Source organism: Rhodnius prolixus, unplaced genomic scaffold, assembly GCF_049639745.1.
Source record: "Rhodnius prolixus isolate KJV_2025 unplaced genomic scaffold, Rpr scaffold_10, whole genome shotgun sequence".
In the NCBI taxonomy this organism is placed as follows: domain Eukaryota; kingdom Metazoa; phylum Arthropoda; class Insecta; order Hemiptera; family Reduviidae; genus Rhodnius; species Rhodnius prolixus.
In genome coordinates, this window is record NW_027411615.1 from 4,382,664 (window position 1) to 5,364,654 (window position 981,991).

Consider the following 981,991-nt stretch of genomic DNA (forward strand, 5'->3'; position numbering starts at 1 on the left):
ACTAAAGTCAAATATAATAAATATTCCTTATTTCTAAACTCCTAACAACAAACATCACCACAATCTGTCTTTTAGCTAACAATATCCATAATTCACTTTCTTTTTTTTTAACAAAACATCTTGAACACCTCGTATCTGAGATGACACAGGACTGGCTGCAGTCCAGCTTCTGCAGTTACCTCGATACAGGTCTTTTGTTTTGTTCACAGATGAAAAAAGTGATATTGGATTTTTATAGCCTAGACTATAATTTGTGATGCTTGCTGTTTCAGTTAAGTTAAAGAAATTTCTTATTAAGTAACATGAAATAAAGAAGTCCAATTGAGTGAAGAAGTTAAAATTCTATGTCCTGATTGTTCTAAAATATACAAAGGTCACAAATAATATCTATTTAAAATTAGAATATTTAGTAGCAAAATTTTACTTAAAAATCAATAAATAAACCTGTGAAAGCCACAACTTACTTTCCCTAAAATCACTACCTTGATGAACTCAAAACTAGAATATATTTAGATAACAAAGCAATGGTGAACAATAACCAAACAGATACACAAAATGTTTTCATCTCAGCAGAATGTTTTCATCGACTATTTCCCATTTAAATAATACAAAACATACACCCACACATTCAAATTTATATAATCTCTCGTTGCTCGAGTTTTTGCTCAAGTAAAGATTAAGCAAAAATATTTACCTAAAACCCATTTCTCCTCTTTACCATGTAATTTTTGTAATTTTAATTTAGCATTTGTACTTTTTCCCCATTTTAAATGAACTCTTTTTTTCAATTTTATTTTATTAAAATTTATTTTTGTTGTTGCGTCATTTACTTCAATGTCATTTGGTAATTCAACTATATTATCTCAAAACATTTTTACAAATATATTATCTCAATTTTTCGCAGCATATTTTTCTTTCATGCTAAATATATTAATTTATTGAATGTAAATAAATATCTACTTGACATAAATATAAGGTTATCTAATTTTAATCTACTGCCAAGTCAGAAGAACTGACAGTCTGTACTTGAAAGTCTATAGCTGTGAAGTTCAAAGCAATAATAATCTGAAGTAATAAACTTTTACGTTTAAAAAAAGTTGTGTTTAAGTTAACAACGTTGACAAAAATTATTTTAATTTCAAAAGAAATCATTCAAACAATTTATCATTGTCTCAGCATTCACTGTATCGTCGAATAAAGTACTAAATAATGTATAAAGTAATATAACGGAAACTAGACCATTAGTGAAATTAATCAAAGGCGTATTCTAAATTAATCAAATATAGGATAGGAATAGAATAACGCTAGAAAACTAATAGTAATACGCAGTGTATCAGCTGAAAACCATGCATTATTTTATAATCAGTATTATTTGGAAATTTCTGGCAAGCTTAACTATGGAAACCAAATTCTAATCATTTGGGCAAAAATAGGAATTGAAAGTGCCGCTTTTTGTTCAAGAAATACTATTTTGTATCAATAAAACTAGTGAATATAAAGCTGTTTGTTACGTTTTGCAGCAAACTAAATGCAAAGCTCTAAATGTGAAATGTTGAGAGACGAAATTATTCATCTCACTTCACTGAGATGGTTTCAAAATTGTTGGACCACTAATAGGGCCTCTATGTCATAGATATGAGTTTATGAATTGAGAAAATATATTATACACTTCAAATACCGTAGAAATGGAAACGACTAAACTAAGATAATAAATTTAATCTTCAAGTCTGGATGAAAAACAAAGAGATAAACCCCCACAAATAATCTGATTTCCCGTTCTGTTAGATCACGTAAGTCTGTGAACCTTTCTACGATTAAAAATATAGTGAAATTAAGATTTCTTCCTGCAACTTAAGAAGACAAATAGAAATTCTGTTAAGTTTATTATTTACAACTGATGTTTCAGTCACTAAACGATTTTAAAGTTTGGTTTATTGCTGAAAAAGATCACATACTAAATATGCAGTAAGGCCTACTCACAACTTAGAAATTTTGACACATAAAAATAGGAAATCTCATGCAAAACAAAACCAGCTGATTTAGATAGTAGTAACGGAACTCTAACTGACAAGTGGAACCGATTGTTTGTTACAATACACTTTTACTTTATATGTAAGAACATAAGCGCAAGGTTTGAAATTTTAGTCAGTATATGTTCAACTTTTGTGTATTCCTTTGAAGCCATTTAGTTATTTATTATGTAAGTTTGTTAAAAATCCTGTTCAAAGGAAATAATTTTGTTCAAATCAGAGAATGAAGGTTGCATTCCTAACTGGTTAAATATAAATTTAAAACTTACCCCAGTTTTGGAATAATCCTTTAAAATTTACCAATTTGCCACTCGTACTAAAGAAAACATCACTTGAAACTTGTTGATTCGGGGGTCCAAAAATGGCATTAAAATTGATTGGAGAAGTTGGCTTAAGGAAGAATGAATCTTCTGCGGACGTTGTTAATGATAGAGGCAAGTTGTGGTACAGCCATTTGGATCTTGCTTTCTTGATCACTTCCAATTTGGTAAGGAAGATTATGGCCTCAAAATTAATCCTCGCTGATTGAAGAAGTAGGCTTGAAGATAGTTGGATCGTGTACGGATGTTGTTAATGAACTGAGAAAGGTTGCAGTACAGTCATTTGAATATTGCTTTCTTGAATTCTTCAAAATTGGTAAGAAAGATTACTGCTAAAAAATGAAAGTTCTCTGAGAGAGGAAATAAGATTAAAAAAAGATGAATCTTGACGGGATGACCTTAATTTGTTGAGTGGCGAGCGGATAAATAATAGAATAAAATAACATGAAAAAAGTGTTTCTCAGAAATCTGTTTTAAAAAGTGTCGAACAATTAGAAAGAATTCAGTTCCGACAAGAGCTGAGCTCAAAAGAAAGCAAAGATATCAACTCGAAATGGAGTAAAAGTACTTTTTTGTACTACGTCGAACAAATGTTAGTCTAAACGATTATTACCATCCCATCTAATCCAGCAAATCTATCCCATTTAATTCAGTAAATCTATCTCATCTCATCCAGAACATCTATCCCACTTAATCCAGTACATGTATCCCATCTAATCCAGTTTATTTCTTCTATCTTACCCAACTCATCTATCCCATCTTGCCCAATTCAGCTGTCCTATCTTATCCAATTCATCTATTCCATCTTATCCAATTCAGCTATCCCATCTTGTCCAAGTCAGCTATTCCATCTTATCCAATTCAGCTATCCCATCTTATCCAATTCAGCTATCCCATCTTGTCCAATTCATCTATCCTTTCTACATCACTTCGTGAACTCCAGTTCACCTATCCCATCAATCCTGTAACTATCCCTGTCTTATCCAATTCGTCTTTCCCATCTTGTCCAATTCATCTATCCTTTGTACTCCTGTTCTTCTTTCCCATCTTATCCAATTCATCTGTCCCTTGTCCTTTTGTTCGTCTATCCCATCTTATCCAATTCCTCTACCCCTTGTATTCCTGTTCGTCTTTCCCATCATATCCAATTCATCTATCCCTCGTACTCCTGTTCGTCTTTCCCATCATATCCAATTCATCTATCCCTCGTACTCCTGTTCTTCTTTCCCATCTTATCCAATTCATCTATCCCTTGTACTTCTGTTCGTCTTTCCCATCATATCCAATTCACCTATCCCTTGTACTCTTGTTCTTCTTTCCCATCTTGTCCAATTCATCTATCCTGTGTACCCCTTTTCGTCTTTCCCATCTTGTCCCATTCATATATCCTTTGTATTCCTGTTCGTCTTTCCCATCATATCCAATTCATCTATCCCTCGTACTCCTGTTCGTCTTTCCCATCATATCCAATTCATCTATCCCTCGTACTCCTGTTCTTCTTTCCCATCTTGTCCAATTCATCTATCCTTCCTTCTTTCCCATCTTATCCAATTCATCTATCCCTTGTACACCTCTTCTTCTTTCCCATCTTATCCAATTCATCTATCCTTGTACTTCTGTTCGTCTATCCCATCTTATTCAATTCATCTATCGCTTGTACACCAGTTCGTCTGTCCCATCTTATCCAATTCATCTATCCCATCTTATTCAATTCTGCTATCCCATCTTGTCCAATTCATCTGTCCTTTCTACATCAGTTCGTATACCCCATCTAATCCAGTTCATCTATTCCATTTAATCCAGTACATCTATCCTATCAGTCCAGTATAACTACCCCGTCTTATCCAATTCATCTATCCCTCGTACTCCTGTTCGTCTATCCCATCTTATCCTGTTCTTCTAACCCATCCTAATCCAGTTCATCTAACCCATCTTATCCAATTCATCCGTCTCAAGTAATCCTGTTCATCAATACCCTCTAACCTAACATCTAATCATTATGTACTACAAAAAAGAATTTACCATTTAAATAAGATACAATTCCCAAAATTAAATAATTTGTACAAAGCTCCTTTGTACAAAAGAAAGCATGAACTTTAACTACTGATTCTTACTGCAATAAAGTAATAAAGATAGAATTCAAAGAACTCAAATTCCAAACTAGAACTCATATTCTTAAATCATGTGAAGTTCAGAGAAACCTAAATGCTACTACATTACTACAGTTAGTCTGGGGTGTTTGGGGCATTTCTGTCCGAATGTCTAAAATTTTCTACTGACTGAAAATTTAGGGCAATGTTCACATAAATATTTGACGTGATCTTCATATTTAAACCAATGTTTATGATTACTATCAGACTGAAACATCTTAAGTATAAACTTTATAGAATTTTTCTTATATGCCTTCTTATTAGGCCGGGTCTATAAAAACACGAACTAACACGAACAATTGAGAACAGAACGGACGATCACCGAACAGCGTATAACGGTAGCATGCTACCTTAGATCAATTACGAGTCGAACAAAGCGACTGTTTCGCGTAAATCGACCGCCCCCTTTACCGCGAGCGACGCGCTTTACTTCGATGTAATAAAAGCCGACGCGAATTAAATTCGTCGTTGTTTTGAAGGTGTCGCCACCCGCCGCAAATCACAAAACACGCGCAGTATCTCGTCGAACGATAGACCCAGCTATAAGTTTACAGAGATCTCTCAATTTCATGATCTTTCAATTGTTACTTAGAAATCAAGATTCTCTGAGTCTTATTAGAACTTATAAAACAGTTAAATCAGATCATATGTGAAGATTTAAGTCTTGGTTTTTCTAAACTTATTACTGTTCATGATTTAGTGATGTCCAACCCACCTTTAAGAGAAACCTAGCTGAATAATACCTTTCTCAATTCGAAACATTTTCAAAGTAACTTAGTTTAGGATCAACATGATGAAAGCACAACTTTATCTCTCACCGATTTTCCCATTTAGAGCTTGAACAAATTATTCATTTATCGTTTATCGCAACCTGGAGTAACAAACAGCTCGCGAGTAAATACAAATCTGTTTCTGGAGAAAACTGAATTGATTTCTCGGATAGAAAACTCTTTACTGACATTAAGACAATAAAGTGTTCTTGTATCTATTTAAAAGTAGTATACAAATGAATGCAAATTGATAAAAAAAAATGAAATTTAGCATCAATGAGGACAAATTTCTTATAAACAAATAAAGATAATATATTAATATTTTGAGATAAAAATTAAGCTGAAATTAATAAAGTTTAACAACAAAAACGCAGAACTATAAGACTGGACTTAATGGCGACGGCACTAACAATAAATAAATTTTAGTAAAATAAACTGAGTTCATTTCATTGACATAAAACTAAAATACAACATTTAGTCAATAATTGCATTTTTTTAAGGCAAGTTTTGCTTGAAGTAAGTGATTATAGGTCATTAACTTTACTGAGGAATGGATATCAGTTAGAAAAAGCGAAGGTGCAAGCCTGGAGCGATCTTGTGCAGGTAAATTTAAATGTTTGGCTTTCTGTTGTGTATTATTTTTTATTAAGTTGAGTAAATTCTGCTGAATAAGTCCAGTGACTTGATTTCTGTTAAGTATCTTCTATTTGGGTTAAATGTTGGCCATTGTTCTATTGCACAGTCTTGAATTCATTGAGAATTGTTGATTTATCGGAAGTAAAATTGCGTGCCCAAAAAGTTATTTTAAATCTCAAATTTCGTGTTTAAATATTCTAATTTTTAAATGTTATTACATCTGACCAACGTATACTGTGAATAATAATCAGAACATGTATTCAAGAATCATTCTCAGCTCAGTGGTACTGTTTAGATTTCATGTTACTAAAGAACAAAGTAATACATATTCCTTATTTCTAAACTCCTAACAACAAACATCATCACAATCTGTCTTTTAGCTAGCAATATCCATAATTCACTTTCTTTCTAACAACTTTAGCACCTCGTATCTGAGGTGACTCAGGGCTGGCTGCAGTCCAGCTTCTGCAGTTACCTCGATACAGGTCTGTAGATTTGTTAGTTGATGTAAAAAGCGAGATTAGATTTTTGCAGCGAAGACTATGATTGTGATGCTTGTTGTTTAGTTTAGTTGAAGAAATTAAACGTTAGGTAACATGAAATAATAAAGTCCAAATGAGTGAGAAAGTTAAGATATTAAGTTCTGATTGTTCTTCTAAAATATACAGCGGTCACACATAGTGTTTAAACATAGAATATGTAATCACAAAATTTGATGTTAAAATAAATAAACCTTTTGTGAAAACCACAATTTTACTTTCCCCATTTAATGAACTCAAAACTACACGCGAAATACAGAACAAAGCAATGGTGAACAATAACCAAACAGAAACACAAGACAAAACAAAGTCACTTGATCATCTGAGCAGATTTTCCCTTCAACGATTTGCCATTTAAATAATACATAACATACATCCACACATTTACATTTATATAATCTCTTGTTACTTGCACATTCCTTTTTCAAATACCCAAAATACCCATTTTTAATTATGCTCTTGTAAAGAGAGATTAAACCAAAACCTTTACCTCAAACTCAGTTCTCCCCCCCAAAAATGTAATTTGTAATTTTAATATTGTACCTACAGCTTTTACCTAACTAAATAAACTCTATTTTTTTCCAATTTTATACTGTTCAAATTTATTTTTGTTATTGCGGCCTTCAGTTCACTGGTTAGAGTTTAATATGATTTTGTAATTTAACTATATTATTTTATCTCAAAGTATTTTTATATATTATCTTAATTTTTCGCAGCGGTAATTTTAAAATTAGTATTGCGATTGGAACCTAGAAATAATTCAAACAAATTTTCTAAAAACAAATTACAAGGGAGCTGTTTGTTACATTTAGAAAAGCGATTATACACTTTAGTTTCTCCCTAACATCGAGCAGATGGAATCGACTAAACTAAGAACAGAAATGAATTTGTCTTAAGCCTCGATAAAAAACGAAGAATTAAACTTCACATATTTATACGATTTCCCGTTTTGTTAGTTCAAGTAGATCATTGAACCATTCTTCGAATGAAAGTATAATGAACTTAAGATTTCTTCCTCCAACTTAAGATGACAAATAGAAATTCTTTAATGTTTATTATTTACAACTGAGTTTCAGTCTGTAAACAATTTTAAAGTTTGATTTATCACTAAAAAAGATCACATACTATATATTGCAATAAGGACTACTCAGAACTTAGAAATTTAAACAAATCCAAGACGAACATCCTCTGGAAACAAGATTAGCTGACTCAGTCATAGCAACGGAACTCTAACTGAGAAGATTCTATAAATTGTTCACAAAGTTGTAAGTCCATGAGAACAGGATTTGGAATTTTGGACAATATAAGTTCCTACGTAGCCATTTGGTCATTTGAGTAAGTTCGTTAAATGTTTCCCAGGGTAAAGTTTGTCTTCCAGTCTACAATATTTAGCCCACTCCAGAGTTTTGGATTACTCATTTATAATTTAAAAATTTACCACCAACACACAGGAAACTTGATTCGAAATTTGTTGATTGGGAGTCAAAAAATTGAAATTGAAACTGATTGAAGAAGTAGACTTGAGAAAAGTTGGATCTGGTACGGATGTTGGTTATGAGCTGAGGCGAGCTGTGGTACGGTCATTTAATTGTTGCATTATTGATCTCTTCAGAGTTTGTATCGAAGGTTATTGAGTTGAAACGAATCCTCCCTGATTGAAGAAGTAGACTTGAGAAAAGTTGGATCTGGTACGGATGTTGGTTATGAGCTGAGGCGAGCTGTGGTACGGTCATTTAATTGTTGCATTATTGATCTCTTCAGAGTTTGTATCGAAGGTTATTGAGTTGAAACGAATCCTCCCTGATTGAAGAAGTAGACTTGAGAAAAGTTGGATCTGGTTCGGATGTCGGTTATGAGCTGAGGCGAGCTGTGGTACGGTCATTTAATTGTTGCATTATTGATCTCTTCAGAGTTTGTATCGAAGGTTATTGAGTTGAAACGAATCCTCCCTGATTGAAGAAGTAGACTTGAGAAAAGTTGGATCTGGTTCGGATGTCGGTTATGAGCTGAGGCGAGCTGTGGTACGGTCATTTAATTGTTGCATTATTGATCTCTTCAGAGTTTGTATCGAAGGTTATTGAGTTGAAACGAATCCTCCCTGATTGAAGAAGTAGACTTGAGAAAAGTTTGATCTGGTACGGATGTTGGTTATGAGTTGAGGTGAGCTGTGGTACGGTCATTCGATTGTTGCTTTATTGATCTCTTCAGAGTTTGTATCGAAGGTTATTGAGTTGAAATGAATCCTCCCTGATTGAAGAAGTAGACTTGAGAAAAGTTGGATCTGGTTCGGATGTCGGTTATGAGCTGAGGCGAGCTGTGGTACGGTCATTTATTTGTTGCATTATTGATCTCTTCAGAGTTTGTATCGAAGGTTATTGAGTTGAAACGAATCCTCCCTGATTGAAGAAGTAGACTTGAGAAAAGTTGGATCTGGTACGGATGTTGGTTATGAGCTGAGGCGAGCTGTGGTACGGTCATTTAATTGTTGCATTATTGATCTCTTCAGAGTTTGTATCGAAGGTTATTGAGTTGAAACGAATCCTCCCTGATTGAAGAAGTAGACTTGAGAAAAGTTGGATCTGGTACGGATGTTGGTTATGAGCTGAGGCGAGCTGTGGTACGGTCATTTAATTGTTGCATTATTGATCTCTTCAGAGTTTGTATCGAAGGTTATTGAGTTGAAACGAATCCTCCCTGATTGAAGAAGTAGACTTGAGAAAAGTTGGATCTGGTTCGGATGTCGGTTATGAGCTGAGGCGAGCTGTGGTACGGTCATTTAATTGTTGCATTATTGATCTCTTCAGAGTTTGAGTCGAAGATTATTGAATTGAAATGAATTCTCCCTGATTGAAGAAGTAGACTTGAGAAAAATTGGTTCTTGTACGGATGTTGTTAATTTGGTGAGAGCGGTACAGATAATTTTTGCGACGTAATATATGTATATATGTATACAAGATTTGGGGAAAATATAATAGAAAGACTGAAGAATATGGTGGAAATCCGCTGCAGTATGGCTTGATGAAGCGTCATTGGCGATGTAAGTGATTTTTATGAAGAAGCAAGAAAACCATTGTTGGTTTATGAAGTGTGCGCCATGTATTGGTATTTGAGAGCAGGAATTGAACTAAAATCCTTGGATCTCAAAATAACTACTGCATAGATTAAAGAGAAACACTTGTTGAAAATATTACTTTATCGCAACTTTATGTTGGCAAGATTCATTATTATCAAAGTTTTTAGACCAATTTCAAACTATGAGTAAACAACGAACACCTAAAACCTATTTCATTTCGATTTGTTACCTAAATTTGCCAGAATTTAATCTACAATTTATAAAGCATTAATAAATAAATAAAAATACGTAAATAACTTTCCTTCCTTTTTATTTTTTAAATATTCCATTTTGAAAGTAGTGATATTAACAAATGTTACTAATTTCAATGTCTGAGTATGCAGTAAAGAAATGTTACGTCAGTTCTCAAGTTTCAAAGAAATCTCCTGAACTTCTCAAAAAAGAATTTGTGTTTCCTTGTATTGAATTGCTACGTCGTTCTCCGATTAAGAATCAGCTGATGGGATATAAAAGAAACCATTTTCAATACAGTGTGAAGGATCGACATTCAACCCCGAACTAAACTGATGAGTATGTAAAATGAATCGTTGATCGTGGATTAGTTCTTCTGAAAACTAGAGCCCTGTGTTTGCTTGCATATTGTAGACAACATCTTGCTTAGGCAGAGTAATAATTCATCGAGAACATCATCCTATCGTATTACGGTACTGGCATAGAATTTTTTCTCCCTCTAATACTTACAAAAAGTATTTTGTCTCAAACCAACTTTGCAACGATTTAGAAAAAACTAGTCTTATCACAAAGAAACTAATAAAATCCAAATGCTAAATCAATCAAGAATCGGTAAAAACATTATTCAGTAGTCCCTTGACTAAATGGTACATAATACTATTTCGTGTAAAACTTGTAAACCTCAAAAGTACTAGTATTTTAAATAGTTTTATAAACAACGCGCGCCCCAAAAAAAATGGTTGCAGCTAAGAATCAAACTAAATAAAGAATGAATCGATTTAATATTTTCTGTGTTTCAAAAATTTTACAGTTTTCTAGTTATCAAAATATTGTCGAAGATAAAAATTCTGGGCGACGTATCTACTTCTGGATTTCTCCAGATGTTATCTGTTTTTATATTGCAGTGTTGTTAAGTGTAATGTTGTAATACTGTGTGATGGTTGATATGGTGTCAGTTTGAGTGTAGTTTGTGTAAAACACCAAAAACCTTAGTACCTGAAAACCCTAACTAAAAAACAAATTCTAAACTTTAATTTTGAAATCACTTTAAATATCTAACTAATATATTCTGTTGGTCCACCTGAAAACCCTAACTAAAAAGCAAATATTAAACATTAATTTTGAAATTACTTTAAATATCTAACTAATATATTGTTCATATCCATAGTAGTTGGTGATGTGTACCTGAAAACCCTAACTAAAAAGCAAGCACTAAACTTAAATTTTGAAATTACTTTAATTATCTAACTAATATATTGTCTTGGTCCACCTGAAAACCCTAACTCAAAAGCAAGCACTAAACTTAAATTTTGATAAAAAGCAAACTCTAAACTTAAATTTTGAATTGACTTTAAAAATCTAATATATATCCTGTAAATATAAAAATAATCATGCAGAAAAAGTAAACATGCTTAGTAACATGCAGAATGGACTTACCCCTCTGCTCTACTTGGACTTGAAGTTCCGAAGAAGGATATTAGTAGTGGTCATATAAATGAATAATTATGATTCCATTTATTTATAAAATGACTAGTGTCATTTTGTCATGCACTAAATATGTATCATGCACTAGGGTGGCTGGCTGGTTGATGTGTAGCTGAAAACCTTAACTAAAAAGCAAATTCTAAACTTTAATTTTGAAATTATTTAATCTAACTAATTGATTGTATTGGTCCACCTGAAAACCCTAACTAAAAAGCAAATCCTAAACTTTAATTTTGAAATTACTTTAACTATCTAATGAGTTGTTCCTTTCCAAAAAAGCTGGTTGATGTGTAGCTGAAATCCCTAACTAAAAAGCAATCTCTAAACTTTAATTTTGAAATTATTTAGTCTAACTAATATATTGTACTGGTCCACCTGAAAACCCTAACTAAAAAGCAAATTCTAAACTTTAATTTTGAAATTACTTTAACTATCTAATGTGTTATGTCATCCTTCTTCTTGAAGTTCCTAACATGCCCTAATAAATGGAATCATAATTATAAATAAATCCGAAGTATTTATCGTTGACAGAAAAGATAGTCAACACAGAATAGAAATTACTAAGTAAAATTTGGCCAAATATAAAAAACAAATTTTGATAACGAGATTATAGAGTGCCACTCGCTGTAGGCGAACCTAGAGCTAGTGGCACGCTACTATCGCGCCCAAACGTCATCAATATAACCACTATAATTCCCCAGTCTACCTTTTTTTGCTGTAGGTTGGGATATGTAACAATATCTTACAGTTACATATCCATCGATGTAGTCCGTTTCGTCTTCGTCTTGGCGGAGGGTGAAGAGCAGGAGTCCTCGTCAATCGTCAATTGGCACTGGACACTTGACACTATTTAAAAATATATCGCAAACAAATACTTCGCAGGCTTTACTTTATCGGAATTTGGAAGAACCCGATGCTATTACTTTTCAGTACGCACTGGTTAAATATAAATGATATTTAATAAAGGGTAAAAAAAAGTTCCGAAACAAGCACTCCCGGTGATTTTAACATACCCGAGCTCGGTTCCTGTAACAAAAGAAAAACAAAGATTAGCGAACATAGATTTCGTAAAAGAAAATAAATGAAGTTACATAAAAACTATGTAATAAACTAAAGACATAACAGGAGTTAAGAGGTTAAAATGCATTGCTGCAAAAGTTTAGCTCCAGCAATACATGTTAACCTCTATATTGTAAGATCTAATCAAAAAGGTCCTATTCGCAAAGTAAGGAGAAGATTTTTTTGCATAAAAAACCAAACTAAATTCAAAACAAATTCGTTTAATCACTTCAATTGAATTAAAGAAATTTAATGACCATTCATGGTTTCTTTAAATCGAAAAAGTTAAATTTAAATTTACTTTAAATTAAAAAAGTAAACGATAACTTTGTCCACATGCATTGTAACAAATAAATAAATGATTTAAAGTTTGTGAAAAAAACACTTATTAAAAAAATTTCCATCAAGTTCTTATTGCTAAGACTAAAATATTTTTAAAAAGTCATCAATAGATTTAAAATATTAAACATTAAAAACCTATATGCATATAAATCCTTAAAAGTAAGAATTCATGCCTGTTGAGACATGTGTACCTATATTAGTGTCAATTCTATTTTTCCTTAATTTTGTTAAATCGTATAAAACTATAATTTTTAATGTTCTAACTAATTCTCTATAAATAATTATAAAAATTTGATGGAATATTTCAATTTAAATTAAGAAAATGTACTTACTGCGCAGAAGTGATGTTACCTCTACCAGAACACGAGCTGGACTGCTCGTGAGAACAGCTGAGAGAAGGTAATAATGGCCGCTACTGACCATGGCCTACTGCATAGTAGATACATATGTTTTTATTATTATTATTATTAAATGTAGATTGATTTCTTCTTTAATTTCTTGTAAATTTTAACTTGGTGTTCTACGCTTGGAATATTGTTTAAATAATTTTAATGACTATTCCATTTGGGGCTATTTGATATTTTGAGAATGAAAATGATCCATATAATTTTTAAATCATTTCATAGCATTTTTTTTTTTTCTACTTTAAATACAAACTTATTGTTTATAAATGATTTCTTTTAAAATATTCAACAGCTGATTTTCACGCCTTTTTTTTTTACATTTTGTTTATTTTGCACGATAGATTGGTTTGCTTTAAAATTGAAAAATTGTCAATAATAAACTATCATTAATATTTTTTTTTAATTTTTTTTTCTTTTTTTGGCGCATCAACAGCTGAGGTCATTAGCGCCCGGAGCTTTTTCCAGTGCACTGCCGGCTTCCGGACAGTGTTCTCTTGTTACAGACAACACTGTCCATCACCGGACAGTGAGCTGTATGAAGCTCCTAGGAAGAGAAAATCTAAGGGTCAGCTGCTGGATTCGAACCCGGGACTTCCGCGTGGGGGTCCAGTATGCTAACCTCATAGCTAATCCCTTCCCTACTATCATTAATATTATATTTATAATTAGTTAAACAGTAAATTGGTACAGTAATTTAAGTTTAAAGGCCTACCGAGATGATAGATTTACAAATAGAATGTCCCCATAAATCCTTTAGAAATAAAGTCACAGGATTTTCAATAAAAGTAAAAGAATAGAAATTCCATATTTTCCGTTTTCTAACAGGTTATCCATCAGCCAACAGTACATTGGGAACAACTGGTCCGCCAGATTTAGAAGTAGTGGTTCAAAAATAAGAAAAAAATGTAATAGCTACATTAGTTTTAGTGGAAATTCCTTTCTATTTTCTGTTTCAAACACTGATACACTCTACACAAAAAAGAAAACAGGAAAATGTGATAAGTCTTTACTAGATTTTTCTTCAATTTTTTTGAGTCTAACATTCAGTTTCTAAGCCAGGCGTGCTTTGTAGAAATTAGTTCGGCAAGATTTGGAAACAGAGGTTCCAGAAAAATGGAATAGCTACATTAGTTTATATTTAATACTTTTATTCCTAATACTTGTATTAGTTAATACTTATATCAGTCATTAAGCATGAATGAGTGTAACATTACTACGTTTATGATGTAATTGTAAATATTAAGACAGTCAAGTTTCGATTGAAATGATAGTAAATTAATTAGTAGTTCCTCTCTGCTAATAGTGGCTAGAATAGATAATTGAGGTAGATATTTTATTCTCATACATTCATAAAGCGGACAGGTTATAAATAAAGGAATAAATATTCATTTTCATGGAGGTTATAAAGAGCATAGAGCAGATAAATCAAGCATTAAGTAGGCTATTGCTTTGTGAATGATTTTATTAAAGAAATTATTGGAAGTTCCAAGTAGGAACAATATGCTAGTTACAGTATAAGATAGTTTTGAACATTCTAGATATTTAAAGGAATATTTCTAAAATAAATACTATCATTTGAGAAGTATAGTCTGGCTATGTCAGTGTTGTGTACACTGGCTTCATACGATGACAAAACTGTATTTAGATTTTTACGAATTATGTAAGGGTCCTGCATTTCCCAAAGATGGTTGTTACCAACATTTAAAAAGAGTTCCTTCATTTTAATGTATATTTACATCAGCTACGCATACATTATACACATTAGGTCTGCTAGATTTGGAAGTAGAAATTCAAAAATAAGAAAAAAATAAGAATGACTGAAAATTCCCCTATATTCTGATTGTAACGTTGTATTCCCCAGCGAGACGTACATTGGTCTACACATTAGGTCTCCTAAAGTTGGAAGTAGAGGTTCAAAAATAAGAAAAAAAATACATTAACTACATCAGTCATACTGGGAATTTCGTATATTCGGATTCCTACTTTGTATATAACCGCCAGGCGTACATTATAAACATTAGGTCAGCTATATTTGTAAATAGAGATGCACGAAAAGAGAAATAAAGATACAGGTTCGTTAGTTTTACAGGAAATTCTATTTCTAACACAGTAATTATCTCCCAGCCATAAATTGTACACATTAGGTCACCTAGATTTAGAATTAGAGGTTCAAAAGTAAGAAAAAATGGAATAGTTACTTTAGTTTTTCTGGAAATACCTTATTTTCTGTTTCTAGCATTGTATTTATTAGCCACGCCTGCATTGTACAAGTTAAGTCGGTTTGTTTTCGAAGTAGAGGTTGTAATAGAAGAGAAAAATAGAGAAACCTTCCTTAGTTTTACTGGAATTTCCATCTTTCCTGTTGCTATCATTCTATTTTCAAGCCAGGCCTGCGGTCGGCTGGTATCGGAAGTAGAGGTTGTAACAGAAGAGAAAAATAGAGAAATCTTCCTTAGTTTTACTGGAATTTCCATCTTTCCTGTTGCTATCATTCTATTTTCAAGCCAGGCCTGCGGTCGGCTGGTATCGGAAGTAGAGGTTGTAATAGAAGAGAAAAATAGAGAAATCTTCCTTAGTTTTACTGGAATTTCCATCTTTCCTGTTGCTATCATTCTATTTTCAAGCCAGGCCTGCGGTCGGCTGGTATCGGAAGTAGAGGTTGTAACAGAAGAGAAAAATAGAGAAATCTTCCTTAGTTTTACTGGAATTTCAATCTTTCCTGTTGCTATCATTCTATTTTCAAGCCAGGCCTGCGGTCGGCTGGTATCGGAAGTAGAGGTTGTAACAGAAGAGAAAAATAGAGAAATCTTCCTTAGTTTTACTGGAATTTCCATCTTTCCTGTTGCTATCATTCTATTTTCAAGCCAGGCCTGCGGTCGGCTGGTATCGGAAGTAGAGGTTGTAACAGAAGAGAAAAATAGAGAAATCTTCCTTAGTTTTACTGGAATTTCCATCTTTCCTGTTGCTATCATTCTATTTTCAAGCCAGGCCTGCGGTCGGCTGGTATCGGAAGTAGAGGTTGTAATAGAAGAGAAAAATAGAGAAATCTTCCTTAGTTTTACTGGAATTTCCATCTTTCCTGTTGCTATCATTCTATTTTCAAGCCAGGCCTGCGGTCGGCTGGTATCGGAAGTAGAGGTTGTAACAGAAGAGAAAAATAGAGAAATCTTCCTTAGTTTTACTGGAATTTCAATCTTTCCTGTTGCAATCATTCTATTTTCAAGCCAGGCCTGCATTGTACACGTTAGGTCGGCTGGTATTGGAAGCAGAGCTTGTAATAGAAGAGAAAAATAGAGAAATCTTCCTTAGTTTTACTGGAATTTCCATCTTTCCTGTTACTATCATTCTATTTTCAAGCCAGGCCTGCATTGTACACGTTAGGTCGGCTGGTATTGGAAGTAGAGGATGTAATAGAAGAGAAAAATAGAGAAATCTTCCTTAGTTTTACTGGAATTTCCATCTTTCCTGTTGCTATCATTCTATTTTCAAGCCAGGCCGGCATTGTACACGCTAGGTCGGCTTGCTTTAGAAGTAGAGGTTGTAATAGAAGAGAAAAATAGAGAAATCTTCCTTAGTTTTACTGGAATTTCCATCTTTCCTGTTGCTATCATTCTATTTTCAAGCCAGGCCTTCATTGTACACGCCAGGTAGGCTTCTTTTGGAAGTAGAGCTTGTAATAGAAGAGAAAAATAGAGAAATCTTCCTTAGTTTTACTGGAATTTCCATCTTTCCTGTTGCTATCATTCTATTGTCAAGCCAGGCCTGCATTGTACACGCTAGGTCGGATGGTATTGGAAGTAGAGGTTAAAATAGAAGAGAAAAATAGAGAAATCTTCCTTAGTTTTACTAAAATTTCCATCTTTCCTGTTGCTATCATTCTATTTTCAAGCCAGGCCTGCATTGTACACGCTAGGTCGGCTTGTTTTGGAAGTAGAGCTTGTAATAGAAGAGAAAAATAGAGAAATCTTCCTTAGTTTTACTGGAATTTCCATCTTTCCTGTTGCTATCATTCCATTTTCAAGCCAGGCCTGCATTGTACACGCTAGGTCGGCTTGTTTTGGAAGTAGAGCTTGTAATAGAAGAGAAAAATAGTGAAATCTTCCTTAGTTTTACTGGAATTTCCATCTTTCCTGTTGCTATCATTCCATTTTCAAGCCAGGCCTGCATTGTACACGCTAGGTCGGCTTGTTTTGGAAGTAGAGCTTGTAATAGAAGAGAAAAATAGAGAAATCTTCCTTAGTTTTACTGGAATTTCCATCTTTCCTGTTGCTATCATTCCATTTTCAAGCCAGGCCTGCATTGTACACGCTAGGTCGGCTTGTTTTGGAAGTAGAGCTTGTAATAGAAGAGAAAAATAGTGAAATCTTCCTTAGTTTTACTGGAATTTCCATCTTTCCTGTTGCTATCATTCTATTTTCAAGCCAGGCCTGCATTGTACACGCTAGGTCGGCTTGTTTTGGAAGTAGAGCTTGTAATAGAAGAGAAAAGTAAAGAAATCTTCCTTAGTTTTACTGGAATTTCCATCTTTTTTGTTGCTATCATTCCATTTTCAAGCCAGGCCTGCATTGTACACGCTAGGTCGGATGGCATTGGAAGTAGAGGTTGTAATAGAAGAGAAAAATAGAGAAATCTTCCTTAGTTTTACTGGAATTTCCATCTTTCCTGTTGCTATCAATCTATTTTCAAGCCAGGCCTGCATTGTACACGTTTGGTCGGCTGGTATTGGAAGTAGGGGTTGTAATAGAAGAGAAAAATAGAGAAATCTTCCTTAGTTTTACTGGAATTTCCATCTTTCCTGTTGCTATCATTCTATTTTCAAGCGAGGCATGCATTGTACACGCTAGGTCGGTTTGTATTGGAAGTAGAGGTTGTAACAGAAGAGTAAAATAGAGAAATCTTCCTTAGTTTTACAGGAATTTCCATCTTTTCTGTTGCTATCATTCTATTTTCAAGCCAGGCCTGCATTGTACACGCTAGGTCGGATGGTATTGGAAGTAGGGGTTGTAATAGAAGAGAAAAATAGAGAAATCTTCCTTAGTTTTACTGGAATTTCCATCTTTCCTGTTGCTATCATTCTATTTTCAAGCCAGGCCTGCATTGTACTCGCTAGGTCGGTTTGTATTGGAAGTAGAGGTTGTAATAGAAGAGAAAAATAGAGAAATCTTCCTTAGTTTTACTGGAATTTCCATCTTTCCTGTTGCTATCATTCTATTTTCAAGCCAGGCCTGCATTGTACACGCTAGGTCGGCTTGTTTTGGAAGTAGAGCTTGTAATAGAAGAGAAAAATAGAGAAATCTTCCTTAGTTTTACTGGAATTTCCATCTTTCCTGTTGCTATCAATCTATTTTCAAGCCAGGCCTGCATTGTACACGTTTGGTCGGCTGGTATTGGAAGTAGGGGTTGTAATAGAAGAGAAAAATAGAGAAATCTTCCTTAGTTTTACTGGAATTTCCATCTTTCCTGTTGCTATCATTCTATTTTCAAGCCAGGCCTGCATTGTACACGCTAGGTCGGCTTGCTTTGGAAGTAGAGGTTGTAATAGAAGAGAAAAATAGAGAAATCTTCCTTAGTTTTACTGGGATTTCCATCTTTCCTGTTGCTATCATTCTATTTTCAAGCCAGGCCTGCATTGTACACGCTAGGTCGGCTTATTTTGGAAGTAGAGCTTGTAATAGAAGAGAAAAATAGAGAAATCTTCCTTAGTTTTACTGGAATTTCCATCTTTCCTGTTGCTATCATTCTATTTTCAAGCCAGGCCTGCATTGTACACGCTAGGTCGGATGGTATTGGAAGTAGAGGTTAAAATAGAAGAGAAAAATAGAGAAATCTTCCTTAGTTTTACTGGAATTTCCATCTTTCCTGTTGCTATCATTCTATTTTCAAGCCAGGCCTGCATTGTACACGCTAGGTCGAATGGTATTGGAAGTAGAGGTTAAAATAGAAGAGAAAAATAGAGAAATCTTCCTTAGTTTTACTGGAATTTCCATCTTTCCTGTTGCTATCATTCTATTTTCAAGCCAGGCCTGCATTGTACACGCTAGGTCGGCTTGATTTGGAAGTAGAGCTTGTAATAGAAGAGAAAAATAGTGAAATCTTCCTTAGTTTTACTGGAATTTCCATCTTTCCTGTTGCTATCATTCTATTTTCAAGCCAGGCCTGCATTGTACACGCTAGGTCGGATGGTATTGGAAGTAGAGGTTGTAATAGAAGAGAAAAATAGAGAAATCTTCCTTAGTTTTACTGGAATTTCCATCTTTCCTGTTGCTATCATTCTATTTTCAAGCCAGGCCTGCATTGTACACGCTAGGTCGGCTTGTTTTGGAAGTAGAGCTTGTAATAGAAGAGAAAAGTAGAGAAATCTTCCTTAGTTTTACTGGAATTTCCATCTTTCCTGTTGCTATCAATCTATTTTCAAGCCAGGCCTGCATTGTACACGTTTGGTCGGCTGGTATTGGAAGTAGGGGATGTAATAGAAGAGAAAAATAGAGAAATCTTCCTTAGTTTTACTGGAATTTCCATCTTTCCTGTTGCTATCATTCTATTTTCAAGCCAGGCATGCATTGTACACGCTAGGTCGGTTTGTATTGGAAGTAGAGGTTGTAACAGAAGAGAAAAATAGAGAAATCTTCCTTAGTTTTACAGGAATTTCCATCTTTCCTGTTGCTATCATTCTATTTTCAAGCCAGGCCTGCATTGTACACGCTAGGTCGGATGGTATTAGAAGTAGAGTTAGTAATAGAAGAGAAAAATAGAGAAATCTTCCTTAGGTTTACTGGAATTTCCATCTTTTCTGTTGCTATCATTCTATTTTCAAGCCAGGCCTGCATTGTACACGCTAGGTCGAATGGTATTGGAAGTAGGGGTTGTAATAGAAGAGAAAAATAGAGAAATCTTCCTTAGTTTTACTGGAATTTCCATCTTTCCTGTTGCTATCATTCTATTTTCAAGCCAGGCCTGCATTGTACTCGCTAGGTCGGTTTGTATTGGAAGTAGAGGTTGTAATAGAAGAGAAAAATAGAGAAATCTTCCTTAGTTTTACTGGAATTTCCATCTTTCCTGTTGCTATCATTCTATTTTCAAGCCAGGCCTGCATTGTACACGCTAGGTCGGTTTGTATTGGAAGTAGAGGTTGTAATAGAAGAGAAAAATACAGAAATCTTCCTTAGTTTTACTGGAGATTCCATCTTTCCTGTTGCTATCAATCTATTTTCAAGCCAGGCCTGCATTGTACACGTTTGGTCGGCTGGTATTGGAAGTAGGGGTTGTAATAGAAGAGAAAAATAGAGAAATCTTCCTTAGTTTTACTGGAATTTCCATCATTCCTGTGGCTATCATTCTATTTTCAAGCCAGGCCTGCATTGTACACGCTAGGTCGGTTTGTATTGGAAGTAGAGGTTGTAATAGAAGAGAAAAATACAGAAATCTTCCTTAGTTTTACTGGAGATTCCATCTTTCCTGTTGCTATCAATCTATTTTCAAGCCAGGCCTGCATTGTACACGTTTGGTCGGCTGGTATTGGAAGTAGGGGTTGTAATAGAAGAGAAAAATAGAGAAATCTTCCTTAGTTTTACTGGAATTTCCATCTTTCCTGTTGCTATCATTCTATTTTCAAGCCAGGCCTGCATTGTACTCGCTAGGTCGGTTTGTATTGGAAGTAGAGGTTGTAATAGAAGAGAAAAATAGAGAAATCTTCCTTAGTTTTACTGGAATTTCCATCTTTCCTGTTGCTATCATTCTATTTTCAAGCCAGGCCTGCATTGTACACGCTAGGTCGGCTTGTTTTGGAAGTAGAGCTTGTAATAGAAGAGAAAAATAGAGAAATCTTCCTTAGTTTTACTGGAATTTCCATCTTTCCTGTTGCTATCAATCTATTTTCAAGCCAGGCCTGCATTGTACACGTTTGGTCGGCTGGTATTGGAAGTAGGGGTTGTAATAGAAGAGAAAAATAGAGAAATCTTCCTTAGTTTTACTGGAATTTCCATCTTTCCTGTTGCTATCATTCTATTTTCAAGCCAGGCCTGCATTGTACACGCTAGGTCGGTTTGTATTGGAAGTAGAGCTTGTAATAGAAGAGAAAAATAGTGAAATCTTCCTTAGTTTTACTGGAATTTCCATCTTTCCTGTTGCTATCATTCTATTTTCAAGCCAGGCCGGCATTGTACACGCTAGGTCGGCTTGCTTTGGAAGTAGAGGTTGTAATAGAAGAGAAAAATAGAGAAATCTTCCTTAGTTTTACTGGAATTTCCATCTTTCCTGTTGCTATCATTCTATTTTCAAGCCAGGCCTTCATTGTACACGCTAGGTCGGATGGTATTAGAAGTAGAGTTAGTAATAGAAGAGACAAATAGAGAAATCTTCCTTAGTTTTACTGGAATTTCCATCTTTCCTGTTGCTATCATTCTATTTTCAAGCCAGGCCTTCATTGTACACGCTAGGTCGGATGGTATTAGAAGTAGAGTTAGTAATAGAAGAGACAAATAGAGAAATCTTCCTTAGTTTTACTGGAATTTCCATCTTTCCTGTTGCTATCATTCTATTTTCAAGCCAGGCCTTCATTGTACACGCTAGGTCGGATGGTATTAGAAGTAGAGTTAGTAATAAAAGAGACAAATAGAGAAATCTTCCTTAGTTTTACTGGAATTTCCATCTTTCCTGTTGCTATCATTCTATTTTCAAGCCAGGCCTTCATTGTACACGCTAGGTCGGATGGTATTAGAAGTAGAGTTAGTAATAGAAGAGACAAATAGAGAAATCTTCCTTAGGTTTACTGGAATTTCCATCTTTTCTGTTGCTATCATTCTATTTTCAAGCCAGGCCTGCATTGTACACGCTAGGTCGGATGGTATTGGATGTAGGGGTTGTAATAGAAGAGAAAAATAGAGAAATCTTCCTTAGTTTTACTGGAATTTCCATCTTTCCTGTTGCTATCATTCTATTTTCAAGCCAGGCCTGCATTGTACACGCTAGGTCGGCTTGTTTTGGAAGTAGAGCTTGTATTAGAAGAGAAAAATAGAGAAATTTTCCTTAGTTTACTGGAATTTCCATCTTTCCTGTTGCTATCATTCTATTTTCAAGCCAGGCCTGCATTGTACACGCTAGGTCGGTTTGTATTGGAAGTGGAGGTTGTAACAGCAGAGAAAAATAGAGAAATCTTCCTTAGTTTTACAGGAATTTCCATCTTTCCTGTTGCTATCATTCTATTTTCAAGCCAGGCCTGCATTGTACACGCTAGGTCGGTTTGTATTGGAAGTAGGGGTTGTAATAGAAGAGAAAAATAGAGAAATCTTCCTTAGTTTTACTGGAGATTCCATCTTTCCTGTTGCTATCAATCTATTTTCAAGCCAGGCCTGCATTGTACACGTTTGGTCGGCTGGTATTGGAAGTAGGGGTTGTAATAGAAGAGAAAAATAGAGAAATCTTCCTTAGTTTTACTGGAATTTCCATCATTCCTGTTGCTATCATTCTATTTTCAAGCCAGGCCTGCATTGTACACGCTAGGTCGGTTTGTATTGGAAGTAGAGGTTGTAACAGAAGAGAAAAATAGAGAAATCTTCCTTAGTTTTACAGGAATTTCCATCTTTCCTGTTGCTATCATTCTATTTTCAAGCCAGGCCGGCATTGTACACGCTAGGTCGGCTTGCTTTGGAAGTAGAGGTTGTAATAGAAGAGAAAAATAGAGAAATCTTCCTTAGTTTTACTGGAATTTCCATCTTTCCTGTTGCTATCATTCTATTTTCAAGCCAGGCCTTCATTGTACACGCTAGGTCGGCTTGTTTTGGAAGTAGAGCTTGTAATAGAAGAGAAAAATAGAGAAACCTTCCTTAGTTTTACTGGAATTTCCATCTTTCCTGTTGCTATCATTCTATTTTCAAGCCAGGCCTGCATTGTACACGCTAGGTCGGCTTGTTTTGGAAGTAGAGCTTGTAATAGAAGAGAAAAATAGAGAAATCTTCCTTAGTTTTACTGGAATTTCCATCTTTTCTGTTGCTATCAATCTATTTTCAAGCCAAGCCTGCATTGTACACGTTTGGTCGGCTGGTATTGGAAGTAGGGGTTGTAATAGAAGAGAAAAATAGAGAAATCTTCCTTAGTTTTACTGGAATTTCCATCTTTCCTGTTGCTATCATTCTATTTTCAAGCCAGGCCTTCATTGTACACGCTAGGTCGGATGGTATTAGAAGTAGAGTTAGTAATAGAAGAGACAAATAGAGAAATCTTCCTTAGGTTTACTGGAATTTCCATCTTTTCTGTTGCTATCATTCTATTTTCAAGCCAGGCCTGCATTGTACACGCTAGGTCGGATGGTATTGGATGTAGGGGTTGTAATAGAAGAGAAAAATAGAGAAATCTTCCTTAGTTTTACTGGAATTTCCATCTTTCCTGTTGCTATCATTCTATTTTCAAGCCAGGCCTGCATTGTACTCGCTAGGTCGGTTTGTATTGGAAGTAGAGGTTGTAATAGAAGAGAAAAATAGAGAAATCTTCCTTAGTTTTACTGGAATTTCCATCTTTCCTGTTGCTATCATTCTATTTTCAATCCAGGCCTGCATTTTACACGCTAGGTCGGCTTGTTTTGGAAGTAGAGCTTGTAATAGAAGAGAAAAATAGAGAAATTTTCCTTAGTTTACTGGAATTTCCATCTTTCCTGTTGCTATCATTCTATTTTCAAGCCAGGCCTGCATTGTACACGCTAGGTCGGTTTGTATTGGAAGTAGAGGTTGTAACAGCAGAGAAAAATAGAGAAATCTTCCTTAGTTTTACAGGAATTTCCATCTTTCCTGTTGCTATCATTCTATTTTCAAGCCAGGCCTGCATTGTACACGTTTGGTCGGCTGGTATTGGAAGTAGGGGTTGTAATAGAAGAGAAAAATAGAGAAATCTTCCTTAGTTTTACTGGAGATTCCATCTTTCCTGTTGCTATCATTCTATTTTCAAGCCAGGCCTGCATTGTACACGCTAGGTCGGCTTGTTTTGGAAGTAGAGCTTGTAATAGAAGAGAAAAATAGTGAAATCTTCCTTAGTTTTACTGGAATTTCCATCTTTCCTGTTGCTATCATTCTATTTTCAAGCCAGGCCTGCATTGTACACGCTAGGTCGGATGGTATTGGAAGTAGAGGTTGTAATAGAAGAGAAAAATAGAGAAATCTTCCTTAGTTTTACTGGAATTTCCATCTTTTCTGTTGCTATCAATCTATTTTCAAGCCAAGCCTGCATTGTACACGTTTGGTCGGCTGGTATTGGAAGTAGGGGTTGTAATAGAAGAGAAAAATAGAGAAATCTTCCTTAGTTTTACTGGAATTTCCATCTTTCCTGTTGCTATCATTCTATTTTCAAGCCAGGCATGCATTGTACACGCTAGGTCGGTTTGTATTGGAAGTAGAGGTTGTAACACAAGAGAAAAATAGAGAAATCTTCCTTAGTTTTACAGGAATTTCCATCTTTCCTGTTGCTATCATTCTATTTTCAAGCCAGGCCTTCATTGTACACGCTAGGTCGGATGGTATTAGAAGTAGAGTTAGTAATAGAAGAGACAAATAGAGAAATCTTCCTTAGGTTTACTGGAATTTCCATCTTTTCTGTTGCTATCATTCTATTTTCAAGCCAGGCCTGCATTGTACACGCTAGGTCGGATGGTATTGGAAGTAGGGGTTGTAATAGAAGAGAAAAATAGAGAAATCTTCCTTAGTTTTACTGGAATTTCCATCTTTCCTGTTGCTATCATTCTATTTTCAAGCCAGGCCTGCATTGTACTCGCTAGGTCGGTTTGTATTGGAAGTAGAGCTTGTAATAGAAGAGAAAAATAGAGAAATCTTCCTTAGTTTACTGGAATTTCCATCTTTCCTGTTGCTATCATTCTATTTTCAAGCCAGGCCTGCATTGTACACGCTAGGTCGGTTTGTATTGGAAGTAGAGGTTGTAATAGAAGAGAAAAATAGAGAAATCTTCCTTAGTTTTACTGGAATTTCCATCTTTCCTGTTGCTATCATTCTATTTTCAAGCCAGGCCTGCATTGTACACGCTAGGTCGGCTTGCTTTGGAAGTAGAGGTTGTAATAGAAGAGAAAAATAGAGAAATCTTCCTTAGTTTTACTGGAATTTCCATCTTTCCTGCAGGAATAGTAGCAAAAAATAGTTTGGACGTATTCGTAAAAAGTTGGAAGCAGAAAATAAAAAACGAGGTAACAGCGAAAACGATCGAGGAAAGGGCTCCTTTACGAGCTAGACTGGAGAAGCTTGGATTCTCCAATTCTGAAATGGACCTGTCCGCTTAATGAGTGAAAGGAGAATGCAGAAAAAGAAAAAATTATTACGTTATTAGGGTTCTTTAAACACAATTCAACAATGTCTAATTCATTAATATTATATTTATACATTATTTTACAAATTAATATTCATATAGGCACTTAAAAATTATAACGCAAAAATAATTATTAGAATCTTATTAAAATATACCATCAGAGTTCATCTAGCTCTTTTAAAAATTTATTGAGTCGTTTGCCAAGTTTTTTAGGATATGTTTTAGTTTTAAGCTTAAATTCGGTGCTGTGATGTATAACAGCACCATGGCTGATCTGATAATCACAAAGTGCTTTCAACGGACGCAACAGCTCGTCACGATAGTTGATCTCTTCTAGAATCGAAAGTGCTTCAGCGGCTGTTTCAAGCGTTGAAAGACATCCGTCTGTTGGCTGGGTGCGTATTACATATTCACTACGGGGATGATGCAGTAATTTAACCTGAAAAATAAATTGTATTTGTTTTTTACTTTATTATTTTAATTACTTTAGATTTATGGACAAGCTTTTCAACAAAAAACTTGTATTTTCTCCCCTCCGTATAATTCCTTCTTAGATCAGAATTTTCCACGATCCTCATTGCACCTGATGAGGCCTGATACTTACACGACTCTAGACACCGAAATTAATCCATCAGAAAATTCAATAACTTGATGGAATTAAGCCGTTACCTCTTACTGCTTACAGCCCTAATCTGGTATTCCCATATTATCACTCTTTTAATGGCCCATTTTATTCGATTCTACAATTTATAAGATGTCACAGCAATTACCGAAATTGCTAGTTTCTTAATCACACAAATGGTCAACATGAAATCCAACAGCTTAACGAAATATGGTTAACCATTATTGTGTATGATGAACTGTATTTCATTATTTATAATATTTGTACATCTTTAGTAAAACAACTAAATTTAATTTTAAAAGAAAAAAAAAACTTTTAGTTTTACTAGCCCATTTATTAAGAAGAATTTTTGTTCAGAGAATTTAACTGAAGTTAAACCAATTTTTCACTAAAAAAAACTGCGCGACACTCGCAATTAACTTTTGAAAGCAACTATTTCCTTAAATTAATCAAAAGTAAACTAGATTCCGTTACCTGTGTAATTTTGTGAAGGCTAGGTGCATTATTATAGATTCCTTTAGCTTGAGGCCACGTACCATCGATTAATATCAAATTATAAGGCAGAATTGTATTTGAAACTTTAGGTAAGGTAGTCAAATCAACAGATTCTTTAGATGGATATAACAGAATGGTATTTGGCATGCTTATTATTTCCATTAAGCCGGTATGCCTGAAACAACAAAGTTAAGATTTGTTAGGAATATCAAAGGACTTACTTATCACTAACACCAAACATTTAACTTAACACTAAACATTTCAACTTAAACTGCTCTTCTTGTATGAAAAAGATTTAAAAGCTTTGATTTGACCTGTCTCACAAATTGATAAATCAGAAGCTTACGATTTTTTCTTTAGATTTCAAAATATAATTCTATTATACTAACTTATATTGTGGAAACTTTTTTCCTTTGAAAATAAGGCATTTTCCTTCTGATAATCCTCTCATTAACATTGGTGCTGTCCTAAGACATCTTTTCTCTTCAGCTGGATGTTGTAAAATTATCACCCTTGATTTTGGTTTTAACGGGGGAATTGGTAAACTTTTACACCAACATACCACTTCTGGCCGTCTAAAATACAAACAATAGATCCAAATTATGAAAAGAGCATAAAGATGTGTAAAAACACATTCAGGTACAAATAACTAGTGTTTTCAATTTAATGTAAAGCTAGAGATGCTTTTAAATTGCTTTAAGACTATCTCAACACTTTGTCAAAGTACATTTGAATTCATAAATAAATGAATTGTACGAAGAAGATAAAATGAAACTCGTTTGTTAACAATGGCAAACTCAAGCTATACTGCTCAGCGCTGATAATACAAGTAACCTAAGTGAATTACATTAAATCAATTGCAGAACAAAAAAAAAAAAAAAATCAAATTTTACAGGAAATTTACCCACAGCCGTTGCATATATCCCTCATTTCTGGTGGTTCAGCTGGTAGTCCAACGAGATCATTCCACGCCTCATTTTCATCATCCATGATGAAAATTTGTCTTTAAAGTTATCACAGAAAGAAGTTGTAGAGGAAGAAAATTAAATATTGAAATCTGACATTGCACAAATTATCAGCACATTCAAGCCCGATCATTTTTTAGTTTTAATTTTTAACCGCTTAACTTGGAACTAGGCCAGTCACCATCATAACCTTTTCAGTGTAAGATATGTTAGGCTTTCCTAGCCCGGTCGCTGCTGCTACCTAGTGACGCTTTAGTCAAAGTGGAACGAGTTCCTATTTCTCCCATCCAAATTATAAAGTAAGCTACTATTTTCATTTAAACTGTATTACTTTTTAATTCATCACTTAAACAGAATAAAATGAAGGTTTTAACTAACGTTAAATGAAAACCGCCAGAAGTTGGAGAAATAACTATGCAAATGCAGAGTCAAGAGAAGACAGTAATTGATTTTGGTGAGTTTTATTTTATTTTAATCAAAAACCAAATCCAATGAACATTCTCCCAAATACAGTTTTAAAAATGAGGTAATAAATCTCTTTACAATTTATAAATATTCAGAAAAGGGAAAAGAATAAAATAACAATTCCATTATCAACAAATGATCATTTATAATAATTATTGATAAATGATAGAATGTGCTCTAAATGCTCACTATAACGTAATTAATAATGGTAATTGAATTAATTCTAGAGTACAATCTACGTTTAATCTTATTTACAAATTATTTAACTTTCCAAGTAAAATCTAGCTTCTATATCCATTCGAAAAATAGAGTTTTGGAAGTCATATTTACTAACTGTAAAGAAAATGGTATTTATAAAGGTTTTTTAAAAGTACAAGGAATACTTCGTGTTTCTGAAATTGAATAAAAGAAAATTACATCGATTTGAAACTGTGATACAACTACTATACGTTAGAATATTGGAGGATACTAAGGAATGTATTATAAAATACATTAAAAGTGATCAAGAAACTAAAAATGTATTTTATATCTATCGTGCATTTATAGTTTCATTTAATCACAAAATAAAAACTAAATAATCAATTTAATTTGTATTAAACTCCGAAATCAATAAATTTAATGTAAAATAGATGCTAAAGATTATTCATAAATTTCAAGATTATTTGGTCCAATGAAGGCACCAAAATGTCACCATAATTTTTTTTATTTTTTTGACTTTAGTCTCTAGTAAAGTGAATTCTAAAGTCCCTTACTATTTAAAATCAGAATAGAATCTCTTACTGTATAAGTGACCAATTAAACACTTAAAAATAAATAAGTAAATAAAAAATTCCATTTAATTGAGGCGCCATTAACTTCATAAGATGATTTAGGTGGCATGGGCGCCATTATTGGATTCAGTTCAATTTGTTATTCGAGCATTTGTACTACCAATTCTTTTTAAGTGATTTGACATCTTTAACTATTAATCATTGCACATAATTGTGAGTATATTTAAAATGAAATTTAATCTACCTAGATTTAGGATATCTAAAAAGAAATTTGAACTATAACTCATAAAGTATACTTTAACCAGATCTAGATCTAAAATGGTTTGCTTAGCTAGTTTTTGTAGTTCCTTAAGATAAGTTTCAGTAACTTTCTGAGTTAAATAAAGAATTTAGATTTTCAAAATAAGTATTTCTTAGTCCAGAAGATTTACTTCAATTTTATTTGATTGGAATTCATGAGATTCCATTCAGCTCAAAAGCTTTCAATAGTTTAACACACAAGATTCAAATTTCATATATTTAAAGCAGTGTTATTTCTGTAGAAATTGTTGATTTGAATAGAACGTGTTTTCTTTTCTGCCTAAAGTCTTACATTAATTTAACTAGATTTTGAAAAGGTACTTTTAAAATAAATATATTTAAATATTAAATATATGGGTTACAATAACATGTAATAGATAGCGCCAAAGTCATTTACATCGTTTTAAATTTTGATTTATTGTTCTTGTTTTAGTTAATAAAGTTTTTGTAAATGTGTTCAACTTCTATTTTTCATTCTACACCAGTTGCTCTCATATTTTACAATAAATAACCAACTTAAGTTTGTTAATTAACTTTCTACCCATGTTAAAATAAAGTTTTACTTAATCTTTCAGTCTTTTGAAGGTATGTAGTTTGAAACAACTCATTTTATATGTACTTTTTATTTTTTGAATATGATTTGGTCTTATTATTTTTTCAAGCAAATTAAGCTATATTTAAGCAAACGTTTCGATTTAGAACTTGGCTAAAGTTGCCTTTAGACTACCTTGCTTCTGCTCGTGAAATTTATATTGATTGGAGTCTCATCAGTTTACCTTGGATCTTTCTTCTAAAGGAAAAACTAAGTGCATTCCCACTACTAAATTTTGGATATTTGTGATTAATGAAGAAATCCTAGATTTTTTTTTAATAATCATCATTTAATATTATTAACAAATCTTTACTTTATGTAGAACTTACAATAACTTGTTCTGCTTATATTTGCAGGTTAATGTGGGAGTGTTAAAATTACGGGAGTGATTGCTACGGTAGTGTCTTCTATCCTTTATTAAATGAGAAAAGTTTTCTTTTAAACTGTGCGTAAACAAAAAATGACTCGGGTTTTCCAAATTCCGTCAGTGGAATATTACGTTAATATTTTCTTTACGAAAGATCATTTTTAAAGCTGTGCCCAGTGTCCTGTGAAAGGAAGACCTCGATGGACGACCAACCCCTACAGCCAACAGGTAGGCAATTACAAATTTGTGTGTAACGAATTTTAAAATATTTATGTGTAATGTATTTTGCAAGTGGAGTGTCGCATGCTTAAACTCTGCTTGCAAAGTATGCATGCTTTATATCAACTTTGCACTTAATTTGCTATTTTCTTTCTTTAAAATTTCACTCCAAAACATCCAGCCATTTAATGTATCTCCTACGCTATCCCTGTATTTCTATAGTTGCATAAGAAAAATAATGACTAAAATTATTCTGCAATAATTAAAAAATCGTAATAATATCAACATTTCTCAAACAATGCAATTCTATTCCTACATCTGGGTAGTATCTCCTCAATATTTGTAGTCACATCTTGAATAGTGAATTTTCATTCTTATCAAGTAATTATTCTAAACAATGCAATTCTATTCCTACATCTGGGTAGTATCTCCTTCTCAATATTTGTAGTCACATCTTGAATAGTGAATTTTCATTCTTATCAAGGCATTTCTTATCAAGTAATTATTCTAAACAATGCAATTCTATTCCTACATCTGGGTAGCTTCTTCTCAATATTTGTTGTCACATTTATAACAGTGTATTTTTATTCTTATCAGGGCATTTCTTATCAAGTAATTATTCTAAACAATGCAATTCTATTCCTACATCTGGGTAGCTTCTTCTCAATATTTGTTGTCACATTTATAACAGTGTATTTTTATTCTTATCAGGGCATTTTTTGTCAAGTAATTATTCGAAACAATACATTTCTAATCTTACATTTAGGTAGCTTCTTCTCAATATTTGTTGTCACATTTATAACAGTGTATTTTTATTCTTATCAGGGCATTTTTTGTCAAGTAATTACTCTAAACAATGCAATTCTATTCCTACATCTGGGTAGCTTCTTCTCAATATTTGTAGTCACATTTTTAACACGATTATTTGAATCTGAAAACTTCTTAATGAGTAATTCTAATTCTCAACATTGTATTTCCATTCCTACATCGGGATTTTTTGAAATGATTATAATTATGTTTCTTTTTCAATGGTTTTTTATTGCTACATCTGTTATCTTCTTACGAAAAAAATTTTCAAATACGATATTTTCAATGCTTTATGCCTACTTTCAGGCAAATACTACCACATTTCTGAAACAATGTAATTTTTGTTCTATAAGTAATTATATTTACATTTCTCAAACACTTGATTTCAGCGCTATTTCTAGGAGCCACTTTTCAAATAATTATTGTAATATTTCTTAAACTTTGCATACCCTAAATCTGGTTACCATGCATTTTTAAACTCAATTCTTAAACATTAGCAATTTAACAATTCTTAGCACATTGATTGATGTATTGGGGACCTTCTTACAAGTGATTAATTACTTTTCTAAAACTCTGAATTTGCAAATGCTTTATTTTGGTACCTCCTTAAATATTATTGTAACCATTCTTATTGAATTCTTATTTTATTCTTTAAAATTACATAATTATTTTCTAGAAGAATGATCCAATTAGAAGTTATTGTAATTATTTATAAATAAATGTGGGAAGGAAGCTTCTTTTAATTTATAAAGTTGTATGCAAAGAAAATGTCAAAAAAAATTAATAAATACATACGTTCAGTCAAGGCGTGGCCCTTTTGGTTGAAAATCTTCATTGAAAGGGCGATTTTTTAATTAAAAAAAAAAAAAAAAATTAGGCCTGTTTAGTTGTATGGCATTTATTCCACTTAATGAAGTATTAACTGAGCAAAGTTGTACGAGGGTCGTTTGAAAAGTCCGTGCAAAAATAAAAACTACTTAATTTTTTGGGGTAAACCCTTTTTATTTTTCAACATAGTCTCCTTTTAGGCTTATACACTTCGTCCAACGCTGCTCTAGTTTGTTGATCCCTTCCGAATAATAGGATTTGTCCAAGTCTGAAAAATAGCCATTCGTTTCTGCAATCATCTCCTCGTTTGAATAAAATCTTCATATTGGGGAACAAATAGTAGTTCGAGGGAGCAAAGTCTGGTGAATAGGGGGGATGTGAAACGACTTGGCACCCTATTTCCATTAATTTTGCGACCACAACTGCTGAGGTGTGAGCTGGTGCGTTGTCGTGATGGAAAAGGACTTTTTTGTGGGCCAATCGTGGGCGTTATTCTTGCAGCTCGGTTTTCAAACGGTCCAATAACGATGAATAATATGCACCTGTAATAGTTTTACCCTTTTCCAGATAGTCGATGAGGATTATTCCTTGCGAATCCCAAAAGACAGTCGCCATAATCTTTCCGGCCGAAGGAACGGTCTTCGCCTTTTTTTGGCGCAGATTCCCCCTTGGTAACCCATTATTTAGATTGTTCTTTGGTCTCAGGAGTGTAGTGATGTATCCATGTTTCATCCACAGTGACGAAACGACGCTTAAAATCTTGCGGATTCTTCTGGAACAGCTGCAAACCGTCCTTGCAACACTTCACACGATTTCGTTTTTGGTCAAGCGTGAGCAATCGCGGCACCCATCTTGCGGATAGCTTTGTCATGTCCAAATGTTGATGCAAAATATTATGTACCCGTTCATTCGAGATGCCCACAGCACTAGCAATCTCACGCACCTTCACTCTTCTGTCATCCATCACCATATCATGGATTTTATCAATGATTTCTGGAGTAGTAACCTCAACAGGGCGTCCAGAACGTTCAGCGTCACTTGTGCCCATATGGCCACTCCGAAAATTTTGAAACCACTTATAAACTGTTCTAATCGAAGGTGCAGAGTCACCATAATGTTTATCAAGCTTCTCTTTAGTCTCCTGAGGCGTTTTGCCTTTCATAAAGTAGTGTTTAATCAACACACGAAATTCTTTTTCGTCCATTTTTTGAAAATCACTCGACTTCCTCGATTCAAACGAATGCCAAACACAAAGAAATAGACCGATCTGGCTGAAACTTGGTGTGTGTTCTTCCAAGAGATGCTACTAACTAAACATAACTTCGATACGCGCCAGTGGTGCTATCTCTCTGACCTTGCACGGACTTTTCAAACGACCCTCGTATTATGAAACTGGTTTCGATTCCCAGGTCTAGGCCTTGGATTTTATTTAATGGTTAATATGAGAAATTTATAGTAAAGTTCGTTTGCTAGTCGCCTCCGTCCACGACACCTAATTGGGTAGCTGGGAGTAAAGCCCGTCTGAAAAAAATGATAGGTATTATTTATTTATTCTGGGCACCTGTTGTAACGAATAGAATTTCAATTTCAATTTTCAACAATTTTATAGTTTATTTTTAAATTTTACAATTTTTTAATTCCAAAGTTAGAATGCATTAAGACTAGAGAACCAATCTAAATTAATTAATTTTTACTTTTAACAATTAAAACTATAAGAAATGAAAATGAAATCTGTTATCATTGGAGTTATTTATTTAGTGAGTAAAATTCGATTGAATTCATTAATTGATTTAAACTTTAATTTTCAATTAATTTTAATTTTAATTAACAGTTTCCAAGGTATATTGCGTCTTAGATGATTTTTGTTCATGTTCGGTTCATACTCTGGCCAAAAATTGTGAAAGTTTTTTGGTTCTATAATTTAAAGTACTGAATGTTAGGTACTGAATATAAGGTACTGAATGTAAGGTAAATAATTTAAAAGTACTGAATGTAAGGTATATAATTTTTACAAAGTTCAAAGATTAGTAGAAGGGCGGTTTTTATTGGCATAGATCAGCGTTTCCCAACCTTTCTTTTGTCTCGCGTACCACTTGGTAGTACATCATGCTAAATTGTACCACTTCGTAAAAATTAGTGTATTTCGTGAAATTTGTTATTCCGAGTGTCACTTTATCATCTTTATTTGTATAGAGATACAGTGTATCTGTTACAAAGGAGTTCAAGTTCATGTTCACTTTATAAACTTTGTAAAGTGTAAGATCTTAGTTTTAAAACTTTTTTAAATAATTAAAAATTACGTACATATTCTTCTCTTCAAGATTATTAATTAATTTACAAAGTTTTTCTTTAAGGATTATTATATTTGTGCCCAAATCTTCTAAATTAATTTCTTTTAAGCATTCCAACTACCTGTAAGTACCAATTAAATTTAATGTTGCTTGGATAGAGCTTACTCATTATTATAAAGTCTCTTTAAGCAGATCTTTACATAGTTATCATTTAAGTTCTGTCACATGATAGTACTGATGTAGCTTTTCCTAAATTTTCTTTATAGAAGGAGGTTTGAAATTCAATTATTATTTGTGTTTTCGGGTTTTGGGAAATACTCCATGAAAGACAATTTTAATCCTGTTAAATGTGCTATCGTATATTTTTTCGTATATCTTGAGACAGACCAACCTTATTACTGTACTTATCAACTTTACAGTATAATATTATTAATTAAAATAATTTTTATCTATTATAGGAAAAAAACGTTTCTATGATATTTCTATGCTTTATTTTTTGTTTTAATTGTTTATGTCCTCCATTACTGATTATTTTTCGAATACCACCAACCAGCAACTCGCGTACCACAGGTTGGGAAACGCTGGCATAGATGAATTCTCTAGTGAATTACGGTGAATTTTTTTTGTAAAAGATGAATTTAAATTTCACCTTAAAGAGTAGGTAATGTTTTGACTTGATTTGCCAAATTTAATCATAAAGGCGCTAATAATCCTGGCAGTTAATGCGCCGAAAATAATTTTTTTCAAAAACAAAGGTTGTGATTTCGTGAAGTTGTTTTATCCTAATTTCTTGTTTTTGGTTTTTTAATAAGTAGTTAACACTTTAAATTTAAATCTCCTAATTTACAAAATAACTTGAGAAATTCAGAAAACGGGATATCAAGAAGGAGATGTCGCCTTCGCTACTCTGCTGTTCAATGGATTATATCATTGCCCACCCTAATAATGCTGACTAATCTCAATGACTCGAGAACAATATGATTGACATTGTTCGAACAATACATTCTGTTCTGCTGAACTGTTTTCGTCCTTGGCATTCACCTGTTCTATACGCTCGTTTAGTCATTGATTTTTCTTGAACTTTGTTTCCATTCTTTATTTGTGCAGAATGCGTTTATTTACTTTTTTATTTTTATTATGACTATGATGATAATGTTTTTTTATATTTAGTCAACTAGAATGTTTCAGGCTGATCAATTCTGCCATCTTATCTTTCCCCTACTTTATTATATTTTATTATTTTATTATTACCCGCTGTAATTATTTATTATTAGACAGTATCCTCATCTGCTCAACTTGTTTTATGATCAAGGCATAAAAAGTGGGTTCTTTTAAAGTTGCACAAATTTAATTTGGTCCTAAGAAAGTTTCTGGTTTTCTTTTTGGTTAAGTAACAATTTAGTTTTTAGTATTTGCATTCGTTCAGCTGAAATTGCATTAAATATATTTTTAACTTGTGTAATCCTAATTCTTGTGCATCCTTAGTGCAAGTTAGGACCGAGCAAATATTATACATTTTTCTCCTTACAAAAAATATTTTAATTGACTTTTCCCATTTTAGGTTTGTTTGTTCATTCAACCTGATTCTGATTTACTAATGTTTGGGTTCCTTTGAGGAAGGACTGTCCACTAATGATTATAAAGGTCATGCTATTTATCTAAATGAGTTTCCTTTTGAATATTTAATCAACTATTAGCCAGAGAATGAAAATATATAGATATATATTCTTGCATAAATTATTTTTTTTAATTACATAGAAGATTAATTACATTTTTTCTCTTAAGACCCATATTTTTCTCATTTTATAAGTGATAAATATTAATTTCTCTTACATTATTAGAAAGAAGAGGTAGTTGAGATCATGCAATTTCTTTTAGTTTTTTTATTTTTTTTGTATTTTACTGGAAATATTAATTTGTAGCTCTCTGATTGGAAAAGTGGTTTTTCTTTTTTACAAAGTCATTCTGTGTGTGTGTGTGTGAAAATTTTTTTTTCTGTTTTTCCGACTAAGTTTTGTCGAAGAATTCATGGAGAATTCCAATATCGGTGGAAATCAGGATAAAATTTTCCAATTTTTTTTTTACTTGAATATATTTTCCTATCTCGAAAAACAACTTATTTTATGTATTTCCTTATTTATTTTTTTTAAAACTTTATTTTCAAAAGTACTATTTAGGTTGACATATTTTTCACTTTAAATTCCACTTCCTCTCCGCCGCATCACTCTTCCTCCGATCTTCTATGACTCAGTTCCAATTCCTCCTGCCAATGTTGTCCGTTATCTTGGGCTTTATTTAGACAAAAGACTGACTTGGAACCCGCACACACTGCTTAGACGAACTGAAGTTAACAGGCGTTATCGACTACTTAAAAGACAACTAGACCAACGTTCAAAACTTTCACTTAATAACAAACGACTGATTTACAATTCCATACTAAAACCCGCCTGGACGTACGGTATTGAATTGTGGGGTTCAACGAAACGCTCCAATCTTCAACGAATTCAATCTCTTCAGTCTAAAATTCTCCGCACTATCGTTAACGCTCCATTTTACGTTTCAAATCTAACCATCCACACAGACCTGGAAATTCCGTTTGTTGGTCAGGTTGCACGAACTCGCTACAAAAGTTTTCATCAGAACTTGCTCTCTCATTCCAATCCTCTTAACCGCCACTTATCATCTCATCACCATCCAGATCATCCTCCCAGACGACTAAAACGCCAGTGGCCTCGCGATTTTCTCTCTTCTGACTAGAGTAGCTAATCCTAGAGATGACTTAGGGAGTGTTATCACGGGGTTACTTCTCCCCTCAATTAATGAGTTTGTAGTGGTATCAGCTGTTGTCACTGTTACTAACAGCTGTATCTAGCGCTGGTCTAACTTAACAAATAAATTAAAAAAAAAAAAAAAAAAATCCACTTTATAAATCTATTTATTTAAATTGCTTCTTTTTTGGTGATTTGTTTGAAATACGACTCCTACAATTCTCCTTAGACTTGATCCCCCTGATTATCAATTCTCTAGAGCCTTAACACTTCTATTCAAAAAAAATAAAATATATAGATTATAGAGTGTATTCTATTCTTAGAAAATGATCTCATTCTATATCAGCAATCTGCATTTACTTTTTTAAAAGGATAATTTTAACTTTATTTTTCCTGACTAGTTTGTCTGCCTTTCACTTTGCCTGAAAATCTTTGGAAAATAGAGCCTAAATTAAGGGAAATGTTGTTAGTAAAAAAGTGGAAATGTTTGTTAAACTAACTTTTGTATCTGTTGAAAATATATGACTCCATTTTAATCCCTACTAGTTGTAATGGACTTCTCTTTTAATTAGATTCAAATAGACGGACTTTTACTTTAATTAGATTCCTACTTTAATAATAGTTTGTTAAAGTCATACTATTAATACCCTTTTAACAATATAAATATAATATAAATAATTATCATTAATAATAATTATAATAATCGCATGCTAGCTGGCAGAAAAATAAAATAAAACAAAATAAATGATCTAAAATTAATAATAAAGAACTAGCTGACGTTCATAGTCATACTTTCAGTTTGAAAAGATAAATGTTTTGAACACTCTCATGACATTCTCTTTCTCTTTCTCCTTGGTATCCTTTCTCTTATTTAACCCGGAACCTCTCTGTGTGAGGAAGGATATGTAACAATTTCTCATATCCTGTTTGACTGCTTAGCAATGGGCAAGGGTATGATATTTAGCATTTTGCATCCAAAGCTGACGGCCCTTAAAAATTTTCTCTGGAGGGTTTTTTACAGCTCACTGTCCAGGCGATGGACAGTGTTGTCTGTAAAGAGAGAACACTGTCCAGAGAGAGGCTGAGAAAGGCTCTACTCGCCAATGATCTCATATTTTTACTTCTTTTTTTAAATTAAAAAAAAAAATTTCTTACCGGATTTAAATTAATAAGATTACATTCTTGTAAAATTAAAATTGAATTGTATAAAAGCAAAGTGACTCAGTTTTACTCAACTAGAACCAATTTAAGGTATATATATCCACTCCTACCGTGTTGATCGATTTCGCTCCACTCTGTCCCATAACCTGCCAACTGGACCATCCACATCGTCCATCCATCTTACTTTTAGGGCTGTCACTTCCTCTTCTTTGATATATTGGACACCAATCTGTAATTTGTTTTGCCTCATTCTATTTGGCTCCATTCTACGCAAGATGTCCAACACTCTCATTTTAGCTGGAGTTCAATGTTTTTAACATCCTTCACTCCTGTTCTTACTCTTATCTTATTTTATCTTGCTTGTTTCCAGTCTGGTGGTTATTTTCTTCAATATTGGCCAAGTTAGTGCATCCTCTATTAAAATCTTAGGCGATAGTATGGCTGGACATAAATTTTAATTACCAAAACTTTTTCTAATTTAGAAGAGTTTTTCTTATAATTTCACCTTGTTTTCTTCTTTAAGTGAAATAACTTGTCCGAGGGAAATTGTTTATGACACTTTTCCGTCTATTATTGTTTTTCTTTTTTTTGTTGTTGTTGTCGTTGATTACAATTTCCTCGGCATGTACTATACTACTTCCTTTCTAGTAACATTGAATTTCAGTACAGTCCGTCTGTAAGTCTGAGCACCAAAATTGCGATATCATCAGGGGCGTGTCTTCCCTTTTTAGCTTCAAAGCCTGCACAAAATATTTCTCTTTTTTGCTGAAAAATATTTGTTTTATTAGTCTTTTTTACCTGCCTACATATCAACATACAGTTGCAGCTTTGATGAAATATACGTTTTAGATTACGTCCTCTTGGAATAAACGAAAAATCTTAACGTTCAAGAAATTAACCAAAAGCTGGCACTTTTCGCAGCCTACTGCACTTGCGCAGTTGTTCACCCCCCCCCATTTTTTTTAGTGCTTTAGGGTCCGAACGCTAGTAAAAATAACGCTTAAGAATCAAATTGAAATATTTAATCTAAATCTCCCTTCAAAAATGATTGACGAGAAACGGAACACTGAACAAATTTCTCAGACTTGCGGCCGACTTTCCTCGACGTCCTAAAATTGGTCTCACTTCTCAGACTGTATCCATAATCCCTGGTACACTCCTTTATCTAAAACCCAATCTGCTGCAACTCCTTTCCGCTCTAGATTGTCAATCCTAACTCTGCCGTGACGTAACTCCTACGATCCTTCCATTCCTTGCTGTAAGAAGTAAACATGTCCATCCCTAAGTTTCTTCTCCAGCTGCAGGTATTTCTCCCTGTAAATGCTATTCTTGTCCCATCCTAAGCGATCCTTAAACTAAGAATTGAAGGTTGTAAATTAAATTACGTGGGTATTTCATTATTTTTGTAAGTAATAAACATATTTTGGCCAGAAAACTATTAAATTTTATTTGGATTTTTCTGATTAATTAGAATATAACTGGGCGTTCCTTTCCAATTAGACATCACCTAGTTTTTTCTCTGATCTATTTTTCATTGTCATGGTACGAAGTAAGTCCGATATTTGGAGAAGTTCCTATAGAAAAGTTTCGACTGTAAAGTAAAGTAATCGCCTATTTTTTCAAGCGGCGCTTAACGTCCAACTACCTGTGATACCAATTAGGTGTCATGGACGGAGGCGACTAACAAACATACTTTACTGTAAATTTCTTTTATTAACCATTAAATAAAATCCAAGGCCTAGAGACAGGGGAATCGAACCCAGTACCACAATACATATTAGCTTCGCAGGTCTCGCCTCTAACCGCTCGCCTACCGTGGCGCCTAAAAGTTTCGACTGTCGTAAATTTGCAAATTTACTGCCACCTACAGCCTACCCAGATAAAATTGACACGCTAAGTTATTCCTTAGTATCATTCACATTTTACGCCAAAATCGTCGCTAAAAAAAAAAAATCTGTGAAAACCTGGTAATTATGCCTGAAAAAAATATGGAGTTTGAAAAACAAATTTCTAGAATGGAGGAGTTTTAAAAATAAATAAGCCATTTATTGAGCTTTACAAAAATTTAAAGTTTTTAACAAATAATACAGCTTTAATTTATTAGCTCAAATCAGCCGGTAAGACTGAGGCCTCTTCTTAATGAAGGTTAACGGATACACCTCTTGCAAACTAAACATATTAACATATCGTACATTAACAAACAACAATATAACGCAATACAAAACTTAATATATTGATGTTACACTCATTTTAAATAATATATACGAGCATTATATATTGTTATTACAATTATTAACTGATTATTACCTAGATACTATTAGTTAATTTTTCTTATTGTTCAAGAGGTTACTCTAAGAGTTGTCATTTCTATCAATTACTAAGTTCTTCCACTCTTGTCTATTCCTAGCACATCTCATCCAATTTGCTGAGCCACACATCATCTTAAATTCTGAGTCCCATCGAAGTTTTAGTCTACCCACTTTCCTTAATCTGTCTCTTGGATACCAGCTGATTATTTCTATGGACCATCTTGCATCTTCTCTTCTGCTAATGTGGCCTGCCCAATTTGATTTCAGTTTCCATACCGTTTCACCAATATCTGAAATGCCTGATTGTGCTCTTATCCAGCTGTTCCTCTTTTTATCTTTCAAGGAAATATTCAGCACTATTTCCTCTCCATTTTTTTACGGCGACCCTTAATTTTTCTACAATTTCTTTTCTTTTTTTGTTTTCCAAGTTTCACAACCGTAAGTTATGGACGGGAAAAACACACTTCATGAGTACTTTTCATTTTACGAGGGTCGTTTGAAAAGTCCGTGCAAAGTCAGAGAGATAGCACTACTGGCGCGTATCGAGGTTATGTTTAGTTAGTAGCATCTCTTGGAAGAACACACACCAAGTTTCAGCCAGATCGGTCTATTTCTTTGTGTTTGGCATTCGTTTGAATCGAGGAAGTCGAGTGATTTTCAAAAAATGGACGAAAAAGAATTTCGTGTGTTGATTAAACACTACTTTATGAAAGGCAAAACGCCTCAGGAGACTAAAGAGAAGCTTGATAAACATTATGGTGACTCTGCAACTTCGATTAGAACAGTTTATAAGTGGTTTCAAAATTTTCGGACGCTGAACGTTCTGGACGCCCTGTTGAGCTTACTACTCCAGAAATCATTGATAAAATCCATGATATGGTGATGGATGACAGAAGAGTGAAGGTGCGTGAGATTGCTAGTGCTGTGGGCATCTCGAATGAACGGGTACATAATATTTTGCATCAACATTTGGACATGACAAAGCTATCCGCAAGATGGGTGCCGCGATTGCTCACGCTTGACCAAAAACGAAATCGTGTGAAGTGTTGCAAGGACGGTTTGCAGCTGTTCCAGAAGAATCCGCAGGACTTTAAGCGTCGTTTCGTCACTGTGTATGAAACATGGATACATCACTACACTCCTGAGACCAAAGAACAATCTAAACAATGGGTTACCAAGGGGGAATCTGCGCCAAAAAAGGCGAAGACCGTTCCTTCGGCCGGAAAGATTATGGCGACTGTTTTTTGGGATTCGCAAGGAATAATCCTCATCGACTATCTGGAAAAGGGTAAAACTATTACAGGTGTATATTATTCATCGTTATTGGACCGTTTGAAAACCGAGCTGCAAGAAAAACGCCCACGATTAGCCCACAAAAAAGTCCTTTTCCATCACGACAACGCACCAGCTCACACCTCAGCAGTTGTGGTCGCAAAATTAATGGAAATAGGGTTCCAACTCGTTTCACATCCCCCCTATACGCCAGACTTGGCTCCCTCGGACTACTATTTGTTCTCCAATATGAAGAAATGGCTGGCGGGAAAAAGATTTTATTCAAACGAGGAGGTGATTGCAGAAACGAATGGCTATTTTTCAGACTTGGACAAATCCTATTATTCGGAAGGGATCAACAAACTAGAGCAGCGTTGGACGAAGTGTATAAGCCTAAAAGGAGACTATGTTGAAAATAAAAAAGGTTTACCCCAAAAAATTAAGTAGTTTTTATTTTTGCACGGACTTTTCAAACGACCCTCGTATTTCAATTGGGATATTTTTGCTTTTGGAGGATCTCAAAATCATTTTTAAAAAAGGAACTTAAAAACAAAATAAAAAATCAAAGTTTTGAAGAAGAACTTGCAACTTTTAGCGAGAGATTTTTATTTATTCATTATTATAAATATTAATTGACACTTAGCGGTCAGCTGTCGGAGAGAATTGGATCATTTGTAGTGTTGGACTTAAAGGGAAGAAGATGATTCTCTTTTTGTATTTTCTCCTGGATGTTTCTATAAAGAAAGACGTGGCCGAAGAAACAAGAGTGAAGCGTGTGCGACCCCCATTGGCGAGCTATAAGGAGTACCAAAGCTGTACACCGCCTTGGATGAGAGTTTAGACTGGCTTGGTTGTATAGCAGCCCGAAGATAGAAAGAGAAAGGTGGAAAAGAGAGAGGGTAAGGAGTGACTGAGAAAGAAAGTAATAAAGGGAGAGAAAATGCTGCAGAATAACAAGAGACAGAGCTTGAGTTGTCTGGCGAGCCAGCGGAGAGAGTGAGAGAGAAGTGTATTCTCGCTTTCGCGTCTCCCACTCTTACTACGCTAGAAACATGGTGGGGATTCTGAGCTTCAATCTGGCACCAGCCTCAGTTGACGCCGGACACTGCACGAGTACGGGTGTGAATTTAAATATTTTTTTTTTTGGTTCACCTTTTTTTTGGGGGAATTTTTTTGGGGACGGTCCAAAAATATAAAAAAAATAAAACTATCACCGCGTATTGTAGTTTTTTTCTTTTTCTTTTTTTTTTGTAATAAGTTTGTTTTTAATTTTTCAGTTTTGAAATTTGTTTTTCCGTGTGAAAAACTGTTTTATAAAAGTTGTTTAGTTTTTTGACCTTGCCTAAGCGTTGCAAAATTTTTCCATACGCTTTAGTTCGGCATTTTTTTTTTTTTTAAAAAAATTTAGTTTCCTTTAAAAAATAATCTATAAAAAATCCTGAAGTTTCTGTTTTTATGTGCTTAAAATTAATAAACAGTTTCATAAAATATCCATGTACCGGATAGTACGACTATCTATTCGCAATCCGTCCTCAAGGCGAACTATCGCATCGGTAAGTACTTTAAAACTATAAAAAAAATACATTTCGCTTTTTTTTTTCTTTTTTAACAGTAAATGTAGTGTCTCCTGCCAGCTAGGTTATTTTGACCTTAGACCATCCACACATTATTACCTGCCTTTAATATAACCCTATTGCGAACGAAGTATTTACTAGTTCATTATTTATTTATTTTTTTTTTGTTATTGTAACCTTCCTATTGTTTTCTGCTATGCCTCTATTGTAGAAATTTCTATAAAATAAATAAAACAAAAGAAATACAACAATTTTTTCTTGAATTTCTTAAACTTTATTACAAAAGACTTGATATAAAATTAAAATTTCGTTAACTAAAGTTTATTTTTTTGGTAATTTTCTGTTTTTAAATTTTAATACATTTTTGGGATAATAATTTTATTGTTTTCTGTAAAAGTTCTATTTTAGTAAATATCTTCTGAACCTTATAATAATCTATTGTAATTGGTCAATATTTATTATTTATATTTTTTTCCCCCATTTTAAAGAGTAAATTCTAATATTTTTTAACTAATTCATAAATAATTTTAAAAATGTGTAAAGTTACTTTTTTTTTGCTCATTAGTAATTAATCTAATCCGGTTTCTTAAAAACTATTTTTCTTCAAGGTTAAAACCTTAACTGATTGTGTTTTTGTTTAAATAAAGAACCTGTAGATTACCTTCCTCCTGAGTTAAGTTTTTTTTTTTTTAACCGGCTTTTAACCGCCAGTAGTACCATCTCTACTTCTAGGAGGGACTTTTAAAAATAAATTGTGCTTTTTTTTTCTTTTTTATTCTATTTACAGCCTAATCTAAAAATAAATTTCCACGCTGTATTCTATCTGAGATTTGTCTTTGATTTTTTGTTTTGTTTTTGCGATTATAATTATAAAAATACGGTGACACTTAAATGCTTTTCTCTAAAGTAAATTTCAATAAAATTTAAAATTTATACTAAAAACATATTTGACTTAATTATACAGGGTGATCCATTTAAAACGCACCAATCGCTAATAACTTTTTAGGGAAGCGGAATTTCGAAGTAAACTATATGTTTTTTTTTGGTTTAGTTTTCAAATTTTCCACCCCCGATGCTGAATCTTCATTTTTGGCGGAGTTTATTTGCGAAGCAAAGAACAAAAATGATAATAATTGATGATTTTAAAACATGTAGTGTAATGTTTATGGTTGTGGATGAATCAGGATAAATTTGTTTTATCATCAAATAAAAGCAATCATCACTTCATTTTATTGTACCCTGTATGCAAGACTTCTTGACCTACTATGATTACGGTAAGAATCTCTTGCCAGGGATGGGCGGGTGTTGGTTTAGTGGTCAATAGCGTGGCTTTGTAAGTGGGAGATCCCCAGTTCGAATCCCGTGTATGCAGTCATTCTTATTACTTAGTAAATCATAATACTTTGTTTTAATAAAGTATAGTAATACGCGGGATTCGAACTGGGGATCTCCCACTTACAAAACCACGCTCTTGACCACTAGACCAACAGCCTGGCAAGACATTCTTACCGTAATCATAGGTCAAGAAGTCTAGCATAAGGCGTACGTTGAAAATGATTAGATGATTGCTATTATTTGATGATAAAACCAAATCCTGACACCCACAACCATAAACATTACACTTCAATTATTATTATGTTTTGTTCTTTGCGTCACAAAAAAAAACATTTTTTGCAGTCAGAGGACCTCCCCAAAACGTGTATTTCTGGTGGGAAAATTAATACTAAAAACCGTTCACGAATAGAAAAAATTGTAACTTTGATCTTGAATATCTCAACAAATATTAGGGATATCGAAACGGGGTTAACGTCATTTTTCACAGTTTTTAATGTAGTTTACATAATCATTGTCAAAACCAGTGGTCCTTATGAAACCTCAATCAGGGTTTTAGCCCGTAACTCCGCCAAAAATAAAGATACAGCATCGGGGGTGGAAAATTTGAAAACTAGACAAAAAAAAAACATATAGTTTACTTCGTGGGTTTTTTCGAAATTCCGCTTTTCTAAAAAGTTATTGGCGATTGGTGCGTTTTAAATGGATCACCCTGTATATTATACATGTTCACTTTAAAGATATCATTTTTTGGCGTACTGTTTTCGAAAAATCTTAAATAATAATTAAAAAGGAATAATCGATTCAGTAAAGTGGCCAACTTCCGTTTAAGTTATTAGCTAAATACTTATTTCCGGACACGAAGGTTGCAGCTGAATCAGATACTATAAACTTTGAACTTTTTACGATGTTTTTTCTGTTTTTGTTTTTGACTTAAGTTGATGACGTATACTTCTCCCTCTAACAGATACATATCTAAATCTATTTCCAAAAACATACCCATTGGGTGAGTTACAAAAAAACCCTTTTTTTTAAAAAATTCAGGGGCTTCAAAATAAAAATTAGAATAGAAAATTTGGTACCAAATGGTACCTACCTCTTTCTTTGCACCTTGCTAAATATACTTGTAAATAGTAAAAGGGATGAAAACAATTTGGTAAAATGCAGTCTTTGGTTCTTAGATCTTTGTTATCTTGTACAATTTTATCTTTTGAATGAACTTTGCCCCCATATTATGAAAATAATATTTTTATTACGTTAATTGGGCATCATTAATTGAGTCTTGTTTTTGCTTTTTCTCTGTAGTGATAATTGACGTGTTTTTTTTTTTTTAAATTTAGTTCTACGTTGGATTTGTCGGTCTGTCTGTATTTCATTATACTGCGTAGCTTATAAACATTACTCTAAAGTTAAAAGATTGTACATCCATTCCGAACAACCTTAAATTGGATTTTCAAATAGAAAAATTATAGTTACGTTACAAATAAAAAATTATAGAACTAATTGTCTGCAATGAGTGTACCTAGTTGCAGTCTTCTCTGGTCTGAGACAGGCGAAAAACTATTTTTGGGATTCATAACCTAACATGAAAAGGCATATTTCCTGTTATAATTCAAAGTTGAAAATCTGCACGATTGTGTTACTTCCTCCCTTATGAATATTCGGAATTTAAGGACGGTTTTTCCGTGGAAAATCATTTCTTTGGGGGAGGCTAGAAGGGAGGCTCGCCATTAAAATGGACGATATTTCGTATTTCATGTGTCCCAACGTTTTTTTTTCATGAAGATTGGTTAGTAAACAATGGTATGTTAGGCAAACGTTTATACCGGACATGTTCTTGTTGTGAATGAAATTTACTTGACCGGAAATGTCACTGAATTTATTTTATTTATTTTTTTTTTCAAATTTTCGGCGTTTTTTCGCGTCTAAGAAGTTACCGTGTCTCTTTTGGTGTAACTAAATGGGCTAATTTTTATTCAAACTAAAAGAAAACAATTATTTAGAATTTATCAGCGCTGGTTGGGCGAATATCATTTTAAGCGAACGAACCTGTAATAAAAGAAGAATTTTTATTGGCTTATCTTATCTCAAAAATGAGATTATCTTTCAATGAAAACATTCAAAATAATTTTTTAGTGCAAGGTTTACTCTTCAGATTATAAATATCTTCGTCTAAATTAACGTTGCAATACTTACTAAATTAAAATCTGGTGTCCTCACCTGGCTCTCTTACATAAGAAAAATTTAACTTCATTGGCTACCAGGTTGTACAAGCAATTATAAACGCCTTAGTTATCGTAGGATGCAGGTTTACATCAATATTTATTGAAGTTACTGATGTAGCAGCAAAAATAAATGACAGAATGTACATAATGTGGTAGAAATTTAGGTGTCAGCTATGAATGGCTCAACCTTTCAGATTGCTAGCTAGAAAAAACAAAAAAGAGTCAGTTCATAAACTGGGGTTCATTTCATTAATAAAGCTTTAAAACCATGGTTTTTAGAGCTCATAAATAAGTTGTTACTTATTTTTTTATGCTTTCTTTTCGTGCATTCACGTTCTTTGTAAAGTAATTTGTGCTTTTATCACTCCATACCGTGTTTACCCAAATTATGGCTGCAATCACCCCCGCAAAAACCTTGCACTACACTGAAGTCTTTTTTTAGTGGGATTGGCGATAGTTTTTTTTTTTTTGGTATTGTGAGAAGTTGAAGAAGAAGGAAGATATCCGGCAGAGATGAAAATTTGGACCATTTTTTTCTGGTCTGAGACAGCCGAAGAACTGTTTAGAGATTTATAATCTAAAGACATTTTCAAGGCATATGACCCGGTCTGAATGAAGATATATTTTGCAAAAACTGATTGGGTTCCCAATCGTCAACTCAGCGTAGCATCTGAAGAGAAGTTGGGGGTTCTAGAACGCGTTGGTGCTTGCAGATTCTGTGGAGAGATACTGGAAATCCTTCCAATACACTTGTTCGTGGAAAAATTCAACCTCCTGGGTAATTAACAAATGCTGAAGGTGAACATACTCTCCTTAGAACTTTGTCTAAAGATTTATTCATCATGTGGAGCTGGAGGCGGCAGTACTGTATGGAATCGCTTGGCTCCAAAAAAAAAAGAGGAGGAGCGCAACAGATCTTTGAGTTCATACGAGGGTCGTTTGAAAAGTCCGTGCAAAAATAAAAACTACTTAATTTTTTGGGGTAAACCTTTTTTATTTTTCAACATAGTCTCCTTTTAGGCTTATACACTTCGTCCAACGCTGCTCTAGTTTGTTGATCCCTTCCGAATAATAGGATTTGTCCAAGTCTGAAAAATAGCCATTCGTTTTTGCAATCACCTCCTCGTTTGAATAAAATCTTTTTCCCGCCAGCCATTTCTTCATATTGGGGAACAAATAGTAGTCCGAGGGAGCCAAGTCTGGAGAATAGGGGGGATGTGAAACGAGTTGGAACCCTATTTCCAGTAATTTTGCGACCACAACTGCTGAGGTGTGAGCTGGTGCGTTGTCGTGATGGAAAAAGACTTTTTTGTGGGCCAATCGTGGGCGTTTTTCTTGCAGCTCGGTTTTCAACGGTCCAATAACGATGAATAATATGCACCTGTAATAGTTTTACCCTTTTCCAGATAGTCGATGAGGATTATTCCTTGCGAATCCCAAAAGACAGTCGCCATAATCTTTCCGGCCGAAGGAACGGTCTTCGCCTTTTTTGGCGCAGATTCCCCCTTGGTAACCCATTGTTTAGATTGTTCTTTGGTATCAGGAGTGTAGTGATGTATCCATGTTTCATCCACAGTGACGCTTAAAGTCCTGCGGATTCTTCTGGAACAGCTGCAAACCGTCCTTGCAACACTTCATGTCCAAATGTTGATGCAAAATATTATGTATCCGTTCATTCGAGATGCCCACAGCACTAGCAATCTCAGCCACCTTCACTCTTCTGTCATCCATCACCATATCATGGATTTTATCAGTGATTACTGGAGTAGTAACCTCAACAGGGCGTCCAGAACGTTCTGCGTCACTTGTGCCCATATGGCCACTCCGAAAATTTTGAAACCACTTATAAACTGTTCTAATCGAAGGTGCAGAGTCACCATAATGTTTATCAAGCTTCTCTTTAGTCTCCTGAGGCGTTTTGCCTTTCATAAAGTAGTGTTTAATCAACACACGAAATTCTTTTTCGTCCATTTTTTGAAAATCACTCGACTTCCTCGATTCAAACGAATGCCAAACACAAAGAAATAGACCGATCTGGCTGAAACTTGGTGTGTGTTCTTCCAAGAGATGCTACTAACTAAACATAACCACGATACGCGCCAGTAGTGCTATCTCTCTGACTTTGCACTGACTTTTCAAACGACCCTTGTAGTGCACAATCGTGGCTCTCTCTCCCGTCAAAAACCCATGGGTTTACAATTAGTTTAATTTAACGGACCCCCTAACTGCATTCCAAACTCGAGTATAAACTAGCTCTATTTTACTCTCTTGTCAAACTATTATTAATACTTTACATTCGGGAAACGGATTGGTTCCAAAGCATTTTAAACACTTTTAACGCATTACAATTAATGTTTTACCTAACTAAAGTGCACTAAACTGTAATTCTTGAGAAACCATAAAATTGTCTTGGAATGACTTTCTATAGCCGTCACTGAATGTTTTTGAATTTAATATCTCATTACTTACAAACTAATAAAAATCATTTTCTTTTTTAATGAACCCCTAATTATCATTCTTAATTAATTTGCTGTATTATTACCTATTTTTCCCCTTATTGATTCATTGATCAATCAATGGCAAAACCAAATAAATTTTGCACACCTTTGACCCAAAAAACTTTTGAGAGAAAAATATTTGACATCAATGAAATTAAGTTAAATGTTAAAACTGTGGTCAAATGTAATTATAAAGTTTCAGTGACAAGTTTAGCTTCAAACTTCTTTATAGCATTATCAAATGTCGTTCCCTTGTGGTATTTTGTAGTTTGATAAATTATTATTATTAACCATTTAAAATATTTAAATTAAATTCTGGTTTATCCAATTTATTTTTATTTTTTAAACTTTGTATCAAATGATATTTTAAAGTTCTAGTTTTTAACTAATTGTCTTGCTAACGACTTCTTTTAACGAGCGTTCGTCTGTAATCAACAAAGTTCTAGAATTCAGCCTTTTTTCTTAAATGTTTTATTTTGTGGTTCATTTGTTAAATTTCACTATTAGAGAGCTCTACTAGAGGATTTCTTACTCTGTTCGAAATGACTAAATTACTACGAGCGTTGCGAATTATAATTGGGTGAATTGAAACCTCGTTTTGCTTTATAAAAAATCAGTAGATATATACAATTTTTAGGATTTTATTGTTTGTTTTTTGAAAATATAATTATACAAATTAAGTGTTCCTCTTCCCTAATTGGAGGAAGTAGTGCAATCTTGCCAAATTTTTTGATATCGCGATTTCAGGGGTTGAAGTTCTTTCAGTCCCCCCCCAAAAAGCCATGACTCTCTTGAATCCAAGTCTCAAATTTCTTTGTGATTGAAGATTTTTGAAAACTGTACCAAATTTTACCCTCAAGCAATGTACAGGGGTACCTCAAGCGAGTAATAGCCCTTATAGGCTATACAGCTTCTCATTTAGGCTTCAGAGAGTGCAGGAGTAGGGATAGTAAAGTTTGAGGACTTGAATTTGAGTGAAGTAGAGTGAGAAACAAAAGAAAAGTAAGGCCTATCCTTTTTAAGGCAGGATTTGTGCGTATAACTACCAAATTGTCGTCGCTGGAACGGCTAACAAACGTACTTTACTATAAATTTCTCATATTAACCATTAAATAAAATCTAAGGCCTAGACCCCAGCAATTGAATCCACTAACCAACAATACATCTTAGCATTGCTGGTCTAGCCTCTAACCGCCTAATATACTTTACTATAAATTTCTCTTATTAACCATTAAATAAAATCCAAGGACTAGATCGAATCGATCCTAGATAACTACTGCCTCTCATTAAAATGAGAAGCTATTTAGGAATTGGATTTTAGGTAGCAAGATTTGGCTAAGGCGGATGATAAGGGAATTTTAGGACAGGGATTAGTTGTTGATAAAGTAAATGAGAGCATTAATTACGGTGCAAAGGATTTTGAATTGGATTTTCAATTGCCCTAACTTAAAACCCTAAGTCCATGAGGATGTTAGTATTGTATTTGTATCCTAAGTTGTGCTTTACTTGTGCAATTCAAGTTTTTAAGCATTTGTGTAAAAAGTATTTTCAAATTTTTGAAACGGTAACGGTAATTAATTCAGTTCGTTTAAGTCAAGGATGAGGATTTTAAATTATAAATCGTTTGCCTTGATGGGTGTCCTAGACAAAGGACTTGAGTGACTGTCAAGAAGGAAATGAGGTTGAATATATATCGGGGAAGGTTTTTTTTTTGGAGTTTAAAGTGAAGACCAGGTTGTTGCAGTTGGATAGGTTGATCTTTATTCATTTCCGAAGCCACGGTAAAAATCCTATAATCTAATTCTCGAAATTTAGACCAACAGTGAGCTTTACTGTTGTAATAGTGTTTGAGGAGATGTTGGTTGTAGATGTTGATGGATAAATAACACTTTTAGTATCGGTATAAGACTTTGTATATTTATATGACTGACTGCCAAGGACTGTATACTTTACTCTACAAGAACAGAACAGACTGACTGACGTGGCTAAACGATGTGTACAACTCAAGTGTAAGACTTTGAACAGAATATCAGAATCTCCGAATCACAGAATCTCCTTTTTGACTTTCCTCTCGTTCTTATATACATTCGCCGAGCCTCCCTTCTCTGTGTGCCGAGGGGGCTGTCTCTTTCTCTCTGGCTAGAGTGGTTGAGAACGATGTGTACAACTCAAGTGTAAGACTTTGAACAGAATATCAGAATCTCCGAATCACAGAATCTCCTTTTTGACTTTCCTCTCGTTCTTATATACATTCGCCGTGCCTCCCTTCTCTGTGTGCCGAGGGGGCTGTCTCTTTCTCTCTGGCTAGAGTGGGTGAGTGGTGGGGTTTCACTACCCCTACGCTAGAGTGGATGAGTGGTGGGGTTTCACTACCCTTACACTGTTGTATCACTAAAGTGGTAGAACTGTTAAAGGAAGTATGTTATCCAAGAATTTAATTTAAATAATTTTTTAAGTTGAGAAAAACATTTTCAAAAGAAAGAAATATCGTGAGTTGATGATATACTTAAGCTTAAGTTCATGAAATTCACAGTTCTGGGTTATCAATTTTTCACAAATTTTGTGTTTTTAGCAATACATTAAATTCTCACTATTTCCAACAGTAGTAACGTACAGTTCAATAAAATAGCACTTTAAAACAGTTATCCTGCTCCCTCAAAGCGGCCCTAAAATGAATTTTAAATCAAATTAACCCTAAAATAAAAAATGAATAAAAATTGGAATCATTTTGTAAATTAAAGTAAAGTAAAGTAATTACCTATGTTTCAAGCGAGCTTTACATCCAACTACCAAATTAGGTGTCGTGGACGGAGGCAAACATACTTTACTGTTGATTTCTTATTTTTTAACCATTAAATAAAATCCAAGGCCTGAGACCGGGAATCGAACCCACTAACCAACAATACATCTTAGCTTTGCGGGTCTAGTCTATAACAGCCTAACATATTTTACTATAGATTTCTCATATTAACCATTAAATAAAATCCAAGGCCTGAGACCGGGAATCTAACCCACTAACCAACAATACATCTTAGCTTTGCGGCTCTAGTCTATAACAGCCTAACATATTTTACTATAGATTTCTCATATTAACCATTAAATAAAATCCAAGGCCTGAGACCGGGAATCGAACCCACTAACCAACAATACATCTTAGCTTTGCGGGTCTAGTCTATAACAGCCTAACATATTTTACTATAGATTTCTCATATTAACCATTAAATAAAATCCAAGGCCTGAGACCGGGAATCGAACCCACTAACCAACAATACATCTTAGCTTTGCGGGTCCAGTCTATAACCGCCTAACATACTTTACTACAAAATTTCTCATATTAACCATTAAATAAAATACAAGGCCTAGACCCCAGCAATCGAACCTGCAAACCAACAATACATCTTAGCTTTGCGGGTCCAGTCTATAACCGCCTAACATACTTTACTACAAAATTTCTCATATTAAACATTAAATAAAATTCAAGGCCTAGAGGCCGGGAATCGAACCCACTAAACCAACAATACAGCTTAGCGTTGCGGGCATTGCCTATAACAGCCTAACATACTTTACTATAAATTTCTCATATTAACCATTAAATAAAATCCAAGGCCTAGAGGCCGGGAATCGAACCCACTAAACCAACAATACATCTTAGCGTTGCGGGCTTTGCCTATAACAGCCTAACATACTTTACTATAAATTTCTCATATTAACCATTAAATAAAATCCAAGGCCTAGAGACCGGGAATCGAACCCACTAAACCAACAAGACTAGCCTATAACCGCTCGGCTACCGTGGCGCCACAGGAATCATTTTGTAGAAACTATAAATCACCAGCACTAAATTGATACTTCAGTTTAAACGATTTAATCGCTGTTATTGTCCTAGTGTCATAGTGGCGGGAAAGTTTGAAAACAAAACTATAAAGTTTAAGCTTCATGCAATTGTCGAAGTAAAAATTTTCATTACTTTTTTTTGGGACATTTACTCAGATTAGCGATTGCGAATCGTGTTTATTTCCTGCCGGCGGAAACTCGATATTAAAACTTTGACAAGATCGCGTCACTTCCCTTTTCCTGTGGCCCTAGAAGTTAAATATCCTTAAGAGCTAACAAGGATTTGAGAAAATTCAAGCAATCAGGTTTCTGCAGAGATTTTCAGAAAATTAAAAATATGTATAAAATATTTTGGTACTTCTTTTTGTCCATGAATACGCCGCAGGTACAGAAAAAAAAAAAAAAAAAAAAAATCCAAAGCGACGCACTTTGGTGTTACTCCTCATGTTCGGTGGTCAAGGTCGCCGAATAGAATGCACCTGGGACTGACTACCTGAGTATTGGATACTCTGCCATCTTTTGCCTCCCCTCCACAGTGCTAAGTGTTCAAGTAAAGAAAGAAACTTGATGAAGGTAAATGGAAAAGGCTGCCTAGTTTTTCTGTATTCTTGCTGCTACACTTTTAAGTACAAATCTTGTGCATAATATTTTACGATAATACGCAATAGAGATACGAAATGCTCATTTATTGTATATTTTAATAATCTCGGTTTTTCGTGATACATGAAAAGAATAAAATTTTCTTGAAAAGGCCATTTTTCCCCCACTTAAACTTGGATGTTGCCCGGAATTTAGATTTCCAGGGATGTTGATCTAGGCCTAGGTTCATAAATTTTGAGAATGTTCTAACACATCAGCACAGCTTCCTCTCTCTTTCAATAGGAAAACAAAATTTTAATTAGAATATTCCAGAAAATTAAATTTTTCTCAAACAACCTTTTATTTTAAACCCTATTTTTCCTTAATTTTTTTTATAAAGAAATGAAGCATTAAAAAAACAAAAATACTTAAATTTTGGTCTGCTCTTCCCTCCTTTACAGATAATTTTTCGCGTAAAATTAGCGAATGATGTCATTTTCAATTTTCACATTTGGTTTAGTGGAAAATTTTAACTTAAATAACCATTCTCCTTCATTAACATTTACAACCTTGTTATTATTTATTCATCCTTGCTTTTAAAATATAAATAAAAATAATAATAATTTCTTTGTTTAGTTAAATGGTGTTAATTTTTATTTAAACATTCTATTGTCTTTAAAATGTTATTGCCATCCAGATTTATTACCACCATAGAATTGGTTAAAGGTGATGACTTAAGTAATTTTCTTTTAGTTTAATGGCCAGTAAAAATGTTTTGTTTTCATCGGTTTTTCAAATAGCAGCCATATTGGAATTAAATAATAATTATTATTATCTAAAAGAATAATTTGTTTTATTATATAAAATTTTATTAAAAATAAAAAACCTTGTGCCGTTATTATTTTATGGTAACATAAAATTTTTCATTTTTTTATGATTATGTATAAACTGAATGAATTGAAAGATACCTATAAATACGAGGGGGTACCCAAAAAAAACCGGAATTATTTTTTAAAAGCTATTTATTTACAAATTTTTTACAGAACAACCTTATCCCCTTCAAAATACTCTCCATTACAACTAATACATTTGTCCCACCGGTGCTTCCACTGTTCGAAACATTTTTTGTAGTCATCTTTAGAAATGGCTGACAGCTCCTTCTTCGTTTTTTTCTTGACCTCTTCAATGTTGTCAAATCGGTGACCTTTCATGCCCTTTTTCATGCGTGGAAATAAGAAAAAGTCGCACGGAGCCAGGTCAGGCGAGTAAGGTGCGTGGGGCAGCGGAACCATGCCATTTTTAGCCAAAAACTGTGTAACAGAGATGGCTGTGTGTGCAGGTGCATTGTCGTGGTGGAAGAACCAGTCTCCTGTTTGCCACAAATCGGGTCTTTTTTGGCGAACACTATTGCGCAATCTTTTCAAAACTTCCAAATACAAGGTTTGATTGACGGTCTGACCTGGGGGGGACAAACTCTGAATGGACTACGCCTTTGGCATCAAAAAAGCAAATCAGCATTGTTTTGATGTTTGACTTGACTTGACGACATTTTTTTGGTCGGGGTGAAGATGACGTCTTCCATTGGCTCGACTGTTGCTTTGTTTCTGGGTCATAACCATAGCACCATGACTCATCACCAGTAATGACCTTTGACAGAAAGTCTGGATCAGTTTCAAGCTGTTGTTTCAAAGCACGACATGTTTCAACTCGATGTTCTTTTTGATTGTCAGTCAGAACTCGAGGAACAAACTTGGCAGCAACCCTTTTCATCCCCAAATCTTCCGTTAAAATTCGCTGAACCGAGCTCCAAGATAACCCACTACTCTCTGACAGTTGATCAATTGTCTGTCGACGGTCTGTGAACATCAGCTCTCGAATTTTTTCAACATTTTCGTCGATTCGGGCAGTTGATGGACGTCCAGAACGAGGTTTGTCATCAATCGACATGTCGCCATTTTTAAACCGAGTAAACCACTCGTATACTTGAGTTTTTCCCATAGCGTCATCTTTGTAAGCTGTTTTCAACATTAAAACACTTTCAGCAGCATTTTTGCCGAGTAGAAAACAAAATTTCAGAGCTGCACGTTGTTCACTTAAACTTGCCATCATAAAAAACGAAAAAAGAACAAAACAGCGCTGGTAAAAACAATCACTGCAGATGAACAGAACGAGCCAGGCAGACAACACAGGCAGGACTGAACTGGCAAGGAATTGCGCTATACACGTCTAGCGGCAGAAATGCGTACTACATAAGCTCCATGCGCGGCAACGCAATTCCGGTTATTTTCGGGTACCCCCTCGTAAAATAAGTTGAAAGAAGATCATCCAATCACGAGTTGATTTACATAAGATACGATAAAGTGAATTCGAAGGTAGTCCTTTTCTATCGTGCGATCAAGCAGGCTTCGAGAAAAGGGTAATTTGGGAGAGGTTGCGTGTTTTGAAAGGATTGAAATGTTTGGAATAAAATCTGGTGTAACGGGATTTGAAAAGATTAAGAAAACCAAAAAGGGATTTTTAGCTCAATGTGAATGGTTATATCGCTGAATTGTGGGTAAGGGGTCATTGTGGTATAAAAGAGAATGAAATTGTTGATACACTTGCAAAGGAAGCCACCAATAGTGGGGAAATGGCTAATTATAAATTACCACACACCGATATCAAGGGTATAATTGCAAAAACAGCACTACAAAAATGGTAGACAGATTACAATAATGGTGATAAAGGTAGATTCTATAAAACTATGGCAGATCAGTTACCTAGACAACCATGGTTTAAGGGAACTGTCACTAATAAATGGGTTGTTACGACAATAAGCAGAATTGAGAGCGAACCACGCGGTGTGCGGATCGTATCTACACAGGATCAACAAAAAGGTCCTCTCTCCTCTTTGCGTAGATTGCAATGAAGAGGAGGATTTCAAACATGTAATAATGATATGTCCACGTTATGTGGTAGAAAGGAAACGAATGTTTGACGATATATACAGGTATTTAGATGCACCATTTCGCTACGAAGACATTATATTCTCCACCAACATTTATGTACTTAAGTCGATAGCAGAGCTAGCAATGAAATATGAATGTATTTAAAAGCTATAGCCGAATTAGAATGAATGGAAGAAAATGCTTAGAGAAGGATTACGTGATTTTTAATTTTGGTTAAGCTATAAGGATGGCAGGAGCACAGAGTGCTGCTCCATCATTAGCAGTAGTTTATGTAAATAGCAGTATATAGTAGAATGATGAATGTGTGAAGCGAATGTATTTGTAGGTAAGAATGGAGAGTGAGTGATATTCTAGTGATAAGCCCCTAGACGATGCTCTGGCTGTATGGCGAAAGCCAATGCCAAAAAAAAAATAAAAAATATCGCTGACGTAAAACCATGATGCCTAGGATTTTCTATTGGAGTGGTTTAGCTGTACCGTACAGTTCCAAGTCCGCTAGTCCCAATTTTGGGCATCAGAGGCTGTGTACAATTTCTTTTTAGTTCAGCAGAATCAATTTGGATCGTTTGTCTTGTAGTTTTTTCTTTAATTTAATATTATAACCGTTTTAGTTCATGTCGCTTGAGTGAGGTATTGGGGGGGGGGGGGTATTCAGGTGAGGCTTTAGTCAATGAAGAATCCGAGATATCGCCGGAGATATTTGCCAGTTAGGGATAGAAATATAGTTTAAATAGATTGGAGGGAGAACTTTGTGATTGAGAGTTTGTGTAAGTGGCATTTTAGCCAAACTTACAAATTTTAATTCACAAATTTGCTTTAAACGTTAATTAAGAGTTATCCTTGTAAATTTAAGAGGGTTATGGCGCCACGGTAGCCGAGCAATTAGAGGCGAGACCCGCAAAGCTAAGATGTATTGTTGGTTTAGTGGGTTCGATTCCCCGGTCTAGAGGGCTTGGATTTTATTTAATGGTTAATAAAAGAAATTTACAGTAAAGTAAGTTTGCTAGTCGCCTCCGTCCACGATACCTAATTGGTAGTTGGTCCGAAAGCCTACCTGAAAGAAATAGGCATTACTTTACTTTTAAAGTGGATTGGCTTCATTTTAGTCTTCTGAAGCCAAAAAACAATCTGTTTTGGATCTCTTAAAGGTTAATCAGTGTATGTGGTGTAAAACTAGAGTTTGCCAGTGAGTTTTGCTAGACTAACAAATCACTTACATTACTTCTAAACTCACCAAGAGAACCTGATGTGGATTGTAAGTGTCAATGTTGTGAACAGTTTGTTGGGCTGTGGGTCTCGCAAGAAGGCCAACAAAAATCTGAAGAAGAGGCTAGTTCTCCTTACGGTGGCTGAATTAGATCTGAAGTGTCCGATTCCCCTTAAATACTTGTCGCTTCATTTAAGGGGTTATAGGCAGTCAGAGGCGCCAAAAAAGTCATTTTTTCAATTTTTTGGGGGGAAAAACGTGTTTACTTTTTTATTCGGGAACTTTTTGCATCATATCAGTCCATGTTTAAAGAACTTATTGTAATTTTTTCGTTACAAATTAATAATAATTGTACTAATGGCGAATATTTTAATGCAACCCTCTCGTGGACATGATATCTTGAGACAGGATCATCTGAAATCAAAATTTTGAAAAGATTTCGTTAGTTGATGACTTTATCTCGTACTTGACCGAAGGATTTAGAAAAAAATTGAATTTTTAATTTTTGGGACAACTTTAAAGTTTGATTCACGATTTTCACTAAAAAGAATTGACCATTTTATGTTTGTAAAACAAGTTCTATTCATTGAAAAAAAAAAAATCCTTCGTCCAAGTACGATTTTAATATGTGTAAAAGAAATACGTAAAATTTCAAAAAGATCGGTGCAGTAGATTTTGAGATATCGTGTCCACCGTCTTTGAAAACGTAGTTTTGAGAAAAACGCGTTTAAAGTTTTCAGGGGGTTAAAGGTTTGCGAATAAAACCTGGATAATCTTTTTTTCAACTTACACAGTGTCATCGATTCCAGGCCCATAAAATAAGTCCTCCATGTATTCCAAAATGTCGTAAGTTTTACGATTTCTGCTGTCTGCGTAGGATTCTTGCCTCCCGCGTAGCAAGTTGAGCTCTGTGCTCAGCGATGGTAATTCGAACGGTCGGGGCTTGTAAACACTTTCACTCTTACAATTTTGCTCGGATCGACCTGAAATTTTAGGACAACATTCCTGAGATACTTTAATATAAAAAATTTTTAAAAAAAATCGATTTTTTCAAATTTCTGTCTGCCAATAACCCCTTAAAGTCAACTTTCGTTTCGTTTGTGCCTAGAAAAATTCTCCATTTTGAATTTGGTTTTTCGTAAATCCCACAAAAATTCGTCACAATGAACACTAAAAAATTTAATTGCTAATTTTTCAAATCTAGATTTGAAATTTGTACATAATCCTGTTATCTCATGTTTGTCTAGTTATTTTTATATATTTATTTGATCTATGTACATTTCAATTATAATATATCTTTGATCATTCTTTACAAATGACGTGTACTTGTCTGGACGGTCTAAAAAAATCATAGAGATAAAACTGCTTGCACCGTCCTTTCATGGTTTACTGCTGGCATCCACATTTGCGATAGCAGTTGAAACACTAATAAAACATATGTAAATTTATTTTTATTGCCATAAAAATAATTGATTATTTGCATTTATTCAGCATAGATTTATTATTTACTTATTTTAAATTTAATTTTTCTATTTCATTCACATGAATTTTTACGTATCGTTTATAAAGGAAATGTTACAATCGTGCGGATTTTCCATGTTTTACTTTTTGCCTGAGATAACCAGTTGTGAGGTTCTTTGAGTTCCAAAAAAGTAGTTTTTACAAATAACATAGATTAATAGAAGAATAGTATAAATCTTTATTACAATACATATGTACAATAAAGTAAATATGCGAAGTATCAATGTACAAAACATTGTAACCTAGATAACAAGTGAGAAGATAACAAGAAAGGTTAAGGTGTAGGATAAGAATGCAGGGAAAAAGGTGAGAAAAAACCTGCAGCTAGTGTGGAGAGTGTAGAGGAGTATCTGTAGGGAATAGAAGGATCTGTAGGAGGCTATGTCGTGGCAGAGTGGATTAAGATGACAATCTAGAATGGAAAGGAGTTTGAGCAGACGATTTTGGATGTAGGAGTGTACCAGAGGATAATGGATGCAGTCTTCGTGGAGTGAGTCAATTTTAGTGCGTCGTGGAGAGTCTCAGAAATTTGTGTCTATGTTGTCCTGAAGTTTCTTGATGTTACTTCTTACTACGGGTCCAGGCTCCAGGCGGAGCAGGCGTAGAACAACATCGGCCTAATGACTACTTTGTAGAGGAGTAGTTTGTTAGTCACAATCATTTTGGAGTCACGTGAGAGTAGAGGAAATAGCAGTCGTGTAGTCCAGTTTGCCTCTGAGTTTACTTTGTCCTGAACGTGTGTAGTGAAAGTCAGTTTGTTGTCCAAAGTTAGGCCTAGGTACTTAACGTGGGTGGACCACGGGATCAGAGAATTATTATGTCTAATTTGTCGGACTGCGTTTGGTGAAGAGTATAGCGTTAGTCTTATCGTATTTTTGCAGAATTTAATTAGTCTGGCGGTAGCAAGGAGTAAGTCTGTTGATGATGGAGTAAATTCCAAGTCATCAGTGTACAAGGTTGAATAACATAGATTTGTGTGTCAATGTTTATATATTCATCCTAAATAAATTCAAATCTGATGATCCGTTTATGGAGGATGCTGCAATGAGCATTAGGAGGGAAGACATTAGCACAGTGGTTTAGCTAGCGGAGATACCAGGTTCGAATCCAGCTGCTGGTCCTTAGATTTTCTCTTTCTAGAAAATATTTTTTATATATTATATTTTACGCACTACAAATTTATAGTTTATACGCAATCAAGCCACAGCTGCCATTACAATCAATCACCTGGTTGTAATTGTAACAGAGAATAACCTCCCCTGAAATTATAACTCCTCCACAGGTCAGGCCATCAGATCGTGCCGTTTTCAAATAGAGAAAGACGAGTTTTTAAAGCCTATAACTTAACCAACCATATTTAAAAATAGGTAAAAGAAATAGAAAATGCCAACCAGTAAGCAACCCAATTGGTTGCGCATGTTATTCTTTAATTTTCACCTGTTAACCCACAATGGCCACCTGAATTCGATAAAGAGTTTTCCTCATTTTGAAACGATAACATTCTCTAGTTATGAACTTATTGTATGATAAGGATGGTTTCAATATGAACGCTAAAATAAACTTTCACTGTTGATTAGATAACGAAGTTCATTAACATGAAAAGTAAAAGGTAGTTAACAGTTTTGGAAAATTGAATTTAATTTACTGTAACTTCCTCTTTGAATATTCGTTCTTCTTCAAGTGAAACAGACGCGGATAGCAGACCACTTGCCTTCTCAACCAATTGCACGCTATTTTCTCTTCCACAGCTTGTTTACAATATTCTCAGATGGCTATTCTATTAGAAGTTCGTAATTGTGAGGCTGAAACAAGCAAGATGTGTGATTTGCTTTAGAAAATATGGAGCACTTTTGATGTCGACTTTGAATCCGGGGGAATCCTTTAAGTACACTAGAGTTAGCTAAATCTTTCAGGTTTATAACCTGTACTTGGACAAAAGCATAGATCGACTCTTTTTGTAATACTGTACGTACCTCGGAGGGAAAAGCCACCATGTCCATTTTTTTGATTTTCAGATTTTGGCATCATTTTACAAATTTTTTGTTGCTCTTTCTACAGGTGTAAAGCACTATGTCCTATGTTTACTATTAAGCGATTTATGTATTTTTAAAAAGCACTATGATACTTCATTGCTTAAGGGTAAAAGGCACTACATGGGCATAAATGTTTTTCACAATGGAGATCAAAATAAAATATTTTAAAATATGGGAGGTTAAGTGGCCATACCTAATGTAATAATTACGGTGAGAAGTACAGGAAAGAGTATAACCGGAAAAGTGGAACAAAAAATGAATTTGGAAAAATATATTTATTTGGCTCCCCTGTAAAATTTACTTTTTGTGACATGGTGCCTTTTCCCTCCGAGGTACGGAAAGTTATTATAGTATTATAGAAAAGTTAATTGCAATGAATTGCATACGATCAGCAGACCGGATCAGTAGTTAGCATTTTCAGACTAACGGTTTTCATAGACAACTGTGAGCTTGTATAGCTTATGTGTTCAACTATTAGAGTAGTTCAAAGTTACAGACTAAAAATCTTTATTTTTGTGAAAATGTCAACTGTATTTTCTTAATTGATAAAATGAATCAAGGAGGATTTTGTTGTAGGATAAAGGATAGAAAAGTTACGGCCGTTTTTTATGGTGGAAAACGTGATTAAACGATGGAAAAGGTTAAAAATGCAAATATCTTGGACACTATTGAGAATCGGGTCAAAGTGAAGAGAATATTTTTTGCTGCATTTGTGCTGCTGAATCCACCTCTCGAAGTTGCGACCTCTCCTCCGTGTAAATCCTGTGTAATAATATTAATAAAAATTAAATGTGAGACTGAATTTCTAAATGTTTGAAAGATCAGTACCGTATTTTTAATATTATTATTATTTTTAGTTTCCTTCCGTTTTTTCGTGCTTTTAAAATGACGGAAATCAACAGACCGGTAGTGCCACCTTCTGTATTTTATCATTTTCTCTTACGATCTTATTTAAACCAATTGATTGAAAAAAACGTATCTTTACAAACTTCACTGAAAAAAAATTCCAGGCATCTCGATTAAAGGTATTTCTGAATTTAGCCGGAAACCGGAAATACAAATTTTTGGATCTACTATACACGAAAAAGAATAAATTTGAATTTTCTCTTACTCCAGACATGAGGAAGTATGGTGATTAAATCATAAATGCTTTTTTTCAATGGTAATATCGGTTTTGGGGACATAGTCCAAAATAAGTGGTATTTAGAAAAAATAATTTATTATCTGAATGTGTGTTAACATAATATTCCAAAAACGAAAAATGTTAAGAAGCTAAAAATTGGTTTTGATGGTCAAAATCATACTAGCGGAAATACCAAGTTACTGAATGCATTTTTCAATCCGTTGCATTATTTTTTTAACGATAAGATTTACCTTGATTGTCTCCAAAATTCGTATATTCATTTTTCTTTTTAATTATTATGATTTAAGACGCGTCACCATCTAAGGTTATTGGCACCAGGAGCTTTTCTCGGTGCACTGCTGGCCTCCGGACAGTGTTCTCTCGTAATACAGACAACACTGTCCATCTCCAGGACAGTGAGCTGTAAGGAAGCTCCTTAGAAGAGAAAATCTAGGGGCCATCAGCTCGAACTCGGGACCTCCGCGTGTGAGTCCAATACGCTAACCGCATAGTCTTATATTCATTATATTTATTTAGATTAACTATATTTATATAAAGATTTAGATTCACTATATTTATTTAGATTAATAATGTACGAGGGTCGTTTAAAAAGTCGTACAAAGTCAGAGAGATAGCACCACTGGCGCGTATCGAGGTTATGTTTAGTTAGTAGCATCTCTTGGAAGAACATACACCAAGTTTCAGCCAGATCGGTCTATTTCTTTGTGTTTGGCATTCGTTTGAATCGAGGAAGTCGAGTGATTTTCAAAAAATGGACGAAAAAGAATTTCGTGTGTTGATTAAACACTACTTTATGAAAGGCAAAACGCCTCAGGAGACTAAAGAGAAGCTTGATAAACATTATGGTGACTCTGCACCTTCGATTAGAACAGTTTATAAGTGGTTTCAAAATTTTCGGAGTGGCCATATGGGCACAAGTGACGCTGAACGTTCTGAACGCCCTGTTCAGGTTACTACACCAGAAATCATTGATAAAATCCATGATATGGTGATGGATGACAGAAGAGTGAAGGTGCGTGAGATTGCTAGTGCTGTGGGCATCTCGAATGAACGGGTACATAATATTTTGCATCAACATTTGGACATGACAAAGCTATCCGCAAGATGGGTGCCGCGATTGCTCACGCTTGACCAAAAACGAAATCGTGTGAAGTGTTGCAAGGACGGTTTGCAGCTGTTCCAGAAGAATCCGCAGGACTTTAAGCGTCGTTTCGTCACTGTGGATGAAACATGGTTACATCACTACACTCCTGAGACCAAAGAACAATCTAAACAATGGGTTACCAAGGGGGAATCTGCGCCAAAAAAGGCGAAGACCGTTCCTTCGGCCGGAAAGATTATGGCGACTGTCTTTTGGGATTCGCAAAGAATAATCCTCATCGACTATCTGGAAAAGGGTAAAACTATTACAGGTGCATATTATTCATCGTTATTGGACCGTTTGAAAACCGAGCTGCAAGAAAAACGCCCACGATTGGCCCACAAAAAAGTCCTTTTCCATCACGACAACGCACCAGCTCACACCTCAGCAGTTGTGGTCGCAAAATTAGGGTTCCAACTCGTTTCACATCCCCCCTATTCTCCAGACTTGGCTCCCTCGGACTACTATTTGTTCCCCAATATGAAGAAATGGCTGGCGGGAAAAATATTTTATTCAAACGAGGAGGTGATTGCAGAAACGAATGGCTATTTTTCAGACTTGGACAAATCCTATTATTCGGAAGGGATCAACAAACTAGAGCAGCGTTGGACGAAGTGTATAAGCCTAAAAGGAGACTATGTTGAAAAATAAAAAAGGTTTACCCCAAAAAATTAAGTAGTTTTTATTTTTGCACGGACTTTTCAAACGACCCTCGTAAACGAAGGAAGATTCTTGTCAATTTCTTCCAATAATTTCTGTTGGCTACCTTTCGCTTGTTCATCCTCAGGGCTACTAAGAGTACAATTTACATAGATTGAGTGTACAAAAATTATTTACCTAACTCAAATTAACAATTATAATTGGGTTTTACACTGTTCATATCATACGTTCGTGTTACTTCTGTCCTTGCTGTTTAGATACAGGTCGCTTTTAAATTGTTCTTGTTCGCTATAATAGGCCACAGTGTTGCCAATAGACAAACAAAAACAATTAAAAATCAACCACATTTTGTACCTAAACAGTCAGATCCAGAATACATCGTAACTTTTTTGATGCTACAAATTTTTTTAATAAGCAAAATGTACATAATTTTTGTTTTGATAAAATAATTGTTAATTGTAACCTAAATTAATGAAAAGCCAATGAGAATTCTCTTTTCAAGTTTTTACCAGAAATATTTCCAATTAGCGACGTTACTGTTAACATTAAAATTTAGTGATAGGGATTAATTAAAACAAACCTCTTTAGGCAAGGGATGTAGTATCCACTTCAGGTTCTTTAAAAGGGAATGAATCTTAGCGTCGCTGCGGAAATCCCAGCCTAGTGTAAACGAAAAAACACTTATAACTTCAACACTCATTAAAATACACTGATAATTGGAAGAGTTGTTGTAATTAGTTTGGTATTTTTCCATTAAAAAAAAAGGGAATTCTCCGTTACAGTCGATTACAAACGGTTTTCTCTACTTTATTGAATTAGCTTTTAAAAATCTGTCGCTTTCTTCAGTGGCTCTGTTTCTTTAAGATGGAGCTTAGACTCTCGTAAAGTTAAAATAAGATGACGTTTGTTAAAAAATGAAAACAATCGTCAATCACCATGTTTTTTCACTCGTATCTCTCAGACTCCCCTCTTAGATCTCTACTGGGATTATCTTTTAAGAGGAGACCTCGTAATGATGGTATTCATCCCAGAACCTCTAATAGAAAACGCACATTCTTCTTACGAAGGATTGTTTGAGGGTGTTGTAGATAAGATTCAGTTTCCTAGGTTGGAACTTGGTGACGGTGGAACAGCTTAAAGTAGTGATGACGAACCTATGACCCGCGCAAGCTTTTTCATTCGCCCACAATTGCTAGGCAACCATTTGTTTGTTTACGCGGGTTGATTTAGATTTTCTAATTGTGTGGATAATTTATATTCTATCTGTATTTTTTTTCAATCACGCATTGACACAAAAACAATTTAAATACTATTTAGAACCTGTAGTTTGATCATTACAGTTCTAAAACGCAAATTTTAAAAAAATCGACAAACCAAAGCAAATAACCATATTTAGATTTTTCTTTAGATAAAACACACTTTTTTAAGGTTTTGGTACAGTTATGTTTGTAAAAAGAGACTTCCATAGCACTTTATTTCGTCCCGTTTTACCCGTTAAGCCAACTGAATTTTAAAGATGTTATTAGTTTTGAAAATATTCAGTTTAAAATTTTTAAACTTAACTCTTGTGCAAATGGGCATTAGTGACCCAAGAGCTAGCTTTATTTCCAGATATCTTGATATCCTTACGGTTATTCCAGCCCAACAAAACCCTTGCAATACACATGGATGTCTATTGAGTTGAATAATCCATTAAGTGTATAACTATTTTGGATTTAAGTAATGCAAACTTTTGCTATTTGTAACAAATACTGACACTTAATTGGATTATCTTTTAAGTTGCAATGAATTTGGCCACTCTTAGCACTTAGAAACGAATACAGCCGAAATCCATGTTTTTCGAAGATAACAGCTTCATCTGGAAAGGTAGTATTTTTGTTTTTTCTGAATGCTGCTTTCTTAAAGACCTTTCTGGACCTTCTTTTGAAATCCTTTCATTTTATTTGTTGTTTAAATGTTTATTGGCATCACTTTCAATTGATGCCAATTTCTTAGTCACAAATACGACCTTGGAGAATATCTTGCTCCTATTTACATCATCTTTTTATCTTTTTGGGTATCGCTTAAACGTAACTGTAATAATATTTGTCCTTGTAAAGAAGCTTTTGCAAGTGATTATTAAAATTTTGTTTAGTCTGTTTGACATATTTTACTTTGGTTAAATTATCCATGCCCCATTACATTTTTCTATAGATCATTTAATGTAAAAATCATTTTTAATTTTTCCTTAATTCGTCAAATTATGTGCAAAAAAAAAAAGGATATGAATCTATTTAGAACATACTATGTCGTAAATGAATGCATCATACTTTTTAATGTAAACCTAATTTAATTTAATTCAAAAATAAAAGCTGTATCGTAGAATTTTACCAAAATGCTGCGTTGTTTTGTAAATGAGCCTTCACTCATTTAGGCTTTATATAATTCAACGAATTGACCTGTTAGTAGGCGGGAAGTCACCGGGAGAAAGTTAATTTGTTAAAAAAAAGCGAATTGTGTGACCTCGACTCTATTTCCCCTATTTCGTAAGTCGATTGTTATCTATGAGCTTGCAGTAACCATTAAACACAGTTTAATATGGGGGGGACACATAAAACCGTAATCTCTATTAAATGATTTGGTTAATCGAATCATTTGAGAAAGAGGCTGTTCTATGGTCTGAACGAACAACTCTTGTATTTAAGTTACATTTTTATTAGATTCACTTTCATTTACTGTAATTAATTCAGTGCTAATTTTTAACTAATTGGGAATATTAAATTTTGTATTAACCATTTAATATATATCCTTGTTTAACCAAATTGTGGGTGCGAACCGATTGCCATAAAGTTAAAAAACGAGTTTTAGTGACGTAACTCTGTATGTGACCTGTTCTCCCCCACCACATTGTACGTCACAGAATTTTGTCAGCGTGGTTATTTTATTTGTATAGACTGAGTCGTAGTGATTCATCTCCCAGCATCACGTCCTATTGCTAACTCCTAATCTAAGAGCCAACAGTTTCAAATTATGGGAGCCACAATAGATCTTTTAGGCCGTCGATGTCTAGGGGTTTGTTGTAACTATTAATGCAGTTAAGATCTGATTAGGCCTGGATAATATCTTTGATTTTATCCCTATTAGTGTATTGGATCATTGAATGGTTTCGAAGTTACATCCACCAGAGGTACATTATTCAATGGGGTCATCAGGTGTAGTGCGATATAGAAACATAATTCAAACATAAGTCGAAATCTGTACACCAAACTAATTGTTCTACCTCTGAAGCTGGGTGAAAGATCCGGTCTGGAATACAATACGAGGTGTGGCTATTAAATAACGAGACTATTGCTGTAAAACATTTTATTTTAAATTTATACATATTTAGTTATCACCTTCGGTATACACCCCTCCACCCCTCCCATATCCCTGCAACGCTCCATGCGAATTTACCATTGTTCGAAAAAGTGCTGGAAGTCTCAACGGACTGAAATCGTGTTCCTTTTAAGCAGATTCGACTTTGGGGAAAAGATAAAAGTCACAAGGGGGCCAGGTCAGGCGAATAAGGCGGATGACCTAAAATGGGATGTTGCACTTGGCTAGAAACATCGTCTTGACGGACAATGCAGTGTTGTCTTGATGGAGAAAACCCCGTGACTTGTTCTTTGTCCAGAAATCGGGTCCGTTTTTTTCCTTACTCTTTCACGGAGTTGAGCAAGCACCCCTCACCGGTAGTAATGTTGATTAATTATAATCGATATTTTCATCCATTTTGGACGTGTAAGGGCGACTCGGGCGGTCATCATCTCCGACGTCTTCTCGGCCATCTTGGAAACGCTTGAACACTCAGTAAACTTGCGCACGTGATAAAAATTCATCGCCATAAACTTCTTTTAATAAAAGATAAGTTTCAGTAGCGGTTTTACCCAGTTTCATATGAAATTTCACGACAATTCGTTGCTCTACTACATGTGTAGTAGTATCATGTTTTCGGCAAAACGAAACTAACCCCTCTTGCACAAACGACGGTTCCGGTCAGACAGATTTCTCTCTACAAACACGTGAGACGCTGTGCAATCGAAAGAGAAGGCTTTACGCTGCACAGCTGACAGGTCGTTAGGATTTGGCGCATGCATAGTTCTTCATGTAGCAGCATCATTCTCGTTATTTAATAGCCACACCTCCTAAAATGCATGCTAGCATGTATAACATAATACTCTTCTTGTAAATACGCATCTCTGGATGAAGAATTTAAATAGGTGATGATTTAATGCTCGGTCCAAACAAAGAATGAGCTTGGTGGCTTTAAAGAAGGTTTTTTTCTCTCTTACTACGTTATAATAGTAAAGTGGGTACTTGGAAACGAGTGCTACGAGCCCTGTCCGGCCATTTAACTGTAGGATTTCCGGTTGGTGAACCACTCCAGTGGCCGGCCTTGGACTAAGAAAGACTCGTATTCTCTCCACAACACTACGTATTGTCGCCGGTCAAACATTCCTCTTACTGGCCACTAGTCGCGCGCTAGTAATTGTTTTATTTTAAAGCTATTGTTGTTGATTGTTTCAAATTAGATGGAATTTGTTGTGTGTGCCTAGTTTTTAGATTGGGGGAACCAGGTAATTGATTGGGAATTTTTTAATCGATTTTTAATCAATGATAATTTGTAAATTGATCTCAGAGAACATTTATTTTTGTCAACCTTTTACAATTAAGGAAGCGGACAGTGGAGGACTTTTCCCCGTTCAATAATACTTACGCAATCTCTCAAATCGTTGGTTGTTTGATTTTCTTTTTTTAATCTTGAAAGATGTGAAGTCAATCAAGAAATAGCTCCATTAATTTCTTAAAAACGTACTCATCGGGCGGCCAGTGTCCACCATAATGCTTTTTTGTGTCCGTTTTTTTCTCTTTCTTTTTGTAGAACTTATTGAACCAGATATTGCATTGTACAGATTGGAAAAGGGCACTGGTCCACTTTCATTAGTAGAAGTGATGTCTGCTGTTTGTGTTCCACCTTCAAGAGTGATCCTGAAGTACCATTAACTTCTTTTGTCGCTTCTCTTGAATTCTTTTAGATTTTCACTTGACAAGTTACTACCAATGGATTTTCATCATTTTCATCATTTTTTTTTTGGCAGCTAATCTTTTTGTGCAAATCAATTGCAACTCTTTATCACTTAAACGGAAGTATGAGCTAAAATCTTGTGGATTTTTCGAAACTGAATGTTCGATTTTACCGGAAATATACTTTGATGTCCCCCTAAACACGAAGAAAAGTTTCTTTTTTAGCGCATGCTCTGTGACAACAACTGGTGCTTAAAAGCAAAAAAAACTTATTTCCTTATTTTGGCCTTTCTCTTCAAATATTAAGATTTTGGCGGAAATCCTTTAACCGGATACAGGTCAATTCTTACTGATACGGTTGGCTTTTTGCGATTTTTGACCCCCCAAAAAATGGCTCCAATTCTCAGAGGTGGTGCAAACAAAGACTCCTCTTCTAAAGAGCCTCATCAGAACAATCTACCATTTTAAGATCAAAATTTATATCTCCTCTGCAGCATTGGCTATTCAACCACAAACTTGAACTTAGTAATTAATTTAATCTAAAACTCACAAAAAATCATCATTGCAGTGAACCTATTTTATCAAATTAATTATAAACAGGGCCCAAGTTAATGAATTTCATATTTAAGTTCAGAATACTCCAAAAAACACGGCTCAGAAAAGTGATTCGCTCTAATTACCATAAACTTTCCATATACGTTCTGTCTCTAAAACATCGCTCTCTCCATCAATACGAAAACAACCGGTTTAGAGACCAACTACGAACATGATTATCAATGCTAACAGAAGGAAAGTTACTGGAAAAAAGAAAATAAGTAAGTAAAGTAATCGCCTAATTTTTCAGGCGAGCTTTACGTCCATCTACCAAATTAGGTATCGTGGACGGAGGCGACTAGCAAATATACTTTACCAAAAATTTCTCATATTAACCATTAAATAAAATCCAAGGCCTAAGCCCGGGAATCGAACCCCCTGAACCAACAATACACCTTGGCTTTGCGGGTCTAGCCTATAACCGCCTAACATACTTTACTATAAATTTCTCATATTAACCATTAAATAAAATCCAAGGCCTAAGCCCGGGAATCGAACCCCCTAAACCAACAATACACCTTGGCTTTGCGGGTCTAGCCTATAACCGCCTAACATACTTTACTATAAATTTCTCATATTAACCATTAAATAAAATCCAAGGCCTAAGCCCGGGAATCGAACCCCCTGAACCAACAATACACCTTGGCTTTGCGGGTCTAGCCTATAACCTCCTAACTTACTTTACTATAAATTTCTCATATTAACCATTAAATAAAATCCAAGGCCTAAGACCGGGAATCGAACCCACTAAACCAACAATACATCTTAGCTTTGCGGGTCTAGCCTATAACCGCCTAACATACTTTACTATAAATTTCTCATATTAACCATTAAATAAAATCCAAGGCCTAAGACCGTGCCTAGTTTTGTCACTCACTAGGCAATTATTATGTTTTGCGAAGCGCTGAATGAAAGTATCTTTAATGGTGCTTGCGTTATAAAAATAGAGCGAACCTATTTAGCATTTTCAGTATCAGGCCCCAAGCTTTAGTTAAGTTGATATTTTCAACGCTGACCTTGTTTTTCCTAAACTTTCTTGAAGTTAGGAGTAATTTTTGGAAGTGTCATATTTAATAATTGGGGATACCCACAGCCTTCTAGCTTTTGAATATCGAGTTCTGAAGTCAACGCTGATGATATCCGGGGACCTAAGTATCTTAATTGCTCGTATAAGGGTCCAATAATCCATAATCAAGGTCGGAGAAGATCCTCCTTGTACCATTCCAAACTCCACTGCTTGGACTTTACACTAAGCCCCTATTCTGAGTGGAGTGTACGAGGAGCTTTCTCATCAAGACCGCTTGGGTTCTCCAGTAATAATACTTGGGTCTTCCGCAAACTGTAGCCAATCTAATCTCATTTCAGAACATTCTCTCCTCCGAGTAAAGAGCTCTCTTTTAATTAAAATTTCTCATTCAATTTAATAAATAATTACTAAAGTCATATTAAATCGATTTATTTTTAATATAACTAAACTCTATTTTAGTTAGAATTTTAATGGTAAAAGCTCAAGTGATGTTTGCAAACTTTGGCTATAAAATTTCAAGATCGATTGAAAGCTTTATTGCTGCATACCAGTCTGCACAAGCTTTCCTATTTCTGGATTTATCGTTCTAAATCTATAAATCTAGGCTTGTCTACTTTACTGCCATTAAATAAAGGTTATTTTTTTTTAAAGTTAGTTTTAAGAACTTTTTTTAATATTGGAAATTCTTTGGCCCACTATTTGAAGACATAAATCTTGGCAGTTCCATAAATCTGTAAACCATAAAATTGGGTAAAAAATTGACGTTTCTGTGGTTTAATTTTTCTTAATAGATTAGTAAAAAAGTTTCGAGATAATGTCAAATTTTCCAAGGAAATATCTGTTATTCGAGCTTACCTGTTTCAGAAAATTGCCTGTATGCGGTTCGAACTGAATCTCTTAAAAAAAAAAAAAAAACGAAAAATAGTTTTGAGCTGTTTATTTTTTGGCCATAACTTTGCCATCATAATCGTTGTACCGGATGTACCGCATAACTTTTCTCGTGAAAATTACTACAACAATTTTCAGTGCATATTATGCTCATGTTGCTCTTGGACTTTTTATTTAAAAGAAAATCATTTTCCAGGGAAATTCGATTAATGGCGCTTCTGGTGAGAGTGGGGATGGAGGTAGATTTATCTCTAAAGTGCCAATTTAGTACAATGCACAGTCTTGATTTTATTAATTGTAAAAGAGCGGCAAATTTGTTTCTAATGTATCGTATTTGAGGGAAATTTTACAAGTGGATGTAACTCTTTACTAGATAATTTTTCATAACTTAGCATTCTCTCATTGTAATGAGTTTATTTATGGGATTTCCCAATATTGAGGTCGGTGGATTTTTTCGAACAGAACTCCTTCCATTTGCAAAAAATGCGGCACTTATCTTGCATAAAGCTTTCTTATTTTTTATTTCTCTATCTAATATTTACACTTATTCTTTTTCTTGTACATGTCTACAATGTCACCCATCTTACACCCCTTCAATCAACCATCAACCAATACCGTTTTATTTTGCTCGATTTTTCAACCAAAGTTAAAAATTTTAGCCTCATTGTTTTAATTTTTGCCAGCCATTTCTTTCTTTTAGATAATGAAAGGAACATACTCTTCATGCCCTTTCAGTTCGTAGGCTCCTTATATTCTTCATCTTTGAATGAATTTCTGTTTTTATGATAGACCAGCGTTTCCCAAAGTGTGGGTCGCGACCCGGCACCGGGTCGCAGAAAAATTCAGCTGGGTCGTGGCAAAAATTGTAAAAACACAAAAAAAATCTATAACATTTTGCTCTAAATTTAATATTTTTCGAAACTTTTTCAAGTACCGCAGGTGGCAAGCCTTTACAGGCTTTGGTTTAATTATTTTCAAAGTATCGGAAAAAGTCGCTGCAATAATTAAAAAAAATTTACTCTGTGGAAACAACGACTTTCAAAAGGAAATTTTAAATCTTTTGAAACATTGCATAAATTTATTGAAACCCATTCAAACTTTTTTTTTTTTTTTTTTTAATCTTTTATTGCAATTTACCACTGCAACAGTTGTTGCAACAAGCAAATACGGTGAAAGGGAAAAGAAATAACGGGAAATCATGATTGGAGAAGGCACCCAGTGGTGCCACTCCAGTAACGTGCTTAAGATAAGAGAAGATCACGAGGCCATCTTCTCTTCAATCTCCTTAGAGGATTACCCTGGTAATGTGGAGGAAGATAGGTGTTCTATGAGAGAGTTAGGATGGAGCTGCTGTAGAGGAATGAAATTTGAAGAAACGAGTGTTAGCAAGATCTGTAATGAAAGGGATTTTGAGGTCATTATGGATAGTGAGGTTAGATACATAGAACGGAGCGTTAAGAAGTTTTCGAAGTATTTTTGACTATAATGTCTGGAGGCGTAGTGAGTTGGAACGCTTAGTCGATCCCCATACTTCGATGCCGTATGACCAAATGGGTCGCAGTAACATTAGATAAAAGAGTCTTTTGTTATGTAGGTTAAGTTTCGAACGTTTGTCAAGTAGTCTGGCGAGAAGTTTGTAGCGTTGGTTAGCTTCTTGTCTTTTCAGTCTAGTATGGGGATTCCATGTCAACCGTTTGTCTAGGTGCAGTCCAAGGTAACGTACTTTGTCCACAGCTGGTATAGGAGTTTGGTTCAAGATGACAGGAGGTAGGATTTTCCGTTCAAACTACGATGAATAAGTTTTATATCTTGAAACACTATCAGTTTCAATTCAAAAACATCTTTCGGAGCAAATAAATAGTTTTAAAGACTACTTTCCGGATATTCCTTCAAATAATATGTGGATTAAAGATCCTTTATCTGTCGATATTGAAAAGGAAGAAATGCTTAATCTTAGTGAACAAGAAGTTGATAATTTAATTGAAATTTCATGCGACACCGATCTTAAAAAAGTGTTTGAAACTGTACCACTAATTAATTTTTGGTTGCGCTGTCAAAAGGAAGCGAAAAATCCAAGCGCAAGCGATACAATTTTTAATGCCTTTTGTCACCACTTATACGTGTGAAACTGCGTTCTCAGCCTTGGTGTACTTAAAAAATAAGTATCGAAACAGATTGGATGTCGAACCTAATTTGAGAATAAAATTAACATCATTAAGTCCTAATTTGAAATTACTATGTGATGAAAAACACCATCATCCTTCGCACTAAGGTCAAAATATGTAAAACAAAATTTACTTAAAGTTTTAAATGAAGATAATGGATTGTCTTTAATTACTTATGTTTTTGTTATATAATTATTTTGCAATTTTTGTGTATGAAATAAACAAACAAATAACTTGAATTTTGATTTTTATTAAAAAATAAAATTTGTTTTGTAAATAAATGTTTTTTTATAAGGTGGGTCGCGAAAAAATTTAAAATCTCGTACCGGGCCGCGGTCAAAAAAGTTTGGGAAACGCTGCGATAGGCCATTCAAGACAGAGTTTTTTTTTAAAGAAACGATGACCCGTTTAATAACTTTTAAAGAAAAACATCTGCCTTAAAACGTGAAATAAAGAAAGCCTTTCGACAAATTAAAGTCGGCCATTGACGGATATTATCCGCAATAAGTATAGTACCCAAATTTCATTGACAGCAACGCCATCTTTTGGGCTTGGTGGAGGATTTTTCAACTTGCCCTGGTAGTTCACTTATTACTCTAATGAGTTTTACGTATTTTACTTTGTGTACTTTAATTAACTTCTTTATCTACTTCTTTCTAACCATGAACAAATCTATTCGACAACCATTACACCTGGCTTAACTACAATTGTTAGATTGTAGAGCGGTAAAAAACTGATGTGTATAGCCGTCGCTTTGCTGTAGCGAATAGATTGGGACTATATTTCCGTTCAACAAACCATTTTCTACTGCAGACAGACAAACTACTAAACAATTAGTGAATTGGACGCTCTGCTGTAGCTTTGGTGCTAACGTTGCAATCGATTAGCTGATTGGTTTTATCCCGCCCAGTTTGGATGAAATGAAAAATTTAATAAATCAGAGTAATTATTATTTTTTCCTTTCCTCCTATTGGTAGCGGCCATTGGAAAAGTAAAAAGCAAACAACAACACAGAATAGGAAATAAAACGGACTTACAAAGAAGAGTAGATTGCGATGGCATTGATTTTTTTTTTTTTTTTTTTTGAATCGTCAAGAGTATGAAAGTGGATTTTGTCAATATTTAAGTGGAAACAGCGGATTGATGTTCCAGCAAAAGCAGTGACAGCAGGGAGACGGTGGTCTAATTGTGTATTGAGGAGTTACTTAAATGAACTTTAAGATTTACGTACATTAACCATTTGTCCATCACCTTTTTTTTCCCCATTCATATTGGAGTCGTCTGGATTTTGCAAAATCAATTATTCTACCTTGGCTATCTCTTAGTAGACGTTTCACCCTTGCCCTTTGATATTGTTTCGACATTAAAGCACAAAAAGCTTCTCCCCACTGAGGATTTAGATTTTCTTAGTCTATTATAAAATATTTACAATTAAAGTAAACTTAAATCACACTTTATGTGAACGTAACCCTCTTCTTGTATTACTCCTCAGGGCTCAAACTCCACACCGATCTCCTACCCAAAGCCCCCTGTCGCCCCCATCTCGAAGCTAGTCTCTTTCTGGTCACAGTGTATATTTAGGCCCAACGATCTTCGTTCGGTCTAGCCACATGGTCGCTCCATTTCTAATATGTCCTTCCTTGGTGGTTTCCAGTTCTGATTATTGTACAAACGATTTGCTCGTTTAAATGGTTAAAATAGTTGAAGACTTTTCTCTACAATTCAGTGAAGAATTCATTAAAATCCAAAAATTGCAAAAAAAAGATATAGAATATAGAGATTTGAAATTTTAACGATTTACAAAAGCACTAAAATTTAACCTTCTATATCTCAATAACTATTATTATTAAAACATTGCTATTTGTACCAGTTACAGAACAGACTTTTCTCTACAATTGGGTAAAGAATCTATTAAAATCTAAACAATACTAAAAGAGATTTAATGGTTTGAAATTTTAATGATTTGCAAAACCTCCAAAATTTAACCTTCTACATCTCAATAACTATTGTCACTAAAACATTGCTATTCATACCAGTTATAGAGCAGACTTTTCATTAGAAGTAATCGCCTATTTTTTCAGGCGGGCCTTCACGTCCAACTACCAAATTAGGTGTCGTGGACGGAGGCGACTAGCAAACATACTTTACTGTAAATTTCTTTTATTAACCATTAAATAAAATCCAAGATAGGGGAATTGAACCCACTAAACCAACAATACACCTTAGCTTTGCGGGTCTAGCCTATAACCGCCTAACGTACTGTACTGTTTTCTCCATATTAACCATTAAATAAAATCCAAGGCCTAGAGCCCAGGAATCGAACCCACGAACCAACAATACACCTTAGCTTTGCGGGTCTCGCCTCTAACCACTCGGCTACAATTCTGTAAAGAATCCATTAAAATCTAAACAATAAGAAAAGAGATATAGAGATTTGAAATTTGAAAAAAAATGGTACACAGTTTTCTAAGTACTATCCTTAATCGAAACTGTTCTGATTTGTCAGATTTAACTTGACTGGGGTTGCTCATGTTAATACTTACATTAATACTCTGCTTTTCCTTCGCACAAATTGTATAGAGAGGGGGTAAGAACCCATTTAGTGTCTCCTTTTTATTTTGCGCCAGTCCTGGCTAAAAATATCTTATCCAGGAAAATTCCAGCTAGTTTTCTCTGAGAGAAATGAAGAGAAGTGATTGGCTAGGGGTTTTGGTTGGCTCCTTATTGGCTACGCTGTTCAGCTGCTGTCTTCTGATTAGTGTTCTTGTTGCTACAATACGCGTGAATCTTATTTTATGTGTCAGCTTGTATACGTTGATCATGTTTAAGAGACGTCTGAGCTCCCATGAACACCGGAAAGACATAAAAGGAAATGACTTTTGCCTTAAAATCGTTTGCAAAATTTTTTTCTAATCAGTCAGCCATTTTTTTTTTTTTTTTTTGCATGCTGCTGAAATGGATATACTTGACCTAAGTACAATGTTGCACTTAGTAATTTACCTAAGTCCCTTAGCCTTCCAATGAGGTTTTAGCTGTACTAAATGCTTATTTATTTATTATTTATTTATGTATTTATTTACATCCATGCTCCCTTTCCCATTAAGTTCTCTAGTTCCCCTTCAAGAAAACATCCTTTCTTGAAGAAAATTTTCACGTAATTTTCCAATTTTTAAAATTTTAGCTCTTTTAAAACTTTTAAACAAATCTAAAAAATTAATTAAATATTCCAAAGCTGTGTAACTTGAATTTTAGAAGCATAAAAATACATCATATGATAAATGCTCTATCTGATATATTGGCTACTCTAATTGGAAAGTATTGATTGGTGTCCTTTTTTCTGTAATTGAAGTGGTTAAAAACTTATTAAACAATGTTCGATTGCATCAAGTTAGGAAAAATTACTGTTTTTCTTTTGTATTTGTTTTATTTTTCCATTAAAAATGTTATCGTTTTTAATGGTTTTATTATTTTTACTAATATTTATTTGTCTTTCCATTGTTCTTTAATTTTTGTTTCGAATAATTATTGGTTTTTTATTCTTGAGTTCTTTGATGACTTCATTCTACTGACTCGGTCCAAATCTAGGACTTGGAATTGTAATAAAGTTCCTGGTTCTAAGTAAAGTGCAAAAAATAAGAAGTTTTTTGGGCGAGCTTCTTGCCCCAAATTGAAATGGTTTTCCTCATTTGCTTTTTGAGCCCTTATATACTTTGTTGATTTGGTCCTTCGAATGGAATAGGTTATTTTTTGTCGGCCCTTTGCATTCTTCTTCATTTTAAGTTCATATTTTCTCCATATCGGAACAGACAGGATCCATCAGATTGTGCTGAGTTTAAGTCATACTTTTAGTTTTAATACGTTTTTAACTGAGTCAACAGTAATTACAAATAGGCTCATTTCCTATTTCTAGTTTTTTTAAATTTTTTTTTGAACTAAAATATTTTTAATTTTTTACTTAATTTCTGTACGAATGGTTTTACAACGATAACCTGATTGTGGTTTCCTTAATTATTTTTAGTGGCAATAATTGTATTTTCTTATCAATATAACCTTGGCTTCAGGAAATTTACATAAGAGCCATAGACTAGTCACATACGGTATAGTAACTACTTTCCTGTTGTTTTGTGCGGATTATTTTGTGATCAAATATTACGTAAATTTAGTGTTACGAGTTTTTTTGCGAAATTTCGTGTAACTGGTTTGCAATAATTAGTAACAGTATTAGTAATTAGGGGTAAGTGTTCCTGTTTTAGAATTAATTGTTGTTAATTATTTTCTGATTAATTGAAGAATACTTCATTTTGATCAGAAGAGTGCATATCCAATTTATAATTTGTTGTCTGTGCTTTTGTGCAAAGGAGACCTTTCGGGCCTTACTAGGGAGTTGTTTATCCTTTCCTGAGAAATTCTGATCTAGGATGGTTTCTGCGGAAGATAATGTCTTCTGCTACTTACTCGTGGTTAGAGGCATTGCTGCCATAGAGCAAGGTTGATTTTACCCATCCCCTTGAAAAGCATTTCCGGTTTAAAAAAGATCAAGATTCAATCCATTAGTTGTTTTCGCAAAATGATCACCTCTGGTCCGCAACGTACCACTGTATTGTAGCCTAGCTTTTACAATATTGTTAATAGTTTTCTCTCTAGTAAGTTTTAGAGGTCGTATCCACTGGTCTCCATTGCCAGTGGGGTGGGGGGGTCTTTTATCGCTTAATATCGTCCGCTGTGCAATCTATAATGGTTTTGAAATTCTTCTGTATAGGCCTCACGTACAGCGTTACCTGCAGAGATGTTTTCTGATATAACCTTAATATGGGCTTATTTATAAACTCAAGAAGAACGCGAAGATGATCTACGGTGCTTTCACGAACAGGGAAGCAGTGACTAGGTTTCTGGGACTCGATGAATCAGTCAGATAATTTTTTTTTTTCTGCGTAGATTCTTTGATCTCCTAACATTGATCCAGTTAGCGATAACTTTGTAGCTGTTCCAATAGGATACTTCAGTCCAAAAAGAGTCGGCCGCTCTTTTAGGCGTAGAGCCTGGAGTAGGATAACCTTCCAAGTTATAATCTAATCTTGTATTTGGCACAGTGTTGGCAGGATTCCTAGCCATCCATTACAGTGTAATTATCCAATAGTTACACATTACTAAAGGCGGTTAAATATTTCCTAAGATTCCAATATTGCTAATTAATCCAAAAATTCGTAATTAAATAAACTAGAGAAATATGGCAGTGTATAAAAACCATTTGGATATACATGTATATATACAATACTTCACTTATAATTCCACATTAATTAAAGATAGTGTTGTACTTGGAACGAAAAAGTTCCTTTGTTTTATAAAACATACTTACAAAGCATGAAAAGCAAAAGGAGCATGTTATGTACGAGCATATATTATGCTCATAGAGAGAGAGAGAGAGTGAGAGAGAGCATCAAGCTGTGCATGACTTTATATAATAATACTGGAGTATTCAGTTTTGGTGGTTCCAAAGGGGAAGGGGAGGGAACATTGCTGACATTTTGTAACATACCATCTCATGCCTCTGACATCTTTAGCAAATGATTTTTGGCATTTCTTTGCGCTTAAACTTCTGCATTATAGATTAATAAGTTTAAATAATATGTAAATAAAGAAATAAGCTTAAAGACATTGAAATTTAGTGAATGATTACATCAATATTGAACACATATCTTGTATTTGTAATAGTTTGGTCGAATTTGGTAACGAACAAAGAGGTCTTTTATGTCGAAGAGCCTCAAATCTCAGGGTCTCAAAAAATTTTTTTGACAATAACGCCTCACTCGACTTTCTCTAATTTCAATCCCAACGTTCTAACTTTATAAATTTCCTTCAAATAGCAAATTTCGTAACATAATTATCTCTTACCCATCATAAACCTTTGCCAAAATTGCTTAAAACAAAGTATTTTCCTTAAAATAAAATAAAATTTATAGATTTTACGAAATTTTCACACAGAAAATCTAAAAAAAAAAAAAGAAAAAAAAATGAAATATCCTGTCCTTAATATATTACTTTTGGTTTAGAAATTATCTTTAAACGCCACGTTAAAGCCACGGTAGCGGTTATAGGCTAGACCCGCAATGCTATGATGTATTGTTGGTTAGTTGGTTCGATTCCCGATATTAGACCTTCGATTTTATTTGATGGTTAATATGAGAAATTTACAGTAAAGTATGTTAGGCGGTTATAGGCTAGACCCGCAATGCTATGATGTATTGTTGGTTAGTTGGTTCGATTCCCGATATTAGACCTTCGATTTTATTTGATGGTTAATATGAGAAATTTACAGTAAAGTATGTTAGGCGGTTATAGGCTAGACCCGCAATGCTATGATGTATTGTTGGTTAGTTGGTTCGATTCCCGATCTTAGACCTTCGATTTTATTTGATGGTTAATATGAGAAATTTACAGTAAAGTATGTTAGGCGGTTATAGGCTAGACCCGCAATGCTATGATGTATTGTTGGTTAGTTGGTTCGATTCCCGATCTTAGACCTTCGATTTTATTTGATGGTTAATATGAGAAATTTACAGTAAAGTATGTTAGGCGGTTATAGGCTAGACCCGCAATGCTATGATGTATTGTTGGTTAGTTGGTTCGATTCCCGATCTTAGACCTTCGATTTTATTTGATGGTTAATATGAGAAATTTACAGTAAAGTATGTTAGGCGGTTATAGGCTAGACCCGCAATGCTATGATGTATTGTTGGTTAGTTGGTTCGATTCCCGATCTTAGACCTTCGATTTTATTTGATGGTTAATATGAGAAATTTACAGTAAAGTATGTTAGGCGGTTATAGGCTAGACCCGCAATGCTATGATGTATTGTTGGTTAGTTGGTTCGATTCCCGATCTTAGACCTTCGATTTTATTTGATGGTTAATATGAGAAATTTACAGTAAAGTATGTTAGGCGGTTATAGGCTAGACCCGCAATGCTATGATGTATTGTTGGTTAGTTGGTTCGATTCCCGATCTTAGACCTTCGATTTTATTTGATGGTTAATATGAGAAATTTACAGTAAAGTATGTTAGGAGGTTATAGGCTAGACCCGCATTGCTATGATGTATTGTTCATTAGTTGGTTCGATTCCCGATCTTAGACCTTCGATTTTATTTGATGGTTAATATGAGAAATGTACAGTAAAGTATGTTAGGCGGTTATAGGCTAGACCCGCAATGCTATGATGTATTGTTGATTAGTTGGTTCGATTCCCGATCTTAGACCTTCGATTTTATTTGATGGTTAATATGAGAAATTTACAGTAAAGTATGTTAGGAGGTTATAGGCTAGACCCGCATTGCTAAGATGTATTGTTGGTTTAGTGGGTTCGACTCCCCCTGCCTCTAGACCTTGGATTTTATTTAATGGTTAATAAAAGAAATTTATAGTAAAGTATGTTAGGCGGTTATAGGCTAGACCCGCAATGCTATGATGTATTGTTGATTAGTTGGTTCGATTCCCGATCTTAGACCTTCGATTTTATTTGATGGTTAATATGAGAAATTTACAGTAAAGTATGTTAGGAGGTTATAGGCTAGACCCGCATTGCTAAGATGTATTGTTGGTTTAGTGGGTTCGACTCCCCCTGCCTCTAGACCTTGGATTTTATTTAATGGTTAATAAAAGAAATTTACAGTAAAGTATGTTAGGCGGTTATAGGCTAGACCCGCATTGCTAAGATGTATTGTTGGTTTAGTGGGTTCGACTCCCCCTGCCTCTAGACCTTGGATTTTATTTAATGGTTAATAAAAGAAATTTACAGTAAAGTATGTTAGGAGGTTATAGGCTAGACCCGCATTGCTAAGATGTATTGTTGGTTTAGTGGGTTCGACTCCCCCTGCCTCTAGACCTTGGATTTTATTTAATGGTTAATAAAAGAAATTTACAGTAAAGTATGTTTGCTAGTCGCCTCCGTCCAAGACATCAATTGGTAGTTGGACGTTAAGCCCCGCCTGAAAAAATAGGCGATTACTTTACTTGACTTTACTTACTAAACAAAACTATAATTTAATGTAAGATATTTTTTATTTTTATGGGAATGTGCCTGCATAATATACGTCCTTGCAAATTAAGTGAATTTAAAGTATAATGCTTCATTGAAGAGTTCATCGTTCATTTTGTTTCCGGTTTCCGATTCATTAATCCGAATGGAAGAAAGAATATTGCCCAATTTAAGTCCATAATTGTTTTTATTCTTTGCCAAGCATTCGACCTATGAACTTAGAGTATCTTCAGGGCTGTGGTATATATTTTCAAGATTATATTAATTTTTTATAGTGCTTCAAGTTTGTTTTGTTTTTTTAAGCGAGTGAAGAAGTTTGTGACGCTCAGTTATTGCTGAGGAAACGATATTTGATTGGTTCTTGAAGGCTATTAAAAAAGCAAACGCTATAAATTCGGCACCGATTAACCCTGGAAAAGTTTACTTAGTAATCTACTTTTACTTAGTAATGTAAAATAATTAATAACTTTTGTTTTGTGTCATCAATTTTGGTAATACTTTAGGGTGAACATCTTCATTTTGTGTTTAATTGCTTCTTAAGCTGTTAAAGTGCTACGTTGCTGATTGAATCGCATTGATGGTCGTTTTATGATTGGTTAAAAAAAGTGGAAGATTATTTAACTTGTAGGCAATTAAGTTTTTATTCTATTCATTTTTATCGCTTAATGAAGTAAAACAAATTAATCCAAACTAAGTTCTAAGTTCATCACTTTGATTATGAAAGCTTACTCTTAAAATATTTCACCCACCATCTCGCATTATTTACAAAAAGCTTCGAACTTGCTTGTCCAAGGAGTTCTTGTTAATTTCTTAAAAAAGTTAGAAGCATTTTTTTGTGGAACTACGAGGGTCGTTTGAAAAGTGCGTGCAAGAATAAAAACTACTTAATTTTTTGGGGTAAACCTTTTTTATTTTTCAACATAGTCTCCTTTTAGGCTTATACACTTCGAACAACGCTGCTCTAGTTTGTTGATCCCTTCCGAATAATAGGATTTGTCCAAGTCTGAAAAATAGCCATTCGTTTCTGCAATCACCTCCTCGTTTGAATAAAATCTTTTTCCCGCCAGCCATTTCTTCATATTGGGGAACAAATAGTAGTCCGAGGGAGCCAAGTCTGGAGAATAGGGGGGATGTGAAACGAGTTGGAACCCTATTTTCATTAATTTTGCGACCACAACTGCTGAGGTGTGAGCTGGTGCGTTGTCGTGATGGAAAAGGACTTTTTTGTGGGCCAATCGTGGGCGTTTTTCTTGCAGCTCGGTTTTCAAACGGTCCAATAACGATGAATAATATGCACCTGTAATAGTTTTACCCTTTTCCAGATAGTCGATGAGGATTATTCCTTGCGAATCCCAAAAGACAGTCGCTATAATCTTTCCGGCCGAAGGAACGGTCTTCGCCTTTTTTGGCGCAGATTCCCCCTTGGTAACCCATTGTTTAGATTGTTCTTTGGTCTCAGGAGTGTAGTGATGTATCCATGTTTCATCCACAGTGACGAAACGACGCTTAAAGTCCTGCGGATTCTTCTGGAACAGCTGCAAACCGTCCTTGCAACACTTCACACGATTTCGTTTTTGGTCAAGCGAATCCCTTCATTCTTCTGTCATCCATCACCATATCATGGATTTTATCAATGATTTCTGGAGTAGTAAGCTCAACAGGGCGTCCAGAACGTTCAGCGTCACTTGTGCCCATATGGCCACTCCGAAAATTTTGAAACCACTTATAAACTGTTCTAATCGAAGGTGCAGAGTCACCATAATGTTTATCAAGCTTCTCTTTAGTCTCCTCAGGCGTTTTGCCTTTCATAAAGTAGTGTTTAATCAACACACGAAATTCTTTTTCGTCCATTTTTTGAAAATCACTCGACTTCCTCGATTCAAACGAATGCCAAACACAAAGAAATAGACCGATCTGGCTGAAACTTGGTGTGTGTTCTTCCAAGAGATGCTACTAACTAAACATAACCTCGATACGCGCCAGTAGTGCTATCTCTCTGACTTTGCACGGACTTTTCAAACGACCCTCGTATGTTCAGGTTCTGCAGTGATTGAAAACGTCTAACAGTTCGTGGAGATTTTGTGACTGGGGATTGTAGGGCAGGCAGGAGAAAATAGTAAAGAAGTGTGTGTGTGTGTGTGTGTGACATTAGGAAGATGAGAATTGGATTTATTGGGAAATCTGTAAAAAATTTTGGTTTTTCCGGGATTTGTTCTAAAAACTTTGCTGATTTCTTCACGCTTAGCTGCGATTGGGCGATAGCCAGATTTAAAGTTGCTATAAAAGTCTGTATTCTTTTTTTCTTCAACAACCATTTTAGTTTGAGGAGACATTCCACCACCCAAACACCACGGTTGCCTAATAATTAGAGACGAGGCCCGCTAAGATAAAATGTATTGTGATACTGGGTCCGATTTCCGGTCTAGGCTTTGGTTTTTATTTAACGGTTAATGCGAGAATTTTTATAATGTAGTATATTGGCTAGTCTATCCTCCGTCCAGGACACCTAATTTGGTTGTTGGAAGTAATGCCTGCCTGAAAATGTAGGCATTGTTTTATTTTTTTTTACAAAAAATACCTAAACCCATGCCATGTGAAGCTTTCGGGCTGATCCTAACGACGGCTTACTAGAATTCCGTAGGACAAGCCAAATAGCACTTCTAACTCCCAGCAATTCGTTCGTCTCGATCTAAACCAGATCTAGAGCCGATGCCTTTTATCATGAAGTATGATAACCCTATTTAAACACACTTAAATCATTCCCACGTAGTAGGACAAAATGTTCTCAAAACGAAATGAATGAATCGAAACGAACTGAATGAGGCTTATAAAATGAATGAAGTATCTCGCTCAGTATTGATGCATTAATTTTATAAATTCTCCGCACAATGAATTACATATCTCCATTAATAATTTACATTGTTATTACAAAATATTATCGGCCATTCTGACCATAGTCAGCGAATTATATCTATTAATGAGATCTTGTCAACACCATAAACAATGTGTAATAAATCATTCTGCATTTATTATTTATTGTTGTGCGGTTCGCCCACAAAATCCCCACACTTTTCGCAGTTTTACAACTAATTACCTTTTATTACACCAACAGAATTTTTAGGTTTAGACGCAAATTTAAGTTAAACACTTTTAAAAGCAAATTCATATAAACATATAAATCCAATTCATGTTTAGAGTTGCATGAAATTTTGCACACTCCCTTATCTTTATTTATAATACAGACTTCTGATCCTCCCAAAGTGAAAAATCCCCTCAAAAATATATAGGATTAATAAATTTAATTTTCATAGAAACGCCCCGGATTGCTTACGTATTTATCCCTTACAAATCTGGCTGCGACTTATGGAATCCTTATATTTGGGGGGTTTAAGAAGGATTAAGACCTTTCTACAACTATTTTGCCTCTCTTACAGATGCCCACTCCTTTGGAGGGAAGTGGAGTAGCCTATTCTTGAGTTATCTTGGCCTCTCTGCGGGTATATGCCAGTTGTAACAACATGATCTATATACAAAACGGATATCCTCATTTTTTTTTTTTTTGCAAAGGATCTGCAGAATAGTTAATTGTACGACTATTTAGATTAAGCGAATAATAATTTTTTAGTTATTTATTTACAACCTGCACATATATACATACATTATGTAGGTAAATGTGGTTTATATCAAGTTAGGCATAGATTGGTTGCTGAATCCTAGTGGTTCCAACGCCACAATCTGGAAGGCATGTTGAGAGGGGCCATCCAATGCTGGAACTCTCTGGAGGTTGTGATGAAGGTCGCGGTGCCAACGTCGTTTCTGGCGTCGTGGAGGACTGTCGGGATGGGTTATTGTGTATAAGGCTTGTGCTGTTGGGATCAGGATGTATGGTTAGCCTATTATGGAAATTAAGGAAACAAGCACGTATTACGTTATTGACAAAAGAGATATTGAGGTCTTTACGGAGGATTAAATTGGATACGTAATAAGGAGCGTTGACGATATGCCGAAGGACTTTAAATTGAAAAGATTGGATTCTTTGGATGTTGGATGGTTTCGCAGAGCCCCACAGCTCAGCTCCGTAGGTCCAGATGAGTCTTACTGGTGTCTTGTATAGGGTCAGTTTATACCGTACATTCATCGCTTATCTTCGCCCTAGCAGTCTTCCCAATTGTCCGAGGGAATAATAATAACAAAAAAAAAGCTTATAATAATCGTGACTCTTTACCACCACTTGCACAATGAACTTAAAGGTAACAGTAGATTTCAGTTATAACCTCTACCTTTACAATCTCATTGTTTTGGAACCAGATTATGCCCTACAGTGCTCTTTCAAACTAAAATTATCCGGGAAATCACAGAATATCGACGGATTCTAGGATTAATCTATTGATCTATTACTATAATCTAGGTAATATTTATTCAGGTAAAGTTCCTTTTTAGGGCACTTTTGGTCATTAAGTTTGACGAGGTTAAGCTTTCCTCTGAAATTCCATTTGGCGTGCTTCCCGCCATTGAGCTATGTATTGGAGAGATTGAATACCTCATTAGAACGTATCAGTTTGGATTTAGCAAATTTTATGAATGGTTTTCTTTAGTTTTCACAATTTTCTCTAAATATTTGAGCAAATTTCTTTGAACTTGACATTTATACTCACAACAAAAGTTTTGAAACTATTTTTCGTCTGGATTTTCAGCTAGAAAACTGAAGAATGTGTGTCACAAAAAACTAGAATCATATTAAGAGTAGTTGTGTTCGTATGTTCTTCACCAATTTCGTATTTTATTTCCTTACTTCACTTATGGAGTAATTTCAGTAGAAATTAAGGATAATAGTATCAAAAATGTTTTAATTAAACCTGTGGCACGTAAAGCCTTATGTAATTCAGCTCGCTGCTATTATCGCTAGCTCTTTTAGGGATAATAAATACCTGAGCCATATTTATATAAATTTTCATTTAACAAACATGGCGTTGCAGTTAAGATAAACCATCACCCTAACTACCATTGCTAATCCTATTCTATCACTCATTCTGCAGCCAGCCCAGTTCCGACATTATAATTGTTATAGTAATCTTGATAAAACCCAGTGCGTGGTTTTGTATTAGGTTGGTAGGAATGTATATGTTCACCGCGAGAGAGAGAATTTGTCTGTATGTGCGCCAGTATACTCTCGCAAACTTTATATACAGTGCCTGGGTGGAGTTTATATACGATGTAGAACGCTCTATGGGATAGCCAAAGTGTGGTACGTGGGTTTATGTTACAAGCCTTCTCTTGCTCGTTGAGGCCATCATTTGTGTACTCGAGAGTTTTCCTTGCTTCGTAGCAACACACACTGCAGTAATGAAACCACTTCTGAATAATACCGTGGTACCAGTGAAATAGCGTTTCTACTTTAAGTTTATGCAACCATTCTCTCTTTACCACAATAGGAAATCAATTAGCAGGTAAAGCGAATAATTAGGCCATTGCACTCACGTACCTTAATTTCTTATGGCTAGTAAACCTATTATCCCTGAATATGTTAGATTCTCTCAGCTACTACGATTTGTAAGAGTTGTTTGTTGAAGAGTGGATTTGTGCTCTTGTGAGATTGATGCCACCGAGATACTCCAGCATCCGCTCGGAATAGTAAATAGCCTTTCCTGGCTAAAGCGAGCTGGCGGGTGCATGAACTGGCCAAGAAAGTTCTAATCGTTGTAGGGGAGTTATAACCATTCCTAGAAGGCTCCGGAAAATGGATATCCAAATCTGTTGAATCCCCTCTGCTCTTAAGGCTATTCTGAATCGATAGTTTACACTTTTTAGAATTTTCTCTATTCGATTTCCTGTTCATAGTTACTCTGGAAAATGTTGGTTAGGTTGGCAGTGCTGGATAACCTCTTTGATTTTATCCGTTGTAGCAAATCTAGCTTGTACCTTTGGCTGATTTCACACATTCATCCATCATTAGAGGTGAAATCGATTGTTGAAATCGAAATCTCTACACTGATTCTCTAGTAAACTGATCTCTAGCCCGAAACTGATCAGAAATAAGATTTAAATTAAAAAACTTGTTACTGTCTTTGCACACTTTATAAATCAGTACCACACTATGTCCAATTTTAAATTTTTTACAAGAGAGCATATGGAAAGAGTTTTTCCTTACTTATAAGCCTATGAGAGTTATTTTGCTTAAATCTTTGGTCGATAATAAGTAAAATAGATGCGCCATAATGGTGATGGTTGGGTAATAAAAACAGAAATATTCTATTAGAAACATTTAAAAAAATAAATTTTGAAAAAATGGACTTAATGTTGTGTACCTTCGGGGTACTGATTTGAAACATAATCCTAGAAAAATTGATTAAGCAGTTAATATTATGAAGTGTTCATTATTTTGCTAGAATTTCTTAAAAACTGCTTTTACGATATTCCTTTAAATATCTTTAAGTTACACCCACGTATCGTTTCAAATGTTTCCTCTATAAGAACCATTTGTTCTAAGATAGTTCATTTTTTACGGTAGTCCTGGTGAAGCGGCGGTGGTTTCTTTCCCGCTAATGTCTTTTTCACTTTAATCTACGATATTTACAGATTTTGTTGAGTAATACTTGAATACCCAATAAGGGAAAGTGGACCTAACCACTTCTACAGGGATTTGGCGTCCCTAGCGAGTATCCCTAGTCTAAGAGCTCACACAGTGCATACAGGACCTGCAGAGATAGTTGAGGTGTGCAACTATTAGGGTTTAGCGAACCCACAGGCAAACTCGAACTCATCATTACACACACATACACTCATTCATATTTAACTCATGCCTATATTCTTGCAAAAAAAAATCTGGGAAACTCAATAGAATTGTTAGGATGCAGTGGATTTAGCTTATACTCGTAGCCCTCCATTTTATAACCTTCGATCTTCAAGAGATATGTAGGCTGCTGAAAATCTGTTAGTTAGACTGAAGCGCCTGGGAAATCTTTTGGAAAATTAATTATTTCAAGATAAACCATATATTTCTTGTTCTGAAACCGACATTGTTTGACATTTCATTTGTTCAAAGAAAAGTAATCATTGAATATTCTCGTCTGCAATAGAAATAGCAATATCAAAACTGTCAGGTTTCAAGATTCATGCTATGATCATTTTCTCTTTCTTTAGCTAGCATTTGTAACTGTGCAAAGTACCAGAACAAGGTGCAAGGTGCAGATATACATAGCATGCTAACCATAAAGCTAGCTCTCTCAGTAGAGATATTGATTTTGTAAAATCTAGTTAATAGTCCATTTCTATATAAATGGAAGAGAAATAGCAAATTGTTAATATAGGAAACTGAAGTGCATTTAAGTTACATCGCTATGTGCAACAGGGCTATTGCAACTTCCCCCCCTCTTTCTACTCATCATCAATATGCACTTCCATATCAATCCTTCCTTTGTATACTATACTGGTGACAAAATCAATTTCATATTCTCTACGCTTTCACAAATAATAATCGATATCATCGCAATCTACTCTTCTTTGTCTGTCTATCTGTCACTGGCCGTTTTAGTTCCGCTTGCTTTACTAAGTAAAGGAAAGAATTGTACTTGGGCAAATTTTGAATTTTCGCTGGTAGCATCTGTTTTGGGGGTTCCCTTGGAAACGGAAAGTGGTGTATTTGTTAACGAAAACATCCATAATAAACTTCTTCTTTTTTATTTTATTTATCCTCTTATTGAGATTTACACCTGTACCTACAGGGTACAATAATTAATTGCGATAAGTGTAAATAAATAGCGTGGCAGACGTGAATGACGGTCATCCAGTGATGGCCGCCATTAGTCACCCAGTTGGACATGGGGCAAACGGCACCTCAGCCGTCTTCGAGGATTGGAGGGTAGCGTAATTGAAGATATGTTTGCAGCTAAAGGGTTGGGATGAAGTGAGAGTTTTTGGTGAAAATTTGTATATCGAATTTTGGCAAGTTCGGAGATGAATGGTATTTGGAGATCTGTATGTATTGTGTGGTTGCTAACATAGAATGGAGCGTCTACTATGCGGCAGAATATTTTGGATTGGAGTATTTGCAGTCTATTGATGTTGGATTTTTATAGCTGTTCCGTAAAGTTCCGAGTCCGTAAGTCCCATATTGGTGGTGAGAAGAGCTGTATAGAGTCGTCGTTTGTTCTGTAGTTAGAGTTTTGAGCGTTTGTCGAGTAGTCTGGCCAGAAGTTTTGTATCGTTTGTTTAGTTCGGTACATTTAAGTCTCGTATGGGGGTTCCAGGTAAGTCTCTTGTCTAGGTACATTGCAAGGTACCGCACATGGTCGGCTGGTAGGATAGGTGTATGATGTAAGAAGACAGGTGGTGGAGTTTGACGTTTGAGTGTGAAGACTGTGTATTTAGACTTAGTTGGGTTAATTTTTATACGCCAGTTTTCTAACCAAGGTTCTATTGAGTGAAGTTGGGACTGTAGTGAGCGTACTGCCCTAATAAACTAAAACATAAAAATAAATAAATAAATAAATATGAGTTATTTGATATGTCTTTGAAAGATTCCCCTATTTATTTTAAATTCTTCAGCCTCCCCTCCATAACGCCAGAGGAGGAAACGGAAACAATCGCCTTAGACCAGTTATTTAAGAAAAGTGACTAAAGTCTTTTCTTACTGCCATTTCCTTGTGTACTTTCCTACCGAAATAATATGGCCAAAATTTTCCATCGCCCGCAATGATAAAGAAAACTTCTAAAAGGTCTAAATATTCGGCTCTCATATCGCGATTTGAAGATATATTTTTTAATTGAAAATATGCTTTCCAGTATTTTAAGTTTTTCCAGTTGGCTCCAATATAAATAATAATTCTCCAGTAGGGTAATCTTGCTTAAACATATCCACAAACCATATCTGTTTTGCTCCCTGAGCCAATATTTGCACTCTTTGTCACATATGCCTCGGTCAGAAGTTAAAGATAATCTCTACATTAGACCCTTCGCCCTTTATTTATTCTCCTGTTTAAATAAAATCCATTAAACTAATTCTAAGTTTAGTAATTACTTCATAATAAGTAACTAATTCCGTTTCTCTGTTACAGGTGAGTGAGCAGTTCTATTTCATTTTCAATGCTTGTTAATTACAGGTAACTGCTTTAGTTTATTTAATCTACTAATTTAATTATATGTTATTTTTTGTTAATTCAACATTTACTACAATTTTTCAAGAATTTATACAAATTTTTTGTTAGTTTTGATTAAAAAAACAACTATTGGAGGGAATTTAAGGGTTAATTTCACTGAAGATTTAAAAAAAAATTAAGAAATAACTGTAAACAAAACTTAATTCGAATACAAGACTTCTACCTTATCTTAGTTTATGTAATGAAATCCTCTTTACACGATTTATGTGAAAAAAACTCTCTAAACTTTGCAAAATGGGCACTTCCGGCAGGTGGAGTTTGGTTAAAAGTGAATCTTATTGCAAAAAACTAAGGTTTCGAAATATTAATTTGAAACTTTCTTTAATTTTTTTTCCTGCATTTTTCTGCCCCCCTATTTTTCAAAATTACTTTTTCAGGACTCAGGGACGTATTTAAGGACGTGTATTTCCGGTACCAAAACTTTGCAAGACCACAATACTTGCTCTTACTTTAATTTTGAGGGTTATTATTTTATTTTTTTAATGTTCCGTTTGACTTTGCGAAATTTTAATATTATAATCAATTTTTGCGTGTTAGCGAGCAATTAGTAGAATGGCAACAAATATTCGTTCGATAATTCTGATAGCAATTACTGTTGTATATTATTTTAAAGATGTGGTTTTATTAGCTTGTTCTTAGATACAAATAAACTTACAAAAATCATCCTTCATTTTAATGCTTCATTTAAGGCGAGTTGTTTGTACGAATGGAGGAGGATGATGAGGTCGTTGTGAACAGTGTGGTTAGTGACGTAGAAAGGAGCGTCAACTATCTGTCGGCAGTAGTTTTGATTGAAATGACTTGTACAGTCCATAGGTTTTGTAGGATTGGCTGAATCTCTACAGCTCTTGTAGTCCACATAGGTTTGAGGATAGTGTTGTATATTAAGCGTTTTGAGTTCTATGGGCATATTTGGAGCGTCGTCCAAAGTAGTCTGTAAAGCTATTTCGCACATACTGTCATTGTTTTGTCTTTTAAGTCTAACGTTCTGGGTTCAACGTGAGTCGCTTGTCTATGTAGAGCCCAAGGTAGTTAGCACCAGTACTGTACAAGGAAGAGGATTTGCTGTTGAAGAGGACAGGTGGAGCCTCGCCAAAGGGTAAACGTGGCATACTCTGGCATTTCTGTGGGTTCATACAAATTACAAATACATCTACATAAAATAGAATCCTGGGCGAAGAAGTGACGTATTAAAATGAAGAGAATATCAATTTATTTTCCATGTATTATATTTCAATTTAAAATAACAGAGAAAAACCGACATAAAATGGTAGAATATTTAATAAAATTAGGTTATTACGCGCACATTGTGGATAAGATAAGTGCATTAACTGGTAGTGCACTAAGCGACGCAGGTGTAAAAAAATCATAACTGTTGTTAGAATATTAAAATATGCAACATCATGAATATATTTACGGAGGTTACATTTTGTTGCACACAAAATATCATCTAAAAAATGCATAAAAATAAACAAGTTTTATAGGAAAAAAAGCAACAATATTAAAATGCAATATTTATTTAAAATAACATTTAACTTTTTTGTTTTTCTTTTGTTAAAAGAATATTTTAGTTTTATGGAATTCTTAATGTGCAATATTTGAACATTTGCGAGCTTTTTTTTTTTTTATATATTTGTAGAATGGTCACGTTTCTCCTTTTTAAAATTCTTTTTGGAGCTCGGCACAGTCGTCAAACATTCTTAAAATAAATATTCTTGTGGATCTCTGATTCCTGGGGATTTGGGTGGGGAATATTGACAAATGATCAATGAAGGAATAGATTTCATGGGTGGAGGCCATTTAGGCCATTTATCTACTTGTTGAAAACTGTTGATTCTAAGCCAAAATCTGTTGAGTCCAAAAAAGCTGTAAGTAAAGAAATGCCTTGGGTTTTTCAGACGGGCTTTACGGCCAACTACCGGAGCAGCAAATCCACTTTACTATTAAATTCTCATCGTAGAACATTACATCAAGTTTTAACGCCTAGAGACCCGAGAATTGAACCCAGCAACACAATACATCTTAGCTGTGCAGGCCACGTCTCCTACTAGAAACTCTATTGTGATTCCCTTAAGAGTTAATGATCATCGTAGAATGTTGTTGTCTGTAACGAGTATAGCGTTAGTGAGTGATTTAGATGAGCTACCATTCGCTGAACCCAAATGTATCCAGGTTTCTCCATATTGGTGGTATTATTGCTATGTTTTGTTCGTGTTTGCCTCGGACTTCTTATCCGCGTAGCTGTCCAACTTCTTTTCTCGTATTTAACGTATAGTATCCTGTATAGCCCATCACTGTATCGAATTAAGAAGATACAAAGCAATTCAATGGTCATGATCAGCCATTTCTCCAAATATTATTACAAAAATATTATAATCAATAGTTGTAGCGATCTTCCGTTTTTTGTTGCGTGTCAGTGTAGTTTGTTGATTCATTGAAGGTCAACCCTGAACTCTCGTCACGATGGTTTAATCGTTTTTTTGGGCTTTTTTTGTGCATCAATTCACTTGTGATGCAGTTAAGAGTAAAATGTTGCAACTATTTAGTGATTGACAACAATCGTGTGAAGCTTCTTCGCATCTTTCTTCTTAGTTCACGAGGGAAAGATGAAAGTCAGTCTGAATAACTTTTTTCATTTAATGCAAAGTTAAGTATTTTTTTTTTTTATGCAGTTTGTTTTTTTTTTAAGATCATTGCACTTTGTATTATGTTTTTCCTATGAATAGATTCCTCCCCGGAAGTGTAGTATTTCCTTACATCTGTTCTCACCTCTTTAGTTCACATAAAATGTTTTTCTATTAAACAGTGTTTTTCTTTTAAGTCGTAGGTAATTCTATATTAAAAGTCACCAATCAGACAATTTTTTATACGTATTGATCGTCAAAAATTTGTGAAAAAGCGTAGTGTTGGAAAACCCCCCAACTTTGACAATTTTTTTTTTTTTTTTCATAAAAGAAACAATTTTCTTTGAAACATTTGTCCTCTTTTCCAGCTTGGCAGATCAAATAGGGCTCGAAAAATAGGGAGGATATCCGTAACTGTTCTTACTTTAAGTTCAACAGTTTTTCTGTGGTTAAAACATCTTTGTGGGTTGGTTGGCTTCATTGTTATGGTTTTTTTGGTTTCCTTTCACTTAGCCTTTCCTCACTTTTCATCTAATTGGTCCAGATGATTGCTCATTACTAGCCTCAAATTATTGTTTGACCCTTAGTTAGTAATCAATGAAATTTGCCTCCCAGAAAAACACGGCAGATGAAATAGATTCCTGCCTTTTTACTGCATCCGGTAACCACTCTGTTGCTTTGAATGCTGTTAGGTTTTTGGCATTCAATGTCACACTTCTTCCTTATTAAAACTGGTGCTCAAAAATCGAGATACTTTTTTTAAAAATGGTCGAAAAATTGACGTCAAAATTAATTTTCTCATTAGTTTTTGGTCTAAATTTAACCAAGTTTTCCAATATTTTAATTTTGGGAGAAAAAAAATTTACCTTTTTCTTTTTGAGCTTCCTTTTGTCACCTTCTTAAGCACATATGCACCTTTAATCGTCGACCATTCTTCACCAAATTATGCACCTCATCAAAATCTTTGGATGCAATTTCGAGTCGTCCTTCTTGTATAACGCCCTTAAATGAAGAGCAAGAATTAACAGAAGACTCCTCATAAATCTTCTAAAAATTTAAGATAAAGTTTCGTTGGCCAATATTCCAGTTTTTTTGTCCATTTCAGCGAAATGCACACAACTTGCCTGCTTTTAAAAAAGACGTACTATAAATATTAATGAAGCTAATCTACAGATCAAGTTAACCATATTTGTGAAAAGCCCAAGAACTTTCCATGAAAATTGATTGAACATAAAGATAACCTTTATTAATAAAGGAAACGGCAATAAATTTGGCATTAATTGAAACAGTAAGCGCCAAATAAAAATTATTTGAAGAAATGAATGAAATTTTCAATTATATTTTGAATTGAAATAATTCTCTTTCAAATATGAATATCGTTAATTAAATGAAAAATATGCTATAAAAATTCTGTTCTACTTTGAAAATAGATAAATAGGTTGAACACTAACCGATTCAGCAACTTTAAATATTTGTAGTTGTTATCGTTTATAAATAACTTTGTGAATTTTCTTTGTTTTCTTTCATTGATAACTGTGTTTGTACATTTCACTGTCTATTAGTAGACAATGAAAAGTATTTTCAGTAGTTTTATCACAATCTCGGCTGTGACCTTTCAAAGGGCACTGATTGTAGGGGTTAAAAAAAAAGGGTGGTTTTTCACGGAAAAAAAGAAGCTGTCAAAAGGTCCCTTGTTCAACTGCCTCGCCTCAAAATAGGTACGTATTTGGGATAGGGCGACTGATAGTGGTGTTCTTCTATTCTACAGGCTCGTGCCCTTTATGGGGTTGTCTAGACCGTAGGTGGGCCTCCATCGTGTGGCCTTTTATTCAGCTCAATGCAGTTAATGGTGTTACCTGGATTGGATGAAAAAACAATTTTTCTTTAGATTCTCAGTTCTGTGATTGGATTTCCGTTCAAAGTTAGTCGCAATTTCGGATGTGGTTTCTTCCGGGACTAAGAAAAGAACAATTTGATCCCTTCAGAGTGTACTTTTGGTGAATAGGTCGGCTGGCTTTTCCGTTCTAATGTGCTATTTCAGTTTAACATGTACAAATTACCATACTATCGATAGTAATGCAATTTTGTAAGTAAAAATGAACATAATCTTAATTTAACAATTATATTATTTTTTAGATTTTAGATATTCTTTCAAAAAACGGTTCCAATTACCTTACATTTAAATTTGTGAAGCGCTTTTGCTTCATGCGAGTTTATAGCTACACTTTGTAACATTTTTGCATTTAACCTTATTTTAACGAAGTTCATTAGCAAGGAGTGCAGTTAAGCTTTCCTTTTATACAAAGTGCCATTTTGCTTGTAATTGTGAGCATTAATGCCTAAGGAAAATTATGAATTACCAGTAACGGTAAACTCTGAACTTAGACAATCGTACTTCAGGCTAACTGTCTCTTTGATTTTGAATCTTTTCTTGGAATTTTCTAGTTAATTTCTGTGGGGCATCTTTCCGCTGCCTTGAAGAGTTTCTTTTAGTGATGATTGATCTCCTAAGCATGGCTGTCCTTCAGGATGTAGGGCCCTCCATCTCCCTAGAGAATCTACAGGTGTTGTCAGATTATATTTAGCTTTTTCAAGTGTCCACCTTGTTCGTAGCTGTCCCGTTAGAAAAACCCATTAAGCATACATGGTCTATTTTTTTTTTTTTTTTTTTTGCTCCTACTTAGAGGATAACTTCTTCAGATATCCTCCGTGTTTTTGTCAGTATTCCGCAAGATAACCTGATATCATATTTGGTCTGTTTTTGGCTCGTGCTTAGGCAAGTTTCACACTTCTTACAGTTAGTTGCAAAAAAAATTACAGTCATAAAGAAGGATTTGTCCTATAATTTAAAGAAAATTTGAGAATTTTATAGAAAAAGAGAAAAAAAATTGTCAAAGTTGGGTGTTTTTCAACGTTACGCTTTTTTTCGTGCAGTTTTTGATGATCAACCCTTATACAACTGTCCTACAGGGCAGTTTTAATAATAGCCCAGACAGATTTTCGTCTTAAGTTCTGGGAGAAAAATGCTTCTTTAAGAGGTTGAACTGTCCTAAAGCCGAACTTTGGCTAATGCATATATTGTTTGTTTGTTTTACTTTGTGAGTCCAATAAAAGCCAATGTTTCAAACTAGGAAGTTCTCTGAGGCCGGAAATAAAATCTCGCTGACATCCTTTCGAAACCAGCTGTAAAGAAAAAAGAGGGAAATTAAATAATTTCATTTGTAAATAAAAAAGAAAAGGAATATTCTGTTCTCATTAAAGATACGAACCTAACCTCCAACGTATTAAATATATTTTAATTTACTACTGACCAGTTATTGCTGCAAGGTCTTTTCCAATTTAGAGGACAGCTGGTCTACCGCGCCCATATTTTTATATTTTTTAACTTTAATTTTACCGGAACACACAGATATTTTATTTATTTAATTCTTTATAAAACTTCATGTGAACTAAGTTTTATTAAATTCTCTTTCACTCGCTGGCGTAAGTATTGCGACTTTTTACAATTCTATTTCTGAACCCCTTAACTGAACCTCGGCCATTTCCTTTCTGAACTACCTCCAGGATCCAAATCCAAGGTATTGTTTCATCCTCCACTCCGCAGAAACCACTTTCAGTCTTCCACTTTCGACTAGCTCATTTGTGTTCTACTTTTATCCACTGTTCTCTTATTGAATAATATCCCAACCTTTCTAGGGCTTCTAACTTTCTGGCTGCCATGGTTAGAATTCCAATCTTGTTATATGTAACATCTTGTTGCATTCCATCGGTCCTTTCCTTGCATTCAAACAACTCGATTCCACTTTAATTGCACATTACTTCTCCATAAAAATAAGTTTTAACCTTACTTTAACCTCCATATACTTAATCATTCTATTTTATAATTTTCTTCCTTCCTCTTCGGCGCTACAGTCCTACAGGGAACAGGGCCTCCTCAATCAAGGCTCTCCACTGAGCTGCAATCAAGAGCCTTTAGCTTTTAGTCTCCACCTTCGCACACCCTTTTTCCTAAAATACCCCTCGACGTCATTAAGCCATCTCATTCTTGGCCTACCTCTTATTCTGACGCCTCCGTTGGCCTTCCATATAAAAGGCATTTAGGTTATCCACCATCCTCTCCACTTGTTCTAACCAACGTAATTTTCTTACCTAAGTAAAAAAGAAACATGCTAGGTCTGACCAAAACTATTTCCATCTGTAGACTGTATTGAATCCCATCATGAGATCGACATTCCATCAATGTATTTTTTATTAAATATTTTAAATTACTTCAAATTTCCCACCTTCATGTAAAACTATATTAGAACAGTTTTTCCAGTCAAAGTCAGACTTGGTAAAGCTGTTGAACTTAAATTTTATTACTTTCTACATTTAAATTCGATTCTTGTCTGAGATTAAGTTCACTACTTTCACAAAGTCTATTTAAAGTTGGCCAATTTATTCACCCATATTACCTTGACATTTGTCCATATTTCTGCATTTCTAGTACTTGAACTAATTTTTCATTAAAATATTCTGAGTCAGAATTAGAATTAATTAGTTTTAAAAATTATTGTCTCTGATAATTGATTGTATCTATATTTATACGGGTGACCCAGTGAAAATGACCACATTTCTTTTTTGAATAACTGTGGTGGTAACACTGCTACAGGGACGAACGCGCGCTCTATGGTTAGTAGAAACCTGGGAGATTCCTGTTATCAACATTTTAGTAATCATGGAACGTTACACTGCAAAAGAACGAGCATTTTGTGTAGAAGCGTATTTTCGAGATAAATCGGTTGTGAAAGTTCATAGAGCGTTTCGTAAACAGTTCAAAGTTAAAAGTAATGAATCTGTTCCTACGCGAAAATCGATCCTCAGGTGGGTTGAAAACTTCCGTGAAAGTAGCAAGACGACTGATAAGATTCATCCAGGTGCCAAAAGAACAGTTCGTACACAGGAAAACATCAGCAATAAAAATTAGTCCAACTCGTTCCGCTCGCCGTCACGCAGCTTCTTTAAAGTTATCAAGGGAATCTGTGCGTCGAATTCTAACTTCAGACTTGAACCACCATCCATATAAAGTTGATGATCACTCAAGAGTTGAAAGAAACTGATTACCGACAGAGATTACTTTTCGCCGAAAACATGTTAAAGAAATTGGACGATGGTGAGATTGATTTAAATAATCTTTTAATGAGCGATGAAGCTCATTTCGAACTCTCTGGATCGGTAAATAAACAAAACTTTCGGTACTGGGCAAGTGGTAATCCCCAATTCATTCCAGAAAAACCATTACATAGCCAACGATTTACAGTATGGGCCGGTGTAGCGTCGTGGGGAATTATCGGACCGTATTTTTTTAAAGGAACCGTCAATGGAGAGAGGTACAGGGAGATGTTAAACTCGTTCCTCATCCCCCAACTCCGCCGCAAACGTCGTTTGAATCGAACCTGGTTCCAGCAAGACGGGGCAACTTGTCACACCGCCGCTCTTACACTTGCGTTGTTGAAAGAAACGTTTGGAATTCGTTTATTGTCACGTTCTTCAGATTTCGCTTGGCCGCCTCGCTCGCCAGATTGGACGGTTCCAGATTTTTTTTCTGTGGGGGTATTTGAAAAGTCGTGTTTATGAAACCAAGCCCCGTGATCTAGAGGATTTAAAATCGAGGATTAGAGCCGAATTCGCAAAAATTTCGGCTTCCATGCTGAAGAAAGTATTCAAAAACTTGGTTAAACGATTGGAAGAATGTAAAGCCCAGAACGGTCATCATTTGAAGGATGTAATATTCCACAAATAATCTCCCATGTTTCTACTTTTCAAAGATTTTTTTGTTACTTTTATATCTATAATACTTTTGTTGTTATTAAAGAAATAAATGTGGTCATTTTCACTGGGTCACCCTTTATTTATTTATGTCTATCTATATCTATATTTTCTTAACGTTTTAGTTACAACGTTCGCTAAAAAATAGCGTCATCTTGATAGATTACTCACACGGTTTATTCTATCTATTTAGTGAAAGAATTTCTATCGTGTTCAGTATTGAGTTGTTCCCACCGGAAGGAAGTACCTGCTTTGGGGTCCCCTGATTTAGTAAACTGATTGTACGGTGTATGTGTGAACACATGCTCAAAAAAAAACAAGAAGTTTAAACTTTCTCGTGATCTCTTGTGAGATCTGACGGAAAGCTAATGAACTTCCTTTTTCACTTCACAGCCTTAGCTAATTTTTTTTTTTTTTATTCAATTTTGGTTTGTAAGTGGGGACAATTTTGAAATTTCTGAAACTCCTGATCTCTCACCCATCCGCCAGTTCTCCTGAGAACCAACATCTGGTGCCCACAAAAGCTCTCTGAGGAGCCGACAGATTAGGATGACCTTAACACCCCTCTCTCCCGCAAGAGAAGGTATGTCCTTCTTCATTATCCAACGGTGACGAAACCAGCGAAGTCAATTGCGCTCCAAAGCCCACTTTAAATGGAAAGATTATCTTGCTCTTTCTTACCTGAGGTGTTCCTCAGGGATATCCGTTTTTCGAAACAGTCATCCCTGAACCTTCTAAGCTTCTAAGTTAGTGCTGTGAAGTGGGAAAAGCAGTTGTTCAGGAATATATCCGCTCCCTAGCCCCATAAACTTTACCGCCTCCCTGTAAAGAAGGAAACTCCCGAAGATGTACTGAAGATTACTCCTTTACCCAGAAGTCAGTACAACAGAAAGGTGTGATATTAAAAATAACCTATTCCTGCAACAAATATACCTCTTTTTTTTTTAAAAAAAAAAAAATGATTTAAGGCGCGTCAACATCTAAGGTTATTGGCGCCCGGAGCTTTGTTCTCTCGTTACAGACAACACCGAACAGTGAGCTGTAAGAAGCTCCTAGGAAGAGAAAATCTAAGGGTCAGCAGCTGGATTCGAACCCGGGACCTCCGCGTGGGAATCCAATACACTAACCGCATACCTAATCCCTTCCCTTATACCACTTACTGTTGCTAGTATCAGCTTCCCATTCAGCAATTCGACCAGATGGAGATTGGATCCTCGTCTTTTGATAGACTTTAACCACTTATTGTTCAAGTTGCCACCACTTCAGCCATTAGTGGCCAAAAAATTCTGTTTAAAATGTTCCTCACTTAGCGGAACTGTTCGGTTTCCTTTATATCTCTATTTTAAGCTAAAGCTCTTATGAAATGTAATCATTAGCTGTACTCGTGCATACATTACGAAATTAATGACCTTAAATATGAAATATTAAGCAATCTTACCTGTATTTATTGTCATATCTCTAATCTAATGTAGGTACAGTGTTTAACGAATGTGACGTTACTTTTTATCACTAAATAATACAAAGAATTTAGATAAAATAATAATTACATTGTTTTTTTTTAATTAAAAAATAATTACGCAATAGTTCTTTAACCGTGTTAAAAAATTTAAATTGGGAACGTGTGTTTAAATAATTTAAGTTGAATTAGTGTTCTAAATTTGGCCATTTTAAATTAGCTGGATTGAATTGTTAATTTTTTAATAATCAATCGTTCTAATTAATCGATTTCGGATTTTGTCACTATCTTTGATGATTTACGGGCAAGATAAGGGGACATTTATCCCTGAAATCTTCAAAAAATTTTGTAAGTCCTCTTGGTGTAAACTAGAAAAAAAGGGCTTAGTTTTTCTGGAGTTCCTGTTTGGGTTATTATATTCAGGATGTGCCCAAATCGTGTACCCAAACTTTCCATTCACCACTCTCTCTCAATCTCCTCGTTGGCCTTCCTCTTTTCCAGAGCTCTCTTCTGTTCTGGACATCGTCTTTAGGATATTCTTCTGAACGTTATTTTTCTGGATCACAGTCTCCTCGTTGGCCTTCCTCTTTTCCAGCTCTCTTCTGTTCTGGACATCGTCTTAGGGATATTCTTCTGAACGTTATTTTTCTGGATCACAGTCTCCTCGTTGGCCTTCCTCTTTTCCAGCTCTCTTCTGTCCTGGGCATCGTCTTTGGGATATTCTTCTGAACGTTAGTTTTCTGGATCACAGTCTCCTAGTTGGCCTACCTCTTTTCCAGAGCTCTCTTCAATTCTGGACATCGTCTTTGGGATATTCTTCTGAACGTTATTTTTCTGGATCACAGTCTCTTAATTGGCTTACCTCTTTTTCAGCTCTCTTCTGTTCTGGGCATCGTCTTTGGAATATTCTTTTGAACGTTAGTTTTCTGGATCACAGTCTCCTAGTTGGCCTACCTCTTTTCCAGAGCTCTCTTCAATTCTGGACATCGTCTTTGGGATATTCTTCTGAACGTTAGTTTCTTCGTTTTCTCCATTGTTACTTTTACGTCCATCTCCCTTTTTACATTAATCCATTTCCATTACCTTTTATATATCTCAATGAAATTTCTAGTGCTCCTTCATGTTTCAACCCCAAATCCAAGCAATTCTTCGATGATTGAATAGTACATCATTCTTTTACCCTTTATTTTACTTACTTTGTAATCGAATCCAAATAATTGTTTTATTTCTACTTAGTTTATTTAACAAATGAATAACAGACGTGTTTGTGTTTTTTATTCCAATTGTTTGCCGCCTCATTTATTCCTTCGTTGAGCTCCTTTTTTTAAAAAATAGGTTATGAATAGAACATTTGTGGTCACAAAATATCACCTAACATTCTCTTGGCAGAGCTCGCCCTTTACCACTTTCACTACTTAAACCCTTTTATCTAAATTAACCTCAAAACTTTACGATACCTTTTTTTGTATAAGGGCTAAAATGCCATTACTATTATCACCTTTTAAATAATGTTCTACACTTTTTTTAACAAATATTATTTTAATTTCTTCATCACAACTTTTTAAATGGTGGATTTATTTTTAATGAAAATGGCGGAGGTGTGAAGGACTATTTTGATTAAAGAACAAATAAGGAGAATGTGGTGATTTTGACGTATGATATCTCAATAGGATGAAAAAATAGATGCTAATATCAGTCATGATATTCATTTATTGTGTCGAGCTTTCGACATAGGGGCTAGACCATCTTCAGGGCTTATTGTTTATATAATATTTTTACATTGTTAAGGTTAAGTTGATGTATCCTCCTTTCTTGTCGGCTTATAAAATCTAGAACACCAGCTTACCAATAACCTTGTAAAAATATCATATAGACAGTAAACCCTGAAGGTGTCCCTAGTCCCTAGGTCGAAATATCGGCACTATAAATAAATACACTGCCGCTCAAAAGTTTAAGACCACCTGTTATTTATATTAATTAATAAGTTTTTATCACTCAAAACCCTAATTACACTTACGGTAGGCGTACGTACAATGGCGGTGCTTCAAAAGACATGTATAAGATTGTAACAGGTGACGACGAATCATGGATATATGCGTATGAGCCGGAAACTAGACAGCAGTATGGGTGTTTCAAGATGAACCAAATCCAACAAAAGTTGTTCGCGCTCGAAGCACTTCGAAACAAACGGTCGCCTGTTTTTTCGGAAAAACTGGTCATGTGGAAACAGTGCCTTTAGAGCAGCGGTTCTCAACCTGTCGGTCGCGACCCCGGCGGGGGTCGAACGACCAAAACACAGGGGTCGTCTAAAGCCATCGGAAAATACATATTTCCGATGGCTTTAGCCGCTGAGAAGCCGCGCTACCGTCTGCAGCAGCGCTATTCAGCTTTTATGGCCGTTAATGTTATTTATTGGAATTAGTAATAAATATTTCTCAATATAAAATTAAATATTGTTTTTGTGATTAATCACTATGTTTAAATTATGTTTGATTTGTAGCAATGAGAATAGATAATGCATATCAGGTATTTAAATTCCGAATCGTAACTGTAGCAAAATTACAGTTATGAAGTAGCCACCAAAATTATTCTTTGGTTTGGGGTCACCCAAAAGCAAAGGTTGAGAACCACTGCTTTAGAGAAACGTAGAACGGTCAATTCTGAATGGTACACAACCATTTGTTTGCCGGAAGTCTTCGATGAAATAAGGAAAACAAACAAGCGCCGTCGGATCATTCTTCATCAAGACAATGCCAGCTGTCACACATCTCGTCTAACAACCGACTATTTGAGCACTCAAAAAATCGAAAAAATGGGTCATCCGCCGTTCAGTCCTGATTTGGCTCCAAATGACTTCTTTTATTTTCCGAACGTCAAGAATAAATTACGTGGACAACGATTTTCGTCGGCAGAAGAAGCCGTTGATGCATTCAAAAACCATGTTTTGGAGGTGTCTCAAGCGGAATGGAAAAAATGCTTTGTCAAGTGGTTCGAACGCATGCAGAAGAGTATAGATCATGAAGGAGAATATTTTGAAAAACAATAAAGTCATTTTCAATGACAAATTACTGTTTTTTTATTATTAGGCTCAAAATATAAATAGTGCCCCTCGTATAATGAACTGTGCACTTCTGTTAACATATAATAAAGCTTCATTGTTGAAAAACAATGTTAGTTTGTGTTATTTATTCCAAAATATATCGAATATTCTCAAAAAATTGAGGTGGTCCTAAACTTTTGACCGGCAGTGTAGATATGAAGATGTGATATGAAATTGGCATTTATTTCTTCATTTTATTGAAGTCAAGAATCAGTCACCCAAAATAATGAACAGACTTTCGATATTTTATAGATTTTGATGGTTGTTACGTTTTCCTTTATTGAGTAGTTAACTGAGGTTATCCCAGCCTAACAAGGCAATACCTTCATTAATACTGGCACTTCAAAAACAGCTGTACAATTGTAATTAGTGAACCCACTGTAAACTCTAGTTCCTCCTCCTCCTCCTCATCATCATCATCATCAGGTACAAACACTGACATACATTTTACAACTAACAGACACCTACATTCCAGGAGGAACAGACATACTCTTAAGTAACCCTATAATAGAATTTTTGGGTTGTAAAAATCAAAATTTATTACTGCCAGTAAATTGTTTGTGTTAAGCTAATTTCAACAGTGTAAAAACATGTATTCACGATATAAGCATCTTAATTCCATGGATTCAGTATCCAAGAATAACTATTTCATTGAGATGGCACTTCCAGGTGACGATATCTTTCTAGCCGGAAGCAACAATCCCATTCAGACTGGAGTTTCTGTGATTGTTTTTCTTTAATAATTTGAACTGTTTTCTTTATTGAACTGATATCATTTTCGTTTCCTAATATTTGATGTTTGTTTTACCCCACCAACGACGAGGGAGTATTTCGGAAAATGGGACCTTGACACGGATATTATTATTTCAGCAGCCAGATGGCTGAAAAAAAAAGAAGAAAAATAATCAAGACCAAGTCATCATATTTTCTTGTAACAAAAATGAAACTCTACCATCAATTCAATAATATTTAATACCATCATTTCAATTGGGGTATAACTTAGTAATTGATGGCAACAGAACGTTCTCTTTGCACAAGTGAATGGGGAAATTCACTTAATGTGACATCTGTCGCTTTTCCCTAAACTTTCCACCGTTCTTTGTCCTTCGTTCCATTTCCGTTCAGTATTATGTCAATCACATTCATAGTCCCAAGAACTTTAAAAGACAGACTCTCTATTTTTTCTCCATTTTTTTTTGTTTTTTTTTTTGTTTTCTCATGTACGATCTTTATGATAGAATAAATTAAAAGATCATTAATTTAAATAAATTTTCTCTTTAACCAATTTTTCTTATTTAAATTTATGTTTTTTTTTCTCGGGGCTCCTGCTCACCTGTCCTGTTCAACAGCAATCCTCTTCCTTGCGCTACCTTGGACTCTACATAGAGAAAAGACTCACGTGGAACCCACACACTAGACTTAAAAGATAAGCTATGACAAAACGTGCGAAACTGCTCTACAGACTACTTGGACGACGCTCTAAATTGCCCATTGAACTCAAACGTTTAATATAAAGTACTATTCTAAAACCTATGTGGACTTACGGACTAGAGCTGTGGGGTTCAGCCAAACCTACAAACATACGGAGACTGTACAAGACATTTCAGTCAAAACTACTGCCGACAGATAGCTGGACGTTCCTTTCTACGGTGACTAACCTCACTCTTCCAAAACGACCCTCAACATTCCCTTTATAGACCAACTCGCCAAGACTAAATACTAAAAATTCCATACTACTCTCTCGACTAGCTCTAATCCTCTTGTACTGTCTCTCGCTTCCTCTGACATCCCTAATACTCCTCGCCGACTGAATCGCCAATGGCCCCGCGACTTCCTTGCAGTCTAAAGACCTAACCGCCATTATTCTCTTATCTCTCCTCTCTCCTCCTCGTATTCTCCTTCTCCAATTCTCCTCTCTCCTATAGAGAGTGCTACCGCTGGGTAGTTTCTCTCCTCCTGCACCAGTTCATCATACTCTCCATATTTACTGATTGTATAAAGTTTCTACAGATTGTAAATTACAAAATACATTAAAAAAAAAAAAAATGTTTTCATTAGTAGAATCATTGCAATACTCTTGAGGTATGGATAGAAGATGGTGTCCTAAAATGATACACGAGTTGAGAGATGATCAGATGTGAATTAATTATTAGTACAATATAAAATAGAGATCATTTTCTTTATTTAATTATTAATCGCCTATTTCTTCAGTCTGGGCTTATCGTCCAACTACCAATTAGGTGTCGTCGTCGGGGGCGGAAGCTCATACTTTACTATAAACAATTTTTTTTCTTACAAATAAAAAGTAGTCACACGCGGAATTCGAACTGGGGATCTCCCACTTTCTAACCAACACCTGTCCAAACAAAAAACGGATAATGTGATCTGGTGTATAATAGACTGACCGTTGGATGCTAGCGTTTCAAGACGGGTTGGTGGTCTATCCTGTACTTTAGTCAGGAACAATGATTGTGAGAGATGTAGACTGTGAAGATTCTGTTCCTTCTGTCAGCGTGGTGTCTGTACATCTCCTTCTTGGTGGCGGAAACGGAAAAGGCGGTCCTTTTCAAAAGCAAAAGTTGAGGTTCCTTCCTCTTCTACAATTTTCTCCATCTGTTTCTTTATTGCCAGCTTTTCTTTGTTGCCACTTGCCACTGCCTCATTAATATTTTAGGTTACTATAAAGAGACCTTGGCCATCTTAATCACTCTTGTCCTGTACATCATTCACCTAAGTCTTCCTTAACCAATTTGTTACTCCAATTTCTTTCAAAAATATTTTCTTGAATCTGCATCCCATCTTAAGCGAGTTTTTCTTCTCTGTGAGAATCTTATGATTATCCAGTTTTGGATTTACTTATTTGAGAATTTTCCTTCTTTATTATTTGTATCAGAGTTTCAATATAAGTTTTACGAGCTGCTAAATGGACATCCAGTTCTTCTTTCTGATGGAGAAATAACTTATCAATTCATCATGACTATTTTAAGGACATTACAATCTACAAAAACGCAATTTTGAAGTAATAGATAATAGTTACATGTGTCACATATTGCAACACATCAGAAGAGATAACGAAATTGATAAGGATATAAAATCTTATAAAGAAAGAATTCAATCTTGGCACTAGCCAACTTGTTGATATCTTGGCCTCTCTATCATTGAACTCTTCAAGAATTTGATTGTCTACTTTAGCTGCTGTCAAGTCACTTGATAATCAATTCCCTGACTTTTTATCTTTTACATTTTATTCTTTCTTTTTTTTTCAATGAAAATATTTTCAAAGTTTTCCTTTTGTTTCACTAAAGTGAAGTTTACTGGTTGCAGTTTTATGGAAAATTTTTAAAATCATTAAATAAATAGAAGTAGAATTTTAATCGATCTTCAAATGCAAAAGAAAAACTAATCGGTCAATTATGACAATTAACTTTGTGAATTGTGAATAGGATTGGAAAAACTTTGGAAAAGTATTTATAGAAACTTTCCTTAAAGATAAGCTTTTCCGTTTGTTACAATGATGTTACTACGAGCATCCATCTTCTTAGAAATTATTTACTTTTTTTGTTGTCTTATTCGTTGTAATTGGTTCAATGTGTGTGTAAACTACCAGCTTTGTCTTATTTAAAGGTTTCACTTTAACAGGTCTTCTTGAAATTTGGAAATCTTGACTGTATCTCTTAATGTTAAGTAGATCAAAGGTTCTCTAGGTGGTGGTTGATAGGGCTCAAAGAACGGTTGATAAGGCTCAGTCTGTGAAATTTCAGTAAAATGAAGGTCTGGCGGAAGAATTTGAAAAAAATCTTTAAAACAATGAAATTGTAAACTTAATAGTGGCAAACAAAAAATTCTTAGCGAACACCTTAGCAGTTCATTAATGGGTCAACAAAATCGTAAACATTTTCGTCCAATTATCAAATTCAATAGTTTCTCCGCTGTTTCTCATTGAAGTTAGTTCGTTGTCCAAAATAAAACCTGCTTTAAAAATTATTTCATTTTGGGCTAGAGTTTTTAGAAAACAGAAACGATGCTTTTGAGAACTTATTTGATAAACTCAAAAAATGATGTAGCTTATTTGACAGACAAATACAACAAATTAAAAAAAAAAATTGAATCTACAGCTTCAGATTGATAAAATTGAATTAATTAAATCCGAAAATGTTATTTCCGGTTTTATATCAAAACTTTTTCAGTGCAAAAAACGTTTTCAGAAGAGAGTTTAGCCAGATTTCACATTTATTAAAGATACAAAAACGTGATGATTTCATCGCTTATTGATTTCGGATACTTTCTATTCTTCAGATTTCAAAGATATTTATTTATTTATTTTTTTTAATGAACAGTCCTAATTACAATCTAAATCCTTGTTTGGAGTTAAAAGTGAAGCAAAATCCCTAAAATTACGTACGGGGAAATTTATAGAATTAACAACACAAATAAGGAGCTTAAATTTAAATTTTAATCCGGGTATTAACATTTATGGTTAAATTAGAAGATAACTAAAGTCTATTCTGAATAAAGGATTTGTATTATAAAAGTTATTTAAAGCTTTCCATTCACTTTTCTCCAGATAAAAGAAAGGATTTAATGCAGCCGAAACTCTGTTTATTGAACCTTCCCAAAAAAAGAAAAGCAGATTGCAAAAATTTCCACGCGGTTAGTTTACTGCATGCCAAGGTAGAGTCAGATATTAGCAGCAAAAAATATATCACTGCACTAAGTCCATTCTATCCCACTAAAGTATACGGTCCTATTTTGAAATACAGTACATTTACGAGGGTCGTTTGAAAAGTCCGTGCAAAAATAAAAACTACTTAATTTTTTGGGGTAAACCTTTTTTATTTTTCAACATAGCCTCCTTTTAGGCTTATACACTTCGTCCAACGCTGCTCTAGTTTGTTGATCCCTTCCGAATAATAGGATTTGTCCAAGTCTGAAAAATAGCCTTTCGTTTCTGCAATCACCTCTTCGTTTGAATAAAATCTTTTTCCCGCCAGCCATTTCTTCATATTGGGGAAGAAATAGTAGTCCGAGGGAGCCAAGTCTGGAGAATAGGGGGGATGTGAAACGAGTTGGAACCCTATTTCCATTAATTTTGCGACCACAACTGCTGAGGTGTGAGCTGGTGCGTTGTCGTGAAGGAAAAGGACTTTTTTGTGGGCCAATCGTGGGCGTTTTTCTTGCAGCTCGGTTTTCAAACGGTCCAATAACGATGAATAATATGCATCTGTAATAGTTTTACCCTTTTCCAGATAGTCGATGAGGATTATTCCTTGCGAATCCCAAAAGACAGTCGCCATAATCTTTCCGGCCGAAGGAACGGTCTTCGCCTTTTTTGGCGCAGATTCCCCCTTGCTAACCCATTGTTTAGATTGTTCTTTGGTCTCAGGAGTGTAGCGATGTATCCATGTTTCATCCACAGTGACGAAACGACGCTTAAAGTCCTGCGGATTCTTCTGGAACAGCTGCAAACCGTCCTTGCAACACTTCACACGATTTCGTTTTTGGTCAAGCGTGAGCAATCGCGGCACCCATCTTGCGGATAGCTTTGTCATGTCCAAAATGTTGATGCAAAATATTATGTACCCGTTCATTCGAGATACCCACAGCACTAGCAATCTCACGCACCTTCACTCTTCTGTCATCCATCACCATATCATGGATTTTATCAATGATTTCTGGAGTAGTAACCTCAACAGGGCGTCCAGAACGTTCAGCTTCTTGTGCCCATATGGCCACTCCGAAAATTTTGAAACCACTTATAAACTGTTCTAATCGAAGGTGCAGAGTCACCATAATGTTTATCAAGCTTCTCTTTAGTCTCCTGAGGCGTTTTGCCTTTCCTAAAGTAGTGTTTAATCAACACACGAAATTCTTTTTCGTCCATTTTTTGAAAATCACTCGACTTCCTCGATTCAAACGAATGCCAAACACAAAGAAATAGACCGATCTGGCTGAAACTTGGTGTGTGTTCTTCCAAGAGATGCTACTAACTAAACATAACCTCGATACGCGCCAGTGGTGCTATCTCTCTGACTTTGCACGGACTTTTCAAACGACCCTCGTAAATGACATATCTGGGAAACAGATGTGGAATGGCTGAATCAACAGCGATAATTTTATTGCGCTGCTGTGAAACTCGAACTTTGACCTAAGTTGTATTGAATTTTTCATCATAATTGAAAACAAACAGGTTTTTTAAAAAAAGTTCATGCTAGCGTTTTCAACTCAAAACTTTTTAATAACGTATCCAGTTAAAGAGTAACTTCTTTTTTTAAGAAGGAAAATAACATTAATTTTTTTAGGTAATTTCTTTCTGTCTTTCAAAATACACTTAATACAATGCAAAGAAGGAAGTTTACATTTAAATTTATCGCTGGCTATTCTTTAAGGTTGGAAGTACTTGGTTTAGGTGTAAGTTTAGGTTCAGGTAATATGAGTTATTTAGGTATTTAGGTACATCGGTCTGTTTTCTCAGCTTTGGTCCAGCTTCTGTGGTACACAGGATCTTTAGAAATATATGTGTTATCGTATCCATAAAGCCTTTTACTTTTAGGTACTTCAGGCTAGCTCCCATTGGATATTTTCATTCCTCATTCCATTTATGGTGGCTTCCAAAGCGTTACGCAGCTCTTCATTTCATTTTTGTTTTGAAAACTCACAGCTTATTTATTTTAGCCTCCGCTAGTGGCTGTCTTTACGCGACAAGAGTGCCTCAGTAAAAATTAAGAGTATGAGATCTAGTGGTCCGTCGTTAATCAATAAATTGAATGAGAGTTAGGTCTGTATTAATTTCTGGGTAATGTATGAAGCCCAAATTTGTCTCTTGCCTCGTATTGTCAATTTTGAATATATATATATTTTTTTTACAACAAAAATATATATTGAAATACTTCAAAAAATTATTTCGAGGCTTTAAAACTATTTAAGGCTTTTAGAACTTATGATTTTAAGTGTTAAAGGCCTGACCGCAAGGCTAAGTGGTTGGATCTGTAAGGGTTTATCCTGTAAAGGATTATCTGAATCCCCTCGAAGTCCGTATTTATTTGGACGAAGAATATTGTTCATTTATATGCAATATTGTTGTAAATAGGATTTTGAGTGAATACATATTAAATCTATATTAGTTAATGGCATAATCTGGTTGTTCTACTACAGTCTCTGTTTTGTACTTTAGTTTCTTTTTGATATTTAGTATTTTCGCCTTTCTTTTAAACTAGAACTACTATTCTTAGATAATCATTACTTCAGCCCTGGTGTAATACAAAGTAATTGTCATAGTTTCAGTGAAATTAAAGTATCGCACATGTATTTTTCTTTAAATGTGTTTGCTTAACTCTAAATAAGATTATAGCCGAGAGAATGCTACTTCGCTAGGGTAAGTTTAGGATTACATTAAGTAAACGTGCCACAGCTGTTGTTGTAGAATTACATTGTTATTTATTGGTAGTGTGGCGTTAAGATGGTTATACGTGTTAGCAAGTATTTTACTGTTTGCAAGTCCTGCAAGTAAAGAATAGCTGTTATATGGTTCTGTTATATCTAAAAATATATTCTAGGTTTTCTTCGTCCTTAAGGGTTATACCTTATAGTTTTTAATTTCTTTTACTCTCTTCTATGGCAACAGGAGGTCATGTAATCGCGTAAATTTTGGATTAGGATTTTTTTGTCAGAAATATCCGCTTTGAGACCTCTTTATTGCGGAAATTTTGGTTTTTACAAATTGACCTGTGTCTCCGAGGAAAAACTGACCTGAAGAAAATTGTTAAACTTTTCGAGGAAATGTCTTTTAGAAAATGGAAGAGGCTTCTAATGTAATAGCTGCTAGATTTTTAAGAGATAGTTTAGTGGGGATTTAAGAGCCTGGTTATTTATCTCCATCGAAGGCCGAGAAATCTTCTGTGGTGAGATCCTTGGATTTCTTAGGGATTTAGGCATTTTTTTTTCACTGAATGTCCGGATTATATTAGGCACATCTTCCTTAATATTGGCAGGGTTTAGTTCGAGCGGCTCTCAGAGATTGGATTTGGTGAGAACATGAAAAGAACTGGGTGATGCTTCCTTGAGGGTAAACACGGCAAGAGTATTATGCCCTAGCTGGGTAAACAAAGAACCAAAGAGATTTCGGTTTGGACAGAAATCAGATTACTCTAATTACAGGCCTATTCAGAAAGTACCTGCACAAGATAGGGCTTATCAGCTCGGAACCGTTGTGTGCAGATTGTGTCAGTAAGAGGAGGAAACGGCCTCTCATTTGTTATTCGATTACGTTGCAATCGAGCGGCTCCGCTACGATATCTTTGGAACTTTGTGGCCAAAGGAGATTGTAGCGCAGAAGGTACTGGTAGGGAAAGTCCTCAACCTTTTTTAGAAGGGGTCTTGTGGCTGCGGTGCCGTAGGGTGTATAGATCCCGTCCCTTTTCTAATCTTTCTTTCTAATATTGGCAGTCTAACAGTACGTTCATAACTTAAAATTGGCATTATTATTATTATTATTATTATTATTATTTATTTGCTTGAGACCGTGGTCTATACAAAGAGGTTTGTACATTATTATTATTAAAAAACTTAAATCAGACAGAGATACAAAGAAAAAAAAAAAAAAAAAACAACACACATAAAAAGAAGTACAAAATAAATAAAGCACTTAATAGCAAATAATTAAGAATGAAATTATAATGAGCCTAGTAATTTGAACTGGAAAAAGATTCTTAACGGAAACATAATATATTCTAGGTTCTAAATATAACTAAACAAAAATTATTATTTTTCTTTTATATATATATTAATAAATGTGTGTGAATACTAACAGATGTGCTCCTTGTTAATCTAAAACTAAATTTCTCACTTTAAATGCTCCATCCACGAAACAATAAATATCGTTTAATTGCTTTAAACTCGATACTTGTAGCAAATCCACAAGAGGTTCGCTACAGTTTTGGATATAATCCCGCAGAAATCTTTCTCTCAGGTTTGCCAACAAGGGACAACCTATAAAGAAGTGATTTAAGTCGTCACTTTCACCTGAATTACATATCGGGCAACTTTTTGAGCTATCCAGCACATAACTAATCCCTTTGTGAAATAATCTTATTAATTTAATACAGGAAATTCGCAACTGACATATAATTCTTGTTTTGAAGATAGAGCATTTAAAGTTGCTATAGGGCTCAACAAAGTCCAGAGAAGATATTTTCCTGTAAAAAGGGTTATAGTTGGAATTCAATATCCGAACAACATCCTGTGAGAAAGAGTGGTTGGTTAACTTAGAAACTAAATCCGTTTTCAGTTTCTTGAATTCATAGTTATTTTGGTTTTCCCATATATTCTGTTCTCCTATCACTATAAAAAGCTGTTTTACCTGAGAGGCCCAATTAAGTTCTACGGAATTATGAGGAGAACAATCTAATTCCAGCAATTTTTCAAAGCAAATTTTGGGAAGACGATCTGGTGACATTTTCTGTATCTTGTCTAACCAATTAATTATTCTGGAAAATATTTTAATCTTTAACTCTCTTATACTCAACTCAGTTCGGAGTAGATAATTTGGGGTATTTCGAGGGAGTAGAAAGATGGATTTCAAAAATTTGGATTGACATTGCTCAACCACATCAAAATATCTGAGAGCCCAAACCTCCGATAAATATAATAAGGTAGCTTCGGCTATTGCTGAGAACAGTTTTAAGCGACCCTCATTGGATTCCACTCTGCCCTTTCTAAGTATTCCCTTAATCTTACTGAAAGCCATTAAGCCCTTATTTTTGAAGTGATTGGCAGCTATTAAAAACCTACCAGACGTAGAAAGGGGGACACCCAAGTAAGTATAGTTTTGAACTATTACAATCTTTTGTTCTTCATAATATAAATCCCTCATTACCTTTCGTTTTCCTCTTTTTTGGAAGCACATCATCTTAGTCTTAGATATGTTCAACTGAAGACAATGACATTTACAGTATTCTGCCAAAAGTCTAATTTTCTTTTGCATATCTGACCAACAATCCCCTAGTATTACAAGATCGTCTGCGTATAATAACATTAACAGATCAATGTTATTATTAATTTTAATACCAGAAACTCCATGATCTCTGAAATATTCCTCTACATTAGAAATAAATAGATTGAAGAGGAGAGGACTCAAGGATTCACCTTGCAATACTCCCTTGTTAATCGCTATTTCCTCACTTACAGCTCCATTTACATCCAGTTTTATTTTGGCTTCATTGTAAAAGTTGATCATTATGCGTAAAAATTTGGCGCTCACCCCCAAGGTCCTTAGCTTGTCCCACAATTTAACATGACTCAAAGAGTCAAAAGCTTTTTGAAAATCAATAAAAAGACCCAACACAGGAGTTTTTTTCATGATCAAATTGGAATTAATTGTGGAAATCAACACAAACACATTATCCAAACAACTGCGCGTCTTTCTAAACCCACTTTGTATTTCGGGGATTTTACTATATGTTTCTGCCCAATTTGAAAGTCTTAACCTTAATATATTAGTAAATAATTTAGAGATTGTATTGAAGAGTGCTATGCCTCTATAATTTCCGGGATCAGTATCATTTCCTTTTTTAAATAATAATTTAATGATAGCTAAAGACCAAATTTTAGGAGGCTCTTCACTATCTAAAATTTTGTTCAGCAGCCGAAGCAAATATTCCATCAAACAGGGGGTTAAATTTTTATACATCTCATAAGGAATATTGTCCGTCCCCGTAGCTTTATTACGCTTGGACAATAAAATTACTTGTTTAAGTTCATTTAGCGTTATTTTGTCATCAAGGATTGGGACTGTTGTTTCGAAAACTATAGATGAAGGACTAATATGCGAGGTACAATCATGTAATTTATTATAATATTCAGTCCATCTTTCAATACTAATAGGGTTTATCTTACGCGGTGCATATCCTATCGCTTTAACTGTTTTCCAAAAGTCACCAGAATTAGTTACATTGGACAATATTTCAGTTATTTGATTCAAATATTCTTTTTTACTCTTTTTAATAAGCCTTCTATAATCGGTCCTTTCAGACAAAAACAGCCGTACAATTTGTTCATCAGAATAATTTCCCTTAATTTTCATCTTTAGTTTCCTTAACTCTTTTTTCTTTTGCCTACATAGATCATTAAACCATGGTTTCATTGAATTTGCACACAATCCAGAATTATCATTTTTATGAAAAAACTCTTTAACCATTTGACAATTTCCCGCTACCACATGTAATATACTAATAAAATTATCATATTGAGAAGTTACACAGTTATTATCATCAAAAACTAAACATTCATAGCTACTAAGTTCTTTTTGAAAAAGCTCAACCTTATTATCATCCCACTTTATTGCGGTTCTTTTCTCCACTTTAGCAGAATTAATATTACTTGTTATATAAAGACGTGATTTATTACCATACATAGTTAGTTTACAGAACAGGTGATCACATAAGTCACTTAGACAAACTATCTCCATATCATAAAGGTTAACCGCAGCATCATGGTTGACAATAATTAAATCAATTATACTCTGACCAATAGTAGATTGAAAAGTATAATTAGCTGGAGAATCAGAATAACTTCGACCATTAACCACGATTAAACCAAATGACTCTAAGATGTCAAGTAACAAGTTTCCCCTTACATTAACGACTTTGTCGTACGATTTTCTATAACATTTGAGATTACAATTTTCGAAAATGTAGTCATCGAAGTTGTTATTGAGTAAGCCAACACGGGCGTTCCAGTCACCTCCGCACACTAGTCTTGCATCGGTATACAATTCTGTTATTTTGTTTAGAATTTCCTCAAAATCCACTAACTGCAGTTTATAACTTTCGGTATAAGGCTTGAAATAAACTAGGCCTACTATATAAACACAGTTTTCATAGTGAAGTTTAATAAAAATCCATGAATGAGTTACATTAAAAATAGTTGCATTTAAATCTTTACTGATGGCCAATATTAACCCACCACTAGGTCTACCATATACTTGAGTTTTTGTAGCCTGACTAGAGAAAATAGAATATTTCGTAAAATATGAAGGCAAGTTAGGAACTGAACTAGTGTGCCAGGTTTCACTGAAGCCCAAAATTTGAAATTTACTCAGATAGGAGCACAAATCTACATCTAGATTAAATAGCTTATAAATACCTTCAACATTCCAAAAACCCATTAAAAGATGTGAAACATTTTGTAGTTTTGAGTGAGACGATTGGCTGACTGGACTGGGACACACGAGCGAGTTGATATCCATTTGTTGTCATAGTTTATCACCTTCCTGTTCTCCTCTGCGTTCCTCCTTTCCGGAATCGCTTCCTAGGGCCGCTCCAGACTGAGAAGGTGTTGTAGAATTAAGTTTCTTAATAGAGGGTGAGGCGCATTCTCGACCTTTTCTTTTCTGAGAAAATCTAATTTTTTCAGAACCCCCATCGGAATCAGATTTGCCTTCTTTCCGACTAATTTTATTTCTAGTCGGGTTTTCTTTTTCGAGTTCGCTAACTGTGTAATCACGACCATCTATAGATAATACATCATTCTTCATAAAAACTTTACAATCCTCTTTTCTTGCTCGAATTAAATATGGGAGTAATTTTTTCCTAATAACTCTAACTTCTTGAGGGTAGTCGTTAGATATAGCGTAATTAGTTCCTTTCAAAATTTTACTTGCTTTTATTACCTCAAGTTTGCGCCAAAAAGAAACGAATCTTATTAGAATTGGTCTTTTACCAACAACTTTTCCTAGACGGAAAGCAAAATCGATATCTCTCGACTCCAGTAATATTCCCAAATTAATTGATATAAAATCTATAACAGTATTTATTAACTCAATTTGGGCCATTCCGGGCTGTTCTTCAACATTATAAATAATTATATTATTTTTTCTACGGTTGGTTTCTTCTACATTCGCTCTTCCTCTGGCATTTTCAATCTCTTTTAGTATTTTGGCATTTTCTTGCTCTAGTTTATGAACTCTTGCTTTAGTTTCCTCAAGTTCTTTTTTATAAATTTTTGCTTCTTCTGTTCCTGCTTTAATTAACTCAGCGATTTGTTCTAAAGTCACTGGTGAACCCATGACTATTTTAAATTGAATAACTTTTAAATTAATTTAATTTCTTCAATAATAATTATTATTAAATAATTATTTAATTATTAGCTAACATTCCCTTGAATTTCTACGGGAAGTAATATTTTCGTTGAGTTTTAACGCATTTATTGTTACATTTATTAGAAATAGTTTATTATTGATACTCTATTTATAGAATATATATATATATAGGTATATAAAGGAAGAGTGACAGTAGTAGTGTAGTAGCTGTGTATGTATACTGATGATATAAACAACTGAAGTCCACAGTCCCTTAGTTATGGAGAAATAAAAAGTTTTACCTGTTCGTTTAGGTGAATAAAAAGTGTAGATTTCTTTTACTTTTTTTAAAACAGTCACTGCACAGAAAATCACAAAATTTTGCAGTATTAATTTACCGCAAAAAAGGCACAAAATAAGATGTCTCTGAAGAAAATTGATCGACTTTAACCAACCTAACTAATCACTTTTTACGGAGCACGATGTGAACGTATCAAATACTTGTACAACACTCAAAATTGGCATTTAAACCACAAAATAGTTCTAAGGAGCTAGGTATGCCATATTGGGTTAGCGAACACACTCGCAATCTCTTCAATAAACTACAGTACGTACCCACACAATCACAAAGACTGGAGAAATTAGCTCAGTGATTAAAACGTCTGGGACTGCTAAGCGGTGACTCCCTCTTCGTTCCATCTGCCAGCTCTTTTTGTTACTTTTCTTAAGAACCTCTCTCTTATAGCTCATATTCCGGAGATGGTCAATGTTATCTACAAAGAGGAAACACAGCTTGAAGGCTGTTCACTGTACAATTACATCAGAGGTTAATGATCTAATAGTATCGTATTTCACTTTTTTATTTGAATTCGTTTATTCATTTTTACTACGCCGCAGACTCACAGTTTACAGCAAATCGTGAGAACTGAATTCCAATTGAATCTATTTAAGAAATGGCGTTCTATGAGTGAATCCAATTGCTGATGCAATCACTTTAATATCGCTCCATTAGACCTCATTCAAATGCATCAATTATAGGCTTGCAACTATAATTTTATTCCAATAGTCTCTTAAAACCTCTTATTTCTTCGCATAACAACCACCTCCGATCGTAACAATGCCTAAAGATAAAATATCCAAATAGACTAGTTTGGCAATTTCTTTTTTAATATTTCTTTCTTCTTTCTCCAGGAGTACTTAAATTCCTTATATTGTTGATCTACAATAAATATACCGCTTTTATTTTTAGTACCTTTTTTTTCTGAAATTTAAATTTCCATTTAAAACGATTTTTCAACTTTAATTACGATTGGTGAAGGGCTTGTAAGATTACTTTCAAAGGCAGCCAAGGCAAGCAAGGTACTCCGCTTTAGATGTGTGATACTTTACTCTAGATAGAATATTTTTTGAAATTTAATTTTTGAAATATTCATCTCTTCTCCTGCACCCAAATGTACAAAGTCAATTCTCCGACTACACAGCATCTCAAACCGCGCATATTTCTGTTGATAAAATATTTCCCCGTAATATTAGTGCGTAATATTTCCGCTAATGGTAGGAAGAGAGAATCAAATAACTCATTAATATCCTATCCCCCGAATTGCCACCAATGGATACGTTACTAACAGTTAGTAAGGCTAATGAAGCAATTACAAAAAAAGTATTACTGTTATAAATGCATTATTCCCAGTAATTCCAATGCCAATATTAATGCAACCTTTATCCTCTATTTACGAGTATCTGTCCATAATGCGTAGTAAAAATAATTTACTTTTATCAATTGGTTTAAACATGAGGTAAATATGAGGCATAAATATGAGGTTATCAGTTTTAACATTGATAACCGTTGAAAGGTGTCCTTATATTGCATAATAAAATAAAATGCAAAGCAATTTTAAATTTAATATCAGCAAGTACTTTTGATTTTCCTAAATCATATTTTATATCTTTTGACTTTATTAAGTCGTAGTAGGCATGTTTATTGTATGGCTGACCGTTTTTTGGACTTCTATTCATCATCAGAAGTAGATTATGGAGTATTTAGTTGGGTGTTGAGATTTGGATTTCACTTAATGTTTTCATTTCGCCCTACAATTGGCTGACTGCTTAAGTTCAATTTGAAATTTAGCTTTCTGGTAAATGCTGCTCTGAGTAGTTGCATATCCGGTGGTCTGATATTCTACCAGTTCGTAATTTTTATTAGATAGGAGCAAGGAAATGCTAAATTGCCAGTGGCTTCGAGACCTCCCCAAATTACAATAGTAAAGTAGGTACAATATTGGATGGTTCACTTAATTCTTGATAACATTATGGATTATAGAATCACACATGACACGAGAATGGAACTTTAGAGGTTAGCCCGGTTCTACCCTGCTCTCCCAAAATTGTTCTTTAGGGGGATTTTCATGGAACATGGTTTCGTAAGTGCACAATGATAAGAGTGTATGGGTTTGAGGTAGATCGCTTGAACTAGTATTCGAGAACTTTTAAGAAAAATATTTAATGATATCCTATAACCTTGGAAGTGTAAGGAATCTTGGTTATAGAGCGGTTACTTACCCTAAGACTTTTGTCACCAGGGATACAGGCGAAGGAGTTCATTAGGGGCTATTCGCCAAGGCTGACTGCAGAATTAATCCGTCAAGGCCGCGTGGGGCTATAAGGTTAATTGTAGGCCTATTAACTGGCCACTGCAGGCTCAGAAAACACTTGCATTGCATGAGCCTGGCAGATGATAGCCTTTATATGTAGGTTATGTCAGGAGGAGTAGGAAACGGCACTCAAGTTGTGTCAGTGTAGGGGCTCGTGTGGCTAAGGATTCTACTTCTCGGGGAGGAAAAACCAAAGCCTGAGGAGTTTTACCCAGGGAGCCCGCTCTCCCAGAATTAAGAGTCTGATTAAACGGACGGGTCTGGAGGGCGAGCTCTAGTGTGGGGGAGCCACAATAGATCCAAGGGGTCGTAGTGGCGTAGGCGTTGGGCTGCCCTACTAGAATCTTATCTTACCCTGAGACTTGTCCTTAAGACCCTTAAGTTCACGTCTAAAAAAGGTTTGGGTTTATTGTAGACACTGGCAAATTCTAGCTCAACAAATACTTACACACAATCAATGTGTACAATTTGCAAAACAGCTTAGCTATAACAAGTCTTTCAGTTTCCCCATTTGATTTGGTGTTGATCAGTAATTTTGACCAATGATTCTAGCCGGTCATCTTTACTGGTAGAGTTCAGTGAAAAAGCTTTAACAACTGTTTTATTTGACTTTTAGCGAGTTACTTTCGGAAAAGTCAACAACTGTTGAGAGGAAAAACTTTGTAAATTTACTTAATGAAGTTTGCAGCATAATTTAACAGTTTTCCCCAGCTGATTATTTTTCTTTTCTTTAAAAAAATGTTTAGTATAAGATAACAAGAATATTCTCCAAGGTTTTGTTTGGTTCAGTCAAGGGGAAAAACAATCTGAAATTTTCCACTTAATTTTCGGATAATTTTAGTTTTTAAATTAAGGCGCAGATTAACATCTGAGGTTATTGGCGCCAGGTGCTTTTGCTTAGTGCACTGCCAGCTGCAGGAGAGTGTTCATTCGTTACAGACAACACTGTCCGATGTTAAGAAAAGCTCCTAGGAAAAATCTGACCTTCTATATCTATTGTTCAAATTTTATTGAGTTTCACGGGAATATTGTCGTAGAACTGTTTACTGATGTCCACCTTCCAAAACTATCTGTGACTAACAAAACGTGATCTTTTTGGCCTTCAACCTTTCTCCAGTGGGTGTACTCTAGTAGAAGGTGATGCGCAGGCAATTCTGGAGTTTGATCGGAATTCTTTTAGCATATTCTCAAGTTTACAAGTGAGATTTTAGTTAAATGATTTTTTGTTAACTTTGTTTTTACATTCTCTGACTGTAACACATCGCGTTCATGTCAAACGTTTTATTGACATTAAGTTTTTCACAGAAATATCGCTTTCTAGGCTAACCAAAGCTAAGAATGAATAGTAGCATGCTGTTGATGCTTTTCTTTAGAGAATTGTGGCTCCCTTCCTTTCAAAGAAAAACTAGAAAAGAGATTAGCTTATTGAGTCTGTAATCTCGAGTCCCAGTTCAGCCAATCTGTCCGTAATTTCTTTCTGTCTAGGTTTGTCTGTCCAGTGATGGACAATGATGTTGGTACACCTTCAATTAAAGAGAGAGAGAGAGAGAGATAGAAATAGAGAAGAAGAATAAATATTTATTATAATAAATATATACATATAATAAATATAGAAGTATAAATGTATAATACATTTCAACCTTCTTAACTGAGTGAAGAAAGAGAAAAGTTAGGTGAGGAGGATTGGAATGCAGGGAAAAAAGGAGAGGAAAAACATGCAGCTAGTGTAGAAAGTTAGAGTAGGATATGTTTTAGTCTTCTTGCTACTACAAGTCAGGGTCCAGGCAGAGCAGGTGTAGGAGCAACATCGGCCTAATGACTACTTTGTGAAGGAGTAGTTTGTTAGTCACAGTCATTTTGGAGTCACGTGAGAGAAAAGGAAATAGCAGTCTTGTAGTCCAGTTTGCCTGAGTTTACTTTGTCCTGAACTGAACGTGCGTCGTGAAAGGTAGTTTGTTGTCTAAAGTTAGGCCTAGGTACTTAACGTGGGTAGGACCACGGAATGAGAGTGTTATTGTGTCTGATTTGTCGGTTATGAGTGGGTCTGCATTTGGTGAAAAGTATAGCGTTTGTCTATTGTCGTGGTTAATTTTAATTTTCCATTTGCTGCAGAATTTTGTAAGTCGGTTCCTATTGCAAGAGTAAGTCTGTTGGTGATGGTGTCCATTCTCCAAGATGACGTGTATAAAGGCCCAGTCATCAGCGTACAAGGCGAGGTTGCCATGAGGAGGTTTGGGTAGAGGATTTATAGAGATAGAAATAGAAAACATACCAAAAATTATGGAATTTTGTACATGTTATTTAGACTGGTCTAGTATTTATTTTTGTTTCTGATTGGGGGAACGTAGTATCCAATTTTCTTTTTAAAAAAATCTTGTAATTATTCTAAATTAACTGTAATTACCCGAAAATTATCAAATTTTTGCAGAAACAGGTTAATAGGCGTGTTTATTTTTTATTTACTAGGGAAATAGTTCCAAACAAAGTTTCTTTATTAACATTTTTGGTTTTAGTTTTTTACAACTATTACTATCCACTCTATTTTGGATTAGAAAGCTCCTGGAAGGAATTACTTATTAATACTACTCTGAACTGGAGAGAGTATGAGACATTTAAATAAAAACTTGGAAATGGTATCAATTTTTAGTAAATTTATCTGTCTTTCTAACCGTGTCATCAGAATCGAATTCGGACTAAAACTTTCTGAGTAATAACATTTTTATTGCAAAGAAGTAATGATTTTAGGAAAAAAAGTGACGTCATTCAAGAACAGTGGAATATATGAAGTTGGCCAATATGTCATTGAACTCAACTTTAGATGTACTACACACGTAGGCCTATGGACAATACTTACTGGTTCACCCTGTATATTGAGCAATTTTTTTAGATTTTTACCAAATAACCGGGACGTCTGGAATATCCCTTTAAAACAGGACAGTTTCGGTGAATACGGGGAGCCTAGAAATACGACTTACTCGAATACAATACGTACGATTATATGTACGTACGAGGGTCGTTTGAAAAGTCCGTGCAAAAATAAAAACTACTTAATTTTTTGGGGTAAACCTTTTTTATTTTTCAACATAGTCTCCTTTTAGGCTTATACACTTCGTCCAACGCTGCTCTAGTTTGTTGATCCCTTCCGAATAATAGGATTTGTCCAAGTCTGAAAAATAGCCATTCGTTTCTGCAATCACCTCCTCGTTTGAATAAAATCTTTTTCCCGCCAGCCATTTCTTCATATTGGGGAAGAAATAGTAGTCCGAGGGAGCCAAGTCTGGAGAATAGGGGGGATGTGAAACGAGTTGGAACCCTATTTCCATTAATTTTGCGACCATAACTGCTGAGGTGTGAGCTGGTGCGTTGTCGTGATGGAAAAGGACTTTTTTGTGGGCCAATCGTGGGCGTTTTTCTTGCAGCTCGGTTTTCAAACGGTCCAATAACGATGAATAATATGCACCTGTAATAGTTTTACCCTTTTCCAGATAGTCGATGAGGATTATTCCTTGCGAATCCCAAAAGACAGTCGCCATAATCTTTCCGGCCGAAGGAACGGTCTTCGCCTTTTTTGGCGCAGATTCCCCCTTGCTAACCCCTTGTTTAGATTGTTCTTTGGTCTCAGGAGTGTAGTGATGTATCCATGTTTCATCCACAGTGACGAAACGACGCTTAAAGTCCTGCGGATTCTTCTGGAACAGCTGCAAACCGTCCATGCAACACTTCCCACGATTTCGTTTTTGGTCAAGCGTGAGCAATCGCGGCACCCATCTTGCGGATAGCTTTGTCATGTCCAAAATGTTGATGCAAAATATTATGTACCCGTTCATTCGAGATACCCACAGCACTAGCAATCTCACGCACCTTCACTCTTCTGTCATCCATCACCATATCATGGATTTTATCAATGATTTCTGGAGTAGTAACCTCAACAGGGCGTCCAGAACGTTCAGCGTCACTTGTGCCCATATGGCCACTCCGAAAATTTTGAAACCACTTATAAACTGTTCTAATCGAAGGTGCAGAGTCACCATAATGTTTATCAAGCTTCTCTTTAGTCTCCTGAGGCGTTTTGCTTTTCATAAAGTAGTGTTTAATCAACACACGAAATTCTTTTTCGTCCATTTTTTGAAAATCACTCGACTTCCTCGATTCAAACGAATGCCAAACACAAAGAAATAGACCGATCTGGCTGAAACTTGGTGTGTGTTCTTCCAAGAGATGCTACTAACTAAACATAACCTCGATACGCGCCAGTGGTGCTATCTCTCTGACTTTGCACGGACTTTTCAAACGACCCTCGTATATATAGAATTCTAAATTATTAATTTATTTTGCCCATACAATGCCTGCAATAGGATCTTGTTGCCTAGAAACAATATTAACTTTAGTCAGGCAATGAGCTCGAGATGGCTTTAGATGGATTCAAACACTCTTGTTCAACAAAGCCATGCCACTTGGGATTTTTAGATAATGTGGGCCATTCCAACGAGGTTCATCCATATGGAGCAGGTTAATAAAATGTTGCCGGCAATTTAAATTGTTGATTAGAACAATCCCTAAAGTGGTTATATTTACTCAAGCCCCCTAATTAAGTATTATCATAAGAAGTGGGTGTTTATAGTCTTATCCTTTGCGTGATGGAAGAAAAATTTCCCTCTAGGGAAAACTCAATGGTAACCCCTTTTTTCTTTTAAAGGAACCATTTCAGTACAGTATCCTTTGTCTAATATATTATTAAGAAATTTTGTCTTAAATTGTTACATTTTATAGTTTGAAGGAAATGCCAAACCGGAAGTACCCATTTTAATGATTAAATTTACACTTTTCCGCTACTTTTTTCTTTTTCTTTTTTGAAAATGCGTACACACAAGTAGATCCTTTATTTTGAATAATTGTACTAAGAAAATTCAGGGACCTAGTTACTAATAAAAATATTTTGTTCTTATTCTTATTAATTATTTTTAATTTTAATCTTCTATTTTAGTGTTAGTTATTTTATTTACTCGTATTTTAAGTTTATTTTCAAGCTAATTCTTTTGTTTTTTTAAAGGTTTCTTTTAATTAATTTTTTAAAGGCATCTTTGAATTTAATTTTGAGTTTTATTATACATATTAGTACCTCAGAGGTACACAACACTATGTCACATTTTTAATTCTTTTACAGAAGAGCAAATGAAAGATTTTTTCGCGGTTTTTTCTTACTTTTAAGCCCATAAGGGAGTTATTTCGCTGAAATCTTTGAAGGATAATAAGTAACGTAGATGCACCATAAGTGATGGTTGTGTTATAAAAGAAACAAAATTTTGTATGAGAAATCATTTAAAAAAGCAATTTTGATAAAAGCGTTGCCTACCTCCGAGGTACTGATATAATATACAGGGTGAACAGTAAGTATTGTCAATAGGCCTACTGCGTGCAGTACATCTAAAGTGGAGTTCAATGACCTATTGGCCAACTTCATATTTTCCACTGTTCTTGAGTGACGTCAATTTTAAGTTTTTTTTCTAAAATCATTACTTTTTTCCAATAAAAATGTTATTACTCAGAAAGTTTTAGTCCGCATTCGATTCTGATGACACGGTTAGAAAGACAGATAAATTTCCTAAAAATTGACACCATTTTGAAGCATAAATTATTCTCCAAACTGCCTTAATCTTCCACCGGAACATAGGAAAATAAAAGTAATCGAAATTTTTAAGAAAACTCATTAGGCTCTTATGTGATCATTTTCAGACCTAGGTGCTGACCACTTTTTTACAAAAGTTTCCTTGTTTAATGGGCTTTCAAACGGTATATCATTTTCCAGGATTGCTTTTATCTTCGTATGAGAAATTGCGTTTGTTTTGCAAGAAAACGTGTTCACGAGCATACAGCAGTGATATTGTATTGTGTTGTTTAATTCATTAAACTCTTGTGGATGGAGCTGTAGTCAATTTTTTAAAGTAGAATGTCTTAAAATAAGGTAGTCTAAGGTTACTTATTGCACATAAAAATAATAATAATAATAATAATAAAAATCGCTATGTGGTTAGCATACTGGACTCCCACGCGGATGTCCCGGGTTCGAATCCAGCAGCTGACCCTTAGATTTTCTCTTCCTAGGAGCTTCTTACAGCTCACTGTCCGGTGATGGACAGTGTTGTCTGTAACGAGAGAACACTGTCCGGAGGCCGGCAGTGCACTGAAAAAAGCTCCGGGCGCTAATGACCTCAGCTGTTGATGCGCCAAAAAAAAAAAAAATAAATAAAATAAAAATCTAAACTGAAATATTTGACAAAATGTTAGAAAATATTTTAAACAAGTGCTATTTTTATAATCGAAGGCTAATTTGCTTAGTTTCAAAATCTAACATTTTGTCAAATATTTCAGTTTAGATTTTTTTTTTTTTTTTAATGTGCAATAAGTAACCTTAGACTACCTTATTTTAAGACAATCTACTTTAAAAATTGACTACTGGCCCATCTAAAAGAGTTTTCAATGAATTAAACAACTTGATAACTTACACTCTTGAGTGCTCGTGAACACGTTTTCTTGCAAAACAAACGTAATTTCTCATACGAAGATAAAAGGAATCCTGGAAAATGATATACCGTTATAAAGCCCATTAGACAAGGAAACTTTTGTAAAAAGTGGTCAGCACCTAGGTCTGATAATGTTCACGTAAGGGCTTAATGAGTTTTCTTAAAAATTTCGATTAATTTTATTTTCCCAGTTTCCGGAGGAAGATTGAGGCTGTTTGGAGAATAATTTATGCTTCCAAATGGTGTCAATTTTTAGGAAATTTATCTGCCTTTCTAAACGTGTCATCAGAATCGAATTCGGGCTAAAACTTTCTGAGTAATAACATTTTTATTGGAAAAAAAGTAATGATTTTAGAAAAAAAATTAAAATTGACGTCACTCAAGAACAGAGGAAAATATGAAGTTGGCCAATACGTCATTGAACTCCACTTTAGATGTACTACACGCAGTAGGCCTATTGACAATACTTACTGGTTCACCCTGTATAAATTACATCTAAAATTAAATACTTGTGTACATTTATTTAGTAACAAAGGCTATTATTATTTATTTCTTTAAATTATTTAAGGCGCGTCAACATCTAAGGTTATTGGCGCCCGAAGCTTTTTTCAGTGCACTGCCGGCCTCCTGACAGTATTCTCTCGTTACAGACAACACTGTCCATCACCGGATGAGCTGTAAGAAGCTCCTAGGAAGAGAAAATTGAAGGGTCAGTAGCTGGATTCGAACCCGGGTACTCCGCGTGGGAGTCCAGTACGCTAACCGCATAGCTAATCTCTTCCCTTAATATTATTATTAGGAAACTTCTAGGAGGGGGGATATAGGCTCCCTCTAAAGTGCCGCTTCCGTGCAGTTATCAGTTTTACAATCTAGATAGTATGCATTGAAAATGTCGCTGATTTTTTCCATCGATGACGCTTTTTTTTTGAGTGTGTATGTGTTCCTGAGCTGTTTTAGACTTGTCCATCATCAGTTCCATCATCAGAGGTTGGAGAAGATGAATTTGACGTCAATGATTTCTTTACTATTATAATTCTAGCGCCCCTTTAAGGCCAGATGGTTACTTTTAATAAATACCAATATTTTCCAAATTTGTCCAAATTTAGGACCCACCTTTTTCCGATCGTATTAGTTCTCGATAATATTTGTATTTCTCTTAAAAGGGAGGATAATTGGCGGGAACAATGTCGTCTATTTCATTTTAACCATTATTCTCTAACCTACAGGAAATTAGCCTGTAAACGCTTTACGCAAACTCTTTTAAGTAAGAAGTAAAAGGAGAAGTCCGGAGGAGGATAACTCCCAAATCCTCTTAGAAACCACTCCAAAAATCATTACTTGCCTCCATAAAATTGTTTTATTTATACTAATGTTAGTATTTAGAGTTGGGTATTCAAAGACATAGATCCTGGGCCTCAAATTGGAGCTACCCAATAGAAAACCTACTTCTCGTCCTACTATTTCATTCATTTTTTTCTTTTTAACTGTTATCTTTCATATAATTTAAAAAGTAAAGTAAAGTAATCGCCTATTTTTTCAGGCGGGGCTTAAAGTCCAACTACCAATTAGGTGTCGTGGACGGAGGCTAATATACTTTACTGTAAATTTCTTTTATTAACCATTAAATAAAATTCAAGGCCTAAGACCTGGAATCGAACCCAGTACCACAATACATATTAGCTTCGCAGGTCTCTCTCTAACCGCTCGGCTACCGTGGCGCCTCTTTCATATAATTATTATTGTTTACACTTTCGATTTTAGATATTTATCTTTGAATCTTTCGATTAAAAACCATCCAGCCTCGTAAACAGTATCTTCAAATCCATTAAAATCAAGGCCTCTCTGTACTGAATCACATTCACTCTAATGATTCTCAATCTGTAGTAAATTGCAGTGCGACCATTCTTCCGACTAATTAGCTGCAATGTGGGCTCCTCAATCTTGTTATTAACAATGTGGCTGAAGAATATTTAACAAGAAAGTGACGAGAATTTACTCTCGTAAAATTGTTGTAAGACAATGAAAGAGGTTGTAATAGCTATTTAAACAATTAATAATTGCCTTTTATCGATATTATGATTATAGCTTTTAAAATTATAGCTTGATTGTACAACTAAAATGGGAAGAGGGAAATTTATGTGGAAATCTGGGATATAATAATATTACGCAGGTTGCAGCTTTATTACATTGACAATGATGAATATGCAATTTATTATTTACGCATATATTTATTTATGTATTAGTGTTAAAGCAGCGTTAATGACGCGTTTTAAAGCATTTTCTCACCTGCACTGCCTATTGGATCGCGTAGGTGCGCGTTTACTTATTGTTATGTATATATTCACCGTAATTTGAAAGAGAGAAATTTCTGTAGTTGTTTTGTAGCTGAGTATGGGTTATGTGTACCTATACATTCCAGTGGGTTCACCCAGGTAGCCCGCCCCACAGACCTCTATACAAAATTAGTCCTTGCTTGGGGTTAGGGGGCTCTCGATAATGGTAACACTTAACAATAGACGTAGAGTGTGGGTGGAAATTTTGTAGGAGAGTGTTTGTTAGTGTGTGGATTGTGTAAATACAGGAGCGAAGTGTGTGACGCTTCACTACGTCACCAGATATAGTGTTGTGAGAGCGAAATGCCACACTATGGCAAAGAGAGAGAGAGAGAGTGAGAGAGAGAGAGAGAGAACGATTCCAGTCGTCCAGTCTGAAACTTCTCTCTCTGCAGTCGGCCCAAACTATTGTTCATTTCGGCCGGCCATGCCACGCTTATTGTGTTTACCATCGTGCCATAAACTCAGATGCCCTACTCAACTCGGCCATAGCCAATTTTGCCCAGTTAGTTGTATTAATATACCATTTCAACTCACTCCTACTCTCCTCATTTATAGATGTTAGATTAGATTAGTTTACCTTCTCTGTCTACAAAACTCTGTGTCGTCATCAATTTCAGTGTCGAAAATCACATAAAATTATTTTACTGGAATGTTAAAGGAATGTATCATATAATTATTATTGATTACACAGAGCTAAGGGGCTAGCTCTTGCAATTTTCGATATTTATCTTTAAATCTCTCGATGATGTACGGCGTATACATCTAGAGAAGGGGTTCCCAACCTGGGGGTGCGACACGATATTCCAGGGGGTGCGAGAAAAGTGCAGGTAAATAATAGGATGTTATTATTATTATTCAAATATTTCTCATTATTATATTATCATGCGCATATTTCAAGAAAATTATTATATTTTGTAAAGAATACTTACTTTGTTATACACTCCACGTGTTTGATTTTTCTTTTTTTTATTTGTTATATTTATCCTTGAGCAAAATATAAATTTCAGGGAGTGTGAGGTTCAGGTGACATTTCTTTAGGGGTACGGGCCGAAAAAAAGGTTGGAACCTCTGGTCTAGAGCGTATGAAGCTGAGCTGTTAACAGATTGTACTCATTGTTTGTGTGTGAGTACGTATTTGTTGAGCTAGAGTTTGCCAGTGTGCGCGGCAGGTAATAGAAGCTTCTGGTCTTTACAGAAAGTGTTTCGCTTTAGAATCCTATCGAGAGAAGTCAAATTGCACGCTTATAAGACGATTTTGAAGACCTATTGAGATGTACGTGAGCGAAACGTGGGCTCTTACTGAGGAGGATTGTTAAGAAGAATATATGGCCCTATTCTGGAAGGGGATAGATGGAGGATAAGGACGAACAAGGAAATCAGAGATCTTTATGCTGATCAGGACCTAGTTGGCCTTATCAAGCAAGGAAGAATTAGGATGGTTAGGTCACTTGGAATGAATGGGGGAGAGGAAAGAATAGCAAAGAAACTCTTTCTTGGACATCCAGGAAGGGCTAGAAGGAGAGGGAAGCCCGGGGTGAGATGGCTGGACAGTGTTGAGCAGAATTTGAGAGATTTGGGCGTTTGTTTCTTCTCTCTTCCTGGGTCCTCTTCTTTCTTTTCACTTCCTGGGTCCTCTTCTTTTTTCTCTCTTCCTGGGACCTCTTTTTATTCTCTCTTCTTAGGTCCTCTTCCTTCTTCTTGGGGCCTCTTTTTATTCTCTCTTCTTAGGTCCTCCTCCTTCTTCCTGGGTCCTCTTCTTTCTTCTCTCTTCCTGGGTCCTTATCTTTCTTTTCTCTTCCTGGGTCCTCTTCTTTCTTCACTCTTCCTGGGTCCTCTCCTTTCTTCTCTCTTCCTGGGTCCTCTTAAGAGAGAAGATTGAGAAGAGCGGCCCAAGAGAGAGAGAGAGAGAGAGAGAGAGACGAATTGCACAAGATTATTGAGGCTGCCAAGGTCCTACTTGCACTGTAGTGCCAAGCAAGAAGAAGATCATTGAATCTCTCGATAATGTACATCTACGAGTCGACTGAACAAACTTCAGTTCAGTTAATTGTATGGAAAACAATAGAAGTTTTGCTTCTGTACTGAAACAGGAGTTATTATCCTTCTAAGAAATCGTTACCTAAATCAGGATCTGTAAATTTCAATTCCAAATACTGCCCTTGACTTTGTGCTAAATTTTGGTTTTACTGGAATTCCCTTCTTTCGGCTAGCTTCAAGTTCCCGATAGTCCAGCGAGTACATTGTAGTTCTATGCAGAGAGGCGGAAATAAATTTTTCTTATTTTTTCATATCAGCTTTATCTTTTCCCTTTACTCGTGAACTCTTAGAAAGAATTTAAAGTGGATTTAAAAAAGAAAACAAGTTTTTGTAGACAAAATCTTTATTTATTTACATGGACAAGTTCATTCAGTTAGCGTCGTCAGCAATGTGTTGTTGCTAGGGTGAACTCCCAGTTGGGTGTATTGTAAGGCTTGATTTGTGCAAATGAGTTGAGGTAGTTTTGGCTTGGAATGTTTTCTTTGGCCGTATAGCATGTTGCTTTTCTAAACTGGGCGAAATTTACATGTAAAGTTTAGAATGAATTCTATTAATCAATATGTACGCTAACCAAGAATACATCGTAGAAAATGAACACTCATACAACTTTTTTGTATAACTCTTATTTGCACGATTTTATCCAAATATGGAGTTTTTAATCAATCCTAGTTACTTAAATGTAGTTTTCCTACAAAAACTATGATTTTTTCAGTGAAAAGTTATAAAGAATCTCAATAAACGGTACTCTCTAAAATTAATATTTAAGCAAGGTCATACATTGCCGTGGAAATCTCTCAGCGAGCGCCAAGTTGTCGAATGTAATTGCCAAGAAAAGGAGGGGATGAAAGCTTTTGAAGTAACGGGTTAAGATGTTCAATTATATAGATGAGTTGGAATTTTTAATACAGAAATTTAAGTAGTTGATGAACGGGTTGGTTAAGGTCAATATCAATTCAAAGTAAAATAGATTGGAACATTGATTATTCCGCAAAGTTAGAGTGACAAAAATATTGGAGATTGTAGCTCTGAGCGGTTATAGACTAGATCAGCGTTTCCCAACCTTTTTTGGCTGGTGTACCACTTGATAGTACACCATGCTAAATTGTACCACTTCGTAAAAATGTTTGCATTTCATGAAATTTTATTATTCCCAGTGTGTTATTTTACTATTATCATCTTTATAGATGTAAAGAGATACCAATGTATCTGTTACAAAGGAGTTCAAGTTCATCTTCACTTTATAAACTTTGTAAAGTGCAAGATCTCTTAGTTTTAAAACTTTTTTTTAAATAATTAAAAATTGCGTACATATTTTTCTCCTCAAGATTATTAATTAATTTACAAAGTTCTTCCTTAGGATTATTATAGTAGTGCCCAAAATCTTCTAAATTAATTTCTTTTAAGCATCCAACTACCTGTTAGTACCAATTAAATTTAATGTTACTTAGATAGAGCTTACTCGTTACAATCAAGTCTCTTTAAGCAGATTTTTACATAGTTATCATTTAAGTTCTGTCACATGATAGTAATGATGTAGCTTTTACTAAATTTTCTTTATCTTTTATTGATAATGATCTAGCTTTTCCTAAATTTTCTTTTTAGAAGGGATTTAAAATCCAATTATCATTTGCGTTTTCGGGTTTTGGGAAATACTCCATGAAAGACAATTTTAATCCAGTAAATATGCTATTATATTTTCTCCTATATCTTGAGACAGACTAACGTTATTACTGTACATATTAACAACTTTACTGTATATTTTTTTTTTTTGCGCATTAATAACAGCTGAGGTTATTAGCGCCCGGAGCTTTTTTCCAGTGCACTGCCGGCCTCCGGACAGTGTTCTCTCGTTACAGACAACACTGTCCATCACCGGACAGTGAGCTGTAAGAAGCTCCTAGGAAGAGAAAAACTAAGGGTCAGCTGCTGGATTCGAACCCGGGACCTCCGTGTGGAAGTCCAGTATGCTAACCTCATAGCTAATCCCTTCCCTTATTGTATAATATTATTAATTAAAATAATTTTTATGTATTATAGGAAAAAACGTTTCTATGATATTTTTATGCTTTCATTTTTTTTAAAATTCTTTATGTCCTCCATTATTAATTATTTTTCGGGTACCACCAACCAGCAACTCGCGTACCACAGGTTGGGAAACGCTGGACTAGACCCGCAAGGCTATGATGTATTGCGGTACTAGTCTAGGCCTTTCATTTTTATTTAATGGTTAATATGAGAAATTTATAGTAAAGTATGTCAGGCGGTTATAGGCTAGACCAGCAATGCTAAGCTGTATTGCGGTACTAGTCTAGCCCTTGGATTTTATTTAATGGGTTAATATGAGAAATTTATTGTGAAGTATGTTAGGCGGTTATAGACTAGACCCGCAATGCTAAGTTGTATTGTTGGTTTAGTGGGTTCGATTCCCTGTCTCTAGGCTTTGGATATTATTTAATGGTAATAGTCAAGTTATGGCTAGTCGCCTCCGATCTCGAATTTGATAGACGTAAAGTCTGCCAAAAAAAAAATAATAGGCATTCACTTTACTTTTTATTGCTTTATTAGAGAAGTCCGATGTTCTAATACTTGGCTCTCTCCATATACTTGGCGATGGCCAGTGTTCCTTTTTAACGTGTCAAGTAGTCGCATAAATAAGTATATTGCTCTTGTGTTTTGAGTCTTATGTGCGGGGATTCTATGTTAGTCATATATGTAAAGTTTGCCAAATTTGGTTAGGCTTATGGCAAAGGAAGTGCGTCCTAATTTCAATTAATTTGAGTGAAACTACTAAACTACTGTTTCATAAAATTTAAATGTTGCTGCAAGTTGGTTGTGCTGCATCAGTGAGGAGAGAGAGCATGGTATCCGCTTAAGAGAAGTTTGTTGGCTGAGGTGGTAGTTGCGAAGTGTTGAGACGGATGTATAGCGCATTAAAGTACGTCTGCCAATCGCCTGCAAGAAATAAATCAAATAAAATAAAAAAACTGGCCAGATCATGCTCACATTAACTCAAAAATATTTTAAACTTGTTTTCTGTTAGTAAAAATTAAGAAAGACATTGTTTTCAAAACAAACCGGAAGCCAGTAGCGATAAAAATATTTGTTCGATAGCTTCTCACTAGACTTACTTCCGGCAAAATTTCATAAATTTTGTCACGATCGCAATACTTCTTTGTCAAGCAATAAGAGAAAGTGAGATGAGTTCTTTGGATTTTTTTTTTTTTTTTTACGTAGCCATGGATACAATGGTAATTCTCTATTGAGGCACACTTATGAAAGGCCTATTCTTGCCGTCAATAGAACTTTCTAAAAGGGAAACAGAACAGAGAATAGAGGCAACTGGAATTTTATTCTGACAGGACCACAAATAACGTCTATTCTGTACTTTCGAAGAAGAAGGTACTGTAGTACTTCCGTTATATATAAATTTGAAAATGTGGTTAGATCTATTGTGCTCGATAATATCTTAGATTTTATCCTGTCGTAACATGCATGTTTATTGTATCCTTGACCGGTTTTGGACTTTCATCCATTATCAGAGGTAGATTTACCACTTTGGTGTAGAGATTTCGATTTCACTTACGTTTCCGTCCCCCACTTTTATTTCTACGCCAAACTGAATAGTCTACCTCTGATGATGAGTGAAAATGATGAAAAAACTTTATAATGTAAGTTCAGTTAAAAAAAAAGTGCCCGAAAACGTGCTTCTCACTTTGTGTAACTTATTTCCGTTCTTGGTCTTCCATATCAAATTTTCTGGATAATTTTATGCTACCATAGTCCTCTCTTTCTGGTAAAGAGAGGATTCCCCTCTCGGGCACTTTTAGATAATCCCCTAGAACTCAAAAACTATAATGAGACTTATACTCGTATATAGTGGTATTAACTTGCTAGATTCCCACGCGTCAAAGCGTTCCAATCCTGCTGCTGGCCCTTAAATTCATTCTAAGGAGCTACTTACAGCTCAATGTCCGGAGGCTGAAAATGCAGTGAAAAAAAGCTCTGGGTTCCAAAGAGCAGTGTTAATGATACAGAGAGCAGTTGATAACCTCCTGGCTAACCTGGCTTGCAAGCCAGAGGAGGCACCGTTGAAGGCACAGTACATGATGCTGCACAAGTTGGTTAAAGTGCATTATTTGATAAATTAAGGAATAAGTTTGATCCTTTACATGAAAGATATTGATCACTTAAATATGTGGCAGGAGGTTTCCAATTTTTTTTTGGTAATTAAACGCAACTCTCCCAAAATTACCAAATAATTATAAAAACTTTTTTGTTTGTAACAGATGTAAAATTAATTTTATCCATTTTGTGTATGTTTGAGAACATCTAAAGCTCTTAACATGAAAAAATCACTCGGAAAACGACTTATTTCCCGATATTAAGAAAAATACTAGCTTTACGGCCTTGGCAATATTTTTAGTAGAAAGGGGATGAAAAAATACATAAAAATGACCTATCGCGTGCTCTTCTTTCTCTTTGATAACAAGTTAAAAAAATTGAAATACAATATGATTAATAAATACCAGATTTTTGAAATGGCCTAGCACCTTTAATTTTGAAGATATCGAATTGCGGTTTCCGGTTTCTTTCATAACTTTTTATACTCTTTAAAGTTGTGTATATGAAAATGGGGGTCAACTGCGAACCCTCACTTTTGGTCGCGCGTCAGCCGCGTATGCGGCCAGGAATCTAAAATCAAATCACACATTCTGAAACTAGAGGCAACGGGCAACAAATTTTTCCTCTACCATTTTTTACTCAGATCAACCCTTTTAAGCATGAAATGCATTTGAGCCGTCTTAAAATGAACACCCTGTATTTATTACAGTAAATGAGTAACAAATCATTTACATAATTTGAGTAACCTTTCTAAATGTCATTCTTCATGTCGTCATTAAACCCCCAGGCAAACTTGACATCTAAACAATGGACATTCACTACATCTCTGTCAATGGAAGCCATCTTAAGATCGAGTCATTCACTGATCCAAATCGTGACCGTCCACTTTCTCAAGCTTGTCAAAATTTCTGTCTCCTCCAAATGTTAAATCATTTTCTTCCATTTCAATCGACCCAACCAAGGCCAGTTCTCTATTAATCGCCCAATCACTGTGGGGGCGGAGACTTCCCATTGCTTGATTTTATGGATAGCTATTCCTTAATCAGTGTAGTTCGGTTGTCTTACCATGATGATGTTGGAGGCAAGATTTTGATTAAAGCATGAATGACTTGTTTTATATTTCTCTCTTGTTCACTTTGCTGTCTTGTTCTCTCTCTTGTCAGTTTTCCATCGAGTGGTTATCAACAACTTCTACTAAGGATTCTGGTTTCTGTTAAATCATAGGATTGAAATCTCACCAATCAATTTTGCTTTTCATTACGATATAACTAAATGAACTTACAGTTCTATTAAAATCCTTTACATAGAACAAAATTCTGTTCTATTCGAGGCGAACATAGTAACTGCAAATAATAAGCCAACAGCCTCTACATCAAAACTAACGGTATTCTCAATATTTTGCCCAAAAAAGTTGAAAAATAAAAAGAAATGAACCTCATTGTACAATATTTTGTACAAACTAGGTACTCTTCAGTTGCGATTTGCAATCGTAAGCCCCAGCATCTCCGTTTCTCGCCATCAATTCGTCTCTCCAATTAACGGGTGTCTCCTAAAGTCTTTTTAACTTGTCTTGGGTTATTCTTATATCAGCTCTTTTTAAAACTTGCAACATACATTATTATTTTTATTATTATTATTATTATACAGGGTGAACCAGTAAGTATTGTCAATAGGCCCACTGCGTGTAGTACATCTAAAGTGGAGTTCAATGACGTATTGGCCAACTTCATATTTTCCTCTGTTCTTGAGTGACGTCACTTTTAAGTTTTTTTTCTAAAATCATTACTTTTTTTTCCAATAAAAATGTTATTACTCAGAAAGTTTTAGTCCGAATTCGATTCTAATGACACCATTAGAAAGACAGATAAATTTCCTAAAAATTGACACCATTTGGAAGCATAAATTATTCTCCAAACTGCCTTAATCTTCCACCGGAACCTAGGAAAATAAAAGTAATCGAAATTTTTAAGAAAACTCATTAGGCTCTTATGTGATCATTTTCAGACCTAGGTGCTGGCACTTTTTACAAAAGTATCCTTGTCTAATGGGCTTTTTAGCGGTATATCATTTTCCAGGATTCCTTTTATCTTCGTATGAGAAATTGCGTTTGTTTTGCAAGAAAACGTGTTCACGAGCATACAGCAGTGATATTGTATTGTGTTGTTTAATTCATTAAACTCTTGTGGATGGAGCTGTAGTCAATTTTTAAAGTAAATTGTCTTAAAATAAGGTAGTCTAAGGTTACTTATTGCACATTAAATAATAATAATAATAATAATAATAAAAAATGTTAGAAAATATTTTAAACAAGTGCTATTTTTATAATCGAAGGCTAATTTGCTTAGTTTCAAAATCTAACATTTTGTCAAATATTTCAGTTAAGATTTTTTTTTTTTATGTGCAATAAGTAACCTTAGACTACCTTATTTTAAGACAATCTACTTTAAAAATTGACAAACGTAATTTCTCATACGAAGATAAAACGAATTCTGGAAAATGATATACCGTTTGAAAGCCCATTAAACAAGGAAACTTTTATAAAAAGTGCCAGCACCTAGGTCTGAAAATGATCACATAAGAGCCTAATGAGTTTTCTTAAAACTTTCGATTAATTTTATTTTTCCAGTTTCCGGAGGAAGATTGAGGCTGTTTGGAGAATAATTTATGCTTCCAAATGGTGTCAATTTTTAGGAAATTTATCTGCCTTTCTAAACTTGTTATCAGAATTGAATTCGGACTAAAACTTTCTGAGTAATAACATTTTTATTGGAAAAAAAGTAATGATTTTAGAAAAAAACTTAAAAGTGACGTCACTCAAGAACAGAGGAAAATATGAAATTGGCCAATACGTCATTGAACTCCACTTTAGATGTACTACACGCAGTAGGCCTATTGACAATACTTGCTGGTTCACCCTGTATACGCAAAGGTTTTATTGGTCTCTTTTATTTTATTATCATTTCTTTTTAACGTCACTTGAGTCCCAGAGCACACATTAAAACATTCATCAGCTGGTTTCCTTTTATTGATTGATCTACGAAATCTGAAATTACAGTTTTTCACCAATTTGTATATATTGAAAAGAGTTATTTATTTATCGTTTTTTAATTATTAAAGAAATCGGCATGACAATGGGTGCTGACAAGGCGAGTTTAACATTTACACAAACCTCGAATACTCTCAAAGTACATACCTGCTTCGTAGAACCTGCAGAGTTAGATGTATGACCACTGCTGAGTTTAGCGGAACCACAGGAAACTACTACTCTATCTAACGCACAAACACACACGCACACACTACTTCCACCAACTCCTTCCGGTTCTTTCAAACACCATTTACAAAATCCAGACAGACTCAATGTATTTGTATGTAATGCTGTGCTGAGTAGTTCTAAAACGGCAAACCGCAGCTAGTTCAAATTTTAATTTATGTCCAGTTATAAAACAGGAAATAAGGACCTTTTTTAAAACTTTCGTAAAAAGTTTGTTAATAATTTATTGTACCCCAAAGTGATTAAGGTAATAGAAACTTCGAAACAAAATTCCAGCCAGGACTACAGGGATAGCGCATGCGTGCTAAATGGAACATAAATGTTTTAGATGACGAATTCTCTACACCTAATCTAATGAATCAACCTTTGATATTGGAAGAAGAATAAATATTTATTTTAATAAATATATACAATACATAAAATAAATAAAGAAGTATAAATATATAAAAACATTTCAACCTTCTTAACTAAGTGAAGTAAGAGAAAAATTAGGTGAGGACGATTGGAATGCAGGGAAAAAGGAGGAAAAACCTGCAGCTAGTGTAGAAAGTTAGTGTAGGATATGTTTTAGTCTTCTGTGTCTGTATGTTGTAGAAGGATCTGTAGGAGGCTATGTCGCGGCATAGTGGATTGGGATGGCAGTCTAGGATGGGAAGGAGTTTGAGCAGACGATTTTGGATAAAGGAGTGTTCGGGAGTAATGGACGTAGTCTCGTGGAGTGAGTCAATTCTAGTGCGTCATGGAGAGTCTATTGCGAGTCTGAGAAATTTGTTCAGGGTTGTCTTGGAGTTACTAGATGTTGCTACTACAAGCCTAGGCTCCAGGCGGAGTAAGCGTAGAGCAACATCGGCCTAATGACTACTTTGTAGAGGAGTAGTTTGTTGGTCACAGTCATTTTGGAGTCACGTGAGAGAAGAGGAAAGTCCTGTAGTCCATTTTACCTGAGTTTACTTTGTCCTGAACGTGCGTAGTGAAAGTCAGTTTGTTGTCTAAAGTTAGCCCTAGGTACTTCACGTGGGTAGAATTGCGAGAATGGATCGAGGATTAGAACTTAAAGAGTTGGGAAAATATCAGTTGGTCTTTGAGATTGGATAACTTGGAAAAGGAATGAAGTACGGTGTGAGCGAATGTAGAGATCAGAAGAACGAGGTCTACGAGGGTCGTTTGAAAAGTCCGTGCAAAAATAAAAACTACTTAATTTTTTGGGGTAAACCTTTTTTATTTTTCAACATAGTCTCCTTTTAGGCTTATACACTTCGTCCAACGCTGCTCTAGTTTGTTGATCCCTTCCGAATAATAGGATTTGTCCAAGTCTGAAAAATAGCCATTCGTTTCTGCAATCACCTCCTCGTTTGAATAAAATCTTTTTCCCGCCAGCCATTTCTTCATATTGGGGAACAAATAGTAGTCCGAGGGAGCCAAGTCTGGAGAATAGGGGGGGATGTGAAACGAGTTGGAACCCTATTTCCATTAATTTTGCGACCACAACTGCTGAGGTGTGAGCTGGTGCGTTGTCGTGATGGAAAAGGACTTTTTTGTGGGCCAATCGTGGGCGTTTTTCTTGCAGCTCGGTTTTCAAACGGTCCAATAACGATGAATAATATGCACCTGTAATAGTTTTACCCTTTTCCAGATAGTTGATGAGGATTATTCCTTGCGAATCCCAAAAGACCGCCATAATCTTTCCGGCCGAAGGAACGGTCTTCGCCTTTTTTGGCGCAGATTCCCCCTTGGTAACCCATTGTTTAGATTGTTCTTTGGTCTCAGGAGTGTAGTGATGTATCCATGTTTCATCCACAGTGACGAAACGTCGCTTAAAGTCCTGCGGATTCTTCTGAAACAGCTGCAAACCGTCCTTGCAACACTTCACACGATTTCGTTTTTGGTCAAGCGTGAGCAATCGCGGCACCCATCTTGCGGATAGCTTTGTCATGTCCAAATGTTGATGCAAAATATTATGTACCCGTTCATTCGAGATGCCCACAGCACTAGCAATCTCACGCACCTTCACTCTTCTGTCATCCATCACCATATCATGGATTTTATCAATGATTTCTGGAGTAGTAACCTCAACAGGGCGTCCAGAACGTTCAGCGTCACTTGTGCGCCCATATGGCCACTCCGAAAATTTTGAAACCACTTATAAACTGTTCTAATCGAAGGTGCAGAGTCACCATAATGTTTATCAAGCTTCTCTATAGTCTCTTGAGGCGTTTTGCCTTTCATAAAGTAGTGTTTAATCAACACACGAAATTCTTTTTCGTCCATTTTTTGAAAATCACTCGACTTCCTCGATTCAAATGAATGCCAAACACAAAGAAATAGACCGATCTGGCTGAAACTTGGTGTGTGTTCTTCCAAGAGATGCTACTAACTAAACATAACCTCGATACGCGCCAGTGGTGCTATCTCTCTGACTTTGCACGGACTTTTCAAACGACCCTCGTATGTATTGCGAGAATGGATCGAGTATTAGAACTTGAAGAGTTGGAAAATATAATATGGTTTTTGAGATTGGATAACTTGGATATTGGATATTACTGTATTTTCTATGTATTTAATGCTAAACTTATTTCTTTTGAATGGAAAAGAACACAAAAGCAAATGCAACGATATTTATTCTAATAGTAAAAAATGTGTTGCAATAATGTAAATATTTGTTGAATGCAATGCAAGTTATTTGAGAGCGACCTTGTCTAAGGCCACACCTACTCCTGCATTCCCTCTTCTTCCACTAGCTTGCCTTCTTTTCCTCTCCAGACAAACTGGGGAGAGAGAGAGAGAGATCAACCTTCGATCTTTACCGACCCGTTATTCAATGTCCAGTTACCCGCCTAAACTCCCGGTTTAATAATCATAAATTTTACATAACAACTTCACGGTCATGCATGCCCGTCTTTCTTCTACTATATTGCACACCTGGCCAATATCTCTAGCCGTCTGTATTTACCTTGAACCGAGTAACTTTCTTCTTTTTTTTTTAACCTTTGCCCTTTTAAGATCTTTCATTCTTTTCTTTGTTCTTCCTCGTATAGCTGAAAAGATATTTTCTTTTTTTAGAGAAATTGGAACAAAAAAGCTATCGCATTTTCCTCCTATCAACATATTAAATGTTATTAAATGCAGGGCTAATAAAAATCATTTTCAGTTCATTTAAAAAAGAATTTCCTAATATTTTTCACTGTAGTTCATCTATTCTTATTTCTCTCTTTGCAGTTTCTCAAACTATTTTTGTTTTTTTAACATCAGCGGATGTCTGCATCATTTTGGTGTGATAAAATGAAAATACTGGTTTGATTTAGTATGAATACAGTAATTTCGTATTGTGATAGCAGTTTTGGTAGCTGCAGTGTGTTGCTAGAGCTGTAGATGAGGTTGATGTCGATGAGTACAGCCACGAAAAGGAGATTTAAGTAGCTATTAATTAATAGGCACGAGCGGAATATTGGGATTAGATTAGGAAGGCTGAAGGGCTGAAATAGAATAAAAGATAATATTACTGGCCAAGAGTAGAATGGCTAGCATTAACACTAACTTAGGAACGAGCGGAATATTGGGATTAGATTAGGAAGGCTGAAGAGCTGAAATAGAATAAAAGATAATATTACTGACCAAGAGTAGAATGGCTAGCATTAACACTAACTTAGGAACGAGCGGAATATTAGGATTAGATTAGGAAGGCTGAAGGGCTGAAATAGAATAAAAGATAATATTACTGACCAAGAGTAGAATGGCTAGCATTAACAGTAACTTAGGAACGAGCGGAATATTAGGATTAGATTAGGAAGGCTGAAGGATTGAAATAGAATAAAAGATAATATTACTGACCAAGAGTAGAATGGCTAGCATTAACAGTAACTTAGGAACGAGCGGAATATTAGGATTAGATTAGGAAGGCTGAAGGATTGAAATAGAATAAAAGATAATATTACTGACCAAGAGTAGAATGGCTAGCATTAACACTAACTTAGGAACGAGCAGAATATTGGGATTAGATTAGGAAGGCTGAAGGGCTGAAATAGAATAAAAGATAATATTACTGACCAAGAGTAGAATGGCTAGCATTAACAGTAACTTAGGAACGAGCGGAATATTAGGATTAGATTAGGAAGGCTGAAGGGCTGAAATAGAATAAAAGATAATATTACTGGCTAAGTGTAGAATGGCTAGCATTAACACTAACGTAGGAACGAGCGTAAATTGCAATAACTAACTGGGGTAAACTAAATATAAACTATTTCTAAAAGAACTGGCTAAACTGAATGACGAGTAGAGTGACGTCATGAAGAGAGTGTAAGAATGAATCCTCAGCGAGTGAATGCAATGTCTGGATGCAATTGGGTGTCCCGAGCGTTGGTCTGGAGACCTTTAAGAGGAGCAAATGATCTATTTATCCTCTAATCATAAGCTGACTTTCCTTGCAACCCTAATCGATGTCTATTCTATCCTTGAATAGAATCAATTATTGGGAATCACTGAAGCCTTCCTTTCAATTGCGTCACAGACACTTCTCATTAACAGCTGATAGATTAATTGATGATAAATAAAATAGAACGCAGTAATATTAATACAAAATCTTGCGTGAACCCAAATGACTTTCTTTTTTAAGATAATTTTCAATTTAAGACAAAATAAGACAATTTCTCTTTCTCTAGCCTAATTTTTCTCCAAAAGCTCTGAAATTTTAAACACATTTATTTCCTACTCTGTACACATTATAGAACTGCACTTTCATTAAAAGAAATTGAAAATTTAACTCGAAAAGTCGATTTAGTAAAGCGACACTTTCAACAATAGGATGAATAGGTTCAGTTCATGAACAGACAAGACAGAAGACACACCAACCCTGTAATGTAAAAATATTACTTATTAAACTAGCCCTGAAGATGACCTAGTCCCTAGGTCGAAAGCTCGGCAGAATAAATGTATCACGACTGAAATGGCACTTGAAACTATGAATCAGTCACCAAAAAGAATGAAGAACAATTATTATTATTGTTATTATTAATCCACGTAACTCTTATTTGTAATTTATAAGGCACTGTACCATGCTGAAATGATACTTTGAAGGGAAACCCAATCAGCATCCTCTCCCAGAAATGGGTTCATTGAATAATAAATCTATTTAGAAAAAAAAAATAAACAATTTATATTTACATTAGATCATCCCTTGTGCAGAGTACGTTATATACTAAATGTGAAAGATTTACTCTTTGTAAACCTACATCATTTACCGTGTGCGCGGAAATGGATGCGCAGCAAGCAATCCACAAAGGTGAACTCGCATTGCATTTCCACCACGTGAGGGTGGTATCTATACCATTGCTTGACACGTGTATAAGGTCAACTCTAAAATCGTTTTACAGCGTTCAGATGTTGAAAACTGTATTTAAAGCTATAGTTTCAATCTATATATCTGTACCTCGGAGAGAAAAGGCACCATGTCCATTTTTTTCAATTTTCAGATTTTGGCATCATTTTACAAATTTTTTGTTGCTCTTTCTACAGGTGTAAAGCACTATGTCCTATGTTTACTATTAAGCGATTTATGTATTTTTAAAAAGCGCTATGATACTTCATTACTTAAGGGTAAAAGGCACTACATGGGCATAAATTTTTTCACAATGGAGATCAAAATAAAATATTTTAAAATATGGGAGTTAAAGTGGCCATACCAACTATAATAATCATGGTGAGAAGTACAGGAAAGAGTACAACCGGAAAAGTGGAACAAAAAATGAATTTGGAAAAATATCTTTATTTGGCTCCCCTGGAAAATTTACTTTCTGTGACATGGTGCCTTTTCCCTCCGAGGTACAGATATATAAAAATGAATGTGTGTCTGTTTGTACTCGATAGATTCAAAAACCATACATCCAATCGCCGTGAAAATTTGGGAAATTATTAGGTATATCCCCAGGAAGGTTTTTGCAAATTTTTTTTAAAATCAGAGTTGGGGTTCTAGGTGCTCCCGAATAAATATCCCAAAAATATCAAAATAACATTTAATTAGTAATATTTGTTGAAAGTGTAACCATGAAAACCATGAAAAACAGTTTTTTTGCAATTATTAATACGAGAATAAATTATACCGAGGATGGTGGAAAATCCATTAAACTAAAAGAACTCAACAATACTATTGATGTTGATAATCGTAGGGTAGTACCATATTCTCCATTACTACTAAAAACGTATTACGCACACATAAATGTTGGGTACTGCAATTCAGTGAAAGCTAGAAAATATATTTGCAAATATGTGAACAAAGGAAGCGATACGGCAGTGTTTGGAGTGGAAAATACAACTGCATCTAACGATGAAGTCACCCAATATCAACTGGGACGCTACATAAGTAGCAATTAGGCTGTATGGCGTATTACCTGTATATCATTTTCCATTCATGAACGATATTCAACGGTTGTTCATTTAGCAGTACATCTTGAAAATGGACAGCGTGTGTATTTTACATCAGAAAATGTACGTGCAAGAGCAATGTCACCACCGCCAACAACATTAACTGAATTTTTCACATTATGTAGAAATGATACCTTTGCAAGGACACTACTGTACTCTGAAGTAGGGATAATTTTATTGTTAATTTTCATTTCGATGTATTGTATACATTTGGTCATTAATAAATTATGTTTGAGGTATCAAAACTGCCTTTTTGTTCAAACACAGCAACGTGTGAACGGGTACAGCTAGTTTAATATAAAATGAAATTTATTTTGAAAAATAATTTAAATAAAACTCTGGTATTTAATTATCGGCGGAATTTACACTTGGAAAAATCCAGGCACGACGTAATTTTAATTTCATCCTTTAAATATTTATTTTACCATTATAGTATGCACTCTATGTTTCTATGTACGAGTTTTTTACTGCGCATCAATTTAATTACTAAATTCTTTCATAAATGTATTAATTAATGGCCTAAGTCAAAAAAATAATACCCTGACTTCCTATTTAAATGTTAATACACGAAAACATCAAATCTCTCTAGACTAAATTGTTAAAATGGTTAAATTGTATACGTACTTCTTGTACTTCTTGATACCACTGGTTCTGCTAGCGTGCAGAATAGAAGGTGTAACATTAGATAAGTTTGCATAGAAATCTCTGCCTGCAGCAAGTTGAGGTGCATTTTTTTTTCTTTTTTATTAAAAAGGACATAACTTGGTGTAAACTTCTTTAAGAGCACTTGCCATATAAAATTTGTGCGGGCAGCAACTTCGTAATTGTTTTAAGAAATAAAATGCAACTAGACTACTTGGACGCAGATCGAAACTCGACTTAAATCACAAACTGACAATTTACAAGACACTGTTAAGATGTTAAGACCCATATGGACATACGGAGCAGAAATGTGGGGCTCAACCAAACCCTCTAACTCCAAAACGCCTGCAGACACTACAATCTAAAATCCTACAGGAAAATCCTGAATGCTCCATACTACATCTCTAACCATACCATACACACTGACCTTCACATCCCTATTGTTACCGATCTAATAAAGTCTCGCTAGCTCTCCACCCTAATCCTCTTGTCCAACAACTCTCCTCTCCTCACCTTCCAGACAATCCGCCTCGTCGTTTGAAGCGGAAGTGGCCTAGAGATCTGTTGTGATTAAATCATTGTGAAAAGAGTTTCACCAGTGGCTCTAACCATGTCATTACAAGTGAACTGAACCAGTATGATCAAATTTACTTGATGCAACAATTGTTGCATTTGTAAATATACAAATAAAGTGAAGAAAAAAAAAAAAAAATGCAACGGTTATATTTCAGTATACCTAATATATAATAATAGCTTTAATAGTGATTATAGCGATTTTAAATAATCACTGAAACTAGTTTAATGATTTTCAAATAGTTGGGTATAGTTTTGAACTGAGGAAACTTGAAATCTTTACGCCAAAGTTTCGTACTATATTTAGTTCATCTTCAGGGCTCTTGTTCCAACTTAAATGGTCGTTAGATCCTAGATCATTCTTAGTAATTCTTCCATAGCTATAACAAAAGCCCTGATCTAAATATAATTCAATCGTTAGTGTAAAGATTTTTGGTTTAATTACAACATCAAAATTCAAGATTCGCTGATCAAGGTATGATCAAGAACTATTATGATCTTAAGTTTGATATCGTTTCTTGCGTATCAATTTTGCGAGGTTTTCTCTTCCGCAAAAAATTACCTTATATTAGGAAAACCTGAATATTCTTTTATTTTCTTTGTTAAATCAATAAAAGTGACAGTTGCAGAATAATACTTCAAACAAATTCTGGCAACAAAATATTGCAGAATCTACGCTAACAGTTCAATACACACTTCTTTATTGTAATAGAGCTGTCGCCCATCTTTTTTCTTTTATATTCACCTACCGCCCACTTTTGTATCTCTTAGTTGGTTCTGAAATTTTCTTACCACCCTTCACTAAAGTTCCGCAGTAACTTAATTTAGCACAACTGCAAAGTACTCGTAATTTTTTTTTTTTTTTTTGGAGAGGAAGTCTTAATAGAAATATTTAATTAATTTTATCCTTTTATTTTATTTTGCGTGAGTAACATTTTGATGCTGCAGTTCCAATGATGCAGCGCCTACTATGCGGAAGCTGCGTAAGTTTAGGGGTGTGGGAATTAAATATTTTAAAAAATCTGTTTTAAGTTCACTTTCAACCAATGCAAATCTCTCTCTTTACACATACATCTGTTTTAATTGTATCGTTATCTTGAAGTGAAGTGGTAAAATACTTCAATAAATTAATTAGATCCTTTAGTCTGATGACCTGAAATTGCAACGGAGGTCTTTCTTTTTAGAAATAACCAGACGGTTTTTCCGTTTAGTGGAATTTTAATGAACTAAAGCGTGAAATATGAGCTACTGAAAATTTTCAATAAATTCAATAAAATTTTCCATATTTTTGAATAGAAAAGTTGGCATTTTTTTGATTCAACCATTGCTTTTTAAGTCCACAACCGTTTGAAATTGGACAGACAATCCTTAGCGCCAACCATGAAAGCTAGAATCTCTCCTCACTAGAGAGCGTTACAAACCAGATTGACTGTCTTTCCTTTACCCTTTTTTGTGGATTTAAATAGTTATCTCTTTCTACATCGTATGCTGAAATATTATTGGAGAAGAGAGTGTCCTCTTACTGAAAGGGTGTCTCTGAACATTTTTGTCAAGTATAGAGCACTTCTTTTCTTTCTCTTCTGTAAGGAGGGCATGTTACAGATCTTCTTCTTCATTTTGCTCTTCACATAGCGGTGTAGATCTTAGCCACAAACTGTGTGTTGAGATCTTAACTTACTTATTGTCGTAACAACTCCTTCACTCACCTGTCCTTTCAACCATTTTGGGAAGCACAGAATTCAGGGCATCGTGGTCTTATAAAATTCAACACTTGTTACCGATATTCTAATCTGCCATTTCTGCAAGACTTGTTTTGAAATCTTAGATCTTATATTGGTAACTGATACTCTTATTTTTGCGGTCTTCCATTCAGACTAGTCTCTACCACAATCTGAAAAGGATTTGGTCCTAGGGGGTCTTCCAGATTGGATAAGGGTTCTATTGCTACTCACTTATCATGCACTCAATAGCCAGATAAATGCCCCACGAAGAAAAGCTATCAATAATTCCAAACATCAATTAATTTCCCAAAGTAATTTAAAGAGAAAAGGTCCTTATTATTAAATCAATATTTCACTATCACAATCAATTGAATTTGACCATCCACAAGTTTAGTAGACATTTATGTCAGTTAAGTTTCTGATTACTTGTCCGTAATTATGTGCGTGCGTGCCAACATTTTCTCTTGGAAACATGGCGTTACTAGAATTAGAGTCCACTGTTAAATTTTGACACCTTGTTATGGTTTCTAGTCTGGCTGTGACACTTAATTCAAGTCCTATATAATCAGAACTTTGATACCACAGAATCATTTCATAGTAAGTAACCAAATATGGTTAGCCCAAAAATTAACTAAAACTTGATAGTTTAGTTTATAGAAATTATTTAAATTGTGACAAATTAATTTGGAACTTTGGTACTGAAAATTGTCATTAAAACTTTACGATAGAACTGTTGTACGAGGGTCGTTTGAAAAGTCCGTGCAAAAATAAAAACTACTTAATTTTTTGGGGTAAACCTTTTTTATTTTTCAACTAGTCTCCTTTTAGGCTTATACACTTCGTCCAACGCTGCTCTAGTTTGTTGATCCCTTCCAAATAATAGGATTTGTCCAAGTCTGAAAAATAGCCATTCGTTTCTGCAATCACCTCCTCGTTTGAATAAAATCTTTTTCCCGCCAGCCATTTCTTCATATTGGGGAACAAATAGTAGTCCGAGGGAGCCAAGTCTGGAGAATAGGGGGGATGTGAAACGAGTTGGAACCCTATTTCCATTAATTTTGCAACCACAACTGCTGAGGTGTGAGCTGGTGCGTTGTCGTGATGGAAAAGGACTTTTTTGTGGGCCAATCGTGGGCGTTTTTCTTGCAGCTCGGTTTTCAAACGGTCCAATAACGATGAATAATATGCACCTGTAATAGTTTTACCCTTTTCCAGATAGTCGATAAGGATTATTCCTTGCGAATCCCAAAAGACAGTCGCCATAATCTTTCCGGCCGAAGGAACGGTCTTCGCCTTTTTTGGCGCAGATTCCCCCTTGGTAACCCATTGTTTAGATTGTTCTTTGGTCTCAGGAGTGTAGTGACGTATCCATGTTTCATCCACAGTGACGGAACGACGCTTAAAGTCCTGCGGATTCTTCTGGAACAGCTGCAAACCGTCCTTGCAACACTTCACACGATTTCGTTTTTGGTCAAGCGTGAGCAATCGCGGCACCCATCTTGCGGATAGCTTTGTCATGTCCAAATGTTGATGCAAAATATTATGTACCTGTTCATTCGAGATGCTCACAGCACTAGCAATCTCACGCACCTTCACTCTTCTGTCATCCATCACCATATCATGGATTTTATCAATGATTTCTGGAGTAGTAACCTCAACAGGGCGTCCAGAACGTCCAGCGTTACTTGTGCCCATATGGCCACTCCGAAAATTTTGAAACCACTTATAAACTGTTCTAATCGAAGGTGCAGAGTCACCATAATGTTTATCAAGCTTCTCTTTAGTCTCCTGAGGCGTTTTGCCTTTCATAAAGTAGTGTTTAATCAACACACGAAATTCTTTTTCGTCCATTTTTTGAAAATCACTCGGCTTCCTCGATTCAAACGAATGCCAAACACAAAGAAATAGACCGATCTGGCTGAAACTTGGTGTGTGTACTTCCAAGAGATGCTACTAACTAAACATAACCTCGATACGCGCCAGTAGTGCTATCTCTCTGACTTTGCACGGACTTTTCAAACGACCCTCGTATATACGAGTATAAAGGTTGATCTTCGTGTAAAAGTGTAATGTTGAAAAGTGCCAAACTTCTACATTTTGTTTTCCTTTTCACTTATAAAAGATAAAATTCCCAAATTTTCTAAAAATAGAACATACCCAGAATATATGTTTTTTGGGCAACAAAGCAGATTTAAGAAAATGTATTGTACATTTTGAAAATGGGATTAAGACCACAGTACTGTATCATATCGTTGACTTTATCCGCAGTAGCAGGCATGTTTAGTGTATCCTTAACTTGTTTAAGACTTCCATCCTTCATCAGTGGTATATTAATGAGTTTGATGTAGAGATTTCGACTTCCATGTTGATGAATGAGAGCCCAAAACCGGTCAGGGATACCAACTTCAAGGTATTCCCTATTAACCCCACTTATATCATTCTCTTAGAACCATTTTTGTTTTTTTTTCTCGAATTGAATAAGTCCTCTGAACAAGGTTTTTTTCCACGAAAATTCAATTTTCCAACTTCAAAACCCTTATCTCAAAACATGCCCTTCATGAACATAGTTTTCCGATGTTAACATTATCATTCTCTCACCACCAAATCGTTACAATAAATTGGGACGTGGTGTGCAATAATGATTGAGTAAAATTTGGTCTAGGTAATTTCATGCTTGTCCTTTTTAGGGATAAACTACCAAAAGGGACACCAAGGTTCAGTTGTAGTTGTCGGCTCTACTCAGTGTACTCGTAATTAGTCCTTTTAAGCTCAGCTTTAATCCTTCTAAAGCAGATCGATTTGGTATTTACGTTTTATAAAGGAACGTTTAAAGAACGGTAGAATATTCGTCTTGGCTAAAAACGATTGCAGTAAGTTATTGATGAAATTCTATGCTTAATTTTTATTTTTGAAGTTCCCTAAACTCAAAATCATTTTGTTGCACAGTAAAATTTATAATGTCGGACAAGTTTACCAATCTTGTAATTTTTAGAAATATTTTAGTAGTTGGATGAAGTTTTAATTCTGGGAGATTGAATCTGAGATATTGTTGTTAAATGAACAATATTAAAAACTGTCCGTTAGGATAGTTGTACGAATAGTCGTACTCGTATAAGAGTTGATCGTCAGAAACTGCACGAAAAAGCGTAACGTTGAAAAACACACAACTTTGACAATTTTTTTCTCTTTTTCTATAAAAGATAAAATTCCCAAATTTTCTTTAAATTGTAGGACAAACCCTCCTTTATAACTGTAATTTTTTTGCAACTACCCAGATCTAATAGATTTTGTGAAAAAAGTTGCTGTAAAAGAGCAAAAACGGTATTTTCAAAAATTGTTCTTCTTCTTCTTGTTACCTCTTTTTGTAAACAATGTAGCGCCTACCTAAATGCGCGAACCGATTTTCATGAATTTGTTTAGTATTGTTCTTGATGGGCTTGATAGAGAGACGGTATTCTAATGGTTCTTATTAGAGTCTGATCAGGGCTGATAATGATGATCATTCAAGCTTTATACTGGGTATTTGGGGGGGGGGGCGCATCGACTGCTACAGTCATTAGCGCCTAATAATGGGGGACTTTTAATGTCAAACCAACCGAGCAAAGTGGAGGTGTTTGGATAAATATGCTCTGACTGATTCCAGAAACGATCTTCTACTGACAGTCTACTGCATAGGAGTTGGGCGAAATTTGCGACCTCTCCTTCTTAATGGTTGAGAATGAGAATGAGAAGGAATGTGAGCGAGAGAGAGATAGTTGGAATTTATTCCGACGTTTCTTTTAATTCCTCAAGTTTCTTCTTCAGATATTGTCATTATTATTTTTATCCCTCTCCATTCTTCCAAGCTTAATCATCATATCCAACTTCTGATCTAATATTCTGAAATATGTCAAAGAGTTCAGCGGACATCATTTCCTCAGAATGCAAGAAACATAATGAACTTTAACATTGGTTCGGTGTAAATCTCTCTGCGTTAGAAATACCTCAGCATCCTTAAGAGTCCTACAAATCTTGATAGTTTTTTTCTTAAGGCTTCCAAACACCAGTATTTCGCTTTACGTATTGTTGTGGGTTTCCAGCTACCATATATTGGAACCTTCACGGATTTCTTCCTTTTTTTAGACTTCTCCTCGTATTTCCGAATTCCACCATACCAAAGAAGCCATATTGTCGCTCACACAGATCAATAGTTGTATTTACGAGTTTAAGCGACATTTAGAATCCCCAAAGTTTTTCACATAATTTCAGAATTTACACAAACGCTAATTTGATGAATGAATTAACTGAAAGTAACAAACTAAAATCAATAGGATGAAAAAAAATAAATGCCAATTTCAGCCATGATATTAATTTTTTTCATCCTATTGAAATACTGAATCAGCCACCAAGAACAAAACAAAAAAAATTGCAAATAGAGTTGCAAAATTTCAGCTATTGTTATTTTGTATATCTCACGCCATTTTTGGCGTGAAGAAAAATTAACTGAAACCATAAATTGATGAAAACAGTTAATAAAAAAATGCAAAAAAAAGGGACGATATGAAAGCTGTTTAGCTTTATTCACTTATATTAGAGATTTATTCCAGAATAACTGGATAAGACAAAAATAAAATAACTGGTTCTCTATTGTTCTTTTGGCTAAATAATATTGTTCCAGATTTTGCACCCAACTAATTCGTTTAATCTGATTTTTTTTTACTCATTCGTGCCGAACAGGAAATTGTAACGATCAGCTGAGTTAACGCCGTATCCGTTCCACTGGTGACAGAATTGTCCTCTTTTCTTCCATTTTTTTTTTTATTATTGTACCTTGTTCCTCTTTTTCTGTTTCATTTTATTTCCGTTTTATGATATTCTTTCTGCAATGTGCAATAGCATTTATGCAAACTTTGTGGGGAATGCATAGAGATTACATCATTGAGGCTGCTGCGAATATTCGCTTCGAAAAGGTTTTTTTTTTTATTTCAGGAAAGCGCCTTTAAGCTCACTTATAATGAAAACTTGAATCAAATTAAGCTTTTAACAAATCCCTATAAACTGGTTTTCACATTGAACAAAAACATTTTATCCTATAGAAACAAAACCACGTCATAGTTTTAAATTAACTTCTCCTTCAACAAACTTTTCCGACTACTTGCTAATCTCCTTGACTTAAAAGTTAGTCAAGTCCAAGCGTAGAAAAGTACTACCATCGGTAGGGCATAGAACTTTACCAAAATACTAACCATAATAGCGTTTGACCGCTAACTATAAACTATACTACAAAATGTACACGCCCTGTAAATCTATCTGAAGTCTCTAAATTGTTCAATCGATAGACGATTATTGTTCATGACATTAGCGAAATCTCGTTGCAACTAATTTAGCATCAAAATCTTTCTCTAAAACCCAATCTCTCTCTGCCTTCCAAGTGAAATATTGGTGTATAACTATCGCCTTGGGAAACGAACGACGTGCAGATACTTTATTTTGCATATTAATACTTTCAGTACTATCGATTTACGACATTAATGTGAGAGATGTTCTCTTTTGGCCAAATGGGTTTACCAAGCACCACGCAATTGAAAGCCTTTCCAAGGTCACAAAACAATAATAGAACATGATCCAAATCAAAGACAAATGCCCAAACTCTGTAGAATTCTATCCAATACTCCCAGTAGTCAAACAAATCGGTTACTAAATTTGGTGAAATCGTGAAGTTTCGCAGTCATCCCATCGGAAAGAATTTGGGTACTATAAACTGGGGATACCTTACAATGTTTCCTTTAATCATATTATAAACTGTTCTTAACACGTTAAAGACTTGCTACAGAATTTTCTAGAAAGATTTAAAAAATTAAAAGAGTTATTAAGCCCCAAAATTTGGTCTCGTCAAACTTGTATAAAGTGAAAGGCGAATAAGTAAGTTCTGGCATCAGGTTTTTCTCTTTTAATCTGGGAAACCGTAAGGTATTTTTCCCTTCATTGGTGCTAAATAAAATTCTACAGCATCCTTCAATTTGTGAGATCTGAGAATTTTAGATGGATCTAGAAAGAGTGAGGTGTCCTCCTTCAGTTACTGGTAACTTTCCTTGGCGTCATTTCTCGTCTATAACGTCACAGTTAGTTAGGAGATTTTTCCCAGCTCCGCCTGCAGTCGTTATCTCACTCCACAGTAATGTTAGTCAAGTTCTCTGTGATTCGACAATCTTGTTAGGTGCTACGGAAACCGAGGGGTTACAGGTGAAGCTCTCAAAGCTAAGAAGTACTGCAGGGGTACTGGGTTCGATTCCCGGTCTCTAGGCCTTGGATATTATTTAATGGTTAATATGAGAAATTTATAGTAAAGTACGTTCGCGTATGGCTACCGTCCATGACACCTAATTTGTGGTAGTTGGTCATAAAGCGCTCTGGGACAAAAAAAAAATAGCCATTACTTTACTTTAAGGAATCCTCATAATATGCGGAAGTTCTTTTTAATCACTTCCGGTAATGACATCAGATAATGAGTGTCGTATAGGGTTACTCCCACCATGTTCAAATAGTGCTGATGTCTTCAGTGAAGATAAGAAGCACCTATTAGAATTGCAGCCTTAAGACTTAAGTATCTGCTTGCGACGTTGATGGCCTCAACACCAATTAAGTTCTTTCACTAGATCATTTTTTTTTTTTTTTAAAAAAACGCTTAGAGTATTTTGAGCGAAAGACATGTCTAAACATGAACAAAAAAAATGACTTCTAGTTGAATTTGAAAAAATTACAACAGGAGAAGTTCCGTGAACTGTTTTTAAAACAATTTTACAGCAATTTTTCAGAATCTAAAACTACATAAATTTCACTTTCAACTATTGCTTAACAAGAAATGTTAAGAGTTACTATCGCACTATAAATGGCAGTGTTTTTCCTTTCGTACAGATAAAAATTGGAAACAATGGACTTCCTATAATGGTATTGCAAGCCATGCGCACAAGGGTGGAACATGAAATTGTTATGTTCTAGTGAAAGCATTACAACATTACAGTAAGAAATTGAAAATCATTTGTCCTTTGTCTGCTTAATTTGGTTTCTTGTCTTCTTATTTTGTGGAAATAGAAAACTGATTATTTTGAATTGTTCATTTCATTTGGGCTTGATTTCAAAAAAGTTGGGTTGAGGTGACCCAGCGTTTCTATTTTGGCACCTACTAGATATAGTAATTCCTTCCGGTTTTAAAAATGTCGTAAAACTAAACGACCTCGTATCCTGTTCACTGTTTTTGTAAAATACCTGCAGCATCCTCTTTCATTATTCTAATATTTAACTTGCTGTTGTTAACAAGGTGAACAAAATGAATAGGAATAGAGATTCAATTAGAGCTCATTATACCGCTTCATTGAATGCGACTTGTTGACCTATATTTATTAGGAGACACCTTCTACAATGGCGTCCTTGACTCCTAAAGATATTGTTCCTATAAAACATACCGACTCAACGTCGCTGTGTTCCTACTCTCTACTCTCCTAGAATCTAGACCATGTGGGCGTACGGCCAACTTAAGTTGGCAAAAACTTTATTTGGTTTATCTTTGTGTAGGTTCCTCGCACGCCGGGCCGTGTATTTCATCGCATTTTGTATGTTTCTCTTGTGATTTGTGCTGTTTCTTTTTATTTTCTTTTTGATACAAAAAAATCCATTGGAGAAGAAATTTTTCTCACGTAATTGTGAAAACAAGATTTGTACTTGTAAAATTCAGATTGAGATTACGAAAATGAATACTTTTTCCGGGTTAAAACAAGTTTACTGATTGTAATAATGTGTAATTCAATATATGGTTCCCTACTTAGGGTTTTCCAATTAAATAATTGCGAGAATAGTCTCCCTTCAAAATTTGTTTAGTTTCAAATAATCGATTTCCTGCCCCATCTAGCCAACAATTCTTCCACATCGGTGATGCTCTTTGAATCTTAAGGATTCAATTTGCGAGGAATCGGTCCATAACTAAAAACAAAAACAATACCGTCTTTTAGGGAAGTGATTAGCTATGCGGTCAGCGTATTGGATTCCTACGCGGAGGTCCCGGGTTCAAATCCAGCTGCTGACCCCTAGATGTTTCTCTTCCTAGGAGCTTCTTACAGACAACACTGTCCGGTGATGGACAGCGTTGTCTGTAACGAGAGAACGCTGTCCGGAGGCCGGCAGTGCACTGAAAAAAGCTCCGGGCGCCAATAACCTTAGATGTTGATTGTTGACGTGCCTTAATCATTAAAAGCAACAATAATAATAATAATAATAATAAAATAAAAATACCGTCTTTTGCCAACATGTGGTTGGTTGGTTGAGTTACAGAAAACGATCTTCTTTCTTCCCTCTTGAGACATCCGTTCAAACACCCTTTTAAGTCATCTTCCTCGCGATAATCCTCTACATGCCTATAACAACGCACAGATCTTTGACGCTTACCACTCAAATAACGTCACCCTCTTTCATGGACACTATCAAACTGATACTTCCGAGTTGTGAACGGATGTGAAAACGTTTGCATTAAAATGGTATTTTTGGAAACCGTAGGATTGTGTTTATAAGTTTTGGCAACGACCTAAAGAGGTAGCAGCTCCTGTTCATCTTCATGGAAATTTAACCATTGGCAGGATTCGAAGTTATTTTATCTATTTTATAGAATTATTACATCAATTTGTTGCAAAAATGTATAGTAAACTTTCTTTATTATTGCCTTTGGTTGATTGGGCTCTTTATGTTACAATATTGATGATTTATAGGCATCTATAATGAACAGCCATCCAATAAGTGATCAATCATATTGGTAACACAATCAGCAGAGACAGCGGATTATCCAAGAGGTTAATGCTGCCTCATCAGAGGCGGCGTGGATTTCTAATTAAGTCTTAAAATTTACTACAAACATGTTCATACATGTTTAAATAAAACGTTTACAATTTTATACATTTTGAAATCTACATTATAAACTAATTTTTTGAGTTCCAGGCATCTCAAAATAGTTATTTTACCGGATGAAACTCAATTTTTATTTTCCTTATACAGTAAAAGGAAGCAAAAATACATTGCTTATTTATTTTGATGTAATAATTTCGGGCAGGCGAATCTCTCAAAGTGGCTTGATTATTTTATTGCCTAATAAGGCACCTACGTAATATTTATAATTTTTTGGGTTTTATTTGGCTTTAAGAAAAGGGTTTTTTGATTAAAGCTGAGCGCCCTCCTTGCAATTTGCCTCAGTGATTTGCTAACTGTGAAAGATTACTTATTTAATTCAGTTTAAATTCATACTGAAGTCTTTAAATTGTAGTTTTATGTAGAATCGGACAACAGCATTAAATAACAAGGCTTTAAACTAGGTGACAATGCGAGTTCAATTAAATCTATTAGTTAATTGAATTAAAATAAAAAGCTGTAGAAGAGCTAAAAGTCCAATTAGAGTAAAAATCAGACAAAGCAAAACAAATTTCTGAGACTATCAACTGACTCTCAACGACGCACTAGAATTGATTCACTCCACGGAGACTGCGTCCATTATCCTCTGGTACCCTCCTATATCCAAAATCGTCTCCTCAAACTCCTTTCCATCCTAGACTGTCATCCTAATCCACTCTGCCACGACATACGAGTAGCCTCCTACAGATCCTTCTATTTCCTACAGACACAAAGGACTGAAACACTTCCTTCTCTAACTCTCTACACTAGCTGCAGGTTTTTCCTTTCTCTTTTCCCTGCATTCTTATCCTGCGCATCTTAACCTTTCTAATTAGCACTGTTATGAAGGTTACAATGTTTTGTACATTATACTTCATTTATTTATTTATTTATTTTTTTGCTTTTTTTTTTTTTTGGCATTGGCTTTCGCCATACAGCCAGCATCGTCTAGGTGCTTATCACTAGAATATCACTCACTCTCCTTTCTTACTTATAAATACATTCGCTTCACACATTCATCCCTCTACTATATACAACTATTTACATACAAACTTACCAACTAATGGTTGGATCAGTACTCTACATTCCTGCCATCCTTATAGCTTAACCAAAATTAAAATCACCGTAATCCTTCTCTAATCATTTTCTTGCTTTCATTCTACAACTTTTAAATACATTCATATTTCTTAGCTAGCTCTGCTACAAATTTAAGCACATAGATGTTGGTGGAGAATATTATGTCTTCGTAGCGAAATGGTGCATCTAAATACCTGTATAAGTCGTCAAACATTCGTTTCCTTTCTACCACATAACGTGGACATATCATTATTATATGTTTGAAATCCTCCTCCTCATTGCAATCTACGCAAAGAGGAGAGGACCTTTTGTTGATCCTGTGTAGATACGATCCGCACACACCGCGTGGTTCGCTCCTCTCAGCCTGCTTGTTGTCGTAACAACCCATTTATTCGTGACAGTTCCCTTAAACCATGGTTGTCTAGAGGTAACTGATGTGCTTCATTTATTTATTTTTTGTATATATTTTAATTGAAATTAACATTTATTCTATTCTATCGATCAGTTGATAATTTTTTTAAACTATAAAACTGGATTTCACAGTCTTCGGTGCTCAGAAAAAAACACATTACCCAGAAGCTCCTTAGTTATTCGATCGATTTCTTCCCAGTTATTCCCTTTCTTTTTCAGCAGGGAATAACCGAAGCTGTTATTTTGGCGTCTTGAAGTGTGACTGTTAGTAGTTGATTAATATTTAATTCTAGTTGTTTACTGTTGACAGTGATATGGAATGGTGAGAGGTGAGATGATCCGAGTATGGACGGTGTTGCTGTTGGCTGTAGAGGTCTGTTGCCACTATACATCCCAATGGGCGGCGCACATCGAAGGCGGCTACTCAGTTGCCTCCAATATAGCTCACGCTCACGACTTCACCATATTAGCTGAGGTAAGTTCTCTCTTTCTTTCTTTTTAATTAATTATCAACTATTTCTTTCATTTGGACTAATTATAAAACATTTTTAGAGAAATAATTCCACGGGATTATGATCGATTAAATTCTGGGTTGAATTTCCATTTTGTTAAATCGATTTCTTGAGAAATATTTAGGAATTATTCAGAAGAGATTCACAATTATTAATGCTAGTTAAAGGGATAAAAACACATCCTGTTTCTTAGGGATAGCCAACAAAAAACTTCGACAAAAAACACATCGTCTGAATACTCAACATCTTCTTTTTAATCGCTTTGCCTCCCCCCGAAATTTTAAAAAGACAAATGTTAGAACGATTAATTGAATTACATGTTGATTAAAATTTGTCTAAGAAGTGGCTATAAAATCACATTTTCAACTCTTCAAGTTCCAAATCCTTGATCCATTCTCGCAATACTAGATCTCGTTCCTCTGATCTCTATATTCCGTCACACCGTACTTCATTCCCTTTCCAAGTTATCCAATCTCAAAGACAATCTTATATTTTACAACTCTTCAAGTTCCAAATCCTCGATCCATTCTCGCAATACTAGATCTCGTTCCTCTGATCTCTATATTCCGTCACACCGTACTTCATTCCTTTTCCAAGTTATCCACTCTCAAAGACAATCTTATATTTTCCAACTCTTCAAGTTCAAATCCTCGATCCATTCTCGCAGTTCTAGATCTCGTCCCTCTGATCTCTATATTCCCGTCACACCGTACTTCATACTTTGACAAATCTTTTCTAATCCGCGCTACCTCTTTCCGTAACTCCATACCTTCAACTGTCCGCCATGCTCTTACCTCTCCATCTTTAAACCCCTTCTGTTCAATTACCTCCTTTCTACTCAGCATCCTCCGAAATAATAATTGAATTTCATTTATTTCCCTAATTTTAATTCTTATTTTTGTAAATACTTGCTTATTTTTTTTTTGTATATAAATTAGGGGGCAAAAGTCAGTCTCAGGCAAATAAATTAATTTTCTTCTTCTTCTTCTTATACTGTGTCCTAAAAGATCAATTTCAGCTTCCTTAACCTATTGCTGAAAGTGACAGATTTGAATTTCTAAGTAACAAGTACCTACCTGAACATTTTATAGAAAATTATACCTCACTTTTCCTTGGCAACGCTTAGGGCTCTAACTACACTGAATACCAACACCTCCCCTTAGCACCTCAAAGAACACAGAAGGGACCTAAACTATAAACTGTTCAGCGAATCCACAGGCCAACTGTAGTCTATGGTTTACAGACCATGGTTTTAATTTTGTCGGAAATTAATTAAGCATGGTTTCAGTAATTGCACACCTGTAGATCTGCTTCTTTTATTTGATACTTTTTCTTTTTTTTCTACTTTTTCATGGAAATTCAGTACTATTGGGGAAAGGGTTATTAAGGTAGACATTCCTCTAAAGGGCCAATTCAATGCTATGTACGGCCCTAATGTATTATTAGAGATGGTTACATTCATTTCAAAACTTCGAGGAAATTCCACGAAAACAAATATTACTTTTCTGATTGTTCTTTTTCCATTTTCTTGAATTTTCCTAGAAAATAGTCTCTACGATTTTCACTAAAATTGATATAAAATTACGCTTTCTTTTATTCTGAACACTCTTTCTTGGAAAACCCGCATTAAAGCAGTTTTAAAAGAATGAGGTCAGCGTAGTGACCAGTCAGAAATATTTGAAAAATTTCAGTATTGTCAAGCATCTAAACAAATTCTAGAAATTGCAGTAAAAGTGCAATTTCGACTATGGTTGCTTAGTGGTATGCCGGTCTTTCTGCTGATATTGAAGCTAAGCTCAAGCGCCTCTCATGAACTGTTTCATACGATTTGTTTTCAGCATTTCCCAGAGACACAAAGCATTTTTGCACTACTACGATGAGTTGAACTGGCTTTTTCCTGCCTGTCGCCGCCAGTATTTTTTGGCTTCATTTCTTTTTCAAGTCATCCAGTCTCAAAGGCCTTCCTATATTTTCCAACTCCGTTTAAATCCTCCATCCATTCCCGTAATACTAGATCTCGCTCATCTGATCTCTATATTACCTCAGACCGTACCTCATCCTTTGACAAATCCTTCCTTATACGTGCTACCTCTCTCTGGAACTCCTTGCCATCATCTGTCCGCCATGCTCCTACCTTTTCTATCTTCAAAATCCCGTCTATTCAGTTATCTCCTTTCTATTCAGCTTCCTCCGAAATTCTAATTGTTTTAATTTATTTCCTTAATTTCTGCTGTTATTTTTATTTTCACTTTTTGTAAACACTTATTTATTTATTTATTTTCTGTATAATCACAGACCAAACTGTTAAGGCCTCTAATTGTACCTGTATTTATTCTTAGGGGACAATTGTCCCAGAATAATAAATTTCTTTTCTATTCTATTTTAAAGGCAAAAGAAAAAAAATTGGGGTTGCGAATTTAGGATTTTCACGTATCCTAAATAAAAAACTATGAACATATTTTCCGAACTTGTCCATGACTTCTCCTCTACATTCTGAAACGTAGAAAATTAAGTTTTTAAAGTTTAGAACTAAATAGTATAACTAAGTTACTTCAGTTTGTTAAACTCAGTCTATCTTCATGTTTTTTTTTTAAACGATCTCCTCGCGTTTAGAACAACTCCATGTTTAATTTTGATTGTTTAATTTGACTCTATTTCACTTTTATTGTTGTCACGTAAAAATTCCTTTTTATTACCATAACAGTCTACTAAATGTAGTTGGAAGCTGTTTAAATGATCTCCAGCACTATACACCAGAGACAGAAAGGAGAATTGAGATCATTATCTGTTAATGATTACAGCTGCCGCCTTTTCCACAAGCGCTTCATATTCAGTACACCACAGTAATTTCAATGTTTAATAGTTGTTAAAGTTAATGAGTCTGTCTCTAGTTTTGGAATTGTTGCTGTTAGTGTACAATATGTTTCGGTTTATGGCCATGTAATAATTGTTAATTTTCGTTGGCCTAATCATTTAAAGTGGTTTGATAATGTGCTTCGCTATTCAAGTATTCGAATATTCAAGTTTTTTTTTACAATATAAGTGAAATTCTTTTTTCTCCCTTCTAGTGCTAAAGTAAGGGAAATTCTTATTAGAGGGAGAAGTGATTCTTGGGATTCGAGAATGACCTTGTTCGACTCCATGGTTGTTTCTACACTTCTTTACGGTTCTGAAGTCTGGAGTTTGAGGTACTTTGAACCCTTGGAAGTGGTCCAGACGAAATTTTTAAAAAACTTATTCTTATGGCCAAAATTTACCCCTAATTATATAGTACGACTAGAGTCCGGTAGGAAACCTTTGTCAGTCCTAGTTTACGGTAGGGTAATAAATTTTTGGATTAAATTGCTCCAACTCCCACTTGAGAGTCTCCCAAGACAATGCTTTGTACGATTGTGCCAACTGGATCAATGCCCCAGCAATAATATTGACTATAATTGGGTATCACAAGTCAGAAATATAGCCATTCAACTAGGGGATCCCTTGGTGATGAATTCAGAGAATGCTAATATGGTTATTGAGAATAAGAGTGGCCTGTTACAGAAGATGAAAAATAATCTCCTGAGTCTAGATATTGATAGAGCCCTGAATTCTGGTTATTCCTCAATTTACAGAAGTATTTGTGACTTTGCTGACTTGGAACCCCAATACTACTTCACGTTAATAGTTAATATTAATAAATTAAGGGTTATTAGCCAATTAAGAATGGCAAATAATAAGGTAGTTAGGCTATTGATAAATGGTGAAGTATATTACTTATATAAGGAAGAGGTTTGCAAATTGTGCAAGCATTTAATATTGAATTCTGTTGAACACCTCTTATTGGAGTGCCCTATTTATTCCAGCGTTCGATCTAAGTTCCTGAAACAGTATATTGTATCTCATGACAGCACATCAAATTTGGTTAATATCTTAACTTTTGATACTGTTGAAAAAATGAATAATGTCTATTTTTACATATTAGAGATCTGCGGACTGTCGGCAGAATTAAAATAAAAACCAACAGCATATTCAATATAAATAATTATTATTTTGTAAAGTTGAGGAACTTAGTTTCCATTAATTAGGAGCTTTGTTTTGTTTCCTATCCTTTTTTATGCAACATGCGAAATTTTGAGAGCTAAATTTTAATTTATTTTTCTATTACGTACCTTATTATTTTGTAAGTACATTGTTAAATTATTTTTATTTTGCAAAAGTCATTATTTTAATTGTAATAGAGAATGTCAACTCCATGCTAACAGGTGTTTGTTCCTTTATAGCAATAAATATATTGTAAAGTTTTTCCCCAAAAAAAACTTTCCTTACACAACTAATGCCTGCCACTAGTTATTTTATTAATATGTGGGTTTGATTAAATGATAAAACTCGCTAAAGTTGTAAGTAATAACCTGATTTATTCACAAATTAACATTAACTAACATTAACATTTACTAGCAACTAACGCTATTCATTACAGTCACCATTTACAACAGTCACAACAGTTTACTGTTACTTACTCACTTCGTAACGCCACAAAACTGTTCCCCGACTGACCACTGGTCCGCACTGCACCGAATTGCACTAGTCTCAGCTGCACTAACACAGCTCTACTCATCAACTGACTAATTGCCCAACTAGCTACCACTGAAGCACTCCACAACACTGACTCTCTCAAACTGCCACTTCCAAAGTGTCTCTCCAAACTAACGTCTCTCCAAGACTCACTCAAAACTAACTGATTAACAACTCGTTAAGAACTCCTTAAAACTGCTTAAAAACTCGATTAACACTATGATTGAAACTGACTTCTCCAGCTGTGTCGGCCTCCTTTTAACTGCGTGCCTCCCTCCAACTGGGACTGCCCTCCTCCAACTCTCTGAGCATAAGTTTCCACGCCCTCCTGACGTTCATTGGCTGGAGAAAACATACTGCCACCACCTCAGCTGTGAGACGCCTCCTCCCATTCTCCGTCTCTCTCCAACTCCATCTGTCTCACTCTCACCTGTCAATCACTGGCTGGGAAACACATATGCCACCACCCCAACTGCGGCCTTTCTCTTAGCTGGCTTTTACACAGGTCACTAACTCCTTGAACAATCTAGCCCTTTCCTTTCTAGTTCAAGTAAAGACCGGCCCTTTTGTCTACAAAGTGGTGGCCTGTTACCGGCTTTAGTCGCTTAACCCCTAGAACAATCTAGGCCTTTCTTCTCCGCCCAGGTCAACTTCGTTACAATATATATATATAATGTGTTGTATAAAAGAATCAGCTTTGGTAAAAACAATATAAAATTCGTTCTTTTTTCTCCCTTCTAGCCCTACGTCGCTGGAAAAGCCCTTATCTCCACTCGCTCCTGTCCACAGTCTTAGAACTCCAAACTCTTCAACGAGTCTTCTTCAAAACGCCTAGTAGCCATTTTGGGTCTTGGTCTTGTGCCCCTTTTTTGCTGACACCTCTTTTCCACCAGGATCACTTTGTTTTTTTTACATTTTCCCGAGTAACCTCCTTAATTCTGGCCTCAAAATCTCCAACCAATTTTTATTTGTACAGTGCAGCTGGTGAAGGCATTTTTTCTTCTTTATTCTTCCAATGCTCTCTCAAATCTTCAATTTTTTTCTCTCCAACTCTCCAATTTTAGCCATAATAAGAGGAGAATCCCGGAAGGGAGTTACGGAATATGCTACGTCTACTCCCGCCTAGCCAGATTCAACCATAGTTGGTCTAATTGTTTGTATTTCGTTTTTGGCATTGGCTTTCGCCATACAGCCAGGCGCTTATCACTAGAACATCACTCACTTTTCATTCTTACTTATAAATACATTCGCCTCACACATTCATCCCTCTACTATATACAACTATTTACATACAAACTTACAACTAATGAATGGATCAGTACTCTACATTCCTGCCATCCTTATAGCTTAATCGAAATTAAAATCACCGTAATCCTTCTCTAATCATTTTCTTCCATTCATTCTAATCGGCTTATAACTTTTAAATACATTCATATTTCATTGCTAGCTCTGCTATAAATTTAAGCAGATAGATGTTGGGTGGAGAATATTATGTCTTCGTAGCGAAATGGTGCATCTAAATACCTGTATATGTCGTCAAACATTCGTTTCCTTTCTACCACATAACGTGGATTATATGTTTGAAATCCTCCTCCTCATCAGCAATCTACGCAAAGAGGAGAGAGGACCTTTTTGTTGATCCTGTGAAGATACGATCCACACACACCGCGTGGTTCGCTCTCTCAGCCTGCTTGTTGTCGTAACAACCCATTTATTAGTGACAATTCCCCTTAAACCATGGTTGTCTAGGTAACTGATCTGCCATAGTTTTATAGAATCCTCCCGTTATTACCATTTACTGTTAATCTGTCTGGCCATTTTTGTTGTGCTGTTTTTTAGCAAATTGTATATACTTGATATCGGTGTTTGGTGATTTGTAATTAGCCATTTCCCCCCACTATTGGTGGGCTTCCTTTGCAACTTTATCAACAATTTCATTTTATTTTATACCACAATGCCCCTTTACCCACAAAAAATTTAATGCAGACCCCCTATTCTCTTTAAAAAGGGCTATAATTTGTACAATCTCTACGATAATATGATTCATTCCTGTAGACTTCACTGTAAAAAGTTTTTTACAGTAATTTTAAAATTTTTTTACGATTTAATTATGTTATAATAAAAGGATATCAGATGGGACGCATTGTCTCCTTAATTTCCGTCGCTGATCGACCCAATAGAGAAGTTTATCGCAAACTCTAGATCGAGTCCTTTTTTTAATCACTTTTTCTCTAATTATTTCGTTAGTTAATTCCTTGAGGACTTTTTATCCTGGTTTATTGTTGAGGGAATTCCTTCTGCCTTTCTCGGCTGGCTAGTTGAATATTCCCTCGGCTCTGAATAGTTCCTGTGGATGAAAATAAAATAATAGATTATTTAGGCAAAGTGTGCTCCCTTATATCTCAATAATTTTAATTACAGTTGCACCATCCATATTTATAATACTTTAGTTTTTTACATTGTGATTAATTATTCTGTTCCTTTAGAACTGGAATTGTCAATAATTCTGTTCCATCTTTTTTTGGACCACCTAAACAACGCATCTTCACGAGCGGGATTAGTTCCCCTTAATTGGACCTACGCTTAAAAAAAAAATGATAATAAATAAATAAATAAAGTAAATAAAAATAAAAGACAGCGCGTAAATTATCTGATAAACAGTGCTGCATAAAGCGCGAAATGGCGAAAACAGCTGATTAAATGCAGGCTTTCTTTGGTTTAAAAAAATAATAAAAATAAAGGGACTTGATTTCCAATAAATGCGTCACAACATCAAAATAAATCTACCGAATAGAATAACTTCATTTACGTGCTAAAGATTACCAGTAGCTATAATAATAATAATTGTAAAGCCAAGCAGAATTTCAGAATGAAAAATGTGAATTTAATATATTACAGTATAACTATTACACGTTGCACATGTACAATGGGTTCCTCCAGTATGTTCATGGTTCCATTGTTCGTATAGCTTCGGGCCTTTGGGCCATTCGCTCACGATTAGTGGAAAAAAAATAGATACGCTCAGTGGGCCAATAGGGTAGCATTCTATTGCAGCTGCTGTATCTAGTGCGGGACAATAAAACACATTTAAGGAGGCTGTGCACAATAAATTATTGTCAATTTATAAAAAAGAGCAAAATAGTGCTGACTAATAGAACATTTTGTTTGATTTAGAATTCATAATAATTTTATTCACTTTTTATTTATTTATTCTCGAATAAAGGATTGGAATTTGGTTTTTATTTTTCTGTATAATAATAAAATTATTCAATCAAAATTTGTATTCTAAATTTCGAGCGACAGAAAATATAGACAGATTTTAGTTACTTGATTTATCTGTAGTAAAGTTCAAAGGGAAATTTAAATTTTAGGCAAAATTATTATTTACACTAACTAGAAAACATTTTGAAGGGGGTGTAACTAAGGGCTTTTCTTCCACAATTAAAGGAACGTACTTACATACACATAGCTTTGACATCTTACTTAGAACTATAATTAATACTGTCTAGTTGAACGCGTCACGGATAGCCGAGCGGTTATGATACTAGACCCGCAAAGCTGAGATGTATTGTTGGTTTAGTGGGTTCGATTCCCAGGTCTAGTCTTTGGATTTTATTTAATGGTCAATATGAGAAATTTACAGTAAAGTATGGTAGGCGGTTATAGGCTAGACCCGCAAAGCAAAGATGTATTGTTGGTTTAGTGGGTTCGATTTCCCCGGTCTAGGCCTTTGATTTTATTTTAATAGTTAATATGAGAACTTTATAGTAAAGAATGTTAGGCGGTTATAGGCTAGACCAGCAAAGCTTAAGATGTATTGTTGGTTAGTGGATTCGATTCCCTGTTCTCTAAATCTTGGATTTAATTTTATTAACGTGAAAATTTAGTAGTCAAGTATGTTTGATAGTAGCCTACACCTAATTTGGTGCTTGGACGCCTAAAAAAATAGGCTTTACTTATACTTTTTTTTTACTGATTGCTTGACACTCACTTCTTAATTCGTAGGAAATATAAATCGAGTTTGAATAAATTATATTATTTAAGAAGATATATAATTATTGAATCAGAATTTGAAATTCAAGCGATATTGGAGCATTATATAACAAAAATGCTTTACAGGATTTAGTTAAGCTGCTACTCTAGAAATTTATTAAGTTTAGAGTTCCTTGGTCAGCTCGACATTGGTTTATAAAAAGGTGAGCCTTGTAAAAAAAAAGGCACGGTCAGGGTGTCCACGGTCTTTTGATCTATCTATATTAAGGGAAACTGTAGATGGGGATTCTGGAAGGAGCTTAGAGCCGGTTTTGGAGTCTCTTATTCAACCATTTTTATCCTTCGTAGATTTGAAGGGAATCCTGATATCCATTTATAAAGCGATATATCCTTTGGAATGAAAAGTGGGTTAACCTTAACAAATCAAACTTTTAAAAAACACCGAGGTTCAGACTGAACTTCCTGCGCCTCGAAGGATAAGGTTTCCTGCGAAGAAAATGTTTTTCTACGAGATGGAATTCATCCTTATAAATTCGTGAATCTTAATTTAAACAAATAATTTCATTAATGGTGAGCTCTTTACATTTATCCAATAGATTTCCCCAAGACTTGAGCTAGTTTCTTGTAATCATAATTACGTCTTGATTGGACAAGCTATTACATTGATGACAAACCAATGAGCTCTTTCATCTAGTTTTTTGCACGACTGACTTGATTATGTGGTATTCTGTCTTTAGTCTGTCCTAATCATCATCTACGTTCACGCATGACCAAACTTGAGAGCACATGTGTGACCAGCTTTTAGATTAAATCCACGTTCAAAGTCCTCTCATGTTAACCTTTAACTGTTAAATTTTCTCAGAATTTCTGCTGGCTCCAACAAGAGGGAGTTAATTCAGTGTGATTAGAGGGGGAAGATCATTATGTTCAACTCTGTATCTCTGTGTGACCTATAAGCGGGTTGTGTGCATGATTGGAGTAATAGTATAAGTGTTGTTCTAGTTATTAGGCTGGGATACCCACAGGGACGCTAGAGGCTCAAAAAGAACTATTAAAAAAAACAACACTTTTTTGGACTCAAGAGACAAAAAAACTGTTTTTTTCAGCTAAAATTCTGTGTACAGGGAATTAGACAAGTTCACAATACTTACTAGTAGAAGTAATAGGGTGTAATCGCCTATTTTTTGTCCAGGCGCGGCTTAAAGTTCAACGACCAGTTGGCGGGCGGAAATACAAACTTTACTATTAACGTTTTTTCTTTTTCTAACTAATAATAAGTAACGAGGGATTCGAACTGTAGATCTCCCACTTACCACGCGTCGCCACAAAACTTACTACAGTAACAGAAAGTGAAAAAGCTTATAAATTATTTTCAATCTACTATGAGAACAACCGTCACTTGAAGTCGGCTAGAGCACAGTGTAATGCATCCAATTCCCCGCTAAACACTGCATTAACATCTAATTAGCATCGTATTCACTCCCTTGATTTTAATTCAGCTCATTATGATGCCTGTAAATAGGGTTCCCAGTTCAGTGGCTGGTGGCTGTATTCATTAAGGAGCAGTTTGCTGAAATGTGAGCCAGAAGTACCTTCAACTTCTGGCTAGTACTTTAGGAACCTTGACTTATTGTTCGTGGATTAAAACATGTGAAAGTTAGTGGAGCGTATTATTCAGTTTGCCACAGAGGGGAATCCAAAGTTGTGCCCACTCTAATCGCTAGCTCTGGGTACTTGATCATTCATTGTCTGCCGATCATATGAATCATGCAGTTGTTGGTTCGTTTTTTTTCTTTTTGCTTCTTCCTCTTCGTACAGGAAGTACTGCGATCACTGTCCGTGGTTCTCGCGTGAAAGACCAGTGGTACCTTCACTTTCAGTAATTAAATGTTCTTGTTACTTAGTATTAGTGCTGTAAAAGTTAACTGGTATCAATATCATAACTTTTTTTCTGTATTTTGGAACCTGTATAATATAGATAATTAGTAGATATGATTATGATCTATCATTTTCTAGAACATATATAAAGGAGCAGCCAGCCATCCAATGATGGACTCTCCTCTGTAACTAGAAAACGGTAACTGAGGATGTCACTGTCGCTTCAGCCGAAGTGTACGATTTGCTAGGAGTTGAGAGGCGGAAGTTTAGCTGCACAATAAGATTATTTGGGTGAATTGTGATTTAAGGGAATGTTTGTAACGAGAATAGCCTAGACCAGGGATGGGCGAACCTTTTTGAGACGTGGGTCAAATTTTGGGTCACTAATGTCCATTTGCACTACGAGTTAAGTTTAAACAATTTTAAACTGAATATTTTCAAAATCAAAAAACATCTTTAAAATTCAATTGGCTTAACGGGTAAAACGGGGACGAAACAAGTGGCTATGGAAGTCTCTTTTTTACAAACATAACTGAACAAAACCTTACAAAAGTGTGTTTTATCTGAAGAAAAATCTAAATATGGTTATTTGCTTTGGGTTGTCGATTTTTTTAACAAACAAAATATGAGTAAAAATTATACATTTTATTTAAAATTTTGTAAACACTTTTGCTTTATTTCAAATATACTACAAAAGCATTTGTCGTCATTTGCGTTTTAGAACTGTAATGATCAAACTAAAGGTTATAAGATAGCATTTAAATTGCTTTTGTGTCAGTGCGTGATTGAAAAAAAATACAGATAGAATATAAATTATCCACACAATTAGAAAAACTAAATCAACCCGCGTAAACAAACAAATGGTTGCCTGCTGGTCATAGGTTCGCCTTTGATGTAGGAAATTATTCTAGGTCAGTGTGGAGGGTTAAGTTTGATATAACCCAGGGCACTACCCAGGGTATGCTCCCAAGTTACCGCAGCAGCCAGGGTTTCAGTTACCAACTAATGTCTAGTATGAAAATCCTCCTCTCCTTACTAGAACCCGAATCATTTCAACTTTGAATCCTTGTTAGGATATGATTTCCTCTGGACCGCTGAAGACAAATATCTCACAATCAATCAGGTCATAGGAGAAACCGTTTCCTATCTCACCGGACAGGACCTGCCGAGAGTTTTAAAGAACCCCATGCCGAATTAATTTAATTTTAATTCCACTTTTAGTTTTCCACTTCAGTCAGGGGACTTCACTTTTCTGGGAAGATTACCTCCTCTAGTTTTTGGAGATCTTTATTTTCCAAATGCTGTTTCTGTTTTCTATCTTTAGAATCAGCTTCCAAGAGTACGAGGGTCGTTTGAAAAGTCCGTGCAAAAATGAAAACTACTTAATTTCTTGGGGTAAACCTTTCTTATTTTTCAACATAGTCTCCTTTTAGGCTTATACACTTCGTCCAACGCTGCTCTAGTTTGTTGATCCCTTCCGAATAATAGGATTTGTCCAAGTCTGAAAAATAGCCATTCGTTTCTGCAATCACCTCCTCGTTTGAATAAAATCTTTTTCCCGCCAGCCATTTCTTCATATTGGGGAACAAATAGTAGTCCGAGGGAGCCAAGTCTGGAGAATAGGGGGGATGTGAAACGAGTTGGAACCCTATTTCCATTAATTTTGCGACCACAACTGCTGAGGTGTGAGCTGGTGCGTTGTCGTGATGGAAAAGGACTTTTTTGTGGGCCAATCGTGGGCGTTTTTCTTGCAGCTCGGTTTTCAAACGGTCCAATAACGATGAATAATATGCACCTGTAATAGTTTTACCCTTTTCCAGATAGTCGATGAGGATTATTCCTTGCGAATCCCAAAAGACAGTCGCCATAATCTTTCCGGCCGAAGGAACGGTCTTCGCCTTTTTTGGCGCAGATTCCCCCTTGGTAACCCATTGTTTAGATTGTTCTTTGGTCTCAGGAGTGTAGTGATGTATCCATGTTTCATCCACAGTGACGAAACGACGCTTAAATTCCTGCGGATTCTTCTGGAACAGCTGCAAACCGTCCTTGCAACACTTCACACGATTTCGTTTTTGGTCAAGCGTGAGCAATCGCGGCACCCATCTTGCGGATAGCTTTGTCATGTCCAAATGTTGATGCAAAATATTATGTACCCGTTCATTCGAGATGCCCACAGCACTAGCAATCTCACGCACCTTCACTCTTCTGTCATCCATCACCATATCATGGATTTTATCAATGATTTCTGGAGTAGTAACCTCAACAGGGCGTCCAGAACGTTCAGCGTCACTTGTGCCCATATGGCCACTCCGAAAATTTTGAAACCACTTATAAACTGTTCTAATCGAAGGTGCAGAGTCACCATAATGTTTATCAAGCTTCTCTTTAGTCTCCTGAGGCGTTTTGCCTTTCATAAAGTAGTGTTTAATCAACACACGAAATTCTTTTTCGTCCATTTTTTGAAAATCACTCGACTTCCTCGATTCAAACGAATGCCAGACACAAAGAAATAGACCGATCTGGCTGAAACTTGGTGTGTGTTCTTCCAAGAGATGCTACTAACTAAACATAACCTCGATACGCGCCAGTAGTGCTATCTCTCTGACTTTGCACGGACTTTTCAAACGACCCTCGTACACTACTGCAAACAGAATTAGTAATTGCTCTTAAGTTGCGACTATAATCTCGTAATTTTTTTTAAAAAAATAGTCTAATTTTTATTAAAAATGCAAAAGCTTAAAATGTGCTTTTTATTCAGGCAAGTCTTTGACTGTTTCTATCATTTTAGGTCACAAATATTTGTAAGTTGCCAACTTTTCAAAGTTTTCTAGCACTTACACCCACACATTTTAAAAAAGGAAATTACCTTTAATTTTTTACTTGGAAAATTTGTTGAAAAACAAAAACAAAAAGTCCATTTCTTTTTTCAGGAACTACGTTTTAAAAAACATGGAATTTGTAACTTTAACTGAGATAAGGGAAATCCTGTTTTCTACCGTGACTGTGTGTATACTTCTCTGGATTTTACACTTTAGGAGGATTTTTGTGTGTGTGTGTGGAAAATTAAAGAAAACACCGCTGCCGTTCGTCCGCGTGGGAGTTCCATTAGACTTAACTAATGGAAAGCTAATCCGTTAACAAGTTGGACTTTCAGAAAGAAGATGAAAACTTTCACCACAGACTCTTTCTCCTATTTCTACTTTTCAAAAATCCTTTATATAAAGATATTATAAGATAAATCTTTTAAAAACTTCATTAATATGGGCTTGGGTCGGTTTCTTTTGTAGTAAATAGTTTTTTTTTTTTTCTTTTATCTCAAAGTTCTAAACCAATCGCTGTGCAGGTATTAGTTACTCAATCTGTCGAGAATCATCATTAAATAACCAGATTCGCGAGGCCAACAATTGTTACAAGTATCTTGATGGTTTTTTTTTTGGAGAATTTGAAGGATTAGTATGGAGTTTATGGAAGAATTATGTCGAAGGCCTTGGTCGAATGTAATATTGAGGTCAAAATGGATTTTTCTTCATTGAAGAAAGTTTTATCGTTGTGATAGTGATGCTGAACTAGTTTCAAATATGTGGAGAAATGGATTTTCTGCTTGAAGAAAAAAATACCCTCGTGAGAGATGGCCAGAAATGGTCAGGAAGTATGAATAGGAAAAGAGGTAGACTATCCACGAGATAGGATCCAAGAAAAAATGACAAGGTTAACTGATATGGGAGGTTAGATACGTCGAGACAATATTTTGAGGTGAGGCTTTTACATTGTGTAGCATTTTCTCCTTCATTGTGTAAGGATGGAAATGTATTTCCGATATTACCTCACTTAGTTTGACACAGCATCTTCTTCTGCACTTACAGAGAGATTAAGTGAGAGAAAAGAAAGAAGCTTTAAGTTAGGTTAAGCCCTCCCTGCCTTGTAGTGAGAAATTGAGTATCCCAGATAATCTGGGCTATGGCAAAGACCGAAGGGATGAGAGGTTTATGAATTCCCATAACATAACGACTATGTGCACGTCCCCGTGTTTTGTAACAGGTGCACAACACCAAAATGTCGATGAATCTTAAACAGCTACCCAGGAGAGAGAGAGAGAGAGAGAGAGAGAGAACCTCTGAGACTGTTTTAAGTTTGGGCAAGGATAAACGGCCGCCTGTACCAGGGGTCTTCTGTTTCACAAAACGACCATAAACTACTAAAATACAAGACATGCAGAGGACGATATTCTCTCGCCAATATTTGGAAACCTCTCTCTGGTGGTGGGTATTTAAACTACATCGCTACTAGGGCTGCCAACCCTATTCCTGCTAGCCACTAGGGTTGCCAACCCTATTCTCTGCAAAGCCACTAGGGCCAGCGGAGAAAAAAAACTTTTTTAATCAAGCAACAACGTAAGACGACAAAGAATAGTCTGCTTCCCCTACCCACCGAGCTTTTTACAATCTCCCCCTTGGCCTGCGTAAAAAACTCAATTACAATTTTGTTATAAAGTTTATTTCCCTAACATTATCTTTTTAAATATATCGTCGGAGAAGATTAATAAAAATGCCCAAACCAATTTATAGTACGTGTGGTTATATTGGCTGGCATATAATTTTTTTCACTTAAAAGAACGCTAACAAACTAAATTAATGTAAAAGGATGACGGTCCCTTAAAAGCATCTCTTCTGAGATGATCTTGATGTGGACCACTCCTAGGCTATCATAGATCTGTCGATTTTTCGGCTTTTGTAAAAACGTTTTTTGGAGATACAGCTATTCTGGCGGATCACTGGCTGAAAGAGGCTCCTACTTGAAGCTAGAAGTTCTTCAGTCATCTTCACACTTGAGCGATTTCAGCTTCACATGCTCTCCATTACCAGACTGTGCAGCTGCTTCCACTTCTCTACAGAAATCCATTAGGAGGGCTACATCCTACTGAATGCTTGCACACCTTTTTTAAGTGTACATGTTCTGAACACTTATTATACTGTGATGAGGTGAGAACATGTACCTCAAGGAGCTTTTGGCTCTAGCTCTAGTGGTAGCCTAAAGTCGGAGATGACCATTTCCTGGTGTCTAAATAAATTTCTCCTTCTCTGAAAGAGGACATCCACCCAATAATTGTGCAAACTTTTCTGTTAACAATGCCTTCCACAGTTCATGAGAATCATAGAAAGTGTATTTACTCTTAGGAGCATGAGCTATCGTTTTCGACATAGTCAGCCCTGTACATCCAAAGTTGCTTGACTCCTTGGATTAGATGCACTATGAATGAATGAATGAATGAATGATTGATGTATATTTACAAAATATATGAAAATACATGCACTAATTGTTAAGAGTCTGTGGGTTTGCTAAACCCAAATACGTGTGCCCATATCAACATATCTTCGAAAGCATATTGGTGGGAGTGTTAACAGTAAAAGTGTGGTTTTTGTGTTTAGGCTGGAATGCCAACAGGGTTGCCAAGATCTAAGAAGAAATGGAAAATTTTCTTTGTGGGAGGATTTATTTGATGTTTAAAATGGTCATTCCTTTTCTTCCTTCAAAGTGATTAATTTTATGATTTAAGACGCGTCAACATCTCAGGTTGTTGGCGCCCGGAGCTTTTTTTTCTCTCGTTACAGACAACTCAGTCCAATCACCGGACAGTGAGCTGTAAGGAAGCTCCTAGGAAGAAAAAATCTAAGGGTCAGCAGCTCGAACTCGGGACCTCCGCGTGGGAATCCAATACGCTAACCGCATAGCTTAATCCCTTCCCTAGACGCTTCCATTCGGCGGTACATATACCAAAATTGAAATAATACAGAGTAAATAAATATATTTCTAAATCAAGAAATAGATTTATTATCTGAAAACTAGATTTGTAAAATTTTGAAAAATAGTGAAAGTTCTTCCGTCTGTATTCTATTACTATGGGAACAGGTAGCTTCTAAATTCGGTGATGATCAGTTTTGGAGGTACTATCAACGGAAGAAGAGTTTAAAATAATGAATGAGGAAATAATTTTAGAGGAAACATCGTGGCCATTGGTGTCATTAATTTCATGCCCGACATGCGGAAGAACAACTTTGAACTTGCTGGGATTTTTTTTTTTTTGGGAGGATATTTGGTTTAAAAGCAGCGGGGATATAATATCGATAATATCGAAAATTATTTAAATCGATAGAAAGACAAGAAATGAGAATACCAACCTTGTTAATTAAGGAATACGTAATTCATACTTAGGTACCTAATAATTAGTTTAATATTCTATGAAGTTTTAGTGCAGTGTTTAATTTTTTATATTCTAAAATTTTTGTTGCGTAGGGCATTCTTTGGTTATTATGTCCTTAATCCAGCTCAGCTTTAACCATTTCGCTACTTTTAAGCTGGCTCATTTCCATGTATGCACGCTTCGTTACCATTTCCTTTTTTTGAAGTTTAAGCTCCAAGCTTAATCTTACTTTGAGAATTAATATAAATTTTGTTTTTTTCTCCTCGTCTAAACGGTCCATAGTTCCCTTGTCCTTCATTTAGAAGTGAACTCTCTCGGGTTTATTCATTTCTCCCAAAGCTCTCCCAAAGAGAGGCAGCTTCTCAATCTTTCAGGCTAATCGCTGAATTAATTTTTAACTTTCAGCTCCAAGTGGTTAATATTGAAAGAATTGTTTTTAAAATATAGTTGGCACTGTCGGCAGAAACGGTATCTTCTTTAAATTGTACTTATTTATTTCACCAAAATTGTAGTCACAGAAACACATGTGAGTGATTCATTTGTTGGATTTAGTTCTGCATTTATGGTGACTCAAAATCATTTAGACTAGAGCAAAATGCCCTTCCTTCAAAAATCTATTTAAATGGTTATCATAAAAGTAGTAGAATTGAACTGCAATCTTCAGAGAATATCTCCTCTTAGTCACTTCTAGCCACTTCTTTAAAGATAAATGTTGGCATCCCTGTGGATATCCCAGCCCAGCAAGAAGAACAACTCTTCTGACACACTTAAACACACACCACAAATACACAGAGCCTGTACTGAGATAGTTGATTGTAACTATTTGGGTATCAGCAAACCCACAGGAATCTCTAGCCTTAACCCACAGCACACATTCACTCTCAATGATACCTACAACGAATTCACGTACCCACTTTATGCTAGCAAAGCTGGTCTTTGGGTCCATTAAGGTTTGGGCAACATAGGATTTGGTCCTTTCCCTTTACACGTTTATTTAATTAATTAAGTCTTTTTTTACATTGACAATATTAAACGTTAGTCCAAGTAGCGTTGTAAATTCATGTACCCATAGAAAGCGATTACTTTGATCCGATATCACTAGCCTTATGAGCAGCTGTGTTGGCTGCAAACAGCTGATCAAAAGAAAGTGGTTGTACAATTACTTTCTGACCTACTTAATTATCAAGTAGTAGCTTTACAGTAAAGTAAATTTTGCTGTAAATGTAATTTGAGGTATACCACTTTAAACGTAGACATTGTCGCCTCTTATTGTGGACATTGTTATTGCATTTAGACTTTCTCTAAACACTTGTTTGTGTTTTCACTTGAAGGTGTGCTGCATTTCAAAGAAAATGCTCTCAAATGTCCATAAATTTCCATAATGGAAAACTTTACTGCTGACATTTCAAACTTAATATTCTGAAAGTGATCCTAACTTTCACTTTACTTCAGTTTCGGGTTTAATTTTTGTTTTGAATTTCTGCCGGAAATACTTATAATGGGATCTCTTGAATGCGGAAACAAGTTTAAGTTGAATGCTTTTCTCTTTTCTCAAAAACGAGTCGCAGAAGACTCGTTATTTATTTTTTAAGTTATTTCGTTTTTTTAATATTTATACAGGGTGTTCAGCATAAGACTACTGTAACTTCGGGAGGCGATTCTGGGCATCATTTGCAACAAAAAAATCCATATAAACTATGGCTCGATTCGGCTTCGTTTTATAGATATTTTTAATTTTATGTTTTTTTAAGGTGTTACTACTTTTTAGCAAAAAGTTGCCTATATTTCTCAAACTATTAAAGCTACAGCAATTTTAATAAGCTCATTGGAAAGAAGGTTAAATTTCCTTTTAAATAAGCTAATTTGTATTCCAAAATAATAATATTAAGTATTTCACTTTGCGGCCCAAACATAAGGAATAGCAAGTTTCTAATTTTTTCCAAAAACTTTGACTTCATTTTTCTCAAAATATTATACATGTAAAAAACGTGCACTATTCAGGAAAAACATCTACATACAATCACCTTTCGAAAGGTGTACAATACATTGGGATTACTTTAAAAATTGGTACAGAAATCTATGATTAATTGCAAAAAAGTAGGCCTCAAAACAGCGTCGGCATCATGAAAGGAATTCACCTACCATAAGAATATAACTGATCAGAATCATCAAATCCAGTACGATTTTTTGCAAACGTGTAATTTAATAATTAATTAATTTAAGAACTATATTCAAAAATATAAAATTTACATTATAAATAATAAAATAAAATAAAAAGAAGAAAATGGTGTATGAGTTTAAAAAATGAGTGTTAGGTACCAATTTCGAAAGAGAGGATTTTCGTTTAAACGAGTTTAGGTCTGTTATTCTTTAGTTAGTTAAAGAAATCTGCCAAATATGTGAATATAATGGGGATTGGCTTATTCAATAGCTCTTCACAATCTGTTAATTCCAAAAGTTTATTGTGTAGATCAAGAAAATCTGTGTTTTATTCACTTATTTAGCATATTTTTCCAATTAACAAAAAGAATAACACACAGATCTTAGTCAGAATCGAGCCATAGTTTATATGGAATTTTTTGTTGCAAATGATGCCCAGAATCGCCTCCCGAAGTTACGGTAGTCTTATGCTGAACACCCTGTATATTCATATAATAATGTTTTTAACGTAACCCATCATCCGCATGTGTCAATTTTAATGAAGCGATAGGGTTATTTTATTATCCCTTAGAGCATTTGTGTCCTACAAGTCCAAGATCTTCCCTTCTAGTCTCTTTTTTTTTTGCGATATGATCCCCCTCAGGCCGCAGTATATCACATACCTCCTCCTTGCCGATCAAACAGGACATAAGAAGCCGCTTCTTCCTATTCCAGGCAATGTCCACATAAGTTCTGGGTTGAAATAAACCTTCGCAGTGGAGATGTTTTACCCTGAATCTTCTGTACTTTATAAGGAGGCCAGTTCACAAGATATATGCCCTTTTCCGTCTTTGATTCCTAGAATAGAATTACAGAATTTAACGTATTCCCTCCTAAGATATTGCTTAACAGGTTCTGGACTTGCCTAGGTGATCAGCAATTACATTTTTCGTGAGTCCCGGAAGCTAATCAAGTGACCACACATGAAAAATCTTTTCTTTTTTTTTTATATACATTAAAATTCACCACAGAGATACCCTAAATTCCCGAGCGTCGATGATAAAAGCTGCAAGCACTCTTAGCGCTTTCAAACACTTATCTCAAATTCTCCAGTACCAATCTTTTATAAGGACTTTTCCAGCCCGCTGAAACTTGGTGACGGTACCAAGAGAGATGTTTCAATGAATATTTCTCTTTCTCCTAAAGAACCCGGCTCCAGAGCCACACTAGCCCATCTTAAACAAAATGGATCCTTATGATTCCTTGTGATGTGAATAGTTCATGCTTTAGCGCTATCAATCCTGCTCCAATTATAAAAAGGTGTTCTACGAGGGGGTACCCAAAAAAAACCGGAATTATTTTTTAAAAGCTATTTATTTACAAATTTTTTACAGAACAACCTTATCCCCTTCAAAATACTCTCCATTACAACTAATACATTTGTCCCACCGGTGCTTCCACTGTTCGAAACATTTTTTGTAGTCATCTTTAGTAATGGCTGACAGCTCCTTCTTCGTTTTTTTCTTGACCTCTTCAATGTTGTCAAATCGGTGACCTTTCATGCCCTTTTTCATGCGTGGTAATAAGAAAAAGTCGCACGGAGCCAGGTCAGGCGAGTAAGGTGCGTGGGGCAGCGGAACCATGCCATTTTTAGCCAAAAACTGTGTAACAGAGATGGCTGTGTGTGCAGGTGCATTGTCGTGGTGGAAGAACCAGTCTCCTGTTTGCCACAAATCGGGTCTTTTTTGGCGAACACTATTGCGCAATCTTTTCAAAACTTCCAAATACAAGGTTTGATTGACGGTCTGACCTGGGGGGACAAACTCTGAATGGACTACGCCTTTGGCATCAAAAAAGCAAATCAGCATTGTTTTGATGTTTGACTTGACTTGACGACATTTTTTTGGTCGGGGTGAAGATGACGTCTTCCATTGGCTCGACTGTTGCTTTGTTTCTGGGTCATAACCATAGCACCATGACTCATCACCAGTAATGACCTTTGACAGAAAGTCTGGATCAGTTTCAAGCTGTTGTTTCAAAGCACGACATGTTTCAACTCGATGTTCTTTTTGATTGTCAGTCAGAACTCGAGGAACAAACTTGGCAGCAACCCTTTTCATCCCCAAATCTTCCGTTAAAATTCGCTGAACCGAGCTCCAAGATAACCCACTACTCTCTGACAGTTGATCAATTGTCTGTCGACGGTCTGTGAACACCAGCTCTCGAATTTTTTCAACATTTTCGTCGATTCGGGCAGTTGATGGACGTCCAGAACGAGGTTTGTCATCAATCGACATGTCGCCATTTTTAAACCGAGTAAACCACTCGTATACTTGAGTTTTTCCCATAGCGTCATCTTTGTAAGCTGTTTTCAACTTTAAAACACTTTCAGCAGCATTTTTGCCGAGTAGAAAACAAAATTTCAGAGCTGCACGTTGTTCACTTAAACTTGCCATCATAAAAAACGAAAAAAGAACAAAACAGCGCTGGTAAAAACAATCACTGCAGATGAACAGAACAAGCCAGGCAGACAACACAGGCAGGACTGAACTGGCAAGGAATTGCGCTATACACGTCTAGCGGCAGAAATGCGTACTACATAAGCTCCATGCGCGGCAACGCAATTCCGGTTATTTTTGGGTACCCCCTCGTATATCTTGCGAGGATTTGGTCATCACATTTTGTTTTTGTTCTATCGTATTTTTGTGGTCATTTTTCTTCTTCACAGTTTTTTGCTTTCATCCTTAATTTAAATTACGTCAGTAAAATGAAAGTTGAAGCATTAAAATAAGTAATCAAGTATTAACCGTCATACTGCAGAATCTAGTGATCTAAAAGATGTTAGATTTACTAATATAATTGAAATTAGCTCCTTTTTAAACGCGTTTCTGGTTCCCAAATGATTCTATACCATTGGGACGATTGTTATTGCTTAGGATACTTGGCTGTAGTGAAAAGCTCTAGGAAACTGGTTTGCCGAGGATATTAAAGTTAGTGGTTTAAAATGGTACACAAGGGAATTTAAATTGACCCTGTTTTACAATCTAATTTACCTGTGGCTTTATGTATTTGTAACCTTGAGAGAGCGTCTACTAACAAATAAAGCTTCTTTAAACTGTACCTTTACCCGCACTTACATCGAGCCCACATGTACCCGCATTCTGATAAGTTATTTGCCCCTTTATATATAAGTATATTTTCTAAATTACAGTATTTAGATTAAATGTCTTTTCCCTCTTGACAAAATAAAGAAAAGTATCTTGTAAAGGGTGGGGGGAATATCTCCATTATCTTACCCAATTCCAGCTTAAAAGTTATCTTATTAACGTGTGCTTAGATAAGAGCTTTAATGTTCCTCCGATGCTGCAGAGCATGAAATTGCCTTCATGAAATGTTGAAGAAACAATTAGTTTTCCCAAAACAATGCTCAAATCAAGATTCGATATTTTCTTTGATCAGGTTAATCAGAAAACGAGATGTAAACGTTTTTTGTCATTTTTTTCCGCTATATTTTTTCATTTCAACAACATTTCTGTGTTAGTATCTTCCAGTCCAGAACGTTTTGTAACCATTTTCCAGCGCACAATTACACAATTCTTTTTAAGAATAAGCAAAATCTAAACATTCACGAGTACAACCCGCAGGCAGTGTAGTGTTTCGTCCTCCTACACATACGCAGCAATCGTGTTAGATGATTTTTGGGCTAGCTGAAAGGGAAATGTAGAGCTACAAATGTCAACAAAAGGTTAGCCTAGATTTCGGCTGTCTTCGTCGAAATAAGGTGTTGTTCCAAAAGGCTTTCTTTGTGCTCTGTTAATTTCGTTGATCATATTTGAAGGATTTTGTGGCTTTCTTGCTGAATCAACGCGTAATTTTTTATTTCTTTTAATTTGTACACTTAAAAGTGGGTTTTCTTTTAAATATAGTCTGCTTTTTCTTTATTTGGACTCACGAGCTACCGCCGGAAATAAACATTACAGATCTGCATGGGTATCTTAGGAGGGTGTAATAAATACAGGAGGAGAGGGCTCACTGTTACTGCGCCCAAACGGATATATCGTAACTTTACCGCAAGTAACCAATGTCTCAGAGTACACGCAAACCTAAGCTAGCTTTTGAGGCGCTACCGTTTAGTTCAACGCTGTGGGCGTTTGAGGAACCTTGCTCCTGCAACATCCTCGCAAGAGCGAGTGGTATCTCTTTCCTCATTCAAGCGAAACCTGCAATGGACAGCCATCGATCAGACCAAGCTTGCACTTATTTGCAATGTCCAGTTAGCGGATACTTACCTTCAGAGCCACCCTGCTTAAGTAGACACCTCCTTTGTATGCCCCTAAGATACCCCAAATTTATTAAAAATGTGTGTGACCTTCAAACCTAAATTAAAGGTGAAATAAACTCTGCCAATCAAAGCGCAAGAATGTGTTCAGCAATGATTGTAGCAATCAATGAGTAAGAGTCTAAAGAACAAAATCTATTAGATCTGGATTGTTGAAAAGTTATAAACGAGGAATTTCCCCATAATTTAACGGAAGTTTGAGAATTTTATATTTTACTTCCCCTGTACAGATCCTCTCTAGCGTATTTTAAAAGTACATTAATCACTGAGATGATGGTGAGACCTGAGAGTCAACAAGTCGAGTCAGCAAGTGCAGTACAAGACGGAAACATAAGCGACGTCAAAAATCTGACGTAGAGAATGTGACACCTGTCAGGAATAAAATATCATGCATGCTACATCGGATAAAATCAACGTTATGAAGGAAAATTAGCCCTTTACTTTAAAGGGAAATTTGGGAATTTTATAGAGAAAGAGAAAAAAAAAAATGTCGAAGTTGGGAGTTTTCTTGCAGGTTTTGGACGATCAACCCTTATACAACTGTCCTACCGGAACAGTTTTAATCATCATACTTCCGGTCTGATCTGCGATTCATAAAAATGCAAATTCTGGGCGAAAATGATGCGCAAAAGCTTTTAAGATTCTTGTCGTGAAGTTATCAATGATTTCCTTTGGGGTTATTTTCGATCACACAACAGAAATTTAGGCAGATAAATGTGCCTAAACGAACCAACTGTGAGAAACCCTGTAAAACTTCCTCTTCTTGAACCTTCTGTTCGAAGACAGGACATCTCTTCTCTTTTCTTATGAATTTTAATGGAAAGAAACTTGATTTCAATCTCTCATCTCTTGTTTTGAACTTATTCATTTTCCACTAGAATAAAAAGGTTGCCATTATTTCCAAAGTTAAACGAGGAAGGAACTTATTTTTAATAACAAGAAGTAGCTACCCTCCTTGTCGTAGGTAACGAAGAAAGAAGTGATCGTAAAGGTAGAAGTGACATCCGCATTTGTCTTACATGTAAAACATTGTGAGGATAAAAGTACATTAACTTTTGCGTAATAATGTTTCTTTGTTTGTTTATCTGTGTGTATAGACACTGTGGTTATATTTTGTTGTCAAGATTAATTCTTGAATAGATCCTGACTCCAGGCAGTGACTATTGGTAGAGCCAGAACAGGTCGTCTCAACTAATTACATTTATTGTTACTCTCTTTAATTAAGCATAAATATGAGACAACAGAAATGAAGTATTGATTTCAATTGTTGTAATAATTAAGATTGCCATTTGAACTCTGAATCCTTTTGTTAAGCCCTTGGCCGAGTAGAAGTTCGAAGTATTAGATCGCAATTTAATTAAAAAAATAATTTATTAGCATTAGAATTTATTAATTATCGGGCTCTTGTGCCCATCTCGTGTAGATCTCGTAGGAGAAACCTCCTGCTGTTTCACAAGGTGCTGGGTTTTCCTACCAGTTATGGTGTGGTGGCAAATTTTGAACTGCTCTGATCTCCAAATGTCAGAGGTCCCATCTTGATCCACTTTTCCTGCCTAGGATAAAAAACAAAAAATAAATGGCCCTTCCCACTCTTAGCCAATAATGCCTTTGTGGCTGTATTAAGTAATCATGAGTCTCAGACCCTGGATCCAGGTACATTTACCTCGGGACTGATTTTCCAGGCGTCTAGAACCAGCAGAAGCTAGTTAGTAAAGTGCTATGAACGTGATCCACCTGGAACAGCTTGGGTCTTCGCTTTGGGTATTCGAAACCCAAAAAACTTCACCACATAAATCTCGTTATCAGGTTACACAGACTAGAAACTAGGACCTTCCAGTTCGTGGCACCACTTCTCGTCGTTTTAAGGGTATTTAAAATAAGAAAAACTGTTCATAATTGGTACTCTATCTACTCTCAGATCATATTTTTCAATTTCCCATTCTGTCTATCTTCTTCTTGACTGGCGCTACAACTCGCTTGCGCGAATCTTGGCCTCCTCTATCAAAGTTTGCCAGTTGTCCCGGTCCAATGTCGGCCACCGTCCAGTTTCGGACACCAAGGAAAGTTCTTGCATCCTTCGAAACACCATCACTCCATCGCGACCTCGGTCTGCCCACTCGGTCGCGTAACGTATATATTTTCATTTATTATCTTGTGTGGTATTTCCTCGGGATTCATTCTGCCAGCCAGTGTCCTGCCCAACGAAGGTGTCCAAGCTTCCACCTCACTCACCACGTCGACTTCCCTGTACAAACTCCCTAGTTCTGCATTATTTCTCCGTCTCCATGTTTCGCTATCCAAAATATGGCTCCATAGATCTTTCGAAGAATTTTTCTTTCGAACCTAAGGAGAACAAGCTCGTCATTTTTGGTGGTGACCCAGCACTCTGAGGCGTACGTTAAGACGGGTCGGATAAGGGTCTTATAAAGCCTTATCTTAGTCGACCTGGAGAGTAACTGACTTCTAAAATGATGTTGCAAACCAAAGTATGTCCTATTAGCCAGCAGTATTCTTCTATTAATTTTACTGTGCACGTTGTTGTCGGAATTCACCTGCGTGCCTAGATAAATATTTATCTATATTTAAATTTAAAATAAGAAAAACTGTTCATAATTGGTACTCTACCTACTCTCAGATCATATTTTTCAATTTCCCATTCTGTCTATCTTCCTAATTCGTATTTTATATTCGTTGAGATAATTTAAAAATCACTTTGTCAAATCGATTTTTATCTTCCTTACATTTATTTTTTTTAAACTTTCTCCATCTATTACAATGATATCTTCCATTTATAATCATATAGATCATTAAAGCCAATCTTCTTTCGATTTATTACCTCTTTACTTTTCAATAAATCATTTTTTCTTTGTGTACTTAAAGGAAAAGGAATTGAAAAATGGGAAGATATCTTATTTAGAGGGGAAAGAAAAACGCGGGTTTTGATTTATATTTCCCAAATAATTGCTTTAAAATGGATTTTCTTTCCTTATTTTCTTTTATTTTTTGTCCCAATTGAAGTTTAGAATATGTTTTTCTTTGTTAATTTATAATGGAAATAATTTATTAAAGAAAAGCTGATTTTTCATTCAGCGTCCATTCTATCCAGAAAAATTTCTATTTAGTAAGTTTTCCGCGTGATGTTTAAAAAAAAAAAAATATTTAAAAGAAATGTTTATCATTTCTCGTAAGGTTTATTTTGCAGAGAGGATTATTAAGGATAGATACGTGATGCTGTTTATTTGATGATGATGATGATGAAGTGTGAGTTTCTAGTTCAGCATTAATAAATAATGTATATTTGCCTTGGTATTTGTGAGGAAGGATGTGAGCAAATGAGAGGAATTCAAACTGTTATGATAGGACACAGAAAACATAACATTAGTCGACTCGCTTAGTAAGCAATCCAGGATATAGTTTATGTAAATTACCATGGCCGAGCGAAACCAAAATGGATGTTTTGTAGCGAGATAATATGTTGTAGGATGAAGGTCTATTTCTTGAAGATATCGCGAATGGTTTGATGGCGTAATTTAACGCGAAAACTAGCTGATGCTGGGAGTTACTCTGTAGACAACACATTCTGGGGGCTACTGTTGGCGGCTAGCTGTTTGCTGTTCGGCGGGTTGTGTTAAGCTGGTGATTCCCATTTCCTGTATAGTGTAGAGAATTGTTTGCTCTTTCTCTTTCAATTGCTTTTATATTTCTCTTGAGCGTATGTCTTCCTTCTGACATTAAACTAATTTAAAGAGAAATAGAATGCGCTCAAAGGAAGATTTGGTTATTTAGCAATACTATTTAGTTACGACTAGATAATATCAAGACGTGGTATATCCTATGTCTTTCAGAGTGTACTAGAATTTAGTTTTTCTCAAAGTTAGCTCTTCATTTAGCTTCTCCCAGTAGACCAGCATAAGATTTGTGGCTGCAAAATAGATTCTGTGTTTCTCCCATTAAGTAAATGAAGAGCAATATGATCTTCTGGAAGTCCAGGTTAGGCTATTCATTCGCTTATTATGCCAGTCTTAACGTATACTTCTAAAAATTCTGGACCATGATGGAAACAATTGAAAAGAACCATTTTTCTGTTTGAAAGGACAATTCGCCCGAAATTTCTTGAGGTTAACTCTCTTATGGTGCATGTTTCGTTTTTTTCTAATTAGAGAGCCGAATATCTGATACCGCAACCAAAGCGATAACTTAGTAATCAAACAGGATAATAAGACGTTTTCTTTTTTTTCTGGCAGTTTGTCTGCAGTTTCCAGGTTTTCTGAACCTACCTGATAAAGAAGTAATTCAGCAGAGTAATAGGTTGCTAACTTCAGGTTTTTTTCTTCGGTTCTGATCGGGTCTAAGCCTTTTACTGGGTACTATAACTGGAAAAACCTTTCAGGCGTCCTTGTCAAAGCCATTGAATTAATGTAAGGGCCGTTCGCTCGGTGCCCTTAGAATTGTCAACGACAGAAATTCGTCCAAATTATGAAGTACATGCTCCTATCCAGGCCAACTCCTTCACCTCTGATGCCAGCTTGACCAGGTGTCCAATCCAATGGCGACTTTGATTCGCCGGGATTATTTGCATTTCCAAACAAGTGATGAGGTTGTATTTGCTCATTTATCACTGCCTTATTATTGAGCTTTCTTCAGTACAATCTTAAATAGCAAAATCCAGTAAGAGATCTTTCAATAAAGGTTTCGTGCCTTCATTCCAAAAGATACTGGCTTCTGAGGCACCATCCGAGAATTCTAAAACTATTCAGAATAGCAGTACAGTCATCAAATCAATAGATTTCAATTTTTACTCACTTTAAATATTACTTCCACAGGTTATTCAAACTCTAAATCCTCGAATCATTTCTCTTTGTCAATAAATTGTGGTCCACAAGATTGAAATGGCCAATAAAATGTATTAATAATACCAACTGTTTAAATCAAAATTGAACGGAAATAGTTTTGTCTGTTAGAAGGTTGAAACCATAACTGTTTGGTTTGTGGTCTATAAGTTAATATGCTGTTACTAGAAATGTCGGAGTTATAACCTTGCAGTTACCTCATCGTATGTGACATGCATGATCCCGGGGTATCACTAACACATATGTTTGTAATACGTATCCCTTTCACTTCTACATCAAACATTGTTATTTTTAAATAAACCTTCTAGATAATAAAACTTTAAGCCTTGATCAACTTACAGGACTTTGTCTTGCAATTTTCTCGTTGATTTTCTCAACAGAAAGTACAGAAAAGAAAATTTTTTTCGATGATACTTGCGTTAAAAGGAAGTATTTGCACAAGATTTTGACTTTTTGTTGGCAATCTCTACTAACTTCTTGTCTAGATATACGTAAAAGAAAAATCACTTGCCTTCCATTTTTCTTTCTATATCATTCTTCACTTTGTTCACAAAGAGTTTTCCATCTCTTCCTGTAGAAGCATTTTCTTACTAATCTTTTATTTTATTTTTTCTGGGTTGTTAATAATTTTCCTAATGTGAACATCGCAAGCGAAAAATACAAACTCTTAGTATTATAAAAGTAAGCAATAATCTGGAATACTGTTTATAAGAAATAAAGTATATTGCCTTTATTTAAATTTATTTTTATTTAATTTTTTATTAAGGAAGGGCTCATGATGTAATTTTATTTTTTACATTGTATTAGGATAATAATTTCTATAAAATCCAGCTCAGTTTGGACAAAATCCCATGTTCATCTCCCTTCCTCGGGCCTTATTTATTCTGCAAGTTGTTTGATAGGGTTTCTTTGTTTTAGGGAACAATTTTTCAATACAGCTTAACCCCAGCTTTAGCTCCTTAATGGATCAATATATATATATATATTGGAATAACATTTATTGTTTGCCCTAGCTAAGGGCAGTTTGGCTGTTCCTTTAGACCAATTTCTTTTTGTTCCCACTCTTCCCAGTCTATGTCTAAGAGCTTACTTTAGGGTTTCGCTAGTACCTCTTACTAAGTAGATATTAAGGGAGTGTAGAGTCCTGGAGAGGAGGAGGAATTGTAAATTATACTAGTTTATTCAATCACATAATATTTGATAATACTAGGATTTGGTTTGATCGAATGTTTACGGCCTTTTCACAGATCTAAGGGAGTCTTGGAGCTTGATTTGCTCGGCGGCTAAACTAGTTGTAGGGAGGGTCCAAAAACAGGTGTTTAAAAAAAGGTGTATTCTATTTTAAGAAACAAACCCTTCGATCAGGTTTGGCACCCGGGCTTGCTCTGGAAACTCAAGGGCATTCTTCCGTTCACTCACTTCCTCATTTTGAAGTCCTATTTGTCTGATCGTCATTTTCAAATTCAAATCGGAACATCGTATTCAGCTAAACATCGTATTGAAGCGGGGTGTTCCTCAAGGAAGCATCTTAGGACCTATCCTATATATTATATACACGGATGGCATACCAATCCATCCTGAAACTGTCCTCCTAACTTACGCAGATGACACAGCTATACTTTCTCCTTCCACATTGATCCAGTAACTTCACACAGAAACCTTCAAACACATCTCTTTTCTCTTGAGGAATGGTTTAAAAAAAAAATGGAAAATCAAGTTAAATGAAACAAAATCTCAAAATATTACTTTTACTCTCCGTCGCATCACTCTTCCTCTGGATCTTCTATGACTCAATTCCTGTTCCTCCTGGCAATGTTGTCCGTTATCTTGGGCTTTATTTAGACAAAAGACTGACTTGGAACCCGCACACATGACTTAAACGAATTGAAGTTAACAGACGTTATCGACTACTTAAAAGACTGCTAGACCAACGTTCAAAACTTTCACTTAATAACAAACGACTAATTTACAATTCCATACTAAAACCCGCCTGGACGTACGGTATTGAACTGTGGGGTTCAACGAAACGCTCCAATCTTCACAGAATTCAATCACTTCAGTCTAAAATTCTCCGCACTATCGTTAACGCTCCATTTTACGTTTCAAATCTTAACTATCCACACAGACCTGGAAATTCCGTTTGTAGGTCCAGGTTGTCTGAACTCGTTATAAAAATTTTCATCAGAACTTGCACTCTCAATCCACAATTCTTTTGTCCACCTTTTATCATCTCATCACCATCCAGATCATCCTCCCAGACGACTAAAACGCCAGTGGCCTCGCGATTTTCTCTCTTCTGAGGAGAGTAGCTAATGCTAGAGACGACTTAGAGAGTGTTATCACTGGGTAACTTCTCCCCTCAGTTAGTGGAGTTTGTAGTGGTGTCAGCTATTGTCATTGTTACTAATAGTGCATCTAGCGCTGGTCTAACTTAACTAATAAATTAAAAAAGTAGTAATAATAAAAAGAAACAAACCCACAAAAAACAACCATTATGTATAAAATTGACCAACTATAATTGTGGATAATGTCCTTCTTAAGAAAAATTAGAAAGAAGAGATTTTAAAGGTCGTTCCAAAATTATTGGCAATTTCAAAGGATACATTCCTTTCGCTTACATTAGAATTGATTGTCATTCGATCCTATCTCTTCCCTACTGCTATAGCTCTCAATAGTCCCCCGTAATAGATGGCGGTGGGAGCGATATTTCTGATATCTCTGGCTGCCTTATTTCCCCGGGGAGTTTAGTTCTTGCAAACGCGACCATCTTTAGATAGACTTTCATATATATTATATATCAATATTTGCATTAATATCTTTTTCCTTTATGTATTTATTTTTAAGATCCACCATTTGGATATAGAAAAAAAAAAAATAGGGGGTCTATTCTTGTTGTTATTAATAATATGTCTTCTTTTTTTTTAATTAATAATTTCAGTCCTTCAAAGAAGGATGTAATTAAAAATAAAAGATTGGGTCTTACAAAAAATAATTGGACTATGTCAACTTTAGGGTGGAAAAAAAATTCAATTACTATTGTAATCATTATAAGGCGCCACGATAGCGGTTAGTGGTGACCCGCAAAACTGAGAATTGCGGGACTAGACCTTGATCATTTTATTTTGTGGTATACAAGGAAGTTTATTAGTTATTCTCTTTCAGATTCTCATTTATTACTTTATTCTCTCTAATTATACAATCAAATTATTCGAGAGTCGTGTCTCTCTTGGCTCGAGCCAATTCATTAAATATCTGCATTTCCTGGGCACCTTAACATCTATTGGCTAATAAATTAAGCAAAAAAAACAATAAAGTGATACGTGATTTGTGATTTGAAACTTTTAAAGGTCTAAAAAAAATTTCTGATAGTTCTAAATTGTAAAAATTTGGCTGTTAACGGAAAATAGTCGCCAATTTTCTTTCATTTTATTTTCACCTCTTAAAATGAAGAAGAGAGGAGGCAAAATAACAGTTTAATTATAAAACTATTAAAGTAGTTTAAGAACTAGTTTAGTCAGGTTATAATATTTTGATTTCACAGAGTTGCAATATCGTACAATCGTATTGTGGCTAGCATTTAATCTAATTTTATTTCCTTGAATAGTTTGCGATACAGAAGGCATGTAAAGATCAACAGCTGTTTATTTTATTATTATTATTTTTTTGGTTGCTAAATTGAAAAAATCTGTTGCTGATGAAAAGTTTAACTTCCTTTTTACAACTTTAAGAGAAGTCTAAAAGGCGGAAGTGTTGGGTTCGCGTTCAGCTGGGCTCCCTTTGATTTTCTCATCCTATGAGTTACTAAACGTAACATATTATGAGGAGGATCAAAATGTTTTTCTAGAGAAAGATAAACGAATTTGAAAACAAAACAAAAAAATCGGTTGCCGGAAGTGATTTTTTGTTTTTGAGGGAAGTAAGTTTCTTCGTACAATAATGTTTTAGTATTGAAATGCCTGTACTGTGTTTATGTTCCTCAGTATGGCGAAGCCCCATAATTGTAGAACCCACATGGGTTTTGTCTGCCTACAGTGTTGTATATATTGGTCGATTTAGTTGCGTCTTTAGTTTAGATCTTCATCGTAAAGAAGTTCACCACGTTTTGTGCGTGTTAGTTGTTTGAATAATTTATTTGGAGAATAATATTGATAATGTTATCAGTTTGTATAAAAAAAATTATATAGGTGATTATTATGATAATAGTTTGGACACGAGCAATAAAAATGGACTCGTTAGCAAAAAAAAACTATCGTATTTATTTATAAGCATCCATTAACAGTCTTAGATAATTTTTAATTATACGGCGAGATAACGGCTTCTTAATTTGATGGCTCTGCTGCAAAGCATTATGTTATTTAATAACAGTGACGTGGCTTCTCCTTAGGCTCCACTACAAACTGGTTTTATTTCCTTTAAAAACGAAAGAAGTGTTTTGAAAGCAATAGGTCTTCAGTAATGGATAATTAAAACTGTCCGGGTAGGATAGTTGTACGAATAAGGGTTGATCGACAAAAAGTGCACAAAAAAAGTGTAACGTTGAAAAACACACAACTTTGACAGTTTTTTTTCTCTTTTTCTATAAAAGATAAATTTCCCAAATTTTCTTTTAAAGTAAAGGGCTAATCTTTCTTCATAACGTTGATTTTATCCGATGTAGCGTGCATGATCTTATTGTATCCCTGACGGGTGTCACATTCTCTAGGTCAGATTTTTGACGTCACTTATGTTTCCGTCTTCTCGCACTGCACTTGCTGACTCGACTTGTTGACTCCTCAGGTTCCACGATCATCTCAGTGATTGAAGTACTTTGAAGTACTCGAGAGGATCTAGAGGTAGTAACTCCCGCCTTGTCACTCACGCATTATTGCCTTCGCTTCAGCTTATTTACTGGTTATTTATATACCTAATAACAGATTTCTAAAACAATAAAAGATCTGTTGAGGTGGAGGGTTGGCCCAGTCAGTCGTAAGCTGCACTTACGTAAAACTGTTTAGCGTTTTTAGTTATTCGGTGCGTTATGTATATAATCTGAATGATGGCTATACAACAATGATGGCTACTGCACTAAGAAGAAAAGTCCTAATGGAGGATACAAAGTACTAAGGGATAGCGGAAGTAAAGTGTGAGGGATGCTGTGTCATTTCCTGGTGCTGGCCTGACTTGGAGCCAGCCGACTGTAAAGTATGTGAGGCGACTATTACTGCTGCTCCAGAGGATGGTGGGCGGAGGATGCTCTCCTACAATAGTACAGAACGAGATGGTGCCGTTGGACCGTATTACTGGCTGGCTCTAGGGTACGGAGTCCCTTGCTTGCCGCCACACTCACTGCTCGCTCTTCCCGTGCCAAACTCCTCTCTCTCTCTCTTGCGCTCTCTCTTTCTGCTACCTTCTCAGGACATCTTCTCTTTCCTGTATTATAAGGACACCATCCACCATCCTCTTGCTAGCAGTATGTCATTTCTTGCTCAACTACTCTTGCTAGTGCTAGTCAATGAGGACACACACTGCGCCTACAGACATGTTCACGTCATGTGCACGCATACCAAGGTAGAACAATGGGCACTTGCTGCATTCACTCCTATAACTTGCTACTAGATTGCATCCTGACCCTACGACCTAACCTTCAATGTCACTTCATACTGACACACTAGCAATTTTTTTGTTGTTACTCTTTTTTTGTTCTGTCTGCAGAAATGTTTTATGATTTCTCTTCCTCTGCTTACAAAGAAGTTTTGTGATAGTTTCATTTCTTGAAATTGAACTCTCTTTTGAAATATGTATTTTTTTCTTTCTGCAATCCATAAATAATAGAACCAATGCTTAATTGATGGAGGTTCAAATTTCAATTCTATCTTGCAATTCTATTCGAGCGCTATTGCTGTGTGTGTTTAATTAATAAATTCTCATTTTTAAATTAGTCAATAACTCATAATTTTGAATTATTGTTAAATACAGTATTAATAAGTACAATTTTTTTTTTTTTTTGGCGTTTATTTATGCTACAATCAGCGCGTTAGCGCTATAAGTAACGATGATAACAGAGTAACAAATGATAAGGTAACGAGCGGAGAAGATACCCAGTGGTAACACTCCAAAACATTATATGGTTAGTCACTCTCTTCACTTGAAAGGAGATCACGAGGTCACTGTCTCTTAAGGCGTCTTGTCGGGTTATTAGGAAGAGTTCTAGAAGAAAGATTTTGAGCTAGAGGATTTATATGAGATTGCAGGTTGAAGTGGAGTTTTCTGTATCTTGTTTTAGCAACTTGTGTGACAAAAGGAAAGTTAAGATCAGTGTGTATAGCCCAGGTTGGAGACATAAAATGGAGCGTTCGAAGTATTTTAGATTGTAGCGATTGAATCCTTTGGAGATTGGAGCGTTTGATTGGAACTTCACAGCTCTATTCCATACGCCCAGATGGGTTTTAATAAATAGTAGTATAAATTAGTCTTTTGTTGTCCAGAGAAGATCGAAGACTTTGTTGGAAGTACAATTTTAAAGTTGACATAAGTTAGCAATGTTCTTGAAATATGAGACAGTGAGCGTTGGATATGTCACTGGGAGTGTTGTAAGGCTGGGATACCGAGACCCCTGAGGCAGCGGCTAATCAAGTGTCCAGTACAGAGATCGGGAGATTTAAATTAAAATATAGCATTTGTACTTTCTGTCATATTTCCTTTAGGATTTTGGCGTTCCCAAATATATATTTGTAGACAAATTAACTTGTGAAGATCACTTAGTTTCCGGTGAGAACTTAAAATCTCCAATCTCCACGGTCTCAATATTTCCTTTTCGAGAGATAAGAGGAACTAGACAATAAATCCAATCTGAGTGTTTGTATTTGTTCATGAGAAATGAGAAAACTCTACACCCGCTCCTGTTGACATCGAATTTCGGTACATATTTGTTTATCCAAGAGATTTGTACATCCATAGATTGGTGAAAGTGGAAATACGATAGTGTAATCACCAGGAAGGTTTTTTTTGGATGGTTCCAATTTCATTGGACATTTGAGCTGTACACCGTTTTACTCTCCATATGTAGAAGGTTTTTCACGTATCTTTTTACATTCAAAGACATTTGATTCCAGCCAATAATTCTCCTACCAAAATAAACTTATTTCTGTGTTTTTCTTTTTTTTTAGCCCTCTGTCTCTTTTGATGTCACGTTCACTTGCCTTCTATTTCTTTATTCTGTTTGTGTCCTGGTTATTCCGTTTGTACAGTTATCTGTTGTTCTCGTTTATTCTCAATGGTGATACGTATTTATTTGGAAATTTCATGAATTTTGTTTATTTTTATATTGTTTACTCTCCATTTTGAAACTGAACAGATTATCTATTCTAGATTTTCATTGGGAATATCCGATTTGAGGCTTGAAAAAGTCTTCTTTTTTTAAATAATCTTTGGGTACATCCACCTTAAACTCAAAAACTCTGCTCAAGAGCCATTACAGGACGCGAAAATAAAGTTTTGGACACAACTGGTCAATAATTTAAGTTTTTTTTTTTTTGAGATTTTCTTGAAAACTGCAAATGGAAATGTTTTCCCTCGGAAAATTCTAAAAAGGGATGTTTTTTTGCCGCGTAACGAGCGGTATGCTTTCGATAGAGCTTGTTTTTGATGCTCCACCAGCTCGGTACTTCTATTTATTTTGGTTTTTCGTTTAAAATTAAATTATTCTTTTTCACTCTGTTCTGATCCTTGGAGTCCTGATTAATCAGGTTTTCAGGCTTGTTGTTTTCCAAGTTTTTTTAGGGACTGCAACATAGTAATTTGATTACATTTTTCATTCAAAATTAGCTTTCCTGTCGGCTTCAAGCTTCTAACTTATTTTTTATGGACAAACTTTCATCAAATGGCCTTTTAATATTCTTTTAACTTCATTTTAAATTTTAGTTCTTGAAGAAAAGCAGAATGCGATAGGTGATTCAATAGATAAACTTATTTTTTGCTTCAAAAACTACGAATATAAGCGACTAAAGTTGCATCATGCAACAAAGTGCAACTTTTTTTCTTTTTTTTCTGGACGATTGCAATGAACTCTGGCCAATCAAATGCTTCAAGCTTCAATACATTTAATTGATATTCACTAGTAATTGTTTGTCCTTCCAGTTAGAGCAAATTCTTTGCAGATGTTACCCTTATTGTCGGAGAAAGTGTCTGTCTTAAAAGATTCTTACTTCTTCTGTATTATAATTAAAATTTTACCGATATAGCGAGCTAATTAATTGATCTAGAATGATTTTTGAATCATATAATCAGATTATAATTTATATATTGCTGTAATATAGTATGAATTCATAAAATGAAATAATCCTAGTATTTCTTAAATCTCATAGATAATTGTCGATTTTTCTAATTACCTATAAATGGGATTTATTAATTTTTGTCGTCTCATCTTAGGCGTGGTTAGTAAGAGAGCTCTGGGAGGGGCCCCTTTTATACTTCCGAAACTTGTTATCGGAAGTTCTTACTAGCGTATGTATTCTCTTCTTATGCTTCCAATAGAAGAGCGTGAAGTTCGAATGTAACTAGTTTTCTTGGCCCTACCTTCCAAATCCTTTGTCACGCGGTGTACCTCAAGGTTCTTCCCTATCTCCCACCCTCTTCTCAATTTACATCAATGACCTTCCTCTTTCCATCTCTCATTCCCAGTATCACCTCTATGCTGATGATTTTCAGATTTACCTATCCTTTTCCCCGTCGGATTTGTTTGAAGCTGTATTTAAACTTCAAGAAGACCTCAATAATATCTCAGCATGGGCCACGAACAATAAGCTTACCCTGAATGTAGAAAAGACCAAAGCTATAGTTATTGGCTCCAACCCACTCCTTAAATCATTGGCTCCTCTTCCTAATCTTTTCCTTTACAATACCCCAATAAAATATTGTTCCTCTGTGAAAAACCTTGGTATCACTTTCGATCAAAACCTATCCTGGAAAAACCATGTTTCCCAAATCTCTCGTCGTTCCATCCATATCCTTAAGCAGTTTAATAGTTCCCGTCACCTTTTTCCAATTAAGACCCGGCAACTCCTAGTTTCCTCTCTTATATTCCCCCATTTCGACTATGGTTGTTTAGTGTATGGCGGTCTTTCTGGTGATATTGAAGCTAAGCTTAAGCGCCTCATGAACTGCTTCATAAGATTTATTTTCAGCATTTCCAGAGACTCTCGCATTTCGCACTGCTACGATGAGTTGAAGTGGCTTTTTCCTGTCTATCGCCGCCAATATTTTTTGGCTTCTTTCCTTTTTCAAGTCATTCAGTCTCAAAGGCCTTCCTATATTTTTCAACTCCTTAAGTTTAAATCCTCCATCCATTCCTGTAACACTAGATCTCGCTCATCTGATCTCTATATTCCCTCTCACCGTACCTCATCCTTTGACAAGTCCTTCCTAATACGTGCTACCTCTCTCTGGAACTCCTTGCCTTCATCTGTCCGCCATGCTCCTACCCTATCCATCTTTAAATCCCGTCTATTCAGTTATCTCCTTTCTATCCAGCTTCCTCCGAAATTCTAATTGTTTTAATTTATTTCCTTAATCTCTGCTGTTTTATTATTTTATTTTTACTTTCATTTTCACTTATTATATTTTCACTTTTGTAAATACTTTTTTATTTATTTAATTTCTGTATAATCACAGGCCAAACTGTTAAGGCCTCTATTTGTTCCTGTATTTATTCTTAGGGGACAATTGTCCCAGAATAATAAATTTCTTTTCTATTTCTATTTCTATTTCTAATATAGTATGAATTCATAAAATGAAATAATCCTAGTATTTCTTGAATCTCATAGATAATTGTCGATTTTTCTAATTACCTATGAATGGGATTTATTAATTTTTGTCGTCTCATCTTAGGCGTGGTTAGTAAGAGAGCTCTGGGAAGGGCCCCTTTTTCTACTTCCGAAACTTGTTATCGGAAGTTCTTACTAGCGTATGTATTCTCTTCTTATGCTTCCAATAGAAGAGCGTGAAGTTCGAATGTAACTAGTTTTCTTGGTCCTACCTTTGGATTTTATTTATTGTGTAATTGAGAGATATACAGCGTAGCCAAAGAATATTTGCTATCCATCTACGTCAATGAATCTTGTTCGGTAGTTGGACGTAAAACTTGGCTGCAATAATAGGTATTACGTTACTTATTTTATTACGTTATCTTGTATTTATTAGTGTTGTTTGAAGTATCAGATAGAATTACGAATATTAGAACAATAAAGTGAGGACATAAGATGACGTACAGAAATAATATCCGTAATTTTATATGAATTAGAAGTGGATTAGAAGCGGTCATTCCATATTTGTTAATAAATGCCGCTTTAAGGTTAACATTGGTTAACCAAACTCTTTGAAAGAAGTTTAAGATGGAAGAAATCAAATGACGATGAAATGCTTAATGTCTTGATTTCTTGAAAACTTACATCAATTATATAAATTAACATGCATGAGTTTCGGTTCTACGGATTATTTTGTAAACTTTGCAGATCTATTGGGCTAAACGCCTCCTACTGGCAAGACCAGTAAGATACAGGTTGTAAAGACTTCAGTAGTCTTATTTACAGATTTGATCTTCTCCTGTTTCAAAATGACAAAATGATTTTTACTTTCTAGCGATTGCAACGTACTCAAGCAGGATATCTTCCTTCTGCTCCTCTAGAAGTTTTTCTTTCGGAGGTGTTGCTTCTTGGAGCTCCTCTATTAGTGAGGCCAGTCCTTAAGTATGGTTCTTAGCTGGTTTAAGAATCTCTTGGGATTTGATTTTGCCCCGTTTTGGTGACCTTTTTGCTATTTTTATTTTTTTTAAAGCTAAGACACGTCCTCAGGTACCTTTAGTTATAATCTAGAACTATTTCTAGATCAATGAAAGGAGTTGTGGTAGGATTCGTAGCCAGTTGTTCATTTCCTCTGATACTGGCTTTATGCTTCCTGAGACAACTGAGGAGGTGATTTCTAAAAGTTTCAATGCTTTTAGTGCATTCTGTCTGATTTTAAAGATGAGAATGCCATTTCTTATATGGTAATTTCTCAGATTTTGTTCAGTAAAGGTTTTAATCCTTTACATTATCCTTAGAGAAGTGTCTAAGAGAAACCTCTGTTTAAACATCCTCTTTTAGGTGCCTACTTAATGTTTCTTTTAAGCCATTTAAGTACTGACCAAAAAGGAACATAAAAAACGGAACAAATTAAGTAAAGGAAGCTCAGCCTTATTAAACAGCTTTCGGTAGAGATTAAACATTTTGGTGAATGTTTTTATGGATGGGTGCTTTATAACCAAGTCCCTTTTATAACCAAACTGGAATGCAATGTACATCTGTGATAAATTACTCTTAGTTGTGTTAACATTTCTAAATGGTCTTCTTTAATAGCCACCTCTAAACTCATGGATACTGTTGCGTAATTAAAAGGAACTAATGCTTGCTTCTTCTTTTTTCTCGTTAGCTTCTTCCTTTAAATACATTTTCGTAGCAGAAGAATTGTTGTGAAACTGGGCACTCATTTGGTAAATTAAGCAACAAGAACTTAAACGAACTTTACAGAATAAAATAATAGTACTTGACACAGCTTGTACTTTGCTATAAAATTTTTTATAGCCGCTTCGTTACTTCTATGGCTCTGCGGATTTCTGGCTTACTCACTTAGGGTCTCGTTCTGGAACTGTCTGGTGGGTCTATCTATCGGTAAGGCCGTTGCTATCATTCGTCAATTGAGTATGGAGGAAAGTGGATAAGTTTGAACTAGAAGAATGGTAGTGAGTGCTAGTCGTGTGTGTCTTCAAGCCAGGATTCTTTGGATTTATAGAAACTAAACGAATTTTGGAGTAGTGCTGTTCAAGCTCATAGTACATCTCCAGCGATCTTGCTATCCCTTGTCTTGCGGTAGTAATTCTGAACTCCTTATTCAGCTTAGAAACTGAGCATCTTACTTTGCACATCGTACTCTTAATCTGGAGCAATCTGGAGAATGAGATCATAGCCTTTCCATATAATTTAAAATTATACAAAAAAAAGAAATCATGATTAGCCAACTTATCGATTCTCCAAAACCATATTGAACACGTCAATCATAGCCTATTATCTTTTTTTTTAAACAAGCCTATCAGCTAATTTAGTTCGTATACCAGGAAACCAGCTTTGTAACAGCAGTCAAGAATGTTAACATCTGCTGTTAATGCAGATTAGATGAAGTTTAAGCAGGAAGCTGTTGCCTGCACTGATGACACAGTTCTGAACGCACAGTTTTTTTTTGTTTCACGCTAAATAGATTAGCAACAAATGATTTTCAAAGCTTGGTTTAGGGGGTAAATGCATCATAAAAGTTTATTTAGAAAAGAAATTTATTAAAGTTATTTTATGCAACTGTTTCTTAAAGATATTAAATTGAATAGGATGAAAAAATTAATGCCAGTTTCAGTCATTATAAACTTTATTATGCCGAGCTTTCGACCTAGGGTGACTAGGTCATCTTCAGGGCTACTTTACAATATATTGTTCATGAGCAGACAAGACAGAAGACACACCAACCCTCTAATGATGTAAAAGCAGTACATATATTGTAAATTAGCCTTGAAGATGACCTAGTCCCTAGGTCGAAAGCTCGGCATAATAAAGTTTACAATGACTGAAACTGACAGTTGTATCTTTCATCCTATTGTGAAACTATGAATCAGTCACCAAAAATATTGAACCATCTTTAAAGCAATTAAATTGCTTTAAAGGGACGGAAAAAATTGTAATTTTCACTGTGTTGTCATGAGTTTAAAGAAATCAATTATCTAATAAAATATTTCCTTTATAAGAGAAATAACGTTTCTCGGTACATGATCATTTTAAATGAATGATTCATTCAAACTGTCGTGGCAAATCATTCTGAATTTAATAATAACGTTTTAACCATTGAATAGAACGGCCATTATCATTTAACGCTTTTAAAATCGCTTTTCTTTTATTTAATTTTGTCTTTAAAAACTGTCTTATTGGACGAATTGATTTTTTTTTGTCATTGGTTTTCGCCATACAGCCAACATCGTCTAGGAGCTCCATTCTTACTTATAAATACATTCGCTTCACACATTCATCCCTCTACTATATACTACTATTTACATACAAACTTACAACTAATGGATGGATCAGTACTCTATATTCCTGCCATCCTTATAGCTTAACCGAAATTAAAATCACCGTAATCCTTCTCTAATCATTTTCTTCCATTCATTCTAATCGGCTATAACTTTTAAATGCATTCATATTTCATTGCTAGCTCTGCTATAGACTTAAGCACATAGATGTTGTTGGAGAATATTATGTCTTCGTAGCGAAATGGTGCATCTAAATACCTGCAGAAGACGCTTTCTACTACGTAACGTGGACATATCATTATTATATGTTTGAAATACTCCTCCTCATTGCAATCTACGCAAAGAGGAGAGGACCTTTTGTTGCTCCTGTAAAGATACGATCCGCATACAGCGTGGTTCTCTCTCAGCCTGCTTATTGTCCTAACAACCCATTTATTAGTGACAGTTCTCTTATAAACCATGGCTGACTAGGTAACTGATCTGCCATAGTTTTATAGAATCTCCTTTTATTACCAATTCATTCGTAGAACAAATGGTCGTTTTTACTCTTTGCTTTTTTGTTAGATAAGACGGTACTCTTGTGAATATTTCGAATTTTCAAATTATGTTGCACAATTTGATTATCTAAGTATCTTAAAAACAAGAGGAAGCTGAAACATGAAAATTACTTCATCTACCACTTTACAGATTTTTTGATTTATTTTGTTTCTTGTTTTTAAGATTTCCACCTAAACGATTGTTTGTTGTTTATAACAGGAATTTGTAAATTATTTAGAAAAAAAAAAAAAGCACTTACCCAGTAGTACGTAGTTAGTACATTTCATATGATCTCTAAAACAGCATCAATTTAATAGGATGAAAAAATAAATGCCATTTCAGTCGAGTAAAATTTATTTTGCCGAGCTTTCGACTTTAGGGACTAGGTCATCTTCAGGGCTAGTTTAGAAAGTAATACTTTTACATTTCAGGGTTGGTGTGTCTTCTGTCTTGTCTGTTCATGGACAGTGACCACACTCAGTTGAAACTATGAATCAGTCACCAAAAACAATGAACAACAGCATCAATTTAGTTTTCTAGCCAATCTGATGCTGATGCTAATCATCCGGATGTACTAATCTGTAATATTTCTTTCTCTGTTACAGGTAAGTTGGCAGTTATTATTAACAGATGTTTTTTGGAACAGGTAAATAATATATTATAATTTGTTTAAATTTTTTAAACAAACATTATAATAGCTTAATCCCTCCCAAAAAAAACTCGTAACTTTAATTATTCCAATTTTAATTGGCAGAAGTTATCCAATAGAATAATCTAGAAACTGATAATAATCGATTATTTTATCGATAAATGTAGGTCAATTTGTCTGGGGTATTTTTTTATTTTATTTTTATTTTAAAAAGATATTGGAGGGAATCTTTTTTTTTTTTTTTTTTAATGAGAATTGATCGATTTGAAAGCTGATTTCATCAAAGACTGCGTAAATTGAATCAGCATGATTGAATCAGTGTCATTCTCAATATTCCTGGATAGCAGAGATTTAAATATTGTTATATTCATTTTAGGTTGAGAGAAATTGTTGTAGATGATAAGAGAAGCTCTCAACTTAATTCAACTTTTGTAAATTTGGTTAGTACTGGAATTACATCTTTTTGATTTTATCTCTCGTAAAACATATGTTTATTGTATATTCTTCCGGTTTCGGAATTTCAACCATCATCAGAGGTAGAATAATCAGTTTGATGTACCTCCTCATGTCAATCTTGCCTTGTACGCTGATGACGTGGCCTTATACACGTCATCTTGGAGAATGGACACCATCACCAACAGACTTACTCTTGCAATCAGACAGACTTACAAAATTCTGCAGCAAATGGAAAATTAAAATTAATCACGACAAGACTAACGCTATACTCTTCACCAAACGCAGATCCACTCTTAACCGACAAATCAGACACAATAACACTCTCATTCCGTGGTCTACCCACGATAAGTACTTAGGCCTAACTTTAGACAACAAACTGACTTTCACTACTCCACGTTCAAGACAAAGTAAACTCAGGCAAACTGGATTACACGACTGCTATTTCCTCTACTCTCTCATGTGACTCCAAAATGACTGTGACTAACAACTACTCCTTTACAAAGTGGTCATTAGGCCAATGTTGCTCTACGCCTGCTCCGCCTGGAGCCTGACTTGTAGTAGCAACTTCAAGCAACTTCAGATAACCCAGAACAAATTTCTCAGACTCACAACAGACTCTCTACGACGTACTAGAATTGACTCACTCCACGAGACTACGTCCATTACTCTCGAACACTCCTTTATCCAAAATCGTCTGCTCAAACTCCTTTCCATCCTAGACTGCCATCCCAATCCACTATGCCGCGACATAGCCTCCTACAGATCCTTCTACAACATACAGACACAGAAGACTAAAACCTATCCTACTCAAACTCTCTACACTAGCTGCGGGTTTTTCCTCTCCTTTTTCCCTGCATTCCAATCCTCCACACCTACTTTTCCCTTTCTTCACTAGCTAAGAAGGTTGAAATGTTTTTATACATTTATATTTCTTTACTTATTTTATGTATTGTATATATTTATTATAATAAATATTTATTCTTCTTCTTCAGTTTGATGTACGAGGGTCGTTTGAAAAGTCCGTGCAAAAATAAAAACTACTTAATTTTTTGGGGTAAACCTTTTTTATTTTTCAACATAGTCTCCTTTTAGGCTTATACACTTCGTCCAACACTGCTCTAGTTTGTTGATCCCTTCCGAATAATAGGATTTCTCCAAGTCTGAAAAATAGCCATTCGTTTCTGCAATCACCTCTTCGTTTGAATAAAATCTTCTTCATATTGGGGAACAAATAGTAGTCCGAGGGAGCCAAGTCTGGAGAATAGGGGGGATGTGAAACGAGTTGGAACCCTATTTCCATTAATTTTGCGACCACAACTGCTGAGGTGTGAGCTGGTGTGTTGTCGTGATGGAAAAGGACTTTTTTGTGGACCAATCGTGGGCGTTTTTCTTGCAGCTCGGTTTTCAAACGGTCCAATAACGATGAATAATATGCACTGAAATAGTTTTACCCTTTTCCAGATAGTCGATGAGGATTATTCCTTGCGAATCCCAAAAGACAGTCGCCATAATCTTTCCGGCCGAAGGAACGGTCTTCGCCTTTTTTGGCGCAGATTCCCCCTTGGTAACCCATTGTTTAGATTGTTCTTTGGTCTCAGGAGTGTAGTGATGTATCCATGTTTCATCCACAGTGACGAAACGACGCTTAAAGTCCTGCGAATTCTTCTGGAACAGCTGCAAACCGTCCTTGCAACACTTCACACGATTTCGTTTTTGGTCAAGCGTGAGCAATCGCGGCACCCATCTTGCGGATAGCTTTGTCATGTCCAAATATTGATGCAAAATATTATGTACCCGTTCATTCGAGATGCCCACAGCACTAGCAATCTCACGCACCTTCACTCTTCTGTCATCCATCACCATATCAATGATTTCTGGAGTAGTAACCTCAACAGGGCGTCCAGAACGTTCAGCGTCACTTGTGCCCATATGGCGAAGGTGCAGAGTCACCATAATGTTTATCAAGCTTCTCTTTAGTCTCCTGAGGCGTTTTGCCTTTCATAAAGTAGTGTTTAATCAACACACGAAATTCTTTTTCGTCCATTTTTTGAAAATCACTCGACTTCCTCGATTCAAACGAATGCCAAACACAAAGAAATAGACCGATCTGGCTGAAACTTGGTGTGTGTTCTTCCAAGAGATGCTACTAACTAAACATAACTTTTTGATACGCGCCAGTGGTGCTATTTCTCTGACTTTGCACGGACTTTTCAAACGACCCTCCTATAGTACTTGCCTGACTTAGAGCCACTTAATATTGGCTTCCAATACATTTTCTGGTACTTAGTATTTTGTCCCTTGAAATCTTGTTTTCCAAGTGTTACCGTGTTTGTAAAGAGATTTTGTAAACTAGCTGCCAAAATGTTGCAGCTTCTAAGTTAAATTTTTAAAAAGTTTACACGAAACGAAAAAAACGAGTTAATATTGAGCGTTTGGGTTGTTTTTTTTTTACACCTACGCCATCATGTGAGCAATAACTGAAACTCATTTCTGTATGTAAAGCGCACTTTCCTCAATAAGCCAATAAATAAATTCCTTAATAAATAAGGTGTTATTTTTCGCGGGAAGCAGTCTACTATCTAGTCACACACTTAGATTTCGCAAATATTTAATTTAAAAACCTTTTCATCCGTTGGCAAGAATTCTTTATTTAAAACAAAACCAAGAAGTAAACGATTTGAATTAATTTAGGAAATAGTTAATTTCAGGCAATATTTTCACAAGAATAATGTTTTGCTCTATTAAAACTTAGTTCAGAGTTAATTACATTACATATATCAGGTAAATTTCGGGATTGGCAACACTGGACTGCACAGTGATGTTAAAAGTTTTAGAATTATTATTCAACTTAGTTTTAATTTGTAGCCGTTTTCATGGTAATGGCTGCCATTGACGCTTAATCTCTCCGCCTCTCATTTTGTTAATCTTTAATTTATATTATTGCAATTAACTTTAACGCTATAAAATTTGTAGATGCCATGAGTTAATGGGCCCCATATACTCGAGTACAGAATCCAGAAGATGGATGTTCAGGTATAAATGCGAGTTTATTTCCTCTTCTAGGATATTCAAGTGGATTTGTTAAAGTGTTATTTATGGGAAGATGGGTCATTATCTGAGTTTTTGGATTAGATTACAACCCCTATCATCTGTCTATGGACTTTTACGAGCATCATTTCCGGTAAGACTTGTTTAATTAGGCAAGAAGGCTGGTAATAATGACCTTGTGGGGCACACAATTAAAGCAGGAGTTCTTCTTCCTCGAAGAATCGCACTCTGAGCTACACTTCTTATTGTTTCTCTCTTCTTCCTGTTAAATCTACACGAGCTATTCCAGGGTCCATGCAGTAAATATATTTTTCCTCAGACTGCAGAGTCAAGAGGGTCCCTACGATCAACCACCGGATGGCCACCTTTTCTTGTTAATGAAACTTTTGTCGCCTACCATTTGGCCTAGGGGGTTTCCACTGAACATTGCTGAGCGTTACTGAGCGCATTATTTTCTGAGCCATTCACTTCGCAACTCGATTAACTCCCATAAAACTTAAAAAATAGAGAAATGCGATAAAATATTGTACATTGTTCTTTAAAATTCTGTAAAATTCGGCGAGCCAGGCGGTCATCATCTCCGACGTCTTCTCGGCCATCTTGGAAACGCTTGAACCACTCAAAAACTATCGCACGTGATACAACATTCATCGCCATAAACGTCTTTTTTATAAAAGATAAGTTTCAGTAGCGGTTTTATCAAGTTTTGATGTGAAATTTCACGATTCGTTGCTCTACTACATGTGTAGTATCATGTTTTCGGCAAAACGAAACCTCTTACCACAAACGACGGTTCCGGTCAGACAGATTTCTCTATAAACATGTGAGACGCTGTAATCGAAAGAGAAGGCTTTACGCTGCACAGCTGTCGGTCGTTAAGATTTGGCGCATATGCATAGTTCTTCTGTAGCAGCATCAGTCTCGTTATTTAATAGCCTCACCTCGTAATGTGCATTGTTTTTTATAATTCCTGTTTATAATATAAATTCAAATAAATTTACCGTTACTATTCAGTGCCTGATACTTGAATTTGAGTTGAATTATTGTAACGATTTATATTACAGCAAGGAGTTAATCAAAATGGCTTCTGAAATAAAGTATTTATTATTCAATTGTCAGAAAAATTGTTGTCGTTTAATGGTGTGTAATCTTTATTATTTGGGGAAATTTATTATAAATATAAAAAGCTATGACTGGAACCAAGTGCTTTGACACTTAAATTTAAGATATTTCAAAAAAAGTGTAGCTAATAGATTTGTGCAATGAACGGCTCATTTGTGCATTTGCATTTAAGAAACTCATAAAGAATGTACTGCATTCGAGCGGATATTGAATTTTGACTAGAAATTATCTGTTTTAAGCTCACTGAGTTATTTTTTTTTTTTTGATCAAATTGATCTCTCTATTTCTTCGACTCTGTTTGAGTATATTGTGCCCATTTTAACCTTTTAATAAAACGGAAAGTTGATATTACGTGCGATCAGAGGTCACTCCAATATGGTTTTAGCGCCAAAATTTTAGTGTACCGGAACTGCGGGCTAAACTGAATTGATTTCTCTTTTTTATAAGATTTTCTGGTAAATCGCGCCAACGATTTTTATTTATCTGTATTTACAGTATATTAACAATTTTCTGTAATGAGCGATTCCATCTATCGTGAATTGTTAAGAACTCTGAGGTGAGATCGTACTTCATGACTCAATTAATTGTTTTTCCTTTTTTTAAGATTTTCCTTCAAGAATTTTCCGAAAACTTCTTACACATAGATTTATTGTTCTTTATTAATAATTTTCCGAAAACTTCTTTTACACATAGATTTATTGTTCTTTATTAATAATTTTCCGAAAACTTCTTTTACACATAGATTTATTGTTCTTTATTAATAATTTTCCGAAAACTTCTTTTACACATAGATTTATTGTTCTTTATTAATAATTTTCCGAAAACTTCTTTTACACATAGATTTATTGTTCTTTATTAATAATTTTCCGAAAACTTCTTTTACACATAGATTTATTGTTCTTTATTAATAATTTTCCGAAAACTTCTTTTACACATAGATTTATTGTTCTTTATTAATAATTTTCCGAAAACTTCTTTTACACATAGATTTATTGTTCTTTATTAATAATTTTCCGAAAACTTCTTTTACACATAGATTTATTGTTCTTTATTAATAATTTTCCGAAAACTTCTTTTACACATAGATTTATTGTTCTTTATTAATAATTTTCCGAAAACTTCTTTTACACATAGATTTATTGTTCTTTATTAATAATTTTCCGAAAACTTCTTTTACACATAAATTTATTGTTCTTTATTAATAATTTTCCGAAAACTTCTTTTACACATAGATTTATTGTTCTTTATTAATAATTTTCCGAAAACTTCTTTTACACATAGATTTATTGTTCTTTATTAATAATTTTCCGAAAACTTCTTTTACACATAGATTTATTGTTCTTTATTAATAATTTTCCAAAAAAAAAAAAATATATATATATTTTAGAGTTTAGTTAGAGTTGGAAGGTTACTTAACAGAATAATCTTACAATCTGTACTAACTCCGAATATATGAGTTAATTCGGTTATTAAATAAAATTTGTGAGTTATAACTTTCGGAATAGCAGTTAGAGTAAGTCGTGCCACTCCGCATTTTCTCGTTTTACGCCAACGATGTTGGAAATTATTATATTTTTTCTTTGGATATAATATATAATTTATTTCATTGATGCAGTTTGATTGAATAAATCTTTTTATCAAACTTTATTAAAATATAAAAGTGGCATTTACTCTTTGAGTGACTCCATCATTAATTTCGGTTTCTCTTTGATGTTTTAATAAATCTCGATTTTTCTGAAAATTTTGGTAAATATTTTCTTTCAACAAAAGCATTCGTAAATTATATAATAATATTTTTAATGATTAAAGGAGTGCTTGCCGAATAAAAGCATTTTTTTTAGGCTCATGTCAATAAAAATTCATATTTTTGTGTCTTGAATTTTTGTTTTTTTTCAACGCCAAGCAACATTACTTTAATCTGCTTGGATAGAGGAACGTTAATGTCTGTCCATCGTGTGGTACAGGATGTTGAACTGTGTTTCTCAGCCGGATACTGGAGTAAGAAAGAGAAAGTGGGATAGAACGAGTGGTTGTAGGAGAGTGATTATCGATTGCCCGGAAGCCGCTGATTGCTTTAGCTGAACATGGGTACCTAAACCATTCTACACTCTGCTGGGTTTAGCTTCAGAGTATAGGTTTAAATTTTATTCATGGCAGCACGTGTTTAATTATTGCTAAATCTATTGTTTACATTGTTATACTCTTTTTTTTTATTTGTTATTATTCTACACAATGTGTGGAGAGAGCTTTCCTACGGTTCTGGGGTCAGTATTTTCAGGCGGAGCTTAACGTCCAACTACCAATTAGGTGTCCGTGGACGGGGGTGGACTATAAACAATTTTTTTGTAACAAAAATAAAAAGTAGCCAAACGCGGGATTCGAACTGGGGATCTTCCACTCACAAGACCACATTCTTCATCACTAAACCAACACCCACCCGCTCGCAAGCCAGGTAAGCCAGGAGGTTATCATCTGCTCTCTGTATCTGAGGAGGCACCTTTGAAGGCACAGTACATGCTGCACAAGTTGCGTAAAGTGCATTACTTTTTGATAAATTAATGAATAAGTTTGATCCCTTACGTGAAAGATATTGATCACTTAAATATGTGGCAGGAGGTCTCCAATTTTTTTGGGAATTAAACGCAACTCTCCCAAAATTACCAAATAATTATTAAACCTTCTTGTTTATAACAGATGTAAAATTAATTTTTAGCCATTTTGTGTATGCTTGAGAACATCTAAAGCACTTAATATTTGATTTTTCTTAGAATAGTCACTCGGAAAACGACTTATTTACCGATATTAAGAAAAATACTAGCTTTACTGCCTTGGCAATATTTTTAGTAGAAAGGGGATGAAAAAATACATAAAAATGACCTATCACGTGCTCTTCTTTCTCTTTGATAACAAGTTAAAAAATTGAAATATGATTAATAAATATCAGATTTTGAAATGGCCTAGCATCTTTAATTTTAAAGATATCGAATTGCGGTTTCCGGTTTCTTTCATAACTTCTAATTCTCTTTAAAACTATGTATATGAAAATGGGGGTCAACTGCGAACCCTCACTTTTGGTCGCGCGTCAGCCGCGTATGCGGGCAAGAATCTAAAATCAAGTCACATATTCTGAAACTAGATGTGACGGGCAACAAATTTTTCTACTACCATTTTTCGCTCAGATTAACCGTTTAAGCATGAAATGCAATTGAGTGGTCTTAAAATGATCACCGTATATCCTATATCTTCCACCGCCTTGTGGATTAGAACGTTGTATGTTTTCGTCAATAATTTCTGATACGATATGGAAGTCTAGCTACTCATTGAATGCATACTCCTGCGTAAAAATTTAAAGTCATCAGCGCCTGTAGCTTTCTCAGTATATTGCCAGCCTTCAAACTCTGTTTTTTCGTTAAAGGTAACTCTGCCCATCGCCGGGAACTGAGCTTCAGAAGCTTCTAGTAACGGAAAACTTCGAACTTAAAGCTTCCGGGTAGGATTTCGATAATCCATCCACTTAGCAATGCTCTTTTCCAATGATTATTATATTCGTCAGCGGTTAGGGGCTGAACCTAACACATTCATGGCGAACATGGAAACTAACTACCTCCACTGAGCCTCTCTGTACATGTGTTAATGCGCTATTGGGGCTGTTCCTGTAAAGTGTTGTTTACGGAGGAAGCCTGCCACTCTTCTCGAGGGTAAATTTAGTTCCGATTTATGAAATCCCCTCACTTTTTTTTCATCCTGGGAATGTCCTTGTGAATAAGCTAAACCATACCTGGAGATTGGTAAACGAAGTTAATTTCTGTGAAAAAGTGTTGTACTCCAGCCGACATTTAAAGAATCTGAATAAGGTTTAGTTTAAAAGGTTTTACCTACCGGGTTTGAAAGTCTATAACTTAGTACAAATAGAGATAGTTGGAAATGAAGTCCTTGTTTATTCTGTAGAATTAGTTTTAGGCGTATGTTAGGTTGCTTCAGTTTGTAAAGTAATTGTAAAGTTTACATTTAAGTTCCACGAGAGAGTTTCAAATCGTACAGAAGCTTGCGTGAAGTGATACTGAAGGCACAAGTTTTTTAAAAAAGGTAATTGCTTTTATTTTTGTGTTTTTTTTTAATTACAAATTTGTAATCACTATTTGTAATTACTTAGTGATTTTCTTAGTTTTTGAAAGATTAATTGTTTAGAGGACAGCATCTTTGTTAAATTAGTTGCATATTTAATTGCAGAGTATTGTTCACCTTTTTTTGGTGACTGATTCATTAAATCAAAAGGAAGAAAGATTATTGCCAATTTCAGTTCATAATTTTGTATTATTTTTTGCCAAGCTTTCGGCCCTAGGGGCTACGCCATCTTCAGGGCTTACGCTTTTAACAATTATTATTTGTTTAACATTTTAACCTTAAAGATTGGTTAATGGTTATCCTGACTGTTCAGGTAATCCTTTAGACGTACCAATCTTTGAGGTTATGAATGCGCAAAATATTATAATTTGATAAATAAGCATGAGCCCTGAAGATGTTCTAGGTCAAAAGCTTGGTAAGCATATACAGTCGAGCCTCCCATAAAGGACACTCTCACTAGCGACCACCTCCATTTACGGGCCAGGCCAGTTTTTGGATTTCCCCGTTTTACCCCGTATACACTTTCTGTATAAAAGAACCTCCGACTAACGAACACTCTACATAGCGTCCGCGGGCATTGATTTTGGGGAACGGATTAAATGTTTCACCTCCCACCAACGACCACCTTATTCTTAAAAGTTCGTTTGACGCAGTGATAAAAAGTAATTATCCCTTCTCAAGTTTTTGTTTTTTTTTCTGGTTTTCCCTAAAGTTTCCTTTATAAGCTCCATACATCTTGTACCATTTTAATCATTTCTCAATATTGCTTTGGACGAACAATATTACTTTTTCCGATATGTCTCTCAAACGAAATTGGTTAACTTTAGAAGAGAAAATAGTGTTGGAAGATTTTGCAAAAACCAAATCGAGCCATCGTCAACTGGCCGAAAGGTTTGTTCTATTTTTCTAATAATAGATGATAGTATGATGATAATTTTACCATAAATTATTATTGTTATGAATAAATGTGATGATTATTATAAATATTGTTATAAAAATTATTAATTAAGTCAATAATATGTAGTTTTTTGATAAATTTTTTGGATAATTCAGAGAAATGTGATGCATATCATATAGCTGCAATAATTATGCAATATGCAAGTTTTTAAATCTATTAATAATAAACAATTTTTAAATAGATGTTTGGGAAAAAACCCATATTTTTTCATTATGAAACTTGCCTACCTCCTTTTAACGACCACCTCCAAACAGCGGCCACTTTGCTTTCCCTCGCCAGTGTCCGTTATTGAGAGGTTCGACTGAATATACATAAATATTAAATAATAATAGCTTTATTTTCCCTAAGTGCATATAAAATTGATATAAAACGCATATAAAATAATTTTAATATTCATTTATAATTCACTTATTTCATATTCATTCATCCATAATCATTAAAAATATATTTACATATTCTACTTTTTCTTTTATTTATTTTTATATTAAATATTATTTATTTGTTTAAACAAATCAATGAGTTAATAATAAACAAAATTTAAATGAAATAAAATTTAATAAAATGTAATTGGATAAAGAAAATATATATAAATATGTTCTTGATTAAAAGTATTACCATCTTAAAATAAAAATTAAGGAAAATTGGCCAATCTTAGGGCATAAGCCTCGCCCAATCTGCGCCATGTTTGCCTGTCCATTGCTGAACGTTGCCATAGACAACCAACGAGATTTTCGGTGTCATCTTGCCATCTAGAGCTTGGTCTTCCTCTGATTCTTGTCATAAAGATTGGATACCAGTTTGTCGTCCTCTTAGGCCATCTATTTGAATCCATCCTGGCCATGTGGCCAGCCCATTGCCACTTTTTATACTGCCACAGTTTTCAGTAAATCATAAACTCCTGACATCTTCCGTAGTTCTAAGTTTTTAATTTTCTCCTTTCTTCTGAGGAACAGCCGAAACTACGTTCCACGACTCTTTGTGTGGTTTGTAATCTCATCCCTGTGGTTTTATTTAGTGGTCAGGTTTGGCACCCAATATATATATTATATAAATTATTACTGAAATTGGAAATAACCTATCTTCCGTCGAAAATATGGTTATGGCCGCAGAGCTAGATAGTATCTTTGATCACGAGTGTAATGCGAGACGGTAACATAAGTGAAGTCGAATTCTCTGCTGCAAACTGATCTAATCTACCTCTGATGCTGCATAGAGAAGTTTCGAAATCGTTCAAGGATACAATCAATATGCACGCTACGATAGGGAAACATCTAAGATAATTTTCCTACCCTTTCTTACATTTATTAGCTCCTGAATCATCCGATTTAGGTACCACTTCGGATCAGGAAATGAGCTTTTGGAGAAAATCAGCTGAAAAGCGGAAGTGCCACTTTCTAGAATCGATTTTACAGTTTTTGAAGATTTCGCAGATAAGCATATAAGTAGTTCTACATAGTGGATAGGATTTCCTCTACAGTGCCATTTTGGTGTATTGCTTGGGACAGACTTCATCTTCAAAATATTAATTAGATGGCCGGAAACGTTATTTGTAATTTTTAGCTATATTTTTTAAAATTGAACATGTTGAAATGTCGATTACCCTAACTATGATTAGAGGAAGTCATGTGAGCGATGATGCCGGGATTCTTGTTCTCCAAACTATCGATTAATCTCCTCACAAGTTAATTAATATACCACAACACCTGAATTGAATTTCCCCACATCAAGCTGTTCGCCCACATTCAATCGTAAGTTATCCAGTGTTTCATAATAAGGTTGTTACAACTGACTTTCCGGCGTTCTGTGAATTGAATCAATGAATAAGAAATTTAGGCTATTTCTTTTCAGTTCTAACAATTACAAATTATTTATATGTAAATTGGTGTACAGACCTGTTATCATTTAAAAAAGAAGCTTTTCCTTGTGAGTGAGGATGAGGTGGTATTGAGGGGAAAGCGGGGAAGTAATCTCTCTCTCTCTCGGCGCCCCACAAAGGAACTGGCCTTCCAATTTATCGGGCACAAGAAGCAAAGAAGAACCTAAGACGTCCCCTCCACTACCTCCTTTTTACACATTTTCCGTCTCTCTTGTTATTGTATTTACCTCTATATCTCCTCTCTCTTTCTATTCGCTTTCCCAAGCCTTTTTTCATTTTGGAAAACCAGGAGCCAGCCTTCTTTCTGCTTTTCTCAACATTGCTCCCTGACTTCTTCGTACAATTTAAACGACAACATTTACCCTGCTAACAAACTCTTAAGCCCTTCTCTTTTGGGGGGCGGTGGTGATGGGGCAACCAGGACTTTTTCAACAGTTTGGACAACTGTATTTGTTGTATACAATTGTGACTGAATATTTGTTAGACTCAAAATTTCCCCTTTTTTTTCCCTGTCTCTGTCTTCACTGGGTTTGGATATCTTTTAAAATTATGGTATTTTTGTTTGTTTGTCAGTTTATTAAATTTTGTAAAATAATAATTTAAAATTGGCTCTTGTTCATTGGAGAATGAAGACGAAGACAACAAGATGAAGTCCTGATAGATGTATCTTATTTCCGCAGCTTAGAACATATTTATGGCGGTAATAAATGTTTTATGGCCTCCTAGTTTGAGAAAGTGTTTTTCTTTCTTTTGTAAATTGTTGTGTGTGTTTGTACGTCTGTTTTTTGTGTGGTCAGTATAACTGAAAATTCGGGGAAATCGTGGAAGCTCTGATTTGATTGGACGCAGTGTCATCATGATGGGTTTTGAACCAAATCAGCCAACTGAAAGGCGCCATTTTTACTGAATCAATATTTTCACTGGTGAATGGAGGCTCCGAAAGAACGAAGAACTCAAGAAACTATACGGAGAACCCGACATAGTTTCTTGTATCAAAAAATATGAATACATATAGGTTTCTTGACTGTAAATTATTCAATTAAAGATTCAAAATTTGGCGAGGATTCGGTCCAAATTAAGCAACTCGTCTTTTTGCCAAAGTTTCAACAAATATATTGTCCTCTTCAGGGCCTGGTTATTACAAATACAAAAATACGTATTACAATATATTTGTCGAAACGTTGGCAAGAAGGCGAGTTGTTGTTTTTATTTGACCGATTCCTCGCCAAATTTTGAATCCTTAATTGTATCAAAAAAAAAAGGCAGAATGAGGTGGCTCTCGGCCATGTTGCCACGGATGCCCCATCATCGAGTTCCTAAAAAAGTATTATATGGACACCCGGGGGGCGCAAGACGTAGAGGTCGTCCGAGGATAAGATGGTTGGGTGACGCAGAAAGAGATTTGCGAAAGGTGGGTGTTGAAAGATGGCGCCTAAAAGCCGAAGACAGGGAAGAGTGGCACTCTCTCTTAAATGAGGTCCAGGTCCTATTATAGGACTGTAGCACCACGGGATGAAGAAGGATATTTTCACTTCAACGATTTTATTAAAACTTCGATCTCATAAATGCAGATCGCTGAGTGGGCCACTCTTCACTACGACCTCAACATTCCCGCTTCATAGACCAACTCGCCAAGTCGAAATATCATGCTTTCTCTACTTGCTCTAATCCTTTCGTAAAGTCTCTCGGCTCCTCCCCTGACTTATTATCTATTTCTTGAGATAATTAGACTCAAACATGCACATTAAAACTGTCCGGTAGGACAGTTGTATAAGGGTTGATCGTCAAAAACTGCACAAAAAAGCGTAACGTTGAAAAACACCCAACTTTGACAATTTTTTTCTCTTTTTCTATAAAAGATAAAATTCCCAAATTTCCTTCATAACTAAGAATAAATCCTGGTTTATAAGTGCAATTTTTTGCAACAATGCAGATTAAATAGATTTCTATGGGGGGGGGGGGCAGTTGCTAAAAAGGCTTTTCCAGCGTTATTCTTGTTGTTACTTTCTTTTTGTAAAATGTAGCTGCGAGTTAGCGTTGAAAATATCGTTGGGTGATATCGTGTAAAACTAGGCGAAGTCTACTGAATATTTTTTAATTTATTTGTATTTATTTATTTTTTGACGTTCGCTGGACATTAAATGTTGAATTAACTAGTTTCTTTAACAGACGGAGCTTTTATCCGCTTTTCTTTGTTTGACCATTGTGTCCTAGAGAGAGAGAGAGAGAGAGAGAGAGAGAGAGAGAGAGAGAGAGAGAGAGAGAGAATAGTCTTCTAGAATAGAGCTCTGCATTGAGAACGACAATTGGTGACTTCATCTATGCTTGCATTTCTCTAAAGTTAGGTTGGTAGTCCTGTTCCCCCCCTAAGGTGGAAATTGTGCAGAAATTTATGGCGATTAATCCATACGATCCAATTGTTGTTCTCAATGTTTCAGCTTCCAGTGAGTTCCAGATTTTTGTAGGCATTTTGTTCACGCGGATCCACCATTTTCTATAACCCTGTTTCGACTTTTTTCCATTTTGAAAGAGCCTTAAAACAGATACTTCACGGAAATTCTCGAAATTTAAGATTTTAAAACATCCTTACCTGGTATACTCTTAAAGTAAAGTGAAAATATGCAATGAATAGTTCGAATAGTTCTATTAATTTGTAAACATTCAATTCAAGGCCTAGTTGTAATGAATTTTGTAAGAGGTCGCTAGCCTATGCTAGGTCTATACCTATATTGATTTATAGTTAAAACGTTGGCATATTTAAATTATTTATAATTTTAATTCTTAATACCAAGTTCAAATTTTATCAATTAAAATATTTGACAAAACTATCATACTAATTACCCGCACAAAATTAATTAAATGATGTATTAATGTAATTATTAGTTAGCAATAGAGATCGATCATTTCTAGCAAATGTTTCGTGATATTTTAATTATATCGTTTTAAAATTGAACAATATTTGAAAAAGTTGATAACCGTTGATTGCGGGCCCTTTTCCGTTTTTAGAACTTAGTTTCCGCTGGTTGATTTAGTTGTTGGCGTAGGAAACGGCCGGTGTTTGGTCGCTATATGGGAGGTTGATGAATGGGGTCCACATACTATCTGCGGATTCGTAACTCCACCCATTTTGGGCTCAATGTGCACACATACAAACACACACGGACACAGATTTACTCAGTTCTGCACCAGTTTTACTATTGTTTGGTTTGTCCATCTTTTTTAGAGAATACAGAGATCAGAGGAACGAGATCTAGTATTGCGAGAATGGATCGAGGATTTGGAACTTGAAGATTTGAAAAGGATAAGTTGGTCTTTGAGATTGGAAAATCGAATTATTTATCTTATCGATTATCTTAATGGAATTATTAGAGAAAAATGTTTCCCACAAAAGTTGCAGAACTATTTGTGAGCAGTAATTTATATCAAGTTTAAGGAAAATCGAAGAAGCGGTTTTTCTAAAAAACGTGAAAAAAAGTGAAAAATCTATTCAGTAACAACAATAATTACGATATTCCTTTCCAAATGTAAGCGCGTGAGGCTTACACCCGGATGCAGAGAGGGGATGATGACGTAAACGTAATTTAAATCGATACGCTCTCAGGGGGGGATAAATAAATACAAAGAAAATATTTAGTAATGAAAATGGTCAAGAAAACACTTACCTTTAACGCACCGGAAGCGAGCGCACACAGTATCCGCCAGGCGGTGAAGGATCTCTAATTAAGCGGTAGAAGGAAATAGGAACTATTAAAGAGCTTAGGTAAACAAGGTGTAAAGATGTGTGTGTGTAATGTGTAGCTGAGCTCCTAGAAGCGTAAGAAATATTGGGGTTCAAGCCCAAAGAGGCGTATTAGAATTGGAAGTGAGGTAAGCGGAAGAGGGAAGGGTAATAGTGCACCAAGTGATAGATGCGGATGAGGAAGAGGTAATAGTACAATCAATGCACTAGATGCGGATGAAGCGAAGTGCTAGATATCAGCGGAAGTGACTCTTAGCAGGCTGAGATGAAGTAAGAAGTACACCAGCAGGCAGACTCGAGTGACGTAGGGCCGGAAGCAGCCGATGATGAAGCGTTGCGGAAGTACGAAGAGCTGCACTTGAAGCGGTGGTCCAGCGGACGCGTACTATATCTGATGCAGAGCAGGGCCAGACGTCGACTCGTTATAAAGCGGTATGGAATTGAGGAGCACAAACTTGTTTGCACAGAGTCAGCGGCGTACTGAACTACAGCAGACGGAAAAACCCCACGGGTAAGAGAGGATAGAGAAGGGGAAGGTTGAAACCATGGGAACTGAGAAATAAACAAAACTACAAAATAGCAGAAAAATAAGATATTAGCGGCGACAACAAAGGAAACGATTAACGAAAATAACGCGTACTAAGAGAATTGGAATAAGGAGGGAGAGAGAGAAATAGAAAAAGGCGAAATGGAGCACAGTCAAACGGTACCGCCGAGAAAGGACGGTACGCGGCTTAACAGCAAAGTTATAACGAATTATCAATTAAAATCTCTCCACCGGTAAAAATCAATTTAAAAAAATTGTTAAAAGGTATTCCAGTAAAGTTTGTAGATGGTAAATCTTTAATGGAGTGCCTGTAAAGAAAGGCTAAATCCACTGGGAGAGCCTTACAGTTCTGCCCTTAAATGTCGTCATTCTTTGTTGACCGAAAGACATATTGTCTGTATAGTGTATCAACTGTGTATGTGAGCTTAGCGATATGAGTTTAGAGTTTTATCGTTAGGTTCACTAAAACCCATGTAGTTTGCATACATCAACTTCCTGAAAATGGTAGAATCTGAGTTAATCGCTGTATGAACCACTTGAGGGTTGATATTATTCCAGCAGTTTTTGTATTGTTCACAATAATTTTTCCTGAATTGGTGACTTTACCAAATTTTTTCCTTTCCGTGGCTGGAAATACATCAGTGGGAAGAAATATGCTTATCGTTTCCAATACCTGATGAACCAATCCCCGGAAGTTGGTTGAAAATGTGGAACTGCTCATTCATAAACACTGATTACACTTTCTCATATCAGCACTTCCGGAAAACCACTTTTGCATTCCTGTTATAAATATTTAAAATGTACTCACCTTGTTTTTATTATATTATGAAAATAAAGTATATTTTTCTTATAAAATGAAAGACGAGAAAATAAGAAATGAAAAATGATTAAAATGATTAGGTTAATGTGGAGGTAAAACTTGTTTTACCAGGTGATGTAAATAGGAAATTAAATCTTTTCTCTTAACGTTGTTTCGATTAGTAAATCTGGCTGTTAAAATATTAAGGTGTCGCGCTGTTTTTTTTAACAGCACCTCCCATCGACAGCAATTTAAAATAAAATTAATCTATTTCACCTTAAAAATATAAAATTACTCTTATTCTGCAGCCGTAAAAGTGGGCATTGAAATCGTGAAGATTTTCATTTAATGGGTTTTCGCGGGGAGCTTCCGGTTTCAGTTCTTTTGGTTACAGAAAGTGTTTTTTTTTTTCAATTTTCAAACTTAGTCTCCTATTACAATACTACAAATTTTCAACCGACGCAGCGCCCATTTTGACCTAGATTTGGTGACGTACTGAATAAAATTTAAAGACGAGCAGATAATTTTCTTCTATGAATTCACAGGAAGGAATTCTGGGCTTTACTTTTTTTTTTTTTTTCAAGTGTGGACTTCGTACGAGTTGGCCACACCTGGTCTAAATTCACTGATAGCATAGTTTATTCAACTTTTAAGGGCGCCACGATAGCCAAACGGTTAAGAGACTAGACCCGTAAAGCTAAGATGTATTGTTGGTTTAGAGGGTTCGATTACCCCAGTCTTAGGTCTTGGATTTTATTAATGGTTAATATGAGAAATTTACAGTAAAGTATGTTTTGCTAGTCACCTCCGTCCACGACACCATCTTCCATTTCCATATTTCCATCTTTTCCTCTTGAGGCACCCTCATGATTCTGTCTTTAGTATCTTGGCCATACTATCTCGGGCCAAATCTTCAGCAATTGCTCAAGACTGTCCCTGGTTTCTCTTCTGTCTGGAGCAGTTGGTTGTTACTCTGCTTATTAGTATTTATGTAAGGCGTCTTGGTAACCGAGCGGTTAGAGGCGAGACCTGTAAAGCTAATAATATGTATTGTGGTACTGGGTTCGATTCTCTGGTCTATGCTTTGGATTTTATTTAATGATTAATAAAAGAAATTTACAGTAATGTATGTTTTGCTAGTCACCTCCGTCCACGACACCATCTTCCATTTCCATATTTCCATCTTTTCCTCTTGAGGCACCCTCATGATTCTGTCTTTAGTATCTTGGCCATACTATCTCGGGCCAAATCTTCAACAATTGCTCAAGACTGTCCCTGGTTTCTCTTCTGTCTGGAGCAGTTGGTTGTTACTCTGCTTATTAGTATTTATGTAAGACGCCTTGGTAACCGAGCGGTTAGAGGCTGGACCTGTAAAGCTAATCATATGTATTGTGGTACTGGGTTCGATTCTCTGGTCTAGGCTTTGGATTTTATTTAATGGTTAATAAAAGAAATTTACAGTAAAGTATGTTTGCTAGTCGCCTCCGTCCACGACACCTAATTTGGTAGTTGGACGTAAAGCCCGCTTGAAAAAATAGGCAATTACTTTACTTTTATACGTATATATAACAAAATTTCTCTACATTTGTGAGGGATAAGCCAAGGTTTTATCACCATTTTAAAACAAGATATATTTTGTCTAAAGTATTGAGAAAGTTATTATTGAATTTATTATATTTATTCAGCCCTTCCTGGAGCTGTAAGTATCTCTTACGTTAGTAAGAGAATGAGGCAGTTTCTCAGCTTCTATCCATTATAAATCTCATCATATTATCTTATATTCCGCTGCAATAAAATTACCCAAACAGAAAAAAATACAGAAAATAAAAATATATACATAGAAATATTTTTATCGGCAAAGTGAAAGTAATAATTAACTAAGAGAACGTTTTGAACGAACAACGTTTTGAACGAACAACGTTTTGAGCTGTGATTGCGTGATCGTATATAGAAACAAAACACACAAAGTATAGCAACCAAAAAAAAAATGGCGTGCAAAAAATTTCATGCAATCGAGAGTACATTAACACGGTGAGGCAAATTGGTGGGGAGTTGAAAAAAAAATCGAAAGATATTTGATAAACCCTTTTGGAAAATGATCGATAGATAAAATAATCTCAACCAAATACCTGTAATTAAATAATAAAATTTAATATAAAAATATATTAATAATATAATTTAAAGAATAATTTAATTGATCCTTTATTTTGGATCAAAGGACTTCTCCCAAATCTTTTCTTTATTCAGCAGTGGTCATTGATAGATTGTCATTTAGATTTTTACTACTGCCCAGAAATCAATGCAATAAGTAAAACAGAAGGTCGATAATAGATTGTGCTGATAGGCTAGGCCAACAAGTACACACTGGCATGAACGATGGTCATCTAACGATAACAGTAATAAGCCATACATAATAACAGGAGGTTCACGACTGTCACCCTAGATAGCCGAAGCTACATTCGCAGTTGGTCGCAGAGGCCACCGACGCCTCATCCGTCGTGGAGGATTAGTTGGGTGGGTGGAGGTTGCGAGGGCCTTGTATTAAAGGATTCATGTGAGAGGATAGTTGGGAATGGAATTTTAGGGAAACAGGATTAGATGATGACAGAGCCAAAGGGAATTTTAAGGCCATTGTGGATAGTGTGGTTAGAGTCTCAGAAAGGAGCATTGACTAGGGTACTAAGGATTTTGGATGCGATGAAGGTGCAAGTGTTTGGCTGTCCCGTATAGTTGATGACTTAAAATGACAGAATGACTTAAAAAACCAAATTTGACCAAAACATCAAATTAGGTGCCAGCTCGGAACCTAACAATTTCATTTTGGATAAAATTGGCTAATCAGAATTGGTGCTTTTTACTAAATCTTTTCTTTCAAATTTTGGAAAATTCGAAAACTCCAAAATTTGAAGCAATTCGACTGACTGGAGGTGCCACTTTACTAAATAGTTTTTTATTTAAAAAAAATAAAATTTACTTTGCGATTTAAAGTCGTTATAGTAATTTAATTAAACCTTGTTTGTGAACATTCAATATTAAAATCTATTATTATATTATTAATCTTTTTTATTTTTATTTATAATAATTACTGTTTAGTATATATTCCAAGAGAATGAAATTGTTGATACACTTGCAAAGGAAGCCACCAATAGTGGGGAAATGGCTAATTATAAATTACCACACACCGATATCAAGGGTATAATTGCAAAAGCAGCACTACAAAAATGGCAGACAGATTACAATAATGGTGATAAAGGTAGATTCTATAAAACTATTCAGTTACCTAGACCACCATGGTTTAAGGGAACTGTCACTAATAAATGGGTTGTTACGACAATAAGCAGGCTGAGAGCGAACCACGCGGTGTGCGGATCGTATCTACACAGGATCAACAAAAGGTCCTCTCCTCTTTGCGTAGATTGCAATGAGGAGGAGGATTTCAAACATGTAATAATGATATGTCCACGTTATGTGGTAGAAAGGAAACGAATGTTTGACGATATATGCACCATTTCGCTACGAAGACATTATATTCTCCACCAACATTTATGTGCTTAAGTCGATAGCAGAGCTAGCAATGAAATATGAATGTATTTAAAAGCTATAGCCGAATTAGAATGAATGGAAGAAAATGCTTAGAGAAGGATTACGTGATTTTAATTTTGGTTAAGCTATAAGGATGGCAGGAATATAGAGTACTGATCCATCCATTAGCAGTAGTTTATGTAAATAGCGGTATATAGTAGAATGATGAATGTGTGAAGCGAATGTATTAGTAGGTAAGAATGGAGAGTGAGTGATATTCTAGTGATAAGCACCTAGACGATGCTGGCTGTATGGCGGAAGCCAATGCCAAAAAAAAAAAAAAAAAATATATATATATATATATATATTCCAAGTATGGAAATAATTAGTCAAGCAAAAATCGTGTGAGTAGTTTAAACCATTTTTTTATACGAGAAACTGCAATGATTCAATAAAATAAAAGGTAATTGCTAAATATTTAAATTTGATTGGTAGTAAACAATTGTTAATTGGCTCGCTGTAAAAGTTTAAAAGAAATTAGAGAGAAGTGAAGCAGTTGTGCTTGTATTAGTTGTCTTGCTTTTTTTTATATACATATATAATTCAATTATTGAAATTAAGTTGGTCACACTGCTTTAGTAACCTTTATTTACCAGCTGATCTATCTGGCCAGTTGTCGGCGGCCATCTTTTACTCGTTAATGGCTAATTTTTATTAAAGTGATTTGTAGTGTATTTTTTAATCAGTGTTAAAGTGAAAATTTTGTAATTTAAACCGTTTTAAAGTTATTGTTAGTGCGTGGAATTTGGTTTTATTTAGTGCAAATAGTGTGTGACTTTATTTGTGGATTAAGTGCTGTACCTTAGACTGGAGTTCTGTTAAGTACTTGGGTCATCTTTAAACATTGTTTAAACAAAGGTAAGAATTAAGCATGAATTTATGTTTAAATTTCAAATATACTTTTTTGATTCTTGCATGAAATTAATAATTTATCCATTAAATATTTCTTTTGACTGTTCAATGAACTTTTGCTGGGGTCAGGTATCAAAAAGCTTTGCCACTTTCGTTTGTATATAGGTAACTTTAATTAAACATTGGCTTAACTTAAGTTGTCATGTTGATTGTTAACTTATTTATAAACTTTCTTTTATTATTTTTCCGTTCTTTGATCTGGCCTTTTTCTTTGTATAGGTTCGCAATTTTCATAATTAGTATTTTATTTGTATCAAAATTCGTTTAAATTGTAAGTTTCAATTATCGTCATGTCTTTCAAATCGTTCCTACTTTCTCTAATCGTACAGATTTTTCATTTTGAGTTTTTCTTTTTGGTCCCCAGAGTACGATAAAGAAAACTGTTTTTACAAATAGTTGTGTGCCTAACAGTAATTAGCGTGCATATCTTTTAAAACGAAATAGCTCTAAATAAAAAAAAAAATTAAAATTAGAAATTTAGGGGCTGCAGCCATCTTACCTGGACAATTAGCTATTGTTTAGTATCAGCTGTACGGAAGTGAATATTTACTGAATGTAATAAGTGTATAATATCTTGATTATGAAATATCTATCCAAAATTCAGAGTTTAAAAGTTTATTTAGTGCAGCTTTATCGGAAAGTACTTTTTTTAAAAACGTTTTCTTGAATTTTCTCTTGGCAGTTGTGATTAGGATTTCTTTGATCGAACTTAAAACTTATGTTAAAACCCTATGTGGAGTTGATTAGGTTTTAAAACTCATTCTTCAGAGAATATAACCATGGTTCTGGAGGAGTTGTGGTGTAAATTTTCGTTAACAATAATGGTCAAAATAAGACCTGCGAAGCTAATATGCAATTGTGGTACTGGGTTCGATTCCCGCGGACTAGGCCTTGGATTTTATTTAATGGTTAATAAAAGAAATTTACAGTAAAGTATGTTTGCTTGTCACCTCCGTCCACGACACCTAATTTGGTAGTTGGACGTTAAGCCCCGCCTGAAAAACTAGGCAATTGCCTATTTTACTTTACTTTACTTTACTTTAATGGTCAAAATATTAAAGTCATTTTTTTTTTATCTTTGAACGAATTTAGAGTTGCAAGAAAATTGATAGTAGTATCTATAAAATTGTGACAAAAGAGATCGTGTCAGTTTGCTCGCCAAATTGTTGGCTTTGACAAAGTGGTGTTTTATTTTATGTTTATGGACATTACAACATGTTGCTTTTAAAAAATTAGAAGCGCTCTTTTTTTTTTTAAAAAAAAAAAATAAGATTTTGTTGATGGATCTTCTCTGCTTAGTTGTTTTGTGCAAGTGTTATTTTTGTTGAGTTGCGGACATTACAACTACTCCTCCTTTGGGAAGAATGGTTGAAGGTCGTTATTTATAGTGGGAACGAGCCCCTCACCAGTGTGTTTGCTTGTTGTTTTGGTGGTACCCCCCCATAATGGGGCAACTTGCAAACAGTTCAATGGCACTGTTGTGTACGCGACCAACTCCAGTCCAGTTCCCGTCTTCTATATTAGTCCTCCTCTTGTGTTTTAGTGTTAGTCTTTTCTTAGTAGTTCGCCCCATCAACCTCTGCTCTGATGTAGTCCAACCACCAGCTGAAGAATACTATCAAAACATTCCTCTCCTCTATTTACACACAAATTATCTATGATGCATGCGCTCCCACCGGGGGGACCGACTATTATTGTTCTACTTTTATCCGTTCATATTTTTAGTCCTTCCAAACATATTTTCATATAAATTCTCGCTTATTTTGATTTAACCATTAACTACTGACCTTTTCCACTTGTCTTTTGAACAATACATCTTATCAAAGCTGTGTGCTTACAATTTTTATACTTTCATGTAACTATCGGAATAAGCTGAAGCATTAGATTTCAGCGAGAGAGCTTACTGTAAACTTAGCGACCAAAATACCCCCATTTGGAGATTCTCCTTAACACGTTCCTAGCCACGTGTACCACCGGTTGTACATGTGGCAGTCATTTTTATTTAATGCGTTGAAAACATGTATTTTATGACAAATGTAATGTAAAAGATATTTCTATCAAAAAAGTGAGGCATTATACAAAATGGAGTACATATAGAACAAAACACACGTTTATTTAATTGTTCTTATAGACAATAATTAATAATTACATTTAATAATGGGTTTTGTTAAAGCAAGGAAGGTTATAAAGACGGCTATTTCGGGACAATCGCTGCAAAACGTCATCATTCTTATAGTTTGTTTCTCTGGCTACTTCAGTACCGAATTTTTCTAAATATTTTGTCTGGTAGCAAGAAATGCAACGTTGTCTTGTTGTCCTCGCTTTGCTCTCTGTCTTTTTAATTCTGTGGCATCTTTTAGAGTTTGTCGCAGTTTCTGAAGACGAGTTGTTATTTACATACCACAAGTGGTATACGGTTTGTAGCCACTCAAACAAGACTTATCGATTGATGATATAATGAAAGATTGTGTGATAATATGCAATAGTCAAACAAAGTATTCATACACTAAGTTTTTTTACTTTATCAACTGAACTTTTGTTTCTAGGATGACTACTTGTTCAGCACTGAAATCGAAGATAGTAACAATGAATTTAATACTCTCATTTTCTTATATAAACATAAAGAATTGATTAAAAAGCAGAAAAATAATTTATTGTATGCAAAATAAGTATTCATACACTCAGTCTGAATGTTATAATTAAGGAACGGATTTTTATGTATTTAAAAATGCCAAATATTTAATTAAAATATGCATTTATTTTTGTCAATTATGTGGAAAATATGTGATTTTCTTAAAATATTTTCTGGAATATTTAAGTAAAATGGACATTTTTTTTTTATGAAAATGGAATTTTTTTTGGGGGGGGGCAAGTTATAATTATTTATACAAGAAAAGAACATTTTTACTATTTATAATAATTTATTAGGAACAAAATAATTTGTTTTTACAAGTTATAATGATTTATACAACAAAGAACATTTTTACTATTTATAAAAAGATGTGTTACATTTTCAATTTTGAAAACTTCACTCTTCGAAATTGTTTGCAACCACTTGAAATTTCAAATGTTGGAACGTAAAGTGACGACGATCTGGGCGTAAGATGGACTTGTAACGACTAAAAGATCGTTCAACATCTACAGATGTTATAGGTGCCTTGCTGAAAGAAGTTATCTCGTTCGTTGTAAAGGGTACACGATGTTCTGAGGTGACTTCTGTTCCACTGATAATATCAGAAATCTGGCAGATGGTCTCCCACCCTTTGTTCTTGCTCAGTACTTCTACCAGTTTTGATCTGATCAGAATACCTTACTCCCAGGTATTCCTTCTACCTTTTCGATGACTTTTTTAACGTTGGACACGTTTTCTGTCAGTCGAACATTTTGGGACTCAAGTTGGGTAATGCCTTGTGCAAGAAATACGCAATTGTCAGAAATGAATGCAAGGTCGTTCCTTAAATTAGGTTTCTCGAATAAAGACTTGGCTGTATTTATCGCTACTGCTTCGTCTTCGAGATGTGAAAGGACATTCTTGATTTTATTGTAGTTTTCATCGTAATACTGAGCTGTTTACTGTTAATACTGTAATGCTGAGCAACCAGTTGTTTGTTTGAGGCCGATGTTCGTGGCATTTCACCCAAAAAAGAATACACTAAGTGACCGAACGACATGAATTGGACACTTCAACGAACGAGCTGAAAGAACAGACATCGTCAGACAACTTCAAAGAACTAACAAGTGCCCGTCACTGTTTAGCAGCATTCTGTGTAAATTACAATAACCATTGTACCCACTGTGATTCACAGCCCTACAGTCTGTGGTTCACAGTTCCTGTCAACCACCTACCAATTATGAAAATATGCCCAAAATGAAAAATATGTACATATTTTGATTAAATATGTAGAAATATTTATTTATTTTAATCAAATATGTATAAATATGCGATAACATCCAAATATGTGGAAATATGTGAAATAAAAGTAGACTCAAACGGCTTAAAAAGTGTCACTATGAATACTTCTAGTTGAAAAACGTCTGTAAATTGCCTAGAAAAAAATATGTAAATACATACGAATCCGTTCCCTAGTTATAATTAACGCAAAACTAAAGACCTAATATTTTGTAAGCAATCCCTTTGCATTTGTTTGTGCCTGACGCCTCCTTGGCATAGATTCCACCAGGTTTAGTGTCTCTTGAGATGTGATTTCTGCCCATGATTTCTTTAAGTTGGTTATGAGCTCTTTTCTGGAAGAACATTTCAATTTTCGAATTTTCCCTCTCCAAAAATAAATTATTTTTCTGCTTTTTAATCAATTCTTTATGTTTATAAAAGAAAATGAGTGCATTAAATTCATTGTTACTATCTTCGATTTCAGTGCTGAAGAAATAGTCATCCTAGAAACAAAAGTTCAGTAGATAAAGTAAGAAAACTTAGTGTATGAATGCTTTTTTTGACCACTGTATATCAACCTTTAGTCAAAATATCAAATAGCCTGAACGACAAGTCCAGGCAAAAATGGTTTGCCACAGAACGTGTTACACTACAACGTTTATTTGCTAATTTTCCAAGAAAATTCTATTAACTTTAAGTGAAAAATTAGTTAGGTTTTTCCATAAAAGAAACATTTATGTATAATGTACGATTTTGGGTCCATACATTTGTTAAAAATGGTGGAATGTATTGCTGAAATTCCTGGTTTGAAGTGGAAGTATTAGTTTACTGGCTCGGTTATTTTACTTCTTGAAAATAGTTTTAACTACTTTCTTATAACTTTTTCTACTCATTATATTTAGTTGTGTGGATGGTATAAACCTTTATTTGAGACAGCCGTTCATTATTTTTGGTGACTGATTCATAGTTTCAATAGGGTGAAAAAAATAAATGCCAGTTTCAGTCATTATAAACTTTATTCTGCCGAGCTTTCAGGACTAGGTACTAGTCAGGGCTAGTTTACAAAGTAATATTTTACATTACAGGGTTTGTGTGTCATCTGTCTTGTCTATATGTGAACATCACACACAGACCGATCACACTCAGTCCATGAACAGTAGACACACTAACCCTCTAATGGTGTAAAATATTACATTGCCAATTAGCCCTGAAGATGACCTAGTCCCTAGGTCGAAAGCTCGGCATAATAAAAATATATCATGACTGAAACTGGCAGGTATTTTTTATTTGAGACATTTTTTTCCAGAGTAATTTGATTTAGAGTACTCTTAGGGAGATATCTGTGCCTTCTTTTCTCTAAAATATCTTTTTAAGTATAATGTAAGGCTCTCTTTGTTTTATGTAATAAATAAAGGTTAAATATTGTGATAAAATCTTATGTACATAAAAACTTCTAAAACTTATTTTTCTGTTCAAAGATGTTTCCTTTAATTTTCGTATTTAAAACAAAAAGTTATTATTTTTGACTTTTATTTAATTTTTTTGAGAAGATTTGTTTCTGGTTTTTGGGGCTTAAGTTGTGTGGGTCCCCACTTCAGATTGATTGATATAAGGTTAGATTAGAACATAGAGCGGCTCTTGTAGCCAAAAAGAAAGAGGCTTATTATACCAACCTCTTTCAGCAAGCCGATACCCTCTTTATTTTTACAAGGTTCAGGGTTTCTCCCACCAATCGTTTCCGCGTATTATCTCCTCTTGTCTCTTACATTCATCTAGTCTCTGGTTTCATAACCAATCAGTCAGAATATAAGAAATCTTCACCTCTTGTAGTCCTCTCTAAATTGGGGCATCCTAAGCTAGTTCTGCCTTGTAAACTGACTTAATACTCCTTTAGCACTTTGGCATGCTCCAGTAGATGCCAGTGGGTTGTCACGAGGAGTCGCAAGCTGGCCGTTGTCACTTATGTAGGCACGTAGTTTGTGCCAGGAATAGGTACTCTTACCTAGTCGTCTGAACGCCTAAAGAATCAAATTAAAATTTAAATCCACCCAGATTTAGTGACCGGCCATTCCAGACTAAGCTATTACCTGTATTTTGTTTTCGCTATCGTTTTCTAAGCCTTCTAGTTAGTAAATTCGCTCTTGTTTCATTTTCCTAGTTTGATTTTTAGGAAGTTCCTTTGTCTTGAACTTGTAAACCACTTTTGTACTTCTATTTCCTCTTCCTCGTGGCTCTGGCAAACAAGAAGTTCAAACTTTTTGAACTGATTTAACGGAAGAAATTGTTTGTTAGAAATCGGAATCCCGTTTCAGTCCACGTGACACCTCCCCAAACATACCCTTGCATCTTTGGCTTCATGTAATTCAGCAACCCACACGTCGAAGTACAATTTAAACCTTACTAATCATGCCTAGATATACGAGAATAAATGTTGTAGTATCAAAACAATTTGATAAGAACATCATAGTGAACATAAGATTTAAATTGACTTCCGTTTTGAGCAGTGACCGATCAATGCATCTCAGACTCCCTCACTCACAGCTTCCCTTTACCCGATCTTCTTTTTCCATTGTTTTCACTTTCTTTCTACATCGCTCTTATTTATTTTTTATTTTTATTGTTATCCTTCCTCTTTGATCTCTTTGCGGGATTCTGTGCTAAGTTCTCTCTTATCCTTTTGTTTTATGACGTATTGAAGGACTAATACAAAGTGATAGAAGAGCTTGTTAGGCGCCTGTTCTATTGTTCTTGTTCTGTTCTCACAGATTTCTATTTGTTAGCCACGTTTCTTCCTCAGAAGTTTTTTTACTTTTTATTTGTTTCTATTGTAGATTCTTCTAATAAGCTGGCGTTATACATCTTTTTTACTCGTATTTCTTCAGATGCTTAGCAATTAATTTTATACGAGCTACGTAAAATTCAAAGTATCTTATTCGGGGCTATGGAAATGCTGGTCTTATTTATTTCTTGAGTTAATTAGACTCAAACATGCACATCTTATTATTAAATTCGTACTATTTGTTTCTTGCTCTAGTTATTGTGGGCCCATAAAAGTGATGTCGAAAAATTGCAGTCACCTCAACACATTACTTTTGGTTTATACATCTCGTTTCTTATGATAAAAAATAATCGGCACAATTTTTTGTTTGTTTCCTTTTCTGGCATTGGCTTCCGCCATACAGCCAGCATCGTCTAGGTGCTTATCACTAGAATATCACTCACTCTCCATTCTTACTTATAAATACATTCGCTTTACACATTCATCCCTCTACTATATACAAATATTTACATACAAACTTACCTACTAATGGATGGATCAGTACTCTGTGCTCCTGTCATCCTTATAGCTTAACCTGAATTAAAATCACCGTAATCCTTCTCTAATCATTTTCTTCCATTCATTCTAATCGGCTATAACTTTTAAATACATTCATATTTCTTAGCTAGCTCTGCTATAGACTAAGCACATACGAGTATATTTCTCGTATGTTTTGTGGAGAATATGATCTCTTCGTAGCGAAATGGTGCATCTAAATACCTGTATAAGTCGTCAAACATTCGTTTCCTTTCTACCACATAACGTGGACATATCATTATTATATGTTTGAAATCCTCCTCCTCATTGCAATCTACGCAAAGAGGAGAAGACCTATCGGCACAATTAATCTTGTAGAAAAGTGATGATATTTATTTTTAGTTTTCCATCCAGAATTCTGGGATGATTCTTAATCGTTTCAAGTCTTTGCTCTCAAGTATTTTCGATTTTATTTCCACCTTAATGCCTCTTCTCCTCCAAATTTGGGCACCATGCGTGAGAAAGGAATGGCTCCGCTCCATAGATTGTTTTCAGAACGTTGCTGCATACTTATCGATAAAAAAAAATCGGGGTAACGTTTCGATTAATTTTAGGGATTATCCTTGAAATATCATCAGTATGACAAAAAGGCGCCACGGGAGCCGAGCGGTTAGAGGCGAGACCCACAAAGCTAAGGTGTATTGTTGGTTTAGTGGGTTCGATTCCCGGTTTTAGGCCTTGGATTTTAATAGTTAATAAAAGAAATTTACAGTAAAGTGTGTTTGCTAGTCGCCTCCGTCCAAGGCACCTAATTGGGTAGTTGGACGTTAAGCTCCGCCTGAAAAAATAGGCAAATACTTTACTTATTTTTTTTACTTTTTGACGATTCCATTGAATTTTTTAATTCAATCGTTATTGTGCAGATACTTTAGTTATATCCATTATTGAGCAGTGGTATATCTTCTTCCGAAATCCCTCGTAATACTCAGCTCCTCAGATTGAATAGATGACTGGGGACAGTCGTACCCAAGTTAGCTCAATCATCCAACTCAGGAAGTGAATGAAACTTCGCTGTCAGTCTTTCACTGTTGCCTAGATCCTTTTTATAAAACGTTTTAGCCCAGGCTAAGATTTAATCCAGATTCATCCTGGTTTTGTTTTTCCAATCCAATATTCTGTATCCGTTTCTTCTACTTGGTGTTTCTCAAACCAGCGTTGACTTTTTTTTTCTTTTTCAATATCTTTTCTCAGCTCACCATCAAGTGATGTGACAGAGTATTATATATGTAACGGAACAACATTGTCCCAAGGCCGTTATTGAAAGAGTAGGATTCGGTACCAATGAACTTAGAGGTTGGTGCGCCATATCAAATTAATCCTCCAAATTTTTTGTTATTTCAATTTGAGTAATAATATGTTTATGATATTTCAAAAAATACTGTCAAAGAAATGTGATAAACAGTTAAATTAAGAGAGAAAATGATGATAAAGGTTTTTTCTTGCATTGTCAGGGGTAACTTACTATGTACACCAGAACTAAGATGATCGTCTCTTCATATTCCTTGTTAAGTTATTCCAATTACTGGTCGACCTTCAATTAAGATCTTCCAAGCATGATTGTGACAGAGTACGTTGCGACTGTTCGTTAACGTCACAATGCTGGTAACCTGGTTATTACGTAATATCAATTCTCGGCGATATTTATTTTCTATTTTATTTTATTTTTTTTTGAATTGAAAAAAGAAAAAAAGATTTTCTAATCGTTTGTCATTTTCTTAATAATTTTCTATTTAAGAGGTAGATGGCGTTCATGTTTCTCTTTTATGAAAATTGATTTTCCTCCCCTACCGGAAATACAAGGCCAAATGGGATGAAGTGTTTTCCAAAGATTAGCGCAACTAAACCTTCATATGACTTTTATTACAATCATAACCATTGTATTTTTCTCTTTTTTTTTTTTGCAACTTTCTTTTATTTTCCTTGGGAGAAAAAGTATTGTAATCGTGAGAAATTGCGGTTTTGAGATTTAATTAGAGGTAACCGATTTGGGGTCCGCTAAATTTGAAAAAAGGGTGTGTGTGTGAATCTCAAAAAAAGAAAAACCTCATTAAAACTGTCAAGCTTTTCATTTGGAATAAATATTTATGTTAGAAACTATATGTAGAGAACACAATTAGGTTATTTCTTATTATTATTATTATTGTTTTAATATTATTTTCTATTTATTATTATTGTTATTATTATTATTTTTCTTTGATACTGGAATTAGAACTGTTATTTTGGTTATTATGTCAGTTGCAAATTTATTTTAGTTTATGTATTTTATTTACTTTTTAGTATTTAGCACAGAACCCCTGTAATGTGTTAATACACAAAATACAGAATTTTTCTAATTCTAATTCTAAACTGTCCAGGTATGATAGTTGTATAAGGGTTGATCGTCAAAAACTGCACGAAAAAGCGTAACGTTGAAAAACACCCAACTTTGACAATTTTTTTCTCTTTTTCTATAAAAGATAAAATTCCCAAATTTTCTTTAAAATATAGGGCAAACCCTCCTTTATAACTGTAATTTTTTTGCAACCCCTCAGACCTAATAGATTTTGGGGAAAAAAATTACTTGGAAATGCCCCCCCCCAAAAAAAGGCAGTTTCAAAAATTGTTCTTGTTGCTTGTTGTTACTTGCCCACTTCATGAATCAATTTCTGTACATTTTGAGTACTTCTTGAAAATTATTTCCCGTAAACAAAAAATGCTAATGCCATTTTAATTGTACACATGCAGTTCTGAAACCCTATTTGTTTTATTATTCCCCAAAATTTTTGGGGAAATGCACTATTGGGAAACAGGGATAGGTACATTCCCCCGTTTTACTCGGTTTTTCCCCTTCAATCTTTTCACCACCGATCACCCCCCCCCCCTAGTTTGGCTACACTAATCCCATATAACTACATAGAAATTAACAATTTCATATCTAATAGAACACCAATTTATGTAATTGCTCTATTAATAACATCCATACAAAATAATGGCCTACAATTTTAGCCTATAATTATTTACTACTATGTTCATATTACCTTCATTGCTTCATTATCGTACAATGGACCAGCCTGTAGCTAGAACTTCAACTTAATATCCTCTCTACAGAGATAAATAGCCAGTTATTGTTTGCATAATATATTTTATCTGTCTGATTTGTGCATTAAATTGCCGGCAATCATTTTCAATTAAATGACTATATCTATAAGTGGGTGGGGATTCAAAAAAATCTGCATTATTTGCATTTCTAAGTCTTCATTCTCTCTTGATGAAACTATTTACTTACTGATTGGGCTTCTTTTACCGTAGAAGTTTCAGTTATCTTTTTTGGGTACCCCAGATTTCTTTTCTTTTGATCTTCTTCAGTTTGATGATATTAGAAAGCTGTTATTGATGTCCTTCTACCCCTCCCCCCTCAAACAATAATTTCTTTGATGTGACAAAAATTCGAGACGGCTATCGTTGAATAAATTTTCTCATAAAGAACTTCAAATATTTTGTATTTATTCTGAAGCTTAAAGCTGCATCGGCAAGTAGCTTAAAGTTGTTGAACTCTATTTAAACACTTTTTTGTGGGGCAGATTTGTTCGGCGTCCCTCTAAAATGTCATTTAGGTGCTATCTACGGGGTAACTACACGAATTTAATTCCAGAGAATTAAATGACTTGTTACAATTTCTGGATTAGGTGAAATTAGCGTGATCAAAAATGGCAACTCACTCTAAGGTTTATCTTTTCCTTTTGTCAGCTCAAAAGATCTTCCTAATGAACTTCGTACCCTGACTGCTTAACAGATCTACAACTATAATTTGAAACATTAATTCTGGCTTACTGTGTGCTTACACTTTTATGAAAAAATACCATATAATTTTAAACACTAACTAACGCATTTAGCAAAAAATTCTGTATACTACTATAATGTATCATTTTAATTATTTTTTTTATTTATTTATTCCATTTATTGCTTGGAAGTACATTAAGTCTTATAAGCAAGGAGTTGTGTTTTAAAGAAAAATGAAAATACGAGGGGGTACCCAAAAAAAACCGGAATTATTTTTTAAAAGCTATTTATTTACAAATTTTTTACAGAACAACCTTATCCCCTTCAAAATACTCTCCATTACAACTAATACATTTGTCCCACCGGTGCTTCCACTGTTCGAAACATTTTTTGTAGTCATCTTTAGAAATGGCTGACAGCTCCTTCTTCGTTTTTTTCTTGACCTCTTCAATGTTGTCAAATCGGTGACCTTTCATGCCCTTTTTCATGCGTGGAAATAAGAAAAAGTCGCACGGAGCCAGGTCAGGCGAGTAAGGTGCGTGGGGCAACGGAACCATGCCATTTTTAGCCAAAAACTGTGTAACAGAGATGGCTGTGTGTGCAGGTGCATTGTCGTGGTGGAAGAACCAGTCTCCTGTTTGCCACAAATCGGGTCTTTTTTGGCGCAATCTTTTTAAAACTTCAAAGTCGACGGTCTGTGAACACCAGCTCTCGAATTTTTTCAACATTTTCGTCGATTCGGGCAGTTGATGGACGTCCAGAACGAGGTTTGTCATCAATCGACATGTCGCCATTTTTAAACCGAGTAAACCACTCGTATACTTGAGTTTTTCCCATAGCGTCATCTTTGTAAGCTGTTTTCAACATTAAAACACTTTCAGCAGCATTTTTGCCGAGTAGAAAACAAAATTTCAGAGCTGCACGTTGTTCACTTAAACTTGCCATCATAAAAAACGAAAAAAGAACAAAACAGCGCTGGTAAAAACAATCACTGCAGATGAACAGAACAAGCCAGGCAGACAACACAGGCAGGACTGAACTGGCAAGGAATTGCGCTATACACGTCTAGCGGCAGAAATGCGTACTACATAAGCTCCATGCGCGGCAACGCAATTCCGGTTATTTTTGGGTACCCCCTCGTATATACAATACTCAAATTATCTCATAATAAGGCGCCACGGTTGCCGAGCGGTTAGAGGCGAGACCTGTGAAGCTAATATGTATTGTGTTACTGGGTTTGATTCCCGATCTTAGGCCTTGGATTTTATTTAATGGTTAATAAAAGAAATTTACAGTAAAGTATATTTACTAGTTGCCTCCGTCCACGACACCTAATTGGTAGTTGGACGTAAAGCTCTTTAGGCGCCACGGTAGCCGAGCGGGTTAAGAGGCGAGACCTGCAAAGCTAATATTCATTGCGGTACTGGGTTCGATTCCCGGTCTTGGCCTTGGATTTTATTTAAAGGTTAAATGAGAAATAGTAAAGTACGTTTGCTATTCGCCTCCGTCCACGACACCTAGTAAATGGTAGTTGGACGTTAAGCCCCGCCTGAAATAATAGGCGATTACTTTACTTTACTTTACTTTTACTTACGTAAAGCTCGCCTGAAAAATTATCTCATAAAATGAAAAACTAAATAAATATTAAACTTCTAATTAAATAAACCATAAAAACATAAGAGCAAACAAACAATGAATTGGAAGAGTACCAGCTATTCACCATGTTGAGATAACATCTCGGAAGATAAACCAAATAGGAGCTTCCTTGCAGTAATGATACATTAACTTACAACATAATTTTCTTTTATTTAAACATTTAATGGTATTTAGTAACAATGCAAGATTTAGAGAAATATTTATTCAGTTAGGACCTTGAGAATTGTCTTTAGAGAAAATACTAGTGATTCACACTAAATTTTTAATCCAAAAAATTAAATTAATTTATTTCCTTAATTTTAATGCTTATTTTGTAAATATCTGTATATTTTTTTGTGCTTATATAAATATCTAAAATACAAGCCAAACCAATAGGGCCTCCAAATTGTACATATATTTTTTCTAAACGGACTATAGTCCCAGGATAATAAATCTATTTTCATTCTCCTTTTTCTTTAATTATTGAAATTGCCTGCTATAATTCAGTCCATGCTTAAGGTCTTTCTTGATACTTTAAGCTGTGTGCTTACAAGAGATCATGTCAATTTGCAGCAAAACAAAGTCTGATTTTTGTTCATTTTAATAATAATTAGTGCAATTAACTGGCTATGCTGTAACTAAATCTTTTGAAATCTTTGACAGGAATTGTTTTATTAAATGAGCATGATATTTTCTCTTATAACTGTAAGAGAAAGATTCTTGAGGGGGAAAAATGAGTTTTAAATAGTTACTTTTGCCCTTCATACTCTTAAATATTAATATTAAAGAAAGAGATCAGAGAGAGAGAGAGGGAGTTGGTTAATGAGATGGATTCCTTTCAGCGTATAACTAGGCTATATTTAGTCACCGCAGCAGTCGCTCAGAGTAAAGGATGTGCTAACATAGTCGGGATGCTGCACCAGTCGTTTGTATATACTCGTATCTGTGAGAGTTTATCAGATCTTATCACATTCCATGTTATTATAAATTATCAGTCCTCAGTTCTACTCTTGTTCTACTATAATCTCGTTTTCACAAACTTTATCTCCTCTTTGATTACAAAAAAAAAAAGATTATAAGTGAAATGTTTTTCTGATGGTGTTTTTATTTATTTTTTATTATTACCATAAAGTTGAAGTAATTAGTTTTAAAAGTCTCTGTTACTGATTTAACGATATCAGGTTCGCTTGTGTTAAGTTCGCTTACTTAAATTCAGACAAGTTTTGCTTTATTCTTGTTTTTATTACAATTTCTTCTTTATTATACCTTTTTCTTCGTGGGACAAGATGAACAGTTCTTGCACCTTGCACAGAGATGCAGTTTACTAGCAAATTGAAGTTCTGTTTTTGTTATGTTGTTAATCAGAATGCATTCCAAAAAGGTTGATGATCAACCGGATCTATGTAAGGTAGTTTGTCTTTTTTTTTTTAAAGCAGGACTAGTGTTGTCTGTGTACTTCGTTGAAATGGATATGGTACCAGAATATGGTGCCGTCTATACACTAGCTTCTAAGGGGAATGTTTACGTGTAGTTTTCTACCTTCAGCACAGCTACAGTGTCGAACAAAAGTCTACATACACCTCAATATTTCGGGAATTTTCAAAATAAAGAATTATTAGAGTAAAAAATGTGATTTAAACATTTTTAAACGTTTGTAACTATTGTTACTAAATATATATATACATATATATATATATATATATATATATATATACACTGCCGCTCAAAAGTTTAAGACCACCTGTTATTTATATTAATTAATAAGCTTTAATCACTCAAAACCGTAATTACACCCACGGTAGGCATACGTACAATGGCGGTGCTTCAAAAGACGTGTATAAGATTGTAACAGGTGACGACGAATCATGGATATATGCGTATGAGCCGGAAACTAGACAGCAGTCGACTGTATGGGTGTTTCAAGATAAACCAAATCCAACAAAAGTTGTTCGCGCTCGAAGCACTTCGAAACAAACGGTCGCCTGTTTTTTTTTCGGAAAAACTGGTCATGTGGCAACAGTGCCTTTGAAGCAGTGGTTCTCAAACTGTCGGTCGCGACCCCGGCGGGGGTCGAACGACCAAAACACAGGGGTCGCCTAAAGCCATCGGAAAATACATATTTCCGATGGCTTCAGCCGCTGAGAAGCCGCGCTACCGTCTGCAGCAGCGCTATTCAGCTGGAACGCACGCCGTTATGGCCGTTAATGTTATTTTATTGGAATTAGTAATCAATATTTCTCAATATATAATTTAAATATTGTTTTTGTGATTAATCACTATGTTTAAATTATGTTTGATTTGTAGCAATGAGAATACATATCAGGTATTTACATCCGAATCGTAACTGTAGCAAAATTACAGTTATGAAGTAGCCACCAAAATTATTTTTTGGTTTGGGGTCACCGCATCATGAGGAACTGTATTGCGGGGTCACGGCATTAGAAAGGTTGAGAACCACTGCTTTAGTGGAACGTAGAACGGTCAATTCTGAATGGTACACAACCATTTGTTTGCCGGAAGCCTTCGGTGAAATAAGGAAAACAAACAAGCGCCGTCGGATCATTTTTCATCTAGACAATGCCAGCTGTCACACATCTCGTCGAACAACCGACTATTTGAGCACTCAAAAAATCGAATTAATGGGTCATCCGCCGTACAGTCCTGATTTGGCACCAAATGACTTCTTTTTGTTTCCGAACGTCAAGAATAAATTACGTGGACAACGATTTTCGTCGGCAGAAGAAGCCGTTGATGCATTCAAAACCATGTTTTGGAGGTGTCTCAAGCGGAATGGAAAAAAATGCTTTGGCAAGTGGTTCGAACGCATGCAGAAGTGTACGAGTATAGATCATAAAGGAGAATATTTTGAAAAACAATAAAGTCATTTTCAATGACAAATTACTGTTCTTTTATTATTAGGCTCAAAATATAAATAGTGCCCCTCGTATATTGAACTGTGTACTTCTGTTAACATATATTAAAGCTTCATTGTTGAAAAACAATGTTAGTTTGTGTTATTTATTCCAAAATATATCGAATATTCTCAAAAAATTGAGGTGGTCCTAAACTTTTGACCGGCAGTGTAGATATATATATATATATATATATACAGGGTGTCCCAAGCTATATGGATAACGACTTTTTCTCGGAAACTAAGGTAGCTAGAAAAAAAACTAAAAAATACGTGTTCCTTTAGTTTTTTGTTAGGAATCCAAATTTAATTTGTAAATTTTTTTCGGTGCTTTCAGAAGCGAGATACAGGCACCAACTTCATTTTTTCAAATGGAAAGGTGCGGTTTTTACTTCAGGAATAGATTCCTCTATTTTTTTAAAGAAAAATTTACTTGAACGGTTTTTTACTGTGAGCGATATTTTAGAAGTTATGAATGAAAACATGATTCTTATAAGAAATGTCAAAATGATAATATTACAACGGCTTTTTGATTGAATAAGAAGAAAAGTACTATTTTATTATAAATTTTACTCCTCATTAATATTACAGATCATGTTCGAAATGGCCTCAACCACTAGAGATGCATAGACATGCACTTTCCTGCCAATTGCCCCTTACTGCCAAAGAAATAGATTCGGCTTTAACCGACTTACACGTATCTATTATTCTCTGCTTTAGTTCATCTACAATTGCAATTCCGGCTTGATTCTGGTACACCTAGATTTAGAAATGCTTTTAGGTAAGCAGAAATAAGTCTCTTTACATGCCTGATGGTGTTATATCGATACGGAGGGCGATTCAGTGACACCTCTCTTTCTTTCCTTATTTCTGCCCCTGTAATGAGAAAACACTGCCCGGAGACTGACACTACTCTGAAAAAAAAAGCTCCGGGTTGAGGTTTTAACCTCAAGATGTTGACGCATCTCAATTTAAAGAAAAACACAAAATTTCCGAAAGTTAAGTGAAAAATTAAGGATTCAAAATTGGCGAGGAATCCATATATGCCACGCCCTGAAGTGGAAAATATATTTGTCGAAACGTTGGCAAAAAGACGAGTTGTTGTTTTTTATTTGGACCGATTCCTCCTCGCCAATTTTGAATCCTTAATTGAATAATTTACGGTTTCATATGTTAAGTAAAAAATTTCATAATATTTTTCCCCTTTGACTGAACCAAACAAACCTTGGAAAATTTTAATTGTATCTTATATTGAAATTTATAGTAGGGTAAAGAAAAATAAGTAGCCGGGAAAACAGTTAAATTTTCCTACAAAGTTCATTGAGTAAATTTTAAAAGTTTTTACTTGTCTGACTTACTTGCTGACTTTTCTAAAAGTAACTTACTTTGTTAATGTGTACATTTTTGACGCAGCTTTAATTACAATTTCTTTTTATACATATATGTCAGATTTGAATAAATGTTTAATGGTACTGTTGGAATCAGGTCACGGTGTTCCCGCATATGATTATTCCAGATGGCTGTTGCTAAAATTTTATCTTCCTAGAAGCTGATAGATAGTGTTTCTAGTTCTTCGGACGTTGATAGTGCACAGATGAGATTTGTAACGTCAGTGAATGACGCATTTTAAAATGAAATAGCATCTCAGATATTTCATCGGCCTCATTTTGTTTGCTTCTTTCACTTTCGCTGCTTTCAAATGTTCATTTTTTTTATGTAGTTCAACATATTATAAAGTTTTTGTCCTTTTACTAAAAACTTCACAGCTACAACTAGTGCCTGCCACTAGTTAATTTAATAATATGTGGGTTTGATAAATAATAAAACTCGCTAAACTTATAAGTAGTCTGATTTATTAACACATTAACATTACTCACATTAACATTTACTAGCAACTAACGCTATTCATTACAGTTACCATTTACAACAGTCCCAACAGTTTACTGTTACTTACTCACTTCGTAAAGCCACAAAACTGTTCCCCGACTGACCACTGGTCTGCACTGCACCGAATTGCACTAGTCTCAGCTGCACTAACACAGCTCTACTCACTAACAGACTAACCGCCTAACTGGCTAACTCCGAAGCACTCCGCAACACTGACTCTCTCAAAAACTATCACTTCCAAAGTGTTTCTCCAAACTAACTCAAAGACTGACTTTCCAAGACTGACTTCTCCAGCTGTGTCTGCCTCCCTTTAACTGCGACTGCCCCACTCCGTCTGTCTCACGCCCACCTGCCGCTCACTGGCTGAGGAAAACACATACTGCCACCACCCCAACTGGGGCCGCCCTCCTCCAACTCTCTGTCTCACCCCAACTCCGTCTGTCTCACTCCAACCTGCCGCTCATTGGCTGGAAAACACATACTGCCACCACCCCAACTGGGGCCGCCCTCCTCTAACTCTCTGTCTCACTCCAACTTCGTCTGTCTCACTCCCACCTGTCAATCACTGGCTGGGGAAAACACATACTGCCACCACCCCAACTGGGGCCGCTTCCTTAGCTGGCTTTTACGGTCACTAAACTCCTGGAAAAGTCTAGCCCCTTTCTTCTCCGGCGCAGGTAGAGACCGGCCTTTTGTTTACCCAGTGGTGGCCTGTTACCAACTTTGGTCGCTCAACCCCTAGAACAATCTAGGCCTTTCTTCTCTGCCCAGGTCAACTTCGTTACAATATTTTTGTGTTGAAAAAGATTCATTGTTTGTCTGCATTCTTTTTAAGTAAAAAATATAGTTTCTCTACATAAGCTTTATGGACCAATCTCTGATGATGTATTAAAATCTGAAACTGGGTTTCCAATAACCTGGTCGATTACAAACAAAAGTAGAATAAAGTAAAGTAATTGCCTATTTTTTCAGGCGGGCTTTAAGTCCAACTACCAATTAGGTGTCGCGGACGGAGGTGACTAGCAAAACATACTTTACTATAAATTTCTCATATTAACCATTAAATAAAATCCAAGACCTAAGACCGGGGTAATCGAACCCACTAAACCAACAATACATCTTAGCTTTGCGGGTCTAGTATCATAACCGCTCGGCTCCCGTGGCGCCCTTAAAAGTTGAATAAACTATACTATCAGTGGTTTTAGACCAGGTGTGGTCAACTTCTGTATATATGTATAGAGGATCGACTTTTTCTCTGAAAAATTTGTCGCAATCTACTTATTAAAATCTTGATTTGATTTCATACCAACTTGTATTAACTAATAATGGGGGAAAGGGTGTTAAATCAACATAATATCTTATGAATATATGTTTTCGTGACCGCAAATTGTTAAACTTAGGATGGAAGATTTGCGAGGAATCGGTCAAATAAAACAACTCGCCTCTTTGCCAACGTTTTGACAAATATATTGTCCTCTTCAGGGCCTGGATATTACATTTTGTTTTGGAAATTACACGAATTGTTTTGTAATAGTAATATCCAGGCCCTGAAGAGGACAATATATTTGTCGAAACGTTGGCAAAAAGACGAGATGTTTTATTTGACCGATTCCTCGCAAATCTTCCATCCTAAGTTTATAATATCTTATATTAATAATATTAATTAATTGAGAAATAACGACAGGAAAAAATGCAGATTTATATTTCATTTTACTGTCCTGTGTATTAATGAGTAGCCTGTTTCTGTTTGTTTCTTACCAAGTAATCATGATCTTGTGTATATCTAGACAATGATAAGGAATGTTCAGTATCCTTATCGTCTCCTATCGGCTGTGATCGCAACAGTCTTGTTGGTCATTACTGTTCTTTACGAACTTATCTCTAGGAAGAATAAAAATTAAAACAGCCAATCCCCAGTAAGCAAATGTTAGCCAAAACCACAACGATCTAGAAGTTAAATTGTGGCTCCCAAAAACTGTAAGTTTGCGTTTGTAGATGCAATAAAATTATAGGGTGGTGTACAAGGTGTAAATGCGAATCATGTTGATAAGCTAGAGTTCGCCTGTGGCTTCTTCGCTAAACCCTAGTACTTACTAATTTGCATCTAATTCTCTAGATTCCTAAGTGCCTAAAGCGTATGGCTTTGACGCAGTGCGTAATGGCCAATGCTTTGCTTTGATTGATTGGCAAGGGCAATTGTATCTAGTTTCACAAATCTCTGTTGTTGAAGTAAAGAAACTTCGCCTAATGTTGATTCATTCATTTAAATTAAAAGATTGTTTTTTTTCTATTAAATTGTTTAATTATTCAACTTTAAAAACTTGTTTGACAAGATGTCTGCTGATTTAATTCCGAGCTCACAATTAGTGCTCATAATTTTAGTAATTGTGTTATTTACTTGAAGGACATTGTTTTTAAATCACTTCTATTTGAAATAATTTCGAATAAAATTTATATTTTTGGGAAAATTCTCCGGGAAGTCTTGTTGCATCAGCTGTTTAAAATTAAAGTTGATTTATTGCACTAAAACGTTAATACACCAACTTCTGAAGATGTATGAATATCAGAAAAGGTATCAGAAAGCTCAAAAAACTTAATGGTTGATGAAATCATGAGTTAAATTTCACCGCCTTATGAATTATGAATCCTTATTTTTAATTAAATTAAAAATCAGCACTTAAATATAATCCTAAACGAACTAATATGTTGAAAGATTGTTGAAAATAGGCTCTGAAAAGAAGGTAACAAATAGTGACTGACAAAGTGTCTAAATATAAACGTTAAATGTTACGCTAAATGTTCACCCAAAATAGCCAGACATCCAGACCAAATATTTTGAGTATGTTGGCTGGATTTTATATAAATCACCCCTTGTTTTAAAGGATTTTTTTTTTTTTTTGTAAAAGAAAGGAAAAAAAAATGCAAGGGCAGGGCCCCCAGGCCCCCCTCAAATAAGGGAGGCAGGAGAAGTGATACTGGAAGGGCGGTAGAGACAAATGAGATAAGAGTGTAAAAGAGGAGACACAACGAAGTTGTATTGGGTTCCTTCACCAACCCCCGTACCCCAAGGGACACAAGTTGGCTTTTAACTCGGATAATAAATTATAATGGAGACTAAAACTCCTGCTCCCTGCGTAGGTAGCCCAGAAGGGCTGGGGCTAAGCCTCTCTAAGTTCCACCTTTTTCCCCAGGAATGCTGTAGTTGTGCATTACTCACTAAAAAAAAAAAAAACAACTGTCAGCCGAGTAAACCCAGTCGAGCTGAGTAAACACGTCTTTACAGCGACCGAACAATGTTCGCGTCCACTCTAAGTGTGTCTGTTTTAAATGAAAATTAAATTTTGGAGCCGCAGAAGAGAGAGAAATAAAGCAGTTAATCTGTTCTCGGCATTCTAACGTACAAAAGAAAATCAAAAACATACACAAAGGTAAAAAATAAATAAAAATAAAATAAATAGTAAAAAATGGAATAATATATATAAAATAAAAATGCGCATAAATTAAAAAAATAATATATTGTAAGAGTTACGTTGACAAAAAAACAGAAAGAAATACAGTATTATGTCCAGTGTTCTGTTTCCAAATTTACATTTTCATTGTTATTACTGTAAAGAACTGCAAAAATGTCGTCACAAAGGCTAAAAAATGAAAAATAAATAAAAAAAAGGATGAACAAAAAGAATCTGTTTTAAAGTATTCGCAGCTTTTTGCTGTTAATGCCGGCGCTGATATTTTCTCGTCTGGTGAAGATGAACTTGCCACAATTACAGTTTTATTTTTATAATCTCCTCCTCTCTCTCCTTTTTTTGGCGTTTCTGCGGTTATTCTAGTGTAATGAAAGAACCAGATTCGTTTGTAATAGTCGCCATTAGGGAAGGGAATATTAACTGTGTGGTTAGCGTATTGGATACCTACACGGAGATCCCGGGTTTGAATCCAGTTCTTGGCTCTTTAGATTTTTCTTTTCCTAGGAGCTTATTTTTTCTTACAGCTTACTGCCCTGTGATGGGCATTGTTCTCTGTAACGAGAGATCACTGTCCAACACCGGATAGTACACTAAAAAGAAAAAGCTCTGAGAGCCAATAACATCGCTTTCCTTATAGTGCAGACTTAGTGGAACAGGCAAAAAATAGTTTGCGAAGTCTTAAGTCAGAGTAAGTAAGAGGTCAGTAAATTAAGTGTTGAGACTGAATTATTATAACAATTGATATCTCATTTAAGTGATTTACTGCATAAAATTATCATTAATATTTTTTAGAATTTATTAGATGCCACAGACTCTTATGCTGGCCGTTTTCATCTACAAAACATTTGTTCAGTAAAGAGTAGCGCACCATTTAACTTAGATTGACTGATATCTATTAAACTATAATAATTAAACTATTAATCACAGGTTGAAAAGAAAAACGTAATAAAAAAAATCAAAAAAATTATGAGGCTAAAAAATTCAAAAACTTTTTAAAAAAAATGCATTTTGTTTATTTTATTTTTTTAAAAACAAAAATTGTCGATTTAAGTTCATTTTACGATTAATTTGTTACTTTACTTTGTGAAGTAGTCAAGCATTAAAAGTAAGTAACCCAATTTTTCGATCTTTCCCCCCAATGTAAGAGTAAACCAAAGTAAGATAAAAATATGTACCACCTCTTAGACTTAATGTTACGGCCAAAAGGTTGAAAGAACCTTTATGGTGTGCTTTACCTGTCTCTCGCCAACCAGATAGCAGTAAAATTGAGGTTCCTACATAGTGAGCAGGATTAGTTAAGGTTGAACAGGTGAGATTTATCTATAGAGTAAGATAGGAGATGGCGCCTAACAGCTTCTTCTTCTTCTTCTTCATGCAGCCAGCCTATAACACCTGCAGTCGTATCCAAGGCAGGCAGGCAGGCAGGTTTTTACCACAAGAGTATGACGTGACATGACTAAAGGCCGACGTCATCATAACTAATATCTCACGCTTCTGCTGCTTCTTCGTCTGAAATCTCCATGGTTTCGACAGTGTATTAGTAGAAAACGGAAGATGGAGTATGTCTTAAACCTTTATTAGCTTTACTTTCGCCAATCTTGTCTATTACACTTTACTCACCAAACCCCTTTCTACATGACGTAAAAAAAAAAAACTGAACAAGAAATCTGAGTTAAATCTTTAGTATTTTTACGTTTCTTGTTGCAGTAAATAGAAAGTACCATATCGTTACAAGTTTCTGATCGGATAGAGAATAGATAATTGCTCTTCATCTTAGACTTACTATAACATTTACCAACTTTTAGATGTTCTTCCATTGGCGATAAACCTTTTCTAAACGATGAATTTTATGACCACACCTAAGCCATTTCATCCATTTCCACGCAATACGCACAACAGGTCTACTTTTAAAAAGTCATATAATGAAAGTATTCTAAAGATCAAGTTGGCCATCAAGTACGTTATTGCGATACGTGTCCTAATATACGAAAACAAAACTTCATTGATAGCTGCACCATCTCTTTGCAAGGATTTTATCTTGTTCTACAAAAATTTTTTTTTCTAAATTACAGCATTTTTTGTGTCCTCTTTTTATCTTTTTATTCAATTATTTGCACAATCAGTGAGCGTCTAAATGCATGAAAGATCAGTGGAATTGCAATACATTCAGTGATATCTCTCCTGATTCTGTTCATGCAGATCATGTACTGGCGATTGACTTGTAAAAGTATAAGGCTAGACAGAAAATGATGTTCATGAAATGTTAGATTAGATTCCTTCCATTCGTGTTGCCCAATCTGTCTCCGCTACTGCGAGATCTATCTATTGTATCACTGAATTTAGAGCACATCCTCTAGTTCTGACTATTTAATAATCCTGGAGTTAGGTGAGAGGCGGTTGGACAAAGTATAAGATAAGATTCTAATAGGGCGGTCCTTAGGGCCTACGCCACTGCGACCCCTTTGGATCTATTGGGTGGCTCCCCAACTTTAGAGCACGCCCTCCAGACCCGTCCGTTTAATCAGACTTTTTAATTCTGGAGAGCGACTCCTGGGTAAAGTTCACAGGCCTTGGTTTTTCACTCCCCGAGGTGTAACATCCTTAGCCAGACAAGCCCCTCACACTGACACAAACGTGCAGTGCCGTTTCCTCCTCTTCCTGACAGAACCTACAAAGGCTATCATCGGCCCATGCGATACATGTGTTTTCTGAGCCTGAAGTGACCGGTTAATAGGCCTACAATCATCCTTATTGCTCCACGGCCTTGACGGATTAATTCTGCAATCAGCCTTGGCGAATAGCCTCTGATGAACTCCTTGGCCTGTCTCTGCCCTGTAGTGGCAAGCCACCACTCTTGAGAACTAGTCATAAATTAATGGTCGCAGATTTAACACACTTCGGAACCCCAAAACAGGGCTCCGGGCCAACGAAGTGTCCCGCAGAGCCTTCCCTGGCCAATAAATCTGCCGCTTCGTTCCCTTATCCTGAATGACCAGACACCCACACTAGAAAGACCTTATTTTGGTCACTAATTTCTTTCATGGCACCCAGACAGCCCCCATACCAGCCTAGAATTGACCTAGTATGAACCGATAGCTCGCAAAGCCGCCTGGCTTGGACAAAGTATGAACGCTGTGAATTGTTTTTGCTCCGAAGAACCACCTAACCCTGGAGCCATACCAGCACTGTTTCCTCTTACTCCAGACAGAATTTCAGCAAACGGCTCTCGGCTAGGTCGATAACCAAGGTAAAACCAGGGTAATTTCCAGTAAAGTGACCAGTTTTATCACTTTGTAAGTAATAGTAGTTGTTCAGTAATAACGTTATAGTTGACTATAAGTAAGTTATGGTGGTAGTAATTGACGAACAATATTCCACCACCCTCTCTACATCTAAAACACTCTCTTTGAAGAGGAAGTGACGTGTAAGACAAACTATAGATTGTTCGCCGAACTTTACGTTCAACATGCCGCCCAACTTGTTCTATACCTCCTCCTTCACCACACTTTGTAATTGATATTTAATTGACACATATGAGATTTTAACTACAACATTGCCACAAATTAAAGTGAATTAATTACAAGGGATGCTGGAAGAGGCTCTCTGTTCTTCATCTCCTAAGTGATCTATTTCCAGTTAAATCAAATAGATTACAAAATTTTGAAGTACCAAGTGCTTTTTTTTTTGTTACATACTGCTAATAACAATTAAGTTTGACATGTTGATTACTTGTTGATATTTTCGTTTTCTTCTTTCATTTTTTGAACTTCAGTTTGTTCTTGTCATGCAACAGGCAAGCATATGCTCTGTATCAAATCGGAGCCAAAGATCTGAACAAACGTTTATGCGAGTTGTCAAGCGATACGCTCAACAAATCTTTAATAAAAATATTGAATGTAATTTCTAATTGACTTGTTAAAATTACGGTCTAAACTGACTCTGACAAACAAGAAACGACTATAAACAGCCCTACTCGCTCCTATCTGGACTAATGGACTTGAATTGCACGGAACAGCTAAGCGTTCAAACCTAAACAGGATCCAAACCCTCCAGTCAAACATCCTTCGAACGATCACTGATGCACTCTTCTACGTAAGCTACCATACCATCCAAACCGACCTGCGAATCCCATCTTGTTTCTGACCTTGCTCAGTCCCCCGCTACATCAAATTCCACTCCAAACTTTACCAACATCATAATCCCTTAACCTGTCCTGCACTAACCTCTCGTCAAATCCTCCTCGCAGACTGAGGCGCCGATGGCCTCGTGATCACTTGGTGAAGAGATAAACAAGGCTATCCTTCTTATTCAAATCATTCGGTATTTCAGTTTAACCGACTTATGATGGTCATCGTTGGATGGCCTTCATTCATGCCATCCCAGTGATTTTATTTTATTTACTTATTTATTTATTATTTTACTTTGTTTTTACTTTATATATTATTTTATTTTTATTTTTCTATATCACATTTAAGTACTATACGCTATCATATTTGCTTGTTGCGTTTTGTATTACGCAGTTGCGAATTTAAGAATAAAGGGGGGAAAAAACTTGTTAAAATTTACATGAAAATATAAGAACAACATTTATCCCCTTACTTTAGAATTTGCAGAATACTGGCCAGTAGGTACCTTATTGTATAATCGATTTAGACTTATATTTCGATGTATTTTCCATTTATCTAAACGGCTAGTCCTGTGGCATTCTATTGATATTAAAGAGGCCATTATGGAAAGCACATGGCACATAGACTAGATTTTTTTAAAATTAAATTTAGTTCATTATTTTCTTTTAGAAAAAAAGGAAATATTGCAATTGGGATAAATTTTCTGAATTGTTTTTCCACGGAAATACAACTTTTCTAAATAGAAAGAGAGTTACTCTCACTTATCCGGCTTTTCCCTTATCGAGTTGCCGTCAAATCACATCTCACCAGAGCTACCTATTCACCCAGAGTCGGAGCCCTCTTTGCATCATCCAACTCCTCCTTCATTCTCGGCTTCCTGTAAAAAAAAATAGTGCTTTTCTTTCTCCTTAGAAGGGAATCTACTATCTGATCCCTCTTGTTATTTTTTCGAAGCTATGTAGCTAAATGTCTACGTAAATTTCTATCCCCTTCTCTATAACATTTCGTGCTTCGAATCCAGTAAATTCGTGTCTTTCAGATTAACTTTATTTCTAATTCTTAATTTATTCTTTTAATTAACTGAATGTTTTTCTTTTTCAGGTAAGCTGCATGATTCTGCATCAGTAAGGTTTTAAGGTAAACGGTTCAATATCTTGTTTTTTTTATTTACATTCAAAAAAAAAATTTGGGCACTAACGATTAGTAGCGGGATTTATGAACTGTTAGAGGGACTGGGTAGTGAAACGTGGAAAGTAGAGGGGTATAGCAGGGCTTGGCGTCAAACGTGCCTGCAGATGCTGTAGTATTCTCTGTGCAGGGCCACAGTACAGTTCTGAACAATCATTCTAGCGAGATAAAGGAAGCATTATAGGCAGCCTACTCTTCCTACTCCCGAACAAGAAATGGAGTCAGATGCTTCGTTATTAGAATTGTTGCTGAAGCTGTGCTTATCCAGCGTGAAGAAAGGTCCAAGTGTTGTAGTGGAACTGAGATAATGGTTTGGATAGTTTGAGGTCTTATGCTGATAATTTTCAGAATACTAGAAGGATGATGGTCCATTTTAGATTGGTTATTACAAAAATCTTACCATAATTCTTGGCTAGTCTTCCTATTTTTTTTTTTTTTGTATAGGATGAGACTGCCAAATTTTAGGTCTTGCTTGGATTTCAGAAATTATTCTTCACAGGACAACACAACCTCCTTTCTGTACGCTGTCCAAGCACAAACTAGATGGTCAAACACGCTCTTCCGCTGTATACTCCTCACACACACGCACACTGCACTCGCCGCTCCGCTCCGCTCATTCCCTGGACCCTAGAAAGGGTTTGACTTGGGATGTATGCCCAACGCCTTGCCTCCGCCAAGTTGCACGCAGGCTAAAGCTAACTTTGTAAATAAATGTTTGAGAGTTAAACAAATATTTAACCGTTCAAATAAGTCCCAAAGTAAATCTGTTGTGAACAAATAACTAGTTTTCAATAAATGTTTGCCATATTTAGTTAAATATTGGGAATCAGAAGATTCATTTCCTTGCTTCTGGATGTTATAAGGGGGCGGAAGTCTTCTTGATCTTCTACAGCGGCGTGATCTGGTTTGAATTCACTCTGTACTCGTTTTTTAATATCTTTTCCTTGTTGAAATAAAAAAGATCATGGAATGAAGCTGGTTATTTTTAATTTTTTTTATCGTCAGGGCAACTCACGAATGGTAAAAAGCGTTTTTGTTTTTATAAATTGAGTTATGGATGCACCTCTCCGGCAGATAGTTGACGCTCCTTTCTACGTCACAAAACTTTACTCTTCACTGCAGCGACCTCAACATCCCATTCGTACAACTAACCCACCAAGTTCCCCCTACTGCTCTAATCTACTTGCTCCAATCCTTAAGTACAGTCTCACGCCTCTACTGCCATTCCTGGCAATCCTCCCACGCTAACTGTATCGCCAGTGACTCCCAATGCTTCCTTGAGGTCTTATGATCATCGTCATCATCAATATCTTGTAGAGAGTGCTATGACTTCGTTTGCAGCATGTACTGTGCCTTCAAAGGTGCCTCCAATTGGCTTGCAAGCCAGGTTTAGCCAGGAGGTTATCAACTGCTCTCTGTATCTGAGGAGGCATTTTTGAACGCACATTATATGCTGCACTTTGCTGCGTAAAGTGCATTATTTGATAGATTAAGGAATAAGTTTGATACTTTAAATCAAAGATATTGATCACTTAAATATGTGGCAGGAGGTTTCCAATTTTTTTTTGCTAATTAAACGCAACTCTCCCAAAATTACCTAAACCTACCAAGAATCATTCTACCAAGGAAAGCCCTCGTTGAGAAGTTTAGGTAGGTTTTCCCAGTTGGATAACATTTCGATCTTAAAAGAAAAATACTGTATAATGTTAGGAAATGAGAATAGGAAACTCGAGACAGTGGTAAAAGGAAGTCATACGAGTGTCCACTCCTTAATTATGGTGTGTTTTATTAAAGAAATTAACTTTTTATTTCAATTAAAGTTAAAGTAAAGTTCATATATCATGTTTTTTTATTCTACTTTTCACCGAGCTGCTTTAGCCATTAACAATTGCCTGTACACGTGTAGAGCCGGGTGCTAAAGGTTAAATTTCCCACTTGACGATGTTACAAACTAGCCAAGGTTATTCCACCACACATTGTCTACTACTGTCTAGAATGGGTTCTATTTATAGAATTACTTTTTCTATTTTACTAGGTTTTTCTATCTCATTTTTCCTCCCTTATTACTCTACTATTTCCTTCAACGTTCTCCAATTTTGCTTTAAACTTTTTCTATTTATTGAATTGAGTTCGTTATCAATTTGTTTCAATTTGATTTATTGATTTTTTCAATTTTTTGAGCCATCAAACTATTTTACTATTCACTAATTAGGGTCTACTCAGGACCCATGATATTGGGCCATTATATAACAAAATCGGGCCAAGATTTACAGAGTAATTAGTAATAATAATTTTGAAGGGGGCCTTACATAAAGGGGGCTAACTCCTCTCCCATTCGATGTACAGCGTCGAGACCCCCAAAAGGCACATCTACATAAAATTCCGAATCGTTAGATACCTCATTCATAAAAATCGGGTCACGCGTTTAGGCGCTACGTTGTTTACAAAAAAGGTAACAACAACAAGAAGAAGAACAACAACAAGAAGAACAAGAACAACAACAATTTTTGAAAATGCCGTTTTTGCTCATTTTCAACAACTTTTTTCTCGAAACCTATAAGATCTGGGTTGTTGCAAAAAAAATTACAGTTATAAAGGAGGGTTTGCCCTATTTTCTCTGGGCCCCTTACCGCCTCCTTGTAGGTCTCCAGCGTTCCACAAGGGGGCATCACCGCCCACAATGAGAAAGACTATTTTATACCAACGCATTTGGGCTTGAAACTGGTTGAGTAACCGCTAAATTCTTTGATACCTTCCTTGCAAACCTGTTCTTGTGGCTCATTTCTTCTTTCTTTCTTTTGATGTACTGGCCGATCCTAATTGCTCCCTGAAAGAGATAGTCATTCCCCAATTAGCAGCACCATTTTTTTTAAGGAGGTATTTTGTTTAACCATGTTCCTGACGAGTAATGTAATGTAGTCACCCAAAGTGTGGATGCAATTGTGTGTGTTTTTCAAAAAAATTCCTTCACTAAAATTTGCTGAGGAGTTTAGTAATTATCACAGCTTTGTTGATGTACAGTTTAAGAAGAGTCCCGTCTACATGTGTTTGGGATAAATGCCGATTTGGTTGTAGCTTGAGTTCACCCTGGGGCTTCGAATTCTCAGAATAAACTCTTCCATCTACTAGCAAGAGTAGTTAAAGAGAGATATTTGTCTATTTTGATGTTACCTTATCGTAATTACTTCCCCACTAAATCCTACTTTTCTACCACAGAAAAAGAAAAAAAATGTAACAGGTCTTTTCAAACTGTGCTACAAAAAGACAGAAAAAAGTAGATTGGATATACAGGGTGTATGCGGAGGAGTGGTCGAAACATCGGGAGGTGATTCAGCAGTTCAAATGCAACAAAAAATATTCTCTTCACTTTGGCCCGATTCTCAATAGTGTCCAAGATATTTGCATTTTTTAACTTTTCCGAACGATATTCGCGTTTTTCACCATAAAAACGGGCCGTAACTTTTCTATCCTTTATCCTACAAACAAATCTGCTTATTCCAAACGAAAGAGCATTAAATTTCCTATAAATTTGCTCAATACAGAGCCTCAAAACGTTTCTTATTAACAATGAAATTTTGACTTTATTGTCTAAAGAATTCGTTCTCGATGATTTCTGTTCAAATTTTCAACTGTATTTTTTCAATGATTAATGAATCAAGGAGTCATCCAATTACAGGAAAAAGTTGTGCATTTATTGAGCTTCAAGACCATATGGATTTTTTTTGGTTTTTAATAAAACCCTATCCCGAACAGAGGGGTGTAAATGCAGAAAGACTGGGATTTTGCGTAAATCGACTTTTCACTATAAACCTCTCTTTAAATTTTTTTTTTTTTTTTTTTTTTTTGTTATTTGAAAGGTGCACAACATCTAAGGTCCTTCGCACCTGTTTTCTTATTTCTGATGGACACTATACTGATTATGTTAAACTACTAGTTACCTAACGAAGAAAACCGATCGACATCTGTCCTAACATATAAATAAATCGCACCTATATTGTTTCTATATCTACTTGGGGTGGAGTACTTGATATTCCTCGCACCCCTCACGGATCATAGCCTAAGTAAAACTAATATGTACATTTACTCTGGTTTACACTTACGATTTCGCATTCATACAGACAAACATACCAATAAATACTTACATACGTAAATGCGCTCATACTAATAAATATTCCCAAGCAAATAAATACATACACGCATTAAAAATGGACAATCATATTACACATATACGCACTAAACTAAAATTCGGGTGGAGTACTCAATATTCCTCTCACCCTAAACAGAAACTAAACCTAAACTAACATATTTATACTATTTACACTACATTTTTTCGTACCATTCATACCTTGCCGGGGTGCCAATTTTGGGCTTATATCTACCTATCAATAGTTTAAGGTCTTCTAAATTTTTATAAAAACCACGAATATTACACTGCAGAATCATTTTAGATTAAAATAGAAATTATTTTGTAGTCAACTTTTTCTCCCTTCCTTTTTTTCGAAGGTTGTACACATATTTCTCTAGGGTTGCTAAATCCATGAGATCCACATCCTTATCCTCACCACTTACCAAAGAAGAATTTGAGGAAGCATTGCTTCCTATTTCTCTCTTGGTCTCTGTTTGCTGTCCTACTTTTTTGCCCACTCCTCCCAGTATTTTCCTGGGTGGTGAGGCAGTGTAGACAACTTTTGAGGTTGGGGAAATCGGAGTTTGGGGTCGTTTTTTAGGAGCGATGGGTGGTTTCACGGAATCTTCCATGACTACCTCCATCTCTTTTGTTTGATCACTATCACTTTTCCTTTCAACTTCTTCTCTTTTTTCTTTACTTTTTATCTCTTCTGCTTTCTCCTTGCCTTCTATGTCTAGAATCTTAATAATTCTATCATAATTTTCTTCTATTTTGCCTACGCTTTTAACCAGAGTTTCTACCACTGCAGTAAGGCGTGTAACTAGATCTTCCAGATTTTTCTTATCGGCTGGTGTTTCAGAGACACACTGCGCGTACGATATAGGTCTATTAGTTTCGGCATTCACTTTCCTTAATGCTTCTCTATAACTTATACATTCCTTAACCTTTATTTCTTGAGCTCTTTTTTCTTTTTTGTACTTTATACAATCTACTGACACTGAAGAGTGGCAGCCATTGCAATTTATGCATAATGCCGGAGTAACACATTCATTCTAGTGAATTGGCGCAGAGCATAGCTTGCAACGATCACCGATGGTGCAGTTGCCCGCTATATGGCCCAGCGACCAACATTTGAAGCACCTTAAAGGACTTGGAATGTAATGCCTCACGGGCAATGATACAAATCCGGCAGTAATTTTTTCAGGTGGTTGTGAGCCTTCGAAAGTTAAAATAAGCGCTGGAGTAGGCTTACTCTCCCCAAATTGTCTTTTATAAAGACGCTTAACTTCGACAACACCCTGTGATGTTGATTCTCTTTAAATGAACTTGACACGATATTTAAAACAAGCTTTACTTTGAACGAAAAATTTCCATAATTTCTGTTAGTTAATTTGAAAAGTATTATCTAGATTTCTCTGCTAAATTAAAATTTTACAGGAAGTTCTTCTATAATGAGAAAATTTTTCTCATTTCCTGTATTTTCTGACCATTACACATATAACTCCAAATACTCGAAGGAGTTGTTAGAGAAATCGTAGTTTCTCTAAAAATCGATTATTTATTTAGCTGTTTCCTTGAATTGTGACAGTAACAATTGGATGAAATGCATGTTAAAGAAAGAGAGCGTGATAAATAAACGGAAAGAGAAAATAATACAGACATTTCCCATTGATAATTATGGTAATAAAAATAGACTAATTCGATATTACGTAACATTTTTATCGATTGTAATTATTTATATCACCTTCAATGCTCTTTTCTGTCAATCATATCATGGCAAGCGGTCTAGTTTAGCTAGCGGAAGTCATACATGCGGTGACCTCATCATGTCCATAACAGTGTTTCAAGGTTTTTTTTTGGTTTTGATAAACATTTGTCCTGGATATTTTTTCATTGAAATGAAAAATTTATTTTGTCAAAAGAGGAAGATTAAAAAAATAATTTTTTGTGTGTTTGTTGATTTTGAAACGGAAATACGTCGTGGTTTGAGGGAACATTAAATGCTGCAAAATAAAAAAAAGAGAGGAGTTGTTATCGTCATTGCTTCACACATACGCGCACATTTGTGTGAAAGTGTGAGATACTATTTCATAAAATGGTTTTCTACTACGTTGACTTGTTTGGGTGTTTATTTTTAATCTCCGTGAAAATGTACGCTACAAATTTGTAAAGAAAATTTATTGTCTAGGGACTAGAATATAAGGTGAAGGGCCCAGTGGATGTTTTGGAACCTCGATAAGAGGTTTTTTTTATGCCCTAAACCTTATGCATATTCGACGCTAATCGTATTGGAGCTCATACCGCTTACTTCGATTAACTCCAAATCTCTTCCCAAGTAAAACAACAGATACACGAGCTTGAAATAAAATTTTAAAATAATAAAACAACAATTAGCAAATTAAAGAGGAATTTAAAAAGGGTTCGAACTCAACCATAACATGGTTTTCAGAGAAAGGTAGAAAAACATAAGAAATACTCCGAGTTACCATATTTATATCGTCACAAGTTCTGTGAACAGGCTTGAAGGACGAGTAGAGAGGATAATAAAGGGTCCTTGACTCCCTCTTAAAGAGATCTTTAGAATAGTCAAGCTGTATCCACCCTCCAACAGTAGTCATCCTCTCAAACTAGCTTAAGAACTAGTCCTTATTGATTCCTTATTGAAAGTAGACGGAAGTGTATAACTTGACGTACTCTAGGGAAGGACCACGAAAAACGTTGAATCCGAAGAAATGTAGGAAGATAGTCCCTACTGCATTGCTACTCATTTGGACAGCTAGCGCAGTACCAGTTGATTAAATTGGTATCATTGAAGCTGTAATCTCTAACAACGGTATCACCTCGCCATAAGCACACATCTAGCTCGGAATTCACATATATCTGTGAAAATTCAGGGTTTTGAAGTTTAGTTGGCGAGTTCTTCAGCTTACACCCATCAACCTTACTTTGGAATTCAAGTTTGCAAAATTAAGAAGCTAAAAAGTTGGAAAAAGTGACTGAGAAGGTGCCCAAAGCAATCACAGTATTTAAGGACACTAGACCATCGCTCAGGACACTCAATCGCATCGCATTCAGGCATTGCATTCACTCACTAAGGATTCACTCTTTTCACGACGTCACTCTTCTCGTCATTCAGTTTAGGTTAGTTCTTTTAGAAATAGTTTATATTTAGTTTACCCCAGTTAGTTACTGTAATGTACGCTCGTTCCTAAGACAATCGCATCCAGACATTGCATTCACTCGCTGAGGATTCATTCTTACACACTTTTCACGACCTTACTCTACTCGTCATTCAGTTTAGCCCATCTCTCTTAGAAATAGTTTATATTTAGTTTACCCCAGTTAGTTATTGCAATTTACGCTCGTTTCTAAGTCAATCGCATGCAGGCATTGCATTCACTCGCTGAGGATTCATTCTTACACTCTCTTCACGACCTTACTCTACTCGTCATTCAGTTTAGCTAATCCTTTTAGAAATAGTTTATATTTAGTTTACCCCAGTTAGTTATTGCAATTTACGCTCGTTTCTAAGTTAGTGTTAATACTAGCCATTCTACTCTTAGCCAGTAATATTATCTTTTATTCCATTTCAGCCATTCAGCCTTCCTGATCTAATCCCAATATTCCGCTCGTTCCTAAGTTAGTGTTAATGCTAGCCATTCTACTCTTAGCCAGTAATATTATCTTTTATTCTATTTCAGCCCTTCAGCCTTCCTAATCTAATCCCAATATTCCGTTCGTGTCTAAGTTAGTGTTAATGTTAGCCATTCTACTCTTAGCCAGTAATATATCTTTTATTCTATTTCAGCCCTTCAGCCTTCCTAATCTAATCCCAATATTCCGCTCATGTCTGTAAATTAATAGCCACTTAAATCTTCTTTTCGTGGCTGTACTCATCGACATTAACCTCATCTGTTGTAGCTAACCTGAGCGGTTCAGTTCATAAAGCGGATGTAGATAACTGTGCCGGCAGCATAGGTCTGATGTCTGATGTGTAGATGAGCAAAAATAAGGGAAACAAGGGACAAATATAATTTAATTAAAATGAAAGTGCAATACTAAGTTTACATTTTAAATCACAAAAGAGACACTGAATATTTTTTGTAATTTATTGTTGGATCTATTATTCTAGATTATTTTTTGAAAATATCTTGTGAATGATTCATAACTGAGTCAAGGGTGCTGAAGTTAATTGAGTTTTAAAGTTGAGGGTGTTTAGTTAATTTTTGTTTTGTTTAACAATAAAAAAAAATTAATATTTTCTTTTATACTTTTTAATTATTAAAGACAATTTATTCTGACCGTTTTGTTATGCATAATAAAGATATAGAAGGCAGTGGGAGCTGGTCCTAACTATACGCATGGAAAATATATTACTGGCCATCCAATGTATGAGTATGTTACGTGTATAAATGTTGTGCTTTGTGGTAGTGGTGACAAAAAACACATATTCATGAAGTCTAAAATGTAATTTACGTGTATTTAGACTGGTTGATCCCTCCCAGAAAGCTTTCCACTCTTTTTAGCCTCTACCCCCTCCAAACCATTAATTTTATCCCTTTATTTTCGACGTTTTTTTTTTTTTCTTTTTCGATTTGTTTTGTAGACGCATGTTGCTGTCTTCTTCAGCTAGTCATTACTCAGACACTGTGAAAGGTTTGACTGTCTATATTAATTGCTATCGATTAGTTCATTCGATACTCTCTCACTCTCTACGACATCATTTCTTGTCTTATATATACAAACCATTAATTGTTTTGAATTCAATAACGTATTCTTTGATTTATTTAGTTTTGTCTGTGTGGTTGATATTTCGTAATGACTTTATTTATTACTGCTTTTATCGTATTTTTATATTGACCATTTATTTTATCGTCCGAAACTGTGTTAAAGTTCGCCGTTTCCTGTACAGAAGAAGTTAGCTAACTATTTCTTATCTGGTACATCTTTACTAACAGTCAAATCACCCACAACACTTTTAAGACCTGCCGAGATAAGTCGATGTGTCCAACTATTTGGGTTTAGCGTACCCATAGGTAAACTCGAGCTCATCTAACCATAAACACTCATTTATTTTTTTCTGTACCATCTTCCAGTAAGAAATAGAATGATTCAGAAAGAAATAGAATGGTGTCCTTTTGCTTAGGCCAAATAACTCTTGAAAACTTCACAAAACTTCAAGGAAGAAAATGTGCTGGGTATATAATGTAATGATGACCAGTACCCTGATGCTGATCAAGTGGGTAACCTAGTCTTTCAAAACGGTAGGGATATGTGTATCCTTTTCTTGGGTTCATCAAGTTCACCCGAAAACCGACCCTCTTTTTCTTCAATTTATCACTTCCTTAAACGTTTTCCCACTTCTGTAAGACATCATTAGAGACTTACTATTTCAAAAATGATCGTATCCCTTAAACCCCTTCTGATTAAACAGTTGTCTCCCCCAATTTAAGAGGAAGAGAAGGAGTGATATTCAAAACCGTAGATCCACACAATGAGAAACCATCAATATTTTAAAATAAAATTCATGTTAAATGTTTTTGCAAGAATGAAAAATAAGTAAAATGATAAATTTTCTTTAGTATGCAAATTTAGGAGAAGCGTAATTTTTAAGCCCAATTTAAAAGAAATACCAATAAAACAGAATTTTTGGGAAAAAGAAGCTTTTGAGAACAGGAACAAAATAAAAATAAATTAAATTAAAGAAGAATTCGAAATATAATTAACGTGAAAGGTAAAACAGTGACGTCAAACATTTAATTAAAAAATAACCAATAGCACATCAAATTAATTTAATTGAATAAAATTTCTGGAATGATATTTTAGAAAACTCTTGTAAATAAGCAAGTGGTAAACAAGGTATAATTAAAGCAGATGATTGGTTACAACTAGGGAACGAATCTTACGTGTAATTGTCACAGATTACAGCTATAGGTAGTCAATTTTTGAAAGCTCCTTAGTATGAGAATTAGTGGAATTAGTTGGGTCTTTTGTATTAGAACTGAAACATATCTTTTGCCCACTTTAAAAGCCCGACGAGACCAATCAACCTGCAGCAATCGTATGTGATGAAACCCTACAGCCAAATTCTAAGGGTGTACGGGAAGCTGACCGTCTGGGATAAGCTCATCCCTTTAAATCCCTTCCTTAAAGAAATCTTACCCAAATTTAGAATTGGATTATTACAATTCTCCATTTATTTGGACCTGTGCTGGAGAAGGGTGCATGGAGAAGAAGGAATAATAAAAGAGCTGTATGATTTATACGGGACCTGTGATATTGTAGTTTATCCAAGTAAGGAGGATTTGATTGGCTAGGACATGTTGCGAGAATGGTGGAGGATAGAAAGTTATTGGCAGACGTGTTCAGTACGACAAGAAGAGGGCAGACCTAGAAGACGCTGGCTCCAGGATGTTGAAAGGGACCTTAAAGTGCTGAACGTGGAGGGACTGGAAGAGTGAGGCCATGAGCAGAGAGTACTGTTTGGGAAGCCAAGGCCCACTTTAAACTGTAGAGCTGCTTAGTAGTAATAGTACGTAGTTCTCCATTCATTTGATGATTTCGTAGTACACAGTTTTTAATAGTAAATTTTGAAGAATATTTAATTTAATTTTGGGCACAAGTAAAACTGAATTATGGGAAATAAGGAATTGGCTAGAAAGAAAAGCTGCGTTTTAAGTTAAAATAAAGTTGTTACACTTTAATATTCTAGTCGTTTAATTAATTTATTAACAATTACAGATTGTTTAATTTTATCCATCGTAACAGCTGTGATTTGTCAATTACAGCTAGTAACTGGCTTATCACTGTATATTTAGAGCTGAACACGGCGTTGATAAGGGGTAGTTAGAGTGTTGCATTCCCATCATCTGATCGTTAGAGTAGTAATTAAATATCTATTTTAATTTCATTTATTTGTTTTTCCCTTTTCATGAAAAGCTATTATTAAGTTTTCTTTTTTTCTCATCCATCTCTTAATTTCCATTTTCTCTTAACGTGTTAGTTTTCTAAATTGATAAGAAAAATCTTCTGTAAGTTTTTTTTTTTTTTTGGTACTTTGCATATAATTTCCATTTTAAAGTTGATAGAATTGCGAAGAGACAAAACTATAAGTACTTAATGGAAAAATGAGTTTAAAACCATGTTGCTAATATGTAGCAGAGACAATGATCAGTGCAAGGCCTAAGGGCGTTCCAGGAGAGGTTACTAAGCGTGTGAATGTTGCCGACAAAGGCTGTGAACTAATGCAAAGAGAGATACGTACAGAGGTAAAGATGCTGAGTCAGCTGTGGAATGCTTACTACTTCCATCATCGACCATTTCTCCTACCTAATGCTCAAACACACCCTACCTCTAGCCCGATTAAATTTTCTTCGCCTGACCAATAAAACGATCTTTCAGAAGTGAAAGACCACGTCCACTTCTACCTCCGCTACAAGAAGTGGTTGTCGGCGTGTACGCGCCTTTATCTTGCAAAGTTTGTTAGATTCTTTCTTGGCTCCTTTATTTGTTATTTCCTTTTTCCTTTTTATTCTTCTTCTTCCTGTTAAAATTACACATTATTACACCTCTTGTTACTTTTATAACCAATTTTTATTGCATTTCGCTACTTCATTAGATAAAATACTTGGATTCATTTTAACACTTTACTTGTTTGTATCAGTGGGACATTTGCAAATTTTTTGAAATGTTCTTCCAATCCCACCCTCTCTGAAATTGATTTTTAATTTTTTCTGTACCCCCACACTAGACTTAAAAGAACAGAACTAAACAGACGCTATCGACTACTTAAAAGACTCTTAATCGATAGATCTGAAACTCACTCTGGACAACAAAAGACTGATTTATACTAGTATTTTAAAAACCCATCTGGGCGTATGGAGTAGAGCTGTGAGGTTCAACCAAACGCACAAATCTCTAAAGGATTCAATTTCTACAATCTAAAATACTTCGGACTATTGTACACGCTCCATTTTATGTCTCCAACCTGGACTATACACACTGATCTTAACATTCCTTTTGTCGTACAAGTCGCTAAAACACGATACAGAAAACTCCACTTCAACCTGCAATCTCATGAAGGTAAATCCTCTAGCTAAAAATCTTTCTTCAAGAACTCTTCCTGATAACCCGGACAAGACGTCTTAAAAATCAGTGGCCTCGTGATCTCCTCTCAAGTGAAGAGAGTGACTAACAGTCTAATGTTTTGGAGTATTACCTCTGGGTAACTTCTCCACTCGTTACCTTATCAATTGTTACTCTATTGTTATCATTGTTACTTACAGCGCCAACGCGCTGATTGTAGCACAAATAGACGCAAAAAAAAAAATACTATCTACGAACATACGGACAGTACAAACATTTCAATCAAAACTACGGCCGACAGATAGCTGACGCACCTTTCTACGGTGACTTACTTAACTCTTCACAACGACCTCAACATTCCCTTCATAGACCAACTTGCCAAGACTGAATACCAAAAGTTCCATTCTGCTCTCTCTAATTGCTCTAATCCTCTCGTGCTGTCTCTCGCTTCCTCTGACTTTCCTAACAATCGCCGATTGAAACGCCAATGGCCCCGCGACTTCTTCCTTGCAGTCTGAAGACCATTACCACCACTATTATCCAATAGAGAATGCTTCCGCTGGATATATCTGGGCATCTGGAAAAGTTGGTGCTTCATTTGCAAGTTCAGACAAATGTTTTTTTGAGGAGCCTAAAGCTAAGTGATTGCATTTACGCGATTGTACAATCTTACAGCGAGATGGTTCCTGGTTCTCCCTAACTAAATCAGAGGTTCCTCTCGACTTGCTCGTAAGTCGATGGTACGCGACGTTCTTTTGAGAATAAATTTGCTATATTTCAAGCTGAATAAACAAAGAAATTGCTGTATAGCAAATATTGCTAACGTGCTTCTTATATATGCTTTAATTCCAATAAATATTGGTTTATAATAATTTGTGCACTGAACCAGTAAAATCTGCACACGTTTACATATTTTGTCAGCAAAAATTTCGCCTGCCGGTGATTGGTTGGTATAAAAAAAAACGAAGTTTCCCGCCAGGTAAGTGAAAATGCGGGCAGGGTTTAAGTTTAGGGTGAGAAGGGTTAATGTTTACATTAACCAACTACCTCTCTCCCACCGCAAGCAGCTGTTTGCCCAGCTGGATAATATTGTTGTTATTATAGATTGGAAATTGTAATGGCGGCTACTCTGCTGCTGGGGTTTGGGTATTAGAAGTTTGCCAATACACACCTATGTTGTGCTGGGCGTATATCGCCTCAGTCTGTGTGCATGGTCCGGCTCGGCTACTCTAATGCACAACTCCGCCGGCTGCATCCTCAGTTACCCCTGGGGGAAGCATCGACACAGCTAACCTAGGCTTAGTGGTCGTTGCCGTGTGAACTATACGAGACTATAGTGCATTGGGACCGGGAACGACTGTTTAACTAACCAAAACACTCTAGGGACGCCTCGCTAGTATTCCCTTGCTTTATGTTCATATAGTTGGACGTCTTCAACCAGACTCATATCTATATTCACATCTATGTATAATACAAACTTGGCATAAATACCGATTTCTAGCAAAACATACACCAACTAAATAATAATCGCCGGAACAATAAAATATGTTTCTCTTCATTCATGAAGGCTTTAAACCGATCAGGCCTTACGGACTTGGACCTGAGGGGTTCAATGAAACTTAAATTCTCAAAAAAATCCATTCATTTCACCCAAAATACTTCGTCAGATTACAGATGCAGCATTTTATCGTATGTCTCTAATGCTACTCTTCACAACGATTTTAAAATTTCACTTGTAACTGAAGCATCAACAGCCAAAAATTGCAAATTCTTTGATTCTCTTCTTTTCTGCAGAAACCTTCTGGTTCAAAATCCCGCCTCGAGCTCGTTTTCAGATTTTTTTTTTTTAAAATGATTTAAGGCGCGTCAACATCTAAGGTTATTGGCGTCCGGAGCTTTTTTCCGGTACACTGCCGGCCTTCAGCAGACAACACTGTCTATTAGCGGACTAAAAGTGAGCTGTAAGAAGCTCCTCGAAAGAGAAAATCTAAGCGACATCAGCTGGAATCGAATCCATGATCTTTGCCGTCAGAATCTAATACGCTAACCTCATAGCTGATTCCCTTCCTCCAGATTGTGTTCAACACATCTTAAGACACCTCATGGTCTCGTGAACTCCAGCGAGAGTTTTACCGGTTTTTTTATTTTTATTTTATTATTATTATTTTTTTTTTTTTTTGCGAGGGGGGGAAATGCCAAAGGACCTTCCAACGATCTTTCGGGTGTCTGGGGCTCGACCCACTCAAAAAAACCCTCCCCTTCAGGCATAACGTGTCCATCCCGGAACCTCCAAACAGCACTTCGGGATGGCGCCTCGTAAACTTGGCTTCTCTTCTTTTTATTCCTCTTCAATTAAACCCGCAATTATTCCAGGTCCTTTCTTTTTCTTATTAGGATCCTCCTTACCATGGAAGAGACCCTCGCCCAAGCTTCCTCACCTTCCAGCATCCGTCCGACGATGCTGTCCAGAGTTATCGGACCGGTAACCTCCTGTAATCTTCTTCTTTCCTGTACCCAACGTGTACATTCAAAAAATGTGTGCAGGGCGTCATCCGAGTCCGAATCCTCGTAAATGCACGCCCAGACGGCCTTTTCCCGATTTTATGAAGGGAACCTGCGAAATATCCGTAGCCAGTAAGGAATTGTGTGATGTAATAATCCACCTCTCCATGTTTCCTATCTGCCCAGGTCACCGGTTCAACAATCAGCCTTTACCGATGGGCAACAGCTTCTGTCCACCATTTAATCCAGCCAAGAAACCTACTAACAACAGATCCACTGATTATAAACAGTTTTGATAAACAATTTTTTTCTAACAAATAAAAAGTAGCCACACACGGGATTCGAACTGGGGACCTCCCACTCACAAAGCCACGTTCTTGACCACTAGACCAACACACAACCCTGATTCACTAATTATCTATTCTTTAGGTAGCAAATTAGTTATTAGAGAGTCAGAGTGGTAGTAAAAGATCTCAGTCTATATATTTCTGGTAACGAACATTTGACACGATTGCAGTCCTGTCTCCCCTCTCTAGAAGTAAGAAGGAGAGAGTGACAGAGAGATAAAAACGAAAAACCCCTTACCACATCCATCTCGCTCTATATTTTAAGATTCCAACTCAGTTTCTCTCAGTCCAGTGCGTTGGCTCTCCAGTAGGGGAGATAAGCAGAAGACGTTGCCTTTTTCTCCACTATCTTGACGTTTCTCTTATTTTAATTTTTTTTTTCTTTCTCCCAACAAGAAATGACTGTCATCTTACCCTCTTTTAAAATCTAGCTTTATCGTCGCATTTCCTTTTCCTTTTTTTAAGCTACAGCAAAAAAAAACTACTTTTGATAAGATTGGAACATTATTTTAAGCTGAAGTTTATTTTGCCTCGTAATAAATTTTAAAAAAAGATCAGAAATAGGTCAGTTCTGTTCGTAAGGTCATTTAGAACCACCACTTTCACTTACTCGCGATACATTTTCCCTTTCAGATGAATTCATTTAAGGGTATTTCTGTAAAGGAATGGTTAAAACGTCACTTTGAAGTGCCATTTTGATCCTATGTATGATGCTAACATTTACATAACATTAACAAACATTAGAGTGTGAGTAGCTTTGATGCAGATTTTGATGAAAGTAGCTTTGATGCAGATTTTGATGAAAATATCATTTTTTGAGGTTCGTTTTTCCTGAAGGTTATTATTTTATTTTCTTTTTCTTTTTTAGTTTTCCGTGATTTATTGGAAATCAATTGCGCTGAATTTTTTAATACAACACGTACGCAAAAGTTTACTATTTTTGTTGTGACTTTTTTCACCCCTGAAAAACATTTATTTTAAGGAAGTTTCGAAATGGGTGATAATTGGGCATGCCTCTATCGTCCCATTTCTGGGAACTTTACGACTTTACCATCTATTTACTTATAACTATGAGAATATCAAGTAAGAGAACACCTTGCTAGAGAGAGAGCAGTTACAAAATATTGCCTCGAACCTCATATTGGCTCAAAAAGAATCGTTTTGACGTCATCGATTGATTATGATTTAGCCTAGGTAAACCCTATTGGTTTGGCAATGCATATACAGACACTTCCTCACACACACACTGCTTTACTCCACCGACGGCTGCATACAATATGCAAATGTTTGCACTCAAGGGATTTCCGTTTGTAGAACTAGGTCGTAGTGGATTTCGCTTTGAAACTAATTCCTCTCAACCTATATCTGTTCTAACTCCGTTATTAGAAGTGGAGTGTGTATCTTTGGATTTTAAGACAATTTTACTATTGAATGTTTAAAAATTTAAAGAACATTCCTTATTTAAATATAAATGTGTATATAAATTTCTTATTTAAGGTAAAGGTCAATCAATATACATAGTATAATGAAATTTAAAGATTCAATTTGAATCTTTCCTATTTCAATTTGAATCTTTCCAATCTCAATTTGAATCTTTCCAATCTCAATTTGAATCTTTCCAATCTCAATTTGAATGAATATATCATAGATTCTTTTTGTTCTTCATTAAAACAAGAATCAGTTTTTAATCCATCATCACGTTATTATAGATAATTTGATTACCACTTACACATTTTTTCAATATCTCTACCGGCTATTTCTTAAATTATTTTTTACACCCGGATATATTGATGCCCTCAAAGTCTATTTATTGGAGCTAGACCAGTCATGGCGAACCTATGACCCGCGGGTCAGACACTGACCAGCGCAAGCTTTTTCACTGATCCACAATTGCTAGGCAACCATTTCTTTGTTTGCGCGGGTTGATTTAGATTTTCTAATTGTGTGGATAATTTATATTCTATCTGTATTTTTTTTTCAATCACGCATTGACACAAAAGCAATTTAAATGCTATCTATAACCTTTAGTTTGATCATTACAGTTCTAAAAACGCAAATGACGATAAATGCTTTTGTAGTATTTGAAATAAAGCAAAAGTGTTTAGAAAATATCAAATAAAATGTATAATTTTACTCATATTTTGTTTGTTAAAAAAAACCCAAAGCAAATAACCATATTTAGATTTTTCTTCAGATAAAACACACTTTTTGTAAGGTTTTGTTCAGTTATGTTTGTAAAAAGAGACTTCCATAGCCACTTGTTTCGTCCCGTTTTACCCGTTAAGCCAACTGAATTTTAAAGAGGTTTAGTTTTGAAAATATTCAGTTTAAAATTTTTAAACTTAACTCTTGTGCAAATGAGCATTAGTGACCCAAGAGCTAGTACTAAAAGAAAATGAACAAAATTTGACCTACGCCTCAAAAAGGTTCGCCATCCCTGTGCTAGACGAAGCCCTACAGCAATTCCATTTAAGGCCAAGGTTATCTGAGAAACTTGGGAATCTGAAAGAGTGGTTTGTGAGGGAATGTATTCCTCAGTATCTTCGCAAGCATCCTTTGAACGTGGCCATCGAAGTAAGGTGGCAGGGAATGGTCTCTCCCACCGAGCATCTATTAATTTCCCAGGCTTGTGAAATCGCAGTTACTTGGGAGTGACCCTTCACTGATCACTTTCCAGGTCCTGCTGATGGCCTACGCAGCTGATACGTCATAGCGAAAGTTCTTTACTAGAAAAAAAAGTCATTTTTTGGAGTTACTAGCGGGTATCCCCAGTTAACACGAACAAACACTTGTACTGACACAACTGATGCAGGATGTGTGGTACTATTTATGGCTTTAGCGAACCAACTGGTCAACTTTGGCTTACCAACATGTTTGCACATAAACAAATTTAGTAAACGACCACCTTCTATGAACAAAGACGGAAACTTTTGGGAGCCATAATAGATGCAGGAAATTTGATTGATAGTCGCCATCTTTACAGTCTTTAATCTATCACATTGTGTAATTATATGTATGCATTTATGTACTACTAGGGGTGCGTTCCACTAAGCGTGGATCACGCTCACGACCGCGGTTTTGCCCGTTCCACTTGCTTGCGAACGTTACAATCGAAAACTCAAGTGGAATGGACTATGGGGCGTTTCAACCGTTCATGTAAACATTACAAATGGCGGCCTCGAAAATAAATCCAGAAGCTTGAAGAGGTTGTTTTTTAATTCTAACCCTGTTTATAAGCGGTTATAATAAACTTTATAATTATTGGTAAAGTTGACTTATATTAAAAATAAATATACAGGGTGACCAAAGTTATACATATGGAACGGCTGAAGGTATATTTTGATTAGTGCTGCACGAGAAACGAGACAAATCTCGGTCTCGGTCTCGATCTCGGTACCGAGACCGAGACCGAGACGAGACTTGAGCAACCGAGACCGAGACCGAGATCGAGACATGATATATATCTCGTCGAGAAATCTCGGTCTCGTCTCGGTTTTTCAAATATTAATTTTTAGCTACAAAATTATAAAATTGTGTTCTTTATTAATAAATAATCATTACGGGTATTGAATTAATTATTAAAAGATACGATTTTATTATATATGTTCAATATTACTACATCTATTTGACTTCGAATTACATAAGTAAAGTAAGCAAAGTAAAGTAATCGCCTATTTTTTCAGGCCGGGCTTTACGTCCAACTACCAATTAGGTGTCGCGGACGGAGGCGACTAGCAAACATACTTTACTGTAAATTTCTCATATTAACCATTAAATAAAATCCAAGGCCTAAGACCGGGAATCGAATCCAGTACCACAATACACATTAGCTTCGCAGGTCTCGCACCAATCGGCTAGCGTGGCGGCCCCCTTCGAATTACATAATTTTTACATAAATTTACTAAATTTCACTATTCATATCATTCATTCAATTTCATAAATTTCACTATTAATAATCTAATACTTTGAACTTTGATATTATTTGAATTATATTTTAGAATTTTGGAATTAGTGAATTTGAAAAAAAAAATATGCACCTAAAAAATATTGCCACAAATTTTCGTTTTTAAGATACATTTTGCCCAAGCATTGATACATAAAAGAGCTTTTACTGAATCAGAAGTTAGAGATCTTCTATTGGTCATTATCATCGCAGCTCGCGAAAATAATCTTTCTGATGGCACTGAAGTTGCACAGATACTAAAAATATCTTTTGCCATTCTAGACAAATTTTTGAAGGAATCCTCAAGTGTTTTCCACCATTCTAAAATGTCAACGTCTACTGGTGCTTGGTCTAATTTGGTGTAATTAATTATTTCTGTCTTCCATGCTTCGGTGATATTTGCTGATTTTTGAGCAAATGGTGCAAAAATATTGATGCAGTCGTCGTCGTCGTCGTCAAAAGGTGAATCATCAGATTCTTTATCTTCACCAACAGCCATAACTAATGGAGCGGGAAGTTTGTTGGGAGGTGTATTTTTTATTTCACGAATTGACTTGTTATAGCAGGCAGATATGTTATTTGGGTCTTTCATTTGGCGCGTTTTTAACATCTTTTTGAAATTATATAAAGATATATTACAGTAATAGTAACATATGATGCATTGAAGTGTAAGTAGTTGTCTTCTTTTACACACATTTTCATTACCAATATATAAATTAAAATAATTATTAGAAAATAATAACATTTTTTGAAAAGATTATTAATAGCAAACCGCTTTTGATACTTAAACAAAAATTCAAAAAACCGAGACCGAGACCGAGATATCTCGACGAGACCGAGACCGAGACCGAGACTTGAGCGTGACCGAGATCGAGACTGCATAAAGTCTCGCCTCGTCTCGGTCTCTTGCAGCACTAATTTTGATCGTTGTGATCGCTTAGTGGGACGCACCCTGGCTAACCTCTGCATACTTCCACTATACGATAAGTGAATAACACTATATGTGTTTTGTAAAGATAGGAAAATTTAATTAGAAAAGTCAGAAAATTTTACGATCGTTTTTCACACCATATTTGAATATTGCATTCCCTTATTCAGTAGATTACATTCCACAAAATGGTCAGAAAAAAGAATTGGGGTTTTATAGGTCTAATTTTAATTTTTTTTTTTTTAAATTTAATAAATGTATCACTGAGAAAAAAGTATCCCCATCACCGAAAATATGGATACTTTTTTCGTTGTTGTGAACGTTGTTTTTAAATATTCCCAGCGGAGTTTAACATTCCTGTTACTAGTCCTGGTCGTTGTTTTTCCCCATCCCTTTATTCAGGAGGAGAGAGAGAGGAGAGACGCATTCAGTTTCATTTTTCACCTGCATGTTGTCCATACCCCGTGTTTATCTGCATACAGGTATATCATGTAAGCGCCAACATGGCCAGTTTGTTCCAGTGCTACTGTCTGAAATAAGTACGGTAGTTCTTCCTGTGTATCTAGGGTAGCGTGAATTTAATTTCCTCTTTCAGTACAGTCGTGCATGTACGAACATGTAGGCCATTTAACCTGTATGTTTATAATGTAATTATACATAAAGCTCTCTACTAGAGCTGCCCATATTTAATGAAGATATAGACCCAACTTATCTCCTTGACAGATGATTCTTCTCTGCTTCTTCTGAACACCAAACTCTGACAAGATCCATTAAAAAATCACGTCTCTTCTCCACGTAGTTATAAAAATAATTTTCTCCGTTATCAAAAATGATCTTAGTGGTACAAATTTCTTATTTACTGCGTAACAGGAGTGCCTCAACTTACACCATTCTATCTGAAATGATCCCGATTTATGGATGTCTAATCATCCTTGCTCCCACACTGAAAGAACTAAGTGTTCGTACTTGACTCTCTAACCGTACAGTTATGTTTGAACCATATACTCACCAAATAACAGGCTAACTTTTAGCCAAAATATTTAAGTAGACTGGTTGGAAATTGCCTGAAGCTTAGAATTCTAGTCTTTAAATAAAAATTATTGTTCATTAAATCAAATTATTAAACTATCCGCCCACTGTATGATTTAAATTGCATATTACTTTATGACGTACAATATATTCCTCGTATATATTAACATTAAATAATCATTTCTGTCAGTTATGATAATAGATAAAACTGTTTACATGAAGGATTGACGTCATCTGTTCTCCGATCTTTCCAAGCCTATTATTACTCTGATTTCCTGAGAATCGAGAACTGTTTACTACGTAAAAGAAACAAATAACAATAATAATAATCTATTGGCTTAGAAGATATTATTCTCGTTCGAGAATTGAATAATTATGCACTTTAAAAGATTGCAATTCTCTGATAAGGGTTACCGATTTTGATTTTTTTAAAATTGATTTTATATCGATATATCGAAAAAAATTAGACCTGTTTTTCCTAGGCTAGGGGCCTTCTGGACCAGAAATTTAGTTTTATTTGTGGCTGCGGTGCCGTGGGGCGTAGGTCCCGTCCCATCTACTTTCTATTCTATTCTAGGAGCAGCTTACTGTACGGTGATGTACGGTGTTGTCTGCAGATAACTGTCCAGAATGAACTGGAAAAAGTTCCGGGCGCCCCAATGTTGATGCGCCTTACATTAATATATACAGGGTGAACCAGTAAGTAATGTCCATAGGCCTACTGTGTGTAGTACATCTAAAGTGGAGTTCAATGACGTATTGGCCAACTTCATATTTTCCACTGTTCTTGAGTGAGGTCACTTTATTTTTTTTTCTAAAATCATTACTTTTTTCCAATAAAAATGTTATTACTCAGAAAGTTTTAGTCCGAATTCGATTCTGATGACACGGTTAGAAAGACAGATAAATTTTCTAAAAATTGATACCATTTCGAAGCATAAGTCATTCTCCAAACAGCCTTAATCTTCCTCCGAATGCTGGAAAAATAAAAGTAATCGAAATTTTCAAGAAAACTCATTACGCCCTTACGTGATCATTATCAGACCTAGGTGCTGACGCTTTTTATAAAGGTTTCCTTGTTTAATGGGCTTTCAAACGGTATATCATTTTCCAGGATTCCTTTCATCTTCGTATGAGAAATTACTTTTGTTTTGCAAGCATCTTTCTCTAAAAAGAAAAAAAGTTCCTTAAATTTTTCATGAATGCTCGTTGTGGGGGAAGAATTCGTGTGGCTTCGGGTTCGAGTAAATTGGTCTGAAAGTTTCCTCTATGAGGAAAATGCTTTGATGTATTCTGATGAGTTATTGGCCTGGTATTTACCAGACCTTCTACGTGAACAAGACTCCAAAACTGTTCCAAAATATAAGCAGTAACTGGAGTAGACTAATTCACGCTGGTAACTTTTTACTTGAATCCATTTTATTGAATAAATTTAAATGTTGAAGAGTTAAAAAGCCACAAAGGTTTAAGCGGCCCATCGTACTTTGACTCTGAAAGTATTTGATTGGATGGTATTTCTTTTAGTGTAAAGATTTACACTAAAAAGAGGCTGTGTGGGCGGTAATAAAGAGGGGAAATGTTAGCTTGTATAAACTGGACTGAGTATTAGCAACAGAGATGGATTACATTTGGAGAGATGCTGCGAAGTGAGGAAGTGCCATCTCTCAATCTACATGCACCCTCGCCCAACTAATGTCGACCCATTCGCTCTCCCGCAAATCGTACACATGTACCCATGGGTGCGCGCTCATCCCCCATACTGACGCACCCACATAACGACTAAAACCCACCCACTCCGTGGTTACTTGCGTTTACAAAATAGATTCCCATCCCATTTTGTTCCCATTTTGTAACTGTTTTCTCTCCCGATCACAATACTAATTATTCTTTACATTTAACTGGGAACTAGAAATAAATTATAAAGCTTTTCATTTAGTTTTAATCATTTAAATGTTTCCTTAGTTTAGTAAACAAGAATTTATATCACAGAAATTACCCATTGAACTCAAACGCTTGATATACAGTACTATTCTCAAACCTATGTGGACTTACGGATTAGAGCTGTGGGGTTCAGCCAAACCCTACAAACATACGGTCAGTACAAACATTTCAATCAAAACTCCTCCGACAGATAGGTGACGCTCCTTTCTACGGTGGACTAACCTCACTCTTCACACCGACCTCAAAATCGCATTCATACAAACAACTCGCCACTACTAAATATCACAAGTTTCATACTGCTCTCTCTACTTGCTCAAATCCTCTTGTACAGTCTCTCGCCTCCTGTGACATCCCTAACAATCCTTCTCGCCGACTGAATCGCCAGTGACCTCACGACTTCCTTACAGACTGAAGGCCTAAATCTCTTCTCTCTCTCATTCATATTCTCCTCCTCACATTCTTGCTCAAACTGAAATAACGAAGCTAACATTTCCAGTTTCATCAGCAGCTAAAATGAATTCTAATTAAATTGATGAGAGGTAAAGAAGACTACAGTGAAGTTAAAGAGATGATGCAAATGGGAAAAGTCTGAATCCAGTCTCGAATTTAGAACCCTAGCTTTTTATTAGGTTGTTCTATTATATTTACAAAATTCTTTCCATTTTCTTTTTAAATCTTCTCATGACGCTCCTTTCTACAGTGGCTAACCTCACTCTTCACAACGACCTCAACATCCCCTTTATAGACCAACTCACCAAGACTAAATACCAAAAATTCCATACTGCTCTCTCGATTAGCTCTAATCCTCTTGTACTGTCTCTCGCTTCCTCTGGCATCCCTAATACTCCTCGCCGTCTGAATCGCCAATGGCCCCGCGACTTCCTTACAGTCTGAAGGCCTAAATCTCTTCTCTCTCTCATTCATATTCTCCTCCTCACATTCTTGCTCAAACTGAAATAACGAAGCTAACATTTCCAGTTTCATCAGCAGCTAAAATGAATTCTAATTAAATTGATGAGAGGTAAAGAAGACTACAGTGAAGTTAAAGTACTAAGAGATGATGCCAATTGGGAAAGTCTGAATCCAGTCTCGAATTTAGAACCCTCGCTTTTTATTAGGTTGTTCTATTATATTTACAAGATTCTTTCCATTTTCTTTTTAAATCTTCTCATGACGCTCCTTTCTACAGTGGCTAACCTCACTCTTCACAACGATCTCAACATCCCCTTTATAGACCAACTCGCTAAGACTAAATACCAAAAATTCCATACTATTCTCTCTCGACTAGCTCAAATCTTTTTGTACTGTCTCTCGCTTCCTCTGGCATCCCTAATACTCCTCGCCGTCTGAATCGCCAATGGCCCTGCGACTTCCTTACAGTCTGAAGACCTAAACGCCATTATTCTCTTATCTCTCCTCTCTCCTCCTCGTATTCTCCTTCTCCAATTCTCCTCCTCACATTCTCCTCTCTCCTATAGAGAGTGCTACCGCTGGGTAGTTTCTCTCCTCCTGCTCTCCTCCCGAACCAGTTCATCACTCTCTCCATATTTACTGATTGTATACAATCTATACAGATTGTAAATTACAAAATAAATTTAAAATAAAAAAAAAATATTACAGAAATGTGCTAGCGTAAGGTGATTTTAAAAAGTGCAAATATTTTCCCTATGCAGCACGCTTTTAGTTGAATATTCACTTTGCACAATGTTTTCCGCCATACATTGTGAAATTCGTCATCGCAGCATTAACACAGCCGATATTAATCTCTACTCTCAACTCAAGCCCCCACCACTGGAAGCGATCCACTTACTAGCGTATCCTATAATTCCCAGCAAGAAAAATAAGAAAAAGGGTGAAAAGATACCAGCAGGAAATAGGAGGAAATGGAATCACTCAGAAGAGGAAGTGACATTTTCTTCCAATTTCCACCAAATTGTCTAAATCAAACCGATTTCTTAGGGTAGTTTTTCTTTTATATATTAGAGTGTAAACAGTGCATTACGTCTTTGTGTGGAGCTTTATATCTTATTTTATTCGTTCAATTCGATTGATTAAATTGAGAGAGACGATAAGCTAGGAATAAGCCAGTTGGACGGGAATTTAGTTGAACATTATCGATTTTTTTTTTAAATTTATTTCGCGTCAACATCTGAAGTTATTACTTTTTTTTTGCATTGCACTGTCAGCCTCCGCTAAGACCATGAACGGGTAAGGAAGTGTAAATCTAAGAGCCAGTTACTGGATTCGAACCCGGGGTTTCCGCGTGGAACCCAATACGCTATCCATGAGCTAATCCGCTCCCTATTATCGATATTTCATTTAAGGAAGATCTACTACTCCTACGACTTTCTCACATTAGTAGAATATGTTCTGTCGAATATTATATTTTAAAAGAAGATTTAAGGTAGACGAGCTGTGAACATTTCATAGAAATGGATAAATTAGAATAGATTGGATAGATAAATTGCTGTGCATTATTTTTGGAGACTGATTCATAGTTTTCAATAGGGTGAAAAAATAAATGCCAGTTTTCAGTCGTGATATATTTATTCTGCCGAGCTTTCGACCTAGGGACTAGGTCATCTTCAGGGCTAGTTTACAAAGTAATATTTTTACATTACAGGGTTGGTATGTCTTCTGTCTTGTCTGTTCATGGACTGAGTGTCTTTTTTTTTTCTTTTTGTTTTGGTTTTCGTCCAAAGGTGAGTTGCTGATGATGTATTCAGTGTCTTTTATAGAGTCCGTGACAGGAATTTTGTTAGGGGGTAGAGCAAATTTTGGGCCTAGACTCAGTAAGTAACCTACTTCATTGGGTATATTTATGTTTGTAGTGTTGTGTAGCCATTATTGTGTGCATTGGTTGTTCTTAGTTGTCTATTGGTCCTTTTTGTTGTGAAAGTTTAGTAACTGTTTGTATTTCTCATGGACACTCAGTCCATGAACAGACAAGACAGAAGACACTGTTGGATCCTCGCAAGGAGTTGCGGCCCCCCTTGACCAGAGTTTTCTTTGAGCGACAATTGTCCGTTGGCAGCATTGGTTGTTTGGACGTGGTGGGGATGGTGGCCAGTGCAAGGCAGAAGTTCAGTTGCCCTTTGGGCTTCTCAACTGGTCACTCACTGTAAAGGAAGTGTACGTCTTTGTTCTTTTCTGCTGTCCGCCCGCCAAGATGGCGTTCTAAGCGTGGGTCGGCCTGACCTGTGTTGTGTGAATCAACTGTCTATATGTCATTTTATACAGAATCAAGTTGTGCACATACCAAGTGTTATTGCCATGTCAATTAATTGTTAATGTTATGCCAATTAAGTTTGATTAATCTAAGTAAGTCGAAACATTGTCAATTTATTTTAAGTAAGTCATTATGTCCTGGATCATGATCCTCCCAATCTGTCATGCAAGTTCAATATAAAATTTTATTGTATTTGTCTCAATCATTTAAGATATTCTGAGCGTCGGTGGCGTCCCCACCCTTCCCGTTTCTTTAGGAGTTTTATTTTATTTTATTTTATTTGACCTCTTTCAAAGACTTTTCAGACACACCAACCCTCTAATGTAAAATATTACTTTGTAAACTAGCCCTGAAGATGACCTAGTCCCTAGGACGTAAGCTCGGCAGAATAAATGTATCACGACTGAAAACTGACATTTATTTTTTCACCCTATTGTAAATAATAATACATCAAAATTAAAATAATAAAATAAGTAACAGAATTTTTCCCTTTAAAATTAAATTTTTATTTATATAAATTAATCCATCTACCACTTAGTAATTGAATTGGCTAACCAAAAAGGAAGGATAGGCTAGAGCGTCTCTTAAAAAGCCACCCAACACCGCCCAATTTGCACCATTCAAATATACCAACATTTCATCTTCCGACAAGGACCTGTGCACCAAAGAACCTCAATCTTCATCATTTTAAGAGTTCTAACAACGTCCCAAGAAGTGGACATTTAATTGTAAATTAGAATATTATGCTACCATAAAATTCTTTATTGTGGACTGATTATGGCTAATGGAAATTCTTTTACAGTTGGCAAAAAGGTTTTGAAGATGTATTGTCTGCTCCTTTATTTTTTTAACTACGAAGAAATGAGCAGCTGAATTTGAAACGTCGGTAGTTCTTCTCTTGAAACCCAAAACTGTAACTCCTCTATAACATCTAGAAGGTTTGTGCTCAAGCTTTACGGGAAGATCAGGGATAAAGTTAAACCTGGGGTCTTTCCACGCAACTTTTCTACGTGTTCTAAGTGATGATTCTGTGTATAGGTAAACTAGGAGAGATATATATTTTTTATTTATTTTATTTTTACTTTTCTTTTGTTAGCGCTAGAGTTAAGAGAAATGGGCAAGTGAAAAGCCTTGGAATAAACACACCTGTCCATTACAATCTCTCCCCGACAAACAGATCGCCTAAGAATAGCCGTAGAACTGTAGACGTAAACAATTGGGAAACGCTTGCCAAAATGTTTACAAAGTTATTGTATTTTCTTTCTTTTTTTTTTTTTCTATTGAAGATCAGTTCGTGTGTTCGTGTGTGACGCAGAATAGTTTTCTTTTGTACTGACGTACAAAATCTCTAGAATCATGCATGACGACGGACAATTTTGTTTAATAGAAACCAATAAATGGCAGATTGTTCTTTGTGGGAGAAGTTATTTAAGGAAACACAAAGGGATTAACAGGGTTTCCTTTATGGATGGGAAAGCGGCTATTTTCGAACTGAGCAAATTTAGGGTTGTGTGATGATGATTTGCTCAAACTGAAATACTGAAGCAAACATTTCCGGTTTCATGAGCTAATTGAGTATGCTAAAATGAATTCTAATTAAACTGATGAGAGGTAAAGAAGACTATAATGAAGTTAAAATACTAAGAGATGATGTCAATTGGGAAAGTCTGAATCCAGTCTCGAATTTAGAACCCTCGCTTTTTATTAGGTTGTTCTAGTATATTTACAAGATTCTTTCCATTTTCTTTTTAAATCTTCTCATGACGCTCCTTTCTACGGTGGCTAACCTCACTCTTCACAGCGACCTCAACATTCCCTTCATAGACCAACTCGCCAAGACTAAATAACAAAAATTCCATACTGCTCTCTCTACTTGCCCAAATCCTCTTGTACTGTCTCTCGCCTCCTCTGACATCGCTAATACTCCTCGCCGACTGAATCGCCAGTGGCCCCGCGACTTCCTTACAGTGTGAAGAACTAAACGCAATTACTGTCCTATCTCTCCTCTCTCCTCCTCACATTCTCCTCCCTCCTATAGAGAGTGCTACCGCTGGGTAGCTTCTCTCCTCCCGCACCAGTTCATCACTCTCTCCATATTTACTTATTGTATACAACTGTATGCAGATTGTAAATTACAAAATAAATTTAAACAAATAATCTCATTACACTAAAACTGCATTCCTGCACCTTTCTCACTAACCATACTGGGTACATCGAGATTTAGTTGAGGAATTAAGAGATTTTATTAGTAATCGAAAGGCTGAAATGGTAACTGGAGGTAGAATGCTATTTTGAGTGGCGTGGGGGTATATTCGACTTAGGTGTGTGGATAAATTTCGGATGAGGTTTCCAGATTACGTGAACTGTTCATAAGTGAAACCAGGTTACCAGTGCTATCCACTTTTATGTTTTTGCCTCTAAAATTCCCTCTTTTTTTTTGTTGATAAAACATTGTAGTATCTCTTCTCATCAAATTGGATGATCAAATTAAGAATGATGCGGAAGATTAGAGCGTGCATGCTGTCTGAGATAAACTAATTATTTAGTAGAAGCTAGAAAAGAGATGATCACAGAACTAAAGTAAAGGAAGAAAAACAAAGAAAAAAAAGCAGCAAACAACGTCAGTGAGGTTAGGAGTAGACCATAAATTTCGGAGGAAGCCATTTTTATCTGCCTTCCATCTGCATCACGTAATTGAAGATTGCGGTTGTAAGGGCCGCAATTGAATGTTACATCCTTCTATCTTTGCTCCTTTTATTTCTACATTTCTCTTACAGTTTAATGTTATTGCGGTCTCTCCTGCGGGCAACTCTTAAAAATCTTATCTGCTAGTAATAAAGGTACATTTCCTTGGCTTTTCTTTACATTCATAATGATGTTAGACTAATTCTTTACTCAGCTTCCTCCTCTTAACCACATAATTAGCATATTCTCAGGTAATTTTAGAACAAATATCATCTTAATGAATAAATCTTTATTTCAATAAAAATAAATAAATGAAGTGTAATTTACAAAACATTGTAACCTTCACAACAGTCTAATTGAAAGGTTAAGATGAGCAGGATAAGAATGCTGGGAAAAAGGAAAGAAAAACCTGCAGCTAGCGTAGAAGGTTAGAGAAGAATGTGTTTTATTCTTTTGTGCCTGTAGGGAATAGAAGGATTTGTAGGAGGCTATGTCGCGACAGAGAGGATTAGAGTAGCAGTCTAGAATGGAAAGGAGTTTTAGCAGACGATTTTGGATATAGGAGTGTACCCGGGGGATAATGGATGCAGTCTCTGAGGAGTGAGTCAATTCTAGTGCTTCGTGGAGGGTCAGTCGCGAGTCTCAGAAATTTGTTCTATGTTGTCCTGGAGTTTCTTGATGTTGCTACTACAAGTCCAGCCTCCAGGCAGAGCAGGCTTAGAGCAACATCGGCCTAATGACTACTTTGTAAAGGAGTAGTTTGTTAGTCACAGTCATTTTGGAGTCACGTGAGAGTAGAGGAAATAGCAGTCGTGAAGTCCAGTTTGCCTCTGAGTTTACTTTGTCCTGAACGTGTGTAGTGAAAGTCAGTTTGTTGTCCTATAAGTTAGGCTTAGGTACTTAACGTGGGTAGAGCACGGGATCAGAGAATTATTATGTCTAATTTGTCTGTCTACGTTTGGTGAAGAGTATAGCGTTAGTCTTATCGTGGTTTATTTTAATTCTCCCCCTTAGTGCAGAATTTGGTTAGTCTGTCGGTAGCAAGGAGTAAGTCTGTTGGTGATGGAGTCAATTCTCCAAGATGACGTGTTTTGTGGATTTTAAGGCCGCGTATGATACCGTATTTAGGAACGGACTCGTACAAGCTCTGAAAGACATGCTAATCCCGCCAAAACTAATAAGGCTTACTGAAATGACACTGCGAGGTTCTAGAGGACTAGTTATCTCCAGCGGGACTCTTTCGGATGCTTTCGATATCGGAAACGGGCTCAGGCAAGGAGATCCGATGTCGCCCCTCCTGTTTAACTGTCTGCTGCACAAGGTAAGCAAGACTATTGAGATGGACCTCAATGGCACGCTGATTGATCGCACCTCTCAGATCATGGCGTATGCGGATGATGTGGTGATCATTGGTAGATCCCTGGCAGCCGTAAAAAGTATCTTCGTCACGCTGGAGCGAGAAGCCAAGCGCGTCGGGCTCCGCGTTAATGAGGGAAAGACGAAAGTGCTGGTGGCTAGGAGGAAGCCTCAGGTGCATCCCGCGACGTTTTACGTCTTTGGGGATTACGAGTTCGAGGTTGTCTCCAACTTCCCCTACCTGGGCTCTATCATTTCGGACATAGCCGACGAAAAAGAAGAAGTCAGAAGAAGGATAGCAGCGAGAAACAGAGCGTACTACGGTCTATATAAAATAATGAGGAGCAGCCTGGTCAACCGAGGAACAAAGATCCAGATGTATAAGACCTTGATAAGGCCTGTCGTGACCTACGCAAGCGAAACATGGACACTGAATAAGGCAGCTTGTGAGAGGATTGACAGGTTCGAGAGGCGAGTCCTAAGACGGATCTTTGGGCCGAAAAGGGAAAACCAGAGCTGGAAAAGAAGGCCAAATCAAGAGGTGTACGCCCTGTATGGGGAGCCAAGCATCACCGCGTTTGTGAAGGCCCAGCGGCTGAAATGGTATGGGCATGTATGCCGGATGTCCGAGGAAAGGATAGCATCAAAGGTGCTAAAAGGAAAGTGGCACGGCTCTCGCCCCCGGGGACGTCCGAAGACCAGGTGGGTGGACAATGTGAGAGCGGATATGATTATTATTTCTCTTAAGGTGCATCAATGAGTCTCTTCTTACAAACGCTTTCGAATAATGGCTGAGACGTCCCAGAAAAAAAAGCAAAAGATATGAAAACAAATTAAATAAGTGAATTTAAATAAGACCAAGGTAGACAAAAAGGTTTTATTACAATAAATAATAAAATTTCAGTACAATAAACGTCCTCCTTTACCCATACACCCCATTAACAGGAAGTGAATACGTATTTGAATCCAAACAATAATCCGGAAATGGCTCTCTTTGCTCAAGAGATTTTACACCCACTTGGCGTACTTTTATTTTACATAATCGAAAAAGGGAATTCATGTACATAGATATTTACAAAACAGACTATTCATAATATTCAAATGCTATGAATATTCAACACTAAAGCTGAACATCGGAGAACTAGATATTTAAATTTGCTTTTAAACTACTGAAATAATTAATTTGATTTTAGGATTTGGTTGGATGCAGAGGCATGGATTTTTTTTTTTTTTTACAACGGTTTTTAATAAATTACAGAAAAAGAAATTTGGAAGCCATGAGGAGGGGTTAAATTTGATACATAATATATGTATTTAAATAAAATGAAAATTAACAGCGTACTCTAGGAATAAGAATTAAAAATGTGGATATATCCGCAGTGCTATCAAAGATATTATCGGTTGCAGCCCGCTTGTTTATTGTATCCCTGACTGGTTTCGGAGTTTCATTCATTGTCAGAGGTACATTTTTATTTCCAAAATTTTGTACGTTCAATTAAAATTTCGAATAACACACATATACACCATGTAGCCTCGTTCACTCAATCACCAAGTGAAGCGTGAGACGAAATCTTAGTTGAAATCAAAGGCTTTACCCCAATTTGATTAATCAACAACCTTTGATGACGGTTTCAAGTCTGAAATTGGTCAGCGATACCATAAATATGCCTGCAAGACGGTTAAAATAGAAAATACGAGATCGAATACCTATAAAGAAAATGCGGTGGGAATCAGTCGCCTGCTGGATGTGTAAGCCAAAACTTGGAAATTGACGCATTTCCGTTCGGAGGGGTGGAAGTGGACTAGCCACTTCTTCAGGGAATTTGGCGTCCCTACGAGTACACCAGCCTAACAGCACAAACAAAACTCAATACTAACACCTCCAATATTTCACCCAATTCAACTTAGAAGTTGCAGAGGTAGTTTGATGCAAAGCTACTATTAAGCCTTCTGTCATTGATGCAGGCAACTGTCATCATTGCACCACATTGTACTTCAAGGAGGATCAAACTGCTGATGTGGACATGGTAGATTCAAAATCTTATTTGAGTTGTTTTTCAAGATTACCAGCTACTTGTAAAGCTTGGGAAATGTGGAGCATATTCTGCTGTTTTACAATTACCAATGGGACTGTCAGTAATAATGGCGCGGTCTGTATACGTTTGTAATTTATTACTCATAAATGATATCGTTGACGAGTCCCAACATTTCTGACTTAATTACTTAATTACTAACTACATATTTTCTTTTTCAGGTAAGCTGCATAATACTACTGCACAGTAGAGTGAAAGGTAAACATATTTTTTTTTTGCTTATTCTTTCTAATTTACATAAAAAGAAGCAAAGATGCTGCCGTGCATGCTTTTTGGCACTGATGTGATTTTGATGAACTAACAATGGGGGACTAGGTATGTCAACTGATGGTCACGAGTTAGCTTGAGATATCAGCGTAAAATGATACTTTTAGCGAATCTAAAACTTTTTTTCTTTGTCGATTGCTGATAAAAACATTGCTATTATTAAGCCTTAACACAGTTAAGTATTTTAACCATAGAATTTGATTATTCATGATTCGAACCATAATGGTAAAATTGTTGTAAAATAAATTTATCAATAATTTATGTTTCAAAATGTTTTCATCGATAAAAAAAAAGTTGTTTTTAGAACTCAGATTTATTAAAATAAACCACTATTCGCTAAATTTTGCCCACCTGTAAGTGAAATATGCACTTCGGAGATAAGGAATTCCTCTTTCAACTTAAAACTAAAATGTTAAGCAGTAGGAAAAAATTATCAATTTAAAAACATTGTCCAATAAAAATAGATTAACAAAAGGAAAAGAACCAATCAGAATTTCAGTTTATGAAAATTTTTAATATAGTAAATAACAAAATAATGAAGCTAATTTGCATCTATTATATTATATTTTTAGTAAAATATATTTTCAAAAAAGTGATTCGCTCGCTACTCTCGTTGCACTTTCACTGGAGTGGTCGACTGGAAACTGCACTCGTGTTTTGGTAATTGTGTATCTCTATGGTACACCTTTATTGTTATCTTGAATAATGGGAATTGACGCTTTTTATTATAATTCACGTTATGTTACACTATTTAGGATTTAGGAAGTTTAACTCTATTCAGTTTACAACTGCCTATTGGCAACAAGTAAATCAGGTTACAATACTTAAATAAAAATGGCTGGAAAGATTTGAATGAGATTTAAATGATAAAAGTTCTACAAGAGCTTCTGCTCTTTATATGGATGAATGAGAGGTTACCAAAGGAATGGTGTGAGACTATAATTTGCCCTATTCAAAAAAAAGGGGATCAGCTAGATTGCTGCAATTATAGACGCATATCGCTACTCCCGGCAGCCTACAAAATCTTATCGAACATTCTCTTCCAGAGATTGCTTCCTTATGTTGAGGGGATATTAGGTCGATACCAGTGCGGCTTCTGAAAGGGTAAATCGACCATTGACCAGATATTCAACTTGAGGATGATCCTGGAAAAGGGAAGAGAATACCAGCTTAGCACATACCACCTATTCATAGATTTTAAAGCCGCTTACGACAATGTAAATAGGTGCGAGTTGTATAAGGCTATGAGTGAAATGAATATACCGATTAAGTTGGTACGCCTTGTTGCGATGAGTATGTCGAATGTTCACTGCGTCGTGCGGATACAGTCGAACATCTCATCTCAATTCCAAAAAGAGAAACGGATTAAGGCAAGGCGATGCATTAGCCTGCTTGCTTTTTAACCTGGCTCTCGAAAGGGTGATCAGAGAGTCGGAAATCCAAACCACGGAAATCATTTTCCATAAATCTGTGCAGCTCTTAGCCTACGCAGATGACATAGACGTTGTGGGTAGAACAGTCGATGCTGTAAAGGATGCTTTCCTGAGAATTGAAGCCAACGGCAGGAGATTGGGTTTGGAGGTTAATGAGGAAAAAACGAAATTCCTCTCCACCGACCCAACACAAAAAAGAACCACTCCGCATACGGGACTACGCATTTGAAAATGTAGCTGAGTTTGTCTACCTGGGATCTCTTGTGACAGCCGATAATGACGTCTCCCAAGAAATAGAAAGGAGGTTGCTGTCGGCTAACAGATGTTATTACGGCCTAAATAAGCAAAGTAAATTGCTAACAAGTAAAAATAAATTGCTGACAAGAGACACCAAACTTAGGCTTTACAAGACCCTCATTCGGCCTGTCTTGGCATACGCCTCAGAAACCTGGACCATCTCAAAGACAGACGAACACCGTTTGCAGGTGTTCGAGAGAAAGCTACTGCCCAAAATCTACGGCCCAGTACGTAGGAAGAATAGGGAGTTATATGATCTAATGAAGGAACCCCCAGTAGTAGCCTGGATTAAATTAAACCGGTTGAGATGGGCTGGCCATGTGGCGAGGCTGAGTGCCGATGAGATTCCCTCCAAACTGCTGCGCGGGACCCCGGATAGGAGACGGAGGGTAGGTAGACCTAAACTGCGTTGGACTGATGGAGTTGCCCAGGACGCGAAAAATATCCTCGGACTGCGTAACTGGATGGCGGCCGCTAGAGATAGAGACGACTGGCGGAAACATGTTGAGGAGGCCAAGACCCACATCACTGGGTTGTAGAGCCAGGAAAGAAGAAGAAGAAGGAACTTTAACTCTATTCAGTTTACAACTGCCTATTGGCAACAAGTAAATCAGGTTACAATACTTAAATAAAAATGGCTGGAAAGATTTGAATGAGGGCCATTCAATGATAACCATCAAGAGTTGACTAACACAGGATACTGTTGAAGTGATTTTGAAGGACATCCTTTTTCTATTATGCGATCAGGTGATCGCTAGGCCACCAACGCTTAAGTCTTCGGGGAGGATTCGAGGGAAGAGTAGACTGAGACAGGTTGTGGTTGTGGTATGAATGGATTGAAATGTTAGGAAAGTTTGGAATGAAATCGTGTGTAACGGGATTAGGCTAAGTCAAGGACAAAAGGGATTTTTAGGTCAGTGTGGATAGTGTGATTGCTTAAATAAAAAGGGTACGTTAGCGGGTTTTCGATTGAAGGGATTGGATACGGTTAAGATTTTAACGCTTTGCAGTACCGTACAGTTCTAAGTCCTTAAGTCCAGATTGGGGCTAGTAGAGACAATTTGGTGCGTTTGTCGAGGAGTCTTTTGGCCATTCGGTAACGTAAGTAAAGTTCCTGTCGCTTGAGTCGGGTGTAGGGGTTCCATGTGAGGCGTTTGTCGAGGTAAAGTCCGAAGTATTGACCTTTTCTGCCGGAGATATAGGAATACGATTCAGATAAATTGGCGGGAGTACCTTGTGTTTGAGGGTAAGGATATGAAATGAGATTTAGACTCGTTGACCTTTATTCTCCTTTTGCGAAACCAGGGTTCGAGAATATGAAGCTGAGACTAGATAGATCAGATTGCGTTCACTGAATCTGAATTATGGGGTAGGATGGCCGTATCATCGGCATTCGATTAAATTTTTAGTGTTGGTATGGAGCGAAAGATCAGCCGTATACAGGGTATAGAGAAGTGGAGCGAGAATACTTTCTTGAAGGACTCCTGCTAGGATAGGATAAATGGAAGAGGAGGAAGTGCGTTGGATAACTTGAAAGAAGTGGTCTGATAGGTAGAGCTTAAGGATGAGACAGTAGGTGCTGAGAAGGACAGATTTGAGCTTAACTAGAAGACCTTGCTGCCACACTTTGTCGAAGATTCCTCGAAGACAACCAGAAAAACTCCTGGGCAATATTGCTTGAGCTCAAGAGAGATGGCAACGGGGAGCCTGGTGTATAGTTTCAGTGACAGTTTCGAAATCCGAATTGGTGGTTAGGGATAAAGAACGAGGAAGATAGGATGTCTTGCAGACAAATTAGGAGCAGCCTTTCCAGCCCTTTCCAGCGATTTGGGATCATAGGAAGGTTTTTTTTTTTTGTTTCGGGAACATGTAATACCTGCTAATGAAGCTAATTTCCAGAGGATTGAGAACTTTGTGGTTATTTAGACATCCTAATCCAAATTCCCAAAAAAAGCTATAATATTCATTACCACGATTTATGTACTATAACTGTGTCTGTTAGCATTTAATTAATTTAAGGAAATTGTAAATAACAGTTCGTTTTTTTTTGTAAAAATTAAAAAAAAGAGAAATTCCTTATAAAAAATTAATTGACAGAAATCATTAATGGTAATTAAAAACTTCATAGCCGAGCTATTATAGCTTTTAATTACTTCATTAAAAAAAATGTTCTGTTCATAAAAACATTTTTCAATTGAATTTAGATGATATTGGGAACTTTAAAACAAAAGTTTTTAATTTTTGATTTTAGTTTTATTCTTGCAAAATTAATTTGGAATATGAAATATGCTTTTTAATGTTTTATTCTTTTGTTATTTGAAGAAAGAAACCTAATTAAGTGTAATTAGTTGCTTTTTCAATAATGTCTTTTCTTTCTGAAGACAAAAAATTATTAAGGAAACAAAAAAAAAAAAGAAAAGAATGAAAAGATCCTTACAAGAGAACATAATGAGAGAATTGATTAGCATAAATAAGCAGACAGAGAGAGAAGATGGGAGTTTTAGAAGAGAGAAAAAGAGAGAGCGACTTTGGACTTTGTTTTTACACAAAGTAATAATGATCCTGACTTAGCCGCCTTCCCTTTAAAAGTTCGCTCCCTTCATATTCTAATAATTGAACATTATTAAGCAGAATCAGTGGAGCAGTGCTGTTGAAAGAGTCATAAAACTGTTAAATTCTTACTTTGTTTTATTCTTTTTACATTAAAACGGAGAAAACTGTAGTAAGACGAATATGGTTTGCAAGGCATTCGAAGTAGATCTCTATTAAGATACTCCTGATTCAGATAAAATAATTTCTTCCTTTTTTTTTATAAATTAACAAATATATTATACTCGTAGTAATAGTTGTAAAAATTATTTTTGTTAATTGGTAAAATTAGCTTGATGTTCTTGAATTGCTTTTGTCCATGGATAACATTAGGCAGTTTTAAGTAGCTGTAAGTCCAACTACGACATAATCGTCGTTGTGGATCTCGTGGGAACGTATGAGAAGGGGAGTCATTGCTAGTGGGTTATAGTGAGCTTGGAGAAGGATGTGGCTAGTGTGATGAGTAGAAGGAATGTTGAGATCAGTGTTTTAAACTGGAAAGGTTGCATAGATTATATTGACAACCGGTGGTATAGCGGAAGAGGAGGCTTTTTCGATTCAATTCAAGTTCAAGAGCATTTTGCAGTTTTGTTCAGTTCAAGACCGTATGTCCCTTAGTGAAGTTTGTAAATTAATGTACCTAAGTTCTCTGTTAGAGAAAGACAATTTCGTTCCTTAGTCAGTATACAGGGTGTACACCAGGGAGAGTTCCGAAACTTCGGGAGGTGATTCAACAGCACAAATGCAACAAAAAAATATTCTCTTCACTTTGGCCCGATTCTCAATAGTGTCCCAAGATATTTGCATTTTTAACTCTTCCGAACGATATTCACGTTTTCCACCACAAAAAACGGTCGTAATTTTCTATCCTTTATCCTACAACAAATCTGCTTATTCCAAACGAAAGAGCATTAAATTTCCTATAAAACTGCTTAACCCAGAGCTTCAAAACGTTTCTTATAAACAACGAAATATTTACTTTAATGTCTAAACAATTTGTTCTCGATGATTTTAGCTAAAATTTTTAACTGTATTTTTATTAATGATTAATGAATCGAGGAGTCATCCGATTACAGAAAAAGTTGTGCGTTTATTGTGTTACAAGAACATATGGATTTTTTTTTTCTACTCTACCAGGGAAGGAATAGCTATGCGGTTAGCGTACTGGTCCCGGGTTCGAATCCAGCTGCTGACCCTTAGATTTTCTCTTCCTAGGAGCTTCTTACAGCTCACTGTTCGGTGATGGAGGAGGCTCCGGGCGTAGATGTTGACACGCCTTAATCATTAATAAAAATAAATAAATAAAACTCCTCCCCGAACAGAGGGGGAGGCCTGAAAAAAAAAGGCGATTACTTTACTTCTTTATTAGAGAAACACAAATTAGCCTAAACCACTTCACTCGCGATGGCTTAGATCTTTAAGGCTACCCTACTAGAATCTAAACCGCTTCAGCTCCTCCCCCAATTTTCTCTGGGACCCTTACCGCCTCCTTGTAGGCTTCCAGCGTTCCACAAGGGGGCATCACCGCCCACAATGAGAAAGACTATTTTATACCAACGCATTTGGGCTTGAAACTGGTTGAGTAACCGCTAAATTCTTTGATACCTTCCTTGCAAACCTGTTCTTGTGGCTCATTTCTTCTTTCTTTCTTTTGATGTACTGGCCGATCCTAATTGTTCCCTGAAAGAGATAGTCATTCCCCAATTAACAGCACCATTTTTTTTAAGCAGGCATTTTGTTCAACCATGTTCCTGACGAGTAATGTAATGTAGTCACCCAAAGTGTGCATGCAATTGTGTGTGTTTTTTTTAAATTCCTTCACTAAAATTTGCTGAGGAGTTTAGTAATTATCACAGCTTTGTTGATGTACAGTTTAAGAAGAGTCCCGTCTATATGTATTTGGGATAAATGCCGTTTAGGTTGTTGCTTGAGTTCACACTGGGGCTTCGAATTCTCAGAATAAATTCTTCCATCTACTAGCAAGAGTAGTTAAAGAGAGATATTTGTCTATTTTGATGTTACCTATGAATTTATGAGGTACAGGCGTTAGAAACACGGGAATGATTGCGTGGAAGTTGAACAAGATGTATGGAACTCACTGGAATTAGATGGAGCACTAACAAAAAGAAGGGAATAGAGAAAAATGAACGGCTTTGTTCGCTTCTTCTTCTTCTTCTTGCTGACAGAATCACTTCATCATGGCGAGAGACAAGCTAAATCCCTATTATATAACAAAATTCCTTCTAAGGTCCTTTACTCACCGTTTTGCTAGCAAGCATGCATTTTTAACAGTCGGAATTTGTAAGTTGGGTTTAACAGGAGAAGAGATGCTGTTATAAATCTCACTGCTAATTACGTCATCCATTCCACCCCCCCATTCCATATTCTTAACTTCAATTTGTTTAAACAACAAATTTTAAAATGAAACCACTATAAATTAGTTTTACTAGGCGCCACGGTAGCCGAGCGGTTATAGGCTAGACCCGCTATGCTAAGATGTATTGTTGGTTTAGTGGGTTCGATTCCCCGGTCACTAGGTCTTGGATTTTATTTAATGATTAATATGAGAAATTTACAGTAAAGTATGTAAGGCTGTTATAGGCTAGACCCGCTATGCTAAGATGTATTGTTGGTTTAGTGGGTTCGATTCCCCGGTCTCTAGGCCTTGGATTTTATTTAATTACTCTTTAACAAAAACTTACAGTTTAAATTGTTAAGTATAAGGGTTGATTAAACGCCAAAAGGTACACAAATCAGCTAGTACCCAACATTTCATTCATGCTTAGCTGATATAATTTAAGTAATTTTGCTGCATTAACTTTTTCTTCACATTTTTTTAGAAATTATTAGATGTCACAGACCCTTATGCTGGCCCTTTTCATCTACAAAATATTTGTTCAAGTAGCACTGTAGATTGACTGTTATATCTAGTTATTTATAATAATCAAACTATTAATTACAGGTGAAAAAGAAAAACGTTATAAAAAATAAAAAAAAATTATGAGGCTAAAAAATTCAAAACCTTTTTTTAAAAAATGCTTATATCAACATACATCAATGATTTTGTTTATTTTATTTATTTATTTTATTTTATTTATTTTTTTAAATCGTCGGTTTAAGTTCATTCTTCGATTAAAGTAATTGTTATTTTATGTAGTAGTCAAACGTTTATAATAATAGGTAATAATTATCTGGCTTTATCGCAAATAATATAGTTTTCTTCAATTACACTCTCAATGTAGCTGTTCTTCTCACAATGTTGAATATATGTAATATATAATAAATAAGATATGCATATTTTTAGGACAGCTAATTATTCCAGTATTTTACTATAAGTAAAATTAGGGGGCCTAAATTAAATTACAATTGAGAAATGAATAATTATTGTTGAATAATCTACTTGTTATTAACTGTGTGTTATTTGTGCTCACGAATATTTCGGTAAGACGAATTCAAGACTGAAATATTCTGTTAAATCCGTGATTCAAATTTAAACAGTAGCCGACTCTAACTTTGTTTTTCTCTACTTTAACATGAATGTATATGTGACTACTAAGAATAAAGGGCATATTAAAGAGAAATTTGAAGAATAATTTGAAATGGAGTTAAAATAAAGTACCTATTTAAAAACGAAGATATAATATACATTTTATCATAATTATAACAAAATAATATTATGATCTGGCCAGCATAAGGGTCTGTGACATCTAATAATTTCTAAAAAAATGTGAAGAAAAAGTTAATGCAGCAAAATTACTTAAATTATATCAGCTAAGCATGAATGAAATGTTGGGTACTAGCTGATTTGTGTACCTTTTGGCGTTTAATCAACCCTTATACTTAACAATTTAAACTGTAAGTTTTTGTTAAAGAGATTTTTGTACCTTTTGGATAGATTTTCATTTTTGTCTATTTTACAAAGTTACTTATCTGCTTCACAGATTTTTTTAAAATTTAGAATAAGCAATTCTATCATTATAACCTGATAAGGTGTTAAGTCGGAACCGTAACTACCATTGGAGAGATCTTTTTAAAGAATGATTATAGTTGCCATCCTCAATAACAATTTTTTTGAGAAAGCGTTTTGAATAAAATAGGAAGGTATTTGTACGTAAAAAGCAAAATTAAACTGCGATTTCAGTACTTCCTCTTAAGAGGAGTAAGAAAAATAAACTGCGATTACAGTACTTCTTCCTAAAAGGCAAAGATTTTGAATCGAACGACTATTCATTAATGTAAATAGGTTCACCCATTGATAATTTTAACGATTGCAGTACTTCCTCTTAGTAGGTGCAAGAGCATCAGCAACGTAGAGGAGCTTTAACCACTTATTCGTGCTAAATTTTATCAAAATCGGACAAAGCGTTACAGAAATATTGGTAATAATAGTTTTAGAAAGGGCCTTACTTGGGTGGGGCAAACTCCCCTCTTTATGAGGCACAGCGTTCAGACTTTTAAAGTGCAAATCTGTACAAAATTTCAATTCGAATGACACTTCATTCATGACAATCGGTTCTCGTGTCGATAATTTGAAACGATTGCTATACTTTCCCTTAACAAGTGTAAGAGCTGATCGCCGCTTTAATGTTACGTAGGGGAGCCCTAACTCTATCATCCTACCAAATTATTTCAAAATCGGGCTAAGATTTACAGAATAATTAGTAATAATAATTTTGGAGGGGGCCTTACATAAAGGGGGCTAACTCCTCTCCTATGCGATGTACAGCGTCGAGACCCCCAAAAGGCACATCTACATAAAATTCCGAATCGAATGACACCTCATTCATGAAAATCGGTTCCCGCGTTTAGGCGCTACGTAGTTTACAAAAAAGGTAACAAGAAGAAGAAGAAGAAGAAGAAGAAGAAGAAGAAGAAGAAGAAGAACAACAACAACAACAATTTTTGAAAAAGCCGTTTTTGCTCATTTTCGGCAACTTTTTTCTCGAAACCTATTAGATCTGGGTTGTTGCAAAAAAATTGCAGCTATAAAGGAGGGTTTGCCCTATAATTTAAAGAAAATTTGGGAATTTTATCTTTTATAGAAAAAGAGAAAAAAATTGTCAAAGTTGGGTGTTTTTCAACATTACGCTTTTTCGTGCAGTTTTTGACGATCAACCCTTATACAACTGTCCTACCGGACAGTTTTAATTAATATGAGAAATTTACAGTAAAGTATGTTAGGCTGTTATAGGCTAGACCCGCTATGCTAAGATGTATTGTTGGTTTAGTGGGTTCGATTCCCAGGTCTCTAGGCCTTGGATTTTATTTGATGGTTAATATGAAAAATTTACAGTAAAGTATGTTTGCTAGTCGCCTCCGTCCACGACACCTAATTAGGCAGTTTGACGTAAAGCCCGCCTGAAAAAATAGGCAATTACTTAAAAAATTACTTAGTTTTACTTTACTTATTGCAATTCTGATTGGGATTTTTTCTTGTTATCTTTAAATTTATTTACAGTTCATCCCTTTTTCTGAATTATGTCCTAGAATCACTAAATTCCCATGTTTCATAAGTAAAACAAAACATAAAAGAAGACAGCATTGGTTTTTTGTAGAATTTATATATATATATATATATTTCTTTTTTACGGATACATAAAAGCTGGTGAACTGACAGAGAACTGAGGGTGTAAAGTGGGATACCTGGAATTAGACTGCTTGCCGAACAGCTGTCAGCGACCTCATCCTCCGTGTCCTGAATGTCCTGGAGCAGATGACATGTTCGACAACTGTCCCTCCCACCCTTACACAGAGCTTCGTGTTTCTCTTATGTATTCAAGTCAAGTCTCGACGGGTTTTTTTCTCTCGAGTTTCTTCATCTCCTCTTCTACCTGTACTCGTTCTTCTTTCTCTTGCTGTTTCCTTATCATTCACTCTACCCTTCTCATCATTTCACCGTCTTGATACTATTTATTTTAAATTGTTAGATTGTTTTTTGTTTACCTTATTGTGAATCGCTCAGGCGTTTATGATGGAATTCAAGCTTAATATATATATTTGTTTTCTTTTTCTTGTTGCTGGTCTGAGTAATGTTTACAATTTGGTTAAATTTCCAAAATTAAGATTGGACTCTTTTTAAGATCCTCTGAGTACGAAAATATTTTGAAAATTTTATTAATGAAAAACACTTGGTAGACATAACTAATTGATAAACAAAGCCAAATCAAGTCGTAAAAAGTTCGCATTTAAGTTATTTAAATACCTTTTACGATTTTGAGGCACAATTAATTGGGCCTTCACCCAGTTGAGTGCCCATTCAAGTATAATTCACTTGAATGGACCCTTTAAGCCTACCTCCATTACCACGTAATAACTACTCTAAAATACATTTTTCATGGAAAAAAAAGTTTTAGCCTCTTATCAATACTCGAGTTCGAGTGGATGATAACACACCAAGTTTAAAAAATAAAAAAAAATTCTTAAAACTAATTAATTCTCTTCAGAATAAAACACTTCCGGGTCACGCCATTTTTTTTTGTAGTTCCCCTCCATATTTTAATGTTAATAGATTGTAGTGTATGTGTGTAAGGTGAAGTGTAAATGTGTGTGAAGATTTAGTTAAGAGTTTGGCTATATGTAGGCTTAACCGAGGAAATAGGCAATGCCTATCCCAAATATAATACATTACGCTGTAATACCTTCTTCTTCTTACGCTTCTGGGACGGAGAAAAATGCGCAATTAATCCCAGAAAATAATTAGTTTATCTATTTATTTAGCAGAGAAGATGCAAATGGTTCTAGCTGATTGTAGAATAGGTTCCCATTGTTCGCTCACGGCTTCCAATCATTTTAGGGCTGCGAGTTATATTTGGGTATATTTTTATATACCAGATTACTTCAACATGCCTTTAACTTCGATGTTCAAATTAGTAAAGTTCCATACTTCTATGTAATAAAATACAATTCAATATGTTGGAAAATTACATTTATTACATTACTAGTATTCTACTTCCGGACTCCAATAAAATAGCTGTTGGTTTTATTAATTTTTATATTTATTACGTTTCCGTTACAGGACATCTGTGTTTAGCAGGGTTCTCTTTGTTAAAGAATAAACACACGTATTAATCGTACGAACTATCGATACTAATAAAGTAACCAGTAGAAAGGAGAGAGGTAAATGACAATGGTACAAGTCTCGAATTGGGCATAAAACATTGGCGGCAAAGTTAGCGTACCTTTACCTACCAGCTGTCAGAACGTTACCAGGTAGTTCCGATGTACACGCAATAGCCAAAACGGTTGGCAATGTTCGCTATGAAATATAGCATCTACTAACTTTACCAAATTGCTAGTGTACCCTTGCTTGGTTGGTTGCTAAAGTAAGCCGGTAGCGTAGTAACGTCGCTTTTCAATCAAGTGATTTACTCTTTTAGTTGCCTCCCACCTCCAAGCCTTCTCTTTTTGTAGAAAACCAGCCTCCATAACTTGTGCCGCCTTTCAGCGGCCAATACAACTGCCTCTATCGCAGTTACACTAGCTTCTCTTCCCGTTTTCAGAGAAAGTCTGGAAGACTGCAGTAGCTAAACTCCATTTTGTAACTCATATAAATCACTTGCAAATAGAAATAACTTGAAGACATTTAACTAAAGAATACAAGCTAAAGAAAAATTTACAACAATTAAGATTTAACACAGATGAAAATGTGATTGGAAATTCCTACAGCAAATTGAATAATCTATCTCTGATTATGGACGAAGGTCCGAAAACGGTTATGGATACAATAAACATACGTATTACTGCAGCTAAAATCCAACAATATTTAATTCAGATTGCTTTTTAAGTTCGTACAATCGCTTCAACAAAGCGCTTAGCATAGAAAAATCATCATTAAGCTTAACGTTACCTAATCGCTGTGCTTAAGGGCTGAATGTTGTTTCCTTGCTGATGGCCATGATTACTGAAGAGATCAAGTAACCAGAATAGGCTAGCCCAGTTTCCTGCATTGGATTGTACGAATGTATATTCTAATAATTGAACATTATTAAGCAGAACCAGTGGAGCAGTGCTGTTGAAAGAGTCATAAAACTGTTAAATTCTTACTTTATTTCATGTGGTAGGTGTTGGTCTAGAGCTGAGGTTCTCCAAACTTATTTCGTCTATCGCCCCACTTGGAGAAACAAATTATTTTCTAGCGCCCCCTAAAATTTTGTAACTTCTGAGTTCGAACTTACATCTTAAATGAGACTGTTCTAATGAGATCTATAAAAGACAACTTTATAAATAATATTTAAAAAAAACTTTCATTCAAATTAAAGCAAACATTTCAATTTAAATTTTAAAGCTAATCTAATGCGAAGGATGAATCTGATGATTTTTAACCAGTTTGGTTAATATCAGGCTGAAATTTACTCAAAAAACAGCCGTAAGTCACCGTGTTTGGTAACATGTAAACGATTTCTTTTTCTAGTTAGCAGCGTTGCTACAGCACTAAATCCACGTGCACACAAATACTACGATGAGAATGCTATCAAAAATGGTTGAACAATCGACCACAATCTAGGGTATAGTTGCGGGATTGGCTTTTGTAGACCCAAGATTAACGAAACACCGAAATAATCGATGAAGTGTATAGTAAGTCAGGTTTTGATTTTAGTTTAAAGTATTAGAAAAACACAAATCAGTCATCGCCCCCTTAAACCGCTTCATCACACCCCCCAATTCCTCTGGGCCCTTTACCGCCTCCAGCGCGCACAAGACCATGGCTTTGTTAGTGGGAGATCCCCAGTTCGTATTCCCCGTTTAGCTACTGTTTGTTAGAAAAAAAAAATGTTAATAATAAGGAATGTGCTTCCGGCGCTGTCCACGACATCTAATTAGTAATTTGATGTTAAGGCTCGTCTAAGAAACAATTGGTTTTGATTTCAGAATGAAATTCGCGAAACTGTGTGAAGTTGATTAGGTAAATCTTCTTCAAATCGCCTGATCAATAATTCCTTTGTGCTGTTGAAACCAAAATTTCTCTGAAATGGTGAAAAATGTTTTTCAATTCCTCCCTCCTATCTGGCTTTCCAACTTAAATTTATAGTTAATACCATTTTCTCCTCGGCAATTGAACGCTATTAAAAGTTCGATTTTTTTCCCCCTAGAAGGAAAATCTATAAAGTAACCAAATAAAGTGTGGAGAGTTTGGTAAAGTGTAATTATTTTCTAGAGCCACTTAAAAGTTTTAGAATAGTTCCAGCAAGTTAGGGTGACGAACATTCTTTATAAACTTTCAACCTCAAAGAAAATTCTTGGTGGGATTTGTGAGTCAATAAATTGGATGTTCAATTTTGTAGCAGTGAAAAGAAAATTTCCAATTTTTGCATTGATTTTCCGCTGGCCATGCAAACTTGGCTGAATGATCCGTTGAATTCTCTAAAAGTCGAAAGTTTTCCTGAACTATTTATCTTAAAAAAGAAAAGCATCTCCTCTAGTTTTCTGCATTACTCTAAGAGTTCATGTTGTTAGACCGCTATGGATTATAATGAGGAGATGAAGATACAGTTCGCAACATCCCCCAGTGTTATTAAATTATCCTCAGAGAATATCTTTATCTCTTTAGTAACGTTTCGGCACCTTATTTATGCTATGAACAACCAAAATATTTCATCTCTAAAATAAAATCCAATATATTAACCACTTTTATTTACACCCAGAAGCAGGACATAAAATCTAGGTAACCTTTTCAAGAAGTCTAGGCGCCAAAAAACCGAATTTGTGTTCATTAGACCGATTTCGTTACTTATTCTCCTTAATTCCCCGTAGTTGTAGGACGGGTTCCAAACATTCCCGATCCTATCAAGAATATAGTAAAGTACCCATCGTTTTATTATTTTGTTTTAAAACCTAATTTCTAAGGCGTCACTATAGCCGAGCGGTTAAGAGACTAGACCCGCAAAACTAAGATGTATTGGTGGTTTAGTGGGTTCGATTCCCGCGATATAGGCTTTACATTTTATCTAATTCCTAATATGTGAATTTTTTCTGCGGAAAATTCTATTCTAGGTTTTCTTTAAAGTACCATTTCAGTATGACGTACATTACAAAAATTTTAACTACCAAATGTGTATCAAAGACACTAAAGACACTCCTATTGATTTTCGTCCCATCTCTATTTTATCAAATTTCTCCAAACCCTTTGAACGTTTAGTGCAATCCCAGCTTTCTAATTACCTCGAACAAAACAATCTCCTTAATCCACTCCAATCTGGCTTTTGTCCTTCTTATTCCACTCAATCTGCACTCTTGAAAATTACCCATGACTTGCAGACGGCTATTGACGACCAAAAGCTTACCATCCTTATACTCCTAGACTTCTCCAAAGCCTTTGATACCGTTGACCATCATATCCTGCTATCTAAACTACAATCCCTCTCTTTTTCCAATAGCACCCTCCGTTGGTTCCAATCCTTCCTGTCTAATCGTTCCCAATTCGTTGTCACTCCCGATAGTAATCCTTCTTCACTTCTTCCTTTGTCACGCGGTGTACCTCAAGGTTCTTCCCTATCTCCCACCCACTTCTCAATTTACATCAATGACCTTCCTCTTTCCATCTCTCATACCCAGTATCACCTCTATGCTGATGATTTTCAGATTTACCTATCCTTTTCCCCGTCGGATTTGTTTGAAGCTGTATTTAAACTTCAAGAAGACCTCAATAATATCTCAGCATGGGCCACGAAAAATAAGCTTACCCTGAATGTAGAAAAGACCAAAGCTATTGTTATTGGCTCCAACCCACTCCTTAAATCATTGGCTCCTCTTCCAAATCGTTTCCTTTACAATACCCCAATAAAATATTGTTCCTCTGTGAAAAACCTTGGTATCACTTTCGATCAAAACCTATCCTGGAAAAACCATGTTTCCCAAATCTCTCGTCGTTCCATCCATATCCTTAAGCAGTTTAATAGTTCCCGTCACCTTTTTCCAATTAAGACCCGGCAACTCCTAGTTTCCTCTCTTATATTCCCCCATTTCGACTATGGTTGTTTAGTGTATGGCGGTCTTTCTGGTGATATTGAAGCTAAGCTTAAGCGCCTCATGAACTGCTTCATAAGATTTATTTTCAGCATTTCCAGAGACTCTCGCATTTCGCACTGCTACGATGAGTTGAAGTGGCTTTTTCCTGTCTATCGCCGCCAATATTTTTTGGCTTCTTTCCTTTTTCAAGTCATCCAGTCTCAAAGGCCTTCCTATATTTTTCAACTCCTTAAGTTTAAATCCTCCATCCATTCCCGTAACACTAGATCTCGCTCATCTGATCTCTATATTCCCTCTCACCGTACCTCATCCTTTGACAAGTCCTTCCTAATACGTGCTACCTCTCTCTGGAACTCCTTGCCAACATCTGTCCGCCATGCTTCTACCCTATCCATCTTTAAATCCCGTCTATTCAGTTATCTCCTTTCTATTCAGCTTCCTCCGAAATTCTAATTGTTTTAATTTATTTCCTTAATTTCTGCTGTTTTATTATTTTATTTTTACTTTCATTTTCACTTATTATATTTTCACTTTTGTAAATACTTATTTATTTATTTAATTTCTGTATAATCACAGGCCAAACTGTTAAGGCCTCTATTTGTTCCTGTATTTATTCTTAGGGGACAATTGTCCCAGAATAATAAATTTCTTTTCTATTTCTATTTCTAAAGTAGAGAAACATTGGCTAATCAGCAGACCTTTTTACTGAACAAATGTTTATAGTTATTATTTTTGAAAAATGAATTTAATAACATTGACGTGAACATTTGTGACATTGACTACTTTTTAGTTCAAATTTAAAATTTCGGGAAAATTTAATTACTAAACTACGATAAGAAAAAGTCACCAGATTTTCCCTAATTTGAATTTTTAATGTCTACTTCCTTACAAATGTTACAAAATGAGTAATTACTATAATTAACTAATTCGTATTGCGTATTTTTGAGTTTCATTTTTCTGCAAAAAGTGTCTTACAAATAATCGAAATAGAGATAATTAAAATAAACCGAGACATCATTTTAATAATTTTATTTAAAGAAAACTCAGTGAGTCTGTTTGTATGTTAGAAAAGTTTTCCAACCCATAGAAAGTTTTCCTTCAGACGTCACGATCTCACTTTCTCTTGAACTTAGTATGATGGGGAAATAAAGAGAAGAATGATGTACAATCTATATAAGTCACAAATGTGAATACCATCTCCCAGAATCTTATTATTATAAGTAACATTTGAACTTGTATTCTATAATAATGGTTGTGTTTTTCACTACTTATTTGTTTTATACAAATAATTTTTTATTTTAGTTTTAGTTAAGTTAATTTAGTTAAGTTGTTAAAGTTAGACTTGCCCTTACTCAAATTATTGCAGTTATTAATGACCTTTTTTCAATGACTTTCACTAAATTAAATTTGTAATTAACTCAGACTGTTAATTAAAATATAGGTACGTTAGCCCACATATAAGAATCAATCGATTAGAACTCAACCAGAGATATCGGCTGCTGTAGAGACTAACTTGACAAACGATCAAAACTGAGTCTTACAAACAAGAAAAGACTATACTTAGCGTTACTTGCTCCCATCTGGGCTTACGGACTTGGAACTGTACGGAAGAACAAAACACACAAATCTAAACAGGATCCAAACCCTCACAAATAAAAAAAAAAAAAGAACCAATTCTTTACTCTGTTGCACCCTTCTATGTGAGCAACCTTACCATCCACATCGAAGAATAATAATGCAACTGGTAATTCAGTACAACAGAAATTAAGTTTAGGGATAGGGCATGTTTAATCTTAAATAACTCGACAAATATTAGGGATATCAAAACGGGGTCAACGTCAGTTTTCACAATTTTTTTTAAGTAGTTTTCATAATCATTGTCAAAAACCAGTGGTCTAAGGTTTCATAAGTGAAACCACGACCATTTTTTAGGCCGTAAAAACTTGTGTTTAGTTTATCATTTCGAATTGATATTTTATCAGAGAACTAGGTATCTACGAAACCTGATACCAGGGGCACTGGGAACGTATCACGTCACAGTTTTATTGTGCACCCCGCCTAAGAGGAATCGAGCTCAGTTTTTCGTATCACAAAAATAAATTATGATTTTCCCTTGTCTATCTAATTACGAGGGTCGTTTGAAAAGTCCGTGCAAAGTCAGAGAGATAGCACTACGGCGCGTATCGAGGTTATGTTTAGTTAGTAGCATCTCTTGGAAGAACACACACCAAGTTTTAGCCAGATCGGTCTATTTCTTTGTGTTTGGCATTCGTTTGAATCGAGGAAGTCGAGTGATTTTCAAAAAAATGGACGAAAAAGAATTTCGTGTGTTGATTAAACACTACTTTATGAAAGGCAAAACGCCTCAGGAGACTAAAGAGAAGCTTGATAAACATTATGGTGACTCTGCACCTTTGATTAAAGCAGTTTATAAGTGGTTTCAAAATTTTCTGAGTGGCCACTACTCCAGAAATCATTGATAAAATCCATGATATGGTGATGGATGACCAGAAGAGTGAAGGTGCGTGAGATTGCTAGTGCTGTGGGCATCTCGAATGAACGGGTACATAATATTTTGCATCAACATTTGGACATGACAAAGCTATCCGCAAGATGGGTGCCGCGATTGCTCACGCTTGACCAAAAACGAAATCGTGTGAAGTGTTGCAAGGACGGTTTGCAGTTGTTCCAGAAGAATCCGCAGGACTTTAAGCGTCGTTTCGTCACTGTGGATGAAACATGGATACATCACTACACTCCTGAGACCAAAGAACAATCTAAACAATGGGTTACCAAAAGGGAATCTGCGCCAAAAAAGGCGAAGACCGTTCCTTCGGCCGGAAAGATTATGGCGACTGTTTTTTGGGATTCGCAAGGAATAATCCTCATCGACTATCTGGAAAAGGGTAAAACTATTACAGGTGCATATTATTCATCGTTATTGGACCGTTTGAAAACTGAGCTGCAAAAAAAACGCCCACAATTGGCCCACAAAAAAGTCCTTTTCCATCACGACAACGCACCATCTCACACCTCAGCAGTTGTGGTCGTAAAATTAATGGAAATAGGGTTCCAACTCGTTTCACATCCCCCCTATTCTCCAGACTTGGCTCCCTCGGACTACTATTTGTTCCCCAATATGAAGAAATGGCTGGCGGGAAAAAGATTTTATTCAAACGAGGAGGTGATTGCAGAAACGAATGGCTATTTTTCAGACTTGGACAAATCCTATTATTCGGAAGGGATCAACAAACTAGAGCATCGTTGGACGAAGTGTATAAGCCTAAAAGGAGACTATGTTGAAAAATAAAAAAGGTTTACCCCAAAAAATTAAGTAGTTTTTATTTTTGCACGGACTTTTCAAACGACCCTCGTACTAGTTATTTCAATTGAAACAATGTGCAAATTATGCACAAATGAAACTATTTGTAGTAAAATTGCTTTTTATAAGAGTGTACATTAGATTGGTCCTAGTATGTGTGCACGTTTATGAAGAGTAATTTAAATTTTGTCTTTGAAATTTAGTGGTGAATACATTACGCGAAGAGAGGATAGATTCGGGTGGTTGAACAGTTCGTGGCGTCAGGTGTCTCCTGGGAAATCACATATTATGTCATTTAATGCGGCATTCTTGGTCCCCAATGAATACATACTTCTCTCCACGTGGAATCACCACTTCTTCATTATCTCTCCAGTTGAGACTGCCATCCCAAAAACATTCCCGCCCCCACTTCACCACCTAATTTCAACACATACACCCACACAACAAATTGAAAAGCACCTTTATTTTGGTTTGGCATTTCATTACAAAGTAGCTCACATGCAAATTATTCCCAATGTTAGTCTTTGTATATGTAGTTAGTTATTTTAGACTCTTGTATTCCATTTGGAATTAGTTGTGGTCCAGCCAATCCTGGGTGCCATTAACTTAATAGCACTGGAATTCATTCGCCCTCCAGACTCTCTGCTTTTTAGTCGGAACCTTCTTTTGAAAATTATTTGACCAAAGATTGTTCAAAGAAATTCTTGTATCATACTTCCATTAACTTTTATTCTTTTGGGTCCATTGAGCCTGCAATCAGCAGCACCACTTTCACTAATGATTCTAATTAGGTAATTAGATACATTTTGTTTTTACCATCAATTGTACATTAATATTTGGAGCAAATGTGTTTGTGGTACTGGGTTCGATTCCCGATCTAGGCCTTGGATTTTATTTAATGGTTAATAAAAGAAGTTTACAGTAAAGTGGGTTTGCTATTCGCCTCCGTCCACGATGTTTGTGGTAGTTGGACGTAAAGCCTGCCTGAAAAAATAGGCAATTAATTTACTTTACGTTTTTTACTTTAATTATTTGGAAGGAAGAAAGAATAATGCTAATTTCAGTAATGATATTTTATTTCTACCTAGGGACTGGGTCATCTTTAGGGCTTTATGACAATAAAATATTTTTAAATTGATACTGTAAAGTCGTACGTTGTTATTAATGTTGTATGAGCTATCAGTTCATAACCAGACAGAACAGAATACACCCCAACTTTACAATAACAATGTACGAATAATTATATTGTCAATAAGCTCTGAAGATGACCTAGTCCCTAAGGCAGAAAGCTCGCCAAAATAATAACTGAAATTGGCATTATTCTTACTTGTTTCTGGATTATTGTATCTGTCACCAAAAAAACAATGAACAGTATTAATTTGCTTTAGTTGTCCATTGCTTTTAGGATGGTTCGATTAAGTACTTGGTATCAGTCACGAAGTACTTTTTGCTTCCAAATCTTAAATGCTTATTGGTACCTGGGGTCAAACACGGCAAGAGTGTCACATGCCCTTGCTGTGTAAACAAAGAACCAAAGAGACTTTGGGCTTGGTGCAGGAATCCGATTACTCTGATTACAGGCCTATTAACGGGGCACGGCAGGTTCAGAAAGCACCTGCACAAGATAGGGCTTATTAGCTCGGAACCGGTTGTGCAGATTGTGCCCGGAAGAGGAGGAAACGGCCTCTCATTTGTTATTCGATTGCGTTGCAATCGAGCGGCTGCGCTACGATATCTTTGGAACTTTTGTGGCCAAAGGAGATTGTAGCGCAGAAGGAACTGGTAGGGAAAGTCCTCAACCTTTTTTAGAAGGGGAGGTTTCACCTACTAGACTTAAAGGGAAAGGCACAATAAGCCTCTTGTGGCTGCTGGGCCGTGGGGCTTAGGTCCCGTCCCGCTGTTAAGATCTAAAAATCTACTTATATTGGTTTCTCCTTTCTCTTAAGAGTTACCGTTTTAGGTAAGTCACTCCTCCAATTCTCCTTATCCATGCCATTCAGCCAAACCGTGGGGATCAAAACTTCTTCCGGAAGTAGTTCTTTAAGAAGAGGAATTTTCACTTTTTTGAGATAAATGTTTCCCAAGATTTTCTGTGAACTTCTATTTGAAATCTTATCTAAGGAAATTCCAGTGAGGGCACTTTTGGAGGGTGTACTTCAAAGTTAGAAGTCCACCCTCCAAATTAATTGGGAAATAACTTTGTTACTTAAAATTTTAAGTTTAAAGAGAATTTCCCAGCCAAAAGTTCCGGATTTTTCAAATAAACTGTTACACAAAAAAAATCATTCCACTTTTGCTTCCTCCACTTCTGTTGGGAAATTCTTTTTGGTGGCGGTTCTGGTTGGAAAATGGAGATACTCTTAAAGTTCATTTCAATGTAGTGCCTGCCAGCGTTTTATCATTAAGAAGTAATTGTAATTAAAAAATTGATTGTTTGGGGAAAATTGTGGGAATGATAAAAGAAAATCGCGAAAGAGCAAATTGAAGTTTTTCATTTTTAGTGATAAGTAATTATCTTTCATTATTTAACTTGAAATCATTCTTAATAATTTTTCATCTACTGTTTTCATTGTCAAATTTTTTTAATTTAAATTATTTTCAAGTACTCTTCTGTATTCTCAAATATTATCTGTTTTTTGTTAGTACTTTGTATTATTTCTTAATACTGATTTCTATTGGTTGTATATAAGAGTGCACCCCTTTTCTCTACCGCTCGTCGTAGATTTTAATTAAATTTTTATGAATAAAACTCAATTTAAAATTGTAAAACTAGCAATCAATATAATGGTGAAAGAAATAACTCCATAATGGAAAGTCCAAAATTTCTCTTCATGCAGCAGTTTTTAAGGTCTTATACTTAGGATGTAAGCTGTATCTTTACTCCTGTAGGAACTCATTTAGCAGAAGTTTCATTTGTTTGAGAAAGAAATTCAATTTTATTCAGCAAAGTGAAATTGCTCTGTTTTCTTTCTTTTAGCTTTTATTATTAAATTTTGTACATATATTGATCTTCTTATTATACTTACTTTCCTCTTCACTTCCACTAAAATGCTTAGCAATTATGAGAAACTGGAAATAAGCTTTCCGATTAAACGAAAAATTCTTGACAAAAGTAGCTTGGGCAAAGATGCTTTGTTTGGTTCTATTATTACAAAGAGACTGTTTAAATGTTCATATCTTCTCTGTTCTAATTTCGCAAACCAGGATTTTCTCGTCAATTCCATTTTAGGGGCAAACTTATTTTTTTGACGTGAATACGTCTTTAAATTTGCTATCATATGGAGGCAATCCAAAAAAACCTAATGATAACAAAAAAATCGGGGGATACAGTTTGGCATTATAGTTTCGAATCTATCGTCTACATCCAAAATTAAATTAAACCACTGGATAGCTAATGGATCAAAGAATTCATTACGATAAGCGAGGACTGTGACGCATCGCACGCGGTGGAGAGGGAAGCGCCGCCATTTTGAGATCATTTTGCTGCGTATCGAGATTTGTAATTGAGATTGCTACGTTGTTCGTTTAAGTTTTAATCGTCAGCTGTCGTCACAATCTATCGATTGTATATAAAACATTATTGTAAAATAGTGACAGTGGATATAATAAGGTGTTAGAATAAAAAAATATTATCAAAAATATATAATGTCGGCCTATACGCGACGAAAAGCCAAAACCAAATACAGAGATCGTATACGGTTGGAAAGGGCTTCTCAAGAACAATCGAATGGTAATAATAAAACACCATATGACCGAGTCAAGCTGTGCCGGAAATGTAAAAGAATGAATGCGGCCGAGAGGATCAACGACGACGGTGTCAGTACATCTGCAGCTGGGGCTGCAAGTGTATGGTGAAATCGCTTCCACATCGACAACGGTCTGTATGGGGCATAGATTGTGTTCGATCGTCGATTTGTTTCCTTGATTTCATCCTAAATACATAAATAAAAATATTTTATATACAAAAATATAACCCGTTACGTAAACGTATTCACGTACAACACACGGCCGGGTCCATGGCACAGCCACAGTTTTTTTTAAATACTTTTTGGTTTTTTATCTTATTTAAAACAATTTAAAACGTTCACCAGAAGAAGTATGCTGCATAACAGTTGAAGATTACAATCTTATCCATTCATTTAACCTACACAACGCCACTACAAATACTTAGCTCCATTAATTACAAAGATGGTCTTCTATAAAATTATTTTCTAAATTTACTAAATTGCTATACGGAAATATAATTATTATGAAGGATTGCAAAGCTTCCTTGCTTAGAAATTAGAGCACTTGAATGGAGAACTCCATTTCCGTATCTTTTGTGCGTGAAGCAGGTAGTAGAATAATGAAATCTAAACTAAGATTTATGATGTTAATGTATAGGGTTCCTTTTATTAGCTTCTTCCACAGGAGCAGGGTAGTTGCAGTTCAGCCACAAATATAAAAAGAAATTGAAATAGAATGGCTTTGTAGTGAGTCTAAATTAGTTTAATAGAGCTATTCAATTTCTAGTTTTTAATGTTATTTCAGTGAGTTTTACAAATAAATTTCAATAAAATATTTCGTACTTTATGTCTTTGATTTTTCGCTCTTTCTCTTTAAAAGGAAATATTGCTTTTAATGTTAGATTTACAAAATGAATAAATACGAGTAGACAATGGCCTGAATAATACGAAAATTGGTGTGGTTGAACAAAATGTCTCTAAAAAAACATCGAATGTGCATCCGAGATATTCAGAAAGACTTACTTCCGTGGCTTCCTGCAACGTTCGTACATACTTTTAGATGTAAAGTTTTTTTTTTTTTTTTTTAAATATGGTCTTACAATATTCAATTAATTAATTTTATGTAATTAATTATTCGCATCACTGGGTCCTTCTTCAGAGGTATTTCGTGACCTCTGTGTCCTCCACTTCATTGGAGGGAAGGAGAGAGGTGAATTAATTGAAAAAGCATAGTTTTGGAATATATGCACGTATAATGAGGAATAATAATTAATAAACAATATAGCATTTTTTCCAGTGAATAATTTTTATAATTATAATAGGAGGATTTATACGTATCATCTAAAGAAGGCACCACGGTAGCCGAGCGGTTAGAGCCGAGACCTGTAAAGCTAATATGTGTTGTGGTACTGGGTTCGATTCCCGGTCTCTAGGCCGTGGATTTTATTTAATGGTTAATTCGAGAAATTTACAGTAAAGTATGTTTGCTAGTCGTCTCCGTCCACGACACCGAATTTGGTAGTTGGACGTAAAAGCCGCCTGAAAAAATAGGCAATTACTTTACTTATTTTACTTTTACTTTTATTTCATCTAAAGACATAAATTTAGGTCTGAAGGGGGAGGTGCTCTTGGTCAGTATCTTCAGTTAGAAGCGTTACTCTTTAACGGTACTTATATCAGATCTCTGTTCGAGTGGTATAACTTTGCCTTATCTGGGCTACATCACTCCCTTAAACGTAACTAACTTCGATTATCTTCAGACAGCAGAAGACCCTTTACAGTATTTAAACTCGTAACGTTTTTTTTTTTTTCCTTTGGCAAAATTTAGCCTAAGGGATAATAGAACTACTGATGCCACCCTAACGGTAGTCCAAGGCATTTGACCACCAACTAACGGTTTCATTATTCTGCAAAATGTTTCAGAAACACCAAATATTTATTAGCTTAAATTTAAAACGAATAATCTTGAATATTATTTTATAATTATATTTAATGAAATAACCAACAACCGCCACAATAGACGAGCGGTTAAGAGGCTAGACCCGCAATGCTACAATGTATTGCGGTGTAGTAGGTTCGATTCCCGGTCTTGGCAATTGAATGTCTATAAATAATGGTGTTTATATTTTGAAATTTATGGTTAAAGTACGAGGGTCGTTTGAAAAGTCCGTGCAAAAATAAAAACTACTTAATTTTTTGGGGTAAACCTTTTTTATTTTTCAACATAGTCTCCTTTTAGGCTTATACACTTCGTCCAACGCTGCTCTAGTTTGTTGATCCCTTCCGAATAATAGGATTTGTCCAAGTCTGAAAAATAGCCATTCGTTTCTGCAATCACCTCCTCGTTTGAATAAAATCTTTTTCCCACCAGCCATTTCTTCATATTGGGGAAAAAATAGTAGTCCGAGGGAGCCAAGTCTGGAGAATAGGGGGGATGTGAAACGAGTTGGAATCCTATTTCCATTAATTTTGCGAACACAACTGCTGAGGTGTGAGCTGGTGCGTTGTCGTGATGGAAAAGGACTTTTTTGTGGGCCAATCGTGGGCGTTTTTCTTGCAGCTCGGTTTTCAAACGGTCCAATAACGATGAATAATATGCACCTGTAATAGTTTTACCCTTTTCCAGATAGTCGATGAGGATTATTCCTTGCGAATCCCAAAAGACAGTCGCCATAATCTTTCCGGCCGAAGGAACGGTCTTCGCCTTTTTTGGCGCAGATTCCCCTTTGGTAACCCATTGTTTAGATTGTTCTTTGGTCTCAGGAGTGTAGTGATGTATCCATGTTTCATCAACAGTGACGAAACGACGCTTAAAGTCCTGCGGATTCTTCTGGAACAGCTGCAAACCGTCCTTGCAACACTTCACACGATTTCGTTTTTGGTCAAGCGTGAGCAATCGCGGCACCCATCTTGCGGATAGCTTTGTCATGTTTAAATGTTGATGCAAAATATTATGTACCCGTTCATTCGAGATGCCCACAGCACTAGCAATCTCACGCACCTTCACTCTTCTGTCATCCAACACCATATCATGGATTTTATCAATGATTTCTGGAGTAGTAACCTCAACAGGGCGTCCAGAACGTTCAGCGTCACTTGTGCCCATATGGTCACTCCGAAAATTTTGAAACCACTTATAAACTGTTCTAATCGAAGGTGCAGAGTCAGCATAATGTTTATCAAGCTTCTCTTTAGTCTCCTGAGGCGTTTTGCCTTTCATAAAGTAGTGTTTAATCAACACACGAAATTCTTTTTCGTCCATTTTTTTGAAAATCACTCGACTTCCTCGATTCAAACGAATGCCAAACACAAAGAAATAGACCGATCTGGCTGAAACTTGGTGTGTGTTCTTCCAAGAGATGCTACTAACTAAACATAACCTCGATACGCGCCAGTAGTGCTATCTCTCTGACTTTGCACGGACTTTTCAAACGACCCTCGTATGTTTGTTGCTAGTCGCATCCCTAATTTGGTAATTTGGACGTAAAGCCTGCAAGAAAAATAGGTCTATATGTACGGGTATGCATTACAATTGATGACACATCGACCTCATTTCCAACTGGCTTTAGAACACACCTTGTTGAATAATGTGAATAACACAAATTATATAAATAAATGAAAACAATAGCGCTATTTTTAAATAGAATTTATTAAATGAAAAATATCCATTCACACCTCTAATTTATCTGACTCATAGATATGCCATTAATGTGATTGCAATTTCCTGTTAGCGGGATGCTCTGAATTCCAATCAAGAGTCTCTGGAATTATTAGAATCATGACCGTAGAAGCTGTTAACCAGTTTGACGTTGTTGACTATTGGCAGTTTATAAATATGCTACAAATGAATGTGTTAGAATTAAAAACAAAAGCAAAACGAGTGTTGCCAATATTTCTGGTTACAGTTTAAAGTTCTCAAGATTATAACCAAAACATTTTGTACTAACTGCTTTGAAAGTACTTTCGTTATTTCTCACTTAAGGTGAGGTTTGATTAAGTCAACATTTGTGTAGAGGAAAGTGTTCTGCTCGTTTCGAAACCCTTATCTCAAAATTACCCTCTAAAGAATTTTTCTATATATGATTAAAATTGAAGTTGTAAAGGATACAGAGAGAAGTTGATAACCTCCTGGCTAACCTGGCTTGCGAGCCAGAGGAGGCACCTTTGAAGGCACGAACTTTTCAAACGACCCTCTTACTTTTAGATGTAGTTCTTTTTTTTTTTAAATATGGTTTTACAATATTAAATTAATTAATTTTATGTAATTAATTATTCGCATCACTGGGTCCTTCTTCAGAGGAATTTCGTGACCTCTGTGTCCTCCACTTCATTGGAGAGGGAAGGAGAGCTGCACAAGTTGAGTAATGTGCATTATTTGATTAATTAAGGAATAAGTTTGATCCTTTAAGGGAAGGATTTTGATCACTTAAATATGTGGCAGGAGGTTTCCACTATTTTTGGTAATTAAACGCAACTCTCCCAAAATTACCAAATGATTATTAAACCTTCTTGTTTGTAACAGATGTAAAATTAATTTTTAGCCATTTTGTGTATGCTTGAGAACATCTAAAGCTCTTAACATTTGAATTTTCTTAGAAAAATCACTCGGAAAACGACTTATTTCCCGATATTAAGAAAAATACTAGCTTTACTGCCTTGGCAATATTTCTAGTAGAAAGGGGATGAAAGAATACATAAAAATGACCTATCGCGTGCTCTTCTTTCTCTTTGATAACAAGTTAAAAAATTGAAATATGATTAATAAATACCAGATTTTGAAATGACCTAACACCTTTAATTTTGAAGATATCGAATTGCGGTTTCCGGTTTCTTTCATAACTTTTTATACTCTTTAAAACTGTATATATGAAAATGGGGGTCAACCGCGAACCCTTTCTTTTAGACGCGCGTCTGTCGCGCACGCGATCAGGAATCTAAAATCAAGTCAGATATTCTGAAACTAGAGGTGACGGGCAACAAATTTTTACCTCTACCATTTTTTGCTCAGATTAACCGTTTGAGCATGAAATGCATTTGAGCCGTCTTAAAATGAACATTTGCATTAAGAAATTTCGAAAATTCGGAAGATGGCATTTAATATAAAAAAATATCATTTATTAAAGTTCTTTACAAAGATTAATAAACTTAATTATTAAATATATACAATTAATTACATTTCGATCTTCTTAACAGTTTAGGATGGGAATAGGTAATAAAGTACAGGGCGAAAGGAAGGAAAAACCTGCAGCTAGAGGAGGACAGAAATAGAGAAGGACATGATCAATTCTTTTGTGTTTTTAAAGAATGAAAAGATCCGAAGGTGGTGGTTCTGTCGCGACAGGGTGGGTTAAGATGGCTATCTAGAGTGGAAAGGAGTTTCAGCAGGTGATTTTGGATAAAGGAGTGTAACAGGAATTTAAGTGGATGCAGTTTCATGCACCACTTAACAGAAATCCAAACTCTTATTAAACTGCAATATACTGGTTTACGATGCCCTTCCTGTATAACCAACGTACACCAATGTTTTCCTGTCGAATCTTTACTTCACCATCATTGTTATTCATCCAAGACTTCATCTCTGGTCGATACAAAACATCGAAATGTTTCATTCTAACCTTCTCACCCCAGAATCATCCGAATTCTGGTAATTCACCGCCTTTTCACATTTCCCTTATAATCTCCTATTCATTGTCTAAAGCGGCGGTGGCCACATGATTTCCACGAATAAAATACAAGATTATTAGTAAATTCACTATGGCCAGCCTTCATTATAAGCGCTGGCAAAATGGAAGGAAAATCAATTTGAGGTTAAATTAAAGGAAACGTTGACATCCCATTAAATTGTATGCTTCCACTTGTGCAATGATGTTTTAATTACGCAATACTGTGATCAAATCATCAACTACAATTACTTGTTGAAATTACAGTGCTCTTACATAGTGCACAATGTACATTCATTCGTCAGCAATCACTATTAGATCAAAATACAATGGTTTGCTTACATCTACGCGCGTTATTAGTTTCTAGCTGAAATATTTGTTAAACTGTTTTTATTATTTCATGTATTTGAAATTGAAATTTATTGTTATCATGGCCTCGATAGAAATAGTTAAACATATAAATTTATTTAACCTTTCTCTCTCTCTCTGCAAGTGTAATTTCAGTTTCACATAACATTAGATTAGATTAGATTAGACTAGGGCGGCCTCAGGGCCTACGCCACTGCGACCCCTTTGGGTCTATTGTGGCTCCCCTAACTTTAAAGCTCACCCTCCAGACCTGTCCTTTTAATTAGACTCTTAATGCTGGAGAGTGACTTTTGGGTAAAACTCACAGGCCTTGGTTTTTCCTCCCCTAGAAGTAACATCCTTAGCAACACGAGCCCCTCACACTGACACAACACGTGCAGTGCCGTTTCCTCCTCTTCCTGACAGAACCTACAAAGGCTATCATCTGCCAGGCCCATGCGATGCATGTGTTTTCTGAGTCTGCAGTGGCCAGTTAATAGGCCTACAATCATCCTGATAGCCCCACGGGGCCTTGACGGATTAATTCTGCAGTCAGCCTCGGCGAATAGCCTTTAATAAACTCCTTCGCAAGCCACCACTCCTGAGACCTACTCTGCACCCATAAGTTAATGGTCGCAGTCTTAACACACTTCGGAACCCCAAAACAGGGCTCCGGGCCAACGAAGTATCCCGCAGAGCCTTCCCGGGCCAATAAATCTGCCGCTTCGTTACCCTTATGTCCAGAATGACCAGGTACCCAGACCAGAAAGACCTTATTTTGGTCACTAATTTCCTTCAGGGCACCCAGACAGTCCCAAACCAGTTTTGAGTTAACCTGATAGGAACTAATTGCCCGTAGAGCAGCCTGACTATCCGAGAAAATTACGACCTTAGAATTAATAATTCCTCGCCCTTCAATCTCGGTAGCACAGAACCTAATTGCAGCTAGCTCAGCCTGAAAAACTGTAGCTAGTTTCCCTAGGCTAACCGAAAAGCTACATTTCGGCTTCACCCCGTACACTTCCGCTCCCACACCCTCCTCCATCTTGGAGCCATCAGTGTACCTTCACATAACATAAATTTAAAATAATACAGATTCGGCCATTATTTATAGCCTCAATAAATCTTTAACTACACAAACATGTCCTCTGAGAAAAAAATTTATTATTTTTTTATTAAAATAAAAAAAGATATTCTTTTAAAGAGCAGAAAGAACAGTTTTAATGAAACATTCGTGCTTGGGTTCGTTAGCTTTGACAAAAATGATGGATAAAAAATTAATTTAATTAAAAATTAAATTTTAATGGTTTTTATTTATTTAACAATTTAACAAACTTTATTATAAATATTTACAATAAGTAAATATGGAGAGAGTGATGAACTGGTGCGGGAAGAGCAGGAGGAGAGAAACTACCCAGCGGTAGCACTCTCTATAGGAGGGAGGAGAATGTGTGGAGGAGAATAATGACGTTTCCTTCTTCAGCCTACAAGGAAGTCGCGGGGCCACTGGCGATTCAGTCGGCGAGGAGTATTAGGGATGTCAGAGGAAGCGAGAGACTGTACAAGAGGATTAGAGCTAGTCAAGAGAGTACGAGGGTCGTTTGAAAAGTCCGTGCAAAAATAAAAACTACTTAATTTTTTGGGGTAAACCTTTTTTATTTTTCAACATAGTCTCCTTTTAGGCTTATACACTTCGTCCTACGCTGCTCTAGTTTGTTGAGCCCTTCCGAATAATATGATTTGTCCAAGTCTGAAAAATAGCCATTCGTTTCTGCAATCACCTCCTCGTTTGAATAAAATCTTTTTCCCGCCAGCCATTTCTTCATATTGGGGAACAAATAGTAGTCCGAGGGAGCCAAGTCTGGAGAATAGGGGGGATGTGAAACGAGTTGGAACCCTATTTCCATTAATTTTGCGACCACAACTGCTGAGGTGTGAGCTGGTGCGTTGTCGTGATGGAAAAGGACTTTTTTGTGGGCCAATCGTGGGCGTTTTTCTTGCAGCTCGGTTTTCAAACGGTCCAATAACGATGAATAATATGCACCAGTAATAGTTTTACCCTTTTCCAGATAGTCGATGAGGATTATTCCTTACGAATCCCAAAAGACAGTCGCCATAATCTTTCCGGCCGAAGGAACGGTCTTCGCCTTTTTTGGCGCAGATTCCCCCTTGGTAACCCATTGTTTAGATTGTTCTTTGGTCTCAGGAGTGTAGTGATGTATTCATGTTTCATGCACAGTGACGAAACGACGCTTAAAGTCTTGCGGATTCTTCTGGAACAGCTGCAAACCGTCCTTGCAACACTTCACACGATTTCGTTTTTGGTCAAGCGTGTGCAATCGCGGCACCCATCTTGCGGATAGCTTTGTCATGTCCAAATGTTGATGCAAAATATTATGTAACCGTTCATTCGAGATGCCCACAGCACTAGCAATCTCACGCACCTTCACTCTTCTGTCATCCATCACCATATCATGGATTTTATCAATGATTTCTGGAGTAGTAACCTCAACAGGGGCTTCCAGAACGTTCAGCGTCACTAGTGCCCATATGGCCACTCCGAAAATTTTGAAACCACTTATAAACTGTTCTAATCGAAGGTGCAGAGTCATCATAATGTTTATCAAGCTTCTCTTTAGTCTCCTGAGGCGTTTCATAAAGTAGTGTTTAATCAACACACGAAATTCTTTTTCGTCCATTTTTTGAAAATCACTCGACTTCCTCGATTCAAACGAATGCCAAACACCAAGAAATAGACCGATCTGGCTGAAACTTGGTGTGTGTTCTTCCAAGAGATGCTACTAACTAAACATAACCTCGATACGCGCCAGTGGTGCTATCTCTCTGACTTTGCACGGACTTTTCAAACGACCCTCGTAGTATGGAATTTTTGGTATTTAGTCTTGGCGAGTTAGTGTACTAAAGGGATGTTGAGGTCGTTGTGAAGAGTGAGGTTAGTCACCGTAGTTAGGAGCGTCAACTATCTGTTGCAGTAGTTTTTGATTGAAATGTTCTGTACAGTCCGTATGTTTGTAGGTTTGGCTGAACCCCACAGGTCTAGTCCCGTAAGTCCACATAGGTTTGAGGATAGTGTTGTACATTAAGCGTTTCAGTTCAATGAGTAATTTGGAGCGTCGTCCAAGAAGTCTGTAAAGCAGTTGCGCACTTATGTCATTGCTTGCCTTTTAAGTCTACTGTGTGGGTTCCACGTGAAAATTTTAATTGTTAAATTAGTAAAATTGTTTTTAATTCTGCGAGTGAAGTTTGTACTCTCTGTCTTATTTCCTTTAAAATAATTTTTCTTTTAATTGAAATTCAAATTTCAATTTATTGTAATTTTACGGAAGGTCTGAAGGATTTTATTTTGCAGCAATTTTTCTTTTTCAGGCGGGCTTTACGTCCAACTACCCAATTAGGTGTCCTGGACGGAGGCGACTAGCAAACATACTTTAATGTAGATTTCATTTATTAACCATTAAATAAAATCCAAGGCTTAGAGTCAGGGAATCGAACCCACTATACCAACAATACATCTTAGCTTTGCGGGTAACCGCTCGGCCACCGTGGCCCCTATTCTGCAGCATTTATTACTTACATTTATTTACTTACTTAACTTAATTGTTCAATTAACACACGGGGATTGTACCAATAATTCGTATGTAAAAAACTACTCTATTTGAAAACTATTTAAAGTAATTGTTTAAGTAGTTTTTTAGTAATCGTAGTCTTAGAATTGGAGAATTTTATTGATAGTGGCTTTATGCCAAATTCACAGAGACCTAATGCTTTATTGTGGCTCCCCCCTGAAGTCTGTCAAGACTTAGAACGCGTGTAAAAAAACGTTTCGTAAAAAGAGACGATTAGAGAGTTTGTCTGTGGGTTCGTTACATCCAAATAGTTCCTCATAGCAAATACTTTTGCCACGAGTATGAGTGAGTATTTAGCACGTCTGATATACCCATAGGGACGCCAATGTCTCTGAAGAATAGTGCTCTTCTCATCGCGGGGATTTCCATGGTCCAACAAAATTGACTTAATAAATTGGTGACTCTGAGATTTCATCATCTCTATCTCAATTTATATTTTCCCTATATTACTTTTTTCACCCTAAAATTTGACTAAATAAAGATACCAGCTTCTTGTTTGGTATTTAAACAAGATTATTTGGCTTGCATATCTGTTCACAGTTGGGCCAGCAATGCTTGCATCACATAAATACATCCTAACTTGCGAGCGCCATGACGTGACAAGTAGAATTTTGACGTTAGTTTGTCGGTCTGTGATAACGGTCTAGTGGCGTAGTAGCCATGAGCTATCATCCTCTCTTTGTCCGCTGGCTAGAGTGAGATAGTGAGAACGAAATCCCTGTGTGTCTCTCTCTCTCTCTGTGAATACTTGGAACATTGTTTGTGTACTCATTTAACAATATACATGAATGGCGGAGAATGCGATGGGTTGACACTTGGTACTAGTTACTGCGAATAACTGTATCATATTTCTGTTTTAGTATGATAACACTACCTACTCTAATAGATTACTCTAATCTTGTCACCAGTAATACATCATCAACGATACATCATTGTTACTATTATTTACCTGTTATAATAATTCATTGTTTCAGTTGTTCTATCAAAAATTATCACTTTAATTAATAGTTTTTTCATTCCAGTCTAAAACTATTTTGAAAATAAGGAAGGCTTAAACTTGAGCCTGTTCCTATATTTTGAAAGCAGTATTAAGATAGCCGTGAGCTATCTTCAGGATAAATGTTGCCTGAAATGGGATTCAAGAAAAAAAGACTATGTCCTTTATTTAATAATCTCGAGGAATGAGAAAAAATTTATTGAGGTCCATCTTATCAGGCCCTTATCAGACACGAGTCACTTAAAGTCCACCCTTTAGCTACCCTTCTATAGCCTAAAATTGTCCTTCTACTGATACGAATTTTACCTACTATCCATTACTGTTCTATTTTACTATTATTCTGATCGTTTAGAGATGTTACCAAAGCAGGTTACTCGAACTCCATTAAGGGAGTTGTTCTATACCTTTTTTTTCTACCTGTTATTCCTCACTTTCTCTTTTAAGTTTACTTGTATGCACTTAGCTTCTTCAAATAAGCTTTAAAATAAACACTAGAACAAATGTTTAAACCTTAACTTAGATTAAGTAGCCCTTAGCAAAACTTGTTTGTTTCAAGGCTCTCTACACTAGTTCAGTTGTTGCAAAATTAATCCGTAGATGTTGGTTGATGTAGGAGCGGCTTAATAAGGCTAAATCTACTGCCACCTAAAAGTTAACGTGTTAACGTGTAATCTGTTAACGTGGATGGGTGAATGTGAATTATCAGCTAGACAATACTTCGTGTAAATAATTGCACGATTAGGTTATCTACAGTAGTTTGGACAACAGAATCAGCATGAAGGGATCTCTTTTTGTTCATTCAATTGTTTGCCCTTTTTGCCGCAAATGTTACTGCCTAAAAAAAAAGTCCTACTCGAGACCCTTCACCCTTAAATTATTAGCCTATATTAAAAAAAAAAATTCATTAACCGTACATTTCGTATTTAATAATAATGAGTAACTAATTCCGTTTCTCTGTTTCAGGTGAGTGAGCAGTTTAATTTCATTTTCAATGCTTGTTAATTACAGGTAATTGCTTTAGTTTTTTAATATATTAATTAATATACTAATTTACATACCACTGATTACATTAACGCATCTTAATTACAAATACTAATTAAAAGTTAAAGGTTATTTCACTTGGAATATATTAAGTGTTGATCGTCAAAAAGTGCACGAAAAAGCGTAACGTTAAAAAACACCCAACTTTGGCAATTTTTTTCTTTTTTTTCTATAATTGGTAAAATTCCCAATTTTTTTTTATAATATAGGGCAAATCCTTGCTTGAAACTGTAATTTTTTAGCAGCAACCGAGATTTAATAGATTTTGGGGAAAAAGTTGCTGACAATGAGCAAAAATAGTTATTTATTTAACAAGTGTGGAAAGTAGTACTTTTCCTCACGCGAGGCAGGGTTTGCACGCACGAGCGAGCGAAGCGATGCGAGTGCAAGTGCAAATTGCCGAGTGTGACGAAAATACTTTACACTCGAGTTAAATATTATATTTTTTCTGCAACCATTTATTAACTAATAAAATTAAAAATTTCATTTTTACAGTCTACAAAAAGTAATTTATTTATTATAAACATTTATTGTTATATTACAATTATTTACATTACTTACGTATTTACATTACTTATTACATTTTCTGCTGTTTTTTTTATTGATGGAGGAGTGTTTTCTAAACAGGCATCACTAGAATCCATTTTAAATTTCTATAAGGTAACACTATAACCTTTTTAACTGTTATAATTAAAAATATCTAATTATTTATTAAAGTATTATTTTTATTTCTATATTCCTTTCAATTTTTATTTTATTTTTAATATTCGTTTTTTAATTATTTAGTTACGTTAAATAAGCTTATTAAAGTTTTACAGAAAATATTTATGTTAATAACAAAACTTCTTATATCAAGGAAGCACAATAAAGTTTTTCCACTCACTAGTGAGGAAAGTGACACTAATGGGAATTTCCCCCCACTAGTGTGGGAAGTTGGGCATTACACAGCTGATTTTAATTGAGTAATGAGAACTTCCCTACATGGTTGCAGAAAAAAGGTATTTTGAAAAATTGTTCTGGTTTCTGTACTTCTGCTTCTTGTTTTGTAAACAACGTAGCGCCCAAACGCTCGAACCGATTTTCATGAATTAGGCGTCATTCAAATCAAAATTAAAACTGTTAAGGACAGTTGTAAAAGGGTTGATCGTCAAGAAGTGTAACGAAAAAGCATAACGTTGAAAAACACCCAACTTCGACAATTTTTTTCTCTATTTCTATAAAAGATAAAATTCCCAAATTTTCTTTAAAATATAGGGCAAATCCTCGTTTATAAGAGTCATTATTTTACAATAACGTAGATCAAACAAAATTTCGAGAAAAACCTTGCCGAAAATTGACAAAAAACGGCATTTTCAGAAAATGTACTTCATCTTCTTCTTGTTACCTTTTTTTTTTGTAAACAATGTAGCGCCTAAACGCGGGGACCGATTTTCATGGTTAAGGTTTAAATTCGATTGGCAATTACATTTAGATGTATCTTTCTTTTGGGGGTCGCACAGTAGTACATGTAATAGAAGAGGAGTTGGCCCCATCTATGTAAGGCCCTCTTTTAAGCATTTATTTCTAATAACTGTTTAATGGATATGGTTCATCAGCATCTCAGTAGAACACCAGTTCAATAGTGCTTAACTTGTTACACTAATTCACAATACAACTAAAACTCAATACACACTATGTATAACTTAAACACAAATTTATAAGATACAACTTCACTTTAATATGCACTGATATTCACTTTCAAAAATCACGTTAACAAAGAGACAATGGTAACAAGTTTAAAACTGCCGCCATTAACTGGTCCGGGAGATCAGCTGTTAATTGATCATTATCTAAGTAGAATGACCAATTTATTTTCATTCATACAAAAATAAAATGTAATTAGTGAACGTGTAATTAGCGAATTAAATATTTTATTTTATTTGTTAATGAAAAAAATAAGTTGGTCACTCTGCTTAGATAACCTTCACTTACCAGCTGATCAGTCTGGCCAGTTACCTGCGGCCATCTTTAACTCGTTCGTAGAGTCTCTTCATTAACGTGATTTTTTAAGTGAATATTATTGAGTTTAAGTTATACTTAGTGCGTGATATACAGTTTTAGTGTAAATAGTGTTGTGAATTATTTTAAAAAGTGTCAAGTGTTATTGGACTGGTGATCTATAGAGATGCTGATGAACTTGGATATTCCTTAAACAAGGTAAGACTTTACTATCAATTATTAAATTATATTTTTATCATTCTTGCATGAAAACAGCATGTTACCATTTACTTGTTACTTACAAATTAATATTATTGCTTCGTCTTAACTATCTTCAGTGTTGGTTAATTCTTTAATTTTGATCACTACAAAAAGTATTTAAATTGATCTCTAAATCTTTTTGATGAATTCTTCGATCTTTTCTTTTCTATTAGCTATAATACTAATAACTTAAGAAAAATAGAAAAAAATTGTCAAAGTTGGGTGTTTTTAAACGTTACGCTTTTTCGTGCAGTTTTTGATGATCAACCCTTATACAACTGTCCTACCGGACAGTTTTAATTAGTAATAAGTCTTTCTGTTTCCGCAAATGTTTTTTTTTTTTTTTTGGAATGTACTGCTATTCCTTTTTAATGTATTCTTTCATCGATTCTTTTTAATCGACTATAAGTTCTACATTAGCTTATTTGTTTCTCCAAATCGTTTTTAACCCATTATGATATATTCTTTAATATTCTGTTTTTAATTGACTGTTCGGTCGCGATCGGGGAAGTTCGGCCAGTTCGGCTGGCTATGACTTCGCGCTGGTCAACCCATCACCCGCGCGCGTACTGACGTTCGCCTCCGCTGGTTGGACTTTAAGCTTTTCGTGTATATTTAAAACCTTATTCTTATTCTCTGAAGCTTTGTATATATTTTACCTTAGTTTCTATGTTATTCTATGCCATTCTCACGCTGCCCAACTACCCCCTTTACCTTCTCTTATCCTTATCTATTGAGGGAGTCCGCTACTAACCAGCGTCCTGTACGGTGCTTGGTCTGCTGTATGTGCCTTTGAGCCTGCTGGTGTTACTGTGCTTCTTACCGCTTCTCTACGCTGCTACGCTTCGCTTCCGCCTTGGTGGTATACACGTACCATCACTCGATTGACATCAAGGGACATCACCCCAATTATCCTACGCTTCGCGGGCCACTCCGCGGACCCGCTTCCGGTGCAAGGTTCGTCCTCTCCTTAGGCCTTTCCTGAGATTTCCCTCTTCTTCCACGCATTCATTGTTTCCCAAACTTGTATTCTAGAATTAATTCCTAAACCTTTTTGATGAATTCATTAATCTTTTCTAGTTGATGGAATAATAGTATAACATTAGCATTCATTGTTTCCCAAACTTGTATTCTAGAATTAATTCCTAAACCTTTTTGATGAATTCATTAATCTTTTCTAGTTGATGGAATAATAGTATAACATTAGCATTCATTGTTTCCCAAACTTGTATTCTAGAATTAATTCCTAAACCTTTTTGATGAATTCATTAATCTTTTCTAGTTGATGGAATAATAGTATAACATTAGCATTCATTGTTTCCCAAACTTGTATTCTAGAATTAATTCCTAAACCTTTTTGATGAATTCATTAATCTTTTCTAGTTGATGGAATAATAGTATAACATTAGCATTCATTGTTTCCCAAACTTGTATTCTAGAATTAATTCCTAAACCTTTTTGATGAATTCATTAATCTTTTCTAGTTGATGGAATAATAGTATAACATTAGCATTCATTGTTTCCCAAACTTGTATTCTAGAATTAATTCCTAAACCTTTTTGATGAATTCATTAATCTTTTCTAGTTGATGGAATAATAGTGTAACATTAGCATTCATTGTTTCCCAAACTTGTATTCTAGAATTAATTCCTAAACCTTTTTGATGAATTCATTAATCTTTTCTAGTTGATGGAATAATAGTGTAACATTAGCATTCATTGTTTCCCAAACTTGTATTCTAGAATTAATTCCTAAACCTTTTTGATGAATTCATTAATCTTTTCTAGTTGATGGAATAATAGTATAACATTAGCATTCATTGTTTCCCAAACTTGTATTCTAGAATTAATTCCTAAACCTTTTTGATGAATTCATTAATCTTTTCTAGTTGATGGAATAATAGTATAACATTAGCATTCATTGTTTCCCAAACTTGTATTCTAGAATTAATTCCTAAACCTTTTTGATGAATTCATTAATCTTTTCTAGTTGATGGAATAATAGTGTAACATTAGCATTCATTGTTTCCCAAACTTGTATTCTAGAATTAATTCCTAAACCTTTTTGATGAATTCATTAATCTTTTCTAGTTGATGGAATAATAGTATAACATTAGCATTCATTGTTTCCCAAACTTGTATTCTAGAATTAATTCCTAAACCTTTTTGATGAATTCATTAATCTTTTCTAGTTGATGGAATAATAGTGTAACATTAGCATTCATTGTTTCCCAAACTTGTATTCTAGAATTAATTCCTAAACCTTTTTGATGAATTCATTAATCTTTTCTAGTTGATGGAATAATAGTATAACATTAGCATTCATTGTTTCCCAAACTTGTATTCTAGAATTAATTCCTAAACCTTTTTGATGAATTCATTAATCTTTTCTAGTTGATGGAATAATAGTATAACATTAGCATTCATTGTTTCCCAAACTTGTATTCTAGAATTAATTCCTAAACCTTTTTGATGAATTCATTAATCTTTTCTAGTTGATGGAATAATAGTATAACATTAGCATTCATTGTTTCCCAAACTTGTATTCTAGAATTAATTCCTAAACCTTTCTGATGAATTCATTAATCTTTTCTAGTTGATGGAATAATAGTATAACATTAGCATTCATTGTTTCCCAAACTTGTATTCTAGAATTAATTCCTAAACCTTTTTGATGAATTCATTAATCTTTTCTAGTTGATGGAATAATAGTGTAACATTAGCATTCATTGTTTCCCAAACTTGTATTCTAGAATTAATTCCTAAACCTTTTTGATGAATTCATTAATCTTTTCTAGTTGATGGAATAATAGTGTAACATTAGCATTCATTGTTTCCCAAACTTGTATTCTAGAATTAATTCCTAAACCTTTTTGATGAATTCATTAATCTTTTCTAGTTGATGGAATAATAGTGTAACATTAGCATTCATTGTTTCCCAAACTTGTATTCTAGAATTAATTCCTAAACCTTTTTGATGAATTCATTAATCTTTTCTAGTTGATGGAATAATAGTATAACATTAGCATTCATTGTTTCCCAAACTTGTATTCTAGAATTAATTCCTAAACCTTTTTGATGAATTCATTAATCTTTTCTAGTTGATGGAATAATAGTGTAACATTAGCATTCATTGTTTCCCAAACTTGTATTCTAGAATTAATTCCTAAACCTTTTTGATGAATTCATTAATCTTTTCTAGTTGATGGAATAATAGTATAACATTAGCATTCATTGTTTCCCAAACTTGTATTCTAGAATTAATTCCTAAACCTTTTTGATGAATTCATTAATCTGTTCTAGTTGATGGAATAATAGTGTAACATTAGCATTCATTGTTTCCCAAACTTGTATTCTAGAATTAATTCCTAAACCTTTTTGATGAATTCATTAATCTTTTCTAGTTGATGGAATAATAGTATAACATTAGCATTCATTGTTTCCCAAACTTGTATTCTAGAATTAATTCCTAAACCTTTTTGATGAATTCATTAATCTTTTCTAGTTGATGGAATAATAGTATAACATTAGCATTCATTGTTTCCCAAACTTGTATTCTAGAATTAATTCCTAAACCTTTTTGATGAATTCATTAATCTTTTCTAGTTGATGGAATAATAGTATAACATTAGCATTCATTGTTTCCCAAACTTGTATTCTAGAATTAATTCCTAAACCTTTCTGATGAATTCATTAATCTTTTCTAGTTGATGGAATAATAGTATAACATTAGCATTCATTGTTTCCCAAACTTGTATTCTAGAATTAATTCCTAAACCTTTTTGATGAATTCATTAATCTTTTCTAGTTGATGGAATAATAGTATAACATTAGCATTCATTGTTTCCCAAACTTGTATTCTAGAATTAATTCCTAAACCTTTTTGATGAATTCATTAATCTTTTCTAGTTGATGGAATAATAGTATAACATTAGCTGTCATTGTTTCACCAAATAGTTTTTTGAATAGATTCTGAATTTATTCTTTAGTATTTCTTTTTTATTCCACTGTAAGTTCAAAATAAGAATTCTTTGTTTCCCCAAAGTATTTTCTAAAATGTTTTGATTTAATATAATATTTTTCCCCAAATTGTGTTTTGGATAGATATCTATTCCTTTTTAATGGTGTATTCTTTAATCATTCTTTTATATTCGACTTAAATTTTCAAATTACTGAATTTGTCATTCACTGAATCGATATCTAAACCATTTTAAAGTAATCTTTAATCGTTTCTTTTCAATCGATTATAAGTTCTAACTCCTTAACAAAAACTTACAGTTTTAAAAGTTAAGTATAAGGGTTGATTAAACGCCATAAGGTTGCACAAATCAGCGAGTACCCAACATTTCATTCATACTTCTAGTATCATATTTTTTTGAATGCATTAGATGTCACAGACCCTTGTGCTGGCCTTTTATCACCCATAAATATTTTTCTGTTAGAATAATAAAAGATGTATCTCATCATCATAGTTAGTATTAAAAAGGCACTTCATTTTAATTCTATTCCAAATTATTCTTGTGATTTATCTTTTTTCTGTAAAATAATGATCACATTCACTCGCACATTAAGGAAGAAAAAGGGAAAGTTAGAGTTGCTCTATTACTGCCGTGTTTTGAATAACAGTTTTAACAAAATTTCAGTCTTGAATTCGTCTTACGTGAGCAAAAATTACATAATTAATAACAAATAAATAATACTTGTAATTATAATTCATTCATTTTCAAACTTTAATTTAATGTAGCCCTTTAATTGAGTACTTGTTGTAAAGAAGTTTTATAACCAACTATAATATGCATATCTATTTTATATTACAAATATATAACATTGTGGGGACAACACCTAGATTAACATTGTACGAGGTGTGTTCAAAAAGTAACGGGAATTTTTAAATTTCGCGGGTTTGGAGAGTCTGATTGTAAAATTATTTTTTTTATTATGTTGGTACACATGCCCCTGAAGTACGATAAAATTTTCAGTAATATTCATTGTTTACTTCTTAAGTGGCAGCCGTTAAGGTTAGACGTGTTTTTCGAGCTTGGCGATTTTTGTTTGTTAAAAAAAATGGATCAAAGAATTTGTATTAAATTTTGCGTAAAAAATGAAATAAAGTGTGTGAAATGTTAATAAAGGCATATGGTGAGTCTGCTATGAGTAAAACAAGGATTTACGAGTGGTATAAGCGTTTCCAAGATGGCCGCGAAAACGTTGAAGATGACGAACGACCTGGACGTCCAAGCACATCAACAACCGATGAAAACGTGAAAAAAGTGAAAGAAATGGTTATGAACGATCGCCGAATCACAATCAGAGAAGTCGCTGATGATGTTGCCATATCAATTGGCTCATGCCATGAAATTTTTTCGGATGTTTTGGGTATGAAACGTGTGGCAGCAAAATTTGTTCCAAAATTGTTGAATTTCGAACAAAAACAGCGGAGAATGGAAGTTGCTCAAGAGTCACTCAATGAAGTCGACAACGATGCGGATCTACTGAAACGTGTTATAACAGGTGACGAAACATGGGTTTACGGATATGATGTCGAAACTAAGGCTCAATCGTCCCAGTGGAGGCATTCTGGATCGCCAAGACCGAAAAAGGCTCGACAAGTGCGGTTGAATGTGAAGGTTATGCTCACTGTGTTCTTCGATTTTAATGGCATAGTGCATCATGAATTCTTGCCACAAGGTCAAACAATCAATAAGGAGTACTACCTACAAGTTCAACGCCGTTTGCGTGAAGCAATCCGAAAAAAACGCCCGGATTTGTGGCAAAACAATTCATGGATTTTGCACCACGATAATGCACCTGCTCACACTTCATTGCTTGTTCGTGAATTTTTGGCCAAAAACAAAACTTTAACGATGCCCCAGCCTCCATATTCGCCAGACATGGCTCCATGTGACTTTTTTCTATTTCCAAACATAAAGAGAACATTAAAAGGCCGTCGTTTTACAAGCATAGATGACATTAAAAGCGAATCGCTGAAAGAGCTGAAAGCTATCACAAAGATTGAGTTTCAGAAGTGTTTCGAGGATTGGAAAAAGCGCTGGCACAAGTGTATTGTATGCGAAGGGGACTACTTTGAAGGCGACAATATTAATGTAGATGAATAAATAAATATTTTTTTCAAAAAACGAAAATTCCCGTTACTTTTTGAACACACCTCGTATAATTGATGAAAAGTAAAGTTTAATTGAACAACTAACTTAAACCGACGATTTTTACTTCTTTCTGCAGCGCTAAACTTGCATTTAAATCAGATGTCAAAAACAAAATGAAATCGGTATGTGCGTTGGTGTAACAATTTTTAATTTTTAACGTCAAAACAATTCTATTTTTCATGAACTTTCGTTTTGTTTAAACCTGTACATGACTAGTTTAATAGCTCCTGTTACAATCTAAATTAAATGGGTCCTACTCATTACTTAACAAATATTTTAATTAATATTTTATTAATAGTATACAGTTTATGGGTCTGTGACATCTAATAAATTCTAAAAAAATATGATTCTAGAAGTATTAATGAAATGTCGGGTACTTGCTGATTTGTGTACCTTTTGGCGTTTAATCAACCCCTTATAATTGTTGTTCATTCTTTTTGGTGACTGATTCATAGTTACAATGGGATTGAAAAAATAATTGCCATTTCAGTCGAGTAAAATTTATTTTGCCGAGCTTTCGACCTAGGGACTAGGTCATCTTCAGGGCTAGTTTAGAAAGTAATACTATTACATTTCAGGGTTGGTGTGTCTTCTGCCTTGTCTGTTCATGGACTGAGTCCCTAGGTCGAAAGCTCGGCAAAATAAACTTTACTAGACTGAAATGGCAGTTATTTTTTCAATCCTATTCAACCCTTATACTTAACTTTTTAAACTGTAAGTTTTCTTTAAGGAGATTTTATATAGATTTATAGGGATAGAGTTAAAATGAAGTTCCTTTTTAATACTAACTATGTTTATGAGATACATCTTTTATTTATCTAACAGAAAAATATTTATGGGTGATAAAAGGCCACGCTATTAAGGTCTTTTCTAAAACTATTATAACGCTTAATCCGATTTTGATAAAATTTAGCACGAAGAAGCGGTTAAAGCTTCTCTACATGACTCTAAAGTGCCATCATGCTCTTACACCTACTAAGCGGAAGAACTGAGGAATCAAAAAAAAAAACATCGAACGATAAAAGAGAAATAATTTTTCCCGAAGATTTTACAAAAAGTAAAAATAAAAATAAATCTAATTCATATGTCCTAACTTTCCCGTCAGAGAGTTTTTCATTAAACTTTTCCCTTCGTAAAAAAAAATAACCTCCTTAAAGGTTATCCTCCCTAAAGAATATAATTTGTCCTGAAACTCTGGAACCTTCAGAAATATACGTATTTCCTGTCTGGAGAAAAAAGGTTTCACATCCCCGGGGCAGTTTTCCAGCTTAGTTTCATTTCTTCCATCTCTTTACACATATACCTTTTTATAGTGGCGGAAAAACTTGTGATTTTTCCTTCCCATCCTTATTTAACAACCAACCGACGCATTCCCAACATACTTTTTCCGCCTTCTTACATTCTTTCTAGCGGTATTTAGACGGTCTTGTGATTTCCTTAATTTGATTTTCATGAACATTTTTGAAATACTATAGAATATCTTTGTTAGGATGTTTGTATTTTTAATAATGATGATAATTTTGCCCCTCCCCAAAAGAGGAATTTTAAAATTCTCCTAAATTTTATCTTAATAAATTTTTTAAAATTTGTTTTGAAATTGACAACTTCCTCTTAGTGCATTACGAGTAAAAGTTGACGTAATAAACACGTCAAATGTAAATGAGGTGAAAACAACTCGGTAAAGTACTTCTACTATATTCACTGACACTAGGAATCTCATAGATGCGGAAGTAACAGACGTCCAGGCTGGTTATCAGGAAGTAAGGCGACAGACCAAATGGTTGAAGTATGCGTTTTGGTCATCATTTCTGGTTTAGAGGTTTATGTCACGTAGGAAGGGAAATCTTTCGTGGAAGTACCGTTTATCTAGCCTTAATTGCTGCATTGCTTTAGAATGTCAGATTGCGTAAGAACATCGGAGAAACTAACGGTGGCAGCTCGGAGAGGGACTTAGACTTCTTAATAAGCCTTTTTTTTTTATTAGCTTTCTCTTGAAATGTTTTCTAGCACTTTTTCTTAGACCTTCTAAGTCTTTACATCTCAATCTAGGGCCTCACCTACCGATCTAGAACTCCTTTTAAAAACATTTCTGGGCACTAAAGCTCTTCCTTGCCCTTTACCAAGGCCTCCCTCAGTTTATTAAACACGGAACATTTCTTGAAGTAAAATGGGTTAATATGCGATTTTCTCCAACGGTCTCCATTTCTGCAAAATCGTCTGTTTAAAGTGTAAGAGCTCTGGTTCTTCATTACACGTCGTTGAGGGTCCATTTATCCGGGCCATTTAGGCGCCACGGTAGTCGAGCGGTTAGTGGCGAGATCTGTAAAGTTGCTGTTCGTTATTTTTGGTAACTGATTCATAGTTTCAATAGAATGAAATAATAAATGCCAATTTCAGTCGTGATACATTTATTCTGTCGTGCTTTCGACCTAGGGACTAGGTCACCTTCAGGGCTGTGGAACATATTTACAGATTGTTAACTATAATTCTATTAAAATGAATGAAATGATATAAGACAGAAAACAGTTTAAATTTTAAAACACACACGAAAAATTTAAACAACATATACGGCCTACTTACTACAAAATACTTGACAATTGGCAACACTGACTTCCACACAACCTAACACATATCACACTCAGCCCATGAACAGACAAGACAGAAGACACACCAACCCTGTAATGTAAAATATTACTTTATAAACTAGGTAAATAATTTGTGTAAATTTCGTTACATTATACATGTTCATTTTAATAGAATCATTGTTAACAATCTGTAAATATGTTCCACAGCCCTGAAGATGACCTAGTCCCTAGGTCGAAAGCTCGGCAGAATAAATGTATCACGACTGAAACTGGCATTTATTTTTTTTATTGTATTATGGTACTGGGTTCGATTCCCCGGCCTCTAGGCCTTGGATTTTATTTAATGGGTAATATGAGAAATTTACAGTAAAGTATGTTAGGCGGTTATAGGCTAGACCCGCATTGCTAAGATGTATTGTTGGTTTAGGGGGTTCGATTCCCCGGCCTCTAGGCCTTGGATTTTATTTAATGGGTAATATGAGAAATTTACAGTAAAGTATGTTTGGCGGTTATAGGCTAGACCCGCATTGCTAAGATGTATTGTTGGTTTAGGGGGTTCGATTCCCCGGCCTCTAGGCCTTGGATTTTATTTAATGGGTAATATGAGAAATTTACAGTAAAGTATGTTTGGCGGTTATAGGCTAGACCCGCATTGCTAAGATGTATTGTTGGTTTAGTGGGTTCGTTTCCCCGGCCTCTAGGCCTTGGATTTTATTTAATGGGTAATATGAGAAATTTACAGTAAAGTATGTTTGGCGGTTATAGGCTAGACCCGCATTGCTAAGATGTATTGTTGGTTTAGGGGGTTCGATTCCCCGGCCTCTAGGCCTTGGATTTTATTTAATGGGTAATATGAGAAATTTACAGTAAAGTATGTTTGGCGGTTATAGGCTAGACCCGCATTGCTAAGATGTATTGTTGGTTTAGGGGGTTCGATTCCCCGGCCTCTAGGCCTTGGATTTTATTTAATGGGTAATATGAGAAATTTACAGTAAAGTATGTTTGGCGGTTATAGGCTAGACCCGCATTGCTAAGATGTATTGTTGGTTTAGGGGGTTCGATTCCCCGGCCTCTAGGCCTTGGATTTTATTTAATGGGTAATATGAGAAATTTACAGTAAAGTATGTTTGGCGGTTATAGGCTAGACCCGCATTGCTAAGATGTATTGTTGGTTTAGTGGGTTCGTTTCCCCGGCCTCTAGGCCTTGGATTTTATTTAATGGGTAATATGAGAAATTTACAGTAAAGTATGTTTGGCGGTAATAGGCTAGACCCGCAAAGCTAAGATGTGTTGTTGGTTTAGTGAGTTCGATTCCCCGGCCTCTAGGCCTTGGATTTTATTTAATGGGTAATATGAGAAATTTACAGTAAAGTATGTTAGGCGGTTATAGGCTAGACCCGCATTGCTAAGATGTATTGTTGGTTTAGTGGGTTCGATTCCCCGGCCTCTAGGCCTTGGATTTTATTTAATGGGTAACATGAGAAATTTACAGTAAAGTATGTTAGGCGGTAATAGGCTAGACCCGCAAAGCTTAGATGTGTTGTTGGTTTAGTGGGTTCGATTCCCCGGCCTCTAGGCCTTGGATTTTATTTAATGGGTAATATGAGAAATTTACAGTAAAGTATGTTTGCTAGTCGCCTCCGTCCATGACACCTAATTGGGTATTTGGGCGTAAAGCCGGCCTGAAAAAATAGGCATTACTTAACTTTTTTTACTTTTCTGAGCCATTCGCACGGTCTTAACAGGGCCTTGTATAGAACAACAGCAACTTACTTAATTTGTGACGTTTTCAACTGATTTGGTGGTATAAGTGAACAATTATCGATACTTTATTTTTGCACAATTTGTGAGCTTCAATTATGGTTGTAGGGATAAGAAAAAAGAAAGTACCTCGTAGAATAAAGAGGATAATTAGGATTTGAAGCGAAAATAAGGGTCATTAAGTTAATGTACTTTCTGAGCAGAACTAAATTGAAAAAGGTGACCTTTAGAAATTGAGGCGCAAGTGAGAGACCCGCAGACAAGGACAGAAGTTTTCCGGTATCAGAGAGGTGTCTAAAAGAAAACAAACTTAATTGCTTTTAGAAATACACCTCCGTTCTCTGTTACTCATCAGTTCCCTGGACTTTAATCAAAAGACACAAAATCCAGACTTAACGATATTCAGTATTTGAGACAGATGAAACGCCACAACAAGATCCAAGTCTAGAGATACGAGAAGCGGAAGGGAAAATTAAGGAAAAACTAGGAAATTATATGATTCGGACACTCAGCCCTAAACGGCGAGATCAGGTTTAAAAGGATAGGTAGACCGGATACGATGGAAAGAAGAGAAACAGTTTTGAAATTCAGGATATCCTTGGCAGAATACAGGCAGGAAGTGAAAATGTCTATGAGCAAGGAAGCCTCGTTACCATTCCATTTTCCCCAAACTCTGAACATCACATAGCTACAATAGCCGGAACCATATTGAGCTTCTATTTCCCCTGAAACTGTAACTCTACACTTTGACGCGATCTCACAATATTCTCCCCTCCTAATAAAGGAAAAATAGTAGGTTAAAAATAGAAACACCAATTTACAGCAATTCAAGTAAATAAATTCAATTCTGGTAATTGATTGATCATTACCCTTGAATATTGCAATCAATCTACACATTGCATTGGGTGCCCTATTTAGATAACATCGTTATCACTGACTCTCTATTATACGCCGTGTCAATAAGTGATATTGACTGGTAATACCTAACTTGGAAGTTATCTCTATATTAATTTCATGTCTAAAATTTATTGATTTTTAACATGAAATCAATCTAAAAAGTTGTTATACTTATTACACAATGATTTACAATAACAGAGCTGATTACAGTAGTTTAGTGTTGTTGTATCTAAAACGAAAGTAAAAAATGAAGTAGCAATAAAACGCAGTAGTTGACTACAATTGTTTGTGCAACTTATGTTAATGACATAATAGAGTTTTTTTTGATCAAAGTTAATTAATAATAATTCAAAAATAAAATGGTTATTTTCTTTTTGTTCCTTCTCCAAAAATTGATTAGTTTTAAATTATTATTAATTAACTTTGATGAAAAAAACTTCCATTAGGTCGTTAAAATATGTTGCACAAACAATTGTAGTCAAGAAACTAAAAATTTGCCACAATTCTTTCCCGCTTCCTTGTTTGAATAGTTCGAACATTTTTGCAGCAATTTTAGCTAGGCACCTCCTCCCTATAGTACTTTTTTTACTAATGTGTTTTATTGCTATTTAATTTTTTACTTCCGTTTTATTAAATAATGATTGTTTTAAACTAAAATGGTTACCTTTTCTTTTTGTTCCTTCTCCAAGAATTGACATACGAGTAAATTAGTAGTGAAAAGTCGGTTACGCAAAATCCCAGTTTTCCGCATTTACACCCCTCAGTTCCAAAACCAAAAAAATCCATATGATCTTGAAGCTCAATAAATGCGCAACTTTTTCCTGTAATTATGTGACTCCTTGATTCATTAATCATTGAAAAAAAATACAGTTTAAAATTTTAACAAAAATCATCAGGAACGAATTCTTTAGACATTAAAGTAAAAATTTCATTATTATAAGAAACGTTTTGAGGCTCTGTATTAAGCAGATTTATAGGAAATTTAATGCTCTTTCGTTTGGAATAAGACAGATTTGTTTGTAGGATAAAGGTTAGAAAAGTTACGGCCGTTTTTATGGTGGAAAACGCGAATATCGGCGGTAAAGTTAAAAAATGCAAATATCTTGGACACTATTAAAAATCGGGCCAAAGTGAAGAGAATATTTTTTGTTGCATTTGAGCTGCTGAATCGCCTCCCGATGTTTCGACCACTCCTCCGTATACACCCTGTATATCCAATCTACTTTTTTCTGTCTTTTTGTAGCACAGTTTGAAAAGACTTGTTACATTTTTTTTCTTTTTCTGTGGTAGAAAAATAGGATTTAGTGGGGAAGTAATTACGATATTTTTAAATTCTTTGTTGCCTCATCGACATAAGTTGTACTTGAATACGTATCTGTAAAGTCGATACACGAACACTAGGACAGGCATTATCGGAGCCATTGACGACGAACGTTGGAAGCAATAATTATAAATAATAAGCGGAAGAATAAGAGGTGCCCCGTTAGCCGAGCGGTTAGAGGCATGCCTACAATCTTGTTTTGTTATTGGTTTTAATTACAGATGTCGGCCTTTGATACTTATTAAATGTAATTTCCGTCCAAGACATACCTAATCTAAGATGAAAACAAACCAAAAATATTTTCTTTTAAAACAAAGATAGATGTAGGTAGTCTTTTGTTTGAGAATGGGGGATGAAAGTATAAGGAAAAGTGAGAGTAAAAATGGAAACAGTTTTGGAGTTGAAAGGATTTCGTGGTTTAGAAGTTTTTCCTTTGAGAGCTCCTCTATCTTCTGTACAGAAGACAAAGAGTGACTTTGGCAGCGGTGCGGGCGGAAGGAGATAAATTTATGCTTATTAACTTGTTCCTTCCATCAGTCAGAGGAGATTGTTTCCTGTACTGCCGCTTCCTGGTTAAGACTTCTTTTGCCAGGAGCAGTTTTCTCAACGTTTTTTCCCGTTTTCACACAACTTCATACAATATCCTTATTTTCCTTTTTATGTTTTTTTCACTAGATCTAATACTTTTCTCTTCTCTGTTCAAGCAAATCATCTCTTGTGAATTCTTCAAACCTTCTTGTTCCTTGGCTCTCTCTCTTAGACGCTCACTCCAGACAACCTCTATTAGTGTTTTGTTTATCTTATCTGGAAGAACCCTGCACTAGTAATTGTATTATTGGCATTTACATTTTTTCTTATCTCTTTATTGTTACGTTTCAACTCTTATCTTCAAAGAATCTACATTAGTTTTGTTAGATGTTCGCCTTTGAAAGATAAAAGCCCTTTTTTTTTAAACACGGAATCATCTTATTGTGTGTGTTTTTTTTTAAACCCATTTATTTACTAGGCTGTCTGGGCAACTTCCATTTTAAGAACTGTAATCCGGCTGGATGGGTTGCCCACTCTTTAAAGCCTTATCACCGTTCCTCCAAAGGAGTCTCTCCATTTCTGAGTTATCCTTCTACACTTCAAAGATTTTCTGGCAATTTCCGATGCCTAGGTAGTTCTACGTACTCTGAGAATAGCTTTTAACATAAGTAATACTTGACCAGCCACCTCTGTACCGTCCATTCTTTTGCTCGGCTCGCAGGGCGCCTTGAATTGGACTAGGAAAGAGAAACGGAAGTCTGAGGTATCTACTCTGTAGCGCCGAATACGCACTTCTCTTATTTTCCCACATATTTTCTGAGGATAATTTTCCTGTGCTGAATAGAGACTTATCATTCTAAGTAGTAATAGTTCATCTCTACTTACAGAGATTAGGAATATAGCTTGTCCAGAGGATGTAATGTCTCTGTACAAGTCACTAATCTTTGAATTGAATTTTGGAAGAGTTAGAATGAAGTTAAGATGGGTTGTATTCTGAATTTGGTAAACGTAATTTAAATCGATACGTGCTCGGGGGGGAGATAAATAAATACAAAGAAAATATTTAGTAATGAAAATGGTCAAGAAAACATTTACCTTTAACGCACCGGAAGCGAGCGCACACAGCATCCGCCAGGCGGTGAAGGATCTCTAATTAAGCGGTAGAAGGGAATAGGAACTATTAAGGAGCTTAGGTAAACAAGTGTGTAAAGATGTGTGTGTGTAATGTGTAGCTGAGCTCCTAGAAGCGTAAGAAATATTGGGGTTGAAGACCAAAGAGGCGTATTAGAATTGGAAGTGATGTAAGCGGAAGAGGGAAGGGTAATAGTGCACCAAGTGCACTAGATGCGGATGAGGAAGAGGTAATAGTACAATCAATGCACTAGATGCGGATGAAGGAAGAGGTAATAGTACACTCAATGCACTAGATGCGGATGAAGCGAAGTGCTAGATATCAGCGGAAGTGACTCTTAGCAGGTTGAGGTGCAGTAAGAAGTACACCAGCAGGCAGACTCGAGTGACGTAGGGCCGGAAGCAGCCGTTGATAAAGCGTTGCAGAAGTGCGAAAATCTGTACTTGAAGCGTTGGTCCAGCGGACGCGTACTATATCTGAAGCAGAGCAGGGCCAGACGTCGACTCGTTATGAAGCGGTATGGAATTGAGGAGCACTAACTTATTGGCATAAAGTCAGCGGCGTACTGAACTACAGCAGACGGAAAAACCCCAGGGTAAGAGAGGATAGAGAAGGGGAAGGTTGAAACCATGGGAACTGAGAACTAAACAAAACTACAAAATAGCAGAAAAATAAGATATTGGCGGCGACACCAAAGGAAAAGATTAACGAAAAATATCGCGTACTATGAGAATTGGAATAAGGAGAGAGAGAGAGAGAAATAGAAAAAGGCGAGATGGAGAACTGTCAAACGGTACCGCCGAGAAAGGACGGTACGCGGCTTAACACTTAGTAAAAACTTAAGGGTACCCAAGTCGCGATTAAAGGGCTGAGTTATGAAAATAAATTTAGAAGCCGAAGAATTTTGAGGTGGAAAGTAATGAATGAGATAGCTAACGATGTTAAACAAGTAAGGAGCAAAAAAAAAGACCCTCTTCTAAGGGTCTGAATCTTTCTGCAAAAAAAAAGAGCAGTTCAGGAAGAATGACTAGGATCCTCTGCAAGGGTATAAATGATCGTACGAAGAAACTGAAGCTGCCGAAGATTTGTCTGGTCACTAACCAGATCTAAGCCTCCATTTCATTCTGGTTAAAAATAAGTTATACGTGCTAACGGAGGAGAATTTTCAATTCTGTATAGTACCTGAAGAAGCTGGCCTTTTTCTGTGATGACCTTTGCAGATTCCTTGAGGAAATGGAGGAAAAACTCTATTGATACCCCCTAATTAATGTGTTGTCCTCAGGTCTTTTAAATTGGAGTGTATTCTGTAGGGTTGTCCTGTAAAGCTAATATGTATCATTGGTATAGTGCATGGGTCGGCAACTCGCGGCTCGTGAGCCGCATGCGGCTCTTTTATCCAAATTGTGTGGCTCTTCAGCCTGTCCAAAATATATTGTATATTTCAATTTTATTGAAACGAATGAAAACTCCATTTATTAAAGGTTTTTATTCAAAAATAATCTTAAATGTGACAGGTTCGAAATTGAATAGAATTATACAATATCAAAATAAATTACTTGATTTATATTGTAAGACTGCCGCCTTTTCATTCGTTATTATTTATTTGTTTATTTACTTTGCAATATGTGAAAATAAATATATAAAACATTTAAATTAAATTTAAATGTTATTGAATATCATAAAATAATAGTTTGTGAATACAAATGATCTACAGAGTTTTTTACACCATCATCCTTGCGGCTTTATTAAAATTACGTATTTAAGGAAAAAATGGCTCTCTACTTAAAATAGGTGGCCGACCCCTGGTATAATGGGTTCGATTCCCAGTCCAGGCCTTGGATTTTATATAATGTTTAATATAAGAATTTATCATTGAAGTAATGTTTAGTAATCGCTCGCTTCTGACCGCTACTCGTAAGTCGGTAGATGGACTTAAAACCCGCCTGAAAAAATCTTAAAAGATCTTAACGCGTAAATAGATTATTTATTCTAAGCTAAATTTTATAGCATATATATTTTATTATATTACCAATTAGTTGGTGCATCTGTAAGTTGAACCACTTATGGATTTAAATACGTACCTCTATCTCGTTTTTATAGTATAAATAGACTATTAAACTTGCTTTATTCTGTACAAATCAAGACTACAAAAGCATAGCGGATCCAAACTTACAAAGTGTTTATTAAGCCCACAAACAATCAAACTAATTTGCCATCATAGTCGCTCACTTCTACGCGCTGAGCTTCTAAATTACAACTTCCTCTTCTAAATACCAACTTATCGGCATACACGGTTCTCGACAAACAAGTTTAATGTCTTTTTGATTACTGTGAATACTTGGTATTACTGCGAAATTGGAAAATTTGTGTTAATTTATTTGAATGCCTGAATATAATTTTCCTTCTCAAACTCCTTACCATTAACAGCATCAAAGGAAGTTAGATTACATTCGACTGGCAAGAAAAGTTTTATTAGTAACTATCGCACTTCTTGACAAGACAGCAATAGCTAATTTCAACAGAGAAACTGATTTAGACTGCGACTTAAATTATGAAGGTCAGCCAAGCATTCTAATTCTATCGAATTCGATCTATCGTTTAAGATTTTTTGCCTAATAACCTTATCACTCAAAAAGAAATCTTCAACGATCTTAACACGCCATTAATCAAAGTCTTAAATCAGATTATATTCGAAGAGCCTTTCTCCACTGCAAAAAGGGCCATTCAGTTGATACAGCATCTCTTCCATTCCTCTGTTTTATTAATCTCATTAGCATTGAATGGAATTTCTGGGTAAAGATTGAATGCCCAACTTTTCCTCCCCGAAGATCCGAACTCTCATCCAGAATGGCTGTTACGTTGACCCAATATCTGCTGTACGGTTTGTTCATCTGATGATAGGGCTTTGAAGGGTTCATTACAGATTATGGATCTGGCAAAAGGTAACTTGTGCCAGGATAAAGATTAGACGGCACAATTCACAGTGAGAAGGGCTTAGTGAACATCTCATTGGTGAAGAAAAATTCATGCTTTCATGGTTTAGCCAGGAGTCTATTAACGGACCTCCATAGTCTAATTAAACATTCAGAACTTTGGGAGACTCAATATTCCAATCTTTTGGCCATTCCCTGCAGAATCTCTATCTGGCCATTCAAACCTATTAATTTATCAGTTCTCATCTCTGACTATCCCCACCAAGCTTGGAGGCGGTAATGTCCGCAAGACTTCCTTTTTCCTAGTGCACAGGAAATGGTAGCGCTTTCAGAGATCCTATAGTTATTTATTTACTTGTTGCTTTTTGTCCTCTGGTTGGTACCCAAAGCCAAAAGCGCCCACTATTCGGCAGGCCCTAGGTGAACTATGAGAAAGGTAAGGGAATGAGTAAAATGTTTTATGAATTTAACCAGAGGGCGAAAAATCTCCGGAAAAAAGACTCGGAAATTTTATGAAAAATAAAAATAAAAGGTAAATAATATTCTATTAGGGAAATTAAAGCAAGTTTTATATGAAATTCCGACAAAATTATGAAACATTCAGAGTCTTTCCTTTGAAGATAAATTAGCAATGAAGTCAGTTTTCCGACTGAATTCATTTCCCTTGAATTCAGACTGTAGGAGAATTCAGTTGAGTACAATTTAATTATACTTTTAGATTTTTGTTTGCCTTATGAAGACAATCTCAAGAAATTAGAATCTTTAAACAGTTCTTGTAGAAAATATTTATTAATTACTGATATACTTTTATTAAATGCTAGGTTTTAATACGTCTTCGTAGCAATAGAACCAAAGAATAGAAAAACCCAAGAAGATAGAGGTAACAATAAAGGGAAGAAAGATTGTCGCCAATTTCAGTCATAATGCCAAGCTTTCGATCTAGGGAGCTGGTTAACTTCACGGCTTTAGAACATATTTATAGGAACATTATAATTTGTAGCACAATATTTCAGGATATCAACGATGTTGTTCTTCAGTTGGCAAGTTGAATTTTGCGGATGGTTTGGATAGTAGAGGAGACAGTACGGGAGAATTAGAGCAAATAGAGAGAACAGTATGGAACTTATGGGTTAGTCGTACGAAATGGGATGTTGAGGTCGCTACGAAGAGTAAGATTTGATGCGTCAACTATCTATCTGAGTAGTTTTTGATTGGAATGTCTGTACAGTCTGTATGTTCGTGCCTGAACCCCACAGTTCTAGTCCGTTAGTCCAAAAATGTTTTTAGGATAATTTTATTTAGGTTACTAATTAATTTATTACGTTATTTAGTTTATTATATTATTAATTAAAACTGTCCGGTAGGACAGTTGTATAAGGGTTGATCATCAAAAAGTGCACGAAAAAGCGTAACGTTGAAAAACACACAACTTTGACAATTTTTTTCTCTTTTTCTATAAAAGATAAAATTCCCAAATTTTCTTTAAATTATAGGGCAAACCCTCATTTATAACTGTAATTTTTTTGCAACAACCCAGATCTAATTGGTTTTGAGAAAAAAGTTGCCGAAAATGAGCAAAAACGGCTTTTTCAAAAAATGTTTTTGTTCTTGTTCTTGTTCTTGTTCTTGTTGTTGTTACCTTTTTTGTAAACTGCGTAGCGCCTAAACGCGTGAACCGATTTTCATGAATGAGGTGTCATTCGAGTCGGAATTTTATGTAGATGTGCCTTTTGGGGGTCTCGACGCTGTACATCGAATGGGAGAGCAGTTAGCCCCCTTTATGTAAGGCCCCCTCAAAAATTATTATTTCTAATTTCTCTGTAAATCTTGGCCCGATTTTGATAAAATTTGATAGGATGATAGGGTTAGGGCTTTCCTACATAACATTGAAGCGACGATCTGCTACACACTTGTTAAGAGGAAGTATAGCAATCGTTTCAAATTATCGAGACGTGAACCGATTTTCATGAATGAAGTGTCATTCGAATCGAAAGTTTGTAAAGATTTGCACTTTAAAGGTCTCGACGCTATGCCTCATAAGGAGGGGAGTTTGCTCTTCCCAAATAAGGCCCTTTCTAAAACTATTATTACCAATATTTCTACAAAGCTTAGTTCGATTTTGATAAAATTTAGCACGAAGAAGTGATTAAAGCTCCTCTACATGGCTGTGAAGTGCCATCATGCTCTTACACCTACTAAGAGGAAGTACTGCAATCGTTAAAATTATCAATGAGTGAACCGATTTACATCAATGAATTGTCGTTCGATTCAAAATCTTTGCCTCTTTGCCTTTTAGGGAGAAGTACTGTAATCGCAGTTTATTTTTCTTGCTCCTCTTAAAAGGAAGTACTGATATCGCAGTTTAATTTTTGCTATTTACGCACAAATACCTTCCTATTTTATTCAAAACGCTTTCTCAAAAAAGCAGATATGTAACTTTGCAAAATAGACAAAAAGAAAAATCTATCCAAAAGGTACAAAAATCTCCTTAACAAAAACTTACAGTTTAAAAAGTTAAGTATAAGGGTTGATTAAACACCAAAAGGTACACAAATCAGCAAGTATCCATCATTTCATTTATACTTCATTGATATTATTTAAGTAATTTTACTGCATTAACTTTTCCTTCACATTTTTAGAATTTATTAGATGTCACAGACCCTTATGCTGGCCAGTTATTCATAATATTTTTTCATTATAATTATGATAAAATGAATTATGAATTATTCTGAGTAGTCATATACACATGCATGTTAAAGTAGAAAAAGACAAAGTTAGAGTCGGCCACTTATATTACATATATACAACATTGTGGGAAGAATATCTAGATTGAGAATGTAATTGAAGAAAACTATATTATTTGCGATAAAGTCAGATTATTTATTACTTATTATTACAAACGTTTGACTCCTACATAAAATAACAATTACTTTGATCGAAGAATGAACTTAAACCGACGATTTTTATTTAAAAATAAAAAAAAAATAAAAAAATGAATAAAATAAAATCATTAATGTATGTTGGAGTAAACATTTTTTTAGAAAAGTTTTTGAACTTTTTAGCCTCATACTTTTTTTCTTTTTAACCTGTAATTAATAGTTTGATTATTATAGATAAATAGATACTATTACAATCTAGTCTACAGTCTTGAAAAAATATTTTGTAGATGAAAATGGCCAGCATAAGGGTCTGTGACATCTAATAAATTCTAAAAATGTGAAGGAAAAGTTAATGCAGTAAAATTACTTAAATAATATCAATGAAGTATAAATGAAATGATGGATACTTGCTGATTTGTGTACCTTTTGGTGTTTAATCAACCCTTATACTTAACTTTTTAAACTGTAAGTTTTTGTTAAGGAGATATATAATGCAGTAAACAGCCGTCTACTGCACATATCGATTAACTTTATAAAACAAAAAAAAATTGACAAATACAAAGAAATAATGTGCATAATTTTTTATGATTCCGTTTATAATATAAATTATATATAAATTAGTCATAGCTATGACTGGAACCAAGTGCTTTGACATTTAAATTTAAGATATTTCAAAAAGTTAATCGATTCATGCAGTGAACGGCTCATTTAACTATTGCAATTATTATAATAAATGTTTGAAAATTAATTAAAAGAGTACATTTGAGTTATTTCTGTTAATAACTGTCTAAATTAATTAAGAAAACAACTTAAATTTTGGCAAAGTCTCTTGTACTTGTTCATTGAGCTCGTTCCATTAAAGTAATGGAAAAAAATACTTCCTTAAACAGTAAAGATTTACAGATTACCTTAAGCAATCTCTTTAACCTAACTTAGGGTCCATTTGACATGATGGTCTCTAATCGGTGAAGCATCACAGGGAGACGAAAGCTAGTTGTCTCTTTATTAGACACTACAGCGACACTACACTGTTTACACACTAATTGCTATTAATTTAGATACTAATTACTTTAAGTAGAAGCTGATCGAATGATTAATTGGGTGAAGAAAGTGGAGATTTTGCCTTGCTTGCAGCGCTTCACTCACTAAAGGCCTATTAAACACTAACCGTACTCACCTAACGCAAGGGAACAACCAGTTCTGATATATTTTATTAAAATTAACTCCTTAAACTTATTCGATTTTTTATGGGGGTATTTAATTAATTTTGTAAAGTGCATTTATTATCAAGTGCATCGTCTTACCTACCAAGAGAGTCTGTGGCGTAATTATGTGGTTATTGTGGGATTTAGTTTGGAATACATTATTCTTTTCTAGTCTAACGTTAACTAGACTAACGTTAGACTTAACTTCATTTAACTCCATTTAAATGAAAGCTTTAGCCGAAGCTGTCCCCCCTCTCAATCAAAACAAAGAAATTCGACCTCAAGATCCGTAATGCTTCCTTCTTAAGGGGACTTCCAAAGAGATTCGGTCAGATATTCGGTCATGTTCTTGCGGTGAATGAGAAGGTGGCGCAACTATTTCCGAAGGCTAAACGACCATCCTCCTCCCACACAGTAGACCCAAATGGACTCTGCTTTACCACAACCACCACGAAACCTTTCCTCAACTCTGGTGAACCTGGAGACAGAACTCCAGCGGGCTGTAGCTCACGATCCCGTGGTACCATTTCATGGAGACTCTGTCTCTTACTTTAAGGCCTAGAATGGTCACTGGCCCAGAGCCATGCCCAGCTCATGACTTACAGGTTTCTCTACACCCTCCTGGTGTCAGCTTGGGCTTACTACACCATTCCAGGTGAAGATGGTATTCCGTACACGCCCCCTATTAGTCGCCTCTTACCACAGGCAGGGGATACCGTGGGACTATTCTCACCCAGTCCCACACGGAGGGCAGATGTGGGTCAGTCTATTTAGCCTTAGTGTCGCATGAAACTTCTTTGATTGCCCAATTCTTGCTTTTTACCATTTAGTAACTATCGCTTCTTTGCAGACATCCTGGGCTAACAATTCAAACGACACTTAATTGACAGAATCAACACACCCTGATGTGGCTCACAAAGTTGGCAATATTCATATAGTATTGCCGTAGACAGTTTTCTCTCGTTACAAGATGATCTATAAGGAGCTCCTAGAAATAGTAAATCTATAGGCCAACAGCTGGTTTCGTACCCAGAATCTACAATCTACAATGCGCTAATCTCGGCCCTTTATTTTTTAGTAATTTATCTATTTATTTATTTATTTTAATAAAGATATGAGAATAAACGGATGATGGTCGAAACTTCAACTGAAATTTAAGAGAATAATATAAATTATTACTGACAGTAGAATTGTGAATTATTTAGAGAACTTTTCAAGAATCATTAGAAGAATACAGTCTCCTAAAAGAAAAAAAGGCTTCGAAGGAATAGTTGATGGGTATTAACCACCCGCCAAACGTTCCCACTAAACCACAATTACTCACAAAACAGTCTACAGCGTGTGAATTACACAATTACACCCTGCAACCTTCCAACAATCTACTACATTTGAAAAGTATATAAAAAAAAAAAAAAAAAGAGAAAAGAGAAAATAACAAATCAATGTGTGCATAAATGTCAGTCAGTTTGAAATATTTGTTTTTCCATCATTTGAAAACAGTTTTTCTCTTGATTTTTCCTTTCCAATAGTATAAGCGTGGATGAATTTATCTTTGTATTTTATTTCATTCTTCATTTTCTTTGATTATTCCACATTCTTTGTAAGTTGAAATCTTTTATCTCCTTCCTTTCCGAATGCTGGGCTTCTCTCATCCTATTCTCTTTCACTCTAATGGATTTGCCACTTCTCTAAACTCCAGTCCATCTGAGCGGAGCACTTACTTTACTATTTCATTTTACTTCTTCACATAGAAGTTTCAATTTTTGCAAAAAGCATTTAAAGGTTTTATTTGTAAAATAAAAGAAGATAAAAAGAATTTGATAGAAATTAGTTTCAAATTTAGTTTACATAGTATTTTAATATTTTGGGTACATGATGTTCTTGATATTCTTTGGAATTTACTTAGTTAAATCAGACTGTTTTTATGATGTTCTGAGAAGTTTTGAGCAACATCCAGCTTCTTTTTTTGTGAAAAAATAAATAAAATAATCCCTATTTTTTCTGGCAGGCTTCACGTGCAACTTGCAAATTAGGTGTTGCGGACAGAAATGTCTACTTGCTAAAATACGTAACTATAAAGTTCTCATATTAACCATTAAATAAAATCCAAGACCTAGACCCTGGGAATCGAATCCACAAACCAACAATACATCTTAGCATTGCGGGTCTAGTATCTTAACCGCCTAACATACATTACTACAAAATTTCTCATATTAACCATTAAATAAAATCCAACGCCTAGAGACCAGGAGTAGAACCCACTAACCAACAATACATCTTAGCTTTGCGGGTCTAGTCTATAATCGCCTAACATACTTTACTATAAATTTCTCATATTAATCATTAAATAAAATCCAAGACCTAGTGACGGGGGAATCGAACTCACTAAACCAACAATACATCTTAGCTTTGCGGGTCTAGCCTATAACCTCCTAACATACTTTACTGTAAATTTCTCATATTAACCATTAAATAAAATCCAAGACCTAGACCCTGGGAATCGAATCCACAAACCAACAATACATCTTAGCATTGCGGGTCTAGTATCTTAACCGCCTAACATACATTACTACAAAATTTCTCATATTAACCATTAAATAAAATCCAACGCCTAGAGACCAGAGTAGAACCCACTAAACCAACAATACATCTTAGCTTTGCGGGTCTAGTCTATTAACCGCTCGTCTACCGTGGCGCCTGTTCCTCTTTGTATCATGTGGAATTGTAATGATCAACGTTTTGGCGATATTCCCATCGACTTCATCATGTTAATACACTTCTTGATTTGTTCTTGGTAGCCATTGTTCGTACTTTGTAAATTTCTTTGCGATTAAACCTTTGACTCCTTCATTCTTGGTTGCCAGTTTTTATCTTCACCTAAGATTGCGTTTATATCTTCAGGAAAAAAGAGACATTTATGCCAAATTGTGTCTTGCAGCTTTTGTAAACATTCACTTTAAATTCTGGGTAGCAGCTTCACAATAAAACAATATACTCTTGCATTCGTTTCTTCTATTTCATTACAGAGTAGAACAGAATTGTTTATTGTTGAGATGGAAACAGTCTGCACCCTCTAGTTTCTAGCAAAGCTAGCGGTCTTATCGTTTAAGACTCCAGGACCTCTGCCAGACTTACCACTGACTTAAGATCCTTCTTACTGGCTGTACTTAGCTGCACTGATTTTCGCCAGGCTGTGTGCTTTCTTATTGCCTGGACTAGTGCTTAGCAGATGCTGGTAGTTTGAAAATGCTGACTATTTTTTATTGTATTGGTCTTCAGTTTCTATCAGCTTCTCTTCTATTGATTCTCTAATGATGTAGAAGCAGAAAGAAGACTCAACCAAAAGATTTAAGAATGGAAAGACCAAGATCTTAAGAGAGAGCAAGCATTTCTTTTCATTCTTCTGTGTTTAAAAGAAGTGGTGGCATAAAAGAACCTCCAAATCCAAGTTGAAGAACACCATAAGAGTTCGCTATTTGTTCAAGTTGCTCGAACGACTCGATGCACTTCTACTTCGGTCAGTTTTCTTTTTCAAGAACGTTTCTTTTGTAGTTGTGGTTGTTTTAATTTTCCCCCTGAGTAAAACTTGTTTTATTTTACTTTTAACAATTTCAGATACGGAAACTAGCTTTGAGTGGTTCATAGATATTTATAGTTAACTAATTTTACAGCTAAATAACACTAAAAATAGTGTTCTTTAGATTATATTTACGCTCTTGGAACTAATTATTCTTTTATCTATTGTTAATTTACCTTATAATTGGCCATAACTATTGTTTGCACATATTCTATAAATTTTATTGCACCTAATACCATTTATTGCATTAATATAATCGTTTTTTAACTGAGTATTGGTTGTTAATGGTAGAGTTACTGTCTGAGATGGGGACTTAGGCTTGAAGATAGAAGACATAATAATTCTTGTTGCTATTAACGCTTTTGATTTGTAATTTACTTTGATTTTATACTAATTACTTTTTATTATCTAGGAAGGACCATATTTATTGTAATTATATACAATATAATTATATATACTATAATTATATATTAAGCGGAGATTAGAAACATCTGGTCGTAATCAAGTGGCAACTTTTGCGTTGTTAATTTATGGCGAAAGATGGATTTACACAAGGCTGTAGTCTATATCCTTTTTGATTTAGATTTCGTCATTCGTTCTTATCTCAAAACTCTTACTTCTGCTGAGGATACTCTTATACATTGACGGAATTCTGAAGCCACCAAACATTTATAGTCTTTGCAAGTTGAAAACTTCATTCCACAGCTTCTATCTATGATTTCAGTCAAACTATTAACTAAAAATTTCTTCCGTTACAACAGTCGGAACAAATCCCCGCTGATAATTCCACCTTGATTTAGAATGATGTCCAACTTTACTTAGTATAGGAACTTTCTTCCAGACAATCCAGACAGCTCAACGCTGACGTCTTAAAAGATAGTAGACTTGTCCTCTTTTTGCTTACACAGAAAGTTATTATTATTTTTCGTCAATGCAAAGGGAAATCCTAATGCTGTCCTTTGCTCTCTTACAATTACCCAATAGAAAAGGAACAATAGCCCGAAGCAAATTTAAGAGATGGCCTGAGTTTCAGGAGTTTCAGGCCGGAGCTACCTAAGATTGACATCCAGCAATAATCTTAAAAGAATCTTCCCCTATTGATCTATTCCAACCTAAGTTTCTAAACCTAACTCTCTTTCACCCTAAACAATCCGTCATAAGTTGGATGAATGTTTTATGCTCTTTCTCACCAACTCTACAAAAGGGATCAGAGCTTGAGCGCTATTGGGTGGAGGTGTCTCTCTAAACCGCAAAGCAAGGAAATAACCAGGGGCCTTAGATAATATAGACCCCACTAAAGTCTCTAGGCAAGCCTTAAATCAAAATCCTGCAGTGCGCATCTGCAAGGATGAATGCAGCGAGTCTAATCTCTCCCATTTTATTGAAATATTGAAAGTTTTCTCCACTCTCGAGTATTTTTTTTCCCATACCGTGTTATCCTTAAAAGATTAAAGCGTATTGGTGCGCTAATTGTTACAGGAAAACTAGCAAGCAAAACTATTGGCTAAATCTCGAAAGTTATTCATAGAATATTAATGAATGAGTACAGTTCATTCAGTAGATGAAATGAATACCCACAAGCTGTGCATTTGGCTGATCAAAGTGAAGAGGTCGCTGGGTTTAACTATTTTGTCAAGGTTATTTATCCTGGAATAATCTAAACTTTCATCTTTCATTTACTACTTTTTGCAGCTCATTAACCTTTTGCCTTTTCATCTTATCATTTAATTACTCCTATTCCCTGCGCAGATGAATGGTAACTGGTTTCATCCAGTAGCTGCGTAAAGATCTTTGCAGTCACGCGCTTCATAATCGTAATTTTGTCTCTTCTTGCTTCCGTTTTGTTAAAACGTGTAGTATCAGCATCGTTAGTAAATGGTTTCATCGCTGGGAAGCAGTTATGCGGCGGACATTGTTTTTTAACAGTTGACCTGACATTTTAACATTATTTGACCTTTATATTTGACTTTTTAACGTTTTATCTACTTGGCTTGAACTGCAGTGCTGGGTACCAATTTAGTTTTCTGTTTATTCCATCCAAAACAGAATCAACCTCTTGTTGTTTTCTTGTATAGAAGGTGTTTCTGGTTCATTGGAGACAGTGTTGTGGCAATAATGGGAGTGTGGGGTTTAGCATGAGATTGGAGGGAGAAATTTTCTTTACCGTGAACTACGGAAGGTCGTTTTCAAACCCATGTAATAACCCAAACCCATGCAATAACCCAGACCCTTGCAATAACCCAAACCCATGCAATAACCCAAACCCATGCAATAACCCAGACCCTTGCAATAACCCAAACCCATGCAATAACCCAAACCCATGCAATAACCCAAACCCATGCAATAACCCAAACCCATGCAATAACCCAGACCCTTGCAATAACCCAAACCCATGCAATAACCCAAACCCATGCAATAACCCAAACCCATGCAATAACCCAAACCCTTGCAATAACCCAAACCCATGCAATAACCCAAACCCATGCAATAACCCAGACCCTTGCAATAACCCAAACCCACGTTATGTTAACCACCCCTTGGAATGCAACAAGGTTTTCTTATATTTATTTATTTTCCAGTTTGCCACCCTCCGGACAGAGTTCGTTACAAATAATCCTACAGGACAGTGAGCTGTAAGAAGCTCCTAATAAAAGAAAACTTTCGGGGCCAGCGGCTGGATTCGATCCAGGGATCTCCGCGTTGAAATCCAGTTCACTGAAAATCGTAATTTTTTTTTCCTCCCTTGTGACTTTAATACCAGACATTTCTGGTCTTCTTCCCACAATTATTTGCGGCTCCTCTTTCTTCTTTCACACCATACATAATCTACTTATACTTACTATAATTAATAAATTATTCAAACTTTCAAAAGCTTCTTTTGAACGATTTCCAAAGTTCAGAAGAGCTTTAGAAGCTCTAAGCAGAATTTTATCTTTTCTCTTTCATTAGAGAGAATTCTCATATTTCTCTAAAAGTATTTCTAATTATAATTATATAATTCTGGTATAAATAATAAACTAAAGTGTTTTATTACTTCGCCTATATTATTGTTAAAAACTTGACAAAACTTAATGTGCTTAGTTTTAATCCTATAATTAACAGATGTGATATAAAGTTCAACTTTGTAGAAATGGGTCGTCTTTCTAAATAAACTTTGGTATATAACTTTTAGATATACTTGTTTCAGTACTTTGTGCTTTATTTAAGACTTATTTATGCCTCAAATATGATTAATTCAAAACTGAGCTCTTCGATGATTCCAAGGGAAATTCTGTGATTTTTCATATCCTAAATTTACCTCAATATTTCCATAATTTTGTAATTTACTGTTATCGACTCCCTGTACTGTAAGGATCTGTAACTGGAGCCCTGAGCGCAGGATTGGGAAAAAATGTTTTACTAATGTTCTACGCGTATTGTTTTTGGGGGAAAAAAATTAAATTCATCTAAAAATCTTTTGGGAAAATTCTCACGATTTTTCTCTTGCTATACAAGTTCTAACCTGCACATTTTTCTGGTTTTTCTCTTTTTGGCTAGAAATTACTAACTACGCAGGCCCCGACGTGAATTATGGTAAAATTTTCTCTCCACAAAGTCTCTGGACCTTTTACTTCATAAAAATCTTCTAACTCTTCCCCCCCTCTCCCAAATAGCATTAGTTGAAAATATTTCTCATACATTTTTTCCCAATAAAACCAATATTTTCCTTTTAAACTTTTCCAATAACTGAAAATATTAGTACAGTGTGGTTATCAAAATATTACCGGCCATATTATTTAATAAATTAAGTAACAGCTCCGCCCATTGTCATGAACAACTGCGTCATGTCCGCCATCAATTGGCATTTTCTTAATTTCTTATAACTTGGTACAATACCTACATTTCAGTTTTGTGGTATTTTATTAAGAATCTGGTAGCTACCAATATTATATTGGTAAATCTGGGCTGTGGTAATAACTATTTTCATGGAATGGTAATAAAGGGGATCAAATGTCAAATTTAAGATTTAATGCGTATTTAGGTTTCGTGACCGTCAATTGTTGAAACTTAGGATTCAAAATTGGAGAGGAATCGGTCAAATAAAAAAAACAAACTCGTCTTTTTTGCCAAAGTTTCGACAAATATATTGTCCTCTTCAGGGTCTGGATATTACAAATACCAAACAATTCACAGAGTCAGTAACATAGGAAATAGTAAAAATATTTTACTGTTTATTTTTGTATTACTGATTTTTACTGATTTTAATCCTAAGTTTAAGATTTAATCCTCAGGTTTGAGAAAAGTCTTGGACCGGAATTCCTTTTTTACTCAGTAGATATCTTTTTTATTATATTTGTCTCGAATATGACTAATGATTTAGTGTAGCTACTAATTGTATAACCGCATTTATGTAGCTCTAACTATACCTTATATTTGGAACAGATGGTCGGCATCTTTTTTTTTAGAGGTTAATTTGCATTTACCAGTTATTCAGTGTTTTACCAGTGCACCTGCAATGAGAAGCTAACTAAAAGTAGTGTAATAAATCTTAATATATAATTAATTAGTTAAAGCAAAGCTCGTATATTATTTAGAGTAATTACAGCAAATAAGGACGAGTAACCAGCTTCGTATGTTCATTACGCCCGGGTCTGTGTACGTGTATGTGTTTGTTTAAATGCGAGCATTGTGGTTTTGGGCGTCGACTCACTCACAGCACAAAGTCTGTGAGAAATTTAATAAAGGGAGTATGCGGTCACAAAGTAAGCCAAGCGAACATACTCGTAGTATCTCTTAGTTTTGCATATTGCCTACTCGCAATTAACATAAGAGCAATGCCATTAGCGCTTTAAATAGATTTAAAATAACACAAATGTACGGCCGCCCCCATGGTTGGAGGTGGTGGTGGTGAGAGGCGGTCGAGGTAGAGTTTCCATTTTTTTTGTTTAATTTTCCTCGTTTTTCTTTTTCTGCCTTGGGTTTTTTTCGCCTTCTTGGAATAAATTTTTATTATTCTTTGAAACATCAGCTGATTCGCATAACATGTGACGCAGAGTTTTCTTTCTATTATAAGGGGAGAGTGTTCCAATTTCCTTTTCGTGTAGGTTACTGTAATGGTAATATTATTCTTAGATAGTACCTCATATTTTTTGTTTTGTTTTATTAAAATTCTTGAGTTCCTAAAAATTTAGTTCGATTTAAAATTTCCCAGTCGGAAAATTGCTATCGCTGATCCCCCCTCACTTTAGCCAATTTGTGGAGTTTTGTAGTTCTCTTTTGTGCAGTTGGCACCCGAACTATTAATAATCTAAGCCATTAAAGTCTTCTCCTAAGTTTTGTAAGCGGGTCTTAAAGGTCAACTACCGAATTAGGTGTATCGTGTACTGTGACGGCGGAAGTGCAAACTTAGTTATTAACATTTTTTTCTAATAAATAAAAAAGTAGCCTCTCTCGGTATTTGGACCGGGGATCTCCCCCATTTGCTAATCCTCGCTTCATATCCAATTCTCAGACCAACACAGGCCCCTATTTCTGTTATGTTTGCCCACTAACTTTTAGCTACAGTCTGGCTTGAGCGTCTACACTGTTGTTTGACTATCTCAGAATATCCTCTTTCTTTGTAATCTCCCTATTGTTAATAAAGTTTTCCCAAAATAATGAATGTTGTCATGGTTACTTTGTTCGTAAGGTTTAAGACTGGAACTCAATTATAAAAGATTAATTCACGATTAAACAGGCTCAAGAGAATGGTTTAGTTCCTGATTTAGGCTTTCTCTTTTGTTTAACTCTTCTTCCTGGGTATTAAGAATAGTTCTTACGAAGAGATCATAATTTATAATTTCCTTGCCTTCTTAGACAAAGTGTTCTTATTAAGACCCTGCCCTGAATGCCGACTAAGAGTATTTAATCGTGCAAAATTCCAACGCCAATCGTCTGCATTCGTTGGGTCAGCTAGTCTATTCCCTATCTGGCTGCCCGTTATATCAATATTTCGTTGGAGTATCCTAATATCCTCCATTCATCCTTCAACTCTTCCTATTCAAATTCTTTTTCTAATTCTTATGAACAACAATCCTACAATCCTTAATTTCCAATTAAGACCCGGCAGCTCCTTGTTTCCTCTCTTATATTCCCCCATTTCAACTATGGTTGTATTTCTGGTGATATTGAAGCTAAGCTCAAGCGCCTCATGAACTGCTTCATAAGATTTATTTTCAGCATTTCCAGAGACTCTCGCATTTCGCACTGCTACGATGAGTTGAAGTGGCTTTTTCCTGTCTATCGCCGCCAGTATTTTTTAGCTTCTTTCCTTTTTCAAGTCATCCAGTCTCAAAAGCCTTCCTATATTTTTCAACTCCTTAAGTTTAAATCCTCCATCCATTCCCGTAACACTAGATCTCGCTCATCTGATCTCTACATTCCCTCACACCGTACCTCATCCTTTGACAAGTCCTTCCTAACACGTGCTACCTCTCTCTGGAACTCCTTACCATCGTCTGTCCGCCATGCTCCTACCCTATCTATCTTTAAATCCCGTCTGTTCAGTTATCTCCTTTCTATTCAGCTTCCTCCGAAATTCTAATTGTTTTAATTTATTTCCTTAATTTCTGCTGTTATTTTTATTTTCACTTTTTGTAAATACTTACCTATAGTTTCTGTTTAATCACAGGCCAAACTATTAAGGCCTTATTTGTTCCTGTATTTATTCTTAGGGGACAATTGTCCCAGAATAATAAATTTCTTTTCTATTTCTATTTCTACAAGAACTCAAGCGCACAGTAAGCGTTCTTTGAAACACTTCACTTCTTAAGCTTGAGCTTCTTAAGTATTCATCTTTTCACGTCCTGCTTTTTAAATCTGCTGTAGTTTTTAATCATTTTGTGATTTCTGTTTTTCTTTCATTCTAACTAAAATATGATTTTTATCTACTTTTCAAAAGTTTCGGTTTCGGTTGGCCAACATCTGTGGTTTCCGTCTATACACGATAGAAGGTTATAGTTACTACATAACCTATACCCATTCTATACTCTGTTGGACATTCAGTTGAAAATGAATTTAAAAAGCTGGTTTAAAATTTTAAAGCAAATTGGCCCCAAACTGTGTAGTTGCAGTATTATACTTAATTTACGTCAGAATATCGCCCCCCCCTTTTGTATGTATGATTATTATAAAAATTAGTATAATTATATTCCATGAACCAGCCAATACCTTTTGTGTTCAATAAAATTTAATTACCAGGTAGATACTTCTTCGTTTTTATGAATAATTTATGATCAAATGTTTAATTTTTTATTACTGTTGTAATTAAAAATTCATGAGATTATTTAGCCCTAGAATATTACTGATTAAACAATATTTCATTTTATTATTTTTTAAACCTTTTTTCCTGTAAAGTCATAGATAATGTATACCCGTATTTTGTGATTAGGGATAGAAAAAATTTAATTAAGTTTACAGCCAATAAATATTAATAATTGTGATTAATAATATATAATAAGGAGGGGAGGTTAGTAATTAAAATAATTTTTTTATTTGATTTAACCAGGAATTTTTTTATTAAATTTAAATGCCTGCATTTGCATTGAATCAACTCTATTATTATGGTTTCAAAAATCTTTCGAAGATGTATTCGAACTTATTCGAGTATTATTGAGATTTACCAGCGATTGATCTTCATATGTTTTTGTCTTGATGAGTTATTTTTTGAGCCTTTTTGATCGGAGCAAAGAGAGTACGCCACCGCTCCTTGAATTGGCCATCTATTCAAGGATCTAGATAACTCTACAGGTACGCCGGCCTAGCTGTAAACCTTATTATCTACACTACTAATACTCTTAAATTTTGACGCGACAACCAATTTGGTTTTGGTACCCACTGGTACCAACTCTTAGCACTGGACAATGTGATGTAGCTTCTCATTGCTAGATAATAAGTATATGATTTTTGGTAATGTGGTTAGCTCCGTAGAGCTAAATAATGTGGTCAGCAGCACCGTAAACATGCCTGCTTCGAAGGAAAAATAGGAGATGTTATCGAATTTATCCGTGTGACACTTGCGTTTTCCTTAATTCTGCACGATTTCAGATTTCCAGTTTGATAGAGAGATTTCGTTTTATTTCACTTACAAAGCTTCTTTCCAAACATTTCACTTATTGACTACAAAAACAAATAAGTAGTTTTTTTTTTAAATTAATTTAATGCGTCATCATCTGTGGACATTTTAACGCCTGGAACTTTATCCAGTACACTGCCAGCCTCCAGACAGTGTTCACTTACTTCAGGCAACACTTCAACACTGTCCACATTAGTAGTAAGAAGCTCTTTGTTTATTTTCTTAATGCTCTCCTATTTTGGTTCCATTGCAAATTTGTTTGGGATTAGGCAGAAATCAGATTACACTGATTACTGGCCTATTCACAGGGGCATGGTAGGTTCAAGGTAGGGCTTATCAGCTCGGAACCGGTTGTGCAGGCTTGTGTCAGGAAGGGGAGGAAACGGCCTCTCATTTGTTTATTCGATTGCGTTGCAATCGAGCGGCTGCGCTACGATATCTTTGGAACATTGAGGCAAAAAGGAGATTGTAGCGCAGAAGGAACAGGTAGGGAAAGTCCTCAACCTTGTTAGAAGGGGAGGTTTCATCTATTAGACTTAAAGGGGAAGGCACAATAAGCCTCTTGTGGCACCGATGCCGTGGGGTTTGGGTCCCGTCCCGCTTCTAATCTAATCTAATTTTGGCAAATTCACCACTTCAAGCGCGAGACAGAAACGTTGAAATCTCTTCTCCAAACTGATTTAATCTACCTCTAGAAGCCCAAAACTGATCAGGGATATAAAGATGCGTGCTACGACAGATAAAGTTGTAAAGATATTATCCAGAACTGCGTACCTAACCAAATTTTTAATATCCATTTCAAATTGAATTGAATTGGTGATTACACTGATTGTAGTAGAATGTAGTAAATACTTATCTTCTATTTGGTTGTGAAATTGAAAAAAGAAGAAAAAAAGGATAACGTTCCGCAAGTAAAGAGATTCCTTAATCGATAACGATACTAATGGGGAAGAAAATGCTTTATCAAAAAACGCTTATCAATGATCAGGATTAGAGCTTACTTTTGCACTCTCCTTTTCCTTGATAGCATAAAGGAGTGAGCCCCAAAAAAAGAAGAAGGGTGCGTCTTCACACCATTTGTTGTTAGTACGATGTATATACACAGGGTTGTGTTGGGAAGTTATTCTCTGAATAGGATTTCTATCTGTGATTCCCTTTCATAGAAGACTGTAAGGGACGGTTCTGCCTACCACGCTAAGAACATGTTGGGGTCGTTCTTTAATCCTTTACCCAATCTTATCCAGGTTTATGTTGGCGGATGTTCCTTTACTTTTTGCCACATTTCGTGTTCAATGATGCGTCACCTCTTTCTTCGTTATCTTTTACACTTTTTTCTCTTGTACTTTCCCTACAGTACGCTATCTACCTACCTAGAGAGACCTGGCAGATTTGTTACCTTAAATGTTGTGTACACTTTTCTGTCTGTCTCTCTCTCTCCCTTACTCTATTTCCTGTTTCAGTAAAACCATACTTTGGACATTCCTGCTTTTTCAACAGAATAAATTTTCTTTTCTTTTCCCAAGAGAAAATTTGTAACAACTGTAGTCTTTTATTGCAGGTCTTAAAATACCAAATTAAAGAAATCCGCACGAGTGCTTGTAGAGGAAATTGCGGAAAACTGAGGAAAACATTCAGGAAATTTGTACTTCTGTTTTAGCTAGTTTTTTTTTTTTAATAGTACTTCTTGCAATTAATTTAATGCTTGCTAATTTTGTGTAAGTGATAGGACCGTACATCACCATAATATAGCACTTTAGAGTAAAGCCTAATCATTTTTTTCAATGAGAATTACCATGAAATACAATTCTCTTTAATGTATTTCATTAGACGTAAATGTATGTGAGGTCTCTTTAAAGGAAGATGACAGAAAACTGAAATAAACCTTAAAATTCCGGGATATCATAGACTGCTACGACGTCTTTTCTTAAAGTAAAGACAATTGCAATAACCATCAATGTGGCTGAACTCTTAAGGAGATGGATATGTAAATTCTGGAGTCACTCTCGAGACATCCAGGATACTACTAAGAGATATTGGTGCATACAGCGTGCACGTCCTGGCGGGAATGATAACCAAAATAAGGGTTTTCTTTTCGGATGGATGCATCCTCAGGGAATATAAGGATAATTACGTGGTGATAGATCCTTGGTTGAGAAATCTTTTTTCTTAAAAAGTGCCAGGACTCTTTTGTATTATGACCACCAAATGGTAGGAATTTTGGTGGAATTCTTGGGCTGTGATAAACAGGAAAAATAGTTCTGTAAAAGCTACTCCCCTAGTGGCACTAGGGCTTTATAAGAATCTCACAGATGGGGTGGATCCTGCAAGACCTTACGTTTTTTTTTTTAATTCCCTATTTTTTCAGGCGACTAACAAACATACTTAACTGTAAATTTCTTTTATTAACCATTAAATAAAATCCAAGGCCTAAGGCCGGGAATCGAACCCAGTACCACAATACATATTAGCTTCGCAGTCCTCGCCTCTAACCCCTCGGCTACCGTGGCGCCTTTTACAACCAGTTTTTATAATACTGTAAGATCGCGAATAACGCGCATGGAGCCTTTAGATAAGACACCTTGAGTTCCGGCAGGTTCCTCTCTAGAGTTTAGCTGGGAGTTAATGCTCTAATTGTGTGTGCCACAACGGCAGCTTTTCCCGCTAGCCGGTGCATCGCTGAGGACCAGTTCTCCTTAACTAACTGATTGTAATAGGCATGCCCAATGTACTCCTTCCAATAATACTCTGTAATAAAACTGTTCTTTTACTCTGTTAAGTTCTTTGGGAACTTTATTCAACAAATAGAATTTATAAGTTACCACTCGTTAATATAAAGCTCTGATAAACAAAATAAGTGCCAGTAAACTTTAACCGTAAATAGCGCCAGAACTTCGTTAGTTGCGAATTACATTTATGAATTCATTCCTAAATAACCTTACACAGGAATGTTATGTCTCTCCGCCGTATCTGTCCCGTAATTGCCCTTCACGCCAAGCAATAGTACCTCTACCCTTTATTGAGGTTTTATTGAGCTAAACATGGTCCCAAAACAAGAAGGTTCCAAAATCAACTTTAGAAGTTCAAAAACTTCGCTTCTAGGAGGACTTAATCCAGCAGTTTTTCTTACTTAAGATTGAGCGTGGAAATACAACTACCAGATTGTCCGTCCTCTTTTGGTCCTACTTGGGTCTGTTTCTACTGGAACTGGAATGATGCTAGATCTGGATTTAAGCGTTTAATGCCATAAATACGATAGGAGCCAGAGAGATAAGGGGAAGCTGTTTATTTATTATCTCCTATTTAAGAGACCATATTAATTGCGTTTGAATTAAATATTTATTAACTAAGATTTATCTACAAAGGAGATTTCCGCTCTTCTTTTGTATTTATTTGTCAATTTAAGCCATCTAATTAATTTCTGAGACTTGCATCAGTGAATTCAAATATTCCAGAATTAGTTTAAAATGTATTACCACTCATTTATTCAATTCAGAAGGCACCGTCTTCAAGCAGAAAATTATAAAAACAAAGATAAATTAATTCCAAAGTCGCATTGCAGTATTTAATTAGAACTTAAGGGTTGTAATTGGGTCGTTTTTTCTCTCCGGATTAAAATTGTTAATCCTAGGGATTCTTTTTAAGTTGAAATGCTGCTTTCTTGTTATGGAATATCCAGGAAGTGTTCCTTTAAATAATTTGATGCTACAGTTAAAGATGTTAAAGATGTTGAAAGATTCTCTTGCAACGGAAAATAGAACGCCTTTTTGAGGGTATCCATTTGAGGACAACATAAGTCTGTGGTATCTGCAGATGCCACGAAATCCCGAAGTCCAGTATCCGAGAATGGTTGTAAGTCTGCTTGGCGTCAACTGTTGACTTTTGTCCGTCTTATTGTTCATGTTCCTGACCTGGTTTTGGACATATTTTCTCCCATTGTCAGAGGTTGATTCTTCCCTTTTTTTTTTTTTTTTTTTTTATTAAGAATTTGACTTTCAGTATGTTTTAGTCATTCGCTACACTTGTTAAATCAGTGAGTCATTTTTGCTCACTTCCAGGTTGTGATATACTCATCTTCCCCACCATCTTTGTGGTCCGAGAAAGTCTAATCCCCTCTTCCAGTCCAGCATTATTCAGGAAAGGATACTTATTCAGCAAAAAACGGTTTTGATGCTTTGCCTTGACAATGTCAAACCTATAACATCTTTCGGTGAAGTTCTCTTGACATGCCTGCAACTGGCTGAGCTGGAGATTGCCAAATGATTTAAGTCTAAACTATCTCTACTGGTTCTGGGTTTATTGTGTGAGAGTTAGGGGTTATCGGTTCTAGGCCTTGTTTGGATGAAATATACCCGCAGGTATGCCTAGATCGGTGAAGGGATGGCTACTCCATTAGAAGTCTCCATCCTACAGTCGGATTTGCTCTTGAGGGACCTAAACCATTTATCAATATGAACTATTCACGATTTACAGTTTTTTTTTTTAGTTTCGCTGGATGTACACAGAATTGGTTGAAATAGTTGGAAAAATCTTTGTACTCATGGGACCAGAAAGATTGTTCTTGTGGTTCAAATTAAAAATAGGAAAAATGCACGTAAATGGGAATGTTTCCTATTTACGTAGGTAAGAGAAATTGAAAAAATGCTATAGGAGTGGAGTGCACGTAGTACAGGATGTGGCAGTAGTGTTTGGGACATAGTAATGCATTTAGTGTGGTGGTAATGGGTGTACGAGCTAGAGAGAGAGAGAGAGACAATGAAGCCAATATCAGTTCGCGTTCTGCAGCTGATTCGGTGCAATCACAGCATGCGTGCGAAAGCTAACATAGAGGTATGCGGCGAACATGTGGGCGGTCAAGTAGAGATGGTTAAAGCGTGCAGTTGGTCACTTGCTTCATTAAGCCTGCGGACACAAAAAGCTTTTCACAATGGAAAAACCTCCATTTTCTTTTTTTTTTTTTTTTTTAATAATTTTCATTCTGTTTTGGACTCACCTCTTTACTTCTGATATACAGAATCATTTTCACTCCATCTTCTGCTCTTAGAGGAAGTATTGCGTCATGCTGTAGTTTTTGAATTTGAGTTCACGCCGGAAATAATAAGTTTCGAGCTCCTGTGAATCCTCATTTGAATTTATGAAGAATTTAACTTGAATGTTGCTCTGATATCTTCTTCCGCTGTTTCCTACGTATCAAGAGCCATGAATTCTATCCGATCTGCTCTTCCCTCGACCCCTGTCCCTGTGTCATCTCTTCAGATCTTCTCCATCATGAGTCAATCTTGGGGTGTTTTCCCGGAACTTGATGCAAGGTCCTCCATCTTTCGTATTGCCAGTAAATCTGTCTCCCAGCATCTGTTTAGCCTCATGATCGCTTCTTACAATGAGCCTTATTATCCCAGCTACTGGCTCACAATAATTTGCTGCATTGTATCTGTTTTTCTAAGTGCACATTTCCATATTATCTCTGCAGGGTTTGCCAAGACTCCTCAAGAAATGTCTAATTCATTCGTTACATAGTAACTAAAGTAAAGTAAAGTAATCGCCTGTTTTTTAACCATTAAATAAAATCCAAGGCCTAAAGACCGGGAATCGAACCCAGTACCACAATTAATTATTTGAGATAGAAATTGAAAACAAAAATAATTAAATAATGTAAAATTATTCAATTGGAAATACGTAGCATTATTTTTGATTATTAGAAGCAGTTCTCTCTGTTTTATCATCCAAAACAAAAGCAAAGTTAGAACAAATCAGAATTAAATAGAGAGTTAAAGTTAACTTTAAAATTACCAAAAATGTTTAAAATAAAATTAAAAAAGATCACGATCAAAGGAATCGTCAGAAAACAGTCGGAAACAAACACTCTAAATGCAGAGGTAACAGTATTAGACGGGATAACCTTAACTTTTAAAGGGTAAAAGTTCTCCCCTATTTTTTTGGGCGTATTTTAATTAAAAAGGCATTATTGTTTTTCTATTTGAACTGGAGTGTTCAGGTTAGGCATCCCACATTGGCAAACTTTACCTCATTTACTCCACACACTTAAATTCATCATTGATGCGTAGGTATAATTGTATGGGTTCCCAGGGTACAGGCTACGTTTGAAGCACTCCTTAGACGAAGTTGCTTAACTATGCGAGGTTTTTTTTAGGAGAGGTATGCAGTTTCTAATGCTTTCATATATGTGCATTCCAATGCTCGACTTATTGGGATGTAACATTCCAATGTCTATGTATGCCACATTTAGTCTTGTATTGATGCTGTCTTGTCGATGAGTTGGATCTTTTATCTATTCCTAAACGCCCTTATCTCTGCCAACTATCGTTGATACTTTTTTGTGTAATTGGAGACACTAATGTCCCTGACCTCAACCATAACTGTGTACTATGAACTATAAATAACCCAGGTACGAAGTGAGAATATCTAATTCTCATACTGACTTTACTAACAATTAAGGAGTTAGACAATTTTTCTATTAACAGAATTTAGAGCTCTTACGATTCCACAATTTTAAGGAATGATCCAAATATCGAACTCTAGACAGAAAACATGATCTGAGGTGATTGAATCGAATTCGCGAAAAAACAGAACCTGACCCTGGCCTTCCGGTGTATGACGTAAGACGATCCTTTGGTTAGAATACGTTCTCCTTTCTACATCTTTTTGTCGCTGTACTGCAAGTTCAGCTCGAATTTGCGCTTTAGCCTGTACCCAAAAGCAGTAAAACGAATTCTTTTTGAAATAGTTTCTTACCTTCCATGCTTTAGTCTTTCTTTAATGTCCTTGTTCTTTATTTACCTACTAATTTCCTTAAGAATTCATTAGCTAATTGATTGGTGGTTTGCAGGAGCGTAAGATAATCAACTAGCCTTTATTTCTATTTTGTTTTATAAACGATTGGAATAATTTTTTTGTTTTGAAAATTCAAATCAATGGTTTCAACTTATAATTCGACTTTTAAAACCAATTAATTCAAAACTCCATTTTCGTACCTTTATACTTATTCATGGTGATCCATTTAAAGCGCACCAATTGCTAATAACTTTTTAGGAAAGCGGATTTGGTCTAGTTTACAAATTTTTTACCCCCCATGCTGTATCTTCATTTCTGGCGGAGTTACGGGCAAAAACCTGATCAAGGTTTCATAAGAACCACTGGTTTTGACAAGGTTATGAAAACTACATAAAAAACTGTGCAAAATGACGTTGACCCCGATTCGATATCCCTAATATTAGTTGAGATATTTAAGATCAAAGTCACAATTTTATGTATTCGTGAACTGGTTTAATACTAATTTTCCACCAGAAATACACGTTTTGTGAGGTTCTATGACTGCAAAAAAAATGTTATTTGTGACGCAAAGAACAAAAAAAAAAAATAATTGAAGATTTTAAAACATGTAGTGTAATGTAATGGTTGTGAGAGGATCAGTATATATTTGTTTTATCATCAAATAAAAGCAACCATCACATCTTGTTATTGTGCCCCGTATGCAAGACTTCTTGACCTATGATTACGGTAAGAATATCTTGCCAGGGAGGGGCGGGTGTTCGTCAAATGCGTGGCTTTGAAAGCGGGAGATCCCCAGTTCGAATCCCGTGTATGCAGTCATTCTTATTATTTAAAAAATCATAATAGAAAGAAGAAGAAGAAAGAAAGAAACATACTGTATTTTATGTAAGCTACATGATACAGGGGGTCTGGCCCAACATTTCAAAGTAAACAAAAAACAAAAGCAAAAAGGTATCACTCACATATAAATTGCACCAGAAGTATACATCTAACACTAATAATATTAAACACCAACACAATTAGCACTCAAAACCATTAATCAAGTCTCATACAAGTCCAAAATTAAATTTCTCATTTTAATAGCACACTCAACAAATTTAAATATATTCTTCAACTGATTCCCATCGGTTATATTTAGTAATCTCGCGAGTGAGTCCTCTTCATTGCCGCTACGATCTACATACTGAGCAAGGAATTCCTTCCTGTATGACCTGTAGATTGGACATTTCAGCAAAAAATGTACCAATGTTAAAGGCTCTTTTGTATTGCAGAGATCACATATTGTGCTTGCATTGATGGAAACCCTTTCTCCATTTAGAAATAGTCTTATTAAATTAATATTGGACAATCTCAACTGACATAAGACTCTTTGCTGTTTAATCGGCATTCTTTCCGTGATGTAACGTTCACCATCTCCAAACGCTGTTAATTGTCTAAAAAACGGATTGTATTTGGAGTTCAGTATACGATTAACATCTTGACTTCTCAAATGATTTGTCCACCTTTCAATAATGTCTGCTTTGAAATGAAGCAAAGCCTCGGCACTATTGAAATTATATTGTCCCAAGTGTGTTGTTGAGATGCAGGAACCAATGGTTTTTTGAGTGCGATAGCAGGTTGATGGTTGTTAGATACTTTACCATAACATCAAAGCATTTTTTTAAAGGTTCATTTGGAGACATACGAAGAACTTGTAGCCATAGATTCAATGTTCTCTCTAATACTGTAACCCATATATCTTTATATCATAATACTTTTTTTTAATAATGTGCAGTCATACGCGGGATTCAAACTGGAGTTCTCCCAATTACAAAGCCACGCTCTCGACCACTAGACCAACACCCTGGCAAGATATTCTTACCGTAATCATAGGTCAAAACTAGATAAAAAAAAACATATAGTTTACTTCGTGGGTTTTTTTTCAGAATTCCGCTTTCCTAAAAAGTTATTAGCGATTGGTGCGTTTTAATATACTCCAAATTCTCCAACAATCAAAAGTCTAAATTCTACTGGTTTGCTACACTTCTTCTTAACATAAGATAATGAAAAAAAAAAAAAAAATTGGAAAATGGTACTAAAGAAAACAGAAAATGCTGGAAATTTTTTTTATAAAAGAAGAAAATTGAAGGTAACTGCTTGGAAAAAACTGAGTTAACTAACTCCATTCTTAGATTCACATTTTTTTTCTTAAAATAATATGATAAGCGGAAGTTTTCACTTTTAAAAATATAACAGGCTGTGAACAACTTGGGATTTCCTTTAAGGGAAATGGAAAAGATTATTTGATTTAAGTATAAATAGACCGGAAATATTAAACTTTTCTGTATTCATTATTATCGTTATTTCTTTACGTGGAACGCTGAAGTATTTACGTTGAGAGTTTACACATCAACTTTCTATTCTTGTAAATTTGTTTTATAATTTTCTTTTAATAGTTTTGATAGTTTTTCATCGGAAATTTTCCATTTCTGAAAACTTAGTAGCAAATTTTAAATAACTTGGAAATACTTGGTGATTTTAAATGGCTGTTCTCAGCTTAAAGTCGAAGACTAGGTTGAGCTTTATTGCTGGACTAATGTGTCCCTCAAGACTATCAAGAGAGCTCTTAAAGCTCATCAGTCAAGGAGGAAGTTACCTTTAACTAAAGATCTCATAGACGCTCTCTTTCTTTTGTTGGCTTGAATTTCCCTTAAACAGCTGCTGTATTTCTACGTGCATTAGTTTAATAGTCATAGTTTGTCTGTATAATATTTATAGTTTTGCATTTTTATACCAATATTCATTAATAAATGAAAAAGTCAAAATGAAGAAATGATTCTATTTTTCCTCAATTATTTTTTGAGTTTATTTTGTTCAAAATTTTCAGTAGAATTTAGTTAATAAAATATTGTTTGTTTGGGTGAAAAATTAGTTACAACTTTTCCTCAGCTCTGATTTAATTAAACCCATAACAAAGTTAATTTTTTCTTAATTATAAAATTAAGACAGTTAAGCATCATTTCAGGCATTCAACTTGTCTTTTTCTTCATCCAAATAGAAGCATTTAAATAATTACTTTTTTTTAATTAAATAAAAATAGAAGGTACTCGTGAAGAACTTAATTTTTGTGAAAATGGATCCCATTTTTTTTGCCTTGGGTTTGGGGTTCCTGTTTCCCAACTTCTCACTTTCTCAGTGATAGTGAAGCATTGAGTAATGTATCGCAGCTGTTTTTCTTTCTTAATAATTATATCTGCGTCTGAGTAATGCTTCCATTACTGCTTCAAGGCTTTAAATAAGATTAAAAAGGGTTGGAATAGTTCAACGCAAGGCTAAAATCAAGCAATAGTTCAATGTGGAATTTGAGCCTATCCAATTATTTAAGCGGATGTCTTCTGTTTGAGTTACTGAATTACGTGGTTTTTTTTGAAAAGTTTTGGTGCTTAGAAAGGATTAAGAAACAAAGAACCATCAAATTGATGAGTACGCGTACAACAGGTACGCAAAGACAAAACTACTGTATTTACTGAAACAAAATGGCTGAATAAAAGAAATCGAACATCTAGTTATGATATCTCTGAGGTTAAATCACATCCTTAGAGAAGGTCATCTTGGAGAATGGACACCATCGCCAACAGACTTACTCTTGCAATAGACTGACTAACAAAATTCTGCACTAAGGGGGAGAATTAAAATTAACCACGACAAGACAAACGCTATACTCTTCATCAAACGCAGACCCACTTTTAACCGACAAATCAGACATAAATAACACTCTCATTCCGTGGTCCTACCCACGTTAAGTACTTAGGGCTAACTTTAGACAATAAACTGACTTTCACTGCACACGTTCAGGACAAAGTAAACTCAGAAGCAAACTGGACTACACGACTGCTATTTCCTCTATTCTCTCACGTGACTCTAAAATGACTGTGACCAACAAACTCCTCCTCTACAAAGTAATCATTAGGCTGATGTTGCTCTACGCCTGCTCCGCCTGGAGCCTGGACTTGTTAGTTAGCAACATCAAGAAATTCCAGGACAACGCAAAACAAATTTCTGGAGACTCGCAACAGACTCTCCACGACGCACTAGAATTGACTTACACCACGAGAGACTGCGTCCATTATCCTCTGGTACACTCCTATATCCAAAATCGTCTGCTCAAACTCCTTACCATCCTAGACCTGCCATCCTAATCCACTATGCCGCGACATACGCCTCCTACAGATCCTTCTATTCCCTACAGATAGAATACTCCTCCAACTCTCTACACTAGCTGCAGGTTTTTCCTCTCCTTTTTTCCCTGCATTTCAATCCTCCTCACCTAACTTTTCTCTTTCTTCACTAGTTAAGAAGGTTGAAATGTGTAATACATTAACACTTCTATATTTATTTTATATATATATATATATATATATATATATATTTATTGTAATAAATATTTATTCTATTCTATTCATTCTTAGGTATGCCCATTTACTTATATCTATATCTGCTAAAGAGTCGTTATATCGACTCTAGTATATCGTACATATTCGCCCTCATATGGTTCTACATACATCTGAGTGAAAAAGTACATTGTTTAGACGTAGAACGGGCTTTAATTTTAAGCTGGGATAACCTGAGGATTGTCAATTACCATGAAAGATGTTGGTCCATCTGTAACAGTATTAATTCTGAAAAGATATTTTAGTTGTTAAAATTCATAAAACAATTAATTAATTTGAAATAAATCTCTTACAATCTTTTTTCATTCCTGCAAAGTACCACCTACTGTGCTGCAAAATAGCACCTACTGAACTGCAAAGTACCGCTTACTGAGCTGCAAAGTACAGTGGTTATTTTTTTAGAGATCCATTATCTCAGTAAATATTCTCTTTGTAGTTTTTACAATAAGAAAATTAAAATCTCTTGTGATCTTTTTTGGTTTTAGGCTGGTGTGAGTTTTCCACTTGCTCGTATTTTCTCTCCCACTTTTTACCCATTTTATGCTCTCTTTTTCACAGACATATTTTATGCAAGGAAATTTTTTAATATTTCCAGCTTGATATTATAATGTATTACTCAGCTTTTTAATCTAACTGTATTTTTTTTATTATTGCAATTATTTTATTCCAAAAATTAAATGAATAACCGCTAATCTGTTATTGGCAATATTCTGTAACGTTTGCCACTTTATTTAATTTGTAGTATTTTCTTTTAATTTAATCTGAAAGGTGAACATTTCTTGATACATTCTTCACCTAAGGCGGGATTTACTTTGCCTTTTCTACTTTAATATTCCCTTCCCATTCAATTTATTTAATTACTCGGTACACGTTGAGCAAAATTTGGTGACGAAATCGAAGAATCTGACCTTAAATGGAACCAGTTCCCCCAAGAAATGTATTCTCGCTCAAATTGATTAGCTTCTCAGCTAGCGTTCGATTGCTGACCTAAAGCCTAAACCCACTACGGCCTAAAAGATGAATTGTGGGTCAATATTTGGCCTTGGTGGGTGTTTTGTGTGTGATGATAGAATCAAGTTTTCCTGTGGGTTCGCTAAACCCAAGTGTTGGCTTTCATCGAACTCCTCTGTGAGCAATAATGTGTTTAGTACGAGTATGATTGTTGGAGGTGATTCGTATTGGGTGTAGACCTTGCAAAGATAATCAAGAAATGGCTAATCTACTTCTTCCTACTGGATTATGATAGTATTAATCTCAATAAGAGAGTATTCTCATGCTAAACTTTCTTATGCCCTAGTACTCAACCACAGATCCTAGATTAGATTCCAGTAGGGCCGCGAACTACATGAACCTACTGTGGCTCTCATTACTCTAAAGCTCACCCTTCAGACCCGTCTGTAACCACAGATCCTAGATTAGTTTCTAGTAGGGCGGCCTTAAGACCTACGCTACCGCGACCCATATGGACCTATTGTGGCTCCCATTATTCTAGAGCTCACCCTTCAGACCCATCCATAGCCAAAGATCCTAATACTCTGACATAAAATAATAAATGGGGAACATACTCTTCACATGCCCAAACAAACTCTTACAAGCTAAACTTTGACTCATTTCTTACGATATTACATCTGTTACCTCTTAACTGGCTATTACTTACTAAACTAGTCTTGGCCTTCAACTATAAAAATCACCAGATATCCTTGTTTCCCATTGCCGACTTCCAATTACTACTTTGGAAAAGATGCGACTGTCAACTTTTGCCCACTTTTTTGTGTGTCAACAGCCCGTCTTAACTTTGGTCGGTCCGTGGGAGGGATATCTTTTCTTTTAGTACATTTTCTCCTGGCACATCGAGATCAATTTAATCCATCGAAGATTAGAATTATCTGGTTCAGATCTGCATCTCTTACCTTCTTTTTTTTTCCTGTCTAATCTGGGACATTCTAAAATAGCTGTCGTACATCTTTCGGGGGTAATCTCCAACATTTAGAAGCGTTCGCCAGGAACTGCCCTATTAGTGCATGTGATAAGATTTAGAAAGATTCCTCGTTCTCAAGATATTCCCCCAGCGCCCCTAAAATAAAAAACGAAGCACCACTTGTTGCCTAATATTGTTAGTTTAATGCAAAAACTGTAAAAAAAATAACATTGTGATTATTCTGCTACCGCCAAACAATCTGTCGATACTAATTCCTGGTAGGATCATTAACACAACTCCTTACATATGTGATGTATGTCACTGGAACTCGCGTAATCCTTAGGGTAGAACTTGGGCTTCTGCGTGGTCCAAGAAAGAGCGTCCTTCTGACGTTTACCTTTTATGCCCCACTAACAAATTTAAAGCGACATGTATGTTAGCATAATTGGAAGAGGGCGCGGAAATGATGGGCTTCGAAAGGCGCACCACAAAACGGAAATGATGCCACTTTGTACAATATAATTTATTATCATTATTGCTTCTTTTTATTTCAATTGTCAGATATTTTTTTCTAAATTGACAGGTTTTTAATCCATTATTTTCACTTAATTAATTGAAGTTCATTTCATTAACCCTCTCTTTCTTTCTCCTCCTTCTTTCTCAACTTTTTCCTCATTACAATAATTAAAATTGAAACTGAAAGGACATTTCAATGAATTGTGAGACATTTCTTTAGCATTACTTATTTTAATTCCGCTCATTCAGCAAAATTAAATAACTTTTTCAGTTTATGAGCAAACTAAATTTAAGAGAATTTCTTGGTATAAAACCTTTCTAATTCTATTAAAATTTATATTAAATACTGGCGACATTTAGACCCAGTACAAAATAGAAAGTTTATTGTTTTTAGACTGAAATGCCACAGTCAGTTGGAGTAGAATGGTTCCTAAGATGTCCCCAGGGAGAGTCGCCAAGAACTTCACAATATTCATTAGTATATTTGAATGAGTTCTAAGCACGTGACGTAAACTTTGAAGCATGACGTAATTTCACTTCCTCCTTTCTCAGTTATATTTTCATTTATCAAACATTTCTGTTTTTCAAAATAATTTAATTTTTCAATTTTATTTTCTCTACAAACGGAGTTTTCATTGGAATGATTTGACATTGTTGAGAAAAATTATTGGCTATTCCAAGTTCTAATGTTTGTGTGAATTTAATTATCCACTTTTAATTTTTTTAAATTTATTTATAAATTCGTGACGAACGGTGATCAATTGTGACCACTCCCATCACTTGGTAACCCTTCAGTCCTGGCTTTCAAATCTTCCTTGAAAGATGGCATCGCAAACAGTGAAGTAGATAGATTAAACTAGAGCGGCCTCAAGGCCTACGCCACTGCGACCCCTTTGGATCTATTGTGGCTCCCCTCACTCTAAAGCTCGCCCTCCAGACTTGTCCTTTTGATCACACTCTTGATGCTGGAGAGCGGCTCTTGGGTAAAGCTCACAGGCCTTGGTTTTTTTCATTCCCCGAGAAGTAACATCCTTAGCCATACGAGCCCCTCGCACTGACACAACACATGCAGTGCCGTTTCCTCCTCTTCCTGACAGAACCTGCAAAGCCTATCATCTGCCAGGCCTATGCGATGCATGTGTTTCCTGAGCCTGCATTTGCCAGTTAATAGGCCTACAATCATCCTTATAGCCCCACAGCCTCGGTGAATAGCCTTTAATGAATTCCTTCGCCTGTCTCTGCCCAATGGTGGCAAGCCACCACTCTTGAGACCTACTCTGCACCCATAAGTTAATGGTCGCAGTCTTCACACACCTTCGAAACCCCAAAAGCAGGGCTTCGGGCCAACGAAGTGTCCCGTAGAGCCTTCCCAGACCAATAAATCTGCCGTTGCAGGGTACCTAAACCAGAAAGACCTTATTCTGGTCACTAATTTCCTTCAGGGCACCCAGACAGTCCCAAACCAGTTTTGAGTTGACCTGGTAGGAACTAATAGCTCGTAGAGCAGCCTGACTATCCGAGAAAATTACGACCTTAGAATCAATAATTCCTCGCCCATTAATCTCGGCAGCACAGAACCTAATTGCAGCTAGCTCAGCCTGAAAAACTGTAGCTAGTTTCCCTAGGCTAACCGAAAAGCTACATTTCGGCTTCACCCCGTACACTCCCGCTCCCACACACTGCTCCATCTTGGAGCCATCCGTATACCACTTCGAATCTCGAAGGTGTATTGGAGTCATCACAATACCTCCAGATAGGTGCCCAGCATTCATTGGTTAAGTTGTCCACTGAGAGTTGGCACTTCTTGGTCTTGTTGTCAGCTTGCGAATTCTTCACTTTGCCACAGATCGGGCCCCACTTCGCATCTCTTTCGGTTATAATTTCCCAGATATCATCATCGTATGCCTCAGTACTGGGAGGTAATTGTAGAAAGTATTTTAGTTGCCATACTCACAGCTATCTTATTTTTATTTATTTATTGAAAATATTTACAATTCATTTATGAAAGAAAAAAAAGAACTCTACATAAAAATATTTGTACTGACATAGCAACGGCTGTCTGTCAGGAGTGCTGTTAATACAACAAATAAGAAAATAAAAAGAAAAAGAAAGTTTACCTAAGAAAATAAAACTTTACATTAACACAAAGAAGGAAAACTGTGAATAAATTCTATATAAAAGAAAAAATAATTAACAAATACATTTTTTTTGTTTATTTTACATTTTTTATTTTAGGTTGTATAAATAAAAATTGAAATTTTCAACTAAATATGACCGATAAAGGGTAGCTTCGTTTAGGTATCTGGTCAGAACTGCCCAATCTGCACCATTCAACCATACTATCATTTCGTCTCTCGTTAAGGTGAGGCCACCCAAACACTTTTTCCTTATTCCCGCAAGAACCCTACAGCGACCTAAGAAATGGTACACATCCTCGTCCTCACGAAGGTTACACATAGAGCAGGAGTAGTCTTTTCCCTGGATGAAAGGTTTATAATTTAAATTAATAGGTTCTCCTCTTATTTTGAATATATTACTAATATTGGAGACACGCATACCCAAATTTATATAGTCTACATCCAGGGAAAGTTGCTTGTAAATATTATGAAATACCCCTTTCAAAGCTTTATCTCGGTAATCCGACCGATAACCAACGGTTAGATTACTTTTCAGGGTATTCAGCTCCTTCCTCCATTGCTCTATGGACACGAAAACTTGCCCAAATTCACAATTTCTTTGCACAGCTATCTTAGATACCCCTAACTTGTCGCTCATCCCACAAAAGAGTTCATCCTTCAAGATGTATAAATAAAGCGCGCTGTCTTTCCCAGGTATTGGCCACCTCATCTTAGTTGTACCCTAACATCTCCTGGTAAATAAAGATATATTCTTTATTTTATTTTTTTCTTTCCAAGTCTTTCAGTTACCAAAACGTTCCCATGTAATTTTTTTCTTGCATTTTGATATCATCCTTTTAAAAAAGCCCTTCCGATTCGATATAATTAAATTCTCCAGTTTCCGGCCTTTCCTGTCGTGGAGAAACTAAACACAGCTTACTGTTTCCGGTTTGTAGATTCTAGTTCAAAACACCCCTTTCTGAGACCTCTCAGGATTTACTGGTACTCTCTTCTTCCAGCGTTCAACCCAGATCAATCTAAAAAGAGAGAACTGTGGCCAATTATAAATGGACGAAATAAATCTTGAGATAGAGCTAGGAATTTCTTGGGCTCTATTTATTTTAAAAAAGACATTAAACTGACTGAATGATGCTTATTTTATTAATAAGGTCAAACAAAATAAAAGATAATTATTATTCAGCGATATTACAGTAATAATAATAAAGTAATAAAATAACAGTAATAATGACAGTAAAATATGGCAGTAATTCTGCGCACTGTCGTTAATCTTGTAAGTTTTATAATATTTGGAATTTTCATTTTAAGAGGGGAAAAAAGAGAAATTACCAAGGATATTGCATATAATTATGGGTTACAAATGCCCTTTTTTAGAATACTAAGGCACCTGGAGTTCTCTGAGCCTCTAATAACTGCGTTGCATTCCCTTCGCTCCCGTGGTCCTACATCACCCCCTGACCTTTTTTTAAACTACATCCTTATCCCAGACTACCTTCCTGGTTCCGTCGTATCCTACACTTTTCTACTCCCTTTATTGCCGATCTAATTATTATTTTTTTCCCCTATATTATTATTTCTATCCTTATTTTTTTTTTATTCCAGAAAAATATTTCATTTAATTTAATGTTTTAAAGTGCTTCTTTTTTTTGGCTATTTGATATAATGAAGGATTTGGAGGGAATTTAAGAATGAGTCCGGAGGCTTTATTTTATAAGCAGGAGCTTTATTGCTGCTTAATACTAGATGCTATGCAGCAAAGAATTATGTGACTTCAAGATCCTTCAAGAAATTAACTGTCCCGTTCCTCCTAACGTGTGGTTACGTCCTTGATTGCAAGATAATTTTTTTTGGGCATTGGCTTTCGCCATACAGCCAGCATCGTCTAGGTGCTTATCACTAGAATATCACTCACTCTCCATTCTTACTTATAAATACATTCGCTTCACACATTCATCCCTCTACTATATACAACTATTTACATACAAACTTACAACTAATGGATGCAGCAGTACTCTATATTCCTGCCATCCTTATAGCTTAACCAAAATTAAAATCGCCGTAATCCTTCTCTAATCATTTTCTTGCATTCATTCTAATCGGCTTTTAACTTTTAAATACACTCATATTTCTTAGCTAGTCCTGCTTCAGATGTTGGTGGAGAATATTATGTCTTCGTAGCGAAATGATGCATCTAAGTACCCGTATAAGTCGTCAAACATTCGTTTCCTTTCTACTACATAACGTGGGACATATCATTATTATATGTTTGAAATCCTCCTCCTCATCAGCAATCTACGCAAAAAGAAGAGAGGACCTTTTTGTTGATCCTATGAAGATACGATCTACACACCGCGTGAATTGTAAGATAATAAAATGACCATATTCCTCTCCAATTGTCAGTGATTCTGTTTTAACAGCTGACGTTAAAAGTTGATTTTATTCGGATTTTTTTTTTTTAATGAAATTATATAATAATCCCCTCCTAAAACAGACTAATTTACCTCTGATGCTGGATGAAAATCTGAAATCGGGCAGGAGATATCATAAGCATGCGCGCTACGACGGAAAATCAAAGATATTATCCAGCCACTGCACGGACTTAAACACCACATTGTCAATATTAACACGATGTTATTTTTATCTCAAATGTAGCCTAACTCCGGAAATCAATTAGTTAGTTTTAATCTAAAGAATATCGTTTGTAACGTTTAAGAGAAAATTTTTTAGAATTATACAGAAATATATTTTTTAAATTCGCGCTTCCGTTAGCGGAAATGGTTTTGATGTAACAGATTTGGTTAGTAACAAAACGGAATATCAACTTTGTGACTCTTGTTTTTTTAGAGAGAAAGTGAGAGAGAGAGAGAGATAATATAACTAATTCAAATCTTGTTTAATGTTCGCGGGACTTAGTAACATAAATAACTACCACTTCCTCCTTCTAGGGTTTTGGCCAGCTCGTAAATTCGTTTCATTTTCTGTCGTTAAATGCTTAAAAAAAAGGGCTACCTAGGACGTTGTCCTTGGCTGGTGAACCTCCTTCGTTTAAATAATCCAATAAAAATAAATACTAATTACTACTGAAGAACTGTAGTAATTGCTTACTACCATTTAATTATATTCACTTTATAACTGAATTAAATAGAAAACACGTTCATAGTAATGTAATTAACACATTTTATGGTAATTTACATAAATTTCAATAAAGAACTTAATTTAGAACAATGTGTAAATTTACAACGCCACATTTAAAGCCATAAAATTTGTTTAAACATTAAATAACATGTTCGTTATTTTAGGGTAAGTGTGTTAATTGTCGAATAACAGTAGAACATAAATCAATATTGACTTAAACAATCAGAATTTGGTTGTAGTTTTTGATGTTTTCTATTTTAACATCTGATGAGATCATTGGGCGCCCTGAGCTTTTTCCAGCGCACTGTTGGTGTGTCCCATCACTGGACAGTGAGCTCTAAGAAGCTTCTAGGACCCAGAGATATTGATAATACATATGTATTCAATAAAATATATTGTTATTGTATTACGAAAAGTAATAATACCATTTTTTTGTTACAGGTAAGAACTGTATTCATTCCACTTCACTTATAAAAACATCAAGAAACTGATGTAAGTTTTGTTTGGTAAGTGGTACCATTTTCAAGTGTCTTTCTCGCTTTCTTGGCTCTGTTTGTTTAGATTTTATAGAACGTAGTTAAAAACTATCACTATTAGTTATTGATAACCAGTTAATTGTAGTTGTTGCTAATGGATTGCTTGATCTATATCAGAAAGCAGCACGAGCGGTTCATTTATTTAAAGAATATAAATCATGACGCTGGTCTTAGGACTTAGAGCACCTAATTTATTGGCTGCTATGAAGTACAACTTACCAGCAAAGTACAAAATGTATGGAAATAAAAAGGTAGTAAAGTAAAGTAATCGCCTATTTCTTCAGGCGAGGCTTAACGTCCAACTACCATTTATTAGGTGTCGTGGACGGAGGCGAATAGCAAACGTACTTTACTATTTCTCATTTAACCATTAAATAAAATCCAAGGCCTAAGACCGGGAATCGAACCCAGTACCACAATGCATATTAGCTTTGCAGGTCATATAAAGGTAGTTATAATAGGGCTAGATAAACTTGTGCTGGTAGTTAAGGGATAAAAGTCAACTCTATTTCCGGCAGGCGAAGTCCAGGACTTTGTAACCCTCAACCCTCAAAACAAAACCCTAAGGTTGTTGGGGTAAAATACCTTTTACCTCTATACCTTAAATACCTGCTAGCCGAATAAATTTAGGTTTTTAATTTTCAAATTCCCTTTTTTTAGTGACTAGTTTTTCATTTGAGGTCTGCTGCCATTACACTGTCCTGTGACGTCGGCCTTCCTTTTCAATTATAAAACAATTATAAAAACTCTCTCTATTAGAATAATATTTACAAAATATGAGAACACTACTTGTCGGCTCTTTTTTCAGAGCGTGCTCAGTTCGACTTCCTCTAGAATTCCTTTTTTTAAAACTACGCTATTCAAGTTAGCACCACTCAAAATTCTGAACTGCAACCACTGTACCCAATATTGTCAGTCTTTTCCAAACATATTTCTTTATTTTTTATTTTTAGTGGTGATCCGTTGCACGGTAGACATTTAAAACTTATTGGTTCTATTTTAAAAAGTTTTGGGCAATATTCACATTTACTGTTTTAATGTTCCATCATATTTCAAGGAAGATATTCTCCATCCTTGATAAAGGAGAACGAGATGAATGAAAGAGGTTTTACCCCGCAATACCGCAGCCACCTAAAAAGCTCTATTGTGGCTTCTTTTATGTGTTAAAGCACACTCTCAAGATTGGCCTTCTTAATCAGAGGCTGTACAATCTTGAGAATAGTGGTTTCTTTGTAGAGAGAGCTTAATGCTGTGGGCGAAACTTTGGTCAGCAATTAAAGCGCAGCTCTATTAAAGCTCTTTCTCTTACAATGAAGGCTCCATTAGTAAGGGATTTTGCCAGCTACTTTTAACAAGTACACTTTTTTTTTTCTTTGGTCGGCCATTTCAAAAATGGTCATTAGCGTTTTCTAAAGTTTGTTCTTTATTATTTAGGAGATCCTCCTGTTGGGAAATTGCAGATTGTAGCATACTGTGGTGATTCTGTTTTCCATTCGTTTAATTACCTTATTTCTACCTTATTCTACCTTATTTCTGTTCTTAAACATAACATCCACTGTCAATCATCGCAATAGGAAGCTAATAAGCCTTAGCTCTTATTCAGTTTCATTTCTAAGAGTGGACAGTCATAAGTTAGTTGGATGAAGTTATGGAGAATGGATCCTGCATTCAGATTATCTGTGCAGCAGACTTATATAGGTATTGTTCGGCATTTCTGTGTCTTGTTCTTGCCTAGGTCTGTCGGAAGGTTCAGTTTCTGCCCTTTTTGGGGGGAGGGGGCTTTTTTTGGCATTGGCTTTCGCCATACAGAGCCAGCATCGTCTAGGTGCTTATCATTAGAATATCACTCACTCTCCATTCTTACTTATAAATACATTCGCTTCACTCATTCATCCCTCTACTGCTATATACAACTACATATTTGCATAAACTACAACTAATGGATGGATCAGTACTCTATATTCCTGCCATCCTTATAGCTTAACCGAAATTAAAAATCACCGTAATCCTTCTCTAATCCTTAGTCCTTAGTGGACAAGACTACCTATTTTTTTTTTATTTTTTTTTTTTGTAATGTACGAAAACATTACGAGGTTATTGGTGCCCGGAGTTTTTACTCCTGCCTCCGGACAGTTTCCTCTCGTTAAAGCTAACGCTGTCATTGGACGGTTAGCCGGAAGAAGCTAAATTAGGAGCAAGAGAAAATGTAAAGGCCAGTAACTGGATTTGAACCCGGTATCTCTTCGTGGGAATCCAGTATTCGCTAATCATTGAGCTGATCCTTTCACTACAAGGGACCTAAAATATCTTTTATTATTCAATTTCCCTTTTAGTCCCTATTTTTCAAAGTAATTGCTCTTTAATTAAAACGAATTAATTTGATAACACTTGGGACATCATGATTCTACGAAAGATCTTTGATCCCATAAGAAAAAGCGGGTGATCCCATTAGGAAAAAACAATGAACTGATGAAACTAAATCAGGATAATGATCAAATGTGATAATACAAAGAGCAAATGGTGAAGAAGAAATGATGGGACATTTGAAAAACGAAGATTTCCATGGAATGGAATGATGGTGCTACAAAAAAACAGGAGAAGGATTTCGGTTGTAAGGGAGTAGTGGCGTTGGGTTTAAGAAGGTCTCACAGCCTACGGAAAGCCGAGTAAATAAAAGAAGTTAGTGAAAGAGATACTGAAGGCCGTGTAATTAAGTCACACACGTGATGGTTGATCGAACCTAATTTAACGTTAGTAAGCCTAAAGTAGTATTCAACACGCGTGTCTTCCCTTCAGCCGATCAAAGGCAGAGAAAAGCCGATCAAAGTGCACTCTTGTTCCGGCAGGCCTCTTCAAGTATTTAAAGATTTCTGTTCTTACATCTATACTCACCATAATTTCTATTCACGTCACATTCAGGGCTAAAAATTGTGACAATTGTCTGTCCTTTAACACCAGCTTGGTGTTTGTATTGCAAATGTGTCACTGTTTACATTAACAAACAACAAGCGCATTAAAATCCCAAAGCCAAACAAACCATTCCATTTACAACATATCGAAGCCCTGTTACTTTATCCCAGGCGCTGAACTAGAATATTATAACACTGTGAAATTCCACTCTTTATTAGAAGGTTAAAGTATTTTTTAGAAAGTATGCTGAATACTTTTAGTTAATGCACCACGGGAAGTACTTTTTAGAAATCTAAAAAGGAGCTTTTCAGATTTTTTGGTCGCTAAGTTACGTATTAAGAACTTATAAGTTCAGTTAGAATAATCTCCGTTTTGAACACTGAGAGTTTTTTTCGAAATCTCAAAACATTTCCTTTTCACACTCCGCTGCATCACTTCTCCAATCTTCTCTGACTTATTTCCATTTTCTGCTGCCAATCATGTCCGTAATCTACGGCTAGTATGTAGCCAAAAGATTGACTTGAAATCCGCACTTTCGATTTGAACGAACTGAAGTTACCGGCGTTGTAGGCTACTTAAAAGACCGCTAGAACAACTATCTAATCTTTCAGTTAATAACAGACGGCTGATACACACTTCAATACCAAAACCCAACAGGATTGGACTGTGGGGTTCAAAGAAACGCTTCAATCTTTAAAGAATTCAGTCTCTTCAGTCAAAAATTCTCCGCCTTATCGTTAACGGCTCCATTTTAAGTTTCAAACCTAACCACCTACCACAGACTTAGAAGTAAGATTAAGATTAAGATTGCTTAGACGGGCGGTTCCACCAGAAAGGGAAAGAAACGCAGGCAATCCAAAATGCCCATTGTTCCCCACCCGCCCATCATCTCATGAGAGATACCGCGGCTTTAAAACAACAAATCCGGCTAGAGGTTGCCAGATGCTAATATAATAAACTAATAAAGTAGCAACAGGACACTAGGGAGCATGGCGACTCAATCGCCCAATGCACTGAATAAACCTAGAAAGTTCTGGTAAAGATTACCAGATGCCACAATTTCCGGTAGGGAAACATTTAACCCGAAGACGAGGAATCCTAGTTTTACTATAAACTGGACACTCCTCTACTTAATTTAAAAGTTAACGTTTCTTTACTTATAAAATTTTCATTTCATCGATTAAAAGTAATTAATCTAACTTGATAATGGCAATAATGAAGTTTAAATTTATTCTTTGAAGTACTGAATCCCATTTGGAATAAGTATCATTATGTGTACAGCTCGTAGTGAGTTGGCTCATATTTAATTTGTAAAGATAATACAGAAAATTTATTAATTTTGACCCCATCTAATCACATACTGTTTTTTGTTCGAACAAACAAAATCAGTATTATATCAGAAGTGGTAAATGATATATAATGGAACGTTACTCATAATGTCAGACACACGTTTATTTGAACATATTTTCTAAAAGTAAACATTTTGTGCAATTCCATGATAATTGTTCTCCAAACATTGGTTTATACCAGCACATGGTTGATGTTATGTTGTTGTTGCTGGGTGGTTGGTGTAAACTAACAACATAGAAGTTTGTCTCTATAATGGCCATTTCATGAACAGAAGGAATCGTTGTTACCAAAACTTCTCTCTTTTAAATAAATTTATGCAGTAAATTATTCCCACTACTTACTATACGAGGGTCGTTTGAAAAGTCCGTGCAAAAATAAAAACTACTTAATTTTTTGGGGTAAACCTTTTTTATTTTTCAACATAGTCTCCTTTTAGGCTTATACACTTCGTCCAACACTGCTCTAGTTTGTTGATCCCTTCCGAATAATAGGATTTGTCCAAGTCTGAAAAATAGCCATTCGTTTCTGCAATCACCTCCTCGTTTGAATAAAATCTTTTTCCCACCAGCCATTTCTTCATATTGGGGAACAAATATTAGTCCGAGGGAGCCAAGTCTGGAGAATAGGGGGGATGTGAAACGAGTTGGAACCCTATTTCCATTAATTTTGCGACCACAACTGCTGAGGTGTGAGCTGGTGCGTTGTCGTGATGGAAAAGGACTTTTTTGTGGGCCAATCGTGGGCGTTTTTCTTCCAATAACGATGAATAATATGCACCTGTAATAGTTTTACCCTTTTCCAGATAGTCGATGAGGATTATTCCTTGCGAATCCCAAAAAACAGTCGCCATAATCTTTCCGGCCGAAGGAACGGTCTTCGCCTTTTTTGGCGCAGATTCCCCCTTGGTAACCCTTTGTTTAAATTGTTCTTTGGTCTCAGGAGTGCAGTGATGTATCCATGTTTCATCCACAGTGACGAAACGACGCTTAAAGTCTTGCGGATTCTTCTGGAACAGCTGAAAACCGTCCTTGCAACACTTCACACGATTTCGTTTTTGGTCAAGCGTGAGCAATCGCGGCACCCATCATGCGGATAGCTTTGTCATGTCAAAATGTTGATGCAAAATATTATGTACCCGTTCATTCGAGATGCCCACAGCACTAGCAATCTCACGCACCTTCACTCTTCTGTCATCCATCACCATATCATGGATTTTATCAATGATTTCTGGAGTAGTAACCTCAACAGGGCGTCCAGAACGTTCAGCGTCACTTGTGCCCATATGGCCACTCCGAAAATTTTGAAACCACTTATAAACTGTTCTAATCGAAGGTGCAGAGTCACCATAATGTTTATCAAGCTTCTCTTTAGTCTCCTGAGGCGTTTTGTTTTTCATAAAGTAGTGTTTAATCAACACACGAAATTCTTTTTCGTCCATTTTTTGAAAATCACTCGACTTCCTCGATTCAAACGAATGCCAAACACAAAGAAATAGACCGATCTGGCTGAAACTTGGTGTGTGTTCTTCCAAGAGATGCTACTAACTAAACATAACCTCGATTCGCGCCAGTGGTGCTATCTCTCTGACTTTGCACGGACTTTTCAAACGACCCTCGTACTAAAATGTATCCATTGGCACGTATGAGTAATAAATGGTGCCCCCCAATTCTTCAAGTTCTTTGGGTTTCTAGTACCCAATATATTTCTATATATAAGCGTACCAAGTAATTTTAGAAGCAAACAATTTGGTCAATTTTTAATTATTCAATAGAAAGAAGTACGATTTGACTATTCACACCTTTACAGTAAATCATTAAATGAGCCAAAATGTGAATATTTCAGTTAACTGATAAAACAGATTCCAAAATTGGTTATTATAAATTCAGGAATATGGATGACGACATAATTAGGTAGGATGAAAAGCGAGTGCTAAATTTAAATTAGCTTGCTTTGACCAAATAGGAAAGGCACTTTCAGCAAATGCTGGAGTATTTTGGCGGTTATATTTCCCAAATTATAGTATTTTCATGTTATTTGAATTTACCATAGGTGACATAAAATTATCTACAACAGCATGTCAATGTTTATTGATTATCTTTACAGCATTTTTCATTTTTTATTCTATCTATTGGTGAATTATACTTTTCTGGTATTTTGTTAAAGCATTTTCAACTTTGCCTTTCATTGGGTAAATAATCGTATATAAATATTCAATTGAAAAAAAATTCTACAGTCAAAATTAATTAAAGTCAAAAATAAAGTAACCGAAAATACCGTAGGCGCCACGATAGCTGAGCGGTTAAAAGACTAGACCCGCAAAGCTCAGATGTATTGCTGGTTAGTGGGTTCGATTCCCCGGTCTTAGACCTTGGATTTTATTTAATGCGGTTAATTAGAGAAATGCGTAGTTCAGTATGTTAGCTAGGCTCCTCTGTCCACTACACCTAATTTGGCTGTTTGACTTAAAGCTGCCTGTGAAAAAAATAGGCATTACTTGGTTTACACAGTGACGTACAAAAAATTCAAATTATTAACAACGTGCGCGTGCACATAGCAGCCACTCAATATCCTGTCTAATTGAGCAAGCACCACATTTTTTAGAGCTAAAAAAAAAAAAAATACTACACTTCCTTCAATCTAACCACAAACTTGTCTGAACAGGCACAAGATTGCTTCTAACTAACCACAAATTCTTACAAATCAGTTGGTTTTTTGAAATAAATTCAAATGAGTGTGAGTCTTTTTTAATATTCTTCACTTCTTTGACTTTTTTTACTTTTTAAAAGAAATTTCAAGGCCATTGTGGCGCTGATGAAAGTCCAGCTGTGTAAATGAATGCCAGGATGAAAGATTGAAAAAAATGGGCAACATTAATACTATGTCTACGTCATTCTTTATAATATAGGGATTAAATATTGGGGTATAAAGTGTTGGGGCGGAAGTGCCCAAATTTTTTAGTTTGTAACGATTTTTCCGAGAAAACTCGGTAAGTTTCTAGAAACTCTAAATTGTGATCAGAGAAAATCGTGTGTTTTTGAATTTTCCTTTATTATTATTATTTATTTTATTTTATTTAATGATTTAAGGCGCGTCAACATCTAAGGTTATTGGCGCCCGGAGCATTTTTCAGTGCACTGCCGACCTCTGGGCAGGGTTTTCTCGTTACAGACAACACTGTCCATCACCGGACAGTGAGCTGTAAGGAGCTCCTAGGAAGAGAAAATCGTAAGGGCCAGCAGCCGGATTCGAACCCGGGACCTCCGCGTGGAAATCCAATACGCTAACCGCATAACTAATCTCCTCCAACGCTTAATAATAATAATTATTATTAATAATTTATGATTATTATTATTTGTCGATCACCGCGCGGATAATTCAGGAAAAAGTTGAAATCCATCTATTACTTCCTTCTTCACATGCACTTTTTCAGGTTTTCTTTGTAGAACTTTTTCAATTAAATAAACTTTCTCATGTTTGACAAGTTATGATACTTCTCGTTTATCATTTCTTGAATAACTTGACTATTTTCTTCATCTTCCAAAGTGTAATTGGTTCTGTGTAATTGGGCAAGCCATAAAAATAAAAACTCCTCTCTCTTTTGATCAAGTTATCCCTCTATATTCTTTGGAAAATCTATTTTTAATTTTAGATATCCTGTAAGGATTCAACAATCTGAAGTCACCTATATATTTCATCCTCTCTTTTAAACCATATTTGAATAATCTATCGGTTACAGTTAAAATAGAAGTAAAATTTTAATTATATAATAATTAATTAATAATTATAAAATTATATTTTGCATTCTAACAGAAATGTGCCCGAACTTTTTCATAAAAGTTTTCTAAAGTTTTTCACAAATCATAAGCTGCACTTAACTGTTTAACTGTTAACTGTTTAACTGTTAACTGGTTAACTGTTAACTGTTTAACTGACTTAACTGTTTTGTTCCGTTTATTTCTAATTCAATACAGGCATCATTGAGACTGATCAATCATTTCCATTTTTATCGTAGACATGATGTTAATGACCACAACATGTAATTATACTTGAAAAGATAGAATCTATATTATGTATTTTACTCTAGATTATGTATTTCTGAAGTCCTCCCAAATTTGGCAACATTTCTCTCGCACTGCACTGGTATAACCATCCTATTTCAGTTCATTTTTTTTTCCAGCTTCAATTCAGAAGTAATCTCACTTTATAAACTGTTAATTCCAATCTTTTTTTTAAATGTTTTTTAATGCTAAATATAATTTTAATTATTCCTTCTGTCAATTAGGATCATTGTGATTTTCATAGATTATTTTTTATGAAATCTTGTTCTTTTTTTTGATGCTGCTGGAAAAATAATTTTGATCCGATTAAATTATACGAGGGTCGTTTGAAAAGTCCGTGCAAAGTCACAGAGATAGCACCACTGGCGCGTATCGAGGTTATGTTTAGTTAGTAGCATCTCTTGGAAGAACACACACCAAGTTTCAGCCAGATCGGTCTATTTCTTTGTGTTTGGCATTCGTTTGAATCGAGGAAGTCGAGTGATTTTCAAAAAATGGACGAAAAAGAATTTCGTGTGTTGATTAAACACTACTTTATGAAAGGCAAAACGCCTCAGGAGACTAAAGAGAAGCTTGATAAACATTATGGTGTGAAGTGTTGCAAGGACGGTTTGCAGCTGTTCCAGAAGAATCCGCAGGACTTTAAGCGTCGTTTCGTCACTGTGGATGAAAAATGGATACATCACTACACTCCTGAGACCAAAGAACAATCTAAACAATGGGTTACCAAGGGGGAATCTGCGCCAAAAAAGGCGAAGACCGTTCCTTCGGCCGGAAAGATTATGGCGACTGTCTTTTGGGATTCGCAAGGAATAATCCTCATCGACGATCTGGAAAAGGGTAAAACTATTACAGGTGCATATTATTCATCGTTATTGGACCGTTTGAAAACCGAGCTGCAAGAAAAACGCCCACGATTGGCCCACAAAAAAGTCCTTTTCCATCACGACAACGCACCAGCTCACACCTCAGCAGTTGTGGTCGCAAAATTAATGGAAATAGGGTTCCAACTCGTTTCACATCCCCCCTATTCTCCAGACTTGGCTCCCTCGGACTACTATTTGTTCCCCAATATGAAGAAATGGCTGGCGGGAAAACGATTTTATTCAAACGAGAAGGTGATTGCAGAAACGAATGGCTATTTTTCAGACTTGGACAAATCCTATTATTCGGAAGTGATCAACAAACTAGAGCAGCGTTGGACGAAGTGTATAAGCCTAAAAGGAGACTATGTTGAAAAATAAAAAAGGTTTACCCCAAAAAATTAAGTAGTTTTTATTTTTGCACGGACTTTTCAAACGACCCTCGTACTTTTAATATATACTGATTAATATTATATTTTAATGGACAAAACCGTATTCTTTTTACTCAATAAATAATAATAAAGCAATAAAATAATCATTTATTTAATGCTAACATTATTTAATGTTGATAATGTGTTTAGTTCTGCAGTTTTAGATAATGTAGGCGCTACGGTAGCCGAGCGGTTAAGAGACTAGACCCGCATAGCTAAGATGTATTGTTGGTTTAGTGGGTTCGATTCCTGGTCTACAGGCCTTGAATTTTATTTAATGGTTAATAAAAGAAAATTACAGTAAAATATGTTTGCTAGTCGCCTCTGTCCACGACACCTAATTTGTGGTAGTTTGACATAAAGCCCGCCTGAGGCATTACTTTACTTTAATAGATAAATGTTTGGTTTCGAATCAGTTTTGTATAGGTTATATCTCTAGACATACTGTTAGCTCTGTGCAATTAAAATTAATTGAATAATCAGCGGTATAGTGCAAAATCGCCGAAGTCAAATTCGCTTTAACTGTTTACCAATTTATGATATGTAATCTCAAATTTATGTCTCCCTTTCGTACGTGCTGGTTAATTTTTGGTTGCTGCATTATTAAAAATAATCTATCATTAAAAATCTAGATCGAAGGGCTGGTATTAACTTAGCTATATTATTAAATTACCAGCTATTAAAATTGCGTTTATATTTGAATATAAATGGCAGCTTAATGTTCTTGTCCCACTAACTTGCCACTCCAATTATAATCCTAACAGTTTTAAAGGCTATTAGATAATTGTCACCCCTAAAAGACCATAATTAAAGACGCAAGGCCCTAGCATTGACGTCAACCTTGTTGCTCGCTTGTTATGTTGGTAGGACTATTCAAAGTAGGTGTTAGCCTGGATAAAGGGAATAAGTGGTGCGTGAAAAGAGTCTAAGAGGTTGTGGTCAAGGCCAGGAAGGTCCACAGCTAGCCCGCGGGGTTGTGGGTCAATTGGAAGTTGGAACAACTATTCCGTCTTCTTCTAAACCATTTCTACTCTGACTCTACTGTTACACTCCTGTTCTTGGTTGGAGGTTTTGGTGGCTCTACTTTTGCTTCAGTCCACTAGGGATGGCTTTGTTTGGGAACTTCGGCTCTCTCCCTTTAAGACTCTCTCTCTGTCTCTATAACTCCCATTACTACCGATTCATCACATTTTACACTTCGCTGCTCCCTATAGCTTTATGAGCTTTATTCTCTTCCCCACTTCCTCCTTCATACTTGGCCAATTTGTTCCCCTTTTATTTTGTGTTATTGACACTTATGTTGCTATTGGTCTTCTTCTTCTTCTTCTTCTTCTTCTTTTTACTTCTTCTTTCTTCTAGAAAATCTTATTTATTTCCTTTTATCCCTCTGATTATTTCTGGATAATTTGCATCGCCACTTGATGATTACCCATTCATTCGCTGCCATTCCATAGAACTTGAACGTTCTAGGTACTTCACTCGGATTCATTCTTATGTTTTAAAGTAACATCTCTTCCTTAAAAATGTTAAACACCACTTGTTTATTTCATTTGATTTGGGATTTTGTCATATATCAAAGCATTCCACGTATCAGTTTCAATTTATTGTCCCTCCTTCTTTGAGGGACGTTTTAAATTTATAAAAACAAAACAAAGCAAAAGTAATTCGTATAATTTTTTAAGACTAATTGTGTCTAGAACCCATTTTTGGAGGAGTCAAAGCATGTATGCTACTATAGTCTTCCAAACGGTGGTTGTAGCTAGTACATGCTGCGGAGGAAGTTTTACAGGGTTAACTCTCCAAGAAAGAATAATTACCATTTACAGTTACCATGAGGCATCAGTCTAGCTCTAGTCCAGTCCTTACTTCAGAGATCTTGGCTTCCCTGCTTGTATCCCAGTCTAAGAGCACACGAAAAACATTTATACTGTTACCCAAAACATACTCGTAATACCTGCAGAGATAGTTGATGTGTGCAACTATTTGGGTTTAGCGTACCCACAGGTAAACTCGAGCTCATCACCACACACACACTAAAACTCTTATAACACTTTACGTTCACACACAAACACACCAGTAATGTATCAACAATAGGCAGCCGAAATAGATCATTTAGGTCACAGTGGATTTCTCTTATATCCACTCCATTTTTAATCTAAAATCTACAGCAGGATTCGAACTGAGGATCTCCCTCTCTCAAAGCCACGCTCGACCACTAGACCAACACCCTCCTCTTCTTACTTTCAAGAAAACGCTGATAATTTGGTTAAAGGAAGTCGTGGGAGTATTCAAATTAGATTTAGAAGATATTTTAAAAATGATTTTGGTTCTTAATATCTTTCCAAAAATAAATGTCCACCTTAATTGATAAACTAATCATTAGATAGAAATTATTTGAAAAGTTTTGGTATCAGTTAGTTTTGGTTGTGACAAGGCTGATCTAATAATAGTTGTTGTAGAGTGTGCTGTCCCAAAGCTGAACACTGATTGAAGACGATAAGTGGTGATTACCGGGCATTGTTGTTGGTGACAGGACCCGAGTACTATTGGGAGAGAGACAGAGCGCTCCCGGCTATCCATTATCTTCCCGAGACACTGGGTGTCTCCGTTGGTTCTCATCACTATCCCCTATTTGGATATTAACTCAGAAGTTGGTTCTATGTACCGTGGCCGATATGCACTTCTATTTCTATCTCTGCTGGAACTTGCACGTATTCTATCTCACCACAAGAGTTGTTAGTTAGAGTAGTATTAGTTGTGACGTTATAACTAATTAGTTGAACTTGAGAAAGTTTATCCATTTCCTTTTAAGGAAGTTTCTAAATGATGAGAGAAATTAACTTGTTAATTGTTAAAAAAGGAGTTTTATTACTAAAACAACATCAGAGATATTGAAAACGTGGTTAGGTTTGCATTGCTGGATAAAATCAGAAAGATATTGTTTATCACCTTTTAAAATAGATCTTGAACTTGCTTCCGAGGGGTAGAAAAAGGAATAAGTTTTCTACCTGAATGAGGATGTCCTGTAACTTTTTAACCTGCTTTTATCCAGCTATGAAAGGCCGTTATAACGTTAGGGTGGTGGTTCTTCTACATTGACGAAGTCTAGTAACAACGCCTCAGACTGTTTGGTGGGTTTGAAAGGAGATAGTTTTGATATGGTGTGTTGTGTCACAGAATTAGGAAATCTAAAAGTTAGAATATTGGATGTGAAAGGGTTAAAGCTTCAGAAAGGCTCAGAACAACAGAAGCTGCCCAAACTTCAGAGTATATAAAGACGCCATCGCCCGGGACACTCAAATCGCATCCAGGTATTGCATTCACTCGCTGAGGATTCATTCCTAGTCGAATCTCTTCACGACCTTACTCTGCTCGTCATCCAGTTTAGCCATCTCTCCTAGAAATAGTTTATATTTAGTTTACTCTAGTTAGTTATTGCAATTTACGCTCGTTCCTAAGTTAGTGTTAGTGCTAGCCATTCTACTCTTAGCCAGTAATATTATCTTTTATTCTATTTCAGCCCTTTCAGCCTTCCTAATCTAATCCTAATATTCCGCTCGTTCCTAAGTTAGTGTTAATGCTAGCCATTCCACGCTTAGCCAGTAATATTATCTTTTATTCTATTTCAGCCCTTTCAGCCTTCCTAATCTAATCCCAATATTCCGCTCGTGCCTATAAATTAATAGGTACTTATACCTTTTTTCCGTGGCTGTACTCATCACATCAACCTAAAGACTGGCTCTCCTTCCATACGTTAGTTACAAACCATATCTCACAGGACACCTACCTCGAAAACTCGGGACGTCCAATCAAGACAATCCATTTGCTAACCATTTGCTTTCACATTCCTTGCTGATTTTCTTCCTTCAGTTCCATCAACGAAGTCTCTTCTTCAGCTCCATCCCCAGTCGATATTTAGCCGGCTGTTTGCCTTCAACATTACTTCTTCATTAAAATGGTTGAATTCATGTTAAGAGAAAACAGTAAATTATTCATAATAAAAGAAGCTTTAATGCAAAAGGAAAACAAAACCAACTGATGGCTTTGTCTGCAATTAAAATTAATGATCCTTCAATCTAATGGAAGGAGTATGCAGTAAGAGTATGCAGTAATTCTGGTCTGGAACACGTCTGCCATTATTATTAAAGAGAAAGGTCAAATATCGAGAGGATAATGAAGTCTCATTAGAAATTCTATAACGAGAAAAATGTATAAATAAATAATTCAGGCTAATCTGCTTTTCTGTGGTTGAAATTCTAAATTCTAATAAAAAATGTTTTATTATTAATGAAATGTTTCTAAATTTTTGTAAAATTTGGATTAAGATTAGAAGGTTAGGAACTGGAAAGAAGATAAACGGAAGTTTGAAATTTAAATACGTGCAATTTTAAATTCTGTATGAAATAAAGATCATTATGAAAACTTTTTCATCAATTATCATCAAATTTGAAAGTTGAACAAAAAAAATAAAATGAAAAGATTAAGGCAAAACGTGTAAAAAGAAAAACGTGTTTGATAAAAACTTGGTGTGTATACTCTCATGACTTTCCCCTATAGCGGATTACGTAATTAATTTTTCTTGGATCCTGCAGTTGGTACTAAAAAATAACGTCATCATTTACTTTCGGAAAAACTGAAATAGTACTTTCGGCTTCTAATTAGCCAATTGTCTTCTAATTTGTAATTTTGGTTACATATTTAACCTTTATTATTTAATATATGATGAGTCCGTATTTTTAGATTGAAACGATATTTTAAAGGTTTTCCTAACCACTTCCCTTTCCTTAAATTGTTTTTAATCGATTATCGCTGGAATACTTAAGATATCGATTCATTAAATAGTGGCACTTCCGATTATTGGCTGATTTAGTCATAGAGTGATGGCGTATAATGTATAAACAAAATAATTTGAAAGAAATGAATGATGGCAATCCCAAAGATGACCATCATGAGTTGGCTGGCGCAGAATAACGCTTGAAGTGATGCCCTTTTCTATTAAGTTATCAGGTGATCGCTCTAGGCCATCGACGCTTCAGCCTTCAGGAAGGATTCGAAGGGAACAGATTTTATATGAGCGAATTTAAGCGTTAGGAAATTAAACTTAAATATTAATAATCTTAAGTAAAAGTAACTGAACATTAATTGGTATCATCTTTGTATAGTAGTAGTAGTAATTGCCTATTTTTTCAGGCGGGGCTTAACGTCCAACTACCCAATTAGGTGTCGTGGACTGAGGCGACTAGCAAACATACTTCACTGTATTTCTCATATTAACCATTAAATAAAATCCAAGGCCTCTAGACCAGGAGTAGAACCTACTAACCAACAATACATCTTTGCTTTGCGGGTCTCTCCTCTTAACCGCTCGGCTACCGTGGCGCTTGTCATCTTTGTATAATTGCATTAAATAATTGTACAATTCTGATTTAAATGATGATATCCTACTTTTTATTGATTAATGATGGAGGTTACGGGTTGCAGACCAAAGAGGATTGAATTAAGAAAGAATTTTCGCAAGTAATTGTTCTGAATGGAGAAATATAGAATTGAGTGTTGACTGCTCTGGTGTTAGTGAGACCTAAGTGGGACCTTACCGCTGAACATATCATATAAGGAGGCTGATTGCTGAAGAGCATGAACAAGACGTTGCCAAGGAAACACTTCCTTCTGTAATTAATATTCAGTCAATCAGAGAGAGAGAGAGAGATCTTGATAATTATAATCGTCTTTAGGAACTCAAAGTAAGTTTATTTTCAGTGATAAGTTGCATTCAAAATTTGACACTTTGGGAAAAAAGTTCCTCTTAGCAGTGAGATAAAGTTTCATATTCCAGGACTCTGTCAGGAACGCAAAAAATTGTTATAAACATTCCTTTTTCTTGCCATAACCAGACATTATTTGAATTAATGTTATTTGTTCTCAATAAAATCCCTAAAGGGAAAGGAACAAGTAAGAAATAAAGTACAAGAAAAAGAAAAGTCTTTTATCTTCTTCAAAAGTTGGTGGGTTGGAAAAAGTTTTTAGACACGGCCACTGACACTCGTAGAAAAACGCTGGCGGTGAGTTTTCCTGGCGGGCTTGGACACTAACTAACCAACGGCGGACACACTTTTACCTGTCAAGTTGGTCAAAGAGGAACTGGAAGTTTTGGTGTTGCTTTTTTTTTGTTTTTGTTGTTTAGTTGGGAAAACTGGGCCAGAGTATTGATGCTCATCACCTTGTTTATTGTCCCAGCGACTTGTTAAATCTGGCGGCCATGTTTCAAACACTTGTTGTGGAACAATTCGTCTCCTCTTTTCTTTCGTTTTCCTAGAGTTATATTTAGAGTGAAAGAGTTGCGAAACTTTTTCTGTTTCTTTTTTTAAGTAATTATTTCATAAATAATAGGCTATTACGCAAATTAGAGAGCCGTGCCTATTATCGGCACAGCTTATAATTTAAACTCATTAAGAGATAAAGTTTTCTCATTTATTGGTATTTTTAATTTCTCTCACTTCTAATTTAGGCGAAGAAGTAAAAGAAAAATAATGTAATGCCTATTTTTTCAGGCAAGCAACTACCACAAATTCACTGCCGCTATCGGAAACGACTAGCTAACATACTTCACTATAAATTTCTCATGTTAACCGTTTAATAAAATCCAGCAGCACTGCTGTAACCGAGCGAATTGCTGCTTCCGCTTTCTCTTTTTCGCAGAGCACTCTTCGTGATTTCTCCTTAAAGCTAGACTAATGTTCTCTCGCATCCACACCAGGTACGGGATGTTTAAATAATAAAAGGGGACAATTAATAGATTAAATGAACAAAACTTTATTAAAAGTTTTTATTTATTTATTTGCAACTTTACAAAATATACATCTAGCAAAAGAGTGGTACAAAGAAACATTTGATTGTGCCACAGAGCTGGCTCAGTGCCACAACCAGGATGGCGGGATGAGAGAAACCAGCCAGCGCCGGAACTCTCTAGGAACTTATTGGGGTTTAGAAAGCAATGTGGGGTCACACGCCGTTTTAGACGACATGGAGGATTGTCAGGATGGGACGATGTGGATAGTGGATTGAGCTAGAGGATTTGGGTGATCACAGAGAGTTTGCTGTGGAAATTTAGGGAATCGGGTGTAGATTAATTCATTTACATACTGAATATTGAGATCATGATGGAGGGTGCGGTTGGAGACATAGAATGGTGCGTTAACTATTCGGCGGAGGACTTTAGACTGGAAAGATTGGATAGGTTTGGATATTGGATGGTTTGGCGGAGCCCCACAATTCTGCTCCGTAGGTCCACATTGGTCTTAATAGTGTTTTGTAAAGTGTAAGTTTGTTTTGTACGTTCAATTTCGTGGATTTCGGTCCAAGGAGTCTCCTTAGTAGTCCGTAACGTCTGTTCAGTTCTTGTCTTTTAAGTCTTGTGTGAGGGTTCCAGGTTAGACGGATGTCTAGGTAGAGCCCTAGATAACGAACCTGTGTGGAAATCGGTAGGTCAAAAAGTTTTGTTCTAAAAGAGGATCCTAAAATACAATGTAAACTCTTGATCTCCTCTATTGTCACCCTACCATTACTATTTAAACACTATATCATTAACTCATACATCAGGCTGGAAACATAGTGGAGCAAAGCGGCGATGATAGTTGCTTCAAATCAAAGAGACCAACGAGCAGCGAGCAACGAGTCGATGGCGTATAGTGACGAGTTTAGTCGCGTTTCTCCTTTCGACGAAACATGTTGGTGGGATTATTTATATACGAAAATTATTCCTTGAAAATTAGGTATTTACAGCAACTTATAAGCAGGAGCTGCAGTAAAGTGAAGTAACTGCCTATTTTTTTTCAGGCGGGGCTTAACGTCCAACTAACAATTAGGTGTCGTGGACAGGGGTGGAAACTCATACTTTACTCTAAACAATTATTTACTAACAAATAAAAAGTAGTCATATGCGGGATTCGAACTGGGGATTCCCCACTCACAAAGCCACTCTCTTGACCACTAGACCAACACCCGCCCCAAGGAGCTGCAGTGTACATGATTTAAACATGACTAGACATGAACTTGGTGAATTCCATCCACTTGTACCAACAACTTCGGGGAGCATCCTGGCAATTTTCATGCCTATTTCACATACTAGCCAGAGTTGAAGGTATGTTAATCAAGAAAAGGACGAAGTTCAATGTGAACTCCATTAATCCTGTCCCATTTCTTATCGAACAAAAATCAGTTATGATTAAGAGAAGATCGTTTTGGTCTCACAGAGTTTTCATTAAAAAAAACTACACCAATAAATGCAGCAATAACACCATTTTAACCTTGAAAATTGAGCGCGATGAGAGCGAAGAAATCAAACATGTCACAACACGTTGCTCTACTCTCTCTTATCTACAGATCTTGAATGTATTTATTAAAAACATATGGTTCCATCAAGAGAAAATCACGTTTATGATATCCAAAACAAAGCACTTTTTTTATAGTTTTATTGTTCGCTTTGAAATGAGGAATCTGTATAATTCTTTTTATATTAACGTTGATATCGTTGGAAAGTTTATCTCATGTGACAGGTAAAGTGGGCCCAACGAGCAGCAAGGCTGTCGTTGACGCAGCGACTTTTTTGATTGTTTGTTTTTGTCTCTGCATATAGATCTCATCGTTTGGTTTTATATGACAGGCTATTTAATAAAACGGGCCAATATGTTTGTTGATTTGCTTTCGGTTAGCTCACATTTCAATATCCTGAATTCCACCTTTATTGCTTCTATCTCTTGTCTTTGAACGTCACACATTTTTTGTTCACTTACTTTTAATTTAATCATTGCCCTATTCTTCTTTTTTAATATATTTCGTAAGAACAACGAACGTTTTTAATTGAAAAGTTTATTTAATAAACTTTCATTCGGTGATTTCTGGTTAAATCTAAGTACCTAAATTAGTTCATTTTTAAGATAATATTAAAAGGATGAATTTTACCTTTATTATAAATTTATTTAGAACAGTAAAACTTTAATAATAATTCAAACTCAGTCCCTTTTGTCTGCTTGAATCATTTGAATACACATATCAATATAAAAGAAGTGGATAGAAGTAAATTCAATTCACCAAATTGACTGTTATTCTCTGTTCGTTTAGATTTAGATTTGCAGAAGGATTGGATGTTTCTAAAATCCTGTGCGATCTAATAGGTCTTTTAGGGTTCCTTTATAGGGCAATGTTAGGATCTAGGTATCCGAAATATCTTAATCAATCAATCAATATCATCAATTATCTTATTTAATTGTAATTATTTCTCAGCACGAATGAAATAAGAATAATTCCGTGTTTTCTGCTTAAATACGCAGGCTCCCTCCACCTAAAATACAACTCCAATTTTACATTTCTAAAATATTACACATACACTAAACTGATTCCCTCAAACAAATACTAGGTTTCCTTAATATTATTTATTTTTTTCAAAAAATGTTTTACGATTCATTAACACTTTGAATAAAACACATGTTCACACTATATAACCTTCCTCGCTCAGTCAGCACGTGCTGGGCGAGAAGGTAACACTAGTGAAGTCGTGTTCACTACATCAAACTTGTTTTAATCTACCTCTGATGATGGATAAAGCCCCGAAACAAGTCAGGATACAATACACATGCGCGCTACCACGGATAATACCAACAATGTTATTTATTAGTTGACGGTTTTATTGGTACTACTTAAATGAAACCTACTTGGACATCATGGGTTTGGAACTTAGATACCATGAAAGGCTTAGGTTTTGGCCCTACAAAGTTCAACAGAGAATGTGTAAGTAGGTTTCTATAATTGTAAGTTAAGTAGATCAGTCTATTTGCAGTAAGTAAGGGGTTCTATTCTTTTGTTCAGTTTTTCTCGTTTTAGTGTTTCTGTTCAGATGTATCATTTCATCCGTTAAATTCTATTCAGATAAATCAAAGTTAATGTTAACTGTCTTAGAAGTAACATTCTTTCCAAAATTACCAGTGATAGATAACCTTGCTGAACCCTATTACAATGAAAGTTGTAAAGGTTTTGGCGAGTGGTGATCGACCAAATTAACTTTAACTCTGATATACTTTTTTTCAAGTCATTCTGTACTAAAAACATAAACAAAAAAGCATGAATATACCATAAGCATGAGCAAGTTGCATGTTCTTTACTGCTTTAAAGTCTTCTTTTTTAAGATTTCGCTTATTTACGCATTATTTGGTAAATTATTAGGATCAAATATTCATCAAAATCTAATTTAACAATAATTATATCCCGGTACAAATGAAATAAGTATTGTATAATTCATTTTTTGCCTAATTTAGCCCCTCACATATAAAATACAGCTCCAGCTTTAAATTCTTATGCAGTACACTTGCCCTAAACTTGCTGAACTCTGAAACAAGTACTAGGTTTCATTAATTTTACTTCATTATTTATGAAAACTACTTGGACATCATGGGTTTGTAACTTAGATACCATATCAAGAATTAAGGATGAATTGGGGTTTACCTCAAGGGAACGAAATGTACAAATTACCAAGTAAGTTAAGTATTACTGTGTATTAAATTAAAGAATCTGTATGTTTATGTATCTAATTGAAGCTGCACACTTTTATTTCGCCGAAAAGCTCTTTAAAAATTAAGTTCCTCACGTAACAGAAAAAAATCTCGGCCTCTAAAGTTGAGAAATAGATTATAAAGGAAGTTGCAAAAGTGCTGGCTCATCCAGATCTTCATTAATCACGTTTCAGAGACAGTTATAATGTCGTCTTTTAATCGTTTTCACCTTTAGAAATTAAGATCTTAATGAGCTACGAATTAACTACTACATGTAGCTAGATTTATTATAGCTATAAAAAAAGAGTACGAAGTTTATTGGATAAAACGTTAAATTAAAAGAGAGAAAGAAGATAGAGAAGGCAAGAGGAAGGAGCCAAAAGGAGAGTGAACGATCTGAATGGTTGATAACTCTGCTCCTAGAGTGCAGTAAAATGTTAATGTAAGTCTGGCGAACTACTGAGAGGAGGTTTAGACAGTGCGTACAACTGTTGTACGAGAGAATGTTTACGCAATTACTTCTTCAAGATAACGGGTAATTAAATGAAGGCTCTGTGTACCAACACAGGCACATAATTCTACTTGTTTTTCATTGGAGAAAAAAACGTTTAATCCTGATAAGATTTGGTCGGCCTTTTTTATCTCATTCTTTAACTCCGTCTATCTCTCAAGGTCTTCCTTCTTAAAATGTATTTTGAGTTAGATTATTTTTTATTTACAAAGAAAACTATTTCATTTCAAATTTTGTGTCGCCGTAGAGCACCAAGAATATGGTTTCGAAATCCAGTGCGAAAGTATATGAAGAAATCATTGCTTTCTAATAGCATGCGAATCCAACTGATGTCCAATCATATTTTATTTAAAAATTTAAGTAAGTCAAGATTAAATGAAAGTCCTTTGTTTTTGGCCATTCAGCCGTGCCAATCCCTGCGAGCCAAGACTGTTTTAAGGCTCAAGAGTTGAAGAAAGACTTCTTATTAAATCTCAAAAGCTGTAGTTTGCCAGAGATACAGAGAGCCGAACCCTTCTCACTGATATAGGTACTATCTTGTGAACCGTTTCATCTTATTTCTGACAAGTCTGCAAAGACTAACCGTTTGCACAGCTGTGCGATGGAAGTATATACTCAAAAGTGTGGCCACATATTGTGAACTTTTCGACTACTTCAGCCTCTGTGGTTTTTCATCGACTATTTAAGAGTCCCACACTACGTCATTTCACTGTGACGTAAATTGCTCCACATCTTTTGATGTAACCAAAAGTGAAACCTCCGAGACAGACAGGCAGATGTTTTCATTTGGTTTTTTAATAAGTTTAAGGTAATTATCTAATTATTAGTTCTGAATCTGAAAGAGATTCATATTGCCTGAAATATTTTAATTGAAACTACCTCATTAAGAACGTTTATTTACTTCTCTAATCCACCACTAATTGTGGGTGCGCTACTGTTTTTGTATTTTCATTTTTCTTTATAAAGCATGAAGCATAATTCAGAACGCTCAAATTACTTGACAACAGTGTATTTACTTATCAAAATCGCTTGTAATTCCTGATTATGTGTATCAATTCTTCTAGTCATCTGCGAGGGTTTTTTTGTGTGGAATGTTAGATGAACCAAGCTTTGGGCTACTGGGTTTCTTTGATATTGAAAATAGTGGTTGGGTACTTCTTTTTACTGGATTTTAACCATTTCTGAAAATACAGATGTACCGAAGTCTAGTTTTTTAGGCGAGGTTGGGAGAATTAGCACTTGCTTTCAGTGATTTAAAATTAAAGAGACTATTTATATCTGGAATGAAAGGTTTAGGTTTTGACCCTACAAAGTTCAACAGAGAATTTGTAAGTAGGTTTGTGTATAGTTAAGTAGATCAGTCTGTTTGCAGTGAGTAAGGAGTGATAACAGCTCTAATCTTTTGTTATGGCTATCTGCTTTAGTACAGAAGGCCACAAAAAAAAATCTTTTGTTGAGTTCTTCTCGGTTTAGTCAGTTTCCGTTCAGATATATCATTTCATCCGTTTAATTCTATTCAGATAAATCAAAGTTAATGTTAACATTAATGTTACATTCTTTCCAAAATTACGAGTGATAGGTAACCTTGCTGAACCCTATTTCCTAACGTTCTATTGTAAGTTTTAAAGGTTTTGGTGAATGGTGATCGACCAGATTAACTTTAATTCTGATATACTTGCTTTCAAGTCATTCTGTACTAAAAATTTAAACTAAAAAGCATGAATATTCCAGCATGTTGCATGTTCTTTACGGGTTTAAAGTTTTCTTTTTAAGATTTCACTTATTTACGCATTTTTTGGTAAATTATTAGGATCAAATATTCATCAATATCTTATTTAACAATAATTATTTCCCGGTACAAACGAAATAATTATTGTATAATTCATTTTTTGCTTAATTTAGCCCACCACATGTAAAATACAGCTCCAGATTTAAATTCTTATACAGCACACATGCTGAACCCTGAAACAAATACTAGGTTTCATTAATATTATTTAATTATTTTTTACAAAATGTTTTTCGATTCATTACCATGTTGAATAACACATGTTCACACTATATGTGAACCCTCCGTTGGTTCCAATCCTTCCTGTCTAATCGTTCCCAATTCGTTGTCACTCCCGATAGTAATCCTTCTTCACTTCTTCCTTTGTCATGCGGTGTACCTCAAGGTTCTTCCCTATCTCCCACCCTCTTCTCAATTTACATCAATGACCTTCCTCTTTCCATCTCTCATTACCAGTATCACCTCTATGCTGATGATTTTCAGATTTACATATCCTTTTCCCCGTCGGATTTGTTTGAAGCTGTATTTAAACTTCAAGAAGACCTCAATAACATCTCAGCATGGGCCACGAACAATAAGCTTACCCTGAATGTAGAAAAGACCAAAGCTATAGTTATTGGCTCCAACCCACTCCTTAAATCATTGGCTCCTCTTCCTAATCTTTTCCTTTACAATACCCAATAAAATATTGTTCCTCTGTGAAAAACCTTGGTATCACTTTCGATCAAAACCTATCCTGGAAAAACCATGTTTCCCAAATCTCTCGTCATTCCATCTATATCCTTAAGCAGTTTAATAGTTCCCGTCACCTTTTTCCAATTAAGACCCGGCAACTCCTAGTTTCCTCTCTTATATTCCCCCATTTCGACTATGGTTGTTTAGTGTATGGCGGTCTTTCTGGTGATATTGAAGCTAAGCTTAAGCGCCTCATGAACTGCTTCATAAGATTTATTTTCAGCATTTCCAGAGACTCTCGCATTTCGCACTGCTACGATGAGTTGAAGTGGCTTTTTCCTGTCTATCGCCGCCAATATTTTTTGGCTTCTTTCCTTTTTCAAGTCATCCAGTCTCAAAGGCCTTCCTATATTTTTCAACTCCTTAAGTTTAAATCCTCCATCCATTCCCGTAACACTAGATCTCGCTCATCTGATCTTTATATTCCCTCTCACCGTACCTCATCCTTTGACAAGTCCTTCCTAATACGTGCTACCTCTCTCTGGAACTCCTTGCCTTCATCTGTCCGCCATGCTCCTACACTATCTATCTTTAAATCCCGTCTATTCAGTTATCTACTTTCTATTCAGCTTCCTCCGAAATTCTAATTGTTTTAATTTATTTCCTTAATTTCTGCTGTTTCATTATTTTATTTTTACTTTCATTTTCACTTATTATATTTTCACTTTTGTAAATACTTATTTATTTATTTAATTTCTGTATAATCACAGGCCAAACTGTTAAGGCCTCTATTTGTTCCTGTATTTATTCTTAGGGGACAATTGTCCCAGAATAATAAATTTCTTTTCTATTTCTATTTCTATTTCTATATAACCTTCCTCGCTCAGTAAGCACGTGTTGGGCGAGAAGGTAACACTAGTGAAGTCCTGTTCTCTACACCAAACTATTTAATCTACCTCTGATGGTGGATAAAGCTTCGAAACAAGTCAGGGATACAATATACATGCGCGCTACCGCGGATAGTATCAACGATAACAAGTTATTTATTAGTTGACGGTTTTATTGATATTTCTTAACGATACAGACCTCTATTTGGACATTCACTGTCGAACTCTGCAGGATAACTCCAAGACCTCGTAATTCCAGTCATTAGAAGATTATTGTAAACATGAAAACTTAACTAAGCGCAAGTGGCTGCCTTGCTTAAAAGGGTACTTGAAGCTTTTTTTTTTTTTGTAAGTTGAACTTTCTTCATTTAAATTAAGTACAATAATGAACCTCATTATGTAATGCTTGTAGAAAAGTTATATTTTACCCAGTGTCGTAACATTATATCGTTGTTGTTGATGAAATACGATGCGAGTATACCGAATTACAGATGATGTAGCTGTAGGCAGCTAAAAAGGCTCTAAAAGGCAGTGTATTAAGTTCTAAAAATAAAAACAAAACACAAAAGGTCTGTTTTTTTAAGAAAAATAAGATTGAGTAAATTGAAAAACTAAGTCCTATAACGATAATTTAAATTTGTCTTTCACATTTTTTATATTTTCCTGTCATTTATTTTCGATAGTTTAGTATTTTCCTCTCTTTTCCCTTACTGGTAATTGGATTTCCTCGGGTCGTAAAATAGGAATGGAATGTTAAAGCATAGTTTGGTAGGTCCGATGTAGGTGTCCGATAGTTGTACATAAATACCAAAAGATCTATCGGTTACTGTGCTGAAATGGACCAAAAGTTTTTTTTCTCTCCTTTCTACAACTTCTACGCGTAGATAACAGCTTCCAGCCTCCATTCAAAGGTAACATTCTCCAATAGGACATAACTCTTACTAATCTGTAGTGTAGGAGATCCTTAATTTTCCGCTTGTCAGCAGGAGTTGTATTGTATGAAGTAGTAATGTTTATTGCTTCCTTTTTCATTCCTAGAAAAAAACGGTGTGAACACAGACACAAGATTTTTCTCTTACGTAAGTAATTCCGTTTTCTTGGAACTTACAATTTGTTCTGAAAGAAAGACAGATGCCTTCAATATTATACAAGTTCACTGTAATCAAATATTACTGGAGAAGGAAAAGTAATGACAAAGCATCCTACTTATACAAGTTTTGTCCTCGTTTGACAAAAGCCCTTTTGCATCTCCCTGGAATATCAAGAAAAACACGAAAAAAAGCCTTTAATGACGCACTTCCGGTGAATTATGATATTCTTTCAAGTAGAAATTTTGGGTTGACATTTTATAAAATGTTTTACAGTGGAGAACTGTACATATCCAAAATGTGCTAGACAGATAGGTAAACGTTATTACTAAATATGTTTATTACTTACAAAAATAATGAAGTACTCACGTAATTTAATTTACAACCTTCATTACATAGTTTAGGGAACGCTTAGGATGGGACAAGTATAGCATTTACAGGGGGAAAAAAGGATAGAAATACCTGCAGCTAGGGAAGAAACTTAGGCTGGATATCCTGTCTAATCGTTCCCAATTCGTTGTCACTCCCGATAGTAATCCTTCTTCACTTCTTTCTTTGTCGCGCGGTGTACCTCAAGGTTCTTCCCTATCTCCCACCCTCTTCTCAATTTACATCAATGACCTTCCTCTTTCCATCTCTCATTCCCAGTATCACCTCTATGCTGATGATTTTCAGATTTACCTATCCTTTTCCCCGTCAGATTTGTTTGAAGCTGTATTTAAACTTCAAGAAGACCTCAATAATATCTCAGCATGGGCCACGAACAATAAGCTTACCCTGAATGTAGAAAAGACCAAAGCTATAGTTATTGGCTCCAACCCACTCCTTAAATCATTGGCTCCTATTCCTAATCTTTTCCTTTACAATACCCCAATAAAATATTGTTCCTCTGTGAAAAACCTTGGTATCACTTTCGATCAAAACCTATCCTGGAAAAACCATGTTTCCCAAATCTCTCGTCGTTCCATCTATATCCTTAAGCAGTTTAATAGTTCCCGTCACCTTTTTCAAATTAAGACCCGGCAACTCCTAGTTTCCTCTCTTATATTCCTCCATTTCGACTATGGTTGTTTAGTGTATGGCGGTCTTTCTGGTGATATTGAAGCTAAGCTTAAGCGCCTCATGAACTGCTTCATAAGATTTATTTTCAGCATTTCCCAGAGACTCTCGCATTTCGCACTGCTACGATGAGTTGAAGTGGCTTTTCCCTTGCCTATCGCCGCCAATATTTTTTGGCTTCGTTTCTGCAATCACCTCCTCGTTTGAATAAAATCTTTTTCCCGCCAGCCATTTCTTCATATTCGGGAACAAATAGTAGTCCGAGGGAGCCAACTCTGGAGAATAGGGGGGATGTGAAACGAGTTGGAACCCTATTTCCATTAATTTTGCGACCACAACTGCTGAGGTGTGAGCTGGTGCGTTGTCGTGATGGAAAAGGACTTTTTTGTGGACCAATCTTGGGCGTTTTTCTTGCAGCTCGGTTTTCAAACGGTCCAATAACGATGAATAATATGTACCTGTAATAGTTTTACCTTTTTCCAGATAGTCGATGAGGATTATTCCTTGCGAATCCCAAAAGACAGTCGCCATAATCTTTCCGGCCGAAGGAACGGTCTTCGCATTTTTTGGCGCAGATTCCCCTTTGGTAACCCATTGTTTAGATTGTTCTTTGATCTCAGGAGTGTAGTGATGTATCCATGTTTCATCCACAGTGACGAAACGACGCTTAAAGTCCTGCGGATTCTTCTGGAACAGCTGCAAACCGTCCTTACACGATTTCGTTTTTGGTCAAGCGTGAGCAATCGCGGCACCCATCTTGCGGATAGCTTTGTCATGTCCAAATGTTGATGCAAAATATTATGTACCCGTTCATTCGAGATGCCCACAGCACTAGCAATCTCACGCACCTTCACTCTTCTGTCATCCATCAACATATCATGGATTTTATCAATGATTTCTGGAGTAGTAACCTCAACAGGGCGTCCAGAACGTTCAGCGTCACTTGTGCCCATATGGCCACTCCGAAAATTTTGAAACCACTTATAAACTGTTCTAATCGAAGGTGCAGAGTCTCACCATAATGTTTATCAAGCTTCTCTTTAGTCTCCTGAGGCGTTTTGCCTTTCATAAAGTAGTGTTTAATCAACACACGAATTTCTTTTTCGTCCATTTTTTTGAAAATCACTCGACTTCCTCGATTCAAACGAATGCCAAACACAAAGAAATAGACCGATCTGGCTGAAACTTGGTGTGTGTTCTTCCAAGAGATGCTACTAACTAAACATAACCTCGATACGCGCCAGTGGTGCTATCTCTCTGACTTTGCACGGACTTTTCAAACGACCCTCGTATAGTGGAGCGGCGATGATAGCGAAGAGCGAAGCGGCGAAATCAAACACAAGTTAACATATGGGACCGCGCATAGTGGCGAGCAAAGCGAAGATAGAGCTACGCTATCTATAGTGTTTGTTTTTTAAAGAAACATTTTTTTTTTGTTATTTATCAAAATATGGAAATAAGTACTCTCTTTAAATTAAACTTCGTCCATTTATTTGATGAAATACGATTTTTTTTTAAAATTAATTGTGGTACGAAAAAGGAATAAGTGATATTTTGCGGAAATCCTACATATTTTATCACCTGTTTACAGTAACCATTTTAAATTTAAAACAAGATGTTCTTGTTAGCTGAAATTCTATTTACTGAACCTCTATGTAAAATTAACATAATCATATCTTGGGAGATTTCTACCCTAAGCTGTTTGGCTACCCTTACGTATGCTTGTTTCAGCGAAAATAGCTTATCAGCCCCCCCAACAAGCACTTGTAATAACAATATTTGCATAACGGTTGACAGTGCAGTTTCCTTTTGTTATAAATTGCTCCTTATTGGCTAACCATTTTTGATCGTTTAATTTATTTTATTAGCTTCCGTTAAAGATGTATGTTATATTGTCGTTGATTGTATGGAATGTTTAAAATTTATTTTTGGAATAACGTCACCAGTTAATGTGACTCACTTAACTTTTTTGTTAAGGCCAGAGCTACTAGCTTTAAAGTTCAATATGAATTCCTAACCAATTACAAATATTTTTTGTAACTCATTCACGTATTGTTTTTTTTTGGTTAATAGGTTTCTAATGATAATTTGAAAACAAGCAACAAATTTTAATTTAAAGCAAAAGGTGTTTTAATTTTTCTTCTTTATTTTTTAAATTGAAACAATTAATTTATTTCACATGTGTTCCATCTTGAATGTAAAATAGCCAATTAGTTTTCTCTGTGTGAAATGAGCTCATCGAGTTAGCCTTTTTTTAGAGATAGCTTATTTTGGAAGTTTACTTGGCTTGACATCGAACATTTCGTGAGACATTACTTGAACTTCAAACGTTTTTCTGCCAAACTTGCAATTATTCTTTATGACATTGTTCTCAGTTCGGCTTTACTCCCACCCAAATTTAAGCTCTTTGGTTCTTGAACCTAAAAGATCGTTCGTGGACGTCTAGACTTCATCATTTCATTCAAGAGAGAATAAAGCCAAAGAATTGTAACATTCAATCTCTGTGCAGGAGTCCGGTTCCTGCAAGCAGGAGCATATTTTTCTGGTAGTTGCCTAAGTTTTGCGCAATTCAAGGGCTTATTTCCTGCGTTTGGTTACCTGAAAGTGGGTGGACACGTCCAATGAGATCATTGCCAACGTTTAACTCTTAAATTTTAAAAAACTCTTGTCTTGGTTACGGTGTTCACTGTGTTTCCTTAGCCCTTTAAACTTTAGCCCTTTAATTCGAGAAATTGAAAGAACGAATAAATCACCACCGAAACAGAGATCAGAATCATGCCCACCGAAGGATATTGATCGTCACTGACTAATCCAAATATAGTTAGTGTTACGGCGATTAGTCTTTCATAATAATTTGGTACATTTCTATTTACTAAAAAGTTATAATAAAGTAGTTTTAATATTTGAAGAATTTTAATTTGTTAAAATTGTTGCACTAATATCAAAGTATTAATCCAATTAGTTAATAATTAATTTCATTAAGAATTCATTATTAATTAACTAGGTGCATTTACAGTTTGAGAATAGTGCACTATTTCAACTAAAATTATAAATGCACTATTTTAAATAAATTATCACGTAATTAATTAACTGGGATATTTTTTTTTGTTTTCTTTTTTTTGGCACTGGCTTTCGCCATACAGCCAGCATCGTCTAGGTACTTATCACTAGAATATCACTCACTCTCCATTCTTACTTATAAATACATTCGCTTCACACATTCATCTCTCTACTACATACACAACTATTTACATAAATACAGCTAATGGATGGATCAGTACACCATATTCCTGCCATCCTTATACGATAGCTTAACCGAAATTAAAATCACGAAATCCTTCTCTAATCATTTTCTTGCATTCATTCTATAACTTTTAAATACATTCATATTTCATTGCTAGCTCTGCTACAGATTTAAGCACATGTTGTTGGAGAATATTATGTCTTCGTAGCGAAAGGGTGCATCTAAATACCTGTAAATGACGTCAAACATTCGTTTCCTTTCTACCATATAACTTGGGATATATCATTATTGTATTGTCAAGTTTTTCCTTTTTTTTTACTAAAAACTTCACAACTATAACTAATGCCTGCCACTAGTTAATTTAATATGTGGGTTTAATTAAATAATAAAACTCGCTAAATTTGTAAGTAATAACCTGATTTATTAGCACATTAACATTACTCACATTAACATTTACTAACAACTAACGCTATTCATTACAGTTACCATTTACAACAGTCCCAACAGTTCACTGTTACTTACTCACTACGTAACACCACAAAACTGTTCCACGACTGACCACTGGTCCGCACTGCATCGAATTGCGCTAGACTCAACCGCACTAACAAAGCTCTACTCACTAACTGACTACCTGCCCAACTGGCTAACACTGAAACACTCCGTAACACTGACTCTCTCAAAAACTGTCACTTCCAAAGTGTCTCTCCAAACTAACTTTCCAAGACTGACTTCCACGACTAACTCAAAGCTTACTCAACAGTTCACTAAAAACTCTGTGTAAAAACTCTAATAACTGACTTCTCCAGCCGTGTCTGCCTCCCTTTAACTACGACTGCCCCACTCCGTCTGTCTAACGCCCACCGGCCGCTCATTGGCTGAGGAAAACACATACTGCCACCACCCCAACTGGAGCCTTTCTCTTAGCTGGCTTTTACACAGCGGTGGTCCGTTACAGGCTACGGTCACTAAACTCCTACAACAATCTAGCCCTTTCTCCTCTGGCTCAGGTAGAGACCGGCCTTTTGTTTACACAGTGTCGGCTTGTTACCGACTTTGGTCGCTTAACCCCTAGAACAATCTAGGCCTTTCTTCTCTGCCCAGGTCAACTTCGTTACAATATGTTTGAAATCCTCCTCCTCATTGGAAATCTACGCAAAGGGGAGAGAGGACCTTTTGATCAATTTGTATATAGCACCTTTTTTCGTACTCTGGAAGAACTAAAAACCGTTATTTCTGGAGAAAATGCCAAGTGGAAAATTTTTTATTTCAGTATCTAGTGATAATTTATTATTTTTTCGTTTTATTCATTTATTTTCTATTAACCATCAATGAGAACTTCTTTTAACAATATTCACACGTGTAAATATCACGATAAGTGCACACAAAGTGATTGTAAAACAAAGATGTTCAATGAAGACTACCTATAATTCTCGAGGACAAAAAAATAGCCCGTACTGGAGTAATAATTAATACTGTTTACATCCTATTTTGGTGAAGGGTTAATGTTGAATGTTTGGAAGTGAATGGAGATGGATGAGAGAACGAGCAAGGATGCTGTCTGTAGTTGGAGTGGACCAGGCTTGTTAGGCAGAAGAGAATTCTGGATGTGTCTGTGTGAATAAAAAAGAGAAAGAGAGAGAGATAGGGTGTGATAGAGATGTGTGTTACCTTGGCAACTTGACACAGCCTCTGCATCCCTCTGTTATACCAGCTCAGCAAAATATCGACATCGAGTGTGCTTTTGTATGAAGTATCTTTTTTGAATATACTGTTTTGTTAAAAAAAAAAAAATTCTATTATATTTGTCAAGAAGTAAAATTAAGTCAATATCGTTTGTTTAACAATTAGAACAACTTCATGTTGGAGAGGTTGTTATAACGTTCAGTCACTTACAGCATCCTTGTTAGTTTCGGGAAAATTTCCAATAATTTCTCTTACCAATTTCTCTTGTAAGCGTAAGTGAGACTTTAATCTGGCTGTCTAGTCTTTGAATTAGTCCATCCCTTTTATGCTTCCTGCTTGAAAGCAGGAGATGATTTGAAAAAGCAAAATTAATAAAGTATAGGATTTTTAAAGCATCATTTTTTTGCGATCCATTAATTGTGGATTTTTCTATGAAAAATGAATTCCATTCAGAAAATTAATATCATGAATTTTCATTACTAACATTTGTCTTTATATTTTCCAGGTAAGCTGATTATTGAACTAGACCACACTTAATAAGAAAATTTACATTGACTTTCAACAATATTTATACGTAAGTGTTCATTTAAATTTTAATGAAATTCTATCGTAATTTTTCTTCCACAAAAATTTAAAGCATGTTGAATTGTATAGAACTTTGAATTTGAACTTTATTGAAATATACAAATTACTGTCGTGTAATTCGTGCAACAAGTAAATCGAGTAACTGTTATATTAACATGAGGAGTAGTTACCCTTACCGCTCATTGGTGGCTCTGTAATGAATCAATTATTGACCTTTCACTACCTAGTAAATTATGTGGCCAAGCGGCGACTTAGTCAATGCCTGGCATTTGTCAGGTGGAATTGAAAGATGTAAGCTGCGGAGTGGGGGGAAATTTCTTGTTAAAAAGAGCCTTGGATTAAGTCTTGATTAAAGGGGTACTTTTTAGTGCGGAGTGAATGGCTCTGTTTGAGGCGTAGACTGGTTTGTAAGATGGCGTGTGGGCATCAGCAGCTTAGTTGAACCAATCAGTATTATTTTAAGTCAAAATCAGTTTTAGTAGCGCGGTTATATACATAAGAGACCTGCGAAGCTAATATGTATTGTGGTACTGGGTTCGATTCCCGGTCTTAGACCTTGGATTCTATTTAATGGTTAATAAAAGAAATTTACAGTTAAGTATGTTTGCTAGGCGCCTCCGTCCATGACACCTAATTGGTAGTTGGTCGTAAAGCCCGCCTGAAAAATTATCTCATAAAATGAAAAACTAAATAAATATTAAATTTCTTATTAAATAAACCATCAAAACATAAGAAGAAACAAACAAAGAATGGGAAGAGTACCAGCTATTCACCTTGTTGAGATAACATCTCGGAAGATAAACCAAATAGGGGCTTCCTTGCAGTAATGATACATTAACTTACAACATAATTTTCTTTTATTTAAACATTTGATGGTATTTAGTAACAATGCAAGATTTAGAGAAATATTTATTCAGTTAGGACCTTGAGAATTGTCTTTAGAGAAAATACTAGTGATTCACACTAAATTTTTAATCCAAAAAATTAAATTAATTTATTTCCTTAATTTTAATGCTTATTTTGTAAATATCTGTATATTTTTTTGTGCTTATATAAATATCTAAAATACAAGCCAAACCAATAGGGCCTCCAAATTGTACATATATTTTTTCTAAGGGGACTATAGTCCTAGGACAGGGGTCGGCAACCCGCGGCTCGCGAGCCGCCTAAAAAAATAGGCGTTTACTTTACTTACATAAGTATTTTGAGGTTTAGCTTCAGTTTAGTGGTCTTTGAAGTAGTCTTGCCCGTAGGTCTTTTTTAGTTCTTGTCTTTCAAAGCATATCTATGGAGACCATGTTAAACATTGCTCCATGTATCTTACAATATCATTGCAAAGAAGTGCAGTCTGGCTGAAGTAAACTGGTGTCTTAATTAAGATTTTCTGGTTGCATTCACACGTTCGACGTCAGCAGTGTGCTCAGCTAAGAAGGGCCCATTAGGGCTCTGGGATAGCGTTAGGGCTTTTTCTCTTTCCAATAAACAAATAAAATTTGAAACTCAGTCAGTTCTCCTAAAATTCCATTTTTACAAATTATGGCACCTAGATTCATGATTTTTCCATTCAATATGGGTCAGCTGTATTCTGAAGCTGTACTGAGCCACGAAGTTATTTGTTCTGTTTTTAATGATTTCTTTTAAGGCTACTTTATTTGGAACTTATAATTTTAGCAATCTGTTTCTAATCTTCAAGTGTATTTCGGCAAAAATAAGATATCGTTAAGCATTCAACTGGCATCGAAAACATATCGATTGATATCGTAATGTAGAAGTCAGTTTTCATCTTTTTCTTGAGCGGAAACAATGTTGCGCCACTATTCCAAGTGATTGGCTGTATTTAAATCCTGCTTTTCTAAAGAAACTCATGAGTTACCGTCCATCTACCTGCTATCAAACGCTCCGATCCTAATCGAATTGCAGGTCGATATGGTTAATAAGTTCTCTACTTTTATTCCTGATTACCTGTGTAAAAGCATTGAATTATTTTCGTATCCCCACTTTTATAAATCTCTTACAGATTATAATTAAACCCTATAATTCACTTATGGGCACAGAATATGAGATTTAGCTCTGGCACCCAATTATAGTCCAAATTATCCAATCAATCTTCAATTCTCTGTATAATGTTCCACATATCACAGCATCCCACATAAAGTATTGCACATTATCCTGGTTGTCATAGAAATTGAACAAATCCTATGAGGTATGGAATTCTAAATTTCCCTTTTGCTATCTGTTTTTACAACTTTAATCCACTTATCCGCCCACTGTAATAATCCATCTGGAAAAAATCCTATCTGAAGTTTTAAACGGTATTGTGGCCACATGATTGGCTTATTGCATCATAGTTTAGTGTATTCCACCAAAAATGGAGTTTTCGTCATCACGTAGCTTCCCCTGCCTTACTCGCAATTCTCTAGATTCCATATCCATATACGTGAAAAATGTTAAATCAGGGTACATATTTCCAGAGCGTAATGTACCAAAATACCATCTAATGTACTAAGGGCGAAATTTCTAAATAGGTGTTTGAGATTCATGTGAAGCTAAATCTCAAGAATTAGAAATAGCAGCATACAAAACATGGGATTCCATTTTGATATCGCTTCTGATATTTATGTTAGTTCCGACTCAAATCCGTCCGCCGGAAGTTGCTTCATTACTGATTCACTTTTTCAGTATCTCGCGATTATCACTTGAAACGTTTTTCAGTTTTTTGTTCACGATAGCCGAGCGGTTATTGGCGAGACTTGCCTTAGAAGCTAAAATATATTGTGGTACTGAATCATAATTGTATGCTGAACTGTAATTCTACATAATAATTGATGTAATTGTAAAGATCATTTAAGTACTTATTCTACTTCAATTATGTGCAGCTTTTTTTACAGCTGATTCTTTCGTGAAAGCTTTGCTCAAGGAAGAACTCTTTGTCCTAATCAAGATACATTATTATTCTTTTTTCATTTATTTAAGTAAACAGTGTCCATTTCAAGTCTGTTCTTTGGGTAGTTTATTAAAAGTAGAAGTCTGTGTATATACATACGTGAATGTCCATTTTTTCCCGAAACAATTTGTTGTTAGAGATGATAGTGTACCCCGATAACAAACGCAATACAGATGTAGTGAATGATGTTGACTTGCGGCCGGCACACGTCAGCTTGTCACCAACACGAAACTATAGAGTTGGTTTGGGTGCGTTCCGCCATGATGCCACCATCGCCTATAGAATCGTCAACTAGTACTTAGATAAGTTAACACATTCATCTAATTCACACTTACACAACAACTACACCGCCGTTCTAGCAATCAACTATTCTATCTCTAACTGTACTCTAAAATCTAAATGAAATATCGTAGAATAGGTGGATTTTAACAGCCTATGTTTAGTTCAGATCCATTTATCTGCCTATACACCTATCACTAGCCTATCTTGTGTTCTTTCATTTACTTCATATAGGCGTTGAACAGGCATAAAAGAGGCTATGGACAAGCTCTCCATTTTTGCAGTGAATGAATGCAAGTTTAATGAGTGTAAAGAGAGAGATCTGCATTTCCAATGAAACACTCCGGATGGTCTCTCGCGCTCGCTGGTCCTAAAAAGGCAGATTCGTTATAATTACTTCAAGTATATTAACGTTTTCATGTTATTGCTTGCAGTTCAACCAGAACAAAGTGATGTTTTCATTTCTTTTCAGTTTAAGACAATCCTCACTTAGATCTTTCAACTTTACAACTATCAACCACCTTATTTTACAAAACAGATCTGGATGTAAATCTAGTTCCTAAAGGAGCCAAAAATTCTGTTTCTTCGTTAAATTGAACTAATTATTTAAGGGTGATTATTCTTAATTAGTAAATAAAACCCAAATATCCGCTGCTTCCTCAAATATCTATCGTGGCGATTTCCTGAAGTGTTCGAGTTTGGGCATAGATCGGAGGAGTGTATGTGTAATGACAATTAGACGTAAGAAGAAGCTTACTAATGTAAGAGAAACAGTGCCTTACTCTACAACTTCCTGCTATTCCAAAGATGGCAAACCCAAGTATTATATTTGATTCTACGAGGATTGTCTAGCATTCAATGATGCATAGCAATTTTAAGTTAGCAAGTTTAAGCTTGTCACTTCCTATTTTATGTCTCTTCAACGCCATGTACCAAAATTAAATGAAAGTAAACAATTTAGCAACGTTGACTAGCACTTCAGAGAAAAATGAATCTCTGTAAACTTTTCAGAGGTGACAATGATGCAATAACAATGACGTATTATTTGATAGTTCAACTTGCAGTATTATTTATTCATTTATTTATTTTATTATCAGCTGCAGAGAAATACGAGAACGGAAATATATTTTTGTTTTTAATAAAAATGCAATTATTAAGACCCCTGTGTGGTCCAATACTTGTTGCACCAATTACGGGAAGTTACAAAGAGTCCAAAACAAATGCTTAAGACTAGTTGGGTCATATCCCCGGTGGACACTCATAGATTACATGCACGCAGCACTTGATGTTGCCAGCGTGTCCACATTTATCTACAACGCTACGGAAGACTTTGTAACTTCCTGTACACATAGTCCCTACCCGCATATAAAAAGTATTATGGACTATAACTCTGTACCTCGGAGGGAAAAGGCACCATGTCACAAGAAGTAAATTTTACAGGGGAGCCAAATAAAGATATTTTTCCAAATTCATTTTTTGTTCCACTTTTCCGGTTATACTCTTTCCTGTACTTCTCACCGTAATTATTATAGTTGGTATGGCCACTTAACCTCCCATATTTTAAAATATTTTATTTTGATCTCCATTGTGAAAAACATTTATGCCCATGTAGTGCCTTTTACCCTTAAGTAATGAAGTATCATAGCGCTTTTTAAAAATACATAAATCGCTTAATAGTAAACATAGGACATTGTGCTTTACACCTCTAGAAAGAGCAACAAAAAATCTGTAAAATGATGCCAAAATCTGAAAATCGAAAAAAATGGACATGGTGCCTTTTCCTTCCGAGGTACAGAACTTAAGTTCTCTTAATTATAGAAAATACAAGCACAAAAGGCTAAAGCATATCTTGCTTTAATTAATCTTATGTAGTAAGGTTTTTTTTTTTAAATTTTTTGCCTTAGCATTAAGTTGGACTTGTACCCAATGTAAATGTTGATATGTTGTGGAGAGGATATAGGCATGCAGCCTGAAACCTCCTTTTATATATATTTGTATAAAAAATTTTAAATTGTAATTAAACATTTTCAAATTCAAATATTGGGAATATTTAATATTTTATCTACTCGTTGAATAATTGATACAATTATGACAAAAATAAAAATAGCGATAAGATGATTCTTCAATGCATTAAGTGCATTCTGTCTCTTTCGTTTAGATTTTTGGCCACATCCTTACACTGGATGTCAGAACAACAATTTCTTGCCGAACTTTCGGTCTAAAGACTAGGGTCATCTTCAGGGCTTATACTTACTAAGAATTATAATTGGCTTTATATTGTTAACATTAAAGGTTGGTGTTATCTCTGTCCAGACTGTTCAGGTACTAAATGTGATCGGTTTTCATTTTTTTTTTTTTTAAACCATCCGCTTTTGATGTGCATTTTTTTTGATAAACGACCCTTGCACCGGAAGTTTTATTTTCCTGAAAATATAATGTTTAGAACTGTTAAACTCTAGAACACTTCCTCTTTTTTTGACTATCGTAAACCGTTTATTTTGTTTGAAATGCATACTTTGCATGCAAATTGCTTTTAAGGGAGAGCTCCTGGACTTAACGATTCCCAAAAAAAGTTCTTTTATTCTGAAACTTTGTCAAAGTCAACTATAATATCAAGGAAATTATTGAATTATTATTATTATATTTTATTTTTATTTTTTAATGATTTAAGGCGCGCCAACATCTAAGATTATTGGCGCCCGGAGCTTATTTCAGTGCACTGCCGGCCTCCGGACAGTGTTCTCTCCTTACAGACAACACTGTCCATCACCGGACAGTGAGCTGTAAGGAGCTCCTAGGAAGAGAAAATCTAAGGGTCAGCAGCTGGAATTGAACCAGGGACCTCCGCGTGGGAGTCCAGTATGCTAACCTCATAGCTAATCCCTTCCCTTATTATTATTATTATTATTATTATTATTATTATTATCATCGAAGTTAGGAGGGAGTATTAAGAATTTTAGTTAAGGAAATAGTGAAAGAGGTTTAATCTTTTAATGCTCGTAGTTTTACACTATACTATATAAATCTGAATTATTGTAAAAATTTCAATTATAATCTAAATTTTCTTAACAGAAATAAATAATACCTATTGATGAGCGATCAATAGTTCAGAAATTTCCTTATAAAAATAAGAAATACACAGCGAAAAAACAGTAAGAATTCAGGAAAAGTAAATAACAGGGCAAACTATTGCTCTTGATTGATGAAGAAACGTGCCCTCCTAAAGGTTCTAAAGGGTTTTTGTTTGTAATTTGGATGATTTGTTACTTTATGACACAGTTAAGGGGGTGGGGCCTTAAGTCCTCCTACCTGACAACATTTCGATGAACAGATTACTTTTATTTAACGCCTCTTACCCCTTATCGTCTATCCTCACCGAGGAAATCGAGGATTTTAGGAGTAATAAAGATGTCTTGGCGTGACAGATGTTTTGACACTTAATAATTTGTCAGTCGATCAATAAGTATGCACAAAAACTTCCTTTGATTGGTCAATTCAAATAGCTGTTTATAGAGTCGATTCAAATTATTGTTAATATTTTAAAGTGTTTAATCTATTTAATAGATTTTCAGCTAACAAAAAGCTTTAAAAATAATTTATTTCATAATAGTAGTCACTCAGGATTTAATCTGTTTTTTAAACTCAGTATTATTTAATGGAGAAGTGTCTTGAAAGTTTACAGCGGACAGACTCTAATATGAAGGGACCGTTCGCTTTCTATTTAATGAAGTCGTAAATTATCGGCCGGAAGTCAAGCAAATCTAATTTCTAGTTGAATATTAAAATTTTCTTCCCTTTAAGACTAAATTTCAGCTCCAATCTAAGTAGAGGCTCCATATTTCGCAGACTTTTTTTATTCACTCATTGCTTTGATTTGGCATCTTTAGGAGAGAATACATACGAGGGGCGTTTAAAAAGTCCGTGCAAAAATAAAAACTACTTAATTTTTGGGGGTAAACCTTTTTTATTTTTCAACATAGTCTCCATTTAGGCTTATACACTTCGTCCAACGCTGCTCTAGTTTGTTGATCTCTTCCGAATAATAGGATTTGTCCAAGTCTGAAAAATAGCCATTCGTTTCTGCAATCACCTCCTCGTTTGAATAAAATCTTTTTCCCGCCAGCCATTTCTTCATATTGGGGAACAAATAGTAGTCCGAGGGAGCCAAGTCTGGAGAATAGGGGGGATGTGAAACGAGTTGGAACCCTATTTCCATTAATTTTGCGACCACAACTGCTGAGGTGTGAGCTGGTGCGTTGTCGTGATGGAAAAGGACTTTTTTGTGGACCAATCGTGGGCGTTTTTCTTGCAGCTCGGTTTTCAAACGGTCCAATAACGATGAATAATATGCACCTGTAATAGTTTTACCCTTTTCCAGATAGTCGATGAGGATTATTCCTTGCGAATCCCAAAAGACAGTCGCCATAATCTTTCCGGCAGAAGGAACGGTCTTCGCATTTTTTGGCGCAGATTCCTTCTTGGTAACCCATTGTTAAGATTGTTCTTTGTTCTCAGGAGTGTAGTGATGTATCCATGTTTCATCCACAGTGACGAAACGACGCTTAAAGTCCTGCGGATTCTTCTGGAACAGCTGCAAACCGTCCTTGCAACACTTCACACGATTTCGTTTTTGGTCAAGCGTGAGCAATCGCGGCACCCATCTTGCGGATAGCTTTGTCATGTCCAAATGATGCAAAATATTATGTACCCGTTCATTCGAGATGCCCACAGCACTAGCAATCTCACGCACCTTCACTCTTCTGTCATCCATCGCCATATCATGGATTTTATCAATGATTTCTGGAGTAGTAACCTCAACAGGGCGTCCAGAACGTACAGCGTCACTTGTGCCCATATGGCCACTCCGTAAATTTTGAAACCACTTATAAACTGTTCTAATCGAAGGTGCAGAGTCACCATAATGTTTATCAAGCTTCTCTTTAGTCTCCTGAGGCGTTTTGCCTTTCATAAAGTAGTGTTTAATCAACACACGAAATTCTTTTTCGTCCATTTTTTGAAAATCACTCGACTTCCTCGATTCAAACGAATGCCAAACACAAAGAAATAGACCGATCTGGCTGAAACTTGGTGTGTGTTCTTCCAAGAGATGCTACTAACTAAACATAACCTCGATACGCGCCAGTGGTGCTATCTCTCTGACTTTGCACGGACTTTTCAAACGACCCTCGTAAAAGTAAAATTCTCCAAATAAGCAAAAGTAATAATAATAATAATAATAAAGCTTTATTGACACCCTTTACAGAGAAAAAGCCTCTCCATTGGAGGATTAAGAGAAATAAGAGAAAAAAGAGAAATGCTTGGAGTCTTTAGAATATCAACATAATTTCTTATTGCAATACATTTCTAAGCAAAAGTAAAATACATTAAATTGAAAACTTTTATGCTTATGCAAAAATAAAAAAAAAAATAATAATAATTAAATTAATTAATAAAAGGTAAATAAAAAAAAATAACTAAAATAAATAATAGTATATAATACAAAATAAATTATCATCATCTCTTTTATCTACGTACTAGAGTTTACATTTTGACGTAATCTTGAGGCAATCTTACAGAAATTGACAACTGAATTCCAGCCGCACTCTCCGTTTAAATATTTTATTAAAATATTTTTCGGCAATATCTCTTTATTAAAACATTTTATTCTTATTTCTTTTAATCTGGAACAGACAGTGAAAAGTGTTGGTTGGTGATTTTGAATAGTTTAGGTAATCCTCCAAATGGTGGGCCCACGTTTGGCCTAAGGTTCACATCTTACTTTCTTATGAAGGCCCCCGATTCTAGATTAGGTTAGAAGAATACTTGAGAAAACAGCTAAATTAAGTTCATTTGAGCTTGTTGATCACTCTTTTTAAGATTAAATTTTAGCAATTTAAATTTAAAATGATAACGTTCTTGTTTAAATTCAAAGCTTGGATAGAAAAATCGGAATACATAGTAATAAAAGTTAATGGTATACTGATGCGCACAGTTCAAAAGCATTTCTACGGCCATTCAATTATCGACCCAACAAAAAGGAATAAAAATAAATAGAAGGAATATCCATAGAAGTAGGAGAGAGTTAAAGATAAGTCCTTCTTGTAGGCCTTCTTCCTTTTATAACCCTCTCCTTGGAGGACCTTTATTATGGAATAGTGAGCTTACAATTCTATTTGCTGGGTCTCTGATCAATGGCAAATGGTGTGGGTTGGTAAGCACGCGTATGAATATGTGTCCCGTAAGTGGTGGAGGTTCCTCTCTTTCTCCCCGATCATAGAATCTAGAAGTGGAGAGGTTTCTTCGTTTCTGCTTCTGCTTCTTCTTCTTCATGCATTGGCGTTTAGTATTCTCTCCACTCTCACCCTCTCTTCTCAGAGAGTATCTTTCCGTTTCTCCTTTATGAAACATGTATAATTCCTTGGATGTTCCCCTTGGAAGAGTTTTAAAGAAGCACATCGAAGTTCAAGGATGATAACCAACGGGACAATCTCTCCTTCTTGGAAGAGTATTCAGTTCGAAACCATGTTAGCTGCTCCTTACATACTATGTAGACATTTTATTCTTTCTTCTACTGATTTCTTTTTCTATTTTTATTATCTCTCTTTCCTTTACTTTGTTTACTTCGTTCATTCCCAAAGGGGTTGCTTTTGGGACAAACTTGTGACTGACTCAATAGATTGTAAGAAAATAGGAGTTCAACAAAAAGCCAGACTAGTGACCACAAATCCTTTTTTTTTGCTCGGAACAAGAAGATTACAGTTCTGCTGGTGACTTCTTTCTTCGGCGGTTCTAAGATAGATGTAAGAAAGTCAGTTATATTCTGCTTTATGTACAAATAATATGAAAGACTAGGTATCCCCACCTGTATATCAAACTCCATAATGAAGAAAACCATCTTGAAGTTCTTTATATCTGATTCGCATGCGCAGAAAATAAAAGAGAAGTTTACCCCCTTACTGAAATTAGAGTAGCACGCATATTTATTATAGTATCCCGGACCTTTTTCGGACATTCATCCATTATCAGAGGTACATTAAACAGTTTGGTGTAGAGATTTCGATTTCACTTATGTTACCGTCTTACAGAGAGAAGTTGCAGGTTGTATATGTCTGTATTTTTAATAACACTTTTGGATTAGAATAACCCACATAAACATGATGTAACCACCTTCACTCAATCAACAAGTGTAGTAGGTGACATTAACGTAAATAAATACAAATTCACTACAATAAATTGATTAATTTACCAATGAAGATGGATGTAAGTCCGAAACCGGTTAGAGATACAATTACCATGCGTGCTACATCAGATAAAATCAAAGATATTACCCTGCCCAGCGGAAATAACTATATTGACATACCGAATTTTCGGTGGTACCAGTGTTTGACAGGGGGTGGGACCAGTGATTGACAACAAGTATATTCCCTCTACTTATACTATTAAAGAATCTGCACAACAAAAGAAAATTGTGGAAGGTTGAATTTAGAAAATAAAACATTTAAATGACTTCCTCCCATTTCTAGCAAGAGAAGTATTGTTATCGCATAAATATAGTTATTTCCGCTGGGCAGGGTAATATCTTTGATTTTATCTGATGTAGCACGCATGATAATTGTATCTCTAACTGGTTTCGGACTTACATCCATCTTCATTGGTAAATTAATCAATTTATTGTAGTGAATTTGTATTTATTTACGTTAATGTCACCTACTACACTTGTTGATTGAGTGAAGGTGGTTACATCATGTTTATGTGGGTTATTCTAATCCAAAAGTGTTATTAAAAATACAGACATACACAACCTGCAACCTCTCTCTGTAAGACGGTAACATAAGTGAAATCGAAATCTCTACATGAAACTGTTTAATGTATCTCTGATAATGGATGAATGTCCGAAAAAGGTCCGGGATACTATAATAAATATGCGTGCTACTCTAATTTCAGTAAGGGGGTAAACTTCTCTTTTATTTTCTGCGCATGCGAATCAGATATAAAGAACTTCAAGATGGTTTTCTTCATTATGGAGTTTGATATACAGGTGGGGATACCTAGTCTTTCATATTATCAAATTTTCTTTATCTTTTATTGATAATGATGTAGCTTTTTCTAAATTTTCTTTATAGAAGGGGGTTTGAAATCCAATTATCATTCGTATTTTCGGGATTTTTGAAAATACTCCATGAAAGACAATTTTAATCCTGTTAAATGTGCTGGTATTATATTTTTTCGAATATCTTGAGAAAGACTAACCTTATTACTGTACATATTAACAACTTTACTGTGTAATATTATTATTATTTTTTTGTTTCCGTTTATTTTTGCTACAATCAGCGGGTTGGCGCTATAAGTAACAGTGATAACAGTAACAACAAATAACAGAAGAATACGAGTGGAGAAGTTACCCAGCGGTAACACTCTAAAACATTAGGCTATCTTCACTTGAGAGGAGATCACGAGGCCACTGCCTTTTAAGAGGTCTTGTCCGGGTTATCAGGAAGAGTTCTAGAAGAAAGATTTTGAGCTAGAGGATTTATATGAGATTGCAGGCTGAAGTGGAGTTTTCTGTATCTTGTTTTAGCAACTTGTGTGACAAAAAGAATGTTAAGGTCAGTGTGTATGTCCGCCATTATTGATAATTTGTCGCGTACCACAGGTTGGGAAACGCTGATCTACTGGATATTTTTGCTGTCCCCCAATTTATGTAATTTAAATTTCTTTATTATGACTTCTTGATTACTTAACAATTTTAGAGAAAATATGTTACCGAATTTAGAGTTATAAATCCTATAATCTGGACTGTTGCTGTAATTCTAGTAAAACAAATATATCTTCACATAACTTCAGTGCAAAAAAAAAAATGGAGGTGTTGGATGGATCCGCGGACAATCGGGTTGAAATAAGAGCTCTCCAGTAGTCGGTGATGATAATATTTGTGTTTCCAAGCTTTTGTCTTTTTGTGTTTTGTTAGTGGCTCACACTCAATAACATCGGCTTACCTCGTTGTTCGCTCGTATTTTTCTTTCTATTCCTTCCCCCCCCCTTTTTACCCACCGAATTCAATCAAACAAGACACCATTTTTGGCTTCAATAAAATTTGGGATGTTATTCTTCGGTGAAGTAGAAGGACATCTGACAACAATCATCATTTGATCATCAATTGATTGCTGTATAATATGCTTCGAAGTATTTGTTTCGATAAAAGTAGTTTACAACGTTCTCTTTCTGTGATGATTACAATTGATTATAATTGCAGGAAACTTTGCAGGATGATTCATTAAAAGAAGTAGGAGCTTGTAGTATAGGCAAATGGAATAGATTTTTTCAGATTTCATTGAAATAATCAGCAAAGCCGTTGAAAAAACTGCATCTAAATTCTTCTGCTACAGGATGTTCCATTGACAAATTTCATGTACGAACTTACAAAGGGTGGAAATGTAGTGATGGATAACATTGATTAGGCAGACTATTCATCTCTGGCAACACATCCCCTTGGGGAATTCCTGGCCTTCGTAAGGAACTGTGTTTTTCTATTGATGTACAGCAGTTTCCTTCGAGTACTGGACTCCGTGACATCCAAAAACTATTTATCTAGTAAATATATAGTTAGTTTTCCTTCCTCAACTGAAAAGTCCATTTTTTTAAACTAGATGTCCTGACCAATAAAAGCCTGTCATATGAGTGTATTTGGTGTGTTCGAAGTAGCCATTGCAGGTTTTCCTTGACTGTGAACAGAGACCCCTAATGTGATGAGTTTTCTCTCATAGGTTTTAAAACGCCCCATAGCAATGAGCTGCTTTAAAGCGAGTGCCACTCAGGCGGATTGAGCTTTGCTTACAGCTCTTAGCCATTCCTTAGTACTTCCTGATTGGTGGATATTTTCCAACAGATTCTTATAGGTGATTGGTCAACAATCGCGTTTTCCTTTCCAAATTCGCTTATGGATACTGCATGCTAGCTTATTGCATATTTGTTTCATTATATTTCCAATAACTAGCCACACATCACCAGAGTTAGAATTGACCTCTAATGTCGTAACATCCAAAATTATCTGAAATATTTGTAGGATTTTGACAACGCTTGGTAAAGCATCAACTATTTACGTGGTAGTACTCTGCAATATCACATTTCCTGGTAGAGTTGAGATACAAGATGATTAGGATGTGAGGCAATTGAAGTATAGAATTTAATGCAAAGGGATCTTGCAGCTTCTGATACATAGGGAACAAGGGAATCTCGGTGCAAGGTAGAGTTAGAGACATAGTAAGGATCATTAGCGGATTTGACGGAGTGTTTTTGACTGGAAGGATTTGATTTTGTAGATATTGGAAGCTTTGACTGAGCCCCAAAGTTCCATTCCGTAAGTCCAGGCAGGTTTTCAGTATCATGGTGTAGATAGGTCGTTTATTCTGTAGTGAGAGTTTAGATCATTTATCATAAGTTTGGAGAGAAGTTGAAAATTTTAATTGAACTTACAATTTAAGGTAGAAATACTTAATTATTTAAGTTCAATTTAGACTGAGCGTGGCACATATGGAACAATAAGATGAGTGAGTAATGTAGACCACTTCTCTAAGAGGGCAGAAAGTGGTTCCCTTGAGTAACCCCCAAGGGGCTTACACCTGTACCAAAGAGCAACAAGTCTTTATTCTTCAATTTATTCTCTTCAGTGTAAGTTCCACTCTTAAGATCTGTTAGTTTTGAGCAAATAATTTCGAAAATGATTTTTTAAAAGTGGACATATAAAATATTAACAACAATCTTCGTTTGAACTTATTGTAAGTTGAAAGAAAATAAGCAAAAGATTGTCGTGAGGGTCCACTCCAGATTTTGGTTGCTGTAGTAACCTCGTAAGTCAAAAAATAATAATAATATTTCTTTGTTTGAAATAATTAAATTCCATAAATCATGATCTATGCATGTAGCCTTAGAAAACATTAACATGGCATTTATAATGACCATAAGCAATAACGATAAAATATTTGTAACGTTAACTATGGGGTTTGATGTGTAACGTTTATATTGTTGTCCAAGCCATTATTATGACATAATTTCTAAATAATATGGTTGGCTTGCCGATTGAATTATGTGTTAGCCAGCTCACTACACAATAGGCTATAAAATGTGTAGTTAGTATGTGTGTCTGTGTTAGTACGATACTCCATGTTATGTGTCTTTACACCCTTTTTACACTTGTGACATTGTCCCGTACCCCCCCCCGCAAATCCATTCACTATTTCCATAATTGTTCCTCCATTAATGAGTATGCATCAAATTCAGCGAAGTACTTTGTTAGTGAAGTGCCGCAGATTTCTCTGCATCATGATGCATTATATATTTTTTGTAATTTGTTGTGGTAGTGGTAGATATTTTAATGTTTAAAACTTAGAGAATTAATAATTTACATTGTGATTAATGATGGTAATAAATCTGTCTGAATAGTTTAACTGACAGCCTCTTTGGAGAAGTATAAAACAGTTAATCATATGTACGTTGTAATAGACTTTTTGACAGAGCACTTCTAGGATTGTTTATTTCTGCTGTCTAGGTCAAAATTGACCTGTCAGAGGATGCTAGTTATTCAATTCCAGTCTAGTTTTTTAGTTGGGGGAAACTATTTTATTGGGGTAAAGTTGGCAACCTGTTTCTGCATCACGCGATGCATCCTGAGGCCAAATGAGGAAGAAAACAAAATCTAACCTAACAAATATGCCCTCAAAGCGAATAATTCAATTAAAAGTATAAAGAAGTTAACATCTTACGGTTGTAATGAACTATTCTTCAGATCTAAGTGCTTTAAAGCTGATGTTATCCCGGGTTGCTGAATGAAACTATACGTTCAATTGAGCTAGCCTCCGACACCCAATACCCATCCTAAGTAGCTGGCCGCTGATCTTGTCACAGAACTGACGGAGAACCGACTTAAACCTATTTTAAGCGCAGTATAAATTCAGAAACAAAAACTCTCCTCCCGGAACTTCCGATACAGCATCCGGTTATCCTGTCTGATTTTCTTATAATCGCTACGAGCTTCATAAAACTTTTGGCTTTTTTGGAGCCCAGAGGAGATAATTGAGAAATGATGTCTGGTGGGGGAAAACCAGAGACTTCATCAAATCTCGATTAAGGTTTCCCTTACTAGAACTGAAGGAAGGATTGCCACAATAAGCCTATTTTGGCTACTAGGCTGCGGAACTGGACTTGCCTCAAGCTTTATCAACTACTTATGCAACAGCTGCAGTATATTTCTGCAATAAGTGAAGCTGATACAACATGATACATAGAATAAATAGATGAATAGCATGAGGGCAGAATTCACCCATTGGTGAAACTCCTAAAGAGGTACAGTTCACTATTGTACATTGGCTCTTACTTCATTTAGAAGATCGCGTGGCTAACTGTGCTTCAACCGCCTGGGAGGATATCCGTGGTAGAGTAGTAAGTTGAGATACAAGAGGATTGGGATGTGAGGTAATTGAAGTATAGGAATTTAATGTAACGGGATCTTACAGCTTCTGAAACATAGGGAACGAGGAAATCTCGGTACAAGGTAGAGTTTGATACAAAGTAAGGAGTATTAGCGGATTCAAAGGAGTGTTTTTGACTGGAAGGATTGGATTCTACAGATATTGGAAGCTTTGGTTGAGCCCCAAAGTTCCATTCCATAAGTCCAGGCAGGTTTCAGTATCATGGTGTAGATAAGTCGTTTATTCTGTAGTGAGAGTTTAGATCGTTTGTCATCATAAGTCTAGAGAGAAGTTGAAAATTTTAATTGAACTTACAATTTAAGGTAGAAATACTTAATTATTTAAGTTCAATTTAGACAGAGCGTGGCACATATGGAACAATAAGATGAGTGAGTAACGTAGACCACTTCTCTAAGAGGGCAGAAAGAGGTTCCCTTAAGTAACCCCAAAGGGGCTTACACCTTTACCAAATAGCAACAAGTCTTAGGAAAACAACAAGTAGGTATATCTAAATAATCACTTTACAAAATATTTTAAATAATATACTAGGTAATATTCTAAAAAAAAGTCTACAGTTTTTTTTTAAAGATATAAAGTTACCGGAATACCATAAATGAATAAATAAATCTCTTGTTCTTGTGAAACAAAAATTCTCTAACGTGTCATTTCCGTGTAATGTACTCGTACAATATGAATAATCTTAGTGAGAAATAAATACTTTCAAAAGTTCTTAGTTTAAAAACGTGTATTAATTTTGAACTTTGACAATGAAAAAACGTTGAAAGCCGTTTGTGAGGGGGATGTTCTCTCAGCAGTTATCCTTTTTCGTGAAAATCCTTTCTCGGAAAAGGATCACATTCACTGTGCTTCCGTTACGAAAAAGGAAAGAGTCACGTAGAGAATTGTTATGTTTTTCTAAAAAAAAAAAATCTTTCACGTAAATGACCTAAATTCACCATAATATCAATTTTTCACGTTTTGTGTTACAATATTTTTTTCCTCCCCAAAAATACAAGTGGAGGAAAACTAAGCCAAAAAGAAAATACGAGTATCATATTCTTCCTGCCTACATTTCTGATTCCCAGTAGCAAGAAGAACACGTGTAGAGGCGGCAGAGTTTGGCGAGTAAACAAGATGCTGTATGAATCTATAATTTCGCTCTTGGCGATGTAAGCACACAAAGTTTACATCTCTCTCTCTCTCTCTTTTCCACGGCCACCACCATCTCTCACCATCTCACTCTGTGTCTCAAGCACAACTTTCAGTTTTAACCGTAAAGTGTTGGATTCTGTGCTTAAGTCGCAATGTATGCTCTAAACTTAACATACTTATATACAAGCTCATAATCTTTAAAGTTAATCAATCTAAATTCCATTAAACTAGATATTATTATCAACAAGGAAAATGGTGAATTAATTTTTAATGATTTGGTGATCGCTTTTGCTGTCACCAAAAAAAAAAAACTCACTTAAGTCCACTCTAAAGTCCACAATAACATCGGTAAAGTTGTAGCTTGAGAATGATGCTTACTAAGTAACTTCCCTACGTAATTATTTGGTATATCGCCATCTCTTATTTGGTATATCGACATCATTTCTAACATTTAAAAAATCCTAAATTAAAACAAACAACTTTAGTTTGAATTATTATTACTTTATTTTTATTACTTATTATTATTATTACTTTATTATTATTATTATTATTACTTTTGTAGGATTCAAGATTGGCGAGGAATCGGTCAAATGTCAAATAAAAAACAAACTCGTCTTCTTGCCAACGTTTCGACAAATGTATTGTCCTCTTCAGGGCCTGGATATTACAAATACACAAATACAAACAATTTACAGAATCAGTAACACATGAGCAGTAAAAAAACAGTAATATAAAAATAAAATACAATAAAAAATAAATAAATAAATAAAATAAAAAATAAAATACAATAAATTCTTTATAATTAATTAATAATTAATTCTTTATTAAACTTACGGTCACGAAACCTACATATTCATGATTATTATTGTATTATTATTAATTTTTTGTTTAATTTAATATTTTTTTAATGATTAAAGCGCGTCAACATCTAAGATTATTGGCGCCCGGAGCTTTTTTCAGTGCACTGTCGGCCTCCGGACAGTATTCTCTTGTTACAGACAACACTGTCCATCACCGGACAGTGAGCTGTAAGTGGCTCCTAGGAGAAGAAAACCTTGTATAAAATGACAGTAATTAAAAAAATTATAATTTCCTTTTTCCTTTTGATGTACTTTGTAAAATAATATTTCTTATTTTTTTAAGAACATATTTTTTTAATTATTTAAATTGTGTTTAGTAAATACATAAATCTTTTTTGATTTAGTATTTATTTTTTCTTTAATTTTGTTTGTTCAACTTCAAAAAGGAAAAAAGAAAGAGTAAAATCGTTTGGCAGACTAAATAACTATATCTAAATATTTGGCATACCGCACGCACGTTCGTAAGCAGACGTACTAAGCACATATTTTCATTTTGCGTTAAGAGAGCGGTTAATTCAATAAGCTTGAATGAAGCTTTGCTTACATTTTTTTGGGTTTTCCAAAGAAAACCTTTTTTTTATGATTTTTTTGGTTTAAGAAAAGTTTTTATGTTTGCTGCGAAAAATTAGCATCTAATTATTATTTTTTTCTTTTCTCTTTTCTCCTTTTATGTGTACGGTTTCTTCTTTTTTTTTCTCTCTATCTCAGAGCTTTTAAGAGAAAGATATAGGATACTATAAAGTTTTCTGCTCGTTCAGCACATGTAATGAATGTTTAGGATTCTTGGAGAGTGGTTGGATAAATATCTAAGACATCAAGATTTCGGAGTAAGCACCGACTTGACGGGAATGCAAGGTTGAAATAATAGTTCTTTGAATTTCCTTACCATTTATTTTTTTTTTTTGAAACAGAAAACTAGACAAAAATTACATGATAATAGATTATCAAGCTAGGAGTTTTTTTATTATTAAAACTGTCTGGTTGAACGACAGTTGTATAAGGGTTGATCGTCAAAAACTGCACGAAAAAGCGTAACTTTGGAAAACACACAACTTTGACAATTTTTTTTCTCTTTTTCTATAAAAGATAAAATTCCCAAATTTTCTTTGTAATATAGGGCAAAACCTTCTTTATAAGTGTAATTTTTTGCAACAACCCAGATCTAATAGATTTTGAGAAAAAAAAGTGGCTGAAAATGATCAAAAACGGCATTTTTCAAAAATTGTTCTTGTTATTATTATTATTATTATTATCTTTTTTGTAAACAACGTAACTGAATTCTTTACTGCATTGTAGAGAAACGTTAGCTCTATAATTGGTATGAATTTCAATGTTTTACTGATAATAGGTAATGAGATATAGAAAGAAGGTTGAATTTTGGTGGTTGGTAAATTCGTCCCAATTTCAAACCTTTATATCTCCCTTCCTACTGCTGAGAATTCAATGATTTCTTTACCCAATTGTAGAGAAAAGTTAGCTATATAATTGGTATGAATTTCAGTGTTTTAGTGTTAATAGTAATGTTAATGTTAATAGTGTTAATGAGATATAGAAGGTTGAATTTTGGTGGTTTTCAAATTCGTCCAAATTTCAAACCTTTATATCTCCCTTCCTACTGCTGAGAATTCAATGATTTCTTTACCCAATTGTAGAGAAAAGTTAGCTCTATAATTGGTATGAATTTCAGTGTTTTAGTGTTAATAGTAATGTTAATGTTAATAGTGTTAATGAGATATAGAAGGTTGAATTTTGGTGGTTTTCAAATTCGTCCAAATTTCAAACCTTTTTTATCTCTCTTCGTACTGTTCGTATAATTTGGAATGGAGTTAAAATATAGTACCTATTTATTTATTAAGATGTACTGTACATTTCAGTAGTATAGCTGAAAAATTATTATGAATGAACTAAAAAATATTAATGAAAACTTATTGCAGTAAAATTACTTAAAAGATATCAATGAAGTATTAATGAAATAATGGATACTTGCTGATTGGTGTACCTTTTGGCGTTTAATCAATCCTTATACTTGACTTATTAAACTGTAAGTTTTTGTTAAAGAGTTAAGCTTCACAATAGACTGTTCTAAAGGACGCAGGTTATCTGTAATTCCCAATCATTTTCTAGATGTCCTGTTCCAATATTTCATTAAGGCTAAACATTTTCTCGTACTTTTTCATTATTTAAATTTACCTTTGTATGACGTAAACATAATTAATATTCAAATTTTGTTTTCCAGGTAAACTGACTATTTAATGAATGCATGTCATTAACCAGATTATTCATAACATATAGAAAGTAAGTGATTTAAATTCATTTGGAATATTATAGTAATTTTAATGGTGAAATTTAGAGATAATTAAAGCATGTGAAAATTGTTTAGCCCAGGAATTACGTTATTTAAAAGCCGAGAAGAATTTGGGTTTAAATTAAATATTCTGTCAGAATAACTGGGTACAATTTTAGAAATAACCTGCAGCTAATTCTTTTAATATTTCACTAAAATAAATACAAATTCTTCTAATATTTTAAACAAGTAAGTATCCTGTATTTGGCATTCCCCGCGCGTGTGACTTTTCAGGATAAATAAAATTTATCTTCCTTCTAGATGCTACAAATATTTTAAATAGCAATGTAGCGGGGGGTAGTCAACATAATGTCAAATAGGCTAATTTCTCTACAAGTCTATCGCACATTCACTGCGTTGAAAGTACATTGTAGGGCGTTAAAGAGTTTGATGCAGATTTCACTGATGGATTCATCTCTACTGGCTCTATGTGGAGTGTGTAAATATTGTCGTTGTTGTTAAGCAGGCATACTTGCCTCTGGAGATGCTCCAAAGAAGTGGTTAGAACACTTTATTCTGTGGATGAGCAGATGATATTCACAATTATAAGAATTATTCTTGAATGACAGTCGAACGAAGAGACTTTATCCGTGGTTGATTGGGAGATTGTCGTTTAGTGATGTGACATCTGGAGGCAAAGATCGCTGCGGAAGGCTCATAGTTTCCTGTCATTACAAAGGAATGTTTCCTGTTTCTTCAGATTGTAATGTTATGAAAAGTTTTCTTTTCCTCGAACTAGAGTGATAAATCAATAAATCTTGCTGGTAAAGTTGTGAATCGCAGAATTATATATGCTCCATCTGTTGAGCTATATCTTCTAGGGTAGATGGGGTACAGTTTGACCATTGATCTGGAGTTGCGATAGTTATGCTTCTTTGGTCTTTTATAGACGGTACTTGTCAATGGGTGAAACTGAGCACCTAACAGCAACTGAACTAGATAGATACTTCTGAAATCAAGTGCTGGAAAAATTGACTGGCTTAATTTCGAGATTTAAGGCATCATTCTGAGCAGATTTAGAAGGTTTACCGAATTTCCTCCAAAGGGCCATGATATCGCTGGAATGGGTGATTAAAGAAGATGGCAGAACGTGATAGCTACTGCAGATTTTAACGCTTGACATCCCTTCAGTTCGGAGAAGGCTTAGATTAGGGTTTTCTGCCTTATTTTTGGAGGAAGAAATATCCTTTCTATAAACCTTTCTAGTATCATAGAGACTTTCTTAGAGAGCTAGCGATTGAATGGAGTGTTATGTGAAAAGCTTGAGCTCCACCATCCGTAGGGAGGAAGTGGACTAGCCATTTCTTCAGGGCTCTTAGCGTCCTTGCGGGTATCCCCAGTCTAACAACACGAACATCACTTAGTACATTTTTCATCATACACTTAGGGCCTGCAGTTGATGAACAAAACCCCGTAGGCAAACTGGAGCTTATTACAGCGAACCCACTAACTGCGCGTACACATATGGTACTTTACTATCTGAAGTCAAATACTGCATACTGACACAGTAGTTTTTTGATTTCTCATAAAGAATCTTTCATTCCTTCGCAGAAAATTTAATTTTTAACAAAAGAAGAATAGTGAGTCTTCAAATTGTGTCTAACAAAAACTGCTACATATTTGGTTTGAATATAAAAAACTTTAATTTTGGTTGGATTTCCAAGCAAAAAAAATATAGCAGAAATGGAAAAACCACGGATTCAGTGTGACAAGTTGCTGGAATCAGCTAAAAGCCTTCTCTAGATTCTAGGAGGCTTAGAGATGTCACGGTTGCCGAGAAGTTAAAAACGCAACCCGTAAAACTAAGATGTATTGTAGTACTGGGTTTGATTTTTGGGTTTCTCTTATTTTATTTGATGGGTCAATTGAGATATTTCTTGTTTTTGTTTCTTGTCAATTGAGATACCCGACACCTGGGTAGTTGGACATAAAGTTCTTTTAAAATAATTGGCATTACAATGTTTTTTATTCTTCTAGAACTTAGCAACTAGCAAAAATCAATTCAGCTATAATAATCACATAATAAAGATAAACTGGAGACAGATTTAATTTTATCTAGCAAAACTAATAGCTCTGATAACATCTATACGGTGGGAATTAAAGGTGTAGATATTACTCAAATCTAGAACTCATTCACCCCTCCACCCTCTGGAGGGAGGAACCCATTTACACCAGGAGGTTGTGTTTGGAACACACAAATGCTGGCGGCCGCGCTTTTCTAGTGGGGAACAATTTGGAAGATTGCCCAAGATCGCGGTTAGAATTGGCCGAGTTTCTGTTGAAAGAGAAATGGCGAATCTACTGCCAGTTTCTTGCTCTAGGAGACATTACTTGAAGAACTACCTCTACATATTATCCTGTTACTTTTCAACGCCAAAGTTACAAACTCGTTATTATTTTTACTGCAAATTTGGTATTACAAATGTAGCGTATTCTGTCCAGCGATCCGTATTTTAAAAAAAATAAAATTATATGCTTAAAAAAAAAGCATACCTGATTGGGATGATGATCTCTCTTTTAAACAATTATATTATAAACATTTCCTCTCCCTAATATTGCGTTTAAGAGGCAGTGGCGGTGCCAAACTTTCAAAATCCAAGTAGAAAAAGTCACAGTATAACCCATGTACCTTGAAAGTAATGTCGCAAAAGTTAAAGTAAATAACGGAAATTCTCAACCCAGCGTCTCATTAGCAGCTCACAGACACTTTTTAACCTCTCATCTTCAACCTGTGAACTGTGGTTTTTATAATTAGGTCGTCTTTTTGTATTAATTATGGCCATGGCCATACGATTCTTGTAGCACATTACAAAGTCTCATAACGTAATGAATCTCTAACAAAATACAGATACGGCTGAGAAAACCACACAGAACATGAGAAAAGAATATGAATACACCAGCATGTTGCATGTTCTTTACTGGTTTAAAGTTTTCTTTTTTAAGATTTCACTTATTTACGCATTATTTGGTAAATTATTAGAATCACATTTTCATCAATTATCTTATTTAATTGTAATTATTTCTCAGCACGAATGAAATAAGAATAATTCCGTGTTTTCGACTTAAATACGCAGGCCCCCTCCACCTAAAATACAACTCCAATTTTACATTTCTAAAATATTACACATACACTAAACTGATTCCCTCAAACAAATACTAGGTTTCATTAATATTATTTAATTATTTTTTCAAAAAATGTTTTACGATTCATTAACACTGAATAAAACATATGTTCACACTATATAACCTTCCTCGCTCAGTCAGCACGTGCTAGTGAAGTCGTGTTCACTACATCAAACTTGTTTTAATCTACCTCTGATGATGGATAAAGCCCCGAAACAAGTCAGGGACACAATACACATGCGCACTGCCACGGATAATATCAACGATGTTATTTATTACTTGACAGTTTTATTGGTACCACATAAATGAAACCTACTTGGATATCGTGGGTTTGGAACTTAGATACCATGAAAGGTTTAGGTTTTGGCCCTACAAAGTTCAACAGAGAATGAGTAAGTAGGTTCCTGTATAAGTTAAGTAAATGGTTAATTTAATATTATATAAAGTAAAGAATGATAATAAATCTAATCTTTTGTTCAGTTCTTCTCGTTTTAGTCAGTATCCGTTCAGATGTATCATTTATTCTATATTCTCTATTCAGATAAATCAAAGTTAATGTTAACTCTCTTAAAAGTAACATTCTTTCCAAAATTTCCAGCGATAGATAACTTTGCTGAACCCTATTACAATGAAAGTTGTAAAGGTTTTGGCGAGTGGTGATCGACCAAATTAACTTTAACTCTGATATACTTTTTTTCAAGTCATTCTGTACTTAAAAATATAAACAAATAAGAGCATGAATATACCATAATCATGAGCATGTTGCATGTTCTTTACTGCTTTAAAGTCTTCTTTTTTAAGATTTCACTTATTTACGCATTATTTGGTGAATTATTAGAATCACATATTCATCAAAATCTGATTTAACTGTAATTGTTTCCCAGTACAAATGTATTATTCCGTGTTTTCTACTTAAATACGCGCACCATCAGTACGCAACTCCAACTTTACAATCCTAAAACATTACACATGCCCCAAACGTACTGTAGCCCTGTTTTTTTATTTAATATTATATAAATGTGCTGAATATTATTTTGTAATACAGTATTATATCTTAGCTCTTTTGGCAAGTAGTGTTTTATTCCGTTATTTAATATTTTTTAAAGTCTATATTTCAGTTATATTTATAAGTTTATTTCAATTTATTACTAGATTTGGTATCTCTCAGTAGTTTGGCTTTTTATTTTCGGATTTTTATAATTTTTTAATAGTACTGGTAGTTATTTCTGTTTATTGAAATATTTTCAAACGTAAACTCCTTGCAAAAAAATACATTACTATTATTATTATTATTATTATTTCATTATTTTTACGAAAAATGTTTTACGGTTCAGTAACATTTTTTATAACACTTGTACGCACTATGTAACCTTCCTCATTCAGTCAGTGAATGTAAGTCCATCTTTGATGATGTGCTACGAAGACGCGTGTTTGATAAAATCAAAAAGTATAATCTATAATCTCCGGAAATGCAACTTTGCTAGAAAAACATATTTTTGCAATTTTTACTCTGAACTGGCTGTATTTTCTTTAAAGCGCATACTAATTGATTGCATAAATGCAATAATTCTGTTCATTCAATTTATTTTGGTATACGAAATCATATGACTTGCCAACAAACAGTTGTAAATTAAATGAAGAGGGTTAATAAATAAAATAGTAACCTCTTACAGAATCCCCAAAAATCCGGTTGGAAGATCATCTACGCACTTACACTCGGTTTATAACATATTTCTGTAAAATTAGTGCTGCACGAGACCGAGACGAGGCGAGACTTTATGCAGTCTCGATCTCGGTCTCGGTCGCTCAAGTCTCGGTCTCGGTCTCGGTTTTTTGAATTTTTGTTAAAGCGGTTTGCTATTAATAATCTTTTCAAAAAATGTTATTATTTTCTAATAATTATTTTAATTTATATATTTTATTTATTTATTTATTGTTTTACATCCATGTTCATACAATGAGTACATTATAGATGGAGAGTTGTGTTGTGCCTACCAAACATAAAACTTACTAATTAAATGAAAAGTTATATTAATTAGAAAAATAAAACAGAAATGAATAACTTTTTTTCCAAAAGAAATCTAGAATGAAATAAAATATAGAACTCCTATACAAGTAAACAATACAGAGTGACCAGACAGAAATAAACATATTAACATAAATTGAACTTCATAAGAACAGTGATATATTGACTTTGGAGTTTACAGTTGAAATCTAACGATTATTATTTTACTTCTCTGGCTAACTATTTTGAAGCGGCTATGATTTGTCAAATGCTTCTTCGATTACTAAATCAATTTAAAATAATAAAAATAAACTAATTTATTGAAAAATAGCCGGAAAATATTCCAAAAAATAAAAAATAAAAAATAAAATAGAAATAAATAAGGAACAAAAAGAAAATAGAGCTACGTCTGCAGTATAGATTTTCTTAATTTAAGGCAAGCATTTTAATTTATATATTGGTAATGAAATGTGTGTAAAAGAAGACAACTACTTACACTTCAGTGCATCATATGTTACTATTACTGTTATATATCTTTATATAATTTCAAAAAGATGTTAAAAACGCGCCAAATGAAAGACCCAAATAACATATCTGCCTGCTATAACAAGTCGATTCGTGAAATAAAAAATACACCTCCCAACAAACTTCCCGCTCCATTAGTTATGGCTGTTGGTGAAGATAAAGAATTTGATGATTCACCTTTTGACGACGACGACGACTGCATCAATATTTTTGCACCATTTGCTCAAAAATCAGCAAATATCACCGAAGCATGGAAGACAGAAATAATTAATTACACCAAATTAGACCAAGCACCAGTAGACGTTGACATTTTAGAATGGTGGAAAACACTTGAGAATTCCTTCAAAAATTTGTCTAGAATGGCGAAAGATATTTTTAGTATCTGTGCAACTTCAGTGCCATCGGAAAGATTATTTTCGCAAGCTGCGATGATAATGACCAATAGAAGATCTTCTCTAACTTCTGACTCAGTAAAAGCTCTTTTATGTATCAATGCTTGGGCAAAGTGTATCTTAAAAACAAAAATTTGTGGCAATATTTTTTAGGTGCATAGATAGTCTTTTTTTTCAAATTCACTAATTCCAAAATTCTAAAATATAATTTAAATAATATCTAAGTTCAAAGTATTAGATTATTAATAGTGAAATTTATGAAATTGAATGAATGAGTGATATGAATAGTGAAATTTAGTGAATTTATGTAAAAATTAGGTAATTCGAAGGGGGCCGCCACGGTAGCCGAGCGGTGCGAGACCTGCGAAGCTAATGTGTATTGTGGTACTGCGTTCGATTCCCGGTCTTAGGCCTTGGATTTTATTTAATGGTTAATATGAGAAATTTACAGTAAAGTATGTTTGCTAGTCGCCTCCGTCCGCGACACCTAATTGGTAGTTGGACGTAAAGCCCCGACTGAAAAAATAGGCGATTACTTTACTTTGCTTACTTTACTTATGTAATTCGAAGTCAAATAGATGTATTAATATTGAACATATATAATAAAATCGTATCTTTTAATAATTAATTCAATACCCGTAATGATTATTTATTAATAAAGAACACAATTTTATAATTTTGTAGCTAAAAATTAATATTTGAAAAACCGAGACGAGATCGAGATTTCTCGACGAGATATATATCATGTCTCGATCTCGGTCTCGGTTGCTCAAGTCTCGTCTCGGTCTCGGTCTCGATATCTCGAGATTTGTCTCGTTTCTCGTGCAGCACTATGTAAAATAAACTAGAATTTTAGTAATTTAATCCAATTCACTACTTGTGAATTGTTTACGGTGATGACTAAATGCTATTTGTAGAGGGTGTGTTCTTTTTGTCAATCGTGTGTAAGTCTGGAGCAGAAGTTTTTACCCAGACCAACATGGAGAAAAGCCCATTATCTGGCTCCAATTGCACGAGCTCCGTATGTTGTCCATGAAATAAGGGTCACATTCAGATGAAATGAGCTATATAAAAGGGTCTGACTCAATTGTCCTGTTTATGTCCTTCCCAGCGTTTCTATTCATCCTCCTGCAAATTGTTGCCATTTATTCTTCTTTTTTCCCCCTGTATTGGGCGTTAGACTGGACTTGACACCCCCCCCTCCAAAGTTTAGTATTATTTGATAGCCTTGCGAGTAAAAATCTCTGGGAACAATTTCATGATATATTCAAACTACTGCATCGGAAAACACATCTCTGCAGCTTCTCCTTTTCTTTTTACTTACCATCGGTGGAAGTGTAAAAGTGTTTCATAAATTTAATTGCACCATTGTTCTGAAAGGTTTTTACTCGCTCAGAGATGCATTGTGTTTTCTAATTTCCCATCTTCGGTTGGACCAATCTTCTTCAATTTGGGAATGTTAAGAATGATTTTCCTTCTCTTCATCTTTCTTTGATGTAACAACCCTTGAAAAGCTTCCCGCCTCCACCTTCTTGATCTCAACATCCTGGAGATCTTGTTCATTTTGTAAGCAGCCTTTTTTGATACCCTGTTCTGTTCTTCATTCTGACCCAAACACCTCAATCTTCTACGTTTTTTTTTACCACTCTTTATTTCATTTTTAATATCTTCTTTTTTTAGAACCTTTTTCTTGATCTTTCTTGCTTGTTTAGAGGATGAAGAATTTTATGCTAAAAATGAAATGTCATATGTGTGCATCATATCTGATTTGTCTCTTTTTAATAATAACTCGAGAGTATTTCACTATTATTGAAGCCCTGAAAATAAGATCGTTTATTCTTAATGAATACAGTCGACTCTCGATAATTCGAATTTTTCGATAATTCGAACTCTACAGCTGCTAACTTCGGTAAATCGAAAAAAATTCAGTGTATTTCGATTCGCTCGATAATTCAAAATCCTTTTCTTAGCAACAGGGGGAGAGAAGGCTCTATAATTCGAACGAGGCCGCTTCCCCTCTTTATAATTCGAATTTTCCCTAGTAATGTTTACTTCTCATTTTCCGCTTATTGTTCATTTCGTGCGTAATGTTTCCTCCTGTTTAACTTTCCAATTCTCTTTCTTAGTTTGTCACGATGGGAAGTACGTCTCCCTTACTGTGTCTCACAAAAAAAAATTATCGCGGCCGTGAAAAAAATCGCCAAACTTTCAATATTCCACCATCAACGCTTTCTACAATTCTAAGTCACTTGACTAAGTCAAGCCAGATTGAAACAAAAACCTGTCCTTCATTTTTTAATTAGGCACATATGTATATTACTATTTATTGAAATGTTAATACATATGTAATTTTTTTGTTCTTTTTTGTCGTTTTCATTATTTTTACTTTTTTACTTGAGGCTATATATGTCTAAAACTTAGGTAAGCTCATACGTATTTTCAATATACGTAAGTACATACATATATACATAATAAAAACTCTTAATAATTCGAATTTTTTTTCCCCTTCTTGATAATTCAAACCCCTTGATAATTCGAAATCTCGATAATTCGAATTTTTCTTGTAGTCCCTTGGATTTCGATTTATCGAGAGTCGACTGTAGTAGCTCTACATTATGCTTTGTTTCTATTCTCTTAGAGTCGATTTATTTTCATAAAGAAACAATAATTAAGAGCATAATTAATTTAATTTATATTGAATAAAAATTAATAAAAGAAAAGTTTTGAGTTTATTTAAATTATTCATCATTGTTTCTTAAAATTAGAAAACACTATTAGGTTATTTCTTATTATTATTATTATTGTTTTAATATTATTTTCTATTTATTATTATTATTATTATTATTTTTCTTTGATACTGGAATCAGAACTGTTATTTTGGTTATTACGTCAGTTGCAAATTTATTTTAGTTTATGTATTTTATTTACTTTTTAGTATTTAGCACAGAACCCCTGTAATGTGTTAATACACAAAATACAGAATTTTTCTAATTCTATTCTATAATAACTCGTGAGTTACTAAATCGAAATACTACACATTATTAACTAAACGAAGTTTAGATAATATTGGAAGGGCCTTAACATTAGGTGTTTTTTGGTTCGGCTAACTTGATAAATTATTTCTAAAGCTTAGTGTGACCAAGACAACATGCTTCAAAGCGATTAACACTGCTCCATTTAAACTGAATTGCTCATCAAAGGCTGCCTAGCCTAGTAATAGTTTAACAGGGCAGTATTAGCAGTAGGATCAATGTTAAGTTTGGACGTTTGCCTGCATGACATTTACATACTCCTTAACAAAAACTTACACTTTAAAATGTTAAGTATAAGGGTTGATTAAACGCCAAAAGGTACACAAATCAGCGAGTACCCAACATTTCATTAATACTTCATTAATATTTAAGTAATTCTACTGCATTAATTTTCATTAATAAGTTATTTTTTAGAATTTATTAGATATCACAGACCCTTATGCTGGCCATTTTCGTCTACAAAATATATGTTCAAGTAGCACTGTAGATTGACTGTAATATCTAGTTATCTATAATAATCAAACTATTAATTACAGGTTAAAAAGAAAAACGTTATAAAAAATAAAATAAAAATATGAGGCTAAAAAATTCAAAACCTTGTTTAAAAAAATGCTTATACCAACTTACATCAATGATTTTGTTTATTTTATTTATTTATTTTTATTTCTTAAATAAAAATCGTTGGTTTAAGTTCATTCTTCGATTAAAGTAATTGTTATTTTATGTAGTAGTCAAACGTTTGTAATAATAAGTAATAATTATCTGGCTTTATTACAAATAATATAGTTTTCTTCAATTACACTCTCAATCTAGGTATTCATCCCACAATGTTGTATATACGTAATATAAAGTAAATAAGATATGCATATATTTAGGACAGCTAATTATTCCAGTATTTTACTATAAGTAAAATTAGGGGGACTAAATTAAATTACAATAGAGAAATGAATAATTATTGTTTAATAATCTACTTGTTATTAACTGTGTGTTAATTGTGCTCACGAATATTTCGGTAAGGCGAATTCAAGACAGTAGCCTACTCTAACTTTATCTTTACTTTAACATGCATGTACGTATATGTGATTTATCATAATTATAACAAAAAAATAATATAAATGAAGTGGCCAGCATAAGGGTCTGTGATATCTAATAAATTCTAAAAAATAACTTATTAATGAAAATTAATGCAGTAGAATTACTTAAATATTAATGAAGTATTAATGAAATGTTGGGTACTCGCTGATTTGTGTACCTTTTGGCGTTTAATCAACCCTTATACTTAACATTTTAAACTGTAAGTTTTTGTTAAGGAGATTTTTGTACCTTTTGGATAGATTTTCCTTTTTGTCTATTTTACAAAGTTACATATCGTCGCCTAAGAAGTGATACCTCGTAACTAGAAAATATCAACTTTACAGGAGAAGGAAAAAACAGGATATAAAATTCATTTTAAGGCATACAGTAATTCTTCTTTCAATATTAACTATTAGTGTGACTGTCGTCTTGAAAGTGCATGATTGAAGAGAAATTAAGTTTCTGTTAATAACAAAATACATATACGAGGTCTCACTTTTTCCGTTTTCAAAATCTTATTTAGTTACAAGGTAGCACTTCAAGGAATTGAGTTAAATAAGACGTGTTAATAATAATAATTGTTAGAGGAGGATATTGCAAAAAACATCAAACCAGATGCTAAAATATTTATTATAATTTAAGAAATGAAATAATACAATAAACACAGCCTCATTGTCTTCTCTCAGTCTCATAATTAAAAGTAATAATTTTAGAAGATAAATTGATGATTTTTTTTTGCTGCCAATTTTCCCCCTGAACTTTTGGGCACTTGTTTTCCAACTGGTGCATCATGAGGTAGATTGTCATAAAACATATGGCAATCGGTTGGTATCACAGTCTTAAGTTCCTGCAAATGCTTCCACTTCTGGTACGATATCTTCAGGGGAGCTTTATGTGCTTGGGAGAAGTCACTCAGTTTTGGTATTACCTCTAAAGATTTTCTACCTTTCTTCAAGTCGAGGAAAGCTCCATCAAAGTCCACCTTTACCTGAATCATCCCATCTGGAGTGTATTTAATCACCTTAATATCATTTACACAATAATTAGAGGAAGTTACAGGGCGAATGGACTTATAAACAATAGGCTGAGAATAGTCTTTTGTGAAGTTGAAGCTCAGCTGTTTTACCTCATATGGAGAGTTTCTTGCAGAGGCTGTGTATCTCAAATAGTCACTGGGTAGGTAGATAGGATTGTGTTTTAGCTTTCTCTCTATGGTGGCATGGACAGAATCCACTTCCATTTGAGTGTGTCCCTTGTGTAGGCATTTTTGATACACAACAGCTTTTCTTTCCACACTGTAACTTAAAAGGGCATTTGACAGCACTGCATTCCTATTTTGATACCCACAACCATCACTCCAAATGATGATGTGGAGTTCAGAATTGCAGTTGGTTGTTATTAAATAGTCAATGATACAACTTGCAAATGTATTAGCTGTCAAATTCGATTCTGTCTCTGAAAACCAATAACATCTACAGTGCTTATTGTTGATGTTAAATACAGTGAAGTTGTGGAGACATAACTTTGTTTTGTAATACAGAGCTGAGGCATTTAACATGGGACAAACTTTAACTGCCTGCAAGTCTTGGGTCAACACAATACAGTTTCCTTTGTTACCCTCATCTTTATCATGTTGTTTTTCAGCTCGTGCTGCCTCTTTGTTTTTTATGTGTGCTCTGTATTCGTCTTCACTCACATTTTTTGACTCATAACCTAAACAAGTGTCACACATATCTTTTTTTGGGGTTTGGAAAGCAATGTTTTTTTCTCTGATTGCCTCATCAAATGAATACCGACTCAAAGGCTTCATGTTAGGATTATCTCCTCTTTCACTGGAAAATTTATTCCACTTTGTACAGTACACCTTATAGAGATCATTCATGGAATTGCCGAAAGTTGGTTCCAAATAATGTTTTGATGATGATCTACAATAATGAGATGGAAGTTTTGGCAGCTCATCCAACATAGTATTTAGGAATGCCTTTTTTTCATTCTGGTTCTCACGGCAGCTTCTTTTTTTTCTCTCGTCATTCTTTACTTTTTGTGCAGTACATATCCCATTTTTTTCGTTGCTTCTTCGACCCAGTGATGAACTGACCATTCGCGTAAACCAAAAGTTGAGAGAAACAACATTTCACCAGCTATTACTTGTTCTCACAGCCAGCTCAATCTTGTACTTACAAGTTCACACAAGCAAAGTAATTTACTTTCTAGATACCAGGTGTCACTTAAAGCCACTTTTAGACGACTTTCATTCAATCTACAGTTACAAGTTCTCACCAGCAGATGCAGCGATTTTTTTTCAACATTTATATATAAAAATGTAATTTTCGTTGAAATTGTAGTTACGAGGTATCACTTCTTAGGCGACGATATCTGCTTTACAGATTTTTTTAAAATTTGGAATAAGCAATTCTATCATTATAACCTGATAAGGTGTTAACTACCACTGGAGAGATCTTTTTAAAAAATGATTGTAGTTGCGGCTCCCAAACCATCCTCAATAACAATTTTTTCGAGAAAGCGTTTTGAATAACATAGGAAGGTATTTGTACGTAAATAGCAAAATTAAACTGCGATTTCAGTACTTCCTTTTAAGAGGAGTAAGAAAAATAAACTAGGATTGCAGTACTTCTCCCTAAAAGGCAAAGAGGCAAAGATTTTTTAATCGAACAATTCATTGATTTAAATCGGTTCACTCATTGATAATTTAAACGATTGCAGTACTTCCTCTTAGTAGGAGCAAGAGAATCAGCAACGTAGAGGAGCTTTAACCACTTATTCGAGCTGAATTTTATCAAAATCGGACTAAGCGTTATAGAAATATTGGTAATAATAGTTTTAGAAAGGGCCTTATTTGGGTGGGGCAAACTCCCCTCCTTATGAGGCACGGTGCCGAGACTTTTAAAGTGCAAATCTGTATAAAATTTCGATTCGAATGACACTTCATTCATAAAAATCGGTTCACGTGTCGATAATTTGAAACGATTGCTACACTTCCCCTTAACAAGTGTAAGAGCTGATCGCCGCTTTAATGTTACGTAGGGGAGCCCTAACCCTATCATCCTACCAAATTTTATCAAAATCGGACCAAGATTTACAGAGTAATTAGTAATAATAATTTTGGAGGGGGCCTTACATAAAGGGGGCTAACTCCCCTCCCATTCGATGTACAGCGTCGAGACCCCCAAAAGGCACATCTACATAAAATTCCGAATCGAATGACACCTCATTCATGAAAATCGGTTCACGCGTTTAGGCGCTACGTTGTTTACAAAAAAGGTAACAAGAAGAAGAACAACAACAACAAGAACAAGAACAAGAACATTTTTTGAAAAAGCCGTTTTTGCTCATTTTCGGCAACTTTTTTCTCGAAACCTATTAGATGTGGGTGGTTGCAAAAAAATTACAGTTATAAAGGAGGGTTTGTCCTACAATTTAAAGAAAATTTGGGAATTTTATCTTTTATAGAAAAAGAGAAAAAAATTGTCAAAGTTGGGTGTTTTTCAACGTTACGCTTTTTCGTGTAGTTTTTGATGGTCAACCCTTATACAACTGTCCTACCGGACAGTTTTAATTCTTTTCTAATTGTTTATTGTGAATATTAGAGGTCTCTTTTAATCAGCAAATTTTTTTTGGGGCCAGTATTACAAAATTGGGATTTAAAATAATATTTCAAGAAAAGAAATAAGAAGAAAAAAATATGTTATACTGGAATTGATTCATGAAAATAGGTCCGAACAATCCAAGAAATCGAGTTACTATTTACTCCTGAGTTACCTTCTGGGCAAGTAGGCCTCAAGCTCTTTTACTCAAGAGTTACCAATTCGAAATGCTATCATTATTATAATTTTAGAAGGACTTGACATAAGGTGCTTCTGGTTTGGTTATGTAAATAAGGTAAATAAGTGAGGTAATGTTTATGTAAATATTAATCGAACTGCTGACTTGTAACACTCATCGCGAGGTTTCAATTTCCAGCTAGTAAGTGTCGCCTTCACTAAATATGATTTGATTGTTTAATTTATTGAATGATCCTCGTAATAAATAATATCAGAATTCCTACATCTTACAATGTATCAGTTCAATACAAATCATACAAAAATTATTGAAAATGTTATTAGATCTGCAGTCGATTGTATCCATCTTAGCACGCAGTTTCCCCAGTTTCTGGATCGATTTCGATTGTTTATCGATCATTAGCGTTTTTTTGATTCACCAGTTCGGTGAAGAGAATTTGATAACTATGGTTTACTACGTACCATACAATAAGTACTCTTGCCTTGCTTGATTGGCGGTTAATCAAATCAAGAATAAAGACATCGGCCTGCGAACAAAAACTTGAAGAGCTTGGTGCGAGAAGGAGTAATCTACATCTTTTTCAGAAAATGTGTTTAGTGGCGCCCCCTATTGTATGTTCAATTCTACATCTTTTGGTGCATAAACGAGTCTTTATGCAGACTCGTTTATTATTACTTATTCTCTAATCTAGGTTAGATTTGGAGCAAAAATGAGTTTTCTACTGCAGATAACTTTCTTTTGCTCCAAATCAATTTTTATATTAGGTTTATTTAATGTTTAATATTAGGTAGATATTATTATTTTTCTTTTTGACAGGCATAATAATATATCTAACATTCGCTTCGACAAGACACAAAATGCCACTTAAAAGCTCAAAAACAAGAAATCTGTTGACTAAAGTACTTAATATGTACTCCAAGTTTTACTGAAAATTATGATCTTGGTGCAAAAAAGAGTTAGCTGCAAAATAACTTTTGCTTATAGCAAGCTTAAAAAATGCCCTAGAAAGTTCAAATTGAGCCCCAAATGAATCCCATTACAATATATTAACTAATCCTTACAGCAGGCACAACATAAGGAATACATCTTAAAGCATATTTAGCTTTTTGTCCCTACTAAAAATTAAAAAAAAAACTGTAGATAACTCCTTTTTGCACCAAGCTCTTCAATTGCCAGTTTTCAGTCGTGATACATTTATTCTGCCGAGCTTTCCACCTAGGGACTAGGTCATCTTCAGGGCTAGTTTACAAAGTAATATTTTTACATTACAGGGTTGGTGTGTCTTCTGTCTTGTCTATTCATGCACTGAGTGTGACTCAGTCATGATGACCTAGTCCGTAGGTCGAAAGCTCGGCAGAATAAATGTATCACGACTGAAATGGCAATTATGTTTTCATCCAATTGAAACTATGAATCAATCACCAAAAATAATGAACAACTATTTTTATTTAATTATATGATTATAGAGAAAAACCAAAATTTTGAATTTAACCAATATCATTAAAACTATAAACAATGAGTCGAAATGAAAATTTATGAAAATCGTTTGCAAAGATGCTCGCGTGTGGAACCACAACAAATACAAATACAGAAATAAATTTTACAAAGTAATTTCCTGGTTGAAGTGATTTAGTTTTATGATTTGTCTTTAATATAGATGATCAAAAAAAGATTCTAATAAAAGTTTCTGTACAAATCTAAAATTGTTTAAACAAAATATTAACTTTATGCTCTTTTCTAAAGAATATACTAAACTTAAATATAACATTTGGAAATTTATTGTTTAAAATGTTATAGCAGATTGTTTGATAAAGAGAAATAGAGAAGCGAAGTCTTTTTAGAAACATGAATAGTACTTTATTGTTCACCTAATGATGCTAGAACACGCTAACGCCAGATAATGTGGGCATTTAATTTTTGCTATTTTCTAGCCAGACACAGTTGAATAGAAGTTATATTCTACTCGTAACTAGTTCAGTATAGACAGACAGACATATGTGGAATTTTGTTCAATTTATTTCCATTAAACTTTTGTTTCTTCGTATTATGGGTGGGTACTGGGTACAATAAATGAGTAAAAGAGAAGTTGAATTTCAGTTTTATTTCCATTAAACTTTTGTTTCTTCGTATTATGGGTTGGTACAATAAATGAGTAAAAGAGAAGTTGAATTTCAGTTTTATTTCCATTAAACTTTTGTTTCTTCGTATTATGGGTTGGTACAATAAATGAGTAAAAGAGAAGTTGAATTTCAGTTTTATTTCCATTAAACTTTTGTTTCTTCGTATTATGGGTTGGTACAATAAATGAGTAAAAGAGAAGTTGAATTTCAGTTTTATTTCCATTAAACTTTTGTTTCTTCGTATTATGGGTTGGTACAATAAATGAGTAAAAGAGAAGTTGAATTTCAGTTTTATTTCCATTAAACTTTTGTTTCTTCGTATTATGGGTTGGTACAATAAATGAGTAAAAGAGAAGTTGAATTTCAGTTTTATTTCCATTAAACTTTTGTTTCTTCGTATTATGGGTTGGTACAATAAATGAGTAAAAGAGAAGTTGAATTTCAGTTTTATTTCCATTAAACTTTTGTTTCTTCGTATTATGGGTTGGTACAATAAATGAGTAAAAGAGAAGTTGAATTTCAGTTTTATTTCCATTAAACTTTTGTTTCTTTGTATTATGGGTTGGTACAATAAATGAGTAAAAGAGAAGTTGAATTTCAGTTTTATTTCCATTAAACTTTTGTTTCTTTGTATTATGGGTTGGTACAATAAATGAGTAAAAGAGAAGTTGAATTTCAGTTTTATTTCCATTAAACTTTTGTTTCTTTGTATTATGGGTTGGTACAATAAATGAGTAAAAGAGAAGTTGAATTTCAGTTTTATTTCCATTAAACTTTTGTTTCTTTGTATTATGGGTTGGTACAATAAATGAGTAAAAGAGAAGTTGAATTTCAGTTTTATTTCCATTAAACTTTTGTTTCTTTGTATTATGGGTTGGTACAATAAATGAGTAAAAGAGAAGTTGAATTTCAGTTTTATTTCCATTAAACTTTTGTTTCTTTGTATTATGGGTTGGTACAATAAATGAGTAAAAGAGAAGTTGAATTTCAGTTTTATTTCCATTAAACTTTTGTTTCTTCGTATTATGGGTTGGTACAATAAATGAGTAAAAGAGAAGTTGAATTTCAGTTTTATTTCCATTAAACTTTTGTTTCTTCGTATTATGGGTTGGTACAATAAATGAGTAAAAGAGAAGTTGAATTTCAGTTTTATTTCCATTAAACTTTTGTTTCTTCGTATTATGGGTTGGTACAATAAATGAGTAAAAGAGAAGTTGAATTTCAATTTATTTCCATTAAACTTTTGTTTCTTCGTATTATGGGTTGGTACAATAAATGAGTAAAAGAGAAGTTGAATTTCAATTTATTTTATTTATTTATTTATTTATTTATTTATTTATCTATTTTTTAAGAGGAAGAAAGAATTATGCCAATTTCAGTTACTTTTTTTAAAATTTTTTCCAAACTTTTCGATCTAGTGGCTTTTGCTATTGACAAGTACAATATGTAAGGTGCCTTCTGTTTCTATCTGCTTATTTATTCAATTGTGCTTATTTTTGTTTATTAATTATTTTGAAGAGGATGAAAGTAAATGCCAGTTTTCAGTCGTGTTACATTTATTCTGCCGAGCTTTCGACCTAGGGACTAGGTCATCTTCAGGGCTAGCTTACAAAGTAATATTTTACATTACAGGGTTGGTGAGTTTTCTGTCTTGTCTGTGAAGATGACCTAGTCCCTAGGTCGAAAGCTCGGCAGAATACGTAAATGTATCACGACTGAAAACTGGTTTTCATCCTATTGAATCTATGAATCAGTCACCAAAAAATAATGAACAGCTATTAATTATTTTGGCAATACAGCTTTGCTCTTTAAGCTACCGATATAAGATATTATTTCACAGTGTTTATGCGTGCTGTAATTTCGCTTATCGTATCAAATAGCATTGTGACAAAAGATAAAAAAATGTATAAATATACTGCTGTTATGGGCTTTTAATCGCTACTTTCTGACAATAAGTTAATTTGAACTGATTCTGATTCTTTTAACCTGGTTAAGCTCCTAAATGAACAAAATCTGATATAATTTAGTTAACTCTAAATCCGAATGAAATAAATTGTGGATTTGATGTAATGGTTTTAGCGTGGAATAGTTTGAATTATAGATCCAACAATTCGAGTCCCCACTTACTAATCAGGTGCGACAGACCTCAGACTAGGATCTGCAGCTTCTCAATAGGTTTTTTTTACCACTTTTACGTTCTTATACCAGTCCAGCGAAAGTCTTTCTCCAACTAGGCCGAGGCTGTTCCCGCATCTACTCGAGCCTGCTGATTTTCCATACAAAAGAACGTCTATTCTGAGACAAACTCCTAAGTAACTATATCTGGCTCACTAGATAGCTGCTTTAATTCCAGTTCAAGTCCTGCGTATTGTAGAAATGTTCCAAACTCTCGTAGCATCCATATTGTTAATCCTCCGTAGGATTAAATATTTCCAGAGATTCCTACTGGATACCCATTCTTGTAGATGATCCATTCCGATCATTACTAATCGCTTCCTCCATCCCAGGAATTCCAAAGGGGATCCCTTTCTGGATTCTCTTATACGATTTTAGTGAAGACAATTGACGAAGAAGTACAACTATGTTTTCTTCTGATAAAACGCTGTTCTAAGGTCTCTCATATACCCCATTTCTTTCACATCTATTCTTATAGTTCTTTTATCTTTGGTTTCTACAAAACCATTGGCTCCTTAAATTTTTACAACCTTCGAGGCCACAATGTTTTTTGGTAACTTGGTTGTTAGAACCATTTAAGTTGGAATCTTTTAGGAATGAAAGTGATTTCTATTGATTTATCTATTTTTTTTAAATTAACCATCCTCTGGGACAAAAATAAAGATGTGGACATATCATCATTCGGTGATGCTATAAATCATTTAAAATTTTACAAATATGACCTTGACATTTCCGACCAAATATTTTACAACCATTTAACCTTTTTAGTTTAAATGATAGAAATATTAACCGTATTCATTTAGGACAAACTAGATTTAATATTTTTTTAAGAATTTTGTTCAATTAATGATTACTGGTTTTATAAATATAGATTAGGTCCGTAGTTATGTCAGTTCTTTGCACGCATGTGTGTTGTATCATTGAAAGGTTTTGGATTTTCATTACCATCATCAAAGGTAGGTAAATCAGTTTGGTGTAGAGGTTTGTTCTTCACTTATGATTGCTGACACAATCAGCACACTGTAGTGCGATAAACAAATATAAGTCAAGTCGATTTCACTACACCAAAATAATTAGTCTACCTCTGATTATGGATGTAAGCTCGAAACAAAAAAAAAAAAAAAAATTGAACGTTACAAATTCAACTTATTCACAATACTTTAAAAGATTGCAGTTGATTTGGATGTGCTTGATGCGAGAAAAACATAAAGTTGGTTTATTAATTATATTAATTTACCGTATGAATACTTTGTATTTTCAATTTTAAACTTTCTCATATTTTGTAAGAGAAAATATTCACGATTGTAACAAATTTCTACTTAATTATTTTCTCTTAAGAATTACAAAGTTTTGCGGTATCTATTGTATATGTACATACATATGTTGGCACTTTTATTGTTTATAACTGTAATTTGAAGCCTGTTTATTACTTCTTGTTTCACATTCTGTAAATTACTTTGCTGTCTCACTTTTCAAATGAGTTTAAATTCTAATTAATATTTGTTAAACTCACTAATTAACCTTACTTGATATAATTAAACTTATGCTTTGTTCAAATAACGGAAACTAAAGATGAATTCTGTAAATGTAAAATTAATATAGCCATGGTATAAACGGACTGGATTGTACGTCCATAGTTTGTCTGTAAAGTGTAGCCAGGATCTGATTGGTTATCTAGTTTTTGGGTTTAAACTAGTCTTACCATTGGAAATGATTTAAAAATAAACAAAATTACCATAAATTAGGGTAGGCTCGTTTATTTTTCAGGTTAATTAGATGTTACAGGTAACAGAACACATTCTAGCGTGAGTTTTAGAAAGGATAAGTGGTGCAACCATTGTAAATAAATGGCTAGATTAGATTACAAGTTTAAGGGGATAACCAGAAAGCCTTGGCCATTTGCGACCCCGGAAGGGTCTATAGGTGGCGCCTGCCAGTTCCTCTTCTAGACCTGATTATTTAAATAGACTGAAGAAGTCTGATGCAGGAGGGTCCTAGGTATGAAGGCATCAGTTTTCCTCCTGCGAAAAGCCGATCTTATACTTTTCACACTGGACCCAAACTTGTGTTAGTGCTGTTTCCAGTTCTTGCTGGCCAATCTTTGCCAAGCCGCTTGCAATGAAGGTGTTAAGTGATTGAGTAATAATATCGAGAATTCTTAAACGCTTCACCAGTTGGGAAGCCTTCGGAATTAATCGCGAACGTTCAGGGCTTAATTCATTCTGCACAATTGAGCCTATTTGTTTGCTGAAACAATCTAATGAAAAGACTAATTGAAGCTACCAAATTGTGCTTTTTTGTTTCAAAAAAAATACTGGAGGCTCAGCCATGGAAGTTAGGCTACTGATCAGGATAAGGACTAGGATTTCAATGACGAGAAATTTTGAAAAAGTACAACTAACTTCAGCATACTAATTTTCATGAACTTACTAATTACTGGAATTGGTGTTCTTGTCGTTTAGTTGGACAAATTGCAAATGAAAATGATTTACATTAATTGCTATTGTTAGGCAATTACTCTCTCTCTCTCTCTCTCTCTCTCTCTCTCTCTCTCTTTCGATTGATTGTTAGTTTGTAGGGTTTAAATCAACTAAGTGGGAGACAGTACATCGTTACACACACTGAGCGCGTCGCTGTCTCTGTTGGTTATGTTTTAATGGCTTTGGTCAGTACATTGGTAATTATTTTAGTTCAACTTTAGGAGGTAACTGTTTACAAATAGGGTTTCAACAAAAAAAACTTATCGTTGATTTGTGTTAAAGCTAATAAAATAGATTGAACCATTAAAACATTAACAGCTGTTCCGATTAAAGGCTTATAAAAAGCCTGTCCTTAATGGACCTGAATCCGTTAGGGGAAAAAGTGGACCTAAGCGGACTTCTTTAGGGCTTTCTGTGTTCCTGCAAACAGCCTAGTTTATAAACACATTATGCTGGTAGTCCCTAAATCACACAGAGATGCGCTTAAACCTTAACAGTTTAATGTAAATCCAGAGGACGACAGTTTGCCCTATATTTTAGCGGGTAGTATGTACTTTAGGCTCTCTTTTACGTACTCCGCCTTCCAAGATCACGCAGTCACCGTCTCTGATGCAATACGGCAGAGCTTTTCCTTCCCCAAAAAAAAATCATCCCGAATTTCTTAGAAAATTTAAATTCATTAAAAGCTAGAGCATCAGCTGTGAAACTTGTCCTTTCCGTCTTCCAACAACATTGTCATCTTTCATTGCTGACACCCATCACGTAAGAACCTACCTGGACAAAAAAAACCACCTACAACACTAAAACGCCCAGAACCTACCAATTAGGAGTGTCATAGTCGAGATCGAAAGCTTACAAAATATTTTTTTCTTACAAATAAAAAGTAGCCTAGGTACACCCGGGATTTGAACTGGGAATCTTCCATTCATCAAGCCCATACTCAATTTTAAAGACCATTTTAGACCAACGCCTGCTCCTTTTCGTTGTGGCTTTTAATAGATACACTTTTTTTGTAACTATAATTTCAAAATATTTATTTTTTTAAACCACAAGAATTCTTAATCAATCATTGTCATTAGGGCAAAATACAAATCGCATTCCATTCATTTTCGTAGAGGTAAATTACTAAGTATTAAAATTGTTATAATGAATGGTAGGTAATTCATGTCATTCATTACATGTTAATATGATACCCATTAATAGTATAATAAAGGCCATTCATAATGAAATAATATTAGTAAATTCCTCTGTCTAGAATTAGTTCAGTTTATCATTCAGCATTATGTCAATTTAATATTTCTTTATCCACTAATTATCTCATTATTCTATTATCTATTTCAATTTGTAAATATTAGCATTTAACCCTGTTCTATTGTTTATATTTCTGTGGTTATCGTTTTAGCACCTGGAAACAGTTAGTCTCTAATATTAAGGAGTGGGTTTATTATTGTTTTCGGGTGAGGAAATTGGAGCAAAAAGAGGCGTTTTCCTTTAAGGATAATTTTTCCGTGAAAATTGAAGAGTTGAGATCTATAAGCAAGCTATGGCTTAGCGGTTTTTCTTGTTGAGTGCCGTTTTTGTGAATAGCAATCTTTTAAGTAAACTTACTTAGACAAAATCAGGAGCCACGGTAGCCGTGCGGTTAAAGGCGAGACCTGTAAAGATATATGTATTGCGGCACTGAGTTCGATTCCCGGTCTATTGGCCTTGGATTTTATTTAATGGTTAATAAAAAGAAAACAGTAAAGTATGTTAGGCGGTTAAGAGTCTAGACCCGCAAAGCTAAGATGTATTGTTGGTTTAGTGGGTTCGATTTTCAGTCTCTAGACCTTGGATTTTATTTAATGGTTAATAAAAAGAAAACAGTAAAGTATGTTAGGCGGTTAAGAGACTAGACCCGCAATGCTAAGATGTATTGTTGGTTTAGTGGGTTTGATTCCCCTGGTCTAGACCTTGGATTTTATTTAATGGTTAATATGAGAAATACAGTAAAGTATGTTAGGAGGTTATAGGCTAGACCCGCAATGCTAAGATGTATTGTTGGTTTAGTGGGTTCGATTCCCCCGGTCTAAGCCTTGCATTTTATTTTATGTTTCATATGAGAAATTTACAGTAAAGTATGTTAGGCGGTTATAGGCCAGACCCGCAAAGCTAAGATGTATTGTTGGTTTAGTGGGTTCGATTCTCAGTCTCTAGACCTTGGATTTTATTTAATGGCTAATAAAAGTTTACAGTAAAGTATGTTTGCTAGTTGCCTCCGTCCACGATACCTAATTGGTAGTTGGACGTTAAGGCCGCCTGAAAAAATAGTTATTACTTTACTTAGACAAAATCTCTCATTATAGTTGTTTAAACACTAAACAGTGCTTCTATCATTAGAAGCCTTTTCTTTCATATTCTGTTAAAATAAACTTGGTTCTTAAACCTCAGCTGGATATCTGATAGTTTTCTGTAACTCACAACTAACTCACATAAGTCGTAAGTGCTAACTAATAGTTATTTGATATTTCTTATAGTTTTTTTTAAAAATAAGATGTTACGTATTTTCGTTCCTTTGCTTCAATAGTCTAATAGTTGTGTTATTGATTTGTAATATCCAGGCCCTCTGAGGAAGACAGTAAACTTGTCGAAACGTTGGCCGTAAAGGTGGAGTTCTTGTTTCTTATTTTTGTCCGAATCCTCGCTAATTCAATCCTAAACTCACCCCTATACTTTTTTTTAACATGCTTGAAATTATTTCAAATTTGACTTGAAAAATATTGAAATTTAGAACTCTTTAGATATAAACACTGAAAATTAACAAATTATGTATCTTTAAATCTTTTTTAGGACAATTTATGATTTTGTAATTACCCGTATTATAAAGAAATGAATATTATCGCAGTAAATGGAATTAATATGAACGAAATGAGGCCCAGATGTTTAGGCTAATAGCTCATTTTACTGGAGATTATGAAGGAATGCTTGGCGGCTTGTTGTACTACAGAGATCATACTGGAAACGCTCTGCTAGCACTGTTGGATAAAGGAATCCAAACTCTCTGGAAATTCAATTTGTGCCCCAGTGCGTTTTATAATTAAATCAAAGACGTCAGAAAGGCTACAGCCATTGTGTCTTCATTATATACCCCTCTTCTCACTTCTTGACTTCCACTTCATGTCCTTTTTACAGACTTCCTTCCACCCCCCCCCTTTTTTTAAAGACTTCTTTAAAACTTTGGTCCATTTTATGGCGAAAATTCATTCGTTTATCTCCCCCACGTTTCTGCTTCTACTCTTCCAAGAAGGTATCTTCTTCATCGACTTTGTTTTTAAAGGAAAAATACTCTCGGCTATTCTTTAAAAATAAATTAACTTTTTCTCTTATTAATAAATTAAGTTTTATTATTTTAATTGATTTAATTTTAATTTTTTTAGTTAATAACTTTTTATCATATTATGATTTTAACTTTAGTGTTTTTGGACGATTTTTCAAAGCGAAAATCTTTACTCATTTACAGATTTCTTTGAGTTCAGTTTAATTTTTTACATTTAGAAAGGTAGTTGTCCACAATAATGCATGTTAACTGTAAAATAACCAATTTCGTTAAGCACTAATCTACTTAACAAAAAGACATTTTTGGTAAGATTATTTCTTCAAATTTGGAATTTTGGTTCTTAATTATTTCCCGCAGGGGGTCGCTGTTGCATGCAGCTTCCTTGGGTGTTGCAATTTCACGGGTTCCTAGCACAGTACTCCATGCACTTTCACTGTACAATAGAACAGTGCTTCCCAACCTATGTGCCACGGCTACGGTAGAAGTGTGCCGTGGCAAAAAATACAAAAAATATATAAAATTATAATGGCGTTGCATTAAAATTAATTATAAGTTAATAAAATAGTATAACCTCACATTCCTATAATGAAATATAACACAAAATGTTGCGGAAGTACCATTGGTTTCTACACAAAACAAACCTCACTTCATCAGTTCTGCTTGGCGGTGGCGCTCCATAACAGTTTCAATAGTGATGGGCAGAACGAGTCCGCATTTGGAGTTGGTTGGATTTGAATCAGTTCCAGGGTTGGAATCGATTCCAACAACTCGTTCACTCATTCCAGTTTCTGTACTTACCCACAATGCAATAGTACAAATGTCACGCAATTTATTAAAATATATCATTAAAAGTTAGCTTTCCCAGTTAATAACAAAACTATATTTCTTTAACACACATTAAGTAGTTCCCTAATTTCCAATTGATCTGATAAATATAAAATTAACAACGTAACACAAATATTAACACAAAAATAGGCTAGTCAAATATAAAAATTAAAGCAATGCAGTTTTGTCATTATCTAGCTTGACCACTGGAAGACTGGAGTTAACTTGCTTCAAGAGGATTCAAGATGTCCTCAGCTTTCGTTCTTCTTTATTGACTGTTTAGTTTTGTAACTTTAATCTCATTTAGATGATTGGGTTTGTTATTAATGATACAGCCTGCCACGAAAACTTGTATTTTTGGTAGGATTATAATAGTGTTGTTATTAATGCACTAGTTGAGCATAATACGTCATTTTCAAATGAAATGGGAGCATTTCATTTCCCGTGTGCCGTTTACTGTCTGATATCTGACTAATGTGCCGGGACCAGAAAAAGGTTGGGAAGCACTGCAATAGAGAGACACAATACACTCCAAGACACGTAAACTAGCACTCCAAGGCACATACACTAACATACTTCTCTTGGAGATAGCTTCTGCAAAGAGAGTAATCCCTTTAAATCCAAGGTCCTTCATTAGAGTTTGGCTGTAGGACTAACAACCATGCCCTGCAAAACCTTAATAAAGTCTCGAAATCTCAACAGAAAAATTCACAAAAACAAAAGTTGTAAAACGGGAAAACTAATTCAGTAAAGACGCACATCAGTATGGACTGATATTATTCAGAAGCTTAATTTTCAGTTTCAGACGGTGGCATATAAAGTGGATGTAAATGTTTTTTAATTTCCTGTAATTTCTCGTTTTTGAAGTGAGCGGTCTATATTTTATTTATTGGAAAAAAGAAATCTGTTCTAATCAATACTCTTACGGTAGTAAGAGAAAGCCTTGAAAATAGAAGAGTAAGATAAAGTGAGCTACTATAAAAGAACATTCAGGAGTTTTAATGAAAAATCGAAAAAAGAAAATAAGAATTTTTGAAATCCTAATGTGATAAGTGTTCCTGATAAGTTGAAAAATACTTAAAAATATAGTTGACAATTTGGCCACCTCTCAAGACAATTGAATTTGAAATATAGAAGTCCAAGTTTGTACAAAACTGTGGAAAAGATTTTATCTCAGAATGGTTCAGACAATAGAGAAGTTTTTATAAGAGAGAACTTGCAAAAATAGTTGAAATTAAGTTTACTAGGTGCCTAGTAGTTAGGACAAAAAGCTGTCCTAAAATTGTAAACTTCTGTAACTAGTATTTAGCTTTAGGGCAGTTTCAATTATTTAAAAGAAAAAAATAAGTTTTAATTTACTTTTTCCTCACTGCCTTTTCGATCTTGTCTTCTTCACAGCCTACAGTTCCGCATTTCTTGTCGTCTAACTTCTCGGGCAGTTAAGTTGTTTTATTCGTAAATTATCAACACGATCTAAAAGTTCCTGACATTACGTAATCAGTTCTGTTACTTTGTTGTTCGCATGGTTAACAGTAAGTCCTTACCTTGGGTAGGGCGCTAGAGAAAAGTCCGGCATTTGAGAGGGAAGCTCACTCACCTTACCAATGCTACGGCAGCTTCTTCTTTCAAACCACAGATTGTCTTCAACTTCAAAAGATTTAGTTTCCTTCGAAGGAATCAAAACTATCAATTTAAATGACTTCTTCAGCATAGTCCTAAAAATCCATTATAATTGTGGGAAGAGATAGCATGATTGTAAGGAGCACTTCTATCAGAATGGAAAGGATACATGCGTCCTTATCTGGTTGTCCTTAGCTTTACTCTTACTTGAAACAGCTTCGTCAAGCTCCTGTGACTTGTAACGAGAGGACATTCTTTGTAGAGCCTGAAAAAAAAAACTCCGCATTCCAGCAATATAGAAAATTATTGTGGGACTTGCTTGGATAATGATTATAATTAAGTTGTAAACAAGGATTCCTTTTCGGAGATTCCAGGCTCGAGTCGAGCTGCTGATTTTTCTCTTCCTAGAAGCTCACTGTCCTGGTGATGGTTAGTGTTGTCTATTTCGAGAGAAAGAACTGCTCTCCAGCATCAAGAGGCTGATTAAAAGGACAGGTCTGGAGTGCGAGCTTTAGAGTGAGTGGAGCCACAATAGATCCAAAAGGGTTGCAGTGGCTTAGGCCTTGAGGCCGCCCTAGTTTAATCTATCTACTAATTGCGAGAGATCACTGTCCCGAAGAGGGCAGTGCACCGGGAAAAAGTTCTGGGAGCCAATAATCTCAGATAATGACACGCCTCAAATAAAAAAATAAAAATTATTGTTTGTAAGGCAAATAATAAATCTCTAGATAAAACAGAATGGCCCGGGGGATGCAATTTACCTGTAATGGGCAACGAAAGGAAGAGCAGATTGCATCAACTAGGACCTATCACGAAGATGCATTCTCGACATTTAACCACACTTTCACCAGGTTCAACCAATAGTTCTTGTTATTATGTATTGTGTTGACCTTAACAAAAACTTACAGTTTTAAAAGTTAAGTATAAGGGTTGATTAAACGCCAAAAGGTACACAAATCAGCAGTTCCCAACATTTCATTAATACTTCATTGATATAATTTAAGTAATTTTACTGCATTAACTTTTCCTTCACATTTTTTAGAATTTATTAGATGTCACAAACCCTTATGCTGGCCATTTTCGTCTACAAAATATTTACTCAAGTAGCACACCATTTAACTTAGATTGTCTGTAATATCTATTTATCTATAATAATCAAACTATTAATCACAGGTGAAAAAAAAAACGTTATAAAAAATATAAAAAAAATAAGAGGCTAAAAAATTCATAAACTTTTTTTACATCAATGATTTTATGCATTTATTTTTATTTTTAAATAAAAATCATTGGTTTAAGTTCATTCTTTGATTAAAGTAATTGTTATTTTATGTTGTAGTCAAACGTTTGTAATAATAAGTAATAAATAATCTGGCTTTATCGCAAATAATGTAGTTTTCTTCAATTACATTCTCAATCTAGGTGTTCTTCCCACAATGTTATATATATGTAATATAAAATAAAGAAAATAAAGATATGCATATTTTTAGGACAGCTAATTATTCCAGTATTTTACCATAAGTAAAATTAGGGGGACTAAATTAAATTACAATTGAGAAATGAGTAAATATTGTTGAATAATCTACTTGTTATTAAATGTATGTTATTTGTGCTCACGAATATTTCGGTAAGACGAATTTAAGACTGAAATATTGTTTTGAATCCTCCGTGATTGAAATTTAAAAAGTGGCCGACTCTAACTTTGTTTTTTTCTACTTTAACATGCATGTATATGTGACTACTCAGAATAATTCATCACTCATTTTATCATAATTATAATAAAAAAATATTATGAATGAACTGGCCAGCATAAGGGTCTGTGACATCTAATAAATTCTAAAAAATGTGAAGGAAAAGTTAATGCAGTAAAATTACTTAAATTATATCAATGAAGTATTAATGAAATGTTGGGAACTGCTGATTTGTGTACCTTTTGGCGTTTAATCAACCCTTATACTTAACTTTTAAAACTGTAAGTTTTTGTTAAGGAGATTTTTGTACCTTTTGGATAGATTTTCCTTTTTGTCTATTTGCAAAGTTACGTCTGCTTTACAGATTTTTTAAAATTTGGAATAAGCTATTCTATCATTATAACCTGATAAGGTGTTAAATCGGAACCGTAACTACCACTGGAGAGATCTTTTTAAAGAATGATTATAGTTGCGGTCCCCAAACCATCCTCAATAACCATTTTTTTGAGAAAGCGTTTTGAATAAAATAGGAAGGTATTTGTACGTAAATAGCAAAATTAAACTGCGATTTCAGTACTTCCTTTTAAGAGGAGCAAGAAAAATAAACTGCGATTACAGTACTTCTCCCTAAAAGGCAAAGATTTTGAATCGAACGACAATTCATTGATGTAAATCGGTTCACTCATTGATAATTTTAACGATTGCAGTACTTCCTCTTAGTAGGTGTAAGAGCATGATGGCACTTCACAGCCACGTAGAGGAGCTTTAACCACTTATTTGAGCTAAATTTTATCAAAATCGGACTATGCTTTGTAGAAATATTGGTAATAATAGTTTTAGAAAGGGCCTTATTTGGGTGGGGCGAACTCCCCTCCTTATGAGGCATAGCGTCGAGACTTTTAAAGTACAAATCTGTACAAAATTTCGATTCGAATGACACTTCATTCATGAAAATCGGTTCACGTGTCGATAATTTGAAACGATTGCTATACTTCCCCTTAACAAGTGTAAGAGCAGATCGTCGCTTTATTTTTAGGTAGGGGAGCCCTAACCCTATCATCCTACCAAATTTTATCAAAATCGGGCCAAGATTTACAGAGTAATTAGTAATAATAATTTTGGAGGGGGCCTTACATAAAGGGGGCTAACTCCTCTCCCATTCGATGTACAGGGCCGAGACCCCCAAAAGGCACATCTACATAAAATTCCGAATCGAAAGACACCTCATTCATGAAAATCGGTTCACGCGTTTAGGCGCTACGTTGTTTACAAAAAAGGTAACAAGAACAACAACAAGAAGAAGAAGAACAAGAACAAGAACATTTTTTGAAAAAGCCGTTTTTGCTCATTTTCGGCAACTTTTTTCTCGAAACCTATTAGATCTGGGTGGTTGCAAAAAAATTACAGTTATAAAGGAGGATTTGCCCTATATTATAAAGAAAATTTGGGAATTTTATCTTTTATAGAAAAATAGAAAAAAATTGTCAAAGTTGGGTGTTTTTCAACGTTACACTTTTTCGTGCAGTTTTTGATGGTCCTTATACAACTGTCCTACCGGACAGTTTTAATACATTGTTCAAAATAATATAAGTACTATTTCATTCTGACCGTTGACAATCAACAATTGCTTTCTCTTGAATCTACAATATTTTTCTATAATGTAACAATCAATTATTTTTTATTTAAAATTTCCAACTTTGGAACGGCTTTAATCGATAATTTGCTGAGCAAAACATATTTTATGGTTATTGTAGTTTATAGTTTGGCCACTAGGACGCGACACCTCTCAAGGTAGGGCTAATGCACACTGGGCTTTTATCTGCCGTTTGCGGAGATGTTATTCTTTATTATTAATATAAAAATTATCACTTTGGTTTTGTTTTTTTTTTTGGATTTTCAACCATCATCAGTACAATAACCATTTTTCTGCATTCAACTAGTTTTATCTCCAATAGTTTGTGTGATGTAAAAACTAAAAATAAAGTGTAACAGTTTTTTACATAAGTTCAGATAAACTATTTATACTCAAGACATGTCTGCATTCCTACTTGCATTACCATATTTCCTTCTGTTTTACTCCAAACAGTCTGGGACTTTTCTTTACTGGAAAGTTTTTTTTAGCCTAGAAGTTAACGTGGAATAAGATTTCCATTTGGAAAAATAGAATAAATTCACTCTGTGAATGTGTGGATAACTGTTTTATCGAAGTTTTCCTTTTTCCCGTCTCAATATCTGCAATTCATTTTTCCCCCCCCTTTATGTACGGACACAATATACGTTTTAAATTCCAACAAATTATTATCATAAAAAATATTATTAGACCAGGCCCACTTTTTGTGCACTGAAACAAACGTTTTGATGCAAACTTCTCTCATGATTACTTGAAGCTCAAACCTAAATAACTAAAGACTCATATACCTTACTGTTATTGCGACCTATCTGGTCATAGGGTCTCGAAATAAGGGTATCGACTAATAGTTTCAATTTCTCAAAGCAAATGATCTCAAAATCTCTTTCGTCAATGATTGAAAATTTCCTCCACAGTAGCTAATTCTTAAACTTTAATCGAAACACCCTTTCTTCCTACACATTACTAGGTAATCCTCCAAGAAGATTGAAGAGAAGATAGTCCCACGATCTACTCTCATCATAAGAGCTGTATAGTATAATATTCACGATAATGGAGCGCCACCACTGGGTGCTTTCTCTGCCCAAATATCCCTGACATTGTATTGCAACAATTGTTTCAATAAAAATTGAAACAAATATACTGTAAATCAATTTTTACAGAAGCTTAGGTAATTTCAAATTCCCCTTTTTGTCTAGAACATCTTTCTTTCACAGTAATTCAAAAATATTATTGACGAATTGATTGAAGTAGATTTTTGGTAAAAAGTAGAAATTATACTTGATAAGCTTGACTACTTTTTGAGTATACTTTAAAAGTATAACAATACTCAAATCAAAATGTATTGAGTAGACCTCAATTGGTTTCATGAATTTGTAGTTTAAAGCATAAATAATTTTGCGCCTTAGCATTTAATTTAAACTGAATAAAGATTCGAAGACAGAATAGAATAAAAATGAAAACTTGCCAGCGCTAAGAAAGTTTTTGAGTTTCAACTTTATGGACTTAACACTTAAAAACTTTATATACAGTGATGCTTCTTCATTCATCGTCAGATTAATGTGCTTTTAAATAGAAGCATTTAAACATAAGTCTTTAGTATATTCTCCATTATATACTTGTCAAAAGTTTGGGATGCTGATTATATATGGCAAGCACAACTTCCCTTTCTAATAACAATGGAATCAAGATTTGAAGCTATATCTCCATTATCTTTGCTAATTGAAGTAACTATATAGAAGAGTGACGTTTTTTAAACTTCTATTAGAGTGACGGAAGTTACGATATTTTGTATAATTTGCTTATTCTTAAAATATTTACATCCGTTGAAGGCCAAAAAAAAAATTGACTGAAAGCACAAGGCTTTGTAACTAAATCATTACAAGGGACAAAATTCGACTGCTTTCTTTCCACTTCTCACAGTATTTACAACATCTTCCCCTTTATTTAAAAATTGTAGCTTCTTTGGGATACAAGAGCGGAACATTCACTTAGTTTATCCTTATTTCCTGAAGCTCAGAGCTGAGGCCTTCCAAGATTTGAAGCTTTACCATACCATGGTTTCCATTCAATTGCATGGTGTTAGCATATTCATGGAGTTAGTACAGTCATCCCTCGCTACTTCGCGGTTCATTTATCGCGGCCTCAGTACATCGCGGATTGTTCACAAAATTCTAAAATTGAGGAATTATGGCGCTAAAGTTGCCCTCCGCACGCCAGCAGAAGGCAGGCAGTGCCCACACAATTCAAAATCCACGTCCAAAAAGAGTTCTAAAAACATATTTACAGTATGTACACTTTAGTTACTTCTACGTATGTTATACACAAACGTATCATATTAATATCATTTATACATTATTTTATGTATGTTATTCATACTATTAATATTTTATTTACACGTTTGAAACTATTCTTTAATGTTCTAACGATAACATATGCACTTATATGGTTTCATACACACTTATCGATATTATACATACACTAAAAATGTACGTATTGTAACGAAGTTGACCTGGGCGGAGAAGAAAGGCCTAGATTGTTCTAGAGGTTGAACGACCAAAGTCAGTAACAGGCCGCCACTGCATAAACAAAAGGGGCGGTATCTACGTGTGGCAGAAAAGAAAGGCCTAGATTGTTCTAGGGGTTAAGCGACTAAAGCCGGTAACAGGCCACCACTGGGTAGACAAAAGGGCCGGTCTTTACTTGAACTAGAAAGGAAAGGGCTAGATTGTTCAAGGAGTTAGTGACCTGTGTAAAAGCCAGCTAAGAGAAAGGCCTCAGTTGGGGTGGTGGCATAAGTGTTTCCCAGCCAGTGATTGACAGGTGAGAGTGAGACAGACGGAGTTGGAGAGAGACGGAGAATGGGAGGAGGCGTCTCACAGCTGAGGTGGTGGCAGTATGTTTTCTCCAGCCAATGAACATCAGGAGGGCGTGGAAACTTATGCTCAGAGAGTTGGAGGAGGGCAGTTCCAGTTGGAGGGAGGCACGTAGTTAAAAGGAGGCAGACACAGCTGGAGAAGTCAGTTTTTAATCGAGTTTCAAGCAAGTTTTAAGGAGTTCTTAACGAGTTGTTAATCAGTTAGTTTTGGAGTTAGTCTTGGAGAGTCAGTGTTGTGGAGTGCTTCAGTGGTAGCTAGTTGGGAAATTAGTCAGTTGATGAGTAGAGCTGTTTTAGTGCAGCTGAGACTAGTGCAATTCGGTGCAGTGCGGACCAGTGGTCAGTCGGGGAACAGTTTTGTGGCGTTACGAAGTGAGTAAGTAACAGTAAACTGTTGTGACTGTTGTAAATGGTGACTGTAATGAATAGCGTTAGTTGCTAGTAAATGTTAATGTTAGTTAATGTTAATGTGTGAATAAATCAGGTTATTACTTACAAACTTTAGCGAGTTTTATTATTTAATCAAACCCACATATTAAAATAACTAGTGGCAGGCACTAGTTGTGTAAGTAAAGTTTTTTTGGGAAAAACTTTACAGTATATTAAAAATGAGAGAGTGACACTACTCCGCGGTTTTTTACTTATCGCGGCCACTTTTCTGGTCCCTATTATCCGCGATAACTGAGAAATGACTGTATTTATCTCAATCATGCATTTCTTTCTGCCTGGTACAAGGGTTAATCATTTCTCGAATGTTGTAAGTGAATTTTAGAATTTTATTGGTAGAATAAGAGTTGGCGTTTCCATTAGCGTATAAGATTCGGTCTTCCTTTTTTTTTACTAGATTTCCCATTGGAAAATGCTATTAACAAGTTGCTTTAATTATACGAGAAACGTCACAGCAGGTTATAGTTCAATATAAGATTTAATGAAGAGTTTTCTGGGAGTAGTTCTTCCAATTCACGGCGAGGATTCTGGCGAAATGTTTACAAAATGAGGAGAAGAGTAAAGGTCCCGCGGTGAGCTTGCAGTTCCATTTCCCGTTTCCCAAAACCCATTCTGTGCTCTAAAAGTAAATTTATTGTGTGTTGTTAGTCTGGGATGAGAGAAGCCTAACTTTTTTATTTATTTTTTTTATTTTCTTTCACCGCTACACTGGCACAATGGAGTTACAAACACAGAAGTATCGACTTTGTGAAATATAGTGTGCGAACAATAGAATATAATATGGTTTTTCTAAACTTTAGAGTGTATAACTTGGTTACAATAAGCTCAACTAATACACTGACACTTAAGAGAAAACCATTTTTGGAGGGAGGCGGAGTTTTGTGTCATCCATTATACTGTGTACTTACTGAACTAAACATTGGTGTTATATTTAGTGGAAATAAAATACTAAGTCTAAAATATAGTGAGATAAAATGGAATATATACATATATATATAAATGTATAAAATATGTAATATAAAAATAGAGATTTTGTGGACAAAATTTATCCTCTAGTAGTAGTTTTTATATCTGTCGTCAAAAAAATGTTTCAATAATCCATGGACTGTTGTTTTTTTTTTTTTTTTTTATGGCCACAATGGATTTCCCTGGATTCGTAACAGTTTTTGGCAAAATTCTGGAGCTTAATCATTGATTTTATATCGTAATCCACGGGCCACCAGACTAGACCATGGTACAACAAATAAAACTAAATTGAGTACCACGTACCTTTTATGTATACCTGTTTGTTATTTTCATCTTTTTATTCTGCAGAACTTGTGTTCTTTATGTATTTTTTTACAATAACTTGTTTTTCTCTTTAAGTCTCTTTCTTTTCTTAAAGCTCTTCTTGAATCATAGAATTTTGATGGTATTTTGATTGACACAAGGTTACAAATACTTTGTGGCACGGATAGGACAAAAAGAGGCCATTTATACCTAGCCAGTGAGAACAGTAGAATCGTTAAGAAGTATCCAAAATAGTAACTAAAAAATAAAAAGTAATTTGCATCATAGTTTCTTACTTTACGGTAAATTTGAGACCAAATCGTTAGGTAAGATCAAAGATTCTGCAGAATTGATTATCTCTTCAGCTATTATGTCCCGAATGTTGTTATTTCTTCCATTTGTAGAACTTAATATTGTAAATTTTTTTTTCTTCCTCAATTACTTTACTACAACTAGGGACTGCCACTAGTTATTAAATAATAAGTGTGGGTTCGTAAAGAATAAAACTCGCTAAACTTGTAACAAACCTGATTTATTAACACATTAACATTACTCACATTAACATTTACTAGCAACTAACGCTATTCATTACAGTCACCATTTACAACAGTCACAACAGTTTACTGTTACTTACTCACTACGTAACGCCACAAAACTGTTCCACGACTGACCACTTGGTCCGCACTGCACCGAATTGCACTAGTCTCAGCTGCACTGACGAAACTCTACTCACTAACTGACTAACCGCCTTACTGGGGCTAACTCCACTCACTGGCTAACTGCCCAACTGGCTAACTCTGCAGAACTCCGACTCAACTCTGACTCTCTCCAGCCGAGACTCCAACTGTCTCTGACTCCAACTGCCACTACTCACTCCCATCTGCGACTGTCTTACCCCCACTCCCATTGGGGCCGCTCCCTTGGCTTTTACACAGTGGTGGACCGTTATAGATTAGATTAGATTAGATTAGGGCGGCCTCAAGGCCTACGCCACCGCGACCCCTTTGGATCTATTGTGGCTCCTCGACTTTAGAGCTCGCCCTCCAGACCCGTCCGCCTAATCAGACTCTTAATTCTGGAGAGTGGCTCCTGGGTAAAGCTCACCAAGCCTTGGTTTTCCTCCCCGAGAAGTAACATCCTTAGCCATACGAGCCCCTCGCACTGACACAACACGTGCAGTGCCGTTTCCTCCTCTTCCTGACAGAACCTGCAAAGGCTATCATCTGCCAGGCCCATGCGATGCATGTGTTTCCTGAGCCTGCAGGGGCCAGTTAATAGGCCTACAATCATCCTTATAGCCCCACGGCCTTAACGGATTAATTCTGCGGTCAGCCTCGGCGAATAGCCTTTAATGAACTCCTGAGCCCTACTCTGCACCCATAAGTTAATGGCCGCAGACTTAACACATTTCGAAACCCCAAAACAGGACTCCGGGCCAACGAAGTGTCCAGCAGAGCCTTCCCTGGCCAATAAGTCTACCACTTCGTTTCCCTTATGTCCTGAATGGCCAGGTACCCAAACTAGAAAGACCTTATTCTGGTCACTAATTTCCTTCAGGGCACCCAGACAGTCCTAAACCAGCCTTGAGTTGGCCTAGTAGGAACTAATTGCCCATAGAACAGCCTGAATATCCGAGAAAATCACGATCTTAGAATTAATAATTCCTCGCCCTTTCATCTCGGTAGCACAGAACCTAATTGCAGCTAGCTCAGCCTGAAAAACTGTAGCTAGTTTTCCTAGGCTAACCGAAAAGCTACATTTCGTTATAGACTTCGGTCACTAAACTGCCAGAACAATCTAGGTTTTTCTTCTCCGCCTCAGGTCACTTGATTGAGCGAAATCTCTATGTGATTCGATAATTACTTGGCGATAAATTGAGACCGAAATGATTGGTACGATCAAAGATTCTACAGAATTGAACCATTCAACATTTCTTAGAAATACTGCGTTTCGTTAGGGATGAAAAGTGTTCAGGGTCTATGAAGATGTAGTCATTTCCTGCTTTACAAAAAAAGAGCAACAAAGAAAATATTTAATACAGTTTTAATTACATTTTGACATATTTAAAGTACTGCTTAGCCCTAATTGATTGTCAATACCATTTTACCAACAATAGCTATGAATATTAATATGTTGGTTTTCTTCTCAATTTCTCTCTCAAAATATTGACAAAGGTTAAGCAAACAAAACAAAAAAATTGATTTTTGTAAATAATTATTGTTTGAGTCAAATATAGAATTTTGAAATGGTGGAAGGATTCGTTCAATTGTGTATTCGAATTAAATTTGAAGTACATATTTGTTTAGCAATACTGTTGTTGGTGTAATTGATGCACTTATTTACATCCATTTTGCAAACGTAAACTACATGAAATAATTAATTAAGACCATTTTATAGCTTCTCACTGTTTAATAGTTCGTGAAAAGATGTTTTCATTAATGGAGATATATATAAAGCTTATAATAATTGTTTGTTAAATTATTTTACTCGTAATGCTCTTATTTGTAGAGGCTCACAATAATCTCTTCCTCTTCAACGAATTAATATTCAATTTTAGCGTAAAGCATTTAAATTATCGATTAAATTAATTTATTATTAAAATAATTATTAAATTCGATATAATCTAATCCACAAAATAATTAGGCCTTAACGTGCTCAGCGTTTCGTTGAAATTAATTATTTATTTTTGTAAAACAAATATTATATATCATTCGTTAATAATTTATGAATCATTATGTGTTTCTTTAGCTTATTGGGTCTAAAATACGTATGTTTATTTAGTTGTCCAATGAGCAATGGAGTTAGTATGGTTTAAAGGAATCAATTAAGGACGATGGCCCTTTATTAGCGTTATTACAAGAGTTATTCAGTCAAATTTATTTGAAGGTAATACTTGAATACGTACAGACGAAATAATATTTTTAATGGAATTATTTATTAAAATCTTTTTTAAATTATTGGCGAAAAAAAGACACAAATATTTAAACTACATTCGGTTAGTGTAGGCGCCACGGTAGCCGAGCGGGTTAAGAGGCAAGACCTGTAAAACTAACAATGCATTGTGGTAGTGGGTTCGATTCCCCGGTCTTAGGCCTTGAATTTTATTTAATGGTTAATATTAGAAATTTACAGTATAGTATGATCGCTAGTTGCCTCCGTCCACGACATCTATTTGGTAGTTGGACGTTAAGCCCCGCCTGAAAAAAGAGGCGATTCTGTTAGTGATGTTTATTTCTTCCAAGTTCTCTTACTGATTCCGATGTACCAAGAAGTTAGTTGGTCGCCCCCGATTCTTGTAGATCTTTATTAAAATGTTTATAAACTTTAACCATGAGAAAAAAAGAAAAAAGTAATTAAAATATTTGAGCTTAATACCATATTAGAACGGCAATCTCCTCTTTTTTTTCTCTCGAAATGTTAGTTAATGAAAGCAACTAACTATTTTTGTAATACGTTTCCAATATTTAATTGCTATCAGAAGGGTTTATTACAATTCATCAAAGACTATGAAGTTGAGAGGGAGATCTAAAGCAGTTTCATTACCTAAGAGGAAAGGTTGAAAAAGTCATTAACTTGATTTAGTAAACTTAATGATAGTTCAGATTACCTCGCCCCCCCCCCAAAGCAAATACAGAAATGATTTAAATAGAATTAGATTTATTTGAACCTTCCTTTGATGAATTTAATCTGATCCACACTTAAATTAAGGTGCTAGACACAAACGATATGAGATAGAAAATTAAAAAGGATTTCCTGGTCCACCCCCTTTTTTTTTGGACCAGTGAACTCTCCCACTGTCATATCAGCTGATCTTTCCAATGTCCGTATAACCTTCCTACTGTTATTCTGTCTCCTTCTCATAAGCTCATTTTCTTCTTGCTGAATATTTAGAATTTGTCCAATATCCATTCTCTCTATGTGATTCGTCTAAACACCATTATTATCATCAGCAGACTTGATATTTTCGAAAAAATTTTGCCCATGGTATCCATTCTTAATCGCTGTTATATTTTGGTTGTATGTTATAAAACTATCCGATTGTCATGTCACCGTAAACAGTAGTATGACCTGAACAAAACTTTATTTATGATTATATTGAAGTTTCCCTTCTGTTTCCATAATTATGGTAACATTCACCAAAGTGCATTCTTTATTACCACTTGATAATAAATCACAAGCAATTAGTTATCATTTAATCTATTCCAGCTCTAAAAGTGTAAAGTGTTATGCTATTTACGTGTAGGCTAGTGCTTCTTAAACCCCTCGAGGAGTCGCAGAAATATATTGAGAACTGATAAATTAATTCCCTTATTAACATTTTAGTAACAAGTAAATAGAAAAAACACGTTTTTGGGGGTTTACTTATTCAGTAACACGCGAACGTTCAGCAAGTAGTGGGAATATATGTTGTAGTGATTATATCAAAGATACCATGCAAATGAGGTATAAGTATCTGTAGAATATTGACATGATAACAATGTATATGAAGACTTGCTATTTTGCTGGGCATTGGAAGGTCATACAACAGGGAAAGACATATTCTTAAAAGTGGATGATTTCTTTAAACAAGAGGGATTGGAATGGGGGTAACTACGTTGGTGTTTGTGCTGATGGTGATGCAGCCATGAAAGGAAAAAATGTTGGATTTGTAGAGAGACTTAAAGCAGAAGGTAATAACCATATTATTTATGTCATCAAGAATTAATCAACTAATGCAATAAAAATTAATGTAATTTTTAACTTAACTGTTTTATTCCAACAAAATTCTTCAATCAAATCAAAATTAGGCACATGATAATTGAAAAAAAAAAAAACATATTCTGCAATCATTCATGAACGGTAATTGATGGTGAACAGTAATATAAATCTTCAAAATAATTTATTTTTGTTTTTGTATAATTCTCATTCTTTATTAAATACCTATGGAGGAAAAAATAGTGAAAAAATTCTAGAGTGCATTTTTGATGAGAATTTTTATCCTAAAAAGTCTTAATGGTGGAACTTGGATGAGGTGTGTGGGCGTGTAATAGGGCGTGGTTTAGCACCACCTACCTACGGTTCTATTGGCCAGTATACACGCCCACTAGACCCTTGTTCGATCCGCCATTAGGATTTTAAATATGAATTAATTCTGTTAAAACAATAATTTAGATTTTTTTTACTATTTTTCCCTCCGTAGGTATTTCATAAAGAATCAATTTATGCAATAAAAATTTGTACGGCGAAAATTAATGTAAATTTTAACTAAACTGTTTTATTCCAACAAAATTCGACAATCAAATCAAAATTAGGCATCTCATAATTAAAATGTAACATATTCAGCAATTATTCATAAACCGTCGTTGATGGTGAACCGTAATATGAATATTCAAAATAATTTAATTATTATTACAATTTTTATTAAAGATACCATGCTAATAAGGTATAAATTTGTTGTTCTGTGGTAGTACACTTTTCAATGGAGATTAGGTTTCACCCAAGTGCACAGTTTCCATTAACCTTTCAAATACTTGGTAAATGTTTGTTCTACGTTTCCTACAAATTAAAAACATTCTTACTTATTTAACATTTGTTTTAGTTGAATTTTCACTCTAAATTGGATAAGTGGGTAAATCAAGCTAAGAAATTTAATCCGAAAAAGAAAAATCCAAAGCGTCTTGTGAGTTTTTTTTAAGTGTCTTTTGATAGTTGGCAACACTGACCTGTTACAAACCAAAACATTTTATAACCTACCGCAGTCAGTACCTAAACAGTCAGGATAGAGGACGCAAAAAGTTAATGTTGTTAACGACACATCATTATAATTCGCAAGTACAAGTTAAATAATTTTTGTTAACTATTTTTTATATCAAAGCAAGATACACTGTAAACTGTTTCTGCAAAATATAGGTTCCATAGTCTGTGAACATGACCTAGTCTATTGGTTGAAAAAATTATAACTGGTATCGGTAATAATCTTCCTTTTCTTTGGATTAATGAATCAGTCAAAAAAAAAAAAAAATGAACAAGACAACAAAAATTTAACATACTTGTATGCATTTTCAACCAAATACTTAAGTCTAACTTAGGATTCTTCTGTTACAGGTAAGTGACTCAAATTGAAAGAATGGCAAACTGTAAGTATTCTTAAAATTCAATTATTTTGTCCTAACATTGGAGTTCTATCTAATTTTCCGAATTCACTGTGCTTTTTAAACTTGAACTACTGTGGACCACTAAAGATTGAAATTTTAATTAAAGCATTTCCTCTATCAGTCAGAGAAGTGTTTGATCACTATTTATTCTAATTTATTGAAATTATCAAAGGAGTAAAACCTAATAGTGTCTATCGGAGCTACTCACCTCCTTTCTTTTATTTTTTTGACCATAAACACGTAACATTTATGTCATTTACACGATGAAGTCATTCTTTTACAACCATTCAATAAAACAATTATTTACTGAATGACTGCCTGTCCTCCAATTGTGGTAAATGAAAATCTACTCCCCATATATCTCTTAATTGAAGTAAACAGTTTTATTGACAGTTAATGAATTTGGTAATCTTTTGATTAAATGGCAGTTTAAGAACTAAATGAAGTATAACATTATAGCTTATTTACTACTTCAATTTTTCTCCTTCTTCACACAGGTAAATAAACTAAATTCAACACGATGAACTAATCTTCTTACCTAATTTGGAATCTGAGTTTCCATAAAGGAGTTAAATGTGCTTGTGGGCCCTTGGTGCCCCATCATAGAAAACACAGTCCTGTATCATTAAAAACGCCAGGACATAGCCAGAGAGGAGTTCAGCTAATTTTGTGTAAGCATAATGTGTGCATCTTCCAAGAAGATGGAACGGAGTTTCATTCTCCTGGCCTACACAGCAGTTCCATAGCAGACTCAGCATCAAGAGCCAATGCCCTGTAATTCTAGGGCTATAATCTTACACAGTTCTACTTCAAGAGGAAAATTCTGTCAAACAGGTAAATTGAACAGATCTTTCCAGAAAAATCTCAAGGTGTTAAAGCCCCATAAACTAATCTTAATTAGTGTTTATTGTAATGTAAGATGGACTCATAGTTTCCATTGGTACAATTATACATTATTACTGACAGTACTAAACGTGATTATGATTTTGGAATTAATAACCTAATAACTTAAGATATTAACCAAATAGCTACTTTGCAAAAAAAAAGTAGATCAGATCATGCAGATAACTATCTCCAAAATAGTCAATTTGCAAAATCCGTATTTTTGTTTATCAGAATTTATTTGATTCTTTCAATGACAGAATTTTGCCAAATGTAACTAGTCAGTAATAATCCGTGAGTGTAAATGCTTTATAGTGGTTTATTACAAATGAGAGATTTAATGACATAAATTTATTCGTGCAAAACACGAGACTATTGGCGTGTTGTGATGTCTTGGTAGATTGTCCGATATCGTACGGGAAGAGAGGTGTATTAGGAAAGGAATATTGAGGTTATTACGAATGGTCCGTTTTGATACACGAAATTTTGACGATTGGGTGTAGGATTTGAAAAAGCGTTTAGGATGATCATCACAAGATTAAAAGACAATGAAAATTCAGATGATATTGAACTCAGAAATGACTAGGATTAAGAGTGTTCCTGTAAAGGAATCAACTCCAATGTCCTGGGTATTACAATGGGAAGTCAACTTAATTAAAAGAAATAAAAAGGAAAACGTACAAACGCTGTAGTATAAGCCCTATAAACACACATATTCTTGTATTAAATGTTCTTGAAAATACTTTAACCTTTTATTACTTTAACCATGGCACTGCCATGGTTACTGGATTGTCCTAGAAAGAACTGTAGCACTATTATCAACTTCCATTTTGTAGTTAGCAAAAGTGTAGAAAGTCTAGTAAACGAAGGCCTAAAGAGAGGCAATAACTGCTGATTGCAATGCCACTTTCTTGTTGCCGAAGTCAATAATTAACAATTTCACCTGCTGATCGCATTATTCAGCAGTTTTCAGTTCTTAATTGCTTAGAATTTGGCATAATCACTATTTAACTACATTTACCTTATTTTTCTATAGTTAGAATGAAATTTATGTTTTGAAATAACATTATGCAAATTCATTAAACAAATAAAATACTCAAAAATTGAAGAGGAGCAAATTTCCCATTTATTTTTTCAGGAATTTAAGTTGTTTGGCTTACTACCTTTTGTTTTCATGAAAATGATTTAAATTCAAATAGAAATTAACACAAATTTAAATTCTTGTTTACATTTACAAGAATTGGAAAATTTAATTTGAATAATTGGAAATAAAATCATGTTTTTTTTTTAAATTTCAGATTGTAACGTATAAAAAAAAAAAAATCTGATGTACACTCACCCGACTTACTGTGAGAAGTTAACCTTTAACTAAATTTTTTTGTGACTTACAAATAATTGTTGACTTCAATACTAAACCTGGTCATTTTGAAAAGGTAACATTTACGAATCATTTCTGGCAAAACTATAAAAATCTATTCAAGTAAATGGCATTTTTGGTCTATCAAATTTTTTTAAAATTTAGGATTCTGGTTATAGTTATAGTTATGGTTATAGTTTGTAATTTACCTTTGTTTTGAGAATCCTCTGTTTTGATTCTCCATTATTTTTTAATGGCTTTCAGTCCTATAGGCTCATGGATATTGAGTAATATTTTGGATTCTATGCGATTATGTTCAAAATATATTCCAAAATGAAGTCAACTTAGGTATTGAAATCCCAACTTAAAGATTCTTTCTTAAAATTGGTTATCTTGTAGTGAGCGCTAACAATGATGTCGTTTAGCCCCCAGAGGAATCCGTAAATAGTACTAAGGCACATCGATAGTTAACAGCTATCGATGTCGACCACCTTCCTCTTTGGTGGGGCACAGGAGATAACCAGGGGAGGTTTTTTCAGAGAGGCTCTTGTTTTTTTTGATATTCATAAATACGTTAAGGTCGCAACCTGTGTTGTCAATTGTAATTTAGAGTTCATACTTAGTTTAGTTATTTCATGTGTTTAGCTTTGTATTTTATACTATAAAAACCTAGTTTAATAAATATTTTGTATATTTCAATGAGTTCGTTACCCAGTTACCACTCAATGCTCCAACAATCTCTTTTTACGTTCCCTCTTAGTCTTTTTTATTCTGTTTTATTTTTCTCATAACGCTATAATGATTTACTTTAAATCTGTTTGTAAAGAGCTTTCAAAGAATTCATTTCAGGGAAACATTTTAGTTTGAAAGGAGCTTGTTTTGAAGCATTCTATACCGTGAAAAGATGCTGCTATGTTTAAATGTCTCTCTTTTATTCCATCACATTATAACAATATTTATTTATAAATTTACAAATAAAATTGGTCGAGTGGAATTAGTGAACAGAAATGGGTAAGTCAAGTTGATGTTGCTAATTTAGGAATTATTTTTAGAGAACTCTAACTGAGATTTGAAAATTTGATATATATGTCGATATTTATTTATGTTGTTAACAAACTCGAATTTCCTGCGGATTGTAGGCTATGCGTGAAAGATAGTTATTTCTATATAGGCTAGAAAACAAATTCAAAAAAAAATTTGTAAAACTACAAAATTTTAATTGGCAATTTTCATCATCTGTAAAATTTTGGTTACAAATTTATTACTTATTTTTATTCAGTTGGTGGTAAGGCCATAATTCTCAATGAAATGGTACTTTAGTATAAAACCTCAACCACTTTCTCGCGCCCAGATATACATAAAGCTATCAGTTTTTATGAATGAGGTATAATAATGAACTTAACGTTCCAGGGCAAACTGATAGAAAAGAGTTATATTGTGGAGGAATTATGGGACAAAAGAATGGTCCAGTTTGAGATAAGAGTGTGAGACGGAGATAGACAAAAAAAAAAGGCAGCGTTACCATTTCTATTGTACAGTTGGAAGTGAAATGGCCGTTCAGATAAGGTTTTTCTTATTTCCCTCTAACACTTGGGGGCCTTTTTCCACTAAGTCGGACATCTAAGAAAAGTGGTCTCGGCTATAACTGTTACATGCTTTGTTATAGTTTAGAAAGTTTTCTCAACGAGTCAGGATTTCTCTTTTTTATTGCCTAGGTATTTATCTACACCTAATGTGCTACCGATTTCCACTGCGAAATTTGAAAAATTAAAAATCAATTCAGTAAATTAATTTTTTACATCTTTCTGGTTTCTACACTAACATTGGTTTTAAATCAGAAATCAGAGTTTTGGGGAGGCCTTCTTTTGGGGAGGCCTTCTTTTGGGGAGTCTAGCCTTGTTTTTACCTTCCCTCATTCTTCTTGTACTGAGGAAGTACCCCCCAGTCGTGATTAATCTGTGAAATTATTTCTTCTTTTTACCTGAAATGTGCTTTAAAGCTCTCTGATTTGTTTTTAGCGTGTAAAGCACAAAGTTGCAGAAAGCAAGCTCATAAGGGGCTTTCTGTTTTGAAACTATTGAAGCTTTCATTTCATCAATTGAAGACTATTTTAAAGGGACAGCTTAAAATTTCTCTGCAGCATAGATTACTACCAACTTACTACTTTATCGTGAAAATTTTAATCCATTTTTCTTTCTTATTAATCAACCGTTGAGGGGAAAATTATTCATATTGTTCAAAGTGAGAAAATAGATTGAATTTCTTGAACAATCACAATCGCCTGATATCGCTTACACTTATGGTATATGTATCTACAAAATTATAATTGTTAAACTAGGTGAATAATTTTTGTAAATTTCGTTACATTATACATATTCATTTTAATAGAATCATTGTTAACAATCTGTAAATATGTTCCACAGCCCTGAAGATGACCTAGTCCCTAGGTCGAAAACTCGGCAGAATAAATGTATCACGACTGAAATGGCAATTATTTTTTCATCCTATTGAAACTATGAAACAGTCACCAAAAATAACGAACAATAATTAGTAAAGGAGGAGATTGAGATAAGAAAAGAGAAAAAAAACGGTCGGTAGGATTTAAAATTAAGAGAACACATTGGCTGAAATAAGGTTTAATTTGGTTAAAAAGAGGTTTATTAATAGTAATTAGAGCAAGTTTAAATAGCGTAAAAATGTTTACATTTTGATTGATATTCCAATTAATTTGAGTAATGCTCACCATAAAATAATATCTTACCATAACAGAACAATCAGGTAAAGCATACATCAAAGAAGATACCGAAAATGTCAAGTTTTATAAGTCTAGTAAGTAATATCTGTAAGATTTTACTGTCCTGAATGTTTCATAATAACTGAAGTATTAGTTGAATGTATTGCTGAAAGGGTTGTAATATTTATTGACGTTAATAAAGAACAGAATATTAAATTTTATCAATAAATTTTAAGAGAGGCTGTAAAATTAATCAGTTGTTCTATATTGTTTAGGATCGCTTTCAACAATAAAGCGGTGAACGCAAAATCTTTCTTCCCCTAACAATGTCGGTAGCACTTGTTACTTATTGACTAAAAGCGGATCATTTTCAGTATAGGTAAATTAGAGTTCCCTTTATATCAAATTAAAGGAAGCAAGATGGGGAAAGGGATAGAAGAAGTAAGGAGGGTCCTGTACACCATCCAACTGGGGCCTTGTACTGTTCAGCTGCAGAATTTCTCTTTCAAGTCCCAACCACCACTCAACTTGACAAATTACCGAAGTTTCTTAATTAATTTAAACAATATCATTATTAGATTTAGAGAAAGAAGACCTTTCACTGCCTCAACTAATGTAATTAATAAAGGATCCATTGTAAAGAAGGCGACGCCCTCTACAATACGAGAGGCCATTCGGTTTCCTACAAGGGCCATTGTGGACATAATCTTTGTCATACACTAATATTCTTCTTCTTTTTTTTTATTTTGCTTGTAGTAATAAAGAATGAACGTTGGGCTGGCTTTGACAAGAGTCTGCAAGTTATGATCTTACTGAGAATCAAGAAGTTACTAGTTCAATCATAAATTAAACTGCTTGAATGAGCTGGCCTTCCAATAAATGTTGGCAATGGCAATGGCAATTAGAAGGTGAAAGATGAAGATCGGAATATGAAGGAGCTGAAATATGAAGCAGCAGAAAGAAACCTTTATTATAACCTGTCAGGCTAAAAGTGGTGTTTGGAATGATGGGTTCAAACATCTATTTCATTTACTCCAGGTGAATTACACAATTGCATCTCTTGCACTAAGAATGTATTGAATAATTCCCTATATATTTTCCAATTTTCTACTCTAATTCGATTGTTTTTCCCCGTTTGCTTTCCACAGTTAGTTAGTTTTTCTTTACACGTTCTAAATTAGTAAAAGTTTTTGTTGGGGAGGCCACTAAAAATTGGCTTCATTGTGCGCACCAAGTAGACATCCAGCGCAGTTAACTGGAGAGTTGGGCTTCATATGTTGACGGTGAAAATTTGGCTTTTATCTGGCTAATTGCCAAGGCTACTTCATCCTCCGTTTTTCTTCTTCCAAGCTCCTGTTGTGTTCAATGTTCTGTTGGGAAAATTCACACCCCTAGAAGTTCCGGAAAACAATAAATTTTTATTAAGCTGAATATTTTCCAGCTTTTCATTCTACCTAATTCTGATATCCCGGATTATCTATTTAGTGTGAATCATTTGTTATTGAATTAATTGATATTTTTATCAATTATATAGCCTATTATTTAGCACTGTATGTTTTTAAATGTTTAGTTAGTTCTTCATCGTTTTGGCAATTCTCTGCAGCGCTGCTAGTGCAAGGAAGAAAAAGACGACCACTTCTTCTTGCTCTGCAAAGGAATTAGTTAATATGTATCTAAGATTGTGCTCTGAATACTTCTTGGAAGTGTTCATATAAAGTTGTGTCTGTGGATTAGTGCAGTTGTTGCAGATCTTTATTTCCACTCCAGATTGATTTGTAAGGCGCCGATTTAACCGAGCCACATTTAAAGGTGGTACTGGGTTCGATTCCGGGTTTCATCCAATGGTTAATATGAGAATTTAATAGTGAAGTATCTCCACGACACCTAGTTGGTAGTTGGGAATGTTAAGTCTTTCTGTTTTACTTTATTTACTTTTTCTCTAATACTTTGCTTTTTCCTCTACTTGATTTGTGGAGAAACGTCTGCCTAGCCTACTGATGTGTCAGTCCTAACTAGTCATTCCGGTCTTCTAACTCAAGCCCGAACTGTATTTAGCGGTCGATCTCCTATCGCTCACGAGATAGTCCTCGAGTCAATAGCAAATTGGCCCTTACTGAATCCAAGACGTCCTAAACTGTTTTAGCACGCTGAATTAATTGTGATTATTAAATTTATTCCCTATTCATAACTTAACTTTAACTTATCAAATAGTTTTATTCACGATGAATTGTGTGTTCCATCGTGATTTTAGTGCCATAGTTTATAACCCTATAAATAAAAATTTGGAAAATCAAGTTTGTTACCGTCAAACAGGAGTTTACTTGTCAGTTTGCGTCAGGTTATTTTTTGCAGAAGTTTTTGATTGATTAGAGTTTCATTAGTTCATTCATTAAATTTATTACTCAAAAAACAAAAGAAAAAGTTTTTTAGCGTTTTATTTTTCAATTTCTCTTTCAATTCAACTTGAAAATAAGATTGATGATATAGATGTTATCGAAGATACAATATTTTATGAAAATAAAATCCCAAACTAGGGTAGGGATTAGCTCTCAGGGTATTGGATTACCACGCAGAAATCCCCGAGTTTGTATCCAGGGTTGCCTGCCAATAGATTTTCTCTTTCAGCAAGCCTCCTTTAATGTTTTGTGTGAAACCAGGTCAGGGAACACCAGAGAAATTAATCAGGGATTAATATTTCACTAGAAACGACTCCCAGGTCCAATGATGGGTGTTGACGCGTCTTAAAATAAAAATATATCTATGTGTATGATTCTTCTAAGTCTTATCTGTAAACGTAGGACTTACCATTTTTATTCGGCCACGTTAATACGATAGAAATAGTTGCGATATATCTTGCACTAATTGGGACAAAATATTCTTATCTGTAAGACATTTAAGGAGAGACTTCTGTCTGGATCGTGCCAAAAAAGCAGAAAATATTGCTTTCGAAGTTGCTGATTTTAAGTAATGAATCTAAGTATTATGAGAAAAAACAGATTCAGATGAATGGAAAAATAAAGAATAGCGAATAAACTTTCAAATAATAAAGGAAAATTCAAAATTATTTGTAAATATGTTAGAATGTAAGCATTAAGAAAAGGGTCTACTCATACAAAACCTAAACATTACAAGGTTTATGAGTTATTTGGAATTTTCAATGTGTAGTAAGTTGATCAGCTAGTTTATGCAATTTAGTAAACAGAGTTGTTCAGCTATGGTACTCCGTGAACCTGTAATTTGGCATTGTTGTCGGTGCCAACAAATTACACAGCTCTCTAATTAATGATTTTGCCCTTTACTTCAAAACCTCACTTATACTAAACGCTACTCTGTTCGCTTAATCCAATCTACTGTAGCTTTTCCTTTACTTAGTAAAACCACTTTTCATTCTTTTTGTTTTAAAGAGCAAACAGAATGATTTTTTTTTTTTCCTCCTGTGTTTTCTTCAAACAATCCTTATCATTCAAAGTTTGTAATGTAAATTTTTGGTGTGAATAATGTAATTCATAAACAGTGTTAACAGTAAAATATTTTATTCATATTATTGATTTACATGTTTTATAATATTTGAATAATAACACTTGATAAGACTTTCAAATGTTTACTAAAAATTATATGTCCGTTGTGAAACTGCAGAATATCCTCTTTCCGTCATTTACCATTTTGTGCGAGAAATGTGTTCATTAAAGTGGGACTTTTAATGGCCTAGCATTAACACTAACTTAGGATCAAGCGTAAATTCCAATAATTAACTATATATAAACTATTTCTTGTAACTTTAGCTAAACTGAATGACGAATAGAGTAAGGTCTTCTTGAAGAGAGCCTGTGAATGAATCCTCAGTGAGTGAATGCAATGCCTGAATGCGATTGAGTGTCCCGAGCGACCTTATATCCTCTGATCCTTGGGCAGCTTCCATTATTCTGGCCTTCCTGAAGCTTTAACCCTACTAAAAGAATTGGCTAAACTGGATGACGTGTAGAGTAAGGTCTTGAAGAGAGCCTTAGAATGAATCCTCAGTGAGTGAATGCAATGTCTGGATGCGATTGAGTGTCCTGAGTGGTGGTCTGGTGATCTTATATTCTCAGATTGGCAGCTTCTATTGTTCTGAGCCTATCTGGCTTTAGCCCTTTTAACCTTATACAGACACTTTTTCCAACTTTTGAATTTCTGAAACACTAAAAATTGAAAATTCGATTAATGACACTTCTGGACGAGAGGTACTCTCTAGATAACCATTCCAGTGTAGATTATAGTCTTATCGTCTATTAAGTCTTAATAATTAATACTAAGTATGTAATTATAATTCCAAATTAGAAAGAAAATGGTACCTTTAAAATGAACATATGTAATGTTGAAGACATCAAGAAGATTTAAAGGCTGAATTTAAAAGAAAGCCTGTGAATATTCCCAGCAGATTGTTTTTATTCATTGATGAATAGATACCCAAAATAGTTTTTAAAATATTGAGACAAATAAATGATTTTAGAGAGGTATGTAAACAGGCTATTTTACTTCCATTTTAAGTTATTACTTCGAGGTTTTTTCGTGTCAATGTTGTGGTGCCTGTATGGTTCCATCCGCTGCAAAAATAAAAAAAATTATTATGCCTGTAATACTAAAACAATAAATATAAATATCGAACCTGTCTTGCCTGGTTTTTGAAACCATCATCAGGGCACTGGGTTTCCCTTAAAATTTCTCCTTGCTAGCAAACCAGTTTTTCTACTCATTCATATCAAGTGAGGTGCCATTTTCTCTCTTCATTTCCTGTTATTTTCATTTTATTAAACTGGCCATGAATTGAAGAAAATGATTTATATATATTTTATGAATAAATTAACATTAATAATAGGGACATTAATTATTTAGGGCCCAAAACTTTGTAACGTACATCTATGGAAAGTGAACGCTGTGGTCTGCGTTACAATGAACCGGTAAGAGATATATGTATATATTTGTGTTGAAGAGGATGCTAGGTGCGGTATGTAAGGTGTTTGGTGTGTCTGTGTGTAGACGGAGGCGGCAGGTAGCACTGTGCTTTACAATGCCGCCCCATTTATCATCAGCAAAATGTCGCACTTATGAATGCGTACGACGACTAGCCATGCCAGGACCAGTTTACCTCGTTCGCACGTAACTTCCTCGTAAATTCATATATACATCAAGTTACATTCGCTTCTCTCTTACCCTTTCTGCTTCTTCAAGCTCTCTCCTCTTCGTCGGTTATACACATCACTTTTTCTTCTTCCACCTTTAAACTAAGTACTTACAACGCACTTGTAACATTCTCCATGTCCTGATTTACTACAGCTTTGTTTCTATTCCTCAAAAAACTACGTACGATTTATTCAGGTCCTTTTTGTTTGTAGTAAGTATTTACTTAACTTTGGAGTAATCCTTCATTGATAGGAATCAGGTGATTTTTCTTTTTTGATGTGCACATGACACCTAGAATTACTTTTTAAGGATTTCTCGTTGCAGTTCTGCTTTTTCACATTTGTGTCGCCCGCACAATAACATTTTGATTCGCTTCCAGAGTTCTTTGATGCGTGATTAAATTTTTGGCACTTGTAACAACGAAGCACTGAGATGTATATTCCTCATCACAAGGGCTTATATTCTACAATTTTTTTTTCTCTCTCAAGTTTCTTCTACTGGTATTTCGTTTTTTCCAAATATTATTTGCTGCTATCTCGTCTCCATCCCATACTACGTCAGAATTTGGTTCAGTTACAGTTCCAGAAGCATTTTCAAGATTAATTTCTCCTAGTATATTGAAAACACGTCGTGGGAAATGTTTTTGTACAATAGTAGCTAACATATCGCGACTCATTATTAATTTAATTACATATTTGTTCTATCATAACAACGCTTCACTTCCTCTTTAAACTTATTTTTCTTCACTTTTTTTTTTTTACCTTTATTACAGTCACCATATTTTGAAGAGCAGCAGAAAACTGTCTGCACAAACCGAAACAGGTTGTGTAATTACTTTTTTTTATATAACCCAAAGCGCGGATAGTGGCTACCTTAAAGGTAGTACTAATTCTTATGCTAAAAGAAGAAAAACTGGACAGTCTACGAAGCACATATAATAGAAAAGCCAATGGGTGAATACCAATAAAATAATGTTACTCACACAAGTATTGCAGTTTCAATGCACAGTAAATTTTTATTTGATTTCTTCAGGGGTGTTTTCAGGACCCAGCATTTCTAAAGGTTTCACATTTATTCTTCGAGCTTTTTAATTAAGAGTCACAATATAATGCCTTTTTAAAAACTATAACCTTCCAATTCCACTTCGATACAAGAAAGACACCACCATACGTTGTTTTTTCTAGCCGCTAGGGCGCTGTCTTTTCTCTACACACTTCTGTTGGGCGCTCCACACATTAATTTTACTTTCACCTATACTTTACTTGCTCCATTTTTAATAAAAGACAGACCAGCTCAGCATTGCCATTCATTATATTTTTAATAATTATTACTAATAGGCCATTTACCTTTTATAGAATTTTTTTTTTCATTATTCATTCCGATTCTATTTCTACTTTCCTTTATTTATTTTCTTTGGTTATTGAGCAAACTTGACACTTTGCCCATAGAAGGAGAAACTAGACTGTTTTAATTTTGAAATAGAACTCGCCAACAAACTTCAAAACAGTGTATTTTCACAGATGTACATATGTGAACTCCAAGCTAGATGTGTGCTTATGGCGAGGTGATAGCGTAGTTAGAGATTACAGCATAAATGATACTGGTACTGCTACTTGAAATGTGTGGTAATGCTAATATAACTAGACTATCTACCTGCTCTGTAAGTAACTTTTTTGAATTTACTGAACTGTTGATGTGAATATTTTATTTACTAAATAAAATAATTGAAATGTATAAAATATATATTTTATATTTTGCAAAGGATAGATTATGTAAACATTATCAATTTAATAGGTAAATTTGCCTTACTTCAATTATTTAAGTGTTCGTGAAATTATCCTATTAAATACCATTAGTCAAATTATTTTTCTTCAGTAATATTGAGTAGATTATTAACTCTTTTTACCATTAGATAATTGCACTCATGCACTTAGCTCATTCTTGCAGTTATGTAAACAAGGCAGTCACTTAATCTACTTACAATTATTGGAAAAATTATCAAACACTTATGGTTGAAAATTCAAAAACCTGCGTGATGGCAAAACCGGTGTGACTAACTGGGTAAGAGGTAGTTAAGTTCTTCATGAAGTAATACTTCTTCTTTAAATGATCCTGGCAGTTTTAGAGATCGCAGAATGGTGAGGAAAATTCATTTAAATGTTAGAGACAAATTGACTAAGTTAATTGTATTAAACAAAGAGTGCTTACAGTATGTGTTTAAATCATCTGTGGACCACACATGCTGTCATCTCCACACTAGCATCCTCTCGGGGAATGATGGCAGTTCCCATTGTCTGAGATCTACCTTTTAGGATCCCTTTTTTTTTTTTTTGGCCCGACTGAATATGTTTAATATATGTGTATATTCATGCTAGACCATTTTGCCTTTCTTGTGCAGGTCATTTATTCTTTCACCATCAATCAACAAGCTTCTTGTTGAAGATGTTTTTGTTTGTTTAGCTTGTAAAAGTATTGCTCTTGGGGGGGGGGGGAAGCTTCTTCTATTATTTTATTCTGATCAGAAATCAAGACACAGACAGAATGATATATAGAAACTGACTTAATACGTAGGAATATCCATGAGGCGTTTTAAAAACACATTCAATACTCCTTTATTGCATTACTCACATTTTGAATCAATATATATACTGAAGTGCAAATAGAAGTTTTACTCTAACATGAGTATAATGTGGAACTCCTTAGGAAAGAAAGATTTTTGACAACAGAACATTTTAAAATCGATTATTCAGAATTAGAAATGGGCAGTACAAATCCATATTTGGATTCGTTGGATTTGAATCAGTTTCAATCAGTTGAATAGGGTTGGAATCAATTCCAACAACTATTACTCCATCTCCAGTTTTCCAAATATAAAATTTATACTATCGTATTATTAAATAACTAGATTCACATCAAAATGAAAAATTTTATTTTTTCAAAATAAAAATTAAAAATTATACTTTCGAAAATAATTAAATGATTCATTTGTTGTAGCATTTTTAATTCGTGCTCAAATATATTTATTTACACCTATTATAAAGCTCCAGATTATGGTGCTTGTGGACCAAGGAAGGTACTTTTAGGTTATACAACATATGCTTATCAGTGACTTGTCTTTGCTGTGCGTGAGACGTACATCGATTTGATGCTGATAGAAATAACTAGTTTCTCTTTTTGTATTATATTATGTTAAGTAAATCTAATTCAGAAGTAATGATCTTTTATATTCAAGCTTAATTTTATGGCCCGTTAGATAAGATTATGGATCAACTTGTTTTCTTCATTCACGCTGCCAACAGAAGTCTTGATTGTTGACTTGTAGGTCAACCTTTTTTTTAAGGTCTAGAATTTCCTTTGAAGTTGTTTTCTCTTATATCTATTCCGGTCTCTCTACATGCTAAAGACCTCGTATCTCTAAGCAAAGAATCAAACAGGTTAGTAACGATAGTTCTTCTTTTCTCGTCGCAGTATGATATTATGATTTAAGAAAATTCATTTTAAATACATGGGTTATGGCTACTTCTTAGCATTAGTAATAGCAGTGTACAAGAATAATCTCTTGCTTACTGAATATTCGTTTTCCTAACATCTTTCATTTTATCTCGAATCCTGCTATCTAAAAAAGATTACTTCGATTGAGGTTTAGCTGGATTGTTAGCAATATCAGTCTAAACATTGTAAACATCTATTTTTATAAAATTTATTCTATTATTCAGTAACTAGATTCACTTCAAAATGAAAAAAATATCCTTTCAAAAGTAATTAAATGATTCATTTGTTGAAGCATTTATAATTCGAATTCAAATATTTTAGTTACACCAATTATAAAGCTCCAGATTATGGTGCTTGTGGAACAAGGAAGGTTCTCTTAGGTTATACTACATATGCTTATCAGTGACGTCTTTGCTGTGCGTGAGACGTAGATGAATTTGATGCTGAAAAGAATTGTTATAGCTGCAATATTTGCAGCTATTTTGTACGTTTGGAGATAAGAGTAAGTAAACCAGTACAAGTACGTTAAAATATTATTTCTCTACTTGAAATAGTATAGGTAGTGTACCTAGTACTAGTGTTTCTTATTTCCATATTCCAGGCATTAATTCTCTGTGTTATTGTTAATTATAATTTTAAATTTATTTTATTTTTTAATTTTGTATGATTTCGGGTATATTCTCTTTTCTTTCATTGAGAAATGTGTTCATTTTCAATTACCATAAACAACTTAATAGTAGAATATCCAATGTCTGTTTTAAATGAATTTTCTTGAATCATAATATTATGAACTAAAGAGGCTGTAGAAGTGATCCCAAAACGTAAGTTCTTAAAAGTTTTGAATTTTATTATTTTTCTGAAATTGTTATACTGTTTTTCAAATAGCTAACATCGAGCTATTAGCTAAATAATCTAATTATTAATTTACTGGCGCTGTACTTTTTCTTTCCTTATCATTTATACAGATCCAGTTTGAGGCTTGTTCGTGGTTTTGTAAATAGCGTCAGAAACTTGGAACATTTTCAAAAATGTCAGGATCTTACTGTTGTGTTTTCTTAAGTTCGCTGAAAGCCTCTAAGAGTAGAACTCTATGAAATCTTATTAGTTCATTAAGAAAAGAAAAGTAGTTTCTTTTGTCAAAGCCAAGATTGAACCTTCATCTTTTCAAAGTAAAATCTGGACATCTACAGCAATATTAGATCGGATTTACTTATTTATTTATTAATTTAAATGATTACAAGACAGAAGACACACCAACCCTGAAATGTAAAAGTATTACTTTCTAAACTAGCCCTGAAGATGACCTAGTCCCTAGGTCGAAAGCTCGGCAAAATAAATTTTACTCGACTGAAATGGCAATTATTTTTTCATCCTATTAAATGATTACGGTTGGACAAATTTTTCTGCTAACATCTACCTACTACATAACAAGTCAAGACTGACTCACAAAATACCATCTCACTAATTTGGGTTCAGGTCAAAGTATTTATCAATAACATCAAGTTGAACGAATAACTGAACATATCGTGCATAAAGTAGAAAACAGTAAGTACACAGCAGCTATATTTCTTGATTTATCTGACAATTTTGACACGTTGGACTGCTGTGCAAAATTAGGTAGACTTAGAATTAATTACATTATTCAAATCATACGATCTTCTTTAGAAGACATAACTTTTTTAGGTAAGATTTATAACATTTTAATTTATTAATTACAATTTATTTTAGTAGATTATGAATGAAAATAAAAAAAAAACAGCTGGAATCAGCTGTTCAGATAACCTTCACTTACCAGCTGATCAGTTTGGCCAGTTACCGTCGGCCATCTTTAACTCGGTCGTGGTGTCTCTTTATTTACGTGATTTTTAGGTGAATATTAGTGCGTGGCAAAGTGAAGTTCGATTTTATAAATTGAGTTTAAGTTATACTTAGTGCGTGATATACAGTTTTAGTGTAAATAATGTCGTGAATTATTTTAAAAAGTGTCAAGTGTCAAGTGCTATTGGACTGGTGATCTACTGAGATGCTGATGTTCTTGGATATTCCTTAAACAAGGTAAGACTTTGTTATCAATTATTTAATAATATTTTTATTATTCTTGCATGAAAACAGCATGTTATCATTTACTTGTTACTTAAAAATAAATATTGCTTCGTTTTAACTATCTTCAGTGTTGGTTAATTCTTTTATTTTGAACACTACAAATATTTAAATTGATATCTAAACCTTTTCGATTAATTCTTTGATCTTTTCTTTTTAATCGACTACGAGTTCAAAATTAGTATTCTTGGTTTACTCTGGGCCAAAAAAGTCTGTGAACACTTACCTAAATTTTATTACTTTTATCTTAGTAGAAACTTCTTTTTTCTCAAATAAAATTATACTATTCGGTAGGGAGAAACCAGGGTTGTTTATTTTAGATGTAATCTTTTAATTTTTTTTTTTTTAACTGGAATAGCTTAATGAAACGATAAACAAAAAAGCACCACAAACGAATGCAAAAAAAGTATGTGAACACTATGAACATAATAAATTATTCTTACACATTGTATATGTATTATAAATTTTAAAAACTTGTAGGACCTTCTTTGTTTCTAATCACTTGCAACAAGCGAGCTTTCATCGATCCTTCTAATTTTGTAGTCGTCAACGTTGGAATTTTATCCCACTCTTCTAAAATAGCGTTTTTTAATTGTTCACGGTCACGCTTCCGTATTTTTCGTACTTATTAATTATATTATGCTCCGTTGACGGTTTTTTTTTTAAACTATTTTGCCTATTTCACGAATACTTTTTCTTTCATTTCGCAACTACACAATAAGTTCAAGAATCGGTCTAGGAACTTTCATATTAGTGGTTAAATAATACTAATTGCATTATTTATTCACTAAACTGACTGATATGATCTCTACAAGACCATAGGGTTCTTTGGAACCATATTCAACTGTTTTTCTGTTTGTTATCTATGTAAAAATTTCGATTTGTGCACATTTATACGGTTGTTCACAGACTTTTTTTGCATTCGTGTGTGGTGTTGATTTGTTTAACGTTTCATAATGATATTCCTGTTCAAAAAAAATAAAAGATTTTATATAAAATAGACAACCCTGGTTTCTCTCTGCCGAATAGTATAATTTCATTTGAGAAGAAAAGAAGTTTCTACTAAGATAAAATTAATAAAATTTAGGTAAGTGTTCCCCGACTTTTTTTGGCCCAGTGTACCTGTTGTTTTTTGGAATTGATTTCTAAAAATTCCTTTTCACAATTAGTTCCTTTTATAGAACTCTATGTAGAATATTTAAGTCCAAACAACTCCACATCACAATTCGCCCCTCATTAATTAGATCCTTGGGGTAGATTCAGTAATAAATAATTGATACCTACTTTAACATTCGTTAAGAACGAATGAATTCCCCTTTCGGTGAATGGTCAGACGGTTTTTCTATTTTGTAAAAAAATTCATTTGCTTCATTCATTCACCTAAGAAAATGAACTCGTTTATGAAATTTTTCTACACCCAATGCTTAAAAATTTTGTTGTTAATGTTTTATTAGCAATCTATTCCATTATATAAGGAAACGAACTTGAAAAGCAAATAAATTAGAGTTGACGCGGAAAAAATAATTTGAATGTTATGAGTACCTGAAATATAAATAAATAATAACATGCAAACGTGTAAATATTACTTCATTTAAAAAAAAAAAATGCCAGCTCATGCTTGAAACATCAAGTTTGCCAAGAAAAATGTATTAGTGAAAGGATGGGAGCAATTTATAGAAGTGCTCAAGATTTCAGTTTACTCAATATTTTTTTTTTTTTTTTTAATGAAGTAACTTAATCAGTAGGTGTAGGGAAACAAACAGTAAGAACAAAGTATTAGTTCATTATAGCTTTTATTATAACTTTTTTAACTACAATAAATTACAATTAGATTTAAATTTTCATTTTTCTTATATAATAGTTAATACAATTCAAACTAATTTATTGTTGTTTGATTATTCATAATGTTCCTGAAGACAAGACACCGAACATGGATCAGGGTAGAAACTGATGTAGAACTGGATCCAACTAATTCCTTGAAACAGAAGAGCACAATTGGCCTATTATGCACTGTTACAGGTATGATAAAGTATCTAAAGTAATATGATTGGTTTATCTTTTAATCAGTTAATCTAGCTAACTGTTGCACAGGATAACTTGTTGCACTTGTTATACTGTACTGGTGCACTGATTAAAGAATCTAATCGGTTACACTGGCTGACTGCTTTTACTAGTTAAAACAGTTGCACTAGTGTAACCAGTTAAAACAGTTATGCTCGGTTAACTGGTTAAACTAACTACTTAATCGGTTTTATCGGTTGGCACTGATTAATTGGTTAAACTGGTTTTACTGGTTGACTAGTTAATCACTTAAACTTGTACTAGTGAATCGGTTAAACTAGTTTAATTGGTTACCATTGTCACTTCACTTCGCTTCGCCTAGCAACTTATTTTCTTCTCCTACTAGCTTATTTTCTTCATTTATCCACTGATTCTTTTACCTATCCACTTATATCTCATATAGGTTGGGGAAGGTAGATCAATAAGTGAATAGATGAATACAATAAGTTGATAGTTAAAGAAAATAAATGATGGGTGAAGAGAAATAATTGGATAAATGGCAAAGGTAACCACTTGAACTAGATTAACTAGTAGAACTAGTTAGCCATTTAAACCGTTAAACCGATTAAGTACTTAACCAGATAAACTGGTTAACAAAGTAGCTAGTTTAGCCGATTAGTTGACTTGATAAACTAGTCTGTTACCAGAAAAACCGGTTACCTAGCTAACCAATTTAATTATCTGAACCTTTTAGAAAGGTTTGCCGATACTCTATTTTAACAAGTTTACCCGATTTACTATTTAAACAGTATAACCTATTTAACGTAGTTATCTGGTTTAATCGGCAAACGGGTTAACTAGTCAACCTGGTTAACTAGTTAATTGATCAAACTAGTTTATAGCTAGCTTACTGGTTTTACAAGTTGATCAGTTATGGCTAACTAGTCAAGGGTATAACTCGGTAACTAGTTAATCGGTTAAACTTGTTAACTGTTAATCGGTCAAACTAGCCAACGGGTTGACTGGCTTAACTGGTTAAACTAGTACAATTGGTTACCTTTGTCATTAAATTATTCCTTTTCACATATCAATTTATTTTCTTTACCTGTCAATTGATTCTTTTAACTACCCACTTCTTGATCCTCCGCTTATCCGCCTCTGATAGAGATAAGTGGATTGGTAAGAGAATAAGTGGACAAATGAAGAAAATAAGTTGTAAGGTGAAACGAAATGACAAAGGTAACCATTTGAACTAGTTTAACAAGTTAGCCAGTTAACCAGTTGGCTAGCTTGACCGATGAACAGTTAACAAGTTTAACTGATTAACTTCCTACCGAGTTATACCCTTAACCAGTTAGCCATTTTAACCGATCAACTAGTTAAACCAGTAAGCTATTTAAACCAGTTTAATCAATTAACTAGTAAATCACGTCGACTAGTTAAACCCATCAGCCGATTTAACCAGTTAACTAGTTGATAGGTTATCTTGGTTAACTAGTTAATCGGTAAAACTGGTTAACTAGTTTATCGGTTAACCTGGTTAACTGGTTCCATTAGTTAAATTGGTTAACTAGGTAATTTGTTTAACTGACAGGCTAGTTTAATTGGTCGATTAGTCAGGTAGGCAGGCTGCTTTGTTAACCAGTTTTTAGCTGGATAGGCTAGGTTAGGTTAGGTTAGATTAGATTAGATTAGGCTAGGCTAGGGTAGATTAGGTTAAGTTAAGTTAGATTAGGTTAGGCTAGGGTAGGTTAGGTTAAGTTAAGGCGAGGTTAATTAAGCTAGGGTAGGTTACGTTATGTTAAGTTAATCTAAGATAACCTAACCTACCCCCCCCTTTTACTTAGGTTAACTTAGGCTAGGTTAACCTAACCTAACTTAACCACACCGACTTACTATTAATCAGCTGAACCGGTTACGTAGTTCAGCCGATTAACTAGTTAACCAGTTAAACCAGTCATCCAGTTTAACCGGTTACCTAGTTAATCAGCTCAACCAGTTTACCCAGTTCAACCGATTTACTAGTTGACCAGTTAAACCAGGTTCCAGTTTAACCGGTCAACTATTATTCAGCTAAACCGGTTACGCAGTTCAACCGATTAACTAGTTAACCAGTTAAACCAATGAGCCAGTTAACCGGTTAACTAGTTAATCAGCTCAACCAGTTACCCAGTTCAACCGAATAACTAGTTTACCAGTTTAACCGGTTAACTAGTTTATCAGCTCAACCAGTTTACCCAGTTCAACCGATTAACTAGTTAACCAGTTTAACTGGTTAACAAGTTAATCCGCTCAACCAGTTTCAGAGTTCAACCGATTAACTAGTTTACCAATGAACCAGTCATCCAAATCAACCGGTTAACTAGTTAATCAGTTTATCTGTTTTACCGGCTAAGAGGTTTAACTACTATTCAACCCGGTTAACTAGTCAATCGGTTAACCTGTGTTTCACTAGTTAAATTGGGTAACCAGTTAATCGGTTTTATTGGCTGATTAGTATAAGCCAAGGTAACTTATTAACTAGTTTTCCAGTTTGCCTGTTTAACCGGTAAACTAGATAATCAGTTAAACCCGTCAACCAGATAAACCATTTAACCGATTAGCTGGTTATCTATTCAGTTCAACGGATAAACTATTTTAGTAGATAAACCAGTTAGCCAGTTTAATCCAATAAACTAATTAGCCGTTAAGCCGAATAACGAATTAACCAGTTATCCAGTTTAACCGATTTAGCAGTTAAATCAGTTAGACAGTCTATCCGATTAACTAGATAACCAGTAAACCTGTTAAACAGATACATCAGTAAAACCAATTTAACCGATTAACCAGTTAACAGATTAACTAGTTAACAAGTTTATCCGATGAACTAGGTAACCAGGTAGCACGTTTAACCAGTTAGCCACGTAGCCAGTTTAGCTGATTACATGCAACATGCAAAATAATTTTAAAAAACTTACGTGAAAGGTGCAACGTCCTGAGAAGAATCCTTCCTCTTTACTCCCTGTACAGTTCTCAAATTAATATTATTCCTGTTGCTACCTAAACCAAAAATTTTTTTTTAGTTATATGAACTGTTTGATTAAATTATATAATAAGTATAATAAAATGTACTGCTTTTTACTTTATCTAATGTTTGTAATAATTTCTATTTCTTTTTCAGTCTCTGTTTCTTCTTGTTTTCGTTTTTTATTTTATTTTTTGCAAACCGAAACATTTCCTAATAAGTGATGCATTTTCAATTGATCTGTTCTTACTGAGATATATGGAAAATTTAAATAAAATGGAAAAATAAAAAAAACAAATGTAAAGAGACTGATCATGCATGATTTTTATCACATTGCGCAAATTCGAAAAAGAGATTACAAACGTTTAAGAAAATTAAAAAAACAAAAACACATTTTAAAAATAAAATTTCACTAACCTTTGTCCAATTATCTTTACAGGTATTGCCAGCAACAGAAGTGGAGTCAATTCCCATCCAGAAATCAATGCTGTGCAAAGTGTTGCAATGAAAGAGATAGTTGCTATCAGCACCTCTAAAACCAGTAGCCTGAAATAATGTCATATTTACCTATGTAATTCAAATTACTAATGATTATTCTTAAATTTTGTTAACTTCTTAAACTGAAGAACGTATTATAATTATTTAATCTTAAATAAAAAGATTTATTTCCAAAGAACTTAATTAAGTCTGTTTTCTTCTACTTTCCCTAAATTAACTGTAGCCTAACCTATGGTACCCCAACATTGTGAATGTTTTTATATCAGCTGATTCTCAGTTATCGATGGTAAATAAATAAATAAATGCATTAACCATATTAAATCTACAATAATTGAATAATTGAATCAGCTAAATTAAAAACATTCAAGCATATAGGACATAGATAAAGAGTTACATATACAATGAGCAGGATGCAGGGAGACACTACATAGTACATCATTAATAAAATCTAGTAAGGTTATCTTGGCGAGTTATACATTTATTTAAGGTAGAAACTATTAAAAAATTAATATCGTTGGCGTAGGTTAGAAAAAAAAGTTCTGAGAATATAGAAACAACACCGTTAATGAACAAGGAGAAATGGTCCAATGAGACCAAAGGTACGCCTGAAACTGCTTCATTACTGCAATAACTGTAAAAGTATTTACTTTTACAATCGTTCTACTCATTAGGCAATCGAAAATTCAGTTTATAAGGTTTCTATTATACCTATAATGTCTTAGCTTATGAACAAGTAAGCTGACTTAAAGAAATGCACTGGAGATTTTGTCGATAAGATAAACGACATCATCACGACAGTACTTAATCTTAATCAAGCAATAAAGTAAGTAATTTTCAAACAACACGACAATAATAGTTGATCGACCCGCAAAGGAACCACACTGCTTAGAACACACTGAAGTTAGAAATAAATTATGGAATTTCTAGCTAGGTCTATGCTTCCTAATAATTTTGGTACACAAATAACTTTATAAACTTTCCACTAATCAGGAAAGAAACACATAATATAAAGTTTGATGAATCCCTTATTATTACTTAACTACACTAATTCCAGGTTCTAAAAAAAAATCCGTTTTTCACAAATATTGTTTAAATTAGAACCATATACATATCTTTTTTAAAAGTGAATGTTGAATTTAATGATACTTTTACTGCTGCAGGCGGATCTCTGACCAATTTTACTAATCTAACTGCTGTATAATTGTTCATTGTCAAGCCAGTATAGAGCTTGAGATTATACTCGTATACTTATAACTTTTAATAGCTTTCAATCGTAGTGTACAGATAAAGTTTTCGTTAAGAAAATTGTATGATATAACCCATTTTTAAAATTAGAGATATTAGTTATTAAAATTATTTTTTTCCTTTTAAACTTCAATTCTGAAACTAAAAAGTCGAACGAAAACTACATACAAGCAAATAATTACTTAATTCGTAATAATAGTAAATCACGCGTAGATTCCCGTCCAATATGCAACAGGTTGTTCACCAATCAGTGCATATGTTTTAAAATAAAAATAAATTACGTAAAAATTTCACTTCCTAACAATAAGAAAGTAATAAAATAAATAAACTTACATGTACACACCAGCAATGAGTTGAATACAGGCATACATCTGCCAATGTCTAAGCATCGTAATATTGAAAAAGACAAAAACTGCCAGTGATGTAACATTAATTTCAATAAATTGAGAAATCCAAGATTAGTGATTTCCTGCAACAAAATAAAGAAGAAGATATTTGAAAAATTAAATATATTACTACAATCATGCAGAAGAAATCTTCTATTCTTCTAATCTTCTATTATAGGTAAAGTGGCTGAATATTCTCTCTACTTGGCCAAAGATCTTCTTAATGACATTGCAGAAGTTCTCCAAATAAAGAGGAAATAACAATAAATAGTTTAATATTGCACTTTAAAAAAATAAAAATAACTAAATGCTCTGGATATATCAGCTAACAATTAACCTACAACTTTTATCAACCAATTTAATCTTACTTCTGATTCTAATTGTTTTTCCGAAATTATATAACATGCAAATTGAAGATTTTAATTTTAATGTTCTTAAGTATTTTAATTGTAAAGGATGTTTTATCAAGAAGCTTCTAATGCTAACAAAAAAATAAGATTAAACACTAAATGCCACCAAGGTATCTCAAGTTAACAATTATTACAAAAAATAAAACATATTTATAAGAAATCTTATAGCTGACTTACTATTTCATTGAAATATAATCACTTCTTGTCCTGCCTGCAGTTGTTGATCCACTATTAAGTTGTAACAAAGACCGTAGAGCTCCACCGAACTGAACACTCCAAGTACCTTTTACCATATGGTAAGTTACTGCACATCAGCTGATAATGGTCCCACCATATTGGCAAAGATAACCTGACAGTATCAGCTGATGAATAATGTTACCATGACAACGGGATATTATGTACTGATTAGTGGGAATCATTGAAATGGTACAAATTTGAGAGTGAAATTACAAAATTAATCAATTAAAAATACTATCAAATTTTTATGTATGTATTAAAGGACCAACGGTAGCGAAATGGTAAAAAGAGAAAAAACATTTATCACTACTTCAGGATTTAGTCTGGGTACAGATATGGAGCATGCCACGTTTAACTTTCCTCTTTTTTTGGATAATGAAATTAGTTCTATTATAAAAGAATTTAAATTGATAAAAGCAACTATTCAGAGTTAAAATCTCATATGAATTAATAAGATTTTCCTAGCTATCATTAGTGGTAATAATAACAGAGATACTTAACAAGATAGCAATAACAAAAGAAATACCTAGGTAATGGAAGAAATACCAAGATTAACAGTAAGCATCTCGTTAGACAGATCAAGAAATAGAGAAAGACAATTCTTGAGATGGAAGATGTTCTAGATAAATTTTGAGGGGTTTTTGTTTTATTTTAGAGTCCAAGAAATAGTTTAAAGAGTTAGTTATTCAATTACGTTAAGCTAATTCTTTTCATTTAGTACTCGGTTCCTTTGTTACTAAATATTTGAATTATTATTTTTTGTTTTGTTTTTGGTGTACACTTTATAATTTCTAATAGAGGCTGTTATTATTATTATTACTACTTAAAAAAACCTATAATTGGTATATTTCAGATATTGATCTCATGGCTTTTTTATATTTTGTTAACTCTGACAGCCTTTTGAAAAGAACATATACGAAACTACACATACTTGGGGAACATAAAAGCACGATAGGTTTGAAAATATCGAATGTATTTCAATGAACATATTTAAAGCATTATTATTATTAATATTAATATTATTTATTGTTCAAATTTAAAGGGGAACTCTAAAGATATTTAAAAAAAAGTTATCTGATACTTCCGAAATACAACAATATTTTATTAGAAAGTGAAGAAATATTTAAAAAATACTTTCCTTAGTAAGGTACATATTTAAGACTTAAAGGCGGTTTTAGGAATAAGAGAGAATTTGTAACATTCAGTAAGCGTTAAACATACAAAAATTGTAAAACATGCGAATTGAAGATTTTAATTTTCATGTTCTAATGTGTTTTAATTGTAAAGGTTAATGTTTTAGCAAGAAGCTTCTTATGCTAACAAAAAAATTAAGATTAAACGCTAAATGCTACCGAGGTATCTCAAGTTAACAATCATTACAAAAAATAAAACATATAAGAAATCTTTTAACTGACTTACTTTTTCATTGAAATCCATTTACTTCTTGACCAGCCTGCACTTGTTAATCCACTATTGAGTTGTAATAAAGACCGTAGAGCTCCACCGAACTGAACACTCCAAGTACCTTTTACCATATGGTAAGTTACTGCACATCAGCTGATAATGGTCCCACCATATTGGCAAAGATAACCTGACAGTATCAGCTGATGAATAATGTTACCATGACAACGGGATATTATGTACTGATTAGTGGGAATCATTGAAATGGTACACATTGATTGGAGTTGAAATGGTAAATGAAATTATCAGATTAACCAGTTCAAAATTCTAGCAGATTTTTTTTATTTATTAAAGGAAAAACAGTGAAAAAAAATCTTACCTGGGCAACAAAGATTACATCAATATTCCTAATGGCTGATAATCGGGGTGCTACAATAAAATTAGTTCTATTTCGTGCTGCTCGGTTCAAAGCTTTCTTGTACAACCAAATCGCTAATTGAATCCAAAGCCGGTGTAGTTTCATCAAGCATGAGTATTTTCGGATTCATGACCAAAACTCGTGCAATTGCTATTCTTTGTTTTTTCCTCAAGATAGCAGAGTACCTTCCAGCTACAACGGGTACTTTTGAATACCTGAAAAACTGAAGCAATATTCACAGATCAAGACTTTAGTAAAGAAAATCTTAAAAAATCTACTTCAATAAGATTTTTTGTAAATTGAATTGCATTAGCAAATTATATTGTCAGTGATGGACATGTCAAATAACAATTATTATTCTTGCGAAACTTAACTTTGTTGCCTGTTATTAAAATCTGCACAGAAAACCGTATTTCCTAACAAAATAATTCTTATTTTTTTCATGAAACTTGTGTAATAACAGCGTAACTCCTATCAGAACTGATGTAAATGTCTTTGCGTATGCATTAAAAATTTTAGAAATCAAACTATGCATACTTCTAGCGGGAAACTATGGATACACGTAGAAATATTAGTAAAACTTTCCAACCATGAAGATTTATCTTCTTAAATCTTTTTACTAATAGGACATTTAACTAGGATACTGAGAGATATTCAGAAAGATTCAGAATTTGCATAGATTTTGATTAAGTAAGTCGTACTTCTACTGCGTACACCACTGTAGTCTAATAATGAATAATAGGTATACATCTTCACCCATTCAATTGAACACGACTAATTGCAATGATTAAACTGTGTGCGTTGAGTAATAGAATCAAGGTAAAGATACCCAGTTCGAAATGCATTTAAGCTTGTCTAGTATGCGCCTAGGATTGAATTTATGAAACGTCCATTCTTAGAATAAAAGTCTGTAACAGCAACGAACCCAATAAGAGAAGATAGGAGCCTAATAAGACAAATTTTTCAAACTTCGATTTTCATAAAATACCATTAGCATATAGACACGGACGTTCTTGAAAATAATTCCTTCACTCCATTATCACAATCCAGCACCATTCTGTAGAGATTTTTTACATAGAAATAAAGGCAGGGGCAAGTTCACTTACAAATACTTACATTGTGATATACAGATAGAATTAAAAGCATATTCCAAACAATATTAAATAATGTTATATGTACTTCTAACAGTTTTACAACTTGGGTATCTCCCAAAATGCATCAAGAATAATAAGTTATTTCAAGGAGAGAAGATATTTATGTCAAAAATGAAAATATAAACAAAAATGCTCTTTTTAACTTCACCACAATCAATCAGATATCAGCGCCAAACCAAAGGATGAAACACAAGAAACAGGAGGCCTGCTGCAAGGAGGTCATTCAATACTTTCTGATGTTAGTAGTTCCTAGGTCAAAAGCTTGGCATTAATACAAACACAAAATTATAACTGAACAATAATCTTTCTTGCCTTTGGAGTAATGAATCAGTCACCAATAAAATAAATGAAGATTAGTCCACAAAGTGTACATTTAGTATTTTTGCTCAAAAAAGTTAAATAAAAATCCATTCAGTGAATTGGTACTTTTAGTAATTTCCCTCATAAACAGGATTTTAGCAACACATTTAACCTTTCATTAGGAACGTACATTATACTAAGATCGCTAAGTTAAACACGGTATCCGTGGAGGGACCAAATCGAAATATAAAGTTTCATGTTCATGCAGTGTTTCTATTCAAGATACTAAGAAAACACGCCCTCACAAACATTGAGTAAGAGTTGCATGTAAAGAGGACAAGAATGATTTATTGTTGCCCAACCGCCCAAAACCACGGTCTACAGTTAAAAACTGATAATAAATCATAAGAGAATCGTAAAACAGTAAGAAAATTATAAAAGAAACTAAGTAAATACCGAAAGAATTGTAAGTTAAACTGTTTGAAGCCGTAAGTAAATCTTACGAGAACTTAATTGAAGAAAAACCTTAAGAGAATCGTAGGATAACTGCAATTAAACCGTAAGGGAATCGTAAATAAAGACTGAGAGAATCGCTACTGAACAAGCATAACGAGTATTTTTGGAGAAAGGTTATTGATGGTTAGTTTTAGGGCTCTAGCAGATCTGTACGAGATACTTTGGCAATTCCACAGTATTAGAATATTCTGTCTCGATTACATTGCGCAACGAATGTGTTTTACTGTAAATATATACACGTTGAATTTAGGAATTGTTGAAGTAATGGTTAGTTCCATACGTTGGAAGACGATTGGCTTTGCTAATAGAAGCATTTGCTGGCACAAGGAGCAAATATACTACAACAGACTGTGAGGATATTATCCTGTAAGGAAGGTGCTAAGGTGAATAGGTATGCCTTTCAATAAAGGGCTCAACACCTTTCCAATCTATTTACATATCGTTTTGGAATACAAAACACTATCTACCCTTATATTTATAAACTACCTACGATTATGGCCTGTGTTACCTGAATTATTTCAGCAATTATTAAAGCATTTGTCTGACAAAGAAATGTAAAATCTGTATTATCATTTTTCTTTTCAAATTATTACACGAATAAATATTCATTCAAACAAACAACTAGGAAAATTATTCTAGACCACGTACACAAATAAAGATTTCACAGATCCCAGCATTTCTGTATATTTTCTATCTTTTTTCATCTACGTTTCTTTTTATTCCTGGACACCCATTTCTTTTTTTATTCAACTTTTCTAATCTTAAGTTTTTTTTTTTTTTTTTAAGCAGATCATGCACTTAATGAGGTGTTATCTATTGAGTTTTGTATTTTTTAGTCTGCGTATTTTATAATTTAAAACACGAAACATGTTCTAGTGGTGTAAGGCTGGAGTGTTAAATAATTGAAACCAGAGCTCACCTTTAGGTGTGCTTTTCTATCATTAACCCACGAGGATAGCTGGTTCTGAATTTGTTATCTGGAGGAACAGAATAATGATTTAATAGGAAATACATTCAAATCTTAGTTTAAGAATAAAAAAAGCACTAACTTTAATGTCTACTATCAAGTGTGTCTGGCAAAAATAAATCACCTTTCCAAAACAAAAAGAAAACATTTTAAAAAGAACGATTGAAGGTGATGCCAAAAACGAATATTTATTAAAAATAGAGAAAAGGACTCACACGGATTCTTCTTGAGTAAATTCAGATTTAGAGAGAACTCGTTCGTGCAGCTATTTGATAATCTGTCATGATAAGTCATCTATAAGTTGATATATATCAAGAATAGATTGAATTTGAATAACTGAAATTTGAAGTAGAACAGTTACCTGTTAATTAATTGCAGTTCCTTCCACATTGGTGGAAAACGTAGAGATGAAAACATTAATTGGTGGTTTAAAAAGGAGGAAAGTGGATTGAAGAAGTGAAAGGAACATGGACCAAACCATTAGCAGTTACCGATTTTCTAACTTTCTTCGAAATTTGTGATAGAAATTGATAATTTAGGACTACACGTTGAATTTTCTTATTTGGAAATAGGCAATAACTGTAATGAGATAAACTACTCAACAAATTATAACTTAGTTGGGACTTGACATAAATTGAGATTAAAGAAACACTAGAATATGTTCCCGTACTAATCAGATGCACTAAAATAAGCAATTAGTAAACTAGTTACTGATGATCATTGATCAATAAAATAAATTTGAATGAAATCAAGTAAATTAGATACTTGTACAAGTCAGGGAAAGTGGAATTCTGGCGGACCTCCAGATTGCAGTAAGGTTAATATAACCTCATCCTACTAGTTTGTATTCAAAATTATTTAGGTTCATATACATTGCTGACTAAAGAAAAGAAAATCTAGAAGAAAAGACCACAGAATATTAATACAATTGCTAAAAATTGTGTTGAACCACCAATGACATGGAAAAATACTAAAATTAAATACTAAGTTTTGGGGTGGCCCCTCTCCAAGAGCAGCTATAAAACGATTCAGACTTGCTGTCCATTAAATATTCTTATAGCTTTTCATTAAGATTGAAAGGAGGATAGACTTGATTGAAACCAGCAAAAGGAGGTGTGGATTGGAAGTTTTGGATGACACTAAACTTATAGTAATTTAATAACTTTTCGCTAAAATTGAGAGAAGGCTAGGTTTGACAGAAACCCATAAAAATAAGGTGTACATTGGATTATTACTGAACTAAAAGTCTGTACATATATATTAACTTATTCAACGTTTACAACTATGGTTCTGTGATGCGCGAATGCTCGGAAAATTACTCAATTAAGTGCTCTTAAAATTTAATGGCTGGCAAAAGATAGTTTATTTTAAAAGAACATAATATTCAGCACAGCTAAAATTGCAGAGCAAGGATGACATTCGCTTTATCTTGGTATTATAGACATCCACGACTCCAGTAAAGTTCATATCTATTCCTTGAGCAATATACTGTCTCAGGTACCCATACATATTAAGGAAATTAAGGGACAAACTTTTGTAGAGTATTTAGCTGTTTTTACTCAAAAATGGGCATGGAATCTCAGATTTTTGAGGGCTGCTTCACCGTGAAGAATACATTCGCCATAAATGTCAATTATCAAATACAAAAAACGCATTTTTTTAGCTTTACTTCAGTTTTAATGTGATGATGGCAAATTTTCCAGCCTGAATTCCAATTATAAAGAGGAGAAATAATACTGAAGGCGGACACACCTACTTAGTATCTTATTTTTAACATTACGCTTTTCTGTGCAGTTTTTGAGAAGAAATCCTATCGGACAGTTTTATTAAAATTATTGCAAATTGGCGCATATTGTAAATATATTACCTTCATTTTCCAATGATTAAAACTTTTTTCCCAATTAAAAATTTAAAATGGTATTTAATGTACAAAATATTGATCACAGGGAAGAGAAAAGGATAAATAATGCTCTACAATTATAGATTAAATTACAGGCAAACACTAATTATGAATTTTTTTTTTATGTACTTTGTGGCTTATTATTCTGCCTTTATGTGCACAGTAATTTTAGCTTTACACTAAAAACTATCTTTAACAATTTCCATCATGTTTCATGTAAAGATTTTCTATCACACTTAAAAAAAGAAATAAAGATTGTGATTTATAAAACAAAAAAAACTTCTAATATATTTCTCATTATGGTGTGTTAAAAGAGCAAAAACTAGTTAATCCATCGTCATTATGTGAAAAACCCATTTTTAATGGAAACCTCTGTCTTCTATTTAAGTAATAAGTATTTTTCTCTGTTTACAGGTGAGTCGAAGTCAAGATGAACTTTAGGGGAAGATATGTAAGTTTTCGTGACTTTATTCTTCTCTATGTATAAATTTAAGTGTAGAAATCAGCTGAATGGTAATTAGGAAGCGCTGAACAATTATTAAACAAATGTAAAGATTACTGTAGTAACTGCAAAGCAGGTTTGTAAAGACATAAAAGTAACAGTGTTTCAAAGTTGGATGAATCAAATAACCTTTACATTTCCCAGATTAATATTCAAGTTACATCTCTTACTCTTGATATGTGGCAGAAGCTGGTTTATGATAAGGGTAGAAGTCTTTTTCGTTGTTAGTATGCTTTGTGTAAAGTCTGCTCTTGTTTTACTTTGTTTGGTGCTGAATGTAGGGTCAAATGCAGGCTTTTTCTTTTTTTTTGGACGATTTGTGGTTTATGGATAGTTGGAACCCACTTTCATTTCGTTACAATAGCGTTAGTGAAAGCATTGTCCAATTTTGGTTCCAGTAATTTAGTTCCAGCAACTTTGACCTACTAGGTAGTACGTTTGGTTTGTTCGTCCAGGCATTTATGAAACAAAAACGATCCATTTTTTAGATTTATTGACTACTTTAAACATTTTGGATGGTACTTAGTCAGTGATAAACCCCAAACAATTGCGAAAGGCTAAAATCCAATTTTTAAAAAGCATAGCTAAGGTATTGTTGTATTATTGTAAATTGAATGAATAGAAATTTTTAAGTTATGTCTCACCTAACATACACTTGGACCTTTTGCAATTAGTTTGTTATTAAATTTTCAAGTATCTCATTAACTTTCTTACAGGTAAAACGAGACCAGGCCAAAATGGCGTCTGCCGAATTCCTTGAATGTCAAAGAACCTAATCAATTTGTTTCTTGTTAGCAAAGATTTGCAGATGCTATTAGTTACAAATATAGCATCTTTCCTTCTCAGTAAGACAGTAGGGATTTATGAACTTCGTCCTTAAAATAATAATTAATACTGGGAAATAACTAACATTAAATTTTCTCCCTTGAATGTGTCTATTTCTCGTCAAAATGTTAATGAAAAATAACTTAGCTGTTACCACTATTTGAAAATATTTTCCATGTTTAGAATTAACCAATGAGTTTTCCAGCCTACTCAGAAGTTAATACTCAAAGAAAACATTGGGCAAAATTATATAGTTGATTTTTAAAACATTATTTCGCCATTCTGGTAGGCCTGGTTGATTTTTAATAAGTATTAACTAAACTCTGCCCCCGTTTAAGCCTTCTTTAAAGCACTTCTCCGGCCTAGAACCAAGTTCATTGTTTACAAAGTTTAATTAAAGTCTTGATTTACATTTTCATTTGAAAGTAAAGCTTCCTAGTTTTAAAAGATTTGTAGGGGAGGGCCACTTTTACTACCAAATCGATGGTTATTCTGTTGTTTGCGGGAAGAGGTATTTTTTTTTCTTCTTTGTTAAAAAAGAAAGCAGGAGTATTCGTCCTTTTTGAAGTTAGTGTATTTTTTCTCTTCTACTTAAACACAGCTGTAAGTTATCAGGAAGTAGAATATATATATTTTTTAATTTATATTACGACATTTGTATTCATTCTTTACCATCGTGTCGTGTTTTTATTTAAACTAAATAATAAGGGCCCAACTCATCTGGCTCATTAATAATGTAGAATCACCCCAAACTGTTTCAAATTCTTTCCTTCACTCAGCTGAAAGGTCACTTTTCATTCAAAAGTCACTGATCATGTTGTCACTCTCCCTTATCTTTACTTAACTAGATATCCAACCAGACAGCCTTTTTGTACAAAGGGAAGCACAGGGCATTCTTAAGAGATTTTTCTTTAAATTACATTTCACAGTAAATGCCCTTCCTAATCCTTCTAGATTGGTTCCTTCACTCTCTTTGGCTTATTACAATAAACTGCATAACTTAAACGTTGAAAAAAAAAAATCAACGAAGCTACAGGCTTATTATTCCAAGGCTCAGAACATGAAAAATCGCATCATTGATTGAAGGCGACTTTGCATTAAAGTACGATTATTATTCCTCGTATTATTTCGGGAGGCGGTTGTTGTTCTAGTGGTTATGAAGCATGGATTTGAAAATTGTACCTCACTTAGTTCGAATCCCGCGTACTAAGTGCTACTTTTCATTTGGTAGAAAACAAATTAAATAGTAAAGTATGTGTTTCCGCCTCCGTCCACGACACCTTATTGGTATTATTTTATTTATTATTTAGTTACAAGCTTATAGGTAAATACCTTTAGCTGGGAACTGTAACAACAATGCACAAGCAGTAAAATTAATACAGTAGTAAAATAAAGGAAATGAAACTATTCTTTATGAGGTACAAAATTGGATAACTAAAACATAACTCATTGACATACATAAGTGAAAAATAACTTAATTAGTTAGACATAAATTACTCAACAGTTATCACTCTAAGAGCGAAGAGCTTCTGAGCTTCAGAGCTTGGTACATAAAACTGTAAATTTCAATAATCTGATTCACACTATTTATATCTATCTAACAACTTGAGAAACTTATCATTTAAAGAATCATTTGAAGACTGATACGAGTTAAGAAAATGACTTCTAATAGGTAAAAGTGAGGCACATTCAAAAAGGAAATGAACAACTGAATCAGGAGAAAAAGAGTTACAAATGAGGCAAAGATTGTTTTCATCAAATTCATAACGACACCTTATTGGTACTTAGACGTTAAGCCCTGCTTGTAAAAAAAAATAGATGATTACTTTACTTTTATAAGTATTTTAGAGCAAGGATTAAATTATTCTGTCGTTATATCAGCTATTCAATGTTTATATAAGGAAAAACCATAAATATGTTACCAAAATACCAAATCTTGAGATAATGTGGTGACTTGAAGTGCCGAAGTAATTTTGAGCGTCTTTTTCGTGAATAGTACTTTTTAAAGTGAACATGTTTAACCATTAAAGTCAACTGAAAAATTGTAAATATCGAGAAAATTTTTGATTGCATAAAATGTGGTTACAGCAAGTTGTAAGAACGTTCAAATTAGATTTTATTTTTAGATACCACTTTCAGTTCGTTTCAGAAGACCTCAATAGAAGTTGGTATTTCTGGTGATAACTCCGAAACGATCTCAATTCTCTTACGTGAACAAATCTTTTCTCTTACTGTGATATATTTGAATACAAATGTTTTTACTCGCCAGCCTTGGAACAGGCCTGGTTTTATCGTATTTACTTGGGACCAGGTGATGGGTTGTAGTTTATTGCACGCTTTATGTTGTACACAGCCACTATAAAAGTCTCTTTCTCCTCTACCCGCCACCGGTACAAAGTTTTATATAACGTTGGTTGGAGTGTGTAGCCGTCAGACTGCGTGCCTGTCCCCTTTAGGAATGTAGCGTGTTGTGACCTGCTACAAAACACGCAACCTATCTTTGTAAGTTTTTATAGATTGCCTATTGTTACAGCCCGCCAGGAGTGGCGTAGGACGTCGTCTATTCAAGGACGTCCGGAACTAGGTTAACTACTGGTTATTACCATGTCGGACAACTGTTGACTCCAAATTCTCTTATCTGTTTTTACTACCGCTCTTCGAGTCTTTCTGCTTACAGTTTTTATGTTTACTTTACGTTGTCGCAAACTCTTATTGATCTCATCTTTTATTTATTTACTTCCTTTCTTAAATTTGAATTATATTTAACTAGAAAATCATTTTTATGAAGGAAATATTAATCATAAATTAGACGTTGTCACGAGCTATTAATCAAACGGCCTTTAAACATGCTTTATCATTCAGCACGCACTCTACTATTATTCTCTATGTATTAACTCACAAATCTTCGTAAGAATACCTACCTAGAGTTTGTAAAACCGTACATTACACTGAAATGTAACCTTTCCTATCCTGAAAACTGCTCTAAACTGATTTTTGTTTCATTTTTTTGGAAAAATGAATTTAGTAACTTGTGATTTATGTGCATGTAATATATACACGGTTATAGATAATACTAAGATTTATTTATTTGTACAAAAAAGCGCTTAGTTGTTTGGAATATAACTAGAATGTTCGCTAACTTACTATGAATCCGATGAGAATTAACTTACTGTAAAGTAGGATTTCTGAAAAACTGGGACTAAATTTGAACAGAATGACTTAAATTACTTTAAAAAAGTATAACTCTCATTCTTCGATTTAAAAACAAGTTTGACAAATTAAACTAAAGATTAAATGACAATAAAATTTAGTTTTCATCGTAAATCAAGTTAATGCCATCTGTAATAAATCAAATTGAACGAGAAGAAATTTTCTAGTTTCTATTCTAGGATGTTAGTATCATTCAGCAACATTACAAGGTGCGAAGGACCTTAGATGTTGAGTACCTTTAAAAAAAAAAACACAATAATAATAATAATAATAATATTCTAGGAGGGAAGGGATTAGCTATGAGGTTAGCATACTGGACTCCCACGCGGAGGTCCCGGGTTCGAATCCAGCAGCTGACCCTTAGATTTTCTCTTCCTAGGAGCTTCTTGCAGCTCACTGTCCGGTGATGGACAGTGTTGTCTGTAACGAGAGAACACTGTCCGGAGGCCGGCAGTGCACTGGAAAAAGCTCCGGGCGCTAATGACCTCAGCTGTTGATGCGCAAAAAAAAAAAAAAATAATAATAATAATATTCTAGGATGAAAAAGAATCGTTAGCGGTATGTTTTATGATTTCAAACATGTTCTTACGTTCTAGTAGTTACGGCTAGCTGGTTCCGTGAGAGTATCTGCATAAATCAAAAAAGAAGCAGATATATGCAGAGCTCTTTGCTGGCACTAGTAAGTTATATATCATACGATCCTGGGTACGCTAGTGTCGCCAATTCAAATGGAAAGCATCTTCTACAACCTCTAGGGTATTATTGGATGAGTGGTGTTGGTAGGACTTTGTTTGAAGGGTTAGGGCAGAGGAATGGTTGAATGTTGACCCTTCTCTAGGAAAACAGACATTCTTCGCTACGTCTACATTTCATTTCTTCTACAACACGGACAGGTTTGCGAACCAAATTGCTGTTGGCCAGCCTTTTGGTAATATGTCCCATCTGGTACTAGCAATCATAAGGTCCGGATATCCCGTCCTAACAACCCAGACTTTATTTTGGGAATTTTATTGCTGGCCAACGTGGAGTGTCGTCTGACTAAGGGAATATAAGTGTTCTGATTAGGACCACAATAATTCCTTGGTAATATAATTTTATCTTTTCATTGCAAAGGAATTCAATAAATCTAAAAGGATAAATCGAGCTGTAATTGCTTTAGACTTACGTAGGTAAAGTAATCGCCTATTTTTTTTCAGGCGGGACTTAAGTCCAACTGCCAATTAAGTGTCATGGACTGGAAGCCACATTCTTTGCTACTAAAATGTTTTCTAACAAATAGCTACACGCAGGACTCTTACTTACAAATCTACGCTTCATAATCACTTCATCAACACCACTTCTAGCTTTAACTAACCTATATTTGAAGGGAGTTGACGATCAGGTTTCCCCTTCTAGGTCAATGGTCCTGTACAGCAATACTAGAAGTAGTATGTTCAGGGAAACACTGAAGAAGTTGCTATTATCACAATCCATTGTCACTTTAAAGACGTGTCGTAACACTCCCTAATGTATCAGTATTTGTATTAAATGGTAGGAGTCTGTAAAATTTCCAGTGTGTAAATGATGAAAAGAGCTCTAGTCCAGCCTAAGAGTATTTTGTGAATGTTGTGTGATGTTAGTGAAAAATGTGGTTCTTGTTGTTAGACTGGGGTAGCCGCAGGGACGCCAAGATCCCTGAAGAAGTGGCATTGCTTGGGAGATTTGGAACTCAGGAATAAGATAATGATATTGAAGACAGACCAGTTGGTTTCCTTTTTAAGGACGCATAGTGTTCTCAGGATTGAGGATAGGAGTAGAGCCACTCTAGGCTCAGGAAGTCCTATTAGCCCTTTGGCATCCTATTAATAATAAAATATAATCTTTTGTAATAATCGTTTAACCAACCAGTGGACACATCTTTTAATCTAAAGATCCAGTTAAAACGCACAATTTGCTTAGTTCTATTCCACTGTTTTATATTTTAATTTATTTTACATCTGAAATATGAATGAATAAAAGAGAATCAGGTGAAATAATTGCATTAAGAATATGTGCGTTAAAGTGAAATAACGAAACTAGACAGAAAAAGTGGGATGCAGCACTGAAATATAATATTTTTTTCAAGAATTGAGATCGAGAAAGGATGACTAGAGTGCTGACATCGCTAACAAGTCTGAGAGTGTTGTGTAACCGCATCCTACTGAATATGAAATATTTTAGGAGTGAAATAACAACAAAAATGAGTCACAAAAGCGATGAAGATAAAGATTAAACAAGACAGAAGTCAGTGTAAATCATTCTTGAAGACTGTCAGCTGTTGGTCGTGGGAAATGCGGGTTTGAATAAAATATTGTTGAAGAACTCAAGAATTCAATGTAAAATATTTTATTTAAATGAATTTCAGACAGACAATTTATTTATTAACAGGATAATAATAAAATCAACTGTAGACAGAAATACGAGGATCGTTTGAAAAGTCCGTGCAAAGTCAGAGAGATAGCACTACTGGCGCGTATCGAGGTTATGTTTAGTTAGTAGCATCTCTTGGAAGAACACACACCAAGTTTCAGCCAGATCGGTCTATTTCTTTGTGTTTGGCATTCGTTTGAATCGAGGAAGTCGATTGATTTTCAAAAAATGGACGAAAAAGAATTTCGTGTGTTGATTAAACACTACTTTATGAAAGGCAAAACGCCTCAGGAGACTAAAGAGAAGCTTGATAAACATTATGGTTACTCTGCACCTTCGATTAGAACAGTTTATAAGTGGTTTCAAAGTTTTCGGAGTGGCCATATGGGCACAAGTGGCGCTGAACGTTCTGGACGTCCTGTTGAGGTTACTACTCCAGAAATCATTGATAAAATCCATGATATGGTGATGGATGACAGAAGAGTGAAGGTGCGTGAGATTGCTAGTGCTGTGGGCATCTCGAATGAACGGGTACATAATATTTTGCATCAACATTTGGACATGACAAAGCTATCCGCAAGATGGGTGCCGCGATTGCTCACGCTTGACCATAAACGAAATCGTGTGAAGTGTTGCAAGGACGGTTTGCAGCTGTTCCAGAAGAATCCGCAGGACTTTAAGCGTCGTTGCGTCACTGTGGATGAAACATGGATACATCACTACACTCCTGAGACCAAAGAACAATCTAAACAATGGGTTACCAAGGGGGAATCTGCGCCAAAAAAGGCGAAGACCGTTCCTTCGGCCGGAAAGATTATGGCGACTGTCTTTTGGGATTCGCAAGGAATAATCCTCATCGACTATCTGGAAAAGGGTAAAACTATTACAGGTGCATATTATTCATCGTTATTGGACCGTTTGAAAACCGAGCTGCAAGAAAAACGCCCACGATTGGCCCACAAAAAAGTCCTTTTCCATCACGACAACGCACCAGCTCACACCTCAGCAGTTGTGGTCGCAAAATTAATGGAAATAGGGTTCCAACTCGTTTCCAACATCCCCCCTATTCTCCAGACTTGGCTCCCTCGGACTACTATTTGTTCCCCAATATGAAGAAATGGCTGGCGGGAAAAAGATTTTATTCAAACGAGGAAGTGATTGCAGAAACGAATGGCTATTTTTCAGACTTGGACAAATCCTATTATTCGGAAGGGATCAACAAACTAGAGCAGCGTTGGACGAAGTGTATAAGCCTAAAAGGAGACTATGTTGAAAAATAAAAAAGGTTTACCCCAAAAAATTAAGTAGTTTTTATTTTTGCACGGACTTTTCAAACGACACTCGTACTATATGAAATCAAAAAAATGTATTTTATATTGTCTGTTGAAATTGATAACTTTATTTGCTATTTAGCAACCAAAATATGATCTTTCTTTTTATTTTTGTTTATGCATAGTGGCGCGATCTCTGCGCCAACGCCTAAATTAATTTAACAGCCAAATTTATTTGTTACTATTAGCTAGCCTTCATTTATTTTTAATAATTTCAAATAATAAATAAACTGTCTACTTATACGATAAAACCTGAACTTTTAATCAATAAAATTAACGCTGATTTATTGTAGTTCAAGCTAATTATTGTGAAAAAATAAAAGATAATAAAGAATAATTGTATTTCATTCTGTTTTACTGGTTTTTATAAAACTAGCAAAGCTTTAAGAAGTTTCAACATTTCAAAATTTTCAGTCTTTTTTGTTTGATTAGAAAAGTTTTCTTACCATATTGATCTTCTTTTTTTACGGTGAAAGCGAACACATCTCATTAACTAGTTCTGTTAGTTAAAAGTTTCTCCATTGAATAAGGTTTTTCTTCTTTATTTAGCCAAAAAACCGAGAAGGAAACTGTCCTTGATTCTGTTCTGCTACTAAATAAGGAGTCGCATGATGTAGAAGTTTGCGCAGAAGTATAGTTCACTTCACTAGAAGTTGAATACATCTATAGGGCGAGAGATTTTACGCCCTGTGTTCTAAAAATAAACAATGGAAGTAATTCAAGAAGTTGCATGAAAATTATTCGTTTCCTGTTTCTTCATAGTAGGGGAATGTACAATGCAGCAAAGTTAAGAGGAGTTTGTAAATTGAACCATTTCCGAAAATATTAACCAAACTAATCTTGTGGCTTCCTCTATATACGATATGAATTACAGGATTTCAAAACTAATTTTTACAACTAAATATTCTATAATATATTAGAAAAACTAAAATTTAATTAATATTTAAAGAAGACCACAAACAGTTACCTTTTTTGCTCCCAGACACAACACAGTCCATTACCGTGAAAGGACGGTGAACTGTAAGAAGCTCCTAAAAATATTAAATCTAAAGGACAGCAGTTGGTTTTGATCCCGGGAATAATCTGTTAGCCATTGAGTTAAACACTTCCCTCTTAATTATCTCCGAGATATCCTAGAAAAAAAAAAAAGGTAATAGACTGCACAAGTTAACACACGCATTGGTTAATAAACAATGCGTTGCTTGGTAAGTAGTTTTTGGACCATAAGTAGTTTAGTTTAAGTGGGAAGTGGTTTGTTATGTACTGAGTCATTATCTGGTGGAATTGGTGCGTATGTAGCACCATGGGTAAGTTGAGGGTGCGTTAGATCTGGAGCTGCTCCCAAGACCCGGAGAATGAGCACCAAGAGATCTTAACTCTCTTACTCCAACTCTCATAACTAACATTATCTAACTCTTAACGCTAAATAGCGTGATTATTCTCTAATCTCTCTCTCCCCTAAGTCCAAAACATGGATATTCCATATCGTAGAACACATTACCTATGTATAACTCATGCAATTATCTAACTCAACGGTTACACTTTCAACATTAATTTTGATTTTGAGCCTAAAACTTTTCCATTTGCAATACTATACTAGTTTTATGTGCGTAATATAACATCTAGCCATACCAAAATTTAGTCATTATTTTAGTATTTAACAAAACCAATTATTATAGATAAAATTTTCCTTCATATTAGTACTATTTTAGTAGAAACGATTATAGGCAATGAAATGATTACAAATGCTTTTACTAAAATTCACTCCACTTTCCCATTAACGTAATGAATGTTTTTCCGAAAAATGGAATTTGTGTGATAAAGTCCATATAAATTACAACATTTAAACATTAAACTTTAGCTCTACTGATTTACATTGAGTTTGTATGTTTACTTACTTATAGGATTACTGGACTATTTATGCAGATACTAAGGCTATGGATTTCACTTAAATGACTCCTTATAGGAAAGTTTAACCTCACTATTTTCCTTAAACTGCCTTAACTAGTATTTTCCAGGGAAAATGTTACAGAAATAAAGGTAAAAATGTACTTAACTAATTGTAAATGTTAGTTGGAACTTGACAGAAATTGAAATATTAGAAACAATAAAATATGTTCCCGTTCTATTTAAAAGAATTAAAATAAGCAATTAGTACACTAGTTACAGATGATCATTGATCAATAAAATAAAATTCAACGAAAATAAGAGAAACGATACATGTACATGTCTCGTACACGAGGTGTTCAGGCAGACTATATAATTAAGGTAAGGTTACTATAACCTCATCCTACTGCCTTCTGTATTAAAGATTATTTAGATTCATATAAGTATATTGCTGGCTAAAGAAAAGAAAATCTAGAAATGACCCTAGAATATTAATAAAAATCCCTAAAAATTGTGTTGAACACAGAAAACTGCCAAAATTGAATATTATATTTTGGGGTGGCCCCTCACCGAGAGCGGTTGTAAAACGATTCTGACTTTGGCTACCCACGAAATATTCATTAATGTTACTTATTAAGGAAAAACTACAATTTTTTGCCGAAAATAACTAAATAAAATTAATCTTTTACCTCGTAACTCGTGTTGTATTGATTTCTTATAAATATTATTATTGTTCATAAGAGGCGAGGCGATAGGGTTTTCAGTTTTAACGTCTGCATACAATGTGTGAATTTGAAGATGTTCTTGTAAGTGTGATATCCGCAATTATGCCGAGATCTCTGGTGAAGTGGCTAGTCCACTTCCCCATAAGGGGGCTTATTAGGGAGAGATTGGGGGATACGAAATCTGATAAGAACATTATGAAGACTCAGTAATATTCTCAGGGTTTTTAACTTTAAACATTCTAGAAAACATCGAATTAAAAATAAAATAAAATCCTCATCACAATTTGTAAGAGCCGAGCATTAAAATGAGATTGATGCTTTCATTCGAAGAAAACTTTCACCCCGGAATTGACTCAAAATAAAATTTTCCGAGAAAAAAGGCTTTCCCATTGAAAGTTATGAATCTGTATCGTGATGAACGTTCCAAAAAAGGTGAAAATCCCATACTTTCAGTCGAATTTACTTCAAAACTTGGTTAAGAAGATTTTCTTCTTCCTCATAAAATGAAATACAAGGTGAGCTTTTATAGCAGTAATTTACATACTTAATTGAGTGCCCCAACTTTTTGAGGAAGCCATCTAAGTTTCTAGGAAAGCTGTATTCTTTGATGATCTTATTTTATGTCCTTATTATAGACTTTTAGCAGCCTATTTATTCATCGGTATCCTATTTCTACCAACTATCTAGCCCTGGATATTCTTCTCTATCTTCCAGGTATCCATTAGCTCAGCAGTTCTGGCCATATTCCCTGGATTTATAGGAAGATAATGTTATAGATACATTCTCCTAAAAGTGGAAGTCTAGTGGCCAGGAAAAGGAGAGATCAAGTTTTATGTGGTTGTGTAAGTTTGGTGAAATACACAGAGAAGTACCGTCCTCCAGCTAGTAAGAGCACCATTTCTTAGGTCAACACTTTTTTTTCTCTGAAGAGCAAATCCATGTTAGAGTATATCCCGGGTAAACGGAAACCCAGTCCGGTCACAGAGTTTGAGTGGAAGATTATGATGAGAATGGATGCTAAAGTGGAGAGAGTGAAGTTAGCTCTAGCAGCCGTCGGTAGACTGGGTAGACTGGGTGTTTAGGTTGTTAGCTACACAATATGGCGGCAGTTTGTAGATTTTCCGCTCTCCAGCGCTCAGCTGGGTACCATCGCCACTTGGCTCCCTCCAGTTTTCATACAATCTACGTTTAGTAAAAGATGCTGCAGTTCCTCACGCTCCATATTCACCTAAGTTCCTACGAGCACACAATAGTGCACTCCACCTATACCCACACCATGCTCAAACAACCAAAATGGATATATTGTCAAATAGTAAGGGAGCAAGTCTTTCAGTAAATCTCCATTGTCGTCTTATTTCCCCGCACTCAGACCGATTACCTATTGTGTAAAGCTTCTTTTTTTTTTGTGGAATATTTACAAAGTTCCCGCGCTGCAAATTTTAATAATTATCCCACCATAACATCAGAATTTATCTGAATAAGGATAAATAAAAATTGAATTTAAAGTTATAAAAAGTTTCAATAAATTATACTTGCTCAAACTTTTCTCAAAGTACTGAAGGTAATAAAAATTGAATTTGAATTTAAATAACGTTATTATGAAGATATGAAACAAGATTTCTTGTTTATCTTTTCGCCATTTTGTATACTTTTTTTCTTTGTTTTTTTTAGTTTAGTTAATTCTGTTTGTTTTAAACTTTCTACATTTATTTTATATTAAACTTTTCTGAACCATTTTTCAATTTTTTTTTCACTAAATTCTGGATAGACTTTGTTTTGGTTTATTCACTGTTTGAAATAAAATTAAAGGCCTTATCTTTCTGCTAAAATAAATTACGGTCACCTTGCTTACGTATTCTCATTTTGCTTTTATTCATTCAAATGTTTTTAAATTATTCCAAATATTCTGGCAGACGGTTTTATGCCAAAGCCAATAAATACAGTGTTTTATTTTATGTATGTATTTACTGTAAACTAACAAACATTTTCCATTCTTTCCCTTATTTCTGAACTTCATCTTACAAAATAGGTCGACCTCGTATGTACGAGGCGACATGACAACCCTGGCATTAGACGGAAATAAGTTCCTACGGTTTTACCACAACATCTTGGAACTGCTTTTCTAGAAGCGTTTTTTTAAGAAGACAGAAGGAATCTTATGGAATACGAAATCGTTCAGTATTGAATCTGTTTTCTCCATTCGGAATGCTCTGGAAATTCAACACTTTTATAAATAGCTTCTCCTCGATTACGCTGGTCAAAACCGCTGCACATTGCGGTAACACATATTCTGAACAATTTCTCTAATATAAACTCTGTTTAAAATTGGTTAGCAGCATTGAACATAATTTAGACTGCATCAATTGGTAAATAAAGTAAGACTTACTAAGCAAACTTGTTTAAACCAAAGCTTTAAACTCCATGCAACACATACTGCGTTCTCCACATTTCTAGTGGAGGAGGCGGTAGTGTTGGAGGCAGTTTATATTGCCAGTAGCGGAGGCGGGCAACAGTTGATCTTCCAAAACATTCCGACCTAAGATGTATGAAACAGTCCTGAGAACGGAACTTTAGAAGTAGGGAATACGGAAATTGGAGAAAAACAAGTGAAGATTCTTATATTTTCTCCTATTTTATGAACATCTACATCCAAAACTAGCAGGAGTAATGTGTAATATTCAAACTAGGCTTGGAAAATAACGTTAGAAATAGAAAATAAGGAATACGTTGTAAACTAGCAAAGATATTCCATTCTTTCCCTTTTTTCTGCACTTCAACTTCCAAAACAAGCCGACCTAAGATGTATGAAACAGCCCTGGCATAAGAACGGAACTTTTGAAGTAGTGAATACGGAAATTGGAGTAAAACAAGTGGAGATTCTTATATTTTCTAATTCCGTAATCATAATTGATCTTTATTTTGTTTTCGAAGTTATTATCATTTTGTATGAGATTTTGTAATAACCTAACTGTTTGTAAAACTAAAGTTTAAACAAAAAATTATTATTATTATGTCTTCTGAGAATGTGTTAGCCGACATTGAAAGGGATAATATAAGGAATAGTTAATATTCATGGAGAGATATCTCGAGGTTGCTTCCTGTATTAAGTATGAGGTACATGCAATAAATCATTGTCGTATCTTAATTCTCAACACAATTGGGACTTAATATCTCTTTGTATTTCTTCATTTATTGTTGAAATCAAAATTCAAGGTTTAATGATAAAACTATAATGATTCGACAAGGTATAAACAAAATATTTAAAAAACAAAATACTCTAAAAAAAATGGTAAGTGAAAAAACCAATCTTACAATCCGTGAACAAAACCAATTTACTCCTGGATACATTAAAAAATAAAGCTATTTGTGTGGATGATAATTCTGTAGGAAATATCATTTCTTTCCAAAAGTGAGTGAAAAAACTCGCCAGCAAGGCACTTTTCCTCCCTGACTTGGCTGCTTTCCATGCCTTTTTCCAGCAAACTTTCGGCCGTGTGTGTGTGTGTTCAAAATAAACTAGCCACCACTTATTTGCATACCTATCTCCTTTTAATTGGATTTTTTCCAATTTACAAATCCAAATTGTAATTACATTGAAATTGTTCCATTTTTTTTCTATGCTTTTTATTTATTTTGTGTTAACTATTAACAAAGAGAGCATTTACTGTGCAAAGCAATTATCAGCAACAATTAAAAAATCATTTGAACGGTCTGATTTGTAAAAACAAAATGTCCGTACTTAATTGCGTGTCTCCTTTTTAACAAATTTATTCCGATTGTTTTTTATACTGCCCAACATCTTAAGTGTTTATTTTTATCGTCTACATCACCTTATTCTTAAATGAAATATCGATAAACTCTACGCCAATGTAGGGTCGAACAAGGATAGGCTATGTTACGAAGGGAAGGAAGCATCTGTATTGCGTCAGTGTCAAGGATTTGATTTGATTTCGGTTTTTTGTTAAGGATAAACTTATGCCTTCAAGCTTTAATCAGAAGTCTGTCTTTCCAGAAGCTCTTCTGATTCTACTAGATAAGACAATGGTTTCCATAATGGGCCATGGTCTATAGGAAGTCTCAACTGTACCTATCTGTCATGATTGCCTGACTTAAAAAAAAAGTACACCGCCTTTACAGATTTAAGTTCAAGACTGATAACTAGCCAGTAAAATGATACAAAAAGAATCTAAAGAATGATTTGGAAGGAAAATCAAGCTTCATTTTTTTTTTTAGAAAGTATGTCTGCGATTATAGGCCTAGAACCGGAAATCGCCCAAATACAGCTAACCTCTGGAAGCCTTTTTTTGGGAGACAGCTTTCTTGGCGATCAAAGCAAAGATATAAGTAGTAAGTTTTGTGAATATTTTAGATGCAATTACCAGAAAAATAAATATGGTGACGTATAAATCAGAAAAATTCAATTCACCGAGGTTGTATTAGCAATGGTGGTGCATCTATTTTTGTTTTAATTTAATGCGCGTCAACATCTGAGTGATTGGTAATTTTCAAGACCTTTCAGTTGCCATTTGGCAGTGAGCTGAAGGGACTGAAAGAGGGGCAAATTTAAGGAAGTACGTCTGGATTCAGAACTGAATCTTCCTGCTTATTAGTCTACTTCTACCAACTGAACTAATCCTTTCCCTAACATCGACTTTGCCACGTATACCCCACGTAATAGAACCTGTAGAAGGTGATAGAATCTTCGCGATCTAGAGAGATGGATGATATTCCACGACTGTAAAAGAACAAGAGTACCTAATGCCTAAACTTTGTACAAGTTTAATATTAGTTGAACTATGCATACATATGTCAAGGAAATTGCTGCATAATACAGGAGAGCTGCGGCCAAGGAAGAATCTATATTTATAATAGAGAGAGACATCCTGTGGCAAGGTGTTTTCCATTTTATGAACACTAAAAGATCTGAGACTTTCATCGTGAGGATCATAAACTCGACGGACATTTCGGATGGCCTAGCACCTGATACTCAATGAAATGGTTCTTATTACATTGGTCGCAACAATTACAAAATTGGGTCACAAGTCCAACAATTACTAAACAACGCCCTCTTCAACTGACACTTCTTATCAACAATTAACGTCACTTTAAAAGCTAAAACTGATTTTTAAATTGAAAATGATTTAAACCCACGTTTTCAGGTATGTCCTAACATTAGTTTTTGATACCTTACAATTTTATTTAAAAAAAAAGAGACCCAAAGAACATGAACATTACAAAAACCGCATCAAAGAATAAAAAGAACGAGGCTGTTGAAGTAAGTTGTTCTGAATTATTTATAATGTTATTTCGCTTTAAATATTTCTTGAAGTAGGTTCATGAATTTTGTATTTTCTTTCTACTCATAGAATGGTTAAATTTAGAAAATCAAATTGTTCTAATATTTCTTTTATTTTTATTTTTGGTTTGTCCAGAATTTAAGGATTGAATCCTGACTAAATAGTAGAAGTTTAGAGTTGGGAACCATATTTTTGGAACAAGAGTTTATGAACAGAAATTGTGGTTAAATACCAAAAAACACTCACACACAAAGAACATGATCAAAGAATAAATTTATGTTGCAAACAATAAATACTTATACTTTGCAACATAGTATTCATAATTACGACATTTAGCTTCGAGACGCCCCCAATTAAAAGACAAAATGGAAGAATAAATATGTTAAGGAGTTGGCAACATGTAAAAAAGTATTACCAATCACACATTTCGTCGTTTTTTTTGGTTGTTGTTGTGGCCTCCTTTAGTTGACGCCAAATCTACCAGAACCTAAAAAAAAAATTGTAGCTTCGATAGAAATCTGCTCCTTTCTAGGCAATCCAAATGCACTCTGTACAAAACCCTTATCCGCCCGGTACTTATATATATGCTTCCCAGACTTGGACCTTAAGTAAGACAGATGAGAAGGATCTGCTCATTTCCGAGAGAAAGATCTTTCGGAGAATTTTTGGCCCAGTAAAAGAGGGAGAAGTCTGGAGAATACGAAAGAATAGGGAGCTGTACGACTTGTACAGCCGAAGTGGATATTATTAAGGTTGTTAAGACAGGCAGGCTGAGCTGGGCAGGCCACAGAATGGAGGAATTTGAGATCCCAAGGAAGTTGTTAAAAGAGACTGTTCACCGAACTAGAAGGGCTGGGGGAAGGCCGAGGTTGAGGTGGGCTAGATGGAGTGGGCGGCTGACGCAAGATTTTTGGGAATTCCCAACTGGAAAGGAGCCGCACAAGATAGAGCAGGATGGTGGATGCTCATTAGGGAGGCCAGGACTTGCCGCGAGTTGTAGCGCCGTAAGTAAGTAAGTATTAAAATAAGTCTTTCCCAGACTTGGACCTTAGGTAAGACAGATGAGAAGGATCTGCTCATTTTTGAGAGGAAGATCCTTCGAAGAATTTTTGGCCCAGTAAAAGAGGAAGAAGTCTGGAGAATAAGAAAGAATAGGGAGCTGTACGACTTGTACAGCCGAAGTGGATATTGTTAAGGTTGTTAAGACATGTAGGCTGAGCTGGGCAGGCCACCTAGCTAGAATGGAGGAATCTGAGATCCCAAGGAAGGTGTTAGAAGAGACTGTTCACCGAACTAGAAGGGCAGAAACACCGAGGCTGAGGTGGGCTAGATGGAGTGGGCGGCTGACGCAAGATTTTTGTGAATTCCCAACTGAAAAGCAGCCGCACAAGATAGAGCAGGATGGTGGATGCTCATTAGGGAGGCCAGGACTTGCCGCGAGTTGTAGCGCCGTAAAGTTAAAAAGTTAAAGTCGATAGAAATCTATGTTTTGATAACGGTACACGGTCGTATTTAAAGTGTATATAATATGTAGTTGTGAGTTGCATGCGAGTGGTTTGTGATGAATTAGAGTCTATTCTAATCCATAAAAACCAATGTGTTTTTACGTAACTGTTATAGCTGCCAGTGTTGTCTGGCTAGGGTACCCGCATGGACGCCAAGATCCCTGTAGAATTGGCTAGTCTACTTCTCTCTACAGGGAAGATGAGTTCTATTCTGATTATTATCAAGTGAATAAACGCAATCATTGAAATTCCATCCTTTCATTTCATTCTCTCAACAAGCTATTTAATATATTCTCCCTGCAGAATAACCACAATTTTTCATTTAGTTTTTATTGAAAGTTTGTCTCACTAATATGTTGATCTGTTTTGGATAGTTGATGAACATGTAAAGTTTCTTTTTTGAGCAAGAGGAATGTTGCACGTGCACCTCCTTCAGTCTAACCTTATCACTAAATGATCAAAATAAGATAATGAACTTTATTCATTATCAGCTTCCTTTCAAACCCACCAAAATTCCTTGTTGATTTCTTTGTGAACTATTTTTGGTATCAAATTAATGTACATTATAATTCTGATACTGTAAAATTTGTTCCACAACCCTGAAATCGTCCTAGGCTTGGAAAAAAGATGAAAAATAATGACTGAAATCAGCAATATTCTTTCATTGTTTCGGTTTAATGAATCGGACACCAAAAACAAATGAACAATTCTCTACAATAATTTGTCAAGCAACAATCATTTTAAGGCATTCCGAGGACGGTTGGGAGTAGATTTTCCCTTTAATGCAATTTTAAACATTTTTCAAAATTCGAACTTTGAAAAAATGCTTAAGTTATAGAGTTTTAGGAAGGGAAAGTCGTATCTAGGTTCACATTGTTTTTCTTTTCTCCCCAGATTTAAATAAATATTTATCTATTTTGAAGATGTTAGTGAATGATTTGTTCAATGTTCTATAACAATATAAAAGTCAAGTTAGAATCTTTTTTTTTTGTACTTTAAAGTAACTTGTCAAAACAAGATTACCACTCTTCCTGTATAAATAGAATATTGATTTAGGCCCTAATAACTGCCAAATTAATGTTAGAACATTACTTAACTGTTTTTGTCCTCCGTATCCCTTGGAGTCATGGGGCTTCTGTAACTTGGGTTTTGTGTGACCAGGCTCAAAAAAAAAATGAACGATCAGGGTATTAATGGGCCGCAAATAGTCCTATAATATTTCTTCATTCGATCTCTAGATTAATAATTAATATTATTTAATTTAGTTATTATTAATAGTAACGGGAGACAGAGTTTAGGTACTTTAAATTTTCTTAACTCTCGTAAAGGAAATTCTGCTTAAGTGTAGAATTTTTATTCGGAGTTTCCTGAGTAAGTTCACGATTTAGAGACCCTTGAGTTCGAAAGATTCTGAACTTATTAAAGAGTTTAGATTTGATACTTAGTTTTATCTGCCACCACCAATAGGATTTGATAATTTATGGGGTTATTTGTTGAAAAAATGATGGAAGTAATAAGTGGGTATTTCAGAGTCCTGTATTTTGTTCCCATTGCTTCCATACGGGATATATGTAACTTTCAATGGAAACATTTTTTCAAAAAAAATAAAAAGAACCGCCTGAGTAGCCTTTTCCAGTGAATGTGAGTTTTGTCGGGAATTAGAACTTCATAGAAAGCCTTGGCTAAGGATGTTACTTCTCGGGGAGGAAAAACCAAGGCCTGAGAGCTTTACCCAGGAGTCACTCTCCAGAATTAAGAGTCTAATTAAACGGACGGGTCTGGAGGGTGAGCTCTAAAGTCGGGGAGCCACAATAGATCCAAAGGGGTCGCAGTGGCGTAGGCCTTGAGGCCGCCCTAATTTAATCTTATCTTATCTTATCTTAGAAAGCCTTTGTAAATTTTGGGTGATGGAGCAGAAAATAGCCTCCCTTGGGTGTGAAGCTGTGTAAGAAATGATCTTCTAATTGGCTCCCTATTGGAGAAAAGTCTGGCGCCAGGAGTGGTTTATCCTCTAAACCTGGGATTTCCCTAGAGAAACTGGGAAGTTTCCAGGATTGGAGGGGAATATATAGTGTGGAACACTTCCTAAGCTTTCATTTTGGGCCAATTTTGAAAATTGGCTATGCAGGAGAGGTGCTCGGGACATCCAGTGATTACTGGCACCCCTCTCTCTCTAGAACTAGCTAGCAGAGGTAGATTCTTTCTTCTGACTCTAGCCATCTCTGAAGTCCCGACTTCTGCCTGTGAGAGATTTTTGGAAGAAGGGGAGGGGGAATTAGAGAAACAAAAGGACAAATTGGGAGAGCAGATTGGAAAAGGAGAATTATGATAAACTAAGATTAAAGGTTGGGAAGGGTGGGGGACGCCACCAACACTCAGAATACTAACAGAGATTGGTTAGAAAATGATCATATATTTTTAAATAGTTCAGTTTTACAAAAGCACACATAATTTGATTCAGACCACACAAAATATATATTATAAACACTTACAATTTGGTACCTTACGAGACATACAATTACAATTAGCACGTGCTTAGCTTCTTATTACAATTTATGTTCCTTCGCTATTACAACATTAATTCACTTCTTGACCCAATAGTCATAGACTTCGCGACGTTAATGGCCATTAAATATTTATAATAAAGTCTTTAAGGAGACACATGACAGGGGGCCTACACCGGTGTAGCAGGACATCTTGTTCATGGCTGGACTTGGCGGCAAAGTCAACTTCCTTTGAGAAGCCCCAAGGGCGACTGGCTCGAGCTCCCAGGCACACGCTACAGCCCCCTCTCCGTTGTCTTCTCCAGTGCTGCCAATCGGACAATGCTGTGCCGAAAGATAAATTCTAGGCCGGGGGGCCGCACATCCCTTCGAGGATCGAACATCCTCCCCCGCAGTGGACTCGCCAGAGTTCCACTCACTGAGTTGGGGGCAGGAGCAGCTTGCTGACGGATCTGCTGATCACTCTTGACGTGGTTGGCGAGGTATGACTCTTGTACCTGACAGTCCGCAAAGGCACAATCTTGACGTTGTGAGTGTCAGTGTCGTCAAGGCTGACACTGATGAAAAACAATAAAGCGTTGGCTCTTCTGTCCGGAAGTTGGCTCATAAAAGGGTTGCACGGTGCTGACCTTATACTGAAACATTTCAAATTTAGACTGACTGACTAACTTAGGGAATGGGGCTTTGTCATGGGCTGGAAGAAGGAGGTGGAGTATTAGGTTAATAGGAGGCTGGGACTTCAGAAGGAGAAAAGGGACAAGGTACTAAGGTAATGGGAGACTGGGACTTCGGGAGGACACATGGGGCACTAACTGACTGACTGATTAAGGGAATGACCATGGGGAACACCAAACTGACTGACTGACTGACTAAGGGAATGGCCTTGGGGAAACTACTGACTCACTGACTAAGGGAATGGCCTTGGGGAGAAAGGCTGAGCTTTACTGGAGAAAGGGGGCAAAGTACCTGGTTAATAGGAGGCTGGGATTTCAGGAGGAAAAGTGGGACAACCTGGAGAAGGGGGACAGCAGAGGTATGACTTAAAGACTGAAGATCAGTAGTGCGATAAAATTTAAAAAAAAACACAAAAGTAGACAAGGCATATACATGTAACAATGAAGGAAAACTTATAGACTAAAGGAGTAAACATCCTTTAAGGCAAAACTAAAAACAATGACAAAGACAGACATTGCCTAGACTGTCAGACAACATACGTACATAGACTAAGGATAATTAACATATAGTTTAAAAAGTAAACCTATCTATAAAACTAAATCCAAGAGTGGCAAAGCATGTGTGTATAAAGACCAATACAATAAAATATAGTTTAAAATATAAAATCAACTTTACATGAATTATAATTAACAAAAAATAGACAAGACATATAAACAACTTAATGACAGAAATATAATTCAAAGACTAAATTTTATCAGACTAAGACACGATGGCTAAACATAAGGCGAAGTGAAACATGAGATCACCACTTGGCGCTTTTTTTATAAATTTGTCTGATGAATTTATTTAAAGGTATTCTGAGTGTTTTCCCGGGTTTCGGCACCATGAGAGATTTTTGGAAGAAGGGGAGGGGGAATTAGAGAAACAAAAGGACAAATTGGGAGAGCAGATTGGAAAAGGAGAATTATGATAAACTAAGATTAAAGGTTGGGAAGGGTGGGGGACGCCACCAACACTCAGAATACTAACAGAGATTGGTTAGAAAATGATCATATATTTTTAAATAGTTCAGTTTTACAAAAGCACACATAATTTGATTCAGACCACACAAAATATATATTATAAACACTTACAATTTGGTACCTTACGAGACATACAATTACAATTAGCACGTGCTTAGCTTCTTATTACAATTTATGTTCCTTCGCTATTACAACATTAATTCACTTCTTGACCCAATAGTCATAGACTTCGCGACGTTAATGGCCATTAAATATTTATAATAAAGTCTTTAAGGAGACACATGACAGGGGGCCTACACCGGTGTAGCAGGACATCTTGTTCATGGCTGGACTTGGCGGCAAAGTCAACTTCCTTTGAGAAGCCCCAAGGGCGACTGGCTCGAGCTCCCAGGCACACGCTACAGCCCCCTCTCCGTTGTCTTCTCCAGTGCTGCCAATCGGACAATGCTGTGCCGAAAGATAAATTCTAGGCCGGGGGGCCGCACATCCCTTCGAGGATCGAACAGCCTGGATAACCTCCGGCTTAGACTGACTTTAGTGCTGGTATGGGATAAAGTTGCGACCTCCTCTCCTCTTGTTGAGACCAAGCTAAAGATTTTCTTCATGTGAGTTCTATTTCACGTTTCTCTTACATTCATAGCCATGATTCCTTTACCAGAACAAAGAAACAGTCATCCTTGAAGAGTTGCGAAATTATCATATTCACTGGATTTAAAAAAGAAATGTCCTCATAATTAAAAAAAAAAATGTAAATATAAATGCAACTGCAATCTCCTTTTCTCTTCTTTTATGCAATTGTAATTTTGTTGCACTAAAAGGGTCAGTAGACAATCTGCCGCCATTTAATATCCGCCTGTCTGTTGTCAGCTTCAATTCCTCCACTTCCGCTCTAACATTCAACGGCGGCTCCAACTCTTTCTGATTGCGAAGGCCGCCCGCTGTTTATTATGCCCCTTCCTTTATGTATCTTCGTCCAAGATTTATTTAATTGCCTCCTTCTCTCGTGTGTGAATATATTTCCTGTCTCTTCATTATTCTGTTCTAATTTGAGGTCGTTGTTGTCATTCTTCATGAGAGCAATAAATTTGCTGTACTACCCACACGATTTTTCTCCTACTGGCGTTCACTACGTAACAATCGCCATTCCCAACAAGATAAAAATTGCTAAACGTAGTAAAACCTAACAAAACCTTTTTTTCTACAGTTTTCACAACTATAGATTTTAAAGATTTGGTTTGGTGGTCTTATAAAATTGAATAGTGGGGGACATATAGAATTAATTACGTTGCTTGAATCTTCTTTTGCACAGAACATGGTTTTGACAGAAAGACTTCCAAGTATAATGAAACAGTGAGATTTTTAAAAAACTCAGGAAAACTAAAGACGCATTTCTGATTGATTGAGAGACGGTGATTCTGCCACCCGACAGTGAATGGTAATATATCGAATGTTATTTGGCAACATGTCCGCTATCGGTAGTGACTGGACGAATTATCTCTAGTAGTTTGGGCTGGCATACCTTCATAACTATCAGAAAGTTCAATAAAAATGTATCATTTCCAGTTTTATAATTAATTATTTTATGACATATCCACCCCCTGCATTGAATACACTAATTAACCGAGCAGGCCCGCTAAAGAATTGTCTTGAATCTTTCCATTTAAATCTTCAGTTCACTCCACCGGAAGCTGATCCTAATGATCATCCTGAAGGAAACCTCAAGATATCTCATCGTGATACGATAACATTAACGAGAATTCTTCATTTTGTTACTTTTAACAAACTGTATTATTCGTAGATGAAAAAAGTCACGAGTCTTTAAAATGTAACTATGAGTGAACACATGTTTGTAGATGAGCTAAAATGTACCTGTGGGTTCGCTAAGCCCAAATAGTTGCCCACTTCTACTGCATCCGTAAGCCTCTAATGTAAATTGTATTTTGGCGGCGGGGGCTGTCAGTGTAAATGTTGTCCGTGTTGGTAGACAGGGGTTGCCCGCAGGGACGGCAAGTTCCCTGAAGAAGTAGCTAGTCCACTTCCCCTTGTACGGGAAGTGAAGTAATACTTATAGGGTACTTAGTACCAACCCCTTTTACAGGAAAGAATGTCTTAAAATAGCGCTTAATAAAATGAGATCTACTCTTATCATTGAAGTGGCAAACTCGAATGGGTGCTAAATTACAAAACTTTGAGCATATACAAAAAAAAAAAAATACCATTTCTTAGGAATTAGCTCCCTTCAAAAAAGCGATAAGCCTCCTACATTTATACAGAGCATAATGGAATTTTATTCCCATTAGAGGGATCTTTGTTTACAAATGATTATGCGGAATATTTATCTTCTAAGGAAATCTAAACTTTACTAAAACAGTAAGTATAAATATTCGCATATTAAATTAATTATAACAAAGACAGAATAATTTCATTTATGAATATAATTATTTACATAAACGTATAATTATGTCTTTTATTATTATTGTATACACATTATGACAAAACTTATATTTAGATAAGTTTTGTAGTAATTAAAGCAAAATAATTGTAGTTTTATAAGTTCATCTAATTGGAATACTGGAAATGAATTATTAAACAACAATAACTGATCATTGTTTGCTAACTTATGATTTTTAAACAAATGTTTTCTTGTTATTAAATTAGTTAATCAATTGAAAATGAGAAGGGTCCTTCTTCGCAAGTAAAAGGCAGAGGAAAGGGTCTATAACTGCCACAACCCTAGTTCTAGAAGAGAGAAGAGCCTTTCGAACAGTAGTTGGGATTTATCTCCCAAGTACTTTCAAGCAAGGTAAAGCTCTTGATAGATTGGCACCAAAGTTGAAACTGAAATACTGGAGGATATCTTAAAGAGAAACCAGTTTGAGAGAATTGAATGTATATGTTAGGGTTTTCTATTGGATAAGTTAGAGGTGCACTCGTGGCCTAGGTTCTACCCCATGGGGTAGCCAACTAGAAAAATAGAAAAAAGAAATAGACTAGTATGGAGACGGCCATCTAGTACGGCCATTCATTCGTCATTACACGGCGATACTAGTTCTAGCCCGTAAACCTTAACTCATTGCCAACGGCATTTATCAGTCTTTTGGGTATCGTAAGTTGGGCCAGCCGAGTTCTCTCTGTCCAAAAGGGCAATTCTAGTTGTCATTTATGAGGGTTTTAAGTACAGTTTTGTAATGTTGTCCTTACAATTGTCCAGTATGTATACTTTTTTCTTTTTCTTGCTAATGTTTGTAACGTTTTATTTTGTTATATTGTTTCGACCATTTTTGATGTTATTGATTAAACTAACAGCAGTATTAAAGCGCTAATTGTGATGCTAGAATAGCTTGGCTGAACCCGTTCGAATCCGTAAATCTAAATTGGTTTCAGTAAAGCGTTATGTAAATAAGTAATTTGTGGATTTTGTTCGTCAGTCAAGAAGTGAGTTACCAGTATATTAGAAGAGTTCTTGCTGCTTAAGACGTATGGATTCCACGTTGAAAATCTGTCCACGTTATAGGTCCTAGGTATTGTGCAGTGTTGGTGCAAGGAGGTAACAGTCTAGTTGCAGTTAACTGGAGGACAGGTGGTCCGCCTAAGAGTGAAGATTAAGTCCTGACTGTTCTGTATGTTTTACTTTCATTTTCCATTCTTGAAACCATTCTTCTGGAATGTTTAAAGGTTGTTTGTAAGAAGCGAGCAGATTGAACTGGGTCTGCATGAGCAAAGAGTATAGCTTAGGGGCCGTACTTAAATTACGTAACGCAATTTAAAGAGCTTTTTAATCCCTCCCCCCCCCCCGATGTAACAGATCGTAACAAAATGTCAACCTCCCCTCCCCCCTAGCCAAATGTACGTAATTTTTTGTTATGGAATATCGTCATTGCATAGTATTTAATTAAAATCAAACATATATTTTTTATTTATTACTTATTTAATTACATTATCACTTAGTATGAAGGTTGGCTATAGTAGAATTTGGCGCGAAAAATATCGTTAGTATTTTTCCATTAATGACCAAAAAATTATAGATTCAATTGGAAAAATTACGTACAAGCATTAAAAAAAACCCCTCCCCCGAACCATAACGAATGGTAACAATCGAGCCTTACCCCCCTCCCCCCTTGCGTTCGTTACGTAATTTAAGTACGGCCCCTTATGTCGTTTACATAAGTGAAAATAGCGGTTTTGTGGGTGAACTAGAGGATCAGAAGTGTAGATTATAAAAAGAATGAGTCCAACATCATCTATCCAGAAGGAAACAACCAAATCAATAAATCAAATCCTGATACGCTTTGAGAGACACGACTCAATTGCTAAGAATACTTTTCAGGTGCATTTGGGTGATGTTGGATTAGACTCAAGAAGTCTGACGTCAGGGGTACTCAGGAAAGGAGTCCGAGCCAGTTTTGTAGATATGACTTAAAGAAATTGCAAAAGATACAAAACAAGTTCAGGTTGGGCATTGATATCGCCCACTTACCCCCCGAAAGCTAACCAGGTTTTGAAATTGAAAGAACTTTTGGAAAACTGAAAGAAAATTACTCAATATGACAGTATTAAGCGCTGTAAATTTCCAATTCAAAGACCAAAACGATTATAGATTTTACGAGTAAAATAGCAATTTAATATAATCCTTAAAGGGACTCAATTACTATTTAGTTTGTGTACGGGAACCAAAATGAATGTTCGTTTGTTCCAATAAACTCCAGGAATGCTAACCGACCACTAAGCCTAAACATGTACGTAATCTTCTTTCTTCGTAATCTATAAATCTAATTTAGCGTGATGATTGATGATTATCCCTGAAGTCCCTAAAATTTCCCCTAACAACTTGTTTTGATAATAAATTTACTAACTAGCTGATTAGCACTGGTTATCTAATAATTTAAAACCTACCAATTCCTTCTTCTTCTGGACTAATAACATTTACAGGGCGAAACAATTTTGTAAACTACCAAAATAATCACCTGCATAGAAACATCTTTAACCCATTTGTTCAGAATCATTTCCTAAGGTTATTGTAAGAAGAAGATTGTAAGAATTGTAAGGATTCTAAGAAGAAGTATTAAAGCAACATTGCGAAGCTTACGAAAATGAGAATTGCATCGATCTCTGAGAAGATAAATCACCGGATATCTGCAGCCAAAAATTACACAACCCTTAACTTTAAATAGTTTACACTTTGTTTTTCACGATTTCCTGGAAAAAAACGCACTCAATTTTCTCTAAATTTTGCCTTTACTTGAATACTCATGATATTGACAAAAAATTGTTAATTGTAATAATAATATCCCATTAAATACACAAGAAGCAATAGATGTATTTATTAAAATGATTAGAGATGCATCCACTTTGGGTAATTGTAAACAAAGAGCTGTTAATAATGGAAGAACAAAACAAAAATGGTACGATATGGAATGTAAACAATTAAGAAATAAATGTTTTAGGCTTTTACATCTGTTTAGAAAAAGTGGGTTAGGGTTTATCAAAAACAAGTATACTATTTGTAATCGAGAATACAAGTTTATATGTAAAAATAAAAAGAGAGAATATTTTTTGGCATTGAATGAGCAATTGAAGAAGGTTCAGAATTCTAAAGATTTTTGGTCAGTTATTAAAGAATTGAGAAATAAGAATTTTATCTGTTCACCCGCAATTAAAAATAAGGAATGGATAGAGCATTTTAGCAGTTTGTTAAATCCTGCAGGTCATTCGAATTTAATAAGTTTTGCAGCGCCTTTAACAGTGGTAGCGTTCTTGGATAAAGAATTCAGTTATAAGGAGTTTTTAAAAGTAATAAATAAGGTAAAGATTGGAAAAGCGCCCGGTCTTGATCGCGTTCCTTTTGAATTTTATAAGTATAGTACACAACATTTTTTGGAGAAATTACTGAATTTGTTCAATTACATTTATGAATCGTCAGATGTGCCGGCGAGTTTTTCGCGATCAATTATTTTTCCATTACTTAAAAAAGGAGATGTAAATGTTGCTGGGAATTACAGAGGGATTTCTTTTTTGGACTGCATATCTAAATTATTTACTGGTTTGCTTTTGCAGAGGTTAGAAGCATGGGTAACTGAAAATAATGTTTTGCTGGAATACCAAGCTGGATTTAGAAAAGGATATTCCACAGTGGACAACATTTTTAATCTTCTTAACATTATTAAATTGAAAACTAGAAATAAAGGGGAAAAATTATACTGTTGTTTTATTGATTTTAAGTCGGCGTTTGACTCTCCAAGTAGAAATAATATCTTTTATAAATTACATACAATGGGGGTGTCTACTAAATTCATAAATGCGGTACAAGGTTTGTATAAACAGACCGAGGTCTGTGTGTGGACTCCGGTAGGCCTTACGAGAAGCTTTCCAACGAAAATGGGTTTGAAACAGGGATGCTTGTTATCACCACTGTTGTTCTCGTTATATATAAATGATATACATGAGGCCCTAGAAGGTGGCATTCGTATTGCGGGTATAAATATTAGATGTTTATTATACGCCGATGATATTGTTATAATGGCTGATCACCCCTCCATACTTCAAAGAATGTTAAATAATTTGTCTCGGTATTGTGATTGCTGGAATTTATCAGTGAACCTTACCAAGTCGAAAATAATGGTTTTCAGAAATGGTGGGAGGTTAGCGCGAAATGAACATTGGTCATATCTTGGAGAAAATCTAGAAATAGTAAATGACTATAAGTATCTGGGGATTCGAGTGTCGCCAAGGCTTTCTTTTAGACAGCATTTCTTAGAAAAAGTATCTACTGCTAAATTTGGAATAAATTCGACCTATAGCAGCTTATTGAAAAATTATGGTGTCCCCATATCAGCGAAATTGGAAGTTTTCAACGCTGTTTCAAGAGCAGTTATTTGTTATGCTGCGCAAGTTTGGGGTTTTAGGCGGTTTGTTTCTATTGAAAGAGTATTCACCTTTTTCATCAAAAAAATATTCTCTCTTCCACGAAATTCGCCGGACTATATAATATATTTGGAAACAGGGGCTAGTCCGTTATATATCTTTACTTTATCTCTGCATATCAGCTATATTCATAAAGTATTGTCATTAGATAATTCCAGGTTGACCAAGTTACTTGCTCAAGAAATCATTAATAAAAAACTGTTTTGGCACGAGAATTTTATAAATTTATGCAAAAAATATGATTGTGAAGTAAATTATAGTGATTCACCTAATATAGTTAATTTATTAGATAAAATTAAACATGAATTTAAATGCAGTTTATTGTCAAAAGCAAATCGTTCTGTTTATCATAGTATATATAAGGATTTGTCATTGAGTTTACAAAATCCTTATATAGCAGATGATAACAATTTTATTTTAATGAAAAATGTTTTTAAGGTAAGAGGTCAGCTCCTAGGACTGAATTTTAGAATTGGGAGAAGTGAGCAAGAGCATTTATGCAGTTTGTGCAATCTGGGTCAAGTGGAAGATGTCTACCACTACATTGCCGTTTGTCCTGTTTTAAGGGAGTTCAGAATTAAATGTTTTGGGACAAAACAATTAGGTGAACCCCAATTTTTAGAGTATTTGAATGGTAAGGACTGGGCACAGCTTAATATGTATTGTATATGCGCAGGTAGATATAGGAAGTTTATGATAGAACAGTTTAATTTTTAGTTTCTTCTCTTAAATTTTATGTATTTTTGTTTTATTTTATTTTTTTGTTTGTTTTGTATCAAGTTGGAATTTTAGTTAGGTGCTTCTCTGCTGATGGACCAAGTCCATGTATTTGTGTTATATATTGTAATTTTTCTTCATTACGTTTATTGTAAATTGGAAATATACACCTTATTATTATTATTATTATTATTATTACTCATGATATTTGTGTATTAATACTTTTGTATTTGAACCGTTTTCCCAGCAAGATTCGTTTTAGGAACTCCAAATAGAGTTATTTAAGGAAGGTTCTGAAGATTTGGAAGCATATTTCCCTTTAAAGTAAGATTTAGGTTTGTTGTACGATTTTATTAAAATTCCATTCCGTTAGTACTCAAGCTGGGTGCCCTAAAGGATAGGATCCTGGCCCATATCCATCCCTTCAGAAAACCCTAACTCTCCTTCAATTCTTACAGTCAGCCTTGACACTCAACACCTTTAAACCTACCGCCTCGTTGCAGGACCTTCTCAAATCCATCAGAGACAAGTTCATGTGATTGTTCCTCTCAATTACATCCACTCCGAAGACCTGCATCAATTCTGGATTACACCAAGCGCAGCCTCACTCCTCAATTCCACACTTTTCACCTGCCAAAATTCCCTTCATACGTTGTTCAAATGGGCGAACCACTATTCATAATCAACGCCATGACGTTCTTTTTTTTGTTTTTTTAAATTTATTTATTTTCACAACTGCAGAATAATTCTGCATCAAGTGAAGCTGATACAACATGATAATGGAATGGATACATGAATACATGAGGGGAGAATTCACCCATTGGTGAAACTCCCAAAGTGGTACAGTTTCAACTATTGTACATTGGCTCTTACTTCATTTAGAAGATCGCGTGGCCACCTGCGCTTCAACCGCCTGGGAGGATTTCCTGGTAGAGTGGTAAGTTGAGCTACTAGAGGATTGGGATGTGAGGTGATTGATGTGTGGAATTTAAAGTAACGGGATCTTACAGCTTCTGAAACATAAGGAACAAGGAAATCTCGGTGCAAGGTATGATTGGAAACAAAGTAAGGAGCATTAGCGATTTGACGGAGAGTTTTTGACTGGAAGGATTGGATTCTGTAGATATTGGAAGCTTTGGCTGAGCCCCAAAGTTCCATTCCGTAAGTCCAGGCAGGTTTCAGTATCATAGTGTAGATAAGTCGTTTATTCTGTAGAGAGAGTTTAGATCGCTTGTCGAGAAGTCTAGAGAGAAGTTTGTATCGTCTGTTCAGTTCTTTCCATTTGAGTCTAGTATGTGGATTCCAGGTTAGGCGTTTGTCCATGAAGAGTCCTAGGTACTTACCACAATCTGTTGTGAGAAGAGGAGTGAGGTTTACGTAAACGGGTGGAAGGATAGTTCACCTTAGGGAGAATGTAATGTAATTACATTTATTTTCATTAATTTTAATTCTCCATTTCTTTAGCCAAGGCTCAAGAGATTCTATATGGGATTGGAGGAAGCGGTAGGCAAGGACCGGGTCTTTATGAGGAGAGAGGATGGCCGTATCATCGGCATAAGTAAAAAAGGAAGGTACGAGGATTGGTAGGAATATCAGCAGTGTAAATGGTGTAGAGTACAGGCCCAAGGACACTTCCATGGGGAACACCTGCTCGAACTGGGTACCATGACGTTTAAAAAAAAAAAAATCAATTAATTGAAGCGATCCGCAATAACTTTACCTGATTTTATTAATGGAAATTTCATTGTTATTTTTCTTTAATCAGCTGACAGTTTTCTGTGAACTGACCCACGGAGTAATTTATCTTCACTTCTTTTGTGTTTGAATAATTTTCTAAAAGTCCTTTGAAGATTGTAAGTCATTAACAGCCGTAATTAGTAACTTAATGGTCACGTGCGTTCCTCCCTCCAACCCTTTCACCAAAACTTTAGTCATTACTGTAATGGACAGTATATGTTATCATTTTCAAAGAAGAAGAAGAAAAAAAAAAAAGATTCGCCTAATTATTTTTGCAATTAATCAGCTGTGAAAATTAGATCTTCAATTTTCCATTCATTTCTAATTAAAATTAGTTTAACTGAGAAAACTATAATATTCAGCTTTTCATAAAGTAATTACGTCTGGGCATGTGTCCAAACAATGAATTCTAAAATGATTTTCACCCTAATGACTTCTTAAAATTATCAAATTATTTATTATTAAATTCCATTGCGCATGTCTAGCTAATTACCTTATGTCTGGTTTAAATTAAAATTTTGATAATAAAGTGCAGTATCAATACGTCTGGAAAACTTATTTCCATAAAAAAATACAGTTTAAAGCATTTAAACACAGGATCAGATTGGACTAGTGAAGGCTTAGAAGAACTTTAAAGATTATTCGATTACTTGTGGCTGTGAAGTATGTAACATGAATCCAGAGATGTGTATAGAAGCACGTCTTGGAAATCATTTCACATTGACTATGACAGACCCTTCTAACAGTTTCAAAACATCAATAAGCGAAAGAGTATTACAGTACGCTGGCAAAAAAAAATAGGATACAAAAGAAGAAAAGGAAATAGCAGTAAAACCAGTAAACAGTCGTTTATTTACCTTTTTTTCTCTCCCACTCTGAACCACTACATCTAAAACTAGCAATAGTAATTTGTAATATCGAAACTAGGCATGAAAAATAACGTTAGAAATAGAAAATAAGGAATACGTTGTAAACTAGCAAACATTTTCCATTCTTTCCCTTTTTTCTGCACTTGGTCTTCCAAAAGAAGCCGACCTAAGATGTATGAAACAGCCCTGGCAGAAGAACGGAACTTTAGAAGTAGGGAATACGGAAATTGGAGTAAAACAAGTGGAGATTCTTATAATTTCTCTTATTTTATGAACATCTACATCTAAAACTAGCAATAGTAATTTGTAATATCGAAACTAGGCATGAAAAATAACGTTAGAAATAGAAAATAAGGAATACGTTGTAAACTAGCAAGGATATTCCATTCTTTCCCTTTTTTCTGCTCTTCACCTTCCAAAACTAGCCGACCTAAGATGTATGAAACAGCCCTGGCATGAGAACGGAACTTTAGAAGTAGGGAATACGGAAATTGGAGTAAAACAAGTGGAGATTCTTATAATTTCTCTTATTTTATGAACATCTACATCTAAAACTAGCAATAGTAATTAGTAGTATCGAAACTAGGCATAAAAAATAACGTTAGAAATAGAAATTAAGGAATAAGTGGTAAACTAGCAAAGATATTCCATTCTTTCCCTTTTTTCTGCACTTGGTCTTCCAAAACAAGCCGACCTAAGATGTATGAAACAGCCCTGGCATAAGAACGGAACTTTAGAAGTAGGGAATACGGAAATTGGAGTAAAACAAGTGGAGATTCTTATATTTTCACTTATTTTATGAACATCTACATCTAAAACTAGCAATAGTAATTAGTAATATCGAAACTAGGCATGAAAAATAACGTTAGAAATAGAAAATAAGGAATACGTTGTAAACTAGCAAAGATATTCCATTCTTTCCCTTTTTTCTGAACTAGATCTTCCAAAACAAGCCGACCTAAGGTGTATGAAACAGCCCTGGCATGAGAACGGAACTTTAGAAGTAGGGAATACGGAAATTGGAGTAAAACAAGTGGAGATTCTTATATTTTCACTTATTTTATGAACATCTACATCTAAAACTAGCAATAGTAATTAGTAATATCGAAACTAGGCATGAAAAATAACGTTAGAAATAGAAAATAAGGAATACGTTGTAAACTAGCAAAGATATTCCATTCTTTCCCTTTTTTCTGCACTTGATCTTCCAAAACAAGCCGACCTAAGATGTATGAAACAGCCCTGGCATAAGAACGGAACTTTAGAAGTAGGGAATACGGAAATTGGAGTAAAACAAGTGGAGATTCTTATAATTTCTCTTATTTTATGAACATCTACATCTAAAACGAGCAAGAGTAATGTGTAATATCCAAACTAGGCATAAAAAATAACGTTAGAAATAGAAATTAAGGAATAAGTGGTAAACTAGCAAAGATATTCCATTCTTTCCCTTTTTTCTGCACTTGGTCTTCCAAAACAAGCCGACCTAAGATGTATGAAACAGCCCTGGCATAAGAACGGAACTTTAGAAGTAGGGAATACGGAAATTGGAGTAAAACAAGTGGAGATTCTTATAATTTCTCTTATTTTATGAACATCTACATCTAAAACGAGCAAGAGTAATGTGTAATATCCAAACTAGGCATAAAAAATAACGTTAGAAATAGAAATTAAGGAATACGTTGTAAACTAGCAAAGATATTCCATTCTTTCCCTTTTTTCTGCACTTGGTCTTCCAAAACAAGCCGACCTAAGATGTATGAAACAGCCCTGGCATAAGAACGGAACTTTAGAAGTAGGGAATACGGAAATTGGAGTAAAACAAGTGGAGATTCTTATAATTTCTCTTATTTTATGAACATCTACATCTAAAACGAGCAAGAGTAATTAGTAATATCGAAACTAGGCATGAAAAATAACGTTAGAAATAGAAAATAAGGAATACGTTGTAAACTAGCAAAGATATTCCATTCTTTCCCTTTTTTCTGCACTTGGTCTTCCAAAACAAGCCGACCTAAGGTGTATGAAACAGCCATGGCATGAGAACGGAACTTTAGAAGTAGGGAATACGGAAATTGGAGTAAAACAAGTGGAGATTCTTATATTTTCACTTATTTTATGAACATCTACATCTAAAACTAGCAATAGTAATTAGTAATATCGAAACTAGGCATGAAAAATAACGTTAGAAATAGAAAATAAGGAATACGTTGTAAACTAGCAAACATTTTCCATTCTTTCCCTTTTTTCTGCACTTGGTCTTCCAAAAGAAGCCGACCTAAGATGTATGAAACAGCCCTGGCAGAAGAACGGAACTTTAGAAGTAGGGAATACGGAAATTGGAGTAAAACAAGTGGAGATTCTTATAATTTCTCTTATTTTATGAACATCTACATCTAAAACTAGCAATAGTAATTTGTAATATCGAAACTAGGCATGAAAAATAACGTTAGAAATAGAAAATAAGGAATACGTTGTAAACTAGCAAGGATATTCCATTCTTTCCCTTTTTTCTGCTCTTCACCTTCCAAAACTAGCCGACCTAAGATGTATGAAACAGCCCTGGCATGAGAACGGAACTTTAGAAGTAGGGAATACGGAAATTGGAGTAAAACAAGTGGAGATTCTTATAATTTCTCTTATTTTATGAACATCTACATCTAAAACTAGCAATAGTAATTAGTAGTATCGAAACTAGGCATAAAAAATAACGTTAGAAATAGAAATTAAGGAATAAGTGGTAAACTAGCAAAGATATTCCATTCTTTCCCTTTTTTCTGCACTTGGTCTTCCAAAACAAGCCGACCTAAGATGTATGAAACAGCCCTGGCATAAGAACGGAACTTTAGAAGTAGGGAATACGGAAATTGGAGTAAAACAAGTGGAGATTCTTATATTTTCACTTATTTTATGAACATCTACATCTAAAACTAGCAATAGTAATTAGTAATATCGAAACTAGGCATGAAAAATAACGTTAGAAATAGAAAATAAGGAATACGTTGTAAACTAGCAAAGATATTCCATTCTTTCCCTTTTTTCTGAACTAGATCTTCCAAAACAAGCCGACCTAAGGTGTATGAAACAGCCCTGGCATGAGAACGGAACTTTAGAAGTAGGGAATACGGAAATTGGAGTAAAACAAGTGGAGATTCTTATATTTTCACTTATTTTATGAACATCTACATATAAAACTAGCAATAGTAATTAGTAATATCGAAACTAGGCATGAAAAATAACGTTAGAAATAGAAAATAAGGAATACGTTGTAAACTAGCAAAGATATTCCATTCTTTCCCTTTTTTCTGCACTTGATCTTCCAAAACAAGCCGACCTAAGATGTATGAAACAGCCCTGGCATAAGAACGGAACTTTAGAAGTAGGGAATACGGAAATTGGAGTAAAACAAGTGGAGATTCTTATAATTTCTCTTATTTTATGAACATCTACATCTAAAACGAGCAAGAGTAATGTGTAATATCCAAACTAGGCATAAAAAATAACGTTAGAAATAGAAATTAAGGAATAAGTGGTAAACTAGCAAAGATATTCCATTCTTTCCCTTTTTTCTGCACTTGGTCTTCCAAAACAAGCCGACCTAAGATGTATGAAACAGCCCTGGCATAAGAACGGAACTTTAGAAGTAGGGAATACGGAAATTGGAGTAAAACAAGTGGAGATTCTTATAATTTCTCTTATTTTATGAACATCTACATCTAAAACGAGCAAGAGTAATGTGTAATATCCAAACTAGGCATAAAAAATAACGTTAGAAATAGAAATTAAGGAATACGTTGTAAACTAGCAAAGATATTCCATTCTTTCCCTTTTTTCTGCACTTGGTCTTCCAAAACAAGCCGACCTAAGATGTATGAAACAGCCCTGGCATAAGAACGGAACTTTAGAAGTAGGGAATACGGAAATTGGAGTAAAACAAGTGGAGATTCTTATAATTTCTCTTATTTTATGAACATCTACATCTAAAACGAGCAAGAGTAATTAGTAATATCGAAACTAGGCATGAAAAATAACGTTAGAAATAGAAAATAAGGAATACGTTGTAAACTAGCAAAGATATTCCATTCTTTCCCTTTTTTCTGCACTTGGTCTTCCAAAACAAGCCGACCTAAGGTGTATGAAACAGCCATGGCATGAGAACGGAACTTTAGAAGTAGGGAATACGGAAATTGGAGTAAAACAAGTGGAGATTCTTATATTTTCACTTATTTTATGAACATCTACATCTAAAACTAGCAATAGTAATTAGTAATATCGAAACTAGGCATGAAAAATAACGTTAGAAATAGAAAATAAGGAATACGTTGTAAACTAGCAAACATTTTCCATTCTTTCCCTTTTTTCTGCACTTGGTCTTCCAAAAGAAGCCGACCTAAGATGTATGAAACAGCCCTGGCAGAAGAACGGAACTTTAGAAGTAGGGAATACGGAAATTGGAGTAAAACAAGTGGAGATTCTTATAATTTCTCTTATTTTATGAACATCTACATCTAAAACTAGCAATAGTAATTTGTAATATCGAAACTAGGCATGAAAAATAACGTTAGAAATAGAAAATAAGGAATACGTTGTAAACTAGCAAGGATATTCCATTCTTTCCCTTTTTTCTGCTCTTCACCTTCCAAAACTAGCCGACCTAAGATGTATGAAACAGCCCTGGCATGAGAACGGAACTTTAGAAGTAGGGAATACGGAAATTGGAGTAAAACAAGTGGAGATTCTTATAATTTCTCTTATTTTATGAACATCTACATCTAAAACTAGCAATAGTAATTAGTAGTATCGAAACTAGGCATAAAAAATAACGTTAGAAATAGAAATTAAGGAATAAGTGGTAAACTAGCAAAGATATTCCATTCTTTCCCTTTTTTCTGCACTTGGTCTTCCAAAACAAGCCGACCTAAGATGTATGAAACAGCCCTGGCATAAGAACGGAACTTTAGAAGTAGGGAATACGGAAATTGGAGTAAAACAAGTGGAGATTCTTATAATTTCTCTTATTTTATGAACATCTACATCTAAAACGAGCAAGAGTAATGTGTAATATCCAAACTAGGCATAAAAAATAACTTAGAAATAGAAATTAAGGAATAAGTGGTAAACTAGCAAAGATATTCCATTCTTTCCCTTTTTTCTGCACTTGGTCTTCCAAAACAAGCCGACCTAAGATGTATGAAACAGCCCTGGCATAAGAACGGAACTTTAGAAGTAGGGAATACGGAAATTGGAGTAAAACAAGTGGAGATTCTTATATTTTCACTTATTTTATGAACATCTACATCTAAAACTAGCAATAGTAATTTGTAATATCGAAACTAGGCATGAAAAATAACGTTAGAAATAGAAAATAAGGAATACGTTGTAAACTAGCAAAGATATTCCATTCTTTCCCTTTTTTCTGCACTTGATCTTCCAAAACAAGCCGACCTAAGATGTATGAAACAGCCCTGGCATAAGAACGGGACTTTAGAAGTAGGGAATACGGAAATTGGAGTAAAAAAAGTGGAGATTCTTATATTTTCACTTATTTTATGAACATCTACATCTAAAACTAGCAATAGTAATTAGTAATATCGAAACTAGGCATGAAAAATAACGTTAGAAATAGAAAATAAGGAATACGTTGTAAACTAGCAAAGATATTCCATTCTTTCCCTTTTTTCTGAACTAGATCTTCCAAAACAAGCCGACCTAAGGTGTATGAAACAGCCCTGGCATGAGAACGGAACTTTAGAAGTAGGGAATACGGAAATTGGAGTAAAACAAGTGGAGATTCTTATATTTTCACTTATTTTATGAACATCTACATCTAAAACTAGCAATAGTAATTAGTAATATCGAAACTAGGCATGAAAAATAACGTTAGAAATAGAAAATAAGGAATACGTTGTAAACTAGCAAAGATATTCCATTCTTTCCCTTTTTTCTGCACTTGATCTTCCAAAACAAGCCGACCTAAGATGTATGAAACAGCCCTGGCATAAGAACGGAACTTTAGAAGTAGGGAATACGGAAATTGGAGTAAAACAAGTGGAGATTCTTATAATTTCACTTATTTTATGAACATCTACATCTAAAACTAGCAATAGTATTTTGTAATATCGAAACTAGGCATGAAAAATAACGTTAGAAATAGAAAATAAGGAATACGTTGTAAACTAGCAAAGATATTCCATTCTTTCCCTTTTTTCTGCACTTGGTCTTCCAAAACAAGCCGACCTAAGATGTATGAAACAGCCCTGGCATGAGAACGGAACTTTAGAAGTAGGGAATACGGAAATTGGAGTAAAACAAGTGGAGATTCTTATATTTTCACTTATTTTATGAACATCTACATCTAAAACTAGCAATAGTAATTAGTAATATCGAAACTAGGCATGAAAAATAACGTTAGAAATAGAAATTAAGGAATAAGTGGTAAACTAGCAAAGATATTCCATTCTTTCCCTTTTTTCTGCACTTGATCTTCCAAAACAAGCCGACCTAAGATGTATGAAACAGCCCTGGCATAAGAACGGAACTTTAGAAGTAGGGAATACGGAAATTGGAGTAAAACAAGTGGAGATTCTTATAATTTCACTTATTTTATGAACATCTACATCTAAAACTAGCAATAGTATTTTGTAATATCGAAACTAGGCATGAAAAATAACGTTAGAAATAGAAAATAAGGAATACGTTGTAAACTAGCAAAGATATTCCATTCTTTCCCTTTTTTCTGCACTTGGTCTTCCAAAACAAGCCGACCTAAGATGTATGAAACAGCCCTGGCATGAGAACGGAACTTTAGAAGTAGGGAATACGGAAATTGGAGTAAAACAAGTGGAGATTCTTATATTTTCACTTATTTTATGAACATCTACATCTAAAACTAGCAATAGTAATTAGTAATATCGAAACTAGGCATGAAAAATAACGTTAGAAATAGAAATTAAGGAATAAGTGGTAAACTAGCAAAGATATTCCATTCTTTCCCTTTTTTCTGCACTTGGTCTTCCAAAACAAGCCGACCTAAGATGTATGAAACAGCCCTGGCATAAGAACGGAACTTTAGAAGTAGGGAATACGGAAATTGGAGTAAAACAAGTGGAGATTCTTATAATTTCTCTTATTTTATGAACATCTACATCTAAAACGAGCAAGAGTAATGTGTAATATCCAAACCAGGCATCAGAAGGAACGTTAGAAGTAGAAAATAAGGAATACGTTGTAAACTAGCAAAGATATTCTATTCTTTCCCTATTTTCTGCACTTGGTCTTCCAAAACAAGCCGACCTAAGATGTACGAAACAGCCCTGGCAGAAGAACGGAACTTTAGAAGTAGGGAATACGGAAATTGGAGTAAAACAAGTGGAGATTCTTATATTTTCACTTATTTTATGAACATCTACATCTAAAACTAGCAATAGTAATTAGTTATCGAAACTAGTCATGAAAAATAACGTTAGAAATAGAAAATAAGGAATACGTTGTAAACTAGCAAAGATATTCCATTCTTTCCCTTTTTTCTGCACTTGGTCTTCCAAAAGAAGCCGACCTAAGATGTACGAAACAGCCCTGGCATAAGAACGGAACTGTAGAAGTAGGGAATACGGAAATTGGAGTAAAACAAGTGGAGATTCTTATATTTTCACTTATTTTATGAACATCTACATCTAAAACTAGCAATAGTAATTTGTAATATCGAAACTAAGCATGAAAAATAACGTTAGAAATAGAAAATAAGGAATACGTTGTAAACTAGCAAAGATATTCCATTCTTTCCCTTTTTTCTGCACTTGGTCTTCCAAAAGAAGCCGACCTAAGATGTACGAAACAGCCCTGGCAGAAGAACGGAACTTTAGAAGTAGGGAATACGGAAATTGGAGTAAAACAAGTGGAGATTCTTATATTTTCACTTATTTTATGAACATCTACATCTAAAACTAGCAATAGTAATTTGTAATATCGAAACTAAGCATGAAAAATAACGTTAGAAATAGAAAATAAGGAATACGTTGTAAACTAGCAAAGATATTCCATTCTTTCCCTTTTTTCTGCACTTGGTCTTCCAAAAGAAGCCGACCTAAGATGTATGAATCAGCCCTAGCAGAAGAACGGAACTTTAGAAGTAGGGAATACGGAAATTGGAGTAACACAAGTGGAGATTCTTATATTTTCACTTATTTTATGAACATCTACATCTAAAACTAGCAATAGTAATTAGTAGTATCGAAACTAGGCATAAAAAATAACGTTAGAAATAGAAATTAAGGAATAAGTGGTAAACTAGCAAAGATATTCCATTCTTTCCCTTTTTTCTGCACTTGGTCTTCCAAAACAAGCCGACCTAAGATGTATGAAACAGCCCTGGCATTAGAACGGAACTTTAGAAGTAGGGAATACGGAAATTGGAGTAAAACAAGTGGAGATTCTTATATTTTCACTTATTTTATGAACATCTACATCTAAAACTAGCAATAGTAATTAGTAATATCGAAACTAGGCATGAAAAATAACGTTAGAAATAGAAAATAAGGAATACGTTGTAAACTAGCAAAGATATTCCATTCTTTCCCTTTTTTCTGCACTTGGTCTTCCAAAACAAGCCGACCTAAGATGTATGAAACAGCCCTGGCATAAGAACGGAACTTTAGAAGTAGGGAATACGGAAATTGGAGTAAAACAAGTGGAGATTCTTATAATTTCTCTTATTTTATGAACATCTACATCTAAAACGAGCAAGAGTAATGTGTAATATCCAAACTAGGCATAAAAAATAACGTTAGAAATAGAAAATAAGGAATAAGTGGTAAACTAGCAAAGATATTCCATTCTTTCCCTTTTTTCTGCACTTGGTCTTCCAAAACAAGCCGACCTAAGATGTATGAAACAGCCCTGGCATAAGAACGGAACTTTAGAAGTAGGGAATACGGAAATTGGAGTAAAACAAGTGGAGATTCTTATATTTTCACTTATTTTATGAACATCTACATCTAAAACTAGCAATAGTAATTTGTAATATCGAAACTAGGCATGAAAAATAACGTTAGAAATAGAAAATAAGGAATACGTTGTAAACTAGCAAAGATATTCCATTCTTTCCCTTTTTTCTGCACTTGGTCTTCCAAAACAAGCCGACCTAAGATGTATGAAACAGCCCTGGCATAAGAACGGAACTTTAGAAGTAGGGAATACAGAAACTGGAGTAAAACAAGTGGAGATTCTTATATTTTCACTTATTTTATGAACATCTACATCTAAAACTAGCAATAGTAATTAGTAATATCGAAACTAGGCATGAAAAATAACGTTAGAAATAGAAAATAAGGAATACGTTGTAAACTAGCAAAGATATTCCATTCTTTCCCTTTTTTCTGCACTTGATCTTCCAAAACAAGCCGACCTAAGATGTATGAAACAGCCCTGGCATAAGAACGGGACTTTAGAAGTAGGGAATACGGAAATTGGAGTAAAAAAAGTGGAGATTCTTATATTTTCACTTATTTTATGAACATCTACATCTAAAACTAGCAATAGTAATTAGTAATATCGAAACTAGGCATGAAAAATAACGTTAGAAATAGAAAATAAGGAATACGTTGTAAACTAGCAAAGATATTCCATTCTTTCCCTTTTTTCTGAACTAGATCTTCCAAAACAAGCCGACCTAAGGTGTATGAAACAGCCCTGGCATGAGAACGGAACTTTAGAAGTAGGGAATACGGAAATTGGAGTAAAACAAGTGGAGATTCTTATATTTTCACTTATTTTATGAACATCTACATCTAAAACTAGCAATAGTAATTAGTAATATCGAAACTAGGCATGAAAAATAACGTTAGAAATAGAAAATAAGGAATACGTTGTAAACTAGCAAAGATATTCCATTCTTTCCCTTTTTTCTGCACTTGATCTTCCAAAACAAGCCGACCTAAGATGTATGAAACAGCCCTGGCATAAGAACGGAACTTTAGAAGTAGGGAATACGGAAATTGGAGTAAAACAAGTGGAGATTCTTATAATTTCACTTATTTTATGAACATCTACATCTAAAACTAGCAATAGTATTTTGTAATATCGAAACTAGGCATGAAAAATAACGTTAGAAATAGAAAATAAGGAATACGTTGTAAACTAGCAAAGATATTCCATTCTTTCCCTTTTTTCTGCACTTGGTCTTCCAAAACAAGCCGACCTAAGATGTATGAAACAGCCCTGGCATGAGAACGGAACTTTAGAAGTAGGGAATACGGAAATTGGAGTAAAACAAGTGGAGATTCTTATATTTTCACTTATTTTATGAACATCTACATCTAAAACTAGCAATAGTAATTAGTAATATCGAAACTAGGCATGAAAAATAACGTTAGAAATAGAAATTAAGGAATAAGTGGTAAACTAGCAAAGATATTCCATTCTTTCCCTTTTTTCTGCACTTGGTCTTCCAAAACAAGCCGACCTAAGATGTATGAAACAGCCCTGGCATAAGAACGGAACTTTAGAAGTAGGGAATACGGAAATTGGAGTAAAACAAGTGGAGATTCTTATAATTTCTCTTATTTTATGAACATCTACATCTAAAACGAGCAAGAGTAATGTGTAATATCCAAACCAGGCATCAGAAGGAACGTTAGAAGTAGAAAATAAGGAATACGTTGTAAACTAGCAAAGATATTCCATTCTTTCCCTATTTTCTGCACTTGGTCTTCCAAAACAAGCCGACCTAAGATGTACGAAACAGCCCTGGCATGAGAACGGAACTTTAGAAGTAGGGAATACGGAAATTGGAGTAAAACAAGTGGAGATTCTTATAATTTCTCTTATTTTATGAACATCTACATCTAAAACTAGCAATAGTAATTAGTAGTATCGAAACTAGGCATAAAAAATAACGTTAGAAATAGAAATTAAGGAATAAGTGGTAAACTAGCAAAGATATTCCATTCTTTCCCTTTTTTCTGCACTTGGTCTTCCAAAACAAGCCGACCTAAGATGTATGAAACAGCCCTGGCATAAGAACGGAACTTTAGAAGTAGGGAATACGGAAATTGGAGTAAAACAAGTGGAGATTCTTATATTTTCACTTATTTTATGAACATCTACATCTAAAACTAGCAATAGTAATTAGTAATATCGAAACTAGGCATGAAAAATAACGTTAGAAATAGAAAATAAGGAATACGTTGTAAACTAGCAAAGATATTCCATTCTTTCCCTTTTTTCTGCACTTGGTCTTCCAAAACAAGCCGACCTAAGATGTATGAAACAGCCCTGGCATAAGAACGGAACTTTAGAAGTAGGGAATACGGAAATTGGAGTAAAACAAGTGGAGATTCTTATAATTTCTCTTATTTTATGAACATCTACATCTAAAACGAGCAAGAGTAATGTGTAATATCCAAACTAGGCATAAAAAATAACGTTAGAAATAGAAATTAAGGAATAAGTGGTAAACTAGCAAAGATATTCCATTCTTTCCCTTTTTTCTGCACTTGGTCTTCCAAAACAAGCCGACCTAAGATGTATGAAACAGCCCTGGCATAAGAACGGAACTTTAGAAGTAGGGAATACGGAAATTGGAGTAAAACAAGTGGAGATTCTTATATTTTCACTTATTTTATGAACATCTACATCTAAAACTAGCAATAGTAATTTGTAATATCGAAACTAGGCATGAAAAATAACGTTAGAAATAGAAAATAAGGAATACGTTGTAAACTAGCAAAGATATTCCATTCTTTCCCTTTTTTCTGCACTTGGTCTTCCAAAACAAGCCGACCTAAGATCTATGAAACAGCCCTGGCATAAGAACGGAACTTTAGAAGTAGGGAATACAGAAACTGGAGTAAAACAAGTGGAGATTCTTATATTTTCACTTATTTTATGAACATCTACATCTAAAACTAGCAATAGTAATTAGTAATATCGAAACTAGGCATGAAAAATAACGTTAGAAATAGAAAATAAGGAATACGTTGTAAACTAGCAAAGATATTCCATTCTTTCCCTTTTTTCTGCACTTGATCTTCCAAAACAAGCCGACCTAAGATGTATGAAACAGCCCTGGCATAAGAACGGGACTTTAGAAGTAGGGAATACGGAAATTGGAGTAAAAAAAGTGGAGATTCTTATATTTTCACTTATTTTATGAACATCTACATCTAAAACTAGCAATAGTAATTAGTAATATCGAAACTAGGCATGAAAAATAACGTTAGAAATAGAAAATAAGGAATACGTTGTAAACTAGCAAAGATATTCCATTCTTTCCCTTTTTTCTGAACTAGATCTTCCAAAACAAGCCGACCTAAGGTGTATGAAACAGCCCTGGCATGAGAACGGAACTTTAGAAGTAGGGAATACGGAAATTGGAGTAAAACAAGTGGAGATTCTTATATTTTCACTTATTTTATGAACATCTACATCTAAAACTAGCAATAGTAATTAGTAATATCGAAACTAGGCATGAAAAATAACGTTAGAAATAGAAAATAAGGAATACGTTGTAAACTAGCAAAGATATTCCATTCTTTCCCTTTTTTCTGCACTTGATCTTCCAAAACAAGCCGACCTAAGATGTATGAAACAGCCCTGGCATAAGAACGGAACTTTAGAAGTAGGGAATACGGAAATTGGAGTAAAACAAGTGGAGATTCTTATAATTTCACTTATTTTATGAACATCTACATCTAAAACTAGCAATAGTATTTTGTAATATCGAAACTAGGCATGAAAAATAACGTTAGAAATAGAAAATAAGGAATACGTTGTAAACTAGCAAAGATATTCCATTCTTTCCCTTTTTTCTGCACTTGGTCTTCCAAAACAAGCCGACCTAAGATGTATGAAACAGCCCTGGCATGAGAACGGAACTTTAGAAGTAGGGAATACGGAAATTGGAGTAAAACAAGTGGAGATTCTTATATTTTCACTTATTTTATGAACATCTACATCTAAAACTAGCAATAGTAATTAGTAATATCGAAACTAGGCATGAAAAATAACGTTAGAAATAGAAATTAAGGAATAAGTGGTAAACTAGCAAAGATATTCCATTCTTTCCCTTTTTTCTGCACTTGGTCTTCCAAAACAAGCCGACCTAAGATGTATGAAACAGCCCTGGCATAAGAACGGAACTTTAGAAGTAGGGAATACGGAAATTGGAGTAAAACAAGTGGAGATTCTTATAATTTCTCTTATTTTATGAACATCTACATCTAAAACGAGCAAGAGTAATGTGTAATATCCAAACCAGGCATCAGAAGGAACGTTAGAAGTAGAAAATAAGGAATACGTTGTAAACTAGCAAAGATATTCTATTCTTTCCCTATTTTCTGCACTTGGTCTTCCAAAACAAGCCGACCTAAGATGTACGAAACAGCCCTGGCAGAAGAACGGAACTTTAGAAGTAGGGAATACGGAAATTGGAGTAAAACAAGTGGAGATTCTTATATTTTCACTTATTTTATGAACATCTACATCTAAAACTAGCAATAGTAATTAGTTATCGAAACTAGTCATGAAAAATAACGTTAGAAATAGAAAATAAGGAATACGTTGTAAACTAGCAAAGATATTCCATTCTTTCCCTTTTTTCTGCACTTGGTCTTCCAAAAGAAGCCGACCTAAGATGTACGAAACAGCCCTGGCATAAGAACGGAACTGTAGAAGTAGGGAATACGGAAATTGGAGTAAAACAAGTGGAGATTCTTATATTTTCACTTATTTTATGAACATCTACATCTAAAACTAGCAATAGTAATTTGTAATATCGAAACTAAGCATGAAAAATAACGTTAGAAATAGAAAATAAGGAATACGTTGTAAACTAGCAAAGATATTCCATTCTTTCCCTTTTTTCTGCACTTGGTCTTCCAAAAGAAGCCGACCTAAGATGTACGAAACAGCCCTGGCAGAAGAACGGAACTTTAGAAGTAGGGAATACGGAAATTGGAGTAAAACAAGTGGAGATTCTTATATTTTCACTTATTTTATGAACATCTACATCTAAAACTAGCAATAGTAATTTGTAATATCGAAACTAAGCATGAAAAATAACGTTAGAAATAGAAAATAAGGAATACGTTGTAAACTAGCAAAGATATTCCATTCTTTCCCTTTTTTCTGCACTTGGTCTTCCAAAAGAAGCCGACCTAAGATGTATGAATCAGCCCTAGCAGAAGAACGGAACTTTAGAAGTAGGGAATACGGAAATTGGAGTAACACAAGTGGAGATTCTTATATTTTCACTTATTTTATGAACATCTACATCTAAAACTAGCAATAGTAATTTGTAATATCGAAACTAGAAATGAAAAATAACGTTAGAAATAGAAAATAAGGAATACGTTGTAAACTAGGAAAGATATTCCATTCTTTCCCTTTTTTCTGAACTAGATCTTCCAAAACAAGCCGACCTAAGGTGTATGAAACAGCCATGGCATGAGAACGGAACTTTATAAGTAGGGAATACGTTAATTGGAGTAAAACAAGTGGAGATTCTTATATTTTCACTTATTTTATAAACAGCTACATCTAAAACTAGCAATAGTAATTTGTAATATCGAAACTAGGCATGAAAAATAACGTTAGAAATAGAAAATAAGGAATACGTTGTAAACTAGCAAAGATATTCCATTCTTTCCCTTTTTTCTGCACTAGATCTTCCAAAACGAGCCGACCTAAGATGTATGGAACAGCCCTGGCATGAGAACGGAACTTTAGAAGTAGGGAATACGGAAATTGGAGTAAAACAAGTGGAGATTCTTATATTTTCACATATTTTAGGAACATCTACATCTAAAACTAGCAATAGTAATTTGTAATATCGAAACTAGGCATGAAAAATAACGTTAGAAATAGAAAATAAGGAATACGTTGTAAACTAGCAAAGATATTCCATTCTTTCCCTTTTTTCTGCACTAGATCTTCCAAAACAAGCCGACCTAAGGTGTATGAAACAGCCATGGCATGAGAACGGAACTTTATAAGTAGGGAATACGTTAATTGGAGTAAAACAAGTGGAGATTCTTATATTTTCACTTATTTTATAAACAGCTACATCTAAAACTAGCAATAGTAATTTGTAATATCGAAACTAGGCATGAAAAATAACGTTAGAAATAGAAAATAAGGAATACGTTGTAAACTAGCAAAGATATTCCATTCTTTCCCTTTTTTCTGCACTAGATCTTCCAAAACAAGCCGACCTAAGGTGTATGAAACAGCCATGGCATGAGAACGGAACTTTAGAAGTAGGGAATACGGAAATTGGAGTAAAACAAGTGGAGATTCTTATATTTTCACATATTTTAGGAACATCTACATCTAAAACTAGCAATAGTAATTTGTAATATCGAAACTAAGCATGAAAAATAACGTTAGAAATAGAAAATAAGGAATACGTTGTAAACTAGCAAAGATATTCCATTCTTTCCCTTTTTTCTGCACTTGGTCTTCCAAAAGAAGCCGACCTAAGATTTATGGATCAGCCCTGGCAGAAGAACGGAACTTTAGAAGTAGGGAATACGGAAATTGGAGTAACACAAGTGGAGATTCTTATATTTTCACTTATTTTATGAACATCTACATCTAAAACTAGCAATAGTAATTTGTAATATCGAAACTAAGCATGAAAAATAACGTTAGAAATAGAAAATAAGGAATACGTTGTAAACTAGCAAAGATATTCCATTCTTTCCCTTTTTTCTGCACTTGGTCTTCCAAAAGAAGCCGACCTAAGATCTACGAAACAGCCCTGGCATAAGAACGGAACTTTAGAAGTAGGGAATACGGAAATTGGAGTAAAACAAGTGGAGATTCTTATATTTTCACTTATTTTATGAACATCTACATCTAAAACTAGCAATAGTAATTTGTAATATCGAAACTAAGCATGAAAAATAACGTTAGAAATAGAAAATAAGGAATACGTTGTAAACTAGCAAAGATATTCCATTCTTTCCCTTTGTTCTGCACTTGGTCTTCCAAAAGAAGCCGACCTAAGATGTACGAAACAGCCCTGGCAGAAGAACGGAACTTTAGAAGTAGGGAATACGGAAATTGGAGTAAAACAAGTGGAGATTCTTATATTTTCACTTATTTTATGAACATCTACATCTAAAACTAGCAATAGTAATTTGTAATATCGAAACTAGGCATGAAAAATAACGTTAGAAATAGAAAATAAGGAATACGTTGTAAACTAGCAAAGATATTCCATTCTTTCCCTTTTTTCTGCACTTGGTCTTCCAAAAGAAGCCGACCTAAGATGTACGAAACAGCCCTGGCATAAGAACGGAACTTTAGAAGTAGGGAATACGGAAATTGGAGTAAAACAAGTGGAGATTCTTATATTTTCACTTATTTTATGAACATCTACATCTAAAACTAGCAATAGTAATTTGTAATATCGAAACTAAGCATGAAAAATAACGTTAGAAATAGAAAATAAGGAATACGTTGTAAACTAGCAAAGATATTCCATTCTTTCCCTTTTTTCTGCACTTGGTCTTCCAAAAGAAGCCGACCTAAGATGTACGAAACAGCCCTGGCAGAAGAACGGAACTTTAGAAGTAGGGAATACGGAAATTGGAGTAAAACAAGTGGAGATTCTTATATTTTCACTTATTTTATGAACATCTACATCTAAAACTAGCAATAGTAATTTGTAATATCGAAACTAAGCATGAAAAATAACGTTAGAAATAGAAAATAAGGAATACGTTGTAAACTAGCAAAGATATTCCATTCTTTCCCTTTTTTCTGCACTTGGTCTTCCAAAACAAGCCGACCTAAGATGTATGAAACAGCCCTGGCAGAAGAACGGAACTTTAGAAGTAGGGAATACGGAAATTGGAGTAACACAAGTGGAGATTCTTATATTTTCACTTATTTTATGAACATCTACATCTAAAACTAGCAATAGTAATTTGTAATATCGAAACTAAGCATGAAAAATAACGTTAGAAATAGAAAATAAGGAATACGTTGTAAACTAGCAAAGATATTCCATTCTTTCCCTTTGTTCTGCACTTGGTCTTCCAAAAGAAGCCGACCTAAGATGTACGAAACAGCCCTGGCAGAAGAACGGAACTTTAGAAGTAGGGAATACGGAAATTGGAGTAAAACAAGTGGAGATTCTTATATTTTCACTTATTTTATGAACATCTACATCTAAAACTAGCAATAGTAATTAGTTATCGAAACTAGTCATGAAAAATAACGTTAGAAATAGAAAATAAGGAATACGTTGTAAACTAGCAAAGATATTCCATTCTTTCCCTTTTTTCTGCACTTGGTCTTCCAAAAGAAGCCGACCTAAGATGTACGAAACAGCCCTGGCATAAGAACGGAACTTTAGAAGTAGGGAATACGGAAATTGGAGTAAAACAAGTGGAGATTCTTATATTTTCACTTATTTTATGAACATCTACATCTAAAACTAGCAATAGTAATTTGTAATATCGAAACTAAGCATGAAAAATAACGTTAGAAATAGAAAATAAGGAATACGTTGTAAACTAGCAAAGATATTCCATTCTTTCCCTTTTTTCTGCACTTGGTCTTCCAAAAGAAGCCGACCTAAGATGTACGAAACAGCCCTGGCAGAAGAACGGAACTTTAGAAGTAGGGAATACGGAAATTGGAGTAAAACAAGTGGAGATTCTTATATTTTCACTTATTTTATGAACATCTACATCTAAAACTAGCAATAGTAATTTGTAATATCGAAACTAAGCATGAAAAATAACGTTAGAAATAGAAAATAAGGAATACGTTGTAAACTAGCAAAGATATTCCATTCTTTCCCTTTTTTCTGCACTTGGTCTTCCAAAACAAGCCGACCTAAGATGTATGAAACAGCCCTGGCAGAAGAACGGAACTTTAGAAGTAGGGAATACGGAAATTGGAGTAACACAAGTGGAGATTCTTATATTTTCACTTATTTTATGAACATCTACATCTAAAACTAGCAATAGTAATTTGTAATATCGAAACTAAGCATGAAAAATAACGTTAGAAATAGAAAATAAGGAATACGTTGTAAACTAGCAAAGATATTCCATTCTTTCCCTTTTTTCTGCACTTGGTCTTCCAAAAGAAGCCGACCTAAGATGTACGAAACAGCCCTGGCAGAAGAACGGAACTTTAGAAGTAGAGAATACGGAAATTGGAGTAAAACAAGTGGAGATTCTTATATTTTCACTTATTTTATGAACATCTACATCTAAAACTAGCAATAGTAATTAGTTATCGAAACTAGTCATGAAAAATAACGTTAGAAATAGAAAATAAGGAATACGTTGTAAACTAGCAAAGATATTCCATTCTTTCCCTTTTTTCTGCACTTGGTCTTCCAAAAGAAGCCGACCTAAGATGTACGAAACAGCCCTGGCATAAGAACGGAACTTTAGAAGTAGGGAATACGGAAATTGGAGTAAAACAAGTGGAGATTCTTATATTTTCACTTATTTTATGAACATCTACATCTAAAACTAGCAATAGTAATTTGTAATATCGAAACTAAGCATGAAAAATAACGTTAGAAATAGAAAATAAGGAATACGTTGTAAACTAGCAAAGATATTCCATTCTTTCCCTTTTTTCTGCACTTGGTCTTCCAAAAGAAGCCGACCTAAGATGTACGAAACAGCCCTGGCAGAAGAACGGAACTTTAGAAGTAGGGAATACGGAAATTGGAGTAAAACAAGTGGAGATTCTTATATTTTCACTTATTTTATGAACATCTACATCTAAAACTAGCAATAGTAATTTGTAATATCGAAACTAAGCATGAAAAATAACGTTAGAAATAGAAAATAAGGAATACGTTGTAAACTAGCAAAGATATTCCATTCTTTCCCTTTTTTCTGCACTTGGTCTTCCAAAACAAGCCGACCTAAGATGTATGAAACAGCCCTGGCAGAAGAACGGAACTTTAGAAGTAGGGAATACGGAAATTGGAGTAACACAAGTGGAGATTCTTATATTTTCACTTATTTTATGAACATCTACATCTAAAACTAGCAATAGTAATTTGTAATATCGAAACTAAGCATGAAAAATAACGTTAGAAATAGAAAATAAGGAATACGTTGTAAACTAGCAAAGATATTCCATTCTTTCCCTTTTTTCTGCACTTGGTCTTCCAAAAGAAGCCGACCTAAGATGTACGAAACAGCCCTGGCAGAAGAACGGAACTTTAGAAGTAGAGAATACGGAAATTGGAGTAAAACAAGTGGAGATTCTTATATTTTCACTTATTTTATGAACATCTACATCTAAAACTAGCAATAGTAATTAGTTATCGAAACTAGTCATGAAAAATAACGTTAGAAATAGAAAATAAGGAATACGTTGTAAACTAGCAAAGATATTCCATTCTTTCCCTTTTTTCTGCACTTGGTCTTCCAAAAGAAGCCGACCTAAGATGTACGAAACAGCCCTGGCATAAGAACGGAACTTTAGAAGTAGGGAATACGGAAATTGGAGTAAAACAAGTGGAGATTCTTATATTTTCACTTATTTTATGAACATCTACATCTAAAACTAGCAATAGTAATTTGTAATATCGAAACTAAGCATGAAAAATAACGTTAGAAATAGAAAATAAGGAATACGTTGTAAACTAGCAAAGATATTCCATTCTTTCCCTTTTTTCTGCACTTGGTCTTCCAAAAGAAGCCGACCTAAGATGTACGAAACAGCCCTGGCAGAAGAACGGAACTTTAGAAGTAGGGAATACGGAAATTGGAGTAAAACAAGTGGAGATTCTTATATTTTCACTTATTTTATGAACATCTACATCTAAAACTAGCAATAGTAATTTGTAATATCGAAACTAAGCATGAAAAATAACGTTAGAAATAGAAAATAAGGAATACGTTGTAAACTAGCAAAGATATTCCATTCTTTCCCTTTTTTCTGCACTTGGTCTTCCAAAACAAGCCGACCTAAGATGTATGAAACAGCCCTGGCAGAAGAACGGAACTTTAGAAGTAGGGAATACGGAAATTGGAGTAACACAAGTGGAGATTCTTATATTTTCACTTATTTTATGAACATCTACATCTAAAACTAGCAATAGTAATTTGTAATATCGAAACTAAGCATGAAAAATAACGTTAGAAATAGAAAATAAGGAATACGTTGTAAACTAGCAAAGATATTCCATTCTTTCCCTTTTTTCTGCACTTGGTCTTCCAAAAGAAGCCGACCTAAGATGTACGAAACAGCCCTGGCAGAAGAACGGTACTTTAGAAGTAGGGAATACGGAAATTGGAGTAACACAAGTGGAGATTCTTATATTTTCACTTATTTTATGAACATCTACATCTAAAACTAGCAATAGTAATTTGTAATATCGAAACTAAGCATGAAAAATAACGTTAGAAATAGAAAATAAGGAATACGTTGTAAACTAGCAAAGATATTCCATTCTTTCCCTTTTTTCTGCACTTGGTCTTCCAATAGAAGCCGACCTAAGATGTACGAAACAGCCCTGGCAGAAGAACGGAACTTTAGAAGTAGGGAATACGGAAATTGGAGTAAAACAAGTGGAGATTCTTATATTTTCACTTATTTTATGAACATCTACATCTAAAACTAGCAATAGTAATTTGTAATATCGAAACTAAGCATGAAAAATAACGTTAGAAATAGAAAATAAGGAATACGTTGTAAACTAGCAAAGATATTCCATTCTTTCCCTTTTTTCTGCACTTGGTCTTTTAAAACAAGCCGACCTAAGATGTATGAAACAGCCCTGGCAGAAGAACGGAACTTTAGAAGTAGGGAATACGGAAATTGGAGTAACACAAGTGGAGATTCTTATATTTTCACTTATTTTATGAACATCTACATCTAAAACTAGCAATAGTAATTTGTAATATCGAAACTAAGCATGAAAAATAACGTTAGAAATAGAAAATAAGGAATACATTGTGAACTAGCAAAGTTTTTCCATTCCTTCCCTTTTTTCTGATCTTTATCTTCCAAAACTAGCCGAACTCTTGTGTGTGATAAAACCCTAGCATTAGACGGGAATAAGTCTTTACGGTTTTACCTTAACGTCTTAGATCTGCTTATCTTGATGCGTTTTTTAAAGAAGAGGGTAGGAATCTTATGGGATACGAAATCGTTTAGTAATGAATTTGTTTTCTCCTTTTGGAATGCTTTGGAAATTCAACACTTTTATGAATAGCTTCTCCAATGATTACGCTGGTCAAAAAATCTGCACATTGCGGTAACACATATTCTGAACAGTTTCTCTAATATAAACTCTGCTTAAAATTGGTAGCAGCAATGAAGATAATTTAGACTGCACCAATTGGTAAATAAAGTAAGTCTTACTAAGCAAACTTGTTTAAACCAATGCTTTAAACTCCATGCAACACATACTGCGTTCTCCACATTTCTAGTGCAGGAGGCGGTAGTGTTGGAGGCAGTTTATATTGCCAGTAGCGGAGGCGGGCTACACAGTACGGCAGGTAGAAACAAGACTGAGTGCCACAGACAGAGAGACCCCTCTGGAGTTTAGTGAGCTAGTAAAAGATAAGAGAGACGGAAATTGCAAACGAACTAAAATGAGGTAGAGGGTGTGGATGTTGGAGGCGGTGCGGGAATCGCCTGTTCTCAGGAAATTACGCTACCAACTAAATGCAGCTTCAGATATTTGCACCAATCCTGTTTAGGATGATTATTCTTATTCTCACAGGGTTTTTTTTTAAAACCAATTTTCCGCCATATTTTCTTTTAACCCTTCGTCCACCAATCTATTTTTAGTTGCCGCCAATCACTATTTGGGATATAAATATTACAGAAAATATAGGAAGAATAAACATTTGAAAAATCTCTCAATTTATCTTAATTGTAAAAAGTCATATAGATTGCTCATCAGTCACTGTAAGTCTTCCTATTTTAATAATATTAGGGAATCACTCTGCATTATTAAAAACTAGTCAGAATTTTGGAAAACCATTAATAAAGTTCAAAACCGAAGAAATGTAGATTGTCCTATTTCAGTAGAACAATGGGAATCGTTTTATAGATCCCTTTTTCCGCCTAGGCCGATAATAGATAAAGAGTCAAATTTGTTAACAGTTTTTAATCTAGATTTAGATTCAGATTTTTCACGTTAGAGTAGCTAATGGTTTGTGTACAAAATTTATTAAAAAAATAACAAAGCACCAGGTTTGGATAGTTTCTCAAATGAGTGTTTTAAGTATTTCAATTCTCAGTGGTAACATTATTTGTTAAATCTTTTGAGATTATGTTCTCTTTGTTCGTTAAATCATAATGATAAGTAAAGTAAAAGTAAAGTAATCGCCTACTTTTTTTCAGGCGGGGCTTAACGTCCAACTCCCAATTAGGTGTCGTGGACGGAGGCGACTAGCAAACATACTTTACTGTAAATTTCTTTTATTGACTAATTAAATAAAATCCAAGGCCTAGAGACAGGGAATCGAACCCACTAAACCAACAATACATCTTAGCTTTGCAGGTCTCGTCTTTTAACCCGCTCGGCTACCGTGGCGCCTAAATCATAATGATAATATCTACCACATTATTTTCTATTGTTGCAACTTTAATAAAATTAGGGAAAAACATTTGGCTAAATATATTAATCACTCTCCTTTAGCTCAGGGAGAATATGTGGCTTTGGACACTTTATTGTATAACATTGATATTAGCAAATGACGTATAATTATATCTTTTAAAGGGATGAGAAGTTAGAGCAATGAACCGTATTAATAATTGAATTTGCCATTTTCAAAATTTGAATATTAATAAACTAAAATATTTTTATTTATACTAATGAATGTAAAAGAAAGATAATGTTTTCTAATTTTTTATGGAGTCTAATTATGACTAGAACTATTATTTTCTGATAAGGGAAATCTATATTTCAGTTTTATTTATATATTCTGTTTAAGAATTTAGATCTTTCTGTTCGTTTTCAATCTTTTATGTACTATAATGTTTATTATACTCAAACCAACCCTTTGTATAAGTTAATTCTTAAAACAAATAAATATATTATAATTATTATTATTTGGGATATACTCAAATCTTCTTACTCTCTAGTTAACATGAACATTTAAAAATAAAAATATTAAGGCGAATATCTAAATTACCCACATCTAGAACCACAGCATCCCTCATTTAAATAACATTACCTATTATAAATAAATTATTACAGCGTAAATATTAAAGCAAATATTAATTAAAGTAAATATTAAAACTTGAATCAAAACTTGTTTCATTATTTAACTCCACCCACCTTTTAAACTCAATAAATCTCAAGAATTAGAAAGAAAACAACCCAAAAATTCAATTGAAGCAATAAAGTACCATCCTCAATCTATACACTTCACATTCTTTAACAAGGAACAAAACTACGTAGCTTATTTACTATTAACTCACCGAATAACATAAGTTCATATACTCCATAAATCACCATAATTATTTTTAAAAAAACGACCTAATATTCTAATGTCTGACTTAAAACAATAAATTTCCATCCTGAAACCAAATTTCGCGATCTCTACGGTGGCCAACAACAGATATCTTAGAAAGTTGACGAATATAACTAAGAATGGGTCGTGTAGATGTCCTAAGAGCTTGCAAATTCACAGGGCATTAAAAGGAGGAACACCATGGAGTACAAATCAATTACATTTTACATAAACTGATTATCTAAGCAATTATGACTAAATCAGTTTTCTTGTACTGCTAAAATAAGCGTTTAAATATACTTTAGTTTAAGTTGTTTCCGTTCAGACTTTTAGAGTAAATAATACGAGAAGGTTTAAACATCGATCTTCGCGAAAAAAGAAACATTTTTACAAAGCAAAAAAGTATTGCAAAAGAGAGTCATTTACGAAGATTTGTTCTTTTTCGAAATATGTCCTTAATCTTTCAGGATGTTAAGAAAAAACTAAAATGGCTTTAAGGAATATTTTTGGAAACTTTAATAATGGGATTGATCTGCTTTCTTTAATAAGCTTTCGATATGGCTTAGGCATCTTGAACAATTAAGGTGATTAAGATACTGGCTCTGTTAGCCTGCTCAGAGGAGCAGTTTCCCGGGGGGCACCACGTGGAGGTAGAGCTCAGATTTTTTGCCCCCCAAAATAATACCATTCTTGCCTTTTATAAAACCGTATTCCAACCAGTTTTGACCCTCTATAAAGCAGGCTTAGTACCAAATGTCAATACATTCATCACCTGCGAAGGTACAGGGTGAAAACCAGTGGTTTTTGGAATACGGTTAGCCGCGAAAAAAAATTTGGCATGAATGGCGGAAATAGATTATTCGCGTTTGGGGGAAGCAAAAGAAATAGAACAACAAAACCAACAATACAACAACCAACAACTGAAAAACAAAAAACGAAAGAAATGAAACAATGGAATGAATCAACAAAACAACAACTGAAACAAAACAAAGGAAAAGCAACAACAAAATACAATAAAAACCTGAAAATACATAGTAAAGATACATAATATACATACATAACATAAATATATCAAAAATTGAAATATGAATAAATATTCAAAATAATCTTGAAGAGAAAGAAAACATGCTTAGTAACATGCAGAATGGACTTACCCCTCTGCTCTACTTGGACTTGAAGTTCCGAAGAAGGATATTAGTAGTGGCCATATAAATGAATAATTATGATTCCATTTATTTATAAAATGACTAGTGTCATTTTGTCATGCACTAAATATGTATCGTGCACTAGAGTGGCTGGCTGGTTGATGTGTAGCTGAAAACGTTAACTAAAAAGCACATTCTAAACTTTAATTTTGAAATTATTTAATCTAACTAATATATTGTACTGGTCCACCTGAAAACCCTAACTAAAAAGCAAATTCTAAACATTAATTTTAAAATTACTTTAACTATCTAATGTGTTGTTCCTTTCCAAAGTAGCTGGTTGATGTGTAGCTGAAAACCTTAACTAAAAAGCAAACTTTAAACTTTAATTTTGAAATTATTTAATCTAACTAATATAGTGTATTGGTCCACCTGAAAACCCCAACTAAAAAGCAAATTCTAAACTTTAATTTTGAAATTACTTTAACTATCTAATGTGTTATGTCATCCTTCTTCTTGAAGTTCCTAACATGCCCTAATAAATGGAATCATAATTATAAATAAATCCGAAGTATTTATCGTTGACGGAAAAGATAGTTAACAAAGATTAGAAACTACTAAGTAGAGTTTGGCCAAATTTAAAAATGTTAAAATTTTGAATGAGGAGATTTTAGGGTGTCACTCGCTCTAGAGCGAATCACACGCTAATAATCGCGCCCGAACGTCATCAATATAACCACTATAATTCCCCAGCCTACCTGGTCTGCTGTAGGTTGGGATATGTAACAATATCTTGCAGTTACATATCCATCGATGTTGCTTCTTCTTCTTCTGCACCGCATCAGAGTAACGCAAAAATATAACGCAAAACATTATAGCGCATTACATGGCGGAATTTAGAAAAACATGACAAAATAAAATAAAATAATAAGGAAAAAAAAGGAAGAATTTAATAAAGATGAAAGCAATTTCCGGTTAAAACACTCCCGAAATTTTAACACTCCCGGAACTTTAACACTCCCGAGCTGAAACAGAGAAAACTCCTCCCTTTGGAGGAGGCAAGTGGTTTGTGTCATGTCTGCAAGTGTTATATTACTTTTGTTATAAAGAGTGCATGGTATTTTGAGCTGGGGTAACCGTGGGGTCGCTACTCCCCAGGTAGCTGCTTGCATCAACTACCCCTTGCGGCGTTTATTGGCAATGTTACCGGAACCACAAATAAACTGCCGGAATGTAGTAATAGTCAATCCTAATTTCTGGATAAAAGAAAAACTAGTCGCAAATGAAGAATAAAGGTTATTTTTATACACTATTTTTCCGAAGAACAAATAGTAATCTTTTCCGACGAATATTAAAGGAAGTCTATTCTACTATTTCCGGTCTGCAATAGTTGGTTTAAAACAGAATAGTGGACAATATGAAGCTGGAAAGCTGGAGTGAAGTATATCCTTTATCTATTCACAGCTCTTCTGTTGGCAGTCCAGGTTGAAATTCCCGGAGCAGGACTTCAGGACTGTACCGGGTTTAAAAAAATATAGACCAGTCCATTAACCCATCTCACCAAAACTACCTAATTCAGATCATCTACCCATTTAATAATGTAAATCTACTTATGATCCTACAACAAAACTCTTCGCTTTGAAAATCACAAAATACCAACAATGAAATTCCTAACAAGTTAAGTATCAATGAAATAATAATGGAATATTTTTTTTTAATTTGAAAGGTAATTAAACTTACTAATGTAATTTTTTGTTTATAGCACATTCTAAACTATACATTTACTTTTAATTGCAAATTTAGGGTACCGGCCGAACAATAACGGGTTTAACTATTAGATGTTTAATCTTATTTTGAAATGTGAAAAGTCTAAAGACCGTTTGATACCAAAGCATCAAGTCCTTAAAAAATTAAATAAAATATCAGTAAAAAATGCTTCAGGAAATCTGTTACAAAAAGTGTAAAAGAATTGGATAGAATTCAGCTTCGACTAGAGTTAAGTTCAAAAGAAGAAAAGAGACATCAATTCAAAAATAAATAGATGTACCATTTTTGTACTGCTACAAACAAAACGATAATCTGAACGATTATTACCATCTAAACTAATCCGGTTCCTTTATCCCATCAAATCCAGTTCATATATCCCATCAAATCCAGTTCATAAATCCCATCTAATCTAGCTCATCTATACCATCTAATCCAGTTCATCTATCCCATCTAATCCAGCTTCTCTATCCCATCTAATCCAGTACATTTATCCCCTCTAAACCAGTACATCTATACCATCTAATCCAGCTCATCTATCCCATCTAATCCCAGTACCTCTATTCCCTCTAATCCAATACATCTGTCCCATCCGGCTCATCTATCCCATCTTACCCAGTTCATATATCCCATTTAATCCTTCATCTATCCTACAAATCCGGTACATCTATCCCATCTAATCCAATACATCTATCCCATCAAATCCAATTTATCTATACCTACATAATCTCTAATCTCTAATCATCGTATACTTCAAAATAAAATTTAGCAGATGATTATTCCAAATTGCTTGCATCTTAAATTTAATATTTAGCCTATTAGGATGCAAATCTTCAGCCTTAAATGTGTGCACTAATCAAGCTTTCTTTGTAATAGGCAAGCATGATTAGGTTAAGCACAATTAGGCCTTGCTTTTCAAAAATAATGAAGGTAAAATTAAATGAACTCAAATTCCAAACTAGAAAGCATTTTCGTAAATTATGTGACTATCAGAAAACCAAAAATAGTATATTTATTTTTAGCATATTTATAGTTATATATCTATAGTTTTAGTATATTTCCGAGACAGTTAGTCTGTGTGTTAGTTACACAGTTTTCTGTTTGAATGTGAAAAAATTAATATATATTAATATTAATTAATAACGACTGAATTTGTAGGACAATTTTTGCATAAATATTGGACGTGATGTTTTATTTCATATTTAAACCAAAATTTATTATTGCTACCAGATTGAAACTTGTATTTATTCTTTTAAATAAAAAACTTTATAGAAATTTTATTAGGCTGGGCCTAAATGAGCAAGAACTAACGCGATTAATTCAGTACGGAACGGATGATCGCAGAACGGCGTATAACGGTAGCATGCTACCCTAGAAGAATTGCGAAACGAATAAAGCGACTAGATACGTGTAAATCGACCGGCCCCTCTTCACGAGCGACGCGTTTTTCTCCGACGAGCTAAAAGCCGAAGCGATTTAAATTCGTCGTTCTTTTAAAAGTATCGCCGCGCGCAAGTAATCACAAATTATGCGCCGTATCTCGTCGAACGATAGACCCATCTTTAGGTTTACAGGGATTTCTCAATTTCATTATCTTTGAATTCGATCTCAGAAAATAAGATTCTCAGAGTCTTATTAGAATTTACAGAACGGTTAAATCAGATTATATGTGAAGTTTTAAGATATAGTTTTTCTCATAGTTATTATTACTGTTCTTACTTAGTGATTTCCACCCACTTTTGTGAAAAACCTGTAGTAAAAAGTGCGTAAAGGGTTCATCAATTCAGGACCACATTTTTAAAGGAACGCAGCGTATGAACAAGATGATACAAAGCACAATTTTATCTTTTAACCATTTTCCTATTTAGAGCTTTAAAAAATTATTCTCTGAATTATTCCTTCCTAAACTCTATTCTAGATGCGAATAGAATAGATTCTATCCAAGATATCACCAAGATTTTAATTATGATTCCCGTTCATTAATTTGCACCTTTTGTACTAAGTGCAATACTTCATACATTAAATAGACGAATTCGACAAAATATTTGTTTCTATAATCAGGACTAAAATGAACAGTTCAAAGATCAAAATGCTGAGCAAATGATAAATTATTTTAAAAAATATTATTTTGAAATTGTTTCTCTTAAATTAAAATATTTGTGTCTATTTTATTAACTGAAACCACAATAGTTTTTTTTATTTAAACTTGAAAGTTCATTTTTCGTAGTTATATTGCAAACTATACTAGTGCCGACTTCTAATAGCTTTTCGAAGAACGGCAATTCTTGTAGACTGACTTTAAGATTACAACAAAGTGATCTTGATTTTATTGAAAAGTAGAATAATATTCAATAAAAATTAATAAGAAAAATGAAATTTAGCATCATTGCAAGAAGAATTTGCTTATAAGCAAATTAAGATAATATAATAAAGCATTTTGAGATAAAAATCGAACTTAAATTCAGTTAAGTTTCACGACATATAAAACAGTAAAGTAAATGACAGTAATTAACATTTAATGAATTTTAATAAAATAAATTGAGCTCATTTCATTGACATAAAACTTAAAATACAAGATTAAATCAATAATTGCATTTTATCAAGACGAGCTTTGTTAGCAGTAAGTGGTCATAGCTTAATCTTGAATGAGCAAATAATGGATAGATTTTACAAAAAGTGAAGGTACAAGCATGAGCGATCTTATTCCGGTAGAATGTTTAATGTTTGGCTCTTTGTTGTGTATTACTTTAGATCAAGTCGAGTAAATTCTACTGAATATGTCCCAATGACTTGCTTAGTTTTTTTGTTAAGTATTTACTATTTGGATAAATTGTTTACCATTGTTTTATTGCGTAGTCTTGAGTTCATTCAAAATTATAGATTTATCGGAAGTGAAATTGCGAGCCCAAAAGGTTATTTTAAATCACAAATTTTGTGTTTGAATATTCTAATTTTTAAATGTTATTAAATCTTGCCAACGTATACTGTGAACAATTATCAGAACCTTTTATTCAACAATCCTGATCAACTCAATCGTACTACTTTGATTTCATGTTACTAAAGTCAAATATAATACGTATTCCTTATTTCTAAACTCCTAACAACAAACATCACCACAATCTGTCTTTTAGCTAACAATATCCATAATTCACTTTCTTTTTTTTTAACAAAACAACTAGAACACCTCGTATCTGAGATGACTCAGGGCTGGCTGCAGTCCAGCTTCTGCAGTTACCTCGATACAGGTCTTTTGTTTTGTTACCAGATGAAAAAAGTGATATTAGATTTTTATAGCCTAGACTATAATTTGTGATGCTTGCTGTTTAAGTTAAGTTAAAGAAATTTCTTAATAAATAAAATGAAATAAAGAAATCCAATTGAGTGAAGAAGTTAAAATTCTATGTCCTGATTGTTCTAAAATATACAAAGGTTACGAATAATATCTATTTAAAAATAGAATATTTAGTCGCAAAATTTTACTTAAAAATCAATAAATAAACCTTCTGTGAAAGCCACAACTTACTTTCCCTAAAATCACTACCTTGATGAACTCAAAACTAGGATATATTTAGATAACAAAGCAATGGTGAACAATAACCAAACAGATACACAAAATGTTTTCATGTCAGCAGAATGTTTTCATCGACTATTTCCCATTTAAATAATACAAAACATACACCCACACATTCAAATTTATATAATCTCTCGTTGCTTGCACATTTCTTTTTGATCTATCGTTGCCTCAGCATTCATTGTACCGTCGAATAAAGTACTAAATAATGTACGAAGTAATATAACGGAAACTAAACCATTAGTGAAATTAATCAAAGGCGTGTTCTAAATTAATCAAGTATAGGATAGGAATAGAATAACGCTAGAAAATTAATAGTAATATCGCAGTGTATCAGCTGAAAACCATGCATTATTTTATAATCAGTATTATTTGGAAATTTCTGGCAAGCTAAACTAGGAAAACCGAATTCAATCATTTGGGCAAAAATAGGAATTGAAAGTGCCGCTTTTTGTTCAAGAAATACTAATTGTATCAATAAAACTAGTGAATATAAAACTGTTTGTTACGTTTAGAACCAAACTAAATACAAAGTTCTAAATGTGAAATGTTGAGAGACGAAATTATTCATCTCACTTCACTGAGCTGGTTTCAAAATTGTTGGACCTCTGATAGGGCGGGCCTCTATGTCATAAAATGGGTTTATGAACATAGAAAATCGATTATACACTTTAAATACCGTAGAAATGGAAACTACTAAACTAAGATCAGAAATAAATTTAATATTTAAGTCTTGATGAAAAACCCCACAAAAATAATCTGATTTACCGTTCTGTTAGATCACGTAAGTCTGTGAACCTTTCTACGATTAAAAATATAGTGAAATTAAGATTTCTTCCTGCAACTTAAGAAGACAAATAGAAATTCAGTAAAGTTTATTATTTACAACTGAAGTTTCAGTCACTAAACGATTTTAAAGTTTGGTTTATTGCTGAAAAAGATCACATACTATATATGCAATAAGGCCTACTCACAACTTGTAAGTTTTAACACATAAAAATAGAACATCTCATGCAAAACAAGACCAGCTGATTTAGATAGTAGTAACGGAACTCTAACTGACAAGTTGAACCTATTGTTTTTTTATAATAAATTTTTACTTAGTTTGTAAGAACATAAGCGCAAGGTTTACAATTTCAGTCAGTATACGAGTACGTTCAACTTTTTTTTATTCCTGTGAAGCCATTTAGTTATTTATTATTTAAGTTTGTTAAAAGTTCTGTTCAAAGGAAATAATATTGTTCAAATCAGAGAATGAAGGTTGCATTCCTAATTGGTTAAATATAAATTTAAAACTTACCCCAGTTTTGGAATAATCCTTTAAAATTTACCAATTTGCCACACGTACTAAAAAAAACTTTCTCTTGAAACTTGTTGATTCGGCGGTCCATTGAAATTGATTGAAGAAGTAGGCTTAAGAAAAAATGGATCTTCTTCGGTCATTGTTAATAATAGAGGCAAGTTGTGGAACAGCCATTTGGATCTTTCTTTCTTGGTCACTTCAAAATTGGTAAGGAAGATTATGGCCTTGAAATTATTCATCCCTGATTGAAGAAGTAGGCTTGAAGATAGTTGGATCGTGTAACGGATGGTATTAATGAACTCAGTAAGGTTGTAGTACAGTCATTTGGATCTTGATCTCTTCAAAATTGGTAAGAAAGATTACTGCTAAAAAATGAATGTTTTCTGAGAGAGGAAATAAGCTTTAGCAAAGATGAATCTTGAGGAAATGACCTTAATTTGTTGAGTGGCGAGCGGATAAATAATAGAATAAAATAGCATGAAAAAAGTGTTTCTCAGAAATCTGTTTTAAAAAGTGACGAACAATTAGAAAGAATTCAGCTCGGATTAGAGATGAGCTCAAAAAAAGGCAAAGATATCAACTCGAAATGGAGTAAAAGTACCTTTTTGTACTACGTCGAACAAACGATAGTCTAAACGATTATTACCATCCCATCTATTTCATAGATAGATAGTCATCTATCCCATTTAATTCAGTAAATCTATATCATCTCATCCAGAACATCTATCCCATCTTATCCAGAACATCTATCCCATCTAATCCAGCAAATCTATCCCAACTAATCCAGTTTATCTCTTCTATCTTATCCAACTCATCTAGCCCATCTTATCCATCATCTATCCCTTGTACTCCTGTTCGTCTTTCCTATCTTATCCAATTCATCTATCCCATCTTATGCAATTCATCTACCCCTAGTACTCCTGTTTGTCTATCCCATCAATCCAGCATAACTATCCCCGTCTTATCCAATCCAACTATCCCATCTTATCCAATTCCTCTACCCCTTGTACTCCTGTTCGTCTTTCCCATCTCATCCAATTCATCTATCCCATCTTATGCAATTCATCTATCCTTTCTACATCACGTCGTCTACCCCATCTACTCAAGTTCGTCTATCCCATCAATCCAGCATAACTATCCCCGTCTTATCCAATCCAACTATCCCATCTTATCCAATTCCTCTATCCCTTGTACCCCTATTCGTCTTTCCCATCTTATCCAATTCCTCTATCCCTTGTACTCCTGTTCGTCTTTCCCATCTCATCCAATTCATCTATCCCATCTTATGCAATTCATCTATCCTTTCTACATCACGTCGTCTACCCCATCTACTCAAGTTCGTCTATCCCATCAGTCCAGTATAACTATCGCCGTCTTATCCAATCCAACTATCCCATCTTATCCAATTCATCTACCCCTAGTACTCCTGTTTGTCTTTTCCATCTTATCCAATTCCTCTATCCTTTGTACTCTTGTTCGTTTATCCCATCTTATCCAATTCCTCTATTCCTTGTACTCCTTTTGTCTTTCCCATCTTATCCATTTCATCTATCCCATCTTATGCAATTCCTCTATTCCTTGTACTCCTTTTGTCTTTCCCATCTTATCCAATTCCTCTATCCCTTGTACTCCTGTTCGTCTTTCCCATCTCATCCAATTAATCTATCCCATCTTATGCAATTCATCTATCCTTTCTACATCACGTCATCTACCCCATCTACTCAAGTTCGTCTATCCCATCAATCCAGTATAACTATCGCCGTCTTATCCAATCCAACTATCCCATCTTATCAAATTCATCTACCCCTAGTACTCCTGTTTGTCTTTTCCATCTTATCCAATTAATCTATGCTTTGTACTTCTGTTCGTCCATCCCATCATATGTAATTCATCTATCCCTTTTACTCCTGTTCATCTCTCCCATCTTATCCAATTCATCTATCCCTTGTACTCCTGTTCGTCTTCCCATCTTATCCAATTCATCTATCCCTTGTACTCCTGTTCGTCTATCCCATCTTATCCAATTCATCTATCCCTTGTACCCCTGTACGTCTATCCCATCTTATCTAATTTATCAATCTCATCTTATTCAATTCAGCCTTCCCATCTTTTCCAGTTCATCTATCCCTTGTACCCTGTTCGTCTTTCCCATCTTATCCTTTTCATCTATCCCATCCTAATCCAGTTCATTTAACCCATCTTATCCAATTCATCCGTCTAAAGTAATCCTGTTCATCAATACTTTCCGAACTAACATCTAATCATTATATACTACAAAAGTGGATTCACCATGCAAATAAGATACAATTATCCATAACTGCTCGCAGTTAGATGTAATTTTTAGCCTACTTGGATGCAAATCTTTAGCCTTGAATGTGTGCATTAACAAATCTCCTTTGTACAAGACAAAGCATGAACTTTAACAACTGATTCTTGCTGCATAAAAATAATAAAGACAGAATTCAAAGAACTCAAATTCCAAACTAGAATCATATTCTTAAAACATGTGATGCCTTAATTGAAGAAACCTAAATATTAATTGCATTGCAACAGTTAGTTAGTCTGGGGTGTTTGGGGCATTTCGGTTCGAATGTCTAAAATTTTCTACTGACTGAAAATGTAGGGCAATGTTCACATAAATATTGGACATGATCTTCATATTTAAACCAAAGTTTATGATTGCTACTAGACTGAAACATCTTAAGTATAAACTTTATAGAATTTTTTTTATATGCCTTCTTATTAGGCCGGGTCCATAAGAACACGAACAATTGAGAATAGAACGGAAGGTCGCAGAACAGCGTATACCGGTAGCATGCTACCTTAGAAGAATTACGAGACGAACAAAGCGACTGTTTCGCGTAAATCGACTGCCCCATTTATCACGAACGACGCGGTTTACTTCGATGTAATAAAAGCCGACGCGAATTAAATTCGTCGTTGTTTTAAAGGTATCGCCGCCCGCCGCAAATCACAAAACACGCGCAGTATCTCGTCGAACGATAGACCCAGCTATAAGTTTACAGAGATCTCTCAATTTCATTATCTTTAAATTCTAACTCAGAAAACAAGATTCTCAGAGTCTTATGTGAAGTTTTAAGTCTTGGTTTTTCTAAACTTATTACTGTTCATGATTTAGTGATGTCCAACCCACCTTTAAGAGAAACCTAGCTGAATAATACCTTTCTCAATTCGAAACATTTTCAAAGTAACTTAGTTTAGGATCAACATGATGAAAGCACAACTTTATCTCTCACCGATTTTCCCATTTAGAGCTTGAACAAATTATTCATTTATCATTTCTCGCAACCTGGAGTAACAAACAGCTCGCGAATGCAAATCTGTTTCTGGAGAAAACTGAATTGATTTCTCGGATAGAAAACTCTTTACTGACATTAAGACAATGAAGTGTTCTTGTATCTATTTAAAAGTAGTACACTAACGAATGCAAAGTAATAAGAGAAATGAAATTTAGCATCAATGAAAGACAAATTTCTTATAAACAAATAAAGATAATATATTAATATTTTGAGATAAAAATTAAGCTGAAATTAATAAAGTTTATCAACAAAAACCCAGAACTATAAGACTGGACTTAATGGCGACGGCACTAACAATAAATAAATTTTAGTAAAATAAACTGAGTTCATTTCATTGACATAAAACTAAAATACAACATTTAGTCAATAATTGCATTTTACCAAGACGAGCTTTGCTTGAAGTAAGTGATTATAAGTCATCAATCTTTACTGAGGAATGGATATCAGTTAGAAAAAGCGAAGGTGCAAGCCTGGAGCGATCTTGGCCAGGTAAATTTAAATGTTTGGCTCTCTGTTGTGTAAATTCTGCTGAATAAGTCCAGTGACTTGATTTCTTTTAAGTATCTTCTATTTGGGTTAAATGTTGGCCATTGTTCTATTGTACAGTCTTGAATTCATTCAGAATTGTTGATTTATCGGAAGTAAAATTGCATACCCAAAAAGTTATTTTAAATCCCAAATTTTGTGTTTAAATATTCTAATTTTTAAATGTTATTACATCTTACCAACGTATACTGTGGATAATAATCAGAACATGTATTCAAAAATCATTCTCAGCTCAGTGGTACTGTTTAGATTTCATGTTACTAAAGACCAAAGTAATACACATTCTTCAAACTCCTAACAAACATCATCACAATCTGTCTTTTAGCTAACAATAACCTTAATTCACTTTCTTTCTAACAACTTTAGCACCTCGTATCTGAGATGACTCAGGGCTGGCTGCAGTCCAGCTTCTGCAGTTACCTCGATACAGGTCTGTAGTTTTGTTAGTTGATGAAAAAAGCGAGATTAGATTTTTGCAGCGAAGACTATGATTGTGATGCTTGTTGTTTAGTTTAGATGAAGAAATTTAACGTTAGGTAACATGAAATAATAAAGTTCAATCGAGTGAGAAAGTTAAGATATTAAGTTCTGATTGTTCTTCTAAAATATACAGCGGTCACACATAGTGTGTATTTAAAAATAGAATATATAATCACAAAATTTGATGTTAAAATAAATTTTCTTGTGAAAACCACAATTTTACTTTCCCCTGGTAATGAACTCAAAACTACCCGCGAAACACAGAACAAAGCAATGGTGAACAATAACCAAACAGAAACACAAGACAAAACAAAGTCACTTGATCATCTCAGCCGATTTTCCCTTCAACGATTTGCCATTTAAATAATACATAACATACATCCACACATTTACATTTACATATAATCTCTCGTTGCTTGCACATTCCTTTTTCAAATACCCAAAATACCCATTTTTAATTCTGCTCTTGTAAAGAAAGATTAAACCAAAACCTTTACCTCAAACACAGTTCTCCCCCCCAAAAATGTAATTTGTAATTTTAATATTGTACCTACAGTTTTTACCTAACTAAATAAACTCTATTTTTTCCAATTTTATATTGTTCAAATTTATTTTTGTTATTGCGGCGTTCAGTTCACTGGTTAGAGTTTAATATGATTTTGTAATTTAACTACATTATTTTATCTCAAAGTATTTTTATACATTTCTCTTAATTTCTCACAACAGCAATTTTACAATTTGCATTACGATAAGAAAAGAGTAATAATTCAATCTAATTTCCTAAAAACAGATGTTAAATTACTCGCGAGCGATTTGTTACATTTGGAAGCGATTAGAGTAAAGCTCTAAATGTGCAATGTTGAGAGGTGAAACTGGTCATCTGTCTCCACTGAACTATTTTCAAATTGTTATGCCTCCGTTAGGGCCCATTTCTAAGTCTTAGAAGTGGGTTTATGAATTGAGAAAAGCGATTATATACTTTAGTTTCTCCCTAACATCGAGCAGGTGGAATCGACTAAACTAAGAACAGTAATGAATTTGTCTTAAGCCTCGATAAAAACGAAGAATTAAACTTCACATATTTATACGATTTACCGTTCTCTTAGTTCACATAGATCATTGAACCATTCTACGAATGAAAGTATAATGAACTTAAGATTTCTTCCTCCAACTTAAGATGACAAATAGAAATTCTGTAAAGTTTATTATTTACAACTGAAGTTTCAGTCTCTAAACAATTTTAAAGTTTGATTTGTTATTAAAAAAGATCACATACTATATATGCAACAAGGCCTACTCAGAACTTAGAAATTGAAAAAATCCAAGAAGAACATCCTCTGTAAAACAAGATTAGCTTACTCAGACATAGCAACGGAACTCTAACTGAAAAGATTCCATAAATTGTTCACGAAGTTGTAAGAATATGAGTACAAGTTTGGAATTTTAGTCAATATAAGCTCCTATGTAGCCATTTGGTCATTTGAGTAAGTTCGTTAAATGTTTTTTACAAAGAAAATCCCAGGATAAAGGATTTCTTCCTGTCTACGAATATTTAGCCCACTCCGGAGTTTTGGAAAAAACGTTTATAAGTTAACAATTTTCCACTAACATTCAGGGAACTCGAATTGAAAAATGTTATTGGTGACAAAAAATGGAATTGAAACTGATTGAAGAAGTAGACTTGAGAAAAGTTGGATCTGGTATGGATGTTGGTTAAGGGCTGAGGCGAGCTGTAGTACGGTTATTCGATTGTTGCTTTATTGATCTCTTCAAAGTTTGTATCGAAGGTAATTGAGTTGAAATGAATCCTCCCTGATTCAAGAAGTAGACTTGAGAAAGGTTTGATCTGGTACGGATGTTGGTTAAGGGCTGAGGCGAGCTGTAGTACGGTTATTCGATTGTTGCTTTATTGATCTCTTCAAAGTTTGTATCGAAGGTAATTGAGTTGAAATGAATCCTCCCTAAAAACATTATTCAGTGGTTTTCGTTCCTTTGCTTTACCAAACTACATGGTACATACTCGTAATACTGTTTCGTGTAAAACTTGTAAACCCCAAAAATACAAGTAGTTTAAATAGTCAGTTTTATAAACAATGCGCAACTAAAAAATGATAACAGCTAAGAATCAAACTAAACTAAAGAATGAATCGATTGAATAGGTTCCGTGTATCAAACACTTTGCACAGATTTCTAGTTATCAACAAATAGAAAAAGCTAAAAATTATAGCCGGACTGTCTACTTCTGGATTTCTCCAGATATTCACAGTTTCTTCATTGGAGTGTTGTTTTGTGTGATGTTGTAATACTGTGTGTCTGTTGATATGATGTCAGTGAATGAGTGAGGTTTGTGTAAAACACCAAAAGCCTTAGTACCTGAAAACCCTAACTAAAAAACAAATTCAAAACTTTAATTTTGAAATCACTTTAAATGTCTAACTAATATTTTCTATTGGTCCATCTGAAAACCCTAACTAAAAAGAAAACTGTAAACTTTAATTTTGAAATTACTTTAAATATCTAACTAATATATTATCAATATCCAAAGTAGATGGTTGATGTGTAGCTGAAAACCCTAACTAAAAAGAAAACTGTAAACTTAAATTTTGAAATTACTTTAAATATCTAACTAATATATTATCAATATCCAAAGTAGATGGTTGATGTGTAGCTGAAAACCCTAACTAAAAAGCAAGCACTAAACTTAAATTTTGAAATTACTTTAATTATCTAACTAATATATTGTCTTGCTCCACCTGAAAACCCTAACTAAAAAGCAAATTCTAAACTATAATTTTGAAATTATTTTAAATGTCTAACTAATATGTTGTTCATATCCACCTGAAAACCCTAACTAAAAAGCAAAATCTAAACTTTAATTTTGATAAAAAGTAAACTCTAAACTTAAATTTTGAGATGACTTTAAAAATCTAACTAATATATGAAAATATATATCCTGTAAATATATCATGCAGAGAAAGTAAACATGCTTAGTAACATGCAGAATGGACTTACCCCTCTGCTCTACTTGGACTTGAAGTTCCGAAGAAGGATATTAGTAGTGGCCATATAAATGAATAATTATGATTCCATTTATTTATAAAATGACTAGTGTCATTTTGTCATGCACTAAATATGTATCATGCACTAGAGTGGCTGGCTGGTTGATGTGTAGCTGAAAACCTTAACTAAAAAGCGAATTCTAAACTTTAATTTTGTAATTATTTAGTCTAACTAATATATTGTATTGGTCCACCTGAAAACCCTAACTAAAAAGCAAAGTCTAAACTTTAATTTTGAAATTACTTTAACTATCTAATATGTTATGTCATCCTTCTTCTTGAAGTTCCTAACATGCCCTAATAAATGGAATCATAATTATGGATAAACTCGAGGTATTTATCATTGACGGAAAAGATAGTTACAAAGAATAGAAACCACGAAGAAATATTTGGCCAAATATAAAAATGTTAAAATTTTGTATGAGGAGATTTTAGCGTGTCACTCGCTCTAGAGCGAATCACATGCTACTGATCGCGCCCGAACGTCATCAATATAACCACTATAATTCCCCAGTTTACCTTTTTTTGCTGTAGGTTGGGATATGTAACAATATCTTGCAGTTACATATCCATCGATGTAGTCCACTGCGTCTTCGTCTTGGCGGAGGAGGAGGAGCAAGAGGCCTCGTCTATCGTCAATTGGCACTGGACACTTGACACTATTTAAAAATATATCACAAACAAATACTTCGCAGGCTTTACTTTAGCGGAATTTGGAAGAACCCGATGCAATTGGTTTTTAATACGCACTGGTTAAATATAAATGATATTTAATAAAGGGTAAAAAGAAGTTCCGAAACAAGCACTCCCGGTGATTTTAACATACTCGAGCTCGGTTCCTGTAACAATAGAAAAACAAAGATTAGTGATCCATAGAGTTCATAAAATAAAATAAATGAAGTTACATAATAACTAACTAATAAACTAAAGACGTAAAAGGAGTCAAGAGTTAACATGCATTACAAGAGTTTAACTAAAGAAGGTAACAGGAGTCAAGAGATTAACTTGCATTGTAAGTGTTTAACTAAAGAAGGTAACAGGAGTCAAGAGATTAACATGCATTGCAAGTGTTTAACTAAAGAAGGTAACAGGAGTCAAGAGTTCAACATGCATTGCTGTAAAAGTGTAGTACCAAAAGTATGGTTCTTTCTGATTTTCGTACGAGTAATTCAATCCTAAATAAAAGACTAAATGGACTGATTCTCCAAAATCAACTTGTTGAACTTAATTTTAACTCAAATTCAATTGAATTAAAGTAATTTTATGACCATTCATGGTTTAATTAAATCGATAGAGTTAAATTTAAGGTAACTTGTATCAATCAAAGAAGTAGTAGCTTATTATATTCCACATGCTTTGAAACAAATAAGTGAATTAAAGTTTGTGAGAAAAGCACTTATTACAATTCCATCAAATTCTTATTGCTAAGACTTAGTTACCTTTAAAAAAGTCATCAGTAGATTTAAAATATTAAAAACCTATACACACATAAATTCTTTAAAGAATTCATGCCTGTTGAGACAAGTCTATATTGGGATCAATTCTATTTTTCCTTAATTTTGTTAAATAATAACATGTAAAATAACCATTTTTAATGTATTCTTCTTTCTTTCTAATTCTCTATTAATAGTTACAAAAATTTGATGGAATATTTTCAATTTAAATTAAGAAAATGTACTTACTGCGCAGAAGTGATGTTACCTCTACCAGAACACGAGCTGGACTGATAACAGTAGTGAAAAGGTTATAATGGCCGTTACCTACCATATGTGATTACCATATGTGACCTACCATATATATTTTTTTTTTTATTAATATAAAAAGTTATACTAATTTTTCTTGTTAGTTTTTAATTAAAAGAAAAGTTTGTTTACGCTTAAAATATTTTTTAAATAATTTTAATTATTATTTTTATTGGGACTACTTTATGACGTCACCATGCCATGCGGTATTTTTATAATAAAATATTTCCTACTTGTTATTAAATAATGTCGTAAGTTTTTATACTTCGAGTAGAATTGAGTTTTAAATATAAATTTAAGTTCTAAGACGAAATTAAACAGCTGATTCTGACAACTTTTTTTTTTACATTTTATAGTTGCCAAAAATTTTATAGTTACATAGTTGCACCAAAATTACTCTTGTAAACAAGGATATGTCCTATTCTTTAAAGAAAATTTGGGAATTTTATTTTTATGGAAAAAGAGAAAGGTTCCAGCTAAGAGAAAGGCTCCAGGTGGAGTGGGGGCAATATGTGTTTTTCCCCAGCAAGTGAGTGGCAGGTGGGAGTGAGACAGACGGAGTTAAAGAGTGAGACAGATGGAGTTGGAGTGGGACAGTCCCAGTTGGAGTGGGGGAGTCGCGTTGAAGTTGCAGTCAGACCGAGTAGCAGTCAGTCACGGTTGGAGTCTCGGTTGGAGAGAGCCAGTTTTTGGAGAGACACTTTGGAAGGAACAGTTTTGAGAGAGTCAGTGTTGCGGAGTGCTTCAGAGTTAGCCATTTGGGCAGTTAGTCAGTTAGTGAGTAGAACTTAGTTAGTGCGCTTGAGTCTAGCCCAATTCGGTGCTGTGCGGACCAGTGGTCAGCCGTGGAACAGTTTTGTGGCGATACGTAGTGAGTAAGTAACAGTAAACTGTTGGGACTGTTGTAAATGGTAACTGTAGTTGAATAGCGTTAGTTGCTAGTAAATGTTAATGTGAGTAATGTTAATGTGTTAATAAATCAAATTACTACTTATAAGTTTAGCGAGTTTTATTACAGTATTTATGGAACCCACACTTATTATTAAATTAACTAGTGGCAGTCACTAGTTGTAAGTAAAGTTTTTAGTAAAAGGACAAAACTTTATAATATTTTCTTTTGTTCTTATTCTTCATCTCTTTGGGAATTTCATCATATAAATCTTAGAAAAAAAGGCGAAAAATCTATTGAGAAGAATATTTGGGATATTGAGGACCCTGCCTTGGTGGTGGAAGGGTCAAGATGATATTGGTATAAAGTATTCTAGAAGTAGCCCTCATGTTATATTCTGAGTAGTAAAAATGAGATTGAAAATAAGTTCTTAAAAGATGAATAGCAAAATATCACAAAAGATTAACATCTATCTTGGCCTCTAATTTGAAACAATGATCAATAATTTGCACACTAGCCTAAAAGAAACCATCAGTCAATTTAATAGAATATATACTATACATAAAATAAATATAGAAGTATAAATGTATAAAAACATTTCAATCTTCTTAACTAAGTGAAGTAAGAGAAAAGTTAGGTGAGGAGGATTGGAATGTAGGGAAAAAGGAGGAAAAACCTGCAGCTAGTGTAGAGAGTTAGAGTAGGATATGTTTTAGTCTTCTGTGTCTGTATGTTGTAGAAGGATCTGTAGGGGAGGCTATGTCACGGCAGAGTGGATTAGGATGACAGTCTAGGATGGAAAGGAGTTTGAGCAGACGATTTTGGATCGTAGGAGTGTACCGGGGGATAATGGATGCAGTCTCCGTGGAGTGAGTCAATTCTAGTACGTCGTGGAGAGTCTAAGAAATTTGTTCTGAGTTCTCTGAAGTTTCTTGATGTTGCTACTACAAGTCAGGCTCCAGGCGGAGCAGGCATAGAGCAAAACATCGGCCTAATGACTACTTTTTAAAGGAGTAGTTTGTTAGTCACAGTCATTTTGGAGTCACGTGAGAGTAGAGGAAATAGCAGTCGTGTAGTCCAGTTTGCCTGAGTTTACTTTGTCCTGAACGTGTGCAGTGAAAGTCAGTTTGTTGTCCAAAGTTAGGCCTAGGTACTTAACGTGGGTAGACCACGGGATCAGAGAATTATTGTGTCTAATTTGTCTGTCTGCGTTAGATGAAGAGTATAGCGTTAGTCTTATCGTGGTTTATTTTAATTCTCCCCCTTAGTGCAGAATTTGGTTACTCTATCGATAGCATGAGGAGGTTTGGGTAGAGGATTTATGTAGGTGAAAAAACAGGATAGGACCTAGGATGGAACCTTGGGGAACGCCTGCCGCGATTGGATAGGGGTATGAGGAGGCAGAGTCAGTCAATTTGAATAAACAAAACAAAAATAACGATATTCTAATGTGGTGCAGCAGGTGCGTTTTGAACGGAAGCAAATGAAGATTTACTTCCGTAATCACAATCAACTCGCTTGTGAAATAATTAACAATAGTTAATTCGTTGCTTACTTTATTACTCGTTGACAATCAACAATCTCTTGTGTTTTAGAACTTCCTTTTTTGACCTCTAATTGTCGCAAATAATCCTGAATGAGGTGTTCAGTGTCAGTAACCTAGCTAAACTGCGTGCCATATTTCATTACAAAATCTAGGCCATAAATATTTTTAGTAATATAAATTAAGTTCTAAATAAAAATCCATTACAAGTTATTTTTAATGAACCTAAATTAGTGGAGAGAGAGAGAGAGAACGTTGTGCTTTGAAGGTCCCAGTGTGGGGAGAACCTGTAGTTTGTAAACGACGTTAATTATGCCAGGTGGCTCATGGAGAAATAGCATGGGTATTTGATTAGATTCTACCAGAGACAAGCTTTGATTATATTATATCAATTCTACAGTAATTAGAAAATGCAACTTCAACCCTCGCACTGGACAAGGTAATCCGAAATAGGATGTTGTTGCGACAAAATGCTGTTCCGCTGGATTCATAGTGAGTTTTAGTTGTCTAATGTTCGGACATTCGTTTTCAGTATGCAATTTTTTACTCCGCTCTTAAGAACAAACATCTTCTTTGCTGAAGCCCCAAAAGGTTTCCTTTTATCCTTGAATGAACTTCAGGAATGCGAGAAGAAGAAGGAGTCAATCATCTTTCTATAGCTGTCACAGTGACAAAAAATAAAGCTGGTAAGCTTACATTTTAGATTTGTGAGAAACTGAGAAAGAATGCCTCTTTAATAGTTCTTGCAAATATGAATTCGGTTTATAGTAGGCCTGCTGATTGGCCACTGTAGACTGAGAAAGTGCAAGCACTTTGAGGATAAACTTTGTAGGTTTTTGTCAGGGAGAATAGAAAAGGAAATACAGACTGACGAGCTTATGAGTTTCATAGTCCCGCTTTTTGGGTCAATGAAAAACCCATGCTTGCTGTCTCAACCTGTATGGCTGTCTCTCTCTTTAAACTTGGAGAACTCTAAGATAAGGGGAAAACTATAAATGGAACTTCTTGAGATCAGTTAAGGTTTTGTACAATTGGTAACTATCGATTTTAATCAATTGTAATAAACCACAGAGGGAAATGTAGTTTGGTGTTTATTTTAACTTTGTTGTTTTCTCTAACTTTTTTTTCTTAGTTTATAAATTAATTTAAATAGTGATCTAGTAGTTTTCTGTACTATACTGAGTAAAACTGTACTATTATTTTGTTAGCTTGTTCGAGATTAGTGAAAGAGTGAGATAGAAATACCTAGAGGCTGAGAGGATCCAGTTTGAGAGAGAGGTAAAGAGAAAATGGATTAAATGGTGTGTTCCACAGACCGTGGACATAAAATGTAAAGTACATAAAGCTTGAAGCACTTAAAGTAATTGAGTTGGCCAAGTTTAGTATTCTAAAATGGAGGCCAGTCCGTCATTTGTACTCTATCATCACTCCTTGTCAATCTGTGGAAGTAGGGGGTATTTTATTTACAGGGAGTATTTATCTGTTTAATTTCTCTAATATTTTTTTTTATATAAATAAATATCCCTTTTTTTATATATAGAAAATACTGATTTGATTAATATAAAACGGAAGTAAGTAATTATTTTAGTACCGGGCAGGAAGAAGTGACGCATTTGAGGTGAATATACAATTGGTTAGTAATGGAACACAATAGTTACTCCCTTGTTCCGAAGTTTTTTAAAACTTGAAACTGTCGCGTCTTAGTTTTTATCCTACGCAGGTGATGAACGTGAAATGTGATTATTTTCTTATTGAGCTCTCTGTAACCTAAAGCTAGACGATTCCACCTTAGAATTAACAATAATAAAACCTTAGTTTTCAGAAATATTGTAAATAATCTTTCCAAGAACCACACATTTTTAACGCGTTAGTGCCGTTCGTCTTCACTTTCATATTCATTCCAAAAAACAGGACGCTGTAAGATGTTAAAGTTTTACTTTACAAAAGAGATTATATCCAAGCTTGTAAGTCAGAACACACGAAGTAGCTGCTAGTCTATTGAAAGCATAAGATCGAAAGTGCAACGAGGGTCTTACTAAGAAAAAGAGAGAGATTTGTAGTTTCCTACTGAAGTTTGCATTTCTAATAGTGAAAGAAAATAAGTCTAAAGAAATCTAAGCAGGATGCTGCACATTACCCTCCAGCTAAAGTTTTGCACTTTTTTTTGCACCACCAGTAGGTTGTAGATGGGAAAGAGTGCCTGTGAGAGGTTATCCCACTGTTGTCCCTATGCCGAAACAATTCTGGCCAATTGCGTGTACATTATTTGTAGTTTACGATGTAAGAGATGAGAAAATAATAAAGGAATAGCCGACTGACTGATTGGAAAATCATAGAGTTTATGAAAGAAGTTCTTCTTAATAAACCTACAAGATGTCGACTCAGTAAGACTCTTCTAACTTCCGCGAGTGGAGGAAGCCAAAGAATTCGCCTCAAGCACTAATCTATTTTAGATATCGAACAAAACGTCAGACTGCCTAATTTCCCTTTATTAGATAAACTTTACTCCCCACAAGATGTTGTCTGCAGAAATCTTTAATATTTAAGTTTCGTTTTTCAATAAAAGCAACTAATTTAAACTTTAACTCGTTCCCAAATAGTTGCAGTAGAGGGATTTTTTTTTTCTTTTGGGGTTTAATGATCCCTAGTTTTACTGGGTAAGATAATGACGGGCAGATTTATTGTCACCTAGAAGTATCTTATTAGGAGAGATAGATTTAGATTCTTTTCCAGTATCCTGTCCAACTTTTGTTCACCGTACGAATCTAGTAAGAAATATAGACTTTCTTCTGAGCGACCCTTCTATTCAGACTCATCTTTTATTGATAGCACCAAGGCCATGTATGAAAGTGAAAGGAAACAGAAGAAAAACACTCGCCCAACAGTTTCCTTACATTTCCCAAGACTTCCTCTTCTATCTTGATACAGAAAAAAAGAAGAGGAAAAATTTGTACAAAAATATTCCAACGCCCTCTCTTATGACAATTCATCTCTCTTCAGTAAAAGATGGTAGATTCCTCCTACGTCAAGGAGAAGTTTTCAATAAATCCTAGGGTCGAGCAGTGTGAAGATGAATTATTACCACAAAGAGTAGTCAGAGGGAACCCTTCAACAAAACGGGACAGAGCCTCGGCTCTGACAATGCTACTATAACAATATCCATCCATTCTCAGCCTCCTTGATTCCCGACCTCACCATTCACTTTTCTTCGCATTCTTCTCATCTCCAAGACCCTCCCAAACTTTCTTTCACTCATCACGGCTGCTTCTTTTCCCAGGTTTTCCTGCTGACCTTTCAAGCCAATAATCCTTCTTTTATTCAACTTCCACAAGAACTATTCCCTCTTTCTTTCTTGTTTTTATATTTTTCTCCAGTTTTCTTCCTTCTACGTAGTCTTGTTTTACTTTGTTTTGAAATCCGATTATGCGGGCAATACTCTACAAAATCTTTTCTCAAGTCTACTTCAAGTTCATTTATTTATTTATTTTTTATTATTAATAAAATAAACAGAATATTAGCTTTTATCCTTTAATTTTTTTTAAATACCGCATCAAGACTGCTTTTGTGCCTCGATTAAAACCCGCATCATTATATTTTGAACTTCTTTGTTTTGGAGAAGGTTTGCAGCACATGCTGCACTAGATTAGAGCGATAAGTAAGTTCTCGGCTAATTCATTAGCTCTTCACAACCTGTAAATTCCTAAAGTTTATTGAGTAGTTCAAAATGATGATTTATTCACTTATTTAGCATAATCAACACTTATACAACTGTCCTACCGGACAGTTTTAATTTTTCTAATTAACTAAAGAATAACATAAAGATCAAAACACTTTAAACGAAAATCCTTTCTTTCGAAATTGGTACATGACACCCATTTAAACTCATTTTATTATTTATATTGCAAATTTTATATTTTTGAATATAGTTCTTAAATTAATTAATTATTAAATAACACGTTTGCAAAAAATGGTACCGGATTTGATGTTTCTGATCAATTATATTCTTATGGTAGGTGAATTCCTTTCGTAATGCTGACGCCGTTTTGAGGTCTACTTTTTTGCAATTCTGTACCTCGGAGGGAAAAGGCACCATGTCACAAAAAGTAAATTTTACAGGGGAGCCAAATAAAGATATTTTTCCAAATTCCTTTTTTGTTCCACTTTTCCGGTTGTACTCTTTCCTGTACTTCTCACCATAATTATTATAGTTGGTATGGCCACTTAACCTCCCATATTTTAAAATATTTTATTTTGATCTCCATTGTGAAAAAAATTTATGCCCATGTAGTGCCTTTTACCCTTAAGCAATGAAGTATCATAGTGCTTTTTAAATATACATAAATCGCTTAATAGTAAACATAGGACATAGTGCTTTACACCTGTAGAAAGAGCAACAAAAAATTTGTAAAATGATGCCAAAATCTGAAAATCGAAAAAAATGGACATGGTGCCTTTTCTCTCCGAGGTACAGAATTAATCACAGATTTGTGCATCAATTTTTAAAGTAACCCCTATTCATCGTATACCTTTCGAAAGGTGTTTGTATTTTGATGTTTTTCATGAGGAGTGTACGTTTTAAACTGATTTAATATTTTTGAGAAAAATGAAGTCAAAGTTTTTGGAAAAAATTAGAAACTTACTATTTCTTATTTTTGGGCCGCAAAATGAAACACTTGTTATTATTATTTTGGAATATAAATTAGCTTATTTAAAAGGAAATTTAACCTTCTTTCTAATAAGCTTCTTGAAATTGCTTTAGCTTTAGTAGTTTGAGAAATATAGGCAACTGTTTGCTAAAAAATAGTAATACCTTGAAAAAACATAAAATTAAAAATATCTATAAAACGGAGCCGAATCGAGCCATAGTTTATATAGAATTTTTTGTTGCAAATGATGCCCAGAATCACCTCCCGAAGTTTCGACCACTCCTCCGTATAACTACACCCTGTATTATAGGATGATCAAAAGATAGTGCGACAGTCTTAGATAATAAAAAAGTGTGAACGGTAACCCCTTAATTTTTTTTTTGGTGAGGAATCGAAATTTTAAACCAAATTTTCCACGCCCATTTTCTAAAACTAGGTTTTGTTTTTCCCTTAAAAATTGACGTCTTGGTCGATTTGATTGGTTGGGTAGTTCAAAAGATATTCTCACTGTTAATTTAATATTTTTAATTATTGTTGGACAGTATTTGCATGATACAATTCACACAAAGTTAAACACACACAAGTACACAATTATACTGAAACTAGATACTTAATCTTTTCTGTGAATCTAGTATAACAAGTTTAATAAGAGAGTCATTGTTTCCTTTATTAAGTTAATGCCATCAGAGGTTTGTTTACTATCACTTCCTGTTAAAGGAGAATTGTTAATTCCCTTTCTTGATTTATCGCTGTTATTTTTTGTTTATTTTTAATTCAGTTATTTGTGATTATTGAATAGTTTATTACGCAAGTATTCAAGTGAATTTTTAAGTTAAATAATTTCCGCTCTTGGGCTTAATGTTTAGCACTCATTTAAAATGAATCCAATATATACACAAATCAAGAAAAAACAGAAATGAACGGTGTGTAGTATGTAGGTACAGGGGCGGAAGATGTGGCCATGCAACGGAAAATAACACTTTATATCCACACCACTTCCTGCGCACTGCAAGAACATTCAAAGCTACTGGTTGTATCCAAGAAAATATTAACCAAAAATAATTCGAAGAAGTGTCCGAACTAGATTGGAAGATTTCTCTCGTATGGTTTAGTATTGTTCATTCGTCTCTGAATCATCTATTATTTTATTTTTAGACTTCCACTATGCAAAGATTTGAAATAACCTTTACAAATTTCAGACTGAATCAGCATAAATCCAGGAGGTTTTTTCGCAACAATTATATCACAACAACATCGCTGCATAATACATCAGTATCTTAAGATTTAATAATACAGATTAAAAAAAAGTCAATTTCCTTTTAAACTAGCGGAAATCATTATCATCGATTAATAGATTTTTCAAATAAAAGGAACTATTTTGTAATAATTATATTTAATCCACCAATAACGGAAATCGCTAGCAGGTATAGAAGTTCCATCAATTATAACTTAGCCTAAGCGGATATTGTTGAACTAATTTTAATGCTACTTTGTCATCCTTAGTAGATATCAATAGATTATTAGTTGTACTATATAACGGAGATGTTGGACATCAACTTAGTCCATAAAGTTGTCGTAACTTAATTAATCAAGGAGCTGAGTCAATATTAATGGCAGTATGGCACTTCTCTAAACATTTCTGAGGACTTGTATTAATTTAAACTGCATTAATAACCCTTTGTAAAGTTTCAAAACAATATTAGTTATTAATTATTAACTAATAGAAAATAAAAGAAACATAGTGGTTTGCCAATTAAATAAGTTCAAAGGGCAACAGATAAATTAAGTATTTATAAATAGGATATTATATTGAAACTCTGTTGAACTAAAACAGTTTTTATGGAAGACTTTTCCTTACAATATTTTCTTATTTTGGATTGCTGCAGAAAAATTTAAACCTTGCCCTTGCAAGACATTTTCTTAACTTAATTTGCGTCATAGGTTTTCTTTATTTCAGCTTAAATGATTTTCTTCAAATGAGTAATATATATTCCTTTAATGTGAAACAGATAGTGTGCTTACGCATTAAGTTTAAATGACTTTGCTGGAAAGCTTTAACCCACTTTCCTCATCCTAGAGCTGTCGTACGAAGGATTTTATTGGGAAAATATACTGAGAGTCTACCAGGTTTAAAGAGAGAGAAGCTTAGAGTTTTTTTTTTTGGAGAAATTCAATCAATTCAATGGAGTGGCTCTTCCATTTGGCTGAATTTTTGCAAATCATTGATTTTGGTTTACTAAAAATCTTACTACTTTATATTTTTAGCGATTTGTGTAAATCACTTTATGAGTATCGTAGATTTTGTCCCTCCTCGTTACATCTCCAAGAATCCACCAATGTTTGGCTAAACTCAATACGGTACTTTTATTTATATTGTTTTGGAGAGATTGTAGAATCAATTTTTTTGCTTTAGCCTCAAAATCCTTGAACCCTGGTTTTGCTAGTGGAGGATCAAGGTTTAACTAGGAAAATCCAAATATAGTTTTCACCCTATACTCTACATCCAGTTTATCTCAACAAAAGTACCGTCCCCGATGTGAATTAAATGAAATATCTCCGGCCATTGTCTGGACAAGCGATTCTACATGGAACCCTCATATCCGATTAAAACGGATAGACAGTGAAAACAGATGCAAAACACTGGAAAGACTGCTTGGTAAACGCTCCTAAATGGACTTGAATTGTTGCAGGGCAAACCAAACGACCTCAACCGAATACAAACCCTCCAATCCCGACCGATTTTCTATCTCTAACCTCACCATCCCCACACGGACCTAAATATTCCTTCTGTCGCAGACTTAGATCAATCCCGCTACTTAAAATTTCACGCCACATCAGCTCCTCCATTCACAATCCTCTAATCCGCATTCTTTCTCCCAGAACACTCCCTACGCAGTCTCGCAGACGTTGATGGCCCCTAGATTATTTTTCTACATAACGTAGATCGTCTTAGGTTGGCTAATGTTTGCAGTGACAGCTGCTGAACACTCGTTCACGTTACCACTCTAATGTATCCATATATATAAGTATATTCATTCTTATTCATTATTTTTTTGCTTGATCCACCATTGTATGCAGTTGCAAATAAATACAATCTTTTAAAAACAGTTTTTTACTATTGGTCCATGTGAGCAACCCTCAATCTGGACGAAGTTCCTTACTTCATCCTCCTTTTCCTGTAGACTGCTTTGCCTCCTTCGCGGAGATGACTACCGCGTTGTCCATTTATCCATTACCCAGGGTGTACCACGAAGAGGTGGTCTACTTCACACCCTAAATTACTTTGCTTTTTTTATAATATTTAAAAATTAATATTTTATATTAATTATTTCTATAATAAAAATTGTGAATACCATAGAAAGACAATTCATTTTTGTATCCATTAATTTTATGCAGATAAAGTACCTTTCAAAAATTGAAATAAATTTCTCTTTTTTGGAAAACTGAATTAATTGTTTTCTCTTTTTTTTTTAGAAAAGTAAAAAGAAAAAAGAAAAGCCACATTTATCAAAAGCAATATGTTCTCAGTTTGATAACAGTTTTGTTTTCCTATTCAGTTATTTCTTCTTTTTTCTTTTTTTTTAAATCGAGTTCAAACAATTATTGTGCACAATAAATCTACCTGGCGGGTCGTTTATTGTGCGCTCTCTAAGCAAAGTGTTAACTCCACCGTTTTCATTATTATACTTTATGATTTATTGAATGGAATTCTTGTTTATTTAGCTTGTTTTGTTTTATTTCAGTTAAATTTATTAATCCGTGGATCAATTCGACTGGAACTTAAGTTCATTGACCATTTATTTATGGATGGCAATCCATGGTTTTTATTAATGCTTTTGTTCTCGTTTAATAGGGTTGTTTAAACGACATTTTCTTTGTTTCGTGTCCAGTAATTCAACAGTTTATTATTAATTTTACTCTTTTTTTAAAAAAATATTAAATTTGACTAAGAGAACAACGCGATTGATGCTGTACTTTTAGCAAACTTCCTCTGGATAATTTATGACTTCAGGAAACGAAATTGCTCCATGGATTGTTTGAAACAAATATCCAAATATCAATAAAAACGAAAAACACAGCCAGCTGAATCCTTGATACTTCCACTTCTGTTTGCATTAGTTGGATAACTTGAGTTCCGAAACAAGGAAGTAACGTAATTAGGTGTGAATCTGGGGATCAGTCTGGCTGCCTTTGTGTGTGTGGTTGGTTCAGTATAAAGCAGGAAGTTCAGAGTTTATGCCTGATTTCTAGTACCAGCTGAGATCCCTACCTTTTTCATTAAAACAACACAGTTATTACTGTATTATAATAAAACGCTACTACCATCACGCATGCAGAATCACGTAATTATTTTTTTTGAAGGTGATAAGCGATACATTTTCATGTCACGTCTATTTTTTAAATACAGTGGTACCTCGGTTCTCGACCCCCAATTCGTTCCGGAAGTGCGGTCGAGAACCGAAACAATTTTTCCCATAAGAAATAATGTAAACTATGTCAGTTTATTTCGTTTCTAAGCCCCAGAAATATGCCAGTTTTACTTGCCTAATTTTTATATTTTATGTAAAAACAAGATATCTAAACAAGAAATAAGATCTAAAAGTGTAAATATAAAAACAACTCGGCTCATCTCGGTGGTGTTCGAGTTCCAAATGTTTGTATTCGAATTTCTTGGTCGAATACTGATTTGTTCGAAAGTCAAGTCGTACGAAAACCGAGGTACCACTGTATATGCTTTTCCTTTTTTTTTTCTCACCACAACTGCAGCTATATTTCTGCAACAATTGAAGCTGATACAATATGATAAAATTGAAATACATGAGTTTCAAGAGGGGGACATTTGCACCCCAATAATGAAACCTTCTTAAAGAAGAACATTGCCACTAGTTATGCACTGGCCCACTTACTTCATTAAGAAGCTGAAAGTGGCCACCGACGTTTCAACTGCCTTAAAATGTTAAGATGTGAGACAAATTGTGACGTTGAACTTGGAAGTAGTAGGAACTTGGCAATTTCAAATTTACAGGGCATTAAATTTTCATTTACATGATTCTGTCAAAAAAAAGGTGATATGTTCTTGTATTTTTCAAAGAACTACCATTGTATTTAGAGTTTGAGATTCCAACTGAGGCAAGTATGTTTTGTCTTTGCAGAAAAGTTATATTGATGGTCTCTTTTTTATTAATCCTACTTGATGATTAAAGTTATTTTTTTTTGCAGTCTTCGTAAAGTTCTATTTATTTAATATTTTAATCTGCAAGCTTGGAACATTTTAGTTAAATGAAAATCATTATTCGATATCCGGTAGGTTGTTCGTAAACTACTTTTCCACATCAAGATCCTGAACTGCAGCAATCTGCTTCATTCATTTCCGCCCTATATTTTCCTTGCGAAATTCATTGCTAATGAAAGGCAGAAAATATTAGAATTGTTTTGGTTGGGGGGAGTATGATTCCGTGTTGAAGTACACCTGCTAACTGGACCCCTTTAACAACATTTCCTTTCACAGATGAAAGTTACCCCTTTAAATGAGGACCACAGGAGGCGGCAAAACAGGATGCTGACCTGGTCCCAGATACGAGGCAAGCTGGACATTACAAAGGTGTACACCAGTACTGGACTGTGTGGCCTCCCCCACTAACATTTTACTTTGCCCACGCTCACTTTTACTGGAAACCTCTCTTCACATACTATAATGGTACTGTCTAACGGCTTGGCCGGGTTTCACTTTTAGTCTTTCAAAGAGCTGAACGAAACAAAAGAGTGGCATCTCTTACTTTGTCCTTTCAACAATAAAGATCACCTTGTTGCTGTCTGTAATGTGTTGTACGCCTGTTCTCTTTCCATCTCTGTTGCAATCCTTTGTCAGTCTGTTTGTTCGTTCTACTGCTCGTACACTGCTAACGTTCCATTCACTGATTAGAACTTGTTACTCTAAAAACAGTTTCAGAAACCAAAAAAGAGAAATCTGATGAGAACCACTCACACAAGAGTTTCTCTTGCAATTTCTCTAACCTTCCTCCTATATATTTAATTCTAAAGAACATTAAAACTTTTTCATACCATATTTTTAAACTGAAATGGAACTCTAATTATAGGCCTAACCTTAACGTTCCTTCCTTAAACATAATTTTCCTGTAGTAATTATTCAAAAATAATTTATTGATCTATGAGTATTAAAATACATTTCTGTATTGGGATAATTGAAGGATATATTTATTTAGTGGGATGATATTTACCGTTGAAGCAATTTCCTTGTAATCTGGGAACTTTTGCAACACATTTAACCTCCCGAAAGTTGCCAGAATATTATCCATAAACCATACGCCACACTGGAATGGCACTTTACAAGGAAATCTAACTAGTTATCCCCTTCCAAAAGTGCCATACAAAAATAATTCCCCTAAAAAATGTTTTCCAAATAAAAGAAAACAAAATCTGCTCAATCCCAAATGGTTTACTGTAGCTTCCCTAAAGTGCCAGCGATAGTGCCAAGATTGTTGGCGTCTGTAAAGTGTACAATGTGTGCCTATATGTAAGTGTGAATGAGAGTGTTTGTATTGATGAGCTCGAGTTTACCTGTGGGTACGCTAAACCCAAATAGTTGCACACATCAACTATCTCTGCAGGTGATACGAGTATTTCGCAAGTGTTGGAGTTCAGTGAAAGTGTTGTTTGTGTTTTGTTTTTTTTTTTGTTGGTATACCTGGCAGAAACGCCAAGATGTTTAAAGAAGTTGGTGTCTGTATTGGGGGATCGAGGAAGGCAGAGGAATAATAACCTTAATGCGACTTCCCGTTTCGAAGATTCATCAGTTTGTGTGTAATGGTTGAATCATTTGAAGAAAAGGATCATAACAACGACTGGAGTCCCACTAGATTAGGCAATAGCACTGGGGGACGATCCTGGAGAACAATCCTGCAGAAACCTAAATCTAAAGCATTCACAGACTCATCCATCATTCAAGCACACAACAAAGCACAATCACACCGGCTGACACCAATCTCCCTTGCTTTGACAAAAAGAGAAAAACAACAGCAGTATGTGGGGAATATATGCTATCAAATTAAATGGGAAGGGCATCATAACACTATAATAGGTGTTTATAACGCAAAACCGAGCGTTAATTTAAATCAGTGGTTCCCAAAGTGGTCCCTACGGACCCCCAGGGGTCCCCCGGTATCACTCAGGGGGTCCGTGGAAAATTCAAATTGATTTGGGGGTCCCTGAACAACGTCAGGGGGCCCGCGCAAGGTTCAATATGCAATAATAAAACTGTGATCCATTTTTATTATTATGGAAATTAGAAACTAACAAGGTGACCAATTAAATTTAATCAAAACTAAAAGCGTTATATCTGCGTTTGTTGCAAAACTTTTTCGTAAAAACAAAACTTGGGAAGAGGAGAATGTTCACAGTTTCCAAATCTTTCGAAATTGCAAAGTAGAGATGAAGATTTGCTTGTTCACTGTCGAACACTTAACGGCAGACCTGAACCAAAGATTTGAAGATACGAGTATTCTTCACTTAGATATTCCCGATTGGGTGTTGAACCCTTTTGCGCGTGGACAAACTCAGATCCCAAACACAGATGAATCCATACTAATACAGGAGCAGCTTATTAAAATATCCACAAATGAGGAACTTGAACCAATGTTTGAACAAGGATACCACAAATTATGGGTTATTGTACAGAAGTTGTTGACTGCTTTCCCGTCCTCCTGTTTGGTAGAACCTGGATTCAGAGCCATTATGAACATCATCACAAAATGTTTTTTTAAATTTGTTATTTTTATACTATGCATTTATGTAGCTTTTTCACTTGGGGGTCCATGGGCAAGTTTTGACTATTAAAAGGGGTCCATGGAACAAAAAAGTTTGGGAACCACTGATTTAAATTAAGAAGCAAAAATTGAACTAAGAAAGGAATCTTGAGGGAAATTCATCATTATAGCGTCAAAGTTTGTCGTTAGTGATTATGTCTCTCAACAATAAGAAGCATCCTGGGACAAACAACAAGGAGCCGTCAAAGTACACTCGCTATCTAAAATAGACACTTCGGACGCCCCCCAGCAATCTGACGAGACAAATAAATACGAATATAATCAATAACTGAAAACAGGAGAAGATAGTGTTTATAATTTAAAGCAACAAACCCACGTTTATATGGGTAGTTTGTGCTTAAACTATTGTAAATATAAGTGAAACCTTTTGTTCCTAGGTAAGCCAAATGTTCAAATTGTGGGCACAAAATTTGGCTGAATTAATAATAGTATACTGGGAGTAAGAGGAGGAGAAGGGAGAAATGGCTTAGATTATTATAACCTTTCAACCGTGTGGCTTGCCACGCCTGTTGTATGCAGGAAACCTATTTGCATACATATGTATGCTCTGGTAAATTGCTCCTGATCCTATTGTAACAATTACATTTGCTGTTACATTTCATTTTATAATCCTCTTTAAAATATAAACTTATATTTAGGTTACATAAAACTGTAACGTTAATTATTGTAAGCTTATTTTTTTAATTAAATTAATGTTTCAATTATAAGCTTAATTTTTATTTGTAAAAAAAGGGAAGGTTCTTAGTTGATGAGTCCTGAAAGAAAAAGAAGTGTCATTTTCTCAATGTTCTAATTCTTGAATCTCTGAGCTCTAAAGTCAACTCAAAACTCTAAAGTTAACTAATATGATTATGATTACATTAGGAGGAATCTATTCAGAACTCGTGCTTATGAAGCTGTGAAGATTTTTGTTTTTCCCTTAACTCAATTAGTTGTAAATAAGTTTGTAATATTTCAGCTTTTTATTTACTTCAGGGCGCCACGGTAGCCGAGCGGTTAGAGGCGAGACCTGCGAAGCTAATTTGTATTGTGGTACTGGGTTGGATTCCCGGTCTTAGGCCTTGGATTTTATTTAATGATTAATATGAGAAATTTACAGTAAAGTTTATTTGCTAGTCACCTCCGTCCACGACACCTAATTGGTAGTTGGACGTAAAGCCCGCCTGAAAAAATAGGCAATTACTTTACTTTTATTTACTTCATAAGCAATTATCAAATATTTGTTTAGATTTGCAGAAAATGCTGTAGAATTAGTGAAGAGAATTTTGAGCGTAACTACTTCATTAAATTTAATAATAACTGGCAAAAGGGGTACATACATAAAACACTAAAATTTAATACTTACTTCAGTTATGCCGAGAAAGCGCTCTTATTATATTTATAAAACAAGAAGTTAATCTTTTTTTCAATTTGCAAACAGGAAATCGATAAAAGGTTTTGTCGATCAAGTGGAAAATTCCACTATATTTATTTTTCTTTTAGTTATAACTCTTCTTACTCGGCTGCTTGTTGTTGGGAAAAGCAATGTACTGACCACAAGTGAAATACTTGGGGATCTAAACTCCTTCGTTGCTATGGTTATCTACTTAGGTCCTGGACCCTTCTTCCAAGTTCTACCACTCAGTGCTATCAAACTTCCTATTCAAACATCCAACCTACTTCCGGTCTACTTACTACTTTACTCACACACGCACACTCACACACGCACAAAACTCTGTTCATGACTCAATATTGTATATGGCAGTTCAATATTATTTTACCTAAAATTTTCTATTTTGAGTCTCTGAAAATATCAGCAGAGTGAGAAAGTACAAAAAAAAATTTGTGCGAACATCGACTTAACTTTATCAACTGCAGTTTACTTAGTTAAGTTCTTTGGAAACTAGGGACTAAAACGTGGCAAAAAATACTTAATTATGACTGAAATTAGCAATATTCTTTCTACCTTCTAGTAAAGTAGGCTTACTAGTCGCCTCCGTCCTTCTTCGACACTTAATTTGGCCTGAAAAATTAGTCATTGTTTTACACACTAACTATATATAGAACACTTAATAAATTTTGTATGTTTTTTTGTATTGAATTGATGCAGTTTAAGAAAATGTGCATATATTACACTCTGCCAGATCTTCATTTAATCAATATTCGTTCAGAAAAATTTCATGACAGGTGCTAATGAGTTAAGCTCATCTATGAATGAACCCGATTGTCTTGATGCCTACAGAATTACGTAAAACTTAAGAAAGACGTAAAGACGTTCTTTGGTTAGATATTTTATAATTCTAAACATTATACAGGTGTTAAAAACCACCAGCAATTAACTGAAAACTGAAGGGATAACAATAACTATTACCACTCTTTAAGTACTGATAGAGATGAAGTTACTAGCAATAAGGTTACTTACTTATACAAGTAATTGACCTTTATGTAAGTAGTATGTGTACAAAGTTCAAAAGACAATCTAAACTAAATAATTTCAAGTGAAGTAAGTAAAGAAATGCCTATTTTTTTCAGGCCGGCTTTACGTCCAACTACCAAATTAGGTGTTGTGGACGGAATGAACGTTCTTTACTATTAAATTTCTCATATTAATAATTAAATAAAATCCTAGGCTACTAGACCGGGAATCGAACCCACTAAACCAACAATAAATCTTAGCTTTGCGGGTCTCGCCTCTAACCCGTTCGGCTATCGTGGCGCCTAATATTTTTCAAGCAAAAAAATTGCTTAAAACTAAAAAAAATCTATTGAATAAAGTGGCACACTAACACTCTGCTGATTTCCTTCAAGTTGCCTTCTCTTATTCATATCACATAGGTGACCGTACATTTTACTGTGTAGCAAGTACAATTCCATTACACCCTTCCACATTGGCAAATGTTTAAAGTAAAAAATTGTAGATCTCAGTCAGGGCCTTACAGATCTCAGCATCCAGTAAGGATACCAGACTTTAAGGAAATTAAAATAAAAGAAACTAAACAATCATCCTTAAAAATTGGTACTTGCAGTTGTTAAATTTTTATTTAGACATTATTTGTATTTTAGATAAGTATCATACTTTGACTTTCCGTGATAAAGCGAGCAGATAATTTGGAAGAATAAGTTGAAGTGGCTAAATGGAGATTTTTAAGTATTTCTTTTTTTTTTAAGTTTAATGACTATTATTAACACCCACTTAAATGGACGAGAGATAATTGCTATACTAACTAAGGGGAACCTTAACTGCATAAAAATGAACGAGGGGTCTGCCCTGAACAGTTTAGACGAGCTTGTTGACGGTTAAACTAGGATTGTTGGGCTAGTAATGTGAAGTAGCTAGCTTATTGGGTGGCTACTTCCTTAAACACTCTTTAAAGAAAGAGAGAAGCCAGTTATCTGCCCTTATCATTTATCTACCTGAGGTTTCGCCCTTTTTATCTGCATCTTGCTTCACCTGTATACATAAATTCTGTCGAAGATGTGATTAGGTTTTTGCTGAATTCTGTAGAAGTTATTTATTCTTTTATTCTTTATTAACACTTTCTAAGAAACAATTTTCATTTTATTGAATTATCAGTAAAAACGTAACATCTGCACAAATTAGAATAATTTCTCTTGACTTCTTTTTCCTTAATGAACAGAACAGAGAAAGTAGGAATTAATCTTACGAAAAAGTTTTTCAAATGATGATAAAGCAGGTACAATCAACAAAGGAAAAGGAAAAGTTAGCAACATTTCCTTTATATTTTTCCTTGGAAATTCTAATAATGGTGAAAACATTTTTTAATTTGAAAAAAAGGGAAAAAAGAAAACTTGGTTTTTTTCTGATGGGACTTAAATCAACATCACGTACTCCATTTTCTAAATCCACTCTTTTTTGGACTCAAAACGGATATTACCAGGAAATACTGAAAGTAGAAAATTTAACGTAATCGCAATTCTTTTCTCATGAAGTGAGGGAAATGACTTCGATATTGTAATGTTTACAAGGTTCTAATTGCTCAAGAAGGCGTTTGATCAATTTCACAGTATTTACATTAGACAAGAGACTTACTTAGAATCAACAAACTAGACTCCAAACTACTTGAACTAACCAAAAGAATTGCTTGCTTAAAAGACTACTTGAAAACCGTCAAAACTTGATTCTTACACAACAATTCTTAGCTCTTACTCGCGCCCATCTGGGCTTATGGACTTGAATTGTGCGCAACAGCAAAGCGTCCAAATAGTAAATTCGAATCCAAATGCTCCAATCAAAAAGCATTTTATGTAAAACAATTTAGTGGTGCCCCTTTTTTTTTTAATGTAAACAACCAAACTATCTACACCAACCCCAACCTGCAAATCCTATTTGTTCCTGAGTTATCCTAATCCCGTTTTATATCAGATTCCACTTTAAACTTTCACTACGTCTTAATCCCTTAATCCGCAACTTGCCCCATACTATCCTCTCATTGAATCTCACGTAGGCTGAAGCACCTGTGGCCTCGCCAAACAATAAAGACAGCATCATATGAATGTACCATTCAGTATATTCTAATTGAACGACATAATTTGTAAAGTAATAACTGAATAATAACAAATATAAAGCCAGAATTTATCGGACATAACAATTTTGATTGAAAACAGCTTCAAACGAGGTCACATAGTAATAGACAGATAGGTTGCTTAGCAACCAGATGCTGCGTACTATTTGCCTAGGAAATAATTTTCGCACTATTCAATATAAAGGAAACCCCACTAGGGGCACAATAATTCTATGGCGGTTGACTGCAACTTTAGAAACGGAAGTTATTCTTATTTCTGAATACATTTTCTACTTTTATACGAAAGCAGATTCCATTTTTATCGACTTTATCTATTCTTAATGTTGATCATTATTCAATTGTGCCAATGATGGCCAACAGGAATGAAAGATTTACGTCGTTGAAGCAGTTTTCTTATGGACATTCTTTGCCTTGAATTGTTCATCCAATGTACTCCCTCTATGAGCTGAATGCAAAATCTCTTCTTTACAATTCAGTATCCTAGTTGACTAGGAGGTCTACCAACCAGACCAGCGATACTAAATGCCTTACTCAGGCATAGATCTCCAATACTCGAAACTCAAAAGACTTCTTATACACCTTGCTTCACATAACGACAATTCTTTATCTTCCAGAGTCGATTAACACTGACTTCTGGAGATTCTTGGTCTAACCAAAATTCAACAATCGTTACCATTTGACATAAAATTACAGATAAAACTGTCACAAATCTGAATTTTTCTCGGTACGAAAGAAATTCTTCATCTTCAAAATCTTATTAAATTTTTGCTACTTCATTTACCTTGGGCTTTACCTGCACAAAAGACTTACTTGGAATCCTCATACTCTGACTTAAGAGAGCAGAACTCAAGAACTCAACAGACGCTTCCGACAACTGAAAAGTCTATTTTAGACAACATATCAAAACTCATTCTTGACAACAATAGACTTATTTAAGTAAGTGTATTAAAGCCAGGCTAGGATTATGGCATCGAACTACGAGGGTCGTTTGAAAAGTCCGTGCAAAGTCAGAGAGATAGCACCACTGGCGCGTATCGAGGTTATGTTTAGTTAGTAGCATCTCTTGGAAGAACACAAACCAAGTTTCAGCCAGATCGGTCTGTTTCTTTGTGTTTGGCATTCGTTTGAATCGAGGAAGTCTAGTGATTTTCAAAAAATGGACGAAAAAGAATTTCGTGTGTGGATTAAACACTACTTTATGAAAGGCAAAACGCCTCAGGAGACTAAAGAGAAGCTTGATAAACATTATGGTGACTCTGCACCTTCGATTAGAACAGTTTATAAGTGGTTTCAAAATTTTCGGAGTGGCCATATGGGCACAAGTGACGCTGAACGTTCTGGACGCCCTGTTGAGGTTACTACTCCAGAAATCATTGATAAAATCCATGATATGGTGATGGATGACAGAAGAGTAAAGGTGCGTGAGATTGCTGGTGCTGTGGGCATCTCGAATGAACGGGTACATAATATTTTGCATCAACATTTGGACATGACAAAGCTATCCGCAAGATGGGTGCCGCGATTGCTCACGCTTGACCAAAAACGAAATCGTGTGAAGTGTTGCAAGGACGGTTTGCAGCTGTTCCAGAAGAATCCGCAGGACTTTAAGCGTCATTTCGTCACTGTGGATGAAACATGGATACATAACTACACTCCTGAGACCAAAGAACAATCTAAACAATGGGTTACCAAGGGGGAATCTGCGCCAAAAAAAGGCGAAGACCGTTCCTTCGGCCGGAAAGATTATGGCGACTGTCTTTTGGGATTCGCAAGGAATAATCCTCATCGACTATCTGGAAAAGGGTAAAACTATTACAGGTGCATATTATTCATCGTTATTGGACCGTTTGAAAACCGAGCTGCAAGAAAAACGCCCACGATTGGCCCACAAAAAAAGTCCTTTTCCATCACGACAACGCACCAGCTCACACCACAGCAGTTGTGGTCGCAAAATTAATGGAAATAGGGTTCCAACTCGTTTCACATCCCCCCTATTCTCCAGACTTGGCTCTCTCGGACTACTATTTGTTCCCCAATATGATGAAATGGCTGGCGGGAAAAAGATTTTATTCAAACGAGGAGGTGATTGCAGAAACGAATGGCTATTTTTCAGACTTGGACAAATCCTATTATTCGGAAGGGATCAACAAACTAGAGCAGCGTTGGACGAAGTGTATAAGCCTAAAAGGAGACTATGTTGAAAAATATAAAATGTTTACCCCAAAAAATTAAGTAGTTTTTATTTTTGCACGGACTTTTCAAACGACCCTCGTATAGGGGTTCAACCAAACGCTTAAACCTCCAAAGAATCCCAGTCCTTGCTGTCTAAAATTCATCGCTCTGTAGTTGGACGCTCGTTTCTACGGCACCAATCCAAACCAATCACGCAGACTTGAACATTCCTTTCGTCACACAAGTTGCAAAAATACTCCATCTTAATGTGCATTCAATCTTATCACAGTCCACTCATACAACATCTATCTTTCAGAACATTTACAGACAACACTTCTAGACAGTCTTAAAAGACAGTGGCCTCGCGATATCCTCTCTGATGAAGAGAGTCAGTAGAATTTAGAATGTTTTTGGAGTGTTACCGCTGGGCAACTTCTCTACTCTGAGAGTTATGTGTTGTTTATTGTTATCATTGTTGCTTATGACGGGCAATAGAATGCGTCGATTGTAACCAAATAATCGATCAAAAAATACCTTTTTCATTTTTCTTTTTTTGAGAATGAACCAGAATTAATGGACACAATCCATTGGGAACTGGTCTATCCCGACTATGTTGTGCCAATAGAATCTCATCTATGAATCACAGTTACCTTAAAACGTACTAACCTTAAAATCAAAGTACCTTATGAACATTATTATTACGAATACGTCATCATAAAGATAAATTACATAGAGATCAAGTTTTGAAACCCTATTTAGGTAATACTGGATTGAAATTTTAAGATAGACGAAACAAGCCAGGAAATATTCATAGAGATAGATCAACTGGCTTGACACTGTTAAGTAGGATCAGGTTGCTTCCAAATTAGAAGGAAGTCTGTGGGGTGGCTGAATGCCGCCTCCAAGGTATCCTGCTTCCACTCTTTCCTGTGAGCTCAGACTTTGATGCACCTAAAATTAAAAATAACAAATTATTTTCTAAATATAATTCATTCAAATAATTGCCAACGTTTCGACAAATGATTTTTTTCTTCTTCAATGAAATGAGTTTTGTTAATAAATAATGAAATATCAGTTATTTCATGTCACAGTTTCGTTCAAACAACTTTAATTTATAGTTAACTAATATTAAATTAAGTAATAATGATAATAATTTTATTATTAATAGAATAAATATGAACAAATTATTCCTTTTTTATTGCTAAAAAATTATTGGAAAAACTTGTACTATCTGAAATCTTGATGGAAATTTGTCAAACATTTCTCGATATTTGTTGAATATTCAATTCAATTCAATTTATTTACAAGCATTTAGGCTACAGAGTGCCATTGCTGGGAGCACGGCAATAAGTAAACAGTAAACTCAAAAACAAAGTAAAATTAACCTAATAAAGTAAAGTGACAATAAAGTGAAAATAAAAGTAAAGAATTAACCATCAGCGGTTTTATAGATACTATTCATAACAAAATAATAAACATTGTTTAATTTATCGGTATTGTCGATGTCTAAAATAGAGGCAACTTGGTAATTTATATCATCATTTATATTTACATATTTGTTTAGAAACTTATTTCTATGATCCGTAAAGAGAGGGCAATGAAGTAAGAAATGATATATCGAGTCCTTATTTTGATTACAATATTTACAAATATTATCAACATCAAAAATAATTTTTTTACCTTTAATAAACAACCTAGTCTGAATTTTGAATGATAATCTTAATTGGCAGATCAGTCTAATTTTTTCTACATGTGCATTACAATTTAAGTAAAAAGCATCGGCGTTGAATGGGCATATTAGTCGGTAAAATAAATTGTAATTAGAATTAAGTATCCTGTTAATGTCTTTAGAAATCAAATTATTTCTAAAAGTCATAATTAAATTAACAAATTGTTTCTCAACTGATTCAGCTTTTTGAGAAAGCCAGAGGTCTTCAGCTCCGATCATGCATAAATAAGTTTTCATTTCAAATGCCCAGTTAAATGGTATATTTGAATGGTTTATAAATTTAAGTAAACTATTGTAACAAATTTTGACTATGCAAGAATCTGGCAATTTAAGTAATGTTAGCCACCATTTTAACATCTTTTTAAAGACTTTATATTGTGTGTGTACTATATTAGCTTCAATTCTAACAAATGCATCAGGAGTGGAAATTGGCAGTTGTAACAATCTTTTAAAGAAACCCAATTGATCTCTTTCTAAGATATCCACATAATTACATCCCCAAATTTCCGAGTTATATAGCAAAACACTTTGCGCTAGAGCATCATACAAAAAGTAGTTAGATCTCAATGAATCTGATTTAGACTGTTTCAATAAATTCATAACGATAGCTTTAGCCGCACCACTTTTACTTAGAAAGTAATTTGCTGCCTGATTGAATTTTGCTGACTGAGAAAATGGAACACCTAAATAGTTAAAGACCTTTACAGTTTCTATTACATTATTGTTATATTTAAAGGGTTTTAACTTGGCGGTTCGCCCACCTTTTTGGAACATGAGAACCTTAGTTTTATTTGTATTTACTGTAAGATGGTTTTCCAGACAATAATTATGAAGTAAATTCAACTGTAGCTGAGTTTGTTGCCATGTCGAAGCCAACATGGCCACATCATCAGCATACATTAACATGCTGATATCGTTATTGTCAATACTGACGCCAACTGAACCATGCTTTGAGAAAAAACTAACTATATCAGAAACATATAATAAAAATAATAATGGGCTTAGAACTTCCCCTTGGAGTACACCCTCTGTAATAACTATATCTGAGGAGTTTATATTGCTCTGATTGATTATAAAAGAAGATGATTCGTAAAGATTCTTAATTATATTTAAAAGTTTTTTACTAATCCCCAGATCATAAAGTTTTTGCCACAGCAGTTCGTGGTTAATGGAATCGAATGCCCGCTTTAGGTCAATAAATGCAACAAACATTTTCCGTTTTTTTAGTCTTAATTGTAGATTGCTAATAGAGCTTAAAGCAAATATACTATCCCTACAACCCATACCTGACCTAAATCCAAATTGCTCTCTAGGAAATAAATGGCGAGATTCCACCCAGTTATATAACCTATTGTAAATAATATTTGTAAGCAGCTTTGTTGTGGTGTTAAATAGGGAGATACCTCTGTAATTGAAGGGATCTGAGGGATCGCCTTTCTTAAAAATTAAGTTTAGTTTGATTTTGCCCCATGAAGATGGTACACATTCATTAAATAAGATTTTATTAAACATGTTGACTAAATAAGCGGTCCATTCAGGTGTAAGATTTTTTAGGCATTCATTTGGGATTAAATCACAACCAGAAGCTTTTTTATTTTTACACTTGGATATAGACATCATTAACTCGTCAATACTTATGTCGTAATCCAAATCAGGGTTAAAGGTACCCAAGTATGATTCGTTTCTAATACTACAACTTGTGTAAATAGTTTTGTAAAAACTCTCCCATTCTGTTAAACTTATAGGTGAAGTATTAAAAGGTTTTTTTCGAAATCTGTTAACGGTGTTCCAAAATTCACAGCCATCTTTTATGTTTCTAAAAGTACTTTTTATTTTTTCGAAATAATTTTTTTTGCTCGATTTTAACAAAGCTTTATACGATTTTTTATGTTTTAAGTAGTGTTTTAATGATGGACTTGAAAAGTTATTTTTTCGACAAAGTTTCAAACATAAATTTACTTTTTTCCTAGCTAAATTACACTCTCTTGTAAACCATGGCTTATTTATGTATTTGGCACTATTTGAAATTTTTTTAATTATGTTTGCCTCATTCATGCAATTGGTTATTGTGTCAATATAATTCAAGTACAATTCATCAACATTATCGCTATTAAAATAGAACCCGTTATTTTGTCTTAAACATTCAACAAATTTACTTAAATGATACTGATCTCTCAGTAATCTAGCAGTGGGATTTGTCTGAATACACGATGAACTATCTGCGTATGGTCCCGAATAGAGTCGGAGTTCACAAGCAAAATGATCTGACAAATTAGATATATTGATAATATTTAAATCTTTAATTAGTGAAAGACTACAAAAAGAGGCACAAACTAGGTCGATCACACTGCACCCGTTATTACCTAAATATGTATAATTACCCACACTATCGCCTAGTGTGCGCCCATTTAATATAAAAACGCCCAATTGTTCTATTATTTCAATTAATTTATTTCCCCGAGTATTAGTTATGTTATCCTTGGACACCCTCAATCCATTAAAGTCATAGCCCGCAAACACTTCATCATCTAAAACATTCAATTGACCTATTCTCGAATTAAAATCTCCTGCCAGTATTAAGTTATAATTAGGGAATGCCGATCCAATTTCGTGCAGATCATTTTTAACAGAATCAAGTAAATAATCAAATTCTTTACCTGGTCTTAAGTATACTGCACAGAGAACAATTTTGACAATATTACTTTCTACACACACAGAGAGCCACCAATCGCGACACTGAATAACTCTTATTTGAAAATTTAATGATTTTTTGAATAGCAGGATAATACCACCACTGGCACGTCCTCTTGATTCAGTTTTCTTGGCTGGCACGTTGATGTAATCGTAGCCCATTAAATAAGTTGGTAGTCGGATATCATTAAAATAAGTCCAACTTTCATACACACCAATAATGTGATAAAACAGTAGTTTGGTGATTTCTTCAGTTGATAGATTGGAAAGTGTAGAAAAACCGTTGATATTCCAGAAACAAATATTTATGCCTTCAGAATTAAGATCTGTTAATACCGACGGCTCTGAGGAAGAAGAAAGTCCGTTTGTCCTTGGAGTGAGTTTCCGTGAGGTCGCCGAGTTGTTCCCCAGATTACTATACGTAGTGACACCTGCTTGCTACGAATCAGAGAAAGGGGGACCTTTTTCAAGACTAGTAGGAGTGTTAGATGGCGTCTGAGATCGGAATGAAAATTGTTCCAGATTAGTTTGAACCTTAAGGTTTCTATCAGATTTGTTTTTCTTCGGTAGAACATTTTCTGGTCTGCTCGAACTTTCGCGAAGATTAGGCGGTGAAGTTGACAGCAGACGTTTCTTATTGTAATCACGTATCTGGGCCACTTCCTTAATAATAAGTTTATCATGTCTCAGTACTGCAAACTTCCCGTCCTGTCGAGCCTGAATAAGTTGTGGTTGTAGCTTTCTTCGAGTTTCAATCACCTCTCTTGAATAGTCCTGAGCAATCGAAAAATTACTGCCCTTTAGCTTATGAGCATTTTGAATAACTGCAAGCTTACAGCGAAAACTAACGAAGCCCACCAAAACCGGTCGCCTCTTGTCAGCGGATTTCTTGCCAAGACGTTTCACAAAATCTAAATCGGTTAATGCGATATTCAAATCCAATTTTTCGCAAAAAAAATCACAAGCGAATTTCTCCAAAGCCCAATAACTCTCAAATTCCTCCTCGATACCGAATATCATTATGTTTCGTTTTCTTACTTCTCTATCCAAATAATTAACCTTCGATTCAACAATTTTTATTTTGTTATCAATTGTACAAATGAATTCCTTAATCTCCGAAATTGTTTTAGATCTATTATCGGCCATATCTTCTTTTAATTCCATTCTTAGCTTTCTAAATTCTTCAATTAACTCAGTACTCATTTTTGAAAATTGGAAGAAAAACTAACTGAAATTGAATCAAATAAAATGAATTCTCAGTAGAGGCAAATTGACAGTGTCAATGACAGAGTATAATAACAATACCTTTAAACTTTTGCATTAACCAGACTGTTGTGTTACAAAAGAGTTGCACAAATTGTTTATTTAGAAAGAGATAGAATGATGAGCTTCAGACCCCCCACCACTTATCGGCACTGCTCTACACAGGTTTCTTATAAAATTCACTAGAATTAAAGTTATTTTTTCACGAAAACTACTCCATAAATTTTTTTGAAAATTTATGTACTTTCGTAACTAACACTTCACTATAAACTTGCCAATTTTCACGTATAAGTGATTGTTAGAAACCAAAATAGATTAAGTTAATGCAGAGACGATGTTCACTGTGTGAATGCCAACATAGAGATCAAGTTTTGAAACCCTATTTAGGTAATACTGGATTGAAATTTTAAGATAGACGAAACAAGCCAGGAAATATTCATAGAGATAGATCAACTGGCTTGACACTGTTAAGTAGGATCAGGTTGCTTCCAAATTAGAAGGAAGTCTGTGGGGTGGCTGAATGCCGCCTCCAAGGTATCCTGCTTCCACTCTTTCCTGTGAGCTCAGACTTTGATGCACCTAAAATTAAAAATAACAAATTATTTTCTAAATATAATTCATTCAAATAATTGCCAACGTTTCGACAAATGATTTTTTTCTTCTTCAATGAAATGAGTTTTGTTAATAAATAATGAAATATCAGTTATTTCATGTCACAGTTTCGTTCAAACAACTTTAATTTATAGTTAACTAATATTAAATTAAGTAATAATGATAATAATTTTATTATTAATAGAATAAATATGAACAAATTATTCCTTTTTTATTGCTAAAAAATTATTGGAAAAACTTGTACTACCTGAAATCTTGATGGAAATTAGTCAAACATTTCTCGATATTTGTTGAATATAGAAAGTATGTCTTGCCAATATATTTAGTCAAGCCAACAAAGTGGTATTCTCAAATTACTGTTTACATTTCCTTCTCTTTACTTCCGGGTCAAGTGGATGACGGAAAGAGGATCTATATCAGCAGGTACTTGAACTGTGTTTACATATCGACTCCATCTGAAAGGTTTTGTGCCTCCTATATCTTTCATCTTCTTCCTTAGATTGAAACATTAGCCGTATTTATTTGATTGAATCAATCAATAAATTGATTTTCATTCGATAGTAATATTCTTGCTGTTTTCTTTCATTCAGACTTGTTACTGAATTTCATTTATCTTCTTTTAGAGTGCCTCAGATTTATGAGGGTGTTTATTAGAATAGAATAGAAAAGAAATTTATTATTCTGGGAAAATTGTCCCCTAATAATAAATACAGGAACAAATAGAGGCCTTAACAGTTTGGCCTGTGATTATACAGAAATTAAATAAATAAATAAGTATTTACAAAAGTGAAAATATAATAAGTGAAAATGAAAGTAAAAATAAAATAATAAAACAGCAGAAATTAAGGAAATAAATTAAAACAATTAGAATTTCGGAGGAAGCTGAATAGAAAGGAGATAACTGAATAGACGGGATTTAAAGATAGATAGGGTAGGAGCATGGCGGACAGATGAAGGCAAGGAGTTCCAGAGAGAGGTAGCACGTATTAGGAAGGACTTGGTCAAAGGATGAGGTACGGTGAGAGGGAATATAGAGATCAGATGAGCGAGATCTAGTGTTACGGGAATGGATGGAGGATTTAAACTTAAGGAGTTGAAAAATATAGGAAGGCCTTTGAGACTGGATGACTTGAAAAAGGAAAGAAGCCAAAAAATATTGGCGGCGATAGACAGGAAAAAGCCACTTCAACTCATCGTAGCGGTGCGAAATGCGAGCTTAGATTCGCCTGAATCTGTATTGGACTCAATATCCTTGAAATGAAGAAAGTTACAGATATATAGCATCGATAATATCGATATTAATATAGCTTCAATATAATCTATTTTAAAAAGATAAGCCTAAGTTATGCTGGTAAAGTAAGCCTTTTCGTTTTTTTATAATTTTATTAATTTTGTACATACATGTGTTCAAGGAAATTTTTCTTATACAGACTGTAAACAATGTCCACAATTATTGTCAATAAATGATTGACAGAGAGAATAGAAAATAGTAATAAATTGGTCGCTGAATCTCGGGAAAATGTGAGAAGAAAAATAAAACGTAGGTGCCTTATTTCAGCTGGCATTTCCGTCCAAAAATTTAATGAAGCAGCTTTATACTTGTCACTTGTCGTGTTTTCTTTCATTTTTGTGGAAAACAAGAAGTGAAAAGAAAAACACGATGTATCCAGCACTGAAAATTTGGTGCAATGTGATGAAAAAGAAGTTTGTATCTAAGAAATGTAATGGTAGACAGGAAATAAAACTATAAGAACTGACATACTCTCGATGACAGGTTGCTGGGTGGATAGTACACTGTACAAGACTTGTGCCAGTCAAATATGATCTCAAATCTTCGCAAGAAATCGATTTAAATAAAAGAGAGCTTCTTTCCTGGACAAAGTGGATGTTAAAGCTAAGTAATGTGAGTGCGAATCCATAACACAAACAGACAAACCTTAGCCTTCGTCCAAATGGCTAAACGTTCTGCTTCAACACGGTAGCCTCAAAAGTTAAGCATTATTTAACTTCCGCCAGCAAATCTTCTGGGAGTTAAAAGGCTGCTGGTAGCGAGAAGTAAAACAAAAGTAAAGTAAAGTAAATGCCTATTTTTTCAGGCGGGGCTTAACGTCCAACTACCAATTAGGTGTCGTGGACGTGTGACGGAGGCGACTAGCAAACTTACTTTACTGTAAATTTCTATTATTAACCATTAAATAAAATCTAAGGCGCAGACCGGGAGTAGAACCCACTAACCAACAATACATCTTAGCATTGCGGGTCTAGTATCATAACCGCCTAACATACATTACTATAAATTTCTCATATTAACCATTAAATAAAATCCAACGCCTAGACGAGGGGATCGAAACACTAAACCCACAATACATCTTAGCACTGCGGGTCTAGCCTATAACCGCCTAACATACTTTACTATAAATTTCTTTTATTAACCATTAAATAAAATACAAGGCCTAGAGACCGGGGGAATCGAACCCACTAAACCAACAATACATCTTAGCATTGCGGGTCTAGTCTATAACCGCCTAACATACTTTACTATAAATTTCTCATATTAACCATTAAATAAAATCCAAGGCCTAAGACCGGGAATCGAACCCACTAAACCAACAATACATCTTAGCTTTACAGGTCTCGCCACTAACCGCTCGGCTACCGTGGCGCCTGGTAACGAGAAGTTCGGCGCGCTTCTCGTAAAATAGATGAGGCACAAGTACATTTCGCCATGTTTTTATTAATGAACATTTGATTGGAACTTCAGCCACATTTATTTTCGATGATGTGTGTTCCATGTTACGGGATACAAATTTAACGAAATCCCTTTAGAACATTCATTAACTTTTGCTGTTTTGTGGAATTAATACATACGTAAATATATTTACTGCTTTACAATGAATGGTCGGCTTTGATTAAACCAAAAAGATAATCAGATGTTATTGGTTACGAACGCAATCAAGTTGTTTAATTATAATTTTGCTATTAATGAAAGTTTTTATTATATGTAATTAAATAAATTTTGTTGGGCGTTTTAAGTAAATTAAATTAGTAACTATTGTGCAGTGATTGAAAGACTCAAAAATCCCCGAAACTGAAATAGTCTTTGTTGAAACTGAAGGCAGGTACTTTTTTTTTATCTTTGCCTTACGTATAAGCTGCTTGGGTGCTTCTAGTAAGGATTGCCCTAATCCTTAGCCTTTCTACGTGCAGTTGACAGTAAGCACAAGGCTTGTTTTTTGTGTTCCTTCAGACAAATTGTTGCCTTATTTGAGAAGGACAAACAATGAACAGGACGCAGATTACTACGTTGCTTACATTGCCATTACATTAAAAGATCCACTTTAGTACTCGTGATTAACGTGTGTTTGTAATCCCGAGATGTAATCCTCTGTAAATGGAATTGTTTGTAATTGTAATTGGAGTGTGTGATAATGTGGAGCGGAAATTTGCCTGCAGTTAAACTAAATCGATTAGACCTGTGAACATTGACAACAGAAACTGTTACGGCACTAAGTCTTGAGTAAGTAATTGTTGTCATTCTATCTTTGTACTGAGATTCCCTGCTGAACAATACCACCTGTACAGTACCAATTTTTACTTTTTACTTTTGACGCGATTCCTCAAAAACAATACCACATTTTGTTGTAAATGATTACATTTTAATGTCATTACAAACTATCTAAAAGCTCCACACGACTGTAAATTGGTAACTACTAGTTAGGGTAGCACTAAAGAAGGATGGGCACCGCTCTAATGTTTTATTTTGGTACAATGTACAATTTTACAAAAGACAACGAGAGTAAAAATTAGATATGTTTTTAAATTCACAACTTTATGGGCTCTCTCAAATGTAGGACATTTTATTCAAAACGATTTAAGCCGCCATTACAAAATTTACTTTAAAATATTTTACGATTATAATACCTGTACAACGTTCATAGCAAATTTGTTGCCAAAGTTCTGTGCTAGAAGATTACTATTTGACCGAAAATGCATCTATACAAAAACGACGTTACCGTGTTTTCAATAATTTTCTAGAAAATTACTCTAAAGAGTTTCATTTCAACTTGGGAAATTGTTAAATATTGTTAGAGCTTCTAAATTTCTTTGAAACTAATCAGAGAAAATTTGTGTTACATTTCAGCCATCTTTTTATCTTTTGTTTGTAAAAGAAAGAAGGTGTAAATTAAAAAGAAATCACCAATTGAAATGAATGACGGAAGTCAATTAACTTGTGTAGCTCATTACTAGGATGGTATTTGATCAACCGATATCTCTGGATAATAAGGACCACTTTAAGTGATAAATCATCAGTCCGAGATAATATACTCTTGCCATCAATCAAATTTATGCATCAAATCAATTATTTATAACTTGATCTAATAAATTTAGTAATATCTATGGATTAATGTAAATAACAATAATAAAAGAATATAACAAAGCTTGGTGCTCTACTTGTAGCCCAATTTATGCTGTAATTGGGCAGAACAAAGGCAGACAGAAAGATAATAAGATAGACTAATTTCTGGAAAACACATTTTCGTATGCACAACAAAACCATTTTCGTCGCGAAATCGAGATATAAAAACTGAACGATTTTAATGCCACCTAATGATTGGTGAGTGAAAAGAAGCAAAACCAAAAAAGAAGGTATTTTTACTTCTTGAAAAATACCTTTAAGTCATGCTTATAATTTTAAATGATTAATTTATTTTATCAAAGCTGAATTAAAAGACTGTTAATAGAGAAACTAACAAAAATAATTTTAATTTTTTCCCAAAAATATTTCGGGTAGACTAAGCCTTGTATCCTATACGGAAGCTAACGCTGCTTCTCATAATAATGTACAAGGAATAGTGCTTACAGCTAGATCTTGTCAGTGAATTTGCCAGTCAAGAGCTTACATGAACTCTAGTTAATGAACGTCTGCTTATTAGCTCTAGTTTTGATGTAGATTCAATATTCTACAATATACTGGAGAATAATTATTAGAGATGCTTTATATCACTAATAATTAATAGAAATCTACAACGTCACAAACATAACTAGCACACTATTGTTATAAATAGTTCATGTAATTATCTCGTTAGCTTTACCATTATCATGCTAGTTCATGCTGCTTATAGTTATACTATTCTAAAGATAATAGTGTATGATCAAGTTTATAATATACTCACAATATCCATTTATGGTCGATGTTATTTTTAGTGCATCCTTTAATGCTCCGAAATCTGGTTAACTGGGACCCTTGTTTCGGCCTACATGGAGTTCCCTAATAGTACGGAGGAATGCTACGTGAGAGGACTAAAGTGGAAGTTACTCTGTTATTGATGTAACCAGCTGACTTTAAAGACGGCTGTACCACTGCCTTCCTGAGTTATTTGGGTCTGATCAGTAAGTTAATTGGGGGTCTTTGGTTATGTGTATCATTTGTAATAAACGTAAAATATATTAATTTAATCCCAATAAACAACGAAGTACCTTGCACCTTGCTAGACAGTATTTAATGTCACAAAGCTGGGAAATGTGCCATACCAGCTCTTAAGACCCCGCCTCCCGCTTGTTACAAGAAATAATCAGGAGTTAATAGCCTTAAATGTCGAAATGCTGAAAATCAAAAATAAATAAAGGAAGCAATGTACTGTACAATATTAAGTTTTGTAGACCTACTCTGTTTACAGGAACATCCTGGCGATAGAAGAATGCCCGAAAGCGGTGGAATCTTGGAAATGGAGTTTATTATAGAAAATAAAATTTTAGGATGTCAGTCTTATAAGATAGGATAGCCTCAGGCCCTATTTTTTTCCTTTTTCTTTTAATATTACAAGAATATGATAATCTTTCATATCCGATACACATCCGGGAAAGAACGTTGATTTAATACTGTCCGCATTCTTCCTTTTTTTTCTCTTTACTATTTTATTAGTTTTTCCGAGCTATTTTTCTTGATTTATTAAATAAGAGAAGGAATGTCTATTTTTATAGGCGTACTTTACGTCTAACTTCTGATTAGTTCAACGTTTCACAGAAAATAAATTCCTTGAGAAATTAATTGATAATAATTATTAAAGGAATGAATAATTGTGCGAACAATATAATATATTTACGTAACTTAAACCTAATATTCCCTTTGTGTTCCATCAGCTTGGGACTCTGGTATTGATGATCATTGTGAAATAACTGTATATTAAACTGTATAAACACGTCATTGTAAAAAAAGGTTTAAGCATATCCTGAAATTATAGTTCCACCCAGAATGGCTAACGACAGCTTCCTAACTGGGGAAATGGTTTCTCCAGAGGAGTAAGCCATCATTAACGGGTTACTCTATGAGAGGAATCAGTATAGAGTTAATCCCCAAGGCTTGATGTCTCTTGAAAGCCTAGAAAAGGTATCCATAGAATCTCAGGCAGAGCAAATAATTTTCTCTATAGCTGAGATCATTAGATAGTTTCAGAGTTGTCATCTATTTAAATAGTAGCTTGCAGCTCTTGCTGGCTGTTAGGTTACCATAGATTTGTTATAAGGAGTGAGATGTAAAGTCTAAATCCATTACGACATAAAAGATTTATTTTTACATCTCTAAAATTTTACGTCTGTAAAGTTTTCAATGTACTTGTAGTATAAATGTGCATGATGTAAAGTCAAAAGCAAATTTAGCTGTTCACATCAGCTAATCTCTGGGAACGCTAGAGGTGACCATTATAAGGTTTGTTCATGAATTTAGGCCTGGCTACTCGCCCTGAAAAAGTTCGTTCTTTGAAAAAAGTGGCTAATTCACTACTTACAGTACAGGGTTAAGAGGCAATTACTTTCTACGAAGACAGTTAACGCTTTTGTGGCGTAGCAAAATATTGTATCTCATCACAGCTTCTACCAAAGCTTTGGGTGCCCCAATAAAACACAGAAGCTGAAAATCAGTGCTGCAGGAAGGTAATCATTTGAGGAATTAATCGCTGATAGAGTTGTGCTGAAATTTCAACTTCCTTTGGTACAGATCTGCCGGATGAAAATTAGAGTAGCGATCTATGTTCAGTAGTATAACTCCGGTACATTTATCACAATAATGGACACATTTACCGCTAACAAACAACAATCAAATAATTTTAATTGGCTATTAAGATTTCTCTTTACAGTTTTCACAAGAAGAAGACAATGAAAGAGAGGAAAGATTCCTTTTCTACGAAGAAATAAGATTTTATTTTTGTTATGAAATCGAAAGATTAATATAAAAGTTAGATGTAACTGTGAACATAATTCCTTGAGAAACAAAACAAAAAATCGTAGCATAGGAGTGAAGAATCGTTCCCTCGGGATTCAGAAGCAAATGTAGCGTGTTCGTGACTGCTATACTCCGCCCTCTTTCTTCCTTTTGTTTTTTAGTTATTGCTGTCTAGGGAATATTTAATATGGGATCAATTGTCTCCCAAAACTTTTAGAATAACTTAAAGCGTTTTGGGTATTTCTGGAGCAATGTATTTATCTACCTTACCAATACTTTTATTGTGACTTGCTTTTTTTTCCCTACTTATTTCACGACTAACGTTTAAAAGAGAAAACCAGATCTTGAGGTTAGCAAAGCATCATTTTATACATCAACAACTATTAAATGTGAAATATATTAAAAGAAAGTTGTGCTCACTTTGAAGTCGGGTTAACAACTTAAGGAGATGGACTTTTGATGACTTCTCTAGGCATTTTCCGCTTCAGAACCACGAGATTATCTTTCGTTGCAGAAAACTTTGTGTATCATCGTGCTGTTTGAGGCTTCTTGGAAGAGAAAATCCAAGGTACTCAGCTGGACTCGAACTGGAAATTCTACAACCTGTCCAGGACATTGACGCTAATCTAATTTCTCATTGTTTAGAATTTTCTTAATAAAAGGGTGTATAGGGGGAAGAGATTAACTCTCATGGAGATCCTGGGTTCGAATCCAACTGCTAGCCATTGGGTTTTCTCTTCCTAGGAGCTTCTTACAGCTCAATGTCTGGGGATGGATAGAGTTGCAGAGTAATAGTTCTGTTTCTTGTACAAACTAGTACAGGAACAGACACCCTCAGCGAGTGGTGTACCGAGCTGGGAGGATGTTGCAGTTATTCTCATCAAGTTCAGGATATTCCTTCATGAACTTCACCCTAATCGCCCCCCGCAAGTTCTCCCAACAAGGATCTCTACAAGGAACTGAATCTCTCTCTTTTACTGATCCTCATTCTATTTATCTTTCGTCCTATTTTGTCAATCCAATTCATAACGCTTTCAGTTCTATTTTTAACTCATTTCTTAGCACTTTTAGTTCTTTGTACTTCGCTCTCGAGCACCCTGTATAATGCTGGTCTGTTGTTGGTTTATTTGGTTAAGTCTTTTCGTTTTTCTTTCTTTTGATCTCTTGCTAGGTACTCATACAGGAGTTATGATTCAAAGACTCTTCGGAACGTGTACTTCTTATGGAAACGCAGAATCCAAAAATTTAACTCGATCACAATACTTCTAGTAGGAGAAACTGATAAGTTTAAATTTATGACCAACTTAAGAAATATGATGTAATAAATACTTGATATATTTTAAAATGTAAAAGAAATTACGCCTGTTTAAAAAGAAAAAAAATCAATTTATTAAATTTCCCTTCATCTCTTTGTCCTGTACAAATATTTCACACTAACATGCATTTTCACGCTGCAGAGCATGCACCACACCTCTCTCCGTACAATGCTTGCATGTTGCACTAGTTGTAATTTGTAAAGTGCACGCGATACTGATTTTACTTTTATGCACATGTGTTAGTAAAACCACCTTTTACGCAAATAACTATTTTATTTTTATCAAAGAATAAACTTTTTCCTCTCCGCGCAGTAATTTTTTTCAAATTTAATATAAACAGAAGAGGATGTATCAATTTATTTATTTGAATCGATCGATATTCTGAGGACATTGCCAAATATTCGAATGCTGTCCTAAAAAATGTATATCATTATTAGGAATAGTCATTGCGCTCTACATAGATATCAAATTTATATGTTCATCCTACAGGAATCGTATCGTCGAAGAGACTGCATTGCCTTTAGCCTCCCTTAAAGAGAAAGGAACACTAATTATTTTTTAACGGGTAAGCGGACACTGCGTAGAGTTAGAACCAACGAAATGGTAAACAAGCTCGCAATATAGGGTACCGAAGATTTTAAATTACCTTCTAGCGATATAAGATCTAAGATTGCAATGTAAGCCTAACAGGAATGGCAGACAGACTACAAGGGTTTATATTATAAATACATGATGCCTGATTTATCAAAACGAACCTGGTTTAAAGGACAGGCTATGAGTGAAATAGTTGTTGCAACAATAAATAGAGAGAGCTCAAATCGCACAGTTTGTGGCTCTTATCTGTACAGAATCAGCGAGAGATCAACACCGCTATGTGAAGAGCGCAATGAAGAAGAAGATCTAAAACTTGCCCTCGCCACAGAAGAGAAAGAAAGAAAATGCTGAATACTTAATAAAAGTGTTCAGAGACGCCCTTTCGGTAAAAGGACACTCTCTTCTCCAATAATATTTATGTACATCAATCTGTGGTGTTCTTGATTGGTGTGTGTAACCAGAAGAGACAAACGCGGCGAGAGCTCACGAAAGCAAAAGGAATGTAGAGTACTGCCACCGTGAAGCTGCTATAACTATAAGTTTACTGCCTATGTTGAAAATAGATTTAGATAAATAGATGTAAGCAGTAAGAAATAGTTAGTAGATAGATAGATAGATAGTGTTTTATTTAAAAAATAAAAGGAAAACTTACACTTTTTATAAACAAAAACACTTAAGACAATGGACAATTTGTCCGTCTGCCAAGTTACCTTCTAATTAAAAATAAAATGATTTTTAATTATTACAAAATAAAATAAAATAATTAGTTTGAATTCAAAATAAAATGTACATCTGAACCTTAAAATTTTCAGGTCTTTTTACCTTCCTTACGACCTTCTTATAGGTCTTTACGTGAATGAATAATGAAGAATCCTTTATTCATTCATTATAGTGGCCTATTAAAAATTTTCTATATGTGGATGCCCTGGCCACGTACTGGTATAGATGGTTCCAGTTTTTACCATTTAGATATTGAATCACTTCCTCCCTTGACAACTGGGCTTTCCCCAACCACCTGCTACGGTACTCATTCAGCACAGGACATACCGCTAAAAAGTGAAAACAGTCTTCTTTTTCAGATCGATTGCACATGGTACAAAGTCCGCTCGAGTCCGAGGAAAAAGGTTTAAAATTTAGGTTTAACAATTGGCATCTCGACCGAAACAACACTCCCATATAGTGCAATTTATTTACATTCGTAATGTAACTTCGAGGACTTTCTCCTAATGACAATTCACCATATAAAGAGTGATGCTGCGATCGAGAGGCCAATAACCACCAGTGTTGCGAATAAAAAGTATCGACCCGGCAAACAACCATATCGAGACTAAGAAATAGTTAGTATATAATTAGATTAGATTATTGGCATTTGTGAAAATAAAATGCGGTTAGGAATTCAAGGAAAAACGAAACGATAAAAATTTCGCCAAAGTGATACAAAAAACCTGTACTGTAAAGAACTTCGGCACTTCTCGGTTACACTATGAAAGAAACAGTTTATAAGATAAATCCATTGCAACTTAAAAGGTCTATTTTGTTTCCTAAAAATATCACTGTTTCTGCATAAATTTTGGCCTCTGTTAAATGTATAAGTGTGCGTTGTTTGTGTGGTGATGAGCTCGAGTTTGCCTGTGGGTTCGCTAAAACCCAAATAGTTGGACTCATCGACTACCTCTACTGGTCTACGATGTCAGTTCGCGTTGTTTAACCTGAGCGACGTCCCTGCCGAAGTATTCCTGAAGAAATGAATCTAATCCACTTCCCATCAACTGGGAGCGATTCAAAGCGCAAAGGGCGAATTACGATTATCATCGAATAATGGGGTCAACTGCAGCTTTTATTCATCTTTTGTTAAATAGACCATATAAGCTATTCCATTAAATTAACCTTTATGAGACTATATAGCAAATGTGGTGGTTGTCCCTTGAGTCTGAAAATAATACGGTTTTTTTTTGCAAACATATCCGAGCGCTCCGCAGTATCTTTTGTTGCCTGGAGTGCTATAAAAATGAAATATTGCTGGAAAATTTAATTTCAAAATGGCGAGACCGCCATCCCTTTGTATATATATAAAAAGGGCAACAATAGGTTTCTGTATGTTTATATATTTCTAACTTATGGTCCTTTAAACTAAATAATCCCTTTATTTTTTTTATTGAAGCACTCCCTTGGGTACCCATTGAATTATATCAATTCATTTGATGTATTCCAGTCCATTATAAAGTCACGAAAAAAGAATACCTATCAAAATAATGCACTAAGCAATATACTTATCAGTGTAACCATTTTGTATGCAAAGTCCCATAAGTTTTATTTCCCTTGGGCTGCAATGGGGCTACAAGGTTACTATGCACCTTAATATCTAGGTCCTTAATTTATAATTGAATTTGAAGGGTAGGGCCAAAATGATAAGGACTTGGCAAAAACAAGAGGACAACTGCTGGCGCTTGAATTATCTCTTCCTACGAGCTTACTTGAAAAAGAAAAAGTGGAAAATCTATACGACTGAGAAGCTGGGAATCGAACTAAAGAAAAACATGTTGAAAATATATGGGAAAGAAAAGATGGCAAAATAAATGGATTTATCATTCATGAGAGAATTGAAGACCAGAAAATAAATGAAGAACTTGAATTGGATATCGGGTTACCAAAAAAAAAAACGAAGCGTTATTTTGATAGGAAGGGCCCTTTTATTCCGCTTGTTCCCAGATATTGAGGGAGCCCCCAGGTGCCTCAATACCCCACTGAGTCTTTTCATACTCATCTTGTATTTTGGAGCACCAACAGTGTTCAAAGTCTTGAGATGACGATGCTTTCAGCTGCGAATACCTTTTTTTTTCTTTTTTTTTTTTTTGAAGAAAGAAACGTCTTTTGTGTTACGCCTGACTTGTAGTAGCAACATCAAGAAACTCGAGGACAACGCAAAACAAATTTCTGATACTAGCAACAGACTCTCCACGACGTACTTCTTGACTCACTTCACGGAGACTGCGTCCATTATTCCTGGTACACTTCTTTATCCAAAATCGTCTGCTCAAACTCCTTTCCATCCGAGACTGCCATCCCAATCCACTTAGACATAGCCTCCTACAGATCTTTCTACAACATACAGGAAACAATAGACTAAAACATATCCTACTCTAACTCCCTACGCTAGCTGCAGGTTTTCCTCTCCTTTTTTCCCTGCATCCCAATCCTCCTCATCTAACTTTTCTCTTACTTCACTTTGTTTAGAAGGTTGAAATGTTTTTATACATTCCTTCTTCTTCCAAGGTATTTCCCTAACCAGGGTTACTTGCGCCAAGCATCCACCCTTCCCTATTCTGAGCGTCGCTTTCGCGTAGACGTCGCGCTATCATTAGTTCAAATACATTTATACTTCTATATTTATTTTATGTATTGTATATATTTATTATAATAAATATTTATTCTATTCTATTCGTCTTTTGTGTTTTTTTATAACACATTTTAAAAGAATAATTCCTTGTGAGCAGGTTTCATTGGTTCAGAATCTTTATCTTTTTTCAATGAAATAATAAAACTTGCCTAGCTATTAATTTTTATCGAGCAATTCTGTACCAGTACACTTGCTTGAACACACTGTATCGGTTTCATTCTATGCAGAGTCAATTCCTAAGTTTTGTTAACTTGGTTAACTTTTCTTCCCAACAAGAAAAAGAAAAAAGAAAAGTTATTTTCTTTAACCTGAAGAAAGAAAAAAATGGACAAAAGAAAACCAAAAAGATGTAAAAAAAGATATTTCGAGTACGATGGAGGTGTTTCTTCATGTGTAAAAATTTAATTGGAACCAAATTATCTTCTCTTTTACAGGAAGGAGGGATGAGAAAACGTTTCGAAGAGGAGCAAGAGAGACAGAGATAGTTTTTTTTTTAAAGGATAGAATGCGAAAAGAAAATCTAGTTTTTCCGCTTCCATCGTCTAGAACTTGTTTTAAATGAAATAATTATTTTCTGCTATTAGTTTGACGACTGTAGGTGGTAGCTTTGAGAGGGTGTTTGAAGTAGAAGTGTTACGCCGGGACTTTGTTGGCGAAGTTCTCTCCACAGAGCTTTAGCCGAGTTGCAAAGCTCAAACTGGCTTAAGAAGTTTTAGTTTGTATTAAAAGTAAGCATGTGAGTGTCGTATAAGTTTGGGCTTGTGCTTCTCCTACCAACTCCTCAAGCTTCTCGAAGAAAGCTCTTTACAGCTGAAGGTGGAATCCTTAACTGTGCGGAAGTAGTCGCCTGCACATCACTAGCTTGCGGATTAACCACTAACTTTGTTTCCTCTTTTTACTTCGCTTTCAATGTATTAACTATTGATTTTATTGCACCTCAATCCTTCCTTTTTCTAAGTATTCTGTTCTAGAAACTTGAATGCACAAAAGAAAAGAAAAAAACAAGTTTGGAATTTTAGCGTGCCATGAACGGGGACGGAAGTCTAGAAAGAAAAAAAGGAAAACAGAGTAAGGGTTTTAGGAAGTGTTTTTCCTTAAAGGGTAACAGGGAGGAAAAGGCGAGAAAGAGAGATAAGTAGTAAGGTAGCCAGGAAGTAGAAGTGGCTAAGGTTAGTTTATCGGTACTCCAGTCCATCAGGTTGTTCTCTACCAGTATTTTGGCGGCCGTGGTGTGTAGTAGTGTTAGTTTAGGTTGGATCCTGCACCCAAAAAAGAAAGGTAAGAGAAAAGACCAGCAGCACTCTTTATCTCCTGTTCCAAAACCTTTGGCGTAGCCATCTTTACAGGTGAGAGAGGCTCTTGATGGGAGAGATTGTAAGGATGGAAAGAAGGCTTACTACGTTGGTCCATGCCCCTTCACTTCTTCTAAACTACAATTTATCTGACCACATAGACATAAACATCTCCATTCACTCTGGACGCTAAAGTACACTTTTTACACATACACATAGTATATATGGCTTTACTTATACATATGTGTGTCTGTGTGTGATCAAGTTAATTTAACACCTTCTTAACAAAATGGCCATCTATTTCCGTTATAAATTATTGACCCCCCTACAACTGTGCTTTATTTTTTCAACTATAAATAGATTACACTTTCATAACATCATTCCATTACTTTACATCTGGGAATCTCGTAAGTGCGATCGTTTGTTACAAATAAATGAATGAAGAACAATATCTTTATTGTACACCTGCACACATCTGTTTTGGCAATTTGCAACGGAAAAACTGAAGCATTGGAAAAACGTTGAACAAAGTGCACTGAAAAATGAAAACAAGGCTAGACGCATGCGGCTCTTTTATCCAAATTGTGTGACTCTTCAGCGTGCCTAAAATATCATGTATATTTTAAATTTATTGAAACGAATGAAAATTCCGTTTATTAAAGGTATTTTTTCAAAAATAATTTTAAATGTGATAGGTTCGAAATTGAATAGAATTATATCTAAATAAAGTACTTGATTTATATTGTAAGACTGCCGCCTTTTCATTGGTTATAATTTATTTGTTTATTTACTTTGCAATATGTGAAAATAAATATATAAAACATTTAAATGTTATTGAATATCATAAAATAATAATTTGCGAATACAAATGATCTACAGAATTTTGTACATTATCATCCTTGCGGCTCTTGGTAAGATTTATTAAAATTATTTAAGGAAAAATGGCTCTCTACTTAAAATAGGTTGCCGACCCTTGGGCTAGACTAACATACAATAACTAATGAATGCATATTTTCGAACTAGTCAGCCAGTCCTTCTAACAACAACATTGCAATATTGGGGGGGGGGGCGTTCAAAATGCCATTTCAAATAAACTATCATTTCGTTGGCTATTGTATATTTCAGTAAACATTCAAAGTTTGAAATAGCAAAATAATTTATGCAAGAGAAAATGAAGTTGGTTTAAGAATAACGTTGCACTTTCTGGAAATAGTTTACTTATCCAGGTAGATATTATTTTATGGGCAGGAAAATATAGTATTAAGGAGGTTAACTCCATCTTTAGAATAATACAGGACATTTAAATATATATATGGTTCAGGATGACACGACTTGAAGATGTGTTTCTTATAAAGGAATGAGAATTCCACCCAAGTCTGGTAGGGCTACCACTTGGCAAGGGGGAAATATATTATATACATGGAGAGGGCTTAAGGTGGACGAGGAGGAAAGGCCAAAGGTTATGCCCTCTTTGTAAATATCATGCATTATTCAGCATGCTGCTGATAGTTCTAGAGTGCAGCCAGCATCATCTTCAATTGGACCACTGTCACTACTGTTCTCCCGATACTTGGATCAGCTAATTGAAATTAGGTCTTTAGTTTATTTATTTATTTTGTTTACCTCGCTGACGGGACTTTACTTTTTATTGCAGCTTTTTATTACGGCTTTTTTTTATCACAAGATATCATTTATTTCCCATAAAGCACCATCCATCGTCCAGACAGGAACTCGTACAGTTCTGCCACCATAAAAATGAAAATGAAATTGAGAAGATAGCTTTTTCTAGGCAATAACCAGAAAAGAGCTTTTCCAAAAAAAAATCTTTTTCAACGCTTTACGATTCGAGTTGTGTTGATGCCTTACATCAAGCTTCTTAACAGATCCTGAATGCCCGTTAAGAGGCGAGGAGGATCTATTAAGATACAGGGATGTACAGGTGAGATTAAGTTGGTTATTCACGGTCAATTATTATTCTCTGTATCCTTTAATATTGATTATTACTACTATAACATAGAAGAGGAGTAAAGATTTGTTGTTAATGTAATGTCAATACGTTCAATAATATTGTGTGGAAACAAAATAATTTAAAGCAGTGACGCAATATACTGTAAGATTCAAGATTATTGATGCTTGAATGAAGATTTCATTATTACTATTAAACGCATAATTTTGCATAAAACCACTCGGCCATCTTTGAGTAGACCGACTGTGTGACCAAATCTCAGCTGGAGCCAATGCCAGTTAAAAAACAAATCTTAAAATCACGATAGAATTCACACCAAACTTTAAGGCAAACTTTGTATAATTTAAAACCTATTACAATAGTTCATAAATGTAAGATAAATAATTGTAATACGTATGATATTTTTTAAATCACCAAATTAAAGTATTTGTAAAATGTACCTGTAAATATGTTCCTCAGTCCTGAAGATTAACTAGGTGGAATGCTTGGCGAATAAAACAATTTTGACTGAAATTAGCCATTATCTTTCTTTCCCTTAGATTAAAGAATCAGTCACCTAAACAAGATGAACAGTACTTAGCAATTGTAATTTAGTTTTAACGTTTAAAGTAGTTTTATTCTAATATCAAAACGATTTAAATTTTAATATGCGATTAAAACCAAATGAGAATTTCAATTTCGATTTCCCTCTCCCCGTGTACAAAACGTAATTTTAGGCAAACTTCCTGTATGCAAATAATAACATAACAATAAAAGGAAATTACGAATAATTTTAATTGGATTTTAGTTCAATTAATGCCAGAAATATGAAAATGGTTGAATTGAAAACGTTTCTGTTGGTTAGGTTGTTCAAAAATCATGTGCGGTCCATTCGTGTTATGATGTTCTCTTTCTAACAGAAGTTTCAAGACCGTAAAAAAATTTTCTGATTCGCCAGGATATATGTTTTGAAATCTTTTGAGTTTGGAAATGGTTTCTTGCAATAAGTGAATTTAATTCAACTTGAAATTCTAAAACTTTTTAATTTTATTGTTCCCGGCTTGGATTTCAATTGACTATCCTTAATTTATCCAAAATATCTTCAACCTAAGGTTCCTAACGTGAAGAATCAAGTTTATAAATACATTTTTTCTAAGTTTAATCGACAACAAACCAACCCCGTCCTTGATCATAACTTTATTTATTCCGTTAAAGTTCTATTTCGATCTCCGAACAGAGTTAAAATTAGCATTGCTTTTCAAAAGGCGACTATACTATTCACTGTTAGCCTCATTGAATAGATATCGGACAACACGGTAAAGCCAGACCTTACCACAGTAAAGCAGTCATCTATACCTCACCAAAATCCCTCTAATCCATGATTCTACTTAAGCCAGTCAATGCTTTTCCCTTTTATGTCTCTAACCGCACCATTCACAATGACCATCTAAATCCTTCCGTGTCTGTGTCATAGACAAGTCTCAAATTATCTCCATATTCCATTCCCAACTAATTCTCTAACTGAAACCAGTTAATCCTAGCTCTTATAACCACAATTGATCCTCGCCAATGTCTGCAGCAGCATCGAATTGCATATGTAGGCAAACTTAGGCCGTCCAATATGTTAGTACTAACCAAATGAAGGAAACCCTTTATGTTTATTTTAGCCCTGGCTGTAATATTAGACTACACAGGAGGAAAAATTGGAAATCTAGACAAACTGAAGCCAATTCGGAGATTTTCCCTTGTATTTTCATTTTCATTTTCCAAATGAAGGCAACCCTTTATGTTTATCTTAGCCCTGGCCGTAATGCTAGACTGCACAGAAAGAAAAAGTAGAAATCTAGACAAACTGAAACCAATTCGGAGATTTTCCCTTGTATTTTCATTTTCATTTTCCAAATGAAGGCAACCCTTTATGTTTACCTATGCCCTGGCCGTAATGCTAGACTACACAGGAGGAAAAATTGGAAATCTAGACAAACTGAAGCCAATTCGGAGATTTTCCCTTGTATTTTCATTTTCATTTTCCAAATGAAGGCAACCCTTTATGTTTACCTATGCCCTGGCCGTAATACTAGACTGCACAGAAGGAAAAAGTAGAAATTTAGACAAACTGAAAGGCAACTTCGTTGATTTTCCTGGTAATTTTGGGTGGATTTAATGGCTGTCTTCTTTCCAGGAGAATTGAAAAAATTTTTTTTTGTTTATTGCTGTCAACCCCCTCCTAAAATGTAGTGAAAAATTTAAACAAAAAAATAGCAATAACGAATTTAGGTTAGGAAGTAAATTAATTAGGTACCAATTAGCGCTTAGTACTAATTTTTGCAAATAAGGGTAGTACACATATAAATGTACGGTAGGTAATTTGCATATATATGTGGCCAGAGTACATTATGTGCATTTCGTTACTTTGTGTTAGCTGGGGGCTGAGGTTTAGTAAATATGGTGGAGTTCAGCGGATTTATGTCTGTATGCATACACCAGTGATGTCGGCCTAAATCTCAGCATCTATCCTCCTCACAGCATCCCGCAAATATTAGTTCAGGCCGTTGAACCCTGCTGTGGTGGAAAAGCTCGTGGCAAATGATTTCTCTAATTGTAATTATTAATGTAGATTGTTTTTTTCATAATCATTTGCATAGATACACATTGTTAACTTTGCAAATCGTATTTTGTTAATTTTTGCTCGAAAAGAAATCTATGCTCTTGATTTTTCTGCGTGTTCTTTTTTTTTTTGATTTTGTCAAAGAGATGGCACTTTCTGGTCTGGACAATATCCTATTCTCACCACTATTCTTAATCAATTGAATAATCAATAACTGATAGCGTTACTCTTTGAACGATGGAGAGCAAAAATTGGAAATAGAAACTGAGATATGAATGATTATTAAAAGATTTATAATGAGCAGTTATTAACTATAGCAGTTAATGTTCATTTGATGAACAGTATCTTGAATAAATTATGTAAAAAAGTTAGCTGGGTATCTCTAATAATCTTAAGAGAGGATATTTGAGGGAAGCTGGTATAGAAAAGAGAGACATTCAGAAGATAATTGTTCTACAAAATATTAATGTTAAGGACTTTATAAATCTCTGAACGACGGGCTGTGAATTTAGGCAAGTGACGATGAAAACAAAGAACAGAATGTCTACTGTTGATCAGCTATTGTTCTGAATTGAAGTTCTGGTAGAATAGTGAAGGCAAATGATATTAAAAGAAAGTAAGAATTATGTACGAAGCCATTTTGTTCTGCCTCTAAACTGATCCCATTGTGCCCGCCGTTTCTGGTGCTAGAACAAATGATGAAACAACTCTTCCAGTTTCTGTAGCGGAGGTTTTAGGAAAAGAGTGGATCCTTGATGAGGATAACCAATTCCTAATGTCCATGGCATCTCACCCATACAAAGGCACACTTGCTAGATATTCCGAAGAGTGCTATCCTAAATTAAGAATTGTTACGGATGGTTGTAGTGTTCAAGTCTCCCCAAAAGAACGTGAAGCCAGCAATAAAGGGTTAACACCTGGTTTGTAACCCAGGAATCTCACAGTGAAGTCCAAAAGCAAAGGGGGTGCTGACAGATTGGAATCATCTCTTCCCTCTCAACTGAAAGTATACTCTGTTCAATCCAGATAATTTCACATAATAAGTTCATAACGCCTTTACAATCTGAGTTTGCTGCTTCTACTTCGAGTGGCCTATCTGTACCGAAACGTTTATTTTCGCCTTAATGAAACGTCTTCTAATTTTAATTTAATATTAATTTTCAAGAAAGATTTTTGTTATCCAACAATTTCTCAAAAACATACATCGATACCTAATTTTATTTTGTGAAAAAAATGATTATAATATTGCAGCAGTAAAGGCAGTAAACATTTCTATTTATTCGAGAATGATTATCGATTATATGCATAGCACATTTATTTGAAGAAAAAAAATAAATCGATAGAAGTTTACTATTCGTCATTTCCTGCTGGACCCAAAGTCTTTTCATACAATTTCATCCTTTTTGCGTATATGAAAGAAACATGGTATAAATACAATTTATCTTGTATAGAGTTTACAAAGTATAAGAACCGACTGGGTATTGTGCGTCCTGGGAATGGAACTTTTTCTTGTTCTGTAGGATAGCTGAAAGAAGTTCCTTTGGGATTAAAGCGTTTCAACTCATATTATATATAGAATATACTTTTTCTAAGATATATATGTACTGGGGCAGGGTAATCTATATAGTATCTTTGTAGAGCTCTGCTGTGTACGGTAACTGTAACTTTGATTAGATTGGACGTAAAAAAAGAATTCTAAATTCATATATAGAATATAAACTTATCTTTTTCTTGATAAATGAGCAAAGCTTTATTTATAAGCTTTGTTGCAACAATGTTGTAGCATTAAAGCTTATAATTTCTAGCGAAAAAGAATTTTTATTGTTTTTTTTTTAAATTAATACACGTCAGCATCCGGTGATATTAACGTCCGAATTTCTCTGTAATACCGCACTTTTGGGATGAGTTCTTCTGATCATGACGACAATCTTCATCTTTGGATGTTGAACTTTAAGGTACATAAAGAGAGAAAATCTAGGAGCAGTTAACAAGAACTCCGCCTTCTGAGATCAGTGCTTTCTGAGTTAATCCCTTGAAAAGATTTTAGACATTAAAGTTATTGATCAATGGGTTCTTTGCCAGTGTGGGCCCTAGAACCCGCTTGAAACCTTACATCCCATCTAGTATACGTCGCCAAAGGCCCGTTATTGTTAAATTATCGAAGCTTTAAAGTGCCAATTCATGTTTTCTTCATTATCTTTATAAAACTACTGGAATTTAAATTTGTTAACACCAAATTGTTCATAATTAAGATATTATTTAATTATCAGACTCAGTTTTTAATTGAAAATAAAGTGACTTGATGCTGCAGCTACTAAATTTACTTTAAAAACTCAATACTTGCTCTTCTGGAGATCTATTATACCATAAATATAATTAAATTTTTAAGAAGCAGTAGAAAGGTTTAGTGCTTAAATATAAAGTGGCCGAAAAGTGCCGAGAGTAAGGTGTTTGGTATGAAGCACTGGGTTATAATTAGTGGTAAAGTGTTGGGAGAAGTTTTAAAACCAGAGAATAGAGGGAGAGTGTAGTGGTTTAGTGGAGGTGGCTAGTTGCCGCCTCTGGCGAAGTGGTGTTCTAGTACAGTGGGAAGGCGGTCGTTAGTGCCAACTTAGTAGACTTAAGACTTTTCACCCGCCACTCATCTCCAGAGCTATCGCTGGAATGAGCAGTCTAGATACTCTCTCACTTAGCACACACACTCAAGACTCCAGTACTCCAGAGGTAACTCTTGCTGCTTTACGCTCTCTTGACTGTTACTGATCGCACTCAGGCTTTACTGGTAAAGTTCTTAAAAGAAAAAAAAAGCCTTAGCTTGCAACCCAACAAACCTTTAGCCTGCAGAGAGAAAGGAGATAAAATGTTAGAATTTTACCTTCGACCTGAACATTACAGCTTCCTCACTCTTTCGCTGATCAACTTCAACATCATGTCCTTCCACCATTCTCTACAGTCGGCGTTTGTACGTCTGTTTGTTCCCTAGTTATTATTGCCATTCAGATTGTTGAACCAGGTGCGGTTAAGTATGTCATTATGCCCGATATAGCAATAGTCATTCTACCTTACCTTTTGTTTTAGAACATTTCTTTTTATCTTCCTTTATATTTTTTACTTACAAACTGTAAACGCTTTTATCTTTTAGTTCTGTAAACGTTTGTAAAATAGAGTGAAAACAAAAAAGTCGAATGTCCAAATGACTCCTCTAAACAATGTTTTGAACATAGTACTGTGACTCTATTCAGAATGTTTTTACATAAATTCTCCCTAACTTGTAGTAATGTGTTTAAATATTAGTTCTAAACTATTCTGTAGATAAATTTTAAATTATTAATGTTACAATGACGTGACAACCCAATTAGTGAGACCTAGTTTCTAGATATCTTCGCCAGTTTGTTCTGCCTTGAGCAGCAAACCCTTTACGAAATTCCTTCCATCTGACTCGTCTGACCGTATAAAGCCGTTAAGTAACTCAGCAGCTTCTTAGAGACCTCTTTGTACGAGTATGTCATCCGGGTAACGTTCCCAACGAAGTTGTCTAGTTTTATTTTATTCATGTGATGTTCGGCTCCAAGTTGGACTTTTGCCTCCTAAACATGACCTTCAAGTATTGGACCGTTCTTTAGGAAATCTTCTTCTTTAGATGGAGTTTCAGGGCCACACATCAGTTTAATTACGAGTTATACACCTCCAGAAATAAATTTGGTGATTTAATTGTTTTTGTAAGCTAATGTAGCCATTTATTGGCAATTTAAAATTGCCTTTTGATCTGAGCCGACACGTAAGTTCACTTTTTAATCTAGAACTTCTCGAGTTCCCCTGTCGTATATTTTGTCTTTGCTTCATTTATCTGGAATTCCCTACTTCTGAGACATCCGCAACTTGTACTTTCACTAAACCCTAATACTTGCACACTCATGAAGTATCTCCGCTAGCCCTAAATATGTATATTACGTGAGTGTTTGTGGGTGTCAGTGTAAATGTTGTTTGTGTTGTTGGACTGGGGTATACCCGCAGGGACGCCAAGATCCCTGAAGAAGTGGCTAATCCACTTCTCCCCTACGGGGTAGACTGCAATATCTTCCGGCCACTTTCCTGCGCTTAAGTAATGAGGAAAATTAAAACAAATTGTGCTAATCTGGCTTCAAGGAAGCTAGATTTAGAAATTCGCACATCATCCCCAGAAAAGATTCGACGAATCACTTAAATGAGCCCACTTTTCAGAGCATTCAGTTGAGATTAGTTTTCTGTATAATAAAAAGAATAACCAGGAGAATGGTTCAATTCATTATGGTCTAAAAGATCTTCTAAGATTGGGAAATATCCACGAGTGGAGAAAAATGGCGAATTAAATTTTATTTTTTTGAAGTACCTCTCCTTCAAATCGACAGCAAGAAGCAGGGTTAAACCCTAGAAATTCTGAAGTCTCAATGCTTTGGGAGAAAAAACCAGAGAACGGTTTATAATCGACAAGTATCAATTCCATTTTGGTCACAATTAAAAAACATCTTCTTCCGTTTCTTAAATAGCTTCTTAGAAAAACCTAAAGTGACAAAACAAAAAACTCTTAGTAAGATTTCATTCCACAGCTTGTCTAACGACCGTAATAATTGATTGGCAAAAGAAATAAATTCCTCTTATAAGAGAAGAAACGTTCCAGATTGTCATGCCATCAATCAGAGTGAAGGCTACAAACGTTGGCAGGACACAATTAATGTGATTTATCTACTTAAACCGGGTTACAGTTTGATCGATTGACTTGTTTCCTGAATCAATCGAGCAAGACCAGAATCGACCGTGTGTTTATAAACTCATTGTTTAAAAAAAAAGGATCAGAAGTTCGAGAACAGTTTAAATGCACAACAATAGGCCACAAAAAAAACTAAAAATGTGCTGGCCTTTAAATTTGAAATTCAACTTGAATATCACTTGAAAACTAAAAACTCTTACTGTTTATAAAGTACTTGTAAGTTGGCTTTTGTGAGCTTATATTCTAAGTAAACTTGGAAAACGTTAAACTAAGTTTTTCTCCACGTTAAACTTTATTATTTTTATTTCTAACACTTTTTAACCTTTTCTCCAATTCTAAAAAGTAGAAAGAGAAAAAAAAAGTTTTCGACTTTTAAAAAGCTCAAAGTACTTTGAACAAAAGAAAAAGTTGCAGTGTGAGAACATACTCTTGAGAATAAACTGAAACTTAGAACATTCACAGATGTGTCACACTTCGTCGGTCTTTCGGAATGATAGATTAATATTCCTCAATCATTCAGGATAGATTTTATAGATAATGGATGCAAAACTAATTTCGGAAAGTTCTATCGTAGTTCCCTGAGTGTTTGTAAAAAAGAATTTGGCCGAATTAATGTCTGTACAATGTGTGTTAGGAACAAGCCGACACTAGAAATTGCTTGTAGATTCGCTGAACCCAAATAGTTGCACACCAGATGGCCCTATAATGTATAGATGTATAGATGAGTGCATCTAGGTTGGTATAATTGCGGTTTCTATAGTTAGATAGGGATACCTTCTGGCACGTTAAGATCCCTGGGTTAAGAAATGGCTAGTCCACTTCCCGCCAAGGGAATCTTCTTCAAGTCTTAAGATCTCCTTAAATGAATAGAGGGTTCTGTTGATCGTATAGCTATTTCTCCTTAAGTTCTCCGTCCGGTCTGGAGGTACTCGGCGATTACCCTAGAACCAGCATCCAATCCTGCATCTCTTCCACCATGATGGATGTTCAGTGTTTAGTAGTTTCTTCGGCCTTGACAAACCCGTCACTGTTCTTTCTTAATATCGCATTATCATCTCGTACTTGTACCATATTGTCCATCACCGATAGAGAGCTGTAAGAACCTCCTGGGAAGAGAAAGACTAAGGTGCCAGTAGCTGGATTCGAACCCAGCATCTCCACGAGCGAATCTAGTACGTTAACCACTCAGCTAATCCCTTTCCTCATTGTCATTAATATTTGAATTTCATATTTTGATAATATCTCGTGATAAGCTCCTTTATAAACAAAGCTAAATGTAATAGTGGAAATTTTAAACACAAATAATAAACGTGTCTCTAAAACTAGAGCTAATTATCTTAGATTTAGTGAATTAGAATTTCTTGTATGCTTTGAAAAAGATTTTGGTTCACCTTCCATACCTTTATGATTTATGGGCTGTTAAGGAGTGTATGATGTTAACCGTCCAGGTAGATACCTACATGGGGTTATACAGGTGGAATTTGTTAGTCAGCACTTGTTGCAGCTTCCTTTAACGGCCAGGAAATCTTCTAAATTAGTTTTATCATCATGTCTGAGTATCCACTATGTTTATTATAGTCTCACGTTACGTTATTTATATTAACAGCTGATTTACATTATTTACATAATATGTTATCAACAAAGCGTTTTTCTGTTAAGAACAAAACGAACACAAACTACCATACAGAGGAAACACATGTAAATCCATATTCCTGAAACTTCCTGCACCTAATGTACGAATCTGAAAAGTTAATGATTTCAATATCCTGAGACGACTCTTCATGAGCTGTTCAACCTTCAGACAGAACTTAATTTACAAACCAAAAAAAAAGGGAATGATCTTCTTATGAGATAAGATACCGTGAAATAACTGCTGAAATTTGTCACCATTGCATTACTTCCTTTTTATAGGTCATAGTTCTGGGTAAATTAACCCTAACTACTGTTAGGGATTCGGAGGGTTTCTTCGCATTGATTGTATAAATTCATTTGGGTTACTGTTAGACGGGTTCTTTTTACAAATTAAGTTCTAGCTTTTCTTTTATCATCTTCGTGAAAAACTTTTGTAAGGCTTCAGTTCAGTGAAACGACAGAATTACATATGATTCAAAAAATTAGAAGATGGAGAAAATATAGGGTAAAGTCGGGTGAGATGGCCAATCGGAAGAGATGGCCAACAGCCGAAATTTAACCGAAATGTCGTTCGACGGCGCTGCGTGACCTCTCCAGTGATGAACCTTCATGACTGACTACAGTGAGTTCATTTTGGTCTGCGTCAAAGCGTTATTATTAATTAACTCAGAGAATAAAAATATCGTAATCGGAAATTATACTGAAGAAAATTTGAGATCGTATTAACCGCACACCCAAACTGTCGTCTCTGCAAGAAAACGAGCCAAGTCTGTTGTTACTTTATTAACTTCTCTCGAGCACATTGCTGTTGTGAAAAACAGAGTTGCAAAGAAATCCAAACCAACTAAGAAATATTCTCATCCCCAAAGAGACAATTCTGAAAGAAAGGATTGTCCGAAAAAGAAAATGCTCACCTTTCCCAAGTTCCGATGAAGAGGACGAAACAGGAATCGAATTTTGAAGAGGAAAGTGATGCCATTTCAGAAATCGATGAAACTGAATGTACAGGATATGGGGAAAGCTACAACAAGACCAGAAAAAAAAGATTGGTTGGAATGCATGCCGGAAGTGGTTCCACGAAAATTGCATCTTTTGCATACGCTTGCCAAAATTGTAGTAAAAGCGCATTTAAAAAGAAGAATAATAAGTAAATATTAAGTAACCATTCATTTTTTTCTGTTATTTTTAAGTTTTACTAGTGCAATTTCATTTACAATATGTGGCCATCTCTCCCAAGTTGCAATGGCCAACTCACCCTACCCAGTGGGGATAGATGGCCAATTGCTACTTTTTTTTTTGTAAGAATAAAACAATGTTTTCCTTAGCACTTTTTCTGAAATTTTTTCCTTATCTTATGTTTGTGAGCGTATGAGGTTTCCAAAAATAATAATAAAGTAAGCCTAGCCCTTACCAAAAATTTGCAGGCACCCTCCAAATAAAATGGTGGCCATCTCACCCGACTTTACCCTATAAGAAAGAACTCTTGGCAAGGAAAAATTGTGTTATTACTCTACAATCGATTTTTTTTTTTTGTTAGATGATAATCGAAACAGTCACCAAGACAGCTTCATTAAACTTTCTATCTTTAAGTAATTAATAATAATCAAAAAAATACCAAAATTTACCTTAAATTCCCTCATTAAAAACGTAAAGTTAGCAGAAAATTACTTGATACAGTTTAATAAAAATAAAGAAACAAAGTTTTTTAACGCTTTAGGTTTTGAAAGCTCAACTTCCTTCCTTTTAAGATTCATCGTACAGCTAACGATTACTTACCTACAACCACCTAAAAAAAAAAAAAAAACTAAACACTCCAGTTAGTTGGTGGCGAGGAAAAAAGGAAAATAACTTTCCCACGAGTTTAATTACTTTTAGCCTTACTGCCTTAATGGTGGGAAAAGTCGAAGGAAGTCTTGGAAAAACTGTTTCCGCTTTTACTTTTTGGTCAATTTTTTTTATTAAACTACATTTGCGTTTGAGTAATTTAGTTTCAAATGTTCGATTTATATTTATTTGCGGGTGCATGAGTATTTAGTTGTTATCTTTATCAAAATCAGTTTTCCATTGACGTAAGAAAATCATTACTGCACTAGTGATACAAATCATCATCGTGTTTTTAAAAAAAATTTGTTCATGCTTTTAATTTTGCTAGTCGTATTTCCATGCTGAAAGTGAAAATAAATAAATCTTAGATTATAATAATACTCATAAATAAAATATTAGAAATCTCTCACGATATTTTAGTATTGGAAAAATTCGGTTCTCTTTAAATAATTTATTGAAACACATTAAAGATAACGTTGGAATAAAAAAAAATTAAAAGCAAAAAAAAATTGTCTACAAAATATTTTACGTTGCTTTTATCTTTGGAGATTAAAAAAAATAAATTCAGTATAGGGACATTCCTATTTTCATCTTGGGGTCGGATTAAAAATAAATTTCATCTTGATACTTACACACGATAAAAATATTGATTACTTTTTGGTGATTTATTGGTATCGATACCCTGAGTGAGATAAACCTTATCGTCCATTTTACTCTGCCCATTCCAAAGCAGTGCCAATATTTGATCAGTCTAAATGAAGCTAGGCGTGCGTGTCTTTCAGGACGAGGTGCGCTGAAATAGGCTGAACGCCTCCAGTAAAGGGGATGTTACTTTACTGGAGAGCAAAAGATGAGAATATCCCCGGTATTAGTAGCTGTAAATAACTATTTATTTGATCATGGTCAGCTGATTCTGTATCATTTTCACATCTCTGCCTTACAAAATGGTGAGATGATTGGTGGTGAATCAAAAATGATTTATCTACCTCACAGATGTAGGGCATTAGATTCTGTAACTAAACCCGAAAACCCTAACTTCACCCTTTTCAACAGCTTCTTTAAAGCTTCAGGTTTTTGTTTGCTACCCCAAATTTCTGTAAAAACCACCAACCCTTTCATTTGTTTTCTAGTACATTGGTTTTTCTCTTTCACTTTATGCTGATTCCAGTATAAATTGAAAGTAAAAGGCGCACCTAGTAAAGTAATTTTGATAAATAAATGGTTGTAGCGATGATTCTAGGTTAAGAACAAAACATTAATTTAAAAAAATGCGCTTAAACTTTTGTAGAAAACAAAAGCCTTGTGAATCAGTATTTAGAAGATCAATCTATAAAGAGAGCTGTGAATTCTTTCAATAGGCAGACTTACAAAATTCTGCAGCAAATGGAAAATTAAAATTAACCACGACAAGACAAACGCTGTACTCTTCACCAAACGCAGACCCACTCTTAACCGACAAATCAGATGTAATAACACTCTCATTCCGTGGTCTACCCACGTGAAGTACTTAGGGGCTAACTTTAGACAACAAACTGACTTTCACTACACACGTTCAGGACAAAGTAAACGCAGGCAAACTGGACTAGTCAGACTGCTAGTTCCTCTTCTCTCACGTGACTCCAAAATAACTGTGCCCCCAACAAACTCCTCCTCTACAAAGTGGTCACTAGGCCGATGTTGCTCAATGCCTGCTCCGCCTGGAGCCTAGGCTTGTAGTAGCAACATCAAGAAACTTCAGATAACCCAGAACAAATTTCTCAGTCTCGCAACAGACTCACCACGACGTACTAGAATTGACTCACTCCACGAGACTACGTCCATTACTGCCGTACACTCCTATATCCAAAATCGTCTGCTCAAACTCCTTTCCATCCTAGACTGCCATCCCAATCCACTATGCCGCGACATAGCCTCCTAAAGATCCTTCTACAACATACAGACACAGAAAGCTAAAACATATCCTACTCTAACTCTCTACGCTAGCTGCAGGTTTTTCCTTCTTTTTCCCTGCATTCTAATCCTCCTCACCTAACTTTTCTCTTACTTCACTTAGTTAAGAAGGTTGAAATGTTGAAATGTATTGTATATATTTTTTATAATAAATATTTATTATTATTATTATGTGAATTCTTAGCGAATTTATTGTGAATGGAAACTGCATTATTTCAGGCAATTAATTCAAATAGATGTATTAATACAAATTAATGAATGAGAATAGTACTCTTATTAAGAAACAGGAACGTTAATTCGACTATAATTATGGCAGGAAATCAAGCGTAGAAACTGCCAGAAGAGAAGCGTTTCTAGCTTCGGTTGCCCTAAATGCAATACTAAACCAGCCTTCAACAATCACCCACATACCAAAACTGGCTTTCATGAAATTGTAGAGCAAAGGAATCCTGGCGGCTTAAATGGGCTTGCAAGTTATTAGATTTAATTAAATAAACCCTTTACTTTGGGTTAAATCCACTTAATTGGATTGGTTTCAAATTTTGACATAGGATGTTCAAATACGTAAATGGATCTTGTAAACGTTGTAACTCTAGTTTCGGTAGTATCTCAAATGATTTGTTTGTTTTTTTTTCTAGCTTTTCTCTAAAATTTAGAGCTAAACATTTGCATCTTACAAAAAGGTTTCTTGAAGTGATGGGTACTAAATCCAAAATGAGTCAAAGAAACCTGTTTAGAGGAGGGTGTTCGAGAGATAGATTTTTGCTGGAATCCAGAAACCACTTAAAATTACTTTCTCTAGAAAGACCTTTGAAATAAAAATGATAGTTTGGGAAGTGAAAACTTAGAATTGCAAGTATAAGGAAATGGATGCAGCGCGTTCAGGAAAAACATCCTAGCATCGCGTAGAATCTATTGACTAAATTAGAATTTGTGGCTAACTATTTTTCTACAAAGTTAACTAACAATGTTATTTCTATGATGTTATTATAGTTAATGAGATAGTAAATTGTTCTACAGAGGTACTTTAGAAAAGATATGTAACATAATTCTGTACCCGAGAATCTTTCCCCCTCCCAAAAAATACAAATTTCGTTGAAAAAAGTTTGGATGAAATGTAAAACGCATTTAGGCATTAGTTTGGGAATGCATTCAGATTTCGAGGAACAGATTTTGTTTTTAAGCATGCCAAAACTGTGGAAACAGGATTTGTTGTAGATCGTAGGCGACTGCAAAAAAAATGATGTTTGATTAAATGACTCTTAAAATATTTACAAAAATCAGCTGATAAGCGTGCAAACTTTACTATACATAATTTATTTCAACTGTAATTGCAAGTTTACTACCAGATAACATTTCATAGCTCTCATTGGCCAGTCTGCGGTTCGTAAAGCTAACAAAGACAGATCCTAATCTATGATACACCAAAGCATTAAACCTCTACACGGTCAACATCTCTACCTTGTACCATATAACCGAAATGTGGAACCTCCTATTGTCCGACGTTACTTGCTTTGTCAGTAAACAATTGAATTTAGTAATTATTATTATTAATATGTGGGATTATTCTCGAGACAATGGTACGCCTGTATATTTCCTGAGATATTCATTAATAATTGTAATAAATAACTTCTGAATGGTAACTTCTCAGTAATATTTGGCGGCTTCATTTTACATTCATACATTTTATTCATTCATAGTTAAGGCTGTTGCGCAGCCTAGATTTCCTTAAGTTTGAACAGAAGAGAACTTTTTTCCCTTCCTTTCAGAGATAGAGATACCATTGAAGGAAAGAAATCAGAAATAAAACTATTAAACGATCATGCCAACTCCTTCGCGTGGATTACAGAATTCAGACGCGAGATCCATGTACCATCCGAAGTTCGTTTTTTTACCGGCATTGGTTTACATTCACAGAATCCTACCAATGCTGTTAAACTTCCCGATACAGTAACATGAGTTTGCAATTTTATACCGAGCAAATGTGATGTGAACTGCCATTGATTCAGATGAGCCTTGATGCGCTGATTCAAAGATCAGGATCAGTCAAAGGAGTTTTAGAATTTAAAGGAAGATATGCATGCTGTATTTTTTCCTTTAATACCCCTTCCAAATGCTCTGCTGTAAACATTCATAGCTAAGGATGCAGAATGAAACCAATTCAGGCTACAAATTTCCTAACAACAGACAAAGTCGATACGTTTTTTTTTGAACTAAAACACAGTCTTGCACCTTGCGCTGCAGCTCTGCAGTACTTTCATCAACTTCACTCGTCACAGTGATGTACTCATAAATATCTGCAGTGTAACAAACAATAAATGCATTTTGTATCGTACTTTTTTTAATACTATTGATTACAAATCATTAGTTCTTATAGTAAGTAGTTTTTGTTTTAATAAAATAAAGAACAATACCAGCTAATTCATGAGCATTCTCTCATTGTACTAGATTTAGAAGTGTGGCCTGATTTAAATGTGCTTTTAGAAGAGAAGAGAGTGGCCGTAACTGAAATACAGCCTCCATTTGAATATTCAAATCATTTGCAAAACACTCTGCCCAAACTTAATTAACTGATATAAATTTTTAGTATTTAGATTAGTTTTATAAAAACAAAAAAAAAATATTATATAAACTTTTAGTTCCTGTAGTTTCTCGTGAAAATTTTTATTACTGCTTCATTTAAGCCGGAGGAATTGAGATTCTATCGAATTTTTTGATCATAATATCATTTTTAATAATATTTCCACGCTGGATTTCCTGAAATCAAGTTTTATTATATGAATTTGCGTTAAATCTATTTAGAACCAATCTGCCAGTAAGTAATGATGTTAAAATATCTTTGCATGACTATTAATTCAATCAAAAATATTGATGGAATATTTAACTTTGTACGCAAGTCAGGCTATTAGATGTAGAAGTTTTATCTTAAATGATTGGTTGGTTAATTATTACTTTTAAATATTAAATTCTTTTTAGTTTTATGATGCATTCATAAATTTTTTTTTTTTATTTATCCTTTTAATGTAATTTACACCTGTACCCACAGGGTACAATAGGTAAATGGGATAAATGTATAAACAATTAACGTGTCAAACGTGAATGACGGCCATCCAGTGATGGCCGCCATTAGTCACCCAGTTGGTCACGGGGCCAACGGCGCCTCAGCCGTCTTCGAGGATTGGAGGGTAGCCGTAGTTGTAGACAGGTTTGCAGCTAAAGGGTTGGGATGAAATGAGAGATTTTGATGAAAATTTTTATAACGGATTTTGGCAAGTTCAGAGATGAGTGGAATTTGGAGATCTGTATGGATTTTGTGGTTACTAACATAGAATGGGAGCGTCTCCTATGTGGCGGAGAATTTTAGATTGGAGTGTTTGCAGTCTATTGATGTTGGATTTTTTAGCTGTTCCGTAAAGTTCGAGTCCGTAAGTCCATATTGGTGTGAGAAGAGCTGTATAGAGTCGTCGTTTGTTCTGCAGTGAGAGTTTTGAGCGTTTGTCGAGTAGTCTGGCTAGAAGTTTGTATCGTTTGTTTAGTTCGGTGCGTTTAAGTCTCGTATGGGGGTTCCAGGTAAGTCTCTTGTCTAGGATTCATAAATTTAAGTTTAAATTATATATTTATGTATAAAGTTCAGTTTAATATTACTGTTCATTATCGAAGATTTATTCAATGATTCTATTGTCTGTTTGTTATCTATGTTCTGATATCTTTCCATGTATTACTATTTTTTCAATTTCCTCTGTTTGTTTAACTCAGTAAGAACTTTTGGTTGGTTTATCTAAATTATAATTTAATTACTCAAAGCGTAATCAGGCCAACTCTTTGTTTAAAGTACAGTCAACTATAAAACAATAAATAAAATAATAAATAATAATATATAAATTTGGACTTTTCGATACCTATTCCTCAGTCAAACGAGGGCAAAAGAATGACTCTACAAACCCCACTACTTCCTGAAGCTGGTGAAATAGAATAGATCTTGTAAGTAACCAGGAGTTTTAAGTTCTTGAAAGGTACTTCTGTTTGGGATTAAGTTGTTGTAAAGGTCTAATTCTTCCAAAGTAACCCTCTCAAGAAGTCCATTCCTCTACACGAACTGACTTCCTACTTACAAATAATACAACGTTACTGAATTTCCATGAGAAACATTTTAATTAGAATGCTGTAATGTCCATTGATAATATAAGAATTTCAGAACAAGATACTGTTTTAACTGTAGATCTGATTTTGGGTCAGCACTTGTTCAACTAATATTTTGATTTGTTACTTTCAAAGCTTCGGTTGAGGCTGAAATTGTTTACTCCAAGATGCGAATTTACGCGAGCAATTTTTCAGATTTTCACGATTTGTTCGTAAAGTGTCATAGAACAATGTGCAATTTTATCATCAATGATAAGAAACCGTATAGAAGCAGAAATTTAAAGAAGAATTGGCCTACCAGATGAGCAACAATGGAATAAGTATTTTGTTCATTTTATTTATTTTTGTTTATTCATTCTTTTGCCGAAAATGTTATTCCTCTGTTATTAAAATATTTCAAGAGCATATCGATTAGACGTAAATAACTGTTAATTCGAAGTGTAATTCCGTGTAATGGCTGATGGTACAATTTTTGGTGAACTATGATATCTCCTTACTGCCTGCGGATACTTTTTGGCAGTTCCCGCCGTGTTGTCAGTTAAGAACAACTTAACATCAGAAGAACTTCATTGTAGTCAGTTAAGAGCAACTCTACTTCATTGTTACAACAAAATTTGGCCATCAAAATGAAAGTTTTAAGCGAGTACAAGTTGTGCTGGGTGTTTATAGTAGCTTTATGTTTTTTGTTTTAGATTATAATATTATTGTCATTATTATCAAATAGTGTTAAATTAATATTGATCAAGAGTTAACCGAGCAAAAGATGAGTAAAAACAACTCTTTATGATCTTTATGGTGTGATTGATTGTAACCGAATATCCACCATTTGGCGTTTTTTTTAGCCGGTTGGGAAGAAATTGGCGAATTGTGGAAATGCGTGCTTACGCGGAGAGCAAAGCATTGATAAAGCTTACGCCGGGTTTCAGAAGATCTGAGAGTGTATACGAGTATACATGGAAGAGTAGTGGATTATTTGAGTAAGTATGTATTCTATGTTTGTGGTACATGTATAGAGTTACCGCCTCCATAGCTAACAGACCCACACACATGCTGTCCCCCTGTGTGACAAGATTTACCCTCATCTCTACTAACAGCAGTCTGCTGGCGCGCTCCCTGCACCCTGGGTTCATCCGCCGCCTCCATAGTCTTGTCGCCACCGCCTTTGCCAATGTTTTATTTTATTGTTATTTGCCAAGCCTAACCCACTCACAGTATGTAACCAACAATCCTTGGCGTTTTGAAATAACAATTCCTCTTCTTCCTTTGCCACTTTTTCTTTTCTTTTTCTTTCTCTCCTCGTCTTTCATTTGCCCCTCTCTCTCTCTCTTTGTTCTTTGTTCCAGCCGCTCGCACAAACACTAGACTGAAATATGGAAAACAAATATTTAAGAAACGTTATCTCTTGCTGGGAAGTTCTAGAATATAATAAAAGGCAAAAAAAAAAGCTGTATATATTTTCTGGCAAACTGAGGGCGTAAAATATATTTAACGCCAATGAAATCACATATTTCTAGAATGTAAGCATAAGCAACAAATACTAGACCTTATAAAAGTATTTCAAAGCGTTGATATTGTAAAGTTTTTCTTAAAAAAAAAAAAACTTTACTTTCACAACTAATGCCTGCCACTAGTTATTAAATATGTGGGTTTGATTAACTAATAAAACTCGCTAAAGTTTGTAAGTAATAACCTGATTTATTAACACGTTAACATTACTCACATTAACATTTACAAGCAACTAACGCTATTCATTACAGTCACCATTTACAACAGTCACAACAGTTTACTGTTACTTACTCACTTCGTAACGCCACAAAACTGTTCCCCGACTGACCACTGGTCCGCACTGCACCGAATTGCACTAGTCTCAGCTGCACTAACACAGCTCTACTCATCAACTGACTAATTGCCCAACTAGCTACCACTGAAGCACTCCGCAACACTGACTCTCCAAGACTAACTCATAAACTTGACTAATAACTATAAACTCTAATAACTCCTTAAAACTTGCTTGAAACTCGATTAACACTATAATTGAAACTCAATTGAAACACTGACTTCTCCAGCTGTGACGGCCTCCTTTTAACTGCGTGCCTCCCTCCAACTGGGACTGCCCTCCTCCAACTCTCTGAGCATAAGTTTCCACGCCCTCCTGACGTTCATTGGTTGGAGAAAACATACTGCCACCACCTCAGCTGTGAGCCGCCTCCTCCCATTCTCTGTCTCTCTCCGACTCCGTCTGTCTCACTCTCACCTGTCAATCACTGGCTGGGAAACACATATGCCACCACCCCAACTGAGGCCTTTCTCTTAGCTGGCTTTTACACAGGTCACTAACTCCTTGAACAATCTAGCCCTTTCCTTTCTAGTTCAGGTATAGACTGGCCCTTTTGTCTACACAGTGGTGGCCTGTTACCGGCTTTAGTCGCTTAACCCCTAGAACAATCTAGGCCTTTCTTTTCTGCCACAAGTAGATACCGCCCCTTTTGTTTATGCAGTGGCGGCCTGTTACTGACTTTGGTCGTTCAACCTCTAGAACAATCTAGGCCTTTCTTCTCCGCCCAGGTCAACTTCGTTACAATATTGTTAAAAAAGTTGTATCGTTACTTTTATCCAAATATATTTTCAAATCATTTAAATTTTAATGAAATTAAGTGCAGAAGAAGTTGCAATACTTATTTTAACTTACGTCTTAAAGTTTTGGTTTTTCTGCTATTGGTTCCATAACCATGGCTTTAAATTCTGCCATAAAAGTGCGAAGATTGCGCTGATTAGGCCACCTCCACAGAAAGGGAAAGAGCCCAACGAAAGGTCTATGAAGAATGTCCAAGAAGTAGAAGACCTAGAGGACGGCCAAAGTTGCATTGGTTGCAGGATATCCAGGCGGATTTGATGAAGTTGGAGGTCAGGGAGACAGAAATGGTTCGGACTGGCCCCCCCTAAAAGGAGGCCAAGGCCCTGCAATGTCTTTAGCACCAAAGGAAAGAAGAAAGAAACCTTTAAATTGCATAGCCTACACATCAAAAGATATTTTATATACAAAATATAGATCCTATCTATACCTACTACAATAATTTACAATGTTATTAAAAGAGGTCCAGTTGTAAACCGGTATTCTAACATTGTAAATTACAGCTCGTATATTGCCAAGTACAGATTTGCCAAGTACAGTTATTCACAGATATACACCAAGATATTGTAGCTATCTATACTTGTGTACATAGGGACTAACGGTTCTTGCTTTGCCATTATTCACAACACGCCCAGTCTTGGTCTCCTCTATCTCAATCTTTCACTGGAACTATTGATTCGTTCGCTTGAACTCAGAAAACTATCAAGATTGAAGTTGCAATACACTATTGGTTATTAAGTTCTTTACTATTACCTCTACTTTAATTAAACATTTCTTCTTAAAGATTGTTGCAGTTTTTTTAAAAGATTCCGGATAGGAGCCTCTAACGGCTCCAGTGGTGGATAGTTCTGTCTGTAAAGAGAAAACACTGTCCGAAGGCTGTCAGTGCACTAGAAAAGTCACTGGACTTTGACTGATCTCCGCTGTTGACATCTTTTAAATTTAAAAAAAATATTATAATAAATTACATTATTCCTAATTTTTATTTAAAAAAGAAGGTTATAATTTGCCCAAAAGTTTACGGAATTGAGTTCCGGAATTTTATCAAATACACTGGATCAAAAAAAACGTTTGTACAAAATTATCTGTGTTCGTAGTCCATGGGATAAAAATCCCTTATCCATCAGGGTAAAGCTAATTGAAACTAAACAGTATTGTTATAAGTCAATATTCGGTCAATTAAGAGCGATAATGATTGAAATAATAATAATTACCATGAAGACGGCACATCATATTATACGTGTTGCCAAGACCATCAATGTCAACAGCTGTTGCTCCTCCTCACAGCATTATTGATCATTATTAATAGTTATACACATTTCTATTGATTATGCATACCAATTACTGTAATTAAGACAATAACGTTCGCCTTTATTGTTAAGTACCGAATTATATTGTCCAATTGACTTTGGAGGAAGTGGTGGTGGTGGTGAATGCCGGTCGTATTTGTTGGTTGTTGATTCTAACGTTTGAATACTTAGGAGTGTAGAGTTGATATCTCAATTATTGGTCCTAGATAGAGGAATTTACGATATTCACTGCGAATATTCTTACATTTAGATATTACCTAATCTTAGGATGGAAGATTGGCAAGGAATCGGTCAAATAAAACAACTCGTCCTTTTGCCAACGTTTCGACAAATATATTGTCTTCTTCAGGGCGTGGCTATGCGGGTTGGTTGAGTTACAGAAACTCTTCTTTGAGTTGAGAAACAGAACTGTTTCTATAACTCAACCAACCCGCATAGCCACGCCCTAAAGAGGACAATATATTTGCCGAAACGTTGGCAAAAAGATGAGTTGTTTTATTTGACCTATTCTTCGCCAATCTTCCATCCTAAGTTTAACAATTTACGGTCACGAAACCAGTTGTAATACTAGACTTCTTGGGTTCGGAGCAAGAGCACTGCCCTTGATGACAGCTACGACGTTCATCGCGGGTAGAACCACAAAGAGATCTGCAACCTAAAGACTAACTAATCTTTAGCATAACCCTCCATGCTGGAATATTGAGCTATCCAAAAGAAAAACCTATTGTAAAAATAGTTTAGAAATTAAAAGTTAGTTTTGCTTTTTTTCAATACTACCAGTCAACTGAACAGAATATAAATATAAAGGAGAGGAGAGGAAATGAGCGATAAATGTATATTTACTGTGGTACCAGTTGGTTATGTTCCTGCTGAAACTTTTGCTGAAATGTTTGGAAGCCCTAAAACTGGTACATGTTAAAAACTTTTATTTTTTCCCCCAATTGTAATTCCTCAGGCAATCTCTTTCCCTTATGTGCTTTCAAAGCTCACATGTTCGGTCTGCGCCATATTGGCCGATAGTAGGAACTTCTTTTTATATATATATTTTATTTTATTCTCGTATTAGATTGAAATAGAATTATTTATCTCCTGTATTTTTATGGTGTATCTACGTTACAGTTATTTGAAAAGTGAGCAAAGAACTGTTATTTTTTTGTTTTCAGTTCAAGTCGTATTTCAATCGCAATAAAACGAGCTTGTTAATAATACCTAAAATCAAAAATTACTCGAACAGTTTTAAACTAAGTTAGAATAATTTTTCCCGATTGCTGGAAATTCTTGAAAACAGAAAATGAAAACTAGATTGGGAGACAATCCGGGGTCAAGCCTATGTACGAGTATTATACCTGCAGCAACATTTCGAGCATGTCCATGTGATGTCCCGAAAGAATCTTAATTCTTAGTAAAATTATAATTACTTGTGAGCAACCTCAAAAGATAGCAGCCCTTGACAAAATATCATCATTAGGCAGAAATAATCACATTTCCTAAATGTATCATTCTCTAAGTTTATCTACATTTGCTAAAATAATATCCTGAACAAGAGGGCAGAAATAGCTAAAAATTTGTGAAAGATTTGATATATGACAACGTTTCTCCAGTAAATGTACTTATAAATGAATACTTTACTTGCCAAATCGATTAGCTCCACTTTCTGAATTTTATTAAATTTTAATGTCTGAACACTTTATTGGCTCCTAACTGTGTAATAATCAAAACAAATATCGGCTGATAATAAGTATTAACACTAATAAATGATGAAAAATTTTTGTAGCCATTGAATAATGAATAATTTATTTCAGAAGCCAATCTGATTAACTCCATACTCTAAATGTAAATTGTAATAAAAATCTAGTTAAATCACTTTATACAACGCAATTGACGACTTCTTATATGAATATGTACACTTTGCTTTTTAATGCGAGACAATAAACTGGTTATTGTCGTTGTCCCATCACTAAGAAAGAGATTAATCAGTTGCATTCTAATTTCCACAGAAGCATAATAACGATATATTGCATCTTACGCTTTTAATACAGTCGTTAGATAAAAGATACATCTGCAGCAATACAGTCTACATCGTTTATTTGAATCTATTGTTTAACAGGAATTTTTAAAAAACAGTATATACTAGTTTCTCATTTTTGCTCAACTTTTTGTTTTATGGAGTTAATCGATTTGGCAAATGAAGCATTCGTATATAATATATTTGCAATAATAACAAATTAAACAAACAAAAATGTTTAACTTTATACATCTATTGGACTAAGAAAAACCTGAATCCATGTGGATGGTAAATATTTATAAAGAAATCTATAGCAGACTACATGAAGCTTTTTTGGGTACCCTCTACGTTTCAAAATAAGTAAATATTTTAAACAAACTAAGAAATCAGATTAAATTTCAATTATTATTAAGAGAAATTCGTGCAGGTGTGCAAATCAGATGTTTTTTAAAAACTAAAGTTGGTTACCCACACCAAAAAAAACAGAACTCTAAACCACCTTTTCAAACTCAGCCGGATCTTAAAAATGATCTGCACATCCGGTGAAAATTCTATTTTGAAATCACTTCCTTTTCATCGGGAAAAAGAGAGAGAGAGAGAGAGAGAAAAGAGGAGGAAAAATCATTCATAACGTGAGAAAGGTAATAATGGGTGAATTGGCCATTTTCCGTATTTTCTCTTTTATTGCACGTCTGTTTTGAACGCCAGAAAGAGACAGAACGAGGAACTGTTCTCATTGATCGACCAGAAGCAGTAAATTTTATATCTCAATTCTGTTCTAGACATGGATAACTTTATTCTCATTGCTTGCCAACCCTTTTTATAGTATCGTATGATCGATTTTTCTCTCTTCTCTATACTTCGTCTCCTGTAAAAGTACTTCAATATTTCAAAATGATTTGATTTATTTGTTACACGCCTTGCGATTACACATAGAACATACTAATATAACAAAAGGGTTTCAGTTAAGCGAACAAAGGTACCCCCTTTCTAACATTTTACTATTGCTACTATTATTTATTATTTCTGCAAGAAATACCTGCAAGCCAGTTCCAGTCTATGTGATGGAATGGTGTAGACTTTGTCGACGTAAATCCCAAGGGAAAGAAGGAAAACTGTAGCATACCTCCCTAATGCCACAATCCAGCTAAAAAAAAAACCTCTTTGGACCCAGATATCTGCTCTTGGAAAACCCATCAACTTTCAGCCTGAATCCATAGCCCTTTCTCTTCGTCCATATTCACATAGATAACCTCACAATCAACCACAATATCAAGTATACTCCATTCGATCAGAATAATATAGGGAACACTGCTTCTAAAAAGTCCTAACGATAACTTCGGTTCTTTTCAGCAGGCGCTGCTTGATGGATTCAATGATTAAAACCAATCGGTATCACGCAAAAATACAGGTTCGTCCAGCATTTCCCCTAATCAGCTGATGCTGTTAGGTTATAATACTACCATAACAGCTGTAGTTACTGATAACTATATATTTTATTTTAAATTTTTAAACTGTTCAAAATAAATAAATAAAATGCATAGAATTAAATACTTTCTGGAGTAATTAAATGCTGATTAATTAAAATTCGATTAATAATTTCAATTTTAATTATAAGTATCGATTTGTTAAATATTTCAAAATTAATAAACAATTTTATTTTTAATTAAATCAATTTAGTGTTCGTTAAATTACCCAAATTACTCTAGTACATTTGCCAGCTTTGATGTGACAGCTTATTACTCAAAAAAGAGGGTTTAATGCTGTTTCGTGTTTGGTGTAATTAGGTTTGCAATAACTCAAACCTTGAACCAGTAATGGCTGGTTATTTATTTTAATTGAAAAAAGTTAGGAAAATGCTGTATAAAATGGCCAATTTCTCTAAAACTGTTCACAATGTTAATATGATATTGAAATTTAACTGATACTGTTTGGGTGTGTGTGAGTGTACTTGTATTGTAAGCTCACAATAAGCTGGTAGATTAATTACTGATCATGTTCTATTAAGACGAAAACCCAAAGACGATAATAAAAGCTTCTTTGGCAGGACAAACTTCTTTAATAACAAGTTACATGTCTACTTTTTATCCGAGCTTATAAAAACTTATTACGATACAAAAGACTTGTTCCTTTTTTACCCAGGTTCATTGGAAATTTAGTTATTTTGTGAAGGTAAAATCAAAATTTGATGTGCTTCTTTTTATAATACATAATAGGAAAGCTTGTTATGTTTCTTGGGATTTTGCTGAAAGATCTCAGTCAGAGGATGTTACTTACAGCTCGCGATTGCTGAAGGTAGTAGTAATTGCCTTCGATTTCCCCGTCTAGTGATTTTCTCTGATAAGTGCACAGAAAGCAGATACAAAGCCCTTCATAGGTAAAAATAAAGGGTTTTTCCAATTTTCCTCTCGCTAGATATCAAAAAATGATATGTCTTCAAAGGTTTTTTCACGGAGGAAAATTGTGCTCCTTCTTTTCATTTTTTGTAAACTTGATTTGGAGAAAAATACTTCGCTCCCATTGTGTAGATTAAGTTTTGAAATGTTATTTCAAAAAAAGATGGTTTTTTTTACCCCCATAACAAGAAGTCAACTCTTAAGATCAACCTATAACAGACCTAAAAACGAAATAGTTATAATAAAATATTGCTTTAAATGTTCACAACAAGAACCTCGAAACATCATTTAGAAGAACATTACCCAGGTTATCCCAGTTCTATGAATTACAATACATCAAATAAGAAAACTTTTTTTTCCCCCCGAAATCATTGAAATATTTTGTAGAAAGTTGCAGCTGCAAATGAAAGAGCAATTTACAACGAAGGAAGCTGATAATTAATGCTTCTACAAAAGAACACTGTGGTAGCATGGTCACGGCGTTCAGAGTTTGTGAATACAAGTTTCAATTGGCTCCCTGGCAAGGAGAAGTACTTACAGTGACCTGCACTATAAGAGGTCGCCCTGGTTGGCAACTCGAATAAGAAAGCTATTAGTATGAAGCCAACTGTTTTGAAGGGAAATAATTCATCATGATTGGACCATCTTTTTGTTTTTGTGAACAGGAGAGTGACCATAAAGTCAAAACCCTTTGGCGACCTTAAAGATCTATAATGGCTTCCTTAAGTATTTCTTTAAAGAATACAGGCGACTATACTACGTGATACCGAGCAGAAAAGTACCTAAAGCATGCTAAATGCACACCAACTATTTCTGAAGCTCTATGTGACTTATGAATGTAGGGGTGTCAGTATAGTGTTGTAGGCTGGGATACCCGCAGGGAAGCCAAGCTCCCTGAAGAAGTGGCTAATCCACTTCCTCCCTACGGGGGTTTGAACGTTTAAAGAAAATAATAATTATATTAAAACTGAATAAAAATATAATGTTTTTTTTTTTTTGCACAATATATATGAAAATACAAAGTATTAAGTTTTCTTTATAGCTTTCCACAAATTTAACTGAAAGAAATAGACCAAATAATACTTTTCCATTTCTCCAAACGAAAGCAACACTGGTCATCCGGGAAAACATGAGTCCTCTATTCAGTTTTCCTTATGTAAAAACTCTTTTTATCTGAATTCCAGCGAAATCTATAGTATTTATTTGCTGGACAGAAGCGCTGGATTGTATAAACCTTATATTTAGAAAGAACCTTCCCTGATTCTGCGTCATCATTTCCTTCCTTTTGTACTTTTCTCCAATAAAAATTTCCCAATAAAGCAGAAGCGCACATATTTGCTAAAATATTTGCTTCATAAAAATACCTAAAACAACAAAAGACTGATTCAGTAATAAAAAAAATAAAAAAGTTTATTTCATTCATCTTTCTGTGTCACAATAATAAAAGATAATTTCAATGGACAAATTTAAAGATGGACACCTTTAATATGTTTATTTACAGAATTATTATTGTTGTTTTTTAATACAGAGGAGTGTTGTAAAATAATATATTCTTATTTATTCTCTCTTCTTGTTATTGTATTGTAGTTATTGTAATCGTTTAGAGCTTTTTTCTCCTCACTAGGTACGAAAAAAATGGTTCTACAAATACTACCGAAAAAGGGAGACTTTAAAGTCTTTATTTGAGTTGAAAAATCACGCTATTCGGTGAATCTAGGGCAGTATTTTAACTTTTCCAATCATTTACAAGCATCCAATATGAACTAAGGACGACTAAGTATGTAACATCTAGCCCTGCTCTACTAAATGGGTATTTAAGATTAGAAATCCCTCTTTTTCGGAAATTAAAGTCTGGGATTCATAGTTTTAACCTTCTATTAGAACAGAGCTGGAGGTTACGTCCTTATTTCAACAATATATTCCTAGGAAAACTATGATTTTCCGTCTAGATCGTCCGAATGAGAGTGATTTCTAATCTAAAATAACTATTTACTAGAACAGGATTGAATGTTACAAAGTCGTTCGACATTTCTTTCATGCAGTTACATTTTAAAAACTCTGGTAAAGCTACAAAAACCCTGGTCTTGATAGACTAAAGATGCGCAATTTATTAATAATTTAAAATGACCATTTATTAGGGCTTGATTTTACTGATCGGGTTGTCCTTATTTCACAAAATGTTCTTCACAAACACGGAATCCTAGCTGTGATTAATCTAAAAAGAGAGATTTTTAGTCTCAAATAACTAGTTACTTGAACAGGGCTGGATGTTATAGACTGGGTTTTTCTTATTTACTAATATATGCTTAGAAAAACATTGGAAAAACTATGGGTTCCAGACTTGAATTTCTGTAAAAGAGGGATTTCTAATCTCAAATATCCATTTAGTAGAGCAGGGTTAGATGTTACAGCCTTAGTCGTCTTTAATTCATATTATATGCTTATAAATGACTGGAAAAGTTACAATTCTGCTCTAGATTCATCGAATAAGCGTGATTTTTCAACTCAAATAAAGATTTGGAAAAGCAGGAATGATTGTTACAGACTACGTCATCCTTATTACACACTAGTTGCTAAAAAAAACAATGGAAAACTTCGATTTTCGGTCTAGATCGTCCGAGAAATATACTGATTTTTTTTTTAAAATCACAATTAATCGTTACCAGAGCAGTTCTGTTTTTTAAAAGACCAATTTGTCCTTGATCCATAAAGTATGCTAAAAAGAAATTCCTGGAAAAAGCCAGAAATCCGGCCAAGATTGGCCAAAAACACAAAAGATTTAAATTTTAAGTAATCACTCACTTGTACAGGAAACGATGTTGTAGACTGAGTCGCCATTATTTAATAATATATGCTTAAAAAACTATGAGTTCCGGTCAAGAACGTTTTGAAAGATAGTGATTTTAGTCTCAAATAACTATTTACCTGAACAAGGCTGGATGTTACCTACAGGGTCGTCCTTATTTCACACAAAACACTTAAAAAAACATTGGGAATGGCGTTATCCTGGCCTAGATTGACCTAAGAGTATACAGTTACCTTGTGACCTAAGACCTGGAAGGTGCTCTACGTAATTTATTTTGGTATTAATTACATACACAACATACAGCACCCCAGATTTTCACAAAGCATTCACAGAAATAGGGCACTAATGAACTAGCGTGTAGAGCAGCCCTAAGGCTATGCCCTTCCCACAAATGTCCCTACGGCTACCAGTTCCAGTGCCCAGATCAAATGTACCTATTGTTATCGAAGTTGCACGACGAGCGTACTCCATATTCCTGTCAAGACACCGAATAAATGTGGATTAATTAATACTGAATTTAACTTAAAAAAATTACCAAAGTATTATAAAAATTTGGTTTTATAAAGAGATACAATTTGGTTTTCTTTCAATTTTTCCAAATTGAAACTAATATATGAATAAAAAATAAAAAAGTAAAATAAACTGTTAGATATGTGAGGCGAGTTGCTACTTGAACTCCACTTGAATAACAAAGAGTCTGGGTAATGCCTCCTGGGGTAGATCTCCACCAAACTTTTTGGCCGGAAGGCGCGCATAAAACGCAGGCAGGCTGACATATACGCTGAAAGAATAAGTGAATAGAATGATATTTTATTAAAACGGCGGTTCTCCAGTGAAATGGTGTCAGTATGAGAGTTAGTTTCTGTTTGTTCAAAGATTACTTAATAAAATGTGACTCCACTTTTTAGTATGTTTCGCTTTAATTTTTTTGCTCTCACGTCACTTAAAAAATAATGTCATTGAATAGAGTAGCTTTCAGGTACTATAAACCGGTTTTACCTTTAACTTTTATGGTTTGCCTAAATTTATTAAAATACCCTAAAAAAAAAAAAATAAGGTAGATATAAAGGAAAAAAACTTTACATCTGTTCAATATGAAAAGTAGAACATATATTCAGGAAAAAGCACCACTCACAGCCATCAAAGTTATGACCGGCGCTGGAAATAAAGTTATTTAGGATAAAATACTTTGCAAAGGAGGTAAGTACACCATAGTACTTACCATGCGCACGAGTTTTGGCCCAAAACTCTCTAGCATTGCTTATAACCTTTTTGAGAAGGAAAAGTTAAAGCTTGTACCAAATAAGTTGAAGAGTTTTCTTCTTTCGAGCGTAAAATATTTTCTAATATCTATTTTTGAAATACATAATTTAATTTATTAATCCCTCTCATCCTTAGAAAGATCCAATCCTCCTTCGCTGATGACGCATGCTTTCAAACGTGGAAAATTGAAGTAAATGAGACTAAAAAAAAGCAAAGCAAGAGACTAACCTACAACCTTTTGGACTTACGTAGCTGAAGAACTATTGGGAGCTATCCAATTTATCGTAGGAACGCTCCTTTTTATGTATCCAATCATATACTCTTTACAATGACCTTAACATTAAGATAAGATAAGATAAGATGGTAGACGGGACGGGACCTATGCCCCATGGCACTGCAGCCACAAAAGACTTATTGTGCCAGCCCCTTCTTAGTTCTAGTAAGCGAACCCTCCCCTCCTAAAGAGGTTGAGGACCTTCCCTACTAGTTCTTTTTGCGCTACTATCTCCTTCGGCCTCAACGTTCCAAAGGTTTCATAGCGCAAACGTTCGATTGCAACGCAATCGAACAACAGGTGAGAGGCCGTTTCCTCCTCTTCCTGACATAATCTGCACAGCGGCTCCGAGCTGATAAGCCCCACCCTGCACAGATGCTTTTTAAACCTACCGTGCCCTGTGAATAGGCCTGTAATCAGAGTAATCTGATTTCTGCCCAAACACAGGGTCTCTTTGGATCTTTGCTTACACAGCCAAGGCACCAAGGTCTTGCTGTGTTTAACCCCAGGACACTTCACCCAGTCCTTTTCATGCTCCCTCCAGATCCAATCTCTGAGAGCCGCACGAACCGAACCCCTGGTGATCCCCAGGACAGGCTCTGGACCGATGAAAGGAGTGTTAGCTCCATTCCTGGCCAGATAATCAGCTTTTTCATTCCCTTTAATACCCACATGGCCCGGCACCCATTCCAACCGAACTTTGTTGTGCCGCGCCAGTAGATCTAGGGCCTTCCTGCATTCCCAAACCAGGGAAGAGGTCATTCTGAAGGATACAAGAGCCTTCAGTGCAGCCTGGCTGTCCGAAAAGATACGAATCTCCCTATTTCTAGGTTCCATCCGCAGGTTTTCCTCAGCACATATTTTAATAGCAAAAACCTCGGCCTGGAAGACAGTGGCGTATCTCCCAAGAGATCTCTCTATGAGTACCTCGGGTTTAACCCCATACACTCCAGACCCAGTCCCACAGTCCATCTTGGAGCCATCGGTAAACCAAATGCCTCCCTTCCGGTACTGGTCCGTCCAGTTCACCCTCCATTCAGTCCTCGGTTTGATACAAACCTGAAAAGGAGTCTCGAAACTGTATTTAGGACAGATACTGTCCCTCTCATCCTTAGAAAGATCCAATCCTCCTTCGCTGATGACGCATGCTTTCAAACGTGGAAAATTGAAGTAAATGAGACTAAAAAAAAGCAAAGCAAGAGACTAACCTACAACCTTTTGGACTTAACGTAGCTGAAGAACTATTGGGAGCTATCCAATTTATCGTAGGAACGCTCCTTTTTATGTATCCAATCATATACTCTTTACAATGACCTTAACATTACTTTTGTATCCCCATCTGGTAACCATTCCACTCCAACCTTTTGATCTACACCAATGTCTTCTGATAACCTCATCATTATAGAACATTTCTTTCCACAAAACCCACGACATCATCTGATGCGCAATTGTAACCCCCTCCCAATGGACTATCTAAATCAAAGTAAATGTGCGCTCACTAGGTTACCACTCACTAGGTTCGAAAAAATGGTTCTACAAATATTACCGAAAAAGGGAAACTTTAATACCATATCTTAGTCTTTGAGTTGAAAAATCACGCTATTCGGTGAATCTAGGGTAGTATTTTAACTTTTCCAATCATACACAATACACTACTAATAAGTGGTTTTGCAGTTCTTCCAAGTGCCACATCATTGAGTTCTATTTAATTACAATGATTACGCAAAACTCTGGTTTATTATGTAATCAGCTGGGTGAATGAGATGATGTTTAATCGTGAGAAATGTGATTTATGTTGATGAATATAACAGAATAACTGGCGATAATCCCTTAACAAAGATGAGGACAATAGACTATATTTTATCCAATATTATATCCAAGCTAACTTAATTTATGTCTTAATTATGAATGCATGATTAAATATGAATTGTAGTGATTGTAAAGCAAGTTGCCTTATTGTATTAAAGTACTAAACTTAATCGGGAAATGTTGTAGAAGCAGCGTGATTCTTTTCTGTTTGTAAATTGTGTTAAGAAATGGAAAATACTAAATTATTCCGGTACAAAACGATCATTTACAAACAATGCTTGAAATATTATTAACTATTAAAACACAAACAAAAGGTTATTTGAAAGATTTAATAACAACCTACAATCGACCACGAAACTCATTAATTATTGGAAGTTATTTTAAGAAGAACATGAAAACATTTTTAGGGCAAATTTTAAGAATCATGGAGAAGGAACTAATTAGTAAAATGTACTTCAAAGTTTTTTTTAAAAAGAATTGATACCTGAAGAGAGAGAAATAAAGATAAAAAAAGAAGAAGAAGAAGAATGTCCAAAAAGTTTGTGAACAGCCTCTTTTTAGGCGGCCTCTTTTTGCAATTTAGGTAATTTAATGAGTCATTAAGTATAGAACATTATGGTCCATTATACTTGGTAGCAGATAAAAGGAAAAAAAAGTCTACCCAAGGTTCTGATACTTGTTTCCAGCCAAAATTTTAAGTATTTATTTCTTAATTACTTAAATACTTTACAAAAGATTTAAAGAGCATTTCTTTACATAAGCTGCTTACATCAATTACTCTTCCAAGATAAATTTTTTCTCTGTAAACGTTGTCATTGAACGGTAGAAGAACAGATAATTGTTCTTTCACTGTAGTTTGTGGGTATTTGTGATTGAAGAGAATTATGAAGTACAGATTCCTGATTTACTGATTAAGTATTCATCGATTAAGAATCACTTTATGAAAGATGAAGTTTTGAGAAAGGCAGCGTATGATGATGGGAGAAGGACCATTCTGAGCGCAGCTGACTGTCTTGAATGTCTGAAGACTGCCAAGAACAATCACTACCTTCAAGTTCGTCTCCTTTTACTTCCTGTAGAGAGAGCTTCCCTCTCTTGCGTAGCTCTTAATTTCGTGAAAGTCATCCTCAAGAATTGCATCTCTCCTTTAATGGTATTAGAACTTCGCGATCAAAGAGAAGACTCCTATACTGTCGAACCTTACAAGATTATTCCCGTAAATAATCACCACAATCACCTAGTTAGTATCTTAGCTACTGAAACTTCACTGAATTAAGTTTAGCAAACTTCCAGTAAATATACGAAGTATATTTCCATTTCCCTCTCGTAGAACCTGCACCGATTAGTACATCGTTTTGGATGTCCCTTCAGGTAGGGTCAACTGCATTCGCAGTTTATTTTTTTTGCATTCTGATTGAGGCATACGTACATCAGAACTTAGGTGACTAGGGAAGAATTTGTCTGGGAGGCAGCCCAATTCAGGCAAATTGGAAGACTATAAATTACCTGTTACCTATCTAAGATCTAGGATTACAAAGCAAGCGTTGCTGTAGTAGCAGTTAGACTTCAATAAAGGCAAAAATAGGGTGCATTTTATAAGTCCTGATGACCGAATGACGAGTGTTTCAAAGGACAAGCTGTTATATTAAACAGCTGTAATAACAATAAGTGGATTAATATCTAATCATACAGTTTATGTGTTAGATCTACCCTGCTATGTGAAGAGCGAAATGAAGAAGAAGATCTCAAATATGCCCTCGTTACACAGGAGAAAGAAAATGCTCAATACTTAATACAAGTGTTCACAGGCACCCTTTCAGCAAGAGGACATTATCACCACTTCTTCAGCAACTTTTATGTACTTCCATCTTCTTTGGTGGACTTTACTAATAAATGCTAACAGACCACTTATGTAAATCAATATCAGCAAAAGAGACAATCACAACGAGATGTCGTCTTAAAGACAGGAATATTGAATTCTGTCAACGGTGGGCTTTAAACGTGGATAGTACTTCCACAGGCATGTCACCAGTAGTTCAGGAAGAATAGTTGTGCTAGATTAGACTATCCAAGTTAGGTAAGTGTAAATAGATATAACTAGAAGCAGCTGGTTAAATGATAAGAGCCCATCCCCCTCAAAAAATGCCTAATAGCTTAAATATTGGTAAAAATGACACGATATATTGTCAATAAACAATAAATAAAAGAAAAGATAGGCTCCTCATGCAGGCCCATAAATCATGGCACATCTTGATATTCATCATGGTGAGGAGGATAATAAATTATGCATACGAGAATGCCCTGAATATTAAAGCTCATATTTGGTACACGGTAAAAGCAATTTGATTTAAGTTTAAATATGTAATATAATATACTTAAATATTTGAGAATATTCTAAATATTGGCAAAGATTTATCCTTCTGTATTTAGTTTCTAGCAGATAAGATCCCATTATCCTAGTTTTATCGTTTTTCTCGTAGAAAAAGAAAATCTGCCAATCTGAATAGTTTATTGCAGTAATCTCTCTGGAACTTATTTCCATCTTTAAAGATTTCTTTTAGTTGGAAGTCGAGGAACGGTGGAATGGATGATATGTGTTCCCTATGATCTTAATAGTTCTGATGTAAATGCCTGTTCTGTATCGATAAGGTTTCCCTACTGCATATATCCAATATTTACTACGAAACTTTTCCTCCTAAGCGGAAAAACTAGCTGGTTTCCCTAGCAAGTTTTGTATCAAGCAATTACTATTCACGTACCATATCCAAGTCGCGTAACAATAATTTTGTCAAGTATTTCTTTGGGTGGGTATGGTACACCATTTGGTACTCACCATTTAACGCTTGCTGGCGGTTGAAACATGGAGAAGTTCCAGGTGGAACGTGAAGTGGGAGACTAGAAGAGACAGTCAAAGAAAATCACTACTTAATGCTAACACCCATTAACACCTACCCCAAACATTCCAAATGAGACACCCTATCAGGACTTTTTAGAGGGTTTTAGAAAGTATTCACAATTCTGGTAACTGCTCAATCTCTCCTAGGCAAGCCGTAAGAAGAGCAAGGAGTTGACAGTTAAGAATAACAAACTCCAGATGTAACTCCCACTAACTCTCCAGTTGTACAGAGTATGGCTCTCTCTATCTCTCCAAATTAAGGGCACCAGATCCTTCTAGGAAGTTCTAACAAGAGAGGGGAGCCGGCAGGTAGTGATAACCACTACATCAGTGGTCCGCAAGAACTAAAATATGGTCCGCGAAACACTTAACATTTTTAAAATAAGGATATATTTTATATGGGGCCTCGTGTGCGGCGACGGCGCGGTGAGTGGGACGTCGAGCGAGCGTAGAGTGCCTAAAAACAAGTCCAGGAGTCGACTAAAAGCAAATGATGATGTGCGTGTCGCTTTGAGCAATCTCATCAATCCCAGGATTACCCATCTTGTTAAGAAAATGCAAACTCAAAAAGCAAATTAATGTAACTGAAAACATAATCACAATATTAATTATAGTTTAATTTTAAATCTACAAGTAGTTTATTGTGGTATTAAACCTGTGGTTTCTGCTCACAACAACAACAAATTATTAAAATGGTCCGTCATAAAAAGGTTTGGAACCACAGCTCTACGTAGTGACAATACATCATCCACCGCATACCAATGATGGAATCCTTAATTAAGCCATTTGGAAGGTGTTCGCTGGAGGATTATATACTTCTGATTTTAGATTTTAACATCGGCTAACTTCTAATATCTCATAGCCAATGAAAAAATAAATCAAGTATTCGTAGCTTGGAGAAATAGAACTTTGGAAATGAGTAAAAAGACAAAGTTATTTAAGAGTTCGTACCAAATGTTTTTCATAGAATTTTTTTTAATTTTTGGCAACAGAATTTAATAATGCGTACAAGAGTATTTGAGCGGAACTGGGTATGATCAATCTCCCTTTGTGGAATATTAATGACTCAGAATGCTTAAAGGTGGGCGACATCTGTCTACTCGTCTGTGGATTTAGTACTGCCAAAAATATTAATGAATTTTGGTCCGATTTTAATTAATAGAGGTTGCCCCTCTCTAAATATAAAATGAAAAAAATATATGGGAGAGATTTGATTTCTTTTTTCTAAAAAAACAATTGGTAAAACTGTCCTAGTTATTAATCTTACGTACATTGCATACAACAATAATGAATATTCGTTCCTATACTGGGGAAAAAAATAATTTAGATTTACCAGAAGAATTAAATTCTTAGGAAACTAAGAAGTAAAAAAAATCTATATTTTTTTGTAGAATGATCTGTCATAGATTTTTTATTTCTAAATTACTTCGACCTAAAAATAAAATCGACCACGACTCCCTGAACTCAACGTAATTACGCATACACCGCGTAATTTGCTTTTACATTTTTTTTTTTTTTTTTGTTTATTGTGTTGTTAGCTGTAGATGAGATTGTTGTCGATTAGTGTTCATGCATAAATGATGGCGCTGTTAAATGTTTGCATTGTGTTATTTTGAGAGGTTTTCGTTTACAGTATGTGCGATGAACTTCGGTGGCCCCTAAGTGTATATTGTTTGATTATTCGTGCTGTTAGTGTTGTTGTTCCTGTTGTTAGACTGGGGATACCCGCAGGGACGCCAAGATCCCTGAAGAAGTGGCTAGTCCACTTCCTCCCCCTACGGGAATTAATATTAATAATGATTACTGGAGAAAATAATTAAAACATGGACAGTGTGTTGTACGTGAATATTTTTTATATAAAATATTTTTATTTATGTATTTAGGATGAAACAATGTGTCTTCATAATCTACGATCGAACACAATCTATGCCTATACAGTCCGTTGTCGATGTAGAAGCGATTTCATCATCCACTTCTATAATTTCAACCGCCCCAGCTGCAGATGTACTGACACCGTCGTTGATCCGCTCGGCCGCAGTCTTTCTTTGACGTTCCCGGCACAGCTTGCCCCGGTCATATGGTGTATTATTATTACCATTCGATTGTTCTTGAGAAGCCCTTTCCAACCGTATACGATCTCTGTATTTGGTTTTAGCTTTTCGACGCGTATAGGCCGACATTATATATTTTTGATAATATTTTTTTATTATAATACCTTATTATATTCACTGTCACTATTTTACACTAATGTTTTATATACAATCGATAGATTGTGACGACAGCTAACGATTAAAACTTGAACGAACATCGAAGCTTCTCCGAGTCAAAAGTTATACTAATTGCAAATCTCGATACGCAGCAAAATGATCTCAAAATGGCCTGCGCTTTCCCCTCCATCACAGTCCTCGCTTATCGTAATGAATTCTTTGATCCTTTAGCTACCCAGTGGTCTAATTTAATCTTGGATGTAGACGATAGATTCGAAACTATAATGCCAAACTGTATCCCCCGATTTTGTTATCATTAGGTTTTTTTGGATTGCCTCCATATGATAGCAAATTTAAAGACGTATTCACGTCAAAAAAAAAGAAGTGATTTACAACTTTTTTAAAATATGTGCTACACATAAAGGGCCTTCCCACATTCAAAACAGGGTATTTGCTGGAGAAAATAAACATTACTGCGTTCCTGTTGGTGTAGAGAATGCCCTCTTTTTTGGGGGGGAGGGTAATATTTCTTTTTGTTGCTCGTTTACAAAAAAAGAAGAAGCATTTTATCTTCACGTAGCTACTAGATATTAAAGCGAGTTTAAAAGGAACTAATTACTAGAGCCGGAAATTAAATTGGTATGAAAACCTTCATTAAAAACCGGCTGGTTTATAAATCCTGCAGGATATTATTGTCAAATTCAGAACTCACAGACAAACCCCACACTGAGATACATGTTAAATATTACTTAATTTGCCAAAAGTAGTTTGTGCTTTTTTTACTTCTTTTTTAATCGCGTCCCAGTTTTCCATTCTTATTTATCACAACATTTTCTTTTTATGTTCTCTACTTTAAAATAATAGCAAAAGAAAAACTTCTCTAGTTCTCAAAAGTTTACTTAGGGAACTAATTTGGCTCCACAAAGCATCTTTTTTTGCGTAAAAGCAATAAATTGCCGAGTAGTTTATAATACTCGTACATTACTATTTTAATGGAACTATTAAATTAGTTATCTCAGGTTTCCTCTGCTTACACCCCCGCTATAACAGAAGAAGAAGACGTAAGACGAAACTTTAATGAATTTAAAAAGAATTCAAACTTGAAGCAAATCTCTTCATATCTTCGTCGTAGATGGGGATGTAGGGCAATCTTCGCTTCCCCTACCACTGCCTTACAGAGACACTAGCACTGAATAATTTTAAAGTTAATCTAAAAATGTTTTAATTAATAGCTCGTAAACACTCGATAACTAATTTTTAAAATTTGACAGAATTTGTAGAAGATATTAAAACTACAATCTTGCCAAAATGTACACACACTGAAGTGACCCTACAACCAGTATAGAAAAACTATAAAAAAACGAGACACGATGTGAACGAACACCTTTAAAACACAACACAGAACTCTTGATCCTTGATCGCATTTCAAATAAGATACTTCTTCACTAGTCACATCTTTATTCTACTTTATCATGACTAGAACTTTACACACTCTGCTATATATCTAAGTCTAGAAATACGTATATGCGCATCAGTTAAGACCGTTCGCTATGCAATCTTCCTACGTTGCTATTCGCAAAGCAATTCCTATTGCATCACCATTTCAAGAGAAAAAGAAAAGACCTTACATCCATTCAACAACAATTTCTTGTGCTCAATGTCAACATGAGAATGGTCTGATTCGTTAAGAACCCAAAAAACACGTTTATTAGTTTTAAAAACTCTAAAAAAAGTAAAGTTTTACTTTACTTACTTAAAGATTGCACATTTGTTCTGAAATAGTACTTAAGAGAGAATCCTATTCTCCCCTCCATTAATAAGGAGTGCCTGTAACAGAATTTCCCTGAACAAATATTTCAAATAACTTATTTTCCCTGTTCACGGGAACAGGTTTAGTGGTTCACAGGTTGGTTTAGTGGTTATGATGCAAGAATTAACAAATTGGGAGATCCCCCCTTCAAATCAGGGCTTATAGGCACATTTTATTTGTTAGAAAAAATGTTAATAGTAAAGTCTGTGCTTTTGCTTCCGTGGACAAGAGTGTTTCAATTGACGTGGAGGATGATCTGCAAAAGTTGTGGAGGCAAGATTTTAAACGAGAGGATTTCTGCAAGAAAGGAAAAGAAGATTCAAAGAATTTTCTGCATTTAGATTTGGATTCGTTCATGAGGTCGTTAAGAGAGGGTCGAGTTTCAGACATAAAATGGATAATCCGTAATCTGAGGGGGAATTTTCGATTGGAATGACTGGTTTTTTTGTGAATTCCAATGTTTGGTTGAACCCCTCAGTACCAAGTCCGTAAGTCCAGATCGGTTAGAGTACGCTGTTTTATATTAGTCGTTTAAGTGACGTAGTACGATACTTAGGACTGTACATTGAAAAGAGACTCACGTGGAAGCCACATACTCGACTGAAACGGCAAGACGTGAACAGACGCTACAAACTACTTACTAGACTACTTGACCTCAGATCTAAACTCGACTTGAATCACAAACTGACAATTTACAAGACACTGTTAAGACCCATATGGACATACGGAGCAGAAGTGTGGGGCTCAACCAAACCCTCTAACTCCAAAACGCCTGCAGACACTACAGTCTAAAATCCTACGGAAACTTCTGAATGCTCCATACTACATTTCTAACCTTACAATACACACTGACTTTCACATCCCTTTTGTCACTGATCTAATAAAGTCTCGCTACCGCAAATTTCACAGCCTCCTAAGCACTCCATCCTAATCATCTCGTCCAACAACTCTCCTCGCCTCACCTTCTAGACAATCCTCCTCGACGTTTGAAGCGGAAGTGGCCTAGAGATCTATTGTGATTAAATCATTGTGAAAGAGTTTCACCAGTGGGTAATTGCTCTAACCATGACATTACAAGAGAACTGAACCAGTAAGATCAAATTTACTTGATGCAACAATTGTTGCAGTTGTAAATATACAAATAACGTGAGAAAAAAAAAAAAGTTTCAGAGGTAGCTTTGATTATCTGTCAATTAGTCGTTGAAATAAATTTTTCCCTCGAATTTCGAAGGTTATCATTAATAAGAAATGTGACTATTTATCACCAACTTGGAAATATACTCGTATCTCCCTAATAAAAGAATTATTATTGGAATATCTTTAACGAGCAGTAAAAGAAAACATTAAGAAAAATGATTTTTCTTTTAAAAGAAATACGATACTTATTAGACAAAAGAAAAGCCATGACGAACAGAGAAATGATGAGGAGAGAAGGAACCCTAGGGGAAACCCCCCTTTTCCGTTCCTCTTACGTAATTCCTCTCAATTTGATTCTATTGTCGGCAAGGTTTATCTATTTATTTTCTAATTTCTCTTTTTCAATGTATTTGTCTTTGTTCTTTTCCCAAATGAGGGGAAAATTGAGTTTTATGTTGTTTTCATTTTATGTAACTTACTATGGGAGGGCTACATTGTTGCTGTTAGGGATCACTATCAAAGGAATAATGGAGTCGTTATCTTTCTACAATGAAGTCTTTCTCTTTCTTTTTTCTCTTTAACTTTACGATCTTTATTAAAAAGGAAGTTATACTGATTTAATTTGAATTACAGCAACTGTTGTGGCTTCAATATTTCCTGTTGTATTCTTTGATGCTAATTTAAAGGAAATTCTGTTTACGTCATGTTCTTATGTTTCCTTTTTTTGACATTATTCTTGTTTTATTTATCTATTAGCTGTTGTACTTCAAGGCTAAACTATAGAAAGAAGGAACTAGGTCTTTAGTCCAGGAAATAGATGTTTGTATCTTCCGTAATCCAAAGTGAAGGCTGAGAGTTAGCCTAACAGGAAGGGCCTTTATTTGGCAAAGGAAATTGGTGTGAATGCCCTTTTCATTCTCCAGTAAAGTACAGTTGAAGTCCATATCCAAGGATGGGCACGATTCTCTTAATAGATTTGTTGAACAAAACAAATAAAAGTCCTACTTTATTGAGGCTAAGTTGTGTTTTGAATGCATTACCTGTGGAAGCAGGACTCATCCCTTGCTTTGGTCTGATCTAGAGGGATCTTTGAACCCCATAGAGATGGATGGCCATCCTAATTTCTAATACTGGCATCCCTCTTCCTCTAAAAAAGAAAAAAATTAAATTAAATGACATAAACTTACCTAAGATGGAAGCAAAATGTATGGTTGGTTATTGTATAAAGAGAAATGAGGTTTTTGGTTTACGGTGTTCTCGTATTATCACAAAGTGAATGATGAGTTACTAAAACTTGAATGATGTTTATTCTCTCCTCCCTCTCTCTCAGCATCCTGATTGATGATATGCGTGTATACAGATGATAAAGTATTTCTAAACATTGCCGTGTTTATGAGCTGTACTACAAGAGGCTGTAGAACAAGTCAGTAGATGTATAGACATGAAAGAAAGGAGAGGAGAGCTCGCTGAACAAGAAGGAGTCTTTCCTACTCAATCTCTCTGTCTCTCTCACTCAAACTGAATAGGCGTACCACGAAGAAGATAAAGAGAGAGAGAGATGTCGGTGATAAGAACGGAAGTAGGGAGAGGAGATCTGCGGCACCTCTTTCAGGGTTGCGCTGTCACATAATTCCGTAATATACACCCTGTCAGCACAAGTAAGAATAATACACTGTAGTTATATGTATATGTTTGTATTATATAATATTCAACAACAACAATATTCAACATGTATAAATACTAAAACATGTATAATATAATGTATATCTAACACATATGAACTAAAATTTATTTCTATTCTCACTCAGCGAATCAAGCGTCATCATCATCTTTCTCCAACAATAACAGCAAAGTTTGTTTTAAATACCGGATACTGGTGTGTCCAAAACATCAGCGTCATGTCGAGATTTAATGTTTGTTTTACCAGTGTAACTATAACTAAATATATAACAGTATAACCTAAGCAAATTGCACTAAAGTTTTTATCTCGAATAGTACGAGATATACGAATATACGTAGTATATATTTTGGACTCTAATTTTCGCAGTCACAATATTTTTCGGATTTTTAACAAAAAAAAATGTAATTTTAGCAACGTTGAGTTAAAAGTTTTGTCTATTTTGGGGAAGCATTTTTAGAGAGAAGCCCCCCCAAATAATTCCCATTCTCGAAAACTTTCCTAAAATCAAAAGTTCATTAAAAATATTTCATGCAAAACTGATTTTTTAATTTAGTGTTAATTTTCACAAGTGTAAAACAAATTATTATAAAGTGAATTTGAAATCAGTTCGTGAAATATTCGCATGTCTGGGAAATAGTTAGAGGAACTCCATTAAAACTTAAGATTACTGGTTTGAAGTTGTCCTTAAGGAAGCTGGACGCAAGGCTAGCAGCGTTTCAAGTCTCCTAAGATGATTGTTTGGGATTGTGAGAGAGGAGAGTCTGTGAATCAACATGGAATTGTGGAATTTTTTCTGAATGGTATTGGCTGGAAGGATTGTAAAAAGGTAGGAGTTAGAATGCTTGAACCCTAAACCTCGCACCCCTATGTCCACGGAGGTTTATAATATGTATTGTTATAAAAAACTATTTTGTTTTTAAGCGAGACTTTCAAGCGTCTGTCTAGAAGTATTTTTAAACCTTTAAGTTCCAGTTTTTGTGTGAAATTCTATGCGTGTCCTTTGTCGAGGAAAAGTCTTAGATATGTTACTTAGTTGACAGTCGATAAGATAGTTCTCTGGAGGAGGATTGGAGAGAAGGTGCGAGTCAGAGCGAAAAAGTGACTTTAGAGGGGATGACTTTTATTCTCCAACTAACAAAAAAATATTAATGCAAGTACAGGATCAGGGTTAGAAGCGCAACAATGCAGATATCATCAGCTTAGGAGTGAAGAATTGGTTTCTGGATGAGTAAGAATCATCTGCAGAATAAAAGAAATATAGGGAATAGTAGCGAGCACTCAGGTAATGAGATTTGCAGGAAAATGATTTGATGATCAAAAAAGGAAACCTTCGAATTTCCACAGCAAGCCTGGGTACCAAATCTAGTCAATTTTAGTGAAGGTAATTTAAAATAGAGAAAATCGCGGAATTGAAAATGAAATCATCAAATGAAATCATAAAACTGAAATCAGCTCTTTTAACAACCTCATTTTCTTTTCTTTTAAGTTTATTTACAATTTATTTACAAAGAAACTATAAAGAATTTAAAGGAGTACCAATAAAGTAATTCTATCTCCTACAGAGTAAAAGCACACAGGCTCAAAAGAAAGAAAGTAAAATTTGGATTAGAGGGGAAAAAATTGCATTAAAAAACCTCTACAATGTAAAATAAAATGCTAAAGCCTAAATTAAACCATAGTCTGAGTATATGCTTAACTCTTTTATGTTTATATTGGGAGTTAATATCATAATTTCCTGTCTGGCTGTAAAGAGTTATGTCGCTGTCATGGAGTTTAGTAAAAAAATCTATGTGTGCTATTTCTAACTATATGTCTTTAATGTAATTGGAGTCGGTATTTTTGTGGAGCGTCTCGATGTAAATGTACCTGGGTGAGTCGATGGCCAGTCTTAAGAATTTGTTCTGTATGATTTGAAGCATCATTTTCTTCTGATTGAGACACTCGCAACAAGGGTTAAAGTACCTCGAGAACTATCGTACTAAAGTTTTCCTCTAAGTCCTGGAGTTTAGAGTAACTACACACAACTTCGAAGTAAACTTATGTTAAGTTCCATGAGAGGTCCTCTAACATAATGCTTTGTTTCTTTCCTTATCCTTGCTCAAGGATATAACTTCTGAGCTTTCTTCAGAACCGACTCCACCTTTTTTTTTTTTAGAATTATTAAGCTCCACCCTATCCCGATCAACTTTCTGAACTTGCACTTTCCAAGATGGAATCCAAGAAAATCTAAAAGAATACAACATTCCAAATACAGATGTCAATTAAGCTTGCAGTTAGGAAACTATAATAACAATAATTATTATTAGAGCATAATTCAGAAAAGAGGGAGATGAAAATATACGCCATCTAAACAGATTAAGGTTTGAACTTACCCAAAATCCATTTTTCAATGCATCAATTAATCTTCCACAACGCCCCCGCAAACTTAAAAAAAGATGTGCGACCCCATGCATGCTTGTAATTAATTTTGTGTGCTGAAATTAATATTTCAGGCACCTGAGAATTTTCAGACTGACGTTATCTCTCTCTCCTGAGAATCATTTAGAAAATTTATTTAATTTTTAATTAAATTTTTTTCAATTGAATTTCTACGTGATAATAATTGCATTTAGCTCTCTAAGCACGTAATTTAATTATATCAAAAAATATAGCAAAATGCAATTAATTTTTTTTTATTTGTTTTGTTGCATAAGAGTTCATTTCATTCATACTAATGACAACAATACTACCTAATTAAAAGCTCATTAACTTATATATAACACCTTCTTTCTTCATTATTTAATAATTTTTAAACGGAAGTTGGTTTTGAAGTGGGAGATCTGCAGTTCGAATCCCTTCGTTACTTTTTATTTGTTAGAAAAAGCGTTAATAGTAAAGTATATATCGTATTTCCGCCCCCTGTCAACAACTACTAATTGGTAGTTGGATGTTAAGCCCCGCCTGAGAAAATAGACGATATGATCAAGAAGAACATCAAATAAAGTTTACTGCCAGTTTTATGAAAACGTTGGGCATTTCAAACCAGGAAAACCAGGAGTTTGTGGTGGGCTCCTCTTTAGAGCCACCATTCTCGTTAGTTCGTACGGCTCAGTATGCTAAAACTTCTGATCCTGGTAAAACTTTTCTACCTTGCCCTCCAGGTAATTATTTTAGTTTGAAGTGTGTTGTAACCGAAGGATGGATCTTGTTCACCAATTGGTGTAACAGTCTCACAGTTCCTCCATGCTTTCCCACAAAAAAACTGGGTTCTATTGCTGGAAAGTTATAATTAGAGTTTTGCTTTTGACTTTAAAGGTTGTCTAGTGGTCAGGTTTTATTCCTTATCTCCATTAAAGCTGTCCATTTAAAGGTACACTCTGACTTAATTTCAAATCTGAATACCATCCTTTTTGTATATAAATACATAAAAATCTATAAATATAAAATTGCCTAAATTTACCCTTTATTCGTACAAATTTTTTATTTTTAGTTTTAGTTTTAGACTTTATACCATGACTTTATAAAGGCAGTCGAAAGATGAACTTACGGAAGTGGATACTTACAAAAGAGGTCACTTAACGGAAGTTCGCTTCGCGACGCTCTAGTAATTTCCTCGTCGCTAATCTGAAGAAATAGGGAGACACGATTCCTCTACTTCACCATAAAACGAAGAAGTTAAGGATGGAGAGACAGTTTAACTACTAGTTCTTGAGCATCATCCAGTGCACATTGAGATATTCATTGTTGAGATTCTTTGAGCTGTATCTCAGCAACTTTATCGTGCTGCTCCTTCGATAGGAGTAGTGTTTGCATCTAGTTTTTATTTAATTTAGACATCCTACCTTTTTGTAGGCTCTTTCTATTTTGTGTATTTACTACTGAATACACTAGTAACTAGTCTGCCCAGGCTACAGATGTCGAAGCTCGCATTGATCCGGAAATCGTACAGTGTACTATACAGAGTCGGTTGACAATAGTGACACACGCTTCTAAGTCTCTCTGTACGGAATGAGAACTTTGAAGAGCTGCCACAGCTGTATTTAGAAGACCTTCCCCAAACCCGATTACCATCCTGCACTACACACAAAGATATGTCCTGACTCTAGACAGGAATCTTCAATGTAATTTACAAATATATTGGAGTGAAACTGATAAGAAAATTAAATACATTAACTTGTCTTAACCAAATATTTTTACTATAATCAGGAAAAATTGAGAAATTGGGAAAAAAATCTTCAAAATCCATTCATTCTTATATTGGTAAATATAATATGAAAGTATATCACGAATGAAATTCGGAAATAAGATTTGTTAGGTGTACAAGAGAAGAGAGCAAGTGAAAGCAAGAAAGAGTTCAAGAGAGTGTAAATATATTTCAGCAGATCGGCTTTACAACTTTACCTCAACGGAAATAGATACGTCACACAAATATATTGACAATCTCACTCCTACATGTGTGAGCTCCAACCACGGCCTTCTTGTATTTTATCCTTTTTATGTTCGCTTCGCTAAATCTATTATATTCTTTCCAAGTTAATATATAACTTATTCACCATATTTCGTCAAGATAGAAATTTATTGTTACAATAAGAAATTACAGTTGACAGACTTTAATAATAAATAATTCCTACTTCAATTAAACTCAATAACTGGATTCCAAATTAATTTAATTTCTTTGAAGTAAGGGGTATCTGATAAAAAAGATCGTAGTTTCCACTTCTCTTAGGCTGGAAACATAGTGGAGCGGCGAGCAAAGCGGCGATGATAGCGAAGAGCAAAGCGGCGAAATCGAACACAAGTAAACATATGGGACCGCGCATAGTGGCGAGCAAAGCGAAGATAGAGCAACTCTATCTATTTCTAGTTTTGTTTTTGCCGCTTCGCTCTTCGCTATCATCGCCGCTTTGCCCGCCGCTCCACTGTGTTTCCAGCCTTACTTGGCTCACAAGATATTGCAATCATGTCCACTTCTACGTCCTTCTTCGCGGTGATCTCCAGCTGCATTTACATTCTTCTCTTTTTTGCTTTCCTTTTCCCGTAGAGCCTTGTCGATAATTATTACTAAAAATCATTAGCGATACCATTAGGTTTAGTTCTTGATTCACAACAGTGCTTTTAAAGCTACAACTGAAACATTATGGTTACAATCATCTTTCAAATAAAGTTAATCCGTTTAGATAACTTTAAAGACAAAATACTTGTATTCTGCCTTGACAATGAAGGACAATGTCTAATATTATTCTGAACTACCGCCATAACTTACTTATCTTTATAAGCTTTTCGTACAGGTTTTCACAGTGACAGTTTTTACCATCCAATAAGATGAGTAAACCGTTCTAATTAGTTTTCTTTTCATTTTTGAAATTATACTGTTATCCCTGGCGCTTTTCCTTGCAACTTAGTTCTACTGCAATGCACATTTCATTGCAGTATTATGGGATTTACTGTACTTCTGCGACGGTTATTGATACGGATGAAGATTAATAGTTTTATAATGTTGCAAGTATTGAATTTTGTGCAGTATCGAATTCGTGAATTGGTCGAATGCTTGCGTTGCATTAGAGCTTATGGAATCCACCCTTAAATTTTCCAAGACCATTCTATGAGGTCCTAAACTAGGGAGGCGCTCCTTAGCTCCCTTTCTGTTCTATAAAGTAGTTTGAGATGTCTCTTCCACTCAGCTAAGTGAGCTACCTTTCAAGTTAAACCAGGAATTGGGCGAAGCTTTAATACACAATTCTTTTGTATTCGAAATATAAATTTAATTCATAATTTGTTTGTTTTTTTTTAATTCTAGAAAAACCCAAAATTGTTTTCAGTTTTTAGTTAAATTGCCATCAACCTGGAATTTTTAAAAGATTTCCTTAAAACTTTGGTACCTAGCGATCACTTTTATTTTCGCTTGGCTCAATTTCCCAATACGGGGGAGCCTTGCTCTAATCCTATTGGAAGTGTAGTCGTTTTAGCTCAATAATACCAGGGCATTTTCTGAGCTTCAAAGCAGCTCATGTTTCCCTGTTCATGGTAAAGAGATGGGAATAAAATTTTACCATCTGGGATAGATGGATAATTCCCACTCAGTTCCCCAACAACATTTTAACATTATTGTAAGATTCTTTTAGCTGTCCACTTCTCCCCAAATAAACTGAGCTGATTGGCCACGATTTAATCACCAGTTAATGGAATCCGGATTAAGCTAGTACGAGTAGATCCACTTTTTTTTTCATTTCGTGCAACAATTCAATCGACAAAATCAATAGATAAATCCACTTTGTTGGGAGTTCCAAGAAGCTTACTTAACGAAGTTTCTAAAGCAACAATGTTGAGCTTTTGTTGAAGCCAACTTGTAAAGAACAAAATCCTTTTTTTACGCTCCAAATAAAGTTGTAAATTTCGAACAAAAATTAAAGAACAAATTATTCAAAGAAAGTTTTTAAAAATAAAAGTTTTAAAAAAGATAAATTAATTAAGATAATGATAATCACAGCTTAGTTTTAGTTAATCACCAGAATTAGGGAAAAAATAAAGTAATAAAATTATCGTAGAATCAATTATGAAGAATTTCTAAAATTAATTAATGGCCACATATCAAAGTAGCCATCCATGGAATTAATCTCTGATCACTTTTAATTTTGTCCATTATTAATTGTGACAGTAATTGGACTTTTAATCGGAAAAAAAATCAAAGAACCACTTTAGGCAACACATTTCAACTTAGATTTTAAACTGTTTTTTTTTTTAGTCAGATCACTTCCGTTTAAATCATCAATAAACTCGTTCATTTATTCCCATGGTTTTAAAGAGCCTGCAGACAGCAGCAGGACCTCCTTATTGCCTTCGTAAGCGTTTTTAACAGCCTGCGATATTTAAACAACAGTAATTAAACTCCACAGATGGTAAATTTTGATGGCAGGCTTTAGAAAATAATTAAATCCACTTCATCAAGATGAAGACTAGAAGATGAAGAAGGCCTATGTCTTGGCTTTTCAGAAAACTAATTTTATTTTATGACCACAATTTCAGAAAACAATTACTATGATGCACCTTGAAAATACTAGTTAAATTAACCTCCCCCACTTCATTATTTTATTATTTCCTATTTTAGTTTTTTTTTAAATGCATTAAGTTGTGCTTCATCAATATGAACTATTCCGAGGCACTTTATTGGTTTTAATTGCTTTAGACGCGATGCTATTTTATATTGTTTGCTTTACAAAATTAGTAAGAGTAATACGAGTAGTAAGAGCTTAACTAAATGTAAAGTTAAAAATTTAAAGTAAAGTAATCGCCTATTTTTTCAGGCGGGGCTTAACGTTCAACTACCAATTAGGTCGCAGACGAAGGCGACTAGCAAACGTATAATTTACTGTAAATTTCTTTTATTAACCATTAAATAAAATCCAAGGCCTAGACCAGGGGAATCGAACCCACTAAACCAACAATACATATTAGCTTCGCAGGTCTCGCCTCTAACCGCTCGGCTACCGTGGCGCCTGCTTAACTAAATGTAGTTGTGCTTGAAGCATCATCAGACAAAGATATTGTAAAGATATCAGCAAAGAGAAGAAAAGCCTAGATTGTTCTGGGAGTTGGGTGACCGAAGCCTATAACGGTCCACCACTGTGTAAAAGCTAAGGGAGCAGCCCCAGTGGGAGTGGGAGGTAAGACAGTCGCAAGAAGTTGGAGTGAGGCAGGCAGAGTTGGAGGCAGGGACAGTTGGAGAGAGTCAGAGTTGAGTCGGAGTTCTGCAGAGTTAGCCAGTTGGGCAGTTAGCCGGTTAGTCGATGAGCCGGTTAGTTAGTGACAGTTTTCGAGAGAGTCAGTGTTGCGGAGTGCTTCGGAGTTAGCCAGTTGGGCAGTTAATCAGTTAGTGAGTAGAGCTTTGTTAGTGCAGCTGAGACTAGCGCAATTCGGTGCAGTGCGGACCAAGTGGTCAGTCGTGGAACAGTTTTGTGGCGTTACGTAGTAAGTAAGTAACAGTAAACTGTTGTGACTGTTGCAAATGGTAACTTTAATGAATAGCGTTAGTTGCTAGTAAATGTTAATGTGTTAATAAATCAGGTTTGTTACAAGTCTAGCGAGTTTTATTATTTATCGAACCCACACTTATTATTTAATAACTAGTGGCAGTCCCTAGTTATAGTAAAGTAATTGAGGAAGAAAAACTTTACAATATTTCACAATTTTGGGCTAAAGTTCTGAAAATATGAAACAGAAACCACAAAATGTGAAACTTGGATTTCAGGAAATGAAGCAGAGACCTTAAATCGTGTCTTACTGTTGAAAACAATTCCTTAAATTCAAGCACTGTAGTAGTAATCTTTTCTGTTATGAGTTTACTTTTTTATGGAACGATATCTTGTTATTTTTTTCCCCCTTTTTTCTAATTGTTTATTCGCTTTGAGATAAGTAACACCTAGTGACAGTGATAATAAATACCCTGAACGCCATGTTTCCAGAAGAGTTAACACTTTATCCATTTTCTGGCGTACACCACATCCTGTCGCTCGGTCGGGCGGCTGTATGTAGCCATTTACTGTTGGCTACGTCATTACGCTCTGCCACACTCACTGTAGCCCATCTAAACCAAACTTCCTCCTCCTCCACCACCACCTCCAGCTCCTCTTACTTCCGTCTTCCTACAACGGCTTGTTTTCTTCCCACCTCCCATACCCGTCATCTTTACTTCCAGCGTACTTCATTGCTCTTCTCTTCATCATCACAGTGTCATACTCTATATACACTCTGCTCCAATTCCAGTGAAAAGAGGAGCCGCCGGGTTTCTCTCCTTTATAGAGCACCTTGAGGAGTCTTAGCTCTCCATTACTGTCACTTTCACCTTTTTTCTATCCAGGACTGTTTCTCTTCTTCCAGTTACAAAATTCTACTCTTTGAAGTCTACCTTCTGCTATATGGCAGCATTATATTCGTACAAAGAAAAATAAAAACTGTTAAACTTGCTCAAGAAGTTGTCTATACAAACATATATCCCCACTTATAATTCTAAACACAGAAACTGTCTAATCTTAGACCCTAATCTTTACACCAATCTAATTAATCTACCTCTGCTGATCAGAAGATAACTTCAGAAGCAACCAAATTCTAAACAACCCGCGTTTCCAATTCAATCCGTATTTGTAAATTTTGTCGCTACTAAACACACTGGGATATAAAAGGAAAGGAAAAAAGAATTAGGTGCAGACCAGCTAATCATCCAATGAACTGCAGGCTCAGGAAGCACATGCATCGCATGGGCACCTGGCAGATGATGGGCCTTTGCAGGTTCTGTCAGGAATAGGAGGGAGAAACGGCCCTGCACGTGTTGTGTCAGTGCGAGGGGCTCGTATGGCTAAGAAGGATGTTATTCCTCGGGGAGTGAAAAACCAAGGCCTGAGGAGCTTTACCCAGGGAGCTGCTCTCCAGCATTAAGAGTCTGATTAAAAGGACAGGTTTGGAGAGTGAGGGGAGCCACAATAGATCCAAAGGGGTCGCAGTGGCGTAGGCCTTGAAGCCGCCCTAGTTTAATCTATCTATCTATGAATTGAAATGTCTTTTTTCCAAATAGCCTTTGACATCAACCAAATAACAATGAAATATTTGGTAAATAGAGCAAAAAACATTAACTATGTTCTTTTGATGAACATTTACGTAGGTTACATGTTAGTCTTTCCTTCATTGGTACATTAAGGTAGACATGTTTAATTGAAAACGAAGTTCCCTTAAAACAGGAGGGAGTTGTGTAGATTATAAAGCGAGCCACGGCTGGACAAAAAGGTTTACAAACTCCTGGACTAGGAAGATAAATTTGAAACCAGAATTGTCCTGTTTCACTTCTTTTTTTTCTACATAATTTTTATCTTTGACAAAATAAAAAAAGATTTTATTTCACTTTACAACCGTAAAAGTCCACTTGACAACATGCTTGAAATAATGCTATGTTTACAAAGTACTTGACTTAACATTTGTTAACAAGAATGAAAGTGACAGAGAGAGAGAGAGTGGATTCAATCATCATGGTAACCAAAGAGAAATTTCCAATTCAAGAGAAAAATATAATAATAATAACATAAAACAACCTCTTTGTCTGGTGAAAGCCATCCTAATCATGGGGGTACATTTGGGTGAATGAAATGAAAAGTGGAAGTTCACTTTGTAAATGGGGGATATGTGGAGAAAAATCCTTCCCCCATTCACCATCCCCAAAAACACGACAAAAAGTACAGATGTTTGTGGCCATTGTGAAAGCTGCGGTCTGGTTTGGACAAGCTAGCTCTCTCTACTCTTGGACTGCCGCCTCCCATCAGGATCATTTATGATCCCTTTCCCCCCGGGTAAAGGATGGCCAGGAAAAGCACCAACCCAGAGAGCAGAAGTGTTGGAACCTTTTTTTAAAAAAAACCTTCACAACCGGAAATACAAAAGACCCATCACCGCTAACCAAAAAAAAAGATGGATTGCCTGGAGCGGAACAAAACAAAAGAAAGAAATCAATGATGGGCTTTTTCTTTTTTTTGACGTCAGCTTTAGAATTTCACTTTCACCGCGAATTAAATTGCTTTCGTTCTTCACCGCCCTGTCGGATATAATGGCGTGGACATAGAGAGCGATCTGCATAACCAACGCTATAGTTTTCATGGAAGAAAAGCGAGAAAAATTAAGCGTAAACCTAATCAGTTTAACTTTATAGCAGAGAAAATGAAAATTGATGAGAGAAATTCCTAAAATTAATACAAAATTGATATCAGAGTAAGCTGGGATTTTTACCTGTGATTATTTGTATTTCAAATTACCTGCTACAAACATACATGACTCGTTCTTATTGCATTTTGGCAAGATAAAGATTCTTGCTATCCATCATTAAGTGATTTTTTAAGATCGCAATCACAGAAAGGTAGAGAAATTTCTTTTATATCATACTTACAGAGTTTGTTTATCTCCTTTGTAGGTGTAACACCTGATAATTATCTCAGGTATAACATAGAAAGATCCAAAAACTTGGGTTCATAGTCAGAAGTAACGATTCATTGTAAAACGGGAGAGCACTTGGTCGTATGGTTAACAACAGTTTAAATGTTTTCTAGGATGATATCCTATATTGCATTTGTTGTCTCTTGGAAGCGCAAGTATGGAGCAAAATGTTACTTATACTTTCGGATAGTTATGCTGCGAAGAAGGCTCTGAATTTGGAGGATAATTCTTTTAGCTAAGATATAAAGATTTATAGTTTGACTTCACTTATGCTCCCTGTTGGCAGACTCAGCCTAATTGTGAGGCAACAGGCTACTAATGGAAGGGCCCCTAAAAGGGATCTGTATGGTCGCAGAGCAATAAACCCCCATTAGAAAGAAAAGAAGTTGAGGTTCATTTTAGCCGGAGTTGCAGTATCACTAAGCATTCTATCTTTCGGTAACTCCATTGAAACAATTGGTTCTTGCAGGCCTATCAACATGCTATCATTTCGTACGGTGGATTGAAGTTTTAGAAGTTAGTTTACAGTTTTTTTTTCACTAATTCCTCTAAAAGTAAGCGAAGCATATGAAGTTATATACTTAAGAAAGTTTAAGTGGATGACCAAACAGGAAATGATAAAAGATTTTCTGTCGGTCAAAATTGAAAGAGTAGATGGTCCACAATATGTAGCTGAACGCTCTCGCAAGAGTCCTAAAATTCAGACTTGGAAAGAGTTGCGGCGAACTCTGGTGTGAAGACGGGATTAGCTATGAGGTTAGCATACTGGACTCCCACGCGGAGGTTCCGGGTTCGAATCCAGCTGCTGACCCTTAGATTTTCTCTTCCTAGGAGCTTCTTACAGCTCACTGTCCGGTGATGGACAGTGTTGTCTGTAACGAGAGAACACTGTCCGGAGGCCGGCAGTGCACTGGAAAAAGCTCCGGGCGCTAATGACCTCAGCTGTTGATGCGCAAAAAAAAAAAAAAAACATATTTTTTATTTAAGTTTTGCAAAAAGTTATTTTAATGAATCAAAACGTTCCGTCAAATAATACTTCTTCAATCATTCTGAATTTGCAGAACACTGTTATCATTTCAAAGTAAAACAGTGCTCAATGAACCAGGAAGTGGTTCATGTTTTAGACATTTCGTTTATGTCCATTATATACAGAATATTTAAACAACATGTAAAGTATTTGTTTCTCATTATTTACAACGCGCTGAAGAGTAAATTTACCATGCATTACCAAGTATTTAACGAGTTATATGGAATATACTTTTAGCTGCGTCATTAGCAATGAGTGTTGAAAGCTTAACTTCTCTTGAAAAAAACTAGTTTATGTTCAAAAAAAGCACAGCTTCAAAGAAATATTCCCACTACTTCATTTCGATAGAACTTTTTTTCGCTTGAAAATTGCTATTTTGGTTTCCTGTGCCATTTATATTTGAGTAATTACTATTTTTCTTAGATAAATACGGAAATAAATCAATTGCGCAGTGAAAGCCATAAATAAACCATTAAAAATCATAAAAAATTCCATAAAATATCGGATTTAGACAACTTAAAGAAACCTTACATAAAATGAGACTACTGGTTTATGAAGTAAAGGTGTAGTTTCTGTTTCTGATGAACTACAACTAAGACAGCACTAGAATGTACAACTAGGGTTGATCTTCTTTCGAAACGCAAGTTCAAAAATGATGGAAAAAGTTGAAATTCTAAGGTAGATGGACCAAAAACTGCATAATTTCTACCTGCAACATTTAATAACCAAGACAAAACTGGTCTGTTCACTTTTCGTTGTACAGAATTAAAGAACTATAGTTATGTAGCGGTACATTGAACGAATTGTCGACTGGTTTATGAAGTAAAAGTGTTGTTCCTGTTTCTGATGAACTACAGCTAAGACCTCAATAGAATGAACAACTAGGGTCGATCTTCTTTTGAAACGCTAGTTCCAAAATGATGGAAAAAAAATTGGAATTCTAAGGTAGATGGACCAGAAACGGCATAATTTCTTTCTGCAACATTCAATAACCAAGACAACATTACAAGGCAACACAGTGATCCCTATTGGGATCGTCAAGTGATCTATTCTTTCCTGAATTTGAATAGCCTAGAACATATCCTTTTTATTAGTTGCAATTTAATTTTAAAAAAATTGAAGATTGTTGACACTTTAAAGCCCAACGACTGTTATATAACCATGCATAACTGATAATGGGCATAACTGATGCTGAACAACATTTGCTAATAAAAAGGCAGCGTAATGCCTGGCATTTTGCAATATTTTGTAAGACATAAGCCGGGTCGAAAAACGTAAATAATTTACCTTAAACCAGGACTTCCTTACCACGGCTGGCCAACAGAAACAGTTAGTAGGTTCATGTTCCCATTCTTGTAATTTGGGTAGAGTAAACAAGGTAAGCACGATCTGTATAAGTAGGAGATCAATTTCAGTTATATGCAGATATCGCTTTGCAAGTCTCACTAGAAGTGTCGCTCAAGTACATTTTAAAGTTATGAAAGCTAACAATGATCTAGGTAGTCAAGTAGAGTTAACTAAACTACCAGTCTAAGTCAATGCTAATTAAGTTAACAGTTTCGTTCAAGTGTTAAGTTATTGTGCTATTGTGCCAAAATATAACGAGTTGTTGCTAGTTAGCTTTGATTCTGTGCAAAATCTCATCAATCTGTTATTTGTCTGAGATCTACAGAAAAACATCAAAGTTTTTTCCAAGAGTAATCCTATAAGTCTGAAAGTAAACCAAGTCAAAATCAAAATTTATTAGAATTTTAAAGTAAGAAAAACATTGCTATCTACGCACATGTTTTTCTTTAACCGCAATATAGGTATGTAATGAAATTTGTTTAAAAAACAATTCTTGTGACAAATTTTCCTTAAAAACTTCAAAGAGTTTGTTTTCACAGAATAAATCTCTAGTAATTTCTGATTCTGCAAAGAACCATCCAATTATCTCTCAGTCAGTATTCTCTAGCTAACCCAGTAAGTTTTTTTTTCTTAAAGTACTTATATTATAATTAAATTTCTCATTAAAGCTTTAAACATCGTTTCCGTTTCCTTTACCCCTGCTGTCCATTCACTGTCGCCAGTAAAATAAAACCGAGAATATCAGTTTCCATTACAAAGTTGTTTAACTAAGTCTGCTTGCTATCAATTGTTTTTTTTTATAAAAAAGAAGCTAGGTGTTTCCTTTGTGTAGGTGGCCTTAGGTAGACAGGCCTTAAGAGAGTGTCGTTTCCGCTTTTATCCTCTGAAGTTGTCCATTTTCTGCCCAGCAATATTTAATTAACTTTATCTAACCTTATCCTCTCCCTTTGCGGCTCTCTATTCTAATTTTATTTCCCTCCCTCGGTGACTTCCAGCTTTTAGATTTACTTGATCTCTAAAAGCCAACAACAAACAACCAAGAGCTTTTTTCATTTAAAATAATTGGGAACACACATATATAAAGCTTGTATTCCTTAATAGTTATAAAGTTGGTATTTTAATGAATTAACAAACAAATGTACGTATCCGTTTTGAGAGGACCAACAAAGAAATATTCACAACCAAAAAACAGAAACGTAGAGCCTTGGTTTTGTTGAATCTAATTTCCTTTCAATTTGATTACTGCAAAGTTAGATTTGTAAAGGAAATGCTTAGAAAGCCGAATCTACCAAGTCTCAGACGATCAATACTTGTTCCTTGAAGTGCCAGTGTTTATTCCTAGATTTTAGACCAAATACGATAGGCCATCCTTTACGTATAGTGAGTTCAGTTGTACACGCTATCATAGTTTGCATGTGAATTCGCTTGAGAAATGACCTAAGCAAACCGAGTGTTTATCGGCGATAGTCACTGGAAAAAGTAGTCACAATTTTGGGGGATATGTAAGAAATGCATGGATATGTAAGATGGCATGATTACAAAAGAAAGTACTACCAATAATAATTGAATTGGATTCCCACGCAGAGGTCCTGGGTTCGAATCCAGCTGCTGATCCTTAGATTTTCTCTTCCTAGAAGCTTCTTACAGCTCACTGTCCGGTGATGGACAGTGTTGTCTGTAACGAGAGAACACTGTCCGGAGGCCGGGCAGTGAGCTCTGTAAGAAGATCCGGGCGCCAATAACCTTAGATATTGACGCGCCTTAAATCATTAAAATAATAATAATAATAATTGAATATATTTTTAAGTATTCTCCACCGTACTATTACTGTATGTAATAGTATGGATTCACAGTTTTCACCAGATTTCCTGTTATGAGATCGAATCCAAAACAAAAACAACTATTTTTTTATAAATAGGTCCTGTGTTTGTCTGTGCATATGTATGTTCTGTTAGACAAAAGACGGAAATTCGCCGCATCAATTTTGGATATTCCGCTTAGGTTTAGACGGAAGTGACCACAACTTGATGTCACAATCTAATTCAGGTTTATACTGACCAAAGGATGAGAAATATTCAAAAGATTATTCTCGAAAAAATGGCTGCTAAGAATTGTTTTAAACTATCTGCCCAAATTTTAGGGCAACCATTTTTTTCTCAATTTAGGGCACTTCTTAGAAAAAGGGATAAATAGATTTCCCTTTTTTTTCTTTCTGAGCAAAACTCGAATTAATACAGTTCTCGAGGAATGGCTGGTGTACGCTTCTTTGTAAGATTAGGTTCGGCTACACAACCTGTGCGATGTAGATGAGAATTAAATATGGGTCGAATATTAAGAAGTTGAAGAATATTAATGAGTTTGAACCTTGAGAATAGCAGAAGCAGGAAGCCGTGAGCGATTTTTTTAAATTCCCAACTCAAATAATTTATCTAGTTCCCATTCATGAATTTAATATATTACAGATTACGTAAGAGTGAATTTAAAATTAAGCACATTACCAAAATTACATTTTTTCTCCAGTTTTTTAAAAAATTCAGGGCAAGTGATAAGTTTTACTAGGTAATAACAGCCTCCCTTTAAGTTCTAAAATAAATTTTAATATCTTCTGATAAGAATTCTTTTAAAACACCTATTAAATCATATAAACTTCCTTGAATAATGTTAGAACATTTTTTATGTATATTAAAATTTTAATTTCTCTTATCATAAATTATAGTTGTCACTCTTTACTTTTTAAGAAAAAAAAATGAAGGTGGTTTTTCGAATAGATAAGAACTTAAGTATAGGACGTACACACCTGGAAAGAGTTGTGTTTCCCACTGCAATGTAGAGTTCTTGGACATGCTGGAAAAAGAGAAGGAATCCAGAACATTCCAGGCCCATGTCCTTCTTTAAACCGCCCATTAATTTAACGTTATGCGTGTGGTTTACTGTTTAATGTATAACAGTCTTATCAACCCACGGTATATTCATCACCCACTTTCTCCTGCCATCTTAAACTCCTGAGAAAGTGAGTTATTAAGAATAAGAGAAAAAGTTCTAAAGAAAAGAGAATTATCAGCCTTTAAACTTAACAACAAATAAAAAATAAAGGAAACAGAGTTTTCTGAACATTTACATCAATTCCCCTTTCCCCAACAAACAAACAAAGAATACTTCTCCGTGTAAATCTTTTCACAAAGTGACTATTATCAGAACTGTGATTTATTCACAGTTTAGGTATGTTGCGTTTTTGTGTTAATCTTTCATTTTTTCTGGGTTTTTTTCTCTCGCCACAAAATTACTATTTACCATTTTCGTGAATGTCTACGAGTTTCATACATATTCATGAACTATTTACCTGGTCACAAATTTTAATTTCTTTCTACATATTTTATAGTATGCTAAAATGAAGTATTTTTCTTGTAAATATTGGAAATTTTAATTCGTTCTAAGTTGGAAATAGCAGAAACTGTTTTCAAATTTCACTGGAATACACCTGTTTCTGCATTTGATAGTTAATATTAAAGCCAATGCTAGATTGTACATGTTGGGTCGATCTATTTTGAAAAGTAAGAAGTAATAACCATTGGAAAAAGTGGAATTTGTCTTCTAATTTCACTGGAAAGCTGCAGTTGCTGTATTTGATAGCTAATATTAAGGCCAATGCTAGATTGTACATGTTGGGTCGATCTATTTTGAAAAGTAGAAGTAAAAACCTTTGAAAAAAGTGGAATTTGTCACCTAATTTTACAGGAATGCTGCTGTTTTTGTGTTTGAAGTTAATATTAAGGCCAATGCTAGAATGTACATGTTGGGACGATCTATTTTTAAAAGTAAAAAGTAAGAACCAATGGAAAAAGTGGAAATAGTCTTCTAATTTCCCAGGAATGCTGCTGTTTCTGTATTTGAAGTTAATATTAAGAGCGATGCTAGATTGTACATGTTGGGACGATCTATTTTGAAAAGTAAGAAGTAATAACCAATGGAAAAAATGGAAATAGTCTTCTAATTTCACTGGAATGGTGCTGTTTCTGTATTTGTAGTTAATATTAAGGCCAATGCTTGATTGTACAAGTTGGGACGATCTATTTTGAAAAGTAAGAAGTAAAAACCCACAATATTAATTTTCTGTATTTGACAGTTGAAATTAAGGCCAATGGTAGACTGTACATGTTGGGTCGATCTATTTTGAAAAATAAGAAGTAAAAACCGATGGAAAAAGTGGAAATAGTCTCTTAATTTCACAGGAATGCTGCTGTTTCTGTATTTGTAGTTAATATTAAGGCCAATGCTTGATTGTACAAGTTGGGACGATCTATTTTGAAAAGTAAGAAGTAAGGTTCCTCATAACCATCAATATTATTACTGCTCTCAAACTCGGCACCTTCACTCTACCAAGCAGCTCCCTGATCTCCATCAATATTATCACTTTTTTTGAAACGGCACCTTCATTCTAACAATCTAATGCCTCATCTTCTTCAATAATACCTCTTTTCTTAAACTGGGCACCTTCTTTCTACCAATACAAGTGCCATCAATTGTAGAAAGTGCTTGAAGAATTAAAGAAAACTTTTGAAATATCTCCTCTCTGACTATTGTTGCTTTTCTATTCCCAATGACCCTCTCAAAAAATTGTGAGGTTGACTGACTCCCTTTGTCCACATCTCAAAATATTGTTGAGCAGAGTGCTTGAGGATTATCGTAATCGGTCTTTGGAATAAGTTCTGATGACGACTCAATTGAGGTACCGCTGGAGCAATTTAGGGGTAGGAAACCATGATCAAAAGTATTCCATTAAAATCTGTAAAACAAATAACCATTAGAGATAGTTTATTAGAGAAGAACAAGAACTATTTTTACCTTGCTGATAACAGTTCACGGGAAACACTAATAAATGAGAAATAAAACACAAACTCTCAAACCGCATTGAGTAACCAAGTCGATTCCAAAAAAATGAAAAGAAGGTTAACTTAAAGCAGTATTCGCCTACTTTATAAGGGCAAGTCAATCCAAATGTACATAAATGAGAAATACTGTAAAGTATGCATAAGACTAAGACATGCTCTCAAATAAACTGAGTAATGTATTCTTACGTGAGATCTTTTTAATCCAGGAACCACCAGAATGGAATAGCAAAGGTAATTAGATTAGATTAGATTCCATCGGGGGAATTGGCTATTCAGCCTACGCCACCGCGACACCCCAAGGATCTATTGTGGCATCCCCCTAGTTGAAGACCCTCTCCCTATCCTGTCCTTAACCAAACTGTGGAATTGGGGAACGGGCTCCCAGGTGGTCGATCAGAGCACCTGCCATCAGAGCACCCTCTCGAGTTCTGCTTGCCTTAAAAGCCTTAATAGGTCCGAGAGAGGGCCCTGGCTGAGGCTTGTTGGCACCAGCTTCTCTTTGCCAAAGAGGCGGTACCTTAGCCAGACCAGCCCCTCGCACTGACATACCACATGCAGTGCCGTCTCCTCTTCTTCCTGACAAAACCTACACAGGCTATCCGTTGCCAGGCCCATGCGATGCATGTGCTTGTTTAGTCTACAATGGCCAGTGAGAATGCCAACTGCTATCCTTATGGCCACCCGGCCTAGTTGGAGTAGTTCTGCAGTTAGCTTGGGCGAGTAGCTATGGATAAACTTTTTCGCCTGTCTCTGGCCTGGAGTTTTGACCCACCATTCCCTTGATCGGTCCTGCATCCATAGCTTAATGGATGTACTCCTGAGGCATCTTGAGACACCGCAGAACGGCTCCGGCCCGATAAGCGCTCTCATTGAACCCTCCCGGGCCAGGCGGTCCGCCGCCTCATTGCCTCTGTGACCCGAGTGCCCAGGTACCCAAACCAGGAAGACCTTATTATGGCTACTGATTTCCTTCAGTGCACCTAGGCAGTCCCACACCAGCCTTGAGCTAATCTCCCACGAGTCAATTGCCCGCAGAGCAGCCTGGCTGTCCGAATAAATGACAACTCTGGAGTTATACACTCCCCGCCTTCTTATTTCGGTAGCGCAGATAATAATCGCGACTAGCTCCGCCTGAAAGACCGTAGCTAGCCTTCCCAGGCTCACCGAGATATTACATCTCGGATGAGCCCCGTACACGCCGGCTCCCACTCCGTCATCCATCTTAGACCCGTCCGTGTACCACATAGATTCGCCTGTAATTGCCGGCCCATTCTTCCATGCCCCTCTGTCTAGAATCAGGACTTTGAAGGGTTTTTGGAAGTCATGCCTAAGAGTCATTATGTCCGTAGGCAGGCCCAAAATCGGGTCCGCCTCCAGCTCCTCCCAAAGGTCTTGATATTTCCCCGTATGCCTGGGATAAATGGGCGCTTGTCCCTGTTGTAGTCGTGCCACAACTGCTCTTGCCACGCCTTGGACGTGAATGTGCAGTGGTGCAAGGTTTAACAGGACCTCCAAGGCCGCAGTGGGGGTAGTCATCATGGCACCCGTCGTACTCAAGCAGGCCAGCCTTTGAATACTTCCGAGCGCTCCCGGCCCCCCCATCTGCAAGGTCTTCGTCCACCACGCCACCGCCCCGTGGGTTACCATTGGTCTCACGACACAAAGGTAATAAAAAGTAGCTCAAATAACTCACTTTACTATCATGAAGATGTGTAGTAGATCTATTTTGAAAAGTAAGAAGTAAAAACCATTGGAAAATGTGGAAATAGTCTCTTAATTTCACAGGAATGCTGCTGTATCTGTAGTTGATAGTTAATATTAAGGCCAATGCTAGATTGTACAAGTTGGGTCGATCTATTTTGAAAAGTAAGAAGTAAAAACCTTTGGAAAAAGTGGAATTTGTTCCCTAATTTCACTGGAATGCTGCTGTATCTGTAGTTGATAGTTAATATTAAGGCCAATGCTAGATTGTACAAGTTGGGTCCGATCTATTTTGAAAAGTAAGAAGTAAAAACCATTGGAAAAAGTGGAATTTGTTCCCTAATTTCACAGGAATGATGCTGTATCTGTAGTTGATAGTTAATATTAAGGCCAATGCTAGATTGTACAAGTTGGGTCCGATCTATTTTGAAAAGTAAGAAGTAAAAACCTTTGGAAAAAGTGGAATTTGTTCCCTAATTTCACTGGAATGCTGCTGTCTCTGTAGTTGATAGTTAATATTAAGGCCAATGCTAGATTGTACAAGTTGGGTCCGATCTATTTTGAAAAGTAAGAAGTAAAAACCTTTGGAAAAAGTGGAATTTGTTCCCTAATTTCACTGGAATGCTGCTGTATCTGTAGTTGATAGTTAATATTAAGGCCAATGCTAGATTGTACAAGTTGGGTCCGATCTATTTTGAAAAGTAAGAAGTAAAAACCTTTGGAAAAAGTGGAATTTGTTCCCTAATTTCACTGGAATGCTGCTGTCTCTGTAGTTGATAGTTAATAATAAGGCCAATGCTAGATTGTACAAGTTGGGTCCGATCTATTTTGAAAAGTAAGAAGTAAAAACCTTTGGAAAAAGTGGAATTTGTTCCCTAATTTCACAGGAATGATGCTGTTTCTGCACTTGATTGTTAATATTAAGGCCAATGCTAGATTGTACAAGTTGGGTCGACATATTTTGAAAAATAAGAAGTAAAAACCTTTGGAAAAAGTGGAAATAGCTTCCTAATTTCACTGGAATGCTGCTGTATCTGTAGTTGATAGTTAATAATAAGGCCAATGCTAGATTGTACAAGTTGGGTCGATCTATTTTGAAAAGTAAGAAGTAAAAACCTTTGGAAAAAGTGGAAATAGCGTCCTAATTTCACTGGAATGCTGCTGTATCTGTAGTTGATAGTTAATAATAAGGCCAATGCTAGATTGTACAAGTTGGGTCGATCTATTTTGAAAAGTAAGAAGTAAAAACCTTTGGAAAAAGTGGAATTTGTTCCCTAATTTCACAGGAATGCTGCTGTTTCTGCATTTGATAGTTAATATTAAGGCCAATGCTAGATTGTACAAGTTGGGTCGACATATTTTGAAAAATAAGAAGTAAAAACCTTTGGAAAAAGTGGAAATAGCTTCCTAATTTCACTGGAATGCTGCTGTATCTGTAGTTGATAGTTAATAATAAGGCCAATGCTAGATTGTACAAGTTGGGTCGACATATTTTGAAAAATAAGAAGTAAAAACCTTTGGAAAAAGTGGAAATAGCTTCCTAATTTCACTGGAATGCTGCTGTATCTGTAGTTGATAGTTAATAATAAGGCCAATGCTAGATTGTACAAGTTGGGTCCGATCTATTTTGAAAAGTAAGAAGTAAAAACCTTTAGAAAAAGTGGAATTTGTTCCCTAATTTCACAGGAATGATGCTGTTTCTGCACTTGATTGTTAATATTAAGGCCAATGCTAGATTGTACAAGTTGGGTCGACATATTTTGAAAAATAAGAAGTAAAAACCTTTGGAAAAAGTGGAAATAGCTTCCTAATTTCACTGGAATGCTGCTGTATCTGTAGTTGATAGTTAATATTAAGGCCAATGCTACATTGTACATGTTAGGTCGATCTATTTTGGAAAGTAAGAAGTAAAACCCATTGGAAAATGTGGAAATAGCGTCCTAATTTCACTGGAAAGCTGCTGAATCTGTAGTTGATAGTTAATATTAAGGCCAATGCTACATTGTACATGTTAGGTCGATCTATTTTGGAAAGTAAGAAGTAAAACCCATTGGAAAATGTGGAAATAGCTTCCTAATTTCACTGGAATGCTGCTGAATCTGTAGTTGATAGTTAATATTAAGGCCAATGCTACATTGTACATGTTAGGTCGAACTATTTTGGAAAGTAAGAAGTAAAACCCATTGGAAAATGGGGAAATAGCGTCCTAATTTCACTGGAAAGCTGCTGACTCTGTAGTTGATAGTTAATATTAAGGCCAATGCTAGATTGTACATGTTAGGTCGATCTATTTTGAAAAGTAAGAAGTAAAAACCATTGGAAAAAGTGGAATTTGTTCCCTAATTTCACTGGAAAGCTGCCGACTCTGTAGTTGATAGTTAATATTAAGGCCAATGCTAGATTGTACATGTTAGGTCGATCTATTTTGGAAAGTAAGAAGTAAAAACCATTGGAAAATGTGGAAATAGCGTCCTAATTTCACTGGAAAGCTGCTGACTCTGTAGTTGATAGTTAATAATAAGGCCAATGCTAGATTGTACATGTTAGGTCGATCTATTTTGAAAAGTAAGAAGTAAAAACCATTGGAAAAAGTGGAATTTGTTCCCTAATTTCACTAGAATACTGCTGTCTCTGTAGTTGATAGTTAATTTTAAGGCCAATGCTAGATTGTACATGTATGGTCGATCTATTTTGGAAAGCAAGAAGTAAAAACCTTTGGAAAAAGTGGAAATAGCGTCCTAATTTCACTGGAATGCTGCTGTATCTGTAGTTGATAGTTAATAATAAGGCCAATGCTAGATTGTACAAGTTGGGTCGATCTATTTTGAAAAGTAAGAAGTAAAAACCTTTGGAAAAAGTGGAAATAGCGTCCTAATTTCACTGGAATGCTGCTGTATCTGTAGTTGATAGTTAATAATAAGGCCAATGCTAGATTGTACAAGTTGGGTCGATCTATTTTGAAAAATAAGAATTAAAAACCTTTGGAAAAAGTGGAAATAGCTTCCTAATTTCACTGGAATGCTGCTGTATCTGTAGTTGATAGTTAATAATAAGGCCAATGCTAGATTGTACAAGTTGGGTCGATCTATTTTGAAAAGTAAGAAGTAAAAACCTTTGGAAAAAGTGGAAATAGCTTCCTAATTTCACTGGAATGCTGCTGTATCTGTAGTTGATAGTTAATATTAAGGCCAATGCTACATTGTACATGTTAGGTCGATCTATTTTGGAAAGTAAGAAGTAAAAACCTTTGGAAAAAGTGGTAATAGCTTCCTAATTTCACTGGAATGCTGCTGAATCTGTAGTTGATAGTTAATATTAAGGCCAATGCTACATTGTACATGTTAGGTCGATCTATTTTGAAAAGTAAGAAGTAAAAACCTTTGGAAAAAGTGGAAATAGCTTCCTAATTTCACTGGAATGCTGCTGTATCTGTAGTTGATAGTTAATATTAAGGCCAATGCTACATTGTACATGTTAGGTCGATCTATTTTGAAAAGTAAGAAGTAAAAACCTTTGGAAAAAGTGGAAATAGCGTCCTAATTTCACTGGAATGCTGCTATATCTGTAGTTGATAGTTAATAATAAGGCCAATGCTAGATTGTACAAGTTGGGTCGATCTATTTTGAAAAATAAGAAGTAAAAACCTTTGGAAAAAGTGGAAATAGCTTCCTAATTTCACTGGAATGCTGCTGAATCTGTAGTTGATAGTTAATAATAAGGCCAATGCTAGATTGTACAAGTTGGGTCGATCTATTTTGAAAAGTAAGAAGTAAAAACCTTTGGAAAAAGTGGAAATAGCGTCCTAATTTCACTGGAATGCTGCTGTATCTGTAGTTGATAGTTAATAATAAGGCCAATGCTAGATTGTACAAGTTGGGTCGATCTATTTTGAAAAATAAGAAGTAAAAACCTTTGGAAAAAGTGGAAATAGCTTCCTAATTTCACTGGAATGCTGCTGTATCTGTAGTTGATAGTTAATAATAAGGCCAATGCTAGATTGTACAAGTTGGGTCGATCTATTTTGAAAAGTAAGAAGTAAAAACCTTTGGAAAAAGTGGAAATAGCTTCCTAATTTCACTGGAATGCTGCTGTATCTGTAGTTGATAGTTAATATTAAGGCCAATGCTACATTGTACATGTTAGGTCGATCTATTTTGGAAAGTAAGAAGTAAAAACCTTTGGAAAAAGTGGTAATAGCTTCCTAATTTCACTGGAATGCTGCTGAATCTGTAGTTGATAGTTAATATTAAGGCCAATGCTACATTGTACATGTTAGGTCGATCTATTTTGAAAAGTAAGAAGTAAAAACCTTTGGAAAAAGTGGAAATAGCTTCCTAATTTCACTGGAATGCTGCTGTATCTGTAGTTGATAGTTAATATTAAGGCCAATGCTACATTGTACATGTTAGGTCGATCTATTTTGAAAAGTAAGAAGTAAAAACCTTTGGAAAAAGTGGTAATAGCTTCCTAATTTCACTGGAATGCTGCTGAATCTGTAGTTGATAGTTAATATTAAGGCCAATGCTACATTGTACATGTTAGGTCGATCTATTTTGGAAAGTAAGAAGTAAAACCCATTGGAAAATGTGGAAATAGCGTCCTAATTTCACTGGAAAGCTGCTGACTCTGTAGTTGATAGTTAATATTAAGGCCAATGCTAGATTGTACATGTTAGGTCGATCTATTTTGAAAAGTAAGAAGTAAAAACCTTTGGAAAAAGTGGAATTTGTTCCCTAATTTCACAGGAATGATGCTGTTTCTGCACTTGATTGTTAATATTAAGGCCAATGTTAGATTGTATAAGTTGGGTCGACATATTTTGAAAAATAAGAAGTAAAAACCTTTGGAAAAAGTGGAAATAGCTTCCTAATTTCACTGGAATGCTGCTGTATCTGTAGTTGATAGTTAATAATAAGGCCAATGCTAGATTGTACAAGTTGGGTCGATCTATTTTGAAAAGTAAGAAGTAAAAACCTTTGGAAAAAGTGGAAATAGCGTCCTAATTTCACTGGAATGCTGCTGAATCTGTAGTTGATAGTTAATATTAAGGCCAATGCTGCATTATACATGTTAGGTCGATCTATTTTGGAAAGTAAGAAGTAAAACCCATTGGAAAATGTGGAAATAGCGTCCTAATTTCACTGGAAAGCTGCTGACTCTGTAGTTGATAGTTAATATTAAGGCCAATGCTAGATTGTACATGTTAGGTCGATCTATTTTGAAAAGTAAGAAGTAAAAACCATTGGAAAAAGTGGAATTTGTTCCCTAATTTCACTGGAAAGCTGCCGACTCTGTAGTTGATAGTTAATATTAAGGCCAATGCTAGATTGTACATGTTAGGTCGATCTATTTTGGAAAGTAAGAAGTAAAAACCATTGGAAAATGTGGAAATAGCGTCCTAATTTCACTGGAAAGCTGCTGACTCTGTAGTTGATAGTTAATAATAAGGCCAATGCTAGATTGTACATGTTAGGTCGATCTATTTTGAAAAGTAAGAAGTAAAAACCATTGGAAAAAGTGGAATTTGTTCCCTAATTTCACTAGAATACTGCTGTCTCTGTAGTTGATAGTTAATTTTAAGGCCAATGCTAGATTGTACATGTATGGTCGATCTATTTTGGAAAGCAAGAAGTAAAAACCTTTGGAAAAAGTGGAAATAGCGTCCTAATTTCACTATAATACTGCAGTTTCTGTATTTGAAGATAATATTGAGGCCGGAGTAAGTATATGGATTCAAATCATCCCGTATTCATTAAGTTAAAACAAAGTGATTTTTCTTTTAGTAATGTGCATGCTTAAATTGTGAAGTTATAACACCAACGTAAATCATTAATGCTGAAATTCATATCATGTAGGTAATATTTTACATGTGTGAATTAAGGTAACATATCTGGTGATAGGGATGATATTTGTAAGTTTGTCACGTAGTCCTATATTCCATCTGGCAGTTCCAAACTCTCTGGTGTTCGTGTGTGAATGTATGTGTGGATAGTAAAGACCAGTGGTTGGTAAAATCGGATGTACAACGTACTGTCCATGTGGTTAGCTATTTCAGTTTTTTTATATATTCGAAAGAAGTGAGAAATCTTTGCTCTTTTTTTTGGTATTCAGTAATATTAAGAAATAAAAGAGATGAGATTAGCTGGAATGTTTTGCTTACTGGACTTCTACACGGAAATCGATTTCATCGACGAATCGAGTTGTCCAGCATTTTTCTTGTAGATCAATAAAACTAAGAGCATCTTGGGTCTTTATATTTGTCGTTCGATTGTTTAATGAATTGGGTGTTCGTAAGTATTTATTTTCTGTAATTAAACTCATAAAAATCAACTCAAACACAAGACAAACTCTCATCAAACAAAGATTATTGTTTGGTCAACATTTTGTACACTTCTTTATCTACCTGGAGAAAAAGAGATGTTAAAAATAATAAAAATTGCGTCATAAACGATATTACTCCTTCTAAAAATCATTCACGTCTGTTGGAAATTTTGTAAATATGTTCATTGTAAGCATTAAAAAGCGAACATTTCTATTTCCTAGCAATTTTCATTATTTCCTCGATTTTCACTTAGACATTTTAAAGGAAAAACTGCAAAACAAGGAAGTGGGAGGTACAAAAAGTTGGTGACAGTAAAAGAAAAGTCATTTTATTACAAAAAGAAAAGAAAAAAACTTTGTAGATAGTTTTAAAGATTTTATTATTTTTATCACCTCAAAGTATTATTGCTATTTTCAGCAATTTATGTCTTCTTTTTTTAGTCTTTATGCATAATTGCATGCTATCCCATGGGTTAAATTTCATGAAGTATCTAAAACTCGTTCACAATGGTTTGAAAAACTTGGGTTAAGTAAAGATTATTTTTTAAAAACGAAAACTAATGTGACCTGTGTAAGGAGGAAGAAGATTTTAAACATATCGTCATGGAATGCCCTCTATATAAGAAAGAAGGAGATGAACTGTTCATCTCGCTTTACAAAAACTTGAGTGCGCCATTTAGATAAGAAGACATCATCTTTTCTAATAATGTCTATGCCCTGTAACCTGTTGAAGATTTGATTAGCAAATATACTTGTGGATAGGAAGTTATATAGTGAAGATCAAATATCCTGGGAAGGAATAAGCTTTGAAGTTGGCTGTATGGTGAAAAGCCAATGCCCCCAAAAAAGTGACCCTCTTGCAAACGGTTTTGAAGGGTAATTAGTGAACCTTAGGGCAAAGTTTTTTTAAAAAATCTTTAATTGAAATTCACTAGTAGTAACAACTGTTGCAACAAGCAAATGTGATGTAAGATAAAACAATATCATGAATATGGAAAGGAGAAGGCACCCAGTAGTGTCACTCCATTATTGTGAATACACTAACATATACTGCTCTTATGAGGAGAGTAGATCGCGGGGCCATCTTCTCTTCAATCCCCTTAGAGGATTACCTGGTAATTTGGAAGAAGATAGGTGTTCTATGAGAGGGTTAGGATGAGCTGCGGTATAGGAATGAAATTTTAAGAAACGAGTATTAGCAAGATCTGTAATGAAAGGGATTTTGAGATCATTATGGATGGTGAGGTTAGATACATAGAACGGAGCGTTAAGTAGTTTCCGAAGTATTTTTGACTGTAAAGTCTGGATGTGTAGAGAATTGGAACGCTTAGTCAATCCAGGACAAAGTTATGCTTCTTTTTGAATGTAAATATACCTTTATAAATATATATATTTTTCTAAAACCGCTTTAAATTGATTAATAAATAAATTAAAGTAATTTTTTTTGCTTGCGAGGTTTAACGTCCAACTACCAATAAGGTATCGTTGTGAACGGAGGCGGAAGCACATACAACAATTTTTTGTAACAAATAAAAAGTGGCTTCACGCGAGATACGAACTGAGGATCTCCCATTTACAAATACACTCTTCATAACCATAAAACCAACACCTGCCTTTAATAGATTACATTATATTGGACAATAATAAGAATAATTTAAATAAAGTTTTCAAATATCTTAATTCCAGCACATAATGAACAGTACATATTGTCTGTTTGTTGTTTGAATTAGCATTAGAGAGAACAGCCAGAGTTACAGACAAATGGAAATTAGTCTATGTAAATAGATTTGTACATTATGTAAAATAGGTCACGCTTTTTAGATTGTATGTACAAGGATTAGGAAAAAGTAGGATTAGAGGAACACTCAGTACTTTACTCTGTATGTGGGTGTGTTTGTAAGTTAATTTTAGGTGCGGTAAGTTCCTTAGTTCGGTGCACGAGTGAATCATCTCGAAGAATGTATATTTGTTAGCGAACAAGTTTAGCGAGTATGAATGGAGTACAACGAGCAATACCCCGGCCATGTTAGCAACAATTTGAATGAATAATTCGTTCTTATCCATTAAGGGAACCACTGGATTTCAGTAGGAAGAAGGGTCTGAGACCAGAATGGGCATCCCAGCGTTTTGTATAATTGCGAGAACCAAACGATGAATAAATGAATTCATTTGTCAGATCTGGGAAGTAAAGTACAGTAATTAGGATAAAGAATTGTCGCGTAAATTCAACTAGATGCACGTGACCTCAGTTGTTGAGCACCTGAACAAAACCGAAAAAAAAAAGCAACAAGCAAAAGGGATTAGAAAGGGAACATTGGGCTGTTCCAGTTCGCCAAAAGAGGCTTATTTGCCCACCATTTGTAGCAGGGGAGAAACTTCCCTTTTTCAACAATTCCAAGGATTTTAACACCATTTGTTTTAAGTAATATCTCCTGCGCTCTTTAAGTGGTAAGTTCGGATTAAGCGAAAGAGAGAAAATTGTCCAATCCATGCGACGCTGTGCAAATGTATTCTTTGGTAAGTTATACGTCAAAAAGGTGCTTTGTTATTTAAATTGTTCTTAATCAATTACCTTAGCTAGTTTTGTACTTTTTGTAAGTGTACTTCTAGGTAACTAGTGTTGTAAATAAAAGTACTTTTCGTTAATGAATGTGTGCAGTGAATGGATACAGTGTCTCTGCCACTTACAATTTTAATTCACCAATAATAATTCTTTCAAAAAGCTAGACGACCCAAATAAGTAATAATAATAATAATAATAATAATAATAATGAAGGAAAGGGATTAGCTATGAGGTTAGCATACTGGACTCCCACGCGGAGGTCCCGGGTTCGAATCCAGCTGCAGACCCTTAGATTTTCTCTTCCTAGGAGCTTCTTACATCTCACTGTCCGGTGATGGACAGTGTTGTCTGTAACGAGAGAACACTGTCCGGAGGCCGGCAGTGCACTGGAAAAAGCTCCGGGCGCTAATGACCTCAGCTGTTGATGCGCCAAAAAAAAAAAAAAAAAAAAAAAAAAAAAATAATGTGTGTTTATTTAATATTAAATATCGATACAAAATAATAAAGAACAGAAAACTAAGAAAACCACACAATGCATGGACATTATGTCCGTCTGCAGAGGTTGACCTCACTTACAAAATTGTACATTAATATAGATATTTTTCATAAACTACTACATAAACAAAAAAGATTCTTTGTAACAGAAAATTAAAATAATCGCAAAAATAATATAAACAAATTTAAATTGATTAATGAAATCCGCAAAATTCTATTAAAAACCTTCTTATAAAAAAATAAAATTAAAAATTATAATTAGAAATCAAAAACTGTCTGTAATTAGCTGCTTCCAAGTGGTACCAATAAAGACGCTTAAAACTATTATTCTGCCCATTCAGATAACTAATTATTTCTGTTTTTGTCAGCGTTTTCTTATTGAACCACCGGATTCTAAATTCTTTAAGAACTGGACATTCAGCCACATAATGCAATAAATCCTCAACTACATTGAGATTGCACATTGAACAGAGGTGACTCTCGCTTGTACGACCCACTCTGTAGTTTAAATTTATTAGCTGCCCTCTCAACCTCATCATAGTTTGCATAAAGTGTAACTTGTTAGTATCTTTAATGTAATGATTTTCACCCAAATCTATAATTAACTCCTTATACAAACAGTGAAAAGTTGAATCCGCAGCTTTAGCCATCAAATTTCTTTTAAATGACTGTTTTATTTTCTCAACTAAAAGTTCAAATTGATGCTCTCCTCCACTGTCATATTTTATTAATTCCATATCCTGCCTTTCACAAATATCATTAAATTCTTTAAACCAAAATATTTTTTCTCTTATAATTTGTTCCGCTAAAATCTTTGGTAATCGTGTATTTGGTAAAGTAAGCACTTTCCGGATGTAGCGATAATGTAAGCTCAGTGTAAAAACGAATATAGGTGTCAAACCCGACTCCAAATATATTATAACATAACTGGGCGTGTTCTTTGGCAACAGAAACAATCTTTTAATGAAAAAAGTATTTAAACTTCCTATTATATCACTCCACAGGAACCCCCAAGTCTGCGCGGCGTAACTAACTATGGCTCTAGCTACTGCATTAAACATTTCAAATTTAACTGAAATCGGTACACCATTTTTATTGAATACATTACTGTAATTCGCCATAATACTTGCTTTAGCCGCTCGAAGTCGATCTTCAAAGTGGTGTCGGAAAGCCAATTGTGGAGTTAACCAAACACCCAAATATTTATATTGTTTGACTACTTCTATTTCCGTTCTGTTAAAATACCACTTCTCATTCCTGGCTAATTTCCCTCCTCGTCTGAAAACCATAACCTTCGACTTATCAAGATTAACCGACAAATTCCAAGTTTCACAATAAGCGGACAATCTATTTAAGAAGTACGACATTGTTAAAAATAAAGTAACAATTCAATTTACTTTATATCTCTAAAGATTGTAACCATAACTTTAGTCTACTTAATACTGAATTATTTTCTCATTATTTATTAGCCTGCCGAAAAAAAAAAATTATTCAAGTTTAAAAATTACTTTATTTTATAAACATTTTGGCGCTTCTTTTATGTAAACAACAATATCCGAATAATAGCTTTATGCAAATTGATGCTTTATTTATGTGATAAATTGAATGAATTACTGGAGAATCAATCAGGAAATCAATCAATCTCTGCTGCCTAGTTTCACAGTGGCCCTTCTGTATGGGAAGTTATGTTATTATATAGGCAAGCAGCACAAACATGCGAAGTATATTCTTCATCGCTTCACACCCTCTGCAGACATCGAGGGAGTCCCTCACAGAGAACCAGGGACTGTCTAAATATTCGTCCAGTATCTCTTTCTCCATCAATTCGACCATCAATCTTATAACCTTCGTTCAGCAAAGTCAGTTTTTTTTTTTGTTCAGTATTGAAGGTCTTCTCGTTTGTATTCAACTTTTACGCTTCATGTATTATTACACTTTAGCGTCATATTAATTACCCGTTATTCGCTGTGCCCATTTAATTTTATATTACGAGTATTCCAGACTTACTTAAGCGACTAGTTGTTCGAAACTTCACCATAACATTACTCGAATGATGCTCCAAATTACTAAATAATACTATCCACCAACCAACGTGGACTTATGAAGGACTAGAGCTGTACAAACCTACGGACTTAGTTCAGACATTCCGATCAAAACTATTGCCGACAGATAACTGACGCTCCTTTCTACGTGGCTAACCTTAATCTTCACAACGACCTCAACATTCCACCAGCGAATTCCCTAACCAACATTCCTCAGAATTCTCTCTTTCTACCTCATCAAACCGGAAGTGATCGCTTCAAGAAAATACAGCAGCTTAATTAGCAAATCGCTGCTACGCCAGGATTTTGTTTCAAAACCCTGATGCCTCTGAACGGAAATGGTGCCTACCATGCTTTGAATTAAGAAACAGTCGATAAAATATTGTTAATAGTTAACAGTTGGAAAGATTATTGGAAGATTATTTAAAGATAAATTGTTTTTGCCAATTAAAGGAAGCACTTGCACTATATTAATTTTGTGCAATGCGATGTTAGGGTTAGTTGATGTTTTTTTCTAGGTCTATGCGTGTCGGCGAAATGGTGGATATCACGGGAAGCTGTAGAAGCAAGTAGAAGGGTACAACAGGATGAGAGGGAATGTGTAATAATATCCAGCGTGGTTCCCTGTTCGCTCGCTGATTAATAGTTGGATACTCTATTGGCCAGTATACTGTGCCCAGTTGATGTATGGTCCAGAAGTATACTGCTGCAGCCAGGCAGCCTCCTGTCACTCACACGATCCTTCACTTCTTGCTCTTATAGATACCACCCTCGTCCACAGGTTTCTATTTGCTCTCCATCACACCATCACTGTTGGTCTATATGTTTATTCTCTCTCTTCAATATAACTAAGCCTCTTAGTTCCACTTTTAATTACTATTGGCTCTAGGAGGCTCTTCTAATGCACATTTCCTTCCGCTCTTCACACTGTCAAACATCCCCTTCAACATTAAATACTGATTGTTTACTCTAGTTTCAAAAGCCAATTTCTTTGACACTCTCTAACTTCCAACATCAACAATTCCGTGTCACAACTCAGAATTCTTTCAGAACAACAAATTCTAAAATTCGTCAAACATTCTTTTTTTTTTTTTTTTGGCGCATCAACAGCTGAGGTCATTAGCGCCCGGAGCTTTTTCCAGTGCACTGCCGGCCTCCGGACAGTGTTCTCTCGTTACAGACAACACTGTCCATCACCGGACAGTGAGCTGTAAGAAGCTTCTAGGAAGAGAAAATCTAAGGGTCAGCTGCTGGATTCGAACCCGGGACCTCCGCGTGGGAGTCCAGTATGCTAACCTCATAGCTAATCCCTTCCCTCGTCAAACATTCGATTAATATTTAAATGTGAAAATCCGGTTTAAACATGCAAAGTTTTTTCTAAAATTTCTTATAAATAATTTTAAAATGATTCATTTACTTTTGACGGCTTATTCAATAATTGTTAACATTAAAGTATGGTGTTCCTTTTGTCCTGGACTATATTGGTAAGAAGGTATTCTTCCTGAGTACCTAAACAGTCAGGTAAGAAGACACAACAAACTTTAAGATCAACAAAGTGAAACAGATTATAAATTATTAATGAGTATATGCGCTGAAAATGTCGCAAGTTCGAGAGCTTGGCGAAAATAGAAATAAAAATAATTATGGCTCTAATTGGCAACTACGTTCTTCCCCCTTAAACTTACCTTAGTCTTGTTTATACTAATTTGAATATGCCAACGTTGAATATTGACTGATTTAGCCTACTAAACTATATAGCAGATTCTCCACTAGGAGATACATGGTGCAGCATCGTCAGCAAAAAAGAGATGATGAAATATCTTTCTTGTGTGGTATGTTATCGAGGAAAATTAGCGATCTAAGCTTGGAAGAGGAACCTTAGTGAAGTTTAAGAGGATGATTTGTCTAATTTCCGATTTAGCATCATCAATAGTTGCTTGGAAATTTAGTTCCGTCAAATAAAGAAAGATGAGGAAAATACCATCAAGCTAATGAAGTAAAAATAAATTTTACATTAAGGGAGAATATTATCAAAAAATAATTAATAAATAAATAAAAAACTGAAGAAGAAATTAGACGCAAAGAGAAATATAATAACAACAAAAATGTAGAGACAGGAAAAAAGAAAAATAATAACTTGTTGAATACAACTTTATGCTCGGAAAGTTTTCCCTTTTCTTTCACTTTTCTTCCGGTTAAGAATTTTCAACCATCTTCGCCCACCATCTCCGCGTCGTCGAGTTTTGGTGTAAGCCCTTTTCCGTTTTAAATTCCTGACGTTTCAACTTCGTAACTTTACTGGTTTTTTGTATTTTGTATTTATTTATTTCATTGCAGAGTGAGAAAAATCAACAGCGGAAGTTTTATTTCTCTTTTCGAATTTCTCGTTTTAAAATTATTATTAATATTTCGTTGAAATTAATTTTAGTATTTTATTAAAAAATATTATTAAATATTAAATAATATTTTATAAATATTAAATAATATTTTATAAATATTAAATAATATTTTATAAATATTAAATAATGATCAATTATTTATTCTTTCTATGGTAATGTATTATTTAAACCTAGAATTTTGACTATTTTTTCAATATTTTACTATTAGATAAACCCTAATAGCTACACACGATCAACTACTTCTGCAGGCCCTAGTTGTATGCGGAGGAGAGATTCGAAACTTCGGGAGGTGATTCAGCAGCTCAAATGCAACAAAAAATATTCTCTTCACTTTGGCCCGATTCTCAATAGTGTCCAAGATATTTGCAATTGTAGTCAACTACTACTACCGTTTTATTGCTACTTTATTTTTTTTTTACTTCCGTTTTATTAAATAATGATTGTTAAAAACTGAAATGGTTACTTTTCTTTTTGTTACTTTTCCAAAAAATTGACATTTGAGTAAATTAGTAGTGAAAAGTCGGTGACGCAAGAGGAAATCCCAGTTTTCTGCATTTACACCCCTCTGTTCGGGGTAGGATTTTATTAAAAACCAAAAAAAAATCCATATGATCTTGAAGCTCAATAAATGCGCAACTTTTTCTGAAATTATCTGAGTCCTTGATTTATTAATCATTGAAAAAATACAGATGAAAATTTTAAACATAAATAATCGAGAACGAATTTTTTAGACATTAAAGTAAAAAGTTTAAACGTTATAAGAAACGTTTTGTGGCTCTGCATTGAGTAAATTTATAGGAAATTTAATGCTCTTTCGTTTGGAATAAGCAGATATGTTGTAGGTTAAAGGACATATAAGTTACGACCGTTTTTATGGTGGAAAACGCGAATATCGACGGAAAAGTTGAAAAATGCAAATATCTTGGGACACTATCGAGAATCGGGCCAAAGTGAATAGAATATTTTTTGTTGCATTTGAGCTGCTGAATCACCTCCCGAAGTTTCGACCATTCCTCCGCATTCACCCTGTATATTGTCTTGAGTGTTTGTGTCAGTATAAATGTTGTTTGTGTTATTAGACTGGGGATACCCGCAGGGACGCCAAGATCCCTGAAGAAGTGGCTAGTCCACTTTCTCCCTACGGGTAGAGGAGCGTTAGTAAGAGAAAATTTTAAAGGTTGAGGGTTATTGTTTTTTTGTGAAAATCGTGAAAAACACACGAAATGTTTGAAAATTATTCTTCTGGTCCAAAAAAAATGATCAAATTTAGAATTTTAACAATATTAATGTTACATTATTGTTTCCAACAGTTTACTGATGAGAAAATTTACCCAACAATTTCTCTCAAATTAGATTTCTCAGAGATAAAAAAAGGTATAAAATGAAATTGATAACTTATTGTGACATGGTAGTTTAAGAAACAGAAATATTAGAGAAATTAGTTGAATCTGAGCTATCAAAAAAAACAGAACACATGCATGAATAATATTCCGAAATGATGCTGCCTAAAAATAGAAGAAATGCGTAAAGAACAGGGCAAAAAAAATCAAAGGGAATAAGTCAAAATTTGACATCAAACTTCATATTTCCTTTTATGAATGAAAAAGGATACCAGGCAAATATTTCTGGCTTTTATATAAAAAACCAAGGCTTGGCATATATATATACTCCATCATGCCAATATTTTTTTACATTCCCATATATATGTATATTCTAACGTTGAATACATATGAACCTTGGTTGATCCCTGTGGGTCTTCATCACATATATTACACATTATTTACGAATATAAAAGGGCCTTTCTATTATTTTGTGTAAATATATATTATATACATTGAACTGTCCATAGTCTTATAGCGATGAATACATATAATTCATCCCACTTTCATATCCCTGATTTAAATGCAAAAAAAAGAAAGCTACCTCACGTTTTATTCCAAATATTTTATCCAGATTTTTGGAGAAGTTTTTCTTTTTTTTATTTTTATTCTTGTATTTTCTCATTAATTAGATTTTCAGATGAAATTGGCTTATTTTTCTTTAAAAAAAAAGAAGTCAGTATGACCGACTTTTTTGTCTACAATTATTGTACTCAACTCAACTGGGGCATTACGGCCCATGTAGGACCGTGGCCTCCGCCAGTATCCCCAAGCCTCTCTATCCACAGCTTTTCTTCTCCGCTGCCTTACGTTCAATTACCCAGAGATCATCCTCCACATCCTCATATGCAACGCAGTCTAGATCTCCCACTCGGGGAACTCTACACTTATTGTACATTGATTGAACTTTGATTTTAACAATATATTGTTTAAGATCATTGATTTTACCCATTGTAGGTGGCATGTTCTGTTTACTCCGGACCGGTTTCTGACTTGACAACTATCATCGAAGGTAGGAACGATCATCGAGGTTGTCAAGCCGCGATAGCCGCCTCAGGGTCGTTAAAATCTCAGCAGAAGTGGCTAGTTTAATTCTAGAGGAGCCGTCTTTGTCGAAAACTCAGAAACCATTATAAGTAGTAAAATAACATTTTCTGGATAATCGTTTTTTGGGGGGGGGAAATTGAGATCGATCTTAAGTATATTTTTATTGCCTTTTAATAAATTTTAACTGGTAGGAATATATTTAGTTGTGATCAGGCCCTTGGGAAAGACGATACAGTTTTTTACATTCTTGAGAAAACTCTGCCCCAAACGTTTAAATAAAATTGATGGCTATAAAGTTGTGCTTTATATTGCCAGATTTTAGCGGAAGCCTTATTGTCGGATGGGATATGAATTTTGTTAGTTTCTCCTCTTTTTTCTTTAAAAGAGTCCTGAAAGCAAACAATTTCGCTGAAAACCTAAATTGAAGAAGAACCTAAATTAAAACAGAATGGCAATGAATAATTGATGATTATTGTATCTGACTGAGAAATAAATAGTTCCCTTTTTCCATCTTTCTAAGAAGATTCTAACAGATCAGTATATTCAGTGTTAATATTCTAAGAATATTAAAACATTTGTTAGTGGTAAGGTAAGTTTGGTTTTCTCCGTAGATTAGTAACTTCATGTAGTTGATTCTAGTCGTAGTAAGTAGGTGATGAAGAGCAAGGTGGTTGCAAAGAGTTCATTAGAGCCGATCTAACTATGTACTCAAGAAGTCTAGAGTTGCTAGTTAGATGTATCCAAGAACCGCAAACTGTCTGCACTACCTCAGGACTCGCTCGTGTCCCCTTCCTACTACTTGGTAAGACGTTAGAAAAGGGCGCGAGAACTTATATAATTAGCAAACCTTCTAGGCTCCTTCCTGAGTACACAAGCGTAACGTCTTCATATTACCAGCTCTGCCACATCTTAGTTTAATTACAATCATGCTTTATTAACATTAATATGTATTAATTAGATTGTTGTATGCCTTGATGTATAAGAATTAATTAAAACTGTCCAGGTTGATAGTCAAAAAAAGTGCTAGTAAAAGTATTATGTTTGAGAACCTGTTTTCTTACACAAAAGATAAAATTCAGGACTTATCTTCTTTTTATAGGAATAATTTTATGGTTATAACCCAAATCAACTAAATTTCGAGAAGAAACGACGCCAAAAAACGGTATTTCAAAAATACCGTTCTAACTTCTAGTTTTGTTATTTACGTAGCCTAAAGGCGTGAACAGATTTTCATAGATGAAATGACACTCAGTTATAAAATTTTAGATAGATATATCTTTTTGGCAGTTTCAAAATTGTTCGAAAGGAGTTAGCCCCACATATGTGAGGCTCCTTCTAAGATTATGTAACTGTAAATCTTATTCCAATTCGAATCAAATTTGAAACCAGGATAAAATTTCTCTATTTAATGCATCATGCTCTGATTTCTGTAAAGTGGAAGTGTTGAAATCTTGTCAAAATGTCGATCACAAATTCACAAATTTTATGGAGATTATTGTTATATTTTTCAATAACGTTAAAATAAAGTATAGATTATTTATATTGAGATCAATATTCATGCAAAAAACGGTTACGTTCTTCTACATATTTAAATAAATATATATAACTGCCACGAAATCAAATTAAATAAAAGTTAATATTTCACATAAATCGACTTGACGTTAGCAGTTTTATTTGTACTTCTCTTTACCTTGACACGTGAATATTTGACAGGAAATAATTCGGCTTTATTAGATTTATAAAATAATCGTTTTCTGTCTTCCTCATTAGTGAAGGTTTTTGCATTATTATAACAAATATTATTTCCGTTGAACAAGTTTTGAGTTTCCTTCTTACTTTGTAATTGAATAAGTATTTAATTTCCGGCTGACGATCTGAAAGCCGCATATCCTGTATTAATAATTGCTTTCAAGAAATTAAATGAAGTTTAAGAGATAGCCGATCAATTGCTCATCTGCGCAGAGCTGCTGATACGAATTAGAAGAGATTACTGAATTTTTCGTGGGATTCAATAATAAATAGATCTTGCAGATTATCCAGAGTTTCCCTAATTCAGAAATAAAATGTTTACTGGAATACCTTTTTCTTAAATTATCGACTGTTGGGCAAACTAGAAAGAGATGCTGCATATGCATCAGATTGCAATATGAACAATGCTGTTCACTATTCCGGTATAAGCAAGGCTCCCTTATAAAATATAAGTTCTGGTTATTTGACGACAATCTAAGCTGATCTTTTAATTCTATGCTTAATTGTACTGGACTTAAATTTGAGATCATTTTCCTCAGATAGTTGATTAAGTATTTATAAGCAATTTAACTGGAATTAAGCCCGCAGCCAGCGACAATTTGTGGTTCCTCATCTTTTCTTCAATATTTAGGACCTCCATTCTTTTATCACTGAAAAATTCTTTTATAAAACTGAATCTCCGTATTTCAAGGGTTCTGTTCTGTATATAGTAAAGAAATCGTCTATGTTTTTTCAGGTGGGCTTTACGTCCAACTACCAAATTAGGAGGCGAACCTATTTCACTGCTATATTCACACATTAACCATTAAATGAAATCTAAATTGCTAGACCGGGAATCATGGCTATTTATTTAATTTTTTGTTTGATCTATATTTATTCTTAGAAAGATTCTATATACGAAAGATTAAACGGATTTTTCAGCTGATAGTTAATGCAATAAAGGGCTTGATTAGGGCGCTTATAATTATTACAAGGGATATTGTAAGACTGTATTGTAAGCAATCTGCCTACTATTGGATGTTTTTCTTCTTAGATTGTCAGCTTAGTCCAGAAGTGGGCAATGCTGCCTTTAACGGCAGAAGCCAATTCCGGAAGCCGTCAGTGTGCTGTTTTCTCTAACTCAGATGTTTAGACCCCGATCTTTGCTTGAAATTTAAGAAGAAAAAGAGGATTAAACTCAATGCGTCATTGTTTGTTCATTGTGAATGCAGAACTCTGGGCAATGGCTAAGTTTTAATGATTTATGTACCGAAATAATTGAACACATGCCAATCAATTACATGCGTTACGTTCATTAAAAACTTTTATGAGTTGTCTGAGGAAATATTTTGAGGCTGTGGCACATTAAGGCAATCCTTGAGGAAGTGCCTAGTCCATTCCCACAATGAGGATGTAAAGATGCATCTTTAGCATTCACGTCATGAAGAAAATGGTTAAATCAGCGTTGTAATCTACAGTTGTTCTTCTCTTTCCAACTGAGGGCACCTACCGTTTTTTATTATTCTCAATTTCAACAATTGTATAGTGATCTACCATGACAATGCTTACATAATACATAATACGAACAAATTACCTCGTAATGGTTAGCCAATAATGTTCACGCTTCTCCTAAATATCAAACCCAACATATCTGAATGATAGATGCGGTTATTTTGTGCATAAATAACATTTTATGCTAATTTTTTTTTCTTACATCTTTTGTAGTATACATGACAATATATTATAATGCTACATAAATATTTCACGTACTGAAATCTGCTCACTTTTGGTATAAACGGCCGTGTGTAACTGACATTAGATGTTACATAAATCACCGCTAAAAGCTAAATCTGATATTTTGCATGGAAATGCCTACATAATTTGTCCCCTTATTGCACAACTAGGCAATTATGTACAATATACTACCATTTTGGTTATTCTATTAACATTTATGTACTAGATGATAAATATACTGATCTTGAATTATTCATTAACTAGAATAACCCAGAGCCAATAATCGAGAGAGAGAAAATAAACGAACAAATAAATATAAACACTGTGGTTTTGTCTATTTATCTCTGTTACTCTGTTCGATTCTGTTGTTCAATTGAGTTTTTTTGTTTGAAGTATAACTCTTAGTATTACTACAACAACAAGAAGTATCAAACAACTAGTTCCCCCGATAGTTTCTAAAGAATAATCTTATTGCTAAAGTAAGTTTTCCAAAATTGGAAGCCCACGTGAACGGAGTGAACTGGTGGGTGTAAAAAAAAAGAATTATTTAAGGCCGATGTACACATCAAGTGGAAAGAATGGTCAGAGTTGCAGGCTTTGAGAAGTTACTCTCCAAGGAGCAAAGAATTGTCACTAGATGTTGGTGAGGACGACCACTTCCTGATAAGCACAGGCTATCAAGGTAACTCAACAGAATTGGGTTGTCTCCTCTTTGTTGCATCCTCTCATTTATATTGCACTCATTGCAAATGGGCTATTTGCATTGACCTGCAGAGGTGGCCCTAAGTAACTAATTCTACATTTTAAAGCCCCAAGAGTTGTAGTTAGCAGCGTCCTATCCTCTTGGAAGATCATGAACACGAGCGACCCTCCCACACATCGACCAAAACTAAGATAGCTGACATCCTAAACTAGAAATCAACCTCTAAGAATTCTTTTCTGCTGCTTCGACATCACAACGTCGCTTAAACGGAAATGAATGGAAAAGATGAAGCAAAGAGGGTCGTATTTATTTCCTTGCTAAGAAGCCTCTTAAGTTTTGTGTTGTCAAATTCTAAATTACGTTGATTTAATGACCTATTGAAAGTACATCGAAGTATTTTTATTATTATAGAATTACCATCGTCTACCAAAGTTGTACAATTTGTTGAACGATAGCAATATTGAGCTAAAATGAGTTGGGCAAACTTTCATTGCGAGTTATAATAATCAAAGTTACTCGTATGTTCCTATTATTGTGCTGAGATTCCTGCAGGAAGGTCAAAGGGTATGTCTTCCATCCGCCACATCCCTCACTAATAACTCCCACCAAGGAAGTCTTAGTCCTTAAAGGGCTGTATCGCAAAATGTTTAGATCAATGTTTTATTTCCTCCCATTTTAACCAGTTCCTTTAAAAAATGGTTCCAACTAAAATTAGACGATTGAGTGATGATTTTATTCGAACTTAACAAGAGAAAAACGTTAAGCCATTTTCAAGAAAAGTGCAAAATCTACGTACTACAACTTCTGCAGGTACTTTGAGAGTGGTTTTTTTGGGGCGTCCGTGTGCATTGAAACATCTGTACAGACGCCAAGACATCTGAAAAAATCGGATGTTAAAATTGATAAGATTTACACTTAGTGATAAGGAAACTTCATAATTTCCAAACATTGCGATAAAACGTACAAACAAACGATGTATAACAAAAGTTTCATTTAAATTCATGTAGATGCACAGATCTATGCAGCTGTTGAATATGTTGGAAAAATGCATTCTATATGATAGCAGTAGTTGCCAATCAATGGAGAGAATTTACTCTTTTTTTATCTAGAAAAACTGTTAGTTTTTTGTATCCCCTCCCCTTCACGCGTACACTATCATAACATTCACTACCTTTCCAGCCCCCCCCCCACTCCTCAGTTCGACATGTTTACAGAGGTTTCCCTTTATATTTTTCTATCATCGAGAAAAGTTGTTTTCATTGTATCAACGTTTTTCAGTGAAAACAGTAAAACAGTTTGTGGAGTGTTTCCATAGTGTTCCACAGCCATCAAAAGCTTTTAGTACTTCAGGATGCTGCTAACGAAAGCTGTGTGAGACGCCTTATTGTAAAGGGTTTTAGTCGGATGATTACAATAGATTAAACACTAATAGCTTTTAGTTTTCTTACATTTTGTTTTTATTAGAGAAACGTTTAAAATTTCAATTAATATAAGCTGAAGTTTTGTAGAGAACTATTGTTTAAAGATTGTTGGCAGCTGTAAAGTGTAGAATTTGTATGTGTAAGTGTGAGTTGTGTGTGGTTAGATGAGCTCGAGTTTACCCTGTGGGTACGCTAAACCCAAATAGTTGCACACATCAACTACCTCTGCAGGTCATTTATTGAGTGTTGCAGTAAAAACTAACTGAGCGGATGCAGTATTATCACTTTTTCGTCTTATCAACATCATTGTTAACATTAAGCAAAGATTGTGTGGGGGGTTCACTACCCCTACATCATGATGTAGGGGTAGTGAACCCCCCACAACTCATCCACTCTAGCGTAGGGGTAGTGAAACCCCACAACTCATCCACTCTAGCGTAGGGGTAGTAAAAACCCCACCACTCACCCACTCTAGCCAGAGAGAAAGGGACAGCCCCCTCGGACGCAGAGAAGGGAGGCTCGGCGAAGGTATATAAGAACAAGAGGAAAGTCAAAGAAGAGATTCAGATTCAGTTCAATATTCAGTTATATACTCAGTTCAATATTCAGCTCGAGATTGAGTTCGAAGATTCTGTAATTCTGTTCAAAGTCTTACACTTCAGTTGTACACATCGTTTAGCCACGTCAGTCAGTCTGTTCTGTTCTTGTAGTGTAAAGTATAGAGTCCTTGGCAGTCAGTCATATAAATACATAAAGTCTTATACCGATACTAAAAGTGTTATTTATCCATCAACGTCTACAACCAACATCTCTCTCTCTCATCTGAACCCATTACAATTGATTTCAAGGAGATTGTTAACAAACAACCAGAAATAAATTCATGAAGCAATAGTCCTTGCAAGATCTTCCATAAAATCAAAGAGTACAAGAAGAAGATTTAGAATTTTAAAAGAATGTTTCCGCCTTGCTTTTAACAACGTACCTAACCATCCTCACTGGACTGTAAAAAAAAAGCTCCCCTCTATCTTTAAAAATATTTCTTTAAAAAAATAAAGAAAATAACTCGAGCAAAAGGAACTTATTAAAATTTAAAAAGATGATAAACGAAGAAAAAAGTCGTAATTAGTACATCGTTGGGAATTTTAAAAACAAGAATCAAAATTAATAATTTGTACTTAAATAAAGCTCCTTCCTTAATAGGGTATTCAGTTAGTAAAAGCTCTTCTTTTTTTAATAATAAAAATCACCTTTTTCTTATTATAATGGTAATAACCTCTTTTGAAGAAAAATTTTCATCAAAAAGGTGAATATATTCTTATTATTATCTTATCAAGCATAAATTAATTCTTGTACCAGAAATCAGTCTAGTGGAAAATGGCAAATTCTTCCGCTCGACTTTGTTCGATGTTCAATAATTATACTGCTGGAATTAATCGAATATTGTAGTTAAAAAATATGTTTTTAATTGTCAAATTCAAAAAGTGGAAAGTAATAGAAGTCGAATAATGATATTATAAAAGTAATTAAGAAACCAGTTAAATCTAATCAAGATATTGTAATTTAATTTTTGCCAATCGTAGCGTAATTCTTCTTTAATTTAAAATGTGAAATTTAGAATTTTAATCCAGTGTTAGTAATATGCTCGTAATTTTGTAAGAATTTAAATTTGTTTTACTCAAATTTTTAAACGTGAAAGTTTTACTGGAAGTTGAAGTACGCTTCTATTTAAAGGACTTTTAAGGGAAGTGTTAGTAGTACCGTCGAATTAGGAAGTGCCTAAGTTTGAAAAAAGTGGCTGAGAAGGGTTTCAAGGGCTAAAGCTTCAGGTAGGGCTCAGAATAGTAGAAGCTGCCCAAGCATTGGAGTATGTAAGGACTCCAGTTCATTGCTCGGGATACTCAGTCGCATACAGACATTGCATTCATTCGCTGAGGATTCATTCTTAGACTCTCTTCACGACCTTACTCTACTCGTCATCCAGTTTAGCTATCTCTCCTAAAAATAGTTTATATTTAGAGAACGTAAGGTCGCTCGGGACACCCAATCGCATACAGACATTGCATCCACTCGCTGAGGATTCATTCTTAGACTCTCTTCACGACCTTACTCTACTCGTCATCCAGTTTAGCTATCTCTCCTAAAAATAGTTTATATTTAGAGAACGTAAGGTCGCTCGGGACACCCAATCGCATATAGACATTGCATTCACTCACTGAGGATTCATTCTTACACTCTCTTCACGACCTTACTCTACTCGTCATTCAGTTTAGGCCATTTCTTTTAGCAATAGTTTATATTTAGAGTACCCCAGTTAGTTATTGTAATTTACGCTCGTTCCTAAGTCAATCGCATCCAGACATTGCTTTCACTCACTGAGGATTCATTCTTACACTCCCTTCACGACCTTACTCTACTCGTCATTCAGTTTAGCCAGCACTTTTAGAAATAGTTTATATTTAGAGTATCCCAGTTAGTTATTGCAATTTACGCTCGTTCCTAAACTCAAATCTCTTAATCTTCTAGCACTTTCCGGTAACCAGGTACTCAAATTGTGTTCTTTTGTTGAAAATTCAAAATGGTAAATCTACTCTACAGCAATATTTCTTTCTACGTTTTGTAAGAGAACGCAAAAAATCTATTTTTAACATTTTGTTTTGATGGAGGTATTTAAAAGCATGAAATGGTTCGTTTTATTGTACTCGTATTTCATTTTTTAAAAAAACTTGCTGACAAAGAGTGTGACCTCACAATGATGGAAAAAGAGCTTTTATATTCCGTAAAGTTCAGTTAGGTGGCAGCCAATTGCTCTCAGTGTGTTCAACTGGAGGAGCCATAATAAATTAGCAGATTCCAGGGTATTAAGGAGGACGAGTAAAGTAGTAATCCAGTAGTTAGTTAACTCCATGATATGTCATTCGTTCTGGTGGACTATGTGTCCCACAGAAGATGGAAGAGACAGTGTGCTTTGTACCCAGAACCCCCTACAGGAGGGTCATAAATGCCGCTACATACATTCACACAAACCGCTGTCTAGTTCGCAGGTCCATTTGCCTCCGAGCAGAGAAATGTAATAACGCTTCATGTCAGACTGAGACAGAAATTATGATTATTTTTTATTATAAGTAATATTTCTTTTCTTATCTCTTCTTCCAAGTTTAATGTAGGGCCACAAAATTATCTCGTATCTTTTATTGGTGTACCTAAAATTTTTGTATGAATTATTTTTCATTTTATGCCGCGCTTATATCTAAGCTTCGGCCGGCCTCCAGGCTGGGCTTTTTGCTCCAAAAACCATTACAGGGCAGAGAGCTTTAGATTAGCCATAGTAAAAGGAATCCTGCGAGTAGAACTCCTGGATTTGATCCTGGCCGCTCCTGTCCATTGTGCTGACAATTTCAGGGAGAATTTTTGGACAACATGGCAATGATTGTTTGTCATTGCACGCGCAAATGTATTTTGCGTCAGTTCTTCTGAAGGAAATCAGCGCTGTAAAATCATCCAAAAATGCGGTGGTGGTGGGAGAGATTTCGAAAGGATGCTTGAACTCTTCCTCAGCTGTCCTTCCATGTTTGTCTAATGTTCCTCTTCCACAGCCATCATTATTCTTCTTTTTTTTCTCGGCTTTCAGCGTGAAGATAGGTTACGTGTTCCTCCTTATACAGACTTTCCAATAAATAATCTTTCCATTTCTCAACACAAGTCTTGGGAGCCCACTTATATACTCTCAACTCTCTGTCAGTTAACAAGCTTTCTGTTTTCTAATCCTATGTACTTGAGATCTGAGACTAGGAAGGCTGTATCCTTGGCGTGATTCAGGGAAGAGTACTTTGTTTTTATCTGAGTAGTGGGACTCCACTTCTACCACTATAGATATGCTTGCATCCTCAAATGAACCTTTTTTCCAGAAGTACAACCATTGCAGGCTTTCTAGCACTAAACTAAATAAAAGAAATCTAAACACATATTTCTTGTAAATGGTCTATTCTAAATAATCGATCCCAATTCTATCTTACAAATCGAAAGAAACAGTAAAAATTAAGTTTTCATAACTGGTATCAATCCAATGAATCGATAGATTGCCAGTTAATGGAAAATATTAGGCTTGAAGGGAAATATTTATTCAATGATACTTTTTCCCCTGTGTGCATGTGTATTTGCTTGTTTATTTTCATAGTAAGAGTGTAAAATCCTTCTTAAATCGATAATAATGAACTAGATGAGATTCGAATTAGAACTTTTGCAATATATTCTAACTCTAGTAGAACTCTCCTTACAGGCTCAACAAATAAAAATAATTCTGTATTTTTTCAAGAATAGATTTCCTAATGGAGGAAACTGTAGCTTTTAAGGATAAGCTCTTTTCCTGGAAAGAAAATCCTTTAAAGGAAAACAATAAGTAAGCAACATTGTTAGGTACTTAGTTTTTCGTGAGAAATTTCTTTATGGACTGAAATAATAAGGTTCTACTTAGAAGCTGTTTTGTTTGCTTTTTCCTAGAGGATTAAAAAAAAAAATGGATTTCATTAATTGGTTCACTAATTAATTTCTCTCCCCCCTAAAGGCGGAAAATTACTAAAGTTTTTCCACAATGACAGTCCAATTATAAGTGCCTCAAGAATATGGCATTCTCTCAGACCATTTTCTGAGCTAAGTAGTGAAGATATTGTATATTGAAGTGTTTTCCTTATTAATCAGAATTCTGGGGTGGCTCTGAAAAAATGAAGTCAAGAGGCATTATTTTTTAGATGTCGAGACAAATCTGCTATTTTAAAACGGCCGTTCTCTGACTCAGTAAAAAGATAATTTCTCCGTCAAAGACTACCATAAACAGTCATCTCAATTCAAAAATCCTTCTTCCAAAACATAGTCACTTCCTTTTATGTTTCCAACCTTATCCATCTATTATGATCTCAATATTCCTTCTGTTTCCCATCTGGTTGCATTTAGATAAAGAATAATTCCATTCCATCTTTTTCACCCATGCCAATCCCCTAGTATCCACATTGTCATCTACCATTCACCCTGAAAACCCAGAGCTTCGCTTGAAGCACAAGCTGTTGCAAATTGCTTGAGGCAACCACATAAACCATCTCATTTTTAAAAAAAAGCAAATTTTTTTTGCTATAAAGGCACTCCTTTAGGAATTAACGAATCTAAACTTTCTAAGAGATCCGAATAAGGTAAAAGATTTTAGCTGCTCTAGCTGTAAAACAAACTGAACGTTCTATGAAAAGAAGATCCAACAAAAGAAGTCAGAACAGGACCAAGGAAAACCAGTTTTTGACAAAAAGAAAAATAATAATAATAATAATAATCTTGGTAATTAGGTTTATTTCCATTGTTTAGTCTTTTAAATATCGATACGGTTAGATTTCCAGGAAAATTCTCAAAATAATTGAATAACATCGAATGTGAGTAATTAACATTCATTTTGATCTGCTAAATAAAATTTAAAAAACTATATTTACAACTAAAAAATTAAAGTTACCTTTTACAAAAATACGTCTTCATAACTGTAATGAATTTTTAAAACAATTCCTGTTGGAATATCCTATATTAACAGGAGGATAGAGCTTTTAAGTTGTGTTCTTTCATTACTTAATAATGAATAGCTCATATTATTACTTAACGAACAGACTGTTATTAACTGTATTTAATATTATATAAATGTGCTGGATATGATTTGTAATACAGCAATATCTCTTAGCTCTTTTGGCCTGTAATATTTAGGTATTTAGTTATTTAATATCAGTTAAAGTCTGTATTTCAGTTATATTTATGTTTACTTTATTTTATTACTTGATTTGGTATCTCTCAGTAGTTTGGCTTTTTATTTTATAATTTTAAATGGTAGTTATTTCTGTCTTTTTTAAACCGTTACTCTTTCTGTTTATAAAAGAATGTCAAACGCAAACTCCTTGCTAAAGGGTCTTGTAACCTTATAAGCAATAAATATATTATTATTATATTAACAGGATAGTTTTTCTTTATGGATTTCACTGGATTAATTATGGATCCAGGGTGGACCCGAACATATAAAAATAAACACGATTTGAGACATACTAAAAAGTGTATCTCTTCTATCAAGAATGTATCATTTTCTTGAGCCTTATTTGTTCTTGAAAGTAATCCTAAATTGTAAAATTTATAGCACGTGTAGGAAATACTTATATGAAATTGGTTCATTAAGGGAGTAGTGCTTACTGGGCCAGAGTGCGCAGTAAATGTAAAGGGCCGTGAAGAAACTGGGATGCTTAAAAGGGCCAAGTTTTAAAGAGAGGCTAGCCAGAGTAACAGCTAATTTACTTCGTCTCCAACGTGTTGTAAAGTACTGTTTCATTCTGGTACGTACCAGTGGGGCCGCGCCGGATGCTTAAATGAACAAAATGCCATGCTGTAACAGCAGCTTACACTAAGCACAGTTATTGTTTGTGTGTGTGTGCTTGTGGTGGCTGTGAAAGAGTCCCTTAATGGGAGTGGTGCGAAGAGGCTGTGAAGCTTCCAAAAAGACTCTAGACCCATTAGACTACCCAACATCCCGGCGGCTCCTGTTTCCCCCTCTCTGTCAACTATCACCTCACTGATGAGATCTCACTGGAACACTAACAAACTTAGTTAACACCCTGAGGCATCATTCTTTTCTTTCTCTTTTTTTCCCCCCACTCCTCACACTCTCTCGTTTCCGCTTCTTTGGCGAGATATCCCTCTCCTCCTTTTGATGCTCAACAGATCTCCTAAGCTTCATCTTCATTCCACAGCCAGACCTATTTACTCTGATTGCCCATAACCTTTTACGTAGTAACTAAGCTTCTGTTCAGTATTTAAGGTGATATGTTCTAATCCTTACAAATCAGGTGCTGAAATCATTAGAATAACTTCTTCGTCAACCTTTTCTTCTTGCTCAATCCACTGCCGCCCTCTAAACGAGTTCACTCGTAACAGACCACCACCCAAAAGTGAGCTACAATAAGCCTCTTGGAAGAAGAAATTTAAGGACTTGAACCTGGGAAAATCTAGAGCCCTTAGCTAGACCTTTCGCTCTCATTACCAAGGACTAACTGATGTTCGTCTTTTCGCGAATGAAAGGAAAACAGAGCTTAAATAATTTTTAGAGTTCAGATGATATCTTTCTAATCAATTAGACTTGATTAATCGAAAAAAAATCTCGAGTGTTTTTCCGATATAGTAATGTTCCAAGTTAATTAACCCATGTCCTTTTAATCTGACCTTATGCATGTTTGTAGGGTTTGATAAGCTGAGACCAGGCTCAGAAGTTTGATGCCCCACATAAATGCAGGAGGTACCCTGAGCAGGAGTAGAGTAAACTATCTGTTATACCCTAAATGAACCCAAGATTCACGTTAAGAGTCCTTCAGCTCTCGTAGACTAGATGCTTCTTATTGATCTTCACGCAGTTTTTCTTGAAGTTTCTTCAAGCTTATCTAGTGACAGATTTTTCATATTTCATCTAAGCATTAACAGGGTACTCACATTTGGAATTGGTTAATCATACTTCCGGTGTCTTACTATCCGTTTTCATTTCACGGAAAGCATTATTTCTTGTCAACATATTTTTTTTTTCTTGTGTTTCCTAACAGACTTGTTTTTCTCCATTAACATTCATTCATATTTTTTTCCTTTTTTACAGTTTCCCATATGAGAAAAATGGAAATTAGAATCTGTTTGTTATGAAGTAGCATTCAAGCATTCAGACTTATTTCATTTTCCTCGCATAGCCTACATTGTCTTGTTTTTTTCTCTGTCTCTACCTTAGTCTAATTTGTATTCTGATCTTAATTTTAAACTTCTTAACGTTACGAACGTGAAAGGGAACGTGTCAGATGTTTTATATTAAATTTTCCCCATATTTTGCCGGTAACATTGAGAAATTTACCGTACTCCGACCCTGGTATTGGAAAAGTGCCTTCAGTTCAAGGCTGAGTTTTACAATACCATGAACAATCTGATATGAATAACCATAGTTATGTGGATATGCGAAAGTCGTTGTTTTAGAAACAGACTATTTGTTAAAAGAATAATAATTCTGATCCGGAGACATTAAATTATATATTTTTTGAAGATAATTAATAATAAAGTTGACACAAATTAAATTTATTATACCCACATTTAGAGCCACAAAGAAAATGAACAATTTCCAGATATTTTCCAATAAGGAGTAAACGATCTTATTAAAAGCTATCCATTGACTTTTAAAAGGAGGAAATTCCACAAGTAGACATTAATGAATGGCGGGAAGGTAAAGCTAAGAATTTATCGTCACCGTCTATCTCAATCTGGGCGGATGATTGGTAGCTTTTGAACCGTGTTCGCAGTTTCCAAACTAATCATTAATCTTATCTCTTTTTTAAATCATCGCTGATTTAAACACTGAACTGCAATATATCTTATCACTTTTATCATTTCTCTTTTAACAGCTTTTCTATTCCTGTAATCCTGTTTTTCTATTCCTGTAATCCTTTCAATAACTCTTTTTTTACATTTTTGAAGTTTTCTTTTATTGTTTTATCAATAAATTTTTCTCAACAATAGAATATAGTCGAAACAACACTTTTCTCTATTTATGATGTATTTTTTCTCAATTTTTGACATTGATTGATGCTCCCGTCTCAGTCCAATCTAGATCTCATTTCCTTTCTTTTCCATCTCCTGTATTTTTACTGCATTATCATTCATTGTCGAGGATTCGGCGGATTATAGTTATTACAGGAACAATTTTGTAAATTATTTGCGTAGCTTTATAATGCTGTAGGGGTAGTGAACCCCCCACAACTCATCCACTCTAGCGTAGGGGTAGTGAAACCCCACCAATCATCCACTCTAGCCAGAGGGAGAGAGTCAGCCCCCTTGGCACACAGAGAAGGGAGGCTCGGCGAAGGTATATAAGAACAAGAGGAAAGTCAAAGATCATCATATTCAAAATACAGATTCAATTAGAGATTCAATTCAGTTCGATATATTCAGTTCGATATTCAGCTCGAGAGTTCAAAGTCTTACACTTCAGTTGTACACATCGTTTAGCCACGTCAGTCAGTCTGTTCTGTTCTTGTAGTGTAAAGTATAGAGTCCTTGGCAGTCAGTCATATAAATACATAAAGTCTTATACCGATACTAAAAGTGTTATTTATCCATCAACATCCACGACCAACATCTCTCTCTCTCTCTCTCACATCTGAACCCATTACAACTGACATCGTTTAGCCACGTCAGTCAGTCTGTTCTGTTCTTGTAGTGTAAAGTATAGAGTTCTTGGCAGTCAGTCATATAAATACATAAAGTCTTATACCGATACTAAAAGTGTTATTTATCCATCAACATCCACAACCAACATCTCTCTCTCTCTCTCACATCTGAACCCATTACAACTGACATCGTTTAGCCACGTCAGTCAGTCTGTTCTGTTCTTGTAGTGAAAAGTATAGAGTCCTTGGCAGTCAGTCATATAAATACGTAAAGTCTTATACCGATACTAAAAGTGTTATTTATCCATCAACATCCACAACCAACATCTCTCTCTCTCTCTCACATCTGAACCCATTACAATGCCAGTATAGGAGTCGAGTGCAACTTGCCACAATCATACTGTTTAGACCTCCTAGGGCAGGGATGTCGAACCTTTTTGAGACGTGGGTCAAATTTTGTTCATTTTTGTTTTTTTTTTTTTAGGACTAGCACTTGGGTCACTAATGCCCATTTGCACAAGAGTTAAGTTTCAAAATTTTAAACTGAATATTTTCAAAACTAAACATCTTTAAAATTCAGTTGGCTTAACGGGTAAAACGGGGACGAAACAAAGTGCTATGGAAGTCTCTTTTTACAAACATAACTGAACAAAACCTTACAAAAGTGTGAATTTTATCTGAAGAAAAATCTAAATATGGTTATTTGCTCTGGGTTGTCGATTTTTTTAACAAACAAAATATGAGTAAAATTATACATTTTATTTGATATTTTGTAAACACTTTTACTTTATTTCAAATACTACAAAAGCATTTGTCATCATCTGCGTTTTAGAACTGTAATGATCAAACCTAAAGGTTATAGATAGCATTTAAATTGCTTTTGTGTCAATGCGTGATTGAAAAAAAAAATACAGATAGAATATAGAGTAGCCACACAATTAGAAAATCTAAATCAACACGCGTAAACAAACAAATGGTTGCCTAGCAATTGTGGGTCAGTGAAAAGTATTTGATCCACACGGGTCATAGGTTCGCCATCACTATCCTAGGGTCATCGTAAGTGGGTAACTTTTCTTTCTGCCCCTTTTTGCGTTTCGCAGAAACGAAATCTTCAACCAAAAAGGTGAACAGCAGCAAACTCATCGGTGTAGTCTTTTTTTTTAAGTGCAGATTCAGAATTATTTGAGAGTTAGGAGGTAACTTGAAGGCCAAAATTCATCGTTTTACATCGGTTGATAAAGGTAATTGCATCACTGGAAGAAACAACTACAATAAGGCAATGTTCCTTTTGCCTCAAATTGTGGCCAGCAACAGATTAATCAAGAAACTTTTGTCACTACCATCTCAAGAAAGTAGAACTTCCTTGGTTACGTCGTAGGATTTCCTTTGTAACATTCACACAATTAGTTCGGTCAGCTGAACTATATCATAAGACCATAAGTTTAGCAAGGTATTCATGGTTGACAACAATAGCTTCTTGCTCACGTAAAGATGATGGAAGTCCGGATTATAAGATACTTTTACCCGCCATGGAAATTACAATATCCTCAAGAATTTCGAAGAAGTGGATATAATCTCCACAATAGCAGAAAATACAGTAAATTATCTTTCAAAATTGAAATAGATAATTAGAAAAAAACATCTCAACGATAATTGGTTTTAAAACTACATCAATATTAAAGCAAATTAGTTGATTCTTTTTTAATGAATTCCTGTCCATCTTCATTGTGATAAATTCATTTAGTATAAAATTAAATCTATGACCTTGTTTCTTAATTAAAAATCGTTGCGTTAGACAGGAATATTGATTGTTGAACATTGTTTATTCAACAAGAGAATTGTTTATTATAATTTCATTGATTTCAGTTTGTTGATTAGTTCTAATATTCAGTTTATCCCATTCAAATCATTTTCATATCGAATATACGGTAATTAATTCTGAATAATGAAAGTAGAAAGAATAAATGTAACAGATGATCGCGTTTAAATTCGCAATGGTTCTTATATAAACTATAAGCATCATGAATAGAGTAAAAGTGTAGTTTCTGTTTCTGATGAACTGCAACTAAGACAGCACTAGAATGTACAACTAGGGTCGATCTTCTTTCGAAACGCAAGTTCAAAAATGATGGAAAAAGTTGAAATTCTAAGGTAGAAGGACCAGAAACAGCATAATTTCTTTCTGCAACATTCAATAACCAAGTCATAACTGGTCTGTACACTTTTAGTTGCCCACAGTTAAAGAACTGTAGTTATGTAGCGTTATATAGAACGAATTGTCGACTGGTTTATGAAGTAAAAGTGTAGTTTCTGTTTCTGATGAACTGCAACTAAGGCAGCACTAGAATGTACAACTAGGGTCGATCTTCTTTCGAAACGCAAGTTCAAAAATGATGGAAAAAGTTGGAATTCTAAGGTAGATGGAGCAGAAACAGCATAATTTCTTTCTGCAACATTCAATAACCAAGTCATAACTGGTCTGTACACTTTTAGTTGCCCACAGTTAAAGAACTGTAGTTATGTAGCGTTATATAGAACGAATTGTCGACTGGTTTATGAAGTAAAAGTGTAGTTTCTGTTTCTGATGAACTGCAACTAAGGCAGCACTAGAATGTACAACTAGGGTCGATCTTCTTTCGAAACGCAAGTTCAAAAATGATGGAAAAAGTTGGAATTCTAAGGTAGATGGAGCAGAAACAGCATAATTTCTTTCTGCAACATTCAATAACCAAGTCATAACTGGTCTGTACACTTTTAGTTGCCCACAGTTAAAGAACTGTAGTTATGTAGCGTTATATAGAACGAATTGTTGACTGGTTTATGAAGTAAAAGTGTAGTTTCTGTTTCTGATGAACTACAACTAAGGCAGCACTAGAATGTACAACTAGGGTCGATCTTCTTTCGAAACGCAAGTTCAAAAATGATGGAAAAAGCTGGAATTCTAAGGTAGATGGACCAGAAACAGCATAGTTTTTGCCGTTAGTAAACAATAAGTAAATACGGGATAATATAATTTGATTTACCAAAAATTTGATATAATATTTCTAATTTAATGAAGTCAACCTCCGTAGTATCTGATCTGTTTGGCAAGTAATAAAACAAATGAACTTTTTAGATAAAATTTTCGAAAATTAATGATCCATATTGATTTCCATTATCACTTTAATTTATCAATCTTGTATTTAAGAAAAAATTGAATCTCTCAGTTACGTCGGCTTAACTCTGGGCTATCTCACAGTACGTATATAATTATAAATGATCGTAATTCATCATTTTCTTAAAGAAGAGGCTTTGTAGAGAAGAAATGGTCTGAAAATGAATCTCTCCTCCATTGATGTAGCTAATCATCGTCCATCATCACCCTGTTTCTGGGCACAGCAGGATAGCAGAGGACCTAACTCTAAAACACTTTACAACGAAAAAGGGTCCATCAATTTTTCTTGAAGTAGATCTTTCTCTTTCCCTTTTCTCTGGTTTGCCGAAGACTAGTATTACTCGGATATACAGAAAAATTCTAACCAGCATGACGTCCCAAAAACGGAAGTAGGATTCAATCTCTTTTCTGCTGTTAAAAGAGGTGAATTCTTTACAATGATGTCGCTCATTTATAGCCCAATGTTTCTTGATTATTTTCTGCTGAAAAGAAAAAGCAAGAGAGATACGATGTTTTAAAAATTGTTGAAAAACACATCTAGAAACCCAGCATACATTTTTCTTTAGAGTTTTTAAAAGGTTCATGATTTAAACCTTATTTTTTTCTGTGACAAAATCCATAAACTGTTGGTGTCGAACCCTTCAAAGTTTATAGAGTTAATTTAAGGTGGGTCGCAATATAATATTAAAGTGTTTATTTATTTATTATTGCGTATTTAAATTGTAATTAGAATAAGCACGAAGTACTGTTATGTGCGTGCTAGAATAACTATGCAACAGCTTCTCTACAGCTTGTTACATCTGTGATTAAAAGCACAGATGTAATTTCAAAACTCTTAATTACACTGAATTTCTATCTATTTAATCTAAAATTCTTAAAGCTTTTTGATGAAACCTCAAGTACTGTGAGATGCATTGACATTCTATCTACAAAATAACTATAATAGTTGTGAGAATTAATGTTAGAGTTTAGTTCAAACTTATTTAATAAAAATCCGTGCTTTAAACAATTATTTATATTTTACTTTGAAGTTCTTAATTAACAAAATATGAATAGATGAGCAATCCATTATTTATCGATAGGCATGATACGTTTGGAAATTTCGACATCACTGGAAGAATTGATAACAGATGCAGTTCATTAAAAGTACTGACATTAGAAACAGAGTTTAAATTTTAACAAACTAGGCTTTGAACAGTTTGTTGCACTTCTAAATAGTTCAGAAAACAGTGAATTGTTTTTAAACAGGAAGACGTGTTCTTTTTTATTGAACATCTAAAAACGTATTTCTATTTTGAAAAACTGATAAAACCAAGAACAACTGTGAGGTAAAAAAATAAATAAGTCTAAATCCGTGGCGTTACAGCTGGCTTATTAGATCGTGAGCGTTAAGAGGCGCGAGTAAGAGATCCAGCACCACGAAATAATATTTGCACTTAAACATTTCTTCGGTTTGTTTGGTCCGTGCTCGTTCTATCTTCTATCTACCCGGCCTTCTTCAAGTCCCAAAATCCCTCCACCAAAGTTGTAAGTCTCGTGATTTATTGAACTAAGAAACCGCTGGTTTTCACAGTGTCATAAATATTCGTACCACCATTTAAATGGTTTCCTTAGTTTGGTTACTCTTACATCCTGAACATTTAGTATGTAAAATTTGTATGTATTTGTATGTATTTTAGTATGTATTTGTTTGTACTACAAATGCTGTTACAATTCAAAAAGTTTACTACAAATTTGAACGTATGTAATGAATATGCACAGGCTGGTATTTATTCCTAATATTAATGCACGTACATTTTCTCTAATAACAAACTACTTTTTGTAAGCCTCACAATGAACCATACCCGTGACACTCAAGCGACATTACAAAATGATCAAAAGACTAATCGACAAACATGAACGAACTTGGACTTCAAATATATGGTACAGCTAAGCGCTTCAATCTTTAACTGCATCTAATCTCTCCAATCGAAAACTGACAGCAATTAGACGATTTATTGCTTAAATCCCGTTACATCAAATTTCATTCCAAACTATCCCAACACTTCAATCCTCTCATACCTGTTCCAAACTGCTCTTCCTTCGAATCCTCCCCGAAGACTGAAGCGTCAATGGTCTCAGGAGCACCTGATTGTATAAATAGAAAAAAGTCATCCTTCAAACTCACTTCATAGGCATTTATTTGCCATATTTTCCCATTTATTAACTCTGATCCTTTAAATTGTTGTAAAATGAAAGATTTATAACAGGTTTTTATTTGTACAAAAATCATCTAAATGATTATTTACATGATGAGAGGAAATCCAGTTTTTGATTAAACATTTTTGTAATGGTATATTTTATCAATAAAAAATCAGTAATTAGGTAAATCGCAAATAGTGGAATTTGTAAAATTGAAACAATGTATAATTTAAAATTGATTGAATAATGTTAATTAATTTAAATTTCAGTACAAATATTTGTTGCATTTAGTATGAAGAGACTGGATGATAAAGGACTAGATATATAATGAATTTAAATGAGTGCATGTAATATAGAGGAGCACTCAGAGTTCTGTTATAAATTTTAAATGTTAATACGTCATTAGTATGCAACTGAAATATTTATTAACTGAAATTATATTCTATAGTAACTCTCAATTATATTGTTTTCGATGAGTTATCGCTGGTTACTTCGATTCTCATATACTTGTAGATGTGTCTATGTAGATTTTTTTGTCGTATCCTCATTTAGGAACCGAATTCAGTTCAGACTTCTGAATTATTGGCAGTATTTTAGTCAGCAATCAGCTTGGACAATGTCACTTATCTTTTGTGTAACGCCACAACTGTTATCTTACGAGTTGACATCACATATACCACTTCCCCTGATTAAGGTACATTTTCTTCTTAGGTACATTATCAACCAGATAACGTCAACGTTCTAAATTAGTTGTAACAATAGCGTAGTTGGTCTATTGTAGATTAAATCTATTGTACACCATTACAGTGATTTACAGTAGTGTATATTGTGACAAAAACTGAGTTTTCGTCGCTCCATGTTGAAATTGAGTTGATGAAGATGCGTAGAGATGATTCTATTCTTCTCGTATTTGTTTGTTTCCTAAGCTTTTCACAATTGCAAATCTTTATCTTACAGCAATAAGATGTAGGAAAGAAAATGGAATAGCCTAACAAAACAACGATGAAAGCAAATCACAGAAGACACTAATGAAAAGATAATTCTTATTGTTAGAGAAAAAGTTCACATTAGAAAAGCGTTAACGTGTTATGACAGTAAAAGGAGTACGAAAACAAGCACTAAAATGTGTCACAAGCAGAAAATCTCGCCAGCAGCCGGCTGTTGTTCCCAGTTCTAGAATAAACTTATTCACCATCCCCTCCTCACTCTGGAGAAACCGTGTACTCCAGGAATGATGAAGGTGCTAGGCTATTGTACTTAATGTTTGCGGCGCCTACAGAGTTTTGTTAGTTCTATCTTTGTTTTTGTGCGTGCAACAAAACCAGTAACATATAAACCAAAATCAACGCGCACCCACCTCTGGACGGGACAATGCCTGGGAAACATTTTCCTTCCTTAACAGATTTCTGGACCAACTATCTGGGAACTCGACGGGCAGGGTTACTTCTACACTACCCGAACAAACCTATCCACCTGTCCACAACACTTCTTCTGTTTACATAATGATAAGGTTCCACAAATATAAACCAGCAAAGCAAGTTTATAGCATGTAATACTGTAAATATAAGTGTCACACATTTAAAGTAAAGTATTTCAATCAGGTGTGTTCGAACTGGTCTGACATCTGGATTTTGGAGTAGAAGCGCAAACCAATTTGCTTTAAGCAATTTGGACTTATGAACCAGAAATCTAAGGGTTTCCTAAGCATTCCAATATTTGCGAATACCAATTTTCCATCGGTATTGTATTTGTATTGCTTCTGTTTACTGAGTAACTCAATATATTGTCCAGGATTGATTACACAGTTTATTTTAAAAAATATATTTTGGTGATTGCATATGTAAATTCAGAATTATCTAATTATTTCTGAATTTGAAACGGATTCTGTAATTTATTTTAATTTTATCCTTTTGCTCCTTTACTTTTAGAAAATATTCTTATTTATTCTTTTGTTGTATAACGTTCACAAATTTATTTTTACGAATAATGAAAACAAAAGATTTAATGTTTGCTTTGCACTTCTTCTTTCCATACTTCCGCTCAAGGTTCATCGATGTTAAAGGAACGGAAAAACCAACTTCGCTAGAAATTTAATATCCGTTCTTTCACAAACTCTTGTAAAGTTCCATCAATTTTTCTTCCTTGGTAGTAAAGTTTTTTGTAGAAAAGTTTAGTAGAAGTTGTTCATTAGTGCTTCGCGTACTTAACAACTGAGGCAAAGAGGTGAATGGTGAACAGGAAGAATGGCTAACGGGTGGTGGAGGAGGGTGAGGGGGAGGGACAGTTGGTATTGTGAAAAAGGAGTTTGCTTCTTTTTGGTGTTCCTGCCCGGCGGTGCAGGAATAGCGCCGGATGGTGAGTTGGCAAATTAGTTGTTTCAGATCCTCTCTCGAGTTGATATATTGTGTTTATTTATTTTTCTTGTTTTTTTCTAATCTATTTAGATATTTTAAAGAATTTTGAATTGGAAATTAATTAACTGATATGAACCTACGAACATACGGACTGTACAGACATTTCAGTCAAAACTCCTCCGATAGATAGCTGACGCTCCTTTCTGCGGTGACTAAACCTCACTCTTCACAACGACCTCAACATTCCCTTCATAGACCAACTCGCTAAGACTAAATACCAAAAATTCCATACTGCTCTCTCGACTAGCTCTAATCCTCTTGTACTGGCTCTCGCCTCCTCTGACATCCCTAACAATACTCTTCGCCGACTGAATCGCCAGTGGCCCCACGACTTCCTTGTAGGATGAAGGCCTAAATCATTATTCTCTTATCTCTCCTCTCTCCTCCTCACATTCTCCTCCCTATAGAGGGTGCAACCGCTGGGTAGCTTCTCTCCTCCTGCTCTCCTCCCGCACCAGTTCATCACTCTCTCCATATTTACTTATTAAAACTGTCCGGTAGGACAGTTGTATAAGGGTTGATCGTCAAAAACTGCACGAAAAAGCGTAACGTTGAAAAACACCCAACTTTGACAATTTTTTTCTCTTTTTCTATAAAAGATAAAATTCCCAAATTTTCTTTGTAATATAAGGCAAATCCTCCTTTATAACTGTTATTTTTTTGCAACAACCCAGATTTAATAGATTTCGAGAAATTGTATACTGTATACAGATTGCAAATAACAAAATAAATTAAAAAAAAAACTGATATAAAATTACAATTATTGGACGATAAAGGAACAGTGAAATTATCAGAATCAAGAAATTTCCTTGCGATCAACCTGATACTCATTTGAAACCGAAACGTCTTGTTTTGTTCTTTATTTTCAGTTTCTATCAGGCATTCGGTTTCCCTAATATAAAATTAAAATGGTTACCAGTCAAGGATGGATAGCGCGTTACTATTTTCACTAAGGAATTGTAATTAATATCATTTCTTATAGTTTTTTTTAAAAATAAGATGTTACGTATTTAAGTTCCTGTGTTCCAATAGTCTAATAGTTGTGTTATTGATTTGTAATATCCAGGCCCTCGGAAGAAGACAATAAATTGGTTGAAACGTTGGCCGTAAAGACGGAGTTATTGGTTTTTGTTATTGTCCGAATCCTCGCTAGTTTAATCCTAAATCTTGCTCTCAACTTGGTGCTTTCTTACCATCCATATTTTGTTTCTAATATTTATTATTTCTCTATCTAGCCTAATTCCCTATTATTTTAGCAGTTTCATTCAAAACATGAGTTTTGAAAAAGCATCTGATTTTTTTTTTTTAAAGTAGAGTAAGGTAAATTCAAAACTAGTAGTGGAAAGCTACTTTGTAAAGTTTAACAAACATTCTTTGGTTGTAGATAAAAGCCAAGTTTTTTAAAACTTAGAAGCTACTTTTTTTTTCTTCTTCTTCTTCAAATGAATCTTAGAAGTGCATTTGAATTATGCAGTAGATGAATAATCGCACACTATGCACACAGATACGTATCACAAACTAGAGTGTTACACATTAATCTTGCGCTAGAAAAAAGAAAAACTCCCTTGAGTTTGGGAAGGGCCCCTTAAATGTCCCCCCCCATCTTTTAAGTATGTACTTCGTGCTAGCTCGTACCTCATCTATACAGGAAGTTTATAATTGCGCATGCTTTTCCTGTCTGAATGTAAGCTGCATCTTTCTTTCTTCGACTTCTTCTTGTTGACATGCTGTATCTTCATCCTCCTTGCTCGACTTCATTTTCCACAGACTTGTTCTTATGTCTCTCCCTCTTACTTTTTACTGTCACTTTTACCACAAAAAAAAAAAAAAGCTGGTAGAGATGATTTTTTTTTGTTCTTTGTTTTTTAATGGGACAGTGCAAAAGCTTGACTTTAAAATGAAGCTGGTCGTGTGTACATAGTACAGACAAAGAGGAAGAGGTCTAGTTTAGAACGTGTGGAGCGGTTGCTGGCTTATCGTGTTAATATTTATAAGATCGTCCGGGGTAGTATACAAAGTGGGCCGGGGAAATGGAATTTCCTTCTTTGTAACTTTGCTGCTGTGGTGTTTTCTTTTTTCCGGTCGATCCAAAACCCTATTTTGTTCTTTTGTTTTTTAGAAAAAACAAATATCTGCACCCGTAATTACTTGCTAGCTACCTTTATTTAATTTTTTGCGCATTGAAATCACCATCTACTACATTAATCTTTTAAAAAAAATAATAATCTGAATACTTCCGTTGTCTTTTTTTTTACAAATCTAATTTATCTGTTTTTCTCAAACTAATTTAAATAATTTTCTATTCAAATTTACCTCTCTTTCCTGCACAGACTCGTGGCTTAGTATAGGCCCATTTTTTCCAAATATCTTTTCTTTACATTCACTTCTTGTTTTTAGAGGAAGCAAAAAAACAACAACTCTTCTTACTAAAGTAAGAAAATCTCTCAGCTACAAGAAGAGAAGTTGACACAACAATAGAAGGAGAGAACAACCCTCATCTGCTCATAGCTGTATCCCAAACAGGAGCTCCTACCAATCTCTGTTTAGAACTTCGTAAAAAGCCACACACGGACGCACCAATACCAACATTCTGTTTAATCATTCGAATTAATAGTTAATTGAATGTAGCTCACTATAGTCAAATTAGAATAGTATTCATAAAACAGGTGTTTAACTATTTTTAGCATAGCTGGTTTATATTTTGCGATGGTCAGCAGCTGACCCCACTAAACTATCAACTTTTTTCGGCCGGAAATCCATTAAACAGATCTAAAAACTTTACAACCAAAAAAAACTGTAATTTCAATCTCTTTTACACTTTTAATTCTAAGTGGTTTCTAATTTTTAGTTGTTGTTGCTATAATTAAAAAAAAAAGCAACATCTGAAGATGGATGATTTTCTCTTTCTAGTTCCTTACAACTCACTATTTCCGGTCATGAGGATATACTCAGTTACAGATTTTAGAGCACGGCATTGCACTGAAACTGGGCGCAAATGACCTGAGACGCTGTCACGCCCTAAAAGTTTAAAAACGAAATAAGGAAGAAGTTTCACATGTTTTCATGGCAACGTGATCCCAACCACCTAATCAACATTTCGTCTTATTCAAATTTAAAATTTAAATCAAAGCAGAATAATTAAGATAACTATTGTAATGGATCAAATAATCAAAAGTATATTTAACAAGATCGCATCCAGTCACGTCGTTTTAATATTTGGATATTTACTAGCAATTAAAATGTAATAAGACCCACGTTATGTGGGCAACTCATTAACGATACACATGACACAAACTTCGTTTGCAAAATTTTACAAATGGCCCAAATTTAGCAACCTATTCTTTAAAAAAAAACTGCTTTTATTTTAGTTTAGAGAACTTTCAAAACAAAATAATAAATACTTTATTTGAGCGCTTTAGAAGAAAAATTTAAAATTTCCATTAAAATTTGACATCACCGTTTACAATATTGTTGGTATTATAACTATTGGCAGAGTGTGGTTCTAGTATTTAATCATAGTGGTGCTAGTATTTAAGATTATCTTACATATTTGAATTTTCATTTAAAGGAAACAAGTTTGACAAATGTTTGTTTCTCTTCTGTTACAGATTTTCCCAGACACGTACCACCTTGAACACAGAAAAGTAGCCAAAAGGTCGATAAAACCGAATACACAATATCATGATAACTTAATATCGGAGAAACAGGTACTTTGATTTAATTTATCTTACACTAGCTTATTTAGAAATTTATTTTAGCAGATATTTCATTTATTCAGCTGAGATAATTTTATATTTTCTTAAGAATAGCAAATAACTGGAGCTTTTTCTAACCAAAATCAAGCTCCATATTACTTTCCCAATAGGTAGGGAAAGCACAGTCTTCTTTTTTATTATTTTCCTTTTTTTCCGGAACCTCTAAAACTAGAACTACCTAGCGTAATGTCTAATATCCAAACTAGGCATGAAAAATAACGTTAGAAATAGAAATTAGGGAATACATTGTAAACTAGCAAAGACTTTCCATTCTTTCCCTTTTTTCTGCACTTGATCTTCCAAAACAAGCCGACCTAAGATGTATGAAACTGCCCTGGTATAAGAACGGAACTTTAGAAGTAGGGAATACGGAAATTGGAGTAAAACAAGTGGAGATTCTTCAATTTCTTCCTTTTCTTTTTAACAGCCAAATCTAGTAGACTGAAGTGGTATTATCCAACCCAGATACTGAAATGAAAGCTTTAGTTCACAGTATTTTTCTGGCTTTCAGGGCCACAGATTGGTCTTCCACCCTCTTAAGGAAGAGTTCTATCTTTGAGGGCTTGTATTGCTTGGGTTTACAGAAATGGTATGTAGATATAGATTGTAATGGTGGATGTCTACAAGCCAAACTAAAATATCTTTTGTGAACAATACTTTTAGTGCCGGGCTTGGGCATAGATTTTGGGGCTTCTGCAAGATGTTTAATGAGTACGTGTATTGAGTGTGTGTGTGGTGATGAGCTCGAGTTTGCCTGTGGGTACGCTAAACCCAAATAGTTGCACACATCAACTACCTCTGCAGGCCCTAAGTGAACACTATCAAAATGTTAGTTAATTATGTGTGTCAGTGTTAACAAGTTTTGTTCATGTTTTTAGTCTGGGAGACCCGCAAAGACTATTAGATTTCTAATCTACTGGCTAGTCAACTTCCTCTCCAACAAGAATCTGTAGAAGTTTGAGGATGGTTAAGAGAAATGATATTATTGGGCTTATGATCCATCGGATGTTCGTTGTTCCCACAAACTTATGTATACATGGGGCAGCTGGATTTGTAAATAAATCCCGTGTTTACCTACTTTCTATTTGTTTGAAAAAATGTTAATATTAAAGTACGTGCTTCCGCCCCTCCATGGATCTAATCGGTAATAGGAGTTTAAAGTCCCACCTGAAACTATAGGCGATTATTTTAATTATTATACATGTTAATAAAACTAGATATTGTTACACCATTCCCTCAATTCTGGCAAATTTTAGATCCAGGAGTCACATCCTCCTTTTTCTTTAAAGTAAAGAATGACTAGCCACCAAAGCCAGGAATCTAGTAAGAATCTTTTGGAGAATTGGAGGGCTTAGCAATTTCTTAAAAACAGATTTAACGATTATACACAAAAGTGTATATAAACCTACAAGTAGAAAGCAATTGAAGTAAGCAAACTGTGTAGGAATAATATTTTTTACTAAATTTAAAAGTTAATTTGTTTAAGTTATTATTTGTTTAACTAACTAGAATTTATTTAATTTCAATTTTACACGCTAAAACCTAAAGATTAATTACATTCAAAACGTACATTAACTCCATCCCATGGTGCGCAATTTCAATGAAAATTAATCAAATTACAAATTTTCTCATCGTATATTTCCCATGTGGTTGTAATTCATTCTAAACGAAAATAGGTCATGATTTATGATGATCATAAATTCATATACCTAATCATATATTATACACCTATACACCTTGTTACTTTATGAGGTTACAAAATTAGCGCTTATTTGTTATTAATAAAGAAATAAACTATTTACAATTAAATTAAATTTTTAATAAACAAAATATTTAAGAAGTTTCACTTTATTATTATATTTCTTAATTAACAAATTTATTTAATTTTAACTTGTCTGGATCCACAAAATGGAATTGATGATATCTGTTAATCTTTATTTGAAGATATTAAAATAAAGTTACCATAAATTTAAGTTTAAAAATAAATATAAATAAAAAAAAGCCCTCAACTTCTTCTTAAGGTTGTTGTTGTAGAAGATATAGCCTGGTCGTTAAGTCAGCAACTTAGTTCTGTCTCCTTTACATTCCCTCTTAATCCCGTCTTTGTTGGCTACATTTTATTTTTCCTCCTCCTGCGTTTCCACACACATCCTGTTTTGTAGCTGACATAAATATACTTGCTCAAACTGTGAAAATCTTGTCTTTCAGCAATAAAGGGATTCGTTTAGGATTCTTCTGTTTTTTTTATGTTTAAAGATCCGCATGCTGGATACAGATTTAGCTCCAGGCCAAATATTTTTTTTTTTATTCTGGGTAGCATTGATGTTCAGATACAAAGTTGTGGGTTAAAAGCTGTGAGATTTGGGCTGTAGAGTTTCATAGCTTAGAGCATAGAACACCCAAGTCCTTACCTCCGAAATCTTCTACTCTGAAAACGGATTCTTTAACCACAAAAAAGCTACTGAACAAATCTATGTATGGGGAAGGATGCTTTTGCTACGATTAGTGTAAGATTGGTTTCAATTTTTTTGGCAACAATAATTATCACGGCTTAAGTCGATCAATTACACTTTGATGAGGATCATTTTCAACAATTTGAGCCAAATCCTTCAGTGGGTACTCAATTTCCAAACTAATAATATTTAGATTTAGAAAGAATGACAGCCTAGATATTTTAAATAGTCCAGTTAAATATTCCTTCTATTACGTCGTCAACATATGCCTTTTAAAAAGGAGAAGATTCAGAAACATGTGGGTGACCTAGAAAACCCAGGTCAAAACTGTTCTTAAACCCAACACCCCCCCACTCAAACTGTTAAAGTCGTAGAAAACGATGTTAAGTTTAGTGCCTTCTGTGACTGCCTTCAACAAACTGTAACTTCATGAACCTTCATCAAGACATGCTGTTGGATGGACTAACCAACCTCTTTGAGTCAAACAAACAAGCAATCATCTTTCCGTAATTGATAAGTAGCAATTGTTTTGAATAATTCCACTTAAAATTTATAAGTAAACTCCTTCAAGTTGCTCTTAACATTAGCATACGAACTGCACAATAATTAGAAATCTTACCAGCAATGTTCTTGGAAACGTTAGCTTCATTAAAACTTTACATTCAACACTGAACTCTCATTAAAATTAACCAAGTTTTGTATCTTCTCAATAACTCTTATTTCTGGATTTGCAATAGAACTTATCCCCACATTAATTGTATATTTACTTATTTTATTTATGTAAATAATTGCTCTCAGTTTCTTTGTAAATTTTAAATAAAAATAAAATAATATAGAAAAGACATTCAAGGAAAATTGAACAATTTGAACACATGAGACAATTAAAAAGCGTCCTTAACCAGTTAAGCATGGAATTTAGTTTTAAAAAATCCCCCACAATGTGCGGAATTAAAATCAAGACAATGACGTGCGTACACTTCGATCGCAGGGCAAAAACAACCAAAAGTTTACAACGTCGTAATAGTCACTGCAAGCATTTTTGCTGCAATATCTGGGGCTTGAGATTACCAGAGCATTCTGGGCTCATTCAAAATCTTGTACCGTCTTCACGTATGCATTGCTGTAGTTAACTAGGGACGCAAGAGCTTTTACAAAGAAGAAAAGAGCTTTGAACTCTGTGCAAAAAGAAATCATGCTCGTACTGTGAGGTTTGAATCTCTATCTAAGAGGTAAAAGACGGCATTGCACAAGGGTTGAGAGCTTCTATTTGTGTGCGTAATTCCCCAATCTCTAATGCGAAGACCAAACATGTACCAACCACTTATCATTTGGCTGGCTCCCACCACCCAATCCGTATAAAATACTTGGCAGTTCTATTGGTTAAAGGAAACATCCCACCAAATTAATATTCTTATTGTATTTAATTAAAATTTCGAGTTTTTATAGTTAATGGCAATTTTATATTTTTCACAACGAGTATACAAGTCGATCACACCGTAATAGAGATTTGGTTTGACGTGTATACACGTCAAACACGCTTAACTGGTTAAATACGTAGAAAAGTAAAAATTAGTTTTCCCATGGACCAATTTAAAAAGAAATTCCCCAATATTGGACCAAACTTATTCCACTTTATTGGTAATAAAACTTTGTAAATCTATTTTGAAACCAACTTGCCCTCCTATTTAAGTATCAAATTATACAGAGTACTAAATTCAGAAAAGGAACCTACAAATTTACATAAAACTCCTAAGCTAGCGCCAAACTTTAAGGCTGAATTCAATCTAAACTTAAACAGTTCAATTTTGACTTTCAAACAAGCATATTTCCTGCAGTTCGCCTCACTCTGCCGCTAACTGAACTCTATTTGTATGATTAACATGTTTTCATATAGTAATAAACAGTTTAATAAAGTGAGTTATTGTTGATGACGGTTTAAAGGAGGCTGTTCTTTGAAAAGACAATCTACAGCATCAACAAAAAACCCTCTAACGCTCAAAAAATAAAATTAATGAATCCCTTGCCATTATTTTAACTTACAACACCGAAACAAAATTTATAGATTTTTTTCAACTTTATCTCTTCCTGCATCGATTGCAACAAAAATTTTCTTAAACGTTGGGCGTACTGTTAATCACCAAAATGTCTTTTACTTTTTGCTGGCAATTTCTGCCAGAAGAAGTGATTTTAAGTTTGTTTTAGAATCTGAGAACCTTTGTATGTTGTTAAGAATTTAAGATTTCAAAGGTTAATCTGTGGGCTTGATTGCTAAACTAAGTAAGGGTTTTTTTAGGATTTATAACTACTTACTGAGTTTGAGCCTCAGTTCTCCATCCCTTACAGTCCCTCGCCGCCGTTTCCCAACCATGCAGGCCGATGGCCTCCAAGTCGTCTCCCTACATCCCTCTGCAGTCTTAGCTTTGGTCTGCCTAAAAGTCTTTTTCCACCAGGATGCCCACATAATTCTTTCTCTTAGGCTCCGTAGGTCCTACCTCCGCTTTAAGAGACCAGACACATCGAGTCCACCGTCAGCTGTTCGTCCACAAATATCATCTGTTACTATATTGTAACTGTGAACAATATTAACACTGATTTATACATGCCAGGTATTAATTATCCGTACCACAACGATTATAAAAAATCTGAATATGGGAGAAATTATCACTTGTTAAAAATTTTATAATTTGTACTTTTATAATAAAAATACAAAAAATCATTAGAGAGTTTACCCCACATTTGTTTTAACAGGAATTTTCTTCGTATTTTACCAGGACATATTTTATTTTCATTTTCTTCTTATCTTACACTTGCATTTTCCGACTACCAGTAAAGTAATTGCCTATTTGTTCAGGTGGTCTTTACGTACAACTACCAATTAGGTGGAGGCGACTAGCAAACATACTTTACTGTAAATTTCTTTTATTAACCATTAAATAAAATCCAAGGCCTAGACCAGGGGAATCGAACTCAGTACCACAATACCAGGTACCTGGTCAAGTAAATCCCCTGGACAACGCTCTATCCTCGCACCAAAGACCTCTGTAGCCATCATCCTCACTCCACGACACGGTGGCTTCTTTTTCTGTGTCCATGCTTAATCTTTCGCTCTGGTTCTTCTTACACAGGGCATCCATCGCCTGTATCCACATCATCTTATACCAATGTTTCTACGATGATCCCTTATTTTTATTCATTTCCTTCATCATTATTCATTGTCCTGTCCTCTCTTCTTTAAGGCACTTCCTCCAGTAATCTATTGCTCTTACGTAGGTATCCAGTGACTTAATGTTGGCCCAAGTTTCAGCTCCGTAATATCTTCGACCACAGAATAAAATGAATTTTTTTTCTGATCCAGATCCAGATCAGCAATTCTAAAACAAGATTTTCCTAAAATTATGAAATTGCATGTACATTATTTTAGAAAAAAATCTTCCTTTAAAGTGTTAATCCCAATAATGTCCCTATCTTTTTTTTAGTTTGTGCCTATATTACTGGATAGTGTTGGATTGTCGTGACACGTGTGGACACAATAGTGCAATAAACAGAGGCATTGTTCAACTTGATAGTATTTAATTAAACTTTTCTACCCTAGAGGGTTGCAATTAAATTGTTGCAATAAATACAAGATAATGAAAATGAAAGAGAAAATGTTCCATTGAAACGGCCTGAACTTCACTGGACTCTTCAAATAATTGCAAACACTTCAAAGTTAATTGTTTTGATGTCAGGAATATCCACCAGCTTTGCTATTTTTACTTGTCTATTTGTAATGACGTATTCTCCTACAATCCCATCTGTAAACCACAAACTGCACTAAGGAATCAAAACTAATAGAGTGAGAGGTGACTGTAGCAAATACAGTTACATCTCGTCTGGACCTTCAATCATTACTTTAGACTGCCAACAGACCTCTGAGCTAATCCATAAGGAGGAATGCTGTAAAGCTAGACAGAGTCTAGGATGATTTTAGATTCCTGGCAGTCAGACAAACATGTAACCAAAGAAGATAAAATTGATAAATTCAACCTGGAGAGAAAGTTGATTCTATAATGAGACAGCTGTGAGATTTATCTCAGAGTTTCTTTTTCTTTTTCTCATATTTCTCTGCACACCTTTGATCACATTACTTTTCCTTGTTTATTTCAGGTGAAATGGGCCAAACAACAGAGAGCGAGAAGACGGAAAAAACGAGATTATCTGACGAGAAAAGACTTGGGTTTCTCAGATTCCCATGTGTATCTAAACGATCAAAGGTGGCCTCAAATGTGGTATCTTGTGAGTACAATTTCATTTATTAAAGATTTTATTTATTGATTTAAAAGATTAAAACAATAATTTTAATGTTCATTATCTTAATTTAAGGAATTTATTTTTGTGTGAAGATCTCCCCTTGAAAGAAAAATATACAATTAAGATTGTTTTAAGAAGAATAGTCTTCTAGTAGGGTAATATTTTGTGTTAAATTTTATACAATTCCTTAGGAAAAGCTACTTACGCATTAATTTGGTGAAGAATGAACGAATCAACGATAACATGTGCTTAATCCAAAAAACACTTTTTTAATTATGGTTTGAATGGCAACTACTTTTAGATGGGTGGCTAGACAGTAAAGCCCACGCTCCCTGTAGATTCCAGTAATAACAGGTAGCCGGCATCTAAAGGTAATCACGCCCTTTCCCCTGAAAACACCCAAGTTCTGAAAAAGAGCAGAGAGTACCGACAATAAGGGCTCCAATTGTTCAGTGGATGGCCTTCTTTGCCACCACCTTTAATGGTTGAAGATAAAGAGATGTCAGATTAAGGATTATCTGCTGGTGGGTGTCAAGTTCTAAGCATGTCTCTTGTTAGCCTATTGTCAGGAATAGTTGCCGAGCGAGTAAGTTCCTGGTTTATATATAAAGCTCCTTGTTTATTAACAAGGCAATTTATAAGAAGGGAGAAATAAGCCTTAATATATTTCAGAAAATTGTGTAGAATGTTGAGATAATAGAAAAAGCAGATGAATAGTAATCTATCATAGGACAGGATCGCAGTTTGCCTTCCTGAGGACAATGAAAGGGCATTACCCAGAAGGTCGAATAGGGCAGAGAAGTATCTCCACTCTTTTTTCACTGAAAAGAAAATAAACCGCATCGCAATTTTTTTTTTTAAGAATAGATGTCAGCGTAGTTATTTTTTCATTTTTAGTTAGACCTTATTTTGAGGCCCTTCCGACCGCAGTGCTTTGTTTTTAGAGATTATAATTGGCAAGATATGCTCCCCTGACTGACGGTGCATACATGGCACCCTTTTATAGTTGGTCCCATATAGCCCTTTTCAAAGAGTAACAGTAATTAGCATTCCCACTTTTTTTTAAATAGATAAAATAAGCCTACTTCTCTCAGCAGCCATCTCTCTTTAATAGTCCATTGTAAATAAACTAGGGCTTTCTTATCTTGCTTCGTGGTAGCATAAAATATGTTCTATTTTCTTTTGAAAGATTGTGAAACATTTTATATTTATAATACTTAATTATTAAGGGTTTTACTACCCCCTGTTATTCATTATTCTCTTTCTTTTTCTTTTTTTACTTAAGAGTTTATTATTTATTTATTCTGCAGTAATATTATTCATTCTGATTTATTCAGCTTGTTCTTAGTTAACACCCTTGTATATTTCTGAGTTAGTTTCTTGTTTGTAATATAGTCATTGCTTTTTTATAACAACTTTCAAGTTTTTATTAATGAACTAATTTAGTTTTCCCGAACACTACTAAGAAAGATCTTAAGTGAATACACAACACACACGAGTTTTTCTTGGTCTTGGCATTCACTTGGTAATATAAATATATTTTATTATTATTTGTATAATCTATATTATTGTATAATCTGTATTATTTGTATAATCTATATTATCAGTAAATGAGTCAAAACATTTATAAGAGAAATATGATCTTCATTGAAAAACAAAAGTTACATTATCGTAACAGTCTCCAAGCAACGACTGAACGATACCTTTCAGAACAGTTCTTAGGACGTCGTCCTCGCTGTATTTTTTTATCTGCTGAAACAAGATTTTTGTGCGGATATACTGATAATGAGATTTTGTGAATCCATAGGGCTAAGTGTAGAGATTTTGAGTTTGCAATTGATGCAATTTAGATTCTAAATCATGATCTCAAGGGGTGTTGCTTGCGATCTAGAGAGGTGGAGGTATGGATGTCCCGGAACCGAGGATTCGCGATGAGGGGGATGTCGGAAAAGATGTCATGGCATTGGCTGATAATATAAATTCTAAAAAATAGTTACTAAATTTGTTTATAATGTACCGTTTGCAAGTAACAGTTTGTGTACTATGCAATTGTAAAGTGGCGTCTTATTAAAAAGAGATACTTAGATATTAACATATGTTTTCTTAGTCACTTAGTTAAGTATAGGTATTCTTGGTTGGTTAAGATATTAAACTATAGTTCACTATAGTTACCAAGGTTTTAATATTTGTCATTTTCTCTAAAAGTAAGATGAAAGAAAATTGTCAAATCAAATTTAAGAGAAGAATGGTAATAGGTGTTGTCTTTAAAGATGCAATTGGAAAACCTATAAGATCTTCCGCCGTTAACTTGTTCCGAACAAAAATCTTGGAACTTAAACGTCCTCCATGAATGGGTGTACTATTTCTGTAACTCACAAAGCAGAAGTCTGAGGGATTCCCGTAAAAAGGTTTGGCCTCCAATGGGAGGCTGTTTTGAAAAGCTGAGCGCTCTTTAACAGAGAAAAGCAAGAAGACAGTTGTCTATTCAACCAAAAAGACTCCACTAGGTCCAAATGATTAATTGATGAGGTCAAATAATCAATGATCTTTCTAATTGCCAGAATGCAATTTCCATTGCACATATTGATACCCTGATGGTGAGTGATATTCTAGGCCGGAAGCCAGGCGGATTTCAAAGAAAATACAGCGAAAGAAAAGGTCTACAGAGAGAGTAAAAAAATGTTTGATGATGAACCTAAATCTAATTCACACTTTTACTTTGTATTTTGTTCCACATTCACTTTATTTTCACAAATAAAAAATTAAAATAATCTACCAAAGCCTATTGGAATCTGTCTTTTTTTTTCACCTTTTTTTAGAAAGTGTTAGCAGAAGTGATCAGTCGGAGTGAAACGATTAAATATGCAAGAGAGCCGTTGGTTTGGTTGAGTTGTTATCGCGTAAATTGTAGTGAATCCCCGAGCTAAGGGGTGGTGCAAAAGGCTCGGTAGAAGGGCGAATACAGAGCGATGGTGAGACAGTCACCAAGGCAGAAGTAGAACCAATGGGAGGCTGTTTTGAATAATTAAGTCCTATTGTGTTTATACAGGGCAAGCCAAGTTTTAGACTTGAAATTGGTACTACCCACCCGAAACACAAATAGCTCTACCTAACCTAACATTACCTGGCTTAGCTTTAGCAAAATTATGCTTCTATTTAATACAATTACTAATTTCTGAATTATCGAATTAATTAATGAATACAATTTTACTAAACTTTAGATCAATGGGCTTTAAGTCAGGTGTGGACATTCAAGTATAATGCCCAAGGTTAAGTTCAATATTATCTTTTTGAACCTTGGCTTTACTAAAGGCTTTAATTGATATTGACATCATTATTACATACACAGGATAGGTCGTAAAGGATATACAATCAGTTTTAATTAACTGGTTTATCGTTTCCTGGAAGAGAAGAGGTGTCCCTTGCTGTCGTCCTGAGTATAGGACCGGGAGAGGATACCCCTAGAGAGGACTGTACTCTTGCCAAGGCTGTGGTGTATCGTCGCCAACAATATGTTGTCCAGGAAGAATATCAAGATTCTATCTGCAAGCGTGTGCCAGTGGTGAGATATTTTTCCAATGTTCGGCCCAATGTTTGAATACACTTACCAGACTTGATGTAAGGTTCTCTATTGGACACAAGGGACTTTCTTTTCACCCTCGTTAGTTTCAGGTTATACTGTTGCTTCCTGGGAGAAAAAATCTTATGATCCTCCAAAGTTGGTAGTATCTTCTTACCTGGATTTATAAATAAATTGGCCAAGTTTCCAGGTGTAGTTTTCTGACAGTAAATTATAAAAGTCGGAACATGTTATAATAGAGCACAGTCTGGTATATCCTTCTGAATATGTTAGTAAGAACAGGGTGATTGTTCCTCAGGAGATATTTTGGATATCCTCAATGATTGATCAACAACCCAGTTTGTTGTACATGGCTGTGATTTGATGAAGGCTCGCAAAAGTTTCCAATGGCTAAAAAAACTTGTTGCTAGGGCATCCGCCACTTATTGTTGTTAGATGATAAACTTAGTAATGTAAGCCTGTTGCTGGATTGTACAGGCAGGGTTTTTCGCAGGCTGTGTGTTACGGGCTGTTCGTACATTTTGTCGCGAGATGTTGTCAGAAAATTCCCAAGTTTTGGTCCTTCATTTTAATAAGAATGGGGTAGGAGGAAAAAAAAACAGTGTATGGTGGTTGTCATTCTTTCCTGTTTGGTTAGTGAACAACAGAAAATTGTATCCGGATGTAAAGTCGTATTTCCGGTTTTCAAATTTTGGTCAAAATTCCTGAGAGGTTTATTTATGATTGAGGTTGATGCGTTTTAGTGATTCAATTTTAGATATTCTATTGCATGCGTACAGATAAAAGGCTATGATCAAAAAAGCATTTTAAGTACGACTTTCGTACTTAAAACTTTTACTTTAAAATATGAAACTTTATTCCACTTACTGCTTCTAATTTATTACTTTTAAGTCTTCTAAAATTAAACTGTATTTATCTACTAAATCGCAAACAGATTCTTTTGATTGAGAGCAATTTAAAGGAGCAAGTTTACGTCAGAAGAAATAATTTATCTCGCCAGTAACCATGGAAATGAAGTTCTATTAATAAACCTATTGAGTGGTTTATAAAGTGCTGATCTGACAAGCGGGATGAAATCTGTCCATTCTTTGACAGAATTGTCGCACCAGGGGGAGTTTCCCGGTTATGCAAACAATCCCAAACTTAGATGGAACACAAACAACACCCGAAACACCAGGACGAGATGCTGCTGGTAGTACTGGGTATTGACATATTTATTTTTAGTTACTATCCATAAATAGCAATAACAGTAGGGGGGGTTACAATTTTAGATATTATTTTCTTTTTTTAATGGCGAAAACATCTGTTTATAAAGATTTCTGAGCATAAAAATTAAAAAATAAAAGCTTTTTTTTAAGGGATTGGTCAATGCGCGTCAACACTATTTCCAAAAAAAAAATCAAAAACAAAATGAGGAAAAATGGGAAGGAGAAATGGAAATCGGGGAAAAAGATGGGGAAATGGCAGAAAGTCAAACTTAATATTAGGTTTGGGTTCCAACAGGAGCCCCCCAGAGTGTAACTTAGCAGATCCAATTCTTTAAAGGACGTGCCATTTACTGGCTTCTTTTTAAAATAGATTGTTTCGAAAGCTACTCTAAACTGTTTTGGGTATACCGGAACTTGGTATCCTGATTACATGTATGAAGGTTCATTAATTATACTTTTATCATTCTCTCAGCAAGATCCATTTTAGGGTACTTTATTCTAGGGAGAGAGAGGGAGGAAACTAAATAGGCGCACTTAAAGTGATCTCTTATATAAGTAAGTGAGTAAGAAAAGGGATTCGGTTAGTGCTTAGCGCATAGCATTCCCACGCAGTGATCCCGAATTCAAAACCCAGCTGCTGGTCCCTTAGATTTTGTTTTTAGGAGTTTCCTAATAGTTTACTGCCTGGTGATGGACCAAAAGTATCCTTAGTTGAGGAAAAGTTTTGAAATAACAGTTATAGATTATTGTGGTTGAAATGGCAATACAAATTTCAAGCTCCATTCTCTGGTACATGGCTCCCAAGATGGACATAAACTAGGCCACCAAGCGATCATCTGTAAAGCACGATTTCATGATAAGAGGCTAAAATATTCTAGGACAGCGTTTCCCAAACTGTGCAGGTTGGTGGTACGCGAAAAATAATCAATAATAGCGGACATAAAAAATTAAATCATAAAAATATAAAAACGTTTTTTCCATTAATACATAAAAATTATTTTAATTAATAATATTATATAGTAAAGTTGTTAATATGTACAGTAATAAGGTTGGTCTGTCTCAAGATATTCAAGAAAATATAATATTTACATATTTAACAGGGTTAAAATTGTCTTTCATGGAGTATTTTCCCAATCCCGAAAACACTAATGATAATTGGATTTCAAACCCCTTCTATAAAGAAAATTTAGGAAAAGCTACATCATTATCAATAAAAGTTAAAGAATTACCATGTGACAGAACTTAAATAATAACTATGTAAAAATCTGCTTAAAGAGACTTGATTGCAATGAGTAAGCTCTATCCAAGCAACATTAAATTTAATTGGTACTTACAGGTAGTTGAATGCTTAAAAAATATTAATTCAGAAGATTTGGGTTCAAATATAATAATCCTAAAGAACTTTGTAAATTAATTAATAATTTTGAAGAGAAAAATATGTACGTAATTTTTAATTATTTAAAAAAAGTTTTAAAACTAAGAGATCTTAACACTTTACAAGTTTATAAAGTGAACATGAACTTGAACTCCTTTGTAACATATACTCGTACATTGTATCTCTATACAGATAAAGATGTTAATAGTAAAATAACACACTCGGAGTAACAAATTTCACGAAATGAAAACATTTTTACGAAGTGGTACAATTTAGCATGATGTACTTACTACCAAGTGGTACGGTGAGCCAAAAAAAGGTTGGGAAACACTGTTCTAGGAGATAAAAAAAAAGATGCTAGAAAGATGAGCAAAAATTGTGGCCTACCAAAAATTAGAAGAACCTAATATAACCAGATTAGAGCCCCTAAGGAGAAAAATACAGCCTCTGATGTTCTGTCCAGTGTTGCAACTAGTCAATGCGTGTCTACAGATCTATTTCTTACTTTGACTCCTGAGGAGATTCTCCTGGTCTTTTTGTAAAATGAAGAGGCAACTTCTACTTAAACTAGAAGGAGGTTGACAAGGTAAGCCTTTTGAGGCTAAAGGCTCTCCTCTTTCATTGTTTCAAACCTAACAAAATACAATACTCACGAAGCTATCTCTCATTTTATCAACCCTAATTTTTCAGAAAATGTTTTATTGCCATTGAATGATTGATTGATACTTCTCCAGAATATTAAAAGAACAAAATAGCTACTTAATTTACCATTTTAGAAATGTCGCACAAAAGATATTACAAATTATGATTTGTATATTAAAAATGTATTTTATTTATTCTGTGTTATTAGTTGTTTATTAGAATGAATATTTAATAATAATATGTGAGTAATAAAACAAAAAGACATAAATTTCCACATTTACTGTTTAGAGACGTTTGAGCTCTAAACCATATAGAGAGCTTGAGCTTGGCCAAAGTTTGAACATATTTTCAAGCTTAATTAAATTTAGTAATATCTGCTACTATAGTAAGATTATTACTACTAGTGCTCTACGGTTATGTATGCAACTCCGTGGGAATTACAATAAACCATTTAAGTCTCCTAATAATATTTCTCTCTCCATTTATATATCTGGGTGCATATGTATCTGTACCATATTAATAATACGTATACTACGTATATCTCTCTATTTAAATAGCTAGTAATACTAATAATATTTAATTGCTGTAATAATCCGAGAACGTCCCAATTTCAACTCTAACACAAATTATGGATGAAGACCATTAGCATTGTACTGTCTGCCCTTTTGGTGGCGTTCAGCCAATAGGATTTTATTTCATGGTTATAAAACAAACGATAAAGATTATTTTACTGAACAAGATTTAAGCTGGTGATTTATTTTTTACTGAAATAATCTTCATATAGCTTTACAGTTTGTTTTTTTTTTAGCGGAGAAATTTAGTTCAAAAAAGGGGTTCTAAACCGAAGAATTTAACTAAACTTCTAGAAATGTTTTTTCGCGTTTAAGACCCTGCTTGGGCTGTATAATCTAAACACAGTTTGATAGAGGGGGATCCCACTGCTCTTAGTCTTGGTACAGCAATTTTACAGAAAATCGTCGAAAAATTAGATTTCCAGTTTTTATTCCCCGCTGAAAACTTAAAATAGAAAACCCTACCCGATTACAATACTACTTAAAATTAAATTTGATAAATTAAAACAGAGTTAAATTGGCTTAAACAGTAGAGGAAAAAAGAATTCTGGAACTCTGTTTTACTTTTTCTTCCCAAAAAATAAAACTAGAAGATTATAATGAACTAGCCTAGAATGATCCAAAGTATTGATCCACCAATAGTGCTGCCTGATCCAATATTGACTGGAATATAAATGGAATACTTATTCCCCCCCCCCACTCTCCTCATTGGCAAAACCCAGTTATGTCAAAAGGGAAAAAAGCACATACGTACACAAAAGGGAATGGTTTCCTTGGTTTCCTGAATAGCTTTGTGCAGTTCTCCCTGACTTTACCTCCTATTTTAACTGCATCGTTGCGCACATTCATATAATATACAGAGCTTTTTCCTTCTTTTTTTTATTCCTGCAAGTTAGGAGCTTTTGCTTGCACTATTATGTAAACCATTCCTACTTTGAGGCGTGGTAAAGAATTTTCCTTCATAGGTCGGTAAGAGGCGTTTCAAGTAGTTTCTCTCCCTTACACATACACCCAACCCTTCTGCAACCCTTTCAACTACTTAAATTCGTTTGCAGGATCACTAATTTCTTTCCTATTTGAAGGAATTAGTGCATATGTACTATTCAATATTTGTCTATGAAAGAGCATCCTGTAAAATTCAAAATATCATGCTAGTATTCACGATTAATAAATATATATATTTTCCTTTTTAATTTGTTTCGTTATTTACAATCTGTATAATATAATATACAATAAGTAAATAGGGAGAATGAAGGATAAATGGATGCGTGAAAGGCAGGAGGAGAGGAACCACCCTGCGGTAGCTCTCTCATTAATAAATATATATATTTATTTCAAAAAACAAATTGTTTTGTAATAAACTGCAGTTTCAAGGTTTTCCCTGCAAACTTGCAATGTTTGCTAAACAGTAATTGACTCTCTAATAAAAATTATTTGATTTTATTATAGCAATAAAAAAAAAAACGTTTCAAGGAATTATTACCGTAGTTTTTCCATAATAATAATTTTCATGAAAATAATTTAAATAACAATAGCAAGTAGATGAATATGATGATGAGAAAATCGTGTTTAAGATTTCTAGACCTTCAAATATTACATATTTTGTGATAGCAAACAAGCAAGTGAAATAGCAATTTTTAATAAAGATAAAACCTATTTCCACCTTTTCCTAGGGCAGCCCTAAAATTATTATTATTATTATTATTTCTGGAAAGAAGCCTTAAAAGAAAGATTAAGCCCTTTTATGAACAAGGTATGAGTTACTTTAATTTAAATTAAAAAGGGTCCGATATGTCCAAGTGCTGCCTAGGTATGGCTTAGCTTTCAGCGAAAAAATCTCAAGTTCTGTCTAAAGACAAACTCGAAGCCCCAATACAAAACTCAATCATTTCAATGTTAAACAAATCAATTGAATACAAATTTGTATAAAGCAATCCTCTTCTTTGTACAGATCTGGTGCTAGGTACCTTGGGCTCTAACATAGACAAAAGGACTCACGTGGAACCCACACACTAGACTTAAAAGACAAGCAATGACGAAACGTGCGAAACTACTTTACAGGCTACTTGGACGACGCTCCAAATTGCCCATAGAACTCGAACGCTTAATATACAGTACTATCCTCAAACCTATGTGTACTTACGGGACTAGAGCTGCGGGGGTTCAGCCAAAACCTACAAACATACGGACTGTACAGGATATTTCAATCAAAACTACTGCCGGCAGATAGTTGACGCTCCTTTCTACGGTGACTAACCTCACTCTTCACAACGACCTCAACATTCCCTTCATAGACCAACTCGCTAAGACTAAATACCAAAAATTCCATACTGCTCTCTCGACCAGCTCTAATCCTCTTGTACTGTCTCTCGCCTCCTCTGACATCCCTGACAATACTCTTCGTCGACTGAATCGCCAGTGGCCCCACGACTTCCTTGTAGGATGAAGGCCTAAATCATTATTCTCCTATCTCTCCTCTCTCCTCCTCACATTCTCCTCTCTCCTATAGAGGGTGCAACCGCTGGGTAGCTTCTCTCCTCCTGCTCTCCTCCCGCACCAGTTCATCACTCTCTCCATATTTACTTATTAAAACTGTCCGGTAGGACAGTTGTATAAGGGTTGATCGTCAAAAACTGCACGAAAAAGCGTAACGTTGAAAAACACCCAACTTTGACAATTTTTTTCTCTTTTTCTATAAAAGATAAAATTCCCAAATTTTCTTTATAATATAAGGCAAATCCTCCTTTATAACTGTTATTTTTTTGCAACAACCCAGATTTAATAGATTTCGAGAAATTGTATACTGTATACAGATTGCAAATAACAAATTAAATTAAAAAAAAAACTGATATAAAGTTACAATTATTGGACGATAAAGGAACAGTGAAATTATCAGAATCAAGAAATTTCCTTGCGATCAACCTGATACTCATTTGAAACCGAAACGTCTTGTTTTGTTCTTTATTTTCAGTTTCTATCAGGCATTCGGTTTCCCTAATATAAAATTAAAATGGTTACCAGTCAAGGATGGATAGCGCGTTACTATTTTCACTAAGGAATTGTAATTAATATCATTTCTTATAGTTTTTTTTAAAAATAAGATGTTACGTATTTAAGTTCCTGTGTTCCAATAGTTCCAATAGAAATTTATGTTTGTCAATTAAGGGCGGAGGATGCCTATCACTTTTTTAGGTATTTGCTCCTTATTCAAAGAATTTAGGTTTTCGGTATTTAGGCAAATGTACCTTTCTTACATTCAAAGAAGATTTTAAATTTAATAAAAGAGAAAATATAAGTCATCATTCTTAATAAAAAAAGCTATAGCTCGTCGAAAAGTTTTTTAGTAAATGAATTAAAGCAATGATTTATTGAAACAAAAAGCTAGGCTTTATTATTTAATTCCCAGGATTCTTATAAAATGCCAGGAAGGAGACAGGTCAATTTGTGGAACATTTTAGGCATGCACTGTTTGAATTTCCTGTATTCCCAATAAAGTTTAATGTTCCCAGTAGAAAAATAAATTAAATAAACAAAAACACCATTATTTACAGTGTTTACTATGTTTTGATTTAATATAAAAATGAAAACTTGAATAAAATGATGTTATTCCAATCGCTTTACTTTGAAAGGAATTTTTGAAATTTCCTATAATTTTGTTATTTATTATTATTTTTGCCTTATTTTAATTATTATAAATGTTTGAAAATATGAAATTGTTTAATTTATATGTTAGATATATTTTTTATGAACTTACTTTTTCCTATTAAACATTTTATTAAAGATAAAAGAAATTTTTGGTAATATATTCATTGCAAAGACTTTGCCTTTCCTAAATCAGTTTTATAAGATTTTAAAGATATTTTTGTACATTAACTAAATAAAATATTATATATTTTTTCCCCCACAAACTTTTATAGAAAAAGTTCCATTGTAGGCAGGTGAATTTTAGGTATTGTTTTATAAAAAAAAAAAAAAAAAATGTTTAATCCAAGTAAAACATAGGCTTGAAAAAAGGTAGAGATAATACTCCTGGGAGCCGAGTAACAAAAAATAAAGTACCATATATTTAAAAAAAAAGAAAAAAGTTCGTAGAATGTACGATATCCCTAAGGTTAATTAAATAGGGATTACACTCATATACACTTTAAAAAAAAAAGGGAAATGGAGAGTCCCAGCTCTCTTTATGAGGTTTTATATATACTTTTATCCCGTATTAAATTGGTAAAGCAGTTCTATTTGTAGGAACTTGATACCGCCCAGTTTATTTCAAGGGCTTATATTTAATTAAATAATATTATTCATTTATTGTATTGTAATTTATTTTTATTTTTTGTATATTTGAAGATTTACTAAAAACCTTATAATACTTATGTGATAATTATGCATATTCGTAGTTACAAGGACCCGAAAAATCAAAAGGAGCGCCCTGAGTGTTCCTTTTGGATGAAGCGTGAAACAAAACTTAGGGGAAAACCATGGGACCTCACAAAAGGAAAAGGATTCTCCTGCTAGATCTCTAAACCTCTTTGGATTTGCCACGGCCGGGTGGAACGGTTCTCACCCAAAGTCTAACTTAAACCCTTAGGTACATGACAGTGGATATAATCTTATTTCTTTGTAAAAACGCTAGATGCAAGTCTCAGAACATCCAATATAATCAATAATAGAAGACTCTCTGGCAATGTTATTTGATAATAATTTCATTTATAGAACTGTAACAAAAAAATAATATTTCACTTCGCTGCAGATATATAAAAACTCTTTTTGTATACTACAATAAAGCTATTATTATTATTTGAAAAAGTGAAGGGATGAGGGAATATTGAAAAGAATATTTTGGAAAGAAAGTGGAAACGGGAGCGAAATAAGGATATAAAAGGAAATACAAAATATCGCACCTGTAATACTATTTATTGTAACCTGCCATTATAACTTTCTTTCTCCGTTATCGTGATAATCTTCTTTATTTTGTAACCCCACCCATGGGGGTCGGGGACCTCGTGTCCATTTTCACAAACTGGGGGGGTACCCGTTATTAAATTGCCATTAATTTTATCCGAGCATCATTTATCACCTAGCTATAAACTCTTGATGACGTATTTAATTAATAGTTATTAATAGTTTGGTCCAGTTTTTGCAGCCCTTAATAAGGATCATCAGTTTGGTTGAAAAGTTAGTTTTTTATAAAAAATTTGATTGATCTAAATGTAATTTATCTTTTTCTTTTTAGTTTATTCTAATCATGTCATTTATTCTTATTCTTACAATAGTCCTAGATTGTAGATTGTATTATAGAAGAGCGGTTCCACCAAAAAGGGCAAGGAACGCCGGCAATCTAAAATGCCCATTTTACCGGGGCTTTAAGACCAACAAATCCGTCTAAGAGTTTCCGGATAGCAGTACAGTAAACTAATAGTGACAGGATACTATAGGAGCATGGCGACTTAATCGCCACAATGCACTGGAATAAACCTAGAAAGTTCTGGTAAAGATTACCAGATGCCCGAATCTCCGGTAGGGAAACATTCAACCTCCCGAAGACGAGAAATCCTAGTTTAACCTAGTTCAATCAAGTTTTAATCTAACATCAGACTGACTATTACATCTTGATCATCAAACACTGGTCATGAGAAGAAGTTAAGAGAATTTTCTTTGAAATAGAACTCTATGTCAATTTCCCCTTCAAGCATTTCCCATTCCAAAAAAAATAGCATCATCTGAAAGGGCGAGATGGTCTTTCGGTTACCTCAAGCAGTAATCACAAGAAAGATTGATAATTGTACTAGAACAGGAGCCAGTGAAAAGCTCCAGCAATTGTTATAAATTGAATTCCTTCACAATTCTGTTTCCCTGATTCCACCATTTCACCCAAAGGCACAATATATTTGTGAGTACTAAATGTGTTTGTGAGAGTCGTGCGTGAATTAGTTCACATCAGATGATGTTATTTTTGAAAAGGAACTGTTGAAGGCAACAACAAAAATTATTACAAAAATGTTTGTTCGTTAGTTGATGTAATATATTATCGTTCATTAAATTTGAAATCTAGTGGGTGGAAGGGTATTGGGGGTGATGATGAGTATTGAGGCAGCACGTAACCCCCATAATCCGTAGTCTTGGTGGGCGAATGGCTTAGGGAGGATTGTAACTGGAAGAAGAATGTTTTAATAAATGTCTGGGGAGAGTACCTCACCATAGGGTTGGGGGCGGCGAGGTTGAAGCGGTTGGAATGGTTGGGCTATATCCGGCTGACACAGGAAGGAGTAGAAATTGCCCATGGAACTCCTTCAAGTAGAGGCCTTATGATGTTCTCTCTCTGTTTATTAGAAGGAGAGGTTGTAAGCTTTCTGTCCCGCCCCCTCAAGTTGCTCCAAGGCGTCCTTAAATACCCAGATCTATTTTCCATTCTATATTCCTGCAAGCGTGGGGCCAATACTCTAGCAGCGGTATTACGATCTTTTTTTGGGGGATCTTTTTTATATTATATACAACTTACATAGAGGACAATAGTATTTATTCTATCATATAGCAAACTAAATAACGATTCCTGTCTATGTATCTAGATCTTCACGCCTCTATGGGCTATCTTTTCCACCCTTAGTAGGGTGGAAAAAACCCATTTCACATACTTAGTGGAACTTAGAGCTTTGAAGGAGAGCCTCTTAAAGCTCAAATATTGCCTACTATGTATACATTGCGACGGCACCCTGCTTTTCCGACCCTCTTCTCTTCAATAAGGGTGTCTGAGAGATATGTTCTCAACATAGCACCGTGTGTAGCAAATGGAATTCTAAAATATTGATCCATCTTATTGCTACCCCTAAAGTAATCAATACTTTCTTGTGTCGCATGAAAGTGTGATCACTGAAAGAACAATTCAGTGGTGCTTCGCAATTTCATTCGCAACAATTACAAGTTACACTATTAAGTTACATCTTTTAAATTGGCCCAAATAACCCCACGTCTTAAACCTGTTCCTATGCTGGCTGATATATCGTAGCTTCCTTTTTGGGCACCATGAATTTCAACACAAAATATTTTCAGAAAATATCGAGACAATGTTGTTGGCCGTTCAACTTATGGATACTGAAAAGTTATCTGTTGGCTGATTTAGTATTTTTTGGAGAGGATAAAAATCCAAATAAATAATATCTTTTCTTATTATTACTAAAAGTTTCGACAAACAATGCCTGTCATCATCAGAGGGAATATAATACGCTAAAGGGTGCGAGGAAAAGAGAAAAGGTTTGGAAAACTTAACCACCAAACTTCTTGCTTCTTTCTTTCTTCGTATTACACCCATGAAGGGCAGTAGCATCCTCAATTTTCGGGTCGTATTAAGATTTTACAGGATAGGATGGTCAGCCCTACATCTTAACCCCATTGGAGGACCTTGGATTTCAAGGGTTTACTCCCTTTGCCGAAGTTATCTCCAAGGGAAGGTAGCCCTTAGGTGTGTGTGTAGTGTATCTGCTTTGGTCTCCTTGTTTAAGTGAATATAGTGTAAGTGTATTGTGTCCCTATTGTACAAGTGAAAGTGCATGGAGTACTGTGCTAGGATTGCAACACCCAAGGAAGCTGCATGAACAGTGGGAACTCATTTTATATTAACTTTATAATCTCCTGAAGACGAGAGACAAAGCTCGTTGAAACGTCAGAAATAATTAATAAAAATAATTGTCCGATAGCCAATCAATAGTTTTGCTTGTTTGGCGATTGTATTGATATTAAATAAGTTTTAGCTTTTAGTTCAATACCAGTTCTTCTGTTGATGCAGACCACATCGTCACGTATCATTTATTGTGCGACTAATCCGGGAAATTTAATCAATAAATCTTATCACTTAACGGTGTACAATGGAGATTCCATGAGCCTGTTTGCAGTAAGGAGATGCTTGGAGTTAGAAAGGCATCTAGAATAGACTCTACTAAAAATTAATTATAAAATAAACTCAGTTAATAGATACCTCTCCTGTCTGGAAGAAACATTTCGCATTAATTATCGCCTCTGATTGAATTGATCGTTAAAACAATTATCGGTTATTTCACAATAATAATGGTCGATTATATCGTGAACAGGCCACCATCTAAAGGTTAATAAAAGCCCTTCATTATTCAAGTAATAATAATAAATTTGTTTTTGATATCTTCGCCGATTAATTTAATGATTAGTTATGATCGTCTTGAATCTTTCTGGGAATTTAATTATTTGTATGGATTGAAAAATGTTGTAATTGAGAAGTTATTTTATTGAAGGGTGGGGATTGAACTGGGAGTTCCTTCCCCTTCTTTCTCACTGTCCTACACTCTCTCTCTAACTTTCCAGAATAACACTGTGGCTCCAAATAAAGTACAAAAATTGAAGGTTCTCAAGGTAACCTAGGCAAACCATAAAGTGTTAGTTTGTTCATGATATCTGGAGTAGAGAACCCTACCCCACGCTGTGAAAATTCCTCACGACCCAGCTGGTTTTCCCAATGGTGTAACAAGTGTTTGTAACTTTGGAAGACAGTGAACTAGAGTTTAACTGTAGGTTTGCTAAGCTCAAATAGTTGTACAGAGGCAATCCCTAAGAGTTCTTGTAATAAGGGCCAATTGAAGGAGTCAGTGTTGAGTGGTGTTCATGTTGTTAGGCTGGGATACCCATAGGGACGTTTCAAATAAAAGTTGCGTACAAAGTTTTTTTTTTAAAAAAAAAGAAATCATTGAAGCTATTTTAGACAAAATCTCAAATAAAAACAAAAATGTTATCCTGTAAATTCTTGCAGTTAGAAAAACTTGATGACCACAATATTTTCGGTATAAAACGCAATTATAATTTTATTTCCTTACCTACGGAGAAAAGCTAAGAAGGAATAATGTCAAAAACCGCTGTAACTTCTCCGCAAATTAAGTAAATGATTATCATTAAAAGACTTACATTTTTACCAATTTCTAGCGTTACTTTCTTAATCAATATTTTGTTATTATCTAAAGTTTAAAATTCATTCATTTAAAAGAAATTATCCCAACTTTAATAATTGTGGATAAATGAAAAGTATCTGATGTAACGATGGAATTGAAAGGGCAATGAACAAAAAGGGAACTAAATAGAAAAATGAGTGAATTTTGAAATTGAAAAAACATAGCCCTTCACTAGTTTAGCTCAGAAAATTCCACTTAGTTTTCTCTTGGTCTAACAAATTTTCCAAAGTACTCTTGTCAAGGCCAAAACTATTAGACAGATTACAATAATGGTGATAAAGGTAGATTCTATAAAACTATGGCAGATCAGTTACCTAGACAACCATGGTTTAAGGGAACTGTCACTAATAAATGGGTTGTTGCGACAATAAGCAGGCTGAGAGCGAACCACGCGGTGTGCGGATCGTATCTACACAGGATCAACAAAAGGTCCTCTCCTCTTTGCGTAGATTGCAATGAGGAGGAGGATTTCAAACATGTAATAATGATATGTCCACGTTATGTGGTAGAAAGGAAACGCATGTTTGACGATATATACAGGTATTTAGATGCACCATTTCGCTACGAAGACATTATATTCTCCACCAACATTTATGTGCTTAAGTCGATAGCAGAGCTAGCAATGAAATATGAATGTATTTAAAAGCTATAGCCGAATTAGAATGAATGGAAGAAAATGCTTAGAGAAGGATTACGTGATTTTAATTTTGGTTAAGCTCGTAGAAGGATGGCAGGAGCACAGAGTGCTGCTCCATCCATTAGCAGTAGTTTATGTAAATATCGGTATATAGTAGAATGATGAATGTGTGAAGCGAATGTATTTGTAGGTAAGAATGGAGAGTGAGTGATATTCTAGTGATAAGCACCTAGACGATGCTGGCTGTATGGCGGAAGCCAATGCCAAAAAATAAAAATAAAAAACTATTAGAAACAATAAGGCCATTGGAGATTGTAAATGAACTTAAGCTTCAGATCATTGTGGGGCTGCCAACACTTAGATGTACTCTGAAAGGAGAAATTGTTGCCTCAAGATCTGGGAAAATGAGTTCAAAATTTTAAGAAAACTCAGTGCCATTTAAATTTTGTATACGTTGAGGGCACCGAATATTGTTTGCAAACAAAGAATTATTGGCTTCGTGAATTTTTCAACTTGAAGTAGCATATAAAGTATTGCATTTAATTTAGATTATATTCTACGTTATTATTTGTTAATGATTACTAACAAAAGTTGAGTTTTTAAAAATAAGGTCGGGTTAAATTTACATTTAAATTTAAAAGAATTAAGTCTGAATTAAGGAGAGAATTTGATAAATCTGTTATAAAAGAGAAAAGAAAGTGAAAAATAAAGAATGAGAAGAGGATAGGTCAGAGAAGATACTAGAACAAGATCGCCTTCATGCCCTATTTCTTAGTCTACTCGGCAGTATTAGTTGTACGAGGTCTTATTAGAAGGACAAGAGGATTATGCGCCTTACTGGATTAAGTGGCCCTATCAAGAAGGGCATCGTAGTTGGGCCCTATCAAGAAGGGCATCGTAATTGGAACTAGTAATGATAAAACATTTCTTTAAAGATTAGCTACTTCTTCACAAAAAAAGCACTCTATTATTTTTTTAAAAAAATATAGAAACTTGTGCCCTAACTTCGTTTTTCTTTCTTCCATCTATTTTCCTGTTGTATCTCTAACTTCAGTAAAGAACTTTTAGATGAAGACACAAAGTTGTAGAAGGAGGAAATCAATTCATTCATTCATTAAATGGGAAAGTCTTGAAAGTTTACAAATAGTATTCCCAATAGGAACTTATTGCTAGGTTTAAGCTTCTCTTTTAAGTCTAGGTTTGGTTTGTCAATTCACTTCATTAGCAGTGTCACAGATGGAATTCAGCAAATTCTCTAAAATTGTGTTGGGGGGGGGGAATCGATAGAATTAACAGCAAATGAAGGAACTCGGAAGTTTAAATCAGGGTATCAAACTTTATGGCAGAACTCTAGCCTGAATTAAGGGGCTATAGTGCATAAAGTTATTAAAAGTTTTTCCTTCAATTTATTTAGTAAGCCTGGACTTAGTATAGTCATAATTATATTGACTAAAAAGATAAGGTAATCGCAAAAAGCGATTTTTTTTTATTTAAATAATTATCAGGTACCATTTATTCTTGAGGTATCCTAAATTTTTACCGAACTTCGCCAACCCGCTGCTACGTAGTCTGTCCCAAACTACCCTTCCCTCGAGTTCTTCCGGAAATCTAATGGTTTCTGGATCACCAGAACGCAAGATAAAAAATATGGCACCCTTCGGATTCATTTCAACGGTATCCGGGCGTAGGATAGTCATCGTTGGATGGCTTTTTCGTTCAGATCTTCCACAATACATTTTGTTTATTGTATTACATAGTCGCAATCGTATTAGGCAGTGGTAAATAGAAGTAAAAACATAATAATAATAATTAAATATATAATTATCAAGGGTCATTGTTTTAAAACTAATTACTTGCCATGAACGGATATGCCTCATTCTCTTAGTTCTGGACCTTAAAAATATCTCTGATTTCCTAAATTTAGAATTAGTCGCAAATCGGTTTTGCCGGAAATGCACTTTACTGGAAAGCGTGTGATGCCTAGTTAGGATATTACATATTACCCTTGCTAGTTTTAGATGAAGAGGTTCATAAAATAAAACAAAATATAAGAATCTCCACTTGTTTTACTCCAATTTCCGTATTCCCTACTTCTAAAGTTCCGTTCTCATGCCAGGGCTGTTTCATACATCTTAGGTCGGAATGTTTTGGAAGACCAATTGCAGAAAAAAGGGAAAGAATGGAATATCTTTGCTAGTTTACAACGTATTCCTTAATTTCTATTTCTAACGTTATTTTTCATGCCTAGTTTCGATATTACAAATTACTATTGCTAGTTTTAGATGTAGAGGTTCTTAAAATAGGAGGAAATATAAGAAACTCCACTTGTTTTAATCCAATTTCCGTATTACCTACTTCTAAAGTTCCGTTCTTATACCAGGGCAGTTTCATACATCTTAGGTCGGCTTGTTTTGTAAGATGAAGTTCAGAAAAAAGGGAAAGAATGGAAAATTTGCTGGTTTACAATTAATTACTTATTTTCTGAATAGCGTACGAAATTTCGTTTTAAAAAAGGAAAACTGCACATAAATATGGGGCTGCACTGAATCAGCTGAATTTTTGATCATCAGGTTTCTCAGTTAAAGAAAGTCAAGATACTGTTTGCTTACAAAACTTGCAGAAACATGGACGCAATGCTATGAGTGAATTAGATGATTATGGTGGAGTTTTGCACCCTAATTAGAAAACTATAATTGTTTGTCAATTTACCTGCTGAGAGCCACCCTGGACTAACTGACCTCGCTTTAAATTTATTAAAAATACAAACTAGGATTTCAAACGAACATTTAATTGTCAAAATAACCTGAGCTATGCTTTTCCTTTTAGTAGTCATGCCCAATACAATACAATAGCACGTGACATAATATTCTTTAGAATAATGTTCATGGTTTCAAATACGCTATGCTGACTGGTTAAAGAGAAGAAAAGATACAAAAATGTTCCCCGCACGATTCCAAACATCGCACAATACAAAAGTGTTGCCAAATGTCAATTCCAGTATTCCTGGACAACACTACTGTTACCAATGGTCGTGTCAAAAACATTCTTGATTTAGGATCTTCAACATAGCCAGCTGATAGCTCTTTGATCTTCCGCTAATAGTGTGCTTCATTTTACTTTTTTAAAATCTTTTTTCTTTTTTTGGAGTGCCAGGTGTTTGTTTACTTTTTTAAATCGTCATTTTTATTTTGGTTTTCAACTCTTTTTTTTAAATTTAATCACTTTGATGGTTTGTTGTCAATAATGTTTTAATAACCAATTTTTGGTCAACGTCCATAGAAGTGGACTAGCCACTTTTTCAGAAAACTTGGCGAACCTATTTTTATTATTATTAATATTAATATTATCCTGTTACCCAACAATATACATAACGTTCGCAAAGATAATTGATGAAACAATTATTTCAGTTTAATAAACCCACAGGGCAGAACTTGAGCTAATTATATATAAACAAACTACAAACACAATTAGCGCTAAAACCGGAGGCGTCCGTCCATATTCCATGCACAAATCCAACACGTCTGGGACCTAAAATAGCTCAATTTACCGTTAACAGTCTACCAAATTCTGAGTACATCTAGCTAGCTACTTTAATCAAGTTCCTATTTTGGTCTTGTACTTGAAGTGATTCGTTGAAATGAAAAAGCATTTAGGAGAGGATGGAACCAAGATTCTTTAAGAACCGTAGGACCAGTTTTGCTAAAAATTTTATCTTCAGACTTAGCAAAGCTTTTTGTATGGAGGACTTCTGTTTCTAGGTATAAACACAACAACCGAGCCTAAACTAAAAATCATGAAAACCAATAATGAATTAGCTAGCGTGGAGTCTTAGCTGAAAATTTTCAGCTAAATAAATTCTGGTCCGTCTAGTGAAACTTCAATATATTTCCTCACAGTGGAGAGGAAGATGCTTCTTCATTTTGTTTTTGGGGGCGCAGGAAGAGGTTGCGTCAGTTTCTCAGCTCTTTGGGCATTTCAAATCCTGATTTCTCTCGCTATATTTGTTTTTTTCACAGTGGTTGAATTTCACTTGTTCGCTACAGTGAACAGTTTATTTCTAATCACAAAATTTGTAAGTAAACTAATGTCTATTTTTTCAGGCGGGCTTTACGATATCAAATTAGGAATCGTGAATGGAGGCGACTAACAAACATACTTAACTATAAATTTCTTATATTAGACATTAAATAAAATCGAAGGCCTGGACCAGGTAATCGAGCTCAGTATCACAATTCTTCATCTCTAACCGCGCGTTACAAAATATTGTGAATGTCTGGGTTTAATTTAAGTTTTGATTGGAGAAAAGTGATTGGTAATGTTGAGTCTGACTGTCTCTCTGTCACCCACGCATAACTTCAAAAGATATTTATGCACAAATGTGGATGTGACATTTTTCTTAAATAGAATTTTTATACCAACTGGTGGGTTAAAGCAAATAGAATGATTCACTTTCAGGACAAAAGCTTCTTCGATCCCTTCTAAAAGTAGTCATTCGCAGCAAGGGAAACTTAACGAGGGTTAACGGAAGAAAGGGAAATCTGAAGCGTCGGGCTGGCCCCTTCCTTTACTAACTGTAGAGGGCGATGTCCTTAGAGTGGAAAATAAATTAGAAGGGGAGAAAATCAATTTCCAAATCTTTTCAATAATAAAAGAACCAATTTGTGAAATGTAATGAAGGTGTGAGTAGGATTTAGACTGGATGCTGGAGAGTGTGGGTGGATGGGGAAGTAAAGTAGAGGGTATGAGAAAGGAAAAAGAGAGAGGCTGGAGGCTGAGAGTTTAACTAGGGCTGAGAGGGTACCACTGACTGAGATCAAGAGTTACACTAGAGCAACTCAGTCAGTGCTGCTGGAATCAGGCAAAGTCACTGTCCTATAGTTTGTACAGATATATTGGTACCGGATAAGCAAATAGAATGAAAAGATCATTTATTCTAAGAAAGTTCTTTATTTACAATATAAATGATAAGCATTGCTCCTCTGACCATTATTTAGTATTTAGATTCCCTTACTTTAGAAGTAGGGAATACGGAAATTGAAGTAAAACAAGTGGAGATTCTTATATTTTCTTCTATTTTATGAATCTCTTGATCTAAAACGAGCAATAGTAATGTATAATATCCAAACTAGACTTGAAATACAACGTTAGAAATCGTAAATAAAGAATACATTGTAAACTAGCAAAGATATTCCATTCTTTCCCTTTTTTCTGCACTTGGTCTTCCAAAACGAGCCGACCTAAGATGTATGAAACAGTCCTGGCATGAGAACGGAACTTTAGAAGTAGGGAATACGGAAATTGGAGTAAAACAAGTGCAGATTCTTATATTTTCTTCTATTTTATGAATCTCTTGATCTAAAACGAGCAATAGTAATGTGTAATATCCAAACTAGGCTTGAAAAATAACGTTAGAAATAGAAAATAAGGAATACGTTGTGAACTAGCAAACATTTTCCATTCTTTCCCTTTTTTCTGCACTTGGTCTTCCAAAACAAGCCGACCTAAGATGTTATGACGTGCACGCTGCGCTTCTTGTTTTTTAAAAATTATTACAATTTTTTTATCCCAACTACACAAGTATTAACCATAACTTTATTTCTCACAAATAATTTGACTTTTTTAATCCGGTCCAAATTAGGTTTTTTTTTTTTTGTCTACTGTTTCTTCAGTTGGGTTTTTGTAAATAATTTTTTTTCCATTGTAAATTTGCCAGTTTGTTAATTTTATCCGACTGAACAAAAATACTGTGCTGGAACTCTTTTCTTTACAAATTATTTCTTCTCCAGTTTCTCCAGTTCTTGGTGATTACAATTGAAGTGAACGGGGAGAAACCCTTTCTTTCAATTCAACTTCATTTTCCAGGACCTCAGGTTTCTTGTATACATATATTTTTTGCTCCAAGGATACACTTAATCTGTCGCTTACTCACTCCTGTTTTTCCAGCCCTAATTTATTTTTAATTCCCTGGAGGAGGATGAGGGAAGGTTTTCTCCTGCTTGTCCCTACCAAGAACCTATCTCCTAACAGCTGGGGAGTCCCGCTTCTAGCCCAAGTCACCTGTAGTCTCCAAGACTACTGCTCAACCACTTTTAGTCCCTTTTTTTTAGCAAGATTAACAAGTTCTCTTCCCATTTTAGGACCTCTATCTCCCGCTACTTCCTGACGTTTTTAATTCTGTTATTTTTTTTTACTTTTTACTCTTGTCCATGTATTGAAATAAGAAGAGTAATAAATTATCTTCCTTTCTGTCTTTTAGTCAGTGTGATTTAATTAATAAGCTCTTGAGCTTCTAGTTAATATAAGGACACTGGTCTGTGCAAGAGATAAAAGAGAGGATTTTTTCTTGTCCTCCGTAATGAATTTTTACTGACTTAATGCGCTGTTAAAGGAGCAGAGTGCGTTAAATGCAAATGCAGCAAAGAATTAATTACAAAGAATGTTTTCTGTTTATTACAGTGTAGCACTAAATTAGTGAATAATTAATAATTAAGATGTTTTAATTACAATCCACTTTTTTGCTTAAGAATCTAACGTCTTAATTGCTAATTTAGAGCATTTTAAGTGAACTATTTAGGTCTTTCTAAGTGGCTATCGAAATATTAGATAGTACTTTTCAAAGATAAGAAATTTACGCAGCGGAACTGATAATTGGAAATAGCTTAAAATGAAAAGCTGAATAATAAGGAAAGCTGAATAATAAGGAAAGCTGAAATGAAAGGCAAACTTCCTGTGGTATAAATTAAAAATTGGGGAAAAACTTTACCAAAGGTAGCCTAAAGATCGTGGTGAAACATCAGCATCATTTAAGGAGAATAAAGTCGAGAGTCTAAAGAATTTTTGGGTAACGGCTGCTAAGGCTTAAGAAAAAGGTTGCTAGCTTCAATAAGAAAATGATGAAAAGCTTAGATACCATATCCTACCTAAATCCTCCTTGGTTGGGAGCAGTAAAGTTTCCATTAAGATAGAACATCAAATCTTATTTCAGATAACTCATGAGCCGTTATAAAAAACAATACGAATATATCGAAAAGCTTGAAGGAAATCACTGAGTATTTTCCTCTTAAAGAGAAATAAGATGTGGATACTTCGATTAAAGGCTTTTTGAAAGAAGTGAAATTTTTACTAATCGAACCATGAAGACTACAAAGAATTAAGAATCTCAAAATAATAATGTTTACAAGAAATAATTTGAACATAACTGTAAACTTTAAGGATTATAAATGATTAGAAGAAATAAAGGATTCCAAAGTTGGACTTTCTCCTTTCTTATAGTATATATCAATCCGAAATAATTGGATTTTCGCCATTTCTTTTAAAGCAGTTCTACTGCCTTCTACTTTTAGGACGTTGCCTAGCGACAGATTGCATGTTCAAAAAAAAAAACCAGTTTCCTCCAGAATATTTTTAAAATTAAAAGACATTGAACTAATTATTATTCAAAAAGCCAAACTTACTACTTCTTTTAAAATGGCAGTTGAATAAAAAGGAATAATCATATATTCAGAAAAGATCGCGATTCAAAAAAAAAAGGTATTCAAAAGGAAAAGAATCTTTATTATGCAGGAACAAATGCAGCGATATTCCCTTTGGAATTACAAAGTTTATTTAGAATCAGTAATATTAAAGTTAGTAAATAGAAGTTTACAGTTATATAAAGGAAATGGATTGGAAATTATGTAATTTAGTATATAAATGAAGGAAATGTATTTTCATTTTCTTTGATTTTCTAAAGGATTTCTTATTCTAATTTCTGTGCGTCACGGGATGGAACTTGGAGCATTATCAATCCTTCCTGTTAATACAATCCTTTATCCCTTCAATCAATCCTTTCTTTCTAATTATAAATAATTATGGCGTACAAATATTTGAGGTGATTAAGGTGGCCATTGATTATCAAAGAAGCTGGAGGCCTCCAATTAATGTTAGTTAAATTCTGGAACATGTTTTCCCGTGATTTAAGAACTCCCCCTATAAAACAGTTAAAGTCAAACGACATGTCAAAGACAAATTTTCTATCCGGTTAAGAAACAAAATTTAAATAGACTTAGCGACCACCCTAAGAACAATATTAGAACAGCAGCTGTAATCATCTTCTTCTGTCATTGCAATTACTTTCGCGAGGATTCTCTCTCTTGTTTTTTTTTTAAAAAAAATGGACCGTAAAATTGCTTCTTAATTTTCCGCAATTTCCTAGAGAACAGTTTGTTCAGTGTACGCATTAAGGAAACAAAAAGAAAAATCCTATTATCTCTGGTAGAGATATATTTCATAGTGAAGGTAGTAAAATATGAAAGCAGAAGGAATGGTTAATGACCCTTGGACCATCCTTAAGAAGAAATAGTACTTAGAAGCAGTAGCCGGTAGTGCTGCTTCTTGATGGACCAGGACTTCCAAAAAAAATGAAACAAAAGATTAATTCCAAGATTCTACTTCATAGTTCATTTTTTCCGTACTTCTTTATTTCGCTTCGTCTTAATGTTTGTCTTTCTTTTTGTAATGTGATAATTAATAGTGTGAGGCAGTTCTACAGCTGAAATGGTGGCTATACTTCTTTCAGTTCTAGTTCTTCAGTATAGAGAGAGAGGGTTTACCCGGTGAAGATAAATGAGAAGAGTTGTTAGCCTTGCCAAATAGATCATGACTGCTTATTATTTACAACATCTTTGTTTTACGTTGTTCCTTTTTATTTGCCAACGATTACGTCAAATTGTTGTAGTAGAGTTTACACCAGAAAGATCCGTTTTTAAGGATTCTAAGTGGACTGTACATCGTACTGGACAAATGGTTGGGTTTAAAAAAACTGGAAAATATCGTTTGTACTTCTGTTTTCATTGATTCCAAACCAATTTTGCGATTTTCACCAGTCATCAAAGTTTGAATCAACAAATAGAACTTATACAGTGCAAAGATAAGAGTCAACAAAAATGAAGAGTGTTACAAATACTTTGAATGAATACCGGTGATGAATGAAATTCCAAAACTGCTTAGATTAATTGAAGAAAACAAGAAACAAGCAAGTTTGTTGATGCAATCAACAAACAGTACGGGAAATGTCAGTGTTTAAACAAATTAAAAGCTGAAACAAAAGTACTTCCTTTGTATACCCTCACGACACTTGACTGCAACTTAAAAAGTTACAAATCTTCATCAGGAAGATTGTTTGAAAACAAGAAACAAAGAACTTTCTCCGAAAATGATTCCAATGAATTTAAACGTAGATAAAAAGTTGTTGCTACGATTTTTGAGCTCGTTCGAAAATGGCATGAAAGAGGAAGTGAGTTTACCTCAAGGGGTTATTTCCGTTTTAAGCCACTTTCTCAACTTCCGGTAAGGGTGGTCTAAACTTGACTTTCCTCACGAAGAATTTTCGTAAATCAAAAGTTGGTTTTTAATTTAAATTACTGTCTTGGTACCTTGGGCTTTACTTAGACCGAAGACTTTCTTGGAACCCCTACACTAGACTTAAAAGAACAGAACTAAACAGACGCTATCGACTACTTAAAATACTGTTAGACGATAGATCGAAACTCTCTCTGGACAACAAAAGACTGATTTATACTTCTATTTTGAAAATCCCATCTGGGCTTATGGAATAGAGCTGTGGGGTTCAACCAAACGCTCCAATCTACAAAGGATTCAATCGCTACAATCTAAAATACTTCGAACTATGTCTCCAACCTGACTACACACACTGACCTTAACATTCCTTTTATCACCGAAGTTGCTGAAAACAAGATACAGAAAACTCCACTTCAGCCTGCAATCTCATATAAATCCTCTAGCTAAAAATCTTTCTTCTAGAACTCTTCCTGACAACCAGGACAAGACGCCTTAAAAGACAGTGGCCTCATGATCTCCTCCCCAGAGAAGAGAGTGGGACTAACCATCTAATATTTGGGAGTGTTATCACTGGATAACTTCTCCACTCGTTACTTATCATTTGTTACTCGGTTATCACTGTTACTTGTAGCGCTAACGCGCTGATTGTAGCATAAATAAACGCAAAAAAAAAAAATTATTGTCATGAAAATTGTGGTTAGTTGTTTTCGTGATCTTAATTATGACTCTCTAGTATTTGATGGTAATGTTGATTTCTTTCTTTTTTTCAGAATCGTGGTTCAGGACTTGATATGAGTGTAGAAGGTGCATGGAAAGAAGGAGTCACCGGCAAAGGCATCGTGGTGACCATTCTGGACGATGGCCTAGAAAAAGATCATCCTGATCTCAGGGAGAATTATGTAAGTTTGACGTTTTGTAGAATTTTATTTTTAGAACGATTTACTTTAAAAAAAAAAAAAAAATACTAGAAAAAGGCTCTAGACATTTTTGTTTTTTGGTAGTATATAATTAGAATGCACAGTTAAAAGCATTGTCAGCATTTAATCCGGCTCAGCGCACTTATTTTCATTACTTTTTGAAGGATTTAGTATTTTCATCCAGCATCACAAACTGGTTGATTGATCTGTTTGATACAGATTGTTAATTTCCATCTTTAACACTCCTGTCACAGTCTACACTCGCTGAAACAGCACTCAGTATTGCGGACTAAAATGGTTAAACTGTATTTGATATCCGCTTCGACGCTTCCATAACTGAATTACTGTCAACCGCAATTCATTCAATACTTAGCTTACTTGCAAAAGCCATCGTACTCGGTAAACTGTGTTAGTGGACAGATTCGACTAAATAGCGCCTGAAAGTTAGTTCTTCATTTGTGTTTTCTCAATTTATGTGTCCTTGTTCTGAAAAAGCTATTCCGCCTTATAATTAATACTATTGCATTAACAGTATGAAAGTAATTACTTATTAATAACTACTACTTATTAAAGTAACTTCTTATTTCTCTTTGTATAAAGAAGAGTAATTACCCTAATTCTTTGTTAAAAGAGTATGCAATAGTATAAGTGCAATAGATAATAATATGTGCAACGACTATTATAGAGGTCCTCTCCTCTTTGCGTAGATTGCTGATGTTACTCGGTTATCACTGTTACTTGTAGCGCTAACGCGCTGATTGTAGCATAAATAAACGCAAAAAAAAAAATTATTGTCATGAAAATTGTGGTTAGTTGTTTTCGTGATCTTAATTATGACTCTCTAGTATTTGATGGTATTTCAGATGGAGTATTTCAAACATATAATAATGATATGTCCACGTTATGTGGTAGAAAGGAAACGAATGTTTGACGACATATACAGGTATTTAGATGCACCCTATCGCTACGAAGACATAATATTCTCCACCAATGTGCTTAAGTCTATAGCAGAGCTAGCTAAGAAATATGAGTGTATCTAAAAGTTATAGCCGAATTAGAATGAATGTAAGAAAATGATCAGAGAAGGATTTAATTTTGGTTAAGCTATAAGGATGGCAGGAATATAGAGTACTGATCCATCCATTAGTTGTAAGTTTGTATGTCAATAGTTGTACATAGTAGAGGGATGAATGTGTGAAACGAATGTATCTATAAGTAAGAATGGAGAGTGAGTGATGTTCTAGTAATAAGCACCTAGACGATGCTGGCTGTATGGCGAAAACCAAAAAAAAGCACCCCCAAAATAAAACTTTTATAGAATATGCGCTTATAAATTACTTAACACAATTCAATGAAGTACTACATTTAGTTTGTTCGAAACACTAACGTTCTTTCTTTTTAATGACCAAAAATAGCCTCTTCAAGAACTATCAATCAAGAACTGACAACTCAAAACTAAATTTAAAAGTTGCCCAAAAAATGTGTAGTTATTCAAGAAATTTTCCAACCAAAATTTGAGATATTTATCCAATAATTGCAATGGATAAACCGCATTCGTTTTCCTCTAAAATTTGTTGATGTTGGTGTTCTTTTGTGTTCAGAAATATATTTGTCAACCGTTTGTTGTAAATATTTGCTTTTATTCGGCAGAATTTTTGTTTTTTGTCAAAAATAAATCCAGAGATTATTTCACAGCCATATTATGGCTCTTTTTAGAGCTCACAAAATGCTTTTATTAGGCTACATGTGTTCGTTGATTAATTGCTTTTAAAATATTATCCCACTTTGATATGTAAATTTAACATTGAATACTCTATATTTAAATCCTTGTTTGTTAAATGGACTTAACAATAATTAGGTTTTCCAGAATTGATCAACATTTTACGTAAATTAATCTTTGTATTCATGTTGTAACTTAAATCAGCTGTTATTTTTTTTTTTGTATTTTTAATTGTTACGCAGAATTGGTTTTCGTAAAATCGCCGAGTCAAATTTTAGCCAATAATAAAATTCATTTGCTTCTATTAAAGTCGAAAAATGAGAGAGATATGTTGTCACTAATTTCTAAATTTTTTTTAAAAAAAAAAGCCTATTCCGTTCTATTCTTCGACCACAGATTCCCCAACTTCAGCTCCATTTTATAAAGATGTCGAGCTAATAATTGTTTAAATCTGAATGGAAACTGACCGGATTCCCCCATACGGTGATCTCAGGTTCGAAACCAGCTGCTGGCTTTAGATTTTCTCTTTCTAGATGCTACTTTCAGCATATTGTCTGGTGATAGACGGTGCTTTTTCTATAACGAAGGTACACTTTCCGGAAGTGAATGAAAAAAAGAGGTTTTCATTTTTTCGTAACTCGATTTCATTTCCATTAAACATTTTTTTCAATGAAAGATAAATCTAGAAGGGTGGTGGATCTCACTTTGGAACAACAAGTATCATGGGTTCAAATCTTTGGCAGAACTTAATCTAATTTGTTGTAGGCCCAAACTCAGTTATTACAACTCAAATCCCAAGTGGCAGAACTCTGTCAAGAAGACACAAAGTGATGGGATGGACTGAAGTATATATAGTTCTAAATGAGATTGGAAGAGAGCAAAAAAGAAAATCTGGACATATGATTTCAAGATTCTAACTTTTACATTTTCTTCACCGTACAATAAGTTTCGGGAATGTATTTATATTTTTAGATTTTAGATTTTGTAAAAATGTACATTACACTGTAATCTAACATTCTGAAAATTTGGAATGATTCTAATTTTGTTTTACGTGGGACAGAAAGTACGAAGTTACAAGACTTATTTGTATAAATTTCATGGAACCAACTAAACGAAGTATCGAATTGCACACACTATTTTTGGAGGAGCTTAAAATTGAAACAATGTGTATCTGATAAAAATTCAAAATCAAACTTCTACACAAAAACAGTTCTACTGGGGAATCAACTCCTGAAGGATGATGACTATTCAAAACCGGACAGAAATAGGAAAACGCAAACTATGACGGAGAAAGTCAAGGATAAAGGCAGATACTGGAAAACTAAATAACAGATTTTCATTTAGGTTAGAAAGAATTAGAAGTGTATGTCCTCGCAAGTTCTAATTATAATTACTACATATAGAAGATAGTAATCAGTATAAAAGGATTATAAACACAGTGTTTTTATGGTAAAAACCAGAGTGGTAGGTATTTCATGGTCGGCTGGATAATATAGTTTATCTTCATTTTTCTTTTAGCCAGCGGTAGATAGCCAGTAGTAGCATGTGTTCTAGCAGAAGGATTGTTTTTAGTTTTGCTGGGGGATGGTGAAGGGAGTAAAACTTTGGACAAACCAGTACCGAAGTATGTGGAGTGGCGAGGAACAGGAACAATAGATTGTGGTAGTAAATGAAATGGATCTGGTCCCCTTCTTTGGTGCGCTAGGTTTTAGATTACTAACTTATCGAGGCAAAAGTACTCTTAAGAATTAAAGTGTGACTAGCCAAGAAAAAGTAGGACAATTTGTAATCGGGAGAAATTGTGTTTGTGTGTTAGTGAGTTTACTGTTTTTATACATGTTACGTATTTATGTAATTGGGTAGAAGTGAACATAAAACTCTAGGACTAGAATTTGTTATTTGTCTAAATTTTCACGATAATGTTTGTTCTTTCTTTCAAGCAATTACTTATTCTGATACGCTCTGATTTTGGGGGAAGAAAAGTGATATAAAGTTCAATCGATTTGGTCTTAACCAAGTATATCTAATACAATTTTAGAGCTTAGAGTGACACTGCCAGTCGAATCGTATTTCTTACAAGTTTGGAATTTTACAAGGTATTTTGAATTCTTGTTACTTCGTACAGGTAATGATGAGGCAGTGCTTATTATGCTAATTAAGACAATGATGAACAAACACAATATGACACTTGATGAACTGCACACCCGGAGGTGTGCATTTCAAATTATTTCTAGTGTTAAGCAAGAACACTGAACAGTCCATAGGACACAGAGCGGTCCAGGCGACGCCTAGAGGGTTCAAAGAGGAAAGCAACTGAACATAACTGAACATAAGTATTGGCAAGAGCGGAAAAAACTGGAGTATAATTTCCTGTATCGAGAAATTATCGAGAAAAGAAGCAAAAACGGGAGAAGAAAGATATGATTATGGAGTGATTTGGTGGAGGATTTTGGGATTGGAATTAGTTGCCCAACCAAAAAACTGCCCAATCAAAAAATAAGATGAACATTATGCATATATTTCACCTTGTTTTCGTGTTGAATTCGGAAAAAAAAACATTCATTCATTTTGGCCACAACTATAATCTTTCCCCCTGAAGTCCATGAGACTAATTGACCCCAGCTGGTCCCTTTCTAAGATAGTACATAAGTTAGAACCTTGAAGATCGAAGTAACAGAAAGCTGAGTAAATGTTCTCACAAGATATTTAGTAATCTTACGACAATATTCCCAACTTTAAAGAGAGCCCAGTATAACACATGTTCTCGCAAAGAATCTGTTTTAATTACATTAATACCAGAATATTAAAGTGCAGATCGTTATAGTTTGGTTTTGTTTGTGTGAGTGAGTATTTGTTACATGGGTTCGAGGTGATTGGCGTTCTATTTGCCAGTGTAAGCAATATCCGATTGGCCGAGACAACTTGGAACTTGGCCAATCCCCATATCTTTCCAGAGACAAAGCCACAACACGCTTATTTCATCCCCAGTATCCGCATAAAAAATTGAAGTTGTAAAACTTGACAACCATAATCAATTAGTCCTTCCCTACTTCTTCTTGTCTTTAAAAAATAAATAAATAAGTAAAAAAAAAACTTTACATCCTTCTGGTATGAATACATTTATGTATTTCCCTCCACCCAAGAAAATTAATTAAAATACAGCAGATTATTAACCATTTCCAATTAGTTTTTATCAGTTATTTAATCAAAAAACAATACTAAACGACTGGCTTCTCAATCGAGCCATAATTTGAAAAGAATAACCCTACATCAGTGGGTTTTCAATCAGTGTTCTGCAATACACTGTTGTTTCACAAATCCTTCACCTACATTTCGTGAAAGAAATAGTAATTTAAAAAAATAGAAAGAAAAAAGTGGTTCAAATGTAGGCGACACGATAGCCGAGCGGTTATGATACTAGACCCACAAAGCTGAGATGTATTGTTGGTTTGTTGGTTAGTGGGTTCTACTCCTGGCCTCTAGGTATTGGATTTTATTTAATGTTTAATAAACGAAATTTATAGTAAAGTATGTTAGGCGGTGGTAGGCTAGACCCGCAATGCTAAGATGTATTGTTGGTTAGTAGATTCAATTCCCCGGTCTCTAGGCTTTGGATTTTATTTAATGGTTAATATGAGAAATTTATTGTGAAGTATGTTAGGCGATTATAGGCTAGACCCACAAAGCTGAGATGTATTGTTGGTTTGTTGGTTAGTGGGTTCTACTCCTGGCCTCTAGGTATTGGATTTTATTTAATGGTTAATAAACGAAATTTACAGTAAAGTATGTTAGGCGGTGGTAGGCTAGACCCGCAAAGCTAAGGTGTATTGTTGGTTAGTAGATTCGATTCCCCTGGTCTAGCTCTTGGATTTTATTTAATGTTTAATAAACGAAATTTACAGTAAAGTATGTTAGACGGTGGTAGGCTAGACCCGCAAAGCTAAGATGTATTGTTGGTTTAGTAGGTTCTACTCCCGGTCTCTAGGTCTTGGATTTTATTTAATGGTTAATAAACGAAATTTACAGTAAAGTATGTTTGCTAGTCGCCTCCGTCCACGACATTTAATTTGTGGTAGTTGAATGTAAAGCTCGCGTGAATAAAATAGGCATTACTTTAAGTGATTCAAAAGTAGTAAAATTGCTACATTATTCAGAGACACAGAAAGCAACAACTAAAAGGGTATGAAAGGAGTATCGGTAATCTATCTAACTTCCTGTTTCTGGTAAGATTGCATTTTATATCAAACAAATGATGCAATGTTGAATAAAAAGTTGAATAAAGAGAATAAATCATATTTGTTTACAAAAATTCACAAGATGCTGTTTGTCTACAAGTCGAAAGACAAATTAAAAGGTATAATTATTCTAGAATTAGGTTCTTCGACACAAATCAACAAAAAATAATGAATCGCGATAAACTTGAAAACTAAGAGCAGGAAATGAGAATAGCATTGACGTTCGACTAAATACTTCAATAACACGTTTCACATTAAATTTATTCTTAAACTGGTTACTACAATAGTACTAATTTCTGTTAAACTATTTAGTATTTATAATAGTAATAAAGTGTAACTAATGGATTCCTATGTAACAATGCAACTTGCTAATTTTTCTCATTCCTTTCTAATAATTCACCATCATTGCAATCGATATTACTTCAAATTTTTGGTATGTCAGCGTTCCAATTTGAGAAATATCAATTAAAATGTTTTCCATTATTCTAAAAATATTTAGAACTACTGGGCTACTGGAATAACTTGTTGTACTGTTTCAGATTTTCGATTTTTGAGTTGTCAAGGGAAGTATTGGATTTTGGAACCCCCTCGAGACTGAATAAGAAAGCTCAAAAAATAGCAGAAAGCTCAAATTTAATATTTCTAGTCGAAACAAGCCATAGACCAATCAATTATTAAGTTGGCTAGACTCATAATTTTCTACGTATATTCTGAGTAAATGATTGTTATTATTGGAAAAATAAATTTTCTTTTTGTTTGTTTGAATCGATATATTCAGATTTTTAGCGAGTTTAAATACAGGTAGTTTCCTAAGAATGCTTTGGATTTGCTTTATTTAAAAAATGAAGAACAGGAGTTAAAATTTTAAGACGTCGTGCCTGTGCTGCACATTGTGCAAGTAGTACTTGCCCTGCAGCACTAGAAATTTGAAAGGGTCGTTTTAATTTAAGTATTTTTTACCCGGAGATTGGGGAGTACTGTCTCTGTTAGCCTGCTCGCTTAAGCAGTTGTCCGGAGGGCACCTCGAGGAGGTAGAGATCAGATTTAGCCCTCCAAAAATATGAGAAATGTTTTTAAAACACCATCCTACCCACCCATAGTCCGCATTCTAGGTGGTCCATAGCAGGCAGTAGAAACAAAACTCCAGACAATGGAGTATGCAGGAAGGTACCTGCATGAAAGGAAAGGAAACCGATTGGGAGCGATAATGCGCACGGCTATTCACGGGGATTGAGGCCTGCGATGGAGTACTGTCTGCTTAGCTTTGGACTTCGCTAGAATGACGGATATCCATGTTTATTTCTTTACAGATCAGGAGTAGCAAGAAAATAAAAATGCTCTGGATGGCGTTTGGAAAAAAACAGGTTTAATTAGCATGTAACCCAGTGGCCTCACAATGGGAAACCGAAAGGCCTAAACGGAAAAATATCCAAGATATTGAGGAACAGAATTGAAACAAAACAACCAGACAATAACAGAACAAACCTAAAAAAAAACAACCAGAAACTACACCAAAACGAATCAAGAAGTGTATCGTACACAAAAACCTACCAAGACGAAATCAGATAGAAACAAATTAAATCAATTAAAGTCATAAAAATTACAAAAAAAATATCATGCTTAGTAAACATGCAGAGATAGACTGACCTGTACAGCTGTACTTGGACTTGAAGTTCCGAAGAAGGATACTTATAGTGGCCATATAAATGAATAATTATAATTCCATTTATTTTACTTAAATGACTAGTGTCATTTATTTTTTTCATGCATTAACAATATCATGCAAAAGTAACATGCAAATGAAAAGAAGAGATTAGCTAAGTGGTCAGCATATTGGATTCTCACTGGGATATTCCGGGTTCGAATTCAATTGCTGGCCCTTAGTTTGTGTTTTCTCTCCTGAGGTTAGCAGTGCCCAGAAAAAGAAAAGCTTCGAACGCCAATAACCTCAGATATTGACGCTAAGATTTATTACAAAACAAAACAGAAATACAAAATAATTGAAGGTATGATGGAAAGACTAAAAAAAAATCAATGGAATTATAATTATCATTATAATAATCGTAAATGTTAACGAAGACAGAATAAATTTTGTTCAAAGAGCTCAAATTAATAAAATATATTATTTTGAGCTGCATGAAAGTTTTCCAGAGAGAAGAAAGTAACCTGGCCGTCATATACAGCTCACTATAAGTTCCTCGACTTACCTTGATAGCTAGCTGTTGGATGGGATATGTAACCATCACTTGCCAGTTACATATCCAACGATGATGCTTCTACTTCATCTGCACCGCATCAGTTTGTACATTGACGCAAAACAGTAAATATTGTTACGTATTTTACTGTGACGGAATTTTGAAGTATTTGACTTCCTTTTACTCCTGATTGGAGGAAATATTACCGGATGTTCAGCTGTTGATGTCTCGTAAACAAAAAAAAAAAGAAACCTTTTTTAAAGCAAGGATTGTAATTAAAGTAATTTGTAGGTCGCCAGGTTGCTGCCAAAAAGAAGACTTTGAAGGTACTCTTTGGCCTAGTTTCTGTTAAAGCTACTTTTAAAGACGTTTGTAAGATGGGTAACTCTCCATTGGAGAAGCATTGCAAGGATGAACTACTCGTAAGAATATTTCTATAAAGCTTTGGAAAGATCCTTACTCTTTTTCAGAACGGAAGTAGGAAAGTAAAGGAAGATCCACTGCCCTAACCGTTCAGGCTATTGTTCTTTGAGAAGATATCTGCAGGTCTATCTTCAAATCATTAAACAGGAAATGTGGCCAAGAGGATGGAACTTGGTACCATCTGTTTCGGGTCCCACTTTTAAGTTCAAAGTTTTTTTTTTATCTTAAAAAATTTGGTTTATTCTGAGTGAACTACCGGTGTAAAGCTTTCGTTTAAAGTTTCCGTTTAGCACAAGTTATTGTTCTACAAAAATACCGAACATTACTGGAATTCCGAATTTGTGAAAAATAGATTAATAGGTGTACAAATTTGTGCTGAACAAAAGCGGTAGCGGATTAAGAGGGGTCTGGAGGCCCCCCACTGGTTTTGATACAATCGACCCAAAAACCTTGGAGGAGACCGATAAAAAAATTTTGAAATTTTTTCCGACCCTCTCCAACCCCATAAAACCCCGTAAACGAGAAAAATGTGTTTTTTTGATATTTTAATTTTTTTCGAGCGTTCTAATCATTTTAAAGCGGTTCCAACGCAACTAAAAATTTATTTTGGATGGGTAGATGTTCCCTGAATTTTTCCGGTTTTTACTGTACAGTTAAATGAAGTGAAACATAGCTTTGAATGCAAAAAAAATCGTCATTTTCCATCGAGTCAGCCCAAAATGCCGAAGACTTGTTTTTAAAAAATCCCGATTTTTAACGATTTTTTTGGATTCAAAGCTATGTTTCACTTCATTTAACTGTACAGTAAAAACCGGAAAAATTCAGGGAACATCTACACATCCAAAATAAATTTTTAGTTGCGTTGGAACCGCTTTAAAATGATTAGAACGCTCGAAAAAAATTAAAATATCAAAAAAACACATTTTTCTCGTTTACGGGGTTTTTATGGGGTTCGAGAGGGTCGGAAAAAAATTCAAAAAATTTTTTTTCGGTCTCCTCCAAGGTTTTTGGGTCGATTGTATCAAAACCGGTGGGGGCCGCCAGACCCCTCTTAATCCGCTACCCCCTTTTTGGCATTTATTTTGTTGTGGCCCAGTTCATAGTACAGTTTGTTTTTTAAGTGATTTTAGTGACTCTAAAAATCATTGAGGTTGAGAATATAAGACCAAGTTTTAAAATGAGACGTGGATTTAACAACTGGGCTACCTTACATTGAACCTGTCTAGAGAAATAGCCATGAACTTCACTTTACTTATTGGTGTAAAAGGAAGTCATGAGAGGATACACATCAGATTAAAGAAAATAACACTCATTAAAAGATAATTTTTTAAAAAAAACCACTCCCGACACAGACGCCAAACACTCCCGGAATTTTAACACTCCCGGGAATTTAACAGCTGTAAAGAAAAGATAAATTAAGATTTTGTTTTTTTTTTTTGCTCCCCTCATCGGGAGCTGTGACGCTTGGGAGACCTAAGTGGATTTCTGGTGATGTCTTTATTCCAAAAGATAAGACGGGATTATTCTATTTTCTCAAATAAATAATGAGAGCAATTCTAAACTATGAATCCAAATCTGAAATGGAAATTTCCTATTTACCTATCACAAAATCTTTGTGTATTCTTTCAAAATTTTCGGAAATCTTTAAGAGTCAAGGTGATCTACTACTAATCTTGATATACCCATTAATCGACTGAATCTAATTTTATAAATATCTGATATAATTCAATTGACTAGTTATTTTACTGTTAAAAAATTAATGAGAAAATAATTTGATTTGACCTAAGTTTTAAATATGAAATTTAGAATGAAGTTGGCTTTAATTAATTATTTTTTACTAGAAAATCTCTACTGGGTAAAATTTCAAAAAGCCTGAGGGGCATTTGAAATTAAACTCTGTAAAAATAATTTAAATCAGAAAGTGAAAAAAGGTTAAACTTTCTAAAGTAATTTTGAACTTCTCCTGCAAGCTGAAAGAAAAATAAAATCATTCAAAGAAATTAAATCATGCTTAGTAAACATGCAGAAATAGACTGACCTGTTCAGCTCTACTGCAGCACTTGAAGTTCCGAAGAAGGATATTTATAGTGGCCATATAAATGTTTTAAGTAATTTTAATTCCAACTTAATCATAAAAATGACTAGTGTCATTTTTGCATGCATGATCTTGCATTAAGTGGAATTATAATTATTGTTAACACGAGTATGTTTTTTTTTTTTTTTTTTTTTAAAGAAATTTAATGAAATCTTAAATTGACACAACTTTTTTGTTTGTGAACTATAAGTGCCAATCTTTAAATTGTGGGGGATTGCCTATCAAGACATGAACATGACCATTACAATTCCCCGCCCTACCTTGAATGCTGTAGGATGGGATATGTAACAATATCTTGCTGTTACATATCCAACGATGTCTTTATCAGCTCGTCATCACTGGACACTTGACACAAGTTAAAAAAATGTAACGCAAAAAAATACTATACGCATTTACATTTCTATGGAGGAATTTTGAATACCCGAATTCATTTTTAAGCACTGGTTAAAGGTAACTTCATTTTTTAATTTAAAAAATGAACAAAACTCCCTACAGAATTACTCCCGGAAGATTAACACTCCCGCACTTCCTGTAAAAAAAAAAAAAATGCTATATTAATTTGTAGTTGGTAAAGGTTGTTTGTGTTGTTAGGCTGGGATACCCGACTAGTTCTAGCCCGATACTCCCTTCAAGGAACTATGACTGCACATCACATCAGAAACAAATGATTCAGTAAAAACCAGTCAAACTGATGTAAATTGTAGCTTAATGCAATCAAATCCATTGCGATCTAAACAATCTATGTGAGCCACAATTGGTATTAGAATTAGGCAGGAGTTTTAGGCGGAATGTAATGTGTACAATGTGTATGTGTAAGTGTGAATGAGTGTGTGTGAGTGTGGTGATGAGCTCGAGTTTACCTGTGGGTACGCTAAACCCGAATAGTTGCACACCTCAACTACCTCTGCAGGCCCTACTATATTGTATGCGAAGGTATGCAGTATTGCTGTTAGGTTGGGTTACCGACAGGGACGCCAAAATCCCTGAAAAAGTGGCTAGTCCACATCTCCGTTCAGAGTATCAAGCTAATATGTTGATTTTATTTTAATTTAATTGTGTGTGATATGTGTTTCCTTTGAAAACAACGGCAACGATTTCCCTTAAAAATGATGGGAAGTAACATTCATGCATTTTCATTTGTTTGAAGTACTTTTCTGGAAAGAGAAAATATAAGAGCTAACAGCTCTCTCTTGGATTCGAACCCGACTTTTCTCCTGATTTGTATGTACACACCAATTTTTCTTTTATGGATGCTGCGACTTCTGTAACAAAAAACTCAATATCTGTCATGAACTAGACGTTTATTATAATACAAATTTCAAAATTTAAATAAAACGATGTAATACAAAATTAAAATAATAATATTAGATACAGTGAGACTTGAAAGTTCACTTTTGAAAAATATGGGTAGAGAAAATTCTCTCTCCTCTAAATTTATCGTTAACATAGACGTGAACTTCCTTATAAGTCTCATTATCTCACTATTTAAGATGTTACTAGAATCTGAAGTGATACAAAATTAAGTTGGTCTTATTAGGTCTTTATTTAAAGCTGTTTCGATTTTCAGCTACTTATAGAAAAAGATGATTTAATTTAGTGAAACTAGTTCTTTTAATAATGTACATAATGATAAATTCATATTCATTTCGATTTGAATACTTAAATTGAATACAAAGTGGATTCTGAAAGATCGAATTTATTCTACTGATTATTCAATCAGTCTATTTTCAGTCAAACTCTTCAAAGTCATCTGCCCTCATATTGAGAAGAATGCCCTAGCCTAGCGTTTTTAGTATTTGGTCATAGAGCTGCTACCTATTGGTTTTTAAAGTTACTACAGTTAGTGTCAACTACCGACAAAAGATAGCGTTACCAGTTCATAAAAAGAACAGTTCACTGAGAGCGTAGGTTGGTTATAGTTAGGTTATACCATTGTAGCTTTGCAATCCAATATCAGTAGAATGATAATAGCACATTTTGACAAAGGAGACGTTTTCTAATTCGATAGATATGATAACACTTTAAGGAAGTCGGGGTAACCGAAACTGGTGACAGAAATCTCGGATCGGTAAGTGTTATCGATGATCATGGTCATGGCGTTTGTTAGGATGTGATCGAATGTCAAAAAATATTTTAGTGAATTTACTTTAGGTATAGTGTTGTACAGTATAGGGTCCGAGAAGTACCTAGATGCGTTTTTATAGACTTAGGCTTCTTGCCTTTAAGTGCAGTAAGTAAAAAAAAATCATGTAAAATAAATTGTTAAATGCTGTTCATTAACATCTAGTGATTAATTAATAATGCAAGTACTGAGACCTTTGATTAAACCAAGAACTCCCTACGTTAGTATCCCCTGTGTTTGTTAATTAATATAACTATATATGTTAACTTAAAACCTTTAATTTCTTCAATTGTTAAACTAATTAGCTCTGAGTTACTAATTTATCCAATCTTACGTTAATATTGGATTTTAACTAAACTCGGCATTTTTGTGTTTTATTTTGTGAGTATTAAAAAAAATATTCTTCAAGTTGTATCCATTGCTATTAATCACTTAAAGCCATCTTTGTGTCACCAATTCAATTTCTCTTAGATATCTCAAGGATCAAAGAAATTCAAACCACTTTCGTTCTCATGCTTTTCGTTCTATACAACAAAAAATAATTGGAATGTGTGGACTGTGTGATCATCAGAAGGAGAGAAGTCTGGATGGAAGCTAGGTTACAAAGAATTCCTACTCCAATTCATTCATTTTTGTGGCAACTGATGCAAAGTATTTTCGAAGCACAGGTAGCGCACATTGGCCAGGCATTATCCATCTCCTGCATTTGTGTGCTTGTATAGTATAAGTATCCCCACTTGGTTGCTTTATACTTCGAAAAAGTTTAGTCTAATTGCTTTTAAGCACTGTTCCTATTTTAGTGTCAAATCATGCGAAGTCGCTAGAAGTGGTACTTTATTACCCTACAGTAAACTGTTTGAGACTAATTGCTTAGTTGAGAATCGCCTTCCACCGTTTCTCTTAAATCAGTTACGTCAAAGGGTCTAATCTTATGTCAAGGCCCTTATCTCCTCTTTTGAAATGTTTAAACCAAAATTGTGCTGCATGAATTGACTGACCACTTCAACTTAAAATATTTTCGAGCTGCAGCTAATACTGAAATTTTTTGAAATAATGCTTGAATAGCAGAATTAGTAACTTCTATTCACACAACCTCATACTGTGTTCAACACTCGACTAAATGTTGCGTGATTGCCAAGTAATAATCATCGTTAAGTGACCTTAGTACCACGTTTAAGTTAGCTGCATTCATCTAAAAAGAAAATTTTTTAAATTAACTTGAATAAACAATAATTTTTATTCTGTATATTAGTCGTAAATGCGAAAAATCTGAGTTACCTTCTTAAATCATTACACTAAATCAAAAATTCATTCAAAAATTCTCAAATGATGCTTGTCATTGAGGGTCTAAAGATGCACCCATCCTCAAATTCGAGCTTTCCTTAGTTTTATGCTACCTTACCTTGGAGTTTGTTCAGCTATTTGACGATGAATAATGGCCCGTTGAATCCACTATCCAGGCACTGCAGCATGATGGCTTTGAGCCCTAACGATCTGATTTAGGCCGTACTAAATTAAAAAATAATCATGATATTCCTACCTTACTTCCGTATTTTTAAACATCAACAAAAAAATTTCATAAAATAAAAAACCATAGTTTTCTCTTACTCTTGACTGATCTTGTGTGTTAATTTCCTTAAATTCAACATTGTGTGATTGAAAATGTAAATTTTGTTTCAACCGTAGTCAATTTAACTATAAACCAACGGTATTTGTCACTATTGTAACTGCAGGAGACATTATTAAATGCAATATACAAAAACATCAAAAAATGTTTTAACATTTTCTTGGTATATAAGCTTCGCGAGGATTGCCTTTTGGGGAAAAAGAAAATAACCTGTAAAAGGAGAACGTCCCCGAAATCTCCGATGTGTAAACCTAAATCGAGAACAATGTGCCTTCGATGTTGGGATGTGACGAGTTCGTCAGATGCCCGAGAAAAAAAAGTACATTATCTACTCAACTGAAAGTAAATTACAAATTTCTTTGAAAGAGTAGGGAATTAATTGAATTCAAAAAATACTGAAAGTTCAAATGTTCAAATTAACTGACTATAAACCCGTTTTAGACTTTCATTTTGATTGTAACACTTTGATTATAGACTACGACTTCGTATTGCAGCTATTACTGAATAATACCAGCGTATTGTCGTAAACAAACAAAAACTTAAGTCCTCCCAGCAATTCGGACAACAGTCTCTAAAAAAATTTCCACTCTTTTAAAGTCCCACTAAATAAATTAAATCAGTTCTAACTTCAAAATTAATCCCAGTCAATCTCAATAACTACAGGCTTCAACCAGGAATCTCTCTATATTCTAAGCGTCTTTTCCTAAACCCACCCCGGATCCCAAGTTAAAGAGAGACCTAATTCTTATGTTAATTAACAATAAAAATCAGACCTTTTTAGGAAATTAATCTTTTTTGTTTATATAATTAAATTGTTGGTATTTTGAATTGTTTTCTTATTGACATTTCCGGCCTTTTTTGGGTGACTTATCCACACCCAGGTTAATGTCTTTTTTTTAATAATTCATGAAAAACGGGTAGGGGTTATTAATAAGCAATTTCAAAATAATAAAAATACTCACCAATTAGCATAACTGATTATACTAAATATACAGAAAGAATTGGTAAGAAAAAAAATGGTTTAGTAGAACATGTAACAACTTTAAACGAACAATTTTTAAAGAAAATGACCACAATAACAATATTCTAAAAGATAATAAAGAAACTTGTATAACTTTTTCATAAAAAGGTGATTCAAAAAGGAAAAAAAACTCGTTTATTATCATTATATTTATTATTAAATTGTAAAATCACAATATTATAAACACTACGTAAAAATATCCTATTTTAAAATTATGTATTTGCTGATGAAGATGGTCAGGAAGACAGACACTTATGGCGATTAAAAAATGAAAATAAGGAAATAAAAGAAAGTTGAGCAGAGAAAGATATTAATAGCGTTTAAAAAGAAAGTCATTCGAGGTTCAAGAAAAAAAAGAAAGAAGAACAAGCCCAAGAAGACGACAAAACACATGACATTGCCTCAAAAATTTAAAAAAATACCCCAGAGCCTGCCTTAGAACTAAAAACTGAAAATTCAACAAGATGCCACGAAATTCTCTAGACACAATATTATTTTATGAGAAATCTTCTAGAAGTATAAATCATTAAATTATGAAAAATACTGGAATAATGCATTCTTACAATTTAAATTTCCATGAAGTTGAAGATTCGACCATTGGGGTGGTAGATATTACTATCCTATTAAGAAATAGATTAAACATATAAAGGAATTACAGGGTGGAATGACGTTCTGAAATTAAACTTGGCAGAGATCATCGAAGGAATGGTATTGAGTGTTTAAAGAGTTGATTTTAAATAAAATATAATTACAATGCTATTAGTTGGTATAAAAACGTATGTACAGAGGACACATTTTATTATAATTTTTGACAAGTGCAATAGAAAAAGATTCATTGTGATAGCAAAGTAATCTAATTATTAAAAGTAGTTAAAATGAAAACAAAACATTAATTTTAGCAATGAACAGTTTTGCAGATTTGAATTCCCAGAAGTTAAAGGTATGGTTACTGATAGCGGTTCAAAATAGCTGTCAGGCATGGCATGTCTCTGCTTCGAGGTGGTTATTTACCACAAACTTTTCTACTTATCAACATTATTAAAACAGAAAAACAGTCAGCAATCAACATTGCAAAAAAAAAGAAATTGCCCAGCTTTAGGGTTTGACCTACGAGTATTAAGTAGTTCGAACGCAAGGCATGGAAAGCAGCCGAGCACTACGATAGATATGTAGTGGAACAACACTATATTAGACCAAAATCCTTATCTTTACATACAAAATCTGGTCAGAGTGCAGATGAAACCTGATGAGAGAAACAGACCTTGGAGTTTAGGAAAATTCGTCCAGGCTAGAGGAATATCCAACGAAATCGATGTCGACATCGAAAATTTCATCGATGAAACAGACGGTTCATTCGAAAATATGACAGCAACCAAAATGAAGAAATAAGGATGTTGATAACTATTTACATAGTTAATGTTAAGGGAATTAATATTTATAATGTTATATATATTCCCGGTTGAGGAATTTGTTAGGTCGTAGTCAGTTGCTCTGCTAGGGTCGGTCCGTTCTTAATACGTTTTTGCATCCTCTGATTTCGGATTTGAGATAATTTGTTTACAAAACTCTCCCATTCACACACACTTATTCGAGGATCTCGAAACAGATATTCCGATGAAAATTTTAACTCAAATATTTGATATGATAGCAATTCTTTCCTTATTAGTAAGAGAAAATAAAAAAAAAATAAGAAAATAAAATGGAAGTGAAAATGCAATTCAAAAAGAAACATTTGAAATGCTTCGAATTGAATGATTATTAGAAATAATTGCGAAGTATTGGAAGAGAGTTAAAGATAAGAAAATTAACAAAAATACAGCGTAAATTTAATTAGGAAATGAGGATACACATTTCAGTGAACGGTAGATTTGGAAATTAAGGAAGGAAAGAAAAGTGCTAAGGAAAGTTAAAGAAGATTAAAGCAAAGATGTACCAGAGGAAACTGAAGATAGTAATTTTATTGGGACAGAAATTATTGAAGTTTTGGAAATAATTTTTAAAATTTTAAATAAAACATAGCGATCTCACTATCGAATTTTTTCAATCACAATTTTACATCAATACAAAACAATAAAGATCATAAAAACTAAAGTATTGAAAACAAAAATTAGAAATACTTCTAAAATCAAATTTATTCAAACTTTTTTTATCACGTGTCTAATTATTAATAAATAATAGGGCGATCCACTTTTCATAATTATTTCATAACTTCAACGAATTTTTTTGTCTAATTTGAAATTCCTCCTAAAATAATTTATATGGAAAATACATTTGATAACTCAAATTAAATTTTACAGTAAGACACTTGTACGAGAGTATTACAGTTTTAATATTGAACATTTAAAACTCGTTCTAAATTTAGGTTTGAATTCATTAAAAAGAATAATTCACTTCCTTTTTAAGTAAAACTATTTTTTACTTTTTCTTACTGGGTTATTAAAATGGTCCAGACCAAAATACCTGAACCAAAAATATTACAATGAAATTCTCATACCTGCTTGAAATAACGATTAAAAATTAATTTGAAATTGCATTTTTTACCGAATTACTTCTGTAGAATTCCACTTTCCACTGACAAAGAAGCAGGGATGTTGATTAAATCTCCTCTCGGATCGCCTAAAGAAATAAAAATAAAATCATTAACCCAATTAATTAATTAAATATCAATATTAATGAGTCAAATTAGAAACGTTTCTTGACTTTCACTTGGGATAACATGAAAAGGTTAAAATATAAAGAATAAGAGCAAAAAATTATAAAGACAATTTTAAATATTCTACGCTATAATTTCCATCTACTTTGTATTTCTAAAATGAACAAAAAAGAGATCAATTTTAACATTTGAGAATTATAAATTTAAATAAAAAATAATAATTGAAAAATTACTATTGTAATTATTTGAAAGCGACAGCCATTTTGCTTTCCCAGTGCATGCTGGGACATAAAAATTCTCTGTTCATCAATTTGCTTTTATTGAGCAACAATTATATTTAAGTTCAAAAAAATTTTGTATTTTTATTCGTAATTTACCACTTAATTAACTGCAATAAAAATAAGATGGAAAAAAATAACTTTAAAACTAAAAAGTTACTTACAAGAGCCACATGTTCACCAGTCAGGAGCAAGAATGGAACTGCCTGGAGAAAAGATAGTCCCTTGCCGGACATGTTTTTTCTTAATCTTAAAATTTAATTAGTATTAGATCAGAAATTTTGTTGAAATAGATGTTACTTGAAATTAAATCAAATTATAGCTTGCAATGAATCGTTTAAAATAATCTTTTTTGTAAATTAATTTGGAACTACTTGATACACGTCACGCGGAAGATGATCTTGAACAACAATATATATTATAACAATATATAACAATATATATATTATTATTATTAAGATGTTATATATATTGTTATATATATATATATATATATATATATATATATATATAACAATATATAGTATTTGGAAACAAAAAGTAGTTCCAACTTAAATTTATTATTATTATGTTTTTTCTTTTAAAAATTGTTACAATTAAAAATATTTAAGTCTAAATTAAGTTTTTACATTTAATTTTTTTTTAAATTCATTTTTTAGGAGGAAAATAAACTGCTCACTTTTACGACTTATTTAAGTCATACCCAAAAAATTGCTCGATAGATTTTTTAAAAATTGAAATTTTTGTTAATTAATTAATTATTTTTATATTAAATTGGTATTAGAAGCTACCTTGAATTGAAAACGCATTTTTAGGGAGCCCTAAGACGTAGTTCCACTCCCCCACAGCCTCCTTAAAACCTCGCCTCAGAAAATTCTTTTTGGTAAAAATGATAGAATATTACATAGGTAAATGAAGTACAAAAATTTAAGAAAATTGTTGAAGTCGTTTTTGAGAAAATCTTCTAATCAAGGTAAAGCACATAATGTAACCTTGTCTGAATTTTTTTCGATTCTCTCAAATCGGATTGGTAAAATATTAACTCGAAATACTGTTTAAATAGAAAAATATTAAGGTAATTAGTGTACAAAATTCAAACTAAACCGTCAAAACCTTTTTCAGAAAAGGAATTGAAATGTCTCTGTGTTATCTGTAAACGTTCATCCAAATTGAAATTTTTGCCTGGGTTAGTTGTTTTATCATCAAATTATTATATTAAACTTAACAACAGTAAATCAGTTTCTATTATTCAATAAATTTTATCTTTAAATGGCCCGAATATTCATTCAAATAGAAATTTGAGCATGCAAACATATCTTCTTTGTAATATCTTCAGTTGATTCATACATCCTGAAGAAATAGTTTAAAGCAGTCTCAAAGAACAAAAAATGGATCATTATGAATAGATAACAGATTAAAAAAAAAAAACTAACTTGGGCATTACTTCTACCCAGATACTTAAAGGAATTAACACATTAGAAAGTTACTTATTAAATTCCCAATTAAATGTAACTTATTTAAAAAAGAAACGTTTTAACTAAGTTCAATCGGTTCATTAAATTTAAATAAGATGTTTTCATTTTAAAATTCCTGACTTAATTGGATAGCACATTGGATTCCGAAAATTAATTTGCAACTGTTAAATGAAGTAAATATAAAAATTCTTTGAAAGAAGTCTAATGTAGCGTGTTGTACACAATATAGCTTTTCTATAGAAATAAAAATAATAATAATAATCATTATACAGGCTTATATTTAAGAACTTCACTTACCTGTTAACAAACTCTTCTCACAGTTAAAGCATTTCGGTTTTCAGAAAGAAAAATTATCTTACATGATTAATAATTTTGCATCCAAGATATGTGTATTCTCAAAGTTACAGAAGAATTATTTCACTTAACATTTACTTAGTTAATTGCAAATCTCAACATATTCTAGAATACATCCTAGATTAGGTTATTACACTTTCCATCATTTGTCAGTATGAAATGTAAACAACTTTATCAATGCACAATCGATTGTTTAAAAATAAGTTGTAGTTCAATAGTAAATTAGTAAACTTGTTAAAGGTTTATTCAATTTAGACAGTCTACAATTTAACAATCTTCAAAAGCTATCATTTTATTACTATTATTTAATTATTAATTTCTTGCAGAATTAGATGTAATATTTTGTATTACAACTTTAACATCTTTCGTAATGTGTTTGTGTTAGTAATTGTGATTTCATTTTCAAAGAGAGGCCCCACATACAATTTAAGAACAACTAAATTTAAAAAATGGGAAAAATAATGTCATTTAGAAATATCTTTACATATCTTTATGAAAAAAATTGGAAGGATTAAGCGCAGTTGAATGGTTAGAAAGATATATTATTTAACTAACTTTTTAGTATAGGCAAATCTTATGTGGTACCCACGTAATTCGTAATGTAATAACTCTCGCCATCATTTGGAGAGATAAGGACTAAGGAGGGCTCCCTCACCGAGTTTTCTTTCAAGATCGCAGTGACAAGTAGATGGTTGTCACTCAAACTCGGTATTTTTAAGGTTTCCTTAATGTAGGAAATTTTTGCAAGAACATATTCAATTAATAGTGACTATTAGTGATGCATTATAACATCATTCCTAAGCAAAATTAATGAGGAAATGTCTTCTCCATTTGCTGCTTGTCAATTTTATAACTGTCAGGTATGAGCTTTTATATGATACAGAGAAGTAGTTTTCTTAAGAAAGAAAAAAGAAACTTTACTTAAATAAACTAAAGCACATATTAATGTTATTTATTAATTATTGCCATGTTGTTATTATTTATAATTAATTTCAAGTACATCTCCAACATTTGTTAATTTATTTTATCTTAATCTAGACTCTTGCTGTCTTAAATCTAACTTTTGATGGTTTAAACTTTTTGGCTAAGGTTCATCTATGTAGTTTTAATTTATCAAGATAATGGTCGTGATAAAAAATGCCAAACTCATTTTTTTCGTAGTTAATATCTGTTACAAAAGATAAAAATTAATTAAAATGGACAATATTTCAATCTGTCACGCTGTTGTTAGTCAGTTTAAAGATTTAAAAATAATTTTATTTACAGAAATGAACGTGTAATTGTGAGTAGATCACATTAAATACTTAAATACATTAAATAGGCGTGTTCACAACTCCTGAGAGGAACGCAATATATGTACTAAGAATTAATGTCTTAAATTTCTCAAAAATTATCTGAACAAACCACGCAAATTCCACGAACTGGGAACTAAAATATAGTATTCTTAGTTCTCTTGGGCTTGTTGGCATGAGGTTGCCATTGATCATGCCAAGAGGTTGGTGTTGTATCTCTTTTCATGGGGGCAGAAACCTTTTCTGGGTTAAGTTGGAATACTTCCTCCCGGGGATGTAGGAAAGTGAAAATTTGTATGAACAGTTACATCCGTAAGAGAACTGAGACGCACATGGCTGAATGTAGATATGTTTCGTATAGCGAAGGATTGATTAAAGGGGCATTATGAACGTAGAACACGTGAAAAACCTGAGTCCAGAGTGTGGTGCATATGTGAAGAGCTATATAATAAGAGATACATAAAATAATCCTGGATTACTTGGAATTTCACTACTATTTGTAATAATTTCTTTAAAAGTATTCCTCAGAATTGATTTTAATTTAATTTTTCTTTTCAGATATTCCGTTATTTTTATTTTATCTGACTTCTACTTTTCAGGATCCCCAAGCTAGTTTCGACGTCAACAGTCACGATGATAATCCTATGCCGAGATACGACATGATAGATTCAAACAGACATGGGACCAGATGTGCTGGAGAAGTGGCAGCAGTAGCTAACAACACCATCTGCTCTGTCGGCATTGCATACAAAGCGAGTGTGGGAGGTAACTTTGTGAATTTTCATTTCATAGTGTACTGAAGTGATTTTTATTTAAACAGTAATCTATTTGTTGAGTTAGTAAAGAATTGTTTTTATAACTTGGGCCTGCGACATAGTGATTGTACTAATTGAACGAGAGTTCATGTAATATTTTGCTTACGGTAAAGGAATTATCTGTTTTACTTGTAAGCCAAAGATCCAGGGTTCATGCCCCGGCATGTTGCCCTTAGTATTTTGTTTTGCCTAGGTTAGTGATTCGGATATAAATGACGTTAGGTGTTGACGCGCGTAAAGTTCAGAAACAAAAAAATATTCAGTTAAATATCCTTTAACTTGAATGAATACAAAAATTAAACACAATTTTGGTCACCGGTTACTTCTAGAGTCAGTGCGAAACCTAAACGTTTTCTAGAGAATTATGACAGATATGTGAAGTGGATGAATTAGATAAGACCATAGTCGAATGTGTATCTCGTTGGGTATATTCCGTTATTTAAGCGGTAGACAGATCATGTTACTTGCTTGCAATTCTCAAAAGAGTGTATTCATTGAGTCAGGAGGGAAGAGAATGGTTTGGAAGCCGAAAATTAGGTGGATGGACAGTACCTCTAATGATCCAGCGCCAGAACTGGAGGAGCTTAATAAGGAGTAGAGTTCGTCTTTGGGGTGATAGAGTGTTGGAGTAGGATACTTAAGGCGAGAGCATTAAGAAGTTAGTCATTGCAATTTGAAAAACTGATTTTGTTGAAAGGATTTCCTGGGTACATGAAAATAAATATCAAAAAATTTAAAAATTAATTGAATCTTTTTATTTAAAACTGCATCTGGCAACAGTTGAATCTGATTTTAGGGCTAACAGTTTGTAAACAACCGTAAATTTAATCTTCGAGTGGTTGAAGTCATCTCCTTTTTTCAGTGCAGTCCGCAATGACTAGATTCCTAGTTTAAAGCCAGTGTGCCTACTATCTCATTAAGTGCAAATTAAATTTAAAAAGTCAGTGATCCTGTTTCATACAAATAACTAGTTCCTAATATAATGTGATTAATGCTAGCATGAATAATAACGATATGAAAAATTAAAGTATTTCATCTAGAACTAAAACATTAAGACTTGCATTAAATATTAAAGATAAAAAATTAAAACCATCCTAATTTAAAGGAATACATTAAAATAAACCTGTATTCTCTAAAGCTTCTAAAATGCTCATCTTGTATTCAAGAATATTAAATTGGTTACATCCATTTCTCATTTAGCTTGCATTATAATCTATTTGATTATTTTTCGTGTGTAGTGTTGTGGTTTTTCAGTGTAAAAACTTATTTACGTTAATGAAACGGGAATGAAATGGGTGGAATTCTACAAGAAGCTATCATTCAGTAAGTTTTAATAAATAATGAAAAAAGTTGTAATTGTTTTAAATATATTATTTGTTTCTTAACTTAATGAATTAATCTTACGTGTGAATTTCTGAATAATTCACAACAGTATCCTTATTACAATTGTTACGTCATATTATTACTACAAATTAATGCCTATTATTTCTGGAGGGTGTACAAAATTAGCTGTTATGGATGCTACTTCTTGAATATAATTTTTCTTGGGGGTTAACATCGATTTGGGAGATATACCTTAAAGACTATTATTCTTAAAATATGAAGTATCTCATAATGGAAAAATCTTTAAAATGACTATTGCTAACAGAATTAACTCTTAAATCTTTCATATCTCGCATTTCGCACTGCTACGATGAGTTGAAGTAGCTTTTTCCTGTCTATCGCCGCCAATATTTTTTGGCTTCTTTCCTTTTTTCAAGACATCCAGTCTCAAAGGCCTTCCTATATTTTTCAACTCCTTAAGTTTAAATCCTCGATACATTCCCGTAATACTAGATCTCGCTCATCTGATCTCTATATTCCCTCTCACCGTACCTCATCCTTTGACAAATCCTTCCTAATACGTGCTACCTCTTTCTGGAACTCCTTACCTTTATCTGTCCGCCGTGCTCCTGCCCTATCTATCTTCAAATCCCGTCTATTCAGTTATCTCCTTTCTATTCAGCTTCCTCCGAAATTCTAATTATTATAATTTATTTCCTTAATTTCTGCTGTTATTTTTATTTTCACTTTTTGTAAATACTTATTTATTTATTTTCTTTTAATCACAGGCCAAACTATTAAGGCCTCTATTTATTCTTAGGGGACAATTGTCCCAGAATAATAAATTTCTTTTCTATTCTATTCTCTCTTCTTTTCGAAAATTTTCCAGGTGTTCGCATGCTGGACGGAGACGTGACTGATGCAGTTGAAGCTAGATCTTTATCCTTTAACCCCCAACATATAGATATATATTCCGCTTCCTGGGGACCGGACGATGACGGTAAAACTGTGGACGGACCTGGAGAACTAGCAATGAGGGCCTTCATTGAAGGTGTGACTAAGGTTGGTTATGTTTCTAAAGCGTAAATTACGATTCTTCCAAAAATTAATCAATAGAAATTGCTAAAAGTAAGGTTTAAAGAAATAAGAATAAAGAACTTAATTCATACAAGGCGAAAGGTACTTAATTAAATCAAAAGAGCGTTATATTTGTAATCATTCATTTGCTTTTACCAAAAATTGTCAAAATGTCAGTTTGCTGGGAGCTGTAAGAAGAAGAGCGGTTATCTCAATTAATTAGTTCTTTTGTAATTTCAAGTATCCAAACTCGTTGGAAACAAAAGTCAAGTATTTTGTACAGTAACAGTATTGTACAGTACAGTACAGTATTTTGTACTTGTTCTTGTACAAAACGTTCTTTGAATTCGTATCCTTCCGTCTGAAATAAATTGCTACTTTAATTTATTTACATTTACTAGACAGAATTTTGATCAAAACCAAAAACTCTAAAGGATTTTTTTCTGTACTGGGTCTATCCAATTGAGATTAAACTATATTTTGGCTGCATTTGTGCCTCATGTAATCCCTTATTCAATTTCTAAATAAGAGCACTTTTTCATGAATTAAGATTTGATTCTTAATTAAGATCCCAGGCACCCAAATTCATATTACCATTCTAGGTGTCAGCTAAATATTAAGGCCGAGTAAGGAGACCCTTTGTTTATTCCTCTGAAAAATAATTAGGCGGTGTACTATTAAAGACAATTATTATTTATTTATTTATTTATTTATTTATTTACAAGACGGGCAATCACCCAGTTACAAAGAAATATAATTTAAAATAACATTTAATAATAACTCAATATATAATAATTATAGAATACACATATATCATACATTTATACATATATATATCGTAGAATAGAAATAAAGATAAAATAGAAATAATATATACACATAATTTACTTAATAGATGAAAAATACTTCAAAATATGTACTATAAAATATACTTTAAAAATAGAAACTTTACTCAATTAATAAATCTTAATATCACAAATGACCGGTAAGTTTTCCCTAGTACCAATCACCGCAAAATCAGCTATTTAACAAATGTTTCAACTCGATCATGTTGGTGTTGAATATATCAAAATCAGCGGGTAGATGATTAACTTGATCCGCAACTCTTGGAAAATAACTGAACCTACGATAATTAGTACTATGGCACACTTTAGAAAACACTTGCTTTTGTCTAGTACCGTTTGTTGGCACGTGAAAATTTAACAATGATAAAAGTTCAGGGCAGTTTATATTATTATTTAGAATTTTGAAAATAAAATTTAAGTCTGTGGCTTGTCTACGAAACTGTAAAGTACTCAAACCAGTAAATTCCATTACGTCATCGTACGGTACCTCCGTCATGGCTTTTGTCTCTCGATACCAGAGCAATCTTAGGAATCTTCTTTGAAGTGATTCAAGTTTGTTGACGTAAGTTTTCTGATAAGGAGACCATAAAGCAGAGCAGTACTCAAGAATAGGTCGCACCATTACTTTGTAAAGGATAATTATGGTTCTGACATCTTTAAAGTTTCGAGTAGATCTAGATATAAAGCCAAGCATTTTATTTGCCTTTGTGACTATGGAGTTCATGTGGAGGTTGAATGAAAGGTTAGCACAGAACGTAACACCAAGGTCCTTCACTACATTAGATCTACTTAGAGTTGAAGCATGAAGAGAATAATCGAAGTTTGTACACGTCCGACTACGATGATAGGATACTACCTTACATTTAGAGATGTTTAGGCTCATATCATTTTCATCGCACCAAACACTCAGTCTATGAAGAGAGTTTTGGAGGAGGAGAAAGTCATCCGCAGAGTTAATGGCAGTATAAATCTTTAAATCGTCAGCAAAAAGCAGAAAGTTTACTGAATTGAGACATGTAGATATATCATTGATAAAAATTTTGAATAAAAAAGGGCCAAGAATAGAACCTTGAGGTACACCAGATGATACAAGAAATTCTTCTGACATTAGTGATTTGTATTTAACAGATTGATGTCTTGCGGTGAGGTAGGAGTAAAACCAGTCAAGTAGTGATCCATGAATTCCACAATGGGATAGTTTCTGAATTAGTTTGGAATGATTGACACGATCAAAAGCTTTGGCGAAATCGAGATATACAGCATCGACCTGCTTGGCAGTAACTAAGGCTCTCCGCAGATAGTCCTCAAATAGTAACAAATTATAAAAGATCAATCTCTTGAATGCAATAAATATTGGAAATTAATTCAGAAATCTTTGATTAAAATGAATAAAATATTGTTTTTTTTTAAATAATATTGAATGTCATGAATGATATTTTATTTAATTATTTATCTGTTTAATTTTATGAAATTTTATTCTTATAGGGTCGAGGTGGCAAAGGTTCAATATTTGTCTGGGCTTCAGGAAATGGTGGCAGGGACCATGATAATTGTAACTGTGATGGTTATACAAATTCTATATGGACGTTATCAATATCCAGTGCAACAGAAAATGGTCTAGTGCCATGGTATTCTGAAGCATGTTCTTCTACGTTAGCAACAACTTATAGTAGCGGCTCTACTGGAGAAAAACAAGTAAGAAAATCAATATTTTTAAATTTGTCTTTAAACAAAAAAAACATTTTGGGGTCTTGTTAATCCATTTTTTTTTTTTTTTCAAAATTGGTAATTTAGTCTTGCTTCTTATGTGCTAATGTAGGCAGTTCCCACAGAATCTGATTTCCTTTTAAAAATGTTAAATTAAAAAGTGATTTTCTAACAGCTACGTCTTGACTAAATTTTAAGCTGCAAATTCAACATTTTTCTGTGATTAGTATTTGGTACAGATAGGTGGCTTATCGTGATGTACAAGTACTTATACACATCCGTGACTCTCTACAATACATTAGTGTGCCCTTTATTCTGCCTTAAGTCTCCTTCAAACATCCCCCATCAGGGGAGTTATCTTTTAATTTCTTGGACCCTGCAAAGCAGCTGCATCCGCGACGTCCTATCCTCCCACCTTGCTTGTCTCTCTGTCCCCACTGCCCTCATTTTCATCTAGCTTGATTTCTTGGGCAATGCCTACATCCCATTATAAAGACTATGAAATTATCTAGCTCTTGTTTACTCCATTAATCCTTTAATTTGATTGGTCATATATTTTCCGAAGAATATTTATTTCTTTTTTAAACTTACTATGCAAAGTTAGTGTAAATTCTAAGCTGTCCTTACAACATTTTTCTGTTACTGGTATGGAGAGGATGTACCTAGGTCTTCTACAATAATAACTTTAAAGCGAAATATAGGGTTCTGAGTTAAAGTTAAGAAGTTATTCAGTCATAGAAATTTTTCTATTTATTAACTATAACGTTTAAAGAAATGCGAACGTTTTATGCGAACAGATAGTGACAACAGATTTACATCATCAATGTACCAGCACCCACACAGGGACATCGGCGTCGGCTCCTTTAGCTGCCGGTATTTGCGCATTGGCCTTAGAAGCTAACACTCAGTTGACATGGAGAGATATGCAACATATCGTCGTGGCTACAGCCAAACCGGCTAATTTGCGGGCACCTGATTGGACTACAAATGGTGTTGGAAGAAATGGTAGGATATGAGTAAATTAAAAGTTAATTTAATTGATGAATAAATTATCTCTTTGTCACGTTTGTTTTGTCAACAGTTAATTGCAAAAAAGATATTTATTAATTAGAACCTTACTAGACGAATTACCTCAGAATTGTACTGGACATGACAAAATGTTCTTGATAAAATAATGAAAAGCTTAATTATTGATAAATTGTTAACAGTGAGCCATTCTTTTGGATATGGTTTAATGGATGCAGCAGCAATGGTTCAATTAGCGCGTAATTGGCCAACAGTTCCTCAGCAGCACAAATGTGAAGTTTCAGCTCCACATATTGATAAGTGAGTTTTTTCTTCTACTTCTGCCCTTCTTCTTCTACTTTCTCTTCTTCACAGATTAGGATATTATCTATTTACATTTTTATATTTACATTTAACAGCAGGAACCGCCTACCTCTTTGCTATGTATCTTGTCTTCAGTTGTTTTTACATTAATTATTGCATTGATAAATTGATTTTATTATTTCAGAGTAATACCTGCAAAGAGTCATGTATCTCTAAGTCTTAATGTCAAAGAATGTGCTGGGGTAAACTATCTGGAACATGTGCAGGTTAGTAGGTTTCTTTAAAAAAAATTGTGCAATTAATTTTTTTTTATTTTGTCTCCCTAATATTTAAATTTTATTAGGCAAAAATTTCATTGTTGTCACAAAGACGAGGTGATATTGAAATCCAGTTGACATCACCAGCCGGAACAAAAACTACATTGCTGGCTAGGCGTCCACATGATATATCCAGATCAGGGTTTAGATCGTGGCCATTTATGTCTGTACACACTTGGGGCGAAAATCCAATCGGAGTGTGGACGTTAGAAATACACAATGAAGCTCGATTTTTAGGTAAGTTATTTGAATGAAACTTTTTCTAAATGAGTAACTTTAAATAACTTTATAATCAGTCATTTGTTAAGTACATAATATAAAGAAAACAATATAGTGTAATCCTGATGGGACAAAGAATGTCATCATTGCTTAAAAATATTGAAATAATAAAGTTTTTTTTGGATTAATAATGTTTCTCCAAAAATTAGCAAAGTCTAGGGGTCGGCAACGCCTCTGGGATGAATTTTTATCGAACTTTATAAAAACTCAAATTATAAAATCCAAAGCAACTGTTAGTTCGTTTTCCAGACAATGGAACACACCCGGGTGCAAAGAGAGCGGGTGCTCTCTTTCAGTGGAGTTTGCTACCTATTCAAGATCTACATGCAGATTTCACGGTTGTTTTAAGTGTATCGAAATCATTTTAACCAATTAGAGTTTATAAGAACAATGCGTTATTCTTCTTACGTTCAAAAATGGTCTGTACACTCCCTCGTTAGGCTTACCCCATAAAACCTAGAGCAGGTTCTAGCATGTCACCAAGAACAGCTTTAAAAAAATTTAGGTCCTTTTTTTCTCAAATGTTTCTCTTCGTGGCTAAAAGGATGGCCTAATTTGTTCTTTATGTTTGTTTATTTAGATTATCGAAATCCATTTTTCTTGGTGGTATATGGTTGAAGTCTGACGGTGAAAAGAAAATTAAACTTTGATTAAAACTTTTAAAGACATCAATTCGGTGTGCGCTGTACATGGGCGTATTTTAATGTTGGTGTATTTCGGGACAATGTTCTATTGAATTTTCTGACCGTTTAAAGTTTTGGCAAATTTTTATGGTGCTTTCTTTCAACTGATAATTTGCTAGTGCTACCGCTAGAAGTGCTGTAGCTAAGATGAGAGCACAGCAAGGAAGAAGTTTATTCATTGAGGAGTTAGCGGTTATTCAAAGTTTGAAGTCCTCACTTTTAAGAGGCAAGAAAGTTGCTGGCTCCTGATTTAAGTTATTTCATGAGTTTAGTAGAGGCGTAGATGATGTGGCAATTGAGATTTTAACTGAAAATGCTAAGTATACTTTGAATTTAAAGTTCAGTATCCAATTTCGTTTTGTAATCTTCAGCAATTATGTATTAAACATTTGAGAGATATATTATTTGGGAGGTATTTTCGTTTTTTGTTTTGTTCTGTCTTTGTTTGTAAAATCTTTCTCTATAACTTTTCATGGTTTATTAATTTATTTACACTTTGTAATTTTGCCACATCACTGGGATTTTTATCGATTTTCCAGCTTTTCGTACTAATTTTTGATTAAAACTGTGCATTTGTTATATATGCTGTATATATTCCTATTTTACTTAGTATAAATATTTAATAAATAATTTGGCGTTCACTGTAAAAACCAGAACAAAAACTGATTCTAGGAAGAGCCACACTACAGGAATGGGCGTTGATATTTTATGGAACAGAAATGCCTCCACCATCTTACAATAGCGCGTATATTCCACCAGTAATACCCCAACGTCCAGCATATCCAGTCAATCTACCACCTCAGCCAAAGAAAAATAAAGGTTCGCGTAAAAATAAGGCCGGTAGTGGACCAACAGTAAAACCGGGAAAATCCAGTAAAAATAAAAATGGACAGAATAGTGGTGCTTCCGTTGCTGCCACTGTTTTAGCACCAACTGTAGTTCGTAAGACGCCAAGGCCGTCGGTGATATCAGCTAGGCGGCCAACGGCTCCGCCGCCTCCTTTGGTAACACATTATGTGCCAACACATCCAGTTGGACTAACCATTTTACTCGCACCGCCACAACAACCATCCCAAACTACTGACCATTTTCCAGCGATATTCCAACAATATAGTAAAGTGCAACAGTTGTTTCCGTATTCAAAAATTAATGAATCCCCACTGAGGCCGTCGAGGAAAGGCCTAGAACAGAGTGATCTACAGAAAGAATCAGGCAAGCAGCTAATAATGTCTTCAAAGTATTTCTTAATTTTTAAGAACAAAATGAAAAATTCTTAATGTATCCAATATTCTAATTTCAGTAGAAAAATGGATTATTTTTTAATTTTCTTTAGCAAGTAGCATGTAGAGTTGGTTTTTATTTATTTATTATGTAAGCTTTAAAGTGAAACCAAATAAAAAATGCACAATTTTAAGATCTTTTATAGCATGTTTTTTTGTATTTTCTAATTTAATTTTTCTATTAGAATTAAAAGTAATAAACTTACCCAGACTTTAGTAACATCTTGATTGTTATAAATATTACTATTATTATTATTGTTATTGTATTTAAGGTGCGACAATATGTGAGGTTATTGGTGCTCGGAGCTTATTTCAGTGTACTGCCGGCCTCTGGACAGTGTTATCTCTTTACAGACAACGCTCTCCATTACCGGACAGTGAGCTGTAAGAAGTTCCTAGGAACAAACAAATCTAAGGGTCAACAGCTGGATTCGAACTCGTGATCTCCGCGTTGGAATCCAGTTTTTGCTAATCGCTCATCTGATCCCTTCCTTACTATAAATGTTATTATTTTTTTTATTTTAATGACCTTCTAAACGCTAAATGTTCTTCTTTTTATATTACGGAAATTCCACGCTCTAGCTTTGTAACTACGCCTTTGCAATCCTTACAAAGTGTTTTCTCAAGCATAAAATGCCAAAACAGCTCTTACAGTTTTCTTATTGTCTTGGAGTTCCACACAAGTCACCCAGGATGACAACTTAGCAGAGAACAGATACGCCAGCTGAAGATGACGTCTACGACTAGGGCCACCCTTTTAATTGAAAAAGTTCCTCATGTAAAATTAAAGATCAGTAATAAAGATTTAGTGAAGAAAATTGGTTAAAACTTCTACAAAAGAAATTTTTTGGCATTATTAAAAACAAAATTGAGCTAACCATGAAGTTTGCATACACCATCCATCTTATGGTCCAGAAGAACTTAGAACCATTATCTAACTGTTCAACTGTTGCTCAACAGATCAACAGATTCTTCTCCCCCCATCACCTCATTATGATTTCTGAGATAAAGGGTTCAGAAGAGCCAATATGTTTTCCGTTTCCTTAGCAAAACTGAGTATTTGCACAAAAGTGCAGTATTGCTTTCTCAGATTGTTTGCTTTGTTAAATTTGTATTTATTTACTTTTCTTTTATATATAATTTTGTTCGAAAAGTAGTTAAAATGCATGCTTGGAATACTTCGTGTGTGTGAGCTCATATTTTTTGTTTTAAATTGAACAGGATGTATTGTTTATAGAATGTAATTTATTTGCACATTTAAATTTCAGAACAAATGGAAACAAGAAGTAAATAGTAAGTCTAACTCTTAAGCGCTTACCGTTTTAATCATTTAATACACCAATTGAAAGTTAAATTCTAAAATTATTGATAAAAAATTATTTAAAAGCATTTTTGTTAAAAATAATAATACTATTAAGTTGTATTGTCTTTAATGATAAGAGCCGGATAAAGATTTGATTTATAAATGAAAAAAAAAAGTTGACTAACTCTCTGTAGTTGTAAATTTATATTTAGAGCTGAATGACTTTACCTAAAAGATGCACTTTTTTCTTTGGCGGAAGGAATCTAAGATTTCTGGAAGCCTTTAAAACTATACTTGTATTTTAGAGATAGCTCCATGAGAAAGCACCGAACAATAAACGTTTAATTTACTTATTTCTTCATAAGTTAGTGCATAATTCAATTTCGAAATCATGTTTTTCTGTAAAATTAGAATGATATCTTAATTAATTATTTATAACATTTTCAGCTCAACTATCCGACTGGAACCTAATATTCTACGGAACTGAAACAGCACCAGGAACAGACCTAGATGGATTCAGTAGCAGTAAAAAGAAGGGCGATGTATTAGCCAGCCCCGTTTCAGGACCAGTAGATAATAATGTGGAAACCAGTCGTGGTTTTACAGGCCAAGGTAGTCCTGTTAGTAGTGGAAGTGGTGAAGATTCCAGTCCACCAGGATGGCCAGATCTAGCCCAGCGTACATCATCGCAGCAAAGTCTAGAAGGTCTTGGCATCGGCCATGGAGATATGGATCTTGTGCCAATATCGTCAACAGCTTGTCGAGTTACTTCGAGAGCATGTCTAGGTTGGTCTGTAGTTATAACAATTATATTATTAACATTGACGGATAACATACGTGTTCACGGTGATCATACTGCAACCACCATTACATTATCTTGTCGAACCTAGTGAATATTTGTACTTTGTGAATCCCAATGTTTTTATATGTATAAATATATATATACGTACATATTTGTGCTATGTGATAAAAAAAAATATATGTGTAAATTTGGTTTTATGCGGTGAAATGCACAAAATGAATAAACGATACGTAGAGATAGATTATGAGAAGATCAGAAAATAAAATTTGCTGTGGTGTTTTACGATTAGTCGCGGATATCGTCATAAACAAAATTTTGTTAGTTGAAATAAGTACTTGAGTACATGTGTGTAATCAAAAACTTGAAGTTATTTTCATTTTTATTTATTATTTTAATTAAATTAACATAAAATTGCCTTCCCAAAATAAGAGACAGATTTTAAATTTAATATTTCTTAATCTGTACTTAATTTTTTTTAAATTAGCATTTTTTTAAATTTTAATTTCAATACTTTTGGGATAGTCCTTTAATCTCGCATGAAAATTCAGCATTCGTTTCTTGTAGACGCACATTTTTAATCTATTGATAACAGTAAATATTGAAACCTGCCTTGGAAATGAACTTATCTTTATTAATTCCAGAGAATAATTTGCATCTCCGATTAATATTAACAGCATATAAAATATATGCATAATATATATTTTCCATACATTCAGAGTAAATGGAATTTTCCTTCTTTAGGGAGGTTCAAGACTTACAAGCTCACCAGCAGATTTCATTTCTTTTCGAGATCTAGCAAAAGTTTATACTTTGCAAGTGAGTTGTACGTATGCATATCCACCGTTATTCGAAAACGAAAATTTTCTGAGAAAGAGATTGCCGAAATCAAGGTTTTGGCCAAAATCAATCAAAACTGAAGTACCAATTTTCTGAATAGATTTTTTATCTATTTTTTCTGTTTTAGTAAATTCCAATACTTGGTTTAAACAAGTGTATTTACACTGCATAAATTTTGCCTCATACACCGATCACTTTTCTTAGAATTATTTTTTTCAGGAAGTTTTAAGCGAGATTTTTAGGGAAGTTTAGATCCTCTGTAAGGTAACTTTTAGGAAATTGTGTGAGTCTCGTTTAATATTTAAATTTATCAATTTATTGGCAAAATTTCAAGATGGAAGAATTGTTAGTTCAAGTGGAAGTATACAGAAGTTACTTTAAGTTTTTGTTGTTCTTTTCTAGCCGCTAAAGGGTTTTAAAGGCTAAAAAGTTGAACATTGACTTGTCTAACACTTTGATTTTAATCTTTTTTCGCTGAGAATATTGATTTTATTACGGTTTCGTGAAAGCAATAACACCGTACTTCCTTTTACACAATTCTTTTATTATAGTTGGGTATTGGTGTAAGTAAGTATTTGGTAACATGATTGGTTGGGATACCAGGGAATTACACAAAGAAGGTTGCTAGAGAAATGGTAAAATTACTCTAAGGAGATGTTAGATTTATATATTATATCCTAAAGAAGTATTGCGAAACTAAAATGTTCTAAGGAATTAATGAAGTTCAATGAAATCTGCAATTATGGTTCTATACTTACAATAAAAGTGATATATATTTGTCAGTGATGAATTGTCACTTGTAATATTCAAGAATAAGAAGCTTTTTAATTACCGTTTTATGGCGACACAAACAGCAAAAAAAAATTGGGAATGGCAAAATAGTTAAAGTGGATGAAGATGGCTTAACAAATAGAAAGTCGCCAAAGACTTGAAAATATTATCATTTATTTTATTTTGATTATAAGAACCAAAGTATATACATACATATATAAAGAATGAAAGAAAGAAATAAAAAAAATAAAAGCATGTTTCATATGTATATAAAGAAAAAGAACATTTTCATTAAAATAAAGCGAATGTTAATTCAAAAGTAATGTAAAAAAAATATAAAATAATCTAAATGATACATACGCAATTATGATCGTAAGTAAGAAATATAAATATATATAAATATTGAGCAAATGTTTTATGATTTTATAATAATTGTAATTAAATGTATAGTGAACTGTGTGAATGTGTTAAAAAACTAAACAATGAGACAGAGCGAGGAGCTCTAAATTGGATCAATTACTTCTTATATTCATGTAAAAAAATATTAATATTTACAGTATTTAATCTTTACAGTATTTTGAGCAAAAAGAAGGAAAACAACTTTTTTGTTTTGTTTTTAGTAATGATGTACAAGTTTTTTATAATGTTTATTTTATAATTTATGAACAAACTTCAACTTTGCAAGTATATAGTATGAATTAACTTATCCGTGGTTGTTGTTTCAATAATATTGTGGTCCTTTTAATTTTTTGAGGGTTAGTTAACAATTTTTAAAGGATGCTGTACAGTTAATTAAAAAACAAACCACTTCAAATTAAATAAATAAAAAAAAATAATAACAAAATACAGTCATATTTGTAACCAATTTTAATAACTTGATAAATCCTCTTTAAAAATAAAAATTTTCTAATAAGCATTAACATTCACTTAAGCAGGATGAATTTAATAACAATTTCATTAACTCCTAGTGCAGGGGTTCCCAATAGATTATAAATGTGCAATATTTATGTGAAGGATACATAGATTAAAAAAAAGATTTTTTTTTCGGCAAATGACCGAGAAATTTCTTATTGGGGAAAAAATATGACTGCTTTACGTTTTGGTACATTCCAGGAATAGATTCTATTAAATGAAAGGAAAAAAAATTGAATAGAACGTTTTATTTGAAAGAAAGCCTCCTTACTAAATTTTGAAAGGAGGAATTGTTTAATTAGTTTAAAAAAGTTTAAACTTTTCAAAGTTTACTTATTCATCCAAGAGCGGTTCATTCCAATCGCGCGGATATTGGCCTCCTCCAGCAATAATCGCCAGTTTTCCCTGATTACTGTTGCCTTTTTCGTCAAGGGTCTAGAGCAGGGGTGAGCAACCTTTTTAATCAATGGGCCAATTTAAATTTAAATTTTTTTTGGCGGGCCGCACATAGATTAATCTCTTATTAATAATTTACGAAACTTTATTTATAATAAATATTAGAATAAAAAAATATAAAATTAAAAAAAAAAGTAATTAAGAAAAGAACAGAAAAACGAATTTACTTGAAATTTTTAATGAGAAATTTGGCACTGTTTTTTCGATACAAGCTGATCAATATTAGATCAAATTCAATTTTAGAAATGCTTGGCGGGCCGCGTGTTGCTCATCCTTAGTCTAGAGCCGCTCCAAATTTTATATTTTTTATATCCCCTCTTCGTTTTCAGCTTTCAGAGGCCTCATATAAAGGAAAGCTTCTTCTCTTCAAAACTTATGAGAGAACTTCTGAGTCATACTAAATTTAGATGTCTGATTCCAGTTTCCATAGTATTATTATGTATTGTATCAAATTTAACAAGGATTTTGTTCTGCTACTCGGAGAAGTCAAGTTGAGAGCGTGTCTTTGCATCAATTCAAGGTCTGGACGATCTGAAAGACATTTTCCTTCTACGAATGTTCCCTGAGTAATCTTAGATAACATCTAATAAGTTCGGCTAGATTAGCTGAAGAAGAGCTCTCTCTTCTAAAGCTGTTATTGGCTGATCACTTGATATTTTTCTGTGACATCTTCCTGGCCCGTGGTTTTCGATTTTCCTCATTGTCCTATTTTTCACATTCTCTATAACAGTGATTAAGTTCAGTTAGATTGAATATGTCTGTATTTTGTCTTAAAAGGATTTATCGTGGGTTGAATTTCTCATTAGATAGATATTAAGGGAGATATTAATAATGATAGAGCGGGTTCTTTTTGTAAGATTGAGGCGGTAACGGAAGAAATATCCTCTTTTCTTATGTAAGTTTGCTTAGGATGCAGATGGTATTAGGTTCACGACCGAATAGAGTTTCTGTCGCAAGAGTTCTTCTTGTGATCATTAATTTAAGATTATTTTTCTTGAGTAGAACAGAGTATGCATAAACCGTGACCCTATTCGGAATGAATATTCTGATTTCCTCTTTGCTAGTCGTATTTATTTTACTGGGCTTCTTTACACACGTTGATCGACCTGAATACCGAAGATATCTTTAATTAAAAAAAGGCTCTAAACAAATCTTAACGATCTAATTACCAACGCAGTAGTAGAGATTCATGATGCAATGAAAATAAATAGTAAAATTTTTGCGTTTTGTATGTTGGAACTAATTGCTTTCAGTCCAAATATTTTATTTTTAATATTTTTGTGCTAAAACTTGTATTTTTCCAAATATTGGTGCAATCTCTTCTATGGTTGCACATTTTTATGAAATTCTTTCTTTTTTGGTCGAAGGAAAACATCCTTGAATTTACTGTCAACCCTCAAAAATCCTCTCTCTCCTATTCATAGAGATTGTTGAAACCAAATTTTGGAGTAAAAGTGGATGTACCTAAAAAGATTTGGGAACCCTTACTTAAATAAATCTATATATTTTTACTTAATTTATTTTATTTTTTTATTTATTTATTTTTTTAAAATTCTCCTATGTAAATTTGTTTGTTCTATTAATAAACAAAATTTAATAATAAGAAACTCTTTTTTTTAATTGAAATAAAGAAAAATAGTTATGAAAAGATTTGGAAAAAATTAAAATAAAAGACGAAACATATTTGGCTTTAATATAGGCGACTGTTGCAAGTGCAATTAATTATTTAAGTATTTAAAGAAAAATACAAAATATTTGTCGTGTTCCAATTATGGCGGGGAATTAATTTATTTCTTAATACAAGTAAACAATAAATTAAAAAAAAAATATGCGAGAGTTTGTCAATGTTAAAAGAAACGTATGTCATCAGTATTATTAATGTATTTGGTAGTGTGGTAAATATGATTGTTATAAATGTGTGATACCTTTTTTCTTTTTTTTTTTCTCATGTTAGGCCTCCATCCAAGGTGTTCCAAAATGCTCAAATTTGTAAACTATTGCTACTTGCTAAAAATAAATAATTCAATCAAAGAAAAAAAAAAGTATAAAAAATTTAAAAAGCAAACTTGAAGGCAAGCAAAATATGCCACAAAGTTTTCGCTGTTTATTTTTAAAAACTTTGTTTTTAACAGGTTTCCAATTATTAACCATTTTTTGATTATACTAAAAAAAAAATTCCTATTTTAAGTTTATATATATTCTATCGTATTGTGTTCTGCTTTGAGATCCTCATTTTCTTGGATACCACAACTGTTAAATCAGGTTTTTCCGTTGAAAGTTTTCTTCATGATAATATCATGTCTAATACTATCTACTCTAAACTGGAGAGAACCTAATAAAGGAAAAATATATAATTATCATTACATAAAAATATAATTGTCATAACTTTCTCGAATCATAGAAAACCCACATTCCCCAAAAAAACTTGAATCAACTATTGGAAATTACTGATAAATAATGAGTGCATTCTTTAAGCATCTATAAAAAGAGAATAATCAATCTTTATTGTGATAAGATCAATTAAGAGGGGCATGATAATTAGCTCAACGCAAAAAGTGAAATGAGGGTTTTGAGTGAAACTGGATTTTGCGAAGAGTAGTCAGCAGAATAATTAAATAAGTTAATATGCAGTTGCTAAGTACTTTATAGCTGTTGATAGATTATTTTGATCAAATGAATCTATAAGATTTGTTCAAGTAACAGTGGGAAAGATTGATATCAGACATTGGGAACGGTTCACTGTAGTGCAGTTTGCTGTCGAGAGTATAACTTCACAGTTAACTCAGTTTACACTGTAAGAATGATTTTTGTACAGTAAGAAGTGTGAAATAATTGGTGGGCAGAAGTGTCCGTATTTTTTATTTTTCATGATGTTCTTTAAATATCATTTCCACGGATACACACAAAAAAAAAGTAAGATAAAATATAAATGAATAATGAGTAGGTCATGTCGTATAGGTTTAGTATTTGGCAACCATAATTTTACTGTCACTTTTTACGAACAAGTATTTGAAATAAGCTCCGATATCGCTGGAGAGGATTTTTGTGGCCATATCTCGTTAGCCTTTAAGTTGTTATTTGAAAACCAACTGGTTCTTTAAAATTTGTTTTGTCATGATTTTTTCCGGATGTTGCCTAATAATAATGTGTAAAAAAAAAGAAAAAAAAATTCAAATTAATATAGTTTACAAAAAATATAATCTTTTCAGAAGGAAGTAAATTTCAAAGAAAAGTCAATTGATAACCTTTTGAAAAATAAAAAGAAGTAAAAAGAAAATTTTATTCATATACTGGACATTCTTTATGTATTATGTGTAAAATTATAATTGTTACATCAAACATTTTTTACTCTAAACCATATTATAATAAATTATGTCTGGGAATTTAATTTTATTACGCACCATATACTCTTTCAAATAATTATTTCGATTCATTTTATATTAAATTTATTAATTTTTGTTTGATCTTTATCCTTGAGTGAAAATTTTCCTGTTTTACAGTGGAAGTTATTGAAATGTTGAGAATGAATTGAAAAACAAATAAATATGCGACTCATCATCAAGAAAAATTTAGATTTTATTCATGAAATATTTCCACATCTACGATGTTATGATCCTTTGATCAATTTCACTTCCCTTCACTTTGACATTTCTTGGGCTTTGCTTTATTTACAGTTTATTTTCTTTAATTATATAGTCGCTTTAAGAATTAATAAAAATAATAACTTCTTTTATCTCCTCTAAAATGTAGATCTTTTTTTTTCTAAATAGTGAGAATCTATCGGGTTCACAGTTTGGCCGATGTGTATTTTTAAATCTTAACTTTGCAATGGTATTACATTAGACCCTATTTGATTATTTCCATTTCAATTATTTTACTTTTTCTTGATGTACAAGCTGAGAATAGAGGCTACTCTTTACTCACACAGAATCCTCTGCGATCTAGTTCGCTTGGGCTTGAAGGTAGTTCCATCATACTAATCTGTGCCCGATTATTTAAGAATGGATTCGCGCTTTTGGTGAGTGTGTTTCGAATGAATAGAATGCACAAGATTTTGTTTGTATTTTTGCTAAACTTTTACTTAGTGGAAAGAATTGAGTAAAAGATACACAATACATTGTCTTACTTCAAACATACTGTTCTATTTCAACCACTAGTATACTAGAATAATTTGATTATGTTAATAATTAATTAACTTTGGTTGTCCCTTATTGGTGAAGTAATGATTGCTGAAGTAGCAACACAATGTTTGTACTTTACACGAAGTTTCATAAACACGTAATTGTATGATTAGAAAATGTACTAAATTAAACAAATTCATGGCGTGATATTTAAGCGCAAGTGTGGAGCAACAAATGCTCACATTTAATACCGAACTAGACACAAATCTAAAGGAACACTGTTTCCCACATTCATGAAATCCATCATCCATTCTAAACTACCAGGTACTAACATAAATTATCCAAATTGGAAAAGTGCCCAAGGCTAAAATACATATTTAAAAACAGAAAATAGGACGAAAACTCAAATTCGATTGAGCCAACCAAGTATTTATTGACACTTCAATTACCTAAGTTAAAAAAACAAAAACAAAACATATTAAATAATCAAAAGTAAATTATAATTTTTTTTGTTTTCTTTTTGTGGCATTGGCTTCCGCCATACAGCCAGCATCGTCTAGAATATCACTCACTCTCCATTCTTACTTATAAATACATTAGCTTCACACATTCATCCCTCTACTATATCCAACTATTTACATATACTACAACTAATGGATGGATCAGTACTCTATATTCCTGCCATCCTTATAGCTTAACCAAAATTAAAATCACGTAATCCTTCTGTAATCATTTTCTTGCATTCATTCTATAACTTTTAAATACATTCATATTTCATTGCTAGTTCTGCTATAGACTTAAGTACGTATATGTTTGTGGAGAATATTATGTCTTCGTAGCGAAATGGTGCATCTAAATACCTGTATATGTCGTCAAACATTCGTTTCCTTTCTACCACATAACGTGAACATATCATTATATTATATGATTTAATCCTCCTCCTCATTGCAATCTACGCAAAGGGAAGTGGACCTTAAAATATTCTTTTTTGTTTCTTTTAAATTCGTTATTGACTAAACATGTTCAATGTTTGGCTTGAAAAGGACTTATTATAAATCTCTAAAGTTCACGGTGGTCTTACTACAGATTAAGAAGCCTCCATTATTAAGCCACTAGGTTGCATAAAAACTGGTGGTGACAAATTTACAATAGGTCCTCTAAATAAGTCTGGATGATTTTAGTTGTTAATTCTTCTAGATTTATATGGACTTTATTCTTTTCTCCCAGAGTGGCTCCTTCGGGACTCATCTGTGTCACTCATCGGGTAGTTTCTCTCCTCCTGTTCTCTATGCCTCACATCATATTTACTTGTGAATTTCTAAATATAGCAATAAAAAATTTAAAAAAACGAAAAATATCTAATGCTCGATACGCTCTTGTGAGGATGTGATTTCTTCAGCAATCGTCGCCACTTATTCTTCTCTTACTCTCTTAATCTCTTCACCGCTATTCGTCTCATGTTCTCCTCCACATCGTCTAACCACCTCAACAGGAGCTTTCTAGGATGGCAAACTTCTCCTGGTCTACCACAACATGTGGAACCTCTTTGCTTCAATCCTTTCCACACATCCCACTCACCAAGTCTATTATCTTTTATGAATGTTATTAGGCCCCAACACTTTTGTACTGAATCTCTGGGACCATAAATTTTTCTCAACTCTTTCATATATATTAGTTTAAAAAGTAAAAGAAGTTGATTATTTTTTGTTTATTACATTTTATTACTCCATTCTTCAAAATAATATCTTTAAATGAATTTTTGTTTTAAGTATTTTGGCACATTTTTTTAACGCTTTACACATCATGTGATTGTTTATACTTACTGTAAGAGAAGCTAGTTGTTCAAATAAAACAAAAAAAAAAGAAGTTATATTAACAATTGATAAGTTTGGTTGGTTGAGTTTTGGCACACAGGTGGAGGTTGTGATGAGGGCATGCAATAAGCATCACTGACTACTAGGGGATGCTGCATCATTCCAGAGAAACAGAGCCTTCGGGGTGAGTCAATACCCCCTTTCAGATTTGTTTTTTTTCTTTCTATTTTTTCCGTTTCCTCTTTTCTCTTTCTTAAGTCTATTTTTTGTTTTCATCTTTCATTTCATTTTTTAATTTAACTTTTTTTCCATTCTTTAGTTTATATTTGTTAATTTTGCATGCAGTTAGCAATTAATACTAATTCATTTTTTTATGTTTTTGTTTTTAATTTTTAACATTGCTTAGATGTTTAGCAATTTGCCTAAAATAACAATGTTGTTTGTTATCAATTTTTTATTTATTAAAATAAAATGGCGCTTTCTATATTATTTTTATATTTGTTCATGTGCATGTATTTACATTTCATTACTGTAACTTTTATCACTGTAAAAAAAAAACTCGTCTTCAGGCCGATTTATCCAATGTTTTCAGAAAGTTTATTTTATCTCTTAGTGCTTGGATTTTAGAATTATCATTTGGAGCTAACTACTAGAAATAAAAAAGAAAGAAAAAGCTGATTCTTTTAAGAAATAACAATAAGATTTCAGTAATTTACATCACCTAAAATTATCTTTTTCCTTTTAGACAAACTTAATGAATTGAAAAATATAAATTAGTATTTTCATTATCTAAGGAGACGTATTTTTATATTAAAAAAAAAAAGAACAATCTATTTGTTTTCTAAAAATCTTCTTTGGGTCATTTTCAAAACTAAAAAAACATTGAAACTACATGAGAATAATTAAAAATAAAGTATTATTATGAGAATAATTTAAAATTATTTTATGCTAAATTAGGTAAAGTTAGTTTTTCCAGCTTTGAAAATGGTCCGAAGAAGAGTACTGAAAGTAAAGAACTGGAAGATATATCAGAAATATACTTTTTACGTCTATTTTTTAGAGTGTTTTTCTTATTAAAAGTTTATCTTATTTAATTTCTTATTTATTTTTAATTTATTGAAATTTATATTGAATATATGGATTTTTCGTATCTTTAGTGAAGAATATATGCAATTCAGAAAAATTTTCCCATGAAAGTTATTGCGTAAATATGATGCCGTGGGGTCGTCCAGAAGGTCTATACCTAAGCGGCCTAATAACTTGTGGTAAAATAAAACCCACTAATGAAAGCTTCTCCTCGGTTCCTGTCTGTATAATTATATTTGAAATCTGATGTAGGTCTTCTGCGTAACAAATGAAGGCACAAGTTTTTCTGCTCCAAAGAGCCGAACTAAAGATTCAGCATCAGTTTTCTATTCTTCATGATTAAAACTTACCCAGACCAAGTATGGTCCTTGCATGTGCTTCCACAGTCTGCAGAAGGGTAGCCTGCCGTCTTGTTGGAATAGTTCCTTAGCAACGGTAGACGAGTAGCTAGCTATTAATGAATTTACGTCTGCTTCTGACCTGAGTTTTCCACTCTTCACTCCTGTGAGTTGCCTGCCTTAAGAGCATTTTCATCTAGTTCTCAGATTCCAAATGTTAGGGCAACGAGCACCTGTTAAAGGCTCACAAATTTTTATTGAAAAATCCATTTTTTGTTTTCATTGACACTTAACTCCACAGTTAATAATTCGCATTATCAACTTATTTATACATTAGAGGCGATTTTCGCATGGAAAGTGTAAATTTTGTTTGAAATAGGTATTTTGTGTGCATGATTTCATGTTTTTTGTTTGTTTTTTAAGTTTGTCCTGAAATGTAAATGTTACATTTGTGTTTTTTAAATTGTATTTTGTGCACGTTCGAAAACCAATCAATGCTTTACACACTTTCGTTGTTGGACAATTTATTTTCTCCTTACCTTTTAATATAATATAAAAATTATTTCTTAAACATCTCTGAAATACTAAAAACTAAACTAAATAATATCCTTTAAAACATTTTTGACCCCTGTATTTAAACTAAAAATATTACTTTTAAGTTAATAACATTTTATCAACTGTCTGTAAAAATGAACTGTAATTAGAACGTGTTTTAATTTATTCACTTCAAGCAATTAGTATTACTTAAAAAGACAATGAAGTCATGTAGAATAAAAAAAATGTGGACTCAACATTAGTTTGCACAATATATTTTATATCAAGTGTTATGGTCGATATGTAATACACCAAGTATGGAAGAACGAAGACTTTTTTTTTCTACCATGGAGAATGATGTGAAGAAGAAAATAATACTTTTTACATCTTATTAATTCTATTTACGTTTAATATAATAACACCTAAATGATGTTGTAATTGATACAGTTTGTAATTTGTTATATTTATTATTATTTGTCTCAGTGTTTCAGTTTCATTTAAGAAATCTAAAACATCGTGATAAGAACATTAAAGGTTCGAATGAAATTTTACAAATTCATCAAATTTCTTATCTTTTTAAATAGTTTTCTATTTTCATCTTAGATCTGTTTAGAAAATCGTAAAAAATAAAGGATGAACATTCTTAAGTCACTCTCCATTTGAAAACTTTTATTCCTTGATGTAATAGTTAGAAAAAGATAATAAATGTAGTATTAGATTGATTATTTACAGAGCAGCCTCTTGTTTAAGATAAGTTGACAGCTATTTGCGAATGAAGCACTTTTTTCTTTGTTTTTTTAAATAAAGTTCTAATTAATGCAATAAAGATATAAATTTGAAACGAAAGTCTCTCAGAAAAAAAAAAAATATTTATCGATATATTTTCTCCAGAATGTTGTCTTTCATTCTCAGTCATTTCATTTGACGATTCCTTTCTTGTTAATTTCAATTCTGTAAATATTTAAACTATTTAAGGGGAAAAGCTCCTGCTACTATGCCTCTGGTAATTCTGAGAGGTCCAGGATTTTCCCATCAGGCTTTTGTACATTGTCCCCTTTGTCCTTCAAGTGCTGCAGTTGTTTATGTTTATACTACCACATTTCCTTCCTCTTCTTTTACATTCTGCTCTTTAGAAAGCTTATGTCATAGGATTTTAAGATGGGATGGACTTTCGATATAGACAGGTAGCCTAATCAGTCTCGCGGCCTCTCACCGGGGTGGACTTCTAGGAAGAGTGCCGTTTGTCTTGACTAATAAAGGCTAGAGGAAATAGGTTGTAATTGCCTTTCCAGGGTAAACACTGCAATAGCCCCTCGGAACAGCCATTCGCCAGAGTCCGAAGGCGTTGAATCACGCACCGCTGGATGCCTAATGAGTTTACAACAATCCTTCCATAAAGGCCCAAATTTAGTTTGCAAAGAATCATAGATCAGAAACCTGACTCTAAAAACAATCTCTGCTACCTCTTCAGTCATTGAAATATATGGTAACTTTTGCGCGGATGCAGTATCTATTTCGCTTTCTTCAATTGTACAATAAGAATTATTTACTATTGACAATTGTAATAGTAAAACTTTAGATTGGTTAGACACCTTTCAAAATTACCAAGTGCATTTTAGATAGTGTCGAGTATCAGTGATAGATGCTTCATCAGTGATGATGAGTTTTTTGAAAGCATGGGAAGATTTTAAGAACTCCGTCTAAATGATCTTTTAAAAAAACTACATTAAACATTCACCCTGGAATAAGAGATTAACGTTTTAAATAGACAAGCGCCCTTTTATTTTTTATCAGTTTAAATCTTTTATTAATTTTTGTTGTAATTATAAACATTAATACAGTACGGTATTTTTTATATCTGTTTCAGAATGTTCACAAGGATATTACTTATGGCAGGGACATTGTGAGGCTAAATGTCCGCCGGGTACCTATGCCACGGAATCAATATGCACATCTTGTCATTACAGTTGTGAACATTGTACAGGTACTAATGATTACGAGTGTACACAATGTTATCCGGATGCGGAATTCTATAATGTATCCTCATTCGAAAGTTATTGTTATCCGAAATCAATTTTACCATGGTTAAATTATACAAAATGGTACTACAGAACGTGTTTTGGACTAGTAATAAATGGAATTCTACTTAGTTTTGTTGGTATTCTATTTTATTTTCGTCGAGGATGTAGTTTTAATAAAAAAAAAGATCATTTACAGCCCACAATAATTAATTCTGTAAGATATAAGTTAGCTCAAAATGAAAGTGATTCAGAAAACTAGTCCGATTTTTGTTTGATTTTTTTTTTTCTCTTTTTCATCACAAACATTTTACATTCAATTTTTTCTACTGTTTTAGAATTGACTAAAATTGAACAGTTGACTAATAATAATCGTTTGTACAGATTGATTAAATGAAACCGTTGTGATCGAAATATGATAACACCTATTGTGATTGATAGTGTATTCAAAAAAAAAAATACTTGCGTATGTGTTCGGTACTGATGTGTGATTTCGATTTACCAAAATAAAGTTTTGATTATGATTTTGTGTTTATTTTCCCCAATGCGTTATCATTTTCCAGTGTTTCAGCATGCTGCAATCATTTCACTAATTTGAAACATGCATTCAACTTATTTTTGTGGAACCCAACTCGGAAAACTTTTCTAATCAAAATGAAAATTGTTGATGTTAATTTAAATTGATTTATGGAAGTAGCTTAACAGTTATTAAATTAGATAGATGAAAAATGTGATTTAATTAGTTTATTTTGAGTTGCAGTAACAAAGATATTTGCTGTTCTTCCGGATATTTAATTGTAAGGAAGTGATGAACAATTTCTGAAAATCTATTTAGGATTAGAAAGTGTCGCCTGTATTATGGTGCAGAGCTTTAATGATTTCTTGGTCCAGCGATTATAGTAACTCGAATATTATTGACGGGATGCCCATATCTTCAGAGGAACAAATAGTTTCGCAGTTGAATGGTACTAACTAAGCAATAAATGGCTAAATCTTGTTGTTTGTTGGCTTAGAAAAATAATATACACATTTTAACAGTGACGGCTATTATAGGCATCAGTGCTCTAACCCTTCTCCTCTAACTTTCAGCATATTCCAAAATAAAAATGTGTATGATGTCCTTAAAATAACATTTTTAAAAAAAAATTTTTTTTTATTTATATACAATTTGATTGCGCATGTTTTTAGAAACTGCGCTCAATTTGATTCACGTCTGGCAAAGTAGCCACACAACAGCTGAATCCGTTAGAAGCGAGGTCCGCAAAGCAGGTTTGATTCTTGGTAGTAATCTTAAAGCCCTCTTGGTAAAAAGTAAAGTGGCATTAAAACGCATAATGTATCAAGAAGAGCTGAATAATAAATAGTAATTAAACTGTTCCAGCATTATGAAAAATAATCATCACAAAGAAAAAGGTGGTCAGGAACAACCAATTTGGTTTTAAACCAAAACGAATAAATTGAAATTAAGAGGTATTTAATGTTCTGTTATTTAAAGATAATCTTTCGTGAAGGTTGAATCTTAAGTTTGAAATAAAAACACACATTTAAACGACAAAAATATAAAAATATTTTTTAATATATAATATACTAAAGTACAAATATATAAAAATATCAATACAGAAGCAAAAATATTTATCTTAAAAGAAGTGAAATAAAAACTGTATCAAAATACATTAACAAAAAATAGATAAAAACAAATATCACACTGCGCATTAAACATATATGTATCACACGAGAGACAACGCAGTTAAAATCCTAAAAGAAAAGTTTATAAATAACAAAAAAGATATGTATTATTATTATATCAAATAAAATCATATAGCAGATAATGATGCAAAAATGTTGGCAGTGGTAATTCAGGAACTTTTGCGTTGACATTTTTACCAAGTTGTTTTCTAATATATAAACGACATTGTTGCCGCAACGGTAACGGTTTCATCGCATAGTCTAGTAAGAACTGTTTTTGTTCAGGGCTTAAATGAGTGTTTCGTCTGATCATACATACATCAAAACTTTCAGCAGCTTCCAACAGGCAATTGAATAGTTTTGCATTCCTTGAAATATGTTGCAGGGAATTCAGTATTCCTTGAGGATGCCTGTATTGCGTTTTCATAATAATCTACGGGAACAATAAAAAATATAAATGATATTGTACAGCAGTTTTGATATATATTCAAATTTTACTATCACAATTTGTCAATAACATTTGACAAATTGCAGAAAGGCTTTCCTTGGTTATACTTAATGTGCATTCGCAATTTATATTTTATTTGGCTACCAACATTGCAAGATTTTATCTTTTGGAATGTAAAGCTCCACAATTAAATCCTAATCCAAACTAATCGATATTTTTTGAAGAATTGTTCATTGCCTTTCTAATTTAGTTAAATACGTAATAACGTTTTTACTGTTCAAAAATTAAAAATTACCTTTGCGCCAAATTGCATTAAAAGTTTAACGACTTGAATACAGGGTTCTTCATTTCCAGCCACATACTCTGGAAGTACAGGACGTAAAGGAGGACCGTCGTCGCTGTCTACTATCATGTTTGGATCTGCTCCAGCAGACAATAGCATCGACATCAATTCTAATCTGTTAGTTATTCCGTCAGAGCATACAACATGCAAGGGCGATCCAATGATTGGAGAACTGGAATTAACGTTTGCACCTGAAATTGTTAGAAAAGAACCTGCTTATTAATTTGGCTTATGTGAACATAAAACTACATTAAACTAACTTCACTTTCCCGAAAATATATAATTCGAAAAAAAACTACGTTGATGTCCCACCGGACAGTATTAACAGAGTAAAAAAAAAAAATTACCAGCCAAGATGAGCATTTTCACCAACTCTGGATCTCCTCGTAGAATCGCCAAATCAAGCACAGTTGGTTTACTGATTTCTGGTGGGTAATTTACAGAGGCTCCTTGTTTGATAAGCAGATTTACAATCTCTAAATTTCCTGATAATACGGCATAATGTAGTACAGTACGATAATCATGACGTTCATCGGTCATAGCGTTTACATCCGCTCCATAAGAAATTAATAGCAATACAGACTGCATACCCTAAAAACAAAAATAACAGATATGATTGCTTTACATGCAACCAAAAAAAAAATCTAAAGTAACTGCAAAGTGCTTTCTGCATTGTGTAAATAGCTTATCTACGAATCAAAAGCACTTCACAAGATTGCAATAAATATGTACTAAATATATATTTTTATTACCTGAGGAAGTCTGGCAGCCTTCATAAGTGGTGTAAGACCACCTCTGTCTCTGGTATTCGGATTTGCTCCATACATTAACAATAATTGTAAGAAATCTATGTCCAACGGTGAGACCAGATTTATTTCAGCACCAAAAAAGTAACGTTTGTTGGGATCGGCACCATGTTCCAGCAACATTCTGTGAAAATAAATAATTTGAACCTCACACCTCATATGAATATATATGTAGGTACATAATTCCAAATTTTAAGTGGAAGAACACTTTTTATATTTTTCATTAAACTTTTTACACGTCTACTACTTTTATTTTAAACATCTTTCCAGGAAACTTGATTTAAGCAGGTTTTTAATGGAGTGACGAAATCAATCTCTCCTCTTAAGTACGATATTTTACGGTTTTTTCATCCGTATAACATTTATGAGTAATAAACGTATTGTTATAATTTCCAGTTAGACAAATATCAGTTACCAGATATCGGTAACTGGCAGAAGATTTTATAATTTGAAATTGGACTGAACCTATGATTGGTGTATGGCAAACGTCAGTACGAAATTTGTGCCAATAACATTTATTTTAATGGGTTCTAGGAGTACTTCAGCAGTATCAGTTAATTAGGTTATTTAATTGAACAAAATTAGTATGAAACAGTTTTTTTCTCTCTCTTTTTTGTATAATTCTCAGTTTACAGTGTCAAAAAAAACTGTCAGATTAAGTTAACCAAAGTCGTGTTGGTGTTCACACAGGCATTTGTTTTGTCATTGGGATAGATGATTTAAATAATCTAACAGATCTTCTAAAGTTTGCGTTTTCATTACAAATTCAGAAGTAAAACATGTTTTACTTTATTTTTTTTATTTTTATGAATAGAGTTATTGTTAACGATAAAATTACGCTCTATTTTTAGACAATAGTGGCTGTAAACGCCGTACTTTATGTATAGTTCTCTAAAAATAAATTATGCATCATGGAAAATCCACACAGAAAAATCTATTTTCTTTTTATAAATAGGGATGTAATAAACTTAAGAAATTGAAATAGGGAATCCTATTAAGTTAATTTTAATGTTGCTTATATAAAATGCAACCTAGAACATGTAAGATCATTTTGAATTTGGTGAATATTTTGTTATAAAATTATAGTTTACCTTGCAATTTCAATATGTTTATTCCTGATTGCTAATCTCAAAGGTTCATCACATAGGGTTGTCCTTGGAAAAGGTTCGTCCGTATTCTCTCTGAAGTCAACTTTAGCACCTTCGCTCAAAAGTAGGCCAACCAAATCAGTGTAACTATTGTAACAAAAGAAAAAACTTAACTAATTAATAATTTAGAAAGAAAATTAGCTAGTAGCTGAATGAGAAATGGTTGTTAAATGAATTTTAAGTTAAAAAGCAATTTTGTATTTTTAGCTACGACAGCACACGCATTTTAGGTGAGGTAAGAGTAAAAGGCGATATTTTGCCAAGAGGAAAGGTAGATTAAAAAATATATAATTTAAATTTTTATTCTGAATTATCACTATTCAATTTAATTTTTAAAATGGAATATTTAATTTATTGCATCATAAACGAAATAATTTTCATGTTATTTGATTTTCTGTGAAACTTTTGATTTCTGCTACTAGCATATGCAATAATTTTTTATTGCCTTGGAGGAATAAAAGCAATTTAAAAGGAGAATCAATTTTTAACCAAATAAATCGCCTGAAAATACTATATAAAAAAAAATTATCTTTTCTTATCAGGATTGATGTTATTTTTCAGTCATCAGACATGCTTCTGGGAACCTTATTATTGACATTAGAATATCTCCGACATTTTAATGAACTATGCAAACCAATTGTTTAAAATAAAAATGGTGAAATACGTAGATTAAAAAACTGGATAAGATTTTAATGTGACAACTATATTAAAGGTGAACGTTTTTTGGTGATTCTAGAAAAAAAGAGCTGTCTATCATCAAACGTGATCTTCACTCTCCCCAAAACTACTTAGAAATAATTTAACCAAAGGCACAAAATCAGAAATGTTCCAAACACCTGATAAACTGAAAGGTTGAATCAAATTTAACAGGTGGATTTTGGTGAATCACTGTACTGTCATTCATTATGCGTATGAAAATGTAGGGTCGAATGTTCAAAACAACGTATAACAGGATTCTCCCTGGGGAAATGAAAGCATACCAAACAAATTTTGATAAAAGTGGATGCAGTAAGTTGAAAACTAGGGACTGAATACAGAAAGGATTAATATTTTAATTAATACTGTAAATCCTGAAATTACGAACATCAAATGTACGTGGAAGTCTTATTTTAATATTAAGCTTGAGAAATATATTGACTTGAAAATGTTTAGGAAAACTTCTTTCTAGTTTTTGAAGTACAATCTAAAATCGTACATACACATTAATATAAATATTTATAAATACCCATGTTCTGCAGATAAATGTAATGCTGAATATCCGCATTCATCTCTAGCGTTAACGTCGCCACCTCTGACCAGCAGAAGTAGCACAGCTTCTGGATAATTCTTCCATACTGCATAATGTAACGGTCGTAATCCCTGAGTGACTGGTTCATTAGCCTTTAAAAGTAGCAAACATTTTTGTTCAATTAGTTAAATTATTAATAATCATTATTTTATTTATTATTATTATTATTATTATTTTACCTTGGCACCTGTGGCTAACAAAATTCTAATATCGTCAATTGGTGACATCTTTACAATGCTGTCAGCTAATTGTCTTTGAAGTGTACTACTTCCTAAATAATTATTCGTTTGCATTGGAGCATACATTTTTTGGTAATCTAAAAAATTAAATAAATTTTGGTAAGTAAATATAAGATTTTTTTTTTAGCTAGTGTATAAAATAAAAAACTTCCATACAGTAAAACTAAACCTTAATTAGTAACATAAAACAGTTGATTTATTAGCTTAAACATATGTATCAGAACACCTGATATTTTTTTTAATTTAAAATTATCCTAACTAAAACTGCTTCATTACACCTAGAACGGAATTCTTTCCGAAATAAAATATTTTTAATGAAACTAGTTTTATTGGGATATTTCTGTTTATTAATAGTAGTTTATTTTTGAAATAAGTATGCCAACGGAGTTTAAAATAGAATTTCATAGTTTATGTTCGTAGGGAAACTTCAGACAAGAATTAAATTAAATTTATTGTTTCCCTTACTTTCACTACTAATAGAAAGATATATTTCTGCAAACTAAGGTAATGTACTTCACCCTATTTAGTTAAAATGGCTTCAAGAATATGAAGAGTGTATAATGTTGATATAAATTTGGCTGAAGTTCAGGGTTTTTATTTTTAATAGAAACAAAAAATATAGATTTATGTATGTGTACATATGTATAGTGTTCTTTGCAAAATTTTCAATCAACATAGTTTAAGCTTAGAGGTAAGAACTTTACAGGAATAAAGATTTTATTTACTTCTATAGCTCAATTGAAATCAACTTATTAATAATTTTGAAGAATGGTCTTAATACTTCTATTTCCTGTTCTAAAACTTGCTTTCCCAAACAGGAATTGAGAATGCTTGACTACCGTGACTTACAGATGCAAAAGAAGACAGACCATGGATTATTTCTATTTAACCATAAGAACTGGTGAATGAAAAGGAACTAGAAAATTGCTAACAAACACTTAGAAATATTCCTGCACAATAGACCCTAAATTTCCTTTTTAATCTTCAAGGTAAGGAATATTTTCTGCTAATCAAACTTAAAAAAAAAAATAGCAATTTAAAAACAAAAACCAAGCTATATTTAAGAAACTTGACAATTGTTTCGTAAATGCTGCTATTTGATTTTAAAATAATGGCAATAATGAACTCAATTTAAATTCATACTTATAAACTTGACGTAATTCTGCCCTAAAATTTGTAAATGCTGAACTATTCTAAGGGAGAATAATTTAAAGCAACCCAAAAAGTCTTCTTGGTTGAGGAAGTTTTTTTTTCAAAAAACTGCTTTGTCGTATAACACATTGACTTTGAACTCTTTATCATGCATGTTACTGAGAAAGTTAATGAGAATTCTTTTCCTGACTTATTACCGGGCTTATTTGAATTTCGTCAAACTGCATTTGATACGAAATCTGAATAAGTTTTGGTTTTAACTTACTTTAAGGTTCTCAGGCCTCTGAAGAATAAGTCCTACGTTTATAATGTATTTCATATTGTTATATTTAATTTATAAGAATAAAAAACTAAATTGCAAGTAAAACTTTTTAATATGTTAAAGAAGATTTCTTTAATTTGAGTGTTTTCGTTAAAATAATGTTTTTATAATAATTATTCTACATATAAAACTTTTCTATAAAATTTATTCGGGCCATAATGTAAAGTAATAACAATTGCAATTTTCAGCTTATTTTATTTATTTTAACTTGCTTGCCAAATTTCATTTTATAGATATGTATCAAGTAAAAGTTAATTCAAAAATCTATTGAACCTCCATTCAGTACCATTGTTTCTAGATCGAAAATGCGATTGAAGTTCCTCTACTGAAAAATTTTAAATAGCATGAATAGAGTTTGGCTGCGGCACGTAAAACCCTACAGTTACATTCAACTATAACTGCTTGTGCAATGGGTATATTGTGAGTGTTGGAGGAGGCAATGGTGAGTGTTGTTCATAGTTTTTTTAGCCAAGAATTTTTTTGTAATGCCTTAAACCCTGAGATCTAGTAGACCACTTTTTGGTTCAATATTTACTGTGAGACCGGAAAAAAGTATAAATAACTTTTTTTTATATTCAGTAATAAAGAGAATGTATCTAGTTATTAGTACAGTAACCACAACATAGTAGCATCCCTCTTCATGGGGCCACCAGAGTTAGGCTCTGGAGCAACCTCTCAGGACTGAGGCAGACAATAATCTGCTATAACCAGAAAAGTTCTGAGGCTTGCTTCGAAAAAGGCAAAAGTAACTCTACGGGGCTGTTAAAAGAGAAGCTGATTTTAAAATTCTATGAGACATTATGCTCATTTCACTACTACATAGGGGCAGTTTACGATTAACTATTATAAAGTTTCTAATTCTTCAAATCTCCTACAAATTGCTGAATCTGAAAACCTGATTCAGAATCATTTTTTATTTCTATTTAGGATTATAGTAATGTTTACTATGACATAATGGGTTCTCATTAGGCATGGGCTTCTACGCTTGTTATGTTGATCATTGGTGAATTGCTGATTTTTGTGACCAAAAATCAGCCCGGTCATTACCATTTTGATGCAATCAATGCTAAATTGAGTATGAATTAACGAATTTTTGTTTACTATTACCATATTAATTATGAAATGAATAGAAAAATCATTTCCTTTGGATTTTGGCAAGTCACTTACTTTATTTACATTTCGAGACATTGATCTGCTTCTTTCTTGGCAGCTTGTCTATAATGGATAATTCTGTTTAGCAAATCATTATTGTGATTGCATGTAAAGAATAGAAGCATACAGGCAGGTATTCGATAATGTATTTTATATCAAGGGGTAAATAATACAGTATGTTTGGACTATAGTGAAGAGAGTGGCTCTTGTTAGACAAGTGCTAGTCGTATTTGTGTAGAACGAATTTCAGTTATTTAGCTTTTTGCATACGGCAGAAGGGAATAAACATGTTTTTTTTTATCGTTGAAATCATTTGATTAGAGCACCGATAGTTTTGTTTCATGGGAAGAAATCCATTTTTTTATTGCAATAAACTTAATTTTGGTTAATATTAAATTATTTCTTTTACCTCTAAAAATAAAAACATGAGCAGATGGGATGTACATAAAAGTATAAATTAATTTATAAATGGAAATGACCTTATTGGCAAAGCATAGTTGGATAGATACCATGCAAATCTATATGCAGGTCTTGACTGAGAAATAAACTTATTAAATCTCACGTTGTAGATACACGCAATTGTATGAAATAACTATTTTAGATTAATTTTTTTGCGGAAAAAGTGTTATTAATTAAAAAAGTGGAATATCATAATAAAATGATGACATGCAAAACTGATAAAATCGACCAAACATAAAGTAAATAAAAAACAAGGGGAGATGTTCGCTTAAAGAAGGAAATCCAAGTTTATAAATAAATAAATAAACACTTCTGGCAAATAGTTTAAAAGTCCTAATTTTGTTTTTGCTACTTCCGTTCTGATGAATATATTAGCATGCACTTTATGGATGATATGTATGTTTATTATTATTAGTTTTTTAACAGATCATTTCCAGGTTCTAAGATTAATATTGTTCGTGCAATGTAAAACTATCAATACTCTATTTATTTTATTAACAATCTCATCCAATGGAACTGGTTCTGATAGATATTGCTGCATTTATTGTTATAAAATGTATTTATCGTAAAATAATTATATTTAACTGAGTGAAAACAATTGCCACATTTATAAGACTTTTTCCCAGTCAGAGAAATAAAAAAGACTAGTTAAAAGAAAATTTCGTGGATTTACATAGACTTGGAATGTGCAATACGTTTTCAGAGATTCTTCTTGATGATTATGAAATATTTTTAGTAGCCAAATATGAAGTTTTATATCGTGATTCTAGATGGGAAGTCGCCTAGAGTTGCATTTGTGGAAATTTTGTTGACACACTAGTTTTTAATTTATAAATTATTAACGGAGACAGGATTCTGTTTCTTCTTCTTCACTATGTTCTGTAATTGATATAAGAAAATATTGCTAAATTGATCCGTCCATAGCACGCATGTTTTTTCTATTTCTGACCGGTTCTGACTTTTTAACTAATACCAAAGGCAGATTTAAGACTAAGTAAATTTACTATTATATTTAGTTTTTAATTTTTCATGACGTTTTGTAGAAGGTCTTAATTATTTTGTTAGTCGAGAGCCAAAGGGTTGTAATTCGTCTACTTCTCATGAGTAATTCTTAGATTTTTGCCTACTTTGTGCCGTAAAAACTAAACTGAATATTATTTCTGAAGAATTGTTTGAAATAAGGGTACTTATCAATTCATAAAATAAAAAATACTTAATAATAATTGAAATGAAGCAAAAAGGAATATAGAATCTTCAGTAAAACTTCTTTTTTTTTTAAGTAAATAGTTTTACAATACCCAGCTGTGTTGGGATGTTGGTCAATTGAACCCTAGTTGGGATATTTTTTTTTTTAATTTAATCAAATGTCCATCGCTATCACTTCATCGGTTCGAGCAACCTAGTAAAGTTTTACCAGGTAAAAGAATCGGAAATATAATTGGTTCTTATCGAAATTCTACATCGAAGATCTTGTAACATTTAATTTCATTTCTTATAAGAATAAAATTTACTTACGTATTTATAAGGCTTGAAGCGTAATAAAAACAAAATTATTCCTTAAATCACCACAGATGTGATCACAGTTGATTTTCAGTAAATCTCTTTTAGATGTTCACAGTTCGAAGTTACAAAACAAACTGAGTTCAGCTGTTCATAAGTGCGGTCAACAAAACTATAATGTTTTGGCATAGGTTTTTAAAACGAAATATTGAGAGAAGGGGCGAACAAGCGGGAACTAACAATCTATTTTTATATTACAACTAGTAAATGATGCCCCGCTCATCTGCGCAGTCAAAGCGGACCACTTTGACAAATCTCCTTCAGTCAAGGTTGAGACCATGTCTTTTTTATTTCTTGTTTGTTTTTATCTTCCTCGTCCCTAAATATGCGAGTAAAATGTAAGCAATATAAGGAACAGTACTGAGCATCATAAGATATTTCTATATATATATATATTCAAGAAACAGAAAGATGGGGTTGTTGCTTAGTGCAAGAAACTGCTATCAACAATCAAGCTGTAGCTAAATGTTTCTCAAGGCTGAGTAATGCTCCTTGTTTGAACCTAACGCCCCAGGCCCAAACAGATTCTCTCCAATGTTCAGAGTATCCATCTTTTTCAATAAAATTATGATTAAAAATTTTAAATGGCGCATGTTGATTAAATGTACAAAAGTAATGTTTACATAGGTCGAACATACACATAAATATTAGCTTTATTTGTTACCCAGTGATTTGTTCGCTTGCCAAATCTGTTTGTGCTGGCCACAAAATGAACACTCTAAAAATGTGATGTTGCGCAGGCAATGTCAATGTTACGCAACAAAAAATTTCCTTGTTTTAGCTACAGTTACAGTGAAAAAAAGGTTTACTCGTAATTATATTTATTATTAACACATTAATGTGCATTTAATTATTTAGCTCAACTTTAGACTTCTGTGAAGTAAAAAGGTCGAGTTTTTCTAAAAGGATTTTTTTTTTAAATATAATTACAGGAGGTGAAAACTTAAATAAAATTGCAAACAATTTTTATATCTTTTAGATCTACTATATAATTTTTAAAAACGTCTGGTGCAAGCTCAAACTACTTTTTCTTATGTAAGAGGGCGTTAACGTAAGCCTGAGTTTATAGGCTGAGTTCGCAGATATTCATTATAAGATCTCTCGTAAATTACTACATGATCTTCTAGGTCGAATTAATTAATAATTAATACCTACTCTGAGGAAAACCTGAGGAAACGTCTTAAAGAAACCCCCAGAGAGTCTTAATGGTGTTTCTTAATGGTGCTTTTAGGCAGTACGAAAGTCGAGCCAAGAAAGATTACTACCCTAGTCAGAGGACATTACCTCATAGCAGCTACGTAGGATGGGTCCCTCATCTTCTTAGACAATGCGTAGATTGCTCTCAAACGATTCGTTTCCTTTGTCCAACGATTGCTCCAAAGTCTAAATATTCGCTCGCCTCTCCACAATGCTACAGGTTTGAAGTGAGCTGGTTTCTTCGGAGAGGAAGAGAACGATGGATGGACCCATTTGTTGCTTTAGTCCACAATTTACTTTCCTATTGAGACTCCAATTCCAGTTTAGATTATTATTATTCCTTTCCCTTTCCCTTCTAAAATTAATTTTTCCGTAAAAATTTCATGGAAATGAAAGCGATACTTCTACTTGTAGATAAATAAAATTGTAGGAGCTGTTTTCCAAAAATAAGCCGATTTAATAATATGTTACTGCTGGTTAGTAAAAATTAAACAAACACTTATTGTGGTCTACCTTTGTGACACCTGAATACAAAATAGAATTTGCAATATTATCATTTTCCATAATTGGTTTTGATGACCAGTTACATAGGTTAGATTTTAAAATTCAAGGGAATAAACAAAACTATTTCCCTTAGAATGTAAAATTTTCATTTTTACAGCCTTCTTCTTTCGTGCAATATCCAACTCCCAACCACGATCATTGAGTCTGTTGACGAAAAATAGTTTCCAAATTTCATTTTGTATGATTTATTAGGCTGTTATTTTTTTTTATTTAAATTAAATTAAAGTAATAAATTCCTTTTATTTTATATCATTAAATAAAATTAAAAGATATAACATTTTGTTAGTTATCATAGTTAAGCTCTGCAATATTTTCCTTACAATTTATATTGAACAAATATTCACTTCTACAAGTAATAAATAGGTTTTAGGAAGGAGGCTGAATTTATCTCAAGGACCAATACAGACTTAATTTTAACCAAACCCGGTACAGTTTGTTATATATACAAATTTGTCTGTGTTGGACTACTATAATAAAATAGATTCAACTCTGGGTTACATTTTTACATCACATTAGAATTTTCTTGTTTCAATGAAATTTCAGAATCTCAAATTCAAGTAGTTTCTATAGATCAGAGTATTTTTAAGTTTCTTAGGCAACATTGATTTTCCAATGTTTTTAAGCACACTTATTTTAAATGATATTCTAATTTTTCTTATTGATGGCTTTCACCAAAATGTTTAATGCCTTGAACTCATAATTTTACAAAAATAAAATAGAAAGTGTTAACATTCTCAAAGGATTTTATCTTATTACACATTACATATTTGACTTCTCTCAAAACTCCTTGAATTTCAAAAATGATTATTATATTAAATGAAGCGTTATGAGCTACCTCTCCCAGAATCTAAATCAAATCAACATTTAAAGTTTAAAAACAAGGTTTTAAGGGCTAAGATTTATTATTTCCAAGTTCGAATGAAAGCATTGACCTAGAGAATCATAGAGAACTATTTAGAAAGAGCCAGTGTACATAGTAACACATTCATCTGGAGTAATATTTCTCCAAGTGGGAATTTCGGTTAGACCCCTCGTATAATAAATATTATATAAGTTTTATCAACATAGAACTGTCCAATGTACTGAATCGACACTTTAGAGGGATGCTTAACTTCTTCACCTTTCCCTAAGAACCTCCTTTGGATAAACTTTCAATTAAAAATGTTTTTAATAAACTGCGAACATATCTACTATGTTCTCAAAAATAATTTATCGTATCTATGCAGTGCGTTATATTTTATTTTAAAAAAAGTTGGCACTATTTAATGTTATATTTAATCTTTTGTTTGTCTAATTTGACTTTATTTGACTGAATAATATATTGTTAGTGAAGAAGTACGCTGAATTGCAACGGTAAAGTAAACAAGTTAGAGTCGTTATAAACAGTTTTGTTGAACAAAGGAGGGGCAAATGGAAAATAGTAATGATGACATAAAATAAATTTTATTAAAATTTAAATAAGTGTAAATTATAATAAGTTATAACGCAGTTATTGTAGTACTGAATTAGTAAAGAGAAGGTGTTAGATATTCTAGATGAGATTAGCCATTATTAGCGCTTCCAACTGAAATGCTACAACATTTGCAAATATACTGCAGGTTGAACAATTCTCACCAAACCAAGATCACTGAACTTATTCTCTCTATCTTTCTCTCTCAGAGCACACTCTCTCTCTTTCTCTTCTCATACGCACACATACACTTCACATTCATACTAATTTAGTTACACTGTAATAGGAACACAAAAATATAAGAATACGTAGGGCCATCTGGTGTTTCTTTTTTTACATTCTGTACGATGTCCCTAATTTCTATAATATTCTAAGTTAAAATCTTCTTTGTCTGAGTTCAGTTCAGTTCATTTGCCTTTTCTCTTTCCTTATTTTACCAGTTCCAAGAAGTGATTGAATTGAAATAATATTATCTAGGCAGTTAGCAAGCAACCTTCGAAAGCGCAGATTCCAGATAGTGATGAAATAAATCGAGTTAGAATAGTTATTTGCTTTACTATTTCTTATTTGAGCCAAATCTAAACGTGTTCGCCGAGAGTTCTTTTTTCTTTTTTTTGGTAACATTGAATTTTTATGTAGTTTATTTGTTCTTAAATGGTGTGGCCTATCATAAATTACATTCAGGAAATCAGGGATATGACTGGTTATTCTTTTTGCCATCACCTCTGATCCAGGAAGAGAAGTTTTGGTAGAGTTATTTATGTCCACCAGAATCATACTTACTGCCTATTTTGCGCATAAATATTTCACATTCAAAGGCGCCACTGTAGCCGAGCGGTTAAGAGGCGAGACCTGCAAATGCCTTGTGGCACTGGGTTCGATTCCCGGTCTAAGGCATTGAATTTTATTTAATGCGGTTAATATGAGAAATTTACAGTAAAGTATGTTTGCTAGTCGCCTCCGTCCTCGACACCTAATTTTGGTAGTTGGACGTTAAGCTCCGCCTGATAAAATAGGCGATTACTTTACTGTATTTCACATTCAAGTTATCGATAAATAAAATTTTTTTGGAGCAACTATCAAACAAAAAATACATATTTATGTCAGTTATATAGCGAATTTAACATAATCACTTAATATCATTGATTGTACGATATCCCTCGTACCTAACATGTTTTTTACATTTCTGATAAGTTTTGGATTTTCATCCCTCTTCAAAGGTTAATTCATTAGTTCGATGTGAAAAGTTTGACTTCTGATTACACAAATGTGTTAGACAGAAACGTTAATGAGCACTCAAACACAAGACATAGCGCTGAAAACTTTTTTCAACTTTCTGGCAATATTATTTACATGGAAATTATTTAAAAGTTGACCAGACTGTGTATTTTGAACATTGGGATTTTCCTCAATTTGCTCTCTTATATAGAGTTATCATTCAAAGTTCACCTTATATTTCGCCTGGAAATCATTTAGTGACCTCGGTACTAATCATATATTTTCGCTCTTGGTAATTATGCTATTAGCTACAACGATCTATGGCCCATTATCAGTTTCTAATATTAAGCGTGTTAAAATTATGCTGATTTATCGAAATGCAAATATTTTCATTATAAAAAACAATACTATCATTTACTGAAGGTGCTTTGATTTAGAAGGAAGATTGTATCTTAATTCAATTACATTAACAATGAATATTTTTACACTTTTCAAATAAATAAAATATTGACACAAATCGATCAATAACCATATTGCATAATATGAGTTTAAAAAGAAATATGAGGTCGAAGTCCTTAGACAAACTGCGCTCAGAAATCATTTACATTTACGCCGTGCCATAAAATTTGGCATTATATCAAATTGAACACATAATTCCGCTAGTTGTTTTTATTTTCTTTTAAGTAATTATAGATTTCTTTTCTTGTTACTATTGTTATTTTCTGTGTTTCATTTTTGGTTGATTTAAATTGATTTATTTTTTTTAACCTGTAAACTCAAAAGAAAAAATGTTCTAGGTAGAACTTATTGAGATTATGTGCCAACATTGTGAGTGTTTTTTTTATTAATAAAATACATTTATTTCTTTTTTTAAGAGGCGGCCTACTTTCTTCTTTAGACTAATCGTCGCCAGATTACTTCGCTTAGACGTTATAGTAAATAAAATTAAATTCACTATTAGTAAATCAATTTATGTCTTAAAGGTGCGTTACTGATTTTTTGCAATATAATTTAATGTAGCGAACTTGGAAAGCAAAAAAAAAAATTAAAAGATGTTTTGTAACACTTATTGAGAGCATTTCGTGGGTAAAATTATAAGGTGTTTATTAATAATACAATAGCACGTGGCCAATCCGTGGAATTGAACCTATGATGCTTGGACTCATTTACATTTCGCTTGGCATGCGGCAACTGTTATTCCAATTCATAACTGATGTAACGAAGCTAAAAATGTTATTAAACCGAACGATATTGTACTTTTTTATATCACATATTATTTCTGTCACATTGACCAAGTAATCGCCGATTGTAGAATTGCTAGCGTCTGTTCGCATCTCGGTAATCTTGGCAATACAGACGTGATGTAGTTAGGTAGATTTAACAGTATATCATCGAAAACTCTCACAGTTCTCGCAGGTTTTTTCCCAATAGATTTGGAAATATTAATAGATGCAGATGATTTTTAGAAAAAAATCTTATCACCATTGCGTTCATGTGATCCAAACTCTGACTCCTTAGAGTAAAAATTAAAAGGTATTATTGATAAGCTTGCTTACAATTATTTCCCAGATTGTAAAATCAGAACCGGTATTTTCCCTAGAGAGAGTTTTTTTAAATATCTATTCTCATTTAACTGCTTGAAACTATTTTATTAGCTGAAGTAATAAAACTTTTTTGTTTTAGTTTTCTTACTAACATAAAACACTTAAGTAACTGAGAAATAAATAATTTTTCAAGTGAATAACCAGTCTCAATTCAGTTATTTACAAAATTAGATCTGTAGAAAACTAAATTTATTGAGGCGCAATTTTTAATGTCCTAGTGGGGAATAGCATTTTGAAAACTAATAAACAAACAAATTAAAAAATAAACGCCACAAAAAATTGTGATGATCTTTACAATTTTTTGACAATTATGTTTACTGTATTATAATTTTTTTTTTTCTTAAATTATTTTTAATAGTTATGTTTTTATTATGAATTGGGAATATACAGATATACAGTCAAGTTTCTTGGCTTTCACTGCGCTAAAGAGTGATTCTCTCAGAATTCTAATAATAACTCCTTTTCTTCCTCTTTTATATGTAAGTGACCTTATATTAATAAACGTTACACCTTTTGTCCAAGACGATTTCTTACTCGCACTTATTTATATTGTACAAAATTTTTATACGTATATTGTAATTGTCTGACTTTTTTTGTCATTTGAATATACTCAGTTTTTTAATTGTTAAATACAGATTGAGTGATAATGAAAACTAAACAATCTTATTTTGATATTAAAGTTTTAATTCGATTTTAAAATTACTTTTGTACAATTCATAATTTAGTAAATTTATAATATATTTTTATTAGTCGTTATTAAAATTCTTATATAAAGATTCTTGTAATTCTTCAGTTTAGTTTATATATTCTTCATGAAATTTGTAGTATTCTATTCGCAGTCTCTTAATGTCTTAAGCGATTTATCACTTATAAACAATTTACGTTCAAGTTTATTTATAGGCGTGTAAGAAGCAATTTTAGGAATCCTGAACCTCTGTAGAATATAGAAAAAGATATCGGCGGTGAGAAGGCAATTGAAGCAAAAGGTAAACCATCCCTGATGGCGCAGATTAATGTTGAAGGTCGTCAAAAATAACGCCTTAGATCTCCACTACACTAAACTTAGATCTCCTCTCAATAGACAAAACACAATTATACTTTTTGTTTTAATCATGACAACTCGGTATGACTTTTGATAAAGAAATCTCTATCCAAAGTGAACTCCGAACTTCTATTCCTGAATAGTCTAAAGCGTCTCTTTTATTAAAGCTGCTGAATTTCCATGAAACGCAGATTTTATAAAGTTTAATTTGGGGATTAGACTTCTAACTTTTACCGAATACAACTTCACTCGCCACAAGAGAGGCGGCGAAATATACTTCAGTAGAGGCCTGGTGTAATACTAAGCAAAAAATAATTTAATATATTTTATGAGAAAATTTGGACTGCGAATGAGGATTTAATTCAATTTAATATATTTGGACTTCGTGATTAAATGCTTGCTGAAATTATTATAATCTTAGCCGCCCAATGCAATCTATCGGTAACAAGCCGAACAGATTATCTGAAGTGGGTGTAATTTAGGACAATTTTATAAACCTTGTTTGTGACCAATTTAAAATGTTCTTTTTCGAGACTGGTCTTCTTAGAGATATTCAATGAAGTCTAAAGACGGCGAGTTGAAGATATATAGAGATTATCTCTATATGGGTGGGATAGGTCCACATCAAGGCCTGCGTCCTACGCCTTAGGATGCCCTCCTCGAACTTGTCACTAAGTTGGCGTACAAAATGAACATCTCCTCTACAAAGTGATTAAAAGACCAATGTTACTGCATGGAGTTTGACATGTAGCAGTAATGAGTACTTCAGGCAATTTAGCACACATTCCTCAAGTAATGATTGAAAGAAGTTTAAAGACAATGAAAACTCGATTCAGTAAAGCGCTACATTGTTTAGCTTACTTGATCTGAAAGCTTATTGTCCAGCCCCATGATGGAATGAAATGTTAAATTATAACTTTGTGATTGATTTCTCCAACTTTAGTTAGACTAAATGCATACTCATCGCACGTGTCAACGACTTATAGAGGGAGATCTAGGAAAGAGATTAGCACAATGATTAGCGCACTGGATTCCCTCGAAGGAACCCAGGTTCGAATCCAGCTGCCGGTTCTTAGATTTTCTCCCCCTAGGTGCATCTTACAGTTTACTGTCTGGTGATGAACATCTCCCTAAACAGCTTATTAGCGATTAACAATTCAAACATTTCTTTATTTCTATTTAAATTTAGTTATTAAGAAAAATTCAACATTGTTTTACGAGAAAATATAACTTAAAAAATTAATTGATCACGTCAACTATTGTCAGTAGTTCAAATAATCAGTTAGTTCAATGGCACCAACTGGGAATATCACAGTTTTCATGGTTTAAGGTTTTTTTAATTTTAATTTATTACAGTTCACAATTTCTGCTAGAATGTTAATAAACGATTAACCCCCAAAATTGTACATTTTTTACTTAATTTAAGAAACATATTGAAACAAAATAAAATATTAAAAAATTCAGACACTTTTTCTATGTAAGAAAACCAAAATAATTTAAACTTAATTCTCTGTTATTAAATATGTATGTCAAGGATCAATCAATTGTATCTTACAATTTTTAAAATAATTTTCTGTAACTTTTGAAAAATTAGATTCTTTTCGATTGATCTGGTTCTATTTATCATGAAATATGATAAATTAATTTGCATGAATTTGAAAGTTTGTCACATTTCTGTTAACTTGATTTCTGTCCGTTAGAATGCATTGAAGTCAGCAAAATGGTGCTTTGTCCATTAGAAGTATGAGTCTTTATTATTAAATTAAATTCTTTTTTGTTTGTATAACTTAATCTTGGTGAATGATGTATTATTCATTGAGTGCTTATAATACTTCTAATTTTATTTTTTTTCATAAAATATGTAGTAAACGAACAACTAAGTAACTGTTTTCTGACCTAATTATTATTTCTTATCTTCAATTCTATTGAATCACACTATCTCTGTGAGTACTCATTGGGTACTATTTTAGTTTTGCAACTTTCTAAAGACTAAAATTCTAAAAATTCTTCTCGTAGGTTACTTGCGAAAGAAAGTACGATGGAAGATTCAAGTTAAAATATGGTTTGAAGATTTCTGGAGAAAAATGTTACTGTGAAATGGCATTCTTAAAAAGGAATATTTCATTTTTTGCTCTGATTGGCTTATAATTTGAAGGTAAATGAAGGGCATAATTTGTATGATTGTGTTTTAAGATGATCAGTTATGATCTATTATTAGTGCTTAATAAAAGAATTAGTGTACTTAAGGATGAATACAGCATGCTGAAATAGGTAAGCTATTTTTTTGGTAAATCTCTTTTATCAATAATTGTGTGAAAGTAATCAAAGCGAATAATTTATTTTGACAAATAAATAAGTTTGTTAAAGTAATACTTTTTGTACAAGAGACAAATGTAGAAAAAAAAAAAATTAATTATGATAGTGGCCAGCCAACTTCTTGAGATAGTATTATCACTTCATAAAAATTGTTTAGGTATTTTAATACTAAAAAGTCATTATAGTTGAAAACATAAAACATCTGGGTTAATCTTTTGAAGACAAAAAGAAGGCCAATGTAATGAAGTTGAAAAGTATATCTAATATTATTTATTTCAAAAACGTGTAAGGAGCAAGTTATAAATTACAAGTTACAAATACAAGCTGTAGGAAGACGTGCCTTTTACGAGTAAAATGTGACTGTTCAGACATTTTTGTATCTTATTCTGTTCAAGATGAGCTTGTCAAAATTTGACAATGAAACCTTATGAATCACTTGCTACTGACTTGTCAAGAATACGATTTTTTTTTTCTGGACAATTAAGTTTTGGTTGTCAATGTGAGGATCTCCTTTGTAATGGCAATCTATCAACTGCAGTCACTCGCAAGGCCTTCAATTCGAGCACATTTCGCTAAAGCGAAAGTAATGTAAGTGATTTTGTTTTGTTTAATGTTTTATAATGCTATTATTTATTTGTTACGTTTCGGATGTTTAGAATTAACAATTTTACAGGATATATCCCTTTAGCACTGTCTAATTTAATACTTACGATTTGGAGACGGAACTGATGTAAGTGACCTAATCCTAGGTGTTAATGATTATGAGTGTTTATAGAAATACATGTTGTTTTTTTAATGAAAAAAATGATAAAGCACTGTGTCTCAAAACGAAAAATTGAAAGAAATAATTTCTTAATAGGTGACAGTAAAGTTTGGACAGTTAATAAAAAAAAATCATTCAGATTATTTATGAATGTATATAAGTAATTTAGACCAACTTTCTTAGAGCCTTACATTTTGTAAGATAGTACTGGTATAGATAATATAACACTTATATGTATACAAGTATAAAATTATACTATAATATAAAATGTATACGTAGATAATTTTTGAAACATTCAATTCTTCTCAGCTTCAAAAGTTCTTCCAATAATTTAAAACATTTTTTTTTTAAATTTACTTAACTTGTTTATATTTAAATTTATTTTGATGGGGAAATTGCGTTGAAGTTTGCTATGTCTGTCAATGAAAATAATTGATTTTAAACCAACTTATGTTTTACTACACTACTTATCGTACAGCACATAATCAAAGGCATCAAAATAAAAACATATAATGTTTTCTGAGATCATGTATTTTATAATTTTACAATTCACAGAATCGAAACATATTGATTTAAAAAATTAATTAAATTTATCGCCCAAATAAAGTATAGGTGTGGATGAGATTGAATAGCTGAAAATGACTCTTTTATAAATGATTATTTTTTGTTTGGTTTTGAATTTAAAAATGATCTATCAGTCTTTTATGTACAGATCAATTATACGAGTATGTACGTTTTAGCACGAATTTATATTAAAAAACAAACATAAATATTCATGTTTATTACAAAAACACTGATATAACTTATCTGATTCGCTTGTAAAAATCACTGCTTAAAAAATTAATTATGTATTAAAATTTGTAACTTTTGTCCACTCATTTGAACAACGATGAAGAATAACTCCAACAAGGGACAGAGGAAAAGACCGATGATTTTACAATCTTTTCTTTTAAAGAACGGTTTAGAAATAATGATTATGGATTTTTTGCGCACTTTACACCTTAATTGAAGAGGGTGTATTTTTATTGTTGTTTTATATATGTATATATAATATATATTATATATTCATTTATCTAATTTGGATAATACCACCTGACCTGGTGCTAATTTCGTTTGTTGGAATGTCACATAACGTACTGGCGCTGAAGTTGTATCTAGCACTATGTCACCTCCGTAATAATGTGATGACAGATCACGGGTGACCGTTCTTTCACCAAGATTGGCCAATAAGAGGTATGTATTTCTTCTAGGATATGCTCTTTCTATAGACACAACGCTTTTATCTATATATCTAAAACAATGAAAGTTACGAAGTTCATTACAAAGATGTTTTAAACTTTTGTTTTAAAAGGGTGCTGGTTTCGGAGAGTATTTGCAAATGTAAAAATTTGTTTGAGTATAAAGCGCAAGTTTAAGAAATAGATAACAATTTAAAATGTTTACCTGATAGCAGCACTTGGAAGGATCTGTTGATTTTTCCATATAGCTTTCATATAAATGCCAGGATTGGAATCTCTAAATGTTGACATTGCTGCTATGATATTAGCTGAACTGATTGGGAGTTTGGCTCTTGAAATTGGTAACCAAGACAGTACGCCACCTTGGCTAAAGCCAACTCCTCTTAATGTATCGCTCCAATGCATTGGTCCCAGATGATGCGCATGTTTAAGATCTAATCTCTAATCAATGCATAAAGGAAATTATATATATACCTATATAACTTATAATTACTGTTTGGTAAATAGGAACGATGGAACTGGAGTACTAAGGGACCAAAGCCAAGAGAAGAAGGATGTTCAAGCATGGACAAGATTGAATGGAAGTTCGTGAGATCAAGTAGCAAACAATCCTGAAACTTCGCAACTGGCTCGGTTCGCTTATGAGAAGATTATTCTGGATTGGTGTAATATTCAGGGGAAAGGCACACCAGATCTTCCAGAGTTTGCTATTAATGTCAGTATAATCATTTCTACCTAAATTAATAATATGGAGAGAAAGGCAAGGGCTTGTAAGAGAGAATGATTCTTATTGATAATGAATTTTGATTGAGATTCGTGTTAAATAAGTAATTTCACCTACGAGAAATAATTTTGATTTCATGCTCAAAACCTGCATTTTTAGATTTTTGCAGCCAAAATTATTTCTATAATTTAGCTTTGGTAGAATAAACAGAAAGAAAACAGGTCAGTGGAATTTGAAATTCTGTTTGGATTCATCGTTTACTAGAAGATCCAATTTACTCTGTTTTTTTGAATTTGATTTGGTAGGTAATATGAACAAAATGATAAATAACGGTGGTAATTTGAATATTTACCTCATCTTCCGGATCATGAATGTCAAGGAGTGCAATTTCATCTCCATAGAATATCCCAGTAGTTCCAGGAAGTGCCATTGTTGTCAGAATAGCTGCTAGTGATAAATTGCCATAAGCAGCTTTAGAAGCCAGTCTATTCATATCAATGTCACCGGTGGTCCAGTATATCCACGGAAATGCCGGCTTTGAATATATAACCCCATTCTGAATTTCGTCCAATTTTTTTTTAATACTTTTAGTACCATCAGTGAATGGATCCACTTTTACATTAATCAAATCAAAAGATTGCATTATAACTTGTAATTTAGTTTCAAGATTATTAACTGCTAGATTTTGTAGTATTTTGTTGACAACTACTTCTGAACAGATAAGAATTTTGTCAAATGCTTGATTGTATTTATTTAATTCGGTTCGCCATTCAATCACTTGTGTTATAAATCGATCATCGTTAATAAAGTATTCTAATCCGTGCAAATAGAAACCATCAACACCTGCGTTCAACCAAAATGTGAGAATATCTGTAACTTCGCCTCGTTCTACGTGAGTCTTGTTCTGGGCGCTTACCAGTATGTGGTTGTTCACTATTACGTGCTTCACAGCATCTTTATCTTCTACTTCTTCATGAGGCCTTACTTTTAATTGTTCAAAATATGGATGTATCGGTAGATCTAGAATTAAAGAGATATTTCTACGATGTAAGCTATCTACTAATACACGAAAATCATCGAAATCTCCAATATTTTTATCAATCTGCGTTAAGTTGGTAACCCTATCATAATATTCTGGATAATGCTGGGTTGTATAAATATAACTCAATCGGAGACCTTTGGCACCAAGTTTTTCAAAATAACCTATCCTTGAAATGATACCTCTTAGGTCACCAATACCATTAGCATCTGAATCTTGAAATGATGGTGGAAATACTTGATATATTAAACTTCCTTGATACCATGACCTTGGCGGATCACAACGTCTTGGTATTGTTGTCATATAACCAATTATAACGCACACGCAGGCCACAGTTAATGACATCACACCCCAAAAACACCATTTACGAATTGCTGTCCAATTCCAATTTACAAAACTATATTCTTGAGCTGATTTACTTAGTCCAAGTAATGTTGCTTTGCTCATTGCTCCTTTTTCCTTTAACAAAAATAAATTAAAAATAAGTATAAACGTAAACAGTCGTGTTTAAAATTCAATATTTCCAGCAAAACTTTACCATAAAATTTTTCTGAAGCTGTATTGCTAAGAATACAAGTCATGAAATCAAGGTTTCAAAACAGATAAGCACGGTATCACCGATATTAGATAGGAATTTTTCAGCATGTATTTACCCCTTGGTTCAACCTTTAATTCTAGAATAGAATAGCTTCAGTAACTATTCTGTTAAAATTTCTCATTACAGTTTCTGGTCCAATACTTTTTTAGCTCAAACGTTGTTTTAATTTTTCGTTTCTGATAACAGAAATTCTCCTTTTTCAGCCTGTTTCAGGTGAAAGACAAATTAGATTCAAACAATTGATTTATAGTATGGAGCTAGAAAAGAATCCTCAGGCAGTTTAAGACTGAAGCTAATAAACGTAAAAAGACCAAGTTTATTTAACTTTGCCAGAATCATGAAACTTATTTCAATCAAGTAACAGAATACAAGTAGAGTCAATAAAGGTACCCAAAATTTAGCAATTCCTGTACTAAGACTCACTAAAATTATTCTCTTCTAAAATTATGCTTATATTGTCATCATTTAAAGCTTCGGAATTACTTCCTTGAGAAGTTGGGCAGTAAAAGATGATCTAAAGTCTAACAAGAGTTGTCTAATTCTGACTCTTGGAGATATTATAAGTTTATTAAGATAAACTTTTTTAAGACGAAACAAAATAATGTTAAGTACAAAAATTTAATTGCTTTGCTCCACCTTGGCAATTCGGCAATTTTAATAATTATTAACTGATTTTCTGAGTTAAATGGAAGTATTGAATCCACCAATAAGTTGGAGTTTCTAAGTTATGGTTTTGAAATGCGAACTAAATAAAACTGTAAATTCTGATTTATATTTTTAAAAACTCTTTAGCTAATAGTTATTGTTTGGTAACAGGATTTACCTGAGAACTTGGATCATTTGAAAGAGCGAGATAATTAAGTAGCTGAGCTGAGGCTGTACTGTCCTGCAACACAGAACAGGAGGACGAAGATGAACTTCCTTCCAAGCCTCCATTAGTCAACAGTCTTTCTGTAAGTAAAAAAAAATCATGGTATTTCTTTGGTGCAAATTTTAAAATTTAATAATTTGGGCTATATATGAAACTCATTATTCGAAAGCAAATTATAAAAGTCCCATACCTGCATTAGTTTCTGTATTTTTTGATGAGTTATCAAGTTCTGGGAAATCTGCATTAGCTGCAATACTAGCTGGAATTGTGCTTATTTCAGTATCTTCACTGGATGGACTTAACTGACGTTCATAACCTGAGGGAAAATACAAAAACATTAGTTTGCAATACAATATTCTATTCTTGATAGTTTAAAGAATTTTATTTTTTTTCTGCGAACTTTACCTGGGATTGAATTTATTGCAAGTGGGTGGTGAAAATGTGCACTCGGTGATGGCGTTAGCAATGGACATATTGATATTGATTCTTCATCCACAGCCGCTAAAAATTCTGGAGTGCTTGGTATGCCTAAGAATAGGCTGTTCGGCGTATTAGGTACGGAGCTCATCTAGACACAAAAAAATTAATCATCAAAAATTATTAAATCTTTACATAGTTAGATTCGGAAGCATGTTTGAACATGTTGCTCCCCAATCAAAATAGAAATACCGGATGAATCTAAGAATTAATTACTGTGTTCGACGTTTACACCAAATTTGATTGTTGCCATAATATGTTTCGATATTCAGTACGTTCGTTTATCAGTAATTAAGTACTTGATTTGAACGTATTCTCGCAAAGCTAATTGATCTGTCGTTTAGAAATTCACATTTTTTCTGTAGAACTGTTATGTGCATTATTAATCAACATTAAATGGAGATCTTATGTAAACTGTTTCCAATAGGTAATGTCGAAAGTTGTGATAGCTTTTTGTTGTTTTCGTTCGCTAAAAACAAGCCTTTATCAAGTAAAATCTGTTGTGTATTCAGAAGTCTGCGTGCCATATGTGACGACTCTAGTCAAGTGATATTTGATTACCAATTGATTTGTGATTACATTGCAAGAATTTTTGTATTATTTGAATTTGATTTCTTTTAAAATGCTCTGTTATTTTATTATTATTTATTTAAACTCGCTTTTCGGCAGTAATCTACGATAGTGTTGTGTTTTTGCCGAGCTCTTCTCATGCAAAACCGTCTCATGATTCTTCACGAAAAAAAGACGAGCGTTTTTTTTTTGCATCAATATGCACAAACTACGATGGTGGCTATTGGTGATCATCCCGTTGAAGGATAGGATCAGAGAAACGATCTCAGCGTGTCACGTTTTCATAATTTTCAATCTTCTCTTCACATGGTTTCTTTCTCTGCCATAGACAAGTTTTACAAGAATTTTTAACAGCTACATCGACCAGAAAGCTATCTTTGCTTGCATATTATGTTGATAATCACGGTGCAGACATAACGCCATTTATAGTAAGACGATTTTCGTTATTTTCCAGGACAAGCAGTTTTCTCGCAAACACCACGGTCTCCAACCGTACCTTATTATTTATTGATTTCCTTAATTAAGACGCATCAACATTTAAAGTAATTTGTGCCCAAAGTTTTTTTTTTTTTTTTAGTGCAGTATTTGTGCTATTTATTATCTACTCTATTTTCTTTTTTTTACGATTAAGTAATTTTGAAAGAATTGCGTATTATATTATTAACACTGGAAAAATATTCTTAAATGAATCTTCTCTTACCATTCCTATAAATAGCTGTTTCAAGTTCTGTTTGCTTTGCTACCTTTTGTGGGTTAATGAGGAGGCAGTACTTCCTTTATAGCTCTAAAAGGTGGCTAAAGAGTAATTAACTGGAAATGTGTGGGCCTTCGCCTCAGTATTTTCTGCTTTATTTCTATCCTTGGTACTTAATATTGTCTTTGGTTGTGGTTTCTAACCTAAATTTTTCAAAATTACTCTTTCACTAGATTAACAGAATTTCGCTAGTCTCCATTAATTCATTTTGGTACTTTTCTTTAATTTTGTAGGAGTCGAGAGAGTTGGATTTTCGAATTGAAAATTTGTAAGCTTTGAAACTTGTTGAATGTATAAAAGTTCTGGAATCAAACTCCCACTACTCTTCTTGCAGTTCTCAAGATTGTAAATTATTTCTTTTTTTAATTTTCTGATATAATAGTAATTCTAGCAAATATTTAATTCGCTGTAGGAGGGAAAACCTGTAAAAGAATTTATAGGAAATTCAGGCACTTCCTTCGTTTAGTAACTTGCGTTCAACCGCATTCTGTATTAGTGGTGGTGGGTGGTGGAAACCTCAATGATTGCGCGAGTTAGTCGTTCTTTCTCTGTCTCAGCTGATCTTGTTTCATTCAGCTATTTTTTTACACTAAAAATTTGTTTTTATACCTGAAGCGAGGGTGTTTTTAGAGTGGTATATGGCGTACTGTTGTTTAATGGCGGCAATAATATCATTTATGCAAAAATCAAAAGCTGTAAAAAAAAGCCTTAAAAGTAGAAATAATTTCATCATGAATAGTATTACCAGTAAGGGATTTCGTACCAGGCCTCTGCCTCTACAGTAAATAACACCTGCAATATCTAAATTATTTTGTTTGACACAATTTTATTATTATTGCCAAATAAGTAGAGGATGCTGAAGCTTTACTAAATCGAACTAGATGCAATATAAATCGACTGTTCTATTGTTTACTTAATCCCCTTTAACGTTGCGATATTATGGGATACCCATAAGAATGATAAGACTTTAGAATAAGTTGGAATATACTCGCCTCTTTAAAGCTATAACTTACGAAGGTCGTTTGAAAAGTCCGTGCAAAAATAAAAACTACTTAATTTTTTGGGGTAAACCTTTTTTATTTTTCAACATAGTCTCCTTTTAGGCTTATACACTTCGTCCAAAGCTGCTCTAGTTTGTTGATCCCTTCCGAATAATAGGATTTGTCCAAGTCTGAAAAATAGCCATTCGTTTCTGCAATCACCTCCTCGTTTGAATAAAATCTTTTTTCCGCCAGCCATTTCTTCATATTGGGGAACAAATAGTAGTCCGTGGGAGCCAAGTCTGGAGAATAGGGAGGATGTGAAACGAGTTGGAACCCTATTTCCATTAATTTTGCGACCACAACTGCTGAGGTGTGAGCTGGTGCGTTGTCGTGATGGAAAAGGACTTTTTTGTGGGCCAATCGTGGGCGTTTTTCTTGCAGCTCGGTTTTCAAACGGTCCAATAACGATGAATAATATGCACCTGTAATAGTTTTACCCTTTTCCAGATTGTCGATGAGGATTATTCCTTGCGAATCCCAAAAGACAGTCGCCATAATCTTTCCGGCCGAAGGAACGGTCTTCGCCTTTTTTGGCGCAGATTCCCCCTTGGTAACCCATTGTTTAGATTGTTCTTTGGTCTCAGGAGTGTAGTGATGTATCCATGTTTCATCCACAGTGACGAAACGACGCTTAAAGTCCTGCGGATTCTTCTGGAACAGCTGCAAACCGTCCTTGCAACACTTCACACGATTTCCTTTTGGTCAAGCGTGAGCAATCGCGGCACCCATCTTGCGGATAGCTTTGTCATGTCCAAATGTTGATGCAAAATATTATGTATCCGTTAATTCGAGATGCCCACAGCACTAGCAATCTCACGCATCTTCACTCTTCTGTCATCCATCACCATATCATGGATTTTATCAATGATTTCTGGAGTAGTAACCTCAACAGGGCATCCAGAACGTTCAGCGTCACTTGTGCCCATATGGCCACTCCGAAAATTTTGAAACCACTTATAAACTTTTCTAATCGAAGGTGCAGAGTCACCATAATGTTTACCAAGCTTCTCTTTAGTCTCCTGAGGCGTTTTGCCTTTCATAAAGTAGGTTTAATCAACACACGAAATTCTTTTTCGTCCATTTTTGAAAATCACTCGACTTCCTCGATTCAAACGAATGCCAAACACAAAGAAATAGACCGATCTGGCTGAAACTTGGTGTGTGTTTTTCCAAGAGATGCTACTAACTAAACATAACCTCAATACGCGCCAGTAGTGCTATCTCTCTGACTTTGCACGGACTTTTCAAAAACGACCCTCGTAGTTTCATAATGTATTGGTTTATCTCTGACTAGGCGTTTTCAAATAACGAGCAGATTTGAATTGTTAATTATTATTATATTTTATCATCTTATCGAAACCTTGCATTTATTTAAATTTCACTGTACTCGATGTGATTCTTCAATTCTAATGTTATTTTTTTTTTTTTTTGAAGAAGTAAAATATATTGAAAATGAGAGAAGTTATATCCTTATTATTGGTCAACAGCAGTACAATAGAATAAATTGTTAACAATCAATACAATCTCGAAATATCTATTTGACCAAACAGAAGTAGAACCAATTCTGTCCTGGAGAACAACTGTATAACGAGTTTTTACAATGGGAGTGTGAATGGCATGTACAATGAATAAAACTGCATTTGTTTCTGAATTTTTTTTTTTTACGGAATGTTAAATTTTTGGATTAATTTTAAATTTAACTAGTCTCTGCTGTATAATGGAAACGTCAGTTAAATATGCTTTCAATAGCAGATAAAAGTAAAAGGGTTGTGCAGATTTTTCAATTTTGAATTTTCACATGAACTGTACGTTTTAAAGCCCCTTGAATTTCAAAAAATGGTTTGTGGCCAACTTAACTCCATAAACTTACACAGTCAAAATTTGACATCGTTTAAGTGTATTCTATCAGATACAATAGCAAATTTTAATGGATAAATACATCCAATCGGAATTGTCATTTTACTAATATCGATTTTCAGTTTTTTTTGGGGGGGGGGGTCAACTTTTTCTCTAGAATAGCTCCAACGATAACTTTTGTTAGTAACGTTTTTCCAGGCAATTCATGTTAGGGCTTCGTTGGGGGAAACTCTAAGAGCTCTAAATGCCATTTTAGTATTACTCTGCCTCTATCACCAGTAAATTATAATTAAGAATTATATTTGTTAATAAGTTCTAACGGTGAGGAAAAATCGATTGACCGATTGTTGCAAGTTCCTCTTTAATTAATAGGATCTTCACTTTTTACTGATATTTTCGTAAATGATTTCGTTTTTTTGTTAACATAGAATATGTTTTTAGTAGGCAGGGTGTAAAATGAAAAATTTGTCCGTTTTTAAAGGCTTTACAACGGTTTTTAACTTTATACTCTCCCCGTTTTAGGTAACTCTATACTTCTGTTTGGAATTTATTTCCAATTAATTGATTTAGGTGTGCCATTTGTGTATTTTGTACAAATTTGTAATTTCATTTCTAATTGGCTGAATTTCCAGTTATCCACGGTTTACAAGAAATCATAGTCAAATTCGAAGTGAATTAAGAAAACAGCACACTGATTCGGAATTGGTCTGGTACCATGGACCTGGACTAGACTGTGCTGCTTAGAACTGAGTTGATATATTTGCGAGAAAGTACGCTTACTGTTTTAGGCCGGGTCGGAAGCGAAGCATACTCACACACACAAATACATAGATTATCTGAGGCAAAAGCTTTTTCGAATTTTCTCTAAAGTGAACTATAAATAAAGGGAAGATTAATTAAGAAGTTAGCGCTTTAAGAGATCCTGAGTTCGAGTTCTGCTGCCTGCCCTTAGATTTTTTCTTCCAGGGACCCCCTTGCAGCTCACAGTCCGGTGATGGACAGGGTAGTATGTATCGAGAGAACTTGTCCGTTGGGGTAGTGCACTGGAAGTGTACATCCTGATTGGCAGTGACCCATATGACGCGCCTTGGTAATAATTATAAATCGTGCTGCACTTAGTAAATTCCAATTTCAGAAATTTAAAGTAGTGCAAATTTAAATAGCTATTCTAGAAATGCTTTAAGGGAGAAAATCAAACCACAATTTTTCTATGATGTGCCGCAACACTATTTGTTGAGGAAGGTTAAAAAGTTGGAAGCACTTGTTGGTTATACTTATGTAAACAAGTCCAGTGTTTGTAATGCTAAAACTATTACATGCTCTAAACATTAATACTTAATCGAATTATAGTTTACGGACATTTTTAGGAGGGGAAAAGCGAGTGCACTAATTAATTTTTTTGACACACTTAACTGAAGTAAGGATAAGTGTACGAGTTATTTATAGAAGTGAATCTAGACTTTTTATTACTTTTACTAACAGTGCTATGTTATCTATAAATAGACATTGATAAACCAATATAATTCTTCATATTTACCTTATGATTACAGCCGAAATTGTAGAACAACGATAAAATAAGAACTATTCAACAGTATTTACGTAGAAACGAACGTAACTGCGAACTTAGAAATCATTGTGATTATATTTAATTTCAACTAAACATTATATTGAAGTATGTTTTGTTGGAGAAATATCAAAGATAAATAAGTGGGAGTGACACAGAGGGTTAAAAATAGAAGAGGGAGTGCTGGCAACCATGTTGATGTTCACAGCTGGTTCAAATCAATACTTTTTAGCGCCAGTTTAAAACAGCGATTGCCGTTTATTGTTAAGAGTTTGTTCCATTTCATTTAATACTTATTAACCCCATTAACTTCTTTATTGAAACACAAGGGGTGCGGGTTTGACTTGCTTCGGTTGGAGCTCAATAGGAATCAAGGGAAATAGAATTATATATTTATTAGCCAAGAAAACCATGGAGGAGGTGAACCATAGTTTCTGAAGACTCCCAGTAGATAGAAGTCAAGGCAAAATAGCAATTTGAGCGACAGAGGTAAAGAACTATAAAAGTATTTTTTCCAAAAGTAGGATTTAAACCTAGTTTCAGAACGCTGAGTTCAAACAAAACTCTCGTCGTTACTATTATTGGTGTAGCTTACCTTTTGGTTCCAAGACAGCCTACTCTAAGTATAAAAAACTTTTATTTGTTCTTTATATCAACGTTTATTTCTACTCACTAATGTCACTTTGATAAAATAATTTTGAAAACTATTTTTAAATAAATGAAACATGGACGTTTAAGTACTGTGAAGCAAAGGCTGCTGTTATTCCCAGTCTCCAGCATTTGCGCAGTTCACTTCTCCTACTGTGATTATTACATGAAAACCCAGTAGCTGCCAAAATTATTAATAATAAAATATATTTATCGGAAAATTTACTTATAGTATACATAAATATTGCTTGTAGGTGTAGCAGATTATTTCATCTGTTCCTCTTCAGTTAGATTTCTCCAAACGTTTTAGTTATGCTGATGGGATGAAAGACAAAAAAAGGTTGCTCTAATATACTAAATGATAGTGTAAACAAATTAAATATATACGCCAGAATTTAAGAAAAAACAGAATGACGATTTGGGTCATGAAATTGAAAAATAATACTTCAGCCTTCAATGAATCCCTTGTTCGCGCTTTATATTAAATAATTTTTAAAGGAACGAGGGAACGTGCTACACCCTAGGCGACGCTTTTGAAGTCTCTTTCACTTGTTAACTGTTGAAGTGCTAATATGATTTTTATTGAAATACGCTTTCTTTCTTTTTTTTTTTGTCTTTGTGCATGTGTTAGCATTTGCTTATTAATTCTTTTGCAACCAGCGGACCCAAAAGAAAAGTTATGTACAGTCTACTGCAAAAGAGAAGTAGGTAGCCTGGAAATTGCTCTAGACATCCGCAACTTATAAAACCTAGTTGTTTGGCTGATCCAAATGTCTCTTAGGGCGCGGTTTTAATGCAGTGCCCAAAATTATTAAAAATATAATTATATAGCAAAAAAAGTTTTGCATTTTGAGGGGCGGGAAGGCTTAGCCTCATTTTAAATCCTTCCCGCAGCGATTTCATAGGTACTTGTACTATTCCAGTTTAAATGTGACTTATCCTGCTTATAATGATCAAACAAAATTTCTGAATCAACCAACAGCAACTTAAAGAATTCTTTACTTTTTTTTCGAAATCTTAGATTAACGAATTTTATTTTAATACTATTTTTTTTATGTAATTTTCTTAACCATGACCTTAGAAACAAAAAGGAAAAAAACTTGAGGGACATTTGATAACGTCTAACTGGACTTTATACAATTTAGTCACGTAAATATTGCATACATATGAAAATAGACTTTTATTACAATCTTTGATACAGAGACGTGACTTAATACTTATATCGTTCTTATCAATGATTGCTTTCAATCCTCCATCGAAACGTCAATTTTCTTTTTTATTCTTTCAGATTGGCTAAACTGTTTAGCTTTTTTATTTTCCTAAATAATTTGAGAATGGGTTGCCTTTATTTAGTCCTTAGTTTTGGGTCTTCGGTCTACTTAGATTTTTTTTACTTTCTTTTACTCCGAGACAGATGAAATTTTGAGTTGGTACTTGGCATCGAAAATAAATCAAACATTTAAAGTTTCTTTGCGTACTTTTTTTTTTTGTAATCGTAATGAGCACAACCTTGGTTTGTGCAAAATTGAAAACTATCTCAGCTTTCGATTTAAACATGTTAAAATCTCTCAACCAGAAATGTAATTTACTAGTCGTCTACTACTTAACCACACCCAAATTGTTAATCGCTTTATTTGTACATTTTTTTGAGGGATTTTTTTGGAGTACTTCTTTCTATACATACTATATCATTTTTAGTTATGCGTTTAAAGTTCATGACTGACTGGAATTAGGTAAAAAACGTTTCGGAATGCGCTTTCCTAGACAAAAAAAACCTTCGGGTTTGTAGAGACTTCCTTCTAACAGGCTAGAAAACTGTTTCTGGTTACATTGTTTAATCTTCCGTTCGTTCTTATTTTCTCCCTTATTTCATTTTCCATTCTTCAGTCTCTTCAGGATCGTCATTTAGATTGGTCTCCTGCCACTGTCGCCAAGTTTACTGCTTTTTATTTTCTAGTACATCAAATCTCTTTTAATAAATAATTTGTTATATGAGCAAGAAGAAAAATGAAAGAAACAAGTTGAACTGTTTTTGAAAACTTATTAAAATTTCCAAGTTCCTTTGTGTTAAGGGGGGGAAAATTCGACATTACGTCCAGATGTAACCTTTCGTTGTCTAAAGGTGAAAATTAAAATAATTATAATCAGGGATATCATTATAGGAAACTATTAAATAAACTGCAGCACAAAATTAATTATGAATTTATTAATATTTTGTTTTTTATTTTTATTATTGTTATAATAAAAGCAATTTAACGTTTTCGCTCCTTTTCTCGGGAGTAACATTTTTCATAATTGAAATAAACAATTCAGACAGATTAGTGATTACAATGATACATGGATTCGTTGTTATAAATCTTTAAAGAAAAATCTTATTTATAATAATGAGTTGATAAATTTAAAAATGGTATTTAGGCCCCATAATTTTATTAAATAAACATTTCCATTTTTTTTTGTAAATTAAAAATTTAAATATTAAGACAACTTAAATAATAATAATATTTTTATGAATCATTTCGTGATGATTATGTTTTATTAAACAAATCTTTTTAATACATGGAATAATAATTTATTAAATCCTAATTTGAAACAAATCCTTCTTGCATGTGTCCCTAAGGATTACATTCGTGTTTTTATGTGTACAATACGGAATTGCTTTTCCTGTACATTATTTAATTATTTACTACAGAATGGTGAAATTATTTTCTTAATCATACTGGATTAGAGTTTTTTATTATTAATTTTTAATTTCAAGGATAAAAAATAAATAAATTTAACGAAAATCACAGATTAAGAAGTGGTGGAGAACATAGCAGAATTCATGCATTAACATGCAAAATTTGAAATAATACAATTTATTCCATTCATTACCATTCAAACCAATTTTTATTTAATAACTCTGTGTAAAGAAAATAAACATGTCATAAAAATGGCATGATTTAACATGCATTTATCAGGATGAATTAATTAAAGTAAAAGAATTTTTATTTATGGTAAACCTACTGTTAGAGATAAGAGTCAATGAATGAAGCGCTTGAATGAATGACTAGAGAATGTGAAAAGTCACATGTTACAATAAATGACTAGATGTGATTACTGTTGTTTTCTTGATATTCACAGAAAATGGGATTTTCGTATGTTCCATAAATTATGTATTTTATGCATATTGCAATTGAAAGTTTTTTTCGGGCATGAATGATACAGCATCAAATAGCGTCTTTTTTTTTTTTGTTTAGCTTTAGCTGTCTTTGCTGTTGTAAGAAATGAATTGAAAATATCCCAAAACTTTCATCATGAAGCGGGTATCTTTAAAAAAACAAAATGTACAGTCGCTAATTAATGTTTTGCCACGTCTCATTACAATGTCAGGTCTTTCACCCAGGAGTTGGCTTTGTGCAGTCGTGGTGTACGGACACGTTAGTTGTTTCTGTCTCTGCTTTGTATTTCTTTTTTGTATGTATGCAAATTATTAACAACAATTAAAACAAAACAACATTTTAAAATGTTGAGGTTTAATCAAAATAAATAAATATAAATTTATAAATGTTAGGTAAAAATTGTTAAGTCAAACTATTTCAAAAAAATAAAAAACTATAGGATTACTAAAACAAAAAATTCATGCATTAAATTCCATTTGGTACAAGCGTAGCATTCCATGCATTGCCTCCGGATTCGGTATATAGATCTGATTGATCGTTTACTACATCCCTATAGAAAAAAAACAATAAATTAACAAAATAAAAATAAAAAATTAAGAAGAAAACTGCAGCAGCCCCTAGACTGTCTATTATGGTGGATTTTGATTAGAATGATAATAGTCGGCAATTAATTTATGTTGCATCTTTAAAATGTTATTATCTCAATTTAAAAAAACAAAATATAAAAAATATCTTTCAGATTTTTAAAAAATATTTTGCGTTTTAGAATATTATTTCAACTTCTTTTGAGACTAACGGCTGGAAAGAAATTAGAAAAGGAACACCTTGGTTATTTGAGAAAACAGTTCAGTATTCTTTTTTTTATTCATTATTTCCGAGTAAAATTATTATTACTCGGACGAATTTGGAAATATGAGAAAATTAACTCTGAAAATTTGTCCTCTTTAGAGAACATTCCTGGTTACATTTGATGTGCAAAACAAGAATTAACATTTATTTATTTTGAATGAAAGATGAAAGTGGGCTAGCAACTTCTTTAGTGATCTTGGTGTTCCTAAGCATATTCCAGCCTAATAACCTAAGTATACCGACACATATAGGCGCTTGGAGAGGTAGTTGCGTATCCTTCAGGCAATCTCTAGTTCATCTTAGATCCTAACAAATCCTAGCTCTTTGCTGACGACTATATTTTATGGACAAACAATGACATTTGAAGGGGGATCCACAGTAGATTATATTTAGATCATGGTGGAGTTGGTATTCAGTTAGTCACTCTTTCTCAGCAACTTAAGGAAGAAGACGAAAGTTACGGGTGTTTTGCACGTTTTTTTTTTTAACATTGTAGCCCAAGATCGGTAACGATTATACAATCATGTAAAATTTCGTGATCACTTTGAGATCTCCTTTAAACTATTGTAAAGATCTTATCTTCTGAACTCTTTCTCTCTTCGTGAAATTCATGTGAGCAATTCGTATCCTTAAGAAGAAGGTTACAAAGTTGCTGGTTTGATCTGCCAATAGCAATGACCTTCATAACTTAGCTGTGCTATTCGAAACCTTCTTCTTGTGAGATAAAGTCTGAAGCTGACTTCAGCCACCAGACGGATGTGAAAGGATTTGCAGAAGACCATAAGAGAGATGTGCTCCCATAATTTTCTCCTATTTCTTTTCCTAGGCTCTCGGTAAGGGCAATATCTCAAACGAGTTAGGTTGTTCCTCTAATATTTCTTTACAGTATGCGAGAGTACTTAATTTTAATGTAATTACACTAATCAAATAATGTCGTTATTCAACAAAATTTATGGTAATTTTATTTTTATATTTAATGAAGATTTCTTTGTTATTATTAAGTTAATTGCCAGAGATGGTTGTGCAAGAGTTTTGATTATCATATTAATAAATTTCACTTATTTTCTCCTTTTCAACCCTTTATTAAGAATTAAATAAATAATATAATTAACAAATAAAATTATTTGTGCTTTATGCCTCTATTTATTTAATTAGTTCTTTTTATTAAATTTTATCTTTATTATTATCAATTTAATATATTTAACTCTTCTTTCTTAATATGAAAATAACTTTTTATGTATATATAAATATTTCTGATGCTTTATAACAAAAATTAGTATTTTATTTTATTCTTTTCCAGAAAAATAATTAATTATTTGCGTTAATAAGTGAAACAGAATTAGTGTACCTTGGCGTATACCTGAGGCCTTGACAACTTGCCTCAGATGATCTACATACGTGACATCTGCATGTGGTCGCGTGTTGGTAATCATACTGTTCAGTGCCCGGCTCGGCTCCTTCTTCACAATGTTTCAGTACTACACGACGTAGTTCGCGAACTCCGTGTATACATACTGGATGATAGGAGCGTTTATAGGGAAATCGCCAGTCGGATATCTGAAATAAAAAGAAATAATCACATATCCTAAAATTCTATTTAAATTCTTTTTCTGCTTTATTTAATTCTTCTTTGGCTGACGTTCCCTCCAAAAAAGATGCTAGAAAAACTTCTGGAATGTCAAACTTATTAGGTGAATTGCCGCATGAGTGGGCTAATCAATGTTGCTCATTTCTGAGAAAGTAGGGGTACAAATACCCGAGACCTACATTTGGTCGATTTAGAGAAAGAGCAAATTCTTTGAGCAGAGTTATGATGTTTCAAAAAAGAAACTAGTACAGATAGAAATGGAAATAACGGCAGAATTTCCAATGATTTATATCACAGTTGCTGTACATCAATACTGTTTCAAAACCGATCTGTGCAAGACAATGAAGGGTTTGAATAGAGAATGAATGATCGGAGTACGATAGATAGACAGTCTATGGACATATATAGTCTGACGAACAGACCAGGTGGCCATTACCCAAGATTAGGGAGTCAGCCTCGACTTTATGTTAAGAAAATTGAATGATGAATAAGGAAATGAGGAAGCAGTTGGCTATTGTTTACCAAATAGCAGGCCTTTCCAAATCTATGAAAGTACGTAGATTTCCGTCCATTCCACAGCTGAACTTGTAAAGCCTCTAGGAACAAAATATCCAGGTGAATTTAAAGCTACATTATAAACAATACCATAACCGACTATACAAACAATAGTTTTAAACATGAAACTCTAAAGGAGAAAGGTCCATTCATTGTTTTGGTAGATTTGCTTTAGAATGTGTATTGTTATGAGTAAAGACTTTGTAATTTAGTTCAACTCACAGTGCAATATGCTATGTCAGAAGTGTAATTTTGACATCCATAGGTCATGAATTCCATAGTAGTATTAGCGCAAGAGTATTCTCTTGTTTGTCAGTTCCAGTGTTGACACTGTTAAGAGAAATACGTTGTCGACTTCGAATTCAACTACAAAGTTACCTTCAGACTATGAGTTCGTTCACTATCAGGGCAGCATATTGATTTTTTTTTTTCTATATATCTATAATTTGAAAACAGATCTTTTTTAAAGGAGTAAAGAAGTATTCTGGAGTACAAGTTAACTTTTAAATAAGTTTTTTTAATATATGTTTAAAGGCGAGTCAATTCTTTGAGGATATCGGTGCTCAGAGCATTCTCCAAAATGGAACTTAAGTGACAATATTTTTTACTATTATTATTATTATTATTATTTTTTTTTTTAAAAAAAAGGAGGGGACGAGGGTAAACTAAATTCCAGCGGAAGCATTGTCTTCGAGGTCATTCACCTTTCTTTTCTCACTTCCACGGCCACTTGTCTAATGGTGTGTAACTCCTCCATCAATACTGAAATGTTTCCTTTATTTGGGGAAAATATTTACATTAGAGCAAATGCAGCCAGTTATTTGAGGGAGGTTTAAGTGTATAGCTCCTAAGCTAGACTACCAGTTGTGGACTGTGTTTTGGTGCTTTTAGTCCATCTGCCCTATTGTCGTACTCACTTAAATGACTACCAGACAGATTTTAAAATCATTATCGTGTTTCTATTCACAATTTTTTTTTTTAAATTTGTAATTTATTTTATTATTTACTCTTGAAACAATCAAATATATATATGTATATTTGAGGACGTCAGTAATATTTACATTTTAATGTCTAAACTTCGGTTCGTCCTAGTTATTTCAAAAGTTATACATGAAAAAAATTGTAGTTTTTTAATTTTAACTTACTTAAGTTTCAATCAGATTAATGTTGCTTCAAAATGTATAGTGTGTTTAAAAGGTGAACATTTTCTAATTATTGCAAGACGTTATTGTGTAATAATACTTCCGTTAGAATTACAAAAACTATCGTCGGAATAAGGGAATAACCAAAAAAAAAAATTAGGGATCTGTAGATTGAACTTTGAGCCTGGATACCGGCACTTGTAATATAATTCCACTTCATTTAAACAGTTTTACTTTATTAAATATGAAATACTGTGTGGGAGGAAGGATTTGCTGAAAGCCAACTGCCTACGAGGAAGTTTATTTTAGAAAACCCAATTTTGAATGGTTCAATTACAAATTATGTCAATAAAAATACCATAAATATGGAGTACCAATAATTTACAGACTTACAAATGAGTTCATCAGATAATTTATCGTGGAATAAAGCAGTTAATCAGTTTATGTATTCAATTCTCCCGCAATGTATCATCATCAACATGATCATTGACCTCAATTATCAAGTTATACTTTATTAAAAGAGAGATTCGTATGAAAAGAACTTATTTCAAATTTTTGCAGACTATTTTTCTCTTTCTTCCTTTTTGGTGCAATTCTATCTCCGACAAAAGCATTTCATTCTTTTTTTCTTCTTTTTTTTAAGTGGTGCCCTAAATTTGGTATTTGTCCAACCTCCTTTTATGAAATACATTTGTCCACTAATGCTTTTTAAAAGGAAAAAGTCTTTCGTTATTTACTCAAGCGATCGAAAACTGAGTTTTCTTTTTTGGACAAATATTTATTTAAGAACAATTCCTTCTTTTTTTTTTTCTTCCTCTTCCTTTTACTCTTAAGGGCAAGTTTTGGGATGGTGTCAAAATTTAGAAATGGTATTAAATTTCTAGTTTCAAATTTTCTATTATCTATTATGGCTCCCTTTAAATATTATTGTTTTTTCTATAAATTGTTGACCGTTTGTAAAATGTAAAACATGTCAATGCGAAATAATATGTGTGAGGAGCTAGAGTTGGCTTGTTGGTAATCTAAACCTAAATGTTATACACATTAACAGGCTTTAGGGAACTAAACAACTGGATGACCATATCCTATGGTTTCGAGATGGAAACTGATGAGAAATTGGCTTCCAGAAGCCAGCTGTGAACAAAATTAACTACTTCATAAAATATAAATTTGACATTTGTTTTTGTTTTTAAAAATCATCTTTGATGCTTTTCCTTTAACTTTTCCTTTTTTGCGTTGTTTAAGACGATAAAGATTAAGAACTAGATTACTTGATCTGGCAATTGATAGAAGAACATGAAATGTAATGGGGTATGTTATGCCTCTTCTCTTTCAAACATATGCTGATTTTTATTAGAGGTTGAATGAGTTATCGCTAGTTTTTTTTTTTTTTTTTTTAATGATTTAAGGCGCGTCAACATCTAAGGTTATTGGTGCCCGGAGCTTTTTTCAGTGCACTGCCGGCCTCCGGACAGTGTTCTCTCGTTACAGACAACACTGTCCATCACCGGACAGTGAGCTGTAAGAAGCTCCTAGGAAGAGAAAATCTAAGGGTCAGCACAACCGCATAGCTAATCCCTTCCCTGTTATCGCTAGTTGTACTGATAGTAGTAACAAGGGCTATTAGAGAAATAATGGTTTAAGTTTAGAAGGAAATCACAAATTCGTGTTTAATTTTGTTGAACTAGTTGGTTATACGACAGAACGCAATATAGGAGTATACCTTTGGTCTATAATTCGCTACTCGGTTTTAGAAAACTATTGCGCCTTCCCGAAGAATCATGGGCGCTTCTCAACTGAGACTTACCTAACAGTTGGGATACTTTTATAAACTGCATATTATTGTTGCTTTTATCCTGTCGTAACAGGCATGTTTATTACATCCTTGACCAGTTTCGAACTTACAGCCATCATCAGGGTTCCTTAGTAAGTTGTGTGTAGAGATTTCGACCTCACTCATGTTTCCGTCACGCAAATAAATATGTTTTGTCAATTCCAGAGGTTATAGGATATATAAAAAAATAGAACGTCTATTGCTTGACATTAAACCATGAGAGAATTCCAAAAAGTGTTTTTATAATTCTTTTTTACGTTACAAAACGATAAGTTTACACACTTAGCCTATAGTAACGTAACAAAATTAACTTTATTATGAAAAGAAATTTAATACTTAAAAAAAAAATAAATTAAAGTATCCTAACAAAATTCAATCCCTAATATTTGATACCATAACAAAAAAGGCTGTATGATTTGGTTAAATTATGTAAATCTCTCATGTTACATTCTTCACGAATTATTTCCTTTCTTATTTCAGTTTTTCTTTTTATATAAATAACATTATTCGTTTAAAAAACAAAAATTATATATTTTTTTAATAATAATTAACTGTCTTCAAGTTTATAAATATCTGATTTACCTCATTAGAATCACATCTGCCCCAGCAGGACATGACATTTATTGTGTCCCAACAGATTCTACCTTCAGAATCAGCTTGTGTCACTTTGTAGCTATAGATTCTTCTATGACAGTCCAATGTAGAACTTGGATCTAGAGTTCCTTTGACCTTGGTGGTCACACAACCAACAATTACCATCAGCAATACCGCTCTGTGAACAGTTTTTGGGTTTTGTTATTTATTTATTTTTTTTTAAAAGTTTTGAATAAAAGGAACAGACCTCCATTATAAGGACAAACTTTAAAAATGAATTCGTAACAGAATGAACTGAGAAAACACTTCCATGAACGGGATATATTTGAAAGTGATTAGGAAACTGATTAAGCCTTATTGCAGGAGCACCTGAACATATTTTTGCACAAATAAACCAAATTTGAATCGTAACATTTACTAACATCCTTCGTTGTTAATCAGCAACCTTGTAGAAAGAGGATGATCAGTTTACTGGTCTTAATCAAGAAATTTCACCTATGGAGAAGCTACTGTTGATTCAGCAACCTTTGCAATATCTTCTATTACAGCAGAAAAGTTAATTTTATCTCAACATTTTTATTAACTTACGATCAGCAGAAATAACTTCGATTTTTTTTTTTTTTTTGTATTTTCATTTCCTATATTTATGTATATTTCCCTGTATTTATTTATTTATTTATTTTTTATATATATTAAGAGAAGCCTGGAGAAAGCAGATAAAGGAAATCCGGGTGGCAGAAGATTCCGGCTCCTAGATGTGCAGGTAGAGCCCTAAGGAATGGGAGCAAAAGAGTTGGAGGCGTCAGAGACCCGGATAATGGATCGCGTTAGAATGTTCGAGACCATTGCTACACAGATCGTAGAGCGCCAGGAAGAAGAAGGTGAATAAAAACAAATAATTACAAAGTTTCTCTACGGAACAAACTATAGGCTGCCATTTTTATGTTCGTATGAAAGTGAACATACTACTGTCTTTTTTTTTCTTTTTTTTTTATGATTTAAGGCGCGTCAACATCTTAGGTTATTAGCGCCCGGAGCTTATTTCAGTGCACTGCCGGCCTCCGGACAGTGTTCTCTCGTTACAGACAACACTGCCCATCACCGGACAGTGAGCTGTAAGAAGCTCCTAGGAAGAGAAAATTTAAGGGCCAGCAGCTGGATTCGAACCCGGGACCTCCGCGTGGGAGTCCATTACGCTAACCACATAGCTAATCCCTTCCGTACTACTACTGAGTTAATCATTAATAAAATTACTTTTTTTTATTAAAATGATAATTATTATTAATGTTTTATTTACTGAAAATATAATTTACTCGAGATAAACATTTGTTATATCCAGTTACTCTCTATCACCTTCTGAATGTCGCGATTACACAAAACTAATCTCTTTTACAGTTCCACCTCCATGTAGCCGTAGTAATAACTTCCAACATGTTGGACGTACTGAATTAATTTGGGGTGACCAGGGAGATGTATAATTTCTTCTCAAACGTTCACCTCTAAAATTAATGGGTTCTGTATTTGAAAGCTAGAAAATGTTTTCTTTATTTCCTTTTACTGCTCTCTAGAGGAAGTATTCCAAATTGGAACTTTAGTTCAAACGTTGAAATTTTGTGAACTTTGATTTTGATTAGATAAACTTCTTATCAAAGAATGTAGAGAATATCCTTTGATTTTATCGCATGTAGCGTACATCTTTAATGTATCTCTGACCGGTTTTGGACTTCCACACATTATAATATAGATGTAGATCAATCAGATTGGTGTAAAGATTTCGACTTTCCTTATTTTTCCATCTCTTATTACATTGCTGGCAGTAAGCGAAGTCGAAATCTTTACACCAATCTGATTGATCTACATCTATATTATAATGTGTGAAAGTCCAAAACCTATCTTGGATACATCATACACGAGCTCTACGGCGAATAAAATCTTAAGATATTATCCATCACCGCGGAACTAATGAAAGTTAGTTGGGAACGTCGGAAAATGAATTGCCCCAAAAAAGGGTGGGAAACACTAAACTGATGAATTATGAGCTATATTAATTTCGTCATTAATTTATAGAATCCATAAAATACAAACAGGGTATAATGGCACATCTTTAGATTCATAAAACCGTAGGATGATTAGCAAGGATCGATAATTTAACTAGAGGAATGTTTGAATGAAATTATTTTAATTAATGTAGTTGATATTTTAGTTAATATCATTAATCGCATGGATAGTCTTTGTGCTTTGAATGGAGGTTTCTAGTATTAAATGTCGCTCAATAATCATCACCCATCTATAATTCCACGCACATCACACTAACATATTCTAATGTTATTATAAATTCATCAATGTTATGATTAATCTATCAATATTATTATAACATTTACAACATGTTGAACATACGTAGTGCCAAGTATGTTTGCTAAATAGCTCAGAAACTTGTAGCCAACTAATTTGACTGCAGTTTCAGATCTAATTTAACTAGCTGGTGAATTTGTTACTGCTTTATCAAAATTTTCTTAATTTAACAAACAATAATAATAAAAAGGCGAATGTGAACATTTATATTTATAATTTTCTTTAAAATAAATTTCTCTCATAACAATTCTCAAGATTCTAACTTATAAATTGTTTATTAATTTTAAAACATTTTTCATTCTTATTAAAATTATGCAGCTTATAAAACAGCACGTTAAATCGGCATGACACTTAAGAGATCTTATTCCAAATCTTCCATCCGTCTTTATAATAACCTTTTTTTTGAAACATTTTTCTAATAAAAGTTACTAAACAACTTTTTCTTTAATTGGTACTCGAAGTTTAGAAACTATCTTAAGTAAAGGCATTTTCGAAAAAATTAAACGTCTAGTGAGACTTAATTTTTTCGGTAGAGGAGGTCCTATGTTCGAATCTAGTTCACTGCCTGAAGATACAGGCGTTGTCTGTGCTTAGTGTCCACAATACATAGGTCTCTAGAATGTAAAAGGCGCTAATGACCATAGAAATTGATGCCCTTTATTTTATTTTTATTTTTTGAAATGTGCAAATTTTGTAAAAAGTACGCATTGTTATTACTAGGAACTATACCCACCCGCAAAGAAAGATTTTTACCAGGTAACCTTCTCAATCTCCAACATCTTCTAGTCATTTAGAAGTCTGCATGAAAAAAATTGACAATACCTTTATTTTGTTTAATCTTCTTTAAATACTTTTTTATAATTTAATTAAAAGGAAATACTAGAGATGTGCACATAAGTGCAAAAAATAAGCAGTTTAAGGACGAAAGTGACTGTAAAATAAGGAAAGAGAAAAGTGTTGAGAGGATTTGTTCTGCTGAATGTAAGATATTCTGAGTTTCAGGGTAGGCGGGTGGGTGGAAAGTAGAACAAGCTCAGACTGTGATACTGTTAGCATGGCGGAAGTAAGAAGAAAACACACAAAATTCAAGGAAATGAAATTACGAATCCTATGTTCATGCAAACTAATTCCGAAAGAAGTCAGTCTGGAATAAATCTTAAAAAATATGAACAAGTATGAAAATCACTCAACCTTTTCTCATCGCTGTTTACAAAATTTAATTTTCTTGAAACTCAGAATTTGTGCTAAAAAAAAAAAGAGTTAATCTTTAGTATTATACCTATGATAGGATGGTTCTATCGAAGGAAGCATTATAACCTCCCTAGAACATATTAAAATTATTATTCTGTGACAAAATTTTAAATCAAAGCGGTACGTCTAACATCAAAAGTTGGTTCTAAACTTTAAACGATATTTTTGGCCATTCTCTAGGTTAAGATTAAAACGTAAAAGTTAAAACAATAATCTAAAGCAATTCGTGATTGATACTTTTTTCGAATAAAAATGTATTCCTTTTGATTAAAAAAGGTTGCTAATATTTAACTAATGATATCTAATTGCTTACAGAGTTGTGCTTCTTTTGTTAAGTTGTGTAATTTCTTTGTTCTTTTTTTCCAGTTACTCTTCAACAGTGGCAACAAATGATTCTTTTCTAAAGTTATCGCCCTTGTTATGTTACAGGTAAATATATACTCAAATATTCAGCATAAATTGATAGAATTCTACTTCTGTTTTATAGTTCTTATGAGATAATACCAAGAAATAGAACAAAATAAATTTATTTGAATAATACAGCAGATTTTATCAAGATCCAATAACTCTTGGGGAGGAACGTCTAGAAAATTTATGGTGTACTAGGAAATCACTGAGTACTGAGTGACATTGGATTTGTTGGTTCTCTGCACGTCCTAAGGCAGTCAATGACGACAACATAATCTAACTGTCTTTTCGTCCTCTTTTTATTTCTCTTGTTACCAGTGTGAGGAGATATTACAATCGTGATGGAATTGTAGATATCGAGTGTTAGAGCAATCTGAAAGGATGGGTTAGAATTAGGATGGTTTGTGCGGGGTTGTAGCATTGATATGAATATCACGAGTTATTAAATAAATTATAGCATGCCTTAGAGTGTATGTTTGAGAGAGAGGCATTCGAGAATAGCAGCGAACACAGAACAGAGAACGATGGAGTAATGTCTTCTGCTTCAGGTGGTAACAAATAACGTTGGTAAGCACTGTAAGTGATTTGCAAAAGGTTTTAAACGAATTGTAACAGTTGACAAGGTTTTCATGAATGTTTACGTGTAAGTAGATAAACGACCATGGGCGGACTGTTTCCGAATGAATCAGTCGCCTTTATTCCATCCATAACCTCTGTTCTGGTGGGTGATAGATTTGTCTCCTACTTCTAGTTATCTACAGTGAGATTGACCTAGCTAACTCAAACGTTTAGAAAGTTGATTTTCGAGTCTGTAAAGTTGTTATTATGCTTTTAATATATGTATAGTATTAATTTTTCTTAAGTAATAATTTTAGGTATGTCATATTCTAAGATTATTGACGCCAGAAGTCTTTTTTTAATATGTTGTCACCGGACAGTGAGCTGTAAGAGGCTGCTAGGGAAAGACAATCTAAGAATAAGATGGATTCATACTAACCCCTGGATCTCTGCGTGGAAGTTCATTGTTCTAAAAACTGAGCAAATCTCCTCACGTTACTTTTTTTTTTTTAAACTTATTTTTGCTATTATTTGTAAAAAGATTGATATAAATTCCATTTTTCTTTCCCAGGTTTATGCTGGTTCTGGTTTTTAAAACAACCTGAAGTATTTTAGATATTACATGTTATGTTTTACCTACGTATTGCTAAGAATTTTTTTGTTTTTACTTCAGCTCTGTTAATATTTGCTATACCATGTTTTTTACTATATACAAAGGGCTATTCCTGATAAATTTTAATAAACTCTTACTTTGAATTTTTCAGGATTTAGAATTGTTGATACTGAAAGGAAAGGACTCTAATAATCTGAATATTTTACTACTAGACACATTATTGTGGGCAACCTGTAAACAACAACAAATGTAGTCAGCTGATCGCTTCAAATTAAGATTAAGCCTAATGCCTGAGAATTGTTCCTAACGTAGCGTTGTCATGCAGTAATGGTTAGTAATTATAAGTTTTTTTTATAATTATATACTCGTTAAGAGAGAGCATTGTTGGATTCAAAACCTACAGGGTTTGAGTCCAAGGAATGCTGTCCATAAATTTTTTCTTCTTTGAAACTTCTATACATCACTGACAGGTTGGTGTAGGACGGTATTTTTTGCCGTTTGAGAAAATTATCCTAAGGCCGCTTAGATTCGGGCAAGAAAACAGGAATTTTTTTTTTTTTTTTTTTTTTTTTTTTTTTTTTTTTTTTTTTTTTTTTAGCGCATCAACAGCTGAGGTTATTAGCGCTCGGAGCTTTTTCCAGTGTACTGCCGGCCTCCGGACAGTGTTCTCTCGTTACAGACAACACTGTCCATCACCGGACAGTGAGCTGTAAGTAAGAAGCTCCTAGGAAGAGAAAATCTAAGGGTTAGCAGCTGGATTCGAACCCGGGACCTCCGCGTGGGAATCGAGTACGCTAACCACATAGCTAATCCCTCCCCTAACAGGAATTATTGTTTACGATCATGTTTTAAAAAATTGAAAATTAGTTTGAATAAAAAAAAAACAAATATTTATAAAAAAAGAAAAGTAAACTTAAGAAAAGCAAAATCTTTCAAGTTTATTGCCCTGCTGAGAGTATAATATTTTTTAAGTGGAAAAGTGTTCTGGGGTAAGAAAAAAATTATTCCAGAAAATTTCATTTAAAAGTAAGTTAACTGCTGTTTAAAGAGGAAACTCAGGGAGCATGATCCAAATTGAATTAAATGGAATTAAAATTCTTGTGGTTTTTTTTTTTTTTTTTTTTGGTAATGCTCTCATCCGACCTTTTTTTCTATTCCAACTCTGCAGTGTGACACTATTGAAACAAAGTGAAAAGTTAAATCGAGGCACAGTTAATCAAACAATTTAATTCACTTTGAATTCGATTTGCCTTTAGAAAACTAAGCTTTTCAATATGTGTCTTGAATTAATTTAATTATCGAAAATTATTCTATTCCATTTAGTATTCCTTTTTCTTATTTCACATTCGAGGAAGGATTACAATTGACAATATTGAGTTATCACTAGAAAAATATGGTTTCAAATTCCCTGCGGCTGGAAAATATTTCTAACACTTTTTTAAAAAAGATTTTCTCTAAGATGGTCCGAATAATTGTTTTTAAATTTAGTACTCTCCATGGCATGCATGCAGATCTGCAACTTTAACTTGAATTATTTTTCATACGTCTCTAACTTCATTTTTCTTTGTCACGGACTGTTCCTAAATAATTGTTCATAATTGTTGAGCTCTTAGGGAAACCATGATCATCAGCTAAATATTTTCTTCCGATTTACCTTGGTACCTCGAAGTTTTCTTATACTTCCTGTATGTTCGGGCTTAGGCCTTTACTTTTTGCGACTTCTCCCAGTTCTACTAAGTCGTATTTTAATACGCTACACTCAAGCTAAAAATATCGTTCTCAAGCCTACTTTATATTTCGAATTCTGGTTGGAACTCGTCACAAGAAGGCAAGCAAGATGGATTAGTTTTGGGTTTTTGTTAGAATTGGATGTCTACTATTTGCTTGGTGCTGAAAAAAAAAAGGTCTTTAGCGGTCCTTAGCCATCTAGAGTGCTAGCATAGTGATCCTTCTAATGTAGAGTCAAAAACCAAGAGATATTCTGTAATTATTCTTCAGCCAAGATTCTTGGAGCTTTTAGAGAGGAAACTTTAGTTATTTAAGGCCAGCTTGCGGCATAACGTTAACCTTTTTACCCTTTTGCTGGTCAGGCAAAGGGCACAAAAAACGAAGTCTTGACGGTAAATATTTACAGATATCGTCTGAGCTGTAGACCGAGTACTTCCAAAAAATAAATTATTTTCTAAAGGACATTACGCTCAGAAAATACTAATGCTTCCACCTGCTTTAAATGAAGCCCGTGCGAAGACCTGACTGAGAGGAGGAAATGACCTCCTGCATGAAAAGAGTTACAATATTATTTGGTTTAAACACAAAAAAACTATGGAATCTGGAGCCATAAGAGAAAATATGCGTAAGAAACTGGAAGGAAAAAATCTCGTAAAATAGTGAAGATTCCCCTAACAAAATATGTAGCAATGGATTTAGAGATACTAAATCTTACATCGATTACTTCTTTATAATAAAATTACTTCTTTTTTTTCTGAATAATAAAAGTAAGTGAAAATATTTGGAAGAAAAATGTGTTGTAAACTTCAACGATTGCCGTGGAAAATAACTTTTTTGCAGAAATAACATACAAAGAACAACAGCAACTACAACATAGAAAATACAAGAACCTTTTTTATAATCAATGAGACTTCAGTTTTTTTTTAATAAATAATTTCAGAATTTTGAAATTTTAAACAACCAAGGCAAGGCAGAAAGTAAAATGGGTTTTTTCCAATTATATTTTTAATAATGAAAACATGTATAAAAGTAGTCGACCTTTTTTTTCCCATCCTGTAATTTGTTTATTTTTTTTTTCCGTTGCGGTTAAATAAAATTAAAGTGTCTATCTTCGGAGATTTTTTATTGATCGAACTGAGAATACTGCAGTTGACGGGTAAATTTGAAATTCGTGAAAACAAAGTATTGTTTTTTCATTTTTTTTCTAGAGAGAATGAAAGCGAAAATTGAGCCCAACATATATTTCTTTTTAAGCAAGCCTTATTTTATGGATATTACACAACAATAACTTGTTTAACTTTACGGTTACACGTTCCCCATCACAAAAGAATTCCTGATGAAAGGGTGTATTGTATCCGAAACGCAAAGATAAATAAACAAATCGTTGACCAAAAAGTATTTCTCTTCTCATTGTCGATAAAACTTATCACCTTGAATATATTTCTTTCGAAGGGTTTCATTTCTGCTTGGCCATATGTTACCTATTGTAACTCAAAAACCATAGAAAAGCGACAGATTTGCAAAGACAAGGATTTCCTAATAAAAATGTGTTTGCCATTGAATTTGTTTGCCTAAATTGTAACAACATAAATGTGTTTTTTAAAGTATGAATGCATAAAGTAACTGATGTCTACTCCAATAAAAAAAATAATTCAAGGAATAAAAGATTTAGCTGAACGAGTACGCAGAGAAAGATTATTTTTAGGCATCAGATGGATTACTAAAAGAAAAATATGAAAACCTGTTGGAGGTAAATGAATCTTTTCGTAATCAGTTGAAATTCTTCACTCTTTAATTTACCGCTCTTTTAGGCAGTTCTGTACAACTTACATTTAGTAAGTTAGTGAGAGTAAAGCAAACAACCACATAAATTTAGAATTCTCTTCTAATCACGACCTTCCAGAGAAGCACACAGGCCCTTTGAAATTACCTGGATTACTCAGTTAACTTTCATTTAGACTCTTATTTTCCAACTTTGTTGAGGTGATACTCTTATTTATTACATATACTCACTCTATAACTTATTTGGTCTCTTTAATCAATGTAGAAACAAATTTATCAATTATTAATTGTTGATATATTCTTCACAGTGATTTTTCACATATAATAATTGACGTTGTAGCTGTAGTAGACAAGTTGTTAAGAAAATTAATATTGTTTTCCTCCTCTTTGTATACAACAGTTTAAAATGTAGACAAACAGAATTTAACTGTTATCCATCTTTCTTTACTCCCAATATATATGTTATGGTGGTTTCAGTTTACTTTATTTATATTTATTTTTTACTGCAATTTTGCTATTTATTTTTTTTAATATGAATAATATGTGGCTTTAATGTGTATAAATCATTCCCATACGATGCTTGATTATTTCTAAAAATTGATCTAACATATTTTTATTTTTGCAGGAATGTTCTGAGTATCCAAGATTCTTGGTCCCATTACGTTAAGAGTTGGTCGAGAAGCACTTCCGCAGCCGGATATCCATGGATAAAAGCAATAGACTATGATGCTTATGGAAAATGAAGAATTGCAGTTTTCTTGGGGGAAAGCATTTCTACAGGTATAATATTGTTCTTTTAATCCTTTTTGTTGATTTAAACGCGATTGTCTTAAATTATAAACGGAATATACGTATGACTTGTCAACTTATGGTTCGGACCACGTTTTGGCTAGGCCACCTTTCTGAGTGTCTCCTATACTTTTCGATTAATTTTTTTCAGACATGGACTTCACAAGCAAACGATTCTGTAGACTAAGATAAGTCCACCCTTACACTCACATTTAACTGTGTTGGTGACTCACTAGATCTACGTAGGACCATCTCATACTATCTTTTTACGAGGAGTTAAATATGGTTTTCTAAACTTCCATTTAGATATTTTAAGGTTTTACTACGTTTTAAGTATTTGATTATTAAATTTCTAACCAAACTTCCAAGAAGAAAGAAAATCAATACAACGGAAGTGCAATTTTAAAGAAAGACTTTTCCTGCAATTTACTATGAATTTGACAAACGGGTTCATTTGAAGCTGATCTAATGGTTTACTTGAGCTTAAATATCAGTTTGGTTTGTAATTTGTTCCTGATTAATAATATAGTTTGGTTCAAAGGGAATGTGTCGCATCCTATCAACATTATTATTAATTGGATCTCTTTTTTCTTTTTATTATACAATTGTAAGTTACAATTAAAAATCAATTATGTTCGTAAATTATGGTAAGAAAAAGTCATATGTGTGTTCATACGAGATTCTTTTTTTGAGAAAGTAAAGTGAAACTGACAAATATTGGCGAAAATTAACCATTTTGATGACTCATTAGGCTTATATAAGACCATATTTAACTTATTTTTTACCGCATTACATGTTACCTATTAATGTATTAGTCTATTATTTTGTCAATCTGTCTGCTACACAACTTCATTAGTATGACGTTCCTGGATTAGAAAGATATCACGTAAGGCTACATTACTCAGTTAATTTGTGAGTAATCGTCTTATGCATGTATTACAGTAATTCTCATTTTTTTGTGAGACAACTAATTTTGGCCAATTAAATTTAGTTTTAATTCAATTAGAATTTAATTGATTAAATTTTTGCCCGTATCTGAGCTATACTGTATTTTTAGTAATAAGAGTCTTATTTTAAATAATTAAAATCTAGGAGACGTGATGTGGGAAGTATAAAAAATTTAAGCGGATATATACTTGAAAATATAGATTAATTTAGAGGTCGTTAAAAAAGTTTTTTTTTTAATAATAAGCATCCTAAGAGAGTGCTTGGTTTACTTTATGAGGCAAAGAATTATATACTGAGAACTTTTTACTCCATTCTTTTAACACCTAGATAATTACTAACAGTCAACTTTTTTCTGACTTTCATAATAAACTACCTCAGATTTACCGTACATTTACCGTATATTAATTCAACCTATTTTATCATCTCATCCTAAATCTCACTACTCTCTTGAGACCTATTCAATAAATTTGAAATCTTAAACAGAATTAACTTATTTTCATATTCTAAATAATACGACTCCCCAAATTAATACAGTGTACAGTATATTCAGCAACCCTAAAAAAAAGTTCAGAACATTTTATCTGTTCAGTGCTAAAAAAAGAAGCTGCCCTTAACTCTAGGTTAGCTTTATTAATTTATGTGAATCTTAGTTTAATTTGAATTCAGCTAAACGAGTTTCATAAGAGTTTAGTAACTATGTTAGAACATGGCTTGAAATAATGAGCAGTTAAGTGTTGAGAACATCACTTAAATAAGCATAATTAAGCAGCACTAAGATTAATATGACAAAAATATTTTAGACTGATGCCACATAAAGTAAAAAATGCTGTTCTTCTGCTACTAGACGAAGACTCCTAATTGTTACAATGTCTTTCCTGGAAGTTTGCCTGATAAAGTCATCGTCAGCCTTGTAAAATTTGGTAGTAAAATTACAGGAATGGTATTGAAGTAATTAGAAATACTTCTTCTTATTCTACTTCAAAGATTATTCTATTCCATTTACTTTTGTAGCGCTTGTTACTGAGCACTTACTTTTGGTTAATCGCATTTGCGTATACTTGTTGTACTTGTTCATATGTACTTACATTTTATTTTGAAAATGTGGTTAGGTCCGCAGTGCTTGATACTATCGCTGATACTATGTTTATATAAACATATCTACTTATGCTTTTTCGAATCCCTAATGGGTTTGGGAATTTCATCCATTATCGGAGCTTGATCAATTAGTTTCGTACACAGAATTTGACTTCATACTGTGTTTCTATCTCACACTACATTTGTTGTGTATGGGTGATGGTTGAAATTCCGAAGAAAAACTTGTCATGGATTAAAAAAAACGTTCGTGCAGCGTTAATTTTTTTAGTTCGTTACATAGTAGCAATTACATTATGGTCTAGAATAATAATTTTTAATATAGAATAAGTATATTTCCAATTACTTTAGGAAGCATTACTGTAATTTTAGATCAGAATAAGAATTATAATGTAATGCAGTACATGGCTGACGATGTTTACTATTAGGCCAAATGTTCTATAAAAACATTTAAACATAGAGGTGTCCACAAATAATTCCTACTTGCCTCTCGAATCAAAATAACTTGTATTTTCCATATCAAACTGCCCTGGATATGTCTGTAAGGTTGAAACAGTTGAACTCGTTCTTATATTATCTCATGCTTTCATATAATTTATTATTATTGGTGAAGTTTTTAAATTTTGTAGGTTTAAGCTAACCACGATGCGAACCAAGAATTTAGTAATAATTAAAATTCTTCGTTATATTTAATTGGATCAAAAGAATTAATATAAAACAAATACAGTATATTTGCCCAAGATTTTGCTGTAATGCATGTAAATTGGGTGTTCCAACCAAATATTATTTATGGTTTCCAAACTCTAATCAATAATCTATTGTAATTGCAAATTTTCAATAGATCGTAACAATGTGGGGATAGTAGGTCCGTAATTAAAAAAAATAATACATATTCTATTCAATTTCGTAGCACTGAGCACTTCCTCAAGCGCCCAATAGAGCGCCCTGTCTTCCTAACGAGATTATTTTAAATAATTGTAAAATATAGACCCACCATAACTAGGTAATATTTAGTTTACATGTTTATTTTCTATTGAACAAACGTTTGCATTAGTTGAAAAGGACTATTTTAAGAAAATACAGATAATAATGTCGTTTGAATTCATATTGTGACCGTCAGGATTCTCTTATCTAATGAGATTCAGAGTTGATACTTAAGTGAAAGTTTCGTGCTTGTATAGTGTCCGTACGATAAGCTTTTATCTTCGACATTAGTTCTTCCACCAATTCCACTAGTAAAATTTTGTAATACTAAGCAGAATAATTAATTAAAAATCATTTTTAATTACTAATTGTTTTTCTGTATTAAGTTTATTATCTCTTAAGTTGCATAAAAAGATGTATTTCAGTTTTGAGACGAGATTTTGAGGATATAATTGAAGGATTGCATAAATTCAATTTTGCCATTTTTATGGCTTCCAAGAAGATGACTAAAGATTTACTTTAAAATTGATGTACTATTTAGCAGGTCAATCATTTTTATCTGAAACATTTTTCCACAAAAGTTTATTTTTTGAAGAATTTCGGATTATATTTCTTTCTAAAGTACTTTTATTGCACTTAACGATTTGAAAATGATCTGTATATACGGCAACAGCTATTCAGTCAGATGATTTAAGCTTTTAGTAAAATTAAAATAAAAATGTAACATTTCTGAAGCCTCAAGTTAATTTGTTTTTTTTTTGTTACATTATTTTTTTCCCCAACAATATTTTAATCCAATCTCTCAGTTTATTCCAATAGGCATAGTAAAGGAGTAATATTGGAGGAATTTAAAAACTCTCTGGTTTGCAGTTGAGTATGTGCCTAACAGTTGACCGTGTTTCAATTATTGTTATCGATATGTGCATGTTAGCTTCCAGTAGAGATGCCATATGCGACAGTAATAAAAACCTAATGTATTCATCATCTGGCTACGAACGCTGTGTGACCTAAAGAGAAACATAAAGTACGTTTTTCATTTTTTGGTGGCACCTAATCTCAAATAAGAGAGAGCTATAGCTTCGACTGTTCATTTGGAGGAACGCTTCTTGAGTACATCCGAACCCAGAAGGCTAAAACTATCTAGCCAAAGAAATTGGGCAGAAAAATAAATTCGATTTCTAATCATTATTGTTAAGAAATTTGGGGAAACATTTCTTTAATCAGATAGGTTTGGTGAATTGGCTTTTGAGATTTGAATTTATAAAAGAAGGGAAAAAAATTAGAATCTAAATGAACTTTATTAGATCTTTCATTAACTATTTATTATACAGTTCACTGATAGATGTGAATTGTTTACTTAGGCTTGCGCCAAACTCAAATCAATTTCCTCTACAGACTAGCTTCTATAGCATTATTGTGTGGGGTGAGTGTAATTGTATTGTTAGCTTGGGGTACGCATAGGGTGTCAAGAACCTTAAGTGGGTGGCATATTCGCTACCCCATCACCGCCCTTCTTTCAGCTTATCTTTGATCAGAGATTATTTTGAACATTCCTTGAAAATCCATTAAGCTGTTAACTTATATAATCACAAACTCAAATGAATTCAATGATCGTGGCCTCCATGAATGGCAAGGCTTTGCGTGCTTTTTGAGACTTACTAGTTTATTGTTAAAAGTAAAATCCATTGCTATTAATCACTTTAAACCATCTTTGTGCTAGTATTTAATTAATACTTCTTTGGAACCAAAATAATATTTACAAAATTGTTGTTTCTTCTTTGTAATGTGAGTTATATTCTTGTTTTGTAATTAATATTGTTTACTTCTATTTGGCTAAATTTTTAAATTGAAATATTTAGTATAATAGATGGCCAAACAGAATACACTGACTGAAAAAACATTATTTAGAAATATATACACCTTTATTGAGAATTAAATGACAAAAAATATTACAGATATCATGAAACGGAATACACATCAAAAAAATAAAATAAAAAAACAAAAAACTTAAAGCTTTGATCTTGTTATGTAACAAAGAAAATTCTATAACCATTTTTTCGTTTAAACAATGTACTGTCAAGAATCAAACTTCTGTTAGGAAAAGTAAGAAAAGAAAATACTTTTTAACATTATTAAATTGGAAAAGTTTTCCCTAAATGTTAGTTTAAATTACGTCATAACTTTCCGATTTTTTTTTTTGTTCAAGTTAATTATGGTATTTTATATAATTGAGGATTATGATGAATTTTTAATAGTATAGAGCTTAGAACATATTTACACCTAAGGGTTGCTCCCACATTTACATTTGAAAGTTTTATTAAATTACTTAATTTTCACATGAATATATTCATATACGAGGGTCGTTTGAAAAGTCCGTGCAAAGTCAGAGAGATAGCACCACTGGCGCGTATCGAGGTTATGTTTAGTTAGTAGCATCTCTTGGAAGAACACTCACCAAGTTTCAGCCAGATCGGTCTATTTCTTTGTGTTTGGCATTCGTTTGAATCGAGGAAGTCGAGTGATTTTCCAAAAATGGACGAAAAAGAATTTCGTGTGTTGATTAAACACTACTTTATGAAAGGCAAAACGCCTGAGGAGACTAAAGAGAAGCTTGATAAACATTATGGTGACTCTGCACCTTCGATTAGAACAGTTTATAAGTGGTTTCAAAATTTTCGGAGTGGCCATATGGGCACAAGTGACGCTGAACGTTCTGGACGCCCTGTTGAGGTTACTACACCAGAAATCATTGATAAAATCCATGATATGGTGATGGATGGCAGAAGAGTGAAGGTGCGTGAGATTGCTAGTGCTGTGGGCATCTTGAATGAACGGGTACATAATATTTTGCATCAACATTTGGACATGACAAAGCTATCCGCAAGATGGGTGCCGCGATTGCTCACGCTTGACCAAAAACGAAATCGTGTGAAGTGTTGCAAGGACGGTTTGCAGCTGTTCCAGAAGAATCCGCAAGACTTTAAGCGTCGTTTCGTCACTGTGGATGAAACATGGATACATCACTACACTCCTGAGACCAAAGAACAATCTAAACAATGGGTTACCAAGGGGGAATCTGCGCCAAAAAAGGCGAAGACCGTTCCTTCGGCCGGAAAGATTATGGCGACTGTCTTTTGGGATTCGCAAGGAATAATCCTCATCGACTATCTGGAAAAGGGTAAAACTATTACAGGTGTATATTATTCATCGTTATTGGACCGTTTGAAAACCGAGCTGCAAGAAAAACGCCCACGATTGGCCCACAAAAAAGTCCTTTTCCATCACGACAACGCACCAGCTCACACCTCAGCAGTTGTGGTCGCAAAATTAATGGAAATAGGGTTCCAACTCGTTTCACATCCCCCCTATTCTCCAGACTTGGCTCCCTCGGACTACTATTTGTTCCCCAATATGAAGAAATGGCTGGCGGGAAAAAGATTTTATTCAAACAAGGAGGTGATTGCAGAAACGAATGGCTATTTTTCAGACTTGGACAAATCCTATTATTCGGAAGGGATCAACAAACTAGAGCAGCGTTGGACGAAGTGTATAAGCCTAAAAGGAGACTATGTTGAAAAATAAAAAAGGTTTACCCCAAAAAATTAAGTAGTTTTTATTTTTGCACGGACTTTTCAAACGACCCTCGTAGTTATGCAATACTTGTTTTACTCGACTTTATAAAACATTGTGCCAGATTTTTACGTGGATACTTAAGTCTCGTATCTTAAATTTTCAGGAGCATGTGCAATTATTAATAGAACATTTAATACGTCAAGATTGTTTATTTTATAATAAAGATCTGCTATAATGTGTTTTTATTTTTTTTTTTTGTTTCTTTCGTTCAGAAATGGAGCTTGGAGAAATGGAAAAAATGGCTAATTAATGACTTTTAGAAAATCTAAAGAAAAGAGAAACAAATCTGGTGTGAACACTCCAAAAATTGACAAGTTGCTCAATCATACCATTACTGTTCCGTTTTAAACAATAAGCCGTCAAATCTTTTAAAATATTCTTCAATTTATTGATAAGTTACACAATTACATTTCACGATTTTTGAATTTTTCTTTATCGTTGGGAGCTTCAGTTTTCATTCTTTGCAATTGGTGTAGGGAAAAAAGGAGAAAAATAATAAAAAACTTAAGTGTGAAATCTATCAAAATAATCGTGAGTTTATTTTTAATGGCATGTAAAACCGCTAACTGAATGAAATACACTTTTGTTCCTTATTTAATCATTTAAATTCTTACTGCTTAAACTACCTTTCTTGCAAATGCGGCTTCTTCACTATAAACTGAATCGATTGATACCTTTTGTATTTATTTCAAGCATTTCGCCCTTTAAACAGATTCCCTAAGCACGAGAGGCAGTTTTAAAACGCATTAATTGTGCCAGTAATAAGAATTAACGTTGCAACAATATTAGCAGTAATTAGTAGCTTTCATTAGTAGTATTTATCACTACACAATTGGCATTTGCCGAGAAAATTAAGCTAAACCAGCTTTGTCGGTATGCTGGTTTCTGTCGAAAGCTTTTAAGAGATTAATTCTGTTTATTCTGTTGTAGGTATACGACTCGGAAACATGGACCATCTCAAAGCTGGATGAACAGCGCCTGTTGGTGTTTAAAAAAAATATTGCTTCATCAAGTCTGTGGCCCTAGTAAGTGAAGGTACGATTCGGTAGCTTAAAAAAAATAACCATTAATCTTTTTGAATTGACTGAAAGCTTGGATTAAGTTAAGAGATTGAGATGAGCCTATCGTTCTATCAAAAATGGATAACTAAAGAGAACCGGCTCGAAACGTCTGCGTGAGATGGATGATAGATTCGAATTGGAAACCTTAGGATGAGAATTCAGGAGTAGATAAATATGCAAAGAGTGTCCTCAGCGACCGCAACTGGATGGCGGCTGCAAAAAGTATAAACGGCTAGCGGTAACATGTAGAGGTGACAAAGATTCGGATCGAGATCATTGGAAAGAAGAAGCAATATCAATTTATCCGCTGTCCTATCATCAGTATTTCTGATTTCATTTCAATATTATAGCCCATTTCAAAGAATTGGCAATGAAATTGACCGTGTAGGGTTCGCTTTATGTCCACCCAGCTAACCCATTATCCTAGTCACTTCTCTGGTTCTCTCCCCCCACGCCAATTCACGTTCTGGATCTGCCGTTGACCAAGTATCTGTGATATTACATTTAACATTAGCCTAGTTTTGGTGCCTGGTAATCTCAAATGCAGACACATTTAGTTTGTCCCTAGAGTTGAACCATAAAATTTGTTGTGAATGCTTCCAATTTGATTGAATATTTTTTTTAAAAAATCAAGAAATGTGAAGGAAGTTTTTTAAATACGATAATTATGGAAAGGTAAAACGGGTAATTTGTTTGTTTCTTTTTTTCTTAATTTCTTTGAATTGTTTCGTTCGCTACTGAGGGAATTTTATTCTTTGTTCCCAGTAGAGGGTGCAAATTGAGCACAGATTGATGGAAAATTGCATATTTCCAAATTGAATATTTATCTCAGATTCATGTTGCCATTGAGTATAAATTTATTTTTTTAACAACATGGTTTATTCGATACACATTGGTATTCGGAGTTGAAGAATAATGATAGGGACTTAAAAGATTCGAAAGAATCTCAAGTTCCAACAAGATTTTCTAAGCTAATCTGATAACATCAACCAGAAATTACTTTAAAAGATTAATTTTCACACTCGTTAACCCCATATAAGAGTAATTATTTGAAGTAATACCATACCCTTAATCCTCTGAGATAAAATTAAGTTTTTACTCACTCACAACCTCCCAGAGTGTGTGTGTGTTTTTGCTGCCATAACAGCTCAAAAGCAGAAAATCGCGTCAAATTTGATTTCGGTCTACGGTTCTTAGCGAGCAGTTGCTTTTAATTAAAATCTATCAACGGAAGTGCTGTTTAGCTGAATGTATTTTTTCGTCCAAGGAAGGGATTATTACGAAATGATTTTTTCTTTATAGCGAGATAACTGAACACATTTGAATCTTTTTCTGTAAAAAATCTAAGCTGGGAACGGCCATGCACAGCCTCTCTGGGGCCCATCTACTAAACCTTAACAAAAAACCACAGCAACAAAAGTCGCGTCTAGGACGAAAACGTTGCTTGGATTAAAATTTAATTTAAAGAAAAGACAACCCTCACCAAAGAGCTCACTAAAATTAACTTTCCTGGAAAAGATATATCAAATAAAAGTGATATACCTAGTTTACTTATTAGTTCACTAATTGTGAACGCATGGAATTTTTGTAGGAAATTATAGGAGCCCTTTTTTGGAAAATAGAAAATTTTGTTAATTTGGGCTCATCCTGTTACTAAATATTGATCACAACCTTATCATACTTTGTAATTATCACTTTTTCCTTATTCAAGTATCTCAAAACTTGTATTAGATGTAAATGAGCACAATTACAACAATACTTTTTTAATGGTAACCCTATTAATTAACTTTATGTAGGTTAAATTAAAATTTACATATTAAAAATCAGAAAAGGAAAATTACAATGAAGGGAAAGTGTTGCTGCACTCCTCCTAGGGAAGGGCTCACAAAAAAGATGTTAAGGGTTGTCAAACTTTGCCTTTTCCCACGGAAGCATCATCAACCTTTTGTTATGTTTATAGCTGACCTCGTTTTTTTGTAACTACGCTATGGACATGTTTGTGTTTTTTTATGTTGCAAACAAAAAAAAAATCAAAAGTTCTCTACTTCAAAGTAAAATTTAAACAACTCTATTACCAAGCTTTAAAATATCTAGTTAAACAATCAAGTTTTCATTCGTGCAATCATTTTAATATTTTTTGGTAACTGATTCATTAATCCAAAGGGATAGAAGATTGCTGATATTTTAAGTTACAATTTTTTATTTATTTTTTATCAAGCTTTCTAGGGACTAGATCATCTTCAAAGCTGTGGGTCATATTTTTTTTACAGAAACAGATTACAATGTTCATTGATTTCATATACAAAGTAGTTTACAAAAATTATTTACCTTTTACTTTAGGAACAATTATAATTTATTTTATATCTTTAAAATTCATCGTGACTGTGTGTCTTCTGATAAGATAATGAACTGATTGTAACCTGTTTCTGTAAAAAATATGTTCAAACCCTTGAAGAAGACCTTAGTCCCTAGTTCGAAAGCTTGATAAAAAATAAATAAATAAATGATGTCTGAAAATGGTAATAATCTTTCTTCCATTTGCAATAATTTTTAGTTATGTGCTTTTCATTACTCTTCTTTTCTTTTTAATGTTCAAATTTGAGTTGTCACCAGAAATTACGCTCTGGATTTTTTTTTTCAGGTTTTCTTGATAATGGCTCAATTCCTAGTCTTACTGCGTATCTTCAGATGAAGGAAAGAAGCGATAAGCTTTCCTGTAAAGTGGCCACTTCCATGTCATTTAAGTCTCTATTTCTGGATTGTAATAGCTAATCAATAGGTAATCAAAATTCCAAATTTGAAGAAATTAGAAATCTCTCTTTATAAAATGGATTTTTTTTAGTTTTATTATTTCTTTTTTCGAAAAGGTTCCATTCGCCCATCTTTGAACTTAGTACAACACACATTTAAAATTGTATTTTTATTTGCTTGATTTTCCAGAGGAACTTGATCTTAGCGGTGTTTATAGAGGGGAGAGGTTAAGTTAAGCAGTTCTCCAGTGTAATATGTGTAATTGGTAAATATCAATCCAACAAGACGATGTTATAGTTCTGTACGAGTGAACAGATATGTTTTTTTCTGCAATTTCCTAGGCAATCGCTAAAGGTTATTAGAACTCATATTTGGACAGAGCATACGTTATAATTTTTGGGTTTAAAACTCTCTTTGAATATAGATTTTTAGAGAGTTCTGGGGAAGCTGGGACGACAAGCTCAAAAGTATTTTTTTACAGTAGTGAACAAGTACATATATTGGTAAAATGAACCAAGTTCTTAGTCAAATTATAAGTTTCAAGAATTTTTAATTATGTAAATTTCTATTAGAGAAAATCGTGTGGTTGTTCATCAGATTTTACATGGAACTTTAAAATCAAAAGCTCTGTTATAGATTTAAAAAAAAAAAAATCCCAAATGCCTACTGGCAGCAGCAGAAATGCTTCCTGAGGAAGTTAGAGAGTGAGTAAAAAAATAAGAATGTCCGTGGAAGATATATGTTACATTATTCTATCATTGGAACATATAGTAATCATTAATATAACACTCATAATTGAGATATCCATAGAAAGGGAATAAAGTTTGAGAAAAAAATTTTCTTTAAAAAAACTGACGTGACAAGTCGAATGTAGTAAACACCGTAGAATTTTCAGAACTCTAATAATCAGTTTCACAAAAAATAATCAAGCAAAAGTGGTCTACGAATAATTAATAGTTTGGATTAAAAGTTGCAAGCAGCTCAACCAATGGTTACCAATCACAGAAAATCACGGAAAACTGTAAAAGAAAAAAACAGTCCCAAGGAACTTCCAACTTCTCCAACCTATTTCCCCTTCATTTTCGAAAAATTTTAGCAACTCATTTCTTATTTATAGAGTGCAAATAATAGTTCCATAATTTCACTAAACGGATCAACTAGAGTGATGCGTAAATCATAATTTCGTCTTCAGTAAACTTAAAATTAAGTTCTAAATAAGTTTTTCTTAATTATGGGAAAGTTATAAAGAAAACGAATGGAATTAGGTTAAAAAAATGTTTGAAAATTCAATAAAATGGCGGGCTTTTTAAAATTTTCTTTGCTGAAAAGGGTGCAATGAGGGTATGATTAAAATGAAATTGAAATAAAATGTGAGATTCTGAAGCAGTAATAATCTCTTGTACTTCATTCTAACAGGCTCTTTCTTTAAAAACTTTAAATAATTGATTCACCCATGATGTTCTTACCAAAAATGTTTTGTTTTTTTCTTAGTAAAAATGTTTAATTAACAAAAGTGATAGATCTAAAAATTTACTTCCTTGAAATAGAAAGTTTTGGTCCTAAAAACGGATCTTGGTGCTAACTTTTTGTTTGTTGGGTTTAACAAAACAGAACCAATGATACAAAGTAAATGTTAGCGATTTTTTCGATGAAAATGTAGACTTCAAAATTGTCTCTTTTTTGGTGCAGTATTTATATAATTATATATACTTAAAAGAAAAAGGTCACCATTTTTATTTTTTATTTTATTTGTTGGGTAGGAAGGTTTTGGTTTTTGAAGATGAGTGTTTACCTTATAGTTGGATTGAGTGAGCCAGCGGAGATCATTGTGATGGTAGATGTTGGATGGATGGGACTGTTTGAAGCCACGTGAAGTTCTAACAAGTGTGTACTGGGTGGCGCAGGCGCTTCACGCCATTCTTTAAAGGCGCTTTTCCACGCTCTCTTTCTCTCTTTCCACAGCTTTATTTACCTATTATTCTCCCTCTCACTCTCTCTCTTTTTTTTTTTGAGCTTGTCTACTAAAACTTCGTCATCAGCACATATCAACCTACACCTGAAGGTGGCTGATAATATCACCCACTGTCTACCATATCCCCATACATACGTACATTAACACAGATCCCCCAACCCCATATTTATACCATTTTTCATCACTTTTATGCTAATGTAATGGTACAAAATAGCATCTTGTACATCTGTAATGTATATATGTATTTTTTTATGATATCTATTTCATCACATGTTATAAAATAGTAACTTTTCATTTAGTTTTATATGTTAAAGAGATTCTGCATTGCGTCTTATTTTTTATTTATTTTTTTTTTTTTTCAATTTTTAGATCTATAGTGTAATCATTGTGAGACCACTCAAACAACAACACCTTCTGCTGATGTTAAAACTTTTACGGAACAGAATTTGGGAGCCAACGGTTTGGGATTACTACTCCTAGGGGCTAAACGACCCTTCTCCTCGATTGTCCTCCTTAATCATTTTAGAGAATGCTCTTCCCCCAAAAAAACTCTTAGATCAGATATGTATATACCATCCAACGCTTGATTCTAGGAAACCTCTACAGAGTGGCGTAACCACTTCCATGGGCAACTAATCCACTAAAGCTCCCCGCATGTTCTGTATTGGATTTCAACTTTGACTAAATTACCACTTGAAAAAAAGTGATTAATTATAATTTTCCAAATTGAGTGGCCATCTTTTTTGTACAAATTCCAACTTTCAGGAAAATTTAATTACGTTAGCGGAGGAGAAAAGTCGTGTGTATATGTTAATACCAGATTTTTTATTACAATAAGATTTTTTTTTGTCATTCCAAAGATATTAGTTCTAAACTCCTTGATATTTCACTTACATAAATGGATAAAACCCCTAAGGCTAGTAATAAAAATGTCAAAAGAAAATAGAAAATTTTCTTTATAACCCATATTTTAAAGTAGAAAATTGAATTTTCCTTGCTTTAACTTCCATCTTTTCTTCCACTCATTTTTTTAAATTCTGCAGCAAAAAAAAAGCTGTTATTTAATAACTAGAATCGCAAAAAGAATGTTTTATCTGGGCAGTGACATTAAATATTTGAAAAAAATTAGTTAAATAAGACGTGAAAAAAGTATTAAAAGAATCACCCCAAATGAAAACCAAATTGTCATCAATTCCTCGCTCTTTCTCAGCATAAGATATCACATTGAATAATTCTCCTAATAATGTGCAACCAAGGGAACTAATATTGCTTACTTATCATTAAATGGGAAATTATTATCGAGATTCCAATTTCCTACTCAACTTTGAATGTTTAGAATTTCTCAATAATGTCATTGATGAAACTCTTGTCAACAATCCCGTACCTATATTTCTATATATCTAGGTCTTAATATTTTAATATTATCATTATTACCAAAGTTAAGTTTTAATGTATTTTTTGATATTTAGTTAAAGAAATATGTGATTAGGTTATAAATTTATTTTGTTAAAAAGGGATCCAAAAAGTGAAAAGTTGTTAAGATAATCCATCTTTAATTTGTTTTCAGAGAATGTTAAATTTTATGCGCTGAATTTTTTCCCCATGAATTTCTTAACGCTACAGAAGACTAGACTAAATGCATTTCCTCAGTTATCTGATGGCCTACTAAATCTCAAGCGTGCTAACATTCTTTTCTCATAACACCTTTAATTTTCGAACAATTGCTCTAGATCGTCCAAGTATCCACTTGGAATTATTTGGGCGTACAACATTAAAGTGTTGTTTAATTTATAATGAATGTCTCTATGCTGTTTAGCATATTTGTGATTGGATTAACATTTTCATCTTTCGCCTACTGAAAATAAAGTATTTGCGTCTTACTTTTATCTTTTACTGTCATTAGACATGGAGCTACCTCTGGACATTTTTTCAGTCTCTCTATCCTGCGGTTCTTTCTTGACCTTTATGATTCATCTGTAGATTGGTTTACACGCCTTTCTGGGTTGACCACCAGAAAGACCTATGTCAAACGGTTTAGCCTTCTTCCTACGTCTTTCCATGACTTGCTTCGGCTTCCAATTTACATAAAAGACCAAACTATCAGTTGCTTTTTTTTTCTGTTTTTATTCATTTTATGCAGAATTCCTTTCTGATGGCATCGTTTCGGATCATGTCGTTTCATGTGCGTTCTCTTTTTCAAAAAAAAGAACACATCTTTCGGCTATTTTTGGATTCCATCCGTTTTAATTCTTTGATTATGGGGCAAGATATCCTTAACTGCTCTTGTGACTTCCTCTAAATTCTCAAAGCGTCCCCAACGAAGGAAAATATAAAAAGAGTTATCAGAGTTTGAATTATTTTTAAAGAATACTTTATCATTCATAACAAAGCTTTAGTAAATAGAATCCAAACGTTTGGTAAAGATAACAGAACTTGGAGAATAATAATTTGTTGACCCACTTATTAATATAAACATCCTAAAATTTATTTAAGGAAAGGACTGATAAAATAAAAAAAACGGTGGCAGTTTCATTGAGGTTTCCTTATGTTTTATTTATTTATTTATTTTTCTTTATCTCCAGTGAGCATTGAATATTATTTTAGTTTTATTTTAGTTAAATAAAACAAGAAGAACTCTTTAGATTCGGTTATTGTTTAAGAAGTTTGTTCTCCCGTTTTGTGAAGCATATTTTACAAAGACTTTTCTTCTTATGTTTCTTTGCCAAGTAAAAATTAAAGTAAAAGAGGTGTCGCTTTTAAATTTTATTTAAAGGCTCGAACAAAAAAGAAAAAAAGAGAAAGGAAGTAAACAAGATGTCAGCTAAGTTCAGTGAAGGCAGATGATTTTTTTTTTATTCAGAGTGTAAAACATTGCTATGAACCCACCAAGTAGTTACTAAGTTCTGCAGTCTCTTTTCAGATCGTATCATTAACGCGTTCATTATTCCAGTGGATAAATTGACTAATGCCTTTCTTCCATATTTCTAGTTCGGTTTTCCAAGGTTCATCTTGCTAAATCTTGCTCTCTCTCTTTCTTGTTGATGGATTTGTAACAGAAAAGAAGATAAATAATGTAACATTAAAAAATCAGTTTTTTAGTTTATTACAAAAATGTTACAGAGAAGGCTTAACATGACCAAATATTGATTCATTAACAGATTCTGCATCGTAAAGTATAATAAAACTTTTATAATCTTTCTTATGAATATAGTTAATAATTCTTGAATGCACCTGCAAATTGTTCGTTCCCATAGTCAATTATAGAAAAACATATGAAATAAAAAATATGTTTTTTGCTAAAATTTTGTTAATTAGGTTATTAAAGTTTGATTAATGATTAAAGAGAGTAAAACGTATAATTAATTAAAAGCATATCCTTTTTTTTTCTCTTTCTCTAACAGTCAACAGACCAATGAGTTATAAAAGAAAATGAGGTGTCAAATCAACGTTAGGTCGATCGTTACTTATTAGGACTCGATCCAGACGTCGATCCCAATAATTGGAAATTCACTTTAGTGATATTTGTTTGAGGATTTCGGACCACTTTTCTGTTTCTTGTTTCTTAAATGCTACTCTTTCAGATCAAACTTCCTTTTTTTTCATTTAAAATAAATATGTAAACACCTCCAAGAAATTCTGCTACCACAATTTACGTAATTACACATTTTCTAAAAAGTAGAAAGCTTGCCTACTAAATACTATTGAAATTTTGTTAACTCCCAACATTTACTACTTTAAAAAAAAACATTAAGAGAAGTGTAACGTCACAGACCTTTTAAACACCTACAAATAAAAAATATCTTATCCTAAAATCAAGTTCATAATTTTTTTTTATAGTTATAGGAAGGAGTTTAGCCGAATGGGTAATTTTTCAGTACATTCTAACTCATTGTTGATAGCAAAGTCCATTGGGAACGAGCGTGTGATGAATTATATTCACATAGTTCTTGAAAACAAGAAAACCACAACTTTAAATTTTCAAGAGGAAATGATGTTTTACAATCCTCTTCTCTCAGAATCTGAAAATAAGTCATTATTCTTTTGTTCTTTTTTTTTTTTTAAAAAAAATTAGCCCTTTTATGAATCCTGTTTTTAATTTCCTATACCATCAAGAAGACACCTGTGTGGTATCTTAAACACGGTTAGTTAAATATGGCTCATGCACTTGCATCCTATAAATCCAAAGCGCTTCTTAATTTTAAAAAAACAGGTATTTTTTATGCAACCATTTAGAATAAAATTAATGTGTTTCAGGTGACAGGTGAATTATCAAGTACTACTGCAGCCTCCCGCAGAAGTCATCAATCAAGAACAGAGAACTCTTGATGTTCAAGATCATGTGAAATCTTCCGGTATATACACCTCCTCAGTGGGTTAATGAGATTTTCTATTGCATCACAGTTTATGAGTTCTTATAAAATAGGATAGGTCCTAGAGGCCAACTGCAAGAATACCATTATCTCGCTAAAAAAATATAATTCAGTTTGTAAATTTAACTCGATTTTTGTTTGTTTGTTTGTTAATTTTAGTAGTTAGATAATCATCTAAGGGCGAACATTCTATCTTGCTACTTTCTTACCTTGTTGCTTTAGGATTCAAATCTAAAGTTCTCGATATATTCTGGATTTTAAATTGGTTCACAACGTGCCATCTCTTAAGAGTACCAAGTGTTTAAATGAGTTCCTGAGAGGATGAGTTAGAATTAATCCTGAGTACGCTAAATACGAGAAGCCGACATCTCTGCTTTCGAACAGCCATCGCATCTTAGTATGACGCTGGTACGCTAGAAGTTCTCTTTAGGAAAAAAAGAATAGAAATTCTCAAGAAATTAATCTGGGGTACAATGAAGAAGAGATAATTGTTTTACTGGAATTCCATTCCTCACCTGGAAGTTCCTGTTTAATCAATGAATCGTTCACTTTTCTTAATAATGGCTCACGTGTGTTTCTGTAAATCACATATATACATAAGTATATACTTATATATAACTTCGGTAATCGTTTTTCCAGAAAAATTAGGCAGTTCTCGGGGATGGATTGGGGTAGGCTTTTCTGTAAAAATACATTTTAACGTGATTAAGGGTATTTTAAACTGTATCATGTTGGTAAGAAGTGTAACTCAAATATTCGGAGACTGAAGAAACATTGTTAGTTAAAACTTTGAGAAAAGTAAAGAGAGTTTTAAGAGAAAAGTTATAGAGATTTCACACCAGATTTTTTTACAGATATTGAAAAATTCTTTTAAATTTAAGTAAGCTCACGGATATTTTAAGATAAAGTTCTAATCAATAATAGTAATAAAAATTGTAGAATAATTTAATCATATTCTCATTATAAGTCTTCAATTGATATGTTTGATTAATTCATTTAGATAATTGAGCCATGAGAGCAGAGAATAGAATCAAAATGAATATATCTTTTCAGCCTAACTACGGCAAAACCTAATATTAACGGGTAAAATTTGTTTTGACACTTATTAATCAGTGTAAATTATGAGCGGACGACTATCTTGTAATAAATTGATCATGTGGAAAGCTTGTCCACTAACATTCACACACACTGGTTGTTCTCTTTCAAAATATCTAGAACACACAAGGGTTCAATAAAGTAGTAGCCTTTCCAGGTACTCCTGTATTTAACTTTTCATAGATATTTTAAAATATTAAAAATTCGATAAATACTCAAAATATGTAAGAGTTGGATCGTTAAAAAAACAACAAGTATTCTTTCTTTAACTTCATAAATTACTTTGACTTTAAAATAACCGTTACTGAAGTATTTGTGGTCGTTAATGACTTGCAATTTTTTCCTGATCCGACTACCATTAATTGCTTTAAACTTTAAGTGTAATTGTTAAGTGGACAAATTATTAACCGCATAAAAACCACTTCATACTTTCACTGTAAACAAAATGAGATAATTTGGGATATGCCAGAAGTGTACATTACTACATATAAGGACGTTCAGGTTTGCTAAGTATCAGAATGTTCTTCCAAGTCAAAAATCGTTCAGATTTTCTAAAAGTTTCCTTCCTTTATTTGAAATTATCCTTCGCTTCCTCAATCAATAGCTGATGCAAATGCAAGGTTTGTCTTACAAATTACAAGAGTTTAAGTTTTAACACCCATTACACATTTTCTATTACAATTTCCCGTTTAATTGTTTAAAATTTGATGATTAAGTAAAGTTAAATTAAGTTAAGTAAACCAGGAAATCATTAAACTGAGATAAAACTTGAGTTTAGAAATCTAGTTTTCGAAGAATAGAAATAAAATTACAGTAAATCAGTTGAAGCATTCATTTTGAAATAATGGACTTTTCAATTAGTAATCTTTTACTCTTCCTGTCCTAATCAATATAATTTAGGGGAGGAAAAATAGAAACTGAAATTTATAAAAAAAATTCCTTGGAAGAAAGTAAAACTCTAGCGTAAAACGAGATATAAACTTCTCTCTTACACTGCGGTAGGTACACAAAACCTATTATTCGACAATTGTATCAAAATGATGTTCTCTTCAATTGTTGATTGTTGGCATAGTGTATGTCTTATCGGTGGACCAACTTTTATTTAGTTACGAACTCTAGTCTTTTATAGACGCACGATATCTGCTATTCAAACTACTATTTAAATATCTCATTATATAATTGCATTGATCATTTTCATTATTTTACATTATTTAATTAATTTTACATAAATTAATTTAGAACATTGTAAGTTTAACAAAAGAATGTATTTTTATTGTTCTGTACTTACGATTCACTGTCCATTCTTCGTATTGAAATTTCTGAAAATAGAACAATATCTACTGTTCCAGGTTTTCACAAGAGGGTCCAGTAGAACAATTTTTCGCGAGTAATTTAGGTCCTCCATGACCAATACACTGCCTACGACTATGTTGGATTTATCGTCTGTGTGAGTCTTGAAAAATAATTAGGGCTTAGAATTGGCCAAAGAAAGGGCTAGGGCCCGCTGTCGACCTAACACAACTTATGTGGACATTTATTACTCTTATTTTCATTCCCCAGGAAACCTTCAAAACCTCTTTTGAGGTGCGCTATTATCTCTTAAAAATATTATTCAATAAATTTGATAGACCTATATCGGCAGCTAAATGAGAAAAACTAAAAGATCACTTCTGTAAATTCGCTCTTCCGATTGACTCAGTTGGCCGAAACCAATAACGCTGGAAATAATAGCGCACGAAATATTAATTTTGAGCTTTCAACGGCTGGAAAGAAGCAAGAATACGTCGGCAGGTCAGTAGATAACGTCGATGTGTGTTTTAATTTTAGTAAAATGTTTACTCATCTTCTTAAAATCATGTACTAAACTCTTTATCGAAGTCTGACTGCTATTTAACGTACACAAGGAAGTCACCTAAACAAAACCTTACATATTGAGCTTCACTATGTATGAAAGTTCATTTCTCGTCTTTGGTATGGGCCAAACCGTTCACAGTCTAATTTTTGTGGGCTATATACATATGTATATACATATGTACCCATTAAAAAAAAAGAACATCTGGGACAAAAAGTCTCCAACTTTTAACCTTAATAACGTTATTGGAAAGCTGATCTGTGATCGACCAAATTTCCTTATCACCCTACGCTATCCGAGGACTGTGTTCTTAAAACATAGTGCCCATCAAGAGATTAAAACAGGTTTTTGAGTAATGTTCATGAAGACAAAGCAACATGTTGCTGTCAGCGAAGTCTGTACTCTTAATCAGACTATTAACGAACCACCGAGCGCGTACATAGAGACGATTTTGGTGAAGCTGTTGCCGTATGGAACCTATTCAGACTGAAATATCTCCAGAAAGTTCGGGGCCAATGAAAGAGTGGTTGACCTTTTCTAAAATCCTATTTGAAAATTTCGGACGAATTTTGAAGTAAAGAATTTATAGTAGTATATGTAGCTGCCTCTATTACAAAGAAGAGTTCTCCCTCTAATTGGAATTCCTAGTCACAATGAAGAAGGAAACATAGAAATATTTTCATGTTTAAATTACGTTTAATATATTATAACCTTTCCGAAAGTAACTTCCCGATTTGCTTATTTGAAAGCCTAATTTAACCTTATCAGTACCGGTTAGAGTAGAGAAAAGATTTATCAGTACCAGTTGGAGTTCAAAAGATATTGATTTTAAGTTCGAACTTCGATAAAGAGGTTTTGTATGGTTTTTGATTAAATTCTTTGCATTTATAATTGAATTTATTTATTTCTTTTTCTTCCGCTCTATGTGTTTCTTGTTTAATTTCCTGAAATAATACCAACCGGTGTGTTTACATTGACGATTCTTTGAACTGTTCTTAATAAAAATAATAAATATTTTATGTATCACATTTAATTTTAGGTAATGTGCTACAAATTGGTTTTGCTTTGCAATCTAAATAAAATAAAAACACTACTTATAACTGTAATTAAGTGTTATTGTTTGGGGCAATGTTTACAGAATTATTGTTGTTATTGTTTATGTCTTGATTTAAAACTGCTTGCATTTGACTGTTGTGAATCGTTCTAGTTTGTACGGTTCTTTGTGTTTCTAGTAAAAGAAGTTTTTGCCTTTTCTCTTCCATTAGACGATCTCGGTGCTGGTGTATATAGTCACGAACATTCGGTAAGCCCATGATTACACTAGCTGATAGCGCTGAGCGGTAGATATTCATGTCTGTGGCTTCATACCTGCAGCAAATTTGATTATAAATATAATAGAGCCTTAGAAGTAATATGCCTTAGTAATTCTTAAAACTTAACGACTAAAAGACATTGCTTTAATTTTTGGAAAGTAATGTACAACGAAAGAAAAAAACGAGGAATGATTAAAGATTTGCCCAAAGTGCTAAACAGTTGGTGCAGAAGAAAAAAAGAATATTAATATTTTTGTTACAATTTTTTACTTTATTAAAAAATTTATTAATTTATTAATTGTTTGAGATCTACTCCAACAATTTGTAATACGCAAGTTCTGCTTTTTATCTGGTTATACAAGTAGTTGATTACTATTTTATTTCGTTTTAAATTGGGTTTTTCGTTCTAAATTGGATTTTCAAAAACGCTAAGGGAAAACTTAATTCAGTTAAATTTATCATTGTCTCCATGTATAGAAATTTCAGATAAAATTATATCGTTTATGTTTTACCCCTCCTGAATATATCCTGCTTTTAGAAACTAAATTTAAACAAATGTATTATCTTACCCTTCATTTCATTAATTACAATTTTAAAAGTTGCATTATTGAAGGAACTCTTTTAAACACCACTAAATATTTTCAACCTTTTGGTCAATGGACTAAGTAAGTGAGCTGGGAAAATTCTGGGCGAGTACTGAGTGGTTTTAGATACGGCAAAGCTAACAATTAAGTATTCTTCTTTTACATAAGGTTTTACTTGTAATTTTATATTATTTTGATAAGTAGTATAAAATATGAGATGGAATACTCCGTCCCATAAGTTATTTTTCTAATTTCAACTAATTGTGTTGAATTCGTATTTTGAAAAAATAAATAATAAGACTACTAAGAAATTAGTCGAAACTAGACATAAATCTTCTTACAAATGTATAAGTAACATTTGTATTATTGATATAAAAATTTATTTTTTTTTACAAAATAAGTAATAAATATGTAGGTTAGGGAGGAAGATGTATTGATAAGGGATCATTGTTACACTTTTTAATACTTGATATCTTTGTAGCTAAAGTATCTTTTACCTTTTATATCATACTTTATGTAATCATCTTTAATCGATAATATGAGTATTCGTTGCTTTTTTGTATTCATTTATTTTTATTAACACTTACTTTTACAATTCTTTATTCGTTCAGACTCTACATAAATAAAATTATGAATACCCATTAGTATTTTCGCAGCGTCTTATCATAAATTATTACTCATTAAAGTTATGTAATATATCTAAAATTAGACTGATTTTTATTTATTTTTTTATTCTATCTAAAAATTTTATTTTTAAATCAAATGACGTTCACTCAGCTTTTTTCAGTTTTAAGTTTAATAAAGTTAAAAAAAAATCTTTTATAGCTCACCATTCGTTCGGTTTATCATCGTAACATTCTACGTGATAAATAGTGGTGACTCCATTGAATCCCCCGATGGTGAATATCATATCGTCAATCACTTCTATGGCAAAATTACTTCTCGGGTTGTACATGTCCGGTATTGGTGTCCAACTGTTGTTTACTGGATTATATTTTTCTCCGCTGCACATTCTTGAAATTCCATTAAAACCACCTGCATTTTTTATTAAATTGATTATCTAGTAGATCAATCTATTGTCAAAATTAATTATAAATTAGCGGCACTTCAAAACAAAATATAGGCTTTACGTTTTCATTCAGTGCAATGTAGGTATCTTGAATGTCTTCTCTCATCTATTTTTCTTAAGATTATAAGTAAACAAACGTATAAAACGTAACAAACTCCCGGAACAGGAGTAGACGCATTTTTTAATTCTATTTGTTTAACACAATATATTTTGCACAGTTTTAGTATGGCGCAACGCCTCAGCTGGAATGTAAGCAGACTGGCTTAGGCAGGTGACTTGAAGAAAAGCATGCTGTTACCAAAGAGTTGCAATCAAACTTAAAAGTACACCCAAAAGCACAGGGACTACAGTTGAGCCCAGATGGAATTTTTAACGAGAAAATTTAACTTTGAGAAAACATCTGAGGAAATCAGTAAGATAATGTTCAATAATAATGCATTGTGTTTGGTATAAAAGTTAATATACATAGTAAATAGAGCTTTTCTGGACAATGAGCAAATAAAACGGGTTTATTTTATTTTTTGTTTCCTCTTAAAATATTGTAAGAAAATTATTTAAAAATTCAGTCTTTAGGACAATATTGCAAGATGGTTAATATTGCATTCTGGTCAAATATTCGAAATTGAATCTTTCAAGGAAGTAATTGTAGACTGCCCCTTAAGTACTATTTACTGTTTAATATTCTTTAACAACAGATTTTTTAATTAAAATAATTACTTTTTTAAAAAAAGTACTTAATTACTAATAATGAGCTATATTCTTAAAAAATACAAATTTGCAGGAAGCTGTTCAATAAAAATTGAATGTCATAAACAAAAAATCTTATGAATAGAACAGTTCACTTTGACTAATAAATGCTTACTAATTAAGGAGCATCTCACTTTTCGTTCGAAATTCTTTTGAAGAAGGAAACCTATTGCTTTCCTTTTAATTTTTTTAATTAATATATTTAGTTGAGCAACGAACAATTTTTTTTAAAACTTCAAGGTTAAAAAAAAAAACACAATTTCAGAAATGACTTTTTAAAAAAGAAAAAAATAATGTATTTAAAGGAAAAATTTCAAGGGATTGGACTTTCTTGGCGAAAAAAATCAACAGAATCTTTTCACCATCATAAAACTTTATTTCATTACATTTTTATCGTCTTCTCTATCTCTTTCTCTCTCTCTTTTCAGCAGATTAATTACTCTCATGTAAGTTCGTTTTATTTATAACCTATTAAAGTAATTTTTATCGTACTATTTTTCAAATAATTTAAGAATCATTGATGGCAATGATTTTTTTTTTAGAGTATTAGATATAACCAATTTTCTTACCAATAACGTAAAGACATCCATGGTATCCGATACAGGAGACACCGCTCCGTCTTGATCTCATCGGCGGAATCATAAACCATTGATTCAATTCTGGATCGTACATTTCAGCGCTGTTCATGCATTCTTGTCCATTAAATCCGCCCGTAATGTATATCTTTCCTGTAAGAATGTAGATAGTTAATGTTATATTCATTTATTTAGAAACTATTTATGTAAATGCTATACATGCATTTTCAAAACTTTAAGGGACATTTACCCGCACTTAGCTAAGGAATTCTATTCAGTTACGTTTGCTTCGGAGTTATCCTCATCAACGTATTTTCTTTTGTTTTTTTATGTAATAAAGAGTTGTATGTCTGAAAAAGGTGTAGATCTAATGAACTTTACACTCATGAGACCACTCATCCTTCTATTGGCCCGTTTAGTACACTAGGGAAGTTCTGGAATGAGCCGGATGCAGAATACCGTTCGTGTCAACAAACGCTCCAATACCTTGTTCAGTATTCTGAACCATTAAACTCCCAATTAAAAGGAACTGGTAGAACAACAACCAGGATCTCACAAAGAAACCTAAGAAAGTAGACGGTAGTTGGGAATAACGAGTCCCTGAAGTCAACATATCTCCTCTCCCACCTGTGCCCTTGTGGCTTTTAGGATGTTTTGTATTATTAAAAGGGACCAGACGTACCAGTAATGTTCCAATACCATCCAAGATACACTCAAGAAGACTTTTACAATTAGATAGAAACTGGACGGAATGCTAATTCAATCCAGTTGGCTCTCCAGAGAAGCCACAGAAAGGAAGAACCACCGCATGATGCCCCAGAGGTGCATTTATTCTTTATTTGATCAACGGTTATTAAGTCGGAGAGGTAGTCAACTTGAAAAGAGTCAAGGAGTAAACTTATGCCGTATCCGATCTGAGATTATCCGTGCAGTTAAAACTTAATTATTAAAACAGTTTTATTTCAACTCATTTACAAAACTTTAAACATCGCCTTATAATAACACACTTTTGAGCTTAAGGAGGTAAAAATAATAATACCTTTAAACAATATGAATTCTCTAATTCGTACTTAAAATAAATTTTATGTTTTGATGTTTTTTTTTCTTTTTAGTTAATTTGAGTAGATTAATTTCATTGACTAGTTTTATCCTATAAGAAAATATTTGGCAGTAATAAATTAATTAAGTAGAATTTTGAACGATCTTTGTACCAGTGAAAATGTTTCCATCATTTTTTTCTTTTGCTGAAATAGAAAATGTGTTGATAGTAGTGTGCCATATTGACCTGACTTGCATTCGTCCGCTGGGTATATCTGTAGAACTATTGTTTTTTTAAGCTCTTGTCACCCTGACAGGTTGTTCACACTACTTTAGAAATAGAGAAAAAATCACAAAAATACTAAATGAAACAACCTGATCAATTTATCTTTATATTTATTTTTTTTATTTATCTATTATTATTTATTTTGTTATTTTTATTTTTTAAATTATCTCTAAACTTTTTGAAACACTATTGATTTTGCTGGATACTCATGAATGTTTAAAATTTACATCGAAGATTCAAAAGCTAATAAATACTTAATAATAAACTTTTTTTTCTCAGTAATTAAGACGCAGCAACATCTGGGATGCATTTCTCTGTGCACTGACCTCCACTGGATCGTGTCTTCTCGTGTCTAGCATCCCTCGACGACAGAGAGAGATTGATTGGCTTTTTTTCACGAATAAGCGAGCCAAAGAGTAGATTCCTGGTTGAAGTTTACCAGCGCTATCGCAGAGGAAATCTCATTCCACTAGAAATTTAGTTCTATTCTTAGTAAGGAATATTCTCGGGTTAGTAATATTATTAATTTTAATAACCAGGGACGTTCCTGGCATTAACGGGATTTAACTGAAACAATTTTATCTCTGTTTTTGTCGATAGAATATTGTGAAATTAAATCTGAACTTACTGTTGAATAACTTATTTTAGATGTTATTTCAGCAGAAACTTTGTCTTTTAAAAGTTTTCTTGAATATTGTTGATTTTATCCAACTTAGCTTTTTACGCCAGATTTTTTTTTTATATTCCTGAATCGTTTCGTATTTTCATCCATCACCAGAATTTGTTTAATCACTTAGGTTTTATTCGTCGTCGCTGCAAAAACATGTTTATTGTTTTTCGGACTTTCACCCAGCATTAGAGGTAGATTGATCAGTTTGGTGTAGAGAATCAGTCTTCAGTTAAGTTGCTATCTCTATACTTGCTGACTCACTTGATTGCATTACTTAGCTTGCTAGGCTTGTTTACATACTGCCAAAATAGCAGTGACCAATAATCCGATACCATTTTTATTTACAGTCTCCTTCATGATAATATAAACTGTCCAGAACTACTCTCTCTTTTTGATTTCCATGTACCTTCTTATCGCTCTCATAGCACTCGTAATAAGTGTCGTAATTATTTTTATTCAAAATATTCCTGCTTTTCAAGAAAGATGATACATGATGATGATGATGGAACATGTGAACTCTTTTCTTTATGATCTGTTTTCTACAAGTAGATTATTGTTTTTAGGACTGATTCTGTATTTTAGAAGTGTAGTAGTAAAGCCCTGAACTGATTGTCAAAAATTGAACCTACTTTAAAGCTAATAAATTTAAAAAAAAATCTAAGTTTGAAGAAAATCTTGAAAGTTGTTGTAACTGAAAAGCACTACCATTTGCTGAATGAAAAATATTAGTTTTCTTAGAGCGGGGACTTGAGTAAATTGGTTCATTCATTAATAACTCTAAGAGCAATTCTATTGAAATTGGTTATAGAAGCAGGACCTTTTAGCAAATATTGGTCTTCAAGTATTATATTTTCTCTCCCACGTAGTCATTGTTGAGGGAACGGTTACCCTTCAATTTAATCATTTTATTATAAATTTTTTATAGACGAAAATTTGTTAAACAAATTATTACTTCGTGGGGTATTTATTTGGTTACAATTGAAAAAAATAACCTGTCTTAAATAAAATTAAATATGCGTATTGTCAGATTTTGGAGTTCTTTATCATTACAAGAAAATGATGAAATTGTAAATAATCAAAAAAATATTTGGATTGTACGTTTCAGGCTTAGTTTATTTATTATTTTCATTTAACAACCTAATAAACAGCGCCTAGATTAAACTCCAGTTATTTACAATTTATTTTCGTTTATGAATTCAGTATAGTTGGAATATGCATAATAATTTTTAAAAAGCCGTAATCTGGTGTAAAAGGTTTTGGTTTTTAGATTTTGCTGATCACTAATCATCATCCCCTCTGCTTTCGCCATCTTATCGTACACACACACACCACAAACACAGATTCTACACTCATTCGCGCACAGAGAAAGAGTTCGAGACTCGAAACTTCTCCTTTCTCTCATCACTATTTTTTCCTACTCAGAAATTATAAATTTAAAGTAACCGCAATAATGACGTGATAGACTTAACTAAAATAAATATAAGGTGGCTGAATCTGGTTTCTTGAACGCTCTTAGAACACTTCACAAGAATGCTTAAGCACAAAGCTTCTCAAAAATTATTATTTAAAGAAAAATGTTTCAAATAGTTTTGTATGCATGGAATAATTAATTATATATCAGGAAGAATTTTAATAAAAAAAATTACAATCGTTTTCAAGAAAATTCCTAACAAGTACAAAATTATTTTCATTAAATTAGTACTTCCAATTGAATTGTCAAATTTTATAGCATCCAATGAAAATAACTCGACTTTTCTTTCACAACTATTATTTATTTTTAATTTATTCATTTCATTGCTTGAGCTATCGTAGCTACACAACTATTATATACTTAATTGTTTGCAGCGAGGGGCGGAGCCTTGTACTGGTCTAGTTGATGTCTAAGGGTAATGGGCGTTAAGTTAATCTACTTCGTGGGTAAGCCTCGTGAATAATTCCACCGTAGATTATCATATTGCCTCGTATTAGTTACCGAGATTGATGTGGCCTCAATGATTTTAGACTATCCTCTTGTTGAATGGATAATGTGTGTCAGGCTCTAATCCAATTTTTTTGTAAGATTTAAAGTGTTGTGTAATTTTGTAAAGTTTTATTAGTGATCAATAAGACTGAACCACTCTTAACTTTTTCCACCTTTTCTTACTCTCTCAGTGCGTATAATTCCTACTTGTTGCTTTAGTTAAGGCTTTCAAATAAATCTTTTTAATACTATGCTGTAACCAAAGCCAAGCAGAACTTCTTTTTAAATAGTTCGAGGATTTTTACAGGTACCGCTTAAAGTCAAACGAAATAGCTTGATTTATGTAAATATCAGAATAATATGCGTGGAATTATAATCAGAGCTTTTTTAATTAAAAAAATGGGATCAACAAACTTGATGTACATGACGTAAACCTATGATCCCAATTATCATGGATTCTTCCCTATGCTAATAAATTCTGATCACACGTAGATTAGAGATAAAAAAAAGAGTTGATAAATGTGAAATCATATTTGCTGGATTAAAAGGGAAACAATGAAGAAAATTGCATCAGTGACGCATTGGGTTCTGGTTAAAAAAAAAAAGCTGATAACTTTGGGCTTATCTGTCTACTAAATCAAGTCCATTAGAAATTATAAAGCCCACTTGACATCATTCAGCTTATGGCCTATCTTTTTTTTTTATCATAAATGAAAGCTTAGTTAATCCGAGAGATTTAGGCTACTTTTAAGGCCAATCAATAAAAGTTTGTGATAAATCTGCGTTAATTAACATGTATGTAGCTGCGCAATGTGGTCTATAACGTAGTATGAAATTGTATTTCAGAAATATTGTGGAATTAAACAGGCACTTGACTTTTCTTATAAACAAACTGTATTTATTCAGTTTAATTGATTCAGCTATGGTAGTTATGTAGCTGCAACTATTATTCACTTAATCGTCTATTGCGAAGGGCGAAGCCCATACTATCCAAGTCCCTTCTGAACCCGTGTGGTACCTAAAGAAAAAACAGCCTTCGTTGCCTTTGCAGGGCCCAAGATAGTTAATAAATATTTGGGGGCTTTCGGTACTACATTTCTTAAACGAGTATCAGGTACTATTCATTTGTTTGCTAATAGTTCTTTCATTACGGGAAGAAAAGTTGAACGTAATGCTTCGATCTATTTGTGAGAATCTGCAGGTCATATCCAGATTTCTGATTCGAGCAAGAGAAAGTGGAAGTAATAGATCTGCTCCAAACATATATGAATACAATGTGTGAAAAGAAGTGTAAGAAACATCCTAAAGAATTGAAGAGTATTCCCATATTATGAATAAAACTCTCGTTTGGCTTCAGGTTCAATGACTTTCAAAAGACCTTCCGACCTGATTGCTACTTGGAAACTTGGATTTCAAAATATACTAGTAATAAGCCTTGGAAATCTATACTTAGTCTTGAATTTTTTAATAAAAAATGTTTATTATTTTGATCAATAATAAAAAAAGGATGGGATTAGCTATGAGGTTAGCATACTGGACTCCCACGCGGAGGTCCCGGGTTCGAATCCAGCTGCTGACCCTTAGATTTTCTCTTCCTAGGAGCTTCTTACAGCTCACTGTCTGGTGATGGACAGCTTTGTCTGTAATGAGAGAACACTGTCCGGAGGCCGACAGTGCACTGAAAAAAGCTCCGGGCGCCAATAACTTCAGATGTTGACGCGCCTTAAATCATTAAAAAAAAAAAAAAATCGCATCTTACCGACCATTTAGTGTTGTAGCGCAGGCATCGCTCCTTTGGAAGTTCATTGGTGCAATTACTGTCCATTGGTTGGTGCGATAGTCGTATCTTTCGGCTGTGTTCTGTCGATGATGACCATCATAGCCGCCCATCGCGTAGATCATGTCATCCACTACAGCCACGCTCACGTAACATCTAGATGAAATCGTTTTCCTAGTTTACTTTATTTTGCTTTTCATTTATTATATATATATATTTTTTTTTGTAACTGTGGGCCCTACAAGTGCAACTATTATTACAATAATTTCTTTAAAAAAATACAATACTGTACCAAGTAAGGCGTATCTATATTTTATTTCATAAATTGTGATTTCTATTTGGTAGAGTTCACCAGGCATAATCAGTGTAACTACCAATAATACTACACACGCTAGAGGATTTAAACAACTTTCTCAAGCGCTTCTATAAGTAAAATAATAAGTCCATAAGTTCTAATGGTTGCATTACATAAGCGATTTTCCTTAACTGCAATCTCTTCACTAATTGAAGGCATTCTTCACTCAAGCCAGTTTCTATGTTTATATTCTTCCAATCATCAAATACGCAGTAGTACTACTTATATTTAATAATAAAAATAGCCCCATACATACCTTTTAGCATTCATCGGTGCTATTTCTCTCCAGGTTTTTGTGACTGCATTAAAACAACGACAAGAATTAAAATAGTCCATTCCATCAAATCCTCCTATCACATAAATTTCATAGCCAATCACCACTGTACCATGATAAGCTCGAGGTCCTGTACGGTCAACCTCCTCTACCTATGGAACAGGTTAATATTAATAATTTCAATCGGGTTTTGGAGTTTGTTTCTTGAGAATATAGGTAGGTGAATGTGGTGAATAATTTGTAGATTAGTAGACAATCAGTGATTGTCATAAATTTGTAACGGGCTGGGTTAAATTATCTGTTGATTGGTAGACAGTTTTAGACTAGTATCAGTAGACTAGTTTTTATGACTGCAATGGTATTTGCAATATATATTTTAGTCTAAAAGATGGAGAATATTAAATATATAATAGATACGTAGAAGTGAACCTCATATTGCATTGACATTAGAAAAGGTTGTGATAAAGAAGGTGCAATATCAATTTTATCTGATACACTTGGTTTTTGGAGACCGCAAGTGTGAGGTAGAATATTAAATTACGTTTCTCCGTCTGAGCTGAAAAAAATCATTATCTCACCACTTAGATCTATGTATTGCTGCTAAGACCTAAACTTTCAAACATTTGCTCATTATTATTGAAATAATTGCATTGAAATCGGGTAGTGATTGGATTGAATTCGTACCTTGTTTTTATAAAAATACTTATTGCTGTCAATTCTTCGAGGAGAAGGAAAATTATTCAAGGATCTTACCTTAACCCATCTATCAGCTCGAGTGTCATAAGTTTCAATGAAATTAGTTGGACTGCCTCCACTCCAGCCTCCAATAGCGAACAGTACCTCGTGCGGCACCCTGGGCCTGGCGATTTCCGGTGTAGCTACTTCGCCAGTTTTTTGGGTGATCATTTCCAGATCATAAAGAAATCTTAGAGTTTCTATTATCAGTGGGCGACATTGCTCATTGCCAGAAACATAAGGATGCTCTTTTACCTACAATAGAACAGAAACAAACTTTCCATATGATAAGATGTCAAGCCTAAGTTTGGCCTTACAATTTTCAATATATATCTGGTTTATTGAGAGTATTTTATTTAAATAAATATTTTCAGTTTTCTTACATTTTCTAAGAAGAACTGAGTATCCATTAAACCTAATCGTATCTGTTTCATCAGTATAACTATGTGCTTCTTACGATTCTCTATATCCTGTTCAATCCATTTTAATACGAATTCCCAAATTAATTCTTCACTTTTTACATTCAACTCATCACAGCCAATAATATCACATATCTCGTTTACTGGTAAAAATAAAATTTCTTCACTTTGTTTAGCTACAAGAGGAAAGTTACGCATCACATAAGTGAATGTTTCTTTTTCCAAATCTTTGCAAAAATGGTCCCTGTAAAAATTTTCAATTCCAATTATCTAATTCAATAGTTTAGCAAATTATCTATATTGCTTGAGAACGAACCTTGCTAGCTCACGAAACTTGTGCTAAAAGAAAAGTAAGAACTCTTGCTTTGAGTTGAAATTTTGATTAAAGATTTTCACGAATTACAGCAAAATGATTTGAAAGTCTTTTTTCTGGTTTCTACTTTCGCACAGCAAACCAAAATTATTAAAAACGCTTCAATATGATTAACATTGAATCTACAATCAAGTAACTAGAACAGCTTCCTCGTGTTTTCCATCATCTTATCATTATTAATGATGAATATTATAATTTTTTTTTTTTTTTTACAGAGGAGTATTTACGAAAAATCAAAGGGATGCTCATCAAGGAACAATGAATTCTGAGGAGCTACTTCAAAAGGACATGCAGTAATGCCAACGGCTGCTAGGAATAACATGGAGTTCACTGGTCCTGCAGTTGGTTTTCTAAAGGTTATAAATTATCAAATAATAATTAGCTATTAGATATTAGTTTCTACAGTAAAATTAGAAAGTGATTGCCAAAAAAAACATCAATTCTAGCTATTTTTATTACTGCAATTATTACATCAATTAATTCTAATTTACACAACTTCTTAAAGTTTGATTTTCCTTTTTTCATGGGCATGTTTTACGCGCTTGTTACACAGGATAGTAATTGCACGGTATCTTCTAAGAATCTATTCTCAAGTTGTACAATACTTTTTTATATAAACCTTTAAATTGCCAAATACCCTCAGATAAATTTTTAAGAAAAAAAATATGGAAAAGAAAAATTGTAACGTAAATGGAATCATGGAATGAACGTAAATTACAAATTATTTATTTATAAATTCGGGACCCAGCGTAAGAATGAAGCTAACAGCTGTCTTTATTTATTTTAATGAACGTATCTGTTTTATCGGATTTAGTTTTCAAATGGCTTTAATCAACGATCGGGAAACATAAGGATCGGCTAACGTTATATTGACTATGCTTGGTTGGAAAAGATTGTTGTGGTGTGGTTTAGTTGTTTGTTAGATGACGAGTAAACGAGTAAACCGGAAGATTATAGTGTTTTTTTTATTGCAGACAGATACTCTCTGAGATGTTTAGAACAAAATCTGTGTATAAGTAATTACCTGGCATATTTTAAAACACCTATACAATTCTCGGGTGATAGTTCATCCTTTAAGAACTTACAACAAAGTTCCATTACACCCAAGACAGCGAGATAATCAGAAGCAGCCAATAATTGTGTTACATTACTTTTGTTAATGCTAATCTTTCTTAAATATGCATACTCTATGAGTGCGTTTAAAATTGGTGCAGTTAATCCGGGAAGTAGGACGTCAGTTCTGGCTTTTGAATGCAACGTAGTCGTAAAAAGTGATCTGCAAAGAAATATAAATCATGTTGACCAAGGTCATACTATTGATGTGTAACATTAACTTAATATCTATTGAAATTAGTATCTAATAAAAACTATTAACCCGTTGCCGCACACTTTTAATTTGATGATCGTGCTCAGAAACACACTTTTTTTTTCTCAATTGTTTATGACTGCCAGATGGAATCAAGTGTAAGTTGTATGTTTGGAAGTAAAAATTATCACATTTGGCCACGGTTTTTCCAAAAAAAACTCTCGACGGCTATAACCGTCATTTGCTCATCATGTCATTTTTTCTCTTTCGAGAGCAAATGATGGCTATGACCGTCGTGACGACTATACAGCATTTGCTTTACTAATTCAATAATTAACAAGTGTATGCGTTAGTACACTTCGTACTAACGCTGTACTTTTTTTTATTAATTAAAATGTGCACGACGGCTATAGACGTCGTTTGCCTACATATCAACAAAGATCGGACGGTTATAGCCGTCATTTGCGGCAACGGGTTAATTTCTAAAATACATTTTCTTTTCTTTTTTTATCTTTTGCATTTTCGGTGTTTTGTTTGTTTGAATTTACGTTGAATAGGCTAATTTTCAATTTGGTTTTGGAGACCCTACTAAATATCTACTACCTGTTTTACTCAATGTACAATAAATATCCTCATATTGGAATATTAACACGAACAACTAGCTAACTTCCCCTAGGAGGAAGTAAGGAGAAGTAAAATGTAATTTTCTAAAGTAGAAGTTTAGATTACAACCAACGTAACTTGAAAAAAAATCAAAAAAACAGAGAATTAGCTTTGAAGTGAAGACAAAAACTCTTCCTTTTTGATTCGCTTTGAGCCAGTATCTTGGGTTAGTCCCCTGGGTTATTGCAACTGGGGATTGTGCAACCTTTTCTACCTATTTTATGTCATTTGCGGAAGTGTGAATTTCTTCTCTTTTTTTTTTTCAGTCTTCGGTTATTTTCAACGTTGTAGTTTTTTCTTGTAACTTGGTTTATGAAAATCGATTTTAGTAAGGTTATTTGTGCTGCTTCTCTCAAATGCGCCATTTTTAGGCCTTCTGTTACTACTACCTATATAATGTTATTATCAATGAGATATGTTGCTAAAATGCTGAGTTTGGTGAAAAATCTAGCGTAATCATTTTAAGTTGTGAAAATTGGAGTAGGGAAGGTCGTGAGAGCGTTTAACAACAGTTTTTTGGAATGTTTTTTCAAATTATTTTCTTTTTTTCAATTTATATTAAAAAATTTCTTTTGGAAAAGAAATTTACTCTAACAGAAGAAAAGAATAGAGGTTACTTGAAGTATGGACTGCAAGCTGACAATATAGCTCTATGCACTGGGAATGTAGCACCATCTTCCAATCTCAGTACTGCATCACAGAGCATATTCATTTCTCTAAGTTCATATAAAGATAGCATTGATGATGCGCTCATGCATTTTCCTACTTTCTGTGCAATGATTCCATCATTTTTCTCTGAAAAAAAAAAAAAAAAAAAAAAAAATTGAAGTGTTTTTAGAGTTTCTGCATTGTGTATGTGTCTATCGGTCTGTTTGTCTGGTAAGGCTTAACTGAAAAACGGAAAGTCCCAATTAGGTTTGAATTTGTTATTTGAGTTTAGGTATCAACGTTGGAACCTCCAATGAATTTCACGTTAAAATTGGCTAACAGAAGTACATCTATACCAAATGTTCTTTTTTTTTCTTTTTTTTAATAATGGCTGATCGGTTTTCTCTAGTCTAAGTGCACTAATTACGCGAAGATAAGTTTTGATGAGATTTATTTAAATAATTTTCCTATGAAAATACAATTACTTTGCATTGGTGGGAGAGGTAGTCAGACCTTTTTCTAAGTGCAATTTCAGTGTATGGGGCTGTCTCTCATTAACTGCATACTTATGTAATTCCAACTTATTAACTTCAAAAGTGAAGGTATCCCTCCACAACAATCAATTCAAGGTTCGGCATAAATAATTCTAGATTGTGATGAAACCGAATTTGGTAACGTTTAAAAATATATTCATTCTACTAAGATAAAATGCTTACGTTTAAAGTAAGAAATTAAACGATCAAAATCATTAGAACTGGAAATTTAAAGAAATACTGAATTCGTAGCCACTCCTAGCAAATTTCGAATTGGTCAATCGGAATAATTTTAATATAGTGAAAAGAAAAACCAGTGTTTCTTTCGGAAGGCTCGCACAAACGAAAACAAACCATGGTTCTGAGGATTTGAAGAATTAAAGTTAAAATAACTTGAAAAAATTCTTGAATTCCTGAAGGAAAGCTACAAATATTATTTAATATTTAATAAAGAGTCAGTAATAACTCCTTAATCTGCGTTGTATTGATGAACGACTCGATTACATCAAGCCAGTTGAGAGAATAAGGGCAATCACATTATCGGCAGTAATAATATTAAAGTCTCGTCTGAAAATGAAGTGAAATAAATTGGGCGAATTTAGGTATATAATATAGCCTCGGAGGGGCATTAAAAGTAGGAATATTACGAAAACAAATTCTTCTTCAGCATTGATCAGATACTAAACAGAATCAGTTTCATCGCCGAAACAGATATTAATTTGTTTGGTGAGTAATACCTGACAAAGTGTTAGAAAAGCTCCCAACATAGAAGACAAAATAAGTCGGTCGATTTTTAAGAGGTAAATAGTCTTAATTACAATTATCATTAAAAATAGTGGAGGAATGGCTAACTAGTTAATAAATAATAACTATTTTTATCAGCAAAATTTGAAGCCTAACCGTAACTCTTAAAAGGCATTAAAGAGCACTCTCACCACTGAAAACAATTTAAGAAGAGAAAATTTTGCACTAAACTCCAAATTGAAGTTACAATTAAATAGAGTTGAAAGTGTTGATCCTCCCATACTCAACTATCAGATTGCTAATTCCTAATTCGATTCATCGATATTTTAACTATCTTGTTAATAGAATCTCTTTGATACCATATTTTATAACGGTTAGTATTAATCCTAATATTGTTCTAATGAAAGCAACTTAAGAATAAGAGCAAACCCTGGACCAGATTCTTGTGAATGTTTTGAAGAAAAAACCAAACAAAAACAGGAAACCTACCACACGAGTACTTAGTCATAATAACCAGTCTTTAATGCTGAACGTAGCTTACCTGACATGCTTTTTCTAGGGCACTATGAGGTTGAACCCAAATTTCACAAGTAAAACTAAAATTAGCCACAAGTACAAAAGGATTTCATCTACAGGAGTGTAGATTCCTTCCACTTATCACAGCCTATCTTATTTTTTTTTTTGTATTTTTTTTTCTTATATTTTAAACTGAAATTTGGCCTAATGGTCCCGAAAAAAATTGTGTTTAGTGCTATGCCATAGTTTGTGACGAATTCTGCATCGAAACCATAGATATATATTTTAAAATTTGTATATATCATATGTACTAGTAATTATTTATACAATCAATAATGCTCTCACCAAATTTATTACACTGCCTCCACAGAGCATTTTGCCTTAGTAAATAATCTTGTAACTAGTTTTCTCTTATTATAGTAACAGGAAGTATAGCACCGGGAATACTTGTTCCAGAAAACACTGAGTCGAAAAGTGTATTGTAGATTAGTCACAGAGGTTTAAATTTGTGTTTTTGTTAGTTGAAGGAAGTTAGACTCTTCGATAAGTATCTTTTCTTAATTAATTTTGAATACTATTTTATCACCCGAAATTCTGACTTTAAAGATTATGAGTATACAGTTATATTTTTACTGAACTATTGTTTTTTTTTTATTATTTTTTGGCTTCAAAAGGGGATTGAATAGTTCTAGAAGAGGAAATAGTGTACGAAAATTAATGCAAAGGAAGTTCATTCTCATTGTTTTAACTAATCATTTCAAATCTTTTATCAGGGTATTAAAAAACTTACTTTAGTATCCACTCAACTTTGTTGTTTTATCTGATTTTATTTAACTATTCTTATGATTTATTTTAGAGAGCTATACTGTAGCTATATTGTCTTTTCGAACAACTAAGAGTCCATGACATTATAAAATTAAAAGTAAAAACGAAATAGAGTCAATTAGTTTCATATTTTCCAAGGAAAAATGTACGTAATACACGGAATGATGAAGCCCAATTGTAAATACTTAGGTAACTAATTGATACCTCGATATTTTTTATCCAATTATATTAACTGAGTGTGCTAAGGAATAGATTATAAAGCAAAGGAATATTAGTAGTGGTAAAGAATGACGTATCGTTTGAAGTAAATATTGCAAATAGTTTGAAAAGTTTGGTTGCTTTTATTAGCCTTAAGCGACTGGCGAATAGCGGTGTAGTTAGATTATGTATAGTGGACATATCTTAACTCTGGCACGGATTCTTCTGAAGTATAGACACAGTATGCTAAACAGCGATTTTGGGACTGATCTTCAAAGTATGGTATTTGTGCCGTTTAACCCCCTCCTTTGCAAAGAAATGGTGAAGAGAATTAAAAAATCTCACTAATTTTACGATAAATACCACACCAATAAAAGAGATGGCCCCACTACCAGTAAGATGGCTATTGGCTGTTTTTTTAGGCTAGAGTTCCACTACTTGTAATCTACTATCGTTAAGAGTAGAGCATCACTATCGCAAAATGAATTACAGCATAACGTTCCACATTCTGGCTCCGGAACCGCAGTTTACTGCTGGCTTTTGGGAAGAATACTGAGCTTATTTTTATGTACTTGTTTAAAATTTTTAAAAAATTTATCACCGCATTAACAATAGAGACTGCCATTAGACTAGAATACCATTTTTCCTGATAGTATTTTTTAGATATTAGACATTCAATAATGAATTATCACTTCACTTGTAAGAGCCCTGCAAGAGAACGGTCTCAACACATTTCTTATTGAGGGCAAAAGCTTCACCAGCCACGAAACAACGGCAAATGTAATATTTCAAGTTGTGTTACATGTTCTAAAAAGTGGTTTGTTTCCTTATTTTTGAATTACTGAAATTCAATATTGTTCAAAATTTGTCGATTAAAGAGTTTTTTCCGCCTAAGTTCCATCAATAATTATACGTAATACATCATGTTGCACCAAATGTACCGAAGGGGCATGCTTTTACTTTTATAGGTTGAAGGAATCCATCATTTCATTTCTTTTATACAACCGTCGACAACGCCAAACCAATGAACAAAAGCAAAATTTATTAACTTTTGCCCCCTTTTTATTTATTTTTGCTGAACTCCTGTTTTATCAGCTCCGCGGATGGTCTGAGAATGTTTTAACAACCTGGACAGAAGTGATACCTACTGAAGTTGCCAGGTAGTGTTGGTGAAGAAAAGAATGAATTAGCCGACGTAATGCGAGGCCAAAACCTTTTTTATTGAGCCTGAACGTTTCTGGGTGGGTGTATGTAGGCAATGGTTTTTCTTGGAGGAGTTGGAAGATTCTGTTCTTGATTATATAGAGAAGGTGGAAGAAATTCCTGATTGACTGTGATGCCTCTATCCAAGAAATTTTGGTGCAGGAGGAGGACATACTTTTTCTGAAACCTCTCGGATCCTAGGATTTTTTTTAGATATCTGGGACTGGAAGGGTTGCTATTGGGACTCGCATTGTGCAATTGATCTTGGTCTTTTTGCTTGTTACATCCCAAGGAGGGGGGATAAACTTTCACAAAGTTGAACATTTTCAATTCTACTGTATAAAATAAAACATCTTGCTGAGCCAGATGAAAGCAGAGAGAAAAGCAAACTCCTGGTTTCACCCGCCGTAACATTACCGTTATTAGAACTACTTCTTGTAGTAGTGCATTGCTGGAAGTAGATAGCTAAGTGCCCTAGCCTTATAATAAGAATGATCCCAATTTGATGTTCGGCTTCCTTCAGGAACTTATCTCTCCATCGCCAGTGACCACAAGCCGATAATATTAATGCAGTTTTCATTCCCATTCGATCAGCCAATTTTTTCTTTTAACTAGCAGCTGGCTTAAAAGAAGAGATTATCACGAGCATAATATGCTGCGGAAAGTCGAAGGATTTGGAAATGAAGGCAGTGAACTAACAGCGTTAAGATCCGTGGCATGTTTACTATACATCTCCTAACAAATATCCCCATCTGGTAAACCATGGAATTAATAATTCTTTCTCTTTTTTTTTACAATGTGAAATATGGCGTGTTACCCATCCTACAATATAATGCAATTATCTGTGCTGGTGCGTAAACAACAATTATCTTACGAGTTTCTATATCTAAATAACCATTTGAACTGTACAGATTAATATGATGTGAAAGACGTAAATTGAAAAACCCATTCCATTACCTAGTTCATGTACTCTCTTTTTATGATTAAACAAAGAAACCTAGATTACAAATGATGATTGTTTATTGAGGGCTTAAGCTAAAGAATTACGTCCGTGAGGGATTGGAAATGTTGTGATTTGGTTATTTTTACTATCTCACTCTGTTCGTAAAAGAGTTGTTTCATCCGATCAAATTGTTATTCATTTTTAAAAAAATTTAATAGTCAAGTATGTACTTCTAACCCCCGTCCACAACCATTAATTATTATTATTTCTATTTCCATTTTATATTTTAAATAATTGTTTGTAACAATTCGGCGCTGTCGTTCTCTTATTCATGTCTAGGCCTACATTCAGGAACTTCACCCACTGTTCTGTGTGTAAAAGAGCACCCAATTTTGCTGCGGAAAACTATATTAACCTGGAATGTTAGGTAAGTCCAATTCGACATCAGGATGGTGTGGAAAAACCGTAGGCTGCGCTAGAAAGGTCGTACCAGGGCCATTCTAGGTCTCTAAGTCCCGCTATAGAGTGGTACCAATGGATGGCAAACGGCTCGTTTGGAGTTCTGTTCACCAGTTACACGAACAAATGAAAGGTTTCATGGTGACCGATGTAAAGCAGTAATGATGGTTAGAATCCTGGTTTCATCTGAACTATGCGAGGAGAATGGTTTGGTTTACCATTGGGTATAGTTCCGCCATCTTTCCTTCCCCCACAAAAAAAAATTGTTGCAGTGACATATTGCGACGTTCCCATATTTACAGTAAGTTTTTTCCCACTTCGATCCATCTATTTTTGTTTTTTTTCCTGCCATTTCTTTTCCTAACTGGCTTAAAATATGTAACTATCTTAAGGTTTGGTCATCTTCCCTATGTTGTACTTTCGGGGTTTTAAAACTCGTTAACTGCTATTGAAAATTTAGACAACAGATTTAAATGTGCTTTAAGAGGTATTATAGGATTTCCAATTTTAATTAAAATCAGATTACATTAGAAAATTAAACTGTATTGACGGATATTTCTTATTATGTGTCGCTAATTTCTCTTTAAGGAATCGATTTTGCGCTATTAAATTTCTTTTATTTTACTTTTATTTCTTAAACTTGGTACCATCTTATAATATACTTTATACTTAAAATACTGTATACCTACTTAAAATATACTTTGATTGTATATTTTACATATTTGCATGCAGTATTTTTGTAGCCTCTCTTAGGTACTAACCTTCATCCATAATATTAAGCAATTTTAAGCTGTTTGAATTTGAACCGCTTTTGAACATCTAGTTCTGTCGAATATCCTCTTGCTTCTAGACTAAAGCGAAAGTGGGCTACCAACCAAGTAATCTTTAAATTAAAATACCTAAGTCCTGTCTTAGTTCCTCGATATAAGGTAAAACCCAAACAGAAACACAAAGCACCATCAACGATTTTACTAGCATGTCAAATATTTTATTATGGGCTTCCCTAAATTGAATGTGTAAAATAGTAAAAGTTTTATTTATATATGCGTAAAACTAACATTCCGGTTCGGATGAGTGCAACACTTGCAATTCCAAATTCGAAAAAAATTCATTTACTCGCAAACATTTCCACATACGAAAAATGAAAGAAAGAAATTAATTATAATTATGAGAAAATGTATCAGAACCCTCTAAATTGTTTTTAATTATTTTAGCAAAAATGTCTTATATGATTTATTCTTTTTATGTAAGTTTTATATTTTCCTTCTCTCTAGAATAAAGCACAAATCTAAACAAACGCAATACAATTGTCTGTGGTATCTTAGAAATATTTCTCTCTGCTACTCAGCATTGAGTGGATTGAAAATGTGATTTGTTTCTTGGCATATATGTGGGCGGCTATGGATATTTTTGAAAGCAATACATTGCTTTTATCTCTTATCGTTATTTTCATTTTTGATTTATCAATCTACTAGGTGATTTGCTATAATGGAGAATTGTGGAAATTCAATTTAAATTTATATATATATATATATAATCGTATTATACATTGATTTATCAATCACATCCTGACAGTTGGACCACCAGGACTGAAAATCTGGAAGGCCACAAAAAGAAAGTTTCGCGGGGTCATACAGCGTTTTATTTTTAGCATTTTAACTCTCACCGTCTAGAAGAAAGAGAATGATTATTACTATTTTCAATTATTGCTACTTCTTGTTAACATTGTTGTCGCTCCCGATATTAAGATTATGTTCACAAATTCATCACTGTCCGCTGAAAGTGGTTTCCTGTAAGTAAAAATTTAAGGGCAGGCTTCCGAATTCGAAGCAGGGTGGGTATCTGCTTGGAAATGAAGTGTACTCAAACATAACTTACTAATTAGTTTTAATTACTGTAATTAATAACTAGTTCTAAGCTACTCTTTCAACTTTTTTGGTCTTCTCCTTCTTTTAGAAAAGATGAAATCTGCGTAGGAAAAGCGGAGTTTAAGATACGATTATTGTATTTTAATTTTTTTTATTAAGAAAAACGTAGTCTTATGAATCTTTCTTACTTACTAAGAATTTTGCCTTTATTCTCTTAATAGGCCTGATTGGCAATATCATGACTGCGTTGATTGTTACTATCTAAGCTATTCTGAAAAACAGGGTGTCAGTAAACGGTAAAGAGAAGCGTAAGTTTGTCCCACAAACAGCGAAATTGTCTAAATTAATAATATTTTTAAAAAATTAAAAAAAGAAATTGTCGTGAATCTCTCAAAAAATTAAAATTGGATATTGTTCAGAAACGGATGGTGGTGTCTATGGATGGTTAATTTGTTATCTCTAGGGCTGTTATGAGGGAGAGAGAGAACCTCACTCTGTAGGGTCGTTTCAATGAATTTTGCAGACCTCGCCAGCAAAAGTTCCTAATTCAAAGTAAATCAGGAAGTCAAGAAGTGTGAATATCATGAAGGAGTTTCCCTACCAGTTTTTCGCAACCTTTTCGAAAAACCACTCCAACTGGAATTGTCCAACTTTGCTCAATAATCTACTCATCTACACCGTTTTCTCTAAAATGGCATTCAAAGAAATAGAAATTGTGCTAGGTGCACAGTAAGTGTTAAAGACAGTTGATTAATAAAAACATTATTTCTGTCGCCAACGGCCATACCATGTTGAATACACCGGTTCTCGTCCGATCACCGAAGTTAAGCAACATCGGGCGTGGTTAGTACCTGGATGGGTGACCGCCTGGGAACACCGCGGTGCTGTTGGCATTCTTTTTTTTGTTCTTTATTATTTTTACAGAATTTAAAGGTTCGCAGATTAAGCTCACGGTAGTGATGAATTTGATTTTCATTTAGAGGTGACAGGGTTCAAGTTCGCTGCACGGTTGCTTTCTTCATCTTAGCCTCTCTAACTGAGGTCCCTCCTCACGCAAATGTAGTTTTAAAGTCGTGGACTTTCGAATGTCAAAAACATGGCGTTGGATTCGTTGCATAGTGAATGAAGGGCCTAATATAATTGAAATCGCTGTCATAAAATGTTGAAGTTTATTTCTTTCTAATGGTCAGTTGCGTAGAGGTTGTTAAATGAGACAAGCTCAACAAAGTGTGCTTTGACTGTAAAGTGGAGCTACCTTTTTTTTAAAAAAAAACTGTCCTACACTAATTGAATAAAGCAATACTTTTGTTTAAGAAAAAAAAGCATAAAGAGAATAATCACAAGAATAACTACTTTTAGTTGTACCTATTTTTTATGCTTTAGGTAGTACATTCTTTCTAAGTTTGTAAATATTCTTCAATGAAAAATTAAATGTTTTGGTTTTATCATCATTTCTCTATTTCTTGTGATGTTATTCTAATCTCAAAATCGATCACTCTCCTTTCACCTTTCACCCATTTGGAGCCCGCGAGATTTTACACATCATGCTGATCTGTTATCTGAAAACGAATTGCTAAACAAAAATGAAAAATATATTTTTCTACATTAGCAAATACCGTAGCTAACGCAGGTTGTAATAATAATTCTTTGGGTACATCTTCTTTCACTTAGTAGTATTTTTATTTGTTTCTAACATGTCGTAGAGTAACACTTAGTGCCCAGGCTTAGCTCCCAACAGCAATGAATTTCAATTTTCAAGATTTGTTTTGATCCTCTTTTGTGGCACAAAGTCTACATTTAAAACGTCTTCAAAACTTTGGACAAAACATAAGTGCCTCAAGTAAAGAATAAATCGAATGAAATATATATTTACGTAAATGATTTATTTCAATAAGATGTTTTAAAAAAATGAAACTGAAACATTTTATGAAACACTCAGTACAGAATATAATTTCGTTTCCTCAGCCTTCTTTTAATAAAAGTTTAAAAACATAAGTAACATAATTGATAAAGGTTACAAATAAAAATCCCCTCTTTTTTTACAAAACAATGAATAATTTAATTTCTTTCATTCTGGGAACTTTGTCCCAGCAGTTTAATATACAAATTTTATTTACAAATGTACAATCGTAAACAAATATTTACAAAGAATATAAATAATAATAATAATAATAATAATCATGTGTGCTAAAATATTTACAAAATTAGAAATGATAGTGGGAAGGTAAAACTTTTAATTGGAGAGGACTAGTTTCTCGTAGGGAAGAAATATAAGGAATCGTTTATGAGTTACCATTATATGACTACGTTTCTTTTGCTGGAATTTACTATCTCGAGCTTAATTCGATTCCATCACTGGCAGTGTCCAAGTGAATTACTAATAGAAGGTTTTATTAAATCTAAGTCTTTAACCAGACCTTAAGGGGAAAGGGTTTATTTCGTCCCTCTAATCCAAAATATATTTACAAACTTTGTCTCTAAAAAGTTGTACGATTAAACTGCACCATCTTCAAACAAATGCATAGAATTTGTAAATACTTCTTTAAAAGAAATATGGTTTATTAATTTATACTGTTGTTGTGGTTGTTGAAGCGGTTGTTTATCATATGTTGGCATCAACTCGGATAGTCTCATCAACCATGTAACAACCGTAAATGTGACTGCATTCACTGGAAACGCTCGAACACATGTTGAAAGTAATCCGCGAGTTAAAAATGAATAACCTCGTTCTTCTTGTATACTCAGTCTTAAACAATGTAGTGCATTCTTGTAGCGACGAGGACCGAATATGCCGTCACTTTGTAGTCGTGATTTGATCACATCGGAGGGATATACAGCTAACCAGGACGCCATTCCAGCAATTCCACCAGAAAACATCATGTTTAGAGTACTCACATGTTTACCGCCTAAAACAAAATATTAATTTTATTACATCATAAATTTTGATGTTTTAATATTTTGTAAACTTTTTGTTGAACTGCCAATATTGGAAACATTGCTCTAGATCAAAATAATCCATTAAAAAAAAAATGACTTACCTGTTAAGAATTCGTAGGTAAAGAAGTAAACCCCGAATGCTGGTGTATCTCTGATGGCGGTCATACTAAATCCCTTGTAGATTCCTCGGATCCTCTGTTTTTTCCATATTTTTATCAAACAATCCAAAGAACCTAATTTAGATTTACCTTTTTCTACTTGTAATCTAATCTTTGCTAATTCCATAGGACTGCAAATAAACGATTGCAACAGACCGGCTGCAGCACCGGCTATAAATTGTGAAAGAAGATTTCCACCTTCGTAATAGCGTTGAACATTGCCATAGGTACCGAAGACCACGGCATTGATTACTCCAACACCAGCCAAAGGTGACGTCACTCCTTTATATAATCCTTTTACCTGTAAATAATTGAAATAATAATAACATTTTGAAGTGAACTTGTAAGAACAAGAAGATAAGTTTAAGAGTGGAACGAGCCTCATTATTTATATTTATAGCCACTGATGGTTATGTACATGAAAACATGCTCTGCTAATAACTGACATAATAACGAATATCAAAAGTAAAAAGAAAAAAAAACAGATCGATTCCAGAAGAATCATTTCTTATGTCATTACCTATTACTTTCAACATTAGAAAAGCCTAAAGTGACTAAGGAATATGTTCTTAATTGGTACGACTTAATTGCATATTCTACGCTTTATTGATTCTCAATGTGCGCAGTGAGTGTAGTAGAAAAGGAAGAAATTTAAAGTTGCTGTCAGTCATAAATGAATTTATATTTCTGAGCTTTCGACTTACGGGAATGGACGTTGTAAGATAGTACCAATATTCGTATGAATGTACTATATTAAAAAAAGAAAGCTACAGTCTTTTTGTTACATTGACCCACAATACTTCGACTTCATGAACATTTTTAAAGAAATACCAAAATCAATACTTATAAACAACAAAGAAAACAACTAGAAATTATTTACATGACACCTAGGATAAACTTCAAAACAGTTATTCAAAATTTAAACATTTTCACAAAAAGTGTGTAGATATGCGGGAAGTCTTCAAATCCACAAAAATAGTTGTCGTCAACTTTTGTACCGCTCTTTGACTTTAGCCGGTAAATCATGAACGCTGTGCACAGGAGTCCACACCAAACTATGGAGAGACTTGTGAAAAAATGACTAAGAAAAATAAAACGGCTGAATAACGTTTGCAGTAAATGTGACTGAAGAGATCGTACTGGAAGCTCAGCCTAAGGGTCGTAAGGACATGTTTCTTGAATTACTAGTCTGAAGACTACGAAAGGCACCTTCATAATAAAAGTGGAAGGAAGGAGATACAAAGAAGTCTTCATAGATGATGGAAATAAGTTGTAAGAGAGACATTTAGGAAAAAGGATTTGCTCAGATTGCTCATCATAGTACAAGGTATTAGAAAAACCGTATATGTGTTTACTGGGGCCCTCGTTCTGCACTACGATGAAAAAAAAAAAATTATAAAGAAGAACAAAATACTTTGTAATTTGTAAATTAAGTGTAAACAAATGTTGAAGTTATCTTATTATGAGAAAAGGTACTCGTTGCGAAAAAGTTCAACTCTAGTTTCCTATACATCAGGGTTTCTTGTATCCTGAGATGATACTATTATTTTAAAAGGAGTATTCATGTTACTCAAAATTGAATTTAGAAATTTGACTTTATCTCAAAGACTTTTTTGAAAGAAAAGTTGATCTGATAGTATGTTCTTTTCGAATTCTTGCTAATAGTCCCTTAAATATTCTTTTGTTCTGATATAATTGTTTTACTTATTTAAATGAATTTATTAAAAGTGACTATAGTGAAATTGTCACTGTATTGTGTGGAAAAATACCTAATTTGACACTTATTCAATTTTATATTAGAATTATCTAAAGAATCTAATTTATAGTATTTTATTTTATATTTTCTGAAAAATACACGCTACTATTGGATGTAACCAATAGAAATAGCTCAAAATTTCTTCATAATTCTGATTTATGTGGTAAATATTTTCCTATCAAAAGTGGGCATTAGTATGGCGGTATTAATAATCTTCATTAATAATGTTATCATTTATTTGTCATTGGAGTGAATGATCAGTAACAATATTATCTCTGTAGTTCTAATAATTTTTTTGATCAATTTGAATATCTCAAATCTAGTTGTTTGATTGGAGAGATCAAAGATAGATTCTTTTTTAAAAAATAAAATTTGATAATGTGTTATGTAATAGAAGAATTCAAACCTTAGCAAAAAAAAAAATGGTATTGTAAAGGTTTTATCTGATACAGATAACTTTGTAGCTAAATGGGTAGTAGAAGATTACACAGTAAATGTAATTGGGATGCCTGTTACCTTCCTCTTTCTACTTGTTATAATAGAAGTATTTAATTTATGCCAGTTTTTCTAAATTGTGTTTCACGGAGAATGCCTTATTTTTATAAGATTCATAAGAAAGTAATTTTATCTGTATGCAATTTCTTAGCTCCTCGTGTAAATTCAGTTTTTGCTTCTTCATCGTAAGTACAGATGTTTAGGCCCTACGAATACGAAAGGTGGTTTAAAAAATTGGTGGGCATGTGTGCCTGAAGATCTGAGCCTAAGCCTGTATATACACATAAACTCAAAAACAGAAAATCCCTCAAAAAATTAAAATTGGATATTTGTTCAGAAACGGATGGTGGTGTCTATGGATGGTTAATTTGTTATCTCTAGGACTGTTATGAGGGAGAGAGAGAACCTCACTCTGTAGTGTCGTTTCAATGAATTTTGCAGACCTCGCCAGCAAAAGTTCCTAATTCAAAGTAAATCAGGAAGTCAAGAAGTGTGAATATCATGAAGGAGTTTCCCTACCAGTTTTTCGCAACCTTTTCGAAAACCACTCCAACTGGAATTGTCCAACTTTGCTCAATAATCTACTCATCTACACCGTTTTCTCTAAAATGGCATTCAGAAATTGTGCTAGGTGCACAGTAAGTGTTAAAGACAGTTGATTAATAAAAACATTATTTCTGTCGCCAACGGCCATACCATGTTGAATACACCGGTTCTCGTCCGATCACCGAAGTTAAGCAACATCGGGCGTGGTTAGTACCTGGATGGGTGACCGCCTGGGAACACCGCGTGCTGTTGGCACTTTTTTTGTTGTTTCGTATTTTTGCTAGGTGGCCCCTTTTTTTTTATATAAACTCTTAATCCTTTACTTACATTTTTGTAAATAGGAAAGAATAAATGGTTGGATCCGCAATACTCGTTATTTATGATCAGTTTTTATCAGGATTTAATACATCGTGAAGTGTTCTTAATTTCTGAAGTCTAGGTCACATGTTCATTCTCCTCAATATGGTGGTACATTCATACCTCGGCCAGACTATGTAACTGTCATGAAAGTTAAAACTCTACAGAAAACTGGTGGACGTACTCTTAAGTTGGACAAACACAGTAAAAGAAACATACCTTCTAACTTGTCAATCATCTGGGGTGCCGACCACTCGCGAAACTTAACCTTACTTCAATTCGAAAGGTTTGTTAAAATTAAACTTTTTAATTATGTACTAAATGTTTATTAGCTAAAATTTATTCAGTATAAAATCTGAATAAAGTAAGCCGTTCTAGAACCTCTCCTTAAAATCAGTTTTCTTGAAAAGATAAGATGGAAAAAGATCTTTCACTTGACGCCGGGATTTCGTTGAAAATCCAATAAGCTTTGAGAAACAATGTAAACAATATATACGTATGCACGCAAGAAACGTGGTGTGCTCAGCAATTTCAGATGCTATCAATCTTCTACTGGTTGCAAACATAGCTCTGACCAAAGAGCTAAAGCCAAAAAAAAAAAAATCTATAACTTGTCTTAACAAAATAAGACTATAAAACTTTTCCCAATCACCATTTGCTGTTTCAACAAAATCCTTAAAAAGACAGTTCTATGAAAATTGTCTTTATAAAAAATATATATACGTAAACTTACAGATTCAATTTTCAATATTGTTTTAAAACAGTGCCAAGCTCCTCTGTAAACGGGATTCTTAAAATCTTGAGTTTGTAAGCGAACCTAGAACAAATGAAAATAGTTAAAATTCTTATTTAAAAATAACACTTAGATTTAAATATATATATATATATATTGTATATTTGGAAGGATTTAAATAGTAAGCTCTGTGGGAGTGGTATTGAAGAGTGCATCCTCTGAAAGTACAGGTTGTCATAAAAGGCAACTTAAATGGTTTACAAAATTGCATGTGTACCTATCCAGACTTGAAGACATAAAACTACTGAGTCGTAGGACTGGTACACAGCGTAGGAATTCTAAGACTAAGCCCTACCTAGACTCAGCCTCTGAGGATAAATAATTATTTCCTCATGTTAAATATTTAGATTTTGGGGAACTTCAAAGAAAATTGTTGGATTAGGTATTCCTGCAAGCCTTGCAGACTGTCAAATAGATCGATTTTAAACAAGTTTTCAAGTCATATTTCATTAGAGTTAAATGAATATTTATATTTAATAATGCAGGCTGACATTAACATTTATATAAGGTCATTAAAACTCTAATCATAATTACTGTTTGATCATTCATTTTAAACTACAATAGAAATAATCTAATAATTTTGTCAGTTAGTAAAGATATCCGGTATAGGTTGGTTAATGATGCACCCTGGGTTCAAACTGTGTACAATATCTGGACAGAAATTGATAACCCCTTTTACACAAATTAGCCTATGAAATTCTCTTGAAGACCGTTACACAACATTCGGTGATTAAATTACTGTCATGTTTAAATTCAGAAATGGCTGTTTAATATGGATTGAATTTACCGGGTTTATTATTATTTAAATAAACTTTACAATTCCTCTATTTTCCCATGTTTTATTATTACTTATATTTGTATTTATTTATTTACTACAAAAGGCTACATAAATAAGGAGTTGGTTCAAACAAACATTACGATAAGAAGAATAATTTAAAAACATTACATACATCAAAATAATAATTAATAATCAAAACAAATTATTAATATCAATTTAAATAACTCATAGTTTTATTTTATTAATTTATTTATTGTTTTTGTGGTCCTGTTTGCACAATAACCTTATTTTTTTTATGAGGGCTGGAAAAAACCAACATGTTTATTAATATGGAAACTATTTAATAAAAGGCAAAAACATTCTTCTTTTTTCATACACATTTAAGTAATAAATTACGAGTAACATTAAAAGTGTTATAAAGTGAAGAATTACAGTAAGTTAAACGTGAGTCGGAAGAATGAGGAAACTTAGGTAACAATAAAAAATACATTCTTGTAAGGGGAGAAAAACTAATAATAATGATCAAAAATTTAAATAATGTTTAAATAATGTTGACACTTGCACTATAAATTTTTATAGTGTATGAAACTATACCCAAGGATATCTTTCTTTTACTTTCATTTTCTCTTTACCTTTCTCTCCTCTGTAAAAAGTACGTCAAAAATTTAAACGCCTCGAGCAGTACAAAGAAAAGAAATCATGACCTGATGCTGACGAACATATAAGCTTGTTTCGATATTTAGAAAATAACTATACAGCCTAAGTAGCATTCTCAACCTTAAATAATGAACAAATCAGTAAAGGTTTTTTTAGAATTTGTTGGGAGCCAATGATCAAAATCATCTCAAATTACTGCTCGATTTCTAAATTTCTGGGCAGTTACGTAATCAAAAATTTACTTCGCAAACTATTAAAAAATGGAAACAACAATACAAAGTACATAACCTTGTCGGGGATAAACAATTCTTTTCTCTGGATCAAATCTGTATCTATTAAGGCCATTTACGGATATGGTTGTAATCGTTTAGACATAATTCATAGCTGGTAAACCATCTACCAAATACCATTGGTGTTCTCAGTTGCAAATAGTGTTCAACGAGTCTAGCGTGCAGATTGTAATACCGTAAAGTAAATTTGCTAAAACTTGTGGAAATCACAAACTCTACTAGACTTCATGTATTTGACCATCTCCCAACAAATTACTGACACCTTTTGATTTAATTAATTTAATGAAACTATTATTATTATTTTTTTGTTACAGGTAATATTAAAAAGTGTACATACCTTAACTGTATCCAACGGATGACCTACTATTACGCCTGCGCAACCTGTAGAGTAAGTGAAAAATATTAATAATAAGTAATATTATGATTAATATTCTAAAATTAATTAAAATAAAAATCAGGTTATACGGTTTTTCTGTTTAATGTTATTATTATTGTATATAATTGTCAAAATGTTCTGTAAATTTCATATTTTTTTACATTAATGAATTTATTTGAATACGTCCTAACAGTACAGTTTTGTCGGTATATATATTTTATATTTCGGCTTGTACCTAAATCTTCAATTGTAACCAGTCCATGCTTGCTTGTATTAATCAAGTGTACGTATCGTTAATAAAAACATTTTACGGGAAGTGACTATGCATAACAGTTCTCCGAGTACTCAATAAAATCCATTGTCTAGACATTCATATCAAATCAAAAGTGATAAATAAAATAATCGTCAATTTTTTTCAGGAGGTGCTTGATGTACAGATGCAAAAATAGGCAGCTACTAAGACAGCAAATGCGGTATTTAATAGAAACCTCGGAGAAATTCGATACATCAATATGGTGACTCAAGTTCTGATCATGGAAGAAAACCGAAACCAGTCAGAATTAGAACAAAAAAGTGGCAGCGACGGATAACAGCAACTATATTATTTAACAATGCGGACCCAATCAAATTTTCGTCAGGTAAATAGTGGCTAGTAGTACAATTTTGTAGATACCAAGTTCAAGGCCACAAGGTTGGAAAATTGAACATGATCTGAGCAATAGCATAGTAACGAAATGTGGTAACTGTTACAGCAACTGTGAAATATCGCTGTGAATCGTTAATTTGCAATTTTGTGCCCTTGGAACGGAAAACATTTTGTACATGTTGAAAGGGGAGGTATCCCGTACTTTACCTAAGGGGCTGACACACCTTTATTTATTTTTGGCCGCTATGGATTTTGGGTAACAGAGTCCGGCCCGAGTTCTAATAATAAAAATAGGTAGATAACAGTGACAACTTATAAAGCCATGAATGGACTTCTAAGAAGAAAGCTCGACCATACTCTATCTAAAAAGTTGAATTGAAATTTTTTATCAAAAATTGTTCAAAATGCAACATCGATATTATTTAATCTGCCTAAAAAGTTAGAGAAAGCTTTTGGAAAAATCTCAAAAAACTGGAAAGTATATTAAAAAATTTGGCACGTGACGTTAACCTTTTTTGAACTATTACTGTTAGAAAATAATTATTTTCCAGAACCAATGAATTAACTAATGAAAGTTTCTAGATCAAATTTATGTATCCTCCTCTCATATAAAATACAACTCTAACCTACAAGACTTCAAAACGTTACCTTTACAAAAACAAACGGAACCTTTTATTAATACCGATTTTTATTTACTCCATTTTAATATTTTTACAAATATGTTTTATTGTTATTAATATTCTATGTATCTCTCATACATCACTGTGTAACCTCCCTCATTCAGTTAGCAATCGTAGGATGTACAAGACACAAAATCTATTACGTAAATTTAGTCAAAGTATCTGCTCAAAACTGATGAATAAATCTAAGATGATGAACATCCAAAAATGGTCAGGAATATTTATTTTTAAGAACGTGCGTGCTATGACTGATAAAATCAATCTTATTTTTGGCCTCTCTACTTCTAAGCCAAATTTGAAATTTGAACTTGCAAAAAACCTGGCCGACGTTGTTACCACAAACAAATTATGATACACTCTTAAAAGCTTGTCGTATTTGTTATTCTGAACGATTTTTTTTATTTTAATATTCCTTTGTGATGTTAAAAAAATGGAATAGGTTAAAAACAAAGTTTTTTTTTTTTGACAAAAAGTAACATTTATTCCAGTGGAGAACTTATTATCTAATTAATTTATACTGTCCATCAAAAGCTTTTTAAAGTCAAGTACATAGCCTCATGAACCAGTCTCTGAAGACAAGTAAAAAACCAAAACCAACCAGAAGTTAATTGAAAACAAGCACGCTTTGACGAAAATCAGTGATATCAAAATTTTTAATTTAAACATGGTTGAACTCAATCTTCAAAGGTTATAACTGACGAGATAGTTTCTAATCATGCGTGCTCTAAAATAGCTTATCACTGTTATCAAAATATCATTTGCAATCATGAACGATAAAAGCTGTAATTTTTATATTTTATATCTATATGGAATTTCGCAAAATTATAAATAATTATCAGATATGACAACATTTATAAAATTGCCCCAATTAACCAATCAAAATTTCTTCTAATAAAATCATGGACTAAATGGTACATACAGTTTGATAAGTAACATATTTGAGTAAATAGAAACTAAACTGAGAATATATCACCAGAAATTACGTTCTACCTTTGCTTGCAATCCTCAAATATAAAAGATTGAAATAATTTTTAGATGGTAGATGCGGAGATGAGTAAGTAATCAAGCTCAGAGCAGCGTAAAATTCCTATTGTATTGTAAGAATTTGTCCTCAGCCAATAGGGTTTTTTAATGAATTCAATTGTAGTGAATGTATGTTTTACTAGATTTGATTGCCTAAACCTAAGTGGTAGTTCCGGCTGACGGAATTTATTCCAAGCCGTACATACTTTGTATTCAAGAATTTTTGTTCATTTTCTTTTCTATCTCAATAAAAGTATATTATTATTATTATTAAGCAGTAGCAATTATCCCTAACATCTACAAGCGTTAGAACCTACTTTCTGTTTTGGAAGGTTTTAATTAGTATTTTGGTTTTTCCAGTACTTATGTTGCTCCTGCACAACATTTGGGAATGCCAGTTACTTTGCCTTGGATCCCCAAAGAAGTGACTGATCTTATTCCGCCTGAGGAATCAGAACGGCTGCATCATGTGTGGAATTGGAATGGTGTCTTTTTTGGAATTGGAATATTGTGAGTAAAATGCCGATATTCTTTATTGTATTATTATTTTCATTGAATTAGTTTTAATATGAATCTGAATACTGGATCCCTAATTAGTCATTTATTAAAATAGTTCATGACGTCTGTCGCTATAAGTTATCTTCTTAGACTTATTGGCTGTTCAGGTCTCCTACACCTTTCCTTCTGCCTAAGAAATCGTATTGAGGTTTACGATTAATTTTTAAAGGAGACACAGTATGGTTTTGATCAATCGAAATTTTCGTTGTGTTTTCGAAAATGTTCTTAGAAATTATAGTTTAATTCAAATTGTCTCCACTGGTAGTTCTATCACATATATGAATACAATTTTTTTTATTGGAGAGGGGATTAGGAGGGATTTCTGGTGATTAGGTGATGAGAAACTTCTGAAGTACCATTTTATTACGTTATAAGGTTCTAACTCTTGAATGGTTTCGACAAGAATTTCACTTTGTAGCGAAAATTCCAAATTTGAAGTAAATCGTTTGTCTGAAATTGCATTTTAAGAGTAAAAATTTTCTTAGTAATATTGAAAAATTTCATAATTTAAAGGAAAATATTAATAATAAAATCAAAGATTTAAGGAAAAAATTAAGGGTGGAAAATAAAGATTTATAAAACATCAACTAACCTCCAATACAGCCTGCAGCAAAATCATAAGCCATCCTCTTCGTAAAATCTTTGTTGGGTAATTATTTATATATATCGTGGAGTGGTAGATTTATCTGAACGATATTTGCGAGCTGGTATGTAGGTAAATTTTCTTGTTTGTAACGACCTGGAAAATTTTGTAATTTACAGTAGACATGCCTCTGAAATTTAAGGTTAACAAATTAAAAAATAATTAGTTGACAAATATTTATTAAACCTTTGCGTCTTTTATTTTTTTTTATCTTTCCCTTTTTGTTGTTGTTGCCAACAACATGCCAAAATATATTCTAAATCCCATTTTTTTCTTTAAAAAGTAATGAACAAAAATTAATAATCATTTCTGCATTTAATATATTTTGGGTGGTTATTGTTTTGTGGTAAGACGAAATTTCAACTTCAGCATTTCTTGCCTTTGTTATGTTTATCTAATGAAACTACTTATATCAATATCACGATGACTGTACCACAGAATGTTTATATTATTTACATTTTCTTTGATGCTAAACATCTCTGCCTCGCATTTACATCACTGCAACTAGATTTAGAATAAATTAATTGAAAGTTTATTTTTCATTATCAAGTTTAATTATTGTCTATTAATTCGTATTGGCGTGCTCCTACACCTTCATGATGGTTGGGTTGGCTTCGATTTTGCCATTTGAAAGTAAGCAGGCCAAAAATTCGGCTTAATTTGGTGTAAGGTCATCTTTTGGTGTTGCAGAAATTAAATCTGTTTTTGACCAACGAGCTACGTTAGGCTAGAGAATGCACTTAGTAAAGGATATATACCAGTGCTCTCTTTTAATTGTTCATTTAGAATTCTTGTAGGTCACCTTGGGCTAATTGTGATTACACTTTATTACTATGTCGATAACAAGTTTTACGGTGTAAAAAAAAGTTTAGATTTTTCTCTTAATCCGCAGTTTTCTTTACATGTTTGTTGTAAACGTTCACCAAAACGTTCCTTATTAGGTCCCCATTTCTTAATGTTTGTATCAGCTTATGAAAAGTTCTTCGAATTCAAATAATGATCTTATTAAATCTATAAATTCAGGCGATTCTGTAACTAGTCACCTTTTCCGAAATTAATGAAGTAATGGGAAGATTGTCTGTTTTTATAAGAGCTTCTTAGGTACGGTTAGAAGACTTTGGTTTGTGTAAAATTAAAAAAAATGATGTTTTCTCTGTTACTCAACCAACTCACGTAACCACGTCCTGAGAAAAACAATAAATTTGTCGAAATTTTGGCTTAAAGACGGAGTTATTGTTTTTTATTTTCACGGAATCCTCGCTAGTTCAAATCTTAATATAAATAGTAAACTTTGTAGTTATATCTCGGGTCTCGCACTTGAGACCTCAAGGGTTCTGTTTGTTCACATACTTTCCTACAAACATAAATTATTCGCGTTTAGTAAGCCCACAATGGACCAATTCGCAAAAAAGTATTTCCAGAAGACAACGGAAGGCCGTCTCGTAGCAATAAAGATTTGAATTTTTAATTTCTCTCTCACCTAGCCCTTACACAATTGCATTACCACCAGTTCGCTGTGTAGCCTACTTTTTACCACGTAAAAAATTCACTAACGAAGAAGATATGAACAGGAGGTTCTGAGTTTTTGTCTCCAAAGTTAACTCTACATAAATTATAGAGAATGACGGCTAATATTTGTAGCAGTAAGTTAATTAACAGTAAGTTAAGGCGAGTAAGTAAAGTAGTTTTAAATTGTGCGGTATTTAACGAAAGTAAACGCTAACAGTAAATACCTAAAAAATAACACGAATATGTTCTAATTTACTGTTTTTTTATTTTGATGCAACAGAGAATTGATTAACATTCCTAAGGCTAATGTCCAATTGCTTAAATGTTTTGAAAACTTTTCAAAAATGACAATGAAATTCAATAAATTTAAGAAATAGTTAATTATAGACCTCGTGTGACTGATTACAGATCAGCAGCATTTTTTAATTGTAGTAATAACATCATTACACTCAGTTTCTGTTGATACAATTTAAAAACCAGTTGCATTATTTCCAAGCATTGATCAAATGGTTTCGTAACCTTCATAGCATATATCATAGCTTTGCAGGCCTCGCCTTTCACCTTCAGCTATCGTGGCGCGTAGAATATATTGTAGAATTATTAGGCATCAACTACCTTGTCGCTGCTTTATTTTCTCGAGTCACATTTCAAAGTACTCTCCTTTATTTGAGGAAATTATCTGGGAGAGATTATCAATTGCTGTTAAAATACATAGTTGGAAATACCGTCAGTTTTATCAGAGATTTTTAGCTTATCCTTTTGGTTGTTCATTTTCAACCCTTTTTAGAGTTTAATGAACTGAAAGCCTTGTGGTCATAGTACTAATTTTTAAAAAAGGAAACCACAGAGATTGGCAAAACCTAAGAGCACGTGCTAGGTCTTTTTTATTTTTGAAAGCCTTCTCTCAGATATGCTGCAATTTAAGGATTATTTTCTGGGAGCTAATGAAATCGTGCAGCTCTCATCTCTTTTAAATTCTAACAAAGACTACTTTTGAGTTCGTTGAGAAAAGAATGCGAAAATTAGCAGAGAGATGAGAGCAGCAGCACGATTTCATTAGCTCCCAGAAAATAATCCTTAAATTGCAGCATATCTGAGAGAAGGCTTTCAAAAATAAAAAAGACCTAGCATTAGGTTTCGTTGTCAAGGCATTCGATAGAGTAAAGAAATAGGAAATTTTGAATGAATTAGTGGAAAAATTAAGTGGAGTGGCACTAGCGATGAATAGCCTACTCAAGAAAATTAAGAATGTACATAGTTCGGACTGCTGAATGTGTGTGGGAGTTTTTCGAACAAGTATGGCATCGAGAAAGGGTCTGGGCTGATTAAATTTGTGGTACTGAAGAAAGATATAGTCGTCAAATCTGCTTAGCCAAAGATGCGCAGCTTGTACTTGGACTTACCAAAATGAATTTTACTTCATTCAAGTTTTCCCACCTAGAATTCGCTAACACGATTTGGTGGTATTAGCTAATAATGACTGTGACCTTATTTACAATTTGAATAACCTAGACAAAGAACTTGACGGTCATTATGTAATTAACACGGATAAAGCGCATAAAAGTATTGAGGGGCTATGATTGTAATGATCTTGATTTAGGGATTTAATCATAAGGTTCTTTCAGGACTCTTATTTTTAGACAATCAGTTTGTGCGAGATGACAGAAACTTTGTAAATGGAAATACCTTGAAGAATCTGGATCTTTAAAGATACATGCAAATCCAAAACTTGGTAAAAATGAAGAACACAGTAAGTTGAGCCATCAACTTAATCAACTTACATCAACGGCTTTATCTATTTAAATCTTTAGGTAAACAAAAATTGACCATTTATTAAAAATTAAGTTATTTATATTAAGTTGTAACTACTGTTATTAAATTATTCTACTAGTTTACTTCATTGCCAAAGGGAAATAATCTTTTCCTCATCCTAACAAGTTTTAGTTCATTCGCGATCTTGGGGACTGATGGATATTGTGTATAAAAATCTTTAGTTTTTTCTCTATGAAAAGTAAAATATCTCAGTATTTATTCTAATTCTCTCAGTACTTCTAATTTAATAGGTGTTGACAAAAGATAGGTAAAAAAAAAAATTTAAAAGAAAAAGTTCGAAACCAAGCCGATTTTAAAGTTTCAGCATATTGAAAAAATTATTAGTTTCATTGATTTTATTTATTTTTTATTATTCTACTGTCTATAAAAAAAAAAAAAAATTATTTACCACATATTTCCAGGATATTTTTCCACAGAACAGGCCGTATTAATGATAATGATAGATATACCCCTTTCACCTTATTGAATTAACAATTAGCCAATGAATTCACTGATTATTTTCTGCCAGTTAACACTGCCAATCACCGAGATCTCTATTCATCAACTAACTGGTTAGAAATTCTCTGCAAATTTGATTAACGATTCGTTATATTTGATATGATTATCAATTGTTAAAGAGGGAGGAACAGTAAAAATGGAATTGAAGAGAGAGATTGACACAATCTCTAGATTTTTTATATTATTTTTGTTTTTTGTTTTGTATCTAAGGTCAGCTATAAAGAAGGAGGAGTTTCATAAAATCATTTTTAATAAAAGAAAGAAAAAAAGCAGTTTTTTAAAATAAATAACAGATCTAAATGATTTTATTATTGTAAGGATGAAAAAAAATAGGGAAATAGCAGAAAAGAGTAATTAACATTCAATTCCCATTTCATCTTGATGCTTAGTAATTACTGCATAATTGCTAAGCTTAAAATTAAAATACCCTTAGTATTATTTCAATCATATTATTATTTTCAGGCTTCTTCTTTGCTTTCATTCTGATCCTTTTGCCGATTTTTTCAGTCTTCATGAGTTAAACAATTTCTATCTCTTTCAGATTAGTTCATAAGATTTCACAGAGAGCTGACATCCATAATTATCAAATTTCTTTAGGGGTCTAACTTGGGACTTTGTTATAAGCAACCTTTTTTTTAGATAGCTTTTTAATCGTACGAATAGTACACCTTCTAAGACGTGATTTTCCATTGCTAAGGGTGTATAATGTGAGCCATTCAGCTCTAATAGTATTTGTATGGTACAATATGCGTCAGAAATCGTGTAAGCCTTAAATTGTCTTACAACTTGATGAAGATTATAAATGGAAATCCGAAACCGGCCTGATTTCAAGCCTACAATTAATGAAAAATCGATATTATTAAGTAATGCTACTTACTATTACATCAACAGATCTATGTATTAATTTTAAATTTTTTTTTTTATATAATTTTTATAAATTTTGAGAGAAAACCGGCTCCCAGATGTCTAGTTTTGGTAGGACTGAAGTTAACGATCTACGCCCTTTCAGGCACAACAAAAAGTGTAATTACTGATCTTGCTTCTGATAGACGCTATCTTTTAAATTCATTTTAAAGGAATTATGTTCATTTTTTTTAAATTTTTTAAAAGAGGAAGGATTTAGTTTTGTTCTATTTTAACCTATTATTTTTAACAGCTGATGTCTACTAGTAAGAGACACGTGTAATTGGACGTGTTATCATATCATACTGATACGACGGGGGCTTTTAGTTTGAAACCATTGAAACAGCCTAATCTCATTGGGCGTTGGTTACATTTTTTAGACTAAATGGTTGATTTAAATTAATTCATTTTATTCTATTAGTTGAGTGCTTATGGTGATCGCAATTTGAAATGAATATTTTTTCAATTTTAAGGAATATTTCCAAAAATTCAACAAATTATTGTTATATCTTCCATAATCAAGACACTAAAAAAAAAACTCTCAGAGATGATTTCATTTTCCTTAGTGCTGATTTCATTTCATCGTTGATTTTATCCATCATCTCGCACGGCTATGGCGTCCCCGAGCGGTTCTGATTTTCATTGATCATCAGATGACAAACAATAAGTTGGGATTCAAAGAATTGGACTTGCAACTATGTTTCAGCTTACACTTGCAGTCAACTAGAATAGTGTAGGATATTCTCGACATTAGAAAGCTCTTAGAGAGCCTTCTTAAAATTATTAGGGCCGGCAATGGCAGGAAGGATTGAGTTGTAACCATGAACTTCCAGTGCTCTTCCTAGGACTTCCCTATAGAACGTGTTTGATTTCTATCACCTGGAGATTCGTAGAGGGAGCATTTACATCGCACCAGTTATTTCTATTTTGATGTACTGCAAAAACCCTTTTAAAAAAGTGATGCAGCAACAACCTCTTCGCGGGATACCTTGTAATCTTAGTAGATTCGCGACACGCCAAACGAACTCTCTGGTTCCACCACTAACATTTCTGCTCTGGATTGCTGTTCAAGAGTTTCCAAACACATATAGATCTCGACAGTGAAAACTTCAGTCCCATATCCTAAGACTAGATGCTAAAATAGATAACTAATACTTGATGTAGACATACCTCAGTGTTACAAATATGAATGTATACGTTTTGTGACCGTAAATTGTTTGTATTTGTAATATCCAGGCCCTGAAGAGGACAATATATTTGTCGAAACGTTAGCAAGAAGACGAGTTTGTTTTTTATTTGACCGATTCCTCGCTAACCTAGAATTCTAAGTTTACAAAAATAGATAACTTTGTCCTCACTCACTATCTTTCTACCGTCCCATCTCATTACCTCATATTGAAACCAACTCCTTCAACAATAGAACGCTGTAGTTTTATGAAGAATCTATTGCGTTACTTTTATTTATTTCTTTTAATCAGTTTTCGCAGTTCTCTAAGAGAGCTGGACCATTTCTTAATAATAAATAAGACAACAATGTAGTTAAGCTTTTTTTTTATATATAATATTCGTAAAATTAATAATATAACTAGGTAAAATATTTCTTATTATTTTTTATTTTATTTGCCAAAAAAAACTTCTCAATCTTTCTATTTTTTTCAATATTCCGCTAATCCCTAGTATTGACAATATACTGACATGTAAGAACATCTGTTACAGTTGCGTAGTTTAAAGGGCTGTTTTCAAAGATATTTTTCTCTGGCTAATAGCGTCATGCTTCTCTCTGGTCTTTTCATATCTCTCTTAAAAATAAATATAAACAAAAATTAATGTTTTTTTGAAAAAAAAAAACTATATTTTTATGAGTCCAAAAAATTCTGATAAGCTGTTGAAAACAAAGATTTCATTATTTGTTATTGTTTTTGAAAAATATTCACTAATTCTCTTGAGACATGCTTTATTTGTGTATATATACGTATATTCCCATTTCACTCGTATCACGTTAAATAAAATGAAAATTATTCTAGGGTCCATAGGCCTGATACTATTTACAAATGACATGAGATAATAATTCTTATAAAAGAAATATCTTTCCATTATATATCCACTACCATCCACTCTCTCTTTGTAGCTTTAAAGATAAAAGTATTTAATTAGTCGTAGAACAACAAAACCAAATTAATCGTAAGTGATAAGAATTTTGGCTAACTAGTTTTACATCAAACATTAATATAAAAATTGATCACTCATACGACTTTCTTTTAAAAACTTCAAAAAGAAAGATCATGACCAATTTCAGTCATAATTTTTTTTATTATTTTTTGGCATTTATTCAACTTAGGGACTAGGTTATCTTCAGGGCTTGTAGACAATGATAATATTTTTTATATTTTTAACTTCAATGATTGGGGTGTCTTCAGTTCTGACTATTTAGGTAATTTCTTCTTTTTTAATAATAAAAAGCTGAAAATGAAATTTTTCTAATGAACTTCCACTTCTATTCAAACTATTTTCTTCAAATTCAAAATTTTTGCTAGAATTTTTCTATTTTGGAAATGATTCTTGTTAATGAGTAATACGTCTTTTTTTTGCAGTTGATTATATTCAGCAACATTGCGACGCTTCAATTAAATTCGGAAGTATGAAGCAGCATTTTCCAGTGAGGTGTATTACACAAAAGTCTAGCAGATGTTCACTTAATTCGTCCCAGTTGCTATGACAAAATCGTTAGCAGTAAACAGAAGTGGAATAGGAGTGTTTGGCATCTGGCAGTATCAGAATTTGGTCTCAACATGTATAGTTATAAAACGGTAAGATTCCTTCTTTGTTGATAATATCTGACATCGATAAATGAATATTACTTCGTAACTCGTTATAACCTTCCTACAGCATTTCGAAGTTATCCTAAATTAACATTGTCCCAGAAAATTTCTCTTTCTTTTATAAATTATCTTTTCCATGTTAAGAATTTAAATAGTTTTTTTTTTGTTAGAGATCATTTAAAGGAAATAGCTTCACATTACCAGAGCCTACGCTTTATTACCCTTCAATTTATTGATTTTTTTTGTTTATTTGTATATTTTTAGCAGAACATTATTTATAATCTTCTTTCATTTATTTTTCTTCCCCTTACATCCACGCTTACATTACTGTACAAATGAGATGTGAAGAAGATTGAAGGTTTCAAAATACATCACTTTTAGTTAAAAAATAATAATATTAATTTAAAAAAACAAATCATGTTATACAGTGACAGTAACAAAACAGACCGGCTAACTCGCACGCATTTTGCACATGCTCGTGATGTTCCACTTTCAACTTTCTCTTGAATTTAGTTACCTGAAAACGTCTGCTTGTTTTTCTTTTTCAATTTTTGACCTAGGCTTTGTTTTTTTGTACCAAATATCAGCTAGGCCATTTTGTTAATATTGTTGCACATGAATATTTTATTTTCCAAGTTGATGTTTTGGGATTTTACCATTGAAAGAACCGCTTTTGGACGCATCGACTTCTTGGTGATTAGCGCCCAATTTTCATCTTTGAATGTGATTGGTTATATCGAAAAGGAGCATGATGGTATTTTGAGAGATAGTTAAATAATCTGGCCACTTGGTTTTGGCACGTCTCTGGGCCTGATACAAAGGTCCTCTATTTAATTTTTTCTAGGTTTATTGGCTTATTGCCAGTTCTTTGAATCACGAAGGTTTATCAGTTTTAAGTTCGTATCATATTTTACTTGCTTCATATTCAAAAATTAACGTTTTAAAAGACATTTCACGTCTGCCTAAGAGAGGTTTATGTAGATATTCGTCTGGATTTGGTCTTCAAAAATCTTCCAAACAGGTCTACTAAACTGAATGGCAGTTTGATTAGAAGGAGAGAACGCTTGAATTTCGCATATTTTTACTAATGAACATGGATATAGGAAATGTAAAGATAAATTTGGCCTAAAACACAAATAATACGTTGGATAATCCATCAAACCTGTAGGCGCTAGAGTTAGGGGTCATGTTATTTCCATCTTTGTTATTATTTTTTTTTTTTTTTTTTTTTTTTTTTGGCGCATCAACAGCTGAGGTCATTAGCGCCCGGAGCTTTTTCCAGTGCACTGCCGGCCTCCGGACAGTGTTCTCTCGTTACAGACAACACTGTCCATCACCGGACAGTGAGCTGTAAGAAGCTCCTAGGAAGAGAAAATCTAAGGGTCAGCTGCTGGATTCGAACCCGGGACCTCCGCGTGGGAGTCCAGTATGCTAACCTCATAGCTAATCCCTTCCCTCATCTTTGTTATTGTATTTAGTGTTGTCTGTAAAAAAGCTATAGGCAATTAATGATGCTTCAAATTAACAGTGAAAATGTGGAGTAAAAAATTAAATGGAACCTTTAAATTAGTGAAAAAAAATGACTGTTAGCTTAAAGTAGAAATAGTAGCTATAGTAATAACAATGTTAACTGGACCGAGACTACTATAATTTTTGTCGCTCAATTGAATTAACAGTAAACACATACATATACTATTATTAGTATGCGATACTCCTAATGTATTAAAAACTCTTGTGATGAGATAACTAAACGGGTGTATATGAAAACTGGTACTTTAGTGTGTGACGCAAGTATTTACGCGTAATTTGTTTGTGTTAAATTATATCTTAACAAAATTATGTTACTGCTATATCTTTAGATATGTTTATTATTGGTGGTTTAAAAAAAAAAGAATAGAAAAACAAAGCCATTATTCTTCATATATCCTGTTTGCTACATTAACCTAATAGGACGTGATAATATATATCCTTCAAGGCAGTAATTCCTTGATTAAGGATTTACCAAGATTTATTACAGTGAATATTTAACATTGCAGAAATACTATTTATATTAATCTTAATATTTTATTCATGCGTTTTAAAATAAAATCTTGGCAGAAGGTTGTTGGTGTGAAGAAAGTGGCTCTAAAAGATCCATTGTGACGCCCTATGGTTTATCTGTGTGAGTGTGTGTATATATTAGTCTGTAATCTGTGTAAATACAGAATATGGGATGAACTAGAGCTAGTAGGTATGTGGGTTAGTAAATCCAAGTGGTAGGTGCAATCTCAACTTTTTTAAGCACTAACGTATTGTGACAGAGTGGAATTAAGTTTCAGTATGAATCTTCTGAACTGCTATTAATCCTGCTTATACGTTATAGATGAATTCGCGTAACATGGTTTTATCCATCATATTACACAAAGTTTACTTCAGTTCTGACCACTTGAAATTTTCATCAATCCCAGCAGAAAAAGATGAAAAAGAATAGATTATAAGGATGAATACATCTTTGGTAGTCAAATATCTATCTAATGCTGTATTGCTATTTTAAATATCGGCTCTCTAAGTATGGAAAAAAAACAATTCTTTGCTTTATTTACACTCAGACATTATTTGCATAATGTTAGATTAGATTCCATGGGTGTTGGCAAGAAACTATTACCATTTGGTCCAGAGATGACTTTTGATACATCCACTAGTTAGAGTACCTTTCCAGTCTTACGTTTTGAATTACTTAACAGTTTGGCGAGTTACTCCTGGTTTGCGGGAGAGCCCAATTCTGAGACATACGTCTTCATCTCACCAACACACTGATGCCTCAAATACTAATTCTCTTTAACTTTCACTCAGGCACACTTTTAAATTAATTTTGGGTAATAACCCTTTTGTTTTATTGTTAATATTATGTTTCATTTAATTTATTTTATTAATAATTTTAGTCATTTATCTAACTAATGAAATGATCAATTTAAAATATTGAATATATTAAAACTAGTTTCAATGAATTATTTGATCAGATCAATAACTGCTAATATTCCGGCCAAACCAGGCCAAACGTGAATCCACAGGTGACAAGCTTGTCGTTGACGTAGTGGTGCTAGGATTTCACAAAAATAGAGAACACATTTTCAAGAGAGAGGTTTATCCCCCTCCTCTCCTTAAATCAGCCATTGCCGTTTTAAGGCCTAATTAATAAGCTGCATATATCTGATTGACCATACGTGGCAATAAATAACATGATAACATGAAATTCGTCAAATATCACGGAAATAGAGTCTTTTATTCGCTAACTTATTCTACTATTTAAACTAGGAGAACTTTGCTCTTAATAGTTCAATGTTTTTGTGTTCAATACAACTGGTGGTCGTAAGGATTCGAAGCTCTTGGGTTATTTATCTGCTAGTTGATTACGTTCAATCAACATGGTGCTCTAGTTGATCACACCAAGATTGACTTGATAAATTCTGCAGTCGTTCTGTTTATAGAAGAATTGACTAACATCTAACAACATTTTCAACCTAAATTTCCATTCGTTTCGGGCATTTGATGAAACGTATAGTCTACTATTTCCTTGCTTCTAATTTAACTCGAGATTTGTCAAGGAAAGCTTAAAGAGAAGATATTAACAAGATTAAGAAAATATAATAAAAAAAAGAGAATACTCTGCAATTCTCTCATTATGCCATTCTAACCTTGAACTATGATTGTTTTTATCTTAAACATATCCTTATTAAAATTCATAATTACGGGAATCATTTTACTATCACGAACATTTTACCTTGAAATGTGTTGCTGCGAGTGATTTATATAAAGATGATTTGGGTTTGAATAAATGTTAATACTCTAATGGTGCACTCTAATTCGGTAATTTAAACAAATCAACGCCATGGATAAGTGCACACCCAAATGTTGGGTACATATAAATTCGTCAGTTTAGAAGTTTACATTACTCCAACTACTGTTTCTTTTATGGAGAATGAAGGAATGAGCGTGAGAGTATGCGAAGATTTTTAGAACAGTTTACATGCATGTTGTAGCTTTTCACCTCCTCGATGATTGCTACTTCTATTTCAGTTCTCTCTGTTGAACTGCACTACGATCCTTCTGCACGTGGTCGTTCCCCCTGTTTTGGGACGTCCTCTTTTGTAGGCCATCTAATCTCTTTTATTGTTTCGGCTCGGTTGAATCACTGTTAAATCAACCGGGATATTTTAGTGTACTTAGAACATCATATGTTACAACTCTCTATTCTTTCTGCCATGTTATTAAGTCTCTAAAGTACGTGTTAATACTTTCTGCTCTTGAGATTTTTGAGCGTGAGTGTTTTAGAAAGAAATTTTACGTCTGCCTGTATAAGGAAATGATACTAACAAAATTTGTTGCAGCAACAGAACTACAGTCTCTTGGGGATCTTCTCAAGTAAATATAATATAATCGTCTTATTTATTTTTATTGTTTCAGGTAAAGAAAGAAAAAGTGTAAGCCAATAAACAGATGTCATTACTACATTTTATGTATTCCACCTAATGGAAAAATGAATTACTTTGGTTCCTTCTAAGAAATAACGAAATCTGGCAATCGGTTCTTTTGATTAAAGTAACAAAGGTAATTCATTGAATTTTATTTCAATTTAATTGATTGATTAGTAATATCCTCTGCTCTTCTCCAACCGTTTGCAGCGGAACGGAGCTAAGTTTGCGTGATTTTTAACACCGACCAGCTTTGTTCTAATGAGAGCGGTTCAGAATGGCGCAGAGCATTTGGTGTGGACGCATCTTAATCTGCTTTTCATTTGATCTACTTTTATTATGATTGCAACTTCGATGCTTGTGTTAAAATATTAAGTACGTCTCGCACAATAAAAATATTTAATCGGAGGGTATTTATACTGTACATAAAATTCAAAAGTACGTAAATTCTTATTACCTAAATATAAATCATTCATTAATTTTATTACGTAAGGATCATAATTTTATTTATGTTTATATTTCATTTCTTTATGTTCATAATTTATTTAGTTTATAATTTAGTCTTAAATGTAAAATTTATTAACTCTTCAATTATTATAACGTATCCATAAACCTGGGATCCAACTAAGTGTTTAGGGATTGCATGGCTTCCTTAGTGGGAGTGGATTAGCCATTTCTTCAGGATCTTGGCGAACCTGAACTTCTCCAGCCTTTAAGTTTAAAGTTTCTCCATGTGTGAAACCGTTTTTATAGTATACTTAACATCTTGTTTCCATGTCAGCTCTAATTGTCCAACATTTTAAATCAGGTTAGTCAGCTTGCATCAGTTCATGTTACCCCTTCCCTTAGATCCATTTAAAATCTTCCTGTACGTGGAATAAGATCTTAAATTCGGATAAAACACAGATTGAATGTTCATCATAGTCTCAGTACAGTTGAAAAAAATAAATAATAAAATACTGCTTTCCTGGTAAAAGGTTTTTCCTGGATTGGGAACGTAGTTTATAGGATAGATCAATATCGTTTTTGGGAAATATCTGGAATGAGGAGAAATATTGAACAAAAAATAATTTAATTCAAAGTTAATCTAATGTTGCAAATAGATGGTATACATTACCGATTACTATTAACTCAGATAGAGATCATAAAAGGGTGGGCTATTTGCTGAAACGGAACCTGCTTTTAAAAAATAAATAAATAAAATTTAAAAAAAAGCAGAAGATATTATACCGACGAGTGGAAATTAGTGGAACAGACATTACACCCTATCAAGCATTATTTCCGGGGCATTAAACTTTCATAAAATACAAAGAGTACGGGTCCAGTCAAAGAAAAATTGTCCAATATAAAAATCAAAATAATCTTTAGCATTTTAATTATTATTTATATCACAAAAGTATAATTTTGAATTAAATACAGTTGTAAGTTATATTGGAAAAGATGAAATCTCATAAATACATCTCTTACTTAAATAAATATATAAATTACAATAAGTTAAAATAATTTATTTTAATAATAAATAAATTAAATTTATTATAATTTAAACACAATTTTTAATGGCACTAAATAGGAACATAAATTAACAATATATTTTTTTTTATTATACATATATTAATTTTTGAAAGTTCAGTCTTTCTTACAATGATAACATGAACAAGATTTCGCTGATTTAAATACTAAATCTTTGGTTCCATCTAAACAAAGCACACTCACTTCCACCTGAAAAACAAACATATATATTTTGTTTATCCATTGAACTACTTTACAAACGAAAATCTAGATTATTAATTGAATGTTTGTTATACTTTGTTGGTCAACAACTTGAAGACTTGGGAGCCTAAAGAACATTATTTTTTTTCAAAATAAAATTTTATTAACGATGTTTCGAACGTCTTCAAGGAATGAGGAGGATATTTATAGTATTAATGAATAGTTACCCAGACAAGACACTATTCAGAGGTGGCTAAGGAAACTCTTTGATTTGGCCGTTGACTGATTGCATGTTTGCTTAAAATTACAACTCCATAACCTCTAGCCGTAAGAAGAATAATTTTCTACAATGGGGCATTGAAGCACCCATCGATAGTATTAGCTGACTGCTTCTTGGACAAGTTCCTGGATCTTGTAAGAAGGGTACTATGTACAACCAACATCTCGGAGATGTATGCAATAAGCCTACTAACTTTAATGAAAATAACAATTGGATCTGCTTATAAGAAGTGGGATCGCTTTGTACTCTGAGCGCTAAAGATGCTTTAGAGTTTGGAAATTAAATATTTTTTTTTTTTTTTTTTTTTAAGCGCATCAACAGCTGAGGTTATTAGCGCCCGGAGCTTTTTTCAGTACACTGCCGGCCTCCGGACAGTGTTCTCTCGTTACAGACAACACTGTCCATCACCGGACAGTGAGCTGTAAGAAGCTCCTAGGAAGAGAAAATCTAAGGGTCAGCAGCTGGATTCGAACCCGGGACCTCCGCGTGGGAATCGAGTACGCTAACCACATAGCTAATCCCTCCCCTAAATTAAATATTTACTGTTGCAAGCTAAAAAAAACCTTCCTAACCTGTGGCGATGAAATGAACAGCATAAATCAATTATTTATCTGCATTTCCGGAATGGTAATTGTTAAAATGTAACCTATCTACAGCTGAAAATTTAGTATTGTGGAAATTCAAAGTTTTCATTAAAAAAAGAAAATGCCTTTTTCACTCAGCTCTATAAAATTTTACTATATGAAATAGAATAGACCTGGGTGTTCGGCCCTATATCATGAACCCATTGTTTGCTCTATGAAAGGAGAAAGGATGAGAGGTCCTAAAGATCTTATGTTGTTCCTTTACTATGCTTATTACTTCCTCTTGCTCTTCATAAAAAAAGGAGTAAACATAAATAAAGTGGCATTCAATTTATCATCTAACTAAAAGAATTTTAAGTTTGTGTTGCGTGCATTTATTTTTGTTTCAATGATTATTTCGGTTAGAAATAACGGATATAGTTTTATCAATGTCATCATTTTTTTTAGCCACTAAATCAAAATTTGTTTAAATCTCATTTTATTTTGTTATGTAAGAATTCAATTAAATGCGTGTATATCGATGTAATAAAAGATAGCAGCAGCAGAAATATAGCTATAAAATGATAATTTTTTCATTGGGATTTTTTCCTTTCTTTCTTTTAACGTCATAGCTAAATTTCACTATTCGCGTCATACAAAATATTGAAGATTTATTTATTTTATTAAAGGTATTCTCCAAAAATGTAAATAATTAATTAATTATTACAAAAATTTACTAACATCCTCTGTATCCATTATGTTACAGCATTGACCAATGGAAGTAACCGCCTGTCTTGGATTATGAAGAACAGTTTCTAGCGGTGAAGGAACAGACCATGATTCACAATATCCTCGACAAGCGTTAGTGTTCACATGAAATTCAACGCAATCAGGTATGCTTACTTTTCTTGTATGACCTGAAATTTTAGTTGTTATTATCGCGTTGATAGAGTATTCATTAAAACCAAAGAAAAAGAAATTACTTTATAAATCTTACCAACTTTATGGCATCCAGGTTTACCCCAAGCATCTTTGCAGAAAACATTGTCCAAACATGTTAATATTAAAAACATACAAAGTATTTTAACCATCTGAAATAAAAAAGTTTTTTTTTTATAACCAACTTTTGCAATTATTTTATTCTGGGCGCTAATTGAGATAGAGCTTATAAAATAGGCTGGTAAATCGGCCGATATTAGCCAAATTGTTTATGGCTTCAGACGTGGCAAGAGCTCTTAAGGTTTTAAGTGCAGCTAAAAAGCAAAAACGTACTGGTATAAGGATTAACAAAGATATGCCGCCGGAACTAAGAAACTAAGAAGAAGCTGTTGGAGGTGCATTACAAAATTAGAAGTTTACGATTGGAAGATGAAGGGCACTCTTTTTCTGTTATACAATAATAAAAAGTTTTAATGGACAATTGGTCCTGGGCTGATGGTAGACAGCGAAGAAGAATAATATTGATGTGAAGGACAGGACACTCTACTACGTAATAAAGACGTTCAGAAACGCCCGCTCGTCTGCCAAGATGTGTAAGGGAAGTTTCAATTCTTTTTTAGTATTTAGTTTCAATTTTTGTGAAATAATTATCGAAAAAGAAGAGGTTTAATTTTGGTCAAAATGATTTTTGTCTATTTGAAAGCAGAAGTGTTTCGTTTATTTAGAAAATTGATTTTAGTTTAAAGGCGCAGTCAAATTTCTAAATCGGGTACAGTATGACTAAACAAAGAGGGGTTCTTAAATATTTTAAAGTGCATGGGGTTAGTTTGATTTATTAGAAATCTTAACTAGTAAAGTTAAGTAATTGCATATTTATTAAGGCAGGCTTTAAGTCCAGGTATCAAATTAGGTGTCGTGGACGGAGGCGACTAGCAAACATACTTTACTTTGCATTTTTTTTATTAACCATTAAATAAAATCCAAGGCCTAAAACCGGGAATCGAACCCAGTACCACAATACATATTAGCTTAACACGTCTCGCCTCTAACCGCTCGGCTACCGTGGCACCCGAAATCTTAATTAGATATTCATCTCTAATCGCTTTATTTATATATATTATTTATAAGAATAAGGGTGCTTACAATTGTTAATACAAAAAAGCGTGGTAATTATCGGTAACATTTAAGATTTTTTGAAGTCATTTGGCATTTGTTTTTAATTGGATCCTCTAGAAAAATTTGGAGAACTATGTATATATAGTAAAGTCTAAAAAAAATCATGGATATCGTTCGATAAAATGTTACTGATAAAATGGATCAAAACTATATGATCGCGTGTCCGTGCTCCTATATCATGAGATGATATGATATGATAGATGAGTGCCCTCACGGATAATTATTCCTCTAATGTAGCACATTTTCATATCACATCAGCCACTGTTGAGGCCACAGATCCGTGCCGAAAGTCTTGCAAATAGAGAAAGACCAGCTTTATCTGCACTCAACAAAGTAAAAAAGATGTCCGGTTCTCGCTAGAAACAGGAGAATTTTGGTTTATCAAGTTACGATGTACTAAATAGGAGTCGGTCCACCCTCTCCTCTCCCCCACAAAAAAATGTCTAAAAGTGGATTGAGAGAATGTGAAAAATAAAACAGATCAAATCGTATGCATTTAGTAAGCCAAAATTAAATCGTTGAGTCTTCTCTCTTAAAAATTAGGAATACCGATCACTCTGTTACTTAAATGGCGTAAAAGGGCCAAAAAATAATTAAATGTTTTTTATCAATATTTTATTTGTACAAAATAATATATTTTAAAATAATTTTTTATTAAGAATAATAGTTATTTATGAAAAACTAATACCAAGATACATTATTAATTGATTTCTAAATTTTGCCTTTGATTTTCAGATTTGCTGTGAGCGTTGAATAAAAATTTATAATAATCTGGCTGACAAAAATAGGATGTTTTTAAAAGAAGAGCATGCATAATCAAACCAAAGAAAAAGTAAGTTCATGGAGAAAAATCATTTTAATGAATGAACAGATATTTCCGTTATGAAGGATCACTCTTTTTACCAGAGGAAGGCGGCTAAGAAAGGGTGAATACCTTAAATCTCAGGTTTTATTTATTTTGTCTAACATGCACTTCGAAAAATTTGTAAAATAATAATAATAAATGAGAAAAATATATTAATTAATTTTTCAATTAACTAATCAATTTATTCTTATTATAAATTTAATAATTTAGGATACCACAATGTCAGTGTTATTTTATAATTGTCTCAAAACTAAGTTCATTTCAAGTATAATTTATTTGATTTATTCATGTATTGCACAATTAAAAACAATGGGATCTTATAATTTAATTGTATTTGATTAAAAATAGGTCCTTCCGTTTATTTCAGTTTTGTTGAAAATATTATTATTTTTTATTTTATTTTTTGAAGGTTTTCATTTAAGCGTTTATTTTATTGTTAAGAAAATATTTCAATTAAAAAACAAATGCAAACATTTAACTCCTAATTTTTTTTAATTTTATAATCTCCAAATAAATATAAATTTAAGATCATTTAACAAGTACTGTAAATTGTGTACCTTTTATTTATTGTAGATGATCGCGAAGGACGAAGCGTTCAAGACGATGGTAGACCAGTGAGTGAGGCTGCAGCGCCCCTAGCGGGTCTTATATCACCCTCTGACGTAACTATATTAATTGTATGTACACCTACCCTTTCGTTATTTCGCTCGGAAAAAAAAGTCCAAATATACTGATATTATGTTTAAAGCAAAGCTGGCTCTGTTTTTTATTTTTACTAGGATTAGACAAGTGCTTCAATTTTATCACATTCATTACTTATTACTTATGTTTTGAATTTATGTTCTGTATGTTTTAAAGCTCGCCAGATGAATGGGATCATTATACGCACAAGTATTTCAATTAATTTGGGAAAATAAATGCATTCTTATCACTTAAAACAAAAATGGATATCCCTCTAATTGTAGAGACATTTCGAAATTGAATGCCGTTACCAAAATATTTACATGCCTAATTTACAACAGACATGTAAAATGGAATGAATTTAATGAAATTCTGTCCGAGAGGGATTTTGTTTTTAGTACTGATAGAGGCTGCCGTGATAGACTCTGCTGTTGAGATTGAAGTATTCGGTACTTTTATCAATTTTAAGAGAGCCTTTCACTCTGCCTTGTCAACCATAATCTGTTGTGACAAAAATGGTATCAAATTGGGATTAGCTCAAAACAATTAAAATCGGAAGCAAATTGTACGATACTTAGCCTGTTAAAAATATCCGGAAGTATTTTAATTACCAGTTCTCCAAAAAGATTTCTTTTATGATGGGAGTACTTAAGGGAAGAAATTCAGCCCCCCTTTTTTTCTTCATATTTGTTTCCAATGGTTGATTAATTCAATTCTAAAGGCTCTAAAAGTGTAATCATAAAGGTAGAGACTCATAAGCTATTAAACGCAAATGATATAGCTATGATGCCCTCAACCTTAGGGACACTAACGAATTTAAACATTTTCACTAAATTATTGTACGGAGAATAAATAGCCTTAACGTTAATGTTAATAAAATATTCATAAAGGCCTACATTTGCTCGAGATCAATAAAGAAGGAAAAAATATTAGGAAAGCTGCTTTGTATTTGAAATCTGAAGTTCAATAAGTCAACCATATTTTACATCTTGGAGTTCTACTCCACAGTAATGGCATGTTTAAGGCATCAATTAAATACTTTTTGTGTAAATGTTTAGCTGCCAATTATGCTCAGGTGAGATTGCTACGATGTCATCATCATGATCAGAGACCCAAACGAATTTAAATATTTTACAAAGTTATTGTACGGATAATAACCTAACCGTTAATTTTAATAAAATAAATGTTTTATTCTCGTGCCCTTCAGTATACAAGACGTGTGGAGTGTATTGAAGGACAGTAAATCTGATTATTGAAAGACGTACTGACATGTTCTTCGTTTTGTATTCTCCATTTTTGTATATAGTAAGTGACTGAGTTCTGGGCATGAAGAAATAGAAACATTGTGGAACGTGGTCAATTGACTTTCCTTAAAAAACTATTTTCTTTACCGATATCTGCCCTAGATAAGACAATCATTCATCGCAATTCATCTCTACTTGAGGGATTTCCATCGTCAAGGTTAGTTGGTAAAGTTCTTTTGTAGATATACCGAATAATAGAATCTCAAAAATATGTTTTAGTAGTTTAATTGTTATCTCTAATAATTCTTTGCCGTTCAACTGGGTTGTTGAGTTTGAGAACTAGTCTAATAATTGGTGATTATCTTTTGCCGGTACAAAATGTAGATAAGATCGAAGCCGAATATTTCAACACATCTCATACTTGAAGATAATCCATCCAACTAATATTCAATGTGACTACCTGTTCTTTTTAATGTCCATATTAATATATTCTATAATACCAAATTAGGTTACCTTCTGACTATTATGCCTGAATTTATTTTAATAAAACTACATATATGTTCAGTAATAATTGTTTTTTTATTCTTCTGTTGAGAAAGATACTTTAGTAGATTTTATTTTAAAAGCGAATTGTGGCTCTACTTCATCTAACAGAAATGGATGTTTATTCAAATATATAAACAACTATGATGAGTACAAATTGGCTGGCCTTATGGAAATTATATCTATTCATCAGCTGAATTGATGTTTTCTTTTTTCATATATCTTAAATTTAAGAGCCTGTTTTGTATAATTTATAATGATATCTCATCCATTGTTCCGCTTTCTATTTTTCGCTTGGTGGCAATTGATTGTTTTTTTGTTTTGTTTTAGTTTGAAATTTGAGCAGTATTATTGCTTAAGACTTTGTGATTTCATTTCGTATTCAGGTAGTACAATCTTATACATGTTTTATTGCTTTACTTGTAATAACTGTTGCAATACTCTGTAGGAATTATTCTTTATACAGTTTGTGATATCTTAGTCTTAAGTCGATTGATTTATTCAATCATCACTATTTTTTGACTAAATCTATTGTTAGCTGTATTCGGGCTGTGACTAATTTATACAAAGTAATCTGAAATGAGTAATAACTCAATTTTCTCAACCTTAACGTTTTATTTTTAGCACAAATAAATGAATGGTAATCTAAAATATGATATAGTTTAATTTTTAACCGCCTATATTTAGATTATAATTTATTTATTTTATTATTTTTTGTTTTTTGAGCATTGAACCTTTGGTTAGTTTGCTATTCCACTCTCTTCATCCTTTATAGAGAAGGAATGAAGATTAGAAATTAAATTTCATCTTAGACATTTAAACAAAATATAAAAAAAAAATCAATAAAAAGTACAATTTTTTCTACTCGTTTTCATATACCCAATACAACAAGAAAGAAGCTAGCTAATATGCAAAAATTATCGAAGAATATCTTTTCCAAGATGTTATTTGCAGGATTTTTGCTGAATCGTGGGTGGAAGTTTATCTAAAGAAAATAAGGATAACATCAATCTGGGGAAGATCCTCAGTGGACACTATCTTTTTTCAAGAAGGATCACGCTGGAAACATATCATGATCATAATGTATATGCATAATTTCTTCTTCAACTTAAAGTGAGTCTATAACAAATTGGATCGTAATTAAATTCTGAATTCGTGGTAAGAAATTGGGAAGAACTGGGAATTGGACCAACCAACATGAATTTGGGGCAAAACAATAATCCTTGGGATTTTTATTTATAACTTCTTTATATCAAGGGATTTAGGCAAAGAGATCCACTATCCAATCTGGCTACAGAAAGGCTACTGTAAAAACAAACCTGGAGCCCAGGAAAAAGGAGTTTGGAGTGTTTGAGGAGGCTGTGGCTATTATAGGGCTGTGATTGATGCCCACTTAGAAGTTACGGCCAGTCCCTACTCTGAGCAACCCATCGAAATTAAGTATTTCAACTATTTTTGTATTGTAACTCTTTTTGATGCAACGTAGTCACAAAAGTTAGTAATTCAGTCGTCCACACATTCAAAAAATAATCGAAAAATCAAGATAATTATTACAATATTTATTTTCATAAATATTAATTTATTTTAAAGAATTCAACAACGCTAGATTGAGAAACCCAAAAGACTACTTATTATAGCTTTCTTGAATCATTGAGGTCCGTTAAAAATGCTCTCTTATTAATTTCTTTCAAACAAGAAATGGCAGGTCAATAATAATATTTTGTAGTTAAAAATTCAAACAAGAGGCCGCATAAGCTGAACGATCAGAAGCGAGGTCACAAAGCCCATTTTGTAGTCAAGCTCCATTCCTAATTTTCGTTCTGAATACCATTTATTCTGTCATTGGAAAGATAACCATCGGCCCTCGCCAAGGTACTCACGAAGGATTGGACGTAAAGTATCTTTGAAATAAACAGCATTCTTTTTCATTCTCTACTATACTTCTTTTTTTTTTAATTAAAACAGAAAAAACTATGTACATTATTGGAAGGCACTCAACTCAGCATAAGATTTGAGCGTTATTAGAAATATTTTCCACAAGTGGGTTTAGGAAAAGGTAATGGAATCACTTTTGTTAATATACTTTTGTAGAATTTTTATTTAGTAATTATAAGTAATCTAGTGAAATTCAATTCATGACAGCAACACCGATGGTGGCTATAAAACAGTTTTTAAAATAACCTAACTTCTTAAAAGTCGAGAAGTATGATTTTAAAAACGAGTACGGGGGGGGGCGATATACCCATACCAATTTTAACTTTCGTGAAAATAAAAAGCTCAAAATTAATTTCTAGGATAGGGAATAAATTTAAAGTCAATAGTATTTAATGAGTGTTAATCTGACACAATAACAGTTCATAATATAACAGGCCACACTGGATGATTTAAAATCAGAAAGTAACAGCTGATTTGTCGTAGTGGTAGGCTGTTTACTGTCATCGCCGGAATGAGAATGTCAAATTTCAATGTGGTGGTATTTGTTCAACTGTTTTCTATTAGATAATATAAATATTGTATCTTCAAATTCTTTAGAAATGTTTATGTACACACGTGTTCTGTTGTCGTTCATGTGTAGAATACGTTTTATGAACATTAAGTGGGTTGCTCATACTCACCAGTATTTAAATATTTATGCAGAGTTAACCTTAGCAACTTTGCCTTGTATTGGTAACGATTAACAGTTCAATATGTCTAAGCATTATGATGACAAACCTGCCTGGGCATTTTGTAACTATTGTGAGAATGTGGAATTTAGTTGTGTCCAACAGTTTGTGAAGTACGTAGTAACATTTAGATTGCTTTTATTGTTGAACTTTTATCTGTAGTCCACTTCAGCTATTAATCGTTAATAAAAGAGAAACGTCCCTGTTTTAGGCATTTACGTGAAAAGCATGGCACTAAAGAAGGTGGATCATTTGTATGTCGTTACGGTGAGAATAATGTTTGCTGTTCGTTACCAGTTGAAGGTGTAAGTGACGCAGATTATGAAAGACATGTGTATAAACATCATACAACCACAACGCCTTATAGTAATAGCATGTCTAGAAAAGTGTCTTCTTGTAGCTCGTCTAGTGATAAACAACATTTCCAAGATAACAAATGGACATTATACTCTGCGGCTCAGAATTTGCCTGCAGTTCTAAATGATCCAAATAAAGGAAAGCAGGTTTGTGTGTTAACTTAAACTTTAATTCTATGTGAACTTTATTCTCAGCCTGTTACATAACTTCAGTAAGAACAACTTTAAGCTTTCTTATTACTACTATATTAAACTTTATTTTATTTTAGAGAGATTTTTTCACTAAAACTTGGGGAGATAATTTTGTAGAATTGAATGATGTACCTGAACCTAATTATTTGCCACATATCACCATCCATCATTTTGAACATTATTTGAAAAAGATTGGCAAAGTAAGTCCAGGCTTACATTTTTATTTTGCAAAGTGATTTATTGGATATTTTAGGTGAACATAATTACATTTGAAACTATTTTTAGAGGCATAAACGACATTTAAAACTGAACAGTATTGTACCAAAACCGCCTACCCATGCCGATCTACTGCAGACTTTTCCTTCGTTAAGAATTGGAAAATATCCAGGTATTTATCAAAATCTTGGTTTTTAAATTTTGAAAAGTTGTAACGCCTAAACTCTACTTAGTAAGTAGTTCTGATTGTTCTTCAGATCACCAGTTTTACCTTCAGTTATGAATCTACTATTATTCTCTACTCATATTGATCCTGCACTAGCTGTTCGCTCTCTATCAGCTGACCATGAGCGTTTCTTGGATACTTGAGACTTACTCAAATTCTTTAAAGAGGAAATTCTGTCTTCTTAATCATTATGAACTTGAATAATATACAATTATATACATAGTTTATCACTATGATGATTGACAAGTGCTCAAGAATTAAATGTGTTACAGAACGTGGGTCGATTGTGAGTAGTAGATCTTCTTGCTATTCTGGGATGACGATTCTAGGATTACGGAACTTAAACTGTCTGTACTGCCGAATCGATTGAAAGTACGCCAAAATACAGAATGTAAAATCTAAAATACTCCGCCTCATTTTGGATGTTCCATTCGCAAGAGGGTTTTAATATCTTGTAACTTGTCGTTTGTTTTTTATGTTTGCAAATCTCGCTACACCAAATACTGCCAGACTTGTCTTCATACCTCGATCCTCTTTCAACTGCAAATCGTTTCTTTACTACACTCTCATCCTATCCACAAAGACTCATGTGTTGGTGGTATCGTATCTAAAAAGTAGACTAATAGAGAAACCTCAGTATGACTATCAATCATGCTGCTTCTTTGTTTTATTAGAGCAGTCTTGATTCAATAGATTTTCAAGAAAAAAAAAAAAATTGTGTAAAGACTACAATATTTTAATAATTGGTCTCCCAATGATTGGCATTCCACATTTATTCGCCCTGTTTTAGATAAAAGCAGTTTTGATATTGGAGTAATACCTAAAATCTTTCTACAACCAAATTTTGACCTTAGTAATTTGGATACTTTCAATACTGTATATCCACATACGGTGCCACCTAGTAGTAGTTCTTCAACTAAACTGAATACAGGACCTTCGGCAGTCAATTCAGCGAAACTTCTGCAAGAAAAGGTATCTATATTCTATTACGAACAAAATATTAATGATTTATTTCACTCTCTGCTCATGTTTAAATCAGAAAATTCAAAAGTGATGATAAATTCAGTGCTGATTGAGCCTTCTAAGATATTTAAAATTTCCTGAATGAATAATTATTTTTAAAATAAACAATTGTGAACATTTATCTAAGAGGGTATTAATGGTTAACTGGTTAGATTCCGGTTTTGTAAAAATTATGTGGAGCCCATAATATTACATTTAAAAGTTCTTTGAATTTTATGTATCTTTTCAGTCCAATTTTGAAAATTACATTTTCTTTTGAAAGTTTAGAACCAAATTTTTTTAAAAATTTGTTTCTAATAATATATGTAAATTTGTTTTTTTCAATTTAGTTAACGCACTATCTGGATATGGTTGAAGTGCAAATAGCACAACAAGTTGCTCAGAAATCGGAAGCATTTTTTCATGCAATGACTTCTCATGATGTACTAATGGAACAGTTAGGACAAACTATTTCGCTTGTTAAGAAATTGAGGTAATGATTTTGTTGTGAAATTGACTGTTGTTATGCTATTTTATTATCATAAAGTTTTAAAAATATTATTACAATTACTAATATGTGATTATTGTATACAGTTAATGTGCATGCAGTTAATAATTTTTCGAATTAAAATATTACTATCACTGGTTTTAGACTTTCGTTCTCTACTCATCCGAATAGATTTTACGAGCTGCACTACCATGTCCTTTCTCTGAATCTGAACACGACCGACTACATTTCTCCACTCTGAAACAGTGGCAAAAACGTTCCTTTCCCTAACAAACATATTAATTATAGAAAAATGTAAACATTTTCAAAATGATCCAAGCCTATGCCGAGTAGTACCAAAATGGTCCTTGTCTACCGTACAGTTCCTAAATTAAGAAAAAAAAGCTTGATTTTTACGTTAACTGAATTTTTTTCAAAATATTCTTTCATAGAAGTTTATTATGAGGGAACATCTTGAAAACATGGTCAAAATAACGATTACACAGTATTTCTTAATTTCCAAAAATGAAGTCGTTTGTACAAGATTCATTTTGGAAATGAGCCTTATTCTTACGCTTTGAGACTTTTGATATTCTGAAAATTAAATTCAGAATTTCTTATGTACTTATTTTCATTTCAGGGAAAAAATTCAAAAAATTGATAAAGATTTGGTAGAGGATTCCCTTTCAATTATTAAAAACACAAGAACTTGTAATAATTATCACGAAGTGTACCGTAAGGTTTGTATATTCTTCATTATAAAAACTAATGCTAGATATCCCGCTAGAAAGTAAGGCAACATCTTTAAGAGAAATCTCCATTGCTTATTGCATTCTACAGCAGGTTTTAAGTAACCAGACTTACACTGGATGCAATAAAATTATTTGTAACCTATTAATCTATATTCTGTTTTTAACCGTTTTTTATTTCACTATTATTCTGAAATGGAAATGTGTCCGGGAAGATCTGTTCATTAAAACTGTCCGGTAGGACAGTTGTATAAGGGTTGATCGTCAAAAACTGCAAGAAAAAGCGTAACGTTGAAAAACACCCAACTTTGACAATTTTTTTCTCTTTTTCTATAAAAGATAAAATTCCCAAATTTTCTTTAAATTAAAGGGCAAATCCTCCTTTATCACTGTATTTGTTTTGTAACGACCCAGATTTAATAGGTTTCGAGAAAAAAGTTGCCGAAAATGAGCAAAAACGGCTTTTTCAAAAAATGTTCTTGTTCTTGTTCTTCTTGTTGTTGTTGTTCTTGTTACCTTTTTTGTAAACAACGTAGCGCCTAAACGCGTGAACCGATTTTCATGAATGAGGTGTCATTCGATTGAATATTTTATGTAGATGTGCCTTTTGGGGGTCCCGACGCTGTACATCGAATGGGAGAGGAGTTAGCCCCCTTTATGTAAGGCCCCCTCCAAAATTATTATTACTAATTACTCTGTAAATCTTGTCCCGATTTTGATAAAATTTGGTAGGATGATAGGGTTAGGGCTCCCCTACCTAACAATAAAGCGACGATCTGCTCTTACACTTGTTAAGGGGAAGTATAGCAATCGTTTCAAATTATCGACACGTGAACCGATTTTTATGAATGAAGTGTCATTCGAATCGAAATTTTATACAGATTTGCACTTTAAAAGTCTCGGCACCGTGCCTCATAAGGAGGGGAGTTTGCCCCACCCAAATAAGGCCCTTTCTAAAACTATTATTACCAATATTTCTATAACGCTTAGTCCGATTTTGATAAAATTCAGCTCGAATAAGTGGTTAAAGCTCCTCTACGTTGCTGATTCTCTTGCTCCTACTAAGAGGAAGTACTGCAATCGTTTAAATTATCAATGAGTGAACCGATTTAAATCAATAAATTGTTCGATTAAAAAATCTTTGCCTCTTTGCCTTTTAGGGAGAAGTACTGCAATCCTAGATTATTTTTCTTACTCCTCTTAAAAGGAAGTACTGAAATCGCAGTTTAATTTTGCTATTTACGTACAAATACCTTCCTATGTTATTCAAAACGCTTTCTCAAAAAAATTGTTATTGAGGATGGTTTGGGAGCCGCAACTACAATCATTTTTTAAAAAGATCTCTCCAGTGGTAGTTACGGTTCCGACTTAACACCTTATCAGGTTATAATGATAGAATTGCTTATTCCAAATTTTAAAAAATTCTGTAAAGCAGATATGTAACTTTGTAAAATAGACTAAAAGGAAAATCTATCCAAAAGGTACAAAAATCTCCTTAACAAAAACTTACAGTTTAAAATGTTAAGTATAAGGGTTGATTAAACGCCAAAAGGTACACAAATCAGCGAGTACCCAACATTTGATTAATACTTCATTAATATTTAAGTAATTCTACTGCATTAATTTTCATTAATAAGTTATTTTTTAGAATTTATTAGATGTCACAGACCCTTATGCTGGCCACTTCATTTATAATATTTTTTTGTTATAATTATGATAAATCACATAAATATGTACGAGTACATGCATGTTAAAGTAGAAAAAGACAAAGTTAGAGTCGGCTACTGTCTTGAATTCGTCTTACCGAAATATTCGTGAGCACAATTAACACACAGTTAATAACAAGTAGATTATTAAACAATAATTATTCATTTCTCTATTGTAATTTAATTTAGTCCCCCTAATTTTACTTATAGTAAAATACTGGAATAATTAGCTGTCCTAAATATATGCATATCTTATTTACTTTATATTACATATATAAAACATTGTGGGATGAATACCTAGATTGAGAATGTAATTGAAGAAAACTATATTATTTGCGATAAAGCCAGATAATTATTACCTATTATTATAAACGTTTGACTACTTCATACAATAACAATTACTTTAATCGAAGAATGAACTTAAACCGACGATTTTTATTTAAGAAATAAAAATAAATAAATAAAATAAACAAAATCATTGATGTATGTTGGTGTAAGCATTTTTTTAAACAAGGTTTTGAATTTTTTAGCCTCATATTTTTATTTTATTTTTTATAACGTTTTTCTTTTTAACCTGTAATTAATAGTTTGATTATTATAAATAACTAGATATTACAGTCAATCTACAGTGCTACTTAAACATATATTTTGTGGACGAAAATGGCCAGCATAAGGTACAAAAATCTGTGACATCTAATAAATTCTAAAAAATAACTTATTAATGAAAATTAATGCAGTAGAATTACTTAAATATTAATGAAGTATTAATGAAATGTTGGGTACTCGCTGATTTGTGTACCTTTTGGCGTTTAATCAACCCTTATACTTAACATTTTAAACTGTAAGTTTTTGTTAAGGAGATATCATATCAAGGACGCGTAAGAGCTGGAACTCTGGTTAGTTTTGTTGGAAACTTAACCAAGTTGAGGTTCTTGAGTTGTGGGAGGGAAACCCCCTTAGTAAATTAGGACATGAATTGTATTCGCCAGGCAAGGGCGAATCCAGTCCTCTCTTTACGTTTACAGAAAATAACATTTTATATGTAACACAAATTTCATTTCAACTGTTCACAGTTAAAGATTATGTCTACAGTAATGCAAACCCAACCAACAATACAATTGTTATTATCTAGTCCAGATTATGTTGGTGCTCTCGATTTAATACACACAACGGAAGATCTCTTAAGGCAGGAACTGGCTGGAATACATAGTTTTAGGTAAGGATTTAGTTTTTACTTTTTGAGGAAATTTTTTTTCTTCTTGTACATGTGTTTGCTATTTTCATCCCCTACTCCCTCCTATAGGCATTTAGGTTCTGAATTGACTGAAATGTTAAGAGTTATTGATACTTTAATGACAGAAGAATTTGAACGTTATTCTACTGCTGATCTTAATCGACCGTTATTGGATAGTGAACCATTAATTTTGGAAGGGGTAAGTACCGTTATTCCCAAGACCGTCTTATCTTTTAAAATAATTGATCCAGTAGATTCTCATTCCAAATTGATTTATTTTAAACTTTATACTATTTTGTGTGTGATACATTTGATCAGTTGTTGGCGACTTAAATTTTCACAACAGGAAGCATATTAAATATTATTTAATAAAGTTTTGTATTGTTGAAGGAAAAATTGACCTGCATTGTTATGGGCATGCTCCGTCGAGGTCATTACAATTTCGTGGATATGTACCAACGAGAAATAATATCGGCTATAAAAGCAGCAGTTAAACAGGCTGTTATCGAAGTAGTGGCGGGTACTGAACAGTCTGGGGATCAGAGTCTAGATGAACAGCTAAAAACACTTTCTGTCGACGAATGGACTTTGTTAATGTCAAATACATCTAGAGTTCTTCTAAATCTACTCAGAAGGGTTAAGGTATTTAAGACTTTTAATCTTATTTGTACATTTGAAGCAATTAAACAAAAAAAAAAAAGTGACCACTTTAATTATAACCGCTTTTCTAATTATTCTAGAAAGGTTATGAAATTATGTTAAGAGCAGTTGATATCAGTGCTGGGAAACTGACCAGTAATCGAGAGTCTGAAGATATTATTGTGTAAGTTTCATGCTTAAACTTTGCTGGAATTACAATCTTGTTGCTACATTGGGATAGTAATGATACTGTTTTGTTTTAGCAGTTCTGAAACTGGAGATTGGGAACTACCAAGTAGTGATTATGACAAAGTTAATAATAAATTGAACGCTTTGCTTGCCCACGTGTGTAAATATTCTCAGGAAAGATGTGCTCAGTTACTATCTAGTCGTTCACTTCTATGGCCGGATGACAAGTGAGTAAATTGTATTCTCATTTTCTCTTGACTGTGTTCAGAAAAAATGTTGATCGTGCAGTTTTTCTATTTTGAGAGTTTTTCCAATTATATTATTTATGATTTATTTATGAGATTCCCATGAATACGAAAAATACAAAATACTAAATTTACGTCTTGATCTTTTTTGTATAAATAAATATTGGTCCCTATCAACTAAAACTCAAAAATTAAAAATAACAGTTTGAATTTATTATGTCGCTTAGGTGGCAACCATGAGATGCTCCAAAAATAAGGCTTTAAGTCAAAATTCGTTATAAATGGACTAATTTAATCTATGGATTTTTTATTTTTTTAAATTTGTTTGTTTAGTAATTTAGACTTACCCCAAAATACCTTCTACCTCCATATTCTCTATCTTTACGTTCTTACTGTTCACGTTTCTGTTCAACTTTTTCTCGTAAGTTTTGAAAATTTGAAACATTTTCCCGGCGGAATTCGAGTAATAGCAGAATGGAAAATTCATTGCAAACGGTTTTTTAGAGAGGGATAAAGTTAATCTTTCTTCTAAAGTACTTTTTTTTTATATATATATATTACACAGTATAACTCCTAAATTACATTTAGATATTCTACCAGTTGGAAAAATTTTAGTTCACCGGAGGTATGACTGTACCGAACTTTGTTCTCTGCAATAGTCTTGACATTCGTTAAAGTGTTTTATTTGAACTTGCATGTTGTAAGTTTCAATGGTTCGCTTTTATTTCTATTTTAGGGAACTCGAATTTTAGGGGAGACATCATGTTCACTTTTACTTTTAAAAAAAATCAGTGTATTGCATATTTTTTAGGAGGATTTTATGTCTATCCATCGAGTTGTTGACGTGGCTGAAAATAGATAACACACACTTGACTATACATTTCTCTGGTACTTAAATAAAAGTCAAGCTTCAGAGTAATCGACCCTCCCAATTAGTTAGTGCTGTCTATAAACTATAAAATTAGTAAACTGAGTGGTTATTTTGTGGGAAGGTTTTCTTCTTGACCACTCTGACTAGCAATGAATCCTGGGACATGATTGATTTGCCAAATTTACTTGCCCTCATTTCGTGAAAAATAAATAATAATAATGCAATTTGTTGTTAATAAAACAAATAACAGCTGACATTCTTAGAATAATTTCGCGTCCTCGCCTCACTACAGCCATTCCGTTCCGTATTTTTTCTTTGGTCTAGTCGAAAACCTCTAATGGTTAGATGCTTCAAGGAACTGATTCCTGTACCCACCTATGATTGATGGCAGCTTTATATTTTCGATCTTCAGGCTTTAGCTTGTTTTTAAATTACATAGGCGTTCATTGTATCTATCAATGATTTCATTATCTTAGGTATAGGCTGTTATGAACATAGTTCCAATTTTGCTCTCAATCATTTTTAAAGTTAAGACAAATGTACTAGTTGTCCTATCATTCTTACTTCTCGACTGTTTTTGTCCCGACTTTCCATCTTTTTGTCTGCGAAAGTATCGGAAGCCATAAACATTGTCTCTCAACCTTTACTGCTTATTAGAGAGATGTGTCTCATTAAAATAATGATGTTTTGATTTATTTACTAGTTTTCAATGAAACTTTTTATTATTTTTACGCAGGGCCAAAGATGAAAACTCCAAAACTTCTAACATATCATCACATTGGTTGGCTGAAAAGGCGACAGTGAAACAATTAAAGGAGTTGGCCTCTCTCATGAATCACATGACCCAGCAATGTGAGATTATATGTCCAGGTGTGCAAATCAACTGTCTAAAATCTGCCTATACCATACAGGTATGCATTTTTTTTTTCATTATTTGTATGTTTTATCTGCGTTTAATATTATGTTTGAAAATACTTTACCAATGTTTAGGCGACCAAATTTATGAATAAGTTTCATATAAATTCAACCACTAAACTGTTTCTAATTTTGGACGGAGAACCTTGGCGGCAAACCGATGTTCCAGCTTCTTTTCAGAAACTTGTGGATTGTATTGCTGAAAAAGGTAACAATTACTCATATTCTGTAATAGTAGTTCAGTAAATTAGGCAATAATATTAACCAAATAAGTAATAGATTAAAATCGCTCCGACCAGAAGCCAATAGTTTAGAAATCAGACTTGCAGTTTGTTAAAAATTAACACTAACATTAAATGATTTCATTTGAAGAAAACTTCAATTAAAGAAGAAGTTTATGGTTAAAACATCGTGTATAATCAAGGATAATAAGTTTTAGAAAAGGTTTTTTAACATATCAGTCTTTGTGTGGAATTTTATGAGAATTATGCCAATTGCTAAAAGACAACGTGATTCTGGAATTGGAATTATTGTCGATATGCATGAATCAGGCATCTCCTTCCGAGCAATCGCTTGCGTTTGGAGCGAAACCATTGCTTATTGTGCGATTAAGAGCCTTTAAAGTGCTTAAGAAGCAAACAACAATTTAGTGGAGTTGAACTTGCCATCTTCAATGTGAAATATGCGTAACTTATAAGCACCATAAAAGGACAGCAACCACCTGTCTCGTAGCATGGACCTGTCTGAGAAAGTATTGTTAATCATGGTGACGTAATGTATTAAACTTTTTCTTCAATCATCTCCCCCCTCTTGTATCATTTAATATTTGGCGAACTTTAATAATACACGCTTGAGGTGTCTTCGTTCCTTCTGGGCGGTGCATTATTTATTTATTTTATATAATTTTTTTTAAGCATATGTTTTGTCACTCAAACATTGGTTTGTCACTTACAGGAACTTTTTCAGTTCCCAAAGAATTCGCAGCTAATAAAAACGAAAATGAAAAAATAAAAGTAGACAGTGTACTGTATATAGGTCAAGAAAAGTTTGCTGTGGTCGGGTTTGTATTTATCAAATCTTAAATTTATTTTTAAAGTAGTTATTTTAATAGCACTTTGAGATAATTTGTTCTCATTTCTCTAGAACTGTACTTATGTTAGTGAACATTGTGGCTGAATACTGTGTTCAAGCGGAGGAAATACCATTATGTGCAGAATCATTATTAAGATATCTTAGTGAATTGCTTACACAATTTAATGCTCGTTGTTATAAACTAATGCTTGGTGCTGAAGCTGTCTCAGAGAAGACTGGTCTTAAAAAGATTACTATCACGAATTTAGCCCTTCTATTGAGAGCGTTGCAGCTAATTTTATGGCTTATACCTCATGTTCGTTTACATTTTCAAGGTATGCAAGTATACACTTTTACTATGTCACTTTTAAATTTAGGTATATAAAAAAAATAAGTGCTCATGACAAAAAATAGGTTTTCAGAGATGAGACTACTGTATTTAGCGATTTTTCCTAATTTATATTTATATACTCTCTTGAAACTCGCGAGTTTTTAAAATTGGAAGTTACCCTGAGAACTGCCATAAATGTATTAAAAATAATTTGTTTTATAATAATACAAATAATAATAATAATAATATAAAAGTTGGAACGTAATGTAAATGCGAAGATATCAGAAAATAATGGAGTCTTTTCCTAGAATGTCAAAAAAGTGAAAAATCGTATTCTGTGAAGTACTACTTCCAATTAAAAAATCCCCTTGGAACTCGGAATTTTTCTGTGGCCGCTGTAGTTGAATTTCATGGACAAATTTTTCAAAAAACGAACTATTAGTTTTACACTGAAAATCGCCAGTGGAAGTTATCTTTAAAAAAATGTTTGTTTTCGTTTTTAGAACGGTTAGATTTGATTTGATTATCTGGGTAATAATTTATTTCAAATACTTATCAAGATTTTTTTCTACCGAATCCATATTCTTCATGTTAATTCAAAATTGTAAAATAGTGAATCAGGTTACTTAATTTTTATCAGCATCTTTTACGTGGATGTATGTTCTTTAACAAAATAATTCGGCCTACTTAGGAGTAATAGTGTTGCTTTTTCGGGTCGCACTAATCTTGTATTTATCATAACCCTCTCAAGGATTCACATTCGCCTACTAGTGGGTGATCCTCCCCAGATTGTTATAATTGCTCTAATATAACATTTATAGGATTTCGTAAAAGGTTTCCCCCACTCAGCTGCACCATATTAAGAATAGATCGAACTTTTTTAATCCATTTAAACTGACTGTGTGAGTTGTATAATTCACATGGAGATTTGTTACTTTACCAGGTATTATTGGAGAATTACCTAGAGATTATCTAGATGTAGTGTCACAAGGTATTAAAGAGCACGCTCAGGATGTGCACGCTAAACTATTAGAGATAATGCAGAACTTGATGTCAGCTGAATTAAAGAATTGGGATGCCAAACCACCTGTTCCTTCTAAATCTTTTCAAAACATATGCAAGTAAGAAGTATTTTCTTGCAAATATTATTAGATTAGTTAAAGTTCCTTAATAAGACTTGTAATGGTTTCTTTTTGTCTTATTATCATTTTTTCACCATCACCTCATAGAATAGCAAATATAAATATTTTTATGCTCTTGGAGTATTTGATGAAAAAAAAAATCATGTATTTAAAAATTTATTGCCGTCAGCATATTTTATTTTTGTGAATAGAACTCTTATTTTTCCTACCTTGAATAATAGTTTTTTTGTGAAATAATAGGTAATTTTTTTTAGATAAAATCAGGGCACAAGCCTCTTGTGGCTGCGGTGCCATGGGGCTAGGTCCCGTCCCGTTTTCGTAATCTAATCTAATCTCTAATAAATATTTCTGTACCTCGGAGGGAAAAGGCACCATGTCCATTTTTTCGATTTTCAGATTTTGGCATCATTTTACAAATTTTTTGTTGCTCTTTCTACAGGTGTAAAGCACTATTTCCTATGTTTACTATTAAGCGATTTATGTATTTTTAAAAAGCGCTATGATACTTCATTGCTTAAGGGTAAAGGGCACTACATGGACATAATTTTTTTCACAATGGAGATGAAAGTAAAATATTTTAAAATATGGGAGTTAAAGTGGCCGTACCTAATGTAATAATTACGGTGAGAAGTACAGGAAAGAGTATAACCGGAAAAGTGGAACAAAAAATGAATTTGGAAAAATATCTTCATTTGGCTCCCCTGGAAAATTTACTTTTTGTGACATGGTGCCTTTACCTTCCAAGGTACAGATTTAAAAAAGTACTAATAATAATGAGAAAAGGGGAGGGATTAGCTATGTGGTTAGCGTATTCGATTCCCACGCGGAGGTTCCGGGTTCGAATCCAGCTGCTAACCCTTAGATTTTCTCTTCCTAGGAGCTTCTTACAGCTCACTGTCCGGTGATGGACAGTGTTGTCTGTAACGAGAGAACACTGTCCGGAGGCCGGCAGTGCACTGAAAAAAGCTCCGGGCGCCAATAACTTCAGCTGTTGATGCGCTAAAAAAAAAGAAAATAATGAGAAAAAGTCGAATAACATTGATAGTAGTAAAAAGAAGAGTTCAAAACAATACATCATTTCAAAAATAAGATGTGCTGATAGCAATAAATTTTTGTTTATAAAAAAATGTACTTTTTGTGTCTGTTGTAGTACATTATAGTATCTCTGAGAATGGTCCAGGTTGGCCGAAATATTGGGGTGATAGTGAAAAAAGGGATAGAAATGAGAAAGTTCCCCAAAAAAGTGTTATTAATTTCCTTAAACAAGAAGCTAAATTTGGTCTAAACAAAAAAGAAAAATGTAGAATATTTTAATCGTTTTTGATGATTGATTTATTATTCGAAAATAGATTAGTTATTTTAAATTAAAAAGAACTCCATTTTTTTTTTTTTTTTTTGTTAATGTTTGTTTTCATTTCATTTACAGACATGTAAAGAAACTAAACGAAGTTGTAATAAATGTTTTACCACAAGAGCAGATACAAAAATTATATATAGGTGTACATTCCAGTTTTAAGGTGACGTTTGCTGAAAAATTACAAAAAATGAATATCGTTAATGATGGAGGAGTAACGCATGGGTAAGTTTGGCATGTTTCATAAACGAGAATATATATTTAAACTCTCGTGAGAACAAATATGTATATATGTATATTTTGTGCGAACACTTATACGTCTTTCTCTTACTAAAATTAGAAAAAGTCGAATTAAAGTATAATCTCAAAACACACATTTAATTTACACTAACATTATAGTTTTAAAACCGTTCGTTTCACTATTATGTCACTTTAGAATGTATCCTAGAAATTGAAGGGAGTCTCACTTGAGAGCTAATGTCCTAAATCGAAGTTTAATAAACAACGTAAAGACCGTTTTTTGTACAAGTCAATCGCGGATTTTTAGTAAGAAGTATAACGGAAAAGAGAAGAAGGTATTATACTAAACAAGGGTACTTCTTTTTCTTCAGACGTAATCGACGTAAAAAAGCTTTCTGGGATTTTTACTCTTTGGGATATTTAGTCCAATTATTTCTTTAAAAAAACAAAGAAAAAATAATGAAAACGGTATATTTACAAAAAATAACTTAAATTTGATACTGATTAATTATTATTCGGCGGCGGAATTTCTTTATAGCTGTTAAATATAATTCTTACAAATCTGTACCTCTCATCTAGAGCACCAGAAATGAAATAAAACAAACTGTTTAATTTATCTTTGCAGTCAATATCAAGTAAATTAGTGCAAACCTCAGAGTTAATGGAGCTATTTATGTACCTATTTAACAATCTTTTCCTTAGTGAATCATAGAAAGAACATTCCAGCATGAAGTGATTGATATTGTCTCTTTTTCTTTCAGCACAAGTAAAACAAACCCTTTCATGGTCAAATACATGGTTTATTCCTTTATGAAAAATCCTAGGATACTTAGTATAATCTAATCTGAGCTATCAGTCTAATTTTTGAAATATTACACTTGAGATTAACATATGACTTGCCATTGGCCATAGGACATATCAATCTATAATTGGTATTAAATGAAGAATTTAGTACATCACTAATGTCTTTAGATAAACGGTTGTTATAAAATTTAGAGTTGAGGTTTTCCAGGTTACAAAATTGAAATTCAGCACTCTGTAGCTTCCAGACATCCTCTGTCCCTATAGAGTAAAGCATATCTTTAATGAAAATCACCCAGTTATAAGGGATGCCTGGATTATCCGACAAGCTCATAAGTCTCCTGTAACATATCTTCAAAAGTGAACTGTTATCCATTTGTAAAAGCTTCAGCCAAAATTTTATAGTTTTGTTAAAGATCTTAGTTTTAATCTGCGGGCATTCGGCTTCAAGGCGAACATAACTGTTGGGTGATATCAAGCATTGATGATAATTAATACTCTTGGTTGGGTGCCACAATGTTCCTGAAAAACATTTTTAAAAAAATCGTTTTTTTTTATTCCTATTAGTTATTCAAAAAGAAAGTTTTTCCCAAATATGTTTATTATTAAACCAGGATTTATTTTGGCTGTCTCACTAATATTAATCTTTTTTTTTTTTTATATATATATATATAATTTTCCAATAATTTGCAGGCTCGTTACATCAGAATTAACTTTCTACCTGAAAGATTTGAGGACTGTTAAAGCACTGCCTGCCGAGCATCTCGAACTGGCCGCCATGAAAGATATATGGAATGCTAAAATACAAAGATAGCTTCATCTTTTATAATTAATTGTGTTCCTGTTAGAGGTATTTTCTTGATTTATTTCTGAAAATAAGCATTACTGAATTGTTTATTTTCCTGCCCCCTCCCATCAGATCTGCATTAGATTTAATTTTGATCTAGTAAGGATTTGTTAAAGTGAATTGATTACAGGGTGGCTAGATAATTATACTTGCCTTTTGCTAATAATGAACATTTTAAAAAAACTTGTATTTTTTACTAAAAAATAATTCTGTGCATTGAAGAATAATAGTTCATTTGATTAATTATTCTTCGTTTTGAGTGAAGCTTTAAAAAAGAACTTTATAAATTTTAAAAATTATCTTACGCGCTCATTGTTGAAAATAAATAAAAATGATGCGGGGTATCCATCCAAATTCCTTAATTAATTATTTATGCGAGTATTTATTATTATTTGTCAGTCCGTTAGCAGGAGATAACTACACTTGGTTAATGAAGTTTTGTTTTTTTTAAGGTGGCCCTCGGTAATTCATAAATTGTAGTTTTAAATTCAGAACTTCCAGCTAAATTATTATTATTATTCTTTTTTTATGTAATCAGTATGGAAGTTTCTACCTAGCCTTGTCAATTAGATTCACATATTTGGAGAGATTTATAAAGTATAGTGCTTTTACTCAACTAATGACAGAAGAACAATATTTTGTCGTAACAATTTTTGTTCTAACTATTACTCCATAACAGTTCACTCCAAATTGTACTATTTTTTCGCAAAACCTTTTTTTTTTACATTATTAAAAATAATTAGAGGCATATTGGCGTCTCTTTAAGAAAGAGTTGATGTAGTTAGAGCATGCATTATGGGGTAAAAAACAAGTAAGAAACCAGTCAGTTGTGAAAGCCATTCATTATAAATTGTAAACTGTCTGGGAATCAGTTTACAGAATGCTTATTTCTCAATTTTCATTTTGTTCTGTGCAATATAAAACAAAACTGCCTTATGTATGTGTGTATTTAGGATACTTAATGTCACTTAATTGTACTTCGTAAAGTAGAATTTTTCGAAATAAAGAAGGAAATGATTAAATTGTTTTTAAAAAAACTTGCAGCGAAAAAGTTTTCTTATTCGTGGAGAAGCAAAGCTGTTTGCTACTTTAATGTCGAGACTTTCATTAAATAACTCTAAATTGCCTTGTATTTTTTCTGAGTCTATAAACTTTTTCCGTTTTCACATTTTAATGAGAGAACAGTTTATAATTTATCACAATGCATCTAAAAAAACAAAAAAAAAACATTCCAAATCTCTCATCAAAGTCATTGCTTGATTTATTATTAGAGGCAATGCCTAAATCGCCATATCTATTCACTAAGTGAATATTGTACATATATATATATATTTATTTATCCATAAATATTTATTTATATTTATAGAAGTTTGTATTAAACAGTGACAACTAAAATAGTGTACATAGTGTATACATAACCATTATATATCTAGTAAATATTTAAATACAAATAAAAGTATAAATATTTTATGTATATTGTTGATAAATTTTAAATGTAACAAATTTGTTATAAAAATATAATATTGTAAGATTTGTTTTAATTGTGTCTTATTTTTACATCTACTGTATTATAGGTCAAGTGCCAATAGCTAGTGTCAGTGTCAATGGTTGTACTGCAAACCTCAATAAAGCTATTGTTGGATCTCCTTCCACTGGATCCTTGTTCTCTAGGAAGATCTAAGAAAAGGGAACCTGAACGCTAAATTTCTTGAAGAAAGTTCATCCAAATAACTGGATGCTGAGTACTCTCCCACCACTAGATAACTAACCTGGCCCTCCAGGGAAGCTCCAGGCTAAAGCAAGTATATTTAGTGTATTAACATATCCGTTTCTGATCTTTTTTGATGGATCCCCTAGACCAAGAGAGTCAAACTGACGGCCCCAAAGGTATATTTTTGTGGCCCATGATGATGTTCTGAAATAAAATTAAAATAGACAAAATTGTTATGAAAAAAAGTAGCGCTTACAGGAGATCTCTGCCATACCATAAACACTATTCCCTGGTTAATCCTTTAAATTCTGAAGACGAGCATACGCCTGGTCCAGTGCCTTTCCTGATGGCCTGTGAGCGTGCTTAAACACGCTGACTCAGTTCTGGCGACGTTTGGAAGCGATATGTCTGCCACGCTCGTGGGATTCCGAAATATTTCTGTTTTAAGAGATAAATGTCAGGAAGTAGGAATTTCCAAAACATATTCTTATTTAGAAGAGAAATGTCCAAAAATTAAAACGTTAGCTGCACAACGTTATAATATAGAACTAGGGAAAACGGCGTGCAGATCAAGATTAACTGATAAACATCTATCTGCCTTACTGAAGATTGCCTGTTCTCAGTCTTTGAATCCAGATATTGGATAACTAGTACAAGGAAAGCGCTAGCAAGTTTCAGGTAAAAAAAGAATAATTTCAGTTTTATAAATACTTTAAATAAAATTAATTGGTAACTAAATGCAATTAAATATGTAGTGTTTTATTTACTTATCCATATTTCTTAATCCTCACTTCAGAATATAAATTTATACAAATCTATAAATGTGGCCCGCGTGAACCTTGCCTTTGCACCAAATGGCCCGTGTTTTCATTGAGCCTGAGGCCCGTGCTCTAGACTAAGGTAACAAGGCTATATGGGAAGTTGAGGAAAAGATGAGGAGAACCCTTGGTCTAGAGTAATCACTTCCTGATCCTAACATTGTTTTCCAGACGATCCAAAGATGGTTAAGTTGGTTAAAAAGTCAAGAGAATCGTGGAAATGTCAGGCCATTGATTTAGATAGCTACTGATCAACGTCTAAAAATTCTGAAACAGCAAAATTCTATTAGATAAATTAAGACAAATTCCAATTTATCTCATAGTTTTTACTTCAGCATTTTCAGAAATGGTCAACTTTTCATTTACAATCTAATATTGGCGTTAATATTAACTATCATCCTACTTTGCCTTATCATCTTTAGAAAGGTAATATTGAGGTTACTTTAGAAACAGGTTGTGCGTGCTTTTCCCAAAACTCTTACTTGTGGATCCATTTCAAATGGAGCGCAGAAACGAACATTTTCGGCATATATTATTTCCACAAAGGGAAAAAAGCTGCTGAAGCTCACAAAGAGATATGCGAAGTTTATGGCATTGACTACTTAATAGAGCGTACTTGTCAAAATTGTTTTAGAAAATTTCGTTCTGCAGATTTTTCCCTCAAAGATGACCAACGCTCTGGGCGACCTGCTGAAGTTGGTGATGACCAAACTAAAGTCATAATTTAATAGGATCGTCATTGCAGAAGTAATGGCAGAAGATTAATGCCTTACTGTTGATTGATGGAAACAATGGATGAGCATGGCTGAGGAACACGTTAGATTTCTTGACAACCTTCTACTCCAAATATCTTCAACTTCTTATAAAAATAGTTAGTTTTTATTGATTTACTTGCCTAAAATAGTTACGTTGCTTGTAAATAGTGAAATATCAATCCATCTTATAGAGATTTATTAAGAATTTTCCTCGCTTCTTGTACCAATTATATTATTCCACAATTATTAAAATAGTTTCATAAGATTGGTTTGTTTTATTATACATAGCTAGTGAAGAAAGTGGAATTTATAAATAAAATATTTTGGTGTTTGCTCGATTTAAATCAAAGAATAAATTAGAACTTGAAGTTCCTATATTCAAATTAAACAAATTGGGAAACCTTATTAGAGAATCAATACATTCTGTTCTCATTTTAAAATTAGGAATATAAAAGAAATAGACGTTGTCATGCCAATGCTATCTAGCGGCAGTAGCTTAAACTAAAAAGATGTAATAACAGCAACTAGTTTCAGCGATTACCGCTAGGTAGCATGAACATGTACTTTGATACTAATAAAATAAACATTAAATAACCTCCTAACAAAACAACAGTCCGGCAAGGCATTGGGTAAAAAGGTAATACGGGTTTCACCAAATATTCTCTTTATCATGTAGCAACAGTTTAATAATTTGCATTATTAATTAAATGTTCTTCACCCAAGTTGATTAACATTTTATATCGTCAGTATTTTAAAAAGAAGTTTTCCTCTGAAAAAATTTCCATGTTTAAAATTCACTTTTTACCTCATAATTTAATGTTTTATTTGTATTAATGGTTGATGCTGCTGTAACTAAGTCAGTGAGAACTTTACATAGCTTAGAAAACTGATTGTATTATCTATTTGCATTAAGAGATAACTTCCTAGGAAATTAAAAACCTTGTTTTAACATTATTACTGCGTTAAGGACTTCTTGCAGGTAAGCAACTTTTTTAAAATTAGGTATATTTTTAATTACGAGTTAATGTGATTAGAAGTGTTTATGAAATTGACATGTTTCCAAAACAGTTGATAGTAGGTGCATTTTAAGTGTACGCATGTAATTTTAAAAAATTGATTTTAGTCTTGATTATTTTGTTTCAAAAAAATGTTTCAACGGTCATAAGCAGGTAGATTTAATTCGTAACATGTCAATAATTTTTGGTCGTCTTTATTGCTGTAAAAGTAAATTGCTAATTGCGTTTATTATTATTAAATTAAGATTATTCTCACTATAGAGAGAATGAAGTTTTTCTCACTCTCGATTTGAAAAAGAAATTCGGGTAGGGTAATGGAATTACCCTCTCATCCCAAATAGCAGCTTGTGCATTTAAATCGTTCAGTTCCTGTCTTATTACACTTGAAGTATTTCTGCTACGGAATAGAAATGTAAGTAATAGAAATATGCAAACAGAAAGCTATTCACAAAATTTGAATATATCAGCATATTGCATGTTCTATGCTGATTAAAAGTTTTCCTTTAAATATTATACTAATTTACGCATTTTTATAATTATTAGAATCGCATATTCATTCATATTTTACTTATCAATAATTATTTTGCAGTGAAAATGCTACAGTGTCCGTGAAAATTAGTATACATTCCTAACCTTTCAGTTCTAAAAATATGCACGGAATTAAAAACCAAAAATTGAACAGAAGTTTTAAACAAATAATAGGTTTCAATAATTTTATTTCATAATTTTTACAAATGTTTGACAATTAATTTATATTTTCGGTAACACCATGTAACCTCCCTTACTCAGACTGCTCAGTGAATAAGTGTAGAGCAGCACAAGAACATTGGAGAAGTCGAAGTCTCTACATTAATCTGATATTCCGTACTCTCTGATAGATGAAAGTCCATAAATTTAAACCTGTTCGAAGACCTATAAAAAGGAAGAAAAAAAAATTGTAAGAAATAATACTTAACGTAGTAGGACACACAATAAAAAAGAAGAACATTCAATATAATGATTATGAAGCCTTACTATAAACGACCACTCTGGATTAAATTTTAATGAATTTCTGGGTAAGTTTGTTTACTAAAATCAAATTTATACTGCATCAATTTGGACTTAATAAAGTTCATATCATAGTAATTTAATTAAACCAAGTAACACATATTTGTTCAATTAAATTAAAAGAAGAGAAGAATAGAAAGAAAATTTCCGATCAAACCTGTGAAAACTAGTATTAAAAATCAGAATAACTATAGATGATCAATGAATCATTACGTACACACAGCTTCTGAAAAGTCAGACAACCAACTTGAACGTGTACAAATAACGTAATAACGAAGCTAAACCCGCATCTACAACGAGTTAGGCGATGAAATTGACTTTTTATTTTACATTAGCAGTATAACTGTTGGATCATTACATCAAAAGAAATAGAATCTTGTCTAATGACATTAAATAACCTATGTACGTATTACATTAATTATATTTACATTTATCATTTCTTTATATTTTTGTTATGGTTTATAATATTGCCAATATAAGAAAAATAACAAGGTGACAATATGTATGTATGTATTATAAATTTTAGGACTTGAAAAAAAAAGTTAAATATTTTGAAACTAAGGTATTTATATATATGATCGTGATTTTGGCACTTCAGTTGATGTATTGGATGGGATCGTAGATAGGTCTGATATGAAGTTACTAGTTCTGTACTTCGCTGCTAATAGTTTTTGTCTATATTATAACAGGAATGAATAGGGTAGTAGTGCCAACGAGCAGGAGTAGAATGAGAATTACTTGCTGGAGCAAGTGTTATGTGAACAAGACCTTTCTCTTTTCATGGGCTAAAGGTATTTTGCTTATCTTTGTCACTTTTCCCTTTTCTCATATTTACTTTAATATCCACCAAGCACCTTTACAATTCAATTAATTTTTCTTAAATTAAATTGTGACTAGAGAAATTTGTGAATGCTCCCACCAGGATTCGTTGGAGTATACTCATTAGTGCATCCACTAAACGTAAATTTATTTCTGGTTATTATATGGTAATCTGGAGCATCTTTATTATTTTGTTGTAAATGCTGTTTTGTTTCAGTAATCCGTTTACAGTTATTCTCGTCTTCAATAAGAGCAATGCTTCAAGAGGTAGAAACAAAAAATTAGTTTTGGAATTCTTTGCTTTTTTTAATTACAGCTGGTTTTGATTGAATATTGGACACATTTAAAAAACAAATAAATGTAAAACGCTAAATTGAATAATCTAAAAGATACGTTGAGACACTTTGTTCTAGAAAGGATTGCGAAGTCTTCCTGTGGTAATGTTAAGACAAAATTAATAGTAAAACTTAAATTTTCGGTATCGAGCTGAGTGAAGTTTTTTGTAAGTAGTAAGTGATATTCCAATCTATTATCATAAAGTAATTGCAGAAGATTAAAGTCTTGCTGTTGATTGATGGATACAATGGATGTGCATGGCTGAGAAACACGTTAGATTTGTTGACAACCTTTTACTCCACACCTTCGATCTTATAAAAATAGTTAGTTTTTATTGATTTACTTGTGGAAATTTTAGTTACGTAGCTTGTAAATAGTGAAATATCAATCCATCTTATAGAGATTTATTAAGAATTTTCCTCGCTTCTTGTACCAATATTATTGTTCCACAATTATTAAAATAGTTTCATAAGATGGGTTTGTTTTATTATATATACATAGCTTGTGAAGAAAGTGGAATTTATAAATAAAATATTTTGGTATTTGCTCGATTTAAATCAAAGAATAAATTAGAACTTGAAGTTCCTATATTCAAATTAAACAAATTGGGAAACCTTATTAGAGAATCAATACATTCTGTTCTCATTTTAAAATTAGGAATATAAAAGAAATAGACGTTGTCATGCCAATGCTATCTAGCGGCAGTAGCTTAAACTAAGATGTAATAACAGCAACTAGTTTCAGCGATTACCGCTAGGTAGCATGAACATGTACTTTGATACTAATAAAATAAACATTAAATAACCTCCTAACAAAACAATAGTCCGGCAAGGCATTGGGTAAAAAGGTAATACGGGTTTCACCAAATATTCTCTTTATCATGTAGCAACAGTTTAATAATTTGCATTATTAATTAAATGTTCTTCACCCAAGTTGATTAACATTTTATATCGTCAGTATTTTAAAAAGAAGTTTTCCTCTGAAAAAAATTCCATGTTTAAAATTCACTATTTACATCATAATTTGATGGTTTTTTATTTATGATTCGATAGTTTTAAGTTGATGCTGCAGTAACTAAGTCAGTGAGAACTTTACATAGCTTAGAAAACTGATTGTATTATATATTCGCATTAAGCGATAACTTCCAAGGAAATTAAAAAACTTGTTTTAGCATTATTACTGCGTTAAGGACTTCTTGCAGGTAAGCAACTTTTTTAAAATTAGGTATATTTTTAATTACGAGTTAATGTGCAGTAAAAATTCATATTTCTCTCGTTTAAAGGGGAGAGTGAGATCCATGTAATTCTAAATTAATAATGTAAAGTTTAATAACGTCCTAGAATTATTGACCTTGGATTTTGCAAGGCTCGCACTATTACAATAGTTTTAAATTCCAACTTATTGAAAATGGATTTTTTGTCTAAATATTTGTAAATCACAATGAAAACAATTGTGTAAGTAATAGTTTATATAATTTTTATTTTTGTTCTCAGCATGCTTCCAACTTTCTAATGTTAATTCTGAACTAGTTCAATTCAAAGAATTGACTGGGTTGATGATATTGATGACATTTTATCCATTGTAACACATTTTAACTCCTGCAGCAAAAGTAAGTACGTTTTCACCTTACAGCATGTTGTTTCTCAGTTAAGATATTTTTCGTATTATCAAAAGATAAATAATGAAGTATAAAGTAATAGATTAGATACCTAGTAAGTGCAATGATTTCTCTAAATTCAATCTTTCCAGAAGGTACATGAACTTAGATTTACGTTTTTTTTTTAAAGTGCATGTGCTTACACTATTAATGATTCTCTATCATGTTAGGGCTTTTTAGTGATCAAATTGGTTTACCGAAGTGAATTATTAAGTCATAAACATTAGTGTTGTACAGATTGCACATTCAAAATATTTCATTACATACATAATTTGATTGGTCTTTTTACTTCTTCAAAGCTGAACTTTTTACAACAATTAAGTCAACTATCTCAAATAGGCAGATGGAGGGTGTTGTCTTCCGCTGTTATAATAATAAATCTTTATTTATAATTACATAAATTTGACAAAAATTACTTCTTGGTATAATTAAGTCACTTGTTGGTTGTACAACCGTTACAGAGTGGTAAATGAACTCATATATTCAAAGTAAATAAAAATAAAAACCAAAAGATCTAATAAGTAAATTGTAAATAAAAACAAAAATAAACCAACTTATGGTGTAAATAAACTAAATTTATACACACTTATTAAACAGCAAAAAGATAAAATCAAAATTTCCTCTCCTTAGTTTTATTCAATAGGTATCTCAAAACTATATGTGACATCTATATAATACTCATATTTCTGCGTAAATATGCAGATTTACAATAATTAACAAGTGCCATCCAATCTTTTCCATTCAGCAAACCAATCATCTCTAGTGGAGAGATAAGTTCTTTTAAAAAAGCATTTATATCTTAAATGAGTATGCGGTGGACAGTCAGTCAAAAAGTAATGCAAATCTTCCACAACCTCCAAATTACAAATTGGACACACATCTGATTAATATTTAAATGGACAATTGCTTAATTTTAATGTAGCACTTCTTACTTTAATAATCCATCTTAGATGGTCTGAGGAATATTGCTGGTCAGGTAATGATCATCATTGAAATTGAATTCAAGCTCACTATAATGACTATAATATTCACTATTAATCACATCGTCAACGAACTTGTTTTTGAAACGTGTCTCTAAACATATTCGAATATTCAGGAATATACTACCCCAATCAGAAACATTACTACCTGACAGAACAGTTTCCATTTTTATACTGTTCATTACTTTTTTAATGTGGTTAAATCCGCTATTATAGCCCATTTCATTATTTTGAAGGATCCTTCTATACTGCAAGTATGACCTTATTTATGAGGTAATTCGCATCCATTCTATTTTGATAATAAACTTAACTGTGGAACTGTTATCTATTATTTACTACGTTTAGAGTAATACCACATAAACTAAAACTTTTATCATATATACATATTTACCTTCGTAGGTAAAAGAAAGTTTTAATTTATTGAAAGAAGGTTTTAATTTCATTGAAATTCTGTTATATTTTCCAATCACTGAACTATTTTGTATTCTGTATCTAAAAAATTAGTATATTAGTAGCATGTTTGTTGTTGTAGTGTTCAATCAGCGTAAGTAATCTTTTTGATAAATAATAAATATGTTTTTTGAAAATATATTTTATTTTCTTTGAAAGAAAGAGTTAGGTTCTTTAAACAATGATTTAAACTTTCATATCTACGCTTTAGTTTTATTGCAGTCCCATTTATTTAATTTTTATGAATACATAATCAATAATTATATATGTTTTTTTTCTAGGTTCTTCATTCAAGCTAAACTGAGTAAAAACTAATTATTTTAAGTACATAAATATTGTTGAATGTACATAATGTTGATTTCCCGATTAAATATCTCTGACAATGCAGTACTACCTGAAAAACTGTTCATCAATAGAAGCCCAAGAGAAATAGATGTAAATCATCTATCCTAGGAAATTTTTGTGAAGAATCAATTAATAAAACAAGTATTATGTATTTACTATACGTAATATGCACGGTTATTTCACAATGTAATGTTAGAATTTTTACGTCTAATTGCATGTTCTTTGTTTTTAATACACTGTTTAATTTGTTTGCTGTATACAAAAAAAATTAAAAAAGAATCTTATTTATTCTCCTTTTCATCTAAAAAAACTTCCACAGCGAACAGACAACAGGATGAAAGAAATAATTTCCCAAAATAAAAATAAACTGTTAAAGATGTTTTATTAACATGTTCAAACAGATAAATTGTTAAAAAGGATTTAATTTAAAAAATAAAATAAAAAGGAAAACTTGAAAAAAAGTTTGGAAATAGCCGCGAGAGTGGAAGGAATAATAAAGAACGCCTTTAAAAAAGGTTAAAAAAACCATTAGAAATAGTCTCTTAATTTCAGTGTAATGCTGTTGTTTCTGCATTTGATAGTTAATATTGAAGGCAATCCTAGATAGTAAATGTTGAGTTGATCTGCTTAGAAAATCAAGAAGTAAAAACCATTGAAAAAAAGTAAATAATTATAAAAGTAGAATTAGTTTCAAAATAGCCACAAGGTAGCAGCACTTACTGAACTGTCAAATATATAAACACATTTTAGTTTACAGATTTGCCACCAGGTCGCACTACAACTATATACAACTGTCAAGATTTCTCTTCAGTACGACTTGAGCTTAGCAGGGGAGTAGGTCGCTCTGTCGCTCGTCTCCTTAAACATATCTACTCTAGTCTCACTTCATCGAATACAAAAAAGATATGAATGATAACATATGTCTGCCTAGTCAAAAATCACTATCATAAACATACATGGAAGTTCTTGTAAAAAAAAATATTTCTAATATGTCTAATCAAAAATAGAAATTATTCTAAAATGTAATCGAGTTCTTGTATAAGAATAAAAAAAAAAAGAATATTTCTAAAATCAAATATGAAAGAAGTATCATACCATATTATGTATCTGTCTAATCAAGAATAAAAATCATTCTAAAATGTAATCGAGTTCTTGTAAAAGAATTATAAAAAAAATATTTCTAATATCAAATATGAAAGAGGATCATACATACCATTTCTGTCTAGTCAAAAATAAAAATTATTCTAAAATGTAATTCCCCACCCTCCCTCCCTGCAAATAACACACATATATAGTATGGCAGTGCTATTGCACATTCGACAAGCAAGAAACATTTTATGTATTATTCTCAGCATAAAACAATTTATTTTAGCTTACTTCCGGTATCAATAATTAACAAATAATTAATGCCATCTAACTATAATGTTGCCTAATTTAAAAAAAGCTCGAGGTACTTAATAATTAATAAAAACAATGGAGTTAATAACGAATGAACTGCAGTTTGTACTGTCACTGCTACGTAGCAGAACTATCACTATTTAAACGATTAAAGATTCTCTTTCAAGACTGGTGGCCTTTTTTAACAATTTTTTTTATGTTTTGTTTTTTTGTATTTTTTTAATTTCTTATTATTTAAGAGATTAAAAGAGGGGGGGACAATATTATTCATACACTATTTTTTTTATTATTAAAAAATTATTTATAAACTTCTTTACAAAAAGTTTAATAAATTCTTTACAGTGTTTAGCAAAACTTCAATCGACTGGTGACTCACAAGACTTATACAGGACCTTCTTAAACACAAATTTAACCATATTAGTGACTCACAAGACTTATATAGCCTTACATTCTTATTTTTACATTCGGATTTACTTACTTATTTATTAATTTAAATGATTACGGTCGAACTAATTTTACTGCTAACAACTATTACATAACTTGACTGACTCACAAAATACCATCTCCCTAATTTGGGTTCAGGTCAAAGTGTTTATCAATAACATCAAGTTGAACGATTAACTGAACATATCGTGCATAAAGTAGAAAACGGTAAGTAAAACAGCAGCTATGTATATTTCTTGATTTAGCTGATATATCTGACAAGTTGGACTACTTTACAAAATTAGGTAGACATCGCTTTTAATTACATTATTCAAATCATACTATTTTTTTTTGAAGACCTAACTTTTTTTAGGTAAGATTAATAAAAATTTTAATTTAGAATTACATTTTTTTTTTGAAAATAAATGAAAAAAAACAACTGGAATCAGCTGTTCAGATAACCTTCACTTACCAGCTGATCAGCCTGGTCACTTACCGTCGGCCATCTTTAACTCGTTCGTGGTGTCTCTTTATTAACGCGATTTTTTAAGTGAATATTAGTGCGTGGCAAAGTGAAGTTCGATTTTATAAATTGAATTTAAGTTATACTTAGTGCGTGATATATAGTTTTAGTGTAAATAGAATTGTGAATTATTTTAAAAAGTGTCAAGTGCCGATGGATGGTGATCTATTGAGATACTGATGAACTTGGATATTCGTTAAGCAAGGTAAGACTTTATTATCAATTATTTAATTATATTTTATTATTCTTGCATGAAAACAGCATGTTATCATTTACTTGTTACTTACAAATTAATATTATTGCTTCGTCTTAACTACGTTCTGTGCTGGCTAATTCTTTAATTTTGAACACTACAAAAAGTATTTAATTTGATCTCTAAACCTTTTCGAGAATTCTTTGATCTTTTCTTTTTAATCGAATATGAGTTCAAAATTAGTACTCTTGGTTTACACTGGGTCAAAAAATGTCTGTGATCTTAGTAGAAACTTCTTTTTTTTCTCAAATGAGATAATACTATTCGGTAGAGAGAAATCCGTTTATTTCAGATAAAATCTATTATATTTTTTTTTTAGCAGGAATATCTTTATGAAACGTTAAACAAAACAACACCACACACGAATGCAAAAAAAGTTGTGAACACTATGAACATAATAAATTATTCTTACACATTGTACATGTATTATAAATTTTAAAAACTTTTTTGTTTCTAATCACTTCCAAGAAGCGAGCTTTCATCGATCCTACTAATTTTGTAGCCCTCAAATTTTATGCCATTCTTCTAAAATAGCGTTTTTGAACTTGATCACGGTTTCTTAGTTCTTTTTTATTTATTTGGCAAATGATTTCTTCCGACAAATGTTCGATTGGGTTAAGGTCTGGTGATTGTCGAAGGGTGTTTGGGCGCCCGGTTGTATTATATAAAAGCCATTCCCAAGTTTTTAGTGCGTTATGTTTCGGGTCGTTTTCTTGTTGGAAGACAAACGTTCCATCCATCCCCAATTTTTTTGAGCTTTCATTTAAATTGTATCTTAATATTTTCTTGAGCACTTGTCTTGGGTTCTTCTCGAACAATATTCTCGTTTATGAATGGAATTAAGTTTTGGTGGCTGTCCACTGCGTGGCCTACTAGTCACACTTCCGTATTTTTCGTACTTATTAATTATATTATGCTCCGTTGAGGGTTTTTCTTTAACTATCTTCACTATTTCACGAATACCTTTTCTTTTATTTCGCAACTACACAATAAATTCATGAATCGGTCTAGGAACTTCCATACTAGTGGTTAAATAATATTAATTAGATTATTTGTTCGCTAAACTGACTGATATGATTTCTACAAGTCAATAGGGTTCTTTTTTAACTGGTTTTCTGTTTGTTATCTATGTAAAAATTTCGATTTGTGCATATTTATACGTTTGTTCACATACTTTTTTTGCATTCGTGTGTGGTATTGTTTTGTTTACGTTTCATTATGATATTCCTGTTAAAAAATAATAAAAAAAGATTTTATATAAAATAAATAACCGTGGTTTCTCTCTTCCGATTAATATAATTTCATTGGAGGAAAAAAAAACGAAGTTTTTAATAAAAGATAATAATAAAAGTAATAAAATTTAGGTAAGGTTCACAGACATTTTTAGCTCAGTGTACTTATGTTGTTTTTTGGAATTGATTTCTAAAGATTCCTTTTCTCAACTCTGCTTGATTTGAATTAGTTCCATTTATAGGACTCTAAGTAGAATAATTTAAATCCAAACTCAGAAACTCCACATCATAACTCACCCCTTATTAATTAGATCCTTGGGGTAGATTCAGAAATAAATAACTGATACCTACTTCAACTTTCGTTAAGAACAAAGGAAGGTCTTCCCCTTTCGGTGAATATCAGACGGTTTTTCTGTTCGGTAAAAATATTACTAGCACTAAAGCTCGAGTTGACGCGAAAAAAAAAATTAGAATGTAATGAGTACCTGAAATATAAATAAATAATAACATGCATAACGTGCAAATATTACTTCATTTAAAAAAAAAATGCCAGCTAATGCTTAAAACATCAAGTTTGCCAAGAAAAATGTATTAGTGAAAGGATGGGAGCAATTTTTAGAAGTGCTCAAGATTTCAGTGAACTCAATATTTTCTTTTTGGCTAGCTAATGGTGTAAAAGAAAATAAAAATGAAAATTGAAAATTACGGTAGGTATAATAGGAAAACATTTATCAGTTATCATTTGTTTTTTAAATGAAGTAACTTAATCAGTAGGTGAATGGGGAAACAAACAGTAAGAACAATGTATTAGTTCATTATAGCTTTTATTATAATTTATTATTGTAACTACAATAAATTACAATTAGTTTTAAATTAATATTTTTCGTATAGTTAAAAAAATGGAAACTAATTTATGTTGTTTGATTATTCATAATGTTCCTGAAGACCAGACACCGAACATGGATCAGGGTCAGAAGCTGATGTAGAACTGGATCCAACTACTGCCTTGAAACAGAAGAGCACAATTGGCCTATTATGCACTGTTACAGGTATGCTAAAGTATCTAAAGTAATATAATTGGTTAATCTTTTAACCAGTTAAACTAGCTAACTGTTATACAGGTTATACTTGTACTGGTATACTGATTAAAAAATCTAATTGTTTACACTGGCTAACTGCTTTTACTAGTTAACTAGTTAAATCAGTTGCACCAGTGTAACCAGTTTAAACAGTTATGCTCGTTTAACTGGTTAAACTAACTACTTAATCGGTTTTAACAGTTGGCACTGATTAATCAGTTATCTGGTTTTACTGGTTGACTGGTTAATCACTTAAATTTGTTACTAGTTAATCGGTTGAACTGGTTAAACTAGTTTAAGTGGTTACCACTGTCACTTCGCTTCGCCTGGCAACTTATTTTCTTCCCCTTATAACTTATTTTCTTTATCTATCAACATATTTTTTTAACCTATCCACTTATTTCACGTATACAGGCTGGAAGGTAAATCGATAAGTGGCTAGATGAATTCAATAAGTTGATAGGTGAAGAAAATAACTTATGGGTGAAGAGAAATAATTTGATAATTGACAAAGGTAACCAGTTAAAATATATTAACCAGTTTAATGGAATAACTAGTTAAACTAGTTAGCCTGTTAAAACGTTAAACCGATTAAGTACTTAAGCAGTTAATGTGCAAATATTACTTCATTAAAAAAAATAATGCCAGCTCATACTTAGAACATCAAGTTTGCCAAGAAAAATCAGTGTTATGTATTGGGTAGGAGCAATTTATTGAAGTGCTCAAGAATTCAGTTTACTCAATTTTTTTTTTTGGCTAGCTAATGGAGCAAAAAAAAAAAAGGTAATTGGAAATAGCAGTCCGTATAGTAGGAACACAATTTTTTTTTTCAAATGAAGTAACTTAATCAGTAGGTGTATAGGGAATCAAACACTAAGAACAAAATATAAGTTTATTATAGCTTTTATTGTAACTTTTTTAACTACAATAATTATAATTAATTATAATACGTTCTACAGTTTAGGAAGTTAACAAAATTTAAGAATAATCATTAGTTATTTGAATTACATAAGTAAATGTGACATTATTTCAGGCTGCCGGCTATAGAGGTGCTCGTGTTGATAGCAACTATCTCTTTCATTGCAACACTTTGCTCAGAATTGATTTCTGGATGGGAATTGACTCCACTTCTGTTGCTGGCAATACCTGTAAAGATAATTGTACAAAGGTTAGTGAAATTGTGTTTTTAAAATCAGTTTTTTTTAAAAAAATTTCTTAAACGTTTGTAATCCCCTTTTCAAATTTGCGCAATGAGATAAAATTCATGCACGATCTGGTCTCTTTACATTTATTTTCTTTATTTTTCCATTTTATTTATATTTTCCTTATATCTTAGTAAGAACAGATCAATTGAAAATGTATCACTTATTAGGAAATGCTTCATTTTCCAAAAAATAAAATAAAAAACGAAAAAAAGAAGAAACAGAGTCTGACAAAAGAAATAGAAATTATTACAAACATAAGATAAAGTAAAAAGCAGTACATTTTATTATACATATTGTTCAATTTATTCAAATATTCATACAACAGTACAAAAAAAATTTTGCTTTAGGTAGCAAGAGGAATAGTGTTAATTTGAGAACTGTACAGGGAGTAAAAAGGAGGGATTCCTCTCAGGACGTTGCAGTAAATACTTACTTCCACCTTTCACGTAAGTTCTTTAAAATTATTTTGCATGTTGCATGTAATCAGCTAAACTGGCTACGTGGCTAACTGGTTGAGCTGATTAATTAAGTAACCGGTTAAACTGGCTGACTGGTTAAACTGGTTAATTGGATGAACTGGGTAACTGGTTGAGCTGATTAACTAGGGAACCGGTTAAACTGGCAGACTGGTTAAACTGGTTAATTGGTTGAACTGGGTAACTGGTTGAGCTGATTAACTAGGTAACCGGTTAAACTGGCAGACTGGTTTAACTGGTTAACTAGTTGATCGGTTGAACTGGGTAACTGGTTGAGCTGATTAACTAGGTAACCGGTTAAAATGGCTGACTGGTTAACTAGTTAATCGGTTGAACTGGGTAACTGGTTGAGCTGATTAACTAGGTAACCGGTTAAAATGGCTGACTAGTTTAACTGGTTAACTAGTTAATCGGCTGAACTGCGTAACCGGTTTAGCTGATTAATAGTAAGTCGGTGTGGTTAAGTTAGGTTAGGTTAACCTAGCCTAAGTTAACCTAAGTAAAAGGGGGGGTAGGTTAGGTTACCTTAGATGAACTTAACATAACCTAACCTACCCTAGCTTAATTAATCTAGACTTAACTTAACCTAACCTACCCTAGCCTAATTAATCTAGCCTAACTTAAACCTAACCTACCCTAGCCTAACTTAATCTAATCTAATTTAACCTATCCAGTTATAAACTGGTTAACAAAGCAGCCGGCCAGTCTTGCCGATTAACTAATGGACCAGTTAAACTAGCCATCCAGTAAAACAAATTACCTAGTTAACCAATTTAACTAATGGAACCAGTTGGCCAGGTTAACCGATAAACTAGTTAACCTGTTTAACCGATTAACTAGTTAAACAGTATATTCTATCAACTAGTTAACTGGTTTAATCGGCTAATAGGTTTAACTAGTCGACCTGATTTACTAGTTATTTGATTAAACTAGTTGAACTAGTTTACTGGTTTAACTAGTTAATCGGTTAAATAGGCTAACTGGTTAAGGATATAACTGGGTAGGAAGTTAATCGGTTAAACTTGTTAACTGTTCAGCGGTCAAACTAGCCAATTGGTTAACTGGCTAAACTTGGTAAACTAATTCAAATGGTTACCTTTGTCATTTCGTTTTACCTTACAACTTATTTTCTTCATTTGTCCAGTTATTCTCTTACCAATCCACTTACCTCTCTAACATAGAAGGATAAGCGGAGGATCAAGAAGTGGACAGTTAGAAGAATCAATTGATAGGTGAAAAAAATTAATTGATAAATATCAAAGGTAACCAGTGGAACTAGTTTAACCAGTTTAGCCAGTTAACCAGTTGCTAGTATGACCGATAACAGTTCACAAGTTTAACCGATTAACTAGTTATACCTTAACCAGTTAGCCAGTTTAACCGATAAACTTGTTCAAGCAGTTAGCTAGTTAAACTAGTTTAACCGGTTACTAGTTAACCAGGTTGACTGTTAACCCATTAGCCAATTAAACCTGATAACTGCGCTAAATAAGTTATACTGTTTAAATAGTTAATTGGGTAAACTGTATCAGTTTATCGGTTAACCTTGCTAACAGGTTCTGTTAATTACATTGGTTAGCTAGGTAATCTCTTTTACTGGTAACAGACTAGTTTATCTAGTCAACTAGTTAATCGGCTAGTTACTTTGTTAACCAGTTTAACTGTTTAAGTACTTAATCGGTTGAACGGTTTAACATGCTAACTACTTTAGTTATTCTGTTAAACTGGTTAATCTGGTCCAACTGGCTACCTTTGCCATTAATCCAATTATTTCTCTTCACCCATCATTTATTTTCTTCATCTATCAACTTATTGTATTTATCTATCCACTTATCGATCTACCTTCCTGCCTATATAAGTAATATAAGTGGATAGGCAAAACAATAAGTGGATAAATGAAGAAAATAAGTTATAAGGAGAAGAAAATAAGTTGATAGGCGAAGCGAAGTGACAATGGTAACCAATTAAACTAGATTAACCAGTTCAACCGATTAACTAGTAACAAGTTTAAGTGATTAACCCGTCAACCAGTAAAACCAGTTTAACCGATTAAGTAGTTAGTTTAACCAGTTAACCGAGCATAACTGTTTTAACTGGTGTAACTGTTTTAACTAGTTAACTAGTAAAAGCAGTTAGCCAGTGTAACCGATTAGATTCTTTAATCAGTGCACCAGTACAGTGTAACAAGTACAACCAGTTTAACTTGGGCAACAGTTAGCTAGATTAACTGGTTAAAAGATAAACCAATTATATTACTTTAGATACTTTATCATACCTGTAACAGTGCATAATAGGCCAATTGTGCTCTTCTGTTTCAAGGCATTAGTTGGATCCAGTTCTACATCAGTTTCGGACCCTGATCCATGTTCGGTGTCTTGTCTTCAGGAACATTATGAATAATCAAACAACATTAAATTAGTTTGAATTGTTTTAAGAAAAATGTTAATTTAAAAGTAAATGTAATTTATTGTAGTTAAAAAAGTTATAATAAAAGCTATAATGAACTAATACTTCGTTCTTACTGATTATTTCCCTACACCTACTGATTAAGTTACTTTATTGGAAAAAAAAATAAAAATATTGAGTAAAGTGAAATCTTGAGCACTTCAATAAATTGCTTCCATCCTTTCACTGATACATTTTTCTTGGCAAACTTGATGTTTTAAGCTCGAGCTGGCATTTTTTTTTTTAAATGAAGTAATATTTGCACGTTATTCTTTACTTTAGTTTTCTTTATTTTTACTTTTTATTTAAATTTTCTATTTATCTTAGTAAGAACAGACCAATTAAAAATGCTTCACTTATGTTTTCCAAAAAATATAATTATAAATAAAATAATAATAACAATAAAATAAAATAAAAAACGAAAACAAGAAGAAACAGAGACTGAAAAAGAAATAGTAACTTATTTTCTTCGTTTGTCCACTTATTCTTTTACCAATCCACTTATATTTCTAATATGCGGAGGATCAAGAGGTGGATATTTAAAAGAATCAATTGATAGGTGTCGAAAATTAATTAATAAATGACAAAGGTAACAGTTCATCTAGTTTAACCAGTTGCTAGTATGTCCGATAACAGTTAACAAGTTTACGCGATTAACTAGTTACCTAGTTATACCTTAACCAGTTAGCCAGTTTAGCCGATAAACTAGTTCAAGCAGTTAGCTAGTTAAACTAGTTTAACCGATTACTAGTTAACCAGGTTGGCTGGTTAACCCGATAGCCGATTAAACCTGAAAACTGCGTTAAATAGGTTATACTGTTTAAATGGTTAATTGGGTAAACTGGTTCATTTATCGGTTAACCTTGCTAACAGGTTCAATTAATTAAATTGGTTAGCTTGGTAATCGTTTTTACTGGTAACAGACTAGTTTATCTAGCCAATTAGTTAATCGGCTAATTACTTTGTTAACCAGTTTAACTGCTTAAGTACTTAATCGGTTTAACGTTTTAACAGGCTAACTAGTTTAACTAGTTATTCCATTAAACTGGTTAATATATTTCAACTGGTTACCTTTGCCAATTATCCAATTATTTCTCTTCACCCATAAGTTATTTTCTTCACCTCTCAACTTATTGAATTCATTTAGCCACTTATCGATTTATCTTCCAGCCTGTATACGTGATATAAGTGGAAAGGTAAAAAAAATATGTTGATAGATAAAGAAAATAAGTTATAAGGGGAAGAAAATAAGTTGCCAGGCAAAGCGAAGTTACAGTGGTAACCAATTAAACTAGTTTAACCAGTTCAACCGATTAACTAGTAACAAATTTAAGTGATTAACCAGTCAACCAGTAAAACCAGTTTAACCGATTAATCAGAGCCAACCGATAAAACCGATTAAGTAGTTAGTTTACCCAGTTAACGGAGCATAACTGTTTTAACTGGTTACACTGGTGCAACTGATTTAACTAGTTAACTAGTAAAAGCAGTTAGCCAGTGTAAACAATTAGATTTTTTAATCAGTATACCAGTACAATATAACAAGTATAACCTGTGTAACAGTTAGCTAGTTTAACTGGTTAAAAGATTAACCAATTATATTACTTTAGATACTTTAGCATACCTGTAACAGTGCATAATAGGCCAATTGTGCTCTTCTGTTTCAAGGCAGTAGTTGGATCCAGTTCTACATCAGCTTCTGACCCTGATCCATGTTCGGTGTCTGGTCTTCAGGAACATTATGAATAATCAAACAACATAAATTAGTTTCCATTTTTTTAACTATACGAAAAATATTAATTTAAAACTAATTGTAATTTATTGTAGTTACAATAATAAATTATAATAAAAGCTATAATGAACTAATACATTGTTCTTACTGTTTGTTTCCCCATTCACCTACTGATTAAGTTACTTCATTTAAAAAACAAATGATAACTGATAAATGTTTTCCTATTATACGGACCGTAATTTTCAATTTTCATTTTTATTTTCTTTTACACCATTAGCTAGCCAAAAAGAAAATATTGAGTTCACTGAAATCTTGAGCACTTCTAAAAATTGCTCCCATCCTTTCACTAATACATTTTTCTTGGCAAACTTGATGTTTTAAGCATTAGCTGGCATTTTTTTTAAAATGAAGTAATATTTGCACGTTATGCATGTTATTATTTATTTATATTTCAGGTACTCATTACATTCTAATTTTTTTTTTCGCGTCAACTCGAGCTTTAGTGCTAGTAATATTTTTACCGAACAGAAAAACCGTCTGATATTCACCGAAAGGGGAAGGAAGACCTTCGTTTGTTCTTAACGAAAGTTGAAGTAGGTATCAATTATTTATTTCTGAATCTACCCCCAAGGATCTAAGGAGCGAATTATGTTGCGGAGTTTCTGAGTTTGGATTTAAATTACTCTACTTAGAGTCCTATAAATAGAACTAATTAAAATCAAGACACTTGAGAAAAGGAATCTTTAGAAATCAATTCCAAAAAACAACATAGGTACACTGGGCTAAAAATGTCTGTGAACACTTACCTAAATTTTATTACTTTTATTTTAGTAGAATCTTCTTTTTTCTCAAATGAAATTATATTATTCGGAAGAGAGAAACCACGGTTATTTATTTTATATAAAATCTTTTATTATTTTTTTTTAACAGGAATATCATAATGAAACGTTAAACAAAACAACACCACACACACGATTGCAAAAAAAGTATGTGAACAAACGTATAAATGTGCACAAATCGAAATTTTTACATAGATAACAAACAGAAAACCAGTTAAAAAAGAACCCTATTGACTTGTAGAAATCATATCAGTCAGTTTAGCGAACAAATAATCTAATTAATATTATTTAACCACTAGTATGGAAGTTCCTAGACCGATTCATGAATTTATTGTGTAGTTGCGAAATAAAAGAAAAAGAATTCGTGAAATAGGGAAGATAGTTAAAGAAAAACCCTCAACGGAGCATAATATAATTAATAAGTACGAAAAATACGGAAGTGTGACTAGTAGGCCACGCAGTGGACAGCCACCAAAACTTAATTCCATTCATAAACGAGAATATTGTTCGAGAAGAACCCAAGACAAGTGCTCAAGAAAATATTAAGATACAATTTAAATGAAAGCTCAAAAAAATTGGGGATGGATGGAACGTTTGTCTTCCAACAAGAAAACGACCCGAAACATAACGCACTAAAAACTTGGGAATGGCTTTTATATAATTCAACCGGGCGCCCAAACACCCTTCGACAATCACCAGACCTTAACCCAATCGAACATTTGTCGGAAGAAATCATTTGCCAAATAAATAAAAAAAGAACTAAAAAAAACGTGATCAAGTTCAAAAACGCTATTTTAGAAGAATGGCATAAAATTTGAGGACTACAAAATTAGTAGGATCGATGAAAGCTCGCTTGCTGGAAGTGATTAGAAACAAAAAAGTTTTTAAAATTTATAATACATGTACAATGTGTAAGAATAATTTATTATGTTCATAGTGTTCACAACTTTTTTTGCATTCGTGTGTGGTGTTGTTTTGTTTAACGTTTCATTAAGATATTCCTGCTAAAAAAAAAATATAATAGATTTTATCTGAAATAAACGGATTTCTCTCTACCGAATAGTATTATCTCATTTGAGAAAAAAAAGAAGTTTCTACTAAGATCACAGACATTTTTTGACCCAGTGTAAACCAAGAGTACTAATTTTGAACTCATATTCGATTAAAAAGAAAAGATCAAAGAATTCTCGAAAAGGTTTAGAGATCAAATTAAATACTTTTTGTAGTGTTCAAAATTAAAGAATTAGCCAGCACAGAACGTAGTTAAGACGAAGCAATAATATTAATTTGTAAGTAACAAGTAAATGATAACATGCTGTTTTCATGCAAGAATAATAAAATATAATTAAATAATTGATAATAAAGTCTTACCTTTTTAAAGAATATCCAAGTTCATCAGCATCTCAATAGATCACCATCCATCAGCACTTGACACTTTTTAAAATAATGCAGAATACTATTTACACTAAAACTGTATATCACGCACCAAGTATAACTTAAATTCAATTTATAAAATCGAACTTCACTTTGCCACGCACTAATTTCACTTCAAAAATCACGTTTATAAAGAGACACCACGAACGAGTTAAAGATGGCCGACGGTAACTGGCCAGGCTGATCAGCTGGTAAGTGAAGGTTATCTGAACAGCTGATTCCAGCTGTTTTTTTTTCATTTATTTTCAAAAAAAAAATGTAATTCTAAATTAAAATTTTTATTAATCTTGCCTAAAAAAAGTTAGGTCTTCTAAAAAAAATAGTATGATTTGAATAATGTAATTAAAAGCGATGTCTACCTAATTTTGTAAAGTAGTCCAACTTGTCAGATATATCAGCTAAATCAAGAAATATAGCTGCTGTTTTACTTACTGTTTTCTACTTTATGCACGATATGTTCAGTTAATCGTTCAACTTGATGTTATTGATAAACACTTTGACCTGAACCCAAATTAGGGAGATGGTATTTTGTGAGTCAGTCAAGTTATGTAATAGTTGTTAGCAGAAAAATTAGTTCGACCGTAATCATTTAAATTAATAAATAAGTAAGTAAATCCGATCTAATATTGCTGTAGATGTCTAGATTATATTACATGAAAAGATGAGGGTCCACTCTTGGCATTAACAAAAGAAACTATTTTTCTATTTCTTAATGAACTAGTAAGATGTCATGGAGTTCTACTCTTAGACGCTTTCAGCAAACTTAAGAAAAAACAACAGTGAGTTCCTGAAATTTTTGAAAATGTTGCAAGTTTCTGACGCTATTTACGAAACCACGAAGAAGGCTCAAACTGGATCTGTATAAATGATAAGGAAATAAAAAGTACAGCGCCAGTAAATTAATAATTAGATTATTTAGCTAATAGTTCGATGAGCTATTTGAAAACAGTATAACAATTTCAGAAAAATAATAAAATTCAAATCTTTTTAAGAACTTACAGTTTTGGGATCACTTCTACAGCCTCTTTAATACATGATATTATAATTCAAGAAAATTCATTTAAAGCAGACATTGGATATTCTACTATTAAGTCGTTTATAGTAACTGAAAATGAACACATTTCTCAATGAATGAAAAGAGAATATACCCGAAATCTTACAGAATTAAAACATAAAAATAAATTTAAAATTATAATTAACAATAACACAGAGAATTAATGCCTGGAATATGGAAATAAGAACACTAGTACTAGATAGCTTATGGTATTTCAGTAGAGAAATAGTATTTCAACTTACTTGTGCAGGTTTACTAACTCTTATCGCCAAACGTACGAAATACTAGTTACAGCAAATATTGCAGCTGTAACAAGTATCAACATAAAATTCATCGACGTTTTTATTTACAATTTACTTATTTGATCTTTTGGTTTTTATTTTTATTTATTTTGAATATATGAGTTCATTTACCACTCTGTAACGGTTGTACAACCAACAAGTGACTTAATTATACCAAGAAGTAATTTTTGTCAAATTTATGTAATTATAAATAAAGATTTAGTATTATAACAGCGGAAGACAACACCCTCCATCTGCCTATTTGAGATAGTTGACTTAATTGTTGTAACAAGTTCAGTTTTGAAGAAGTAAAAAGACCAATCAAATTATGTATGTAATGAAATATTTTGAATGTGCAATCTGTACAACACTAATGTTTATGACTTAATAATTCACTTCGGTAAACCAATTTGATCACTAAAAAGCCCTAACATGATAGAGAATCATTAAAAGTGTAAGCACATGCACTTTAAAAAAAAACGTAAATCTAAGGTTCATGTACCTTCTGGATAGTTTGAATTTAGACAAATCATTGCATTTACTAGATATCTAATCTATTACTGTATACTTTATTTTTTATTTTTTTGGCGCATCAACAGCTGAGGTTATTAGCGCACGGAGCTTTTTCCAGTGCACTGCCGGCCTCCGGACAGTGTTCTCTCGTTACAGATAACACTGTCCATCACCGGACAGTGAGCTGTAAGAAGCTCCTAGGAAGAGAAAATCTAAGGGTCAGCTGCTGGATTCGAACCCGGGACCTCCGCGTGGGAGTCCAGTATGCTAACCTCATAGCTAATCCCTTCCCTTGTATACTTTATTATTTATCTTTTGATAATACGAAAAAATATCTTAACTGAGAAACAACATGATGTAAGGTGAAAACATGTACTTACTTTTGCTGCAGGGGTTAAAATGTGTTACAATGTATAAAATGTCATCAACCCAGCCATTTGTTTGAATTGAACTAGTTCAGAATTACCATTAGAAAGTTGAAAGAACGCTGAGAACAAAAATAAAAATTAAATAAACTATTACTTACACAATTGTTTTCATTGTAATTTAAAAATATTTAGAAAAAAAATCTATTTTCAATAAGTTCGAATGTAAAACTATTGTAATAGTGCGAACCTTGCAAAATCCAAGATCCATAATTCTAGGACGTTATTAAACTTTACATTAATTTAAATTTCATGGAGATTACTCTCCTCTTTAAATGAGAGAAATGAATATTTACGTGGAAGTTCATAATTCCCAAATACATAATCGTAATTAGCAATTTACTTTTCCAGCAATAAAGACTACCAAAAATTATTGACAGGTTACGAATTAAATCTACCTACTTATGACCGTTGAAACATTTTTATGAAACAAAATAATCAAGACTAAAATCAATTTTTTAAAATTACATGCGTACACTTAAAATGCATCTACTATCAACTGTCTAGTAAAAATGTCAATTTCATAATAAACACTTCTAATCACATTAATCGTAATTAAAAATATACCTAATTTTAAAAAAGTTGCTTACCTGCAAGAAGTCCTTAACGCAGTAATAATGCTAAAACAAGTTTTTTAATTTCCTAGGAAATTATCACTTAATGCAAATAGATAATCAGTTTTCTAAGGTATGTAAAGTTCTCACTGACTTAGTTACTGCAGCATCAACTTAAAGCTATCAATCATTAATTTAAAAAAACATCAAATTATGAGGTAAACAGTGAATTTTAAACATGGAAATTTAAACTTCTTTTTAAAATACTGACGAAATAAAATGTTAATCAACTTGGGTGAAGAACATTTAATAAATAATGCGAATTATTAAACTGTTGCTACATAATAAAGAGAAACTTTGAACAAAACCGTATAACCTTTTTACACCGTGCCTTGCCATACTGTTGTTTTGTTAGGAGGTTATTTAATGTTTATTTTAATAGTTTCAAAGTACATGTTCATGCTACCTAGCGGTAATCACTGGAACTAGTGCCTATGGTATTACATCTTTTTAGTTTAAGCTACTGCCGCTAGATGGCATTGGCATGACCTTAACACGTCTATTTCTTTTCCATTCCTAATTTTAAAGTAAGAACAGAATGTATTGAATCTCTAATAAGGTTGCCCAATTTGTTTAATTTGAATATAAGAACTTCAATTTCTAATTTATTCTTTGATTTAAATCGAGCAAATACCAAAATAATATATTTATAAATTCCACTCTCTTCATAAGCTATGTTTAATAAAATAATATTGGTACAAGAAGCAAGGAAAATTCTTAATAAATCTCCATAAGATTTATTGATATTTCACTATTTACAAGCAACGTAACTAAAATTTCCACAAGTAAATCAATAAAAACTAACTATTTTTATAAGAAGTTGAAGATGTGGAGTAAAAGGTTGTCAACAAATCTAACGTGTTCCTCAGCCATGCTAATCCATTGTATCCATCAATCAATAGTAAGACTTCAATCTTCTGCAATTACTTCTGCAATGACGATCCTCTTCAATTATGACTTTGATTTGGTCATCATCAACTTCAGCAGGTCGATCAGAGCGTTGGTCATCTTTGAGGGAAAAATCTGCAGAACGAAATTTTCTAAAACAATTCTGACAAGTACGCTCTATTAAGTAGTCAATGCCATAAACTTCGCATATCTCTTTGTGAGCTTCAGCAGCTTTTTTCCCTTTGTGGAAATAAATAAGTAAAATATGCCGAAAATGTTCGTTTCTACGCTTCATTTGAAATGGATCCATAAGTAAGAGTTTTGGAAAAGGCACGCACAACTTGTTTCTAAAGTAACCTCAATATTACCTTTCTAAAGATCATAAGGAAAAATAGGATGATAGTTAATATTAACGCCAATGTTAGATTGTAACTGAAAAGTTGACCATTTCTGAAAATGGTGAAGTAAAAACTATGAGATTAATTGGAATTTGTCCTAATTTATCTAGAATTTTGCTGTTTCAGCATTTGAAAGTTCATATTGGGGGCAATGCTAGTCTGCGAATCTTAGGTCGATCTATTTTGGTAAATGAGAAGTAAAAACCATTCGAAAAAGTGGAAATAGTCTCCTAATTTCACTGAAATCCGCCAGTTCAGCATTTGACAGTTAAACTTAAGTATAATGCAAGATTGTACATATAGGTCCATCTATTTTGAAGAACAAGATGTAAAAACTATTGAAAAAGTAGAAATAGTCTAATTTTACAAGAATACATCTTTTTCTTGTTCTGCATTTGATTGTTAATATTAAGGGCAACGCTAGATTTTACACCTTGGATCGATCTTTCATAAAAAACAAAAAGTAAAATCTGTTTGAAAAGGTGGAATTAGCCACCTAATTTAGCGGAAATGTGCTGTTTCTGAATTTCGTAGATTTTATTAAAGCCAATGTCAGATTGTAAATGAAAAGTTGACCATTTCTGAAAAAGTGGAAGTAAAAACCATAAGCTAAATCGGAAGTTGACCTAATTTCTCTAGAATTTTTCTGTTTCTATTCTAATTTGACTGGAGTTTTGCTGTTTATGCATTTGATAACGAGAAGGAAATATGTACTAGTTAGCCCTGATAAATGATGTTTTTCGGTAAGATGAACCTATATATAGGGTACCGCTAGATATTAGGAATGATGGAGGCAATTTTTTACACGCTCAATGCGACAAACGATCAAGATATAAAGAACGTGGCGCTAGTTTGGCCAGATAAAGGGAGTTTCCGGTAAGGAGAGGAACTATTCCGGCCAGCTCGAAGGCTATACAACAACTGGGATTGACATTATTCATTTAAAACATTGGGAAAACGTGGGAAAAATTAGAAACTAGCATCTGATTGGAGCGGAAAAGGAGGTTGTTCGACAACGATCACAGCTGTTTAGGTCAGAATTCAATTTGGCTAAGGGGGCGGAACCTAATTGTATGTGTTTATTTATTTGGCCAAAATTTAAGAGTGTAGCGAAGGAAACCAAACGTTTAAACCGGAAAAAAGCTTTTTGTCTTTTTTATAATGACCTGAGTGGCTACTTGTGCTAGCTTTAACTACTACAACTAAGAAGGGTCTTTTCATTTCACACATTCCGGAAATTGTAAGGAATGGAGAAATTATCAGGAAGTATAAAGAGAAAAAGACAATCTCTATGTAAATCAGTAGTATATTTTAGAACAGTTCACCTTTTACGAAAAACTACGAAATATTAGGGAAAATCCGCTAGTTTTAACAGGAAATAGTGTGCTTTGTGGCAGAAACAACACCTATTTAGGGCAACACTAAATATTGAAACCTAGGTTGTCCTTTTTCGTTTCATTCAAGGCGAAAAACGAAGGAACGAATCAACTAGCTTGGACAGGTAATTAATATAAGACGGCGAAGTTTAAATCAAGCATGTTTCACATGTATTTAACATCTAAGCATTTAATAACTGAATCATAAATTTTCTTTTACCGTTAGAATAAGCACAATAAGTCTTAAATCTATGCTTAAGTTGTTTTCATTAAACATTCAGATTTCTTAACATTGGTTAATACTAACCATTATATAATATTAATATATGCGTATTAAACAAACGCCAAAGAAAAGTCTAGCGGATGAAAATCATTTACGACAATTTGCTGCTTTTCGCAAATATCTTTGATCTTACTTGCAAAAAAGAAAGATATAAATGACTTTTTGGGAATTCCCAAGGATGGGGTCTAAATCTGGCTACATTCAGTTGAATGATAGTCGAAGGAGAAGATCTGCTCTTGTTTAATAAGTTGACGGCATGGTCTCTCTAACGGCTTTACAAACCTTTGGACTAGTATCAGATCCAAAGGCTGCAATAACACCTTAGAAAATCTGAGAAGATTTTGAAACTGGCTCTGTTAGCCTGCTCAGAGGAGCAGTTGCCCGGGGGGCACCACGTGGAGGTAGAGCTCAGAATTTGGCCCCCCAAAATAATACCATTCTTGCCTATATAAAACCGCATTCCAGCCAGTTTTGACCCCCTATAAAGCAGGCTTATTAGCAAATGTCAATATTATTATTGGCATCCATCACCTGCGAAGGTACAGGGTGAAAACCAGTGGTTTTTGGAATACGGTTAGCCGCGAAAAAAATTTGGCATGAATGGCGGAAAATAGATTATTCGCGTTTGGGGGGAAACAAAAGAAATAGAACAACAAAACCAACAATACAACCAACAACAACTGAAAAACAAAAAACGAAAGAAATGAAACAATGGAATGAAACAACAAACAACAACTGAAACAAAACCAACAACAAAACACAATAAAAACCTGAAAATACATAGTAAAGATACATAATATAAATACAAAATATATACATAATATATAAATAATATAAATATTTAAAATAATCATGTAGAGAAAGAAAGCATGCTTAGTAACAAAAGAAACAAACCTTTGCTGCTCTACTTGGACTTGAAGTTCCGAAGAAGGATATTAGTAGTGGCCATATAAACGAATAATTATGATTCCATTTATTTATAAAATGACTAGTGTCATTTTGTCATGCACTAATAATATATCATGCACTGGAGTGGCTGGCTGGTTGATGTGTAGCTGAAAACCCTCACTAAAAAGCAAACTCTAAACTTTAATTTAGAAATTATTTAATCTAACTAATATATTGTATTGGTCCACCTGAAAACCCTAACTAAAAAGCAAATCCTAAACTTTAATTTTGAAATTACTTTAATTATCTAATATATTGTATTGGTCCACCTGAAAACCCTAACTAAAAAGCAAAGTCTAAACTTTAATTTTGAAATTACTTTAACTATCTAATGTGTTATGTCATCCTTCTTCTTGAAGTTCCTAACATGCCCTAATAAATGGAATCATAATTATAAATAAATCCGAAGTATTTATCGTTGACGAAAAAGATAGTTCGCAAATAAAATTTGGCCAAGTATAATAAAAAAATAAAATTTTGATAAGTAGATTATAGAGTGCCACTTGCTGCAGGCGAGCCTAGAGCGAGTGACACGCTACTAATCGCGCCCGAACGTCATCGATATAACCACTATAATTCCCCAGTCTACCTTTTTTTGCTGTAGGTTGGGATATGTAACAATATCTTGCAGTTACATATCCATCGATGTTGCTTCTTCTTCTTCTGCACCACATCAGAGTAACGCAAAAATATAACGCAAAACATTATAGCGCATTACATGGCGGAATTTAGAAAAACATGACAAAATAAAATAAAATAATAAGGATAAAAAAAAAGGAAGAATTTAATAAAGATGAGAGCAATCTCCGGTAAAAACACTCCCGGAACTTTAACACTCCCGGAACTTTAACACTCCCGACCTGAAACAGAGAAAACAAAAAATAAACAGCCTCCCTTTGGAGGAGGCAAGTGGTTTGTGTCATGTCTGCAAGTGTTATATTACTTCTGTTATAAAGAGTGCATGGTATACTGAGCTGGGGTAACCGTGGGGTCGCTACTCCCCAGGTAGCTGCATGCATCTACCCCTTGCGGCGTTTATTGGCAATGTTACCGGAACCACAAATAAACTGCCGGAAGGTACTAATAGTCAATCCTAATTTCCGAATTAAAAAAAAAAAACAGTCGCAAATGAAGAATAAAGGTTTTTTAATACACTATTTTACCGAAGAACAAATAGTAATCTTTTCCGACGAATATTAAAGGAAGTCTATTCTACTATTTCCGGTCTGCATTAGTTCGTTTAAAACAGTATAGTGGACAATATGAACCTGCAAAGCTGGAGTGAAGTATGTCATTTGTCTATTCACAGCTCCTCTGTTGACAGTCCAGGTTGAAATTCCAGAGCAGGGCTTTAGCATTGTACCGGGTTTAAATAAAGCAGTCCAGTAACCTACATATCTCACCAAAACCACCTAATTCAGATCATCTACCCACTTAGTAAAGTAAATCTATTTATGATCGTACAACAGAACTCTTCGCTTTGAAAATCACAAAATACCAACAATGGAATTCCCAACAAGTTAAGTATCAATGAAATAATAATAGAATATTTTTTAAATTTGAAAGTTAATTAAAATTACTAATGTAATTTTTTTGTTTATAACACCTTCTAAATTATACATTTACTTTTAATTGCAAATTTAGGGTACCGGCCAAACCGTAATGGGTTTAACTATTAGATGTTTAATCTTAGTTTGAAATGTGAAAAGTCTAAAAGCCGTTTGATACCAAAGCATCAAGTCCTTAAAAAATGAAATAAAATATTAGTAAAACGTGCTTCAGGAAATCTGTTACAAAAAGTGTAAAAGAATTGGATAGAATTCGGCTTCGCCTAAAGTTAAGTTCAAAAGAAGAAAAGAGACATCAATTCAAAAATAAATAGAGGTACCATTTTTGTTCTGCTACAAACAAAACGATACTCTGGACGATTATTCCTATCAAATCTAATCCAGTTCCTTTTCCCATCAAATCCAGTTCATATATCCCATCTAATCCAGCTCATCTATCCCATCTAATCCAGTTCATTTATACCATCTAATTCAGCTTCTCTATCCCATCTAATCCTGTACATCTATCCCCTCTAATCCAGTACATCTATATCATCTAACCCAGCTCATCTATCCCAACTAAACCAGTACATCTATCCCTCTAATCCAATACATCTATCCCATACAGTTCATTTATCCCATCTAACCCAGTTCATACACCCCATTTAATCCTTCACCTATCCTACAAATCCGGTACATCTATCCCACCTAATCCAGTTTATTTATACCTACATAGTCTCTAATCTCTAATCATCGTATAAAAATAAAATTAACCAGAAGTGAAAAATGATTATTCCAAATTACTTGCATCTTGAATTTAATATTTAGCCTATTAGGATGCAAATCTTCAGCCATAAATGTGTGCACAATCAAGCTTTCTTTGTAAAAGGCAAGCATGATTAGGTTAAACACAATTAGGCCTTGCTTTTCAAAAATAATGAAGGTAAAATTAAATGAACTAAAATTCCAAACTAGAATGCATTTTCGTAAATTATGTGACTATCAGAAAACCAAAAATAGTATATTTAGTTATAGCATATTTATAGTTTTAGTACATTTCCGAGACAGTTTGTCTGTGTGTTAGTTACACAGTTTTCTGTTTGAATGTGAAAAAATTAATAACGACTGAATTTGTAGGACAATTTTTGCATAAATATTGGACGTGATCTTTTATTTCATATTTAAACCAAAATTTATTATTGCTACCAGATTGAAACTTGTATTTATTCTTTTAAATAAAACACTTTATAGAATTTTCCTAATATGCCTTCTTATTAGGCTGGGTCTAAATGAGCAAGAACTAACGCGATTAATTCAGTACGGAACGGATGATCGCAGAACGGCGTATAACGGTAGCATGCTACCCTAGAAGAATTGCGAAACGAATAAAGCGACTAGATACGTGTAAATCAACCGGCCCCTCTTCACGAGCGACGCGTTTTTCTCCGACGAGCTAAAAGCCGAAGCGATTTAAATTCGTCGTTCTTTTAAAAGTATCGCCGCGCGGCAAGTAATCACAAATTATGCGCCGTATCTCGTCGAACGATAGACCCAGCTTTAGGTTTACAGGGATTTCTCAATTTCATTATCTTTGAATTCGATCTCAGAAAATAAGATTCTCAGAGTCTTATTAGAACTTACAGAACGGTTAAATCAGATTATGTGAAGTTTTAAGACATAGTTTTTCTAATAGTTACTACTACTGTTCTTGCTTAGTGATTTCCACCCACTTTTGTGAAAAACCTGTAGTAAAAAGTGCGTAAAGGGTTCATCAATTCAGGACCACATTTTTAAAGGAACGCAGCTTATGAACAAGATGATACAAAGCACAATTTTATCTTTTAACCATTTTCCTATTTAGAGCTTTAAAAAATTATTCTCTGAATTATTCCTTCCTAAACTCTATTCTAGATGCGAATAGAATAGATTCTATCCAAGATATCACCAAGATTTTAATTATGATTCCCGTTCATTAATTTGCACCTTTTGTACTAAGTGCAATACTTCATACATTAAATAGACGAATTCGACAAAATATTTGTTTCCATAATCAGGACTAAAATGAACAGTTCAAAGATCAAAATGCTGAGCAAATGATAAATTATTTTAAAAAATATTATTTTGAAATTGTTTCTCTTAAATTAAAATATTTGTGTCTATTTTATTAACTGAAACCACAATAGTTTTTTTTATTTTAACCTGAAAGTTCATTTTTCGTAGTTATATTGCAAACTACACTAGTGCCGACTTCTAATAGCTTTTCGAAGAACGGCAATTCTTGTAGACTGACTTTAAGATTACAACAAAGTGATCTTGATTTTTTTGAAAAGTAGAATAATATTCAATAAAAATTAATAAGAAAAATTAAATTTAGCATCATTGCAAGAAGAATTTGCTTATAAGCAAATTAAGATAATATAATAAAGCATTTTGAGATAAAAATCGAACTTAAATTCAGTTAAGTTTCACGACATATAAAACAGAAAAGTAAATGACAGTAATTAACATTTAATGAATTTTAATAAAATAAATTGAGCTCATTTCATTGACATAAAACTTAAAATACAAGATTAAATCAATAATTGCATTTTATCAAGACGAGCTTTGTTTGAAGTAAGTGATTATAGCTTAATCTTGAATGAGCGAATAATGGATAGATTTTACAAAAATTGAAGGTGCAAGCATGAGCGATCTTATTCCGGTAGAATGTTTAATGTTTGGCTCTTTGTTGTGTATTATTTTAGATCCAGTCGAGTAAATTCTACTGAATATGTCCCAATGACTTGTTTAGTTTTTTTGTTAAGTATTTACTATTTGGATAAATTGTTAACCATTGTTTTATTGCGTAGTCTTGAGTTCATTCAGAATTATAGATTTATCGGAAGTGAAATTGCGAGCCCAAAAAGTTATTTTAAATCACAAATTTTGTGTTTGAATATTCTAATTTTTAAATGTTATTACATCTTACCAACGTATACTGTGAACAATTATCAGAACCTTTTATTCAACAATCCTGATCAACTCAATCGCACTGCTTTGATTTCATGTTACTAAAGTCAAATATAATAAATATTCCTTATTTCTAAACTCCTAACAACAAACATCACCACAATCAGTCTTTTAGCTAACAATATCCATAATTCACTTTCTTTTTTTTTAACAAAACATCTTGAACACCTCGTATCTGAGATGACTCAGGACTGGCTGCAGTCCAGCTTCTGCAGTTACCTCGATACAGGTCTTTTGTTTTGTTACCAGATGAAAAAAGTGATATCAGATTTTTATAGCCTAGACTATAATTTGTGATGCTTGCTGTTTAAGTTAAGTTAAAGAAATTTCTTATTAAGTAACATGAAATAAAGAAATCCAATTGAGTGAAGAAGTTAAAATTCTATGTCCTGATTGTTCTAGAATATACAAAGGTCACAAATAATATCTATTTAAAAATAGAATATTTAGTCGCAAAATTTTACATAAAAATCAATAAATAAACCTTCTGTGAAAGCCACAACTTAGTTTCCCTAAAATCACTACCTTGATGAACTCAAAACTAGGATATATTTAGATAACAAAGCAATGGTGAACAATAACCAAACAGATACACAAAATGTTTTCATGTCAGCAGAATGTTTTCATCGACTATTTCCCATTTAAATAATACAAAACATACACCCACACATTCAAATTTCTATAATCTCTCGTTGCTTGCACATTTCTTTTTGATCTATCGTTGCCTCAGCATTCATTGTACCATCGAATAAAGTACTAAATAATGTACGAAGTAATATAACGGAAACTAAACCATTAGTGAAATTAATCAAAGGCGTGTTCTAAATTTATCAAGTATAGGATAGGAATAGAATAACGCTAGAAAACTAATAGTAATACCGCAGTGTATCAGCTGAAAACTTTGCGTTATTTTATTAATTAGTATTATTTGAAAATTTCTGGCAAGCTTAACTATGGAAACCAAATTCTAATCATTTGGGCAAAAATAGGAATTGAAAGTGCCGCTTTTTGTTCAAGAAATACTATTTTGTATCAATAAAACTAGTGAATATAAAGCTGTTTGTTAGGTTTTGCAGCAAACTAAATGCAAAGCTCTAAATGTGAAATGTTGAGAGACGAAATTAATCATCTCACTTCACTGAGCTGGTTTCAAAAATGTTGGACCTCATAGAAATGGGTTTATGAATTGAGAAAATCGATTATACACTTTAAATACCGTAGAAATGGAAACTACTAAACTAAGATCAAAAATAAATTTAATCTTTAAGTCTGGATGAAAAACAAAGAGATAAACCCCCACAAATAATCTGATTTCCCGTTCTGTTAGTTCACGTAAGTCTGTGAACCTTTCTACGATTAAAAATATAGTGAAATTAAGATTTCTTCCTGCAACTTAAGACGACAAATAGAAATTCTGTAAAGTTTATTATTTACAACTGATGTTTCAGTCACTAAACGATTTTAAAGTTTGGTTTATTGCTGAAAAAGATCACATACTAAATATGCAATAAGGTCTACTCACAACTTATAAATTTTAAGACATAAAAATTGAACATCTCATGCAAAACAAGACCAGCTGATTTAGATAGTAGTAACGGAACTCTAACTGACAGGTGGAACCGATTGTTTTTTTTAATAATAAATGTTTACGTAGTTTGTGAGAACAGAAGCGCAAGGTTTGAAATTTTAGTCAGTATTTGTTCAACTTTTTTTTATTCCTGTGTAGCCATTTAGTTATTTATTATGTAAGTTTGTTGAAAGTTCTGTTCAAAGGAAATAATGATTTTGTTCAAATCAGAGAATGAAGGTTGCATTCCAAACTGGTTAAATATAAATTTAAAACTTACCCCAGTTTTGGAATAATCCTTTAAAATTTACCAATTTGCCACACGTACTAAAGAAAACTTCACTTGAAACTTGTTGATTCGGCGGTCCATTGAAATTGATTGAAGAAGTAGGCTTAAGAAAAAATGGATCTTCTTCGGTCATTGTTAATAATAGAGGCAAGTTGTGGAACAGCCATTTGGATCTTTCTTTCTTGGTCACTTCAAAATTGGTAAGGAAGATTATGGCCTTGAAATTAATCATCCCTGATTGAAGAAGTAGGCTTGAAGATAGTTGGATCGTGTAACGGATGGTATTAATGAACTGAGAAAGGTAGTAGTACAGTCATTTGGATCTTGATCTCTTCAAAATTGGTAAGAAAGATTACTGCTAAAAAATGAATGTTTTCTGAGAGAGGAAATAAGCTTTAGCAAAGATGAATCTTGACGGGATGACTTTAATTTGTCGAGTTAGGTGAGGATAAATAATGGAATAAATTGCACGAAAAAAGTGTTTCTCAGAAATCTGTTATAAAAAGTGTCGAACAATTAGAAGGAATTCAGCTCTGATTAGAGCTGAGCTCAAAAAAAGGAAAAGATATCAATTCGAAATGGATATCAATTTGTGCTACGTCGAACAAACGATAATCTAAACGATTATTACCACCCCATCTAATCCACTACTTCTATCCCATTTAATCCAGAACATCTATCCAATCCCATCCAGAACATCTATCCCATCTAATCCAAGTCATCTATCCCATCTTATCCAATTCATTTATCTCATCTTATCCAATTCAGCCATCCCGTCAGTCCTGAATAACTATCCCGTCTTATCCAATTCATCTTTCTTTTGTACCCCTGTTCGTCTTTCCCATCTTATCCAATTCATCTATCCCTTGTACTCCAACTCCTGTTCGTCTATTCCATCTTATCCAATTCATCTATCCCATCTTATTCAATTCAGCTATCCAATCTTGCCCAATTCATCTATCCTTTCTACATCACTTCATCTGTCCCATCAATCCAGTATAACTATCCCACCAGTCCAGTGTAACTATCCCGTCTTAACCAATTCATCTATCCCTGGTACTCCTGTTCGTCTATTCCATCTTATCCAATTCATCTATCCCTGGTACTCCTGTTCGTCTATTCCATCTTATCCAATTCAGCTATCCAATCTTGCCCAATTCATCTATCCTTTCTACATCACTTCATCTACCCCATCTACTCCAGTTCATCTATCCCATCAATCCAGTATAACTATCCCACCAGTCCAGTGTAACTATCCCGTCTTATCCAATTCATCTATCCCTGGTACTCCTGTTCGTCTATTCCATCTTATCCAATTCATCTATCCCTGGTACTCCTGTTCGTCTATCCCATCTTATCCAATTCATCTATCCCATCTTATTCAATTCAGCTATCCAATCTTGCCCAATTCATCTATCCTTTCTACATCACTTCATCTACCCTATCTACTCCAGTTTATCTATTCCATCAAACCAGTATAACTATCCCACCAGTCCAGTGTAACTATCCCGTCTTATCCAATTCATCTATCCCTGGTACTCCTGTTCGTCTATCCCATCTTATTCAATTCAGCTATCCAATCTTGCCCAATTCATCTATCCTATCAATCCAGTATAACTATCCCACCAGTCCAGTATAACTATCCCGTCTTATCCAACTCATCTATCCTTTGTACTCCTGTTCGTCTTTCCCATCTTATCCATTTATCTATCCCTTATACTTCTGTTCGTCTATCCCATCTTATCCAATTCATCTATCCCTTGTACTCCTGTTCGTCTATCCCATCTTATCCAATTCATCTATCCCATCTTATTCAACTCAGCTATCCAATCTTGCCCAATTCATCTGTCCTTTCCACATGACTTCGTCTACCCCATCTTCTCCAGTTCATCTATCCTATCAATCCAGTATAACTATCCCACCAGTCCAGTATAACTATCCCGTCTTATCCAATTCATCTATCCGTTGTACTCCTGTTCATCTTTTCCATCTTATCCAATTCATCTATTCCATTTAATCCGATCAGTCCAGAATAACTATCCCGTGTTATCCAATTCATCTATCCCTTGTACTTCTTTTCGTCTATCCCATCTTATCCAATCACCTAGCCCACCCTAATCCAGTTCATCTAACCCATCTTATCCAATTCATCCGTCTCAACTAATCCTGTTCATCAATAACCTCTGACCTAACATCTAATCATTATATACTACAAAAGAGGATTCACCTTTTAAATAAGACACAATTATCCCTAACTACTTGCAGTTAGATGTAATTTTTTAGCCTTCTGAGATGCAAATCTTTAGCCTTGAAAGTATACATTAACAAAGCTCCTTTGTACAAGACAAAGCATGAACTTTAACAACTGATTCTTGTTGCATACAAATAATAACGATAGAATTCAAAGAACTCAAATTCCAAACTAGAACTCATATTCTTATATCATGTGAAGTTCAGAGAAACCTAAATTCTAATTAACTACATTGCAACAGTTAGTCTGGGGTGATTGGAGCATTTCTGTTCGAATGTCTAAAATTTTCTACTGACTGAAAATGTAGGGCAATGTTTACATAAATATTGGACGTGATCAGACTGAAACTTCTTAAGTATAAACTTTATAGAATTTTACTTTTATGCCTTCTTATTAGGCCGGGTCTATAAGAACACGAACAATTGAGAATAGAACGGACGATCGCAGAACAGCGTATAACGGTAGCATGCTACCTTGGAACAATTACGAGACGCGACTGTTTCGCGTAAATCGACCGCCCCCTTTACCTCGAGCGACGTGTTTTTTTCCGACGAGCTAAAAGCCGACGCGAATTAAATTCGTCGTTGTTTTAAAGGTATCGCCGCCCGCCGCAAATCACAAAAAACGCGCAGTATATCGTCGAACGATAGACCCAGCCATAAGTTTACAGAGATCTCTTAATTTCATTATCTTTCCATTCAATCTCAGAAAACAAGATTCTCAGAGTCTTATGAGAACATATAGAACGGTTAAATCAGATCATATGTGAAGATTTAAGTCTTGGTTTTTCTAAACTTATTACTGTTCTTGATTTAGTGATGTCCAACCCATCTTTAAGAGAAACCTAGCTGAATAATACCTTTCTCAATTCAAAGCATTTTCAAAGTAACATAGTTTAGGATCAACATGATGAAAGCACAACTTTATCTCTCACCGATATTCCCATTTAGAGCTTGAACAAATTATTCATTTATCATTTCTCGCAACCTGGAGTAACAAACAGCTCGCGAATGCAAATCTGTTTCTGGAGAAAACTGAATTGATTTCTCGGATAGAAAACTCTTTACTGACATTAAGGCAATAAAGTGTTCTTGTAGCTATTTAAAAGTAGTACACTAACGAATGCAAATTAATAAGAGAAATGAAATTTAGCATCAATAAAAGACAAATTTCTTATAAACAAATAAAGATAATATATTAATATTTTGAGATAAAAATTAAGCTGAAATTAATAAAGTTTAACAACAAAAACCCAGAACTATAAGACTGGACTTAATGGCGACGGCACTAACAATAAATAAATTTTAGTAAAATAAACTGAGTTCATTTCATCGACATAAAACTAAAATACAACATTTAGTCAATAATTGCATTTTACCAAGGCGAGCTTTGCTTGAAGTGATTATAGGTCATCAATCTTTACTGAGGAATGGATATCAGTTAGAAAAAGCGAAGGTGCAAGCCTGGAGCGATCTTGGCCAGGTAAATTTAAATGTTTGGCTCTCTGTTGTGTATTATTTTTTATTAAGTTGAGTAAATTCTGCTGAATAAGTCCAGTGACTTGATTTCTGTTAAGTATCTTCTGTTTGGGTTAAATGTTGGCCATTGTTCTATTGTACAGTCTTGAATTCATTCAGAATTGTTGATTTATCGGAAGTAAAATTGCGTCCCCAAAAAGATATTTTAAATCTCAAATTTCGTGTTTGAATATTCTAATTTTTAAATGTCATAACATCTTACGAACGTATATTGTGAATAATAATCAGAACATGTATTCAACAATCATTCTCAGCTCAGTGGTACTGTTTAGATTTCATGTTACTAAAGACCAAAGTAATACACATTTCTTTCTTCAAACTCCTAACAAACATCATCACAATCTGTCTTTTAGCTAACAATACCCATAATCAACTTTTTCCTTTTTAACAAAACATCTTGAACACCTCGTATCTGAGATGACTCAGGGCTGGCTGCAGTCCAGCTTCTGCAGTTACCTCGATACAGGTCTGTAGTTTTGTTAGTTGATGTGAAAAGTGATATTAGATTTTTGCAGCGAAGACTATGATTGGTAATGCTTTTGTTTTGTTTAGTTGAAGAAACTTAACAATAAATAACATGAAATAATAAAGTCCAAATGAGTGAGAAAGTTAAGATTGAATGTCCTGATTATTCTTCTAAAATATACAGCGGTCACACATAGTATTTAAACATAGAATATGTAATCACAAAATTTGATGTTAAAATAAATAAACCTTTTGTGAAAACCACAATTTTACTTTCCCCTGGTAATGAACTCAAAACTACACGCGAAATACAGAACAAAGCAATGGTGAACAATAACCAAACAGAAACACAAGACAAAACAAAGTCACTTGATCATCTCAGCCGATTTTCCCTTCAACGATTTGCCATTTAAATAATACATAACATACATCCACACATTTACATTTAAATTATCTCTTGTTGCTTGCACATTCCTTTTTCAAATACCCAAAATACCCATTTTTAATTCTTCTCTTTTAAAGAAAGATTAAACCAAAACCTTTACCTCAAACTCAGTTCTCCTCTCTAAAATGTAATTTGTAATTTTAATATTGTACGTAAATAAATAAACTCTATTTTTTTCCAATTTTATTCTATTATTTATTTTTGTTATTGCGGCCTTCAGTTTATGGTTACAATTTAATGTAAGTTTGTAATTTAACTATATTATTTTATCTCAAAGTATTTGTATATATTATCTCAATTTTTCTCAGCAGTAACTTAAAAATTAGTATTACGATTGGAACCGAGAAATAATTCAATCAAATTTTCTAAAAACAAATTACACGGGAGCTGTTTGTAACATTTGGAAGCGACTAGAGTAAAGCTCTAAATGTGCAATGTTGAGAGATGAAACTGGTCATCTGTCTCCATTGACATGTTTCTATGTTATAGAAATGGGTTTATGAATTGAGAAAGGCGATTATACGCTTTAGTTTCTCCCTAACATCGTGCAGGTGAAATCGACTAAACTAAGAACAGTAATAAATTTAAACCGTAAGCCTTTATAAAAAACAAAGAATTAAACCACATATTTATACGATTTCCCGTTTTGTTAGTTCAAGTAGATCATTGAACCATTCTTCGAATGAAAGTATAATGAAATTAAGATTTCTTCCTCCAACTTAAGAAGACAAATAGAAATTCTGTAATGTTTATTATAAACAACTTAGTTTCAGTCCATAAACTATTATAAAATTTGGTTTATTGGTGAAAAAGATCACATACTATATATGCAATAAGGCCTACTCAGAACTTAGAAATTGAAAAAAATCCAAGAAGAACATCCCCTGTAAAACAAGACCAGCTGACTCAGACATAGCAACGGAACTCTAACTGACAAGATTCTGTAAATTGTTCACGAAGTTGTAAAAATGTGAGTACAAGTTTGGAATTTTAATCGTACCAGATCCAACTTTGAAGAGGTCAAGAAAGGAACAATCGACTAACCAAACCACAGGTCGCCTCAGCTCCTAACCAACATCCTTACCAGATCCAACTTTGAAGAGATCAATAAAGCAACAATCGATAAGTTCCAAAGTAGCTATTTGGTCATTTCAGTAAGTTCGTTTAATGTTTTTTTCCAAAGATAATCCCAGGATGAAGGATTTCTTCCTTCCTGCGAACATATAGCCCACTACGGAGTGTTGGAATAAAACGTTTATAAGTTAACAATTTGCCACTACCACACAGGAAACTTGACTTGAAACTTGTCTATTAGGGGACGAAAAATTGATTTGAAACTGATTGAAGAAGTAGACTTGAGAATAGTTGGATCTTCATTGGATGTTGGTTATGAGCTGAGGCGAGCTGTGGTACGGTTATTTGAACCTTGCTTTCTTGACCTCTTCACAGTTTGTATCGAAGATTATTGCGTTGAAATGAATCCTCCCTGATTAAAGAAGTAGACTTGAGAAAGGTTGGATCTGGTACGGATGTTGGTTATGAGCTGAGGCGAGCTGTGGTACGGTTATTTGAACCTTGCTTTCTTGATCTCTTAAAAGTTTGTATCGAAGATTATTGAGTTGAAATGAATCCTCCCTGATTAAAGAAGTAGACTTGAGAAAGGTTGGATCTGGTACGGATGTTGGTTATGAGCTGAGGCGAGCTGTGGTACGGTTATTTGAACCTTACTTTCTTGATTTCTTCAAAGTTTGTATCGAAGATTATTGGTTGGAAGGAATCCTCCTTGATTGTAGAAGTGGACTTTAAAAAAGTTCGATCTTCATTGGATGTTGGTTAAGAGCTGAGGCGAGCTGTAGTACGTTTATTTGAACCTTGCTTTCTTGATCTCTTCAAAGTTGGATCTGGTACGGGTGTTGGTTATGAGTTGAGGCGAACTGTGATCGGTTATTCGATTGTTGCTTTCATGACCTCTTCAAAGTTGAATCTGGTACGGGTGTTGGTTATGAGTTGAGGCGAACTGTGATCGGTTATTCGATTGTTGCTTTCATGACCTCTTCAAAGTTGAATCTGGTACGGATGTTGGTTATGAGTTGAGGCGAGCTGTAGTTGGTTATTCGATTGTTGCTTTATTGATCTCTTCAAAGTTGGATCTGGTAAGGATGTTGGTTAGGAGCTGAGGCGACCTGTGGTTTGGTTAGTCGATTGTTCCTTTCTTGACCTCTTCAAAGTTGGATCTGGTACGGATGTTGGTTATGAGTTGAGGCGAGCTGTGGTCGGTTAGTCGATTGTTGCTTTCATGACCTCTTCAAAGTTGAATCTGGTACGGATGTTGGTTATGAGTTGAGGCGAGCTGTGGACGGTTAGTCGATTGTTGCTTTCATGACCTCTTCAAAGTTGGATCTGGTACGGATGTTGGTTATGAGTTGAGGCGAGCTGTGGTTGGTTATTCGATTGTTGCTTTATTGATCTCTCCAAAGTTGGATCTGGTAAGGATGTTGGTTAGGAGCTGAGGCGAGCTGTGGTTCAGTTAGTCGATTGTTCCTTTCTTGACCTCTTCAAAGTTGAATCTGGTACGGATGTTGGTTATGAGTTGAGGCGAGCTGTGGTCGGTTAGTCGATTGTTGTTTTCTTGACCTTTTCAAAGTTTGTATCGAAGGTTATTGAGTTGAAATGAATCCTTCCTGATGTAGAAGTAGACTTGAGGAAAATTGGATCTGGTACGGATGTTGTTAATTTGGTGAGAGCGGTACAGATAATTTTTGCGACGTAATATATGTATATAACAAGATTTGGGGGGGAAAAAATAGAAAGACTAAGAATATGGTGGAAATCCGCTGCAATATGGCTTGATGAAGCGTCATTGGAGATGTAAGTGATTTTTAAGAAGAAACAAGAAAACCACTGTTGGTTTACAACGTGTGCTATGTTATGGTTTTGAGAGCAGAGATTGAACTAAAATCCTTGGATCTCAAAATAGCTAATCCATAACTACTCCATAGATTAAAGAGAAACACTTGTTGAAAATATTACTTTATCGCAACTTTCTGTTGGCAAGATTCATTATTATCAATGTTTTTAGACCAATTCCAATCTTATGAGTAAACAACGAACACCTAAAACCTATTCCATTTCGTTTTGTTACCTAAATTTGCCAGAATTTAATCTACAATTTATAAAGCATTAATTAATAAATAAAAATACGTAAATAACTTTCCTTCCTTTTTATTTTTAAATATTCCATTTTGAATGTAGTGATATTAACAAATGTTACTAATTGCAATGTATGAGTATGCAGTAAAGAAATGTTAGTCATTTCTCAAGTTTCAAAGAAATCTCCTGAACTTCTCAAAAAAGAATTTGCGTTTGTATTGAATTGCTACGTCGTATCCGATTAAGAATCAGCTGATGGGATATAAAAGAAACCATCTTCAAATCGATGTGAAGGATCGAAATTCATCCTCGAACTAAACTGATTTGTATATATAATAAATCTTTGATCGTTCTTCTGAAAACTACTGTCCTGTGTTTGCTTGCATATTGTGGATAATTTCTTGCTTATGCAAAAGTAGCTTAGAGTAATAATTCATCGAGAACATCATCCTATCGGATTACGGTACTGGCACAGAATTTGTTTCTCCTCCTTATATCCACAGAAAATATTTTGTCTCAAACCAACTTTGCAACGATTTAGAAAAATCTAGTCTTGTCACAAAGAAACTAATAAAATCGCGAATGCTAAATCAATCAAGAATCGCCAAAAACACTATTCATTGCTTTTCGTTCCTTTGCTTTATCAAACTACATGGTACATAATACCATTTCGTTTAGAACTTGTGAACCCCAAAAATGAAAGTGTTTTAAATAGTCAGTTTTATAAACAATGCGCGCCCAAAAAATGGTTACAGCCAAGAATCGAACTAAACTAAAGAATGAATCGATTGAATAGGTTCTATGTATCAAAACTTTTACACAGATTGCTTATCAAAAAACAGTAAAATCTAAAAATGATAGCCGGACTATCTACTTCTGGATTTCTCCAGATGATCGCTGTTTTTATATTGCAGTGTTGTTTTGGGTGATGTTGTAATACTGTGTGATTGTTGATATGGTGTCAGTGTATGAGTGTAGTTTGTGTAAAACACCAAAAGCCTTAGTACCTGAAAACCCTAACTAAAAAACAAATTCTAAACTTTAATTTTGAAATACTTTAAATATCTAACTAATATATTATTTGTCCACCTGAAAACCCTAACTAAAAAGCAAATTCTAAACTTTAATTTGGAAATTACTTTAAATATTTGACTAATATATTGTTCATATCCATAGTAGTTGGTTGATGTGTACCTGAAAACCCTAACTAAAAAGCAAACACAAAACCTTAATTTTGAAATTACTAAAATCATCTAACTAATATATTGTTTTGGTCCACCTGAAAACCCTAACTAAAAAGCCAATTCCAAACTTTAAATTTTGAAATTACTTTAAATAACTAACTAATATGTTCTATTGGGCCACCTGAAAACCCTAACTAAAAAGCAAATCCTGAACTTTAATTTTGATATGGCTTTAAATATCTAACTAATTATATATTCTATTGGTCCACCTGAAAACCCTAACTAAAAATTAAACTCTAAACTTGAATTTTGAAATCATTTAAAAATCTAACTAATATCTAAAAATATATACCCTGTAAATATAAAAATAATCATGCAGAGAAAGAAAACATGCTTATAACATGCAGAATGGACTTACCACTCTGCTCTACTTGGACTTGAAGTTCCGAAGAAGGATATTAGTAGTGGCCATATAAATGAATAATTAAAATTCCATTTACCTATAAAATGACTAGTGTCATTTTGTCATGCACTAATAGTATATCATGCACTAATGATTTGCTGGTTGATGTGTAGCTGAAAACCCTAACTAAAAAGCAAACTGTAAACTTTAATTTTGAAATTACTTTAATTATCTAACTAATGTAGTGTATTGGTCCACCTGAAAACCCTAACTAAAAAGCAAAGTCTAAACTTTAATTTTGAAATTATAAACTTAATTTTGAAATTACTTTAATTATCTAACTAATGTAGTGTATTGGTCCACCTGAAAACCCTAACTAAAAAGCAAAGTCAAAACTTTAATTTTGAAATTACTTTAACTATCTAATATGTTGTTCATGTCCTCTTGAAATCCCTAACATGCCCTAATAAATGGAATCATAATTATAAATAAATCCGAAGTATTTATCGTTGACGGAAAAGATAGTTAACACAGAATAGAAACTACTAAGTAGAGATTGGCCAAATATAAAAATGTGAAAATTTTGTTTGAGGAGATTTTAGTGTGTCACTCGCTCTAGAGCGAATCACACGCTACTAATCGCGCCCGAACGTCATTAAAATAACCACTATAATTCCCTAGCCTACCTGGTTTGCTGTAGGTTGGGATATGTAACAATATCTTGCAGTTACATATCCATCGGTGTAGTCCTTTGCGTCTTCGTCTTGACGGAGGGGGAAGAGCGAGAGTCCTCGTCAATCGTCAATTGGCACTGGACACTTGACACTATTTAAAAATATATCGCAAACAAATACTTCGCAGGCTTTACTTTAGCGGAATTTGGAAGAACCCGATGCTATTACTTTTTAATAAGCACTGCTTAAATATAAATGATATTTAGTAAAGGGTAAAACAAGTTCCGAAACAAGCTCTCCCGGTGATTTTAACATACCCGAGCTCGGTTCCTGTAACAATAGAAAAACAAAGATTAGTGAAACATAGAGTTCATAAAATAAAATAAATGAAGTTACATAATAACTATCTAATAATCTAAAGAAAGTACCAGGAGTCCAGAGGTTAACATGCTTTGCCGTAAAGGGGTAGCCATCTTCAGCAATGCATGTTGACCTCCATATCATTGGATCTAAGCAAAAAAGTTGCTTCGCCATTGGATTGGAAACCCAATAAAAAAAAAATTGAAGTATTTGTGGTTCAATACAATTAGTTCATCGAAGGATTCAAAAGTTACACCGTTTAACTTAAGACCTGTGAATAATCAAAAGTTTGTTTTATTGTACCATAAAATTCTAACGAAAGAAGATTTGAAAGGGATCTATCCACTTTTTCATTAGCCGAAATCCAATAAATAGTCAAATAGGTATTTATATTTGTTCTAAAGTAAACTTAAAGAAGCTCTTATAATATTT

General features: G+C 34.0%; 10 protein-coding genes, 7 long non-coding RNA genes and 2 other non-coding genes across 84 annotated transcripts; 8 read left to right on the forward strand and 11 right to left on the reverse strand.

The window, feature by feature from the left end:
- Positions 1 to 25,383: 25,383 nt before the first annotated feature.
- On the reverse strand, positions 25,384 to 27,613 carry Dtwd2 (DTW domain containing 2). 2 transcript variants are annotated; one of them, XM_074133247.1, is made up of 4 exons: positions 27,358 to 27,613; positions 26,843 to 27,028; positions 26,433 to 26,628; positions 25,384 to 25,775 (listed from the first exon to the last, which is right to left on the reverse strand). In XM_074133247.1, exons 1-4 carry the CDS (start codon positions 27,441 to 27,443, stop codon positions 25,494 to 25,496), a joined length of 750 nt encoding a protein of 249 aa, XP_073989348.1. In that variant the 5' UTR covers positions 27,444 to 27,613; the 3' UTR covers positions 25,384 to 25,493. The 2 variants fall into 2 exon arrangements, with proteins under 2 accessions (XP_073989348.1, XP_073989350.1); XM_074133249.1 differs by having other exon boundaries at positions 27,362 to 27,505.
- A 15,033-nt stretch (positions 27,614 to 42,646) lies between these two features.
- Positions 42,647 to 792,145, forward strand: LOC141456792 (furin-like protease 1). 7 transcript variants are annotated; one of them, XM_074133067.1, is made up of 15 exons: positions 42,647 to 43,120; positions 158,221 to 158,385; positions 711,362 to 711,460; positions 718,108 to 718,236; positions 745,338 to 745,466; positions 767,574 to 767,739; positions 770,002 to 770,174; positions 772,520 to 772,729; positions 773,539 to 773,746; positions 773,950 to 774,067; positions 774,255 to 774,336; positions 774,414 to 774,624; positions 776,022 to 776,561; positions 778,380 to 778,718; positions 791,471 to 792,145. In XM_074133067.1, exons 2-15 carry the CDS (start codon positions 158,230 to 158,232, stop codon positions 791,881 to 791,883), a joined length of 2,973 nt encoding a protein of 990 aa, XP_073989168.1. In that variant the 5' UTR covers positions 42,647 to 43,120; positions 158,221 to 158,229; the 3' UTR covers positions 791,884 to 792,145. The 7 variants fall into 7 exon arrangements, with proteins under 7 accessions (XP_073989168.1, XP_073989174.1, XP_073989171.1 ...); XM_074133070.1 differs by lacking the exon at positions 42,647 to 43,120 and adding an exon at positions 78,191 to 78,214; XM_074133069.1 differs by lacking the exon at positions 42,647 to 43,120 and adding an exon at positions 87,138 to 87,257.
- On the forward strand, positions 387,919 to 419,005 carry LOC141456782 (uncharacterized). Its single transcript, XR_012459991.1, has 3 exons — positions 387,919 to 388,743; positions 400,940 to 401,008; positions 418,421 to 419,005. It is a non-coding gene; the product is annotated as an uncharacterized lncRNA (long non-coding RNA).
- LOC141456781 (uncharacterized) lies at positions 409,760 to 423,694 on the reverse strand. The gene is made up of 4 exons (XR_012459990.1): positions 423,556 to 423,694; positions 418,413 to 418,515; positions 418,175 to 418,319; positions 409,760 to 409,923 (listed from the first exon to the last, which is right to left on the reverse strand). It is a non-coding gene; the product is annotated as an uncharacterized lncRNA (long non-coding RNA).
- Positions 460,396 to 482,795, forward strand: LOC141456807 (uncharacterized). Of its 7 annotated transcripts, none has more exons than XR_012460043.1 (8): positions 460,396 to 461,407; positions 461,544 to 461,575; positions 462,091 to 462,427; positions 463,774 to 467,604; positions 473,247 to 473,386; positions 473,674 to 477,273; positions 479,235 to 479,337; positions 482,763 to 482,795. It is a non-coding gene; the product is annotated as an uncharacterized lncRNA (long non-coding RNA). The 7 variants fall into 7 exon arrangements; XR_012460044.1 differs by having other exon boundaries at positions 463,774 to 466,170; positions 466,256 to 467,604; positions 473,247 to 477,273; XR_012460046.1 differs by having other exon boundaries at positions 460,397 to 461,407; positions 474,721 to 477,273.
- LOC141456808 (uncharacterized) lies at positions 470,687 to 472,863 on the reverse strand. Of its 3 annotated transcripts, none has more exons than XR_012460049.1 (4): positions 472,709 to 472,863; positions 471,221 to 471,336; positions 470,898 to 471,149; positions 470,687 to 470,744 (listed from the first exon to the last, which is right to left on the reverse strand). It is a non-coding gene; the product is annotated as an uncharacterized lncRNA (long non-coding RNA). The 3 variants fall into 3 exon arrangements; XR_012460048.1 differs by having other exon boundaries at positions 471,757 to 472,863; XR_012460047.1 differs by having other exon boundaries at positions 471,221 to 472,863.
- LOC141456800 (uncharacterized) lies at positions 479,104 to 502,490 on the reverse strand. Of its 8 annotated transcripts, XM_074133090.1 has the most exons (10): positions 501,910 to 502,370; positions 500,979 to 501,144; positions 500,458 to 500,705; positions 486,880 to 487,141; positions 486,519 to 486,690; positions 485,040 to 485,211; positions 484,400 to 484,535; positions 482,741 to 482,869; positions 482,277 to 482,358; positions 479,104 to 479,293 (listed from the first exon to the last, which is right to left on the reverse strand). In XM_074133090.1, the coding sequence occupies exons 7-9, from the start codon at positions 484,453 to 484,455 to the stop codon at positions 482,355 to 482,357; spliced, it is 189 nt and encodes a 62-aa protein (XP_073989191.1). In that variant the 5' UTR covers positions 484,456 to 484,535; positions 485,040 to 485,211; positions 486,519 to 486,690; positions 486,880 to 487,141; positions 500,458 to 500,705; positions 500,979 to 501,144; positions 501,910 to 502,370; the 3' UTR covers positions 479,104 to 479,293; positions 482,277 to 482,354. The 8 variants fall into 8 exon arrangements, with proteins under 8 accessions (XP_073989191.1, XP_073989190.1, XP_073989193.1 ...); XM_074133089.1 differs by lacking the exon at positions 485,040 to 485,211 and having other exon boundaries at positions 484,410 to 484,535; positions 501,910 to 502,488; XM_074133092.1 differs by lacking the exon at positions 485,040 to 485,211 and having other exon boundaries at positions 501,910 to 502,372.
- On the reverse strand, positions 758,838 to 765,852 carry LOC141456805 (uncharacterized). Its single transcript, XR_012460038.1, has 3 exons — positions 765,626 to 765,852; positions 764,018 to 764,102; positions 758,838 to 763,538 (listed from the first exon to the last, which is right to left on the reverse strand). It is a non-coding gene; the product is annotated as an uncharacterized lncRNA (long non-coding RNA).
- Positions 791,883 to 802,339, reverse strand: LOC141456797 (ankyrin repeat and SOCS box protein 16-like). The gene is made up of 8 exons (XM_074133082.1): positions 802,180 to 802,339; positions 797,520 to 797,656; positions 797,278 to 797,432; positions 795,996 to 796,139; positions 794,851 to 795,028; positions 794,446 to 794,689; positions 794,051 to 794,289; positions 791,883 to 793,740 (listed from the first exon to the last, which is right to left on the reverse strand). Exons 2-8 carry the CDS (start codon positions 797,643 to 797,645, stop codon positions 793,426 to 793,428), a joined length of 1,401 nt encoding a protein of 466 aa, XP_073989183.1. The 5' UTR covers positions 797,646 to 797,656; positions 802,180 to 802,339; the 3' UTR covers positions 791,883 to 793,425.
- LOC141456803 (uncharacterized) lies at positions 797,850 to 918,308 on the forward strand. 31 transcript variants are annotated; one of them, XR_012460022.1, is made up of 29 exons: positions 797,850 to 798,083; positions 798,398 to 798,568; positions 799,352 to 799,495; positions 811,316 to 811,454; positions 812,011 to 813,611; positions 814,124 to 814,331; positions 816,181 to 816,363; positions 816,794 to 816,930; positions 834,179 to 834,362; positions 837,451 to 837,513; positions 838,815 to 838,993; positions 842,799 to 842,953; positions 850,490 to 850,594; positions 853,262 to 853,399; positions 853,561 to 853,636; positions 859,598 to 859,712; positions 862,158 to 862,599; positions 865,845 to 866,038; positions 868,552 to 868,781; positions 875,051 to 875,191; positions 887,966 to 888,106; positions 893,823 to 893,896; positions 894,304 to 894,522; positions 896,594 to 896,743; positions 904,769 to 904,984; positions 909,440 to 909,583; positions 912,767 to 912,893; positions 914,851 to 914,947; positions 915,554 to 918,308. It is a non-coding gene; the product is annotated as an uncharacterized lncRNA (long non-coding RNA). The 31 variants fall into 31 exon arrangements; XR_012460020.1 differs by lacking the exon at positions 816,181 to 816,363 and adding an exon at positions 900,569 to 900,754 and having other exon boundaries at positions 797,851 to 798,083; XR_012460021.1 differs by lacking the exon at positions 816,181 to 816,363 and adding an exon at positions 900,584 to 900,754 and having other exon boundaries at positions 797,851 to 798,083.
- Positions 812,892 to 823,888, reverse strand: LOC141456794 (uncharacterized). Of its 2 annotated transcripts, none has more exons than XM_074133078.1 (7): positions 823,709 to 823,888; positions 817,254 to 817,416; positions 817,039 to 817,164; positions 816,801 to 816,928; positions 814,693 to 815,838; positions 813,822 to 814,057; positions 812,892 to 813,669 (listed from the first exon to the last, which is right to left on the reverse strand). In XM_074133078.1, the coding sequence occupies exons 2-7, from the start codon at positions 817,414 to 817,416 to the stop codon at positions 813,444 to 813,446; spliced, it is 2,025 nt and encodes a 674-aa protein (XP_073989179.1). In that variant the 5' UTR covers positions 823,709 to 823,888; the 3' UTR covers positions 812,892 to 813,443. The 2 variants fall into 2 exon arrangements, with proteins under 2 accessions (XP_073989179.1, XP_073989178.1); XM_074133077.1 differs by lacking the exon at positions 823,709 to 823,888 and adding an exon at positions 823,087 to 823,275.
- On the reverse strand, positions 825,948 to 855,608 carry Gpb5 (Glycoprotein hormone beta 5). Its single transcript, XM_074133084.1, has 4 exons — positions 855,164 to 855,608; positions 833,470 to 833,659; positions 829,117 to 829,325; positions 825,948 to 827,469 (listed from the first exon to the last, which is right to left on the reverse strand). Exons 1-4 carry the CDS (start codon positions 855,196 to 855,198, stop codon positions 827,385 to 827,387), a joined length of 519 nt encoding a protein of 172 aa, XP_073989185.1. The 5' UTR covers positions 855,199 to 855,608; the 3' UTR covers positions 825,948 to 827,384.
- klhl10 (kelch-like protein 10) lies at positions 863,755 to 883,059 on the reverse strand. Of its 2 annotated transcripts, none has more exons than XM_074133080.1 (10): positions 882,830 to 883,059; positions 877,422 to 877,599; positions 875,860 to 876,111; positions 874,427 to 874,706; positions 874,062 to 874,298; positions 873,291 to 873,460; positions 872,666 to 872,835; positions 866,943 to 867,101; positions 865,388 to 865,592; positions 863,755 to 864,028 (listed from the first exon to the last, which is right to left on the reverse strand). In XM_074133080.1, exons 2-10 carry the CDS (start codon positions 877,556 to 877,558, stop codon positions 863,767 to 863,769), a joined length of 1,872 nt encoding a protein of 623 aa, XP_073989181.1. In that variant the 5' UTR covers positions 877,559 to 877,599; positions 882,830 to 883,059; the 3' UTR covers positions 863,755 to 863,766. The 2 variants fall into 2 exon arrangements, with proteins under 2 accessions (XP_073989181.1, XP_073989180.1); XM_074133079.1 differs by lacking the exon at positions 882,830 to 883,059 and adding an exon at positions 879,271 to 879,513.
- Positions 885,515 to 885,634, forward strand: LOC141457386 (5S ribosomal RNA). Its single transcript, XR_012460369.1, has one exon. It is a non-coding gene; the product is annotated as a 5S ribosomal RNA (ribosomal RNA).
- On the reverse strand, positions 886,610 to 901,352 carry LOC141456798 (mitochondrial basic amino acids transporter-like). The gene is made up of 6 exons (XM_074133083.1): positions 901,165 to 901,352; positions 897,384 to 897,530; positions 893,846 to 893,889; positions 891,724 to 891,807; positions 887,780 to 888,137; positions 886,610 to 887,647 (listed from the first exon to the last, which is right to left on the reverse strand). The coding sequence occupies exons 2-6, from the start codon at positions 897,415 to 897,417 to the stop codon at positions 887,235 to 887,237; spliced, it is 933 nt and encodes a 310-aa protein (XP_073989184.1). The 5' UTR covers positions 897,418 to 897,530; positions 901,165 to 901,352; the 3' UTR covers positions 886,610 to 887,234.
- On the forward strand, positions 890,770 to 890,888 carry LOC141457375 (5S ribosomal RNA). The gene has a single exon (XR_012460364.1). It is a non-coding gene; the product is annotated as a 5S ribosomal RNA (ribosomal RNA).
- Positions 910,794 to 915,636, reverse strand: Gpa2 (Glycoprotein hormone alpha 2). Its single transcript, XM_074133094.1, has 4 exons — positions 915,538 to 915,636; positions 912,998 to 913,091; positions 912,742 to 912,917; positions 910,794 to 911,166 (listed from the first exon to the last, which is right to left on the reverse strand). Exons 2-4 carry the CDS (start codon positions 913,089 to 913,091, stop codon positions 911,074 to 911,076), a joined length of 363 nt encoding a protein of 120 aa, XP_073989195.1. The 5' UTR covers positions 915,538 to 915,636; the 3' UTR covers positions 910,794 to 911,073.
- A 1,543-nt stretch (positions 918,309 to 919,851) lies between the features above and the next one.
- Positions 919,852 to 941,472, forward strand: scat (VPS54 subunit of GARP complex scat). 12 transcript variants are annotated; one of them, XR_012460001.1, is made up of 26 exons: positions 919,852 to 920,224; positions 920,323 to 920,614; positions 920,737 to 920,859; positions 920,945 to 921,047; positions 921,892 to 922,073; positions 922,454 to 922,596; positions 923,231 to 923,330; positions 926,119 to 926,261; positions 926,349 to 926,478; positions 926,670 to 926,921; positions 927,020 to 927,102; positions 927,182 to 927,334; positions 928,960 to 929,134; positions 929,214 to 929,346; positions 930,093 to 930,198; positions 930,282 to 930,544; positions 931,484 to 931,661; positions 933,109 to 933,261; positions 934,771 to 934,927; positions 936,499 to 937,313; positions 938,105 to 939,187; positions 939,486 to 939,636; positions 939,814 to 939,926; positions 940,014 to 940,279; positions 940,395 to 940,673; positions 940,961 to 941,472. XR_012460001.1 is itself a non-coding variant. In XM_074133076.1 (20 exons), exons 1-19 carry the CDS (start codon positions 920,136 to 920,138, stop codon positions 934,889 to 934,891), a joined length of 2,922 nt encoding a protein of 973 aa, XP_073989177.1. In that variant the 5' UTR covers positions 919,852 to 920,135; the 3' UTR covers positions 934,892 to 934,927; positions 936,499 to 937,383. The 12 variants fall into 12 exon arrangements, 2 of the variants coding, with proteins under 2 accessions (XP_073989177.1, XP_073989176.1); XR_012460000.1 differs by having other exon boundaries at positions 939,486 to 939,926; XR_012459997.1 differs by having other exon boundaries at positions 939,814 to 940,279.
- A 5,950-nt stretch (positions 941,473 to 947,422) lies between these two features.
- On the forward strand, positions 947,423 to 954,139 carry LOC141456806 (uncharacterized). Its single transcript, XR_012460039.1, has 4 exons — positions 947,423 to 949,736; positions 950,800 to 950,934; positions 951,319 to 951,417; positions 953,767 to 954,139. It is a non-coding gene; the product is annotated as an uncharacterized lncRNA (long non-coding RNA).
- Positions 954,140 to 981,991: the final 27,852 nt, after the last annotated feature.

What these genes read in the sequence shown, in the direction of transcription:
- Dtwd2 (XM_074133247.1), bottom strand. Translation starts at nt 27,443, where the DNA reads ATGGATGATGAAAATGAGGCGTGGAATGATCTCGTTGGACTACCAGCT. An exon ending in GATATATGCAACGGCTGTGG is followed by an intron (nt 27,029 to 27,357) that starts GTAAATTTCCTG and finishes TTTGTATTTTAG; the next exon opens with ACGGCCAGAAGTGGTATGTT. An exon ending in AAAAAGTTTCCACAATATAA is followed by an intron (nt 26,629 to 26,842) that starts GTTAGTATAATA and finishes TTGTTGTTTCAG; the next exon opens with GCATACCGGCTTAATGGAAA.
- LOC141456792 (XM_074133067.1), top strand. Translation starts at nt 158,230, where the DNA reads ATGGTGAGAGGTGAGATGATCCGAGTATGGACGGTGTTGCTGTTGGCT. An exon ending in ATACAAAGCGAGTGTGGGAG is followed by an intron (nt 767,740 to 770,001) that starts GTAACTTTGTGA and finishes AAAATTTTCCAG; the next exon opens with GTGTTCGCATGCTGGACGGA. An exon ending in TGATCTACAGAAAGAATCAG is followed by an intron (nt 776,562 to 778,379) that starts GCAAGCAGCTAA and finishes TAACATTTTCAG; the next exon opens with CTCAACTATCCGACTGGAAC.
- LOC141456800 (XM_074133085.1), bottom strand. Translation starts at nt 487,023, where the DNA reads ATGAAACTACACCGGCTTTGGATTCAATTAGCGATTTGGTTGTACAAG. An exon ending in ATGTAATCTTTGTTGCCCAG is followed by an intron (nt 484,536 to 486,879) that starts GTAAGATTTTTT and finishes ATTTTGTTGCAG; the next exon opens with GAAATCACTAATCTTGGATT. An exon ending in GTAAAGATAATTGGACAAAG is followed by an intron (nt 482,359 to 482,740) that starts GTTAGTGAAATT and finishes TTTTTGGTTTAG; the next exon opens with GTAGCAACAGGAATAATATT.
- LOC141456797 (XM_074133082.1), bottom strand. Translation starts at nt 797,645, where the DNA reads ATGTATGCTCCAATGCAAACGAATAATTATTTAGGAAGTAGTACACTT. An exon ending in CATTTATCTGCAGAACATGG is followed by an intron (nt 796,140 to 797,277) that starts GTATTTATAAAT and finishes TTGTTACAATAG; the next exon opens with TTACACTGATTTGGTTGGCC. An exon ending in AGGCTGCCAGACTTCCTCAG is followed by an intron (nt 794,690 to 794,850) that starts GTAATAAAAATA and finishes TTTTGTTTTTAG; the next exon opens with GGTATGCAGTCTGTATTGCT.
- LOC141456794 (XM_074133078.1), bottom strand. Translation starts at nt 817,416, where the DNA reads ATGAGCTCCGTACCTAATACGCCGAACAGCCTATTCTTAGGCATACCA. An exon ending in TTCATGATCCGGAAGATGAG is followed by an intron (nt 814,058 to 814,692) that starts GTAAATATTCAA and finishes TGCATTGATTAG; the next exon opens with AGATTAGATCTTAAACATGC. An exon ending in CTTCCAAGTGCTGCTATCAG is followed by an intron (nt 813,670 to 813,821) that starts GTAAACATTTTA and finishes TCATTGTTTTAG; the next exon opens with ATATATAGATAAAAGCGTTG.
- Gpb5 (XM_074133084.1), bottom strand. Translation starts at nt 855,198, where the DNA reads ATGATCTCCGCTGGCTCACTCAATCCAACTATAAG. An exon ending in TCACTCAATCCAACTATAAG is followed by an intron (nt 833,660 to 855,163) that starts GTAAACACTCAT and finishes AACTGTTCACAG; the next exon opens with AGCGGTATTGCTGATGGTAA. An exon ending in GCAGATGTGATTCTAATGAG is followed by an intron (nt 829,326 to 833,469) that starts GTAAATCAGATA and finishes TTTTTATTTCAG; the next exon opens with ATATCCGACTGGCGATTTCC.
- klhl10 (XM_074133079.1), bottom strand. An exon ending in GAGCTGATAGATGGGTTAAG is followed by an intron (nt 873,461 to 874,061) that starts GTAAGATCCTTG and finishes CCTGTTCCATAG; the next exon opens with GTAGAGGAGGTTGACCGTAC. An exon ending in CTGCGCTACAACACTAAATG is followed by an intron (nt 867,102 to 872,665) that starts GTCGGTAAGATG and finishes ACATTCTTACAG; the next exon opens with GAAAGATATACATTACGGGC.
- LOC141456798 (XM_074133083.1), bottom strand. Translation starts at nt 897,417, where the DNA reads ATGGCTTATGATTTTGCTGCAGGCTGTATTGGAG. An exon ending in CAATATTGAAAATTGAATCT is followed by an intron (nt 888,138 to 891,723) that starts GTAAGTTTACGT and finishes AATTATTTACAG; the next exon opens with GTAAAAGGATTATATAAAGG. An exon ending in TACCTACGAATTCTTAACAG is followed by an intron (nt 887,648 to 887,779) that starts GTAAGTCATTTT and finishes ATTTTGTTTTAG; the next exon opens with GCGGTAAACATGTGAGTACT.
- Gpa2 (XM_074133094.1), bottom strand. Translation starts at nt 913,091, where the DNA reads ATGGTTAAAATACTTTGTATGTTTTTAATATTAACATGTTTGGACAAT. An exon ending in ACCTGGATGCCATAAAGTTG is followed by an intron (nt 912,918 to 912,997) that starts GTAAGATTTATA and finishes CTAAAATTTCAG; the next exon opens with GTCATACAAGAAAAGTAAGC. An exon ending in ACATAATGGATACAGAGGAT is followed by an intron (nt 911,167 to 912,741) that starts GTTAGTAAATTT and finishes TTTGTTTTTCAG; the next exon opens with GTGGAAGTGAGTGTGCTTTG.
- scat (XM_074133076.1), top strand. Translation starts at nt 920,136, where the DNA reads ATGTCTAAGCATTATGATGACAAACCTGCCTGGGCATTTTGTAACTAT. An exon ending in TGTGTCCAACAGTTTGTGAA is followed by an intron (nt 920,225 to 920,322) that starts GTACGTAGTAAC and finishes TCCCTGTTTTAG; the next exon opens with GCATTTACGTGAAAAGCATG. An exon ending in AAGAATTGGAAAATATCCAG is followed by an intron (nt 921,048 to 921,891) that starts GTATTTATCAAA and finishes GCCCTGTTTTAG; the next exon opens with ATAAAAGCAGTTTTGATATT.